Source organism: Castor canadensis, chromosome 15 (assembly GCF_047511655.1).
Source record: "Castor canadensis chromosome 15, mCasCan1.hap1v2, whole genome shotgun sequence".
In the NCBI taxonomy this organism is placed as follows: Eukaryota; Metazoa; Chordata; class Mammalia; order Rodentia; family Castoridae; genus Castor; species Castor canadensis.
In genome coordinates, this window is record NC_133400.1 from 65,238,746 (window position 1) to 66,385,493 (window position 1,146,748).

General features: G+C 40.0%; 3 protein-coding genes, 1 non-coding gene and 1 pseudogene across 48 annotated transcripts; 1 reads left to right on the forward strand and 4 right to left on the reverse strand.

The window, feature by feature from the left end:
* Positions 1-206,266: 206,266 nt before the first annotated feature.
* Positions 206,267-895,487, reverse strand: Pard3 (par-3 family cell polarity regulator). 39 transcript variants are annotated; one of them, XM_074056357.1, is made up of 25 exons: positions 806,274-806,513; positions 785,054-785,155; positions 649,222-649,402; positions 608,410-608,588; positions 589,096-589,227; positions 551,147-551,235; positions 548,815-548,898; positions 537,253-537,378; positions 535,204-535,586; positions 531,017-531,156; positions 527,332-527,460; positions 524,829-524,867; positions 512,005-512,193; positions 511,142-511,312; positions 502,185-502,344; positions 495,354-495,543; positions 490,678-490,829; positions 489,607-489,651; positions 484,208-484,435; positions 470,511-470,742; positions 438,456-438,566; positions 425,156-425,398; positions 298,002-298,122; positions 289,049-289,176; positions 206,267-206,549 (listed from the first exon to the last, which is right to left on the reverse strand). In XM_074056357.1, the coding sequence occupies exons 1-25, from the start codon at positions 806,397-806,399 to the stop codon at positions 206,513-206,515; spliced, it is 3,717 nt and encodes a 1,238-aa protein (XP_073912458.1). In that variant the 5' UTR covers positions 806,400-806,513; the 3' UTR covers positions 206,267-206,512. The 39 variants fall into 39 exon arrangements, with proteins under 39 accessions (XP_073912458.1, XP_073912446.1, XP_073912433.1 ...); XM_074056345.1 differs by lacking the exons at positions 206,267-206,549; positions 806,274-806,513 and adding exons at positions 280,828-282,805; positions 895,259-895,486 and having other exon boundaries at positions 490,768-490,829; XM_074056332.1 differs by lacking the exons at positions 206,267-206,549; positions 806,274-806,513 and adding exons at positions 280,828-282,805; positions 895,259-895,486 and having other exon boundaries at positions 490,681-490,829.
* Positions 212,195-213,793, reverse strand: LOC109698323 (tubulin beta chain). Its single transcript, XM_074056328.1, has one exon. The coding sequence runs from the start codon at positions 213,639-213,641 to the stop codon at positions 212,307-212,309; it is 1,335 nt and encodes a 444-aa protein (XP_073912429.1). The 5' UTR covers positions 213,642-213,793; the 3' UTR covers positions 212,195-212,306.
* On the forward strand, positions 572,617-573,531 carry LOC141417485 (elongation factor Ts, mitochondrial-like; annotated as a pseudogene).
* A 98,507-nt stretch (positions 895,488-993,994) lies between the features above and the next one.
* Positions 993,995-994,101, reverse strand: LOC141417626 (U6 spliceosomal RNA). The gene has a single exon (XR_012442278.1). It is a non-coding gene; the product is annotated as a U6 spliceosomal RNA (small nuclear RNA).
* A 54,755-nt stretch (positions 994,102-1,048,856) lies between these two features.
* Positions 1,048,857-1,123,842, reverse strand: Cul2 (cullin 2). Of its 7 annotated transcripts, none has more exons than XM_074056374.1 (21): positions 1,123,655-1,123,842; positions 1,107,420-1,107,560; positions 1,102,198-1,102,300; positions 1,097,790-1,097,884; positions 1,089,656-1,089,761; positions 1,087,042-1,087,124; positions 1,078,292-1,078,388; positions 1,078,097-1,078,207; positions 1,076,163-1,076,325; positions 1,074,063-1,074,187; positions 1,072,536-1,072,643; positions 1,071,573-1,071,632; positions 1,070,600-1,070,728; positions 1,070,408-1,070,494; positions 1,069,591-1,069,743; positions 1,069,266-1,069,343; positions 1,061,164-1,061,230; positions 1,056,016-1,056,218; positions 1,053,590-1,053,691; positions 1,052,545-1,052,661; positions 1,048,857-1,051,367 (listed from the first exon to the last, which is right to left on the reverse strand). In XM_074056374.1, the coding sequence occupies exons 2-21, from the start codon at positions 1,107,536-1,107,538 to the stop codon at positions 1,051,236-1,051,238; spliced, it is 2,238 nt and encodes a 745-aa protein (XP_073912475.1). In that variant the 5' UTR covers positions 1,107,539-1,107,560; positions 1,123,655-1,123,842; the 3' UTR covers positions 1,048,857-1,051,235. The 7 variants fall into 7 exon arrangements, with proteins under 7 accessions (XP_073912475.1, XP_073912473.1, XP_073912471.1 ...); XM_074056372.1 differs by lacking the exon at positions 1,123,655-1,123,842 and adding an exon at positions 1,123,410-1,123,586; XM_074056370.1 differs by lacking the exon at positions 1,123,655-1,123,842 and adding an exon at positions 1,121,302-1,121,451 and having other exon boundaries at positions 1,107,420-1,107,567.
* Between the last annotated feature and the right edge of the window lie 22,906 nt (positions 1,123,843-1,146,748).

Here is a 1,146,748-nt window from a genome sequence, read left to right on the forward strand (position 1 = left end):
GACTTTAGCCTTGGTGCCAGTCACCAAGGTGGAGGAACCTTATGCATTGCGGGAAGTGAAAAGAATCTCTGAATCAGCCTTGAGATTTTCAGCCAATCCGTGACTCTCAGCAGACACATGTAAAAGCAGAAGATAGCCTGCTCCAAAGTATGGGCAAGTAATCCCAGTGTAAGAGAGGCGTATGGATGCCTGTGGTGAAGGCTTCACGGAATGGCTAGAACTGGCAGGAGAGGGGAAGGACTTCAACTGGGAAGGCTGGGCGTGGGTGCCTGGCATCGGGGAAAACCTGCTCAGGGCCAACGCGTCCAACTGTGCACCGCCCAATCCATGGGGTGCCATTCATGGGACGCTGGATATAAGCTCAGACATAGAGTCAGGGAAGTGCCAGGCACAGTTCTGGGATGATAGATAAACCAGCATAATCAAATCAAAGGATCATTGAGGAAGCTTTAGCGGAGTTACAAAGATAAGTGATTCAGGTTGTGATCTGTGTCGGGTATGTTGTTTAGTTATGTGAATGCACCTAACTCCACAGAATGGAAACACAGGAAATTTCTTAAATCTCCTGTTAACTAATTATCAAATATTACCTCATCCAAACTCCTGTGGCAGAGGAACCATAACACTTTTATGAGAAGCCCTCCTTTCATCCGTTAAGGTGAGACAGACGAATCTTCTAGTCCTTGTTCCAAGAAAGCACTTTAACTGCTGAGACTAGATTTGGTTTCATCAATAAATGAGCTGTTAAAATTGATTTCTCTTCATTGAAAGGCACTTCATTCACAAATATCCTCTGCCACATGGAGACCATTTTAGTCCATAGCCCCGGCTGTTCCAAATGGAACTCTTTCATTACAAGCATGCTTCTTGGAACTCTTATTGGTGCTCCCACTGTGTAAAATTCTATTTGCCCACATATTCACAGTCCTTCAAACTTAAATGCCAGTCAGGTCTCAGGGCTTTTTCATCCTTAGAAACAATACTTTGTATATGGAAAGCATTTTATTCCTGTCACGGTCCCCAGTAAACTATTTGGGAAGGAAAAATATCACTTAAAGGAAGATGGCTTGTGGCTGCCTTCTCTGTTTCTTGTCACAGACTTATTCCGTGTGGCGCATGGGCAAGATAACATTGACTCTATAGTTGCCATTTTCAGAGGAAATCTATGCCTCAATCTAAATAACACTGGTTATTTTGTTGGAAATCAGGAAAATGTATAAAATCATGGCTTCAGAAAAATGTGTTGTGTGTCCAATAATGTCTTTTTTGTTTGACAGACAAGCAATAACAATACATTAATAAGCGAGCACAGGGCTTGAGGACCTCTGGAGTGGAGACGCCTCCACTCCATACTCCATGCTCCATATGGGCATGGAACATGCCCGTATTCCCTTCTTTCTGCTTGTCTATTCCATTTCACCCTGAGACTCAAAGACAGAACACACAACAATGTACAATTTCAATGGAGAGCATGTTTGAAAAGATATCTGGGATCAATCTATTGTGAAATAAACAGAATTCTGGGTAGTGTTCTGATCTCCCTGACAAGAAATACTTATATTACAGAATCAAGATTGTGTCATTTTATGAGAGCAAGATGCTAGACTCAGCAGACTTTGCTGCCATCCCTTCCAGGTCAGCTAATTGTCCCCTTAACAGTCAGAGGGGAACATCCCCTCTGTTCTATCTTCATACACAAAAAGTATTCCCTGTTGGTCTGTGGTGAGTTCCACGTGGTTCTTGTGGCATCTGCTAGCATTTCCACTTAAAAATAAAAATACTGTTTTAATTTGCAGCGGTATCTGTTCCCATTTGGAGATGTAAGCCATTTTGCAATGCCTCGTCCTTGAAGATTACGATTTGTTAGGGTTCTATGTGCTACATCTTATTTTTAAAAATGCCTTTTTGCAGAACTATTTGAGAACAAGAGGGGAGGGGAACAGCTATGGTTCAAGCACTAGAGTAAGATGTTAGACAATGCACAGAAGGCTCTCTCTCTCTTCACCTCTTGCTCCTTGTCAGAATGTTTGCAGTATTGAAGGGAGCACAGCTTTTGTTCCTTAGAAAATAAGGAAAGAAAACAACTAATTGTTCCCTTTAAATCGTGGGTGGTCAACAATTACATAAAAATGAGACAGGCTTCCAGAATCTATCCGTGTAGCTGCACAGTGATAACCCTACTCTGGTCTGAGGGGTGAATGATTGCACTGTACCTGATTAGGGTGGTTTATCTTCATGGACAGCAACTCCTTTTGGACGATCACTACCAGCCGTAGTAAACAACAATCGGATAAGAGTTCGCTATGCATCTCTCAGAATAATATGCAGGTCAAAATAATTGATTACCGAATCAGACCTAAATTCACACATATTGTTAGGCAAAAGGAATGCCGGGTTCTGGGACATCTGGAGGAGAAGCGGTCTACTCAGCTTCCATTTTTTTGCAGCACTGTGTTGGAGATGCAGAGTCCCTTAACCACATTACACTGGTTGTTTTCAGTGGGTGGAAGGGTGACAATTATCTAGACAGTTTTGTTCAGATACCTACCAGCTCCCCAGACTTTCCTTCCTCAATGATGGTGTGTCTCTGTATGACTGAGCTAACCTGTATGTGTGTGTGTGAGTGTGTGTTGGCACACACCTGTCTCTCTTCTACTGCTTCTGATGTTCCCTCTAGAATTACAAAATACTTATGTGGAGCCAAATAAAAAGCAGCTTCCTTTCCCATGGGTTGATTAACAGGCTTATTTATTCATTCATTCATTCATTAATGATTCTTATTGAGACATCGCTTTTAGATGGTGGGATATAGTGGTAAACATTTGTTTCAAATTGAAGTCTATGTATGTTGACTTATCTTGAATCCAAGCTAGGACATAATGAAGGACAAAGATGATCTCTAAAATAATACATAGAGAAATGTAAAGACAATGATGATCCTGCTTATTATTAATGATATCTTATTCTCGTTCAGCAATTTAACATTTATAAGATTTTAATTGTTTTGAACTAACATCATGATGTACACCATCTGCCTGCATCGTTTGCATCAGCATATAATGATTTGCATGACTAATTAGCTTATATATGTATGGTCTTATTGTGAAAATTATAAAGGTAAATACTAGGTCTCTCACTTTTGTATCTTTCGTAGTTACCATCCATGTGCTCAGTTCAAAGCAAAAACAAAAATATTGTCCCTACTCACATAGATCTTAATAGTTTTCTAATGCTTTTGACAGATCATTTCACTTTTATAATATCATATTTATGGATTTTAAGGATGAGAAACGAGAGGTTCAAAGAGAGTACATTAATCATTTTTTTCAAGATCACATTTTTTCTGATCACATATTTAACTGGGCTTGGTGGTGCATGTCTATAATCCTAGCACCTGGGAGGCAGAAGTAAGAGGATTGTGAGTCTGAAGACAGCCTGGGCTGCATAGTGAGACCCTGTTTCAAAAAAAAAAATTAGGGCTGGCAGAGTGATTGAAGTGATAGAGCAAACCTGTCCAGCAAGTGTGAGGCACTGAGTTCAAACCCCAGAATGGCCAAAAAAAAAAAAAGTTTTTGGAACAAAGTCCTATGTCTGTTTGCTCTGTGTGTGTGTTTAATGATTTTTTTGGTGGTTCTGGGGTTTTCGAAATCAGGGCCTTGTATTTGGTAGGCAGGTGCTCTACCAATTGAGCCATACCCTCAGCCCTTTTTTGCTTTAGTTATTTTTCAGGTAGGGTCTGTGTTTTAGCTCAAGCTAGCTTGGATTGTGATCCTCCTACCTACAGCCTCCACATAGCTGGAATGAGAGGCATGCACCATCATGCCTCGTTTATTGATTGAGATGGGGGTCTCACTAACTTTTTGCCTAGGGTGGTCTTGAACCACTCTCTGCCTCCCAAGTAGCTGAGATTATAGGCATGAGCCACTGTGCCTAATCTGTTTAATGATTTTTTTCATGGCAGTCTGTTCTATGTTTACATCAGATTTTTCAGGCATAAAATACAACTGATAAATATCAAGTACCAGGAGGAGTACCAGGAGGAATGAACTCATTCAAGGATATTAGGCATGTAAACACAGGAGAGTAGATAGCTTGTGCATATATCAAGGTACTTCTCACTGGGTGACCAAGACAGTCTGAGAATTATGTGAGCAGAAACAGAGACATGAGGGCCCAGAACTACAGTTCAGCATAACAACTCTAAACTCATGAACTAAGGGCACCCATACAATAAGTTACAGGCACACAGAGCTGGAATGAAGAGGACACTCTATCCTCAAAGTCTGCATTTCAATGTGTGGCAACAGACATTGTGTTGTGAACAATGATGGTAGAGCCAAAGTGAAGTTAGCGCAGCTGCAACTCAGCCATGCTCCTTATGCCTCCTCCTGTTTTCCTGAAGATGTAGTGCCACACAATTCTAGGGCTTTCTTCTGAATTCATGCTGGAAGCCCCAAAGGCATGACATAAAATATGTCAGCACGTCTCCAGAACATGCAGTCTGTATCTCATTATCAAGTAGGAGGGAGAAAAACAGTTAAAGCTACAATGAGTCTTAGAACTCACAGTGGAGGCCACAACACAAGCTGATTTGTTTCTACTATTTTTGAACTACATAAAGTTCCAAATAGGCTCAGCCTTATTTGTTGGCAGATGTACACACAGGAAATCACTCTGAGTTTCATGTCTTGCTTTTCTACAATTTGTCAGCAAGCATCAAACAGCAGCAATGTCAGCCATGGGACATACCTTTTATGCCAATTTCAACTGTGCCTTATAAAGTATTTTTTCTCAAATCCATAAGGTCACAAAGACCTTTCCTTTCAATAGCATAGCTTAGATGTATAAATTAAAATTCCATTTCCTGCATCCCTTCCATTCATAAGGAGCAATTAGAGTATCTAATAAACTCTATGGTGCTGGCAGAGGCAGTAGTCTTCATTTGCCTCAGTGGGTTATGCCAAAATATCTCTTTCATTTATTAAAGCCATTTGTGATTGCTACCAACTTTGAGCTGAATGACATCCCAAGGCCAAATTTCTTCATTCATCTTCTTGTTTAAAAAAAATAAACAAGAACTAAGAGAAAAGCCATTGATTGATTAACCTGTGGCTGTTCCTTACATTAAGCATCTTTGTCTGCATGCTGAAATAAAAAGTGTAGTGAGTCTCTGGAGAATACACAAACCATGCCAGCAGTCCACAAGGGCATTGTTCTATGCTAGCCTTATGTTCTGGATCAGAGTTTGACTGCCTGTGACTACGCACCCTCCGGAATCACTAGATGATATCAATGTGGACTCTCTTGGAAGAAATAGGAATCCACCTGCCCACCCATCTTGGGCAACTTTTATTTATAGGCTAGGAAACAGGAGAGTGTGACCAGGGTAAAAAGCAGGCCCAGGGAGGAAGGCTCATGTTTCATTTTGCTAGAGGCAAGGAAAGGTGTATTTTTCTTTTTCTGCTATTTGTCATGCCCTTTCGCATTTATTATCTCATTTATTTCCTATAATTGCATAACATAGGTACTATCACCCCATTTTACAGATGAAGAAATCAAGGCCCAGAAAGGAATTTTTCCAAAGTCATAAAGCTATTAAGGTATAAAGCCAGATTTTAAAGCTAAATCTAGACTATTCCAGTCTCTTTCCACTAATTTTCATGTAAATTCAGTAAGGTTTCTGAGTCAGAAAAAAGCACTTATATACACAGCAGAGCCACATAAGGACTCTAAATTAACACCCATAAGTGCAAGGTGGACATGCGATAGCAAATGGAGAAACGTACATGATTTTCTAATGTTGTCTTGGGTAGCTAAAGAAACAAAGACCAAATCATTGTTATGTATTAGCTTGAGAGAAGGAATATTATTACCTCAGCAAAACTTACCATTAGACAGTTGGCATGGTAACCTGGCATCTCTGGTCTGGCTCCCTCTACTGGAGGTTACGTAATTAAGAAGGATGAGAGCAAGACACACAGCTCACTTCACCATGAAAACCTAAACCTAAACATTTTTTAAAATGCACTCTACGTAAAGCAGTTATCAAAAAAGTATGTGTGAGAACTAGCTATACAAAGAACTCATTAGGCTTAGGGCATCTTGTCACCTCACAAGGGTTCTTCTTCTTCCTTCTCTATGAAATGACTTTGATACCCAATTCTTTCTCTAGAGGAAAAAGAAGGCATGTCTCTACAACACGCCTTTTCCCCTAACTGTAATTCATGCAGGATCAAACAACAGACACTAAAGCTAAAAAAATCAATAGGATTTTTCTATGTGGAAAAACAGAATTTTCAATTAAGGCTCCTGTGGGTAGGGGTCCTTGGAACTGAATAGTATTGACACTGCTCTAGAAAGAAGGTTTATATTGCCTTGCTACTGAAGTCACTGGAGTTGCCCTTGTGTTAGTCAGCTTTCTGTCCCTGTAACAAAATACTCAATTTCAAAAGAGGACAGAGTTATTTTGATTCATGGTTTCAGAGATTTCGTTCTGTTGCCTCTTGGTTCTGTGGCTTTGGGCTTTGGGCCATTGGTGAGGCAGAACATCATGGTGGACAGCACGTAGTAGAGAGAAACTGTCATCTCATTGCATCTGAGAAGCAAAGAGAGAAGAAGGAAGAGACCAGAATCCAATACCCCCTTCAAGTGCTTGCCCATGTCCTTCAACTAGGACCTATCTCTTAAAGGTTTCACCACCTCCCAATAGCACCACAGGTTGGTGACCAGGCCTTTAACATGTGGGCCTTTGAGGGGTATTTAAGACCCAAACTTTAATTCTCTTCTTTCTTCCCTTCTGAAGTTGTGTTTGTTTAGTTCTTTCCAGAATTATATGAAATATCCCTCTATCTTTCCAATAAACTCCCACTCTTGTGTGAGCTATAGCAAGTGGGCTTCTATTACTTGCAACCAAACAAAACATAAATGATTCAGAAGTGCAGATGGATGGCTCTAAGGACTGGCATAGCCAAGTTGAAACTGGAAGGAAAACAAATGTGCAAAGCTGGGTGTAAGAAAGAGAGAACATTTTTCAAGTACAATAGAGAAGAAGAGCTTTCTGAAGTGGAGGATTGGACCAGGTGAAATGTAGAGCATTTGGAATCAGTTGGGTCACATAAAAATGAGGAGCTGAGGTCCCAGGCTAGAAGAAACATGGGATGCATGCCAACATTCAGAGGAAGTGATAGGGGAGGCTTATGGATATTTGGCATAAATTTAAGAGTATTAGTTTTCAGAGTTTTGGTTTTGGGGTTGTGGTTTGTTTGTATAGGCCTGGTGTTCCATGAAGTAGCATTCTATTTCTATAGGTGGAAACCACAGTCTCCTCACGCTATGACAGCTCCGAGCACTGACAATTTTGCTGTATGAAAGGAAACTTAAGGAAGAAAGTCTTAAGTAGAACTTTAAGTTTGATAGACTTTGAGGGGATGGGTGGCCAGAGTGCTGTCACTGGGCAGCTGAAACCTTCTTGCAACTGGTGCTCAGACAAGCCCTTCCCTGGAGCTCCAGGCTCTCTGTGGTAGTTAAAAGAGGCCAAAGTCTGCATGGGGCAATTTTGACAAACTTAACACCTCCCTGGATGGAAAAGACAGAACCAAGCAACAGACAAGTAAAACTGTGAGAAATAGCCTCTACTGTTGGTTTTCTTTTGAAAGATGCAGACCAAGCATTTTGTTTGCTGTGGTGATGGATCGGTCTAGTCCACTGCAGTGTCAGGAGGAGGCAGTGAGACACACAGTTACAGAGACCACGACTTCACAGCCGATTGGGTATCTTGTTTCTTGAGGTCTTCATCCATCCTCTGCTGCAGCTTCTGGTTTTATCTCTCTAGTGTTGTCAGCTGTGAGAGGAGTGTGAGGATTTTATTAACTTTACTATTAAACTTAGTGGAAGTAAAGTTAAATACATTTCATGTAAGGAAAAAAATTACTTCCCAGGCTCAATTTTTATGAACCACGTTAGTACGTATCAAGCTCAACAAACTTGAATATAGTGTGGTCTTTTTGCCACTTCTATTTCTATCATAACTTATATTCAATAAAATCTTCCAATATATCCTTTAAACCCTTCCAGTATGTTTTTACCTAAAGAATTGGAGGCCAGAAGGTAATTTCAAGTGTGATGGCTATATTTAGCCAACTGGCTCTTAGATATTTAAAAGTTGAGATGGACATAGAATATTGTTTGTTGCATTAAAAGTGCTTAAATAAAAGGCTAATGATTATTCTTAAGATGATGTGCAATCATTTTCCTTTCAGTGGGTTTTGAGGATGTAGTTTTCCCCAAAGACTGAAATTTTGTCTATAAATTTAAGTGCTTAACAAAACATATACTCCCAACTCCATCCATGCTCTGTTCTGGACTAAAGGAATTTGATTAATGGCTTTTCGGTTGCACAGCTATTTGTTTTATCTTTTTTTCTGAGTCAGAAGCAGAGCACAGAAGCAACCCCTAAAGGTTTATTCTCCTGGTATTTCCAACGTGGCAGGAAACTAACTCTAAGGGGGTCAGATAAGTTCTATGGTATTTCCAGGGTGCTGAGGGGTAGTTACTTCAAGTGTAGTCTTTTTTTTTTTTTCAAAAGATTCCTCGATTCTTAGTCTCAAGTTTCACACTGGGTTTTCCAATGGCCACAAAAATGTAGCAATGATGTTTGTCCAGGCTTATGAAGGAACGGTAGGCATCTAAAGAAGAATCATAAATAATAATAGCTCTTACACAACCAATCCATCTCAAGAACACATCTTTCTCTCCACCAGCTTTCCAGAACTATTCCTGTTTGGAGCCTGTCTTTTAATACTACTGCTTTGAGAACCAAAATTTGTCTGTGTTTTTCCTGTAAGGTTAATTAAAATGGACATAGTGTAGAAGCAGAGACTAGGCTAGAAGTTCTTAAATAAAAATGCCTGTCATGACATTTTCTATAATGCCACTGTGACATCTTGCTTTAGTTCTTTAAATATTAAACAAACAAGTAAGGGAATCAGGCTTTTAGAGAATAAAAAGATATACTATGAGCTCCATTTCTATGGCCAAGACATTAAGTGACCTCTGTGATGGTATAAAAATAGCACTACATAAAAAGACAAGGTTGCCATTAATAAACCAGGGTCATCAGTGGTAATCAATACAGAGAAAGAAAACCTTCTAAAGACCAGTGGTTGTCAAATCATCGTGGGAAATGCAAAGTAACTTACTGGGGAGTAAGAACTCAGGATATAGGAAAAATTCATTGTGAAATGTATAACATAGAATATATTTTTTTCTGGAGATGAAATTGTTTCTGTAGGTTAGGATAGTTGGAAAAAGCTTTGGGAAAGAAAAAAACAGTTTTCACATTTGAATATTGTATGGAAAGTCAGAGGGAAAAGTTGAAGTCATTCAAGAAAAGTGCAAGGCTCATTTAGCAGAGTGAACACACCATGTAAATTCAACTGTTTACTCAACAATTTTATATAAATGACAACTTTTTCTCTAGTCATGAGCTCAGCATAATTGAGGACAATCCTAAGCCTTAAGAAGCTCCAGTCTAATGGTGGGAAGCATGCATGCATAGAAAATTATAATATAATGTACAAAACAGAGGCACAGCTGGGATACAAAGCAAATATAGAGGAAAAGAGGAGTCATTATTTCAGGCAGAGGGAACCATACTGGAAAGGTATCAAGGTGTTAGAGAGCACAATTTAGTTTAGAAATCCAAAGTAATTCCATCTTCTTAGTGCATAGGGAAGATGGTCACCAAGAAACTGTTGTGTCATGCTAAGTACATTAGACTGTGTTGGGCTATGAAATGCCATCTTACAGAGAAGGCACTGGAAGAAGAATGGAAAGACACAGTAGTGGGCATCCAAGCTACATGTAGGAAAACTAGCTAGGAGACCCTGAGCAATCAGGTCTAAATTGATGTGATGCCACCAGGTTTGGAAAAGAAGGCAAGACACAAGAGAAATGAAATTGAAGCAAAAGTTAATAAATTTTGAGACTTCTTAGGATTTTGGAAGATTCTAATATTACTGCCTGGTCTCCAGCTCAAACACACAAAAGCTGGTGACACCATTCAACAAAATGTAAGATTAAAGCAGACTGAACAACTGGAGAAGAAGAAAGAGAAAAAGTTTGTGTTGGGGTGTGTTCGAATGGGGAAGACTACGTCAGGCCAGTGGAGATAACAGATGGAATCGGAATGTATACCTGCAGTTCACAAGTACCTTCTGGGCTGGAGATACAGATTGCAGAGACAGGTTTTGGGCATTAAATGAAGCTGTGATCATGCTTGAGCTCATTCAGGAAATTGAAGGGAAGGGTTGTTGATGATGAATACTATCAACATCCAAGGGAAGAACAGTGTAAGCTTTGTGTGAGAAACAGCCTGAAAAAAATATTAGAGAAATAAGAAGAAAATCAGGAAAGAACAGTGTCTTTTAAGCCAAGACAAGAAATTTTCTAAGATGGAGTACAGTCAACAACATAAAATACTTTGGTAAATCCAGGGTATAAAAGTATGGGATTTTAGAAATCTCCTGGTATCACTCCTTCAATGGAAATGGATACTGTATAGGTTAGCTTTCTGTTGCTGTAACAAAATACCTGAGATAATCAACTGACAAGGAGGAAAGATGTATTTTGGCTCATGTTTCAGTCAAGGGTCACTTGGGCCCATTTGCCTTTGGCGAAGCTGAACATTGATATGGAGAGCAGATGGCAGAGCAGAGTTGCTCATGGGTGCTGGGAAGCAAAGAGAGAGCCAGAGGATGTGGCCAAGGTCAAAATAAACCCTTCATGGGGCATATTTTACTCCAGAGACCTACTAGGTCACTCCAACTAGGTCCTACCTCCTAAAATCTCCATCACCTCCCATTAAGCTATGAATCTATAAATGAATTAATCCACTGATGAGGCCAGAGCCTTCTTGATCCTATCACCTCTCAAAGGCTCCACCTCTGTCCACTGCTGCATTGAGGACCAAGCCTTCAACATATGAGTTTTTGGGGACACTTCAGATCCAAAATCATAATAAACATCAAGAGAAGGTACTGGAACTTGCCAATAATCCACAGCTAACGGGGAGAGTTGCAACAAGAAGAAGATGTCATGAAATCTATTGCTGTCTCTCTTCTCTCAAGCTGCCGTCCTGGTCTGACTCAATTCAGGTTTCAAAGAGGGTGGTAGAGGGAGTCTGAGGTAAGCCTTCGAAAGGCAAGCCAAAACCATATTGTAAGATGTGAAACCAGGGTCTTCAGGTGACCAGTGCAGAATGGAGATGTATTGCTTTATGTGATCCTATCCCCTACCTCTTTTGTTTCTTTACACATACACCTGTTAGAAAGACCAATACCTTTGGAGGACCACCTTGAGAGAAATGCCCACCATGGTGCAGGGAAGCTTTGTCTAATGGACTTGCCACTACATGACCCAGCAGCTGCACTGGATTGAGCTGAAGCCATGGGATAAGCTATTCTGGGCGGAGCCTGCTCCATGGCACAGGGACCCCAGCAACTTCCTCCTCCTCTCTCCCCTTGGAGCTTCAGGGCTTTGAAGTTTGGAATGCCTAGATAATGGTTTGCCTGGTAGGTGATGGTATACTGCTGGGTTGAAGTTGGCCTGACACTCTGAAAGCCCCAAGCTCCACACCCCGAGGTAAGATTAAGCAGTTCATTGCAAAAGACTCACATCAAGTGATGGAACACAGAGAAATGTCACGAACAGTGCTTGAAATTAATTTTAGTGTCACAGCAACCTGAACTTCTGACCTGACTTTAAACCTGCTCCCATCCTGCTTTCCCTCTCTGCCGTTGTTATGGTTGCACACACTCTGAGCAGAAGAGCCGGCTCCACTTCCCATGTACCCAGGCAGAATACTACAGTGGGATCGTTGCCGGGCAACAGCAGCTAGACCAATTTGTTTGGGGAGTTTTTGGAGAATGATTACACTTGCGGGGTTGGGTTGAGGTTTTCTTTGCTTTTTTTTTTTTTTTTCTTTCCTAGGGTACCTATTCCTGGATGTTGTAAATATTCATCCGAGTTTTGCATATATGAGGAGAAACATTTAAATAAGTTTGGGAGGGTAATTTGCTTGGGTGCATCACTACTCTCTTTTATGTCTTGCAAGCAGCATGCTGCAGAAGGAGAAAAAGTGATTTTGTGACCATTATTGACATAGATGACAATGCTACGCTGGCTTGTTTCAGTTCCATAGAACAATGTGAGCAGAAAAAGATGCAATTTAAGCAAAGGCATTTTGTAAATTTTTGGTAAATAGGGAGCATCTGAGAGCCCAGCCAAGTCATCAGGCACATTTCCTCACTAATGTGGTTGCAGTTAGTCTCCTGGCCTCCTCCTCACTCCCCACACCCCCCCCCCAAGTCAAGAGGCACACTTCCTTTTCCCCTTGTCTAGTGTTATCAACACACTGAAATACCGCACTTGGTGAAACCCCAGAGAGCTGACTTTGAAAGGTAAGGGGAAGAAACATTTCCTTTCAAAAGGCATCTGGCAGCCAGTAAGGACTTGCAACACACCAATTTCAAATGAGTCAGAGCTGGGTAGGAGTTGCAAATACTTCAAAAATCATCAGCGTCAATATTGCCCACACCCTTGGAATATTAATACGCACACACACCCACACAACCCCCTGGAGATGTGTTTATTTCACAATTTGCAAATGCTTCAGACCTTTACAGGAGTTTTTTTTGGTAGGGACTTGGGGAGCCAGCATGAAAATTGTGATTCTTCCAAATGCTTTCCCATATGCCTTAAGTGCCCCCATTAAAGTCAGTTTTTTCTTCAATCTGTAGACGTTCTCTGTGTCTCAGTGACCACCTCCCTGCCTCACTAAAGAGAACTCCTTGGGACTGCCGGGTTCTGTCTTGGCTATGACTTAATCAGGAGCCTCGGGCACCATATGGCAGAATTTGGGGCTGTATCACCAGCCAAACACACCAGTTGTTTATAGGGCACAGTAAGCTATGAGCTCTATCTCTTCACCCTCAGGGAGATGTCAGTGGATATAAAATGTGCCCTTGGGCCATCTGACAATACGGGCCCCAAAACTGTTGGGGTTTTAGTCCAAATTGCACTCAAGTACATCTCGCAGCTAAAGGATTTGTATCCCTGGTCCCTAATCCCAGGTCTCCAGGCTAATTTTGTAGGCTTCTTGCACATGAGGCAGCCTTTGGCATAAAATTCAGGAAAACTCTTTCTGGCTCTTGGATTTACTGAGGAATATGAGTTAGCTGTGCCATTTTGTTTTGGGAGATACCACTCAAATATCCAGGATTAAAACTGGGGTGCAAGGGTATATGGTAGGGAGAGTGGAGACATTTAGGAGGTGAAACACAAAAGTGAACCCACTCTTTACCTTTCATCTTCAAAGCTTGAGTCGGGTTAGAGTAATAGGTGACTCAAAAGTTTTAATCTGAATACACCCCTCAACATGGCCTGGAATGCCTATACCTTCTATAATTCCATCAAACAGCCTTCTATTTATTGACAGTTAGTGTGTGCAAAGCTCTCTCATAGGTCTTGCATGGCTATAGAAAGGATTAAATGCACACTTCTCAGAATGGCAGCACACAGACTCTACTTCTCTTGAAGGGAGAGAAAGTGTGTCTCGTGCTAGTATACCTGCATTCAACCAAACACTGCATACCATCTTGATGATGAGAAAAGTCACCTCAAATCAGACAAAGTATTTGGCTCCACTGAAAACCCTCAGCCCCACTTGCTCTTACTTTCCTTTGAAAAATGCCCCTTATTTTTTGATTCAAAGTTGACATCTAGGAACCACCCATTTCTTTTGCTATACCTCTAGGCAAGCAACATATGTCACAAATGCCATCACCATATTTAGACTCTGTCTGTCGCTCAGCCTCACTGAGCCCACCACCACGTTACCTTTTACACGGCAATTACTCATGAAATCTGAACACTCCTGCAAATTAGTGTTAGGTTGTTTTCATTTTCCAATTAACTGCCCACCCGCTATTACAAGACTTGAGTTAGTCATAGTCAGCCTTTTCCCCTTCAGCCTTTAGGATGAAAAAAAAAGTACCCAACTTCTTTATGCAGAGAATAATTAATGTGTGAAATGGTCTACCAAAGGCAACAATGAAACAGGCAACTGTGAGTATATTCAAAGAAGAGCCAGACAAGGAAGAAAAAAATTCCATGATACAAACATTAGACAGACAGGTGGATGGTTTGGATACACCATATGGCCTCCTTCTGTCTTGAAATGTACTGTGAGATTGTATTTTGCAAAATCCCTTCAAGAACCAAGTTGATTTCTAAACAGAAAATGCTTTTGATTCTTCAGCTATGTATGTCCATCATTTCAATGTCAATTTCATATTTCTGGGGATGTGTTTTCAAGACTGAACTAACACACTTGTGCAGTAAATGAGATGGTAGAGGGGAAGGTGGAAAGGCAGGAAAGAAGAATTTAGTTTTGTTTTCTTTTCTCAAGAGAAATGGATATGTATTTCCCAAACTCATAGTAGAGGGAAGCGCTGGTACCACAGCAGCCTCTGGAAACAACCTGTGAGGGGAATCCAAGGTATTGAGCTGAACAGCAGACATGAAATACTTCAGATAATGGGAAACAGTGTTGTTTCTGGAAAACATTAAAGAAAACATCCCTCCCCCTCAGGAAGGCAGAGCATATGATTCCCATTCTCACATTGTGACAGAAATGCTGCTTGCTCTGGATGCAGAGATCTGCAGCTTCAGAGTTCAAGAGACCATTCATGGAGGGGACCTATGTACATGCTTCTTCAAGCCCAGTTTAATTGACACCCTGGTTGACAAGATAACACCATTTCGACAGTAATGCTGCATTAAAAGACTTTCTCTTCAAATTTTCAAAGAGTAATTCTTGCTTTTAGATGGCAGACAAGAAATCTTTTCTGGGCAATTTTGAGACATAGCTCATGTTCCATGCTATCGTACCAGCCTGGGAATATTAACAGGATGGTGCCAATGGTGACAAAATAGTATTCCTCTGCACAAAACTGAAGAGTGGTCAGTTCTCTTAAATCTCCAAGTTCCTTTCTGGGGGTATGAGAGGTTATTCCCACGATGGTTGGGCCCTTTAGGTTAATATGTGGTACCTGCATTGTCCTTTTCTCTTCTGCCAAGATGCCACCTGATGCTGCAGGCACAAAGTTACCAATGCTATGGATAACTGCTGGCAGGACTGATCTTTCCATCTACACTTAAAGGTATCATTGCCACCCTGACGCTTCTGACTTGTCACCAAAGGCTGCAGGATGGTCAATGGAAATAGGGAAATGAAACTGCCTACAATCTTTCACTACAGTGAAGTAGCAAAGACACAACAAAGGCACCTTTGCTGGGCTGTTTCATGTCCTAAGGGTCAAGTTAAATGCAGAGCACCCACTGTGAGCACTGTGCTGTGCTATCACGTAGGCCACAGCTCTGGTGTGTGTTACAGAGTTCTTAGGATAGCTCTGCCCTTTGTCTCTTGAACCCTTAATGTGACTTCCTCTTCCTACAACTGCTGTTTGAGCCTAGAGTATTGAATAAATGAAATTAGAGTAACAGATATTTTAATATCCTTAAAAATAATCCTCCCTGAGCCTCAATACAAGCTTTTCTGGGCAGGGATGCTGGACCTGCTTATCATGGAGGTAAAACGACCTGTCTAGTGATCACTTCAGGAGCTCTCAGGACACATGGCCTGTAGAGCCAATGTGAGACTCAGTGTTGCAGCATTAAGAACAGGATAGAATAGTACTCTGATATTCCCTTGGATTTTGGTTTAACATAAGCCACTGTTAAACATCCAATGAAAAAGTCTAATAGCTGTTGAGATGCTCATGCTGCAGGTGAAAGCAGGATTCGATTTGCACATCTATAAATTACATTCTCACTTTTCTCCATTCTTGTCCTTATGGAGTAGTGGGAGGGAAAAATTTCTTCCTGAACTTGGAAAAATTACATCATCCTCAACAGGGAGAAAAGCAAGTACTAAAACTAAAACTAAAAGTAGGGAAACACAAGGAGATAATCACATAGTCTTTTCAATCTTTTGTCTCGTCTGCTCCCAAAACTAATCTGGACTGCAACTACAAGACATCTTGACAATCTGTTGGCCAGCAAAAAAAAAAAAAATAGGTCATCTAGCCAATCACTTTAGCTACAGAAGGCTAAAAAATTAATATAACACACTTTTTTTCCTACTAAAATGACTGATCCATAGATTTGCCTGGTTGGTTAGCATTTGATAAACCCACACTAAAACTCCAGAAGGAAGTCATCACTAGTCTCAAATTTAAAATATCCTCTTTCTTTTTTAATGCACCAAATACAAAAATAATATCATTTTGTAGGCACTGTTACGTGTTTTCTCAGTTTATTTAATCATGCATTCCATATGGCACAAGAAATAGGAATGATGTTTATAACCTTTCAATGAAAATGATATTCTTCTAAGCTTATAAAACCATAATGAGTTAAAATCTGGGTGAAATACAATGCTTCTAAACCATTTCCTGTTATGGAAATGCCAACAGCAGACGCCTTGTTTTATTTTATAGCCTAGGGTTACTGAAGCTTCCCCAAGTTGACTATAATCAGTATTTGTTAGGACACCAACAGGAGAAAGTCATCTTTCAGATCCTGAAAGCTGACAAAAAGGTGCTGTCCTCCACCTCTCACAACAAAGCAAAACAAAACTTCACACAGATGGGTGTGGCTTGTAGTTAGAAACTGGCCAGTTTCCAAAAGAGACAAGCAATTCTACTAAACTATTTATAGACAACATTTCCTTGTATCACTTTATGAAACAAATACAATCAACCAACACACTCCCAGGAAGAATATTGAGTGTGCTGCTGTCTTCATTTCTTATGAATTCTAGGCCATTAAGGATGTAATTAAAACACTTCCATGAAAAGAAAACCCAAACTGAGGCAGCTTCAATCCACAGTGGTCTGTTTCCTTGGAACCTATAATTACTCTGCTTTAGCTCTGCATCAAATACAGTCGCCTGTTATTTGGGGACCACACTGTGTGGTGTATGGACAAAGAAGCACCTGTGTTGAACAACAGCTGGTCTTACAGAGTGGCAGCTCGTCTACACTGCAGAAAGATGACATCTCAGCACATCATCACCCTACATCCTAGGAGAGGAGAAGGACACAGAAAACACACATATGTTTATAACCAGCCACAAGAGACAATAATAATTGCAATTCTCTTAACATTCTCGCTCATAGGTCTAAAATATAAGCTAACAGAAGACAGGGAGAGTTGAGAATAGCATAACCCTAATACTGGAGCGTAACAAGTCTCAAAAGATTGGGAATCCCAAGGATAATTCATTCATCAAAAAGTAATAGCTCACCAGGCACAGTGGTACATGCCTATAATCCAAGCTACTTGGGAGGCAAAGATTGGGAAGACTAAAGTTTGAGGTCACTCCTGACAAAAAGTTAATGAGGCCTTCATCTTAACAAATAAGTAGGGCTGGTGATTTACTTCTGTAATCTCAGCTACACAGGAGGTATAGATAGGAGGATCCATAGTCTGGCCAATCCTGGGCAAAATTTGGAGACCCTATCTGAAAAATAATTAAAGCCAAAAAGGACTGGGGTGTGGCTCAAGCAGTAGAGCACTCTGAGCACAAGGCCCTGAGTTCGAACTCTAGTACTGCCAAAAAAAAAAAAAGTAATTGCTTTGTTTGGAGGTCTGCACCAAACAGTGGCTTCTCAAATTATCCATCAATTTTACCTTGAGATACAGGCTACAGTGGATTAGAGAATGCAGTTCAGCTGTCTCTGCCTGGTGACTGGTGACATGTACAGTCTGTGGGAATGGATTTTAGATAGAGAGAGGCATCTTCATAGAGCAAGTGGGGGTTGCAGGAGAAATGATTGCTCTAAAACACAAGCTTCGTGTTTGTCCCCTCCCTGTAAAGCATTCAGGCACCAACCAGAGCTCCCTCTTCATACTAAAAACTGTGATAGACACTTGAAAGAAGTCTTCAAATGTGCGTTACAACCATGGGCTGGCACGCGTCCATTATTGGTTGAATCTTTCATTTCTCAGCTATTCTGGGATGCCTAAGTGTGAAAAAGTCAGTATGCTTGAATTGAATTTTCAGATCACTTTACGTCAATGCACATTTGTTTGTTTTCCAAATCAACAACAAATGCAACACTAAACCTTTTGGCTGCTCGGTTGTACAGCCCTGCCTACCATCTTGTGCTATAAGAACATTCATTTACCCCCTGCGTTCAGGCAGCTTCTGGACTGAACCTACAAACACAGGTAGGCTCATATTTCAATGAAATGAATTTAGTGAAAAAATACATACATGCCCTCCAGTTGCTTATCATTTTTCCCTCCAGAAAGGAGTGCTAATGTTTGCATATGCTTCTGTGTGTACCAATGTGTATACTCCTAGGGGCAATTGTTTCCACAGAGCTCAGAAATAGATAATGAAAGCATTACAGAGAAGCCTGGATGCAAACACAGTGTACCCAGTTATGCTCATGGTGGTGGCCAGGTTGAATAGGAATGCAATATTTAATTCTGATTTTGAAGTTGTAGTTTGTACTGTCCACACTCAGGAGAAAGTTCTAATCCCTCTGAAAAAGCAATCATGCAGGAGAAGACTGACTGGATTAAATATCAGAAGTTGTGTTTCCAATTAGTTCCACAAATCCCATGGATATAGAACAGTGTTGAAAAAACTAGAAATATGCAAATTTGTAAAAGTCTATAACGTAATGAACACAAAACCTATCATGATGTCTGAAAAGAATTTCTTCTGAACCAAAAAGAGAAAAAAGTAGCTGATGTTCTTATTATTGCTGGCTGGTCCCCTCAGATCCTAGACAGCACCATCCCCAAAGACATCTCTTGCGTTCCACTGCCCTGGGCAGAATGTTAGGTTGAGAAACTTTCAAAAATGGATTGAGGGCTTCAAAGGCTGCCAGTCACTCACTCACCTGCTCATTCATTCACTCACTCATTCATTCTGTTCTTTTTTAAACATGAATATAGACACTGCTTCAGTGCCTAAGCCACCTAGCACCACAAATATCGGGGGTGGAGGGAAGACTTAAATTTTACAGCACTTCCTTGAACAGACGATGAGTAGTTGAAGAGAGCAAGAGAAAATGGAAATGTGTTTCAATTTCCTCAAATTCCATTGCAGCTAGAAAAATCTGATACAGAAGATTCCAGCCCTAATGTTTGACTGTGGGCTCCACCAGAGTGGAGTTCACACTGGATTGGATGCTGGAGATTCCACTCTTCGATAATCTGATCAGAGACAGGATTCTAAGGTCACCCTTCTTCAAGACTTTTGACCTCCTTATGAACACCACTGATTTTCTCCTGGGTTCAACACTGCACACAAACATTTAAGTTCTGTAGGAAAAGACTGCATAGATGTCATGTTACATAATCTACATGTGTCTATTTTATTTATGAGCTTAGGTTCAGGTGATATTATAAATCTTTTACTTGCCCTGGGGAGGAGCTGTCACCTCATGAATCAGAGGTCATTGTGATCTGAAAGACTCTGATGCCCTTTTATTCTGAGCTTACATTCTCCGTGGCCAAGGTCCCCCGTGCTAGACCCTGATGATAATGAAACTTGGTTGCCACAAGCAGTTAGCAGGAGTCCTGGTGTATACAGAGGACAGTGAACCATCCACATGGGTGGGTCAAGGATGAGAGGCAGGTAGAGATGGGGCTTGGGTGGTGTACTGGTTTCCTAGGGTCACTGTAACAAATTACCACAAACTGGCTGGTTTAAGACAAAAGAATGCTATTGCCTCACAGTTCTGAAGCCTAGAAATCCAAAATCAAGGTGTCAGTAAGGTTGGTTCCTCTGGAGGCTGTGAGGGAGAATCTCTATGCCTCTTTCTAGCACCTAGTGGTGGCCAGTGATGTTTGGATCCCTTGACTTGTAGCTGCATCACTCCAGTTTCCATCTCTGTAGTCATGGCTTCTTCCCTCTGAGCAAGGATCTCTGTGTCTCTTTTCTTTCTCTCATAAGAGCACTCACTATGTTGGATTAAAGATCCACCCTACTCCAATATGACCTCATCTTAACTAATCACATCTGCAAGGACCCTATTTTCAAATAAAGTCACATTCATAGGTGTGGGGGATTAGAACTTGAACATATCCTTTTGGAGGACAAAATTTAACCCACAACAGGTGGTAAGGCCAATTTTTTAAAGGATCACTGTATACTAAAGTTGGATATAATTATAATAAAATTCTGTATCAACACAGGGGGAGATATGGGTGAGGCAGCAGGAGAGGTAAAGCAGGGAAATCTTTTTTTTTTCTTTTATTATTCATATGTGCATACAAGGCTTGGGTCATTTCTCTCCCCAGCCCCCACCCCCTCCCTTACCACCCACTCTGCCCCCTTCCTCTCCCCCCCACCCCCTCAATACCCAGCAGAAACTATTTTGCCCTTATTTCTAATTTTGTTGTAGAGAGAGTATAAGCAATAATAGGAAGGAACAAGGGTTTTTGCTGGTTGAGATAAGGATAGCTATACGGGGAGTTGACTCACATTAATTTCCTGTGCGTGTGTGTTACCTTCTAGGTTAATTCTTTTTGATTTAACCTTTTCTCTAGTTCCTGGTCCCCTTTTCCTATTGGCCTCAGTTGCTTTTAAGGTATCTGCTTTAGTTTCTCTGCGTTAAGGGCAACAAATGCTAGCTAGTTTTTTAGGTGTCTTACCTATCCTCACCCCTCCCTTGTGTGCTCTCGCTTTTGTCATGTGCTCAAAGTCCAATCCCATTGTTGTGCTTGCCCTTGATCTAATGTCCACATATGAGGGAGAACATACCATTTTTGGTCTTTTGGGCCAGGCTAACCTCACTCAGAATGATGTTCTCCAATTCCATCCATTCACCAGCAAATGATAACATGTCGTTCTTCTTCATGGCTGCATAAAATTCCATTGTGTCTAGATACCGCATTTTCTTAATCCATTCGTCAGTAGTGGGGCATCTTGGCTGTTTCCATAACTTGGCTATTGTGAATAGTGCCGCAATAAACATGGGTGTGCAGGTGCCTCTGGAGTAAACTGTGTCACAGTCTTTTGGGTATATCCCCAAGAGTGGTATTGCTGGATCAAATGGTAGATCAATATCTAGCTTTTTAAGTAGCCTCCAAATTTTTTTCCAGAGTGATTGTACTAGTTTACATTCCCACCAACAGTGTAAGAGGGTTCCTTTTTCCCCCGCATCCTCGCCAACACCTGTTGTTGGTGGTGTTGCTAATGATGGCTATTCTAACAGGGGTGAGGTGGAATCTTAGCGTGGTTTTAATTTGCATTTCGTTTATTGCTAGAGATGGTGAGCATTTTTTCATGTGTTTTTTGGCCATTTGAACTTCTTCTTTTGAGAAAATTCTGTTTAGTTCACTTGCCCATTTCTTTATTGGTTCATTAGTTTTGGGAGAATTTAGTTTTTTAAGTTCCCTATATATTCTGGTTATCAGTCCTTTGTCTGATGTATAGTTGGCAAATATTTTCTCCCATTCTGTGGGTGTTCTCTTCAGTTTAGAGACCATTTCTTTTGATGAACAAAAGCTTTTTAGCTTTATGAGGTCCCATTTATCTATGCTATCTCTTAGTTGCTGTGTTGCTGGGGTTCCATTGAGAAAGTTCTTACCTATACCTACTAATTCCAGAGTATTTCCTACTCTTTCCTGTATCAACTTTAGAGTTTGGGGTCTGATATTAAGATCCTTGATCCATTTTGAGTTAATCTTGGTGTAGGGTGATATACATGGATCTAGTTTCAGTTTTTTGCAGACTGCTAACCAGTTTTCCCAGCAGTTTTTGTTGAAGAGGCTGCTATTTCTCCATCGTATATTTTTAGCTCCTTTGTCAAAGATAAGTTGCTCATAGTTGTGTGGCTTCATATCTGGGTCCTCTATTCTGTTCCACTGGTCTTCATGTCTGTTTTTGTGCCAGTACCATGCTGTTTTTATTGCTACTGCTTTGTAATGTAGTTTGAAGTCAGGTATTGTGATACCTCCTGCATTGTTCTTTTGACTGAGTATTGCCTTGGCTATTCGTGGCTTCCTGTGTTTCCATATAAATTTCATGGTAGATTGTTCAATCTCTTTAATGAATGTCATTGGAATTTTGATGGGAATTGCATTAAACATGTAGATTACTTTTGGGAGTATCGACATTTTTACTATGTTGATTCTACCAATCCATGAACATGGGAGGTCTCTCCACTTTCTATAGTCTTCCTCAATCTCTTTCTTCAGAAGTGTATAGTTTTCCTTGTAGAGATCTTTCACATCTTTTGTTAGGTTTACACCTAGGTATTTGATTTTTTTTGAGGCTATTGTAAATGGAATTGTTTTCATATATTCTTTTTGTTTGCTCATTGTTAGTGTATAGAAATGCTAATGATTTTTCTATGTTGATTTTATATCCTGCTACCTTGCTATAGCTATTGATGATGTCTAGAAGCTTCTGAGTAGAGTTTTTTGGGTCTTTAAGGTATAAGATCATGTCGTCTGCAAATAGGGATATTTTGACAGTTTCTTTACCTATTTGTATTCCTTTTATTCCTTCTTCTTGCCTAATTGCTCTGGCTAGGAATTCCAGTACTATGTTGAATAGGAGTGGAGATAGTGGGCATCCTTGTCTGGTTCCTGACTTTAGAGGGAATTGTTTCAGTTTTTCTCCGTTAAGTATAATGCTGGCTGTAGGTTTGTCATATATAGCTTTTATAATATTGAGGTACTTTCCTTCTATTCCTAGTTTTCTTAGAGCTTTTATCATGAAATGGTGTTGGATCTTATCAAAGGCTTTTTCTGCATCTATTGAGATGATCAAGTGGTTTTTGTCTTTGCTTCTGTTAATGTGGTTTATTACATTTATTGATTTTCATATGTTGAACCACCCCAAGCAGGGAATCTTGAAGGATGCCCTGGGATAGTACAGGGACAGGAAGTGTAGGCCAGAACAGTGTCCTGTCATGTTGAGGGAAAAGAGGGACTAATCTGGCCATTTCCCCCACCCCTATTTGCCAGCTCTATAAATAAGACATTCCATGCAGAGGCCGTGTCAATGGTTGGGCCTAAGAGCCTTCCCATCTTACTTCCAACGTGCAAAGTTTAGACATCATTATCTTCTCAAATATATATTTTCACAGTAATGAGAGACACATCAAACTTACAGTTCTTTACAGTTTATAATTCAGTATCTTAAAAGACACAGAAACATAGGACTACTTTCAGTTCATAAAGTAAGGAGGGGCTTGACCCAATGAGTAATTTTAGGGTCCTGAAATACTCATGGCAAGGAAGGTCCTCATTGTTGAGAAGACCCTGACGTGTACAGAGGTGGGTTTATGATTTCTGAAAGCTATGTCAGGACGCAGGAAGGCATGGGGAGGGAGGAAGTCCATGCCCTTAGGGAATCCTACCATCTGATCCTGAGTGAGCAATTACACTGGTCAATCTCAGCAGAAGGTGGCCTTGGCTCTCACAGCCTGAGACTTAGGGTGCTAGGAAAGTGGAGCTTCATTTGGTGACAAGAGGATTTGCAGCTGATATGGACAGCATGGGCTGGAACTAGATCTCCAGCAAGCCTGAGGCAGAAGGACTAGGAGAGTGAATGGTTCATTCCCAAGGATTCTGTCTGTTCTCTGGTACCACATTCTAGTCAGCATATGTTTTTCATCAATCTGTGTGGAAGGAAACCACCTAAGAAAGACATTTTTTAAATGTTAAGAAATTACCCAAGAAGAGCAAGTTTCTAGAACTTGGTGCCAGCTATCATTGTAGCATCCTCTTGGGGTTCAATTGGTGGAGACAGGGTTGAAACAAACATCCTTATTTGGTATAAGGAACCAAACAGGGCCAAGTAGTGGAAATACAAACTGGGGTACTTACTCTCTCTATGAATAGTTTATAACAGATTTTCCTGGCTCTCCCCCTACCCCAAGCCTGAGCTGTAGTGTTCGTCTCTCATCATAAGCTCATCACTTTTTTTAATTGTGTTAAATTTGACTCAGGTCATAGAATTCTGCAGACTGTTGACTTGTGAGAAAACTAAGACAGCAGTTTCCATGTGTTAAAATGAACTTGGTCCGACAGTTAACATAATCTGCTGGGAACACTTTTCCCACTGTGGATAGGTAAGTAAATTTGGCTTGAGTAGTTACATGCCTGAATTTGCCCACAGGCATTGATATGCAATGACCTGCAGAGAACTAATTGTGCATGCAAGTGCTTGACAGCTCACATTCAGTGTGGATACTTTTTTGCTGGTGATTTGAAAGTCAATCACTTTCAAAAGGAAAAATAAATCTCAGTTTCTCCCCCCCACCCTATGACAGGACCCCTCGTGCATTGTAGTGGTGTGGACAGGGCCTGTCTGCGCATGCTCCCACTCACTGAGCGCCACTAAGTACAAGCCTGACCCAGAGGCAGCAAGATCTGGGGACCGAGAACTCTCTCCCACTCAGGGAGAAGGAGGCACAGGCTGAATGTAAAGCAGGCCTACCAATCGGCAGGAAAGGCTGACCATGTTCTTAGAATTTTCAAAATGCCCAATGGGGGGGCAAAACTAGAAAAAAAAAAGTATAATCTCAAGCTAAAATGGGGAAAATTTCATCCTGACAAAAGGAAGAAAGTCTGTGGTCATGATACAACAAACACTGGAAGGGAAGGGGAGAACCACTCAGCCATTTAACAATATTTTGACATGTATTGAGCACTTGCTGTGAGCCTGGCTCCTAAAAAGCATTGCTTGTACCTTTTTAAAATATATAAGTAATAAATAAATAAATATGTAAAAAATAAGTCAATAAAAATAATGAACAAATAAAAAATATATAAGTACTAGATAAATGTTAGTTATCCAAATTTTAAGCATTTCAAATAACCAAAATTCCCACAGACCACATCTTCCCAGGACACCTAATTTCCATCCAAAAAGTACATACTCACTTGATCAATTTGCTTGGTGTTTTTTCAGACCTTTTTCTTAAACACACACACACACACACACACACACACACACACACACACATGCATATATACCATACATACCACCAGTACATATATCTGGTGGGTACATTTCTATTTTGTGTGATAGATATAATCATTTTATACATATTATTCTCTTCTTATCATTTGTCATTCCAAAAATACACATCTTGGTGTTCATTCCATGTCAGAATGTACTGAGCTACCATTTGCAAAGTAGCCTATAACATGAGTCTAAATAGTTTATACAACTACTCCCTAATTATATATATTTAGGCTGTTTTAAATTTGTTCCTATTACCTATAATGCTGAAAGTGTCAACTTAGACCTGCAGTGTCTTGGAGAAACCACTTCCTCTCATGCTGATTGATACTTGATTTTATCACAGCCATCTTTAGGAAACGAAAGAGGCAACCTCATCATCACCCTGGGTAATTAGGTGTTCCGCATTCTGAAAAGCAAAAGAAGAAAGATCTCTCCTGGCCCACAGCAACCCTTTGGTTCAGTGTGGATGGGTAAGAAAAGTCTATGGGATGTTTTCAGATAGATGACCTGGAATGAGCATACTTTTAAAAAATATGTTCTTCCTTTAATTTTGACATCCATACACAATGGAGGGAAGAAAACTGGCTGCAGGAACTGTGCCTTGCTTGAGTGGCAGGATTGTCAAAATAGTTGGAGCAGATCTCTTTTTAGATTACTCCTTTCTAGTACAAAGTTGAGTGCCATGGGAAATATTTGTTATTTTTAGGAACATTTCCATGAATTCACAATCACAGTGCAGTCTGGGCCAAGGGCTAGACACATAGGACAGCAAGCGATAAGGATGACCCCTTTATCTGTCCCTTCAGGAAGTCCACAGCTAGAATCCATTACCTTCCAATATGAAGCACAGACAGATAAACTGGTGCAGTCTGCCTTGCTAAGCCATTGCAAGTTTTCAGTGCAATCAGAATTATTAAACACATGATTTTTTTTGACGTGGATATTACTAAACACTTATCCCCAGACACATGTGCTTCCTAGTCAGTGCCTCTGTGTTGCAGGTACACATGAACTCTGCTTCAGCTGCCATTACAGAGCTGCTGGGGCACCAGCTCCCTCTAGCCCTAAGATCACAGTAATAATTGAGAACAGAGAGGCTACACTTACAAACGACCCAGAGGAAAGCAAATGTGTGTTCAAAGTGACCAAAGACCCAGGGGTCACTACCCTCCTTCAAACCTTATACCAGCCTTTTCTTTTCTTTTCTCTTTTTTCCACTTTGAAAATTAAAAGTAAACCAAGTACCACTCATTGTAAGGACACATCACAGGCCCCAACTTTATAAATGAACATATTACCTAAATTGGTACTTAGGTACTGACTCAATTAAATGCACAGGTGGTAAAGCCTGGATGTGCTGTAGACAGCACAATTTATCTATAGATGTTCACGTTTTGCCAAAAATAGAATGCAGCATCTTCTCCAGACGCTCTTCCCACTTTAGTTCTTATTTTTCTGGAGATTAATTGCTTCATCTAGTAGACATTCATTATCCTCCTCCCTGCCCCCAACCCCAACCAGACAAGAAAGCCTTTCAAGTGATGAGCGGTTGGCTGGGACACTCAGGGGCAGCTAGAACTGAACAAGAGAGACACAGCTGTCTGCATAAGGTTGCCATATCCAGCCAGCATTTCAATAACTGTCATTTTTTCCTCTGCTCACTAGGAGCTCATTGTGAGTGGACAGGCCTTCCTCCAGGGTCCATAATGGATCTTTGGCAGGTGGAGGTAAAATAATCCCAGGCTGGGATCCATTGCTGCCAAACTCACAGAGGCAATGTTTGCCAGTTGGGACAATACCCATCAGAAACTGCCCGTTAGCCTTGCCAAAAAAAGACCGGATACAAATCACCAGGTCTTGGTGTGGATGATTTTAAAAAACTCCCTAGAATCCAAACTTGGATTGTAAAAAATTCTCAGAATCTTTCACCTAGTAATTCTTCTACTAGACATTATTCCAAGAAAATTATCTATCTGCACACAAACACATACATAAAATAAAGATAAATGAGTATAATAAGATTGCTTATTCATTAAAGGTTATTTATACTTAGTATAAATTGGAACCCCTGAGTGGCATACAATGGAGTATTGGTATTATTAATTTTTAAATATCCAAAAAATAGTAATCCATTCATTCAGTCTTTGAAAGTCATAGTTTTGCTTATAGTTAATATCATGGTAAATCCTCAGGATAAAAAGATTAAATGAAAAGGGATAATTATAAAATTGTACAGTTGGTATGATTCTTTGTTAGATGAGTATTTCTATAGCATCCTTCTACAATCCTTTAAAGGTGGCTGGATTATGAATGCTTTTCTTAAAACTTTTAAGTTCCTCTTTATTTCCCATTTTCACACTGAGCATGTTACAGTTAAAAAATAAATATGCACTTTATAAATTTTTAGTCTTACAGGTGTAGATTTGCTTCCATTACTGATCATCCCCTAAAGACATTTACTCCACTCCTAATTGTATTATTTTAAGCGGTGCAAACCCCAATTGTCTCACTAGCCTACGCTTTTCCTAACTCTATCTAAAAGTTGTTAGATCGATGTAATTAAAATTTTTAGCATGCTATCATCAGAACATTTAGCAGTTTCAGCAAGGTGCAGTGATTCAAGCCTGTACTCTAAGCTACTTGGGAGGCTTGAGATTGGGAGGATCAAAGTTCAAGGCTATACAGGGAAAGAAGTTTGAGAGACCCCCCTATTCCAACCAATGGCATGGTGATGCATGCCTATCATCCCTGCTACACAGGAGACTGGGACTGGGAGAATCTTTGTAGTTCCAGGTCAGCCCAGGCAGAAAAGTTCACTAGACCCCATCTCAGCAGAAGAAGTTGGGCTTGGTAGTGTGCATCTGTCATCCCAGTTATGACAAGAAGCATTAAAAAAGAGGATCACGGTCCAGGCCAGCTCAGGCAAAAAAGTGAGACCCTCTTTCAAAAATAACCATAGCAAAAAGAAGCAGAGGCATAGGTCAAGCAGTAAAGTACCACCTGCTTAGCAAGTGCAAAGTCCTGAGTTCAAACCCAACTTCAACCAATACTGGGCCTAGGAGAAACATTGCCTTGATCAGAAAGAAAGCTGGAATTGGGAAGGAAAAACTCCCATGGGGGTCCCTGGTTCTATGTTTTGTGCTCTGCCATTGGTGTCCCTGCCCTGGTTACTTCAGGCTTCTAGTGTCTTCACCATCTCTTTCTCTCAAACTTTACTTTCAGAAACAAAACAAAGAAAATAAACAAAAAACATGAAACAATTTCCACTGTAACTACAATAGAGGAGAGACAAGTTGAAGAATCAACAATCAACCCACAAGTTAGAAACAGTTTTGAAAGGAGGAGGGGAAGGGAAGGGCCAGAAGGGTAGCAATGCCTGTCTAAAACTGCGCTGCAGGGACAGCAGTGGCATGACCTGAGGGTGTGCTGTCCTAGAGCTGTGGTGAAACTGGATGCACTTGGGCTCCATCCCAGAGAATTCTGGCTTAATTCTTGAGAATCTTGGACAGATTCAACTATCTGAACCTCTGTTCCTCAGCCAGAAAATGGGAAGATTAAGTTGGGTTCTGTCATCCAAGGGCCTGACAAATATGTAAGTAGTCAAAATAGCGAGTGTCACAAAGGCTGTCATTATAAGTGTGTTTTCCTTTGCAATAGCAAAAGGAATAAAGAGGCATCTTCTCTGTTGCCCTTTCCTGTTATGGAATGTGAATTCCAAGTCTAAGGCCAGCATGTTAAAGTACTTTTGTGTCTACAAATAATCTCTTCTTGCTGAAGACAACATAAACGTAAAAAGTGTACCTATCCACTGCTGCTTAAGAGAAAGGCCTAACCAACACCAACACCCAAAACAAAACTGAAAGATGAAAATAGCAATGTCGTGAATTTTATTCTCTCCTTTGTTCTGCCACAACTAACAAATCCTAGGTTTCAAGCACACTGAGCCACTTTCTACTTTTGCATTACCATTTTTTAAAGTCTATGGGATGTGGTCTTGTTTTGTACTGAAGACCCTCGGCCTTGTCTTTGTGCATGATTTATAACAGCCACTGTAACGATAGCAGACACTTTTAGGGGCAATTGCCTGCGCTTGCAGGGCTGGAGCTGTTGCCAATTTAAAATACCTGTTAATGTTCCTGGCCCTCCAAAGATGTTTTTATTTCAGATAAGCCCCTCCAGAGAAACCTGCAGAGTCAAGTTGCTGACTCTTTCTGGTGATCTAGAGTAAACTTGTTTCTTTTAACATGAAATTCTGCGCTCAGAGGATTTCCAGTCACCATTTTTTGAACAGGCAACATATAACCTCCCTTAACTGAGCATGCTCAGGAAGGTGTCCCCTTCTACATGTGATGATGAGACTTTCCTATATGAATATGTAAAAGTCTCCCCAATAAAAGCTCCTTGCTATCTTCATTTAGAGAGAGATGTGTCTTTGAGAATTGTTCCCTGTGACTTCCTTACTTGCTGTTTTCACTCTTCTATCTCCTGGTTGCACACCCAAATGGGTGAACTCATTCCAGTGGTTTACACCATCATGTTCTGCCTCAACTTACAGTGTCTTGGTGTTTCTGCTCCTGACTGCTGACCCCAGCCTCATTCTCCTTGTCTTACCCTATGGGAGGTTGCCCCTACTCCTCCATGTTCAATGATGGGTCCCAGGTTCTGGTCTTCTGGAATTTTCCTTACCCAGGAAGGGCTAATTGCTCAATAGAAGTAGGTAAGAAAAGAAAAGGAGATAAAGGAATGATGAGAAGACAGAAAATTGAGGAATAGACATTTGAGAGATGATATTTTTCTTTAGAAATGTAAACATAGAATACATTAAGCTTCCTGATTGTTAGAGTGTAAAACAGTATGATATAAGGTGACTGCAATAATTTCATTATATTCTATTCCTTCCTTTACTCAGAACCTTTGTGTATATGTGAATAAAAGAATAAAAAATAAATAAATAGCATGAATAAAAGCAAAAAAAAAAAAAAAGAACCTTTGTGTAAAGGAAAAAACTTTCATTTTCTTTTCTCTCTCTACTCCCACACTCAATACAGAACATGTCTGTGACCAGATACATGGTTTCCTCCCCCACCACTTACCAGCAATTCTCCAGTAGATACCCAGTTCTGGCAACATCTCCCTGGAGACGGTGTCAGAAGTAGTCAAAAGCTGTCCCCCAAGTTTTCTCCACTTAGATGCCCTCTGGGGCTCCAAGGCCTCCCCAAGATGTCCCAAGGCAAGGATACTTCACTTCCATTTGCTGGTCTGTTAGGAAGGAGGCTACAAGAGATGCGGATGAACAGTCAGATGACCACATGGGCAGGGCAGGGTACGGGGGTGTAGGGATCTCTGGCTTCTCTGGTCAGTCCCCTTCCCAGCTCTTTCATAGATTCAGCAAACCAGAAGCTCATCAAATCTTGTTCAAGACTTTTAAAAACAAAAACAAACTCTGTCTTCAGTACCACTCTAACTCTTTCCCAGAATGGGCTAGAAGTTCCAACTTTCTAATTGCTTGGTTTCTCTGGTGACCTGCCCCACCTGAGTCCACTTAGGGTGCCCCTCCTAAGTCTCCTCATTAGCATAAACTCAGGTGTGGTCAGAGGGCTCATTATGAATAACAAAAGGCAGTCAGGAAATCCCAAGGGTTTTAGATACTGTGGGACAGGAACTAGGGACAAAAACTAAATATATTTCATACATTTGCTTCCCTTGGAAGCAAAGGAAAGAAGCATATGCACTGAGAAGCTGCCATCTATTCTCTCTGTCTTTTTAAAAGACATTAATTAGACATATTAGTGGGGGTCAGTGTGATATTTCCATACATGCATACAAGATGCACTGATCAAATGTAATTAACCTTTCACACACACACACACACACACACATCCCAATTCCAATCTCTAATATCATTACTTTGCTTTCAGGTCAACTTTTTTCTTCTTAAATTCCTCATATGAGAGAACATGCAGTTCTTGTCTGTCTGTATTTAGCTTATTTCCCTTACCAGAGTATCCTCCAGTTCCGTCCATCTTGCTGCACATGATTGAATTTCATTTGCTGTATGACTGAATGATGCTCCTTTGTGCAGCTATACCACATTCTCTTGAGCCAGTCTCTGTTGACAGACACCTAGGCTGATTCCATATCTTAGCTATTATGAATGAGAGGTATACAGGTTTTATTTCCCTTGGATGTATACTCAGGGGTGGGCTAATAGGGTCATAGAACACTTGTACTTTTAGTTTTATGAGGAATCTGCATACTGTTTTCCATAGTGGTTGTATTAATTTACATTCCCACAAACAGTGTATAAGGGTTCCTTTTTCTCCACAGACTCATCAGCATTTTGACTTTGGGGTTTTTTGATGATAGCCATTTTGACTGGCATGGCGTCTTTATATGTGCTGAAGGCCTCTGCTTAGACTCCACTTCCCAGAGTCTCTGACTATTGAGTTCACGTAGCTCCAACAGTTTACTGTCAGGCTCACACAGCATTCCCAGGGGCTCAGGAAGTTTCCAGTGGCTAGGAGCCTTTGCCTGATTCTCCTTGTCAATTTAATTCCCTCATGATTAAGAAATATTTGCGCACCAATTCGTATTTTATTAATAGGTACGTTTTTCTGATAGCAAGAAAGGATTACTTGCAGATACTAAAGCATTTCTTTTTCCCATGACCTTCAAAGTATCAGTCCTGGGTTTGGAATTCACTTTCCCTATCAGGAAAGTAGGATAGAGAAAATTCCTCAAATGTGACCAGTGAAGATAAACAGGCCAGTCTGGGAGCTTGCTTCGAGCACTGCCAGTCACGTTAACATCTTGGTCTTGCCAGAGCAAAAAGGGCACATTCTGACTCTCGTATTATCACATTTCCCTTCTTAAAGGAGCCATGGATCCCCAAGTACATGGAGAGTCAGGAGAAAATGTGCAAAGAAAGCAGCTGAAAAATCTCCCAAATTGATGCAAAAAAAAATAAAGACAAATCAAAAGGAATCAAAAAGCCACGCATGTCACTGTTAAATTAGACTTTTAAATATGCTATTGATAGCAGAAGAGTTTTAGCGCAGTTGTCTCCTGGAATTTGGTAGGGAAATCATTAATCATTTGATGTGAAATTTATACAGATTGTTGAATAAATGAGAGGCACTAAGGCCACATGGCAGTGAACCAAAAAGGAAAGAATATGAGTTGAGGGAAAGGAACAAGAAGGCAGGGAAATCCCCTCTGCAGGCCACTCAGAGCAGGAATCCAGTAGTCAAGGTTATTTTGAGCCTCAGTCTTTGGATTCCCGCCTACCTAAATGGCAAGTAACTTTAAGAGCTTAAAAAAAATCTTGTCAGGCACAAAGATAGAAACTTACTGTAGTATCAAGCAGCTTTTAATAGATGGAAAGTTGGGGCAGATATGAGCGTTGCATAACTTCAGGATTATGGCATCTACTCGGCTGTCATTTGATGAGATGCTAGGTCACACCTGTCATCACAGGGCACCAGTGAGCACAGTCCAGATGCAGAATAGTGTCCAGGGAAAAGGGCAGTCCAGCTTTAATGGGGCCTCTTGAGTGCTACTTTACAAGTATCAATCCACCAGGTGAAAAGGCTTTCTGCTGCCTCCTGACACAGATGCACCCATCCAGGTTTAGAGACACAGAACTCTTCTTTATTTTGCTGTTAGCATAATAGTAGAATGAGGGAAAGCCAGTTAAAACCAACCAGATCAAGTAAGAAAAAGAAGTAGAAATTTATGAGAAAGACATTCCTTGGAACATGCTGCTTTTATTTATTTTTAATTTATTTGCTTGTTTTGAGATATTATCTCCCAATGTAGCCCAGGCTGGCCTCAAATTCAGGATCTTCCTGCCTCCACATCTCCAGAGTACAGAGATTACAGGCTTGTACCATTGTGCTCAGCTTTTTTTTAAAAAATTTTTTATTACCATTCATCTTACATAGTTAAAATTGTCAACTATATAAATCTTCAATGCCAAAACCTGCATTGCCATTCTACAATGGCTTGGCCTTATGATACCATTGTTCAAATGTTCCAACGTCCAACCAATTATCCACCAATTATTCTATTAAACAACTATGCACTCAGATTAGAACACTGCATAAAATACTACAGGGAACACAGAGATGAATGAGATGTGGCACCTGTCATCAAAGGCCATGCCCTTACCAAGCTTAATGCGTGTTCCCTAGCAGGAATTCCTAAATCAGTCTCCCTCCAGTCCAGGACCACCTGTGTTATTTTCTTAGGCAATGTGAGTACTAAGCCATTACCATTAAGGGGAATGTGTACTTTCTTTATGAACCAACCAACCACTGAATGTGTTTCCTTTCCATATCTGCAGGCCAAGTTCCCTCACACACTCTGCTTCAGTGACAAGGCTTCTCAACATCTCTAGACTGGGGAATCCACTCATCATTCATTTTGCAAAAATTCCAATGTCATCATATTAACCTCCAAAGAACTCACAGAAACTCTCTACTGCCTGGAAAATTAAAATCCAGATTCCCCCATAAGCACTCAGGTTAGGAACCCCCACCAAGGCACTAATATGAAATTAAGATATGTGGCATGACTAAAATAACTCAGCCACTGGATTTTCTGGCTGGGTCTGAGTGTGTTCAGTGGGAATCACATTCAAACTGCCCTTACCTAGAGTATTTGGGGTTGCATTAATTTTTGTGAATGGCAGCCCACCTTTGTGCATATAAATTGGGTAATTACACTAGTATATTGGAATTTTTTGCATTCAGAATCAGCACCTGTAAATAACAGAAGAGGGAAGGAGGCCAATTGAAACCCTGGCCCTTAATATCTGAAAGCAGCACTTTCTAGACAGCTGGAAAACAGAGTTCTGAAGAGGCCTCATGGGAAGGTGTTGGGGGAGAGCACCTAGCCATTTTGTTTGTACATTATTTTCTATTTAAAGATAATAATGTGTACATGAAAGTTGAAACACAAATATTACACATTTGGTCATCTCATCTCAACTTCCAACAGAGTAACAATTGTCACTAAATTACCAAATTCTTGTGTTGGACATAATTTGTTAGACACTGACAGCCTGAACACTCACATCTCCCCTGAGACCTGAGAAGAACCAGTCATAGAGTGAATCATGCCCTCTGTCTTTCTGGAAACTACTTGGATGGTAAATTGACTTTGTTGAGGATTAACTTTGCCCAGTCAACCGTAATATGTAAAGTGTTGTCCATTGATATGTGGGGGAAATCTGGAGTATGGAGATGGAGTAAGTCTCTTCATTTCCCCAGGCCTCCTTTTGGCCACAGGGAACTGACTATGTGGGAAATGAATTAGCACAACAAGAATGTCTACAATGTGCCAGGCAATTTATCTGTGTTGTCCCATTCGATCCTGGTGAGTTAGGTATTTCCTATACTTTGAATCTTAAATGTCCTCCAAAGGCCCATGTGCTAAATGGTTGGCTCCTGAGTGTCACTATTGAGAGGTGATGGAACCTTTAAGAGGTAGAATCTAAGAAAAGATCCTTAGGTCATTGGGCCTCTTGAAGAGGATTGTGAGGCCCCAGTCCCTTCCTCTCTTCTACATTCTGATCATGAGGTGAGCAATTTTGCTCTGCCTGTGCTGTTACCATGAAATGCTGCTTTACCAGTCTCCAAAGCAATGGGGTCAACCAATCATGGACTGTAATCTCTAAAACTGTGAGCCAAAATAAACCTTTCTCTTTATGAGCTGATCATCTCAGGCAATTGTTAAAGTGATGGAATGTTGACTAGCACAATATTACTACCCCCAGCTTAAAGATTAGGAACCAAGAGGGGTTAAATAGCCTATCCAAACTCTTTCAACTGGTGCATGGTAGAAGTAAGACTTCAAACCAGTTGGTCTTGGCTGATGATGGTTCTTAACTACAGCTCAGGGAGATGGAGTACTGCCCTAGGCTAAATGCAGGGGGAGGGCAGCACCTCCTCTGTTGCCGTTAGAAATATGTCATATCTTCAATGCTATTAACACATAACCTAAGACTGAAGCTCTGGTCTAGCTCCACAATTCTGGCACTATTCATTCTCTCAACAGAGAGACCTCTTCCAAGAAGACATTTTAAAACAAAACAAAACAAAGCAAATACTCTCTTTTATCTTTTTTTTTTTGGCAGTACTGAGGTTTGAACACAGGGCCTCATGCTTGCTCAGCAGGTGCTCTACCAACATTTTTTGCTTCAGTTATCATTTTTCAGCCAGGGTTTCTGGCTTTTTGACCTGGGGCTGCTTCGTACCCCAATCCTCTTACCTATGCCTCCTGTGTAGTTGGGGATTACAGACATGTACCACCACACCGTGGCTCTCAAAAAATTTAATCAATGGCCATTGAAGTGCAGGTCAAGCGAGGACCTTTAGGCTTGGTGTATGTAACATTTGATGTGTAATGTTGCTCTCAAAGCCTACATATTATTTAAGCAGTCATAAGGATGTCACGAGACTTGAGAGACAGTAGAAATAATTTCCTTGAACAAGTTTCCTCCACTAATCCTGACACCATGTCTTTTCACATGATTCTCTCTTTTCTACTAAGGCACCATGACCATTTGATAAATACAATTCGATCTGGAAGCTTACTGGGCTTAACTATTAGTGCCTGTGAGACCTCTGCACTTGTGCATTTGTATACACACACACACACACACAGGCACACTCATGCACACTCATGCACACATCCCACAACAACTAGATTTAGTTCATCAGATTATTCCTAACTGAGTGCAGAGTCCTAAGGGGTGGGTGGTGGGTGGCAGGTTGGTTTCTAAGGGAAAATGAGATTAGAATACATGCCAAGTTCTGGGCTTTCCTGAGGGGTATCAAGGTAGGGCCACTGAGTGGTTGGGCGTAAGAGGAGGTCAGGATGGAACCAGGGGTCGTGAGAGGAGAGAGTGTACATCTCATCTCTCCACTGGGTCTGCTCACCAAAACCGTGGCCTGGAATTCATTCTCTACACAGCCGGTTCTTCCACAAGAAAGAAAGATGTGTCACCACAGCATGCATGTGAGACCTATGCTGTGCCAGCAAGACACAGGCCCACGCTTGGTGGCTTCTAACCCAATTGTTCAAGAAATTTGAAAACAGAGTTTCTTCCAGCTGTCAAAATCATGTTCCAGAGGCATCTTCCACATATGGGTGGGGTTGCATGAGTTTATACAAATACCAAAGTTCTGTTTATCCCTCATTTATCAGTGAAATCCTCATTAAAGATACAAAATTTGGCTCAAACAAGAGACCTTTGGCTGACTATTGGAATTTTCAGTGCTGTTTATTGAACAAACAGGCAGCTGTTTGTAGTCTTTGAAGTTTTATTTTATTTTAATAGCAACGCTTGTGCTCTGCACAACATATACTCCCAAGGAAAACAAATGGAGCCACAGACTAGAGAGGGATTCCAGAGTCCCAAAAATTACCAAAAGAGATGCCATAAATATAAACAACTGTTAAGTGAGACACTAATAATTGCATTGATCACAGTGATAGCAGAGAACACAGCCATAAATACATTCTACTATGCGCTTGCTAACTCTTTGACTTCTCCCAAGAACCACAGGAGATTAGGTACAAATTTCCTCTCAATTTTATAGATGAAGAAACTCAGATACAGAAAGACTTAGTTGCATGGTCACACTGTGAGTCAGAGATAGAACCAATATACAAATCAGGCACTAGTTCCATGCCCTTCCCTCATCAGAATGAATATGGTCAATGTTCCATCAATCATGTCTGAGGTACCTTACAGCTCATACTTTCTATAGAAAAACTTCCTTCTAAGGAGGTGGAAGTGAGGTATGAAATAAGCAGTCAATGCAAATGGCCCAACACCTGTGTTATGACATGCCAAAGGTGTTTAAAACTTCTGGAAGTTCTGACTTTTCACTTTTATTCTATTCATTTGGTATTCTGCAGCAAATGACTCTTCAATTGTGGACTTACCAGTAATGGAAACTCTACTTTTCCCAAATAGCTTAAATACATAAGCTAAAGTGACAAAAAGACAAAACCAAACGAATAGTGTTAAAGCTTTTCTCTAGGAAATAAATTTTAATAAACATAAGATTTCTGATATAGCTGGAATATTTTTTGCAAGCTCTTCCTCCCAAAAGATAAAATGAGGACTAGAAATTCCAGCTGTCTTGAGAGGGGATTCTTTTTTTTATTAAGGATCTATTTTCCTATAAAATTGAGTTTATTATCACTTTATTATCACCAAGATAGACTTTCTGAGTTGGATCAAACAGGTAGCATCATAATAGGGGCCTCAATACGCATGATTCATATAGACTTGTAGATAAGGCAGGAGTTGAGGAAGATGAAAGGAAGCGATTCCAAGAGAGAAGCCTGAACAGTAGCTGAAACTAATTTAAAATAATAAAAATACTATCTTCCTTTGTAATCAAGCAGTACTGTTTTCTAAAAAGGTTTGGGGATAATGATCTTGTCTTTGAATATGTGTATATTAAAGTTTATGCTCAAAAATGACTGTAGCATTTAGTTACTGCCTGACTGCTAAATTGAATTCCATTTTGACAATAGCCATTACTGGTATAGTGGCCTTTCCATAAACCATTAACACTGCCCCAGGCTTCACTGTCCTAAAAGGCATCATTTGTTCTGTTAAGAACTGGCACTTTGCCATTTTTTCTCTCCTCAAGCCTGCATTCACATGTCTGTCTGCTGATGGGCTCTTCCATTTCCTTCCCAGGGCTCCACACTCATGTGCTCTGTCCTGAGCTAGCTTTTTAATTGACTCTCAAATGACCTTTAAGGCGGCATATGAAATGTGATCCTGGGGTTCTACATGTGACTTCCAACTCTTAGCACTCCATATGAGCTTTGAAATAATTTTAGGGGTGGGGGAAACTGTATGTGCATGTGAATGTGCACACGTGTGCATTTGCACGTGAAAACTGATTCAGGCATCTCCCACAGACCTTGTATTCCCCAGGCCCCCAACAGCCTCAGGGTATGTTTCCTATTAAGGATTATTTTCCTCTAAGATGTGATCTTTCTGGCCCCTGCAAGAGGTTCTATTCCCATTTAAATCATGTTAGAAGCTCTGTGAGATTGGATTGAGCAGGTGGTCTCTGAATACAAGTTTCAGTGCATATTATTCATGTAGGAAATAAGATCAAGGCAGAGAAAATCCAGTTTTTGAGATAGGTGAGAAGGAGTCAAGTCCTCATTCTTGTTTGACCTCGGGCGATTCACTTAACCTGTTCCTTCACCCTCTAGATAATAGGGGAATGGAGCTCCTTCCCCTTCCGCTCTCATTAGAGCCTTTTGTGGACAGTTATATGATGCTTTGGGAGTTTTCCCATATACTTGCCACAGAAGAGTGAGAATTATTGCTGTTATCATGACTTGACACTTAATCAATGGCCCTAAGTGAGATGGTTGTTCTCTGGCTGACATGCAAAAAACAATGCATCCGATTTGTTAAGGCCACAACAACTCATGGCCTGTTGATAAACAGAGATCCAGAAGTCACATACAAGCTGGCCTCAAGCAAGCCATGGAACCCTGCCATATTTTTATTTAATAGGGCTTTGCTGAAATGTGTCACCAAACACAAACTTAACTGCAAACTTTCTCACCCATGGTTCACATGCAATAGCAGTACAAAGTAAGAAGGTCACATCGAGTCATGCTAAGTTATATAAAGAAAAGCCAGACCTTGCCCTGGATCCAATGGCCATACAAATCTGAAAGCCCCGGTCTCCCTCTGGGCAGTAATCTATCTGACTGTCTCTGCGGCTTTCTCACCAGGAGGCCCCACCAGCTGCTCTAAGTTAACACAATGAAGATAGAGCTCACCCTGCTTTTGCAAAGCACCCTACTCCCTCGCCATGCAGGCATATACTCAGTTGGAGGCAATTATTAGCAATTTCACTTTCTTCAGCAAATTGTCTCAATTTGATTGTTTCATCCTTGCTGCCTCAGTCAAGCTCCTGCCTATTGACTCTGATATGTCTTTCACAGAATCTCATTTTCATCCCTGTCACTGGAGTCCAAATGCCAACATACTGATTATTCTTGCTGTGACAAATACAGTATCTCTCAGTAATCTCTTCAGGTCTCAGTCTTCTGAGCAAACAGCTCTCTCCTGCTCCAGCCTTTTTGTAATATTCCATGCCAAGATCACTTCCACCCCTTTCCAAACCCTTCATAAACTCAGCCTGGACTTCTTTTGGATCAGTTCTGAACTGGCTCCTTTCCTTCAGTTCTGCTTCACCTGTCTCCTGTCTGTCTGGGTGTCTCTGCAGCCTTCAGGTCATCAGGACAAATCTTTCAGCCCCTGTAGAATATCATCAAGCTTAATTTTAGCACTCTGCAAATTACAGTAATAAGATCAAAGCATTCATCTCTGCATGCCGGCCAGACTTGGGATGAATCTTCATGGCATAGAAAACTACCTCGAAAATTTCTTATGAATCAGCTAAGGAGCATCCGGGCATTTGAGATCACAGCAAAGTTCACACATTCAAACCTAATGACTTGGGCAGGATCATTTAACATGAAAGGTATGTGTGTTCCCTGATGGCCATTTGGAGTCAGGCCATACTCTTCAAAAAATGCATTTTCAGACACAGTGAAGTGTTTGAAAAGAATGTAGTGACACAGCAAACCTGCTAAAGCTCTTTGGAGAGTGTCACATTCAGGACATCATGAAATGCACCCATTTTGGCAAACATGTCCTTTGCTGTATTAGCAAAACGGGTGTTTGTTTGGTGAAGAAGTCTAGCACCTCCAAAGCTCAGAATGCCTGGCCAGTCCTGACGTCTGCGCCTTGTATAAGAATGTCTTTCTCAAGCTTTTGAATTAAAGAGAAGTCACCCAAATTCTGCCCCCACCAAGTATTACAACTCTTTTCTCTCCTTTGTAAATATGCCCAGTAAACTTTTTAGTAAGGAAATGGTTTTGATGCACATAAACTATTTACTGGCCTACTTTGCTATTACAAAGTGGGAAGAAGCCACTTGCCCCTTCTCAGAGGCACTGTGAAGAGTGATATGTACACACAGTCAAGTCTGTCTGTCCTCTTGGACTGTCTCTGGTATCCCAAAAATTTAAATGTTAGGAATGTTGACAGGAGGGATGACATTTCCCATCTGAAGGCTGGAAGGAGATCAGTCCTGTGAAATAGACAAGCCAATCTTGAAATCAAGCTCACGAAGAGCAACTTTCAGAGGCCAAGCATTATCAGGTGACAGAGGTGACTGCAAGGTCCTCTATAAGCAGCTAGAACATCAGAAGGTGGATTTGCTTCACATTCCTCTGCTGCATATGAAAATGCAAAGAAAGTAAATCATTTTTCTCTTCCCTTCCAACCTACTCCCTACATATTTTATTTATTACTTTCCTATAGGTTAATTGCATTGTAGAAATATTTCACAACCCTGAATTAAGTAAAATTAATTAAAATTTGATTAAAGTAGTAAGAATGACAAAATAACACAGAACTGTGAGGTTCAAAAAGGCAAGGACCTATGATCCCCTGCTCTTTGTATGATACCTGGCACAGAGCAGGTACTCACCAAATATTTGTTCAATAAATGGGAGAACAAAGGAATTACTGAAATCTACTTCACAAGCTGAAGTTAAGAATTAAATAGAGTGACTGTTCTTGGGCAGAATAAGTATTCAATACTCTCTCTTTTCCCTTCACAAACCAGTTACAGAATTCTCTGTCTCTCTTTCTCTCTCTCTCTCATGCTTCCAATCAATTTTCACAGAGAGCAGATAAAAAATGCTCAGTTTATGACTTCACAAGTCCACAAAAATTATCTAGGTCAGCTAGAAGGTCCAAGTAGCCTTTTTGTAGAGTCTGAACTTAGATTACAAAATCAGCAATTGCTTCATCCAAATTGTCTTAGCTCCTAAGCACCCTGGTCTTAGTAAATACTTCCCTGTTGAAAGGATGTGTTTGAGGAAGTCTCTCTCCATGAATAGCAAGTGGTCAAAGCTGACCCTTGCTCAGTACCTTTGCCCTTGGCTGCCCTTTGCAGCCCTCCCTGCCTCCTGTTCCAAAGAGAAAGTTCTTGTTTACCTGGTCAGTAACAGAAACTGTGCAGAAAAGGGATATAGGGTAAGTCCAGACTTTACTATAGTTTCCATTTTCAGTGTAAGTCAACATCTTCTTGAGATGATCTATCATTCCCAAAGACACAGTAACAAACTTCAGACTTCTTCAATTCTTTCTATCTCTGAAAATCTTAGAAAACCTTTAAAAAAAAATACTCATCTAGTGACTTAATAGAAGAAAAAATACATGTGTGGAGGGGTCTGCTTCATTCCACCAATGGAAACTTTTGCATTTAGTGGGACACAAATCCTTATTACTGTCATGCATACAGTCTGGTCAAAGGAAATCATGGTAGAGTAAACCTTCCATGGTGAGTTCTTTACAACACTTCCTACCAATCATAAGTCATTTTCCTTAAATAAAACAGCAAGGCAAAATATGAGTTTTATTTAAGTAAGTGTTTGACAAGTCATTAAAAAGTAAACATGGATGATCAGAATTTTCTAATGTAGATTTAGATCCATATTTGCCTAATGAATTAAAGTGAAATGAAACTATTAATATAACAATTTGTATTTTTTTCAATTACAGTTTCATTGGTGGATTATGTGTATAATCCATATTCACATATTTACATGAATGTAAATGATTTATTTTCTATGCACATGTGTGCACACTATTCTTAGTTAAAACTTTCTTATGAAATTCAGATGCTATTGTAGACTATAGGTCCCTCCATAAGACCTGTTCTGACATTAATTGCTGTATTGCAGTTTACTTCTGACATCAACATAGTACACAAGACTTCAAATGCCACCTATGATAGGTGTCCCCAGCCACTTTTGTCCAAATATCTGTATACCCAGAGGGGTCCTATGGAACTTTAGGTTTAATAATTCACTAGAACAACTCACTGAATTCAGGAAATTGTTTCATATATGGTTATAGTTTTATTGTAAAGGATACAAATCAGAATGAGCAATGAAGAAACACAGGGTAAGGTCTAAGAGGATCTTAAGTACAGAGCTTCCACATCATCTACCTGTGGAATTGATGAATGTCACTACCCCCACACCCCCGGGAAGATCAATGTATTCACCAACCAGAAGGCTCTACTGAGTTTCAGTGTCCAGAGTTTTGTTTGTGGCTTCATTGCATAGACATGATTGATGGCTCAATCTCCAGCCTCCTTCTCTCCCTGGAGATCAGGCTGACTCAAATCCCCAACCCTCTGATCATAGGGTTTGTCTTTCTGGTAACCAGCCCAGACCATAGGCTATCTTCTTAGCATAAACTCAGGCATGAGCAAGGGAATCAAAATAACAAAGATACTTCTCATCACTGAGGAAATTCCAAGGACTTTAAAAGTTTCATGCTAGGAACTCTGGTCAAAAACGAGACACATTCTTTATTTTACAATAGAGTCCAATAACATTAAATGAAATACAACCAGACAAAACAATTCTGCACATGACCATTGCTTCTCTCAGCTATATTTTAAAAATTTATATTATCTAATTATGATTACTAAAAAGCTACATGTGAGGAAGGACCCACCTGACATCACCAAGACCAAGTAACCCAAGTTAATACCAACAAAAAAGGCCAGTAGACATTATATGCTTCCTTGTATGATGCAAGAGAAAGAATCTCACAGCACATTTGTGGTATTGCTATCAAAAATCCATAACTTTGAGGGAACATCAGGTACACATACAGTGAGAGATGTTTTACAAAGTAACTAGCCTGAACTCTTCAAAAGCGGCAAGATCATAAAAAAAAATAAATAAGTAAAACACTGAGGCATAGTTCCAGGGAAAGGAAACTAAAGACAAAACAAGTAAATGAAATTCATCTCCTAGGTTGGATCTTTGTTTAGCCAGACTATTCATCACTGTGACAAATACCTAAGAAAAACAACTTAAAGGGAGGAATAATTTATTTTGGTTTGGCTCATGGTTTCAGAGGTCTCAGTTCATCATTGTGGGGTGGGGATGGTGGAACAGAACAGCTACCATCATGGTGGCCAGCAAGCAGAGTCAGAATGCATGTGCTAGTCATCTTTTTTTTTTTTTTCTCTTTTATTCCATCCTGGTTTCCACCCTGTGGGATGTGCAGCCCACATTCAGGGAAGGTCTTCCCCTCTTAGTTAATCCTGTCTGAATATGCCCTCACAAACACACCAAATATCTGCTTTATTAATCCCCTATGTTCTTCTCAAGCTAATCAAGTTGGCAATCCAGATTAACAATTGCAATCTTACACAGAATAAAAAGACCTTTGGAGAACGTTTTTAAGCCAACTATTACAATATGTATATGGATTGTGGATATACACAATATACAGAATATTTATCCATATATATTCTGCCAGTCTTATGTTTCTTGGTTCGGATCATTGTAGTTTATACAAAGATGTATTGATGCCAGAGTATTTCCTTATTTTTAAAAAACACACTCTTGAATATCTAAGATCACCATATGTGTCTGCATTTCATTACCAAATGATTGCTCTGGCAAGAGACAGAAAGAGGGACATTAATGATAAAGTAAATTGTGTAAAATGTAAGTAATAAGTGATACTATTGGAAGTTCTTTGAACCATGCTTACAACTTTTTGTAAGTTTTAAGTTATATCAACATAAAAGGCTAGAAAAAAAGCCATATGTGGAATGTGCAATGTTGCAAAGAAAATAAATAACTTAGCCTGTATAGAGTCTTTTGTTTTGCACTGTGGGAAACAGCACTGAATAAGGCATGTTTCCTATGTAATTAGCTTATAGTTTTATAGAGCAGAGAGCCTTCTCTTCAAATTTAATTAGTTTCATTTGATAAGAATGAAAAACTGAAAGTGACAAGAAGCCCTATAAAAGCACCAAGTTGAGGTCCTGCTGAGTTTTGAGATGAATTTCTAAGGGAGAAGGTAGAAAACCATTCCCAAAGCATCTGTTCTTCTCTGCCCCACAAGCAGGGGGCACCCACGTGGGCTTGGACAACCTCAGCACACCTATTCTTGCCCCTCATGTGAAGGAACACTCACAGCATCTCAACATTCCCTTCAGAGGCAGGTGCTGACAACGTCAAGTTGAAAGGAAGTTTCGTCATCATCCCCTCTTCTACTTTTCCTGCTGTGATCTCCTTTCTTCATCCTTCAGAGAACTCATGCTTAATTATCAGTTGATAGCCAGTGGACAGGAATTGGAATTTAAATTCAAACTGATAATCCTGGGTAACCCAATCCAGCTTTCAACTTGGCTAGAATCATAACAAAGATAAGCAAATTCTGGCACAGGTAAGAATAAAATTTGGTTAATGACCTTGATGCAATTAACAGAAGGCAGTCCATAAATGAAGAAATTTTCACATACTAAAAGTGAACACCATCTGCCACCTTTCTTGCCTACCAAAACAGAGACACTGGAAAAGAACTGAGAAGTCAGAGGTAGTCAGAATATTTCTTAATGTATAAATTTTAATACAAAAATGATCAGATCTATAGGGAAATGTTGTACTGCTTATATCAAGTTTAGGTAAAAGACTCAAAATGGATTCCTATAATTTATAGGTTACAAATCCACCCTAGTCCATGATCTTCCTTTAGAATCTACTACTTCCTTTAGAAACTACAGAGAAGCAATAAATGTCTGTGACCTACCAAGAGTCCTTATTAATCCAGTTCTAAGAAAAACAAGAGTCCCTGTATTTTTCAATAGCAGATGTGACTATGAAAAATCATGGTCCCATTTGTAATTTTTCCACATCCATCAAGATATCTCTGGACAACTGAAATAGACTACTTCAAAATTATGAAAAATGCAGCATCTTTATTTTGTCAAGCTGCAAGAAATTGGGGTCTTTCTTGCCTTCGGTACTGACATGACACAAAGGGAACAAGTTTAGCTTTACCATCCTGCAGAAAAATTTATGTCTGGAAAGCACTTTTCCCTCCCTTGGGCCAGAACATTTGGCATTATTAGCAAAAATGCTGGGACCATTTCCTGGCCAGGATTCTTTATAATGCTATTGGCTTGTCCAATGGATTGGAAACAAAAAGTACTTGGGTTTAATTTTATACATGTGTATACATATATACACACATATATGTGTATATGTATACATATATAAATGTATGTATAGGCACACACATAGAGAGAGAGAGAAAGAAAAGATTTTTATAATTTAACTCATGCCTTTTGGGCTTGCGTGCACATTTTATACATTTTGCCATCCTGTGCTCTGAGTAATTAAAAGTGACAATTTTTCACTATAAGTTCCTATTTAGTTCAGAGAACTTGGAAACTATGCACTTACAACAACAACAAAGATCTCTGAAGTTAATATCAGCAGTCTGACTGTATTTATTTGTGTTAAAATGACCAGGAAAATCGAGGTGAGATATTATTCACATTGCTTTCCAGGCAAGGCAAAATCAGTTATAGCATAGTCAAACATTCAAGAGATTAAGTCAGCCAGTTGCAAGCCTAAAATTGTCCCAATTCATGGGAGCTTTCGAGGGGCTGTTATTCATTTCCTGCACTCTTCACTGGTCTATGAACCCACTTTTTGCTGTTCTCACTTCTCCTTCCTCCATCTAGAGCCAAATTGAAAGGGGAGATGAAGAAAGTTAAGCACACTAATCTAGTTTATAGCCCCTGTAAGCAATGAAAGAAAGCATTAAGCAGAGTAAAGTCTCCCTGCACAGTCCAAGGGAACCACCTAAATATATAAATGGAGCTACCCAAGAACCTGTGCCGCTGGCTTAGTCTAAGGAGCACCGTGTTGGTATCAACCCGGGTTCCCTACAGCCTTTAACTACTGGTTCACGTGTCCCAGTTTCTTTGCCACATCATCACACCCAGTGCCCAGGCCTCATCCCCATCACATGCTCAGTTGGATGAGTCTTTCTCATTAGTCTAGGCCTTTGATTTGTTTTGGTCATTGTCCCCCTTTCGATTAAATGTTCTGTCTCCTCTTTTTGTGTTTCTCACCTCTTTTCTTAATCTTTTAAGACCCTGAATAAAAAGACTTATTGCCTCTAATATTTGACCCTTGTTCATCCACTGCTCCACAAGTCTCAAATTTCTTTCCTTGTCTTTCGTTACTTAGCGACAACTGCAATTATTTACATGTCTGTGTTGTTCTCGGATGTCTATTTTCCATTTTTCTGTTTTCTCATCTGCTCTGTGTGACCTTTAGTTCTATAACTACATTGAATTACATGTAACTACATTAAGATCCATGACGCATTTGGGATGCAAGTTGTATCAAAAGTGATACATAACAGAAAATTGCTCTACTGCATTGTGAGATCTTCAGCTGCCAGGATTTGCCCTTCCCAATGAGTTGGCTTGAAAGAGCCATCTCCTTTTTTCCCTTTTACCTAACTTGATTAGTTTACTGTCAGTCCAACACTACAAAATAGGTTAGACACACAACAGAGAAAGAGAATTTCTATGTTACTAGAGTTTTTTCAAAAAAACAGATATCATGTGGTTTTTGTTTCTAATAACAGAGCAATGAAAAATAAAAATACGACTATAATACCTCATCCAGAAAACTAGTAACAACAAAAGCAACTTCTCTAACTAGACAAATTAGTACAGGCTATTCCTGTTAAAAATAACTGTTTGGGTTCCTATTTAATATTATACCTGACAACAAAATACAGAAGGACTTTCTTTTTCTCACTCAAGCTGAGAGTACCAAGAATACTTTTTGTTAGTGGAACTCTTGTAAGTCACTGCCAAAGGGAGAAACTTGTTGGAAGTTTGTCATGGTAAATCAATTTGTTTGTCATGGCCTAAAGAATGACAGAAGATACATGAAAACCTGATGTTGATCGTTTGGTTACAAATGACTTTCAGATGTTAAATTGTGTTTCCCAATAAAACATAAGACAAAATGCCAGGCTGTCTGGCAAGAAGGGGCCAATTACCTGCCTGAAAACAATGTGAATCAAAATAAGTAGCAAAAAAACCTCAGAAACATCCTTCCTAAAAGCTTACAATAGGCCCTTCTATTGCTTTTGTCAAACACAGTACAAGTTCCTAGACTGAACGCATATGAAGAGTGGACTTGTAATTTCTTTCTTGGTGCATAGGAAATGTTGCTTTTGCAACTTTTCTGACACTGTGATTTATAAGTGGCTGGTTCTAATGCTCTCATCTTTGTACTGATTGCAGAACACAACTTCAGGACAGCTTCATGGGCCTGGCACTGAGCTCCAAATGAGCAGCAGCTGCCAGATCACTCTTCAAGTTCATCACAGAGCCAGGTAAATTATTATAATGTGATAAATGACATTGAAATGGATTTGCAGGTTTCCTACCACTTTGAAATAGAGATCTCCCTTTAAGTTGAATTGTTTCTCAACAGCAGACCAAGAAAATTCCTCGGGGCCTCTGACCAGTGTTGGAGGAAGAATAGATCACACATACTGGCAAAAGCAAGCTTACTTCTCAGGGCAAGAGACAAATACCCAATTACTTTCTAGCATAGTCAGACTTTCCTGAGACCCAGGTTCACGTTTATAGTTGGTGTAATGTACGGAATGGCCAAGGGATTTTTCAGGCTCTGGAAGTACAGGCGGGAGAAAATGGATTATGGAAACCTGCAAGGATTAACCTTACTTCACTGAGAGAGAAATGTTATGCAGACATCATTGTGATATGACTTGCGACACACTGTGGTTGAGCCATGTGTGAAGATGCAATTTTGACTCAAAGACCAAATCAAGAGATCCCTTTAAAAGTCTTTTTAAAATAAAATTAGGAAGATATCTATGTTAGCAAACTAGCCTGAGAAGGAGACTAGAATTTAGACATCACTGTTAAAAGAAATAGCTTCCCCATACCTCAAATAATAGGAAGTGGTGTTTTACTTTATTCATATGTAAATATTTCATTTGGTCTTTGGGAGGATTTTAATTTCTAGTAGCAATTGGCTGTGGGAACTTTTAGAGTTTAGATTTATGTTTAGTCTTGAAACATTTGTTTTGGTTATATGTGAGTTAAATGCATTTCAACCTATTTAAAAGGTATAATTAAAATAGTTAGGATATAGAGGACAAACATTTTTAGAGTCTATTGCTTTGGCAGTTTAATATTATGCAAAAAAAAAAAAGCCACTCCCCATGAACCCCTCTCAATGAACACCTGCTCAAAGGATAGCCTTGCAGGAAAGAGCATACCTGAAATCAAACAAATATTAATTCAAAACCACACAACAAAATGATCACCATTATTCCTGGTCTGTCAGCAATGAAATAATGAGAATTTATATGATACAATTATCAAACAGAATGTAGAGAACCAAGTGGTCATTTTTAACTTCCAGTCTCAATTAATAATGGTGTTTCTTATTAAAGCAATTTCGGATAAAAATAATAAACGGATACAAAAACCATTAAATGAAGATATTCATATACATTCACAAAGATATAGCTTAATTTACCTATGTTATCATGTGGTGCTCAATACATAATAAAAATACACATGCAGAAAGGAACTAGCAACTGAAAGTTTTCTATAAAGCTTGCTCTTTTAAATAATCTTCATTTAAAGCATTTTTAAGTACAATTAAAAGACAGGCTATTTTTGTATATGACTCCTGTGGAATTTTGTAAATGTCATTTATAAATTCAAAAGTTCAGAAAAGATATGGTTTATCAGGGATGTTAATAAGACATAGTTCTTCAAACCTCATTCCGTAATAGTTTTTCAAAACAGTTTCATTTAAGGTTACCCTGTTTTACATGTCTTCCATAACAGAGGGCTATGAATTGCATTTAAGACACAGTACCTTAAAGACATAAGTTAAGATTTCACCTTCTCCTTCCATTTAATGATTAGACCACACTTCACGCATTTCTTAAAATAGCATCAAAACTCTTTGGGCAGAGGTCTATGCATGAAAATTGGTACTTACTTCATTTCAGAAATTCTTTTCTTATGTAAGGCATATAAGCAAAATCACTGTTTTGTGACATTTGACTCTTCCTCCTGTTCTTAATTATTAGTGGAAGGTTCCTGGGTTGACATCTGACAGGTAGACAATCCATCCACTTCAGAGTAAACATAGGGAAGCATCAACTCACATTTTCAGGTCTTTCTACAGATCAGTATTATTGGCCTCTCCAAGCCAGTTCACAAACATAAAGAACTGGCGTGGATCCCAAGGTAGTTTATAGAATTTTATCCTAATCTAAAATTTTTATATTAGAGAAATACAAAGCAAAACAGACTTTTCCTGTGATTAGTACAATAGAAACATCTGGCAACCTTATTTTTGCTTATCCATGTTGTTAACAAAGACTCTGTATACTTTAATATCCCTAGAGAAAACAAAAACATGAGATTGATAAGAGTTTCAAATAGGTTTTGTAATACTGAAATTGAAATAGAGTGCCTGGTCAATGGGGTATACTCACATTTAAAAAATTCCCATGAACTAGACTACAGATCCAGAAACTAGGGATGAAGCAGTGGCCACATTTCCACAGGACTCACTAAACAGAAGGAAAGGCAGTTGGAGACACATTGACCTCATATGTAATCCATGCAATTCCATGCTGCTTGAGGGAGGGAATTCACCCAGAGAAAATCTAGAAGCTACGATCAGAAATATTTTGTCTGCCTCTTATCTGGTCCCAACTCTTGGTTTAATGATGCATCTTCTTCCTAGTTACTAAGGACTAATCCTGGCTAAGGTGTGAACTGTGGCTTAAGTGTCAACCTCTCTCCCATCTTTGAATAGAGGCCTCATGGACTAAGTTGTCAGCCTATGTTGAGTAGCTATCATGGGTCAATGGCTTTACATATTTTTGTACACCAACTTCATAATCACTCAACTAAATAGGAATTGTTCTCAATTGTTCAAAATTAAGCTTTTGAGAGATAAAGAATTTGTCCCAAGTCACACAAGTTGCCAACAGATCTGGAATTTGGAATTAGGTATGTTTCAAGCCAAGTGCAGTACTTGTTCTCTTCTGCTGCAGGCAAGGGATGAACTTCTAGATAGAGTGGTAGAGGTAGAGGATACATTTTCATAAAAGGATCCTCTTTGTGATAACCTACTCATGGGACTGACCCTACCTCAGTTTCCATATTGTTTTATTAAACTCACATGCATTCTATCAAATATACCATAGGAGACCTAGATCATATCCTTGGATAAAAACTACCACTAGATTAGAGTGGAAGTTTATGTTGCTCAAGTGACTCCAACCCGGGATTTGTTTCCTTTATGGGATCAATTTGGCAATGATCTGGTGTTGGCTGTGACCAAGAAAGCCACTTGTGGCTTTTCCTATCCATGCAATGCATGAGAGACTTCCAAGGATGTGAGATTTTTCTTATTTTCCAGTTCCTTGTATTTAATGCATTGATTGCATGAACTTTTGTCCTGCAATTGTTGATACTGTCCAATTATCCAGCCACAACCTTCATCTTCTATAAGTGTGTGCTGAGTCTATAACACTTCCCAGAGTTGTTCCTGTGTGTTATTAATTCGCTTAATTAACATTTATTAAGTTTCTACTAAGTGTTTGCATCATTTAGACAAAGCCAGTGAAAACAATGTGAACTGCTCCTGCCTTGAAGAGTTCTCACTTCTGTTTCCTGACTGGACTGGGTAGTCCAGGTCTGATACAGAGCACGTTACTCCCAGCACAATCAGTCGCCACTCATCACAGGCATAGATCTGGGATCAGAAATTGTATAGATCAATAAAGGGTTAGTGGTTATTTTCAAAGATAGAAAGTATTATAGGAAACAGTAGCAAAGAAGTCCACTGTCTCTGAAACAACTTGCTTTCTTTAATTAAAGAACTTTTATAGTCTTGATAAACTGCTCCTTGATCCTGGCTATTTACATAACCTCTTTTTATCTGATGGTAGGTGGTCTTCTCACCAAAAGGTCTTCCATTCTAGCAAATGAAGGAAGGTCCTGTAATTCTAGCTCTTCAGGAAGGCAGAGATTGGGAGGATGACAGTTCAAGTTCAGCCCAGGCAGAAAAGTTACTAAGGCCTGATCTCAACAAATCTGGGTTTTGTGGTTGTAATGCCAGCTATATGGGAGGCATAAGGAGAACAATATGATCATGGTGTAAGACTGGCTTTGGGTGGCCTATCTGAAAAATTACTAAGGCAAAAAAGAGCTGGAGGCATGGCTTAACGTAGTAGAGCACTTTGCTGACAAGTACAAGGCTCTGAGTTCAAACTCTAGTATCCTTCTTCCACCAAAAAAAAAGAAAAAGAAAAAGAAAAAAATGTGAACGATGACTTTGTTTGTTTCTTATCATGCTTTTGAGCAAGATAAATGATTATCCCAGGTCCAACAACTCACGCATGCTGGCGGTCTTTCTCTGTAGTAAGTAGTTTCTTCCAAGGTCTTCCCCTAAATAAACTTTTATCTCATAGCTCCGTCTCTGATTTGAAATCCCTTGCTAATGGAATGAATAAGCTCATGCCTCTTGAACTGTATGAGCCTCTCGGCTTTTTCAACATTGAAATTAATTCTTGGACAAGATTTGTAGGATGACAATGTGCATTAATTCTGATCACATCTAAAGTTCTTATCTTGACCATTCACTAATCTAATTATTTCCATTTTTAAAAATTCAGCTGAATACACAGGGAAATGATATTGTGGATATAAGGGTTTGGATAGGAAATATTTAGACTAGACAAGTAGTTTTGATCTGTCCTTTTTCTTTTCACCACAGAATCTTTTCCTCTAATGTTAGAAATCCGAATATAAAACAGGTAACATAAGCTTTTGCTGAGCTGGAGGGGAAAAGCTTCTGTTGTTTTGTTCTGTCTTTCTTTTCCCCTGTCTACATTCTTCCTACTCTGTGTGGGACACCTAGAAAACCACCTATAAATACACAGTAGATTTTAACAATGACAGAATAGATTAGCTACCTCTGCACCCCTCCTAGCTCTAAAATTCATGTCATGCTTCCTAGATCAGTCACAGCCCTATTAAAATTATGTGTTTGTAATCCTGATATTACAAGACATTTAGAATCTCAGTTTTTGTGCCTAATTCCTACTCCTTTCACAATGTTAGCTGTTCTTTCACTATGTCACAGGTGTCCTAACCCAATAAGATGGTGTCTTTCACAGAACCAAGCATAGAATTGTGCCACACATGTCCTTCAGTTGACAGACACTTGGCCTCCTACAGCTGAAAGGCTTGTAAAGTCTGTAGGAACAATGTCTGTCTTCCTGCCTTTGTAACCCAATGAGATGCACATACAAATGTCACCGAAGGAATAAAATTAATGAAGTTGTATTGCTTTCTAAAAAGTTAACTTTAATTTGAGTTACTGTATGCTTCAATATTTTCATCTGCAACATGGCACCTACCCAACTGGAGCGGAGAGACAAACATGAGGGATGTATGAGGTTGGCATAAAGTGAACATTTAGGAAATATTTGTCAATAAGTAAGGACTGTTACCTTTTTTTACATAGACTAAGCACTTGAGTTTAATGAATTAATCATTTGCTTTATTATCTTAATGAGGTTTTCTTTTGGTCCATGTAGAAACCATAGAAATCAGGACATAGCAGTAAATTCGCCTTTCACATAACTGAGTATTGTTAGTTTCCGCTGGAGTAATTTTTACTCATTTGGTTTTTCAGAGATTACAAAATAAAGTGTTTTATAATGGAAATAGCTGTTTTGATTTAATTCACCAATAGCTCAGAAGCAGCTGCGGGCAATCTTTTTTTATGCTCCAAAAAAGATATATAGATATATTGATTTCAAAAGAAGAAAGGAAAAATTTAATCCCAAAGGATAATATTTTGTAAAGTTCTAGTAAAGTGAAACTTGGGGTTAAAATAGAAATTTCTTACAAACCTGAGTGCAGCTTACAGATTGAATAGCAAAAATACATATCGTGGTACCCAACTTAATTTATTCTGTAATCGTACCAGACAGCAAACAGGATATAAACAAAAAGACTATTGACACCTTTTTAAATGAATAGGGAGTGAAAAAAATGTATTGACAAAACTAGTCATAGGACTGTACGCATCTACTTCTTCCCTCTATCCCTTTACAAGGTATTCATTTAAAAGGAATTTGCTATTCTCTCATGTAGTTTACTTGTCAGATGGTACAATTATAGCTATTTTGCAGAATCAATTTTCTGTTATATAATCACATAGACTTGTGTTTAACGCAACAGCAAATTGCCTGGGTGGAATAACTTTCAGGTGTTGGTTTGACTCTAGAGAGTTTGTGTTTGCTTTCTGGTCACAAAGTTTTTTTGTTCTGTTTTTCTTTTTTTCATATCTGTCCCAGAAGTCTTAATCTCAACACCCCTCATTAAGAAATGACTTTTTTCTGGTTAGAATCAGAAAAGGCTGATTCTAGTGTTGGAGACCAGCCTCAACACTTCCCTGTCATTTGTTTGTAGGTGTATCTTGTGCTATGACTATGATCTTTTGGTGAGAGAAAGCCAGGTTTACTGCTTGCCACAGGGAGTAAGCATCACTTCAGACTTCTAATAGGGATATGGGGAGAAGGGAAGATTGGATCTTACTGAGAATTTGCAGTCTGATTTAAGAGTTTTCAAAGCTGGGGCTTGATTAGGGCCAGATAAGAATCACAATATGACAGTCCAAGCAGTCAATGAATTTTTAGGGCACACAGAGCTGATAATGATCATTGATGAATTGGTAATCTGTTGGTAAATTCCTGTCACAAATCATCCAACCAAGAGCTTCCTGGAAAAATGAAGTAGGCAGAGGAACAGCAAAGTCATGTGAATGGAGAGAATGAGGTGTCCAGTTCTTGACGGACAGGCAAATGCCAAATGAGGCCTGTTTCCTCACCTGTCAAATGTTCTTGTAAGAATTAAGTGAATCGATGAAGTGCCTAGCACCTCGCAGATGCATAGCAAGTAGTAACTACGATTATTTTAATAGTGTATTGCCAAATGATATGGAGCCAGATGAAGCAATGATAAAAATAATGCAGCTAAGCCAGGTATAGTGGTGTACATCTGGAACCCCAGCACATAGAGGATGAGGATTGTGAGTTCAGGACCACTTTGGGCTACCTAGCAAGATGTTTTCTCAAAAAAAAAAAAAAAAAAAATTGGGGAGCCTGTGCTGACAGGGCAGATCATGCCATCCTCCAGTACACATACTAATTCAAATCCCTACATCTCCTTTAGGGTTAGTGATGTGAGAACCCAGCCATCTACCTTACACAGAGCTTGGGCAGCTATGACCAAAACTACCTACTCATCTGTCCACCCAGGTGAGTGTCTATATAAACAATTCTTTGTTATGCCACTGCCTTCATTGGCATAGCTTTACTGAAATTACTATGAACTTTATTGAGAATACGGTGGCCCCAAATTCTTTAAATAACTGTGTCCCTGAGCTGTTTCTCAGGACTGTGGAATTCACTCAGGGTTTTAAAGAAACCTGCTGATCTGGAAGATGATCTTTTGGTATCATGAGCTCAAAAATCCCTACACAGAGCATGATAACTATACTGGAAAATAAATATATGACCTTTGATGAGGCATGATGACTGTCTAAGCTTGCCCAAAAGAATTCCAAAATTCCCCTTTCTCTCCATCAATCAACAGGCACCTTCATCCCTCTCCCTTCCTTTAAATCCCTAACTTGGAGAGTTAGGGAGACAAACTTGACTTTACCTCTGTCTCCTTGATGGTCGACCCTCAATAAAGCACCACTATGCTGGTTTCTATGCACCATTGCTCTGTATCACCACTATCTCAGGAGACTAGCCCAGCACACAACTTGGCTATTCATTAGCAGAACTTCCCAAAGTGTCTATCAACTCTTTGGAAGGAGGCAGCAAAATACCTTTTGTGCTTTAATACTCTACAGACTCTTCCTTTCAATCCCTACCTTAGCTGTCTTGGCCAGGCTGGATATTACATCATGATAGGTACCCAGTCCTAATGTAGCTTTTGCTTGGAAACACCGAACTTAAACCAATCCTCAAACTTCAGTAAGGTCCAGCTTTGCATTTTTCCTCCAGGGCATTACCTGGGCTCCTTCATTGATATTTTTCCCAGATGTAATGTTATTGTTTGGACCTTCAATGTTCCCCAAAGACCATGTGATAAAGACTGGTCCCAGTCTGTGGCATTATTGGAAAGTAGTGGAGCTTTTAGGAGGTGGGACCTAGTGGAAGGAAGTTAGGGTATCATGTGCCCTCAAAGGGAATGTTGGGACCTCAACCCATTCCTGTCTCCCTTTTTGCTTTTAAGCCTCTATGAGGTAAGAGGTTTCCTTTACCATATGTTTCTGCCATGATGTTCTGCCTTGCCACAGGCCCAAAAACAGGGCTACAGGCCCCACTGGACCAACCAATCATGAACTGAAACCTCTGAAACAGTCAGCCAAAATAAACATTTCTTTCTTTTGAGCTGATTTTTCTCCAGTATTGTGTGAGAGTGGCAGAAAGATGACTGACATGAGTAATAAACACAACAATAGGTTTTGTATTTTCAAAGTAATTTTAGTAATTTGGAGGAACCAGTATTTGAGAGCCTACAAAATTAAACTCTATGACTCTATCATTTCCAAAATCTAATACACAACATTTGGAGGCTTGGGAATATTTTATTTGGATCAATGTATAATCTCTAAAAAAACAGTTATACACTTTCCCCCAGAGGAACCATGCTTCTCCACCTACTCAAGCTCAGGAAGGATTTCCTTGTCTAGTTTGTCCTCAGTTTTACTTTTTGACATCTACATTATTTTTGTGTAGCCCTTATTATAATCATAATTATTCCATTACTCATTCATCAAACATTTTAATCCTCATTCCAGGAGTGGGCTAATCAAAGATACATAAGGTGTGGTCACTTGCCACCAAGGAGTCTTCAATCTCACACTTGAAGGAGAATAAATATTTCCACTTTGTGGAAAACTTGAAAACAGATATTGTGCCTATAGAATGCTCTGGGCCATGGACCCACGTGCATGGCAGGAACTCAAGCTCTTTCCTCCCCCGTTTACCTCCTCTTTACAGACAGACGGTAGAGCTTAGAAGACACTATGCTCGCAAGAACACAATGGACCTATATCTGCTTGACACTTAAAAAATGTAGTCAAATTCAACCAAAGATCCTATTCCTCCTGATGCATTTAGTTGGGAGACAATGCCCCACCTTCTAACATTGTGGCTTTGGGGAATATGCCTTCATGACTCAATTTTCTTCCTCCATCTTCTGAAATCATGGGGATGGGTTGGGGGTGGTCATCACTATTCCTGCTTAGAGAAGACCTGACTGTGGACCTCGGTAATTTTAGGAGGAGTGGAATTGACTGCCCATTGGACTCATTTGCAAACGATTTCCTGTCATGGCCCATTCTCCCTGAAAATCACATTTCTGACTTGCTGGAGTGTGAGCAGAATAGAGTTGTTCTCCTCATTAGAATCTCAAATGTCCCAGGAGAAGAAAAGAATCATTGTGTCGGCACACCTTGGCACTATCTGGTCTGTATTCATTCCTGCCTATTTATTTTATTTCTTCTGTTTTCCCTTTCTTTTTTTTTTTTTTTCTTTTTGAATCCCTTTGGTATTATTCCAGCTCTTAATAGCCTCTCTTCTGATGTTTTCCCAAACAAAGCACCCTTTGTGTCACCGTCAAATACTCGTATTAGACTTTGCCATGCCATCTTTTCTTACTTTTGTGTTTTTTGGACACTTACGAAGAGGCTGTTTGAATGGTTTTTTTTTTTTTTTAGTTTTCTTCATTATCTTAAAACAGCAATTAAGACACCAACCAGAACTCTCTTGTGCTGTATTGGAGACAAACCCATCATACTCAGCCTTCCCTATAATTGAATTATTGAAGTTTGATGTCATTTGATTTCCAGGCGGTACAACCTCTTAATGTCAATTCCAGCCTTTCTTAACCTGATACCCAGTCCCAGTGCCAATTCTCTGAGGTACCTGGGATCGAATCTTACAAGGCCATAATTTCATTTTCTTTATCTGTATTATATCATTTCTTGCCACATAACTGCTCTTAACATCGTTTGTAGTGCTTTTATTATATACGTGAATGAAGTTAATAAAACTCTTGCTATTTAAAAGACCTGAAAAAGCATTTTCATAAAACTTCACTCTCCCAAATAATACCATAATCACATCCTTCCAAAGCACAATATTAATTTCTCATATTTTTCATATTAATCAGTTTTACTCTTGTGATTAATTTTGTTCATTGATTTATATTGTCTGACTAAGTTCAGGACCATTAACTATCTTAATCCTTGCATGTTTGTTGGGTCAGTACTCTTGGAAATCACCCACAAAATTGAAAAGTCAGTAACCAATTTTCATTATAATGGTAAAAGAATCACAGTTTTAATTGTACATTTCTCCAGTGTAGTCACCAATCAATGACTGTGGGACTGGGTTGATCTTGGCTGTATGCTGAAATAATACCCTTATTATTACAGGGAAGAACAGAGTCTACTCTATCATTTTAACTCAATCGAAAAGGCAGAAAAATGTCTGACCAATGACTGTCACAGAATTGAAGAAGATTGAATTGCTTTGTCGCTAGTTTCCAGGAAACCAGGATGCACAGGCATTGCTAACAGCTCCCTCTTCAACTTTTGCCAGACCCTCTGAGCCCCTGGGAAGGTGACAAGGGCAGAGTCCCCTAGTTGTGCACAAGCCTCCTTCATTATCTGCCACTCTTTTAGTATTCACAGAAGCAGATGAAGCGAAGAGTTGAGCTTTGGCAAATTATTTAATGAACTCTGCTATAGCCACAAGTGTTTTATGAATTCAACTCAGCCAATATGTTGTGATCTGACTTTGTGAGGGACGAGCTACACTCAGTCTTCAAGCTAATTGCTTCCTAGCAGAATTGACATCTTGCAGAGCATTTAGTGCCTTGCAAATCAGAGCCTAGGACTCCAACTGGATTTAGGATGTAATGGGGAAGTTGCTGCCTTTCCACCAATAGACTCAACTTTCAATCATTTCCAGATATCACAAATTAACCTCCTTTATTTCTGGAAGAAATCTGCTTCAAATATATTTAAGAATTATCTCCTGGTGACAAGGAGTTTTGTCTGTGATTTCCAGTAATGGTAATATTCCAGCTGAGTGGAGCTTTTTTATTATAAAAGAAATAGATTTCCACTTTTTGAAATCTAGAGTCAAAGTGCTGACTCTCCAAATCTCACTAGCGTCATGCTAAACCAAAGCTTTTTTTGCTCCACAGTGATGGAGAACATCCCTGCCATAGAGGTTTGGTACAGTCTTGGAGGGGAAGGGCAAGTTTGGATTTCATTGAGATTTTGGAATGAGGTTTATCAGGGAAGAAAAACTTTCTCTCCTCTCTTAGGTCTAGTATGTAGAGGCTTGCAAACTAGACTGATAAAATACTACCATCACCTAAGCATGGTGGCTCATGCTTGTAATCCCAACTAGTCAGGAGGCAGAAATCAGGAAAATCACAGTTCTAGACCAGCCCAGGCAAAAAGTTAGTGAGACCCTATCTCAACCAACAAGCTGGGTATGGTAGTACATACCTATGATCCCAGGAGGCATACGTAGGAGTATCATGGTCAGAGACCAGACCCCAGCAAAAACACAAGACTCTATCTGAAAAATAACTAAAGCAAAAAAGGACTGGGTTATAACTCAATTGATAGAGCTCCTGTCAAGCAAGCATGAGGCCTTGAGTACAAACTCCAATACTGCCAAAAAAACAATAACAATGAAAGGCTATTGGCAATTTAAAAGAAAAAAGACAGGTTGAAGGCTGAGTGTTCTGCTTAGTGGTAGTATGTATGCTTAGCTTGCAGGAGACCCTGGGTTAAATCTCCAGCACTATTCACACATACAGACAAGAGAAGAGGACAGGGAAAAAAAGAAAATAAAAGGAAGAAAGAAAAGAATAAACAAGAAGACAGACTTTTATTCCAGTATGTATGCTGGAGTTAATAGAAAATTTTGACTCAAAAGCTAGGTAGAGTTTGTTGCTTACATGCCATCCTAATGGGGAAAGGGAAGAGAAGAAAGAACACTTATGGGAAAGCAAGTGACTTTTAGGATAGATCCCTGGGTTTTTGTGAATCTTCCACAGGAAAAGATTTATGGAAATTCAATTCTTTTACACTGATGGGCTCAGGAAAAACAAAACAAAACAAAACCGAAGTCTTCCCAAGCTGTGTGCCAGGGCCTCACACCTGTAATCCTAGCTACTTGGGAGGCTAAGACTGGAAGGATTGAGGTTCTAGGCCAGCCTGGGAAAAGAGTTTGCCAGACCCCATCTTCAAAATAACCAAAGCAAAATGGACCAGAGGTATGGCTCAAGCAGTAGAGCACCTGATTTGCAAGTGCAAAATTGCCTGAGTTCAAACTCTAGTCCCACCAAAAAAAAAAAAAGGCTTCCCAATGGTGTATTCCAGATCTTCTCAAGGTGTAACAAGGTGTAAGGTGGGCTTCCAGTGAGAACACATGAGGCTAATGCTTGCTTAGTACTGAGTGAGGACCATGTTGTAATATTTAGAAATAGTGGAAAGACAGGGAGGGAGTTTGGTGAACAGTTTAGTGAACACTTCAAACAGCTTGGTAGGAAAGCTACTTTTTCTGTTATAGAGCTGGTAGATCCTGCAGACTGTTTTCTAGGGAACAATTCAGTGACTTGCCTGAAAAGGTCTCATTGCTAGTAAGCACAGTTGGGTGCAGGTGGCATCCATTCCTACCAGTCAACATACAGGACTCCTGCTCTTTCTTCAGTTTATACAGCAAATAATATGTCCTTTATATCTGCCAACCTGTCACAAGAACCTTTCAATCAGTGTTAATTGTTTCTAGTAATAATTTCACTTATGCTTTCAAAAGATTAGCCTTTTGTGCATTCATTCTGATTCTGAAATGTTCTGACATCCAGATCACTAGAGCTACTGTTTCTATACCATCCCTTAGTGATTTTATTGAGTGTCAATACAAAAAATATGAAAACATCTTATCACACAGTCATTTCTTAGACACATAGTCTAAGACCAATGTCAAACACTCCAGGATATATAAAATGACAGAGAAGATACAACACTGGAGAGAAAGCACCTGCTCCCTCATTACATGCCCACACCCCTTCTGGGAGCCCCAGCACCCGGCATTGTGCGCCCTCACCCTGCATTCCTTATAGACCAGCCAGCTCTGTACAGCGTGGTTCCCAGTGGACCCCAGATGACCCCATTCAGGGGAGGCCTTGTCCCACAGGAGAGGAATACAAAGGTGTGTCAACACCTCAATGTGACTAGAGAGAAGGTCAACCCTCTAAGTTTACTAATCTTGATGAGTAAAAGAATCAGCTGCCTGAGCCTGAATAACACTGTCAAGGGTGTTCAAAAGGCCTTCAGAGATATTAGGACTATGCCATTTTGAGTTATATCTCATGGACCTGTCACGTAGTAGGTACCCAGTCAGATTTTAAGCATGCCCACTTCATGTATCTCTAAAGCCTGAGAGCTTTTCCCTTTCCAACCCATAAAAAGTGCAGTTTCTCCATATCAGCATTCCATCAGCAAAACTCTAATGAGAAAGAGTAGACCAGAGCTGGCTGGACACAGCTGGCTCTCGGGGACCCAGGCCAAATTCCCAAAGCTTGGCTCTGGCAACCCCATATTATCCTTCCCCTCCTTTTCCTTCTCCCCTAGGTTTCAGCATCTTGTGCTATCTGCTGTTTGCACAAGATCCTCTGACATGAACCAGATTTAGGTCTGCCTTTCTCAGTGTGATTAACTTGTTCCCAACTTTTGCTACTCAGGGTTTGCTCCAGGATAACAGTGATTACTAGGTTAATAGGTTTCACCTGCAAGGGTCATATAAGCACAGATGAGATTTCTGCACCCTAAAGAACAAATGTCAGGTACTTTCAGAGAGGTGAGCTGGAGCTAATTAGTGCAAACAAGACTGCTGTATACAGTTCTGCATGTTATACATTGATCAATATCAATGGGAGAGGTGCCTCAATGGGAGTTGTGCAGAGGCTCTGTCCTAAGTAACCTTTTGGTAGCATAGTATGGACACCTCCAGGTAGGACCAGCCCTGGACTGACTATAAAAAGAGCACACTTTTTGTTAATAATAGGGCTAGATACAAACAGATTGATCTTCAACTCCTCTGTCATTTTGAAATTTAGATGGCTAGCCTTTAGGGTTCAGAATCAAAATCTTCTATGTGTAATGCTAATGAGAGGGAGAAGAAACATTTAGTCTCATATTATTTTTTACCTTGTCAATGGTTACGTGACACTTAACAACGGAACATATTCTGCAAAATGTATCCTTAGGCAATATCAGAGTATATTCACATAAACCTGGGTGGTATAGCCTACTATGTGCCTCAGTGATATGGCATAGCCACCATCGTAAATGTGGTCCACTGTTGACCAAACTATAATTATGCAGTCATCATCACGTTCTCTTCAAATTTATGCATCTCCAGCAGTGTGATTTGTGTGTACTCAGGGAAGAGTTCTCTTCGTTTGGTACACTTATTAGAATTCTAAGTAGAATGAGAGGGCATGTGTAATTTCATAAGTGATGAAATGATTTTATGTTTTGGAGAAACTGTTTTTGGTGATATAATCTGAAGGCAGCAAAAGTTGACAATTCTGATGGACAGAAGTAACTCTCAGGTAGGTGGTATAAACTCCTCATAGGGAGATGGATAACTTCCTTTATTTTAGCAAAATAGAAGAAGTATTATAAACTGTAAATGTAAATTCACCTTCAGTAGGACTCACATCTGCAAACATGTTATGATTCTATTATAGCACAGATGTTAGTAATAGTCAAGAAAGTAGACTTGCCATCAGATAGGTTCAGGATTATAGTCTTGACTCTGCATTCTTTAACTGTAAGATCTTGGACAAATTTAACCCCCATGTGCCTCAGTTTTAGCATTTGTAAAATACAACTAATTAGTACTCACATGAAAAAGATTGCATATAAAAAGTTAGTTCCTAAAAGCACCCTGGACAAATAGCTATTGTTATTGTAACTATCCTGAACATTTTAAGCCATCTTTTGCTTTCATAAGTTATTCAGAATTTCACTACCTTTCTTAAAGCAATCACAGATCCTGAATCTCTGTGAGTATGCACATGTTTAAGTAATTTAGCTTGAAATGATAGTGACATTTGCCTACATCCATGAGAGGAAAATCTCCTGTGACTTAGTCTACTCGCATACCAGAAGAAAGAAACAAGTAAGAATTTCCGTGCCTCTGGGAAGCCCTCAAAATCTCTATAAGGCAAGATAGCAATTTCCCTAAGAGAGAACTTGCTGGGAATCCTGCAACACAGAGTGGTCGCTGGGCAGGAAAACTAAGAGAGCACAGCCAAGTTCATAGTCAGTGCTGCTGTTTGCATAACACAGCTCTGGATCATTTTCCAGATCCAGATAAAAGGGAAAGAATTAAGGCAGCTCAGGCTCTGTCTATTTGACTCCAAACGCCCACCCGTATTCAAAGAAAGCCAAAAATCTGAGTGTTTTGGCAGTCTATAGATAAAAATACCCATTTTAAAATTGAGTAGTTTACATTTTGATTTGGATGTTGGACAGCATGTATTTATTTATTTATGCATGCCCTACCTACTTCCCCAAAGACTTCAAGATGCTAATATCATAAAGACAGCCTTAGGTTATAATTTGCACTAAAAACACACCAGTGTAATATGTTACAAAAACAGAGTGTTGGAAGAGGAGGAGGTATAGGCTTATATAAACATAACGCCATTAGTTTAAGTAGTAAGCTAAAACAACAAACAATATATTAGGCATAAAATTGAATCTGCCATTGTATCTTAACATATCAGTATGAAAACATAATCATTTTAACTAGATGAGAACACTTTATTGTAACAAAATTAATCTGCAAAAGCCATTTGGATTTATCTACATGCTTGACATCAACACAATTTCAAAATCAAGCTTTCTAACACTGAGGTTATTATCACATGATTCTGGACAAATTTGTCCAGAATAAAAATTCATTTGGACTTTAAGCAAAGAAAAGAAAGCCTATTTTATGTCACACCATTACCAAGGCTTAATATCTTCACATCATTTATATATACAACCATAAATGGAAATTGCTGAATTATAAATAGTAAATATGAGGGTAACGACCATCATCTCCTGAGCAATTACCGCACAGCAGATACTTTAGATACATGGCAATAATGCACCAGATGAGGGTCTGCCCCTTAGTTTGAATGTGTATTTTTTGTAACCATCATTAGATTGTCATCATCATCAGGGTATTTTATTAATTATAAGTTGAAAATAAGTGGGTGGGCTTGTTTACAGATTATGCAAGCATTAAATTCCAGTCTAAGCAGAGTATGTTTTCTCAGGCTGAAATATATAAATCCTCTCTGAGAATGTATTTATACAATTTTGTATTTGGCAAACTGACTGTGGTTCTGTCAGAATCTACCCAGGCTTGCATATTTGTATCTGCCATCATTGAACACTTCTCACTCCAGGCCATGCCTAAGCTAATCCTCACTGCAAATCTACAATGAAGCATTAGTGTGTTTGTCTGACAGTTGGAGAAACTGAGGCTCAGGTTGCTCAGACCTCAAGTGGGAGAACCAGAGTCCTATCCAATTTACCCCAAGGATCATGCCTATCATGACCACATTCTCCTACCTTTTCTTAATATTTTATCTAATCTTGAATTTGTATTATTTCTTCATATGGCTTCCCCAATACCAAGTGTATATCATTAAGTGAAACTTACAGTCAGATTTTTACCATCTTCACTATTTGTCTTGTGAATAAAATAAAAACTGCAAACTCATGAACCTGCTGTACAAATTCCCTGGCATGGGTTCTTTCCTGGAGGTATAGCCACACTTAAGGAGTCCTACCTGGTCAGTACCCAAACAACACAGGAAAATAATTAGGGCTTCCATGCAAGACCATGGTGACCAGAATGGAGGTCCCCTTTATTTTTAGAGTAGGCCACCTTCTGCTTCCCAGAGATTGTAAGTTAGAACTAAGAACAAGAGCCATGCCTTACACTGCAGTCCTCCCCGCAGATGCTGAAACACATGGCATAACCTTGTGCTTGGTAGAGTAAGTTTATGTTCTTTTGTGATAAATGTCCACCATATTCAAGCTGAACCAGCAGTACCTTAATTCCATCAATACTGTGACAGTCTAGTCCCCCGTCTGCCTCTCCACCCCAAGCCAGGTCAGTGGAGTGAATAGCTACTTGAATTAACCTCTACTATACTTCAGCAGTCCATTGCCATGAGCAAACTCAATAATTTTAACAATTACATATGATTAATCAGTGCTAAACCATCTCTGCATCTTCCAGTTAGCTCTCTAAATCCCTCCACATTAATATGGTCAATCATGCAGCAAAGCTTTAAGAATCTTTCAGTGCTGAGAGGAAGGATATGGAAGATATAGAGATGAAAGGTCACTGTGCCCACCTTCAGGGATCACACCGTATAGTAGGGAAAATCTAGAAAAACATCCATCACCACAGACCAGGTATACTGGGGGTTGAAAAGAGCTGCCTTCCTGAAACAGATACTGTGGCTCTCCCCACTCCCTCAACCTTGCGTGTTTACATCCCTGTTTGTAAATCCAAGGAAACTGGGGCTCCTCTGCACTTAGAGCATCTCCATTCCCACCCCACCCTTAGCTCTTGGCTTAGGACTCTCAATGCCAAACAAGAAAGACCGTCAGATTCAAGTCCCTAAAGTTTTTATGTCTTGAAAATAGATTTGTCACAGTGTGCATTCTTCTTGCATCCTTCTTCTAGGTAGCTCCGTGGTGCTTTGCGATAGCACTGTCTCCTGACATCTCAAGATGCTAGCTGCATTAGTAAATCTTACTCCATGTTACCCACGCCAGACGTCACTCCCTCAGGATCAGTGCTTTTCCAGCCACCCACTGAACCAATCAGAATGTTGGGTTAAATTCATCTGTCTCGAGGGCTTTCTCTGAATATCCCTTGAACCTGTCCCTTTGTCTCCAGAACAATAGACACTTGAGGAATGGAAGGCAGATCACGTGACTTATCGCTGACAATGCAGTGCCTCCCCAATGCTCTGAGACTGGCACCCAAGACTTCTTGCCATTTGGCTCCTTGCCAACCTACTCAGTCTTCCTCACCACTTCTCTTTCGAAAAACTAAATTCTCCAGACCCTAAACTACTTGCAATTACTAGATACACCATGTTTATTACATTCTCGAGGTTTTGTTAAAAATGTTTCTTCTGAATTGTCCTAAACACTGCCTTTCCTTTTTCCTCATGTCTTCCTGTCACCATGTTCTGCTACTTTCATCTTACCAGTGGCTCTTTAGTATGGCATTTCTTATCCAACAACAGCAAAATACAAATTTATAACAATTACACATGGAACATTCTCCAGGATAGGCCATATGTGAGGTCACTGATATGTACCCATTGGAAACTTAAATCTTAATGTGACAGCGTGGGAGTGGGGCCTAAGGAGAGATGATTAGCCACAAGGGCACAGAAGTGGTCTCTCTCTCTCTCTCTCTCTCTCTCTCTCTCTCCCTTTCTCCCATCCTCCCCTCTCTATCTTCCTCTTCTGCCTTCTACCTTGGGATAATGCAGCAAGAAGGCCTTTACCCAATACCAGCCCCTTGATCTTAGACTTCTCAAATTCAAGAACCATGACTCATAAGTTTCTGTTGATTATAAATTACCCTGTCAGGTGTTCTCCTATAGCAGCCCCAAACAGATTGACAAAAAACAAGTCTTTCTGACCATGGTGCTATGAAATTAAAAATTTACAAGTATGTTGAAATTTAACATGTTCCTGAAGAACCAATAAGTAAAGAAGAAACCAAAAGGGAAATTAAAAACATATTGACACCAAAAAAAGTGGAACTACAACACACCAAATATTATGGGATACAGCAAAAGCAGTTCTAAGATAGAAGTTTATAGTTAGTAGAAGGAAGGAAATAACAAAGATCAGAGCAGAAACAAATAGAGACTAGAAAAACAATAGAACAGATCAACAAAACTAAAGAAAGATCAACAAAACTAAGAGCTGGTTTTTTGAAAAGACAGACAAAACTGACAAATTCTTAGTTAGACTAAGAAAAAGTGAGAGTTGACTCAAATAAATAGAATCCGAATGAAAGGAAGAAATTGCAGTTGGTACTGCAGTAATACAGAGAATTGTTAAGGGACAAGCATAAATAATTATATTCCAACAAATCAAATAACCTGGAAGAAATGAATAAGTTTCTAGAAGCATTAATCTATAAAGCCTGAATCATAAAGAAATAAAAACTCTGACCAAATCAATAATAATAATAAAATCTGAACAGGGAGATTGAAACAAATAAAAAACTTCCATCAAAGAAGAGTTCAAGAACTGGTAGCTCCACAAATGAATTCTACCAAATATTTTTTAAAAACTTGATACCCTCGTTCTCAAATTCTTTCCAAAAAATGAAGAGAAAGAGAAACCCAGTGGTGGCTGTCAGAAGCTGGGGTGAGAAGACTGGGGATATCTATTAAAGTGTACAAAGTTTCAATTAGAGAGGATGAATAAATTCTAGAGATCTATGGTACCATGTGGTTAGTGTAGTTATTAGTAATGAATTGAATGCTTAAAAATTGTGATGAAAGATCCTTCATAAATGCACTAACCCCAAAGAAAAAGATGAGTATGTGAAGTGATGGATATGTTTAGACTGATTTAATCATCTTACAATGTATCCAAACATCATGTCATACACCATAAACATATTTAATTTTTATTTGTCAATTATATCTGAATAAGGCTGAAAAGAAATCACTCTGACACACACAAAAATACAGCTCTTTTCTTTCAGGCTGACCTGCTTGCTTGTAAATGTTCACTTGAAGCATTCTATGTCCTGGAACTCTGCTCTGATACCTTCCTTACAAAGCAATCATATGGTTTGATTGCTTACTTGGCAGGCTCCATGTGGGTAGTGGGAACATTTGCTACCTGCACTCTTGGAGCCTCATATGGATGTCTGGAATACCATAAACACTGAAAGTGTATGAGTGAGCCAGAATTCAGGAAGAAGGATGGAATAAGAACAGGGAAACCTGGTCCTTCCTAGCTACTGTCCACTAGTGACTAACTTTGGGGTTCTCAGTTTCTGTTCTTGCTTATAAATATAAAAGGTGTATATTTACCAGGAGCATCCCTACCACAATCTCTGCCAGGGTTTTATACCAGTTTTTATATGTTCCATACTGACCATTGCAGGGAGGAAGGCAAATTATATAAGATTGAGAGGCATTTGGCACAGTTTCATGTATTCTGTATGAAATGGTGAAATAAATAACCCTTTACCACCTAATTCCAATTGCCTTCTGTTCCTCTGAGTCTTAGAGAATTTTCTCTGCTGACAAATCTCTCCATCCTGACATAACTCTTAAACTTCTGTTTCCTCATCCTGCAGACAGAACTACTCCAACTTCTCTCATAAGGAGTCCTTGTCCTCTTTTTTAATTTGGTGATTCCAGTGCCATTCTACCATTCTTCCCTCACAAGCTTATGTACCAAGCCATATTTCTTTGTGTTGCCCTTTTTAGATATTCATAACATGTCTCCTTTTAAACCCAACTCAGTGATATTGGCTGTATCTTTAAAAATGTTCGTGTTCCACTATTAGCATTTTAATTAAGATAATTATGACTCAGAATATACTGGGCCACTTCTGCATCTGTCTTACCTTTTAGGGAATTGTATTAATTACCTCCTCTTCTCTCCTGTCCTAGGATTATAGAGACTACCAAACAGAAGATACCTGACATGGGACAGTTGAGAGTGACAGCAGGCTGTCAGTCATGTATAATCACAGCCCAAAGAGAGGACTCAGCATGCCACATAAGAACACAGGGGCTGAGGTGGGAAGGAGCAGGATCCCTCAGCTTCACTTTGCTGAGTCTGAACATCCTCCCTCTATGTGCAGATCCCTGCTGCTGTGCCACACCCATGCCACTTAGGAGGAAGAGCTGGTGCTACAGCCCAGAAGTCCAAGGAGAAATCAGCTCCCCTTGTACCCATTGATCTTGAGACTCTACAGTTGGCCCAGAGGCAAGATAAACAGGGTGTGGAGAACCTTGAATCTGCTCTAGGCACCTTGAAACTGCTGTAGTCTGCAGACCGCCTCATGATTGAACCCCAGGACCAATCAGAGATGGAAAGAAAAGCATATATGATGGGCAATTCAAATGAGCCAACAGTATTGGGATACAGCGGGCTTCCCTTCATCTGGGAAAGAAGAATCTTTATAAAATCCTCAGTCAAAGAGCAATGAGCAAAGGAGCCATGAGCAGCTCAGCCTTTCTAAGATTCCCTCCTCCTCCACCCCACACACACCCATACGGAGGCTTCTTTTTTTACTTTCTGCTTAATAAACCTCTGCTATTTTGCTCAAAAAAAAAGAACACAGGGGCTGTCCTTGGGAACAGCCGTGAGAGGAAGGCTTTGTAGTACCAAGAAGTTGGAGTGACCCCTGCTTCCTATGAGAAGGTGTGATTAGTTTGTTTGACTAGTTCACCCAGGCAATCAAGGGACTACAACCCACTGCTCAGGGATAAGCAGGAACAGCTTGTGGCTCTGTGGCATGGAAATTTGTTTGGATAGGGCATCAGACTCGAGGCGCCAAGTGAGAAATGCAATTTGCTTCCTCCTATTTTACCCTGATATCAAGACACATGCAGTATTGAGCCCTAAAATTTTGCTGTATGCCACAGGAACTACCATGTTCCCCAAAGAGAACTGGAATAAAGTGTGAAAGGAGAACTGAGGTTGACATTCATAATGAGTGAGGGAGAGGACATAACTGTCTGGCCTGAAGAAACAAATCCATGAAAGTGAGTATGGGGGCTCCCTCTCCCGAAGTCCCCTGAGGCTAGGTGTGATTAGAACCACTCTTTCTAGCATATATGAGGTTGTTAATATGATACAGAAGCTGACTGTCCCCTCTGAGAGTGACAGGATAACTTGCAACCATAACCCCATCATCTCACACCTTCTCTGTCTCAAAAGTACCAAGAGTAGAGCTGGCGGAGTAGCTCAAGTGATAGTGTGCCTGCCTAGCAAACATGAGGCCATGAGTTCAAACCCCAGTTCTGCCAAGACAACAAAAAACCAAAAAAACCTGGTTATCTATCAAAAGTACCAAGACAGCATGATGAGTGACTCCTCTGTTGATGAAGCCAAAACATCCAATTTAAACAATTATAATTGTTATATTTAGTTTGTAGTAGAGAAATTCATTTGAGGAGGCAATTTTTAACCAAAGTAACCAAATAGTAATAGAAATTTACAATACCACTTTATGCAGAGTGCATATTTCATGCTATGCAATCTGTACATACTTTTTGAAAATTCTAGAATTTTCTTTTTAAGCATTTTCATTGTCTGGGGAGCACACGGTCTTTCATAATGAGAGTGATTCTCCTCTCAGCTGATTTTCCTTCCTTCCCTCATCCTTGGTAGGCTGGCTTTGACTTTGCCACCGCTGTGTGTGATTGTGAGCCACAGGCTAATGTGCAAACGAGAAGGGAGCAGTTGGTTCCACTTTACTGAGCTGATTTGTGTTATTCTGTATAGTAATATATACTTCTTTTGCATTCAGGGAATATAGGCTTTTTAAAACAGGCATTTGTCTTTTGTTCATGTCTTTTTCTTTGAGAATCTTGAAGGGACAATGCAAGGCTACTGCTAAGCTGTGGGAACATGATAGATTATTCTACACAAACATGTGCCATTTCCTTCCTTCTATTTTATCCCTTTTCTAAAGAATGGCAATTTTTTCCACTGTTGTTCTTGACCACAGTCTAAAGGGTTACCCTGAAGTCACGTTGATGGCAGTGTCACAGCTGAAAGCTTAAGTAACTAGTATCCTTACAGGCCATATCCTGCCATTGATTTTTGCAGAGAACTCCCCATTGATTTCAATAGGGACTTTTCCCTTTAGATCGATGGCAGGATATAGCTGGTGACATTAAACATAGATAAAAGACCTTTGAGTTAACTGTCAACACAACTAAAATTTAGATGTAAACTCACTTAACAAAAATTGGCTTTCAAAGATTCACCAGAAAAGAAAGTATTTCAAAAAGGCTTCCCACCCTGCCCCCTGATTCAATGTAAATAAGATTTCTTATTTCCAAATCATTATTTCCTTAGATTTGGCTTCTTGCTTTTCATGTTTATCCAAATCACATTCTCATTAGCACCTCTAATAGATTTAAAGATTTTTTTTTAAAGACTATGGTCTTTGCCCTTTAACAATATACTTAGGGAGGGGAAGGAAGGATGGATTCAGTGCAAGATGGGAGAAAAGAAGAGAGAACAGAAAAGAGAGAGAGCATTTCAAACTATGGGGTGTTAAGAAAGAAATCTCTCTATAGTTACATGTCTCGGAACTCACATAATGGAAGGAAAAAGTTAAAAATTTAACCATCCAATTTTTTTTCTTTTGAGATGGGGTTTCACTATGTTCCCCAGGCTGGCCTCAAACTCCTGAGCTCAAGTGATCACCTTGCTTCAGTTTCTCAAGTAACCGGGAGAACAGTATGTCTGTGCCTGGCTCAAATGTTTTATATTGCATTTATTGGTATTTTGTATACTTCAAGACTAAACCAGGAAATTACCTGCTGGCAGAATGCTTTCAGTCTTCCTGGGGAATCCCAGTGTGCACTTCCTGTCTCATAGTCATTATTAAGAGCACTCGCTTACACTTTTAAAAGTGACCCCATTTAGCTGATGAATTCCACTGTCAAGATCTGTCTGAGATTAAGATCTATCTTAGATGTGGCCAGGTAATGGGAAATGGAACCAGGGGATGTAAGGATGTTCAGATCTGGGGCTTAGAGTCTGGGGGCTAGGGCTCTCACTCCAGTACGAGGCTGAGGGCAGGTCTTGGCAATGTGACCCCCAAAGCCACCTGAGGCAATAAAGATGGGCTCTCTGCTATGCTACAAGATCTTGTGTTCTTTCAGTTAATTTCTCTCACTTTCTTTTTAAATTTTTATCTCTCTCTTTTCCCTTTCTCCCTTCTTTCCTAAAGTTGTCAATTGCTAGAGGGCTATACCTTTAGTCAGTTGCTCTGCTGGCCTACTGTAGAATATCTAGTCTCTTTGTGATGGTTGGAAAGCCATCACTTCTAATCTGCCTGTTATCAATCAACATATATTTATTAAACAACCGCTTAAGCCAGGCAAAGTACTGGGTACTAGGAATATAATGGTGAAACCTCGAATAGGAGCCATAATCATTTCTAGTTTGGGATTTTCACATGGCGTCACCATGCATGCAGGATCAGTGCAACATAACAGTGATTCAAATTTGTTGACAAATTTATGAACATAACCACATTAAAATCACCTAGACGTTTCCATCAGTTATAACCAATAACTCTGAAACATTTCCCTTAATTAGTAGGGGGACCATTTAAGTTTGGTTCATATATATTTGAACTTGACATTAATCACATTCCAACATGTTTAATGAGCAATCATTAAAATTTGATGTAACTAGACTTCAACAAATGTCCATCTTTAACAGAGGAATTATGTGGATAAAAAAGAAACACCCTAGAGTAGCTTTGTTCTTTGAACATGAAAACATCTGATCAACAGATTAAGAAGAGATTCTAGCAGCCTGATGTTTAGAAATGTTTTTATGGTCTTACTCTGTTTCTTTATTTTTCCCAATCTTCATAAAGCCAAGCAACAAATCTTAGATTTTTGCACCAGATAATAAGCTTGTGTTGACATTCTGGATGTGAAATCTTAAATTGAGGAAATGGCTTTGAACACAGGCAAACTCACAGTTAATGCATTTCAGACATTTGGCTTTCAGAACCTTCAGTTGGTGAAGGAGAATTTATACAGCTCTGGAAGCTATTTTGTAGGAAGCTGAATGAATGCCCTCTTCTATGTCATTCCACTTGCCATCTCTGCCCACCCATTCCCTCTTTCATTGCACCCAGCAATTAAGAACAGGCCTGGAGCTGGACATTCAGATGCAAGTGTGGCATTTAGACTTGGTCTTATTTATAAACAGCACGATTCAAAAAAATCCATGTGAATAACAAAAGGAAGAGGCCCTGTGAAGCTTTAATTAGAATGAAGCTAACCCAAGGATGTACACACTGTGATTTCTTCCTGGCTGCAGGGGAGGCGGAGGCTGATGTGTGTGCCCTCACTCAAGAGCAGTTCTCGATTTCAATAGAACAATGATGAAGCATAAGGCACGAAGATCGGTGGGTCTGTGATGAATTGAAAATGGTCCTTCCAAGGATGACTCTCTGGGCGCAAAGTGAAGAAAATGTGCACTCATTTTCCTCAATTCTTTCTGTGCCAGGTAAAATCATTACACAAGATCAGAAGCTCAGAGGGTGGGATTGCTTCCCTACCAGAAAAGCCTTTCGAATTGTTTCCAAGCCACCCTCTTCCTGGTAATGTCCCTCATGGGCAGCTACCTTCCCAGTTCCTGAATAGGACAGTTCTGTTCCTCTCTCCATCTCTCTGGTTCAGAAAAGCTCTAAGGTCATATTCAGAAACTGTCCACAGCTCATTTTCAGCTCAGCAGAGTTTCTGAGAGCATAAACTAGGTATACACCTGTATGCAAAAGAGGTATAACATTGTTTTCTGTGCTTAGAGTTATCTGTATTTAACCTTAGGTTTTTATTTTACTTTCAGATACACACACACAGACTAGTCAACTCACCAGAAATTAGAAAAAGCTACAAGAATTTGGCTACCACCTCAACTGGCCATCCATAAACACTAGTAGGTGTTATTTACAGCTTTGAAAGTCATTAGGGCCATTTAGTACATCTTTCTGGATTTTCTTCTGAGCATGATAGGATTATGATTCTTGAAGACAGACGTGGCTATGTGATAGGTTCTGACCAATGAAGGGAGCGGGGGTGAAAACACATCCCTTCCAGGTGGAAGAGGTCAAAGATGACATGCTGCTTGCCAGACTTCTTTCTTTCCTTCTGCCAAAATAACCAGCATTTATTTCAACTGGTGCTTGTTCTATCAGACTGGGTCCTAGAGATAAGACATTGAAGGAAATGAAAATAAACAAGTTCACAGACAAGAAATACATCATCTTTCTATTAAAAAAATTTACTAAGATTTAAGGTAGGAGTGGTAGCTCAAGCCTGTAGTGCCAGCCACTTGCTACTCAGGAGGCTGAGGCAAAAAGATTCCTGAAGCCCAGGAGTTCAAGGCCAGCCTGTGTAACATAGCCAGACACTGTGTCAAAAGAATTTTTTTAAAAGATCAACTGAGATTTAATAATTGTCAATCACTGTAGTTTGCCCTAACTCTGTGGCTGATCTATAAACCTGGAATATCTTAAGAACTTTTAAGAAATTCTTATGCTTATGCAACCTCTCTTGGAGCAGAACACCAGAGACCCGCACTTTACCCATGCCCTGTTCTTTGAGCAGCACCAATGGCACTATGAGTCATACTAAAGCCAGCTTAGAGCACTACTGGGTCCTGTTTCTGCCAAATGCTTTGCAAAGGCTACCCAGAGGTCTTGTTTTGGAAACCAGCTCTTGTTCTTCATCCCTTTCTTACCTAAATGTCTGGCCTCATAAATTCAAACAAGTGAACTAGCTCATCAGACATTAATAGAGACACAGGGTGGCCTCTCTGTTTGGGGAAATACACAGTCATCCATTTCTCCACCTAACTATTCTTCTGCCCCCACTTCCAGGAATTATTTCTGTTGAGAACAGCAGTTCTTCATTCTCCATCCCCCATCTTCCTGGGCTGAGCCATTCTGAATTCATAACAAGCAATTTGAAATGCAAACTGACTCAGAGACATGGCCTGTCTGAGCCAGCCTACCTGCCTGGGTTTCTTCCATGGGTCCCTCTGCTGGAGCTGCTGTCAGCAGTGTCTGCAGCCAGCTTAGGAGCCTCATCTTCCATCAGCACACATGTAATAAGAAGAGAGACAAAATGCAGCTTTCTGCAAACTTTGATTTATTAACTTTAAGTTAAAAACAACAAAACAGTTCCAGGTTCATCTGGTGAACATCCACTCCTCCCTCAGGGCTGAAAATAAAAGAAAAATTAAGGGAAAAAAATAGAGGGACACAGAGTCATTCAAATGTCATATTTACATCACAATGGAGAATACAATACATTTCTCACCATTCTGTCTACAAATGATTAGAGACCAGAACAATCGTTTGCACAGCAAAAGCAAATCATATTTCGATTAAACCCAGAAGTTCAAAAGATGAATGAAATCATTTCCTCATTTTTAAAACAAAGCATCAGAAGACACCTGAATACACCCTCCATGATTGGTCTTCCTTTCCAACCTAAATAAGTCTCAGTTTTCATTCCCTGTCAAAGGCCAACCCACAAAGTGGATTAGATTATCTCACTTTGTTCTGAAGGCATTTCTGTTTAGGGAAAGTGATGCCTGTGTTCTAGGCATGGCTGGTTCTTTATGCCTCCCAAACACTCATTGTGTTTCTTGGGGTGTGATGCCCTTATCAGACAGCACATTCCCTAAGGGCAGGACTGACTTCTGATTTCATCCTTGTGTTCTTGGCAGCAAGCCTTTTGCTTGACACAAGGAAGAAAGTGAACACTGGACATGAAGGGCTTTCTGATGATGCCACTTTGGCCATTCCAGGCTCTCCTGCAAGCCAGGACAGGTGGCTTGGGTGTCCCAGGCACTGTCCTGTCTTCTCTACCAAAGCCCAGGGAGACCCCTCCTTGCTGCTCAGGAGGGAAAAGTCAGGGAGACAGCCCATCTGTAATTATACTTTGGATCTTCATTGTTTCATCTTAAAGGTTTGAACTGTCTATAAAAAATATGCAAACAATTGATTCTGCATTGAGCAGATGACATTCTCAAATCTACACATGCACATACCCTACTTATCAGAGGCTTCCCAACAGATTTAAAAATTCAAACTCCTTATCATAACTGACAAAGCCCCTGTGATCTGAACCCATCCCCTGTCCTTGCTCCTCCTATTTGGTCATTTCACTCCAGCTCCTTCCATTTCAGTGCCCAGCATTCTTTCCACCCTTGGTTCCCAACCCAGGTACTTAACAACATGAGGCTCCCTCTGCCTAGTACCCCCTTCCACTAGAACCTTACATGGCTCACTACTTCCTACATTCCTGTTGCTTCCTCTAAGAGGCCTTTCCAAATCATCTGATCTTTTCTCACTCTTTTATCCTTGATCCTCATACTCACTATATCTTTCTCCCTGACTCTGAGCACTATCTGCACTGACATCACTTTTTCACTCATTCATTTATTTTCATTGTTTAATGTCTGTGTCCCCTACTAGAATGAATGCTCAGTAAGAGTCAGGGCTCGATGCTAGCAGTCAGACACACTCCACAGACCTCGTTGTGCGTGAGTTGACAGACTTGAGGTTCACAGGGTGAGAGGCCTGCTTAGGGTCCAGGACCTGGATATTTTGACGCCTCCTCCCCAGGCTGTGTCTCTAAAAACAAGAAACAGGAAGCAAGAGTTCCCAGTAATTTCCTTCTTAGTCCAGGAGAACAAAAACCCCTTTCAGAATACAATTTTCTAGAACTGCTGTACAATGTGCCATGACCTGGTGGATTCACACAACCGAAGTGTATTAACTCACAGTTCTGGAACCAAGACCAAAATGAGCATGTGAACACATCCATACTTCCTCTGTACATCTTGGGGAGAATCCTTCCTGGCCTCTTTTGGCTTTTGCTGGTGGCCAGCAGTCCTCCATGTTCCTTAGCTCATCCATATCACGCCAATCTCTGTCTCCATCACCACATGACCTTCTCTCATGTGAGTGTGTGAATATATGCATGTATGTATATGTGTCTGCCTGTCTCCCTGTCTGTCTGTTCTCCATTTCTTGTAACAACATCTGTCACTTGACTAAAGGCCACCCTGTCCCAATATGACCTAGTTGTAGCATCACTAGGTGTCTCCTAGTGTGGCTACATTCCAAATGAGGCCATAGTCCTGACACAGGGCTTAGAACCTCAAGTTTTGTTTTCTGAGGAAGGCAATTCAATCCATAGCAAGTGTACAATAAGTATGTCACAACGAGCCACATTACAAATTAAGCAGAGCTGGTCAGAGTGGTACATGTTTGTAATCCCAACACTTGGGAGTTGGGGATAGGATTGTGCCATGTGAGCTACATAGAGAGAACCTGTCAAGAAAGAAAAGAGAGAGACAGAAAGAAAGAATGAAAGAAGGAAGGAAGGAAGAGAAAGAAAAAGAAAGAAAGAAAGGAAGAAAAAAACAAGAAAAACCAACAGGCTCTGTGGCTGGTCTTGAGTCCAGATCACACAGTGTCCCTGGCAACACAGCACGGGAGCCCCATGGTATTCTATCTCAAGAAGCTCATCATTTCATAGCCTTGGACATTTAGAATGAACCGCTGTAGAGAGGGCTCTGAAGTGTTCATTATGGTGTTCTGGGAAGGGAACACACAGTGTTTAGATTATAGCAAGTTGCAAGCACTAGCAAGGATGTAGAACAACACTAGCGTTTTTAAGAAAGCTAGAATTTTAGAAAAGAGATGGACCCAAGTTTTTAACAGAAAAACAGACAAAGTTGACTTAGCAGCAAAGATATATTTACTGAGTGCACGTTTCTGGTGCAGAAATTGAGAAATGACCCTAGAAATAGAAAATGCTATTCTATACATATGCACGCGCACACTCACACACACACACACACAGATACACACAGATACACACACACACACACACACACACACAACACCTCCGCAATGCCATACTGCCAGGTGATAATAGACAAACTCAGTAACAGGTGCCTAAGTTTATGATACTAAATGTCCAACTGTCTTTTGTTCCCTGCAGAACTGACAGGTTACCCAGTGTCATGCAGCATGTACTGAGAAGTTGGGGTGGTAGCCATGACTTCTGGGCTGTTGCACAAGGTGGCCAGGCTCATCTCTTTCAGTCCAGGTGGTCTTTGAACTTGCACCTTGACCTGCAGAGGATAGCAAAAGCCTGGGACTTCCCTTCCCTGCCATGAGACTGCCACAGGAACAGCACCATGAAGACTACACTGTCCCCAGGATTGTGGATCTGCTGAGAAACCAAGCACAGCAGAGAGTATTCATGGTGATTTGTGAATGTGAGTGTGCAAACTGACAGTTGGATCCAGATTTATGAGAAACTCCTAAGAAAAGACATGATATCTGTCTCTAAGATTCATAGAACTAAAGCACTTAAAAAGAAAGATAAACTTCATTTGGCTTAATTGTGTGCACTCCAAAAATGAAAGACTTCCATGGGGCTTGGCATGGTGGTACATACTTGTAATCCTAGCTGCTTGGGAGGTGGAGGTGGGAGGATCCCTATCAGGACAGCCTGAGCAAAAGTGTGAGCCCTTATCTTAAAAATAAACTAAAAGCAAAAGGACTGGAGGAATTGCTCAAGTGGTAGAATACTTGTTTACCAAGCTCAAGGCTTTGAGCTCCAGTCCTCAGTACCATACACACACGGGCGTGCACACACACAAAGACTACTTCCACGTAAGGTAACAAGTGCCTATATTTCAAAAATATATAAGCAGCAAGTAACTATGACACCATCAAATGTAAGATGCAAAAAATGTAGATCATCTCTCATGCTGCTTCCCTAAAAAAAAGTATCACTTTGAAGATTTATTTCACTCCCAGAAGATTTTAGACATACTGCTATTGCAAGTTCATTGAAAAGAGAGATTAGAAAAGAATAACATTAATAGAACTTAATCATGGTTACAGCTCACAAAGTGAGCTGGTACTTTGAGGGAAAAGGTTTAGGACACAAAGCGTACTTGCTGTCACTTTTAAAGGCTGAGCTATTGAGAAAAGACCCAGGTCACAGAGCAAGTACAGAGGGCATTCCAGAGAAACCAAGTCATTCCTTCAAAAATAACTCCTAGAAGAGCCATGAGAAGTTGCACTTCCTGCAACAGTTCATATTTTGTAGCATTGGTTCTAACGTTGGGAAAGAGTGTGCTTTGTGGGATTGAGGGAATATACTGGAATCAACTCAGGAGTCTTTTCAAATTATACCTTGTCCTATGAGGCTCAGGTTCTTAATAGGGGATAGGCAAGGGTAAGGAGGGGATGGATAGGGCTAAGGACAGAGAGACAATCAAGCACTTGAAAAGACTCCACAGGTGAATCTAATAGTCTTTGATTCACTTTACATGAACTAGAAGAAAATAATTTTCATTTTTTCCCATCTCTTATTGTTAATGACTTTTGCTCCAAAGTTGACTTTGCTTTTCAGATGCCCTGACTTTTCTTGTGCATGGCAGATTGTTCCAGAAATCATACTGAGTAACAATTTGCTCAGTAAAATTGTCACAACCAAGTAAAAAAGGGTTTTTTTTCCCCCTCAGTTTCAGAACCTCCATTAATTTATGGTGATAACCATCTTTCACATCTTGGGAGTTTGGGAAAAAATTCAAAATCATATGATTGCCAAACTATGTGGTAAATTCCCTTTTGTGTTGCTCCACAAGCATGGATTTATCCCAACTAGACCTCCCATGTTTAGGGACTTTCCTCAAATCCCTTGACTTTCTACAATTTTGAAACATGCTCTGAGTACAGCTCCCCGAAGTATCCACACCCTCCCACTCCGCGGAAGACACAAAGCATCTGCTCCTCATCTCTGGGAAAGTACGTTTAATTATTGGACGCTTTCTTTTTCAAAATGGCGCTGGCTTTTTTTCTTAGCCTCCAGGGAACAAACAAAATAAAATCATCCCTTCAATGTTTTAATCAGATAACAGCATCCACATCAAGCAAAATAATAATGAACAACATGAAATTGTGTCTTCTACACTGACTGAAAATCAAAAATCGGTACCAGACATTGGTTCACTCAGCATCCTTGCAAGGAATTTACCTCAGGAGACTTCTAGAAGCAAGGGTATGCCAAGAATGGAATAACTAGGGAGCAAAGGACAATTATGGAAACTTGCATATTTGAAGTCCTCCTGAGATCAGATGCCTCTCAATTCCAGTGGAATCTATTTGAAAATTGTGTGTGTGTGTGTGTGTGTGTGTGCATGTGTACACATTAGCAGAGATGAGTTACCAAACCCAGCATCTGACTCTTCTTAAGAAAAACATAATTCCTTGGTATAAACGACTGATGAAATGAGAAGGAGAAATTCCACAGCAATAAATCTTTCCCCCACCCCACAAAAAAAATACACAAGTTTAAGCAGGTATGGGCCCGGCATCATTCTCATTTGAACAACCACCAAAGACCAATATTACTAGTGTCTGAGAATTGATTTGTTTTTGTACTTGGATTATTTTTATAGTGTCTCATTTGTTTTAAATCCTGTGTCTTTAGAAAACAAATAAAAGTAGCCCAAAAGAAATTTGTTTTCAGTTTAGCAAGAGTAAGGGAAAAAAAATGAGACAGGAAACACCCTCTTGCTGCAATTCACTTTCAGTCAGGGAATATTTTGTGAGCCACTTCTAAGGCCCTCAGAGAGTTGATGATTATTGGGGATACGTGCAAGTAGGCACATTTGAAGTCCAGCTTGGAGAGAAACTTCACACGGAGTTGGGGGCAGGAGGTTAGGGCAAGACAACTCTGCAGGATTTCCAAGGAAGTCTTTAGAAGAGCAAAGTCCAGGGCCTCCCTCTGGATCTCCCCTGTCCAAAGCTCTGTAAGAGGACTGCATACAGCTTTTCCAAGGTGAAACTGAAGCTTCGGTCTCACGTGGGCTGTGAGAAGAGAAGAAAATCAAGTACACATAGGAGTGTGGAGGTGAGAAAGAACATAGTGGAGAAAGAACTGAAAACAGCTGGTGCTGAGAGAGCAGTGTAGGCACAGTTGGCTGAAATAGCTGGAGATGAGTGGCCATGCCAGGAAGGGAAGAGAAGGGAAGATGTTAGCACTTCATCCTGCTGCTGGAGGAGCAGAAGGCAGTAAACTTGAGGGGCAGAGAGGGACCACAAGGCTGTAGGGATGAGGATAAAGGAACCAAGCACTTCCACAGTGTTAAACAGCCAATGGCCAGCTCCCCTGCCTATCCCATTCTTTGCCAGCCCTCTTCCCTTTTATGGATATAGCTCCCCACAGGCAAAGGAGATGAGGTAGAAGTGCACAGATTGTTTTGATCAGCTGGAATATCCTGCTCTTCCAATGGCATCAACGGAAAGACACACAACTTCATCCATGGAGGCAGTGATGCAGCCCTAGACCTTTACCACCATACCTCTCTTGGGTTGCCCCATATGACTTCCTTCTGCACTTAAGGCTACAATCAATGTTTATTGAAACTGTTCTCACTCACGAATGATTATCAAGCTGTGTTCGAGTCTTCTCTCTCTCTCTCTCTCTCTCTCTCTCTGATAATGGACTGGGTCCCTGCTCCTAGGACATACAATATTATGTCAATGACCATATCCTCAGATTGAAAATCTCCTCCCTGGCTTCATTAGAGAGTCATCAGGTCCCAGTGCAAGAATTGGAGTGGATTCCTTGTAACAGGAAAGACAGGTCTTTCTTCTTAATGTTGCAGCCCGCTCCGCTCTTCTTCCAAGGTGCACCTATGCCAGCTCTACTCGTGCAGACACAGGGAAAAGATTTAACAAAAACAATTAGTGGTAATAGGTCAAGAGATGGATCTTTGAAAACCACAAATTTCTCCCCAAGCCTGTTTAAGTGAATATATTTGCACTAATAAAAAGTGAGGCTGCTCTAAGCAGAGGAAGTAGAACAGTGAGAGAAAACCAACTCTTTGATAATAAAGATTATTATCTTTACCAGTGACCACATGTAAAATAAACTGTGCTGGGAGACAACTTAAAGGCATTTGTCCTTCATCCAACAGGTTTTCAAACAGGACTATTGTTGAAAGAATCACCCAGTGTAGAGAATGTGAATTTAAATGGATACTGGCCAACAGGTCAGTCGATTCTCTGCACAGCTTCTTAGAGCTCTCTTCTTGGATTCTCAAAGATGAGGAGGCATCTTTAAAGAATGGCGGGAGCAGAAGTTTGTTTTCCACATCAGGTCTATGTCAGCTGACTTTCCTTCACTTTCACAAAAATACCTGAGATTAACAATTTAAAAGAAAGAGGCAAAATTTGGGCTAATGATTTTGAAGGTGTCAATCCATGGGTGACTCAGTCGCTACTGGATCTGTGGTGAGGCAGGAACATGTGAAGGAGGCTGCACACCTCATGGGGAGAAAGAAACAAAAAGAGAAAGAGTGGGGGGGTCAGGGCAATATATCCCCTCCCAGCTCCCCTGCCCCAGTTTACTACTTCCTCTAACTAGGCCCCACCTTTAAGGTTTCCAGCATGTCCCAATAGCTCATCAAGCTTCGAAGTCTATCAACAGATTAATCCATTGATTATGTCAGACCCCTCATGATACAATTACCTCCCAAAAACTCCATCTCTAAATGCTGCTACATTGGGGACCAAGGCCTCAAAACATGACATTTTGGGGGACATTGCATAGCCAAACCATAACAAACCCTAATCCAAACAAACTATTTGAACCCCAAAAGATGGAGAGTCCAGGAGTCTTACTCTCCCCACCTTCTGAAGGGGGAGAGTTGGAAAGAGTACTCAGAGATAGAAAACATCTAATAGAGGTCATTATTCAGATCTAGAAATCAGTAGTAGTGAAAGAATACTTTAATACAGATGATACTAAGATATACTAAAGAGTATATACAAGTATCTTTACATTGGATTCTTGATTTAGGGGGGAAATCCTTAAATGTGAACTGAGTTATTATTCTAGTGCTATCATTTACTTTATTGAATGAAACCAAGATCTTTGTTATGGTTTGAATCTCAAACATCTCTCAAATGTCATGTATTAAAAGCTTAGACCCCAAGCTTGTGCTATAGGGAGATGGTAGAACCTTTAAAAGGTGGAGATGATGGAAGGTCTCGGGGTACTGGGTGCATGTTGTTGAAGAGAGTAGGGTGACCCAATCCCCTTTCTGTTCCCCTCTTTTGCTTCTTAGCCATGAGCTGAGAAGTTTTGCTCCACCATTCATTTTCCCCTCACTACACACCCAAAAGCAAAGAGACTAATTGAGCATGAGCAGGAACCTCTAAAACTATGAGCCAAAATAAGCCTCTTCTCTCTATAAGTTGATTATCTCAGATATTTTGTTATGGTGATAGAAAGGTACAAAGGTAAAGCAATTTAAGATAAAAACCTGAAAACTGAGTTTCCCTAAGAAAAAGTTAGGACAGTAAAAAGTCACAGTTTTGAGCTATTCTTCCCAGGAGAGGGAAAGAAAAATGGAGCAATAAGCAGACACAGAGACATGCAGGGGAGATAAGGAAGCCAGAATATTCTGTTATCCTCGGGTAGGTAGCTTGTCTGTGTCTCACACTTCAACTGAACCCGAATTCTGAATGTATATGTGAGATAGAATAATAACTCTTTCCTTGGGTGTTTGATAGATTCTAAAGCTTGTGAATATGGATTCAGAAACATCTGTCTTCCACATCATCTGTCTATGCCTTGCCTTAGACTAAAATCTTGGGTGGAACTAATAGCTCCAGTCATGCAAGTTGATGCCTCCAGGGGAAGGAGGTGAGAACACAGAGATATTAGTGCAGCCATCAGAGAAACTACTGGAAGCCAGCAGCTGACACTGTTTAGTCTCATTGACTTACAAGGACTGGGTAGTTTTAAAAATGAGTTATGCAAGTGGTTAAGGGTTTGCTTGAGGAAAATGTTGGCAGGTATCGAAACCAGACTGCTCATGGCCACTTCTAAGATTTCAGTTTTCATGAGCTTGTGGTTGAGAAGTCAGAAGGACTCCCCTGGAACTTGGGTTTAGCCCTTCCTAGCTGATGCCAAAGGCAAGCCGGGCATGAAAGCCAATTTTTATAGAGTCAAAGGCACCGACAAGTATATAAAGTTTTATAATCTGATTTCTACAACATGACCCTGGCTGTTTAAATTTCCATCGTGTTGTGACTGCAGGCTGAAAGACACCAAATACACAGGGCAAGTCTAGACCTGCTCAGAGTCCAGGGGTTAAAAACTTATACCGAGTAATTACTATCAGTCTGAAAAATTCAATATCAAAATGAGGATTGGTCCTAAAGGCACACCCCAGAACTTTGCCACATCAAGGCAATACTCTTCATTTTGTTTATAGCCCCAAAAGCAAATTAAGTAAATGTGGCCAAAAGAAAAAATTTTTACGTCATTAATCATCACTCTCCCCCAAATATTATACAGTATTTGTTTATAAAAATGAACCACAGCACCTTATTTTTGAATCTGCATTTATTATACACTTAGACTCAGTACCATACATGACATTTATTTTACTCTTAACTATTCAAAATCATCCAGAAAGGCATGGAATGATTTCTATGGCAATTTCACGGGCACAGCTTCAAAGAAATCACATTATTTTGTAGACTTACCCTGCAGTACAGATGTCAAAATTACAGGTTTGCTTATTTCTGGTCTGTGCTTCACAGGTCATGCCTCATATCCAGTTGGGTGGCTCAGTGACATAGAACGAACACCTAATTTCAAGTCAAGAGGTCTGGTTAGGGGCCCAAGTTCGGCCATCTCCTTGCCCACTGAAATTGGCTCATTTGCAGTGATCCATGCTTTTGACTTGCCTTATTCCTATCTCTGTTAAAACCACATTTCCCTCACTTCTAACTCTTAACTCTTTAACTTTGGCCATTAACAGTTTTATTGCATCTGCTAGAGCCATGCCTTTATGAAACATTGACACACAAAAGCACACAGCTCCAAGCTACCTAACTATTACAGTCAACTATTACTGGCGGCACAGTCAATGGCAAGAGGCATTAACAGCACAGCTCATAGCCACCCTTGAGCAGCTTTCTTAACCTCGCCATGTCTGAGGTTTTAGAAGGTGCCTACCTCAGAGCTTTCAAGGGGAAAAATAAGGTGCATGCCTCATACAATAATTATGTTCGAATTAAGAGCAATAATTCATGTAAAGTTATTAAAAAAGAGTGCCTAATGCAAAGCAGAGTGCTACATGGCCTGTTTTTATCAAATCAATATTTGTACATAATTTAAAAAGCAAAATAGTAATGGGTAAGAAGAAAAAGAGCTAAGATTCTAACGTCCACAGTTTCTAATCTCCTAAGGAAACTTTTCTGTCAATTCTTGAGCCTGTCTGAGGCCCAGAGTCTATAAAATAACAAAAGGGTTTTTCATTGTCAATTCTCTCTGTGGGCACATAGATTCAGGTATGTCTGTGTCTAATCTCCTCTCTGCCTCACAACTTCTGAATTTTCACTGATATTCCTAGTCTACCACGTGCCTTCTCAGTTGCTTTGTCCTTTGCCCTTAAAACATATAAAATTATTTACTGTCAGCTTTGAAAGATTTGGGAAGGAGGAAAGGCAATCACATGTGTCTGGTTCACTGCGTGTTTAATGACATTAAATACTTTACTACTGTTATTATTGATACATAATAATAGTATTCGCTAGTATTACCATTATAATAACTATTGCTCATGCCCTGTGGTCACTGCGAACATAAACAAGTTTAGGCAGTGTTGGTAGAACCCAAGCAGGTTTCATGTATCTCAATCTGTCTCTGAATAGTTCAGCAGTAGAAAATTCTTTCTCCTTCTTCTCAACTAAATTGCACCTCATCAGTGGTTTTCCCCAAACTTTCTGGGTTCTGTTCCTCCAGTAACTTTTTAATAGGCCTCCTAACTATGATTTGGGCACTAGTGACCCATTAATTCCTTGCAAGTCCTCTCACAAACTTGTCTTAGCAATTCCACATTTGCTTTTCTTCTCACTGTTTCCATTTGCCCTGGTTGGCTTTCTCCTTGTTGGGTCATCAACAAGTCTCAAAAATTCTGCTCACAGATCACCTGAGCTCCTCAGAGAAAAAGCCCTGTGTGGGAGAGAAATAATAAAGGAAATAAGAACAAGCAATTGTTTCTTGTAACATTTCCAACAATTCCACAAACAAGTAGTGAAGGAAAAATAGGTGCATCAAAACCAGAGGGGTGAGAATCCAGAAAGTTCTATGAGCTGAGTTTGTAGAAAACGTGTGACAGCAAGACTGAATGGAGATGAACAGAGGAGACTTCATGCCAGTCCTGGTTGATATAGATGGATAAAAGTAGCTGTTAGCTATTAAGCATGATCTTTCTCCCCTTCTTAGTTTGGAATTGGTCAATGGGAAGAGCTGAGGTACTTCCTTTGCCTAGAATCCCCATCACTGGCAGTTCTCTCACAGATTTTTAGGTACCAGGACTTGTATTTCTGAAGCAAACTTGAATTTCCATTCCTGACTTAGAAGTGTGTGCTGCATAATCATTACACAGAGAGAGTTCGTATCCTGGTTGCAAGTGAGGTCTCTGCGCTTTTGAAAGCTTGCCCATCTTTGGGATTCTCCAGTTAACTTATGTAAGTGTATACTATGGACACATAAGCTCCCTGAAAAAAAACCCACCATGCAGCTAACACCTCTGAGTTTATGTGGAAATTCTAGTTCTGCTGAGAAAGAGTAGAGAACAAATGTAAGGAAATGATATAAAAGCACAAGTCCATAGCAACAAAAGTGAAGAGACTTGAGGTGGCATGGGCAAAGGAGCAATTGTTTGGTAACTTCCTTTCCCCTAAGAAATAATGCTACAGAAACAAATGAGGAAGTCTACACAGCAAATCCATCCCTCAGCATATGAATAATGGTAAATATTGGAACAATGTTAGATAAAGAGACTATAATTGGCTGAAAACTCCTAAATTAAAATTTTTGGATACAAAAGAAACTCTGGCAGAATCCCAAGGTCAAAATCTCTGGTAGATTGAACTCACCCTTCCCACCACTCCTTACAAAACCTCCCAGGCTGCTGAGGAGGCCTGTCATTGCTATGAAACATTTTGGCTTAATAGAAGATTGTTTATCTTGGCTGGCAGAATTCCACATGTCATCTCCTACCTTCTCTTGGAGTAAAAGATACTGAATTCACAGAAAAGATAAGAAAATTGTCCTTCAGTATAAAGCAAGAAAATGCAATTTGATTTATCAGCTATTACTTCTCAGATACATCATAGAAAAAGGGACACAGATAATCTTTAAATGTTCCTCCACCATTTGTTGTCTTTCCTACTTTTAACTCTCTCCCCAAAACAGACTTTAGCAAGAATGAAGAATCAGAATTTTTGCAAGCATCAGAACAACTAGATCATTCAAGATACTACTTTTGTGTGCGTATGTGTATATTGCTGGAGATAGAACCTAGAGCCTCCTGCATGCTGGATCCCAAGCCCTTACTTTTTTTTAAGTAAAAGTCTTTTCCTGCCCAGTCACAATACTAAGTTAATTATTACTCCCACCAATACATAGGTGTAAATAAACTAATAAAAATAGTAGAGTATCTTATCATAGAAATGATTTTCAAATGTTTCTCTTATCTTCATTTCTTTTTCTCATAAATACAGGATTTTTGCCATTTTTGTAGGAAAATCAAAGTGGTTTATGGAAAAGAAAATGTAAGAGGTTTTTCTAAATTGGGGGTGGGGTGGGAATCATAGTCAATGAAGCAAAAAGTGACAATATGAATAGCTGTGTAGGGGGAAGACAGTACTTGACCAACTAGTCCTAATTAAACATACCAATATGGCCTAAGAGTCTCTAGCTTTCCGTAGTGTTGATTTTGAAATAATATTTCAAAGCTTGCACCACACTAGCAAAGATGCAGCTGCTGGGTTGTTTTCCTTGGCAAGCATCAGGATCCTTTGTGGGTCCTGAATAAACCTGAGATTCCAAGCCGAGCAACTCTAGAACCAAACTGCAGCTCTCCTGGGAGTTCAAATATTTGAGTAGAAAGATACGTATAAAACTCACTTTTGTTTGGTTGCAAAGAAATATGGGCACTTAACCAGGTGTGGAAACATGGCTGGGCTTCCGTAAATGTGGTGTTGGGTAGTACTGGTCTCAAAGGATGATGGGAAATGATCTTCCTAAGCCACAGATTCTTGGCAGCAAAACTCATCTCCCCAACTCACACTAAGGGACAAGTATCCACCTTACCCTGGTGGCCTGGTTTCTTTGGGTCTTTCGATTAGAAGTACATTCTTTTCCTCCCTTTACACTTTCAAGTTCAGTACAGGTCAATAAGTACCTGAAGCTTTTTGGACAGTAAATAATAACTTTAATCAGCCTCAGGATGAGTGAAATGCTCTCTGAGTCTCGAGGCACTTGAGTCTTTGGCATTTTCCTATTCAAGATAAGCCTGATAATATCTAGGATCAAATGTAGTTGATGAGGTTTGAAGTACCCCAAAGCTCACTCAATTTTTCTAAAAGAGAGATTAATTAGCCTTATTACACTTGAAAAAGTAGACAAGTAAGTACGTGGTTTCCTCACCAAAAATCTTCCATCCATCTTTTAAAAAGTTTTCTTTTTAAAATGAGACCAAATTTTAAAGTGACAAGAAATTTCTGTAACAAAATTAATTGCACACGGGATGCTAAGGGGAACATTTAAGAGATGGGGCCTAGTAGAAGGTGCTTACATAATTGGGGGCAAGACATTTAGGGGATCGTGGGGCCCTAGTCTCTTCATTTCTTTGGCTTCTGGGCTGCCAAGGAGTAGGTAGCTTTCTTTTGCCACACAGTTCCCACCATGAGGTGCTGACTTGCCATAGGCCCAAATCAAAAGGGCCTATTCACCATGACTGCAACTTCTAAAACTGTAAGCCAAAACAAACCTCTTCTCTTCATTAGTTGGTTACCTCAGGTATTTGATAAAATCCAAAAAAGAGAATAGCTCATGCTTGGCAAATAGCTGAAAGACACAACCCGCATATCTGTAGGAGTTATTAATGTTTGTTTAATTTGAGCAGGTAGGTGCTGAATGAAACAATAGTTTTATGGAAATAATTCCTGAGCAATTAAAGGCAGCCCTTTCAGAACCACAGCATCCACAACTTTCTTTGGTAAATTAACTTAGTTCATATTACTGTTCATAAACACAGGAACACTTTAAAACCTTTATTTGTACCTATTGTTGGTAAAATTGAATCCATATTTCTAGGTTTGACGTTTCTTGTCAAAATTCTCCCGACAATTGACCTTGCAGATTGGTGTGAAGTGAGCTTGAGTTTTGGACACAAGTAGGAAGAACTGGCTTGAGTTGCATTAGGTCTTGTGCAAAAGCTCACATTTCAATTCAAACAAATAACAAGGACTCTGCATTATTCTTCAAGCTGATTACTTGCAGAAGACCTCTTTCTGATTACTTGGGCATTGTTCATTGCACTGGAATCATAAACTTTCTTTTTTTTTTTGATTTGTTTAGTTTCTTGACACAGGGTCTCACTGTGTAGCCCAAGTTAGCCTCAGACTCATGATCTTCCTACCTCTACCTTCTGGGTACTAGAATTTTAGGCATGGGCTATCACACCTGGCTCAGATATGAACCACTCTGAGTGTGTATTTTACCTTTTCACTCCTGGTTAACTAATAGAACGTATGCAAGTCAAAGACATTCTTCATTAAAGGGCTGAGAGTATTCATTATCCAAAGACGTGGTCTCTAAGCTCCTAGATGGACCTGAAAAGGAATATCTGAGTCATCCCCTAAAGAGGCAAGTTTGGCAGGAAGTTCATCTTCCTGGGAAGAGCTTTTGCTGGGGCATCTGACTCGCATTGTCCTTGCCCAACTACCCCTTCTACCATCTGTTTAAAGTCTCAAAAGCATGACTTCCTCCCCACTCAGTCTGCTTCTGATGTCTCTGCTGCAAGCCCCAAGCTCAAGGTCTGTTCTGCACATGGCTGTGACTCACCTGGCAGTGTTCCACACAATGGTTACCTTATAACTACTTCCTAATGATGATGGCAGTGCATTGCCTTAACACAGTGGTTAATCATGACAAGTAAACAGCAGGAGAAAGCCAAGGATTGGCACCATTCACATCAAAATTTTCCTGTCAGTGTACCTTGCAGTTTGGTGTGAAGTGCATTAGATCCAGTAATGTTTCAATTCAAATAAACTCAACTTATTCCATATTATGTGTTACTAGAACCCAAAAGGGAAAAGTCGCTCTAATGAGAAAGTGTGGAAGAGCTCTTTGAAGAAGGCAGTACCTGAGCAAGACTGTGAAGATGAGGGAGAATGTGGTCCCATCATGGAGGGAAAGGGAAGAGAGAGCATGTGGAATGAAAAAAAAAAAAAAACCCTGCAAAGCTAATGGGGCAAGAGTGGGAGTGGTTAGGAGGAGAGATAGAAGATGGGAAAACAGCTTGGGGCCCTAAATTGGTGGGCTTTTAGCTTCTATGCCAAGGGATATAAAGTGTCTGTGAACAATGGGTAGCCATTGAAGGTTTCTGGGAAGGAGACGGTCTTAGAACATAATTCTTAGATGCATCTGGTCATGCTGGTGGGTTGAGTTAGCTACAGGAAAGACAGGAAGCAGACATCACCTGGGAGACCTTGGCAGTACCTCAGTCACAGATGACTGTAGATAGAAGTCAGGGACAGATGGGATAGACAGAGCAAGGGATGCATCAAAGTCTTAAATGGGAGTTGGACCTGAGGGTGATGGAGAAGTCAACTATGAGCTGACGCTTCAGTTCCTAGCCAAAGTGACCAAGACCACTATATTACCAAGGATAGATATTGGGTGCCTATCTTAAATGCATAGCTAAGTCCAGCCCTGAAGTCAGAGCACTGAAGAGAGACAAAAGTTAAGAGCCACAAGTAGAGGTGGGGAAGGAGATCCACATAAAGGAGGATCCCAAGGGTGCCAGTACAGTGCTGCTTGCTTACTACCCATTCAACAAACATCCATCAGTGACTACCGTCAAGAACACAAACAGCAAATGTTGGCAAGGATGTAGAGAAAAATTAACCCTCATACACTTATGGTGAGAATATAAATTAGTGCAACCACTATGGAAAACAGTATGAAGGCGCCTCAAAAAACTAAAAATAGAACTGTCATATGATCCAGCAATACCAGAAGGAATATGAGTCAGGTTACAATAAAGGCACTTGCAACCCATATTTATTGCAGCATTATTCACAATAGCTAAGCTATGAAAATGGCAAAGATGCCCCTCTATTTATGAATGAGTTAAGAAAATGTGGTATTTATTTACAATGGAATTTTACTCAGCCACAAAAAAGAATGAAATTTTGTCTTTTGCAAGTAAGTGGGTGGACTGGGCAACATTATCTTAAGTGAAGTTAGCCAGGTTCAGAAGGCCAAAAGCTGCATGTTTCCTCTCATATGTGGAATTTAGATCCAATACAAATACAGCATATTATGAAAAACAGATAACACTAAGGGGAGGTCACATGCAAGAGGGGTAGGGCAAAAGAAGGAAGTTAAGAAGGTGAATATGGTTGATGTATTCTCTAGATACGAATGAACATAGAATTTCTAAACCGGTTGAAGCCATCATAAGAAAGGGACTAAGGTAGAATGAAGAAAAATAGAGGAGATGAACCAATTTGGGTTATAATACATAAATACATGGAAATGTCAACTCCCTAAGTAGTTATCTTAAAAAAGGGAAAATGTCAGGTTTTTTTCCTTTTTTCTTCTACAAAATTGGAGAACTAGAGGGTGGAATAGGTCCTGGGGGAAGGTAGAAACAGTGGGAGGGAGGAGGGGTCAGGGAAAGGGTATAGGAGGGTAGATATGGTGCAAATACTGTGTACACTTGTATGTGAATGCAAAAAAAATGATACCTGTTGAAACCATTGTAGGAATGGGGAGAGGGGGATAAAGGAGAATGGTGGAGAGGTAGAATTCAAGTATGATATATTTGATACATTGTAAGAACTTTTGTAAATTCCACAATATACCCTCATCCAGCACAACAATAAAAGAATTTTTAAAAACCCAACCATTCATTAATTGAATCAGAGTGGAGAAAAATGTGAATACTGTTAATTAGCTCCACAAAGATGGAATGCAGTGAAATTCAGATACAAATGAAGCCTGGAAAATAGAAAAGACCTGATGAAGCAAGGGCTCTTAAAAAGCTTAGTTAAGTGGAAACCATTCTTGCTATCTAGAATTGACTTAATAAAATAGGCATAACATGAGGTAATTATATCATACAGCATAACTTTCTTTAATGAAGTATAACAGCCACTCACAAAATCTGGGAATATTTTTTAAAGCATTGCTCTGCTCAATAAATTATGTAATCTAAATAAACCTCTGGCATTACTCTAAAGTAGTGGAATTTCTGAATTTAAGACTCTAGGTACCATGCTGCCAGAGGGGTTCATTACCAAGGATGGGCAGAGACTTGAGTCTCTTCGCTGAGTAGAATGCTTCCATTCACCAACAGTTGCAGACTATTTTGTTTTATTTTATTCTATTTTGTTTTCCCTCTTGAAACTGGCAGCAAAGTTATAACCATGGTCATTTCACCAGACACGTGATTTTCTCTCTCTCTCTCTCTCTCTCTCTCTCTCTCTCTCTCTCTCTCTCTCTCTCTCTCTCTTATTTTTTGAGAGTTTGGGAAGTAGTGGAAGATAAGTGAGAATCATTGTCCAAGAAACTGTTAGTGGCCAAAAAGAAGTAAGGAAGAATTATAACACTGCCAATTTGTATTAGTATAGCATCCTTACCCAAAAGAATTTAGACTAGTTTGAGAACTATTTCATTACACCAGTGTACATGGAAAATATGATGGTGTTCATGTTATAGATTTTTTAGCATGGTCAATAAAACTTGGTGAACTCAACTAATAAAGAATATTAGTAAGATGTCAGCTCTTAAACCTGAGTTCTCTTTTCATGAATGGTCAGTTCTTTCCAAACCTCTATAGTAAATCCATCATCCAAAATGATTCTCACTATAGTGCCCTTGGCTGCAGAGCTAAGCAGGATTAATAATTTGAAGAATTGTGGCCTTTCAGTTTCAAAGAAAATAATGTTACCACCTGAGTAATGGTGGGAGTGGGGGTAGAAAGGAGGGAGTTAGTTAAGTAGGGAAAAAAGTTGTACCAGCTACCTCCATATGCAAATTTAACTTTTAACTATATATAAAGATAAATAAAAATTTGTGCAAAGGACATTGCAACTCTGTCAGTAGAGTCCAGAAATTTCTGAGTTACTCCACACTTTGTTTTCAAGTCAGGTGCCAGGATAAGGTGAAATTAATTCTGGCTAATGGAATTCATAAATCATTTGTTAAGAGTCTGGGCACCTTTCAACCCTAGCATTCTTTTGTGTGGTCCTCAAACAAGTTGGCAGCTAAGGCATTTCAAATACTTCCCAGGCACCGTCCTTTTCTCACTGCCACAAACCCTCAAAGAAAGGGGAATGTGGGGAGTTAACAACTGCCTTCCAGGCCTACCAAATGATTTCCACATAGGCAGATAGGAGCAGAGACAGTCTGTTCCCACCATGGGAAGGGAGGTAACAAAGGTGGCTAAATACAGCTGAGCCACCCTTCCATTTAGTCCTCAAATATTCATGAAGAGGCTATGAGGAGCTAGTCTGGTGAGAGTTTGAAAAATAAATAAAATCAATCTACTGCCCTCAAAAGAATATGTCAAGGGGAACTATGAAAATCCCCATTTGTTGACACTGGGAGAGGCAGCTGGGCCAAGGAACCTTCATACTGGCACCAATTGGACTTTCCACAGACCCTCCTAACAGGTCTTTTTCTTAGCCATGGAAGTGACAGGGCAAGTCTATGCATGGTGGAGTTGTCACGGCCCCTCCTCTCCCTATATTCTTTCTTCTCTTTTCATAACTCTACTTCATGTCCTCTCTTACCAGCCCACTTCATAAGCATAGCCATGCAGCTCCTGCCTCCCTCCTCTCTCTCAGAAAAGGATCTGAAGTTAGCCACGGACAAGAAGAAGCACGTATATCTCTTGTGAGATATATATGTCTTGGTACCTGTACCAAGACAATCACCAAAAGATGGAGTTTGCTTTACTTTGTATGAGTCATGGAAAGTCACGTCCTTCCCTGCATTTAAGCCATCCCACAACCCTAACCTCAGCAAGAATATAAGTACCAGTAACACCTGTACTTAAGGCTTCTCTGCTACTCCAGCTGTTTCAAGAACTACAGGCTGGTGAGTGGGGCAGAGGACCCTCCTGATTCCTCTGAAACCTCCCCGTTCACATGACTGTATGCCAAGTTCAACCTCTGAACCTCCACTGTCCAATATGGTAACAAATAGCCATGTGTCACTGTTTAAATTGACTAGGGAGTAGGGATGTAGCTTAGTGCTATCCCTAGCACTTACCTAGCATGCTCAAGGCCCTGAGTTCAATTCCAAGCACTACAAAAGAAAATTTAAGAGAAATAAATTTAAATTAACTGAGAGTAAATGAAGTTTAAATTCAGAGTTTCAATAAATTTAGTCATTTTAGGACTCAGTAATCACACGCAGCCACTGGCCGCCATATTGAGCACATGACATTTATTTCCAGCTTTGCAGAAATGTCTATTGCACATTGCTCATCTAAACCAAAACTCAAACCATACCTGAATATCACTTTCAGATGTGAAGTTCACACAACAGCAATTGAACCATTTATATTAAAAAATCAATTGCAATAAAAAAATTAAGCTATAATTATGCAAAACAATTTATTCCCCTACACATAAAAGGGCCAGAGACAACATTTCTCATTATATTCTAAAGAAAGAAGATAACAAAGACTTCCTCAATACAGTAAGAATTGAACTGAAATAAGTTAGAAAAAGAATCTTGTCTTTTCAACAGACTTAGTCTTTGGAGATTTTTGCAAAGATGTTCTTCATAATTATCCTAATTCTCACACAATACTCTAAAATTCACATCGATATTTTAATCTTCATACTCTTCCTTCAATGTCTAATAAAAAAGCATTGAAAGCCTGTAGGGTTATAATTTTTAGTGTTCTAATGTAGTATGTCATACACAAAGCACAAAGCAATCTCTAGCCACCAGGAACAAAGAGAATAGCATTAAATTCAAACAAGGATCATGTGAGTGGTACTCATAAGACCCCTGTGGCTGCCCAGCAGCTGGGAAGCCTGGCTTTTGCTTCTTCACAAGTCCTAGATGGTGCTCTCTTTCTTGATGGCAGTAGAGTGTTGGCTTTTCCAGACTCTTCTGGCCCATTGCTCTTGCTGCTGTTGCTTTTTTGGGCCTCATTTATAGCATGCCAGTGACTCTACCCAACGTGGGATAGCAGTCATAGAGGAAACACAGTGAGAAAGGACTATAATTGCAAGCAGTGAGAGTTTGAGAATGGCCAGTTTGGTGTCTAACCTTAGGGAAGATAACTATTTCCATCCTTGAGACCCTCATCCCAACCTCAGTCTTCCTATTTTCAACCCAACATTTAATAGAATGACAAAATACAAAAGGGCATAAATAAGGAAGCAAAGCTTGAATTCTGTACATCTTCCCTGCCTCTTTCCTCCTGTGTACAATCCAGTCTTCCCTGAGTCCCAAAAATAAATTCCTCTTTCCCAGGATAGCTTTCTGGAGGATACCCTACCACTCAAGACTCAGAGAATCAGCTTCTCTGTGTTGGGTATGAGCTAAAATACAGCCCAAGATCTTTGTCCTAATTCACCTACCCCCCAACATCATACTTATTTTCTTGATGGTGCATCATGAGACCTGAAGAGCAACCATTCAAAATGCAGCCCTCAGTCAATATATGCTTATACTTATTACAGATGGAGCTCTTTGCCTTCATGGAGCTTCAAATGGAAACACTCTTCTTCTCTGTTAAAATACAAATATCTGAGAATGGAGAGTGACCTAGACTCACCAAGGCCTTAATATTGATAACTGAGTGTCCCAAGCACATGTTGGGGGGTGCTGGAGGAGCACATGGAGACCATACTGAATGGAACATCGATAATGTTAGGGATGGAGAAAGAAAGAGAAGAAGGACCATCCTGGCACAATTATAATAAAGGGCTATCTTTTCACCATCAAGAAACTCTGGGCACCAGATGCTGTGGCTAATGCCTATAATCCCAGCTATTCATGAGGCAGAGATTAGGAAGATCATCATTCCAGGCCAGTCTGAGGAAAAAGTTAATGAGACTCCATCTTAATCAATAAAGCTGGTTGTAGTGGCACACACCTGTCATCCCAGCCTGAATAGGAGGACTGCTTTATTTGAAAAATACAGCAAAAAGGGCTGGGGTATGTGGTTCAAGTGATAGCATATCTGCCTGACAAGTAAAAGTCCCTGAGTTCAAACCCCACACTCCAGGAAGAAGAAGGAGGAGGAGGAAGAGGAGGAGGAAAGAGAAGAAGAAGAAGAAGATGAAGGGAAGGAAAAGAAGAAGGAGAAAAGGAGGAGGAAAGACAGCATTCTGGAAATTAGTAAAAAGCACCTTTTCCTTCCTTTGTCCATATCTCAGTTTTGCTCACAGCTTTCCCAAATACTTAGATATGTTCTACCAAAACGTTAACACTTAGAACATCCATTAATTCTCTGAAATTAACATGCTAATACACAACCTCAAAACAAGAAACTTTACTCTTAGTCATACTCTACTTATTATGATATAGATATGATGTGCACTCCAGAGACATGTATTGAAGGCTTAGCGCCCGGCCCCAGTACAGCTATGATCAGATGTGGGACATTTGGGAAGTGATTAGATCATACGGACTCTATCCTCGTCAATGGATTAATCTATTGATGGATTCAAATTTAAATGAACCATTAGGAGGTAGTGGGAGATGTAGGAGGTGGGGCCAAGTTGGAGGAAGTAGATCACTTGGGGAGGCATGCCCTTGAAGGGTATATCTTGTCTCTCTTCACTTGTTCTCTCTTCTCTCTGCTTCTTGGCTACCACGAGGCCTTTTTGTCAGAGCAATGGGAGGTTAACTAACACACTACTCACAGATATGTAAGTAGTTTATCTTCTGCGGTTGCCAGCACTCTCATTGCTCTCATGCTCACAGGAAGAGGTGTCAGGGCGAAGATGTGGGTTCATAGTTGACTGGAAAGCACTTTCTTGTCTTCCAGTCTGGATGGGAAGACTGTAGAAGAGATAAACAGGGTTGAGCAGGTTTCAAAGTTTACATGGAAAAGTAGGTGTGTTCAGCTACTGAGCTGCTCTGACTCCACCAGGATGACAATTTTAATTGCACTTCGCAGGTGAGCTAATTATGGTCAGAGAAAGTTAACACAGGGGCTGCAGTGAATGACACATTTTGTGTGGGGGGGTGCGGGATGTAGCACACAGGTGACAACCTTAATGCAATTCACATGCTTAATCGGGGGGAGGGGGTTTGGAAAGATATTTAAATCAAAAGAGTTCAAGATAAAGAGGAGGGAAAAAAGTATCTGTTAGGGACTGTGAAGGTTGAGTGGAGAGCAGGAAATGGAGTTCAAAAGAAAGAGTCTAATAGCTCACAAAAGGCAGCAAGAAGTGGGAAAGAGCAATTAATTGAATCAGTCTGTTAAGGCTCAAAACAGACTGATAAAAAGATGACATAACATCCTGATTCCCCAGTCAGGGTCCCAGATCTTACATATGACTAGTAATTAAAGCCAGTTCCTGGGAAATAAATTCTTTAATTTGTACATTCAAAGGGGGAAATGCAGCGAGCCCTTTGACCTTACTTCAAATTTTCTTTGAGATCCTCCCACAACTGTTTGGAAGCATGCTAGATGACCATAAAGGAATAGCCTCTACCTCCAAATGCTGAGCTACATCTCACACAACCCACTTTGCTTTTGAAGGCTGCTGTGGCCACAGGTACTTCAGGGAATCTTGCTGAGAATATTATCCAGTTTCCTATTTCTCTCTTCATTTTGTTACCCAAGTTTTATGTGTGAAGGCACACATGTACAGACACTAACTCCACCAGGAATTTTTGGCAGAAGCAAAACAACCAGTTACACTACAGTGAGCAGAGGTGACAGGCACACCAATCATTGGGGAACTCAGAACAGAAAACACAAGACATGCCTTCAGTCAGTTCTCCCCACCAGCTGCCACCTGAGGACAACCCTAGACGACAGGAGAACCATGTCCCTGGTCTCTGTTGACATCGCTATTAGAACAACCATGCTAAATGTTGAAAACTACTTAGTTTTTCTTTCTTTTTTTTCAATGCAGTTTTTAAACTCCATATCAGACTTACCTCCACCTCTGAGGAAGAGTTACTCGTGTTTTGTGACTAAGAACAAAATGTGTGAGGAAAAGCCAGTGAAATATGAGGTATTAGCAGTTGAGAAATGAAAAGGGAAACAATTTAGGATTTTATTCTCTTCTTCCAGCAGTAGTCAGTAGTATACTCCTCCCCTCACTAGGAAGAAGTGAAGTATAAAATGGTTGCCATCTTGAAAGAAACAATGGATGATGCATTGTATTGTTGAGGAGCTTGGAAAGAAAATATGCGAGTTAGAAGAAAATAACTAAATGCAACCTCAATAGACAGTCTGCACAAGAGATTTTCACACTAAGGATAGCTGAGAACAAGATCAAAAGCCTACAGTGCCCAGGGGCAACAACTGACTTTTAGTCATGCTTAATGGCCACCAGAATCACCTGTCATGCACAGAGTATGGGAACAAGCCACAGACTCCGAGACCCATTCAGTAGATCTAGGTGAGGCCAGTAAGTGTGCCTGTCTAACAAACTCCGGGTAGCCCCAGTACTGCTGGGTCTACAGATAGACATGGTTTTCCGTGGGAGCTGGAAGAACACTGGAAAGACTGAGATCTTATGGGAAACCCAGTCTTTGTTATGCAGTACAATGCTCCATCTGTTGGGCCTCTTAGTAGAACAGGGTGTTGATCTCCTTGCAGCTGGAAAACATCTGTCTGTCCATGTTCCCAAGAACTAAAGCTGAGGGTCAGTTCTTTGTCACAGAATCATCTCTGTCCAGGGTCATGTTGGGAAAAGATGGGAAAATGGTTCAAATATACACATCGCTTTTCAGACCCTTCTCTAAACGGATGGAGAGGCTTGTTGGTTATTTCACTTTTTCATGTTCTCAACTAAAGATATCCCTGCCTATTATACCAAGACTTCTTTCTCCTCTTCTTCATAGGCAATGGTTTATTGCTAGGCCTATTAAAAGTCCTTGGAGACTTAGGAACACCTGCTAAGAAAACCAGCAATCATGTGAGTTCTGAAAAGAGACCTGAGATTGTCAAACACGTTGCTTGTGGTGGAATCAGGTATCCTCAAAGGGAAATTTCCTGGATATACGCAATACTTTTAACTGAAAAAAAGTCAATGACTCCCAGGCAAGAATATTCTGTTTGGCCACCTAAAATTGTGTCCCCAGGTGATTTGAGAAAGACAAGCACTTTAGCTATTTGTTGAAAAGCCTCACTTTCATGGCAAAACCATTTCAACACTTGTTCATTAAATTTAAAAACATCAAAGAGGATTTGAAAATCTGGAAAACATTTATGAAAAATTTAAATGGGGTGTCACTTTGGCAGTGTAAGTGGCATGAACTGCTTGATTTTCAACTATTTACAGATGTCTCTAACTTTGGGATTAATGCATGTATTTTCCAGAAGAAATTTTGTATGAAAAGTTTTGACCAAATTTGCCGGAGTGCAGAAAATTAGTTTGAATCTATATAGTGTGAAACTGTCTCCCAGTGTGTAGTATGTGCCTGTTTGTGTGTATGAGAAAATAGAACCTATTTTTTTTCTAATTTGTGTTATATTGTAGTTCTCGATGTCAGAAGCTCTGCATGAGAAGATTTAAGAACTTAATGTTTAATTCTCATTTTGTTTGGAATTCTTGACTTCCAAAGTTGCCAAATCCCTTCTTCCCTGGTTCATATTTATGCTTGAGAACTTTCTTTAAATAACTATCTGGAAACTGGTCCTACGAGACAATGCCAAAAGACAATACAAACTGAGAACAGATCTGGCTTTCTGCAAGTCTAGAAGTTTTCCCAAATGTGTTTTTCTGCCATGGATTCCAGTAATGAATGATGCTGTGACTCAGAGCTTCTACCCTTGGGAAGAAAAGGGGGGAGAAAGTTCGGGATACTTTGAAAGATTAAACATTTTCTGTAATTCACATTTTAGCTATTGTTTATGTCACTTCTTACTCCTAAAATGATTTGATATGACTGACGAAGCTAGAATAAATACTTTAAAACAAGTCAAGAAAATGGGGGTAAAGAAAAAAGCATATTTCACTAGATGCTGGCTGCACATTCTAGCAACTGACCCAGAAAAGAAAATACTCTTTTTAGAACTATTAGGGAGAACACTTTCAATTGCTCAAAAGAGGTATACGTAGCCCTGGTACTAAGACCTGAGTGAAAATGTTTACGGTGGTCAGTTTATAGTATTCTCAACAGTTTTCTTACATGGTATAATAATGACCTTAAAAAGATTAAGTTCTATACACCCCTCAACAAAGGCCAGTGGCTCAACCCAAAGCAGAACAATATTAAAGCAATGATCTCAGAAGATGCAGAATGGTACATTCCACAAAATCAGGATGCCTGAATCCTAGAAGAAAATCTGTGTATCTAGCAAAATGGATAGACTGTATCCTTTGGGAAATCCTCCTTAGATGTTTTTCTCTTGAAACCAAACCTTTGAAAAGTGTTGAACAAGGTCCCACAATCCTCATCTTGCATGACACTTGGGAAGATTTTTTAAAATTCAGGACTAACATATCAGCATATCTGAGTTAATATCTTGGGTACCTGTGTTTGGTAAAGCTCCTGTGGTAATTTCAAAGGAAACCAGCTTTGGCTACCTTTTCTCTTAAGTATTTGGCACCATTAAACCTTCATGAATGTACTTCTTCCAGTGCCTCCTGTGACCTTGAACAGTCTTGCTTGTTCCTTTGCCATCTCTGATTCTGCCTCTTTTTCTTATTACCTATTTGGCTGCAACCCCTTCTTGTACTTTCTTTTCTGTCTCACACTTAGTGACACTAACAGACATACACATTCAACCACATCACCAAAAATGTCTCTCTCTAAAGCACTCTTTCCCTAGTCACAGTACATTCTCAACTGCCTGCCAGGCCATTTCATATAAATCTCTTATCAGTCTTTTACACTGATAGTCATCTCAGTTGATCATCTCCTCTTCTGATGAGCTCCATCATCACCAGAACCTTTCTAGTTATGCAGATTTAAGAACTCACAGTCAATGTCCTTGCTTTCTTGGCCCAGACACAACTTGTGCACACTGCTTCCTGCTTCCAGTCTATAAAGCCAGTCAACAGTGTATCCCACTAATCAACTAGAATAATATCTTCCCAGGACTGGAGTTCAATTCATATTGAATGAATAAGTGAATAAGTGAATTAATCAATATTTTGGGATTCTCTCCTGCTTGCATCATCTAGGAAAACAAGATTTTTTTTCATTATTTCTCATTTATTTGAGTCAATACTTTTGGGAGAAAACAGGTTTTTGGCTCATCTTGGCACTCCTTTGCAATCAATCAAAGAGTAAAGCTTTCTTGTGTGACCCTTTCTAAGAAGCAGAAAACCTTTCAAGTGAGCTCTTACGGAGACCTTGTTTCACACCACAAATCAGAGCGTCTATGAGGGGCATGCCCAGACAAATCCTCGGGAAGAACTTGCCCATGATCTTGAGACCAGGCACTCTGCAGAAGAGCAATATCCCTGTTAAGGAAGAAGCAGGGGCCATGGGAGCATTATTCACTTTTCACCTGCTGCTGTTATGGATGCAATGACACCATGGGACACTGTGATTTATCAGAGGAAAATAGCCTGGTAATAGGAGTAGAACTAGACCTCATTAAGATGAAACAGTGTCTGATATCCTTGAGTCAGACAAAGGAGAATATGAAATTGATGTGGTCAGCATTACTGCCAAGCTGCCTTTGAAAAGAATCAAACGAAGTGGCAATTGACAGCACTTCAGGAGGAAAATACTCACAAATGAAACTGAAGCATGTTGAATGTAAATGTCAGTCTTAAATGCATTAACATCCTACTTTACATTTGATTTCTTTTCATAGTGAGATCATTTTAGAGATCTATAAAAGGAACAAGGTGTATACATTTAATATGCTCCTGAAGCCCTACAGCAAAGGGTGGTGGTAAGATTAATTTAATTACCAAGCTACCATCTCTTTGAAACAAGTATGGGCATGTTTCTAGTACTGAAAACACAAACTGTGCTTCATGAAAGGATAGGGGAGCAATTGCTGACACTTGACCTGGAGACTCTTACTGTCCTTGGACAGAGTCCTCAAAGATCCATAACTATGAAGTACAGAGGTTGTCAGATACCCTTGCCACTTCCTGACTGAGGCATTTGTTGAGAGCACCTCTTAGGCAGTGCATGCATTCTATAAATACAACACAGTCTGTATACAGATGAAAATCTGATAACTGAGTTGCTTTTAAAGAGAGTCGCCATGCTTTTGTCAGAGAAGCCAGTGGCCTTTCACTCCATATCTGATTTGGTATTACCAGTTGTCATTATTCATTGTTTATTAACAAAAGAAAATTTCCTGATAACTTCTTTTCAATTAAAAAAATCTTAATTCATATTTTCTATTCAAATCCTCAAAAAGTAAGATCCCTTGTCTGTTATCCAGACTATCTCTTAGTCTTTATCTCCTTGCCCTCATCACATTTCCAAAACAACCTAAGAACAGTACATGGCTGAGGAAGGAGTCGCTGGCATTCTGAGGTACAGCAGGGATCCAGTCAATTCTGGAGCCCTTACCTCAGGGGCTGACACAGAAGAGTGACGTTCTACTGCCCTCTTGACCACAGTACCCCTTCTATCCACGGCTAATATGGCGGCAGTATGGGGTGTGTTTTGTTTCACTTATTTATTTATTTTTTGTGGTGCCGGGTGAACCTATCCTAAGCTAGTGCTGTACCCGTGAGCTACACCCCCAACCCTTAGCAGCTAATAATTTCTAAAGTGAGAAATTTAGGGACTTCAAATAACATGAAGTCATATTTTGTAAAGAATTACCATATAATCTATTCCTTAATTTTAAAAACTTCAGGAGTGACTGAGTTCAAGTATGATACATTGATACATTGTAAAAACTTTTGTCAGTGTTACAATGAACCCTCAGTACAAGAATAACATGATAATAAAAAAAAATTTGGAGTGACATACATTTATACATGGTAGATATTCTATGGCTTAAAAATGAATGTTTTGTTAGACTGTTTGGCTAGAACAGCATGTCATGTGGAATAAATCTTTGGAGAGCCTCATCTTATTGGACATACAGCTCCTCTTCAGCCAACTGTGACAGCAATAATAAAGGGTACAGTTCTGGGCTGTGGGAAAAGGCAAAGCACACAAAAAAGGGCAATATGTGCCTTGCAGAGATATGCTTTGAACATGACCGATAATTGCAGAGGAGGGAGATACTTTCCCATCATCCTGCAGAAACTGCCTCATCTGAACTGTTGACTTAACAATGGGCTTCTCTGATTTTAAATTTACCTCTTAATATAAATAAATAAATTCTTCCAACAGGGCACAGAAGCCATGTGGATAAGGACAAAACCACTCAGTCCTGTTTCTGGTGACCAGGACTCCGCAAGTCAGGTGCTGGATCATTGTGTACCAGCTTTTCTCTTCTGTGAAGGTGAAATTCAACAATCTCAAGGATGGAGAAAAACTCACCAATAACAATGAAAAGAAAGTTGGTGTGGAAAGATTCTGCCTGTGGTGAATCTACTTAACTGAAATCACAGCGTGTTCACTATTTTAAGGAACTTTCTTAAGGGACTCATCTTTCTAGCTTTGGCCCTCCTGGTAAAGTTTTTCTAATGAGAATTATAACAGAAAACAGGACCAACAAACAAAACAAATCATTTTTCCAGATCCAAGAGCCAATATAAATATGGTGTGTGAGATACATGCCAGGGTAGGAGGAAAAGCCAGGAACCCCAAGTTGACCCCTCTACCAATATCCCCCAGAAGGTGATTTTACCACCAAGGGGAGATGGCAGAGGTTACCCCAAAAGCAATTCTTGGGTCAGAAAACAAGCAAACACTATAAACTATAAGCCTTTCATTTTTACTGTAAAAAAATGGACATTTCATTTTCTTTCTGTTTAGCAATACAGCAAAGAGTTGTTTGTTAATGAATTATATGTTAATGAATTAAAAGGAGCTTTTATATGTGAGACAGAAAAAAAACTGTGAAAAACCCACAAGCAGAAGAACCATCATTTCACATTAATGTAACTCCCTTACCACCCATTCCTCACAATCATGTCCTCTTGATATATTTAATCTTTTGCAGTGGTTCCCATAGCAACTCCTCTTGGCAGTGGCAGAGCTAAGGGCTACTGCAGTTTGAAGCCCAGCCCTACCCTGGGCAGGTTTTTTTTTTTTTTTTCCTTTTCTCTCTCTCTCTCTCTTTCTTTTCATTTATTTGTTTATATTAAATCTGGGATGACTTAAAACTCTCCTTGCACTGGCCATCAGAATCCTGCCAGAGATGAGAAAATGAGACCCTTTGAAAGACAAAAGATGTGCTACTTTTGTTTTGTTTTGTTTCTTATGGTTTTCAAACCAGAGGTCCTGATTCATTTAAATCTCCATCCCACTTACAGTTTTTCTCACCAGCGTGTATGAACACGAACAGGTGCCCTTTAAGGGACGCTAATTAAAATTTGTCCCTAAGGAGTGAAATCATGACCTTTGTTCTGGGGTGACCAGGAAAACAAGATACTGCAAATCCCCTGGATAAAAATTCATGGGCGACACAGGCAGTGTTTTCAATGGCAGCTCTCAGATTTTGTAATGCTTAAGGATTCAAATGGTGGGACGTACTTCTCATTTCCTTCCTGCAATTTGTTTCTCTGCCCCCAGATAATACCAGCTCCGAGGAGTGGGCTCCGGGACTCAAAAATCAAATATTATTATTAATCACTGTAATTACTTTTCTTGGCCCAACTGCGGAGCTGGGAAGCAAACCAAATTCTCTTGAGTGCAGTATTAACTAAAACACGTTGCAGAACCACTGTTACCTCATCCTTAGTCATCTTAAACTATGAAGAATATTACTGCAAATTTTCTCCTAAAATAATTGAGCTTGTTTATTTACATACATTTGCCCCACAGAAGATAAGGTTTAAATCATTGCTCCCTAAAAAGAATGTCCAAAAAACTCCAATGTAGACAAAATTAGTTTAAAGTTACTTATACTCATTGGTGTAAGAATACACTACTGTTCACCATTGGGGGAGGATTAAAGTTTCCGAGTTAATAATTTGTAAGTGACTTGCTTGAAATTATAACAGTTATCCTTCTAATAAGTTACTAGCACATTCCTTTTTGTATAAATGAACATCTAGGACATCCATCCATGCAAAACTCAGCATAGTGGTATTCACACTGGAGAAATCATAGATTGTGTATTTAGACCATTCTCTACCAGATGGAATTAAATGTTTTAATCTTAAACAGCATACATGACAATTTTCTGAGATGATAGCAAACTATCTTGAGGAAACTATGTCATTTCCTAATTTTCATATAAGCAAATATTCAATATATGAAATGCATTCCAATAGTATGGGTTATAGAAGATTCCAAACTATTCTAATCAGGATTTATGGTCAGATGAAACTATCTGCTATTTTATGCTGTAGGCAACCACAATTATAAAGAGGCTGAATTTTTCCACTGATGGAGCACCATCAGGAAGTTGAGTTTGAGACTACATGGACTCAACATTACTGACCACTTACTAAAATGTCACTGTGACCCAGCTTTATAGGTAGCAGGAAACCAAAGCTTTCATTTCCATGAGTTAGTTTAGACACACTGCATTCTTACATGATATGGAACATGTCAACTTATCCATCGAGTCTAGTTTTTTCACCTAAAAAGTTCAGCTACAGAAGCCCTAAATCTTTTCGATTGTTTATTTCATAACACTATGAATTTGATCCACTGATGCCTTCAGGATACTTACACACATCCATAAAATTGTTCACTTTTTGTGGGTCAAATGGTAATATGGGAGACGAATGATACGTATGAGACATACAAATTCAACTCCTATTTTCTTTTTTTGAAAAGAGGTATAACCCAATAAACTATACATCAGTAGATATAAATTGGGTAAGTTTGATTTTTGTACATCTCACCACCACATTCAAAATAATACACATTTCCATCACCCACATGAAATTCTCATGTCCTCCTAACCTCTCCTTCTTGCCTCTGCCCTCCCTCAACCCCATTCCAATCCCCAGGCAACCACTGATCTGCTTTATTTCACCATAGATTAGTTTGTACTTTCTAGAATTTTATATAAATACAATTATATATGAGAATTCTTTTTTTGGTATCTGGTTTCTTTCACTCAAGATTATTTTGAGATTCATCCATGTGTGTGTGAATATTGATGGTTTGTTCCTTATATTGTTAAGCAGTATTCCACTGTCTAGAAACCCAGAGTTTGTTTATCCATTCACCTGCTGATGCACATTGGAATTATTTCCAAGTTAGAGTTATCCAAATAAAGCTGCCGTGAACACTTTTGTGTAAAGCTTTGTCTACACGTATGTTTTGGTTTCTAGGAATAGAGTAGCGGGATCCTAGGGTAGGTGTTTAACTTCTTAAACTGACAGACTGTTTTCCAAAGGGATGGTACCCTTTGGAAATATTAGTTACCACCTGCAGTATGAGTTCTAGTTGCTCCTTTTCCGCAGTGACATTGGTATCATCAGTCTTCTTAATTTTAGACATTCTAATCAATGTGTAGTGATATTTGGTCTAATTTGCATTTCCTGAGTGATTGCTAGGGGTCAGCATCTTTCTTTTGGCTGAACTGCTATGCACACATCCTCTTCAGTGAAATGTCTATTGAAATCTCATGCCCACTTTGTTTTTGGCTACTTATTACTGACTTAGAAGTTTCCTTACATATTCTGGATACAAGTTCCTTAGCAGATATGTGATTTGTAACTATTTCCTCCCTGCCAGTGGCTGTCTTTTCCATTCTTTTTTAGGGTGTCTTTCAAAGAGCAGAGTTCTTAATATAGATGAAATATAAATTTATCAAACTTTTTACTGTCATGAATTGTGCTTTTGGTGTTACATGTAAAATATCTTAGCCTAATTAACATTACAGTTTTTTTCCTATGTCTTCTTCTAGGAGATTTATAGTTTTGTATTTTATATTTAGGTCTATGATCCACTTAGGACTAATTTTTGAATTTGGTGCCAAGTGTAGACTGATGTTCGTTTTTGCAAGTATGGCTGTCCAATTGTTCCAGCACCATTTATTAAAAAGACTATTCTTTCTAACTAACTTACTTTGCAATTTTGTCAAAAAACCAATAAACATATATGTGTGGGTCTGCTTATGGATATCATATTCTGGATTTGCCTATTTATCCTCACAGTTATATTGGTTCTGCTTTTTATATTTTGAAGGTTTGTTATTACATGTATTAACATTTTCTTTTTAATTTTTATTTTTATTGTTGTGCTGGCTGGGGGTACATTGTACATTGTGGTATTTACAAAAGTTATTACAATATATCAAATATATCATACTTAAATTCACCCCTTCATCATTCTCCTTTATCTCCCCCTCCACCACCATTCCTGGAATAGTTTCAACAGGTCTCTTTTTTCCATTTACATACATGTGTACACAGTATTTGCACTATATTCATCATCCCACATTCTTTCCCTACCCCTGTCCAACCCACCTACCCACCCCCTTGGGACCTCTTCCACCCTCCTGTTCTCTGATTTTGTAGAAGGAAAAGAAAAAAAAGACATTTTTCCTTGTTTAAGATAGCTACATAGGGAGTTTCCTTGTGATGTTTCCATGTATACATGCACTATAACCTGAATTGGTTCATCTCCTCTATTTCTCTTCATTCTACCTTAGTCCCTTTCTTATGGTGGCTTCAGCCAGCTTAAAAATTCTATATTCATTCTTGTATAGACAGTACATCAACCATATTCACCCTCTTAATTTCATTCTTTTACCTACCCCTCTAATATGTGACCTTCCCTTAGTGTGACCTGTTTTTCATAATATTGCTGTATTTGTATTAGGTCTCTATTCCACATATAAGAGAGAACATGTGGCTTTTGGCTCTCTGAATCTGGCTAACTTCATTTAAGATGATGTTCTCCAGTTCCATCCATCTACCTGCAAATGATAAAATGTCATTCTTTGTGGCTGAATAAAATTCCACTATATATAAATAAATACCACATTTTCTTAATCCACTCATCAGTAGTAGGTCATCTTGGCTGTTTCCAAAGATTAGCTCTCATAAATAATGCTGCAGTAAACATGGGTGTGCAGGTGCCTTTGTGTAACCTGATTTATATTCCTTTGGGTATATCCCTAAGACTGGAATTGCTAGATCATATGGCAATTCTTTTTTTAGTTCTTTGAGAAGCCTCCATACTGTTTTTCATAGTGGTTGTACTAATTTACATTCCCACCAGCAGTGTATGAGTGTTCCTTTTTCCCCACATCCTGGCCAACATTTGTTGTTGTTTGTTTTCTTAATGCTAGATGTTCTACTAGGAGTAAGGTGGAAACTTAACATGGTTTTGATTTGTATTTCCTTTATGGTCAGGGATAGTGAACATTTCTTCATGTGGTTTTTAGTCATTTGGACTTCTTCCTTTGAAAGGGCTCTGTTCAGTTCATTTGCCTATTTCTTTATTTGGTCATTGAATTTTGGGGAGTTTAGTTTTTTGAGGTCCCTGTATATTCTGGTTATCATTTATTAACATTTTCAGTGCTGTGCTCTGTAATGAATCTACCCTTTTGTCATTATGAAATGACCTTCTTTATCGTGCTAATATTCCTCACTCTGAAAATGACTTTGTTTGATATTAATACAGCCATGGTTAGCTTATTTTAAATTAGTCTTAGTAGGAAGCATCTTTTTCCATACTTTTACTTTAATCTAATTGTGTCTTTACAGTCAAACTGTGTTTCTTACAGACAGAATATAATGATTCTTGCTTTTATTTTCCATCTGGCAAGTTCTATCTTTTAATTTGGATGTATATCATTTAAGATAATTATAGATATGGTTAAACTGTACCTACCATCTCACTATTTATCAGGTTATCTATGACCCAATACTTTTTTTCCCCCTTTTCTCTATCTTCTTTTGGATTTGATATTTTTTTAAATTCCTGTCTTAATTTAAGAACCATTCATGGACTTTGACTCTATGTCATACACTGTTGCAAGCCCTGGAAATACAACCATGAGTAAAACAGACAGGATCCTGCCTTCTGAGACTTAAATTCTAGTTTGAGAAACAACAAAGAGACCAGGATAGCTGGAGCAGGATGTGTTGGAGGAGAATGGAAGAGACTCAAATAAGAGATTCAGTCCAAGGAGAGATCATGCAAGTCCTTGTAGAGTGTTTGGATCTATTCTCAGTGTGATGGGAAGCTACTGACAGCCTTTCAATGACAGTGACATGGTCTGCTTCACATTTTTAAAGCATAACTCTGCCTGCCACATGGCAAAGCTCTAAGGTAAACAGAAAGCACAACTAGGAAGATGTTGTGATTTTCAAAGACAAGGAACAGTGGTTTAGAGCAGGACAAAGCAGTGAAGGTGGTAAGTGGTTGAAGTCCAGCTATATTTTTAAGGCAGATTGACAAAGTAGTCTAATAGATTGGACTTGGGGTAGAAAGAGAAATCAGAGATGATTTCTAAGTTTTTACATAAGTAAGTTCATGAAAGTTGATTCTATTTTCTATAGAAGGTTAAGTTTTTGTTTTGGACACAGTAAATTTCCAAAAGAATTCAGTAAACGTCTGTTTATTTTGATGTCTATTAAACATCTGAATAAGAATTAGTAAGTTGGATAGAAGCCTAAAAAATGAGAGGAGAGGTCATGTTGAAGAGAGCAAATATCTCAATTGCTAATTCCAGAGGAAGAATAATGTATTTTCCTATGACGCAAACATGGCTTGTTTCTTTGTACTCTAAGCCCAGCACACAATCCTGTTTTAGTAAAAGTCCTTTCGGTTATACACAACAGAAACTGACTCTAGAGCTAAAGCAAAATGAGAAAATTAATTGGAATGAATTTGCACAGAAATAAATCCAGTAGCCTTCTAGTTGGTGTTCCCTGAAGGTGACATGCTTCTCTCCCTGGTGACTTTCAGGAATTTTTCTTTGTTGCCAGTTTTCAGAGGTTGGATGATGTGTCTTTAGATGGATTTCTTGGATTTCTCATTTGGAGTTTGCTCAGTTTCTTCACACAGAGGTGTATGTTGTTCACCAGAAGTGGAAATTTCTTAGCTATTATTTCCTTGAAGATTCATTCAGCCCTACTTTCTTTCTCTTCTCTTTCTGAAACTCCAATGATACAAACATTACATCTTTTGATATTGTCCCTGAGTTCCTGATATTCTTCTCATTTTTTCTTCAGTCTGTTTCCCCTCTGCTGTTCAGATTGGATAAATTCTATTTCTTTGTCTTCAACTTTCTGATTCTACTCTTATCCACTCTAATATTTGGCTGTCACAGAAACTTTTTTGTTGCTATTACTACATTTTTCTAGTCTTATAGTTTATACTTGTTTTTTTAAAATCACTTTTATCATGTTGATATCTTTTTTTAATTTCTTTTAAAACATTAATAATGCTTTGTTGGGGGTTATTTTTTTATGATGACTGCTTTAAAATCCTGAGTCTTGATTTTTATTATACCCTGGACAGTTTGGCTTTTTTGTTAGGAGACTTTGAGCCCTACTTAGGGCTTTTATAATAAGCCACCTTACTTAGATTTACCACGGAGGTCCTGTTCTAGTTTTGTGAGCTCTGGTTCCATTGGCATTTAATTTTCAGAGCCATTTCGTCTGCTTGATTTCTCTGGTGGTGTCAGGGCTCCCACTGGTCCTCATTAGTACCTCATGTGGTGGTGGGAATCATTTTCCCAAGACAGGACTTCTAGCTCATCTAAAGAGGGGAAAGGATTTCTCTGATCCAGGTAGACCGTATTAGTCGATTTTCTGTTACTGTGATAAGATATCTGAGATAAACACGTAAGAAGGAGGAAAAGTATATTTTGGATCAGGGCTTCAGGGGTTTCGATCCATGGTTAGTAAGCCCCGTACTTTAGAACCTGTAATAAGGCAGAACATCATGGCAGAAGCACATGGTAGATTACACATGGCACCTGATTAAAAAAAAAAACAGAGAGAGAGAGAGAGAGTGTGTATGTTAAAAAGACAAAGAGAGAGACAGAGAGAGACAGGAAGGGGCTGAGATCCCAATATCCCCTCCAAGGGCACAACCCCAATGACCTAAATTCCTCCCACCAGACCCTACTTCTTAAAGGTTCCACCACCTCCCAAATAGTGTCACAGGCTGGTGACCAAGCCTTTAGCAAATAGGCCTTTAGGGGATATTTAAGGTCCAAACTATTACAGGGATAAAACCGTTTCCTGGACCAGGTCTTCATAGTCATGGGAAGGAGTACCCTTGCTAATGCCACATAGCCATTAGTGTCTCTGGGTGGAACATGGAAGTCTGAAACATGGCAAAGCATTAGTGTGTCTTCTGAGCCAGTGCTTATGCAGTGGGAACTGCTCCTCAGGCTCACTGATGCTTCTGATAGGTAAGGGAGAGCACTTGTCCTGGACACTTCCTATTAGCAGGCCTTTCAACCAGCCCCCTGACTAGTGTTAGTCATCTTGCTTCTTGTAGCTGACAGGGTTCTTGCTGCATTCAGGAGGAAAGTGAGCTCATCCAAAGTCACCTGCTGAGGATAGGTTGGGGGTAAGGCAATGCCAATCTTGAGTCTCCTAAGTGGAGGGGGATAATAAGACCCATTGCAGCTATTTTTTCCTCTGTTCCTAAGTTTCCTAATCAGTCTGTCCTCCACTTTCCATCCTTCAGAGTTCTTTTATTATTATTATTATTATATTATTGTTGTACTGGGGATACATTGTGACATTTACAAAAGTTCTTAACATATATCACAGTTGTATTTGCTCCTCCATCATTCTTCTTTATCTTCCCTCATTCCTGGAATAGTTTCAACAGGTCTCATTTTCCCATTTTCATACATGAATACATAGTATTTCTACCATATTTACCCTCCTACACCTTTCCCCACATCATCCTTGCTCCCACTTGTACCAGTTTCCAGACTTTCCATTCTTCAGAATTCTTCAGTTGCTCTTGCATTGTTTCCAGGGTTTATAGTTGCACCTAATAGGGAGAAATGAGCCTACATCATTTTATCCTGACCAGGAGTCCCTGGTTTGAAGGTTTCCTCTTTTTAAATGATTCCATTTCTTTCTTTTTTCCCTTGAGGTGCTAGGAATGGAACCCAGGGCCTTTCACATGGTAGGCAAATGCATTCTGCCACTGAGCTACATCTCCAGCCGTGAATTCTGTTTCTTCTGTGATGTCTCATTAGCTCTCTCTCTCTCTCTCTCTCTCTCTCTCTCTCTCTCTCTCCTTCCCTCCCTTTCAATCTCTCTCTCTTACTTTTCTTTTTCTCCAGAGCCTTGCTGTTTCCCTCACTGTTCTTTAACTTCTGGCCTTAAGTGGCTCCTGGGCTTCCTGAGTGGCTGGGAAACAGGTGGGCACCATGCACTGGCTCAGCTCTAACTCTTTGCAACGTTATTTCAGGGTTTATTTTAGGGTTTGTATTGTATACTGTTCCCTTATCAGAATCTGCCTTCACGTAATATTTATACCACTTTATATATAGCGAAAAGCCCTCACTACAGCATACCTCTATTTCTCCCTCTTGGCCTCATGTGATTTCTGTCATACGTTTATTTCTACAAATGTCATATGCTCTACAATGTACTGTTATTGCTTTAAGAGTATGCTTTATCATTTCAAAAGATTTGAATAAGATAAAACTCTTTACATTGTCCATGTAGTTACCATTTCCTGGGTTCCACGTTCCTTTGTGTAGATACAAATTTCCTTTTGGAATCACTGTGGTCAGCCTGAAGAATTTCCTTTAATGTTCCTTGTGCAGGTGTGCTGCCAAAGCTGTGTCTGTCTGAAGAAGTATTTGTTTTTGAACACATTTGATGATGGTGATGCTTTTGCTGGTGAAGAATCTAAGTTGACGGTTTTTGTCTTTGAGAACTTTAAGGTTTCTGTCTCCCAGTCTTCTCACTTGCATTGTTCTCGAGAAGAAAACTATTTTCCTTTGTTCTCTATACTTAACGTGCCCCCTGTCTATAGCTGTTTTCAACAAATTCTCTTTATTACTGGTTTAAAATAATTTTGTTTTTGATGTATCTTGTAGTTTTCTCCATGTTTCTTGAAATAAATTTTCTGTCCTACCAAATTCCATGTATTTTAGGCCTCTTTTTTTTGGTGGTGCTGGGGTTTGAACTAAGGGGTTCACATTAGCCAGGCAGGTTCTCCACCACTTGAGCCATGTCTCCAGCCCTTTTTGCTCTGGTTACTTTGGACATAGAATCTGACTTTTTTCCTAGGCCGGCCTAGACTGCAATTCTCTCATTTTAAGCTTCCTGCAATCACTAGCTTTTATTCTTTGAGATGGGGTCTTACAAACTTGTTTCCTCCAGGCTGACCTGGAACTATGATCCTCCTGATCTCAGCCTTCCAAGCAGGTAAGGTTTACAGGCCTGAGCCCTAGTGCCTGGCTTCTGTTTTGTTTTGGTTTTTGGTTTTTTAAGACAGGGTCTTACTATGTAGCCTCAGGTGGCCCTGAATTCTCTTGTTTTGTTTTTTCTTTCTTTTCTCCTTTTATTTTATCGTTTTTACATTTACGTACATGTGTATACATTGTTTGGGCCACCTCCCCTTACACACCTGCTTCCAGGTTCAACCTGTTCCACCCTCTTTTTCTCTGATTCTGTTGAAGAGAAAACATAAGAGATAATAAGAAAGGCATGGTGTTTTTGCTAGCTTGAGATAAAGATACCTGTACAGGGAGATTCCTAGCATTGCTTCCATGTGCTTGCCTATTGCAACCCACATTGGCTCTCCTCTACCAGACCTCTTCGTTTCTTCTTGGTTCCCTTCCCATAGTGGCCTCTGCTAATTTAAGATTACTCACACCTCAACAGGAAGCACATCAGCCACATTCAAGTTTAAAGTTTCCTTCTCTTTCCCTATTCCTCCAGTGCGTGTTCTCCTCTTAGTATGTGACCCATGTCCAATAATATTTCTGCATTTGTTTTGGGTCTATGATCAGCATATGAGGGAGAACATGCAATTTTTGGGCCCTGGACTCTCGATCCTCTTGCCTCAGTCTCCTGAGTGCTAGGGGCATGCACAACTACACCTGGCTATATTAGGTCTATTAAAATTGTTCCATAGCTTATTAATGCTCTCCTTTTATTTTTGTTTTATTTTCCAGTCTGTTTTCTCTTTGCTTCGTTTTAGTTTCTATTACTGTATCTTCAAGCTCACTCATTTTTTCTTCTGCAATACCAAATCTGCTGTTAACCACAATCTGGTATATTTTTCATATCAGCCATTGTAGGCTACAACTTTTAAGGTTTGATTTGGTTCTTTTTATTTTCTATGTTTCAACACATTTCATCTTTCCTCTAGCTTTTTGATTATATGAATAGTTATAATAACTATTTTAATATCCTTGTCTATGGATTCTATTGTCTATTTTAATTAATTGGCTTTTATTCTCATTACATGTTGAATTCCTGGTAATTTTCAATTAGGTTTCAGACATTGTGATTTTTATATAATTGGCTGCTGAATGTTTTTGTATTCCTGTCAATTTTCTTGAGTTGTTTTTTGTTTTTGTTTCTGAGATATAATGAAATTACTTGGGGACAGTGAGATTCTCTTGGGTCTTTATTTTAAACATTGTTAGGCAGAACCAGCAGAGCATTACATCTAGGAACAATTTTCTTCCTCACTTAGGCAAAAATCACTCTAAGTACTGTAAATTCTGAGGTTTTTCCATACTGACTGTGGGGATGGGCATTACCACAGACCCTGGTAGAATTCAGGGCATTTTTACTTCTTGCCCTTCTGATTGGTCTTTCTTGAACATGGGCAGTTTCCTCACTGACAAGCACTGATCAGCATTCAGCTGAATACATAAGGAGGATGGATGCTCCGTAGATCTCCAGTTTCTCTCTGTAGCTCTCTCCCCTTGGGCACCTCATCCTGTGACATCTAACCACCTTGGTCTTCCCATTCTCTCTACTTACCTTCCTATAACTCAGACTTTTAGACTTTATAGAGCTTTTTAAACTATTTTATTACTGTAAATTAATTGTACAAAATAATGGGTTTTGTTATGATATTTTCATTCCATGTGGCCTCTTTTTCTCTGCATGGTGACCTAAAAATTTTCTCCCCATGATAAGCTAAGCCAATCCTGGGACCTGCTTTGTTTGTTGTCTTTGTCCTTCATTTTTTGGTGGCATCATGGTTAATATCTTAAAAAGGTTTTTTCTTTTTTTGGTGGCACTGGGGTTTGAACTCAGGGCCTCATGCTTGCTTGGCAGGTGCTTTACCTCTTGAGCCAATCCCCAGCTCTTTTTGATTTTGTTATTTTTCTAATAGGGTCTTATGTTTTTGTTCAAGCTCACCTGGATTGTAATCCTCCTATTTATGCCTCCTGTGTAGCTGGAATGACAGGCTCATACCACCACACCCAGCTTATTGGTTGAGATAAAGTGTCATTAACTTTTTGCCCCTGATGGTCTTCAAACACAGTCCTCTTGATCCCTGCCTCCCTAGTAGCTGGGATTATAGATGTGAGTCACTTTGCCTAGCCCAAGAACTTTTGTTTCATATTTTTTTAGTCTTTTCATTTGTTAAGTAAGTAAAATCTAGGATCTGTTTATTTATTTTGGCCTGAGATAAAAATATGACTCCTATATCAATGATGTAGGACAGAGACCTGACGGGAGCAGCAACAAATGTAGAGATGCTTCACAAGAAGGTTTTGTGTGTGCATCCAATAACACTAGGAAGGTACAGAAGAGACAGACAGAAATTGATAGATTTGAGAGGTATAAAACCCACCAGGCTTTGCTGACTGATAGAGTACACTGGATGGAAGGAGGAAGGGGAAGAAAAGGTTACATGTGCCACAAGAGGCATGGGGACACTACACACTACACAGGAAGCTCTGGAGGAGGACCTGCTCTGGAATGAGATCAATTCGACAGAGGATACATCCACTTGACTTTGATGGGATGAGTGTTTATGGAGCGAGGAGACTTACTGAAAGATAAAATAGCTGAGTGCCAGTGGCTCATGCCTGTAATCCTAGCTACTCAGGAGGCAGAGATCGGGAGGATCACAGTTCAAAGCCAGCCCGAGGCAAATAGTACTTGAGACTCTATCTCAAAAAAACCCATCGCAAAAAACATAGGGCTGCTGGAGTTACTCAACTGATAGAGTGCCTACCTAGCAAAGCCTAGCAAGAATAAGACCTTAAATTCAAGATCAAGTACTGCCAAAAATTTTTTTTAAAGATAAGGTAGAAATGTTTAAAAGAAAAAGAATGGAAGAAGAAAAGAATTGTGACTGTACCTTACCATGGGATGTAATGGATCCATTCTACTATCCTTTGAAGAGGGAATTTATTTGATACTCAGAAACATGGGCCTTTCACTACCCCATGCTGACTGCTTTTAACATGTCAAGAAAATAAAAATGGCCTCAACTTTTGGTCCTAGAATTAGAAATGTTAAAGATTTTTATTAATAGAGTAGCAATTTGTAATGAATTTCCTCTCTTATTTTTCTCATATTTGAAATTTCTTGATTCTCACTGTGAGGCTCTTATGTTATGAGCTGTCACATCCTATCAAGAGAACACTGACTGCTAAGATAGGTGGCAGGCAGTGACCAGAGAAGGCAGAGCGCTGAGCTGGATGGACAAAGCAAGCTACAAGAATTTACCACAGCATTCAGAGAAGATGCTGGACTTGGAAGTAACACAATCAAAAAGAAAATAAGAACCTCGTGATATAAAATGAAAGTTTTAAAATATATAAAAATAATTACTTGCAAGAAATTCACTACAAGGTACTTACTGTATATAATAACAACTTCAAAACTCCTAACTCTAGACTGATTCTAAGATGGCGGCTAGAGGTAGGAAGCAGAAAGCGACCCTCCTATAGTGAAATCTTGGAGAGACGCTGGAGACACACTTTGCAGGCAAAATCACCGAGAAAAGGCATAACTTTGACTCCTCCACATCTCCAGCCGGCGCAGAGAATCTCTACTTCACATTAAACGGAGAAACGAGGAGGGCCCCCGGGGCCGCCAGTGGCCGGCGCCCATACGGCTTGGGAAGACACAGACCAGGTGAGCTTTGCAGTACCGCGGTAGCCCCACAGACAAGCCTGGGCCAGAGCAGCATAGCCCCCTGGACAGACTGACCTCCACCCAGGAAAAAAAGAGAAACTGAGTACTAAGCAATAAGAACAGTTAAGACACGCTGGAAAGAGGGTGGGGCGCCCTGAGCGCTGAAGACTGGGGGAAGGGAATCCTTCCCGGGACTGTAAATAAACGAGCCGGGCGGCCGGAGAGGCTCTGGCGGGAGCGGGGCGTGCGCCCAGCAACCAGAAGCGGGACGCTTGTGAGAGGAGGGAAGACCCACTTCCCACGTGAACTGTAAATAAACACGCAGGCCTGACAACGCGGGGCAGTGTCACCTTTCCCAGTGCTTGGAAAGGGGAAAACCTGTAGCAGAGGCCCCCGCACAGGAGAACTCTGAGCAAACAAAGCCTGTGGGACCAGGTGAGTGCTAGCTCACCCCAGAGATCTGCATAAATAACGCCGCCAGCTACAGGCTGAGAGCAGCAGGCAGGCAAGCCACAGTTGCGGATACCACCCTCAGAACTGCCTCCAGATGCTTTTTTTTCTTTTTCTCCCTACCTTTGATGAGAGAACAACCGAATTACACCTGCAAGCCGAAAAACTTACTGAAACTGTATTGCATTTGAACTGGGGACACTTGGTGGGGCTTTTTTTTTTTTTTTCTTCTGTGTGTGTGTGAGTGTAGTTTTGTTCTACTTTATGCATCCCCTTTGATGAGACAACTACAGAACAACATCTGAGGCACCAACTCCAGGACTGGAGATTGAGACGGACATCCAAATTATTAAGACTGAAATTGCATTGCATATAAACTTGGAAGTTTTTTGGGTTTTTTTTTTTAATTTTCTATTTTCCATTTTATTTTAATTCATTTTTATAAATAGATATTACTTTCATATACTTATTTTTTATTTTTTTATCTTTGATTTTCAATCCTCTCTCTGTCTCTCTATTCTCTGTTCAGCTTACTGTTGATTAGTACACTAACACTCCCTGTTTATACCTTTGAAACTCTCTTGTCTGATACCTTGTTCTGCTTTCTCCCTCTTGTCTGTATATTTGTTTTCCCCTTTTCTTTAACTTCTTGCTTTCCATCTCAGCTCACTCTTCCATTCTCAATATTACCATTGTTATTATTACAAGCGAGAAAATACTTAATTACACACAGTACAGGGACAGTAACAACACCAAGGACAATGACAGGAAGACAGAAAAAACAAGGAAACCAGTTTCCCCACAGCAAAAAATTAGTACAGGAACCAGAGGGGAATGAAGAGAACAGAAACTCAGAGCCAGACTCCAACAAAATGAAGATAAACTATGCCAAAGGACCCAATGAAGCCCACAAGAATAATTTAAAAGAAGACATACTACAAGTACTCAATGAGAATTTTATAGAGATGATACTGGATAGGGTCAACCAAAATGTACAGAAGACACTCAAGAAATTCCAAGACAATAAAAATAGAGAATTTGAAAAAGCAAAAGAAGAAATAAAGGAAACCATAGAAGCACTGTATAAACACCAAAGTGAAAGAGAGAACACAATGAATAAATGGATAAATGAACTCAGGACAAAAATAGACAACAATAAAGAAGAAAACAGCCAGGATATGGAAAATCTCAGAAAAAAGAACGAAACAGAACTGCAAAACAAAACGGAAGGCCAATCCAGCAGAATAGAACAAACAGAAGACAGAATCTCAGAACTTGAAGATGAAATGGTAATTAAAGGAAAAACTGAAGAACTATTAATTAAACAACTCAAGACTTGTGAAAAGAAAATGCAAGAACTCACTGACTCCATCAAAAGACCAAACTTGAGAATCATGGGCATCGAAGAAGGAGAAGAGGTGCAAGCGAAAGGAATGCGTAATATATTCAACAAAATAATAACGGAAAATTTCCCAAATCTAGAGAAAGATATTCCCATACAAATGCAAGAGGCCTCCAGGACACCAAACAGACCAGATCAAAATAGAACTACTCCACGACATATCATCATTAAAACAACAAGTTCAGAAACTAAGGAAAGAATATTGAAGGCTGTAAGAGAGAAAAAACAAGTAACATACAAAGGTAAACCCGTCAAAATCACAGCAGACTTCTCAACAGAAACATTAAAAGCAAGAAGAGCGTGGGGTGAGATCTTCCGGGCACTGAATGAAAATAACTTCAACCCCAGGATTCTCTACCCAGCAAAGCTATCATTCAAAATAGATGGAGCAATAAAAGTCTTCCATGATAAGCAGAAACTAAAACAATATGTGACCACAAAGCCACCATTACAAAAGATTCTGCAAGGGATCCTGCACACAGAAAGTGACACCCAACTTAACCACGAAAAGGCAGGCAGCACCAAACCACAGGATAAGAAAAAGCAAGACAGTAGAGAGTAACATCAAGTTAGGTACACACAATCAAACCTTCAAACAACTAAGATAACTAAATGGCAGGAATCACCACATACCTATCAGTACTAACGCTTAATGTTAATGGACTTAATACACCCATCAAAAGACACCATTTGAGAAAATGGATTAAAAAAGAAGATCCAACAATTTGTTGCTTACAGGAGACTCATCTCACCGACAGAAATAAGCATATGCTTAGGATGAAAGGCTGGAAGAAGATTTACCAAGCCAATGGCCCCCGAAAACAAGCAGGAGTAGCAATACTTATCTCTGATGAAGTATACTTCAAACCTACATTGATCAAACGAGATAAAGAAGGACATTCCATACTAATAAAAGGGGAAATAGACCAAAAGGAAATAATAATCATCAATCTGTATGCACCCAATTTCATCAAACATACCCTGAAAGACCTAAAAGCATATATAAACGCCAACACAGTGGTTGTGGGAGACTTTAACACTCCATTATCATCAATAGATAGGTCATCCAAACAAAAACTCAATAAAGAAATCCAAGATCTAAAATATGCAATAGATCAAGTGGACCTAGTAGATGTCTACAGAACATTTCATCCAACCTCTACACAATATACATTCTTCTCAGCAGCCCATGGAACCTTCTCCAAAATAGATCATATCCTAGGGCACAAAGCAAGCCTCAGCAAATATAAGAAAATAGAAATAATACCATGCATACTATCTGACCACAGTGCAGTAAAAGTAGAACTCAACAACAAAAGTAAAGACAAAAAACATACAAACAGCTGGAAACTAAATAACTCATTACTTAATGAAGAGTGGATCATTGATGCAATAAAAGAGGAAATTAAAAAGTTCCTGGAAGTCAATGAAAATGAAAACACAACCTACCGGAACCTATGGGACACAGCTAAGGCAGTCTTGAGAGGAAAGTTTATAGCCATGAGTGCATATATTAAAAAGATTGAAAGATCCCAAATCAATGACCTAATGATACATCTCAAACTCCTAGAAAAACAAGAACAAGCAAATCCCAAAACAAATAGAAGGAGAGAAATCATAAAAATAAGAGCTGAAATCAACGAAATAGAAACCAAAAAAACCATACAAAGAATTAATGAAACAAAAGTTGGTTCTTTGAAAAAATAAACAAGATTGATAGACCCCTGGCAAACCTGACTAAAATGAGGAGAGAAAAAACCCAAATTAGTAGAATTAGGAATGCAAAAGGGGAGATAACAACAAACACCATGGAAGTCCAGGAAATCATCAGAGACTACTTTGAGAACCTATATTCAAATAAATTTGAAAATCTAAAAGAAATGGACAGATTTCTGGATACATATGATCATCCAAAACTGAACCAAGAGGAAATTAATCACCTGAATAGACCTATAACACAAAATGAAATTGAAGCAGCAATCAAGAGTCTCCCCAAAAAGAAAAGTCCAGGACCTGATGGATTCTCTGCTGAATTCTATCAGACCTTTAAAGAAGAACTGATACCAACCCTCCTTAAACTGTTCCATGAAATAGAAAGGGAAGGAAAACTGCCAAACACATTTTATGAAGCCAGTATTACACTTATCCCAAAACCAGGCAAAGACACCTCCAAAAAGGAGAACTATAGGCCAATCTCCTTAATGAACATTGAAGCAAAAATCCTCAACAAAATAATGGCAAATCGAATTCAGCAACACATCAAAAAGATTATTCACCACGACCAGGTAGGCTTCATCCCAGGGATGCAGGGGTGGTTCAACATACGAAAATCAATAAACGTAATAAACCACATTAACAGAAGCAAAGACAAAAACCACTTGATCATCTCAATAGATGCAGAAAAAGCCTTTGATAAGATCCAACATCATTTCATGATAAAAGCTCTAAGAAAACTAGGAATAGAAGGAAAGTTCCTGAACATTATAAAAGCTATATATGACAAACCTACAGCCAGCATTATACTTAACGGAGAGAAATTAAAACCATTCCCTCTAAAATCAGGAACCAGACAAGGATGCCCACTATCTCCACTCCTATTCAACATAGTACTGGAATTCCTAGCCAGAGCAATTAGGCAAGAAGAAGGAATAAAAGGAATACAAATAGGTAAAGAAACTGTCAAAATATCCCTATTTGCAGACGACATGATCCTATACCTTAAAGACCCAAAAAACTCTACTCAGAAGCTTCTAGACATCATCAATAGCTATAGCAAGGTAGCAGGATATAAAATCAACATAGAAAAATCATTAGCATTTCTATACACTAACAATGAGCAAACAGAAAAAGAATGTATGAAAACAATTCCATTTACAATAGCCTCAAAAAAAATCAAATACCTAGGTGTAAACCTAACAAAAGATGTGAAAGACCTCTATAAGGAAAACTATACACTTGTGAAGAAAGAGATTGAGGAAGACTATAGAAAGTGGAGAGATCTCCCATGCTCATGGATTGGTAGATCTCCCACGCTCATGCATATGGAATGTCGATACTCCCCAAAGTAATCTACATGTTTAATGCAATTCCCATCAAAATTCCAATGACATTCATTAAAGAGATTGAAAAATCTACTGTGAAATTTATATGGAAACACAAGAGGCCACGAATAGCCAAGGCAATACTCAGTCAAAAGAACAATGCAGGAGGTATCACAATACCTGACTTCAAACTATATTACAAAGCAATAACAATAAAAACAACATGGTACTGGCACAAAAACAGACATGAAGACCAGTGGAACAGAATAGAGGATCCAGATATGAAGCCACACAACTATGAGCAACTTATCTTTGACAAAGGAGCTAAAAATATACGATGGAGAAATAGCAGCCTCTTCAACAAAAACTGCTGGGAAAACTGGTTAGCAGTCTGCAAAAAACTGAAACTAGATCCATGTATATCACCCTATACCAAGATTAACTCAAAATGGATCAAGGATCTTAATATCAGACCCCAAACTCTTAAGTTGATACAAGAAAGAGTAGGAAATACTCTGGAGTTAGTAGGTATAGGTAAGAACTTTCTCAATGAAATCCCAGCAGCACAGCAACTAAGAGATAGCATAGATAAATGGGACCTCATAAAACTAAAAAGCTTCTGTTCATCTAAAGAAATGGTCTCTAAACTGAAGAGAACACCCACAGAGTGGGAGAAAATATTTGCCAACTATACATCAGACAAAGGACTGATAACCAGAATATATAGGGAACTTAAAAAACTAAATTCTCCCAAAACTAATGAACCAATAAAGAAATGGGCATGTGAACTAAACAGAACTTTCTCAAAAGAAGAAATTCAAATGGCCAGAAAACACATGAAAAAATGCTCACCATCTCTAGCAATAAAGGAAATGCAAATTAAAACCACACTAAGATTCCACCTCACCCCTGTTAGAATAGCCATCATCAGCAACACCACCAACAACAGGTGTTGGCAAGGATGCGGTGAAAAAGGAACCCTCTTACACTGTTGGTGGGAATGTAGACTAGTACAACCACTCTGGAAAAAAATTTGGAGGCTACTTAAAAAGCTGGACATCGATCTACCATTTGATCCAGCAATACCACTCGGGGATATACCCAAAAGACTGTTCCTCCAGAGGCACCTGCACATCCATGTTTATTGCAGCACTATTCACAATAGCCAAGTTATGGAAACAGCCAAGATGCCCCAGCACTGACGAATGGATTAAGAAAATGTGGTATCTATACACAATGGAATTTTATGCAGCCATGAAGAAGAACGAAATGTTATTATTCGCTGGTAAATGGATGGAATTGGAGAACATCATTCTGAGTGAGGTTAGCCTGGCTCAAAAGACCAAAAATCGCATGTTCTCCCTCATATGTGGACATTAGATCAAGGGCAAACACATCAAGGGGATTGGACTATGAGCACATGATAAAAGCTTTAGCACACAAGGGAGGGGTGAGGATAGGTAAGACACCTAAAAAACTAGCTAGCATTTGTTGCCCTTAATGCAGAGAAACTAAAGCAGATACCTTAAAGCAACTGAGGCCAATAGGAAAAGGGGACCAGGAACTAGAGAAAAGGTTAGATCAAAAAGAATTAACCTAGAAGGTAACACCCACGCACAGGAAATCAATGTGAGTCAATGCCCTGTATAGCTATCCTTATCTCAACCAGCAAAACCCCTTGTTCCTTCCTATTATTGCTTATACTCTCTCTACAACAAAATTAGAAATAAGGGCAAAATAGTTTCTGCTGGGTATTGAGGGGGGGGAGCAGGAGGGGGTGGAGTGGGTGGTAAGGGAGGGGGTGGGGGCAGGGGGGAGAAATGAACCAAGCCTTGTATGCACATATGAATAATAAAAGAAAAATGAAAAATAAATAAATAAATAAAATAAAATCAGCAAGCCAAAAGGAAGATGTAATATAATATTACGGAGCCAAAAAAAAAAAAAAAAAAAAAAAAAAACTCCTAACTCTAAAATCAGCAGTTGAAGCCATTTTTACTTTTTATTGACATGTTAAAAGCAGACAGAATTGTTTCAGGCTGAGTCTAAACGACCTGACTATGAGCCCACATCAAAAGTGTAGACAGTTTTAGGCAGCAACAGCAAACACCTGCTGAACTCACCATCATGTTTAATACTGAGCTGAATTCTAAGATAGAAGATCACAGCTTAAATACTTGTCTTAACAAAACAGCATCAGGCTTAAGACATTGACCTTTGTTTGTCTAAAACACACAGAACTTGCTCTCCTGTCAATGAGCATTGCTGTCAGGTGCTCCGTGTGCAGCCACCAAACACTGGTGAGTGTGTGTGGGGGGAGGTATGGATACTAAGTATACATTTAATCAGCTGGGGAAGGTAAGAAGGTGCATTATGTGGGCTAATTTCAATAGCGACTCTAAAGCACTCTTAATTATATTTTGTACCCGGAAGATTCATTCAGTCACTGATTGCAAGATACAGTGGCAAATATTGAGCAGACTTACCTCTCTTTTTAGACAGTGCACATTTGAAAAGAGAAATTGTTGCCAGGCACAAGGGCCTCATCCCTGTTACTTCAAGCTACACAGGAGGCAGGAGGCTGAGATCAGGATTATGGTTCCAGACCAGCCCAGGCAAAAAAAAAAAAAATTTGCAAGTCCCCCCTCTCAATGGAAAAAAAGCTGGGTGTAGCGGTATACCTGTCATCCATGGCAGGAAGCTTAAAATAGGAGGATCGTGCTCCAGGCTGGCCTGGGCAAAAAGTGAAGCCCTATCTCCAAAATAACAAGGGCTAAAAGGGCTGGAGGTATGGCTCAAGTGGTAGAGTGCCTGCCTTGCTGGCACAAAGCCCTGAGTTCAAACCCCTCTACTACCAAAAAGAAAAATAAAGATAATCCTTATCCTCAAGCCATGCTGTTAAGAGTATAAATTGGGGAAACCCCAATTTGGCAAAATATAGCAAAATTTAAGTGGTTTATATTGCTTTTTATCCTGATTTTAAGTACAATACTCTATTCTACAGGTAGTTTCACTAGTATGCACAAAGACATATGAATAAAGGAAATCATCACAGAATTGACAGTCATACAAAATATTAGAAATAGCCTAAATGTTCATCAATAGTGAATTGGTTGAATAAATCATGGTATAGCCATACAATCGACTAAAATACAGTTCTAAAAATAGTAAACATTTCTATATATACTGATTGGGAACATTTCCTGAGGTGCACATATGTGAAGAAAATTATATACAGAAGTGTATAATGTGCAAAGGTGTAAAGAGGAGGAGAGAGTGCAAATATTCTGCATATGAAAACATGTTTGTCTCTGAAAAGATACGTAACAAATAAGTAGTCATGGTTGTCTCTGGAAAGAAGTGGAAATGGGAAAGGAAGGGGCAAAAGGTGAGGAAGGGTTTACTTTTCATATGTATCCTTTGAATATTTTACTATGTAATATATAATCTCTTCAAGAATTAAAAATTTAAAAATCTATCAAATATTAAAATTATATCAAATTCCTTTATAAATTTTAACACGGCTTCAAGAAAAAATACTTGACTGGAAGATGGAAGAGACGTACTTAAGAATGTACCAAATCCTGTTAAAATTGCGTATTTAGAGGAAATTAGAAGTTTCTGATAAAACTAATGATCATCCAAGAAGTCTGAATTCTAGAAACAAAGGATGAGGAGGCCTTCCTTGCTTGGCATATTTAGCTTCAAATGCTAAGAGAAAAATGATGACAGCTTTCCTAAACAGAAGACAAGCCTGAAAAGTCACTCACTCCTTCTCAGTCCCTCCTCTTCCTTTTCAGTAGCTCAGACCATGCAGTTACCCAGTATTTAATAAGATTTTATAAATAAACAGGTAGGTCTGGCCAACAGGAGAAGGAGAACCAAGAAAATAGGAAAAAAAAAAACCCATGTCGAATGAAAGTGTACATGAAAAAAAGAGCCTGATTACTGGACCTTGTATCTGAAGACAGTTCCTTTTAACCTTTGGGAAGAAAATATTTGTTTATTCAAATTCCCATGTAATGAATTGTAAATATCTATCTATCTATCAAGAATGAACTTCATTGTGTGACCTGTACATTCATGGAAGAACACAGAATACAAATGAGTGTGTGATAAAATAGATCACAGGAAGTTCCCCACCTGAGCAATCCTGCAGAGTTCTACAATCCAGAGGAAGAACATGGAGGCCACAGTGAGAACCTCTGTAAACTTCATTTGAAGATACAAAATCTAAACTGATAGCCACTGCTTTGCATCTATACCAGGAACTTAGATAATTCTTGGCTTTTGGTCCTAACAAGGATTTTCAGCGGTTCTAAGACCTTCATGTATCCAGGGAGTGTATTTTAAAACTTAGACATAAAAGACTGGTGTTGTGTTTTCCTTTTATGGCTTAAAATAGTTTTGTCTTTTTTTATTGTTGATTTTGTTGTGCTGGTTGTTGTTGTTCACGAAGCTTTATAACTTATTTGACAATCAGCAGTTAGTTCTTATTCACATAGACTTGGATTTTTCAGTGATAATGAGGACATAGGTCACCATTACTCATCCTCATGTTTTCTTGCACAATGGTACACAGATAAGGTATGGGATGTTCCTTGTTCCTTTGGCCCAGACAGCTTTGTCGAGCCAGATATCAGTGCATACATCAGGAGCCCCCAGGTCCTTTGTGACAAATTTCTGGATGTCTTTGAGCACCCGAGGAGCTCACTTCTTAAAGCCCACTGTATAGATGTACTTGTGAAAGTTGATTCTGTATTCAAAGGTCTCCACCTCGTGGAATGCAGACTGGCCCTTCTTCCTGCCATCTCCTTTTAGGAGTTGTTCTGCAGGACTCAGGTTGCAAAATAAGCTTAAAATAGTTTTACCAGTTACATCCTACTTGGGGGAAGGCCCTAACGAGGACAGCAGCCTTCAGTTAAAGAAGCAAATCACCATGTTGAAAACATACTTCAGGTATCACATCAGCCTGATGGTGAATTGTCTATGAGAAAAGTCACTTCATAGCTCAATGATTGCTTTTGGCAAAATGTCATCATGTTCCACAAGTTGCTGGAGATTTTCTTGGGTAGATTTCACTCTGGTGGAACTTTCCTGACTCTAAACGCAACTTAGAAGAAGATTAAAAGCATATGTTCCCCCGGCACTCACAGGTGGCCCCATGTTAAAGCACTGAACGAATGCCAAACACAGGCAGCAATGTCTATGAAAGATGCAGAAGAAAAAAGGAAAATCAAGAGATAGTGAAAAGAGGAGGGGGGTGTTTACTCAAAGATTTTGAAAGTTCATTTCCTGTCAAGAAAAAAAGTCCTTTGCTTCCTTCCTGCCTTCCTCTCTCCCCAGCCAGGATAGCTTCTCTGAAGCTCACAGACTTCAAGCCACATCTCCATTTCCCTAATAAAAGCCACCTTTCTCCCAATCTCTCTCCAATAGAATATTCCTGAGCACTCTCCCCTAATCTTCTTACCTCCCTTCTAGTTGTTGGTAGAATGTCTCCATGCACATGGGGCGGTAGGACAGTACGCGTGCATCATCACCAAGTTCTCAGTAGAGAAATGTTTTGTACCTCTTGAATCTGAGGCTTGAGCATCACACCTAGACCAGAGTTCAACATCATCTGCCTTACCTGTCCTACTAATGAAGAATTACCTTTTTTGAGCAGTACTGGAGTTGAACTAAGGGTTTCACTCCTGCTCACTTGAGCCACACCTTCAGCCCTTTTTTCTCTAGCTATTTTTGAGATAAGGTCTCACATTTATGCCTAAGCCTGCCTGGACAACATGATCCTCCTACTTATGCTGGGATGACAGGCACGTGCAACTGTGCTCAACTTTTTGTTGAAATTGGGGTTTGCAAGCTTTTTGCACAGACTGTCCTGGAGCCTCAATCTTCCTGATCTCTGCCCCCCAAGTAGCTAGGATTACAGGCGTGAACCTGGCCTGAAGTATTGCCTCTGACTCCAGTTATCTTTACTTCTGACCACAAGATTTTCTCCAATGCATCATATATTTATATTGCTTCCTATGATTCAACTAGAAAACACTTTGTCTATGACATGGGGAATTAGAAGTGGTCTTTCAAAACTCTCTCAGTCCTCCAGTTGTATAAGTCTAGAATTGCATATCGTGTAACCAAGAATCAGAATAGAGCCTTAGTGATCACTCATCAATTCTATGACCTTGTTTCCTTTACTATTGTCAGAAAGTTATAAAAGACATTTTTACAATGTGAATAAATAATCAAACAAAGAGATGCATAAAGCAAGCATGTTAGTCAGCTTCCCTTCACAAATGCCTGATAGTCAATCAGCTTGTAAAGAGAAAAGTTGGTTCATAGTTTTGGAAGTCCAGGATCCCTTGGCCCTGTTGCTTTGGGCAAAGCAGAACTTCATGGCAAGAGTGCATAGTGGAGCAAAACCACTTACCTCAGACCCAGGGAACAAAAGAGAAAGGGGAAGAAACCTGGGGCCCCACAATCCCCTTGGAGAACGTGCTTCCAATGACCTAAAGACCTCCTACTTGACCCTTCCTCTACTTCTTAATGCTGCCACTCAATAGCACCAAGCTGGGGTCAAGACTTTAACTCACGGACCTTTAGGAAACATTCTAGATATAAACTAGAGCAGTAAGCTAGGGGAAGGGATGCTACATATTCATGCCTTCTATGAGACACTACCTTCCTAGCACCTCTGTAGGTTCAGCAATTCAGACGCCCTCTGAAACCATTCATTTTTGGGTTTTCGTGAAGGTGCCATAACATAAGCATAGTCAGTCAAATCATTGGCCATTGGTGATCAACTCAACCCATAGCCCCTATCCATTCATCACAGATGGTGGGCATAGAGGGAAGGAAGGAGGGGATGGAATATTTCAACCTTCTAAGCACAAATTGATTCTCCTGGCAATCAGCTTTCCATCCTGGTGCTATCAGTTATCTCATACACTTACCTCTTTGGGGACTCCAAGTGTTTTAGGAACAGTGTACGAAGTAACAAGGATCCAGACTAAATGTATTACTCTTATTATAAATCACAATATCACAGTTCACTCACCAGTCTATGGGTCACTTGAAGCAAAGGATCATAAGTAGATTCTTATTCAATTATTAAGAATTAATCCAGTCCATCTACATAGCATATAAAAATGTCTCCCAGGATGAGGTATCTTTGGTCCAAAGGTTTCTACTCAATCTTATCAGCTTCCAAAAACTCCAGGAGGAATCTCAGCAAACATGTATAGTCACCTGATCAGGAAGCTACTATAATTGAGCTAAGAGACAATATCATCTCTTGCTCCGAGCCTCTTTTGATGTTTTAATGCAATGGATGGCTTTTAATAGGAACACAAGATTCTTGGGTCAGAGACAAAGGACTGAAGAATTAGCACCACATGTTGTTGTTGTTATTTTGTTTGTTTTGGTTCCCTGTGCCTGAAGATACAGGGGCCCAGAGGGGTGCTGTGCACATAGTGTGTCTGCATCACAGTTGAGGACTGAACTTGGGGAGTCTACTGCTTTTAAATAACAGCAAGCCTGTTCTTTGGGGGAAGATACAACCTTATGTCTAAAGATCTATGTCTCAGCTCTAAACACAACTCTGAGAACTGGCCCAGATAAAGAATTTGCTGGACCTAGCATTCTGGGTACATCCAGCATGAGATAACAATGAATGGCAGTCTTTCTCAACAGAAGATGTAAATTTCATACTTAGGGAGACGAGAATAATGTTTTGGGAATGTGCCATTCCACTATCCTCCTTTCTTCAATGACAGGCTAGAGTCCCAGGCTGAATTTGAGGAGTCAAATAACAGTAATGGCTTAATAATTGCTGTGTAAGGACTGGTGGAGTGGCTCAAATGGTAGAGCACCTGCCTAGCAAGTGTGAAGCCTTGAGTTCAAACCCCAGTACCATCAAAAAAAAATAATAATAATTGCTGTGTTTATTTAGCACTTACTGTTCTCTGCACTGTGCTAGAGCTTCTCATGAATCATCTCACTTGATCTTTACAACTCCATGAAGTAGCTAATACTATCATTCCCACTTTACAGATGATGTGAGTGAGGTCAAGAAAAGTCAGTGTTTTTATCTAAGACCATTCTGGATTTTTAATGCAGGTCTGACCACTTTAAGAGCCTACTCATAGTTAGGAAAATATTCTAAAACACCAGATTATTATTATTTCAAGACCTACAAGCATAAGTTAATGGTTCAATTAGTTTAAATGTAATAGTATGCTCTAAGTAGGTTATTTTGGGGGTGACCCTGGACATAGTCATCAGTTTGCCACACAGGAATGCAAGTCAAGTTCTCGTGTTGGTAGGCTCTGGGGAGATGAGTTGGGTAAAGATTCCCAAAAGAGAGAATTAAGATCCAAGAGAAAGTGAGAAAGGAACAGAGAGGGTATTGTCTCATCTTCCTTTCAGTTTAAGAATGAGAATTCAGAGAGGCTAAATTCAAAGACTCTGGAGTAGAACAGTGAGGTGTCAAGACCAGAGCAGGTCTGATGGGATCAGGCCTACCTGTGAGTGCAGCAGGCCTAAGTCTGGGCATCTCATGAAGGCAGTTTACAGGTGAAGGTGTTCCTACTGGTATGCAAGAAGAGGTCTTCCAGATGGAATCCATGGAATCACCTAGGAAGGGAACCAGGTTGGTTATCAGAAGTGAGACTGGCATTAAGACAGGAAAATGGCAGTTTCGTGCTCCAGTCTGAAAGGCTAAGTGGGGGCATTCTAAAATGTGGCCAGAGTCAGCAACAAAGAGTAAGAAGGTACAATGTGTCTTGAGAGGAGGGAGTCACTAAGTGCTAGGGTTTGTTCAGTGTTGAGCTACTCTACACTAAGTGGGACCTAACATTCAGAAGAAAGAGAAAAGAAAAGAAAAATAAGTTAGGCTCTTATTTTCAAGTATTCAAGATCAAAATAGAAAATGCACACTTTTTCTCACCTTTGTTTTGATTTGCTGAAATTAGTGGAATCGTAGTTTGAGGTAATCATCTGTGCATTTTACAGTCAACACTGAGAAAAGCTCATTTACGGTTGAGAGGAGTCTCACTGTATAGGACACCACATTTTTTAACAATCTATTCTCATATGCATATGCCAATGAAAAAACAATGACTCAGTAATGTCCCACAGGACAGCTCAAGGGCAAACTCTAAACAGTAACAGCACAGGAACTCCTGGCCTGGGGCTATCACTCTGCTATTAGTCATAAATGTTGTGCCTACCATTGGATCTACTTAAAACACTTTATTTCAAATTCCAAATTACAATTAGCTAATTATCATTTGGTTCAGGGATTATAGATAAAGAAACTCTGGAAGATTAAAAAATGGGTAGAATACTTGCCTCAAAATCTTACTTTTTTATTACTTAAAAAGAGAAAAATACCCTAAATTATGAAGAGGTGACAACCCAAAGATGTTAATGACTGTAACTTATAAGTCAAATCACTTAATTTGGTGTTATGTGCTATGTTAATTTCCGTTTTCCTCTAGAAAAGGAAGGTTAATTGAAGGTTTTTCTGATGTTTCTTCTCTCAGTGCTAGGAGTTCTTTCCTTTGCCATTTCTCTCTGGCAAATAGATACACACTACACCTTGCTTTCTGTGCACACGTTGGGGCAGCTGCATTAGCAGAAGTTGCCTTTGCTGAATTCTGCAGCCTTCACCAGCTATTAGAGAAGACAGTTTTGGCCTGGGATGCAGGAAAGAGCTTCCAGTCTCGGCTCCTCTACAGCCAGCTCTGTGACCTTGAAGAAGGCATCTCCTCTCTGAGACCAGATTCTGAGAATCTGATTTATGGAGGCTGGTGAGGCGTTCTCAAGGATGCCCTCTAGCCCTGATGTGAGAGTCTGAGGCAACAACAAAGAAATGCCGCATGGTGAGAGGAGAGAAGAGAGGTAAGAGACAGCAGCCTGAAAGGAGCTAACAACCCAGGCCAGCAATTTGATCCAAACAATGGCAGTTGGCAGGATTCCCAGAGCCTGTTTTTCAGTTCTACTATTCTCATCTCAGATCTTGGAAAACCAACATCTCCATTTGTTAGGCAGCTTTCTCTCCATCATGGTATCTTCTGACCATGAATCCTGAAGGATAGACTGCGGGAGGTCCGCATGTTCCCCAAAGATGGTGATTAACCAGGGAGAAATGCCCCATCTCCTTCCCAAGAAACACCTATTTGCACCAAAATCTTTCCACCAAAACATACTCCTTCCACTGGCAATAAAAACTATAAAACCTGCCATCCAACCCAACTTGGGGGACTACTGGTTTTTGGGTCCCACTGCATGTTCCCCCATGGGGTCTTTCCTTTCTCTTCTCTACAAATAAAACTTGCTGTTCTGATTCTTGCTGTTCAAGTTTCTGCCTCTGATTTTAATCTAAGCACAGGAAAAGGACCCTTACCACCTGAGAATCTCAGAATATTAATCCCTAGGACCCAACACCCCAAGTGAGGGTCTCCCCTGGCCCCCCTCCATCTTTCTTCTCATGTTCCATTCTGTTCTTATTGGCATTATCCATAGCAGGAAGAATGAGGAGGCTGAAAAAAAAAGAGAATTCATAGATAAGCATCAACAAGGAAGGTGGAGCAGTTGCCTTCACAAAGGAATGGTGCCAGTGGGAGCAGAGAGGATATAAGGAAAGGGTACTCGTTATGAAAATGGAAATGAGACCTGTGGCAACTATTCCAGGAATGGGGGGGTGGGAGATAAAGGAGAATGATGGAGGGGTGAATTCAACTATGATATATTGTTAAGAACTTTTGTAAATGTCACAATGTACTCCCAGTACAATAATTAAAAAAAAAAGAATTCCAGGCATAAAAATACATTATATTAGGATAATTTTTTCTAGGCAAAATGGAATGGAAATATAAGATAAAGAATAAATGGGAACTACGTAAAACTTAAACTAACAAAGAGATCTAAGCAAAGTTTAGCAAAAAGACATGGAAGAAGCAGAGAGAAGATGCACTGAATCTTCTGGTTTCTAAGTCTCAGGAAGCATCAAGAGGAGGACAGGCAAAGGTACATCACAGAGGACTGACTCATCCCTTCCCAGGGATGAATGAAGAAGTGGAGAAATGGGAGTGGAAATCAGGGTATCACTAAGGGAAGAAGCTGAAGTTCTATGGTTGGCATTATTCAAATCCAGACAAGTCAGGGCATCAGAAAGACATCCAGAGGGATTATCCATGAGGATCAGAGGACTGGGCTGCATGACATGACAAGTGACTTTCTGCACTTGTCTCTTTTGGTGTATGGATAAGAGTTGCAATGAGGGCCCAAGGGCTCTAAGAACAAGAAAAATATCCATAAAATTATTCCAGTTGATAAGGATTAGCCTTGGTTTATGGGACTAGGGTAATAAATTGCGAGTCTGGGCAAATGTGTAGTGGGATATGACTGGTTTAGCTGCTGGCTTGCAAGTTTCTCATCACCCTAACCACAAAGTGCTTCTTAACAATAAGCACGCATGCCATCACAACTTCTGTGTCCTCATGAGATTTTCAGGTGAATAAGGAGATATGTTTGGGAAAGGCCAGCTTTTTCTATTCTTTCCATCTAGCTAAACAAAAGAATGTAACAAAAACTTTCTGACCTGGTTAGCATAAGGAGAATATTTGGACAGAGACTTAAGTGGCATCCACAGGTGACTTCAGTCCAACTGGAGGTGGTGGTTAGAGGTAGAGCTGCCCACATCTCTTTCATTGTGAATGACCCCTTGTAGACCCTGCTATGAAGAGGGGTCACTGGTGGCTTCATTCCTGCTACGAAGAACAGTGATGTGTGCTGGTCTCCTCCAGAAACCAGCACCCTGTCACAGGCTCTGCTTTTAAGAACAGGGTCACCCACTGTGATGGAAAATGGATTTGCAAGTGAATCATCTTGCTTTGAAGCTGAAGCCCCATGGAAAATAGTCACCAAAGCAAAATAGTCTGCAGATAGCAAGCCAGAACCTCAAGCAATAGAGTCTTCCCTATAACCAGAGTCCTAGGCTAGAGGCCCAATTCCAAGAGTTCTAACAAGTCAAGTGTGACCTCTGGTCCCAACACAACAAATAAAAATGTGAGCAATGGTGAAAAGCCAAGAAAGGAGATTTATTACTTGACAAAAACACACTGAGGGAAGAGGCAAAGTAAGCACTTCAGCCATGTTGGGGGTACAAACATGAGCTTTAGGTTTAAATAGAAGAATTGGGGCAGGGAATGAAAGATGTGTGTAATCAAATAGTCCCAGTCAAAGTGTGGTCCTGTGGTCAAAGGTGATCCAATTGCTCATTATCTCAGAATTGGTCAGGCTGGCCTTGTCAGTTTACGAAAGGCACTGTTGCCTTAGGGGTAGCTTCAACTCCAATCACAAGATGTTTATCCATCAGTCTTGTACTTCCTGGAATCCAAGATGGCCTCAGAACACAATGACACAGAGCAAAGAAGACAGATGCAAAATGGAGGCCCACGTGAAGAGCCAATGCTTTGAGCAAAAATAGTTTCTAAGTACCTGTTATAATTCCACCAGATTCCCAAAATGGATTCCCCATTCCTGAAATGGATTTTTCTATCACTGCTGTGAAACAAGTCAATTCTTTGTTAACAAGAATTCAGGAATTATTTTCCCTGCAATTTCTCACCATGCTCCACCTGATGGAATCAATAATTCAATGCCTTTTCTATAAGAATGGGATGTCTTCCAATATAAAACCTGACTTCCTTTAAACAGCTTGGATCCCAATGAAAGATTATATAGACACTATAAAAGAATCTTAAGTTCCTCCCTAAAAACCAAATTTTTTACTCAGCAATAAAATGGAAAGATATGGGACTAGCTATTTAAAGTTACCCCAGGTTCATTAGAGCTTTAATATCATACCTACTGCTGAGCTGATGACAAGCAGGGATTTCACAGAAATCAGTGGATCCAATTTAACACTGGGGGTCCATGAGTCAAGCACTTCCAGGCTACAAATTATTGGTGACATCTCTAAACACAGATTGACATCCAAAGCTGGGACAGTCTTCTCTACACCTTTGGGACACTGTTAGGGAGCAAATACTCTACACAACTTTTCTAAAAATTTTACCAAATTAAAATTTTACCAAAAAGAAAAAAAGAGCATTCTAAGATTTTTGTTGTCACACTGACACCTATGCTTGGGAGACTGGTATATACTTACTCCAATGAACCAAAAACAGATTTGTTAGTGATGTTTACATTTTGCACTTCAAGGAACATACATATGCAGACACCAGACTGTGTAAATTTCATTATCACGATAAGATTATATAGACATTTGTTACTAATTGAGTCATATCTAGACTTTCCAGCTCCTGTAAAACTTCAGAGCCCTGAACTGCCATGAAGGAGTCTGCAAACTAGTCATTCTCCAACAGTTCCATAAAACAATAGTCCTTTAAACTGGGCCAAAATATTCCACAAGTAATAATCCAATGCTGTCTAGCACAAACAGTTCCTAGTGATAGAACAATAATGCCGCCATTTTATAAATTAGCAGCACCTCATGGAAAATGGAGCCACTCCCTCCCCTTAACAAGGTTTCCCATGCTCCCAAAAACAAGCTTCACTCAAGCTCCACCTCCATCAGGGACCCCCCACCCCCCCCACCCCCATGTATGCGCCAACCTCTTACCCTCCCTCTCCTATAAAAGGCCATGCCTGGCCTGAACCCCTTCCCTTTTGTCCTTTCTTCTTCCTGCACTACCTCCTACCTGCCATTAAACCCTGCCCTTGGACGTGAGTTTTCTTGTGAGTTTTCTTTGTGTGGCATTTTTCCTAACACCTAGAAAAAAGAATGAGTTAATTACCGTGAGTAGGTCATCACATAGATTTTCCTTAGACCCTTGGTGCTTACTCCCCACAAGCAATCCATTGGCAAATGACAAAATGGATAATGAAACAGCAAATGGTCAGAGGAAAAGTTAGTAACAGCTGATCTGGCTGGTTTAATTGCTTGTTTCTTTTCCAGTGTAAATATATATTCAAGGTTGTGGTTTTTTATCATAAATATGCAATATGCTTCCATTAAACTTTCAAAAGAGGAGGGATATCTCTACACACATCTCAGCGGACTGTTTAAAAATATGTGCCTACCTTAACATAGAAGAACAAATGCATACTGTGCACACTCTACACACGTGTTCTCCACCCCCTCCTGTAACTATTAACTGATTGCCTTTTGGTCATAAGCAAAAGTCAGTTGAGAAAAACAAGAATAAAGGATATGCATGGTTTCTCAACAATCTGAAGCAGGAATAGACAATATTTGTAAAGATCAGATAGTGAAGATTTTAGACATCGTGGAACATCTGATTTCTGTCACAATGATCTAACTTTCCTGCCATAGCACAAAAACATTAGGTCACATTTTTAAAAATGTGATGTACTCCAATGAAACTTTATGGACCCTGAAAAATGAATTTTATATAATTTTCACATGCCATGAAATATTTTTTCCAATCACTTAAAAATATATTTTAAAAATTTACATTTGACCCACAGGCCATAGTTTGCCAATTCCTGTCCAAAAGTCTTACTTTAAATGCCATCAGAGAATTGAAGACTTCTTCATTTTGATCCTTCCTTGGATTGCATTTACTGAATTGGCTTTCCACTACACCATCAACTTACACAAAGGGAGGTGTAAGCAGCAGCAGATGAGCCTCAGGACTGGTGTGAAGGTGACATTTATAGCAGCCAACATTACATCATCATGAGGGTGATTTCTGTTGGGTCTGATCATAGGAACTATTGTCCCCTTGGGCAAGTAGTTTATCACAAAAACTCCTAACAGTGACCACTTAGTCTTTTTGCTTTAGCTGCTAGGAAGTTCACCAACCTATTTGTTTAGATCTAGCAAACACTGGATTACATGACATATGTCTTATGTAAATGCATTCCACCTCTGTCTGTCTGTGTGCATCTATTTATGTATTATTTACTCATTTATATGCTGGGGATTAAACCCAGGACCTCAAACATGCTAACCATATACTTTATCATTGCTCTATTTTATTTATTTTTTGGTTTTGGCAGTAATGGGAGTTGAACTCAGAGCCTTGAGTTGCAAGCATACTGCCACTTGAACCACATCCCCAGTACTTTTGCTTTTAGTTTGTTTTTCATTTGAAAAACATTTTCATCTTGTGCTAACTTTGCCCTGGCCTCGAAGCTCTGCCTCACAAAGTAGTTGGGACCACAGACATGCACCATTATGCCTGGACTACTCTCTAATTTTCCCTTTGTAATGTGTTCCTCACTTTTAAAATAGTGTTGCATTGCACATATTTTGGTAATTAGCCTAATAAAGCAAGGTACAAATAAGCAAAATGTATGCATTCTGCTCATATTGCTGTGCTTAAGATTTTTGATCATCTATTAATTAAGAAATGATTTGTGATGATGTTCCCCCAAAAGAACTCTATAACTTCCACATATGTAACTACTGAGACGAGTGGGGTTTTTGAGAGCTTGTTTGGAGGTTCTAGCAGGGGAGCGCAGCTACTCGTATACCCTTGACTGAAGAACGGTCCTCCTCTATCGGGGATGGTCGTCCTCTTCGACCGACTGCGCAGCTTGGGGAGGTACGCACATGGAGCGGTGAGGGAGGAAGGGGACACCCGCCTAGCCAGCCAGATCAACCGAATCAACCCTAGCGATCAATGGGGTGACAGATGTCGCAGCCAGATCGCCCTCACATCCAAAGGGGTTTTTGAGTTGTCATGGCTGAAGAACCTTCTTGAAGGAAATACTAGGCAGAGAAGCTCAATAAGGCAAGAGACACAAAGTGGAGCTGCTCTGAATAAGAGGGGAGCCCCCAGGCCACTAGTATGCAGAGGTCATCTGAAAGACAGTCGCTGGGAGTGCTCCTTAGAAGGACAGAGTTCTGGACTCCACTTAGAACCTCTGAGTCTGCCTCTTCTCTGCACCAAGCACAGGAATCTACATTTTAAATAGGAGTTATGCAGAATTCTTTGAAACACTAAAAATTAAGCAACATCACCCAAGATCCCTGATAAGGACAATTTGAAAAATGCTATTTCAGGTAGAAAGTACTAGCAAATTTGGAGCAATTGGCTAGGGAAAGGGAACTATCTCGGAAAACTTGGTGAGTTTTGGTGGAAAGGCAGAAAGTAGGTGCATGATGACTATAGTGGCCTCCAAGACCAGTTTCCATGGGTTCACACCCTGGCACTGTGGGTTACTCACTGTCTAGCCTTGGGCAAGTCACGTAACCTACTGCACGCACCTTCTCCTTGACCTCTACACCCCAGTGTGAAATGAGGGGTTGATCTGCCAAGGTTTGTTGGGATGATTTTGTAAATTACAAAAAAAAAAAAAAAAAAAAATCTTTTGAACAATCCCTGAACCATAGAGAAACACTTTCTTTGCTCCCATCCACCTTTTATCAGACATATCATAACTTCCTTCCTAATGTCCCCTCCTACTTCTTCTCTCCTCCTTTCCTCTTTTCCTTTAACACCTTTTTGGTTTCTAATATTTTGTATTTGCCCTCTTGGATGCCAAGACTCAACAAAACCTGAGGTTGAAGGTGTGAGGATCAAGTTGAGAAAAACCTTTGTTATCGTGACACCATGGAAGAAACTCACAGTAAACTGCAGTGCACACACTTGGCTCATCTGTGGACACTTTCACTCCCACAGTGGACTGGGCTAAGCTCTGGCTATGCACCAGTAGACCCATGGTCATTTTCTGATGTCCAGCTTAAGTTTGGCAGTGTCCTCTATCAACCCAGTGGCTGCAATGCTGCTGTTACCAAGAGGAGATGTACACGAAATGTATGAATATCAACAGTCACATCATCTTTATGTGCAGAGATGCATTAACTATATTTCAAGCAGTAGCATTGTTTCAAAAGCCTTCAGTCAGACTAATGCCTTAAGGAAACAAAATGCAATATTTACTTGGTAATAGCATACGGTGTGCATATTTCAGTAGATGCATTTCGAGGGAGGCGTATGGTATCGCCTCATAGGGTTGAAAATTTGCTCTTAGGAGACCAAAAAGAAATCTTTGCAATTACAACGGGCTGTGGCCATATGGAAGGCCATGATATACAAGTAGATACACAGTGTGTCAGAGGTATTAAAATGGTATAAGAAACGGGAATAATTAGAGGGGAAATATCCACAATGGCTCCTGTGTGGGCAAGGGGGAAAATAATGAAAAAGGTTGAAGAATATTACAGTGGAATAAGTTGACGCAAATCTGGTTGCATCAGAAGTTCAGATGCTCAGATCAAATAGATTTTATGGCATAGGAATTAGAATAATTCTGATGTCTGCTAAAGATGCAGAGAGGGGGCTCAGACTGCTGGGAGATATCCTAATGGACAAGTTTCAAGGTTTCCTGTAGAAGGGGGTTAAATTAAATCAACACATAATAAAATATATATTATGTTCTTACATCAGGGCCTGATTCTACAAAGCCTTATCATCAAAAACTGAGAAGCCATTTTTTTAAAAGAGAAATCCACTCTTGTACTCTTGAATTAAAAATTATGCCCCATGAATTCTAAACTATAACAATAGCTACAATAAAATGATTCAGATGCCCAAATTCATCTAATCACACATTCTGTCTGGCCCATTCAAGTACATGCAGTGCACAAAAGAATGTGGTTGCAGCCTTTCTTCCCTCTGCTATCTGTAAATAGGAAGGAAACAAGGAAGATTGCCATGGAGTTCTGTGATACATGTTCACATTTTCACAAAATGTAGATTGCTTTCTAGAAATATCAGCTTAAAATTTAGTTTATTAAAATAAGATAGAACCCCAGACATTTAAAAGAGCAGTATTAATATTCTGTTCAAATCATCCCTTGATTTCTGTTTCGAAGGGCACCGTAAGACAGCTTGATTTTTTTATTACAGTGAGGAAAAATAAAATGACTCCTTTCCATTAATCAGAAAGAATCATAAAAATAGGTTTCACTAAAAGCTAACACTGACAAGTCCAAATGGAAAGTTTGATTTTGTGAAAAGATGAATCTCTTTAGAAATATTATAATCAATTCTGAAAAACTTAATTTTTTTTTCCTCAACAGCTTTTCGGTTATTGTGATCTTCAATCTCAAATGTTCCTTGGTGCCATTTTATTCTGTCTCACAGAAGAAAATGAACTATTTAGCTCCACACTTAATGGCAAACTCCATTTCAGCATACACATTAAGACCAGACTCCAGCAGGCTCTGATCAATACATTTGGCTATGAACCGGAGGTCCTTCACTCAGTCAAAGATCTTCACGGAGACAAAGAGCTGAGAGTCCTGTGTGATTGACGGTCTCACAGCCGTGCCCTGACAGGTGACGCCCCAGGAAACAGAGTAGAAAAGCATATGAAGGCAACCAATGGGTCTCTGGGGAAATGCAGACTAGCATGGACCAGGAATCACAGCTGAAAGTCAACAGAACTGCGAGTGGGTACAGCACATGGTACTTACTGTGAAATCTGGACTCTGTCTACAAAGTCTATGTCAAAGCAGTCCCATGAACCCCAGGGACTCTCTTGGACTCAGGCTGTGAAGTCTGCTTCTGAGACAAGGGTCACAGAGGTGCTAATCAAGTAGGCTGCTCTTACTGCACCTCTGTATTCACACCCTCTTGCTGGCTTTGACTGGCAGCTGTGATTGGCATCATTACTGCAAATACAGCCTTCCAAGTATTTGTGCTTGGCCTGAGAATGCCTACAGATGAAGCCCTTGTAGGATAAGTAGGAACAGAAAACCAGCGATGAACAAATCCTGATCACACTCAGTCCTCCAGTGTGATGAATCTACTGGGTAAGACTTAGATGTGTTTCACTTGACAGGTGTGTAAGTGCAAACACAATTCTCCTCTCTGAATGGAAAAGTAGAATGGGTTTTCCAAATATTGTGTAATTTTACTGGAGAACTTTGAAACTCATTAAAAGTTTTGAGAATCATGGTAATAATTCAACCACATAGGCAGTGAGCAATAGTAAAAAGAGTAAGAAAAAGCAAGTCAGTAACATCAGTACCATTTTAGCAGCTGGTCATGGACAACACGCCTAGGCCCACAGAAGTCAAGGAGTCTTTTCAGAAACCATAATAGTTCAAAAGAAAACTTCTGCCTGGATGTGGAATACTTTACAAGAATGACTGGAAGAAATAGGCGAAACATCCAAAATCTTTAAATTAATGCCTGGCCACAAAACACAGAGAAAATGATGAAAGGGCAAAAATATGTTTCTAGAAAAAGCTGACCTAAAAATCTGACATTTGAGTTCAAGTTTCCATTCGGATAAACTTGGTCTTCGAGCACATGAGAAGACATGATTACTCACCCATGCATCTGCCTGTGAGGTGTTAATGTAGATTCAGAGACTCCATGTTTTTCTCTCAGCAGTTTCATGTGGTATAAATTCACAGGGAAAAAAAAAAATCACTGTTTAAATCAAGCAGCCCATGTGACACTGCATTGCCCACAGCAGGCAACTGACAAAAGCTAGTTTGCTTTATTACACTTTTTTCAGGGGACATCCATCTGGTACAGATACATGCCCAGCTCTTTAGGAAAAAGATGACCCAAAAAAAAAAAAAAAACTCCCTTCGTCTCTCCCAGAAGTCCTGTATTTACTCCAACACAGTGACCCAAAAATTGTCATCCAGTTCCAAGGTGAGTGCTGATGAGGAACATGGCTCATCTTCCAGGTAATCCATTGGAAATGATAGCTTGCCAAGTTGTTCCAGTCCTTTTCGTCTGTCTTTCTCTTTGCTTTTGTTTTTAAATAACAACAGCTGTGCTCTGAATCAGCTTTTTTGTTGTTGTTCCTTTGAAAATGGCTGGCATCTCAGGGATTTGAAAGATGCTTCTTCTTCCATTGATCAAAGATTCCTTTTGCTGAGAACTGATCTACTCCCTAGCTGTACATTAATCAAACCTTCCTCTTTTTCTCAAGCGTCAAAAGTGTTTTCCTTCCCTCCCTCCAGCTTGAAGTTTGATTCTGCATCAGAAAAGTAGATGAAGTACCTCCGCTGTGAGAGAAACCCAGAGGGGCTTTCATCCCAAAAGCCACAGATTCCATCTCCTTCTGTCTCATTCTGAGACTGTGTCTCATCTGACCCCTTGAGCCCCCTTCTTTGTCGGGTTAGGGCCAACACCTGAGAACTGGCAGTGACCCATCCTGTGTGTTTGTGATGGGATGACCTACAAGGAACAGTCTCCTGCAGGGCACGACCCCTGAATACACATCCCATATCTTTTCCCATGGGACAGCTCTTTACTTTTGTTGCTGTCAGCCTCTCGGCCATTTGTCTTCAGTGAGTCATTTTATCTTTTACAATAAATTTTTATTGGTCATCTATAATTCGCCCAGATTTGAAGCTCTAATCTTGGTCATTGGGAGCCCACTTTTGTCTGAGTGGCATTGGGTAGCCATTGTTTCACACCACAGAGCAAATTCCTTATTATGTACCCAACTTTTGGCTTCCTAATCATATCCTAATTGCCCGCATTCGTGCTCCCTCTGGCTTAGCCAGTTTTCTTCTGAGAAAACTCATTCTAATTCACAAGGAATAAGTAAATAAATAGCTAGTATCTGCAGAACCAAAACATTGCACCAGTCCTTAAGAAATGAGGAGAACTCAGCTCAGAAATCTGTTGCCTGGCAACATGGAACTAACTTTTCTCTCCATTTTTCCAAACTGGTTGATAGCCTCCTGCTGGTTTGTCAGCATTCCAACATAAAACTTCTTTCCCCCTCTTTAAATTAGGAATGAATTTTCTTTTAAGATTTCAGAGGATCAACTTTAAACATCACCACTTTTATTTTTTTCTTGAATTTCACAGTAATCCTGGTTCCCTCTCAGTAGATCCCAAAATTTTCACCTTCACTGTTAAAAACTTCTTTTATCTTCTGAGTACTGTATCTAAAAACAAATCGCATGATTTTCATAAAAGGACCCAAGCCCCACATGGAAGTTTAATTGATTCCAATTAATAAAAATAACATCAGGCAATTAAAAATGGCACTTTATCTTTTGTTACATCTTTTCACGACTACTAATTCATTTCATTAAAACTTTCTATGTGTGTGCAAACTTCTCTGGTCTATGACACCAGGCTCAAAAATTTTTTTTTTTTTTTAAAAACTGTGGTACTGTTATTTTTTTTTGTGCTGTTGTTTTGTTTTATTTTGTTTTAAAATAGGGGACAGTAGATGAAAGTAGGCTTTCACATAATAATGTAGCATTTCAGTTCCTCAAACTGGTCAGAAATCTACTGGAAAATCAAGATATAATCTTTCATCTGTTCCTTTTTTCACTGTTTTTTCAGCATTGAGCTCCATTGTCTTGGTGAGCCTTGATCAGGGATGTAGGGACAGTGAAGGAATGCAAACTCCATTTCTGTCTTCTTGCAGCCTGAGCTTTTGTGAGTCTTCGACAGAACAGTGTCACCAAGATGCCAAGGGGCAGGGGCTACATCCCTGAGGAGGCCCTTTGCTCACAGTTATCTTGATGCTTTTTTCTTGCTATTCAAAGTCTTTGAAAACTTTTCCAAACCAAAGGCAAAGGGACTCTGTGACAAAGTGTCTCCTTATATTTCATAGCACGATTGCTTTAAATGTCACCATGACCCACGTCAACTGTGTTAAATTGGTCCATGGGTCTGAGTTTTGATTCTGTTCCATCTTGAATAACTTACACTTCATACTGGCTCCCATTGGGGCTCCCAAATTTGGACCAGTGTTAGGTGTCACAGACTTCAAGAACACTGCAATTCCTATTTTTTTTGCAAATTCATGTCAGCGACCAGTTTCCTAGGAGGCTGGGCTGGGGTTAGACCAAATAAATCACCAGGTTTATTAAAGTCACCCATCTTCTCTCTACAGTAAAAATATTCTACAGGGCCTTGGTCTTTGCATGTAGAGGTTAGAAAACAAAGCTTCAGTATAATTTGTCATAAAAACCACCCAGATAGTCAACATAAAGATGTGAATAAATGAACTTTAGATGAGGGAGTGTTCATTTCAAAGCACTGTGTTTAGACATCAACAAAATGTAAGAGAAATAAATGTGTTCCAAAATATCTCAATCCTTTGGCAGCTGTATTATTTGGTTTGTATTGAAGGATATATGAATTTGTATGTCTTTAGACTCCAAATATGTAATGTAAAGAAGTAGAGATATTCATCCAGACTTCCCACAATGCTTTCACTGACCAAGAAAACCTTAGTACAGAGTATGCTTCTTTCATTCCTATTTTTATTCTCTCACATCAGAAAAAAGAGTTCCCAGAGTCGCCTCCATTCCTCCTCCTTCCTGGCAGGCAGCTGGCCTCGCCATCACCTCCCAGGAACATCTTTTTGGAAAGTAGAGGGGAAAGTGCCCACGCTTGCATACAAGATAGGACTGTGCCCCCCAAGAGAATGTCTTCCGTCCAGAACCAGTTACACAATTTTGTGGGGTCTAAACCAAAATGGAAATATAAGGCTCAATTTCAAAAAGTCAATAAGAATATTCTGGAGATAGCAGTAGAACATGAAACCAAGCCCAAGGCTCTTCTAAGAGAGGGACCCTGAGCCACCAGACAGGTCTTATGCTGCCCCTGGCAGAGAGGCCCCCTCTCAGATGGAGGTAGAACCTCAAAACACACAGAGACGCACAAGTCAGTCAAGGAGAGGCTCTTCAGCAAGAACAGGGGACAGAATGGTGACCTTGCTACTCCCCTTCAGACTCCATATTCCCTCCAAAGGAAAGAAAAAGCACATTGATTGGGGTCAGGCACTTTACAGATAGCTGTATTTGATACCAGTGACGGCATTTAACCCTTGGAACAACAGGCCCAGTAGGAGAGATTGTATTTGTCAGCTTTCCATTGCTGGGACAAAATACAAGAGACAATCAACTTATAAGGAGAAAAAGTTTATTTTGGTTCACAGTTTGAGATTTTAATCCATGGGCACTTGGGCTTGTTGCTTTGGGCCTATAGTGGCACAGTACCTCATGAACATGTGGTAAAGAAAAGCTGCTCATCTCATGGAGGCCAGAAAGGAGAGAGAAAGAGAGAGAGAGAGGGTTAAGGGTCCTCAAATCCCCTTCAAGCTCCCAATTACACTACAGACTAGCAGCCAAACCTTTAGCACTTGGGCCTTTGGGGGACATTTAAAACACAAACTACAACATAGGTCAATTTAGCAGATGAAAGACACTCAGAGAACATTAGCAACACCCCCAAGTTCTACAACTTACAAGTGATGGAGACTGTTTGAATCCCATTCAAACTTCTCCCAAGACTTGCCCCTCCATTTGTCCTTTGTAGGATCAGGAAAACCTATTCTTAGCAGTGGACAAGCCTAGTCAGTACAGAGGACAAAAGAAGGCTGACAAGTCAGTAGCATAGCCCGCCCTCCATCTCCGAGGAGGCTGCATCACGGGATTCAACCAACTACAGATCGAAAATGGTTTTGGCAAAACTGCATCTGTAGTGAACATATACAGACCCATTACTGCCTAAACAATACCGTACAACAATGCTTCACATAGCATTTACACTGTATTAGGTGTTATAATTTATCTAGAGAAGATGTAAAGTATACAGAGGATGTGCATAAATTGTATGCAAACGCTATGCTATTTTACATAAGGAAAATAAGTACCCATAGATTTTGGCATCCATGGGGGTTCCTGGAACCAATAACTGTGGATATCTCGAGACAACTATATATTCATTCAAATAGCATAACTATACATCTCCAGCCCTGTGCCTGTGCCCTCCTGTCTTAAGGCATTCACCCTCTTTCTAGGAGCCCTATACCCTCACTGTCTTCAAAATCCCCCACACCTTTGCCCTGATGCTCACACCACCCTTCTAGGTGACATCTCAAACTCAGCATTTTCCAACTTCTTTCCATCAAAATGTCCCTATCCTGGGTTGGAGGTATGGCTCAAGTAGCAGTGCATATGCTCCCCAAGCACACAACCCTAAATTCAAATCAGTGTCACAAAAAAGTCTGTGTCATACACCCACTCATGGAATGGTGCGTTGTGTGATGAGTTAATTGCCACGATCAGCATGTTCAGAAGTCAATACCTTACCTTAACTCCAAAGTGTGAATAGTGTGTAAATTCTAGAGCTATATAGTGACATTAATGAGGTGAGTTCATTTTTTTTCCTCTGAGAGATGTCTTCAAATTAAACCACCCAGTCACCTCAGGCCTCTTATATCAACAGCATTTTTTATCCATATAAAACAAAATAAATGATTTAACTATGATTATTAGATTTATAGGTTAGGAAACAACAGGATGTAAGAAATAATGTCAGGTACCACAGAGATTTTCCCAAGCAGCAGTAATAAAATACCTGTGTCTGATCTGTAACATCCTGTATCCTGTTAGCGTAAGCCCTACAAGGGACAGAATTGCCACTTCTACCAAATGTCATGGTCAGTGATTCTATGATAGAGAAAAGTGTCCAGTATGGATTAAAATGAAATCATCAATGACCTTATGCTGATGACTAATGACAAACTTGGACCATCTCCCCCAAAGCACATTCATAGTTCAAATCATCTCACAGTAGATCTACTGAGCCAGCATGGAAAATACCTGGGGAAGAATTCATACAAAATCACTCACAGTGTGCTCAGGATCTCAATATTGTCCTCATGGGACACCATATAGGCATACCTCAGGGTTCCCTGATTTTAAAATTCAGAAGCTCCTATTTGATTAGACAGAAGCTTGACTATGTATTGAGCCTGGTACATGCACAAAATACAAACAATTTGAGAAGAGCAAGCCATCTATATTTGGCTGTGGGATATAATCTTACTCTTGAATATAAACATAGCTGCTTCTGATAGTCCAAAAATCACTTCTAACAAGATAATGAAGTTATGCTATGAGGATCTCATCCAGAAATATTCAAAGGGGTTTTCAGATGTTGCTCCCGGAGGGTTTTTTTGTTTTTGTTTTTTGGGTTTTTTTTTTTTTTTTGCAACATTTTCCTTCTTTCAGCTTCTTTGACTTCCATGACTCTGAATATAATTAATCTTTTCCTCCTCTAGTCTCTCTCCTTTGCAGTTCCTTTTTCTTTCCCTTGCTTTCCAAAAGCTGATCTTCATTCTCTGCTCCTCCTTTCTCTGCCTCTACAGAGACTATTTCTCATGGCTATTTGTCCAATGTCAAGTCGTCACCTTAGCCTTAAATCTTTTCTTGCAAGTCTCCACTGACTTGAAATTCTGTATTTCCAATAATCTGAATAGCCTCTTTTCACCATTAGTACAAGAAATCTCAAATGAAACCCCAAAGAGAGAATACAGTATTTGAGGAGATAGAATGTTCCCTGTTCTTGGAGACATCTAACCTTAGGCTACACATTCCTTTGGCAAGAGGAGGTAGAGGGGATCTGAGCACTGGAAGTGAAATTGGACTAAAAGAGCTTTATTTAAGGTCCCATCAATAACAAGACTCCATAATTTATTACTGTTTCCCCAAACCAGTTTCTCCTTTCAAAGTGTTTCTGGTCATTCAGACTAAAAATAATGGGGTCATTGTTGTCCCTTATTTTGCTTTTCCTTTTGTATCTAACTAGTCACCAAGGCCTACTGATTCTCTTACACAGCTTTGTTGGGTTTTCCCAATTCTCCATTCCCTCACCACCCATATAGCAGCAAAACTAAGTTGACATGATGGATACCTACAAGCAAAATCTAGGATGAATCTGGAGCTGGAACCTCTGTAGCAATCTTCTTTTTATCAGCAAGCAAAATTTTCAAGGAGAGAGCCTGGGTAACAAACAACAGAAGGGAGGAAAAAGAATGGGGAAGGAAAACAAGGATAAGGAGGACCCATAGTAGCCAGCACCTATGTCTCAGGCAGCTCTGGTCTCTCTGCTTTCCCTGCCATCCATAGAAGCCCTCCTCAGGTCTGCAAGTTGGCTATCATCCATCACTCTGGATTGAAGACCTCCTGCTACATCTAGTTATCAAGATTCTACCCATTCTTAAAGACCCAAACAAATGAGGTTTTATTGTCTAAACTTTCCCCCCAATTTCTATCACAGATGAACTCTGCCTTGTTTTTTCCTGTAAGATTGAATCTCAAACATCTGATAGTTTCTTATGTCATGCCTCAAGAATTACAATTGCCTTAGTTGAGTGGTTTTTGCACGATCTCACTTCCTAGAGTTCTGGCTAATATTTCTTCACATACATCACTGTATTGGATGCAGTATGCCAAATACGTAGGCATTTAATGTTTTCATTAAAGTCATCTTTTTTTCTTTTTTGGTAGTATTAGCTAGGCAGGCACTCTACCATGTGAGCTGCACTCTCAGCCCTTAAAGACTTATTTCTTAAACAGTTATGAAATTTGCTTTCTCAATACTCTTTAAGGAAGGCAAGTATTTTGGTTTCAAATTTTTTCAGTACAGAAGAAATAGAGAGTTGAGATGTGAACTGAACTATGAATAATATTTTTTTACCATCAGTAATGAGAACAGGATTTTGGAAGAGTGATGATATAAAACTTGAAGGCAAAGTTTTCTTCAGATAAATTCATTCACAATTACATAGAGTTAGCTACATATGTATACTCTTGTTATTGCAGGATACAATTAGCAAACTACTCAAAAATTAAATTATTACATGACCACTGGGTCTAAATTGTAACTTAAGTGGAAGATAAATAATTTACATAAAAACACAAACATGTAAATGAAACCTTCCACAATCGTCTTTAATGAATGCTCCTGTAAGATTTCACTACTTTCAAAAGAGCTATTCTTTTGGCTTTCATAAACTGTTACAGAGATAGTTACTAGCACTACTAGCTTCTATTTTAAAAACCTGGAAGTTTATCCAATGTGATAATATCAATTTGAAAGGAGATTTAATTATGTATACTTATGGATAAAGAAGTATATATCTGACATCAAAGCTTGGTGTGCTCAAAATGCCAAAATGTTTCTGCATACTTAAGACACAAACCACATAGAGACCAATGATATTACTTGTGTGTTTAAAACAACTGTGTGGGTAATGCCAACCAGCAGTAATTCAGCCAAGCCTATACATTTTCAGTGTCCATGGTGTGTGATAGTAATTAGTTCAAAACCTTAACAACTTCCAGACATGGTGCTGAGTTTTAGAAAGAAAAAAATAAACAAGACATAGTCCTATAGGAGCTCTTATTCCAAGCTAAGAAATACACCTGCAAATTAGCATTGAAAGCAAAGTATGTGCTTCAATAGAGGCATGTGATGAAAAAACAAAAAGAGGTAGCCTCAAACTCTGCCAGAAAAGCAGGGGGGAGGAGAGAGAGAAGAAAACGAAGCGGAAAAGGCGGAGGAGAAGGGAGAAGTGAGTGATCACTTCCTCTAGCAAGGAACACACTACTGGGTCTTGAAAAATAAGTAAATTTTAATAAAATAAAAGGAAGAATTGTTACAGATAGAGCCACCAACATGACTAAGATATAGGAAAATGAGGCTTTAACATGCACTGTCTAAAACTTCAGAACTTAAATTTATTCAGCATAATTGTAACAGAATCAACTGCACTTTATTTAGAACTTTAAAATTTCCTAGGTAGAGATATTCTCAGAATGAGCAAATATTTTTTGTTTTATGTTGTGAATGAGAAAGCTGTGACAGTTTCTTATGAAGACATGAAATCATCGTGAAGCATATAGTTCCTCTGACCTGGCAAGTCACCAAATGACCCTTCCTTATTCAGCCTTAGAGCTGTGCTAAGGTTGTTTCAGAGGAGGGGAACAAATGTCCTTATATCCAGAGAAGAGACATTGTGAGCAAGTTAATTGAAAGCGCTGTCAATAGAAATGCTGGGAGGCCATGCCTGCTTCTCTCGGAGCACCCTGACTAAGCCTGACCTTGGGAGAAGCAGCTTCTGTGGCCTTAGTTACCAGGAATACTGTTCTGAAGAGCACATCTTGGTACAGTCTCTCAGGAGAAAAACCTGGTACCAGGTAACTTGAAAAAGTGGTTCATTTCCTTTGACCCAACAAACCAATTGCTAGACTCAAAAGTGATTCAAAACATGGCCTAACAATTCCACAAGAATTATTTGTTATAGTACAATAAAATAAAAATAATCATTAGCAACCTTACAATCCAACATTTAGATTATGGTTATGTAAACTACAAAACCATCTAGTCTTTTAAAGGAGATCTTATGAAGAGCCTATTAAAATGAGCTGTCATTTACGTCTTAAATATACAGAAACATTTTGGCATTTTGAGTGTACCAGCTTTGAGGCCAGAAAAATGGTTCTTTTCCCATAAGTAGCACCTAATAAAATCTCGTTTCAAGTTGATATCACCACATTGGATAAACTTCCAAGCTTTTTTATATAAGAGATGAGTAGTTGCTCAGCTACCAACTACCTCTCTTTATCAGCCAAAAAGAATGGATTTTTTGAGTATAGTTGAAATCTTACAGGAAATTTGATTACAGTTTACATTTTTGTCTTTTTATGTGAATTGTTTTAGACCCCAAGGGCATTTTAAATTTAGCATTCTTGTAATAATTTTGTTTTAGGATAAGAGAAAATGTTTATGATCCCTTACTAACAGAAACGAGATATATGGTTACGTATAGAGTATGCCCTCCATTAACTAATGACACCTCCAGCTGACTTCACAATCTCTTCCTGTATCTGCATCTAGCCACTTGCCAGCTTGTGTGCACACCAATGAACCTAGTGACTCTTTCAGAGTAAACACTGGTTGTTTTTTAATGAGTCAATTCATTTTGTAAGTAATACATGTGAATTCCTTGCTAAGCTCTCACTAACTGATGGTATAACCCAGTAAAAGAAAATCCCATTATTAGTTTCTACAGCACATAGTAGAGTTCAGAGAATGATGCGACAGAGTTGTTGCCTTTCCCTCATCCTGTCTGAGTCCCTTCAGAAAATTCTTAGGGGCAGATAGTATAGGTAGAAGCCAGGCTTCCCTCTTCTCCCACCAAGATCTCTGTGGCCACTGACACCCTTCCCATTCCCCAGGCTGGCCCTTCCATTTGGTTATTTCCTACCCAATCAAACCTTGGGATGAAATATTTAAAGAAAAGAGAGACTTCTATTACAAAGTAGACCATCTGTTAGCATAATTCCAATGTGCTGAGAGTCACTATCTCATTTTTCTCAGCCTTACCAAAGACCTTTTTTTTCTGTGTAACATGTAACAGAGTACTGAGTGTGTGGGAGAAGGAGGAAAAGCTTTCATTGTCATGAATATAAATACATTGAGAAATGGCTAGGAGATTTTTATACCAAAATAGCAAGTGGGAGTTGTCTATGAGCAGTGAGAGTACAAATTGCCTATTGCATTTATACACACACACATTTTTTTTTCTGTTTCCTACAATTGGCACTTAAAATTTGAAAAAGTAAGCATTTAAAGCATGTTGACTACATTCACTAACAATTTTCAACATCTTTATCAATCCACAGTCTATTAAAATGAACCATAATTTAAAGAATACTAAGCAGTAATTAAGACAAGCTTTGCAGAGCAATGTTTTCTTTGAAATCACACCAAATCTGAATCTAGTATCATATCACATTCCTCTTTCTGCTTGTCTTAATCCATTTTGTGCTGCTATAACAGAATGCCTGAGACTGGCTAATTTATAAGCAGCAGAAATTTACTTTCTCACAGTTCTAGACGCTGGGAAATCCAAGATCCAGGCCTTGGGATATGATGAGGTCTTCTTGCTCTGTTTAATGTGGAGAAAGAACGAAGGGCAAGGTGAGGAATACTTCATTCTTTATAATGAAACTACATGCCATTACTCCATTCATGAGGACAAAGCCCTTGTTGTTTAATCCCCTTTCACAGTCCCACCTCACAACACTGATAGAATGATAGTTCCATTTCTAGCATGAGTTGGGAAGGGACAAACCTTTCAAGCCAGAGCAGCACTCCAATCAGATCATGAATTACTTTGAGAAAGCTCATGATGTGTACAGAGTTTGTGTGAAGTTTGACTTTCAAACTTTCTCCTGATTGGATTCCCTGCAATCCCAGACTCTGGAACAGTAGTCGAATGCACGGTACAGCCCATCTCTTTAAGACTGTAGTTCTGTATTTATTAAGAGATTTGTATCTCTACATGAAGCAAGGAAATCTGAATTCCATTCTCAGTGCTAAAAGTGATAATTACTGTGACAAGCCAAGCTAGATCTTTATGCATCTTGCTGGCCTGCCTAGTCATAGAATATACACCATTTTTGGAAAGCAGAAACAACTTGGGGTGGCACCCACAGTTTTCATTTACATATTTGTTTACTGAGTTACTTGTGCTATTTTGCTAAACATAAATCAGTTAACTTTCAACTATGTTGCTGACCAGTATGAAAGAATCAACAAATTCAAAAAAATAATGACATATTTTGTCAGTGTGTAGTTCTTCATATCCAAATCCAACCATTGCATACTCTCCATCAATCACACTGATTTTCATCATCAGATACACACTTCACCACACACCCACATCTATGGCTCCTGAGGACAGAGTAATTGAGAGGGTATACTGTATTACAAAGCATGATTTGCCTAGAAAGGAGATTTCCATCTTGCTCATTAATTTTACATTACCAAACTGTGCTTCTATTGATGTTATCACAATGCTTTCTACAGCTACTTACTGTGATTGCAAAAATACACAGATTGTTCTGTCATTAAGAAGAGTAAATGATTTTTTGAGTGATGCAAGAAAAGGAAAAACTTTTATGATCATTTTCTCTGGCTATAGTAAACTGTTCTATGATTACAGTATGTGTTTATGTGTAAACAGTCATGTACTGTATACATCGATGTGATAGAGCTACTTCAGAGCTCTTGTACTATTGAACTGTTTAAGTTGCCTGGCTCCCACAGAGTGTTGGTTTTATGGCATATAAACAGAAGAGGCTATTGACATTGTTATAAAGATATGACTCCATCTCAGTTTTCTCTCTTATTCCTAAATCATTGAAAAATAGATGAGAAAGGATGGGCACAGACTACTAGCATAATTGTCATCCTGTAGGACGGCCATATCTATGTATGTCAACATACCAGAAAACAAAACCACCATAGAAACATTTTGGAAACAGAAATAGCACTTTACTGTGGAAAAATGGGTTTCAGATCTCAATCTGTCACTTATTTATGGAACACTCTGGGCAAGTGCAGCATGCCCGTTGGCTAAGAGCCTGGGCTTTATAAATTAGACAGATGCTGGTGTGACCGGAACTTCTACTACTTACTTTCTTGTGACCTTGAACAAAGTACTCCCTGTGACTCAGTTTTTTTTTATCTCTAAAAGTAAGATAATAATAATACCCAACTCATTAAGTTGTAAATACTAAATGCAGTAATGCATGCAAAGTGCTCATCAATGCCTCTCATAGATAACAAACATCCAATAAATAATAGATATCATTATTACTATTAGGGCATTAAGTCTGGGCTTTCCATTTTTTGGACGGTCTCTGAGGGTCGATCCAGGTATAGCAGTCTATAACTGAACTAGGGGATGACAATACTTCACAAAAGAATTCCTCCCAGAAAGATCCAAGTAGAAAATACTATGTCAATTCATTCATAGAAAATATTAATTTATGCTTTAAAAGTCTCATTTAAGGTAAAGACTTGATATGAGGGATAGTGTGAGAGTTAAGATGTATCTCTCTGGCCAGGCTCCAGTGGCTCACACATGTAATCCTATCTACTCAGGAGGCAGAGATCAGGAGGATCGCAGTTCGAAGCCAGCCTGGACAGTTTGCCAGGCACTATCTAGAAAAACCCTTCACAAAAATAAGGGTGGTAGAGTGGCTCAAGGTGAAGGCCCTGAGTTCAAGCCCCAGTACTGAAAAAAAAATGTATCCTTCTTTATTTGTTTATCTTTCCTGGTAGTTTTGGAGGCAGAGATTCTGTCATTTTCAGATTTGAACTCCAATGTTGGCTCATTGAGTAACTTAAAAACATACATGTAAGAGAAGGAATGGTTTCATGATGGGAACAAGCAGCCTAACATGTCTGCCTTTGTAGAAGCACCCTAAAGAAAAATAAAGTATGGAAGGGGTTAAAGAACCCTTGGGCTGAAACTTTCAATTTTGGTTAGAATGGCCTAAGAAGAACTTTACTAAGGATGTGACATTGTAGGAAAGACAAGAATGGGCGGGAGTGAGCCACTTTCACTCTGATGGAAGAATGTTCCAGAAGGAGGGAAAGCAGTACAAAGGCTACAGTCTGGACATCTGCTTAGCTGTTGGAGAAACAGGAAAAAGCTGGTGCAGTGGAAATGGAGGGAGTGGTGGAAAGAGTGGAGGAGGTGCAGACAGAAAAAAAATGGAGAGATAGAGTGTGTGGGGGGCCTTTCAAAGGCTTTGCTTTTTCTTAAAGCGAATAGAAATGATTATGGAGTTGGAACAGAGGGTTGATATGACTTGATTTGTTTAAGCCAGATGACTTTGGCTGCTGTGTAGAAGTTAGTAGGGGAAGGAAGATAAAAGATGTTAATGTCTATTACGAGGCCGTTGTCTCTTAGAAGTGATGGTGTCTTGAATCATCATAGTAGAAAACTGATGACAAGTAATCACATCCAGCATAAGTAGTGAAAGTAGAGTTCCAGGATTTTCTTGCAGATTAGATTTGAATGGAAAAGGAGAAGGCTCAAAGATGAGCAACTGGAAGGAAGCCATTTCCATTGACTGAGAAGTTAAGATGGTGGGAAAAACAAGTTTGAAGGGAAATATCAGGAGCTTAGGTTTATGTTTGGTGTGAGGGAAATACTAGACCCCTAATCAGCATGCTCAAGAGATGGATGGATATAGAGTCTGGAGTTTAGGGCAGAGGTTTCAACTGAAGGTAAGAATCAGTGACGATGGAATTTAAAGCTAGCAACTGAATGAGATCACAAATGCAAAGTGTGTAGATAGGAAAAAGGAGTTTAATTACTGAGCAGGGGGATACTTACTAGTGAGGAAGGAGGAAATCCAGGAAAGCATGGAGCATGGAAATCAACCATAGAGGACATCAAGAAAGAGCAGGAAGAAGAGTGACACATGCCTCTTGCAGGTCAGGTAAGATGATGATGATGAATCAGCCTTCAGGATTAGCATAAGGAGGTCAGTCAGTGACTTGATAGTAAAGTTTTGGTATGGGGGAAAGCCTGATGGAGAGGACATAGGTGAGAAGGAGTGGAGAGAAATGGGAGAGAACAGAGACAGTGAACTGCCAGTTCATTTTTATCAAGAAGATAAGGGAAGAATTGAGGTGGTAGCAATAGAGAAAATGAACTCTATAGAAGGGTTTTTTGTTTTGTTTTGTTTCTGAAGTGAGACAGATAATCACATATTTGTATGCTGATGGAAATAATGTACTAGAGAGGGAAAGATGAGGTAGGAAGCAGAGAAAAGTTGCTAGAACAATTTCCTGGTTTGAGAGGGGAAAGTTGTGTATACAAGAGAGGCAGCTGGCTGTCGCTAACACAGTGACAGTCCCTCCTAGTCTGCAGCAATGAAGATGAAGGAAAAGGGCAAATTTAGTTAGATGCTTCTTCATTTCTGCTCTTTTCTAATGGGGAAAACAGATTGACTCCTTTCTTAAATTCACACTTTGACTGTCACAACTGCCCTGGAGTTATTGTTCTAAAATTGCACATGTAATGGAGAAAATTTTAGTTTACCTGACTTTTCAAGAATGCCTAAAGTAAGTGACTAAAGTAAGTGACTCTTAAACAATATAACTCACTTCTGGAACCAGCCATGGAACACTGATTGTTGACAACAGACTTTTAAATAAAGATTTACCATGTAGCTTATGCTGTTTTTACACTAGAAAGCTGTGACATTTCCTATCTGACTTACCTATCCATTTTATGAATAAATAATCTTTAAAACACCTTTTGATTACTCCACAACTTCTTGGACTGCCAGAGATCCTAGATATCGTTCATTCAACCTTTTATCAAGTGGAAGCTTGTGTTGTCTCTTGCTTGTGTATGTGATATATCTTTGAGCACATGATAACTAATTGGAGAAAATGTTCCACAGTTGCTTATATTTCTGCAAAACAAATGATGAAGTAGTGACCTAAAAACAAGCAAACCCAGGAAATTACTAGAGAAACAGCCATTGCCATAAGACTGTGAAAATAGAGGTAGAAAACAAACAAACATGACTTCAGAGAAGTATTTTTCCTGGATTGCTAGAACAAAAACCAAGTAATACACCTGATGCTTCCTTCAAAGGATGAAGCTTCCCAAAATAAGTCTGTAAAATGGTATTTTTCTTTTTAAAAAAAATGGGCAAAATGTTTTCTGAACAAGAGAGCACGTGAAACTAAAATTATTGGGACTATGTGTCTTCCATTATATACCTCACATGGAGAAGCTGGCTGCAATCCATGCAGCAATAAAAGGGGAAATGGAACCCCACATGGACAGGGAGCTCATGGTAGTCTCACTCTCCTTCCGTGTAATAACTACTCTTTCCCATCTGAAACTAGGTCTCCTCTACAGATGAGACTTACTTTCCCTGCTATCAGTTTTTCTAAAGAAAGTCCTAAACTGTCTTATATCATGGTGTCAAGCCCAAGAAAGCACTTCAAATATATTTGTTTGACTTAATTTTTCATCAAAGAATCTTCTAGTGACAACAAATACTTTTATAGATTGCAATCTTAATTACTGGAGAGTAATTTTACCCAGGAAAGCAAAATTGTGGCAAATGTTATTTGTACTAACAAAGTACTACTTACTATGTGAATCAAAACCTCCTTGAAATGTACTAAAAGTGATATATGTCATAACATTTCCTTGGCTTTACTTTGTTGACAAAAGTTACAAAAGTTACAATTATGATAGAACACTTGAGAAATGCATAAACACACAAAAAAGGAACTTAAATCCTTTTAAGTCTATCTCCCCCAGTAACTTCATTGCTATCATTTTATTATATCATCACAATAAATATTTGACCATTGCTTTTATGTTATTAATAGTATAATATCAATGGTTTTCTAGGTCATTAGATAGTTTTCTTTTTTGCAACACTGGGGTTTGAACTCAGGGCTTCACATTTGCTAGGCAGGTGCTCTACCACTTGACCCACACTCCCAGAGGCTCCTTTTTAAAATTTTTTTAGTACAGGGGGTTTTATTGTGACATTTCCATATATTCTTATACCCCAAATTGATTCATCTCCTCCAATATTCTCCCTCCCACTCCATTCCCCTTCTGAGGGCGACTTCAACAGGTTTCAATGTTCCATGTTCATACTTGTATAGAAAGTACATCAACCCCATTTTCACCCTCTGCTACTCTTTTCTTTTACCAGCTCCCTCCCACTAGTACCTTCCCTTTAGCATGACCTGTTTTATATGCCTCTCCTTCATTGTTTAGGTGTCTGTTCATTTTTTCAGTAGGGATTTTTCTTTTGTATTTTACCTGTAAATATATTGCTCTTAAGTCAGTCTAATTCCCTCCACTACTTTTCCTCATCCTTTCCCCCTACCCTGTGTTAATCAACAGTTTTCAGTGTGTTGTGCCTTGTCCCTACACAGAAGTGGTATATTTCATTATTATTCACTCTATCCTTATTTTCTTCTTTTCCTCCTCTCTTAATCTCCTCTAACACTCCCACCTTTGGAAACATGTTCTGTACATATTTATCTGTATGTATGATAGTGCTTGTATTTGTATTGGATCAATCTTCCACATATCAGAGAAAACATGAGACCTTTGTCTTTCTGAACTGGCTTGCTTCACTTAACAGGAGGCTCTCCAGTTCCATCCATTTACCCCTGAATGACAAAGTTTCATTCTTCTTTATAGCTGAATAAAATTCCATTGTATATAAATACCACGTTTTCTTAATCTATTCATCAGTCGTGGGGCATCTGAGCTGTTTTCATAGCTTAGATATTGTAAATAGTGCTGCAACAACATAAGTGTGCAGATGTCTTTATTATAAACGGGTATTGCTGGATCATATGGCAGCTTTATTTTTTGTTTTCTTTTTTTTTATTATTCATATGTGCATACAAGGCTTGGGTCATTTCTCCCCCCTGTCCCCACCCCCTCCCTTACCATCCACTCTGCCCCCTCCCTCCCCCCCACCCCTTATTTTGCCCTTATTTCTAATTTTGTTGTACAGAGAGTATAAGCAATAATAGGAAGGAACAAGGGTTTTTGCTGGTTGAGATAAGGATAGCTATACAGGGAGTTGACTCACATTAATTTCCTGTGCATGTGTGTTACCTTCTAGGTTAATTCTTTTTGATCTAACTTTTTCTCTAGTTCCTGGTCCCCTTTTCCTATTGGCCTCAGTTACTTTTAAGGTATCTACTTTAGTTTCTCTGCGTTAAAAGCAACAAATGCTAGCTAATTTATTTTTTGTTTTCTGAGGAGCTTCCATACTGTTTTCCATAGTGGTTGTACTAATTTATATTCTCACCAACAGTGTATAAGTGTTCCTTTATCCACACATTCTTGCCAACATTTGTTATTTGTGTTCTTGATGATAGCCATTCTAACAAGAGTGAGGTGGAATCTTAATGTGGTTTTGACTTGCATTTCCTTTATGGCCAGGATTTGAGCATTTCTTCATGTGGTTTTTGACCATTTAGACTTCTTCCCTTGAAAAAGCTCTATTCCGTTCATTTGCCCAATTCTTCATTGGGTCATTGATTCTTTGACAGTTTAGCTTTTTAAGCTTCCTGTATATTTCTGGTTATTAATGCCTTGTCAGATGTATAGCTGGCAAAGATTTTCTCCCATTCTGTGGGCTGCCTCTTCAGTCTGGTGACCATTTCTTTTGTTGTACAGAAGCTTTTTAATTTCATGTAGTCCCATTTGTCAATTCTTTCTCTTAGTTGCTGACCCATTTGAGTTCTTTTTAGGAAGTTAATGCCTATGTCTATAAGTTCCAGTGTATTCCCTACTCTTTCCTGCACTAGTTTCAAGGTTTCAGGTCTTATATTAAGGTCCTTAGTCCATTTTGAGTTGATACTTTTACAGGGTAAACGACATGAATCCAGTTTCAGCTTCTACATGAAGATATCCAGTTTCCCCAAAAACATCTGTTGAAGAGGCTGTCTTTTCTCTATTGTATGTTTTTGGTGCCACTGTCAAAAATCAGGTGGGCATAGATTCATATCTGGGTCCTCTATTTTATTCCACTGGTCTTCGTGTCTGTTTTTGTGCCAGTACTGTGCTGTTTTTATTGTTATGGCTCTGTCATACAGTAAAACATCACTTTTAATGAATGCATTGGTATACAGATATACTATAATATATCTCATAAATTCACTATTGTTAGCCATTGATAATATTTCTAATTTTTTTGGTATTATAAATGATACTTAAACAAATATTCCTGCAAATCAGTTACCCAAATCTAAGGTGATTATGTTAAATTCATTAAAAAGGAATTATTTAGTCAAAAGTTTTAAGCTCATTAGAATTGTTGTTCTATAGAAGGATTGGCCGGTTTACATTCCTCACAGAATATAAGAAAAATACTCTTCTCCTGTGATCTGATATCAGTCTGGGGAAGTTTGGTCATCTTTTAAAAGACAGTATTATCAATTTTGAAAATTTTGACAGATGAAAAATATCTTGCTTTAATTTGAATTCCTTTGAATGCCAGTGACTTGAAATCTTTTCCAATTTTCTGGTTGTTTTTGATGTTTGTTTTAGAAATTCTAGTTTATGTCTTTTGCCTCAGAGGGAACCTTTCCATTGATGGATTCTTTTTTAAATTTTCATTGTATACATATATGTGTGTGTGCGTATAAATGATATTTGCTTTCATGCACAAGTGATAAATATTTTTCTCTAAATTATATTAGAAGTTTTTAAAAATTATTTTATTAGCATATAATAGTTGTACATGTAGATGAATTGTGATATTTACATTTGTGTTTACAAAATATCTTAGATTTACCCTCTTCATCGTTCTCCCTCTTCCCCCCCCCCCCCCCCCGCACACCCCTCTTAGAACAATTTCAACAGCTCATTCCCTCTTTCCTTGGGCTCACCCACTTCACACTGGTACCCAACCTTGGAAATGACCTGTTTTTCCCTTTTGCTGTTCATTTTTTTTAAGTGTATATTTATAGTCCGAAGGAGATTTCACCTTGGTAATTTAGTCCTGTATATATTGTGCTTTAATCAAATTACCCCCCATTACTTATTCATTCTCTATCACCATGATTCCCTAATAATCAACTTACAGTACAGTGCATTATATTATATTCATACAGAGATGGGCTATTTCAATATTTTTCATTCTCTAACATTTTCTTTATCTCTCCCACTTCCTATAATCCCCTCAAACAGACTCACTAATACAATTTCATTTTCTCTTTCACTATATATATGTGTGTTTATATATATATATGATTATATATGTATCTCTGTATACATTTAACTTATAAGATCTAACTTCCACATATGAGGGAAAACATGCAACCTTTGACTTTTTGAGAGTAACAGGAATTTTTTATCTAATGAATATTTTTAATGGTCCGATCTATTGGTTTTTAGGTAGTGAGTACTTGTGTTTGGGCTTCTTGGCATCTGTTTTCTCTTTTTAACAGAACAGCAATTTACTCTTTCTGCTTTCACGTGGGTGTAGCTGGAGAGGACTATAACTAGCAGCCCCACTTCTCTTTAGCCATAGTATGAATATGTCCCCAGAGGGACACGCTTAGACGCTTAAATTTTTAGCTGAGGAAGAAACTGAAAAAAATTCCAGTTCATGGAACTCCAATTGACCTCTCTTGGCCATAGCGCTACTTGCTATAAAATTATTTCTACAGTTTTGATTTCTTTGTCTCCAAAATTTTTATGGTAAGCATCATTCTGCAAGCCTGCCAGTTTCCAACATTCCTGTCTATTCTGCAAGTTTCTCATACTAGTACAATGACTCTCTTTTTCTTTAATGAATTAGTCAGTATAAGTAAGATGATGCTAAGGTAACAAAGAACCCACAAATCTCACCAGACTTCATTCCTCACTCAATTCTGTGCTAGCCAAAAGGCATTGCTCCTCAGGGTCACTGAAAACCTCAGTGGACAGAACTTCAATATTAACACATGCTGCCATGACTGTAGGGTAAGGAAAAAGTAGGTTAAATCTCTCTGGAATCTTCTGCCCAAAGTGTCTTCTGCTTATTTTTCATTGGTCACAGCAAGTCATATGGCCAAGCCAGATGTTACAGAGGAAGGGAAGTATAACCTTCCCAAAGGAGACTTAGCAAATACTTGGAAACCGTATTAAAGTCAGCTACACTTAGTTAACCGGAGAGGTTTCCTGCTGCCTGTGACCTTGAGGATACAATTTTCCTTTAGGAAAGAACATTAATGGTACAAGTTTCCTTTTGGAGTTCTGCCTTTGATATGTTTAGAAAGGTATTTCTAACACCAACATTATACAAATGATTCTTGAAATTGCCCTGAAGTTTGTTGAGAGTTCCTAATCCAAATTTCCCAAATTGGTGTTATACTTTGAAAATAAAAATAGTTCTGCATAATTATGCCAAATGCTGCATAGTAATGCAGCCTGTGAACCCACAATGCATGCTGACATCATTTGTAGGATTTTTTGCAGTAAAGAAAGAAGATCGGTTTAATTTGGAAGTTCCCATACTTCTTTAGCCATAAAACTGTTTTTCAAGTTAACCATATTAATTGCTGTAGGTTAAATGTTCCATTGGACACATTTAGGAAATGCTATTTTCTCTGAATTGAAACTTACTTTTTCCAGGATATAGAGTTTTGTATTTTTAATCCAGAAAGGTTCTGGTACCATATATTAACTAAATCTTACTTTACTTTGCAGTTTGATGTGTTATTTCTATCAGATGCAATTTTTTAATCTATATGAGGAATTGTTTCTGAGGTCTATATTATGTTTTATTGATTATTCCTTCAGTTCCAGTATAAGTAGCACATTGTTATAATCATCATGGTTTTGTCATGTTTGTTTCTGAAAGTCCTTTGAACTCTGTAACTTCTTTTTCCTATTTCCACCATTACTCCACAAAACTAGACTAGTTACTAACGCAAAAAATTATCATAAGCAAAATACCTGATTGGCACAGGTGAGTAACGTAAAGAGTCTCCACATAGACAAGGCTTATATTCTAGCAGGATTCACAGTTATTAAGCAATCACTTACATAAATTATTGACTAGAATTTTTATACATTCTGTGAAGAAAGATGGTGGCCATAAAAATGAAGAAGAATAGATGCTCTTAAGTCTTCCTTGAAATGCATGGTGTTGACTTGGTTCTTAAACAACAAGGAAGAGATAACCAAGAGAAGAGGAAGAAAAAGAGAAATTCAAGTAGAAGGAAGAAAAGAGGTCATATGTGTAAATAAGTCATGAGTGTTGAAAAATAAGTTGTGAGTGTTGAAAATCAGAACCATCATGTAGAAGAGCAGAACCAGTCAAGAAGGGGCCTACCATGCAAGTGATCTGGACTGGCAGGCCTGGGACCTAGGATCTTGTAGACTACAAGATAATTTAACCTAGATTTAACCAGGAATAAGAAGCTAGGGAAGGATTTTTAGGATTTTTAAGTATTCGACTCTGTAACCCTTTGTTTGTGTTGCCTTGCATTAAAATGGAATGTTTGTTACAATGGACTGTACTTCTCACAGGAAGAACTTTAGGTACCACTTCGCCTAAAATTAACAGCCCTTGCCATAATCATCTTAGGTTTTACCCTGGCAGTAGAACTTAACGATATTTAACCTCAAAACTAAATTTCCCTCATACCCTTGAACATTTCTTATTTCCTTGAGTTTTTCCAACTATCATTCACCATTACTCATGAGAGTTACAAGATCAACTATCCCCTTCACATTATTCCTTAATGAATAAATAAAGCTACAATGGCAAGAACTGAGAAGGAAGACAACCCAAGTTGTCTGTCTGTCTGTCTGGCGAGATGAAGCAATCTCATGGGAATATTTAGAAGAGAAAATCAATTAGATTTCATAATTTCTGGGATTCTCCTTGATCAGTTCAGAATCCCAAATGCCTTGTGATCTCAATCAGAATTGAGTCACACTACAAAGAGATTTGTGGGCACTGGATGTTTTGCACACTATTCCTTCTGTCCAACCAGGAACGTGGTTTTCTTTCTCATTTGCTCTCACCTTCCTTTACACCCCTTTGGAAGATTTGTCTTCTTCATGCAAATTGCTCATATTCCTTGGAAGACTGAGTTTTGGGAGTGGTAATTTCTTGTTGCTGTTATGCTTTATAATATTTTTCCAATGTATTTTTATTCAGTTGTTACTTTCTCTGGTATACATGACAGCTTTTGGCTTGGTAATTATACTGTAACTCGCTCCTTTATAATAGTATTCACTGTTGCATCTAATGTTTTTACCAGTGAATTCCCTTGGGTTTTCTGAAAAGAACAATCATTTAATTTCTCCTTTATAGTAGGTATATTGCCCTTCCCTAACCTTCTTCCCACCTCACTGCATAGGGAAGAAACTCAAGAATGACAGCAAGCACCTTGCCTATTCCTGGCTATAAAAACTCTGAAGTCCAATCCTTTGAAGCCAAGGAACATTCTAAAGCATTCTAATACAAGGTAACACAAATAAAGAGTTACAAGGTCAAATACATTGGGGAGACACCAGCTGGAAAAAAAACACGTGGATTTCTTTTTTACTACATTTGCTTTCTCTGAGGCCTTTGTATGCTCATCTTGATATTCAAATAACAATTCAACACATTGCATTTTCCAAACTGATTGGAAAGTGTATACCCCATTCTTTTCTCTCCTTTTCCTTATATTTTAGGTCTCATAGTTTGTGGGATGAAAACTTGGTAACTGCTGCCATTTTGCCATTATTTTCCTCTTTGATTGTAAGAGAGGACAACTCCAACTAGTTTTCCTGTCTAAATTCCAAATTCCTGCAAATGGGAATTTCCTGGCCCAGCTAAGGGCTGGTGACTTTCCCCACTACCCGGACTGGACAATTCCTACAGTTATGTGCCCTATCAACCTACCCCAAGTTGGAAAGGGACAATTCTCAGCCAGTTTTCTGGATTCAATAAAGTCAGGCCACCAAGAAAATCATCTTTGTCCTCTTATGGATATGTAACAGACACTCAGAAGATTCTAGAACAATCTCCAGTGGGTGGCTGATTTATACCTACACAACTCTAAATAGCTGAACTCATGTTAAAACTAAGCAGTAAGTCATTCCCCCTCCATTTTGCCCAGTGACCTATGACTATGTAGTATTCTCTAGCTACTTGCAACACAGATAGCCTGAAAGAATACTGAGTAAGCAGAAATAATAAATACTGTTCTTTTTAGTAACAGCATATTTCCAGTGAGGTCCTCACCTCTATATAATAATTTCCCCAAAATTCAGCCTACTTTTTCAGAATTAAATAAAAACACATTATCATATTTCCCCTAACATTTTTTAAAGATCTCATATCAAAACAAATAGCTCACAGCATAAAGTATGACACCAGAATAGATGTGTTCTACCTGATGAGAAAACCTGTGGGTGAATAGTGTGGACCAGCACCACAGTGCCTCAGCACTGTCACCTGTAGCCACAAAGGAGTGTGCTTTGCAAGCATTAGCCATCTGGAGCAATGTTGTTACAGCAACCCTGGTCTTCTTTTTTCTAGCAACTTCCCCATGATGCATGTTCCTGTAATTACACTCAGAACTCAAATCGCTCCACATCCAGAAAGCCACTAAATATGGATCTATCTTTACCCTACACCAATAACCAGAGATGTTGCTTGAATAAAGATATTTTTATTTCCACTCATTAAACTATGATGTTTGAAATGTCTCAAAAATGGTTTGGAATAGTGACATGCCAAATATACCCACACAGAGAGGCAACTCCGCTTAAAACAAAAGTGCTAACAGCCACTAGGCTCTGATTGGAGCCACATGGTGAAGGGGATACCATGTGCTGCCTTTTCTACCAAAATTAACTTGGAACATTTCCTCCCATGGGCCCCTTCCCGCTGCCTTCCCCCCTTGGATTTTGAGCACAGTACAAGAAACTTGGACAGAGGACAGCACAAAATGATTATGAGCAAATGTGCATCTAACCCCCTATCGAGAACTTTTCTAAGTTTAATCCCACTGCTCTCAAGACTACATTTTACCTGTTCAGATAAAAACCAATCCAACTTACCAAGCTGACTTTCAGGAGGATTTCCCATCTCAGTGGCCTCCTAGAGCCTTGGGTTTGGGGGTCATAGTCTTCCAGTGTGAACCATGGGCAAAGCCAAGATGTGGTCTGGAGCTGCAGAGACAGAGAGGCCCCAAGATCCTTCTCCCCTTAAATGCCCAGATCCAGGCCACAGGGAGTAGGATGGTGATGAAATCATGAAAACACGTTGTATGTAGGAAGAAATTGAGAGGTAATGTTTACTTAGCTTGTCAGGACTCCCCAGTTCCCAGAAAGGACAGCAAGTAAGACTGAGGTCTAACAGATACCCCAACCGTAACTAACTGCCCTTGCCCTAGGTTCACTTCAGCAGAAGAGAGGAGCATACTTCTACCACAAGACACTGACATGGTAAATGTGCAATATTCAGTGCTGTTTAAGTGCAGAACCTTGTTTTTAAAACAATGCCCTTTCCCTTCTACTTGGCTTGAACAAAGCATCTGTGTTTGATTCCTTATAGCAAACTGGATATCACTACATGGGCCATCATGACAGCCCTGTGGGCTATTTCTCCATATAACAGATGGACACACTGACCAAGGATAACTAGGACACTCATTTGAGTACCCTGTGACTTGAAAACACTTGCTACGAATGAACATCATACAGAGATGGTGCACTCCCATCAGCTCCCACGCCTAGATCACAAAACCTAAGTGCAATAGAAGAACCAGGTATACAGGGCCAGTGCATCCAGGAGCAGAGCTACATTTGCACCTCAGTTCTCACATGAATGCCTCCCTGCCCCCTTGGCTTCCCATAAAGGCCTGAACCATCTTGCATTTCAAGGGTTGTTACAAGTTGTTAGTCTGTTGAGAAAGAACTGAAGGATAGCTACTCTACATCAAGAAACATATGGTCTAATTTCCTGGAGGAAAGAATTGAAGGAAAGAGTTCAAAGGGTGCTTCATTTATTTTTTAGAGGGAAAGGGTATTGAGTGGGCTAGTGAGTTAGCGAAATTGTTTTAAGGAATAATTTTAAAAGACAGGTGTACTAGACCAGGTGTGGTGTTTCCTGAAACCAGATCACAAAAAAAAACCTCAAGAAGGAAGTGTGTGTCAATGTTGTCTTCTTGACATTGAAAGTAATAACGTTAATTATTTCCCCACCACCCCTCACTGTTACAGCCAGGCAGGATGGAGGACTGAGGGATACTCCACTAATATGCCTCCCTCTATTAGTGGAAACCAGTTTTCTACACTGAACTAGTCAGGAATTTATCCATCCAGCCCAAGGAGCTTTCCAATTCTTCTATTATACCAAAAATAAGGGGAAAACACAACAGATGTAGACAAATACATTTGTTCCTCTGCATCTAGGTACTACACATCTGCACTTTCAACCAAAGACAATTAGAAAATATTTTTTAAAACTTTGTCTAGGACTGGGTGTGGTGGTACATTTCTGTAATCTCCACTACTCAGGTGGATGTGAGAGGATCACAGCAGGAGGCTGCCCTGGGAAAAATCAAGAGACCCTATCTGAAAAACAAACTAAAAAGGACGAGAGATGTGACCAAATCATACAGAACTTGCAAAGCAAGAGGCTCTGAATTCAATCTCTAGTACTGTCCCCTCAAAAAAATTGCATTTGTATTGAACACAGACTTTTTCTCTTATCATTATTTCCTAAACCATACAGCGTAACAACCATTTACATAGAATTTACATTGTATTATATGCTAAAAGTAATCTTGAGATGATTTTAAGTACACAAGAAGGATGTCGGTAGGTTATATGCGAATTCTGTGTCATTCATAGAAGGTACCTCTGCTCCTCATGTCTGTATTTATGGAGGTTTCTGGAGCCAAGGGCCATGCCAAGGTACAAGTGTTCCTAGAAAACCCTCAGAGAGAAGGAAGATGCTACTGGACAAGCTAATGAAGAAGCCATCCTGAGACTGTGGCCACTAAGTGTGTGGGACAGCGAAGGCTCCCTGAGGGTGGATTTACAGATTTGGTTCTAACCGTGACTTTGGAGCAAGAGCAGCATTTAGAGAGAGGAACCTGCTCCATGAAGCCCCACATTAGGACATGAACAGAATTGTGCTGGACTCAAAAAGGAAGAATGTGGCTTGTCACAATCTTATATCCAAACCAGGCCCAGCACTCTCATCAATTCCAACCAAGAAGAAATTGAACTTTTTTTTTTTTCCAAAATCCTAATAATTGGTGGTGTAAGCATTGGAACATTTTGGTGACAGTTTAACTATACAGAAACCATTATCATTCTCATTCTGTTAGTGGAGTCAGCCACTTATTAATTATTGTTGTTGTCATTTGTTAAAATTACCATCTTATTTGTGGGTTTTATGGACAATCAAGTTTCTGCAAGACCCATGGGGAGACCAGGTAAGTAACTATACTGATAATGACCTTGATCCCCATGTACTACACCTGGCACAGAGGCGATGGGAAGCTTTCATCTTTAAAAACTAGAGTCTATCTTACTGAAATCCCAAGGGCAGTCTTAGAGGCTGGCCTTCCCACCTGGCTATCATCCACAGGTCTGGAAACTCTTTGCATTTACCATCACCTTCCAAGCACAAGTCTTAGACAGACCTCACTGGGGGGTGGGGGTCATGACTTCCTCCTCTCTGTGAACCACAGTATTTCCCCAAGCCTCTCCTCCAATTCACAGAACAGTGGCTTATGTGCAATCGGCACTCAATAAATATTTATGGAAGTCAATCTGCCATAACCTCCTTCATGCTAGCACTTTGCCGGTGCTCAAGAGCCAAGCCAGTCATTTTGAGAATAACAAGAACTGTTTTCTTAAGGAGAGAGCATATTTTCAAATGACACTTGTGAGCTTTCCTGTTTATGAAAGTAATACATATTCATTATAGAAATTTTGGGAAATTCAGAAAAGCATACATAAAAAGTACAATAATTAATAATGCCAACATCCTTAAAAGACTCATGGGTAACATTTTGATGCTTATTTTTCCAGATTTCTATATACCGTAGGTTTCTGCATATATATATATTACAAAATTGGGATTGTAGCGATTAGTATTTTTAATCTTTTTAACATAACTTATTAGCCTTGTCATGCACAGCCTTAAATATTCTTGAAGAACATGATGTCTAATGGTTGCAATGTGTTCCACCATATGGATGTTTCAAGATTCTGCAATTCAACCAATTTCCTTTGTTGGTTTTTTGTTGTTGTTGTTATTTTCAATTTTCTACTATTATAAATAAAATTTCAGTGAACATTCTGGTACATAAATCTTTGCACCCATTTTTATTTCCATACGTGAAATTCCTAGAACTAGAATTGCTCAAACACTAAAGAGCAAGACTATTTTGAAGATGAAAAATGATACACAGGCCAGAATCTAACTTTACCTATCTGAGGAGAGGAGGAGCCAGTCCAATCTGCCAGCTTCAGGACAGATCCCTTCGAACCCTGGCTTAGCTAATGTCAGGGGCCCTACTTTCCCTAAATATAAACTGAAAGTAAAACTTTATCCTCCTCTCCTTTATTGTCAATTTTTTTTCAGTTTGGAGAGGCATTGTACCCAATAAATTTATGATAAAATCAGTTTCCCTTGCAGCTAGATGTAGCCTTATGTATTAGAATTTATTCTTAAGATGAAGGTAGAAATGGTTGTGAGACTTCTGGAAAGACTTCTTAGAAGCAGAAATACTTGAAAGAAAATCCTCTTGCATTCCCTCCTTCCCGATGTTTGGAACATGGATGTGAGGTGAGAACTCCAGCAGTCATCTTAGAGTCTGAAAGTAAAGCCACACTCTAAAAGTATTGAAGAAGAAAGGCTAGTGCCTAAGACCTTTATGTTACCAGGGAGATGCCACCTCTGCCTGGGGCTGACCTATGCATACTGCTTTAACTGAGAGAATTAAACCTTGGGGTTATTCCAGTACTTTGTTGACTTTTCTAATAGTCAGCCAAACCTAATTTTAATCAATGAGACTATCCTACATAGTCATTGTGAGGATAAAATAAAGCAATTTATTGTTGTGCTTGGCACACAACAGGTTCTCTTCTATGAGGTAGCTTTTATTCCCAGAGTGTGACAACCTTCTGCTGACCCTCTCTTCCTTGTCCTTTTTACCTCTAATGTGAAAACACAAAAAGACTTCTTCCTCTGACTTCCGGCTAGGAAATCTTCCAACATCAATTTCTCCTTCTCTCCCTCCCTTCTGCTTCCCACATGGAAGCCTGAGTTTTCACTGATTTTCTGGGGTCTCCAGACCTACAGACCTCTCCCAGAAACTCCAGAGCGGTTCTGACTTTTCCCAAAAATTACTCTTAATATTTATCAGTAAGATGTAGTCATTCATCATACATTTCTCCAAATAGCTGACACCTACTCAGACATGTTTGCATCTCAAGTTTTTGTTTTTGTTTTATTCTCGGGTCTGGGATTTGAACTCAGGGCTTTGCACTTGCAAAGTAAGCACTCTGCCACTTGAGCCACATCTCCAATCCATTTGCTCTGGTTATTTTGGAGATGGGGTCTCATGAGCTATTTTCCTGAGTGGCCTCAAACCATAATCCTCCCCCTCTTAGCCTCCCAAGTGGCCAAGATTACAAGCATGGGTCACATGCTCCCAGCTGTGCTTCAAGCTTTAATTTATAGTTTGCTCAACCTCACCGACCAGACCTGGCAGATCTCCTGGACACCAGTCAGAAAAACTTCTCAACCTGGAAATCAGAAAAATACCAGCTGCCCTTTTTTAGCGTTCTGGGGTCATATCACCCACTGTCTACGTACCACCTTGTCTTTGGGGACTCGGAGTCCAAGACTGCCACCAGGTCAGGCCTTATTCTTGAGTGGTTGAAATTAAATCAATTTACTCTGTCACAAAGTGCCTTGACTGAATTTGATCAGTTGTTAAATAAAAAACACAGCAATTATTTGAATTCAAAAGCACCTTCGATTTTGTTTGTAAACATATGTGCAAATAAAAATAGAACTAAATTATATTTAATAGTGAAAAATTGGGAACAATTTAAATGCAGCAGAGGGCACATAAATTATGTGACAACCATAGATAGAGCTATCAGAGATAAAAGCAATATTTATAAAGTAGATAATAACGAGGAAAATATGTGTGATACCAGGGGGAAATTAGTATACAGATGGCAAAAAACGATGTGGTCACTCTGCTTTTCCCTGTCTATCATCTGTGGACTTCGCAGTTATTCTCACATATTTTGGGGACATTTCTGCACCTGATTCACCACAGTTTTGCTGAGTTTCCTTGGATGGTGTTTTTGTTCTTGTAGCTCAGAGCAACAACCTGCTGTACGGATCATTGATTTCTGCAGTTCCATTGACTCTCCATCCTACTTAGCAGCTTCTTCTTTGGTCCCTTGTATCTTATTAGCCAGAATTCTTCTGTCTTCTGAATATTAAACCTTTGTATCCCATTTAGTGGCCAAATCCACTCTTATTTATGGTTCTCCTGTTTTCCCCTCTCCCCATACCTTATTTCCACCTCCAGTACCTTAACCACCCCATGGCACCCCTAACCAGCCCTTCCGTCTTCTCAACCTCTGTTTCCAGGTGGCATTCTCTTCCATCCTCTACTGTCCTTCAGCTTCCTGACCCCCTATGTCCTCCCTCCTCCTGTGCTGGGGACTCCAGCCTCAGACTGACCTACACGCTGAGTTCCCTGCCTTACTCCTGGGCTGCTCAGCACCCTGGGATCTCCTGCCACACAGCCTGGCACTGAGAACCCCGGGCCCCTACTCATTCCAGTATCTTCCTCATCCTTATTCCTCAGCTTTATAGGGACCAGCCCAGTGTTGTTCCTTCCCTTCCTTGCTGACTCATGGGGAAGCAGGAGCCATCTTCTGTGTCAGACTCTTCCTTGTCTTTGCTTGTGGCCCATCACAGCCACTCCTCCAGACCCTCCTCCATCACTATTTACCCACCTACCTCAGCCTTTTGTGCCACCATAGAAGCAACTCCACTGCACCTATCTCAAAAAAAGACATTTATTCCCTTAAGCCCATGCCAACCTCCATATACATATATGATATGATATGATATGATATGATATGATTTGATATGACGTGATATGTCATGATGTGATATATATACTCTTGACTTTTCTCCATTCATCAACTTTCTATAATAAATATCCATGGAAATAATAGGGGAAAAAAGATGTGTATTTAAGGAAAAGAGTTTCAAATAGGAGTTAAAACTTTTGGCAAACAAAACAAGGTAGCGCACTGATACTTTCACTGGTTTGTGAGACCCAAAGAAACCATGCAGTTGAAAAGCCCCTTTGTGAACAACACTGCACACAGAAAGGTCAAGTTCTAAAGCAACCCAGATATTGATGCCCTTGTCACCATCTGAATCCCTCTAGGGCACAACCTGTTTCACAAGTACCTCAGCACCTGGCACAAGGCCTGACACAGAGAACATCTTCATTCCTTATTAATTCAGCCAATATGCAGAGCAGCCTCCATGTGCCAGACACTTTGCGAAGTGCTGGAGAATATGGGGCAAGGCAAACACATTCCTGGCCACCATGCCCCACTGTGCACTGAAATAAGGAATAACTATTTATTGAGAAAAAGTAAATCTGCAAAAGTTCAGGACATGCCATTTTCTCAGAAAGTCAGTTAGAACCATGATGTATTTCAAAGAATTTTTAAGAAAGGTGAAGAAAATGTAAGGAAGTGTTAGGTCAGCCTGTTTGACTTTATTGAGTACCTATACCAGACCCCAGAGTCCCAGAATCTGTGAGGGACAGAGATGAGTGAGATCCACTCCCATCCTCTGAAAGCAAAATAGCTAGCTGAGAGAGAGGGATGTACAGACATATAGACAAATCACTCTAATCCAAGGCAGGCTGCAGGAAATGTTGTAATGGGGGTTTGAGCAAAATGCTGAGAGTCTGGGGGAAAGGGGACTACAAAACAGCATATGCTTTTTCATGCTTGTCTGGACACAGGCAGCAATAGCTTTGCACATAGGTTTGAACACCTATGCACCCCCAGTGTCCCACAACCCTTCTCGCGTGGGTGGGATGATTGTGGCTCCAGGAGTAATTGGTGAATGCTGAGTTCCTATGAATGTGCAAGACAAGATCTAGGTGTGAATGGGATTTCCATTTTTTTCTGAAATATTATGGTCAGTGCTATAATTTGGATCTGAAATGTTCCCCAAAGGATCATGTGTAAATGGCTTGATCTTCAGCTGGTGGCAATATTGGGAGGTGGTATAAACTTCAGAAAATGAAGACTAGTGGAAGTGGGGCTGTGACTTTGAAATGGATATTGAGATTACCCTCTCTCCCCCTCTCTCCTCCTCTCCTCCTTCTCTTCCTCTTTGTTTCTCTTCCCATCCCCCTGACCCCCACACATCTCCCCTCCCCCACCGACCTCTATGAGTTTAGCAGCTTTACCTGATCACATGTTCCCACCATGATGGGAACAGGCCCAGACACAATGGAGCCAAGTGACCATAGACTGAGACTTCTGAAACCATGAGCCAAAAGAAACTTTTCCTCATTGAAGTTGATTTTCTCAGGTATTTTGTCACCTGAGGAAAAGCTCACTGTCATAATCAGTACACATGGCAAGAAAGGATCCCAGAGACTGTCCCTCCCAACCTCCCACCCTCCCACCCTGTGTATCACTATTTGTGGTATTTGGTACTTCAACCCTGAACTTGTGTCCATGCTCAAGGGCAAGGATCCTTTAATTCCCGCCTTCCAGCAGAATCTTAGATTGCTGAAGTTACCCACACTTAAAGGAAAAGCAGAAGAAAAGAACATTCAATTAAATATAACTCAATCTGTTTTATTAAAGCAAATTGATCATAAATCAAAGGAATAGGTGGAGTCTAAATTACATCAATGAGACAGGAACTTGGCCATGGTCCCATCTTGGCGAGCTGTCACACCAGGTCTACCCAAGGTCAATATGGTAATTCATTTCCTGAAATTACTTAATTCTGCTGTCTGAAACCAAACAGTTATTTATCTTCAAGTTACAGGAGTGAGTAACTTCAAGGTAAAATTGATACTTAGAAATCCAAGTTTACAGTTGGGTGAATTGCTACTAAACCATAGGGCATGTCTCCTTTATACAGGAACATTTATTAAGCAACTTTAAAATGAGATTCCATTTGCAATTTTTAAAATCCTTTTATACCATCCTTATTGTAATGTACTACTTGTATAGAACTAGATATTTCTCTATAAAGAAAACTACCCACTATGGTCAACAAATAATGTTTGTGCTAAGGGAAGTTCCAAAACTGTGAGCCATAAAAACTTGTATTCTGCCAAGTACAATTGCTGGAGGTCAAGTTTAACTTCCTCTCAAATTGTAGTAATTAATAACAGATTTTTCCTGTTATTGACCCAGGCATAAATGCAGTCTTGAAAAATAGCCAAGACAGACCTACATGGTGCCCTATAACAAGAGTTTGCCTTCGTGGCGTCAATGTAAGCCTTATTCCAGATTTCTGGCAAGATTCATCACAGTTGCCTTTCTCCAGCAAAGTGGGCCTACGCACACTGTAAAATAAACTCGGAGAACATTCAGCAATCTGCTGGTGGAGGGGCTTGCAAAGTGAGCATCTCTCCCCTCCATGAGCTGATGTGTGATCACTTCTCTGTTTGCCTCATTTGCTTTATCTAATGAAAATGTACAAACTTGGACAATGGCTAAAGCTGAAGATTTTTTAAACTTTTGCAAAAAAGCAGAGAGGCTTGGTCTGGGTATCTTTCACGCATGAAACAGTATAGCATGTGCTCTATGTTAAGATGTTGATGAAATGCCTTGTCTAGTCATAAAGGTGCAAGATTGGCTTCAAACACTTAACAAATGGTAAGAAGGCAAGGCAAGGGCCTTACGGTTGTGTAGAAAAAGATAAACTCCGCACAGAATAGCGATGTGGACATCTCAAAAAGAAACAGATGGGTGCTCAGCAGAGGAGGTAACTGTCTGGACCAGAAGACGTACTCCTAGGACCAGGAATATAAAAATTGGGGCAGAATCTAAGCAGTGACTTTGAAGTACCCCACCTTCCAATTCAAACACAAAAGCTTCTGAAGGTTGATATCTTTAGCCGAAATACACATTGGTTTGTTTTTTCCTAAAAATCAAAGAGTGCTTAGAATAACCTGGGTGATGTGTTCTACTAAAAACTCCTTTTCTCATAAAAGACCAGCTCTTGTTTTGTGCAGACAGGATTAATCTTCCAGGTTTCCTCCCATGCTGCACAACGCTCATCTTTCTATCCTGCAGGTGAGTTGTTGAGACTTCCTGCTCCTTTCTTTTGAGGACGAAAATGACAGCTGGCATTGCCATCTGTATCCATGAGACAATCCAATCTAGTGTTTAGGATTATAGGACTTTCCAAGTCTTCAAAGCTAAAGACAAAGGGGAAGAAGGGCCTTCTTAGACTTGCTCAGGTGATTTTTTTTCTCTCTCACATACACTGGTAAAATAATGGGAACTATCAACATCATTGTATTGATGCCCCAAGATCCTATTTTGTAATTGTACTTGAATCCATTTTATTACAAACGAATACTGAAAGGTACAGAAGGGAGATGTATCCACGTTGGAGCTAAGGAGAAGACACATGGCCTTGCAGATGGGGCCCTTTGCAGAGTGCCTGTGGGTGTCAGAACATGTTAGAGGAATCAAAAAGAATGAGCAAAATTCAACACGTGGTGGATATGCAGAGATGTTCTGTGCTTCCGATGGAAAGGCACAAGCAGGATCAATCAAATTGGGTTTTAATTAGAACACAAGTCAATCAGGAGTCTGAATTCCAAGGCTAATTCTAGCAGTGTCCCAAAACAAAAACAACAATAAAAAAGCTCAATTACACATTGTCTTCTAGTTCTCAGTGAAAACGGAAGCATCTGCCTAATTAGAAAAAGACATCACTCATCCAGCACAAATTAGGGGACTCTTACATGGAGGTTGCATGCAAAATTACATGAGGATGGGTGAGAATTTCTAGAACTCCCAAGAACATGTTTACAGAATAGCATAAGTTCTGATGAAATTCACACTGCATCCCAGGGCTGTGTAAAGGGAGTTATCCTGATCTTTAAATGAACAAACGCCAAGAATATTCCCTCCCAGTAGCCTCTCTCAGCAGAGCAAGAAAAATGTGTAATTTCTTTTGACTGAATGCACATTTAACTTTCCTTTTTGTAGGCTGATTATATTTTCCAAATTCATTTCTATTGAATTGGTCCAGCTTAAAATTTAATTGGCTTCCTATAAGACAAAAATAAGTTTTATAACATTTGCAGTGAATTTCAAAAATGCAAAATAGAAAAATACAATAATGCAAGCACACTTATTCAGGGATGCCAGGTTTTACCTAACATTCCCATAGATGTGATTCGATCCAGATGGCACACCTGTCCTCTGAAGGTGCCCAGAAAATTATTACACATGCCACCATAGAAAGCAACTTGATCTAACAGGAGTAAAAACTGCCCACATTACAACTCTGCATTTGAATATAGGGGCATTGAATCCACTTTTGTCACACATGTAGCAAGAGTTCCTCATCAAAGAACATCACTTAAGAACTTATCTGCACATACGTCTCTACAGAGGGCTCAGCAAAGCTCACCTGTTTCCAGGCAAACTGAAATATCAGTACCTGAAAATAATATGCTGTGCAAAGATCATGTTTTCCTCAAGTGGAATTCAGTTTTCATGTGCAAAGTACATTTTTAATGAAATACTTTTCTTTCTTCCATCAAAATATCATTCCCAAAATAGTCTTAAAAGAGACTCAAAGGTGTAGAATATTCAGGCTCAAATCTGGGTTTTTTTTCTCAGTTCAGGTTGTACAAGCTACATTAAGAACTTAGGAGTTTGTATTAATTAAATGACTGTAGATGTAGTAATGTCTCCAGTTGCCTATGATGGGTGGGTGAAAGCTTTACTCTTCATTGTAGCAGATTTTTTTTTTCTCATTTGTGTTCTCTCAGTTCCTTGTTTGGTTTAACACATTGCACAGCCACACTGACTCCAGTGGTCCTCAAGTGTGGCTAGAACTGAACAGAGCTCTATTCCAGGCTGACTGCATGCCGTCTCCCACCCTTTCCTGCCCCCAGTTCTTAGTAGGATAATGCCTGTATTTTTCTTTGTCAGGCATTGGCAGTGGTAGGATGGGCAAGGCATCTCACAGGCAGTTCAGTAAGGGCCAGTTTTTGTATCATGAATAGCCTTGACCACCAGGGTCAAGGGCAGACAGGCAAGAAAAGTAGTTTTCTGGGATGGACAAAGAGAGTGGTCAGTTAGTTCACATGAGAGCAGAATGGAGCAATGGGAAGGAGACATGTCATGACAAAGGACTATGCAGGTTTCAAAAGGACAAAGAAAGTAACCAGATCTATCCCCCGTTCATGATTTCAATTCAAGTTGACCTCTGTCTTGAGTGAGGCTGTTACTTGAATCAAAAAATGCTTAATTAGATATGTACTAAGTCATCCATTTTCTCTCCAAATTTACCTCCTTCTTTCTTCCCTCCACACCCAGGAATCCCAGTAATCAGAGTTTCTGATTACTCTAGAACCTTCTCCCCTTCCTTCTATCCCTGCTTATTCCACAAATGTGTCCCCTTCACCACCCATGGAGACTGTCAGAGAGCTAAGGCAGTAGTCCTATGCCATCTGTTGAGCGCAGAAGAAATGTTCTAGACAAACTTTAGTTCAAAAGCATTGGCTAATATGTGAGAACAGTTGGAGAAAAAAATGTTTGAACTATAGAGGGGAGGCAGCTTTTGGAGACTGTATCCAGGAATTCAGCAGAGACCAGAACAAGTAACATGTGTTCACTTAACCGATTTCAGAAGGCAGTTAAAGCAAATGAAGAGATTGTGGGGTGGAAAACAGCGATTAAAATATAGTTCAGAGTGGTCTTTGGAGGCTATGGGAAATAGAAAGAAAGTCCCAGTAGCCTTTTTGGAAATGTGATGTGTGAGGATGGCTTTAAATGATGACAATTTTCATCTTATGGCATTAATTTTTTCTCTAGAAAATTTGTTTTCATGTTTATCCCTAGTTCCTGATATCTGATTAAGAGCAGTGAAATCAACCAATCTGGAATTGTGGTAAGTAGTGTTTTGCATCATACAAGTCTGCAATTTATTATCTGGGCCATCTTTACCATATCAGTGAAAGAGACGCAGCTTGCTTCCTTGTAACACTGCAGTTTAATCCATTTTAATAAAGGGTAGAGCCTGTAATTGGCTCAAAAAGGGAATGAAATTTGTGTTTTTATAGTAAAATGAATGCCTTTTTTATCTTTTTAAGCCAAAGAGACTCTTTCCCAGAAACCATTTAATTTGATTCAACTCTAAAGAAACAGCATCCCATTTCCGACCCACTGGAAGATATTTTTTTCAAAGCTGATATAGACACTTTAAATTCCTCTACTCAGGTCTGTGTATCCTGGGTCCCAATAAATACTCTCTAACTCTCTATGGTTAGGAGCCCTTTCTTCATCTCTTTCCCAGCCACAAAATAAATAACCCATTGCCAACTCCTTCCAAACAATCCATTGTCAGCTGAATTTCTGAGTACCAGAGAGATCCCACAAATTAAAATTTCATTCTCTGTAGAAGGCAGGCATTGAGTTAAGGGAACCAAGCAAAGTGGGCTTGGCATTACATCTCTACACAGAGAAATGCTTCTTTTGATGTTTACTTTATGGTGGAAAATGTTCTCAAAAATCAATCAAAGACCAACAACACAGATGAGGGAGGAACTAAAGGAAGGAATACATCATTGGCTTCCATCTAATTTTGTAATTCTCCCATTTCTCAGGATAGGATAAATTTTCACTCCTCTGTGTGTATACGTCTATAGGTTTCTTAAAGACCTTGCAGAAACAAGATAGCACAAAAACATCACAAAACCAAAGAATATTAGATATTTCAAAAGAGAAACATTAGACCAGACCAATGTGCCCAAATTTTTATCCTTTAGTTCTTAAACAAAGTGTCTCTATTCAGACAGCAGCCAGTTCTCTTCTTCCTCCAGGTTTCACACAAGCTCCTCGTGCTCAGCAGAGTACAACATCAATATGACAAGACATGGCTCATTCTGGCTCCCTGTGAAGATTGCCTTAGGGGAACAGACTGGCCAAGAGGGAGGGGTCTTGTCAGACTTGGAAATCAGGCCCCAGCGGGTGGCCCTGCTGCCTCCCTGGCCCCTTGACAATTCCTAAATAGAGTTATCCTGGAGAGTGACAGATTATCAACGCTGAAGGCTACAGTCAGTGTGGCAAGGACAGGACAGGATTGAGCAGGGGGAAGGAAAGCGACAGCACCTAATCCATGACCCAGAGAAGACGCTGGAAGGGAAAAGTGGCTCCAAGATTCAAGTAGGTCAGTATTTGGACTTTGTTCTTAAAGTTGCCCTGAGACTATAATTGCTCCAGTGGAATAAGGAATGTGTCTACTTCCTACAAACTGCTTAAAACCAGAGGCCAGTTCAGACCATCTCAGCTCATGTTAGTTGTATCAGAATTTCTTGAATAAGAAACTTTTGTCTTTCCATTTCATGACACAAGACCTATTCTTCACTTTATAATATCTCTTTTAAGGAAACAGGATCTGTTCTTGGTTCCACTTACCCTGCTGTAAATGAAATTGTTAATAAGAGTATTTATCCTTCACCACTTAAGTTTTTGGATGCCTTGAGTGTTCTGAATCTAATACATTATGAAAACAGAATCTGCCCACTAGGTACAGATAAGATATACAAAAATTAGTTGTATCTAAATAGTTTTATCAGCTATTTTCATCTAAGACAGCCCTCCCAGCCAGCCATTTCTCCCTAGTCTGGCTATCTGGCTGTGAACTTGGAGCACAGTGAATATTAACATCCAGCCTCCAACCTAGATGTTGTGGTGCTCTCTTGTAATTCTTGCTACTCTAAGGCAATCCATTTGTTTTTGTCTTTGTTATGAGTGTCTTATAAAACACCCCTAGAAAGAATGTACCTGCCCACTTAGACCTGATGATGTTAAAAAAACAAAAAATCAACTCTGCATGGAATGTTTGCTATGTGAATCACTGAGGTATGACATTATACATTATTCATCTATTTCCTGCGACTTGGGAAGGGCCTAAATGACACAAGACAAATTGCTAGTGTTGCTTAGAAAAAAAGTGATATGCTACCTGAATATTTAGGACATAAAAAATACTTTACTAAATGGTCCTCTGTATCCCGATTTCTATCCTAATTTTTCCAGGTAAAGTTAATTTACTTGAATAAAAGACAAGGCAGATCACTATTTTCCTCCCTCATCATGGGTACACAGTCTTAGAGATAATTAGTAACTAATTAATTAAATTCTAAAGATATAATCAATGATTAATTCAAATATTGCACATTTTGACAAATGGGTCACTAAAACCTTTACATCACTTCACACATACCTAGGAGGTTTTCTGTGTCCAGTGGATTGATTTGTTACACTTTATAAACATGCACTAAATAGAAAAACTATATTAATTTTTTTCCTTCTTTATTTTAATAGATCCACACTTTTAAAAACTCAAGAATTTGAGGTTTTGACAACTAGATTATCATATTAATTAATATGATTAACATTAATATTAATGTTTTGTAAACATTAAGGACCTACCACCTCTGAGGTACTGAGAAGTGGGAATAAAAGATGAAATAATATGGTCTTTACTTAACAAAGTTCCCATACTACAGATAGCTCAGCACTACCCCTTCTCTTTTCTAAACTCAAGTTGGTGGAAGCTGGGATCATATTGGGAAAAGAAGTGTTGAGACATTAGTCATAGAAAGTGGGGACTCTCTGGGGAGGGTCTTTGGCCATCTACCTATTTAATTTTTTTCTTTTATTTATTTATTAGCATATTATAGCTATAGCAGGGGTACACTGTGACAGTGACAAAAGTGCTTACAATATATCTTAGTAAGATCCAACCCCTCCATCATTCTCCTTTATCCCCTCTCACCCGCTTCCTAGAACAGTTTCAAAAGGTCTCATTGTTCCATTTTTATACTTCCACCATATTCACCCTCTTTCACTCTTTCCTTGATTATTGTATCTTACCTTTAAAAACGAGAAGGGGAAAGCCTGTGCCAGTGACTCATGCCCATAAAACTAGCTACATGGGAAGCTAAGGTCAGGAGGATCGCGGTTCCAAGTTAGCCTGGGCAAAAAGTTTGCAAGACCTCCATCTTAATATGTAAATTTCCTGGGCCTGGTGATGTGCATGGGAAGCACAAATAGAAGTTCAGGCCCAGCCCTGGGCAGAAAGTGGTATCCTATCTCAAAAATAACCAAGCCAAAAAGTACTGGGGGTATGGCTCAAGGATACCAACTTCAGAAGCACAAAGCCATGAGTTCAAACCCCAGCACCACCAAAAAGAAGAAGGAGAAGAAGAAGAACAACAACAGAATTATCACCTTTGGGTGTAATGAACCACTTCCAATATGTCAAACAAACAGAATTCATTTTCTTCACACCTTTCCTTATAACAGGTTTCTTTCAAAGGTAAGGTCTATTTTTATTCTAGCAATCCTTTTTAAGATCAGTAAGTGCTGAATTTTTAAAAAATTCTGCAAAGTGACTAATTCATATATGGACATTTGGTGAGGGGATGGAGCCAGTTAGACTCAGAAGACATTCAGCACTTTCTAAATGCATACCCCGTTCATCACGTTCCTCGGGAGGAAATGCGAACGCTGGCTTGCATTTTTCCTTGCTGTAAACATCAGTGTGTTCCTTTTCAGAACATAAAATAATAATGATTTATAATAGCATCCCCTCCTGGTCTAGAATCTATTGGCTAGAATCATGTTACTAATGGAATTTAAGCTATTTTCACTTATTATTCATAGTAATATTCACATTCAGCTGAAGGCAAAATTGTTAAGCAGGCAAAACTTATCTTTGGTGCCTTCCTCCTCAGTGGAAATTGCCCCTAGTGTGGGAAAACTATACCCATACGTACTCAGGTGTTTATAGAGAATACAGCAAAATATTCTGCATCAACTCTCCCTAGGATATTGCACCTTAATAAGGGAATCTGAACAGTCCAGGAAAAAAATGTGATTCTCCAATTTTGAGATTCCAAGGTCCAAATAGACATTCAGAGCAGTGGTTGGTTTAGAAGACCTCTGTGCAACGTCCTTCATCATCAGCCGTGTGTGTCTACCTGCACTGTCAATGTGGGAGCTAGCTTTTACGAACACAGCAGGGCTGGGGGTGCCACTCAGTGAGAGAGTGAGTGCTTAGCATTCACAAGGCCCTGGTCCAATCCCCAGCACCGAAAGTAAGCTAATCAATTAATTAAAAACAAAATAAATAAAAACAGCAAAGCACTAAGTTTTCAGCTTAACTATAGCCATAAGTTATAAGTGTATATTTAAGTGTATATGCAAATATTAGTATATATTTAACTATGGGTATAAGTATATATCTGTATATATATGCGCATATATATATATGTTTATATGTATTTCATTTCCACATTATCAGATAGTACTTTGTCACCTAACAATGAATGTGGAGTTCCTGTGCATTTTTTCAAAATACAGGGAGCAACATACACATGTATTGTTCTCTGTTTACCAAAAAGAAATTTTTATGGACTAAAAAGAGGAAATTCAGTAGACTGCAGGCAAACTCATTGATCTTCTTATCTAGCAATGTCTTATTGAGGAGAAAGAACAATAGAAGTTCCAGGGACCTGATTGCCAAGTCAGTGTTCAGAATCATTCCTGGAGAAAGAAGAGTACAAAATGGAATGAGTGTTGGAGTGGGAATCAAGGTTCCAACTTCAAGTTGTGGACTTTCCTTCCTGAGCTTCAGAGCCTCATCTAAAGTAGAAAAGGAGATGTCAGAAACCCTGCCAGCACTCAAAACCTCTTGAACTTAAGAACACAGTAATTAACCAACATGACTAATGGTCCAATTCAAACCCCAACTTGGAGTGATAAAGCATGACTTTAAATATTTGAATTACTTGGAATAATGAATGGCATTCTTATTTCCTTTTCCACATCCACATTCACACTTACACCTATTATAGCCTTCCAATTATGATTCATTAAGAAGAGAAAAACCTTTCTTCCTGATTGAGTGAAAGGTCCATTTTTTAATGTAATTCGGGTCAAAGTTGCCTTTTCTGTGTTGGGCGAAATTACGTAACTAACTCCAGAAACAGGATTACAGAATGTGCAAGATAATAGCATTTCCCATAATTAATGAGTCTGGTTGACTTGGTCTACATGGCTAATGTTTCGTACAGATTTGTATTTATTTTATAGTCAACATAGGCCAAGATGAGACAGCTGAACACCAATTTTGGTTTGTACAATTACCATGGGGGAAGCCCTGTCAATTGCATGGCTTAGCCTGATTTTCATGAATTGCTTAATAACAGTTAAGTAGATTTTGAGAAATTGGATTTTCCCTACTTTTCCTTAGGCAGGAGCACAAAACAGGAAAAGCTCTAAATATGGTTAACAAGACTCTTTCCTCTAGACCATTTCCTGAAGTTGAATTGTGGGGCTGGATCAGTTCCCTTGTTTTCATTTAACATCTTCAGATGAACACTTTTTAATAATAGACTACTCTTCAAGTCTCTGATTTAAGTAGTAACTATTGATTGACTAGTTAGAACTTCCAGGCTTTATGAATTGTTCTCTAGAGGTGATGAAATGAGGAAATCAATGCTTTTATTTGCGTTCATACTCAGACTATAGAGTGAATTGGATTTCCAAATGCCAGAGACAAAAGGATACTTTAAATCCCATTAGTTAAGGAATAAAATTTTAAAAGGACTAATTATATCAAGGCAAATACTGCTCAAAATATTCCTATGATTAATGTGAAAAAAGTCAACCTTAAGCCACTACCTATGGCTTCTTTAAAACAGAAGTTGTCATCCTTACCACTGCTCCCATACTACCTAACAAACACAAGAGTGAGAGCCCTGCTTGGAGTTGCATGGAACTGGTCTGATCCTGGCTGTGTGACTTTGAGTAACTTAAGGTATCTGAATCTTAGTCCATTTTCCTGTAAAAATGATATACTATTTTTTTCCTTCTGGAATTTCTACAAAGATTAAATAAGTTGATGCATAACATAATGTCTGGCTTATAGAAAATATAATCAATGGTAGTTGTCATATTCCTATTATTACTAATGGTAGCTCATACTAGGTAGATACTCAATAAACGTTTTTATGGTTGTGTATTTTTTTACTTCTTTTTTCTCAGAGTATATTAATTGTACAAAAGGTTTTCATTGTGATATTTCCATATATGCATATAATATGTACTTTGATCAAATTCACCCCCTCTATTCCTCTTTCTTATTCCCCCTGCTCTCCTTTTGATATTCAGTAAATGTTGATGAAGACAAGTTTCCAGAGGCCTGGCTCCCCTGACAGGTTCACATTAATAAATTTGTTATGCCAGTTCCAGACTTGCCTGGGAGCCACCTTGCTCTTCCTCCAGAAAGCCCCCTCTGTGTAAGTACAAACCCTTCTGGCACTCATTGGTGTTTATGTTGTAGCTCCCAAATTTGCTATCACTCCTTCTTCAATCAACCAATAAATTCATCCCAAGTATGAAGAAGGTAGGACAGTGGAAATTATCTGAGAAAGAGAACAGGATATGTGGGGGAAGAAGACCCAAGTAAAGTAGTTTTCATAATTAAAGGATATCTTCCTTAATAATCATTATAATGAAGGTGTAAGCCATGCCGTGTTAAACTATAAAATCTCTGAATGTTGAAATCTCCCAGCCAATGCTGAAATAACCAATGAATTTTTCTCTTCAAAATCACATCATTACTATGTTCGTCAGCAGTATCTTTTGAGTCACTGGATCTAGCTTCTCATCTTGTCTTACACTAATTTTAACAGAGTGACAAACCCCCTCTAAAACAGTGGGTTGACTTATTTGACCATGAACACACTAATACTTTCTTAAATTTCATTCCAAAAATTCTGAATGGCTTTTCCCCGTAACTGAAAACTGTGTGTTTTAGGGCTGTGGGCTTGTGGGGTTTAGTTTTTGTTTTGTTTGTTTGTTTGTGGTGCTGGGGGTGGAATCCAGGGCTTTACACATTGCTAAGCAAGTACTTGACTACTGAACAACATCCCCAGCACTTGGTGGTTTTAGATAGGGTCTTGCTATTTATGACAAGTAGACAATCCTCCTGCTTCCACCTCCTGAGTGCTGAGATTACAGGTGTGTCCTACCATATCTGCTTGTATACTGTTTGCTGGAACTCCCCTTACATCTTCTAGATAGACAAATCAAAATGCAGACAATGGTGACTTTTTTTTGTGATCATACAATTTATGTTAACTTAGACTACTACAACAGATCCACATAGATGTAATATATATATGTGTGTGTGTGTGTGTATATATATATATATATATCAGATACATATACATCAATAATACAAAATATAAATAATATATATTTTATCTTACATATTACATGTCATAATATATTCCATATTATAATATGTAAGCTTTACATTTTAGAAAGTAACATTCTAATAATATTCTTAGCATCCTAAATGTTAAGTTAAATGACTAGATAAGTCCTAGGGAGGATAGGAGAGGATGTGAATTTTGTGGTGTTACTTGTTAAAATTATTTTCAAGGCTAGCAAAATACATATTCAATGTTTTGATTTTGATCAAAAATGAAGGTTTCCTCTCATCACTGCATGTCACTTTTTTTTTAGCACAGACAGCTTTGTGGAATTTCATTCCATTTAAAATAATCTTATCTTACAAGGAAATGTGACAGCTCTGAGTGAAATAAAGCCAATTTCTTGAGTTGAAGCAGTAATTATTTCCATTTTTCATTAAGATAACCTATTCAGTAGTAAGGATTAGAGAAAATTTAAATTATGAAACAAAATTGCCATTAAAGTAGAAATGAGCTAATGGAAGAAAATATGTAAACAAGATGAATATGAATACTTTTAAGAAATTAAAGAAACAACTAATGATAAACTCTAATAACAAATACTTTGTAGGTCTAAAATACCTTAGGTCCAGCAACTCGAAGAATCAACAGCAAATGAGCAAATAATTATAATGCACAGGCAGTGAGGCAAAGAAGCAGAGAGTTCCATGGAATCTTTCACAAAGGGAAATAGAACCCAGAAGGAAAATAAAAATTCGAGGAATTTTTTTTTCTGCCTCACTCCTCACATTCTTCTGAGAACTGAGTTTTCTTTGAAGTTTTCTCTCAGTGGGTTTTCTATACTCTGTGAGCTCCTTTGAAGCATAGAGCAAGGCTTGGGGTGTGGAGGGCAAGTTAGAAATGCATGTGTGTGTTGCAAGGACTTACCCTCCTTTCCTGCTCTACCCCAGTCTCCCCCTGCAATGGTATTTCTCAGTGGAAAGCAGAGACAGAATGGGACAGTGGGAACAAAATCTCTCTAATCCAGCTAGCTGTCCTTTGGAGACACCCATGACTCAAAACAAACCCATGCCAAGCTCATCTGTTATGGACAAGGGCATCTGGAAGCCATAGCCTCATTGGTTGTTCCAGGTGAACTCTACAAGAACTTAGTCTGTGTGGCGTTTTCTTTACATAAACCAAGATACACCTTTTGCTGCTTATTTTCCCCTACAAATGAGAAATTTTGAGTCTTAATTATAACTTAAAAGAAATAGAAATCTGCTTTTTCTTCCTTAAATCTCAAAATCCTCACCAAGATTATAAGCCAATTTTACTTATTCTCTTGGTTGGAAGCCAGCCCAGGCAAATAGGTTGTAAGACCCTATTTCAAAATTAACCAATACTAAAAAAGGCTGGTGGAGTGGCTCAAGTGGTAGAGTGCCTATCTATCAAGTGTGAAGCTCTGAGTTCAAACCCCAATCTCATCAAAAAAATAAAAAATTCTTGGTTCACAGCATGTTTAAATCTTACAGTGATCAATTAATATCCCTCAGCTCAATAGAGAACTAAGGGTAATCACTGTACCCCAGTTTCAGCAGGAGGGTACACAGGGATAAGAGATAGAACACATTCTTGACCACAGTAGGAATTTCTTCCAGATTCTCAAAAACCCATGAGTTTGGATCCCTCCAAGAGCCTTTGAAGGTCATGTTTAAAAGCAATATTCTCTCTCCAGACAAGAAAGAGACCTGTGATGGCTAATATTGTTTGTCAAATTGACTTGACTGAGAGATACCCAGAGAACTGGTGCTATGTTATTTCTTGTGTGTCAGTGAGGGTATTTTTGGAAGAAATTAGCATTTGTATTGGTAGAATAAGCACAGCTTCATCATTCCAGCCCAAGTAGAGGATAAAGTAGAGGAAGGCAGTTTGCTTTTTGAAAATTAAGCTGGGACATCCTTCCATCAGTTATGATGATCCTAGTTCTCAAACAATGAGACTCAGTTCAGGATTTACACTATCAGCTAACTGGTCCTTGGCCATTAAGCTTGAACTGTAACTACTCCATCACCTTTCCTGGGCCTCCAGCTCTCAGATAATAGGTTTCCTGACTTCACAGTCCCCATAATTATGTGAGCCAAAGTCCTCATGATAAATCTCTTTCCATATATCTCTGTACATCTGCTGCAGTTTCAATCTTGTGCCCCACCCCTAAAATTCCCACATTATAATCCTACCCACTAGGGTGCTGGTACTAGGAGATGTGGGTTTTGGAGGTGATTAGGTCATGAGAGTTGAGCCCTTATGGAATGAGATCAGTGCCCATATAAAGAGAATCCAGAGAGCTCCCTCATGCCTCAGCCATTTGAGGACACAGGAAAAAGAGGTCCCCTGTGAACCAGGAAGCAAACCCTCATCTGAGATCTAATCTCTCTGATTGGTGAGATGCTGTTGGACTTCTCAGTCTCCATAACTGTAAGAAATAGATGCTTGTTGTTTACAAACTACTCAATGCATGGTTCTTTGTGTTAGCAACCCAAACTGATGATGACACTATTCCATTGGAGCTATTTCTGTGAGAAATCCTGGTGAATAGAGAAAAATCCTACTGAGAAAAAGGATCTCATGCTCTCAGCTCCTGGCTTCTCCACAGCCATGTAACCTTGGGGATAGCACTTCATCTTTTTAAACAAGCCAATGCTTTATCATCAGTAGATGGTGGTTTTAGCTAAATCTATATCATTGGTGGTTTTACTCTAATGCTTGGCAAATGGCAGACTTTCAGAAATATTACCTGCTATATATTAATATCATTGCTCCTCTCCCAGATTCCAGAAGTTGGATATTAAGCACCTAGATGATGTTTCCTGAGGTCAGTTCAAGGGTGCTGCCTTGGCTAATGCCCACCTGTTTCTTTCCCTATCATAGCAGCAGCCATACGTGGAGCAGCTACATTCAAACGAGAGAGATGAGTTGCCTGCTCTGCAATCTGACAAGACATGAGCTTCCAGAGTTCAGTTAGGAAAACAGTGCTCACCCTGCTCGCTTTAATTCCACTCTGACCTTCCTCCTCCAGATCTTTTCCTTTCCTCACTCACACAGTGTCTAGGATGTCCCAGTAGCTGGTAATACCTGTGCCCACCATTACTTCAAAGTGATGGAGTCATTGCTGCACCAGGAAGCTGTTATCTTTTAGAGGATGACTCAAGTCCAGAGGCGATAATCATTTCAAAGTAGCCAGGAGAAGGAGAATGAAAGAACTATAATAATGTTAGGCAGGCACCATATTCTACCTTATCAGCCCCAGCAGATGCAAACATGCACCGACAAATACTACACCAGAGGGCAGGATAAAAGTGAAATAAGAAAATAAATACCTTCAGGAGATACTGGGCTTCCAAATTCGATATGCAATTGTAATATAGATAACATGGAAAAACAGATAATAAATACAGTTTTTAATTCAAACATGACCTTCAAAGAGCTTTTTCCTTAGAAACACAAATGAAAAGCCCCAAATCTTTGAAAGACCAAATCCAAACAATAAACTTCCTCCCTTGTCCCCCAACCCCAGAGTTCGGAGCACATCACAAACCATTCTCCTCGATAATGACCTCACAGTGGGATTTTATCACATATTTTAAAGTTCTTTATCACATTGGAAAGATACACTTCCTTTATCACATTCTATCTCATTTCAAAGGTATCTTATCAATATTCACTGGGCGAGCTGTATGGATATTTCTAAATGACAGCACAGAACAGTATATGATAAACGGGAACATTGCTCCACTCTGATCAGTGGCTGAGATAAAGGGAATGTGGCCAGCCGGAAAAATCAACTGGGCTTGGCTGAAGTGTCAGGATCATCTGTAAAGTGGCAGGGAATGATTCATCACATCACTGAGCATAGTGACCCTCCCAAAGATGGAGAGAGCCAAGCCACACAAGGTCAGGAGGCCCAAAGTTCCTTGCAGAAGTGGCTCCCAACTGCAGCCAACTGGATGCCATCATTGTCCTTGAGAAGCTAGGGAGGCTTTGCATAAAACAGTTCTCTCCTAAAGCCATATTTTATGGGTGCCGGACCCAGAGCATTTTAATTGAGCTGAACTACGTGAGTTGGCTTCTTAAGGATCAAGCAGTCTCTTCCCACGAAGATGCTGAAGCAGAGACTATATTTGCTGCTTAACAGTTTGTAAATCATGAAGACAATCTTGCAAGGACAGAGGACCCTCCAGTGTCCTTGATGGCTCAGTTGCTCCCTTTTCCTGCCCCAGGTCTTTGGTCTCCATTGTGATGTAGAACATTTGTGTCTTGTATAGAAAGCTTGTATAGGAAGCACAGAGCTAGCCTTTTTGTTTGCCTGTTTGCTTGTTATTTACAGTTCTGGGGTTTGAACTCTTATCACTTGAGCCACTCCACCAGCCCTATTCTGTGTTGGTTATTTTCAAGATAGGGTCTCATACTGTGATCCTCCTGATTTCTGCCTCCTGAGTACCTAGGATTACAGGAGTGAACTGCCAGCACCCGATCAGGTTACTTTCTTAAACAAGCGTTCCAATATCTAACTGCTTTCCTAAATTTCAACAATACTGACAAATAAAATTTTAAGTAAAATGGTATAAAAGGCCTGGTTAAGAAAGACTGTTGCAGAGCTGGGGATGTATGCTAGACCAGTGGTAGAGCACTGGTCTAATATGCCCAAGAACCTGGGTTTGATCCCCAGAACTGCAAAAAGTAAATAAATAAAATAAAATCTCTTAAAAAAAAATAGACTGTTGAACAAAGGAATTAAGTTCCACCAATATAACAGGATGCACATGCTCCTATGTCTTGGGTAAAACCTGAAAAGCATTCTCAGATTAATAAAATTTTAAAAAATTATAAGTGCCATCTGTAAAAAAGTAGTATGCATTCAATGCTATAATGAGTATATTAACTCATGAAAAAGCAAATGAAAGGATTCTAATTAGAAAACTTCCTAATCTTATCAGTCACGTGCCTGTACACCAGGTGCAAAAACAACCCAAAAGTTATGTTCGGGCGACCTATGAGGCAGGTCAATGACCCCAATAGATTCCATGCTCCCTCTTGCTGGACAGAGGAATTGCAATTCAGGAGCAATTGAGCGGAAATTATTTCCTCTCTGGGGCAGATGTACTAGCATAACAAAATCACCAATGATGTGCCTGAGTTGACTTAGTTATCTCAAAACAATGATAATGATGTCAGGTTGTGGGGTCAAACCCCATATGGGCTCATCGTCTTTGCAGGAGGAGGAATGGCATTCCATGCCCAGAGTGACTTTGGAAGCAAATGTCTGGTTGACATCTAGATTTCACCAAAACCCATGAGTAATTCTGAAAAGTCACTTCAAAAGATAAATTCTCTACCTAATTCTGCCTAATAAGTATGATCCCTGAAAAGGAAACACATGATAGAATCATGTTGTCCAAGAATACAAAAGGAAATTATCTGATTTTTTACCTTATGTTGCCAAAGAGATCAGAGAAAAGGTGGCTAGGAATCCAGGGTTAGAAGCACAATTAGGGAAAGCAGAAGTTCTCTCAAAAATAAAAATCCAGTAGTCAGTTACAAATGACTCCAATGGGAAGAAAAAAGAAGACTAATCTAAGAAGGCCAAGGTGATGATCAAAGGGGCACTAAAGATAGCAAAGTTGCTCACAGCTGCTTCAAACATTAAATATTTCACTTTTCCCCAACTCCAAAACCTTCATTCCAACAATGTTCAACCAACATGCAAACTACATTCTCCTCCATCCTCTGCACATACTCACACACTCTTAACTACTAAAAAAAAAGAAGTCTTACAAGACTTGGTCTTTCCTCTGCTGTGTACTTTCTAAGAATAAGGCACAATAGCACCAAATGCAATGTGACTTACATGAATAAGCACTAAGTATCAAAGTAACTTATTTATCATAGTTTTCACATTTTTGTTTTATCATCCTACTTATTAAAGATTAAGTACCAAGTGGGGTGTGATGGCGTAAGCTTTCTGCTACTCAGGAGGCAGAGTGAGGAGGATCAGGGTTTGAGACCAAGTCTGGGCAAAGTTAGCCATTGTGACCCTATTGGAAAAACAAAAGGACTGGGGGCATAACTCAAGTGATAGAGCACTTGCCTAGCAAACATGAGGCCCTGAGTTCAACTCCCAGTACCAAAATTAAATAAATGAATGGAATAAAGATTAACTACCACTTCTAAACAGGAGTTTGCTGTGTTGGCACCTGGTGAACAAATGTTTTCAACAGTAGCTGCTTCAAAAAGAGCTGACAAACAAGAATCATCCACCAGGTTGGACATCAATCCTGTTTGGTAAATATGCTTAGATCCTATCTTTCTGCCAGGCTGTGGTAGGTGCCAGATACAATCCTCAATTCCATTGGGTGGGAGGGATGAATTTACTAATTAATGTAGCTGACCCATCATCAAAACAAATATTAGTTTGAATCCTTAATGTCAGCATTCCTCCAATCCAATATGATCAGCAGAAAGTCATTCCTAAAAATGTAAGACATAATTGGCAGAGACATTAAGGAAAAAAAAAAGACTTTAAGCCAGGATAAAAGGAATTTGGGTCTGGGAAAATCTATTCATCAGGCCTAGAAAGAAGTCAAAAATTGGTCGGCTGTAGTGGCCTACATCTGTAACCTTTGCTACTCTGGGGGCAGAGATAGGAGAATGGCAGTTTGAGGACAGCCCCCAGCAAAAAGTTAGCATCTTAACCAACAAGATGGTATGTACCTTTGGTTCAGGCCTGATGGAACCATAGGTAGGAGGATTGTGGTTTGAGGCTGGAGGAACAAAAAGGCAAGTCCCTATCCAAGGGCTGGCAGAGTAGCTCAAGTGGTAAGAACACCTGTCTAGCAAGCGTGAGGTCCTGAGTTCAAACCCCAGTGCTGAAAAAAAAAAAATGTACCGGAAAAACAACTGGAGCAAAAAAAGAATTAGGAGTGTGGTTCAGTGGTAAAATGACTGCCTAGCAAGTATGAGGTCTAAGTTCAAACTCTAGTACCACCCCTTCAAGAAAAGGAGTCAGTAATCAAAACCTCAGTTTCCCTAAAGGATTACCCCTGTATTCAGACATACAGGTAAAGGCTCTAGTACTTTTCATAGCTTTTATAATCAAAGTACATGACCTTAGGAAATAACCTGTTTCTTTCTGTCTTGGGCCATTTACATTTTTACATTACAGTCAAAAGCCAGTTTGGGGCATATAGGTTTTTAGAAAACTCCAGATGTATAGGTAGTAGTGTACTTACCCTTATAAAGTAAAAAGGAAAGGAAAGTGAAACTATGACTTAATGAAGATTCTTTTTTTTTTGTGGTCCTAGGGATTAAACTCAGGACCTCATATGTACCACTTGAGCCATCTCCGAGTCCTTTCGCTTTTAGGTTGTTTGTTTGTTTTCAGACAGGGTTTTTCACTAACTTTACTGGTGCTAGCCTCAAACCACAATCAATCTACTTCCACTTCCTGAGTAGTTGGGATTACAGGTAAATAGTTTTTCTTGAGAGTGAATTTCTCGCTCTAATTAACTAATGAGGAGAAAATGAGAGGAAAAGATCAATAGTCAAAAAGATAATGCTGACTTGTCAAGGATCCAAATAATAAACTAAAAAAAAGAAAAATAAGAAATGTACTTCCACTTCCTCTGTTCTTTTCTAAATGGAAGGATTTACTCTCTTAGCATCTCAAAGTCTGCCTATTGCAGATCTTGGCAGAGTGGTGCTTTCTACAGAGGCCCTCCAAACTGTCTTTGCACCCAGCTGTTCTTCTGATGCGTTTGTCACATCTGAATTCTATCTCAGCCTTGCTCCAGCTCTCCTGGGAGTGACTGTCTACCTGAACTTGAGGGAGAACTGATAAGGAGAAAGAGGGCTGAGTCTCGTAATGACATCCTTCCTATACAGCGAAATCTCATAATTTTCGAGTCTTTCCTGACCAGCCCACCCCAGTTCTCTTCTCTTTTTTCTACAAGTTCTTATCTCTAACATTCACTTGGTACTTACTTTACCTGGCAGAGTTAATTGTCTGTTTATGTAAATTTCTCATGTTTTCAGAGTAGATGATAAAGTAATTGACTCAGGAGCCATTAAACAAGATAACAGAAGTGATTAATGCCACCTAATTTTATAATCCTTCTTCCACTTGGCACAATACCTTGTATAGTAATCAATAAATATTTATTTATTTATGATATGCACGTTTTAGAGGTATTTTCTTAATTAGGCAAAACTTCTTTACCGAACTACAAAGTGAGGGATTCAGAGTAGGTGATCTTTAAGTACCGGTATGAGTCTTATTCATTAATTTGCAATCAGATGTTACATGAATGCTAACCATAGCACAATGTATAAGGAAAAACTATTTTCTATCAAACTAATAGAGTAGGGCAAAGAATTCCCAAAGAAAAGTTTCAGTAAAGGCTTTTAAGATTTTTCTAAAGTTAATTATAAATTATTTGTATTTATCAATTTTGATAATTTTTTCGGTACTTAACGATAATAAAGCTATCCCTTTAAAATATAATCTATGATTCAGTGGCTTGATTTACTGAAACTGATTTCACTTTACCTCATTAGTAGCAAAATCAGGGATCACTCATTGATTTATTTCTTCAAGATCCACAACTTCTAAAAAAAAATCTTGCAAAATATAAAATGCCTAGACCATCCTTTTGTGTTGGCCATTCAAGTTAACATCTATTGTTATTTACAAAATGCAGTTCATAAGTATAAAACTCAATGAATATTTGCTGAAAGGGTACTATATTTCAGTCAGTGGTCTATACACTCGATTTAAAAATGATAAACTAGATTACTGTTTAAAAGACATAGGCAAAAAAATATAGCAAGTTTGACTCAAGGGTCACATGAGGAAAATTTCCCAAAAGAAAATGTCCTGATGAAACTTGAAGGTGTAGTAACACTGAGCAAGAAGTGATAGTTTGGGGACTGCGGATGCAGCTCAGTGGTAGAGTGCTTCCGTAGCATTTGCAAGACCCTAGGTTCCATCCTTAGCACTAAAGGAGAAGGAGGAGAAGAAACTGTCTGTGTAAAAGTGAGGGGACAAGAAGAGCATATTGTTAGAAAAACAATTTTAAGTTGATCTAGATAGAATACAAAGGTATGAACTAGGGAAAGGGAGGAAGGGAGGGAGAGAAGGAGCAAGAAAGCAGGCCAGAGAGAATAATGGGTAGTGACAAAATCATACTAAGATGTGTGTGCTATTAAAAATTTAAACTTTATAATTCTGAGTGATGAGATGATCCAATGATATTTCTTAAGAGAGAGGAGTAAAATTATTCAATGGTATGAAGCTATGGTATAGAGAAGAAATGGAAGATGATCAAGATTCAGCATGAAGATAGCAGTCAGGAGCATATGAAGATGGTGACCCAGTCAGAGCCATTACTCTATAGAAAGAGAGGAGTGGTCAGACTCACCAGTCACTAAGGAAACGTGCAGCAGTTAGCAACTGGGTGAGCATGAGCAGGGGCAGGTGGTGAGATGGAGGTGACTCCAGAATTCTTCCCTGGGTCACTGAGTTCCGAGAATGGAGGAGGCAATGGTTTTGTGGGGACAGGAAGAAGGGGAGTGTGGAAGGCAAGAAGAGAAGAAGTTGAGTGTTTGTAAGTGTTGAGCTGGATAGGCTTGTGAAACATCTAGTTAGGGATGTCTGGTTGGCAATGGCTAGCTGGGCCCTTGTCTAAGGGCTCTTGCTTGGATATAGGCTCTGAAAGTCATTAACAAATACATGATGATGAAGTCATTGGAGGACAGAAACAGGAATTTAAAAGAGAAAGGGGGACAAAATCCTAATTAATAGTAATATTCAACAAAGTTGAAGAAAGAAAGAGGACTGAGAGGAAAGAACTGGAGAAGTGGAGGAAAATTAGATGAGCAGATGCTCTCACAAAAGGCAAAGGAAGAGAATATTAGAAGAAGGAAAGAAATTCATGGCTATGTGCCACTATTTGTAGGCAACAATTAAAATACAGCCATTGAGGATCAGGTCATTGTGAGCTTCATTAGGAATGATTTAGCAAACTGATGATTAAAAATTACATTGCGGGGTTTACCATTCAGATCTCTCAGCAAAACTGGACACCACTGATTGCCCCCTTCCTCCCTTGGTTCTATTAACTTCTAGGTTCCTGCACTCTGCCAGCTTCCCTCTCACCCATCTACATGAGTTATTTCCTAGATCCTTTCCACTAAGCATGAGAAACTTCCAAGGCTCAGCCCTTAGGCTGCTCTACATCTCTGCCCATATGTGCTCTCATCTCTCTTCTCTCCCACCCATGGCAAGAACCTCCCCCTTATACCTTCATCACGACCATGGCCAAACTGATCTCCTACAGCTCCCCCCACAAGAATTTGTCCTTCCTTCTTGTCTCATCTTATCTCACCTCCTCTTGTCTTGTCTGTCCATATGTCCATCCATCCATCCATCCATCTGTGCACTCATCTTTCTTTCTCTCCCTCTTTCTCTGTCTGTGATCTCCCTCCCTTCCTTCCTCTCCCTCTCTCTGCCCTGATAGTGACCTATGTGTCTCCCATCAGAGCCATACTAGTATCTGTGCACTGTTTCTATAACTTCATTAGCAGAAACATCTTGAATTGCAGATAAACTAACTGAACTCTTCAACCTGTCCTCCCCTCACCTCCAATTCCTCTATCTTCATTTCTCCATTTTAAAGTCTTTATCTAAGTTTCTGCAACCAATTCTCTAATTGGTTCCCAACACTAAACCAGCGTTCTCATCAGCCTCTGCCTCCTGTCCTTAAATGTGTTGTGCACTCCCTCCATTCTTCTGCTCCATTTAATGCCTATCATTGCCTAAAACTAAATACAGACTTCTCCAGGGTGACTTCAGAGCTCTCCGCAACTTTTCATTTTACATCCTGCCTTTAAAGCTTACCCCTCCTTTGTCTGCTCAGTATGTTCCACGCAAAGCAGACTCCTCACCCTTCAAAAAAACGAAATCCACATTGCCCCACCCACATCTGTGCATTGTATTTCCTCTCTGGAAATGTTTCCATTCCATAATACCCATCTCCATCATTATCCCCACCTATTACCAACTCCTCCCCACCAACCACCACCCCCATCCTAGTGCCTGTGCCTTCCCATTTTCGTGGCGTTTTCTTTTCTTTTCTTTTTTTTTTTTTTTTGATGGTGGTACTGGTGTTTGAACTCAGGGCTTCACACATGCTAGGCAGGTGCCCAATCACTTGAGTCACACCCCAGCCCTTCATGGCATTCTTATTGTGCTTATCCTGTGTCACTCACTGTGTCCATCTGAATCACAATCACGTGTGTCCTGGAATTGTCACCCTCTGTTATAATCACATACACATTGGGTGGGAAGTAATTGTCTGGGTATGAATTAATGAGATTTCATGGCACAGATGTAAGCATTTGTTAATAAGAATTAATGTTTTCCTTTCTAGTCACATCTAGAACAGAGGTCCCAAATTGGCAGCTGGAGACTTAACCTGGCCCACAGATGTGTTTTGTTGAATCCACAGTTATTTTTTTAATTGAGTCAACATTTTTAAGTGGAATATGTTACACAAAATGCCAGATTTTCAGCCTCTCTATAAAAAGAGGCTGTTCTGGCAACACAGAGCCCATATTCACTTCTGGAAGAAAATGACTAAGCAGGGCCCCCTATGAATAAAGCATATGCCCTCAGGTCACCCCACTCCAAAGTTCTCCATTTGGCTTTGTACCTCCCCTTCAGCAACTCACTCATGTAACTCGTGGGCCCCTGAAGACCTTGCAACATTCTTATAAGGACAGTCTATAGATCTCACGTTGACCTATGTTTCTAGCCTAGAGTGTTTTCTGGAATCAAATAAGAGGGGTAAATGAATTGAAGCATGGCACTCCTTGCCCTCCTTTCGGTGATAGAGCTCATCTTTACCTTTGCCTCATGACATCCTTTGACTCTAGCTAGAAAACCCTCCCATGTTACATACCCTGCTCCTTTTCCATCAAAAATGTGCCTGCCTTCTAAAGCAAGTTGCATGATTAATATGTGTTCAAATGTTAATGATTAATAATGGTAATATTTCCTGCATGGGTATAAGTGTGACAGATCTGTGTCAAGAATGATGTCATGTGCACCTGCATGCATACACACATATACAATGGTAGATGTCACAAATCAATCACAGTTCTCAGAAAGCCATCCCCAATGGCTTGGAGCTGGCACTAAAGCAGGCAGCCTGAACCCTTCACAGTATACATCACACAACAGCCCAAATGCCTCACGTGTACACTGTATAGCAGCACATACCTTCACCGTGTACATTATGCACACAGTAGGAACAGACAGAAGATATGAGAAAACTGATTCTAAAATATTTGTAAGCAAGATGAAGCTATTTGAGATATTTGAATTCCTGCCATTTAGGTCAAAATCTGGTCCCCATTAAGAAGGGAAAGAAGTGATTTCACTATCAGATCCCTAAGAAAAGACTTGGAGGCCTCTCTTGATTCTAACTAAAAAAGGAACGAAGGACTAGGGATGTAGCTGAATGGTCTCAGTGCTTGTTTAACCTGCATGAGGCCGAGTTCCATCCCCAACACTGAAACACAGTCGGGCTCACACACACCCACACACACACACACACACACACACAGATGATGGGCTCCCATGCATATCCACAAAGGCACAACCCTCCTGTTTTCTGCTATACTTTGTAGGGTACCCGTACTGAGCCCAGAGAACATTCTAGTTGTTTCCATTTAACAGAAATTAACATGTGGGGCAGGTGGCAAAACATTAGAAGAAAGGCTGAGGTGTCTGCATAGGAAAAGAGTAGAGGTGAAGGTCACATGAAAGACACCAGAAAGCAAACCTGAACTCAAGAAATGAATTTAAATGAATACTGTTGCTCACACTGTGATCCTCTTCATTGCAAATATGCCAAATTTGCCATATTTACTGAGAGTTGATCCTGCATACTTTCCTCCATGCCTTAAGCCCTCTCAAATAATGTTTGGCTTGTAGCAGAGAACATCAATTCCTTTGGCAAAGGACAATGTGGTGCACTTAAGCAACATGACGTACCCAAGCTATGCAATTCTATTTACTTCTTGTGTGGGGGAAGTCACCCTAATGCTCATATCATACCTCAATCTCCACCCAGTTTCCAACCCTCTGTAAGTGCCTAGGGATATTTGTCTTCTGAAAAAAATCTCAAAGAATTGGGGCAATGTGGTTAATAAGCTGCATAAACAGTGACTTTAGGAACTGGGGTTCTTCATTGAGCTTTGTGTTCACAGATAACCCACCTGTAGGCGCTCCTCTCTGCCTTCCTGCTACCTGGATGTGGAGGAGTATGTCCAGCAATGAGCAAGCTGTGCAGGGGACCAAGAATGAGACGCTGGATGGGACTGCAGAGCATGGGACCAGGGATGGTGAGGTGAGCACTAACACCAGAGAAGACCAGGTGACCTGCAGGTGGAGCCAAGGCTGAGTCTTCCAGGAGCACAGCTAGGCTTCCTGATGGGTCAGCAGTCAAACTCACAGCACTGCAGCCACAGTTGGAAGGTGAGAGCAGTTGGAGGATACAGGAAGACATGACAGCTCAAGGACAATTGGCGCCCATCTTAACAGAAACATCTCCTGATCCTGGTACCTTCTTGGCAGATTTGCAGTCACACACTATGGTGTTCCAGGTCTTAACCCAAGGTAAGTTAGGGCAACAGTAGGCAATTACTCTGTATCTTTCTAGAGTGGCCCCATCAGGGCCAGAGTACACACATGCTGGACTGTATAGACATGTGCATGCATCTGCACACAGATATGCACACAATTACACACACAAATATACACACATCCACATTCACTCATTTTAGCATTCTTAGCCAAAATATGGCTCAATTACCTACATATCTTGACAAGAACACAAACAAGGTGCAGGGATAAAAATAGAATATTCTTTCTTTGCTTTGTTTTGTGGAGGTAAGTTCTCCTTATCAGGCTGGCCTGGAACTTGCTATGTAGCCCAGGCTGGCCTCAAACCCTGCCTCAGCCTCCAGAGTGCTAGAATTACGGGCAAGCACCACCATGTGTAGCCCCAAGCATAATATTCTTGCATGCCATTACCTAGAAATACTTCTTCTTCCATCAGACCCATCTAGTGGAGTAGAAGTCTCACCTTCTGCTGGATTTTCAACAGTGGTAAACAAAATAGGCATTTCCAGACAGCAAACACATCTCTGCTTCCTATGCGGCCATGTTGTACTGAGCACTGTATGCAGGTGACTTCCTATTAATGCCTATCAATGATTCTGGTGCAGTACCAAGAACCACACAATCAACGCAGGACTAGCAGTTTTTCCCACCTGTCTTCAACACTGAGCTGAGTTCCATTAACACTCAAGACTGAATCTATGGGAGAGAGAGGGTTAAAAGCATCTACTCTCACTTTAACAGTTAACCAAATAACTTTGTTCAAAGGCACCCTATAACTAAAAAATAAAGAAAAAATGTGCTTGCAAAAAATCCTAAAAATAATGATTAATGGATATACTTAACAGGGTATTACTCACATTCATCTCTGTCACAAAGTTGCCTTGATAGCTTTTGGAGACCTTTATCAGGGTTGATTTTGAAGGAGATTATCCAGAGAAGTGGGTCTGGAAAGACCATCTCTGATTTCTTAGGACTATGTAGTAGGCTCCTAAGAGTGCAGCCCGGAGCTTACTGAGGGTGCCAACACGATGCCATCAAGGCACAGAGACCTGGAAAACATGGCCTGTTCCCTAAACAGAGAACGTCACTGTTTTTTCAAAGTGCAGCGTTCAGGGGCAGGATCAATGTCTATTTCCAACAGTCAGGCTTGAGTAAGAACTCAATATTAAATGCTTGGCTGGACAGGGTTCTTTCTAATGAGCTGCATTATACAATCTAAGTCCCATTTCTAAGAACTAAGATTGAGAGGAAAGAACAGGATCCCAAATAGCCATACCCTGTCCAAGGAAGAGACTTCAGAGTCTGCTCTTAGTAAATAGGGTTAGATTAGCTCAGCTTGATACCAGGTCCCTGTAGCTCCACTAGGGCTGTAGCTATTACTAGGGGACAAGGGACTATTAGTTATGGAAATCTTAATTTTCATTCGAAATGACTTTGATAATAAAGATTTTGGTAGAGCGCCATTCAATTTCTCAAAGATAAGTAATCTTATTGAATAAGATGTTCAAATGAGAATAATTAGCTATAAGATCATTACAGCAAACAGGTTACAATTTTAAAGAAGGAATTTTTTTTCCACCTGATTTTGAGTTTTGACTATGTAACTTATTTTCTTTTATTCATTTATTCACATGTGCATACATTGTTTGCATCATTTCTCCCCCCTGTCCCCACATCTCCCGCTGCACCCCCCACCCCCCCACCTCACCCCCACCGCCTTCTAAGCAGAACTTGTTCTGCGCTTTTCTCCAGTTCCATTGAAGAGTAGAAATAAGCATAATAAGAAAGACATAGCATTTTTGCTAGTTGAGATAAGGAAGCTATACAGAGAGAGTCCTAGCATTGCTTGCATGTACAAATATGCACAACTCAGGTTGATCTTTACACTGGTTCCTGATCCCCTTCTCATGTTGAGCTCTGTTGCTTTAAGGTTTCTGTATTAATTCCTCTGGAGAGGGGACATCAAATGCTTTCATGTTTTGGGTTTTCTATCTAACCCCATACCTCCCATATATGTTCTCCCCTTGTCATGTGACCCAAGTCCTACAACATTGCTGTATTTGCCCTAGATCTAAAGACCACAAATGAGGGAGAACATATGATTTTTGGTCTTCTGAGTCTGGCTAACCTCGCTCAGAATGATGTTCTCCAGTTCCATCCACTTATTTGCAAATGATAAGATTTCATTCTTTTTCATGGCTGAGTAAAATTCCATTGTATACAAATACCACATTTTCTTAATCCATTCAACAGTAGTGGGGCATCTTGGCTGTTTCCATAACTTGGCTATTGTGAATAGCACTGCAATAAACATGGGTGTGCAGGTGCCTCTGGAGTAACCTGTGTCACATTCCTTTGGGTATATCCCCAGGGACACAGGAAATGGTGCATTTTCCATCCAGGCAGCAAATGACTATTATATAAACCTTGATTTGTATAACAACACAGTCATTATATTTCACTGTTGATTTACAAATTCAGGTCTCTTAAGACATTTTATTATCAGTTTAATCCCCTTGTAGTGGCTAATTTTATCTGTCAACTTGATTGGGTCATGGGATGCCCAGATATTTAATTAGATATTTTCTGAGGTATCTATAAGGGTTTTTCTGGATGATATTAACATTTGATAGAGTGAGTAAAGCAGATTGTTCTCTCTAATGTGGGTGAGCCTCATCTAACCAATTGAAGGCCTAAACAGAACAAAAGCTGAAAAGCTGAAAAAGAGAGAGTTCTGTCTCTCTCTCTCTCTCTCTCTCTCTCTCTCTCTCTGTGTGTGTGTGTGTGTGTATGTGTATGTGTGGGTGGGTAGGTGTCTACCTGACAGAGTGCCTTCAGACTTAGACTTGAATTTATATCATTGTCTATCTTAGTTCTTAGACTGCTGCTCTTGGGACTTCTAAATCTTCTTAATTGCATGAGCTGATTTCTTATAATAAATCAGTGTGTCTGTCTATCTATCTATCTATCTAGCATCTACCTACCTGTTCATCATCTATCCTATTGGTTGTTTCTCTGGAGAACCCTAAAACACCCTTGATATGAGGAATAGCCATATGTTCCTCCCCTCACCACAAGCCAGAAGCATCTATGACAGATCTTTGTGACTCTGCTCATGAAAGAACTCGGGCTTAGCTCAGAGCAGTTAAGTAAGGCATCTAGCACCCCATGGCAAGTGTGTGGCTGTGAAAGACTCAAATTTGGTTCTGCTCTATTGCACAGCTGGGGCTCCTTCCTTACATATTTGTTATGAGACTGCTGTTTCCACTGGTCTTCCCAACTTGCTCTGCCTGGACTGGAGAAAGAGCAAGGGGCAGGAGGAGGAGGGGCAGCAGGGTGTTCGAGATTGAACACGCCAATACCAGTCAACATTCACCGAGGCAAGAATTCAAAGTGCAAATGAAGGTTGTGTGGGTTTGCAATGGCAGAACAAGGCAAACTGTGAAGAAGCAGGCAGCCATAACAGCCACAGCTTTGGAAGGGAGAACAAGGACAGGCGGGCTGAAAGTTGGACATGCAGCATGAGGGAGCAACGTAACTCAGATGCAAAGGCGGCGGACTTCCCCAAGACCAGCTGCTTTTATTCTCTTCTCGCCTCGTTTGTGCCAATCCTTGCTGAGCCTGGCCTGAAGCTCTGCAGGTGAGGCCAACAGGAAGCAGCTGACGGCCAGTGCTTGTGGGAGCAGGGCAGCCGCTCTTCTCTGGCAAAGGCATTCCCCTGACAGGTGGCAGGAGGAGAGCCTGTTCCCAGTCAAACAGAGTTGGATGGAAATGGCTAAGATGCAAAACAAACTCTATGCCATCTTATCACAATCTCCCCGTGAAATGGGCAGCCGCTGGACCTTGGTGGGGGAGAAGCAGTCTTCCCAGCTGAGACCCGACAGAAATATCTGTGGCCAGCTCCTCAAAGTCAGCAGGGTCCTAGATCCAGCTGCAATTCTGACTCCCAGTAACAGGATGATAATCACCCTCAACAAAGCTTACTGAGCACGTACATGTCCCTGTCTCTTCATCATGGCATCCATGCAGTTGTCCCAATTTACAGGAAAGGAGATGGTGAGATATTTAAGTGGCTCGCCTTCCTTGACCACTCTTGTGAGAGTGTCCCAACATGGAACGGGATGTCCAAGCTCTGAGTCTGTGCTCCTTCTACTGTGACCTATGAAGGTCTCTTCAACCAAAACTCAGTACATGGGGAAGAGCAGAAGAGGAGGATGAACTCAGTATGCTCCCTGTGCACTGGGAAAATTTATATAAGCCTCCCTCTCCCCCTCTTTCTTCTCTTTCTCTTTGTCTCTCAAAATTGCAGGCTTCACAATCATTCCTGTATCTTTTTTATTTTATGAGTGACTCATACATCCTACCTTTTCTTCCAGAAGATGTATCTTAAGACATATTTAAAGTCACAGTTTTTAAACAAGAATGTAAAAGTACTTTCTTGGGACGGGTATAGTGGCAAGTGCCTGTAATACCAGCTACTTGAGAGGCAGAAATAGGAGGATCATTGGTTGATGCCAACCCATGAGGAAAGTTAGAGAGTCCCTATCTCAAAAACAGACAGGTGTGTTGGTGCACATTTGTAATCCTGGCTACTCAGGAAGTGGGGTAGGAGGATGGTGGTCCAAGGCCCACCCAGGCCTTGTATAAGTCCCTATCTGAAAAAACAAACAAAAGAAAAAGCAAAAGGACTGGGGTGTGGCTCAAGTGAAAGAGTGTTTGTTCCAGGCCCTGAATTCAATCTCCAGTACTGCAAAATAAATAAGTTTTTTTTTTTAAAACCCAAAACCTAATTTCTTCACATTCCTCTTAAAACCAGCTCACTTGATGACCACTTCCCACAATTTAACTCTTTTTCCTCAATGGAATTTCTTTTTCTAATTTAAAAGAAACATAGGCCCCTTATTTTAAATTTTAGGCAATATGATTTAAATTTCCGAGTTATGAAACACAACCTTGATTCAGTATTTCTTAATGACTCTACCTAAATACCGTAATAGCTAAGGGACTGGGGTGAATTTCACAGAAATGGTCCCAGGTGAACATATTTAATCCCCTAATTTTAGGCCAGGAATTATGGGATCTACCAGTGAAAAAATAAATTATCTCCACACAAGGAAATTTTTAAAAAATGACTTCTTCCCTATGCTGTTAACTAAAATGTTGATGATGAAGCACTTATTAGCCTATCACTGGGACAAGAATTAGAGAGCTTCCTGTGACACAGAAATATTTTTCACTAAGTCCCCTCAAAGCTTTATTTTTGATTTTAAACACATTTCATCTTCAGTAAATCAGTTTTATGGAAGTTGGTTTAAGGGCACATACACATTAGTGGTCAGTTGTTCTTACATGTAATTTTACAACTAATACCAGACAGACCCTTCAAAGAAACTCTCGGGGCCTGCCGTGCCTAAGAGAAGTTCATTTATTCGACTGTAATGTCCTTGTTCCCAAATGAGCGTTCCTAACAAGCACAGAAGCTGAAAACAACACCAGGAAAATGCCTCCCAATGTTCTAATGGCTTACAGATGGGTTGGGAAGCTTCCTGCCATTTTTTATTGTTAGCTAGCTTCCTTTCTTCTGTCTGGAATTTTATTGCTTGCTTTCCTGGTTAGCCTCCTGGATGCGAGAATTAACCCACTAAGTGGTTCCAAGCTGGAGGATAGGGCGGAGACCCCAGGCCTGGAGGTCTCTGGCTGACTGAGAGGGTCCTACGGCATCAGACTATTTCCACACAATCTGTAACAGAACACCTGTATCCACCACGCCTGGCAAGAAGGTTGGGAAGTATATTTCTGCAAAGATATTAAACTTACTTGGACAATTTTTAAAAGTCTTACAGTGAGAATGATGTCCTTAGAGAGCAGGGAGGCTTATCCAGATCTGCTTTATTGGGTGGAATATCCATAAGTCAAGCTCAGGCTGCCAGCGGATTATGGAGTTAGCAAAGCGTCAGCATGTTAATGGTGCTGCCTGTTAGCAATGTTAACTGTCAGGATTATTACCTGACACTTGTGTGTCCTTGCTGAACTTGGAATGTGACAGCTCAAATCCAACCAAAATTAACTGCATCACATGTCACTGATGTGGAAATGAAAATCAAGAAAGCCCAACAAGAGAAGGCAGCTGGAACCAGAAAGCCTACTGAACCAGCAATCAGAAGACTTGAACTCAGTCCTCAGTCGTCAGCACCCAGGCTGTAGGAGGGAGACGGTGTTTTCCCAGTCTTCCTCCCTGTTTCTTCTGGGAGATGATCTTCCTTCCCGCCTGCTAGGCACTTCTCAGGGGGCTGTCAATCGTAGTGTTTACTCCACATGTGGCCCAAGTCAGCCAATCAGAGCCCTATCCTAGGAACTTTTGATTTTCAACTAAGAGAAAATGGAGCATTGTGCCCATGTAGTAGAGTGTGAAAGCCACCAGTGACCCTGGTCCCTACCACATAGAAAGCACAGGTCTGTAATATAAAAATAGGATACTGATACAGACAGCAGCAAAGACAGAAGAATGGAAAAGTCTAGTGATGGCTCAGCTCCAGTTCCATCATTTCTGAGGCCTAGACCCCAGTTTGCCCATCCGGCAATTGGGCCCCATAGGAACCACTACATTTCTCTTTTCACCTGCTTTACTTGCCCTGAGTTTCTCTCACATGAAATAAAAAGTCCTTATAATGAAAATGCTATGACTGAATCTCTCTGAGCTCATGTCTTTGAAAAATCTTTTTTTTGAGATACTGGAATTTAAACTCAAAGCATTGCTCACTAAGCAGGTGCTCTACCACATAAGCCACACCCCCTCAGCCCTTTTCTACTTTAGTTATTTTTCGGGTAGGATCCCCTGTTTTTGCCAGAGATGGCCTCAGACTGCCATCCTCCTACCTACTGCCTCCCACCATAGCTGGGATCACAGGTGTGAGCCACCACAGTCAACCTCAAAAATCTTTTAAAGACATTCTGTTACTTGGAATGTAGGGTTTCTCTGCTGTCAGAGAGACGTGAAATACCAGTGTTTCCTCTCAGGTGAAATTCCCTCTCTCTATACCAGAGTAGTGATGCACACCATAATCCCTGCACTCAGGAGGCTGAGGCAGGAGAATTGCAAGTTCAAGTCTAGCCTGGGCTAAATAGCAAAACTCGGAAAAATATGCTTTCCCTGTGGATTGTCAGGAGCTCAGGTTCTCTCTCACCAGAGAGGATCAAGTGTGCTTACCTTGGATGTTACAGTGCATCTAGGATGAAGGTTTGTTGCTGTTTCTTCTTGACAGGATTTGATCATTGTTATGGACCAGCAACCATGTTCCCCATTCTTTCCTTTGCTGGATAGGAGCATTCACTGACCTGCATCTAATCCCACAGCTCCAATGTATGTTGAGTGTAAGGAAGAAATGGATGACTTATTTTGTTTTGTTTTGTTTTTATTCATATGTGCATACAAGGCTTGGGTCATTTCTCCCCCCTTCCCCCACCCCCTCCCTTACCACCCACTCCGCCCCCTCCCTCTCCACCCCACCCCCTCAATACCCAGCAGAAACTATTTTGCCCTTATTTCTAATTTTGTTGTAGAGAGAATATAAGCCATAATAGGAAGGAACAAGGGTTTTTGCTAGTTGAGATAAGGATAGCTATACAGGGAGTTGACTCACATTAATTTCCTGTGCATGTGTGTTACCTTCTAGGTTAATTCTTTTTGATCTAACCTTTTCTCTAGTTCCTGGTCCCCTTTTCCTATTGGCCTCAGTTGCATTTAAGTTATCTGCTTTAGTTTCTCTGCGTTAAGGGCAACAAATGCTAACTAATTTTTTAGGTGTCTTACCTATCCTCACCCCTCCCTTGTGTGCTAAAGCTTTTATCATGTGCTCAAAGTCCAATCCCCTTGTTGCGTTTGCCCTTGATCTAATGTCCACATAGGAGGGAGAACATACGATTTTTGGTCTTTTGGGCCAGGCTAACCTCACTCAGAATGATGTTCTCCAATTCCATCCATTTACCAGCAAATGATAACATTTCGTTCTTCTTCATGGCTGCATAAAATTCCATTGTGTGTAGATACCACATTTTCTTAATCCATTTGTCAGTGGTGGGGCATCTTGGCTGTTTCCATAACTTGGCTATTGTGAATAGTGCGCAATAAACATGGGTGTGCAGGTGCCTCTGGAGTAACCTGTGTCACATTCTTTTGGGTATATCCCCAAGAGTGGTATTGCTGGATCAAATGGTAGATCAATGTCTAGCTTTTTAAGTAGCCTCCAAATTTTTTTCCAGAGTGGTTGTACTAGTTTGCATTCCCACCAACAGTGTAAGAGGGTTCCTTTTTCCCCAAATCCTCCCAACACCTGTTGTTGGTGGTGTTGCTAATGATGGCTATTCTGACAGGGGTGAGGTGGAATCTTAGCATGGTTTTAATTTGCATTTCCTTTATTGCTAGAGATGGTGAGCATTTTTTCATGTGTTTTTTGGCCATTTGAATTTCTTCTTTTGAGAAAGTTCTGTTTAGTTCACGTGCCCATTTCTTTATTGGTTCATTAGTTTTGGGAGAATTTAGTTTTTTAAGTTCCCTATATATTCTGGTTATCAGTCCTTTGTCTGAAGTATAGCTGGCAAATATTTTCTCCCATTCTGTGGGTGTTCTCTTCAGTTTAGAGACCATTTCTTTTGATGAACAGAAGCTTTTTGGATGACTTGTTTTTATTGTGTAGAGGAACCTCATCTAGAAGTGACAGAGACAGCTATCACTGTGTATCACCAAGAGACCTTGGCCTTTGAGCTGGGTGCAGTGCCTCAGTGGGACTTCAGGGTGGTCTTTCTTGGAGAAGGGTTAGGTATAGTCTGTGAGGGAAGAAGAATGCATATGGATATTTGAGTAGCCAATTCAGGATTATGTGAGTCAGCTTTCTGTCACTAAAACAAATACTTAAGATAAACTTCAAAAGAGAAAATATTTGCTTTGGCTCAGAGTTTTGTAGGATTCAGTCCATTATTGGTTGGCCCCATTGCTTTGTCCCTGCAATGGTACATTATGGCAGGAGCACATTGAGGAGCACAACTGCTCCTGATTTCATGGCCAGAAGAAAAGAGAGGAAGAAAGGAAAGGGCTAGGGTCCCACTATCCCTTTCATCCCTTTCAAAGGTTTTTTTCCAATGACCTGAAGACCCCCTAATAGGCCCCACCTCTTAAAGTTTCCACAACTTCCCAACAATGTCATTCTGGGGAACAAACCTTCAACACATGGGCTTTAAGGAGACATTTAAGATTCAAACTATTACAAGGGTGCTATAACAGAGACTAATTGTCCCCTGATATCTCCTGCTCTTCTTAATGGAATGTCCAGTTTCAGCTGGATGGACCATTGTAGAGTGAAGAGTACATTATCCACCTCCTTGCTGCTAGGAGTGCCCATGTGACTAAGTTCTGCTGCTTTGTGGGATATGAAAGAAGCGGTGTGGTCACCTACTGGCTCGTATTCTAAAAGAGAGGGGCATACCTGCCTCTTCCTCCTATTCCTTCTGATAGCCAATATACAGACTGAGTGGCACATCACCTTGGAAAATGTTGTTAGACCAATCCATAGGGATGGCAAAGCAGCTGGACAGGTAGACCCTGGGTTCCTAACACAATGATGTCACTTTATCAGCTCTGGACCTTTTACATGAGAGTGAGAAATAAACTTTTATCTTATTTAATCCACCTTATATTGGTCATTAGGGCAGCTGGCTACTATTTCCTGCTATTATAAATGCCCAACCACAAAGGTACTTATTTCAAAGTTGAAATTCCTAAAAGTCAACAACCAGGACCTCTTGGTTTCTCGTGTGAATTTGAAGCAGTAGAAAATGCTGGAAATTAGGTGATTACGATGGCTAATGATGCCTTTGTCCAGCTGTCCTTCCCAGGTGCTCAGGGTGGCTATGTGCTCACCCTCCTGTTGCAAGCACACCCTTCCCAGGGTCCACCTTATTCTTGCCAGGAGATGAAAGGCACTGGGTGCCTCAGTCTCACAGAACTAAGCAGACTCTCACAGAGTCTGAAAAGCACTTCCTCTCGTAGAGGTAGCTTTCTTCAGGACACACATGGGGTTCCTATGACACATCGACATAATAGGCCTCTGTGCCAGGATGACAGAGGGGCAATCCAAGAAGACTGACCTTTGTATCCCAGCACCCTCAATCTTGCCTCTGCCCCATTGTTCAGCAAGTAAAAGATTAGCATCTGATTCACTTAGCAAGGCTCACGAGAACCTCACTTCAAGGCTAGATCTGGAGTCCACTTGACTCACTGGGCACTAAGTATTTTGGTCATCCTTGCCTGCAGGTACTAGCAATATATTTTCCAACCCATCTGCATGACTGATTTATTCAAATAAGTTTCCACAACTGTATATTCGCTTACTTCTTCTGCCAACCATTCCTTATTTCTGCTGGGAGTAGAGCCCTGTCTGCAAGCTCAGCCTGATGTCTGCCATGTCCTTGCAAATTCTTTCTCTCTGGGACTATTTGGCCATGGCATGAAGGAAAAAATGACCCTCAATGCCATTTTCCCACCACCTTGACTCCTGTGGCCATGCACAGCCCATCATATGAGAGACCCTTGACTGACATCTCTACAACCACTGTTGAGTGTGCCATATGGATTGCAGTTGAAAGCTTTAGATTCAGAAGACCTGGGTTCAAATCAGAGTTCCATCAATTAAAGTTACAAATGTAGCCCTGAAAAAATTAACCTAGCTTTAGTAGCTGCATCTTCAAAATGAAGAGGCTAACGCTTACCTTATAGAGTTCTTATGAGAATTGAATGGCACATGGTAAGTAGTCAAGAAGTTTTAGTTCATCTGTGCAATGGTCACTGCGTTCTCCATCCACCTGGCCATTACTCTTGGACCACCAAGCTCAACAGTCAGCATCCACAGCTGAGATTCTGCTCCATCCATCTGGTCCTGGATTTCATTCCTGTTCTACCTGGCAGTGTTGCCAACCTCCCAGGTGAGTGTGGCCAATCCCACCCAAAGCATGCTGACCTTATTTATGGTAAGCCCTCAGTATGTTTTTACTGAATCAACGCATGATTCAGTGGTGGGTACCCTTTGTTTTCAAGTGCATATTAGGACCTGTCCCACTTGCTGTGGGGAACACACAGAGCTCCACTCCCACATTCACCATCCTCTGTCCTTCGGTGTCATTGTCAGAAAAGACACTCTGAGTCAGTTGACACATCCTTTCTCATCTTCTTTCTCTCAATGGTGTCCTAGAACCTGACAGTGAAGGAAGTTCACTTTGCTTCTGAGTTCCCAAGGCTGATGGTGAGGTGGCCTGTGCAGTAGACATGAATCCATAAAGCAATCTTAAAACTTTTTCAGAGGAGCTATCTTACTCCATACACCCTTGAGGGCCTGCCCTGCTGAGGGGCCACCAACAGGAAAGGCAAGAAGGATATGAATATGAGTCCCATGCCAAGAAGGGATTCCCAGACCCTAGCACAAAACCCAGCAGCATCTGGTCCTTCCCTGGGAACAGCACTAACCTTGAGTGCAGAAAGGGAAAACTTCCCTTCAATTGAACTTATAAATATGCCACCTGTCCCCTGAGCTAGGACAAGTCCCTACTTGGTCCCATCAGAGCCTCACTGCTCAGCACTGCTCTAGGGTTTAGACTAAAGGGAAAAAAACGTGTAAGTGGCTTTGCTCCAACAGTTATCTCAATCCCATGGGTAGCTGTGTAAATAAACAAAAACAACCTCTCTTCCCCTTGTTGTTCTCTAATCTCAAGTGTAAGTATCGAGTTCTGAAAAATGTTTCCATCATTATAGAAAGGGATAAGGATAAAAATGAAGTTAGGAAAGGCCAGAGTAACAATGGAGAAGTAAGCAATTTGGCCAGGCATGGTAGCTTACATCTGTAATACCACCTACATGTGAGACAGAGTCAGGAGGAACATGGTTTAAGACCAGCCCAGGTAAAATGTACAAGACCCTATCCAAAAAAAAAAAAAAAACAGCTAAAGCAAAAAAGGGCTGAGGACATGGTTCAAGTGGTAGAAGGCCTGCCTAGCAAGTGTGAGGCCCTAAGTTCAAACCCCAGTACCAACAAAAAGAAGAAGGAGGAGGCAGAACAGAAGGGGAAGGAGAAAGAGAAAGAGAGGAAGAAAGCAATTTAGTAAAAGAAGGCTGAAAACCAAAAGAGATGGAAAAAAGGGCAGAATTAGTCATGAAGAACCAGAGTTGGTGGTTTTATATAACCAGACACACACTAGCCAACAACACTCAGTACAACTTATGTGTGTGAGAACTCATCCACCACTAGACTGGCTCTTACAGTGGACAAGAAAAATGGAAGGTTGAATTTGGAGTTTGAATTCATCATGGCAGGGTGAGAAATGTCAAAATATTTCATAAAGACTGTCCTATCGTCCTTCCTATTGCATCAGTGGCTTTGAGCAGAGTCCACAGAAAGGTCCAGAGCCATCAGGCCTGAAGCTGCAGAGGTACAGACTGTCCAGAGGGCAGCTGTCTTCCCTGTTCCCTCTCACACAGCCTCCATAGACTGGCTTGCTCCCAGCAGAGGCAATGTTCCCACAGGATCCTGTCCAGCTACAGGCCCTGGCAGTCCATCTTAGAGGGCAGGCATGGCTGGTGAACAGACAGAAGATTTGTGTGGCTAAGAAATTGAGGTCTCACCTAGGCCTGAGTTCTAGTATATTTCACAAGCCAAGCAAGCAGTAGACTGGGAAGGGCAACCATTTATTTGGGCACTTAACTGTCTTCATTGTTGTGGTTGGTTGGTCGCTTTGCATATTGGCCATTTTTCCCTGCATTAATTTTGTGATGAAGACCGTGTCCTAGACATGGTGACTTCCACACAGTGCTGAGCAGAATGTCAGGTACACAGTGGAACATAGAAGGCTGGATATGTGAGCTGTGAGTCTCTGCCTTTGAGCTTACTTCACCCTCTTAGCTGTCCTTTGTCTACAGAAATGTGACTTCCATCTGTGGCAAAGGAGCATAAGAGTTTGCCAAAATTGTCCCTGCAGCAGAGCACCTCCCTGGCCAAATATGACTCAATCAGGTCTTAAGCAAAAGACTTGGAATGTCTTTCCCTTCCAAAGGCCTGCTGCCAAGCTCAGGATGTAAAAGCTCATTTCTTGTTCTTGCTGCCCACTTCTGACACTGTATCAGAGAAATGTTCCCTCCCCTCTCAACGACCTTCCCTTCAGAAGCTCAAAGTCACCAGTTCCCATGGTGCTCATCCTTGCCAACAGTCACAGATTTCTACACCATGGTGTCTTCTTCTTGTCCCTGGAGATCATCCCAAACTTCCTCTCATCTTGGAATATTTTGGCGCCCTGAGAACTGGATGGGAATGACAACAAGAAAGACTCAAATAGCTGAGCTTTCCACACTTTCTTCTGCACTTCCTGCCACGCCTGACCTTCCTTTGGCACAGTAGAAACAGAACAAGGGTAGTTATGGGCAGTATCTAGCATTACAGAAGACACACACATAGTGTCGTAGTCTGTTTTCTGTTGCTATAACACAATACCAGAGACTAGGTCAGTTATTATAAAAAGAAGACTGTTTTGGCTCACAGTTACGGAGGTCCAAGAGCATTGGTGCCAGCATCTGCTCAGCTTCTAATGGAGTCATGTGTGGCTCCATGTGTGGGAGAAAGAAGAGGAAGCAGCCATATGAAGAAGAGAGATGAAGATGGCCAAACTCCTGTAGTAACTAATTTGTGTAGAAAACATTAATTCACTCATGGTGGATCCTTTCTGACACCAAATGCCTCTTAAAAGCCCCACCACCGCTCTACACTATTACATTGAGGACCAATCCTCAACCTAAGTTTCTGTGGAGACAAACCATATTCAAATTATAGAAAATTGTTATTCTAATATTTGGTGCAAAGACACAACCTATGGTGGATTTTTTAGCATTGGTAAAAGACTGTTAGAGAACTTTCCCTATAGAACACCTCTTGGACTCCTGCTTAAAAGATTTGCTTGCACCATGTATAAGGATATAGTAAATATTTCATAAGCAACATGCATCCTTATAGGCTAGCAACCATCAAATAATTATTTTCCCTTCATTTCAATTAATCTCAACAAATGTCAACTGAGTGACTATTATGCACAAATCTCTGTGCCAGCTGCAAAAGGACCTAGAACACCCTTTACTTCCTTCCAGAAGCACCATCACCAGCTCACCTTGGCACCAGCTCACTTTGGGCTCTACAATGCCAAAGTGAGCTACTGAGAGGGACACAGTGTCTGTTCTCAGGGAGCACAAGAAGGATTGGTTTATCTTCATAAGGATATGGAGAGAGATACCTGTGAAATTAAATAAGCAAGAGGTCATTGGCCTGAGGCTGTCTCCCTACTTTGAGTTCCTATGTTTTTTTTTTTTTTTTTTTTTTTTTTTTTCAACAAACAAATATTTATTGAGTGCCTACTATGTGACAGGCACTGTTCTACATGCCCCCAAAAAGAAAAAAAAAAAAAAAAAAAAGACAGGCAGCAGAAACATATTCTGAAGGGGCAGATGAAGAAGGCTGAGGGAACTGAGGAGCCTGAGATGTTAGGGGGGGCTCTGCCTTAGGCTTCCTCTTCAGCCTCCTCACCGAAATCTTCTTCCTCTTCTGCGGTGGCATCCTGGTACTGCTGATACTCAGAGACGAGGTCATTCATGTTGCTCTCAGCCTCGGTGAACTCCATCTCGTCCATGCCTTCACCTGTGTACCAATGGAGGAAGGCCTTCCGGCGGAACATGGCAGTGAACTGCTCTGAGATGCGCTTGAAGAGCTCCTGGATGGCTGTGCTGTTGCCAATGAAGGTAACTGCCATCTTGAGACCACGAGGTGGGATGTCGCAGACAGCTGTCTTGACGTTGTTGGGGATCCACTCCACGAAGTAGCTGCTGTTCTTGTTCTGCACATTGAGCATCTGCTCATCCACCTCCTTCATAGACATCCGCCCACGGAAGACAGCAGCCACAGTGAGGTACCGGCCGTGGCGGGGGTCACAGGCAGCCATCATGTTCTTGGCATCAAAGACCTGCTGGGTGAGTTCAGGCACAGTGAGAGCCCGATACTGCTGGCTTCCGCGGCTGGTGAGAGGGGCGAAGCCAGGCATGAAGAAGTGGAGGCGTGGGAAGGGCACCATGTTGACTGCCAGCTTGCGGAGGTCAGCATTGAGCTGGCCAGGGAAGCGGAGGCAGGTGGTGACACCGCTCATAGTGGCTGAGACGAGATGGTTTAGATCCCCGTAGGTTGGTGTGGTCAGCTTGAGGGTGCGGAAGCAGATGTCATAAAGGGCCTCGTTGTCAATGCAGTAGGTCTCATCAGTGTTCTCTACCAACTGATGGACAGAGAGGGTGGCATTATAGGGCTCAACCACGGTGTCAGACACTTTGGGTGACGGCACTACACTGAAGGTGTTCATGATTCGGTCAGGATACTCTTCACGGATCTTGCTAATGAGGAGGGTGCCCATTCCGGAGCCTGTGCCCCCACCCAATGAGTGGGTCAGCTGGAAGCCTTGCAGGCAGTCACAGCTCTCTGCCTCTTTCCGCACAACATCCAGGACTGAGTCAACCAGCTCAGCCCCTTCTGTATAGTGGCCCTTTGCCCAGTTGTTGCCTGCCCCAGACTGACCAAAAACAAAGTTGTCTGGTCTGAAAATCTGACCAAAAGGACCCGAGCGAACAGAGTCCATGGTTCCAGGTTCTAGATCCACCAAGATGGCACGAGGAACATATTTGCCACCTGTGGCTTCATTGTAGTACACAGAAATGCGGTCCAGCTGTAGGTCGCTGTCTCCGTGGTAGGTACCGGTAGGGTCAATGCCGTGTTCATCGCTGATCACTTCCCAGAACTTGGCACCGATCTGGTTGCCACACTGACCGGCCTGGATGTGCACGATTTCCCTCATGGTTAAAAATTTATTTTAATTTTTTTTGCTCGCCTCAAGGTATGTACGGGGCAAGGTATGTAAGGTTTTTTTTTCTGTGCTGGTTTCGGGCTGAAAGGATGGGACGCGCCCCGGAGGCTGGAGCAGCGAGATCCGCACGCGACGGCAGGAAGATTCTCCTTTGAGTTCCTATGTAACGAACTGAAGCCTAACTTAGCAGACAAACAAACCAAATCTAAGTTAAGAATGTGCTTTCATGAGAAATAGCTGAGCTTCAGTCAATCACAGGCAGCTAACTGATGAGACCATTCCCAAATAAGGTAACTGCCTAGCTGCAGCCAGTCAGGGGATTTCTCTGCACATAGACACAAGTTCAGTAATTCTTCCTGGAGGTGGAGCTGGTGAGGGTGAGGGGGAAGGTTGGCCTGGAAAGCTATGTGAACAGGGCTTTGCCTGAAGGCTAGGACTTTCCTAGAGAGCAGGCATGGATGATGTTTCAGGGTTGGAAGAAGAAGGGAAAGCCAAGAATGGGCTTTCCCAGCACAGGAAGATCAGTGCAAATGCATGGGATGGGTAAGACACATGAGCTCTCAGAGCAGTGATGAATCTATGGTCCTGCTTCAGTGGAGATGGTGAGGAGTGGCCACAGGGGCCATAATGAGACAGTCGGCCTAATTCTGTGGTGTTCAGGGGTCCTTAACCTGTTCAGGTATGAGGGATGTGCTTTCCCCTGACATTGCCCACTGGTTGTCCAGGGCCCCTCCTCACTCCTGTAGGATTTCCAGGGAAACTTTAAAGGTGGTTCTCTACTTGGGATTGACAGGACTAAGAAGCATGGGTTGGGGCACCTATGGCCCTCCATCAGCTAAGCAGCCTTGGGGAAGATGATGGCTGTGGTCTACCCCAGGACAGGCTGGGCCACACTTGAACTGATTCCACTCCTGCCTGCCTGGTCTCTTCTTCTTGAGGACCCTCAGTCTCTTACCACCTCCTTCTCTCTCTCTGAGCCCTGGACCCTCACTCTAGTGTAAGAGCCTGGAGAGGAGGAAGAGGCAAGGAGCCAGTTCTTACACATGAGTTCTCTCTCTAATCCTGTGCAGGCTGAGTCCTTGCCTTCCTTATTAAATCTTTTTTTTTTAAGTCCAGAAAGCTGTACCATCTTCCCTGCTTTCTATGCTCATTTCCCCTTTAAGAATAGTCCAACAGATCAGTAATGGTGGCTCACACCCGTAATCCTAGCTACTCAGGAGGCAGACATCAGGAAGATCAAAGTTCAAAGCCAGCCTGAGCAAATAGTTCGTGAGACTCTATCTCAAAAAAACTTATCACAAAAAAAAAAGGGCTGGTGAAGTGGCTCAAAGTAGAGGCCCTGAGTTCAAGCCTCAGTATCACCAAAAACAAACAATCAATAAGAGAGTAGTCCAACAATATCAATTAGTAAAAGGAAAAAAGAAAAGCGGAGGAAATCTGTATCACATTTCAAAAATAGTATGCTATGGTAAATGGATTGTTTAAATGATAATTGGTTTTGTAAATATATCTGTTTATTGCACTCATGAAGTGAAAAGTTCTTGAAATTCATCAAATACTTTCTTATGGGCTTTTAAACTTATCCAAGTCACCAGAGCACAGGTATTAATAGATCCATAGATATTAGTAAATCCATCTGAATCTTAATTTATACAGTTATTTTGCCACACAGATAAAACCTAAGAGTGTTTATCATTATTGTTCAACCAGCTGTCTGGTTCCTCCCCAATGACATCACTACTTTGAGTAATTGTATATAGCAAATATTTTAGTAAATCATCATTTTTCTCTTTCCGAAAAAAAAAAAACTCAAGATACAGAGATAATTCAATTCATCCATAGTCTGTAAATTCAAATGCAGTCTAAGTATAGCCACACCTCGTTTAAATAGTCCCTTTAGTCTCCTTAAGCTTTCTAATCACATTTTGCAAAAAATTGCTCAGGTTTGAATAATGTCTCTCCCAGCATAATGCCTGGTCCCACGAATTCTTTCCTGGACTCCTACCAATCCTGAAGACCCCACCCCTATAAACCATGGTACAATACAGCTCTGCAAGGATTTAGACAGCTGCTACATCCCTGAGGTATCAAGCCTATTGCTAAAATCTCTAGGATGCTATAACACTGTTCTTTAGCTCCATGAGAGAATACTAGAAGGTTTTATTTCTGCCCTGCTAGATGACATGGCTCAAAATGTTCAAACAAGATCACAGCAAGTGTGGCTCACTCAGAGACTCACCAGTCACACAAAAACTGTTTCATTTCAAGATGAACTCCTAGCAGGACAGAGAGACTTTTAGGTAGCTCTCAATCTTGGATTCTCGATAAGTCTACAAAGAACTTTTCCAGGAGGAAGTAGAAGCCAGTAGAATAATATATTGGAGATTCTTGCCTATGTGTATTTTTCTAGATCGAGTACATATATTTTTTAAAACTTACATTCTTCCTGGTCTTCCAATGCAGGCTTTGATTTCTGAAAAGATACTCTGGGAAATCTTACCAAAATGGAAAAATTAGTGACGTGGCATGGTAAAACACAGAAACCACTAATCACTTTAAAACATTATATGTGCATGAACGATGCATGAATGAGTGAGTGCCTCTGTGTGTGCATTTGTATATATGCCCCTTTTTAAAATCTCATCATTAATCATTCATTTGAAATTAAAACTATGTATATTTTTTCTGAGTGTGGTGATGCACAACTGTAATCCCAGCATTTAGGAAGCAGAGGTAGCAAGACCTTGTGTTTGAGGTCAGCCTGGACTACATAGTGAGACACTGTCACAAAAAAAAAAAAAGAAAAAGGAAGATGTGGAAAAAGGGTATAGTAGGGTAAATATGGTGCAAAAAAAATCAAAACAGAACTTTAAAAATCCATACAAAACTATGTTTTTATTTTGTTTCAGCTTTTGTTGATTTGGGGGAGGGGTTTTTTGTTTTTTGTTTGTTTTGTTTTTTGGAGACAGCATCTTGCTATGTAGCCCAGGCTAGCCTCTAACTCATTACCCTTCGCTTCTGCTTCCTGAGTGCTGGAATTACAGGTGTGTACTACCACATCTTTTGATTTTTAAAGAGATTTTTAAAAGAAATATGCCTCTAACCATTTCTAACTGATTAAGTCATTCTTTCTTCAGGTATCAAAGTCCTCTGAAATATTCTTTAAAGCTACAGCTTTCTGACCTTTAAGTCAGAATCTCTGGTGGCAGGGGCCAAGGATCTCTTTCTAACATCACTCTAGGTGATTCCAAGAACCATTGAGTCTACAGTCTAAAAACCACTGGATTAAATATTGAGAGTAATCTATAATTATGCTAGCATACATAGCCTGTACACACACACACACACACACACACACACACACGTGCACACATACATACACACATGCAACCTCTAGTCCCTCAACATTAGCCCTGCATGCAAAGCAATATCCTGATGCCACAACCCATGAATAGATTTCTTTGTAATAGACACTATGACAATGGCAAGTCTTGACTTTTACAGAATAATTTGCACCAAAAAAGATTCTAAGAATCCTCTTCAAGCCTCTCTCCTGCTCCTCCAATTTTCTTATTCTCAAGGAAAAAATAAAAGCTATTAAAATCTTCCCCTCATATGCACTGGAAAATAATAGCTATGAAAGAAATCTTTGAATAGTTGAAGAAATATGAATATGGGCTGTAATATGTTATTACAGTTAGATATGATCACATATATACACAGCTATATGTACATGTGTATGAAGAGAGAAAGCAACTGGATGATAATAATTGATAAATCTAAAGTATTTACTCTGCCTTCAACTTTTCTGTAGATTTAAACGTTTAAAATAAGAAATTGGGGAAAACAAATTTCTTTGCACTTGTCTTCCTGCTTTCTCTCCACCCCCCATGCCCATTCTGACACCTCCCATCTCCCAGCTGTTTGACCATATTGGACCACTCGTAATTACCAGAGGACCCAAGGGCCCCACTCTTCTCAAGTTTCCCTTGAAAGCTACAGGAGCAAGCAAGTGAACTGCCAGATCCACCTCCTCCCAAAACACGATGGCTTCCTCTGTCATCCTAACTCATTTTCTTTTAAGAAATCCCAGCATGTAAGATTCTCCACCTTACAACAGATGACTGCTTATCTGTTCATTCCCACGTAGCAGTTGATCCAAAAACTTCCAAGGCATATAGCAGTCCTAAGGGATTGGAGAGACACAACCCTGCAGACAGGGCAGGGCATTAACAGGTCCGGATCCATTCTTAGTTAGGCGCGTGGACAAAGATTGGTATCACTGGCTACAAAAGGACATGAGGACATCCAAGAGTAAATATCATTTATTTACCACTAAACTTTCTCACCACTGAATTCCCCTCTCCTCCGACACTATTTTCTAGCAAATTTCTAGCTCTGGACTGGTTCACACAATCCTTGGCAAAAATGGTTAAGTAGAAACATTCTCTTTTTAATTAAATTAAAACTGACACATAAAATACAAAAGTTGTACATGTTAATGGCATTCCATGTGGTGTTTCAATGCCTGTGTCATTATGTATTTGGGTTAAATATTCCTGTCTCCTCAAATGTTTATCATTACTTTATGGTGAAAACATTCAAAATCCTTTCTTGTAGCCTTTTGAGATACTCAGTACACATCGCTAGCTGCAGTTACCAACTGTACAAATAGCACACTAGAACTTTCTACTCTTATCTAACTACAACTTAGATCAACCTCTCATCTCTTCCTCTCTCCTACTTTCCCCAGCCTCTGGGAATCATCATTTTACTCTCAATATATTCAGACCAATTTTTTTTCCTATTTCACATGTGAATGACATTGTGTGGTACTTGGCTTTCTAGTCTTGGCTAGTTTCACTTAACATGTTGCAAATGACAAGATTTCAGCATTTTTATGGCTGAATAATATCCCATTGTATAGGTACCACATTTTCTTTATCCACTCATCCATTCATGAATACTTAGATTGACTAGAAACCCCCTTGATCAGTCAGGAGAGGTTTAATGATCTCCTAGGAAGTGTCTCAGTGTTGGCATCTGCCAGGAAGGTTCTCTATCTCCATGTACTGTTGCACTTTAGAAAGTTCAGGGTCAACAGGCCTAGGGCCCTCAAAACCAAGTGGAAAGCCAGCAGCCATTCTGAGGTATTAAGTAAATTCTAGACAGCTAGAACTTTGTAGTTTATTGGCAATACCATGAGAAATGTCATCATAGTTAAATGCACTCTAACTATGTGTGTGATGCCCAAAGCACCATGTAACTACCGAACAACACTGAAGGTGTTGAGTCAAGAGAGGACAGGTTGGGAATCTCCCACTAGAGGGCAGGAATCAAGAATTAAAATGGGACAGAAAAACCTAGAAGAGATGCTAGGTCTGACCAGAACAGATATTAGTATCTTATTCATAGTTGGCAAGTGGTGTTTTCTTATTCCTTGGTGGAGAGGAAATTAGAAATACATATCAGAAACTACCAATGACAGGCTGAATAATTCCACTCAAAGATGTCCAAATTCTAGTCTCCAGAAGCTGTGAGTATCAACTTTTATGCCAAAAGGACTTTGGAGATGTGACTAAAGATCTTCAGATGAAGAAATTATCCTGGGTTATCTCAATGAATGCTGAATATAATCACAAGGGTCCATATGAAAGGGAGTCAAGAAGCTCAAAGAGAAAGAGAACCATATGACAATAGACACAGAGATTGGAGTGATTTGGCCACAAGCCAAGGAAGGTGACAAGAATTAGATTCTCCCTGGCAGTCTCCAGAGGGAACCAACATGCCAACATCTTGAGTTTAGATTTCTGACCTCAAGAGCTGTAAGAAAATAAATTTGCACTGCAACAAGAAGGAGACTAATCATCAACCATGTAAATATTTTTCTCAGATGGTTGTGCTTAAGTTAGCTGATAGCAGACTGCAGCATTTATTTCACAGTGTTGGTTCCATTTTTCTCATTAACTGCTATTTTTCATATCTTTCTAAATTCTGTCAAGAAGCAGCATAGACTATAAAGAGATAGTCTACAGCAATCAAGGTGGACTCACCTAGTGAGAGGAGGAAGGACCCGCTGCCATCTTGTTGCAGAGCCTTGGCTACTTTTCTGGCTCTTATCTAGCCAGACTACACCTAAGCATCATGGAATTCTGGAACTGTGGCAAGTTAATCAACAGGGGCCCAAAGGAGACAATGGGAGGGGGAAAGTCAGGCTTCTCTTCAGTGACTAAATACCTGAAAGAAACAACTTACAAGAGGAAGGTTTATTTTGCTCATGGTTTCAGAAGTTTCAGCTCCTAATGGCAAGAAGGGTGTAGCAGAACAGCTCACATCATGGCCGACAGGAAGCAGAACAGAGAAGCAACAGGAAGGGGCCAAGCCAAAACATGGCCCCCACGGACACACCCTCAGTGACCTACTTCTTCCAACCATGCCCCACCTTCCACAGTTCTACCACCTCCCAAAGGTCTAGTCTAATTTTTCAATCCATCAATGAATTAAACCATTCGTTAGGTCACAGTCCTCATGATCTATCAGCTCTATGCCCTGCCAGACAGTCCCAAAGGTGTTCTTTACTAATCTCCTAGCCATCTCTCAATCCAACCAAGTTGTGAATCAAGATTAACCATCACAGGGATGCAGTTTGATGCAATAGAAACAAGTATGCAATTGAATCCTAGCTCTGTGGTTATAATTTAGAAATTTTAAGTTGCTATTTCATCTTAGAATCAGAAATAGTAATGATTATTTACTGACAAATTCTTGTGTATGGATGAAATTAGATAATGGAAAAACTGACCCTAACTTGGCTGCTATTTCAATTGTAGCTATTATAATGACTTTTCCAAGTCCATACAGGACATTATTGTCCAGAAGAGAACTTTGTCACCTGTATCCCCTCACAATGTCATTCTTCTATGCCAGACATGATACCATCTCACGGTACCCCAGGCTTCCTTAGACTTCCTTGGAGAATTGCTTTCTCTCAGTTTGTTCCTGTTTCTGGCTGCCCACGCCGACTGCCTAACCTCCCCTCAGTTCACTGAGTCCAACATTTGTTGGACACCAGCTGTGTGATGCATGGTGGATAATTTGGGCTGGGTGGGAGACAGAAGGGACTTGGCTAAGCAATACAATGCCCCTTCCTCAAGAAAAGGATATTTTTGTGTGTCTAAGCAAGAAGAGTTGACATTTCCAGTGCAAACTAAGTAGAGAGCATAAGAGGGGCAATGTGACGTGCCATGACTACTTCACAGGCAGATGAAAGTCTTCATATGGCTCCTCAAAGAGTGTTGTGATTTTAGCAGGCCCTGGATATGGCAAGACAGTGACAGATGGTGGAGAGACAGATGAAGAGTGTTGTACAGGAGGGAGGACATGAACATCTGGGGCCTGTCCAGACAAGGGTGAGCAGTCTGCCATGATGGAATTTAGGGGGCACAGTGGACATACATATATCCTCTCCACTACAAATGCAAGCACTGTTATTTCACAGTGTGAGTTTCACATTTCTCAATAATCTCTGTTTTGATCTTTGTAAAAGTTTTGCATTAACAAATTCTATCAAGAAGTGGTATAGAAAAAAACCAAAAGAAGTAGTATAGAAGGCTGAAAGAGTGGCTCAAGTGGTAGAGTGCCTGCCTAGCAAGCAGGAGACCCTGAGTTCAAACTCCAGTGCTGCCCCCCAAAAAAATAATCTACAGCAAAAAGACTGGAGGTATGGCTTAAGTGATAAAATATCTACTTTGCAAGCACAAAGCTCTGAGTTCAAAAACCCTTGTCCCGTGGCGGGGAGAGGGAGGGGGCGGAGTGGGTGGTAAGGGAGGGGGTGGGGGCAGGGGGGAGAAATGACCCAAGCCTTGTATGCACATATGAATAATAAAAGAAAAAAAAAAAACCCTTGTCCCACCAAAAAAAATAAATAAATAAAAAACTGAAGAAGTGGTATGACTATAGAGAAATAGTTGAGGGAGTGAACCCCACCTCCATAGCAATCAAGGCAGATTTGCTGGTGGGAGGGAGAAGAAACCTCTGCTATCTTGATGCAGAGCCTTGGTTACTTTTCTGGCTCCCATCTGACCATACTACACCAGGCACCATGGGACACTAGAACTGGGGCAAATAAAGTTCCTCATCAGGATAATTCTGCTTTGTTCTTTGTCAAAACAGGGTTCTGAGAAAGGCAAGGGGATTAAACTGATGTTCAGCACTTCTCCTAGGTGCAGCCAACAAGTAAATATAAAGCTGACTTTCACTCTTAGCTGCTTCTCTTAGTAAATAATTGTAGAGCCCGTGGCCCCCCATTAGCCTGCAAAACATATAGAAGAGACCCTTTTGAGTTGGTAGAGAGAGTTCTATAGAAGGGGAAGCCTGGCCTGGCTTCCCAATACAGAAAATCCCACTACCTCTTGACTATGGCAATCTGTGGCCAAAAAAGAGACCAAGGATCCCATCTGGAAGTTCACGTGAGGAAGGGTCTGAGCTGTTGACAAGACCCCAGCCAAGGGCCTGAGGGTCATATGAGAGGACCAATGCCAGCAAAACAGGGCCCAATGCTCATGGCCCCTCTGGAGCCACAAGGCTAACACAGTGCAGTGATCTGGAACAAATCCTGAGACTGTGAGCATGGACTGAAGGGGAGGACTCTTCAGGCACAATCAATATGGATTATGCCACTGAGGCAAAATCAGGGGAGCCAGGCTACATGCTCCCTTCCCACCCAGCAAGGGAGCAGTGTCACTAGATGGTACAGAACCATTCTTCCAGCTGACAACCACCTTCTTCTAGACATGAGGGTGATGGGTGTGTCTTGGGGGAAAAGACTAGAATAAAGGCAGTAGTAGATGATGCATGCAGTTGGAGAGACGATAGAGTCCCTTCACATTACCACTAATGGCCCAAAATACCCTGACATTTTCCACAGGTATTCATTGTTTGAAGTCTCAGTAGGCCGACATTTACATACACAACCAAATCTTTACTTTCACCCCACAAATTCCTACAAGGGCCCCTAGCTGTTAAAGAATCATGTTCACACAGAGGGTGGCAGCCACCCTGGCTCTGGAGTCCTACCTGAGGAAAGCATTGATGAGCAGGTACTTGTTAAACATCTTAACAGTCTTTCCTATAACAGGCTCTATGGAGATGATATTAAATTCATAAGTGAAATCCTTGTCAATTTGTCTCATTTATATTCAATCCTAGATAAAGGTCCCTCTCCTCCACAGCTTCTTGTCACATATTATTTTTTAATCAGATAATTTAACGCCAAACTACACTGGTGTGGAAGAAAGAAGATGAATGTGAGAGAGAGTTGGTCCTCTGAAGCTGCAATCAGAATGTAGGACTCGGCGTCTGGTTACATTCTTGGGCGTCTCAAATTTGATTTACTGAGATCAATAGCCATCCCTTCTCACTATACCTCTTCATCTCCAATCTGTCTCCCCAACTGTGCAACTTACTGTGATCAATGAGTGAGGGACAGCAGGGCTGGGGGTGGAGCTCAGTGTAGAGCATTTGCCTAACGTGTGCAAGGCCCTGGTTCCGTTGGCAGCACCAAAAAAACAGGAGTAAAAGATGGCTTCTCTGACTTCTAGAGCAAGGTTTGAATGGGGGATATGGGGAGGCAAACTTCTGATCCTTCTACCTTGATGGTCACTATTGGAAGGAACTCCAAGAAGAGCTGTGACAATGGCCTGGGGCTACTGACCTAGAGGGCCATGCCTCCAACATTGCCAGGAAGACACAGGCAGACAGCTGCTCCGGGCATGTTTGTGTATATGTAAATATCCCTATACATACTCTACACTCAGAGCCGTCTGGCCATCTGCCACAAATGCAGCGTGTGTCCCGACGATGCAGTCAGCATCACAGATGGTGATGGGGCCATCGCCATACTGCTCTGCCCCAGTCTTAGACTCTCACATGCAGACAGTCCCAGAATGGAATTTCTGAGCCTTTGAGGTTTTATTAAACAGAAAACACAACTCATATTAAATCTCATCTTATCATTCCTTTGCCCTAAATGGGGCAGAGAGCTGCCAAAACCATATTAACAGGACACGGTTGAAGATACCCAGACAGTAGGTCATCCAGACCCCTTTCTCTCTCCTGCCCAAAGCTCTTATGTAAACTCCACCAATATCTCTCCTTCTCAGATCCAAATCAACAGCCCATTGAAAGAGTTCCTACTTCAGATCCCTGAGACAAAAGTGAATTGCCAAGTATGGTCCCCAATAAATCCTATTGTTCCTTCCCTTGTCCCACCACTCTCTTCCAGCCTCACAGTGTCCTGATCTTAGCTTTTCTCTTTCACTAGATTCTTAGCACTGCTGCTTTATTTCCATAGAATCACAGAAGTCAAAGCTAAAAAAGACTTTGCATGATATTTCCTTTCACACAAACCCCCAAGAGCAAAATGTTACCAAACTCCTACTCTTAGATCCACAACAGACTTTTCTGCTGGGAATTGGGCCTGAGTGCAAAGTCGCACGTGATTGTTGAATTCTGTCCTATGCATCAGAGAGCAGCACTGAGCTTGGCAGGTGTCAGATGACTGGGAACATTTTCTCCTTCCAAAAGAGCTTTTATCACCCTGCTTAGCTTTCATTTTCTGCTCAAGATGAGAAGTTTCAAGTTCATGTATATTTCTATGTATTCTTATGATTAACTCCACCACTAACAACACAGTGCACGTCACAAGCTAAAACGTGCTCAGAGAGCTTGTTGGTACTGAATCAGGGAGCCAAGCAAACTCCATGAAACTTAGTCTCTTTAGTCTATGCTACAGGTGACCCTGGGAGAGGGCTCAAACTGTAGTGCTGAGGTCCATGGCAAGTGAACAGAAAGCCAGTTGTCCAGAGATGACAACAATTCACAGCACCTGCTTTGGATGGTTGGCCTCCTGTGATTTGCTACAGCCCCTTCCTTCCCCAGACCGCAGAGTGCCTACTCCATGCATCATTCTTTTGGGATCTGCTTTGACTGGTAATGTGTAGCCTAATGATAGGAATGCAGGTGTGGGAAGTGCTACCCAGGGGGAGAACTATTTAAGAGCCCAATATAATGAGAAGGTAGATGACTCAATAGTTTCTCATAGTTATTCTTTAACAATAAAATTGGCACTATTAAGTGATTTTCCAAAAGTTTTTTGTTTGTTTGTTTGGCAGTACTGGGGTTTGAACTCAGGGCCTTACACTTGCTAGGCAGGTGCTCTACCACTTGAACCACTCCACTAGCCCTTTTCTGTGTTGGGTATTTTCTACATAGGGTTCTTGAACTATTCCCCAGGAATGACTTCAAACCATGATCCTCCTGATCACTGCCTCCCAAGTAAACTAGGATTATAGGTGTGAGCCACTGGCACCCAGCCCAAAAGTATTTTAAGTAGACATCAGGGAGAAGGAAATGTCCCCAAACATTCTAGTCTGACAATGTGGGCATGTTACTTGACCAAAAGTAAATCCTCCTTGTTAGACCAGCTCACAAGGGCAGCTTAGCCCCCAACCCTATCTGCCAACAGGGAGAAGATTTATTCACAAAAACCAGATTTTATCATGAGTGTCCAATTTCAAAATGGTGGAGTTTTTTTCTCCATATCAGTCTGAAAATCAGCCCTGTTAAGAATCACAATCAGACCATATTGATTACTTCCCAAAGCATCTCTTCAGGGAATTCTCTATACAGACTTGACTGAGCTGATTTTAATTTAAGCACTTGGCTAGCTACAGATTCTATCATTTTAGCTTTGTGAAAATTATGGCATTGAGGACCCCGCTTCCCTGAGGAACTCAGCCCTCATGTTCTTCATGCCCTGTGGTTCCCAGCTGAGGGAGGCTCTGGGTAGGTCTGCCTCCTTTCCAGGGGAGCCCTGCATTGCCAGAACTTTCTCAACCATCAGCTGTGCTGTCTTGTCTGACAGCTAAGACCTGAAACACACTATCCCACTCTGAGAAGCAAATTTCCTGACCACATAGATGAAGGAAGCAATTTGAAGGAACTACATCCACTTGCACCATGGTTGGGGTTTTTAGTCTTTAGTTTTTGACTGACACATATTTGCACGTATTTATGAGGTACAGTATGATGCTTTGATTCAGCATACATTAAATAATGATCAACTCAGGGTAATTAGCATATCACCTTAAACTTTTATCATTTCTTTATTGGAAGTACATTCAAAATCCTCTCTTCTAACTATTTTGAGATACTTATAATACTGTTTTTTTTTAATCCTCTCTGACACCTCCAGAAAATGTCCTTCTGGCTAATTTGGCTGGACTGATTCTATGATTCATTGACAGTGAAGCAGAGTGGGAATTATGGATTCACAGAGGAGATCGATTTTTAATCCCTTTCTTGTCAAACTTATTTTCTTTCATAGTGTGAATGGAATTGTTAAAAATGATGTCTAAAGCAGAGCAGAAAAACAATGTAAATCCAGTGACAGGAAAAATTCCCCCCTCCCCACCCGGGCACCATCCAAAAGCCAAAGTCACTTGAGAGAAGGTGTAGGACTGGGAACCACAAGGGGGCGGCGCTTGCTCTGCCCAGGTCAACTGTACCCAGCCAGGATGTGACAGTGTGTGGGGAAGGCCAGTGTGCAGCCCTGAGTCAGCTCTGGAGACACCCACTGAAAACAAGCGTTCAGGCTTGTGGAGATGACATCTGAAGGCATGTGTAGGTGGCTTTCGTGTTTCAAATGCATTCAGACTACTTCATCATGTCATTTGTTCCATTAAGGTTTGTTTAGAAGAAAAAAAAAAATCCAGGAAGCTAACGTCAACATGAAGAGGATTTTGTACCATTCCTCCCACTTGAAGCAGTATCGCCTACATCACACTTACCCAGACATTGGGAACACTTTTGAAAGAAACTATGCAAAAATGACAGTCCAAAGTTCCTATTATTTTAGGAAGCTTTGTACCAAACATCTACTTTGATTTCACAGTTCTGAACACAAGGAGTTGTGACCACACTTCCAAGCGTGAGCCCTGCTCTGAAATAGGTGGGTAGTGTTGCCAGGATATGAGCAGCTGGTGGGCAGGAAAGAATCAGTGTGGCGTGGGACCATGACTTCTGTGACAGGCTGTCCCTCAGTTCATCTACTTTGTGTTCCTGAATCTGTGGGACAGCCTGTGTACCTAAGTAACCCACCCCAAAGGAGTGGGAAATTTTAAAATAATGATGGAGGCAGAAAGTTCTTTTAAGGATGGTTGTAGTGAAACATCAGGACAAAGCCAGAAATGGAAAAGAAGATAAGTGTCTTAGGTGACACTTAGATTGAAAAGCAGCTGTGGGTTTTGTTCTGTCACAGAAAACCATTGTGTTGTAATCCTTCCCATTGTATCAGCAAGAGGCATTGAGGGTTATAAACATTTTGTTGATTGGTTGGTTGTTGGGTTTGGAAAGCAGAAGCAAAGAAGAAAGAACAGTAACAAAAGCAATGAATTAGTGCAATAGATGAACACTGTGGAGAGGGAAGGAAACCTCAGTCCTTGGACCTGAGCTCAGAAAAGACACATAGTGGGTCCCCCACAGGACCATGGCAAGAACAGCCCAGTGTCATTTGGAGGGTGGGAGGGTACTAAATATGGGGTTGATACCAACCCAAATTTGAGTTGATTCAAACTCACTGAAAAAAATCTTTCAAAGTAGGGAAAGGCTGTGATACAAACCATAACTTGATGTGGTTCTTGCCCTCCCTTCCCTTCCCTGCACCATTCAGTCCTAGACCTATTAAGTGGTCCAAGCAAGGGGTGGAGGGAGGGGCCACCATGGGCGAAATGATGAAGACACCAGAGAAGAAGAGAAAGAGATCTGCTCAGAGGAGTCACCTGCAAGGGGTCCTAGAGCTCAGTGGGCCAAGGTGATGTCCTCAAGCAGGGTAGCAACTGTGGTCCAGCTCAGGGTGTGGAGCCTGAGTGGGCAAGGGGGTATCCTGTGGGGATGGCTCCAGTGGCCACCGGATACACCGAGGATGGATCAAATGCTGAGTGTACATGGAACTCAGGGTTCTCAGTATTAAAGTAAGGTTCTTACAAACAGGTAAAGAGAGAAAACAGAATGAACTCCATTGCATTGGATTGAAACTTGGAGCAGTGATACTATCCCTTGGGAGTTTCAAAACAGGTGGATATCTAAATAGATACATAAATAGATACAAAAATAAATAGAACTGTAGAAATAAGCATAGACATGAATGTGTGTGCATATATGTATATGCATGTTTGTATGTTCATATATGTACTTCCTGCACACATACGTACCTTCTCTCTGTCCACTGAGAAAGCAATATTCCAATAGCAGTGAGGACACCTAGCACCCAGATATTGGCCTCTAATATCCTTTTCCATGAAAAAGAATCAGAGGTCCTTGGGAAAACTGATGACCTGATGCCGAGGCAGGAAAACTAATGAGTTGGGAACATCTAGTTGCACCAGAAAAGAATGAAGTGTTCAGATAACGGTTTGGGACACGCCAAAGGGTGACAAATACTAACTTGAAGGGGCTTCTACTCTCCAAATCTAGGGCAATCAGAAAACTAAAATGATGTTAGAAATGGATTGTAACACAATAAATAAAAACATGAGTCCATAGTGACAAAAAAACGAATAGATAAAAACTTTGTAGAATAACAGGATATTTACAGAGGTTTATAGGAGTTATTCTGCACAATTATTTACATTATTCCTAGGAATTCCTATTAACAAAACAGTTATGGATTACAAAGTACAAAAGAGTAACTGTAGGATAGAGGACCCTGGCAGACACTGTCATCAAGCATCAAAGTAACCTCAGCACTGATGGGGAAAATGAAAGCTCTGTACTCGTGGTAAAATGCCCTGAGAACATGGCGTCACATCTGAAATGTTCTGACAAAAGTAAACAACCGAAATCTAATCACAAGAATGCATAAGACAAACCCAAGTTGAGGGGCATCATACTTTTAACTGGCTTATAATCTTCAAGAAATATTAAGTTTCTGAAAGTTAAGCAAAGACTAAGAAACTCCTCCAGGCTGACAGAGGAATTGTGGTGTGACCACTAAATGCCATCGTGGTTCTGGATTAGAGCCTTTTGCTATCCAGGCCGTTATTGGGACAACTGGTGAAACTGGAATGGGAATGTGGTCAGAGAACTACACTGTGAAATCTCTCTGGTTTTTTTTTAGACAGGATCTCACTATGTAGCTGAGGTTGCTTCATGATCCTCTTGCTTCAGCCTCCTGAGTGCTGGGATTACAGGTGTGTGCAATGTGTTGTGTACAAATGTATCATTTTTAATATCATACATTTGATAAGTGCATTGTGGCTGTCAGAGGTATGGGAAATGCAAACTGTTTTCTCTGTAGGAAACATAGGCTAAAATATTCAAAAACCATGCAATATGAGGTTGGCAACTTGATCTCAAACGGTTCCACAAAAAAAAGTCCTAGGACTGGTGGAGTGGCTCAAGAGGTAGAGTGCCTGTCTAGCAAGCATGAGGCCCTGAGTTCAAACCCAAACTTCCCCCCCCAAAAAAAGAAGTACTATATTTATAGCTTTCCTGTAAGCTTGAGATTATTTCAAAGTTTCTTTAAAAACAAACCTCGTAGGGAAGGTAAATTCTACATGGATTTTGTGTAAATTAATACAGCAGTGGGACTTTCTGGAGAGTGAGTCTAAGCCAAGAAGCTTAACGGAATTATCTAGGGATTTTTCAAACACACAGATACACGCATGCACAGCTGTGTGCATATGAGGACCATTCAGATATAGCCACTGTTGCTAGGTGAGTGGGCTCCAGCAAGGGGCTGTTGAAGCAGAACTACAGAACTGGCTATGCATGACTGTTGTTAAAACCCAAGGGTAGGATTAAAGAAAGTTGGGAAAATTGGATGAAACATTCACTGTGTCCCCCCATCGATAAGGTACCCTGACTCCTGACTCACCCATAAAGATGATAACTTGCTTTGTAATCTACATGGTTTATCTGCCAACTTTATGTCAGAATAATAGTAGGTACTCAGAAAGTGGCAGCAGTTGGTATGGTAATGACCATGTCCAGATGCTGTGTTCAGTGTTCTAAGAACACTGTCCCAAATCTTCAGAGCAACTCTGCACTTCACCAAATAGCAAGGGAGTTAAAGTGACCCCCTGACAGATAGTAGCCTGCCCACAGGCAGCTTAGAGAGTCTGAGGTTTCTGATCAAGGTCACTCAGCTAGGAATGATGTCAGTACTTTCTCTTCCTGTCCCCAGACAGAAGCCACATGGCCCTTCCTCTCTCCCAGACACCCTTCACCCCGTTAGAGAAGTCTCCCCACTCCCTTGGTAAGAAAGACCATCAGGCCCTCCCATCAGAGCACCTCTGAATTGAGCAAAGTCACTGCAGTGTCAAACCATGTTGTCACTACCCCATCCTGGGAAAATCACAGGGTGTAGCTCTTCCTTTCCCTGCAAATGAGATCTCTTGCTTTCTCTGCCATGGACATGACTGGGAAGAACAGTATTACAACGACCTTTACAGCATTGAGGGAACTGAGTTCCATGCTCCCCAGTGAGCACTGTCCCCACCTGCCTGGATGAGATGCTCTCTTCCTTCTCACCACCTTTCTCCCAAACTCTGCAATCAACCACAGCCCCTGGCTCAGCTTCCAAGCCAATGTGATTGGGCAGATTTTGAGGACCTCAGCCTTATATGCCTTCCTTACACTGGAAGCCTGTTCGTTATAGAATCCTTCTATGAGCAGAACTGAGTAGTTACATTACATTGTTTGCAATTCTGTGAGACATACTAAATTTAGATCAGCTCTTAGCAAATTTTCAGTTGAAAGTCCCTTGGAGCTGCTGTTTATATGAAGCATGTAAACTGGATACAACTGGATCTCAGCCCCAGCCTTGAGCTCTGATTTGATAGACAAGTGATGGTGCTTAGATCAGCTCAATATTGGAAGAATCCATCAAGTAGCAGAAAGTAGTATAGTTTACAGTGAAATGGGCATACATGCAAAAAGTTAAGTTATACAAAATGGACTTAGTTTCAACAGTTACCTCCAAAAGGTGAATGGCTCAATCCATTCATACAGTCCACAAGTATTTATCAAGACTCTGCTGTGTGTCATGCTCTGATCTAGCTATGAAGCCATCAGAGATGAACATGACAAACTGGGGACATGCAGGGTCCCATCCTCAAAGAAAGTCAGCTGAGGTGGGGAGTCACACAACTCAGTCAGTCTACCAGATTCCTCCTCCACTCTACAAACGGCCATTTGCCCATGCAATAATCTATACTCCAAGCTGATGCACACACTGCTCACTTCTGGCTTCCCCAATCCAGTTCCCTCCAGCTATTCAGTTTTTTTAGCTGAATGGCCACCCACAACCACTTCCCCTGGTATATATAACAGAATAGAGGGTGAAACCCTCTTCTTTCTTCCTCTCAATCAACAATACAGAAGTCAGAGTCATGACTATCACAAATTCTATCTTCAAGAGTGTGGTGACATTATATGACAGCCATGTATAGCTCTGGAATTGTTGGGGTCATTCATTGAAAATCAGATCCTCTCATTTACACAATATGTGTACTAGCATTCCCTAAATGTAAAGCTTTGAGTGCCCTGGAAAGCAAAACTAAAATGGCCTGGCTTCTGAAGACTGAATAGAGTGAAACCACCACCAGCTGGTTCCCAAGGCCAATTAGCTGGCCAGCCTGTCTGAATGCAGTGAGGCAACTCTCAATGAATGCCACTATTTTTATGGCAAAGGCAAACTCCTAGAGTTGTCTGGGATTTATTTCAGGCCCTCTTTAGGATGGGAAAGTAAAATCTCCCTATTTGTACAAGCCACTTCGTGTTTACAGAAGGATTCTACACACACTGCCAACTGGAGAACATGGGGCTGGCCTAGTTTGGAAGAGAATCTTAATTAGTAACACCAGCAAAAATCCCTTTTGGACCAAAATTTCATGTTCTAAAAGTTGTCATCTCAATTTCCCTGAGGCTTATGGATGAGTCTTTATTTCTGGAACAATCTAGTGAAGAGGGAGTAAAAGAATCCAAAATCGTATATTTATCTCACTATGTCAAAGTAAAAAATTTCAGCAACTCCAAATTCACACACTGGAGCATCAGACTGAGCCCACACAGCACTATTGACCCAGATCTTTGGGCTTCATTGAGTGGTCCTCCCGTTGCAGGAAAATTTACCATCTGCTTTCCTGGCCTGGACATAGGGTCAGGTGCCCAAGACTGGTGGAGGAAGAGCATCTTTGGTTAGCACAGCGTCTGCTCCCTAGGTCAGCATCTCTCAAGCATTAACGTGCATATCTTCCAGGGGATCTTCTTAAAATTCAGATTTTGATTCAACAGGTCTGGGGTGGGCCCTGAGAAGGTTTATTTCTGAAAGCCCAGGGGTAATACTGACGCTGCTGATCTGCGGACCATGTGTCAAGTAGCACGGTTCCAGTGTCTTTTGAGTCACTTCAGAAGGGACTCCCAAAGAAGCTAGTGGGAGGATATGATGCTGGAGACAGCAAATTGGTTAGGTAGCTGGAGAATGGATGCGCTTTGACTCCCAGGGTCTATGCATGGCATCAGGCTCATAAGAGAGGTGGCCAAGATACCACCTGACACTCAGCAGCACTTCTTCCAAAGTCTCTTTCCCACGTCCATCCAGGAGTGCTCCATCTTAGGCTGCTGGAGGATAGGGAATCCATGTGTGGCTTAGACTTACTGGTTAGAGTCTTACTTCTGGTGCTTTGTTACCAATGCAGACTGATTGACGTGGGCTGCTGTTCATCTCAGCTTATCATTAAGGCAGGGAACCCACCTGTTCTTCCTTTAGCAGGGCCTTTCATAGAGTCCTCACCTACAACTTGTCACTGAACATGCTGGCAACCCTGAGAAGACTTCCAGTATCATTTCTGTTCCTCACCTGCAACTGACTTGCACTGCTGCTTCATCAGGCCTGCAAGTGACAGATGTGACTTTACACAGGAAGGAGCCACTGTGCTACCCCACCCCTTAGTCTCTCACACATCTATTCATCTAACTAAATAATGATGCTTTTAGAATAAATATGTTTTCTTGTGGGAAGCAAGGATTAGCATGGAGGGATTTAGTTATAAGCAAAATTATTTATCTGAATAAAAGACAAGAAAAGGAAACAATAAAATGTCATTCATGGGTATGTTTGATGAAAGTGTAAAGCTACTGACTGATTTTGGTTTGGAGCTCTACTACTTTTTATTTTATTTATTTGTTTATTTTCAGGGGCTAGAGCCACTTGAACTATGCTTCCAGCCCTTTTTGCTCTGGTTGTTTTGAAAATAGAGTCTCACTTTTTGCCCAAGCCAGTCTGGCCTGTAATCCTCCTACTTTAAGCTTCCTGCGATAGATGGGATGACAGACATGTGCCATCACACTCAGCTTCTCCCCTTCCTTCTCCTTCCTCCCCCCAGGCTCCAGTCCATGGCCAGTTGAGATGGGAGTCTCAGCTTCCCAAGAAGCCAGAATTACAGGTGTTACTAGCACCCAGCAGGGATCTACTTCTATAGGGGACCTGCAAAGCACTCTGCTTTCCCTATGTTTCTGGGCCCCAAGGAGATAATCTTAGCTGTAAGTGGATAGGCTTACTCCACAGCTCAAATGAGGAATCACCAAATGAGACCCTGTGTTGACATCCTAGTTCATATTAAATCTCAGAAGGTTTTCCCTGCATGTGAAAGCCTGGCATAAGGACAGAAAGCAGACTCAGGTTCAAGATGAAATGTTCTGAGTTCCATAGAACCATGCTACCAAAAGTTTGATTTTAACTAGCATTTGAGACAAATTTGTTTACTCAAGGAACCAGTCCTATAATTAAAATGAACTGGTCACATAACTCACAACTCCATTCCGTAATCCCTAGTCTGGAAAGTAAGACTTAGGTGTCCCATTTTCTGGTACATTATTTTAATGAAAATGTGGAATTTGTTTTAATGCTCATGGAAAATATCAAAATTCCAGGCACATGTGATGTGAGCGGACATTCTTATTTAAAAATATTTCCTAGGGCATACTAAAAACAGTTACAAATTCTGGACTACAGCTGATGGGTTTGGTTTTATCCTGCCACATACTAGATTTCTGACATTATGCACATGTGACCTAAAAACTCAGGTGTGGAACTTGCTCCATGTCATGGAGTAATGAGGGTAAGAAAAATTCCTCTTTCACATGACTGTCCCAAATATTTTATTTCAATAACTTTGTCTCCTGCTGACCATTATTTAAACAATTCTTACATTATTTATTTTCCTGCTTGGAACTATGAATAGTTGCATCCCCTTATTTTGGAAAATGGTAAGAAGGTTATAGTCATGGGTTCAGTTCCTGACATTTTGGTCAACAACAGACCCCATATATCATGGGGGGAGTCCTACAAGAGATAACAGAGCCGAAAATTTCCGATTACCTAGTGACCATCATAGCTGCGTCAATGCTGCAATGTGTTTCTCGTGTGTTTGTGGCAACGCAGGTGTCCACAAAGCTACCATGCTTCCAGTAGCAATGAAGTGTAACTCAATGCTCACAGTATGTGGTACTTGATGATGACAATAAATATGTTATTTCTGTATTTGCTGTACTTTTTATCATTATTTTAAAGTGTGTTCCATCTACTTATTCAAAAAAGTTTACTTGGAAACTATGCTGTGTTACATTGTCTTACACCTCTTGTATTTACTGTATGTCTAGATTTTCATTTTCTCTTATGCTTTCTTTAATCTCTGTGGTTTTGTTCATGGCCCTGGGAACAAGAGGCCATTGTATAATGGTATACATAGTGATAGGCTAACACACACACGCACATACATCATGTAGCCCACGTGTGTAATAGACTATGCCATCTAAGTTTGTGAAAGTGCAATCTGTGATGTTCACTCAATGACAAAAATCAATTAACCACACATTTTCTCACAGCACATCTGCTTGCTAAGTAGCACTTGATCATGCATGGACCAATCAGCCTGCTAAAAACAATGACAATTTGGTAACTAAAATAAATGAATGACCTTCTTAAAGAGGTGATAAAAATGCAAGGAGTCTATGACCAGAGAAATAAGCAAACACAGAAACACTTTTGCCTTGACAGCATTTGTCAATCTGGAAAATGGGAATTTTCATTCTGATAAGTTTGTGATAGAGGAGGACACAAATCATAGTCCAGAGTTTACAAAATGTGCAGTGACTCCCAAAACAGGCTGACACCAAAAAGAAGTATGCCTTTCAGGATATGAGTGAGCATAAAGAAACGATGCCTTCCTAAAGATTGGCAGCCACACTCATGTTACTTCAAGCCTTCCACTTGGTTTTATTGTCTAAGCACTTGACAAAAGCAAATCTAAATCCCTCATGGAAGAAAGTCCCTCAATGCTGGATCTCAAATTATTCCTTACAATAATCTTCAAGCACAATGCCAAACACTCAGCCAAAGATAGCCAGACAAACAGGGAAGCAAGTCACCATGAGTGGGAATCAACAGAAACAAGAGACTTCAGATATTACAATTATGAGGCAATAAATGTGAGTGTAGCATTCATAAAATTAAAATTCTGAAAAAAAACTAGAATGCAGGGTAGGGAAAGAAAAATATCTTACAAAAATAAAATTAAGAGGTAAATAGAATAGACTGAAATATCCAATATGCATTCTACTTGATGCCACACAGGGAGAAAGGAAACACAGGAGAGAAAAGAACAAATATTACAAGAAATAATATCTTAATTCTGTTTCAGAATGATGAAAAATGCCAAATTACAGATTTAAGAACAATAAATCCTAAGTAGAATCAATAAAAGACACATACTCAAATCATATTGTGAAACTGTAGAAAACCAAAGTCAAACAGAAAATCTAAAAACAGTAAGAGAATGAAAAGGGTCCCGTTAGACTGACAGCTGACTTCTCAAAAGTACACACAAAGTTGAAAGCCAATTGAACATATTTTTCATGTACCAAAGACAATTATTATTGATGTAGAACTGCACATCCATCTCCCAAAAACATGAGTAAAAGTGAAGAACTTATCCCCAACACATCTTCATGAAAGGAAATTTCAAAGCAGCATGCTCAACTTTCAGTGGGGAAATACCACAGAAATACCATGATCTTTGTTTCATATTTTTAAAATTTCCAATCTACATTAACTTGGACTTTTTTTTTAAAGGTTAAACAGGTTTCTTTATTGTAGGACCTCTCAGAGGCTTTTTTTTTTAATTTTTATTTTATTCATATGTGCATACAATGTTTGGGTCATTTCTCCCCCCTTCCCCCTGCCCACTCCCTCACCCCCCCACCCACTCCCTCAACCCCCCTACCCCCTCAATACCCAGCAGAAACTATTTTACCCTTATCTCTAATTTTGTTGAAGAGAGAGTATAAGCAATAATAAGAAGAAACAAGTGTTTTTGCTGGTTGAGATAAGGATAGCCAAACAGGGAGTTGACTCACATTAATTTCCTGTGCATGTGTGTTACCTTCTAGGTTAATTCTTTTTGATCTAACCTTTTCTCTAGTTCCTGTTCCCCTTTTCCTATTGGCCTCAGTTGCTTTTAAGGTATCTGCTTTAGTTTCTCTGCATTAAGGGTAACAAATGCTAGCTAATTTTTTAGGTGTCTTACCTATCCTCACCCCTCCCTTGTGTGCTCTCGCTTTTATCATGTGCTCAAAGTCCAATCCCCTTGTTGTGTTTGCCCTTGATCTAATGTCTGCATATGAGGGAGAACCTATGATTTTTGGTCTTTTGGGCCAGGCTAACCTCACTCAGAATGATGTTCTCCAATTCCATCCATTTACCAGCAAATGATAACATTTCATTCTTTTTCATGGCTGCATAAAATTCCATTGTGTATAGATCCCACATTTTCTTGATCCATTCGTCAGTGGTGGGGCATCTTGGCTGTTTCCATAACTTAGCTATTGTGAATAGTGCTGCAATAAACATGGGTGTGCAGGTGCCTCTGGAGTAACCTGTATCACATTCTTTTGGGTATATCCCCAAGAGTGGTATTGCTGGATCATATGGTCGCTCTATGTTTAGATTTTTCAGTAGCCTCCAAATTTTTTTCCAGAATGGTTGTACTAGTTTACATACCCACCAGCAGTGTAAGAGAGTTCCTTTTTCCCCACATCCTCACCAACACCTGTTGTTAGTGGTGTTGCTAATGATGGCTATTCTAATGGGGTGAGGTAGAATCTTAGTGTGGTTTTAATTTGCATTTCCTTTATTGCTAGAGATGGTGAGTATTTTTTCATGTGTTTTTTGGCCATTTGAATTATTTTTTTTGAGAAAGTTCTGTTTAGTTCACTCGCCCATTTCTTTATTGGTTCATTAGTTTTGGGAGAATTTAGTTTTTTAAGTTCCCTATATATTCTGGTTATCAGTCCTTTGTCTGATGTGTAGCTGGCAAATATTTTCTTCCACTCTGTGGGTGGTCTCTTCAGTTTAGAGACCACTTCTTTTGTTGAGCAGAAGCTTTTTAGTTTTATGAAATCCCATTTATCTATACTATCTCTTAGTTGCTATGCTGCTGGGGTTCCATTGAGAAGGTTCTTGCCTATGCCTATTAATTCCAGAGTATTTCCTACTCTTTCCTGTACCAACTTTAGAGTTTGGGATCTGATATTAAGGTCTTTGATCCATTTTGAGTTAATATTGGTATAGGGTGATAAACATGGATCTAGTTTCAGTTTTTTGCAAACTGCTAACCAGTTTTCCCAGCAGTTTTTGTTGAAGAGGCTGTTTTTTCTCCATTGTATATTTTTAGCACCTTTGTCAAAGACAATTGGTTATAGTTGTTTGGCTTCATATCTGGGTCCTCTATTCTGTTCCACTGGTCTTCATGTCTGTTTTTGTGCCAGTACCATGCTGTTTTTATTGTTATGCTTTGTAATATAGTTTGAAGTCGGGTATTGTGATACCTCCAGCGTTGTTCTTTTGACTGAGTATTGCCTTGGCTATTCATGGCCTCTTGTGTTTCCATATAAATTTAATGGTAGACTTTTCAATCTCTTTAATGAATGTCATTGGAATTTTGATGGGAATTGCATTAAACATGTAGATTACTTTTGGGAGTATAGACACTTTCACTATGCTGATTCTACCAATCCATGAGCATGGTAGATCTCTCCACTTTCTATAGTCTTCCTCAATCTCTTTCTTCAGAAGTTTATAGTTTTCCTTGTAGAGGTCATTCACACCTTTTGTTAGGTTTACACCTAGGTATTTGATTTTTTTTGAGGCTATTGTAAATGGAATTGTTTTCATATGTTCTTTTTCAGTTTGTTCTTTATTAGTGTATAGAAATGCTAATGAGTTTTCTATGTTGGTTTTACATCTTGCTACCTTGCTGCAGCTATTCATGGTGTTTAGGAGCTTTTGAGTAGAGTTTTTTGGGTCTTTAAGGTATAGGATCATATTGTCTGCAAATAGGGATATTTTGACAGTTTCTTTACCTATTTGTATTCCTTTTATTCCTTCTTCTTGCCTAATTGCTCTGGCTAGGAATTCCAGTACTATGTTGAATAGGAGTGGAGATAGTGGGCATCCTTGTCTAGTTCCTGATTTTAGGGGGAATGGTTTCAGTTTTTCTCCATTAAGTATAATGGTGGCTGTAGGTTTGTCATATATAGCTTTTATAATGTTGAGGAACTTTCCTTCTATTCCTAGTTTTCTTAGAGCTTTTATCATGAAATGGTGTTGGATCTTATCAAAGGCTTTTTCTGCATCTATTGAGATGATCAAGTGGTTTTTGTCTTTGCTTCTGTTAATGTGGTTTATCATGTTTATTGATTTTCATATGTTGAACCACCCCTGCATTCCTGGGATGAAGCCTACTTGGTCATGGTGAATGATCTTTTTGATGTGTTGTTAATTCAGTTTGCCATTACTTTATTGAGGATTTTTGCATCAATGTTCATTAAGGAGATTGGCCTATAGTTCTCCTTTTTGGAGATGTCTTTGCCTGGTTTTGGGATAAGTGTAATACTGGCTTCATAAAATATGTTAGGCAGTTTTCCTTCCTTTTCTATTTCATGGAACAGTTTAAGGAGGGTTGGTATCAGTTCTTCTTTAAAGGTCTGATAGAATTCAGCAGAGAATCCATCAGGTCCTGGACTTTTCTTTTTGGGGAGACTCTTGATTGTTGCCTCAATTTCATTTTGTGTTATAGATCTTTTCAGGTGATTAATTTCCTCTTGGTTCAGTTTTGGATGATCGTATGTATCTAGAAATCTGTCCATTTCTTTAAGATTTTTGAATTTATTTGAATATAGGTTCTCAAAGTATAGTCTCTGATGATTTCCTGGACTTCGATGGTGTTTGATGTTATCTCCCTTTTTGCATTCCTCATTCTACTAACTTGGGTTTTTTCTCTCCTCATTTTAGTCAGGTTTGCCAGGGATCTGTCGATCTTGTTTATTTTTTCAAAGAACCAACTTTTTGTTTCATTAATTCTTTGTATGGCTTTATTGGTTTCTATTTCATTGATTTCAGCTCTTATTCTTATTATTTCTCTCCTTCTATTTGTTTTGGGATTTGCTTGTTCTTGTTTTTCTAAGAGTTTGAGATGTATCATTAGGTCATTGATTTGGGATCTTTCAGTCTTTTTAAAATATGTACTCTTGGCTATAAACTTTCCTCTCAGGACTGCCTTTGCTGTGTCCCATAAGTTCTGGTAGATTGTGTCTTCATTTTCATTGACTTCCAGGAACTTTTTAATTTCTTCTTTTATTTTATCAATGACCCATTGTTCATTAAGCAATGAGTTATTCAGTTTCCAGCTGTTTGCATGTTTTTTGTCTTTACTTTTGTTGTTGAGTTCTAGTTTTATTGCATTGTGATCAGATAGAATGCATGGTATAATTTCTATTTTCTTATATGTGCTGAGGCTTGCTTTGTGCTCTAGGATATGATCTATTTTGGAGAAGGTTCCATGGGCTGCTGAGAAGAATGTATATTGTGTAGAAGTTGGATGAAATGTTCTGTAGACATCAGCTAGGTCCACTTGATCTATTGTTATATTTTAGATCTAGGATTTCTTTATTGATTTTTTGCTTGGATGACCTATCTATTGATGATAATGGGGTGTTAAAGTCTCCCACGACCACTGTGTTGGAGTTAATATATGCTTTCAGGTCCTTCAGGGTATGTTTGATGAAATTGGGTGTGTTGACATTGCGTGCATATAGGTAAATAATTGTTATTTCCTTTTGGTCTATTTCCCTTTTTATTAGTATGGAATGTCCTTCTTTATCTCATTTGATCAATGTAGGTTTGAAGTTTACTTTGTCAGAGATAAGTATTGCTACTCTTGCCTGTTTTCGGGGGGCATTGGTTTGGTAATCTTCTTCCAGCCTTTCATCCTAAGTCTATGCTTATTTCTGTCGATGAGATGGGTCTCCTGTAAGCAACAAATTGTTAGATCTTCCTTTTTAATCCAGTTCGTCAAACAGTGCCTTTTGATGGGGGAATTAAGTCCATTAAAGTTAGGTGTTTGTACTGATAGGTATGTGGTGATTCCTGTCATTTAGTTGTCTTAGTTGTTTGAAGGTTTGGTTGAGGTTATTCTCTACTTTCTTGCTTTTTCTTTTCCTGTAGTTTGGTGCTGCCTGCCCTTTCATGGCTATGTTGGGTTTCACTTTCTGTGTGCAGAATCCCTTGAAGAATCTTTTGTAGTGGTGGTTTTGTGGTCACATATTTAGTTTCTGCTTATCATGGAAGACTTTTATTGCTCCATCTATTTTGAATGATAGTTTTGCTGGGAAAAGTATCCTAGGGTTGAAGTTATTTTCATTCAGTGCCCAGAAGATCTCACCCCAAGCTCTTCTTGCTTTTAATGTTCCTTTGAGAAGTCTGCTGTGATATTGATGGGTTTACCTTTATATGTTGTTTTTTCCCTCTTACAGCCTTCAATATTCTTTCTCAGGTCTCTGTATTTGTTGTTTTAATGATGATATGTCGTGGGGTAGATCTATTTTGGTCTGGTCTGTTTGGTGTTCTGGAGGCCTCTTGCATCTGTATAGGAATAGATTTCTCTAGATTTGGGAAATTTTCTGTTATTATTTTGTTGAATATATTACACATTCCCTTTGCTTGCACCTCTCCTTCAATGCCCATGATTCTCAGGTTTGGTCTTTTGATGGAGTCAGTGAGTTCTTGCATTTTCTTTTCACAGGTATTAAGTTGTTTAACTAATAGTTCTTCAGTTTTTCCTTTAATTACCATTTAATCTTCGAGTTCTGAGATTCTGTCTTCTGTTCATTCTCTTCTGCTGGATTGGCCTTCCATTTTGTTTTGCAATTCTGTTCCATTCTTTTTTTCTGAGGTTTTCCATATCCTGAGTCATTTCCTTTTTAATATTGTCTATTTTCATCCTGAGTTCATTTATCTCTTTGTTAATCGTGTTCTTTGTTTCACTTTGGTGTTTATACAGTGCTTCTATTGTTTCTTTTATTTCTTCTTGTGCTTTTTCAAATTCTCTATTTTTGTTGTCTTGGAATTTCTTGAGTGTCTTCTGTACATTTTGGTTGACCGTATCCAGTATCATCTCTATAAAATTACCTGTAGTATTTCTTCTTTTAGATTATTCTTGTGGGCTTCTTCAGCATAGTTTATCTTCATTTTGTTGGAGTCTGGATCTGAGTATCTGTTTTCTTCATTTCCCTCTGCTTCCTCTACTAATTTTTTGCTATAGGGAAACTGGTTTCCCTGTTTTTTCTGTCTTCCTGTCATTGCCCTTGGTGTTGTTATTGTTCCTGTACTGTGTGCAATTAAGTATTTTCTAGCTTGTAATAATAACAATGGTGATATTTAGAATGGAAGGGTGAGAGGAGAGGGAAAGCAAAGAAGTTACAGATAGAGGGAAAAACAAATAAACAAACAAGTGAAAAAACAAGACAGACAAATAAAAGTTTCAAAGATATAAACAGGGAGAGATAGTGTACTAATCAACAGTAAACTGAACAGTCATTAGAGAGACAGAGAGAAGATTGAGAAAATAAATAAATAAAATAAAAAATAAAAATAAAAAAGTAAAAAATTCTCCAAGTTCAAATGCAATTAAGTATCAGTTTTAATAACTTTGGTGTTAGTCCCTCAGCCTCCAATCCTGGAGATGGTGTCTCAGAAGTAGTTCTGTTGTTGTCTCATCAAAGGTGAAAAAAACCAAACAAAACAAAACAATACAAAAAAGCCCCACAAAGTGTCCCAAATTCAAATGCAATACAGTTTCAGTAAGTTTTTCAGCATCCAGGTGTAGTTCGGTTGTTGTGTCATCAAAGGAAGGGAGAAAAAAGAGTCTGGAGATAGTTCTGTGAATGCCTATCTGAGGCTGTGGCTCACCTGCCCACTGCTGTCAGCCTGCTGTTGCTGGAGGCTTTATTTATGTAGATCTCAGGAGTGAGTGTAACACTCACCTAGCCCCTCAGGCTTTGTTCTCTGCCACTGCTACAAGCTTTCCCCTTTCTAAGCACACTAGGGGAGGTGACACTGCACCGGCTTTCTCAGGCCAGCGTGTTTATTTACAGTTCACATGGGAAGTGACCCTTCCCCCCTCTCCTGTGGAGTTTTCCTCCCACTGCCACTTTTACAAGCTTTCCCGCTCCTGGTTGCCACCACTCCTGCCTTCTCTGGTTGGCTTGTTTATTTACAGTTCCATAAAGGATTGCCCCTTCCCCCCTTCAGCACTCAGGGTGCTCCACCCTCTTTGCTACGTGTCTTTTTTGTTGTTATTGCTTATTATTCAGTTTTTTTTCTTTTTCCCTGGGTGGGGGTTGGTCTGTCCAGGGGGCTATGCTGATCTGGCCCAGGATTGTCTGTGGGAGTTCCATGTGCCACTTCGCTCACCTTGTGGTCTGCATCTTCCCAAGCGCCTGGTGGCGGTGTGGGAGCCCTCCTGGTTTCTCCATTTAACGTGAAGTGGAGATGCTCTGCATAGGCTGGAGGTGTGGAGGAGTCAAAATTTTGCCTCTTCTCAGTGGTTTTTCCTGTAATGTGTATCTCCAGTGTCTCTCCAAGATTTTACTTTAGGAAGCACACTTTCTGCTTCCTCCCTCTAGCTGCCATCTTCTAACTTGGACTTTTGATTTATACCTTGCTCAACAAGGTAAGCAGGCTGATTGTGAACTTGGATATTACAGCAATGTCAAATTGCCACCCAAGTTCTAGATTCTTACCTTCACTACTTATCTTGTGGTGAACTAGAAACAGACTTCAGACTGGCAGTCAGCCACTCCAGGGGACCACATGTGTGTAAATGTTTGAAAGGATGCACTTTACACAAGAGGACATTGGATTCAGTAAGAGCTGAGATACAAGAATGAAGAGCCAAGAAAGTGACTGACCATGTGGAGGACACACTAGCAAGGAATCTGAGTGACATGTTTTATACTGAACTATTTCACATCTTCCTTTAAATAAAACTGAATTAGCTGTGGAGGTTCATTAAAGTGTTCCCATGTGGAAGGAAGAGAGAGAGGACACAGAGAGAAATCAGAGATAGACAGAAGACAGAAATAAAAGACAGAGAATTTCCCTGCTCTTTAAAAAAAAATCAAACACATCATATGATAATACACATAATCTTTTACAGATTATTACATTTCCATGATGTTATAGATAGTTGTGAAAAACCACTTGGGAAAATTATTTCAGAAAAAAACTACCAAAACAACTTTATAAACTAGTTATATTTTCTCTCCAATATTAACAGGAAGAGCCAGCTAAAACAAACTATGTCTTCAGAGATATAACTATGGAGTTCTCAGGTAGAGACCCCTAAGATATGGCAGTATCAGGAGAAAGGCTTCCATTTGATTGCTTTCATAAGTAATATTGTCACAGTATAAAAGAGACAGTCACAACCCAAGTCTAGTATTCTTCAAAATAACAAGAGCTTAAAAATAAGACTCCCACTGCTGACAACTAAGATCTTTATTGCACAAACTAAATCAGAAAAATGGCATTCTATAATCCCATGTCCTTTAGATTTGAATTCCAAAAATATGCATTTGAATTGTATCTTTTTCTTCCCTTTTATCTTCATGCATCACTCTCAGCTCCCTACTACCCATTGAAGACATTTGATTGGGTGTAATGTGTATTGTATATTGTAATGTATAATGTGTAATGAATATTGTCTTGTACACAGATGATTTTTGTTACATGGAAATGGTTTTGGGTTGGGTACTTAACAAATTTGGGTGGATCTGCATTTTACAGACACGGAGTTTCATGGAATTAAAGTGACTTTTTTTCTTCTTTTCTGTGATATTGGAGATGGAACCCAAGACCTCATGCTTAGGCAAGTGCTCTACCATGCTTCCAGTCCTTTCACTTGTAGTCTGTTTTTCAGATAGGGTCTCAAGCTAACATTTATCCAAGGCAGGCCTTGAACTCCCAACCTCTCATCTCTGCCTGTGAGTAGCTGGGATTACAGGCATGTAACACCATGCCTGGCCTAAATTGACTTCTGAAGTCACATCCATCTTTCCTCCCAAGATGGTTTCCCTTGCACAGTCCCAGAAAATCTCTTGCAGGATGGTTTTCCTTGCATTGTCCTATGGGGACAATGGATGTCCCCATTGGTTTCAACACTCTGCACAATGGCAATCTCAGCCTTCCAGGGCCAGCTCCATGGAGATGAAGTCAAAACCAGGAGAGGGTACTTTTTTTCAGGGCTGTCATGTTCCCCTTGGTGCTGCCCATCGAATTAACTCTGTGCCTAGCCCACAGCAGAATGTGTCACAGTAGGTGTCTTACTAGGTATCAAATGCTATCTAGGTCCCCAGGCTGAGCTCTAAGACATGGGTTTTCAAAAGTGACTCCTGCTTTTGTCTCTAATGGTTTTACTTCCCTCAATCACGTTCCGGCTCAGAAATCTTCCCCGGAGTAGAACGTCTCCTCTCCTCTGCCTGGCTCCCAGAGGCACAGTTGTGTTCAACCTCCATTTTCCTGTCCACTCTGTCACTAGAATTAGGTGCCCTCCTCATGGTGTCACCTACCTACCTGGTGTGCCTTCCTGGCTTTGCCCACATTGCTGATTTCTCCTGATTCCTTTGCCTGTCTCTCCACCAAGACCCAGGGCAACTTCCACTTCCTCTGTGAAGGTTAAGGCACACAGTGAGAGAGGAAAACCGTCTATAGTGAAAAGGCAACTGAAGAAACGCAGTGCCAGTCCAGGAAGCCAATCACAATATGTGTCCTTGACTGTTCTTCACTGAAGTAAGAGATTCTAACTTTGGTTAATTTAAACTGTAAAGGAATTTAATGCAAGGCTCATGGGTAGCTCAGTGAATCTATGATAAAATCAAAGTACAAACTTTGCAAATGTGCTGCAAGCCAGAGAGCAGGGGCAGATCCAGGGTCCCCCACAGAATTACTTGTCTGGACCTGCCTTGGGTCACCAACCATAGGAGACACAACACCATCTCTGGCTTCCAAGCTTACAGGTGCCATCCCACTGCCACTGTAGATACATTCAGCTCATGCTCTATTACCCCTTCCTCAAAGGTGAATCCCCGCCAAAGTCTTCTATTCCTGATTCTCCAGGAAATGGCATGAGGGGACAAGTGGCCCCTGAGACTGGCTTTGTGGAAGTGAAGTGCTAGCTCCTACCAGCCTCACCCATCAGGAGGCTGCCATTACAGGTAGTAGAAAATCAACCCAGTAGAAGATCAACCCATTCATTTTGACATAGGTCCTCCTGTCTCAGTCCAATGATATACATTTTGGGAAATTTCTGAAAACATCTCAATTCTGTTTTAGAAAGAACTTAAAAGTATTACTAATATCTGATGCTGAATAAACAAGAAGGATCAGTGACTTTGCAAACAGGGATGGTGGCTTATGTGTCTCATGTGTTTATCAGATCAGATCCAGGTAGACTATGTTTAAGGTGGTCAATAAAACACAGGAAGCCTTAATTACCAAGATGGCTTTTTCCATCAATTCTGCTTTTACCTTCAGTCATTTCAGATCTCTTACATGATTCTTCCCAGCAGCTTAAACAATTATTTTTTGAATGTATTTATTATTTATTTTTGGTGCTGGGGATGGAGCCCAAGGACTTCATGTTAAGTACACACTGTGCCATTGAGCTCCATCCCCAGTCCCTAAACTATTAGGATCCACTTGCCATTTCTAAGACAAGTCTCAAGGCCAATCTGTGCAGAGATAAATGTCACTCCTGTGGGCACGCCCAGAAATACATACTGCTGCCACTCACACAGAACTGGGTGCCTTCAGGGTCAAGTCACTTCCAGCTCTGAATTAGTCAGTCAGCAACTGTTATTGGAGAGGTGGTGTAGGAGAGAAATGGACCCCAAATCTAGGTCTTCCTGTGCAGGGGCCCAGGCTCAGGGAGCCACATACCAAGCTGAAAGGGTAGGGAAGGAGATAAGTTAGCAGGGTTCCAAAGGGGTGGTAAGTCTTAGCCACAGGGTATGTCCAAATCTGCAGGTTAGAAAAGCAAGATGTCACAGAACATGGGCACTCAGCAGCCTGCACTTTCCTTTGCCATACTGGGAAAAATGCCTACCCTATTCAGTGTGTGGTATGCACAGGGAAAGCTCATGCTTCCTACACTCTTTGCAGATGGCTAAGTAAGATTTAGATGGAAGTCATGGCGTGGGATTTCTGGGAAAGGCCCTGTCTGGGTGCTGGTCCTTTCTTTTCATCTTGTGTTGAATGCACAGTTGTCCTGCAGCCATAAGATCATGCTGAAGCTGTGAGAATCATCCTCAAATGAGCTAAGCAGAAAGACAGAGGAGCACAGGTCTGCTATGATCCTGTGAACCTACCCTAGCTATGCTGGATGATTCACTCCCAAGCTGTTTTGTACATGAATGAAGGAATGCATATTTGGAGCCTGCTGGCACAACAATCATCATTCATACTGTGGAGAAAAATGAGCAAAGGCACAAGAGAAATGCAGAGGTCTTGCAGGGGAGCAGCTATGAGTGCCAGCAGAGATCAAGACCCCCTGTGTGTGATGCAGGACTCTCTCTCCAGACCCCCAGCTGGTCATGGTGCCCAGTTGGAATGCTGTCCAGGCAAGTGGACAGCATCCACTTTGTGGATGTGTGCAAATCAGAACTGAGTTCCAGGAACAAATAAAAGCAGTTATCAGGAAATGTGGCCAAAGTCAAAGTTGCTGGAGTAGTGAAAGAGATATGATGCCAGTTCTTAAACCCTCCTGTCTGAAGACAGGACCAGCCCAGAGGCCATGGTGGGGACCCTCTGTGGGCAGATGGTAAGGGGCTACAGCAAAGGTGAGAAGTGAGGCAGGATCCTGATGAATAGCCAAGGCCACAGAAGCAGGCCCTCTCTTCCCATCTGGGATGATAAGGAGCCAAGTTCTTACAAAGAGGTGGACCATATAGTCCCCTCCCATGAGAGGACCCCTCAGCCCCCACCCCTACCTGATTTCTCACCTCACAAAGGGCTCAGACAGAGAAAGAAGACAGCAAGGAGTTTCCAGATGCTTGGGGGAGTCAGAGCTGGGGAGCAGGGAAAGGGCACCCATGGAGGATTACCACCTGGATATCTGAGGTCCACCTCTTGCGCTGACTCTCGTGAGAACTGCTCTACCTGAGGGCAGCCGGGCAGCTCCTCAACATGTGAGTTAAGGTGCGTCTGCCCTTAATTCTATACTCAATTAACATGATGCTACAGATGTTTTATTTCCCATTCCCAATTTTGATAAGCCAGGGGACTTTGGGAGGTGACAAGGTTGTGAGGGTGGGGCCATCATGAAATGGATTAGTGTCCTCACAAAAGAGGTCGCAGAGAGCTCCCTCCCACCAGGTGTAGATAAGCCATGCCCACCAATGAACCAGGAAGTGGGCCCTCAGCCAACATGGAATCTGAATCTACCAACAACTTGATCTTGGACTTCCCAGCCTCCAGACCTGTAAGAAATAAATCTGAGTTAAATTAGTCATCAGTCTAATAGCCCAAACTTAGAAAAGACTAAGACAAATGGCTTCAATGTGAGGAGCATTTATTTTTTTCTCTTAGCAAGAAGCCAAGAAATAGTTTGTTTTCAGTTTGGCTAATTCAACAGAACAGTAAGTCATCAATGGCTTAAGTTGGCCTGGTAAGCTTACTGACTTTCCACTTGGACTTTCTCCCCATCATCCCAAAATGGCTGCCAAGGTGCACAGAGCCATGTCCATGTTAAACAGTAAAGTCTCCCGTGGAGTCAGTGCCCTTGTGTCTAATTGGCCAGGACTGGGTCATATGACCTGGTTGCAAAAGAATGCCAAAATAAATATTTGGCATTTTTCAAGTCTTTTGTGAGAAGTGGCTCCTGTCAAGAAAGAAAGAGGTTGGAAATGGAGATACACAGGACAGCAGGTGCTGCTCCAGGAAGGTGGAACAGCTGAATGTGAGAGCCAGAAGCTGCCCAAGTGATGTTTGTCAGAAGTCACCTGCAGGCTTAAAGAAGGTGGGACAGGGAGAACTCGTGGTTTGTCTTTACCCTGTCTTGAAGGAACTGTCCATCAAGGTGTACTCTTCTGTCATTGGCCCATTTATGGGCATAGGAAGTGACTTCAGGTCACTCAAAAATCCCCCATCTGACTAGGCGCCTATAATCCTAGATACTTGGGAAGCTGAGATCAGGACAATAGGTTTTGAGGCCAGCCCAGGCAAAAAGTTCATGAGACCTCCCATCAAAACCAGCAGCTGGGCACAGTGGTGTGTGTGCCTGTCATCCCAATTATAGCAGAAAGTGTAAAATAGGAGGATCGTGGTCCAGACGAAAAGTGAGACCCTGTCTCCAAAATAACCAGAGCAAAAAGGGCTAGAGGTGTGGCTCAAGCAGTAAAGAACCTGCCCAGCAAGTGTGAAGCTCTGAGTTCAAACCAAGTACCGACAACAAAAAAAATCTCCCATCAGTTCCCTCCTCCTCCTACTCCACAAAAAAATCACTGCCAGAGTCCATTCTGACCCAATCGGCCCTCTGTTAGTCCCTCACACATGGAAACTCTGGGGCTTCCCCTTAGAGCAGCTGAACAGATAATTCAGTCTCAAACCTTAATGGGAAAAGCACCAGAAATGGATATAAGTAGGCATTCTGGCCTGGAGGTCCTCCTGGGGCCCTGCTGCCCAGGAGTTGGTACTGACACTGAGGCACCCAATGTTACTGAAATATCTTTTTCCAGTGAAGGTCAGTGGAGTTGTTATTGCCACCAAAGCATCCTGGCTGTCACAGATGGAATACCACCTGTGGTTCATGATCACTGGGGAGGAGAGAGGGGTGCAACTCCCAGTTTTTACAAGCACAACTCTAATCCTAGCCACTGAAAGAGTTTTAAAAGCCAGTTCTTGAATGATTTTCTCATTATTCAGAGCACATTCTTAACACTAAAAGCAGCCTGTCGAGGTGAGGAGCAAAGCATCTAGTAGAGGTCCTGTACTTATCAGAACCCTAGGCTCAACCCGTGATACTCTCTGATTTCTCAGCAAATAGGAACCCCATCTTCCAACCCACTATAGTGCATGCTGGAAAAGTGCCTGGTTCACAATGCGTGAACCTCTTTCCATCTCTAAAGTAAAAGGACACATTAATTTTATCAGGGCATTCAGAGCTGAAATTATTTGCCACCTTCACCCACCTCCCCCTAGACATTTAGCCAAACAGTGTCTCTCGGTTAGGAAAAAATAAAGTAGAAAGCAATTACTATTAAGAATATTAAACTTTAATCTTAGCTTTTTAAATGACACTAAAATCCTTTCTCCAAAGAGATCTTCAATCAAGTAGCTGCTGTTTTTACTACAAAAGAAAGTGAGGATGCCTGTGTTAGGCAGGGATTGTGAGATAAAGTCTATAATAGACAGCCAGCCCTATTGAGGTAACAATATTTCATTACCCTGCATCAAAGTAATGTACCATTATAACGATGTGGTCGTTAGGACCGTGGTTCATTCAGGCTAATAGCTGACACAAAATCAGCCTATAAAACAAAACTGAGTTCAGTTACAGGCACAGACAGCAAGCTGCAGGGCAACACTGCAGGCCTGGGTAGGGAATGTGGCACTCACAATCACAAGTCAATACCTCAGAGCCTGTGAGAATTTGGGAGGATGCTTGTGTATTAGGACACCACTGTCATGAGACAGGACATGGCCTGATTGTCACTTGGCCACGACACCATGTCATGAGACAGGACATGGCCTAATTGTCACTTGGCCACTGTGCTCCATTGTCCTGACAGTTCATAGTATATCACCATCCTACAGCCGCTGGGCCCAATGGTCAATTAAAAACGGGTTTCTTAGCAACTCAAACACTAGTATTGTGCAGCCTAGAAAAACACCACATTAACAATCAATCCAGGGTTCAAGTGCAGAATTGGGACTTGTGGACAAGTCCACACTCACACTCTGCCCTTGAGTCTCCACTGGAGAAGAGTTATATCCAAAAAGATGCAAAGAGAATGCTCCAGAACTGTAGGAGTACAGGTCACAGTAGAGGGAGGAAAGTACCATGAGATGTGTAGTAGACTCTGAAGAAGCAGGAGCTCAAGGTTACAGAGCAGACAGAGCCTTATTCAGCCCTAAACAAGAGCGAATCATGTTATTTGCAGGAAAACAGATGGAATGCAAGATAACCTAATAAAAAATGAATGGGGCAAGGCATGGTAACACAAGCCTGTAATGCCAAGTACTTGGGAGGCAGAGGTAGAAGGACTGTTATCACAGGCCAGCCCCAGGGAAAAATGGGAGAACCTATCTGAAAAGTAACTAAAGTTAAAAAGAAAAGGGCTGTGGGAGACCTGTACATGCATGCCCATTGCAGTCTAGATAATAGCCCAATTTGGAAATACCTCAAAGGTTCATGAACAGAAGAATAAACAAACTATGGTATAGCCTGTAGTGGGATAGTCCCCAAGCAAGAAAGGAATGACCCATTGACACAGGGATATGAATGGATCTCAGAATAATGAGTGATAATCACAAAATGATGAATGTAAGAAGCTAGATGACAACAGAGTTCATACTTTATAATGTTGGCATAGAAAGTTCTATGAAATGGAGACTGATCTACATTGACAGTGGATGCTTGGATTGGAGTGGACAGTAAGGAGGGGTTTCAGAGGATGTGGGTAAATTGGAGGCTGAGAGATATATGCATTTTTTTATGCTGGGGTTGATTTCATTGGTGTATACAGGTGTTAACCCCCTTTGAATGCATGCTACTTATTGTATGTTGATTGTATCTCAGTAAGGCTGTTTCTAGAATATATGTAAGCCTACCCTCTTCCTGGAATTGCTTCCTGTTTAGCCTTTATCACTCAACTTACACCCCTGTCACTTATGTCAGGAAGCCTCTTGACCATCGCTCCAAATCCTGTCCTGTGGGCTTTTTGTTTTAGTTTGTTTTGTTTTGAGACAGGATCTCACTATGTTGCCCAGACTGGCCTCAAACTCCTGTCTACACTTTTCAAGTAGCTGGGGCAGCAGGTGTGCATTACTGCAGGACCCTTTCGGGTTTTTATGAAGATTTCATTTCATTGGCATGACTACTGATAGCCTGCTTCAACATTCTTCATGGCATCTCTGTGCAGCATTTGTGCCTCCAGGGTGAGTCAGGAGCCATCTGAAATGGGGAAGATCTTCTGATCTCCTAGAGGACAAGATGGGTCAGAGCATTTCCTAATGGCCAGCTCCTAAGCAGAAGGAAATTAAAGTCTCAAGACTCACCTTGGGAAACAGAAATTTTAGTTTCTGAGGCCTGACTTAGGAAGGGAGCTATGAGCCAAGAACTGTGGTCAAACTCGTATATCTATATCTTTCTATCCACATACATCATATGTATATGTTTTATGTATATATGCAACATATATATAAACTATATATATATAAACCTATGTACATCTTTTATATGTGCCTTTGATATCCACTTTGGTGCCAGGCACATAGATGCTCAGAGCCTTGTTGTATTTGAAGATGTTTAGTTTGCATCTTTTAAAACAACAGATTCCTAAGAGGGGACCTAATACATGCTTAATATTCAATAAAGAATGGATGGATGGTCTGAAGGCATGTCTCAAGTGCTAGAGTCCCTGCTTTGCAAGCACAAAGCCCTGAGCTCAAACCCCAGTCCCAAAAAAATAAAAGGATGGATGGACAGATGAAGAGAGATCTATTGGTCTGACCGCAGATGAGCCTGCAGCATCAAAGGCTGTATTCTCCTTTGACCTATGATAGCCTTCCCAATAGCCACAGTGACCCCAGCCAGCAGCTCAGACTCTTTATTCCACACCATGCACCCTAATCCTGTCGACCCCAGAGCCGTCACTCAATCTCTGTTGCGATAGGAGGATTTTCCTCAGGCTTTCCAAGATGAATATTTCACCTGGATAAGGTTCTACTTTGTCACGGTGCTGAGTGAGGGAAAATGGAATAAATTATTCCAGTCCAATGCCTTCTTTTCTCTCTAATAAACCCCAATTTCCCAGATTATAATTAAAAGGAAAATATTAGAGCACAAACAGCATTATATCATTGAATTGCTGAATTGGGTGGACTTTCCTCTCTAAATCCACATCAATAGGCAATTTAACAATGGGAGGAATCTCAATGGGAGTTCAACGGATGAAATTAACACAGCACACAGCTCTGGACTAAACTATTTCTTTGCCCATGTAATTGCTTGCAGCCACCCTTGTGTATAAGCCCCCATCAGATTACAGGATTTGTTGTATGTAAATTGAAGACTAAATGGTTGGTGGCACCTTTCAGCTCTGCAATGCTGGAAATGAGTTTTTTAATAGGAAATTAGATTAGTAATATTTTAGTCAACGTAAATGTGAAAAAATTCTGCATAAAGATGAGAAAATTATTCATGCAAAAAGACTTTTAGAATCAAGGATGAACAATTGCTAAAATTTGTGAATGGCTATCCACCAAAGAATTTCTCTATACTTCTTCTGTCTGAAGTCCAGGACAGAAAAAATGATTTTTTCATACCTTTATCACAAGACACCACCATGATTGATGTTGTAGATACCACTACAGCTATCTTCTTACAGCTACTGATTGTGTGTAACCTGGGGGGGGGCTTAAAACGGCTGGAGGACAGTCACTGTGCCTCCTCATCGTCACAGTGAGGTGTGGGCAGGGATGCTTCCTAAGAGCTTCAGCATGTGGTCCCTGGAAGGTTAGGGATAGGGCATGAGGTTGGAAGGGTGGTGGGGAGATGAGGGGTGGAATCTGGGTGTGTGGGCTCCATGCTTCCAGCCAGTGAACCAGTACACCTGCTATGCTGTTCTAGACCAGAAAGGAATGGAACATGATACTTGGATCTTCCTCTCTCTCTCTCTCTCAACCCTCAGTAAAAGTGGGCTTGTGTCTTAGTCCATTTCATGCTGCTATAACAGAACACCCCATATTGGATAATTATAACCAACAGAGATTTATATCTTCTAGTGCTAGAGGCTGGGAAGTCCAAGATCAAGGTGCTAACATCCTGATGAAAAGAAGGTGAGGGTCTTCTTGTCACATCATCCCATGGGAAAATGCCAAAGGCAGAAGGGAAAGAGACTGGAAGCGCAAAAGAGACCTAAGTCACATTTATAACAAACCCACTCCAAGGATAAGCAGCCCACTCCCACATAACCTATTCACAAGAATAGATCCCTCATGAATTTATCACCTCCCAAGGGCCTCACCTCTTAGCAGTGTTGCACTAGGATGAAGCATCCAACACGTGAACTTTTGGAGGCATGCTGAATGCATAGCAGTGTGGGAATCCAGTAGAGGAAACACATTCCCAGAGAGGAGGAGAGGACCAAGCAAGAGAGAACAGCATGCCGAGCCAGGCCAGGGACCCCAGGTGCTGTGCTGGGTAGCAGGGGGAATGAAGGTTTCACTTTTGGACACAACAGCTGGAAGGATTCTGTCATGTGGAATTCATGTGAAAAGAACAGAAAATGATGAATACCCATGAAGACACAGGTCTTAGAAGGGCCCTGGGACGTCAGCATCATGAAAAACCCTGTGAGAAGGCTTTGCCCACAGAGCACAGCTGCGAAGGAGGAAGGGAGCCTGAGGCCCATGGCTGGGGAGAAGAAAACAATACCAAGAAAGCAATTCCTTCACTGAGGTTGGGCCATGTGGAGGGAGGAGGCCAAGCACAGGTGTCACAGTACTTATTGTCACTCTGCCAAAAGATGCTGCCCATTCCTAAAACTTCTGGTTCCTCTGAACCCCACCAGCCCCTCCAGACTTCTCTGACTCTGTCTTTGATCTTTCTCTCACTCAGAACCCACACCACTTGCTACCTTTTCTGCACATCTCAACTCTGCAGTCCAATCAATTTAGCACTTAAATAGTTATGGTCTTCTATTTTTTGATTAATTGGTTCCTAATTCTTTGTTATTAGAAATTAAATTCCCTCCTTAACTTGGCTATTTGGGTCCAAGATATCTTTTTATTTTTTTAATATTTGGCACCATGTTCATCCTACAGTACTGACTTAACACAGGCTGAGTTGATTTGAACTAATTCTCATCCTTCAATCAGAATGAAATTGATTTGGTTATGTTGCCTTTCTGCACTTCTGTTAGGCAGGGAGTTACAGGACTGATAAACTGACAGGTTCACAAAGAGTCTGCACTTGCTTTAAATTAATCAACAAGTCAAGAACATTTCAGGGAAGCCACCGTGGGGCGAGCACTATGAGGGAAACAGAGACTCAAAGCACTGACTTGTCTTTACCCCAGGAAGCTGACAGCAATGAGAGCAATAAGACAGGAGCTCACAAAAGCATCACCAATGAAAAACCAAGCAGAAGTGCTCAGTGGAGAAGACGTTGTCAAAGAGCTCTGTGTGGTGAGAAGTCATGAGGCAACATTGGCCAGCAAGAGTTTTATAGTAATAGAGGGGGGAGGAAGATAGCTGCAGTAGAGGGTGGGGAGAACGTTCAGTTTACAGCAATGTCATGGACCTAAGAATCAGACAGAAGTGCAGAATGCTTTGATGGGAGGGTGTGAGAATTTTTCATCACTGTGACTAAACACCTGAGAAAAAACACAAAGGAGGAAAGGTTTATTTTAGCTCTCAGTTTCAGAGGTTTCAGTCTAACATCTGCTGGCTTCATTGCTTTGGGCCTGAGGTGAGGCAGAACATCATGGTGGCGGGAGCATATAGCAAAGACAAAGCAGTACACCTGCTCACCTCACGGTGGCCAGGAAGCAGAGAGAGAGAGAGAGAGAGAGAGAGAGAGAGAGAGGGTCCAGGGACATTACCCTTCTAAGGCACAACCCCCCAGGGACCTCTTCTTCAACTAAACCCCTCTCCTAATAGCTCATTTGGCAATGAACTCATCAACAGATTAATTCATTGATGAGATTAGTACCCTCAAGATCCAACAGCACCACCAGCTGGGAAACAGGCCTTTAATACATGAGACTTTGGGGGACATTTTACATCTAAACCATAGTGAGGGAAAGTTGGAGGATAGCACACGGTGGGTGAAAGGGCCGCAAAGGTAAGTATGAGTCATAGAAAGCCTGAAAGCGCAGCTAAAGAATTGGGCATTTTGTCACTGGCCATAGAATACATGAGACTTCCACCTGTGAATGACTTGATGATGTCAGCTCTGAAGAAAGTTGGTCTGGCCTCAGTAGACAGCCCAATCTGGAAACTCCAATATATCTGGTATATCTGGCACAGAATGGCCTAGAAAGGCATCCCTTAGCCATAGGACAGGCTGGTCCTAACCACCAGGGCCTGTTTAGGGTTGGAACTGCTGCAATCTTTAGTCCTGATGTGTCCACCTACTCACAGTCATTCCTCACTTGCAGCTGGGCATCACTTGCACAAGCTTCTCTCTGTGTGAGCCAGCTCTTCTTGTTGCAAAAGCAAAACAAAAGCAAAAGCAAGAAGGAGTCATCTGAGAATTCTTGCAACATCTGTGCAAGCTACCTGGGACCATATCCTTGCTCAGCTGCAGAATCAGGAAAATTAAAGAACGAATAGATTTAATAGGTTTTTTTAGTGTGTCCCCCAGACAGCACCCAATTGTTCCTCACAGTATGGAATTAAATTACTCTAAAATGCAATGACTTCCCAAGAAACTCAGAAGTCTTAATAATTTAAAGAACTTAAGGATAATAATAAGCTTGAAAAACAAATTATGATTTTGAAGTTATTTATGTAACTACAATAGAAACATGTTTGGAAATTCCCTCAGAAGCTTAACAAACAAAAAAAGGGAGTTAAAGTAAATATCTTGATGATGTTCACCTAATCTTCAGGACACAATGGTGTCATCGGTCAACAGCAGGCCTGACAAAGGGAGTGGACTCTCTCGGGAACAGAGGGCTTTGCTCGTGAGGTAAGAGTTAATCCATAATTTTGGAAAGATTGCTATGTATGGAGTCCCAGACTAGAAGCAGGAGGCTCTGCACATGTGATACACCAAACACAAAGTAGTTTACACTTAGTCTGTGTGTAAGGCTTCAGGTGGAACACAGGAAGGACCAGGAAGAGACCAGTGGATAGAGGATGGAGACCACAGAGACTGCCTATCTAGGTTATAGTTTTCTGAACATCCCTGTAAACTCTGTAAATTGAGGAGATACTTTTGTAAGGGAATATGTGAAGAATAACAACAAACACTTGTGACATACTTCCTATGATCTAAGCTGTTTGGTTATCAAGTTATCCTCTTGATGCTGCAAGATAGGTCTTTCTGTTCCCATTACACAGATGGAGACACTGAGGCTTGGAGGGGTAAATAAAACTACCCAGTAAGTGGTAGAGCTGAGATTGGAACCCAGGTCAGATGACTCCAGAATCAATATCCAGAGACATTGAATTGTGTCACAAGCAAGGCTGGGGTTGCTCAGGTGGCGTTGGGAGAGAAACAGTCTCCATGGGATAATGAGGGCTTCAAGAAGTCAGGGTCTTGGGTGGTGAATTCACCAGGGAACCAGCAGTGGCTCCTTGGGTGACAGACAAGAACAGTGTGAGTCCCTGAGAAGACCAAGAGTGACCTGAGAGTTCCAGAGATCTCAGACTCCAGGACTCCTCAACACGTAGACGACAGCAGTCATCACACAGGCAGAGGACAGAGCAAGACAGGAGAAGGCCCAGGACAGATCCCAGAGAAACTCCATTTCAGAGATTTTAAAGAAAGAGGGGTCCTCAAAATCAGACCCTAGAAGGGGTGTGTGCATTACTGTTCCATCAACCCAATTTTATGAAAATGTGCTGGACCCCATTAGGGATAACTCCCCAAGAGAGTCATTGACCTTCTTAAGTTTCTCTACTTCGAACTCAAACCAATTTCTCTTCTCTTACAACTTGTGCTCCTCTATTATTGTCTCTATATTGGAAGATTCCAACTATTTTTAAAAGAAAATTATGTTTGCCTTAAGCATAAGTAGGGAAATTAGAATGATACTACAGCAAAAAAAAAAAAAACTTTTAAGATATTCATGCAAAGCATTCATTTGACAGTTATTGAATGAGTACCTGTTATGAGAAAAAAGTCAAAAGGAGCCAAGATTAGTTTCATAGTCAATTAAGTTCACAAAGTCAGCCTATCAGAAGCAAGGCATGTAGCACCCTAGCTGCCACGTGTGGATAGCAAAGTGTGATCCCAGCAAGCCTGGAATGTATTTGAAGACATACAGCTGAGCTGTTGGGTCAAAAAAAAGGACAGTGGGGTGTGGTGACCAAAGAAGGACTTTCTTCTGGTAAGAGTAAAACCAAAGCCAGAAATGAGTCTAAAACACAAGGGTAGGCTTAGACAAATCCTTGAGGTTAACTGGGATTGAGGGATAAATGTGGAGCACTTAGCATCACAATCCTGCTTCTGAGCTAACCCGAGTGGAACAACACAGGGACACACTAATGGGGTGCTGGAGGTTCCAACCACGTTTAAAAACAATGGTCCAAAGTTGCATCTAGATTTAAATGGATCTGAATCCTGCAGCTGTAATTGCTCCAGTACCCTTTAGGATCTTATCTCCCTGCTCACCAAAATGAGATTTAACAGGTGTGTCCCTGAAACTCCTGGTATCTATGGGACAGTTTCCCCCAGCTGATGATTCTATTTTCAGTGGATCTTAGTAAAGAAAAGCCTATAAAGAAGAAGGGCTCAGAGAAGATGAATGGTGACTAAGCCAGAGTACAGAAGGGGACAGCACGTGAAAGGAAAAAGAAGAGCAAAGGATGCACTAAGGTTGCACAGTGACAGCGATGAGAAAGCTCACTCCAGTAACAGACACTCCTTAATGCAGGGATTTCTTTAATGCAGGCTATTAAGCATGCCAGGCATCTTAGGCCTTTGTTCTCCTTTGCAAGAAACTTTTAATCAGAGAGGGAGTAGCATTTGCTACCCTTCCTGGGTGATCAATACTCACCTCTGGGCCAGGGGACCACCTGCCAAAGCCAGCATTTTTGCCAGTTCTCTCTGAGACAAAAAGGAAAGTTGGCTCTCCTGAGCAGAGCATGAATCTTTGATAGCCTCCTAATGGTTAACATGATTAAATAGTAATTTTGTGGCTCTAGACTTCTCAGCCTCTTGTCATCCCAGGATTCAAAGGGCAGTGTAAGTCCCAGGCCCCATTTCCTCTCCTGTCTCTCTTACACTTTCAAAGATGAGCTAGAAAGCTTGTATCTGAAAATTCCCTGTAAGTTATATGAGTTCTCTGTGTCTCTGGCTCACCCTCAACTTGAACTCTAGTGAAAAATAATCATCTTGAGAACACATTCTGGGAAATTGGTGATTTGGGCCCAAGGGGAGGAGAGCGATCTCGGGTGGTCTCAGCCCGTAGAGAACATCTGCATTCTGCTGGAGGCTCTGATCCTCCCCCTCCTCTACCCAGGACATCAATCAGCAGCTACCAGAAGAGTCCTTATTTCTAGTATTTGTAAAAGTGAGCTTTTAAGCAAATCTTTTTCTGATTAAACTTTAAGATCTTTGGATAAACATCAAGCATTTATCATTGTAAGAGAACTTGTCCTAGCCACTGAATTGATGCATCTGAAAAGGCAAGCAGAGAACAAGTATTTTGTTTCTGAGCAAATTTAAAGTTTAGAAAACTTTTGGCCCCATCTTTATTCTGCTTAGAAGTCTTTAAAAGAGGAAAATGAGAACTCTCCCAAACCTCTCTTACCCATGTTCAATGGAAGGCAGTTTCTCTATTGCTTTCTTTCCACCTGTCTGTGCTACCTGGGCAGGCTTGCAGACCTCAGTGTCACAGAAGAGCCTGAAAAGGCCTTGAAACTCACTTCCAGACTCCATTATCTATGGCCTGAGAGCAGTCCTGCCTGCACAGGCACTGGAGGGGGACACATTCCCAGTAAGTGATGCAAAGGGGACACACTTGTCATTACACCTTCAGGTAAGCCTGCTGATCTCAGTCTATTGTGAATCATAAAATGGTGAAGTAAAGAAGCTCCAGTGTCACTCATCTGTGGTCTGAGGGCAGTCTTGCCCACCTGCTCAGAGATACATTGGCTTCCTAGACCTCAGTATCAGCTGCAGACTCTGAGGCAGTCCCATGTCCCATGACTCCATCCATGGTCCAAGGCCAGTACTACCTGCCTAAGGACCCACCTAGTGATCCAATATGAGCCCTTCCAGGGACTCAAGGAAATGACACCTCTCTATATACCTGATAATGGGCCTGATGTCAGCAGGCCCTAATACCACCACCAACCCTCCTGATCAAGGTTCTGGAGGCAGTCCAGCCAACCCCAGATCCACACAAGATTCCTGCCTTGCTCAAGTCACTAGTAGCAAGCCTCCAACCATGGGCCCCACTGCAGACTCTGCAGCAGCCACTATGACTGGCTCCAGACTCACTTGATCACAATCTTGAGGTCAGGGTTCACACATGAGAAGGTTTTTGCCTATGGTAAAGACTAGAAGTGGCATTGGCTCCTCCAAATGCACAGACACAAATGTAAGGTTATAAAGATGACAAAGAATCAGACAAACAGATGCCAATGACAGGAACTAGTAAAGCTCCAGTAAATGATGGAAAAGAAACCAAAGGAACAAATTGCTTGAAAAGAATCCAAAATAATCATCTTAAAGAAGTTCAATGATCCCAGATACTTCAGAGCATGAGATTGGGAGGATTACAGTTTGAAGGTCAGCCCAAGCAAAAAGTTGGGGAAACCCCATTTCAATAAATAAGCCAAGTAGCAGTGGCACATGTCTATAATTCCAGCTATCTGAGTGAGGCATAAGTAGGAAGATTGTAGTTCAAGGCTAGACTGGGCAAAAACATGAGATCTATATGAAAACTAACTACCAGTAAAAGGCTTGGGGTCATGGCTCAAGTGGTAGAGTACCTACCTAGTTAGTTCAAAACCCTGAGTTCAAATACCAATACAGTATCCCCATCCCTAAAAACAAAAACAAAAAAAAAACTCAATGAGATTTTTAAAAAAGACTAAATGAAACTGGGAAAACAATACCTGAACAAAACTAATTTAATAAGAAATTAGGAGCCATAAAAAAATAGTCAAACAGAAATTCTGGAGCTGTAGAATTCAAAGACAAGACACTATGGAATTTCCATACAGAGCTTCCATAGCAGACTCGATCATGCAGAAAAATGAATTACAGGCAACAGCCCTAGACTTCAGTTCTAGATTCTCTCAGCTATGATCTGAAAGCAGTCCAACCTGGCAGGATCCCTGGCTGGGCTCACTTGTCTATGCCCCATAGCAGGCCTGCTGATTACAGTTTTACAATGAATTGTACAATGGCCCTACTAGCCAACTCAAACTCCTTCTGGCTATGATCTGAAGGCAGTTCTGCTGCCCAGAAACCCACCTAAGGGCACACTGTCCTTGACCCAGAGGCATGAGTCCCAGGCTCCAATTTCTTATAAGAACAGGTCATTTGATATTAGTCAATTAGGGGACAAAAAGAAAAAAATACTTGAAAAGGAGTGAAAAGGAGTGAGGAAAGCACCACTGACCTACCAGATACCACTAAGGCTTATGAATATATGAATTACAGGGGTTTCAGAAGAAGAAAGAGGGAAAGAAGGATTACTTAAAGAAATACTTCCTGAAGAAATACTGCCTACAAACATCCCTGATCTTGAGGGGGACATGGACATCCATTTCCATGAAGCATTCTTACATAAGATCAACCCAAAGAAGAATAATCTGAGACACATTATAATGAAATTGTCAAAAAGCCAAAGATAAACAGAATCTTGAAAGCAGCAAGAGAGACTTGTCACATACAAGGGAATCTTCATGAGGCTAGTTGTAAACTTTTGAACAGAAATGTTGCGAGCCAGGAAAAAATGAGATGATATATTAAAACCTGCCAATTAGAAATACTATAGCCAGCAAAACTGTTCTCAAGGACAAAGGAGAAATAAAGAATTCCCAACAGACAAAGGCTGAGGCAGTTGATCAGGAGACCTGCCTTACAAGAAATGCAAAAGGCAATTCTTAGGTTGAATGAAATTAACAACCTGAAAACAGCTTGGAGGAATGGCAAGCTAGCACCACACACTGATAACCAGCACCTTTAAGAAAAAAAGTGTTTCTGAAGACAGAAACAACACTTCAAATGGGTGATGGCAGGAAGGCAATGGATTTTCAGTAGCAAACAGACAGAACCATATTTTTTAATGGAAAATTTTGGAAAGTGGAACAGAGGGAGAAAAAGATGCCTCCAGCAGAGAGTCCACTGCTGCAGAGGATAAGGACTAAGGTGAAAGAAAGAGCAAGGTCCTCCAAAACACATTCACTATAGTATCAGTTGTGAACAGACAAAATCTTATTTCAAGAAAGATGGAAAATTTGGAGAGAAAAATGGAGAGAGAGAGAGAGAGAGCGACTCAGCAAGTAGACTGAGCAGAAGTGGTGTGGCACAGGGAGAGGACAGAGATGAAAGAAAGTCAGAACAAAAGACACAGAAAACACAATTACCCTTGTCTCAACACTGAGCAGATCTTCATTCTAACAGATGGGGGTCCTGGAGTCCCCACAGCACACAGGCACTGGGAAAGGTCTCTCTTCTTCTTGGCATTTGGTCACCATGCTGTAGCAAGAAGCCATTTTGAAAGGTTTCCCATCTGAGTCTGTAGCTTTAGGAGTTAAAGTTTCCTGCATTGTCCTTCCTTGGGAACCTCACAAGGTTCTGGCACTAGTTCCCAGAGTTGTTCTACCTATCCAGGAAAGACTTTGACCCAGAGATGTGGAGAGCCACATGGTGGGAAGCTGGTGGAAGTCACAGAGGAGAGTGAGAGTCCTTTCCATCCAGGCTCTCTAAAAGGGAAGCAGCTGCCAGAGCTCAGGGAGGCAGAAAGAGCAGGGTAGGTGATGACAGGCAGGAGGTACACTTCAAAAAGTTGAAGACGTCAAGGGCAGAGCATGCACAAAGCATCCACCACTATGGCGCTGGTCACTGCATCCTCAGAAGGCTTCCCTACCATAGGACCAGAAAACTGAAGGTGCTAGAGACTGTGACCTCCTGGGGCAAAACTTGTGGTTCACCCCATCCTATCCTGAGAAGCTGAATCAGCACAGAGTAATTGCCACTGGCTGTGTCCAGAAACCATGCCATCTGGTTGCTAGGCTAACAGCAAAAAGGAAACAGAAATCCAAATATCCAAACAGCAAACTGACTCTGCTCTCACTAGGTGGCACAGCAGAAGTGGCCACGGGGGGTGGGGGTGGCGGGAAGCTAGTTGGCATAGATTCACTTGATTGACATCCTGAGAGGACTGGAAGCCTCTTTTTTCATTTAAAAAGGCTATTTTTCATTTTCTCCCTCTTTTTTCCTTTTCTTTGATTATTTACTTTTCTATAGAAACATTTTAAATCAGACTGATTGGTTTAAATATTTATATATAAAATTTTAATTCTATTTTTTTGTGATTCTTTTCTTTCTTTATGATTGTTGTACTGGAGATACATTATGACATTTACAAAAGTTCTTAAAATGTATCATAGTTAAATTCACCCCCCTCCATCATTCTTCTTTATTCCCCTCACCCCTTCCAGGAATAGTTTCAACAGGTATCATTTTTCCATTTACATACACAAGTACATAATATTTCCATCATATTCACACTCCTATGCGCTTTCCTTTTATCCGTCCCACTCCCACTGGTACCAATCCACCAGACAGGACCTGTTTTGCCAGCCTGTTCTCTGTTTTTGAAAAAAAAAAAAAGAACATTTTTGTTTAAGATAACTGTATGGGTGTTTCATTGTGACATTTCAATGTGTATATGTATTATAACCAGAATTGGTTCATCCCCTCTATTTTTCTCCTCTCTGTATTAATTCCCTTCTTGTGAATCCTATTTTCTTATATGATTTCCTTGTCCTCTTTTATTTGCTTTCATACTTGCCTTAAATTACTTCTTGATTTAATATCTAATTTCTTTGTCCTGTTTTTGTTGTTATTTGTTCATTTGTCTTTGAGATAGGTTCTCACCATAGGACCCATGTTAGGCTGGGGCTTCCAGTCTCCCTCCCTCAACTTCCCAGAGATGGGACTGCAGATGTGAGATGTCACACCCTCTTTCAATATTTAGTTTTTAATCTTCTCTTCTTCCTCCCTCTCCTCTCTCACATTAAAAAAATTCTGTCTTCAATTAATCAGTTTCTTCTCATACCTTCTTTCTCATCTTTCCCCCTTCCACACTTCTTCATTTTCATCATGTAGTGTTCCTTACTTGTTGGCCATGTTTTTTTTTTCATTCCTTTTTTAACTTTAGCTGTATGTGCCCTGTTATTCCTTTCTTCTTTCTCATTCCTCCTTATATTTACTTTCTCCTATTTGTTCCATTTGCTAATACAATTCACTAATATTACTTTTCTTATTTTATCTTCATTCTTATCCTTATTAACTAATATATCCTTAGTTCAAGCAGTATTACCTTTGCCCTTTCTTCCTCTACTGTTATTGGAGTTGTGCTGATTGTTTTTACTGGTTATTACTGTGTTCCCCCAGCAGATGTGTGTATCAGGTGTGGTTGCTCCTGCAGTTAATTTTCTCTCTGTGTGATGCTGGGGATCAGACTGCTCAGCTACATCCCTGGTCCACTGGTGAGAAACTACTCCCCAACCCTGCTACAACCTATCCCCACCTGGACATTGTGAATATTTTCAACTGAAAGAATGCTTGAGACTAAAACCATGAACCAATGACTTGACCCAGATGTGTAATTCCCAGTGCAGAAAGATAAGAAAAGTAAAAACAAGGCAACATAATTCCTCCAAAAGTTAACAATCTAGCCACAATGAACTTTAATTATAGTGAAGTGGATGAAATTCCAAGCAAAGAATTCAACAGCATAATTATAAGAGGGATAAACAAAATCAAAAGGGACAAGAATAAACCCTGAAATGAATTCAAAGAGAGTGCAGACAAACATCTGATAAAAGGAAGACAATGAAGGATATGAAAGAGGATTTCAATAAAAAAAATAGTCATTCTGAAAAAAATCAGGCTGAAATTTTGGAAAAGATAAGGTCAGTATGTGAAATTTAAAAATTCAGTAGAAGGGCTGGCTGAAGCAATCCCATTCCTAGGGATATACCCAAAGGAATGTGACTCAGGTTATTCCATAAGCACCTGAACACGCATGTTTATTGCAGCACTATTCACAATAGCCAAGTTATGGAAACAGCCAAGATGCCCCACTACTGATGAATGGATTAAGAAAATGTGGTATTTATATGCAATGGAATTTTACTCAGCCATGAAGAAGAATGAAATTTTGTCATTCACAAATAAATGGATGGAGAACATCATCTTAAGTGAAGTTAGCCAGGCTCAGAAGGCCAAAAATCACATGTTCTCCCTCATATGCAGACTTTAGACCTAAAACAAATGCAGCAATATTATTGGACATGGGTCACACACTAAGGAGAGAACACATACAGGAGGCATAGGGGAAGGTAGGAAACCCAAAATCTGAAAGTGTTTTATGTGCCCACTGTAACTAATATAGTAACCTTAAAATGACAGAGATCAGTATGGGAAGGTGACCAGGAAGTAGTAAAGAGGTCTGGTAGAGATGAATCAATTTGGGTTGCAATACACATGTGCATAGAAGCAATGCTAGGAATCTCTCTGTACAACTATCCTTATCTCAAACTAGCAAAAACGCTATGTCTTTCTTATTATTGCATACATCTTCTCTTCAACAAAATTAGAAAAGAGGGCAGAACAAAATTGGAAAAGAGGGGTAGGGGAAGAGGGAGGGAGTGGAGGATAGGTGGGAGAAATGGCTCAAAAATGTATGCACATATGAACAAATAAAAAAGAAATGTTTATGTTAAAGACAAAAAGAAGGGCTGGCTGAGTGGCTCAAGTGATAGATTGCCTGCCTTGCAAGCCTAGCAAGTCTGAAATCCTGAGTTCGAACCCCAGTACTACCAAAAACAAAATTCCCAGAAAAAATTCAATAGAAAGCTTCACAAACAGACTGGATCAAATGAAAGAGAGACTATCAGGGCTTGAAGATAAGGTAGACAAATTAGAATATTCAAACAATTTAAAAAAATAAGAACGTACAAAAAGACCTCTGGGGCACCATTAAAAGACCAAACCTATGAATCATTGATGTAGAAGAAGAGGTACAAATTAAAGGCACAGAAAAAATACCCAATAAAATAACAGCAGAAAATTTCCCAAATCTCAGGAAAGAAAAAGACATCCAGATACAGGGGTGTTTTTAGAATACCAAACAGACAAAACCTGAAATGAACCTCCACATGTCATATTATAGTTCAAACATTAAGTATATGGAAAAAAGAAGAATATTGAGAGCTGCAAGAGAAAAGCTCCCGTCACATGTAAAGGCAAACCCTTTAGAGGATTTTAACAGAAACTCTGAAAGCCAGGAGGGCATGGAATAATGTACTTCAAACCCTGAAAGAAAGTAACTGCTAACCTCAATTACTGGGACCAGCAAAGCTATCCTTCATAATTGAAAGAGAAATTTAAAAACTTCCATGAAAACACAAACTAAAGAAATCCACGATGACTAAACAGGCACTGCAGAAGGTACTGAAAGGAATCCTACACACAGAAGAGGAAGATAGGGGCCAGGCCTGGTGACACAGACTGAATCCCAGCTACTTAGGAGGCAGCAGTCAAGGTCATAGGTCAACCCCTATCTCAACAAACAGGCCAGAAGTAGTGGTGTGTGTCTGTAAACCCAGCTATGCAGGGGGGTGGAAGCAGGAGGATCATATTACAAGGCCAGCCATAGGCAAAAGTATGAGATTTTACTTGAAAAATAACTAAAACTAAAAAGGCTGGGGCAATGGCTCAAGTGGTAGTGTGCCTGCCTAGCAAGTGTGAGATGCTGAGTTCTAAAGTCTAGTATTGCCAAAAGAAGGAGGAGGAGGAGGAGGAGGAGGAAAAGAAGAAAACCATCAGAAGATGGAAAAGAATAAACCTCACTAGAATAGTTGATTAGCAAATGAAGATTAAGAAAGAATCAATATCATAAAAACAAAAATGACAGGAATTAGTATGTACTTTTCAATAGTAACACTTAATGTGAGTGGTCTCAATGCTCAAATTAAAAGACACAGTGGGTGCGTTGGATTGAAAATAAAATAGATTGTTTCCCTCCTACAAGATATGCATCTCACTGACAAAGACAAACACAGCCTTCAATGAAAGAATAGGAAAAGATATTCCAAGCAACTGGATCAGGAAAGTGAGCAGGAGTACTTCTACTCACATCTGACAAAACTGGCCTCAAACCAAAATTACTTAGAAAAGACAAAAAAGGTCACTGAACATTGATAAGGGGAAAATCCATCAAGAGGATATAACAATGTAACCCTACTACTACTGGACACCAAAGCACAGAGAGACCCCAATACAATAATGGGTGCATTTAAAACCTTACTGTCACCAATAAATAGGTCCTTCAGACACAAAAAAATCAAGAAAGACACATTATAGTTAAGCAATACTATTGATCAAAGGAATGCAACAGACAAAAACCACAGAATACACATTCTTCTCAGCAGCCCATGGAACTTTCTCCAAAGTGGGTCATAGTTTAGTCTATAAAAGAAGTCTTAACAAATACAAGAAAATTGAAATAATTTCTTATAGTTTGTCAGATCACAATGGAACAACACTAGAAATTCACAGCCAGAGAAACTACATAAAATAGTCAAGCATAATAAGATTGAACAAAACACTTTTGAATGATCAGTAGGTCATTGAAGAAATAGGTAGGGAAATTTAAAAATTCCTACAATAAAATGAAAATGAAAACATGCCATACTAGAACCTGTGAGATACAATGGCAGTGGTTCTAAGTGGGGTGTTCATATCTATAAATTCCAACATTAAAAAATCAGAGATCTCAAATAAATCTCATAATGATGTACCTCAAGAAAAAATAAGAACAATACAATCCCAAAATCAGTAGCAATAATGAAGACTAGAGCTGAAATTAATTGTATAGAAAATAAAAAAGTATAAAAAGGATCAGTGAAACAGAGTGGGTTCTTTAAAAGGAAAAAGCGAGACTGACAAATCCCTAGCCACTCTAACCAAGAGAAAAAGAAATAAAACAAAAATTCATAAAATTAGAGATAAAAGGTTCTATTACAATAGACATCACTGAAACTCAGAGGATCATTCGGTAACATTTTTAAATGTGTATTCCAATATATTGGAAATGGTTATACTGGCTTCATAGAATGCCTTTGAAGTGTTCCTTCTCTTTTTATTTTGTGGAATAGTTTGAGAAGCAGGTGTGCTCGTTCTTTGAGGGTTAGTACCATCCAGTCCTAAGCTTTTTTTTTTTTTTGTAACTTTCTGGTCCAATTTTGGCAGTTCATATGTGTCTAGAAATTTATCCATTTCTTCTAGATTTTCCAATTTATTAGAATAAGAGCAAGGATTGAAAAATGAGATTGCATCAAATTAAGAAGTTTCTACACAGAAAGAGAATTATTAGCAGTTAAGAGACAGTCCAAAAAATGGGAGAAAATCTTTGCTAGATATTCACCTGTCAGGGATTAATATTTATAATATATAGAGAACTAAAAAAAAATGGGAGAAAATAATCCAATTAATAAAGGGACAATGGAACGGAACAGACTCTTTTCAAACAAAGAAGCACAAATGTTCAATAAATACATGAAAACTTGTTTAACATCCTCAGCAATCAGGGAAATGCAAATCAAACTACACTGGGATTCCATCACATCCCAGTCAAATGGCTGTCATCAAGAAAACAAACAACAAATGTGTGGGAAATGTGGTGTGTTGGAGGTGGTGGGGAGGAACACTTATTCACTGCTAGTGGGAATGTAAATTAGTCTTGCCACTACGGAAATCAGTATGGAGGTTCCTCAAAAAATAAAAAACAGAACTCCCGTATGATGCAGTCATGCTACTTCTGGGTATATACCCAAAAGTATCAAAGTCAGCTTACTACAAAATACCTTCATATCTAGGTTTATTGTGGCTGTATAAATCATAGTCAAATTATGGAATCAGCTTTATCTAGATAAAGATGAATAGATAAAGAAAACATGGTATGTACACATAGTGGAACTTTATTCCATCCCAAAGAAGAATGAAGTCATGTCACTTTCTGGAAAATGGATGAAACTGGAGATCATCTTGTTAAGTGAAATAAGTCAGTCCCACACACAAACAAATCACGTTTTCTTTCATATGTTGAATCTAGGGGGACATGAAAATAAAAGGGGAAAATTAACAACTACTAGAGATGTGGAAGGGGAAAAGGGTGCAGGGGGAAGAGCAGAAAAGGAATAATAGAGGAGGTGAATATATGAGAATATTATGTAAATGTATGGAAATATAATGAAAGCCCTTTGTACAATTAATGTACACTTAATAAAAAAAGGAAAACATTAAAGTATAAAACTGAAGATAAATATATAGTCAAATTCAGAATGCTCTAATACTGTAATGATGGCATGTTAAATTACTTTGAACTCTAGTATAAAGTTAAAAGGCAGAAATATTAAAAATAACTATGCTACAGTAATTTGTTAATAGGCATGCAATGATCTAACTTATATGTAGAATCTGAAATGAGTTGAACTCACAGAAGCAAGTGTAGAATGATGGCTGCCAGGGGCTTGGTATGGGGCAAATGAGGATGTGTTGATCAAAGAATGCAACCTTTCAGTTGTATGATGAAAAAGCTCGGAGGGTCTAAGACACTGCATGGATTGTGATGGATGTGTCATAAATTTGGTTGTATTGTATAATCAGCATACAATGTCTGTACATATCAAATCAAAATAAACAAATCACTGATCAATCCTAATACATTTTCACTAAGCAAGTAGAGCTGGAGAGCAGTCAAAATAAGCTTGGTCAATTATTTTGAACCCATTGGACCATACTTATTGAACACGAACATGGAATGATTAATAACTGAAAGTGAGAAAGTTACTCCTAGAGAGGAGCCAATTCAAACATTCAATTACTTTATCCATAACTTGGGGTGGGGGGGCCAGTGAGGAGAACTGTTTCAGGTGCAGAGTAGATGCAGCTGATGTCACATGGTTAGGCAGTATTCCCTGGGTTCTAGTACCCAGGTCCAACTATGTTTTAAACTACCTGGACCAGGTAGAAAGGCATCCCAAACAACACGAAGTGGTTAGGTCAGTATCAAGTCTACTAGGTTGATGGATGGAATGCAGATGGTTCAAGGCATCATCATGAATGGAAAATCAATTCATGACATAATCACCGTGAAGAGGAGTCCCTAAGATCCTCAACTAGAGTGACTGATGATAGTTGACCATGAATCTCAGCACTGCCCTCTGAAATCCACCCTGTCTTTGTGCTGAAGCTATGCCTTCCATGAGCTTCCCCCAGCCAATGACCCAATGCCATGGAGATACTTAGGAAGACCCATTCTGGCGTCCCTCTGAAGGGTGTCTTTGGCTCAAGGACTCCCCATTGACCTTATCAAGCTTTCCTAGCACTTCACCATATATTATGGCCTTTCTTCCTAACTTTCTTCTCCACAGCAGTCATAATTGCACTGTGGTCTGATGACTCCAAGGCCTCTCTGGCTCCTACCATGTTATACCTCACCAATACTCCCCTCAAATAATCTATTTCACACCCAATCTCATTTCCATGTCTGCTTCTCAGAAGATGCAGACTGACATACACAAGTCTGCCAAGAGAAGATCTTGCCATTAGCAGAACCCAATGTCTTGCAATGAATTCACTGATTTCAAGATAAACCAAGCTGCCCCTCAGAAAATTCAGTTGCATTTCTTAGGATTTCTGCAATTGCTGCCATTACTACCCTCATTTTGCTAATACATACTTACCCTATTTCTCTCTTGTTCCTCAGGAAAACTTCCTCAAACATCATCAAATCAACCCACTGGGCCCTGGGCACTCCCCACAAGGATCAAAAGTGTGTCTTAGTGCCCTTTTGGAAAGACCATGTCTCTACCATTAGAGTCAAAAGAAGTCTCCAGTGTAGACTATGATATTGCAGCTGTGGATCTCCTCACTTACACTAATAGGAGTTAAAAGGGAGCCACAGAGCCCTCCTCCTACTTCTCTTCTATATTCACAGCCTTACCACCATTGTAACCTTTTTCCTTGTTTATGGCAATTCTCAGAGAAGCCCCAGATTTCCAGGGCACCTATTATGATTCTGATCTAAAATGTCCCCCAAAAAGCTCATGTGTTGAAGGCTTGGTCCCTAGTGCAGCCGTGTTCAGAGGTGTTACCTTTGGAAAGTGACTGGATCAAGAGGGCTCTGGCCTCATCAGTGGACAAATCCATTGATGGATTCATAGCTTAATGGGTTTAGGGGAGGAGCTCTGTTATAAAAGTGAGCCCTCTTCCTGTGGCCACCATGAGGTGAGCAGCTCCACCAAAATGCCTCCCACCATGAGGCGCCTTACCACTAGCTCAAAACAACAGGGCCAAACAACCATGGACTGAACTCTCTAAAGCCATGAGCCAAAATAAATCTTCCCTCCTTTCAGTTGATTTTCTCAATTTTATCACCATGATGGAAAGCTAACATAGCACCCCTCGGGCCTCCCCCTGCAAACTTGGTAAAGCTTTGTGCAACCTCTGCTTTGGTCTCAATTCCTTTCTTTCCTCCAGTTTGTGATGCTCTTCCCCACCCCCTCCGGTGCTTCAGAACTCCACTGCTAACATTCATAGCCCTGCACTCTGAGCTTTGTCTCCAAACCCAGCTGAGGACCTGGCTTCCCTCCAGCCATCATAAGGGGCAGCTGTACACCTGCCTCGCCTCTATTCCTTGGCCTAGAGCTAGCACAGGCATCTTCTTTTACCCTTTTCCACTTGTCACAACCACCTCACCTGTGACTCTCACATCATGAGATGGTCACTCCCCATGATCATCTTGCTATGGATACCATCATGTCACTGCCCCTTGCTCCTCAGGAATTTCTGCCCTGGCTTAATGGGTTCAGTGTCACTTTCACCAATGATCATGTATGGTAACCCCAATATTCACAGTGAAGATCCTCCTGCTTCTCTGTTCCTTAAAGATCTGTGTTCCAATTATCTACCATTCCATGACCCAAATCACTCACTCCTAGGATTACCTTCATTCTAGAATTCCCATTACTGATACCTCTACCCACGGTCTTTCTAGTTTCCACATGGCTAATGCAGTGACATACACTATGTTACAGGCCACCAGTTACCTCCATGTGCTCAGCCCCTGTGCTCTGCTCTGCTGTTTATGACACATGACTTAACACACTACAACATTCTTTACTGAGTTTGTCACTGCCCATGCTCCCAAGACATTCCCCAACTGCAAACTTTGTGTGACTTGTTCCCTAGTGTGCCTGACACTCCTCTCTGTGCCTGACACTGTCAACAAGAGTGTGTGGAGTGGATCATGAGAAGTCTATGAGAACTTGTCACAAGCACAGTTGTGCTCATGATCTACAGGCTGAGTTTGGCATGGCCCTAGCCACAGAAAAGAAGCAACACAGCTGCTTTACTAAGTTGTTCAGAGAAGGAGGAATGCAGGTTTCTCTTGTTACAATGTCATGCTCCTCCCCGAGAACTGTTACTCCACCTTGTTGTTTTCTATTGGATATAAAAGACTCGCTGAAGGAGGACACGAGGTTTTTTTTGATAGGGAATTTTGATTGGCTGCCGCTGACGCTGGCTGTTGTGTATCTCCACCAGAGCAGCTTTCTGCACCAAGAACTATATACATAGACTTTAGAAAAGCTAAGCTAAAGAAAAGCTAAAGAGAACATGGGACAGTGCAAGTCTAAGGACCAAGTCTTTAAGAGTTATGCTAATGCAGTTTTTAGACGCAGCTGCTGTTGTTTGTCTGCAAGTCTGAGCACCAAGACTTTAAGAAAGCTAAAGAGAAAAGATGGGACAGTGTAAGTCTAAGGAATGAGACTTTAAAGTATATAAAAGAAGCAAGGTTTTAAAGAAAGACTTTAGAAGTAAGGCCTTAAAGAATAGAGAAGAAAAGAAGCAAAGTAAATGAAAAGAATAAAAGAAGCAACGAGGCTGCTGTGCATCTCCATTCATGCACCCAGCACACCTGGCCCCAACTTTATGCATATCTGTCTTCTATAGTTTGTCCTTTCTGCATCTCCAGTCACCCCCAGTTAGGCCAGTTAGGTTCAGTAGTAACAGGAGCAAGAAAAAGCTTGCTCCACAAGAGCATGGTGAATGGAGAAATTGATGCTCCAGTGCCAGGGGCTCCTATCCTCAGCCATTGTGGCTGATGGTGAAGTGTCTGCAGCAAGCTCCACTGGCCTGCCGAGCCTCACTGCCTGGTTACTCTGGACCCCAGTCCCATCTTTACACAGCTGCTCCCTGGGAACCTGAACCCTACTTCTGCTTGTCACACACAGGCTTTCACCTGCTCCCTGTACCAGCCAAGTTCGAGTCTCTCCTCTTTCACCTCATTCCAGGTGATCTGGTCCTGTTCTGGCCTGAGATGTTCTTCCACCACACACAGAGGTCCTGGGTGAGCTGAGCATTTAGCAAACACTGAATGCTCACCACGTGGGGCATGGCTCAGACCAAATAGTGAAGGAAAGGATTTAAGGAACCAAATTTTTTTAAATGTGGAGTTTAAAACCACGTTGGATTTTGTTTATTTTCTTTCTTTCTGGCCATTTGGGGTTTTGAACTCAGGGCATTGGGCTTGCTAGGCAGGTGCTCTACTGTTTCATCCGTGCTCCCAGCCCTTTTTTGCTTTTAGTGATTTTTTTGGATAGAGTCTTGGGCTATTTGTCTGGAGCTGGCCTGGGACTGTGATCATTCTACCTATACCTCCTGCATAGCTGGATTATAATGTGCTCCACCACTCCTGCCTTGTTTATTGAGATGGGGGTCTTGCTAGGTTTCCGTACAGGCTACCCTCAAACTGTGATCCTCCCGATGTCCACCTCCCAAATAGCTGGGATTGCAGGTCACCATGCCCAACCTCTGATTTTGTTTATTTTAATGGAGATGAAGATAAAAATGTAAATACATGTTCTAACCTGAACGTTCAGCAGTGGCTTATTACTGCTGGTGGTATGTGTGTATATCTGTGCATGCATGTATATATGCACACAGATGCCATCATGCCATGGGCACAATGTGACATTCCAGTATCTTTCTTTGAATGATATATTGTGGTGATAGAATTTAATTATAAACATTAATTTTAATAACTAACATACTTCTACATTTTTATACCATATTTTTTTTAGTCATTTCCCTATTTTGGGGGTGCTTAGGTTTAATTCTTCTCTTATAAACTATATTTTTAATAGCTGGGGGCACAAATCTGACTGATTTGGGGGTTTCTCTTGCCGGCTTCTAGAAAAATGAAATGTCAGTGTCATGAGCATACACATTCCGGGGTCTGGAAGTATTTCCAAATTCTTTCTGGGTTGCAGAATCCTTCAAGGCTGAGCTTACACTTCATGCTTCACAAACCTTCACTGCCCTTCTCCCCGGTTTACTTTATGTCGCCTCCCCCTGTTACTCTCTCATAGCAACTTTGCTTTGAGAGCCCCAATCACAGTTTGCACACTACCTCTGTTGTCTGTTATTCGGTTAATGACTGTGCCTTTGAACTGTCATTTTTACAAGAATAGCGCAAACTCTTCCGTTCATCACTGAACGCTCCCCCATAAACAAATTGTCAGCCCCTCAATGAAGGAATCCTGAATGAATAAGGATGTCTGTCATCAAGGCACATGCAGGGAGCATCCTGCCCCTGGCTGAGGGCCCAGGAGGCCCCTTAGAAGCAGACTACAGTAAGAAATGAACTTCTGCTTCTGCCCCAGAGCCCACAGAGCTCCTCCTGTGCTGTGCATCTCTCCCTCTTCCCCCCCTCTCCCCCTCTTCTCCCTCCCCTCCTCCTCTTCCCCCTCCCCTCCCCCTCTTCTCCCTCCCCTCCCCCTCTTCCCCCTCCCCTCCCCCTCTTCTCCCTCCCCTCCCCCTCTTCCCCCTCTTCTCCCTCCCCTCCCCCCTTCCCCCTCCCCTCCCCCTGCCCTTCTTCCCCCTTCCCCTCCTTCCCCTCCCCTTCCCCTTGCCCTTCCTCCCCCCTCCTCTCCCCTCCCCTCCCCCTCCCCCTCCCAAAGCTCTCCCCTCCTAGCTCTAATCCACACCACACTTCCGGTGCTGGCTGGCGTTCACTCACACTGCATATTTCGGGCTTGGACTTGGGATAGGTGACACTTCCGGGACATTACTCTCCCTTCCGGATAAACCCACCCATGCTCCTCCTCTGAAGCTTGCTAATTAGGCTGTTCCTTAACTCCTTGTGAAGTCTACTCCAGCTCTTCATGCTCTGAAGATTTTTAGCACCTGCACCCCGTCTTAATCGTATTTGTTGTTGATTTTGACTTCTATACCCGTCAGGAAGATCTTTCCGGCACCCTCAGTTCTCCAACAGCCTCACCACATGAGGCCTGTCTCCCACCCCACGACCACCCGCGTCTCCGTGGTGGCCCCTGGTGGGACCATGTCCACCGGTCTTCCCTCCCCTCTCCATCTTCTGCGCCCCCGCACTGGCAGCGCCATCACCATTTACTATCCCCGAGTCCTGCCAAGCTTCGCCCTCTGGATGTGCCCCATAGAAGAAGCCATTCCCCAAAGAACACGACTGCGTTGTCCTCTAGCAAATTCCCAGACGCACAGTGGGAGCTATGTGTGAATGATCAAGGGAGTGAATGAATGACTGACTGACTGACTGAATAGAAGATAATTATTTTTCTAAAGTGACTCCAGGTCCTATACAATGGCATCTTCTTTTAAAATCAGTGCTAGCCTCTTCAGGGCTTATTGATTACCTTGGACAAATCGCACAAACAGGATATCCATGATGTTCAACTAATCCAGAGGGAACACCTAGAAGGATTTAGGACCCACAGCTGAAGATGCTAACCGTGTGCCCAGTAGCCAATGAGAGCCTAGCAGTCCCCTAATGAAGTGTCCCCTAATGAAGGGAGAGCAATTTCCTGGCTTAGGGAAGGAGAGCTGGAGCCAAAGGAAGTGCTTTGTTCAGGATTCAACCGGCTTAGTTTTTGGAAACTTGTTTTCCTGGGTGGACCAGTCAGCTCTTCCCGGTGCTGAGAGTCTGTGGCTGTCTGGTGTCTTCTCTCAGGGGGTGGGATCAGAAGAGACAGGCTGTAGCATCTCCTCCTGGCTCGGCCTCACAGCCCTGCGTTGCAGTTAATGGAGTCATGGGGGAGAAGCCTCTGCTAGTGGTTGATGGACAGGAACTTCACTGCAGCCCAAGCATCAGGGAGAGGATCTAGGGTCCTGGTGAGCCACCCCACCTCTGCCCAATGCCAGCCTTTCTCTGTGAGCTTTCACAACTGTGTTTAATTAGGATCTTGAGTGAAATAAGCCGCTCGCTTCATTGGGAACGTCTCAGAGCCAAAAGTTTCTTTCTGTGCATAATTAATATTCTACCTCTTTGAAGATAAATTCTCTCTCTCCAACTCTGTAAATGGATCATTTCCCTTTGGCTATTCCTTATGTCATGTTTTTATCCAAAGTAAAATAACACAAAGAAAAAGAATATGTAAAGCACAAAGCCTCACTAAAAAGGATTTCCATTTTTATTCCCAACGTGAAAAGCTCAAGAATGTTTTTAATGTGTGTCCACCCTGAAACCCATTGCAAATGTCTTACAACATTTTGTAACAGGCTTTTCCATCTGTGCTGAAAGCAGCTGATGATTTAATGCAAATTGTTATTGTTTCATAATCTCTCAACCAGCTTTTCTATTTTGGATTAGCATTCAGGGTCTCCCTTGCATCTGCTTCGGAAACCCAACTGCAGGGAATGGCTTCTTGCTGGGGCCTCTCTGCGTGCGTTCTACTGCCTTCCTGCTTCGTGTTCACTGTGTTCAATCTCCTTTGCCTCTTCATTTTCTCACCATTAAAACTTGGCTTAAAAATGAACACCTTGGGGTCTCAGAATCTTACACAATAAAGCAAAGGAGACACCTTTTTTTTTTTTTAGTTGTACTGGGATTTGAACTCAGGGCCTCAAACTTTCTAGGCAGGTGCTCTACCACTTGAGCCATGCCTCCATCCTTCAAAGTAGACATCTTGAAACGAGGGTCACCCACAAGGGACAGCCCTGGGTCTGCAAGTCCTCATGGCCTTCCTCTATTTCAATAGACATTTTAACTATATGACACACTGTGCCTGCTAGGGAAAAAGTCATCATTTGTATCTAGGTATGCGTGTGTATATTCATATGTAACTTTCAAGTGTATATGGATAGTATTATGAATAATAAAATTTCTTTCCAAAGTATACTAATTTTCTAACTTATAGATTATGTTGTGTTCATTTTCCCTGCCAAGGAAGCAAGTAATTTAAAATTGTTAAAAACACCTTTCATTTTGATCAAATCTTCACATCACAACAGTAGGATGCAGTCAGGACAATGGGTTTGTGTTCTGACTAGGCCATGACCAACTGGCAAGCCACCAACTCCTGGAGTCTCAGTTCCCTCAGGTGTCACCTTGGACTGTCATTTCTCTGCCCTGCTCCGGAGTGTCCAGGGACTCAAAAAGATGTGTTTTACAGGTTCTAAAGCACTACACCAATAAATTAACCCAATAAAGTAGGAAGTCAGCAGCAGCTGTGGACACCCATTGTGGGTTGTGGGAGTGCTTTTGGTTGTGTGGACCAGAAAGGGAGCTCTTTAGGCACAGATGAAAATTAAGCCATGCAGGTAAATTCAGAAAAATCTGGAAATGAAGTTGCAAGTCAGGGTGTGTGTAGAACAAATTCACTTTGAGGTGTCCCAGGATGGCTATATCCCACAGTACCCCGTGATCATTGGTGAGCCCCAATTCGACCCACCTCTGGATTGTTGAATGATGAGATTTATTTTCCCATTTCAACTCAACATAAGCAACTGTGATACCCATGTAGCTGCTCAGAACAAGAGTTGAAGAAAAACAAGTCAGAGATGAAGGGAACCCAGAAACTGGATCCTTAGCCGAGGTCACAATCGGTTTAGAAATTTGTGTTTTCCTTCCTGTCACTTGCCAGTGATATATGGCACTGTTCCCCCTTGTAGTTTGCAGTCGGCTGGGCCCTGAGCCATATGAGACTGTTTTTAATGGCAAAACCTTCAAAGTTTTACTTAAAATATTTGCATCATAAAATCCTTCATGAAAGCCAAACTTCAGTTTCAGAAGGAGCCTAGCAAGAGGCAGACTTGCCTGTAGAGACAAGGAGGATTTGCCTTTAGGAGAAGAGTGGCTCCTGCTAACAGTGCCATTTTCCAGCAGGTTATTGACCCTTCAAGGTTGGTGACATCCAAAAGAATGAGCTCACGGTGAGGCATACCCAGGGCAGAGGAGCCAACTCCAAATGGCTTTTCTAAGCCAGCCGTAGTGCAAGATGAATCAGCAGCAATGCAAAGAAAGGGTGTTTTCACACGTTTAATTGATCCTGGAAGCAAATAAATGCTAAGCGAGAACGATGAGTCATTGTTCCACTCCAGTGTGGGAGGATGAGAGCTTTGTGCCTGCACTTTTCCCATGTTCAGTAGTCAAATAGACTCTTCTGGAGAACAGCAGCGAAGGTGGTGGATAGAGTTTGCTCAAAAAAGAATCAGAAAATAAAATCTGATCGTTTAGACCTGAACACAGGAAGGGGAAAGAAATTGAAAGGAAGAGTGACTATCCTTGTAAGCAAAGGATTACTTCCAAATCTAGGGAACTCACAATGGAACCCTTAAAAAGTTAAATTCCCTGTTACCGGACCTAACATAGAGAAATTACATTCATGAACAAAGGACACCATAAACTTTTTACATTGTAAAAGGAAAATGAAAGTGGAAGAAGAGGTTGAGGAGGAGGAGGAAGGCTGGCTGGGAAGGTGATTGGAGGTAGGAATCCATCTAAGGAGAAATGGACAGTGGCAACCCCTTTTACCCAAGAGCTCAGAGACAGAATATCAATTTCTTGTTTTTAAGAGGGGGGATAAAAAGCTAATATTCAGAATAACAACCCTCATCCCCCCCCCACACATTAAAAAAAAAAAGTCAATTTAATTCAACCAGCTTTTGTGATCTAATCATTACTGAGAGCTGAAGGTGGTTTTCCATTAAAGCATCTCCGTCATTCTCACTCTCTGACCTGTGAACACTCTTATTAACTGCCTTATTAAGATGATATCCTGTCTCTGAAGTAAGAAAAGAAGATTATCTCCTTACCTGACATGTCATCATTGGAGTAATCTTTGTTCCCCAAAAAAAAGGAAAATAGAGCTGATTGCTAAATAGACGTTTAAATTTATGGCACACTATGCTATCCAAAGGAGAACATTTGTCACCCAGAGGTAGTTAGTAGAATCTTGGTGACATGTTCTGCAAACAAAGCCAGAAAACAAAGTTGTGTCTGGTTAATCTTATGTTGGTTTTGACTGGAATAAGAGGTGGATGGTAACTCCTGAATTGCAAGAAATCACAGGATGAAATAGGAACACGTTAAAATAACCAAATCATGGTGGACGATCATGAAGACCACTACCAACAGAGGGGCCAGTCTGTGAGCATCTTCTACCTGTTCACAAAATGGTGAGCACTTTTTGTTTTTTGGTGGTACTGGGGTTTGAACTCAGGGCCTTGCACTTGTTAGGCAGGCACCTTACCACTTGAGCCACTCTGAGCCCCCCACCTGCTTACAAAATGGGTTTGGAATAAAACCGACTGCCCCTGCTCAGTGAAAAGAACATTCATTTGATTTATTCTTTTTGATTTGATATATTTGACTTCTTTGGTAGAAAACTTGAGAAGTCCAGATCCTCCTCTCCTCCCTGAAACAGTCTTGTTGATTGTGGGATGCTTTGACTTCTGAGCTCTTTGTTCTAACTGATCACAAAGAGAGTTCTTAAATTACATATAACATAGACTGTTATGGCTTTGATGAGTGTTCCCCAAAGGTCCATGTGTTAGAGGTTTCATCCCCAGAATGGCAATATTGGTAAGTGGTAGAACCTTTAAGAAGTGGAGTTTCATGGGCGCTCTCTCTCTCTCTCTCTCTCGATAGTACTGGGGTTTGAATTCAGAGCCTTATGTTCGCTAGGCAGGTGCTCTACCATTTGAGCCATGCTTCTAGTCCCTTTTGCTTTCTTTATTTTGAGACAGGGTCTTGCATTTACCACTGTGCATCCAGCCATTGGTTGACACTGAGTCCTGTGAATTTTGACTAGGCTGGCCTTGAACCACAAACAATGATGCAGATCTCCACCTTCCAAGTAGCCAGGATTATGGGCTTAAGCCACCACCATGCCCAGCCATAAAACTTTCTTTACTTCCTAAGTAGCCTGTGTCAGGTGTTTTATTATAGTGATGTGAAGCTGATTACATTATTTTAATAATTAAAATGCTGTTTAGGATCTTAATGAACTAAGAGTGGTAATAATGCCACAGTACGATTATCTTGCTGCATCCCCATCTGAGGATGGCCCCAGGGTTCCCACCTGGCCCACTTCATAGTATGGAGGCTTCTCTCTGATCATGCTGGGCAGAGTCCAGCACATGTCTTGACAGTGCCCAGCTGGCTCTACTTTGGGACACTCTCTCCCAGGTGACTCCCTCAAGTCCTTGTGAAGACTGGGCACAGGAAATCAGTTCATTTAGACAAGAGCGATGGAGTATATTTTCCCTCCCATGCTTCCTTGTCTCTATTCCTACTTCTCTTCCCACTTCAGCTCAAATTGTCAGTTTTCATCCACAAATTTCTTTGTGACATGGGTCCCTATTACATTTGATATTACCTCTCCTGCTCTGCCTCTGGCTGTCAGTTGAGACAAATAACCTTGGCATTTGCAATGGGGCTTATGGTCAGTGAGAACATTAGCAATCTGTCCATCTTTCCTTTTCTACTTTCCCATACCTGGCCTGTACATCAGAACCAAAATGTGCTATTGCCTTGGCTGCCATGCACACTCGTTACTAATCTTGAGGTGCTAGAACTTAGATTCCACAACAGGATGAGGGTGGCCATGAGAACCAACTGATAGCAGGTCTCCCTCACCATAGCATTTTGGATGGGTCCTTGTAAACTTGCTCTTTGCATGGGAACCACATCGCCTATATCTGTGCACAAGACATAGTCAGGGTAGTATCACACTTTATGCCTTCAAACACCATACAAATAGTAACACATATTCATCAAAAAGAAATAGCAAAGGCTTCCCTGTGATTTGAAAAATCACTAGGTTGGAAGCAGACTAGAATTAGGCCTTTTCTCTGGGCTCACAGTATGTGAGGCAAAGACTCAATGAAAACATCTGGCCTGCCAACATGGTGCCAGGGGAGCAAAGGCAGCAATGGGAATGTGTAGAGTTCTGTATGACTCTTATTTCCTTCCAGCACATTGGCTGCTTCTCTTCAGAACTCCCCATATCCCTCTTTGGGCTGCCAGGGTCATCCAGTGGTCTTGTTAAGAAGCAGCTCTTGTCTTTCCTGTCCCCTTTCTCCTCAGGTGTTCAGATAAGCAATCAATCACCCACTTCCGTGCATGCACACAAAAAGGTATGAAGAAACTTTCCATTTTCACTAAATATGGTTTAAAAAATGACATCTGTTAATATACTTAAAAAAAAAAAAACAGCTAGGAGACACTCCACAGGAAAACTATGGACACCACAAAGAACAGGAAGAAATATGCCTTTTATTAGAAGTCTCATATGTACAGGGAAAGCTGTTTCGCACAGCTCAGGGAAGGCTGTGAGAAAGAGCCACTGTCACCCAAGGTCACCGCGCTTACATTGGTAATACCATTTAAACATTGTTGAACATTAACAAACTGAGCCATTACACAGAAATGCAAAAGAGACACAGGTATGTGTGGACACTTCACATATTTTCTAAAAACAAGTCGACACAAAAATACAATGTGCCAGTAAAAAAAAAATAGGCATATCAATACTTGTCTTTGTTTCTCTTTCTTTTTGTTAATACACAAGACACTGAGTTTTCATCTCAAGCTTTTTGTCACATTGGGATTTGCAGGCACTTTAGCAAGCCAGCCACGGTTTACAATACAGGACGTTTAGGCCAACAGATGAACATCGGGAGCATCCAAGGACCTCGTGACCCACACGTGTATTAAAATATTGACATGAGTGCAATCTTTTGTTACCACTGTTTTGGGACACCAAAATGTTCTCTGCGTGATGTGCAGTGGCTTTTCCCTTATTTGTCTTTTATGTTTTATGGTGGAATCATTTATTAATGTGGCATTGCCAGGTAGGGATACAGTGTATGGGTGCACAAGACAAATATCAATTCCAACCAACCTTAAAAACTGTAGCAACATCAATTTTTAAGAATCCAAAAATGACTGTGTGATTTATCATCCCACTCTGCCCTCCTTACCAACCTGTCACAACAAAAACTAATTAAAATAATGACTTTGTGGACTGGCCCACAGCTCCTCCTGGGAGGGTTGTTTTCTCAGCTCTCACCTCCTTACAGTGCACTGAGGGCCGACAGGCAGGCCACCCCCACGCCCCTCGTTCCCCACACAAGACTGTGTTGACTCAGCATGTGTCAAGAACATGACCGAACAAGTGTATTTATAAACACAGACTAGAATTGTCATTTTATTGGTAATGTTGAGTTCTAAGGCAGTTACAAAAGGACTCCCCTGATAACCAACGGTGTTGGAATATGGCTTGACTTCTTTAATAGGATGACAGAATTTTCCTTTTACAAGGAGCTGAGAAAGAAAAGGGAAATGCATACATATTACAAATACTAGAAATGACTGTGCTGTGAAGCACTGGAAAGCCCCAGTGTTTGGTGTATGTCACCCACTTTCATCTACCAGAAATCTCAATGCTGCCTTACAGCTAAGAAAAGCAGAGGAAAAAGAGAGCCATCAGCAATTCCCTCAGCTTCAAGTTAATTCATAAGGAGCTGTAACAACAAAGCCATGATCATCAGATACATGGGGCCAACACTCCTGGTCCATCAGAGAGATGCAGAGCGGATGAATGCCTGGAACAGATGATTGTCAGTGGTGGAAAACCCTTCCATGAAACAGACGATTGAGACACAGTGGCAAAGACGTTAAGGCCTTCCATTTCTTTGCCCATACTGCTTAAAGGCACTGATACCAACAACAGAAATATCCCATAGTACCATCAAAGTTTAAAAAACTCCCCAAAATACAAGTCTTCATAGGAAAATGTCCTTTATTGCGTGACATGAAGCCTCCGTTGTCCTCGTGCTCAGGAGTAGAAGGGCCTCCCCTTCTCGGGTGTCTGGAGTCTGTTCAGCCTGGCAACCTGAGAAGGGGATGGGGGCACATCTTGCCGGAAGGGCCCCTTGGGAGGGGGGTAGTTGGGGTCCTGCACTTTCTTATATGAGTCATAGTTGCTGGGCCCCTCGGGAGGGGGCAGCTTCTTCATCTGCTGCTCCTTCCGCCTCTGTTCCTGGCGCAGGAGCTCCTGGGTCTCCAGCATGACCCTTGCGTTGAAGCCATGACCACCCAGGTAGCCGTTTCTGGATCCCTGGTAGCTGGAGTACCTGGGGTTCTCCTTGGCACTCTGGAAGCCTTCGCCAGGGGGGCAGCTTTGCTCCCAGGACTCCTGGGAGGCAGAGCTGGCATTCTTCCTGCTTTGCCTAGGAAGGAAGTAAAGGACAAAGGGTAGGGTGAAGGTTGGGAGAGGAGAGAGAGGGAAGGAAGGGGAAGGAATGAGATGTGTATTTTCCTCATTCAGGAGATGTTACTGTGCTCTAATCGTACACCAGACACCATGTGGGGCTGGATAATTCAAACCCGGCTGTCCTCAGCAAGCTCCCAGTCCCAGCTAGGTGCACACAGAACAAACAGGAGAGAGAAGCAGGTCCAGCAGTGATTTAGAAAAGGGCCCTTCTCCCATAGTTGGCAAGGTGCATGTTCCTCTTCGGGGGACAGGGTCTCCTGCAATGGGGACTTATTGGCAAGTATAAAACTGTAGGGGCTAGGCAGCATCTACTATTAGCTACCATTGCTGCTTGCTTTAGAATGCTGCAATTCAATTCTAAATAAGCAAAACAAATATTCTACACAGCTGCCACCATAATGCCAAAAATGCAAGCTAATATGAATTACATGTAATGGATTACAATATGAGTTCAGTTATGAAAGATTTAAGTCTAGACTCCTTTGTGATTAAAAATGCAATAGGCAATCCCTTTGAGCCCTGGCTTCTGAGTTCTTTGTGTCAGCAGCTGGCACTCATCAGGATGGGACAAGCGGTTGTCTGTAGGGTAAGTACTGTTTCTTTGCACACTTTTCCCTCACCAAAGGCCAGAGGAACCTACTTAACTCACTTTCTGTAACCCCGGATAGGGGACCAAGTCTGAGTCATGCAGAAACTTCCAGTTCTTAGCACTTTTGCAATAAAGCTGCACATGATTTTCAGGAAACATCATTGTTTTGAAACATCTTTAATTTAGTATACAGTCTCTAGATGCTTTTATGAATTTACAATAAGATTGGCTATGATAAAGTAAAACAATTTTGTGCCGGGAAGGAAGACATGCCCTAATTTTTAGTCTTGAAAATGGAAGAGGGGGAGGGAGACGATAAAGCAAAATATATTGCTCCATTTATCAATAAGAAAATCATCTGGCGACATTATGGATTGCCCAGCCTCTCAATCAGCGCACACAACACGGCTGAATGTTTGAAAAAGACTTCCTGCCTGTGGCAGGAAAAGAAGGTCTGTCTGTGAAGCCACCGGTCTCCAACAGAAATGGAGCAATTTGCATTTTCAACATTCTGAAGTGCTGGCAATAAGGTTTGGGATCCAATCTACCCATTTTCCATATGGCCTAAGTTGTAGTTGGGGCATTTTCAAAATGGAAATTGAATTTAGTGTCCAGTGTCACCTCTGGATCTGACCACAATGAATTGAGCAGACTACAGTGTTTCTATCTGGCTCTCTTTGTATGAGTCAGACCATGTACACCTCAGCCCAAGCAAGATTCCTTAGATTTGATGGAATAGTTTATTTTCCTAAAGCACTGATTATCTTCACTTAAAAAGTCCTAAATTAATCTGCCCAGAAACATGAGTGATAGAACGTGTCAGCATGAAACTAGGGATTTGACATTAATCATGAAACTTTAATTAAAACAACGAACTTCTTACTGATATCACAGCAACAGAGGGGTGTCCTTTCATGAGTTAGTTATCAATTTAAATTTTGCCTCTTTTTTACCCATGACCTGCTGAGATCCACAAGCCCCCTTTCTCCCCAATGCCGAAAGACCTCAGGCATCACTTTATGGCAGTTGTGCACCATGAACTGAATTTTGGATTTTCCTAGGAATACAGACTATTTCTACATTGAAGTATATGAGAATTCACTAAGGTTTGTTAGGGATGGAAATAATGGTGATGTGGAAAAATGAATGTCTTGTAGCTAAAGTTTTCTTCATGTCAATCAGTACAGGGAGAAGGAAGCAGACTGCCTGAGGTTTGAAATGGGTATGGGGAAAATGCACACACACAGATCTATGCACACACATGCTTCTTGGTAAGGAAGGGACTGGTATCCATACACTCTTGATTAAGAAAAGAATGAGAAATGAGCCAACTGTAGAGATCAAAAAAGGAAGCAGAAAATAAGAGCTTCCTATACTAGAAAGCTAGACCTCCAGGTCCTGGGCACGGGAGCAGAGTAGCTTGGGAACAGATAGACACAGATTCAGATCCTGAAACTCCGACCTGGTAGCTGTGTGACCCTGGGGGAGTTATGCTCACTTGCATTTTACCTCATCTAAGAAATGTATATAACAGATGATTAAAGGCTGTGGGGAGAAATAAGTGGAATATCATGTGAAAAATGCTTAGAAAAGGGCCTAGGGACTGGCCCACTTTAAATGATTGACTAGTAGGCACTAGAAGAGATGTTTCAGAAAAAAAAAAAAAGTCACTTTGCCTTCAAGGATCAGGCTTTGGAGCTGGAGGTGTCTTTTGGACCAAAGGAAAAAAAGTAAACAACAACATGAACTTTCCCTTCTTTGGTCAGAAGGGCAGGGTGGAGATCAAAGAGCTTGTACTAAGGGAAGGCCACTTCCCAAATACCTCTGCAGAAATTAGAAGTCCATGCTCCAGGACTCATGGTCTTCCTACTGCCCAGGATCCCTCAGCCAAAGGCCACCACCACCACCAGCTTGAAGCATCTGTCTTCTTTCACTGCATTTCTTTACAATCAACACCTAGGTTTTTTTGGTCCTGCCATGAGCCCCTGGAGATTTCTGGACCCAATCAATGCACACACCCCAGCTTAGCAAGGACTATCTCCAATGGTTACAACTATCTCCAGTCAAGATTGAAGATCATCTTCATTGTAGAAGACTTTAGCCAAAGACCTAATGCCTAACAAAAGGACTAAGTCACTGAGGAAAGGCAGATGTAGAAGGACAAAAATGATGACCAAGGCTAAGAAGCAGATAAGCAAACTGGAGACATGCTTGGTGGGCCAGGTGGGTAGCACACATGATATGCAGAGACCCACCTGGGAAAGATGCTCACAGAGCAGGAAAAATCAACCAGCAGACACACAGCCAAGGCAGAGGAGAAAGAAGAGAAATGGAGAGATGCAGTAAAAAAGAATCAGGCAGAATATTTTATTAAGGGCCTTAAGTCTTTCTGTCAGTGCCCATGATTGCATGTACCTGGGCTCACTTTGAGACCTGGTTTTTGGATACTAACCAAAAGAACTAATTGAAGAATTTTAAAAAAGAAAACATCCTAGTCTGATTGAGAACTGAGTGTGGGGCCACTTGGGTCTCCTTTCCTCCCAAACTAGTGTTTCCACCTGGCTAGTGTTTCTCACTGACATTTCAAAATGTGACTCGAATTCTGTCCATGGATTTCCTTAATTACAGTTAGAATTTACAAATGAGTCTGGCTCATATACATCTTTCTAATTCAAACCACCTTACCTCATGCAACTGATACAAAGTCTTGACCATTTGTTTTATTTTATGCTATACTTTGTAATTGTGTGTTTGTGTGTGTGTGTGTGTAAAATCTTTTTGGTTTCAAATGCCATACCAACTTGTTTACACAGAACTCTGCTAACTGTCACCATCCAAAAAGCATAAGGTGAAGTGTCTCTGAAGAACAGCACATGCCAGCATCTTGGATCTGATTCCAGCTCACGTAGATTGCTGCAGGCCCCCCTCTAGCCTCTTGGTTGAGTTCTTCCCCTTCTTCAGGTTGCTGCCTTGCACGCAGCCTGTTGTGATTGGTGTTACTTTGCCAGGAATGGAGCTGGGGAAGAGTTTCCATTCCTGACCCTTCTCATGAACACCAAAATTCACACTGAGAAGCTCTTCTCCAAAAGAGAAGAACATGCTGCAGAAAGCTCCCAGCCCGTCTTGCTGAAACTTTTATTTTGATGATGTCTGTTTTTCTCATATCTAAATGGAATAAAATAACTAAAAATAGGGAGCTACAATTAGCCCAGAGGAAAAGTCTATTTTTAGTGTGGAAAACACTAAGAACAGCAGTAGTACTAGCAATAGCAGCAGCAACCCACTTATGCTTATAGATGTGGATAGTTCCACTGGGAATTTTGGGGAAGGGGGATGGGAAGGAGAGATGTACAGAAAAGAGGGATGTAGAGGCAGAAAAAGAGGGGTTAAGATGAGGTGACATCCACTAACTGGATATTTCAAAGCTGCTAACAGGAGATTCTGAATGTTCTAAATGCCAAGAAATGATCAATGTCTGAGGTGATGGATGTGCCAATTACCCTGATCTGATCATTAAGCATTGTATACATGAATTGAAATGTCATACTATACCCTACAAATGCATACTGTTACTATGTGTCAACTGAAATTGTTAATTAATTAAAAAACCACAGGAAAGAGAGAGAAAAGACTGGGACAAAAGGTACAATATGGAACTCAGGAGAAACACAGTGGAATCGCATGCACCCCTGTTCTTCCTCCTCATGAGAACTGGGACCCTACTGTCTCTTCCCCTCAGCTTTCCTGCCTTCCATGTCATCCCCAGCACAATGTCTCCTATCTCCCTGCTTGCTTGGCCCTTTGCATTTCCTGAGTTCCTTCTCTCATTATATGTACTTTTTTATAGTTCTTCATTTTTGAGAAAGCTCTTAAACATAGCTAAAATCTCTGAAACTAAGAATTAGCCAATAAAAACAAGAATGCAGCCCAGGGATTCCACTCACACAAGCCATGATGTGTCAAGGACCCCATGTGGCTGTAGAGTCAGGGCTTATCCAGGTGTGTTGAGTCAGCCACATTGATGTTCACCTTGCCCATGGAATGTAACCTAAACAGGCCGGGAAAGGGAACTGACAGAACCTTTATGGATAATTCTCAGAGTGTTTACCTGTGACTCATTGGCCTTTCTCCAAATGCAAAGAACAGCAGAGCTCCAAAGGTATCTTTAACAAGTATCAAACTTGGGAACAAAGGCCTATGGTAGCAACCGTGTACTAATCGTGTAGGGCATGGGCAGGCTTGGGTTTGAATTCTACGAAAAAGAATTTTAGCTGCATGACCCTGGGGAAAGGACTTGATTTCTCTGAGCTGTTTCCTTTCAAGACAAGGTGATCTCCAAGAACCTGTCCAGACCCACACTTCACTAACTCTTACCTAGGGTGAACTAAATAATGACTAATGGGTGACTACTCCTATTTAAAAGCCAAAATAATTTAGTTCTCAAAGGAGATACAGCCTTATGAACTGAAAAAGAACACTAAATGTACATGTTATTATGTCAGTGGCACTTGTATTGGTTAGGACTTTCATTCACATTCATGTCCCCTTGGCCGATCCCTGGCAATGTAAAGTCTTTTGTGGTCATCATAGTGATTATTTAACATTTAAAAGGACTCAGTCAAACCCCATTCCCACCAAAAAAAAAAAAAAAAAAAATTGAATCAGATCACTTTTACATGGATCAAATGTATGCAGATAATCACCTGACTCCCAACCAAAATTACTTTGTTCAAATTCAAAAGTCTACTTGACATCAATATGGTAGATGGATCAAAGACACTAAAAATGTCTTTGTCACCTGGTTTTGAAATAGGACAACAAATGTCTGTAATAATTGGGACTATAGGAGTGATTTGCTTGGGGAAGTTTGAAAAGCTGAATGCTTTTCCACACTTTTTTTACTTGCTATATATTGCCTGGAAGAAATACTTTGATGGAAAAATGGCTCTTCTCTCAGTGTATTGGGGTCTAGTCATGACAGAGCTGTCCAGGACTTTGGCAGAGGATGCCTGGAGTAGAGCTATCTCTCCCTGGGAACCTGGCAGAGAAATCATTCTTACTTGGCTACCACCTGAGGGGCTAAACACCTCTGGGGCTCTGTGTGTCCACAGTGAACAGCAGCAGCATGCCAGGTCACAGAATGAAGTTTGCAACCATTGATCCCCCAAAAGGATGGAGTATAGAGTGCTCACATTACTTTCACAGAGCCCTGGATGCACCAAGCATCATTTATCCCAGTACCCTGTGAGCTCAGCAAAAGAAGAGTTCCCTTCCTCTTTCTCAGACAAGGGACAGACTGTCCATAGACACATAGAAAAGAGCAGAACCCGTACTAGGGCCCAGGTCCTGGCCACTAAGCCCAGCATTGCCATGTCATGTTGCTTAATTTTTGGTTCAGGAGATTTTGGGTGCAAATGCTGATGTCTTTGAAAATACCTTTCTTCCTAGTCTACCTGCCCCACAGTGAAAGGTGCCTTCCCCAAGACAAGCATCCTAGCATTGAATTTCTGGGTGAGTGCCCTATGTAAACTGGCGAAACCACTGCAATTTGGGAAAGGGAAGTTTCTGAAAGGCCTGGAATGTCTGGAGTGCTGGCCAGTGTCTGTGTACCTGGGCAGTGAGCTGTACTGGCGTTGGGCCTGCTGGAAGCTCTCACGCTCCTCCTGCCGCTGCCGCTGCACTTGAACCTCCACGGACACCGAGTGCCGGCCGCTCTGTGCTGCTGGCCTGGAGCTGGGCTGTGAGAGAGAAGCACAGCTCATTAGCAAGAAGGGAATGACACAGGACACACCACTGATGACTCAATTTCCATTTGTTTTTCTTTTGCAGTGCTGAGGATCAAACCAGAGCCTGCACATGCTAGGCTAGTGCTCTGCCACAGAGCTGGTCTTTGTGTACTTTGAGCCTTTTGATTCTTGTAAGTTGACATAGAACCAGTTCGCAAATTCTCCCTAACGTCAAGTTTGTTTGAGACAGGAACCAAATCATTGCTCCTCAGCCCCACACACTTCATGTTGAGTTGTGATTTTAGCTTTGGCGCATGGTTGAAACTGGAGAGGTCAATCTTGCTGGTATTCTTAATGAGAGTGGTATACACGACATGAGGTATCAATTTACATCCCTGTGTATACACACCAAACACAAGGCAAGTAAGGCTGCTTAGATAACTGAACAATGTTAATGCCAAAAACATAGTGAAAATTTGCTCCAGGAACTCACAAAGTGGGCGAGTTCACAGTCCACACTTGAAAGCTAGCTATGTTGGTGAAGTTTTTGGGGGTTGTTGTGTATTTTAGTCTAGCAGTAGGATATAATATGGTGGTCTCCCATTTTTATTACAGAATGACAGAGCTACAATTTGAAAATTTAACCAAGATTGGTTTAAAGGAGACACTGTTAGCCACAAGACAGGTCTTCTCCAACCCAAAGATGGCAGCCAAACAAGGAACAGAAGCACTTGGCAACAGAAGGAGCCTAAAAGCCAAAGAACAGGTGTTAGGCAATGTGCTTCCCTTAGTTAGTAAGACATGGCCTTTACCAAGCTTAATCATAGCCTCCTCATCTGTTGCTGGGAACTGCTCACCACAAGTAGATTGCTGAGTTTGTTTGTTGTGCTGTGCAGATAGAGACCCTGTGACAGCTCTACTTCCTCACTTACAGTTGTTAGCTTACCTTCTAGATCTGGCCTTTTGAAATGAAAGAGTCTCAGCTGAAATGAGACAGTGAGGCCTCTAACTTTACAAACATCCAGAAGGGTTTATCACTGATACAGGGATAAACCAGGTGGTACCTGGTCACCTCTATTGTCTTTGTGTTTGTGTTTGTGTTGCTCAACACTGTGTAACACGAGTGTCCTAAGTGAAAAATGTTAAAACATGTTATCCATTTTATTTTAGAGTTGACAGCCAGTGGCAGACTTTTACTTGATAATAATTTTCTAAAAGAGCAGTCTTAGTGTTCAGTGGAGAGCGGGAAGATAACTCGGGGCTTAATACCTGAAGACAGCCCCTCTGGTTGGCTTTTGTCTGAACAGAAACCCAGCAGCATCCAGTGTCCCCTTTCTGCCAAGGCCAGCACTATCTTATTTGCTGATAAGCAATAATGAGGCAAAGTCTAGGACAAAAATCTCCAAGCATATGGGCACAGTCAGTGAACATATTAAAAATATCCCGACACAAAAATAATGTGGGAAGAGATTAGGCTTTATATTACCCCAGTCTCTACTAGTAGATGTTTCTCGCCACACTCATTGGGATAAATGTGTGCTCAGAGACCCACTCTACGACTTAGTTCAAATAACACATCCGTGGTGCCTTCAGCAAAAAAACCACTTTGCCCAGTGAGTTTCTGCTTATGCAAACAAAGCAGCAACCCATTGTTCACCAACTCCATTACAGCAGGCAGGCGTTTTCTTCCCCCACACTTGATGAGGCTGGCCAAATAGGCTGCTGAACTGTCGTGCTGGTCGTGGGGAGCCATGAGCAGCTTGAAGAAAGTCAACAGGCAGAGGGGAAACAAAGGGAGAAATATGGTGCAATTTCCACTCTGCCCTCACAAAGAGCCCCATTCCCTTCCTTCCCACTCAGTGCAAGCTATCTGCGTGTGTCAAGTAGTCTTGAAGGGTCTGGCATTCTGCAGCGGGATTTAGTAACCAGCTTTTTAAGCTCATGCTGTTTTGTGACACACTGCTTACAGAGATGTGAAAAGCAAATGCAAGGTCTTGTGGAAATTTCAGGTGTGTTTTTAAGTTATTTCTCCTAGCGGCCTGAAATTATGATTCTGACAGAGAAAGAAAAAGTTGAAGGGCTTTTGTTTCTGCAGCTGTGTTTCTGACACTGTTCAGCTCAAACCTTATCAGCTGTAAGGATCTGCTCGGCTGCTGATGGACTCTGGTAATGAAATGACCAGCATAGGAGCCCAGGAATGTAAAGGAGTGAACGATTTTGTATGGGCAAACTGACATCTCTCATATTATCATGTTTGCTATGATGAATTATAAACAGGGTCACCATTACTATTTTACTCAGTTTCATTTTCCAGAGGATGCAGTAAAGAGCATGGGTCAGTAAAAAGAATTATCTTTACCTTAATCATGAAACTGATGGGCCACACAACTTAAGGAAGATTGCGTACACGACGAGACTAACACACACCTCAGTGAAATCTTTCTGCCAAGTTTTACACTTGGCCAAATTAAAAAAAAAATCTCCACTTGGAGACACAACTTCAATGACGATCTCATAAATGTGTAAGTGATGGGAAGTCTTAAAACTGGCAATCCTGCCTTTTAGATACTCTGGTTTTAATGCCTATGGCAGAAATAGAATCAGGTATCTAAGTCCCAAATCACAAAAACAAAGAAATGAAGAAGAGAGAATTTGTAATCTCACAGAGAATTGAGTTGTCGCTTCCCAACAGTCACAGAGCAAAGAGTGCATGGAGAAACACAGGTGGAGGCACGACTGTAATAATTCTGGGGACTGTCAGACAGTGAGGCCAAGTTACAAATAACCTGGCCTTGTTTTTGATGAAATTGGTTACAAGAAAATGACCTTTAAAGCAAAAACAAAGCCAAAAGATGGCAAGTTAGAGTAACAATAGAAGCTGAAGGATAGAAATAAAACATAGCTATTATATAGTAGCACTGTAATGTCTTCAGGGGCTTATGTTTAAAACCACAATGAAAAATGTGTTCTGTGCTTTTGTAAATTAGTTGCAATACTTGACTTTATCATGATTATAAAGAGGTACTATTTAAAATTTGAGGAAGCTCTAAAGTGTTGCTATTATTGTCATGTAAAACAAAATATAAGAAATAGCTCCCAAAGAGTATTTCACTGAGTTGAGTCATTAACTAAGCATTTCTCTAAATTACTCTTTTTTTTTACAAAAATAAAAAAATACAAAATAGTTAATAGACTAATGAATAAAAATACACAGTACAAAGTTTTAGTACTAAATAACACTAGGTGATACTATAAGACTTTTTTGTAGATTACTATAAAGACATGTTGCTATAATAAATCATTACTAGCTTATAACATTTACATAAGATATTCAATAATTTAAAACATACCAAATAATTTTTCCTCACAGATAAGAAAAACAAGGTAGAAACATGTGATATATACATATATATATATACATGTAAATATTCTTATAAATGTTCATTTGAAGCAGGTTTTCTACCTAACTTATGAATAATAAAAATTTTCAAGTTTTCACATATGCCAAGGGTATATATAGAAAACAAAAAAAAAATACAAAATGTTTGTGTGCTTGAGATGAACACCTATGATGAATAAGAATTAAGCTGATGATGAAGATAATTAAAACCAATGATAGATCTTTATGTCTTAGAACCCTTATTTTAGCACATCAAATATACCGTATATGCCCACAATGTGAATTCCATATTCTGATAAAAATGACAATTTAAAGACTTGGTAGCAGGTAAAAATAATTTTTATGCAATAAATCATGTAAAGAATGCAAGGTGTTCAAAGGGGCTTCCCCATGGTATTTCACCTATAAAAATATCATACTTTAATCAAATGAACCCCCTTCCTTACTCTCCCTTAATCCCTGTGAAAAATGAATATACACTTTAAAGGAATGAAGGACAAGAATGTAAAACAGGTCCTGTTTGAGGCGGGTACTAGTGTGAAGGGGAGGGTGAATGAAGAGGGTGAAGAAGGGTGAATGTGGTGAATGTACTCTATATACTTGTATAAAAATAGAACAATGAAACCTATTGAACTCCTTTTAAGTAGGGGAGAGGGGGATGAGGGAGAATGGTAGTAGAGGTGAACCTAACTAAGGTACATTGTAAGCATATTTGGAAATGTCACAGAGAACCCCCCCCTGTTCAACTAATACATGTTAATAGGAATATTGAATTGAAAAAAAATAATCTAAGTTATATACACTGTTTAAAAGTGGCCATTGTTAATATTGGTAACTCCTTTCGGTAGTACACTTATTTATAGCTTTTAATCAAAACAAAATTAACTTTTGTCTATCTATCCTGGCTTCTCAGCCTTCCACTGCAATTTGTTGTTAAACTCTTGTGGGTTCTGAATATTGAAAAGCTTAATTGCTACTCTGAATCAGAGTAATGGCTGACAAATCTGCAAAGCATACCTGTTTCCCTCATAAAGTTTTTATAAAGGAATGTTTGGTCTTAACACACTTATTTGTCTTCATTTCATCTTTCCTACTGCTGCTTGGATCTAGTTTATTTCCCCACCTGAAGCTAGAGGCACACTGAAAATAAAAGGGTAGGTCTATAAGGACAAGCCAGGTGCCCTAGCACCAGGTGCTCATGTCAACCCAGGGCAGTTCATGAGTTCCCACCATCCGGTTCTCTACAGGAAGAATGTGCTTGGGACATGAAAGGTTGCCTGGAGGGATGGGTCTTGGGGCTAAAAGAAAGGGGTCTACTTTGCAGCAGTGCAGAGGCTCTCTCCGTATGGAGGGCCCCCTTTGTTGCAACAATGGCTTTCTCCAGGTCTATTGCCAATCAAGGTGATTTCTGCCCAGTTTGATTATACTGTAGGCTACCAAGAAAGGTGGCAATTTTTGAGTCAATGCATGGAAGCTACTATGAAGAAATGACAGCCAATACCTTTCTAGTTATAAAAAAGATGAAAAAGAGAAGATAACCACCATTTTCTCCAATTCCCCAGCACAGGGAAGGCAATCTAGGGGTGCAGAGTGGCTGTGCCCTACAACTGGCTCACCAATAGAAGCAGGTGAAACCCAGAAAGGGCAAGAAGAGCTGAGAAGTCTGGAACAGGAAAATGCAGGAAAGGATGGCTTTTGCTATTTGTTTAAAGATAGCAGCTAGGAAGAAAGCAAGCTTGGGGAAGAAGAGGATGTTCATACTACAGAGGGTCAATTTTCTACCTGAAGGACTAAACTGCTTTAAGTCACTACCAACGTGGGATGGAAAGGATTTAGCAATATAGCTATTAAAGGCTCCATTATCCCATCTATCAATCGTCTCAGCCAGCAAGTCTCCTTGTGGGCAACACTCAGGTATCTGCGAAGTTTTAACAGCATACTGTACTTATGTGTGCAGTCTGCAATTTAATTCTTTTAAAAGCAACACTAAGTCCTGTCTATATCTGAGCTCTGTGATAATAACCCTAACCTCAGCTATTGTTCCATTATCTTAGGAAAGATTTAAAGCAAGTTTCTGCTTTATTTAGGCTGCACCTGGCACTATGTGAGGAAGAACTTGCTTTTCCTTTTTCTTTACTCAACCTGGGAGAGAATTTGCTTCAATTATGGAGCTAAGGAAATTTTCTGGGCCTCTGCTCATCTAAAGACCTTTTGTGCCATAAATCAGCTCCCTCAGGCCCAAACATTATTTTGAACAAAGGCCCATGAGCAGGTGCAGTCCATATTGCTAGAGTTTTTAGAGAACATTTTCAAAATAGATGAATTGGAAAGGACTATTTAGATGAATTTTCTGCAGCTTCCCACTCTGTACATAAAGTAATTGGCTTGGATATTTTTCTGTATGACATGTCTGGATGCACTTTGTATGTGGGCATTTCTAACAAGCAGGACAATTTCAGCTTATGTCATCTAAGTTGTACACACAGTCTGAAGATGAGTTTGTGGTTCCTTAAACTAAAATGATCACAAACCATTCCAATGAGTGAGATCATGCTCTCATCCTTCCAAAAACAGTGACCCAGCAAGGTCAGAATACATACAGGAAGAGAGAAAAAGATTCCAAGATCCTCACAGTTCATTTTGTAAAATGGATAATAAAAGGCATAGCCCAAGCTACATTGTGGACAACTGCACAGCTCTTACTGAGGTAGCGATGAGAAGCGGAATGAAAATTAATGTGCTAAGTAGAATTGCAGTTACTTTAAGCTCATTTACGTGATCAGAATGGAGAGTCCATAGCAATATCCCAATTGTTTGAAAATGAAAAAAAAAAATAAAATAAAAAGAAAAGGTCAACTTCTGGCCCACAATTTAGGAAATTATTCCATTCCTAAGGTGGTCAGCCTGTCATCCTAATAATTCCCTGCTCAGTCATTTCAGGAAACACTATGTCAGCCGTGTTGTCTGTCTACAGTTGCAGTGCATGTTGATACACAACCATTTGGCCTACAACCTTTGGTAGTTGTGTTTCCTAATGTACAGATTTTCTCAAGCATTTTTTCCCTGGAGTGATTGTTCATATTAAGTAGATAACACAGAAATATATGTCAACATACTGACTATCCTCATTCAAAAAAACTCCTTTAACAAAACCTCAAAAACAGATTTTAAATCACTTTTTCATCTCTCCATGAAAGATATCTAGAGCCAAAAAGTAGGAAATGCTCATTTGAACTTGTGTGGTACTGGGGGTTGAACTCAGGACTTAGCACTTGCTAGGCAGGTGCTCTACCACTTGGAACCACTTCGCCAGTCTTCTTCACTCTGATTATATTTGAGATAGAGTCTTGCTTTTTGCCCAGGCCGACCTGGATCACAATCTTATTATGCTTAACCTGTGTCACCATGCTGATCCTCCCAATCTCTACCTCCCAAGAAGCTAGCATTACAGGCATGAGCCACCAGCACCCAGCTCTGCAGCATTTGTTTTATAACCTTCCAAAGTCAAGGTTATAGCCAGGCCAAGGGTGGATTTCATAAGGCATTTTTGCTCCTGGACGCTGATCCCATGCTGCTGATTGCCTGTTCTAAGGCCCCCATCCTCCTTACCTGAACTAAGGTCAGGCCTTTCACCCTAGCACTGCTTCCCACTCTTCCTTTGTCTCCTTTCATCCTGAAATCAATCCACCTCAACTCCAGTGTGATCATTAATTCCCTTAATCAGAAACATGTAAGGTTTGTGTAAGGTATTGGGGGTTTTGGGTGTTAGGACCAAGAAGGGTCTCAAAGACCACCTAGACTAAAACAGTGCATTTCAGAGTAGAACATGTCTACACTAACTTGGGGAACTTGGGGAACCTAGATTCCTGGGCCCCACCCACAGAGGGGTGGGCCTGAGGCAGGGCCCAAGAATGTGTATTTAGAACAAGTTTCCAGGTGATGCTGAAGGTGCATCTGTGCACCATACTGAGAAGCTCTGCTCCACAGCAGCAGCAAATTGGAGCTTGTTCAACCCGAGGAGCTTGTTTCCATCTGTGTTACACAGTCAGATTCCTCCTAATTGTTCAAGTCATCAGATGGCTTGGTGAAGGACAATCATCTACTTTGCTCTTCCTGGTTCACAAACTTCAGCCTGGAGAGCCAAGCCACTGTACTCTGGGACCAAGGTTGTATCCTGACTGTCCCTCTTCCAACCCTCCATCTAGCCTCACAGGCTCCTGCTGTGACTCTACCTTTAATTTCTCTTCCCATCAATGCAACCAACCCCTCAAGTCTATTTCAGCTAGGCAGTTTGTCCTGCAAATAAAGCAGGATCATTTGTATTACTTCAAGTCTTTTCTCATGCCATTGTTTTTTCTGCCCTATCCTCTTGAACACACAGTGTGTTAATTATATCTGAACACTTTGTCTGGATTCCAGGCACTAACTTCTCCTGTGCTTCTGTAACTCACATGCACAGATAACAAACCTTGGATCTCAACAGTATTCAGAACTTTGCTACCTCCACAATCTTGGATTCCAAAATGCACACTGTTCTGACCACAGCCTCCTAGGATTGGTATCTCCTAGGCTACCGGCCTCAGCTGCATCCTCCCAGGCTGCACTCCCCATACTGACAAACTGGGTGCTGCTCTTAGAATCCTTACCAGACCCCACAATGCCTCACCCATCTCCATCACAGAATTAATCTGTGAATGTGTTTTCCTCTACTTTCAGTCCCCTAAGCATGGTTGGCTAGGGTCATACTGCCATGTGGATTGGCCTTCCTAATGCCAACAGCTAGATTTTCCTACCTTAATCAGCATATTTATTCAACCATGACTCATCCTCAAGTTTCCCAAAGAGATTCTTCACAGTCTCCATCATCTCACACCCCCAAATCTGCTCCAACAGCTCCCCTTCCATAAGTGCTGTCATTTTAGAGGTGAAACACAGGATCAGGACTCAGGGCAGGTCTGACTGAGAACACCACACCAAGTTTTGTTCTTAAAAGATCACTCTGGTGATTGTGTGGAAGTTGGACTACAACAAAGATGCAGACAGATAAATAGGGGATTCAACAAATACCCAAAGGGGATGAAGGAGAATGAAGAATCAAGAGTTACTAAGCATTTCACTTCATGCCTAACAGACACAAAAAGACATGAGTTGAATTTACACTGGCTCTGATTTTGAGAAAGATGTATGTATAGAAAAATATTTACTAAACTTAATTAAAAATATATAGTTGAGAGCAAGAATAGTCAGGCAATGTCATGTCCTAAGACTAATTAAGCCTATTATGCCATGGAGGACAGATGGTGGAACAAGAGATAAAATGAAATTAGCAATGATAAAACCCAGATGGAAATGAGGGCAAGGTCAATGTGTTAGAGGTCAGAGGGATTTGGCTCTGTCTGGTCTTGTTTCATAAAGAGCTCAGGAACCAGATACTCACCCAGGGTTGTTCGAAGCTGTAGGTGCGTCGCCGATCTTCCACATCTTCATCCTGCTTGGCTTGCTGAAACTCCTGCCGCAGACGCTGTATCCGATCATGGTTGCTAGGAGCTGATCGGTTGCTGAAAGAGAGAAGGGGCACAATGAATACCCATCAGAAATATTATCTACGAATTGCAGTCACTCGGAAAAAATGGCAACTTGCTGTGAAATGATGTGATTTCAGAGGCAGCAAATTTTTAAAACAATATCTGGGAATTTAAAATATGTTTTCACTTTGTTCTGATTTATGCCTATTGAAGTGATTTCAGACAGGTATCTAAGAGGATGGATGGTAGTTTTAGATAGTCTTCTTTTCTACTGTTCTTTAGCCGCCTCATTCCTTTATATGATCTGGCAAGGCACCAGCAGTGAAGTTTTGGGGAAGGACGTGGCTTTATTTATTTATTTTTTTAATTTTTTTTTCTGAATAAATCTTATTTTTTCTTTTATTATTCATATGTGCATATTCATATGTGGTTCATTAGGCTTTAGACATCAGAAAACCAGGCTTCTAGACCTGCACTGACACTTCTCTCTATATGAAGTGGAAATTAGTCTTGCGCTAAACATCATCATTGTAACCACCAAGTGAGAAAACACCACTAAATACAGCCTCACAAGCTGGCGGTGATGGCACATAGCTGTGGTCAGAGCTACTTGGAGGCTGAGGCAGGAGCACTGTAAGTTTGAGGCAAGCCTGGGCAACTTAGAGAGATCCTGTTCAAAACAAACCCTTCTTTAAAAAGGGGACTGGAGGCGCAGCTCAGTGGTAGAGTACTCGCCTAGCATGCATGAGGCTGTGGTTCAATCCCCAATAATGCAAAGAAATTAAATTTAAATTGAAAAACATACACATAGCTTTACAAATGTGCAGTATTATTATTAGAATTCCATTATATGAAGTTCCTACCTATGAGTCATCAGAGTTCTACGAACAAAATGCAACTCTCACAGCATAAGTGAGAAACATTTAAAAACTAATTTCAGGCAGTAATTTGAGTTAACCATTTAACTCAATGATGCTATTTTCTTTTCATATAGTTCTGAATTTTGTTTTACACTCACAGATCACTTATAAAGTCGGTACAGAAGGTACCAGTCCACACACATACATACCCATACATCTGCAAAAGTGGAAACTGACATTTGAAGGAGGTGAGTGGCTTATTGGAGGTCTCCCAGCTGACCAGTGGGAAAAGTAGGACTAAAATCCAGATTTTCTGGCTCCTAGTCCAGTTCTTACGTCACTATGCTGTGTGTATCACTTAGTAACACACATACCGGACTCCTAAACTCCTTCACTATAAACTTGGACAAACATCGAAAATCAGTATTTTTATACTAAGAATACTGACCAATGCCCCAAATTAAATCAACCTTAACTCTTAGGGTTCTTTTTGTTATTCTATGTATTCAGGCACTACATTGGGTCCTGTTGGGAGCCATCGGAGCATAACACGCAGCTTCCGAGACTCTTCAGACTTCCTGAGGACCAGAATCAACCCTTACACTATCGTCCCCACCAAACTGCTGGCAGAATAGGAAGCTGGAAGCCATTAGGATGAAAACTCTCTGCCTTGGTTCATCACTGGGTATGAGTTCTGCTGGGTGCTGGCTTCTGGGTGATGTCATTTGTAAGAATAGCTTGGAAAGAGAAAGTCTGCCACAGCAGACACATGCCTACATATAATTGCACATATTTTGGAAAACTCTAAAGGTTTAAGCCTTTCAAAAGAAATGTACTCTAAAGGACCACAATGTTAACATCTTCCAGCCTTCCATCCCTGAATCCACAGGGACAGGAATAGGGAAAATTAGGAGCTGGCTTGTTCCTTTCCCCTTCACATTTCTATCAATTTCATTGGCTCTTCTAGAATACCCTATCAATACATGCAATTTGATTATTTTCTCAGTCAGTAGAAGCCTATCCTCTCTTTGTTTTCTGCTGGCAACTCTTTCAGGCTGATCAGCCTGAGAACATTAAAAGTCTGTAAGATGTTCTGCCTGACAATGTAAGGCTTTGGTCCACACTGGGGACAGTTTCAGAACTTCTCTCCACACCTTTGAGACAGGCAGGTTGTTATTCCCACTGGTTTTTAAAAATATATGCAGCACCTTATATTCTTCCAACACATCAACTTTCAATCATGGCTACCCCATACCAGGTGCTATCTATAAAGTTGCTTCTTGCCTGTGCAGGATGGTGAAGGTGTGATAAACATGAGGATGGTTTAATTCCTAAGAGAAAAATGTAGGAAAGTGAGCATCCGCTAATGTCATTGTCACTTTCCCAGCTGTGCATTTTTTGTTCCTACCGTACATTGTAGTTTTTAATGGGAGGATAGCAAGAGGCTTGAATGACAAGGTATTTTACAGGTCTAGCCAGAAATGTTTCTTTATTACTTTTAGGCAGCATTGCTAACCTTATACTTACCAAGTACATGAAGTCCTAACCATGAAAGAAAACTGGTTCCATGTTATTTGTGATTAAGTAAGTAAAGCTCCATTCTCCCAACAAAAGAACTTGACGCTGTGTCTGGTTTTTTGTTTTGTTTTTTCCCAGAGTAAAAAAACAAGCTCTGGGGGTCCCTTCTGCCCTTATTTCCAAATCTGAGCAGCCAGTGAGGTCACTACTTTCCTCTCCTTTCCATTACTCTCGTCCTATGCTCTACAGAAAGCTGACTGGCGTGCCTAAGACCAGCAAAGCCATTTTCATGGTTAAAGCTGGGGAAACAGGCTGCAATGGTCTCATGAATGATGATTTCCAAAGATTGGAAGACCATCAAGCGTCCTCAGGGAACAACAGTTGGCAGTCCGAAGGTGAAATTCTGGCTTCAAGAGACAAACCATTGCAATGGCTCAGTTCTGTTTCTCAGGCCAGTCTATAGCAGGCCAATAATTCAAATTCGGGCTTCGAAAGCTCTCCATGAGCCCTTCTGCCAAGAAAGCTAAAGGAAATTTTAAATATTCATTAGCAATACTGACTAATCCCTTCACATCCCAATCAACTGAGATTAGGGTTGTTGCCAATTTAAAGTTGCTCTCTTTTTTTGGGTGATGGGGGGAGTGAGGAAAATAATAAAAATACCACCACCAAAGTTGATTAGATGGAGGAGTGAGACAATAGTTCTGAGCAGGAGTCTGTAATCATGATTTCTACATACTCTGCATGGCTTGGATCTGAAAAGGGATGGTAAGGGGGATGCCAGAGGTGCTTTCTGTATAAATAGACAGACAGACTGTTTCAGTCCACATGCTAACACTGAGCCTGTCTTTGCATGGCAGTGTTTTCAGTTCAACTGGAATGTGTGTGTGTGTGAACTAAGAAGACTGGTTTGGGTTCAGTAATTATATGGAAGGTGGATCTTTCCTGTCCATGATCACCATGAGGACTGGACCTTCCCCTCTCAGAGACAGACTTCATGGTACATGAGTGTTCAGAACTTTCAGACTGGAGACTGCAATGTACTTCTTAAAGGAAGTTGAACACAGTCTGTTGTGCTAAGTGCATCAAAGACCTATGTGCAGGCAGCCCTAGTATCTGTCCTGCACCTGATCTTCAGGCATGCTGATCCAACACCTCTGCAGATACAGTGAGAGAGAACCCACCCTGCACATCAGTGCTCTTGCCCACACACTTTGTGTCTGAGAATCATCCAGAGAGCTTGTTAAAAGACACTGATAGGAATGGGCATAGTGGTTCACACCTATAATCCCAGCTATGGGGGAGGTATAGGTAAGAGGATCACAGTCATGGCTGGATCCAGGCAGAAGTGTGAGGCCCTATCTGAAAAGTAACTAAAGTAAAAAGGGCTTGGGGAGTGATTCAAGTAGTAGTGAGCATAAGGTCCTGAGTTCAAAACCCTAATGCCCCCAAAACAAAACAAAGATACTAATGGAGGGGCCTCCCACAGATACTCTGAGTCAGCCAGTCTAGTGCAAAGTGCAGGAACCCGCCTAGCAGATGTGTGACCACAGACTCCACAGTGGGTGCAGACTCTAATGCCTCCTGCCAGATAACTAAAGAGCAGTGGAGAGCTCACTGCCCAGGAAGCAACCCAGAGCATGGTCTGACACACAGGGGTCATATGCTTGCTTTTTGGGGGAGGTCCTTGGTTCCAGTAGACCATTGCCCTGCAGGGAGGCGGGTCTGCTGCTGTACTCCAAGGGGTTTTGTTTGTTTGTTTGTTTAATTTGAGAGAAGTTCAGAAATACAGTTTTTTGTCCAAATTTAAAATGTTGACTTTATTTTTTTTAATTCTAAGCAGGCCAAACAAAATAGGTCTGCTGGCAGCTAGCTTGCAACCTCTACTTTATATCCTGCAGCTGCAGTCTGTTTTATATGTTACTTTTCTTGACCATTTACTTTCACTGCATCAAGATAAGGCTAGTGGTAATAAACACAGTTGGCCTCCATGTCATGGGTCCCGCATCCTCAGATCTAACCACCCATGGATGGAAAGTTTGAAAAGAAACTGTACCCAACATGCACAGACTGTTCTCTTGTTATCATTCCCTGAACAATACAGTGTAACAACTATTTACATAGTATTTACATTGCATTAGGTATTATAAATAAATAATGCAGACATGATTTAAAACGCACAGGAGGACTTGCAAACACTATACCTTTTTATATAAGGGATTTTGGCATCCACAGATTCTGGTGTCTTGAAGGGGATCCTAGAACCAATGCCCTTTGGATACCAAGGCACAAGTGGATTGAAAGCCTGACAACTGGGCATTGGCCAGAGAATCTTGCTCCTAAATCACCCTCTCCTTCCAACCTGTCTAAAACTGAACCTGGATACACTTCCTTGCAGCTTTGAATTCTGACCTATCTTTTTGAAGGAGCATATGCTGAGAGAGGAGTTTGTGATGTGACTGATTAATTCTTTATGGATTAAAAATACTTACATTTGCATTTTTAATTATGCAAAAGAAATCTGGAAAACTGAAAGCAAGGGCAGAGATTTAAGATCCAGATTCAAAGGAAGGGAGAAGCAACCAGTCACTTTTTAAATTTGGAGGGACCGTCCCCATCATGGAAAGAAGACACGCAGGGGAGAAAGCGTGAAGGCAGACATGAGGGAGGATGCATTGTGGCAGGGTTTGCATGGTGCTCAGGGGAGAAGATCACACTGTCTGGTACAAAAGAAAAGAAAAGAAGCTGCCAGATAGGACAGACAGGAAGATACATTTGCTCATATTTCTTTCTTTCCTGTCTTCCCCTTTCCTAATTTCGCCAGTAAGTCACAGAAATCAAATTCCATTTCCTTGAAGCCTTTCATAACTACCCCAGCCCACAATCACCTTTTCCTTTTAAATCTTCTGCCGTTGCCCTCTGATCCCACACCGTGTTGACCAGAACTTGTAGAAATAAGTGGTTTTCCTAAGTACGTAGCATCATCATAACCATTTATTGTGTATATACTTTGTCACTTGTTTTGGCACAGTACACTGTTCAGTCAATATTTATTATGACAGACAGACTTTAAGGTGGCCCCCAACATCCTTGCTTTCTGTAATCATTCACTCTTCAGTGACCACAGGATGCACACTTGCTTCTAACCAATTAAATAGCAACAGTCATGGCATGGTGCCTGTCTTGCTTGCCTCTGAAGTAACAAACTTCCTGAGTCCCGCAGCTGCAAGGAGCCTGGACCTTCCCTGGTGGAGCCTCCAGGTGAGGCAGCCCACTAACCCCAATTGCATCCTAATGGACCCTGAGCAAAGAACCCAGCCAAGTCTCACCCAGACTTCAGACCAGCACAAGCTGCAATGTAATGGATGTGTTGTTTTAAGCTGCTAAACTGTGTTAATTTATAACAAGGCAAAGAAAACAAATAGCCCGCTGATGTCGGCCTTGGCCACATGACTTGTTTTAATCGGGATGTAAGTGGATGTAATGTCAAACAGGAGTTTTAAATGTGATTGCATGGTGCTTTTGACTTCCATATGACAAGCCTGGTGGAGTGGCTCAAGTAGTAAAGAGCCTGCCTAGCAAGTATGATGCCCTGAGTTCAAGTCCTAGTTCTGCCAAAAAAAAAAGAAAAAAGATCACACCTATGGGATCAGAATAAGACACACAGATCTGGTTCCAACCTGCAGCTTAAAGTCAAGCCCAATAGAACTTTCCATTTCCCACCTATCTGCAAAACTAAATGCCCTTTATTAGATGCTGCTATATTTTTCAACTTTGCAGCCACAAACTCCCCGAGCTTCCCTCCCTCAAATTCACAAGCACATAACACCACCACCCCATTGCCACACTGCTTTAGATAACATCATGGATGTTGACAACTTTCCAAACTCAATGAGATAAAGTGGCCTAGAAATATATATATCCAGTCACAACTGGAAGCAAAGGAAGAGCAGAAAACAACAACAACAACAACAACAACAAAAAACAGGTCCTGTATTTTATAGGTGAGTTCTATCACTATCTTTGATATGAATAGTCACTCTAAAGTTCTGATCTAAAAACATGGCGCAAAGTAAACACTAGTGCAGATGGTATGACTGGAAATGTTAACTTCCAGATCCAAGGTTCAAAGGAAGGAGAGAGAGTCACTCATTTTAAATAAGTACGGAACATCCTGGTATACACTGTATATATTAGGATATATAAAATCAAGTATTTGGTCAAGAGTATCCTACAGAGATCTATCCAGTATCTTAGGGTGATTTTTTATTTTGTTTTCGTCAAGCTCTCTACAGCATCTATTTTTTTGTCACTACTGGGATTTGAACTCAGGGCCTCATGCTTGCTAGGCAGGTGTTCTACCACTTCAGCCACTCCACTAGCTCTGATAGGTACCCCATACAAACACCAAAGGAGAGATGGCACTCAGGAGCTCTGTTGGCTGCTACCCTCTCTGCCTAAGGAACTTTTTCTCCTCCATTGGCCGGCTCTTCAAAGTCCTATGACATTCATAGCATCATTATGGTCAGTGTCCCAGCACACTGGGACAGAAGATCATAGGTTAAAGCTTTCAGGACTTGATTCATCTACCCTCAAGAGCTCCATTCTCCTGAACCTTGACTTTTCTGGGTCTTGATCATGTCCTTAGGTAAGGAATGTCACATGGGGGTCCTGTGCTCCGTCCACTTATTTAAGGGAAATACATCTCCTTAATGACTTCCTTTTTTGTCGCATGATAGAAGGATTAAGGTCCAGTCCATTATGTAAAAGAAAAAAAAAAGACTTCCAAGAGGACCATTATTTTTTCAAACATGCTGATTGGAGAGAGAGTTGAGCGAACTTTCTTTCCTTGCCCAATCGCTAATTCTTCTTGCAACCAACCATTAGTCCCTTTATTTGTATCAGTGGAAAATATGAAACTCAGCTATTTCATGGATGTCACTTATAGCCGACCTGGGGCCTGGAACAGGCAAAAAGTGACACTGGAAGAAACAGATGGAGAGCAGAAGTGTCAGGCAGCCTAGGTAACGGGCAGCCAGCAACGACCACCAGCGTCTCACATCATTAAGCAATGTCTTACTGTGATGTCATGCGCGGATGTACAGAGTTGTAAGCCTTTCAAAACAGACAGATTGTCAGCATGATAAAGTGGATACAAACAAGTTCTTGAACAGGGATGACTAAAGCATCAGGGGGGAGAAATGTCACCGAACTAAAACGAGATCCTAGCAGAACTACCAGGGACTGACACCACTTTGAGAGTAGAAATAAACAACCCTCCTGCCATTTAGACATTTTTCTATGCTGATTAGCAATCCCATAAAATATTCCTCATCTTGTAATCGCCAGATGAATAGTTCTCATCTACAGATGTCAGAACTAAGTTCTTAATTGCTGTAAATTAGTGAGCAAACACAGGTTTCTCATTAAACCCATTACACCCGGTATGTTAAAATGGGATACTGTCATTTGTTTTCCCTCCTGGCACTCAAATCAGGAGCTTTCTTCCTCAGGCCTAGAGATAAACAGGGAGGCAGACAGTGATGTATGGCTAGGGTGTGTGTGGCAGCTACCTGTCCTTTGAAGGTGTGCTTATTCTTGGCGAGAGAGTAGTAAATTCATTCCCTACTTTTTCTTTTTCTCTCTCTCTCTTTTTGGGTGGGAATTGGGGTTTGAACTCAGAGCCTCACACTTGCTAGGCAGATCTCTACCATTCGAGCCATGTCCCTGGAGCCTTGTTTGCTTTAGTTATTTTTGAGACAGTGTCATGAGATTTTTGCCTGGGGCTGAGATCTTCCCACCTATGCCACCTGAGTACCTGGGATTACAGGGATGGATCACAGTGCCCAGTCTACACTTTAATGATGACTTATATCAGGCCTTCATATTTTTACTTTCTTAAGAAAGAGTACAGTGATGTCACCCCTCTCCGAAATCTTCTGCTTCTCTCAGAGCAAAGGAGCACTTCCTTCCAGGTGCTGCTTAAAGCATATGGCTTTGCCTCCTGTCACCTGTACAGGTGAAGAAGTCTAAGTTGCTAAGTGAAAAGGGAAGGAAAGGAACAAACTCCTGAACTTTTCAAATCGGGTAAGCATTAGACCAAGCTGGCCAGGAAGACTAGGTTTCCACCATGACTGTCTCTCTCAGACTGGAAGATTTGTGAGCAAGGGGAGAAAAGGGTGGGTGGGTTAAACCAAGAAATGCATCAATTACCAAACTACAAATAAAAATAGCTTCTCTGCACAAGCTTCATTAAGTTTCATCAGCAAGCATCTTGGGGTTTTACACTCAAACCACAGGTCATAAATTCACAGTAAATTCCCCATATGTTCACCAAACACCTGAATTCCATTTCTCTTCTGCTTGTGAAGCAGGAATGTGATGCTCAAATTAATTATGCATGCAAAGTTAGTTTCTAACAAGGGCAGCTTTTTTGTGATGCTGAAGGGTATTTATAACATCTGATATTTTGGGATAGATTTTTCATCCATCTTAGCACTTCTACATTGGCGTGTGAGTCTAAATTCCCTTCTCCAAATCTGAACATTGAAGTAAGTCATAACTGGTAAATATGTTGTTATAATTTGTATTTTTCTGTGGGTAATCCTAGTCATTTTTGATAGAGAACAAATGGTCTTAATATTGACTTAAAGGTTCTTAGATGAATAAATCTCAGGGTATGTACAAATCACCTTGAATTATAGGGAAAGCCTAAACTGAGGCTAACTGGCTATATTTATATGTGTCTATGTGTACATGTGAAATTAGCTGCTTAGGAAATATTGTGTCATTTTCAGTTTATTTTCACAGTTTTACTTATCATCTGTAATATGAAAAGAATTATGAGAAACTTATGCAAATCCCAATGGCACTCTCTTTGCTCAGCTGATAAAATTCATTTCCAGATTCTGACACCCATGATTTGTTGTCCATTTCACACCAATTCCAGTGTGATAAATCATAACAAATTAAAACCATACAGCTACGTCCTCTGGGTTAAAAAGATGGTCACCAAAGCTGTTAATCCCGTGTTTGCTCCTATGAGATAGTTCCAGGTCTCTAGATGCTTTGTGGCTCACAGGGAGGTCACCTGTCTCCATCAGAAAACCTCAGGACAAGACCCTGCTCCGAGTCCCTCTGTGGTCATTTGGTAACAGGCCTATCATTTTATAAGGAGCCGAATCTCGGGAATGTGCCCCCCGCCCTGTTTTATTACTCTCATCACTCTTCCTTATTAGCCTGTCAGTGGTCTCGGGTAGGAGTGAGAAAAATGTAGCTTTACTTTCAAGGGAATTCCTCCAGCTACAGAACACACACATGCACAGACATACATAATTCCAGGATCCAACAATAAATACTCAGAAAAAGGCATGAGATCAGGAACCCTAGGTAGCTTTCCCCAACTGGTGTCACAAACAATCTAAGCTGGTTTCTACCTCCAAAGGATTGCAAAGTGTGTTGCAGCCACACCTTAAATGAGGCCTTTGCTTACAACTCAGATCAGAAGGAGTACTGGGACTCTCAGGCTGGCCTTGAACTCCTTGGCTCAAGTCATCAGCCCTAGAGTAACTGGGACTATAGGTGCACGCCACCTATGTTTTAAGAAGTTACCAATGTAAACTATTTATCAAAGTTTTTGTTGAAGAAACAATATTGTAATACAATATGTAAAACAAATAACCTTTGAATATTGTAAAAGTGCATACCAGAGCCTAAAAGCCCAGAGATGGTAGAAACAGCTAGGCTGATCTTCCTTGTCTGGTCCCTGTGAGGGACTGGGTAGAGGACAATGGCCAAAAGCAGAGGTCTGCCCTCTCCTGCTTTCCTAATTCCTCAGCAAGCAACCCTACATAGCTTTAAGCAAGTAAATGATGGGAAAGAAAATGTTTTTCAGGTATACCACGAATTTAAATGTACTCTGGAAAATGCCTATAAAGTGTTATGCCTATAAAAAGTCATACGTGTCACTTTTTCTTTATACAATGTAAGAAACTGTTAAATTTGGGGTTAAACCCCAAACTGTACTTTTTCTAGATGTCTGATTTTCTTAAACTCTAATAAATGGCAAGGACATGTAAGGTATCCTAATGGGTTAGAGAGGTGAAGAAAATTTATGCATTATATTATTCATTCAATAAAACCACTGGGAATACAAAGGTTAGCCAGTTATGACCCACAGTTAAAGTCTGTGCTTCAAACTAAAATAGACATTTAGGTGTTGGAATAAAGAACAAATGGAATTCGATATGATAGGTAAAAACTGTGACAGACGAAAAAAAGAGTGAAAGCCACAACTACATTACACAACTTTGAAATACAAAAGCAATGGAAATTATATTACAAAACCTGATGGATTTTGACAACAAAATAAAATGACTATCATGCTCTCTTCTATATTGGAGAGGTTTTATCATACAAGCATAGAAACTAATTATAGAACCATTATTTTAATTCTTTAATCATGAAATGATTACATAGAATTCAATGCTAACACTTTGTTTTTGCATTCTCTGTCTTTAATGGAAGCATAATTGAAAAATGCTACATAAAACTAAGTTATGCTTTCCAAAAAAGATAAAATTCAGGGATAAAAAAGATAAAAAATCCCATGCAGGGTCTAATTCTAAATCATGACTGAATTATATATAGTTTTCCTGAAATGATTTCAAAAAAGAAAATAATTTAACAGGAGATATATTGCCTATAAATTTCATAATAGGCAAACTCTTCAAGAACTAAAATAAAAATAGTGAAACATACATTTATTAACTAGTTTTCAAAGAAGAAATTATATATGTCCCAATGAAGAATTTGTATGGATTATCTGTTTTTAACTATTTTAAAGATCTTGAGAATATTTTTCTTCATTTTTATTTCTATTTATTTTATGTTCTTGATTAACCTCATAATTATTAGCTAATAACTTTCTGAACTGTATTCCTATTCATGATTTGGCCATGTCCCAAATTACAAATTATTTATCTGGATGGGAGAATAAATAGAAATGCCAATCAATTCAGCCTCTTATTTCAGGCTTAGATAATTATTACATGAGGAAAATACAATGGTGTGATCAAATTGATTTGAAATTATTGATATATTGTGAAATCCATAAAATGGCTTACATGTTTTCAAAGTAAGTTACATGTATGTCGTTCATATTTTAAAATGCTAAGAATTACCTGCTCCATTTCATTTGTCTCTCTAAGCACCCAGGCCATTGTGGAACTTTTAAAACTTTCAACTGTTTAACATTGCTTTTTAACTCAATCTGAGATACTCAGAATGGATTGATCACATTCCTGCTCTGCTATGTACTCTCATGAATTATCCTTCTACAGCTCCCTTTCTTTCACTTACTTGGTGATTTTTAATATTTATTCAATATAAGTAAGTACAAATTATCAGTATGAATCCTTTACATAAAAGGAAAGCCATGGACTTTCCAATAATCCACAACTTACCAAATTCCTTTGGCATTTTAGTATTTCTAGATAGTATGTTAACACCAACTGTGATCTCTGCTATCTATCATCTGTTGACTTCCTATTAAGGTAGAGGAAACATTAGCCCTCTTACACTGCAATCCTAATTCTCTCCTCCCAGCTCCCATCTTCCACATCCTCCTGTGTAGTAATAGCGCAACTTAACTGAAAATGAAAATGATTTTTTGATGTTCACACTATTGATAAAAATACTGTTCATGGTTAATTCAATTAGGGCACTATGATTACATCACTTTTCTTCTGTAGAATTCTTGACTTTTCTTTTGTTTCGTTTTCTTATAGCCTGTTTCTAATTTTTTCCACACTCTTTGTATACTTGTAATACTATTTTCCACAAGATCAAGCCTATCATCTTTTGTCAGCCCCAACTTTTTTCTTGGAGTTCTCCCACCTCAAGCACTCTTTCCACATGTTGGTTACACCCTGGTTCTCTGCCCAGCAGAAGTCCTGGCACCTCCCTTCACATTAATCCTGGGGATTATTAGAGCACACATTTGGTAGTCTTCTAAAAGGGGGTAATTAAAATGAAACAAATTTGTGTTTGCATCCTTAAAATGTATTTATTCTACCACAGGCACTCATTTACAGTTTGGGTAGGTGAAAAGCTTTACCCTTCAATGTTTCACTCAAGGTGTTGCTCCATTGTCTTGTAGCTTCCAGTGTTCCTGTGGAGAAATCTGATGATCTTTTGATTCCCAACTCTATTGTATACCTTTAAAAAACAGGATTATCTCTATGATGGTCTGGAATTTCACAATGCTATTCCCTTCTAAAATTGATTTTTCTTGGCACTAGGTGAATTTTCAATGTAGAATCTTAAAGTTCTCCAGTCCTGGAAATTTTTCTTGTATTAGTTCTATCACTACCTCTGTTCTCTCAGGGGAACCTATTATTTATATGCTGGGCTTCCAAGATGAACTGTTGACTTTCTTTCCCTTTCTAGTATATTGCTCTTTGTGTTATGTCTACCATTTAACCTTTTGGGATATTTCTGCACCTTACCTACCAACTTTTCTGTCATGTTCTTTTATACTGTTGTTATATTGATTATTTTCCAAGAGTTATTTCTCATTTTCTTTATAATCTTTTCCAACAGCTGCCTGTTCATGTTTGGTGGTTGTAATATCTTATTTCACAGTTGATATTATTTTTAGTTCTTTAATATTTTCTCTTCTCTTTCCCATTTTTATGTTTCTGTTAAGTTCCTTTTTAAAAGTTTATTGTTCTAAATTCTGTTTTCCAAAATTAAGACTTTCCTCTAATGTTTGATATGTTTGGCTGCTCTTCTGTATTTAAGAGAGAAGCACTAAAACACAGATTAGTCACTGTGGAAATGTGGCTAGAGAGCTACTTTTCTGTTTGGGAATTCTCACATCAGTGTATGAAGTTTCTTCTCTACGCCATTCAGTTTATTCAGAGGAGAATCCAACAATCTTTGGTATGGGGTACACAAAGTTGTTTTTCAACATTCTGGGCTCATACTGTTGTCAGATATTGTAATAAAGAGATATGCAGATTTTCATTAAAATGGAGTCAACATTCCTATTTCACTTTCTTTTTGTTGTTTTGGAGTGATCTTTAAAAAAGAAAAACTTTCACTCTGCTATCATTGGACTTTCTAGTTTGTGCCATTCTCAATTATTTTTCAAATGAATCAAATATCTTTTTAATAATAAAACTGACATATGGGTACTTATACTTTTCTAAATATATGAAATATGTGTATGTAAACTTTCAAAATAAGGATGGTTGTTGGTTACAATGACAGGAATATTTCTACAGTTACCCAACAAACTTCAGGGATTATTACTGTATTACATTTTTAGAATCTGTGTAGTTGCTCTGAGGACTACACTTTTAAATCATTGAATTTGTAATCTACAAATATCCAAATATAAATTTAACTTTAAGGATTTAGCCAAATCCCCCAAATTCTTTCTCCAAAGTACATGCTCTGGCACTATACTAAAAAATAATTGTCCTTTCTTTGACAGATTGGCTTTAAATGTTTATAACACGAGTTTACTGCCCATGGTCAATGTGAAGGTCATTACAAGTGATTTTTAATCCTCCGTTTCAATACTTGCTGGCCTTCAAAAGAATGACCAGTTCCTACTCAGATATCTAACGACTATCCCACTGGTGCTTGTGGTAAAGAATGCCTCATGATTTTTCCCACACTTCAGTCCTCCATAGCTACACAAGCACGTTTTGAGAACGTATTCCAGACCCCAGCACAATCAGCCACACACAAATCTGATGCCATTTTTTTCTAGGACACAACATGTGAACTGATACAAGCAAACTGAACCCAATAATAAGATCTTAAATAATCATAGTCTTAAAGAATAGATAATCTGATTGTCTAAAAGTTTACCAAAAGCCCTTTTTTAATGTCTCACAATTCTTGTGGTTGAAAATTCTTCTAGAAAGCAATGTCTTTTCCATCTTGAAAAGAAGAAATAATGGCTATTATTTAACTTTTGAAAAGCATCTTTAGATTCTCATGACCTTTAGTTCTCATTGAGTACTCTGAGTGAAAAGGAAAAAAGGAAGGAATTCAGGTGGATTTACTCTGTTGACATAGGATGCTGTCCAAAGGTTCTTTTGCTTTCTCACTCTCTTTCTGACAAACTCCCGGTGGCCTCACTTTTATGGGCATCTGTCCCTCGCTCCTAAAAGTGTACTTTGCAAATATATTTCCTAATTGTAGGTTTGCTTGGTTTCTAATTAAAAGAAACTTTTTTGTATTGTTGCTTAATACATGATTTAAAAATTATACTGCAACTGATTAAAATGAGAAAAATCTTGTGACTTCCTTTGTAGGCACAGTATTGATGAAGTCTCCCTCCCACCTTTGACTTGTTCCTTTCTCAATTTCAGGAATTTTCAAATTTCTAAAACCAAAATAAATCAATATTGAATTCTAGATACAAATTGTTTAAAATGTGGGTAAAATCCTTGGACCTTTATAAGTTGTTTTATGTAGTCAAATGTTTGCTTCTCTATTTCTAAAATTTTCAAAGACTTTGATACTTTACTAACTTGTTTCTTTTAAGAAAAATCCTCAATTTAACATTATCACAGATTTTAGTAAAGACTAATTTTTGTATTTATACATGGAATTGTTTTGTCTTTCAATATAATTAATGCAAAAGGGCTGGGAAAACAGGCGTAATAGCCAAAGCACTACAGAATCATAGGTAGAAGAGCCAAAGGTCATGAGAATTCAGGTGCATATTTTAAAGCCAGCTTTGGTGCCTGGAGGCTCAGCAAGGTGGGGGTAGTGCCAGCTTCTACCTGAGGACAGAGGAGAAAAGAGTGGAGCAAAGCATCTGTTAAAACTCAGTATGATCCCTTACCAGCAGACTGTAATTCTGCTTGTCCTGGAGTTCATACTTTCAACTGATATCCAAGTACTGGTGTTCAGGGAAGCTTCGCCAAGACCAAACAGAACTAATTTAGTAGTATCAGAAGCCCCGAATGGATATGAAAAGACACTGACATAAATACAGGCACAGGAGTAGAGTTAAGCCAGGCATTATTCTAAAGAATGGCTCTGGGATTTCTTTTCTTGAGTTGCAAAAGGAAGGCTTAAAAAAATTAATGAAATATTAACCCGTGTTTGTCACAAGCCAACAACCTGACAATGAAGCTACATTGAGACTCAGAAGCCACAGCCTCTGCAGATACCATGGTGTTTTGTCTTTTCTCATATTGTAATGTCTCTATATACTAGCACTGATATTGTTTCATTTTGATATCATAATAGCGTCTCCATGGATTTTGGCTGACATTTTGTTTTGACATTACGTTACAATAGACCTCCACTGACATTTCATTTTGTCACTGCAACATGGTTTCTATAAGTTTCTGCTACATTATTTTGTTTTGACATTAAAATGCCATCTCCATGGTCTTGGCACATTTGTCTAGAGAAAGTTATGAGGAGGTACGTGGCCCATGGAATAGAGGAGTAAAATGGCATCATACAGAACGTTTGATAAACTTGAAGGTGTTTTGATAAATACAAATTCATATGATATGTAATGTAAGATTTGCAAAATTGCTTCCATCAACTCCTGGGGTTTATTACAATGTGGATTCAGTTACCGTGGTAATTCGCCATCTTTCCAATAAACAGAGATACTACAATGCCTTCTGCATGCCAAGAACTTCAGGGAATTAGTTCTTTTCATTCTGTTGCCAGAACTAAGCTATTTGAAAACATTAACATGGCGTGTGTGTGCAAAATTGTAGGAAATTTTCGTGAAGTAGACCACTGTAATTTTCTATAATTAGTGAATTAAAAAACACTGATTGTGACATGTTACATATATCTAAGAAAGAAATAAAATATTGCCAATTAACATTGATCAGAAGGATATCTTAATATTTGAGATGTCAAATGTGGAAAAAAAATCTTTTTTGGGGGATGGTACTGGGGTTTGAAGTCAGGGCCTCAAACTTGCTAGGCAGGCACTCTACCACTGGAACCAGGCCTTCCCCTACCCTTTTTGCTTTGGTTATTTTTCAGATAGGGTCTGACCTGGGCTAGCTTGAAACCACAGTCCTTCCAATCTCTACCTCCCAAGTAACTGGGGTTACAAAAGTGAGTCAGTGTCTAGCTAATATGTGAATCTTGTAACTGATGAAAAAATGGTGGTGGTGTGGCCCTTGATAAAACCAACATTGCCAAAGGCAGCAATAAAAAATAACTGCTGATAATTTGAGTATTTTAAAATAAATGGTAGAATAAAATATGAATCTTTAATTGACTTTGCATGTTTAGGTAGAAGCCACTGGTGAATTGTATCCTCAGAGGGACTTGAAACAGAATTCTCCCTTTATTGGTAGTCTCCTCTTCCTTTGGTATTTACAAAATTGTTTACAGTTTTTTGAATTGTTTTACTATTCAAAATCAGACGCAGGCTATGACTCGTAAGGCTGCACACTTCTCTATTATATTATCTTAAATTCCCAGGGAAGTACATTTTACCATATCTCAGTATAATCTTCAACTTTGACAAAAAAGCAACACAGCAAATAGTCATAGTGTGAATATTTCTGTGTTTTGCAACTCTTTATTAAAAATATTATTCCATTTATATGTATGTGTACGCATATACATATATACACACTGGCATCGTGCTAGAAATTGAACCCAAATCCTTGCTAAGCAAGCACTCTACCACTGAGCCATACTTCCACCCTTTATATAACTGATAGTTATATCAGTTATATAATTTTTCTCTGAGAAAGTACATAAGAGAATAATTACTTCTAAAATTTAATGCCAGGGAGGTATTTTTTTATATTGTCTCACATATATTCACTTATCACATGGAAAATTGATCATAAGAAAATTCATATATCTTACAGAACTCTTCATTTGAAAATGGTTATTTTCTTGCACAAAAAAAGATATTCATGTATATATGCTAAAAACACTTCTGTAATCTAGTGACAGTAAAAGCATTTTCCCACTGGAATTGTACATTGCTTCTGATCACAGGTTGAGTCTTATTTTTGTCCTTTTTGCAGTAGCTGTCAGGAAAGTCTGAGATATATTTCATGTCTACTTTCCTAATATGGCTTTTGAGCATTTTGTGTTCTCTTAAATCTATTTTAATAGCTATTTTTTAAAAAAAACTGATTCAAATAATTAGGGGAACTAAGAGTTTTAAACTCTTACTCCTAGAGGGTCCAATGCCCACTCTGTGAGTATGGAATAAAAAGACTATAGTTTCTTTCCCTATTTTGAGTCATTTCTTCTGTTATTTTAATAGAAGTAATAATATTTGGCTTCATAACGATGTGAACAACGTGAGCTGAAGTGCACTGAGTACCACAGAGAAGACCAGTATCCATTATAAATCTAGCCTGCAGTTTAGGACAGAAGTGACTGAAGTATAACTTTGGTGGCCATGGGCAGACATATAATTTAAACCACAGGAGTGGATGAGACTGCAGCAAGAGTGCAAGCAGAAGGAGTGCAAGACAACACAATCAATCCTCCTCCAGGAAAGGAATGCTTTTCTCTCAGGAGTGGTCAGGTCACAGTCATAGAGAAGTGAAAAAAGAAGACACCAGTGCTCATGGAGTGGGGACGCCATGAGATATAAAATGCATAGGGTTTCAGAGGTGTGTGTCAAGTGACTTGGGCTCTGGAAGAAAGGTTCATGTAGACATAGCTGGGAGGCCTGAACATAACCCTCTGGGGCCGGGGGTTGGGGGGTGGAGGGGGTGGGTCCTGCTGTCTGCCTTGCTGGAATAAAGAAGAGTGTCCTCAGGGTTAGCCATCAAATTCCTCTTATGGGCACTAAACTTTCACTAGTCAAATTTAAAGAAAGCTAAAAATTTGCTTAAACACAGTATGACAGCTATGATGTATCACCTCGTGACCATCCTTTCCAAGTCTCTGGGATTAACTTCCTGCTTCCTTGTTAGATTAAGAACTGCTAGTCAACTGTGTTCTTCATCTGTACTATGATTTGGCCAACTCTTCTCATGGAAAGAATAAAATGAAGAGTACAGGTTATATTTGCTCTCTGACCAAGACTACAGTTTACTGTATTCTCTATATTCTCAGTATTTCTTTGCAAATGAACTATTATGATTATAAAACAGATATTTTTTTAAACTTGATTTGAGATATTCAATTTACTTAAATACCTCCTAAAAATGCAAAATTTGATAAGTTTAATTTTTTTTCCTCATATACCTGAGGACTACAGTTCTCTACAGGATCTTGGAAGTAGTCTGACTATACGGATAAGGATTTCATCAAGTAATGTAAATCTGATTAATGACAATAAGGAGCACAAGAGAACAATGAATCTTTGAATTTCTAAGAGAAAAGTCTGGATTTGTCATCAATAACTATGGCTTTTATCTATGTTTGGAAGATCAAGAAGTTCTACACTTACAAAAGAACAATCTTTTACTTCACAACACTTTTTACAAATCCCTCATTCTGAAAACATGAGTGAACGCAAGCTGCAAACTTTCCAGTTAAAGGTGGAGTTTGATGCATACATTTTTCACCCACTCTGTATGCATCCAGGGAATGGCCTTGAGAGACCACACTCAGATGCAATCCATAAAAGACCTTCATTGTAAGACACATTGTTCACATCCTGCCAAATCAGAACTGATGTTAGAAAGGTTGAAAAGCTTAAATTTAGAAAAATACAGGCATTCTCTACTTTTCACCACATTGTGTTCCTAGAAACCACATCATAAAGTGAATGTTAGATTTTCCCATAGGATCAAGGTTATAATTGGAGGTTATGTTTCTCACCAAGGAGTTGGCTCTCTGATATAGCAACAGTGGATCACATAAGCAAGGATGCAATAACTCTAAATCTTTATAGTAATTTTAATAGTAAAAGTAAACTGCAAGTACCATAAATGAGGCTTAAATATATTCTATGCATTACTCAAGTCCAAGGTTCTACAGTATATAGAATCTCTTTCTTCCCCAGCCCCTTCCTCTGAGAATTTCTAAGAAATTTTTAGAAATTTGGCATGAGATGAACATGCTAATAATTAAATATCATAACAATTTTGTTTTTATATCTACCATGGCTTAGCAGGGGAGTTAAACCACATGTCTTGATGAGAGAGATGTCTTCTAGTCAAACCATTTATAATTTTACCCCAGAGACCCAAGGTATTTTTATGTAACTTTTTACAGGGTCTTTCTTTTACTTTGGAAACTTTTCCCTATAGCTAGTAGAGACTTTTGAGAAAATCATTCATCAAAATGCTACTTCAAAATGCTAGAGGCAGGAGATCATGGATTGTTCAATTAAGTACCTGAGTGTGTGTTGGTCTCTATCATGGCATTTAAAACTTTATTAAAATGGATCTTTTAAAAAACCTGGACTTTCATAAGGAAATTCGATCATTTCCCAGATAACTGATAAGACTGGCATAGAATATACCCAATCTGCATTTGTGCTGTTTGCTTTCCTTCTTCTCATTCAGACCCTGGCTGTGAACAGCACTGAGTGGTCTGTTAAAGGCAGAGAAAAGTGAGTTGTGGATGTGGGTTATGTGGTGTGAATGAGTAACTGAGAAGGCACACAAAATCTCAGGCTGAAGATTACACTCCTGACCACAGAAGCAGTGCCTCAGAATTAAAGAACATTCCAATTATAATACAGTTTTGTAACCATAAGAACTAACTCCTGCACTTTACTGTGGCCCAAAGAGATAAATGATGGTTCAAGGGCTAACAGACTGGATGATGGCAGAGGTGGGGCAGTATACATGTTTGGTTCCTACCCAGGGTTACTCCAGTTTGGCTCATATTCTAACACCCTACTGCTAAAGTTTTCCTGATGCACAGAAACTGGAGGGTAACTTTCTAATCTGTGCCATACTTGAGTGAGGGGAGAAGTGACCTCTCTCTCTCTCTGTCACACACACACACACACACACACAACACACTTTTTAATTCATAATATCTGATACTATTTCTTATTTATTACACATAGGATTAACCAATTGAAGCTATTTAAGTATATCATTCCTAAAAGAGCACATATTTGAGGCATAATTCACACAAAAATAAGAAAAAAACAGCCTTTGTGTGGAAAGAGTAACTAAATACTCATTTAAGTCTATGGAGTTCTAAGCAACTATTCTTATTTCACAGGCAACTCCAGTCAAATGACCAGAGCAAACCTCTTTTTTACCCTACTCTTTTTCATCTTATGGTGTAACTCATACCAAAAGATGACACTGTTTACATTATGTGCTTTAAAAGGGCACAGATTCTACTCCTATTTCAATTAAAGCCATTGTGCAATTATGCTTTCAAGAAACAATTAACCGAGGAAAACCATTTCTCTTGCTCTTTCCTTTTTTGAACTGGGTAGCGAGTACCCTCTTACCACTGGGCATTGAAGTAATTATTTAATGTTAAGGTTCACTTCCTTGGATATAAATTTTGGTTTTAGTTGACACTAAAAAGAAACATCAATTTATTAGGAGATAAAACTTGTTCTTCAGTAATGGAGCAGCTGCATTCATAAATTTATTGCAGTTTAATGTGCTCACACATAAAGCAATTAGAGTTTTCTGACAAACAGACTGGCCACTGCAATGATGGTTCATACCGCAGTGGGAATGGCTTACAAGATGTGAAAGTAAAATGTAAAGCTTCCATGCAGAAATGTAAAATAATAATGATTATATTTGCTGGACAAATATAGGACTTCCTTTGAAGAGTTTTGTGGGGTGTGTGCGTGTGTGTGTGTACTTTCTGTACCATGGATTGAACCTAGGGCCTTGCACAAGCTAGGCAGCACTCTTATCACTTGAGCCATACCCTCAATCCTTTTGTTTTCATTTTGCTCCTGAGATAGAGTCTCTAACTTTGTCCAGGCCAGCCTTGACCTTGTGATCCTCCAGCATCCACCCCCTGAATAGCTGGGATTATAGGTGTGCATCATTGCACCCATTCTCCTTCTCCAAGAGTCTGAATGAAGAGAAAGACAGGAAATTTTATAGTCATGGGGATCCTCCTTAGCACCCAAATGGCAGTGTCCCTGGCAATGCTTTAGCCATGTCTGGAGTGAAGCCCACTGGGACTCTGAGTAAAGGGTGGTGCAAATAATCCCAGACAGCATTTCTGGGTCTTCCTCATCAACAAGGAACAATGGCAAACAGGTGGGGGCTCAAACATACTGCCAAGTGCTGAATGCCAGGGTCACTCTTACCTTTAGTTAAAGGAGCACATTCACCCAAGATCCTCTTCCCCTGCAGGCAACATCCCCCCCCCCCACACACACACTGCTCCCATTTGTAGTGGGAGAAAGAAGGGACTGTTTCTTTGCATTTCCCCACCCACCACCAGCCCTCTGTCCACATACAATCTGCTTGGCACTGTGGTAACTACCTCCAGGTGCTGGCACTTGCAGGTTTTGGCTCAGATGCTTTTTTCCTAGTCAGTGGGAGAAGAGTGAGACTTAAGACTATTCTCACAGATTTCTATGATTTGTAGCAACAATTACCGCTGTTATTTATTAAGTAACTATTAAATACCAGGCACTGTGCAACTTGCTTGCACTACGCAAATCTCTATAGAGACAGGAAAAATGCTTCCTATGCTCAATGGTCAGGTAACATAGTAATAGATAAGGTCTTCAATGATAAAGTTAACACATACATTTTCATGAAAATAAAAGGATAGAAAGACTTCTTAAGGAAATGGTAGGGACTGGACAAAACTTTTCATTTTCACAGATTCCCTAAACTTGAACTGAGCTCAGATGGAAGAACAGAAATCACTCAATCTGACAAGTCTGACCACATGATGGCAAGGCAGGGTGAAGACAGAGTGAGTGGTTGGGGTTTCTGGACCAGGTGCTGTATATCCTAACAAGAGGCTGCTGAGTTGTCTGACTCACCATGATGGGTTGAGCATGTATAGGGAGCCTCCGTTCTCTTTGAAAACCCCATTAAAACGACAGCAGGGAAATAAAAGGTCTTAAGCCTGAGGAGTAAAGAGAATAACAACAGGAGACCACAGCAAATGAAAGATCAGTTCATAGAAGACAGCAGGCTGATGGGTAGGATGCACATGGGCAAATGGGGAAACCTTTTCCAAGTGTGGGGTACACTAAGAGGCAAAGCGCTGGCTCTGAGGAACCCCAGAAAGACTTGGCACTGGAGGCTCCAAGTCATTGAAGATCAGTGGTGGGCCAGGGTCAAAGATTGTCCTTTGACACTTTTGGCTTTCAGTTTTCTCCTTTTCTTCCTCAGATACCACAAATTCTTTAAAAGCATGTGTGTACATGTGCATATGTATTTATACATTCTCTGTTTTAACTTCCACATGAGCAACATGGCCAGCAAAATCAGCTGAGTGGAGAGGTGGTAGCCACCTGGTAGACATGCAGAAGCTCTGGGTCCTTGTTCATAGGGGAGGCACATACAATTCTGCACAATCACATGGGCAACCTATGGCTTGAGTTGACTTCCCAAAGCAGTATGCACCAGCGTGGCTACTCATCACAGCCCAGGGTTTCCAACTCTGATAACTGAGGCAGTACTTTGAGCAGGACAAGGGCAAAGCACGTGACCACGAGGTCATGAATTCATCGCTGGATGAGTAAGTTTCACAGTTTTCTGATCAGCCCTGTGTCCTAGGTTTTGCAGAATACCTACGATTTCAAATAGTCTCTGCTCATGGACAGACTGCTCAGTCTGATCAAACTCATGGTTTTAATTTTCTAGATTGGGACAACCTAGGAAAGTCTAGGTGGGGCAAGGAATTAAGAAGGGAGGGCCTGTTGCAGGTGATCACCTGAGGAAAGTTGGAAGTGGTAGAGAAGAACTGTGGGTCAGGGGCACCACGTGGGTGCCCACTCAGGGTCCCACACTTATCCTGGCAAGGAGTGTGGCCGCTGGCCCTGGTGACTCTGCACAGAGCAGCAGTCTCTCACTGTGGTTACAGTGCTCAGTTAAGCCCCTGCTGTTTGCATACTCTTCTCATTAGATCAAACCACCACAAGGCACTTATTAAATCCCTTATATCTTTGCTTTACATGAATGGGAAGAACAGCTTCTGCATATTTAATCTTCTTACTATAAATATCTAAGTGGAGAAGAAAGGTGACAATGAAGGCACATCCCACTCAATTTATTCCTGTTGGTGTTCTTTCAGTGCCAAAGAGAAGGAAAGAAAAAATACCAGTCCTTGGGTATGAATGTAACATGAAAAAAACCTGAGCTGAATCACGAACGTGATTATTATATGAAAAGACTCAAACTGAATTTTCAAATCTCACTTCACAGTGACTTGGAAATCCTGTGAATAGTTGTGCATCTGTCTGGGCAAGCTTGTACTAGAGCAGCCAGAAATTTTCACTTGGTGGGGAAGAAAAGAGGGCGGGAGACAGATGATTCTGGCTTAGACAAGGTGGGTGCCAACATGCTCTCTCCCACTGCCAGCATCAGTCATGGCCTCCTCAGCCCTGGGCACAGTGTTTCAGTGCACAGTGCCAGGTAGTTGCTTCTTTACTGCACTTGTCTCTTTCTGAAATCAACCAGTAAGCTTGAGGGCAGGGAGCCTGCTGTGCTCATCTGTACTCCCTGAGCCCCAACGCCAGTGGTAGACAAGTAAGTGCTCCAGGAACTCATGGAGTGAGCAAGAACTTCCCTGTCTATGCTGTCCAGCTGTGTGCTTCTCTTTTCTCCCACATCCTTTTTCTTTCACCAGTGTTTATATTTTGTGTCTGCACCTACCAATACAGGACATTACGAGCACATGTACAATAACTTCCCCCATAAAACCAGCTAGAAGGGATGCTGTATTCCCGAAAGTGAAAATTTCACCTTAAAACTGTTCTGTGATTCTTCTACAAATTTGGGACTCATACTCAAGATCATCGTCTGCTTCCTACAGAGGCTTCCCCACTCCCAGTCACACACACACACAGATGAGGTATTGCTTACTTTCCATGGCTCTGATACCCATGAATGGATGACATAAAATGCATAACAAAGCAAGTTTAACGCTATCATTTAGATGGACATTGGACAAATTTATCAATTCACTTTAAAAGATCTAAATTAGATTCAGAAATTCCATTTCTAGGAATTCATACAAAGGATGATCAAGAATACACACAAAGATGTATATGTAAGAATATTTTATGAAAAGCAGCCTTAATAAGACATAATTCACTGAGTATACAGATCAATCCAATTAAGGATCACATTTTTATACATTTATAGGATTGTGCAAATACCAATACAAGTTACCTTTGGAATATTTTTACTGTCCATAAAATAAGTCCTTTTTCTAATAGCAGGTAATCTCTGTCTGTCCTCTCTTCTATGTAGACTTCTACAGCACTAAGAAATCACTAACCTAAATTCTGTCCATATGAATTTGTCTAAAATAGAAATTAAGTATAAATGGAACCAAATGACATGTGGGATTTGTCTGTGATTGAATTATTTTGTTTTATTTTATTTTGTTTTGTTTTTGTTTATTGAGCCCAAACTGGCCTTGTACTCACAATCCTCCTACCTCTCCCTCCCAAACGCTGGGATTACAGGTGTATGCCACCATGCCTTACCTGTGACTGACAATGACTATTTAGCACATTTCTAAGGCTTATCATGTTGTAGCATGTGTCAGAATTTGTTCTTTTTATTTCCATGTAATATTATTTGTATGTATACACTCACTTTATTCATCCATTCAGTAAATGAACATTTGTTTTGCTTCTACTTTTTGTCTGTTTTAAATCATTGTGTTACAAAGATTATTGTGCATGTTTTGTGTGGAGCTGTTTTCTTTTCTCTTGGGTATACACTAAGGAATTGTGTGCTATGTAGTATGGTAACTCCATGTTTGACTTAGTGAGGAACTGCCAAACTCATTCCCAAACTGGCTCCACCATTCCACATTCCCAATGGTTCAAATTTCTCCACCACCAGTATTTGGTATTATGTTTTGATTACAGACATCCTAGCATGTATGGAGTATTTACATTGTGATTTTTATTTGCATTTCCTCATGAACTAATCATATCAAGGGTCATTTCATGTGCTTATTAGCTACTCTATCAGAAATGTCTATTTAATCTTTTGCTCATTTCTATTGAATTATTATTAATTTGTAAAAAGTTTTGAAAATTCTGGACACAAATATTTTATTATGTTTATATATGATTTGAAAATGTTTTCCCTCATTCTGTGAGTCTTTTTTTTACACTTTTTTTTTATTCATATGTGCATACAAGGCTTGGGTCATTTCTCCCCCCTGCCCCCACCCCCTCCCTTACCACCCACTCTGCCCCCTCCCTCTCCCCCCTCCCCCCTCAATACCCAGCAGAAACTATTTTGCCCTTATCTCTAATTTTGTTGTAGAGAGAGTATAAGCCATAATAGGAAGGAACAAGGGTTTTTGCTGGTTGAGATAAGGATAGCTCTACAGGGAGTTGACTCACATTAATTTCCTGTGCGTGTGTATTACCTTCTAGGTTAATTCTTTTTGATCTCACCTTTTCTCTAGTTCCTGGTCCCCTTTTCCTATTGGCCTCAGTTGCTTTTAAGGTATCTGCTTTAGTTTCTCTGCGTTAAGGGCAACAAATTCTAGCTAATTTATTTATCTAGTTAATAGCATTGTATATAGTACAAATGTTTAAATTTATCTATTTTTCCCATGGTTGCTTGTATTTTGGGTGTTACATTTAACAATCCCCACCCAAAGTCATGAAGATATATGATTACATATTCTTCTAGGAACTGTACAGTTTCAGCTGACACATTCAGGTGTACAATTCAGTTGAGTTAATTTTTGTGCATGGCGTCAGGTAGTGATTCAGTTTCATACTTTTGCATATGAACATCTAGTTCTACTGGCACCATGTGTTGAAAAGACTTTACTCCCTTGAGTCGTCTTGAAAATCAATGGGCCATAAATGTGAGGGTTTGTTTCTGAACCCCAGTCTCATTTCATTTATCCTTATGTCTAGCTTTATGACGGTGGCACACTTTCTTGGTTACTGCAGTTTTGCTGTAAATTTTGAAAAAGAAGAGTGAGTTCTCCAACTTTGACCTTCTTCAAGTTTGTCTTGGCTATTCTGGTCCATTGAACTTACATACAAATTTTGAATCAGCCTGTAAATTTCTTCTAAAAGTTATCCTGGAAGTTGAAAGGGGTTGTATTGAATCTATTACTCAATTTGAGCAATATTAGACTTAATAACATTAACTCTTTGGGTTCACAAACATGGAGTCTCTTATTTAGACTTTTCTTAGTTTCTTCAATCAATGTTTGGTAGCTTTCAGTATGCAAATTTTACACTTATTTTGTTAATTCCTAGCAATTTGTATTGCCATTATAAATGGAATTTTCCTTTATTTTGGACTGTTCATTGATAATATATTAAAATACAATCAGTTTTGGATTCTGCAAAAAATAAATAAATGGACATTGGACAATTGGGAAAAGACTATTTTTGAGCTTTAACTACAACCTACAATAAAAAGACCATTTTATGTAGTGATTGGTACAAATATACATAAATACAAAATTGAAACAGAGATTATGAAATAAAACTGCTTCTGCTTCCATTGTGTCCTAGTATATTCTACTATCACATTCTCTCTGTGTGTATGTGTGTGTGTGTGTTTCTTTTGGTGCTAAAGATGGAACCAGGGCCTCATGCATGCTAAGCATGTGTTCTACCACTGGGCTACACCCCCAGCCCTCACATTCTCTTTAAAAATCGCCAATGCCAACCTAAGACAATTTCATAACCTGACAATGGAGGTTTATAAAATTGTAGTCAACTAAAAGTTGCCTTCAGACTTCATTCTGAAAGGCAAGAAGAAGCCAGGGAGCTCTCTGAGAACCTGTTCCAGGTAGCACATTATACCAACTAAGAAAACAGGTCCCACCTCATAAAACTAAAAAGCTTCTGTTCATCAAAAGAAATGGTCTCTAAACTGAAGAGAACACCCACAGAGTGGGAGAAAATATTTGCCAACTATACATCAGACAAAGGACTGATAACCAGAATATATAGGGAACTTAAAAAACTAAATTCTCCCAAAACTAATGAACCAATAAAGAAATGGGCAAGTGAACTAAACAGAACTTTCTCAAAAGAAGAAATTCAAATGGCCAAAAAAACACATGAAAAAATGCTCACCATCTCTAGCAATAAAGGAAATGCAAATTAAAACCACACTAAGATTCCACCTCAGCCCTGTTAAAATAGCCATCATTAGCAACAACACCAACAACAGGTGTTGGTGAGGATGCAGGGAAAAAGGAACCCTCTTACACTGTTGGTGGGAATGTAAACTAGTACAACCACTCTGGAAAAAAATTTGGAGGCTACTTAAAAAGCTAAACATTGATCTACCATTTGATCCAGCAATACGACTCTTGGGGATATACCTAAAAGACTATGACACAGGTTACTCCAGAGGCACCTGCACACCCATGTTTATTGCAGCACTATTCACAATAGCCAAGTTATGGAAACAGCCAAGCTGCCCCACCGCTGATGAATGGATCAAGAAAATGTGGGATCTATACACAATGGAATTTTATGCAGCCATGAAGAAGAACGAAATGCTATCATTCGCCGGTAAATGGATGGAATTGGAGAACATCATTCTGAGTGAGGTTAGCCTGGCCCAAAAGACCAAAAATCGTATGTTCTCCCTCATATGTAGACATTAGATCAAGGGCAAACGCAACAAGGGGATTGGACTTTGAGCACATGATAAAAGCTTTAGCACACAAGGGAGGGGTGAGGATAGGTAAGACACCTAAAAAAATTAGCTAGCATTTGTTGCCCTTAACGCAGAGAAACTAAAGCAGATACCTTAAAAGCAACTAAGGCCAATAGGAAAAGGGGACCAGGAACTAGAGAAAAGGTTAGATCAAAAAGAATTAACCTAGAAGGTAACACACACGCACAGGAAATTAATGAGTCAACTCCCTGTAGAGCTATCATTATCTCAACTAGCAAAATCCCTTGGTCCTTCCTATTATTGCTTATACTTTCTCTTCAACAAAATTAGAAATAAGGGCAAAATAGTTTCTGCTGGGTATTAAGGGGGTGGGGGAGAGAGGGAGGGAGTGGAGTGGGTGGGTGGGGGGGCAGGGGGGAGAAATGACCCAAGTCTTGTATGCACATATGAATAATAAAGCAATAAAAAAAGAAAAGAAAACAGGTCCCAAACCTTAACTAGTAATAGAGTGTGCACAGTGCCAAGTACTGACAAAACTATGTTTGCACAACATTGACCAACAGAACTTTCTACCATGAAAGAAGAGCTCCACAGTAGAGCTGTTCATTCTGGTTGCCACAAGTGGCTACTGAGTCCTTGACCTTTTGTTTCATTTAATTCTAACGAGTTGAAAGTTAAAGAGTCAAGTGTGTCTACTGCCTTCCATACTGGACAGCACAGCCTTTGGAACCTATCAAAAATGGGTAAGACAAGTGAGGTCAGAGGCTGTGAAGCAGGTGGGAAATTGCAAGTGCAAATACCAATCCTGGCAATATCTTTCTAATAGTTACTTCCAAGAATGAAAATTGAATTGTGGCATTTTATTTGACATTCTTAAATCTTGAAAGAGAAACAGAGTTTATGGAGCCAAACAACAATAGAAGCTCAACTGAATTTTTTTCACTGGCAATAAGCAAACCCTTCCAACTAGATTTGTGGTGGCCACAGGTTTTATACAAACAATTGCATATTCTTTGACAAACAGAAGAAGCAAGAAACTAGTTCACTATAAGGTTTTGGAGAGACCTAAGTTTAAATGTTGCTCTGTCATTTATTGACTATAAAACCTGAAACAAGTTATACATGTTCTTTTTTAGCTTCTACAGCAACTCATAGGCTGTTCTGAATAATAAACGAGCTAGTATAACAAAGAGGAGTGCTCAGTGCTGTGGTTGATGGTAGGTATAAATGGGAGTTATTCATACCACTCACTGTGTACACCCAGGCAGGTGTGCAAATAACTCTCTTACTCTAGCTTAGGATAACTACTAAGTAAATCACACAGTAGGTAAAAGCTGACTTTACTCATTTTATACCTGTGTAACTCCCAGAAAAGGATAGGTAATCAAAAAATTGTGGGAGATAGAATAATCTGAATACCAAGTTCCCTACCTTCTCAAACCCAGGCAACCAATAAATCCCCAAACCTAGAGTATAACAATTTAAAAGTCTCTGAGTTACAAGACAGGTTTTCATCAAAATCTATATTCATTAGGGTATCCACAACAAAACCAGCTAAGACAGAAATTTAGCTTTTCCTGTGTACTAGGCTCCTTTCTACGCACCTCCTCTTCACAACAGTTCTAAAAGGTGAGTCCTGCCTGTGAAGTGAGAGAAAGAGAAAGATTAAGTAGCTTGTCCAAGGTAAACAGCTAGTAGGAAGCAGAGCTTCGATTGTTAGAGAGGGCCTACTTTTAATCACTATACAATACTGCCTTTATATGAAGAGCAGAGTTACCGTAACATTTCACCTAGGAACTTGGGTTTAAAATAAAATAGCGTATTTAGTGGCATCAAGAGTACAGTGGTAGAAGCAAAAAAAAAATTATAGATGACTGAAGAGGAAGTGGATAAAATCTTATAAAAACAGACTAAAATATTTTAACAATCTGGAGTGATTTAACATGGAGACAATAAGTTCTGTATATCTTACTAACACAAGGAAATACTCAAGGAAAATAAATGGCCAAGAACCACAAAGTATGGTTCAACTGTCAAGAATACATTGTCGATGAGGATAGAGAATCATTAAATATGAGACTTAATATGGGGAGAGTCTTTGGTTCATAAAATTAGTAAGCTTTGGTTATTTGGAAGATTCACTTTATTGTACACATTGCATAGTCATACAGAACTAACAGGACTTCCATAAACAAACTGGATTGATCTCAGTGTCTTCTAAGGGTTTATCCTTAAAAAAGAGTAAACAGCTTGGTGCACAACAACACAACAGACTTCAAGAGAACTGCAGTTTCAACATTGCTGTTGAGTACATTTTTAAAAAAAGTGCTAAAATAATAGGCAATTGAGACATACTGAAATTAGATCTAACAAGGTAAGTAATTGCTGAGCAAGTCACAATACCCTTGCAGACTGTTCGCACACCGAACAAGGTGCAAGATGCAGAGATTGCCTTTAAGAGGTATAATCTTCTGCAATTTTTTTTTCTTTTGCTGTTCAAAGCAAACACTCTCCAATGGGAAAAGGAAGCAATAGAACAATGGTGCACATCCCCAGACTGCTTGCTAACAAGTAAACTCTGACTGACCAGCAAAGACAGTGCAGCCTTGACTTACTGCAACACTCATCTGAGAAGGAATGGAGCACCTTGGGGCCTTTTTCTAGTTCGTAGGCACAAGGGAGAGAGCTCCCTGGAATGGAGGGAGACAGACTCTTCACATGGGAGGTTAATTTTTAGGCTTGTGCAACTAGGGAGAAGCATCAGAGTTTCAGGAGAGAGCATCAGAGTTAGCATGAATTGGGGGCAGCATTGATTGGCATTCAATGCCAAGAGGGTAAGGAATGGATTCATTTACACATGCAACAACATACAGTGAGAGCAAGGTGCTATGTTGTGCCTATAGAGAATAAAACCATGAATAACACATTGTCACTGGAACAGGAAACACACAAGATATGCATTTGGCAGTGACTACTTTGCCACATGACTATAACAGGTATGTTCCCTGTCCTTGCAGAGCAACTGTGCCAATAGCAAATAAGCTAGCCTTGAGTTATGTGAAAGGAGAGCAAGGTGTAGTGCAACTGAGTTCAGTTTACAACACTGACTTGAATTCTGACCTCAAGAAGCAAACTGAAAAAGTTGCCTCTAAAAGTTGGCCTGATAGGCCAGCAGTGAGAAAATGCCCTTGAGTGGGTTTTACAGTATCAAGCCTGGTCACATAATTCAGAAAGAACTGTGGAAAGTCAGGCCCCAAATCCAGGGGAGCTACCCAGATAGAAGCCACTGCCACACAGGAATCAGAACTCCCACAATTTCAGAGCTGGAAATACTTCCCCAAACAGCTGGTTCTGACAGGGTGCTCAGCTAGGATTCCACTGGCACAGGATGAAGCTCACCTCCTCTTTTTACCAGTGAGATCTGTGCTTTTCACGCTCTGTATATTAATTTAAATACATTTGTGATTAGCAAGAGATTTAATTGGTTATTTTTGTCTTTAGAAACAAATGGCTTGTCACTCTCTAAATTAAAGATAGAGGTTTAAGTTTGCTAAACAAAAGGCCATTGTATTTGCCCCCAAAAGACCAAATCAATCCAATATGGAGTCACTCATGCTAAATGCTACATCAAATTGCACCTTTAAGAAAACAGATAGATCTCAAAATAGACAAGTTTGTCTGCACATAGGAGACTCTAGACCATCTGAGTCAGTATAATAACGAGGTCCTTCTGCTTTAACCATACAAAAAGGTAACCTAAAATAAACAGATATTAACCAATCAGTACTTTTTTTTCTTTTTGTTTTATTTCCTTGTTCCCATCTCATAATATTTACTGTTCTGCTGTTGCCATTGGGAGCGCTCATTCCATTTTGTGGACTGGATGATACTCAATTAATGAATCATAAAAGCCAATTAAATCTATAACTAAGTTTGCTGTCATCTTGTCTTTTTTAAGACTAGCACTCTTGCTGGGACTTAGTGTGACCACTTTCCTGAGAGGAGCTGAGTCTTCCTTAGTAAGGCAAACCTGGGGGAGACCTGTGTTCAGAACCCATCTATAAACCAGGTTAGGAAACACCCACCAGATGCAGGGTAACAAATCAGACTAAAAACAGAGTAATCCATTCTGGAGGAACCAGGTTAGAATTTTTGGGTAAGGCACCATATATGAAAAAAAACCTAGAATTTGAAAAAGATAAAGAAGGTTCATGACATGAACAGACAGCAGGGGCAAATGTGCTTAGATAAGAACATTCTGGCTGGGAATCAGGACATCCCACCAGGGAAGAAGAGTGAGAGAAGTGACAGGGGGTGGGGGGGGAGTCATGTTAGAAAGACCCAGGGACTAAATATTTCACAATGGAATTAGGAACCACCAGCAAAGTCTTCCTGTAAAGGTCCAAATAATAAATGTTTTCAGGCTTGTGGGCCAAACAGTCTGTTACAACTACTGAACTGGCCTTAGTGCAACAGCAGCGCAGGCAATGCATGAAATACTAGCAAGATGGGGCATCTGTCTGCAGCCACAGTTTGCAAAGCCTCCAATTGAAGGAGCTGAGAAAGACCTGATCTGCCCCAGCACTGCAATGGGAGCCCCAGAAGGACAACCATGGTGGAGGAAGGAGCTCAATGAGGACTCTTAATACTATGAAGTCATGGATCCTTCTTATTTGAACCAAAGGCTCCAAAACAATAAACACCTGAGGGAAAGAGGTGAAAAGGGACAAAACAACTAAACTAGGTTAATACTTTATTTGTTGATTTAAGCAATTACTATTTTCTTAATACATCGAGTGTAAACATGGACAAAATAATGCTTAATTAAAACACCATGCACACAGGCCTATTTATGGAACACAATGAACAGCAAATCACTAAAATAACCTTTGCCGAAAGCAGAAGAATAGCTGCTATGTAGAGGGCTGGGAATTTAAAACACAGAGTCACCAAATGATGAAGAAAAGGAAGAGGCCATAAAGAAACATTCTTTCTGTTTGGGACCAATTTTGAAAGGTTAGTGGGAAAGTGTCTGTTCATCTCAAATGTGGACTTTTTCCACTGAGCTGCTAACATTGTTGAACATATTGAAACCTGGTCACCATTTATGTCTGCCATGGGCAACTGCATGTGACTTCTGAATGCAGCTGTCCTGATCCTGCTCGCAGTCTCCAGGAATTAACCCCAGGTGGGTGATTTCCAGATCTTCAACATCGTAAGAATACACAAATACCAAATACATCCGGCAACATCGCTAAATATTCTAGAAAAGAATAGTGTAAAATTTCAATGAAGAGTAGCAATTGTAGAATTACTCTATGCAGAATATGACAGCATAACACAGCAGAATCTCTGCCCTGAGCAGAAGGCTGAATGAATTAGAGACCAGCAATTTCTTTTTCTACTTTGAGAAACACTGAGGCAAATTCCAATAACAACATTAGTAAGCAGTTTGTCCAGCTACAGCAGAAGGCAACTTGTCATTTTACTGTGCATAAATAATCAGAACTAAGTTGTATGTTTTCAAAAGTCACTAAGTGCTACTTTTAGTTTCCTTCCCTGATGGACACTTTCTTAATGAGTAAAAAAAAAAAAAAAAGCAAGTAGTAGCATTTCTGAAGAATACTAACTGAAGAATTTATTCATAGTAGTAACCAAGTCATTTACTGGGAAGAAGCTCAAGAAATCACCTGGTCTTCACTCTTGACTTCAGCCAACCAAGAAAAAGATATTCAAAATATATAATGGACATTTTCCTCCTAAAGAAGATTCTCTATGATATCTGTTAGAAGTCAACCATAACATCATCTTGCCAAATTCTTTCTAACATATGAACAAAATCAATCTCTCTCTCTCTCTCTCTCTCTCTCTCTTTCTCTCTCTCATACTCATATAAACATATCCTTTAAACTCATTTCTCCTAATTTGAGTCTCCAGAGCAATGGGGAAAAACTTGTTTGGCTCATCAAAACTATTTCTGTTTCTGAGAATATGGATCCCTCTCTTCCTTGGCTATTAACATAGAGCTTCTCATCTATCCCTTTGGCACTCTTAGACTTTCCACCTTTTCTGCCTCCTTGTGATATCCCATACCACATTTTACTGTGGCCTTCTATCCTATATCCAGCAAGCCAGAATAACCTATATTAAAATCAGGAAAGTTAGAAAATTTTAAAGCTAGGCCCATGTATTTACTGAAATATAGAGCATATTGCAAGGCATTGTGAGGAGACAAGCTTCATTGTAGCCCAAATACAAAAGCTGCTCTTGTTTTTTTCTGTTCTTTCATAAGAATAACACTACTTTTTGTGTCTGTAATCTTATAACCTCTGTCACCCACCTGCCAGCACACCATCCTCTCTACCCATGTTCATTCTGGATGTGCCATTGGGACTTCCATCCCTGATTTACTTTTTCTTATATCACTAATGCCCCTTCATTGCTGGTTGGTTTGTCTCAGCTTAGTAATCTTGCTTGAACTTCCTGTTCAATCAAGTTATGAATACCAAATTCCATCTCCACTCTTCTATCCTCTCACTGTGGAGTCACTTACCAACCATTCCCTCACCTCACTCTGCCTTCTCCTAAACCAGCAATTTGCTTCAGTAGACCCCCTTGCATACTCAAACAATTTTCCAACAGCTTAAGGCTGTGATTGAATGGCTTCTTCTTGGTCTTTGTATGTCTTGTAAAAATTGACCCTGCCACCTTTTTCCACCAACTAAAACATTAATTCTCTGTGTTCATTGAGGATTTCCCAAAATTATTGTTCATTCCTTATTCCCATGTGCTCCACCCACAGGCTGGTCCAGCCCAGGATGTCAATAATTGTTAAGTCTGTCTTCTCCAGAAAAACAAACCACATCCATTGTTCTAATTGTCTGCAGAAAGTCTCACCTGAATATGCTGACAACATTTTAAACATACATATGTAAATAGGAAGTAGTCCCCTTCCTCCACTTCCATTATCCCTTCAGTGGTTAATGCTATCAGCTTTCTGTCTTTAAGATCATTCACTTTCTACTTGGGAGACAGAGATAGGAGCACTATGGTTTGAGGCTAGCCAGGCCCCATCTCGACCAATGGCTGGATGTTGTGGCTTGCACCTGTCATCCTAGCTATGTGAGGAAGCACAAATAGGAGGAATGTGTCTAGGTCAACCAGAGAATAAAGCAAAAACAACCAGAGCCTAAAAAGTTGGGGATGTGGCTCAAGTGTAGAGTGAGTGCCTAGTATGCACAAAGCCCTGAGTTCAAACCCCAGTACTGCCAAAAAAAGGAAGGAAGGAAGGAGAAGAGAAGAAGAAGAAGAAGAAACACTGTGCTAACAGTTAAAATAAAGATGTTTAAAATCATTCACTTTTTAATTTATTTTCTTAATACCTCACTCAAATTCAAAGAATTGGGTTAAAAGATATGAAGTAGGAATAAGGGATTTCACTTCATTGTTGATAAGATACAAAGCTTTGAAAAAGTTGATCTATTGCAGAAAATTAATTGGAAAACAAAATTAAATTTAGCAGAAGCATTCTTTGTGTGTCAAAGCATGGACTAGGTTCTTTCTTAAGTATTGATGGATGTTGGTTTTTTTCTGGAGTCTCAAGGCAAAATTCTATTTAACCCTGACAGATAGAAACACCAGAAATCTCACTTGCATTAAAAAATAGCTTAGAAAATCTACAGGATGCTAAACCTTCCTGGGACACCCTGAGGCCCATTCATTCCTCTAGGGAGAATCCATTCAAGAATATGAAGTAGGCTCCTCCAAAACACTCCCAATGTCCAACCTACTGTCCTCAGATATTTCTTCTTTCAGAACACAGACTAAAAGTCAACCTTTTGGATCTTTGTTAGTGGTTTTCCCCCCCTTTCTGGTTAAGAAGGGTGGCTGGTATAATTTAGTATCAGCATTCTGGGCATGCAATCTGAAACCACACACTCTGTTGGAGCCACTATTTGTGAAACAAAACTATCATGCTAATTAAGAGAGTGATTTGTCATAACAAATAAAATAAGCATGACCAATTTGTCTGGGAAGTAACAATGTAAACCTGGCTGACCACTGAAGATTTATACCTGCTGCAGTGCTTTGCAGGTTTTCCTGGGCCTTGGGTTTTCTGCTGTCTAAATTTATAAGCCTATGTCTGTGTATCTGTCTGAAGCCATAAGTTCTTCAAGGAAGTCTCACACTTACCCACGATGGCCAATTATGTATTGTTTACTAGTAATTATATAGAATGTTCCTCTAAAAAGTTTCACTACAATAAAGTAATATCCTTAGCTCAAAATGATACTGCTTACTCAGGGTCACTATGAGTACCAGCATCATTGCTTGATGTCTGCCAGCCTTTTGGTGAGTAGTGGACTTTAGTGCCAGACCACAGCTGTGCCAGACACAACTGAGGTCCCAGCAACACCCTTTTGTTAAAATAGTTAATACCAGGAACAGCACTGAGTGGTTTCCATGAAAAGGTTCTCCATATATGACAAGACTATTTCATTCTCGAAAGAAACATGAGACATTGTTTCCATCTCCAAAAATTACTCCCATGGTTGGTGGAAGAGCATGCAAAACTCAACAATATTCAGGTAGCTGTGAAGAACATCCAGTGTGACACATTAGAAACCACACAGAAAGTGGCAAGTAAGGCATACAATGTCTTCCTTCCTGAAGGACAATTTTTCTTTCATCCATTCTCAATTTGTTCTGCCTCCTTCATGTAGAATAACTTGTTTAAACTTGAACACATCTCTTCTCTAGAAATAGAAGAGAGTTTTATAAGACTTATTAATTTCTAATCTTGGTTTCTAATTTAATTTTTTGTAGCTACTTATTTATGTCCTTTGGTACAATGATTGACTCCCGGTACTAATTGAAATGCCCACTGACCCTGTGTCCCCACATCATGTTCCACCATTAGCTGAAAGAGCTGCCCTCTGACCTCTGCTGGTCCCAGGGGTGCCGGGGTGTTATGTTGAAACATGGAGAGGTTTGAGCAAAGGTCAGGTCACTAGTAATGGCTTGGTATGGGGGCTTTTCTTCTCTTCTTTTTTTCCTTAACTAATAAGCTGAATGTTTGATAGAACTGTAACATGTGACCTATCATTGTTTATAGCTTTGGGATCAGTAACCAACATAGATTTCTGAGATGTGTAACTTAAATATTTTACAAAAAATGCTTCCTCCAACAGAAATGCTAATAATTTAAAATATGGTAAACTTGACACTAAGTTTCATAGTTCTTTAGCAATACTTCTGTATTTGATATGAAACTTTAGTAAATAATTCCTTTGCTGTATACTTTGATTTAAAATTGTGGAGTTTTTCTGAAAAATTATATTAACATGGAATATGTCATAGTAAACACTAATTTCAAAATAACTTTCTGATTATTTTTCTTCAATACAGGGAATGGGAAGCATATTTATGGTGATGTCGACACTTCTTGCCAGTTTGGTTTTGATATTAAATATTGAGCACACACATTGCTGTGTGGTTCCATTTAGCCACAAACTTGCTGAGACCTGGATAAATCTCAGACAGGCATGCATTTGGTAAGCCATTGCTCTGATTTGTCCTGACGGGCTCTCTCGGCACAGGGTTCATTGGCTCCGAGGTAGTTACTGAAAGGAGCATTTATAACCAACAGCTGTGTCCTGATGTTTTGGCAGTCTGTGCTCATAAAACATGATGTTTGGTAACACATTTCAAACACAATTTGCTTATGTCTTTTCAACACCAAAATTCCCATTTTCATATTGTCTTTCATCCAGGAATTTCTAAATAGATTGAGGGCATTAATTATGTCATACAAAATCCTTTTACAGTAATTATTGATGTTACTGTTACCCTAGTTATCTACAACACCAACAAATCCACTTCCTATATTGTATTGCACCATGAAAATGGACTTAATGGAACAAGCTTTAACGCTGTCTATGAATAGCTACTGCATTTTTGGTGCATAACACTTTACATGTAAGCTACAGAAACTTCTCTGTTCCCCATCATGCTTTCACGTTAAATTTTGGCACTAACTTACTTTCTTCTAATATGCCTCTTTGATGTACATACAGACTTACACTTTGAGTAGAAATTAAGTTTACTAGTTACACTTCTTCATCAATTCAAACTGGGGCTAGGTATGTCAAAGGGAAGCTCAGCTGCTAGGAAACTCAATTTCTGTGTGCTACATGCATTGCAGGAAATGTAAAGAGGAATTCAGCAATCTTTACTTGCAAGAAGCTTACAACTGCTCAGGAAGACCACATAGAGTGCATGGTACAGGAAGTAGTTCAGTTTCCCAGGATGGTGACAAAAGGAAACAGAGAACAGCTTGGGAGAGCAGTGAGGAGGAGAACAGGGGGTGACAGAGGAAGCTAGATGTTCTGGTGATAAACTTGGGTTGAAAGTTCAAGTCTTAGTTTTACTAACAAATACAATGAGAAATGTGTGAAGACCCTGAGGAGATGATACATGATCCAAGGGGTGAACAGCGAGAAAACACTGAGGTGGCCAGCTGTTCCTCCTCTCCACTGGGGACCAAAGGGAGAAAAATGAGCATTGGGGGATTTAGATTAAAGAAAAAGAATACATTTGACAGCAAGATGTATAGAAAAATAACAGAACAGGTTGCAGAAGGAAACTAGGAAAATGTCAGCTGTAAAAGTCTTTAAAACTGGGATATATTTTCAACAACTTGAGTAAGGAATGGAGCATACGAGCCTCATGGAAACCACACAGCACTAAGTCCCAACCACTGTACACAGCCTCTTTGGGAACATCTGCTTGACTCCTCGTCTAGTAAAAGATGGTCCTCATGAAACACCCAGCCCTTCCCTGGCCTAGAATGTACATTTGGGAGGAGGCCAGCAAAGAGAAGCCCACACTGTAGCCAGAGATGCAGAACCAGGCTACTATGTGACATGAGCCTATAACACTAGATTCATTTACAAAATTCTTAAACCTTAAACTCAGTCCACAAGCTCAAGTTTGGTATCATGAGATGTTTAGTTTTTCAGAACTGGTTTGGAAGACATTTTAAGTCATAGGTTTATTTATTCAACAACTTTATTGAGTGGCTAATCTGAGTTAAGTGGTGGGGATAGTGCTATGCAAAACACAATTACCACCCTCGTGGACAGGCATGTAAACAGTTAACTATACACCAGAGTGACAAATGTTAGGGTAGAGGTGAACGCAGAATGTGTGGGAAGCACAGATGGTGGACACTGACCCTGGACAGAGGGGCACAGGGAAGGCTCGATTGATCTTGGAAGGAATGAGGCCACTATGATGAAGGAGATAAAGATAAAGTGCCCTTTATAAAGGGCGAGAATAAAGATGATACGTGTTACAACAAAAAAAACCATGAGGAAGCCTACAGCAAAGGGAAAACTGACAAAATGATGTAGACTCAAGTTGTATATGCCTTCTAATGCCAAGGTTGATTTAAAAACACTTAAGTAAGACCTTCAGCCTCCATTAGTGTGTCTGTCATGTGACTGTGCATGTTGGCTTCCTGGAGCAATGTGTTAGCCATGGAGTTCAAATCCCTTTCACTTAACAATGGCTACTGAGAACTGCCATTCAGCCAAGTCATCTTATTCAAACAAACTCACTAAATTTAGGGTTCAATGTCTAAGTAGAAAACAGGATTAATTCAGTCGTTGTTTTCTTCCACTATAAACAGTCACTCTTTATTCATGCCATATATTCTCATATGTATACATATGTGTTTACACGTATTATCTATCCATCAATCCAAAAAAGTTGTCACATTGGATGTATGATTTGACATGCAAGCATTCAAGCTTCACCAAAAAGCAAAAAGAAGCTTAATGAATTTTTTAAATTCTCTGGTCATATAAGTTCAAACTAAAACACTAGGATGACCAGGTTACCAGTTACTTTTTTTAGTTTGTTACCCATTCAGGCTTTCCCAGAGTCCTGTGAGGCAGCTTACCTTTCTTCCTTTGTCAACATTGCTAAGAGACTGGCTAACACTAAATGTGGACAAGGTCCCTGGGCTGGGAAAAGTTGGGGGCGGGGGTTGGACAAAAACTGAAAAAAGTGACATGAGTACAATTTGTAGAAGAAAGGGAGAGAAATGGTAATACACGCTTAGCAGAAATACAGATTTTGACAATGCTACATAATTTACCCATGTCCCTGTTTCTTCTCAATACGCCAGACTATATAGTCATCCTACAAAGATGTGAGGAAAAGAGGCAAAGCGGTTCACATGTAGAATCTGCACAAACCTGCTTCCCAATTCAGACTCTTGAACTCAGACCCCAACTTCTCCAGGGCCTTTCCAGTGACTTCTCCCCATTTCTCTCTCCACCATCTCTCTGCTTTTATTGAAGGACTTACTAAAAGACAGATTTTTTTGGACAGGCAACTGCTGTTGTAACACAACCTTCTCAAGGGTTAAGTGTAAATGAATCAGAAACATGTGGCTTAAATTTCCCACAAAATTGAATTCATATGGGCTTGGCTATAAAAGGGAGAACAGTGTTTTCCCAAATATGGCTTGAGCTTTGAAAACGCCAAATGCTGGGAAAATGGTTTAGGTATTCACTTAACTTTTAACTACAGCCAGAATCACTCATCAATAATGTGATAAAATGTTATCCTATGAAATAATGTGTTATGCTCAGAGAAAATTACAAATACAGTGATTAAACACCCACCTTCACAGTTTTATATAAAGATCTAACAGAACAGGATGAGAACGGAACACTAAATGCTAGTGCACATAAATGAGACAAGGGATTCCTACCATAGAATGCACAAGCATGTTACTGTGCATCTTGTGAAAATGCAGATTCTGATTGGATGGAGCTTGGTGGGGGTTGAGTTTCTGAGTTTATAATATGCTCCCAAGTGGTGCTGATCTGCTTGAGCAAGGATTTAGGTCACCCACGCTGCAAGTCACAACTGGTTGCACAAGACAGTTTACACCATGTCACATATCTCTGAGCCTCCTGAGATTCTGATTTGTTTGGTGACCAAAAAAAATTTCTTAAATCCAAGCAAAAGTACATAAATGGGAATTAAAAGTCCCTGCTAAAAAGGTATAGATAATTGCTGTGAAATTTGCATAACAATATCCACTGATTAGAAGTAATGAGTAATGTATTCATTATTACATAGGAACAATGAGAAAACAAATTGGAAACAGTAAATATTCATCACTACCATCTCAGCAACCACTTCATATTTTACTCCAACTGGGAATCCTTTCATGAAATCGTCCAAATCGCCGTTGATATCAGGGTTATCACCTGTTTTGAATTCAAGCCCTTCTTTGTTTATCACATGACTAATTAGTCAGGAATCATCCAGTCATACTGCATGCATTAATTTGCCACAAACGGATCCTTTATTTTCACAACTAGGGCTTAATCTGTGAGGGTGTGGATGAATACACTAAAGTCCTCCGACACGCTAGAGATACTGCACACGCTGGATAACCACAGGGTCTGGCAAACCTCAGCTGGTGACTTTTCAAGGTCATACAAATATCGAATCCATGTCCACGCTGCTAGGATTCATGCTGCTCAGGATGTGATAAAATCAGTCCTATTTGTCACCTGGGCTTAGGGGTTGAGGGTGGGGGATACATGCAGGAGCAGGGCAAGGAAATATCTAGTGTTCTGGGAAAATACTCAATACTTACACTAGGCGAGATGAAAAGACCCAACTCCTGTCTTCCCCAAAGGATGAATGCTCCCATTTTTTTACATCTGCAACTTTATAGTGATCTTGTTCAGATGAAGAATGCTATTATTTTCCTCTTGAGGAAATCAAAGTAGAGCAGCAACTTCCTTTTAGTTGTACCACACACAGAGACCATGATGGGAAACCAACAAGTGTTTATTACCCTCTGACTTCCAAACCATCGCTCTGCTCCCCCTTTTCTAAAAGGAAGACATATGTTGGACTGCTTCTCCAAAGACAGTTTCTGGGACACCAGTTCACATACTCTGTCACAAAAGGGGACACCCTGTCATTGCTCTTATGTCCCATATCAGAGCACCCAGCAAGTCAAACACAAAGGATTCTCTTCTGACAAAGAAAGAAGGTTTGCAGGGGCGGGGTGGGGTGTGGGGGGGGAGAGGTGGCCCAGAGATTCCTAGCTATCCTTGCTTTGAATTGTTCTGTAGCTGACTTCCCAGACCATAATAAGCCTGGATCAGCAAGGGAGATGCCTCTGGATTCTGTGGTAGCCCTCAGGCCAGGACATGGAGCCCTGCCTCAGATCAGTGCAGTACAGGGTAGAGTGAGAGCACCCGACACTCTTTGCATCAGGTGTGTCTCTAAGCCACAATGCTTCTTCAGAAAAATGACCAGCAGAAAACAACCCTGAGCACCATCTGTTCTATCATGGCTGCATGAAATGGTTTCTTAAGGATTAGCAACCACACACATTAGTCCTGGGTAAGGCTGAATTTTGGAAGGGTAGACATTTTTTCCTTTACTTTTTAACAAAGATATTTACAATCTGGATGGGAAGAAAGATGTCCACATGCAAGCAGTTAAGTAGTTTTCAGAGCCAAGGTTATTAATACAAAAGATGTTGCAAAGTGGTTACTATAAAAAAGGAAATGCTTGAATTACATGTTAAAGGTCAGGACAAGTGTGTAAAGAAGGAGGGGATTGGCATAGCAGATTGGGGACAGAGAGTCATGAACCCTAATGTTTAGGGTACAGGGAACCAATCTGGTTTGAAGTGTAATAGAACAATCTCAGGTGAAAAGTTAGGTTGTGGATAAAGTGAGGAAATCATCAAATAAGAGCTTGGATAGCATCTACTCGAAGAGTGCTCACCCAGCAATACTTCTCAGAATCCTGAGATCCCACCCATACCTCACTAGCTCAAAGACTGATATAAAGAATAAATAAATGTAATCATTTTAATTTTAAATTTATACTAGTCAAATAAAATTGTTTTGATCAGTTTTATATATCATTTCATTTAATCATAGCCAAAAGGGTGACAAGTGATGTATATTAAGTTGCCATATGTGATTTTATTGGAAAACAAAAGAATGACTCTGCAAATGGGAACTTCTTTTTGATTATTACAGGAAGAACAGCACTAAAGTATTTTTTATTTATAATAAAAGTTCACTTCCAAGGTAATTTACAATTCACTGTATTTTTAAAATAATACAAATGTTTAATTTGACCCTTGGAGTTCACGGTATCTCTAATGGGGAAGTTATTACTAGCATTATCATTATTAATTACATCATTCTGGCTTTATCTCATTATATTATGAGGACTAATTAAAGCAGAACATGTACCATTATGGGATTTAACTGTGCATGGTGAAAAAAAAAAAAGAACTGCTTAGCCCCCAATCCTGAATTAGTATGTACATAAAAGCTTTGTTAGCTGCACAGAGTAATAATCACCAAGCAGGGTGGAATGTGATGTGCTTTTGTCCTTGATGGCTCTAAAGAAAGATATTAATTTTGGTTTTGCAGTTCATTCAGAAAATTGCCTTGATAGGTTGGGAAAGCCCTGTTTATGCTCTCTGCTGGCGCGCGCGCGCATATGTGTGTGTGTGTGTGTGTAGGCGTATGCACAAGTTTCTGAATCAAAAGAAACCATAAAGGAAATTAAAAATAAACTTAAATATGGTTCCATATGCCAGTGCAGGGGCCCTGGAGACTTGCTCATAAACGTGCACATTTCTATTGTCTACATGAATTTTTGATCCAAAAAGAGTACCAAGCAATTTCATCATCACAATCGCATAGAATAAAATATATTTTCACCTGGGGAAAAATATTCCTCAGGCAAGCAATGAGATATGCTATTTAGACATTCAAGGATCAGACAATTTATAATAAATGAATGTTTTGATCTTCAAGAAGCTTAATAAAGCCACTACTTTCCCCTTGCATGAGAAGGCAATACAGAGTGAATATTGTCAGAGACATAGGAAAGTGGATACAAGACAATTGATGCTAGGGAATGACTGAGACTTTTAAAGTGAAGTTACATTAGCAATTATAGTGTCAAGTTGTGCAAATGCCCACATGTTGCTGAATGCAACAGGTGTTCAAGTCCATCACTATGTCGTCACTTCCCTTTCCTGGAGGAAGACAATTTTCAAATGGTGACTTTGCCACTGAACAGTCTTCACACAATGGTGAGAACCATCCACAAGCACATACAATCAGAAGGTAACTCAAATATTTAGCAAATGTGTTTCTCTAAAACTTTATTTCAGATGTTTGCACTAAAGGTAACCACCCTAATTTGATATGATTTTAAAATAAGGTATTACTATTTAAAAAGGAAGCCATTATTGTTCTACTATACGTACAAGGGCTTACCTGCTTTTAGGCTGCTGTGGATGTCTCTTCCTTTCCTTCGTTTTTTAAAGCCCAGAAAATAAAGAATTGAATCAATCTAATTTTAATGCCAATTAAAAAAATAAACCCTGTTGGGCAATCAAATGACAGTAGCAGACTTCTAAGCCAAGAGGATGCAAAAATAGGGACCTTAAATATCACTAACCTGTACTGTTATTAAAAAATTGAAAACAGACTTCTAAGCTAAGAGGATGCAAAAATAGGGAACTTAAACATCACTAACATGTACTGTTATGTACATGTACTGTTATGAGCGTTAAAAAATGGGGGGAGGACAGAGAGCACAGGAGATTAAATTCGTAGATGTGCTTGGTAGCAGAAAATCCACTTGTTTATTGAGAGACAGCCTCAATTAGCTGGTGGTGGAAGTGGATAATTTGTTTATTGTTTCCACAAGAAAGGTTTCCGCACACATTTCCAACCAAAATAATGGCCCCAGTGGTGTTGCACCCGTCTCTGGGGTGAGCGCTGCCACCTGTACCTTCCACACCAGCCAGCTCCCCATCTCCTCATCACAGGTTGCCCATCTTCCTCCTGCACCAGCAGAGGCACTGGAAGCAGCCTGGACTTCTGGGCTCAGGTGAGGCAAAAGCTGGTGCAATCACAGCAGAAAATGACGGCAATTAAAGAGAAAAGGGAAGACGCTAGCTTGCTAAGGGCAAGCCTTGCTGTGGAGAAGGGTCAGTGATCACAGTGCCTGACAACAAAGCAGCTGAAGCCCAGGCTTCCCTGGGTGCCGGAAGGTCTGCAGAAGCAATTTCCAATGGTGCACAAGCAAATCCTTTCTTAGGAGAGGAATGGAGGGTGTGTGTGCGAGTGTTTTGGCTTAGACCAGAGGATGTATCCTCACATTGAAGGAACCTATGCCATTGTTTTTGCTTTTACTACAAGTATTAAACATTCAGGTCTGGAGTGTAGCTCAGTGGTGGAGAGCTTGCCTGGCATGCAGGATTCCAGTCCCAGCAATGCAAAAAAAAAAAAAAGGCTAGTATATATATGCAGACTGAAGGCAAGAAAGTAGGAGAAAGATGTGCAGTGTTTTCAATATATGTCAAATATCTCAAATTGCACCAGAGCCGAGCAGATGTTAAGGCAGCAGCAGAAATGACAGCAGTGCCCACTCTTCCAGCCCAGCTTCCCCCAGTATTCCTGGGTGCCATTCTCTGCACTGGGAGCACACTTGGTCTAAACCTCTTTCAGAGCTCAAATTGTCATTCATGATCTGATGGAATAAGACAAAAGGTTAGAGAAATACCTTTCTAATTAATTTGACAAGTATGTATCAACCAGATTTCAAAATGTTTAAAGAAAGAAACTCTACCTTAGACAAAAAAAAAAAAAAAAGTCAGCCTTCATTCTGTCTGATTTGGTCTGCTTGCTGGGTTGCCTTCTTTCAAGCCTGACCTTTCCTTGATATTCACTTATTGTCCCCAGACCTCAACCTGCTGGGCAATTAGATCGAGAGACTTTCCACTGCCTCATTTTAGTAGCACATAAGATCAAGGCGTCCCTTTGTGAGGTCAGGAAGCCCACCAGTCAGGGAACATCACTAGCTTTAAAGACTGATCCCTGCCTCCCCCACTCCGCCCCTCTGGTTACCAGACAGCACACCAGAAGGTGGGAGTCCTTGCCTGGGCTCTTTCCATGTAATCTGCTGCCCAAGCTTTCTTTCCCTGCTGGGGACATCCAGCCATCAGCCATTCTAATTTCTTCAAGTGTTTCTGGCCCTATGAAACTCCTTACCCCAAGTCTTAGGACTGGTAGTAAATAATAACCAAATAAAAGTATATTCAAATAAAACATAAGCTAAACTATACATAACCATGTCCACACAAGTACTGTCTACTAACTTTGCTGTAAAAAATAACATATACGTGAAAGTTTTATGTTTAACAAAAGAGAAATTTTTGGCCACAAATGTCTGAAAGTTGTGCATTTATGGAGACAAGAAGATAAAAGATGCCTATGCATAACTGAGACTTCTCTAACAAAATGAATAGTGAGACCAATAAACTTTTCTCTGACATAATTACCTACAGCAAAGTTGCTCTCTTTTTTGCACAAACCTGAGCTTGGCAAGTTGAAATCCTCACCTTTCAGCAGTAAAGGGGAAATTAATACAGGTCAGCTCTGCCCACAGCCCACAGCCTCCTGCAGCAGTCCACTGAGGTGTGGTGCCAACACTCTCTGTTCCTTCTTAAGGCACAATGATGACTTTCACTGTCAGTGCAAGAAAGAAACCTACAGAGACAGCATGCTTCACAAACACAGACCTTTCTGGGAAGAACTTATCCCAAGGAAAACCAGGGATAAGAAAGGAAACCTGTGGATATTCCTCACAAAATGCTCTTTGCTGTCTGATCCAGGTAGAGTGGACTGGCCCTGCCTCCTACCCCATCACCAAAAGGCTGATGGATCACATAGGATGGGCTCTAAAGGGATAGCACTTGCCAACTCCAGAAAAGGAAGCATTGTGGTAGAATGGGGGATGGGAGGGGGGGGCAACTTGGTGGTAAGGGACATAGTAATTGTCAACTCCCAACTCTGCAGTAACTCACAGAGTGCTTTCATAGTTTTGATGAAAAGTGAGTAGAATGCACATTGGATGCATGTGTGAAAAATATCACAGTGAAAGCCCTTTATACAACAAATACATGCAAATAAAAAATGGGGAAAATGGTTGAAGGGGGAGAGACGATAGGGGCGATGTAACTAATGTACAATATAAGTCTAATTGGAATTGTCACTATGAGTCCCCCCTGTGTAATGAATATATTCCAGCAAAAATTTATTTTAAAAATGGGGAAAATTTCTAAAGATAAACCAGTATCTTATTGTAATTATTTTGCTGATGATGGAATTGAGATTCAAAGATAAATGCAGTTTATCTTTGGGCATGATAGGAAACTTTCTACTGAAGCCAGGCAATGCTGGTGGCCACTGCAAGTTCTCCCATGACTCTGTCCAAAGGGCCTGGCTTCCAAGGGATGCTGGGGAAGGGAGGAGGAAGGTGAGGGAAACAGAAATGGAAAGGGCCCGAATGCCTCGCTTGCCCCCTCACAAGGGTAACATAGGGATTCTTTGCAGCAAGCACACCCCCACACAAAGTTCAGAGGCTATATGGTAAACCTCACTGCAGGTTAACCAAGCCCTCAGTGAAAGGATCTATAAATAGCTTGGGATACAGCAGGCTAGCCCTGTGGTGGATGATTTGGGCCCTGTGAGCATGGGACTGAGATCTGACTGCATTGTGGGGACACCAGATACCTGAGCACAGTGCAAGGAAAGCAAAGCTCCCTATAGGTCAACTTAAAATGGAAGCACAGCACTTACATATTAATCAAGTAACTATAGGAAAATAGCCCAAAAAAGTGCTAACTATCCAAGATAAATAAATGTTCCATAGTGACAGGACATTCAGCACCCACTTGTTAATATCCCAATTTGACCTTCTTCACATAACTCATACCAAATAGCACACATTTGGTCAAATTTGGCTCAAATGAAATGATCTACTTCCACTCCAGCCAGCCTACTCAAAACACAGGTTCAGGCTCATAACAGAGAAAACTCAGCCCAAGGTAAAAATAATCATAACACACTTCACAGGAAACCGTGTCACTTTTGATAGAGCTCAGCTACACTCTTTGGGAACTGACTGGAGAAAGGGTGCGTGCAGGGGAGAGGGCATGCCAGACCAGCCTGAGTCTCAGTACCTGGGGAGTGGGAGAGTCAGTGATTTGGCATGTAACTACTGAGGGAGCCTGGTAAGGGGGGTTCTCTAAAGACAGCGGAGTCATAAGGAACAACAACAACAACTTGCTGTTTCTCTCTCTGCAGTTCTATTTTCTCCTAGGAGAAACTTGGAGAAACTGGAACTTGGTAGAGGTATAACATTACTCAGGACACAGTATAAATATTTCTGGCATATACCAGTGTCTTTAAAGGAGAACTTTCTTAAGTGGATTTTGTTTGAACAGGTCATTAACTTCTTGAAGTATTTCAAGGTAAAGTGCTAAGACCAGTGTCAACATCAGACCAATTATGAACACTGTGCAGCAGCTCAATGTGAAGCTACGATCCGATTAGCACAGGTTTGGGTTTTGTATATTGCTGTTCAGAAATACTGATCTCTACAATATCCATTTTCCAAGTTAAAAAGTACTCACTCACATGTGCAGTTCAGAGTGACATATATAACAAGCTTTGGCCTCAGAATTTCTCCACCAAGTGTTGCAGAAAAAAAAATAAACTGCAAAAACCATCAAAGCTGATTTCAAAAGGCAAAGGCAAACCCAAACAAAAGTCAATTTTTATAATCTGTCATTGTTTCTCAAAATGTCTTCAGTAAGTGCAAACTTTTCTATTATTGGTAGATTTTCTTTAGTTCATCAGAAATCAGTTCATATGGCTTATGCCTACACTTCCAGAACATGGGAGGCCGGGGCAGGAGGATCGCAAGTTCAAGACCAGCCTACCTGGGCTACACAGTGAGAATGTCTCAAAAAAAAAAGAAAAAAGAAAGGTAGTTCATGCTAGCAGTCTCCTGCTAGCACAGCAACAGGTAACTTCAGTCTACTGGGACCTGCTGACACCTGGTGGTATGGGATTGCACTGAAACTTCCTGCAGGGAGCCCTATTTGACCTCCATACAATCGCTCTGTCCTTTCAGAAGGGCATGGGCAACTGAAGGCTCTGATGAAGGGCCAAGGGCCATCTCCGCACTTGAACACCAACCTCCTTCCACACACAGGGGAGGGAGACGTGCCAAAGCTGCCCAGGTGGAAACAAGACTTGTCTGCAGATAGGCACCACTAAACATGTCAGAGAGGAATGTAGTGAATGTTCCTCAACCAATCCTGTGCTCCTTCCAAAAGCCAGCTGTTTCCCATTTGTAAAGCTTAGCACTACTGCTCAGCCAGTCAGCTGGCTGCACCTAAAAGCCAGTGAATGTCCTGCTGGGAGGAGCTCCAGTACTGCCCAGGTCCTGGTGTCCCTGTCCACTCAGGCAAAAACTTCCAGCAGTAACAGGACCATCTCGTTCTTTCCCCTACACCTCAAAAATACTTGACATGTATAGATTTTTTTTCAGATAGACCTCTCCCTATTAGTTAACTTGAAAGTAACATAAGTTATTTAACAGAAAAGGATTTAACCATTTCATTTGACTTTGTAGCAGAGTCCCACATGTGTGAGAATGTCAAATACATCTCAGAATCCACATACATTAATCTCTGTAACTTGGAAGCAGCTAGACTGAAGGTGACTTTTGCACTAACTTACAAAGAGTTGTGCAAAGTACTTGAATTTTTGGAACATCTAAAGCGATGGGAACCTATTTGAGGAAACAGCCACTACAATCAACTTTCAAGTGCTTCACAAGTGCCCAGCTGCTCCAGCAATACTGGCCAGACTGTGAGCAAATCTTACCTGGGGGGGGATGGAAAGTGAGCCTCCTCGCTATCATTACAAGCAGCACTTTGTTGGTCTAGCTTCAGACTATACTTAGATATACATACACATGAAAGTCATGGATTCCTAGTCCCGTTACCTAACAGGCCAAAATTAGTGAGATTTAACTATATGTAAATGGGTTCTTTTATGCCAGTTCATTATTATTCTCCATAGATAGCATGTCTTTCTATAAGAACCACAAATACATAATGGTTATTGGTCAATTATTTCAATAACACAAAAGCAACCCAATAATTATAATATCTCTGTCAGATGAGCAGATGGGGGAAATGAAGATGCTCACATGACATGGACAGAAGGAAGGTAATAGCCCTGAGCTACTAAGACCATGAGAGGGAGTTACTTTTCCCACTTGTGAGTCTTCAAGAACAATTCCAATGTCTAACAGAGAGCAAGAACTCCGAAACCTGGGTTTGTCCAATAAAGTAGTGGCTGAGTGAGTAAATCAGGGAACAGATGAATCTGTGAGGTAAAACCATTAAAACTGGAAATGCTGATTTCCAGTACAGTTCGGCTGCTGCATGTCCTCAGCATGAGGACAGATGAATGGAGCTGAGATCTTTACTATGAGGTTCCAACCCAAGTCCAAATACTAATCACCCAGAACACTTCATGACGAATGCCTGGATCCATGGGAGAGAAGCTATTTAGTCAGTCTGCCCATAGTCACAGAATCCAGGTTTATTTCCCACACAGTCTGATCAACATTCTATCTCCGGTGTTCTTTCTCATAAAAATTCCACTCCAGCTCCTCAGCTCCCAAGCCCACAGTGTTCTCCAAGTTGTATATCCACCCTGGCAAGGATGACTGGCCCTCCTTCCCAATTAGTTACCAATGGCACCCCCTGGCTCAGAGGGAGTTCAGAGAATTAATTAATGTTCATGAAATGCTTGTAGCTCCACAAGCCAAGGGGTACTATATAAATGCAAATTATTAGCATTATTCTGTTTTGCAATGGGGCAGGCTGCCCAGAGCACTTTTTCATGCCTTATAAGAAGACCAAAGTCTCTTTAACTAGGTCTTCCTCTTATGGCAATAGTCGATTTACAACCCAAGTCACCAATGCCTGCACATCAGCCTGGGTTTCAGGCCTCTGGAATTTTTTCCTCCTTAAGGAGTTATTTTTGTGTTCTTGGTTCTGATACTGAAAGCTTGCAAATGAGATCAGGCCCTACAATTAAAAACAAATCCCATGTCAGAAAGGAATTTGCATCTCACTTTCTCATCTTTTGGAGGAGATGGGACAGAGCTCTTGACTTTTTAGGAAATTCACCACGTGCCTTGGTGGGACTGGGGAGCTGATGCCAAATTTCACTTTGAGTGATGTCTCTCTGCTCACCTTGAGGTCTCCCTCTATTCCAAATGCTCTGGGTATTTATTGCCACTTCCTGTGCTTGCAAGGCTCTACTGTTTTCCTCTCTTCTGTTTAAACAAACGCCGGGTTTCACCTGCCATAGCCTGTCCTCAGGAATAAAGAAGAAGGGACATCTGGCACCAGGACTTAGAGCCCTGGTTTGTTTTGTTACATAGATTGGATGAGCTAGTTTTGTACCAGGTTTACATACAGCCCTCTGCCTTTGTCTGTTATTTTCACTTTGGAGGTTATGGAAACATTACCCTGGGATCTGATCTGCAAACATCCTTGGCAACTTTGTCCTTTGAAAATGCCAAGCCTTCCTCCTGAAGAGCATGTCTTTAGTTTGACAGAATGTTAGGTGCAAGTGTATTTGTGCTACAGATCTCCAAACAGACTTGGAAGAAAAGGGATTACATTAGTCATATACATTAAAAATAGAAGCAAAAAGAAGAGATGGAAAGAGAAGAAGAAATCATTTTAAGCAATTCCCCCACTTATTGGATACTCATTGAAGAACAATGCATAACACAGAAGTGGCATTACTTATGTTTAAGATACTTTTACCTCTCCTATTTCAGCTCAAGGATGTCTAGTAACATTGGTAGGAAGAGGATGGAGCAGACAGAAGCTGAAACTCCTAATCAGGGCATTGTCTCTCAAATAGAATAGTCTGAGCCATAACACCAGGCCCCACCATACAAGTCATAAAATTACAAAGCAGAGAACACCCTGTATTTTATATATTACACATATACGTATATTACACATACATATATCTGTCTATATATTATACATTAAGGTGTAGAGTTTTACAGTTTATAAAGTGCTTTAAAATCCACCTCAATTTTCACAACCACCCTCAGGAACACGTATTATGCTCATTTTATAGGTAGAACTTGGCTTTACAGGTGAGTGGCAAGCCCAAGGCCACCCAGCCAGCCAACGTGCACAGGCTAGTAGCAGCCAGGACTTAGAGAAGGGTTCCTTCTCTCATCCGCTCAATGAGGAGTAAGGCATGGGGCAAGGAAGCGAAAGAGGGAACATAAGCAGGAAAGGAGACTGAAGCACAATGACTTTCTCAAAGTCCAGCTGACCTCCCTGCATTAGCAGGATTTACACACATACACACTGGTTGCACATTTGGGTTAGCATATGAGTTGTTCCTAGATATTCTGATATGTAGATCCACCCCACTGCTGAAAGCTCCTCCTGGTTCATTTTGCCTCCATCCTCCTATCCTAAAGCTCATTGTAGAGGAGCCAGGGCCAGTCAGAGGAGGGTGGGTGGAGTGGGTGAGGAGGGTGCCAGTCCTGTAGCCCATCCACCTGTTCCTTCTTCTTCCCTGAATGCCCAGGGCACAGCCATCTGCATTCTTGCCAACCCCCACTTTCCATCTTCTCTGCCAGTCCCTCTGTGCTGTTTTCTTAATGGCTGAGGCCTCCCCCAACCTTTCTACCCCACTCCTTCCTGACAGAGCTGCAACTTCCCATGGACAGAAGCAGGATTTCCCTTTCCTGGGTCCTGCCTCTAGTGCTAGGTCCACGCCAGGCATTCCATATCTGCCTACTGAATTTGCTCTCCAAAATTTCAAGTCGAAATCCACCCTTTGTCTCCCTCTGTTTAACTAAGGTACCAAGCCTACTCGGTGCTTAAGATTACTACTTGCAGGAGACATAGCCCTCAGCCAGCTGGCAACAAAGAGTTGGAGTTTCAGTTTACTGCTCTGTGAAGTTTTGGGCCCAAGCTTTAGGTGGCCAGGAGTGCATGAGGGCAGGGAGTGCAGATAGAGAACTAGCCTTCAAGGTCACTGAGCTCCTTCACATTCCCCATTCAGGTTCCCTTCAATAGCAGCAACAAGAACAGCATTGGGTAAGAAGTGCAATGGAACATCCCAATGCTAGCTGAAGGGGCTTCTACAAAGACAAGTCAGGGAACTGTCATTCGAGACTTCCATCTGCTTTAATCATGTCTAAGATGCCAGGCCAAGGCCCACACGTTCCTGGACCCTCCACAAGCACAACAAAACCAGATGCTTGGTGTGACACTTGTGACAAAGGCAGGCTCCTTCCAGGAGACTCTAGTGCTAGCTCCATACCAGGCATTCCATATCTTCCTACTGAATTTGCTCTGCATCTCTTCTCACAAGGGAAAAAAAACCCAAAAATAACCACAACTTTCATCAAGATGTTGCTTAAAAGAGCAAAAGAACAAATACCAGGCAGGAAAGAAAGTCATGAGAGCATCATCAAGCCTAGCAAACAGTTGGAGCATTGTAAACTTAGTCCTCACTGCTTCACACCTGAATCTCCTCTTTCTGATTCTGGCCTGCCCAGGATTTAAGGGTAAATTGACTGATGCCACATTCACTATACACATTAGCAAGCTGTTTTCCAACTGAATAGAAATTAGTAAATGTTCCTTCTTCTTCCAGGGCAATGTTAATTGTGCCTCCAAAGGAAAGCCACAATGCTTTGTTTCTAAGGCATTTAGCTAAATCACTTTAAACCAACTTAGTCAATCAAAGGTGCACAATGCATTTTGTTTCTACTACGGCAATGAAAAACTTCCTGCCACCAGTGCCAGACTGGGACAACAAGTTGCCTGGGTAAATAAGGCTGAGAAAGGACTATGGAGCTACAGATAATTAAAGTGCTTTAGACCACTCACCAATTGATTTTGGTAGCTCAACTGAAATGCTCAGAATAAATCACGTGTTAGTATTATCTTCTGAAGTAAGAGCTGAGAGCATATCGATTAATAATTATTTGCACTAACAGACTCAACTAAGGCAATATCATCAATTACCTTAAAATTTGGCTCAGATCAATCACAATGGAATCAGCTGACTTTGAAGATTCATTGTCTTTTGCTTAGTATTTTTTTTTTTTGGCAAAGAGAATAAGTTATTTTTTATTTTAATTTCCTTTTTCTTTTATTATTCATATGTGCATACAAGGCTTGGTTCATTTTTCCCCCCTGCCCCCACCCCCTCCCTTACCACTCACTCCGCCCCGCCCCCCCCCCCCCCCCCCCCCGCCACCTCAATACCCAGCAGAAACTATTTTGCCCTTATTTCTAATTTTGTTGTAGAGAGAGTATAAGCAATAATAGGAAGGAACAAGGGTTTTTGCTGGTTGAGATAAGGATAGCTATACAGGGGAGTTGACTCACATTGATTTCCTGTGTGTGGGTGTTACCTTCTAGGTTAATTCTTTTTGATCTAACCTTTTCTCTAGTACCTGTTCCCCTTTTCCTATTGGCCTCAGTTTTGCTTAGTATTTTTAAAGAGATCAACAAAGAGGCAAGGCTCCTGAGTGGAGTTCCAGGCAAGCCCTTCTGTCCTAGTTAGAATGATTTGCAATGACTGCAGAATATAATATTGACCTAGACCTTTTAACAGAGTAATGAGTCTTCAACGCTTCCATGGCGTGGGAGGGCTGCATGGTAAACAAATGTTTTCCACATACCATACAAGAGAATGTGTACAGTCCAAGAAACGTACTGCTAATGACAAAACAAAGCTGGGCCAGAAAGGAATGACCTACGAGGCCAATGAGCCACTTGTACATACAAGTTTCATGTACACAACTACTCGTGTCCATGTGCCCACTATTCACTCACAGGATAGAAAAAAGAATACCCAGAAAATACCACAGCCTAGTTTAATCATAAAAGAGATCGATCTTAAATAAAAACGCCACTCCAAAAGTGTTTAAGAATTTGGGTCTTAACCACCTACATTCATCTGGTAACAACAACAAAAACAATCATGAATTTTTGGCAATGATTCCCAGCTAACTCCTCTGTTACCAGGATCCCTTTATGGCACAAACCTGACCCTGATACTCAAAGCTCACCTTCCTTGTACAAACTCTGCAACCTGGTATGTGGGGCCTCTGCATGCCCCTCAGTCAGGCCTAAGGTGTTCAAAGTGTTCTCTATGGGTGCTAGGGGTTTCCAAAATCCTGTCTGAGGGTCTAAGATATGCAAAGCATTGACAATAATACTAAATGTCATTTGCCTTCCTTGGGATCTAACACTTGCACTAGTGGTGCAGAGGTAATCAGGGAGTGTGGTAACACAGCTGGAGATGTGGCACAAATCGGGGCAGGAACAGTCCCAGACCACAGTGGTGGCTACTGCATTTGTCTGCTCCAAGCAATTGGAGGAAGAGAAATGCCAGTCTCATTACACATGCCCAGGATAAAGCAGTAAAGTTAATTTTCTAAAATCTTGGCCCTTGGTAAACATCTTAAGTCTGTCCATGAGCGTGCTCTGTCACACACCTAGGTCTGACACTTGTCTCAGGGAGAAGCACTTGGGCAGTTCATTAGCAAGCTGGACCAGTCACTATTTTTCAGAACACCATTTTTTATTGGGAAAGAACAAGGGTAAAAACCTGTTATTTGGATGCAAGTACTTAAAGCATTTCCTTAAAAGTGGACAAAATGAGTCTGTCCCATTGAGGAAAACTACTGACAGTATATGTTGTCAACTGCAAAATTTGACCCATCCAGTGAAATTAGAATTCTGGAAAACATCTACCACTGTGAGTTTGACAACTTTTTATTATTTTTTTCTTGCTGCGTAACAGAATGTAACACTGTTTGGAAGATTTTCAGAACTCAATGGGCCCATACTTTCCAAGTTACTGATGCATGGTGTAATTAAATCATACACGGGCAAAAGAGCTACTTGAGGTGCAAAAGCAATCTTCCAACAGTTTTAGGGTAATGGTATTCCTATGGTTTGAATATGTGTACCCCAAAGGCCCATATGTTAAAGGCTGGATCCCCAGGTGACATTACTAGGAAGGGGGACTTTTATGTGAGGCTTTGTGGGAGGTATCTAGGTACACAGGGGTCATGCCCCCCAAAAAGGTGTTGTGGACTCCAGACTCTTCCTCTTTTGGCTCCCTGGCTAGTGATGTGAGTGGTTTTGCTCCCACCATGGTGTGCTGACTCATCATGCCCAAAGCAAAGGGGTCAACTGAGCCCCATTTGAGACTCCAAAACTGTGAACCAAAACAACCTTTCCTTTTAAGGTTAATTATCTGAGGCACTTTGTTATAGTGATGAAAAGCTGACTAACAAAAGTATGAAAAATCTCCAAAGACTTCAGCTTTAACCTTACATTAGCATGTTAGAAATCACCATTTGCCAAGGTTTAGTGTAAAAAAATAAAAACCACAATTAGGGTATGCTGTCATCATGCTCTTTAAAGAAAAGAACACAATGAACCAGTTGATAGCAGAAAGAGATACAAGAATTGGGCTTCTTCTCTTAATAATGCAGACATTAAAAAGATTTCTAAAAATGTAATGCCACTCTTCTCACTGTAATGTTTTATTCAGAAGAATACTTATATAAAAATGTATCATTGATAGTACCATATAATGAGTTTCATATTGCTGATTTCGAAGGAATAATTTTTTAATTTCTCAGTGCAATTTCAAATATGGTAAATAGGTATTTACCTAAATGATAAACAAAAAGCTCTTTCAGGAACTCAATAATTTTAAAAGGTGTAAAGGGATCCTAAGACCCTAACACCTCAATAACTCTGTGTCTGAGCATCTCACCTAGAAACATTTCTACCCTCAGGAGCTCAGGCCCAAGAGGAGCCATCACAGGAAACAACGCCCCTAGAGGACGTGTGATGAATGCTGTAAGGGAGGCCCTGAATGCAACCAAAAGGAGCATGACAAATTCAGCCCAGGTAGGGGAGAAGGAAGAACTCTCCCAGGAGCAAGCTAAGCAGGAATCGACTAGGCAGAGCAGGAGGACACTGGTGGGGAAGGGTCATTTCAGCAGAGAAAAAGCATACCATAGGCAGAAAAACAGAAATGGTGTGGCATCCTGTAGGTGCTGTGGTTTAGGCTGCTGCACAGGATGGAGGAAGAAGAGAGAGATGAATAGAATGGTAGACAGAGGCAGATCATTTAATAATAGGGGTTCAGAGAGTCTTCAGTCAGGGATGTGATGGAAGATTTGTGTTTAAAGAAAGGCCATTCCAATACAGCAGGTGAAAAATAAAAGAAGTCTACACTATGGTGTTGGCAATTTGGGAGGAGAAGAGGGCAGATTAGGAATGAGCCCATTTGGGGGAAAGTTATGGAGGTGAATTTGGGATAATGCTGACCATGTTGACCATGGGGTATCTAGGACAAATTGATGCCAGGAGGGCAGCAAGATGCAGGCTGTTTTATGAACTCAGCTGGCATTTGAATCCACTGATCACTGGTTGACAGGCAACCACTGGAAGGGCTATAATGGATGAGAAACCATCATGCTCCAGTTCTAAATAAGAAATATCTCCTGTCCTAAGGAGGAGGCACCATGTAACCTTCCTGATTAAACCTGTATAGACTTGCTGTGTTTGTAAACAGACACAAGCAGCCAGAAGATACCTTTCCATTCATGAGCTACAGGGTTGGATGGAAACAGGGGATGGAAGAGGAAGGAAGGCTAAGAAAAGACTGGCATGAATTCTGGATTCAGGATTTCTGGCCCTGCTCAAGAGAAAGAACAGACCAACCCTCCTACTGACACCACTGGCTTTCTCATCCCCCAGCCCAGGCATAGGAATTTCAGATGAGAGAACCCAAGTCTATGAGAGGGGTTGTGATAAAAAACAACAACAACAACAACAAAAAACCTGCTGCATAATAATGAATTACTTTTAATTTCTGCAGGCAGGAAATAGATATTATGGCCAAAATATGTGCTCCATTGAAATCAGAGGAATATATGACCTGGCAGAAAGCAAGAACTCTTAACCAGGCGAAGTAAAACACAGTGGAATGCTTCAAAATCAGTGAGTATGGCCATCAACAGAGCAATATTTGGATAAAGAAAATGTGGTGTGTCTACACAATGGAGTATTATTTAGCTATAAAGAAGAATGAAATCCTGTCATTTGTAGCACAAGGGATGGAGCTGGAGGACATTATGTTGAGTGAAATAAACCAGACAGAAAGACAAGTACCACATGTTCTCTTTCCTAAATAGAAGCTAAGAATCCAACCCGGAAATAGAATAGTGATTACTAGAGACTGAGAAAGGTGGTGAGGAGTTGTGAAAAGGATGGTTGGATCTGATGAATGTTGTATGCATGTATCACACTGAACTCCACTGATATGTAGAATTAATATGTATTAATAAAAATAAGCCTCCCCCTCCAAAAATATTGAGGTTTTTGAAAACTAGTATAAACCACTTTCCTGTTTGTTTTTCTGTCTGTACTTCAGATTGCTGAGGCCAGGGTGGAAACAGCCCCAATCTTATAAGGCAGTTTATAACTTCTCAACACAGTAGTTAAATCTGCTTGTTGCTCTAGCCTTAGCAAAAAGTTCTTCCATATATTTAAAACAAAGGCTTCTAACTGAGGTCAAATTCCTTTCCTCTTCTGTCACTAGCAGACCTGGAAAATGATTGACACTGCCCCACAGAGGAAGGAAGCTGTCCTTGGGGATGGACAGAACAGTGAGGGGTGGGGGTCAGAGGACTATTGAGCATGGCACAGGCTGGGGTCCTTTCCATACCACGAAATCTTCTTAGGATCCCAGAAAACTAGCTGGCTTCAGTCCGAGCATCATCAGGCTTTACAAAAACCCATGAAATGAAAGTACCATGAGGGTTTCATGTGAAAGGGGTAGAAAGTGAGACCCCCATATCCACCACCCCTCCTTTAATGATGGCATAGGCCTCTCTCCTATTTTGAAGGCAAAGGAATTAAGACCAGAATGCATTTCTATGGACTCTTAACTCTTAGGTCACGCCCAATTTTAAAGTTCAACTGAGCTACCGTAAATCTCCTAAAACAGATCTTTGAAGGAAATGGGAACACTGCTAAGGACAAGTCTTCCCTGAATTATACAAAACACCTTTTGAATTAAACAAGTAATTCTTTCCACTGAAGAATCTAATTTGAATTTAAACATTTCTTTACATGCTACCTTAATTAGATGCGCGTTTCTCCCAGCATCTTAATTTTATGCATTTTACACTTCTAAGCAGCCTGCTAGTGAGGATTGCTTATTTGCATTCATTTACATACAATTTGCAAGAAATGTTGAAAAACCTAGAAAGGGAGAGATTGTAAATTCATGGATTTTTCCCTAAATAAAAATGCCAATTCTATGAGGAAACAAACAGTGAGGTGTTTTTTTTTTCCCCCTTGCTTACCTGTAGCATTTTCAAGACTAGTTTTGATATTTGTATACACAAAGAGATGCATTTAATGAATACCAGAATAGGAAGACTTTTCCCAGCAAGTTAATAACAACAATGAAAAAGGCTCCAAACTTCTAATGGCTTTCTTAATAAGAAAACGAAACATCCTCAAGCACCATGCCTCCAAAAAATATTTGAAAAGTGCATCTTCTCCTACAATAAGGACATATTTGATCAACTCTGCTCTAAAGACACATTCAATTTAAAACCTATTTCTTTTAGTGATGGGTAGTTTATTCTGTATGACTTTCACTCCAGTTAATTGGATTTTCTCCATATCCTTCTCTTCTCTTCAACTTGAATTTATATTCACATAATCCTGACCTATCCTTACAAGAGCTCAGTGGAGCTGGAAGACTTGTTGGGGCCACTCTTTATGTGAGAAAATTTGGCTGGCTATTTTTCAAAGATGCAAGTGGGTGATACTTGCCTGGTTTTCAATGCCCTGTATTTCTACTAACAGCACAAGTTCCCAGGCACTCCTCCACTTGTGACCTTGGCCTGGGCACAGACTGGGCTCTGGAAATAGATTTCCTTATGCAGCTGTGTCCACAAGGATTGTGGAGAGAGCAAAATGGTAGAAAACACTTAAAATATAAGGCCTTCTGCATTAACATTTTATCTATCTAATTGCATTGGAACATAGCAGGGAGCTCCCCAACCCAAGCTCCATAAATACCCACTGCACTTCCAGAATGCTCTCCCTCTGTACAGGGAAAATAATTTTCAGTTACTGCTCTGAGCTTTAGGGGAAAAAGCTGCTTGTCCAAAATAAGAACTACTAAGCAAAATGTGAGTTTTGACATTCTTCTAGCTATACAGTAATGCTATCTGGCAGATGGCATTTATCCCTGAAAAAGAGACAAAAAGCCAGACATAAAAGTTGCCCATCCGGAGCAGGAAGGGACAAGGGGAGGCACCTCCTCTGAGGAAGTTACCCACACAGCAGGATCCATGGGCCACCTGTGTGGTCCACACCAGTTATGTGACTCCTGGTACCTCAGTTCCCCTGATGGAAAACCAAGATCTCAGAAAAGGCAAAAACAGATGCTACAGTGGAGGATGAGCTCTTTAAAGTAAACAAATTAGAGAATGTAGATGTCAGCACTGGTCTCTGGAAGTTGGTTAGAACTGGGTTTCCTAAAAGAACTCAAGAAATCACTGAATGTCCTACAACATACCACAGATTTTTTTAATTGTTAAAATTGTTATTTTTTTTTTAAAGTGAGTACTTTTTCTTCCATTTTCAAGGAACTGGGTAACAGAGAGATGGACTGTGGGTTGAAGATGAAATGCATTTTAATTATTACCTGTATTCCTGAAAGGGATCAATGGGCTTGTGATGAGGAAAAAATACATTTAATCTAAATACTTTAGAATACATTTTTTTTTTTTTTTAGAATACGTTTTTTAAGTGTTGCTCAATGGTACACTACTTGGCTCACATGCCCAAGGCCCTTGGTTCCACCCCCAGCACTTCAAAAAAATGAAAATAAATAAAATAAATGCTTAAGAACACTCAGTTTGTTACTTATAGCTTATTAGATACTTGCAGTTTATTGAGAACACTTACTAGTTTACTGTTATTTTTAATTTACTTTTTGCAGATGTGATTACATATATTAGAGAAAATAAGATTTGATGAACTTATCTATTAGTTAAAAAACCATCATTCATTTATTTATCAAATAGATTTGCTACATTTGAACTCACAGACTTACCCTTAGTTCTGATTTTGTACCATCCTGAATTATCTTCAAATATCTCAAGGTGTACCAAAGCAATTCCTCTACATGAAATTAACGGGAGAAACAAATTGCTCTACTTTACAAATAAATATGCCAAGCAATGTCCCTTAAGGAAAGGCATAATCCATAATTAATCAAGTAGAGTAAGTTGCAAAAATGTTGAATACAATTAATTCAATGTTTATGCTCTCCTCCTTCAATGTTTATTTTACCTAATCCTAAAATCCTTAAAATAAACTTAATTTTTGCATGTGCCCATTTTCAGAGTTGGACAAATGTTAGGATCTTGAGCACATATGGTGGGTTTTCTTCACCACATCCAGCAATGCGCCTGCTTTTTCTTTATGGTTCAAGCTGTGGCTGGCCCTAGAAACTGGCATTTTTGTGAATATGATGGATAATATTTACATTGATGGGATGCCCATCATGATACAGACACACACACACACACACACACACACACACACACACACACACACACAGAGGCACTAAATCAAAAGCATGCAACAAACTAGGAGGTACTTGTCAGAGAACAATCCTTTGAGACAGACATAATCAAAGGATGCACATCAAAACCAAACATTTATAGCACTTATTGCATTGTAGTATACTGGACTGGAAATACATTTGTCATCCATAAGAAATCAGCTCCAGTTTAGAAGACAAGATATATTTATATAACTAAGAATAACATTTGTATGTGGCATGAAAAATGAGAAGGGGCACTTACTTAAAAAGTGTACGTGGTCACGTCATGGGCATGAATGTCCCAAAACAAATTTTGGGAAAGAGGTATGTGATATTATCCAATACATTAGGACAAGCTTGCATTAACCAAACTGGAACACTTCACCACTCCCTGGCTATGAACACTTGAGCAAGCTCACTAACCACCTTTGAAACCTTGATCTCCCAGTGCAGGAAGTGTGGACAAGGGCAGAAACTCACCCACAAAGTCACGGTGCAAGTGTAATGTGAAATCACAACCCACAGGGAGGGTTATACCCAGCCCAGGGCACCAGACCTGCATCCAACAGAGCTGGCTTTCATTCAACTTGCTTTACCTCTGGTAGCCCAATTGCTCGTACTTCAGTCATTTATCCTACTCTAATAAGACTCTTCCTTTCCCCATAATCAGTTCTGTTGCCTGCCTGTGGCCACTGTGTCCACAGTTGTAGAAACCCGTGACCTAGGTGGAGTTTAAAGTGTTTTTCCATGCTTTTCAGGATTCTGCAGTGTGCTGGGACTCCACCTCAGTTTTGTAAGAAAATAACTTTAAACAAAGGGTATTAAATGGTGCTAATTTAATACCCTATCAAATCTAACTACAGAAATCCACCATTGAGAGTCACTTCTTTTGTTCCTACTGTGGAATCTGCTTGCTACATGCTCTGCTTCTTGTGTCAATGACAAGTCTTGATACAACCCAGGGCTGGCCCTGCCTGCTATCTTCAACAGGGCAATGCTTGAAATAAACAGATTCCCCACAGAGGCTTGAAAATCCTTCTGTTTCTACATAGTTTTCCATAGTTGCATTTCTTGTTAGTTACTTTTGACCTGTGTTGAAGGCACCTGACTTACAAATATTTTGTATCCTTTCTGTTCTGGTTATCAGTGTAGTTAAGAGGAAGGGCAGGTTTAAAATCAGTATCTGGTGCTATCTCCAGGGGAGGCTACAGAAGCTAATTCCATGGGATGGCTGGGATGGCTGGGATGGCTGGAAGCCTGTGGGCATGGGACTTTACCACCTTTCACTTTGCACTAAGGAGATAGGTGAATAGTCATCCTGACCAAGTTCAATTAGTTTGAAGGGTACACTATCATGAAACACTGCTTTCTATTCCTAACTCCAAGTGTGTGCATATTCACCATAGCCAAGAAATGGAAATGACCTAAGTGCCCAATCCACTGATGAATGAAGAAAACGTGGCACTACAGAATACTATTCAGCCTTGAAAAAGAATGAAATCCTGTCATTTGTGACAACTGGAATCAAACTGGAGGCTGCTGTGTCAAGTGAAATAGGCCAGGCACAGGAAGACAAGTATCCCATGATCTCACTGGTATGGATTCTAAAAATGTTGATCTCATAGAAGCTGAGAATAGAATGGCGGTGACCAGAGGCCGCTGAGAGTAGTGGGGAGGATGGGAGGGGCAAGAGTTGATCACTGGATGCTAAATCATGGTTCTAGAGGCACAGCAGGATGACTACAGATAGCAATGATGTACTGTATATTTGAAAATGCTAGAAGAAAGGATTTCAAACGTTTTCACCTTAAAGAATTGAAAAATGTTTTAGGAGATAAATATTTTTAAACTGATTTAAAAATTATACAATGTTTACATCTACCAAAACATCCCATGGTATCCTATTAATATGCACAATTTTATTTTTTCTAAAAATAAATCTAATTTTTAAAAGGTATGCACGTGCGTATTCGTGCATGTGTGGCACACATACACATTCAGCACCTAACCTAAAACAGTTCATCACAGAGACCAAATACCACCCATTCTCAGGAAAAATACTTGCTTGTTTTTCAAGATGCAGTTGGCTTCTGCGTATTCACAGATGGTCTTACTGTTTTAATTACTCAGTCTGAGGGACTGATTGGACCAGACCTGGGATTAAACTTTCACCTTCCTGGTTTCTGTCCCATAATCTCTTAGTTCAGACTGAATTCTTAGAACTCTTTTTCCTCTCAGAAAAAGAGAGACCACCTGCCCACTCCCAAAAAACAACCTCCAAGTGTCCAGCTTGTGTTTCTAGCAGTGTAGAGCCTTCAATAGTGTGAAAATCATTAGTTTGCATTTAATTACTTTGAAACATAAAAAAAAAAAACATAAAAATGGTTCTAGCCTTTTTCTTTTGCTTAGCCAGATGGATACTGAGTAAACTACCAAATTCAGGCCTCCAGGTTACCTTAATATATTTTTAACATGTGTTAAGTAGTTATTTGCTTGAATTCTCCACTGGATTTTGCTGAGTGGCCTCAGTACCTACTCTACAATGTGGATCTGTTGTTATTTAATGAAATGGATAAAAGCAAGAAGTGTTTTTGGACCTCAGTATACACAATGTAGCTACTCACATACCAATGATAGTGGCAATTTTCTAGAAGATGGTGCAGAAATTAAAAATTGTGAGAAAATTCTATAAGCCAAACAAATGCATAATTTCTAGCCGATTTTAAATTAGTTTCATTTCTTGAGTGTTAATGAACTGCATTAAATTCAGATAATGCAGCTATTGAAAAAGGACGAAAATGAAAATCACTCGTAATCCTAGCGAATCACATTTTTGTCAACATTCAATTTGTGACTCAGTAAAAGATAGACTTGTCATAGTTCCACCTGGGCACCAATTTTAACTCAAATTAATTAAAAATCCAGAAGAATGCCCATTTGAAATTGTTGACTGGAATGTGCATATACGCATAAAGAGACACTGGGGGGATGGGCCTAGAAGGACATCAGTGGACCATGGGACCATTTTGCTTTTTTACCTTATGGTTTTCTGCATTTCTGAATTTTTATAATGAGCCCTGTTCTTACTATGTAAAAGTGAAAATTATTCTATTTTCATGGAACATTTTCACTAGCTGTCATTTTGTTTTGCAAAGTCAACTGAACCACAAAGGCACCTTGATACCCCTTCACTGATTACAAAATTGTCAAAAACAGTTAATCCCTTCAAAGTGTCACGAGACAGGCAAACACAGAAGGGCAGTCCAACAGTAGAATTTGTCCCCCGACCTGGCATTCAGACAATGGTATAATAGCTGCTGGGTGTTATGCAGGTGTTTTGCTCCATCTTGGACAGGATGCTTGAAGTCAGGATGCCCTGAGCCTGGGAAAGCCACAAATACCCTGCCCAAGGAGCTGAGAGAGACCTTCCCAGACACTAGCATGAGGACCCATGGTAGTAATGAGAGCTCTGAGCTGAGATTCCCCAGTGGGGAGGACAAGCTGAGCACAGAGTCACCTAGGCCAAAGCCATGGTTTCATGCAGATAACCAGGGAGCTTTGCTCTGACTGTCACCAGCAGAGCCCCCACCTGGGTACCCATCAAGTACCAGCAGGGTCAAGATATCCTTGATGAAAGCATGAATAGAAACTGGCCTATTCAATACTCTCTTCCCGCCAGGTGGTCAGCAAAAGTGCCTCCCTCCCACTTTCAAGAACAGAGGCTCAAGCTCTCCTTCTGGCTAGTCAGAGCAAGAGGAAAAGCAACTGGGCTATAAGGAGGGGCGAGGTCCTCGTGAGAGCAACTTTTCTTTTTGTTTTTATTTCAGCGCTGAGGATGGAACCGATCGATGCCCTCCTGCATGTTAGGCAAGCACTCTACCATTGACTTATAGCCCTGGCCCTGGTTATACCAACTTCTATCTACCTTCTCCTGAGGTTTTGGCAACAAAGACTATTTATTGTTCAATGTGGGTAGCAACTTTCCAGCCTGACAAAAATTAGAATACCACATTCATGAAAAATGGTCTAATGATTCCAGGATATTGTGTTAATATCCTGGATTTGGTAGTGCCAAGGAAATCATCTAGACAGACATGAATGAGATTGGTAAATGAAGGCCATAATCAAAGAAGGTGAGTTTTTAAAAACGAAGTGTGAATCTTTGTTAAAAATAATGATCAAAATGATAATTGATCATTAGTAAGTAGCTATATCCTCATTATCTCAGTTAGTCCAAAAAACAGCCCATGAAATAGGAATATGATTCTTCTTCCTAGATGATTCCGACTGAAAGAGGTTAAGTAACTGGTCTAATGTCACACAGCTAGTTTAGAGGCAGGAAGGACAACACCCCAAAAGTGCTTAGTGACAACAGAAGGAGGGTACAAGGCATAATTTACTAGGCTACTGGCTCTTCCACATTAGGGATGTGTTTGCATTATGGAATAAAGGTCCCCACGCAGGCGCATGCTGCACACAATAGAGATGGTTTTTCAGCTACTGCAGCAGTTAGCACAGGTACCCCATGAATGTGGCCATTCCTGCCTCAGCATCGCCATTTCAGAAGCAGGGTAGATACTCAGCAAATTCATTACAGCTTCTCAGCAAGCCCGTTCTACCCCCCACCCTTCCTCCCTCCCTCTGGTGTGCACACGTGGACACTCACACCTGCCAGATCAGCTTTGTAAGCAGACTGGCCCCAGGAAGGTGGCATGGTATGGCTAAAGCATGGGACTCAGAGGCAGGACTGGGTTCTGACCCCTCTCTGTCACCAGGTCCTGCTGGTGATTCTGGGTCTTTCATGTCCACCTGTCAAAGAAGGGTGCAGTCTCTAATTTAGGAAGTTCTGGGAATGAAGGACAGTGAAGCACCTGATGGAGCCCATCTGGCATGCTGTGCCCAACGAGAGCTACTGGCTGACACTACTGTTGGCAGCTGCTCCAGGGCACAGACTTGGAAGTCACTCCACTTCCACTTCTACCATGAGAGCCTTCTTGGGAGAAAACAGACATTTTCTCAGTGCTTGAAACCAATATTGTAAACATAGGCAGGTCCTTAACTCAGTGTAAAAAAGTTACTGAAATGAATTATTCAAAAATCAGAAGAAATGTACTTAGAAATTGGAAATAAATGTGAAGTTACCTCTGTGAAGACACCTAGGATGATGTGGAGAGAAGTTTGTCTTTTCAGAGTGATGACAGTGAGACTTTTATAAGAGGAGATACATTTTAAAATTTTAGTTTTAAATTAACATACAATGAAATTGACTTTTTGTGGTACACAGTTCTGCATGCTGAAATTCATAGAGCCATTCACCAAAAAAGGCAACTCTACCATGTTAAGTGAATTTTCATGTCCTAGGAGATGTATGTAGCCATCATGTAACCAGGACACACAGCTGCCACCACCATTACCTTGAGAAAGCCAAGAAGGGAGCATTGTTCAGGTACTGACACACACACACACACACACACACACACACACACACACACACACACACCATACCATACTTCCAGGGATCACTGTACTGAATCCTAGGGAGTCGATGCTCAATGACAGGATTCCCATCAAGGTTCCTGCTCCTGGAGAGAAGCCTCAGAGAGCTTCCACAATGTCTGAAAGGCTTTTCACGCATATTCATTACACAGATCTCCAACTTTTTACCCAGGGAAATGTGAAAGGACCCACTGTTGATGGTCAGCCACTGCCACTCATCAGACAAAGGAAGTGTCTTTTCTAGCTCACATTTCACATTGTTTAAAGAACAGAAAAGAGCCACAGAGCTAAGTGATGTGGATTGGACCACATCACATGGGTGACCCAGAGTCAGGGTGAGTGATCAAAACTGTTTACACAACATATCTGACAACACAGCAAGACCAACTTTTGCTTTCCTTTATTCCAAGTGAAGATTTTGTGAAGATATGGTGATATTACTTATTTGTAAGGATATAACCAAACTCCACTGTAGAATCCACTCTTCATGAGATGGTTCATAAGTCTCTAATTTAATGATAGAAGAAAAAAATGGGTGTAAATTATGCTTCATGGGTTACCTTCCTGGCAATATTTGAGGCATGATCCAAAAATCTATCTCCCTTACTGTGACACACATGAAAGACAAGTGGCTACGGTCCAGAAAAAAAGTCAAATACTAAACCCATCCTGAGTTGGCTATGACATACAGGAACACAGTGTCTAGCATTCTGATGGGCCAGAGCTCAAATCCACTAAGCACTGCCTTTGAGTACGACCATGTGGACCCAGCCACCTTTCTCTAGCACCACACTCCTCTCTACCTGCCCGGTTGCCGGCTGCAGCCCAGTATACACATCCCCACTTTCTCCCCCTGCATGTGCCAAGAAAACACAATGGTTTAATTTTAAAGGACATTTTACAGTACTTTGCAGTGTGGTTATAGTGCAAGGGAGAGCTCTGTGTCTATTTGCTTGTGCCAACAGATGGAAAAGCAAAACACTTCAATCTATATGCCAAGCAACAGAAGAATGAAGGTGAAATGGATTAATCACCAGCAGCTCATACCCAGAACTCCTCATTCTAGACACAGATCAAGTGAATGGCTGCTTTGAGGTCAGAAAGCTCCCGCCAACTCTTAGCTCTGTGCATTTCCCTGCAAAGCTTCCCAGTCAACAGCTACAAACATTGTAGTAAGAGAAAACACCACCCAGAACCCACACTTGAGTTCTGCTGATGTATCAGTGAGGAACTCACCACAGTAGAAACTGTACTGGAATTACAAAATAGGGAGAATGTGAAAATACTGCTCAGATACAAGAAAGGTTGGGGTGATAGCTGACCTCTTTCAAGGAGGTTCTAAATGTTTCAAAGTTGCCTCTCATGGCTAAAACTCAAACACAGAGTACCTGCTTTGCAAGTGCAAAACCCGGAGTTCAAACCCCAGATATAAAAATCAAAAGCAGCTAGCTAGTAGTTAGAAATATTAAGTCAGAATTCAGTCACTTAGAGGTTCCTGAAGAGTAAATGTGTTGACTAAGCCTAGATCTATTTAGAAAATGGAAAACATAGGGAAAGTTTAACGTATCCACATTTGTTAATAGTATTGATTTAGATGGTGATAGCATATTACCTTTCCAAAGAAAGGTACAAGAAGATCTGAATTCCTTTTCAAATTATTCTTCTTGATGTGGACATCAGCCAGCCTAAGAATTTGAGTTTGTGTCATCTGTCTTATGACCTCCTATGCAGAGATGCGTAACTTTATAAGTAGAACACTTGTTTATTTAGCAAACTTTGTATTTGCTTCTCTTATATCTAATTACAAGCCCATTAATTTTTATAATCAAAGAACTCCAATAAAACTTTCAATGACTCAAGGGAAAGGTAGTTTTAGACAGTCAACCATAATTAAGCAAAATGATTGTGCGTGCATCATTACAGCAAATGTGAGGTGTAATTTGAGTCTGGGGACGATCATCGGCAAAAAGAAAATGGAAAACAACACCCGGCACCTTTGCATCATAAGCACATTTCAGCAACAGCAGCTCAGGGCTCCAGCGAAATCAATTATGTGTGCTTTATTTTTGACAATGGAAAAATCTTTGGTTTCGTTATTTCTCAACTGAGAGACAGCTGATGCTGAAGTCTGTGGCATTTTCAGGTGTGAATTAGCAGGACTGAGATGGTTCACATTTGCTTGTTGAACCTGACTCCTCTGCCTGTACTTAGTCTCTTATATTGATAGCTGATCTCCCTGAAAAAATATCCCTCACTGGACTAAATTCTCTTAAATTGAGACCCACAGCAGGCATAATGAGGGGAAATGTCTTAATGCAATAAAAACACATTTGTAAAGTATCCAATCCCTCTGTAGGATTTTTTCCAAAAATTACTTTTTATGAGAAATACTCCCCTAACTCTATTCAAGTTACCACTCTCAAGGGTAAAATCCATGGCCTCCATCTGAGGTGTACATGGGGGAGTGAGATGCTGAGGTCAGTGAGGGCCAGGTTCTGCAGAAGGCCAAGCAGGAAGGCAGGCAAGTGAGAGGTCAGGAGGCAGAGGAGGACGTGGAGCATAAGAAGGGAAGGACTCACCTGCTGCCCGTCCTTGCAGCTCCTCACTCTTCTAACCTCATCGGGGCCTGGGAAAACAAGTCTTGGGATTCTCTGACCAGTTTCTTTCATGGCTACTTCTTGTGCTCTGGATAGACCGGGCCTCTGAGGATCCTGCCAGCACATCCCTGTAGCTCACAGCTGAGGACTGATGCCAGGCAGGGAGGAGGGCCAACCACACTGTGGCAGGAGGGCAAGCGGGAGGAACTGGTGACTTAAAAAGCCCTTTCTCATGTACAGAACTTGACATCACATCCAGCATTTCACTGAACCTGCACTTCAGCCCCACAGAAGGGAGGAGGAGGAGAGAGGGGGGTCCTGAAGCAGCTGTGAAAGGTGCTGGTGGGAGAAGAGAAGCAAGACCCATACCTGAGAGAGAGAAAGGCACTGCTGCTCAAGAGGCCTACAGCCCCTGGCTATTCATTTCCTATCTTTAGAATGTTTTGGTATGAAATCAGATCACAGGTCTGTGTTGTCATTGGCTAGAGGGACAGAGTCTCAGCCACTATCAGGAAATAGGTGACATTTGCCTTGACTGGGCCCTTTTTGTGTCACTCCTGGGGCTCCCGAGATTGCTCTGGCTCCTTAAAATAAGTCAGAGAAAAGCAGTATCACCCCATCATTCCAAGAAATCAATACTGGACTCTAGATTCCCAACCCACAAGCACCTGGCAGTCATCTGCCCTGTGCCCAGCTTTAGGCGCCTGTCTTCACAGCAGGGATACTAGCAGGGTAGCCTGTGAGCTGGGGCCTGTGAGGCCTCCCTGCGGGCAACAAGACTTACTAACCCCACACTAGCAATTCACCCCTGAAATACGTTCCCCCTTTCTCTTACACAGGGGCTCATGATTAGGTGAGATTCTGTCTCCTGGTTATTTCTCATTCAAATTATTTATTTTGTAACTCTGGGGCAGGGAGTGGGGGGATGGGTGAGGAACGAGAACAAAATACATTTTAAATGAGCACATGGTGTGTGAGAGACTTGGCTGACCTCACAAGCTAGTCTACTGTAAACAAGGCTGGTCAGAAAAGTGAAAGCCCAGCAGTGAAAGCATTTGCAGGGGTGGGGACAGAACAACTGCCAGTCCTCAGATAGAGGGTCAGAGGTCAAGGTAGACTGGGACACCAAGGATCAGGTTTCACTCACTTCAGGACAAAGCAAGTTATATAAATAAGGCAGAGTCATAAGTAACCTGCATGGAAACTCCCACAGCTACGCACCAAACCAGTTTTACTTTAACTCTCTCAGTCCCAACTTTAAATAAAGATAACCTGTATGATTCTAGTTTTTAAGTTCATAGAAATTCCCTTTAGAATGGACACTGAAGCTTTATAGAAAAGGTTAAATGGCTGGGTTTTTTTTTAAAAGCAATCCCTGTCCTTTTTCAGAAAATAGAAATTTTAATGTCAAAAGAGGCTGTTATATAACTTTTTGTAAGAGAGGGAAGAAAAGTAATAAGCTCTATCTGGACAAAACAAACCTGGGATTCTCATGGCAAAGAGTACGCCTTTCCAGCTCTTCAAAGCTTACCTATTCTCTGTGGTGCAAAACAATTGAAAATACTCTTGCTAATAAATGAGCAGCTTTTACCATAAATCAGCAGAATTGCAGTTTTTGAGCCATAATCATGAACACACAATTTGCTTTTTTTTTTCCTTTCATATATCTTCTAAAAAAAAAATCAGTTTCTGTCATGAGTAAGAGTGAAATCAGGAATAATGAGCCACTCTCTCAAGTGCAAATAATAGCATTCATTAAAGAAGTATTTTAGCAAAGGAAGGTAACTGACAGGAGGATGAGGCACAGTGAAGATTGTCTGCAGGTGGCGGGGACGGGGGACGGGGGACGCGGGACGCAGATCCACATCATCCAGGTTCAGTGGTCAACGTGAGAAGGGCATGCTAGAGACTCTCATCTAACACGGTCCATGGTATCTTTTGTCTTCTGCCATCAGGGTCCTTGCCAGTACACAAGGGGATACCAAGCCCTTAAACACGATTTTAACAAGACTGTTTACTACTGTGTCTGTCACACCTCACAGCAAAGCCAGGTTCAGAGCCATAGCGGAGATGGCGGCAAGACGTCCAATGACGCAAAGCCCTGGTGTTCCTCCGCAACAGGAGTTGTGTGGGCACCAGTTCTCTGTGACACCAGTTCTCTGTGACACCAGATGCATTTTAACAATGGCCATGTTAGAATGTGGCACACAAACCTCGCACAGCCAACAGACCCCAGGCTGATCTGCACCTGTTGGGTTTGAGACAAACTCTCTGAGGTCCTTTCAAACATTTGCAGTCCTAAGTTTTGATGTCCTCAAAAAAAAAAGAGTCCCCAATTCCTCAGTGGATGCTGGATGTTTAAAATTACCATAAAATATATATTAGACCTTTCCCAAGAATTAAAAAATCTTAAGTTCTTTAAACTTCCATGAATATATTTGTATATAATGTGTTTATATGGGCACATGTACATTATGGTTAATGGGGAAAGTAACATTATTTAAGAATAATCCTTTAATGCAAACTAAATTTTCACATAGGATATTTTGACCAGGAAAAAAAAAATAAAACAAAGCAAAATGTAGTTCTGTCATTTTAAACTAGCTAGAAGGAGGAAAAAAATGACTTTAGATTTTTTTCCTACTTCAGTAACCTAAGAATCCCTTATTCCTTTAAAATCCATTTCTTGGGTCAAAAGATGAACAACTTATGAATGCACTAGTTGTTCTAATGCGAAATAAACTTCATTTCACAGGAAACATTTTCTCATCAAAAGTCTAACAGAATATTTAGTCAGAGGATTATTTGGTTATCCTTTGGAGTCCAAAGGATTCCTCATTATTTAACTTCTTTGACTATATTGCCATTAAATATTCTAGGAGAAAGAGGAGGAGTTGACATGGGAATTACACTGGTGACAGTATTGGAGTTGGAGAGAGGAAGAGAAGTGTTCTGAAGTAAAGTATCGTTGATTCTGTCCTTTTGTGAGTTTGCTGACAGGAAAATTGATGTTAAATATGAATTATGGTGTATGTCGGGGTGGGGAGTAGAAAACTAACATCATTTATAAAAAGGGAAACTATCCCTCAACACAGATTTCCTAACCAAGAAACTAGAGTCAGAGAGACAAGGGTTCAAGTCCTGGTTCCATCACATGCTAGCTATGGGTGTTTGCTGAATTCTAAAAATGGGATTAAAAAGAAAAAACAAAAACACCCAAAGTGTGCACCTCCACGGATGCTGTGAAAACTAAATAAGAAAATGAATGCAAATGCTTGCAAGAGAAAGCACTTAGTAAATGTTAGCTATTATTAATTATCATTATTATTTTTATCACAAAGTTGTTATAATGATAAAACTGTATCAGTACAGTCATGCATAGAAATCCAAAATAGACACTCCATTTATCATCCATATGGAAACTTCATCCTCAGTTACCAAAAATCCTAACTGGCAGCAAAGAGATTCAATGACTTTCCCACTCATATTTTTCAAAAATTTGCCACATATGTGAAGGTAGGAAGGTTTTTCAGAATTTCTATCAGAGTCTGAGTATCTGAATGATCCTGGCTCAGTGTAAGGCCAGAACTAAGGATTTCCCAACATATATCACACAAAGATATCTCATGCATTTACCTTAACAAATGCAAAAGTGGGTCATGTGTCCTCATGCGTGTGCTGTGCATGCGTGTGCATGAGTGTATGTGTTGTAGATAGTGGAGAGAAGTGACACTGGAAAAGCAGGAGGACTGTTTGGGTTTTATTTTTAACTCCAATCAGTGAGACTGTGGCTTAACTCCTCCATAACAAGTTCACAGCAATCAGAACTGCCTTATGGGTAAACTGCCCCACACTGTGTGTGAATGTGTCATGAGGCATTGAATGGGACCAGTAGATGGGAAGTCCTTCTTGAGGACATCCCCTTCTGCTTGGGAACCTCATGGCTTCTGCAGCTCTGGAACAGTTCCTGTTGTTAGGACTCTTCTACAAGGAAGTAAGGGACAAAGGACAAATAACTTACCACTCTCCTGAGTGACATTCTAGATATTAACTAGCTACCTGGGGAGATGCTTTGATTGTGAAGAGGGATGATTCTGTCTGTTTGCTCAGCTGGTGGTGGCCATCACCACATCACTGCTGTCATAGCCACAGCCTGGACCCATTTCTCAGGAAATGCGGTGGTCTGGGATGACACCATTTGATTTCTTAGACAGCTAGATTTTAGCACATGAGACTATTGGGGAGCAGGGGCAAGGTGTGGTGTTAAGGAGTTTGGAGCATACTCTTCAGTGACCCTCGTCCGCCCCCCCTCAATATACAATGTTTCCTACATGCTAGTCCAAGTAAGGGAGAGAAAACACATTTTATTGATTCAGCCTGAGTAAGGCAGGGCACAAGGTATTTGTATGTTATCTCAGGTTGTCACAGCTACTTCACAGGCATGTCATGAGAACTGAGAACAGATACACAATCCTATGGTCTACGGCTGGCACACTGTAAACACAGATAAATGTCTAATCTCTTCCTTTGACCTTTAATTCTTACATACCTGCAAGGTCAATGCAATCTCTCCCCATCAAGAAATGCAGAAATGTGTCTATGGTTATAAAGACAGGAAGTGGCTGAATAAGTACTTAGGCCAGCTCTGGTCTATCATACCCCAAAGCCCGGGTGGGGTCTTTCCTCTTTAAGATCAGTTGGTTAGGATATGACTTGCACTTAGAAATGATTAGAGTCTGGGAAGGGTGAACAGAAAGGAGGGAGGATGAAGGCTAAGCAGAAGGCAGAATAGGACAGGACAGGAAGCAAAGCTGTAGTTAGAAAGTGGAGTAGAGATTTCAGCCAATTCACCAAGAGTCCCACTATCTATTAGCATACCTGATGTTCTCACAACTCATACATATTAAAGATACTTCTAATGAATTCTTGTCCGAATGTGAGGTCTTGTTATCCAGGACTATTAGTGGTTGTCAACAGCTCCCTAAGCAGGCTTCTATTGTTCACATTTCTCTAACTTAACCCTGAAGGCAATCTCTTTAAGCCCAAACCAGCATCATTATTTTGCTTCCCCTTCAACCCCTAGTTTTGTTTCAGTCACTCAAAAATCAAATACTCTGTTAGGTTTTGTGGGTTGCAGAGATAATCAGAAAAGGGCTTCACTTAGGGAAATAACACCCAGTGTGTAACCATGACTTGTTAAAAGTACAAGGCAGAGAAAACCAACCACCCTCACCAGCTCCTTAGCCTCTGGTGGAGTAGGAGACATGGGAAAGTGGGTGCGAGAGTTCTGAGGGGCGCTGGGCTGGGATGCTGGTGTAAGGATGCACTGTGTGAGTGTGGGTGGGAGGGAGCCATGGATGGGCCCCAGCACTATAAGACTGAAATGCCAGAATGTGAATGTGACTGTAGCCAAACAGGGGGCAAGGGTTACTAAGACAAGCAATTAGCTGGGTGCTGGTGGCTCATGCCTGTAATCCTAGCTGCTCAGGAGGATCAAGGTTCACAGCCATCCCTAGGCAAATAGTTCATGAGACCCTATCTCTAAAACACTTGACACAAAAAGGGCTGGCGAAGTGGCTCAAGTGGTAGTCAGCTTAGCAAGCACAAAAGGCCCTGAGTTCAAACCCCAGTGCTGCCAAAAAAAAAAAAAAAGACTCCTGAGTGACCTTTTCAGAAAACCCTCCTATTAAGGACAGATGAGAAAGCAGACAATGGTGATTAAAACCTATCAAGACGTATCTGTCATAGTCCAGGAAAAGCTGTCTTACCTTAACCAACAGTTGTGCTAGCCCTTAGGCTCAGAGTTACCATTGTGACACTATTTTTGGCAACTCCCTTCTCTCCCACACCTTTCCTTCTCCCTTCCACTCTTAAAACCATCTCCAGTCAACCTGAACCCCCAGGAGCCTCTCTGTTCTTTCCACTACATTGGGTCTTTATAAGACATTCCCAAGTCTTTTATCAGAAGAAGCCAACCCTTCATCCCATCTTTGTCCTTATATTCCATCCAGTCTGGAAAACCCACAGGCCTAACCTGACTCAAGTGAATGAGTAACTGAGTATTCACCAAGGACTTGAAGTCTTTGGTCCCTGGCTGGTTGTGTGGAGGAGGCAAAGATTGAAGAGAAAGACCCTCAAAGGGTTGGCAATCCTGTCATGAAGATAAGACAGTCAATTGAATATATGTCAATTAAAAAAGACATCATAAGATGATTACATAAAGAACAGGGATAAAGGAAGGTACAAGGAACTGCCCATGAGCTCAGAGGACAGGAACAGCAGAGCAGACAATGAGTTCCACATTTTACAACTTTCATTCAATTAAGATGAACCATTGACTGCTTTCTTTTTTATATTTCCTATTTTATTTCCATTTTTTTTACAGGATAACTTTTTATATTAATTCTTGTGTGTGGACTCTTTTGATAAACGGTATGACTAAGTTTATAGTTCTTCAGAATCCACAAACTGGAGGCGAGTGGAGAGTTATAATGAAGTTACTGCCATTTTTTCATCTGGCATTACATGCAATTCTTGTCAAAGAATTCAATAATTGTTTACTCTTCATCAATGACAAGTTAAACTGACCACAAAGGCCTTTATGGTTGTCAGTACAGCCTGTTACTGCACAGACAGGAGGGAAAACATCTGTGAGCCTCTGTTTGCTCTTCCTCCCTGTGGTCACTGCCACCAGATGAGAAGGAAGGAAAAACAAGTGTGGTTGTTCATACTGGGTGTGAATGCATAATGGATGCGTGGAAGTATCCTAGAGGGAGGGACCTTTGACAACTCTCAGTAAGAATATAACATCAGAAGGTGACATTTTGAAGATAATTAAAAACTTCAGATCAGACCTTTTCAAATAAAGGAAGACTAGATGACTTTTTTTAGCACTTCAAAAACTCTAAGCCAACTGAAAATCTACACTGATAAGCCCTGGTTTCCTTTAGGTGGTCACACCCAGTGGGGAGCTTGCTGCACTAGTTTTGCTGGAGGATGTCACATTATGCTAACTGTGATGGCCCATTTTACTTATTGGGTCCCCTTCTTCTATTGGCATTCCAGGCACCTTGCATAAATCCCCCAATAAAACCAATTAAAATCTCATTAAAAGATAAAACCTAAAACTATGCCAATAAATACTAAACACACTTTAAACACATTCATTTTGCATCACACTGGGAAGGCATAAAATGGAAGAGAATGTTGTGAATGTTACAAAGTCTTATTTAGGACAATACCAGTCTCAGGAGGTCAACCTGGAAAATGCAATTAAGTAAGCAAAATATGCCCAGGCATGTCAAATTTCTAGGTCTGGTTTCTATCAATACTTTATTTAAGGGATTTCCTAAATTTTATGTGAAACTCTGTTTCTACTTGTAATGAAGTAGGAGATATTTCTGAGATAAATGTATATTAATAAACACATAAAATATCATGACAGGCAAGCTGAAATGTCACTTTCAAAAATTTATCCTTTTATCCAATTCATAGCACATATGTTTCACCAGAAACCCTGGAATTTGGAATGTGAACATCTCATAGGAATAAGGAACTGCATTTTAAGCAAGAAACTAAACCTAACAACTTTGGTCTATATGAACAGACCCAAAGAGCTGACCCATCAAAAATTTGAAAAGTCAAACTCCATGGATTATAAAAATGCCTTTGGGTCACTCCTTCAGAAGTACAGAAACTCAGCTCAACTTTTAAACATTCCAAGATAAGAGGTAAGAATCTTCTAAGGAAAGCTATATTTCCTTTAACTTATAAAAAAGTAAATAGAGAAAATGAAAATAAATTCTATTTAAAATTGAGTACTTAGTAAAGAAGTAAGTAGAGGACTGGGGTATGGCTTAAATGGCCCAGCAAGAGCAATGCCCTAGTTCAAGTATAGAGTGATGTGTATTTTTTAAAGTGCCTAGAAAACTTTCATTAAAAACTCAAAATAAGCCGGGTGCTGGTGGCTCACACCTGTAATCCTGGCTACTCAGGAGGCAAAGATCAGGAGGATCCCAGTTTGAAGCCAGCCGGGGCAAATAACTCACAAGAGAGACCTTATCTCAAAATACCCTTCACAAAAATAGGGCTGGTGGAATGGCTCAAGGTGAAAGTTCTGAGTTCAAGCCCCAGAACTGGAAAAAAAAAAAAAAAAAACCCTCAAAATAATTATTTTTGGCTGATGACATTTGTTTAGCTGTATTGATTACACTGTTTTGCTTTAAAGATGTATTTAGTGTTTGAAAAGTAACCACACTATAAAAATAAAAGAATGGATGTTAGAAATACAAAGAATGTAGGTGACTTTATCTACTTAGTTGGTCCCAGAAAAAAAATACAAAATATTCAAATCAAATGGTTAGCTGCATTCCCGCCTCTGGACACAGCTGATGGTCTGAGATGGCTCCACAATGTTCTTGATGTCCTGCTACCCAATTGGGTATTTGTATGCAAATACTTAAGAAACATGCATGAAATTGAGCAGGTGGGATACACTACCTTAACAATAAGCATTCATAATGCTATTTGTACGACTACCTGCAGAGAATAACACTGGATGATCTCTGTGGAAATTTTATACATGGAACACTGTCAAATTTATAAGCAACGTTGCAGACAGCAAATATGTAGCTTGGATTTTAGAGGTCTTAAACACTGCACGCAGCTTAACCTTATCTTCCAGTGCCACTGCCTTCCTGGAGTAATTGATGCTTGGAGTCCCCAATTTCACATAAACCAGGCCACTGTGTTATTGTATACAGCCATCTGACTGCTGGCAGAGACAGGAAACTGCACGGAACCCAGATCAATAGACATGTCAACAGTAAGCTGCTTAATCTAATTCGGCCTATCTCATCTTGGGGCACAGAGTTTGCAGTTTTGCTGTTGGGTCCCTCTGGCAGGAAATGGTTTGGAAAGTTTAGTCTTAAGAAGTTTAAGTGATATGCTTATCCTTCAGGCTCTTGAATGTTTATTCAGCAGAATAGCTGCTTTAAATGTTTTATAAATGGCAGTAATGTAAACAGGGCACGTCTGACTTCCCTCACATGTGAAAACTATAATGGTGATTTCCTTGACTACGGACATCAAGATTAACACGACAGCCAATTACACTCTGGAGGAAACTGCTGTGGTCCACGTGTTCTGAGCTAATGGCATCTTTAACCTCTATCCCCACCCCCATCCCGCAGCATCTCTCTCAGAAAGAGGAACTTTTCATTTAAAATAAATGCTCACTCTTCTTTAACTATACATTGGGCAAATGACTTCTCTGGCCATGAAGTATCACTCTTCTTCCCCAGAAGAGTGTGGTGGCATGGGAATAAGAATTGGTGGGCTGGCAAGGAAGATTAGAGCTGAAATCCACTCATTGTGGCCTTGCCTTGGACAGTACCATCTTAGGCTGGGTAAGTTCATCTTACTGCTCTCAGTCTCTATTCCTCCTCAAACCCCTCTCTTGACAGAACTTGACACTGTATCACCTGAAGACAGTATTAAGTACCTGCTACATGCAGTATTTGTAGGAGTTGTCCTTCTGTTATCGAAAAAGGAAGGGGCTAGGGGTGTAGCCCAGTGGTTAAGTGTTTGCCTACTATGCACGAGGCCCTGAGTTCGATCCCCAGTACCATAAAAAAAAAAAAAAGGAAGGGCACATAGTGCTTTCTCACTTGTAAAAACATTCCATTTCTACAAGTCAACACTTTTTTTTTGGTAGCATGTGGGTTTTGAACTTAGGGCTTTGTACTTGCTAGGCAGGTGCTCTACCACTTGAGTCATACCTCCTGCCCTTTTTGCTTTGGTTACTTTGTGATAGGCTCTTGCTTTTGCCCAGTCTAGCGTAGACCTCAATTCTGTTTTACACTTCCCATTGTCTCTGGAATGATAGGCATGTGCCACCACACCCAGCTTTTTTCTGTTGAGATGAGGGTCTCACAAACTTTTTTGCTTGGACTGGCTTGGAACTGCAACCCTCTGCTTCTCATCCTCCCACATTGCTTGTTATGACAGGCACTCTGCTGAATCCAGCTATTGGTTGAGAGAGGGTCTCTATAACTTTTTGTCTGTGCTGGCTTCAAACCATGATCCTCTTGATTTCAGCCTCCCAAGTAGCTAGGATTGCAGCTACCAGCTAACCAGTGCCTGGCATCAATACTTTTAGAAGCCTCTATAAAGGACAAGTCATTCTCATTGTCTCCTTCAAATGACTTCAGTGGCGGTGTCCCAGATGATGTGAGCTCATTTATAGCTAAAGAAATGGGGGGGGGGTACTGAGTGCCATGCCAGGGCTACCCTGGGACTAGAGGTAGAGACAAGCATGGAGCAACACTGTTGCTGTGTGGTAAGAAAAGGCAGCCTGTGAGGGAAAGCTTTGCAATCATGAAGCCCAACAAGAATGTCAATTATGAGGTAGAAAAATGAGAGGTCTGGAGTCAGTCATGTATTAGTGTAGTCTGAGGGCAAGACACTTAAATTTTGAGTTGTGGGACATTCATTCAACTCCCTTACTGAATTCCTTTAGACATCAGTTTGATTCCAGATACCAGGACCATAATGGTGAACAAGACAGGCATGGGTCCTTCCTCTGAAGAGGGAGGTAGAGAGCAAACAGATAAGACACTTTAAAACACAGTAATGTGATGTGTATAGAGTATGGCATGGGGGTGGGGGCTGAACACACTGGAGAGCAGGAGCTGGCCACTGAAGAATAGCTGGGCCCATGTTGGTAACCAATGCTACATATACCATCTGCCTCACACAGATACTTCCCCTACACCCCTGTCCCTGAAGCCTGGAGGGCAGACAAGAGAAGGAAGGACAGCATACACAACTGACTGACTTCACAACCCATTAGACTCTAATCTGGAAAATTCTATGGTACACACGACTTATTTATCTTTTCATTTTCAGTACAGGGGTTGGCATGTAGTACCACTTAGATGCTCCATCATTGTTTGTTGAATGGAATAGTACCAAAAAATCTCATGGGAAACTTCCATTAAATAACCATTGAAAAGAAAAGCTACAGATGATCATTCAGAAGATGTCAATCAAGAGAGTATTTCTACATGTCCAACATTTAAAGCATTCTAACCACTGCCATTCTAAATCACTCCTTCCCTACAGCCCTCCATACACACTCTCAATTCCTAGGACATTTCCAGGTGACAGTCTCTGCCCAGCAGATCACCAGTAGAACTAGGACAACTGGGATTATGGGGGAGGAGGATGAACTGTGAAGCCCTCTCAGTAGAGCACACAGCTTGGCAGGTGATCGCAAGGCAGTACACCTATTGAAGTGAGGGTGTAGAAAGAAAGATTTTGCCTTTTGGGGCATTTCTCCAAGAGTAAAACAACTTTTTAAGGCTTAAAAATATACTTTAGAAAAGACAGGGACAACGGTGATGAAGTTGGAGAAGGAAGAAGAACAGGACGACCTCAGTGGAGAGGCAGGTGAGAATGAGCAGTGGGAGCAGAGGAAAAAGGAGGTCAGAAAGGGTTGAGGGGGGAGGGGAAAACAGAGGCATTCTGAAGGCAGTGGCACCTGAAAACACCAGGCCATCCAGGTATTTTAAGATGGTATCTGCTTTTGGAAATGAGTCAAGGGCTCCTCTACTGGACCTAAAATAGCCAAAAGTTTTCTGAGGCAAGACAATGAGGAAGCTAGAGCAAACCAAAGGAACTGTCAATGTCAACGGGAAGAAAACAAGTTGATGCTGATGTCCAGGACTAAGAGAACTGAAAAGGAACGATCAGGAACACTGATGAGATTCCCTAACACTGCTGAGGGTACACAGTGGAAGGCAGGGTGAGGAAGGGGACGTCTATTTCTGATCTTCTTCCCAGTCAATGGAAACCCACCAATCTATGTCCTGAATCCCAGTCTCCAGAGAGCTTGTCCTATAGCTGCACTCACACTGGTGGGAAATTCACTCATTAAGTGATGGAATTCTCACCCTAGAGTTTTGTTTAACAGATGAGAGCCTGAACCTCACTATTAAAGATAGCTATTTACCAGACTCTGGGCATGGGGCCTGAAATCCTAGCACTCAAGAGACTGAGACAGGAGGATCATGAGGACCAGGCTGGGCTACATAGCAAGACCCTATCTAAAAACAGTAACAAAACCAGCAAGCACTTTGTAAGGAGAGTACGTGTAACAAACAGAGGATAGAGACATAACAACAGAAACTTAATGTCTCTTGTGTGTACCAGGCACTTGTACTCACCAGACTGAAAATCCTGCTCCCTTTTCTAACAGGTAAGTGACAGGCTCAGAAGCTGAACAGTTTGCTGAAGATCACAAGCCTAGAGAGTTCTAATTCTGATTCTGAAGACTTTCTTGCAGCTCTTTCAGGTTTGTCTCATACAGCTGCCCAGGTTACATACTGCACAATGCCATGACTAAGTGGGGAGTTTGAAGTGTACACATTGTCAACCTGTAATTATGGTGACAATTTTGTGATACAACAATAAGTATCTGTTTTAAGAAGATGCCACAGAGAGAGGACATGATGCCTCTAAAAAAGGAGCGCCTTTTCTAACTAGCTCAGAAGTGCCACACTAGCTATCCTAAGCCATGGCTATAGGTGTATCAGTTTAAGAGGCTCAGAAACAAAACTAGACCAGGGGACACACAGGGATGCTTTTGTTGTTCTCTAAGTTCTCATTCTACCTCAATTCCAGAGTGTGCTACCCCAAAGTCCATCAGCCAACACTGAATAAATACTTCAGATCATCACAGGATTTTGGGAATAGGTCAGAAGTATTGACAGCATCCACAGGTCTAGCAAAGGAGAAAGATTCCACTTTATTATTATTGGTTTTTTTGTTTTTTTTTGAGACAGGGTGGCCCAGGATGGCCTCAAACTCTAGGTCCTCCTGCCTCCACTTCCCAAGTGCTTGGGATGACATGTGTGTACCAGACCACTTTAAATGTTCCCATCAAAAGTCAAAATCCTATGAAAATTTCCAAATTTTTAGTTGCCCTTTCCAGTTGAGTCTACCCATGTAAAACACTAAAATCATGGTGAGAGCAGATAGTCACCACTCGCTAGATTTATAGATAATCTCAGGCTCTCTTGTTCATGGTTAATTGTACCAGGTAATTCAAGGAGGCTGAATGCCCTACCATACTACCTCAGAAACAATACTCCATTAGCAGAAATAAAATAAGAATTGTAGGGGAAAACAGTTCCATTTATTATGGTATGTATTCTTAATTAAGAACAAGGAAGAACCCCAAAGAAATATGTCATTGGTTCTTTAGATTTAGCTGAACCAGGCATCCCCTCTAATTATGAAACAAAGCCACCTTTATGCACCTGGTGATTTTCTATGCAAGGGCGCGGTGTAATGTTCACCAGGGATTGTTTTAATCAGGCTGGTAATGGGATCTGGGTGGAAAAGCTCCCCGTTAATTGAGCAGGCCTCCTGAGATGTTAACATTCTAGTTTGCAGGTGCTTTAAAGTTGGGCACCAAGCGTGACCCCAGCCTGCCCCCTAGTTTTGATATTAGGTTTTAAGTATCACCTCTAAGTCTCTAAGTCAATTTGTCCCCATCAGAAATCAATTCAAATTTCTTCATGCTTCTATGCCAACATGAGTCCCTTTTGACTTGCTCAGTAGTAACTAAGATGTTATTAAATTAATAATTTGGTCCTATAATGATCTGTAAAATCTGAAAGCAAGCCTTTACAGAGTTTCCCCTCTAAAATCTTTCCAACCAGAGGCAAAGCGACCTCCGTCGGCCAGAACCAAGTGGAGTGGCAGCTATCGCTTCTTGACCTTTTTTGTTAAAAGAAGGGAGCAGTGGCTGGAAGCATAGTTAGATAAATGACTTGCAAATTAAAAGAAACATTTTTATGATTCAGTGCAGTAGCTTGCTTTTTGGTTTACAAGGTTAAAAGTGAACAGTAAACCTTTTAAGGTTATTGAAACTAAATTATTAACGCTGTGTTTCACCTTCCTTTTGTCCTCTTTATGGCATTCTTCTTGATTGCTCACCACAAGGCCACTCCTACAGGTTGTAAATCAGAAGAGAAATCTTGAAAGCTCCCCCCTCAAACAGCTGATTAAAATGTCTACCAACCATAGGGAGCTGCAGAGAGAATGAGAAGTGACATCCTGCTTTCTCTCTCTCTCTCTCTCTTTTTTTTTTAAAGGAGCTTCTGGTAGCTTTTGAAAACAGTATGTTGTAAAAACTGTGCACTTCCATCTCCAGAAGTAACCCAAAGGAACAATCCCACTTTGTCATCCATTTACAATCTTCAAAATAATGAGCACTTTCCTCCATGCGGATCTCAGCTGGTGCTTGCACCCAGTGCCTCTTACCTGGAGGTTTGGATATAAACCTTGAGCTGTTTCAAGGTGGGTGCAACTCTTAGCAGAGAATGGAGTTTTCGTTCAGTCTTCTGATTAGCAAGTGCTTAACAAAGCTCTGAGATCAGAACTGAGGACTAGTAGTGTAAGTTAGGCGTGCCAAATTCTGCCTCTACTTCAGGTCAATGAGACCTTCTTACAGGGTTAGAGTTACAACTATGACTTGGACTTTTCAGCACGTGGTTGATTCAATAAAATATTCATTGGGTGACTCATACTTCATGTTTTCTGTAAAACGATGACTCATTGAGTCACCAGTTTGAATTAGTTAAATATATTCTGGTTAGTAACACCTACCCAACCCTACCTCGTGGAATGCCATGCTAAATGAGGGGACATTTGAGAGTGAGCTATTGAAAGGGAGGAAAGACAAAGGAGTGGGCACAGAGCAGCCTTTGGGAGACAGTCTGGATGATCCTAAAGGGTCTGAGTTAAGGGGCTTCCAAGACAGGGCTGCCCAGTATCTTCCCTTCCTGCAGTGAGGTGCAAAACAGCAACCATGAGCAGGCCAACTCACACAGGGCCCTACACCCAGTGGTGTACTGCTGCTTCTGGCCTGACATGCTCACTAATTTTCTCTGAACTTGGGTTGTATAAGTGCAATCTGAGGGGCCAAGGAAGCAAGTGTACGAGTAGGGGAGATCCTGGCAATGAGCGTGCCTGCCACCCTTCTTTGGCACCCCTTGTCTTTCCTATTGTTGATACCCACAGTGCAGGACTAAGTAGGCCCAGGAAGAGTGGCAGTACAATGGAGCTACTGACAGTTCCCAGGACCACTCTTCCTATTCAAACCAGAATCTGTTTTTCAATTGACACATAAAAATTGTATACATTTACAGCACACAAGATGTCCTGCTATGTGCTTATATTGTGGAATGACTAGACTGAAGGTATTCAACATGCACCTTACTTCACATCCTTATCATTGCTTCAGGGTGAGACCTGTGTAATCTAATCTCCTTGCAATCAGAACTTGTTTTGCAGTCAGCCATAGTGGTGTACACCTCTAATCCAAGCACTGGATAGGCTGAGACAGGAGGATCTAGAGTTCCAGGCCAGTCTGGGCTACATAGAGAGACCCAGTCCCCAAAAAAACAAACAAAACAAACCTTGCTCTGAAGCCAAAAGACCTGAAGACAGCACCAGCACTCTGGGAAGCACGAATGACCAGGAGCCTCACCAAATCCTTTCCTAACAAGTGTGTTATATCCCTGACTTAGCCAACTACTTATGCTGTAGATGTACAGTGTCTGATTTCAGCAACTACAGTGCGAAATGCTCTTACACTCACTTTTATAATTGCCACTGGCAGATCACAGAAATGTGAATGTACTTAACGCTATGGAGCCATTCACTAAGAGATGGCTAAGATGGTAAATTTTGTTATGCAGTTTTTGCCACAACAAGCAAATAAACAAATCTGGCATGACACTATGTAAAAATCTGTAGTAAAATTCATGCTAATAATTTAAAATTTTAACATCTTGTTTTTGTATGTTGAATAACATTCAATAGCAAAGCAAAACCACAATGACAAGTCAGAAAGAGAAAGGAGCAAGCTTTTTATTCCAGTACCTTTCTTTAGTGGCAATTTTTTTTCATGCACTTTGAACAAGGGCCCAGAATTTTCCTTTTGCACTGAGCCTCAGAAAGCAAGTAGCTGGCACTGCCAATGAACCAACTATCTGAGTGGAAATCTTTGTCCCTGGTGTGACCTTCAGGCAATTGAGGCTTGCCTGGGAGGGCTTAGGACTGGTATCTTTTTCTGCAGCAAGCAGTCTCTCCAACTAGGGACTGATAGCAGTAGGCCCCAAATGGTAGACACCCTCACGATCAAGGGGCATTCTAGTTATGGTCCTGGCTGCTCTTGCAATAATGAGAACACAGAGCCCAGCAGCAGCCTCCTGGCATCACCAGGCTAAGGACACATTGAGAGAGGGAGAGATCCATCTGGTGGTGGTGAGGGGACAGTGTGGTTCTCAGCTACTTGAAGGCTGCTCTGAAGCTACAAATACGGCTCAGTCCAGACAGAGTTTGTCAGAGCCTCCAGCTGAACCAGCACATGACCTGCAGCACCTGTGCTCAGGCCATGCTGCTGACTCTTCTGCCCTGGTCTCCAGAGCTGCACCACTGACTCTGCATTCTAAGTCACAGCACTGCACACCAGAGCAAGGCTCTAAAACATTTCCTCCACATTGCCATGCTCAGCTCTGATGCTCTCCACCCCCATCCTCACCCACCTGGCTCTCTTCTCAGCTCTGTGACAATACTCCTGGTTCTATCACATGCCTGGACATGCCAGGGCCCTTACAGAAATCATCTCATGGAGAACTCATGCTGTATATCTTAAGTTCTGGATTTCAGAGGAGAAGCAGGTTCTGCAAGGTCCAGTGATGTCATGGAAGTCAGGAAGCAGGGGACACAGGAGGTGCATGGACCTGCAGCCTGCTTACTTATCATACCACTCAGTGCTCTCCAGCCTGTTGGAAAAAGCCAGAGGAAACATAGAAGAAACAGCCTGGGCTCTATTAAAATGGCACCATCAAGACATAAAGAGGGGAGTGGGCAGGAGAAATTCCATTCTAAATGAGGAGAAATGGAAAAGATGTGGCAGACAAAGGCAATGCATAAACTCAATAGGATCCTGGATCACAAACAAACTAAACCAGTGGGAACTTGAATATGGATTATATATTAGATACTAAATCAATGTTAACCACTGTTGGGCAGGGTTTCTTTTGGGGGGCAGTACTGAGTTTGAATTCAGAGCTTTGTGTTTGCTAGGCAGGTGCTCTATCCCTTGAGCCATACTTCCAGCACCCTGGGAAGCACGAATGCTCTGGTTATTTTGGAGATAGGGTCTTGCTTTTTCCCCAGGCTAGCCTCGACTGTGATTCTCTTCTTTTACACTTCTCACCTTAGCTGGATTGACAGATGCACGCCATCACACCCAGCTTTTTTCCACTGAGGTAGGGTCTCACACACTTTCTTCCCTGGGGCTGGCCTGGAACTTTGAGCTGCCCAAGTATCTAGGATTATAGGCATGAGCCACTGTTCCAGGCTGGGTAAGGATTTTTAAATGAACAGGAGGGCACATCACAGCTTCAGCAGACTGCTCATCTCTGAGGGAGGAGGTTAGTGGGAAAGGAGATAAATATGTGATTTCTTTAAAAAGAATTCTAAGGCATACAAAAATCAAAGAAAGGGGCTCTATATGAGGTACAGAGAGAAATCATATGGAATGAAATGGTCAGGTTCGTGTCAGCACAGAAATATGCAAAAACAGTACTAAAGTCAGCCATCTATAAAGAACTTCTGTGCCAGCAGAAAGAACTACACAACTTCTCTCTATATTTTAGTTAACATTTATTTATTTTTATTGATTGATTGATTGATGCTGGCTATTAAATCCAAGGCCTCAAGCATGCCAGGCAAGTGCTGCACCACTGAGCTATGTCCCCAGCCCTTATTTAACCTTTATAGCCTCTCTGTGAGAAACACGTAAAACACTATTTTTATAAAACAGAAAAGTAGAGTTTAGAGAAATCATGTCATACACACAAGGACACACAGCCAGCAAGTGACAGTGCCAGGATTTCAACTCAGGTATTTGTGGCTCCAAATCTGAGCCTAATCCTTTTTTTCTGAAGTGCATGTTTCAAAGTACATGAGAAGTGAGGTAAGAAAGGTAGACACTGGGACGCTTGTTCTTCAGCTTGGAGCATGTACTGGATATGACTCAAACTCCAAGCAGGTCAGCCTCAGGAGGCAAGTCTCATTCTGAGAGCCTTTTTCAATCCTATGATCATCACTGCCCTTATATTCCTGTCTCAAAACAGCAAACAGTAAGAGATTGACTTAAAAGCTTTTCATAAGACATAGTTAAGAAGATCAATATCCCAAAGACACTGCTCACTGAACCCTGCTTAAATTGGCAATATGGAAAGATTAGCTCTCAGCTGGATTTGTGAAAATCTCACAAGACTTTGCACAGCTACATGGGGAATTGAGGCAGTATTTCTTTTTCTTTCATCAATGTTTTAAACATATTGAAACTCCCCCTGGGGGAAGGGATCAGGTGAGAGAGAGAGAGGGAGATGGAAAGGAAGAGAGAGAATGAATATACGTTAGTGTCTTCCATAGTGTGTAGGTGTAGGGCACAGAGCTTTAGATATACTAAAGTCTCAGTAAATATCTGGGGAGAAAGTCGATTAGGTTCTCTTTCACCTGAATATAAAGAGATATAAGCAAACTCCGATGCAGTAAATTCAAAATAAACCTCTAAGGCACTGGTCATTGTCACAGCTGTGAGGTAGGAAAACTTGTGTCTCAAGTGGCACAACAGGAAGTGCACAGGGCAAGAGATGGAAAAGGGCACATCTCTGTGGCCAGTCAGGGACACTGAGATCTTCAGAAGAACAGAGTATGGAGTGACAGGGAGTAAATAATAGTGGTGGGACTGGCTGCCTGTCTGCTGTTGTTGGGAGTTTCCAGGTTTTCCTAGATACACTGTTTCATTAAGCTTGGAGCAGCTATCCATCACCCTATCAAGTCTCATCCAATCACTGTCCCTTTTTATATGTCTATCTCAAAAAGCTACAAAGCAGTTCTGCAGAAATCTAGGTACTGTCAGCTAGAATGATTTATTCCTTTTTCTGAACAAGCTAGCTCCCTGGACCATTTTCATTATTGTTGTTTCAACTGCTGGTGTGTTTTAAACATTGAGAGAGAAAAGAAAAGGGGGAGTAGGAGGAGAGAGACCTTCAAGGTACATGGAGGCTGAAATTTAATCAAAATCAACCAAAAGAAAATTTTAGGGCCTACTGTTCTTCAGCCACTGAGAATATAAAGATGAATAAGCTGATATTCCAGAAAGTGACATAGATATACACACATAGCTACAATATGGTTAGTACATTCTATGATAGATGAGTGCACAGAGAGACAGTATAGGAGTGAGTTCTGTCAATGTGGCACAGAGAGGATATGTGTTAAAACATCCAAGTCAGTTTCTGAGGGACAGATGGAATTTTGTCAGGCAGACACTTGTCTATTTTGATTTAATTATTCATTAAGCTATCCACATGCAAATGGAAGACCAGCTAAACCAACTTTAGTTCCTTACCTTACACCATACACAAAAATGATCTTAAATTGGACCCTCAGCCTGAATGAAGGAGCTAAAACTGAGACGCTTATAGAAGAAAAACATAAGAGAAAAATTATCAGGGCTTTGGGTTATGGAAAGAATTCTAAGATATGACAGCAAAACTGTGGTCAAGAAAAAAGAGCTAAACTGGATTCAACAAAATTAAAAACTTTTATACTTGAAATGACATCACTAAGAAATTTGACAAATACGACACAGACTAGGAGAAATGTTGCTAAATCATGTATCTCTTAAAGGACTTGAATCCAGAATATAGAAAGGACCTTCCAATTCAATAAGAAGATAAGCAATCTTATAAAACAGAGGCAATAGATTTGAATGGATATTTTACCAAAAAAACAATAAAAAAGTTATAGGAATGACTTTTAGACAAATAAAAAGATCATTAGTCACTAGAGAAATGCAAGTAAAATCATTAAGATACCACTTTATACCCACTGAGATCCCTAGACTCAAAAGACAAACAATAGTGGTAGTAAGGATGTAAATAAATTGGGATTCTCTATTATTTATTGCTATTGGGAATATAAAACAGAACAGCTATTTTGGAAAAAAAAGTGTAGCAGTTTCTTAAAAAGCCAAACATAAATTCACCATAAAATGCAGCAACCACCTCTAGGAGATGAAACACATGTCTACATTAAAATTTGTATGTACACATTCATATCAGCATTATTCACAATATCCCCCAAACTGAAAAACCCAAACATCCATCTACAGTTGAATGATAGATAAAACAACATAGTATATCCCACAATGGGATTCTAGAAAGCAATATAAAAGAAGGACCTAGCAATAAATACTACAGTGTGGATGAACTATAAAAATATTATGCTAAATTAAAGGACTCAAATGCAAAGATTCAAACATTCTAATGTGTCCATCTCTATAAAATGTCCAAAAAAGGTAAAGCAGGTAAGTGGTTGCCTGGGGTTGGGGTAACTGCCAACAGGTGGTATAAACAGGAATCTTGTGATGATGGTAGAGAAATCCTAAAACTAAACCATTGAAATGGCTACACGACTCTATTAACTTACTAAAACTATGGTTTTTAATAGTTACTAAAACTCATGCAGTTAAAACAGTGTATGTTCTGTAAATTATATTTCAGTAAATCTGGTAAAAATGCTGGTTAGGATGAAAATAGAGAGAAAGATATGACTTTTTAGGCAGCATAATAGTTGAATAGCCTGGTACTCAATAAAATTGTTTTAAAAAATGAATAAGTGAAAGAATGAACACCACGTCCCCAGACATGTACTGCTAACCATCCTCCAGCATTTGAAACTCTTTCCACCTTCTCCTTTGTTTTTCGTGGTAATTTTTATGGCAGGAAGGAATTCTGGTATTACTCTGAATTCTCTCCCCTTTCTACAGTTACCTTAATTTGCCTGTGATTGCCCTTTCTCCCTCTTAAACCAAATTACCCAGTCCCCTGGTCTCTATTCCTCCTGTGTGGATGACTGACAAGGTCTACTAGCATTGTTTATTTGACATTTCCCTCAGCCTCAAAACTTCCAGTGGCTGGCTAATCTGCACCTTTTGCCTCCTTCCCCCAAACAGCGAGTCTGTTTCCACAGACTCCACTGCAGCAGGCTCTGAACAGTGACTCTATTTCTACACACACCTCACCAACAGACACACCGAGCTCCACTCTGTGGCATCAGCTACACGACTGTCTCTACGCGCAGTGCCTCTTCTTTCTTCTGTAGCAGTTCATGCCTCTTCCTCTTAATATGGCCGAGAACTCTTCCTTTTAAATGCACTGCACATCTATGAAGCATATGTGCCTCTTTAGTGGCACCACTTTGCTTTTGTTCCTGCATTCTTTTGGAATTTTCTCTAGTTGGGGCACAGTGTGTATGTTGACTAGATTAAAAACCTGGGGTCACAAACTATATTCTGCCCCATATTTTTATGTTTTCAATGCACCTCAATTCTCACTGTTATTTTTGTTGTTCAGCAATGAATCTACAAACAAAGAAAAAGATGCAACAAAAATTCCATTATTTTTATTCATCTTATTTACTCATTTTGTCACACAAAAATTTAAGTAGGACCTACTCATCCACTAGCCTTCATTTGTCGTGTGACTCTGCTATTACTTTCTATTTGCATTTGACAGCTTGAAAACACCATAGCTTTAGTTCACATTTGTGCACTTGGTCAGGTATGAGGTGAGGCAGAAAACTCAAATACATCACTGTCCAGTCTGAATAACCTTTGCTTACACAGCTCTGCATAGGCTTTGAACTAAGGAAACCATTTGGTCTTTTATCTCTATTAAATATACTCGGCAACCACAAATCAAAGACTGTAACCAATAAATAAAAACATATAATAAATAGAACATAAACCAATCCAGCCACAGAAACCAGGAAAGCCTCAACACGCTTATTTCCTGAATAGAGAGAAATGCACCCAGCCACAGCCAGACCACAGCACCAGCGTGTAGCAGAAGTACTGTCTGTCTGTTCCCTGTCCCCCACCCCAGACTACTTTCTGAAGACAGTTTCTTTCTAAATTCATGTTGGCAACACCAAGTATTTTGTTTATATTTGTCAAAAGCAATAAAAAAAAAAAAGACTTCAATATAGTTAACAATGAGGGTATTTGCTTAGAGAAGAAATAGATGGGAATTTTCCATGCCTGGTAACTCCCTCAGAGCAGCCAAACATAGCCTTGGAGTGGTTGTTTCTTCTTCATGTCACTTTTCCTATAGTCAGCTTAATACTGAGGATGTCTGCTTTGGCTTTTTACTTCACAATCCAAACCAGCCACCTGGAAATAAGAACCCTCTTTCTTTCCTCTCTAAAAATAACAAGTAGAGAAGACAGAGTACAAATCACAACTTTAAAAAATAAAAATAGGGCCAAGAATTTTGCTCAGTGGTAGAGCACTGGCCTAGCATGTGTGAAGCCTGGACTCATTCACAGCATTGTATGTATGCATGCATAATTAATAACAATATTCTCCTAAGTTGCTCTCTATTCTTAGGTTATTCTAGCTATAACCAAAGGGGGAGTCTCATCCTAGTCACAAAAAAATCTGCCTATGTTTCTCAAATTAGATTTAGGCATCTACATACACACACATGCCCAACACAATTTCTTGAAATAAACGAAATCGTATACTTCATACTTGCAGGAAAAATATATATGTGAACATGAAAAACTTCATTTTATTTGACACACATTTTAGCATTGCAATCTTAAAAGACAACAAAAGAACTTATTGGTGAACTATTTGCTATGAAGAGTCAACTTTTGGCTCCCGAACTGTATTATTTCCAGAAATCACACTAGTTGGAAATATATTAGTTACTTCAGAAGGTTATAAAATTTCAATCAATTTTAGAATGTCAGAGCTATCTGTGGCATATTCCCAAACTCAACATTCAAAGTGGCAGTTGTGGTTTAATGATGATTATCTTTCAGGTACCTTGTTGACCTCCCTTCCCATAGGACAGAGATGCTCAGAAAACCCGGCTGAAGCAGATGTCTCCCTGTGAAAGTCGCCACCACTTGCCCTGAACAGCCGTCCATTGTTCTAGGACACGGACAGACTTTGCTTTAAATCTTCATCTTTTTTTCCAAAGCTCTCTTGCTTGCTGATGCCCTGACCTTGGCATCTGGACACAGACAACAGCTAATGTGATCTGTTCCAACAATGCTAACCATTGGCACGGAATATAAGCATTCTCGGTGATGTCACTGAGCTCATTAGGGATCTATTTGACATTTTGGCCCAAGAGAACATACTTATTAAACACAACCTTACTGAACAGCAGTGTGGTCTGTTGAGAAGTAAAGTAAAACAATACATGTTTTGTCCTGCTATTAAAGCACCACTTTGACCAAGGAATAGGGTTTCTGCTCTAGTTCTCTAATCATGGTAGCAAAGCAAACTGAAAGATAACTTAGGGGCCAAGAGATAATAGTCCAAATGCTCAGTTAGGTATTTATAGAACTCTAATAAAGGTTCAAATATCAATCGATTGTTTAGCAAACAGTCTCTTTTCCAGTTCTGGCCTATTAGCAAAGACAGAAGTTATTATTGCTGAGATAATATGACTAGCAAAAATGTCTTGTAAGTATACAATGATAATGTCTAAATTATGCTTTAGTCAGATGAGATTATCTGTGGGCTGATAAAGGCTTCCAGGAACTCCAATCACTTACAGTTTTACCACCTTATCTATTCAGTCAAGGTGGCCTGACCTAGATATGACAGGCAGGAAGGACAACTTGAAAAGGTTATAGAAATACTTCTGATCTTTGGCATCCCAGAGCAGAACTACAAAGTTTAGGAAACCTGCTAAGATGCCACCATGTTAGTTCCACTTTAGGACCTATGAAAGGCTAACCACTAATTAGGGCTCAAAAAAATGAGGTTCTAAAAACGTATCATGGGAGATTTTTTTTTTAAACAAGATGACTTTAGACACGTCGATAGATTTTCCCTCATTTCTTGAACAGTGTGACTGAAGAAAGATGGCCATAAACATTGTTAAGTACTGATACTATGCAACATAAACACCCACTTGGGAGAGAAAGCAACTGGGAAGAGTAATCAGATCTTTGCCTCATGGTGGTGTATTAGACAATTTTCTGTCACTGTGACAACATACCTGAGACAATCAACTTAAAAGGAGGAAAAGTTTATTCTGACTTATAGTTTCAGAGTTTTCAGTCCATGATAATTTGGTCCTATTGTCTTGGGCCTGTGGCACACAGTACATCATGGTGGGAGCATGTAGCAGAGGATTATTTACTTCATGGCAGCCAGGAAACAGAGAGACAGGAAGGGCTAGAGTTCCAATATCCCCCTTCAAGGGCACATCTCCCATGAGCCCACTTCCTTCCACTAAGCTCTGCCTCCTAAAGGCTTCACCACCTCTCAAGAGCACCACAAGCTGGTGACCACACCTTGAACGCAGAGGCCTTTGGGGGGCAACTTGCCCAAATGGTAGCAGCCGTATAGAGCAAATGCTGTATTTGCTCAACATAGCTTAGAACGCAAACACATTTGGGTCAAATATTAATACCCTTCCCCACGTTTATTTTTTGGCTCAGCTCTGAGCCTTGGGCTCCCCTCAGGGCTTCTCTCTGTCAAAATGGCATGGCCTTGCCTACTGTGAGGTCTTTAGTCTTCAACCCCCATCAGGCATGTGCCAAATCCATGAACATCTGTCTGTGTCTTACTCAACAGTCTCAGCACTCAGCCATAGACTGCTGTCTCCTTCCTGTCTTGCTTTCCATAGTACTTCACCCTCCTGCTCGCTCTTGCTCTCCCATCACAGTTTCAAACTTAGCTCTCTCCCACTCCTGATCTCTCGACACTGGAGATCCCCAGCGCTCACAATGGGCTCTTCTCTCTCTCTCTGTTCTCTCCCTCTCCACAGTTTAAAAGACCCTGTTATGTGATGACTTCCACATTGGTGACTCCAGCCTACATATTTCTTTGGTCCACCATACTCACATAGTAAACCCCTTGCTTGACATCTCAAGCTCAACGTGTTTGAAACTCAATGCTCAGATTTCTCACCAAGCCGGCTCCTGTTGGTTTCACTATCTCAACAAGTAGGGACCACTATGCCTCCCAAGCCAGAAGGCTTGTGAGTCTTTTGAAGACTTTTCTATTCAATAAAACCAATTGGTCAGTAGGTCCTGTTGGTTATATAGGTTCAGAAACTCTCTCAAATCTATGCATGTCTATTCATGCATGTTCATTCCTGAACTATGATCACAGCTCCTTCACAGGCCTATCTGCATTTGCTGTTGCCTTCAGTACTGGCATTCACCTACTGTCTCTCAGTTCAAAGTTGTCCTTTCATACTCTGCTGTGTTGTGGGAGCTGCTTTCTGAAATTTCTATCTCTAGTTATTTCTATGTTGTCTTTCCTTCTTCCAATACTTGTGTCACCAAGTTCCTATATGAAACCTCACCTGTTGGAAATAGGGTAGTTTCTGTTTTCCTAGATGACATACCCTCCTTATAATCCATTTTCCACACAGCTATTGGGATGCTTTAAAAGTATAAGTCAGACTATACTGATAATCTAAAAAAGTATATATGATCTCCTCCATGGTACCTTGAATAAAATTTCATCTTATTAGCTTTGCCTAAGTAGGTTCTACTTCCCTGTATCTCACTTATTTTATTCCATACCACCAAACACAACAGCCTCCTGGTATCTGGAACACGCTAAACTTTCCCCTGCCTTTCCTTTAGTTCAGGTAGCTCTTTCTAATTGGATGGCCCATTTGTATATTCCTTGCATGAGTGACGTTTTTGCATTCTTCAGTACTCAGTTCAAATGTCCTTTCTTAAAGAAACCTCTTTCACCCTAAATTATTTCAGCACCTTGATATGTCCCTATCATAATTTATATCTAAAATTTCATTTAATTAGTTTTTTTTAGATAACTCCCATTCCTCACATTATGGAAGGCAAAGATTTCACTGAACTCACCACTTTGTGCCTAGCCCAATAGCCAATGGCTTCAACATACAGTTGTCTAAGGCATATTGGCACCAGCCTGTAGTCTCAGCACTTTGGAGGCTGAGGCAGGAGGACCACTTGAGCCTAGGAGCTTGAGGCCAGCTTGGACAACATAGTGAGACCATAATGTTTTTGTAAATAAATGACTTTCTTATGTTCCCGGGGAAGAAACCCCAGCACTTACCTAGCATACAAGTGCGCTACCACTGAGCTACATGCTTGCCCCCAAGTAAATGAATAACTTGTAACCAACAAAAAATTTGAAAAATCGTAACTAGTTCTCTTTATTTCTTCTAAAGGAAGATTTTGCTAGGCAAATTGATATTATACTTGAGAGAGAAAATAACTTAAACATACTAATCCATGGTGGGTTCATTGAAAACAAGTTTTGCTTATAAACCTTTGTACTAATTGTAAATTTTCCTTACCTACTCAACAAAGTAATTTCTCCAAGGAACTCCATGAATCTGTAAATAATTAAATTACTATTAATTTTTTAAAGATTCTTTAATTGGGACCACTAATTTGGTTAGGTCTTTCTCCTATTTAATGTGAATTTATTAAGTTTTGCCATATTTGCACCGTTCATTTTCTTCTAAAAGATATGACTGCTAGGTTACAGAACTGTCAAAATTCCTTTAATTCCTATGTTGGAATTCAAAACAAAATTTCTAGAAAATATCAGCGTTACCCTATAAGCTACATATGGTAAGAGTTACTGTATAAGTCAGGGAAGGAACCAAAGAGATATCTGTAGGCAGCACACTGCTGCTACTGAACAAGATGACTTGGGTGAGAACAGACTGAGGGACTTGGGAGGACTCACAGCCTTGTTCCAGAGCCCATCAGTGTGACTTTTTGTATACCCTCATTCAAATTGTTTTCCTGTTGTCTTCTCTCCTGCTCACAAATACCTTTGTGATGGATACAGCATTATTTACAATTGGTCACCATCGATGGATAATTTGGTTTTTTTTCAGTTGGTCTGTGAAAAATGTGAATAAAGTGTCACATTAACTACCGTTGCCATGTAGTTACTGAGTTTTAATGACTGACATAAACTAATACATGTATCTATATGATGTGATTGGCATGAACACAGAACTTGCAGAGTTCTGACTAATGATATCCACTTGTGGTCTTATCAGTCTTGATACCAGTTGGTGCTGGATATTCACAAGAATGAAGGTCACAATAATTGCTTTTGCAGGTCTTTTATACTTTATATAGTATTAAATGATTTTTATTTGTTTTCAAAAAAATGTCTGACAATATCCAGTTTAATGCATTTTCCATCTGCAAAGCTTCCAAATAAAATACTTCCTTTTAAAAGTATCCAACCATAGGGCTGACGGTGTGGCTCAGTGGTAGGGTATGTGCTTAGGATGTTTGAAGCCCTGGGTTCAATCCCAGCACTGAAGAAAAAAATGTTTTCTAAATCCACCTTTTCATAAGGGTCACAAACCTACAAAGGTATCAATAGAGACAGAAGATACTAAGAACACCCTACACAAGTGAAGGGCATCACTAGGACACTGCCATCACTCCTACAGGTGGTGCCTATCAAATGCTGGAAGCAGATTTAGATAAGATCTTGGAGATTATCTATGAACTGAATGATAAGGCCAGTTTTGGGGGTCTATGGTAGTCATGATATCAGCAACCTATAGCTGATAATCCAAGACAATGGGGGAGCAGATAAGGGAGATTGAAGGAGAGAGTGATGGAGGGAAGGAGGGGGTGGGAGAGAGGGAGAGAGGGGGAGAGAGAGAGAGAAAGAGAGAGAGAGAGAGAGTGAGTCACTGGAAGGCAGATAACTACATTCACAATGTATATAGTGATACAATGCCAGTCAAAGCAAACCACATCACTAATAATTGATATTGCTCTAGTTTGGATCTGGAATGTCCCCAAAGGCCCATGCATTAAAGACTTGGTCCCAAGCATGCCACTCCCGGGAGGAGGTGGTAGGAGGATAAGTCATTGGGGAATACCCTGGAAAAAGATGGTAGGATCCTGGTCCCTTTCTCTTTGTCTCTACCGTGAGATGAGCACCTTTGTTCTGCCTCATGATCCCACCAGGATGTGCTGCCTCCCCACAGGCAGCCAACCAACCATGGACTGAAACCTCTGAAAATATGAACCAAGACATACCTGTCTCTTTATGTTCTTTCAGTATCCGTTACAGTAATGGAAAGCTATCACAGACACTATATTGACTTTAGCCCATAGATATTGAATCTTTTAACTTCATACCCCTATGCCATTTCAGTTTCTAGGGCTGTCTGATCAGAGCCATTTTAATATTGCTTTACTAAAGGTTTTCCAACAATTATAATAAAGGATACATTTATTTTATTAACTGTGGTAAATATAAGAAATAACAGCCTTTTTTCTATATGAGTATAAATAATTAAAAGCTTTAATTATAAAAACTTTTCTTTTACTTTTAGGACATTAGAAGCCCTGTGTTGCTGCTGTTGCTGTTTTTCCTGCTTGGTATTATATGAAAATTAACCCAGACTGTCTTGAAACACTAGTTAACCGGAAAAACAGACCTAGACCCACGTTGGTGGTGCACAGCTGAAAATGCTAACAGATGTCTGAATCTCTTAAACCAATGCAAATTTTTCATAAGTTTTTAGTCAATTGAGTAAGAAATAATGCAGAGCTAAAGACCTTCACAACTCTCTTATTACCGATCAAATCTGGCCTTCTATAAGGCAAGTGACTTCACTGATGCAAAATGTGGCACGTGGCTCTGATTCCTTTCCTCAAGGAGTAAAAAGGACAGGGTGATTAGGGTTCTTAGAATCATTAAAAAACCAAGAATAATTAACTCCTGGAAAATATCATCCCCAGTATTTATTAAAGTTGACATTAAAATAACGAAGAATTAAATTCTCCGAGGAAAGAACTTTTAGATTCCTCCTGACAACAGAGAAGCTGTAGCTGACAGATGCTGAGGTCAGACCATCTAGCCTCTTACAGCTAATACAAAACCTATTACAGCACTCGGGTGCACATTGCTGGGCTGGGAGAATGAGCATGTGTCTTTAAACTCTTAACCACAGATTAGAGGCTTGCTTCCTCAGGGGTTTTAGTTTCTTTTAAACAGATGGTCCAAAGTGAGGCTGAAGGAAGCTGTTTTGATCCATTGTGTAGGTACAGAATGTTATCTTTGTTTTGTTTAAGCATTACACTGCCTAGAGTTAAATAATTGGGTGAAAATTCTCAGCTTTAACTTTGAAGCCAGAGCACAGGGAGGCAAAGTGTTTGATACTTTCTCCTAGTGAATTTGCACAGATGTTTACTCTCCTGCAAATACGAAAGTAAATACAACTAGTCTTAGTATTGATACAGTTGTTTAGAGGATAGGAAGGCTTCTAGGAACACTGCAATCATGACAGTTTTTTGCAGAAACGTTGTTGTTTAATATACTTTAGAGATAGGAAGAAGTATCTACGTATAAGTTTCCATACAATACCAAAAACAGCTTTCTAAAGGCAAAAAGGAACTCTCCCTGACGCACATTTTAACTCTACAAACTACGATACAAGTGAATTCAACTCTGAAATTCTGACTTCCTTAAGCATTTGCCTATGACATTGTTCTGATCTATCTTATACTCCCACTTATATTGTTAAAATAATAAGGCTCAAAGAAGTACCTCTGCATGCATACAAGACTGGGAATAAAGAATGCTGTGTTTTTAAATTTAGCATTTGAATGCATTATTTTATATAATCCCCCTAGCTTGGTTTCATACTGGTAAATGGTGTTTCATCAGCCCGAATGATTGGAAGGACGGTTCATGAATTTAGTTTATGAATACTGACACGTTTCGACCCACAAATAGGGATGTAACATTGCATCAAAATGGAACTAAATGAGGGAAAAGGAGGCAGCAGCCAATAGGCAAATCTAGATGAAGTGAACAAAGCTCTTAATTTAATAATGAAACCACTCCAACTCACAATGTACTGTACTCTACCTCTCGCCATTGAATTATTAAAATAAATGCATATTCAGATGCTTCCCAAAGATGCTTTCCTTCTCTTTCAGATTCAAAAGAATGCCTCTCTAATCCAATACAATCCTTTTCACGCTGCATTTCAGCAGCTGTCTTTCCTGATTTCTAATCAAAGCTGATGATAACTGGCTTTGGCAACAGACTGTAAAATCCCAAATGAGTAATTAAAGCTATAAATGTGCTCACTTCTTCTTTAAAACACAGGGTGCATTTCATAGCCTAACACATTCAAGCTCAACAAGGCTCTCCTGGTTTTTAATTTGGTCAGGATCTTTTGGACTTTAATGAAGGAATGGTTGAGCTTTTGTGTTTGCATTTATCAACAGCCAGTTCCTCTTAAACTGACAAACTTCTCTGTCCCAAACCTTTCCCACACACGGGCCCAGGACAAAGAAACTGGTAGCCACCAACTGGTTTAGACTAAGGAAGACATATGAAGAAACAAGTCATACACTATTTTAAAGAAAAACATAAGAAAATAACTTCAAAATCACTGAAAATGCTTTAAAAAAAAAAAGCCACTAAGTTAAAATTTTCTGAGAAACAGTGTTCGAGAGGGAGAAAAGGTCACCTTGAAGGTGACTCTACCTTGAAAGAAAATGTTCTTTTTTAATCCATCCCACCTCCTGCAAGAAAGATTTTGAGCAACTCCTGAAGTGGAGAAAAAAATGTCAACTTCATTAAAGTCTCAACTTTATATTGTTTCTAGCTCTTAAGTGACTGCATTGCACAACCATGAGTAAATATAGAATTTTTTTTCAGTGCTGAGGGTGGAACCCAGGTCATTCTGCATGCTAGGCAAGTATTGTACCACTGAGTTACACACCCTAGTCCTTGGTTTTTTTGACAGGGTCTCACTATCAAAATAACCAAATTTATTTTAAATTATATCAAACAATGCTTTGTTGAAGGTCATGTGCAACCTGAAAGAATACTGTTGAACTACTCAACTCTGACTGACAGCTTCTTTCATCTTCTATTGTCTCAGTGTCTAGTAAGCACTGACAGGACCAGCAAAGAGAACTTGTGTGTACCCACAATGTAGTTGGCGCTGAAGACTTTTGGTGGAAATCAGCACCAACAATGGGAAGTTCACTGTTACTGGAGGATCAGGCAGAGGAAGTGGCAAAGGTAGATGACAGGCTGAGGGCAAGGGATGAATTTCTTCTTTTGGATGGAAACCCTTGAGAAGCTCACTCTCAAAAGCCCAAAGGCTTTTAAGTGGGTTTGCCTTAGATGGAGATACTCTACCATCTTTTTATAATATTATGTGAAAATAAGAAAAAATGTATAATTTAAAAATATTTTTTGGATGAAATTACATATTTGAATTTGCGGGAAATTGGACAGATCACAGACATTGACCATAGTACATTTTAAGTTGTTAACAGATGGTAGGAAATTAGAAAAATATGAACAGCAGTTACTATTCACTGGGCACATCTCAGTGCCAGGCACTATGCTCCATGCTTTCTGTGTTACCCATTCGATTCATTTAGACTGCTTGGGCACTGTTACTCCCTTTTATACACAGGCAACTGAGATGAGGAGGCTAAGGAACATAACCAAGATAAATCAACAGAATAAGAAATCATGGAGCCATTTTAAAGCAGGCTTTTGTAAGAGAACAGGGAATGTCACAGAAAAACGTTGGTCACATAGTCCATAAAACAGCACACTGCTAAAGAGAAATGTATAGAATGATTCTATTTTGCTTTTGAATAAGTACAGATATGTAAATATCTGTATGTATTTGTCTAAGAATATACCATAAAACATTCACAATTATTGTTCTGGGGTTGGAAGATTTACTTTTCTGTATTTCCTATATTTTGTATGAAGAAAATTTATTACTTTCCTATTACAACAATTTTAATGCTTGATCAAAAGAATTATACTATTAATATATGTCATGATTTCAGAAGTTCTCCTTTACATACTAACAAAGGAGAATTTTCTAGAAGGTATGTAAAAAGGGTTAAGAGAAAAACCTCAGATAAAAAGTCTTTTAAGTATAGCTGCCTGGAGGTGGGGGGGGAGGTGGGGGAAACCAAGAACCAAGAAGCACCGTGAAGAGAGGACTTGCTTTGCTTCCTTATAGGGGCGTCTCCTCTGTGGCAGACCTAAGAGGCATTGCTGCCTTCAACCTCCTCAGCAGGATTCCCTGAGGGTAGATAAATAGTCCCTGCATCAGGCCAACTTCAAAACCACAGAGGAGGAAGCAGTGCAGACAACATGAGCGGGAGGCAGAGCTATAGCCCCATGGTCCACACAAGGGACGGCCATCTACACAGGCCATGGCTGTCAGTGCCACAGTGGGGGGCAGTGAGGGGGCAGGAAGGCTGCATCAGGACTAACAGGGTCTCTGTGCCCACTGACTTCCATTCTAGAGGGCAGAAGCAGAAACAAAGCATGATTGAATTGGGGAGGCAGAGAATTCAAGGAGGGCCACATGGAAGAGAGGGCATGTCTCTGGACCAGTCTGTGGGAGACCCACTCAAGAAAGGATCTTGGGACCAGCTAGGTGAAAGGAAGCAGACAGTCAAGGTATAGCTCAGGTCTTCAAGCAGATACGATGACAAGGGCAGAGGCAATGAAAGGGAAAGGGACCTCCTGGCCAATAGCTCAGGAGATGGTGTGGCTGGAGTGTGAGCACAAGGGAGCAGGTGTTTTATCTCGGTGGCCAGAGATAAAATACAGGGCACGGCACAGTCCTCAGTAGAGGTGGAGCCTTGGTATCCAGACAGCAGGGAAGGGAAGGGCAAGGGTGGGTCAACAACCAGAAAGAAGAAAAAGAATTGAATAGGAGAGCAGAAGGCAGTATGGACGTGGATGGAAGCAGAGGGAACAAGGTTGCCATGTTTGAATCATAACTGCAAAGGGACACCAAGGAATTCAACAAGAATCTGAAACCAACCACAGAAGGGCCACAGACACAGCCCAGGCCCCACCTAGCTAGTAGAGAAAATAAGAAGGATATGGAATTCAGGATGGTAAGGTCCCCAAGTCAGGGGAAATGGGTGCCTAGATACCCCACACCAGAGCATCCTTACCTGATGCTCAGTTAGAAGGGATAAGGAGTTAACATTAACATGCAAATCATCCTTTCACTGCTTAGTCACAAATACCTGCATCACTGAACTTTCAGGTATATCTGGTTATAACTACCTATGGTGCACACTGAATTTCTTTTTCAAAAATCATCTTATTTTTATGCTCAGGTAAGGCCTTTGACAAGGTTATCATTTATAACAAACATCTCAATCCAGCCAGAAACCAGTGGCTCATGCCTGTAATCCTAGCTACTCAGGAAGCAGAGATCAGGAGGATTGTGGTTCAAAGCCAGCTGGGACAAATAGTTTGCAAGCTCCTATCTTGAAGAAACCCTGGTGGCACAGTGGCTCAAGGTGAAGGCCCTGAGTTCAAGCCCCAGTACTGCAAAAAACAAAAACAAAAACAAAAATCCTAAATCTAGGTGCTTTCCAATAACCAGCTGGCATGCCGGGGTGTACTCTGCTTTGCAAAGTTGCTGCCAAATATAGCATCTTACCTGAATTAGCTTATTTACCCACTGTAAGTCTAGAGGGGTGGTGAAGGTCAATGTTCGGTGTAATTGTAACAGTGATCTATGCAACACACAAAGGAGCTTTATCTTTGAGTATTCTTCCTCACACACACTTTAGTTCATACATCTTCATTTTGTGATTGGCAAAGGAGGAGTGCTCATTCCTGTCTATCAATCTAGAAATAGGCCAGTGATAATCAGGAGACTTGCTCAAGGAGGCAGGCAGTGGCCTCCCAGCCCACAAGTCTCCAACTCCACATCAGGCACCACTGTGACTTCCTTCAAAGGCAAGTGTCATGCACTGCAGCTATCTTCTTCTGTACCCTCCTCCCTCACCCCAACTTCTGTAACTAACGTGAAGAGCTGTGAGATCAGGTTCTTCCCAGCTCTAAAATGGAAGAAATCTATGCTTCTAAGCAAACATCTGTTAACATCAAGTTTAATGAAAACCAATATTTCATCAACAACAAAAGCAATACTATACCTGTCAAACCATCACTGCCCTCAACATTTGGAAACAGAGATGATTAGCACTTTGATGGCCTTGTTAAAAAAGCGTGCACATTACAAATAATTTACAGACCCAGTTCTCTGTTTGCAGCCACGGCTTTAGAAACAGGAAAATCCATTTGCATTTCTGTCTTGTTAATTCATGTGTTATGCCTGTGTTACTAATAACATAAAATATTTAAAATTTGTGTTACACACAGAGCCAATTATAATTATCTAGTGAGAAAACAATTTTATATTGCGAATCTAAAAATAATCTATTTTACCATTTCACCAGATACATACTTTATGAAATAAATTCTATTGCCAATTAATTTAACAGTGGCTCATCTCTGGGCAGTCCAAGTTTGAAACATTCCTACCAGCTGAGGTCCATGTTCACAGTATAACATCCAGAAAACACCAGATAGACACAAGTTACTCTCATGCATATGCAACAGATATTAACTACATATCCAGAATATCGCATTCAGGGATCATCTCATTTTGTTTATTCTCTAGTTTGGCCAGCAATTATATAGAGATTAAATTCCATTTAAAATAAAATCCAAGAGGTTGTCCAAAATTTTGTGCTCTATTAAAAGAATATTTCTTCTAGTAACTATACTGGACTCTAAATTCTAGATCTACTTAATTGGGCAGATTTTATTTTAATCATTATATATTTTTGTCATGAGATATTACCTGAAACACAATTAAATATATTTATAAAAACTGCAAGCTGTCACTATGCCAAATGTTCTACTTATATTGTTTCATTAATCCCACACACAGCCCTACAAGATACCAATTCTAATTATTTATTTGTATACAGTTATCTTACACATTTACAGAGAAGTAAACAGAGATGCTTTGTTTCCCAAATTGTTTTAAGTTTGAGAGAGAAAAACTCGTGTCAGTATATTAGTTTTTGTGTGTGCTTGATCAGTTAAGACCAATAAATTGATACACATGCTAATAAGCTTAATATTTGTTTCTCCTGCACCTCAACTTTAATACTACAGCACACTTACAGAACGCTCCTTCAGACAGTGTTTAATTACCAGTGCTTTTGCTTACAATTTGAAACTAATTGGAATAGGACTTTGTTTAGTATAAACAGATATCTCAAAAGAAGCTGATTAAGGGATAATGTTTCTTACTCAGGAAACATTTAAAGGAAATCAGCAAAATGTTGTGTCTAATTGAACATAATGCCCAGTAGTGCCTGCATATCTGCACAGGAAGAAAACACAGACAAGGGAACACTGAAGATTCCCAAAATAGCCTACACTCTTTGTTTCCTTTTGATACCTGTTCCTGAATCCAGCAATATCAGGAGGACGACACACCATGGACATTGGATGGAGAAATGGCCAAGAACCAAGAAAACAGAAACAAAACAACAAAAAATCCCAAGACCCCCCCACCAAAAAAATATATACATATATGCAACTTTTATCAATTCAGAATTGTAGTCACTTTTCAGGGGGGGAAAAAAGCCCTTGAAAAAAATTAACAGTACAAAATGGATTTATAAAGTGATCTGTTTTATTCTATGTCATTGATAAGTTACTAAACAGTTCAACATGCCTAGTTTTGAAGACTGAATCATCTCTACATGCAGATGTCACGCGCCATGTTAAGGAATCTTCCTAACAAATCAAGTCATTATATAATTTTTTTTCCATTCATTCATCATAAGATGTTTTTAAATGCTCCACAAATGTACCCAGTTTTTAGAAGGCATAGGGTGTAATAGTCATGGCCTCCTTATCTCCTTGAGATAAGTCCTTATCTCCTATGAGAGATTCAGGGTTATGGGGGCTCCCTATGCATGAGGTTGCATTCTAGCAGCAGTGCAAATCCAAAAAACAGCTTTCAGGAAATGTCTGATTTCTTAACATCACCAAAGAAGAGATGCAGAAGAACATGGGGAAATTCATGCAAGTGGAGGGGATTCAGATATTACTAATTACCCTGTGTGGACACTGGAAATCAGCTGCACTCAAGACAGCTGAAGACTTGACAGGAAGAGAACCAGCACTCTAGACCAGCAGCATAGAGGGGACAAAAGAACCTCCTAAAGGCGGTGTCAAAACACGAAGACAGGCAGAGCATAAGAGACCAAGAAATGAGGCGTCCTATAAGGCCACAGGGACACATGCTCATTGGCAATTGGTCACTTGACAAAAGCCTTCTTTTTTTTTTCTTTTAAAACCCTTAAAATTGTAAGGGTTTTAAGAGTAAGGTGAATCGATGGAAAACCCTTTGTAAAGTAATTATTCAAGTATATTTAAAGGAGGCAATGGTGGTCCAGAATTAACTTTCTACTACAGACAATTAGAAAACCAGACAAAACACAGGAAAAAAAAAACTATTTCCTGAAATTGAGGTCCAGGAAGACTATCTCCTGATAAAGGGAAAAAGATGAGGTGGCCCCTACCATCACCTGGGCTTTCTGTTGGGTGGTAACTCCCACACCACAGCACAAGGAAGGGAAAGCAGACCACACCATCGTTGCAGAGACAAGGGACAGAGTTCTGAATCTGGGTGAACACAGGTGGTTAGCATCTGTAGACCAATAACACACCAACAAACTGAGCAGACTCATCATACAGAGAAAGGGCTTCAGAAATCTACATGGGTCCTTTTCTATACTGAAACCTCACCTAGGCATGAGTAAGGGAAACTCCTCAAATCCAGAAAGAGCAGCTTCTGTGGAAAGTGTAATAACTAGACAGCAGTAGGATAACATTGTGTGTGTACTTACAGTGGCCAACTGAAGGAAGAGACTTTATTGAACTGCTGGCTGAATATACTGGGTCTTCAGTCAAGAAGGGCCACACCAGAGAAAAGAGGTTAAATTGCACCTTAGAATGAGCTATTCTGAATTTGGCATAAAACATATTAATGAACAATCTAAAACCATGAAACTATCAGCAAGTAACTTAACTGTATGCCAGAAAAATTACAACACTCAAGAAATACAATAAAACCCAGCCCTCACCAACAGAAAATTCACAATGTCTGATATCTAATCAAGAATTAGCTGGGGGCCGGTGGCTCACGCCTGTAATCCTAGCTACGAGGAGGGAGAGATCAGGAGGATCCTGGTTCAAAGCCACCATAGGCAAATAATTCGCAAGACCCTATCTCAAAAAATAAATTAATAAATAAAAAATAAAAATCACTGAAAAGGGCTGGTGAAGTGGCTCTCAAGGGGTAGGTCTTGAGTTCAAGCCCCAGTACCACACACACAAATAAAAATTAGACATAAAAAAAAGGAAGAAAATGCAGCCTACAATCAGGAGATAAATCAGTCAATAGATAGCAAATTCAGAAATTCAGAAAGTAGAGTGAGGGCTGGGGCTGGGGGTGTAGCTCAGAGGTAAAGTGTGTGCTTAGCATGCATGAGGCCTTCCCTGCATTTGGTCCCAAGACCAAAAGAGAAAGAGAGAGCAGAGACAGAAAGAGAGAGGGAGGGAGAGAGGGAGAGAGAGAGAAAGAGAGATTGAGAAGAGACAGTGATGATGCAGCTAGAGAAAAAAGAACTTTATAATTTTTACTTCACATATACTGTATATGCTAAAGAAAGTGTTGGGGTTTAAATACTGTTTGTCCCTTCCAAAACTCATGTTGGAGTTTAATCCTTCTGTGAAGCTAAATCAAACTATATGGGGTTTATAGGTGGGGCCATCTGGGAGATGATTAGGACTAGCTAAGGTCATAAGGGCAGAGCCCTCATGCATGATTGAATCCTGGAGGCATTATAAGAGGGAAAGAAGGACCAGAAGACACACACATTCACACGCCAGTTCCCTGTCTCTTGCCATGTGATGCCCTGTGTAACCTCACGATGCTGCCAGCCCAGGGACCATCACCAGATGCATCCCCTCAACTTTGGACTTCCAGATCCATGAGCCAAAATCAACCTCTTTTCTTTCAAATACCCAGTCTATGGTACTGTGTTATGAACAACAGAAAACAGAATAAGAGAATATAAAAGAAAAAATGAACAGAAAGAGGAAAGAAAGAAATCTACAGCATTTTGATGGTACCAAGGAGGCTTGGGACAGAATGAATAATTAAAAATTAATAGACAGGGTTGTTAACATGACTCAAGTGGTAGAGCACTGCCTAGCAAACATGGGGTCCTGCGTTCAAACTCTGAACTGAAAAAAAAATGAAAAGTAAAATAAAATAAAAGTTGACAGACAGAAGAGAAGATTTTCAATGTCCTTAACCACAGAGCAATGATAAATTTTTGAAGTAACAGATATGCTAAACTACTCAAATGTGATCATTACATATTGTAAACATATATCAAAACACTATATTATACCACCTGAATATAATATATATAATAATGTGTTGATTAAGATAATAAAAAGAATTAATTAATCAGTTCAAAAGATAAAATTGTTATCCTTGTTTTTGTAATATAAAGGAATCAGTGATATTTTGATTCAGAATAGTGTGTACACTGAGCCCTTTATAAAAATGAAAAAAGCGTAAGTCTTCTTTTAAAAAATGTTACAACTAATATTACAAAACTCCAATTTTCCCATTTTTCAAGTACTACAACAATTCAGAAGGAAGTAACAACCAGGTCTGTTTTAAACAACTGACTGGTTTGAGGCGGCTGGCCACACTGGCAGGCATCCTTTACCACACTGCATACATTCCTTTCTAGATCAGTTCACATGCGTTTGCCTACAGTTCTTTGAGGCAACAAATTTCCAATCACTGATGAAAGATAATCTGCACTTTATCCCTTCAGATGGGTGTTTATATTACCAAGAGCTTGGAAAATGGATCAATTCAAGATAAAACATTTTGCTAACAACTTTCATGGTTCACTGGCAGAGAAAAGAAGGCTTATTAGCTTGGCACTCCCAGATATGGCCTTGTCCATATGGTAAAAAACATACCAGATTTTTTAAAAGTCAATCAAACCATTCTGGCCTAGCTATTAAAATAAACAGCATGGTCAATAAAACCGGTTGTGTTATTTAAGTCCATCTGTTGTTCTCCCCCAAGACTGAAAGAGCATTACCATCAGAGATTGTATCTGTTTCTCTTTCAGCCCCACTAGCTTCTAGTACACATCATCATGCAATGGTTATAGAGAACATATTTTCTAAATATAAAAATCAGGACACAGCTGACATATGGTCTAACAATGGGAGAAAAAGTAGAAAACACAGATGATTATAACAAGGCTCAGAGAGGTCAAATAACTTGTTAAACATCCAAGTAAGTGGCAGAGCCAGGATCCAAATCCAAAGCCACACCTGGTTGTACTTGTTCCTGCCTGCAAAGATGTGTGTAGAACAAAGGCAGAAAAGGAGGCAGAGCTAAGGAACAAGTCCAGTGAAAGGACATTTTGTATACTCTGTCTTAAAACTTCCAGGATTCCTGAAGACTGTCAAAAACAAAGAGTAAAATTATTACAACATAACACTCACCTGAAGCAAGTCTTAACTCTAACAGTTAAGAATGAACTATTTCTGTTACAGAAAGCACTATCAATAATAAGGCATTCTTTTCCATAAGTAGACATTTATATATCTACTCATGGTTCCTCAATTTTTTAGACATGCTGCTGGGACAGAAACCTGGGACATAAAGCCAGTGCCAAGTTTTCTGAGAAATATTAAAAAGGTAATAAAGTGTCCAGTCCAATGAGTATAGTTACACATCTGAACATATACCAAATTGTTAAGGACACAAATTTTTATTTTTTAACATTTAGCAATTTTTACTCATAGTCAAACCTGGTACAAGTAGTGAAAGCTATTAATCTGTACTTCATAAGGAACCATTTAACATAGCTGTAAAAGATAGTCATGTAGCGTTTCATAGACAATCTGGAAGAAATGAAAAACTCCTATTTATTCACCTATTTTTTTTTCTCACTGTCAGCATTAGCTGGACAGACTCTACCTTTCCTAGCTGTGCTTCTATGTGTTACAAACCTCAGACACAGCTATCCATGTGTTTTAAGAGGAAGCACTTAGAATTCAGGGTTTAAGCAAATCCAGCCAGGTTCCCCTGGCCATGTGGCTGTGCCAGGTTCTGATCTGATCCCACACATCCTCAATGGAGGCCCAAGGAGAAGGCGGGCTCCATCCTGTCAATCCCAGTACCTCCTCTCACTTCCCTGTCCCACTGCCTTCCCCAGGTGGCAGCATGGAGGCCAGGATGAGCCACCACACATGCAGCACACACACACACACACACACACACACACACACACACAAAACCAGGCTGGTCTACGAAACCAGAGGGATATTTGGAAAATAAGGCTCGTGCACAGACAATAATCTCAGCTACAAGGATGCCCGCTGCACACAAGGGGCTTTGTTCTCCCCCATTGATAGCATCATCTAAGGATGGGTCCCAACTATGTACTTCCTGACTTTTACACTGGAGAAATCAGTCTTGACTCTCAGAATGCATAAAACAAAAAATTTACACGTCATTATTGGCCACTGAAATGATGAAAGGAAACTGCCAGAATACACACACACACACACACACACACAGAGTTTTCCACAGCCTAGAACCCTTAGCTTTAAGTACAGTTAAAAAAAAAAGAGTTGGAGCAGTTAGCAACCCTGTCAGTGTTGGAAACATCTTAACAGTGTCTCACAGATGAAAACGCATAATACAGAATGAGAAGAAGAGGGAAAGCTAAATTATGTCTGTAGTCATAATGAATCAAAGCCCAGAAGGAGGTCTGCAAATCAGCAGGTTCTAATGAAATATTAAGGTAAGTGATTATTGATGAAAAATGAATAAGCCTTTTTGATTTCAGCAACCTTTAAATCACACCTAGCTAATTAAAACAACTCAAACGCATTCATTTATTCCTTGACGGGCATTTAACTAGCTTTGGGTATAATGAGACTTCATTTATAAGGCTTGCAGGTAGTTGAACCCAAGCAAGTGGACAAAGTGTGCTGGAAAAAGACATACCCATAAAAGGAAAAATCTAGCTCCCTTTCATATTCTATGTATCACTTCAAGGCTGGAAACTGAAAAACCCACTCGGGATGTTTCCTGTTTACCATAAAGAGAACATCAATAATACTATACTACACATCTGTTAACATTCAGCTGTACTTTAACTAGTTATCATGTAGTGAACACAAGGGATTTATATTAATATTATGCAATTATATGGCAATTTTATTTAAATATATCATAGAGCTATTTAAAATAGCTCTATCACCCACTTCTAGGGAGAAGCAAAAACTAGTGTCTAGAAAGGAGAGAATTTTCTACAGGTGGCAGCATACGCTGTAGGAGAATAGGACTCCAGCTCCGAGGCCTGTGCAACGTTCACTCACATCTTCTGATATCATAATCCTCCTCCACTCAGTTTCCTGTTTTAGAAATTGACCTTGTGTTGTTCAAGTTAAATACTATGCCAAATGTATGCAGATGAGTTGCCTCCTAGTTACAGAAATTAATCAAATGTCCACAGCAATGCTCATTTTACCACTTAAGGAAAAGAACTGCAGATATCAATTGTAACATCAAAATAAAAGGGTAAGAAATCTAAAATAGGACTTTATACATGAAAGGTGTGGAAAATGGGGAAAAATAATTGACACCGCAAACTTTTTAGCTTTTACATGTCCTCAGAACTCAAGAATAAAGATGATACTGCTGGTGGGGGTGGCACAATAATCATGATAGCAACTTGTGTCCATCAGCTTGCCGTCCCCATGATAAGATGCCCGAGATAGCCAACTTCTGTGAAGGGCAGGCTTATCTTAGCTCACAGTTTTGGAGGTTTCCGGCCATGGTCACTTAGTCCTGTTACTTTGGGCCTGTGGTGAGGCGGAGTATTCCAGGCAGGAGCACGTGGCAAAAGAGGTCTGTTCACCTCAAGGCATCGTGAAGCAGAGAGAAAGACGAGAGTATCTGGGGTCCCAACAGTCCCTTCTAGGGCATTGTCCCCCCAATAACCTCACTTCTTCCCACTAAGCCTCATCTCCCAAAGTTCTACCATCTCCTAGCAGCACACAGGCAAGTGACCAAGCTTTCACCACATGGGCCTTTGGGAGACAGACAAGAGTCAAACTACAGCATAGTTAAAACTTACTAGACTCTTCCATTGTGTCTGGCAATATCCATTGCCTTCTATGCAGGCTCACACAAAAAAAACCAAGGAGGTAATTATTAATCCCACTTCATAGATACAAGTAGTGAGGAATAGAAAGTTAACTGGCAGAGCCAGAATGTGAACTAAGGTTCCAACCTTAACAATACCTACTCTTAACAACACCTACTGCCTGTCTTATCACATGATATAACATTATATCAAATCCCAACTCTCAATTACATATGGGACCTATAAGGATTGTGAACTTAACATATAATAACCAAAAGGGACTTTTAAAAAGCCTCTTTTTATGTTTTTGAGATAAGTTCTCGCTGTGATCTCCGATTCCTAGGCTCCAGTGATCTTCCTGCGTGGGCCTCCTAAGTAGCTGGGCCCTAAGCACATACCACCACATCCACAAAGGGGCCTTTGACATAATTAAAATAGTTACATTTTACTGCTAGACATTCCATGGTTTTTTTATTTCCCCAAAACAAGCCCTTTCTACTTCTATACAGGTTATCATCTTCCTTATCCTGCACTGCACTTCACAAACTCTCTTTGCCATTCTAATAAGGAATTTGCTTTATTCATTTCTTTCTTTCTTTATGTGCCAGGCCTTGGAATATAGCAGCGAACCAAACAGACAAAAAAACTCTGCTTTAAAATGCAACTTCATTCAAGTTGGAGGAGATGCACTATAAAATTATTAAAGTGTTACAGACTGTGTCATAATGCCATAGCACCACTAGCAGGAAAAATTAAGCAGGGAAGGTAGACAGAGAGCAACCAGGACGGCAGAGGGGAGAGCAACAATTTAAAATTATTTCCTGAGGTCAACAGACTCCAGTTGTCACTAGTCACTATGGAATGGCAATGCCTGCCCAGGCTGGCTGATCGCTGTGGGAACAGAGCTGGTCCCTCAGAGGCAGCTAAGCTCTGGATGAGTGCTCCCAAGAAAGTGGCATTTCATATTGAAGCACCTGCGGCCCACACTTTCCCAAAGGCTGAGCAACTATAACCCCTGGAATATGTGATGCAAACCAGCTTGTCACCTGTCCTCCTTCTCATGATGAGTGGTACAGGGTTTTAAGCAGGAAGCCACACAGGCAAACTCCCTGGTGGCCACAACCAAGCTTAGCCAGAGTGCAGACAGAGTCAAAAGGGACATGAGTCCCTGAGAAAGGATGCTGTTTGCTCCATATGCCAGTCCCTCTAGCAGTGAGGAGGTTACAGGATGCTGGCTCATGTCCAGCTCAGCCCTGGATCCTCCCACTACAGCAGGTTTTATCCCCAAGCCTGTAGGAGGCATCAGTATTAATTTCACCATGATTTCCATTCTCTGAGAACACAGCTTCCTCTGGCCCATATGTACACACGTGTGTGGCACAATCCCTTGACTTTTAAACATTTTCAAGAATGTACTAGATGTAAAAGTCAGGAAGTGATGCATTCATGCAATAGCTGTAAAGGAAGTCATAGCAGACAATCAGAGAACAATCTGCCCTTCTAAAACCAACTGCCATACTGCTTCATTATAAACAGGATAGGATGCTGGGCCTGATAAATGTCCCTCAGCGAGGAGAACACAACACCTGCATCCAATTTGCCTTGGTCTACTATGAAAGCAGGAGATCATACAGAAAAAGCAAGACCATTCAAAGACATGTTGTTGTGTAAGAGAACCTTGGGTAGAATATTTTAGACTTGTCAATCCAAGAGGGATTCATGGGACTCTCAGATGCAAATAAAATTCTCCAGAAATCACATTAGAAGGAAGATGGTGACAAAACCATGGCTTTATGAAATTTGAATTGACCTAGGAAGGGAGCCTGTGTCTAGCAGATACTCAACGGATTCTGTGAGTGACTCCATCCCTTGATGCTCTAGAAAAGCCTATAGATCTCATGTCACCCACAGCCATGAAGGTCCCCAATAAGAATGTTCCTCAGTGCATAAAGGAAATATGCACTGACAACATTAACACTCTCACAGATCTCCCTTGAACTGACCACCCTAGGGTCATGACCATGACCCTGGGCTATGGCTCATGGATGCCTACTCCTAGGAAGCATCTCTACTACCTCACTGAGTCTGCAACCTCTCTTTATAGCCTGGTTCTACCTCATTATCCTGGAGGTTGTAAGGCCCCACCTTCTTGAGGGTTCAGTACACATGAACCTGAGGTTAGGCAAGCTTTAGTGGCTGAAATCCCACAAATCTTTTCAAAGAAACAGAGCACTCAAGAGAAAAACCATAGCAGTTCTGCCAGCAGCTGTCAGGGGCAGGAAGTAAATGGGAACTTTCACAGCAAGTGTTCACCATTTTAAATATTTATCAGGTGTCATGGTTTGGTAAGTGTCCTGTAAATACCATTTGTTAAAAAGACTTAGTCCCTTAGCCCGTGGCACTACTGGGAGGTGGTAGAACCTTTAAAGGCCTAGTGGGAGGTCCTGTAGTCACTGGGGGAGTGGCTTTGAAGGGTATATTGGGACCTCAGGCTCTTCCTTTTCCTCTCACATACAGCCAAGAGGTGAATGGTTTTGCAATGTCATATGCTCATTGCCATAAGGTGGGAGCCCCCCACACTGGAGGCCTAAAAGCAATAGATCCCCCTGATCATATACTGACACCTCCAAAAACCGTGACCCAAAATAAATCTTTTCTCTTTATAAGTAAGTGATCTCAGGTATTGTTACAGTCATGGAAAGCTGGCCAACGCAGATGGAGTATATAAAATCCAGCACATTAACTAGACCTTGACAGTCAGAATCAGGCAGTTGGCCCCTCCTCAGCCTCGATGAGCAGCTCAAGCCCACCTCCTCTTAGGAAACCATCCTTCCCCAACTCGAGCTAACCTTCCTAGCATCCTGTTTCATTCCAATCACATTGTGTGCAACATGTTGTCAGGGCCTGCCATGTGGCAGCAGGTGGGAGGAACTTGGAAAATGAGTCTTAACTCATTTTTATCTCCAGCAACTACCACAATTCCTGGCACAGGGTCCAGACTGAATAGGGGCTTAGGAGGTTATCAGATGGTCACAGAGACTGCCAAATATAATGTCAGATGAAGGCATACAAGAACTTTGGGCTTCTTCAAGGAGTGTAAGCCCTTGAATATTTCATAGAGTTTAAACATATGGAATAAAGGAAAGAAGGAAAGAATCATTAGAAATCATTATTCTCACTTAACCTTATTTTCTGTTATAAAATAGGTAATTTTTTTCAGCAGTACTGGAGTTTGAACTCAGGATTTCCTGCTTGCTACCTGTTAAGCAGGTGATCTACCACTTTAACCACTCCACTAGTGAGTTAAAGTAAGTGTTTTTTCAGTTATGTTATTAGCTTAGGAACCCCGCCCCCCGCCCCCTACAAACCTCCCAACATCTTTTACATCAGAATTTACAACTGTCTAGGATTTAAATCACAAACTTTTAGTCTGAATTCATGCACATCCCAGAAGTCCTCTGTAGTCAATAATTCAGAAATCATCATTTCACTTGGATAGTTTGCACCATTTTTAGTTTGCAACTTGTGTTAAGAGCTGAGCTCAGTGGGCTTGTGCTTTTTGCTTTGCTCTAAACATAGTCAGACTCCACCCCCTGGCACTCTCCAGCAGGTAGCCAGGAATTTCAGTTAAATCACAAGCAATGAAGAAGCACGAACTTGGACTAAAATTCTTGCCCACTTATTTAACTCAAATTTACATTTTGCAAACAAAGTTGAATTGAACAAGACATCCTTCCCACCAAAAGGAAGTGCACTGGAGACAATGATCTGGTAACAAAGTATTTTGTTTTGGGAATAGATATTTTTAAATCTCTGCATTCCTAAGGACTCAGTAATATAGCCCCTATGTAGACAAAGGGGTAAAGGTAGTAAGGAAAAGCATAATCTGGTATGGAAAATTCAGTTTAGAAATACTTGTTGCATAGAAATTCACACTTCTTACACTAATACACATTTATTTACTATAAATTTATGGCCATTTTATGAAATTTCAAATGCATCTTCAAATAATTTCTGCATGTCCATAGAATTAATGAATTACTTAATTATGTTCTGTTCTGTAATGTTTTTGAAAGTTCATAATTGTTCATGTTTCTATATACACACTTCCTTGAATGAAAGAGACCTAACCATTTCCTTGGTGGGAAAAAAAGCATCTTTTCAAACTCAACTACTGCTTTTTCTTCTATTATACAAAGTCAACCGATAAGGAAAAACCAGAAGATGGAGGAAAGGGGAAAAAATAGAGCATAATCAAATAGTTATCCACACTGAGGACGCAGGGTGCCCAACGGAAAACTCTAGAACATCTGGGAAGTTAATTTAAAAATGGATTGTGGATTCAGGGCTCGATAAAGTCTCCCAAGAAGTTGAAAATGCATCTCACAACAGGACTCCACATAAATCCTCATGAATTTATATTAACAGTTGATTGATATGCCATCCTTATGCAGGAGCAAAAAAGAAAATAACACCAACCTAAGATCACTAAATACCAGTGAGGTTGGCACTGGAAGTTGTGGGTTTCGGCTGTCAAAGGGACAGGAGAACTAGGTGGCAACATCACAATAGAAAGATGAGCTACCATTCCAAACCGCAAGTAAAGCAGGATTCTGGATCCTCAGATAGAAGCTAAAATCAAACAAAATACCAAGCAGCTGAAGGAGATTTGGACCACAGTGTAACTAGCTCATCGTCAAAGACCCAAAAGTTCAGTGCCTTGTGAAGGGAAAAACATTAGAATCAAAACGAATGCCTCTGCCGGGGGCTATTTGCCTGATAACTCCAAAGTCTAAAATAGTTTTCATTTAGCCCCATATTTCTGCAGAATATTTAAGCTTTCCCTAGGGCTAAAATAAATATATAAATAAACAACCCCCATTACACATTACTTCTACAAACAAATTGTGGTTTCAGGCAATGTTAATCAACAAAAAGAATTAAACAAGAAGCCTTTAAAATTAGCCATGACCTTATTTATGGCTTCATTACTTTCAAGATTTCATTTGTGGGGCTGTTTATGTCACCTCAACCTTTAATTTAATTGCTGCATCTCTGACTATATTAGAAGAGCTTAATGAATGGCGATTGCTTGCTTTCCTCACCAAAATTGAACACTTACAGAACTTAAAACACCAAAAAGCCATTTACCTCACACACGTATTTGGTGAAGTTGGATTTATATTTCTAGACTAATGCTCTACTAATCAAGTGGGGCGTAGACCAGTAGGACTCAGCCTGACAGAAAGAGAGATGAGTAAGAGACAGGAAGTCTGGCAACACACAGGAAATCAATGTGAGTCAATGCCCTGTATAGCTATCCTTATCTCAACCAGCAAAACCCCTTGTTCCTTCCTATTATTGCTTATACTCTCTCTACAACAAAATTGGAGATAAGGGCAAAATAGTTTCTGCTGGGTATTGAGGGGGGGAGCGGGAGGGGGTGGAGTGGGTGGTAAGGGAGGGGGTGGGGGCAGGGGGGAGAAATGAACCAAGCCTTGTATGCATATATGAATAATAAAAGAAAAATGAAAATAAAAAAAAAAAAAAAAAAAAAAAAAAAAAAAAAAAAAAAAAAAAAAAAAAAAAAAAAGGAAGTCTGGCAGGACCCATGCCCCATGCTGAAGGTACGTACTGTATCCTGGAGGCAATAAGCAAGGGAGTGACACAGTGCAATGTTCTTTTAGATAGAAAATTTGAGGAGCTGGGTAAAGTTGGGGAGGACAAGACTGGAGACAGGGAAGTTAGGGGACTCCTGCGAAGATCGCAGAGCAGTGCTACAGAAGGGGAGAAAAGACCTGGAGTGACAGAATGGAAAACTGGCAGGCATTCGTGGTGGGCTGTTGTGGAGGGTGGTCTACAAAAGAAAGGCTTCTGGCTTGAGTGGACAATGTGCAGTTCACTGAGATTAGGCCAATGAAACTAGAGATGGTTTAGTATAGGAAGTGATGAATTTGGGATTATTTATTTGTTGTACTAGGAACTCAGGCATACTAGGCGAGTGCTCCTCCTCTTGAGCCATGATCCAGACATTTTGTTTTTATTTTGCTTTTTGGATAGGATTTCATTAACTTTGCCTGGGTTGGCCTAGAACTCAAGAGTCTTCTGCCTCCTCCTCTCCAGGAGCTGGATTACTCGTGTGCGCCACCCTGTCTGGTTATGAGTTTAGGTTTAGGTAGGCTGGGTGTGGATGCCTGAGAGATACAGGAAGCAGGTGCATTCTCAGTGGGGGTGCTAAGGAACCCAGGACTTGTGGAGAGAGGGCTGGAGCAGTGCAGATGCACATGGCAATGCCCACAGTAGACAAAACTTACCCAAGAGTAACAGAGGACAGGGCAGTGGTCCCCATCTACGTAGCTAGGGACATTAGGGGAAAGCAGATTAGAGATGGTTACAGTGAAATCAGGAAGAAAGAAGCAAGAGAAAAGAGCAACAAGGAAACTTAAGAGAATAGCATTTCAGGGATGTCACAGAGTGATCTGGAATAGAAAGGATAGAGTGTTCACTGGATCTGGGATTTAGGAGGCTATTAGGAAACTGATATAGCATGGGTGCTGCCACAACTTACTACAAACTTAGCACAAGTTCATTATACTACAGTTCCAGGGAGTTAGAGAGTTAGAGGTCTAAAATAAGTTCACTGGGCTAAAATTGTGGTGGTGGTGGTAGTGGTTGGTGGGGGGCGGGGTGTGAGGTAATTCCTTTTGGAGGCCCTGTGTGAATCTGTCTCCTTGTCTGTTCCAGTTTCTAGAGTCACCTGCATCCCTTGCTGTGTGGTTCCTTTCTTGCCTTCCAAGCCAGCAGCAGAGCATCTTCAAGTCCCTCTCTACTCTGCCTCTCCGGTCTCCCTCTTCTACCTCTGAACTCTTGTGATTACACTGGGCCCATCAGGAGAATCCAAAAAAATCTCATCATTTTAAGATTTTGCATTGAATCTGATCTGCAACCCTTCTTACCCTAGGAGATACCATACCCCCAGGTTCCTGGATTAGGGTGTGCACATCTCTGGGGGCCATTACTGAGCCTACCACATGGAGTGAATGAGATGAAGACAGCAGGAGTCTGTATCACACCTAGACTAATCTTCCAAGAAGTTTGGGTAAGAAGTGAAGAGGAAAACTTGGGAGGAAAACAGATAGATGGTAAAGAGTGATGTTTCTACAACAGCACATGGTAGACTCAGGCATGTTTTCAGGCTCTGTGAATGTGCCAGTAGAGGCAGAAGCTGCACATGAGGCTGACAGAAGAGAGTGATGGGAGTGAGTCTGGGATGCAGGAGACTGCTCCCAGAGCTGGCAGGAAGGAGAGCCACTGATCCTCAGCTCATGAGGTGGGGAAGCAGTTCAGGTGAAGATATGGATGGGTCATAGCTCTGAAGCTGAGAGGGACAGACGTTGAAAGGAGCAGTGAGGTTGGGAACATTTGCTGAGGTGAATGGTAAAGGAGCCAGCAAAGGTCAGGAGTGGACAGATGGCAAAAGGTACCGAGATATGGCCCAGGTTGGATGGAGCACATGGATTTGCAATGACACCAATCCGCAAAACTCACATGACAATGAGATTCGCTGCCTTTCAGAACTACCTTCTCACATTTCAAGAGAAACAGAGAGAGACAATATGAAACGAATGAAGAAAGTGGAATTTGGCTTTTTGAATAGCAAGTGCAACTTTGTTATATGACCCAACATTTTTAAAAGAGTACATGTTTAATAACTGCCTGTATCTAAGAAAATGAGCTTTGTTCTGTGCTAGACTTCCTCTTGACACAACTGGATTCCAGTTTTAATGGGGGAGAAAAACAAGTTCACAAAGGTCTTTTCTTTTAAAATTGGCATTTTCTCTTTAGTGGCAAAATGCATGCAAAAAGCATATGATTATGGTATTTATGTTTCCATTAAGGTGTCCTCGGCAAGCAGGGGGAGTCTAGCCTACTATTTTCCTGCTATTTAGATTTATAGCAGCACAGTTCCTATTTTATTTCAATTATATTTGAGGACAATGCACTCTTGGTGGTAAATGATTGCATGGTGACAGTCAGCAAATGTCCATTAGAGCTGTCTTTCTGTGAAGTTTTTAACTACAGAGTCTGGAATCTGGATATAAAAATACAAATTGCATGATGTCCTCAAGTAAATAAAAAACATTATTGACCAGGATTTCATCATGCCTTTGTTATAATTCAAAGCACTCCAAAATTTCTAAGTTGGAATTGTGTAACTTACATGAAAAGAAACTTTTTGGTGTCAAGAAACATTAAATAAAGTTTTAGTTATCACATCATACCTGAAAGATGACCATTTAAAAAAAGTGATGATTGAACCATCAGTGAAAAGTGACATCGGGAATGCCAGGATAAAGCTCTTACTAATGACAATTATAAATTATTCCACAGCTTCACTGTTAACAGACTGTAATAAATGGACTCATATTGGAGTGTCAGTGTTTTTCCGTTCACTAGCTCAAGAATAATGCTCTCAGATCAGTTGCACTGGAGTCACCTATGGTGTTTGTTTAAACTGCGAGCTTGCAGTCCTCAACCAGTTCTACTGAATCCGAGTATCCAGGAGAGGAGGGCAGGGCATTTGTGAAAGACTCTGGGAGCACTTTGGGGAAAGGCACTCACTCTAAGTTCTTTTTATCTGTTCTACAATTTGAAAAACCACCATTTTAGAATGTTGCCTGTGTTAGTTTTCCATTACAGCAGCAAGCACTTTAGATAATCAGTTTATAAACAGAAGAGGTTTACTCTGGCTCAGTTTGGAAGGTCTCAGTCCGCAGTCAGCTGACCTGTTACTTTTGGGCTTATGGTAAAGTAGTACATCGTGGCAGTGCGTGGTACAGCGAAGCTGCTTTCCTCATGGCGGCTTGGAAGCAGAGAGAAAGAGGAAAAGACAGGGACTCCACAATCCCCTTCAAGGGGTCCCCAGCAACCTAATGACCTCCCCCTGGCCCCACCTTTAAAGGTTCCATGACCACCCAATAGTACCATAGACTGGGGACCAAGTCTTTGACTCTTCGTCCTTTGGGGGACCTTCCAGATCCAAACTATAGCACAGCCTACTATGGTTCTCAAGATGATTCCTGCTTGCTAGCCCCAGCAGGAGCTAACAGGATACAAACAGAAATGTCAGAAGTGTGGAAGACATTTGAGTAGTTCAAGCCTCCATTTTCCTTGAAGCCTTGCAAGCTTGGAATCAGTAAGAATTCCATGAAAGTAGAACATGAAGACCTTCAAAGAATTCCATGAAAGTTCAAAATGAAGACTTCAAGTTCTCAAAAGACAGACGGAAATTGGGTGAGAGGCCCTGGGAGCACTGCCGTCCCTCCACTCCCTCTCAGCTGAATCGGAAAATCCAGCATTTACTTTAGTCTCAGTATTTATCATTAGAAGCAATCTGGAATGCCTCATGCCGATCTCAGTGAGCCCCCGTTTAAAGGGGAACTGTTCATGATACGATGTAATACATGGAGAATACACAGAGACCAAGCAAATTAATAAATGCAGGGGTATCCACGGGAATGCACCCCCATGCTTTTGCCTCTGTGTTAAGTAACAGACTCAAGTCCACCTTCAGTCACTTCCACTTCATTCCTTGCTTGTTTTCTGTATCCATGTGGGGATGCTGTGCTTTCCTGGGAGTAAAAGCCCATTTCGTAAGGAACAACTGCAGGAGCCAATTCTGAAACAGCACTCAGGACCAGGCACAGAGCCAGGTGCTTCACGTGCTATTAGCATAGTTAATCCTTCCCAAAGCCTCAGGAGCTAAGCACCATTACTATTCCCATTTTACAGAGGAGGCAAATGGAGCAGAGTTCACACAGCACATGACAGAAAAGTCCAGGACCGAATCAGGCAAGCTGGCTCCATAGCTCAGCCCTGGTTTATTACACTCGACCGCCTATGGCGTTACTGCAGAATTGCTGGTAGAGTGACAGTTGCCGGGGGACAGAAGTGTCTTAAAAAGTTAAGGGGGATATTTGCTAGCAGGTAATTGTTTGGTAAAATATCTTAAAGTAGAGCTTAACCAAACCAAAGGCAAAAAAGTTAGTCACACGATACTGGTATTTAATTTAATAAAATATTAAAGTTACTTGACCAGGGAGATAGTTCTCCAGTATGTTGACAACCTTGATCAAAAGATGGTGATCGCTGTGGGGTCTTCTGTACACAATTTCATTATATTCAGAATGGTGTTTGACCTCATGAAACAGAAACCTCATGGTAGACAACTTTAAAAAGCAATAGAGTCATTTTCCACAGGTAACAGGGAGTCCAGGGAAGGCAGGCCAGGACTGGAGCAGCTAGCTGCTCAAGGAACCAGGCTGCTCGCCACCCCCTCCATATGGCCTTCACCTCAGCATTGTTAGGTACCTTGTTGGGTTAGTGCTACCTTGGAGCACTCACCCAAGATCCAGGCAGAGAGAAGAGAAATGTCCAAGGGCAAAAGCTAAGGCAGTCCCAATTTATTTCTATTTCTGTTTTGTTGCAGTGCTGGGGATGGGACCCAGGGCCTCGCTAGGGAAATGCTCCACCACTGGTGGGGTGGGGTGGGGGGCAGGGGGTAGGGAGCTTGGCAGGAAATCTCATCTGTAGAACTGCCTCTAACTTTTCTTCATTAGAACTATGACACACCTTATGTCCCCTTACTGCAAGGGAGCCTGGGAAGCTAAAATTCTGAGATAGGCATGTGCTAGCCTGAATAAAATGGGGATTTGGGAAGGAAAAAAGGGAAAATAGGTACTAGAGAAGGAACAGGCAGTTTTCTTCCATCGTTGTCCAGCCAGCTGCCCTGCAGCAATGGAACAGGATACAGGAGCAGGACAGGGCTATGGATTGTTTACAGAGGCTCAATCTTGAGCTCCCTGGATGTTAGCAGAACAATTAATACTTACACCAACATTTCTGTGGGTTAAATCTTATTATTCAGATAAAACGCAGGACACAGGCTGCTTCTCAGTATCTGTCCAAAATAAAAAATCAAGTGTTGCCAAGGACACTAATAAATAGTACTAAAAATGGCACTGTGACTTACGTATATACTAAGCTAGTAGTTTTTGTGTCAATAAAATTAAACAGGCACAAAATATTTCTACACATATAATGCTATCCTATAAAATTACTTTATAAATAACATGTGGAAATTGAGAAAGCGTCCCCCATTTTTACATCAAATTCACAGCATTTAATCCACATTTCTGATTCTGAGATCCCATCACAGTGATTAAGCAATGAAATTCTGAAAACTGTTTTCTTATTGAACAAAGAAAATCAGAGAAGAGACAAGCTGAACTTCAGATTGTCAACTCCTTACACTGTCTACACTCCCACGAAACACAAAAATTTGAATAGTAAAGTTCATCAGACACCAATTGCAAATTTTAGTGACATTCAGTCAGTTGACAGGAATTTGTATGCAGGAAATACTCTCTAAGGGATTTCAAGTTTTGTGTTTCCATTAGAATAAGGAAAAAAAAAAAGTTAAGTCAGGCACAGTGGCTTAACTGCTTGCAATTCCAGCTACAGAGAAGTGAAGATCAAGGAGAATGGTGGTCCAAGGATAGTCTGGGCAAAAAAACTAGTGGGACCCCATCTTAACAAACACACCAGGTATGGTGGTATGTGCCTGTGATCCCAGCTATGGGGGAAACATAAATAGAAGGACTGCAGGTCAGGCAAGTCTAGGCAAAAAATGCAGTATCCTATTCAAAACAATGACTAAAAGCAAAAATGGGCTGGAAGTGTGCTCAAGTGGCAAAAATGCCTGCCTAGCAAGTGCAAACCCAAGTTTAAACCCCAGTTCAAAACAGCAGAATATGAAGAGAAATAATGAGTAAACTGAGTCAGTGCTTAATGTACAGGGAAAGGAAAACAAGCTCAAATGGAGCTGCCCTGAAGCTGCTACCACCCACCGTATTCACAACCTGCATATTGAGACTTTTTAAAAATAACCTCGGCTACAGTAAATCAGCCAGGTTCATTCGAACCTCACGGTTTCACCATTTTGTTTGTACTGAATTTTGTAAAGATGTTTGGTTTATAGTTGTATAATGGTTATAAACAGAAGGAGCTTTGTCCTATTTGATTTTTAGACTTATTTATGTAACATATAATCAAAGCAATTGAAAGCAATACTAAAATACCAAGCGACTGTCTTTCCTTTAAGACTTTCTGTACCACTCAAGCCTGAGAAACACTCTGCTACAGCTTTTTCTAAGATAATAGAGTAACGCCATCTCTTCCAAGCCACGTTCACATTCAACAACAGGTGGGTGCAGAAATACTTCACAGGTGACAATTCCTACTTTTTAAATTAGTAACATCATTCATTGGGTTTTTTTTTTCTAATTTTAATTCTTACCTTCAATTTTATTTAGACAAAATTTTAAGTCTTTATCACAAATTTGCTATATATGAGATATCTTATTCTCTGCAAAAGAAATAATTAAGAAAACAAAACTTAAGTTTCTGTAATCTTCTTTTCTCAGTTCAGTTGAAGGGGGTTGCTTTTGAAGATAGTAACGTCAAAGGTGTGACTTTGAGTTACGCTGTTTGGTTTGACTCATCCCTGAGACCAAAGTCCCCTTTGGGATGTTTTGCTGTGTGGATTTTTGATGGAATGAGTAAGGAGGCTGATTCAGTCTGGGATTAGCCTCATGCAGAGTAGAGGCCATGGGCAGGGAGGTGGCAGCCCAGAGAAGAGAGGGTTCTCAGCATGCCTAACCTTTTTGAAAATCTGCAGAAATCTCCAGGAGAGATTTGGACTCGGGTAGGACTCTTTTATGTTTTGTTTGGTTTGGTGGTACTGGGATTTGAACTCAAGACCTTCCCACTTTGCTAGGCAGGCACTTTACCACCTGAACTGTACCTCCAGCCCCTTCTGCTCTGGTTATTTGGAGCTAGGGTTTTGTTTTCTGCCCAGGCTGGCCTGGACAATGATCTTCCTATTTTAAGTTTCCCACTAGGGAAACTGGGATGGCACTTGAACCACCACACCCAGCTTTTGTTCCTTTGAGATAGGGGTCTCACGTACTTTTTTTTTTTTTGACAGGGAAGGAAACATTTCTGGTTCTCAGGGGCTGGGAGATCCCACTGATTCCAGCTCTGGTCAGGCAGGACTTTTGATCTTAGAGAGCTAACTACTGCCAGCACATCCACTAGTTTTTAGATTTTCCAACAAGATGTGAAAAAATGGTGAGTGCTTTTATCAACAATCAATAATATGTCGACTAATTTTTTTTCAGCTCCTCCAAAGTTACTGACTGGCAATACCAGTGTTTCTTGTGTCCTTTCTCTCAAGAAAACACCTTACATGGGACACATTCATGGCTTTCAAAATGCTGTTTGACCTTCAATGAGCAGCTTTCACAAATACAGCAGAGACCAAGTAAAAAGCTTAAAGATAATGTCACTGTCACTGATAAAAACTTCATTCTTGAGTGCTGACACCTGTTAGTTAACAAGCATGAAACCTTCTAGGTGATCACACAAAAGAGGCTCAAATAAACCGTGAGCCTTCCATGTTAGCTCCTTCACTCATAATCATCAGTATTAAATAGATTTTCTAAGATAGTAAAGAAAATCTAAAACACAACAAGAGGAAACTCTAGAACAATAATCTGACCAGAGTTTCACCCTCATGTCTGGTTCTTCCTGAGCTATTCTGATTTGTTTTGTTTGTTTTGTTTTGTTATTTTTAAAAATGCTTCCTTCCCTATTTGACAATACTTGTTGCATTTGCAAACTGGTATTAAAAATAATTGGAAGTCAGTAACTAAAATATACACTGCTTGCAACTGAATACCATAGTACATCTCTTGTCTGGAAAGGGTTCTTAAAGACAAGTCCCTAGGAGCCACAGCACCTTCATGGAACGTAGGAATTGGTAAGAAATGCAAATTCTTGGGCTCCACCCCCAACTTTCTGATGAGAATTCTCAGAAAAAGTCAATCAGCCTTTTACAAAAGCCTGCAGGCAGTCCTGAAGCAAAGAAAAGCTTGAGAATCACTGGCTGTAAGTGAATCCATTTATAATGTCCCAAGCCCAGCTCCTATACAGAATGACAGTTATAACACGATTAGTACATTGTTTATGACAATGACGTGCAAGTTTGATATAAAAGGAAATGAGCACTGTTTCCCTCATGAGCTAAACTCCATATGGTCCTGGATTACACAAATGGAGGAGTGGGAAAAGATCTGTTTAAAATTGTTTCAGTTAAAATGTGAAATACATAATAGCCATTTACATAAACATGCAGCCGGGCATATATATTCATAAGTATATAATCTATAAATACATAGCCATAGAGTCAGCTAAATTTTTTAATGTTTTATACCTAGTACATCACATCAACATTGTATTCCTCTAATGTTATGCTGATAAACGTAATTCAGACCTAGGGCCTGTGGCTGTGAACAAGCAATTTGTAGACTGGTTAGACTATATTTCTCATTTACTAATTATTTCATAATATAAAATTATGCCATCCAAAAAGTGGCCCTTCTAAATCATAGCTGGAACAAATCATGTCATTCTCCATCTATTTAATTACCCTAACTAGAGGCTCTCCGAGCAATAAAAGCAAATATTGCTTAAGTAGGAGAGCCATAATTTCAACTTTGCTTTTTATTTGAGTTATAAACGAAAGGTTGGTTCTCAGGTCTAAAGCCATTTGAAGAGCAGGATGAAATGTGTTGGAATCATTAGAAAAGCTCTCAAAACTGCTGGCTGCTCTTTCCATTAGGCTTCGATTTGTGTAAACTCAATACTTTTAGACACAACAGCTTTTTAAAGGCCATTAATAACAGGCAGTTCAGATGTGAGAACCGATGAACAATCTGCTGCCTTGTCAAGAACTATGTAAAAGCTGATTTGGACGCAATGCTCTGACGGCCTGTGGAGCCTACCTGTCTGCAGGTAAAGGTTTGGAATTCCGCGGCTTCTTCACTTGGGCGTACAAAGCATCCATCATGTGCCCTTCTCTTGGGCTCTGGGGTCTGGTGTTGAGAGCCACGGAACCTTCATAGGAAGACATTCCCCCGTACATCAACTCGTCATCACAGCCAAATGTCCGGTGATAATCTTGGATTTCAGCATAATCACGCTCTCGAGCCTGGCGCTCCCGAAATTCTCGAGTTTTTGCTTGGATCCTGTAAAATTAAAGCAAGGTTGAAATGAAACTATTCCTTTTCTAAGAACTGTAAACAGAAACATGCATCAATCAAACTATGTTGTAAAACATATTTTGGTTCATGCCACTAGAGGAAGATCAGTGGAATAAATTATGAGTTATATACATGCTAAGTAATGTCACGATGCTCAAAAATAATCATGGCAGATACCACTTGTTTCATGTCAATAAGACAGACTCAGAACATAAGCCTTAAGTTTAAATTCTTGCCTATTACATAACATTTAAAAAAAAAACCAGGAAAAGACAGCAACTGGCATCTACTTGGATATTAATTATGATTTTTTTCAGGTAAGAAGTGATTTATTTAAAAAGGTATTCTATATATGCATTGATGTGCATGTATACTATATATATATATCTTACTCATATAAAAATATAAGCATTAAACATACTATAAAGCTTAAACATGAACTCATATGTTAACTCTTCGTTAATGGCAAAAAAAGATCTTCGTTTAGTGACACTGGTTTTGATTTTATGTGATGCCTACAAAACTAGGAAATTCTGAGATTAAAGACAAGAAGGTATATATCTGATCAAACTCTAAAATAACATTGCCTGTGTTAAAACTAAAACCCAGGGGTGTGGTAGAGTTCCTGCCTGGCAAGGATTCAATCCCCAGTGCCACATACACAAAAACAAGACCCCCTGACATTAAGTGACCATCTTTACTGAAGCTATGTTTAGTTTACCAACATTTTATTAAAGTACTTGGTACAAAGTCCTCTTCAATTTATATTAATATAATTTATGCCCCAAATCAATCTTAGTTATATAAAAATAATTAAACAACTTTCAGTCAAATTTTGATAATTTCTGATGGAAAAATATTTTTACTACATACTTATCACATTTTGAAGTATTCACCTAAAAGCAGTGAGGTCTTGGAAGGATGGAGAAAGGGTGCCCTTGTGTGCTGTTAGCAAGAATGTAAGTTTGTGCAGCCATTGTGGAAAACTGTATGGAGGTTCTCAAAACATTAAAAGTAGAACTAGCATATGATTAGCAGTTCCATTACTGGGTATTTATCCAAAGGAAGTGAAATCAGTGTGTCGAAGAGACATCTGCCTTCCTGTGTTTATTGTAGCACTGTTCAAAACAGCAAAGATGTAGAATCAGCCTATGTGTGCAACAATGGATAAATTAATAAAGAAATGTGGTATGGACACATAATAGAATATTATTCAGCTATAAAAAAGATAAAATTCTTCCATCTTCCAGCATGGATGAATCTGGAGACATTATGTTATGTGAAACAAGTAAGCCAGACAGAACAACAAACACTGCACTATCTCAATTATATATGCAATTTTAAAAAAGTTGGTTTCATAGAAGTTGTGAATAAAAGCAGTGGTTATCAGAGACTAAGGAAGGGAAGAAGGAGGGATTGAAAGTGGTTCATCAGTGGGTTCAAAGTCATAATTCGAAAGGAAGAATAAGTTCTCATGTTCAATTGAATAGTAGGATGACCATAGTTCACAATGAGGTATAGTATATCTCAAATAGTTAAAAGAAAAGATTTTGAATGGTCCAATTACAAGGAAATAATAAATGTTTGAGGAGACAGATATGCTAATCACCCTGATTTGACCATTTCACAATGCATACTTGTATTAAAGCACCACACTCTACCCCTGATTATGTATAATTACTATATGTCAATTAAAGCAGTGAAGACTTATTTTATAAAACAATGTTTTAGGCTGATTTTAATGTCTTATTGAAAACTTGTTTATCTGTTTTTCATATTTGAAGTAGCATAAATGACACATAAATATGTATTCTAAAGAACCCAGAAAAGATACCAAACACAGATGGAGACAACACAATAAAAGGCAAGAGAAACTATAGGTCAATATTCTTCACAAACATAGAAGCAAGATGTCTGAAGAAAATATTAGTAAAAAGAATTCAACCAATTATACATCATGACCAGTGGTGTTTATTATATGAATATGTGTCTAGTTCAATGTTAAAAACCTAATCCTGATAATCTACCAATTCAACAGGCTAAAGAAGAAAAGTCATATGAGTGTATCAATTTTTTTGAGTGTCTTGTTAATACAGAAGGCATTGGGCAAATTCAAACACCCACCATGACAAAAAAAAACTAAAAAAATAAGGAATAGAGTGGGACTTCCCAAAATTCAATAAAAAGCAGCAACCAAAACCCTCCAGTTCCCACCATACATCACAGGGAATGAATGGATACTTCCCTCAGATCAGGAGCTGGCTAAGCACACATGCTCCCCCACTGTAATCCACACAGAAGTCTTAGCTAAGGAAATAAGAGGCACACAGACTGGAAAGAAAGAAATAAAGCCTTCTTATTTGCAGATGACATGTCGCGCTACACAGGGAACCCTACAAAAATCTCCGAGAGCCACAAAGCAAGTTCAGCAAGGTCACAGAATGCAAGATCAACACATAGAACTCCATTGAATTTTCTATTCATAGGCATAAAAACATAGATGCTGACATTAGTGCTTGGTGAATCATTTTTAGAAATGACACCAAAAGCACTAACTATAATATGTGTGTGTGTGTGTGTGTGTGTGTGTGTGTGTATATAAATTTAATGCCATTGAAATTACAAACTTATCCTCTGTGAAAGGATCTATTTAGAAGATGAAAAGAAGATGCAAACCACTTATCTAATGTCAGACTCATTTCTAGAATATATAAAAAATACTCCAAACTCAACAATGAGAAAACAATCAATGAGCTAAAAATATGAAGAGAAATTTCACTGAAGAAGATATACAGATAAGCACATGAAAAGACATTCAAGATTGCCTTTCCTTAGGGAAATGCAAATTAGGACCACAATTAGCTATCACTATATACCTACTCCATTGACTAAAATAAATTCACCTAGCTCCTCATTTCTCAGCAGTGGCCAGGGACATCTGGGAAGAGGCTGTTTGTTCCCAAACAGGTAAGAAGACCTTATTTCCTGAGTTGAGAACCAGTGCTTCCTTAGCACAAAGGAATATTGAAAAGTTAGGTATTTTATCAGGAGAGTCCTTGGTTCTGATAAATATAAGACCCATAGACAGAATACCCAAAAGAGATATTCTAATGTCAAATTTAGCTAAAATTACAGATTTTTTTTTTTTTACTATACGCCATTTATCCATTTAAGAGCAATTGTGATAGTCAAGGATGCTATTTTAAAGCTGATTATCACTAAGAAGTGGATATTCACAATGGAAAGTCTATATGATTGAGAGTAATTTTATTCTTTGCACCATACTGTCGTTTTGACTCTGGATTCAGCCAGCAAAAAACTACCAAAAAAAGAGAAATGAATTCTTTCTTTAACTCAATGAGATTATTAATCTGAAATTTGACTTTTAATTACTTACTTTTTGAGACAGGACCTTGCTATGTAGCCCAGATAGCCTAGAACTCATGATTGTCCTCCCTCAGACTCCTGAGCACTGGGATTATAGACATGGCTACCATTCCTGGCTTTGAATTCACTTATCTGACAACCCATTTTATGAGTATATTTAGTCACCATCAGACAATCCCCTTATCATAAATTGTATCCAAGGGTCCGAGGCATTGACACAAGTCTTTAAGGTCAGGAACCTGATGAAATATGGATGCAAACAGTAGTCAAAATATAAAGACAAAGGTGAAAGTTCTGAATTTAGAGAACCTTTAAAAAGCAAAAGGGGCGGCTTAGATTGATTTATAGACGCCTAAACCCTATGGTGTGGGAGCCTGAGTTCAATAAGAGTAACAACAATCCACCTGGCATGTGTAGAAGGTGCAGCACCTTAGGAAAGGCAAACAGCATGGGGGGCGCAGACTTCTCAAGGGAGGAACACACCCAGGGCTTCTCCCCACACTACTTGGGTATCGGTGCCATCGTATTGCCAACTGCTCTCTTTTTCAAATTACACAGAAAATAATACTCACTGAGGCGGGGGTCAGCTTCTCAGAAGAGATGCTCAGCAGCACAAGGCACGCCTCATGAAGTTTTCACTGCTTTCTTCCACCCCGATGGTTTACTGTGGCCCACTGCCACATTGGATCCAATAAGCATTACAATCCCACCTACGACATCTATAAAACGCCAGTAATACAGGAAGTAATGTCTCCTTGCTCGTCTTGTCACCAATGTATTTTATCCTCAAAGTTCTGAAAGCTGTCTGTATCACTCCTTCCACCCTGGCAGCTTACACTGATGGTGATGGTGCCCAAGCTAGGATTACTGCTGCAAAAGGAGAGTCACTGAATCTGGTTTCCAGCCCCAGTGGATGTGCATTTCACAGTCCATTCTAGAAATCAGTGCTCAGGAGGCCTACTGTGCAAATGGCACAAGACAGCTGACTATTAAAAATGAGGAGTGCATTATACGTGTATGTGTGAGAGAGAATTTTGGTGACAATTCACAAGCCCCCAAAAAAGACAAAACTGGTTTCCTTTATTATAATTTTTTAGTTTTTGGCAGTACTGGGGGTTGAATTCAGGGCTTAGGAAAGCACTCTAATACTTGACTCACACTCCCAAACCTATTACTTTTAGCTTGTTTTTCAGATAAGATCTCAAGCTAACTTTTGCCCATGCCAGCCTCAAACCATGGTCCTCCTACCTCTGCCTCCCAAGTAGCTTGGACCACAGGCAGGGACCTTGATCCCTAGTCTCTTTATTATACTCTGTTATCCTTGAATGTCCTATTTATTACAAAACATTCATAAAAAGGGACTTTGCAACACTACTAAAAGGTTGTATTTGCATGTTACATACTTCCATTCTTTGTTGAGAAACTTATTTCAGAAAAAAATAATATTTGGCCTAGGGGAGAAAATATTTTCAGTGTCCCAATAAAAATAGCATGGTACCTTGAGGAAACTTTTAAAGAAGTGAGTGTCTTGCACTGAGCACCTAATGGTTCCAGACGGTCAGTGCTGTACCAGAACACCCCCTCTAGTCTTTTATTGTGACCCTGAAGTCATGAATGACATCTCAGACATAGGAGTCATTAGTTTTTGAACAGTCAGGGTGTTGTTTAACATTGTGTATCCCATTTATCTCTGGCCATTGGTAATGACAAAAGTAACTGAGTAGCTCCAAACTCAGCAAAAGAAATAAATGTCTGTTGCTTTATGCACCACACTAAGTTTGTTACAGACAAGAGAACTATTCTGAGGTTTGGATTAGTGTGGGCAGCTCTACAGACTGAGATTGATGGAAATCATGCACTATTTTCCTATTTTTGAAATGTGAGAAAAAACTGAGACAACAATTAAAACTTTTTATCAAGAACTTTTTCAAGGTAGCAAAGAACTTATCATTTCTATTTGCTACATTCAAACACAAATATTCACACCTTTCTTTTTTGTAAAAAAAAAAAAGTCTTCCATTATGATAATGAAATTATCTTGAACTTGCATAGAAAATAATACACAAAATAATGTAATATACTAAATAAAGTAATAAGGTTAATTTCTTTCCTGCTGTCACTAAATTCATGCTAACAGTCGCTCTTCAGCTTGACATCAATTAATGATTTTAATTCCAGACTCTTGTCACAGTGTTCACCACCCCTTCTCTAATTAAAATGGGTGATGCACAATGAAGATAAAACATAGAAGACTTCTGTTCTTGTAGCATTTCTGTTCATTAGTATTTGTGCTCTTGTAATAAATGGCTTTTAGCACTAATTGCAGTAGACTAAAATGAAAAGAACCTTTTTTGTGACTACGAAGTATAGTCTTTACATATCCAGAGACAGTACAAGGCATGGGAGTCATTACTAAGCAACCAGTTCCTCAGGATGGGAAATCAATGATGCACTGAAATCACTTATGAAATACTTCTACCTGCAAAGACAGGAGACTTCAGTGAAGAAACTGGCCTTTCCCTTCCTTTGTCCTTCCTTCCCACTGTTTCTTCCTTCCCTCCTTCCCTTCCTTCCTTCTTTCTTTTCTTCTTCCTTCCTTTCTTTCCACCCTCCCTCTTCCTTCCTCCTCTCCCTTTCTTTTCTTTCTTTTGCTGAGGATTGAATCCAAGGCCTCCTGCACGCTGAACACATGCTACCACTGAGCTGTATCTCTGGCCCCTTTAATGGTTTTAACTAAAAAATCCTGGGCTGGAGATGTTGCTCAGTGGAAGACCATGTGCCTAGCATGCATGAGACCCTGGTTTGATCCCCAGCAACACACACACACACACACACACACACACACACACACAGATGCTTCAATATTTACAGAAGATAGAATGTATTCATATTGGTTTAATAGAAAAATTGAATAAATTTCAGATTGCTGCATTTTAAATAGTTGTTAAAGATTTTGAAATCAATTCTTTCAAGATCCATTTTAACCCCAACACACTGTGAGACCATATAGAAGCCTCATTCTGGGAATAGAATTATTGGATCATTTCCCAACAAAATTCCCTTTATCTAAAAAAATCAGTATCGCAGAAATTAGACCTAAATTCATGGGGAAAATATAATCTAAGCTACAAGACAATGGTTTGTTTTAAAGTGGTTTTCAGACCATTAATTAAATACTTTACGTGCCTCTCAGAACACTTCAAGGAATGGTAGGCCTTAGGAATTTGGTGGCCCAGCCCATCAATTCTTTATCTCACCCTTCTTCCACCAAAAAAACCTAACAACTGTTACATATTAGTATATCAGCAGCCAACTTGGTGAGGGTGCTGAATTCCCCAAACATGACAATATTCTGCTAAATTTCTTACTCTGAAAAGTTATAATTTTCATCATGATTTTTTAATATCTTTGTAATATTTGGGTAAAAGTTGATTGAGAAAAAAAGGATATCTATATTCTAAATGGGTTTTGAAGGTATGTTTCCAGTTCCAAGGAAGAATGAAAGCTCACCAAAGTCCACAGTTGTATGAAAGAAGGGAAGATGAGCTAAATTATATCCATTAATGCTAAGGAAGACAATTATCAGTTTTAAAATAGAAAATGGTTAAAAGTTGAAAATAGACAAACTATTCACAAATATTGCTAACCATTAATATAATGACAATTGTTAAATAATCAAAGCAGTTAAAAGAGTGCTTGCCACCATGAGTACTTAGAATTAAGGGCAAGTAAAGGAAGATTGAAGGGGGCATGTGTGCAGAACTTTTCTAATTGGCTCCCATTCTTGGGAACCAGGCTTACCCCAAAACACATGTCTGTGGAGCACTTTTACCTCTACCCCCATTAGTCTGTGCCCTTTCCAAAACCCTGTATTCACCCACTTTCACGTCTGATTTTCGTATGCTGATTATTATTATTATTTTTTTTTTGAGACAGGGTCTCCCTGTGTAGTCTAGGCTGTTCTTAAACTCACAATCCTTCTGCCTCAGCTGAGTGCTGGGATTATAGACATGTACCACCAAGCCCAGTTTTCATTAGTTCTTTTTTTTAATATGTTTAAATCTTTTCTTTAACAAAGGTAAGTAGTCCCTGAGAGAGGAAACATGATAAGAATAAGATTTTTATACTACCATAATGTACACTTAACATATGGAGAAGCAACAAAAACTTCTTTTAATATTGACTAATAAAATACTAGAATATCATTTCACTAACCAAAGCGTGTGCACACACACACACACACACACACACACACACACACACACACACACACATATATAATATTCAGGGTTTCAGAGCAGCTCTCATCAGACACCAAAGCTGCATTTTCCTTCAGTTGCAGTCTCTGTCAATAAAGTCAGCTCTGAATATATGTCTGCCCAAGGCTTCATTTCCCCCAGGATTGGTCTAAGTAGTGACCCTCCACAAAGCAAATTAACAGCTTCTTAAAATTTCTTGTTCATCTACACTAAAAATAAAAAAAAATAAAAAAACTTCAATGAAACTAATTCCATTGATTAGAGTTGACTCTTGTTAAGGGTTCAAGAGGTCAGAGCAAGTATGAAAATTGTGCTAGTTTCCATCAGAAGGTTAATTTTTATTTTTCAGTCATGATGAGGATGGAATCTAAAGGCTTGTGCATGCTAGACAAACGTTCTACCACTGAGTTACAGCCTCAGCCCAAAACGTTAATTTTTAAAAAGCTATCTTTGCATGACAATATGTGACTTAAAGGCAAAGATTGTCCTTAGCAAAACAGATATATATCACCTGCTGAAAAAGATGTTACCAGCTGAGACCACAAAAACAGCTGCATCCAATGTTTGAAGTAATTACTTAGAGCAGACACGGAGAACTGTTGGTCAAAGCAGGAACAGAGAGTGCTGCAAACACTTGTAAATGGCACACCAAGAACCAGGAGCATGCCACTTAAGGAGCTGGCTAGTTCAACAACCTGTCACTAAAAACAAAAGGTTTTGAAGGGTGATTCTAACATTGAACAATGGAGAGTTCAAGTCATGTATTTCCTTAGATTTGTGAAGCATTAAATACCCTTGGAAGTACCTGCAGGCACAACTTCCTATAATAATATTGTAATAGGGATCACGGCCTTAGTAACTACAAAATGCAAGCCAGTTAGCACTATAATTCTCATATAAACAATGACTAACATAAGATGAATGTGATTTGAGGACTGGGGAATCTGGCCCACTATCAGAGCTAATATTTCATCTTTCGGATTATGTTTCTTTCTGCTTTATCCTTCCTACCCCCCCACCCATCCATACACACATCTGTTCATATAGACTTAGCCTTGTTCCAGAAAATATTCTACATGATTGTCTAAGAATGCATAAGATAAAAAATAAATCAAAAAAGGAAATAGATGTCAACCTTTTAAAAAGTACATATGTATGGAGATTTTATAGGAAAAAGGAAGATTATGATGACATAGGCCAGTATGTTAATAGTGGGGGGTTTTGGGATGTGTGTGTGTGTGTACTGAGTGACACCCCAGCCCTAACAGTGGTATTAACACAGATAAATTTTTTTTCCTATTTTAATTTTAGGTTTTTCCTAAAATTGTCTATAGTTTTATAATTTCAGTAACTTAGAATGAGAGCTTAAAAATGCATGTTTTAAACAGGGGAGAAATACATAGGAAAAAGAAAATTGAGAAAGATGAATGGTCCTAAGTCATGAAACACAAAAAGAGAAGCCATAAAGCAGAGGCTGCTCACAAACACTGGCTTTAAGTTTTCTCTCAACTCTGTAAAACAATCATCACTAGTTTCCATGGCCAGTAGAGGAGTGAGCTGGATATGGTTCAACCCAGAGCCAGGAGTCTACTTCATATCAGTATTTCCCAAGCACTCTCTGAACGCTTAGTTTAGTATCCATGAAAAAACAAAAGGTGAAGGGCTGATAGGATATTTTGTGACTAAGTCAGGAAAATGATGGTTCACTGTTCCTGTCTTGGTGATTTACAAGGCACATCGACCTCAGTGAGATTTGGAGAAATGATGTGTAAACTGGCTCACAAAAGTGTATTTCATACATCTTGGTACGTGGAACCCCTTTTGTGCTGCTGACCACTGTTTGGGAACTGCTGGCCCACGCTGCTTATAAACTTTCATTTAAACAGAAGTGGAGATATCACTGGAGTTAAAACACAGAGAATGCCAAGTGATACTTCTGGTGCTTGGTCACAGTGAAATCTACCACTGTGCTTCCTAGTGGAAGCTAGGCAGTTCTGAAGTTATACAGATATTTTATCAAATGCATTCTGTTTTGGTTTTGGAAACCAAACATTTCATGTGTTGGAAATGGATCAAATAGGGATGCTGTCCCTAGGCCTGTAAAATAAACCAAGAGGCAGCAAGCAGTACTTCATCCCTTTGCTTAGGGCCCCTGCCTATCCCTAGGCTGACAGTAGCATCTCTGAAAGGCTAGGGCATCTAGGCTCAGGGCTCAGAACAGGAAGAGAAGCACTCATCTCAGGAGCAGTTAACTTCACCTTTGTCTTCTCAAGAAGAGACCTGAGCTATGCAGGCTGAAGCTGTGGCAGGGAGCACTAGTGGAGACACAGGACAGATCCACCTGCAATCCTCCCTCCATTGCTGTCACTTGAACAGCACTGACTCAAGCCCCAAGCTCCCAGTATTGGGAGTGGGAAGAAAAAAGGAGGAGTTTAGCAAGAATGATGCCAAAGTTCATCTCAGACCTAGGCTCAGAATAATCTAGTTTACTTTTGCCACCAAAATAAATCTTCCCACTGTAGGAAAAATATTTTAAATTAGAGTCATGGACCTTTCAATTTTTTAATATTTATATCGAGTAATAATATTCAGGCTTTACAGATGCATGTGGCCAAGAAAATATTTTGGTTTGGGTATTTGTCATAACTCATAACTAAGGAATGTCAAGTTTTCTATTTTTATATAGAATCAGCCAAAATGAATTTTGGAACTCAAATAGTTAGAGTGGAAAATAATGTGATAGAGGAAATGCTTTACTACAAGTCAGCAGAGAGGGAAAGGCTGTGTTGAGAACATATGGAGTGGTTATTTATTTTTATCTATTCCTCCAATCATATTTTTCCCAAAGAAGTTGCAATTTCCATTTCTAAAAGGAGCACTGCCACAAAGGACAGACATACAACAGAAGACTTACCATCCTGAAACCACAAGCATTAACCACTCAGTGAACTCAACAAGTCCCATGGACTCACTTGCTCTATTGCACAATCCATAAGTTAAAATAAAACATAGTTACAAAAATTGTTATGGAAATATAAACTACTGTAATTTTCTTAAATTATGAGCCTAACTGATTTTTTTTAATGGACCAGTCACTTGTTCCTTGACCCTAAAAGATTTTCACTCTAGGCCTCCTGTACATTGTAAATTCATTATGACCAACCTAGTTCCCAGAAGTATTGCATCATTAGAGGTACAAATATGGAGATTAAAAGCCAAACTGAGAAGTGAACTGTGCCTGAGGCAAATTAATAATACATGAGAAACCATTATGTAAAAATCATTGTTTGGCTGGAAAGATTTGAGTATGTATTATAAAAGTATTATGGAAAATGTTGAAAGAAGTCTGTACTGAAACACAGAAGTCACCTTAACCTGCAAAGCAGAGTATTTAGAATGTGAAAAATGGTACAGGATAATGAAGCTATCCCCTTTGGCAGATTTCAGGACATGGATGCAGAATGTTTCTTTCTGTCACTCTGATTGCTCTCAAATTAAATGACATATTTGCCTGTGGATAAATCTGAGTTCATGCATTTACCTAGTATGCTTTATTTTTAGGGACAAGAAACTCTTTCAGCATGAAAGTAGAATAGGGACTATTGGGGAAGAGAAAGGGGATGATGGGAGAGGAGAGAAGAGAGGATAATGGGGTAGATATGATCAAAGTATATTGCATACACATACAAAAATGTCATAATGAAACCCATTATTTTGTTAATTAATTAAAGAAAAAAGAATCCACACCAAAAAACAAAAACAAAAAACAAACTCTTTTAGGGCAGAAGCTTATAGTTCTGAGTAATAAAAGGTTATATGGTACATAAAGAACCACTGTACACCCAGACCTAAAAATAGCAAGTGTATTGGTATGTTTGCAGATCTCGCAATTGGTGAAGATCAGAGGGACTCCCACCAACAAAGTGCAATGATGTTTTTAAAATGAAAATGGAGGGCAAGGAATGTAGCTCAGTGACAGAGAGCTTGCTTAGCATATGTAAGGCCTTGGGTAAATCCCCACCACTGCCAAAAACGAAGGAAAGAAAGGAAGAAGGGAAGGAAGGAAAAGAAGAAAGGGGAAAAATTGGGGAAGAACTAGCAGAATAAACCCAGATTGCATCATAAATTAACATTCCATATTATTCCAGGGTATAGATTTTATACCCTGGAAAGCTACATAGAATCAGATTCAACTCAAAACAAAAAAGCAGCAAAAACCCTCAGAGGTATTAGAAAGATGAATGACAAATATTTAAACACTAATCACTTTTTTTGTTTGTTTGCTTTCCACTAATTTATTTTAAAAACTGCCAGGCTGGGGATGAGGGTGAGCAGTAGAGTGCTTTCTTGCCATGCGTGAGGCTCTGAATTTGATTTCCAACATCACCAAAAACCAAAACCAAACCAAAACACCAAAACAAAAAAATCTGTTGTGGAATACTATTAGCTTTTTTCATTCATTGCTAAGAACAAGACTGAACACTTCCGGTGTCTAAAACAGCTGTAAAACACAGGATCTGATCTCACATATGCTGGGCCAGTACCCTAAGGATGCCCAAGATTTAGCTTGTAACCTTGGTCAAGGTACTAGAAACCCTTTCAAATCCTACATTATCCGAGGTGAAATGGGCACACAGCGCCCCTTGCGGTGCCACTGAAGACTCAGGCAAGCTCTGTCCAAGCCTGGAACTCCACTAACGAAAGGGTGCTGGCTTTGTCATCCTCGGAATTCTAATGAGGAAGATCCGAATCACTTGTAAAACAGTTTTCAATCCTACCAGTTTTCACGGGTCTTTGGGTTCTTAACATGGAATAATTCAACAATCGATAACGATCTTTTTGGAAGATATGGAATAAAACTTATGTAGAAAATGTCACAAAATGTGCAGATAGTGACATAGAAGCAGCGAGAAATAAAACGTCATCTCGGAAAGGAAAGCAGCTTAGTGAAAACCAGGAGCTGTGAATTCTTACTATGAATCAAAATGTGCAAAATGAGATATACAAATTCAAATAGTTTTGGTTCCCAATGATTTTTTACAACATATTACATATCCATAGATGAATGAGGCAGGATTTTAAATATTTTTGCGACTTTGAAAATAATCATAAATTCAGTATTATTGCTTAGTTATTTGTCTAATATGCTCTCCTATCCCCTATGTAAAAAAACTTAACTAAAACTGTTAAAATCCACTTCTTATACTCAAGTAAATACAAGGGTTTCTTCTTTTTTTTTTAAATCTTCCTTTACATTATATTCACCTCACAACCATCAGTATTAGGATTTACACAGAAAATATAATTAAATGTAAAATGTTTACATTTTAAAAAGAGAAAGTGTAAAAGAGGAAAGGGCCTCCTTATGGGGAAGGTTAACTGAGTAGCTGGTCTACCTCTCCTGCTCCTGCTTCATCCGCTTCCTCTCCTCTTCTGACGTAAAGGAGTCCGGGAGTTTTATTCTACCAGTTTTCTCAATCTTGTCATCTTTTCGATGCTTGCCAAACCTGTTGATAACAAAAATTCTAACTTGTCAATATATACAAAGTGAGTTTTCTTTCCTTTGTGGTAAAGATTCGTCCTCAGTGAAATGTGAGCTTCTCCGGCATCAATAATTTTCAATAAGGATGTTTTATTCATTTTTAATTAGAATCCTCCAGGGGAAATCCCTTTGGAAAATGGCCTCAATGTCCAGCTTTCTTTCGACAAAACAAAATAAAAAATGAGCAACAAGACTTGTAGTTTATCCTTACAAAACAAACAAATAATAAATGCCCAGGACTACATGCTGAACCCTCCAGATGCTAGAAGAAAAAGGGTCTGCACAGGACCGAGTTTCTCTTTGGACTGAAGAATGATAATCCACAATCATCTATTTAATAATCTCTCCATAAATAACTATTCTTCTTTATGTTCATGGCCAGGTTTATTGGAAACATTCATCATAGTTTAAAAACTGACAAACAAGGCCATGTTTGCAAGGTTTAAAGCACAAAGGATAATTTACAATGCTATAATACTTTGGGCTTATTAAATTGAAAGCTTTCAGGCATTCTCATCAAATGCTCTCCTAAGTCAGATGAAAAGTGATGGCCGAATGTGGCATCTTTGGCTTAGAAATCCGTATCTGATCAAAAACAAATACGAGGAACAAACACACGATGCAACAATGGACTATAAACCACTACAGATGGATGATAACCTTGGGGCTCTTTAAGAAAACACTAACATTATTCTACTTTGCCATCCAAAATATCCTAGAAACCTCACACTTGGTATCAATTCTTTTCCCTGCTGTTATTTTTCTCTATAAAAAGACCATGTAGCTGAGAATGAATGTTCTCCATATCCTCAAGTCATAGTTATCCTTAGTGATTTTCAAGTCACCAGATGCTTCAAAAGAAAACATTTTGATAGCTGTACAACTAAGCATTCATAAATAAAGTATATTGAGTATTTCTATCTGAGGAGGGACCAGGAATCTGGCTTACAGTGATAATTTCGTATAAAAAAAAAAGAAAAAAAGAAGAAGAAGAGGAAAGGGATATGTCCAACATTGACATAAAAGAGAAAAAGTATTTCAATTCATGGTTGGACAGTAACACAAGTCATTTCTTTATTAATATAAGTCTGATTTTAAATACTTGTCTACACATAAAGTGCTGGTGAGAGACCCCATATAGTAATTAAAGTAACAGTGTTTGCAGAGGGGGTTATAAATAAGGAAGGAAAGCATTTTTGAAATGTTAAAACAGAAAAAAACTTAAAATACTACCACTAGTTCCTTTAAAAATTACATGCTATGCTGTTGGAAGCAATCAGAAGAGGCTGTATATTAATTCTATAAAGCAAATCTCTCAACATTTGATCATATTTGGAAACTGGACAATAATTGCAATTGCAAAAAAAAAAAAAAAGAAAAAAGAAGGAAGGAAGGGATGGGAAGGAAGAAGGGAAAGAGTCCCTAGGAACTTAAATCTAGAATTTGGCCATTTCTCACAAGAGATAAAATATGTACTGAACTTTTAAAGCTAACAAATATAAACAATTAAAAATAAAAGACTTTGCTTAATTTTTATCAATGTGTCAATAATGCCTCAGAGTTAAGCACAATGATGGGCTTTAAGGAGTGAATGAATAAATAAATGAAAGAACAAACCTAAAAACATATATCCTGGTCAGACCCAATATCAAAAACATAATGTTCATTCAATCACCAAAAATTTATCATCTATTATATAGTACTACTTATTTATTTATTTAAGACACCTAGGCTACAAGCGGTAAACAAAACACACCAAGTCACTGCAACCATTGCAGAGCTTATATAGTAACTCGAATTTAGGTAACAAATTAGGACGAACAGATGAGGGAACACAGTACTATGTAGGAAAGCAAATCAGAATGAGGAGAAAAGGAGTAACAAGTGAGTAGGCTATTTTATTTTAGATAAAGTGGTTAAAGATGGCCTCTGATAACATGACATCTAGCACAGACCAGAGGGAAATAAGGCAGACAGCCACATCAGTGGAGTCAACAATGACGAGGAAGGAGCAAGTACAAAAGCTCCAAGGCACAGATAGAGTGAGTTTATTTGAGGAACAATAAGACTAAAGCTAAAGAGAAAAAAGAGATGATGGGAGGAAATTAAGAGAGGCACCCAGAGTTATACCATGCAGGACCTTGGATTTTACTGAGAGGAGACCAAAAACTACTGAGGGATTCCAAATACAAGTGTGACACTGGGTGACATTTTAATGATATTAGCTGCAGTTATGAAGAATGTACTGCATTTTGTGTGAAGCTGAAAGGGAGAAAATGGCTAGGTAGCTACTGTATGTAATAACACAGGTATAGGTGGGGGAGACTGAAAAGAGGCTCACTCTGGACATACATTGACAATGGCACAACTAGGACCTGTTGATGGGGAGGCCATGGGTGTGGGGTAGGTTACTGATGCCTCCTCAGTTTAGCCAAACAACTGGAAGAGGGGAGCAACCATCCAGGGAGATGTACAGGCCCAGGGAAGGAAAAAGTTTGGTGGCCCAGGAGCTTGGGGGTATAACAGCAAAGATCAGGGAATAGCACAGGACTGCACAGATTAAGTTGAGCGTCATCAGCTCATATGTGGCTTGTAAAGCCATGGAAGTCAATTTTAATCCTGAAAATTCTGCCACAGTGTGGCAGCATATGTGGAAGCATAAAGTGTATTAAATTCTAACTTCTAGCACTGGGGCCATGGCTCAAGTGGTACAGTGCTTCCCTAGCAAATATAAGGCCCTGAGTTCAAACCCCAATATCACCACAAAATAAAATAAACAAACTGTAAGGTCTAGAAAAGCATATATTCAAATTTGAATATATCATATTTATTTATAAGTCCATACTTCTAAAGGTAATTTTAGTCATTTAGTTTTTCAGTTCATAAATGTCCTTTAAATAATATATCATTGCTGTGTGTGTGTGTGTGTGTGTGTGTGTGAGTGTGTGTGTGAGTGTGTGTGTATGTGTGTTTTAAGAAACTGTGTACTGGTTCACATTCTAAATCACATATAATCAACACGAGGCAATGTCACAGATAACAATACCGATAGCTATCTGTCCTAAAAGGTATAGTCTTACTCTTATAAGAAGATAATGTATGTCTGCTTTTTGACTTAGAAATATTGGAGAAAAACTAAGATTGGTTAATGTTTGCATGTTTTATTTTTATTATTTTCTCCTTTGCATGACTTGGGGGTGGAGACCTGGCCCCATGCATGCTAGGCAGATGTTCTATCACTGAGTTCTACCCACAGTTCAATTTCTGCAACTCTTAAAATAGCTGAGATGTTTTCAACCCAAAACTAATATTGACTTTAATTGCCTAAAATCTTTTTTTAAAAAACGGTCTTAAAAAAAGTTCCAGATGGAGAAAAAGCAGCCTCTTCAACAAAAACTGCTGGGAAAACTGGTTAGCAGTCTGCAAAAAACTGAAACTAGATCCATGTATATCACCCTATACCAATATTAACTCAAAATGGATCAAGGATCTTAATATCAGACTCCAACTCTAAAGTTGATACAGGAAAGAGTAGGAAATACTCTGGAGTTAGTAGGTATAGGTAAGAACTTTCTCAATGAAACCCCAGCAGCACAGCAACTAAGAGATAGCATAGATAAATGGGACCTCATAAAACTAAAAAGCTTCTGTTCATCAAAAGAAATGGTCTCTAAACTGAAGAGAACAACCACAGAGTGGGAGAAAATATTTGCCAGCTACACATCAGACAAAGGACTGATAACCAGAATATATAGGGAACTTAAAAACTAAATTCTCCCAAAACTAATGAACCAATAAAGAAATGGGCAAGTGAACTAAACAGAACTTTCTCAAAAGTAGAAATTCAAATGGCCAAAAAACACATGAAAAAATGCTCACCATCTCTAGCAATAAAGGAAATGCAAATTAAAACCACACTAAGATTCCACCTCACCCCTGTTAGAATAGCCATCATTAGCAACACCACGAACAACAGGTGTTGGCAAGGATGCAGGGAAAAAGGAATACTCTTACACTGTTGGTGGGAATGTAAACTAGTACAACCACTCTGGAAAAAATAATAGGAATACAAATAGGTAAAGAAACTGTCAAAATATCCCTATTTGCAGAAGACATGATCCTATACCTTAAAGACCCAAAAAACTCTACTCAGAAGCTTCTAGACATCATCAATAGCTATAGCAAGGTAGCAGGATATAAAATCAACATAGAAAAATCATTAGCATTTCTATACACTAACAATGAGCAAACGGAAAAAGAATGTAGGAAAACAATTCCATTTACAATAGCCTCAAAAAAAATCAAATACCCAGGTGTAAACCTAACAAAAGATGTGAAAGACCTCTACAAGGAAAACTATACACTTCTGAAGAAAGAGACTGAGGAAGACTATAGAAAGTGGAGAGATCTCCCATGCTCATGGATTGGTAGAATCAACATAGTAAAAATGTTGATACTCCCAAAAGTAATCTACATGTTTAATGCAATTCCCATCAAAATTCCAATGACATTCATTAAAGAGATTGAAAAATCTACCGTGAAATTTATATGGAAACACAAGAGGCCACGAATAGCCAAGGCAATACTCAGTCAAAAGAACAATGCAGGAGGTATCACAATACCTGACTTCAAACTATATTACAAAGCAATAACAATAAAAACAGCATGGTACTGGCACAAAAACAGACATGAAGACCAGTGGAACAGAATAGAGGACCCAGATATGAAGCCACACAACTATAACCAACTTGTCTTTGACAAAGGAGCTAAAAATATACGATGGAGAAATAGCAGCCTCTTCAACAAAAACTGCTGGGAAAACTAGTTAGCAGTCTGCAAAAAACTGAAACTAGATCCATGTATATCACCCTATACCAATATTAACTCAAAATGGATCAAGGATCTTAATATCAGACCCCAAACTCTAAAGTTGATACAGGAAAGAGTAGGAAATACTCTGGAGTTAGTAGGTATAGGTAAGAACTTTCTCAATGAAACCCCAGCAGCACAGCAACTGAGATACCATAGATAAATGGGACCTCATAAAGCTAAAAAGCTTCTGTTCATCAAAAGAAATGGTCTCTAAACTGAAGAGAACAACCACAGAGTGGGAGAAAATATTTGCCAACTATACATCAGACAAAGGACTGATAACCAGAATATATAGGGAACTTAAAAACTAAATTCTCCCAATATTAATGAACCAATAAAGAAATGGGCAAGTGAACTAAACAGAACTTTCTCAAAAGAAGAAATTCAAATGGCCAAAAAACACATGAAAAAAATGCTCACCATCTCTAGCAATAAAGGAAATGCAAATTAAAACCACACTAAGATTCCACCTCACCCCTGCTAGAATAGCCATCATTAGCAACACCACCACCAACAGGTGTTGGCGAGGATGCGGGGAAAAAGGAACCCTCTTACACTGTTGGTGGGAATGTAGACTAGTACAACCACTCTGGAAAAAAATTTGGAGGCTACTTAAAAAGCTAGACATTGATCTACCATTTGATCCAGCAATACCACTCTTGGGGATATACCCAAAAGCCTGTGACACAGGTTACTCCAGAGGCACCTGCATACCCATGTTTATAGCGGCACTATTCACAATAGCCAACTTATGGAAACATCCAAGATGCCCCACCACCGACGAATGGATTAAGAAAATGTGGTATCTAGACACAATGGAATTTTATGCAGCCATGAAGAAGAACGAAATGTTATCATTCGCTGGTAAATGGATGGAATTGGAGAACATCATTCTGAGTGAGGTTAGCCTGGCCCAAAAGACCAAAAATCATTATGTTCTCCCTCATATGTGGACATTAGATCAAGGGCAAACACAACAATAGGATTGGACTTTGAGCACATGATAAAAGCGAGAGCACCCAAGGGGAGGGGGGTGAGGATAGGTAAGACACCTAAAAAATTAGCTAGAATTTGTTGCCCTTAACAAAGAGAAACTCAAGCAGATACCTTAAAAGCAACTGAGGCCAATAGGAAAAGGGGACCAGGAACTAGAGAAAAGGTGAGATCAAAAAGAATTAACGTTGAAGGTAACACACACGCAGAGGAAATTAATGTGAGTCAACTTCCTGTATAGCTATCCTTATCTCAACCAGCAAAAACCCTTGTTCCTTCCTATTATGGCTTATACTCTCTCTACAACAAAATTAGAAATAAGGGCAAAATAGTTTCTGCTGTGTATTGAGGGGATGGGTGGGAGAGGATGGGGGCGGAGTGGGTGGTAAGGGAGGGCTGGGGGCAGGGGGGAGAAATGACCCAAGCCTTGTATGCACATATGAATAATGAAATAAAAGAAAGAGAGAAGAAAAAAGTAGAATCCTGGTTCATACTGAAGGATGCATTTTGTTTGATAGCAAAATATTTATTAGTTTCCATGGTGCCCTCTAGTCACCAGAATAACTACTATATTACTTATAAGTTTACTATCAAACCATAATTGAACACTTTCCTTTCTTATAGTGTGGACTCAAGATTAATGTATGAAAAAGTAAAGAAGGCATAGATAAAATGTTTATAGGTTAACATTTGGACATTTCTTTAATACTTGCTTTAGTTAATAAATTATGTGATTTCTTTAAGGCATACTATAAAATCACAGCATATTACTTTATAATTGGGGCAAAAATGGATCCCTCAGCTCTAATTTTCTTGACAGAATGAAATGGAATAAAATGAAAAAAAATGTACCAACGATTCTAGAGTATAAAAAAGGAAAAGTATGTATAACCACATTTGGTCTAATTTAATTGCCTAGATATTCCAGCATGCTTCTTAATTTATAGTTGCTTAATTCTTTGTGAAAAAGTTGAGGGAGGTCATTGAAAAACTTCAGCTATACATGGATTCTCAAAGTCAGCTTTACAACAGAAATCAGTTATCAACCAATGAAGACAATCACTTGATAGCAAGATGCTTAACAACTCAGAAAATGTCAACTTCTTTGATATTAATATCTTTTAAGAGTTATAGATGAGTAAATGTCAGGTGGTCACTTTCCAAAGATAGCATTGTGGAGAAATATTGGGCTAACAGTGTGTTCAGGAGGTAAACACATTCTCAGCAGATAATCAGGGTTTTGCTAACTGCTTAACTTACAAGCATCACAAGAGAAAACGCGGCCCAATGGGATGGGTGTCTGGCTAAGTGGCAAGATGGCCACCAACCCTGGAGCTTCAGGAAGAATTTGCTGGTCATCTCTTGAGGACATACCACCACAGGAGAGTGACTTTTGTTTTCAATAGAGGATTAAAAACAATCCTCTATTTCTGTAGAGGAAACTACAGAGACTGAAAAAACCTCTGATAGAAGAAAATTGCTTTAGAGGTCTTGCTATGTGGCAAAAGTCAGTAGAAAATATGCAGCGTCTTCACAGAAAGACACACTGGATAAGCACCATACTAACTAAAGATGACATTTCTTAAACACACAGTTCTCTTTGTAAAGGACTCGGCTATGTTTTGACTCAGCTAAGTCATCTTTACTATGGTGCTTTTAGGATGAAAATACTGCTGTCTGTCAGATCAGACTCATATATCACTGAAGAACGATGGACAAAACCAGCACTCAATGAACACCCGTGACAAAGGATGTGATGAATTCCATTGTTTTTATGTAACAAGAACTGCTATTAACAATTAAGTACAGTTAAGTTTTCATGGCTATTAAACCATCATTCTGGGTTTTAGTACAGTAGCATAACTCACTCTGCAGTAGAAATACTCCTGAAATATTTTGCCATTTAAACTGTAATATTTCTACTGCTACTAAAATTAAAAGTCTATAGAAAAAATTATGCTGAATGATAACACACAGCATTCTGCTATAGATAAAACTGAAACATGATTGGTTTTGTAATGAAAGGGCTTTTCCTAATAACATACTTGAAAACATGAGACAGTAAAAAGAATGTCTTAAAAAAATCTACTGCCATATTTAATAACAGTTGGACAGGATATCCAGAACCAATTATCTCATAGGCTTTGAAGAATAACTTTTAAAATAAGATTTTTCTTCACAAAATCCTACTGAAATGTCACTTAAACCTGGTATTACTCACTGCTAATTACCAAGGTCTTCATCTCCAAGGACTTTCCAGCAGTATTTGTTTGAAATGTATAGGTTAAGTGAAATAAAGAACTTAAAATGGATCAAATGTGAATTCAGCATCAGGCATCAGAAGCCTCCCATTATCTAACACCCACCTCCTGTACTGGAGTACTCAATGGAGTTATATAATGCAGTATTCTATCCTGTGCTTTCTCCCATTTCCACATTTTTGCACTATTACATAATTCACCCTATCACTTCTTCTCTTACAGTAGTTTCTTTTCTTCCAGCTGTTTCTGAAGAATTTGTACTTCTTGAAGTCATACTATTCCTAAGCTGTTTTGACCCAAGTTTCTCTAGAAATCCCATTTGAGTTGATTCTGGTGTCATCTTTTGTCACATTCTTGGTTTATTAACCTTCCTTTAATTTATCACTCTAGTCTATAACATAATTATAAACTTATTTATAAGAGCCCTAACTCCTCTAGATTTTATCTAAAAAAAAATTCTCTAGCTACAGATGTTTACAGATGTTCTCTTGCATTCTTCTCCATATATTCTGTGGATAAATGTTCATGGGTTTCTGAAAATCAGGTTTCCTCACCTGATTTTTGCATTATTTTACAAAGAAACTGAGGTCCAGGAGGTACTGAGAGCTGTCCAGTTACAATGCAAGGCCCACCTGGAGTTTAGGTCACCTTATAGCTAGTTTAAGCATCTCCATGAGTCTGAACTTAAAAACTCCTAAAAGAAATAAAATTTCTAGGCCTAGGAAGCTCCCTTTCAGTAATTCCTAAGTGAGACACCATAATCAAGCACCCTGAATGCTTTTGATTATGCAATTACATTTAACTAGAACGTACTGAATTTTTATTATGTTCTGTCTCATTGACATGAAGGAAGTGTTGTCACCCTACTGTTGGGGGATCCTGGGTCAGGAAGCATAGGGGATCTGATGACGTGTCAGGTCACCCAAGAAGTGAGTGTAGCAAACCAGCATTCAGATCCAAGTCTCTTTCTACCCCACCCTAGCACCATAAAAACTTTAGGGACCAAAGATGGTTGCTTTGTTTTTTATGCTCAGAGTAACTGGTTAGTAAATCCTTTTGAAAGATAAATGTGATGATTCTGGAATTGCTTGCAACACTGAGGTATAGAGGACATTACTCCTAAAGGGAACTCATCTATAAAGACCAGGAATTTGAGGTCAAGGTCAAGAACAGTTCTAACCATTAGAAAGGATCATAAAAGGTACCCACACACCCACTATAGGGCACCACCAACATCTCTAAATGCAGTGACACGCCAAATGTTAATATCATCTGTCCTGCCATGTGGAAATACTGTCAGACAACAGCAGAAGCCTGTCCAGCCACCCCCGCCCAGTCAGAGGTTGACGCCAGGACTGTACCACACCCACTCATCCTGGTTTCTTGCCATATTTTTTTGTACCTCAGTCTCCATCTTACTGATGGAGAAAAGGAAAATGAGAAAAGGAAAAAAATAACTCACTTCTCATATATCCTTTCTGTACAGGATCTGACATATTTAGTGACATTTTGAGACACTGCTTCCATGAAAGTGAGCTGATTTGCTCAGTGGTAGCTTATGGCAATGTGGGATGAATTGGGGAATAGGAGGCTGATTATGAAAAGCAAAAAGCTTCTAGTAAGACAAAAAAAAAAAAAAGAAAAAACTTGGTAATCAACAGTGATGAGAAGGCAGCCTGAGAGAAAGGGCCCAAGACAGCTTAACCATCTTACAAAGATGGGTGAAGGTCTCAGCTGGTAGAATGTAGCAGGGGTGCTTCTGAAAGGGAAATTTATAAACTTGAGAGTCATTATTTGATTGTGTACAGTTTTCATCAGTGTCGGTCTGATTAGATTTAATAAACTAAATTTGTGTTGCATGGCATTCAGGGGGAAAAGAAATGACTTTTTGGCAAAAAAGAAAAAAACGGATTCTACTTAACCAAGCCATGACAGTCTTAGATGCAGAATGTACCCTCAGTGGATAACATTCTTTTCAGGAGTCTCATTAAATTTCCCAGTAAGACCACTGTTAACCCTGGCATAGCCTTTGTTATCTAATCAAGGATGCTCTGATACACCACAGGTCCTGTCACTGCAGAAATCCTAGAAGGACACAGAACAAGGAAATATTAAACTGGGAAATTGACAACAGAAGGGGAAGGGGAACTTAGCACAGAATCAGTTTGACTTTATAAGAAACACCATAAGCTGGGTGCTAGTGACTCATGCTTATAATCCTAGCCACTCGGGAGGCTGAGATTGGGAAGATATCAGCTTGAGGTCAGCTCAGGAAAATAGTTTGTAAGGCCCCCATCTCCAAAATAACCAGAGCAAAATGGACTGGAGGTGCTGCTCAAGCAGTAGAGCACCTGCTTTGCAAGCATGAAGCCCTGAGTTCAAACCCCATCAAAAAAGTCCCACTGTAACTCCAAAAATCTGAAAGCCAAAAAACAAAATTAAAAAGTCTGGTATTTAGACATAAAGACAAAAGGGGGGGAACATAGCAATCCTTCCAAACAGGAGCTTACTAACTGAAATACTAATAGTAACCTACACTAGACTCATTCTAGTAAAGTGAGAGCAGATGAGAGGAAGGTCATTTTAATTATGGGCGGGCGCCTCATAGGCATCAACTAGCTCACAGACCACATGACAGCGCTTCTGGGGCAAATAAATCCCTCTTTGTAAAAAAGAGGTCAATTAGTAATTACTGCTCCATACCAGCCTTTTATAAGGCTTGTTATACCTTATTTTTTCCCCAAATCATATCCACACAGGTAATCAAATCACACTAACCCCACAACCCCATCTGAATACAAATAATATACAAATTATATTTAGTTTTTCCTCTGACTACACTGACTTTATTAAAATACACATACACACATAGACATATATACTTTCATATATATTTAAACATAGCAAAAACAAGACATAATTCTGATTTTTCTAAATGCCTAATTTGCAATGAAATCAACCATGTCCACTTAAAATGATTTGAAGTGCCTGTTTTTTTTTTTAGTGCCTTTCATGAAACTCCTTCTCTGCATTCTTTTTTCACCACCATGTTCCTAATTCTTGCTCTGTTCATTTTAATGTATTATTGTTTCATAATACAATACTACAAATTGCAAATTACATTTGGCTCAAGGAGTGATTATGAAAAATACTATCGCCGCTGCCTTTGCTCAAATAACTCTGATAATAATGAGAGATTGATTGAGCTTGAAGCAGCCCAAGTGATGAGAAGGGTCAATTTGAGCATTTTTATTAAGCTTCTTTTGTTAAACTCAACACTTTGCCAGGTCAGAGGCAAATAATCATACCCTACATCTGGTTTCCATGGTTTTCCTCTTCTGAAGGCATCAGAACAATTTAGTAAGTGGTACTGCCCCAAAGGCAGTCCCCATAAGAAATGGTAATGAGACCTAAGTCACAAAAACACAGCCATTTAAAAGGGCACTTGAAAGAAAAATAAGTAAAAGGTGGAAGCATTTTATTACACACTTTTTAGTAGGACAAAGAATAAGAATCATTAGGACAAGAATCATCAAAGGTAATCCTAATAATTCCTGTCATCATCTGCTTGATACTCAAATTGGTAACCAGGTTGAAAATGCTCATGATACTATACAAATACAGTACAATATAAAGATATTTGTTTTTTGAGTTAGGAATATTCACCATCAATTAAATATGCATTGTGAATCAAATTATATGTTTTAACCACTAGTCCGAAGAGATATGTTAGTTATAGCAGTTGAAATACTCTCAAATGCTTTTTTACTTTTGTTTGTTTATAGGGTGGCCAAAGTCACAAAGAAAGACAATATAGACACTAAAGTTTAAAAAAAAAAAAAAAGTCTTAGACTTTTTGGTTCCTGCAAACTTTGAAACACGGAAACTTCCCTAAAGATCTCATTATCTGTAAAGTTGTCTGTCAGCACATTTTTCTGTCAATTACAGAAAACAATTTCTGTTGATTCACATTTCTTAGAGAATGCTCTCTACAGAGTAAATTAAGAGGTGTAGATTTTCATGTTTTATCTTGTATATTTATATTCTACTTAAAGGAGCTGATGTGCTTCTCAAGGGCTAACCCCAATCTTGCAGATAAATTGCTAAGAACTGGAGACCACACCTAATTCTAAGGACACAGAAGAGCACAGAAATGGTGGATCCCAGCCATGATGTAGCTACTCACATCCCTCTGAGCACACCATCCTCTCAAAACACAATGAACCAAAGGTCATGTATTTGGTTAAAATCTGTCCTTCCAGGTTGCTTGGGTGCTGGAGAGATTACCGTGTTCAGAAAATGATGATGTGACAGTAATCTATACCAATGGCTCTTCTCCAGCCAAGATCCTCCACTGTGCTTTGCTGTGCTGTGGTTTCAGTCTAGCAAGATGCAAGGTACTGCATGTCATAACATGCAGAACCCAGCTAGAAACAAAAACCTGAGATACTGGAATGGCTTCAGGGATGGGGCAAAAAGGGGTTACCGCCAATGATGTATTTACTGTCCCATTGCCAAGCCACCACCATTCATGTGAAAAAGAACACGAAATTCAACAAATATCAAATCACCACATTCTTACTTATTTGACTAAATACTTCAACAAGCATTCAAATACTGAAGTTGTTAATTTGTATACTGACTGGAATTCCTCTCATCCTGTCCCCTTTTCTGGCCCCAACTGCACTGCATATTGTGCGGTCTCAGACTACACTAGGAAGAGTGATGCTCTGTGAAAACACATTGTGTGATCCAAGACATCCTCCTGGAGTGGGAGGCCATGCCACTAAGATGTTCTGTCTCCCCCAGTTACCGCTGCCATTACAGGATACCACCATACTGATTTCCCTAGCTGAAGTATGAAACTGTCATAACTATTGTGTATAATAACCATGGTGTATTAGCAAACCTAACTTCACTTAGAATAGTACGTACATAAATCTCAAAGGGTAGACATAACCCACATATCTATTTTTAGTGAAGTTCAGAGCATCTACCTAGGAAATTATTCAGCAATAATGGAGCTGAGGGGAGAAAAGTCACAAGAAAAGAACTTAAATAGCATGAACTGACAGCACCTTAGAATTTCAAAAGCTTCTCATATGCAATTTTTCATCTGGGTCTTGAAATTAAATGTGAAGAAAGTGGAAACATGGTAACTGAGGCCGATGTGGTTAAGTACCAAGGTGGGGCCAGGGCGAGAAAGGCAGGCTTCACACTCTAAGTCCTAATTCTCTCTATACACACAAACACTCTTCTCCCTATGATACTCACCTCAACCCCTTTGAATAACTAGGGACTTCATGTTGACTCATGAACTCAAGAACTCATGAAATAAAATCTTTATTGCACTAACATTATATTAAAATGAACTTTTTTTAAAAAAAGCCCTTGTGTAAGAACATTGGGTAAAACCAACTCGACTGTAAAATCCTTAAAGCGGTAAATGAAATTTGGATTCTCAAACACCCATCAAATGCACGTTCCTAAACATGGAACAGCAGGCAGTACATGCTGCTGAAGGACAGGCTGGAAAAATCATGGAACAAAAACACCAAAGCACTTGGGTGACATCTGAAGATTAGGAATTCAATTACAAGCTGTCTATGGCAGCTGAGACTGGGTAAGGGCAGTGAGTTGATCTGAGATACTGGGCCAGACAATTCCTTGTCATGGTGGGCTTTCTTATCCAGAGTAGGAAGTTTAGCAGCACCCACAGTCTCTACCTGCAGATCAGTAGCACCACTTATCCACTTATGACAAGCAAAAATACCATCAGACTATGACCAATACCCTCTATGAGGCAAAACTCTGGGGGTCAAGAATCTCTTGCCTACAGTTTAATCCAAGCAACTAAATCAAGTCATTATCTTCATTATTTACAAAGGACAAGAAGACTCAAAGGAAGGTGGTAAGTATATTGATCTTATTCCCAAATGTTCCATATATTTCAGGACTGCTTCCAAATACTAAAAAAGGAAGTCTATTTCTACTGAGATGGTTAGAGTTGAATGCCATCTAAGTCCCAGAAGACAAGATCTAGCATGTTAAAACATCAAAACATAGAACATGATTTAGTGTGCTACAACAAAAACATATTTGGGGATGTATTTAGGATGGCACCAAAGTTAGTACAGTAAATATTAGAACACCATAATTAAGTACTTGTGCTCCAAAATCTGGAAGTCATAGGTTACTTCTGTGACAAATGGCTCTATTCAATAATAATAATTATTATATAAAAATAGTAACAAAGACTAAAAGCAATCGTATTTTATACCATGCAGCATGCTGCTTGTCGAAATGATCACTCGATACATAATAGACACTATTTTCTAACAAGAGTATCTATTTACCTATCTATCAGTCATCTCCCTAGTTTCCACGTAGCTACTCCAAGATCCCTCTGTTGGAAGAACATGACCATTTAAATGGTAGATATAAGGTTTGTCATCACTTGTGGTCTACTCTCTGTCTTTTGATTAAACTAACATGACCTGGCCAGTGGTAGTCTTGGCCAACACAGTACAGTCACAGTGGACTGTGCCCAGAGTCATGAGGCAGCCACAGTTGAGTCCTAAGGCCATTTGGCTTCAGAAGCAGGGATCCACAGCAGGTACTGCCAGCTACCTACCCAACATCCATCCTCTCTACCTTCTTCCCAGCAGAGTGTTGATTTGGTTGGGTGAGGAAATATGCCACATGGAGATAAAACTACATTTTCCAGCCTTCCTAAAAACATGAGCAAAAGATCTAAGAATTTGTTAGAAGTATAAATTGAACTCTGGACCAGAGTCCTGGTTCACACTCCAACTTCTACTCTCACTAGCTCTATGACACAAATCTGCATGTTTCACTGTGTACAGCAACCCTGAGCCTCAATTTCCTCTTCGGTGAAATGCAACCATTCTCTCAGGCTTATTGTGAGGATTAAATGAATTACACATCACCTTGTGTTGGCACATATAAGCACTCAATAAATATTAACTATTTTGTCAATATTGTTATTCTTAATTTCTGGTTCATAGAAATTGATGAGTGAGACTTACAGCAAATAGCCTTAGAATGAGGTTAACTTAGCTTTCTCCCCTTCTTCCTCCTTCCTGCTTACAATGCTAACAAGATGCCTAGAGCTATAACCATGAAGTGACATTGAGGAGAGAAGTATGTGTTAAGACACTCTTGTTTATAGCAGCATTATTCATAACAGCCAAGTGTCCCATGATGAATGAACTGATAAACAAAATGTGGTATTCCATACCATGGAATACTATTCAGCCTTAAAAGGAAGGAAATTCTGACACACACTAAACATGGATGAAACCCTGAGGACATTATACTAAGTGAAATCAACCGGGACAAAAGATAAATACTGTATGATTTCCCTCAGATGAGGTACTAGAATACTCAAGTTATAGAGACCGAAAGTACAATGGTGATTGTCAGGGGTGGGAGGAGAGGGAAATGGGGAGTTAAGTGTTTAATGGGTACAGAGTATTAGCTTAGCAAGATGAAAGAGTTCTGGACATAGACACTGGTGATGATTTTCACAACAACGTGAAGGTACTTTAATGCCACAAAGTATACATTTAAAAATGGTTAAGACGGTAAATATTTTGTTAGGTCTATTTCACTATAATTTAGAAATAATAAAATTCACATTAAGGATAGTTGAAAAAAAAGAGGTAGTAACATGGACAACACTCTGGGGTCACCGCATGAACCATGGACTCCCAATTCCCTATTTCTTTTTAATTTATGGCTGAGTCTATAAAGCAACCAAAACTACACAGCCATGTTGATAAGAAACAAGGAGTGTTTCCTCTCATGTATTTGGCTTCCCAGTGAGTGAAAAGGAGAGTATTTCCTTACAACATCTCTGAAAAGATCTTATCTTCAGGTTGATACCTCATTGGTTCAGTTCCACAGTCCCCTACAACTAATTTTCTCCTCAGGACGTAGCCTTCAAAGTCACATGGTGGTGGCAAATAGAGGGCAGGGAGGAGCCAATCGCCTTCCCAGGGTGTTAGAGCAGAATTAATTCAAACAACTGAAAATAACCACCAAAGCAAAGCCCCATCTATGAAGCCCAATGCCACCATTCCAGCTGACGAAGATTTTCAGTACTGAAAACAACAATCATGAGTCAGAAATGATTTTCATTTTCTCCTTATTGTTTCTGAAGCTATTTGGGTACTTTTCAGTTGGTGAGTGGAGACGCCTTCCCACCCTTCTATTACTTTGGGGTTAATAAGTGTTTTCTAACTAGACACTGCCTATCAGCTGCATGGATACAGATGGCAGAGGATACTTTTAAAGGAAACGGTCCTTTTCCAGTGCTGACTGCACTAAATAGAAATCATATGGAATTCTGCTATAGTGACTTATAAGAACTTCCATCTCAGAAGAAAACAATGTTTACAGGACTTCTGCCAGTCTAAATAGACAGGGTCTACTCAGAGTGAAAGTAAAGGACTTTGAGAATAAAAGACAATAAAATCCTAATGAGTAAAACTATATAGGAATAGTTTAAAGGTTGGAACCCATTTAAAGATTGGAATGTTATTTACTAACAAACAACACAACTAATTACATATTCTACCTTCTTAAAAATACAGTTCTTAATATTTTACTACAGGAAATAGAAAAACATAAAAATTGTGTCATAAGAACTATACATAATTTTATACTTTTTTGGGAACTGGGATTTCCAGAAAGAAATCTGGTTAAAAATTTTTAATGCCATGTCAATAAAGCACAGGATGATTATGAAATTAAAAATTCATGTGGAAATAATACAGCGTTTTTTTTTTTAAAGATGCACACAGGAAAGGCATAGTCAGGAAACCCTTTACAACAGTCTGCATAAAGCACTAAAACCGTGTACAGGCCAAGAACATTTGTGACTTTGGATAGAAAATGAAAGATGAACACTGTGGCTCTGAAAACAAATTGTAGTTTATTACTTTTTTTTTTTTTTTCTGAGCACAGGAATAGAGGCATTTGTTAGCCCTGGACAAACAGGCCTGGGAGGACACAGCTTAGGAATACATGCAAATACAGAGCAAGGACTCCTCAGCATGTGTCATAATGGCTAAATATCACAGTATTTTCAAAAAGGCTTTCCTAAAAGGTGTTTTTGAGGCTGGCACTTTGGGGATATAGCTTGGTGGTAGCACTTCTGCCTATTATGTGCAAGGCCCTGGGTTGGATTCCCAGAAAGGCAGAAGGAAATAGAAGAAGAAAAAAAAAAAAAGCTGGCATTTTGATGATGCAAGCTATCTGACTTAAGTATCTAAGTATCTTTCTTGTGGTGTAAATATAATGGGAGTTTGGAACCAGGTGTCTAATTTAGAGTCTTCCTCTGGGAAGGCCATGTCTGGATAGCACTCCAAATGCCAGCAAATATGAGAAAAGAAAACCAGAGAGAGTGCCTAAGAAATAAAATCCCCTCACCTCTGAAGGTAAGACATGATCCCAGGGCCAGAAAAAACAGCCACTAAAATCCATTTTCCCTCCAACTTGTATTTTGATAATACTTACTTAAAAATGAACTTATATCTTAGATTCTACAATTCTTTGTGTAAATCTGCAACTCAGATCAACATGTCACTTACAGTATCATTTTTAGTGCTCAAAAAATGCAGGAACTTGGCACTGGTTTTGTGTCTACGTTTGTGCAGCGAGTGTTGAAAAAAAGCTTTGTTCTGAAACAAAGCTTTGTGGCATCATCCACTTGGAACCAAGTGGGCATCAGAGACCATCTGCACTAGTACTTCACAGACACTGTGGTTAGGTCTGTCACACAGCAATGGACTGTACATTCAAGCCAGGGGCACTTTGAGACCCCTGAGAGGAGCACTGTTGCCCACCTCATCCTAATTCTTAAGAAGCCTCACACTCTTCTGGCTTCCTCCCCTCTTTGAGAGGCCTCAGTCACTACTTCCTTCCATGGCCCAGCCCCTGCCCCATGCTTGAAGGGGTATCAGGTGTCTGGCCTCCACCTGTTACTCCTTCCCAGCACAGGTGTCCCCTCCACAGATACTGCCAGGATTTCAAAGGTCACCTCACATGGCCTGACTTCTGAATCTCTCATCCAGCCATTGGCCACTGCTCCTTGGAACTATCAGACATGTTAGATTCACCATGTCATACTTCTTCCAAACCGATCCTCCTCCATTGCGTTCTAAATAGGGTAGGGCTACCTACCAGGCTGATGAGGACAAACCATGGGATTATTTCTCCCTTGTTTTTTGTTGGGTTTGTTTTTTTTTTAAAATCTACATCTAATAAAATAACCTGTAGAACTCTACTCTGTCTCTATGGCCACCATGTTTACACTAGTAAACCCCATGTGGCTCCAGCCCTTTTGTTCACTTTATGCACTGTAGTTAGAGGAATCTTTTCATTTTTTAAAAAGCTGTTCATTTTATAGAGCCAGTATCCTAACAAGAGCCATGCTCTATGCTGAGTCATTAACAGGGAGCCACCCTGTCTCTCAAATGCTCTTTTTGCAAACCTAGAGGATTTGCACCATCATAGCAGTGTGTTTTTCAAATTGTCTGCTGGAAGCCACTAAAGATCTCAGGGGTAATTTGGTGGACACCTCTAGCATTCTAAAGAATGAATCAGAGAACAGTAGTAACAACTGCAGAAGCTTCTGCTACTTAGTGCTTACTTGGAACCAGGAGCAGTGCTAAGAGGCCTTGTCTACAAAAATTCATCCAAGATTCAAAACCACTGCGGGATAGGTAGTACTGGCATTGTGCATGACTGAGTAGAGCACAAGGAGTTAATCTGCTTGCCCAAACACAAGGCTGAGTACACAGTCAGGACTGGAACCCAGGCTATTTACCTATAGAGTACAGCTCTTACCACTCTGCAGCCTGCAGGTGTGGCACACAGAAGGACATGTGCTCCTCTATGAAATATATCTTTTAGTTACTGGGGTATGTTACCTGTATACAGGGTTGCAAGAAAGAACATATTTTCTTACGAAGGATGATGTCAAAAGTGTAGGAATCCCACTGAGGCAAACTACCCCTTTCCTTTACTGCCTCCTTCACGTAGAGAACTCAAAACATCCTTCGGAACTCAGGTTTAGGCATTTTCCAGAGGGAAGCAGACTCCCTCTTCTGGACTTCTAGACCCCCTGTTCTAATATCCCAGAACACTTTCTACATCTCCCTTTCATAAGAGATCCTGCACATGGAGCCTACTCATCCCCAGACCATCAGATCATCCCTCAATTGTACCCATCGCTAAGTCCCCAGCACCTAACACAGTGCCTAGGGTATGGTACATGTGGCAGAAATGAAATGAATGGTTTTGCTTCATGATTACTAAAAACATCTTCCATATTCTGTAACTAGGCTTGGGGAAAATAACCACTTGCTCATCATTAGAAATCACTTTTGCCTGGTGAGTAGTAAGCTGCTCAGAGTTTACTATCCAGGTGACTTTCTGGACAAGGCATGCAGAATTTTATGTGGATGCACTTATCCACTGTCCTCATTTCAGTCACTCTTGACACTACAGCTGATGGGGAAGCAGGACCTGGATACAACTCGAGGACAAGGCTGCAGCCTTCAGAACAATTATGGCCAGAAGCCCACCTGCTCTGCAGGGGGCACCTGGACTTTCCCATCAGAAGCAGCTATCAGGAGAAGGCACTGGATCAGGCCAAACTTCACAAGCTGAAAGTGTCCTTAAACCTGCGGCCTGTATTCATCAACTTGCCAAGGAACAGTAAAAGTTAATCTTTAATGGACTGCTCACTAGTGGGTTTGCTGCTCGTTGGCAAACATACACACCTGAATGGGGAAACTTTTCAAACCAAGTCTGTTACAGGGCAACCACCTATCCTCTGGTGTGGCTAAGACAGCTCAGATGACAGTGGAGCGTTCCACACGAATGATCATGAGCGCTATGCCCCTGTGCTCTAAGCAAGACCAGGCAGCTGGCTGCTGCTATGCTCTAGACAGAGTTTCAAAGGAAAATGTCCATCTTCTAAGAATATCTGTCTATGGTTGGCCTAAAGTCTGCTTTTTAAAACTAACTTGCGCAATCAACCCATGCTGAGATAAATTAAATAGATTCATTAAAAAGAATAAAAAGAAAATGTTGGGGAGGGTGTAGCTCAGTGGTCACGAGCATGCTAGGATGTGCATAGGCGGTTATGGGTTCCATCCCCAGCACTGAAGGGGGAAGAAAAACAAAGAAAACAGCTTTCAGCACTGTTCCCTAAAACAAGAAAAAATAAATCAAAGGAAAGAAAGAAACCTGACAAAGTTATTCTCAAAGTTAAACTTAGGGTGTGGCTAATATCAGTTATGAAAGTGGGAATGGATAAAAACTTATTTCCCTACACACAACACACACACACACAGAGAGAGAGAGAGAGAGAGAGAGAGAGAGAGAGAGAGAGAGAGAGCTAGTGGAAGTTTCCATTGTTTCCCTCAGTGCTGGGGATAGAACCCAAAGCCTTGAGCATACTAGGCAAACACTCCACTATGGGGCCATACCTTAGCTCCCCCAAAGGAGGCTTGAGGATGGAGGCAGGAGGTGGGGAGCCCAACAGCCTGCCCTGCAGCAAGGTCTGCAGAGGCTGGGATGGTCCAGGTCAGGCAATTCGGTGACACTGACAGACATGGTGAATGTGGAAAGGAGGACATGGGAATTAGCAGAGGAAGTGAGAATGCAGACATTCTGAGGAAGAAAAGGATGACCTCACACTTTATAATAGAGGAAAATAAAATGGCAGGGGTGGAGCAAGATCAGAGGTACAGGAAGGTGTGTGGAAGGAGGAGGGAAAAGTGAGGAGTAAGAAGCTGAGGGGCCATAGACGTCCTGGGACTCTGAGGTGTTTTGGAGCATCAACAGGAGAGCTGGTGGTGGTCTACCATCATTATTAGTGATGGCTTTGCTGTCACACACAGTACGTGTAGGGGGAGAGCATGTGCTGCTGACCATTTGGAAATTAGTAATAAAATCCTTAAGCCCTGGGTTCATCCCCAGCAGTGCTAAAAAAAAAAAAAGTCATTTGAGGAGAGAAAGAACCATAGAGAAATCTTCAGAAGTCAGATAGAAATAAAATTTCAAAGTGAGGCTCCTAACTTCCTCATTTCCAAGCTAGCCATAAGAATGTACATTTTTCATAGTATTCACCATAGCAATGTCCTGTCACATGGTGAATTTAATAGCAATCTTGGGCCCTGCAAAGGTTTATGGGTCCAAGAAGGGTCCAGGAAGTCTTGACTTGTCCAGCACACTGGTCAGGAACTCCGCCCCAATGGTTGAGTAGTGTTCACTTTAAGTGTGGTTCTTCCCTCCCTCACAATGGAACCTTGGCAAGTTAATTCAGCTCTTCCAAACTTTGTGTTTCAGTTTACATACCCATAAAATAGGACTAAAAATAGCACCCTTCTGGGTAATAAGGAGGATGGATGGAATGGGTTATGGAAATGATGTTCCTAGGGTATCTACTAGGATCAACACGCACTGCCCACAGGAGTAAGCTAACCAAGGTCTACTTTTCCCCTTAGAGGAGTCAGAATGATCACCACATCATGCAAGGAAATCAGGTGTGAGGACCAAGTCATGACAATGGATACACTGCAAACTAGCTACTGGAATGGAATATAGCAAGTACGGATATTTGCGGTTAGTTCAGCTCATTTCAAAGACTCTTACTGCATATGGACAGAGAATGGACAGTTCTTCCTTTCTTTCTTAAAGACTAAAATTTTTGTATCAGAGGAGTAGGGAAAGTGAAAGGAGATGTAAGTTACAGTATAAACATCACAAATGTCACGGAAGAAGAAAGCTAAGTAGGTGAGCTTGTCATCATGCTGTCAAACCACACCTCATGTAAGAGTGTGTCAGAAGACTCTGGGCTGCAGGGGAGGGCTGGGCCCCAGGTGCCAGAGTAACGTGGGAGGATCACAGGCTGGCAAGAGAAAGAGAGAAATCCCCAGAGGGCCCCTGTTGGTGAGGCAGGGCTGCTCTGTGAGCGTCCTCTCATGGCTTCAGGGAAAGGAGGTTTTTCTTCAGCTCTCATACAGCTGTGAGGAGAGAAACCAAGGTCTGACTTCTTTTAGGTATAGACTCTTACTCCATCTCCCAGACCCTGCTATTTTGAGTCTTAGGAAGATATCCACAGAGCAATTCAGGCACTAACTTCGTGCTTGAATCTATCACCCCTCAACTGCATAACCCTTAGCCCTGTTCTCTATCAGAAGCATGCTAACTTAGTACTCTCTTAGTGCACCAGATATGCACACAAGATAGGATCATCAAATTCAATCCTTCATGCTGGGCTTTCTTGACCCCCAGGGCTGACAAGAGCATAAAGGGGATGCCCTTCAGGGGACTGTCTCCCTGGCCTCAGCCAAGGACCTACATAAGGCAGAGGCCTGGCTCGTGATATACTCTTCCAAAGAGACATCAGCACTGCCCTGGCATGACTCATCACAAATTGCCAAGTCACTCTAAATAGAAGATTCTCAGATACACTGTTTACCACTTTCTCCAGAAATATAATTTATTTATTCATTTGCTCAAAGACACTTACTGTCTTGGTCTGGATTTCACCAGAAAGGAGAGCACAGAGCAGTGGTTATTGGAAGCTGCCAAATGCAGCAGAGCTGGAAGACAGAAAACTCTGGAAGGTCCAGCCTGACACCTGCAGGCAAGGAGCACCCCAGGGCCAGGCCAGCTCCAGGAGGAGGCAGGAGAAGCACCTTGTCTCTGACTTATAAGATGCACACCAGTTTCCAGGGCTGCTAAACTGTGGGTGTGATGCCAGCAGATCTGAGGTGGGGCCTTTAATTCTGCATTTCTACCAGGCTCTCAGTTTCTGCCATACCACTGGTATGAGGACCACACTTTTATGGCTAAGATGGATAATTTACGGCTTAGCATTATAATCGTCAGGGCTGTGGGGATGGTAGTACATTCACACTGGCTTTTCTACCACTGGCTGATGGCTGCTTCAAGGTGTTTTTATACTCAGGCACTTTCAGCAGGTGCAGAGAGAGAAGCAAACCTGCCTTCTACGGCTTCAGAAAGGCCATGGGCAGAAGCCAAGTCCACAGAAGGACTTCGACTAGCACCTGTTACACTTGCCAAGCACTGATATGCACCAGTCTGCTAGGGATGCAGCAGGGGAAAAAATAGCTAACATTCTCAGCCACTGTCAGCTTACTATTAAACCAAGTAAGTAGAAACAGCATCTCCCCAGCAACAGAGAGTATGAATGAGAAATAATGCCAACAAGCAGGATCAAAAGTGTCAACGTGGGAGGGAGTGCAGTTTGCAACTTTGGATGGATCCCTGAAAAGCTGACACTTGAGTAAAGATGTTAAAGGTTCAAGGGTGAACCCATGGATATATTAGGAAAGAATGTTCTAGGTAGAGGAATGAGCAAAGCTGGAGTTCTGGTGCACCTGGCAGATTCAGAAGAGGAAGCCAGCATTGCTAGAATACAGACAGTAGAAGCAAAGAGAGAAGTAACAAGGTCAGAGGGGTTGGAGCTGGCAGGTCCTCTTGGACCCAGCAGGTGCTTTGAGTGGTGTGGAATGTTACCGGGAATTGAACAGAGGACTTGACTTTGGGCTATGGTGCTAAGAATACACCTTAGGGAAGCAAGGGCATCATCAGCAAGCACAGTTGGAAGACAACTGCCAAATAAGGAATGGAACAGGCTGGGGTGGGACCAAAATATTCCTACTTGCTACATTCAGGGTTCACCAATTCCACTCCTAGCTAATTGAGAGGGCTGCCTTTGACCACTTCTTGATCCCCATTTCTGATTCCATTGGGTGATATGCTGTTCTTTGGTGCTCATGATGATAGTAGAGCAGACACTAAAAAGTCCTAGAATTATAGCTGGGATTGAAAACAGACCAAACAGGATTATGCACATTAACAAATCTGATGTGTGGTCTAGGGAAAAACAGCAGTCAAGGATTATTCCAAGGTTTGGGAACCAGAAAAAGAGACAGCCTCCATTGTCTGAAAAATCAATGATGAAGAAAAGACATTCTGGGAAAATATCCGGGGTGGAGGTGGATAGTGTAACACTGCATCCACCCAGTCAGCATTCAGGGGGAATGTCAAGAAAATGGCTAGCTTTGCAGACCTACAGGTCAAAGAAGTTGCCCAGGCAGGACATGTGAATGTGGGAGTCCTCTGCCTGTAGACTGGATGGAGAGCCCAAACACTCTCTGTTTCCTGAAAATATTAGCATTCTGTTACTGAAGAAAGAAAAAGAGAGCAAAGATTGAGGCCTGAGGCCTGAACTACCTCAGTACCTGGGGGATGGGGCATGACACAGAATCAGCAGAGGAGAGGCAAGTGGAATAGGCAGGGGGAGGAAGGGTACCCAGCAAAGCGTCTCAGAGAAGAGCACTATGAACACAGTGAGTGCGTCCAGTGCATGGGGATGAGGGGTGAGAACAACAGACTTGCTAATGTAGAATATATCGGAGACCTGGCTTTGTGGACTGAGAATGGGACAAAGGATTCATTGAAGGGAATTCAAGAGAGAATGAGAAAATGGACAGAGGAAGTAGAAAAAGAATCAAAGGGTTTGCGGCAAAAGGCAAGGAGAAAATGAGACAGCAGTTGAGACCAGAGGGAGAGCTAAGAGAGTGCTGTCTGTGATGGAGGAAATAATAGCAGTGCATGGGACAATGTGAATGATCCAACAGAAAAGAAGAGTCACTGATAACCCGGGAGAGAGGAATGAAGCCCCACATAGACGAAAGTGGGCTAGAAGGCATTCCTGATGCCTGACTTCAGCTGAGAACACAGTAGGTCATGACCCCAAACAAAACAAAATGCAGTGGAAAGGTCAACAGCAGACATGGTTGTTTCACCATGATTTGAAATTAAATCTGATTTTAGTCTTTTGTTTCTAAATTGGGTATTATTAAACATAGGTCAGAAGAAAACCATCCAGCGTTCAACTATGTTAGAGGTCACTCCCCCAGTGAATTCTTTAAAAGGCTGTTTGAAAGGATAAAACAATTGCTTTATATAATAATAATTTGTAGTTTGATAAAAATACATTTAGGATCTATTATATTTAATGTAACAGACATAGGGCCTCTAATGGTAACAATAAAAACATTCAGAAGGATATTTGCAATCTATATGTGGGGAATGTCATTAGCAGAGCCTGTCTTCTAGTACATTTTCCAGTGGTGTCGTATTATTTATTTACCCTATGTTATTAGAAAGTGAATAGTCACTAGCCTTCAATTTTCACATCAATTGCAGGAAAAAAGATTCCATTTTCTTTGCAGTCTGGAATTGAAATTGACTTAGCATCTCAGAACTGTCAAAAATTCCTTTTTTGAAAAGGTTTGCTTTACAGAGACTATAAAGTAGGTGTCATCCTTGACACTTGCATTCTATATTCACGATGCAGGTCTGTGGAAAAGAAACGTTAAAGAGCGTCAGAAAAGGTCTTAGAGAGGCCCAGCCGTCATGCTCTCTGCCTCCCCGGCTTCCTTTGCAGTCAGTTTCTGTGTGTGCTGGAGATGTCAGAGGGGCTCCACTGGAAAAGTGCTAACAAGGAAGAGAAGAATACTTGAAAAATATGATATCAGCTACCCTAGAAAGTCTTTGGTAACAGGTCAGTCTGACACTTATTTTCCAGTGTTAAAAAAAAAAATCAGGAACCTCTGTTTCAATTCAAATTTAAAGAAGCATACATTAAGTCTTGGGGATTTACAAATTTGTAACTTAGTCCGAGAGGCCTCCCAGGAAGTACATTTATAAAACAGGGATATTTTCTGTCCAGGTGACAAACAAGAAAACATGAAATTATACAAAATCTCTCTCTTCCAATCCAGTTCTTTCTTTTCATTACAGAGCATTGCTCCTGTGTTTCGTGTAGAGGTGTAGTTTTGTATATGTGTGTTTTAACTGCATTCCTCAAATGCCCAGAAAATTACATGAGTCACCGTTTAATTTTACCAGTGTGAACCTAGGAATTCACATGACAATTAGGCTCAAGTTGTAAAGTCTTCACACCCTGACATTTCTGACATGGCAAATGATCAGTGTTAGCATGCCTCTTCTGACACAGGTGAGGGGATTCCTAGGGCAGGCCAGGGTAAGGCTAGGCTAACCTGCTACCAAGGCTGAGTAGAGTTAAATTCTCCTTGAGACCACTCAAACCAATTCCATCAGGCCCTGTATTTTCAAAATGGTGACCATCTTTACATTTATTTCTTATTAGGATGCAATTGTAAGGGTCTTAGGCAAGAGAGCTAAGTAAAGTCTGTCTGGAATTCTGAGGGCCACGTGTAATGGAGGGATTGTGAGTTAAGGCGTCTTATAAGGCAGACGGTTTCAGTCTAAAGTTGACAGCCAGAGCCCCACCACATTGGCATTTGACTCAGAGGTGGAACACTTGGCTGGCAGACTCTAGAAACATTTCTGAAAGAAGTGTGCTCTCTCAACTTGTGGTCTCAGCAAACCTCAGGATCACTACTTGCAAAAGTAGTTCTACGTGTATGCATTGGCAGAATTGTTGGCTCAGCCATCCCGCACAGAAATTTATCTAGCCCTGCATTATTTTTTGGTCTAAATGCTATAGTCCATAAAGGAACTAACCCCTGCCAAAAAGACCCTTTCAAATTGGTCCACTTCGTCATAAATTTTTGCCCTTCTGTGCATTGTCTTCAACAGGTGACATTGCAACCCACACACCTCAATGCCTCTGTCCTGTTCATTCACCACCTGTTTGAACCCCTCACTCTACCATGTGACACAAGACACCAAACTGGTTGTAGTACTTTATATAATTTTGGAAATACTGACTCTGACGTCCAACTGATATGTGCTGGTGATTCTGAATATGCCAACAGTGAGGACTATGGTTTCCACTATGAAAAAAGGGGCAGATAAAAAAAAGTGATGGGAAAAAAACAGATCTCTGCCTTCTGAAGCTTGAAATCAAGATCAAAAAGTTCCAAATTGATTAGTATGGAAATTACTAAGCCATCAAAACTGCTGATGTCGTAAACAAAATTCGTCAACAGCCACTAGGAATTTATTGAAAGTAAATTTATTGTTTGCTTTAAAAAAAAAACAACTGTGCAACACGTGCAGCTCAAGACAGTTTTGAATCTGGTTTGTTGTTCATCTCTTCTCAGGCTTCAGTTTGGCAAGGCTAAATGAGAAACACGGTACAGACACAGGGTTAGTGAGCACAAGTGAGCAGCAACAACACGCACTCGCTATTCTCTCAAAACCCTACGGCGTCTCATCCAAGCTACAATGTGGAGTGTTAAGGTCTGATCTGGCACCTCATGTTCTGCAAGTGACTACCTTTTAAAAGGGGGAAGCCAGCAGTATATCCAATTTCAACCAATCCAAGTTTCAGGCTAAATTATCTATGCCCTCTTCTAGAATGGAGTAAAGCAATGCTGTAGAAGAACCCAGGTGACTATTTTCACTGTAATTGAAGGATTCAATTTTATAAGAAGGCAATATTACTTTTGCTCTAGCTTTCCACAGTGACAGGCTCTCAGATATCACATAGGGACAATACTAAGAAGTTAATCTCAGCCTGGTGTGGTGGTGCATGCATGCCTGTAATCCCAGCACTCAGGAGGTAGAGGGAGGAAGGTGGCACATTCAAGGACAACCCAGGCTACACAGTAAGAACCTGTCTCAAAACACAATAAAACAAAACAACAAAAGAAAGAAATCTGAGACATATGCACAGTAAGGTCACTTCTTCTAAGAACCTTCAGTTAGGGGAACACATAATTTTCCACATTTAAAGGACAATTCCAATTTTCTAGCAGAGCAGTATCAGGTGACATTTACATCAGGGTTGAAAAAAGGGGAGCACATACTTTTAAATTCTTAATGTCTGAGAAGACAGAATTTTATTATCTTGTTGATAATTTCTATTCAGAGATGGAAACTAAGGCCAAACCATGTTGCTCACAAATGCTGCTGCTTTTCTATAAAAACCACATTTAAATAACTGAACAACTGATCTCCCTCCTTCTAAAGAATGCATGTTGTTCCCTCTTACTGACAACCTGACAGAACTGCAGAGTTCTCAGAAATGTTTTATAGAATGAAATCTGAATAGCCAGGCATTTGAGAATCAGGCATCCACAAGCCTTGGGGTCAGACCCTCCCTCTCTACTGCACTTTGTGTGCAGAATGCTTACATACCAAGTCAAGATTACCTGTTTGGAAGCACACTCGGGCTTCTTAGATATAAAGCCATTTTAATCAAGGCAATAGGAGCCCTTGTGTGCCAAAGAAGATGCCGTATATACAAGAAGAAATTAATACAAACATGGGACACTTTATATTTGTTATTTCATTCCTTATAGATTTAAATTTGCAATTTAAACTTCCATGAAGGCAGCTTTGGTCTTCATATACTCCATAATTTATAAACAAAAGAGGGATTCATATGCCTCACAACACTCTTTCTTAGAGTTATTTATCAATAATCAAGTCATTTTGGTGACTATCATTCAATATGTGCAATAGAAAATCACGTGGTCTGTATAATAGTCTAAGACTGGAAATACCTACTCAACGTACCATCAATTTGCTCTGGTAGGTTTTAAAAATATGGTCCCTCTGTTTGGCTCTCAGATGTATTGAACAACAATGAAAAAATCAGACAACCTGCAGGAGTAGGAACTGTGCACGTGTGTGCTTGTCCATGTGTGCATGTTGCATGTGCTGGAGGAGACAGGCGGTAGGCAGATCAGACCTTGTGGGCCTCTTTTTGAAGGAAAACATAATTACTTCATCAATTAGACTAAAGAGAAAGGCTTCTATGCTGCTATATTTACCTAAAATGCTAGACTCTCCACTATCTAATGTCTCCTTCCCCTTAGCCTTTTCTTTTCATTATCTAAGCCACAAAATAGAAACAAAAACAACACACAGAGACATGCAGCTCCTTTGTACTTCAGGCCTGTACCAGTGCGCCCCGCTTGCACTCCTTAAACACTGCACTAAGAAATGTATATGCATACGCACGTGTTGATTAGGTTATTTCAAAGCAATGCTGCTCAGGAAATCACATGCTAGTCTCCTCAAAAGAACAAAGAGAAAGAAAGAAACAAATTTTAAAATCTTACTATATCCCCCCACGTTGTTTAAAGAAGGGGAAAACATAAAAGGATCAATCAGAAGGTTTATTAGTGTTAACTAATTAGGTCCAGTAGGTATGGAAGGTGGTTTAAAAATGTTTTTAAAAATCTAACAATGCTTTCTAAATACTAATGACACGTAATAAAGGTGTGAAAGAAGGATTAAGAACCAACATTGGAAAAAAAAAGCTTGTTTTATGTTTAATAAACTACAGTCAACTTATTTTTAAGGACCAGTATTTGGCAAGCTTCAATCCTAAAGGGCTGAATTCAGCAGGGGTTTAGCATGAGACAAAATGCAGCCATATCCAAGGGCACTAGATAAGATGCTGTGCCTCTCTCTACTCAGAGCTACACTGACACCCTCCGCCAGCTCTGTCCTGTGGGAGTCACAGACCTCCATGAGGCAAATACCCTCAGCATGACTGATTTTAAGCAACCAGTGCAATGTGACTGAACACTGACCTAGGAAGAGATGAACAATTAGCTCTATAAGTCAAGGTCAACTGACTCCAGGTACCCAGAAAAATGTAGGTTTCTCTGATTTTTCTTACCAGTCATTTTTAAATACTGGAAGAATATTAGCCTAATTAAAAAACAGAACAAAAAAACCTTTAACTCCTGCACCAGAATGGAGAATTCAATTTTCAAAAGCATGTAGGCATTTGAAATGTGTCAACTTCTTTATCATAAGGCTGGCTTTCAGTACAGGTTATAGAGTATGGGTTTAGATCTAGACACTGCATCATGTAGTATTTTGCAGGACTTTTGGTAGAAAAAGAATTGTGATGTGTTATCCTTCAGGTTTCCTCAGTCACTACTCCTCTGATCCTCAAATTAGAAAGCACTACTTTGCAGACAAAGGTAATTTAAAATTAATGTAATTCTAAAATACTAGCCATTCATTTATCTGTTGCTCCATAACAAGAACAAAATCCTGTTTCTATCAGATAAATGTTGGCTAGTGAATGAAAATGATCAAGCCATTAATTTTCAAGTCAGGAGAGCCTCTGAAAATGGGACTGGGCCACACATCTCAGGGGAGGCCTGCCTCCTACCTCTTATTCTCTAATTTCAGGGGGAAAGAGGTACAAATTCCTTAAGCCCTAACTGATGGGCAGAGCCTTATTCTGTGCCTTGGGTAGATGCCAGTTTATGAGCTTTCACTTTCCACATATGGAATGAAAAGGCCTCTGGCGAACACAGGAGCTATGGCAGTTTGAGCAATTTCAACCTGTAAATATTTTTGAACATGGAATATAATGAAGAAAGATGAGCTGACTGAAAATGCATTCAGAAGGAACAGTATAGAAACAAGAAAAACTCTAATGGAAAAAACTATGAAGATCCCAATGTTCTGAAACAGTGGGAGGCAGAAATGCAATTCCATCTAAACTAAAGATAATATTACTAATAGGCCAGGCTCTAAGTCTATGGTTTACTTCTTGCCTGCACTTGACTTAATTAGACATGTACAGAACACATCTGTTGTGCTGTGTAGCCAGAAGGCTGGATAGGGTTCCTCAATTCTCCAGGCCTGATGTATCTATAACGCCCTGAGTTATTGAGGTCAACCTAAGGATCGTAAATCAAGAGATTCTATGGAAATAAAAACTCTTGTTCACATTTTGCAATTAAAAACAAGCTAAAAGGAAGGGATTCATAATACAGGATAACTACTTTTTGAAAAGTCAAGGGGCTGTGCTGTATGTTTTTAATTTTAAACCATCATCTTGATATGTTTAGGGATTTAATTTATGGAACAATCAAGCAATCTTTATATTTAACATTAAATGCCTGAATATTATAAATCATCTTAGATGAACATTTATGGGGGAGTTTCAGTGCAACTTCTGAACAACTTGTCACTTTTATTGTATAGCAATGATTTGTAAAAAATGATATGCTAAGTAATCCTAGAGTATAATTTAGGGACACAAAAACAACTGTCAAGAAACAGCCAGAGTCTATGTTTAATGAAATCTTTACAGACTGAAGTAATAAGTATTAAATTAATCAACACAGCTTAATTGAAGCTCTATCTGTAACATTTTTTATTAGACTTGTTATTAATGAGCCTTTAAATGCTACCACTAACTTGAGCTCTGTGTTAAATTTAAATAATGAGCCATTGTTCCCACACAAAAGAGAACAAACACTGCTTTACTAGTCCTTTGTCTCCATGAGCCTTTTACTCTCAGGCAGAGGGAGATATAGAGTCCTTCCTTCCTCTTGGAGTTATTTACATGGTTGGCAAAATATCATCTTGAAGGCTGCTGAAATGGTCCTAAATAACTAAAGTGAAATCAGTAAGAAAGTAAAAATGAAATAGCCAAGACTGAAAAGGATAGAAGAATTTTTGGCTGACCTCAAAGATGTTTTCAAAGCTTTACTTTTTTATTAACCTCAAAGTCACATGCCACAGAGCGACAGTTCAGTCAACTGTGGACCACACATACAGGCGTATACCATGCAGCTAAGAATACAGCAGGTTATACTCTTTAGGTCTGTGTAAGTGGATTCTATATCTGCCCAATGACAAAATTACCTAAAGATGCATTTCTCAGAACACATCCCGTTTCTAAAACGACAGTATGTTTAGGGATGTTCTGGTTTTTGTCAGCAAAGACTTACCTGAACATGTCTCCCAAGCCCTTCAGCATTCCCTTCTTGGCTTTCATTTTATCCTTTTCCTTTTCTCTATCTTTTTTCTTCTCTTTTCCAGTCTTGTCCTTTCTCCTATCAGTCTTGTCCCCTTTCTCTTGGTTCCCATTCATTTGTCTTTCCAGGGAATGGGAAGGCTGGTCACTTGCTGTGGACACAGACTCTCTCCCTGATCTTGAACTTTCTTCTGTGTCTTCTTCCACTTGAAAGAAATTGGGGGGGAAGATAAAGAATACAGTGAATGATAGCAACAAAGTAAGGAAACTAAAACACATATGAGGGCATTCCTTTCCCCATTTTCTACAGTACAAGGGCCCTGAAATGGTCATGTACTGCAGGGATAGTCAATGGTGAACAGAATTAGAAGGGTACTTATGTGACATGGGTGACTCCTATGCACACATGGAGCCCACAGGGAGGTGTAGAATGGCAGGAGAGAAGCTGCTTCCTGGCAGGATGCTGCTGTGCAAATGGTAGCACCCTCTTGCTACAGAGCATGTGGGTGGCATTGAGGGAGGATCTGAGAGACCTCTGTGTGCAGTGAAGAACTATCAGGACCCTGTGTACTGTGTCTGCAAAGTGAAAAGAAAGAAAACATGCAGCCTTCCCCACTCACAGCCTTTCTTCTTAAGGACAGTGCAGATACGCTAAACTATACCCCTCACCAGCAGGCACACTGAAGTGAGCACAGGACTTCACTCCTCAGTCTCCCCGGTATGCCCAATATGATTTCATGGAAGAGTGAATTTTTTGGTTTATAGCTACAATGGATTTTCGTGGTCTTTGGGGTTTTTCTTTATATTGTTACTGTTTAAGGCCAACATGATAAGTAAATGTTGCCATATACATTCTGTGTTCTACTCCTCCATCATTCTGCATGCCTAGTTGCACAATGGCAGCTGAACAAAGGTGGATGGAGCTACAAAACCCAGTGAATCATTACCACTCTTTCCACTTTGGCAGGTAAGAGCTACTTAGTGCTAACAATGTGCCAGCCAGGAGACAACACTTTTCACATATGGTCCATGGCACTTCAATACAACATAGTTTGCACTGGAAAGAATGAGGGGCAACTGAAATAGGCTTCTACCTAATGGAAGAACTTTAAGATACTTATTTAAGTATTAAATAAGTATCACATAGTAATTCTCAGAAAACTTTTCTGGGATTGCTCACATACAACTGTCTTCCAAATATGGCTAGAATTATGGGAGTTTTGGGTTACTCCTTGAATTACAAGGTCACTTCTTTCCAGCATCAACAAATAAAATATGGATAAATGTTTTTGAGCTTTTAGGCTATAGAGCCAAGTAGGATAGTTAGGCTTCACCTCAATCTTTTGCAAAGAACTGATCTCTAAATCAAAGGAATTTTTCTTTAGGTGAAATTCAGTCTTGGGGCACTTGAAATATGAATAAACAGTACCAAGAGTATAAGACCAGCAAAAGCCATCCCATTGTATAAAACCTACAAAATCTGAGAAGAGATTATCAAATGATGGTCTAGTCATACCTAAGTAATACAGTTTTGTGGGTTTTTTAATGTCAGCTATTTAGCATAATACAAAAGAAACAAAGGTGCAGAATTCATTCTCTTGACACATTTGGTTACAAACATGAGCCAACATATTTCCTATCTCAGCAAGTTATGCCCTAGGTACTGCCAAAGAGCAGGCACATCACTGTCTAAATCTGGAAGGTCCTCTGGAGGTCGGGCCACCTTCTTCCATTTGGCAGTGGCACTCTCACAGTCAGGGGCTGCTACATCTACTTGATATCACTGCACCACTGAACTTTAGCAAGGCCTTCATGCATTACTTTGATCAACTCTGTTTGTGACTGCTCAATTCCACGCTTCACACGGCACGCATTTGGGTAATCTGTCATCCAGTCATCACATGGTCTGCCCAGAAGACAATTCCAGGAGTCAGTACTGCCTTTAAAACCCTACTGTCAATCTTCTGTGGTCATTTAATGCTGTGACTTGCAGCTCATATTGATGAACTCACTCACGGAACAGATCAAATGGGCACAGTGGACTCTGGACCAATGACTTTAGAAAAGCTGGCCTCTCCCTATACATGGATTATTGTGAGCCACCCTCCTCCAAAGGACACGGTGGTTCTTTAAAAATGTGCTTTTCTATGCTGGAGTGGCTCAAGCCACTAGTGCCTAGCAAGTGTGAGGTTCTGTGTTCAAACTCCAGTACCACTGCCTCCCCAAAATGTGCTATTTGGTCTTTATTAATATTTAAATAGTAGTTATACAAATTGTTAGAGGAAGCCAGTTACCACTTTCAAATTGACACAGTAAGAATCCATAGCTTTACAAATAATGCTGAGTTAAGGCAATAATTTTGTGTGTTCTACACAAAGCACCAGGCCAACTAGCCTGGGTGCTTCTTAAGTATATGCAGTTTTTCAGTTGAGAGCTCCCGGAGAGAATGCAAATGCAGCTTAAGCAATCACAGCTGTTTTGTCTGCTTGCAGACCATGGCTTCAACCATTTGGGGATGTCCAGAAATTCAAGTTAACTGACCAAATAGCCATGATTAGCAGCACCACTAACAACAGGTGTTGGCGAGGATGCGGGGAAAAAGGAACCCTTTTACACTGCTGGTGGGAATGCAAACTAGTACGACCACCCTAGAAAAAATTTGGAGGCTTCTTAAAAATGTAAACATAGATCTACCATATGATCCAGCAATACCACTCTTGGGGATATACCCAAAAGAATGTGACTCAGGTTACTCCAGAGGCACTTGCACACCCATGTTTATTGCGGCACTATTCACAATAGCCAAGTTATGGAAACAGCCAAGATGCCCCAGCACTGACGAATGGATTAAGAAAATGTGGTACCTATACACAATGGAATTTTATGCAGCCATGAAGAAGAATGAAATGCTATCATTTGCAAATGGATGGAACTGGAGAACATCATTCTGAGCAAGGTTAGCCTGGTCCAAAAGACCAAAAATCATGTGTTCTCCCTCATATGCAGACATTAGATCAAGGGTAAACACAACAAGGGGATTGGACTTTGAGCACATGATAAAGCAAGAACACACAAGGGAAAGTAAGAGGATAGGTAAGACACCTAAAAAACTAGCTAGCATTTGTTGCCCTCAATGCAGAGAAACTAAAGCAGATACTTTAAAGCAACTGACGCCAATAGGAGAAGGGGACCAGGAACTAGAGAAAAGGTTAGTTCGAGAAGAATTAACCCAGAAGGTAATGCACATGTACAGGAAATCAATGTGAGTCAACTCCCTGTATAGCTATCCTTATCTCAACTAGCAAAATCCCTTGGTCCCTCCTATTATTGCTTATACTCTCTCTTCAACAAAATTAGAGATAAGGGCAAAATAGTTTCTGCCGGGTATCGTGTGGGGAGAGGAAGGGGGGGGGTAAGGGAGGGGGTGGGGGCAGGGGGGAGAAATGACCCAAGCATTGTATGCACATATGAATAAAAAAATAAAAATTAAAAAAAAGTTCCATTTGTTCTCCAAGTCATATATATGACTATTATATATTGTATGTACACTTATATACATACATATATATATATATAAACTCACTCTTAGCAACTTTCATCTTTTTATCTTATGTATATATGATTCAAGAGAAGAAAAAAAGTAGAATCCTGGTTCATACTGAAGGATGCATTTTGTTTGATAGCAAAATATTTATTAGTTTCCATGGTGCCCTCTAGTCACCAGAATAACTACTATATTACTTATAAGTTTACTGTCAAACCATAATTGAACACTTTCCTTTCTTATAGTATGGACTCAAGATTAATGTATGAAAAAGTAAAGAAAGCATAAATAATTAAGGGAGGGGGTGGGGGGAAGGGGGGAGAAATGACCCAAAAATTTTATGCATATATGTATAAAAGAAAATAAATAAATAAATAAAGATTATCTGAAAAAAAAATCTCAAAATCTACTTAACCTAGGCCTACTGGTATACTGCCTCAATGGGAACTCCCTTTTACGCACAATTCCATAGGTCTTTGTACAACTGTTTACTGGTGAACTTCCTGTATGATATCGCAAGCAATCTATCTCCCATTCTCGATGGTTCTAAAACGAGGACTACCACGCAGAAATGAAATGAAATGAAAGATGACTGGTAAAACCTGACCAATGTCTTTTCCCAGGTACACTTTTATCCAACTTCTTAGTACCACCATTCTCCTACCTTCAGAAAAATGACGGCTCTTCTCTCATCAGGCCTGATATGACAAACCACAACCTAGCAACAGAACACCAGGATTGATCTACACATTGTACTTGGTTTACCTCTAATAGGATTCTGGTATATTTTTATGCTATAATTGTTAGTGCTGTATGTATCATCTAATAGACTTTACGACCCTCGACAATGTCTGAAACTATAAACAAAAAAGAGCTCAATAAATGTAAATGACTTAGTCTTCTACAGCAACCATTATCATAAATCATGAATGGAGTATTGGTAGCGATTCTGTTAGTTTTCTGCCTGAAGTTTTGGCAGAGGTTCAAGGGGCATATGCCTGCTCTTGGCTCCATAACAGAATAAATGCAGCGTCTTCACAACTCGCTATATGCTTAGGGCATGTTTCCTGCCAATTCTTTTCATATTCATAATAATTTTCTGGTGTATCTAATGCAACTTATTTTCTAAATTGGGTGAAACAGAGAAAGTATTAAATCATTTATTAACTTTGGGCTTTGTAACCTAATTTTATAAAATGAAAACTACCTTACTTTCCTGCCCCAAGCAAGCGGCTGTTTAAAATGCTACTTGCACATTTGAGAATTCTTTATGCTTGTTCTGAACATTCCAATTTAGATAATACATCATCAAAGAAATTCTACTGGGGGGTGTATGGATCTAACTAATCCCTTTGAATGCCAACTAATTAAAAATATTTAGCAATATGGAGTTTCATATGTACAAACATAAGATGTTCTTTTAGAGTATGACATTATATATGCTTCAAACTCAGAAACTATTCAATAGAAAAAAGAATTTTTCTTGTGTAAAAAATCATGAGTTTTATAAAAACTCAAACAAAGTGGTTACATATGTTTAAGTTTTGAAAAGATATATATACTCAAGGTCACTGTTATGTTACTCAAGTTCAAAGTTTTAAAACCCATCTTTTTATGTTTATTACTAGCTATATAATAAGGGCCATGAAATATTTTTATCTTCTTAAGCTAAGAAAACACAAAATATTCATGTAAACAATTTTTCAACTGAGAAAAGTTCTAGTTATACATCAGCAATACATGACTTGACCCATTGTGTTCGTACAGTAAATTACAATGCAAGAACTAATCATACACTTACATTTAGAAATTTTACTATTTTAAATGCTATATAAATTTTGATGTTTTTCTACTTTAATTTTGCTCATCTTTACAGATTATTTGCTTTCCTTCTGCAGATAGCCTGGACAAAGAAAGATGATTATCTCCTTCCAAACAAATAGAAAAAGCTAGTCTTGCCCACATTTCTGCCTGTTTCAATCTGCTCTATGCACTGAACTCTTAGCCTCCTTTCTGTGTGATTACCTATAAAGACAGGTACCTTTAAGTTTCTTTTTTTAAAGAAGGTAAAGCATGAAGCTGCTATTTGTCTTTAATGCAGCACAGTCATTCTGCAATTAAGACATACCTAATTACCATGTTTTCAACAGATGCAAATGTGGCTCAATTAAAATTCTAATCTGTGGTAGCTACTCGATTCTGAAAGGTATCATGTTAGGACTGGGTCACCAAGGAGTCTGGAAAAGAATGGGCACTTACATGTTAATGACTATGAAGAAAATGACTTGCTGTTTCAATAGAAGCTCAAAGTTCTGCAGCTTCTGCCTAGTATCACAAGAGTTTTACTGTCACAAGTTGACTCTGAGCCACATGGTCCTTAGTCATTTTTTTTTTCCAATGAGAAATGATGTGACTGTTGATACTGAAATGATCTATTGTTGATTGCTTACCCAAAATGCATTTCCCCCTTTCCTTTTCCCCACGGATCTCTGTGTTCAGGATTCTAGCCTAGCTTGAAGGGGTGATATAGTCCCTGTGATGTGTCTGTCCACAGTTATGAGAGTGAGAATGGCCTTGTCAGACTGAATGGACATACTCCATGTGAGGAACAATGACTCACTCCCTTCTGTTGGACATGAACACAAAATCAGAGCCCTGAACCCACTTTGTGGATGAGCTGAATTGTGGCCAGTAGAGCAGAAGGAGCAGAAAGATAACAGGTCTTTGATGATACTGCTGGTCTGTAGAATTAATAAATCCTAAGCTGTCCAACTATAGAACCCAATTATGCAAAGCAATGCATTTCCTTAGGCTGTAACTTGGTCCAAGTTGGATTTGCTATTAAATGTAGCTTGAAAGCAAGGGGGACATTGTATAAATCAAGCTTTAAAGCATCTATGGAAAAGCTACACCATTATTCATCAGTGTAAGATTTAGCAGTTAATGTCATTTTAGGCAGTTCTGGCAATGTTACTAGACTAAAATGAATTGTTCAAAAGGCATAAACAAAGAGATACTAAAACTAAAATGGTAACATTATTTTCTATTCGCCATTCAACAAGCAGTCTTCTTTAAGGGCAAGGCCTAAAGCACTGGTGAATATTTGTTGAGTGAATGAACAGAGAGACTAACATGATGCACTGTCACTTACTGCTGCTTATAAAGAACTACCTTAGGGATTAGGAAACCTTAATGATGCACAGATTCTCAGGCAATTTATAATTTACTTTGGGAAACAAAAGACCAAATGTAAACACCCCACACAAGAGGACTTACAGTCCTCATGAGTACCATCTGAAAGTAAGTTAAAGCAAGGTATTAATAATGGAAAATTTCACTAAACTTGGCAAACCCACTGGCCACTACCAATTTCTACTGAAGAATGTTAGGGAAATAACAATGCAATAGAAATCGATGAGGACTGGACTCCCAAGCGCTGCAAAGTCCTACGTAGGAACTGAGCATGTTGGGACATAAGGATATACTTTTGTTTCCTATTTTAGTTCACTATTTTGACTTTGAAAAAGGGAGGAAGAGATAAGAAATGAACAGCTAGTAATGCAGATGGCATGGAGTAACAGGAGCTGCTGTTCTGGACTCTGACTTTTAACATTAGAATGAGGAGCACTTGGCAAAGGAAACACTTAGCTTTTTTTGAACATTAAAAAAAATTAAATAAAACTACACACACACACACATGCTCACACAGAGAGCAGTCATGAAATATGAGGACGTCAGAAACAGATATTCTTAAAATATGGGATGGGAAAAATAAGTGATATAGTGAAGAACTGAGTATGATGGTAAATGGAGAAAAAGACATGGAGTAACCAGGTAACCATGAGTAGTATACCAGAGAGAGGCTTCAGAAAGTAGAGGAAAGTTCAAATAGATGATGCCCAAGACACTCTACTTTACAGAGAAAAAATCTCTCAGTAGATGTGGGTGGAGGGACAAAAATGACAGGATCACTGTTATGAAGAGTTTAAGACTGACTACCAGAAAACACTGTTCACCTTTGCTTTGCCTTCTAAACTTCTCTTATCCATCCCCTAAACAGAGTAGGTGAAGAGATCCCAAAGATGCTGGTAGGATGTCACCTGTGTTTATCCCCCTCCACTGTGCCTGCAGAACAGGCATAGTGAGAGTCATATTCTAACATCCAGCTCCTAGGTGGGATCCTGGTCAAATATTTACGTACTTTTCCTTCTAAATGTGGTTATAAATGAGAAAACTAAAACAACTTAGATGTGATTGTTCTATTGCATATTTTTGGTTAATGTTACTCAAAGAGATGGTAATAAAAGGTGTCAGGAAGTGAGGAAAATGTTGAGAAGCAGAAAATCTGAGCTACCTAATACAGTATGTTATTGTGTAGCTAATAAAACAATAAAATTGACCTATAACCTCTCACGTTACCTGATTTAATGATGTAAATTTAGTTTTTTCAAATCTCAAACTGCAAGCCTAACTTATGCATATTTTAAAGCAATGCTATTCTCTTATCTCCTAAGAATACTACATAAAAAAATAAAGCAAGCTACTAAAAGCAGTGCCCCCATGTTTGCAAAGTATAAAACTTTTCATATTTACAATTCTGAACTTGCTAGATCTTAAAATCAATAGGCACAATTAATAGATTTGTGGTTTTTCTGTGATTCATTTCCTCAACTCCAACAAAAAGCCATTACTAAATTAATAATAGGGCTTAAAATTTCTGGCAACTTTTAATTATGAAAAAAATGTGATTAAGTTTAAAAAAAAAAAAAAACAAAGCAATATTACCACATGTGCTTTCTTGGTAGCAGGAGCAACTGATTTACGATGGGGGATGCAGAACCACTAGCTGAGTGCCAGGCGGGGTGAGTGATTTGCATTGAAGGAGCAGATTGTAGATGCCTTGACCTGTCAAACACAGGTAGGGCCTCAGAGATAATGGGTCCCAGAATACAAAACTCCATCTTGATCCAGACAGACACATACAACATGGACTAGCCAGATGGATTAAATGAGAGAAAAAAACGCAGGCTTCTGCCATCTCCACAGGAAGAACGTAAGTGCTACAGGAGATGACAGATACCAGATACCACATGGATCCCACCCCAGTCTCTTGGACCCCAGTGCTGTGCCTATGCCATGATTTCAGTACTGCAGAGAAGAGACAAGCCTGTTCAGAGCCATGAAATACAGTCGCTTGGGAGGGGCTTGACCCAGTTGACAAGTGCAATCAACCATCCCTCTGTGCACATCTTCCTGAAAGGAGGCGAATGCTACCTGATAGTAAAACAGGAGACAGCATCAGTCTGGGTGACTCTGTTCCCCACCAGGCATCCCCACCTTTACTTGTAGCTTTTCAAGCACAGCCCCTCTCCACAGCAGCATTTACAGGGTGCCATGCATCCTTGCAGATCATCCAGTCTGACAAAAGACCGTCTGCTTGGACAATGGCCCTCTTTTCACAGCAGTGTTCAGTGGTGATACAGCACTTTAATTTCAACAAACAGCTAGAACTGAGTCACACCACAGCACATGAAAGAATCTTCTGCCCCAAGTGTCACTGGGCGGGACAGTGGAGGATAAGCTGTTGAGGAACTAGCCCACCAATGTAAGGATGCAGAGCAGGGACTCAGTGACACAAAGTGTCTGGAAAGATGGTCTTAAGAGACCCAAAGAGAAACCACCTGAGCCAGCTGGCCTTCTGTCTCATAACCGTTGGCATAAGAAGTCTTTTGTCTCGCTCATATGCATAGATAAGCTCAGGACTTTCTTGTGTTGTTAAGAAAAACAAAAGTTTTGCTGAGATACTGAAGGTCTGGTATGTGCCAGGTACGACACTGGTAGGTAAACAACCTTGCCATGCTGATTACACACTGAAAGTCTCTCTCTGTCCCCTCCCTTTCTCATATGCCAGCCGTGGTTAGGCAGGAGCTCACTCATCACTTAGATCTGACAGACACTCATGGAATCTTGTGATTTGCCAAGCCCTGTCCCTAGGGGTGCAGACAGGAGCAGATGTGGCTGTGTTTTCCTTCATGGACCTCACGTATGGTATGAGAGGTTTGCATGTGGGGTGGAGGAGGCTAAGTGGTTGTAGGGTCATGGGATGCTAACACTACAAGAGACCTCAGAACCTACCTGAATCACCAGAGCCAGAACCTGTTAAACATTTTCCTAGAAATTGCAAACTAATGTTTTTAAAATTTAAGATTTACACAGAACCCCAATGTATAAAAGTGACTCAAAAAGCAACTGTTGAGGTAGAAGAATGGTGCCCACAGGGAGAAGGGTGAAGCTGGAGGCCTCCTCCATACTCCCAAAGGTCACAACATGCAATTTGAAAATCAATGACCTAGTTGTTCAAATCTTCATTTTCACAAGGAAGATTAAGGTTTAAGGAGGTTAAGTACCTGGACCTAAACCTCAACTTGGCTCAAAGAAGGTAGGACAGCACACAGGTCACCTGAATCCCTCAATGTGCCCATTCCCTCTTTCCATCAATTCCAACAATTCAAATCCCAAACATTTGAAATTCACAATAGTTGCTTTGCGTTTCCTGTATTGAAGGTCCAGCAGACTGGTGTAAAATTTAATATTAATAACAGGAGTTTTGAAAACTACTGTATTTTGTGGTAGCAGGTGTGACATATTTAGTGTACCTGCCAAGTGTCTTTTGCAGCTCTTGTCATGAACTGTGCCTTTACCGATTTACTTGATTTTTCTCATAAAGGCAGGTGAATGGAAAAATTTTCATATACTGTTTTCCATTAAGAATCTGTTATTTCAGCTGGGCACTGGTGGCTCATGCCTGTAATCCTATCAACATGGGAAGCTGAGATTGGGAAGATTGAAGTTCAAAGCCAGCCCAGGCAAAAAAGTTTGTGAGTCTCCATAACAATTAATAGCTAGGCACTGTAGGGTACATCTATTACTCCCGTTGTACAGGAAGCTGAGATCCAGAGAACTGCAGTTCCAGGCCAGCCTGAGCAAAAAAGCTCACCAGGCCCCATCTCAGTGAAAAAAAGTTGAGTATGGTGGCATGGGCCTTCATCCCAACTCTAGAGGGAAGTGTAAAATTGGTTAGCCCAGGCTGGCTATGGGCAAAAAGTGAGACCCTATTTCCAAAATAACCCAAGCAGAAAGGGCTGAAGGGATAGCTCAAGTGGTAGAGCACCTGCCTTGCAGCCGTGAAGTCCTCCACTCAAACCCCAATACCACCATCAAAAATTTTAAAAAGTCATTTTCCATTTTGAAAGGAAGCAGTTTGTATAGGAATAAAAGCAGATGTCTACATTGGTGGGAAACTCTGGAGGATTTCCCAACAGAATTAAGAGCTGCTATATGGTTTAGATGAGGGCCCCATAACGTCCATGTGTCAAAAACTTGGTCCCCATGGTGTAGTTATTGGGAGGTAAGAGAACCTTTGAGAGATGGGGTCTTGTAGGAGGGGCTTATGTCATTGGTTATGTCCCTAAAAGGGGACTGTAGACCTGTCTCTAGTCTCTTTCTGCTGCCTGGCTCATGATGTGAGTAGGCTGCTCTGTCACACACTCCCACCACCATCAGGCCATATTCTTACCAGGGGTTTAAAGAAATGGGGGCTGTGCAATCTGGGACTGGAACTTCTAGAACCATGAGCTATATAAACTTTTTGTCTTTATAAGATATTTCATTATAATAAAGCAAAGCTGACTAACAAGAGCATAACTTCTGTTCACATACATTCCATCTTTTGCTATATTTGAAAAGAGTGACATGAGAAAACTGAATTTTATAAAGGGATTTAAATAACATTTTAACCAGAACAAGATAAAAGTTCAAAGGCTTCATAAATTATAGATGCTTTAAAAATATGCTAATGGGCCAAAGCACTACATTTTAAAAATATACACCCAGGACAGATAGAAGTAAAATCTCTAAGTACCAAGTAATATTGATTAGGATGGAAAGGAACCATTATAACAATGAAAGAAAACTCAACAGAGTTGAAAGCTCAGATGACTCAGGATCTTGGAGACCAGGCTTGGCAGCTAAAATATGAAATATGTTCTTCATCTGGCAAGAATAGGCTGCATATATTTGAAATCACTGGCTGATTACTGTGAAAAAACTGTCCACATTTAGTCGAGGAATTAGACACGAGGGAGGGTAGCAATCTTCTCCTTAAATTTTGTTTTGCATATTACATTAAGGCAGGAATATTCCTCTTCCAAAATATATTACATGTTACAGGCAAAAATTACATAAATTTTCTTAAAAACTACTCAGACGTGTTCTTAATTTAAAGTTCTTCTTCCCTACCACAGTCTTTCTTAGAAATGTGTGACAGAAGTGGTCTACTCAAATGTGAAAATGCCAGCCATTTGCAATCCACATAAATTATCTCTGGAGTCTGCTTTAACATCAGGTGTGGGGCCTCCAGCCTTTCTGACAGGGAGCAGTTACATGGGCAGAACCACATTTGTTGGTAAAAACTAAAATAGAAGAGAGCAACGAGGGAAAGGAGGAAAGAGACCCATTAGATGCATTTTTGAAAATGTTACAATGAAACCCAGTATTTTGTATAGCTAATACACACTAATAAAAATAAATAAAACAAAAATATACAAACTCAATTGTAGAACAAATTTGTAACGGTGGAACTACTCTATGGAACTTGGGGAACGAAAGAAAGGAAAAGAGAGTGATAGAGCATCAGTAATATCACATGCCATAAGATGTGTATTGAAAGCTGCTGAAAAACAGGGGGTGGGAGGTAAAGGGGTAAGGGAGAGTTTTCAAAAGGACTGACAGACCAAAGTAAAGCACATTCACTGTGGAGATACATTAAGATACCTCTTTGAATGTCAACTCAAACATTAATAACGAAACCAGGACTGTAAAATAGGCACAGTGTGTAGGTGGGGAGGGGAGATACTAGTAGGAGGGGGAGGGTGAAGGAAAGAGATTAAGATGACGGTATGTGGGCAGATGGACTTCATATACCTATATGAAACAGAACTAAAAAACCTATTGCAATTGCTTTAAGTGGGGTAAGGAAGGAGTTGGGGTAAATTCTCAATTGCAGCCAATACAAGCCAATCAATAACTTTTACCACCATGATTCCTAAGTCCTTTCTCTTACAAGTAAATATGTTACTAGAGTTTTTCCATTATTTTTAGTTTTGAATGACTATCTTGATTATTAAATGTATAGTTATGAAGATAAATACCACGAAAAAGGTATTTGAACATATTTATAAATGTTAAGTTTTTCCTCGATAGACCTGGAAAGACGTATTACTTATTTTTATTAAACTTTGACTTTCAGTCAGCGTGGCTAAAAATATTTGGTAATTTAGAAGCACACACATGTGCACAAATATATCTTGCAAATTCAGTTCAAAGAAATCGAGTAATGCCTAAAAATAAAAATGTTTTGACGATCATAAATTTCATGATCCATATATTCAATGGCCAATCACTTGACAGACGCCACACAGAAGTAGTTTTTAAACACTCTGGTCTAAGGATATCATTCCACCCTACAAATCATTTAGGACTCCAAATAATTTGAATGTGAATTATCTCTGTCAGTATGTACTGATTTAAAAGCCAGAAAGTTTTAAAATATAAATTACTTTACAAAATATAAACAACAAATCAATTTCATGGTGAAAGAAATATTCTTGCACACAAAAAAATTCTATTTTCCAAAGGAAACTTACATTTTCTTTCAAAATTTTACTTTAATCTTGGCTGAAAGGGCGTATTCTCACTGGACATCACGGCACAAACCTGAAATCCCAGCACATGGGAGGCTGAGGCAGGAGGAGGATCACATACCAACATTAATAGAGACCCTGTCTCCAAAACTAAACAACAAAAACACGGACAGATTCTCATTCAATCTAATGTACATCATATGGCATGCAGCTTCTAGAAAACCCTATTGCATACTTGTGAGAAGATAACAGTATAAGGGCAAATAATGTCTTATCATAAAAAATACTTTAGACCTCAAAGGTCTCCATGCTCCTCCCAAGAATCACAGGAATCCTCTACTAAGGGTTCCCGAGAACACACTTTCAGAGCCACTGCTCCATAAGATGCTCTTATACTTGCTATTTTTTCAGTCATTATAGACTTACAAGTCTCCATGCCTTCATCATCATCATCTACAGCAGGTTTATCATAAGACTTGTCAATGGCAGCCCTGAAACTCTCATTACATCCTCTTCCTCTGATTATCCGTGGCCGTGGGCGATGGAAAGGAATGTCCCCATTCAGAGTTACTTCAGCCACAGCTGTCTGCAGACTCTCTAAAGAGCTTGACTTCTTCAGACCCAGGGAAGGTCCCACGTCTCTGCTGGGGGAACCTTGGACGTTCAAAAAAAAAAAAAAAATAATACAACACAATGTTAGTTAAAGGTAGGTGAGTGAGAATCACATTCCTAAGTATCTATGAGGGGCATTAATTATTTACTGAATGATGAATGCTGGAATGTGGGTGAAAAATAAAGGAATCATTGCGAATTTTACTTTTTCCCACATTTACATTAAATTTTTGTCTATATCCATTAGGAAAAACTCTAAATTACCATTTTCCATTTTTGTCTCAACAATGAAATATTTTATTGAATCACTTGTTCCAAATAATATAATCTAGAATAACCAAGAATTCCATTTCAATCATAGAAGTGATAAGAAGGCTAAAAGTAAGTAACCAAGAGTAAAGGTAACCAATCGAGAGTAAGTTTTCTAACTATTTAACTGAAGGCATTTTCTGGCAATGTAAAATCATCTACACCAGAAGCTAGACTTCCATGTCAATGAGCTTCATTGAGTCTCTTTCTCATGATAACTGCAGAGTCATAGCTGTCAGACTGGGCATCACAAATACAATGAGGACAACCTCGCACCAAGTAGAAACCTAATTCTGGGAAACAGGAACATTCTATGGAAAAAGCAATATAGCATTTGAATGCAGTCAAATGACATAAGGAGGAAGGGAAAGGAGCAGGCAGGACAGAGCTAGACATGAGTCTTACATCTGCAGGCCTGGAATAACACCTGTTTGAAAAGCAGGTGAGAGACAGAAGGAAGAAAACTTAGCGATTACCAAGAAAATTTCAGCCAGATGGCAGGGGACAATTCAGGGAATTAAAAATATGGCTTTATTTCTTGAAGATCTAGGGCAGAAAGGCCTGAGATAATACTAACAGTACCAGGTTAAGCAGGCAATCAAAACTGATTTTATTAACCAGGTGAGACAGCCCCATCCATCACTGCTTCATCCAGCACTCAAAGGGACTCTAATGCAGACTCTAATAGTGAAAACACAGGCTAGGCTCTACACTGCCACCTGGGCAGGCCAGGTTACAAAACTGGTTCTTCACTTACACTGTTAAAAAGACAGATGAAAAAAACAAAACACGAGAGAAACAAAACAGTTATCTCTCCATGGGGTCATCAGCCCATATGTTGATCAATAATTAAGGAGTAGCCTTGTCATGTTACTACTTAGAATACAAATAGTTGTGACATGGGCTGTCCATGGCTCAGAGTATAGAAGAGAAAGAAAATGAAATCAAAAGTGTCAAAATACAAATTATCTTTTAAAGATTTATTTACATTACATCTTTCACCTAATTTTCACAATATAGTAGTGGTTTTAAGTAGAAGATAGGATGCGACGGTAATATAGGCATGGAGGCAGACATACAATTCTAACGATGAAAACATATTCCATAAATTATCATGCTTGGGAGAAAATGATGATATATTAAGCTTTTTCAATGCAAGTTTGTATATATTTCATTATTTATTTTATGGGAAAAGTACACATGAAATATTTCTCTCAAGGAGATCTTACTTTTCCTCTTCATAGCACTATAATTTTTGACAAGTACATTTTATAAATTACTTAAAAGAGTTATGTTAAAGGAAAGAAAATGAATTTTGTTCCCAGGAATGAAACAAAAGGTAAGAAATCAAAGAATCAGAAAGAAGAGGAAAAGATTATTCCTGGGGAGGAGTATTTACCTTTAGACTTCCTAGAATGAGAATTTGGAAGATTTTTTAAAATAAATTATGTTCATCAATTTTCATAATTTACCAGTTGTATTTGGGTTTTGTACAACATGCATTAAGCAAATATTTGGATTCACAAAAACATGTAAATATGAATGTATGTGTATGGATATATATATCTCCAATTAAGATATCAAGCTTTTAGTCAGGATTATTATAAAAATGGCATTTACTCAGTGTGTGTGTGTAAATGGTTTTCTTCATGGAAAGTCAGCTGAGATTTTACTTAGAGAAATGAAAACGTTTACAATGAATTTAAGAAACGGTATGAGTACTCATAAAAATTGATTGTCCCTTAACACAAACATTGGCAAATCTGCCAAGAAAAACAATGGCAAAGATATAAGTAAAGAAGCAATAAAACTTTCATAACTGGGCCTAGGGAGGTCGCTTAGTGGTAGAGCTCTTGCCTAGCATGCAAGAAGCTCTGGCTTCCACTCCCAGCATCACCCACATACAAAATCATCATTCTAACCCACAGCTTACCTATCTATTCTTTTCTCTCAGTTTACAGGTGTGATATAACAGTTCAGCAAAATGTTGATAATTGTTGGGTTTGGGGAGGTTCATCAACTACTCTGTCTACATTTAAGTATGGTTGAAAATTTCCATAATAAAAAAGTAGCACAAAAAACCATCCTCTATAACTTGCCAGCCTATTATGGGAATCAGCAAACTGAGTGCCACAGGTGAAAAATTTTATTGGAACCTAGTCATGCCCCTTTATTTAATACCATAAATTGAAGTACTGTATTTGTCCAAGAAACTTTAACAAAGATTTTAATTCTAAGATTTCTAAATGAGGTTACTGAGGTCCTTAGCATTATAAACGCAGCATTTACTAGTAAGGAAACTGAAAAGGTCTTTTTCTATATAAAATAAGGGCAAAAGACTAGATTTTTTTTTTTTTTTTTGGTAGTACAGGGGTTTGAACTCAGGGCCTAGGCAGGTACTCTACCACTTGACATACTGTGCCAGCCCTTTTTGTGTTGAGTATTTTCGAGATAGGATCTCATTAACTGTTTGTCCCAGTTGGCTTCAAACCATTATCCTCCTCATCTCTGCCTCCTGAGTAGGTAGGATTACAGGTGAAGACTAGATTTATTCATACAAAAAAATCAGAATTTTTTATTTTCATTTAAAAATAATACTGTAAAGCTACTTTAGGTTCTTAGTATATTTTGCTTCTTTTTTTAAAATATTTTAAGGATAAAACTGTTAAAAATGAAATTCTCTTGTTATTTCTATTTTCCTTTCAGAAAGCATATTTGTACCCAAAATATAATAAGTGCTGACTTAACACAGAAAAGGAGGAATCATAACCACATTACTTTCCCTAGATCCCTGATTTTGCGGTGTTGGAGATTAAGCCCAGGGCCTTGCACATGCTAGGCAAGTGCTCGACCACTGAGCTACAGCCCAGTCCTAGACCTGTTTTCTATTTCTACTTACTAATACACTTCTTGCTGTACCCTCCTCCCACACTACCACAAATTCAAACAGTGAAGGAAGTCTTTTGCAAAGGGCAAAAGGTAAATTAGTTCAATCTTCACTATGTAAGACAGATGATCTATAATAAAATGCCACTCTCATTCTCCCAAAAACTTTTGAGCTGAACTGTTAAACCATGATAATCTTGAGAGTTCATGTGAAGTAAAAAAGAGAAAAACAACTGAAAATCTGCTCTCTTGCTAATATTGGGTGGGAAGAACCTAATTTAGATATTTTACATTTTAATTTAGATATTTAATGTTGTTTTTAAAACAGTTAGTTTTAAATAAATAGTTTAAAAACAGTTAGTTTTAAATCTACCCAAAAGCACTTTGGTGCCTATTCAATAGTTTTCTGTCCCAAGATTTTCTAAGTTAATTTGGTAGGATAGCTGCATATATTGCAAAACAAAAATGCTCTTTTTATCTAGGAACTAACATTTTAAAACACAAAATCACAGGGTTTGTTTAGTTTATAAAATTTGCCTACTTGCCAAGTGAGTTAAATATTCCTTTTGATTAAAGGTTTGGAATCATTTTTTTTTGGAACCAATACTTTTTAAAGCAAAACAAATTGTTCTTTTCTTTGAATTATCTTTGAGCTAGTCAAATATTTTAATATTTTGACCTATTTGGCACAGTATACAGTCATATCCTTTTACCTGAGTAGTTCAATCAGTTTTTTAGGAACATTAATTTAGGATTACTATCTCAAAAAGTACTGAATACAACCAACTCCAAAAATAAACTCCTATTTTACAATGTGAACTATCAAATAATGTTTTTCTATATCCCTGCTTCAGAATTTCAATGAATTTTACATTTCATAAAAAGTAGCTTTTTAGTTTGGGCTGAGGCTATAGTTAATTGGCCTGCAAGACAGTAATCTTATGATTTATGAGATATAATTTTTATTGAGTCCACAGATTATGATAACTCCAACCAAGTCCACAATAATTTTTACATGTGTATGTGGGATGCAAATTTTTCAAGCAAGCTAAAAGTAATTACTACTGCAGGTTAGAAAGGTGAACCGAAGTTAATTAGCGCTAAGTGATGTAACTACATTATCTGGATCTAGAATAATTAAAGAATGATTCCAAACTTACAATAATAATACATAGATGCACAATAGCACAAAGCATATCTTTAAACTACACACAAAGGTTTTCCTCTGCTCGAGGTTAAGGCAGGAAGAGCACCAGTCTGAGGCCAACCCGGGATACATGAGGAGACCATGTCTCCAAAAGAAAGACAACAACAAAAATCTTTTACTCTGATTATTTTCATACAAAAAGGTAAAGCCTACTATAATGCAAAATCAAGTTCAATGTAATCATTTCTGGGGAATGATTTAGCACTGATTTAGAAGCAATGAATTTAGAACAAGTTCATAAAGCTAATGGAGCCATATGCACTATGTAGTTGAATCTGATGTCAGGTTTAGCTATAAGCTAATATCAGCGACTGAAAAAGAACAAAGTGATAGTAAAACCAATGAGTGACCTACGAGATCAATAGCTAACACTGTCCTTTAGTGAAAAATATTTATGTTAGCAATTTTATAATGAAAAATATTTATGTTAGCAATTTTATATTTCAAATCAAAATCACCACCTTGAAATTTGGATGTGAGTTAGATATCACAGAAATGACATAAGAATTTATGAGTATACTATAAGAGATTGTGTTTCTGGGCCTTTGATTTTTTAAAATATTAAGACAAATCATTTCTACAGAAGAACGTATAAGAAATCTAAGGCTGTTTTTAACATTATACTTCCACTGATAAATTTCTTCTAACAGAAAAAAATTCTTTTCTTATACAATTTGATTTCTCACAATGAAAACATCTGTGCAAGACTGGAGTACTTATGTTTACATGTATTATGATTGGCAGCTCTATAATTGCAGTAAGCTCCTAGGAACACAGTTTCTATGGCAACAGTCTAACTGTCCATTCTTACCTGCTTTCTGGTCATCCATTGTATTGAGTTTAGTCTCGTCAGCTACTGTTAAAAGGTAAATGTATAATGGTTAGCTGAGTTAGTCCCCTCAACCCAACATGCTTCCACCATTCCCAGATCTTTACAGTTAGGTGACAATTCTTAGGTAATATTTCATGCAAATAATATGAAACATCAAGCAAACATTTGTAATCAAAAATAAAGGGGGAAAAATAAGCAGTGTCTCCATGCAATATGCCAGTCATTTCATTTCAGACATGTGTGTTATTTATATGTTAGCATATCATAATTAGCCAAGGCAATGCATCACCAAAGTTTTATATGCATATGATAAATTAATGCTTTTAGTCTTGAAGTTACAAACAGCCACCAGAGAACAGCATAAGTTATAGTTGATTGATTAACAAAGGATTTTTTTAAAAAAATCATTTAGTTTATACATATAATTATTTTACTTTTGTTGGTGGATTTGGAGGTAAAGAGACACTACCTGATTGGTGTCTGATTGAACAACTATTATTTTTCTCCTCTCATTTGCTCTCAATGTGTTCTACAATAAATATTCTCTCAAATTATTAATTTGATTAAATGCCTTAATTCTTTAAGACACGAGAGGTTCTAACAAGTAAACCTTAAAGAATAGCAATGAAAGGAAGATATCATGAAGTAAACAAATTCCAGACATGGATTGAGATAATGGTTTCTCTCCAAAACTTTGTCTTCTAGTTCAAAAATTCCACAACAAATCAAGTATAATTCCAAAAGCAATGAAATTGCTTTATAAATACCTGAAGTATTAAAACATATCCATTTTTAAAGTAAAGATACTTGAATAGAGCATGATATGCATGCTTGCTTCCTTTCTCATAAGAAAGCATATATCAACATATCGTACAGTATGTAATCTGGTTGTCTCAGACTCACAGAAAAACTAATTTTTGCCAAATTGCCATATCTCACATTTATTTTCTCTACTGCTCAAAGTAAACAGACATGTGTTTGGGGCCATCAATTTTATTCTGAAAGCATCAAAACCTTATTTAGATAAAGATTCATGGAGATTGTACTCACTACCTAAATCCATGCTTTTTGATTTTCGCGTTTTAACGAAATCCAATTGACTGGCATCTGAAAATTGCTTTGTGCGTTTTTCTGACATACTCTGGCGGCCAAATCCTTCCCGTTGAAAAGCAAGAACTGGATCAACATCTGGACTCAAAGAGCTGGTATGAAGAGAAATATAAACATAATAGTATTTACTGAAAACTGAAGACATCCAATTTTTAGTTCATATATACTTGTATGAGTGAATATAGGTATGAGTATGCTTCTGAAAAAATTTACACCAAATAACACAAACATAGTGCATAAAAAAATGGTGGCTGAATGAGAGGGAATGGATAAACACAAATTTACTTTAACATTCAGAATAATTCCATGTGTGTGAATTTTCTCCCTTACTTCTCTCTCTCCATTTCTTCACTATATTTGACAATACATCGTTTCTGAGGGATTATTTTAAATGAGTCTGATATTTATCACACATTGGAAAGATTGAATATGAGAGGAAATCTCACTGTCAGAGCTTGACCCTGTTCTTGCAAGAACAGGGTATATTTATATACACACACAACCATGCAAATGGTAATTGAGTATTAGTTTCAAAAAAGGATGTGTTCTGGCCCTCTTTATGTATTTATCTTGTGTTTCAGGAAAGAGAGAGAGAAACCACCATCATGTGGATGTAGTTTCTCTAAAATAGTTAATCAACTGAAAAGAACTAAGTTCAACAAACCTCCATCAGTACCTATTCTGATTAAAAGTGTTGTGCTGGGTAGACTAAGGGCAAAATAATAAATAAGAAAAGATCTCTGTTCTCTACAAGTTCATAGAAAAATGCTAAGCTGGATGTAAGAAACAAAGGCTGTGGTTGCACAGGTGAGAAGACTGACAGTATATGATGAAGTCAGGACAAACACAATTAAGTTTAGATGACATTTGGTTTGGGTGACACTCACACAGTGGCCAAAGTAGAGACAGTAGGGTAGCATATGTCAAATTGTTGGAAACAGGTTATATTCCAAAGTGTTTTTCCAATGGAAGTGGCTGGAATCACTCTTAGTTATAAAACTTTGTGAACATTTTAAAAAGCACTACCAGGTGTTCTGAGCACAGTTCATAGTATGAAAATGTTTTTTGTTCCCTCTGTTTTGGACACACTGAATAAATAAATACCCTAGCTTTCCTTTATCAGGATCCAGCCACTTTACCTGTCTGCCCAGATAGGAGAATATCACTCCTTTAATAGCTGACTAGACAGTAGAGATCTGAAGGAGTGGCTTCTGCAAAGATGATGAATTTACAACAGACTCTCCTATGCTTCTGATGCATCCAAGCTTCTCTAAGCCTTTGCAGCCTTATGAAAATCATCATTCATATTGTGTAGGTGCAATTTACTGTGTATGAAATGACAACTGTTTCTTAAAGAAGAACTAAGCCAAAAGATGTGAAAAGTAGATACCAAGGAAAAGATGTCTGACTTTGCTTTAAGTGGCATGAAATGTTTTGAACTTTTATGCCTTACTATGCTCAACAAAGAGAATCATTGCCCACTCATCCTTCAAAGCCATGAGAGAATTCAAGGATATCAGGTAAAAGCCGTTTGTAAACTATAAACAACCAAAGTAAGTTATTAACTGCCTAGCAAGCATAAGGCCCTGAGTTCAAGCCCCAGTACCTACCCCCCCACCAAAAAAAAAAAAAAAAAAACCAACAAACTAAATACAGGGTGGGCCCATGAGCAAAGCAAGGCAGGTATGTAGGGCTCAGAATTTAAAGAAGCATTTACTCTCGAGTTCTTGCAAGAACAGGGTCAACCTCTGACAGTAAGTCCATCCTTAAATTTTACAAAATTTAAGCTGCCTAACCTTAGCTCTGGCTCAGAAATACAGAAAAGGAAAGACAAATCCCAGTGACTAGGAATCTAGTCCAAGCCAAAACAATTTTGTTTTGTATTTTTGTAAAATACCATGCTATAGGTCAATCAATGTCATTGTTTGTATTCTGCTTTAAATCTTTTCATTTTAAATGTAATATTACATTTCTTCTCTAAAACTTCCAATGAATTTGATGTTCTAAGAAGAGGTAGGGCCATGTTTATCCTGAAGTATCAGGTGACCTTTCACATATTACGTGCTGGCTTTGGCACAGATGGCTGATAATTTCCAGAGCACAAACACCACAGTTAAGAACAAAAGGCTGGGGATGTAGCTCAGTGTTAGAGCACTTGGCTAGCATGTGAAGGACCCTGGGTTCATCCCCAGCACCTAAGGAAAAAAGATTTCTTTAGACAAAGAAATAGTGGAAAATGAAAACTCATATGATGAGAACAACCACCCAATTTTTTAGACCAAACCCTAAATAATGTATTACCAATAACAATAGTTCTTTTACAACTTAAAATAGGATCAATCACTTCGCCCATGCTTATCAGCTCTTTTTTTTTTTTTTTAATCATGTGGAACACTTTAAATCCTGAACTCAAAGAAGACATCAAAGTTGTGGACAGAATGGATTTGAAATACAGTTTAAACAGAAATTAGTGGCAAAAGTTTTCCAAGGAAATACAAATCATCACTGCCAACACTGCCTAAAAACTACACTTAGCCTATTTTTAAAGTCATTTTATATCCTCCAAATCATGATGCCACTAAAATTAGAATTTGCTGTTTCTCCATTAAAAATATTAATGTTCCTTAAATCGATTAATAAATTGAAAAAAATATATTCTATTAGTTAACAAACAGAAGTTTAGTGATTTGACATAGCCTTCTACAACTGTGCAGTAAACTACAAACATACATAATTTAAAATGTCAAATGAGTTTGAGAGTTAATAAGTCTTAAAATAACTATTCTTAAACCATGGCATAATCAATTCTTCCCTATTAATGTACCCATTGAACTAATTTCAGATACAATGACCATTGGACTAGAATATTTAACAAGGCAGACTACAGGACTGACAGATGATTCTTGGAAGAAGGTAACCATATCCTGACTCCCAGTGTTATTAGAATTTCAGTTATTAATTCCATCTTATTGCCCTTCTGTTTTCCTAACATTTTCATCACAGATTAGGGAGATATTGTCAGACTGGAAAAGCTTCCATTTTCTGCTGTGATGCGGAACAGCTGCCACCCTTATTTGGATAAGCTCCAATCATGTTCTTTCCTTTGCCCCACACTCCCCACCGCAAAGTCACACAAGTCCTCATGATTTTTTTGTTTCTGCTTTTGTTTTTTCCCAAGTCCCCCTTAGAGAAATTAATACCACAATCTATCCCTGTGATTTATTTATTTCTTTTTACCAATGCAGTATGCTTTGGAAGAGCCCAAACAGATCTACTCCTATGACCACCTCCACAGTTTCTCATCATGGTGGAAATTCAAAGGCTTTTGTGCCAAGATGAATACAGCAAAGATCTAAACCTTACTTTCTCTGTTGCTGCTCTCACTTTCAGAAAGAGATACAAACGGCAGCAATGTAAAAAAGCACCTGTGGATTTCAAATAGGTTTTTACTGCATATTGTAACCCCCCTCTATGCTTAACGAAAAACTCATTCAGAGGTAAGCTACTGCCATGCAGGCTTGAGCACAGCTCTGTTTTCAAATAGAGAATTAAAAAAAGAAAGAAAAGCTAGAGAGGAAATTTTCAATGGCCTAAATAACAGGTGAAGTTATTTCAAGAGAACATCTGCAAAATTAACAAATAAATGAAGTACATTTTTGTGAGTTTGCATGGGGAGTGAGGGACAAGATTGGGAAGAGTGTTTTAGTTCATTACGAGCATTGTTAAAATGTTAACACAAATAAATGCCCGTCTCCCAGATTCCTCTAATCTAATATTTAATGCTGACCCAAGTCAGGGCAAGAGCAGGAGGTGTAAGTGGATAAGCAGTGAAGGAACAATGCCATAACACACATAGGCCATGAATACAGTTTTGCTGGTGTACTCATAGAAGACCCCAGAGAAAGGGCAAAGAGAAAATTATGGTCTAATAGTTCCCATGTGTTAATGATCAATCCAGCCTTACAAGGTCATCCTTACAACCGAATTCCTTTTGCTTGTTGATGCATATAATTACTAGGCACGTAGGTTAAGGCCCATGTCCACATTTGAGAGCAACATATTGGCTAAAGAATATCAAATGTTTTCCTCTACTTTGAAAGACATAAGGGAAGAAAAACAGACTGTCCCCAAAGTGACCACATTGGAAGCTAGTACAAAGCATTTTAAACACTGTAAAAAAGAAAACCTCAATGAAGACTCCTGTTCCTAGAACACATTGCTAGTTTCATCTAATTGTTGTAATAAGCTTGGGGATTTACTTAGAATTTATCTATTTAATAGAAAAGCAATTCATAAAATTAATAGTTTTAAAATAAATAAAATCTTAAAAAACAACCTGGAGGGTTTTTTGCAGAGTGGTAGTTGTTTTGTTGTTGTTTGGGCTACATTACTAAATACAGTACTTGAAGGCTAAAACAACTGATCAAGTTTGAAGGGTTGGGGTATAGTCTTTTATTGAAAGTGTGATAATTAACTATAAAAATTATACTGTTTACAGTGGAAAATGTTTACAAAGAATTGATTAACTGTGTTCAGTAATAGGTAGGCCACATAAAACATAAAATAAAAGGCTGAATGCAAATTAAACTCATCCCAACCCCAGATGAGGTGCTTACCAGTCAGCTGACTCACTGATTGCAGCCTTAGCCCATGTACCAGTGTCTGTCGTCATGAATCCCACGTCATCATGGGAGCTGGAAGAGGACTGGTCAGAGAGATGTGGAGGAAGCACAGGCAGCCTGTCATCTTCTATAATGACAGTGTCATCTTGGGGCATATTCACAGTGGGGGATAGCTGGTATTTACCTGTCCAGTACAAAAAGAAAAAGAGCAATTCTAGACATCAATCTAAGAGTAATGTCTTAATTTTAAGATTTCATGAAATCACAAGTCTAAACTTCCACATATCTCCTCAATCTGGCAGAATGAAACAGAATTCAGCACATTTTTTTTTCCCCCATAAATAACTGTCAGAGACCTTGAGTCTATCACTCCTCTGACACTGTGGTAATGTAGTTCAGGACACAATATACAATTTCTCTGGTTTTAAGTTTCTCAAAGTCAAAGATAATGACCAAAATGTCTTCTAATGTGAAAATGCTAGACGTGAAAATCCTTTGAAAAATTTTACCAGGAAATGTGGAGGGAATCCCCACTAAATACAAGAATCATTCATCCACTCATTCATCGGGTAATGCCCACATGCCAGGTAGCTGCTATGAGACACAATCTCTGCCCTGAGAGAGCTCACGAGGTATAAAGCAGGATGAGAAAGGCACACAACCGGTGCAAGAACTGTGCCAAAGGCACCGTGGTGTTCATCTGGCTGGTGACTGCCTAGACAGCCGGGGTGATCTTTTCTGGTAGAAGAAATGACAGTATCTATCTCAGACATCAGCAACATCGTTATTAATGCATGGTAAAGAAAAGCCCCTGGTGTCTTCGGGTGACAATTCAATGGTGAATATGCACAGAATCAAGGCTTGGAAGAGTGGTAATGACAGTAGTGCCCTTGAAGAAAAAGAACTTGGATCTGAGTGCCTGGGAGGTATTCAGGCCTTAACTGAGGAGCCTGTAAATTCTGACTTAACATCAGTTAAGACACAGTGTTCTTACTAAGAAAGGACACATGAGTGTCCATGCTGTCCACTCTTTTGGAGGAAAAACCTGCTCAGTTCATGGGTCAGTATGATAGGTTTGTATATTGCACAACCTTTCTTGGGACAAAATTATGTCTCAAGCCCCTGAATTCTCAAAGATAAGTCTGGGATCCAAATGCCATCATTTTTTCCCCCAAAATCACCTTTTTCTTATAGTTTCTTTCCAAAATCTTGACTTCTTTTTTTTTTTCTAAGCATGAGTGCATTGGCAAGGCCCTGGTTCATGTGGACACCTTATGAGTGACCTTATGAGAGGTCATGCTCCAGCAACATCTCCACGGTTGACATGGCCCACTAACCAGAGCTCCCAACAAAGCAAGGAGCCCTGGCAATTTCTCTGGCCACTGCACAGGAGGGTAGGAAATCTCTCATTTTAAGTCTAATTTCCAAAACACTTAAATCAACTATACAGGTTCCCACCCAAACAAAAGGCTTGTTTTGCTTTCTCAAGATCTACTCCATTTTGCAGACGGTACACTTTTACTTCACTACCAATTATTTTTTAAAAAATAGTGCAAAAATAATTTACAGGCAATTTGCTAACATTTTAACATTAGTCTTATCTCTAACTTTAATTGTAAATATTCATAAGTGGCAGTGACACACTTGAAGGATATCCTTAAAATACAATATATATTTCTATAGATGTTTTAGCAAAGAAACAAGAATTAATTTAGTTGCTGTGCATTGCCCCAGGATGGCCCACAAAAATAAACTTGCTGGAAAATTCAAATATGTTTGTTATTTAGCGTTAACTACTCTATTATAGCAACCTGCATGTGTATCGAAACCTCTGCTCACATCTTACCCACAAAAACTTTCTACTTAGACTTCAAATGCACCATTTTGACAAACTATGAAAACTAGCAGTTTTATAGGAATGCTCATAATACAAATGTAAATCAAGTATAACATGCAATCATTTACCTTTCCTGACTTCAACTTACTCATTTCTTTCCACTTGAGTTTGAGGACATCAATATAGGACACTGTTCAACAAAATTTAATTCCTAAATCAGGTAAGACACTCTAGCACTATTAGCTAAAGAAATGTTTCCTTCTCAAGACATACATTTCTCCCCTAAAAAAGTGTACAGAATTGTATAAACCAGGGTTACACCTGGCAGACAACGTATGGTGACAAGGAATATGTCACACGATTAAATACCCAAGTTCTCACCCAGGAAGAATATACTAAAGGAGCTATCAGAGAGTAATCAAAGTACACACAGGTTAAACGCCAAAACTAAAACTCCTACATAAAATTGTGTATTCTGAGTGACAGCCTGATAAGAAAGATGGAATACTGATTGGTCCACGTGATAATCTTTTTTTTGTTTGCTTGTATGTTGTTCTTAGTAGAAATACTGTAACTTGGGTGGCAAGATATCTTTTTAATAAGAAAACAATTTAGCATTTTTTCCATCCATGATTCTATGGTTAATATTTTGCAGGATTTGATTATTCACATTTTTTACCCATTTTCCACTTCTTAGCTTGCTTGCCAGGAATTGATTTGAGATCTGGATCCAGAAATAAAAAGGCATAATTCACAAGTAAACTATCTAACTACACAATCCACTGAGCTCCACCAAGATAACAGCACAACAACCTGTTTACTAGTATGTGGCTCATTCTGAGTACAAAACCTTCTCAGCATGATCTGAGAAACTGTCCTTTTTCCACAACTAGGTAATCAGCATCTACAGAATAAATCATAACTCAGTCAATATCTTGTAAAAGAGTAAGACGATGACATACAAAATGGTTGTTTACTAAACATTTATTCATTGCTAAATTTACATAGAATGCAACACCATGCATAATACTGGAAACAAAGAAAATAAGAAAAACTGTTCCAGTGATATATCTCATAATAAAAACACCATTAATGTCCCATTTTTCTGAACATAATTACTATTTAAACTCAACACAAATGTATGAATATAGAAACAACTTAGAAAAATTCTAAAATGGATACAATAGATTTCCATTTTGCTTTAAATGAAAATTACTTTAAATAACATTGTTCAGATACAATAGGAAAAAATTAAGGTTCTATGTTCCCAAGTATCAACATGTGATGTATCTTATGAAGTGAACATGCTGGTTAAGTTAGCTATGCCTCGTATCTCATTGCTATTATTGCTTAAGACAGCCCAACACCTGGAAAAGAGTTTCAAGGCTTTTCAGAGGAAATGATCCTATATGCTCTCATTATGGGTGACTTCTTTTTTTTGGTGGTACTAGGGTTTAAACGCAGTGCGCTTGTTCAGCAGGCACTCTACTGCTTGAGCCATACCTCCAGCCCTTTTAATCTATTTATTTTAAAGACAGAGGCTCACTTTTTGCCTACACTAGCCTAGACCACAGTCCCATTTTATGGTTTCTACCACCATAGCTAGGATGACAAGTGCACAGTACACACTGCCATGCCCAGCTTTTTTCCATTGAGATGAAATCTCATGAACTTTTTTTGCCCTGGCTGGCAGCTATCATACCAATCTCAGCCTCTCCCCCACTCCCTCACCATCATGTAGCTTTGGGATGGAACAGCACACACCACTGCATTCAGCTATTGGTTGAGAGAGGGTCTCGCTCACTTTTTGACCAGGCTGGTTTTGAACTACACTACTCCCCATCTCAGCCACTTAAGTAGCTAGGATTATAGGTGTGAGCCACTGGTGTCTGGGTATGGGTGACATTTTGATAAATATGCAGGACTTTTAAAATCTATGAAAGTGGAAATCTATTCAAAGCAGATGATATTTTGAGACTTCTTACCTTTGGTCACAAATCTGACTGGCCCCACCCAGAATTAAGGAGATAAGTCAGGTGTGACTAATGAAGGATCCAGAAAACCGTATATTCAAATTGTGGTCACTTAGTCCAAATCTAGTCAGTTTCTTTGGTCCATAACTCCTTGAGAAGATGAGTAGGATGGAGTATGATTTCTATGGTAATTTCAATAGTGAACTTTACCACCACAGTTGCTGGGATGGACTAAGTCCTAGATTTGCTTAAAGATTAGACATTTGTAAATGAGGAACAAATGTCGTGAATGTCATTCACAGTTTCTGTGTGAGCTTGACATGCCCCAGGAGGGAAACTTTTAAAAAAGAGGATATAGCAAAAAAATGACAAAAACCATTAGGGACTTAGTTCTTTTATCTATCTGGTAAGTTAGAAAGTGTGTGACTGATGACATCTGACATCCATCCAAATATAAAGTCTACTCCTTTCTGGTGTACTTTTTAGAAGACATTCTCCTGGGATGTGTTCCCATTAGAAAAAGATCACAAGACCTCAAAACTTGCTTTGGTCTAGAGTCTTAAGTGGAGAATATTCTATGTGAAAATTTGCCCTGTTTGCACAAAATTAATTGCTTCTTAAGGTAATCATCAGGAATTTCAATACAAAGTTGTCTTCATATCATATCAGATTGTGCAGTAAATACCTCTGCAGCCATGGCATCTCCACAGGAATGACAACCATTGATGGACCAAACAGCAATTTCCATGTACCCTCACAAGTGCAAATCAATAAATACTAGTATAATTGGTACAGACTAATGTAAATTTAGCACTCTCATATCTTATCTTTGATGCCCTGTTTTGGTATTTGGTTGCAAAGTAACATCTTTTATAGGATTTCCAACTTTAGGTATTAACTAACTTCATCAGTAGCATTTTGATTCTTAGGCCCAATGATACAAGAATAAAGACTGTCAAAGACTTGAATCATTCTCAAGTTTGCAAACTGCAAGACAAATCGAATTAAATATCTACATTTCTCTGGGTAAAATTATACAGGATCCCTAACTTCCAGAATAAACGTAAAAGTTGTCATAAGAAAATATGCAAATCCTACAATGGCTATTTGGCCTACCAACAAACAGTAATGAGTCTGTCACCCTTCAGCCCAAATGGAAAAAAGACATGTGCAGTATATCACAAAGCACAGAACTAGGAGGCAAGGTCCTGCTTCAGGGAGGCATCTGGATTGTTGGGGTTTATTGCATACCTAGCAGAGGGAAGGAGAAACAATGCCAACAATAATGCAAACTGAAAAGAACTAATAAAGTCATAGTAACAAAACTGGGGCAACAGACTGCCAAAAAAAAAAAAAAAAGAGGGACTCCTCTACCTATACATACAGCATTTCAACAAGTCACTAGGTGGAAAATTGGGAGTGGGGGGCTGGTCTGCTTTTTAGTTTTAAGTTTTCGCCTTCCTCTGAAGCATCAGGGATTGGATGCAGGATGCAGGTTACAGGAACTGGTGGACCAATGGTCTCATTCAGTATGGCAAGTCCTATGTTCCTATAATAAAGGGGAAATTACAGCGTATCACTTTGTATGCACACAGATCCAGGGCCACAAACACGCATACACACTCTCTCTCAAGGGGTCTGAAGTTTCATCAACGGAAAAGAATTCAACAAAGATAAAAGTTTTATACCAAAGTCAAGAAAGTATGGAAAATCCAACAGCAGTGATGAGCGATAATTTGTAAGCAATGACTAAATGTGAGAAACTATATACAATGCCTTTCACATCTAACCAATGCTCAACAAACAGGCAAAAGTGTTCTTCCCTGATTTTCTTATGCCAAGCAAGTAAAAGAAACATGTTGACAGTATAGAACCAGAGTTGGCACACCTGAGTTCTACATGTTAACAAGATAAGAAACAGAGACTTTAGCAATTTTCCCAAACAAGAAAGATAGAAGGATTAAAGGAGGAACAACAGAAAATTGTACTAGACATGTTGACGTGTTTTCCCTTCTCATGCCCAGTAGAAAGTTCTCTGAAGGCAGAGATTGTTCCTTATTCATCTTGGTATCTACAGCAAAAGTAGATATACAATCTTTGGCCAATGGCAGGCTTTCCATAACCATCCACTGATGAGCTAAACACACTCTGTTGCAATGAAACTCTATGATGCACACATGAATTCTACTAATTCTGCATTGAACATACTCAAAGTTAAATTTAGGGTTTTACTTAAAATTAGAGCCTTGCAAAATAGGTCAATAATACAAATGTTTTCTGTCATGTGTTATTTTAATCAAAATGGTCTCTTAAAGTTTTAAATTTGAAAATTTTCACATGCTAATCCCAAGATGAGCAATTCTGTAAATCTAAGCACTCCAGTGGCAGAGCAGGTCTTTATTAACTGGATCTGTTAGTAGGAAGCTGAGCTGCTGTAGCAAGTGCTAATAACCACGTTACCCATGGGGGCCATGCAGGCAGTACGCAGTGGAATCCAAACAAAGGACACAGAAGACTAGGCTCAGGAGTTTAAGAATAAAGCTTTGAAAAAGTAGAAATACGAGTGAACTATATTCTTCTCCTGCTAAGTACAAGCAAATAAACGTGAATATTTCATACAGATGCCTATCTATTGTGTATATGCATGCTTTTCCTCTCCCTGTATGCTACTGTGACTAACATAAAACTTTTGAATCCTTCTTCCCATAAACCACTAAATTTTGATTTTTTTAAAAAAAAACACAGCATCATTTAGTATTTCCCAACAAGCTGAGAATATGTTGATCGCTGAAAAGCATTTTTTATGGTCCTTTTCTTTTTTGTTCTTCCCTCATGTTTGTTAACTCACTTAACAAATCAATGTATTGATTTACTCCTTCCACATTAACGCTTCATGAGTGAAGACGACGAACCTGTTTTTGTCTTGAAAATGTGGAACACCTTTACATTCATATTACATTAATAACCTCTTGGTGAACCAGGGAAGAAAAAGCAAGATGAAATAAACAGTTTTACCTGACTCACCCATTATCCTACTGAGTGCAGCATTTCTCGTGGGGGATTCATCAAGCCCCTCAATCCCGCTGTAGAGGGAATGGGAGATTCTTCGCTCTCTATCATCCAACACTGTTTCAATGGGCAGTTCAGGTCCAGGGGGACTCCCAGGTGACTTTAGCTAGAAAGAAAGGATGGCAAGGGAAAATCAGTACTGGAGGCCCATTAACAGCATGGGGGAATTATAACAACTTGCCCAAGGCCTGCATCCAACTGGGTACCAAATGAACTAGAACTTTTCACCCTGTACCAAAATAATTTGTGATGACAGCTAGGCCTAATGAGTAACTCTCTATGCCACTTTATACCATGCCTCCCATGAAGTTCTGTCAGATTTCAACCACTGAAGGAAAAATATGTATATTAAAAGCTTTTTTTTTAAATCTTATCTTGTTGCTTACTTTTCCAATTTGACTGTTAGAATCTGTTTAAGTTAAGTTATAGCTCAATTCAGAATTCTTTATTAGCTGTGTAGAAGGCATGCTTTATCAGAATAGATGTTGGGCTTCAGCTATAGTTTTATACCTACAGGATGTAAATATGCCTGTAAATAAGAGGAGGTGGTGGATAACTGAGATAAACACTTTGAGAGTGTACCAAAGGGTCAGGTGTGGTGGTGCGTGTCTGTAATCAGGAGGTGGAGAGATCAAGATTGGAGGCAAGCCTGTACAAAAAGTTAACCAGACCTCCATCTCAACAAACAAGCCAAACGTGTTGGACAACATCTCTAACCCCAGCTACACAGAAGTTGTAGATAGGAGGATTAAGGACTGAGGTTGGTTCTGGGCAAAACTTAAGTATACAAAGAATATGAAAGTATATAGCAGGTACTTTAATGATGCACACAAAGATATGAGTATAATGTGTATTTAGAAAATATAAGCAATCTATGAAATGAGAAAAAATGTAGGTCAATTTCTATGACCATGAATCACAGTAGTATATGGCATTCTTTAAAACAGCTGTCTTACCAGTCAAATTCTTCACAGAACTACTAGGGAGAAGACATTCATGTTAGTGATGCCCTGAAAGTCCTCTGCTCCAAGGGGAAGCAGTGTTCTTGATTCCCAGGCTGACAGCCGGTGGCTGGCTCTGAGACTCCCATTGCTGACTCGCCCTTGGGAGGCCTTGTACCAGCTAGGGCAGATGAGCCTACAGGTCTCTACAGCAGGGCTATATGGGAGAAGACTGCACCTTCCCAGCAAACGAGACTGCAAATGCAGTGGTTCCTTTCACTGAACAAATTATTATTTCTGTTCAAAGCTGTCATGTGTTTCATATAAATGAGCTATTTAATGAAGTTCCAAACTGGAGACTTCCCTCTCCCAGGTTGATAAGCACTGGGGAGACTTAATGCACTGAAGGGTCAACACAATTACAATTGGAGGCCTGTCAAACTGCAGGAGAATGATAAACTTGCAGCGCTAGTGACTTAGACTCAATAAGATTTAAATTGTGAAATGAGGATTTGGTTTTTTTTTTTAAATTGTAGATTACAATGAATAGCTTTACTGAAAAGTAAATTAAAGATTCAAGGTCTCTGATATAAAGAAATAAAAGAACATTTTCTGAAAGAATATGATACCTAAATTCCAAGATACTCTGGGGAGGTAAAAATGAAAAACAAATAAAGCTAATATACCCTAAACCTTTAAGGACAAGGTTGTTTTTTGAAATTGTGAATTTTTAGGGCTGAGGTATAACTTGGTGGTAGAACACTTGGCCTACCATGCTGGTAGCCCCTGGATTCGATGCCCCATACCACAAGGAAAAAAAAAAGCACTGAGATTTTAAATGAGCAAGTACATTAAAGACACTTGCTATAGAAGTCTCTATATAGAAGTCCTGTTTGCTATGTTATCAGAGGACAAACCTATCCTCATATTTGTTCTAAAAATACAGTTAGCTCAACTATGTAATTCTGAAATTTCTAAATAAAAAGATCCTTTTACAAACTTCCTTCATTAAAACTCCAGGAGGCTGTTTTAGTATTTTATAAAGTCAAGTAAAAATTCCATTAAAAGTAGTACATACAGGCTTTGTAGAGAAAACAATCAGATGCCTATTTAGAAGGAACCAAGGAACTTAGCAAATTTCCTGGGAAAGAGTGTTGGCCTCAGCTACCTCCACCCAGATTTATATCTGAGAAGACAGATTTAAACAAAGACATCAATAGTCTATCACATAAATATTTAACAGAACATACAATGCCTTTTAATTTCTGCAGTTTAAAAAAAAAGACTGATTGGGGTACACAGTTTTAAGTCTTTTGGTGATTTTTCTGTTGTACGAAATAAGTTTTAAAAAGAGAAAAGTGTCAGGTGGCCCACCAGCCACTCCCAAGGAGGCAGAGCCCCCTGGAAAGAATGCTCTTCCAGGCCCTCATAGACTCCCTACATGAAAATCTCATTAAAATTAGGCTTAATTGGAAGAAGAAACCACTGTAAATATAACTGTCTCTGCTGTTCAAAGTACAAGAGTCCTTTGCAGCCTTCCTTGATTCTGGCCCAAGTACTTGTTTGTCCTTCCACCTCTGCCACTAGGACAAGCCTTTCTGCCTAGAGAAGAATAAGAGCACTGCATTGCTGCAGGATAACCTCTGTTGGTAGGACAATAAAGGGACAGTCTCCCTAAAACTTTGGAAATGTACACCACAGGTCAAAAAATATCAGGATTTTTGGCCGTTTATTTCTTTATGTGGTAACTAACCTAAGGAAATAATAAATTAATAGTAAAGATTCATATGAATCAGTATTTATCTTAACTATTTACAAAGGCATAAAAAGTAAGGCTAACTTCAAAATATAAATACATTATCAACATAGTTTGCTTTTGAAAAAGACATTCAAATCATATCTTGCTTTTGTAATTGGAAAATAAGTGCTTTTTAATAATAAAGAGTGGGAAATTTCCAGTGACTATGTTTCTCATTACATGTTTGGCATATTCTTGAAACATTAAGATGTTGGTGTCTTTTAAAGAAATGAGTACAATTTCTGTAGGTTTAGTAAAATTTCACTGTTGGAAAGGTACATTAGTGGGTTGAATGATGTTTTTCACATAAAGATCCACAATCTGCAGTATAAACATGGAAAAGATGGTGGAAGGATGGCCTCAATCCCCTTCAGCAGACCTAAAACTGGATCCTAGCTAGTCACAGGCAAGAACTTACTATCTGATATATCAGACTTTATGTGCAGATTCTTTTCTAGTTTATCCTAACGCTGACACTGGATGCATAATTAGCTTAATAAATTCATTCCTCAGAAAAGTAAAGGACTCAGATTTTCCTTAAATGGCATTCTGAGTCATGTGGAAGTAGCCCTTTACAACTCAGGACACCACACAATATTGAAATTAAATGACATTTAACTCAGATTATAACTCTACATAGTAGAAAATACTATAGCATTGCAAAGGTAGGGTAAACCTAAAGCAACTGGTAAAAAGATTGGTGTTAGTTCTAGGGGAGAGTAGAGGGAGTTTAGGGTATAGTTTCAGAGTCTGTTTCATTCATGACCACAGGTAACTTCATTCACTTCCCTACTCAGCAATAGCGAGTCAGAGATGTGCAGTCAGCTGCCCAAGTCACCAGACAAACAACACAGAACCACTATTTCGCTGGTGTCATCTGATTCTAAAGCTTGAACCTCTACTGCATGCAACTTCCCAACATAACTGGATATAAACTGCCTGAAGGACACAACCACAGTCAATTAGATCCACTCACTTGTGTCAAATGGATGGACACCTTGCTTCTGAATTTGTCTGCCACCAACTTAGCCTTATAGCCATTACAAAAACAATTTGACCTCTCTGTGTTTATTTCTCAATGCATACAATGAAGAGAAATCACAAATGATACATCAGGCTCCTTCTATTCTAATATAGCTTTCAAATTCTAAAAGGATTACATCCAGAGAAAGAACTCATTTTTAAGTAGTCATTGATGCCTAAATCCCTCCAAATGGGGTCTAAGACAAAAGCTCACCTGGCAATATTCTCTCCAGGAGCTAAGACAAGGCTTTGTAGAAAATCACTTCTAACATAGACATAATGAAATAACTGGAAGCTATGTTAAATTACAATAATTTGCACAAATTTTAATTTCTTTAAAATCAGCATATTTCTCACACATGGGTTATATTCAATAATAAAGGAACAATGCCAGGTGTTTACTACCAATCCCCTCTACCTCCTTTAGAATTCAACAAATAAGTCCTTGGGAGTAAGTAATATAAATTTTCTTTCCTTGCTTTGTTCACTCCAAAGCTGAAACGGTAGAAAAGAATGCCAGGATGTAAAAAATTTAACTCTAAAAAAGTTATACCAATTTTCAGAAGCATAAAACAAAGAGAAGCTATTTCTGTGAAAAGAAGAGAAGAGAGAAGAGGAGGGGAGTGAGGGAGGAAATAGGGAGGGGAAGGAAGGCAAGGGGACAGGAGGGGAGAGAAAGGAACCCAGGTGTGATGGTAAGCACCTGCAGCCCAGTATTTGGGATGCTGAGGCAGGAAGATTATGAGTTCAAGAGCAGCCTGGACTATATAGTGAGACCCAGTCTTAGAAAAAAAAATTACTAGTTTGTTTTGAAATATAGTTAAGTGAGAAAGGAAATGCAGAAATACTGGCTGATCTGGTGGTTAAAAATTTTAGGACTTCAGCTTCTAACAGTAACTACATTCCCTTCCTCTTTGAAAAATGTCCCTTGTCATTCACTGACAAGTGAAGTCCATCCACAGACCCTGGTCTGGTACCTGTGACAGACAGATAAGAACATGGAGTATGGGCATCTCAGAATCTGCAATTCCAGTAAAAGAAACTCAGGAGCATGGCAGGAACACCTGCTGGGTGAAGGGGAGTACACAGGGTTATGGGAACACATTATGGAGAGAAAGCTGGAATAGAAAGGCTGTGTAGCTTTTGCCAGGGCCAGGGCCAGACAGACCCAAGTGGAAGACCCATCCTGCCCCATGGGCCATATGAAGAGCACAAGCTTCTATCCTGGAGACCTGGAGAATTCTGGAAGGATGTCATCAAAGACTGACACCATCAACATTGCCAGAAAAATCTCCTTTACTACCTGCAAAGCAGAGAACAGAATGAGAGTGAGAAAGCAAGGCAGCAGAGAAGCCCTGCAAGGAATGGCAGCTGAGAACCAGGCAGTGGAGATGGAGAAGAGAGGGCCGAGGAGAGAGACTCCAGAGGCTGAAGCCACAGACATTGACAGCATCTGAGAAGTCATGAATGACGCCAGGTCTTTGGCTCCACCCTGAAGGCACGGTGGCACCTGAGAGACTGGGGGCGGCTGGATAGAGGACTTGGCTGCCAGAGAGTATTCTGAGCTGGGCACAGGATTATGAGGTTCAGCATCATAGTCATTCCTCTGTACCTAAGGGGGACTGGTTCTGAGGCCCCATGCACACACCAAATTCCAAGAATGTTCAAGTCATTTATATAAAATGGTGTAGTATCTGCAAGAACCTACACATGTCCTCCCATACACTTTAAACCCTGCTGTAGGTAAAAGTGTAAATGTACATGCTATATTAATAGTTAAACCGTATTGTTTAAAGAATAAAGACACAGATGCAATTGTTTTTCCAACTATTTCCAATCGGAAGTTGGCTGAATCCCTGTATGTGGAGCCCAGAGATGGGCAGGGCCAACTGAGTAAGCTGAACAGATGACCAGTGAGTGGAGAGCTAGAGAGCTGCTGCAGAGGAAGAAACAGCCCAGGAAGAACCTGAGAAGCACTGACAGCAAAAGAACAGGCAGGACAAGGACTCTTCGGAAGAGAGAAGAACCAGAGTTCAGCAGCAGGAAAACGCAGAGCACTGAAACCTTCTGAGATGAGGAGGGGCTCAAAGGTTCCTGAAAGGTCAAGCAACACAGATGGAGAAGCTGCTTCCTGGGAGTGTCCCAGTGTGCTGCACAGGTACAAATGTCAGGAAATACTGGGCTTCTAGATGATGCCCTAGTGAGGAAAGTTAACAGATAATTTAAAAAAGACATATTAAGAATACACAGCACTTCTGTGTATAAGGGAAGCAACAATGTAACAAAAGGTCTTCTTATCCAAATTCTCATCTTCCCTACCCTGAAATTAAGCATGTAAGCCCTTCATTTAAAGATGAGATGGACGACTGGGGACATAGTTCTTAGAGCCCTTGCTTAATAAGCACAAGGCCCTGGGCAGGAAGGGAGGGAGGGAGGAGAAAGAATAGAAATAAAATAGAAATTTAGAGATGAGATGGAGCCGGGCACTGGTGGCTCATACCTAAAATCCTAGCCACTTGAGAAGCTAAGATTGGGAGAATCAAGGTTCTAGGCCAGCCCAGGCAAAAATCTGGTAAGACCCCCAATCTCAACAGAAAAACGTGGGGTGTGGTAGCACACCCCTGTTACCCAGCTATGCGGGAAGTGCAAAATAGGATTGGGGCATCCAGGCTGGCCTGGGCAAAAAAGTGACACCCTATCTCCAAAACCAACCAGAACAAAAAAGGGGTAGAGGTGCGACTCAAACAGTAGACTGCCTGCCTAGCAAGAGTGAAGCCATGAATTCAAGCTCCAGAACCACCAAAATAATAAGAAGATACCACAGTGTTAAATTATCACACACTAGATTACATGGCTGACTAGTACACCTGCAAATTCAGAACTCAAGCACATCATTTTGGCTTGAGGTTCATTCATGACAGCAAGATATGCTTATGTCAATATTTACTGTAACATGATTTACACACCCTCTCCCAGTGATTCAGGGAGAAGGTTTTCCTAAAGTAATGTAAGTACAACACCAGCAAAATCATGTCTTAGGCCTTATGGGAAGCTGAATTGAGCTCTTTTGTCTTCATATAATTCTTTAGTTAAACCCTGTCAGTACAAAAGGCTTCTTGATAGTATTACAAAGAAAGCACAGCACTCATGATAAGATTTTTTGGATACAACTGCTTTATAAGCTTGCTATGTCCTACAAAATAGTAATAAGTAGCAATGTACAAAAATGATACCATAAGGAATATGGAGTATTAAAGTCTATTACTGTCTATTGCAGCTGTTCTCTTACTTAAACCATTTTTATTCACATAAATTCATATGTAGAAGTAAATGCAACACAGATATTTCAGTAGGATTCCAATTTCATGTCTTTTACAGGGCAACAGGGAATAAAATCAGTGCTTTTATCAACATATGTTCGGGCTGGTACAGGTTTGCTTTGCTACTGTTTGGGGAAGAAAAGGAACTAAGCGGAATCAGAGAGAAACAGAATGCTGATCTTCAGTGTATTTCTGACTTCTCAGTCCCCCATAACCATCAATGTTTGCTGTGTAGGAAAACTTTGAGAAGGTGTCACAAACTTCATTTGTTTTTAAAGAGAATAAGGAGATGGCATGTTGTCCAGCAGACTTAAGTGAAGGCACTGTGTCTATTTTACTCACTGCTGTGTCTCCAGGATGTCACATTTTCTGACATACAGTACTTTCTCAATAAATACCTGTAGCCTGAACCTGTCCTCTGGAATGTTCTCCAAAAGGAAAAACCAGTTGACACTGAAAAATGTATGCTGCAAGCATACTGCTGAGAATTTTGTACATAGCACTTTGCAGGACATACAATGATTCAGCAAATAATAAAAACTGTTATGTAAGAATATCAGTCCAAGGCTGGGGATGTAGCTCAGCGATAAAAATGCTTACCCAGCTTGTACAAGGACCTAGGTTTGATCCCAGCATCACAAATAATGACAATGATGATGGTGGCAGTGGTGATGGTAGTGACAATAATAACAATAATACAGTATCAGTCCTACAGTCCACTCTGAGGGGATGGCATTTATACTTATCTTGCCATTACTTTTTCCTCTATGAGATTTTTCAGTTAAGGTTACATTCTTCTGAGTTGTAGAAATTTATTTGTTAATTGCTAGCTCACTCTGTATTTGGCAAGGAAGAACACTATGAGCACAAATCAACAGTCCTTTCAAAACTGGTGTCCTCTAATTGACTACCTACCGAGCTCAAGAGATTTGCATTGCAAAATGTCATTGTAATATAGGCTCAGATGAGTGGTCATTCTGTTGCTTTATGTATTTATTGAGGAGCGGTTTTAAAATTAAAAAGCATTAGATGGTTTAGATATAGTTTTCATTTTGCATGATTTTCTACTAATTTTATCTTAGTTTGCAGGGCTCCAGTTATATATATAATTATGCATATATAATTTGTCAATCTGAAATGCTCCAATGTATTAAGGAGGTATATTTTCACTTACTTGGGAAAGTTGGTCACCTGCCTACTCACTTCTAATTCCATCCTGGGCCCTTTATCCATACTTAGAACCTAGGGCTCCATGCATGCTAGGCAAGTGCTCTACCATTTGCAGCACAAAGTTAGAACCAACCATGGTATTATACAGTGCAGATCTCTGAAAAGCAGGCACTCAAGGGAAAAGACTCAGCTCCCTGGAGGAAGAGAAAGGGAAGATTGGGAGGAGGGTCCTACTACTGGCCACCTCATGGGAGAACAACAGGTAGAAGGCCAGACTGTTCCCCCATGAGGGCACCAGTAAAAAGCATCCTATGTTAGATAAACAAATGAATAACAGTTGTTTCTCCCCAGGACTATTACTTCCCTGCTGATTGGAGGAGAAACTGCAGGCTAGGAGAAGGAAGGTGTGGCCCTGTGAGTCAGTGTTATCAAACAGGTGGCAATAGGAGCATTCATAGGTACTCAAAAATATTTTGATCACACAATTAAGAAAATAAACACAATCTACAGTCAAAACAATAGGACTACTGCAAGATAATATGTGGTGTTTTGAGGTTACATCCTGGAAACTGCCATTCTTTGTCCAATGTTAGCACAGAAAAGAGATTTTCTGTAATTTCAGAGGCCAGTGCCTTTGGATTTATTTTTTACCTCACTGCACTTGCTTATTCGCCTGGCCACAATGAGCTGGATCATGCCGCGCTTATTTCCCTCAGTGGACATGGATCTCCTTAGGGTCTCCATGGCATCTTGGTTTGTCTTGCCCAACAGGGATTCTCCATTCACTGCTATCAGCTGATCATTCACCCGCAGCCTTCCATCCTGGGAAGAAAGCAGGTAAAATAAGGGTTGCTAAACAGTCTACTGCAAAAGAAATTGCTTTCCCCTTAGTTAAAAAAAAATTAAAACAAAGAAACAAAAAGGAGGTGGGGGGCTTTAATCCTAATGGATTATGTCCAATTGAACAGTAGCATAATACAGTCTAAGCAGCCATTGTAGACTGTGTCTATTTCAATCATTATACATTTGTAAACCAAGTCATTATCATAATCTGTTTACAAAACTAGCATAGTAATTCAAAGGACACAAAGTGATCACTTTCTTGCTTCCAGAGACACCCATGGAGGTTATTTACAACCCAAGATGTGTGCAAATTCAAGGCTACTAGACCTGTTGAGAAGTGTCCCCTTCACAAACAGCAAGGAAATTTTGTCTAGGCTGAGAAACACAAGTGACTTACAAACAGGGGAGAAGAGGGGAAAAGATTAACATTCACTACAAGCCAAGACCTGTGCTAAGTCTTTGCACAGATTATCCTGTGAGAACAAGAAGAATTGAAGTGATGGGCTCAATCCAAAAATTACGTATCAGTGCCATTTCCTTGTTGTTTGGTCAGAGATGGGATATTGTAAATTAGTAGGAAACGTGTTACTTGAATACACTTCCAAAATAGGAACAGGGTGGAAATTAAACATTTTTGTTAGTTGGGCATATGCTTGATAAACCTGGCTTACTTTGGATGCTGCTCCTCCATTAATAATGGACTTGACGAAGATTCCCAAATCTGCATGGTTCTCTTTGGACCGGTTACCTTTGACACTGACACCAAGACCAGCAGATCCTGAATCATTAAGTGGAACTTCAAAAGTCAGAAACTCCCTGGTGCCATCAGGTGTGAGTACAATATCCTCATCTTCTGCTTTCTAGTGGGGAACAAAATTGCACAGAGCATTATATGCCAATGTCTCCACTTCACACTGTTCAAAAGACAGCTAAGGAACAGTTCTTTAATCATCATAGGCATTGTATTTCCACCAGAACACCTCGTCTGCACCCCTCTCTGCATGACTCCTGGAGCAGCTGTGGATGTCTTCATGTGACCTGAAACAAACCTCCATCAGATTCTGAGGAACATGGGTAAATGCAGCAGAGGGAATGAAGACATGTACATTTCTAGAGTTTCAAATTTATGTATGTGGTTTTTCTTTCTTTTTCTTTTGGTCTGTTTATGGTTTCTAAACCACAAGAGAAAACAGCAACTGAAGTAAAAATAAATAAATTCATTCCCCCCTTTTCTTTCTATAAGAAGTCTTCACCGTCATTAAGAGCTCAATGTTCACTAATGGTATATTTTTTTCTTCACAAATATTAATAAATCCTGATGATACAAATTCAACAGAAAAAGGTATTTAGGTGAGAGGCAACATAGAGATAAACCACAGCTAGGAAATTTTTTTCCCACAATATTGTATCACACATAATAAAGCTGGTGATTATTACTTATCTTGTTTAATTAATTACTTATACATCAAGCTTTAATTTCATAACTGTGGGCACTAAGAAGACTGTTTCAAAATACAACACAGTTAGGATCAACCAACTTTTCCCCATCTCCCTTAAAATGGAGAGGAGGTATGAAAGCTTAAGCTATAGGCTCATGAAATACAGTGAGACAGCACACTCTTGTTCAGGAACATTCCACGCCGGGGGGAAGAAGGAAGAAGGGTGCCTTCTGACCTCCTCTTCAGCAATCTCACCAAGGCCAGAGCTTCACCTACCATCTCTATGTGAGTCATTCCTAAATCGTAAGACCAGAGGGCTTTTGAAGCTCAGTATTCTTAATCACAGAATGGTTGTGTGGCACAGGCTCTCCAAATCTCCTCCATCTAGCCTCACAACCCATTCTTCCTCCCATTTTCCCAACTTTGAAATATTTCTCCAGCATCCATTTACCCATTCAAACTGTAATTATCAAATTATTATTAAAGAACAGTAAGACATAGAATGGTATGTAGTTAGGATGGAACATAAGGTGTCCTTTAAGAAGACTGGTTTCAAAAAATTTTCACTTACAAATAAAAGCTGGCTAGTACACTTGATGAAAACTGGGTTGACTTTTTCTTTGCATTTGAACCAAAATGAATATAACAATGATAAAACAATTTTAAAGGGAATTTAGGGATTTCTCTTGTAATCTCAACTATCTGAATTAAAGCATTAAAAACTGGATAAATTTTGGTATGTAGTTAGGATGGAACATAAGGTGTCCTTTAAGAAAACTGGTTTCAAAAAATTTTCACTTACAAATAAAAGCTGGCTAGTACACTTGATGAAAACTGGGTTGACTTTTTCTTTGCATTTGAACCAAAATGAACATAACAATGATAAAACAATTTTAAAGGGAATTTAGGGATTTCTCTTGTAATCTCAACTGTCTGAATTAAAGCATTAAAAACTGGATAAATTTTGGAAATACAATATTCATCTGTGATTTTTAAGATTATCATAATACAAAATATATGCTATTACTGAATAATTAAATCCATAATAATGTGATTTATAAAGTGACATTTCTAATTTACTAATACTCAATGTTAGCCCCCCCCCACCCCTCTTTCTTTCTCTCTCTCTCTCTGGGGATCAAAACCAGAGCCTTGTGCATACTAGGCAAATACTCTATTGAAGAACAACCCTCCCAACCCCACGGCAGGACATTTTTTGTGATAACTAAAGGATGGCCTCATAGTTACTGAGGATGAGGAACATTTTGATAAAATAAAATCATGACTGTTTCTAAAACATGAGTAGTATCTAATAAACAAAGCGAAATAATAAGAGTTGAAAAGATACAGGGCAATGTATGTTATCTACTCAAAGTAAATGCATTTTATATCGAAATCCAAAAGAAGACTAAGTCTGCTTATTATAAACATTTTCTTATATTTAAAATATTCCCAAAGAACAATTATAACTCAAACAAAACCAATGTATTGGAGAGAAATAAAGATCAATTACCCATATGAAAATGTTGACACATTTATTATACAGAAGCATTTATATTCACATATTGCTCTATAAACACAGAGATTCAATTTTTGTTTTTTCATACAGTTCAAAACAATTAAAGATACTAAAGAATGACTTTGGGTGAATAAATAATACTACCTCAATGTAAAATGTTACAAAAAATATGCCATATGGGGACTGGGGATATAGCTCAGTGGTGGAGCATTCAGCTAGAATGCGCAAGGACTTGCATCCTCAGGAACACAGAAAATAAAAAAATAAAGCAAAACATAATATTTGAAGTACAAAAACAGCATTAATAACATCTAACACACCATTGTCTCCTTCTATTTAAAATTCAGATGTAATTAAAAGATAATGTTACTTTGTCAATCAGTATTTTTATTGCTAAGAAAGCTGCATTTGAAAAGACACGGACACCAACACTGATCCTTGGGTGTATGCTGATCACTGCATTCACTTGCCACAGATCTAGGAGGTTCTTAACTGTCATTTACTGATTCAAATCTTCACTGTGACTTTTTCATGTTTACTGATTTTGACATTTCCATAACATTACACAAAGACTTAAAATTTTCATTTCTCCTACTTGAAAAATCAAGACAAGGAGTTGACTTGAAGAAAAATTTTAATCAAGTTGGAATCACTTCCTAATTGCCTTACTCTGAAAGAGTAAAGAACAACCACATTCTGCATGGAAAGGTTTCATTTATTATAAAAACTGCAGGATGGGAATAATACTCTTTTTCAGTTCTCTTATCAAATCTTAAGCCATTATTATCATTAAAAACAGTTAAGTGAAACACTGTATATTTCATTATTAATCCATCTGGCTCTTGACATCAGACTAAGATTAATGCTAGCTTTTAGACCTTAATTCTCTAGGAGCAAAATCTTAAAAATTTGCTCTTCAAAAACCTTCTGAAATGCTTTATTACTGAGAACTTTCACTAAGCCATATTTATATGGGGGTCTCCACATCCTGTTAAAAAGTAACAGCCAATTTCTTATAGACCTGTTATTTCATCTGGATTCTATACCTTATCAACTATTTCTTGAGTCACGCTCTTTCTACAACACGGAATAAATGTGCTTTCTGTAAGTTGCTCAAGTCACTTCTATACCACCACTTGAACACAGATGTCATGTGTATCTCTTATATACACACATGTATGTATAGCTTCAGCAATTTTTTCTATTAATCCAACCTGCTAGTTCTTTCTTTGCTCACTTATCCATTGGTATTTTTGTCTTTTTATGCCCTAAAAACAAAGGGCATTTTTGCTAAGCATATTAAAAATAGGGAGTCTACTGAATGGATATTATGAAAGCTATTTAGTTTCCCACTATACTCAGAAAAGCAGAACAGATGTACATTTATATCTATAGTGAAACAGAAATCTAGTCTCAGTGGCCTCTACCATGCCCTAACGATCCTTCTTCCCTCAACAATGGTCCCAATAGCTATGAGGACATGGCTACCCAGGGGCAGTTCTGACTCTAAAGTTAGCCTACATCACAGGTTCACTTTCCTATAGAAAAGGAAATGAAAATTATGTTAGACATCAGTAAAATAATCACATAAACAGTAATCTCTGAGCCTCAACAGATTTAAGATTTTTATAAGAATGTATAAAATATTTTGGAGACAGGCAAAAGAAACACACATAAGATCATGAAATTATAGAAGTAAGCATAGTATCTGGCTGAGTGCTGGAATTGCAGGTGTGTACCACCATGCCTGACATGTCTATTTTACTCTGCCTTCTGAGGTTTTTTATCTTTTGTTTTTATTATTGTGCTCTGTGGGGGTACGTTGTGGCATTTACAAAAGTTCTTACAATATATCAAATATATCATACTTGACTACCCCTCCATCATTCTGCTTCATCCCCCCTCCAATTATGAAATAAATTTATATTTATTTATTATGAAATAAATGACACGGTAAGCAATTTATTACTCCACTATGATTCACTGACTTCTCTACCTGTCCTTCTTCAATGAATGAATATCCTTATGCCTCAAAAGTACATGACAAATTAGGAATTAAATGAGGAATACTCCCAAACCACATGGAAGGGGATGTGAACAAGAGATGAACAGAAAAATGAATAGGCCTCCAGGCACAAGGCTCAATCTTACTTCAATGAAAGATGTGCAAAACAATCTACGAACGGAAGTCAACAAATGGCTCACAGTTTACTTCAAATCAGGAAGTAAATACAGTGCAAATAGTGTGTACACATGTATGCAAATGGAAAAATGCCACCTGTTGAAACTGTTCCAGGAATTGGAGGTGGTACACACCTGCAATTTCAGCACTCAGCAGGCTAAGGCAAGAGGGTCTCAAGTTCAAAGCCAGCATGGGCTACATAGTAAGTAGTTCCTCAAAGTTAAAAATAAAACTCCCATAAAATTCAGCCATACCACTTCTCAGTATATACCTGAAAGAATCAAAGTCATCATACAATAGAGATAACCAGCATACACAAGTCTATCACAGCACTGTTCACAATAACCAAATTACAGAATCAGCCTACCTGCCCATCAGTGGATAAGTGGATAAAGAAAATGTGGTATATATACACAAAGGAGCTTTATTCAGCCATTAAGAAGAATGAAATTATATCATTTGCTGGGAAATGGATGGAACTGGAGATCATCATGTTAAGTGAGAAAAGCCAGTCCCACAAGACAAGCATGTTTCCTCTCATTTGTGGAATCTAGGGGAAAACAAAACAAAACTAAGGCCATGAATGTAAAGGGATCACTACACTGAGGTAGAAGGGGAAGGGAAAACAAGGCAAGAGAGGAGGTGAATTTGGTCCAAGACATTATATACATGTATGGAAATGTCATTATGAAAGCCCTTACTAGGTAAAATTTAATATATACCAATTTAAAAAAAAAGAAGTGTTTTCTTATAATGTTGTTGAATTGGCATGTATAAAAATATAGAACATTATTTATGGAAGCCAATTTGATAATACTTATTAAATGCCTCTACAGTTGCCTAAACCAAAATATTACTGTAGCAATATAGCCTTAAAAACTGTGCTCATGGACAGAGATCTGTGAGCTTGCTCACTATTTTAATTAACTAAATGTATGACACAAAGTTAAGTAAATTAAGATATACCTAAACAGTGGAATACCACCCAGCTATTAAAGCATTTTAGAAAAATATTTAGGGAGCTAGAAAATTATTTATGATTAAAAGAAATTATGTTTCACTCTGTGGGTTTTTCCTAATTTCCAGTATGTCACACATTTGTAAGCATCAAGAGTTTATTTTTATCCATGGTTGAATGGCTGTCTTCTACATCAGTAAGAAGCTTCACAAGGGAGGGCTTTATGCCAATCTCCAGTTTGCCTGGGGCATGATATTTGTCAGCTACAGGATATGGATCAGGGTCATGATTTATGTTAGCTATATAGCTAAAGAAGAAAATTACGAAAAATACATAGAAATGATGACAATGAAATCACAGAATTGCTGGTGATTTTAATTTTATTCTGTTTCAATTTCCTATAGTCAATATGCATTACTTTTGTAACAAAAAATATAGTGTGCCATCTATTTAATTTCCATTCCTCAAAAACACTATATGAAGAGACAGACACATGTAAAGAAACATAGGATGGGGTGGCTGACAGAGAGCAGCATGTTGGGTAGGGCTGGTACTGGGAAGGGAAGAGGGACTGTGGATGAGTACATGGATGGCTCTAATAAAACAAGGGGCATGGCAGCAGGCCTTATATCCTCACATCTAAGACAAATGTTTATAGATCCTAAAGTGAGAATACACTTATTCATTGTAAGGATATTAAACAACAGGCAGATCTTACATACAAATATGAGCAATCGTTTAAATTTCTGATTAAAAAATTTAAGAGGATTTTTTTAACAGAAACTATATTACCTGATTTTTTGCATAAAATAACCCTCTAGTCACACTTCAAAGTTTAAGTTCTATATTTTGATTTATCTCAGATGTGAGATGAATATTTGTGTATGCTACTTATGCCGGTATTTTAAGGTTAATTATTCTTACTAAGATAAAATATCACACCTGGCTTTACTGTGCCCTTTCCTAATTCAAATAGAACATGCCAAATAGATTTAAAATTTTTTTGATAATAAGAATACTGAAGAAAAATGTTTTATGGTCATTGTCTCTAATGTTTGTCCAGACAAGTATCTATCCAATCAAAGAAACATCAGACAAACCCAAATTAAGATACATTCTCAAAGCAATGTGCCCTTTAAAAATTAAAAATTTGCTTTAAGTAATTTGGTTTTCAAAAATGAAAAACAAAGATAAATTGAAGAAATGTTCCAGTTTAGGAGAATCCAATGAGTCATGACAACTAAATGCCACCAATGGTCCTGAGTTGGAAAGTAGACCACCATTCTATTCTTACGATTCAAGAATATTATTGTATTTGTGTCTGCTATAAAGGGGACATTAATTGGTACAATTGGCAATTATAATAGCATTAAATCAATGTTAATGTGCTGATTTTCAAAACAATGATGCAGTTACTTGAGAAAATGTCCTTGTCTTCAGATATACACACGGAGGCATTTAGCAACTATGTCTAGAATTTTTTTCTCACTTATGTGGGAAAAGGAAGGGAAGAATGAGTGGAGGAAGGAGAAGGGGAAGAAAACTATATATCAAATGTGGTAAAATACTGACAGCAGGGGAGCGGAGGTAAAAAGTACTCTGGAATTCTTATATTTCAGGGGAAAAAATACATAGAGTAATTAGCCCAGAACAGTCTTACATATCTAAAACAGTCTTTATTATAAGTAAAACCATTTAATAGAAAAAAATTGTAAGCTATAAAGACACCAATTTTTCACTATGGTGCAAAAGGATGACTGGCAATGAAAAATAATTAAAATATATTTCCCAAAGGGAAACACAGCAAACATTATGAAAACAATGGCTTAGTACAGGAATAGGAATCAATCACAAATAAATTCCTTACAAATTGGTACAAAGGCTCACTACAAAAAAGCACTATTACTTCTTTACAATCATGAAACTATTTGGACTCAATTTTGAAATAAGATTGCTTTAAAATAAATTTGCATCAGCAGTTAAAGCACAAGAAGCAGCATATGTGTTACAGAATTCTTTGTGACAATAATAACATTTGATTCTTAAACTCAAACTATTGAGGTCAACACAGGATTAGCATTTGTTAGTTTCTCCAAAATCTCAAATTACAGAGTTTTGTATGCTTACACGTGGGATATCCACAGAATTAAAATTAATTTACACTACAGGCTTATGTTTGGTGATGATTTTATCCCAAAGAACCTGAACTGATTTGAATGAAGATGTAAAAACTCTCAAACTTGCTCCTCAAAGATTCCTACATGCTTAGTCTGCCATTGTGGGATCAGTGTAACAGCCTACACTTGATCTACTACAGACATTAGTTAAAGGAACCCACTAATGGCCATACTTACTACCTAGCTCATTAAATTTCTAAATTGAGGCTCTAACTTTTCTGAAACGAGCCTATCAAGATATCACCTGATCTTAAGGGAAGTTCCCAAAGAATCCCTGATATATCCCTGTAGTTTCTGTAGGGCAAGTCCAATAACTCTAGAGAATACACTCTGAATGTATGAAATTTAAGCATGCGTTGTATCTTATCTCCACAATCTAGTATAATCTATAAACTATTATTTCCTAACATTCCACTTTAACCCAATAGCTCTGCTTTGGTTTAGCATACAACTACATTCTCATAGGGTCCTTTCCAAGAGTTCATGGGACATCCAAAGCAAAATGGCATTAGTCCTATTTGAAGCCCAGGAAAGAAACTGGCATTTTGGTATGTCAAGACTTGGTAGCCAGTATATAAATTCACTACCTCATTGTGATGCTTAATTTGCAGTGTCAACTTCAAGAGTGTTTTTGAATGACATTACTATTTAAATCAGTAAAATGTTAGAAAAACTGCTGCGTTCCATAATGTGGGTGGGCACCATCCAATCAGTTGAAGCCACAATAGAACGGAAAGACCAGTTTCCCTGAGTAAGGGGGAACTCTTTGTCTGCACCATCATCTCTCTTAGGGCCTGCTGTTGGCCTTTGGAGTAGATCTCATTCATCTCCTCTTTGGGGTCTTGAGCCTGCCAGCCCACACTACCAAGTTGAACTTACCAGCCTCCACAATTGCCTAAGCCAATCCCTCATAATTTTTGGCATGCGTACATGTACACACCCACACACAAAACCACACAACCTATTGCTTTTCTTTCTCTAGAGAACCTCAACATACTTGAGTATTATCATTCCCAACCTGGACATCCATATGAGTCACTACCAAGTGACTTCATACTTTTCAAAGGCATAGGACTTCCTCCAGAACATGAAGCAGGCAGGCTCAGGCCTCAGCTAAAGAATTCAGCTTTCTGTCCAACCTTGTGTGGATAACCTAGGGATCTAAGCCCTACTCTCATGAATTGTACAATGGTAGGAAGATGTACAGGGAGCTTACCTCTCAAAAATTCAAAAGGTCTACGAACAACTGAACCTATTCACCAAACTTAAACATCCTGCTTCATTTCTTGGACTAAATCAGTTACAGACAGTTATCATACTCAACCAAGGAATAAATTAATTATGCTTTACTTTGGGTAAGTCAAGAAGCTATGGGATTTAGGACATGTACACTCTCAAAGTGCTTACAATCTCAGGGAAATAAGCAATAAAGACAGACAAATTCACTCCACAAATACAAACAACAGAAATGAATATGACGAAGAATCAGAGAAAGGTGAGAACTCTATTTATGGTGTGGGAAATCCTTATGAAATAGGTTGAATACTTTGAAGTTGCCTATCTAAATGGGTATAGCAGCCCAGGTAAGGAGAAAGTCGGTAACTAGAGTGGGGAAGAACAAACTTGACTGTGGAACCAGTGAAGAGAGTTACTGATAGGAAGCACATAGTCCACTGAAGTCTGCATAAAGTTCATTAGTAACATAAAAAAGCAAAAGATCTCTTCTCGTACCTCAATTAATATGACACCATCTGAACAGGAATTCTTCATTCATTTGTTTCAGTAAAATTCAGTCATCAACAACATTACATCAACATCCAACATGGAGCTCACCCACCCTGCATTACCCTAAACTACACATACATATTTACTTTCTATTTTTTAAGTCCACATACCAAACTGTTCCACAACAACCAATAAAGAAGAGAACTAAATTCTTCCCAAGTGTTAAGACAACCTGGTTTCATTCCTGGCTCAGAGATTTGGAGCATCCTAAATTCATTCTTTTTTCCCTCTGATTTAAATAGGATAATATTGGCCACTAAGTCGTGGATACTGTAAAGATTAAATGAAATAATCTACATAAAGAGCTTAGCATAGTAACAGATGAATAAATGTCAGCACTGATAGTGCTGCAGAGCTATGAGCAACGTCAAACATTGAAATGGGAAAGACACTGTGAGCCTGTATAAATCACACACAGCTCCGGACAGCATGAAGATGCCTCCTCTGGAACTCTCCGCATAGGAACCTTTCCTGTGGGTCAAAGTAGATGAACCATGGTTTCCTCCAAAATCAGCCCGTAGGAAGTTCACAAGAAAAAGTAGGGATTGGACCCAGATTCATGGTAAAACCTCTGATGCACCATCCCCTTTCAAGGATTAAGAAAAAAAGAAAAGTAATCTAGGATTTCACAGATCTAGAACCTAACACAAAAGAAAATTATTAAGAAATAGTAATAAAAACAGCAGAACTCCTGTCATAGTTTTTCTTGAGTTCCACTATGTGTCAAGAATTGGCAATCTTTAAAATGACCAAACAGACCCTTGCCATAGGTGATTCAAGGGAGGTAAAGACTCTGCTCTGCCAAATTTCTATATCTACAAAATAGAAAGGCACAGATATCAGGACAAAAAAAAAAAGAAGAAATAAAAAAAAAGCTGGAGTAGGGAATGACAAAACTGTGCTTTTCATTTAGTTTGAAAAATTCCTATTAGAAAAAAAAACAAAATGAACCAAGCCTTGTATGCACATATGAATAATAAAAGAAAAATGAAAAAAAAATTCATAATCACAAGTCAGACACACATGCATGTGTAACCTTCACTTCTTCCTTCAGGTGACTGTCAGTTGCTCTGGCTGCTCTCAGGAACACACAAGCTTGGAAGTTACAGTGTTCCTGGCAGTTCTTAACAAAATATCACCTCTAAAACCACTGCTTCTCCTTGGTGACCAAAAAGTTCATTGCAAATCATCTCTTTCATCAACAGAACTGACACCATGTTTTGAAAAAACATGCCTATCTATACTTCTTATATTGACATTTCCCATCTCAGACTGTTTAGACCTTAAAAGATGTAGTTTATGTGTCAAGTCAGTCTGTTTTCCAAAAAATTCTATGCTATTTCAATTCTGAACCATAAAGGAATGGCACTTCATCCAAGAATACATTGCAAATATTTTCCTTTCAGCATTTATTTTGTAACTGTTTTAGGGTATGACCACTGTAATACAAAAAGGAAAAAGTTTTACGTATGTAAAAAGACGTATGTTCCTTGACTCACAATGGAAATAAACACAAGTTAAAATACACCTGATATATCTAACCTCCTAAGCTTCTCAGTTTACCCCAATCTAACTTAAATGTCTACAGAACACTAACGTTAGCCAACATTTGCAGAAAATCATCTATGGTGAAGGCTCTTCTATAATAAAGTACTAAGTATTTCCTGCAATTGATTAAACACAACACTGAAAGAGAAAAACAGAATGTGTATGCTTTCATGCCATCACAAAGCTGAGAAGTCATAAGGAAAACCATGGTGAGTTGGGGACTGGGTGTGTACAAATACGTCAATCCATTCTCTCATGACACCTGGGCATTGTTGTGCTCAGATAGGTATTGGTTACTCAAACTTTTCATTCCAGAATTTTTTTTTAATCACCTGGAACTTATTTTTGTATATGGTGAGAAAAAGGAATCTAGCTTTTGAAAGGGAATGGTGGGCTGGAGTCTAGCTCAGGGGTAGTGTGAGTGCTCTAGCATATGAGAGGTCTTGGGTTTAATCCCAGGCATCAAATAGATAAATAATAACTTTAAAAGTGACCTGGCAGCGTTTAAACACTAAGTACACCATACTTTACCACTGTTTTGAAATGTCATCTTTAAGATATGTACACATATAACATGTGTACACCATGCATGTTTCTAGCATCACTAATTTGTTCTATCTGATCTACTTTTCCATTCCTGTTGCAATTCCATGATGTAGCTTTACATTATACTTTGCCACAGTTATTGTCTATTAAAGTTATAAGTGGCTCTTGTGCTCCATTTTAATCTTTAGAATCAATCTTTCCAGTCTGCCCTCACCTCCTAACCTATATCCTCAACATGTAAATACCATTATGATTTTGATTATATAGCCCTGACCTATATAGTTACAAACAAAATTTCAAGGCCATGAATTTTTATAACCTACACTTACAAATGGTAATAATTCTCAGTGTTGTTTACTGACTTTACTCTGAAGTCAGATTTACCATTCATCTTAGAAGGAGAGACTGTTTGAAAGTAATATTCTGTTTATTAGTTTGAAATTGCCTATTTGTAAATCTGTACAGAAAATCAAACCTGCTAGTTATGTTCCCCAAATCCTTTATAGTCTCACTTTTTTGGTTTACTTAATACAAGTTTTGGAAAGATATGTACTAATATTACCCTCTGTGGATAGGGTTTTGTTACATCTTCTTTCTATTTAGAATGAAGTTTATGAATGATAAGTTTTTGTGCTATGTTTCTGACATACAAATGATGCTGTAAAAATTTCTACTAGATATAAACTAAGTGTAAACATAAAAACCCCCTCTCTCAATTCCAAGTATGGCATCATTGCAGAGGCTGCAGAGGAATCCTTCCTTTCATTGTGGTCCCCCCTTTATTTCCACTCCAAACTAGGTTTTGTCTTCTAAATAAGACACAACTACATCTGCACTTTAATCTGAGTTGAGAGTATTTGACTTTTATGAGAGAAAGTACCCCTTTATAATTAGTCTGACAATAATGTTACCCTAATTACTGACATACCAGTTTAATTTTCCTTTCTATAATACTTTTTATTGTACTTAGTCCTTGCTTTTTTCTGTGCATGAATCAAGTTTTTTTATTAACATTTTCCCCGTTTTATAGAAACGTATAGTATTTCACAACTCATGAAGTACTTTGCCATATTTGTCGAACTGCCAACTTTACCAAAGTTGTTCTCTTGTATTATACAAATGATAGGAAGTGACTTTATTAATGTCTCTCTCTTTTTTATGTCTGTCTGACCAAAACTAATCACAACATACATTCCATCTGGGGTAGAACCATAGCTGTTTTATAAAATAAGACTACTTTGGCAAAAAGGCAGGGCAAGTAATGTCATATGCAATTAGTAAGAAGTTAGCTTTATTTATCTTTCCAACATCTCTATATCCTGCAAAAGACAAAGCTCTTACCGTTTCTTTTGGAATCTGCATCTGGCTTGGCTCTGCATTCTAGAAGAATCGAAGAAAAACATAAATACAGACTGACCAAAGCCATCTTTAACACACAGGGACACAATGCTTTATTTGAAAGGAGATTTTGTTGGTTCTTAAAGTCCACAAACTGTAAGGGTGATTATATGATGGCTGGTATATTACTCTGTCTTTCAAACTTCCACTGTTATATGTGGTATTCTTGTGCAGATTTTGAAAAATGTTTTCTAGATAATAAATTTTCACTTTCTCATTCATACTACATCATGAATTTATTATTTGTAGGGAAACAAATTTCACTAAACTGACTTCCTCATCATGGCAGTTTCTAGCTTTGTTTTTTAACTTTTCCAACCAACTCTAAGTTTTACAGTATAGGGTCATTTGATAGCTAGACAGATAATAACAGCCTATAATCCCAAGCTACTTTAATATATTACACAGGAAATAAAGATGGTAATTTTTTCCATATAGTATAGGGTACTGACAAGGTGGAACTTAGGTTTTTTTGTTTTTTTTTAAAGGCACATATTGATGAAAGTATGTAGCTTACAGCCCACAGAATTCAAACACAGACACCCCAAACAGAGGAAAGGAGAAAGGAGTTACACTAATTGGATTACACTAAAGATCATTTTTAAATACCCCCCTCATTTTTAAATGCCCCCCTCCTTTAAGTTTTCAGAATTTTATTCTTTTGAATCTTGAAAAGCAGCTGCAATGTGCATAATAGACTGACAGTCTACTGGCTCACTCCTTAATGAAAAGCTCACAAGCAATAAATTAAATAACCAAGGGGAAAAAAAAGAGAGGCAGCAGACGGGCAAAACAGAAGCTTGGAAGACCCAAATTGGAGGAGAAGCCGAATAACCTCAGGCTGGCTGTGTGCTGGCACTCGCTCTGGAGGCTGCTGAAGAGCAGTGTCTATGCCTGGCAATCTGATAACACTACTATCATGGCTGGGAGACGCCCAGGAAGAATGAAAGCTTCATCAAATCCCTGGAAAGCTGGGGGGTGGTTCTGGTAAGTGCTCATTTACAATTTGATAGAGACATCTCCAGATTTAGGATCAGGTGGCATGTTAAGCACAAAATTGGATAACAGTGGGGGGAAATGGAAAACTGAATTTAAATTGACAAATAATGCATTAAACATTTTTTAAATATAAAGAAGCTTTCATAATTAATTCAAAATCAACCTAAAACAAAAGTGCTCGCTTCTCAACCTATCATGGCCTGAAATTGTGACAAAAATCACATGTAATCACATGTAATAAGAACATGGGGTATTCATGACTGAAACTTACCCTTTGTTTTTGATAAATAGTTATATAAATAAATGTAATTTATATAAAGACAAAAATATTTATTTTATTTATAACAAAAGAAAAATCTTATCAACCATGACACATCCATACTTGACAGTATAACCTAAGAGAATTAGGTCTGTCTGACTAATTTGGGAACTACACTCCTAAAACCTTGCCACTGTACTTTCTACTGAGGAACTGTTGTTTAACTACAGCTAAAAGCTGGCTGAGAGAGATGTCAAATACTCTAAGATGGCTCAAATCAAATTTGTTTTAAAATATTTAAAATACCACTTGTACTTGAAATAATACAATGTTCTCACCACATCAAAAGATAAAGGCAGTTATTCCAACTATGTCATTTTTAAATGAAGTTTTAGCAAGGATTTATTTTAATATAACAGGATAAAATATAGGCAAGAAGGGAGGGGAGAGAGAGAAGCATTTATTGTTCCCAACACAGGAAATGGGAGCAAGGACTCCATATGTCATTTTTATATATAAAGGAAGCATAACACCTTTTGCAGAAAAATATTCAGAACTACATGTGTATTATACATATTAAATTCCCACCAATAGCATTTAAATGTCACTATGTAATAGATGTACTGAGGTAAGTGCAGATAGTTGCAAAGCTTCATTCATTTCTTTATGTCATTCCAAACAAGGTTATCAATAGGGGTGATTAATAGCCATGGGGCTTACTGCCATTTAGGTCTTTTTATTTTCAATATTAATAATTTTTAAACAAGGTACTCCTTTTCATACAACAGTAAGCAAGCATCTTTAATTGGCTAAGCTACATTTACTATGAAAAATGAAAACTTGTCATATGTAGAGGAGATGATGGCTTTGGAGTGACAGTTGTGAAATAACTGACATTTTGCTTTTGGTCAGTTTATCTGAAAGTATACAATTATGAACACTTGATTATCTAAATATATCCCTACATCCTGCTTATTAAATGCCTGTGCACTCATTTCTGAGAATGTCCATTTCTCAAAAAGAGATGTAGAGACAAGAATGCTTGGATTGAGTTAGGGCTGAAAGAAATAGAAAATACAGAAACTCCTTAGAAAAAAGTGTCTCCATAAACATTCACCGCCAGGTAGCTAACCCAGATCCCTGGCTCATGTGCGTGAGAAATCTTTCATCTGCTCTAAGTTTACACACCAGTTCCCTTGGGTGGAAGGCATCTTCCTGGCGAAAGACCAGAAGGCTCACGGTCCCTTCCATCTTGGTGCTTCTCAGCAAGGAGACAACTTCCTCTTGAGATTTGCCAGCTAAGTCTACTCCATTTACCTAAAACAACCAGAAAGTTTTCAGCCTCAATCTTGTATAAACAGAAAACAAGAAAAGACACACATTAGAACTGAACATATCTGCTATGGAACACACTCGTTCCATACTACATTCAGCCATGACCTAATAATCACTAAGCTTCTGTGGCTAATTAAAAAAAACCTAGACCAGATATCATGAAGTAAGCTAGGAAGTAATAAATCTTTTAGTGTTCATCAATAAACCAGAAGCTACAACCACCTGGGCATTAACAAGTAAATAAATAAATGCATCTAAAATGTCAAGTTAACACAAAACTTACTGGTTTTTGAACTGAGGTATTTTAATGGCCTTGTATATCACGAGTTTTCTCATGCCAAAATAAAAAGGGATTGTTCTTATAAGAAGGAGTAAAAGTACATCAACAATATTTAATGCTTTGGTACAAATGTTGCAAGGTTCAGTAAAACTTTATGGAAAATTATGAAGAGAAATATTCTACCTGTAAAAGATAAACACTAAATATTAATGAAAAATCACTATAAAATAACAGTTACAGAGGGGAAGCAGTATTTCTTCTCAGTTATTTTTTTCTGGTACTTGAACGTGCACTCTACCAGTTGAGCCACACCTCCAAGCCTTTTTTGGGTGTGTTTTTTTGATAGAGGATCTCACATACTTGCCCAGGGCAGCCTTGGTCTGTGATCCTCCTAACTGTGCCTCCCAAGGAGTCGGAATTACAGGAATGCACTGCCATGCCCAGCTCATTTTCCAGATAGGTTCTCCTTGACTTTTTGTCCAGACTAGACTTGGACTTCAATCTTCCTGCCTCCACCTTCGGAGTAACTGGAATTATAGTCATGTGCCACCATGCACAGCTCATCTCAGTTGTTTTGTTTTGTTTTAATGTTATAAGCAAATTCTAGCAGGAAGAAGAGATTCCCGTTCTTAGGGGAATCTCATTAGTTTTATCTTAAAGGAAGTATAACATCAGTTTCAAAAAGCTCTATATAGTTAGGAGAAATAAGAACATAAAAATTCTTTTAAAAAGAATTCTGTATTGTTCTCTCTAGACAAAATTAAAATTTTACTCAATAAGTTGTAATATCAAAAACTTCCTGTAGTGGAAATATGTCTTAGAACACTGGCTTTTCTGTGAAAACAATCTTACATGCTGCTGCTACTAAGGTGCTGTGGGAAACAGGTGACAACAGTTCAGAGAAAGTGAAAAGATTCTAGGCAATAAGGGGAAAAACGTTGGTCACTTAAGCCTTTTTCCTTTTTTTTAAATTCATTTATTTTATTGTTTTTACATGTACTCACACATGTATACATTGTTTGGGTCATCTCTCCCCCCTCCCCTTCCGGGCAGAACCTCCTCCCTCTCGTTCTCTGATTTTGTTGAAGAGAAAACGTAAGAGATAATAAGAAAGACATAGTGTTTTTGCTAGCTTGAGATAAAGATAGCTACACAGAGAGATTCCTAGCATTGCTTCCATGCACATGTGTATTACAACCCACATTGCTTCATCTCTACCAGACCTCTTAGCTACTTCCTGGTCCCATGGTGGCCTCTGCCAATTTAAGATTACTTAATTCGCTCCTCTACAGTGAGCACCCCAACCACATTCAAGTTTTAGGTTTCCTTTCCTTTTTCTATTCCTCCTGTGTGCAGTCTCCCCTTAGTGTGTGACCCATGTGCAATAATATTACTGCATTTGTTTTAGGTTTATAATCTACATATGAGGGAGAACATGCGATTTTTGGCCTTCTCAGCCTGGCTAACTTCGCTTAAGATAATGTTCTCCAGTTCCATCCATTTACTTGTGAATGACAAAATTTCATTCTTCTTTGTGGCTGAGGAAAATTCCATTGTGTATAAATACCCCATTTTCTTAATCCATTCGTCAGTAGTGGGGCATCTTGGCTGTTTCCATAACTTGGCTATTGTGAATAGTGCTGCAATAAACACGGGTGTGCAGATGCCTCTGGAGTTACCTGTGTCACATTCCTTTGGGTATATCCCCAGGAGTGGTATTGCTGGATCATATGGCAGATCTATGTTTAATTTTTTAAGAAGCCTCCATATTTAAACCTTTCTGTGTATGATTCCAAATATCTAGACATGCAGAAGCACTTTCCACGAAATTGTCAATATTAAATAGATACGATTATAGATATTAGAAGACAGGGTTTGAAACATGCAAAACTAAAGTTTCAGATTTAAAACAAACCTGACAGCAATAGAAAGCCTGATTGTAAAGAAACAGGGATGCAGGGCATTCCCACTGCTCAAAACCTCTGTGATGTGTGGAAAGTAAAACTCACAATCCCAGTGATTATATCTAGAAAGAGAAGAGGAGGAGAGAGGCGGGGGAGCAGTAAAAGAGAGACAAGGGCTTGGGGCATGGCTAAAGTGGTATAGCACTTGCCTGACAGCACTGGCAAGGACCAGTTTACAATCCCCAGCACCACAAAAAAAAAGAATGTTAGAAGCCAGGAAGACTAGATTCAAGTCTCAAGTCACAACTGAGACTCTTACTAAATGAAACAAGCCAAAACTGCAAAGTAGGACTAAAACTATATAGTTTATATGCCAAGGACATGTGGAGCTTTCTGGAAGCAATGCCATAAACATCACTTGGGCTCAAATCATTCCTGGTCCTTAGCCTTTAAAAAATGCTGTTGCATGCACAGAATGAAAAGGAAGGGTATAAGATTTAAGGGATCAAGACCCAAGATGTATAAATGGGAAAAAATATGGAAACTATTCTTTGGTTCAGCTACTTTAAAGAAATCTTTTGAGAACTCAATTAGAAGGTCAAAACTAGGACATTAGTATTTAAATAAGAGTTGCTGTGAAAACACAGTATCTGCCAAGAATACAGACTGTGAGGTGAGGGGACTGTGGCTCAGAGGAAGAGCACTTGCTTATCATGCAAGGGACCAGGGTTCCACCCCCAGTGCCACAAAAAAACAAACAAAAACCAGAGGATGTTTCCAGGAGAAAACACTAAGAAAAAGAGCTAATGAAGTGCACAAACAGAAATTACATATGTGTTTCCACAATGGCCTCAAACACCAGTGAAGCTAAAACCATGACGTACAAAAAGAAAATTTTCAAAATGTGTTTTTCTTTTTCCTGACATTTGACTTTGGTGTCTCAATTCATTCTCCAGGCTGCCATTTCAAATGTCTCTTGTTCCTTTCTTCAAGCATACTATTTTTGTTTCATTTGCTTCTGTTCTGATTAAAAAGTAGATACCTTTTCTATGTTGCCCAACATAAATATAAAACCACCTAGAAATATAACCTTATTGACCGGGTACTTATATAATGAAAATGTTACCTTACCTCATAAACCAAACATCTGAATAACTAAGAATTTGTAAGTAATCTAAAAGAAAAGGTAATTTCTCATTAGCTAACACATAAAAATAAAAAGAACAGACTACATTATTTTGTGGCACACACTTATGCTAAAATGTGTAATTTCATAATTTATGAAAATGTGAAAAATTAACACTTTAAAATGGAACTTTTCAGGAATTATGGAAGTTACTTAGAAGTCACTCACCTCTATGAGTCTATCTCCTGCCTTAAGTCTGCCATCTTGAATGGCAGCTCCTCGGGGGAGAATGTTTTTCACATAAATTGGAGCTGAGCCACCTATTGTCACATCTCGGGAAGTGATGCTGAATCCCAAACCTTCTGTACCTAAATATGTAACAGAAAAAAAATAGGATGTCATGCTGAATTTTACATGTATATTGCATAGCAAAGATTTGTTGCTATGACCCAGGTGAACTTCACATTTTGTAATATTCACAGTGGCTTATATTTCTTCAAATACTTTAGAAGTTGTAACACATTTTTTAAAAATAATCTGAATTAAGAAAAGGTTTAAAAGATTTATCTATCAAAAGCCATTAATCTTTTGGCAATCTTCTCAAAGAAATGAAGCTTATTACACAAATATGCCTGCTAAAACTTCTTAAATCAATCTTAAGTCTTTGAGTATCAAATGAACAATTGCTCTACTTGAGGAGAGAAAAAAAAACTTCAATTACAACCCATGGTACCTCAAAAATCAAGTGTTATTGTGCAATAGTCATACCTGGATTTGAGAAGAAGGTAAGAACAGGGAGGAGAAAACGTGCAGGAAGATGAGAATAATGAACTGAGTAATATTTTAGATATAAGTAGCAGACCCTCCTCATCCACAATTACAGCAATTTACTGAGAGCATGAACCATGTTATCTTCGTGAAGTTCTCTTCCAATTAATCTACATCTTACTATGTATATGCCACCATTCCCTCACCCCACCCCTGCAAAACAAGGGTCACTTACTCAGTGAAAACTCATTACAGATCAGAGCTACCAAGTCTGAAGATCACTCTGTTATGTTTAGAGGTACCAAAAATAATGAGGCATTAATAAATTACTCTCTTTATTTCTATAATTTAAATTCTCAGTTCTTTGGCAGTTTTTTTGACAAGCAATCTTCTGAGCATAATACAGTGTAGAAAAGGGGTTATATGTCATTAGAACCAACATGCAATAACCCAAAATGTGCCAAGAAAAAAAAGTGAAGATAATGACATACTTCTAATGAATCACAGAATTTTTATAACACTTTTAATAATGTGTAATCTCTACCTAAACTTTGCAAAAACAACAACAAAAAGCTCCCTTCATGGGATATTAGATTCCATTAAGTTAAAATAATATTAAGCAAATGCTTGCTCGTTATGAGAAGAATAAAGAGATTTATAAACAAGAAACATCTAGAGGCAGCGTATATTAATTAGATGCAGCATTCAGTGTAAAGCTATGATAATGGTATAACACATACGTGGACAGACAAATACAGGTAGATAAAAATGTGGGTTAAAGGAGAAATATTCAATAATACTGGTAACAAAGCCTACCATAAATATTCTGAAGTTCAAACACAACATTCATTTACTTTTAGTGGGAAGTCACTTTAATGTGCCTGGACTGTTAATTTCTTTAGTCTTCGGTGCTGAAGACCTGAATGGCATATTGTCTATATGAAATTTTCCTAATTATACTTCTGGGACTTTTCCATATGTCTCTGTGCTTTCACGGAACTCTAATGACTTGCAATAACATTTATTAAGAAAGAATTCTAAATTATTCTCCTTTTGCAATATTAATTTGTATGAACTACAAAGACTGACTGCTATATGAACCTCAATTCTATTAAAATATCAGCAATAACCCCTAAATCTGTAAGCTAAAAGTTCAGACAATGACCTTTAAAAGAAAGATAAACAGATATCAATTTTCATTTAGCAAAGCCAACAAAACATTTTGCTCTGACTGAAACAGATTACTGACCTTCTCCTCTGACTTTAATAAAAAGCTAATTTCTAGAAAAGAGCAGGCTATTTCAGAATGCCAAAATGGCAATAAATATTAAGAAATCATAATTATGGGAGCAAGTATATTGAGGCTATTCTATTTTGTCATGTTATATGTCATAGTTCCAAAATTATGTCAAAGAGTAATTACCACAAAGGCTTCTTTTTAGCATTAAGATTTGATTCCACTTTTTAAATAATTGCTGTCACTCCAAAACATGATACTTCAAATGAATTTAAAGTTTAACACTAGCCCACTATGCTTTTAATGTACTTCATTAAAAATTTAAATGGAACAAAAATTGGCAAAAAAAAAAAAATGACCTGCTAGCTACAATGAAATCTTGTTTAATAATTCTCTTACAATAATTATTGAAATATCTGTATTTGGTTTTAATCAAAGGGAATCAGCATTCTTCCTCCTTCTTATTTATAGTAAGCATAATTTGTGCTTTTATCAAATATTTGTAAGTGCTGGTAGCACGCATAGGTGGTATGTACTTTTTGTTATACATTCTGTCTATAGTAAATTAAAATCAAGGTATATCTATGGGGCCCTACTTCATTTAGATTATTCAAGGTCAGAAAAATATTTAAAAGAAAATCATCATTTCCATTTTTCTTATATTGATTAAGCATAACCTTTCTAAATTAGCTTGTATAAATGCAATCATATCTGTCTAAATGCTATTAAAACAAAACTACTAATGCCTATATTTAAGAAAATTGTTCTTTTAATGGAAAGTAAATTTTCACTTCATTAAAAAAGTCTACATTATATCACAATTTGTTAAACCTATTGGTTGTATGAAACTATAATTATGAAAATGAAAATCCCTCTATTACTAAAAAAGGGAGACAATATTTATGACCTAATATTATTATGACAATAGTCAAGTAAACTATTTTATCTTCATTGAAAGATTCCAGGTAAAATCTTTTTTTTTTTCCCTACAACTCTATTTGTGGTTCTTGATACATTTTTGGTTATACACTTAAGTCCTGGTTACACAGGTTTTGGTTATACACTAAAGTAGAGAAAAAAAGAGGAGAGAGAATCTGGTCTTTCTATCATGGGGGAATGGGCAGTGGTAGAGTGGGTTTCTGCTGACGCACCTCTGTATTTGCAAGGCACATAGGCAAGCTGTCACCTCCTGGTCATGTAAACCAAGTGTTTGGAACTTAAAAGCCAGTAACCAGAAAAAAGTTCCTGTGGTTCACACAAAGTTCAGTGAATGAGTATGACTTAGAAAGGAAGTAGCAGTTTGCAGCCTTGTAAACACTGCCTCAGATGGAAAGAAGAATGATCTGAATACCAGGCAGGAGCCAAAAGTCCAGTAAGAACCTGCTGCCAACAACCACATGACCTGGAGAAATCCTCTCTGGATGGATTTCCATCCACTTGGGTGAGCTCAGAACAATATTTTCCATAATGAAGTCATTTCCAAAGACATGAGTTTAAAATGCATCAAAATGCCCGGCTAAAATGGAAGATGAAAAGCCAAAGTATATCTCTGTATTATTAAAAGGTAGAGTCCAGCAGTCTACTCTGGGCTGTGGGGGAAGCAACTACACAAACATGCTCCCTCTACACACGGACCCACCATCTTTGGAAGAGAGACACTTTAGTCAACTGGTAAAGGTGTAGGAAGAATTAGCAACATCGATGACAACTTCTCACATCACCTTAAGAAGGGAAACAGCATGTATTCTAGAAAAGCACAACCAAAGAGACAAGGCCCGGCTGCTGGACAACATGGTAGGAACCTTTGACAACCTCAAACAGATGGGTCACTCCCAGCACCAAAGTACTGGGGGCGGAAGTTCCCAAGCCCCAGTCGTTCCCTTAAAGGTTATGTCTGGACAGCAAGTCGCCAAGTGAAAGGCCAAATCCTCACTGTTGTTCTAGGTTTGGAAAGAAAACCCTGAAACAATTTTGACCCATTATCAAAATCTTATTGCAGAAGAAACTGCAAGCTTCTTGGGAATGCTGTAATGTTTTATTATTTGAATTTTGCATTTTAATTTCTATATAGCAAAATGAATCTAAAAACCACAAAATACAATTTTAAATATGTTCAAAAGTAAGCTGCAGCCAGGATTAGGGATGCACACTTACAATCACAGCACTTGGGAGGCTGGGGCATTGAGGATCATGAGTTGAAGTCACAATCAGCTTGTAAGTTGTTTTTTCACATAATACTGAGTTAAAACTCAAGGCTGGAGATGTAGCTAATAATAGACTACTTGCCCAGCATGTGCAAGGCCCTAGGTTCCACTCCCCAGCACCATAAAAAGCAAAACTCAAGGTGCTTTTGGTTAGTTGGTTGACTTTTAAAAGGAATTCCATCAAGCAAATACAAGCTAGGTCGTACCTTTCTTAAGCTGGATATTGAACCTCTTGCCTACTTTTTTGGTGTTATAACCACTGCTTGCAGTAGTAGTAAATACATTCTGTGGGCCCAGAGCTGGGGCAGCCGGTGGTTTGGCGGAGGGGTGTGCACTATGAGGTAGTCGTGGGTGAGCATCTATCTGCTCGGGCGGGTGGGTGAGTCTAGGCGGTCTCTGCAGAGCCTGAGGCCCAGCATTGGTCACACTCCTGCTGTCCATGTACTGCCTGTCCGGGCTGAAGCGGCTGGAATAGTAGTTGTTCTTCTCACTTTGCGACAGTTGTTCGTACTGCTCTTTATTTGCAGCAGGGACCACATGGAACCAAATGATGGGTGTACGCATGGCTTGGCGGAACATATGTTGTGCTCTGGGTTTCAGAAAGAATGGAAGATTAGCAAATGAAGACTGGCATGTCATAAGCTTAATTAAATATACTAATTAAGCAATAAGAACTGACAGACTGTTGAAACTGAAAAGCAAAATTCTGATAACCCATTTGTTAATCAAGTTTGCGAGCTCTGATATAAGCAGAGCTGTTTCTCCAAATATAAATTTCTCATTCACTAAATAAAAATGGCAGGCCTATCTTTGACTATAGATAAAATATAGTGCTCTCAACTGTAAATCACTATCAATTTTCAGTACAGCAGGGGTATTCTAATTTTAATATTAATAAAAATCAAATGCAGCCTTCTCTCTACAACATTATCAATACAATTTTTTATCTTATCTTATTAGGATATATTCCTCGTACAGGGGGGATTCATTGTGACAATTACAAATAGGCTTACCTATTTGTAATTACCTATTACCTATTACCATTCACCCCCTCAACCATCTCCCCAACCCACTTAAAGCAATTGCAAGAGGTTGCTTTTTTCTATTTCATATATGAAGTCCATCAACCATATTCCCTCATCTTAATCTCCTTAGTTTACCCTTCCCCCTTCCACAAGTACCCCCTCACACACTGTACCTATTATACAGTCCTATCTTTATTAATAACTAAGTCAATTTTCAAAGGGGTTTCTCAATTTATGCCAGCTATGTATCCAATACAATTTGTAAAAAGCATATTTCTTTACAAAGTAGCCATATGAGTTTTCAAAGAAATATTTGTATTAATATATTTAGAAAGCAAATAACCATCCACTCACTTATCATCAAAATTAGTGTATATATGCAAAAATCTCAAGAACACTAGTCTCCAAAAGCAAAACACAACACAACAATAACAACAACAAAATCATCTGGGTTTGTAGTTCAGCAGTAGAGCACTTATCTAGCATAAGCAAGAGCTGGGTTCCATCTACAGGCCTGGGGAGATGGGAGGAAGAACACAGAACACCAATCAAGCCTCAATGATTCCAAATGTTACCAGCAGTGGAGTTCTAGGGCTATCCCACCACCAGCCTGAGAGGCATCTCCATCTCATGCAGTTCCCAGTCAGATCTCAGCCCAAGTTGTTGTTGTTTTTTTTTTTTTTTTTCACAGTACTGAGATGGGAACTCAGGGTTTTGCACTTGCTATGCAGGTGCTTTACCACTTGAGCCACGCCTCCAACCTCACCCCAAGTTCTTAAGACTTTTACTCACTGAAATAGCCAACATTTAGGGTTTTGTTTTGTTTTTTTTAATTGAATAGGGGCTTGAGTCAGGATAAAGAAACTCTGAATAAGACACAATATCGTGGTTCAAAGAAGCTTTTTCTGCTTATTTGTGCTGAGGGACATTATTCAAGTATAACACAAACGAGCACAGAAAAAAATTTTATGAAAGGTGAGAAACCAACAGAATTGCAAAGCCTAAATTGGGCCCATAATATTTTAAGAAGAACTCTGTTGGTCAGAGGGCATTCTGAAGCATAGTCTAATGTAGTAATTACCTTGAGTTTGATTAAAATTTTAAAAGCTAGATAATGGCATAAAACACTCCTCTCTAGTACCCAGCGCTCAGGGACACATGGGAGCATTTCAGTTGACCACGCTCCATCAACCTACAGCATGCAGGACCTCAGTGCCACCACACACTTACTGTTCAAATCTTCTATTTCGAAGGTCACCATCATTAATCCTGACAATGCAATCGTTCTCATGAAAAAGGTTTTCTTGTTCAGCTTTGCCACCTTTCTCCAGTCGTTTTACTAATAACCCCAGGGTTCTGGAACATTAAGAATGTAAATGATTACACATGCAATATTTCCACTATGCACAACGTCCTGTTGTCTAATGCTGGTATTGTATTTACAAACACTCCACTATAAAGGAATGCATTAAATCCCTACTAATACATTTTAAAATAACACTAAGACAAATATCACGACCATCTAAATGATCTGTAGAAATGGACCCTTTCAATAAATGTAAGAAATCATTTTCTGGGCCGTCAGTATTACAATCCTGAAACTAATGCATACTACTCTCTACGTTTAAAAATGCCCCAAACAGAGCCTGCCTAAGGGTTAAGTGAGCACGTTTTTGTGAATGGCTTTGGTGGTTTTGTGTGATATGCTGCTGATGGCAACCTCTGTCTTTCTGTTACAGCAAAGGTAATGAGGGTTGGTCAAACTCATTGCACTGTAGGTTTGAGAAGGTTAATAGAAAAAACTTCAAAAATAGAAGCGCCTCTGTGCATGGCATTTGAAATCGACAATAAGGTCTATTACTTGGAATTTCAAAACTTGTTAGGTCTCTCAACTAAGGGAAGTAATTAGTTGCTAGGATTTCCATTTGAGAAAAAAAAATGGAACAAAATCAGTAAATGATGTGAATCCTTCCAGTCACCATTCACCCCTTCCACATGTGTTCTCAAGCTTCAGGCTAAAAGAGGCCTTTGAATGAACCTGTTAGAGTTACTTTGGCGGTAATTATTATATCTTTCCTGCAACTATTTATCTCCTCCACCTCATCTCTACTATTGCATTGTGTGATCCGAGAAGATGGGATTCAGTAATACACACTCACACACTTGGCTAGTAGGAAGTGCTGATTAAGTGACAAATGGATGAATGGATGGCTGAATTTAGTGGAGGCAAACAAGCCTCATATCTCTAACAAGCTTTTTGCAAAATAGAATACAAATGAATAGAATTTACAGGTAGAGCTTTTTCATTAAGGTATCATTATAATAAAGATGCCATTGAACAGATATGAAATGAAATTGAAGCAAAAGTCCCGTTTCCCTTGTTATTTTGCAATTTAACCTTGTTTCTTTCATGAATATTTATAATCTCATTGATTAAGTTCATTTTAATGCTTATAATTAAATATATTAAAGAGGTTTGATCCTAAGGTCAAGTATGCCAACTTGCAAGAACACTAACGAGGTAATGCTTAAGTTGTCCTTTGCAAATTTTCCAGTTGAGGATAAGCATCTATTAGTTAATTCTAAAAATACTAGTAGTGAATGATTAAAAAAGTGATGCAGGCAATTTCTAGTTTCTTACTTCCACATATTAGAACTAAGTCTACATATAAAACTTAACTCAAAGGCATGAATAAGGTATACTGATTTAGTTGCATGAGCAACTTAAGTGTCTCATTCCATATTTAGAAGGAAGAGATTCTGTAATATGTGAGACCAATAATTAAGTTATTATCAAAATGTTAGCATGTCCACAATCTGACTCCTTTGGCTTACCTATGGGCTTAAGCTTGTTTCTGTTTTCAGTTGAACAGTGTTCAGTCATAGGAATTCAGCAAATTGTTAAGCTATATCAGTCATATATAGTGATGCATGCCTGCAATCTGAGCATTCAGAAGACTGAAGCAGGAGAACTGTGAGTTCAAAGCCAACCTGGGGTATACAAAGAGTTCTAGGCCAGCTTGGGCTGCACAGTGAGAAATTGTCTCAAAAAAAAAAAACAGGATGTATCTAGGATTCTAGTGACTAGAGAAGAGTTATATGAAAAAGTCAAATTAAATCAATTACTGCTACAATTGGAATGTGAAGTCATCTGGTGACTTTATCTTCAAACCAACAAGGGAAAGAAGAGCTTGAAGGCAAAGATAATCATCCACAGATAATTCTAATATAACCATATGTATGCTGGCACACCTACTACAAAAAATTACCTCTATAGACCAAGAACATTCTTTGTTTCTGGGTGCATGATTTGGAGCAGGGTCTCCCCATGTGGCCCAGGCTGGATCAAACTTCCCATCCTCCCGCCTCAGTCTCCTGAATGCTGGGATTATAGACATGCACACATCTATATTTTAAAGAGCATGTATTCAGTACCTATAATAAAAATGCTATATCAAGACTGACTCTGGTTAATTAGAAAATAATGATTTTAATTATGGGAATCATAAATGATTTCTCAATACGATTATAACATTATTATAACCTAAAATGATAAAGAATTAGCTTGTTCTATCATTCTGAAGTATTTTGTGTAATTTAAAACAGCCCCCCAAAAGTTTCTAGAGAAATACATATTGACTATATTTAACTAGTTCTGATTATTAGCTTAAATTTGTGAATTTATTTCCAATAGGTCCTTTCAGTATTTATGAGAGTTTAAATAGTGTAACTAAGCACAAAGCTCTGGGTTCAATCTCTAGCAAAAACAAACAAACAAACTAAAATACAAACAAACCTGCCTTCTAGACACAGTGGTTTACACCTGTAACCTGAGTTACTTGGGAGGAAAATGTAGGAGGATCACTTAAATTCAGGAGTCTGAAGCAAGCCTAGGCCAAATATAGTTAACATTTGTTTCTAACAAAGTAACTAAGTAGTAACAAACTAACCAAATGAAGGAATGAATACAAATGAAAAGTATAACTTAAAAATCTGTATTTCAACTCTGTGACATCCATAATTTTTTTCAGATAAATAGATGAATGGATTTATACTCATTTAAAAAAATATTTTTTTCCTGGCAATCAACCTATAAATAGCAGTCTAAAGTAAAAAACAGTCTGTGTTTCATTTATTGAATGGCTAACCTTCTGAATTAGTTCTTCTGTATGGCCAAATGCATCAGTAATCCTAACATAAAGGAAAACGTTACAAACCATAAAAAAAAAAAATGCACCATCACAGTGAAAGAACACATAATGGAAACCCAAGCTTAGCATCCAACATCACTACAATAGTCACATAAGTTTCAGAGCCCTTTCATTCAGTTTTGGCATCTAGATAACGTGTGGGATGGGGTGGGGGGGGGGCCTCAGAGAAAGAGCTGCAGCCTGAGTGACACAGCAAGAGATCAGGGAACCAGGAACAGAATGAATTAAGGTGAAGTTAGTACTTGCTGGTTTCTTAAGAACAAAGAATTAACTCAAAAGTACAGTGGTACAATCTGCAAAGTTATCTCATTCACTCCACTATGTGAAAATGATTACCAAAGAAATGGGAATGAATGATTACAAAAAAAAAAAAAAAAACCTTCACAAGAAAACTGCACTGACAACAGCAAGCCTGAGAATGAAAAAAGCTCTGAAGAGAAATACACAGGAAGTGGCAACAATAGACACTTTCATGATTCTGGAAAAGGATGAGTATAAGCCATCAATTTCCATATCTGCCACTCCCGATTTAAAGCTATCTCCAACGGAATGGTACAACTGAGGTATAGATTTGCAAACTCAACCCAGCACCTAGAGTTTGTGCTGAAGTAATAAAGAATCAAGTACCTGAGGTGGTGTGGCTTCCACAACACTTGCATTGGAATCACTGTACCTACTGAGGTTCTGGACTTGTGGGCATGCCAGCGTGCTGGTGTACAGAACCGCTTTTCTTCCTGGCAGTTAGTGCCAGCATTTCCTATGGAGGCAACCACATTGAGCAGAAGCTGCCACTGGGTGAAAAGCAAAAGGGGTGGCATACGGGGTGGTATCTCTGGGGAATGATTCCAGTATCAGAACGACCCCAGACTGGTTGCTGCCAATTCAGACAGCAGAAAAGAGCTGGTGCATTATTAATGGGGTCAGGCAGATTAATGGAGAAATTAATCTCCATTAATGGAGAAATGACTGAACCCTATAGTCATTTCTTCACCTCCTCTAGGAACCTAGTGAAAACTCTACTTGACTCTCTGCTTTTCAAGCAATGGATGTTTTTCTCATCAGTCTGAAACCTTCTACTCTTCTTATACTGTTTACTATAGTTTTTTATTTTTTTCAAATTTTGGCTAAAAGACGGGGGCAGGGAGAGGGAGAAAGCAGCAAAGGAAGGAAATACTGTATTCACTGTATACAAATCTCAATTCCAAATAATTTTCCTAAAATAAAAAAAATGCAATTACATATTTCTTTCAAGCTTTTCCTTGTAGTTTTTGAACAATATCTCTAAAAAAAAAAAAAAAAAACAACAAGGACGAACACAACCGAGGGAAGCTAGCCCTTGAAAAGTGCTACATCTTTGTATGTGATTTTGGATGCATAATTAGAAATTTAACTGCTTAGATTATATTAAGGATTGCACCACTACATTTTTACAAGGTTCATTAGCCTAATTATACACTTAATTAAAACAAACTCAGTCACACATGTTAACATTTTCAATTCTAAGTATAAATTACAACAAATGCTAAAACTGAAAATAAGTAACAAATGTTTTATTGACATCTAAATTGGCTGAGTTAGTCTGAGTTTTGCTTTGATCATGTAAACTCCCACAACTGTTACCCAGCTGTATGGAAATGATCATAATTCATGTTAATAAAAGCTGACACCGTATAAACACCACAACTGTAGTGAAGGCGGAGTATGAATAGGCAGAAGGGGATCCTATCAACAAGAAGCCATCACCTCCCTGTGTGCCACGCAGGGGGGCCAGCAATTACCTACACAAACCCTGACAACCATGGCCAACGGACATACAGACAGCCACTAAACAAAGTTTAAAGACACTCCTAGTTAAAATTAAAATCTTGATTTTTAAAATATGTTTGGGATGGGGGTGTAGTTCTAGGCATTTGCCTAGAATTTGCAAGACCCTACGTTAAATCCCAACTTGCCACAAAAAATAATTGATTAATTTAATAAATGAGAAGGAACAGCCAAAATAGATAAGCAAAAATGGGAGTTTCTTCAGATGAAGGCAAAAATGACAGACATTATTCTACTACACTTTTAAAATACAGGATTTATCAAAATGTAGCATAATATTATTCTCTCTAAATAAATGCATGTATTATGGTCCTTTCATATAATAAATGTGTCTATACTTGAGAATGCACAATGGAAAACTTTCAGGCAAAAGACTATTGATCCAGTAAAGTTAAATTGTGTTTTTACAAAAGTAATTAAGATAAAATTGAGTACTCAAAGTTCAAGAGCATTTTTATTCTGAGCTAGCTTCATAAACTTCAAATTGACTCTAACTCTTCATTAACATATGTACCCAATTAACTAAACAAGTGTGTATTGGGAGTCTCAAATTTATAGTGCACTAATAAATTTTCTCTAAGATTCCTGATAAAAGAAAAATGATCCTTTGTATCAATTAATACTCCAGAGAATTTTAAGGCAACATAACAGAAGTTAAACATAAAATATATTCTTATGATCTGATCACACTATTAGCTGCCTGTGCCAAGTAACTTGCTAAATGATTTCTACATATCTTCTTATTGAAACCACTCAAAAGTGGTATTATTCCCATCCCACACATGTAGAGACTAAGGCTAAGTGAAGTGAATTTGCCAATGGCTACATTAGTAAAAAGGCAATTCTTGGTTCCACCTGGGTATCATGAACTGTTCCTTAACAAGTCCTTTGCCAACAACAAATTAACTTAACACATGATCAGGTCAGTGATTGATTAAACATAAAAGGAATACAAAGTTTCTAATGAGAAATGTGTTAAAATATGCATTACATGAGCTAAGGGTTACAACTAATAATAATTATAATCATGAAAATCTTAGAAGAGAAAGTCAATCTCATATTTTTCTTGAATAATTAAATGGAGGAGTATGTTATCGAGAACTTCCAAAGATATTTGTCTACTAATTTTGGAGAAAGAGGAACTTTAGTTTAAATTTGAGGTGGAAATTATCCAATATAAACAGTAATCTATATAAGAATACATATTTTCCAATAGTATTGTTTTAATCATTTCCTAAATATTCGAGCTTTAGGAAAACTAAAAATTATAAAATATTCTTAGGTATGTAATTTTTTTAGCTTAGATGGTAGAATTCATAGATAATAACATAAGAAAGAAAACAAAGTCTAGAGAAATGTAATGAAAGAAACATTTAATAAAGCCAGTGAATTAGTCCTTCACCTGACACTCAAGCTGAAGACAAATGCTTGAAAAACCATGTAGGATAAAAATCAAAGTTAACAAGACAATCAAATGGTACATATGCTAAAAATAAGAAGCAATTAATAAGTAAAGCCAGTAGCAGAAATCTAAAACCACAGGATGTGTGTGCATGTGTGTGTGCACACACACAACCACATACCATCACACCAGGATTGATTTCCTAGCTATGTGGGACATAGACTGTCCTATGATTGGGATTCAGATATTAGGAAGGAGAGTTATTTATGTGAATACATTTTACTAAGCACAAGACGATAAATATGTTTAGTTTATCTATTTTCCTTTTTCTGGAAATTGGTGAGAACTGGGTTATATCTGTAGGAAATAATGTCTAGTTATAACGAAAGAGATTTTATCAGCCAATGAGTGAAAATGAAAAAGCTGTGCACTGCTGCCCAACCCCTATGTATGAACAAAAACCAGAGATAAAGGAATTTTGGATATGATGAATACTAGAATGTAAACCCCATGTGCACAGTATTTTTATTCATTTGGTTCCTTAAAGGGACAGAGTGGCAAACTGCAGCCCATGAGTCAAATTGGCCAGCATGTTTCTTTGTACATGAAGCTTCATTGGAACACGACCATGATTATTTGTTTATATTACATGGATGGCTAATTTCATAGTACAATGTGTACGAGTAGTTGTAACAGAACATCAATGGCCCATGTCAAAGACTGAACATATGGCTCTTTACCAAAAGTTCACCCATACCTAATGGGGAATATCCCCAGCTCCAGGAATAGTAACTCATAGATCACAGATCAAAAAAAAAACACACAAACACACACACACATACACAAACCATCCTTAAATAAAATTACCAAATACAAACATATTACTACTATTTCCTTAAGAAAAAATAGAATGAAAAACTTCTAAATGCCACAGATTAGAGAATAAACATGGGGGCTGGGAGCTCAGGGTGTGGGCTCAAGTGGTAGAAAACTTGCCTAGCAAGCATTAGGTCCTCAGTTCAGTCCCCTAGTACTGCAAAAGAAGAATAAACTTAGATGTATATAAGTTGAAATGTCCATTACAGAAAGATACAAAGCAGCAGCCTGTGCTTAACTGAGACTATGTTTTAGTCACACCTGTTTCCATAGGAGAAAAGATTTGGAAGCTTAACTATAAAGTAGATTGCAGAGCCTGAGTAAGAATAATAAAAACCTCTCCATCTTTAACACTTTCTAATTCAAATAATTTACTCATTATTTCCCACCAAACCATGCACTTGTATGTAGCATCTTCCTTCTATATACCCTCCTCCTGGCATGGCTGTCTTTACAGAACAAAGTCATTCGGATAAGTCCCATATGTCCTTCAAAAAATGGGTCAAGTTGAATTGCTTACCTGAGGGGTTACATAATACCCAATACATAACAAACCTACTTCTCCTAAACCCCTATGGCACTTGGCACACATCTTGTTACATACATATCTCTCAGAGAAGTCCCTCAAAACCAGATACAAATATTTTATTATTTTTTAAGTGCCCTGACCCTATTTCAGTAAACAATTTTCTATCTTGCTTTGTACGTACTTGCTATGCATGGACTTAACATGATATTATAACCATTTATCCATTTCATAGGAAAGTTTCAGGAAACTCATTAAACATTAGGCAGGCCAGGAGATGTCATTGCTAATCTACTATTATTTTCAAATTTCTATTATAGTTTTTGAAACAGGGTCTCACTATGTAAGCCAGGCTGGCATTGACCTCAAGATTCTCCTTCCTCAGTCTCCCAAGTGCTCAGATTACAGGCATACACCCTCATACTTCTTGGCCTGTTGTTTTGTTTTTAATCTAGCAATGACATAGCTAATGTGGATAGTTATGGGAGAATTTGTTTCTTTGCTGAGCAAGTTTTATTAAGTCTTATGATCCAGTATCTATGCCTAGGTCCTAGAAATATATATGATACATATAGGATGTACAGGAATGGGTAAGGAACACCAGCATCAAGGGGAAGATAATACTGTCTCTGTTTCTATTTGTCTTCAGTTCTAAGTATCAAGAAGAGGTCACCCAGAAGTCACCCAAGGAAAGACTGGGAGAGGAACTCATTGTCACTGGCACATCATGCAATCTACTCCAGAAAACAGCCTATGTAAAGTGGGGCTGGCAAGATCCTTGTTTAGAAAAACAATTGTTCATCATGGATTATAATAGCTAAGTGACTTTAAAACTCTCTCTAACATGGATTTCACAAGTTTAAATTGCTATTTTCCTTAATTACACATGACATCTGAGGTAGTCTTCAGGGTATTCCTTCTCTATACAATATGTGATTATTATTTGGAATAATAACCTGGTACTTTTTGACTTTGAAAACCTAAGTGAAGGGTTTGAGGCATGGCTCAGGCAGTAGTAGATGCCTGCCTAGCAAGTGCAAAGTCCTGAGTTCAAATCCCAGGTGCCGAAGGAAAAAAAATCCAAATGACAAAGCAATACTGATAGCTATGTGTCACTTTTATTTAAAAAAATTAAGTATTAGTAAGAGTTATTAAATTGGTTACATTACCAAAATTGAGAAGGCCCATGGATGATTGGAATTTTGTAGCACTGAAGTTATTCTTGGAGATTTCAACTTATGTACCATGAACATGTATTCTTATATTCCCACTAGATATATGTGCAATTTCTTCACAAGTTCCACTCAATTACTTCTTTCTGCTATACTGCATCACTTAATGTGCCTTGCAACCACCATGGAGTTGCTGCACTCCCTTTATAAACTGCTATCACATTCAAACTCACCTTCCACAGAAAGCCAGCTTCACTCACCTAATCCAATCAATTCTTCCTCAATAGGCTCAGATATCACCTATGGTATAGCTATATCAACATTTACCACACAAATTATGCAATTGTGTGATTTTACAGCTATCATTCCATCCAGACTGCAAATCCTTACAGGAAGACGGTGCCCCATTCCTCTTTGAATCCTAGCACCTAACAAAGGAATCATCTTGCGGTATGTGCTTGGAAGGGTTTCTGACTGATGGAAAATAACCTGCTTTAAAGCACTTATGGGTGTGTCTGGGCTCCTGAAGATGAATATCTACGAATCTGAGCAGCCACCTGTTGGTTCCCTCCCACTGTCCACCTAACCTTTAAGAACCACACCTATCAAGCCCATGTGGAAAACTGAAGACAAAACACAAAAGTTCGATGAAACCAAAACATTTCTGTTTCCACATGAAAACTGGTCACATTGAAAGGGGCTTATAAAGGATCTGTTTTCCTTAAATCAAAATCTTTGTCCTTTATACAGGAAAACTGTCCATGATTTTGATTGTCAAGTTAATAGGAATTAAAAATGACTCACCATAGAACAACTTCTAGCTCTGCAACAGGACACCTTGTTTACTTCAAGGTGTTCAGTGTGTGAAAACTCAGTGCTATGGTACCCCGTAATTATGGTGAGTTAGGAAATGTCCCCCTTTGAATTAACCTGTCTAGCAGATTTATTTCTCTATCTTATTCTCCTTTTGCTTTAGGCTCTTCATTTGTTTACTTTATCCTAATAGCCTTTCACACTGAGGTAGGAAATGTGTAATAAATGACAGAAAATAACATGTTTGTAATTAAAATACTGGTTCAAAGTTGATTCAAACACATCTTATTTGTGATAAGCTATGTTTTACAGGAAGTTTAAGGTATAGTAATATTGGCAAGCTATAAGCCATACATCTTTTACCTTCTTGCCTTTTTTTCCTATCATGAAAACATTTTTAAAATTTAACTTTTGAGATCATTTTAAACATTTTTTAAAAGAAAATAAAGGCAAGGACTCCTGTGAAAATAACTAACATTGTTTAACCGAAATTCTTTGAAGAAATTTTAATGCTTCTCCAGAAATTAAGAAAAAATGATAATAAAAGAGAGACAGAGGGGAAAATGAAAGCAGCTGCAACTCTGTGCATAAAACTGGACTCAAAAATTTAAGCTGAATTTCACATCATGGTATGAAGTACTTACTCTAGCTGAGTTCAAAGTAAATCAAAGTTTCAACTTCAGGACATTCCAGAATCTGTATGCTTTACCAAAGCAATAAAATCTAGACTTGTCACAGTTATTAATGTTTAACAGGAAGGTGGGAAAATTGCTGAAATACTGCTATCAAGAAATAAAATGCATATTGAATCATACACTTATAGTTTATACTCTATGATGTGTGTTCTAGGCTCTCAGACACCGTTCTAGGTTCTCGGTCACTATCCTAGATTCTCAAGGTTGTAGCATCTCTCTTGTTCCAGTTCTCAATCGCCATTCTAAGTTCTCAAACACTTTCTCTTCTAAGCTCTCAGGCACTGCTCTGGTTTCTCAGTCACTGTTCTAGGTTCTCAGTGTTCTAACTCTCTTGTCATCATTCTAGGTTCTCGTTCATTATTGTAAGTTCTCAGACATGGTTCTAGGTCCCCAGTGAATGTTCTAGGCTCTCAGTAATTGTTATAGAGTCACAACCACTGTTCTAGTCTCTCAGCCACTGATCTAGGTCCCTAGTCACTGGTCTAAAGGCTACTTTCCAACCTCCTCCACTTTTTACTCATGAAAAGAAAATTTAAAGGGGAAGCTTGGAATGACCTCCACTTAGCTATAACAGAAGCCCACTAGGTATTAGTGGCAAAATTAATTCACACTACTTAAATACATCAAAACAAAAAATGCGATGGTTCTTTCATAGAAGAAAAAAGGCACACTCAAGGAAATTCCTACAGCACTTGCGGTTTTAAAGATGCATGCTGTGTTCAGTCCTGAGGCACACACAGAATTTAGGACATTTCGAGTGTTTGGAGATTATCTCCCATTGCTCTAAAGTTTCAAATTCAAAGAGTTTTTAAAAAAATAATTAAGGTCTTATAAAATTGAAGAACCAAACATCCATAAAGACAAATTTAAAAGTAATCATCACAAAAGTTATCTAAGTAATTTTTATTGGATGAATTTTTCCAGGTAAGTGCAATAAGCTATCCCTAACTTTGCAATTCCAGGTAGAGTTCTGACTCTTAAGTCTATCATCAATTTACAGCAAAGTCAAATGTTTAATCAGATGTAATGAACAATAAACATATTTGGAAGTTAAAATACACTATTGATTCCTATGCCTGCAAAACCTCTCTTCATTCGGCTAAGTGCCTTCTGTGATTAGGGCACGTAAGATAGGAATGAAATAGCATTTGCCCTCAAGTGAAAATGTCTTCCATTAAGCATATGCTAAGTCAACACCACTCTTTATCTGAGCATCAATGAAGATAAAACACTCCACATTATGATTCAATTAAAAACCTCCAAGATACGTTACCTGCCGCCTCGAGCACTGAAAGGCACTACATGGATTCCCAGAGGCCCTCCATCGTTGGGGACTTGTACGAGCTTTACCATATCACTGTGAGACAATGATGAATGAGGGAGCATGAACATGTACTGTAAACAAACCAAAATCGAAACCAAAACAAACAAAAACCGCCACAACACAGACACACAAAAAAACAACAAAAAGAGAAAAAAACACAAGCCCCACCAGGCACACACGCATATACATATATATTTGGGAATTTAAGCATGGTGATGGAGGCAACACCAAAGTCTACATACCTGAACACTAGTCTGATGGCATGGGGGGAGAGCAACCACCAGAAATAACTACATTAAGAATGACACAGAAACATTTCTCCTGGACCATCTCTTCAGAATAAGATGAGTTCATGCTTTGCAATCAAATCTCTAGACTTCCACTGAAAAATTCTACCCTAGGATTTATTTCAAAAACTTTAAAGATCAGCTGAATGAAGGGGTTGCAGCTACACACAGCACTTGATAATTTACAAAGTGCTCTCATGTATGTCACATCATTGATCCTCGCAATAATCCAGTGAGGTCAAGTTTCAATAATCCAAGTTTTCACCTGCAGGGGACAGTCCAGAGGCAATCCCCATAGTCTGCATTGTTCATTCTTCTATAATGAATCAAAGTCACTATTTTCTAAACGGCTATGAGAACACTGCAAGTGTGGGGCATGACGCTCCATTCTCCAATACGAAGGCACCCACCGAAAATCAAATAATTGTCCTCAGTGTTTGGAATTGATCTTTAAAGTTATGAAGTTATTTATATCACAGGAAGTAACTTCTTTTAAATAACTAAAGACTTTTGTGTAAGGAGCAGAGCATTCTACGTATTGTTCAAGCCACTTTCATAAATCTTCACTACTATATTACCTGGAGTTTAATAAAAATAAGTATAGTTTGGAGAATGTAAAATTATAAACTATATAAGACATTTACATTCATTGTAGATTTCTGCATATATACATACTGTAACAGAGGCCTATGCTATCAATATTTGGAAATGGTACTTCAATTAAATATCTACCGTAAGCAACCTGAAAACCATAAATGACTACCAGTGGACTTGGCAAAAATCACAATATATAGTTTTTATATAATGCAAAAATGCCAACTTTTCAACAGTATTTCTCACATAAAACCCTGAGGTTATCTTATATAGTATGACTGCCTGACTTATGTAATATAAAGACTAAATATTATATTATACAAATATACAAATCAAAAGAAAATAGAAAATGTGAGTAATGCTTAATCACACATACTAATTAGGGCAAAATAAAAATTTGAACATACTGCTAAAATATTTCTAAAATAAAACTACCTAAAAAGATTCTTTAATTTTTAAATTTTTCATAGACTTTAACAAAATCCTACTTTAGACACTTTATTTTCAACAATTGGCTTTTCAGCTAATAATAATGTAACTTTCCACATTCTTTCTTAAAAAAAAATTCCTTCTGCAGGGTAAGCATATCTTAAATGGAAACACTCCAATCTGATTAATCCCAGCACAAAGGTTCTTAGAGCTTCTCTTGGAAGACCAAGAGAAGACAGAATTAAGTATATAAATGTTAATGTCTATACCCAAACTTTTATCCAAAGTCAAAGACAAAATCTGGAATGTCTGCCCTTCCTGCTTCAGGGCATCCAGGGAAAAGGTCTTAGAAAACCTTCCATTTTCAATATGCTGTTATTTAACACAACTGGAAAGTAGTGACAATATAGGAAAAAATTTTTCTTTATATCTAAAATAATGTTCAAGTTACCTAACCTATGACCTCCTACTTTTGATCAAGTACCTTGAAAGATTCTGATTCTTCAGTGTATAAATGTATATACACATTACTACAGTGACCAGTGCTTACGTGATCCACCGAGTTTTTCAAGTAAAATAGGTATATCCACATTATTTTTTAGTTTAGAAAAGCTGAGGAACAAACAAATGACCAAAATACCGACAAACAAAGCAATCTGAAAACAACTACCACGTTTACAGTACTGTTAACATGACAAACATGTTAAATCAAATACTACTTTAATATTCTAATTTCATAGTATTTGCCAAGGCATGAAACTCAGGACAAGTACGTGGGAAGTTCCATGCTATACTGTTTACATTACACAACTCAACAGATGAAAGATGCTCTTTGGAAAAACAAAGGGCCACAAGGCATATTTTTTAACTAAGCACAAACATTCCGCATGCCATATGCTCTTGGGATATTTGCTGCAATTAATGATGCTACATGTATATTATAAATTTAGGTAAAACCATCAGCAACTTACTCCAGAGAAAAACTGGGCATATTCTCCAAACCAGTGTCAGCATGTCCAACTGGCTCGACGCGGCTGCTGTCTTCTGTCCCATCCTCGTCCTAGAAGTAGGGTGACACAGACAGGCACTCTGTTAGGCTTGTGTCTACAGTGTGGAGGGGAGCTGAATAAAAGTGGAGCCTGACAGGCATCACAGCCACTTTAACTAGGTTTTTCCTCTAAAGAAGATGGCCTGTAATGAAAGACAGGTATGCGTACATGAAATCTGAATTTTAAAGTCTCCTGAGTCGGCCTTCCTACGAGGTGAACAAGATACTACAGGAAAAAGGAAAGAAAAATAAGCTTGAATTTATGCCAGTTTTACTTCATTTTTTGGCTATTTTAGGAAGCAATCATATTACTACAATGTTATATTAGTAAATAAATGCATGTGGTACTTGGGGATGCATGCAGATCAAAATAATTGAGACTATTACAAACTACTCCCAAAACCTTGAGGTATTTGTCAACCTTTCAGTTCCTACTAACTCACCTTGTCAAAAAGACCTGCAATGGGTACAATAACAGACACAAAAGCCCTCATCCTGAGAAATTTCATATAAAGGTACCCTAACCACGGGCGCCTATATGATGCATCTGTAGAGATATGCAGGATTTACATATAAAGAATCTCATCTGTTTACTTCCATGTATCAAGGACCAAGCATAAGGAAAGGTACAAACAGCAATGTAACCTACCCCCACCCTGTATTCTACCTTAGACTAAGACATTATTTTGTAAAAATACGTTCCAAGGTGTTGTGGACATTGGGTGCGTATGCTGGTATGCCAAAAGGCACATGTGGAATAAATGTGATGGTCCATCAAAATAAATGAAATGCCACCTAAGAATATTTCTTAATTTATAATCTTAGTTGTTGTCTTTTCATTGAGGATTTAAATTGGCTTTCCAAGATCATTTGAATAATGATAAACATGCCTGACTGAGATCAATGGTCCTGTTAACCAAATATGATTAAGTAAAAAAGACTCAGATCTTCCAAACACAAGGGTTATGAGGCTCATGTGTACTTTGCCTTGAATGCAAGGTGTCTGGCACCCATTAATCACTCCAGGAGTCTCTGGGGAAGTCCAAAATCAACTAAGTGTATATTTATTTAATCTACGTTAGGCCTACATCTAATTGTTGTGTTTAATTATTGCTATCTTAGAAATTTGACAATGATTTTATTGTGGATGTGATAATCTACTTACATTAGGAAAAAGTCTACCACTCGAGGACAATTTTATAATTTTACTCATGATTTGAGAGATTCAAAGTAGAAGTGTATATGTTATCAACAGAGATATCAACCAACAAAATGATAAGCAAGAGCTATAGGTTCAAGACAGAAATAAAAACAAAACAATCTATTAAATTACTGAAGGGAGATTAAGGGAAGGTAGAGCCGTTCATAACGTTCTATGATTATTTTGTCTGACAATCTACCAAAATAAACAGCAGAATGCACCAATCTTTTCTAGGAGTTGTAGACATACCCTGTGCATCCTGGATGGCAGTGCACTGCATGAAGCCTGGCTACTTCAAGATTGATGATCCTGTGTTTTGAGAGGCTCTAATATGTACTTCTTAGTCATCTATCTCTCTTAAGCACCAGCACATAGTACATCTCAAAGGTTAACAGCATTTTGAACCTATCTAAGAATGGCACTTTGAATGTAAACATCAACTCCCCAAAGGATGCTTTTCCATTGGGAGTAGGGGCAAGGAGACAAGCTAACACATTGCTTAAGCCAAATGTCAGACACAAAAATAATCGTACATGTTAAGGACATTTTGTTTCAGGATTCATTTATAATTTAAGCTCCACTAGAATCCCACCAAGATGTATCGCCAGCTGAAACACCTATGTGGCACTATGAAGCAGCCACATAAATGAAAGCTCCCAACTACAGTGGTGCAAGACTGACTGATAATTTACACATGTGCTGTTCCCACAGTGGCCATCATCATCCTCCCCCGAGCATGCAGAACAGGATCTCACCACTCCATTTGTATTAAAACATCTGCTGCCCTGAGGCTAAGGTGCAGTTGCCGTAGGAACCACAACTTAGACTCTCAATTTTTAGGTGTAGAAGTATCAGCTATAATATGGTTTTATTTTGTTATCTGGTGCTGTTTTAAAGTTAGGACTGAACATAGTTACTTTTAGAAAGATTTACATGCTGAATTCCATTGTAACCATATTAAATGAAACTCAGTTATTACATGTGTCCAATCAATATTTAAGAACTATAGTACAGGGTGTTAAAGAATTTCCAGATAGGACAAAAGATCTTTTCTCTTGTCCCGTCTTCAACAAGGTCAGGTTTTATAGCCTTAGACAAGTTGCCTACCCTTTCTGTCTCCTCTCAGCACTAGTGAGAGAACTAACATAATTCACACCACAGTACAACATGGCACCTAGCACACGGCAACTGCCAAATAAAGGCAATTTATAAATACTGATGAAAACAGAAGTTTATGTATACAACATACCTTGAAACATATTTTGGGCAGTTATATACAAATAATACATTTTAAGAGTACCTGTTCATCCATTCATACTCAGCATACTTTACAAAAAACTTAATATAAACATATTGCCCTTCCAATTAAATTTAAAAATTCTATAATTAAGAAACTCACATAACACCTGATTTTTATCGTGCTTTGCTGTTCACAAAGTGTTTTCATTGTAAAATGATTTGGGAATGAAAAAAACAAATCAAGAAAAAGAATAAACAACTAAATGCAATATATGGTCAAATGAAAGAAGAAAACACTGGATTAATGGCTGAAGAAATTTTCAAAGAAAAAGCAAATGTAACTGTGAAACACACTGTAATATGTATGCTTATTGTATCACTAAAAGAAAACTGTATTAATAATAAAAAGAACCGAGAAAGGTCTCTGACTTTAGCCCTCTTCAAAGCTGCAGGTGAGCATGGCATGCCTTCATGGATGCTGGAAGAAGTTGTGCAGGACTCAATGCAGACGGAAACTCACAGCAACACCATTAGCCAGGGAAGCTTCTCCACAGGCAGTGGTTCCTCAAGCAAGAGTTCATGGGAGTTGATGTGAAGAGGGAGGGGACACTGGCATTTGGAGAAGGACCCTGAATTTGGGAAATTCAAGTCTTTTTAATAGTAAGTATGCTTGCTTCGTGCTACAGAGGAAGATACTATGCCTACTTTCCAAAGCTGTGTGTTACATAAACATCCTTGAAACAAGGCCTCTGTTCACAAGTTATGTACAGAAATGCAAGGGACCCACACAGAATGATCTCTCAGCCACAGAATGGAACCAAAGCACTGACAAATGACCACATGTGGATGATCACTAGCAAATGCCCTTTGATAACCATGCCTCATAGATGGCAATGCTAAATTCTAAAGTCTATCTTCACAGTAAAAGAAGTTTATTAGTCTGATATGTTTGAATATTTGGGAAAAAATAGGCACTCTGAAAGCTCTGATAAAGAATTAAAGGGGAACGTAATTAAAGATATACATTAAGAAAACAAAATAAATGTTTTAAAAGTCAAAGAAGTTAACCTTAAGAACCAAAAAGAAAATGAAAACATGTAGAAGAATTTAATCAGAGCACCTATTTGGTTATACAGTGAGCAATTCTTACATTGCCTTGTATGCCTTATAATGTGATGCTGGCTACTGACTGAAGGGTGTGTGTGTGTGTGTGTGTGTATGTGGACACATACACTAGAGATTGAACCCAGGGCCTCACGTGCCATATTAAGCACACACACTCTACAACTGAGCTACAACCCCAGCTCTGAACACACTTTTGCTGAAACACTATTGAGAGTAAGGGAAAGGAAAGAAGAAGTAGCACAAAAGGAAAAACTTTAATATTTCATACTGGAAAGTCAACAGATGTCAGCAACTGGTATTCAGGGAAAGAATGTCATAAATGTGTTATTTAGAAACACGGAAATGCATACCAGAATGAATATCTGGGGAGAATGTCTACAAGACTGGCAGAAGGTTACTCTACACTTAGCCTTTTAGTATTAGTTATTTTGATTCTGAGCACATATGTGATATTCTTGCCAGTGGTAGAAGGACTTTTTAGGACTAACCAAACATCTAGCATCTCCAGGCTCTTATAAGCTACCTGGCATCAGACTTACTGTTAAGGATGGAAGGCAGGAAAATCTTCTTGCCAGCAAGACAGTGCCCTGCTTTGAAATTGGGGGAGATGTACTTCCAGCACTCCTCAAAGCTATCCAGTGCTACTCTCCTGGGACCCCAGCTGACAGCTCACATGTAGGGAAAGGGGCTCACATAGGAGGTTGCATGAACTACCCTGGCTTATAAACCTCATACTCCACCAAAGCCAGTGTCTCTTCTAACAATGCCGTATACATATTTTACCAATCAACAGTCACTTTTACCATAAAATGACTGTTGAACCATTACCTTTATAGGTTCCCATAAAAAGGAAACCCAAAACAGTCAAAATTTAATTTCTCATGCAGAAAGCAGAATATAGTTTATTAACTCTTTACATGAATATATCATTAAAAAATAAAGGAGGCTAAGTAATCAAAGAAGAGAAAAGAATGAGATGTTAATAACTTTGACCTAAATTTGTTCCTATTCTTGGGCAGTAAGGTTTGGCCCCAAGGGACCACCGTACATTTTGAACAACAAAGTAGCTTGATGTAGAAGCCTGTTTTAACCTACCCAAAGAGTTCCCCTTCATACCTAAGCAATTGAGCCTCAGCCAATCATGGTAGTCCACCCCTCAGCTAATCCCAGGCTGAAGGCTGACAAATTATGCCCAAATAATGCAAAGGTAGAATTGTACCAATCAGCCAATCTCTGTACTTTCTTTCTTTTCCTTGTTATGAAAATAGCTCCCCAGCTTCTAAGAAGGGTGATCAGAATTGACATTTTTTCTGGGTCTACTTTAACCCCCGTTTGAGTTCTAGATATCTTCTCCACAGTCATACATTTCAAAAACAAACAACAACAAAAAAAACCAACTGGATGCAAGTTCAACACTGTATAAGTAGTAATGCGAATAGTTAAGATTTGAATCCTGACTCCATCATTCACCACATAAAACAAGTACAAATATCTACCAAAGAAAATGAAACCATTGTCTGTCTCACAGGCACAGATGAAACAGTGCAGAAATGAATCATTTGCATATCTACAACCAAATTCTGAGTAACAAGGAACTAAATATTTTGAATAATTACTTGAAAGAAAAGCCCACAGTTTTAAGAATTTAGAATTCTAAAATTGTTTTATAAAATTCAAGTTATACTTCCCTACTGAAATTTCTTATTTACTTATCTTTGATTTTTATGCTTAGGAAGTACAAAAGAAAATGAAAGCTTTAATAGTATTCTCAAACAGACTTACAGTATTTTCCCTTAAGTGTTTTAATACTTTTAACAGAATAAAATACTTTTATTGTTCAATTAAATTGCTGCAAAAACACTTAACTAAATGTTTTTTTCACACTTTTTGAGAGTATCTCCAAGATTTTCCTAGCTTAATGACAGACATGTTAACTATTAATAAGCCACAGTATCCTAGACAAAATATTTGGCTGTTGACAGAATAAATTAAACTACTTTTGTTTGGATTACATGTGGTGGAAAATAATTCCAGAGGGAATCTGTTTCCGAGTCTCCTAAGAATCACAAATAGGATTCCAGAAGGCATTTTGTGTTAATGTTGCAACTACTTGATTAATTGACCAAATCACCAGGGGAAAGTAATTTCCCATCACACATTGAAAACATCTGGGGGGAGAGGGGCTTCACCATTGAAAATGATAAATCTATAGCAACCTTCCAAAAAGTAAAATACGGAAATGTGCAACGCAGTTTCACTTCATGATCATTATATTCCACTAGAGTAAAAACATTCATTAAAAGAAAAAAGACCACTCCACCAAAAAACCCTAATCCAAATACTTTAAAAAGAGACAATACTATATAATAAAGGAGATATTTTAAAATAAAAGTATCTTCTATAAGAAAATTAATAGCTGTTATACTTTCAGACACAGTCTAGTTTGTGTAACGTAAACTGTGCTCCACAGAACAAAGCTCAACACACTTTTAGAACTATATGAAGAACTATTCAGTATTTGTGACACTGATATTATATATGACTTTCATCCCTCAACTCCATCCCTATCATTCTCATCTCAAAACATTGATCATGTGTACAGTTAACACAGTCCATGAAATTTCCATTTCCCAGAAAAACACAATAACGCCTGGCTTGAAACATACACAATGTGACTCCATACCACCAAAGGTAAAGGGAATCTTTCAAAGAACAGATGGTACTGATTTATGAATGCTATCTAACCATGGAGAGCAACAAAAAATATGACTTTGTACCCAGTACACACAGAATGAAATCTCCCAAAATATATGTTTGCTTCTCGTTGATTTATGATGACTCCAGGGCATGAAGGAATCTTCATAGATAATATCTAGTCTGATATCTGGTCACACACTAGGATCTCGTATTCATATTTTTCCATTTTGCTTGTCACCAATGTCACTCTTCAGGGCTCCGCCAGCACACATTGAAGACCACACAAGGGAAATCTAACTCAGGGCTCTCCCTGGTGTCAGGGTTACAAGAGAGTTCTACAGTCTTTATAACTTGAAGTGTTTTTATAATAAGCAAAAAATATTTTCTAAAAGGACATCCTATTGTTCCTTTACATTTCACAATATGTTTATGAATTACATTTTTAAACTCATACATCACTACATTACCATTTGTTTGAAAAGTGACTTTGCTAAGAATCAGAGCCTAGAAAGAAAACAGGATGTGAGGGAGGATACCAAATGGCACTGTGAACACTGTCCTTGTGTGTCACAGTAATTTGGTCCTAGAAATCAAGCAGAGAGATTTTTTAATAAACAGTGTTTCAGTGTAGTATTCTGCATGAGAGAAAAATTTACCATGAGAAAAAGGTGAACTGGTAGGACGCCTTATGATATCTATAACTAGGAAACTGGGAAAAATTTCAATTGAACAGAATCATAGGGAGAATGGAGGTGAACATGGGGAGGAGTCACAGAGCAAACTCATCCCTGGGCTCTAGGGTCCACAAAACCTAATAGGGCCTACACTGCACTCTTCAATGATCATAACTGTCTTTGCTAATTATGAAACACTTGTTAACAAAACAATGAGAAAAAGTTTCTTATTTCCCCGAAGTCCAACACTTCATTTTTTTAAATTGTTAATAAATAAGTAAATAACACATGGGTCCTATATCAAAATCCATTCATGTAAACGTACATTAGAATTTTCACTGGTTTATTACTTTCCAGTGCAATAAGATAATTTCAGTAGTGAAATATACTCACTAACTTACTTGAAACCAGTAAATGGCTTGGATAAAGGAAACAGGTGAAAGCAAAAACAAAAAACAACCTTGCTTGCACTCAGTTTTCTACTTGAACTCAATGAAGAAAAAGCCAGTTAGATGATTTCCTGAGGATCAAGGGATTATATTATCTCTAAAAACTGAAACCTATTGTGGGTGTGGCACAAGGTATATATAGCAATGATGATTTGTTTGAAGGCTTACTTTTAAATTATGCTATGTTATCCTCAAAATTAATATAACTAATTAGCTATGTATTATTAATATAACTGATTCCCAGAATATGAAAAATACAAAAAGTGAAAATATTAAGTAATACAGTGATTTAATGCATTAGCACATACGCTGTTGTGTTTGTTGAGGTAGCTTTGCAGGTGGACATAAACGTGGATTCTATGAACAGAATTATTTTGACAAGTTATTTTTCTTGATAGTTTGAAGTTTAATCATGTGTATAACACCAAGTATAACCATGTGCCTCTGTACCTCATCACACTCACTTACAACCTGAAAATAATAGCATTTACTCAGAGTTTCCATGAAGATCAAATTAATTAATAAGTGAGACAGTAAGAGCACTACCTTGTAACAATTAAGTGCTACACAGAAACTCAACACTGCCTTCTAGATAAATAAAAGAGAATGAAATAAATAAATAGCTTCCATCTTCTATGGGACAAAATTTTGATTACGGTGATTAAAATATACTATGTTCTCCAATACAATGATGCAGCGATGCGGTATGATTTCCATCTTTTCCACCACATTTTCATTTTTCTTTGTTTACATACTAACAATAAAATATATTTTATTTAATGTATCGTTTTATTGTAAGCTTTACAGAACTACTTTCAATGATCTAATAATTTGATATACTTATTAAAATATAGTGAATGTTATTCAACAATTCTCTTATCATAGGACATTTTAAACCTCCAGTAATTAATGGTTTTCTAAATGAAAACATTTCAATATTTAGGATTAATTTATTTGAAGGAAGTGTACAAAAGAATGGCAAGATCATTTGTAGTCATCAGCTCTTCTTCACTATAACAAAATACCTAAGATAATCAATTTGAAGGAAGAATGGTTTGGAAAGTTTTGGTCCATTGCCTTGTGGCCTGTAGTGAGGCCCATCAAGGCAGGGAACTTGTGCTAGAGTTAAGAGCTCACCTCATGGCAGCCAGAAAGCAAAAACAGACAAGAAAGGGTCAGTCTACCAATACCCCCTTCAAGGGGCCAGCCCCAAATTACCTATCTTCCATGAGAGTCCATCTCCTAAAGGTTCTACCACCTCCAAACAGTGGCACGGGTGGGGGGGGGGTGGGGAACGAAGTCTTTAATACATGGGTATTACTTCTTAAAAGGACCAAGCCAACTGAGAGGCCTACCAGTATCACATTAAACTGTGCATTTCACAGGTTTTATTTAGTTTTAGGAGAAAATATCTGGTTGGTCTCTTGCATAGTTGCATATCTTAAGAACAGAGGCAAAGACAGCACTGGCTTTTCAAGGGTATTTTATAGAGATATCATTGGAAATCAGAAGACAGCATTTCCCTCTAAGCAAAGGGTACTCTTGCTTACTGGCACTGTGAAAGACTAAGCTCCCTAAGCTCAGTGTCTTCTCTACCACCACTACGGAGTGTGTGGGACCCTTCTCTATATATCTTGGGAGTAAAGGAAACTAAATTGATATACTGCAGTTTGTGTTGTTTGCTGGGCAGTGACTAATGAAATCCTTCATTTCTTCAGTCAGCATCCATGAAATTAAGGAAACTAGCTAGCAAGTAGGATAACATCTTAGACTTTGCTCAGTTGTGTGTGTGTATTCGTGACTGGGGTATGAACTCAGGACCTCATGCTTGCTAAACAGGCACTCAACCACTTGGGCCATGCCCCCATCCCTTTTTGCCCTTAGTTTATTTTTTTGAATAGGGTCTCAAGTTTATGCCTGGGCCTGCCTAGATTGCAGTCCTCTTTATACTTCCCACATAAGTGGGATGACAAGCATGCACCAACACCAGCTTCTTTTATAGGTTGAGATGGGACTGCCAAACTTTTTGCACAGACTGGCCTCAAACCTAGATCATCTGAGTAACTAGTAGTTATGATTACAGGCATTAACCACCCTGTCTGGCTTTTGTTTTGTTTTTAACAAAAACAGATGACCTGAACTTCTTGCTTCAAGTGATCCTCCAGCTTTACCCTTTCAAGAAATTGGCACTATAGGCATACCCTACAATAACCTGGCTCTTCTCAGTTCTTAACTAGCTGCCTAGATGGGATGGATGAATAGATAGATGGGAGACAGAGAGAGAGAAAAAGAGAGGAAAGGAAAGAGAAGGAGGGAAAGCAGGAATGCAGGGAAGGAAGGAAGGAATAAAGGAAAGCAAGGAAGGCAGGAAGGAAGCAAGGAAGGAAGGAAGGGAAGGAAAGAAGACACACATATATATACCTTTGGTTAATCTGACCTGTGAGAAGTCTTGTTCTTATTCTACTTTGAATTTAAGATAACAAGTGAGGTTAAAGGTATTGTCACTGTGATGGTTAATTTTATATGTCAACTTTGAGTCACATGGGGTCCATTTATTTGACCAAACATCATTATAGGTGTGTCTGTAAAGATATCCTTGGATGAGATGAACACTTAAATTAGTAGACAGTGTAATGATTGCTTTCACTAAGGTGGGTGAACTTCATCCAATCAACTGAAGTCTGAATGGACCAAAATACTGAGGAAGTCAGCATTCTTTGACTATATGAGCTGAGACATTGTTATTTTCCTGTCTGTGGACCTGAAATGTCAGATCTTCTTGGGTCTTAAGCCTGATGGCTTCAGAAGGGATCCTTACACAATCAGCTCTCCTGGGTCTCCAAACTGATGACAGCAGGCCTGGGGAATTCTCAGGCTCTATCATCATGTGAGCTGCTTCCTTATAATAATGCCTGTTCAGCTGGGGGTGGTGATCAGTAGTAGAGTGGATGCTTATTAGCATAAGCAAGTCCTGGGTTCCATCACAGCACCAAAGAAAAACCCTCTCTCTCATATTTATATACTATATGTCATATCCATATAGCCATTAGATCTGTTTCTATGGAGACTCATGACTAATACAATTGCATTTGTAAAAGGGTCACATATGATCTTTGTAGGTTTCTCAGTTTATCTCATTTATTTATCAGGAGCTTATTTTTTTCTTATGAATTAACAAAATATTTATAAATTACTGGTGTTAATCCCTTAGACGTCATACAGACCTCACCAATTTATGCTTTGTTTCATTTTATATAAAATGAAGCTGGCAATACTACATAACACTTTTTTAAAAGCATCAGTCAAGGATGTTGCACTTGCCTAGAATGTGCAAGGGTGTAGGTGCTATCCTCAGCACTAAATGAGGGAGGGAGGAAAGGAGGGAAGGAAATTAAAGCTAGAATGTCCATCTCTACATGCTTATGCATTCCTAAAATTTCCTGAATCAGAGAAATGAATTAAATGCAGGGAAATCATTTCATAAGTTTTAGTAACCATATCCTTTGGTTTTGATGTCCCAATTTTGGCTCAATTATGTTAGTACTTTTGGTTTCCTCAGGTTTTTCCTTCAGGATATAATTAAATCTATACTTTATTATTTCCAAATAGACTAAAAACTTCAGCACATTTTATATGAAAGATTTTCTTATCAATATTTATCAGAAAGAGATGCTTTTAGAGAAAGAGATCATCACAATGAGTAGTAGAAAATGACTAAATAAATGTATTATGGGACAAATAAGAAATAGAAAATATGGCAGAGGTTACTTTCATTTACAAAAATGAAAAAAGTTGAAACATTAATTTAGGTCACAGCATGGAGTTTGATTCTAGAAATATTTACTCTTAAAATGTCCACCTAGAAGAGGGTTCAGGTTTCTGCTTATTTGTTTTCTAAGTAATAAACCATGGTTAATTGGTCTCTTTTAACAGGAATTTTCCTCTCTTGAAAAAGTTTATTCCATGGTATTTCTATCAGGTAGAAAAATAGACCTTACAGCTGATATACATTCAAAATCATTTAAAAAATATTAGACAGAATGACTATTTTTAAAAAATCCACCTCCTGGACATCTCTGCCTAGTCTGGAGCATGGACCTGTGTAATTGTGTTTGAACAATGTACAGGGCATCTTCCTGGGAAGACAAAGGAAAGGATGTACTTTCACAAGCCTTTCACCCCTCCCAGTAAAGTCAGCTTGCCTTTGTTATTCAGATGAGCTTTTCAAGGGCCAGAGCTACCTTTTTCACTTATTTGAGAAACCTTTTGAATACTAAATACTATTTCCTATTCAAAACTCTGAATCTGTCATTAGGCATTTTCTAAAATAAGTCTCATAGCTCTTTCATCCTGATTCTTCTTTATCTCTAATAGCCCCTGGTTGCCTGATTCACAGATCTCTGCCAGCAGGTGGGGTTTCTCAGGCTTTGGCAGGCCCATGGGACATTGACATGAAACCCAACTCATATGGCCACACTATTTTGGCACCTCTCTCTGGCATAGGAAAATTCTTTATAGGAAAAGATGTAAGGGGGAGAGAAGTATGTGACTATAAGTATTCTTTAGGATAGCAAGTCAGATGTTAGTAATTCCAACATAAAAGAATCATCAAAAAGTCAAAATATGTGACACTAGTTATAATATTGCCAAGGTCAGAATAAGTTGAGTCAAACATTTGACAAGTTGAAGAGGCATATAGTTTCAGATTTCATTTCTTCTGACAGTTTAAAAGAAGTACCGTCAAGGTACAAATCACATTAAAACACAAAAGTACCTAAATTGCACCCCGCACACCTAAGAGAACTGCTGGGGAGCAGGGATCATCCAAACTCACTCAAAACACCATGATGATATTAGCAATAAAATATTTGCTAAGAAAAATCAGCCCATCCTTGCTGATGGAACAATGCAAAAACGCTGATAGAGAAGCTAGAAATAACCAGTTTTAAATCACATCCTCTAGTCAAAATCCTGAAGTTTCTAGAAAAGCAGTGCCACTAAGAAAGCTTTGGGAAACCACTTGGAAAGAACTACTCAGCACCACTACACATGGCAGTTCCAAAGACATTTGCAGATAGATCGGGTGGGCAAGCAGGATAGGTAGACACAGGCATAAATACTCATTTGCAGTAACCAGATGCTTTATCAGATAGATAAAAGACCAAATTTAATGCTCTGAACAGCCAGTCAAAGCAGGACCTGGTGGAAAAGGCACCAATTTCTGGGACTAAACAAAAACTTCTAGGAACTGGCATGAAGTCATGAAAGAACAGCAAGTGCACTGATAAATATCTAACATACATGAAAAAGGGGGAAAACATTGTCTGTAGTGTTTGCCAATACCCGTGGCACAGACAGTCGCACCCTGCTGGATTTCAGGCTCCAAACATGATGTCATAGAACACAGAGCTGGAAAGACACATGTACCATCAGCTCTGGGGGAAGCAGGAGTCAGTTAAGTAAATGACAACTCAAGTGGTACTGGAGAAATATAGAAAAAAAGGAAATCATTCTTAGAAGATCAATACACAAACAAAATCAATAATATAAAATAGCAACACTACATTTCATGCTTACTCATTGCTGGCCAGATTATTGCTCAGTTTTGTTTTATATCTTAAAATGACTATCCATATCTCAAGTGTTTAAATGGTATTTGAGCTCACAAATGAATTACTATCAACCCTTATTATTCATGACTCTACTAATTTTCACAAAATTATTGCAATTTGTTTTAGAAATGTTTACTTTACTTTTCTTTATTGAGTGACAACCTTCAAAATCATTGCAATAGACACAAACATGTATATCTAGCAATGTTCCATTGTCAGAGGGCACTTGACACCACCCTTGACCCCTGGTGGTGAACTGGAATTTGTAATGAAAGATACTCTCTGTGTTCATAAAATTCAATATTAAGATTTTAAATTTGATTATCCAGTAAATTATAAATAAGAGCAAAATTTGAGTTTTGAGAGGGAATGGGAGAAGAGTAATGCAAAAAGACCAAAAAAAAGACCAAATCGTACTTACTTTATTTAAGACAAAAGAGGACTGGAGGCAGGGGTCAAATGGTAGAGCAACTGTGTGAGGCCTTGAGTTCAAACTCCATTCATGCCAAAACAAATAAAGGAAAAAGAAACCAACCCACCTCAGTTTTGGAGTATATGTGGGTCTCTTTATTAATTTAAAAAACTACTATAGGGATTATTTTCCCACCATTAAGTTTTAACCAGTGAGAAAGTATATAGAATAAAATATTTTAATACTATAATTCTGCCATAAATCCCTTCTTCAAAATTAATCACAACTATGATTTTGAAAACATCCTCCAATTTCCTTTTTATGACTTCACATAAACAGCATGTCCATATAATAGATGTAATTTTTACAAGAAATAAAACACATTATACAAATCACATAAAACTCGTTCTTTTCATTTATCTCAATACCTATGCATGTATCTTTGCCTCACCTGTTTTAATAACTGCAGAGTATCCCAAAATGCAAAGATAAAATAATTGATTTAGCCACTCTCTGTTAATGGACATTTAGCTTATTTCTAGTATTTTATTCCTGCAACAATTAGTATATATATACATGTGAAATATTTCTGTAGATAATCTTCCCACACATAGAATTTTTCAATCAAAGACAGATAGGCCAAATCTACTTTCAAAAAGCTCCATTAATTACATTTTGACCTACAATACGTGAATGTGCCTACTGGGTTTCATTCTTGCATACATTTGATATTACAAGTGCCTTTAATTTTTGCAAAACTATAGCAAGGAGTTTAGTGTACATTTGCAGGAACCCTAGTGAGAAGTGGCATCTATTTATAGGAAAACAATTATTCTTTCACTTGCTTGGAAAATGAGTCAAAGAAATTTTTTAGTAAAGAGGATGCCATGAAGCCAATATATTTAAGTGAAAAGAAACTTTTATTCCTGCTTATTTTAATAAATGATTAACTCAGATCAACAGAACACAGATTTTTAAAAAGCAGTTCATGTATGGGAGACAGATGGCCCAAACAAGGTTATCTGATCTTTAAGAAGGTGAAATAGATGAACAAATGGCTCAAAGACCATGAGCACAGAACTCAGAGGGCTTGAACTATATGTGTGGACCCAGACACATGCTCTGTTTTCTATTCTTATTCATTATGCAGCATTGTGGAAAATTATTTACATGACTGACAACAGCAATGTGTTCTCTTTGGCCATAAGACGGCCACTGCCTAGCCAAATTTATTACGTATGATTTACATACAGTAATTCTTGTGAAAATGAATTGATATACATCATATACAGGCACAAAATATAAGCTACAGTGGTAATTTATATTGTGCATTTATAAGATTTATCTAGCATTAACTTCCACAATTTGGCCTACTGTCTGTAATGGTCACATGCAAAAATACATGCATGTTAACATGCTTCATTCGAATTATGATGATATTCAATATATAATTTTTAAATATAAAATACAATTTCTGTTTACAAGATCATCCCAAGGAAAAGTTTAAGCTGAACTAATGCTTACTAGACCTTAATATTATACATTTGTATAATTTAAAACCAGGAATTCACAGTGGTTCTGAATCACTACGAAGGGTAAGCTTTGGGTCTGGTCTGATAAAGTGAAAATCTGATCAAAGTCATGATTTTTCTTCCTAGCAGCAAGGTAAAAAACCAGTAAGTCATACATATTAGTTCAGGGAGGTTTTATCCATCTCTTCATTTACTTATTTATTCAGTTACTGAATGCTTAAAACAAGTACTGTCCTAGGCACTTGGGATGGTTGAGTGAACAACAAAGAAGTCGGTGCTCTTGAAATTTATCTTTTAAAAGGCAGGGCCAGAAAATGTACAATAGATGTAATAACAAATAAGTAAATTATATGTTTATAAGGAAATGCTATTGAAAATGAGTAACATAAGAAGAACTGGAAAAAGAGAAGATGGGAAAAGTGGGGCTTGGGCAGCAAGATACTAGTAAGGAGACGTTAGGGAAGGCCTTGGTAAGGAGCAAAGATCTGAAGGACCCAGGGGAATTAAGTTAGGGGTATCTGGGAAAAAGTGCAACCTGGGCAGAGCACCAGAGCACATATCCTCAGGAATGAGTGAGCAAGAAATATCCAAAGAACAGATCTCACAGAGCTCCCAAGCACATGAGGGACACTCACTGTCATTCCTGGGAATTTAGGTTATCAATCGTTCATCTTTGGTCTATACAGTTATAGTATACTACATAATGGCATTGGTTGTAGAGTTAGAAAGATCTAGGTGTACTTAATGTGTGACCTTTAGCAAGTTATATGACTTTTGTAAGCCTCAAGTTTCTCATTCAAAAAAATTAGTGGAAAAAATGCTAAAATTGACTGCATAGATTTAAGGATTTGTTTAAGGATAATCTATATAAAGACCTTAGCAGAGTAAAATTTAAGAACTGATAGTTCTTGTTGGATGTGAACCCAAGAGCAACAAAAATAAGTATAGACAAGAATAGATCGAGCTAAAAAGCTTTTGCATGACCAAGGAAAAAAATCAAGACTGAAGAGACAATGTAAGAAATGGGAGAAATATTTACAAATCATCCATTTGATAAGGAGTTAATATTCAAAATATGGAAGAAACTCAAACAACTCAGTAGAAAGGAAATAGCCCAATTAAAAATGAACAAAGGATCTGAATAGACATTTCTTAAAACTAGACATACAAATGGTCAGCAGGTACATGAAAAAATGTTCAACATCATTAATCATCTGAGAAATATAAATTATAAGAACAATGAGGTATCACATCATACCTGTTAGAATAGCTATATTCAAAAAAGCAAAAGATAACAAGTATTAGAAAGGAAGAATGGAAAAAACAGGAACCCTTGAACAGTTGGTAGGAAAGTAAGTTAGCATAGCACACCGTTATGGAAAATAGTAAAGAGGTTCCTTGCAAAAAGCAGCAATAGATCTCCCATATGGTTCAGCAATCCCATTTTGGGGTATATATGCAAAGCATAAAATCATGTTGAAGAGATATCTGCATTCCCATGTTTATTGAAACACTAGTCATAAGCCAAGATAGCAACCTACGAGTGCACAGAAATGGTATTTCTTATTATTACCCCCAAATTAACCTAACTATAGCACAAAATTCACATATACATAAACAAATCATGGGAAGAGGGGAGAACCATGTTTTTACTATATCAGAATTAGTTTTATGAGAACTGGAGTTTCAAGAAATTAAGTTAAATTATATAACAATTACCCAGGTTTTCCAGACCACCTTAAAACCACAGTGGTGTTTTTCAATTCACAGAACCATTTATTAAAGTTCAAATATTAACAACCTGTTAAATTTATAATCACATGGGGAATTGAAAAGAAACCATGAAACTCTGGTCCAATTTTTAGCTCCTTATTCATAGCAAAGTCCCCAAGCAATATTATTCAAGCAAAAAGCAGCTCACCACAGCCTGAAATTAACCCATGAGTTCCTTTCACTTTTGAAAGTCTTACATTTTTGTACATTTGTCAGTGATATATAACACAAAGTATGATGATTTGTATGTACTAACATCTTACCTACAGCAAAAGAAAACAGAAAGTAGCAGGAAAAGCTAAAAACTAATGACAAACAGCTCCTTTGTTTCATTACACAAAGCAGGGCATGCAGAGGATAAAAAATAAAATCACCAGCCATATCAGTTTTTCTAACAAACAAACATAAAAAGTCTTCTAGCATGAACAGAGATTTTAATGTCTGACTCCCTCAGGAGAAGAATCAAGACCAATGTTATTTCATATATATATACTCATGATAATCTTTTGGAAGAAACAGACAATAAAATGTGTTTTAGTAACATAAAACCACTTAGGTGAGTAGAAACCAGAAAGGGCTTTGAAGGACTTCAAAGGGAAATAATCAAATATGAAGCATAATGAAATTTGGCTTATTATTACAAATAATCAGGTCTAACTTTAAATTTTGAGAAATAGCCCTACCAAGTGAACAATAGCTTCTTACCTTCAGCAGGCAACTATCAATCTCCCCTATCATTCAAAAATACTGTCGACTGTTTCTTAGCAGTCCATGGTTCATGCTTCCCATTTTCACCTCTACTCTTTAGAAACCTGCTACATGTCAATTCTACTGAAATTGCTCTGAGCCATTTTCAATGGCTCATTCATGGAAATGCTGGTCTCCATTATGACCAAGACCAAAGATTCTACCTTCCAATATTGACCAAAGTTATTCTCTCTCCACTGCAGCGACCTGGAATGCACACATGATTTCTTACTTTTCTAGTCAGACTTTCTGCCTTTTCACCAGCTCTTCTCAAATTATCTTCAGCACACCTGAAGCATACATTCACCACCAATGTGACAGACCTGACCTCTTTTGCCTTTTGCCAGCCTTGTCTCTTAGTGTCATAGGTAAACTTTCACAACCTGAAGCCAGCCTGAGTTCTACTAGCTATCTTGCTAACCCATGCACACTAATTTCTCAACACTGGATTTACTCACAAACAGCAATTCCACCTATTTTCATGTTTCATACTCTATCCAGGATTGTACTATCCATTTAGATCAACTCTCACCAGTGCTTCAAGGCTCAAAGTGAACACCATATACTCATCCAAAGCAGCCATCCCTTTCTGAGCAGCACCCTCCAATAGCTGCCTACCCATCATGTCCATGGAAACATCACAGATGCCTTACATCCACTTCTCTTTACTCATCAAAGGCAGAGATTCCTGTCCTCTGCTGACCCAACAGACCGTCAGGTATTTGGGAACAGAGGGAGAAGTATTTTCATCAATATTGAACACCAATGTGCAGAGTCAAAGCAAAGAAATACTCAACTGAATTAAAAATGAAATACCAAATGTAATATATTTCCATTAATTACCCAAAATCCAGATGAAATTAACATAGCCCCTCACCTTTTACATGGAAAGAACATTGCTGCATCTTCCTCAGCAACCTTTTGGGGAGAGAGGTCAAAGATCAGAGCTCAGCCAATGGTACAAAGGACAAGGAAAGCAGTAAAAATCAGTGATTTTTAAACCAATGGAGGGGTTAAAGAGGGCAAGAACTAGTTATATTCTACATAATAAACTAAATGAACCCCTACAGAAACATTAAAAGTAAATGATTTTATGTAATTTTGTACACAGATACTCACCCATACACATACAAAATAAAAGTGAATATGGACAAGTCAACAAAAAATTACTAGCAATGTAAAATTGTATAGCAAAGAAAGGACTCCAGCCTGGGCTCAAAGTGGTAAAGAAGAAGTAAGGTAAACAATTATTTAAACAGCCAAAGAGCAAGCATGAAAATTTTACTATAGAAGTATGGTCTCAGTTTTCAGAATCAAGCTGTTTATTTTTATAAACTTAACTTATGAATTTCAAGTAGAAAATGAATTATTGAATTTTACAAAACCCAAAGGAGTTTCAATGCAGAACATGAAAGACAGCATAATCTCAAAAACCAGGAGAGCAAACTTGTACATCATCCTACCTACTGGCTGACATACTCATGAACAGAGATAAAAGATACAGCAGTGAGCTGAAATGCTAGTTATGAGTTTACTTCAACCTAGATACCTCTTTAAACTTAGATCAAGCTAGGTATAAAGCATTCCAGGTATAACTGAATAGAAATATTTACAAGTCAATAAAAATCAGTTTTAGTTACAAAAGAGAAAGTCATACTCAAATATTTCTTAGAAGATAATAATAAACAATCCATTATTTTACATTTTCATTGTTCTGATGCAGTCAGAGATACTCATATTTGAGTCTACAGTTAGACATATTCTAGGCTATATTTTTACCAAGAGTTTTCATACATGTGTAATTATATGAAAAATATAACCATCCAATACATCTGGAAAATACAAAGATAATGCTGATCATATACTACTAATTTAAGTATAAAAATCATAACCTGGAATCTTTGGTAATAGAATAGGCTGATATATGCAATGTGCTTATCATCTATAAAACAAAACAAGGCCTTGCATTCAAAGAGGAGCAGCAAGTTAGCTTCTTCATGATTGAAAATTTGTAGCAATCACCAGGCCAGGGTAAGGAGAAGAGAACTAATACATATGGTAAAGTAATATTTATTAAATATTGAACTGTACTATTTTATTGAATCCCTACTAAGATCCATGACATAGGTTCTTTTACCTATCACTTTGTACATATCAAAATTGAAATGAGAAAGTGTCAATTAATATTGCCAAGGTCACACAACTAGAGGACACAAAAATCTAACTTGTTCTTGGTTGAGAACATGTGCTGTTAATCACAATGATACAATCATTAATGCTTCTGGGCAACTGTATTCAGAAGAAGGAGGTAATTTCCCAGGAGAAGAAATGGCAGCTCAGAGAGGTCAGGATAGTGACCCCCTCAAAGGAGGGCTCTCTACACTACTTCCTCCCAGGGAGCTGCAGGCAGGGGAGCACCAGAACATGACTTACTCCACAATAATAATAGTTTTAAAAAATCTAGTCATCTAATAAAGACAGACTGACACTTTGTGAGAAGATTATTAACGGAAATGAATAGTGTAGATTTTTCTCAAATTTTTACCACACTTTTTTTTCCCCAGACAGATTTTCAGAACATTACTTTTCATTAAGTGACCATTTCAACCCAGGTTTGATTCTCTCAGAAACTAAAAGTTAGCTAAGTTGCTCAAGATTCCAGTTAATAAGTAAGATGCTGGGATCCAACTTTGGTTTGCATGACTAACATCCCTGATCCTACAACTTCATTCTCAAACAGAGTGCTGGTTCAGAGCAAGAACTGATGCACATGTGATCAGAGACTGATTGAGTAATGACTAATGCAGCACTGACTCAAAATGTGGAAGTACTCTAGCAATCTAAAGATATTGGAAGAAGTAGACTGCTATTGATTTTAAAGGCAGGAATAGTAGTCACTAGAACATAGCATATCCCTCAGATCATGGTAGAAGACAATGGCTAAAAAAGTGACACTAGAATTTAGAGTGCATAAAACACAAAATACCAAGCTATACAGTTGAATTTAAATCAAGTATAGTAGGGAATTTCTTCATGCATTTAATCTTGGGCAAGGCAACACAAGTGGTAGTTTGGAAGACTAAGAAACTACAAATAGGTAGAAATGATTTAAAAAAGGAACAGATGTTAGAGGGAGACAACCACATTAGTTCAGTCAAGAGGAATATGGCTACAATGAGAACAGGTGCTATGGAAAGTAGAAAGATGTACATAAATGCAAAAGCAAAGGTATGACTTATAGTGCCTGGTGATAGATAAAAGGCAAGGGAGATGAAAGAAAAGGAAGAAAATAAATTTGAAACCTAGGAGACACATGGCAAAAGTAGAAGAAATAAGAAAATACACAACCATAGAATTTTCTAGGCCTAGGAAACATTTGAAAATTAGCTATTCCTAAGTTCACAGGTAATGAGGTAATTCTGCACAGAGAGGCTTACTACATATAAGGGATTTCAGCTCCCATCCACCTTCATTCACATTGACTCTGAGTGACCAGCAAGCCACCGAGAGAGAGGTAACCGGCTAGTACTTGCAGATACACACAAGACTGAAGGAGCAGGACATGAAAGCAAGCAACACCCAGGCTCACCAAAGAGGTGTATATAGAACTCCGTCTAGAGAAGTGACTCACACTCATGCAGGGAGCGGGGAAGGAAAAGGCTGCTGACAGTCATGAGTGAGCTTAGAGTTAACTGTCAGAGAGGCCAAAAGGGACACAGCTTCTTTCAGCCACTTACAAAGAGCAGGGTAAACTGCACATATGCCTTAACAACAGCGCCTTAAAGGACATTAAAGTACCTCAAGTAAAAATTTCCAACTTTAATTTTTTTGTGTGTATTTTACCAATTCCAGCGATATTTAAGTAAGAGAGCATTCATCCTTTTATTAAAATCTACAACAATAACAAAAAAAGGTCAGCAGCAGTCGGAACGATGTCGCTGCTGAGGTCCCTACGCCTCCGCGTGGTCGCGCGGACCAAGAGCCATCGGGTGAGCGCTGCGGCCCCGGGCCGACCTGCCTTCCTCGCAGGGCGCCTTGAACGCACCCTTCTTTCTTTTGACCCGGCGGGGTCCCTTCTGCTTCCCCAGACACGGCACAAGTTTCACGCGGGGCCCCAGCTATCTTCCTCCAGCAAAACGCTCCTGAGGGAACTGCGGCGGAGGACAGGCTACTCTTTTGTGAACTGCAAGAAGTCCCTGGAGATGTGTGACGCGCATCTCAAACAGGCACAGATCTGGCTCCACAAGCAGGCCCAGAAGAAGGGCTGGAGCAAAGCTGCTAAGCTCCATGGGACGAAGACGAAAGAAGGCCTCATTGGGCTGCTACAGGAAGAAAACATAGCTGTATTAGTAGAGGGCTTCCTGAATTCCTCTGAGCTTTCTGGACTTCCGGCTGGGCCTGACAGAGAAGGCTGTCTCAAGGATCATTTGGCCGTAGCTATTGGGAAGCTGGGAGGAAACATGACTTTAACGGGCTGCCTGGGTGAAAGGGCCGTCTGGGTTCTACATTGGCTCCTATGTCCATGGAGCAATGCACAGCCCTTCACTCCACAACCTGGTGCTGGGGAAGTATAGGGCCTTGGTCATCTGCGAGACTTCTGAGCAGCAAGTGAACCTGCAAGACCTTGGCAGCCACCTGGGGCAGCATGTGGTGGGCATGGCCCCTCTCTCTGTTGGCTCCCTGGACGTTGAGCCTGGGGGAGAGGCAGAGACCAAGATGCTGGCCCAGCAATACTTACTGGATCCCTCCAGCACATTGGGACAGTATGTGCAGCCCCAGGGGGTGTCTGTAGTGGACTTTGTGCGTTTGAATGTGGAAAAGGTGAAGAGGCAATAGAGGCCGAATAGGTACCAGAGACTTTTTGGTCCAGGAGGAAATATTTATTTTTAGTTCTGGACATCATTACAAAAGGAAATTATTTCTGAAGTCTCTTCAAACTTGTTTCTTCATTTGAGTTTTTAATGAAATTATATACTCATGAGTATAGTTATTAGTTATATAATAAAGAGAGCAGAATTTTTTCCTTATTTGCATAATTCTGGCTTTAGCTTTGTTATATGTTCCTTGTGATGGGTTTTAAGAAAGAACAAGTGAGTCTTGCTGTAGCTTGGCGAACAGACCACAACAACCGTTGTGCTGCTAAGTTTAGTGTGATGTTGTTGAAATTTCTAACTAACATGGTCCTTCACGATGGAAAAAAAAAAAAAGGCTCAGCAGAGTAAGTGTATAATCTAACATGACATACAAGTAAAAAACAAAAACTTTTAAATTCAAATATTCATTATAATAAGCCACAAAAAAGTACATCAATTCACTCCCTCTGTCATGTCCAATATTAGACAACTGAATTAGCAAAATGTTTAACACATTGCTCAATGGAAAAATTTCTTTAAAACAACAAATACATTATTTTTATTCAAATTGAGACCTATTTTTCTTGGCCATCCTACAAAAACATGCTTCTCTTTCTAAAAGTTAAGGACATTAATACCAAAGTCTTGGCCAAAGGTTTATGAAAGTATTACTGAATTATGTCTGTTTATGATTAAAATACAAAGTTCTCAGGAAAATTAGTCCCTTCAGGGACTTAAAATATGAGTAAGTCCCAAAACCTAGATTTCTGTTGATATAATCAAACTAACATTCCTTGACATCCCCTCCAACTTTCTCCAATTTAAACTAGAAAAGATTCTTATTACATATTTAATGTAAGAAAATACATACTATCTATGGAATAAGATTTTTTTTATCAAATACTTGATGAAAAAATGCTTCAAGAGAAGAATATTTTCAGATATGTAAATTACAAGTGGATAGTCCTTTATAACAACAAATGTATTTAATAAAAGCATGGTTAGGCTTAGGCTGAGATGCCAATATATATGAAAGAGATCCAATGCTACCAAGAAGTCTAGTCCTGCTTCCCTCAGAAATCAAAAACTGAAAATCCCCCAAGGAATAGGTATAGGTCCTGCCCTCATTAAAGAAAAGGACTTATAATTAAAATAAAATCTAGTAAGAGCTAAAATGGAAAAAGAGTAAGACATGACTATATATGCTTTGGTTTAGGCAGGCGTGTGGCTAATGTTAGGGACTACAGGAGGCTAGTGTCAAGAATAATCTACTGCTGAAGGTGAGACCAGAAGAATGGGAATTAGAAAGGAAAAGAGAGAATCAGCCCAGAGATGCTGGAGCAAGGTGAATCTGAAGATCACAACGAGTTCAGTAGAGCTGAAAAATCCAAGAATGCATCTTAGAAACAACAGGGAGCAGAGTTCATCAGCTAAGGAACAGCAGCAGGCCCCAACACAACAAGAACAGAAATGACAGAATCAAACCTCACACCTACTGCTGATATACATTATTGCTGTTTTAAGAACTTAACATGAGTTATCTGATCCAGTCCTCCAAAATATGCATAGAAAGTTATGAAATCTTTCCTGAGGCTTATGAACTTCAGGATCATGCTCAATATAACCCAAGATCATTGTGACTTTCAGCAGCTGGCAGCACTTTACCTCTGCCTCCTAAAGATGCTCAAATCCCTAGAAGGTGGACAACAGGGTTCTTTACCACACATTACTGGCTGGAGTACAGTGTCACTGGGGGGAGGGTGCAGTGCTGTTGTAGTCAGTAATCCATATGACAGCATGGAGAGAAGAAATAGGGGTAGAGAGGAAAAAGAACCACCAGGATGAGAGGTACACAAAAGAGGAACAAAAGTGGAGAATAACGCCCAAACATCACTGGTTGTAAAAAGGTGCAAGCATAAGGATCCTGGGCTATACGTACTTTAGGAAAATAGCCTCAAGATAACCAAAAACTACCATGTTCACACATAGTGCATACTCAATACTCACACAGTCTCTGGGCTACTCCAACTCCCGTCTACTTTTATCAAGCAAAGGTTTAATAAACTGGAACAACTCTACATGTAAGATATTTAAAAAAAAAAAAACAGACAATAAATAAAGGTGTCCAAAACAAAGGGCCATGGAATGGTAAAAGATATTTAAGTGGGAATGTACTTCCCATCATTACAGTCATTTAAATGCAGTTTTAGAAATTCCCTATTTGGTACTCGCAATTAACATAATTAACACACTGTGTGTGTGCATTATGTGTATACAACTGTTTCTGCTCTATATTTTGATGCTACAAATGACAGCAAACAATTTAGGAAGGAAATCACTGTATTTGTAGTTATCTCTTGATACTTTTATAATTGCAAATGCTGAAACCTTACATCTAAATCTCCTACACGTCACAAAGGAAAACATTCAGGAATATCAAGGACAATCGAAAATCAGTGCCTTCATACAGCAAACTTTTCGGTTCATCTAGAGACAAAGAGTACCTATTAGCCAGGACTCCTCCAACACTCACCTATGCCAGTAAGTGCTGGAACAAAGAAAAGAGGAGCAAAAATATCTGTACCTAATATGTGACCAAGTAACAAGAGGATATCAACTGCCAACAATCCTTCATGGAATGAGAAAGTTACAAATGGGAGACCAATATATGTTGATCAAAATTCCCACATTCCCAAATAGCCCATTCCATCAAGCAAATCTTGTATCTCAGTAATTCTTTTCAATGAATCTCAGCAATCAAGAGCAAAGCAAGAAGACCGCATTAGTTCTTAAAAGTCTAAATCTCTCACATCGGTGGTTTCTATGCTGTTATATAACCTGTAACCTCAGACATACCAGGAAAAAATGTGAACACAGTACTTCACCCTTGAGCATACTGTTGGAAAAGAAAACCATTGATTTTGTCCAACAGAATTTATGCATACATATGTGATATGTTATGTGAGCCTAATTTAAACTTTGAGTGCCTACTTACCAAGTCTGAGGCCCTGGGTTCAAGTCCTAGCACCAGCCCCCCACCCCCCCAAAAATCCGTATCTTCCAAAATGAAGTATTTATACAGAGCCAACCATCTGTAAAAATTCTTATCTTTTTCCTGTCCCAAACAGTCTACTCATTTTCATTCTAGCAAATTATGCAGAAAAGAACAATTATTGACTTCAAACAGGACAGAAATGGGGATGGGGAGAACAATGTAATTCTAATTGAAAACAGAATTCACCTCCATATTCAACAGAAAATATATTTTATGTAGAATCAAATACCTGAAATTCAAAATAGGAAAAAAATATACAAGTCAAAGGTAAAAATCTTTCTGAAAGTCTAATTTGATTTATAAATCTAAAATTCTAAAAGCATTACTTTGAAAGTTTCAGTGATGCAACCAAAAGAAAACAAATTATTAAAGTAAATAAATACCTATACATTTTCAAATGAGATATTCTAGCAAATTTACTAATATACTGCACTCAAAAAATAACAAAATTTTAATGAATTTACTACATCAAATGGATTTGGGGTAAGGGCTAGAGATGTGGCTCAGTTGTGGAGCACAAAGTCCTGGGTTCAACTTCCCAGCAGCACCACAAAGAAAGGAAAGGAAAAAGGAAAGAAAGAGGAAGGGGAGGGGAGAGGAAGAAAAAAGTTTTTTTCAATTATGTATACTTCACTCTACTCAATTCTGATACTGCTCACTCAACCTCCAAATATTCTAGGAGTTTGGGAAGAAAAAAATTAGAGAAATTAATTTAAGGAAGGAATTCTGAGACCAGGAAGAAGAGCTTCTGAGGCACTTCACAGAGATTTACTTTTAAGTGAAAAGGAAGAACTGAGCTGAACTCTGAAAAATAATGAGCACTCAACACCCTCCCCAACACTTCCGCTCTCTTAAGTGCTTTCTAATGAAAATGAAAAACCTCTGAGCTCTAAAAAACAAAATGAAAAAACACAAACCTCCAAACAAACAAAATTTATATTTTCAGGATAGACTATAAACTATTTTATATGCAACTGAAATATCTATAAATTATTCAACACAAATAGCTTGTTCAAATATTTTTTAAATTGAGAAGAAAATTTGTCATTTTAGTTACAAACGTAAAGAGTAATCTAATATTTCCTGATAATTAAACATTTTTAATATTTATGTAATTAAATATTTTTAGAGTTAACCAGTTGACAACTATCTTGGGCTTATGATGGGTTTTGGCCATTCCTTTTTTTCCCCTGTCCTTCAATAACCTCACTGAAGTCCCTGAAGCTCTGTGCCATCAGCTCTGCTGGGCCTCGAGCCCCAGGCAGATTTCCCAGGGCTGCTACGACCAACAACACTGCAGCGGACCTGGTCAGGGAACAGAGAGGCACAGTAACAGACCTGTACTCCTCCTGCTCCAACACCTGAGTCCAAGTTCAGTTACGAGAACTTCTCACAGAAAGTTCACGTTACTAGATGTGTGGGTTAGGTAGGCTACACGCTCCATCTCATGTTTTCTGAAGTAAGAACATCACTTTGCCTTGAAAGACCTTACATATGTCCCTCATTTCAGGCTGTTTAGGCTATAATAATTTTTCAGTCCATCTTGACACGTATAAATCCAAAGTGACAAGCAATCATTTTATCAAGTGTCAGTGATGTGACAGTACAACTTTGTCTATACGGTTTATAAAAATTTGTATCATAATAGTCAACAGGTTTTCACTGATTTGACGATAATTCTGCAATGTTTATCTCATAATAAAAACATCACAGTATCATATCCTACCGCATTATATAACAGTCAATTTAGTTCATTCAGCCAAGTATTGCCCCACAACATGTGGTTTCAGAAAAAGTGAGGCCACTACATGGACTTTTCCCTTTCAATTTGTTCAAGCATTTATTCAGTCAAAAATTTCTGGAGGCTTCCTTGGAACTAAAAATAAGTGGTAAACAATGTACCATTTTAAGACAACAAAATGGATAGAAACAAAGGCACATTCACGCATAAATGTTGTAAAGAAAAGGCTGGTGAGCACAGATGCAATAGAGAAAGGCAGCAGGGATGTCACCACCTGTCAAATGTGGGGACTAGGGAAGGTTCTTTAATGGGACCCTTTATATGACATGTAAGAAAGAACCAAGTTTGTGACTTGTGAAGGATGGCAAGCCAGAATGAGGCACCAGTGAGACAAAGGCTTGAGAGAGAAGGTTGGGGTTAGCTAAACAAGCTGACTGGAAATATTCAGCAAGGAGTGACACAGACATTCATGACTGGGTAAAGAAGAGTTTAATACCATAGCAAAGACTGAGAAGGGATGGGAGACAGGCATGTGAAAGGAAGTTCCTTCCCCGGACAAGGAGAGACCATCTGAGCACAAGCAGGTAAGTGTGTAAATTTGATAGTGTGAACACAGGATGCTTCTAATGGGAGGCTTCTATTTTCTCAATGCAATAAGAAGCTAAGACACAACAGGCTCAGTTAATGAATTACTTGTGAGAATTAAAGGGATTACCAAAGACAGGAAAAGACATTATGCTTGTCAAAGGGTATAATTTAATTCTACTATATATTGTTATATAAAACAATGTAAAACTTGGAAGTAACAGTTCTTGAAGAAAGAGAGACAAAATGCTCAGTCTACTAACCTTCTGAAGTTTGATGTATTAAATGCAAAAACACTTCAAGAGTACTACTATGTGAAAAGAAACCCCAAATCTCACCCTAGCCCCACTCCCAATGCCATGACGAGTATGTTGAAGAGACATATTTATTCCCAGCACTTAAACTGCCATCTCTTTATAATTTGTTCACTTATTTAAAATGCTAATTTAGGGCTGTGCCGGAGCTCTGTGGTACTTAACTAGCACAGCACAAAAGTTCAAACCCCCGCACCAGTATGGAGTGGGGATAGGGGGAGGTGGGCTGATCTATAACCTCATTTGAGCCATAGAACCACAAGAAAAAAAAGAAGAAAACAAGGGGAAAATGGCTCATAGATATACAGAATCAATGAAAAATACCATACAGCACACACATGGAGAAAAGACATAAAACAATTGTACAAAATGTTTTAATATTTAAAATAGGAACTTTTCAGGACTATTTCAGGACCATGTTAACAGTAGCTAGAAAAAGCCTATGTAAGGACTGATTTAAAAAGTACACCTACCCAGATCATAAAATCCTGAAATTAAAAATGGCTTATGAATGATTCAATTTCTAAAGGCAGGCTGTAGGAAATAGGTAGTGAAAACAACATATTGTAGGCTAAAAATGTTAATGTAATTTCTTAACTAGTATTTTTTAAAGAATAGAAGTTCTATGCTCATGAAACATGGAAATAAAGACCAAAATTTCAAAAGCAAATGACATACAGATGGGTGGGAATAAAGAGAGAGTATAAAGCAAGTATTCTTTTCATCATCAAACTTAATCACATAGCTCACAACAAAAAGCTTTAAAACTGCCTGCAATGAAAATATTACAAGGCACCTGAAGGTCAAAGCTAAAAATGAAAATGCATCTTTATCCACAGTGCAAGAGCTAAACGTCTGGCTCCAATAGCAGTATTCACAGGCAAGGAAATCAGCAGCTTCCAACAGATTCCCCATGAAGGTTAATTCACACACCACCACAGATTTTTTTTGCTCAGTAGAATTTCTGACTCACTTCCTGGCTGCTTACAGGCTTTTAGCTCCATAGGCCAAAAGCAGCAATAAATATAGCCAGTCAAAAATGAAAAAAAGAAATGGACGAGTAGCCCTTCAACTGCATAATCCAACTCCAGAAGCAAATGAGTGACATTGTGCCTAACTCCACTCATATCATAAAAGGATCCATAGGTTTATCAAGTAGCCAAGCAAAAACCCTTTTGGTATTCTTAAATAGCATCCTTACATTTAATCCTATTAAAACCATGCACGTGTGCCCAAAACAAAAGGAAATATAAAAAATGGACACAGACACAGAGCTTAGCACTAATGTCATTTTTGTGTCAGATTATGTTCTTCAGAAAAGAACCAGAGATGACTTAAAAAGATTAAATTTTATTCTAATTCTGATAAGATGCCATAGAAGCAAGAATCCAATTCTGAAAGGATGATGAGGGCATTAGAAATACACCAGGGATGAAAATAAGCCAGCCTTGCATACCAAATGGTTCTTCCAATATGCAAGGAAAAACATATTTAAGGCAGTAAAATTAGTTACTCTGGACTAGGGGTGTAGTTCAATGGTAACACTCATGTCAAGCATGCATGAGGCCATAGATTTCATCCCCAACTCCCAAGGGGGGAAAAAGAATTACTCAATGCAAGAGAAGAGTTGCTAAAGCTGTAATCATTAAGCATATTCTTTCCTAAAATAAAGACAGGAAGGAAAGCCACCTTTTATGAGTGTCTTTCAGACACTAGAAACTGGTTCTTATTTCAGTCTGTATTGTATCAATGTTCATACACAAAACCCAAATCTGCCTAAGAATATTATTTTCTTCATTTTGTACACAATGAAAATGAGGTCTGTAGTTTGTAGATTTGGACACAGCCACAGAACTAGTGAGCTGAGTGTCCCCACTCATTGGGGGGGCAGAGTTCTCGTGCCGACACTGACTTCCCACACTCACAACACTTTTTGTCATTAAATACACATAAGGGTAAGATGCTTCCTGTCTCTCTCAAGAGAAAACTTCAGGCAAAATGGCAGGCAAGACTTTCCCAAGAAATCAGTGTTGTCCTTATAAGAAGAAAGTCCACCATACCAGTCCTGTTCTCCACTGATGGGTATAGTACACAGTACATTCAAAGTCAAAATTATTTAGGGCTTGTGAAAATAATACATGTCACATACACATACACAAGGGATCCATCAATCATTACATTTTAAAACAATTTTCAACATATTATAACATCAGTCACTCTGTGATCAAAACATAATAACCTGCCATTGTAGTAATATATCCAGGTAAGAAGACAGAGCTCTTAAAAGGTTGTTTATTTCATTTTTGGAGGTACTATGAACAGGACAGATTTCTGTTATAAAATCTCTGGCATTTCAGAATGAAAACTAAATTTAATTTTAAAACAATCTTGATGTTTTTAGTTTCTACACTTGGTGTTGCTAGAGAAAAACCCAATTATGTTTGCTTCTGCACAAATTTTGCAAAGGCTTCTCAAGTGGGAGATAATATTAATAAACTCCCTTCCATTAACTGACAACTAGAATTTTAGAATTTAGAGGCAAGGTGGTGAATGTTTTTCATTGTAACCAGATGATCAGAATAGTCATTTGGTTACCCAATATCTACGGACTAAAGAAAAAACAAAAAATAAAACACTTCAATTACAAGTGGAGGAACCAGAAAGTAAATTTAAGTCCCATGAATGAAGGCAGGAAACAATGAAGCCCTGTCTCTTCCTACATCTGAATTCCTATAGCATTTCTATATTTTAATGCTGTGACCCTGGAGTCTTTCTACTGGCCAGTCTGCAGCTGCTGTAATTGTAATCAGATTTTCACATAAGCCTTGTCCTAATTCTGTAATTAAGAAAGTATAATCTGTTCATAATCTGAACAGCTCTAGGTTTGAGGAAAATAACTTTTTTTTAGGTGAGGGGGAGTCAATTTAGAGAAGATGATTAAGCACTTTGGGAAAAGAGGAATCTGTGAACAAACCAACTGTAACAAACTATGTGGGAACAGGAGCCACAGCCAGTTAATAACACCAGCTTCAAACAGGTAAAATCTAGGATAGCAATCACTTTGTAACTTTTTACTTGACTCACAAAATCAAGTAATCTTAAAAATGCTTCTCACACAGGGCAGCAGTAATTCGTGCCTGTAATCTTAGCTAGTCTGGAGACTGAGACTAGGAGGATCACGTTATAAGGCCACCTTAGCCAAATGGTTCATGAGACTCCATTTCCAAAAATAACCAGAGCAAAATGGAATGGAGGTGTGGCTCAAGTGGTAGAGAGCACCTGCTTTGCAAGCATGAAGCCCTGAGTTCAAACCCCTGTCTTCCCAGACCATACCCCTACACACACACCAAAAAAAGCTCCTTCATTAGGTTTTTTGTTTGGTTGGCTTGGTTTTTAAGACAAGGTTTTGCTATGTAGCCCAGGTTAGCCTCGAATTTATAATCCTCCTACTTCAGTTTAAAATTTGCTTTCACTAGGTTTTAAGTTTACTTTTGTCCTAGATATTTAAAACTGATGGAAAAGTAAAACTAAAACAAATTAGTAAAGTTTACTTTTTCCATGCTGTGTGAATATAACTATTATCTATCATACAAATATTACATATAATGCATAAATTATACTTTGAAAACATTCTTTTCTGAGAATAAGACAAATGATAAGCCTTTTTTCTAGCAGTATTTTGTATAAAATATTTTCTATTTAATATTCACCTATATTTTTCTTATAATATCTAGGACTCAAATTCAAGATAAGGCATAAACAGATACTTATAATCCTACTGGCCATCTTCATTTCAGGAAAATTATAGACTGAAAGGTCAGGAATGAAACACTGCACAGAAAAGTAAAAGGCAAAAGTGTCATGGCTGAGAAGGTGACAAAGATGCATAAAATAAGAAGAAACAAAAGGTACCCTGGGGTAGGGGTGTAGATCAGCAGTAGGGCTTGTGTTTTAGTACATCCAAAGCCCTGAGTTTGATCCCAACACATAAAATAAATTAAATAAAATAAAAAAGACTTTGTCAATGCTCCTAAAACTCCTAGCTTTGAGATTTTGAGACATGGCACTGGATGGTGGGACTCCTTTTTGACTAGGAAAGGGGCAAAGGTGAGAGTCTGCACATCTAAGGTCACACTGGAGATGCACCCACATCACACATTTAACAGTTTTCTTCCTTCAGTATAATCTGCCAACAAGATGAAGTTTTTACTGATGGAAAGAACCTTAAAACGTAGATTTCTCTCTAAAGGTCAGGGCAGTCACTCCCCCACTGCAGAGCAGAAGTGGCAGCTGGAAGGTGCCTTCCTTACTGTTTTTGCTAATTGAGTCAGGTCTGTTCACTAGGAGAAGGTAGTGAAAATGACAGGCTCCCATTAGCTTGTTTTTTCCTTCAGGTCCCTCTACTTTCTAGTACTAAATTATTCCCATCCTGAACTGTAAAGTTCCTGACTTCTGTTATGTGGAATTTATAAATTGCATCAGAGCATTGAGGAAACAAGAACAAAGTCAGCGTATGATCCATTATTTGCCAATATTAAATAATAATCTGTGCTGACTCAGAGAAATGGTGATAGCTAACTGGATGGGGGTGGAGGGCTGTAGTCCCAGCTCCATGGGAAGCAAAGTCAGGAGGATCACTTTGAGGCAAGCTAGAATTAGGGAAAGTTCAGGACTCATAGAAAATATGTCTTAATATTGTATGTGTGTGTAGGTTGTCCATGCCTTGCCCCACTCATTGATTATTGGATGGGAATCACTTGGTTCCTCCTTTGCCACAGGTTAGCATAAGTTTTAAAAGCACTCACTCTCTAGGCCTCCAGATTCCACTGGGCCCACCATGCTCCATTTTGTATTTCCCTTCCCTAACTCTTAATAAACTCCATTTACACCCACTTGTCCTGTCATGGATTCTTCCCAGTGGGACAAAGAATTTAGAAGTCACAGATTCCAATATACCGCTAACAATTTGAGCTCACAAGCTAAGACCCTGTCTCAACCTACAACAACATTCATAAAAAGAAACTAAATGCATTAAGGTGACATCATTCTGTAAGTTTGCTACAGCAATTGGGTTTGATTTTAATGGGTAGTGTCCTTTAAAATCAAAGTTCTCTTCATTCAGAACCATGCTGGATTCATGGATGACTTCAAATGTATTACTAATATTCCAGTAGGCATAATTTTTATGCAGTTTTTGAATAACTGTGGTTAAAGTACAACTGAAAATGCATTGTTTCTCATTGTCGGCATTTTCCTACTGGCCTCACTTAGCAGGTTCTTAATGTTTGTATGCATATTCTTTATTCCAGAACAAGTAACATTTCTTACATGAATTTTTATATTTTTTATTTTCTTATATATATTTTCTTCAGGATTTTTGTACACATTTTTTTAGAAAGAATCTTAAGAGTTACCAAGCAACATGTAGATAAACAAATTAGCCTTTTCATTTATTTACTCAGAAGATAACTGTGAATATCCCACTGTAATCACAGATTAGGTCTAGTTAATATGCTATGGTTTTCATTTCATGGTAAAAGTCATTATTACACAAAGGTATTTTTGCTCATTTAAATTTTACTTTTCATGCCTATATTGTTATAACTTTTATTCTGACTGCAGTTTGGGCTTCACTCATTATACCAAAAAATAAATCATACTGGTGTAAGTGCCCTCTTGACACAGACCTAAGGTCCATAACTGTTGTAAAGTATGATGTAATGAATTTTGCTAATAAATATGTCCGAAAAAAACCAAAAGGAATTTTAACCTTTTAAAGCATTGTTCAACATGTAAATTAAGAATTTTGTTGCTTTTTTCAGTTTTCTGAATCTCAGAGTTGTGTTACTTTGGAACAAACCATTTAGTTTTCAAATGCTTTGTGTTTCCTCTGAGATCTCAGAAAAAGGAAGTCACAAGATTGACATTAGAAAAGCAAGTTATTAGCCAAGCACCAGTTGACTCATGCCCGTAATCCTAGCTACTCAGGAGGCAGACATCAGAAGGATCACAGCCAGCCTAGGCAAATAGTTTGTGAGACTCTATCTTAAAAAAAACTCATCACATAAAAGGGCTGATAGAGTGACTCCAGATGTAGGCCCTGAGTTCAAATCCAAACACCTTAAAAAAAGAAAAAGGAAAAGGAAGTTCTTTGAAAGATACACAGTCTGCTAACTCCTGAGGGCAATGTGATTCAGGATTGAGATACAGGCTATTCTGAGCGAGGTGAATTCACACTGAGAGCAAGACCCTTATTGCTGGAAGTCATGTGGCTCTTGACCCAAAACACTCCCTGTACAGAGGTCTAGTAAGAGACATCACCTCCTTTGTTTGAAACCCCCTTTGCTCTCTGCTTTGGGAGGTGCCTGCTAGCTCAGCACTCACAGCATTCTTTTTTCCTTCGCATCCCCACTGTTTATTCCCATTGGCAAAGCGGGTGTGGTCATAATTGCCTTCAAAAACAGAAATAATGAGGGACAAGCACTCTAGTAAGAAATACAGCAAAAACAAAACCAATGGAGGCATATCAAACCTAGAACTCTGTTCACCTCTTCAGGACAGATAGCATCCCTAAAAGAAGACAGCCATCAGTTCTACCCTGGTGAGCCCACATTGTCAATACAGAGAGTAGATTTTTTTTTAACCACACATAATACTCTTTTATCTACAGGATGCAATCCTCTTTATTTTTAATAACAAAACTAAACAGTAAAAAAAGCCTCAGAAGAGACATCAGGCCATTAAAGTCAGATGATTCATGGGGAGTAGTTAACTGAATAAACCCACAGTTAAATGAGAATAGTAGGACTGGATTTCCAGCGTACAAAGCAGAATTAATCACTCTTATTCTGTCTGAATAATACTGCTTACTTCTGGCAAAAATTTTAACCTGAATTTTGTTTTATTTTGTATTTGTGGTTCTTGTCCTATTAAATAGATATCACTCTACCTTGTTTTTCTGAAGAGAAACCAATGGCTTCTACTCTTCCAGGTGAACAGTCTCATTCATGCCAAACTTAGTAAAAGGGTCATCGTTTTTTAAACGCTGTCCAAGGAAGATGTTTTTAGGCTCAAGCCTCAGTTAGCTAATGTTGTCTACATAGACTGAGGGGGCACCTCTTTATCCAAAACCTCCCTACTGCAAAATAAATATTTCAAATCAAGGCTCATTCTCCGCGAGGGAAAAAAAAAAAAAAAACAGTGTGTAACTTCTCAATGCAATCTCTTTTGTTTAAAAAGAAACTATTTTATATCAAAATTACAAAGAAAAAAAATACCACTTCCTTAAAAACACCTACAATTGCATTAGTAAATTATTTCTTTATAATTAACTGGATTATAATTTCTTTTAATTAAATTTCTTTCGGAAAGCTTGGGATGACATGTTTTTCTCCAAATATTGCAATAAAAATGTCCGTTCATATAATCTTGCAATTACTTAGTATTTTTTTCTGTAACAGGTACTTAAAAGTTGTTTTTCCTATAGGATGACTCCTTACTTGGGCCCATGAATTAAATAAAGGCAGAATAAAGGTTTGGCATCCCAGTTTTCATTTGTATCTGTGTCCCTAGCATGAGCCATTCTCTCCTGTAGTCTCTCTCAGTCACCTTGGAATCCAAAGAGGACAGGACTGATAAGTAAACATCCAATGGGGTGAAGATCCACTTTGCTACCCAGTCAGGTAGCAAAGCCTCTAACTATCCAATCCAGAGACAATGAGCTACTTGATCACCTATAACTATTACCTATGAGCACAGGAACACACCTGGGACTGCTTAATAATTAAGCATACTTTTACCCTTGCCCCAATCCTCTTTCCTCTATTTTAATTTTTTTGGGGGACGGGGGCAGTACTGGGGCATGAACTCAGGGCTTTGTGCTTGTGAGGCAGGTGCTCTATGGCTTCAACCACACCTCCAGCTCTTTCTCCTCTATTAAAATCTAAAGCAAATGTTTGAGCTAGGAAGATGGTTGAAATGCTGTCTTGCTTATTTCCACTGTATGCCTATGTTGCATCAATTAAATCTTTCTCTGTTTCTTTACTTGGCATTTTGGGGCAAGTGGCTGGACCTGATAGCCAGACCTGACATGTGAAACTTGGGAGCTTGGGCCTGGAACCTGAAACTCCTGAAACAACTAAAAATGTGAATTTTTACTATTCAAAACTTTCAAGTATGCTCAACATCACCAGTCATGAGGGAAATACAAGTCAAAATGAGATATCACTTCACACTTGTAAAGATGGCTGTTACCAAAAAGTCAAAAGTATACGGATATAGAGAAAAAGGAATTTTAGAACACTGCTGGTGGGAATGTAAATGAGTACAGCCACTATATCACATAGCATGGAAGTTCCTCAAAACGTAAAAACAGAACTACTATATGATCCAGCAACTCCTCTTCAGGATGTGTATCCAAAGGAAATAAAATTGCTGTATGGAAGGCATATTTGTACTCTCTTGTTCATTAAAGCATCCTTCATGACAACCAAGATACAGAAAGAACCTAAGTATCCATCAACACATAAATGAATAAAGAAAATGTGGTGTACACACAGGAATATCATTTAGCCTTAAAAAAGGAGGAAAATTCTGTCATCTGTGATAAATTGAGTGAACCAAAAGGATATTATAGTGGGTGAAATAAACCAGACACAGGAGGGCAAATACTGTGTGATCTCACTTATATATGGCATCTTAATAGGAAGATCAAATTCTCGTACAGAGAAAATGGTGGGTACCAGAGGCTGATAAGTGGGGGAAGGGGGGGATATATTGAGCAAGGGGTAGAAACTCCAGTTATAAGATCGGATGCACAGCACAGTGAGCAATAGATAATTACTAAAGCATTGCATACTTGAATTTTGCTAAAAGAGTAGATCTCAAGTGTTAGTCATCATATACACATCATTCCTGTAAGCTGATGAATTTAGTAATTATCTTGATTGTGATAATCATCTCACAATATATACATGTATCAAAATATCACATTGCATCCTTAAATATATAGTTTTTGTCAATCATACCTCAATAAAGTACTAGGCTGTAAAATGACAAAGAAAACACTGGGAAAGAAGGAAGGGAGGAAGAAGGGAAGAATTAATTTACCAGATAAATTCTTATTCTTCGTAGGAGGGAAAGACTTCTCTGACAGTGATGCAATAACTTTGTAAATAACAATTCTTTCTCCTCCCTCCTTTTTGTGCTGGGGATGGAATTCAGGGCCCCACACATAGAGCTATGAATGTGCTCTATGGAGCTACACACCCAGCCTCTGTGAGCAGTTGTTTCTACTGAGTGGTAAACAGTTCTGCCATCATGAACTGTAGATGGCTGCTCTGCAGAGTGAACTAGTCAATTCTAAAAACATATAAACCTAAAATAATTCCTTAACATTTATAAAGAGAGGTGCCCAAACATGAAAAAATAATCTAGATTGTGAAACAATACTACAGTATATATTTCGCTCATCAAATAAGTCAAATCAGGCATAGCAGAAAGTTTTCATTTGCCTTTCAGATCCTTGACTTCTTGCCTATCAAAGAACAGAGCCTAGAAAGCCTAATTGCCAGCTGGTTCATCCCCTGCCAAGTATGTGTGTCTCTAGCATTAAACTCTGAAGTCATGATTCTTCAGAAAATCCACTGCAAATAGTCACAACTACTCATTAGACATCCTTGATCAGGGACCAGAACGAAACTCTTCTGCATTTAGATTCAATGAACTCAGACTTAGAGTCTGGGACCAAATAGCTTGCAAGGGTAATTTACCTTTGAGCATCACTGCAATCAGAGAAAAATCTCTTGGCACGAGAGATAGGATGTTACACCAAGGACACATGCACACAGACACATCTGAGTTACCTGTTCTTGCTTCTCCAGCCATTTGTCCACCATTGGGTGGCTGGCACTCAGAGATGAGCGAGCACTGTCTCTCTGAAACTGGTGAGGCCAGTTACTGGTATCCCGTGGGAGGCTTCTATAGTTTTCATCTTTCTATTCAAAAAGAAAGGAAAAGGTATCTTGTAAAAAACAGACCTTGCAAATTAATGATACAACTGAATTTTCCTAAAGAAGCAGAAAAATTATTCTACATATTTAAAATATTTTTCCAAGTCTATAAAAAATAGCTAAGTGAGGATATTCTACCCAGAGAAGACTTCTGAAATGCAGTCAGGTGCCAAGAACAGGGAAGTCTAATAACTACAGCAAGAAAGAGGGCCACACACATATGTGGACAATAGACAAAAAACACTTGCTTATTTCACACTGCAGTCTAAGTCAATCTCCTGAGCCAAGTGTGTACACACAAAAAAATAAAAAATATTCCTAGATATCAAGGAAAAATAACAAGACTTTGATTATCTCTCTAGCATGGCATTTTTCCTTTACAAGAAAAATGCCTATCACAATACTTGATACATAATAGAAAAGTAATTATTCAGGTTGGATGAAGTGGTACATGCCTGTAATCCCAGCTACTCAGGAGATGGAGACAGAAGGATCCTGATTTGAGGCCAGCCTGTGCAAAGTTAGCCAGACCTTATCTGAAAAATAAAAGGTGGCAAAACTCAAGGAGTAGACCACTTACCTACCAAGTGCAAAACTTTGAGTTCAAAACCTGGTACCCAGCTAACTGCAAACAAAAGCAAATATAACAAAAAAGTTTACCCTGACATAGCTATGACAAGTGATGTCTTTACATAAATATTAATTAACTGAGTTTTTTAATACTCGCCAGAACTACAAAATGCTACAGGATGTTTCTTTTAAATCATAAATTATTACTTGCTTTGACCTTTTTTGTGGTGTTCTGATGTTTGAACTCAGGGCTTCATGCTTACCAGGCAGGTGCTCTGCCATTTGAGCTACTCCACTAGCCCTTTATTGTGTTGGGTATTCTTGACGTAGGTTCTCACTTTTTGCCTGGGCTGGCCTCAAACTATAATCCTCCTGATCAGGTATCACAATACCTGACTTCAAACTATATTACAAAGCAATAACAATAAAAACAGCATGGTACTGGCACAAAAACAGACATGAAGACCAGTGGAACAGAATAGAGGATCCAGATATGAAGCCACACAACTATGAGCAACTTATCTTTGACAAAGGAGCTAAAAATATACGATGGAGAAATAGCAGCCTCTTCAACAAAAACTGCTGGGAAAACTGGTTAGCAGTCTGCAAAAAACTGAAACTAGATCCATGTATATCACCCTATACCAAGATTAACTCAAAATGGATCAAGGATCTTAATATCAGACCCCAAACTCTTAAGTTGATACAAGAAAGAGTAGGAAATACTCTGGAGTTAGTAGGTATAGGTAAGAACTTTCTCAATGAAACCCCAGCAGCACAGCAACTAAGAGATAGCATAGATAAATGGGACCTCATAAAACTAAAAAGCTTCTGTTCATCAAAAGAAATGGTCTCTAAACTGAAGAGAACAACCACAGAGTGGGAGAAAATATTTGCCAATTATACATCAGACAAAGGACTGATAACCAGAATATACAGGGAACTTAAAAAACTAAATTCTCCCAAAATTAATGAACCAATAAAGAAATGGGCATGTGAACTAAACAGAACTTTCTCAAAAGAAGAAATTCAAATGGCCAGAAAACACATGAAAAAATGCTCACCATCTCTAGCAATAAAGGAAATGCAAATTAAAACCACACTAAGATTCCACCTCACCCCTGTTAGAATAGCCATCATCAGCAACACCACCAACAACAGGTGTTGGCGAGGATGCGGGGAAAAAGGAACCCTTTTACACTGTTGGTGGGAATGTAGACTAGTACAACCACTCTGGAAAAAAATTTGGAGGCTACTTAAAAAGATGGACATCGATCTACCATTTGATCCAGCAATACCACTCTTGGGGATATACCCAAAAGACTGTTACTCCAGAGGCACCTGCACATCCATGTTTATTGCGGCACTATTCACAATAGCCAAGTTATGGAAACAGCCAAGATGTCCCAGCACTGACGAATGGATTAAGAAAATGTGGTATCTATACACAATGGAATTTTATGCAGCCATGAAGAAGAACGAAATGTTATCATTCGCTGGTAAATGGATGGAATTGGAGAACATCATTCTGAGTGAGGTTAGCCTGGCCCAAAAGACCAAAAATCGTATGTTCTCCCTCATATGTGCACATTAGATCAAGGGCAAACACAACAAGGGGATTGGACTATGAGCACATGATAAAAGCGAGAGCACACAAGGGAGGGGTGAGGATAGGTAAGACACCTAAAAAACTAGCTAGCATTTGTTGCCCTTAACGCAGAGAAACTAAAGCAGATACCTTAAAGCAACTGAGGCCAATAGGAAAAGGGGACCAGGAACTAGAGAAAAGGTTAGATCAAAAAGAATTAACCTAGAAGGTAACACCCACACACAGGAAATCAATGTGAGTCAATGCCCTGTATAGCTATCCTTATCTCAACCAGCAAAACCCCTTGTTCCTTCCTATTATTGCTTATACTCTCTCTACAACAAAATTAGAGATAAGGGCAAAATAGTTTCTGCTGGGTATTGAGGGGGGGAGCGGGAGGGGGTGGAGTGGGTGGTAAGGGAGGGGGTGGGGGCAGGGGGGAGAAATGAACCAAGCCTTGTATGCACATATGAATAATAAAAGAAAAATGAAAAAAAAAAAATCCTCCTGATCTCAGCCTCTTGAGTAGGATTATAGGCATGAGCCACTGGCACCTGGCCTTGCTTTGATTTTTGAGCTATAAAACAATTTCAATTTTCTGAAAAGAAATAATAAATCTAGGACAAAGTAGGAAGTCAAATTTTAGTTCAATAACTAAACTGAAATTAATTCTGACAAGAACAAATTTAAAATGTTACCTTCAGTTCAACCTGCTTACATAAGAGTGCCAAGTTAACAGAAATATAATATTCCCCTAACAACTCTGTTAAGAGTAGTCTGGCTATAAACATGAGTTATTCTTAATTCTTCATTCCTTATACTAGAAGAGCACCAAACACTGCAACAAGGAAACACTCCAATAAACAGGTTTCCACAGTATAGACCTTAGCTGCAGAGCAGGACATGGCTTTTTCCTCCTTCATGAGGTCTACCAGAGAAGAAAGCAAGCATGAATTCACAGCCTTAGACCTATGACAATACTGTGACATAGGAAAATAAGAAAAAAAAATCTACAAGTGTTTACCAATAAAAATTTTGACATGATACGTTATGAACTTTAAAGAATCAACTTGCAAAACAATAAAATCATCTTTCAAAGCTCTGTAGCAGTAGGGACTTTCCACAAGGAAAAGTCGGTAAGTTTCTGCTCACTGCAGCTTCAGAAAGCTGTAACGGAACATAATCACATGCAAGAAAAATGCCAATTAGCTCAAGGCTGCAGCTCCATGCGCCTGGTCACAAATTAGGAGTTGACCTTGCTTACAGGCATAAAAATGCTAAGGAGAAAGCATGGCCAAAGTCTAAGGAAAGGAATAGAGCAAATGAAGAAACGAAGACCCACCAGATCTCAAAATACTAAGACACTTTTCTTAAAGCAAGAATTTCAGGACAAAACAAATACTGTGTCATCCCATAGTCCATAAACATACTGACAATAAATTCAAATAAGTCATAAAAAGTGTGACAGAACCTTCAATGTGTCCAAAAACAACAATTGTAAAGGAGGTGAAACCCAAGTACAACTTTTAATGCCAAGGACTGTGGAAACAGATCATAGAATGAACAAAAAACACCATTTAACTCCTAAGAAAATAACTAATTCAAAGATAATCAATGAATGCTACAAATGTTAGGTGAAAAACTGGAAGGCACAGTGATAAAATATCACTTGAAAAGGGAAAATGTGAATGAAGAGATCCAGTGTTACTATTCTCATGCTTCTGGGGTCTGGAATGCAGTCCGTGGCTGGCTCCTTTGCTCCTTCTGAATGCCTATCACTGCTCCTACTCCCATAAATGGTCCTCATGGACTCTGTCTATGGACCACTCACCACCAGCTCCCTGGACACACTCAAAACCCTTCTATCCTGAAAAGCAGGCACCTATCAGGATGCCCAAAGACCCTTTGAACTCAACAGATGGAGAATGAAACTCACGTCCTGTGTCAATACATGACCCTTTCCTTAAATATCCAGCATCATCTTCCTCTCTTTCCTCCCCCTGTAATCTCCAGTTAATTCAATTTCTCTGCCAAGATTTTACTTCTGAATGGACTTGTCCCTCATTGACTCTTAACAGTGGTTCTAGCCCTATCCACTCCAACCCTGCTCTACACCACTGCCTGCTGGAGGACTTTTCTAAAATGTATGTTCACATCATACCTGTAGCAAACACCGAAGGTAGACCACAGGAACTTGCAGTCATGTTCACTGTGCCACACGCCCCCTTTATAATGCTAACTCACAATTTAAATTTTTACAACTGCTATTTCCACTGTTACGGTGAAGCCTGGACAGAGATTTCCACTCACATTTAAAATCAAGCACTTAGCTCAGTGGCCTACACCAATGGGAGTGGCCTTTTCTTGAGGATTTTTCATGTTTCCTATTTCACATGGTTTCAGAATCCTAGAATTTGTGCAGAACTCTCTAGTAAGTTGTTTGAAAAATTGTTAATGGAATATGTTAAAGAGGTATCCAGATAAACTTAAGCTTTCCAGTGAAATGGCATGATAGCTTTTAAGTTTATACTAAAAGATGTGTATCATTGATACATGCTTATTGCAATTTAAGGTCACACCTACAGCATACAAGGTCTGTGGAAAATGTGATTATTTTTAATTGCATCTAAGAAATAGTGTGCTGTTTTTCTATTTAAGTCAATTATGACATGCAATTTATACAACAGGGTAGCACAACATAATTGTATTAAGGGAGATTATGGCTAAACATCAGAGGACCTGTCTTTTTTGCACTGTACCTAATAAATTCTGCAATTTTCTACTTGTACAATCAACCTTGAGGAGTTAGTGGACAAGAAAAATAAAACTGACATTAACCCCTCATAATAATATAGTTACCCCAATACATCGCGAAGTAAACGATGAATCCATATATTAATTCATGTGTAATGATGAGTAAATCACAATAATCTTAAATCATTATTAAGTAAAGAATTTTGAGAATATATTACAATCATTATACAACATACATATTCTTTTGTTGATTGCACCAGCCGGGGCCTGGGATGTTAGTTAGCCATGTTCTTTTACACAGTCTCGCCTTTAGTTTGGGTCCAGGGCAGAGTGTCAGCCTGAGCGGCTGTGGCTCTGTATTTGTGGTGGTAGCGGATCAAGAAAAGTCATATGCCCAATGTATTTTCTCTTTCACAATATGTGCTTAGACGGTCACCATTTTCCACTAAAATATATATAATATGCTCTATTTTCAATTTGAAAATATTTGTTTTAGGGTAATAATTTAAATATGGCAGTCTTAATTATATCATGTAAGACTACATACATACTCATTTGCAGGTCATACTACAATTACAAAGTGAAAATATATATCAAATATATTTCATACCTGTATTTCATAAATTAAAGACAGAAAAACCAACCCCTCAAATTTTACTGCCATTTATATTTTAACAAGTTAGAACTGCATTTGTAGTGATAGAGAATGTGACTTAAAATCTACTTCGTTCCATGATCAAATTAATCCCAAAACTATATACATTAGTAAACATCAAAGCAAAAACAGACACCTTTTCTGTAAACATAAACCCTACCAGTACTCTGTAATCCCAGTACTCAGGAGGCAGAGGCAGGAGGATCATGAGTTCCAGGCCAGCCTGAGCCACACAGCAAAACTATCTCAAAAAAAAAAAAGTGCCAATATTCTAATGACTTCTTAAATAATAAAATCCTAATCATTAAATCTGCTAATGACAAACAATTCATTAAAGTCATTACTTTATCTAAACAACCATATAAGAAAAATGCTATACAGAATTATTTTTTTAAAAAAAATTATAATGCTTACCTTCCACCTAAAAGGCTGCCCCCAAGCAACCACTGAGTTTTGTGCAAGGTGGGGGAAACTTCCATTTGCCAGAAAAAAAACAGATGTTCCTACTGTGATCAGAGATTTTCCTTATCATCTAAAAGTACTGCCATGTCATCAGGTATGAAAAAGTCAACCCTGGCTGGGAAATGCATATTAATTTGCTGCTCCCTGGTAGCAGAATCCTGGTTATGGAGTAAATCTCTTCCAGGACAGGGGAAGTAAGTGTGCTTTCTTTCTCCCCCTCACCTCTCCAGAAGCCAATTTCAATTCAGCAAGAAGAAATCACATAGAACCCACTCAGTGCCTGGGGACAGAAGCTCAGTCCTGGCATGCAAAATAGGGACTCCACAGCTTTATCTCCCAGAAACAGCTATTTAGCTGATGGTCAGATTTCCTGGCAAGCCTGCATACCCTCTGTTGCAAAATTCCAGACTATTTCATGATTATTACAGAAGCAATGGGCATTTCTATGTTAGCAAGGAAGTCTTACTATGTTTCCACTTTACTTCAGTGCAAAAACTCCAAACACCTTTTCAAAAATCATGAGAAATCACACCATATTTTGAAATACAAAACACTCAATGCATATAAATTTCACTTTTGCACCCTCTGTGCATCATATGGTTTCAATATTCCCATATGATGATATGATTTTACATGTGCAACATTTTTTCAGCACTGCAATTTTGGTAAAAGAGAATTCAATTTTGCACTTTATCACTTCTCCAAAAAATGATACACAAAGAACAGAGGAAACTATTTTGGGAATCTCTAACCTGGTGTTATGAGATTGAACTAAAATTAGTAATTATGGTTCAGGATAACTTTTTTCTAAAAAATTATATGAAGCTTGCTAAAATCATCACTCATCATATTTTTGATTCAATGTACCAGACACTTTCCTGTCTTCTAGGTCAGAGTTTATCTTTTGTGCCTCTTGGCAGATACACCAGACTTTGGTATCAATGTCACAACCAAAGCTTACAAGAAAAGAACCATAAAATGATCTGTAAATAAAACTGTTGTGAATGTACCTTTGAGTCACCCACCAAAAAAACAAATGAGAACAAGAGGAGGGAGAAAAAAGAGGAGGGAAGGAGGGAGAAGAGGATGAATATGAAGGCAGAAATGTTTGGCCCTTCATGTGGGTCTGAACCCATTCCATGTCTATTAGGACATTTTAAAATGCTTGGGACAAGGGTTTCAGGTTTCATATTTGGGAATATTTGTATATACATAATGAGAGAACTTGGGGATGGGACACAAGAATAAAAATATGAGTTTCATATACACTTTATACACATAGCATGAAGATAATTTTATAGAAGATTTTAGTAATTTTGCACATGAAACAAAGTTTCATGCTATGGAATTTCCAATCGTGATGTCATGGCCGCACTCAAACACGTTCAGATTATGAATTTATGGATGAGGGATGCTCTGCCTGCCAGGCCTTACACGAGATGCATGGCTATTTGGAAGCACAGTAGTCCCTCATATCTGTAGTTTAGCTTTCTGAGGCTTTAGTTACCCATAGTCAGCCACAGTCCAAAAATGTGAAATAGAAAATTACAGAAATAAACAATTAAGTTTTAAATTGTGCACCATTCTAAGGAGATGATGACAGAGGTGGTGAAATCTTGTGCCCTCTTGCTCTGTCCCAACCAGGAAGCAAATCATATCTTTGTCCAGTAATACACACTGTATATGCCGCCTGCATAATAGTCCCCTAATAGCCATCATAGTGACCAGATCAACTGCCACGGTAGCACAGTGCTTGAGCTCAAGTGATCCTCATTTTACTTAATGATGGCCCCAAAGTACAAAACAGTGAGGCCTGCTATTCAGATAAACCAAAGAGAGGCAGTAAAGTAGTTCCTTTAAGTCAAAAGGTGAAAGTTCTCAACTTAATTAGGAAAGAAAAAAAGCATATGCTGAGGTTGTTATGATCAACAGTAGGAAAGAATCTTCTATACATGAAATCATGAAGAAAGAAAAATAAATTGGTTCCCGTTTTGCAGTTGCACTTCAAACTACAAAAGCTACAGAATAAGTGCTTAGTTAAGATGGAAAAAGCACTAAATTATAGGGTTCAGTACTATCTAAAATTTCAGGCATCCACAGGGAGTCTTGGAATGTATTCCCTGCAGTTAAGCGGGGTGGGGGGGGGGGGGCAAGTGTATAATGAACTTAAAAGACATTATTGGAAATCCATGGTCACTAATATTCTATGTGACATGCCTACTATTGTTGATCTGAAGGCATATGGTTTGTTTCTTTATTATCTGTTATCACTAAGCCAATACTCAGCAGTGAATGAGCTGCACATCTTACTACCTTACTTTTCTTTTCAAGCATAAATTTCCCCCATATTCTTAACAGCTATAAATGAGAGACACGGAGGAGACAAAGGAAAGAATCTGTTTATAGACTTGTTCTAACAAGACAAAAAGGAAACTAAAAATCCATACGTTTTGCTCTGGTTATTTCGGAGGTGAGGTCTCAACTACTTGCACGGGCTGGCCTGGAACCTCAGTCCTTCCAATCTCAACCTCTTAAGTAGCAGGATTACAGGTGTAAGCCACTGGCAGATTTAAATGAATTTTACATTTTGAACAGAAATTAGTAATAAATATTGAAATAATTTACCCAAGTAAATTAAATATCCAAGCAAATTAATAACATACAAAATAAAATTTCCTAGCACATATACATCAAATTTTCACTGGACTTATCTCCTTTGAAAGTTAAAAAGTATCATTCAGAGTTCTGAAAACTCATTCTAGCCTGAAAATCTAAACTGTTGATCTCTACATGTTATACAGACTTTTCCAGTCATTATGACACAGACTCAGTAGCTTCCAGTATATACAATTACATGCAGTTTAGTGAGAAACTCAGGAATTCTGAACATGTACACCAAACATGTCAATGTCGTCACACTAATATATAAGTCCCCATTTGAAAATTACAGCTGTTTGCCAACAATTTCCTTAATAAACCCTTCCAGTTAATACACTGACAAACCAGAAATAACCTTTTAGTTTTAACTCACAATCTATACCTGGTCACCAGCTTGGTCACAATCTTCATATCGGAGAAGAAAAATAACCTTCAAAAAAACTGCATCAGGCTATGAACATACAGGAATCCAATCAGAAAAGGGCTGGTCAAAATCTTTCATGGAGATCCGGGTTGGATGAAAATAAAAAGGTCACAGATCTGTTCGTGGACAGACCAGAGCATCAAAAGGGAAGAGAAAGAGCAGCCAACTCCACCTCATTCAGAGTACCTGTTCAAACCAATTTTCCCCACTGTTCCTAGTCCACTTCAATAACTCAGAATGTCATGAAAAATTTTGAATATGGATGTTTTGTTTTGTTGAGGAGCAAGCCCAGGCCTTGCACATGTTAGGCACGCCCTCCAACTTCTGAGATACATCCCTGGCCCTAGATGCAGAATTTAGAAGTTGGAAGGAATAAGCTAGAGGACATCCAGCTTAACCTTTCACTATCTGAGAATGAAACAGGAATCCAACAAAGTTGTAATAAATGCTTCTGCAGACATCTGGATGACCAGACAGTTCCCATGGCTGTCCTACCCACCTCAGTGCCCAATTTCTAGCTAATTTCTGAGTAATGAAATTTCCCACATCTCCCTCTCAATCTACGCATAACTCACATGGGTAAAAACAGTAGTTTCACAATGAGGTGATGTGCCCACTTCATGACCTCAGATCAGAGGTAAATAATGAACCTTAGACATTTGGTGAAGGTGAATCTACAGCATTTCTTCACTACAGGTCAGTACCATGCACTTTCTATCTCTACTCATTGGAAACAAATTGTTAAATACAGCCAATCTTAAGGAAGAAGAAAATTAAGTTCAAGCTTCCATAAGGGGGAGTATTTTATATATATACACATATATGTGAATTCTTCTGTAAAGAAATGTGTTCCTTCACCCCTGCGTATCTTTTACTCAGTCACCTACTAATATCAGTGTGAACTGCAGGAGAATTACTTTACTTCTTGGGTTATTATTCAATGATATCATTTTGTGTCTGCTAAGCAGTATTAAGCAATGTACAGATAGACGTCAAGAAGAAGGCTGAGTATATCATTTCTCAAAAAGCAATACAACCCCCAAAGATTAGAGAAAGCAAACACAAAAATGGGAGTGAAAAGGAACAGAGACCAGTTATCATAATTGACTATTAGCAGTGACACTAATGAAGCTAAGTACATTTTTATTTAAGACTAGGATAAAGATTAATATAGACCTGGTGAGGTTTTCAAAAATTATGCCAGTGTTAACAATAAATAAATGCTTGGTATTTGTTATACTCATCTTTTTAAAGTTTCTTACTGAAAACGTTAGAGATGAATATGCTAAGGCATGATAAGGTAGTTATGAAATATTTTATGGTTTGAAATAATCAACCAAATAGTTATTTGGCCATGTACAAAATCTATAAATATGCTGGGAGATAGCATACTTGTTAAGAGCACAGAATCTCTTTTTTTTTTTTTTTTGGTGGTACTGAAGTTTGAACTCAGTACTTCACACTTGCTAGGCAGGTCTTCTACTGTTTCCCTTTCCTTCCCTTTCATTCTCCCCTCTCCTTCATTTATTTGGTGCTGAGGATGGAACTCAGAGTCTCAAAAATGGTAGGCAAGCCCTCTACCACTGGGCTATACTCCCAGTCCCAGTAACAACAACAACAACAAAAAGTAGAGAATCTAGGCTCATACTGCAACTTTATCATGTAACAACTGGCTTCCATATGAGGTGAATGATTTGAATTCTTTGAGGCTCCATCTGCTCTCATCAATACAGTGGCAATACAATAGTTATCTATACCTCAGAGGAGACTGAGATATAATGTGCAACACACCAAGTACAGCACAGTGCCTAAGAATAACAAATACTCAAGACAGCATAGCTAGTTTCCATGAAAATATCAAAGTCCCAGAAACAGATGTAGGTTAGAGAGAAGGTAGGTAGTGTTGAATATGGGTAGTGCCTACTGGAAGGTCCACATACTGCTGAAAGCTTGGTCCCCAGGTGACGATACTGGTGGCAACCTCTAAGAAGTAAATCATAGGTGCTCTTGAGGCCCTGATGGCATGGCTTACAGGGCATTGCGGGATCTGGCCCCTTCCTGTTTCCTTCTTTATGGGAGTTTGCTCCACCACACACTCCAGCCATGATGCTCACTGGATGCTCTCTTACATGATTCTCAAAGTCATGGGATCACCTGATTTATACTGGAACCAAGAAATAGGAGCCAAAATAAACCTTTGCTCTTTGGAAGTTAACCACAGATGTTTCATTATAGCAACTTGAAGCTACTAATACAAAAAGGAAAACATTTCTACCCCCAAGCTGCAAAAACCTTTGATTAGAATGCATTTTTCCAAGGGCAGTCAAGAACTAGATGGCACTGGGAGTACATGCAAATTAAAACTAAGGATGCTCAAAGCTGGCATGGCTAGAATGCAAACTCCAGTAGCTCCAGACCCCAGCAATTCCAACTGATACTTTTCTTGTTAATCACAGGACCTGAAGTGGCTGGATCTAACTTCCCAACTGAAAATAGGTAAGTTTATAAACTAAATGATCAAAAATTACAAAAACCAATTAAAAAAGAGGAGAGGAGATCAAAATATTTTAAGTGGATAAAGACTTTGTGAAGTTTTGATCAATATAATGTAGTCAGTGTTGTTTCTTGATCCTCACCTACAAAAAAAACAGGTGTAGCATATTTCTTTCTCCCTACTATATGTAACTATAAGGGTGCTCAATAAAGATTCTGATATTATTTTGAATTTATATTCCTGGAATGGTTTAGGAACTCTAAAAATATCACATCCAGGCTCAAATAAAAATTTCTCAATATCCCCATATGATTTTATAAGTGAGCACAAATTACAATATTTAAAGCATATGAAGGTAGATTATATTCCTAAATGTGACACAGAAATAGATAAGACAAGGTCATTCACTGTGCAGACTAGGTAGGCTTGGCACCTCAAGTGGGCTTATTGTAGTAATGATTATAACCATCACTGCCTGAAAGGTCTTTTAATATGCAAAACAGAACGGTGAGATTTGCAGTTTTAGAGTTCTTTAACAGGAAATACAGATGCTGTAGCAAAGGAGTCTCAGATCTGGGTCTCAGCTGGATCTCCCTTGAAGCAACTACTGAAGAAAATTAAACACAGCTACCAGTCTGTCACAGAGGAGCGTGGCTCTGAAGAACGATCTCAGCTCACCCTTTGGGGCTTTGGATGCTTACTGTAAACATAGCTGGCAGCTATGCTGGGCATGCGAATAGCTGAAAGACGAGGAATTATTTCTCAATAGACAGCTGATGGATGATACTGGTAGTTTCAGAATTAACAATATGACAACTGGCCTTACACATCTGCTTCTCACAAGACAGAGACCAGAAAACTAAAGGGTTTTTTAGAGGAATGAGGGAGCAGAGAGGTCAATGTAGAACAACACTTCATAATATAAATAAATAAATAAATACATAAATAAATAAATAAATAAATAAGCAAAAAGGCTATTTAAAAGAAACATGCACAAGGGTTCAACATAAATTATTCATCTACTATGAGTATATGTTACATATTTTACAGTTAATGTAAAAATGTTCTCACTTTCAAGAAAATGGGGGAAAGGTTTTAGAAAACAGGTAGTAGGCATGTTCTAGAGGTGCCAGTGTCTGCATTAGTGTTGGTGACCTGATAGGTGACATTGGGAAAAGCACATCTTGGCCATATGTTTTCAAATACACATTTAACTAATAAGGAGGGCATTGGGTGGTGGGAAATAGGCACAAAGGAACAGCAGACAGAAACACTATCACAGCTTCTACCTAGAAGCACTATTGCAGGGTCAGGTGCAGTGACACACACCTGTAATCCCAGTCACTCAAGAAGTAGAGATCAGCTTTAGTTTCTCTGCTACTATTTAACACAGAGAAACTAAAGCAGATACCTTAAAAGCAACTGAGGCCAATAGGAAAAGGGGACCAGGAACTAGAGAAAAGGTTAGATCAAAAAGAATTAACCTAGAAGGTAAAACACACACACAGGAAATTAATGTGAGTCAACTCCCTGTTTGGCTATCCTTATCTCAACCAGCAGAAACACTTGTTCCTTCCTATTATTACTTATACTCTCTCTTCAACAAAATTAGAGATAAGGGCAAAATAGTTTCTGCTGGGTATTGAGGGGGTGCGGGGGAGAGGGAGGGGGTGGAGTGAGTGGTAAGGAAGGGGGTGGGGGCAGGGGGGAGAAATAATCGAGGCCTTGTATGCACATATGAATAATAAAACAATTTAAAAAATTAAAAAAAAAAAAAAGAAGTAGAGATCAAGATGAACTCTGTTCTAGGCCAGCCAAGACAAAAAATTAGTGAGACTCCCCCCAACCCACCCCCAACTCACTGGGCATAGTGCTATGGTTTTGAATGCCTGCGATCCCAGCTCTGCTGCAGATATAGGTAGGAGGAGCCAGCCCTGGGCAAGCAAAAAAAAAAAAAAACACAAGACCCTATCTAAGAAATAACTAAAGCAAAAAGGTCTGGGATGTGGTTCAAGAGGCTGCCTAGAAAGCAGGCCCTGAGTTCAACCCTGAAGGCCCTGAGTTAAATCCCCAGTACCACCAAAAAACAAAATAATTCTATCTTTGCATTGAAATAGGAAGTTCCAATATTTCAATAAGACATTTAAAAAAAAAACATTCTAAATAAGCTCATTTTAATGGGCTTTCATTTGAAAATGAGGAACTCATGCAATCCAAACACATGGTTTACTGGGCTACGATTTTAAAATACAGCCTAAAAAGAAGACACATCAAGATAGCCTTTATACTCCTATCTGCCCCTGGGCATCCGGTTTTTGTTTGCTCAATTTTGAAAAAGGGTCTTGCTATACAGCCAAGACTAGTCTAGAAGTCAAAGATCCTCCTGCCTCTGCCTACCAAGTGCTGGTATCACAGGTGTTCACCACCATGCCCAGTTCCTATTTATGCTCTCTTAAATGGGCAAGTACATTTTTTCCATTTCAATTAAATCTAAGATAATCACAAAGATTGAGCCCTGGAATCAAGAGTTAAAGAAATACACACACACATACACACACATTTCCTGGATTGCTTTAGGTAAAGCAATCTGTTGGTATGAGTATGTTTAGTATCTTAGAAGTCCACAGGTAATCGTAATGCACCCTCAAGCAAAACCATTTAGGATGTTTTCTTTTAAGGATGACAGTAACTTCTGGAACTCAGAAACAAGCTCAGTTTCATCTTTCTTTTTTCATAATTCACCTCCTAAGCCCACCTCAACCTGTCTAGCTCCTCTCACAGTGCTATATATATCACAAGTACTTCATACTTGGTTGTTCATGAATTTATATGAAACAATTACCAATGACTTTTTAAAATGTTCAGCTCCATGATCAAATAAATCTACTCCAAGAATCTAGTCTAAGAAAATAATGAGAGATGTCAACATCAATTGATATATAAGGATATTCTCTGAAGGGCAATTTAAAAGGTTACTTATAAGAGCAAACAAAATTGGCAAAAATATAAATGTCAAACAACAGAAAACCCACCAAAAAAAAAAAAATAAGCACCATCTCTAAAAAGCTCAGCACACAATAGAACACTCTGTAAACTGTCAATACTTATGAGACATAAGAAAATTCTCTGAGTACCACACAAATAAGGAAGATTGGCTGAGTCCCACTAGCAGTAAGGACAGCCTGCATCTGTATGAACACATATGCAGAGCTATGCTTCCCAGAAGTCCTGAACATCACTCCTGTTCAAGATTGCAAATGATCTGTCTGCTTCATCAGAGCTTCATTACTTCATAAGGGAGAAGTATAGGCATAATTAAGTTATCAGAGGGGAAAAAAAAAAAAAACTAGAGTACCTTAAAATATACTCCAAGAAATGCTTATAAAAATAGTTTTCTAGACAGTGGTAGAATGCATATGCAAAGGCTGGGGTTCCATCCCCAATACTGCAAAAAATTTTGAAGAAAGAACTAACATTTCTAATAAAAAGGAAAGAGAGATAAGAGGCATAATTAAGAAAGCACCCCTTCCAAAAGGGTGAGTATATCAGGAGGAACTAGAAAGAAACCACACATGCCAAGAAGCTAAATAAAGCAGAAATAAGAACCCAAGGGGTAAGAAGCATTCCAAGATCTCTTTGAGAAATTTTAAAAAAGCAAAAAAGCTAATGATACCAAGGTGACATGTTTTCATTATCACTTTCTTCCCCTTTCCCTAATCAAGTAAGAATGTCTCTCGGAAACATGTCAACACACAGTTTTTAGTGCGAAATCTACCTATTTTTAATACTTTTTTAGTGGGTAGGGGGTGTGTAACTCAGAAAAAGAACACCTGTCATTATTTAGGGAAAGGAACAATGTCTTATGAGAACTGCACAGTGAAAACAGTACAGTCCTTATCCTTGGACTTCCCAGCAGGCATATTCTGCCAAGCACCTCATTACAACTTTTTTGACAGGACAAATCAAAGGCTCCCCACCTACCTGTTGGCCTCTTTAGTCACAGTGACACAGACTGAGTAAGGACGACTAAAGGGGTGGGAAAGTGACTTGAGTATTCACACTGACTAAAATAGTCCTTCCCAAGATGAAATATTAACCACATATGAAATCTCAAATGAAAATACAGCTTCAAGCAAGATACATACCACACAAGGAATGAACAAAATGTTCTCTAAAACAGAGGAAAGGGCAGTCAGTCGCGAAATGCTGCAAGCAGTAATGAGCAACATCCCAAAGATCTTTAAAAAAAAGGAAGACTCTCATCCCCTCCATATCTCGCCTGCCAATAAAAGTATAAACATTTTTTAAAAGGCAGATGCCCACAGAACCCTTGACTCTCCAAGTTCAAGGTTGGCTTAGCCTCATCAAAGTTTGTGTGCATTTCCTTAAGCCTCCTAGTGGAATGAGTTATTATCAGTTTGAAGTAGCAAGACTGCACTTCCTATCTGGAGTATTGAACCACTGGAGGGAGTTCAGCATGGTTCTGTTCAAGCATATCAGGTTGGAACATCCTTGCTAGAAACAAAAGATTTTAATTGATTAGTAGCACTATTCTAAAACTACTTGCTTTCTTATGCAATCTGAAAGAACAGAAGCCAAATATGAAGATGAGTTGTCCAAGGACTGAATGCTTAACTAACTTATGTCCATGTTTTTATAAAGAACACCTGACCTACTACAAATTGATAAGCATTAACAAATTCTTAAAATTGCCTGGCAAAGGTAAGCTCTCATGGGCTAAAAAGAAATAAATATATTTACTGCTTTGCACTCAATCAACAAGTATGCTTTCTTCCAGCCTCCTTTCTGACTATTGAAAAGATGGAAAGTTTTTTATAACTGAAAATATGGTATCATATATGACAAATCTCTTACACTAAAATACAAATAGCATACAATTTAGATAAGATTAACAGATTAGTATTTGAAAGGTTAAGCAAAAGAAAATTCAAAGGTCATTACACATTACACTCTCTGTGTGTTTGTGAATATGATTTCACCCAGAAAGATATGTGTAGACCAAAGGAAAGTGTGGCATCCGGCTATATGAAATACTACTGCATATAGCGAAAAAGCTTACTGAATATGTAACAATTTCTAAGACAAATATTATCAGTGTCTCACAACACTGATATTTAAATGGAAATAGTGTAAATATCCTACAATGGGAGGAAGATAAATCAACTACAGTACACCTGACAATGGAAAATTTAACATTCCCTAAAAATATTTTCTATAAAATTCACAAATGTGGAGATGCGAAAACAGAAATAATCAGGATGTAAATATACGGATATAGCACAACTCCCAGTGTCTTCACTAACAATTTAATACTGGCTTGCTGCTTGGATTTGAAGTTATGGATACTTTTATTTTGCTCAACTCATTTTCCCAGTGTTTCTTGATGACAGACATGTTATTTAAAGCAAGGCCAGTGAGGTGTGTGTGGTCCACTGGCAGTGAGCACCTCACTCCCTGTGCATGCCCTCCTTTACTTCCAGGCTGGGCTCCAGACCCTCCCAACACATACTCACAGGACAGAGTCTGCGCACAAACAATACTCGCCTCTTCACATTGATTCATACCACTACATGAGATTTTTATGGGCACTAATGAGAGAGGATTTCCTTGGGGTAAAGCCATGTAACATTTCAGGGTTCAATGTCCAGCTTCCCAGGTGAGGAAAGACACAGTGAACACACCTGGAGTGAGCATGCTGGTGTCCAATGAATAGACTCCTGTTGCTCCCTCCTGTGACAGAGGCAGGCCAGATGTGTGCCACTATACAGTTTTCAAAACGCTTCAGGCCCAGGCTCAGACATGCTGTATGAGCACTTCCAATGATGTCATGCGAAAAAAATGCTACATACTAAGTCCTTTCATGTTTGAAATGTATTTTATAGTAAAACCAGTTCTGTTTGCTGAGACTGCAGCTGAATCACACCCTCAAGATGTTGAATGACTTAAAAAGAAAGCCCTGGTTACATTAATGCCTTTTCTGACCTGCATCCTTCAACTGATGAAACTCTTTGAAAGTTCTTTTTTTAAAACTGCATCCTTGACTTGCTTATACACTTGTGAATTCCCACATAAAGTTAGATCTATTCTAAACATAAGTTAAATGTCATGAGGCCTTTTCATGAGCTAGATTCAGCTTCACTGGATAGTACACTAAATAATAAAGTTTCAAGCTGATCTTAATGAGAAGATAGCTCAATGTGGTTCCTCATAGAATGTATAATAATGAAATATTTCAGAAACTAAAGTACACTCTATTTTTTCTTATAGATTCTTGTCGATTTTGACATTATTTATTACTATTACTATTAGTATTACTATTGTTTTTGCAGTACTGGAGAACAAACCTAGAGTCTTGTGCAAGCTAGACCAGTCTGTACCTTGAGTTACATTCCTATCCTGGTCCTTCTAAATTTAAACTTATGTATCCTTATGTGCATTTTTTACTTGAACTATACAGACAGGAATTTGTTGAAATGCAAAACAAAGCTAACAGGAAATTTTAACAGGCATTTTTACATAGATGAAAAGCACAAATCAAGATAATCTCAAACTACATCCATTTTGATACTAATGTGATTACACTGTTTCATATTTCTCATTACATACTGTGCTGAATTTCTGGCTACATTGAAAATGTTTAATGATTCATTGACAGATGTTTATTGAGCATTTATTCTACAGATTCAGCAGTGAAAATGGCAAACACATAGCTCATTGGGTAAAGGCTGGAGGTATGGTGGAATAGGGAGATAGGGGTTCTATAGGAGGAGATAACAAACAGCATTAACAAGTGGATTTTTGAAAATAGACTACAGAGACTTATGCTTATTTATTTGGACTAAATAAATTAAATCAAGAACTAAAATTAATTAGGTCAAGAAAGCAAACCATATTAAGACTAGATGGCACACTTCCAGTTTGAAGGGAAACTTACAGGGGATTAAAAAATATCAATCGGACAGTAAGAATAAAGTATCATGCTTAAAGTTCTTTAACCTGTAAGTTGTTTAATGCACCTCCTCTGGTAACATGGATCATTGTGCATGTCTAAATTATCCCTGTAAGGACATACAGAAAGCAAATGAAGGAGTTGCCTATGAATAGAAATGGAGGGGACAAGGAGACAAAATGGGAAGGGGACTTCATAGGGAACACATTTCATGTTGGGGGTTTTCCTTTTGGAGGGCCACAGGCTCAGTGACAGAGCACTTGACTAGCAATGTTTGAGCCTTGGCTTCCATCCCAAGGGCCAGGGGGTTAAAAAAAAAAAAAAAGAGTATTTCCTTTTTAAAAATACAAATATATTACCAATTCAAAACATGAATATATAGATAAATGCTCACCATAAGTAACACTGAAATTTATCAGAAAACTCAAGCATGATGTAAAACAGGAGGTTATCTGAAATTTGCTGTGAAAGTCAGTGATGTACACACTCAGGACCACAATGAGGCTGTCCTAGAAGAGCATGGGCCACCTAACGGGGACACTCATCACTGACACTGAGGAGAGGAGATGCAGACACAAGTGGAGGAGGTTACCTTCCTGTCACAAGCTTTGGGGCTACCAGCAGTATTCTGCTTGAGGAAGCCAGCTGTTGTTGACCAACGGGTGGGGTTTTTCCTTGAGGGCTCTTCAGATGAAAAATTATTATCGCTGACAGAAGTTGAGAGACCAAGTAAAGCTGGATCACTACTTCGACGAACATGAAGAGGCATATCTATAAACACAAAGAAAACACTGGGTTTAAAAATTAGACAGTAAAGTCTGAAAACCATATGTCGGAACACATACAATTAAAGCCCACGAATTACAGAATACAATAACACTTGTTTAAAAAAGTCAGTGGGATGGCATTCTAAATACAAATTCCACTGATTACTTTAAAACACTTCTGGTTAACAAGACATGGTGAGGTATCTGGCTCTGAAGATTGTCTGGGCTGGTATATAGGCTTCTCTACCTGCTTTCTGTGTGGCATCAAGTCAAGTTACTTACCTGTCCTCTGCCTCTAGTCCCTTCCTACTGGACTAACAATAAAATGATACCCTCTTTCATGAGGGTATTATGAGGACTAAAGAGACAACAGTGTCCAGCACACAGTGTATACTCAACAGAGCAACAACAATAATCATTACTGCTTTAATACTCCAGTATTCCAAATTAAGCTATCACATACGTTATAAAAGCTAAATAATAAATCCAGCAACTATACACATTTCATCTAATTTTGTATCTAATGAATTAAAAATACAAACCTAAACAATGCTTGATGCTTGTCTAGTCAATTAAAAGAATTTTCTTGAACATCCAGGATACCAAAATAAGCTATCATACATGTTATAAAAGATAAATAACAAATTAACCAAATACACACATTTATTTCATCTAACTTTTTATCTAATGAACTAAAAATATACACTCTAGACACTGCTTGTCTAGTTAAGTAAAAGAATTTTCTTGAACAGAATGCTTCTTTTATTTGATAAAGTATTATTAGAAAGTGTAGAGTACAAAAATATTTATTTTGTTTAAGACAATCTTAAAATGACTATGTGAACACACAGGTGGGTTTTGCCATATACTCAGACACAATTATGTGAAAGAGAATTTAGCAACTGTCATCATACAGAAGAGTTTGCTTGTAACTGCTGTAACAAAGTCAGTAACAAATTCAGGCAAACACTTGTGTTAGTACCACTGGGAACATCTTGGCAGACAGGATCACTGTGACAGCAGAGGAGAAACAGAACTATAAAAAAGCAGAGAGAAGAATAAAAGCGTATGAGTTTGTAACTGGCAAAGTCAGAACCAGAATCCCCACTCACCAGCTGAAATCACTCAGAAACATAAGCAGAAGACACAAAATTTTGGATGAAGTTATGTGTAGAAAAATCTGTTTTCGTATGTTCTTGCACATATGCGGACTTTACATCTAGGGTAAATGCAGCAATGTAGTTGGACTTGAACACATGACAAGGAGAGAGAGCACATACGGGTGACATAGAATTAGGTAGAAAACCCAAAACATGGAAGCATTTGATGTCCCCACTCCAGAGGAACTAATACAGAAACCTTAAAGTGACAGAGGTTATCATGAGAAGAGGATCAGTAACCAGTGTAAAGATCAGTTAGAGATGAATCAACATGGGTCATAACATGTGTACACGAAAGCAATGGTAGGAATATTTCTGTATAGCTATCCTTAACTCAACTAGCAAAAACACTTTGTCTTCCTTATTATGCTTGTGTCTTTTCTTCAACAAAACTAGTGATACAGGCAGAACAGGACCTGCCTGGAACTAAGGGGGGAAATGGGGGGGGGAGGGGGAGAAATGACCCAAACAATGTATGCACATGTGAATAAATGAATAATAAAAAAAAAGAAAAATCTGTTTTCAAAAAACAAGGATACAAGACTTTATGTTAAAAAACAACTCTAGCCCAATAGTTTAAACCATGAAGCAATAAACTTATCCTTTACTCTAGAAGAAGTAATTTGGAGAAATGGAGGCATGGGTCAATGGTGTGGACACAACAATCCGTGAGGATGCTGAAGACAGTCTGTTCACATAACTGCTGGATACATTTGAACCACCATCAATCCAATAAGTATCCAAATTAGAAATGATCAGAAAAAACAGAAGTATATGAATCACAGTAATACTACTGCATTTAACATTTGCTCTACATCAGAGGATTTGGTAACAAAACTACACCTGAAGCAGCATTATCAGAGAAGGGAAAATGCTCGTCATTTCATTTATTGCTGGTTATCTTAATTTGCTAGGAGAAACACATACACGAAAATTACAGAGGATCATTTCTGGTTTTATAAGTGTATGTAAATACCTGTGACAGCCATCACTGCTTATTCTTTGCAAAAACAAATAAACAAAAACAGCCAGTAAGAACTACATAGTCACTCACAACTATACACATTTATGTGTTGTTAATATTTCCAAGTTCTTGTTACAAGGAAAGTTCTCTTTCAGAAGGCAACAAGTTATTCCCAGAATCTTTAAATGAAAACTGTAACCAAATAGGTGGGGGAGGTACAGAACTAAAATACTCTAGACAATTACAGTAATGTTACTTAGATGTGTGTTCTGTCGATTTCCAATGACAGGGTAGTTAGTTATTCGGTCATTAAGCAATTATGCACACCCATCTTCCACCCCTATCCTCTTCCCCACCCCTTAGTTTTAAGTCTCAAAGATATACTATTAGCTCACAGGAGAAGGTCTTTAAAAATTGTGCAGCCATAAGAATCAAAGGAGTACCCACAACCTATAGTAAAATATACTTTTATGTGTATTCAATTCCAAACTAAATTCAGGAGCTATATAATTTCATTGAATTGGCTCAGCCACACAAAACAACTTACTCCAATTTGTGTTTGTAAACTTCCTCCAGAGAATACATTGCATACGTGATTTCGATTAGACAAATAATTAGGACCATTATCTTTTGACTAGATGAGAGCACTGTGCTAATCTATTAGTCTAACACAGATAAAAATAATTTGCATTTTATCTCTCTATGCATCTGTAACTCTCTAAGAAACCTAACTGTGGGGCTTAGAGACAGGGAGGCTGCAGACTGTGTGGGTTGTCTCTGCCAGGGGGCTGCAGGGCACACAGCCAGGACAGCATCTACACAAACTGCATTGTGATGGCTGCCCCACAGCCCTTCCTGTGAGTGCTTCACACATTCAACCATGTTTTAATTTTAATGAAATTGATTACAAAGATTAATATAAATATAATCTGGGTCTTTTCATGGCACTGCCTGCTAACCGAATACCCCCCATATAATTCCAGGCCTCACTTTTATCTCTGTGCCCATTGTCAAATTCAAGAGGGTGTCCTAGAGTTGCTTGCCAGGTTGAGGAGAAGGGCACAAAACTCAATGGAAGAAGTACACGGTGAGTTCTCAAAGGAGGAATGACAAGTGACATCTTAATGATGCTGAAATGCAGGTCTCCTCACAGTTTGAAGGGCTGTAGGAACACGGTCATCATAGTTCAGAAAAGCAGCCTAATCTGGTCCAAATGAAAAGACCCAATATAACATTACCTGGAGTAAGCCAGGTGCACAAAGACATATAGCACACGATCTCATTCTCAGGGGCAAGCTTTGTAAGCTGGCCTCACAGAAGCAGAAAACAGAAGAGTAGGCACTAGAGGCTGGTGACTGGACGGGGGAAGGACTAGAGGTGGGTGAGTGAATACAGATAAATGACAGAATAAGTTCTAGTGTTTTATAGTACAGTAGGGAGGCTACCTTTAACAATTATTTAATATGCATTTCAAAATAGCTAAAACAAAGGATTTTGAATATTTGCAATACAAAGAAATGTTGCTTAAATGTTTAAGAAAATGGACATGCTTATTACCCATTACATGTTCTATACAAATATCACTATGTACTGTATGCATAAGGAAACATCACACTCTACTCCATAAATATGTCCAATTACTTTGTGTGGATTGAATATGTTAAAGAGAGAGAGAGACTAAGACCCTAGGGTGACTCTATATTCATACTGCCAAAGAGTTAGAGTCAGCAAGGCGTCATTATCTCTCACAATGATGCTGCTGCCCACTTGGATGCAGATTGCTTTATAATTTCTTCCTGGTTTTGTGGTTTCATGAAAATTATAAGCCATTATTATCCAGCTCACAAATGCACACATACTAGTAACAATGTATTAAAGCCAATAACTTAACTTGGAGGACTTCGATTTTTTTCCCCCTGTGGTACTGGGGCCTGAATTCAGGGCTTTTACCTTGAGTCACTCCACCAGCCCAATTTTTTGTGATAAGGTTTTTCAAGACAGGGTCTCACAAACTATTTCCCCAGGGTGGCTTCAAACTGTGATCCTCCTAATCTCTGCCACCGGAGTAGCTTGGATTACAGGTGTGAGCCACTGGTGCCTGGCTGGAAGTATTTTTTAAAATATGGATCTCTGCATTAGTCACAACAGAAAAACATGGGACTCACATCACAGATGAGTAAGATGGGGGCTCAGAATGAGGACAAGAGGAGCCTAGAGCCACAGAACAATTTCCCAGTTGAGATGTGAGGCTCTAGGCCAGTGTTCAGTCACTATCCAAACCAGGAAATTTAATTATTCAGCAATATATTAGTAGACAAATTCCTTTTTTTAAATTTATATTCGTTTATTCACATGTGCATACATTGTTTGGGTCATTGCTCGCCCCTATCCCCCATCCACTCCCTTTCTCCCCCCACCCCCCTCACTTCCAGGCAGAATCTGTTCTGCCCTTATCTCTAATTTTGTTGGAGAGAAAACAAAAGCAATAATAAGAGAGACAAAGCGTTTTTGCTGGTTGAGGTAAAATGTACCAATGTGTTACATCCCAAGTTAATTCATCTCTTACTGACTTTTTCACTAGTTCCTGATCCCCTTCCCATGTTGGGGTCTGTCACTTTAAGGTTTCTGTATTAGTTCCTCTAATAGTAGAGACATCAAATACTTTCATGTTTTGGGTTTCTTACCTATCCCCATGCTTCCCATGAGTGCTTATCCCTTATAATGTGCTCCAAATCCAACCACATTGCTGTATTTGCCCTAGATCTAAAGTCTGCATATGAGGGAGAACATATGATTTTTGGTCTTCTGAGCCTGGCTAACCTCACTGAAGATGATGTTCTCCAGTTCCATCCATTTACTTGCAAATGATAAGATTTCATTCTTCTTCACGGCTGAGTAAAATTCCAGTGTGTATAAATACCACATTTTCTTAATCCATTTGTTAATAGTGGGGCATCTTGGCTGTTTCCATAACTTGGCTATTGTGAATAGTGCTGCATATAAAAATGGGTGTGCAGATGCCTCTGGAGTAACCTGTGTCACATTCCTTTGGGTATATCCCTAACAGTGGGATTGCTGGATCATACAGCAGATCTATGTTTAGATTTTTAAGAAGACAAATTCCATTTCTGGCTACCTATGGATATAAATGTTAGCCTCAGATTTATAAAAGGGAAGAATTTTGTTGTTTTCAAAGCAGAATTATATGCACTGATTTAACTCATAGCATCATTTCACTTTGGGGAGTGGAAGAAACAGTACATTAATTATAAACATAGATTGTAACAATAGGCATGCATATTTCAGAAATAGTAACAAGCTATCAGGCTAAATGGAGGACATACATGTATGATATAAGGTAATAAAGCATGCCAGAAAGGCACAGGCCTAGAACCGTAGTTCTCAAACTTTATCTCGGGACCTGATCACATGCTAAAAATTGAAGACCTCAAAGAGCTTTTGTTTATGTAGGTCACTGCTAGTGTTATTTACCACTTAATAAGTGAAAATGAAAAAATATTAAATATTTATGGATTCATTCTTTTTTTTTAAACTAATAATAATAAACCCATTACATGCTAACATAAACAACATGAGTTTGTAAAAACTATTTTACAGAAAAACAAAGCATATTTAATGGGAAGAGAGCCACTGTTTTACATTTTGCTTAATAAAAGACATCTGGAGTCTTCTATCTGTTTTTGCATTCAATCTGCTACAACATGATAAAGTATACGAGGAAAAATAAACTTCACAAATATGTAGCTGGAAGAAGGAATAACATTTTAATATTCTATCAAGATAACTGTGAATATTCTTCTTTGATAGCAAAACTTGACAAATGGGAGTTTCTCAAAGGTCAGCTACAATATGGACATGAACTTTTGTTACATTAAATCTACTTGACAATCTCACACACTGAATGGATCTTCTACCCACAAAAACTCTATAACATTAGTCATCTGGAAAATATTAGTTATTGAGTAATGCCAATCGTACAAATGTTGACACATTTTTTCCTATCAGGAAATCACATATGTTAATATCTCTACCAATCTCATCAGAAAAGTGTTATGTACTGGGAAGCTGTCATGTTCATAGTAGGATGTAAGTTTCTACAATCTACTTTTCACTAGAAAGTTTGAATTTTATCTTTGGCAACAAATACTGTCAGCTGTTGGCCTTGTTTGACAGGCTCACATCATTCATGTGCTAGAAACTCGGCCAGGCACCCTACTCTGAATAACCAGTCTTTCTGTTCTTCTCTCAATAACCAGTCTTTTCTGTTCCATGAAAAAAATGGCTACTTCAGTGTGCAACTCAAAACATCACACACAAGTTTTTGAAGATGGCCACTGATCTTCCCAGGCAACTTCTACCTACCTCCCATTTGTCACAGAAAATGTTGAACTCTGTGTGCTCAGTGTCAAGTTTAAACTGTTGTTTCCATTGTTTCACCCAGACAGTGGAAGAGCATGCTTTTCCATAAACTGTGCATGTGTAGGGTGACAAATACATTTGCAGACACTGTCTTGATTTGTGCCAAGTACCTACATATTACCCCCGCGGCCTGGGCACCACAGATGCAGATGGAAAGCCAGGCGACGACAGAGCAGGTTCCCTAGGCCTCAGGACAGAGCTCCAAACTGCTCACAAACTAGGCAAACACTCTAAAGCTGAGCCACACCCCCACCCTCCAGAATAATTTTAATAATGCCTTGAAAATAGTTTTGTCCTCATGGTCTCCATGAAATGGTATCAGTGACTCCTAAAGGAGCAACAGGCCACATGCTAAGATCACTGGCCTAAACTTCTGACCCTGGATGTAGGTTCATTTCCTAGGGCCTTAGTCTCTACTTTTAGGGCCTCTAAAATCACTGATGGGTTTAGAAGATTCCTTGAATGCTAAAAGCATGTGCTTCCACATACACGCCTCACCAGTGACCATCCACCAAACTTTATCCTAACAGAACAAATAACAATTTATGAATACATTAAGAAAAGTATAAAAGCATCTCAAGGCATTATCAGATGCCATTATCAGATGCCTCTAAGAAGGTTAAAGTATTACAAGCGCAGAAGCATGAAAATAAATAAGAGCTGTAAGGAATGATACACAAGCAGCCACAAATGACAAAGGTCTTCTGAGGAGTTGAATGTAAGATTATTATAAACATACAGCCTTATCCACAAAATAAATCATGAATACAACTGCCTGATTCACTGAGAGGTTTCCTACCTCTCACCATCCAACAAAATATAATACTGCATAGAGAATGCAATTTTGCCTTGGCCTCAGAGGGATAAAATACAAATATAATGTCTTCTCTTATGATTTGCTGGATGATTCTGTTGCCCATGGCCTCCTTCAGCATTACTAATAATCTGATGTAATTTGTGTCCGTTACAGTAATTAGAAATAATAGGATCTTCTTGTCAGAGGTAATTTGGTCATTATATTATTGAAATTTCTCAGCCCCAATTTTAGGAAAATTGATGCATTTAAAAATACCATAATAAAACTTTCTAACCTTATAATCTTCTGATTCATTTACTATGTAGATGTTCAAAGTATATCCTCTGAAATATGAAAAAGAAAATTCAAAGAGAAGTATCTTCAATAATTAAGCTGCTGGATGAAGCACAGAGGGACCCGTGCGATGTCACTGGGCTGGGACAACGTGCAGGCTGTTTGATGTCCTCACTGCTTTGAAGAGTGGATAAAACAGCAATGAAGACTCATCACAACATTTGAAATCCTCTGTGGCACTAATGCACTGTAAATATTGATTTGTCTTTCTAGATAACATGCTTTTTAAATAAGTGGAAGAAAGGGTAAATCAAATAATGAATTAGAGCAAATACTAAAAAGCAGATATATATGATTTAAACTGTAAAGTATCCCAAACTGTAAAATATCCCAAGCCAACTCCTCATCAATGTGCCCGATGTTGCTTCTCCTCCATTCTTCAAGTGATCTTTAAATTATTTAACCACTCAAGACAATGAATAAACCTTTTCCAAGAAGACAGGCATAAGCTGTCAAGGTACTTAATCAAACCTAAAAAAAAAATGCAGTTACATGTGTTCTAACAAAAGTTATGATGCAAACAGCATAATTACTCTTCATGCAAAATGAGGACCATGTCCCCATCTCCAGGGCAATTACACATTTACTAAAGTCACATCTCACTGTGGGAAGAACCAAGTTATTAACACACACCATGAGGATTAAAACCTGTCACTGGAATTGCAAAACCAGGTTCCAGTATAGCTGCCCTTACATACTAATCAGTACTTTACTGACTGAAGTTGAATCCTTGGAAGATATCTGCAGAAGGCCGGGCAGGAAATCAGTTTTGAGAAACAATGAATGACTCAGAGGAAGGTGTAAAAATAAGTTTTAGTGTCCTGTTATTAAATGGAGCGGGCACTGTTTTCTCCCTCCCTCCTTTGTTATAGCTTTCTCTCTGGCTCCTGGTTATTACTGAACCTAACTAGGGCTAACTGGGGGCAACTGGAGATTCAGAAAAGACACAGGATAGACAGACAGAAAGTGGGATCTGTAGGCAAATGTAGGCCCCAAAAGTGACCACGTGGAGAGGAGTGATCTGGCCAAGAGATTCTTTATTGCCGGGTGCGGGGGGAGGAGAGAGAGAGAGAGAGAGAGAGAGAGAGAGAGGCAGAGAGAGAGAGAGAGAGAGGCAGGTGCTTAAATACCCCTCAGTGAGACTCCGCATGATCTGATTGGTTAGGATCTTATGGCTCATGCCGATTAGAGGTTGGGGCAGAAGGAGAATTCATGCTAGACTTGAGGCAGGACAGTGACCCTGGGAAACAGAAGCTTAAGGGTGCAGTAAGAACCAAAACCCATCGGCGCCATTATTGCCAACAGGATCAGGTGTGTTGAGCGCTTGGGTGAAGACACACAACCCTCATTGCTTCTTTTCTCTATCTTTATTCTTTAAGTCCTTACTCCTTGCAGTTCTTTAAAACCTTGCTTCTAAAATCTTCTTTAAAACCTTGCTTAAAACCTCTTTCATTAGACTTGCTCTGTACCATGTTTTCTCTTAGCTTATCTTTAGCTTAATCTCTCTTAAAGTCTTTTGCTCCCAGGCTTGCACTGTCCCCTCTCTCTTTAGCTTTCTTAAAGCCTCGGTGCTCAGACTTACAAACAGCTGTGCCTACAAACTGCATATGCACAACTCTTAAAGTCTTGGTCCTTAGACTTGCGCTGTAATGTTCTTTCTTTGGCTTTTCTTCTTTTGCTCAGTTTTTCTAAGACCTGTGTTAAAGTTCTCGGTGTAGACGTTCTATCAACCCCTCTTTAGCCATTCTTTTCCCTTCAGTAATTCTTTTCCCTTCCAAAAGCTTCCCACCAAAAAACCCAAAGTGGAAAAACCCAAACCAAAGCCAAAGCCAAGGAAAAGGCAACAGCCCCAAGTAAAAGCCAAAGGCAAAAGGCCCTCTTCCTCCTTCAGGAGTCTTTTATAAACAGCAGTAAAGAGGGTGGAACAGAGGCTCTTAGTCCTTGGGGAGGGGCGTGACATTTTAACAGGAGAAACCTGCATTCCTGCTTCTCTGAACTCAAACAACTTAGAAGAAATAGCTGTTCTGCTTCCAGGGCTGTGCCAATCTCAGAAAAGCAGGTGAGCTGCATCTCACCTTCCTTGTGTCCAGTTCTCATAGGCTTTAATACGCTCTCCACAAGTAACTACATTTTAAGGTCAAGCAATAAATATGGAATAGTATGGTGGAAATGTGCCTTGAAATATCACATTTTACAGATGACTCTGCTGAGGCCCAGATAAACAGGTTAAGGGTGAGGCCAAAGGTGACACTAGGGGAACTATAGAGTTAAGTAGAGCCCTGGATCACAACACAATTGACAATCAACTGATCCAAAGTCTTGTTTTATCTGTGATTCTACTTAGAGATATCTTAAGTAACACATATTAATTTGTTAATGTTAAACTCACTGCTTTAACACATACCTGAATAAAGCCTACCTAAAATGTGTGTATTTTCTTTGTAAGGCAAATCACAGGCTAATCACTCTCAGATGCATGAGACACCACTTTCAGTTTTATACTTGGGGACAATTTTAACAGCCAAATCACCAACCGAAAGCACACAAATTCAAAAATCACAGCACTAGATAGAGCAATATGAGAACTGGAACAAGAAAGAGTGTCATCCTGCTCAACTTCAACTGGGAGCATGATTCACACCGCTTGTCACTCAGCACATGTTTGCAAAGTACCAAAACCACTGCAAGCACTAACTCTGGAATTGCAAATAAATGTTAACAAGCAGGGGAAACTGCAAATATGGAATTCACAAAGAATAAGGTCTCTCTATACTTTCCTTGGTAAACATTTGCTGAATGAACAAATGAACCTTAGAAATCTTTAAAATGAACTACCACACCTCCTCCACCATGTGCATCTTCAGCTACTGTTCCTTTGCTTTTTTTCTTCTTCATAGGCAACCTTTAGAGAGAGGAGACGGCTGCTTCCTTGCTTTCTTATTCTTTCAACCGTTATTATCAACCTTCCTACCCTCTACTCAACATACAGTTTTTTACTAAGAGCACCATAAACATTCCTCTATCAACCCACATTTTTGAGCACCATGTCCCCAAAGATTCAAAGTATACAACCAAGACCTGGCCTCTGCACTCTGCCCCTCGCAGGGCGATCATGGCAGTCAGAGAAATGCACAGGGGCAGAGGCCAGACCCTCACATTCAAGAGTGAAACCAAGCATGGGATTTACCATGGCTGCCAGACTTCTGGAGATAACAGGGGAATGGTAAGACAAGGGAAGAACCTTGGAAGAGGCAATGTGCATATAAACGACTAAGGGAGAAGGTGGAAGTGAATAAGTAGGTCTTGAGCAGGAAGGATCTGAGATTTCACATTTCAACATCCCAGAGACAGCAGAGCTGCTGGTCTGAATACCACCCCTGGAGGCTCTGAGCAGCAGGGTTATTCCATCCTAAAAAACCAAAAACAAAAAAACAATTTAACTGGAATAAAAAATTTGGACTTCATCCTGAGGGTCACAGAACTCATCATTTTTCAGCTTGATTGACTCTGTTCCTTCAATGTTGGCTCTTTCTAATTGATTGTCTAGAAAGCATACATAATGCCTTTCTAAACCACAGAACAGATGTCACAACTCACAATTCCTGTTCTGCTTGGGTCATAGCACCATTAGCCCTGGTCTTTAACCTCTAGGATCTGAACACCACCACTATGCCTTATGTTCAGATCCAAACAGACCACTGTGAAGGTACTAGAAGGCCACAGGTCCCAATCCTCCCTACTTATTCCCTGCTCTACCCTTGCCACCTCCCCAAGTCAGGCTAAGAGGTCTAAGAGTTTCCTGTAGTGTAAGTGAAATCATGCATATGTGAATTCCACTGGTTAGAACTGTTATATTTTTGTCTGTCTCCCTTATTGAATTCCCTATAGACCAGAAAATGGCACTTTGAAATGTTTATTAAAGTGTTGCTATATAAATGAAGCAAAGAAAAGAATGTGACTTCCATCTATCTCCATCCTTTTCATATTGATTGTCTCAAGTATTATAAGGGAAATCTTTTTAGTAAAGAAGAAACAATTACAGATATTGGATGGCCCAAGGGTACAAAAAAGGGAAGATGGGGGAGGGGTACTTGCTGAGAAAAGAACAAAGAACTGCTGCTTCAAAAACTGGTGCTAAACTCTTTGGCTGGAATTCCCAGGAATGTTTTATTGCTTATCGTACATATTTTTTCACTATTAACTTTGCACTGTTACCTTCATGCAGCACTGACTCCCCACGGGAACATTTGAGAGGGAGCCTATGCTCCCATACAACCCTGTATGTATACCTGTACCACATCCCTCCTGTCACTTCCATTTTGCGCATTCAGTTCAACAATCATGTCATTAAGTTTGAAAATTATCAATTTCTTCTGACAAGTAATCTGTCTTTCAAACATTGATGTTGACTATTGATTGCACTGAAGATATTCTCTAAATGCTCAATGCCCTCTCCTTTGACATTTCTCTTCTATTATTTTATTAGGGGTTCAAGTACTTCAGTTACTGTCAAGTTAACTTCTGATAAGCATTATTTCCAATCCTCCATCATGCTAGCCTTTATTCCATAATACTATATAAAAGTATAATATTTTCCCCTTCCCTAGGGATAACAATTCACTAATTTCATTAGCTGATTTTCAGAGGACTCACCTTTGAAATTCCTCTAATGGACTTGGTTTTACCATCATTCCACTACTGTGCTCATCAGCTATTTCACAAAGGCAGGCCACTTCACAACTCTCAGGCGTTAAATGGACACTCGAGTCTCTACACTTTGGTGATTTTGATTTTGTGTGGTGCTAGGGATGGAACCCAGGGCCTCATGCATACTAGACAAGTGTTCCACCATGGAGCCACACCGCCAGCCTGAATCTGTACACTTTTTTTGGTCATAAATGGACTTTTGCTCTTGAAAGTGAAAATTCATGGTACTAACAGCTTTGTAAGAAAGCATGAGAAGTCATTCTATCAAGACAATTATCTATTGAGTACCTATGACGACGTGTGAGGCACTCTTCTGGTTGCTGATAGCAAATACTCCCTGAGGACTTAACATTCTGGTAAGAAGAAAAGGGCAATGAATAAATAAATAAAAATACACTGTCACCAGGTGATCAGAGCTCAGAAGAAAAGTGAATTGGCATAAAACATGAGCGGCTGCTAGAAGTTGAAGAGATGCTGTTTTATACAAGGAAGGCATGACAGAGCATTTCGAAAGCACTCAAATAGCTCATTACCCATTTTTCTGTCTTGCGTGGTCCAGTTTCAAATTAATTCCTTACCATGGAACCTTGTACATACTAGCTATTAATAAAGTCATTTGGCACCAACTGGTTGCTCTAAGGCAGCAATAAGATTTCATGGTTCTGAAACATATGGCTGCATGCCTGTTTGTATTACCTTCAAAGTGCAGCAATTTTTCATGGATAATCTAATCCATTCATTCTTCTCCTTAAGAGAAGAGTAATGTATATGTCCATAACTCCAATCATTTATGATAAAACAGTTAAGACTATAATCACTAACGTTTATTGAGCACTTACTATGGTCATGAATATGCAAGGAACTTTGAAGCAATAACTCACAAATCCTCAGAACAAGACTATGAAACTAGTTTTTATTTTACAGGTAGGAAAACCTGCTATCATGACTAAAGTTAACCTGTTAGTAACTGGTACAAATGAAACCCAAGACACAATAGGCAGGCCACAGAAAGTGTGTTCCTATCTACTAAGCATGGATCCTGGAGCACCAGGAATTTACAAAGAGGGGCTCTGCCTGCCTGCTTGCTCCCACCTTTCTTTCTCACCATCTCCACCATAGCTGTCACAACACAGGAGTAATGCAGCAAGTGCATGTGCATGGAACTTCCTCACACCAAAAGTCACAGCAGGAAGGAAGGTCACTGTCCCTCAGCCAGACATTTGCCTGGAACTTGAATCTCTGTGATCATGCTTCTCTGGTAAAAAGGAAGGCCATGAAAACAATTAAGAATAAAACAAGTTCTCATTAGATAAAACTGGCAAACAAGGGGAGGCTTAACTTCATCAGAATTAATTTGATTACTAGGGCACCTGTGTGAGAGAAGGAATGTGACACACTGCAGGAAGGGGACCTCATCCTGTGTATGTGTGCATGTGTGTGAGTGCTTCCTTTATATAGCTACCAGTCAGTTGCATCAACAGTAATGTGTTAGATGACCTTAATTTACACATTCACACAGTATGTCACTTCCACTTTATAAAATAGGCTTGTTTTTACCAAGAGAACCATTTCAGGCAACTGCAGTCAGTTGAGAGCAATGCCTGGTCCATACCAAGCCCTGAAGAAGGGTTCTGCCTTACCTACACTTAAGCCTACTCTAACACATAGCCTTAACCAAAAGTGAGAAATCCAGGTCGGTACTTAGGATTTCCCCAGGGCAACTTCATGCTTGGTATACACTCTGTGCCACATCAGTGAATCTGAATCCTGACCAGTCACTGCAATGGATCTGGGAAAGCTTCGTGAAGTCTGGCTTCAGGCACCACCCAGAATCCTGAAGATCTGGTCTAGGATGAGGCTCAGATACTGTTTTTACAAGCTCTCTCCACGATTCTAATGTGCAGTCAAACTAGGAATCACTGGTCTTTACTGGTGAGAGCACAGGTCAGGCTGATGGAGCTTGTGATCTACATGGCAGGTCTAGAGTGGGCTCAGGGATTCTGCATTCTTACTAAACCATCAGGTGCCATCTGAGCTAGCAAGAAGCCATTGCCCACATAGCTATTTAAATTAAGATCCTTAGTCTCCTTCCCCTCATTTCAAAGCTGGACAGCAGTATAACGTTGGTGGCTACTTTATTATACAAAGACACATCTCTCTGAAAACAATCTTTTTGGAGGGGATGGTACTGGGATTTGAACTCAGGGCCTTGCACTTGCTAGGCAAGTAGTCTATTACTTGAATTACGCCCCCAGTCCCTTTTCCCTTTAGTTTGTTTTTCAGATAGGGTCTCCAGCTAACTTTGCCTGGCTGGCCTCAAACTGCAATCCTCCTACCTCCACCTCCTGGATTACGTATGTACCACCACACCTGACTTATTTTTAGAAACAGTCTCACTAATTTTAGCCCAGGCTGGCCTCTAACCATGATCTTCCCATCTACATTCCAAGTAGGCAGAATTACAGGCATGTGCCACCACATACAGCAGTTTTGTAGAACATTGAACTTAGCCAGACAAAGGTAGAATTAACCATAATTTTACACTCTGCATCTTACTATCTTTCAATTATTTAAACAGGAAAAATCTGCAGCAGTGCCACTACTTTCTTTGAAAGTTTTACAGAGAGAACAGTTTTCTTTTGCTTTTTAACTTACGAAACATAGAACAAAATAACCTATATTTTCTAAGAGTTCCTGAATTTTTTATGAAATACTTTTGTATTTATGTTTGCATGTTTGGGGAATCATAATACATGTCTATGACTTCCCAAGGAAGTAAACAAATATTTACATAAGATTTTTTTATTAAAGTGCTATATTTTGTGACAATTCAAACACTTGCAAATTTCTATACAAAATAAAATTCCAACAATAAACAAAGAAAATAATAATCCTCTGTTTAGTATCTTAAGAAAACCAAACAAATGTTTTGCTGCTCTGTAATTGGGGAGACACAGCATTTTTATAACACTAAAACCAAAGACTCTACCCACAACACTGCCAATCTGACAACCAAGCAAACAAAATTCAACTCAATAGTGGTTTCCTAGGCAACAAGCATAGTCAGGACCACTGGGGAAAAAAAATGAAAACAAGAAAAAGCATTGCAGCATTTCTAGTAGGTTTAAAAAATGCATTCTAATTGTCCAAATGCCACAACGACAACAATATTGAAAATCATTTCATTGGAAATGATTCAAAGCAGAATGCCATTTTCATTATGGCAAACGAGGTGTGGAAAAATAGAAAAATTAGATTCCCTTCCTATGCTCTGAATTAAGGGGGGGGGTCATCAATCTTTTTTGATTTTGCAAAATGTACCTACATTACTGAAGATTGCTAATACGCCTCCTTACTTTCCTCCTACAGACATGAGTGCACACTGACTCAACATAGAAAGAAGAGTTGTCCCCAGAAGACAGCACAATGTAGGGTAATGTACGTACACATTATGTCACTGGATGCAAAGACAACCTCACGCACACTCAAGTCTTAATTCAAATAGTGAAGCACAAAATTAAAAACACGGATTAAATTAAAACCAGGCTGCCACATTCTTTCTTAGCACCAATTTCCTCATCAATAATAAGAAGGGCTTACATTCAATCTTTAAAAACAGTCAGCTTTTGATTTTTAGAAATGAAGTATAGAAAGCTGGTTTTTGTCTAAAAATATTGCCAATAAATACTATGTTCTAAGCCATTTAAAACTTTTTCTGTATAGACATAAACTTTGACAGTTAACCTTTAGAAAAAAAATACTGGAAATATCCCACTACATGGCTATTACAAGGTCTGCATTTCACACCAGCTTTTGTAAGCATGAAGGCATTTGCTCTTATATCTATGTCAGGAACATTTACTTGAATTAACAGAAATATGCCGGATGCCCTTAATCTGTACTTGCACACAGTATATCACCACAATCCTATGAAACAGTCTATATTTTCACCCAAAGAATCTTTTTAGTCAGATGCCTAGTCAATTTAGGAACTTAGGTTGAATTGATTAAGTAATTCAGTCAAAACTACCAAATTGGTAGCTGCACGCAAATACTGCTAGTGTTTTTCTGATAATTCACCTCTCAATGATTGGTAAATAAAGGGAATGAATAGCAAAATGATGAGAGCAAAACTTCACCATTTTTCCTTTCTATTATGTAGTTCCAACAAAGTAAAATGAATATAATTTATTTTCCAGAGCCAATTGCTGCCATTGGATTTCATGAGATCAGGGTTGATGCCTTAGTGGGTCAACTGCTGCCTTGGAGTGGCCTTGGGCATCGAGTTGCACTTGGATGGATTCCCCTTTTTTATACAAACTCATTCTTATATAAAAACTAGAACAACACAAGAAATGCAAGTTGTACAAAACAAGTTGCTGATTCATAAGCAAAGTAAATTCCAAGAAATAGCAGCACATATGTTGGTGAGCACACTCCTGCAAATTAACTTCAATTCACTTACACTTGCTTGCATTTTTCCTTTTTATCTTACTCTCTGGATTCTCTTACTCATTATTACTCAGAACAGAGGACATTAATGCATCCCATAAAAACAAACTCATTCATAAATACAAAATTTGCTCAAAGATAAATTTTAAAATATGCCCATTAAAAGAAAAATGGAGGGATGAATCTGAAGAGTCTCACTGGTTGATGGGCTGAAACTATGTGCATATCTCCCAGGAGTCCAGCAAAGCATATGTTTGGTCACGAAAACTGACAAAAGGAAAAATGTTAGAAGACGGATCTTGAGAGGGTGACTCAGTGTTAGAGCACCTGCCTGCCAAGTTGGAGGCCCTAAGTTCAAACCCTAGTACTGCCAACTCCCTATTAGACACCAGGATGCAACCTCGAAGCTTTGGGTATCAAAGTAATATATGAACATGGTATAGATATAGAATCTTCTCCATATTTTTATTAGTTTTCAAGTCCAACTTACATTTTCCTTTTTCACAATTATCTTTTTATTTGCTAATTACAGTCCTTATTATTATTTCAGCCATTGACATGTCTATCAAGTAAGAGCTCAGACACTACATTAGTGGGTCTACACAGCATCAGCGACATGCTTGTACAAACAATGGGAAGTGGTGATGTATGAAAAGTAATTGGATACACACAACTGACTAATTCTAACATGTACTGAACTTGGTGCACAAAAAGTATATGTTGAAGAAATTAATTGAAATGAATTTATTCCAAGAAAGTCTTCCAATTATGTAGCATAACATTCACAAAAGGCCATGAAATGAACACTATTTCTCTTTTATGAGTGAAAAAAATCACTCAAAATTTTCAAACCTTAGAAAATTTCAAAAACTCTCAAATGCTCTAAAGCAAACTATGGGTAAAAATTATCATGACCCAAATGGAATAGCTTTACAATTTATTAAACATCATTTTGACAAGCTACACTCTTTTTGTGTTTGCAGTTCTAAAAAAAGAAAAAGAAAAAGAAAACTAAAATTACTATAGGGAAGCAAGAGTATTCAATATATTTATAAATTAGTCATGAGAATCATAAAGAATATGATAGTGACTGGAGGACTGGCTTCACGTCAAAACACCTCTACTAAATTAAAATATTTTACTATTTTTATTGTTGTGCTGGGTGGGATACATTGTGGCATTTACAAAAGTTTTTACAATATTATCAAATACATCATTCTTTAATTCACCCCCTTGAATTTCAATATTGTTAAAAATAAAATTTTAAATATCCTATGATGTGATAGGTAAATCACTAGAAAAGAGCAACCCCAGGAGAAGAACCCCACTTTTGCGCCCCATCAGTGTGACATTTGAGAAGGCTGCGGTACACCACACAGAGCACATGATAGAAGTGCACTCCACCAACCTAAAGCACAGGATGCAGAAGATGCACACAGGCCATGTTTGTCTTTTATAATTTCAAAAATCTAAAACGTAATATATCAATGGGAACACAAAGCTGTCATGGAGAGGTGGAATGAACTGTCCTGGGATTGAACTCAAATTTGCCAGGAAGGCACTCTACCACTTGCCACTCCGCCAGCCCCTTTTTCTTTAGTTATTTTTTAATAGGGTTTCATGTTTTTGCCCAGGGTCAGCCTCAGCCTTGCTGGCCCCAGACTACAATTCTCCTTATCTCTGCCTTCTAAATTGCTGGGATTACAGATGTAAGCCACCATGCCCAGTCCTCATTTTCAACACAATCACAGTGAAGTCTATTTGAATATTCTCTTTTCCTTACCTTCGTAACCCAATTCATTGAATGGTAATATATAGGTCATCCACCTTTACATTTTGCCTTTCATTCTTCTTCTCCCTCATTGACTCATTCTAAAATTGATCCAGTCATCTCGCAATTTGAATTGTCCGTAGTAACCCATTATCCAGTCTCTTCAGTCCACTCAAAAACTGTGGTCTGTCACTGATCAACAAGGAATTCCTAGACTCATTAATACCACTGCATGAGAGATGATTGTTAACTTTTCAGGAATTTTTGAGAATTGATTGTTACATATAGTCATGACTAAAAGTTAAATGGATTATACAAAAACAAAAATACTTTTCACTTTCCAGCTATTTTACTGTATTTTATCACACTCTGTGAGTGTGCTCGTCCCCTCTGCCTTCAGTGACATCTCCTTAGAATCCCAAAATTGACCATGCTATGCATATTTACACCATGGAAATGGGCAAAAGCTATGAACCTAGTTATTGTGGATTTCAGAGAGCCAGCTGTTATCAAACACTTACCAGCATATCAATATATCTACAAAAAAGAGATAAATTCCCTGTTCTCCTGGAGTCACTAAAAACATAGGCACTATGGGCAAGTTTATAGCATCAGGAGAGACCTACCAGAAAACTTAGAAATGGCTGGAGGGAGAGGCCAAGGTCTGACGGTAGACAATGTGACAGAGAAAAAGCTTTGCCAGGGAGAGAAACAGCGTGCTTACAGTTAAGCAGATACGAGACTCAGTCAAAAACTCAAGGCCCAGGAGACTACTTATGAGGTAGAAAGACAGAAGACTGAAAAGACAGACACAAATCAAATAGTCACTGCATTAAAGAAGACTGGGAGGCAGGCATACCTGCAACCCCAGCACCGGGAGACTGAAGGAGACTGAGGGCGGAGGATAGCCTGGGATACCTAGGGAGAACATGTCTCAAAAAAAAAATCTAATATAAAGAAAACACTGGGAAGCTACTGAAGGATTTTAAGTTCCAGAGTAACTGGAAGTTATGTGAGTTACTCATGACTAAGCTGAAAAAATGCACTGAAGGACTGCCCAAGAGAGGATGCAGAAAGAATAACCGAAAGGTAGGCGGGGAACACTGAATTTTCAGGATAAGACAGCACTATTAACCAAAAACACACACTCTGTGTGTGTGTGTGTGTGTGTGTGTTTAGGATAGAACCTGGTGCCTTGCATACACTAGACAATTGCTGTACCACTTAGCTTCATTCTAAGCTTAGCAAAAACTTTTTGAGCATGCAGCAATATAGCATTCTTATGCACTCATCTTTCTAATGCGCATTCCTTTACTAATATAAATATTATTAAACACATACAAGAAACGGGAAAAGTAAAACATGACATGAAAAACATTTATGTAAAGTGCTAACTTCAATGGTTCCGAGTTCAACCTTTGAGACCACTGAAGACACCAGCTTTATGAGATGAAATGTAGGATGTTCAGTTTATCCTACCTGGTGAAGACTGAAGGGAACTTGACCCAGATAAACTCTCAGGGAAAAGAAAGGTAGGAAAAACCTCTTCAAAACTCAGCAATTCTGGCTATGGCCAAATTTCATCACACTTTACCTGCTGATAACATCACAATGGTATGGCACAATTTTCTGGCACTCAGCTCCAACAGGGACAAATATGAAATGGTGAGCTCACTAATTGAGATGTCATTGCCTCTTCGTATCAGGATGCACTTCATTCTAACCTCCTCTTAAGCTTATGCAACATAAGACTAAGGAGTGGTATCTGAACACCCTTTTCTGTCTGTTAAGACTCCTTCCTTAGGGAAGTGGGGGTTGGGCAGAAATACGCAAGATGGACACTGAACACACAGCCATGCAGGAAGCAAGAAGCCACAACTAGGGGCAGTTGAGCAACAATACAAGTAATGCAATACAGCCAAACAAATATGTTACTGTTTATGATAGCTTAAGGACACTTTTCAGCTTTTCTGAGAAAGAGAAGAAAAATGAAAATATGCCAGGAGGGAATGTAGGCCTAGAAAATCAACTTATTCGAAAACTGACAAAGAGGTAGAATCCAACATTTGACATTTTAAAAACTGAACCTCAGAGTAACAAAATAGTTGACAAGTTTCTCTTCATAGAACTATCTCAGCCAATAAATAAAAGTTAGAATCAGAATATCAACATGTTATAAACATAATAGGATAATGGATGCAGGGAATAAATACCAAATGGTTGCTCACAAAATAATCAACAATCACACTGCATGCCTCTCCTGAAGGGAACCATGCAACATGACCTAGAGATACTACTGCTAAAAACTCAAATAAGAATCCTATTGAGACCCGACATCTAAGTACAAGTCTGTATGAAACACAGGCTGTAAGAGCATGGTAGGGACAGGGAGGGGAGCTTAGCAGTAGACTGTGTGCTTAGCATGTGCAGGGCTCAGTTCCATGAGAAGAGGAAGGAAGAAACAAGGGAGGAAGGGGAGGAGGGAGGGAGGCGAGGAAAGAGGGAGGGAGGGAGGGAGGGAGGGAGGGAGGGAGGGAAGGAAGGGAGGGAGGGAGGGAGGGAGGGAGGAAGGAAGGAAGGAAGGAAGGAAGGAAACAGGGCAAACAACACAGGATGGATTTGGCAAAATCTAGATAAGGGGAAACACAGGGAATAAACAAACACAATTTTAATAAAGAAACTGAAAAGTAAAATTAAAACAACCACCACACACTCCCACATATGCACACATGCACCATGTAGGAGAGACATACCAACAAATACAGTGTGTTAATTTTGACTTAAAAAAATCAAACATAAAACCAAATTGACAAAGCAATAGAGATATTTTAGTAACATAGCATTAAGAAAGTATTGCCTTTTGTTAAGCTGCATTGACTTATGTAAACATTTTTGTCATTTAAAGCGCATACTAAAGTATTTTCAAAAGGAATGACATGAGGTCTGGAATTTGCTTCAAAACAATTCTGCTTGGAGGAGTGAAGTAAGACTGGCTATAAAATGATAGCTGTTGCAACTGACAGTAAGTGTGGAGTTTCATTACAGTACTGTCTTTAGTTTTGTGTATGTTTAAATTTTTCTATAATAAGAAAAATGGTCTGGGGATGTAGCTCAGTGACAGAGTGCTTGTCTAGCATGTGCAAGGCTCTAGATTTGATCCCAACGTCACAAAAAGGGATGGGATGATGTTGCAATGTAGAAAAAGCTGAAGACAAGAGAAAAATGTATGATGATGTGGAGTAAATAATCTTCCTTCTCAGTTACAGTCGAATTTTTTTGAACAGGAAAGCAGCCTAACATCACATATTGACCACAACCACTTCTACAGTACTTTCTGCTTCACTGTGCTAAATTTATGTAACATTAATTTAGAAGAGGTTTGGTATGATTGAAAAGACGCTAAATCAAGCTTCCTAAAATGCTGTCTCTCACATTTCAGGGGAGTTAGTTGATTCAGATGTAACCTGAACCCCACGTTCAAAAATACTTACCAATGAGACTGACAGATACACAGGCAGAAAAGCCAAAATTTCCCAATATGAGTAACAAAAAACTAGAACCTTGAAACCTATAGGAAATTATAAAAAGCACTCAGGTATGCGTAGACTTCACTATTTTTGTTGGCTTCATCTGATTAGTAACACCCTTAAAAATCTGTTTAGGGGAAAAGGCTCAGATGTGATATGTATTTCAAGAACAGAATTTATGAACGTAAATGTTTTTAAAATCCAGAAAATATAACACAGTAATCTTCAAAAAAAAAAAAAAAAACTGTTGCATGAGTTTTATCAACATTATTTTCACGTCATACATAACACCAATGTCATTCTTTATTCCTGGGACGGAAATTTGAAGTGTAAAGGCCTCTATCAATAATCAATTTTCAGTCAATAAATAAGAATAATAAAAAAGGCATGAATATACAAAAGTAAAGGCAAGGTATCATCACAACACACATACCCTACCTTTCCAGACACTGTTAAAGTACTACCGTCCCAACACATGTATGACACACACAGTGTGGGCAAACCAGCACTTGCTACAGACAAGGGAGGAAGAAACAGGGCCCACAATGGCTAGGTTCCTAAAAACAAATCAGTGTGTTTAGTTGAAAAACATTCTTTTATTTTCTCCTTCTTGAAAGCTGTCAAGGGTTAAAAGCCACAACTATAAACCTATGGCTACATCAAACATCCCCCCAGAAGCGACAAGGCCTGCACAAAGATCCTGGCAAGCAGAAGCAGTTTATCTGCTCTGGAGCCAAAGAAGCAAGTGAAGGTGGAAGAAAGAGGCACCATTTCCTACATGATCATTAGATACATTTTCTAATTAAAGGTCTTATGCTAATAGACTATTATGTTGGACACTAGACAAGAACATTCAACTGAAAGGCCAGGCATGGTGGTACATGCGTGTAATCCCAGCTACTGTGGAGGTAGGGATTGGGAGGATTGCAGTTCCAGGCCAGCCTGAGTAAAAAAGTTAGCAGGATCCCATATCAACCAATAAACTGGATGTGGTGGTTCACATTCCTACACAGGAAGGGTAGGCAGAAGGATAACAGGCCAGTCCTGGGGAAAAAATGGGAGAATCAATCTGAAAAATAGTAAGCAAAAAAGGCTTGGAGGCATGGCTCAATTGTTAGAGCACCTGCCTAGCAAGGACAAGGTCCTGAGTTCAAACCCCAGTACAGCAAAAAAAAAAAAAAAAAATATATATATATATATATATATATATATATATATATATATATATGTGTGTGTGTGTGTGTGTGTGTGTAGTAGATATGTGTATATACATGTGTGTATATATATGTATATATACATATATATGTGTATACACACACATATATATATCTTCTTGAAGTTATAGATGTAAAAAGTTATTTATGAGGTTTCCTATATGGAAACATTTATATACAATCAGGGAGAATGCACAGAGAAATGTAACAAATAAAAATTGTGTCCAGTCAAAATATTGTAAGACATTTTCTTCAGTGTAAAAAAAATTGCTATTAAAGGAATTTGGTAACTGAAATTAAAAGATGAAGTACTCAGCACATATGAACAGTCTTTGGTCATGCTGTATTACCTAGGACCTGATCATAACTGAAAGAACAGACTGTCCACCCCTCCACCAACTCTGACCCTGGCCATTCTTTGTGCCCTTGCTTGTAAAGCCATTGTCAGTCTCATGATAGAGAGGAAAGAGAAGGTACTTCTGGAATGCAGAGCATTGAGCCTCCTGGCACACAGAGATAATAAAGTATGATTCTTCTCTGTTTCTTTTTGGATTGGATCTCACTATGTTGGTCTTGAACTGACCTCAAGAAACCCTCCTGCTTCAGCCCCCAAGTAGCTGGGACTACAGGTGAATGCCACTGTGTCTATCTTGATTCTTACCATAGAAAAAAATTACATGCTAGAGAAGTATATATATAAATAACTGTAAAATAAAGCAAAGTATAGGACACAAACCAAACTAGAAAAGGATGCTATGCTTGAGATAACTTTTAATTCTTTAAAAGATAGGTAAATGCCCAAGAAATCACTTCTTCCCGATCAAAAGAAGAAAAGAGTAATACAAAAAGGCCTTAAGTGAATGTACTTATGGAAGACTCTTTAGAACTGGTCTCCAGTCATTTTTAAAGCCCCTGTTTAAAATGGAATTATTAAAAACATCTGAAATAGTTCAACAATAGCAGCTGATACTGAGGTATGTAAATTACATCCAATACTTAAGTAACTTATGTTACAGTAACATAAGTTACAATATAATAAATAACCTAAGTTACAATAACTTTTAGTGTTTAAAAGTAACATAAATCACAAGGGAGGGAAGAAAAAGTGTGAACAAGAAAGCAGAATAAGAGGATTAAACTACCCAACATGTTCAGAATTCACAGCTTGTACATGACTTTTCTAATCAAAATTTTATACAGCTTAAGTCGATAATTATGAAAATTCTCTTTAATTATGCAAACAAGCTAAAAAAGTCAACCAACATTTAGATTACTTTTATCAAGCAAAAAGAATCATATAATGGATAGAGTTTTATTTTTGCAAATATTGCCCCATTGTACTCATCAAAATAAAATAAGGATTCAAAGAAATACTACTCAAGTGGCTTGTCCTTCACTGCCTCTTTAGTATCCTTCTCAACACACTTAAAATAAGCAGACTATGAATACTAGCCACTGGGTCAAGTGCTCATTCTCACACCCAGAGTGACCTGAGCAGGGAACACAAGTGCTCCATTATGCAGCCAGGCGCAGGGGGCAGGGTGTAGGGAGAGCTTAGTGCATGCCTTCCTGGCATGCATGATGCCTTGGGTTCCATCTGCAGCACCATGCAAAAAATGAATAAATAAAAGAATATCATGCAGTGGAAGTAATACTTTTTATACCACTCTAAGAAATTAAAATATAATACCTTCCCCAATGTGTGTCTTTGCTTCCCATGGCTTAAGTTACTCGCGTTCAACTGCAGTCCAAAATACAAAACGGAAAGCTCCAGAAAAAAACAACTTATAACTTTTAAATAGCATATGATTCTGAGTAAATATCTGAGTGATCAACTCTGGAGTCATTCCACTGGGACGTGAATCATCCCTTTGTGCTGCGTATCTACGCTGTATGCAGTACTAACTCATTGGCCACTTAGTAGCCATCTCAGTTAGGGTATTTAATGTTGTCTTATCCCAGGGCTTTACTTCAAATAACTGTTACTTTACTTAATAATGGCCCCAAAGGGCAAGCGTAGTGGTGCTGGCAATTTGAATCCATCTAAAAGAAGCCCTAAAATGCATCCTTTAAGTATCATCTCATCATAATTTCTGTGGTGAGTAGAATACAAAGAGATATTTTGAGATAGCACATTCACATGTCATGATAGTATATTGTTTAATCATTTCATTTTATTATTAGATGTGTTGTAAACCTCTTAATGTGCCTAATTTATAAATTCAGCTTTATTGTAGGTATGTAGCTACAGAAAAAAAACCACACAGAGTTTGGTACTATCCAGGCATCCATTGAAGACTGAAGAGTATACATCGCGCAGATCAGGTAGGAGCAAATACTGTACAGTGTAGTCAGAAAGACTGCAGGTAGAATGATGGTCCTTTCCATGGATGTACACATTGTACTCCCTAGAATCTGCCATCTTACTTATTAGTCAAAAGGACTTGGTAGATATGACTAAGGTGAAGACCTTGAAGCAATGAGATTATCCTGGTGCTAGGGGCTGAATGTTTGCATCCCCTCAAATACTTATGTTGAAATCTTAACCCCCCAAGGTGATGGTATTAGGCGTTTGGGAAGCACTGCACTGCCTTCATGGTATGAACTAGTGCACTTGTAAAAGAGGCCAAGAGAGCTTATTTACCCCTTCCATGAAAAAGCATGCTTTTACCAGACACCAAAACTGCCAGGGCCTTGACTGTGCACTTTCCAGGCACCAGGACTGAGAGAAGTAAATGTCTGGTGCTCTTAGGCCACTCAGTCTAAGGTATTTTGTTCTACCAGACTGAGGGGACACAGATGACCAGATTATCTAAATGAGTCCCAGGTGATCATACCCATCTAGCTAAGTGACAGAGGAGGGCAGAAGAGCCAGAGAGAGATGGGATGACGGGGATGGCAGAGAGATGCAAGGTTGCTGATGTTGGAGACAGAGGAGTACAGTGAGAAAAGGAATCTAAGTGGCCTCCTGAATCTGGAAAAGGCAAGAAAATGGCCCCTCCTCCAGAGCCTCCAAAAACAGAAGGCAGCCCTGCTGATGTCTGGACATTCACTCATTGACATCTACCCTGGGTCTGGCCCAGAACACTAATACACTTGTGTACTTTCAAGCCACTAAGTCTGTGGCAGTTTGTTTCAGCATCAATCAACTAATACATACATACAAATGCACACCTAGACACACAATTATATACATTCTGCATTTCAAATTTGGGGCAGGTAAACTATGTATTAACTTTGAAATCAAAGTTACCAGTTTGGAAGAGGAGAAAAATCTTAGTTGAGGGAGAGCGAAGAGGAGGTAGAATTGGTAGGTTTTCAAGCTGAACCTGGGTCTGCCCACCTAACTCTCCCTTCCGCCCTCACCATCCTCTCAGGCCTTGCCATGGATCAGAGACCCACACTTAGAATTCAATACTTAAGATTTTTTATTTATCAAGGACCTTATTTCTGGCTCCTATTCCCAACCTCCTTACTCTAGTTACAAAAGAATAGCTATTACCAAAAAAAAAAAATTAGATTTTCATATACCACTTAAGCAAACTGATCACCAGCTGGGCTTTCTTATTCTAAGTCATAAATCTTTAGGCTGCAACATCTCTGCCAAGCAATAGGATATTCTTTTCCAATTCATTAACACAAATTCTATATTTAAAATAAATACATCTCAAGCTGATTTAAATAACAAATTAACCAATGGATCAGCCATGGCCCAAACTGACATTTTAATTAAATGTGATGACAGGTTGCATAACATAGAAGTGCTCTGAAATGCCCTCTAGTTTTTCCATATTATGGTTGGTCTGAACTTTCCTGACTGATCCAATTGTAAATTTCCACATTTAAACATGAGAATTATCTTTTAAAAATTATCTTTCTTGGCCAGGTGCCATTGCTAAAGCCTTAGGAAGTCTACTTAGGAAGTGGGAATGGAAAGGATCACAGTTTGTGATCAGCCCAGGAAAAAAATTCATGAGACCCCCATCTTAATCAACAAAAGCAGGGCATAGTGCTGCATGTCTGTCATTCTAGCTGTATAGGAAATGTAATAGCAGGATCACAGGCAAGGTGAGCCTGGTCATAAAGCAAGACCCTATTCCAAAAATAACTAAACCAAAAGACCTGGGAGTATGACTGAAGTGGTAGAGCACCTGCAAGGGCAAGGCCAAGTTATAACCCCAGTATCACCAGAAAAAAAAAAAAAAGTTGCATACTATTTCTATAATCCTTCTACACAGTCTCACTAAATACCAGCTATTTGTGTGTCTATATACACAAACACATGCATGTGCACACTGTGTACACATAATTATTACTAGTCATAATATATACATTCACACATACAATTGTTGCTGGGGCATTACTACAAAGACAAGGAAAAGACACCTCGTGCAATGTGGTGGAAACACAACCACAACACAGTCAATAAGCTCTTATAGTTGCTGTACGTGCCCAATTTCCTAGAACATACAGAAAATGTAGGGTGCAGCACAACTCCCAACTCTGACAGGGAACCTAAAGAGAAAGGAAGTCCACTCAGGAACTGCAGAGTGAGATGGCACATTACTGTATATGTGTTTCCATATAGGAAACCTCAGAAATAACTTTTTACATATATTTCTTCAATAGGACACACACACACACACACACACATTCGTGAGGGAGAAATAGCAGGTGAGCCACAATCTTCTTTTACAAAGTTATAAAAATTCTACATTTAAGTTTAGGTGTTTCCAAATATCAATTTAGGAGAAATATTAAAAGGAAACATTGAATCTAAGACACAGAAGGGTCTTTATTAAAAAAAAGACATGTTTCTGAAAACATGTGCTCACCAGTATTTTCTAAGTGTGTTCGAGTCTGAGTGTGACTACATGCACTTCTGCACACACAAGCCACACAGTGTGCACCCTTCAGAGTCTTTATTAAGATTCTTTACAAAGGAGAGAAATGATTGCTAATGTGCAGGTGCTGTCATCTGGATACGGAATATCCCCCAAAGGCCATGCACTGAAGGCTTTGGTCATCAACCTGTGGCACTATTGGGAGGTGTTGAGCCTTTCAGTGATATGCCCACATGGGAAGAAGTTAGGGCACTGGAGCTTGCCGTTCAAGTGAATATTGGGACCCAGTCACTTATTCCCTTCCCTTCCCTCCTCTCCCCTCCTCTCCCCTCCTCTCCCCTCCCCTTCTCTCTCTCTCTCTCTCTCTCTCTCTCTCTCAACTTCCTGGCAGCTATAAGATGAACAAGGGCACCACCATTCATGCCCATCATGGTGCCCAAAATCAACAAAACAGCCAATTTACCACAGACCGAAACCGTCAGACAAAACAAACCATTCGGCCTCATAAGTTGGTTATCTCAGATATTTGTCACAGTGACAGAAAGTAACAGGGTAGACAATTAATAAATAAATAAATTACTAATTTATAAATCAATACAAATAATTTGAGTAAATTCAAAATAATATAATGAATTAAATTGATTTAGACTTTAAAGGTTTCTTTTTCTCCTTTAAAATGCAGCCCTCACACACACAATTAGTTGTCCATTTCCCAGAAAAGTTGGAGGCTAAAATACTGAAGGCTTATTTTACCAATGCCTTGCTGCCTTCTCACACTTCTCTTGCAGTTCCTCACCACTGGGACTAACATGATGACTTTGAGACACAAGGCACATCTCCAGCTGGGTATAGAAGCCAGACAGGAACACAGGAACAAACAGAACTGGAAACACAAAGCCATTTCTGGCATTTAAAAGCAATGAAAAAATAAATAATCAGACACTCTCAAGAAGTAAATAAGATATCTATATCAAGTGCAGCAAGAAGAGAGGATTTTATCTGCCAGGCTTTCCTGCTGACAAAATAATCCCCAGTAGGAGTCTTTCTGTGACATGCACAAATAGAAAAAAAGAACCTAAATACTTGGATGGAAAAAAACAGAAACCTTGTCTATGGAAACACATTTTCATGCAATGAAATGATTCTCTCCATGTTACTCACTTCTTATTGCCATTTTGAAATGGGCTTTCTTGCTTTGATTTAAATTATACTTTTGGTAACATTGTCACAGCTATACTGCCATTACCAATTTTTGAGTGTAACCAACTGTTTCCACGTTTGATAGACAGATAAGAATGGGCGCATCTGGTATATTCCCATAGGAAGGCAAGAGACCATGGCTAGACTTCAGGGTTAAGTAAAATGTAACAGAAAAGGAGAGCTGGGAAAAAGTGGTTGGGCAGTGGGTAAACCTTTGAAACAGAGTCAACTATAACACCATTCCTCAAACAGGTTTTGGATGGCACAGAGAGATTTGTACACTGAGGTCTAGTTCTACATAGTTTGAGGCTAATTTCAAAAGCAACGTTGGATGTAGTGTATGGCTCATCCATCCTAAAGTGCCACGTATCAAGGGTATGAATACCCCACCGGCAGCACTGAACCCCACCAGGCAGGCATTTCCAGACAACTACCAGGGCTGCCAAGGAGCTCACATTACCTGCAGGTGAATGTCAAGGTCTGCTTACTTGGGGCAGAAAACCTCTAAAAAAGAACACTCAGGCCAGTGGATTCCCAGTCACTATTAAGTATAAAATGTCTTTTACATACGTGTGAAACCTTCTTTAAAATTTAAGTGCTTCGGGGCTGGAAATGTAGCTCAATGGAAGAGTGTGTGCTTAGTATGCACAAGGTCCTGGGTTGATCCCTAGCACAGGGGGAAGGGGCATGTTCACAGAGACATAATTTTTTTTTCCTTTTTCTTTTATTATTCATATGTGCATACAAGGCTTGGTTCATTTCTCCCCCCGCCCCCTCCCCCTCCCTTACCACCCACTCCGCCCCCTCCCTCTCCCCCCCCTAATACCCAGCAGAAACTATTTTTCCCTTATTTCTAATTTTGTTGTAGAGAGAGTATAAGCAATAATAGGAAGGAACAAGGGTTTGTGCTGGTTGAGATAAGGATAGCTATACAGGGCATTGACTCACATTGATTTCCTGTGCATGGGTGCTACCTTCTAGGTTAATTCTTTTTGATCTAACCTTTTCTCTAGTTCCTGGTCCCCTTTTCCTATTGGCCTCAGTTGCTTTTAAGGTATCTGCTTTAGTTTCTCTGCATTAAGGGCAACAAATGCTAGCTAGTTTTTTAGGTGTCTTACCTATCCTCACCCCTTACTTGTGTGCTCTCGCTTTTATCATGTGCTCATAGTCCAATCCCCTTGTTGTGTTTGCCCTTGATCTAATGTGCACATATGAGGGAGAACATACGATTTTTGGTCTTTTGGGCCAGGCTAACCTCACTCAGAATGATGTTCTCCAATTCCATCCATTTACCAGCGAATGATAACATTTCGTTCTTCTTCATGGCTGCATAAAATTCCATTGTGTATAGATACCACATTTTCTTAATCCATTCGTCAGTGGTGGGGCATCTTGGCTGTTTCCATACGTTGGCTATTGTGAATAGTGCCGCAATAAACATGGATGTGCAGGTGCCTCTGGAGTAACCTGTGTCACAGTCTTTTGGGTATATCCCCAAGAGTGGTATTGCTGGATCAAATAGTAGATCGATGTCTAGCTTTTTAAGTAGCCTCCAAATTTTTTCCAGAGTGGTTGTACTAGTCTACATTCCCACCAACAGTGTAAGAGGGTTCCTTTTTCCCCCGCATCCTCGCCAACACCTGTTGGTGGTGGTGTTGCTGACGATGGCTCTTCTAACAGGGGTGAGGTGGAATCTTAGCGTGGTTTTAATTTGCATTTCCTTTATTGCTAGAGATGGTGAGCATTTTTTCATGTGTTTTCTGGCCATTTGAATTTCTTCTTTTGAGAAAGTTCTGTTTAGTTCACGTGCCCATTTCTTTATTGGTTCATTAGTTTTGGGAGAATTTAGTTTTTTAAGTTCCCTATATATTCTGGTTATCAGTCCTTTGTCTGATGTATAGTTGGCAAATATTTTCTCCCACTCTGTGGGTGTTCACAGAGACATAATTAAATGAAGACCCAAATGTTGATGCTGCTTAAAGGTAATTTAGAAATACCAATGCCAGACAAGAAGTCCAAAGATGCTTTGGTTCCAAGTCTGTTATTCAGAAATGCTGCAAATAAACTGATAAAGTGGTCTTGAGGTATATGCAGCAGGTGTTCACACATTCTCAGCAATACTTCTGCTCATCTTCTATACGAAGACCTAAGTTGTGGTATGCCTCAGCACAAAGCACATTATTACATTATTATTCTATACCCTTCAGCGTCAGCTTCCAAGCAGTACAAATAGGGAAGGTGAACTGGAAAGTTTCCTAAGAGATTGCACTTTAAACAAAGTGATGGAAACCATTTCTAAATGTCCTTTAAACAAAATATACTGATGGCCCCCATGGAGAGAAATCGATGGCATGTCTAAATTTTCATGTGCTTGCGGGAAAGGAAGGATTGCTGGGTAAAGTAAGCGTAGATAAATGACACAGAGCATTGGTAAGGCTGCAATGGTGATTCCAAGTGTTCCCATGTAAAGACCACAGATGAAATGCTGCAGACCAATGAAGCAAGTGATCACTTTTATTGCATTAGTGTGTTTTAAACCCTAATATTACTTATGTTCTGATGCGGGGAAAATAGATCTTCATGTTTTATGGATGAAACAAGTGAACAGGCAAGTTAAAAATAATTTTGCAACCTAAATCACCGTATGTTGATTGCTGGCTCTTTAATTGGAAATCTGAAGAATAAAATATACTTCTTTGTGATAACAAATATCATTTAAAGAAGATTTTTATTTGTAGTATTTAAGTGTAGTCCTCTGGAACAAACAGCGTGTTTCACAGGCAGTGTGTCCACTGCTGAACTCCTGTCACCTGACAGCCTGTCTTATCTACCAAATTGTTCATTAGTCTTGGTGATTTTCACCTGTGACTCCAGTTTACATTCTGCAGGGAATAAACATCAGTCTGCTTCCACCACCTTCTGCAGTGAGCTTCCAACACAACCTTGATAGCACAGGACCCCACCCCTGCAATCCTACACACACACTCACTTCCTGTCTATACCATTAATTTTAAATGTCAATTTGACATCCAGCTCTGGAAGGCAGATTAGCTTAAATAAAGCAGAAATGCCAGAGGCAGAATATGCAAAGTAAGCCCCATTTTACAATGCTAAGTAACTGACCAGTAATTTCATTTTAACACAATATAAACATGTAAGCCATATGAATTTTTTTATGTTCATCTCAGGAGTATTTCAAGCTGAACACAGGTGACAAGAGAGCAGAAGATTCCTCTTCCAATTGGATCTGACCCATCCAACCTTTGTGAGAGGTCTGAAGGGAGAGCATTCCACTTTATAAATAAACGACAGAGGAACATGGCAATCAGAACAGACTGAGCTGCAAGGGTCCCTCAGCCCCTACCTCCACCTCATTCCACTGACCCCTGCCAATGAGCACTGTGACATTCAGAGGCAGATCGATACCAAAAAGAGATACTTTGTGGGCAAAAAGCACCAAAGATATAAAACAAAATGTCTGAAACCCCATAAAACAACTTCTGATGGAATACTGTTTTTCATTTTGCAGAAGTAAAATATTCACCACCAACCCTGCAATTAGCTAGAAAATTACAATAATTACAGCAATTTTGTATCCCATCTCCAATCCAATTAATAGATATATGACCCTGTCAACATGTAATAATCAGATTGCATCCACAACAGAACTGGATGGCTTTTCTATGCTGAATAGAACTTGCACAGTAAGAAGGTAATTATTTGAAATACTGAGAATACCATTTCTGCTCCATGCTCCACTTCACAGTTTAAAAGGAAATACAATAGGAATTTTATTTCTATTCTCAACATATATTTAAATCAGATCCAAAAATAATATTCTAATACCAGTCCAGTTAATATTAAGAGTATAGGTCTCTAAACCAAACGTTTTAGATCTTTCTAGATCATTGATATTGATCTCTACATTCCTAGATAATCTTTCCATAATTATTGACAATCTTTCCATAACTATTGATATTTAAGTTTTAAAAGTTAGAAAATTAGTAAGACCTTAGGAATTAAATAAAATTTCAGAAAAATTATCTAAACCATGGATAAAAATTATCTTTAAAATTTATGTGGCTTTAAAAAGGTTTAAAATGTTTAAGGACTTAAAAGAAACTAAAATGACATGTAACAAATCAGGGAGCTTGCCAAAACATTTACAGCAATATTACTTCCAGAAATTTCACCATCAGCAGGGCATATGGCATTTCGAAACAAACTTGAATCTTCATTTGATCTTCTAGAGCAGACAAAAAAAAAAATCAGAATTATGAGATGATAAAGAAATTCTGCCATGATTCTAAACCATGATATATATTCCCAAATGTCTGACCTCTATTTAAAAAAAAATTACATTTTAGAAAAACATCAGGGGTTGTAGGAAACAATCATTGATTTGCACATGAACTCTGTGCTTTTGAACACATTAGGACTTTCTCTATTTGATTTGTTTAATGTTAAAAGTAGGGAATCTTTAAACAAACAGCACAAGTGACTCCTATTGGCCTGAGAAGAAAGGGGGTAAGAAGCAGCCCTCTTTCTTCTGAGCCACTTCTCTACTCTCAGAAGCCCTAGACCCAACATGTCTGTGATGCATAAGCACAAAGTCCACAACAACGTTTTCATTTCCAGGCTGGTGACATGGCTCAAGTGAGAGAACAATCTGCCTAGCAAGCATGAGGCACCAAGTTCAACCCCAGAACCAGCAACAACAACAAAAAAGAAATAAAAGGAAATGTTTACGTTTTCTCATATCAGAAGAAAATGCTACTTCTAGGGCAGATGAAAAACTATTAAATTTTGCATAAAAATAAAATATTGACACAGTTAAAGATACATCAAGTATAATTTTACTGTTGATGATATTATGGTGGGAGACACCAGTATCAGTTCAAGTGTCCAGAGTCTAAGAAAATGTTGAATGTCTCTTATCCAACACTGTTTCAAATGAAATGACAAAAAAAATTGAGTTAAAAATGACAAAACAACAAAGTAGGCAACATCCATCCTGAATCTTATAATCAATGCAAAATACAACTACAGATAAATTCCTCCAGATGACAAAGCACCTTTTGGTACAGTGATCTTTAAGTTGTGGAAATGACTACAGCAGCAAATCCTTTTGCTGTTCAACTAGCTTCTAGTTCATTCTTCTCAACAAAAAGAAAACACATCATAAGCAAGTTATCTGACATCAATAAAAATCATTTTCTGATGACAGATTCCTCGGTGTTACTTAGTATTTAAATCAAAGGAAGCTGGAAGAATTGGGTAATACAAAATGTCATCTACTTCCTAATTTTTGACTCAGCCTCTAATTTAGGAAACATTAAAGAAGGCCAAATATACTAGCCCAAATGCCTTCTTCCTGTTAGCCCGCTGCTACCAATGAGACACCCTTCCCTTTTTCGTCTATAGCCTTCCCACTCATCTGCCTACCTGAGAGCCCTGAACAAACACAAGTGATGGTACTAGGCTCCCTTGCTATAGAAAGCTCTCAATAAACTGCTTCTATATCTTCCTATTTGGATGTCTTTATTTCCACCTTAAAAGAGCAAAATTACATATATCAATATTGACGCTATTTTGACAAATTATATACTAATAGTGATCACACAACACACTTAAATTTCATAGAAAATCCAAGGTAAATTTTTCATGAATTTTCTTTTTGCTGAGGAATATGAAAAGATGATCAAATGCTCACTTCAGCAGTGCATATACTAAAATTCAAAAAGAAGGTAAATAAAGGATATTCAAGTCTAAAAATATATTGGGTTAAAACTTGGAGTTGTATAGGATGGAAGGGGAAAAAGTTTCATTAGAAAAAGTAGTAATTCAACTTTCAAAGTATTAAAGACATGCCATATGCATGTTTCCTTAAAAAATTAACTATATTAAGAGTAACTTTAAACACATACAAGTTGACAGACTAATATACTGAATCCATATATAGCCCACTCCCCACATCCCTAGCTGTATTATTTTGAAGTAAATTCCAGATTTTATCATGTCAACCATAAATAGTATGTATTGCTCAGTGATAAAGGTTCTTTAAAATAGAATTTCAAAATTATGACACCTAAAGAAATAATTTCTTAATATCAAACATCCACTTAGTGTTCAATTCACCAATCAGCACATTAAATGTCATTTTTTAAGCTGTGTTCTAATCTGGATTTAACTAAGACCCACAAATTACAGTTGGATATGATGCCTCTTTAAAGTCCCTATTAGTCTTTAAGTTCCTTCTCTATCTCCTGTCCCCGTCTGCCACTGATTTATTGAAGAACTGGGTCATTTGTCTCATATGGCTTCCCAGTCTTGACTTGGCTGATTACATCCCCACTGTGTTAACATGCTTCTGGGTGCTCTGTATTTCCTGCAAATTGGCAGTTGGATCTAGATGTTTGATCAGATTCATGATTAATTTTTCTTGTCAAGACTACTTCATAGGAGTCATTGTGTTCCGTTAGGAGGCATCCAAGGCTTGGATATCTGTCCTTAATTTATTATTATTTTTGTTTTATGCTCACAGTGGTTGGTGACTGTATTAGTCCATTTGGTACTGCTCTAACAATGCCCGAAACTAGATAAAGAACAGAAATTTATTCTCTTACAGTTCTGAAAGCTGGGCATTAGATGTGAACTTCTTACTAATGACAGATGTTTGGTCCTCACATGGCAGAAGAATACAAAGACAGACCTCATTCCTTCTAATCCTTCTGATACTGTCACCAATTCATTCATGAAGGTGGAGCCTTTATGACTTAAACACCTCCTACTAGTCTCCACCTGCCAACACTGATGCACTGGGGAGTAAGTTTTCAGCACATGCATTTTACAGACACATTTGTACCACTGCAGTAATTGTTATCTACAGCCATTATTCTTCAGGACCTGCAAAATAGTAATACTCTAATTATATCACTACCACTTCATTTATTAGCTGCAATAGTTATATAGGCTAGTAAGGCAAGGCTCTGGGTTCACTCCCCAGTACAGAGAGACAGACAAACAGAGAGATAGAGAAAGTTCCCTCCAATGTACTATTTGATTATTGGGTAATACTATTCATATGGGAAACACAGCATAGATAAAAAAAAAAAAAAACCTTTACTTAATCAGTTTTCCATATAACAAGTTGGCTCACTAGCATCCTTTGCCGTGTTTCCTTGCCTATTTACGTATTACCACTATGAAGTCACAAATTTATTGCTGTTACCATCCTTGTTGATATTCTAATTGCCCCATCTTTGGCCAAATTGGCTCTTCAGCCCTTTGAGACAGCCCTAGTAATTCTCCATAACTTCCTTATTTTATGATCTGACAGGAAGACCTGGTATCATATTATCCATTTCCTGTCCAGACTTGAATTCAGTCATTTCTCCAAGGAGCTCTGATCTTTGCTAATGGGAATTGCTATTTCCAGAGTGAAAAAAAAGGATGTGAGAAAGGCTTGGTTACTGAGTTGGTGACCAGTTCTACTACATTTTACTGAACACATATGTGATTTTTTCCATCCTTCCACCTTCCTTTCCTCTAAAAATAAAACATGTCAGGAATTTATTATGATATTTCCTTTCCAAATTGAGCAGTGCTGGATTTTTGTTTATTCTCCTCTAACTTACACCTGTGTCCCTTTTCTTCTACACTAAGAGTTCTGTCTGCACAGGAATAAAAGAATGAGAATACAAGTATTCCAAATCTGAAAATCCAAACTGCTCCAAAATATGAAATTTTTTTAACATCAATAGGACATAAGTGTAAAGTTCCACACCTGTCCAGTGGCACAGACAAAAGGCAGGTGTACACTAAAAACAGCATAAAAGATCACCTTCAGGCTAAGTATGTAAGGTGTATATGAAACATAAATTAACCTCAAGTTTGAACTTGACACCTGATTATGTATATGCAAATCCAAACTCCAATATAATGTGAGATCTAAAACATTTCTGGCCCTAAGTGTTTCAGATAAAGGATACTAGAATTCCTCATTTGCATTAGACCACCAATGCCAGACAAACAAAACCAACCCTGCCTCCCGCATATAGGTTTCAGGCTTCCTGTTTGTTTCATAGGTCTTTTATTCCTTAGAATTCATTTCTCTCTGGTTGTACAAATTGCTATATCATAAAGTTACTTGAAATATTCTCAGTATGTCATTAAGCAGATATATATTTATATTTAGGTGTTTTACTTCATTTCTTACTTTAAGAATCATTCTTAACTTTTCATTATGAATATTATTAGTTAATATGTATCATTCATTAGCATTTTTGCTTCAAAACTTAAAATGTGATTGTTTATAATTATAAAAAACATAATACTATGAAATCAAAGATAAAAAACAAGATATTATAGCTCATATTTCATTTCCTTCATCCTATTCTCTCCCTATGTCACCCTATTTTGTTTTGTTTAGCAAAATAGCTTTTGTATAAGTAATCTTTCATTATGTAGCTTATTTTATTTACTTCTTCATTTCCTAAAATATATTTTTGATATTTAGGAAAGTTTATATTTTTGTTTTAATAATCATATATGTACAGATATGTTTGTATAATACTACCCATAGGTCATATTTTTAAATTCTCCGATAGTTACCTACTATGAGCTATATTGCTATAGCTAGTAATCACATTTTTTTAATAGTATAGAGCCTTGGTTTCTTCTCAATAATTAATAGACTTATTTTATAGGTCATTGGAAAGACTAAAAAAGACAGTATATATAAAATGTATATATATGAACACATTAAGAAAATAATTCATAAAGTAATATTTTTGTCCTGTAGCTTATGGATGTTATACAAAATATTGTTCAAAAGAATGGATTCCATAAAATTGTTCTCTTGCCAAGCATGGTGGTTCATGTCTGACCCCAAGAGTTCTTAATATCTAAATTTATTATCCACTGTTTTATTGGGGAAAAATTATACTCTGTTTACTTTTCTCTACTTCCACCCATTCTTTATAGAACAAAGCAGATGGATGAATTCATTCAATGGAAAACAGAAGTCATAGCTCTTTCTTCAAAGCAAAAATTAGAAATTTGTCTGAAAGCCTTTATTAATCATGTCGTTGATTAGGGTTGATTATTTTTCAGTTGAGCAAATCTCTTCATATTGCTGGCTACGTTGCTTTCAAATCTGTCGATAAGGAAGATACTAAAGAGAGTTCCTTGACAGCAAGGCTGACCTCACTATCTCAGCTCCAGAGTCTTACCCCCTGCACAATGCCTAGCAAGCACAGACAAGCTTTCTATTTGAATGAATGTCACTAATACAGCATAAAAAATCATCTTAATGAACAGAAGACATGGGTGACGGCTAATGTTCACACAGTCATGAGGTCTGCATACAGAAAATGCTTAACACATACCCAGTGCCAATCAAGTTCATGAAATCTAAACAAAAATTGGAGCAAGAAATTATGACTTGCATATTCTCCCACTGGTTGCTGCAAAACAACACATATGCTTGAAATATAACTTCTTTATCTCAACAAAAACACAATAAAAGAGATATTTTGAGTTAAAAACAGTGCTTACACTTTAATGCACAGGACCAGCCAAATGTAGATGGTTGTGTGTGAGAAATTTGTTAAAATCAGAGGAGACAAAAGATAGAAGGTGAAGAAAGGCATGCCATTCAAAGTCTTCTTAACATAAACACAGGATTCACTGTTTTGCCAGCATTCTCTTTATGGTGCAGCCAAAATGGAGGCACATCTTGCTTTAGAAAACACACAAATACAAAACTACAAAAATAACTCAGTAAAATGGTCTATAGTTAAATACATACATTAAAGTTTAATTGCTCAAGTAAAGACACTATTTTAGGACTAATTTAGGAATTAACTACTTATACCATTATTTAATTAATTTTTTCTTTAAGCCATGTTTAGGCAATCCACTTTTTATACACAGTCTCATTCTAAGTAGATTTCTCTTGATCATGTGTGTAGTGAGCTAGTGCACAATAAAAGAAACTAGTGTAACCTGTGTACAACCTCTCTTCAGCATATATACTATGCAGGGTACATGCCTCACCTTTTTAAACATACTGCCTGAAGTGAACCCAGTGAAAGACTTATTAAATAGTATATCTTTGGGCCAGATAAAGTGATGCAAACCTGTGATCCCAGCACTTGGGAGGCTGAGGCAAGAAGATTCTTAGTTTAAGGCCAACCTGGACTATCTAGTGAGACCCTATCTCAAAAAACAAAAATAATAAAATGAGTAAGATAAAATAGTGTATCCTCATAGTAATCCAACGCTATTTCCACAAAATTACTTTAAAATATACTTGCTCCTCTGTGTATACAAACATAAATCTCCTGTGTGTAAACAAACAGTTGAGTGGGGAGTGCATCTCCAGCTACACAGCAGCTTGATGGGGGAGGACAGCTTGAGCCCAGGCATTTGAGACCAGCCTGGGTAACATAGCCAGATGGAGGGGAATGGAAAGGGGTGGGGGCAACATAAAAGAAAAAATGAAAAGAGGCTTAAATTTAAAATTTCTTGAAATGTACCTTCTTATACTTAACAAGTTCAAACATGAAATATTTTTTCTAGCAAAAGCATCTCACTCTTTGAGTAAACCTTTCAGAAATGGTTATGGAGTTCTTCAACCAAATGTCCTGAAAGTAGAGTGTCCTGAGTGCCAGGGTTCCTAACAGAGACTCTGTGTCACCAGCTTTCCCTTCCATGTGGTGTCTTCTCAAAGCAGCTCCTCAGATCCCTAAAGATAACACTGGCTCTAAAGTCTCTTCTTCCCCAGATCTTCACATAAAGTTCAAGTAATACAAATAATGCCTATAACCTGAGTTGATTGTGAATCAGTGATGCTCTGTTTTGTCTCAGTGAGAAGTCCTTTGATTATTTCTAACTGTTCTAATGTTGAGACAAAATATATAGAAATAAAAATCCAGGTAATTTAACTTCAACTATTATCCTTATTTATCTTTGGTGAGCAATCAAAAGTCTCTTAGTCAAAAGTAAAGTATGCCCAATCCATAAACATGTACAGAACTGCCTACTTCTCTTCGAAACACACTGACTGGCCACGGTTCTAAACTTAATCAACATATGATGAAAACAGATAATGAATTCCGTTCACAGGAGCAGGGATGGGTAACAAAAGTTGGCATCCCTGTAAATTAAGATGAAATGTACAGAGAACAAAGAACTCTCACTTACTTGCACGAAGCACTGAAGGTGTGACCTCAATTTCACTTGTTGCTTGGTAAGGCTGAAAGGCAGAAGCATTGTTGGTACCAAGCTCACTACCAAATATCTCTGGACTCTGGGTCCCAGTGGAGCTGGCACTGGTGCCGTCACCTCCATGATGGGGATCTTGCTCATCAAACACTGCTACCAGCTAGAAATGAGAAGCAAATGTGCATTTATAAATAAAGGCATTTAAATTGCTATCAAACTATCTTACCATTTTGACATAAATCCATAGTGGAAAAATTCTGGTATCAATGCGCCCAGGAAGCAAGACTTCAAAGAAATAGTATTTCCCTGAGGCTTGATGTTTTTTAAGATTTCATATCCAAAATTCTGTGGGTGAAAAATAATAAAGCAGACAGATAACATAAAGTGCTAGGACAGGGGAGGGTTTAAATCTATTTTTTATGTAGGATATGCTGCGAAGTGGGAAGGAAAATGCAAGTGAATGTGTGTGTATACTGATGTTTAAACATTCGTATGAAGCTGTGTGCACATGCACACAAGATGTAAGCTGCTCTTCACTTTGGAAGAAGGGGACATTAAAAACTACATTTATCTGATCATTTCTGCCTAAAAACATAGGAAGGAAAAAATAGAAAATAAATGAAATGAATTACTTACATGGAGTAAACAGAAATACAGTTGAAAGAAAGAAGGAATGGGAACAGACAGTGGGGGTCATGGGAAAATGCCATTTTTCCAAGTATATTTTTCTATACAGTTCTGAATCTCAGAATCATAATAATAATTCAATTACCTAATACAGAAATAAGTATTTCAAATCAACTAGGATGGCAAGGAGATGTGTGGGGCACTGGAGGGAATGGTACCCAAATAAATAAACCTACCTATGTTACAAATGAGTAACATGACCACAATGTAAGGGACAGAAATGAAAATAACTAGCTTAACTTTGAAAAACTCTGTTTCACTGTTTAATGTAAAGCTAAAGACAAGAACTGACAAACAAGTACTGTATTCTATTTAGAAATTTACTCTTTACAGGTTTATGGCTTAGCAATTCTCACTCTGCTACACACACACAAACACACTTATCACAAATGAATAAAAAGTAAACATATTTTGGATAGTGAAAATCAATGTTCTCACTGTCAGAAACAGAAGTTACAAATAAGGGAAAGCTAAAATAAACTCTAGTGTGTTAGACTGGAACCAGGGCATCAGTTCAAACACAGGGTTTTTATTAGTGGGTATAGTTATTTGTCACTTAAAAACAGGATATGTGTAATTCGGTGATTTCATCATTGTGTGAACATTGCACGGTCTACTTACACTAACCTATGTGTATAGGTCAATCACTTCATGTGGCCTCTTGGTGCAATTAAGAGATAATCTCAGCACCAGATGGATGAGGCTATTTCTGGCATAAGAAGGCATACTGTTTTACAGTAAAATTGTTTTTGAATAAGGAGTACATTCTAAAAATAAAGATGTGATATAATAAATGCATAAACCTGTAACACAAGTATCATGTACTGTACACATGGTACACTTTTATATGATTGGCAATACACTAGATTCATTTATACCACCATTGCCACAAGCAATAGGAAATAATAGCTCTATTATAATCTAATAGGACCACCATCAAATATGTGGTCCTTTGTCAACTGAGATGCCATAGTGTGTAAAATGGCTACACTGTTCTGTGGGCACACAGACTGCTGTGTCAGAATGTACACATGCATTTTACTAGCCTGGTTCACTGAGAAGTCCTAGCAGCAATGACATCTCAGTACCAATGAGCACACCTATTGCCCAGATCTTGGTTTCTAATAAATAATCCAGGGCTCCTTAGAAAGGTAGCTGTTTTTACGGTTGGTGCAGGGAGAACACATTGAGCTGAAGGTCTTATGCTGTACAAGTGAGGAAGTATTAATTATCACATCAAAGGGAAACAAGTACCAATATGAAGGAGCTCCAAGTGGCCAAAACTGAGACAATTTGTAACCAAGAATAATGCTAGTCATAGGTCTTAACACAAAGAATAAATATTCAAAAGACCATAAGACTTAACTGATTCAAGAAATAAATGGTGGAGAATGGAAAGCTGTCCTAAACTATAACATTCAAAACAATAAAGATAGAATGAGGGCACAGTGAAATGGCTTATGCCTATAATCCCACCTACTCAAGAGGTGGGGACTGGGAGGAACACAATTCAAGGCTGGCCCATGAAAAAAGTCAGAGAGATCTCATCTCAACAAATAAGCCAGGCATGGGTGGTACACACCTGTCATTCCAGCTACTGGGAGGCACAGTTACAAGGACTGTGGTCTTAGGCCAGCCCTGAGCAAAACTGTGAGACACTATCTGAAAAATAACAACAAGCAAAAAAGGGCTGGTGGTGAGGCTCAAATCGTAAAGTGCCCACCTAGCAAATGTGAAGCCCTGAATTCAAACTCCGATATCAACCCCCCCACCAAAAAAAGATAGGTAACAGAATATGATGAGAAACAGGATATTTGCATGTCTCAAAATGTCTCCCCATATGAAATATTTTAGCTAAAAAAGTAAAAGAGAAGTTACTTTTGCAGTAGAGAAACTTGGCAGACAACTTTATCGGGGTTAACACTGGCAGTAAAAGATGTAAACATCATGCAGCATCTGATAAAAAGCACTGAGAAGGATAGAAGATCACCTCTGGTGATAACGTTCCTGCCAAAACTGTGTTAACTTCAATTTAATTGTGCAAACCCAAAATGAAGGACATCCCACAAAATAAATTATACTCTTCCAGAGTGCAGAGGTCATGAAAGTAAAGGTGGTAAAATTACATAAACTGGAGAATGGGAAAAATGCAAACTAAATGCAAAGTAATCCTTGACTGGATCCAGGACTAGAAAAAGTATATCAAAAACAAATTGGGGGAAAAAAAAGGTAAAGTTTAAATAAACTCAAAATTAGAAGACAGCATTTACTCAATGTGAGTTTCTTATTTCTGATAATTGTACTTTGCTCATATAGGACGTTAATATTAGGGATAAATGAACAGCATAGAGAAAGATTCTGTGACTCTGTCCCAACTTTTCTAAAATTATATTAAAAATTTTAAATGTTAGATTCAGTATTACAAAATACTATGAAAATTCATTCTGCATTCTATTTCTTATAACTAATACAGTTCTCAAAACCCTAATATGTTTCTTTAAAAAAATCAACAATGGCTATATCACCTTGGTCACTCACCTTGTCTAGCAAGGACGTTTAGCATTTCAAGGAAAAATGAATACCATAGCTAAGCCATAAATGGACTACCTCCTTGACTCCTACAATACCCACACTCCCACCAGTTAAAAGAAAAAAGTCTACAGAAATATGAGCATTTCATAAAGTTTCATTATTCTGAACAAAAGCTATTTTCATGGATATTTACATATCATTAATCAATTCATGAAACAAAGAAAACCACTGTAATGTCATGGAGACATGTAGACAAACAGGAAGCTCAGAACCCTGCTGTGGTACAATATATAATTAGCTGATTAAATAATTCAGTGGGAGGTTAAGTGGTAAGAAGAAAGCAGCGCAGGGTGAATACTCAGTCCAGTCGAGCTTCTAATAAGCAACTGAAGTGTGAAAAAGAAATCTCTAACAGTTAAAAAAAAAACTAGAAAGACATTGATAGGTGTACACCAAAGTTTCCATATATTGTAATTAAATTAATTTGTTTATCTAACATTGACTGGCAAGTGTCTTCCTGTATCAGAAGCCCTGATATTCTACAAGTCCAGGGATTAGCAAACTGTTTCTGAAAAGGGACAAAAAAGCAAGTACTTTTGGAACTGAAGTCCCTAGCATCTCTGTCGCAACTATTCTACTCTGCCATGATAGCATGAAAGCAGCCATAGGCAGCACATCAATAAATGAGCGTAGCTACATTTAAATAAAACAAGCAGGCAAAGGCCAAATTTGGCCCACAGGCCATAGCTGTTATTTTGATGACCCTGCACTAGGACAGTCTACTTTTCTAGTAACATTCAACTTTATTTTCATTTTGCAAAACAAAACTAAAAGTCAAGGTACCTTTGAAACCCCGATAAGTTAACTACCCATTTCAGGCTCATCAGCAGAACATAGAATTTCTACACTTGATTTTAATATCATACTTTCTACAAGGTGTGTGGCTTAATATACATTTTGAAGATATTAAGTTTTGACATTTTGATGCTTCATTGGAAGCAAATGAAATTCAAGTTGTTATTAACTTTTCACAATGATATCTTCTCTCAAGAATCAAGACCTTTCTGCAAACTGAAATTGAGATGGAGAATTACAAAGACTGAGTCTTTAAATGCCACACATGAGGGAAGAGCTTACACATGTGTATTAGTTTCAATAATTATCTCCAGCAATTTTAGAAAACACAAGGATCAGAAAATCTGGACTGTATCATGAACAAATGCTGTTTGAATTTCAGTGGCAGAATCACAGTTGGTGATTTGCAATATGCCAATAACATACAATTTTACAGCTTTCTTTTAAACCAAAATTCAAGTGCCAGGTGCAGAAATGAAGCAATTTTGTGTAAACTGGGAAGGATCTATAATTTTAGAAAATCTCCTCTATAAGAATACATATAGTAGCACAGCAAAAGAAAATGAGAACTTCATAAAAACATCACATATTAAAAAATCTTTACCATGCCCTTCAAAAAGTAAAAGAAATGTCTTTTAAATTTCCAAAGCACAATTCAACTCCACATTTTAACGGTGGAATCCTTACTGCTCTCCATGAAGTAAACCTTCATTTTTGAAGGCTCATTCTTTACTTTCAATAATTATTAATCTCTTTTCTATCCCATTTATCAATCAAGACTCCGTTAGAAAAGACAGGTTGGATTTGGATAACATACATGGTAACCCAAATAAAAATAAAATGTACACATCGACATATTTCCCACCTACTTCTTAAACATCAGAACCCTCCAAAAGAAAACCTGTATATAAACATTACATATCAATGCTTACAAACCATGGATCTAGCTCAATCCCTTTAATGGTAAAATTCTTAGCTAACTGCCCAAAACTGCATGGAGCAAAGTGGCTAAGAACAGAGATTTTGGAATCAGAGAACAGCATTTAAAACAAGCTTTGATTGTTGGTAAATCCATTGACCTCCAAGCCTCACCTCCATCTGGGAAAGGAGGAGGTATGGCTGTTCTCCACAGTTCAAGGGCTCTTCCCAAAGTTGTCCAAGTCCAAAGCCCTGAAACCAGTGAAATGTTACCTTCTACTGCAAAAGGAGCTTTATGAATGAGATTCAAGGTAAAGACCTCAAAATGGATTATCCTGGATTATCTGGAAAGCCCCATCTAATCTCATGAATCTGGAACAGTAGAGAACTTTCCATGACTATGACCAGAAAGAGATGTGACACCACTGAGAAGATGTGGCTCTCTAAATGAAGGAAGGGAACCACAAGTCAAAGGCAAGAAAGAGATCCTCTCATGGAACATCCAGAAAGGGAGAGCTCTGATAACTCCATGCTTTACTCAGTCAGACCCATGTCAGACTTCTGCCAGCTAGAACTGTAAATTAATAAACTCACATTGTTTTAAGTCACTAGTTTGTGGTAATTTCTTCTTTTTTACCTTTATTACGTTGTACTGGGGCTACATTATGATATTTATAAAAATTTTTATAATATATCATAGTTGAATTAACCCCCTGCATCATTCTTCCCTTATCCTCCTCCCCCCATTCCTGGAATAATTTTCACAAGTATCAATTTCCATTTACATTTATGTGTACATGGTATTTGCACTATATTTACCCTCCTATACCCTCTCCCCACCTCCGCCCCTCCCACTGGTACCAACCCACCCTCCCCAGACAAGACCTGTTCTGCCCTCCTGTTCTCCATTTTTGCTTAAAAAATGACATCTTTGTTTGTTTAAGATAGCTGTACAGGGAGTTTCCTCGTGACTGAATTGTAGTAATTTCTAATGGCAAAAAGAGGAAATTGATAGCAACAATGTCTACTAGTAACAAAAAGATAAGGCATAACAGCAAGCATGCATTTACTATCAGCATTATCAAATTATATCATAATATAATCATATAAGATGATGTTTGTTAATAAATATTTTGGGTAAATACAAGAATCAGTTTTGAGAGTAAGAAGACTGAGGCAAAGCTTGATTGGTGTGTTTTAGTTCACATACCAATAACAAACTTAAAAAAAGAAAAAAGCAGCACAAAGAAAAGTCAGCAAGGAAAGAAGTCTGATTTGTTCAACACAGCACCATGCATTATATTCTTTTTCAGATGCTCTACTTCTCCCCCCAGGGTCTCACAATTTACTTTAACAGAAAAGCAAACTAAGAATCACAGAGATTAGTTTGGCCAGAGTTTAAGTACAGAATGAAATTAGAAATCAAGTCTTCAAATGTTCTATATTCTCCAAATCCTCCTACTTCTGGAACTTCTAGCACAGCCCACTGGGAAGCTACTGGCTACAACCACCTGGGTAACTTTGAATAGGATTCTGTTCGTTCATGCTTAACCCACCATACCAAATCAATGCAATTTTGATGCTACCTCCTAAATTTTTTTCTGAATGCCTTTGTGGGTAATCAAGATAACAGTAAATGATTCCAGCCTGGTGATATCATAACTCCAGTCTTAGACAGTATAAAAGAATCAGAAGACAAGCATGAGGCCCTGAGTTCAAACCCCAGTGCCATCAAAAATAAATAAATAAATAAATATAAAGGTATCAGAAGAACATTCAGATTTGGCCTCAGCATAGGAAAATGGCAGGAGATTTAGGTCAGGAAGTTATCTTGAAGCCCTCCAGCCTTAGAGAGGCCATTTTACTTTCACATCCCCTGCCTCTGCTGCTTTCTTCACATCTAGAGCAAGTTGACTATGATGGGCTCCACAAACATTCCTTAGGCATTCAATATTAACACAGAATCATGTAACCATCAAATAAAGACATAATTCTCTAAAAAGGCATCACATTTTTTGCAGTGGGTAAGGACTAATACCATGTGGAACAGCACTGAAAATAAGAATGAACTTGGAGGTAACTCTAAGTTATCTCTATCTGAGAAACAGGCATAACCTCAATGTGTGAGGCACAGTCTGCTGAACCACTGACCTGCAATGCCAAAACCACGTCCATAGAAACACCCACAAAAGTGCATCTCTGTGCAATGGCAGGGAAATCTCATGGGCAAAGAGCTGTCCATAAAGAATAAATGCAACAGAAACTGACAGAAAGAAGGAGGAACAGGAGTATAATGCAAGGGTGAACTTGTTCCAGGTACACTGTACCTGTGTTTGGAATTATCACAGTGAAATCCTTTCATATTATTAATGTATGATAAATCAAAAACAGAAGGAAAATCCTACGGAAATATAAGAGCTACAATGATGGCAGGGAGTTTCTAAAAATTAGCAATAAAAATGAAGTAGCTGGAGATATAAGACCTTAATTTTGAGGTGAGATTATTCTATAACATACAATTCTAAACTATCAATATTCCACAGGTTACTTTTCCAGAGATTAGTCTATGAATTTCTATAATTAGAATCACACATATCAGTACCTTGAAATTTTTCTGCCCTTTCACTCAGGGATTTTTTTCTTTTTTTTTTAAATGATGAACTAGGTCAAGTATTCAGGCTCACCTTTACTCATCCCTTATTTTAAATTTTTTTTCATTTACTGTTGTCTCCCATAAAGCACTCTTGATAATGTGTGGCTTTAAGATTATTACGTAGATTAGCATTGGGTTATCCAACATGAGGACGTGTCATTTCAAGCAATATGTTAAGTAGGAAAAGATAAGAAATTTCCATTCCTACCTGAACAGAACAGAAAACCACCATATGAGTTCCTACCTGCCAACAGTCAAAGGTCACCTGCCCTACAAGAACTAATAGCATCCTTTAAGAAGGTAGCATTTCTTCATCACACATACCTGACAAAAAGACTTTCTGCTCCATTTAGAAATTATTACATCACCTACAGTCCTGATGTTTACACTTCAGAACTAAGATCTAATCCTGCTGTCCCTCAGGGTGATATACTCTATCACCCACTAAGCCTTCAGACTAATTAGATTCCCAATTTAAGAGTTATGTTCAACTAATAGCCTTGAGTATGTCAACCACAAACCACTGAAAATAAGCAAATGAATACAGCCATAAGCTAGAGGACCCACTTGTCATATATAATGCAAATCTTTCTTACTCCCACCCCTTGTCCTAAGTGCTCTATTTGCACTCATCCATGAAGTTATGACTACATTGCACTGCTGCTCAACTGATAATAAAAAGTAGAATAATACAGTAAAATCAAGCAAAAATGATTCTGAAATTGGCTTATTACACATAGAAAGGTAGACTCCAAATTGAAGGAGATGGCAGTAGCAGTAATATAATCAAGAACACATGTGCCTTCCCCACAAAGAGACTACAGTAAGGCTGGGAAATACACAAAATGAACCACAGAAGTAAGTGTATCCGATAACTAATTACTATGTAGACATGGGGGAATAAAAGGAACTATAAAATCAATCATGAACTCTCTGAAGATTGACCATGCTTTAATAACAGAGAAAATGCTAAATCCTGAATCACTGATAGCCTTACTTGCTATCAATGTTTCATTAAAAACTCATTTAAATAGAGCTAGTATTTTACTGGACTAGTAAGCAAAACAACAATAAAAGAATATATTTGGCCCAATGATGTTTCATAATTATAGTAACACAAGATACACCAATAAAATCTAACTTATCACAGGAAAATATCAAGCTTGCAATTGAAAAATTTTAAATGTTATACTTACAAGATTAAGTCTGTGCTTCATCAGCATTTTAAGACTTAAGTATATTTTAGCTGATAAAAAGACCCAGTGCTTAGAAGGGAACTGAAAGATACTGCAAACACACTAAAAACTAGCTACTTTTCCTACTGGCTAAGCTAAGAACAGCAAAGAACTGGAAGTCCATTCCCTAAATTGGATCAGGAGTCTCGACCTCAAATTGGCTTCAACTCCCAGCTCCATGGCTTGAGATTTTGGAGGCAGCTATTCCTTATCCATGAATGCCTTTCCCCAACTTGCCACCCTGCCAACCTACCTATTGTATCTGACGGTGAATAATACATGGAACTGGAACTCAACAACATGGTACTATAATCCGAGGACAATTCAGCTTCACAACTAATATGTGTTACATGTACTTGGAATAGCTGCAATAATGAATGGTATACAAGAGAGTCTCCCAAGAATCACTCCTTCAATAAATGCCACGGTCTGGAAACAACTGGATTTCAGTTTTTAAAAAACTGTCCTATTAATCACAAATCCAACATCACAGAAGACATAGTGTTTAATGAGACAGGCCAAAACCACAAGCATATGCATGCTCACATGTACTCTTAATGCCTTACACTAAACTGTAATTAAAAGACACACTACCAAAACACCAAACATGGTGCTATCTGAACTTTAAGACACAAGTATGGGTAATGCTTCTGATTTCTTCCTAAACTAGAGGAGACAATGCCTTCTTCACTCCTAGGCTCTGTCAACATTCTAAATCCCAGACCACCAATCCCTGACCCATAGACCTAAGGGATGGGAAGCTGTTGATATATTATTCAGTCCAGAAACAGCACCATAATCACCACTGGGCAGGTCTACACGCTTATCTCTTGCTCACCTAACTTCTTCCTCCATTTGGTGAGATCACCAAAACAAAGCTGATCCCCTTAGGTTAGGAAAGCACTTTTTAGTCTTTTATCCTTTGAAGCTAGCTAAGAATTTTAAGCCAAGGCCTGTTTCACTGTCCTGGAAAACCCATCTTCATATCCCCATACCACACCCAAATCAGCCCTCCAGCATGCACCCAGCAAAATGTAAATGTTTCCATGAAAACAAATTAGGAGCCCCATTTAGGCCACAATCAGGTTCTCCTTCCAACCTGTACTGATGTGCCGGAGTCTGGGGGTCTTGGGGAACACAGGTGAAATCAACTTATTGCTTCCTGAAGCAACAGCATCTCAATCAACCCTTTTCTGATCCCACTGTTGATCATGTAAACAAACTGACTTCACTAAAACATCTTGACAGTCAAATCCAGTTAACTATAATACATTATTTTTTTGGCAATCAGTAGTGGAAAACTTTCTGTCCTAAAATAAAATTTTGAAGGATCACTTCCTTAGTTCTAAAGTTTGCAAATTGTGTTTAAAATTAAAAGCATTAGGAAAGAAAATTTGGCTATGGCTCCAGTCAATCAGAAGGAGGAAGTCACTGAGGAATTTGTACAAAGTCACAGAAAACATCTCAAAACAATGTGAGACCTACAGATGATGCAACAGAGGTAAGCAAATCATTATCTCTGGCATTTACAGACAAGATAACATTTCCAAAGTAAAGAATTAGCCTTGTTTCCAAGGCAACCTGCCATTTATAGGGGACTCAATTGGGAGTGCTGACTTCACTATTTGAACGAGACCCCCACTGGCAACTTAGCTTCTACCTAAAATCATCATCACAAAAATAAGAGAAGTTTCATGGCGTTAAAGGAGAAAGGGAATTCAAATGACTCTGTTAAGATGAATGGAGGGAACACATGGAAATAAAAGGAAAAAAGTGACCTAAGAAAGGAAGAGTCCAAGTGCAGTAGCTATCATCTATAATCCCAGATATTCAGGAGGTGGATATGGGAAGATCAAGGTTCAAGGTCAGTTGGGCAAAAAAGTTAGACCCTCACCTCAATCAGTTAACTGTGTGTGATGTCATACACCTGTCATCCCAGCTATGAGGGAAGCCTTAGATAGGAGGATCATGGTCTGAGACTGGTACCAGGCAAAATGTATGACCCTACCTGAAAAATAACTAAAGCAAAAAGGGCTGGAGGTATGGCCCAAATGGTAAGAGAGCCTGCCTAGCAAACATGAGACCTTGAGTTCAAACCCCATTACAGCCCCTCCCCCCAAAAAAAGAAAGGAAAAAAACACTGGAATGAGTGGATATTACCACAGTAATTTATTTTCAAATTCAGATGCACCAAAGCCACTAGTTTTGTTCAAAGTTCTGAATGAATGTTCAGTCTAAAATGATGTGTAATAAAAAAAAAAAAAACAGTATTCACTCTGACAAACAGGAGCCAATATTAGTAAAAGATCAAAGTTCAATTTGTTATGTAAAATATAAACTTGTTACATTACAAAAGGACTTTCAGTTAATTTACATGCAAAAAGCAAGAGTAGGATTTTTAATATTCACCCAGGGCACAGATGAAAAACTTCAACCATTTTCTGACTCCTTTTTTGCTATACTCACTACTTCAATACCTTCTACAAAGGAGAGATAACAGTGTCCTTGACATTTGCCTAAATTATCTTCAGTAAGTAATACAAAGCTGATTAAATTAGGCTCGTTTTAATCAGCTGGCAGGTTTACTCAAAAAGTAACTAAATAAAATTCTTTTATCAACTTTTCATTAGTATAACCTGGTTTAGCAATGTTTTTAAAAAGCAAACACAGAATAAATACTAATTGTAAGTCAATCCTTTGTGCCCCATACTTGACAGGTAAAAAAAGTAACTTAAAAATTAAATATTTCCCCCTAGTCCAAAAGTCACTTTAAATTCTGAAACTTAAAGCAAATCTTTTGAAGGGTGACATCTAATGGACTTAGCCTAGCACAAAACATTGTGGAAACTTTAAATTTTAAAGGATATATATTCTTAGGAAAGCCAAAGCCAAAGCCTCCACCTGCTTCTTGCAGAAAACATCCCACAGGTGACCTATAAAAGGTGAGGTGGAGTCAAGTTTATCCTGTGGTTTGCACATTCACCACTCATGCCTTCACCATGAAGTTACTAATCTTGAATCAGCTCCCCACAATGAGTAAGACTTACCAGCTTTGTGACCTTGGGCAGTTTCTTCAAATCTCTGGGCTCAGTACTATAGAGGGTGGTAGCCTACATTTATTTAACGATGACAAATCGCTCAGAATAGTTCCTGAAAGCAGCAAGTACTTAATAAATGCTAGTTATTATTACTATCACAGAAAATTTCAAAAGATTGAGGTTATCAACAGAGGGAGATGAAAGCCAGTAGGTATTAAGCTAAGCTATGTGAACTTTATCCTGAAGACTGTGGGCATCCCTGAATGCCCACCAGTTTAATTTGCGTTTCTTCTGCAGACAGTTTCAAGGGGTGTAGAGAAAGGACTAGAAGGGTAAACACTCATAGCTCGTTAGTCCAATAATGAAGAAGTCATGAGGGCCTAGACTAATAGAAAATCAGTGGAGTGAAAAGACAATTAAAATGTGTAATTATGAAAATACAGAATTGAGACTTATTTAAAAGGATTTGGCATGTGGTGTGTGGGTGGCATTATAGAGGAAGAGGATGGATCTTAAATGTCTAGGTTTGTGGCTTGGGTGGCTGGGCAGAGAACAAGCACAAGGACAAATAATTTTGAAATTTTAGGTAACCTATCAGATATTCCTTACCCAAATCCGGGCCAACAAGTGCAGATGAGGATCTATAGTGCAAAAGAGGGAAATTCAGGCTAACTACACATAATTGGGTGATGTCAGCATTTTGATGAGGCTACAGGTTTAATTAAAGACCCCAATGTGAGTGGGAAGCATGTATGAAAATCAGGACCAAAGCCTGGATAAAGTTACCATTGCAGGTTTCTCTTCTCTTCCTCCAATCCCTTTCAAAGCAATTCAAGAAGAATTAACTCAAGAATATAAGTAAACTCAAGGAAACATGAACTCACAAAGACTGAGAAAAGAAAAAATATTATGGAATGCAGTGAGCAATAGTATTTAAATACCCCAGAAGGGCACAGTAGCACCTTGTCATGGAAGGTTAAGTTAGTACATAAGTGCAACAAGTGGGACCTAAAGTATTTCACATCAGTGCTAAAAGAATTTCAATAACAGTAGGTGAATAATAAAAGAATATTAATAAACAAGTTTAGCCCGCTAATGTACAACACTCAACTATTTGTTCCAAGTCTATCTAAAAGTTTTCACTGTCTTCCTCAACGTATGTGTGCATGTGTGTACATATGCATGCATATGTGTGTGTTTTATTATGATTTGGATCTTAAATAAGCCCCCACAGACCTGTGTAGTGAAGGCTTGATCCCTAGCTTTGGTGTTATTGGGAGGTGGAGGAAACTTTAAGGGTGGTGCTTAGGTGGAAGAAGTTGGATCACCAAAGCACACATGCTTGAAAGGTATATTGGAATCCCAGGCCCCTTCTTCTCTGTCTTTGCCTCCTTGCTGCCATGAGGTGAACAGATTTTTCCATCACATATTTCTGCTTTGATATTCTGAATCATCACAGGCCCAAAATAGAGGGACCTAATAACCATGGAAACCATGAGCCAAAATGAACCTTTCTTCCTTTTAACTCATTTTCTCAGGTATTTTGTCACAGCAACAGAAAGCTAAGAATATGCATATATATATATGTATACACACACACACACACGTATATGCCATGTATGTCATCCCTGTAAAAGGTATTTAAATTACTATGTCTTATAATCTACAGTGACCCACGACCTTACTGAACAGAAGGAAATTTGGAAAAGTGCTAAGGCTACATTAATAATCACACCCCACCCCAATCTATGGGACAAGTAATGGAATGCCACCAGAGCTTCGTCACAATGCTGATATATATCAAGTATCATAAATATGTCAAAGATTCAAAGGGAACAAGCAAGCCCTAAGCTCTCCATATCTTTAACCACTAGGTAGAACTTTTAAGAGGTAGGTATAGTAGGGGTACTCAAGTCATTGAGGGTATGCCCTCTAAAGAGATTGGGGCACCCTGTCTCTTCCTCTCTGTTCTCTCCCTCACACTCTTACCCTATAGTGAGCAGCTTTCTCTGTCACACACTCCCACCTTGATGAGTTGCCTCACCACAGTCGGAAAGCCACAGGGCCACCTGACTATGGTGAATAAAACATTCCAAAACCTGACTGAAAATAAATCTTTGCTCTTTATAAGTTGATTATCTCAGGCATTTGTTATAGTGACAGAAAGGTCACTAACACAGTAACTGAGCAAAAGAAAAAAAAATAGAGCTTGAGTGGTGATAGGGGTCAAAGTCAGAAATGAAAATGAATGGAAGTATGCTAAGTTTTTGATTCCTTCTTTTACTTCAAGACCTGGTCAACCCTGAACTGAGTGATATAACATGCAAAGAAAATAAAGTACAGACATGCAAAAGAGATTCTAATAAAGGACAAGGGAGTCAGTGATGTAGAGAAAAATAGGGGCAGTGCTAAAAGACAAGGTTCACTTCCCAAAGCCAGTGGGGAACACTGGGAGTTCATGAATCCAAGGCAACCAACCCAGTCCCTGCCTGCTTTGGGTGCTCCTCCTCATTGGTAACTCTACCTGAAATCACAGAAGATGCTCCAACTGTTGTAATGACCCACCCACACCAATAAAATCACAGCAGTCCCTACAGACTAGAAATACCAGGGAAGAATGAGAGCAAATATAACAAAAAACATTGTGGAGACATTTTTATAGCTTTTATATTTTTAACCTAAAAGGAAAGGAAAACAGAAACTCAAAAACTGGCCAAATTCGTGCTTATCATAAAACACAACTCTGGCCAGACAATATCAAGATTGCCAAAAATTTTTTAAAAAATTCACATAAACCATTAATAAACTGCTGCCTTTTCTCTTGAAAAGATTATTTATAAATTGCTGCACCTAAAAATTGACCTGATTTAATACTGCCAGACAGTGAAGTACACTTAGGCAAGTGACAAGTGATAAAGGAGAAAAATCACACCACAAATGGTGGCATCTCATCCTAAGTGCAATAAGTGAACAAAATAGAATATCACACAAGATTGTGAAATCTTTATAAATAAATACTTTTCAGCCAAAAAAAGGTCTATAGCAGAATTAGAATTCTGAGTAATACGGTTAAAATATAAGTAAAGTTTACTCATTAGTTTCCCGTTCATCAAAAGATATTAATGAAATTACTTAATCAGAATTTATAGCATCAAATAGTCTGGTTCCTGTGCAGCCTTAAAGTCCACAATCAAACAGAAATCAGAGCACCCAACAGGGTGAGTTCACCCTAGAAGGAACCCACTTAGTTGCTCCTGTCCTTTAATGTCGCTCTGTTTCTGGATGCTACCTCCAGCTGTAGTCCTTCAAGTACATGCTCACTGATAAACAGGATACAACAGGTACAGAAAGATGTAGGTAATGGCTGGTTAGAATCAAATTGAAGCTGTCTGTGTCACAGACATTGAAAGAAAAGAAATGCTGGGTGCCCATGGCTCATGCCTGCAATCCTAGCTACACAGGAGGCAGAGATCAGGAGGATCGTGGTTCGCAAGACCGTATCTTGAAAAAACCCATCACAAAAACAGGGCTGGTGGAGTGGTTCAAGGTGAAGGCCCTGAGTTCAAACCCCAGTACCACAAAAAAAAAAAAAAAAAAAAAAGAAAGAAAAGAAGGCAGTGTGCCTTTGGGAATAAATTTCCATAGTCTGGATTTGCTATTCAGAGGTAGCTCCAAGTTTCATTCCACTCTCTTGAGTATGAGTGCAAGAGTTGGGCTATGATTTTGTGGCCTCTGCATCTTCAGCGGATGACAGTACACATCAAACACACTAAAAAAAGAGCAGCTATAGAAAGTTGTATAAAGAAAAGAAGAATCTGTGTAGTACAGGGGAGCCTCAGGGGAAGTGGCCCTAGGCAAAAACTAAAATAACTCTGCCCAGATATCTAGAAGGTGAAGAGTCAGGAGCAGGAGACTTCCAGAAGAGCCTGCAGAAAGGCAGGGGGAGAACCTCCCCACTAGGCAATTATGATCCAAGTAGGAGAGCCTTTTGAGTTTCTATTCTCTTTCATAAGGAAAAAGAAAACACACAGGGTCTTCTAGAAATGCAAACTTGGCTTGCAAACGATGATAAACATTTGAGATGCCTTATGCAAAATTGTAGAATCAAATGGCTACAATAACCAAAGTTCTTTCATAAGCTTATAAGAAGCACATTTGAGGGCAAACTAAGTCCGAACTGACCAGAAATGTATCTACTTACTTGGTATATTCACATTTTTGTTTTAATTACAAGATTTTGTCTTAGACATCACAGGAGATGTGACATTTTATGACACATACTCCATGCTATCTTTCTGAAATCTGAACCATTCTGGATTCTGATTTACATCTGGCCATAGTGATTCCATGTAAGATATTGTTGTGCTTCTGGTCATGTGTTGGATCCAGCAAGCACCAGCTTGTGAGAACTGATTGTTAAATTTGCAGGAATTTTCCAAGCTTGTGGTTTGTTGTAAACTGTCATTCAAAATTAAATTATAGGCTGTGATGTAACTCACTGGTAGAGCACTTGCATAAAATGTTGAAGGCCCTGGGTTCAATCCTCGGTACTGAAAAAAATGAAATTATATAAGCTTATTATTAATTATAATTAATAAATTAAAACCAAAGGTAATACTTCAAAATCATCACCGGCATTAGTTTTGTGCTATTTATATCTACTGCATCCACAGGGCAGAAATACTACATAACATATGATGGTGCTTGACCCACTTCACATTAAGGACATCACACTGGCTCAAAACATGTCTCTGTATTAGTCAGCTTTCTATATGGATAACAAATGCCTCAGGTAATCAACTTAGAAAAGGTCTGCATTGGCTCAAAGTTTTAGAGGTTTTTGGTCCTTGGTCAATTGGCCCTATTGCTTTGGGCTACGTCAGCAACAACATGGCAGAGAGTGTATGAGAGTGCAAAACTGCTCTGTCCTGCTGAGGCTTGAATAAGAAGAAAAGAAATGGCTGGGGTCCCACAGTGCCCTTCAAGGGCATGGCCCCAGTGTCTTGATACCTCCAACATAGACCCCACTTCTTCCAGGTTCCACCACCTCCTGGCAGCACCAAGCTAGCAATAAAGCCTTTAACACTTGGGCCTTTGGGAAATATTCCAGATCCAAACTACGGCAGCCATAATAGGAGTGTTCACACCACAGAAATTGACAAATGCTAGAAATTGGCCCCTGATCCTTCACCTTCAGCCAAGAGCCATTATAGACATTTACCAGCACACCACAGCATTAGGCACTCTATAACTATAACTATAGTTATAACTATAGGCACTCTATAACTATAAAGATATACTTTCAGGATCTTATGATTTAGAAGAGGGGTTCCACAGCCCAACAGGAAGCATTCAAACAGGAAAGGGGAGACAGAGCCCAAGGAATGGAAGGTTCGGGAACTGCAGTGCTCCTTTCCTAGCATTCTGATTGCCATGAGTCTTTTCATGCTGGCATCCACCCTCTTCTAAGTGCATTACAGCAGAGGCTACGTGCTCACACACTGGTGTACATCAGAACCAGGACTGCTGTCCACCTCACTCACTGCTACCTCCCCAGGGCCAAGAACAGTGCCTTGCACATAGTAGGTAAAGGTAAATTTTTATTGAAGGAATAAGCCACAAACTGTGGTTCAACAATGACTATGTTTGCAAACAGACAAAACTGCCAAACAGACCATCTGCTAAACCTCCCCTTCTAGTATGAGAAGTCATAAGGTAAAGAACCAGATTCCCCCAGGATATATATAAAGGTATCACTATACATTTCCTTTGCTTTCGGTTTTAAAAAAGATTTTTTTATAACATCTGAGATCTATTTCTTGCAATATTATTTCTGTGAAAAAGTAACAAAATTCTAAATAACTGACTTTAGAGCACAAAACCATTGCTACTTGGGGAACATTATGCTTAAATACAGACACCATAGTAACTTTTTCTTAAGATCTTGGTCTTAAGATATAGATAAAATTTTAATGTGACAACAAAAAATCCATTCAAGAAATTAGGTAAACTAAACATCTGATAAAGATATATTGAAAATACCAAAAAAGAAGTGATGATTTTTACAAAATAAAGTTAGTAAGTTTCATTTCTAACATATTAAATATTGAGGTACTTAAAGGATTTCTTCTTTATTGCCTAAGGAAAAGCCTTTATTTTGTAGATAACTGTAATATAATTGATATGTCACACATGGTATTTGTAGAAGAAACACAAATGAAGAGAAGGTGAGGACTTCCAGCACTTACACATCTAATACCAAAATGCTTCCTATAGAAAAACGAAGATTTAAATCTTTCCAATCTGTAGTATAAGATTCTAAAGCCATCTGCACCGAGGTCCCTATATTCCTAAAAGAACAAAAAAATTCTCTCATTCTATGAAAGATAAATTCTGAATTCATAGAAAACCTTTAAATCTGAATTTTTAATACACCCCAGAAGGCACAATCCCTTCACACTGACCTGTTCTCCTAAACAAGGCAGCACTGTGCCACACCCTGACAGTCTGACCAATGTTGTGCGCCAGGTCACAGGGAAGGCCACTGAGCAATTCTAGTGCCTTAGCTGCAGCTCCTTTTCAGAATCATCACTACCCAAGGCATTGTGAAAAATCATGATGAAAACAGTAATTTTTATCCCACAACACTTTCAAATAACTATAAAGTACTACATAGATGACCCTACCCAGGGGAAAAAAAATCCCTAAGTTTTTAAATAAAGTGGTACGAAATGATCAAAATGGAACCAGATACAATAGAAAATATCAACACACATTTGAAGCAGTTACATTGTTGGAGTGTGGTGTGTGTTCACATTTGTTCACTGGGCTGTTAAGTGATATATATTTCTTGCTTTAGGGCAGTGGTTCTCAATGAGGGGTAATTCTGCTCCCTACCCCAGGCACAAAGTCTGGACATATATTCTGCTATCACAACTAAAGTAGGGTACTATTGATGTCCAGCTGGTACAGATAGGGGAAGAATGTCAGCCAAATATTCTACGAAGTGCATTACAATCCCACAAAACAAAAAGTAATCCAGCCCAAATGCCTTTAACACAGAGCCTGAGAAAGCCTTTTACAGGACAGTTAGAAATTTAAAGACCAAGGCCTGGCAAGGTGATGCATCCCTGTAAGCCTAGCTACTTGGGAGGTGGAGATCAGGAGGATCATGGTTCAAGGCCAGCCTGGGCAAAAAAAGCATGAGTCCCTATCTGAAAAATAAAGCAAAAAGAACTGGGTAGGAGTGGTTCAAGTGGTGAAGTCCTCCTACCAAGTAAGAAGCCCTGAGTTCAAATTCTAGGACGGCTTTAAAAAATTTTTAAAGTTCAAAGACCAATAATCAACCCCCTATATCACCCCATCAGGTGGTCACTGATGTAGAAGTATATGAATTTATATGCAGATTCCCTTAAGTGGAGGTTTCTAATATTTAAAAAGTAAATAACAATATGCTCTCCGCAGGTATTGTTAAAACATTTTTGTAATAATTTTCCTAACTAGAAAAATGACAGATGCTCACTACACAGAAATGTGAAATTCAAAAGAACCATTTTGTCACAGTTTTAATAAGCAAAAAGGCATCATTATTTGTAAATCTTCTGCCAGAAAGCGATACAGTACTGTAAAACACACGTTGTGAATAAACTGTTTTTCAGAATTTTTGTTTGACCACACAATTTTCATGCAACATTAATAATAAGACAAATATCTATCCTGAGAACACACCAAAGGTTAGATATTGGATTAACTTTAAAAATTCTTAAAAAGAAAGAAAGAAAGAAAGAAAAAGCTGATGAGAGAGGGAACAGGAGAAAGAGAAAAGCAGAGCTGAAAAGAAGACAAAAACAAGACAAGACAGACAGAAACCAACTTCCTATTTACCATCAATGCTTATTAGACCACAGTGGGACGGAGTTTTTGTTTGGGCCGCCTGGCTTCCCAAGTGCAAGCTGTTTCCAGACAGAGTCACTGTGATGGACAACCACAGGCCAGCAGAGATCTAAACAAAGCTTCTCTTTGTCTTCCAAACTGCTGAGAAGATGCAACCACTCAGCAAAAGAACAAACTATGAATTTGCAAGTTAGGGATTTTGTCAAAAATATTTTTTAATCACAGCCTAGTAAATTTCAGTCATTATATTTAAAAGAACTCTAATTACATTCCAAAGAAAAGTGGCTGTGCACATTGTCACTAATGAGAGCTCAGGGCATGTGAATTATTTCAGAAAACCAGCAGCTAGTATCCTACCATGCATTTTTTTCATCATTTGCATTAAGCAGAAGTTTTATCAAAAGGCCAATTAATAGTCAATTTAATAGCTTTATGGAAAGAGTACTAAATTAAGTGTGTCAACACCATATATTTGGTATCTGCCCCTGTCTTCCACTCATCAAGAAAATTACATGAGTGAAGCCTAATTCTCACAAATGATAGCAGATCACTGGTAACTCACAACACTTGGTTGACAACTTTAGTTGTATTAAACAGCTGGTAGAAATGACGCCACTGAAAGGAGCTTAGTCCCAACAGATCTTTGTCAGGACGCTAAAAAATAAATTAACTTGAGCTCGTACTCTAGTGGTTTTTTAAATTCAAGAAAAAAATCTCAAGTTTAAGGGAACTAGACCAATAAGAAACACATGAAGAGTGTCCGTATCCGAGAAAAACAACATTTCTTTAACTGTTTTCATTGAAATTAAGCCAATATTTTGGATATATGCTTAAATATTATCAAAATCTTGAAAAATCTAGATCATTGTAGCCTTAAAATAACTTAAGTAACTTCTTAATGTCTTTAATAATCTCAATTATTCAAACTTGACTGCGTGGGGGAAATGGTACCACATGCTATCAACTTTGCCCGTGGCATGACAGCAAGTTTGACCACATTACCTACTGAAGTGGTTGAAAAGAAAGGTTATATAATTTCCTTGCTCAAAGTAACATCTGCCTTTATAAGACCCTAATGAAGAGGCTCTCAAAGTCTGCTCGGTGGTGACATCATTGTCACCAAGGAATTTATTAAGAAACACAAATTTTCAGCCCCATACCTAATGAGTCAGAAACTCTGGTGCTGGGTCCTAGAAATCTACAATGCAAATTCAAAAGTGTGGGAACAATGTCCACTCTTACATTAAATGACCATGAAGACGAGGACAGGAACAAAAATGGCAAGAGTACTTCTTAAGACTCACTGAACTAAGCATCTCCTGTGATCGACCCCATTTAATTCTTATAATAGTACTTATTGCCATGTAGGAACTGTAATTCTCACTTACCTTGGAGCAACTCTGGCTTACTGTTAAGCAATGAAGCCAGGACACTAAGAGAGGCAGAGTAAAGCCAAATTCGTGACTAACCACTCTCTATGCGCCCAGGACAAAGAGTATTCCTCATACTTCCTCCTTTCATACTACTGCAATAATACACCCAAGATTTTGTGAAAGAAGGGGGCTCCATCTGGACATAATTTCAATCTTCTACCACGCGAGCGTCAGAAACCCTCACGCACTGACACTAATCCCCCTACCAAAAAATAGGCAGGGTATGAATGGACACTAATTCCTCTTTGAAAATAACTTATACATAGCCTACCTTGCCCTCACTGAAGCCTGTTCACCTATTCCAAAATCAAGGCAAAGTTTCCACAACTTGCCCATCTCAAACTCCAAAACAAACACCCCACCCAAAGGGGCTGGGTGGGAAAGAAAGAATGTGGGTACTCCCGGAATGCAGTCTTTCAAGTGGCATCCCTCAGACTCAAAGAAATGAGAGGTTAATTAGGGTCAAATACCATCACTGCCCAAAGCACTTATTAGCAGAGATTAACCTATGGACAAGATGGAGTAAGAACCCAGGAAAATGGGCTGGTGGCACATCTTAGTGGCACAGCCCTAGGTTCTGTCCCAGTACCAAAAGAGAAAGGAAAAAGAAAAAAAAAAAAAAAAACCCTCTGTCAACAGAGATGTTGAAAGGAAAAACTTTTTAATTGCTTCATTATAAAATTTTAAATATCCTTGACATACATAAGAAGACTGATGAAACAAATCATATTGTTTAAAACCTACCTAGTTATTAAAAATATATCCATAGGCATGGAAAGATGACCACAAATATACACCAAAATACTGACATACTATATAAAATATTTAATCCTCAATTCTCCAGAATTACACAGATGTGTTTTCTGCTTTGCACTGTTATCTTTTTCAGGTCCTTACATTGTAAGTATGCTTTCAAAATAAAGCATTATAAAAAAAATCAGAAATAAGTATAATGAAATATATGTTCTATGCTTTTAGAACCTAGCAAATTATCAGCATATAATAAATATTACTAGAATGATTAAATTTTATTTAAAATTTTGATTTTAACATTTTCAGTTAACAGCTGAAATGTGACACATTTTAATGAAAGTTACTATTGCAAAATAGTAAATATACTAGTTAAATGCATTTTTGTACAAAGAAAAATCAGCATTTTATAGATCACAGCAATTACCAATACTCCTCTCATCTACAATGTTCAGGTTCCTCTGAGAATAAATAGGTGTCTTTTATTTTCTTTGGCATTAACTGAGCTGGCTTTCCTCATGTTTCACATTGTTTTGGATATTTAATGTATTCTTTATGCTCTCACAAAGCACAAGCACATTAGAATGTGAGACCATCCTAGAAGGACCCTTGACAGCCAGATAAAACACAGTTATCCTGTCAGAACACAAATGAAATAATCTGAAATAGGAATTATTGGCCCACTGCCTAGTTTTCAAACACACAAAAGCAAGAAATATTTTTAAATGGCTAGCTTAACTCTAACGAGTCATTCTCATGAAATCTAGTTACTCAATATTTCATTATAAGAACTCAGAAAATTTCCTAGTCCACAATGGCTAATGAAACTTCCAAACCTTTAAGAAAATTTATAGAATGGCAGTCATTATGGAATGGTTCATCAAAAACGTAGGGGGTGGCTCGTCAGTCTACTCCCATTAGCAGGTTAACTCAGTGAACATTAGCAAGCAACAGTAATTTAAAAGAGGAAATATTTAGAAACAGGATTATTCACTCTGCTTAGTTTCTTTATTTTCACACTACCATTTAAAAATAGAACAGCAGGAGTTTCAAAGTCCAATAAATAGTATGTTTTACAATACATTTTAAATATAACATAAATTATCTATAAGAATTCCAAAATTCCTTTTGGGAAGATAATAAATGTTACCTATACACATGTATTAAATAATTATGACTGGAGATATTCACAATACACAGAAAACATAGGCATCACTGACAAGAATTCGTCTAGAGACTTTTTACACTGAGACAGCTCTAAAGCTCTATAAGAAAATCACATGTTTAGCTTTTAACATGATGAAGAAATATGTAAACCAAAATTGGGGGAGGGAAGAATAACCACTTGGGTGAGTTCCCAATCAGACAGATTATTACTGATAGCTTTGCTCTTCTTTGAATGGCATGACCTGAAACCTATTGTTCAAGTCCAGACTCACTTGAACAACTGTCCTTCATGATTACTGAGAAAATGCACTGTGCAGATTGGAAAAACATATTTTAGGCAATGACTATGCTTTTGGCTAATTAACCAGAACATTCTGACCATCGGTTCTAGTAGCGACTGAAAAATCAGCCTACATTAATGAATTCTTAACATAAAAAAATCTCCTATAGTTCCATGAATGTTATTGTGCTTCTACAGATGGTGACATACAAGTTACACAATAGAGTCAGCATACTCAGGCAACTCAATTTCTACTGAACCAACCAATAACCGTTCTATTTCATTTTTTAGGTTACATCAGTTAGCCCAGCTATACTTTAAAAACTTATTTACTAATCCTATGAACCCACTTTTTAATATGACAGACTTTCATTTATCTGCCTCATTTCCTATAGAAATTTCCCCACTATTTAAAATAGCACAGAATTCCCTACCAAATGGCATTAAAACTTCACCTGAAACAGAAGTCACTCAATGAGTATGGTTTAATAATATCTTCCTCATCACTCTAGTCTTTTACATGGAGTGTCACTCTTCTCTCTGATCCCAAGGGCAGGAAATAAAGAGCTACACAGGAGGCAACTTTTGACTGGCTTTACTTTTTTTGAGTACTTTGAATGAAAATGCCAATCACCACATAAGAGTCTTTCTGTGTATGGTCTCTATCACATCCTAAGTCCAATTCCTGTTCATTATTCTCAAAAGTAGCCAACTTTCTAATACAAGAAGAACAATAATGAAGCTCTTAGACCTTTCTTCAGCGAAAAGGGTGGGCGGAGGAGGGAAACTAAACCATGACCTCAGAAAACCCACATCTTGGTAGTTAACAATGGGTGTTTTAGCTGATACTCTCCAGAAAATAGAAAATTTGTTCCCAACTCCTCCCACAGAATAACCTTTTAAATTCCAATACTTTGGAACCTGCTTGAAAGAGTACTTATTTCCACATAAGAAATGGTCTGAATTACGAGCTCTTTTGAGATACAGAAAACTATTTGAAAGAATTTAGGTGGCTGCCTTTAATTTAAAATACCTGACAATATAGTCTTTTTTAAACAACAGACAACAAACTAATTTTCTACACTGAAAGTATTAGATTTTTTTGACATGCTTTATAGTCCAAAGTAAAAAAAAAATTTAATATTCTCTTATCCACAGTCTTTGACTTCACTTTACAGAGCTGAAAATCTGTTCTCTTCTGAAGTCCTATAAAATAGCTCACAATCTGAAATAAAGCAAGAAAGACAGGTGATGGGATCAGGGTTGTATTAGGGTTGGTTATTGCTGCTGCTTCTGTCGGGTTTCTGCATTTTGCTGACGGCTATATCCCATCCATGAGGTTTTGCTTTTTTGTAACATTGATCATCATTTTAGCAAGGCATTTTCGTTTTTTGCTGAACTTATATACTGAACATACACATTGATTATAGTAGTATTTAGAGAGACTTGGTCATTATTTTAAGCTATTATTGTACTATACTGAAATAGGAATAAAGTTCACTGACATTTTATTCAAAAACTAAAATCAAGCAGGGCACCAGTGGCTCATGCCTATAATCCTAGCTACTTAGGGGGCTGAGATCAGGAGGATTACAGTTTGAGGCCAGCCTGGGCACACAGTTCGTGAGAACCTAATCTCCAAAATAACCAGACCAAAATGGACAGGGGGGTGTGGATCGAGTAGTAGAGTATGTGATTTGCAAGTGCAAAGCCCTGAGTTCAAACCTCTGTCCCACAAGAAAAAAAAAAAGAGTAAAATCACTGTGTGTCTATCTTTTAATGAGGCATGCTCTTCCATTCTCTTTCTGTGAGTGAGGTGAGCTATGGTTCTCTGACCTCTCTAAAATAGGCTCTTTTATGATGCTATGGGTCAAATCCAGAGCCTTCAGCATGCTAGGCAAGTGCTCTACCACTGATCTATACAGCTACACAGCTGAGCTTTTTCTCATGGATGACTGCCCCAGACAGCTCAACTAGCTAGTTCCATTCATTATACAACAGCACATTCCAACCAGTAAGAAACATACTGTCTTCAGTTTTAGTTTCCATTAACCCTAGCATGAGTTGAGTACTTTGCTGGCCCTTCCCACATCCAGGCCAACTAGCTAAAGGAAACCCCCATCAGTTCTGTGAAGAGTCATGGTTCATTTGTTGATCGTTTAAGCAACAGATGACACACCTGCATATGCCTTGTACAGTATATGTGCAAGGTACGGAAGAGACCAGCCCTGCACAGAACAGTGTAACAGGCAGGTCAATGACAGTCTCCACCTTTAGTGTACTTGGACCTAATCACTTGGAGAAACTCAACCCTTCCTTTTGGATTAAAAAAATATATTATAGTACAATATAAATTTCAAGGAAATCATGTTCAAGAAAAACAAATGTCTTTCCTTAGAGCTTATGTTATTTTACAGTCACTCCATATTTGGACATAATTAGGATTTTCTTCCAACCCAGAAAAAAAGAAATCTTTATTATGTTCTTTTAAGTATTAGTTTAAAATAAAACAGCAGGAGTATGATACTAAAAGGTTTCACTTCAAAACCAGAATGTTTTATTAATATTTAATCTACCTATTTTCACCTATTCATTATTCCTTAACAAAACATGTCTGCATGGCCTCAATCTAAAACATCACACAGGCAATGTATCATGTTACATGTGCCCTTCACATTACAGAGTTCAACTCATGTATGTCGATTTAATACCATAAATACCAGGGAAAGTATCTCATGTTTACTAGGTCTCCTGAGCCCAGCTACAGAAATATGTTAGAATTGATTATCTTCAAATGCATGCAAATAAGTGACCCTAAATCAAATGGAATTATAAATGAAGTCCCCAAATAAATGATATGACATGTAGCTTGACTATCAATACTTGGATATGAAATTTCAAAGTCACAAAACTTTGCACATACAAATTTCAAAGAATGCAAAAAGGAAATTCTATCATCTGAGGCACACAACTGACCAGTTGGCTCTTACAGGAAACATGGTGGGATACAGGAGGCTCAGTCATCAACACCCACAGCCTCTCCCACCATGGAACTTGTTGGGGCTCAGAACATGATGCCCCAAGCTATGGCACTTTGGCATGCTGAGTACTTTGGACTGAAGAACACTGGGTGGGTCTTGGAACAGTTTCTGACCTTCTCCCACCCTGCTTTCTCCTGCTCCCTTCTTGTCCCAAAAACAGGATATAGAAACTAGAATTCCTCTTCTCCCATGGGTCTTAAGAGACTCCAATCTTTCTCCCCCAAAGTCAGCCATAAACCTTGCAGTAATGTTGTCTTGCCTTTTTGTATAAATGCTTGCCACAAAGAAATTCTCTGACCATAAATCCCTCATTCCAGAAGAATCTAGCCACATACTGGAAAGGAAGCAATGTTACACAGAGAGACTAAGAAGAAGATGGGCCCTCCTGAGTTTCCAGTCAGTCTACCATCTTTTCCTTCTGTCCAATCACATTTCTACACAGCTGTTCATTCTTCATCAACTCTAACCAAAAAATTGATGGTTTTCCCAGGGTCTTGGGTTTTTCATTTCTGAAGGTTCCTGTGCTGCATAAAATTTGATTAAACAAATCTGTCCTTCATTTCTCCTGATAACTTGTCTTTTGTTACAGGAGTGTTGGTGGTGCCCTTCATGATGGGGAAGAAAGATATCGCACCTTTCCACCCCTAGAAACACCATGATGCTTGACTCACTTTACTGCACAACTAATTTATCAACATGACTTAAAGAACCATATACATAGAAACAGTCACTCAAATCACTAACAGAATCACTCACTCAAATGAAGCAGGGTAACAGATCTAAAAGGCCTTTTTGGTATCAAAGAGGTTCGCTGGCCCCTCCTCTTTTCCATTGCTCTGGCCTTGGCTCAAGACATGTTAAGAGTGCTGAGAAACTGGCCCCACTATATTTGCAAGCACATTTTAAAGCAAGTCTTAGGAAGAAGGCATGGTGGAGAGGGTCACCTCTTCCACCCCCACTTCTTACTGTGACAGACACTAAGTAAGAACAATCTAGATGGGAGGGATGACAGCAGCTAAGGAATGCAAAAGGCTACTACAGGAAGTAGGTGATGGACACTGGCTGGGCCTCCAAAGCAATGTCGGGGGTAAGAAAGAAATGAGCACATTCTGAAGCACAGTTAAGCAGAGTTCAAGCAAAGATGCACGACCCTGAGACCCTTAGTGGCTAGCCAGACCTAAAATTCAGAATGAAGCCTGACACCCATTTGTTCACTGCGGGGTTGCACACTTTTCCTGTGTTCCTAGAAGACCCCCAAGCTGAGTTTTATGGCCCTTGCAGAGCATGTTCCTGTTTTAGCTGCCAGGATAAATTGCCTCAGGGAATCTCATTTTACTGCCTGGCCCTGACCAATGAACTACCACCCACAGTCATATGTAAATGCCAACCAATCAGGAATGGACACGGTTGCATGCCTCTTTTACATAACACTGACCAGTCAGGATTAAGTGTATTGCACCACATCTGCATAAACAGGCTGGAGTAGAAACCTAGGCAGGAACTTTTTATATAAGCCAGCCCCTCCCTTATTCCTTGGGAGTGCACTTGTTTGCATCTTCCCTGTTTGCAAATTATTTTCTTCTTTTTTTTCCCCTTTCTTTTAAATAAAGCCTCAATTCTTCTTGAATTCTTTTCTGGTGAATTTTTGTTGATAGATCTGCAAGAGCAGCACAGGATGTACACTTAGGTGTAGTCAGCTGTGTTTAAGTAGAGAAGCCAAACCAATCCCCAAATACTGCTAAACTGAGCCACATCCACTGCAGGTCAAAGACTGTGAGCTCGCAGCAGAAGCTGCCACAATGTCTTAGAACAACGTGTGACAATCCAGTTTTCTGTCACCCTCAAAGTTTCCATGTTTTAGCCCTGTCACAAAAAAGAACAGGGCAAGGCTTGAGGGAAAAGAAAGACACCATATAACCACATATGTTCAAAACTGTTTTAGGCAGCAGTGCTCTAAAAACAGTTAATGACATTTCAGACTACATGTTTGAAAAACGAAATGAACTGTTGAAGAAAATGCTCAAATAATCATTTTAAATTTCAGTGACTTTTCAGAAATCAAATATTATAGCTATTGCCTACAACTGATTTTCAGTTTTAATAGACCTTTAATAAATGAAACTGAAAGATATTTAAAATATTAAAATAGCCAGCATTAAAATAAAAACCTCAGTAAAACCTACTGAAACTTAGTGCCAATGCTTGAAGGGACTCTATCCCCTTAGATAAAGAAGCCACCTCAAACACTCAAATTCTTCAGAAAACAGTAACACATAGTATGAGTCAGCACCTGTACCACAGGACTGTACTTTAAAGCGAACTCAAACACACCCTGTGTGACATGCTGCTGAGGATTGGGGAGAATGGTGGCAAGTCAGCATCTATGATGTGGTCTTTGGGAATTCAGTCCTCAGCAGCAGCCTGGTTCAGAGCTCAGTGCTGCAGTGATGGCCAAACCTGGTCCAGACGGGGCTTATTAAGAGTGGGGTCCCAAGGAGCCATACAAGAAAACAGCCTGAGAAATGTTTTGTATTCAGAGAAAATAAGGGTTTTGAAGGTCTTTCAATAACAATGGAATCTGCAAGACCAAGTGGAAGAATAGTGTGAAAATGGTGTATTAGATAAATACAGCAAATCCTCAGCGAAATCACAGGAGGAAAGACGGATGAGAAGAAAGGTATGCTTGCTCAGTGAAGCCTGCTCCATGTACTGGCATACATGGCTTTGACAGAACATGCTACGAATAACACATAAGGACAAAAGAAAATTTGGCAAGATTAAGGCATGAAACAAAACATTAATGTGAAATACAAAAGCTTACATTTATCAAATATTAGGGATTTAAAAGAAAGGTTTTGTTTTATTTTGCCCCATCCTGATGAAATGAGCTGCAGCACATCAATAAGCAATGTTTTTGTTCAAAAGAACACTAGGACCCTCACCATACAATACTAAAAAGACTCAAATTCTGCAGAGGCAGGTCAATGGCTGGCATCCTACTGCTGTTTTATGTATTTTACTGCTAGACGAGCAACGCATGTCACACACAAATGCCAGCCATTCCAGCCCAGGACACAAAAATTTATTGTGGATGTGCTTTAAGTTAATGTTGATTCCAACAGATTACCATCCATCAGCTATTCTAGTGCCGATTAGCACCTTAAGAATTGCGTGTAAATATTTGAAAAACATGTTATCAATTAAAGGGAGGAAATACTCCACATTAAAATCAGGAAGAGACTTTAGGTAAGTGCTAAAAGGTAGCTTCGTTCCCAAAACATCAAGTTTTCACAGCACAAACAAACTGGTATGTGCACTCTAAAATAAAAACATAACATGTAGATCCTATTTAAAATTCAGCAAATGCCAATTATTATTTATTGCTTTCAAAGCTAATAGGCCCTCTAATTGAATATAAGAGGTTTTAAACTCAGTGCATCATTAGCTTACACTCCGTGTTAGTAATGAAGCGTTGACAAATGCTTTCAGTATACTAAGCATGTGAAAGATTCCGGAAAAAAAATTCATTTAACTTTAAATGACTGCCTTTTTTCAAACAATAGGAAAAGTAGAGTGTCCAACACATGGCTTAAAAACAAGCTTTATTCAAAGCAACATAAAGGGGAGGATATAAATTTCTCATAATAATACAAAGGCTGCAGTTTCTAAGGAAAATAATCTGGTCACAAAAGAACTAAAATAAATTGAAAGAAACTTAAGACAAATTACAGTTAAGACCAATGACAACTCAATCTTTCTTTAGGTACAGAATCTAACATTATTAGGGCAGTTTTTTAAAACTATTGAGCTTTAAAATTGAAACAGAAATCAATAAGAGGAATACTTTATTAAATAATTAACACTTATTTAATACTTTATTAAACCACAATGAGAAAATGGACAGCAAGATATTCAGATAATATTCAGTTCAGTGTTTAAGAATCTACAAAATGGTTGAAAGTAAATAGATATAGTCTTCTAAGAATAGTAATTGGGTAGGGGGAGGGGTAGGCTAGGGTTTTAGAGGCAGTGCAACCACACTAGATGATGTTATAATGAAGCCATTTCAAATATGTGCAAATCCACACAATGGACAACAAGGAATGTGAACCCTACCTAGGCATGGTGGTGCATACCTATAAATCCAATTACGAAGGAGGTAGAGTAGGAGATCATGGTCTGGGCAAAGTTAGGATGAGACCCTATCTGAAAAGCAAACTAAAAACAAAAGGATTGGGGGAATGGCTCAAGTGGTAGAACATGAGCCCTCAGTGCAATCTCCAGGACACTAAATCAATCAATCAACAAACAAACAAGTCAGCAGAGAGAGATAGTGTTTTGAGTTTTTTTAGAAGTCTAAAAGCTTGGCATGGTAATGTATCTTAACACTACCATCGTGACAACTACTCTATTTTAAGCGTAAACAATTTCAGAATCATTTTAAATATTAGTAAATTCTGGGTTTCCCAGGAAAAGGAACTACTTAATTTTTAAGACTAGGGTATTAAAAAAAATCACAATCTCTGAAGAAAAACTAGAGCCACAGAGAGGATTGTGAGACAATGTTTCTTGAACTTAAAATGTGAATATTTTCAATAGCTTCTATACAGAAGCAATTTGCGTATAACAAGAGCAATTCTCAAATGCAATCAGCTGTTGTTCAGAATGTGACCATGCAGAGAAAGTTACTGATATTACAAATATCTGTCATAAGTAGATATTCTTATATGTTAATTCCATTCCTAATGCTTAAAGAATTTAGGGAATTCTATGTGAAGGACATGATAATGAAAGGAGAACACAAGCCCAGCGAAGACAATGTCACAGTAAACAAAAACCATCTACTAAGAGAAAATAATTCATTTTTCGTTCTTCCATGTTACGCATTTTTGCAATTCAATTTTTATAAATGGCTCTAGTATTAATAATAATTTCTGTATTTGTAAGTAAATGCCAACAGATGCAAGGACTTTATTTTAAAATCTCCATGGAGAAAAAGCCCTTTCAAAATTGGGGGCTAACAGTTCAATCTCTAGTACTGTAAAGGGTACTTGTATCCTATAACTTGGGGACAGGTTGGTTGGAGAACAGAAAGCAAAGCATGCTCATTTTAAATCTTATCCTTTTGAGACAATGGTGTTAAATAAATGATGATCACATCTTCATGAGCTGCAAAACACAGCTATGGGAATAAACCTCAACACCTCATTTTGATCTGATGACATGTTTGGAACGAACTCAATGTTTCCATGCAAAGATAACAGAACCTACTTCAAGTTACTCTGCCCTTTCCCTCTGTTCATGTACTCAGGTGAGGACTCCCTCAAACTGCCATCCTGGTAAGATTTTATTTGCTTCATTTATTATTTATTGATGTTTCAATGCTGGGGATTGAACCAGAGCCTTGTGCAAAATAAGCACATGTTCTATCACTAAACTATATCCCTAGGGTAAGGTTTTAAGGCAAATATACATACATACATACATACATACACAGAAAAATTTTCAAATGTCTTGGTGGTAAGAACAGGTGGCACTGCTTCTTGACATTTAGTGTGCAATGGTGAGTTGCTCTGAAGATGCAGGAAAGGACAGGAAATATTTTGCTTACCCCAAATTATATCCTGTCCATAATCTTAGAGGTGAGGTGAGGAAGAATGAGAAGAAAATCACACAAGTTCTTTGCAATCCTCAAATAGTTCTGTTCTGTATGAGTTAAATCACTCCAGTCTAATAACACCGTCTTCATCATAGCAGTTACAAAGGTGAAAGGATGAGAATTTTATCTTGTTAAAGGTTCATCAACTGCTTGAATTTTTCCTCTCAATCCCAAACTAGTATTTGATTTGTCACTTCCAATTTCCATTTCGTAATCTTTAAAATCAGGTACAGAGTATACTAGGGTTTAGATCTGGGGTATCCCCAGATCCTCAGGGAGGAGCCATTGGGAGGTGCTGGAGCCTTTCAGAAGTGGCTGGCCCTTTTGGAAGATCTTTATGTGACTGGGGGCACACCTTGGACAGTGACTATGGGACACAGACACAGGTCTCCTGCTCTTTCTCGTGTTCATTTCTTAGCCATGAGATGAGCTGCTCATTCCACATATATTCCTGCCAATGTGTGACCACCTCACCATGAGCCCAAAGCAACGGAATTAAACCTCTGAAACAATGAGCCAAAATAAGCCTTTTTCCTTCATTAGCTGGTTATCTCAGATATCTGTTACAGTGACAGGAAGCTGGCAATATCTTTTTTCACAACCGGTATCTGAGTGGTTAGTGAAGTGCATTTAGAATTATCAACTCAAGGCCACTGTATTTCCTTCCTTACCGCAGGCTGCTCCAGGGACTTACGACCCATCAGTAGCACTGAGCTCGCACAAATTGTCTTCCAAAACTTATGTCAGAAATTATATGAGAGAATCCCTATTTTTATTTTTTTTAAGTCTATCATTTCTATACAAATTAAAACCAATTTTTTTTTCTTTTTTTTCATTTTTCTTTTATTATTCATATGTGCATACAAGGCTTGGTTCATTTCTCCCCCCTGCCCCCACCCCCTCCCTTACCACCCACTCTGCCCCCTCCCTCTCCCCCCACCCCCTCAATACCCAGCAGAAACTATTTTGCCCTTATCTCTAATTTTGTTGTAGAGAGAGTATAAGCAATAATAGGAAGGAACAAGGGGTTTTGCTGGTTGAGATAAGGATAGCTATACAGGGCATTGACTCACATTGATTTCCTGTGTGTGGGTGTTACCTTCTAGGTTAATTCTTTTTGATCTAACCTTTTCTCTAGTTCCTGGTCCCCTTTTCCTATTGGCCTCAGTTGCTTTAGGGTATCTGCTTTAGTTTCTCTGCGTTAAGGGCAACAAATGCTAGCTAGTTTTTTAGGTGTCTTACCTATCCTCACCCCTCCCTTGTGTGCTCTCGCTTTTATCATGTGCTCATAGTCCAATCCCCTTGTTGTGTTTGCCCTTGATCTAATGTCCACATATGAGGGAGAACATACGATTTTTGGTCTTTTGAGCCAGGCTAACCTCACTCAGAATGATGTTCTCCAATTCCATCCATTTACCAGCGAATGATAACATTTCGTTCTTCTTCATGGCTGCATAAAATTCCATTGTGTATAGATACCACATTTTCTTAATCCATTCGTCAGTGCTGGGACATCTTGGCTGTTTCCATAACTTGGCTATTGTGAATAGTGCCGCAATAAACATGGATGTGCAGGTGCCTCTGGAGTAACAGTCTTTTGGGTATATCCCCAAGAGTGGTATTGCTGGATCAAATGGTAGATCGATGTCCATCTTTTTAAGTAGCCTCCAAATTTTTTTCCAGAGTGGTTGTACTAGTCTACATTCCCACCAACAGTGTAAAAGTGTTCCTTTTTCCCCGCATCCTCGCCAACACCTGTTGTTGGTGGTGTTGCTGATGATGGCTATTCTAACAGGGGTGAGGTGGAATCTTAGTGTGGTTTTAATTTGCATTTCCTTTATTGCTAGAGATGGTGAGCATTTTTTCATGTGTTTTCTGGCCATTTGAATTTCTTCTTTTGAGAAAGTTCTGTTTAGTTCACATGCCCATTTAAAACCAATTTTTAAAGCAAGCAAAATATAAGTATTTTTGACTACATGAAATGCCATCCTTTTCTGGGAGGAGGAGGAAAGTCAAAGAAAAGGATAGGATCTTCCTAAACTATTAAAACTAATGGTTTTCAGCTAACTTTTAAAAAGAGTATTTTTCTGAAGGCATGAATGAGTCAATTCAATACTTTACTAATGAAAACATTACTTTTAAGTAAAACCATTTTGTGTCACTTTTATTTACTAACGTTATAAAGGTAATAAATTTTATGTATAGACAAAAAGAACTCCTTGTTTCTATTTTGACATCTTGAAATTTAGTATTTAAAATGTGTGTTTTAGAGGAGTTGGTGGTATTACAGAACTAAACAGAAGTACTTACATATGAGTGCAAAAGATCTAATGAAGCATTTCAGAAATCTGACATCCTATTTATATTTAACAAAAGAGTTAATTCACTGGGAGAAATGTTGCTAGTATGAGAATATGGAGAGCACTATGTCTTGAATATAGAACCTGTTCATAAATAAAATTCTTCTCTATCTTCAAAAACAGTGCAAGATCAGGAGTATCTTGATGCTTAATAGGAATGAGAAATGCTCGCTGCACTGGAGAAAACTTAACTTTGAAAGATCGCATGTCTGTCATCAATTAGTTGTTCTACAACCTTGAACTACTAACTCTGACGATAAAATGAAGTTAATAATTTCCATCCCAAAGGGGTTTTATTATTTTTTTTCCATTTAAATGTCTATTTGTTTATATTTAAAATTTTTTCGAGATAATTACTTTGCTATTTTGCCTTAGCTGGTCTTAAACTATGTATTTAAGTGATCCTTCCTGTACCTTCAGATTTCCAGAACTACAAGTAAACAGGAATTATATCTATCAATCTATTGATCAATTTATCTATCTGCTTACTTATTTCATAAAATAGCAACAAACTTATCTAGGTAGGACCCAGATGTTAACCTTTTTATATAAACTGATGTTATTTAGCTACAAAAAACATAATAAAAACATATGTAACATGCACTGTTGGCTAATTTAGTATTCTTTCCATCCTCTTCCTCATAGTAACAGACCCCAACTTTTTTCAGGTATCTATTTTGCTCTTATTGGCCACATGACTCATTTTATTACACTTTAAACGTTTAGTAAATAAAAGGAAAGAGATGTAATTCTATCCCACAAGTCACCAGGCAAACTTTGCAAGGGCTTTGGGGTAGGATTTCAGCTTGTGTGGCTGGAAGGTGTGTGCTGAGCTGCTGCAACTTTCATGCCTCTAAGAAGAATAAGTCTAGATTCTGAGGATAACAAAGAAGACATACAGATCCAAGTCCATGAGAACACTGCTGAGTTACAAAATTAACACGTTAACCTCAGAGGCACCCTATTTTGTGGACATGCAAAATACACACCCTTTTTTATCTGAATCTTTTACATGAATTTTTAGTTTATTGCACATAAATTCATTCAGTAAGCATTTAGAATGTTCATGTTTCTTAAGAATATGTAAACATGTTATTCTCAATCCATATTTTCAAGTCATCAATATGAGAATTTGAATGTATTCACCGAATAAAAAACAACATTTCTCAAAATTTTATTGTAAGTCATTTAATTATTACAACAACTTTCTAAAGTTAGGTACCTTCCTTTATCTTCGTTTTAGAGATAGGTAAACTGATGCCCAGGAAAATCAAGTACCTTGCCCAAGTGCATAGAACTATTTAACTTGCAGAATCAAGATCAAGCTCAGGCAGACTCTCTCTCCCAAGCCCATATTCATGATGTTAAGCAATACTGCATAACAAGTAAATGACATTAAAATAAGTTTAGAACATCAGTGATATTAATTGCTGGCCAAAAACCTAAGATAACTTATTGTCCAATTATACCCAATTAAGAGAGCTAGTTTAATTATATCAAGACAGTTCTTCATCTGGTCACTACTGAAGACCATATGGCCAGATAAAATGTATAATACTAAAAGAATTAAGCACACTTAACTGGATAAACAACTTGCTCTTTAACAACTTTATACTTTAGGTCATTTAGTCACAATTCTTAAAATCTGAGTTTCTGAAGAACAAAGTTCAATGTACAGGATGCCTAGGAACTCCTGTTTTAGGTAACAAGCTGTTACTTCTTATGGCATTCAATCCTCAAATGGAAAAGGATGGTGGTCCTTCCCTTGAGATCCTGTGTAAGTCAGACACAGTAGTACATTCCTGTATCTAGTATTCAGGAGGCTGAGGCAGGCAGATCATGAGTGCAAGGCCAACCTGGACTATATAGCAAGACCCAGTCTCAAAAAACAAAATTTAAAAATCCTGTGAAAATTGGCAACACAACTTGGATCACCAAGGATTTTTTACGGAGAGGCTCTCCAAAATATGTGGAATACAAATTATGGTGATAATTGGTTTTCCTAATTTGTCTCATTTGCTAAATCTAAGAAACAAAAACAAAGCCACGATTCAAGTGTTTTTCCATCTTATCAAAAGAAAAATGCTTTGAGTTTTCAATGATTAAATATAGTACAACGAACAGACCTTTGACAACCAAACAAAATGTATTCCATCAATCCTGAGGTCACTCCACTGATAACGGAGAGTGGGGTTGCTCTTACTATCTAGGGTCTAGGGCTAAGTCAACATACTTTATGGTAGGAGTGAGAATGATACCATCCAATGCATAATGACATCAAGTTCACAGTCTTGAAGTCTTTTTCCCCCAGGAGATCGCCTATGTGTTCCTGAAAATGATGTAAAAACACAAAGCACCTGTGCGAGATGGTTCTCAATGGTCATTAGAAGAAAGGAGAAAAGTATGCAGCTCTTCAGAGGCTTAGTCTTACAGGAAAACACAGATTTTGACTAATTCCAAAAACAGTTTAAAATCCTTTAGAACTAGATCACAGTTGTGACTGGTCCTTTCTGACCTTCAAATGCAAAGAAATCCTGAGGGGAAAGCAAGGTAGACACCCAGAGGTGAAATGATTTAAGTGCATGGAAAACACATTATCCAGGAAATGTAGAACATCTGACCAAAAATGGTTAAAAAAAAAATGGAACAAAAAGAATATAATGAAACATTGACCTATGTATTACTCTCTCAAAAATCAGGCTTTAAATACAAGTTGTGAACTTTTGTCTTCCCTGCATACACTAGGAAAACATGTTCTTTTGCTTTTGCAACAGAAAATACAACATAAAGTTCCCACAATAGCACCTTATGGTATTCTATCTATGTATTAATTAAACAAATTAATGGAAGGGTTTTTACAATGGCACCATCAATTCCTGCAGCTGCCAGCTAAAGCACTCCATGCAGACCTGATCGCTATGAAGATCAATAGTGCTTTAAGAAAAGAATGCATCTTTAAATGTTTTTATTAAAACTCTTTTCTGAATTTATGGTTTTGAGGGGTATTAAATAAGCAAAAATTTCTAAAACTAGTCAGATATTTCCAGGATTTTTAAATGCGTATTTTAAGACACAACTTAACGTCTGCCTATTTATAGTCACTTCCTTCATAAAGACATGGCATAAACCATAGTATTGACTAGTCAAGAAAGATTACCACACAGGAAACTAATAACAGGAAATGCAATTTATAGCTGTTAGCAGAGTGCAACACTCAAGAAAACATGAGGTTAATGAGATCTTACTGAGAGCCAACCTTTCCTGACAGGATCACTAGGCAATGTGCAGAAGAGAAAAAGATATTCAAGAAAGTGTTGATATCAACATTTATGTTTCTATTATACTGTGAAACGGATCAGTATATGGTCTGAAAATGAAATATTAATCCACCACAAACACTTTTACAAGCAATGTTAACATAAACATTCATTTAAAAAAATAAGGAATTGAGACAATTTCAAATTAAAATTTTAATTAAAATGTAACATACGAAGGTTTGCTTGAGTATGGTACACATTATCAATATTGTAAAAATCTCAATCACCAAGTTATTTCCAAAATTAGAAAGAACCTTAAGAAAAGGATGTCCTTAGACAGCGTTTCCTTCTTACATTGGCTTGACTTAGCATCAAGCAAGTGATCTACTCAGAATTCCTACCATTCACAGGTTGACTTCACCTGAAGAGCACTTCTTACAAAAACCATTAGTTAACACAAGAAAAGACAGATATAAACAACAGATATATACTTTGACAATGTAATCTAATTTAAAATTTTCAGTGGCTTTTAAAGTACTAATGGCATTATTCATTTAAACAATAAGATAAAAACAGGAAGAGCAGAACCCGGCAGCTACAGCTGGACATTAAGCTATCACTATTTTACCAGGAAGTCATGTACAACAGCCCTGACATTAACATGCTCAAATTTATGCCCCAGCCATCTGTCCTTCCAGGCACGTGATGTGATTATGGTAGGAGCTAGCTAACAAGCCCAATCAGTTTACCTCACAGAACATGTTGCAGATTTCTACATCTAACGAAATATAATCGAGTTTTGTCCACTGGAGAACTACTGATAGGTGGATTAAGGAGGAAGAAAAACAACTGTCTTCCTGTCACTGTGTACTTCTCCTCCTATGGGGTAACCCAAATATACTGCTCTCTCGCCTCTCCCTGCCAGCACCCAGCTGGAACCACCCTGACAAACACTCAAGTCTGTTGTCTGTGGCTTATGGTGAATAGAGAAGAAGTTTTAGTAACTGCTTTTAAAAAAAAACTGCATTTTATCTTGCAGGGAATATTATTAACTTGATATTAGATACCAGGTCACCCAACTACAGTTATCATTATAAATGTAATGACCTTCTCTGCCATGGGATCACACATTTATATTCAACCAGTCTTGTAGGATGATTTCTCTTTTCTGTTAGTCATTACTGTAATAAAATAGCTGAGATAATCAACTTAAAAAGAGAAAAGTTATTCTGGCACATAGTTTTGAAGGTTACAGTCCATAGTTAGGAGAACCCATTCCTTCTGAGTCTGTGGCAAGGCAGAATATCATGGTGGGAGCACCATGGCAGAGCAAGCTACTCACCTCATGGCAGTGGGGAAGCAAAGAAAGGAAGAAGAAGAGGAAGAGTCAGGATCCCCATATCCACTTCAATGGTATTCCCATCCCCAGTGACCTTACTTTCTTCCACTAAGCCTCACCTGTCAAAGGTTCAGTCACTTCCCTAGAGCACCACAGGCTGGCAACCAAGACTTTAACATATGGACCTTTGGGGGATGTTCAAAATCCAAACTATAGCATTATTAGAAAGTTAGATGTTTACCTTTAATTATGATTTCGAATACCTGTTTTTTTTTCCTTCTGGGGTACTAGAATTTGAACTCAGAGCCTCATGCTCACTAAGCAAACACTCTACCATTTGAGCTATATCCCAGCCTGTTTTGAATACTTTTGTTATGAATCAAAACCTGTTCATTTTGAAAGTGTCTAGAGAACAAGAAAGAAAACTGATCTCTTTGGTTATTATACCAAAAGCACTGCAAATCATATTTAAAAGATTGTACAGAAATAACAAAAGTCATATAGATTTTATTTTAAAAATAAAAATCAGAAATTATTTTCATTTCCAAGAAGAATGATTTACAGAGCCATGCAGCCAACGGGTAACAGAACCAGTACAGTGACCCACTCTTCTCGGACGCAGCAATTTGCAAGTTCAAGAACAGAGACACTGGAGTCAAACAGGTAACAGCTAGACTCCTGCTCTACAACTTTCTCACTGACCTCAGGCAAATTAACCTTTTGGAACTTCAATTCCCTCCACTGTGAAAGGAAGCTCTCAAATGTCAATTACCCAGTTCCTTCTCCTAACTTTTCTTTGTTATGGTATTGAATATGAAATATTTCAACTGATATGCTTAATTACATTTACAGCATGGTTGTTATTATACCCAAATAAAAATGATAAGGAAACCATCCAAAACCAAAAAAGGCACTAAGGCTATCGATATTCAAATCTACATTCCGAACATTTTCTGTTGTCTTCTTCTTACTTAAAATATTTTTAGGTGCTGGGATTAAACTCAGAACCTCACACACACTACGTACATGCTCCACACTGAAACATATCTATATATATGTTTAACCTCTAAAAGAAATGTTTTAAGTCCAGATGAGCAGTATAAACAACAATCTAAGGAGTAACCATGTTTACCTTTGGAAGAAAATCATGGTAAAGCTCTTCTGAGTGAGCAAAAGGCAGTACCAATATCAGCCAAATAAAAATAAGAAAAAAACCACACTAAATTAAGATTTAATCATTAGCACATGGCAAGTGCACAGAAAGGCACAATCACCCTATAGAAAATTAGGGGGCTAGGGACGAGCTAATTTTATTAGTATGAGAAAACTGACACAGAATATTTAATTTTACTTTGACTTTAAAATATTTTTAAGTTATAAGCAAAATGATTCACAAAATAAATTTGGAATGCTTAAATACTGCCGTTTTAAGTGACAGTAATTCTCTTAAAAAGAAGTAAGCATAAGTCAGCATGAGCAAATGCACCCAGCATTCTAGAAAACTTCTACCAACAATCATGAAACTAAGGTCACCCATTACTGTTTGAGCAAGGACTGAGTGACCATTGTTTACAAGCCTTTTGTTCCTGCTCAAACAGAAACAAAAGATTTTTTAAAAAGATAAGTATTCCAGTTCATTATATAAGGGACTTTTTTGGCAGTACTGGGATTTGAACTCAGAGCCTCGTGTTAGCTCAGGAGGCACTCTACAACTTGAGCCATTCTGCCAGCCCTCTGGTTCATTATTAAAGGCTTTATATCTCATTCAAATAAAAATAGGAATGTGTGACTCCAATGCTACCGACAGACTTTTTTATTTCCCTCAACAGAGACAAATAAGAGACTCAGATGAAGGGAAAATACAAGAAAGCACGTCTATCTAATTTTATAATAAGAATTTTCAGCTTCAAATTTCAGCAGTAGTTTATTCTCCAGGTCATGCTGACTATACTCAAAGGTATATTCAAATTCCCAGCTGTTGTTTGAGTTATTTCATAAATACAGTAAATAGGTTAGTTTTTCAATAGTGCTTAGCAATGTTTGTCTTCTTGGTGGTGAAGGTGGGTTACAAATGACTAGTTGGGTTAAAAATCAAGATACTATACATTGTTTTTGTTTCTATTCAAATTTTTAATCGCTAATTATTGAATCCTGAATTATCATGGGGTATACTATGTACAGATATGTGTGGATTAAAATTGGCATTCCTCTTTAGATATTAAGATGGTAGATTCTGGAATTCCAATTAAATGAAAGGTAGCGATAGAGAACAGGTTTTGTTTTGGGGGGTTTTTGTTTGTTTGTTTTGTTTTTTGAGACAAGGTCTCACTATGTAATCCAGGCTGGCCTCAAACTCATGATCCTCCTGCCTCTGTCTCCCAAGTTCTGAGATTCCAGGCATGTGACACTACACCACACCACAGGTTCTTTTTTGTTTTTTTATCCTAAATGCCACAGTGAGCAAAGTGAGCTGCCCAGCCTAGCATGCCATGTGGAAGGAAAAGCTGGGATTTGCTCCTTTAGACTTCAATCCTTTAGACTGCAATACATATTTACACTTGACATCCTGACCCAGAACTCCACAGAGCTGTTGTTTTGTGGATCAATACTACCAATATTAGTAACTAAACCTTAGAAACTTTCAGAGCACAATAAGCAGGTATTGTAACAATCATACTATCAGACAGATGACATCACCACACATTAAGTAGCTTCTATAAAAATACCCTGACATTCTAGAGAGAAGGAAGGGGACAGACCAATAACTAACACTTTGGCATTAGTATGAAAATAGCAGTTACCTCAAGAACTCCTAAAAGGGTCCTGAGGACCCCAGATGTCCCCACAGCACATCCTGAGAACCACAGGACCAAGTATCAAGTGTCCTGATCATTTGCTAGATGAAATCACCAACAGAAGCAGAGAGAGAAATATCAAGTGCCTATAGCCAGGTTTAAATAAAATCTTCTAATTGACTAGATTTCAGCAAAGATTTTATATTTTGCATAATAAACTTCTTGAGTGACTACAATAGTACTGATTAACACTGATGACATTACCAGGATGATGGTGCAAGTGATGACAATGAAGATACAGCTGCTAATTTTTGTACTGCACTTAGTAATTTGTTTGGTATTTACAGCCCTGTGTGGTAGGATTAAGCGTTGCATATCAGCTAGCATAAAACATGAATGGTCACAAGTCTTCCTCTTCAGCACGAAATAGCAAAACTAGCAATAAGTCTAAATGACAAAAGCAAAAACTCATATATTTGGGAAATAAACCAAATGACACACCAAAGAATAATAAACCAAAAGAACAGATGGGATATAAACTTTTGCTGAAGAAAGCAATGATTGATTCAATTAAGAACACTAATGGTCCTACTGTGATTGAACCAACAACTCAAGTTTTTGGTACACTGGGTTGTGAAATTATTGTCTCATTTAAATGAAGGGATTCATATCTGCTCCAATTTGATGTGCATCCCTTGTACAAGGTTAGCTATTTAGGTAAACAAAACTATTGGTTTTAAGGGCCAGGTGCATGGTTCAAGTGGTAGAGTGCCCGCCTAGCAAGCACAAGAAGGCCCTGAGTTCAAACCCCAGAACTACATGTATACTTGTTTTTCAAAAAGTCAATTTTAACAGGAAAAAATAATGTAAGAGTTAATATTTGGCAAGAGAATGCAAACAAAAGTCATTATGTTCTGTCTGGGAAGAAATTATTTGCTACTGCATTACCCAAGCAATGAAAATTTCTAAAAAGAAAAAACATTTATTGAATTATGACAAATATGAACATTTGGAACTATGAATTACTAGAACAAACAACAATTAACGTTAAATGCTTTCCACAAATTTCTAGGTATCTTGAAACTATTGCAGATTGCCCTAAGTAAGAAAAAGGTTTGTTTTACTAACAAAATGAACTGACACCAAGATTGTGCCAAGTGAGGACGTGACTTGAAAACAGCCAATAGTTAAGATGAGTGACTGAGTTAACCCAGACTGCCAATGTCCCATTTCATCATGGATTTGTTAGTCTTGGCTTTTGTACCTCAGGGACTAAGTTTTTATTCTTTACAATATATCTTAAAGTTCTCACAATATATCATAATTGAATTTACCCCCTCCATCATTCTCCTTCATCCACCCCCTCCCCTGCCACTCCTGAAATAGTTTCAACAGGTCTCATTTTTCCATTTGCATATATGAGTATACAGTATTTCTACCATATTCACCCTACTACACTCTCTTTCCCCACATCCTCACCCCTCCCACTGGTACCAAACCCTAGATAGAACCTGTATTACCTTTCTGTTCTCCTTCTTTGAAAAAAGACATTTTTGTTTGTTTAAGATAGCTTTATAGGGATTTTCATTATATAGGGATTTCCATGTATATTTGTATTATAACCTAAATTGATTCATCCCTTCTATTTTTCCTCCTTTCTACTTTAGTGTCCTTCTTATGGTGGTTTCAACAGGTTTTAAAACTCTACATTCATTCTTGTATAGAGTACATCATCCATATTCACCTTCTTAACTTCCTTCTTTTATCCTCCCTCACCCATTACTGATGTTCCCTTAGCATGACCTGTTTTTCATAATATTGCTTGTATTTAAGGGGCCTATCTTCCATATATGAGAGAAAACATGCGGCCTTTGGCTTTCTAAACCTAACTAACCTCACTTAAGATACTGTTCTTTTGATGACAATTTTTAAAAGAAAATATATAAATGACTTATATCCTACGATTATATTATATCCTAAAGGGGTCACTTAACATCATCCACCTTTCTTAACATACGTGGGGGAGGGCAGACAACCCATAATACATTGGTAGTCCAGGTTTGGAATATTTAAAGTAGTCACTATACTTAATGTCAAGAATTTCAAGTATCTATTGCAGTGTGGCTTAGAAAGAAGTCACAAAGTCAACTTCACTGTTACTCCTGGATGGCTTGCTACCCCCCACCACCAGCAGTGTTTCGACATGGAGCAAGCATTTGTCATGCCTTCAAGTTTGCTCATGCCTGAGCATTTATATATTACAATGATATTTTTATGTTATTATCTTTTCATTTCATAGTAAATTAGCCTATATTGTATCCTATAATGTTAACATTAAAGATTAACAGAACATACCCTCTAGGAATTCAGGTGTTTTCTTTTTCTGTTTATCTATTTATTTTGTCTGTGAAAATACTTATTTTGTCTGTAGGACTTACAGTACTTATTAGAAATTATTAGAAAGATTAGAAGCGCTTATTAGAACTAGTACTTATTATAATAAGTACTTATTATAGCACTTATTTAGAAATAAATAAATATTTATTTCTATGAATTTCATTTCAGGGCACCAAAAACAAGAGTTACAATTGATTATTGTGAACAGAAGGTACCGGATAGAACGTTATCGTCAAAGCAAAAGCTCTTGAGCATCTTAACTGTGTCAAACCTCCCTCCCTCTACCTCACACTCACAGCTTCATTAAAAAAGACACTGACTGGTGAGATTTTGAACTGACCAGGTCCAGAATCCTGTCTGTCATCAGGTCTAGTCACCTGTCAGTAATTCCTCGCACCTCCTCAGCGCTTCTGATCACACACTACAGTGTGATCCACCAATTCGTGTCCCCAACTATGAGGAGGAGACTGGAAATCCAAAGCACTTCGGAAATCAAAGACACATGCAAAATTCAGTCTTGTGACTCCACAGAGGAGCCCTACGTAACAACAGAAACACCATCAGACGCAGTACTGGGACCTCCTTCAGTCATCCAATTAACTCAGCTAAAAAGTGAAGAAGTGAAGTCCAGTTACCTTCCAGATTTCTTAGACTTCATTTAACTCTGGCCATAGGAATAAAGTCCTTGTGCCAGTCCCATCTTTACACAGGAGTCACAGAAGCAAGTAACTTCTCACCTTACCTCAGGACAAGCACATTTTGGAAAGAATGATGACAAACCTAGAAGACCTCTGTGCAGTATGGGATAAGAAACATCTTTCCAAATTCGTCAGCAACAAATGTCATAACAGCCAAGTTTCAAGGCAGCCATGCAGAGCTACCTGCTGTCTGCAACATTTTCCACAAGATCCCAATACCTACAAACACACTCAAGGATGAAAGAGGCTGCTTAAAGGTATGTCCAAGGAAACTAAATAAAACAAAATTCTGAGGATGCACAAATTCATACCAAATCAGATTCCACATTGCACAGTATGTATTTTATGAGATCTTATGCGAGGCTTAACATTACACAGAAATGCAATATTCATAATTAAGACCAATAAGCAGTAATTTTTAAATTACCTTATTTAGAGGAAACTGTGGTTTTAGTATCACATTTCCATTCAATTTTAAACCCTTAGGACATATTCACTGGGTAGCAAGCTTTTTTTTTATTGAAAACTAGGCTTTAATGGAAACCTTTGGTAGACACAGGAGTCATTTTGCAACCTACCTTCTATCCATGTGCAGAGGGCCCCCTCCATGGATTGGGGTTAACTTTTCTATCATCTGGAACTTCAAATCTGATACACAGCCCATATCTTATTGCCTCCTAACAAAGGAGCAGGGCTTTTCCAAATGGCTGAACATAAGAACATTTGTGGAAAATATGAGATCCTTCCCAGTAAGCCTGGGCAGAGTAGGCCTACCATGGGCTTTAGCATCTGCTATGGTTTGAGTAAATGTTCCCCAAAAGGTCCATATGGAAAGGCTTGGTCCCAGGGTGACACTTCTTAGAGGTGCTGTGGTCTTTCAGGAGATGCAACCTAGCAGAGGCCTTTATGCCATTGAGGTCGTGTCTTTAGGGGACTGTGAGACCCCAGCCCTGTCACAGCTCTCTCTTTCTCTCTCTGATGTGAATACTCACTCCAACACACAGTCCCACCATGATGTTCCACCCTCTCCAGATGCCAGACCAATGGGGCCGCCCAGTCTTGAACTTGAGCCTCAAAACCATGAACCATGAACCTTTATTGGGTATTTTGTTATGGCAACGAAAAGCTAATACTACTAAACCAGAATGTGAAAAGAAGATGGGAAACATGCATTACTTTTTCAAGCTCTCAACATGATTTTTAAGGGTCTTGAAGAATAAGACTCAATATCATATGTGTTTGACAAGGGAATAAAAGATAAGGCTTGATGCGTCCCCTTCAAGTGTCAATCCATCAGTTTCAATGGGAGGGTTTGTAAAATATATCAGAACTGAAGATACTATGTTTAAATACACACTATAGTTTGGTATTGTAGAGGACCAGAGCAAAAGATGCAAAGGAAAATGACAAGGTTTGCTTGCCTCTTGCCTCTCTTCCTAACCATACCGTGACCCAACCCTGCCTCAAAGAAACACTGTGTGTTTGCCTGAGTAACTTTGTCTTCAGTAGTCATCCCCATTTGTTTCATCTTTTAAGGTTATTGACATGCCAAATAAATCATGGAATCTTTAAAAAAAAAGAAAAGAATTCAAGTCCAATTGAATCATCCAGAAAAACACATTTTTAATTTTTTACATTTTAGGGCAAGAAATTTTTTAAGAGAACTATGGGAAAGAAAGCCATACAGGTACCAGAATTACAGAGACGTCTGTAATTCCAGCACTTCAGAGGCTGAGACAGAGAATCGAGTTCAAGGCTGGCCTAGGATAGATAGCAAGACACTGTCTCAAAAATAGAAAAAACAAACAAAAAGAATGGGAAAAGAAGAAGATAAAGAAAAAGCTGGTTTTTGATCATATAAAATTACAGATAACCAGATGGTGGCAGGTTTTCATTTCACCCCTCTAACCACCCTTAATATAGTGTGTCACCCCTGACTGCACTAATCAGCGCTCTATTGAAAGAGATGGCTATGTGAATTTATTGGAAACCAAATACATCACTAGAGAAACAGTCTCTAAAACCCAAAGATAATCCTGTAGGCTGACCAGTGTCAAGATCTGAATACTAAAACACACCAATCCAAATTTAGACACAGCTATGATATTTTTAGTTAGAGTGGAATGTGTCTCTGTACAGTTCCTCTGCATGTAATGCATAAATAAGAAAGGAAATCTAGCTTTCAACCTCATCCTCCCACTAAAACAACGTGCAATCAATTAACTGTTGTCAGCAGCAAAACTCAATTTTCTCCCCTGCATGTGGAGGTGAGTGCACAGAACAGATTGATAATCCCCGTTGAGAGTGTGCCTAAGTGTTTCTAAGCAACCTTGCCCCATCATCTTCCCTGACACAACAAGTGAAAGAGTCTGAACTGCAGGCTGATGGAGCTCTGAATACTAATGACAAGGCAAAGAGGAGAAAAACCAAAACCCAGCAGCAGCTTCTAGCTGTAAATAAATTCTAATTAAAACTTAGTATGCAGTTCGTACAGCTGAACCCAAGCCTACACATGGAGCTCCTCCAGCGACTGTCCATTGAACTGAGATGAACTCATTAATACACCTGTGTAGTTAGTTTAGCATGTGATTTGTGCATGTTTTCTGGGAATTACTTGGGAGAAAAAAAAAATCTTCCAGATATGTCCCCTTATTTGCTGTGGAATTTGCTTAATCCCCTTAGGAACATTTAAACTGACAACATCCTAAGTTAGCATCTCTGTACCAGAGACCCTGCATGGGGTCCCACGCACTGAGCCCCATGACAAGCTGGAATCACAGCCCAACACTTCTCACAGGGCTGGCCCGGCTGCTGCAGGCAACGCAGCGTGGCAGTGAAGCCAACGTGGATGAGAATGGAGACCACTCCTCTCCTCACACTCCCTCCTGCTCTGTGAAATCCGTCTCTCTCCTGCCCCAGCAAAATAAGCGGCAAGTGACTCCTCTCTCTGAAAAAGGAAAGTAATTTTTTCAACTAAAAACTCCCACAGGGCTGCTACAAAATAATATACATTTTTCCCTTTAAATTTTAAATCAGAGCTTTACACTAATTTGTGGATAGGACACATTTGTTTAATGTGTCAATTAACACTAGAATAAACTATTAAAAATATGATACCTCCTTAGAATAATTCAACTACTGCTCAATAAAAAATACTTCAGGAAGAATAAAAGGATAGCAACTATATCCAAACCACAGAAAAATCCTGTTTTGAAACATTTTTTATAATGAATTATCCTAGGCCCACTGAAAGCTATTGCATTTAAGGAAATTCCACAATTTTTTTCTTTAATAAGCAAGCTCTTTGTGTGGGTGAAATTTTTTAGTTGAGTGTTTTTTTTTTTTTTAAATCAGTTCAGGCTGAATTTATACTATTTAAAATGTTAAGAGATCTGCTAATTCAAAAAGAAGATGATGAACTAGGAGTGTAGCAAAATGGTAGGACACTTTCCTAATATGATCAAGGCCCTGAGTTTCATGCCCAGCTCTGGAGTAAAAAAAAAAAGAGGAAGGGGAGGAGGAGGAGGAGGAGAAAATGGTTAAACCACAACAGCAGCACCCACCACAAAGCCCAGCACCTCTCACTGAAAGAGGTGAGAACCTCCACATCTGCCATCAAGTGAGTCCATCTGCAACTTTACCTCAGTTTCCTCATCTGTAAAATGGGTGTTCTATATAAGGGCTCTTGTAAAGATTAAGTGAAAAAAGAGCCTGGCGCCAGCTCACACCTGTAATTCTAGCTATTTAGGAGGCTGAGAGAGAGAGGATCGCAGTGGGGCCAGTTAGTGAGACCCCATCTCAGCCAATAGTGTAGGTGAAAAAACATGTATTAGAAATTCATAGCTGGACAATAAGCACTAAATAGTGGCTATTATTTACACTACAGAAAAAAAATTGCGGGGCCACAGTACTGGGGTTTGAACTTAAGGCCTCACGTTTGCCAAGAAGGCTTCCTTACCACTGGAGCCAGGAAGGAAATTTTAATCATCTAATTAAAACGTTCTTGATAGAATCTCAAAAGGCATTTTAATCTGTCTGCAGAAAGCTGTAAAATGAAACTTTTTAAAACTTTGTGTCCATTCTCCATACTTTTCACTCATAGTGGCTGTTGTCCCTAAGACATATTCTACACCCTGCCCTTCCACATTTACATTTTTAAACTTGAAATTGTACACATAAGGATTTTCACCCTCATTCAAAGAGCAAACACGACTGCAGCAGTAAGGCCACTTACAGACACAACAGGTTGGAATCATAAGAAAGCTCCCACAACTCCACAAAATGGAATGTGCTATTTGAATACAAATAAAATTTTAATGTCATGCAGAAGGTTAACATGACCTTTTCTGACTCATAAGGCGTCTCCTTCAACCATCCTTGTGACCTAACACATGTATCATCTAATTTCTAAGAGAAAAAATAAAATGTGGTCAGGGCATGAAGAACTTTTTTTGGTTTAGCTTCTTTTCCTCCACAAAATATAGGTATCATACGAAAAATTAGCACACATACTTGCATTCAAATAAATATTCAATTCCAAACATCCCCTCCCCCCTACCCCACCCCAGACCTTTGGTGGTATTGGGCTTTGTGCTTGCTTGCAAACATGCTATCATTTCAGCTACATCTCCAGCACCACACTTGTTCCTATGAAAGTTGCTTTTATAGCTAATATTGGACTGGAGATACAGCTCAGTGGTACAGCACGTACCTTAGCATGGATGAGGCCCTGGGCTCAATCTCTCACACACACACACATACACACACACACACACACACAAACTATTATTACTTTCAAGTACAGCATCTTTAAATATAACTTAATAATTATTTGAGATTCTTAGGAAAGTACGCTCTAGAAATTTTGAAGGTATTTAGAAAAAAGAAGCCATTATACAAGGTTATAAATTTTTGAAAGCAGGAAAAAACAGGGTTTCAGCTTAATCCCTTCTTTTAAATGTGCAAATATGAAGGCCTTGAAAGGCACAACAATTTGGTAACAAATCTTGAGGCAGGGTCTGGTATAATGGCTCAAGTGGTAGAGTGCTTGCCTAGCAAGCACGAGGCCCTGAGTTCAAACCCTAGCACTGCCCCCGCAAATAAATAAATAAATCTTGGGTATGGAAATGTAGCTCAGTGGTAGAGCACTTGCCTAAGTTCAACCCCCAACACCACAAAAGAACATTACAAATCTAGAACTCAGGCCTAGGTCTTTGAGAATTTGCTCTTACTTGGTATAGAGTTGTACCTGTGCTGGAGGTGTTGTGAGAGGCAGTGGTGTAAAGGAAGGATTTTGCTGGTCTGGATATGAAACAGAATCTCACAATAACTCTATTACAGCCAATCCCTCTGGTGCCTAGAAACCACTATCTAGCATGCCTGACAACTGAAACATGCATGAGTTGATTCATTGGCTAACTGAAGGCATTCTTTATATCACAGCAAGCTGTTTTCACATTAGCTCTGCAACTAAACGAATATAAAGAATAGAAAGCTGATATCAACTATTTAAAAATTTACACCAAGAACCAAGGAATTCCCCGATAGAAATATAAAGACTTGCTGGAAGTTTCATTATGTGAATTTATTGCCAATTCAGTCATCTTAAAAGTTGTGCTATAAAACATATTGTCCTTTGCTGTTCCAAGTAACATTTGAAAGAAATAATAACTTTCTTAAGACTGTTGCTGGAATGTTCTTCCATTCTTTAAAGCCAAATCTTGGACCTTTAAAGAAATGGTGAGCTGGAATTCTGCCTATTATTCTCTAGGCAATTATTAGTTACATTAAAGAGTAGGGGGAGGGAATCAAATAAAAAACTATTCTAGCCTCAAGTTGCTTACATTTCCTCCCGAAGACTCTGCAGATAGTTGGAAATTAGAAGCAGTAGACAAATCTAGTGCTAGGATTACTGGTTAGAAAAGGACTTGAGAACAAATGTAATTTCCAATATCCCCTTGTTTCTACTTGTCTAAATGAATAAAGTAGTTATGGATGTACATACAGTTATATATAACAATATATACATATGTATAGTTTTATATATGTGTGTATATATATGTGTGTGTGTATATACATACATACATATATATATATATATATAGAAAGAGAGAGAGAGAGAGACAGAGAGAAAGAAAGGGGGGGAGGAATTAATTGGTCACAAAATTAAACCAGTATAACTGACCGGTAGAGCCAAAAAGTTAATGAAGCATCTTCATGCTGATCTACTGTGAAATGCATTCTGTGCTACCCAGACCAAGAGATGTACCATTCTCCCCTCCTCCTTAGTGAGGAAGCCTGATTTTTAGCTAAATAGTCACATGCTCACCTTACAGCAATTTATTTTCACATTAGCTCTATAACTAGAACAAGATAACAGCAGGAATGTTATTTGGTGCTTTACAAAAGCACTTCCAAGGGTAGACACATGTCCTGATTCCTTGCTTTCTTCGATTTGGAATGTGAACCCACAGCTGAAACTCAAGGGGTAACCAACTATCTTGGACCATGAGATGATGGTGCTAAAGGCAAGGCAGTGAGATGAACACCAAGTCCTGTGACACTGGACTGTGTCAGAATCTGACACTAGGCTGTATACATACCAACCCTGAACTCTTGACTTCTTTTACATAAGAGAGAAATAAACTTCTAACATGTTTAAGCTGCTGTTATTATTGGGGGGGAGGGGTGTGTGGAACTGGGATTATATATCACCATATTTAATCATAAGTAAACAATATGCCAAAATGCCAGTTAAGCAACAATTCACTGAGAAGACCAGGTGTCCTCATGAAACAGATATGTAAGTGTCTTGTTCTCAGAAACAGTCCTAAAGCCACTACTCTAAAGCAATAGTATCAGAGGCACACGAGCTGCCTCCTCTTGTTGCCATCGCTGGGTTTTGTCTGGACTTTTGGTTTTCAGCCTTTGGAAGCATGAGATTGCTATGTACATCATTTCAGGTGTCACTTTCATTATTTAGAATCCCTGCCTCTTCTTTTCCTCTGCCTTCTTGAGTGTTTCATCAAACTGTTAATCAGTCCAGCCTTCTAAATTAAGGAAATGGAACTCACTCAATCTGCTTTTAGACACAGTTAAGAAAAAGATGTTAAAAAACATAAATAGGAAATCTTATCTTCCAGAGGTCACTGCACAGATGAAATATGAGGGTATATGTGAATCCACTTTGTAAACACTAACATACAATACAAATACTGCTAGTAATGATTTTAGTTGAAATAATAAGGATAGGAAAACAGACACTTTCCTTCCCAGAAGCAGAAGTTGTTTGCAATTTTCTATCACTTTAGTGCTCCAAAATTTTCTACAAAATTGTTTTTATATTTTAAAAATCAATGTAAATTGAGGGATAATTTAAATTCTTCCATCTCCACCTACTTAATTCATATAAAAATGCCACAATATTTTACTTATTAGAGCCTTTGGTATAAATAAGTCATACAGAATGACAAATTCTTAGTATTACTCAGATTACAAAACCTATACTTGATTCATGAATTTGAATATGTGAAGATGCCTGGCATGTCCTATTGATTCTTTAAACTATTATTTCTTCTTGGGCCACATTAGACAAAAGCATATGTTGATGTGAGAATCTTAAAGTCAAAAGGACAGTCCACCGTTATTGCTTTAGAGACTGAAACCTTATCCTCCCTCATTGTCCAAATAGACAAATCACTAACCACTTCTTAAAATTAAGACCGAACACTGGTGTCATCTCACAGTACCCCCGTGCACTGGTCTTTCTAATGCATTAAGGAAGAAAGAGCTTTTGCTTGGAATAAAGACCCACGGGTTTCAATTCCACTTCAGCCTCCTCCTATCTGTAACCCTTGGTAACACACTACAACTTCTCTAAGATTAAGCCTAAACATGTAAAATAAGGTAAAGTGCTTTCAGGTGCTTAGTCGCACTTCATCTGTTCTCAAGCAGATGGGGTCAGTCCCTTGAGGAAGAAAGGTATATGGCATTCAACTAATCAAAAGGTTGAAAATCCTAGCATTTGCATGAAAACAAATGGTGTCTGACTTAGCCAAGTTTTGTGTGTCTCCACAACATGCTTTTCTAAATTATTACAATTTCTGTCGAAAGACATCTCTTTTGCAAAGTTCCATGATTAGAGACGTTCTTGGTTTGCCCAATCTAAATGCCAACTAATCATGGCCTATAGTTGGACTAAATGGTGGGCTGGTTGTACTTCAATTTCATAACTAATTCATGAAATAATCAATTGTTATTTTACCACCATCTCCTAAAATAGTTACCTCCTCGTTAGATTTTTTTCCCTCCTTTGAGCCTATGGATTTGATAATCTTTTTGAAAAGACATCTTTTTTTTTTTTCCTATCATATTAAACTTGTATGTTTAACACCATGGCTTCAATCTCTCTAACACTTACTTAAAAAAAAAAAAAGGCATTCCATTCAATTATTTTTAGATTTCATTAATAGAGCTAATTCTTCTAGATCATTAAAGAAAATATAACATTATCACATGGTTCTCTTCAATTTGCAATGTTTTCAATAATCACCACCTCGTGGACAGTTCATTACACATTTAACATTTCTTTGTCCAATTCAGTTAATTTGGCATGTAAGATTTTGAAAATATTGCATTCTCAAAATCATGCTATCTAACAGCTCCAGCCTTTTTTTAATCAAGTAATTCTATAAAGCTATCAGGGAAAGCAATCAGGTTTTGTATGATGATTACTACTTTAAAGTCTTTAGGCCTGCTTCCGTTATCTTACAGATGTTCACACATTCTTATTAATGTTTATTTCATCAGTCTATTAGGAACTGAAATTAAACTAATTTTTCTTTTTAAAAACAATCTGCTATATTTTGCCTGCTAATTCTTTATTATTTCTACTACTGAGGCTCACTGATTTTTCTATTTATTTATTTATTCATTCATTCATGCATTTTTTTGTCTAAGTCTAGAAGTCTACAGGGGCACCCATCCTGGGAAGAAAGAGAAGACAATTGTGGTATGTGGGTGTGATTTCAGGTCACTGGGCAAACACGCTTCCTATCACTCAAATGGTCCTGCCTTCAATTCTGAAGGTTTTTGCCTTCTGTAAATAATGTTATAGTTTATATAATTTTTAAGGTGCAAATACTGTTGCTTGTGAAAAGTGAGGAAGAGTGCTTGAATTTGCTCTTTTAAGCCTAAACCAATTCTAATAAGGATACACACATAAAAAAGCTAGCAACATTCATTGACTGCAAGGAAGGAAACTAAATGGCTTGTACACAGTGTGGTCACTTACACACTTTGCATTTTGAACCAGGTGTATGCATCACTTTAAAAAAATGTAGGTTACCATCCTAGGCCTCAAGAATCAGAGTCCTCCACAAAATTTTACTAATTTTATTTTAATTTGTTTCCCCCAAATCCCATATTTGAATATCCATGAGAAGAAAATGGATGATTCATGTAAAGTAACTACTATTTCTCTAATGCAGATTAGCTATTATCCTCAACCAGACAGAGGCAAAACAGAAATAGGAAACTTGGAAATAGAATATGGGAAATAATGTAGAAAGAACCATGTATACAAGAGAAGCAATGACCTATGGAAACCTGATCACTTTCTCTAATTACTTGATTTTAAAAAGTCAGTATCAAGGATTTGGTAAAGCACCAAGAAGCAATGTGATAGAATAAGTAAGGACAGATCTCAGACCCTTTTCATCATACCTCAAATTTCTCCTTGGGCTAATCTTAAATGAAAAACACTTTGTTTGCTATCAGAATTATATACTGTACAGTTTCCTTAACACAAACAGGGATGCAGTGGAAGGGAGGGGAGAAAAGCGGAAAATGGAAGACTGGTCTAAAGACATATGGCTGAGTACATCAGAATATGTGGCTTTGTACAGATCAACTGACATACCCATGCATGTGTTTAACTCAGGCATGTTAATAATTTTTATTGTATTACTATGATTGCTTACCTCTGTAAAATAGAGTAGATAATGCTCCCCGAATTAAAACCACCATTATAAAACAGCGTTATCTCAAAGACAAAGGGGACTCTGATAACCAGGTAGAGGAATTCATATGTCATGGCCTAGCTTCCTTTAGAGTGTTCCAAAGGAAGGAGAGTTATACAATGTAGCCACTGTGGAGTCAGTGGGAATATCCTGTGCCTCACACACCTAGACATTTACAGTGTCAAGAGCAGTTTGCTTTCACTGAACTCCTACATGGAGGCTTCCCTGTGTTATGAGTTTTGCCCAAACATGAGAAAAACCATGACTAGTTAGAAGTGTCAGGATTTTATCACTGGCCAATAAAAGTAATCATTATACAAATCAACGTAAGTCCCTAAACTCAGTCCTATTAGCACCCTGACTCTCAGTTGGGAACTGGTTCTGCAGATGGCACCATCAGTGAGCTGAAATGAAAACTCTGCTGCTGCTGTCTCAAAATTCACAATCTTTTTTTGGATGAAAAACCCATATTTTACATCTGCTCTGGGACTTGCAAACTGTGCAGCCCATTCTGGCCCTGCCTCTCAATGTGGTCTCAGGAATGGCAGCATCAGTTCCTATCGGGAACACGTGAGAAATGCAGGTTCTCAGGCTCCATCCAAAACTTACTGATCAAATGTTGCATTTTCACAAGTGCTCACCACAGCATCATATGTGTTGAGGTCAGAGAAGCACTCCTCTATCAGAAGTGATTCAACAACAAAACATAAAATTCCTTCAAAAATACCAAGTTGTGGAAGATACATGGTAAATGGTTCAAAAATCAAGAAATTTAAACAGAGCCACTATCCTTCTCTTAAATTCATGCACCAAGTCTCATAACCACTTTCAAAAATGGGGAGTACAGTCATATATTTGCTGCCTAACCTCCCAGTAATCCAAAATGTAACTGTATTTAGAGATAGGATCTTTAAAGAGGCAATTAAGCAAAAATGAGGTCATTAGGCATTCATTAAAGGGAATGAAAAATCTACTGTTAAATTTATATGGAAACACAAGAGGCCACGAATAGCCAAGGCAATACTCAGTCAAAAGAACAATGCAGGAGGTATCACAATACCTGACTTCAAACTATATTACAAAGCAATAACAATAAAAACAGCATGGTACTGGCACAAAAAAAGACATGAAGACCAGTGGAACAGAATAGAGGACCCAGATATGAAGCCACACAACTATAAGCAACTTATCTTTGACAAAGGAGCTAAAAATATACGATGGAGAAATAGCAGCCTCTTCAACAAAAACTGCTGGGAAAACTGGTTAGCAGTCTGCAAAAAACTGAAACTAGATCCATGTATATCACCCTACACCAAGATTAACTCAAAATGGATCAAGGATACAAGAAAGATTAGGAAATACTCTGGAGTTAGTAGGTATAGGTAAGAACTTTCTCAATGAAACCCCAGTAGCACAGCAACTAAGAGATAGCATAGATAAATGGGACCTCATAAAGCTAAAAAGCTTCTGTTCATCAAAAGAAATGGTCTCTAAACTGAAGAGAACACCCACAGAGTGGGAGAAAATATTTGCCAACTATACATCAGACAAAGGACTGATAACCAGAATATACAGGGAACTTAAAAAACTAAATTCTCCCAAAACTAATGAACCAATAAAGAAATGGGCAGGTGAACTAAACAGAACTTTCTCAAAAGAAGAAATTCAAATGGCCAAAAAACACATGAAAAAATGCTCACCATCTCTAGCAATAAAGGAAATGCAAATTAAAACCACGCTAAGATTCCACCTCATCCCTGCTAGAATAGCCATCATCAGCAACACCACCAACAGCAGGTGTTGGAGAGGATGTGGGGAAAAAGGAACCCTCTTACACTGTTGGTGGGAATGTAGACTAGTACAACCACTCTGGAAAAAAATTTGGAGGCTACTTAAAAAGCTGGACATCGATCTACCATTTGATCCAGCAATACCACTCTTGGGGATATACCCAAAAGACTGTTACTCCAGAGGAACCTGCACATCCATGTTTATTGCGGCACTATTCACAATAGCCAAGTTATGGAAACAGCCAAGATGCCCCAGCACTGACGAATGGATTAAGAAAATGTGGTATCTATACACAATGGAATTCTATGCAGCCATGAAGAACGAAATGTTATCATTCGCTGGTAAATGGATGGAATTGGAGAACATCATTCTGAGTGAGGTTAGCCTGGCCCAAAAGACCAAAAATCGCATGTTCTCCCTCATATGTGGACATTAGATCAAGGGCAAACACAACAAGGGGATTGGACTTTGAGTACATGATAAAAGCGAGAGCACACAAGGGAGGGGTGAGGATAGGTAAGACACCTAAAAAATTAGCTAGCATTTGTTGCCCTTAATGCAGAGAAACTAAAGCAGATACCTTAAAGCAACTGAGGCCAATAGGAAAAGGGGAACAGGTACTAGAGAAAAGGTTAGATCAAGAAGAATTAACCTAGAAGGTAACACCCACGCACAGGAAATCAATGTGAGTCAATGCCCTGTATAGCTATCCTTATCTCAACCAGCAAAACCCCTTGTTCCTTCCTATTATTGCTTATACTCTCTCTACAACAAAATTAGAAATAAGGGCAAAATAGTTTCTGCTGGGTATTGGGGGGGAGTGGGTGGTAAGGGAGGGGGTGGGGGCACGGGGGAGAAATGAACCAAGCCTTGTATGCACATATGAATAATAAAAGAAAAATGAAAAAAAAATGAGGTCATTAGGGTAGACCCTAATTTAATAGGACTGGGATCCTTATAAAAGGAGGATATTTGGACACAGACATGTACAAAGGGAAGACCACACAAGGACAGAGGGAGATGGGAATCATTTACAAGCCAAAGAGCGAGGCCTAAGAAGAAAGTAACACCACTAACAACTTACCTTAAGACTTCTAGCCTCCCAAAGTGAGAGAAAAGAAATTTTTGTTGTTTAAGCCAGTCTGTGGTTCTTTCTTATGACGTCTAACCAAACTTAAACAAGTATGTTGCAAATCAAACCAATACTATCAAAGTATAGTTTCTTCCTGTTCCTAACAACATCCAATTCACAGTTCCACTGATGGTGGGGCAAAGGGGGTAATCAAAGGGTTACTTTTTTAAGAAAAACTCTCCGGTTTTGGCCTTACATCAGAACATGCAAATGATTCTATGTACAGACCTAATGTAAGCAGTAATGCACAGTATTTATTCATAATTCTGATGGCTGCACACACTAGAATTTGCAAGCAAGAGGAAGTAGGAGCATGGCATGGTAGCCATCTTAAGGTGTCCCCGACTGCCTGACCTCCATTTCTACAGCTCAGACAACGATGGTGAACATCATCTAACCACAATCATTTCACAAATGCCAACTGCCAATCTCACTGTAGGTTCCATTAACATGAATACAATTAGACCTTGTATGAAAAACAATCTCAGCGGAGTCCATTCTCAAGTCTCTTCTTCGCTGCAGATGGACAGTGGGCAATAATAGCCAGGGGCACATCTGTGCACAAAAGCTGAGGGCTACTCACCAATCACTCTGCAAATCTAATTTAAAATCAGTGCTAGAGGAAGAGTAAGACTCAAAATAACCACTCAATAAATCCTAGAAATTATGACAAATCCAATGTGACTATAGAATCCACTTGCTTTTCAGAATATACATAGTGTTGCTTTCCTCTGGTTTCCAATTCTCCCCCTTTAAAATTGTGATAGTACATAACCCATTCTTGGTTGCATTTTCACTGATTCACAGTGAAACAATGCTACTTATTATTTTTAAGCTGGGAGTGGGAAGGAGGAGTTGGAAACTGAACTAAAGAAGAACAAGGAAAACACTAGCTTTTGAGTTTTGGGTTAACCAAAAGAGAAGTTGTATTCAAGAGAGCTGGGTTTTTTTCCTGCTACCAGTTAAGGATACCTATACAACAAGGGTCTAGCTCATAACACCCTTTCTGGTTTGCAAACAGAAGTTTCCAAAAGGAATCCCAAAAGGAGACTCTGAAGATGGACGTGTCTGAAGAATCTAGATGTGTATGTTCTATAGAAATCCTGATTCTTTAAAATGTATGAGTGGACCTCATAAACACTATTTCTAAGAGCAGCTGCACAAGGACAGGGATAGGCAAAATAAAACATACAAGGATACCCTTTCTGTCCTTATTTTAACCAGTTATTAAATCCCTCACTTTTCTTCCTTCTGCCTCTACTAACCTAATCAATACCTTGAAACTACTGTTTCTGGCCCAGAAATAGATCCGTAAGGCAGGAACAAGAGGTAGTCCCACACCCCCAGTTCTGTCCCTACTGAGAGCCCCCTACCACTCACTTCCTACAACACTCCACACTCCCCAGCCTCTACTCTTGCTACCATCCACCTCCAGTAATGAAATAGCCATTTTTGAGCTTGCAATTTCCTCCAAAAAAATCTCTTTGTGTGCCCAAATGCTTGGCAAACCCAAGACCAAAAGAGTCCACCATTATAAACTCAAGAGAAGAAGATTCCAAGCAGAGGAACAAAAAAAAGCAAGATCCAGAAATGAAGATGGTGGGCTCAAGGAGCAAAAAGCCATGACACATAGCTAGGTGATGGTGGGAAAGCAGGACTGGTGCAAGAAGCTCATGGAATTTAGGAGTTTGTGCATTCATTGTTACCAAACTTAAAACTACAACACACTTGCTTTGGGGATAAGCCAGCATAGTCCTGATCACAAGGGACTGTCCACACAACAGCAGACCCAAGGAAGGTGCAGTGGATGGATGGTGAGTGCCATCAGAGAAGCCCTGGGGTCGATGTGCTGAGGGAAAAATTATCGAGGAATGGGGCACAGAGGGAGACTGACAATATACTCCAGTAAGCTGCATCATTCTAAAGTTCTTCACTTTAGTCCTACACAGACCAAACTTCAGGAACTCCAAAATATCCATCGAGTTAAGAAGAAACAGCATATCCTAATCCAAAGCTCTGTACAATACTGGCCCAACTTTCTTTTCAGACTAGACAGCTGATATCCTATCAATCTAAGACACCCTCATTATTTGTTAATAAGACTCAGAATTTGTCTCTAAAACTCTTGCTGATGCAACAAATTCTACTACAAAACGAGGTGAAACTAACCTGCTCTGAGTCACCTGGCACATTAATTTTATCTTTCTGGGTGGGAACTAATACAAGGACATAGTTAGGACTCAGGTTGAGTAGCTGACATATTCCCTCTACGAGAATGCAATTAGAACACATTCTATTCCATTAGCACTTCACTAGAATGCTCCCACATAACACCTAGTACAGAACACTGCCTTCATAAAGAGCTAATGCTCTGAAAGCCTACTATGTTCTAGGCAACATATAAGAAATTTTACTTACATAATCTTATGTGACGCTCATAATTCAGTGATATATCACAATGCACGTTTCACAGAACTACTGGTTCAATGTAACACAAAACAGTCAAAAGAGTCAGATGTTCCCAGGAACTTGGGATACGCCTTCCTCCATACTCATTCAATAAAGAGCCACTGAGTGTCTACTCTATACCAGGCACTGCTCAGACTGTGCAGATGCAAATGTGAGCAACAAGACAAATGGAAGAAGCACCCTACTATAACTTTTTAACAGAGGTGGGCAGTAGGAAAGGCACAGGTATGATACCAATGTGAGTTAGGAGCAGAAATGCTATGGGGCAAAGGCAGGACCTAGGTGATAAGAAATGTAAAGGAGGGAATTAATGGATGAGAAAACTAATATTTGCATGATAGATGTTCATAGTATCAGTAAGTACTCAAAGCAGAATAAATTCTGAAATTGCTTGAAAATAAAACAAGACTAAATGTATAGGTATATGAATCATATCTACATATATACACATGTATATTTGAAAGGTACTTTTTGCTAGGGTGTGCTGGGATTCAACCTAGAGCCTCGAACTTGCTAAGTGTATACTCTACCACTGATATATATATTTCCCTAACCCCTATAAAGGTTGTGAAAATTCAACCAGCGTTTCTTAATTGGGTATACTTTGTACTAGGTACATAAAACAATAAATGAGTTATGATAACAGGTATAAACAAACCATACCACTATTTGCCAGTCATAGAGTTCATACATATTTTATGGTGTGGAATGTGTATTATTTCTAATCACCAGATTAACTAGCATATGTGTGCACATGCACCTGCCAGCATTGAAACCTATAAATCACTGAATATCTCAGAACTATTAGAAAACACTAATTCAATTCCACAAGCCAAATTACACCTCACAATTTCCATCAATGGACTTGAATAGAACCTTGTGATGATTAATGTTTTATTAGAGATTATCCAGATGGGGACAGAGAGCCTGCCACTTCAAATTGAGGATGTTGGCTCAGTACCACGGACTGTGCAAAGAATGAGCTATCATTCATCTGAGCATTACTATTTAAATTTAGTAGTAAAAACCTGAAAAAGTTTAACTTACTTAGGAATTCATTTCTGTCATTTAAGACTTGATACTGTTTCTTACTAGAAACCAAGAGACCAGAGACTTTTGAGAAGTCTTACAAATCTCACCATTAAAAAGATGTGTAACTCTTAAGTGATCTGAGCTCCAGAGAGAAATGCTGGTGCATGGATTTACAAGCCTCTGCTACAGGGCTATTTAAAGCTAACCCATTTTTCATGGATTTACATTTATTAGTCCTCAATTATGACGCATGCCTCTCCCAAGCACACAAATGATAGCTCCCTCCTTAGAGAAAGCAAAGGAAAGTTTATTACTTTGTCAGGTGCATGCCCTCAGGACCACACAAAGCACAGAGGACATTTTCTGCAGGTAGAACCTTTCTGTTCAATCAAAGCATGCTACTTGAAGGACCTAGCATGGGTGTCATCAATTTGTAAAAACACTGTTTATGAAAAGACCCATAATTTACATTTAATGACTATTACTTTTAAACTCATATTTTCAACTAGGAAAAAAACTTAACAAAATTACATATAGTCATTCCTGCGATAAAAAAGTGAACTTAAATAGGATTATTTTGAGGCTTTTTCTTAATTCTGCGATCCATTTACACAAATACCTTATCACTAAAGCTTATAGAAAAAAGCTCTTACGTTTGACTTTTCAGAAGATCAGAAAAACTCAGTAATGAGTAGTGAGTAATCCCAGGAGTTATAAAGACAGGATTACCCTACCCAGGAAGTCCTTTTGAAGGCAGATGAGGACAACTGAAAAGAACATGAACTTTAAAATAAGGCAGGTCTAGGCTTTTATCTCAGTTTTGGCCATTCTGGTACAATGAGTCTTGATAATAGACTCTTTAGTTTGTCCATGTGACATATGGTGGCTGCTTGCTTGGAAGTAGAACTTTTTAAATCCAGACCAGGAGTGGTGGTACATGCTTCTAATCCCAGCTACTCGGGAGGCCCATGAGGATCACGATCCAAGGCAGAAACACAAGACCCTATCTGAAAAATAACTAAAGAATAAAGGGATAGGGCCATGGCTCAAGTGGCAAAGCACTTGCCTAGAGAGCATGAGTCCCTGAGTTCAAACTCCAGTACCACCAAAAAAAAAGAATTAAAAATCATTTTTAAATCTGAAGTAGTATAGAAAAATGATTTTACTCCCTAACACACTTTACAAGGCTGGCTTGCAAATTTAACTTGAGTTAAATTCCAAGTTGACATCACTGCATCATCTTACTTGTCCTCACACGGACCTAATGGCATTCCACTGCCAATTCTGACCATCCTTCCCAGTCTCTCGCACCCCAAGTGTTTCAAGGAAGTAGTGCCTTTGACACCACAACTAAATCACTTTCTAGGAAAAACACTAAAGTTTGAATATGCTGTTGTAGAATAAGTTAAGTTTTTCTACCAAACTACAAAAAAAATCTTAAATTTTCCTTTAGTTCTTTCAAATACTAATTTTTCATTATTTAGGCTAAAAAACTTTCAGTATTAGTCCCCTTGGGCTTTTTTCTTCCTCCCATTCTTGCCTCAAATGCCAAATAAGTGATGAGGATAAAAACTTAATTTTACCCCTGTGCAGCATACCAATCCTGTCCTTGAAAGCAATTTGCAAGTGGAAGTGAATGCCACCTTACTCTTTAAGACCCAAACATTGTTGAAATGATTGCTTTTGTTCCCAAGCTCTGACACAAGGTAAATGTGAGAGCCACCATGGATCAAATGAGATTCAGCATGTCTGTGTGGGTAACCTTGGGAATGTTCAACTTCGCAAGAAATATCCATACGATCCGGAGTTTCTTTCCTTCTTTTTAAGAAAATGTTCTTACTTAGCTGATCACAGCTGTATACGGACTTTCCTTCTTTTACAGATACACAAAATTTCAAAGCCCTGTAGAAAATGCTGACACATACCACGGGTGTCTAACCCAATTCTAAAAGTTGGGAGACGATAAAGGAAAAGCGAAGGTAAAGGGCTTGTGTATTCCTTAATGTAGCAATCACTGAGAGCAGAGGGGATTGCACTAGCAATTTTTAATATATTAGCTAAATCTTAAATAAATCTGGGGAGAGATTGGGAAAGAGGACAGGGATTTAACGAGCTTTAGGTATATAAGTAAGAAATTGCTCCCAGCTGTACAGTTTAAATAGGGGGAGGAGAAGTTTTACAACCCCAGAGCCAAAGGCATTCCAAGGGTCTGCTTTGTCAAAGAAACATTGAAAACCCAAGTCTCTAGGTTCCTAACACAACAGTCAAGAAACAAGGCCTGGGGCGTGAAGGTGGAGCAAGGAATAAGTCAGTAGCTGATGGGAATTATCACGAATATAGGGGAATGAGAACAGCTGGGAAGGATTTGGTGTTCCCAGCAGCACTGGATTTGTGGCGATAACAGGACAAGGGCTGCAACAGCTGCCTAGAGAAACCAATACCCTAAGAGAAGTCATGACTGCACCTCTTCCATGGCCAATGTGCTTCCTCCCTACTACAATGCTGTCATGTTTTTTTGGCAATTATTTGTGTGTTTATTTATTTTTATTGCAATTCTGGGGACCAAACTCAGGGCCTTGCTTGCACTAGGCAAGAGCTCAACCACTAACCTACAACTCCACTCCTTTTGTTTATATTTATACTGAAATATATAACCTTTCTTACATTTGTATATGCCATTTTTTGTTTATAATTATCCCCAGTAAGTTTTATGAAGACAAATACCGTTTTTTAGAAACGTCATTTTATCATCGGGTAAAACACTGTTTCTAAGGGAAATTTTCTATGAGTGGGAATGATGAGGTGAGGGTGAATTGAGGAGTGTATGTGGAAGGAAGAAAAGAGAAACACAAAGTCTGGGTGGGGAAACAGGAAGCATGTATCTGCCCCTGGTTGATTATTTGGTAAGCTGACCTGCAGCACTGCTGATTCCAGAAATGTGAGCGCTTACTGTACTTTCAAGAAGCAATCACATCTTAAATATTTGCTCCTGGACAAAAAGAGATTCTAACTGTTGCCACTGGGTGTCACTTACTATCTATTCAGTAATGACTGCAAAGTAGTGAATTTCTTGCAGGCCCTACACCCATCTCCCTAAAAACATTATCAAGCTACAACCCAAAAACTCAGAAACAGTACTATTCTTAGAAACTTCAAAAAATGTTCTACTTTAAGGAGTTCCAAGTAAAAACTATGACACATAAGTATCTGTGAAGTATCTATTGAAGACAAATCCTTAACTAGAACTCCAGTGTGCGGAACTACACATACCTTTATATCTACTAAGTCAATGAAAAAGTGAAGTAACTCCAATAGGTTCTGAAGAACAAGAAGGATCTCTGAAATTCCCGACAAGTGAAAGAGAGGCCTACTGAAAGGAAGAGCCCAAAGATAAAATCATGAAAAAGACATACAACAAATGTAAGGCAAGTTGGGGCTAAACATCTAGTTCAGTGAGAGTGCTTACTCTCACTGTAAGTTCCTTGGGTGTGTGCATAAAATTTATGAAAACTGGAATTTGGTCAGTTCAAAATTAAACTTTTGAGTAACAGGAGCTATCCGCCAAAGACTATGATATTCTAGTATTCAAAGGTAAAAGTAAACAGAACATTCAACTTACCTAACATTTGTAGGTTTTCAGAGCACTTGTTTGATAATATCTTTATTACATTTGTTCTAACTGATATATAAGGCTACAGAATATTTATCCAAATGGATGCATATTATGTACACACATACTTGGCATACATAGCAGACCTAATACTAGACATTTTGTATAAAGCATCTTACCACATAATAACCTTATGTGATATTACTTTTCTAAATTACAAATGCAGATCACAGATCTTAAGGTCAAAATTCAAAACTTCGAAGCCCATTGTTTCCATTATCACATGAAAACAAATTAAAACCATGTTTTAATTTTACTATAGCACAATTAAACTTTTCTTTAAAAAAAAAAAAAAGCCCTTCTTGAAACTTCTATTTATTTAGGGGGTAGGGGGTAAGGCACATACTGGGGATTGAACCCAGGGCCCCAAACATGCTAGGCAAGCACTCCACTCCTGAGTCATTGCCTTCAGTCTTTTTTTTTTTTTTTTAATCTCACTAACTTTGCCAGTGCTGGCCTCAAACTCATCATCCTCCTGCCTCCACTTCTTTTACCTCCTAAGTAACTCGGATAACAGACGTGCACCAACACGCCTGGATTCTTGGAACCTTTCTAAATCCAATAAATGGTATCTACAAACAAGCCTTAATTTGTAATAGTGAGAAACTGAAAATTTCTGCTGGGTTCATGAACAAATCAAAGCCACACACACTCTCATCACAGCATCCAACACAGCCAGTGGAATAAGGCATGAAGAAGAATTAGTTATAAAGGTCAGGAATGAAGAAGTAAACTGTTAGAATGCCTAACACAAATGTCTACAATGAAAAAAACAAAACACTATTTGGAGTCTACAAAAAAGGAACATCTATATGTGCACCAGAAGACCTGTTGAGAACACTCCAAAGACTATGGAAGGGACTACCCCAGATACAGGCAAAAGGGACAGACTAAAAAAAGTTTTAAAACAATTTTAAAAGACTGACAGTCTCCTTTTTCACTATCACTGTGAACTAGCAATTTCAAACAATTCAATGATAAAAGACTTCCTTGCCCAAAGAATCCTTTTATTGGTCTAAATTCAAAATAATTATTGCAGCTACTGTCAATTTTAATTTAATTTAAAACACAAATTAGCATAATTTTGTTGCTTTATAGTAGACATTGTTTTCCACATGGAAATTAATTCAGAAAATTCCAGTTACAGAGTTGTCCTGCCCACCAACGCTCGCTGATACATGCTCACTCTGAGGACGTTCCTGACAGCTCTGCAGAATCCCTCCAGCTTGTTCTGGCACAGGCTGTTCCTCCCAACCCTGCAGCACTACCTATTCCTTCAGTTTCACTGATCTGAATTAAGAAGTGGTAGTGGTGATTTCAGTGACAAAGAAACACAGCTTATCTCCACTCAGTCATCATATGTGGGCCCTTGAACCTTACTTGTGTTTACAACTTTCCAACCATAGGAACATCACGTAAACTCACTAGGAGGATCCCCAGTGGAATAAACACACTGTACAACTTCTGGAATGTATTGTGAAATGGTACTTTTAATGAATCTCTGTCAAAATTATAATACTTTTCCTAACTTCTTACTCGTATAGAGGTCGTCCTTTTACTGAAACAAGGTTTTCAAAGTTAAAATTAGAAAAATACAGGTTTTTGTTCAATTATGAGCAAAAGACAGATTGACAAGTCTGGCTATACTATCCATCAACTATGAACATATAGCATAACAAATTCTGCAATTGATAAATTTGGAGAAGGTGCAAAAACAGAAACTGCAATGTTGTTACTCATTAATGTGACAGAACAATATATATATATATATGCACACATATTTCACTTTTCAAAATAAAAAAATGAAGCTAAATGTAACTAAAAGCTACTAATCTGTTTCTTTTTTCCTTCCTTGTAGTGTAACATGTATTTTATTTTTAACTGACATGATTAAATATTAGAGATTCATTAAAGGAAAACTTTCACTGAATTTCTTTTCTGGTAATTACTATTGTGTTTCCTGTCATAATTATTAATGAGAATAATTTTGGTGTATAGGAGGGTGGTGTGAAAATGATCCATGCTGGGTGTCAAATACATTAGGTATGCCACTGATAGGAAATAACCCCAAATTTGAAGCAATATATGTGTCTGTCAATACTATGGGTTTAAAAGGTGACATAATCATACAATACTACACCAAAAAATTACTACTGCATCCAACTGTATAAATGAATCTCACAGATACAGTGAGCGAAAGAATTCAGAAAGGAGAGTGCATAACTATGATTCCATTTCTTTGAACAAGAACAAAAAGTGGTGAATCGGAACACTGGGCAAGGGTACAGTCTGCAAAGTACAGTGAGAGCCTTTCAGAGCACAGGTAATGTTTTATGTCTTAATTTTAGCAGCACTTACATGGGTTTAAAGGTATGTACTAATTTTTGAAGCCTTCTTTATGCTTACTTTGGAGTTTTTAAAAAGTCTTCTCAACTATTCACATATTTGCACAATAAACAGAGAGCAAAACAGCCTTGAAAAATGTAAACTCTGTATTCAAGATCATTACTACTTTAAAAATAAATGTTACACATAGTAACAGGGGCTGACAAATGGTGATATAGTTTTTAAATTTCTAAATGTGATTATGTTCTATCTTTTAATAGTCTGGTTGAGAGAGATTAGTAAAAAGAAGAAAGTACAGTCAAGTATTAGAGTAGCAAATGGCTACCAAAATTAAGCACAGTGTATGGAACTTGAGGGAGTATATCAGAAAAATAAATGTTGTGCTTTGCAAATTATTCTTTCCTGGCAGGTTGTCAAAACTGTCATAGAATGAAGCAATGGCACCTTGGTGGGCTACAAGTTTAAATTGGAAAGGACCACCTGCCTAGTACGTTGCAGCTCTGGTGTGAGTAAAGCTGCATCCTGTTCCTCTTCAGAGATCATCTTCGTCCTTGATGGCATCCTGCCCTTGGCAGAAAGGTCCAGGCACATTCCAAGAGCCCCTGGGGTTAATGTTCCTTGCCCAGTGACTATATTATATTAGCTTGCCTGGGTGTAATCTGTAGATCGTCTCTTCTGCCTATTCCCTCCCAAAAGCCAAAACAAGAAGGCAGTGAGAGACCGTACTGAAGAGTAGATGTGTTCAGAGCACAGTATTTCACCCTGGGTGGGAGGAAAAGGAGCTCCCAAGTCATAAAGAGTTGGAACCTCAATTAGAGAAGCAATTAGTAAAGAGGAGGAACTCCACCCGCTCTCTTCCTCTCCTTAGTCTTTATAATCAGAAGCGTACATTACTGCGTGAGCCATCAGACACCTTCTGGCACATTAGTGAGGAGAAGGAACAGAGGGGCAGAAGGGAGGAACAAATGAAAACAGAGAAAATGCACAAGACAACAGCGTATACAAGTTGCTGTCACAGGGAAAAGAGAAAGGTGGGCAGACACCCCGTAGGTTTAGGACATTGCCCTGGGTTTGAAGAAAGACAACTAAAGGAATGAAGAAGCCCTGAAGAACCCAAGGTCATTATGCATATTTCTTGTAATCCTAGAGTGTCCGAACCACTACGTTCTCGTGATGGGCTGAGTTTGCTTAACCTAGCAAGGCCCAGTAGGACACAAAAACAAAGGACACTGACCGTAACAATCACACACATACACACACACACACACACACACACACAGCTGAAACCAGAAAAAGAAGCACACACAGTAGATCATTTTTGCAAGTGATCACAACCACTATCAGCCAAGAGGAGACTAAGGACTATGTGTAATTCAGTAAGGCAGAGCTTCACTACCTCGAGTCTCCAGCCCACCCTGACTACAATGCTAAAATCTCCAACCCTGGCAGAACATGGGAAGCATGTCCTGGAAAACACAGGAATCTGGGATAAGCTCTGCCCCTTACTCTCCCCTTAGATGCCACTCCCCTGACTAGCCCAAGACCCCCTTCTAAACCAACCCTTGAGAAACTTGGAAACTTTCCCTTGGGAAAGCACCTCAGTTCCTGACTTGCTGAACTCAATAAAGTTCCTTCTTTCTATTTGACTCAAACCCCTTTCTAGGAGTTTTCTACTGGCTTAAGTGGAGACAAGGCCCCTGAAGCCATAGGGCTGACACAACCAAAGGTCATGTTGCACAGAAAACAGTTCCAACTGTAGGCCAATCCCTTTACAACTAAATTCTGGAGAAAAGTCTCGTCAAAGGTGCCTTTAGTCCCAGATACTTTCAGAAACACGAAATTCAAAACACCATCTAGAGCTTCCCCTGCTACTTTAGAATCCTCTTAATAAAGGACTTATTTCCCTTATTTTACAAAAAGGAGCCTAAATGAATATGCGTCTATGAGTTATCAAACTGTAGCCAGTCCATCAACAAACACAAGTAATTTCAGGAAAGAAATCACAGAAGCCTACTTATGCATGGGAGTGTGTAAAAGCATATGCTTAAAGCGGGAAGGAAAGAGGCATGGGAGTATGGACACCTCCAACAGGCAAAGTGACCAGGAGCAAGAGAGGAGCAGGAGAAAGATGAGACTAGAAGTAAGTGGGAAAAATCACACCTGATCCGATTCTCTTCACGAGGCTAGCTGCTGTGGAACAACTCTCCAGGATTCCTTCTGCTCGCCTGGCTTTTCATGGTCATAGGAGGAATCGAAACTACATTTCTATATAGAAGTTAGAGAGAACCCTAATACAGCTGGGGTGTGTAAGGACTTGTCCAGATTTGTGGATAGATATATCACATTTTGTGGTGAGAGGAGAAGTAGAGAAACATGTTTCAGTACCAGTCTTAATCTTTAGAGGCCAATATATATTCCTGGAAAGGTAGTAGCCAGGCTTCTTCATTTTACAGATCTCAAAACTGACAGAGCTGTAACCAATCCACCCACAAGCTGATTACATTAAAACCATAAAAAATTCCATCATTTTACAGATAAATGCACAACACATGCAATCTGTATTTGCAAACAGCCCTCCGGGGTATACACAAATGTGCTAAAAATGCAACATTTCATAGTCACATCAGAAATAAAAAGATGACAGCATTCCCAAGATGAGACTCAGGCAATCGGTGTTGTGCCAACAATAGGAATTCTTGAAGTATAAGAATGAGAAAAACAGTTGAATAATTAAGTAACTTATTGAGATACTGGGCCGGAAAAAACAAAGTGGATAGAGAATGAACAGATGAGAGAAAAGGATATTTCATGTCTTATACAAATTCTAGTAATTACACACATTCCAAATGACAGTTACCCTCAGTGATGCTTGTTTATAATGACCCCTTTCCTGTTTCAAATGTGTTCAAGAAAGAAAGGAGAGGGTAAATCTCCCTTTTGGCAATGGCCAGACATTTCTGTATATGTCATTTGCCATGCTCCTTAGAGCTCATTCTGCAGTTTGCTGGTGGCCAGAAGTTAACCAGGAGGAAAATACTGAGTCAAAGACCTAGAATGGTTAGAATCATGTCACCTCCTGGTCCACTCTGTTCCCTAACATCACAATTAAGAACCATAGCCCTGTGAGAAACATTTAGGTCTTTTTCTTTCATTTATTTGAGAGTAATAGTGCAGGCTTCATGGCTGCAAACCACCCATGTTGTCCATGTCTTAACGCTCTTAGTAAATTTTGAACAAAGCATCTGAATGTTCACGCTGTACCATGCCCAACGAATCATGCAGCTGGTCTTGTGCAAGAGCCCGGTGGGTTCTGAGGTGCTCACTCATCTCTCTGGCTCTCAAGCTCTCCTGACAGGTACAGAGCCTCTGTGCTACAGAGGCCCAGCACTGGCCACTGTAGAAATCAACACTGGAGACTCCAAGCTGCTCCAACTTTCATGCTAATAGAACAAATTACAATTTAAACACAAACAGCATCCCCAGTGGCTTCTCCAGTATTCCTCTCCAGCTTTTCCCAACTTCCACCCCCAGTTTGGGACAATTTTTATAATGAAAGAGAAAAAATGAAAACTAGGGAAGATGGAAATCACTGTCTTTCCATCACATTAAAAAGAAGAAAGAACCACACAGACAAACACACACACACTCACAGCAGCCCAGCTCTAAGGAGGCCCCAATTAATAACTGCATCAAAAGGACCTTAACATTTAAAAATAGTTGTTATTTTTGTGACACTGTGCAGTACAGAGATCTTATGATTTTGGACTCAAGACAGTATTTGTTTTAACGTCATAGACTAAACATTTCTAAAACTAACCATTCTATTCCAAATTTAGAACCCCAGGTATATTTTCAACTCTATGGTTATTGTAGGTCAATTAATTACAATAGTCTATTATTAATTAATATTCACACAACATTAAAACAAGATTCCTCTACCAAAAGCAGGCAAAAGCATAAAGACAAGCTATATAAATGTAATATGTAAAGTCTGAAGGACTTCAAAAACCAACTAGCCCAGCACAGAGGCAAATTCAAATACTGCAAGGCAAAGGACACTACCTTATTACTGCCAAAACCTTGGGAACACTGAAACCTGCTCTCAAGAGTATGTCAGATTCCTAGAATTTCTAACCAGTTGGTTAAGTAGCAAGAGAAAAGATGAAGGCCTTGAACACCTATTTTCCTCTCTCAATAGTGTTTTTAAAAGCCAAGAAATTATCAGAAAGTTACAAAGTGCTAGGCAATGGACTATGGGAGAAGAAAGTTCATTTGACATTAAATTAACCCTGGAAAAGCTGGACAACCTTGCAGAGTTCTTATTTTTATTGAGTAATGAAATTTCTATATAATGGAAACATAGCAATCTTGTAGAATTCAAAAAATGTAAAGGCAGCCAGTAAATTGTTTCAAAGTGCAGAATTTTATGACAAAGGGTCTTTTTATTAAATCTGTGATTATAATAGATTCACCAACACCTATTCCACTCTCTGACAGTATATTCCTATGCTTTCCAATGTATATTCTATTGGCAGCATCTGGAAATAGCAGAAATATATCAGCAAGGACACACAGCAAGAAAAATGGGAGTCATTGAACCATCCTTGTTTCAATAGATTACCCAGTTCAGAGTAAACCACAGAGGGAATGTGAAAGCTGTTGGCTCTTCTTAGTTAGGAAGCCACAGTTACAGTTATCATTGCTTCCTTGTTCTAAGAAGTAGTCTGACAACACATAAATTGTTACTGTATCACTGTTCAAAACAAAAAAGAGAAAGAAAAAACGACAGCACACCTTAAAAATTGGTTAGATATGGGAAAAGAGCAACCTTCAAACCACTGAATCAAAATGCAGAAAACATTAACAGAAATCTAGCCTTAGAATACAGCTAGGAGGGTCATCAAATAACCCAAAAGTGTTACATGTGGAATTGCGTTAATCATCAATAAAGGAAAACAGCACATGGGTACAAAGAATGAGCATAAAGAAAATCTCTGGAAACAATGTAATCACGGTAAGATGTATTTATTCACTAAAGAATATTTACGGTGTTCCTAGAACATGCTTGACATGTTAGGAGATTTTGTCTTTATGTAATATGATGTTGTGCTATTGGCATTTTTTTTTACTTCAGTTCATAATCTTTATAGGTTCTGAGCAAAATGAAACTGCTGAAAACTGTGCGTATGAATAACTAGCAGGTATATTCTCAGTTTTATAAAGTAAGGTACCAAAAATTTTTGTCAAAACATACCCAAAACTGAACCAAGAGGAAATTAATCACCTGAATAGACCTATAACACAAAATGAAATTGAAGCAGCAGTCAAGAGTCTCCCCAAAAAGAAAAGTCCAGGACCTGATGGAGTCTCTGCTGAATTCTATCAGACCTTTAAAGAAGAACTGATACCAACCCTCCTTAAACTGTTCCATGAAATAGAAAGGGAAGGAAAACTGCCAAACACATTTTATGAAGCCAGTATTACACTTATCCCAAAACCAGGCAAAGACACCTCCAAAAAGGAGAACTATAGGCCAATCTCCTTAATGAACATTGATGCAAAAATCCTCAACAAAATAATGGCAAATCGAATTCAGCAACACATCAAAAAGATTATTCACCACGACCAGGTAGGCTTCATCCCAGGGATGCAGGGGTGGTTCAACATACGAAAATCAATAAACGTAATAAACCACATTAACAGAAGCAAAGACAAAAACCACTTGATCATCTCAATAGATGCAGAAAAAGCCTTTGATAAGATCCAACATCATTTCATGATAAAATGAAAACTAGGAATAGAAGGAAAGTTCCTCAACATTATAAAAGCTATATATGACAAACCTACAGCCAGCATTATACTTAACGGAGAAAAATTAAAACCATTCCCTCTAAAATCAGGAACCAGACAAGGATGCCCACTATCTCCACTCCTATTCAACATAGTACTGGAATTCCTAGCCAGAGCAATTAGGCAAGAAGAAGGAATAAAAGGAATACAAATAGGTAAAGAAACTGTCAAAATATCCCTATTTGCAGACGACATGATCCTATACCTTAAAGACCCAAAAAACTCTACTCAGAAGCTTCTAGACATCATCAATAGCTATAGCAAGGTAGCAGGATATAAAATCAACATAGAAAAATCATTAGCATTTCTATACACTAACAATGAGCAAATGGAAAAAGAATGTATGAAAACAATTCCATTTACAATAGCCTCAAAAAAAATCAAATACCTAGGTGTAAACCTAACAAAAGATGTGAAAGACCTCTACAAGGAAAACTATACACTTCTGAAGAAAGAGATTGAGGAAGACAATAGAAAGTGGACAGATCTCCCATGCTCATGGATTGGTAGAATCAACATAGTAAAAATGTCGATACTCCCCAAAGTAATCTACATGTTTAATGCAATTCCCATCAAAATTCCAATGACATTCATTAAAGAGATTGAAAAATCTACTGTGAAATTTATATGGAAACACAAGAGGCCACAAATAGCCAAGGCAATACTCAGTCAAAAGAACAATGCAGGAGGTATCACAATACCTGACTTCAAACTATATTACAAAGCAGTAACAATAAAAACAGCATGGTACTGGCACAAAAACAGACATGAAGACCAGTGGAACAGAATAGAGGATCCAGATATGAAGCCACACAACTATGAGCAACTTATCTTTGACAAAGGAGCTAAAAATATATGATGGAGAAATAGCAGCCTCTTCAACAAAAACTGCTGGGAAAACTGGTTAGCAGTCTGCAAAAAACTGAAACTAGAGTCATGTTTATCACCCTATACCAAGATTAACTCAAAATGGATCAAGGATCTTAATATCAGACCCCAAACTCTTAAGTTGATACAAGAAAGAGTAGGAAATACTCTGGAGTTAGTAGGTATAGGTAAGAACTTTCTCAATGAAACCCCAGCAGCACAGCAACTAAGAGATAGCATAGATAAATGGGACCTCATAAAGCTAAAAAGCTTCTGTTCATCAAAAGAAATGGTCTCTAAACTGAAGAGAACACCCACAGAGTGGGAGAAAATATTTGCCAATTATACATCAGACAAAGGACTGATAACCAGAATATACAGGGAACTTAAAAAACTAAATTCTCCCAAAACTAATGAACCAATAAAGAAATGGGCATGTGAACTAAACAGAACTTTTTCAAAAGAAGAAATTCAAATGGCCAGAAAACACATGAAAAAATGCTCACCATCTCTAGCAATAAAGGAAATGCAAATTAAAACCACACTAAGATTCCACCTCACCCCTGTTAGAATAGCCATCATCAGCAACACCACCAACAACAGGTGTTGGTGAGGATGCGGGGAAAAAGGAACCCTCTTACACTGTTGGTGGGAATGTAGACTAGTACAACCACTCTGGAAAAAAATTTGGAGGCTACTTAAAAAGATGGACATCGATCTACCATTTGATCCAGCAATACCACTCTTGGGGATATACCCAAAAGACTGTTACTCCAGAGGCACCTGCACATCCATGTTTATTGCAGCACTATTCACAATAGCCAAGTTATGGAAACAGCCAAGATGCCCCAGCACTGACGAATGGATTAAGAAAATGTGGTATCTATACACAATGGAATTCTATGCAGCCATGAAGAAGAACGAAATGTTATCATTCGCTGGTAAATGGATGGAATTGGAGAACATCATTCTGAGTGAGGTTAGCCTGGCTCAAAAGACCAAAAATCGCATGTTCTCCCTCATATGTGGACATTAGATCAAGGGCAAACACATCAAGGGGATTGGACTATAAGCACATGATAAAAGCAAGAGCACACAAGGGAGGGGTGAGGATAGGTAAGACACCTAAAAAACTAGCTAGCATTTGTTGCCCTTAATGCAGAGAAACTAAAGCAGATACCTTAAAGCAACTGAGGCCAATAGGAAAAGGGGACCAGGAACTAGAGAAAAGGTGAGATCAAAAAGAATTAACCTAGAAGGTAACACCCACGCACAGGAAATCAATGTGAGTCAATGCCCTGTATAGCTATCCTTATCTCAACCAGCAAAAACCCTTGTTCCTTCCTATTATTGCTTATACTCTCTCTACAACAAAATTAGAGATAAGGGCAAAATAGTTTCTGCTGGGTATTGAAGGGGGGAGCGGGAGGGGGTGGAGTGGGTGGTAAGGGAGGTGGTGGGGGCAGGGGGGAGAAATGAACCAAGCCTTGTATGCACATATGAATAATAAAAGAAAAATGGAAAAAAAAAATACCCATAGCTTTTGATTACTGAAAATATACTAGGTTTATTTATATCTGCAAATACAGTTGACTAAGGTGTGTGTATATTGATGGCAAACTTAGAAATTTTCAACTTCTTATGACTGCAAAAATTAAGCAACACCTAAAAAATACTTTTATACAATGACAGAGAAAGTGGTTGTCTTTCTTTTCCTTCTTACAAAAGACCTTGTTGATGAAAACATTCTATTCCCTAAATAATTCAGGAAAGTCCATTTTATGACACTTGCTTACCAAACTCACTCCCAAAAAAATGGAAGAAAATCATGGACCTAGATTTAGCCAGAATAACGAACAGTTTTTTCCTACATTCATCAATGCTTCAATGCTAGCATAAAGTGAAACTTTGTAGTGACCGGTAGCATCAATAACAGCTTTCAAAGATATTCTATGTTTACTGGTTACTTTTTAAACATAAATACATATGAATAAATGTTTATCATCACACTTTTGAGCCTGCAGTAAGACATTACACATACTTGCTTAATAGCAAAATTAATTTCCTAATAAAAACTGTAGTCCTCAATGTAAAAATGGAAAGGCAATAAGTGAAGGAAAAGGTGAAATGTTTCTGGAAATAGAAAACATTTTACAAGAGAGCATCACCTTCACAGACGCATTAACTGAACAAACCCAGAAGGCAGAGGAGGAAGCCCAAACTGCTTCCAGGAGCGTGGGCTATCCATGCACTGAGGAAGGCACGGAAAAACACCAAGGAGTAACCACAGGGTTTTCTAATGTCTTCTCATGTTTAATTTTAAATATGGCCAGAAAAATTAACTTGGCAATTATTTTCAGAATTCCTTCCTTCTAATAAGGCAAATCAGAAAAAAACTATAGAAAAAGCCAAATTGAAATCTGGATCTTGGGCCAACCACATGAATACCACCCTTCCTGAGGTCCCGTACACAATTCTTCATGATAAACAGTTTTTTTAAAAGCTAAAAACTGATACATTTATTTCAATCCATATACATGAAGATAGAAAAATAAAACTTATGCATTTAGAGTAAAATACTTCATACAATATGCATCTATAAACATAGCATGTAAGCCATGTGCATCATTGTAAAGTTGGGGCCCAAGTGTTCTTAAGCTGTTGTTTAAAATGCACATAAATAAATAAAAAGTCAATTTTAACAATTATGTCATTTTTCAAGTAATCCCAGTAATTTGAAGTATACATACTTTTTCCTAGACAAAAAGAAATTATCCCTTAGGAAGGAGTGGGAAAAAAAGCTACTCAATGGAACATTAACAAAAAAACTGGTTTCCAGCTTTTTACTTGCTTTTCCCAAATGATCACTATGGATCTATAAAATGACTATTTGTCCATTACAATGTCATCGTGTGAGCAGTGCTATGCAGCTCCTGAGGAGTTTTGTTTGGTCCTGGGGAAGCCTGGTGAAACTTAGTTTCCTCCTTTGGAAAATTTGAGGCAACAGCTCCCACCCCAGGGGGCAGTAGCGAGGTGTTATGGGAGGACCATGGAAACTGCTATTGCCAGTCATCGCCATGAAGCAGGTACATGTATATCATTATCCTCTGCAGACAAGGGTAGAGACTTCAGTGACTTCTCTGTGAAATGAATGACTGACTGCGGGCTGGAAAACAGCTGAAGGAGAGATGATGGCCTATTTGAATAGCCAATCAAGTAAATACTACTACTGTTTGCTAAAAATTAAATTTAATTAACCTGTTAAGTAAATGTACTCAATTCTCTAAGCTTCTATAAAAAACTTAAACTATAACAGGTAACTATAAATCAACCAAAGCTACTAACAGTACAAATCTATTTAGTTTATAAATATTTATATTTATGTTTCAATTTATTTTACTTATTTCCATATTTATTTATAAGTATTTATTATAAATATTACTTCCTTTAATAAATAAATCCAACACACAAAATAACTTTTCCCCTTTAATTTAAAGGCAAGCTCAAAACCAGCCTAAAAGTTCCCAATCATTTCAAGTTATTTCAAGGGATAAACATAAATGTGTAAGTGTGCTCTCATAAAAATATATAAAGACATTGTAAACAATACCCCAAGAAAGCAAACTTTTGCCTCTGGATTATAGTGTGCACACATGCTATTAGCCCCCTGATTTCCTTTGCTTAGTTCTTACTTTCACGTTTCTTAGTGTAATCTGTGAAATGCAGAGATGTGGAACTCCTTATTTTCACCAGAAAGCAGAGCTGAAAATTTCTATGAACTCAACAATATCTGTGCAATTGGAAAGCATATCTTGCAGGAGTAACAGAGCTACCATAAATACATATAGTAGTGTATGTTAAAACCACGTAAGTTTTATTTTATTATCATCCCTCTCTGACATACAAACGGCCCAGTTTAGGATTAATCATAGTCCTCATTCTACAGCAGTGTCACACAGCATAGAGGGGATTAGCAATACCAGGGACTGGTGGCTCATGCCTGTAATCCAGGCTACTCAGAAGGCAGAGATCAGGAAGATCATGGTTGGAAGCCATCCCAGGCAAACAGTTCACGAGACCAATCTCGAAAAAACCATCACAAAGAAGGGCTCAAATGGTAGAGCCCCTGCCTAGCAAGTATGAAGCCCTCAGTTCAAACCCCCTTACTGCCAGAAAAGGAAAGGATTAGCAAGAATGTGGCCTTGTTATTCTTCTGCCTATTGTAACAACAGAAAGAAAGAAAATTCAGACAATAAGCTACCTCAGGAAAAGGGCAAACAAATGTCATGTAGAATAATGAATGATAAGAGGTTTAAAAAATAATTTCTTCTAACATTCTTTCAAGAATCAGCTTTCGTGTTTCTGGAGGAAACTATTTAGGGTCATGTGCAAAAATTACTTTGTATCTTTCTGAAGCTTTATAATTATTAAAGTTGCTTTGTAAAATTATGTTGCATCAAAAGCTGTGGATTTATAAGATCAAGGGTACTGGTCACTAGTTCCTTTTATAAACTGACTTATTTAAGTTACTAAAACTACAGCGGTCACTAAGAATAGACTTGTACTCTATCCCACATGAGAAGTTCATAAACACAGAAACATGAGGACACATGTACTCTCAGAAGCATGTGCTTGTAAGGCAGGTGCAGCTTTCAAAGGCATACAGTCTAGTTCTGGAAAAGGGAAAGGAATGTTTTCCTTCTTGGAAAGAATGGCCATGGTATTTAAAGTCAACCAACATAAAGAAGTCACTTATTTGTTTCTATGACTTCTCTCCTTTTATTCTACTTCCCAGGTCAGAGGGACTAATTCTCTCAGAGGTGCTTCTGAGAACCTCTGGGAAATTATTTCAGAGTTGGCTCTGAGGAAGAGCTCATGGGAACTGAAGAGGAAGAGAAAAAGGATAAAAATAAATTTAGGGCTGAGAACGTGGCTCAAGTGATGGAGTGCCTGCCTAGCAAGTATGAGGCCCTCAGTTCATACCCTAGTGCCGTATGTATTTCCTTTTCAAAAGAAAACCAGGATAAGACAAAAAAGTGCCCTCTTCTAGTGATTAGTAGGAGTGATATATAGTTTATTAACAAGTTATCTAATTATACCCAGGGCACTTGTTTCTTTAAACCATCTGCTAAATGTCTTTCTTTAAATCATATATTCAAAATGTCTAACATGTATTTAATACACTTTTGACACTGGTTAATATTTTTGCTTAACTCCCTAAATAAAAACATTTTTAAAATATATTTCAACATGTCTATAATTAACCTATTAGTTTGGTCCTCAAGATCTCAAGACCTGAATCATCTAATTGTTTCTCAAACTGAGAACAAGGCACATGGAGTGGGGAGATGGGCAGCTTTCACAGGACTCGATTTGTAAATCTAACTCACAAAAGGGATGAGCATCAAAGAATAAAGGATCAAACTCCAAGGGCCAAAGTGTCTGGAAAGATCAAAATTATAGATGTTTGTTATTTTTAAAAACTTTTTAGCTTATTTAATAACACTATAAGTTTCTTAGCAAAACTAAGAAAGATAAAATTTATAAGAAATGCAATTTGGTTTGACATTTTTTAAAGGAAACAATTTTAAAGTTCAGTTATAGCTTTTATAAACACTGATAATTCCATTCTCCAGTGCAATAATTCTATTCTCCAGTCTTATAAGACTACCAAGGACCCTCAAAACCCTCCTTCCTTTCCATTCTAGAAGCCCAGAAGTAAGAAAATATCCACAGATTCCTCTGAAATGCAAGCTTCCTGATTTTTATTTTAAAAAACTTAAGAACTTAACACAAAAATGTATTTGACTATTAAGTGTTTGGTGCTAATTAACTAACAATGACCTATAAATAATCAGAATAAATTCCAACTGTTTTAACATTAAGACCTTCCAACATAAGAAGATGCACAAATGTCCAAACTTTAGAAATTCTTTCTCTTGAAATTCACTAACTCCTGTAAAAACTGAAATAGATTTCTCTCCCACCACACTTAAAATAGCTTTTCTCAGCTCCTGGTGACATCTTGCACCAGTGAAGCCAGCAAGTGAAAATACTTCCATAACAGTGACAAAGTAGGGCAGAATTAGTATAAAAACAAGAGTGACAGAGTGCTGTTATATACTCTGGTAAATGGCCTATGCATCCATTTTAAATGAAAATGGACATCTATAAAGGAATAGATCTAAAATGATCCAAATGTATGCATGTTTAAATCAGCTTTCAAAACTTCTAATATCTTTTCTGCTATGACATCCTTCCTGACTATTTTCAAGTGGATCTCCAAAATGTCAAACTCCACACGTGCAAGATTACATCAATTTTCACCTACTCCACATGTCTGGAAGAAGCATTCGGGTTCCTAACCCACAGGTGTGCACACACACTCCTCCCTCCAGACCCAGTCACATACTTGGCACCTCAGTGCTAAGGTCAACCCAATGTGAGCCCGGCTCCTTTCTGGCTTCATCTGTTACCATTTCCCTAAGAGTTCCTGAGTTCTCCCAGGTGCACTTCATCATTTTGGTAACTTGGCTTTCACCCACCCCAACCCCTCCATGAATCTTACAGTCCACAATACATTCCTGTAACACCTTCATGGTCCAGCTCAACTCCACCTCCTCCTAGAAGTTCTTCTTGTTCCCACCAACTACAAACCTCATCTTGGCACTATAAGATTTACTGGTACCAAAATACTTATTGAATGAATCAATGGAACAGGTAAGCTGAACTTCATTGTAGAGGTTTATAATGTATTTCCCAATGTTTTGTTTTGTTTTGTTTTCCATTTCCATTTTACCACCACCAGGAGATTAAGAATACCCAAGCATGGGCGGACATCCGGTTTCATACATTGCTGAATCTCTCCCCTGTGACTCACACAGTGTCATGGAAACAAGAGATGCTCAGCTGACAGAGTCTCAGAACATAAACAGCATTTGAGAATCATCTGGTTTTACCAGCCATTAAACATCTTTGATTGCCCTCTACAATATTCCTACTAGCCACCCTCTGTTTGAATTCCTTTCCTCCTCCAGCAGCCCTAAGCAGCCTTCAAGAGCTCTGACTTTACCCAGCTCTTTCTGACGCTGAACATAGACACTGTATGGAACATCTACCTCTGTTTCTGTTTGACAGCAGAATGAGCTGCTAGGTTCATCCCTTCTTGTGTTTGTTCAACAAATACTTATGGTGCACCCACCGTGAACAACCACCCAAGCAGGCACTAGGACTAAAAAGAACACACACAACCCAAACCTCTGCTAGCCCCATTCATTCTCAAGGAATTTAAAAGAAGTAGCAAAGACAGACCTTGCTCAGATAACCACCCATGCTACACATCCTCAGTCCTCAACCACCGCCTGTGCCTCCATTTGGACAGCTTGGCTTCCTGCTCCCAAACACCTCTAATTTATTCAAGAAAACATCACCTCCATCCACAACCAAGAACTCTTCCATCAGAAGAGTTATGTCCATTTGTGATCATTGATTCCACTCATATTTTCATCTTCTTTTCCAGTAGGTACAATGTTACTCGAAAGCAGGAAGTTCTCATTATGTAGGAATTCTCTCCCTAAAGCCCTATAGCCCCCATCTGAACCGGGAGAAGAACAAATTTTGCAAATAAAACCTTTCACACAACCCTAACACATAAAAAAGCAAAAATCAATGTCAACATAAACTTACCTTTGAATTTGGAATGTATATCATTTCTTACCTAAAAAGCCAACTGAAAAACAATGAGAGGATGTTTGATGAACAAACAGTAACTTGAAATTTGGATTGAGAATTTTATCAACCTTGGAGTCCAATTTGTTTCTGCATTTCTGTTTTGCTGACCAGCTTAGAGTCTCCCAGATAAACAGATAAGAAAGCTCATCTTGCAATAACTAAACTGATTCAAAAGCTTATGAGAGAAGTTTGAAATTTTCGATTCAAAAGTGAAAAACTTCTAGAAGTTCATGTTACGAACTGAAATGAGTAGTACTTCCAGCTTCATGCCTTGTAAACATCAGAACACTGACTATTTAAACACCACACTTTCTAAAAGAGTGCACATGTATTATCTAAAGGTTTTCATGAGAAACAATCCAATGGACACAAATATATTCATATTATACACAGACTTCAAAATTTTTAAACATCAGATTTTTCTCTTAAGTCTATGACACTGAAAAGGAAAAAAAAAAATTGTGTACCTACAATGTACCTACAAACATATTTTCCTTTGTGTTCAGAAAAGAAATACCCAAGCCATGGTTCTCAGGTTATATAACATTCTATTGCAAGTTGAAGAAAAAGACTTTCCAAAAAATATGGGAATATCAATCACTTATTTAATCATTGTTAATTAAATCCAGTAGAAGGACCAGGTACTTCCAAAGGTGGCCACTCCTAAACTTGCTTCAACTATAATACAACCAAATCAGTTGTATTATATATGACTCATTCCTTGCTAAAACAAAAAATAGAACCCTTTTAAACAGAGCAATATTCCACATCTATTAGAATATACAGAAAGAAAGGTACATTTATAGAACTTAATTTAGAAAACATCACAAGAAAAGATCATTTATTCTAAGAAATTAATTTTTCCTGATTTACACATTTCTCATAAATTTTATATAAATATTAATTTTGAATTTTCAGACTGATGCTGGTTTAAATTAAAACCCAAAGCTTCAACATATCATGAATTAACTGAAAGGAACATCAAATAAATAAACTCCACATAGGAAATTATGTGTTCTTTTCTTTGAAGTTTCTGAAAATAATTCTGCATTAGAATTTTCATCTAAAAACCTAGTCATTTCAATTTTTGCAAGAAGATGGATTAGATAATATTTGTCACAAATATTTTCCTTCTCCCTTCCATAGTTAGAGGGGAGAGAGTCACTTTAGAGATCAAAATGAGTTTTTATTTGTAAGCAAAATATCAATTACAATTAGGCTGATCAGGCTACAGAAAAACACTGAATGAATTAAGGTTGAATTAATTTATTGGACAAACTTCAGTGGGTCATTTCCAGTTTCTTTCACAAAACAAGAAGCTTTTAGGAAAACACATTTCCTAGGACAAAACATCTGACAAGACAGTAGCAGGCAGTAATAAGCAGTGCCTAAAGGAGTTGAATTGTTTGGTGACTAACATGGGTTTTTCAGTGCACAGGGCAGAGTTCATAATAATATTATTACCCCCTGAAATGATGACTGTGAAGAATGCGAACTGAGCCTGTTCAGGGACTAGCTCACGTCTCTCTTTTGTCCCAACAAATGGACTATGGTGTTTCCCCGTCTCCCGGTTCTGAGGCCGTGCTGAGGGTCAAGTTTTGGGTCACACATGAAACTGCAGTGTTTCTGGCCCTGAAGGGACAGTAAGAAAAGTGATGAAATAGCAAAAATCCATCCTGAGAGTGCTCTACAAATATACACAAAAGCATGCGGGAGCATAAATTGGGCCTCAACAGCCGGACAGTGGAAACTGACACTTTCACACGGCTGTGTCGTTAACACATAGAGTAGAAGCCCACGGAACACCACCGAAGGCTGTTCCTACACGTGAAGAGACTGCACGCACAGCTCACCACCGTCTGACAACATATATTGATAGCAGACAGCTCCTCCAGACACACGACTATTTATGCTCATTAGATATGCATTATTTAGGGTGCTATTACACCAAAAAGGGAATTTTCTATGCACCTTTTATCAGGTCACCAAGCCCAATGCCCCCGAATTATGTTCAGTTGTATGTAACTTAAATCTTCTATTAATTAAAAAACAGACCTTCAAATTTAAAACTTCTAGACCAGAGTGTTTTCCCATTTTAACAAAACAAGTGGTTGGGAGAAAGAGGAAGAGATAACACTTTCCAGTTAACTCAAAAAGAGTTTAAAATTTTTAGCTGAGTCGACCTCAGCAAAAGTAATAATCCAATGCATTCATCAACCCATGAAATCCACACTCCATCTCCTCCACACAGGTCTGTCTCACACTCACATCTCAAACTCCTCAGTCCTCACTGCAACGGCCCCTTACACAGCTGCCTGGCCCAGTGAACTTGTACACAATTATCAACATTCATAGAGTGTACACTGCTGTTATTTGCACATTATTTCAATCTTCCAAGGAGAATGTGTAGTCCTTCAGAGAAAACCAGTCTCTTGGGTGTATCTGCCTCCCCCAGGAACGCTTTTGTCTTTCTTGTTTTAAGCAGGAAAATGTGTGGAGAATGGTTAAAAGGCCCTGTCTGTGGTACAAGTGGATGCTGGAAGATAAGTTGCAGCTTTTACATATTAAGCGTGATATGCTGAGCCTCATCCCACAGCTGGAAGGAAAGAACTTTTTTAAAAGGAAACTGGGTAGAAACCACAAAGGAACTGTGTGACTTAAGTCCAGAGTCTTCTCAGGCAGATTTATTTCTGCTCAAAGCCACAAAATCCATATCAACAGCAGCTGCTCATGTACCCAAAGCAGAAACTGAGTAAGCTGTGTCACCACAGGATCAGGGGAGACCTCTGATATGCCTCAGACAGACCCCACCCCAAACAGACTCTACCTCACACAGGCGCTGTGTTGGGGCAGTTGGAAGCTGTCCATACACATTTGCTAGCTCTCTTAGGCAGCATATTCTGCCTTTTGACTGGAAGCCCAGACAGAACAGGATGCCTGAGTTCACTCACTGTGCCACAATTGTGCCCTGCTCTCCTGGGACTTGCCCAACCAAGAAATTCCACAAGGAATGCAGAATGTTCGTCCAAGCTTCTCGGGAATGTTTTCCAGAGTCCAGCAACTTCTTCTCCCAATTCTTCATTTTCCTATTGAGAGCTACTTCACAGAAAGCACACAGATTTTCATTTAATAGCAGTGTAAGGGAATAATACACACACATGAATTTTATTATAGGGCATACAAATAGACAAGCACCAGAGACCAGGGGTTTGGCTTATACAGTAAGTGAGAATTCCAATTGGGAAACCTTTATTTAATACATTCATTCATGCCTGTTATGAATTAGATCAAGGGCTGGTGAGCTTTTCCTATAAGGAGCCAGAGAGTAGATCTTTTAGGCTTTGAGGGCCATGCAGCCTCTGCTGTAAGTAGCAGACAACACCCAATGCTGTGTGAGTGAAAAGCAGCCTGAGACAACACAGAAGTGAACGAGCATGGCTGGGTTCCAATACCAGGGCTGGATTTGCCCCCAGATTTAGATGATGGGGAAATGAGGCAGCCCTGCCCAACCACAGCTTCATCCAGCCAGAGAGACAGGGACCAGATAGCAAAGGGTTTGACACACAGTGCTGATGAATGTCACCAATGAGAGAGAGGTGGTGACACCTGCTCTAAGCTAATGTAATTTTGGCAAGCAAGACAGTGAAAAGTGAGAGAACAATAATCAGAAAAGGGGGGGAGGGGTTGTGAAAAGAACAAGAAAGAAAAAAAATGCTTTCCAAATAGGAGTGGTTCACAAGGCATCTGTCAATGTTACAGGTGACACGAATATTACTTGCCTGCATCATTCAAATATGATTTTTTAAAATCCCTGTGAAAAGCCAAATGGCCTACAAATGGGTAAAAGAATAGGTATTTAAACCCTCCCCCCAAAAGGGAGAGAGGGGAGTTCTAACCCCTCCCTCAGCACAAGTTCTACCAGCCTTCTAATATTGCAGAGTTATGAGGTGAGAAAAACGTGCCTGATTGGTGAAGGAATGAAAAGTCCCTGGGCAGAAACACATGCTCCATCCATCCCTGCACTGTGGACACCCATTTTAACAAGCCTGTGTGTGATTTACTGCCCCTGACTCCCATATTAAACATTTTCAATATCTTTTAGCAGTTTGATAAAACCTGTTAAAATTAAATTCCAACCACAACTCACTCATCCACACCTTAAGAGGCAAAGGTTATACTAATGTGATCTCTCTTTATAGCCCTTGCCAAAGAAAGAGAGAGGAAGTCTTTAGTCTGCATGTACAAAAGTAGTAATCCAAAAATCACAAAAGGGGATTCCCCACACATTTATACACGCATGTGTATTTGTGCACACATGCTCAAGTGAAAGTCAACAGATACAGATTTGGGAGTAGGCTCTGCTGCTCAGAATATCACTACAAACCTAGAAAGATCACTTCCAACCTGCTGGGTGCAAACCTCACAGACAAGGCTTCAGCTGCACACTCCATGTGTATGTGCACAGATTAATATTCCACTGCATTATTTGGGACCCATTAAAGAAAGATCACCCAGCATTTCAAACAGTTGAGAAAAAACACTCCATTTGGTTGTAATAACCCTCTCTTTAGTGAGTTGTTTAAAGCAACCACTAAAGAATTCATGCCCCTTCTCAGCTTTTATTACATCTAAGATTATTTTTGGATATTTTGTCATTTTCATGAGTTGAACAGTCCACTTAGTCCTCATTTTCTAACCAGGCAAAAAGTACAGGTGGAATATATTTAGCGTGTGTGGATTTTTAGATAAATACATAATGTGTATGTCATATAAGACATGAGAACACATGCAGCTCTCCTCCACCATGGTCAACTAAACTTGGCCTGTATTACTCAATAACCAACTCCTGCCTAAGTTACCAACACTTAAGATACAACAGGAGATGTACAATTACAGCCAAGCAATGACACTCCAGGGTTTTAGAAATCAAAAATGCTTCTGCTCCCTATGGGCCTCCTCAGCATGGAACTGGTCCCCACTCACCCAACTTGGGAATAAAGATTCCCTCTACACAGGTCACCAGGCTGTGTCTGCTATCATGGAGGTGTGAACCACGGTCAATGCATCCTGCCCAGCTCTGGCAAGTATCCCACTGCAGAAAGCCACCTCTTCTATAGACAGGTTCCCCACATCAGCCATAAGTCCAAGTCTGGGCATTCCAGTCCACACTGATCTCTCTCTTTGAGTCTGCGCTAGGAACAGCAAACACATGTGTGTGGTTCTGCAAAATTTTTTTCTCCATCCTCCCAAATCCACAGGTCATCATAGTTGGCTGAAGCGATCACTGGGGCAAAATGCCCTGTGATCAACTTTCCAAACATGTCCACTGAGCCTCCTGCTCCTACTCTCCAATGTTTTTGGTGTAAATTTGGTACAAAAACACAGTCATATATGGCCTGAAAACATAACTGATGTCAAGGCCAGTGTAAGAGAGTTAAGGGGAAAGTGCAAAGAACACTGTCAAGGCCAAGTGAGCCACCCCTGGAGGAGACCATGGTAAGAAGTGAGGGAAAGCCCCACTTCTCATTCTGTAGTGCCAGGACCTAACCTTACTCTCAGCCAACTGCCTGCCCCATACCTGTAACACCACAGAACTGCCAAAGAGCAAAGAACAAATCCTTCTGCTCTGATTTCATATAGCAAGGGCTGGTATTTGGCTTGAAATAATCAGGCAATTACATTTAAGTATCAACATGAGAGACCTAAAAACCCACAATGTTGTCAGTTTAAAAAAAGAGAGAGAAGAAAAATACTCATCTATTAAGACTGGCAACTGGCTCTTTGCTGATGTTTCCTGGTCCCCCTTCTGGTGTCCTGCCCCTCCTGCCTACATCCACCTGAGAACCATTCCCAAATCCCACTCCATTCTTCAGGCTAACAGCCCATGGCCACCTTCACACTACCACCTTGGACAGGGAACTGAGCCATCTTATTCCTAAGTGCTTCAGGCTCACGGACAATGAAGGAATTAGCTTTGGTTTTAAGGGACTAGCAAAAGACAAACTAGAAAACAAAACTGAGGTGGATATATGAAGACGTTGACATAGATAATCATAGATAAAGCTGCCAACACCAGCTTCTATGGTATTTACACCAAGTAGATAAAACTCATAATTGCTGCTTTCAGAGGGAAATTAGAACTAGGTTCACTAAAACATAAGGTATATTGTGAAAATGAGAACTATATGCAGTCAAAAGCTAATTATACTGATTATACAAATACAAATTGTTGCTGGCATACCGTTCTAGAAAATTAACCTAACAAACTATAATTTCATAAAGTATAATACATTGATTCAAATACAAGGAATTGATTTTAATCTTCACTGTGATTTTTCATCTAATGTACTGGTTGTTTTTACCTCCATTAAGTCTGAATAGTGAGTAGAGCCACAGAAGCCACAGATGGCTCTGGGAAGAACAGGGGAGACAGGATGGAGATTTAAGGGAAGGCCAGGTTGTTGACCAAATAACAGAGTGGTACTGTCACCCCCAGGAGTTCTCCAACTTGGAAGCTCAGGATTTGAGGTTTTGAATAGCAGGTTGTCACTCCTGGTCTTAACTTCTAATTCCACACTTGGCTGCATTTGCCTCTCTAGTGCCAGCCAGGGCCTCTGATCTTCCCCTTTCCTATTAAACAGGTAACAGGTACCAAGCTCAGACAATTGGAGGCTAAAAAATATTAGGCAGGAGAGATGGTAGTAGAGGATGAAGCCTTTCCTGAAGGCAGCACTAGAAGAGCACTGAGAATAGGAAGTGGAGTGGGGAGAACCCCGGGAGTGTCTCCAAAGCAGCTTGTTTGGGAACCAAAAAATGGGGGAGCTGTGAGAAATTATCCCCTAATTACTAAGGAGCTGTTAACAGATGAAGTCAATCTATATTTGCTGATGCAGAAACATATCCAAGATATATTGGCAGTACAGTATGTATAGCAGGAAGCCATTTGTGTGTGGGTGTGTTTAAAATGCTCATATATGTGCAGAAAATTTCTGGAAGGATGCAGAAAAAAAAGAAGATAATTGTGTTTGCTCTCCAGGGCAGGGAGGGGAAGTGGTATTTGGGGCATTTTTACTTTCCACTTCACATAATTTATTTTTCCATAAGCATGTACTATACTGTTATAATTAAACAAGGAATACTCAGGTCATAAAGGAAGAGAGAATTGATACTGGGGAGATGCAAGGTTTGTAAGAATTGTTCTGTTTAATAAGAAGGAAAGAAGAAAGCCAATGAAGAAGTGCTCTTACATGCACAATACACAAGTGCAGACAAAAATACCTCCAGATGAAACATGGAAACAGATCCGTCATGTGGAAACCCAAGAGTGGGTGCTTCTATGTACACCATGGACAGAATGGAAGCTACACAACACCTTTTCCAGCTTTGGGAGCCTTTTCAACTGTTTGGGCACATTCTGGTTAAGTGGAAAACTGTAGTGCCGGAAACAAAAGGCATCACAAAGCAAAGAGGGCATCCTCAGTACGACCCAAGTGAGGGGAAGCTAAGACAGCATCACTAAAGGCAAAAAGGGAGGCCTGAAGACAATAATACTTTAAGGATTGATATCCACCTGAAGAATGGGTGCCTCACAGGACCTCAAGCAGCCACTGGGACCTGCAGCTCCAGAGCAGGTTGCACCCTTCACAATGTGCCTTTTAGACACTGCTCAGAACAGAAGGAGCAGAACTGACGTCCAAAGAAGGGCAGTGATTTGCTCAAGCTCAGGCACCATGTACTAAGCAGACCTTTTTCTCCAAATGCTGTCACGCTGTGACATGCCCATACTTGGCCTACATTAGCTGAGAACGCCGAGGCACAGCATTGCACACTGCAGGGGTTAGAAGTATCAGTACGCCTATGATGGTTGACGGCTTGGACCCTACGGCCACAGTGCACATTTGAGTCCCAGTTCCTCCTTTTCCCAGCATGGGAAAGCTCTTAACCTTTCTACCTGTGTGTCCTGAGTGGCCTCAGCAGTAAAACAAAGGTGGCCGTGGTAAGAAACCCCAATGTGATAGGCTTAGAATAATACCTTGTAAAATTCGACTGGGACATACTCAGTATATTTTTTATTCTTTTCTATTAACTCAATCTTAAAGGATGATGTAGAAAGAGAAAAGAACAAATTAGTGCCCACTAGTATGTAGTAGATATTGTACTGGACTTTAACAAATACAGTAGCACCAAATCTTCACAACCTCCAGGTGAACAGATCTCACACAGATGAGTAAGCAAAGTCCGGGAATATTCTAGAACCACCTGTGGTCACAAGGCCAACCTTGCTGTCAGAGAGCCAACAAGCACCTCACCACTAGACGTGATAAGGATTACCTTTCTTAATTTGTTCTTTCTTCTCAAAAAGCAATAAGAAAAAAAAACTGCGATGGTCTTTCCTCTTCTACCTTAAGAATAAACTTATGTCTTTGTATTTGTTGAGAGCCTTCACCAGATTAAATCAGTCCAACAGGCAGCCCACGCCCTGAATATCTATGTGTAAACCCTGGGCTCCACTCCAGCAGGACTCCAGCAGGACTCCAGCAGCACTCCATATACATTTTTACACCCTCTTCTGCCCTGATCCCTCAGTTATCTAGACCCACTCTGGTCTACACAGAACTGCATGCGAGCCCCACTTCTCCATCCAGCCTCCCAGCTAACACCTCTTTTCCCGCTGACCCTTCTGCCACAGTACCACTCTCTGGCATTTATTCTCTGCTGGCACCCTGCCCATTCTCAACACCCAGCCTGTGAGGCTGCTGGTGAGAGGCTGTGAAAGTGTAAGACGAGTTAACTGAGACAGTCGCTGTACAAGGGCTTCTGCCAGGCGGGAGCCTGAAAAATAAAAATCAAATAGCATCCCAAGTCATCTCTCAGAGTCAGTCACAGTGATGCTGAAGACAATGTGCCAGTTCCCACCCAGCCTAATGTTGTCAACCAATTAGTAGAATAAATTGATTTACTTCATAATGGGCTATGTCTCTGTGTTAATTTGCCTGTGTGCTACAGACAAGGATCCCACACATAAAGAAAAGGCGGGGCAGGGTGACATGGCTGATAGACGGACAAGAAGGGAGGCAGGGAGTTGCAGGACTGGGCAGGAGTCCCCATGCACAAGTGGGGAAAGAGTCAGTTAAATATGAAAACTGAAATGGACAAAAGAATTTTGCAGTTTCTCATAATATATAAACCTACCAGACAAATGTTTCCTGAGTTTATCCATTCAAAAGTCCACATTAGCAGTAAGACAGTGGAAAATAAGGCATGGAACCTGAAGCAAAGGAACTCATAATCAAGAGAAGCATTCAAGACAACCTATACAACCCATATAAAAATAAGTTTAAAATTACAATTACAGTCTTTTTGCAGAGTTGCATGACTTAAGTAATCAAATGGCCCAATTTTGTGTCTGCTTTATTTCTAGAGATCAATGACAAAAGAAACCTGTAAGCCAGGACTCAGTCAGGTACTATGAACACAGTTTCTGGCACGATGGATAAAATAAGCCATATGTCTTTATTTGCATGTATTTTCCATTCTTTTCAAAAACAAAGATGAAGTCAGCACATGAGCTTTCTCCCTAACTCTTCTTATTCCTATGCCTTACAATTCAAAGGATAGGGGAAAAAAGCCTCCTATCAAAGGCCTGCCACATATTTTGAAGTTCTACAATAAGAACGCCCATTAACATTACAGCTCACCCCCATCCACAAGTGTTGGTCTTAATTACAAGCGATCCTTGTGTATCAGGCCTTGCCTTGGAGACCAGTCACAGGGGCTCTAAGAATTTCTCAGATCGCGTATTTGAATTCACTGCAATGCTTCGTCACTGGGGGTTTAGGCGTTCAGTAATAATGTGCTTTGTTCTCAAAAGTGCCCCCCACACCTGCCAACTGAAAGGAAAGCCAACAGGACTTTGGAATGGTGTGCAATCATGCTGCCCTCTAGTGGGGACTGTCAGGACAACATTTCTAGAAGACAACAGAAAGGGCAGGGAAAAAATAGAAGAAATTAGTAGGAGAGAAGCAGGCCGATGTGAGTATGAAAAGTGAAGAAATGAAAGCAGAAGTTAAACTGATGGAAAAAGTAAAGCAATTCAATGGTATTTAGGCATTTTATGGGTATCAAACCAATGTACAGGCATGAACTCTATGTGAAACAACACATCACTTAAAATCTTTTACAAATAGAAAAGCTTAGGCAAAAGTGTATCTGCAAGTGTGCGATCACACAACATACATACAAATTAACTGCACCCCACAACAGTTACATAGAGTAAAAGGTACCATTCGAAGTCCACAGAAATAGCAGTGGTGTTAGTCTGATAAAGAATGCAGAAAAATGATGTGAACATTGTGGGGAGGTGGGAAAGGAAGGTGGGCCTACCTAGGCTGTGTGAGTCTCTACTTAAAATGCAACATTTCCCAGGATTCAGAGCAAGTAAAGAAATGCCTGGAATCTCAGAAAAATTAAAAATTAACAGGAAGCTACGAAGTCACCAATAATGGCCTTGCTTTCTTTTGTGTACCACATTAAAAATCACATCAAAAATTAAGATTTCCACTGGGCACAATGGCTCAAGTTTGTAATCCTACCTACAAGGAGGAGGTGGTAGAGAACTGAAAATTGGGAGGATTGTGGTTCCAGGCCAGTCAGGGTAAAAAATTTCACGAGACCCCATCTTAACCAATGGCTGGGTGCTGTAGCTGCTGTCATACCCATCTATCCAAGGAAGCATACGTAGGATCAAAGTCCAGGCCAGCCCAGGCATAGAGTAAGATGCTATCTCAAAAATAACCAAAGCAAAAAGGGTTGAAGGCATGGCTCAAGTGGTAGAGTGCCTGCCTAATAAGCGTGAGGCCCTGATTAACCCCCCAGTACCACCTAAAACAAACAAACAAAAAATTTTAAATTTCCACCAGTGATACACCTGTAATCCCAGCTGCTCAGAAGGTATAGGCAGGAGGATTGCAAGTTCAAGGCCAACCTGGACAAAGTTAGTGAGACCCTACCTCAGAAACAAAATACAAACAAAAGGGCTGGAGCATGGCTCAAGAGACCGAGTTCAATCCCTAACACTGCAAAAATAATAATAATGATAATTAAATAAGGAAATAAATAAATTTCCCCCATAAACTCGTAAATAGTTAAGATTTCCTTTATAAAACTCAAATTAAATTCAAGGGGGTGGGATGAAGCAAGGAACTGAGCCACATTTCAGCAATAGTCCTGTTGATATGAAAAACCATGCTAAGTAGATAACTGTAAAGTGGTTAGCGCATGTACTGTAGGTATCTGGAAACAGTGACACCTTCTGAGACGTCTTACAAATGTTGTTATGACACCTATAATAACTTTCACGACAACATTCTCAAAATATAGCAATGTTCACATCACACTCAGACCCACTTCCTCTGGGAAGTACAGGCAGGGACCCCTCGAGCCACCAACAGCACTCATCACAAACAGACAGTGACCTCTGCTGGACAATGCAGGAATTGCCCCGAGCAACAAGGCAAGTGCTGCTTTCCCGCTCCTGGGAAAAAGGAAATAAATGAAAAGTACCACAAGGAGATCTAAGTATTTATCCTTGGTTTAGCCACGTGCACCTGTTACAAAACCATGTAAACGCTTACTTCCATAGGTTTTCTTTGACTTCAAAATCAGTTGTAAATTGAATTCAATCATCCACAAACATCTTTTGTCTTTGTTTTCATTTGTATGATTTATAGGTCTCCTTCTGGGAAAATAAAAATTAAGTTCTTAAACAATTCTGAGAAATATGAAATATGGTTACAAGAGATTATTTCAAAGATTATCTCTAACTAGGCCTGCAGTCCTCATGAAATTAGTAAAATATCTCAAATTTTCTCTGCTCTCAAAGTCATTCCAATGTACGAAACAAGGTATGATTAGGCTGAAGGTAAGGTTGATACCAAATTTCTTCTTGGAAAAAGTATGTATGGGAAAATACAACATGTGTTATGACCACTACTCATTAAAATACACAGGAAAGCACATGAAAAGACTGTAACGCTTATTTTTAAACAAAAGGAGTGGAGCACTTCATGCCCCAGTCAGCAGGTGCCAGGTAAGATTTGGGCCACAGCCTCTCCTCTTACTATTGGCCTCAAGTTACTCAACTGCAAGACAGGGAAAGAGCCACATCAAGCCGGGCTGTTTTGAAAAGTATTGATGCACTGCACCTAGCACACAGCTCACACTCAATAAATACCACATTCCCACACAGACAGAACCTCCACAGACCCTCTCATAGTTCCATATCAAGGACAAAAGTGAACCCTGATCCCCATGGAAGAAAGCAGCGGGGCTATAGCAACAAGAGTGAACTGTCACGAGGCACTGAGGGTCCCGCAGAAAATGGCGGCATCTTGCCCCATCCTGGGACCAGGAGGTGGCAAAGATTATTGCAACAGGAGGAAAAAGTCTAAGTGCCCCCAGAGGTCCTTAGTTCCTGGGAAGCTAAAATACACCGCATACACTTTTTTTTTTTTTGGTGGTGGTGGTGGTGGCAGTACTAAGGTTTGAACTCAGGGCTTTGAGTTTGCTAGGCAGGCACTCTATTGCTTGAGCCATACCTCCAGCCCTCGTGTACACCTTTAAAAAGTCATTTTTTTTAGCCATGATGGAGGTTCATACTTAGTAATCCCTGATCTCACAAGGCTGAGGCAGGAGGATCACAAGAGTGAGACCAGCCTAGGCTGCATAAGACACTGCCTCTAAAAAAAAAAAAAAAAAAAACAAAAAAAAAAGAAAGAAAGACAGAAAAAAGGAGGAGGAGGACAACAAGAATTCCACCCCTCCCACCATTCAGTCATCTTCACCTGACCTACTGTGTATCTTATCTACATGTGCTTACCACCAGTCACAATGCACCTTGCATACTGAACCTAGCCAAAACAGTCCTGGGTCCTACAACCCCAAATGTCAGCTGCACAGCCCCACTATTTCACTGCCCCACCCTGGGCCCTCTTCTTGCTTCCAATGCTGCTGGCCTTTCCAATCCTTGCTGGAGGACCACCAGCCACTCTCCCCAGGCCAGGACCCCTCCTAAGCTTCCTTTCCTGTCCTTCACCAGGCAAACTCCTTCCATTCCTCGGTTTAAAAGACACCACAGCAAGGAAAGCTTCCCTGAGAATCCCCACCCCACAATGAAATCAAACCTCCCCTTGCACCCTAATAGTACAACTTCAGCTCTAGACCAAGTTCAGCTGCATGGTGCTCAAACGGTGAGCCTCTTGGACAGGGGCTGCATATCCTGAGCGGGGGGTCTGCCTGATGTCCTCACCTGCAGCCTATGCATAGACAGAGCTCAGGAAACATGTCCAGTGGAAGTCCACAGACATTATGGGACCTTCAGAGTCTAAATATTCAAAAGTGTCCACTGCTAGCAGGAATATAAAATGAGGAAGTAAAATGAGCACAAAGGCTCTCTCTTATTCTGTAATGGTTTGACATTTACAACTAGAGAGTCCCCGGAATTCTCTTCACTCAGGGTATCACATTGTAAAATGGCATCATTTCTCATATACATTTAAAGGAGAATTACAAGGTGTACAAAAGTGAAAACATCCAAGGAGGCACATGTGTTCAGGTTTTATTCTATTTACTACCTGAGGAACTTTTTCAGGCTGCAAACCTTATTGCAAAAGCTATCCACAGTGACTGGCTATTGAACTCTAATACCTAAACAACAAAGGAAAGACAATAAACAAAGTTCAAGCCACTTCCCCTTGTCCTTTGGGGCTCCTTGAGTCAAATCTGTCAGCTGCATATCCTAGTGCCTAGGACTCCAGCTCAGGGGAGACATCTGCCCCGCAGCCAGAAACTGATAGAACATGGAGAGGGACCCACAGGACAGAAGTCTTTATCCAGCTCACTGGGATTTTTCCAAACTTAATATTTTAAAACGACTTCACACAAGTAGCAGCTAAGTCCCAAGGGCCAGCTCTGTGCTACAACAGTTCTGACTTCTGTGACCTATGTGCAGGCTGTCTCAGGTGTCACAGCATGGCTGGCACTGGCTGACACTGCCCAAAGCAGCCGAGGGTGGGAGGGTAGAGGCATCACTGTCAAGATCCCAGACATGTTAACTGCTCCAGACATCACCAGTACCATGGAATCCTGGAACTCTTCCCGGCAGATCATTTCAAGAACAAATGTACAGAATAAGAGAAGACGACACACCTCTTGACCACCTTCTGATTTCAATGTTTTAAGGTGTCACTGGGGTATGACAATAAGTATGCAAAGTCTTCACATTTGCTCACCCTGAATTTTCTCCCAGTGATGGGGACAAGGCATTGATTAAACACGGAGTTCTGCTAGTACAACAGCATTCTAACACAGGGACACACTGGAACTCAACTTCTTATACAGTAAGCCACCTTCAAAAATTGCATGCAGTTGTGACCAAGTACAGCCAAATAAATAATCAATCTAAAGAAGTATCAAAAACATAAATTTTACATTCCCACGTGGGCATCCTGAAACTCAGTGGGTGCATGGAAGCTCTCAGTCAATCCCACCTTATTGTTATCGTCACTTGTGTTGAAACTGTTGTATGATCTGCTGCCTGTTTCCCCATCCTTCGTTTGATGAAAATGTGCCTCCCGAAAAGCAAATGGTGCCGAAAAGCAAGGTAGTAGTCATGGCAATCCTCTCAAGCCAAAAAGGGCACATAAGGTGCTTAATTTAAGTGGTATGGGGAAATCTGAGATTTGGTGAAAGGCAGCATATCTCTAGTGCAAGTTGTGCGGTGTTATGGGAAAAGTGAGTCTAGGGTGTGCAACCAGTACTGACTCCTATGCATCCTGTACTGACTCCTATGCATCCTGAGTACGCGTGGTTTTTCCTCAATGGGTCTTCTCAGAACCACAGACCCAGGAGGGCATAAGGAAAGGGTGAAAGAAGGTGAATATGGTGAAAGTACTATGTGTTCATGTATAAAATAGAACAATAAGACCTGTTGACACTGTGCTAAGAAATGGGGAGAAAGACTGGGGGGGAGAGGGGGACAGTGAATCTAAGATACACTGTAAATACTTTGTAAATGTCACAATCTATAAACGTCACAATGTTGCCTGATACAACTATAATATGCTAATAATAAAAGAACCAAGGGTCTACTGTATTGTTATGAATTTTAAGAAATTTATTTGCTGAATAAACTAAAGGTAAAACCATGCATTTTAAATGAGCAACAGGAAGCTTGCCCATTACACTAAGTTTCTTGTGGAGCTAGGGCACCTGTTATGATCAGACCAGAAGAAACAGGGTTTAAAGAAAATGGCATGAAGTGAGGAGCCAAGTTGGGCATGGTGATGCATGCCTACAATCCCGGCACTCAGGAGGCAGAGGCAGGAAGATCGAGTTCAAGGCCAGATCTCCAAAAAGCAAGAAAAAAAGAGAAGGAGGGAGGAAGGGAGTGGGAGGGAGAAGGAAAAGAGGGAGGAGAAGGAGGAGGGGGAAGGGGGGAGGGGGAGGAGGAGGAGGAAGGAGGAAGGAGAAGAAGAAGAAGGAGAAGGAGAAATGAGGAACCAAGATACCAGGATTCTAAACTAAAGCATCTCCTGCAGGCATGTGAGTTTGCTGGATATTAAAAACCAAGTTTAAACAAAGTAACATGTAGGTAGGGGGTGATTACCAGCTGATAAACAGATTATTATATTATTATATTTAGCTCGTTCTAATTCTTCCCTGTTTTATATTTGCATACTATTTCACTAGTAAGAATAAAAATTTAGGCTAAAAAAGCAAAAGGAAAAAGGAAACCTCTTTAACTAATCAGGTCTCGGGAGAAAAGAATACTGAGTCTGATAACAGCATCCTCTGTCGCACTAGGACACAGCCCTGACATAAGTGACTCCACAGAGTGTCACTGGGTATGAAAGAGGCAAGTGAGACATACCAATTACATGGTTATACTAGCCAAATGGTTACAGCCAAAAAAATAACTGCTTCTCCTAAATAATGGTCATCAACAGTTCTTCTCTTTTTGTTTTTGGAGTGGTACAAATGAGTGACTACATTAGCTAAATATTTTTTTTGTAACCACAATTAAGTCCAGGTACATGCATAACAGATTCTTCTCCCTCGTGAATACTTTTGAAAATAATATACTTTATTATCAAAATTCTGCCCTAAAGCTTTCTCTGATGTCCAAATAATTTTCCAACTGCATTTCAAATTAAACTCTCAAGTTTTCATCTTGCTCCCCTAGGGTTTTTCTGCATTACAGCGTATTTTAATATGTTTAAATGATAGCAATGCTATAAAGTGCTATTTCTCATTGAAAATGGTCATTAATATCACTTCATACCTCAGAGAGCATAACAGCAATCTGGCAATAAAACAACACACGATCATCATCCACTAATAACCTGAGAGGGAGTCCTGCTAGGACTTCATTTCTGTCACGGAATATTCTTCACGTGAGAGTGCTCTGGTCGCTATTTAGATGGGAGTGCCTCCCACAGCATCTTTCTAATTCAATAATTGCATGTTCTTTTATGTAATTAGTTTCCCTCCCCAAATCTCCATACATCTCTGGCAGTCCTTTTTCAAGTCTGGGTATTTTTTCATGCATGTGTGAAAATGTGGAACTACTTACTTTCATTTCAGCAAAAAGTTTTATCACATCACTTTCACAATTTATGCATGCTAAGCACAAACTATCACTGAGCTGCATCCTAGCCCCAATAACTCTCTTTCACAGAGGAAGGGAAGGCGAGCTGCTTTAAATACAGCAAGAAGGTTTTACACACCTGGAACTTCATTTTGTCTGTACTAAGAATCACATTTTGGAAAACAATAATTCCATTATTTAACCTTTCTATGACTAGCCTCCAATGGCCTATTACTTGTGAGTAACAAGTCCAAAGCTGCAGGGTGCCCCTGCTGAGGACAGGGGCTTGTCTTCACTCACCTCTGTACCCCATGTCTAGAAGAGCATGTAGGCATTCGATGTGCACTTATTGAAATAAGAGTGAGTGAATTATGTGAGGAAGGCACTGCAAATGTCTGTCAGGCAAAGCTTTAGCAAAGTCAGCACTCTTACAAATACTTCACATGCCTTAAGTCGTTCTGCATCCAAACACATAAATAGTACAAGGGCAATAAAAGTGGAAACTTGCAGATTTTTTTCCTTTGAGCCCACAGAAGCAAAGCAGATCCATAGCTGACACAAAAATCAAAAATCTGCCATAGCTTATATTCTAAAAGGTGCTTTTCTTGATGCAGGCAATGTACCAGACTGACTTGGACCCCTAATTACCTTGTGATCATCCAGCTAAAATGCAAACGAATGTAACAGTTTTGCTTTCTATCTTCCAATCAGCATTAGTAGTTGTCCAGCCCTATTTGAGAGAAATCCTGGAAACAGTGAGTTTTTGTACATACTGGACCAGGAAACGATGAGTACATTTGGAAGGAAGCTCTGTACCACTTGGAGCTGGCAGATGGGAAGAAGGGCAGCTAAGCACTACTCAGTGGGCCTAAACGCAAACCTCACAGAATGGTGTTCAGGAGCAGGGGTCGGTGCCATCACTGAGGTTTCATCCACTTCTCTGTAGATGTAGGTATGTATTATTTCAGATATGTAAATCATCTGAAATAGTCATGAATACATTTATTTATAAGCAAAGACTTTCTTCATCCTACTGCCACCACCATGTGGCAGACACATGGGCCTCGGGGCTGTGTTTGATTTATATAAACAGACTAAAGCTTCATGTAATGCTATATCATCTTAGAACCCATATGTGAACCCAAAATTAAAACCTGTAAAGTCAAGTTCAACTGTAGAGTGACTATAATAAATGCAACAGTGTCAAGTCAGCTTCAAAGAAATTCTTGAAAGAAACTCCAAAAACTTTCATGAATGTTTTATAGTTTGTTTTTAATATTGATGTATTTCATCTTAAAGCCAATGCCAAGAGCTGTTGTGAATGAATGGCCACTCTCTCATGTTAGTGGTGCTATTTGGAGTCTTTGATAAGACCAAAACACACCATGACACTGTAAGATTGAAACAATACCATCCAAATGTGGAAATAATGTCCCCATAGGTAATACTTCTAAAGCCACCCAGTCATCCAAATGGGCCATCATTTAACACTTCCTAGCTGAGCCAAGACTCCTACTGCTCTTTGGGGAATGGCCAGGATAAACTCCCTATAGTGACTCACAAAGGAATCCTCTAAAAAGTATTCCTTTAACACACAGTGCAGCTATGTGTGCTAAGAATGAAATGGCCACCTTCAGCAGACTTGTGACTTCAAGTCACATTCAGCAGATAGTCTCACAAGTAGGAAGCAAAGGCCAGGTGGTACATAAGCTTTTTCTTGTACTTGCATATGAATTGCAAAACCAAAAATACCAAATGTGTCTTGTGAGGTGATGAACGATGGGGTGCAGTGGGAGCTCCATGCTGGGCAAAGAAGAACCAGAAGAATTTTTCTTTTCAAAGTTGCCTCACTGATTAGAGAAAGCTGGGCAAAAATCTAAGTCTGAAGGATGAGTCCTCATAGTCCCTTCAGTCATCACAGTATGTCACCAGCAATTTGGTCAGTAGGCAAAAAAAAAGAAACACTAAAATGAAACAGGGACTGTAAGTAAGCCCACCTGATAACACTGGGAATGAAGGTGACCTTGTGGTGACCAAGTAATTGTAGCTGCACACCCACAGTGTTGAGGGATTATGTTCACCTGTGTGCAAGGACCCATGGTATACATGGAGCACATGAATGACATATCCCTCACCTCACTTTCACAAAAATTAACATAGACTTGTCATATTCACAAATTTGCTAGTCTGAGTAGAAAACAACACACACGTCTTTCCCTTAATATTTACCACTAACAGTCCCTTGATTTATATTTGTCTCTAAAAGGGCAAGTGACCACCTGCCACCCGCACATCAGGGAACCATCAAAAAGAAAAGTGGCCCCGAACACAGAGGAAAGAAAGTAGGAAGCCAAGCCTAGTGTTGAAGGCCTATAATTCCAGTAATTAAGAGGCTGAGGCAGGCGGATCTCAAGTTCCAGGCCACATAGCGGCTACAAAAACAAAGAAGAAAGTGGGAAAGAGATGTACAGCAGGAACTGATGAAGGCAGGTTTGGCAGTGCCTCCCTTCCCACACCCCATCCTACGCCAGACCAGTCAACTTCAGGAAGGGCACTGTCCAACCCAGGCCTGATCTTCCTGGTGCCCTTGAAGCTGACCCCCAGGTCTTCCCTCACCACAGAGTTCAGCTGTTTCTTACATTAAGCAGACTACGTCCAGCTCCCCAGATTCTGGGCCTGGCACTTAACTGAGGTCACTGAATGGGCAAGGATGTGGGTGGGACATGATGAAGCCAGCCACCTCACTGTCTAGAGACATGCTCCCCTGAAGAGAGGCCCAACACCAAACACACGGAGAGACCCCTGAAGGTGTGGCCCCGCAGGCTGACTGTCAGCAATCTCAACACTGTGTGGGTAGAAGAACTGGGCTTTAGAAAAACTGCATCGTATTAGTTACTTTAGGTCCTTTCCAGGGACACCACAAAGTACATAGGCTGCTCACTTATCTCCTGCCGGCACTTTGGCGTTCAGCATGGTTTTCTCTGCAGAAAGGTCTAGGTAAAAATCTCGTTCCAGCTGCGCCCTGTGAGCACCCTCCTTGCAAATTTGACACCTCAGAGTGCCACCCTGTGATTGATTCTGGCTGGCTCCTAATTAAGAAGTTCCATGAACAGACACAGCATCGGTTCTTGCTCAACAATCAATCCTCACTGTATACTGCAGTGCCTGACCCACGTGATTAGCATCTCTTTGCCTGTGTTGCAACACCTGGCCATAACTTGTGAAAACATTTGCCTCTCTCCATACATAATTTTGAGACACAGAGGCTTCTTTACTGGTCCACTTCAGGCCATCAAGGGGTCTGTCAACATAAGTGAAAGGTCTGGGGCTGACAGCTGAGAAGAACAAGATAACAACCCTAGAGCCATCACATCTTTCTGCTTCTTTTGGCATCCTGTTTCCTTAAACAGTTTGATTTTACTTTCTCCCAAGCTGAACACTACATCCCAGAAAACCAGGAACACACAAGCTAGAGAAGTTCTGCTGAATGGCCAATTGGTTGGTAAGAACAATAGTGAGATGATAGAAATCCTGAGGCTCTGAAATCGTCTGTGTCTTTGAAGCAGACCATGGAAGTACAGAGACATGGATTGAGCGGACAGCCTCACATGATAACCATCCACTTGCTGAACAGCACATTGGATCCATGGGTTGCCTAGAGTAAGGAGATGAGTGCCATCTAAGATGCTCCTACCTTACCTAGAAGATTCCACGTGGGAAGACAGGTACACAAATTCTAGAAATGAAGATACCTTAGTCCAAGGCTGACTACACCCATAACCAACACCTATACAAACTCTTTAGTTATAGGGAAAAGCTTGTATATAACAGTAACAAATGACTAAGTGGGTTAACCTTTGGCCTGTTATCAGTGTGGGTAGCTAAAGCAAATGGGGTGATGAGGCAGCAGCCTTACAACAGAAGTGCTCATTTGTGTGGCAAAGCTCAGAGCTCAAGGAGGCAAGTGGTAGTGTGGCATTCCTTTCCAAAAACTCACAATGAAGAGGGCAAAATGTGTCCTGTGTTAACTCACATGAGGAAGAGAACGTTTTAGAGGGTCTTATGTAAGTATTAATAGTCAGGAAAAAATGGCATTCAGGGCTTTTACAAGGGCCGCTTTCTTAGGAGGGAACAACGTCTATTCATATGTGAAAAAGGACCAGCCACCAGTGGCTCGCACTTAGAATCCTAGCTATTTAGGATCCTGAGATTAGGGGGATTATGGTTTGAGGCCAGCCTGAGCAAATAGTTCACAAGACCCCATCTCCCAAATAACCACAGCAAAATGGACTGGATGTGTGGTTCATGTGGTAGAACTCCTGCTTTGCAAGTGCAAAGCCCTGAGTTTAAACCCCAGTCCCACAAAAAAAAAAAAAAAAAAAACACCATGAACAAGGAGACACTATGTGGGGGGAGCAGTGCTACTTAAGCAGAAAAGCCATACTTCACACATTCGGGTCAGAAACAGCTGATGTCCTTCTATGGCCCTTGCTCCCACCTGATGACCTCTTGGCCAGCAAAGATGACTCCAACAGCTTCCTCTCTCATGTTCAATAGCATGTTCTCCTCAGTCCCCCACAGAGGTGCACTCATGGCACAAAAGGATTTAAAAGCACTTTTCATCTTTTTCCTTGTTTAGACAAACTCTCTCCTCTGAAAAGAAAATGATCCCGCCAAGGAATATGAAAGCAGCATGTCGTAAGACATTTCAGTAGCCATAGCTGTGGTGAATGCTGTTGGAAGATAAAAAGGAGGGGCTCAGATTAACATGACTCTACAGAGACAGGCACAGGGACACTGAGCTTCTGAGCTGGACCACCCCAGATGTCTCTGAGATGGCCTCAGTGTGTAGGCAGGGTGCCAGGACTATGAAGAAGAGTCTGCTGTCCCTGACTGAAGAGCCCTTGGCGATACAATTACAAGGCAAGAAGAAGGGACACTCAGAAGAGAACCATGGTGCCCGTGTGTACGGCTACAGCAGAATGCTTATGAAGCACTTCACATTAACACAGAAGCACGAGTGAACAGACAGTTCACACCTTCATGCTATTAATTGCTTAAATACGAAACTGACAACTTTATAAAAATATGAATGTGATTGCATGGCTCTAATGGGGATTAGGTGAGGATAAATGCATTTGGTGCCTGTGAAATTGTGAAAGAGTTCAAAGAATTATCATGTGGAAAACTCCACTGCTGGGGCTTCTGGGACAAGATCTGCAAATAAAGAAGTGATAATAAAAATGGCTAATGGGTATAAAGCGATATATACCAAACAACAATTCCATCTCACAGCAAAACCATGCCTCAGGCACCAATATCATCATCGTTTCACAGATGCAGTGGGAGGCTGAGTAACTTGCCCAAGGACACAGGGCCAATAAATAGCAGGGTTAAATTTGAAACCAAGTCAACTGAATCCCAACTCTGTGCTCAGGGTACAAGATACACTACCTGCCTTTCTCTGGAAAGCACAAACTCAACTGATGAACAGTGGAGCACACCTGCAGAGCGTAAGTCTTCGAGAACTCCTGTGTTGCTAAATCACACCAAAGTCAATCATGAAACCTGCTGTCACCTGAACACACAGTGCTCATTTCCACAACTCCTCTTTCCTTATGGCCAATCTCCAAAATATTTCTGACCCTCAGCTTTTTGTTCCAAAATCAATCTGACCCAGATTCCTCACATCTGCTATTAATTTCCCCTTCTATACTCCTATTGTCTTATAATAAGAACCATTAAATGAAGCATTTTAAAATCACCATTTATTCTTTCCTCTGAGGAAGATGGGAGGGCCAAGGACAAATGCTTTCTCTGAGTCTGAAACTTCACCCAACCGTTGTCAAGCACATTAGTGACTTCTACCAGTACAGTGACCCCTCAGGAATCATAGATATGAAAACTGGCAGATGTTCAAGCCCCTTATATAAGTGGCATAGTATCAGCACAGGTATCTTCCTTGTTGCAGTAGCAGGGATCATGCATGCTAGGCAAGAGGTCTACTGCTCAGCTATATCCCTAGCCCCCTCCCATATACATCAAATCATCTGAGATTACTTATAATACCTTGTAAGATACTGTAAATGTCATGTAAACAGGTGTTATATTATATTGTTTAGAGGATAATAAAAAGAAAGAAAAGCCTGTACATGTTCAGTACAGACATGATTGTTTTCCAGAATATGTTTGATCTCTGTTTGAAGCTGTGGATACAAAACCCACAGATATGGAGGGTCAGCTGTATTTGCCATTTCAACCTAAGAAAACAACCATTTCATTTATATAACCAAGTGATTTTTATGTGCTTTAACATGCTTGCTCTGTAATCTTACCTGTATTGTATAGGCAATTTGACAACAGGTTTGTTCAAAAGAAAAGTAAACATACCCCTGCATCCAACCATTACAAATTTCCAAAAAGTGGAGTTTGAATTGTACATAATATAAGGACTTTATGTGAATATCTCTTTTACGGTCCCCTGCTTAGCGTTTTCACAGTGTACAGGGTTTGTCTATGTATCTTTGTAGCTTATGAGTTCGCATTTATTTCTTTGTGTGTTTTATCTGTAAAACACAATAGGCATTTGCCCTGGCTTGTGTTTCTACCAATCACACTGAGGACAGGGTTAGAGATGGTGGGCCAGGGGGTGTCACATCACTACCAGTCTGAAGAAAAAGAATGCAAAGGAGAATAACCAAGGGAACAGCAACTAATATAGCTGTGTGAATATACAGAGCAGACACAAGGGGGAGCCAGGGGGCCCATCCTAAATCCAACTGCAGACTAGTAACTTGGGTTTTAAGAACATTTTACAAGGCTCAAGAAGATACTGAACCAAAGCTGAGAATCACAAGAGATGTGGTGAGAAAAAGCAGCAAAGAGCAAAAGTGACAGAGATTCCTGATGCTCCTGAGAACTGACTTAAAAACCCAAAAGAATTTTACAATAATCTTCAATATGAACTGAAAATCAAAATTTGAGAAGGATGGCTTGAAAATGGACACCTCACTTATTAGCAAAATGTCAAAACTTTTTATGGTATGCCAATTAGAGATCTAAAAAAAAAAAAGCAGAATATGAGTAATTCTTTTTTAAAAAATCCCTTCCTTTATTAAATTTATTTACCAGCATCTCCAAGAATCATAATGTTAGCAGAGTGACTATTAATCCACTCCGTATTCTCTACATGGGATTCTTCTCAGACTCTCCTATTTGGTATTTTATTTCTCACCTTCAAGATAAGAAAACCATCTGGAACACATTTCATTCCAATATTTTCTTAAGACTACTGACCTTAATTCCAGGAAATGTTATATGATAAATACACTGTCAGTAAAGTCTTTAAATATTGCTACTAAAGATGTAATTATAGATGCTCAAGTTTTCATACTATCGAAGCACATTAATTAAAACTTGGCACAGTGGAAGGAAATCAGGGGACAAATGAAAAGAAGGGTGGCATGTATTTCATATTGAGTATAGTGTAATTATTACCTCTTTTTGATAAAGATGTCTGGAAGAAGGCACTGGCGCTGTGTCTGTAATCACTTTAATCAGCCTTCAATACAAAAGAACCAATCCATCAAAATCCAAGGGGATTTGCTTATTGTGATGCTTTTAGAAAGCTCACCAGGTATTTCCAAATGCTTCCTAATGACAATAATTAAACATCTGGTAATGGTGACCTACTTGAGGCTGCCGAATTTCCTAGGATAGTCTTTTCCATTAATTATGCACATGCTGGGAACTGAGAGAACTTACATTATGAATAATAACTCAAGACCCCAGGAAAAAGTCAGAAACCGACAGGCACCACTCCCTGCAGTCCCCACGGCTATCTGTGTAAAGGCCTTGTTAGTGCACTTGGATCTGGGAACAGATGCTATATAAACACGGCAAAGGCACCAAGGTAAGATACCCACGCAAGCTGGATGTGAGATGTTGGGAGGACACAGCCTTTTATTAAACATTCGCAACTGTGCCAGAGGGGGAAGCAGCCAAGCTGTCATATTTTCTCCGTTTCACTCTGTGGAATCATGTTCGGGTGCAAACTCTGACCCTAAACCATGCAAATAATGCCCAGGTCTGGTAGAGTCTTGACAAGAGCACAAATAAGAAAGGCCACATTAAGAACACACGTACTTTCAAAGACCATTTCACGGTTCCTTGAGTTTCAGGGGGAAAAGAAGAGGGAAAGGAGGAACCAAGACAAAGACATTTGTGAGATTCTGAAATTCATCTGGTGATGAAAGAATCTTTGTTAAAAAAAAAGGTCCACTTGGATCTCATTAAAATCAACCGATAGCTATTCAGTCTAATTGGGTTTACATCTGCCCTCCCCCAAATCACAAGATTTTCTAATTATTAACACATTACCTGTTTGCCCTAGGAATTCATTTTTAACTTTTCTTGAGATCAAAAAACAGCAGAATTTATTTAAAAAAAAAAAGATTGTTTGGATTGTGTAACCTTTTTGATAAAGATATGAAAATATGTACTAGTGCTCATTAATACCTAGAAAATACTTTAAATAACAACAGTATTTAGAATAAGTTCACCAGACTTCCTGTATTGCTTAATTTGCTCAATCCTGAATATCTAACAGAACTGAAAGTACCATCAGCAGGGAAAGAAAAGCCATGGCATAGGCCACACCCTAAGGAAGGGGGCAGACTGGTGAATGGCAAGGGCCCACCACGAAGGGAGGGCACTGAACCAACAGAACCCAGGAGCCCCGAGGAACCTGAGGAGGCTGCCAGGGGAAAAGAGCTGGCACTGCAGGCCATTGCTGGATGGTGCTGGCAGGACAGCAAGCAGGCAGAAAAATCCCCCTCCTGCCTTCCTGGTGCCCTCTAGCGCCCTCTGATGGGGAGCTCCACCAAAGCAGAAGTTGTTGCCAAGCAGACCACAGGACTGGACATGAGTGAAGGACAACTCCATCTTGCCATGTGACCACGGGGCCCCAGTTTCATCAGAAGCTGCTCAGAGGGGTAAGCATCAGGTGTGTTAAAATGTGAAAGGAACTGACAACTGTGCCTGTCACAGAACTAATGCCACACTTATAACAGAAACACTATTTTCTAAGTATTTGTCATTTAATTCCTACAACCTTACTCGTTAGAATCTACCCACAAAATCTATTTTCCCTCCTTTGGCAGTACTGGAATTTCAATTCAGGACCTCTACTACTTGAGCCACACCTTCAACTGTTTTTGCTTTAGTTTATTTTTTCAGATAGGATCTCACACTTTTGCCCAGGACCAGCCACAGACCTACCTCCTGCATCTCTGGGATTATAGGTATGCAGCATTATGCCCTGCTTGTTTTTTGAGATAGTGTCTCAATAACTTTTTTTTTTGCCCAGGCTGGCCTCAAAGTGCAATCCTCCCATCTACTCCTCCTGCATAGCTGGGATTACACACCTGACCCCTCACAAAGCCCATTTTATTGGTAAAATTAATGCAATGCAAGAGCACAATAAGCACTAGCTTGGTGCACACCCTAAGGAACCTGATCCTAAAAAGCAGAAAGACCACCAAGCAAGGAACAAGGGGGCCTGCACCCCAAAAGGCTTCACCTCCAACAAGCTTCTGGACACAGCACAAACCAAACACACCATCTGACCCTAAGTTTCTTCCACTAAAAAGGGAGCCAAAAATTGTACTTAGGGGCTCTTGTAGTATTTAAAAGAGTGATTATGAAAACTCTTTTTAGATTGTTTACAATGTAATATTCTAAACTTGCACAACAGTGGAGGATAGCTGAATGATCCCCGTGTGTTTCTCAGTAGTTGTGATGGTTATTAGCATTTTGCCAATAGTGTTTTGTTCCTTCCTTGGGGGAGGCAGGGCTGCAGTACTGTAAAGGAAGCACCACTAGTGTTGCAGCACCAAGCAGCCTTTTCTTAGCTCTTTGTGGTTCCACATAAGATGATACACCACAGCACTTAAATCAAGACGTCAGAGCTGAAAGGAATAAAGGTGCATTATTCATTCTTTTCCTTAACGTCCGGACCACTTTTCACACACACACACACACACACACATACACATACATACATATACATACATACACACACACACATACATACACACACATACATACATATACACACACATACATACACACATACATACATATACACACATACATACATACATATACACACATACATACACACATACATACATATACACACATACATACACACACATACACATACATACATATACACACACATACATACATATATACACACACATACATATACACACACACATACACACACACATACACACACACACATACACACACACATACACATACATACATATACACACACACCTACATATACACACACACATACACATACATACATATACACACACACACATACACACACATACATGCACACACATACACATACATACATATACATACACATACACACATACACACACATACACACACACATACATACATACACACACACACATATACACACACATACACATACATACATATACACACACATACATATACACACACATACATACACACACACACATACATACATATATACACACACACACACACAGTTTGAATCCGTTCACTTTTTAACTGCATGGAAAAGTGCCTCCACTTAGAAAAGCAAGCTCCACTCGGGAGCATTCTCCTTTCTACTCCATCTGTCACACATGGCTCAGCAGAGCCTTTCGACTTTGTTTCTTCCTGTAGTCCCTAAGTTATGTGTGTAATTAGAAACTTAACATCTAAGCCATGCCTTGTGAGAGGCACTTCTATCAAAATGAGCACTACTGTACTGTCTCCACATTCACGAGCCCCTCCCTCGTAACAGTCCATTAAAAGCTTGTTTACAGCAGCTAAAACTGATGATATCTTCATTTCCATAACATAGATTTTGCTAAATGTGCTTAAGAATCCACCATAATTTATCCACCTTTGCAGGAGAAATGGGAAAGCATGTTAATTTAAAATGCATTTGTTTTCCCCACATCTTTCCCATGTTGTGAAAGCAGCAGTAACTCTAGAACCTGAGATGTAACCACAATAATCATCCATAACTACTCAGTGGGTGCCATTCAATACTGCCACCCCCATTGTGTCTCTCTCCCAATTCCAGTAACTGAATTTTTTTTAATTTGAAGTTTATTTTTAAAAGCTTTCTTGATATTAATAAAGGCTGTTAGAACAGAAAGTTTGGTTGAACTTCACATGCTATCTACATGAATACCCACATTATCTGTGGCAATTGGTAACTTAGAATAACATTTTAAAACAAAGTGCATTTTAGTTTGGAGGAATCTTCAGAGGAGCTAGAATAGATGTGCCCAACTGTGCTCAGGGCTGCTGCATCCCAGAGGCTCAGGAGAATGGACCCAACAGAGGTGTCAAGGGCACAGCCCTCAAGGTCATACACACACAGCAGACTTGACCATGCAGCTGCTCAATGGAGAGCCACACTGAGCTAAATGAAGGTGCATTGAGAAAAGGCGTACCTCTCATTCGCTTACTGACCAGTATGCACACCAGTGACCCGCTCAGGCAGACAGCCCCGGGGTTATGGGATGTAGGCTCAGCAACCAGTAGGCCTTGTTGAGCCAACTGCCAACTAGACTCACCAGAGCCCTGGGCAGCAGGAGTGAGGGGAGGCCCCTGGTGGGCGCTGGGACCACTGTCTCCAACCTGGAAACTGATTTTGAAACACCTCACAGACATGCTTTGTGCCACCATAATCTATAGAATGGTTTTGTCAGTTGTGTCCCAATCTGCCCCTCATTCTATGCTGACTCTGAAGCGCTGAACCTACTGATCTAACCGGCTGGAAATTTAAATACATGTAACTTTTAAAAGCAGAACTGGCAACAGACATCTTTTTTTCACACATTGCATTTTTTTCATGTGGCAGAAAAGGCTAGGAAATATGACTGGTTGGGAGAGATGCTGACTTCGCCTAACAGGAAGGCTTGCTGCTTTTTACATAACACAGCTCTTCAGGACATTAGGTCCCTTCTGGGGACCTAAAGTTTAAAAAAAAATCTTTTTAATTGAAGCCCTAATTACTCCACCTGAGAAACAAGGGCAAGAAGATATAAGTCATATACCCAACATGCTGAGAGAGCTAACTATTCTGTAACCAACAGAGGAACAGTTTATTATGACATAATGTCTACTTTCAAATAGCCTAAAACAAATGTACAAATAAGTCACGTGAGATGTTTTTCCCAGTACTGGGGACTGAACCCAGAGCCTCGAGCCCATGCAAGCTCTACACCAGTTCTCACTTGGGACCTTCACACAGTGCAAATGTCCAATTTTGTAACTGAACAGGTCCTTCCCTGTGCCCAAACTACTAACATTGATGGAATGAAAACGAAGAAACAATTAACATGATCTATTCACTCTACTGCCAGTGTTAGGCCTGGATTATGCCCCATGGCCTTCTCCACATTCAGATACCCTTAATGAAAGAATTGCAGCAATCAGGCTTGTGTATGGCAGCTTGGGCAAACACCTGTGAAGGGAGGGATTTCCCAGAGAGTGATGTGACATACCATAGAAGAGACTTTGGCTTTACATAAGCCCTTCAGAGTGGTGGGCAGAGCGTTCATCCAGTTAGCATTGCTCCTGGGTTCCCTATCATGGAGCACAGCAGCAGCCAAGAAAGCAGCAACATTCACCACTGAGTCCTGCTGGAAAGAAACCCAACAGCTGGGTCTCATACATTCATCTTCTTTGACCAGCAGGCCTAAGTCTGCAGCATTACTAAGGGACAGAGTACAGTTGTGTGTTGGGGAGATGAAACTTGGTCTCTGTTTACTTTCATTGAAGAGGGCCTCGGCTCATCAGCTACATCTCGGAGTGGCTCAAACAAACTGCCAGCCCTGCAATCAGTTCTCAATCTCAGACTGCTCCCCTTCTCTGGTTCCAAGCATCAGGTACGATGCCAGGACCCATCTGGCAGGGCCTTGTGGCATGCAGGCACTGCTCACTGCCAATGACCCACTGTGCCTAGATGATCGGAGTGGTATCTTTTATCTGTTCATCACAAACCTCTTCACCCGCCATTTTTCCTAAAGAGCTCTTCTTTGTAATGTACTTGGTTATATATCAATAGTAAATGCTATCAAAACCTTTTACTTAACAAAATTAGTGGTCACTGGTGACCATCACTTCAGACGAGATTGTGGAGAGGCACATCCCAGGCCAGCAGAACCAGTACAGTGAATACCTACCCCAAACTCACTTCTGTGGCCTGAGCATACTTTGAGCTACTCGTTTGCAATGGCTTATATAGAATTTGTAGACATAAACAATAAACACCTTTCCGAAAAGACATCCAACTATAGGGTAACACAAATAAAATCACAATTATAAAACTAAAAACTTTTTCTAAAGTTAAAAAAAAAACTTGCTTAGAAAGTTTTCTATGCCTAAAATAATCTGCAAAAGTTATTGATACTTAAGGTGTTCAGAACGTGTGTATGAAAGCAGATAGAGTAATTCAAGTAAACAAGGAGATAATCATACAGGAAAGACATTATAAATCACCTAATTTTTAAATTGTTAAATAAAAGCCAATCCTCAACAACAAAGAAAAAAAATCATAGTTCAGATATAGACGGAAGATTGCCAGGGCACTGATAATGTTTTAAAAACTCTAGCATGGATAATATGCAGTGCAGACTGACTAGCGATGTCGCTAACTGAGCAGCAAGAAAACGCTGGTGATTCCAGTCAGTGCAGATTTGCTAAGTAATGTGATGAGAACTTAAGAATCCCCACTTCTCCCTGGGGAAGCTCACAAGGCAAATCAGTACCACTGTTAGACCCTAGGGAGCACTGCAGGAATTACTCAGCCAATATCCAACTCCCTACCACCACTTAGGTTCTTTGTAACCTCCAGTGTCCACTAAAGGGTGTCTTGATGGCTGTACTTCTGCTTCTGAACTTGTACACCTCCCTGCATCCCTACAGACAGAAACAAGGTAGGTAGGGCATTCACACATAACGGGATTGATAGTTCCAAAAGCTGTGACTGAACTTTTGAACCTGTTTGAACCTAATTTGGAGCCATACCTTGATTTGCACACTGAATCATTATACTTGCCTCCCACCACCCCCAATCTATTCCAGACCATTCAAAAACATGCTAAACTTAATTACAAATAGCTAGCTCACAGCATGATTATTGACATATGGGTTTAAAAATTGGTTTCAACACAAGAGGCCACGAATAGCCAAGGCAATACTCAGTCAAAAGAAGGTATCACAATACCTGACTTCAAACTATATTACAAAGCAATAACAATAAAAACAGCATGGTACTGGCACAAAAACAGTCATGAAGACCAGTGGAACAGAATAGAGGACCCAGATATGAAGCCACACAACTATAACTAACTTGTCTTTGACAAAGGAGCTAAAAATATACGATGGAGAAATAGCAGCCTCTTCAACAAAAACTGCTGGGAAAACTGGTTAGCAGTCTGCAAAAAACTGAAACTAGATCCATGTATATCACCCTATACCAAGATTAACTCAAAATGGATCAAGGATCTTAATATCAGACCACAAACTCTTAAGTTGATACAAGAAAGAGTAGGAAATACTCTGGAGTTAGTAGGTATAGGTAAGAACTTTCTCAATGAAACCCCAGCAGCACAGCAACTAAGAGATACCATAGATAAATGGGACCTCATAAAGCTAAAAAGCTTCTGTTCATCAAAAGAAATGGTCTCTAAACTGAAGAGAACACCCACAGAGTGGGAGAAAATATTTGCCAACTATACATCAGACAAAGGACTGATAACCAGAATATACAGGGAACTTAAAAAACTAAATTCTCCCAAAACTAATGAACCAATAAAGAAATGGGCACGTGAACTAAACAGAACTTTCTCAAAAGAAGAAATTCAAATGGCCAGAAAACACATGAAAAAATGCTCACCATCTCTAGCAATAAAGGAAATGCAAATTAAAACCACGCTAAGATTCCACCTCACCCCTGTTAGAATAGCCATCATCAGCAACACTACCAACAACAGGTGTTGGCGAGGATGCAGGGAAAAAGGAACCCTCTTACACTGTTGGTGGGGATGTAGACTAGTACAACCACTCTGGAAAAAAATTTGGAGGCTACTTAAAAAGCTAGACATTGATCTACCATTTGATCCAGCAATACCACTCTTAGGGATATACCCAAAAGCCTGTGACACAGGTTACTCCAGAGACACCTGCACATCCATGTTTATTGTGGCACTATTCACAATAGCCAACTTATGGAAACAGCCAAGATGCCCCAGCACTGATGAATGGATTAAGAAAATGTTGTATCTATACACAATGGAATTCTATGCAGCCATGAAGAAGAACGAAATGTTACCATTCGCTGGTAAATGGATGGAATTGGAGAACATCATTCTGAGTGAGGTTAGCCTGGCCCAAAAGACCAAAAATCATATGTTCTCCCTCATATGTGGACATTAGATCAAGGGCAAACACAACAATGGGATTAGACTATGAGCACATGATAAAAGCGAAAGCACACAAGGGAGGGGTGAGGATAGGTAAGACACCTAAAAAACTAGCTAGCATTTGTTGCCCTTAATGCAGAGAAACTAAAGCAGATACCTTTAAAGCAACTGAGGCCAATAGGAGAAGGGGATCAGGAACTAGAGAAAAGGTGAGATCAAAAAGAATTAACCTAGAAGGTAACACCCACGCACAGGAAATCAATGTGAGTCAATGCCCTGTATAGCTATCCTTATCTCAACCAGCAAAACCCCTTGTTCCTTCCTATTATGGCTTATACTCTCTCTACAACAAAATTAAAAATAAGGGCAAAATAGTTTCTGCTGGGTATTGAGTGGGTGGGGGGGAGAGAGAGGGAGTGGAGTGGGTGGTAAGGGAGGGGGTGGGGGCAGGGGGGAGAAATGAACCAAGCCTTGTATGCACATATGAATAATAAAAGTAAAAAAAAAAATTGGTTTCAAAATCCAAATTAAAATGTTTGGATTGGGGCAAATGAAGGTAACTGAGCAGCAATCTTTCTATTAAAGTAATGTGGGCAGGTCAAAATTAAGACTTCCATGTCTAAGCCCCGACATTCCACAGTGCTTCCTAAAACACAGCTATCAGTATCAAACCCAACCCTGCACTGGTAGTGAGATGAGTCAGTGGTGCTGTGCTCTGCACTGGTGTTCACTATGCCAGATCAACATTAATGGAGTCATCTCAGGCCACAGTATTGCCTTATTCATCCCTGAGCCATGAAAACACTATGCAAAACAGAGCTATTTTTATTAAACACTAAAAATGTATCGTGATTTAGGATGGTTGTTTCTAGATGTACTAGAGAACTGTGTACAGTAGATGATTCCAAGAAGTCAAGTATTGGTCCACAGTGACACAGGGCAACTTCCTCATTCTGGTCCAGTTCAACCATTGAGAACAAAATGTCCAGCACAGGTAGACCTATGGTATTGGTAGCTGATTAGTTTATGCTGGAACTGCACAGGAGATACTAATGATAATGTGATAATTGTGTCAAAGTTAGCACATCATAATAAACACTATTTTCATTTGTGGGGCCCCATTCATTCTGCCAACAGAGATTCTGATTCAGCAAGTTCTGGGTATTCTCTGGCCATAGAAGTGTCTGTAAGCATCTCTTTCAGCCCAGAGTTAAGAACTGAAGATTAGGTCTGGAGCAGCAGCTCAGTGGTAGCATGCATACTTGGCATGCCCAAGTCTCTGGGTCCCACCCTAATGATGATGATTATAATAATAATAATAGTAATAATAATAATAATAGATTTAAAAAGACTTCCTAGATTAAAGGCATCTAAAGTGAATCCAGCTATAAAAAATGAGTCTGATCCCACCCAGCTATGAATTAAGTCTCTCCCCTCTACCATTGATCAAAGAGGATAGTGGTTGTCTTGTTTATGCAAAATACACAGTGAAGCAGTCCTTAAGTTTTGTGTAACTGGGCCTCACAAAAATGACAAGGATGCATTTCTACCTCCATATTGTTCTGCTGGTCACTTTAACAACATGGGCAATTGTGGAAGTCTCCTGAACTGAGAGCAAACCTTCCTGTCACTGCCCAGAGTCATGAGGCAGCACCTACCTACACAGATGGACAGTAAATGCCCATAGCTGCTCTTTCAGAAACTACTGAACTGCCCATGAAAACACAGTCTTCAAGTGTTTGGCTGCAGGACACATGGCATAGCACAACTGCTGTTGGCTTCTGTCTCTGTACATCACAAAGCCATGTGCAGCGTCACAAAGCCATGTGCAGCGTCACAAAGCCATGTGCAGCAGAGGGGCATGCACATGTCTTTCTCATGTGCATGAGAAAGTTTACTGCTTTATTGCTAAAGAAAACTCAAAGGTACAGACAGGTATTCAAACTATACAACATGCCAGTGTGGGTAGGGAAAAATAAAATGATGTATCTGAGTCAACCTTCAATTAGAAAAAGATGAGCCAGGCGTGGTGGAGCACCTGCATTCCCAGCACTTGGGGAGGCTGAGGCAGAAAGAAGGTTTGAGCCAAAAAGTTCCAGACCAGCCTGGAAACATAGCATGACACCAATTCAAATAAATAAAATGTAGCAGCAAAAAACTAAAAGTGTTTACTGTATGCATTATAGTAATACATATTTCAACTGCAGAAGAAAATTAAAATCAAGAAAAATACCAAGGTGCGGCTGTCACCATATAAAGCTGCAAGACACATTTAAATATCAGAGTAAGCAGCAACTGGAAAGGGTAAGATGCCTGCCAAAATAAGGTTACATGTACTTCCAAGTCCAAGAGGACTGGTTTTTTGAACTGTCCCATCTATTACCAAAATCAGCACTAAGTGAAGGCTGCGCTCCTGCAGGAATTCAGAAGCATTCCGAAGGTGAAAAGAAGGCATGACTTGCAAAGACATTTTCTAGTTCTAAAGATACAACTCTAAGATCTACATGTTAGTAAGAAAACCCTGGGCTTAGTTACATATTATTAGTGCATATTTTTCATCTCTCCCCACTTTAGGTTACAATTTGAAGACTATTTTAAAGCGCAAATTAACAGAAATTACAGGATAACTAGTTCACAACCCAAAAAAGCAAACAAAAAATTTACCGCTCGCTGAGCATCCACTCAGCTACCCACACAACCCCATGATCCCACGTGGCATGTGCAATCTTTCTTTTTAATTTTATGGATGCATTTCCTTGCTGCAATCGTGAATGAGCAATTGCTCACAGTGTGCACTGTGATCCCTAACTAATGAACTGCATTAAATCCACTTTGTTCTAACAAACACACTCCTTGTAGCAGAAGCACTGCCTTTCAAAATACACAAACACTCATCCTCCAGTAATGTGACCTGTGTTTTCCTTCTGCACTTTGGTAGCAGTACCTGCTTTAGTTTCAAAGTAGCAAGAAATCTATCTGGAGTAAGAAATGTAGAATAAGAATAAAGTTAAAGAACTTGCTAACTTCCTTCCTGATTAAACGGTGTTCAACAATTTTTTTAATACCTCTAGATCCTAGAATCCACCCCCTTTCTTACCTACATCTACTTCCCTGTCCTTTACTATCTAAGTCTTCAGTGCTCTGGAATAGTCCACCCTTAAGTCCAAAGTTACCTCAGCCTCGGAGTACAATTAACGCCCAGCACACTGCACAGTATTACCCTAAGAAGAACTCAGGAGCGCCTCCCTCAACCCAAACCAGCAATCCTTCAGTCTGGGAATAGCATGGTTTGGAAAGAAACATTACATACCACGAGGTAATCTGAGGGCGGCAAGCACTTAATGTTTGGTTTTGATTTGTGTTTTAAACTAATGAGTGCTACTGATATGCACTTTTTCACCTAATTACACACATTAAAGCTAAATCTAATACTTAAATAATTAGAAGCTATCCTTGAAAATATGAACTGAATTTAAATTTAGAAACTTCCCATTAATTGGGGATTGCTAAAGAAGCAAGAAGAGGGCTAGGGACAGAGCTCAAGTGGTAGAGCTCTTGCCTAACAAGTGTGATGCCATGAATTCAAACCCCAGTACCTCAAAAGAAAGAAGAACCCATGGCCTTCACAACACAAGAGAAGAAGATCCACAATATTTTAATATTTACACACCAAGACAATGTCACAAAACTCAACTGATCAATAACACATTTCTCCTTTCAGTCTGGGTGACATTAGTAGCCAACACCACCTTTTCTGCTGTGATGAAGAAACTATTCTGGGTTAGTTACTTTATAACACAGAAGGAGAGCTATGTATTCCTAGCTCATTAGATATGCTTAACAAGCAGCTTCCTAACACATCCTTATCCAGAACATATGCACGTTTTAGTATTTTTGATAAACACTGTTGGGCTTCAAATTATCTTAGACATAGCTGCATTTTCTCATTAACAAGAAGTGTCACTGTCAACTGTGGAGAGAATGACTGGCATAAAAATACAACTCTGTGTATACAAAACTAAATTCCAACTAGACATAATTCTACTGCATGCCATGTCAGGTGGTACATGAGAAACTATGAGACAACATACCTTAGTATGCTACCTTCATGTGTATACTCACACTCACATGTAATAAAGATAGTTTAAATGTAAAATCCTCCCAACTTCTTCTGCTTTTTACCTTTTAGATCAAGGGGGTTCAAAAAACTTACTTTATTGCTTTAAAGATCAAGACAGCATTGTTTTGAGTTTCGGGTGTTACATGTATACTTCCTTATTGTTCAACAAATGAATTACATTTCTTTGAAGGAGCAGTACTGGGGGTCTTGAACTCAGGACTTCACTCTTGCCAAGCACTCTACTGCTTGAGACATTTTTGCTTCATTTATATTTCAGATAGGGCCTTGCACTTTGGCCAGTGGTGGCCATGGACCACAATCCTCCTACCTCCACCTCCTGCACAGCTGGGATTATAAACATGCACCACCATGCCCAGCTTGTCTTTTGAGATAAGATCTTGCTAACTCACCCTGCTCCCACTACTGGCTGGCCTTGAGCTGCAATCTTCCTAACAGTTGTGAGCCACCAAACGTGGTCTAGAACTGTATTTCTGACTTACAGCTTTTAAGATTTCTTTTCTGTTGAGTTAAAAAAAAAAACATCTGATGTTCTAAGTTAGCAGTATTGCTGTTCCACTGCTAAGCACCCTGGTGAGAAGACATCAGTCTGCTGGCTTTTACATCTAACTCAAGATTTTCTATATAACAAGATGTGGCTGCCCTTATAAAGACTAGGTACACAGGTGGGCAGCAATCATAGCACAGGTATCAGAGTAGACAATGGACAGCCACACACTGGGTCATGCGTAGATCCTAACGCAGGAATTCCAACTGCATATTTCTTTTTTTTTTCTTTTATTATTCATATGTGCTTGGTTCATTTCTCCCCCCTGCCCACACCCCCTCCCTCTCCCCCCCACCCACTCAATACCCAGCAGAAACTATTTTGCCCTTATTTCTAATTTTGTTGTAGAGAGAGTATAAGCAATAACAGGAAGGGACAAGGGTTTTTGCTGGTTGAGATAAGGATAGCTATACAGGGTATTGATTCACATTGATTTCCTGTGCGTGGGTGTTACCTTCTAGGTTAATTCTTTTTGATCTAACCTTTTCTCTAGTACCTGTTCCCCTTTTCCTATTGGCCTCAGTTGCTTTTAAGGTATCTGCTTTAGTTTCTCTGCGTTAAGGGCAACAAATGCTAGCTAGTTTTTTAGGTGTCTTACCTATCCTCACCCCTTACTTGTGTGCTCTTGCTTTTATCATGTGCTCACAGTCTAATCCCATTGTTGTGTTTGCCCTTGATCTAATGTCCACATATGAGGGAGAACATGCGATTTTTGGTCTTTTGGGCCAGGCTAACCTCACTCAGAATGATGTTCTCCAATTCCATCCATTCACCAGCGAATGATAACATTTCGTTCTTCTTCATGGCTGCATAAAATTCCATTGTGTATAGATACCACATTTTCTTAATCCATTCGTCAGTGGTGGAGCATCTTGGCTGTTTCCATAAGTTGGCTATTGTGAATAGTGCCACAATAAACATGGGTGTGCGAGTGCCTCTGGAGTAACCTGTGTCACAGTCTTTTGGGTATATCCCCAAGAGTGGTATTGCTGGATCAAATGGTAGATCGATGTCTAGCTTTTTAAGTAGCCTCCAAATTTTTTTCCAGAGTGGTTGTACTAGTCTACATCCCCACCAACAGTGTAAGAGGGTTCCTTTTTCCCCGCATCCTCGCCAACACCTCCAATTGCGTATTTCTAAAACTACGTTCTGTTTTTGCTGAGGCATGAATTTTAATTATGCATGCTATGTATTGAACCCCTCACCTGGCCCAAGAAAATGCCCTGTGTGACATTTCAGTTCCTCTTAGGGTTTTTCTTTTCCCCTTAATACATGATTCTCAATTCCCTTATCAAATCTCAGAGGGATTATTATAATCTTCTTCAAACTACATCTCCTTCCCCAGAAATATACACAAAACAGTGATTCTGGACTTACGGTTTCTACGGAAACCTCTGCTCAAACAAAGTGACACCAGAAAGTGAAATTATATGGCTGCGTAAGTGTCACGTTCTGGCTTCTAAGAGAAAACATTACTTTAAAGCGGCTGTTTCGTACTTAAGAGAAAAACAATGTGTATTTCATTTTCACCAATGTCATATGCAGCCACAAACAACGTGCCCTAGGAACGTCACACAAGGTGAATACTTGACCTACACCAGTGTCCCTATGCATCCTCCAAAGGCCACAGCTCATCTCTAAGATGAAAAATGTACACCATTTTCCCAACAGCATGGAACTTAATAAATTAAAAGCAAAATAAATATCATTATTATCACCACCACTGGAAGTATAAGCAATTGGAAATGGTTTAGAGCAGGAAGTTAGAAATGCTTCATGGAACTAAATTAAACAAATTGGATTTGGGCAGAGGATTGTGGGTCAACACCCTACTTTTACCAACACTGCTGTGGACTTCTTAATGACAGCACAGGGCACGAGGATTTAAACTCTCAAATGTCAAAGACCAACCCAGAGGCCTCCACGCTCAGGTTCAAGCACAGTTTTAACTTTGCTGCTTTTTCAAAAGGGAAAAGATTCTGCTAACTAAATCAACAATGCTCCTAGGCATGCCTTCATTTCCTCTTTCATCTCTGGAATGACCTCTACTCAGAAGGTGTAATCTTAAAAAACAGGTTTTACTATGTGTCAAGTAATAGTGAACTGAACAAAATATTGTCATATTGAAATATATCAGGATTGCTGAAAAAGTTTAACAAGACCAAATGTCTATCACAGCCATGATTTCTGCTGGAGGAAATAATATTCATCAAATAATTAGAGATTCAGAATGTCTCTGATTTATCTCCAATGTGTCAATCTCCCCTATGATAATAAGGCAATTAAGGGAGAGAGGACAAAACTAAAGTTACTCAAGACGGAGCAAAGTATAGCAAGGTAGCAGGATATAAAATCAACATAGAAAAATCATTAGCATTTCTATACACTAACAATGAGCAAACGGAAAAAGAATGTATGAAAACAATTCCATTTACAATAGCCTCAAAAAAAATCAAATACCTAGGTGTAAACCTAACAAAAGATGTGAAAGACCTCTACAAGGAAAACTATACACTTCTGAAGAAAGAGACTGAGGAAGACTATAGAAAGTGGAGAGATCTCCCATGCTCATGGATTGGTAGAATCAACATAGTAAAATGTCGATACTCCCCAAAGTAATCTACATGTTTAATGCAATTCCCATCAAAATTCCAATGACATTCATTAAAGAGATTGAAAAATCTACTGTTAAATTTATATGGAAACACAAGAGGCCACGAATAGCCAAGGCAATACTCAGTCAAAAGAACAATGCAGGAGGTATCACAATACCTGACTTCAAACTATATTACAAAGCAATAACAATAAAAACAGCATGGTACTGGCACAAAAACAGACATGAAGACCAGTGGAACAGAATAGAAGATCCAGATATGAAGCCACACAACTATAAGCAACTTATCTTTGACAAAGGAGCTAAAAATATACGATGGAGAAATAGAAGCCTCTTCAACAAAACTGCTGGGAAAACTGGTTAGCAGTCTGCAAAAAACTGAAACTAGATCCATGTATATCACCCTATACCAAGATTAACTCAAAATGGATCAAGGATCTTAATATCAGACCACAAACTCTTAAGTTGATACAAGAAAGAGTAGGAAATACTCTGGAGTTAGTAGGTATAAGTAAGAACTTTCTCAATGAAACCCCAGCAGCACAGCAACTAAGAGATACCATAGATAAATGGGACCTCAAAAAGCTAAAAAGCTTCTGTTCATCAAAAGAAATGGTCTCTAAACTGAAGAGAACACCCACAGAGTGGGAGAAAATATTTGCCAACTATACATCAGACAAATGACTGATAACCAGAATATACAGGGAACTTAAAAAACTAAATTCTCCCAAAACTAATGAACCAATAAAGAAATGGGCACGTGAACTAAACAGAACTTTCTCAAAAGAAGAAATTCAAATGGCCAGAAAACACATGAAAAAATGCTCACCATCTCTAGCAATAAAGGAAATGCAAATTAAAACCACGCTAAGATTCCACCTCACCCCTGTTAGAATAGCCATCATCAGCAACACCACCAACAACAGGTGTTGGCGAGGATGCAGGGAAAAAGGAACCCTCTTACACTGTTAGTGGGGATGTAGACTAGTACAACCACTCTGGAAAAAAATTTGGAGGCTACTTAAAAAGTTAGACATCGATCTACCATTTGATCCAGCAATACCACTCTTGGGGATATACCCAAAAGACTGTGACACAGGTTACTCCAGAGACACCTGCACACCCATGTTTATTGCGGCACTATTCACAATAGCCAAGTTATGGAAACAGCCAAGATGCCCCAGCACTGACGAATGGATTAAGAAAATGTGGTATCTATACACAATGGAATTTTATGCAGCCATGAAGAAGAACGAAATGTTATCATTCGCTGGTGAATGGATGGAATTGGAGAACATCATTCTGAGTGAGGTTAGCCTGGCTCAAAAAACCAAAAATCGCATGTTCTCCCTCATATGTGGACATTAGATCAAGGGCAAACACAACAAGGGGATTGGACTATGAGCACATGATAAAAGCGAGAGCACACGAGGGGTGAGGATAGGTAAGACACCTAAAAAACTAGCTAGCATTTGTTGCCCTTAACGCAGAGAAACTAAAGCAGATACCTTAAAGCAACTGAGGCCAATAGGAAAAGGGGAACAGGTACTAGAGAAAAGGTTAGATCAAAAAGAATTAACCTAGAAGGTAACACCCACGCACATGAAATCAATGTGAGTCAATGCCCTGTATAGCTATCCTTATCTCAACCAGCAAAAACCCTTGTTCCTTCCTATTATTGCTTATACTCTCTCTACAACAAAATTAGAAATAAGGGCAAAATAGTTTCTGCTGGGTATTGAGGGGGTGGGGGGAGAGGGAGGGGGCAGAGTGGGTGGTAAGGGAGGGGGTGGGGGCAGGGGGGAGAAATGAACCAAGCCTTGTATGCACATATGAATAATAAAAGAAAAATGAAAAAAAAAAAAGACGGAGCAAAGTAAGTGGACAACTGACAACGTATTAGCTGTGTCCACCTCTCTAAACCATGATGATAGTCCCAAAACTAATGCTTGTCAACTAATCAGAATCCATTCACTTATCTCAGCTGAATTTAAATTATAAGAGAAAGACATTTCTGAATCATTTATGTGCAGTGTTGAAAGCACAATTCTTTCCCTGGCAGGGACACAAATGCCAGTTTCGCAAATCACAAATAACCATTCTATCAAACAACCACTGGGGGGCACACATAACCCTTGAAGCTTACCCAAAATAAGTTACAAAGGGAAAAACAATCATATCTGTATGTGTGCAGTTATTTTTACTTTTAACCTATTGTTTATGCTTGGTAATTACTAAATATCTCCAAAATTATTAACATTAAAGAGGAACCGTCAATCCTTTAACTTTTAACATATAATACAGTTAAAGATATGCTATGCATCATTTGAATGATCTAAACTTATATATTAAGCACATAAATAGTAAAACAAAATACCAAGAAAGCAGAGTCAGACTTCCTTCCTATCATTTGCATTCAGTACCTTCAAAGTATTCTGTAGGAAAAATTAATTCCAATCCTATGGAAGAATATTTGTTATGTATAAAAGTCATCTAATCCTTTTAGTGATTTGGTAACATAATGATCTACATTAAAACCATACTTTAGTATTAGATTCCATATTAGTAATCAAAATTTTCTGACAACATGACAATTGTTAAGTGCTGTGACACACACTTGTCACAACACTTGTATCCAAAAATGAATAAACACACAAATAAATAATTCACACCCACAAACAGATTGATGGCACAGAAACATCAGTATGATTTTGAAGCCACACAAGAAGTTCAAATTAATCAAGAATATTAAGGAATAAACACAAAGAATAAGTACTACTTTCAACTCCAAATTTAAAGGAATCAGAAATTTCTGTACCAACCTGCCTTGTGCTGAGTTTTGAAGTGGCTCTTTTGAGGTTCAAAGACCTTGAAACCCTCAGTGCCTTCACTGAGTCCTTCCTAGAGGCACCAGAGAAAGAGCCACACTTCTCTGCAGATCTCCTCCTAACTCTGCCTTCCATCTCCATCCATTAGAAAGGCAGCATCCAAGATGTCCTAGACTGCAGAACTAATTACAAGATAAAAGGATCCCCAAAGAAACACTCCTTAAACCTCAACTATCCAACCCACATGTAGCTCAGTCCTTAGGAAAGGGTAAGACCTGAAGTTCGGTGGGAAATAGAGCCTATTCCACCCAAGGGAAGAAATTCTCAATGGATGGTCTGGACTTTGCATATGGCAGCATCAGTTCCGGGCTCACCAAGGAAACTGGGCACAGGCTCAACAGCACCAGATTAAACCAACCATCACCAGTTCAACAGGCTAGGAGTAGTTAGTCAAGAATAAAACAGGGTGTAGCAGCACACCTTAGAGTCAGCAGGGTGTGAGTACATGCATCAGGCTCAAAGAAGTCTCCTTAACTCATTCCTTGCTGAAATGGAAGGTTGGCTCCAGACAGGAGCACAGGAAACATGACTATTTCATTAAGCTCTGTAAACATTTTCTTCTAATGAATGAGAAATAGGATGAGATGCTCAAATACAAACATTTTACTCGGAAACATACAGAACAAGATATTCACAAGCATTACACATGAGGATCTTGGGACATGCCTCCTCTGTTCTAGAACAGGGAGGTGTTCTTGTAAGAAGATCTTTTTTTCACTGTATCTCAGACCTAAGTGAATCAAGGTTAAATGTGAGGAGACATCATGAAAAAGAGATATGGGGGCTGGGGATGTAGCTCAGTGTAGCTGGGGTTGCAGCACTTGCTTAGCATGTGTGAGGCCTGTCCTCGTCCCCAACACTGTAAAAAAGAAAAAGATGAGAAAGAGGACTCTACAACAGATTGAACTGTATGATCATTCACAATACAATTGATACTATTAATAATAGAGTCATACAAACCCCAATGTTTTAGGACATACTTAAGCCTAACCCAAAGATTGTAAGGCAGTACATTCAAGGTAACAGTTTTTCAATTTAACTACTAATCCTAAGTATTTGTTTTTTAACAAGAGGTGTCCAATTATTTTCAAAAACACACATATATGTCATTAAAGAAATTACATAAGTAAACATTAGAAATACAAAGCCTATGAGTATGGGAAACTTAAAGGCAACAGTGTTTAACAGAGTTACAGATTGCAGCACTGCTCCCAGTGTGGTAGTCCAGGTCTACACTTTTGGAAACCCAGCAACCTGACAGAGTAATTTTATGTCTCTCAACTCTAGTAATAGATTAAATCGAAGCACCCAAAACACAAACTAATTTTTCCTACTAATTCTTTTGCACTGAATTTAACAAAAGTATTGCTCTACCACAGATTAGGAAAAGAAAAAAAAATCCAGTCCTTTGCAAAGGACTAGAAGCAGGTGTTAGCTGTGGGAGAAGCAAGTGCCTATTGTGTTCACTGAAGGTGGAATATTCAAGACTGCCCTTCTGGGAGAGATGATACCTCCTAACTTATTCAGACCAAACATTCCCACCTACATGTAGAACATTTCTTGGAATTATTTGGAATTAAAGAAAAAAAGACACCAGACATAACCACTTTATAGAACATGGGAGAAGAGTATTTTGTTAGCAATGTCATCTTTGTATTTTACAACAGATCCCTACAGGTAAGCATCTCTGCTCACCTCCAGATCTCAAGGCCTGCCAGGATGGCATATTCGCTCAATAAACACGTGTGGATTAATTAAAGAAAACGATGCTGCTTCCGAGATGCAGGTGCAGCTACTTTTCAGTTCCAGTTTCCTGGCAACAGAGATCTCTACTGACACAAACGCCTAGGAGTAGACGTTCATCACTTCACTGTCCCCTTGAAAGGAAGTACCTCTTAGCAATCTCTCGCAAGAAAGTTAAAGCCAAGCCCTACGCAACACATTCTGAAGATACAAAGACCTTCAGGATTCTAAAATACAGATCCTATAATTTCCTCACTCTCGAAGAACTGCTGCTTTTACACCCTGTGTTCTTCCTCGAGTGGTAGCCATGTGCTCGCCATTATGACATCAAATTGGTGTAACTGTCATACTCTCTAGTGGCTTTCTAAGTGTGATTTTTCAGAAGATATTGTAGAACTCTGACTACCACTGTCTCAAGTTTGAGTGGTCATGACCTTTAATTATCTCTTCACAGTATTTCAAATTCAGTTTATTTGTCAAGTCTAAGTTTTATGTTACTACCATTCAAGTAGTTTGATGCAGGTGGATTTAAGAAGTTCTATTCCCTGTTTTATAGCATTTCCTAATTAAAATTTATAGGAATTTTCCATCACAGTCAAGGCTACTATTAAGCTGAGGGTGTACACCATCAGATGAACTGAGAAAGATAATTAGGTTGGAATGACTGCAAACTTTTGCCACATGGAGATGCTATTTGTCAAATACCTTTAAACACTATGTGTTCTGTATGGCTGTGATTTCCACATTCCTATCTCCAGCTCTCATCTCTCTTTTGAGCTTCAGACTCACATGTCCGATGACCTAGTTGGCATTGTTACTGGATGCCTCATCATTATTTCAATATCAGCTAAATGTGCCAATAGCAGGCTTAACTTGACCTTGAATTCTCATTCTCCTAAGTCTTCTTGATCCCAGTAAATGGAGCCTTTAGGTTCCCTCCTCCATTTGCTCCAGTGAAAACTCTAAAAGTCAACCTGAATTCCATGTTTGCTCTCATTCCTCAGCCTGAAATCCTGGAAATTCCAATTCCAACACACACCCAAACTCCGTTCTTTTTCTCAAACCCCACTTCATTGTCAACCACCATCACCACTCCACCATATAGCAGGCTCAGGTAGCTTCTCACAAGTCTCTTCCCACTTTCTTGCCCATCTATAGTGCATTCTTCTTGAAGCAGCCTTCCAAAAATATATAGCTGATAAAATCACGCACACCTCAGTTTGACAGTTCTGTGGCCTGTGCTTGTTCGGCAAGTGCTCTATCACTTGAGCAACGCCCCAGTTCTCTTGCCTGCCTTATTCATGGATATATTATGGGTGGTTTTGACCAAGCACAGTCAAAAATAAATAAGCAAATAAATAAATCAAGAGAAATTTCAAAAACAAAAATTTTTAATTCCTATGCACATTCTGCAGCATGAACAATGCAGAGCAGCTCTGGGCCAGTCCTCCAATATTCTGCAATCTGCTTTGAGAGCTTCCCTGCCATTAATTGTGTGAAAATCTTCCTCCCAAAAAGCAAGGTTACAATTATGGTAGCCCTACAAGACAAAAAAGGTCATATAATGTGTTTAACTGGAGTGATAAAGTGAAAGTTTTACATTTGTTGAAAGGTGGCATGTCTTTAGCAGAAGTTGGGTGGCATTATAGGAAAAATGAGTCCTGTATAGTTCATATTCGAGATAAAGAGCATGAAATAAGATCTAGTTTCTAGTGAGCAGTATTAGTGGGTACTCCATTAATTTGGGGCAGTATTGTGGCCTCTGCCATATGGTTTCAAGTTATGAATGCCTGAACCTACTGTACATATGGGTAGAGGTAAATCATTGATTTTTAGGGCACTGAACTCTGTGCACCCTGAGCATTCATGAGTTTTCCTCAACAATAGTCTCTTTGGAATAATATACTTGCACATACAAAGAGTCGACTGTAGTTTACTTTGCAGATAGGGTCTTGCACTTTTTCCCAGGCCAGCCTCGAACAGTAATCCCCCAGCCTCTACTTCCCCCATAGCTAAGATCACAGACACGGGCACCACCATGCCTGGCTTGTTTGTTGAGATGGTGTCTCCATAACTGTTGCCAGCAATGTAGAACACGATGCAGAACATGATCCTCCTTGTCTCTGCCTCTCCAGCAGCTAGGATTAAAGGCATGTACCACCACACCTGGACTTCCATGGCTTTTTATTTCATTTAGTATGGAATCTCAAAATTCTTTAGCACTGGTGGTTAAAGCTGTCCCTCTCCAGCTCCACCTTTTTTCCCTCTCCAGCTGCAGCTACTCACTGCTCCTGGCCACACTAATTCCCTTTTGATCCATGAACACTCAACCTTTCTTCAATCTTTAGCAATTTGTGCCTGCTGCTCCCTGGACCCACAGCGCTCTGCCCAGCTGTTCCCAAGTCTGGCTCCTCTTTATCCACAGTCTAGTTCTCTTCCCAAGAAGAGATGGGATGGAAGTGCCACCCCATCTGTCACACCAGCTCACTTTCTTCACAGTCTGTCTTACTTACTACCAGTAATTCTGCACAGGGAGCACAGGGACCCTGCTCTCTGATACATCCTTAGCACATCAGCTATGGGACAGGACTTGTTAAGTGAATGTCCAAAGGACAGAACAAATAAAGGAACGAGTGAATGGGCAAGATCTGCTTAACCTTTGCTCAAACAAAGCCTAAAACTTTAGTTTGGTGAATGAACGATGGGTATTGATAAATGACTTGAGGTACAACCACACATGACACTACCCCTGGCATTTTAGCAAACTGTCTTGCAACAAGACATGGAGATCTGGCAACATGAAATATAGCTCAAGATCCACAGCTCAACTAGCCAAAAGAGCTTTTTTCTCCAACCCTAATCAATCACTTAAATGTTTGCTACTTGGGGTCAAGAATACTTTTCTTAAATAGAGACACTACCATCTGTACTGAAGGGTTGATAAAAATTTCTTAGTTACAAGTTCACTTATTCTGCAGTTGAAGAATTATCAAAGGTACAGACCAGGAGTACTTTTCCTCTTGTTTTCCTATAAAATCTGGGAGAAAAAAATCCTTCTAGAAAAGAATGTCATGATCTCATTTCTACTTAAAATTAGCTCCCCCAAACTATCCAGAAAATATGCATGAAGAGGAAACTAATGGTTTATCTAGCACTCCTCTTGGTGGGAGTCATTTGGGGTTTTTTTGGGGGAGGAGCAAGAGACAATGTCTGTGTTTGGTTTTCAAGTACTAAAACTATAGAACTCGATTCTCTATATTTTTTTGTTTTAGAAAAACCCACATACTGATGGGAGCCCTAAAACTTTAAGGATACAGAAAATAGTGTATTTCTTCCACTAACCATTGCTGGGCACCATTATAAAGCAAGCTCTCTTCAAATTAATAGAAATGTAAAAACAAGCAAATGAAACTGACTCTCTACACAGATGCCTAGGATGGCTGACTCTTTTGCTTGCTTGCTTGCTTGCTTGTTCTAAAATTCACTGAAGCAGCCAGGCCTGGTGCCTATAATCTCAGACTGAGGCAGGAATAGAGTGGTTCAAGGCCAGTCTAGCTACACAGAAGGACCCTGTCTCAAAACCCTAACTTTGTCCTTAAACGCTGGTATTAAAGGAATGAATAGCTAACTCCACAGTGGCAGTGGTAGTCACCATCATGACAGCCAGTGATTCACCTTTGCTGGGGTTTTATTTCTGCCAAGCACAATGCTAACACAAATTCTTAGGCTTACTCTCAAATGTGAAATCATCTCACGAGGTAAGTACAATCATTATATCCCACTTACATGGGAAAACTAAGGTCAGAGAGGTTAAGTGGTATGCCCCAGCTCATAAAGTCAAGAAGTCATGAAGCCAGGATTCAAATGCAGTGGGGCTCCAGATTTCACTACATGAAATGACCCAGGTTTATGAAGCAACACAGAGTTCTAACACCTACAAGAAGTGTAACTGGAAGAGTGAAAGACTGTCCCCCACTTCTGCCTATCTGGGTAGCCCTAGACCAGTATCCTAAGGGCTTCTTTGGCCAGGCTGAGGACCAGCTGATACCACAGGGCTGAGCCCAGCTGCAAAGTCCCCATTGTTTCCTTGGGATCTGAGCTCTCAGTGCTCAGGCAGACATGCAGTCCCCTCCCTCTGCCCTCCACTCCTGCCTGCTGCACACACTGCAACGCTGTGGCAAGCCAGCTCCCATAAAATAGTTAAATGCTAGGAAATAATGTCTTTGAAATTAATTAATTAGCCACTTAATGTTACACTTGATGGTTAATTTAAATGTTCTCTCTTTTAGAATCTCACTAAAATAAATCCATTTAGGAGGAAATTAATCAAGCCAACTAGTTACTGAAGTCTATTTATACAAATTATTTCAGTTCCACATAACCAGACTTTTCCAATCATCCCTTCCCTTTGCCAATTCCTACTAAAGTTTTTTAAAAGATGTTTCTATCCATCCTAAGCTATACTTAGAACTGCCTTGCTTTTCTTCATAGTGGAATTAGGCAAAAGTAAAGTACTAAAAATCTTTAAAATGCAAAGTAAAAAATCACTACTGCTAAAATAAAATTTTAAATTAAAAAAAATTTTTAATCCTCAATTAATCATATATTTCATCCTCAAAGATAACTACTACTGATGCTTTTTGGTTTGATCCTTCACACTTTTTTCAAGGTGCATGATTATTTCTACTAAAATCAGACCATATTTTATTTTGTTTCAACCTGTCTTTAAACAAATTCACATCTAGTTCCCAAATATACCTACACTTCCATCCCAATTAACCAACTCCCTGATACCTCAAGACAACCAAACTCATTAATGTGAACACTTTATTCCTGGTCTCCACTGCCATTCCAACCACTCTGCAGCACTTCTGCCTTGATGAAGATCCACCATCCTCTTCTCTCATCCAACCTCCATCTCTCACCTCCTGCCCTCCTGACACAAAACCTGCTGCCTGACCTCCCTGTCCCACTCGCTCTTCACCTACTCTCAAATGTAAGCCTGACCCCTAACACTCCTTGGTCTTCACCGAACTGCCCCTAGCACTTCAGTCTCATTGTTTTTTATTTAGGCAAATCCTACTGCAACCTGAGCTTGGTCAGAGTCTTTGTTACATCTCTCATATGACCACTCCTTTCCTTCAGAACCATTATTTGTTAGTAATTGTGCACTTAATTTTTAATTCTTATTCTCACAATAAAAAATTATCAGACCCCAGAAAGAAGGTACCATGTCATACCATATCTTCAATCAGTTTCAGACCAGAGATAAAAACGACCACACTGATGGCATATGTAAGAGAAAGCCTTCCTCCATGCTGCCCACCCACATGAGGGTGCACTCCCTCTGACTAAGCACCTGCCCAGTTTTACCCGAAAGCTTAGTTTATGTCCCTTGCAGTCTCAGGTGACTGGCACACAAAAGAAAGTGAAGCTCTCGAGTGATATGCACGGAAGTTTCAAAATTTACCCTACTGCACAGAAGGAACAATAGAAGTGACCTACACCCACTGATAAGAACTTAGGGAAGGCTCCAAAATAATATGTAATAAAGACCAAGTCAGAAAGAATAATCAGACAGAACACCTCAGCAGTTAGCAGTTTATCACACAGACAAACCCACTACAGCTGGTCTAAATGACACTAGAGGTAACCCAAAACCCACTTCAGTTTTTCATAATTTGGCAAAATGTCAATTGCGAAACCTGGGAATCCAATACTAAGAATAAGTAGGTGCACTCGGGCTCTGTTCCCTGGCTGACAGGCAGCAACGTGGAAGAGACAAAAAACAGGCCATGTTGTCTTGCCCAAAGTAGATCCAGAACATTCTCTACCTTGGAAATCAAACAAGAGCCCAAGATAACCACATTGGTGCCATGTTGCTGCACACGGCTGGGTAAGCCATGGAACCCTTCCTCAGTGCTCTGTCCTGACCCCCAATAACTAAAGGAAAATGAACAATTAATTATGGCCAACTAAGCACCTGGATTTCCTTTTGCCTCATTTGAAATGTTGCCTCTTAATCCTAGTGTGTTCTCTACCAAAAAAAATAATAACTTTTCATAATTTTACAGATGCACAGTGACCAGGTATAAAGCTCACCCCTTTAAGAGAATTTCCCCATTAAAGGCCTGGCTTCAAAGTCCAGTGAGCCTTTTGCCACTGTGACAAAGGACAGGTGCCCAGGCCCAGAGCACAGAGCACCCACCTCCCCAGGCCATGCATCTAACTTCATCTTAAACATTCATCCAGGGAGGTTCACAAAACAGGACATTTTTTTTAGAGAAATTTTATTACTGAGCAGAACTGTAATGTTTTGTTTTTATCTTAAAAGCATGAGCCTTATTCAGAGTAGCTGCCAAAAATAGTTGAAAACAAAACTCCAGTATGATTAAATCAGAATCAAATTTCAGAGTCATGGAAAAGAGTCACACAGCTGACTATATCACACAATTCCTAGGCTTGAACAATGCATTTGACACCACCTGTGAGTCTGGGAATCAGTGTGGATTGTTAATTACATTTTTACAGTTACAACTTAAATTGAGTCCTCTAACCTAGGAAGGCATTCAGAACATTTTCATTATATATAAACATATTTCAAAGTATTTCTCAACAAATAAAAAACTGAGTTAAAAGCTACTCTGCCCTTTGGTACATTGTACTCTAGCTTTTTTCTACTTGGAAGCTAATTTCAACTAGCACTTGTCATCCCAGTTGCATGGGAGGCAAAAGTAGGAGGATCATGTTCTGAGGCCAGCCCCGGGCAAAAAGTGAGACCCTACCTGAAAAATAACTAAAGCAAAAAGACTGGAGGTGGCTCAAGTGCCCGCCTACCAAACCCAAGGCCCTGAGCTCAACCACAGTGCTGTCAATCAATCAACAAATAAATAAATAGTCTAAAAAAAGAATTTCACTTACTAATCCTTAAAACTTTTTCCAACATTAAAGAATTTTCTCACTTACATAGGATATGCAATAAAAGATTCTAGAAAATGTATAGATTTGTTGGCAGATTCATACAAAAGTACAAAATCTAAAATACAGTTTAATAAGAATCCTATGGTTTTAATGTGCAACTGTTTTGGAAGATGAGACTAGTTGCCTTCTCCCTGTTTTGTGTGCAATCTGACAGTTAACTGTGCCAAGAGAAGACTGTATGACTTTCAGATGCTCAATAACCAATCACCCCCAAAGAACTAACTGGCATCAACTATTTAACCTAATCGATTTTTATAACCCAGTCCAACAATGGCAGAGGACACATTATTTCCAAGTACACATGGAACCACCACCAAAAAGGCTACACGCTGGGCCATAAGACTCCATACATTTCAAAAGATTTTTAGAAATCTTACTGTTGATCATCTGCATCTTGATATTCTGACTCAAAATGCAAACTCTGCTTAGAGAGTCTGCATTGGCAGGACGCAGGGAGGAAGAATAAAAACAATGATGCATATGCCATAAAACTCAAAGGCAGTGCTAGATCACAAGGAACATAAATGTGTCAATGTAGCTCAGTATCCTCAGGAGACCATGTGCAGCCCCATAAATCCTGCTCATACAACCATCCAGCCTCCACAGTGAGGTGTTCTAAGCAACTGCCAGAGGCAGGCATGTAGGAGCAGGCACATCGTAAGCTTACTCTCCTGAAAGGCACAAAGTTCAGGTTGAAGATGGCACCAGCGACACCGGCAACCTATGTCTGCAGAAGGAAAAGGAAAACAGATGCTCAGCAGCGAACACCTGTGAGGAGAGCACACAGAGGTCCCCAGCTTTCTAATTGTCCAAAACAAGTGCTGTCGGCTAGTACATACTGCATAAAGCAAAAAACTACACAACCATGTTGCCACAGCTATGGTTAATGGATATGGAAATGTATTTGTGATCAAGTGAAAGACAAAAACATGACACTACTAAGTCTTCTTTACTTAATGGGAAAAGGCTGTACGTGTAACCTAAGAAGGGTTGGGTGAAAAGCTCACCTGAACAATACCAATAATGAGTTCTGAAATTACAGGGGATTATTTCCTTCTGTATACATTTTTGTATCATTCAATTTCTTTCTCACAAGGAGTTGTGTATGTGTGTGTATGTGTGTGATGATAGGGGTGAAACTCAGGGCCTCACACATGCTAAGCAGATGCTCTACCACTGAGCTCTACCCTTTGCCCAGGTTGTGCTATTTTTATATAATAACAAAAATAAGAAAAAGAAATAAAAAAGAAGGGAGGAAGGAAGGAGGCAAAGAGGAAGGAAGGAGAAAAGCAGAGATGAGAAAGAAAGAAAAACAAGGAAAATGAAGGAAGAAAAAGAGAATAATGAAAGAAAGATCAATACAACACTAGTTCATCTCTTCCTAATATTATAGCTGCAAAAGGGCACCTGCATAAATTCCACATAAATTGCTGCAGTCACTTTAAGCTTTGTAACTAACAGAACAAACTGACTATAGTTTAAATCTCTAGATGGTGCTCTTCATATGGCTTGCAGGAAAGCATCTGAGAGTTGCCCTAGCTAACTAAAAAGCCCACAAAAGACAAATGGCACCAACAAAAACACCATCAAGTCATAAGCGGGCAGAAAAGCCCTGCGGTTTTTGATGTAGTGTGTTCTTGACTCACAGAAGCTCACAGCAGCTACATGAGGCAAACTCGACCATGGCAGGTGCTGATGAATCAAATGTCCTTCAATTTACACAACATACACATCTGAAATTTTTTGGTCTTCCTCGCAATATCAAGAAAACATGTAAGATTTCTGCCAACTCTGAGCAGAAGTCAGAAAAGGAGACATGAACAAGACCCAACAGTTGTGCTCACCCAGCTTATAGCTCAGCAAGCAAATGGATGGAAGATAAGGCAAAATTGCTCAATAGTTAGCAAGCACCCAGAAGGAATCACAGTGAGTGTCCTGATGATTTTACCATCTTCTGATCTACTAAAGTAACCTCACTGGTTTAATATCTGTGCTATTAAAGTTTTATGAGGCAATGGATCTATCACAGTTACCTCAATACAACTATGACGAAGACTGTGTATATGGCTGTGAGCCTTTCTGCAATTTCAGTTCAAGTCAAACACAAAAGGACATGTGGTGAAATAGCTCAAGAAGACCCCCCAAGTCTCATCATCTCATACAATTAGGAATTTGCTGGCTTTTATATGCAGAGCCAAACATCCTGCCACAAATTCTTAAAATGTTGAGTTGTCACTCCTCCTCCTCCTCCTCTTCCTGCTCCTCTTCTTCATCCTCCTCCTCTCCCCATTCCTTCCAAGAGCACAGAAGATTAAGGAGCAAGCAAGGTTACACTGACTTTGCCAGGGACAACTATGTTCATGATGCCAAAACCACAACCTACACTGAAGAAGGTGGTCAGTGTGAAGGAATATCACAAGGAAGGACACTGGGACATGCCCAGCCTTCTACAGCAAGACAGTGCCTCACATAGGCCAGTTGTTGAGCCAGATCAGTTCCAGGCCAGCACTAGGACCAGAACGCAGAGATCTTGTATATCCTACGCTGAAACACAGTCGTCATAATAACGGGCCCGTGTTGTCAAGGAAGATGTTATGTTTGGTTAAAATAGGAAAAAATGGCATGGAAACATTTGGGCAAGTCACACTCACAAAATTCCAAAACTTAGTATTAAGTCCTTAGTACCAAGAAAATTATTATATCCTGGCATCAGAAGATTCTTGATACTTATTATAAAACAGAACATACTACAGTGGGTGTGCAAACAGAAAAGAAAGTACTCCTACCTCCCCAGCTCTCCCCACCCCACCTCCGTCCTCCACAACTGCCTTGAGAGCAGCTTCCCCTGGACTGGAACTCACTCTGTCTTTATCATCGGCTACATCACAGAGGATGTCATCCAGGTCTAGTATTCCTCCATCTCCATGCTCCAGGCGGTGCACCTGTATCCAGTAGTTTGGATCCTAGACAAAAGATGAGACATATTAAATATAACAATTTAGCATTGCCAAAATGGAGTTCAACAATTTAAACTGCGATAACTTCCTGCCCACAAAAAGGAATCGACTATATCAACAATACTTTAACTGATTAGAAATTCAGGCCGTTCCCTGCACTTAGTTGAGTCAATTTCTCCTTTTCATTTAAGAGAGAGTCACTCACATATACTCTGTCCCTTGGCTCAGATGCTGATATACTGTTATGATAGGATTACAGGAATCAACAAAACTCACTGCCTAATTCTGATTTCTCCAAAGTAGATTGGCATCCAGTATATGAATTACCTAACAATCCCTCAGTGCAATCTACCAAAATACTCAATAAGCAAGCAGCACATATCACGCATCTGAAAAAAACTCATATTTGCTAAACTGCAAAGAAGGAGGTTGCACAACCTGGTGCTCCAAGTGCTCCTTACAAACAGGTCCAAAGACAGTGACAGCAGAGGCTGTTGACAAAACCACAGGTGAACAGAGCAGGCTCACAATCACTTGTGTGGTAGGAGCCTATTTTTATAAAGGCAAAATCACACATGTATGCTATGTGCCTATTAAAATATCTTTAAAAAACATGCCAAAATGTGCAATGATTATTGCTGGGAAGTGAGACTGGACAGAAAAGAGGAAAAGGACATCATTTAAAATTTTATACACTTCTGTATAGTATATAAAACCATTAAAGCCTATGTTCAAATTATTTGAAAAGAAAACAGCTGTCTTTGAATGTCCGCAGTCACTCTCCTTTATCTACACCAATTAAATACAGTAACTTGTATGTTGTGTGATTGCTACTGCTTTTCCTGCTATCACAAAGTTTCATTAACAGTCCATTTTTCCAATCTAAGAAGGGATGTTTAGTTCACATTTTTCTTGAAGAATAAGTGGAAAGAAGATGAAAGATGGATGACGGTTAAAATACAAACTCCTCCCAAATCTGTAGACTAAGACCTTCCCTCCAGGGATGGTGTCAGGGACTCCACATTCTTCAGAGGCTCTCCAAATGAATGTCACACAAAAGCATGCCTGAGAACCACTAAAATGGAACACTTCCCATTTTAAAAAATGCAGAATTACTAATCCTTGTCACTTTTTAACCAGCAGAGCAAGCAGCCCCAACTTTAACATTCAAAGTTATTAAACATTATAATAAAAAAGTATTATGAGGGCTGATAGAGTGGCTCAAGTGGTAAAATGCCTACCCAGCAAGCATGAGGCCCTGAGTTCAAACCCCAGGGCCATCCCCCCCCCCAAAAAAAAAAGTACTATGCCGATAACCTGAAGGTTATCTATGTAGCTCTCTATAAAGGGACTCATTCATCCAGAACGCCAAGAACAAGTTTGTAACACACACACACAGAGGCATATCTTCATTTGTGAGGCTTATCTGACTACTCATGAATTCCTGATTTCAACGGTACCCAAGGAGTCTTTAGAAACCAACGGCTGTCTGTGCTTCAGAATTTGTCATTTCTAGGTTTGTTGAGCAGCCAAAGAACAAAGTCCCAGAACAAACTATACTCCTAGTTCCTTGTCTTCCTGACCAAATGGTATTAACTGTCCAAGAGAAACCAAAAGTAACCAATGGCCTGGGGTAAACAAGGAAAGAGAGTCCCTCATCCATCTTTCCCTAACCACCTGCCCCACCACTACCACCACCAAGCAAGCTCCAGCATCAACTAATCAGCTTAAATAGCAACTTCCATTTTTAAATATGGAGTTAATTATATACACGCAAGCAGGCTGACCTCCAAATTGTGCTTATGAAAAATTCTTTTTTCCTCCCTTTGGAGTGAGGGTGAGTACTGAGTTTGAACTCAGGGTCTTATGCTTGCTAGGCAGGCTATCTGCCACTTGAACCATGCCCATAGCCCTTTTTTTCTTTAGTTATTGTTCACTAACTAATAGTGTCTCCTGTTTCTACCTGGGTGAGACTACACAGTGATCCTCCTATTTACACCTCCTGCATAGCTGGAACCATAGGTACACACCACTCCTGGCTTATTTGTTGAGATGGGGGTCTTATAACTTTTTGCCCAGGGGGGCCTCAAACTGCAATCCTCCCAATCTCCACCCCTCAAGCACTTGGGATTATAGATGTGCATCACCACACCTGGCCAGGAAAACTATTATTTAAGCTTTTCTCTCTCTCTCTCTCTCTCTCTCTCTCTCTCTCTCTCTCTCTCTCTCTCTCTCTCTCTCTCTCCCTCCCTCCCCACCAACGTGGGATTATCATCTGCAGGTTTTATACATTGCAGCCATCCCTTCCAAGTAAGTCACACCAAAAGATTTCTCAACCACCTAACTTCGTCCTTCAGAACTTGCTGTGTTCCAGTCTTTCCCCCATCAACACCATTTCACAGCCACATTAGAACCACACAAACTCCAGTCCCCCAATGTGCCAGCCCCTCAATGCCCAAGTCCTCCCACATCTTCCAGGCTAGCCCTGTCCACCCCACAGGTACTCTTGAGAATCCCTTTCTCCGTGAGTTTTTCCTGTAGACAGTCAGTCTACAAGTCTATCTCCAGCCCACCATTACTAATCCTCCTAAAACAGTATGCAAAGTGGCAAACAGATGTTAAGTTTCAGTCTTTCAAAGCTGTTAATGCTTTTCACATGCTAAATGTCATTACAAAACTTCTGCTGACCACTCTTGCTCCTCTGGTTACTATACCAATTCTCTGATCCTCTTGAGAACAAACTTTTAGCAGAATTATCTACCCTTACTGCTTCAGATTCATCTCCTCCCTAACCCCATCCTACCCAGTCTTGCTCCACAGCACACTCCCCACAATGTTCATCCAGTCACCTCAGCCTCCACATTGCTGAGTGCAATGGCACTTGTCTATCAGACAAGCAGCGTGATTCCAGTGATGACCCCTCCTAAAACACCCCACAAGCGTGGTCTATAATCCTCAGCTAGCTGATCATGGCTTTTCTAAATTTGGAACTTAGTTGTTGACTCTGCCTCTGGAGAGGACCTGATTCAACAATCAGCTCTGTCATGTGGTCATGACAATGTCATGCCAAGATATGGATCAAGCCACTCATTAAATCCCACTCCATGCTTATGTGCTGAGTGGAAGTGACTTTTTGAAAAGAGGGAAAGAGGAGGAAATCACTGGTAATCCCAACAGAGCACACTACATTAAAAAATCAGATTTGAGTAGGTCATATAAAAATTACCTTCTCCCATCAGAGTCTAAAAACCATGATAGTTATTTTTGCCATTGAAAAAACTATTACTCCCCAGAACAGTAGTCTCTCAGGCAGTTTTAACTGGTGGCTTTCATTAACATAATTCTTTCAATAAACAGAAGCCTTGCAATATTCTCAAGGGATTAACAAGTGTCCCACGGCGGGGGGTCAGGCGGGGGGGGGGGGGGGGGGGGGGGGAGTTGGAGCATACTTCTACTTTGTGAAACTTGCACTTAAAAAGTTGACTAGTAGTAACAGAAATAATTGCTGCCCTGTCTATAGAAAATTAGAAATGTAACTGAAAACAAGAGCTGTGATATGCTACTGCCAAAAACCTCCCACTAATTCCATAATAACTATAGTGGGTTAAAAAAAATAAATGTAATATAACATTGGATCTTTTTTTAAAGGATCAAGGTATTTCATATATGATATGTTTGTTTAAAAATAACCAAAGATGTATACAAAAATAATAAAATTAGGTATGGTGGCATATATCTGTAGTCCCAGCTACTCAGGAGAGTGAGACAGAAGGATAACTTGAACCCATGGCCAGTTTGGGTAACTAATCAAGATCCTGTCTCTTAAGAACTAAAAATATTTTTAAGTAAATACAATAATAATTTTACCTGTGACAACCAAAAATACATCATGCATGAGCAATAACAAAGTTTACCCAGCAAGTGGAAAGCTGGTGGAGTGGCTCAAGTAGTAGAACATCGGCCTAGCAAGTGGAAGCCCTAAGTTCAAGCCCCAGTACTGAAAAAAAAAAAAAAACAAAAACAAAATCTCTTAGGAGATAAATGTCCTATCCAGGCACATCAGACCAAGTTCTAAATCAACAGCAGGCATCTGCATACCAAACCATTCAAAGAATCGCTGCTTCGAATCCAGGTTAGAACAAGGCGGGGACCTGACCCTGAGGAGCAGAAGGGAAGGGATATTTCTCACTGAACTAGAATGTAACCATCAGTAACTTCACAAGACACAAGCTGCAAAGAATGCTGAGGCCCTCTCTGTTCCAGAAATGGCAAGAGAAGACAGTGTTGGCAAAGTCCTAATTAAAAACTGGCTTGGAACCCACCTTCCAGAAACTTCTCATGTTCTATACCAGGCACCATTCACATTCTGCAGCAAGTTAATGAGCTCTGTGAGCTGTGACAGTCCCTGCATATTTTGCGCCTGTGTTTGTGCATGTCTGCAGAAGAACATCTGCAACTAGAAACTACACTCTCCTTTTATAAGAACCATGCAATAGGCAATATCCTGACAATTTTTCAAAATCTCCATGTGAACATGAGACTAGAGAAACATCACTGAAAATCCACCTAGACCAAAAAGTTGAATATTTACTATATGAAAAGCACAGAATGAAGGCAAAGCAACAATCACTGCCTATTGTCAGAAATAAAAAGTTACCACTCAGTAAAAAAATAAAAGAAATAAAAAGTTATCAGGTATGGGAGAAAATCTTTGCTAGCTATACATCAGACAAGGGACTGATAACCAGAATATACAGGGAGCTCAAAAACTAATGAACTCCCTCAAAACCAATGAAACAATAAAGAAGAGGGCAACTGAACTAAACTGAACTTTTACAAAGGAAGAAGTTCAAATGACCAAAAAGCACATGGCTGTAAAGGAAATGCAAATCAAAACCACACTAAGATTCCACCTCACTCCTGTTAGAATGGCTACCATCAAGAACACCACCACCAACAACAAATGTTGGTGAGGATGCAGGGAAAAAGGAACCCTCATACACTGCTGGTGGGAATGTAAGCTAGTACAACCACTATGGAAAACAATATGGAGGCTTTTTAAAATACTAAACCTAGATCTACCATATGATCCAGCAATACCACTCCTAAGACTCAGGTTACTACAAAGGCACCTGCAAGCCCACGTTTATTGCAGCACAATTTACAATAGCCCAGCTATGGAAACAGTCAAGATGCCCCACTACCAACGCATGGATTAAGAAAATGTACACAATGGAATTCTTTGTTGAGCCACAAAGAAGAATTAAGTTTTGTCATGCACAGGAAAATGGATGGAACTGGAGAACATCATCTTAAGCAAAGTTAGTCAGGCTCAGAAGGCCAAAAATCACATGTTCTCTCTCATATGCATATTATAGACCCAAAACAAATGCAGTAATGTTATTGGACATGGGTCACACACTAAGGGGAGACCGCACTTGGGAGGAATAGGGAAAGGGAAGGAAACCTAAAACTTGAATGTGGTTAATGTGCTCACTGTAGAGGAGCGAATATAGTAATCTTAAACTGGTAGAGGCCACTATGGAGAGGGGACCTGGAAGTAGCTAAGAGGTCTGGTAGAGATGAACCAATGTGGGTTGTAATGTACAAGTGCATGGAAGCAACGCTAGGAATCTCTCTGCATAGCTATCTTTAGCTCAACCTAGCAAAAACGCTATGTCTCTCATATTCTCTTATGTTTTCTCTTCAACAAAATCAGAGAACAAGAGGGCTGAACAGGTTCTGCTGGGAGGGATGGGGGAGGAAGGGAGGAGGGGAGAAGGGGAAGAGGGGAGGAGGGGAAGAGGCCAAAACAATGTATACACATGTAAGTAAATGTAAAAATGATAAAATAAAATGTAAAAAAATAAAAATATTTTAATAAAAAAAGAGATCACAATATAAAAAATAAATAAAATAAAAGTTACCAGATAAACAAGTCAGCTGGGGATGGTAACATTCACCTGTAATCCTGCACTCAGGATGATAAGGCAGGAGGATCTTGAATTCAACACAAGCCTTGGCTACATAGTTTGACTGTACCTCAAAAGTTAATTAAAATAAGTAAGTAATTCAAAGAGGGTAGAACATGTGTGAGTTTAAAAAAACAACCAACTCACCAATGCTTTGTAAGGACAGAGATGGGAGAGATCCACTAGGATCTTAGGAAAGGCTCTTGAGAGAGGGGAACGTGGGAGCATCTGAGAATATGAGCAGCATGGAATGGCCAAGCTTATTAGAAAACTGGACACAAAAACTAGCTAAAAGACAACAGTGAAGAGTGACACCACCATCACATCAAACAGACCAAGTTTAGTTTCATTTCCTCCTATCAGTCCACTGGAGCTTGTTTCTCAAGCCATGACCCCACAAAGACGAAGCTGCTGGAAAACCCAGCACAGCACAGTTTTTGAACACTGGAAACAGATGACCAGGAGGTGACATCCTTAGCCAATCTGAGAAGGGATGCCTGAGGGTGGCTGTGAGGAAAACCAGGGAGCAGTATGACTCCCCTGAAGAGTCCCTAAGAACTAGAACTTGGAGAACCAACCCCATCAGAACACAGGAAAGAAAATGGGAGAAGAAACTGGATTGACTCAAAGTCCTATAAACGCAGCTTAGCCCCCAGCCACACTGCATGGTGGCTGCTGCCCCTCCCCTAACAGCAGTTCCCTCCCCTGACAGCTTACTGGAAGGGCAGACAGGTCAGAACTGGGAAGCAAGGTAGAACAAGTGTAGAGGCACCATGCTGAGGACAGAAGAATGAAGGCAGATGTGCTATGCCCTGAGAAACCCTGCTTCCACTTGTCCCAGACTGCTGGCAGCTGGACTTGTCACACAGCAAGAAGTGGGATGGTCTTTCCTGGGCCTCTGACCATCCCAAGAGTGAAAAACAGGGAATCTGACCCAGTCCCCGCTGTGAGGCTCACAGTGTTGAGCCTTCAACTGAACTCAGTGCTCTCAGTTATGTAAGTACACCTTAATCAGAGATAATTACCCAGACACAAACTTCTGAGGAAGGTCCCAGTATGGAAAAGAACCTAAACAAACACACACATACAACCTGGAAGGACCAGAGACTATACGAGAAGGTGCTGTTATAAAGCCATCCATAGAAACAGTTACTAGAATGAAGAGATAGCCTACACAATTGGAGAAAATCTTTGCCAGCTATACATCTGATAAGGAATTAATAATGAGAATATACAAGGAGCTCAAAAAGCTAAACTTTAAAAGAACCAAAATCCCAAACAATAAATGAGCAAAAAAAAAAAAAAAAACTGAACAATTCTCAAAAGAAGAAGTACAACTGGTCAACAAATACATGAAGAAACATTCAATTAACATCCCCAGCCAGAGGAAATGCAAATCAAAAGTCATCTCACCCCAGTCAGAATGGCTATCATCAAAAATTCAAACAACAAATGCTGAGGAGGATGCAGGGGAAAAGGAAGCCTCACACACTGTTGGTGGGAATGCAAATTAGTGTGACAACTATGGGAAGCAGTAGGAAGGTTTCTCACAAAAACTAAAAGTAGAACTACCATATGACCCAACAAGGCCACTCTTGGACATATATTCGAAGAAACGTAAGTCAGGATATAATAGAGACATCTGCACACCATATTTATTACAGCACTACTCACAACAGCCAAAGTTTTAGAATCAGCCTAGATACCCTTCAACCAATGAATGGATAAAGGAAATGTGATATATGTACATATTATATTATATTAATGAAATTATGATATCTGCAGGAAAATGGATGGAGTTTGAGATCATGTTAAATGAAAGTAAGCCAGGTTCAGAAAGACACAAGTTGCATGTTCTCCCTCTCATGTGCAGAAACACACACATATATATACATACATATACACAAAAACATGACTGCAACCAAGGGACTATTTGGGGAGAGAATGAGCGAGGGAGAAAGGGAGACAGGGAAAGAGGATGATGGGGATGAAGAAAGAATGCCAAGAGGTTGTGTCTATTTATGAAGGTGGCACAAGGCAACAAACTAAAAGCTATTAAAAACAATAGGGGAGAAGGGATGGGGAAAAGAGAGAGCAATAGAGGGGGTTAATCTGACCAATGTGCAACATATATATATGCATATGTGAAATACCATGGTGAAGCCATTTTGTACAATTAATATACACTAATAAAAATGCATGTAAAAAAGAGTCATCCTTTGAGCCAGGCGCCAGGACATATGCCTGTAATCCCAGCTACTCAAGAGATGAACATCAGGAGGATCATGGTTCATGTTCAGCATAGGCAAAATGTTAATGAGACCCCAATTTCAACAAAGAAGCCAGACGTGGTGGTGTATGTCTTTAATCCAGCTCCCAGCTACATGGAAGGAATAGATAAGAGGATGGCAGTCCAAGACGAACCCTGGGCAAAAAACATGAGACCCTATCTGGAAAATAACTAAAGCAAAAATAATGACTTAAGAGGTAGAGTGCCTCCCTAGCAAGTTTGAGGTTCTTAAGAAGAAGCAGAAGAAGAAGAAAAAAGCCATCTTTGAAATCTTAAGAGGATCCTGATGATGGAGCATCCACTTGCAGAGAGCGATGAGAAGGGAGGGAAGAAAGGAAGAAACATTCGGAGAGAGGATTTTTCTTTGAAGAGAAAAAAAATTTTTTTGAAAATTAAAAATGAAAACCTAAACAGGAGACTTAAGAGGAGTTGAAAATATCTCCCCCAAAACAAAAAAGACAAAACACAAAAAAAGATTATAATAAAAGATCAATCAAGTGAGTCAAGCAGCTTAGTAACAGGAGTTCTAGAGAAAGAAAACTGGGAAAACAGAAAAACAACAATAAAAACAAAAAAATACCACCCCAGAGTGGCATGTGTTTTTCATGTTGAAAACCCCACAGAAAACCCAACACACTCACGATGGGTCACGGTTAGATATAAGTGATGAGGACATGCCAAGGGAACCCAAAATGGAGGCTCCTTGACTCAGTGCCTGCATGCTGACCGCCCTATTCTCCCTCTCCCTCTGCTTGTTCACGTGCTGCAAGTCAAACTTTTCTTGGTCTAGGCTTCTGGCTCCACTTCCTGGTAAAACACCTATGAAACATAAGAGAAACCGGGTGTGACCAACAGGGAAGGCACCTGGTGAGAGAGCAATGAGAGAAGGACCACCTAAAGCCGACCTGGCCCTGGAGAGTATGCTTATCACTGTCCCTCTCATAACACATACACCAAAGCACAAAAGACAGACTTCTTTCAAAATAAAAATAGGGGGAGCCAAGGTGGCAGATTAACAAGCAGCACTTTCAGCTTCTCATGGCTGGGAATGTAAAGCCACTGAAGCAAGTTCACTGAAAAGTCCATGCAGTGGGATTTGAGCAGAGGCCGGGAACAGAGTGGAGCTCACTTTCCATCTCTAACTAGGGATTCCAGTCACCAACTGAAGAATGTCAGCAGACTGAGAATACACATGTGAGATGTATGCAGGGACTAGACCTCAGAAAACCACAATCATGGGCAGTAGGGGGCCTTGCATACAGAACAGCTTGTATCCTGCCCTCTGATGGGCTTCACAGAGGTCACTGGAGATCCACAGGAACAATAGGGACTGTCAGCCCCACCCTAGAGGTACAGGGAGCAAAGCTGTCCAGAGCACACTCCCCACCCAGTGCTTCCTCATACTAACTCGTGAGCAGGGAAACTAAACAGAAAGCCATTCCAACCAGCTCCAGACTAACCACTCCCACTGACCAACCAGAGAACAACTCGGAAAAAAGAAAGGGGTAAAGATCCAGCTGCCACACAGGCCAAAAAGGCACAGAAAGAAGTAGCAAATACCCCCACACACACCGCCTTCAGAATCACCCCAGTGGAGACAATAATTTCTTTAAAAAATAAATAAGTAATTGCTGATTGGCTCATTGTTGTATGTATATATACACACACACAAACTTTTTTCTTTTTGTTACTCTTTTTCCCCTCTTCTAATAAAATTATTCTCTCTCCCTCTCCCTGTCTCTTTTTCTGTGTGTGTATATGTAATGATGGCATTTACTTTCCAACTTTCTCCTTTTTTCACTTTTTGAATATTCTAATTTTCTTCTACTTTCCATTTCTCTCTCTCCCACTCTTCCACTGCTGGGGTTTGAATTCAGGGACCAACACTTGTCAGGCAGGTGTTCTACTATGTGAGCCATACTTTCAGCCCTTTTTGATTTTACTCATTTTTTAGATAAGGTCTCACATTTTTGCCCAAGTCTGGCCTCAAACCAGAATCCTCCACATCTCTACCTCCAAAGTAGTTGAGCACCATCCCACCTAGCTCCACTTTTTTTAGTCATCTTTTAAAACTTTTTGGCTTATATTATTTCCTGCTACTGTTCTTATTAGAGTTGTAGATGTCATAGTTGGTACTTGTTTTTTGCTGCATTTCTGTATCTGGTTCACTGCTACTTGTTGCTGTAACTGTTCATGTGTTTCTGTGTTTCTCCCTTTCTTCAGTGTGCTGGGGATAAGCGTGACACCTCAAGTATGTTGTACAGATGATTTGCTGCTGATCGCTACTCCCAACCCAGCTAAGAGTCAGCACCAGTTTCTCCACACACAACTGACCCCTACTCAAACTACAGTGAATATTTTTACTCAAAGAATAAGGGAGATAAAAATCAGGACCCAAATAGACACAACTTGGGTGCACAAGCATGCCAAAGACTCACTCATGGACATCCACCTACAGCAACATCAGAGGGAAACCACAAAATGACTGTGGACACTGCACCTGTGCAGAGCAGCAGCATAGGCTGCTCTCATACCCTTCAGATGATACACGCTGACAAGACTAGAAGAGTAATTACCAAGGGCATACTCCATGTACTCTGCTGTCAGTAGCACCTCTGTGTTACTAGAAGCACCCAACTCTTGTAAGACCTACAGAGAAGGAAAAGCCCTTCCCCACCTGGCACTGACACAGTACATACTACATCAAAATATACTAATCCACACCAAAGAAGTAACAGGGAAGCTCATACCACAAAATCCATTTGGAAATATATTCAACAATTCACAACAACCCAATATCCCAGGACACATTGTCAAAAGGAGGCTATTCCTTAAAAAGGCTTTCACATAAAAATGGAAGAGATATCCATCCCAACAGATGTGTAAATCTCAACACAGAAATACAAGAAATATAAGAAAGAAAATACAACATGACTCCTCTAAAAGTGCATAATTCTCTAGCAACTGATCCCAAAAGTATGAAGGAAATGAAATTCTGGATAAAGAACTTGAAGTGAATTTTAAAAAGATCAATGAATCCCAAGAAAATACAGAAAAACAACTGAACAAATTAAGGAAGAAAATACAGAGTATGAATGAAAAGTTCAACAAAGAAAGAGATTTAAAAAAAAAAAACAGAAATTGTGCATAGAAAAAACTCAACAAGTCAAATTTTTAAAAATTCAGTGGAAAGCTTTCCCAATGGACTACATCAAGCAGAAGAGAATTTCAGGGCTTGAAAATAAGATTGATGAATTAGAACATTTACAGGGGTCGGAGGGTAAGGGAGGGAGCAGGGGTAAAGGGGGAGAAATGACTCAAACATTGTATGCATATATGAATAAAAGAAAAAAATTCACAAAAAAAATAAAGTAAAATAAAATAAAACAATAACAACAACAACAAAAAAGAATTAGAACATTTAGACAGTAATAAAGAAAATTAAAAGAAATTACGAATAGAACATGCAAGACCTCTGGGACACAATTTAAAAATCAAACTTACATACATTTAGTATAGAGGAAGGCACCAATGTATAGACTAAAGGCTAGAAAAGTTATTCAACTAACAGTCAATTTCTCAATAGAAGCCCTAAATATCAGGATATCTTGGAATGATGTATTTCAAGTCTTGGGGGGAAAAAAACCTGTCAACCTAGATTACTAGATCCAGCAAAGTTATTCTCCAGATTCAAAGGAGAAATAAAGAACTTTCATGATAAGCACAAACTAAAGGAATCCTACACATAGAAGAAGAAGATAAACACACCATGAAAGCACAGGAAAGAATAAATCCCACCAAAAGAGTAGAAGAGCAAAAGAGAATTAGAAAAACCTTAAACATAAAAAAAGTGACAAAATGATAGGAATTAGTATGTCTTTCCATTATACCCCAGAATTCAAATGGTCTTAATTCTCCAATTAAAAGTCATAGAGTGACTGACTGGATTAAACAACAAAATGCAACTGTTTGCTCTCTGCAAAAAAACACAGCTCACTGGCTAAGACATGCATGGACTGAAAGTGAAAGGATGGAAAATGGTATTTCAAGCAAATGAAATCTCAAATCAAGCAGGAGTAGCTGTACACATATCTTACAAAGTAGATGTCTAGTCAAAAGTGGATGAATCAAAGAAAGTCAACACATATTGGTAAAGGAAACAGTACATTAAGACGTAACAATTTAAATACATATGCACCAAACACTGGTGCACCCAATTTCATAAAACAAAGTCTACTAAACATAAAAGGATAGATTGATCCAGATACAATAATACTGGGGAACTTCAATACCACATGCTCACCAGTAGATAGATCATCCAGAACAACAACAACAACAACAAAAATCAGCAAAGAGGGCTGGTGGAGTGGCTCAAGCAGTACAGCGTCTGCCTAGCAAGTGTGAGGCCCTGAGTTCAAACTCCAGCACCACCAAAAAAAAAAAAAAAAGAAAAATAATCAGCCAAGAAATTTCAGAGTTAAATTATACTATAGATAAAATGGACTTAATACACATCTACAGGATCTTCCACACCATGTCCAACAGTCCTTAAAATGTGAAGGTAGAAAAAAATATATATTTTTAGAAATTCAATGTCTCCAAAAACATTACCCTCTCCATACCTTTTTCTGGAAAGTTTTAGGAGATGTATTGCAACAAAATACAGAATAAAGCATGATTGAGAATACTATGGCATATGAAAACAGTACCTAACACAGAAGACAACTCCCAGGACAATGGGAGTCTGGTGAAGCTGACCTGAAATGACAAAACATACACAGGATGTCAGCTGTAAGGCAGGTGTAGAAAGTGATCGGTCTAGACTGAAGCAGGCCAGAAGCACCACGTGAGATGTCTCCTAGAACATGTGACAGAGCATTGAATGTAACCAAGCATACCAGGATGCTACTATGACAACTGGCAGAGCCAGGGTTGAATTATTTGAGTTATAAGACCAACCAAAAGAAAAAGTAATGTTCATTTCAGGGAAAACACAAAATTTGTGAAACAAAAAATATTCATGTTATCATATATATTTCAGCTTTAAGTAGCTTTTAATAATCCAACATAATGTGAATATTGTATACATAATCAAAATCATAACTACATTTGGAGGAAAGCAGTCTAGTAACTGTGTATGTTGCATGTGTTGTGTGTGTGTGTGTGTGTGTGTGTGTGTGTGTGTGTGAGAGAGAGAGAGAGAGAGAGAAGGAGAGGGATAGAAACAGAGGCAGAGACATGGACATAGACATACACACAAGACAGAGATCCAAGAAGTGGCTTTCTGGAAGGAAGTAGAGGCAAACACACACAGGGTAGTGAAACAGGTACGACTTCTGTTTCAAGTCAACAGATGATGATAAACTAACAAATCAAAAAGAAACAATGCAAACAATTGATACAGAAATATGGTGGTAGATATCAAAAGAATAGGCTGGAAAAGGCCACTTCTTAAAGAGAAAATCATTTTTTCTCATGACCACCCCATACCTATTACAGACATAATGCTGACAAACACAAGACAAAACGGAAATTCACTTAAATAATCCTCACAGCACACAGTGTAACCCTTAGCATCATCCACCAATCCTATTAGCTGTAATTATCTTGTCAAGACAAATGAAGTCTTTAGAAATTCAAACAAACAGAAAACATTTCATTTTTGAAAGTCAACACAAACAAAAAAATTCTGCAATAATCCCATTTCAAGGCAGACATGATCTACACAGTCCCACTTCAAAATCACCTGTCTTCTAGCATAAACTCATTTTAGAACTCATTTTCAGTTTTCTTACAGTAACACTATTAAATAGTAAACACATTTTATTTTCAATAAATGTACAAGATACAGATGGTCAGGTGCCACAGCTGATAACCAACAACAAAATAACAACTTGCATCACCAGGAGTGATGACTACCTGCACTCCTGGCTCCCAGTTCTCTACCCTAAGCCACACCCAGACCCAGTGCCTCACCACCCCACAGAACACAGAGCAACCACAAACCTGCTGCATCCACAGAAGAGCAGATGCCCTCACTCAACCCATCAATCAAAAAGGAAAAAGGCAACAGGAAACCAAAGGTGAAGTAAAAGCTCAAATACATAACTTTCTGGCATCCTCATCTATTGGAACGAATACAGACCCTCTCACAGGTCACATGGTATATCCCAGGAGCAGGAGACATGGAGCTGATATTGACCCCTTGCTTTCACGTAACTTACATAAGGACACAGAGATCCCTTTCGACATGGAAACCCCTGGATCCCCCCACCCCCCCGCCGTTCCCCATTCCCTACAAATGGAGGGAAGGGCACAGGTCACGGAGCAGGCTTGGGACAGAGCCAAGACAAAAACAAGGCTGCACTTTCAAAGTGCATTCATGTGTGTTATGCAATGGGGAGGAAGGTTTGTGCTCCCTATCTTCAGATGTGAAAACTGAGACCCAGAGAGCACAATGCGGATGAGAGGTCAAATCAGTGAATATCTCTTAATAAAAAGGTTTGAGTTGTCAAAAACACATCGTTTGAAAACCACTCACTTAAATACTCTATGACGTGTTGTGATCTCACCCATGATTTCAGCAGCAGAACCCACAGTAGGACACCAGAGCTGTGTGGTCATCACCTGATCAGAAAACTCATCAGAAAAGCCTAGTGTCTACTGAACCAAACTGTCCTGTGGTGGGGTACAGCAATTTACTTTTTTTTTTTGGAAGTGGTACTGGGATTTGGACTCAGAACCTCACACTTGCTAACCACTTAAGCCACACCCCCAGCCCTTGTTTTGCTGTAGCTATTTTGTGGATAGGTTCTCATGCTTTTCCTCAGGGCCAGCCTTGGACTCTGATCCTCCTACCTATGCATCATGCCTACCTGGGATTACAGAATTAAACCATCACACCCAGATTCCATGTTGAGATGGGGATTCACTAACTTTTTGCTGCAATCCTCCAAATCTCTGCCTCCCAAATAACTGGGGATATATGCAGGAATTTAAATTTTTGTTTTTGAAATTTCTTTGCATTTTTTAAATTTATTTTTTGATCCTGCTTGGTCAAAATTATGTGCAATAAATCCACAAATAAGGTAGACCTACTGTATAAATTTGTCTCTTGTGATAAGCATATAGACGAATTTCACGCCAGATACCACCTCCCTTGGAGTTTTGTTTCCACCCTAAACTTCACGCAGAGCATTTCAAAATCCACATGGTTAGACCAGAGCCCTCCTGACACTCCAGCTTCAAACTTCTGCTCCTCAGCACACAACACCTTGGAAGCTGTCTAAACCCTCCAAGGAGCTTCTTATAAAAGTCTGACAGGAAATTGTTATACAATGAATAAAAGGACACCCACACAGAAATAACTTACATCTGAACAATGTTTTCTATCGAGTTCTATTTCACTTCAAGTGCCAAGCTTAGGTCCCTTATCTTCCCTCTAAAGCCACCTTCCTGCCTTCTTCATTCCTACTGGGAGCCACAGGAACCTCTCTCATTCCACATAATTGGGCCAGAACCTCCGACTGGGGAAATACAGGGGATAGAGAACAAGGCAAAAGGCACCAAAGGGAGACAATCAGACAAATACAGAATGTGAGGGTTTGATACCACAAGTAGACTAAGCTTTAAAAATAAAGAAGTCCACTTCATCTGCCAGCTAAATGCAATAAATGCAATGTAGGATCCTGCAGTGGATCCTGTTTAGAGACTAAAAAAAAAAAGTGAAAAAAGACAACTGAAGAAATTTCTCATGTTCACTAACAGAATCCTATAACTGGTAAAATTCCTGAATGTGAGCACTGTACTGTGGATATATAAAAGACTGTTCTTGTTTGGAGAGAATGTATGCTTAAGTGTGTAGGTATCCTAACACCTAGTTCAATCCAATGGCTCATCACAAAGAAGCAGTTTGCTCCACTGTCTAAGGTGTGTCTATGTATTTGTATGAATAGGAAGAACACATCTGTTTTTATAAAATGTTAACAATTAGTGAATCAAGGTAAAGGGCTTATGTTGGTTCATTTTACTAATCTGAAGATTCAATTTCTTCAAAAGAAAATGTTAAAAGTCTGTAATGTTAAACTAACAAGAGACAGGTGTCACAGCACTCATCTGTAATCCCAGCACTTAGGAAGCTGAGGCAAGAGGACAGGACGCTCAAGACCAACCTGGATCGTGAGACCCTGTCTCAAAAAAATAAAAACACCGCAAGAGGACTGTTTTAGATCAAACAGAGTGAGGAGGCACGACCAAATTCGAAGTGTGATTCTTGACTGCATCCTTGCTGGGTTTAAAAACTAAAGTCAAACTGGGGGTGTGGCTCGGTGGTAGCACATTATCCAGCAGGCACTAGGCCCTGGGTTCTATCCTCAGCACTATTACCAAAACAAAACATAGGTCACCATGAAAGAAATCTTAGGAACAGCTGAAAATTTTAATATGCACTCAATATTAATTTTCCTAATTGTGCTAAGAGTTTTATGGATATTTGGGGAGATACAATAATGTCTACTTACTTTAAAATAGCTTATATGCTCTCTGTGTGTATCTGTGTCTCTCTCTCGCTCTCTCTCTCTCTCTCCCACTCCCTCCCTCCCACCCCTTGTAAGCTGAAGGGCTAAAGGAAGGTGGCAGGAGAGTCCAAAGCTGGGGTGCATGTGTGGGAATCTGGGAAAAGACTTTGCTACAAAGACACAGCCCAAAACAGAGAAGGAGCAGAGATCTATCTTGGGGCTATCTGGAATTTTCCAACTCTCAGACTCCCACTGGCCCAGCCCTGCCACAGGTCAACTGACACAGCTGGACTTTTGTATGATTCTTTCAACTACTGTTGGGTTTTTCTTAACAAACTGGAAACCAGATTAACTTAAAACACGATCCAAGGTTCATGAGAACACAGGAAGCAGCCTTCTCACATACTACTCTTGAGCAATAAATTGTCAAACACATTTGTGGAGGTGGGGAGGAACCCCCAGTTGCTGGAGATGGAACCCAGGGCATCACAGATACTATGCAAGAGCTATTTCACTGAGCTGCAACCAAAAAAATGAGATTGTGCTGACCCATTGGTTAAGAAAGATACATGGGAGATTGTGTGTGTGTGTGTGTGTGTGTGTGTGTGTGTGTGTGTGTGTGTTAGTAAGTTAGATGTTTTGATATACAATGATACAAAATAGGAAACAGCTAGATATCCAACAATGAGAAACAGGTTGAGCCTATCCAATCCATGAAACACTAAACAATTCAAACTGCTGTTCACAGAGTACTACCTCAGGCATCTTCTCATCTTTACTTTGAAGAGGCACTACCTATGAACTGGCAGGGCTTGTCCCTATTTCTGACTTTCCAAAATAAATATACAATTTTAAATTTTATCATCTTAGATAACTAGTGAGTGCATTTCTTCCTTTTCCCATCCTTCATCGCTTGCTCTCAATAATATAATTACTATTCATCTCCCCACTTCTGGACTCCTATCTCTTCAATCTTGTCCTGCATCTTGCTGCCATATAAATTGTCACAAATTATCCCTTTTATCATTTTGCTATCCTGTACTATGAGTCATTTCCAGTGACTCACTGCATCAGAAAGGTCAAACTCCAACATCCGGAGCCAAATACTCAAAGCTCTTTCCACGCCTGTTGTTCATGGTTCCCCAAATCATTCCTCACAGCCTCACTGTTGCCTCCAATGGTCTGTTGCTGCTAAACCTGAGCTCCCAGAACAGCCTCTGAGACAAAGCAGACACTCAGTAAACGCAGGACAAGTGAATGCATTGACCCTGATGTACTCAGCCATTCTCTTCCACATCTGGAATGCTTTCATCATGCATCTTAAATAACCCCAATTACGTATGTCGTTCTAAGTCTCCTTCACAATCCACCTTCTCTATGATGTGTCCCAACCCTAAAGTACTTATCTAGACCACAGATGTGTCACTAAATAGCCTATTTCCTTATACATAAGTGGCATTTGTTTTTCACTAGATAAGATCCCCAAAGGCGAGGACCATCTTCAGCACTTTTTTAAAGCATAGAACAAAGAACAAAGCACTGTGTTGTACAAATGATGTGTACTGAAGGAAAAAAAAAAATGAAAGCACTCACCCTATTGGGTAAAGGAAAGAATGTACACAAGCTTTCTCAGAGAATTTAGTCAACAAACACAGGCTTGTACTCTCCTAACTGCCAAGAGAAATGCCTTGGACAAGCTGTGCCCTGTCAGACCAATGCCCCCCCCCATTCACCCTTTATCCTCTGCTTATCCAGCTGGCTCAAGAAATGCTGTGTGGGGCTAGAAGCGCGGTTCTGATGGTAAAGCATCTGCCTAGCAAGTACAAGGTCCTGAGTTCAAACCCCAGTACAGCCCCCCCAAAAAAAATGTTGTGTAATTATCCTAGTATACATTCCAGACAACACTTGGACAAGGGGAAAGAAGACTCTGAATACTTTTCCCTTGTAATGAGAAGGCTGACTGGCTTGGATACCTAGGCAGACATGAGTGCACACCTGAACAAATGTGTTCCTATCCTAGGAAAAGGAAGGCAAGACAACAGCTTACCTTGGACAACCAAGTTCTCTCCCCCACCCATCCTGATGGATGCATAAATAAGCAAGGGAGTGGGGAGTGGGCAGTGTTGCTACCTGATTGTGTGGGTGGCAAGCAGGTACATGATGGGGTATGCATTATATCCAAGCTCAAACCCTAAAACCAATGAAGAGCCACAGGGTAGTCAGCTCCACTGTCAACCTCTCTATCTGCAGGCTTACACCATCAGCTTCCTAAAACCTGGCACCTGGCACTGTGCTCCAGCTAACCCAATCCCTTCCTTCTCTCCCACTCTGTGAAGTGGCCGGACATGGGGCCACCAATTCCTGACCATGCCTCTGTGCCACATGTCTTCATATGCAATCATTTTCATAACTCTCCTGCCAGGTCAGCTTTCAGTTTCATTTTGTAGATGCGGAGACACAGGGTCCAGAAACTTGATATGTCTGAGGTCATCACCATGTAACCAAAGTCAATGAGAAAAGCAGGAAGAGCTTACTCTCAGATGTGACTCCGACTTGGAAAACCACACTGTCTCCTTTAAGACACACGTGCTCCATCCAGGAGGGTCCAACCAAGGGGACATATGTAGAAGGGAGAAGTGGAAGCTTCAACCAAAAGAAACCACTTTTTTACATTAGAAGGGTAGAAAGAAGGACTAATGAAAACAGTATATCACCCACCAGGTAATATGCTGAGCTAACTTCATATGAGGAAGGAATGCTAAACACCATGTTACCTATAAAAGACAAATAGGCTTAGCATTTCATTCCAGTCATGCTCCAGGCAGCAATAGACTCAAAGATGTAGAAAAAAACAAACCATAAACCCCAAATAAAGTTGGGACACCTCAAGGTAGAGACCTGCCCTGCACCTCTGGGCTCCATGGCACACATGCAGTTAGGACAAACACTATTATGTTGGGCAATGTATTTTAAAGCTAGGCAAAATGTTGGCTCTTTTGTGTATGATGTTTCTCTTATATGTATAAAAGAAGTAATCCCAAAGAACAGAACTAGGAGATACTTAAAGTTACTCATCCAGCCTATCACACACTGCTGGTGGGAATGGAAGCTAGTACAAACACTTTGGAAAACAATATGGAGGCTTCTTAAAAAAAACTAAACATAGATCTGCCATATGATCCAGCAATACCACTCCTAGTGATATACCCAAAGGAATGCGACACAGGTTACTCCAGAGACACCTGCACACCCATGTTTATTGCGGCACTATTCACAATAGCCAAGTTATGGAAACAGCAAGATGCCCCACCACTGATGAATGGATTAAGAAACTGTGGTATCTGTACACAATGGAATTTTATGCAGCCATAAAGAATGAAATTTTATCATTTGCAAGTAAATGGATGGAACTGGAGAACATCATCTTAAGCAAAGTTAGCAAGGCTCAGAAGCCAAAAATCGTATGTTCTCACTCATATGTGGACTTTAGATCAAGGGCAAATGCAGTAATGTTATTGGACATGGGTCACATGCTAAGGGGAGAACACATACAGGAGGAACAGGGAAAGGTAGGAAACCCAAAACTTGAAAGTGTCTGATGTGCCCACTGTAGGTAAGCTAATATACTAATCTTAAACTAACAGGCCACTATGGGAAGGTGACCAGGAAGTAGTGAAGAGGTCTGGTAAAGATGAACAAATATGGGTTGTAATACACATGTGCATGGACGCAATGCTAGGAATCTTTCTGTGTAGCTATCCTTAGCTCAACTAGCAAAAACGGTATGTCTTTTTTATTATCGCTTGTATCTTCCCTTCAACAAAATTGGAGAAGAGGGCAGAACAGGTTCTGCCTGGAAGCAAGGAGGGTGGAGGGGAGAGGGAATGAGAGGGGAGGGAGAGAGATGGTCCAAACAATGTATGCACATACGAATAAATGAATAAAAAAAAAAAAGTTACTCATCCAGCCTAACCAAAGAAAACCTAACATAGGCTGTTTACCTTCTAACCAGAAAACAAGAGAAGCTGACTCAGACTAAAAGGAATTCTTCTGACCTGGAAAGAAAACCTCACTGAAATATGATAAATTCTAAACGGCTCTGAATTCTAAGACAAGCAAACAAAAATGACCTCAAAGCCACTCCCAGCAACCCCCTCACATTACTTAATTCAAGAACCACTCCTGATTCCTTCCTACTTAAAGAACTTCTCTCAAATTACTTAATCATCCACAAATAATTCCTTACACCTGACCATACTAAACCAGCCAAATCCTAACAAATGCACAATTAATTGAGAAGAAACTACAAGAAAACAATGGATTCAAACAGAGGGCCTGGCACCTACCTCTGGTTTCCTCTTTGGATGCCTGGGCAAGCAGTTATTCAGCTGGACCTTGTGGCCCCTGTATTCAAATCCAGCACAGTCTACACTACATGGGGTCCAGGTCAGGGTCCCACAGCACCCCATCATTGTGATACTAGAGTGGCCCAAAGGCAGAGGGCCCCAGACTGTGGCACTCCAAGTGTGGCTCAGTTCACAACCCTGTGGAGGACCCAGTGTGTCTCAGGGCTGCTGGTGCCAGAGGTGGGGCCCCTTCTCCTCCCAGGACACTGGCATCCCCAGTATCTATGATAGGATCTATGATGGTATCTTCAGAAACCTGCCTCAGACAGAGCGTGCTCCTGAGTCTGATTACCATGGCATATTTTGTATGCAAGGAATAGGCATCAGCACTGGGGAAAGACTTTCAGCCAGGGTGGAGTGACACAGGCAGACAGCAGAGGTTCCATGCATCTATTCACGCACAAATCCTAGCACTTGCTTGCACCTCCTGGAAGGCCACCCCGTATCTCTCTCTCCACTTGTGGAACTCTTATCCACATTTCAGTTCCTGGCTTACATATATCTCTCCCTGGTATCAGCCTTCAATCTCACTTTATCTCATGCAAATGTCCCCACAGCAGTGAAAATGATGGAGAGCAACATTTTGTACCTTTTTCAACATATCATCTTGACTACTCTGAAGGTATCATCATTTATTCAGTCATTAAATATTTACGGAACATCCACTGTAGGGCAGGCACTGACTAAAAAAGGGTTTTCTACAGCCAAAGTCCCCACCATCTGGAATCTCTAGGTTAGCATGGAAACAGCTCTTAAATGGAGCCCCCAACACCACTAAATATTCATGGTATATGTTACTGGTTCTCTCAAGCCAGAGATCAATTTGTATTCCTTTATTAACAAACTTGTTTTAAATTTATTGGCACTTAGATTTTCTGGAAAGGCCCTACCTAATGTGACTCAAGCTTTTTCTGGTCCCATCTAGTTAGTTTCCAATAGGAACATCTGCTTGAAATGTGGAAATTTTTAAATAAGGGCTCCAACATGATTTATGAAATATACATAAAGATTACATATATTAATTCTATATGCCCTTCTTAACTTCTGAAATACCTGGTTAGTTTACTGTCCCTTTAAAGTTTTCCCTTATGAGACTTTCAAAGCCAGGTGGCTCACATCTGTAATCCTAGCTACTCGGAGATCAGGACAATTGAGGTTCGAAGCCAGCTTGGGCAAACAGTTCAAGAGACCCTATATCAAAAAACCATCACAAAAAGGCTGGTAGAGTGGTTCAAGGTGTAGGCGCTGAGTTCAAACCCCAGTACCACAAAAAAAAAAAAGTTTTCCCTTATGAGATATTTTAAATGTAGTTACTTCTGTCTTCAATTTATTCCTTGTAAGAATTTAGGGCTGAACATGATAAAAGCGAGAGCACACAAGGGAGGGGTGAGGATAGGTAAGACACCTAAAAAATTAGCTAGCATTTGTTGCCCTCAACGCAGAGAAACTAAAGCAGATACCTTAAAAGCAACTGAGGCCAATAGGAAAAGGGGAACAGGTACTAGAGAAAAGGTTAGCTCAAGAAGAATTAACCTAGAAGGTAACACCCACGCACAGGAAATCAATGTGAGTCAATGCCCTGTATAGCTATCCTTATCTCAACCAACAAAAACCCTTGTTCCTTCCTATTATTGCTTATACTCTCTCTACAACAAAATTAGAGATAAGGGCAAAATAGTTTCTGCTGGGTATTGGGGGGGGTGAGGGAGGGGGCGGAGTGGGTGGTAAGGGAGGGGGTGGGGGCAGGGGGGAGAAATGAACCAAGCCTTGTATGCACATATGAATAATAAAAGAAAAAGGAAAAAAAAAATTAGGGCTGAGCACTGGTGGCTCACGCCTGTAATTCTAGCTACTCAGGAGGCAGAGATCAGGAGGGTCTCAATTGGAAGCCAGCCTGGGCAAATAGTCCATGAGACCCTGTCTTAGAAAAAAAAACATCACCAAAAATGGCTGGTGGAGTGGCTCAAGGTGGCCTGAGTGTGTGGCCCTGAGTTCAAGCCCCAGTATCACAAAAAAAAAAAAAAGAAAAGAAACTTAGTCTACACAGTATCTTAGAGGAAGGAAAAAAGACATTAGTTAACACAGTGTCAGCTCACAAACAAAAAAACACTGCAAGCACAAATACAACCAGTCTGTGCTATTAATATTTCATAGGATACTTAAAAAGTAAAGCTTCTGCTGGGTGTCGGTGGCTCACACCTGTAATCCTAGCTACTTGAGAATCTGAGATTAGGATGACAGTTAGAGGACAGCCCAGGCAAATAGTTTACAGGATCCCATTTCCAAAACAACCAGAGCAAAATGGACCAGAGGTGTGGCTCAAGTTGTAGAACACCTGCTTTACAAGCTCAAAGCCCTGAGTTCAGACTCCAGCCCACAAAAAAAAAAAAAGTTCCTGATAAAAATCCTGCATGGAAGCCAAAAATCAGGCAAAATATAATTACACAACCAGTAATTAATGAAATGGACTACCTCAAACAACAAAAAACTGTAACTATAAAATTATCAGATGAGGAAGGGGACAAAACAGGAAGAAAACAAGTTTGTGAAACTCTGCAGACACAAAGAGTGGATGTGACAGGGAACTTAGGCTTTGGTGACCAGGCCATCTCGTGGGTGGCTGCCCTATCACTCGCCACAAAAAGGCAATACAATGACTGCATGGTTAAGTGGCCTGACACTGCACAAGCCATTTCCTCTTTGTGGGCACCGCAGGCCTTTTGTGTAAAAATGAAGCGGTTGGGTTATATTTGAGGTTCATATGTTGCTTTGCTGGTCTATGCTATAGTACGAAAATTAAATATACTCTGGGCAGGCTTTTATTTCTAAATATAAATAAGATAACCATTCCTACCAACACCTGAAAATAACATAATACAAAATGTAAACTATCTTAACTGTCCCTGCAACATTTTCTGTGAAACACATTTATAAACATATATGTCTTTGCAGCAGCTGAGTTCTAAGCAGAGTGAATCTCAGCTACATGGGACAACTTCCCAAACCTCATGAAGTAGACAAGTGTACTGCAGGCAGCAGGGCCCCAGGCCTTGCAGATGACTGGGGAGACTCCTGGCAGCAAGAGCCCACGGAGGCTGTGATGACTGAGCACACTCCCACAGAACTTACTGTATATTTTCACAACACCTTTAGCTCATGGGAAGAGAGGCAGCTCAGTAGTAGAACCTGTGCTTAGCATGTGTGAGTCTCTGGGATCAATCCTCTGCATCAGCCAAAAGAAAAAAGGGCTTATCACGGAATCTGAAAGTAACTGCACTTTCAAATACCAGACTATAATCAAGTCCGTGGTGATACGCCTGTGCCTCAGGACTTTAAATCAAGGTTGGGAGGCAAGCCACAGGCCTGTGGAAAGTTTGCTAACAATAACCAGTTATAGGAATTAAATGCCAACCAAGTGGTACAGGAATTAGAAAACTCTGGAAAACACTGGGGACAAAGGACACTTTCATTTCGATTGGGGTAATCTTAGGACAAAGTCAGGAGGTGAAAACATCACGGCATGTTTGAATTACCAGGAACAGAGCCTGGACACAGAGCACACCTTTGCACACGAATTCACTTAGTTCACTCTTTTCTCCTCTACTACGCTGGTATGTTGAGCTGGCCACACTCACGGTCCCTTGCCAGTGGGAGACTAGGGCAGGACCCTCCCTAGATCCATGTGAAAGTGGCTGGCACTCAAGCCCTAACCCTAATGTCATCACAAAGTGCCACTAATAGAAGAAGCAAGTGCAAGCCCAAAATTTGTGGTCTAGAGAGAAGACAGCATTTAAGAAACCCAAAATCAAACTTTTGCAGTTCTAGGACTTGAACTCAGAGCCTAGCCCATGCTGCACAGGTGCTCTAGCCTTGAGCCAAACCCCAGTCCTTTTTGCTTTAGATATCTTTCTAATGAGGTCTCACATTTATGCTGAGGCTGGCCTGGATGACAATTCTCCTATTTACACCTCCTGTGTAGCTGGAATGACAGGTAGGGACCACCACACCAGCTATTGGTTGAAATGGCCTCTCACAAACTTTTTGCCCAGACTGGCCTTGAACTGTGAGCCAACCTCCGCTGGAATTATTATGGGTATAAACCACCACACCCTGCTAAAACTCTTAAATTCTAAAATATTAAGGATTATTTGATTACATTAAGGGTTGCCTTCTTGCCTCTCCTTCCTTTTTTCCTTCTTTTTTTTTTTTTCAGTTAAATCTTTTGTTTAATAGTTCCTTAAAACATTCCCACCAGGAACGAGTGGCTCACACCTGTAATCCTAGCTACTTAGGCAGCTGAAATCAAGAGGATTGTAATTGAGGGCCAGCCCAGGCAAATAGTTCATGAGAGTCCATCTCCAAAATAGCCAGAGCAAAATAGACTGTAGGTGTGGCTCCACTAGTCCACCTGCTTTGTAAGCCCAACGCCCTTAGTTCAAACCCCAGTCCCACCAAAAAAAAAAAAAATTCCTTAGTGTATTTCAGCAGCTCTTCCTGTTTATCAAAAGCCTATAAATACCAGGTAAACAAGACAAGGGAAACATAAAACTCATTTGACAACTGAGGCCACAAATAGGTTCCTGAGTGCAAGAGAAGATACCACCTGGCTTTGTATTAGACCTGCTCCAGATCATACAGCCAGCAGGCGCTTCCAGTGCACCCTCCACCCACGCCCCCGTCCTTCTCCCCCAAGCAGACATGTCGAGCCAACCTGTGATTTGCACCATGAGTTCACTAACTTTAATTTCAGCCTTTCGACTCTCACATCGCAGCTGAATAATGCGTCACTCCTATGATCCTATGTACTTATGTGAAACAGGACACGAGAGCTCATTCCTGCTGAAATCTATGATGCCGACGTGTTCACGGGGCAAAGGTTCCAGTGTGTTCCCACGTGGGCCTGTCACACAGTCACCTGACATTCCTGCCTTTCTTTTTACTAGACACAGAAGGGAGGGGGCTGCCACCATATCTTCGGCCCAAGGTGCCGGGTATGCTGGGAAATAACTTTTCCCTCAAGTAAATAAATCTAGCGCATATTACCGACCCTCTGTTGTTGTTGGGTTTTCTTTTTCCTACTTTAAAAACATTTGCCTTAGAAGCAATGCCACCTTACACTGCATCAAGAATTCTTAAGCCAGGTGTGGTGTGCACACCTATAATTCCAGCACTTGAGAAACTTAGGCAGGAGGGCCTCAAGTTCACTCAAGGTCAGCCTGGGCTACACAGTAAAACTCTGACTCAATTAAAAAAATCTTAAATCACCTAAAGTAAAATTAATGATAAAGACATATGCCTAAGAAACACCACTATGAAATCATGAAAATGGTCCCAAATTATCTAATAAGGCCAAATCAGTCATAATTTAAATAAAATTAGTTTGTCCTTAAACACAGTCACTCTCAATTAAAAGCCATAAAGTTTTGACAAAATAAAACATTTTTTAGGTAATCAGAAGGCATTTTAGAAATCAGAGCTACATGACAACAGAAATATCTTGAGGATGTTCATTAGCTTATTCTAAATCTACACCAGATGTTCATAGTGCCCTTGAAAAACCTTACCTAAAGGAATATAATATTGAGGCAAAAATGGACTTGGCATAGCTGAGCCTCAGGAAACTTCATGCTCTTTATAAAGACCCATGGCGAGCAAAAGCAATCAATTCCAGAGTTGAGAAGACTGCATTCCAGAAATAACAGAATCCTCTTAAAAATTAAGTCATTTTTATATATGAAATAGAATGACGAACCCTCTTGCTTTAAGTGGGGCGGGGGGATAGGGTGAGGACAGTCTAACCAGTGTATAGTATAAGCCTATTCAAAATTGTCACAAAGAATTCCCCCATACAAAGAATATATCCTAATAAAAATGAAAAATAATTATGTCTTTGGTATACCTCCATCCCACCTGTGAAAAGAAACAACTGTGGGAAGAGACAGCTTTGTAAAGTAAACCATGAGAAAAGAAGAGAAACAATAGAGGCTGACTGAGCAAGAATGCTGAACCCCCATGCTAAGATCTGCTTCCACAGCCAGTGAGGACCATGAGGGAACCTGACCCTGCTGCTCCAACCCAGGTGCGCAACCCCAGGGGCAAGTGCCCTGAGTTGACTGTAGAGGAGGAGCCCATGAGGAGGGAGTTAAGCATATTCCTCATCTGTGCCTGAAGGGCTAGAATGACAAGCTAGGTGACAGGGTAGCAGGGGGACAAGACCCCACTGTTCCAACCTCAAATCACAGATATGCTGTATGAGTATCTTTTGGATCACAAGCCGATTTCATCAATTCTGATAAAAATGATGGAGTGAAACAGCTCTAAGAAGTGGGTGGACACAGATGTCTAGTTGAAGGCACAAATCAAGTATTAAGGATCACTGCTAATCGGAGTTGTATGATACAAAAAAATATAGTTGGGGTGATACCAATACCTTCAATCAAGCATATATTGAATTGTAAATGTGTCAACTTTTAATACTAGAAAAAGAATGGCTTTGATACTTTTCAAAAAAGTAATAAGATTTCACCACTACTATCCTGTTATTCACCCACAAAATTTCCACTACACATCACCCACACAGAAAAGAAATTATAGTTTACCTACTCAATGTTTATACTGAACATTTATTCACAGGATCACCATAAACTAGTCATAAAGAATGAAAGGAATGTGAAAGTTGCCCAACTCAAAATGAAGTCACTTTTGTCAATCCTAACAAAAAATGGAAAAAAAAAAAAAGGGCCATAAAGGAAGGGGCCCACCCATGACTCCCTACTGGTAACTATCACCAAAGATTCTGCCAGACTACAGGCCCGCAGAGAGGCCACTGCAAACTTATACAAAAACCACTTCAAGAAGGACAGCAGAGCCAGGTGTGGTGGTGCACACCTGTGATCCCAGCACTCACGAGATTAAGGCAGGAGGATCAGGAGTTCAAGGTCAGCCTGGGTTACACAAAGCGTTCAAAGTCAGCCTGACTTTACATAGTGAGTCCCTGTCTCAAACTGCCTCACCCTTCCCCAAAAGGACATCAGCCAGAAACTGCTGTTCAACTAGGACTGAGGCCACTCTTGTTATTAAATCTTTGCAGACAAGGATTATTTTTTCAATCTGTTTGGTGGAAGCTTCCTTGTTTTTGTCTGTAAAAACTTCCCCTTGCTTCTACCTCTTTGAATACTGTTTCTCTCTCTCCTTCCCTCCCTCCCTCCATCTTTCCATTCTCCCTTTCAGAGCTGTGTGTGTGTGTGTGTGTGTGTGTGTGTGTGTTCCCCTGCCCCAGAATGACAAACACATCTACAGAGGTGTTGTGACCATAAGGCATGAAGGCCAGTCCCGGCCACTAAGCTCCAAGTGAGAGCAGGTTAACGCTAGACTTCATATTCAGCAGGGTGCTGCTCCCCATGCTCAATCCATCTGAAGCAGAACACGGTGATCTCACACTTCCTCCGCACATGATCCCACGGGTCTTCTGGCCTTTGCCCTATAAGCTGCTTGAGGCCTCAATCTCGAAAGTATGAAGTGTCACAAAGTTTGTTTTTACTTAGCTTTCCTCCTGGTGCGAGGGATGGTACCCAGGGCCTTAGCATGCTAGGTAAACACTGTACCACAAAGCAATTTTTAAACCACCTTCCAAAATGCAGAATCTTCTGTACAAAGTGTGACTGAAGGCATGATGTTTAATATTTCCATTGGCCAAATACACATACTCTGTGTGTGTTTGTGTGTGTGCGCACACACACACATTGCTGAGGATGGAATCCAGGGCCTCATATATGCCAGACAAGTGCTCTACCACTGAGCCACTGAGGGCACCTTTGATCTACATGTTTTTGCAATAAAGCCTTAAGAGGGGAAAAAAATTGACAATGACAGCAGAACACATACGCACATGCAGACATACGTGTGCATACAGAGAGAGAGAAAGACCAGTGACCTCAGTTTGTTTATTGTGCCTCTGGTTACCTTTTGCACTTAAAGGAATAAGTGCAAAATCAGAGAAGATTCCAAACTTGTTTCAGCTTATAATACTTGTTATTTCAAACAATGCTTTCAAAACCAAATGTATTAGGTAGTTAATCTCAGCTTTATTGTGTCAGAACTTTTAAACTTCCCAATTTCCACATCTAGTTCCCAGCTATTTTGGTGGGGGTAAGGGGAGAGCAACTCAGCCACCTCATAAATTTTGCATCATCTCAGTGCATCATATTTTAAAATAAGCTCAAGTATCGATCTCAGTGATGCAGCAGAGGTGCTGACAGGCTGTGGGCTTGACCACACCCCAAGGATACAGGACCAGGGTGGTTGACTTCTTCAAGGGCTGTCTATAGGACCTGAGTGGGCTCAGAAGGGCTGGGCTGAGTCAAGCTGCAGAACCCCTTTGGTTCCTATCCCCACTTTCTTCTTCAGTTACAGTTCTCTTACTAGCGTTAAAACCCAAAGCCACCAGCAGAGAGCGCCCTTCAAACACAAGTACGAAGGTGCCCAGTCTCTGCAGAGGGAAGTGGGAGTTCACTCCATCAAGGCCCAAACCCACACTTGATGGAAACTTCCCAGCATGGGAAGAGTTTACTCTGAAATGTGAGTAAACGTAAGTGTTCAAGAGAAAATAAACAGGCAATCTGAAGATGCTACAAAACAAATCTGATAGGGTTTAAGATATTTTCCTAAGTAATACTTTTTAAGGTTTAAAAAAAAACAGTGCATGCAGTCAAAAACTGCAGTCAGATCCCTGCAGTTAAAATGGCCTTTCAAATCATGTGTAAACAGCCTGTACCAGCAACTACTTGCTTATAATGGTTGGTATAACACCACTGTTTATTTCTCTTCACCTCTCTTACACGGCTAGTTTGGGGGGATTTGTTTTGTTTGTAGGGCTGAGGATAGAACCCCAAGCCTTCGAGCATGGCCGCCCCTGAGGGACATCCCCAGCATGACTTTCTTTATTTAAAAAAAAAAAACCTCATACATACATTTCTAAGTTAGTTTTAAAAAATCTAAATTTGCTAATTTCTAAACTTGGCAGTAAGAAAGTAACGATAATAGGCTGCCCTGTTCCTAATCCCAATAAAACATTTTAAATAATTTGATTATCAGTACAGTAAACAGAGCATATAGAACCACAGGAAATACAGTGAAAATATGTGCTCATTAAATTGGCCACTTTTCAAATTCAGGAATCAGAAAATTAGTCATCACCTGTAAATCTGTATAATTATTATATGTCAATTTAAAATAAAATTTAAATGAGAGAGCACTGGCCAGGAGATACTTTCCATGAGAATTCACACATCACCATCTCCTGCATGCTGTGATCCAAGGGACAGACAATGTGGTACGGAGACAACACCCACAAGCCGCAGAAATAGCAGAGCTTCTGAAATCACCTTCCCCGAACTGTACCATGAAAACAAAGCATCAGCTCTCTCAGTACAAGCAGTAAGGCCTGAAGTGACGAGGCAAGTCCAGGAACTAGCAGCCTCCGTCTGCCTTTCTTTCTTTGTCTGAGAAATGAAACAAGCAAGAGTGCCTAACTCAGAGCTGCTAAAAGGATTAGATAAACCAGAACCTTTAAAGTGTTTCAAGTAGCTCATAGCATTTAGTCACTGCTCAAAAAGCACTGGTTGCAGGCTGGCAGAATGGCTATAGTGGTAGACCATCTACCTAGCAAGCATGTGGCCCTTGAGTACAAAAAAAAAAAAACCACTGGTTGCCATTATTATGAACCAGGGTATTCAGAAAGGTCCCTAATGTCCTCAACTGTGCAGACAAGTGTAACACATTGGAAGATCTGGGCGGAAAGGAATTCTAGTGTCAATCTATCTTAAAAGGAACTGAAGTATGCACTGATATACCCACCAGGCCAACCCAGAACCACCTAGAACCTAGGTGATGTAAAAGGGCAACCAGCTGAAGGCACTCCATCACCAATCCTAAGATTATAACTGAGAACAGTTCATTTGTGAGCAAGCAACTTCTCTAGACCTCCTAAAACAATATTCTCCTGAAGTGGACTGACTCTACTGTCTTGGGTGAGCACATACTCTCAGTCAGGGAGATGCTAAACACAGCATCTAAACTTAAAAAATCCCTAGACTGGAATTGGTTAAGATTCCTCACAACTGTAAGGATCAGCATAGGTGAGCAGTCAGCACCTCATGAATTTCTGCCTAAAATGTGTGCTAACCATCAACAAAGGCCATACAACTTCCTGAAGCTCTCAGCTGTCACTATTTTTATTCCTAGGTTAAAGCAAACTTTTAATGACTTCAACAACAAAAGCTTTCTCTCTCAGCACTCCATCTTTATATTCCCCATCCAAGCTGCAAAGGGCTTCTCCAACTACACGGTCTCAAAGTCCTGGCAGCTTTCTCTTGTTTTTCCACGGACTAGGAATCTACTCTAGAGTTGGCTCTGGCTAACAAACTGAGTGAGCTTGGGCTGGCTCCCTGCTTGGGAATTAAAGGGGTAGCACAGGTCAGGGCCCTGTGCTCTTACCAGTATGCTATTCCGAGCCCACAAAACTCAGACCACCCAGCCCACTTCACACAGTGTGGCTGGCTGTTCCATCAGGCTGGAAAACTAAAATACCTTAGCACAAGAGCCACAGATTCCTATGCCAAGAGCTGAGGGAGCAAATGAAGGGGCAGGCGGGTGGGTTCCTGCAAACTGGAAAACTCAGACCACATCTAAGGAGCAGCTGCTCCAGCATTCCAGCCGCCACCACCGCTCCCAGGTCTCAGGAAGAGCTGCAAGTTCCAATGGCATCTTCTCACATTCTTGGGCTGGCTACGACAGACAACAGTGCTGTGCAAATGCCCTCCGTGCAGGAAGACCTCCAAACTAGTCCTTCAGACTAGTGCATGGGAAGCACAAAGAACCACCTCCTTGGGACTTTGTGAAGGGATTGAAATTCATTTACCCTCAAGCAAGTTACAACACAGCAAGGAGAGATTACTGTGTTGTTATTTTGTTTTTTGTTTTTTAATCAAAAAAACTATCCAAGTTTATATATACATAGTGATTCATGGGCACTTTGAAATCTTTAAGATTTTCTTTCTGCCTTGGGCTCCTCTCTCTCCATCCCTAATCCTATACAATGTTTGTCAGAATGAAATTCTTCCAGCCCTGTTGTTAAAAACTCTCCTGCTTGAGTATGGAAAGTAGGTTTCCCTACCGCTTGAGACCAAAGTATTCAAACACATACACACATACCTTCCATGCCCTCCAGCCTCATTCACTACCATGCAGCACACTGCTTCTTGCATCTGACACACAATGTTCAACAATGAAAACCCCGAGTCAGGGCCAGACCGATGCAAATAAAGACCAAGTACAATAAGTCTATTTTATTAGACTGTAGGTGTTTGGGGGCTTTAGTAGTGTGTGTAATAAATCTGTAGGTGAGAAAAACTCAGAGTAAAAGCCCTTCATTCTCCAGATCCCTCCATGAAGAACTTATAATTACGGATTGGGATGTAGTTCAATGGTAATACACTTACCGAGCAGGCAGAAGGCCCTGGGTTCAATCCCCAGCACCACCAAAAAGTAAAGAACTTATAATTAATAAAACAGTTCTTAGAAAACATTTTCACATTCAGGCTCTCAGATATTTAACAAAATTACATAGTGCTTCAAATATATCCAAATATAGCTCAGAAAACCCGTAAGCAAATAAGCTATCTAGAGATTCTAACACCTATTAATTATTTTTTGTTTAGTTTAGTTTTTTTATTATTACTATTATTATTTGAGGGGGGAGAGATTTTTTGCAATATTGGGGTTTGAAGTCAGGTTTTTTAGCTTGCTAGGCAGGACTCTTATCACTTCAGCCATATCTTCAGCCCAAGTATCATTCCTGAACATTCTCAGAGATTAGAAAAATAGTCACATTAGTAACCAGCTACTCTCACACAATGAATTCTCTGCAGACTTCAGTGACACAGAGGCACATCAGAAAAAAGCAAATTTTCCTTCAATTGGAATTATCCTAACCAATGAGCAATGAAAGAATGAAGACATTGCACCTGCAAGTACCTCCCCACTTTAAAATCACCCACTTCCATTTGTCCAGATGCTAGTAGCCAGCTTACAATGAATGTGGCACATTGGTGCCTATTTTTAAGTGTTTCCAACCTAGATGATATCATTGCAGGATACAGTAAACTTTTATTGGCTGGCAGAATACAACCATTTTTGTACTTGTCTATAACCTTTGAAGCAGCCATCAAAAAAAATTCATATTTTCCAAAGGTACACTGGATTTTAAAATAGTTTGTCATGATTAATGTAATATCCTGGGTTTCACATCAGGCAAAATCCTCAAATTATCCACATATACAAATCCTTAAAATGCTGAAAGCAGTCTTCTTTGATGAAAGAAATATAGAAAAGAGAGACAGAGAGAGAGATAACCATTGTAAAAATTTGAAGTATTCTACATGCTCAATGCAAGATAAACATCACTAAATAGTCTCTCTTGAAGTAATGGAGAGCGATCTGCCACAACAAACCAATCTGACAACTAAGTGCCCCAAACATTTCCACTTAATTAAAAATACACTAAGTGTTACACACAACAAATTCATTTTATTCTGTAGTGAGCCAGCTTCTACATAAGCCGGAAAGTAATCTGACAGCAGCCCAAGCATCTTACTGCACTGCACTCTAGGCTGCTGTGTACCCCCAGATCCATCCCCAGGGAGAGATTACACTTAAAAGGATAGCAAAAAAAAAAAAGGAGGGAAAGTCCTCCCAATAAAACAAAAAAAAAATCTCCCCCAGTCCTCCTCCTATCAAAACCAGGGGTGGTCTAACATGTGTTTTACTGAATTTTAATAGGTTTTATAGCCTGAAAAAGAACTAAAGAACAATCCACGAAAAATCTTAATGTGTTTCTTAAAATGCTCAGTGAAATAATTTCTCAGGGCTACATCCTTACCCAAGGTAAGAATTATCACTCATGGACCAAAGTATAACATGAGGGAAGAGAGGTGCCATGGTTACTTTTTTGAGATGTATAGCTCAATTTTTTAGCTCATCTTTTAAAAATCATGCCCTTCTGGGTAAATATACAAGGGCAGGAAAACAGAGTATTGAAAATGAGAACTTCTGCACCTGGGAAATATATTCAAGCACATCAAAAGACAATGAAAATTTTAAGTTACTGTGGTTTCCAGAACTCATAGTAAATATTTTAAAACTTGCAACTTTGTAGTTAAATGAATAATTCCAGAATTAACTGAAATCCCATTTTCACAGAGGTGCCTCTTTAGCCCCTTTCTTCCCCTCATGTGCGCTGAACAATATGCCAGTATTATTAATACTGAAATAATTGGTAATAATAATTGCCGTGACCTTAAATCTGTCACAATCCAATACAAGGAAAGGTTTTATTTTAATCCAATACCTAGAGATAAGTGAAATTCAATTGGTCAGTATTCTTTTATTTTTTTCAGGTTTTTAAAGTAAACTATTTTTTTTAAGTTAACTCATGCATTACAAGAAACAAACACACAAACCAAAGAACAAAGTCATCCATAGCCACAAACAGTACAGCTGGAATGTCCTAAAGACGTACACACAACCATTTTAGGTACCTGAGATCATGTGGTCTGTCTCATGCTTTTTCACACATTGTGAGTACTCACCAACTCAAAATCCCAAAGCTACATGAATATCTTGATAACCAAGAATACACAACACCAACTCAATCTGTTAGGAAAAAATTATAATCCTGCCTTCCTCGGGGACAAAAATTTTACTGAAGAAGTGTTGCCAAGTGGAGGGTGTTTAGGAGAGTCCCTTCTGGGCTAAATTGCATATGAGAATATGAAGGCATCTGGTGTTTTAACTCGTCCAGGGGTTTTAGCCCATTGCCTTACTGGAGCAACAAAAATCAAAGGCAAGGCAGAAAGGGTTCAAATTTTAGTATTTGCTTCCATGGGGAAAATATACTGTGGATAGTCACTTTACAATAAAACTGAGTTTATCCACCTATGAAATTACCATACCTAGACTCTAGAAACATGTCACAAAAAACACCCAAAGCTGGAAAATGGACTTTAAGCAAGACAAATCAGATTTCTATCATTTTCTGGGTTGCCCAAAGCATCTGAGTGAATTTACAATTTGAAGAAGAACCAATTAAACGTATTCACCTTCCATCAAATACAAATGCTTCCCTGTGTTAATTGCTACAGCTTTGCAATCAATCATGCATGGGAGGGAGCTCTCTGAACCCCTTGCACAGAAAACACAAGCAAAACCCCCCATCATCGACACCTCAGCCTGGCAAGAGGTGACATTCTGTTCTTAATCCCACTTGCCTCATCTTTTCTGGCTAGAAATAGAGGTTTCAATTGCACACAGAACATTCACCAAGAGAAAACATAGGCCAACCTCTAAAACAAGGATATATTTTGAAATTTTGAAAAGTATGGTATATGTTTCCCAACTACAGAATTAAGTTATAGATCAGTAATAAAGATACTGGGAAAGTCTCTGAGTATTTCAATCTACTTCTAACAGCCCATGGATAAAAGAGCTCACAGGGGATTAGAAATATTTTGAACTGGATGATAAAATCTCAACATATCATAATTTGTGGATTGCAGCTAAAGCTAGCTGGAGAATTTATAGCTCTAAATCCTTACATTAGAAAAACAAAAGTGAAAAATAATTATCTAAGCTTCTACCTTAAGAAGGTTTAAAAAAGACAAATTAAACCAAAATAAGAAGAAGGAAAAAATATGGGTAAATGGGAAAAAAAATAGAAGAAAGACAAATACAGAATGTCAAACAAACCTTGAAAATTGATAAGCTCTCAGTAAAGTGATGAAGGAAAAGGAAAAATCATAAATTATAGTTGTGTTTGTTTGTTTGCAATCCTAGGGGTTAAACTTGGGTCCTCTTGCTTACTTACTAGGTAAGCACTCTATCATTTGAGCTATACCTCCAGCCCTTTTTGCTTTAGTTATTTTTTAGATAAGGTCTTGAATTTTTACCCAGGCTGGCCTGAACCAAGATTCTCCTATTTATGCTTCTGGTTAAGATGGAGTTGATAAGAGGGTCTCACTAACCTCAAACCTCCATCCTCTCACTCTCTGCCTCCAGAATAACTGAGATTACAATAAATTATTGTATTAAGAATGCAATAAGGATGCTATAAGGACCAGGTGTCCATGACTCATGCCTGTAATTCTAGCTACTTGGGAGGCTGAGATCTGGAGGATCACAGCTCAAGGCCAGAAAGGGCAAGTAGTTTGAAAGACTCCATCTTCAAAATAACCATAGCGAAACAGACTGGAGGTATGACTCCAGTAGTAGGGCACCTGCTTTGCAAGTACAAAGCCCTAAGTTCAAACCCCAATTCCACCAAAAACAAAACAAAACAAAAAGAATGAAATAAGGTCATCACTACCAATCACACACATATCAGAAGGATAATAATGAAATATTACAAGATAAAATGGGCCAATTCCTTTAAGACATATATTACAAAAACCAATGCAAGATGACATAGAAAATCTGAGTAATGAAGTGTATATTCATAATTTAAAACTTTCCCACAAAGAACCTGCAAGTTCAGATCACTCTGTTGTCGACTTCTCTTTAGAAAAGAACTAATGCTAATTTTACATGAACTCTTTCAGAATAGGAGGAGCCTTCTTAACTCATTTTTAAAACGCAGCACAAACCTGACATTTTTTGTCCTTTATGAAACGCGAGCGCAAAATTCCTCAACAATAATCCCAGCAATATATAACGCAGCAAATGGGAATAGGAAGACATCCTGTCTACAATCAAAACTCTCCCTCTCTCTTTCCAAAACCCAAATTTTTTTTTCCTAAGGAATAAATCACCTGTGTCTGAAAATTAACTGAACTGATTTACAGGTTGAAAAGATTTCACTAACTTTATATTGTACTTTACAGTTGCAAATCTGCATAATGTAGGATCATTTTTAATAATCATCCAGAAGTCAGGAGTCGAGAAACTAAATTTAAAAAATAAAATGAAGACAAAGGCAGTATTAAAAATGCACGCCACGAGGTCTTTAACTGCAGGTAGATGTGGGTCATACACACACACACACACACACACAGCCACAACTACTTCTTTTACCAGGAAGAAACTCCTCATGTGCATTCTCAAGAAGAATGCTCGATGAAGACATAGCAAACCTTGAGTTTAAAATCCAACCTTGAGTTTAAAAGGTGTGCTTGTTTTAGTATCTCTGTTAAAGAGAAGTGGCCTACTGCCCAAAGCAATGGGGGTAGGAGGAAGCAGCCATTAATTTGGTCTGGTTATACATCTCTATTAGTCTAAGTTACATAACTTTGCTCCCCAAACTTAAGAATTTTGCAAGTACAAATTTCCATAAGCAGACTGCACATGATAAAGACATATGTATCTCAATGCATGCATCGCAATGGATGTATCGATGGTTACTGAGTCATCACTGTAAGCATCTACAGAATGTGCTCTGGGCTATTTCTTTATTCTAGCTCCTCACTGTTTTCTCATGTCTTTGACTCAGAGGAAGGTCAAAATACAAAATTATGACTGATCATCCTTTAACGAACTCTTCTATACAGCAGGTCTGAGTTTTAAATTGCAATGCAGAAAATGTACAAGGTGTGAGATCCTCATTGCCATGCAAACTTCAGTCACCACTTATTTGGAGCACTGTCTTTGACTTCAGTCTTTTACACTAATCACTGACACAGACAACTCCAGTGCCGAAGCAGTAGAGGCTACACAGACACCATGCTGCCTGAACTACTACTCTCATTTCTGTTTAAAAGCAACACAAAACCTATAGTTTCATCGTTTTTAAAATTCAGGTTCTTCACAAAATAACAATAGCTTTTAGACCATAAAAAAATTATAAGGCAATAATCTGTCATTAAAATCACTGTACTTCAAGAAATTTCAAAGACTTTGAAGGTCATCTGACAAGTGAGAAAAGCTAAGGTTTAAAGTCAAATATTAACTTCTTCAAAATCAAATAGTAGTTAGATAGCAGGACCCAAAACTTCCATTTCCTAACTCCTCGTGCAATACTTTGCTCAGCAGGCTGCACATGTTTTGCCTAAATCTTTAAGTTAAACCACAAAAAAAGTAAATAGTCTAATGAATTTGCAAATATTTGTGAAGCAGCAAAGGAATAAGCTTAATAATGGGAAAGGGTCCCCAGGCTCAGTGTTCTCAGTTTCAGAATTAATAGGTTAAGAGTAAAAGGAAGGCTAGGAGTGTAGTTCAAGAGGAAGAGTCCTTGCCTAACAAGCACAAAGACCTGAGTTCAAACCCCAGTACCACCAAAAGAAAAAAGGAAGAAAAAGAACTTTTCAAAACTAACTCTTGAAAGGAGAGCAGCTATCTGCAAAATTAAGTACAGCCATAAATGTTTTCCTGAAAAATAGAAGACAGCAGGGTATTTCCCATGTCTAACTTTGAAAGACACCCCTTGTCAAGGAGTTATTAGAAGAAAAGAATGTTTTATACCACTGTTAGGCCATGTAATCTATTAAAATGTTAAACTGAACAACATTAACCAGTAACATTCACAAAGCATAGTCAAGCCTGCAATATAATCTACAGCTGCCTTCTCAAGTAAGCACAGAACTACTAAAGTGGAGGACATTATGGGGTGAGGTTCTAAATGGCTACCCCTTTCTTGATCTCCTACCCTGGTGCAAAATGTCTTTCAAGTCTCTCTTGATTTTGTTTTTTAAAATGCATATAAACTTCACATAATACTTGTCTTTAAAAAACAAATTTGAACCTTCAGATAAAAGAACAACCACCCTTGACAAACCCACACCTCCCACTAGCAGTCCCCATACCTAGTATAAATCACATCATTGAGGGCCACAATAGACAGTGACTACCTGCCTAGAAAGAGTCTTGCAGGCTGCAGCACAAGGCAGAGAAGGCACTCCTGGGAGGAGCTGTCTTTATAGAGCCCTGCCTGGCATCTACTCCCCACCTCCCCAGCATTCTTTGGAGCTCCCTCTCTCCTGCCCTCTGGAGGAAATAAAGTGAAATTACAATAAACTAGTCTGGGCCAAGGTGGAACAATAAAACATGAAGTTTCTTAAGAAAAACACATCTTTGTGAACTGCAAACACAGAAGTTCCACTGTTACAACAAAACATTTGCTTCTCTATACTTAGACTTCATGCCAAAGTTCAACGATAACACCATTAACTACCAAATGCAAGGATGACTAACCAAGTCATGACTAACCAGTCATTTCCTGAATGCACATGGGATCTGACCACTCCCAGCACCTCCCACAGGAGACTACTAGTATTGAAAATTCTATTGCAATAATTTTTCAAAGGGTCCTTTCTTTCTATGATAAAACTTAGGTGGGAAATAACATTTTTTTTACTACCAGATGTCTAAGATTTTAACACAAATGTATTTCTATGTTGTGACTAATAAGAAAAACAATCCATTAAAAAAAAAGGTAGTAACAAGCATGACTAAAGCTGTGATCAGGTATTTGAACTGATAGGCAAACCTCAAACTTAATATGAACTATCTCTCTCAAAAGCACTAATATAGAGCTAATTTATTCCACAAAATAAAGCGCAACTTATACCTCTCTCTGTAAAGGTCAAACAAAAAAGAAAGAAAAAGACAGGGAAAAAAAAAGCAGTTTTCTACTTATTTCCCATTGACAAAATGAACCACATAAATAACAGAACACTTACTCATAACAAAGGTGTGAAGAGTTTGTAAGCAAACCAAGTGGTTTAAAAAATCATAAAGAAGGAACTTTAAAACAAAATATCTCTTCATTGCCCTGTGTGATGACACACACCTGTAATTCTAACACTCAGGAGGCTGAGGCAGGAGGCTCACGAGTTCCAGGACAGCCTGAAATACATAGTGAGACCCTGTCTCAAATGAATGACTGAATGAGCAAATGAATGAATGGTTTCCTAATCTTCTATAACTTTATGACTTAGAAAGTTACAATTCACTTCCCAGGTTCAAACACAACCCTTTAAAAAAAACTTTCCTCATGACGTAATGCATCATAATCACCCGCTCTCAAAAGTTAACGCATGACATCCCTCAACAAGGCACCTTACACAAGCACATGGATCATGTGCTTCTACCCTTGAAGAGCTATCCAATTTGCATCAGTGAATATTTGCCTATGTAAGAAATACACAGGGCACTTTCATCACAAAATGAAAACTCCAGATGTCCACTTAAAACAATTGGCTCCCCACGTAGGGGACGGCAGGAACATGGGGAAGAAATTAGTTAATGTCTTACCAAACACAAAATCAATTCCAATTGAATTCAATATTAGATTCTAAATGCTCTCTGTTGTAATTTTTTAAATATTAGATTTAAAAATAGAGACTATTTTTGCAATTCAAGGTAAAGCCTTCTTAAGTAAGACACTACATACTATATGTTAAACCCGAAAGCTTAAATTTTCTATAGTGCATCGTATGTACCACAAAAAAAAGCCTAAATGACAGAAGATATTTTTTCAAAATCACAGTTGAAGTTACTATCATAAAAAAGATTATAAGAAAACAATCCAAAAGATTGTTACAGAAGGCCAGCTGGATACAGGGTTCAGTACTATCCGTGGTATCAGTACTATGTATGGTCCCTGTGGATACAGGTGACGGGGAGACTGTTGTGTTAGGGGATATTTACTCATTATTACAAGGCTTCTCACTAGATGCCATTAAATTCCAATATAACTAGCTACGATCTAGATTTTCTGCCTTACCTCTCATTCTTCCTCCTCAAATGATCTGTTCCAACTCAATAGACCTGCAGATCAGCCCCCAAAATTGTCTTATGTTTTAAGCATTCCATTCCGACTTCATAAGCAACACCTATCAAAATGCTACCTAATCTGACCAAATAGACATCAAAGATCTCCCATAAAGAAAATAAAGTAAGTATATGCAATTATTCAGAAAGATTCTCATCACATCCTTTATAGTAGAAAAGATTAAGGAGCCTGGGGCTGGTGACTCATGCCTGTAATCCTAACTACTTAGGAGGCAGAGATCAGGAGGACCTCTGTTCAAGGCCAGCTCCAGGCAAATAGTTTGTGAGACCCTATCTCGAAAAAATTCACCACAAAAAAAGGCTGGCAGAGTGGCTCAAGCAGTAAGAGCTTCTGCTTAGCAAGTGTGAGGCACTGAGTTCAAGCCCCAGTGTGGCTAAAAATAAAGATTGAAACAGTGTGTGTGTGTGTGTGTGTGTGTGTGTGTGTGTGTGTGTGTGTTGCTGAGGCTCAAACCCATGACCTTGGTCATGCTAGGCAAGTGCTCTACCTCTGAGCTATATCCCCAGTCTGATTGTAATCATTCAAGCAACAGATATAGTATCATGCCAATTTTTAAAGAAATACTTTACACTACTTGTAAAATATTCACTCTACTTGTGTAACAACAAGCACTTTTTTATGGGGTGATAAAAATTATAGTTTTTCTTCACATATGTTTTGTCCCAAATATTTGCCAAAGCAATTAAGATCTTAAAAATTGTACACAAAATTGAATCGATGTGAGAGAGTTCTAAAAAAAATAAGGATTGTGAGAGAGCCATTTTCATTTTTCTTTTCCTTTCTCCCCTTAAAAAAATACACTTCTCAAAGGGAATGTAATTTTACAACTGAGTATATACATTCATATTTTATAAACATTTTCCTTTCTTTTGCCATAATGGAAAACAAGACAAAAAAAAAAGCTGGTACTAATGGCTTAAATTTTTCAACATCAAACCCCTGAACAAACATTCACTACTTTGTTAGACATACAGTATTTCTTCTACTTATTGTAGCTTTCCCTTGACTACCTATGGGCTGAGAGTCATAGAGCATGTTACACTTCTCTAGGGGTTCATACCCACTACTGCACTCTTTTTTACAAGAAAAAACCCAAGGCCAGAGTTTTCAAACAACAAAATGTTTTTATATCAAAGCTGCATTATTCACAAGAACATGAAAAAAATTGATCCAACAGCCTACTACAAGTGCACTCAACTATTTTCAACTCTTTTCTAATGTCAGCATTATTTGTTAATGAAACACATTTCATTTACTTTAAAACACTGTTCTGCCACTATTTTATTATAAAAGCATTTGCACATATAGAAAGTTAAAAGCACTTTGCTATGAACACCCATGTATCCCTATTTAGATTCTACACTCAATCGTTCACCATATTGGCTTTATCACAAATCTGTCCATCATCTCTCTATCCACTCACTATTCCATCATTTCAAAGTCACAGACAGCAGTATATTTTGCCCCAGTCACTTCAGCATGCATATTATTAACTAGAGACCAATATTTTAAACAGTCAGGGTTTTGTTCAGGCATGTTTTCTTCCTTTTAACCAGAGTAGGGGTTATGATTTTATGTAGGAAAGTTTCCTGGGCCATTAGGAAACTTTTTCCCATGGAAAGTACATCCTCCCAAAGCCCTTTGAGATCCAGGATCAACAACTACACACACTGAAGGGCTGCTCCACAAAAGCCATCTCCAGCCACCAGCCTCCCATGCGATCATGTGGAACTGCTGGCAAACAGTTCCCATGATTGGGGGTGGTGCTGGGCCCATCAAGGAACTGGATGGACTATGCTTGGTTAATCTTACCTTGTCATCCCCATGGCACTTGATATGTGACTATCTGAAAATGTCTTATCTTCTCAAGTACTTTCCTACTTTCTAAAATGTAGGGACCATTAGCAGCACAAAACATTGTTTTAATTGAAATATGATATAAAGCCTAAGGTTGTACATTGCCTTGATACCTGGGGAAAATCAAGAGTGTTTCAAATGGCCTCTGATGCTGCCCTCCTCATCATCGCGGCCAGCACAGCTCCTGCTTGTCCCAGGGTGACATCCATTATCAGTTCTCTTCTATCCCTTAGAATAATTCAAACAAGTCAAACACATTTCTTAAGAAAAGTGTCACCCCAACTTCTTAATACTACTTAAGACTGCCTCACATGCCCTGCTTATTCAATCTGTTCCCCAGAGGCCCCATGCAGCATGCACTAGTCTACCCCCAGGCTAAGAACAGACCAAGAGACTCCAGTCAAGGACTTCTGTTCAGTGTCAGCCATCCCCATAACCCTGGGGTGGAAATCCCTCACTCACCCACAGAGTGGAAAGGACACAATCAAACTAAAATAATCATTTGAAATTAATACAGGCATGATGACCAAAGAAAGAAAAACAGAACCACTATAAGTGCAACAAAAAAACCACAAAACTTTTAAACTTACAAAACAGGAAAACAGAAAGCTATAATGATTTTCTCCAGTCACAAGAAATGAAGACAGAATTCTAGCCTTTACAAAAACAAAAAACACACTGCTGTGATCTCAAACTCAACAAGGCCAAGCAGAACTCTCTAAAGCATCCAAAGCCTACTCCTCCCTGGCCCTCTCTGTCATTGACACCACCATTCATGCATCTAGGCTGTAACCCAGCTCCTGAGATCAGGAACCTAGGTTTCCTCTTCACCACGGCAAGCTAGTGCAGAGTAGGTACTCCATAAATGTTTGTGGAAAAATGAACGAGAAATAGTGCCTTTGAAAAGTAAACTCACCTTTTCTGAGCCCCCAAACACGTATAATATGTTCGGTTAAACTTTGTTTAAAAGTGATTTTTCTTCATTGACAGAATGGGTGGTAACAGAAATGAGAGACTGCTTGTACAATTCTGCACTGTTGACTATATTTATTAAAAAGTGACAAACCATACATAAGAAAAATTATTCCAAGCCGGGCACCAGTAGCTCATGTCTGTAATCCTAGCTATTCAGGAGGCAGAGATTGGGAGGATTGCTGATCAAAGCCAGCCCAGGCAAATAGATACAAACAGTTCATGAGACCCTATCTCAAAAAGCCTGCCACCAAAAAAAGCTGGTGGAGTGGCTCAAGGTGTAGGCCCTGAGTTCAAGTCCTGGTACCACCAAAAAAAAAGTTATTTCAAAATCTGGAAATGCTTTAGCCATTCTAAAAGGTTGAAAGCAATAAGCCTCATTTGTCCCTCTGCCATCCTGTTGATACTCTCCACAATCCCTGCTGGACCATCAAGATCTAGTCACAGAAACGTGAATGAGGAGAAAGAGGGGGAGACAAAGGCAGAGGAGAAAAAGGGCCTGTGGTGCTGACCTCGTTCCAAGGATTCCTGATCCAGTGTGTTTATTTACATGGTTGTGCTAATATTTGGTAAGGTCAAAGGTATCTCACTCATACAACTTGTCTTTCACGCTTTAACAGAAGCTAAAGTTTATTCTGTAATTATGTGGTCAGGCAAGGAGGATTTCTCACCTATGCACTAATAATATTCCATAGCTAGAAGCCCTTTCTGAGGTGCTTGGGTGCATTCTGCCTTCAAGATTGGCCCCATCATGGACTGGGAAAAAATGTCTGCCTCCTTGAGCATGCTGCTAGGACCACAGAGGCAAAAGAAGTCACATCCCCTCTCTAAATAAGCATGTATTTGGAGAAGGCAAAATCACAGTACTATGGTTTAAGAGTTTGCGACCTTTCCAAGACTTAGGTTGGAACTTAATCCCCAATGCAAGAATATGAAGAAGAGCTTCTAGGAGGGGTTTAGTGTCTTATAAAAGGACTAAAAGGAGCTAGCTTTTACTCTTCTACCACCACGTGAGGACACAAAGCAGAGACTCAGCCATCACTAGACACAAACTTGCTAGAGTCTTTATCTTGGACTTCCATTTTCCAAAACTGTGAAAATTAAATTTCTGTTGTTTACAAATTACCTAGTTGCAGGTGTTTTGTCATAGTTATGCAAATGGTCTAAGATACACAGCAAGGAGTGTCTAGAAAAACAAAAACAGTGCCTGGGACAGAAGGTGGCTCAGAGAACAGCAATGAGGATGGATGTCCTGGAGCTCAGGATGCACAAGGCAAAGGCTCGGAAGGAAGGTGAGACAATATGGGTGTCTTGCTGGGTAAGCCAAGGCTCTGAACTGTACCCTAAAGACTACAGGCAGGTCTCACTACAGGTAATGAATTCAAACATTTTCTTTCCTGTTCTTTTTTTTAAAGTTTTAACAATGCATAAAAATTGTAGGTTTAGGGTATACCATGTGACATTTTGACACCTTTTTTTCCTTAGTGCCAGTTTTAATCTGTGAAGGAACACTACCTCCTTGCTCCTTTCTTACACACACGCACTTACACACACACTCAATTAACCGCCCAACATCATACATGCATGTATAATTTTAAGGAAATTGCTTTAATGGGTAGTTGGAGGGAGTGGTTAGGCTTTCATAGTACCACTGGTCCTGCCAGTATGCAGCCCATCCAGTCATACTAGAATAATAATCCTGTATTTAATAAGCTCCATCGCTCATCAAAACTGCTATGTATCCAATACCTCTTTAGGAAGGAAGGAAATCTATTGCCATTCAAAGTATCGCTGATTTCATTTTTTTAAAGTATTTAAAGTACACTGTGGCATAAAACATGAAATGAGAGCAAGTACAAATGGGTACATTTGGTGAATGGTGAGGATTAATGTAGCTGAATGAAATATTTACAAATTGAAGGAAGGAAAAAGCTAACTAAACTGAAGACATGATAACTCACTCTCCATACCACCACCCTCCCTTAAACAAAGAGACCAATTACTGAAATGGATGCAAAGTTTTCATTAAAATGAAGTTGACAGGGTTGGAGCGAGGCTCAAGTGGTAGAGCACCTGCTTAACAGCACCAGGCCCTGAGTTCAAACCCCATTACTGCCAAGAAAAAGTGAAGTTGACAACAAAATGTCATGCAATGTCCTGGACTGGATCCTGAAATAGAAAGAATATTATTAGAAAAACAGATGAAAACCAAATCTAGTCTGGGGTAATCCACCAATGCTGGCTTCTTAGTTTGGACAAGCGTGGTGCTATGAGATGTCAGCAGAGGAGGTGGGGAACAGACTCTCTTGGTATCATCTCTGCAACTTTCCTAAGTCTAAGATCATTCCAAAGTAAAAGGTTATTTTTTAACATAGTTAATAAATACTGGGTCAAACACTTTTCAGAAAAAGAAAAAGGAATCAGTCATTTCAAGTACTGCTGAGTGAGCACCGTCCTCCCAGCTACTTGGGTCTGCACGTTGAGGAGGCAGGAGGAGTACTTCAGCCCAGGCAACAGGGTAAGATTCTATCTAATGAATGAATGAATAAATAAATAAATAGCACTACTGAGGGATCTAGCAAGTGTCCACTGAACACACATTAATTAAAATGCTAAATTCCCATGAGAGCTGAAAGAAAGGGAAGACGAAACCACAGGAACTGTGATATGGAGCTGCAAAAGACCCCCAAAGCTGTCCCTGATGAGCCCTCCTCTGTGCCACAGCACCAGAACTGGCCTCCTCCCACTGCCACCAAGTGCCTTGTCCAACCTCAACACTGCTAGAGAGGTCAAGAATGGATCAGAAGATCCTGGCGGCTTTCCCTGAACTTAGGTGTGTATCTTAAACTACTGATTTTCCTAGGGTGCTCACAGGGTGGGAGAGGGAATAGATGTCTCTGTGCATTGTCCTCTTAATTCCTATAGAAGAGTCCACTCCTCAAGGGTCTCTGTATATACAGTGCTGATACTTTCTGAAGCTTAGTGAGAAACAAGCCCTGTCTTCTTTCAGAGAAGCAGGGAAACACTTGTCCCAAGGGGAGCAGAATGGGCATTGGGAGACAATAGCAGACACAAGGCTCAGCTTCCTGCACACAGACCCAGCAAGACTCCAGGCAAGCTCCCAGAGGGCTAGCGGAAGGAGGAAAGATGCCAGAGGACTTTAGCTACAGAGAGAAAACACAAAGACAACAGCTGGTGAGCTGTCCCCAGCTCCACCCCCACCCCCACCACGAATGGAGAAGAGAAGCTATGAAATCCCCGCAGAGGGAGGAGGCCTTCCCAAGTGCACTGCTTCTTCCTGGGCTGAGGCCAGCTCAAGTTCAGGCTGGGAGGCGGGGCAGAGGCTGCCCATGGCCACAGTCCTAAACTGAACAGCAGATGGTGGCTCCAAGAGTGCTCCTAGATTTCCAGACAGGAGTTCACTCAAAGAGACAAAGACGCTCTGAAGGCAAAATTTAAAATGTGCATCCGTGAGCTGGGCCCCCAGTGAACACCTTTATCCTTAGGTTCAACCCTCTCATGACCCACATATCTCTGAGCCTCGACCTTTTCAATCAGGCCAGCTTCCTTTGTCAATCACTTTGCCAGTTACAGCAAAGAGAAGATTTCTGTCATTAGTTACTGTAAAAAGCGTGATCAGAGTTGAGCTGTTCTTTTGCTCCTGTCCCTCGACCTTGCCCCCAATCTCATGCCTCCTACTCCTTTACCTGTCATCTTGGTCTCCCTCAAGTTCATGTCAATCTGTTTTGAAGCTTCAAAATGTCTCCCCTGCCAGCCTCCTTTATATTGTAAGAACACAAATCATGTTCCCTCCCCCTCTCCGCTGAGTGATTCAAAGACTGAATCTTTATTTGGAATTTAAAAAAAAAAAAAAGTAACATACAACTTTTTCCTTTTCACAAGAAAGACTTCACAGAATAAGAAAATCAACTAAGTACTAATAGTACTTTAGAACAGTCTAAAATTCTTTAAATGTGAAACATGCCTTTATAAATCTACGTAGGCAGAAACATCAGTAAATTGATGATATGGTGGGCATGCAGCATTATTGATGTCTCAAATCAGTCCAACTTTCATAAAGTCTGTGGAAGTATAAATCCAAAGAATTTATTTACGCAAGAAATTTTACCCCAAAAAAGACTCTAGTGGCTTGATGGAACTGGTCTATTTGCAGATAAGCAGACCAATAGGCTGATAAATTACTCAGTGATACTTTCCCCAAATGCAGTGAAACGTCAAACTTAGAAATACAGTTAATGCCTATGAACTAGCCCCACTGCTTTGTTCTCATAGGATAAACATTTGTTTTTAATTTTAAAAGAAAATATTTAGTGAACAAAAAAAGGAACAGCCAATTCCTGTTTACTCCGGATTTTGTGGAGACCAAAAATTCTAACACTTTTGGATGGACCCAAACATGTCTCAAAACATACAAAATGACAGCCGGAACAGAGCCATCGGCACACCTTTTCCCATGCTGGTCAGTGATACCACTTCCCTGGACTCATGTTCTGGTCATGTATGCTTCATTGTCTAACAGAAGTCAATAAAGCGCATATAACACTGAGAATTAGCAAAAACTAAATACTGGCTTTTGTTTGTAAACTCACAAGATGACCAATTAAACCTTTAAAAGCAATGGTACATAAAGGATCACAAAATTTATTAAAACATGCAGTATGACAGTAAGGCAATTTCATAACAAGCAGGCTCAGTGACAATACTTAGTAGCAATAAAACATTTCCAAGCATGCCTCCCAGAACTGCCTTTTTGGTTTTCAAAATGTTTTTACTTCTGCTGTCTCCACCTCCCCAGAGCAACCTTGGAGATGAAAATGCATGGCATCTCCATTTTAGTGCTGTGCAGAGAAAGGAGCCAAGAGACTGCTTGGATCTACCACCGCACCAGGTCTTCCCTGATTACCAGATCTTAAGTTTGATGGTCTCTAAACAACATTGTCCCGTGGGCAGTGTCCACCTCACAGAGCTTACAGCTCATGTTCTTTCATGTTCATACATGTTATTTTTAAAAACCAATTTTTCAGAAGAAGAAAGTAAACAATATAGGCAGGCCCCCTCACTGTCCATATGATGAACTTACAACCAGCAACCAGGAATGGCAGGCTGCCACCACTGGAAACCGAGCACCACACATTCCCACTGTGGGCTCCATCACTCCAAGCAGGAGTTTTGCAGTTGAATAGTCTTCGGCAAGAAGTCTTGCTCAGTCATTTACTAATATCACCAAGTCTCAATTTCGTTTTGTGTGAAATGGAACACGCTATCTAATTGATAGGGTTAAAAGGGTGTATGTTGAAGGACTAGAATTTTGCACTAGACCTAGTAGATTAAATGTTATCAACATTTTCTAATTATTACTTTCCCATTATATCTTTCTCCCAACCAGAAAGCCTCTGTATGTCTGGGTTCCATGACAACATGTGCACAGAAAGGATGATGGCCTGACAGAACTGCACCCTAGGCCACAGCAGGAGGCAAGCTGCATTCAAAGAAAACTGCCACACATAGCTTGTCCAGAGCACCAGCCCTCTCCCTGTACCGTCGGAACCAATAACCCATGGGGGCTGTGTCAACTAGGAGAAGACAGTGGTAGTACAACTTCAGGTCAGCTTCTTTGATCCATCAGAAAAACATGCAACTAAACACAGAGTAAATCCATCCTAACAGGACCCCAACTTAAGTCAGCACCTGTCACAGAGGACCACACCCAATGCTCACCTTTCAAAGTGGACTGAATCTACATCGAATTGCAAGTCCTAAAATCTCTGCCAATAAATTCAGAGCAAAGAATCACATCAAGCAGCGAAACTCTAAAGTCTACCATCTCTGAGTCACACAGATATGCTAACTAGGTCTGACAGATTTTCACATCCAGCACCGACTGGCAACAGTCATCAAAAAGCTGACGGGATTGTTCCACTTAACAGGAAGATGTAATCACATCTCAGCTGTTTAGAGTCAGTGCCAGGGCTAGAGGAAGGAAAAGGAACACTGAATAAGCCACGTGATGGCCCATGGGTGATCTGAGCCAATGTGAGGGGAGAGCATGGTGGCCTCCCACTGCAGCCCTTTCCTGCCATATATAGCAACACTGGGTCCCTGGCACAGACTCCCTGGGTGCTCATGGATGCCTGCAAAATTGCTCAGAGTACAGGCATGTCTCTGCCAGTCAGAGGGATCCCTAGACAATGCTGAACCTGTGAGAAAAAAACAACAAACAGCCTGACCTAGCCAACCCTGGCCAGACAGACAAGGGCAGCAAGAACCACAGCTTGGGCCAATCACCACAGACCTCACTTCTGCACCTCACTCAGCCAGTAGCTCTCCCTGCAGTTGCTGTGAAATACAGTTAAAGGCAACATGGTATACAGCTTTGTCTCCCTAACATTTCCCATGTTAGGGGAAGCTACATTACCCATGCAAATCTGTAATTGTCACCATGACAAATTCCAATTTTAAAACACATTCACCAATAGAGGGTAGAATGGCAGTTACTGAGGCTGGGGTGGTTGGTTACAGAGGAGCGCAGGAAGGGGGAGATGCTGTGAGAAGACACACAATTATAGTTAATAGAAGGAAAAAACTTAAGGGATCTATCAGCTAGCAAGATGACTTTCATAAATGACAACATACCATGTCCTTGAAGAATGTAAAGGTTGGATATTATATACTACCACCACAAAGTGATGACTATGTAAAGTAATGCAACTGTCAATCAGCCAGATTTAACCATTCCACATTTCAAAACATGATGTGCTGCACAATAAAAACATGCAAAATTATCTGCTAATGTTTTAAATAAAACATAAAAATACGTAAGACACAGACATCTCTAAGAGGAATTCAAAAGCAAGGGTTTTATATTTACTGTCTCAAAGGTAATAAGAATTTCCAAAAACTAATCCAGTATTTGGTTGTTTGTGATTTATCATGCAGGACTGCCGCCTTTTTCTTTCAGCCTTCAGATTCTGTTTTAATGCTAGGTTTTTTATAAAGGCTATTGCCCTGCCACCATCTAAATCAGCAAAAACAGGCATCAGCTTCCCCAAGTATCATTGAAATCTCTTGTTTAAACCTCTGGACTCCAAAGAATTTTTGAGTTTTCAGAGCAGTAATTGGAGGAGGGCCCAAAATTTAACAGGGCCAAAATCTCAGTAGTCATGATAGATAGTTTAACACGATAATTGAAACAATTTTAACACAAATGCTCCAAGAAAATAAAATGCCAAAACGTTTAAATAATACTTAGTGTTCTATCTGATAAGAGGAGCACTGAGAAAATGACTCTTCAAACGCCCATCATGATCACAGGCCACTGATCCCCTAGAAACCAGGGCTTCCCAAGGAGTAAGGATGGAGAACACCCAGGTGCTCAGGAGCCTTAGCCAGAGAGCCAGCTGCTGGGCCCTGCCTCTCTACTTCCTCCCCACAGGGAAGAAGAGAAAGCTGGAGGAAGCAGAGGGGAGAAGGCCCTCCCGGTGCACAGAGACACCGGGTTTCTGGCCTCATCCCAGAAGATTAACAGTGACAGCCTAGCAACCAACCACATCATTTGAGAAATGAGAAAAACAGGGGATGGAGCACGACTCTGTGGTACAGCATTTGCCCAGCTTGCATGAAACTCCCGCACCACCAAAAAGAGAAGAATTGACAAATGAGAAAAACACAACTCCAAGAGGCAAATCCAAGAAATAAATAAGCACACTGGACCCACTAATTGTTAGTGCAGAAGCAGGGACAAGATCCCAGCTGCAAGGCAGTCTGCTAATCCCCAGATGAACGATTCATCGTTCAGGGGACTCACAATGCTCACACACCTTCTTTTTCTACTTTTTTTGTTTCGGTTTGGTTTGGGAGGTTGTTTTGCTTTGTTTTTTACAGTACTAGTGGTTTGAACTCAGGGCCTCACACTTGCTGGGCAGGCACTCTACCACTTGCCACTAGCCCTTTCTGTGTTGGTTATATTTGAGATAGGATTTCGCTTTATGCCCAAGCAAGCGTGAACCCCAGTCCTCCAATCTGTGCTTCCTTGAGTAGCTGGGATGACTGAGGTGTGCTAAGTCTGTTTTTAATTGGTTGGGATGGGATCTCGAGAACTTTTTGCCCAGGTGTTGAATTACTGAAATCTTCCCCATTTCTACCTCCTAAACAGCAAGGATTATAGGCTTGAGCCACCATGCCCAGCCCATCTTAAAATTTTTAGTACTGTAATTGTGTGACAGTTACTAGCCCTTAACATTTTCAATGTAAAAGCTCTTTTCATTTGTCTTCTTGAGACTATTCTTCTTCAGAAATCAAAGCTAGAACAAAAATAATGGTCTCCAATATAGTAGAATTTCTAACAGGATTACTGATTTAGAAGAAATAGCCTTGGGAACTCATCAATGCAACTTTTAAATTTTTACATTTTTTTCAAACATATCTAATATTTTAACATGCAGGAAAACATGTTTAATGACCACATCATGTTATAATTATAAAATCAGATAACTATACCTGGTGAATAATTCAGTGGGAGAGCACTTGTTCAGCATGTACAAAGCCCTCAGTTCCAGCTCCAGCACCACAAAAATAAAATTAAATTAATCTTCATTAAAAAAGAAAAAAACAGACCAGGCATGATAGCTCAGCCTATAATCCCAGCTACAAAGGAAGCGAAGATTGGGAAGGTCACAGTTCGAGGCCAGCTGAGCAAAAAGCTGGGTATGGTGTGGCATGTGCCTGTCATCCCAACCACACTGGAGGTAAGCAGGAGGATCACTGTCCAGACCTGCCCTAACAAAAGCCACAAGGTCCTACCTAAAAAATAACTAAAAGCAAAAAGGGTTGGAAGTGTAGCTCATGTGGTACAGTGCCTGCCTGTTAAGCACGAGGTTCTGTATTCAAACTCCAATACTGCCAAAAAATAAAGAAAATAAAAACTTCACAGACATAAGACTTGCAATATGCTAGCAAACATACCTAAAAGTTGCAATTTCTCACCAAATCACCCAAATGTTCCTCTTTTCCCAAGGTGACCTTAAGATGACCAATTCATTTTTCTTCAAGTACCAAAGTTTTTCCCTTTTATTTCCCATTGTAAAAACTAACTATAAATGCAAAACTTTTCTTAATAATTTGATATTAGCAAGTTAGAGTCCCATTTCACAAAGTTTTGCAATTTCTAACCCAAAAGTCTTTGCTTAGGTTACATGATCATGTGTGGTCTATAATTCCTCTGAAAAGTGTACTGTTGGCATAGAGCATCTTCCTTTGGGGGACAGGTAACAAAACCCTGAATTCTTGGAATAGGGAGAAATCTCTGGCTTTCCTTCCCTCCCAATGCTAGAGGCCCCTCTACAATATACACTTTCAACAGGTGGTCCCCTCAACTCCCAGCCAGAGACCTCCCAGTCAGCAACTCCAGGGAGACATGTCTGCCTCCCTGGCTACTTAACCTTACCAGGCTTCTATCAAAATGGGGGTCACACCACCCGATCATGGATCAAAATGAGGAATAAATCAAATCATGTACACAAAATGCCCACACTGGGACAGAGCTGGACAGTAAATAGTGTCTGTCCTCTAACAACCTGTCAAAACGTGTTTATTAAAGGTACTTCTCCAGGTAGCTCTGTGCTAAAAATTCACACAGAAATGAGAGACACAACCCAGGCACATAAACTTTTTATAAGCACTCAAAGATTAAGAACTTTTAACACACTCTGTAACCACATTAATAAACTTTATGGAAAAACGTAATATTCCTTTCCTACACAACCACACAGATGAAATGATTTTACACATAACTGCTTTGAGTAAACTTAGTAACCTTATACTGTGCAAAGTAAGCAGTATGGTACTTCCTAGAAAACTGAGAAATACGGACACATCTAAGAGTAACTGCTACCTGAAATCATTTCTTTACTGACAACATATTTATTTTTTAAATGGAACTCAAAGGTCTCAAATACAGTTTTCTAAGTACTTTTTCAAATATGCCCATAATTAGCCTAAAATTTTAGCCAACACTGAAAAAGTAACCATAAGTATCTGTAATAATTAAAAACTGTCAACTTTGTTAACAATTTTTTTCTAAGTAGAAAATTATAAATGGAACTCAAAGGTTTCTAAGAATCTTCTTTGAGAAATAGGAATTTGTTTCTAACAAATGATTCAAGGGCTGGTAGAGTAGCTCAAGTGGCAGAGCACCTGCCCAGCAAGGGTGAGGCTCTGAGTTCAAACCCAGTACTGCCAAAAAAAAAAAAAAAAAAAGAATGAGTCAAATAGAACTCTTTTTTTTTGTTTGTGTGTTTGTTTGAACTTAGGGCCGAGCCATACCAACCAGGAAGTTGATCTATAAAACACTAATAAGCATCTGTGACATTTCTGCTGAAAGGTATCCACGTTTTCTGCTAGGCAGAAGGAGAACAATCTTCCAGCCCGGTCCAGGTAGGATGTTTACTTCTGCATAGATGCCTCAGAAGTGAGGCTCTGTTCATGTGGGAGTTAGGAGGCAGAGAAGATAGCCTGGTCTTCTGCTCTGAGTTAGTCAGCTTCCTTATCACTGTGACAAAATATAAGGAAGAAAGATTGATTGTGGCTCATAGTTTCAGAGACTTTAGTTCATGATCACTTAAGCCTTGTTTCTTTGGGTCTGTGGCAGAAGCATGTGCTGGAAGAAGACTGTTCACCCCATTGTAGCCAGAAAGAAAGGAGAGAAAAAGGGGCTGGGGTACCAATATCCCCTCCAAAAGTACATTTCCCCGTGATCTAACTTCCTGCCACTAGTTCCACCTCCTAAAGGTCCCACCACCTCCCAATAGCACGAGCCAGGAAACAAGCCTTGAACATCTGGGCCTTTGGGGAACATTGAAGAATCAAACTACAGCTTGCTCCTCCGTGCTGTTTTGTTGAAACCATGCTTACCACGGAAACCAAGTAACTTCGTCAGAAGAGAATTTGGATCTCACTTGTAGTTTTGCTAAGATCATAAAAGACAAAATCTGTTTATTGGAAATGAATGTTTCTGTTGGCTATATTTTCTGACTAGCTTGTGGTTTTGTTTTTATTATTTTTTTTCCTTAGCTTTAAAAATCAGGAAAGAAACAGAAGCTATGCTGGACACTGAGGGTCACAACATCCACAGTGTAATTGTCTGCCAGTCACCCAAGTTTTGCAGTTCAGCATCCTGGTTTAGCTGCGAGGCAACGTCAAGTTGGAAGCTGAATTGTGTTGGTATTCTAACATAGAAGTGAATTTACAGCACCTTGTGCACCTGGGTCTTAGTAGTAATTCACTTCTGTGCCCAAATGCAGACATGCACGTGCGCGCACACACACACACACACACACACACACACACACAGAATAAGCATCTGCTGAGTGGGAGCTGTGACAAAAGGCCCTGTGGTCCCAAGCCCTGTGGACTGTCTGTCCAGAGCTGTCTCAATGGCATGTGATAACTTTGATGTGGCAGATTCATTAAGTGCTTCTGGGAGAAACAGCTCCATGGTCCAAATGTCTTTTTTGAAAGAGTGCTTTTCACCTGTAGGGGGAAAAAATCATCTTATTTTATATATGAGAATGTTTTTTAAATAAATAAATCAAGCACACTACTCTCTCTCTCTCTCTCTCTCTCTCTCTCTCTCACACACACACACACACACACACACACACACACACATACACACACACACACAAAATCGGGAAAGAAGACTAGAAATATCACCTGTACCATGATGGTATAGCAGATACAGAGCGCCAACACAGGGCTCTAGAAAAAGGCAACATTTCTGGGGAATATTAAGGTGCCCATTCTTTTCCCACCCAGAGATCCTTCTTCAGGAAATACCACCAGACCAAGCCTTGCAAAGTTATGTATTTTAATAAAGAAGGCCATTTTTCATTGATACATAATACTTGTACATTTTACAGGGTACAGCTTATGTGATAGTCTGATACATGTATATGGTATGTAATGATCAAATTGAGAAAATTAGCAAGTCCATCAACTCAGACATTGATTATTTCTTTGTTAAATGCTCAAGTCATAGTATGTTCCTCCTTTAAAGACAGAAAAGCAAAAAATTTAGAGCTGTTTGTGAGGTTAAATCTTCACAACAGTAATTTCAGCTGCCACCTTAAAACATCAACTGAAGATGAAAATTTTCTTTTCTAATGTCTGCTGGGTAAGCACTGTCACTGAGCTTCAAGGGCTCTCAGGACACCCAGCCCAATCCCCTCAGTGTGAGTTGCAGAGAGGCGTCATCATTCCTGGTTGTTCATCACACTGGCCTCCCTCGTGAGAGAGTTCGTTTAATCAAAGTGTCCATGACTGACAACAATCTGAGAGCTGAGACAAGTTCTCAACGTAGCGTGTGAAAGAACACAATTTACAAACAGGTCGCCTCTGTGGCAGACACTACAATCGGCTCACTCAACACCCTTTCCTAACCCTGTCTATCTTCACCTAAGGAGGCTGGGAGAGAAAAGACTTGTGCTCACTGCTCCTAGCAACCCTTGCAGCTGGACATGGCCAAGTGACACAGCTTCCTAACCAGTGAGATCCACACCAATGTCACTCATGGAGCCAGGGATGGAGCCCAGGAGTGGACATAGGGTACTTCCTTGACAACCTCTTTCCTGTTTCAAACATGCAAAACAAGGGATGAGGTGACCAAGTGGGCCTGCCATTTAAGGGTTCTGATTCAGGCGCATCTCAGTCATGGCACCCTACACGCCATACCAGTTAGAAAGCTGTGCCTTGGGCCACATCTGTGCCTTTCCCTCCCACTTCTTACTCCTCTGTGAAAACTCCATACCTTGGACAAAGCAGTCTTGTCCTGAACCCTGTTTGTCATAGTTCATCTGCTTTACCTCTTCAAGCAGTGGCCTCTCCCTCTCCCTTCTCCCTCTCTCTCTACCAGCAGAAAACCAACCCTCATTCTCCATGATGCTGATGGTGACCACGAACCGCAATGAGCAGTGACTTCGTTTGGTCATTCACTAACGCAGACCTGTTCTAAAGATATGCACTGCAGCAGCGAAGGAGGGTAATATCACCTTGTAGTAAAATCCTACAACAGTCTGTGACTTGTGACACATTGCAACACCCAGGCTTCTAAACACTGATCACCAGGATTTTCCCTTCATTTATACACAGAAGCACAGAGCACCCCCATGACACAGGCACTTCGTGAAAGGGATGTTATCTTCTCTGCACTGCACCAGTCAGAAAATACTGAGCCTAATGTATAACTGAGTATTAAATCTGAACTGAATCAACAGGTGTTACCACGGCATTAATGCAACCCATCCACTTGGATCACTTTAATTTCCCCCATTAGATTGTCCATTGGTTTCTCAAATCTCCTACTAGTCTCTTACCTCCCCCACCCACTGTACTTTTATTTTCTCTCTTTCTGTTTCCAAAATTACACATACAGTAGTTACATGTACTTATGGTAGGCTTTATATTCTTATGCCAAATACATTATTACATAGTCCAGCATACAGTTAACTGGATGCTTACTAACACCACTATCATTTAACTTTATTCTAGAGAGTGCAATTCAACAGAGGTAAATGTTTGCTATAAACACAGAAAGGAGACAGATATCATTATTTGCATATAAAAAATTGTGTGCCTGGAAAGTCCAATACATTAACTTGAGATATGATAAAACAAAGGTTCTAAAATGAAAGTTATAAAAATAAATATAATACAACTGCTTTTTCTATAAATATAACTAGTCAAAAATGAGAAAAAATTGACAAAAGCAATTAAAACATTAAATACCTAGAAAACTTGTAACAATGTATGAAACTTACAAGATGTATGGAACTTTGAAACTCTACAAAAAGATTTAAGTAAAAGAGAAATTAATATATATAGATTGATTATTCCTTATCTGAAATGCTTAGGACCAGAAGTATTCCAGATTTGGGGTTTTTTTTTCAGTTTGGAATATGTGATAGAGAGGAGGAGGGAAAGTGAAAGGGAAGGGGGAGGGGGGAGGGAGGGAAAGAGAGGAGGAGGGGGGAGAGAGAGAGAGAGAGAGAGAGAGAGAGAGAGAGAGAGAGAGAGAGAGAGGAGAGAACGAGAATGAATATGAGATGTCTTGGATGGATCCCAAATGAAATTCATTTATGTTTCCACACAAAGTTGTTTGTTGGTTTGGGGTTTTGTTTTGTTTGGTTTGGTTTTTTTTTTTGGTGGTGGTACTGAGGTTTGAACTCGGGGCCTGCACTTGCTGTACCACTTGAGCCACACCTCCAGTCATTTATGTTTCAAATGCACCTTATGCACAGAACCTAAAAGTAATTTTAGACAATCTTTTTAGTGCATCTGTGTTTTGACCCATCACCTGAGGTCAGGTGTACATCGTGTCAGCATTTAAAAGGTTTCAGATTTTGGATTTCAGATTTTTTAGTTAGGGATAGTCAATCAGTATTCTTGGATACATGGGTACTCTTGGCTAGCTGGAATTTACTTTTAAAGTTAGTCGATTTCCCCATAGAGTAATTCATAAATACAATTCAGTCACAATTGTTTTGTTTTGTAGGGTGGGTCTGCTTTAGCAAAATGAGTCTATAGCTATATATCTGAAAAGTTTAAAAAAATGTGAAAGTAAAAAAGCAATAGAGATATGGTACCTTATCTGAATTAAAAAGTTTGGAGTTGAGAAGAGAAAAAAATGTAACAGAATACAGAACAAAGAAATACTGCGATGTCAAACATATCTTAATTTATGGAAAATATGGTATTTCAAGCAAAAGCAGGAAGAAGTGATTACTCTTAAAATACAATGTCCCAGAACTTCCATTTCTAGACATACATGCAGGCAACACTGAAGGATGTCGATCTCTATTTCTCCTTTTCTCTTTTGCGCACACCTAGGAAACCGAGGCCATACGGAAGACACAATTAACATGCTACGTCTACAGGAGAGGATTTGGAGCAAGGAGTTTGACTTCTGCTCTGAGCTTACTAAGTTTTCTAAATGTCTGCACACTTTTCAATGTCAGTTTGTATTCCTGGTAGCCCCATGGGAACTATTTTACTTTGTGTGAGAGGGTGCACACACAAGTGCAGGCTTTCCTGTCAGACAAAATGAAGTTCAAAACCCAGTGCTTGCACACACTGTCAGGGTGACCTCAGGGAAACCACTTGTCTTCCCTAAACCCATCCCCTCATCTGCAAACTGAGCTGTTACTCGTATTACATGCAGTAAGTTAGTCAGCCTAGAACCTGGCACATGGTTGCCTAGTTAATGGAATGGGTGCTGTTCTGATGAGGATAACAACCCCTCAAACCTGCGGAGTTCTGTGGCCTGTATACAGACGGGGAGGGGGCGTTGGTTACACATCTGAGACATGAAGTTCTTCTGCTCTGTCAGTCTTGTGCTTTTCCCAGTACATGATATTTCAGTCATATTGTCTTGGAAATTAACAATTTGTTTTTATGGGAGTTCTTTCTGAGGGATGTTAAACCCAGTTTAAGGTGTGTACTGGTGGGTCAAGGAGAACAACTGCCCTTCTCATCCCATTACAAGAACTGTGGCTGAAGGGCCACTGCTGTTCCTTGGGAAACCTCAGCAAGAAACCTGGAAAACAACTCAAACCGGCGTGTTGTGCAGAAACATTTCCAACTTGGCAGTGAGCACAGGTGATTGCACCACTCACACAAGGCAGACTGTATTATTTATGTTATAAGCTTTTAAGGAAGGTCACGTAAACGTTCCTGAAGCCATAGCTAAGCTAATAGTCTTGTTTAAAACAAAAAAAATCTAAAGCCAAGTAAGAGCTGACTGATACAAAGACCAGCCATGGCACTCTAAAGTGTTTGATGTGATCACACGTAATCACCTCCATGAAACACTAGCGAGAATCTCCGTAAGATATGCTTCGCAGAAACTTAAGCCAGGAGGCTGGCCTTAATTGGAAGCAGATGCTGCTGTCTCCCACCACAGACAGGCTGCAATTGGGTGATGGCTGGAGGCTGTGGTTTGATCTGTGGTCATTAGGCTGCCCGAGGGTACCTCAGCCGAAAGGTTGTTTCAAGAAAGCCTGTCTTTCTTGCTCTACTTGATCCCAGAGACTGGTATCCCAGTTAGAGGAGAAGTTCTTTTCTTTTTCCACCATGACCTGTTTTTCCAAATGTCCCATCAGAGCAGCAGCTAAAAACCTTAACACATGTCAGGGGGATACAGGCTCAAGTAAGTCCCCAGAATGTGCACAGCACACTGGCTGCTCCAGCTCCAGACCAGTCCCAACTGCTCTGTGCATACAAGAAAACACTCTCCCACACAAGGCCAATGGGTGAACAACTGGACAGCAGCCCTGAGTCCAAATTCCAATACTGGGAAAAAAAAAATCCTCCTCAGACCAGATCACAAATGAAACCTTGGGATGTAAATATCACAAATATTTCTGAAGACCTTACCAGAGACTAACACAGAAAAGTAACCCACACTCTAGTGAGCCATGCAATTTTGTACTTCACTGCTGCCTCTCAAACCACTGAGAGGGATAATAGTATTCAACAGGTTAGAAGAAAGAGCAGTCCATCCCAGTAGGACAGGGACAGGGCAGTGTCAATTCTGGACATTCAGACACTTGATTGATAAAAGAGGACATATGCTTCACATCCTCTTCTGTCTGTAGACCATCAAATCCCACCCATGGAGAGAAGCAGAGAGTCGTGGACAGGAAAAGTAAGCCACAGAACACTGGGGCCATGGATGAGATCTCAAAGTACACAGGGCAGAGAGGGAGGCAGAAAAAAGTACAAGGGAGAATAAACAAACTCAAAAATCAAATGAGCTGGGCACAGGGGCTATGCCTGTAATTCCCAGCTACTCAGGAGACAAAGATCAGGAGGATTGTAGTTGGAGGCCAGCCTGGGCAAAAAGTTAGTGAGACACCCCCCCACCCCCACAGCTTGACAAATAAGCTGGGTATAGCGGCACGTCCCCAAGCAGAAGTGGAAGGCCCTATCTGAAAAATAAAGCAAAAAGGTCTGGGGGTGTGGCTCAAGTGGTGGACTGCTTGCATGGCAAAGCATGAGGCCCTGAGTTCAACCTCCAGTACTATTAAAAATAGATAAATAAAAAAGTAAAAACAATTTCTGTCCTTTGGAAACAATAAGGTGTTTAAGTGCAAAAACTCCTAGTTCCTAGATGGAAAGCAAACAGGGACACTGCTAACAGATTCTCATCTATTGCTTTCTCTTCCTGAAATTTTCCTGCATGAATCTGAGTTTCAAGTTTTGGACCTAGCCACAGATGAACTGCTGCTCCCCCAGCAGGTGTTCTAAACATGACAAATGACACACTTGAATACCTCTTTGACTCCTTTGGTATGTACAATGTATTTCTGATCCAAAGATATTTGCAAAATCTGTGCTTCCATTTTGAATTCTTTACTTTCTGCCTTTGCTTACATTAAAACTTTCACACATCTAAAATACACATTTCCAGGATATTTGCATGATAGATTCAAGCACAGTGATCAGGACAGAACTTTGTAGGTAACTTTTAGTCATAATTTTTTTAAAGGTGCTTTTTTTGGGGGGGAGGGGAGGGCAGCACTAGGGTTTGAAATCAGGGTCTCATGCTTGCTAGGCAGGCACTCTTACAGCTTGAGCTACTCCATCACCCCGTTTTATGTTGGGTATTTTCCAAGATTGGGTCTTGCAAACTATTTGCCCAGGCTCAGCTTCAAACTGCGATCTTCCTGATCTCTGCCTCCTGAGATGCTAGGATTACAGGCATGAGCCACCAGTGCTCAGCTTAAAGGCATTTTTAAGTTTGTATTGTCGTATAATACAGTGTCTGGTCAACAAAATTTCAACATGGTAAGTTTGACATGGTACAATCTGTACTTCATCCACCCATCTTCCCTTATCTACTCATTTAAGACTCTTAAATTAACTTTAAGAAAACAACATTTCCTAAAAACCATTGCAAATTCCATTTGCACCAGCTAGGACCATGCCCAAGATTCTGGCCCCATTAACTTTGTGAGGTTCACATTTTTCAGGCAATTGTTCTAAAATACAGAGTACGGCTAGAGGTGTAGCTCAGGAGCAGAACACTTGCCCTTGAATGTGTGAGGCCCTGAGTTTCAACCCTAGAGCTGCAAAATAAAATACAGAGGAGGTGATGCCTGGTTTTGCCTTTGTACTAGAAGAACTTCACTGTGCTATTCCAAAAGACTCCTCTCTTATAAGATAAACCTGCCTTTTTTAGACATGAAATTTAATTTTCTAAACCAGGTTCCTTATTAACAACCTTTGATCTTTACCCCTAAAATACATCTTTTCCTGACAGAATACCTAAACTATGAAATGCTAGAAAATACTACAATAATCTACAATGGGCCACTCCAAAATTTCACACAAGCAGGGCTCAATGGAGACATAGGAAAAGCTGAGCTAGGAAGTTATCAACTAAATAAAGAGTTTTAACTAGCATGGTACTGCATGCCTGCGGTCCCAGCACTATGGAGACTGAGGCAGAAGGACTGCAAGTTGGAGGCTAGCCTGGGCTACACAGCAAGTTCAAGGTCAGCCTGAGCTACACAGTGACATCCTGTCTCCAAAAAAAAAGGTTTTAAAACCACACTGGCTTTTTTGGAGTACCCACCCATCTCCACATGACATACTAAGAGGTTCTTTCATACATTCTAAGTAACCATCAACAAACTCTGAAGAAAAGAGCAATTATCACCCATTTGACAAATCAGGACACCCAGGTTCAGAGAGATTAAAGTAAATTTTTCCAAATAGTACAGCTATAAGTGGCAGAGCATGCTTCCAAAGCTTTCCACTTCACCACACTACACCTCCTAGCAAACCACAGGACAGTGGCTTTGACATGAGGATATTTGCAGAAGCCAGGGAACTGCACTCAGAGAAGCCCCTGTCCTCCATGGCTTGGAAGCCTCTGCAGAGCTGGGGCTCTGATGAGTCATTTTCCAGTCAGGCCACTCAAGCCCTGCAGACCTTCCCCCTCCGTGTGGATGACATGCAAATGTGTTTCACTCCTGGAAGCCCTGGTTTGGATTCACTTCACTGTGACTCATTCACAGGAGAAAAAACTTCCTCAGAACAGTGACAGTCCCAGGAGTCTCAGCCCAGCCCCTGGAGGGAAGGCACACCTTGAGGAGCCTTACATTTAAGCTGGTGATGGATGAGGAAGACTTAGCAACACTGGGAATCTCCCACTGTATAAATTACAAAAGGCGTGACCAAAATAGAAGAGGAGTCATGATAGAGGTTGTGTCAGACAGAATAGGTTGTGCAAACCAAGGAGAACTAACCAGGGAATGACTCCTCATTCCCCCAAGCTGCCCCAGAAGAACAGAAAGGGGGGAGGGAGGGAGCTGCAGACTCAGGGCACTGAAGAAAAATGAAGTGCAACATTTCCATTCATCAAAATGCAATACTAAGAACTGACAAGATGCAATGAGTATTGGATATCAGACCTGACTGGTCCCAGGGGGAAAAAACTACAGCATAGAAATCTCGTATAAAATAGCCTTGGCAACAGATTGTAGTCACGCTTTTAAATCTCTGAAGGTAGGCTCTAAATGGTCCTCTCACCTTGGAAGAAAAACCATGTAGAAACTTAAGCAGAAAATACTAAGTGTCTACAAAATACAATGTACTCTTGAAGACTTTCCTAAGGGTCTAGCTGAAGGAGAACATCAGATCTTCTTTAGAGTCATTCAGAGTATTTTGTGGAAACAGGCAATTATCATGTATTCAGGACCTTAGCAAAAGAGGAGAAATTTCTGGACCCTTCTACCTCAAGCACTTCATTTAAGGATAACACAGTTAGCAATTTAAAATGAGTGAAGAAGGCAAAGAAAAAAATACCATTACTTAAGAAGAAGAACAACAACAAAAATTCAAGATGTGGTACACAGGCACCTGTAATCCCAGCATTCAGGAGGCTAGACAGGAAGATCACTGGTTTGCGGGACAGTCTGGGTTTCACAGAGACCCTGTCTGGGGGAAGAACTGTGAGGGTTACTTAGGGCAGCCAATTTAAAAGCACCTCACTGAAGACCAAGACAAAAATCTTCTGAGCAAACAGCACGTTAAGCATAAGGATTTCAGCCAGCATAGTGTGCTGACGTAAAAACTAATATTAAAGATTACTGAATGAAGGCACCCATGAGGGCAATTCATGAGTCACTTTCTTTCACATATAGAACAAGAGCAAAAACAGTCTCAGGGCTTGGTTTTGAATAGAGTGAAGGAAAAGCTCTGCTGTACTGCTGTGCTTTTTGCAGTCCCTCTGCCTCAAAGATCAGCTTAGCACATTTATGAATTTTTAAAACTCATTTTCCTTGGCATGGGATTTCTTTATTCATTCTTGCAAACACAATTTTACCCATCAAAATGTTTTACATTGCCACGAGGTACAGACAATTTCAACAAGTTCAATGTGATTCCAGGTTTTGTCTATCCTACTATATAAACAAGGAGAATTAACGTGGTGGGTAGCCACTAAAATGACCACAGGATCACCTGTCTTCTGGTTTCCTGTCCTGAATGATCACCTCCCTGATCTACTTCTAATAAACAGGGTGCAGCAAAAGGGCTGGGGTGCCCCTTCTAAATTATGTTATCAAAGCAAGAAGATTCAGCTGTAGCCCACTGGCTCTCTCTTGCAACAGCTGCACATGGAGAGGGGCCAAGCCTCCTGCTGCAGCTGTCTCCATGAACTTGATGCCTACTCCCAGCGCCCCTTGATCCCCCAAAGTACCCCAGCCTCCCAAGACACAGTGTGATGGAGAGAGCCAACCACGACACACCTGGAGCACCGGCTCACAGAAACGAGCAGTCTGGGTTTTCCAAGCCACTAAGTTTGAGGATAATGTGCTATACCACAACAGATAAATTATATGAATTAGACAAATAAATACATCATTCACTTGTCTTTATATATGAGTCTGTCATAGAAGACCTAACATTATTTAGGATGAAAGTTTGACCAAAAAGAGGAAGTACAAATATATTCAATTATCTAGCCTGATTAAGATGGGGGAAGGGAGGTGGAATTGTGTCTGTGGTGCTAAATGATTGGGCAGATGAGTCCTGAAGGGCTTCCAAAGAACCCATGAGACTTAACCCTGCAACACATACATGAAATGTATGCTCCTACAAAAGAGCATTCAAGTTCACCAAGGCTACAATTTTACTGACATTGAAACAAGTATGTCTTTAAAAGAAAATAAAAAAAAACCCAGAAACTTCTAGTACTATTTCCACCCCTGAAAGTCACCCAGGTTACCTTTAGGTCCTAAGTGTTTAACTTTTTAAAAGGTTCTTTTACCTATATGATGTTATAGACTTAACCAAAACTCTTATGCTGCACAAAATAGTTTTAATACATCAGAGACTGGGGGTAGGGCAAAATGATCCTGTTGGAGCAAGCAGAGCTGGGGCTAGGCAGAGGCAAGGCCCTAAAGACACTTGAAGAGTTCTCACAAGGATCAACCAGCAAACCTACCAGCCACCCTACAAGGCACTCAATTTGTTACTTTGCAAATTCTGTATACACCTGGGATCTGTTACATTCCTAATAGTAAGAAGCATTGTATGTCAGAACATCAATGTTATCACCTGATTCAAAGGAGCACTCCTCTCACCAACATGGGGACTAAGGAACTGAGTCCACTCCAGATACATCTATCTCCATTTCAGCAGTTCCCAAGTGGTGGTACAGCTCCCTGGAAAGCATTGTGGACATTTCTGTGTCACAAGGACTGGCATTTAGTGGCACAGGTCAGAGAAAGCTAGCCATTCTGCAATAGAACAGTCCCCCAGAAGGAAGAAGCTGTTCTGCTGAGAATCAGAAGACCTCACCAAACACAAAGGCAAGTGATTTGTTTATACTTTTCTGGACAGTGAGCACATAAACATAAGGCATTTTTGCTCAGTTTTAACCAATGCTTCAGGATTGTTGTTACCATGCAAACTAACAGAAGAGGGTCTGGAACTTTCTAAGAGCTGGCCACCATTTTGAAAGAGCTCATGGCTCATACCATCAGTGTTCTATCTTATGGGGGGAAGCTAGGAAAAGGACACAAGGGCACTCTGTACAATCATGCCAACTTCCTGTGAATCTATAATTATTTCAAAATGAAAAGTACAAAGATAAAAGAGATACTGAGTCACACAGGATTGGGAATCACCACCCTGATCTTGTTATCAGCCAGGAGATAAGGATGTCCATCAACTCATACACTCCACTCCACCAAGGCCAACACCATCTTCATTTCAATTATAGCCCATTCCTAATCCATCCCCTACAAACTAAACCCTAGGGCTATGTCTAGCCCAAGGCCACCTGGATACTCAGGAGATGAGCTGTGGGTACCAGAACCCACATCCACCATGTTTGATAGTAGAATTCATCCCCAATTCCAGTGGTCAGGAAATTTAAGTAAATTCCACTGACTTTATCCCCTCTGAGCCACACTTACAAGACACAAATGCATCAACAGGGTAATCTCACTGATTTTCACTTTCAGCAATAAATAACTAGCCTTTGGTCCCCAACCCTTTTCACTCTATAGAATTTGTTCACTGCCTGAAGCCTCCAAAGGACTAAGGGGAATGTCATCCTGCATGCTGGTTGGGAAGTTATGAGCCACCCCCATGCATTAGCCATTGTAGCATGGCAGGTTTCAAATTCTTAAGAAACTTCTTTATCAACTGGGGTTTGTGTGCAAGACCTTCAGGAGATGAACCTAGGATTCCTTTGAAATGTCTAAAGGAATGTGGTCTAAATGTAGGTGATACATTAATACAAGATCTCCTCATAAAATGCCAGTGTTGTGGTATACATCTGTAATCCTAGCACTTGGGAAGCTGAAGCAGGAAGACTGATAAGTTCCTGTCTCAAAAAATAAATAACTAAGACAAAACAAATAAAAAGCTTTGTAAGAGCCCTTATCTTTGATACATACAGAAGACCTTGTTTTTTTAACTGCTGTATTTGGAGGATTTGCTCTGGAATAATACAGTGGGGCCTGGGTATTATAGATAAAGTGGATGGGAGCAAATAGGCTGTGTTTCTGTTGATGTTGCTGAAGCAGAGTGGCAGGTAACCGAAAGCCCCTTATCATATTCCATAGTTACCTTCATTAGGCATTATCCACACTGAACTGTACCTCAAGAATAGCCTGGTGTATGTGCACGTGAAGGGAGCAGGATAGGAGCTAGCAGTGGGACCAGCGGCCAGAAGGGAAAGAAGTACGGTGAGGATGGGAGCGGGAGCAAGGCTCCATGCTTTGAACTGACATGCAGGACATGCTGGGCCACAGCACTTCTACATGACACTTCTGAATGAGTGCCTTGCTTCTCATCAGCCCAGCACACAGAACTCACAGTGCTATAAACGAAAACACATTTATTTATCTTTATAAATAGCCTTCCTGGGTCAAAAATCACAGGCTCTTCACACCTCCCATAATCCTCAAGTTTAGGCGAGCTGCATTTGGTCTCCTGGTTTTCAGGACCACCTGAGCAGGGAAGACATGCATCTGCTGACCACTATCCTTTAGCATCCTCTCCACCTTTGTACTGTAGGCTGAAATATGCAGTACCAAGGACTGGGGGTGCAGGTCGGTGGAAAAGGCTTTGAGTCCTATTCCACCACCACAAAAACAGAAAGAAAAAAGTAATATGTATTGTTAAGGAAAAAGACCCACCTGTACCCCCCCCCAAAAAAAGGTTCTACTTCAAGGCACTGGTTTTCTATTATCTTTATCCTCAAAAAAGACCTCAGAATGAAACTCGAATCTAAACAAGATAGCCCAAAATCTGCATTATACACCTCCCAGGTAACAGCACCTGAGAAGGCAGAAGAAAGGCAAACCAGGTGAAACTCAAAGTTTGAGCAGAGACGCGCTTAAGAGCTGGACTTCCTCCAGCAATGAGAGCCCTTATTTGTCAGGAAGACAAAGGATTCACACTCACAATACTAACTAACCTCCTTGGGGTTATGAGCTAGGGGCATTCTCATTCCCTTTATGTCAACATCACTCAGTCCTACAAGCAAGTCCTACCTACAAACAGAGGTACTACAATATTAGGCTTTTGTGCTGTTGTCCTTTGTTTTGATTATTGTCACTAGGTAGCCCAGGTTGGCCTCAAACTAGAGATCCTCCTTCCTCAGTCTCCAAATGCTGGGATTACGGAAGTGTATCACCACAACCTGCCACCAATGCCAGGTAATTTGCCTAAAGGTTACCCAGGTCCCAGGCAATCTGGCTACAGTCTCTGCTCTGAACCAATCCGCCTACCACCACATAAAAAATAAGATAATCTCAAGAATCAAATGTTCTCTCAGGGAAACTACCTTTGGGGTGTGTGTGTGTGTGTGTGTGTGTGTGTGTGTGTGTGTGTCAGGAATCAATCATACATGTTAACGATTGTTAATGAGTTGTTCGTGTTAGTGATTATTAATGAATCACTCAACAAGACATTGTACTTGCATCAGAATAAAGCACAGTGGGTAAACTAATACTGAATTATGTTTTATTGGTCATAGTTTATCAGATTTCTGAGTAAGGGTCTTTGTAGCCCCATATTAGGGGAAAGTCACCCAAAGCTGAAGCAAGCAGGTCAGATGTGAGTATTTGCCAAGGGAAACACTTTAAGGTTTAAGAGCAGATTTAAAATGCTGTGATTCAACACAGACATCTGTTCTACCATAAGCAACCATCTGCTTCATATCCCAGACAGCAAAACATTTCAATAGGAAGTGTCAAATCTGACTCCTAATCAGGAAACAATTACCTACTTTTGCCACCAGCCCAAAGCTGATTAGAAACTCCTGGGGCCAAAGTTAATGGAAAACCCACAGTATAGGTACACAGTCTAATGAGACTGCTGACTGGCCAAGAGTCCTACTGGCTCTGATGTTTTAAATATTTAATTGAAAGAATTAGCTTAAGATGTAATACAAAATAAGTGAAGAAAACCTTCAGATGGAAAGAATGAGGAGTATGACAACAATGACCTTTGAGTGAAATCCTCAGTGAAGTGAGTGGCCTTTCAGGCCCTAAGCATGAAGGGTTGGATGAGGGACCGCAGGCATGAAAACGGGACTGCCCCACAGGACCTATCCACAGAGAGCCAAATGCACACAAGGCTACAACGCAGGAACACATTGCAAGTAGTTTTCAGATAATTAAACTGACTCTCATCAGTTCAAAAGATGGAGCACTAGAGCCAGGTGGGATGTCAGGAAAGGTGTTGTGGAGGGGACAAGCAGTTGGGTAAGTCCTACAGACTCAATGTTTCCTCAGTGTGAAAGGAGTTTTGCAGGTAAAGGAGCAGCACATCCCCAACCAGGAAGCAAGAGGACTCTGGAGCCACCTGAACCCTGGAGTCACAGTGTGGCTCACAGATAGCCTGAGAAATCAGCTTGGACAAGCTGAAGATGGGGTGAACAGAGGTCTGAGACTGCTGCCACAGACACAGAAACTCCCTGGAGTTCATTCAGTGAACATGTAGTCAGTACCTATTGAGAGCCAGATCCCTGGGGGTTGTGCAGGATATGGAAAAACCGACGGAGTCATGTAATAGAGCTTGGATTGATTCTAGGGGAGTAAGACAGAATCAAACATGTAAGGTAATTTCAGTAAGAAGCATGCTGAATTAGATAAACCAAGATGGCAAGGGGGAGGGGCAAGGGACTGCAACCTTAGCCCACCCCTCAGAAAGGTGGTGGGGGGGGGGTGGCACTGAGTGCTGGAGGCAGAAGAAAGCAGACTGGCCTTCACAGAGTCAAGACTCTCTGACTCCATGTCTCTTTAATTCAGCCTCATTAATTGAGTTAATGAGAGGTTACTTGCAAAATGACTTCTAGTTAATACAGGAGAGGTATCTTGAAAACCAGCATGGAGTTCTCTTCCGGGTTAAGCTAGCAAACAGCCCCATCCTGCTTCTGCTGCCATCCCAGCACACTGGACGATCCCCTCACTAAGGCTCCAGAGGCAGAGAGCAGTGGGAGATTTTTCTATTACAGTTTTTGAAAAAAAATTCAGCAAAAATTTTAAAGCTCTACTATTAGACAAATGTAGAGTGAAGTTCACAAAAAGTCAGTGTGCTGGAGGGGTGGTAAGAGTACAGCTTCCTAAAAAGCAACAGGGCAAGCAGGTTGCCAGAGGCTCATGCCTATAATCCTAGCTACTCAGGAGGCAAAGATGAGGAGAATCAAGGTTCAAAGCCAGCCGGGGCAAACAGTTTACAACACCCTATCTTGAAAAAACCCATCACAAAAAAAGGGGGCTGGTGGAGTGCCTCGAGGTTTAGGCCCTGAGTTCAACCCCAGTGCCGGAAAAAAAAAAAAAAAAAAAGCAACAGGGCAATAAATAAGCCCTGTACAATCTACCTTTTATTCCTCTCTTGGAATCTAAAGGTAAGATTAGGTAAGTATTTGTATATAAATAAGTTCAGCATAGCATTATTTATAAAAACAAATTCACTATCCGAGAAGAAAAGTCATATGCACACAAGGAAATACATAAGCCATTAAGAATGTTTGAGATAATATTAATACAAGAAAAAAACTTATGTTTCTAAGAGCAGGAAATGATTAAACTTAATGTGACCTCCAAGTTCTTAAGATTGTTTTTAAAAGATGGAAATGTGAACTGTTAAGTGATGAAATTTCAATCTCTCTAAAAAGCATGAATTTGTTTTTAAAAATCTGCAAATTTTTCTTCTTTGAAACTCTATCAGTTTAGTCTCCCATAATAGTTTTCTCACTGATCTGGTGGAAGAGCTCTCCGGCTGTTTGAAGATCCACATTTTCCATCTGTGGGCTGGAATAGTGACTCAGCACTAGAGCATCACAGGCAGAATGAAAAAGGCAAAGGAAACCAGCCTTGGCCCCAGCCCACTTTTATTGTCTGAATGCTGGATGGTGGAGCCAGGCACATGGCTGGATCCCTGGCTCCCAGCCCTGGCTGCAGCCCCACACACATGCCACCACCTGCTGAGCATAATCAGGGTGCGGCTCCACCAGGCACGGTGACAGCACGCTGATGGGCTGCGATAGGTATAAACAGGTAAATATCCAGTTCCCAGCACTGAACTCCCGATTCATTCATTGTCACCCTCCTGAGTGTGCCCATGGCGTTACTGCTCAACACACCCCAGAACATTCTGCTCATCACCTCCCAAGAAATTCCCCTGACCTCTGTCTCCTGCCAAAACTGAAAGAAATCCACCCGCCCACCCCAACTAACCTCAAACTGAAGTCACAGTCAGCAATGTTCACCCTCCTGGTAACCAAGCTGACCCCCATCTGCCGCAAGACATGCTCTGCAGCTGTCAGCACAGGGCTGAGGACACAGCTGAATCACAGCTCTTCATGTGCTTGATGCTCACAGACTTGCAATGACCCTGAGTGCTGTGCACAGGGACACCACCCTGGCCAGGTCCACCTGCCTTCATGGCCTCAGCGGTTTGACCAATACCCAGACCGAATCTGTCACTATCAGTTACCCATCCCACAACCAAGTTCTCACCTTCCAGTGGCTGGTATGAGAGCCAGGGCAGATGGGCATCAAATCCACATCACCACAGCTGGCACCCAGCCTACCACACTCTGCCCCACCACACCCACACAGTGGCCTCCACTCTACCAACCTGTCTTCCAGAAAGTGGGGACCAAGAGCAGGGTCACTTTTCTCCACCTCTGAACTCCAAACTTCTTTCACTTGACCTGGCCTCCACCTGGAACATGCTCCTGATTGTTCTGGACTCTGCGATCATGTATTCTAGGGCTGTTCCAATGACAGTCGCTTGATGCCCCCACAACTGGCCAATCTTTACTGTGCACCTTACAAGCTTCATAGAGCACTGCGTGCTCCCACAGTGCTATGGAATAATCCATCTTCAGGCTTTGCACACCTACCAAGTGGAGAGTGTGGGCAGGTCGCTGGAGCCTTTTCCTGGTCTTCCACCATTCTCTGAGGGATTTTGGCTAACTTACCTCTCATTTCTAATACAACAAGGGGCAGGGGTGCAACCAGAGTACCTACCTACCTCACAAGGTGGCTATTTACAATTAATTACAGCAATTACAATAATTTTCATTTTATGTAAATATGTATGTTCATTCATCCATTTTTTTATCTGTTGAGACAGACACTGGAGTACAAAATGAGCAGAACCCTTGCTCTCAGCTGAGCTCACTGTCTGCAGACGGCAGGGATATAAAGGCATAAAGATGTTCATAACAAGATGTTGCAACATAAGCACACTGGAGCTGCCAGAGACCACCAAAGAATGCCAGGCTGCCTGAGTGAGGGAAAGGAAGACAGACAGAATGAGCATGTATAGGACAAGAAGAAAATAGAAGGGAATGACTTGAGGAGGACAGGTTTAGTCAAAAAAGACTTCTTAACCAATCAGGAAAACCAACTGAAAACACAGCAATAACAGAATATAAAATTGATCGCTTCTCCATTAAATTATTTCAACTCTCAGAGAATTATACAAATGAACTGGCCTCAATTTTTCTTAGTTGTCTCCTATTAAAGATAGAGTAGTCCTTTCAGCACTTTACATACCACAAAAAAATCAATTCAAAGGCCTCTTTTAAAAAATAGGTTATGCATTCACACAGTCATTAATGCTGACAAACTAATCATTGAAAATTCTAAGGAATTACATCACACAAAACTCTGGTGTAATTTTTTTCTTTGTGCAGAACCACATTCAGTGTTCTTCAGTTATACACTTTAATCACATTCTTGTACACACAATTATACCCATTCCATCCTCATGAGAGCAATGATTTGCTCTAATATGTCTTCTAATTAACCTTGTAGATGCTTGCCTAGCCATCACAATTGGTACCACTCATGTTCAAGGAGCACTGGTTTCACCCCAGTGTACCCACTTCCTAGATTGACAACATCCATCTGGATATGAAACTGGTTTCAGTCCTGAATGTCTTTTTACTCTATCTGTCTTCCAGCTGCAAGTGACATTAATTCAGAGTAGGGGGAAGATGACAGGATCCTGGCTCCAATCCATCCTAAACACCAAATCAGTCTTGTGTTAAAAGGAAAAAAAAAAAAAAAAAAAGCAGCCCCACATCTCTGCTTCTATGAAGAATTTCTGCTTCTTTTATATGAAACCAGGGAAGCTTGTTGCTGGAGTGAGAGCTCGCTTTATTGGGATAAAAGTCCAAGGGGATGTATTACATCTTCCCATCCTTTCAGAGAACAATTTCAACATTTATTCTGCACATCTGCTCCAGAAAGCCCTTGATGGGGTTCAGCTCCATAGGACCACTGGAGTAACCCCTACAATTCACTCTTTATTGGCTTTCTGGCTGTCTCTGAATCACTGTCCCAATCTCCCTCACTTGACCTTCTCAGATTATCTCTAAATATACTACCAACATTCACCAAGAAATAATAAAATGAAATAAAATAATTAAAAACACAGCCCCAATCACTCCATTGCCCTGCTCAACTTCCAATGGCTCCCAATTACTTACAAAAGTATCTGCCAGTGGCCCTAAATTCAAGACCCTCTATTCTGTGGTGCCAGTCATTTCACAGCCTCATCTCCACCTGCAGCCTGCCTCATCCAGCCAAATACCTTCTGCTTCTCTACACAGGGCATCCCACCTCTCTGTTGGGAAACATATCCAGCCTATGCTGTACTCTGCAGAGCTACTAACATCATGTCCCCCAAATCCTTCCTGTTATAGCCAATCTATGCTCACTGCTCATGGTCCTGAACCATAAAAGCACTTTCTCCCTCTCATTAAAAGCATTACCTTTTGCAGGTATTCTAAGCTTCTCTAAACTGACTCACCTCCAGCCTTAAGCTGGCCTGCAAACTCCCTGAGGGAAGAGCTTTGAAACCTGATTCTTCTCTGTACCCTACTAAACAGCCTGCACTTACAGGTTATCTGGATGTCATAAAGTAACTTCCACCCAAACATTTCCTCACTGAGGCCAAGTGTTGGAGGAAGAGTATGTGGGAAAAGGGAGTCCCAGACATTTGCGAACAAGTGAATCAAGTGACTAGAGGATCAGGTGGCATGGCGGAGTGGGAAGCATGAGGCTTGGAGGAAAACATCTGCTGCTACTCATCAGGAGGAACTGCACAGAAAGGAGGGGTGACCCCTGCTGAGGAGCAGGAAATATGTAGCTGGATGAGATAGGCTGTGGAGAAAGTGACTGGCATTGTGGATCGGAGAGTCTTGAATGGAGAACTCTGGATGAATAACTCCTCTACCACAGACCACATGAACATAATCTAGAATCTTGGCCTTGGGAATAAACAGTAATGGCAATAAATTCTATCTCAAGGTCCAGTTCCAATCTCTTCATGGTGACTGTCTGCAACGACATAGCAACCCCAGGCAGAAAAGTTGTGATGATTTACAGTGTCCACAGCAGACCTGGGTAGACATGTGAAGCCAAGGACTTGGCCATCTCTGGACCCTATGATCTCTAAGATCTAACATCATTGGATTTGAGGTTTCAAGGTGCTCCTCTGGAAAGTGAAGCTGAGGTTGTTCTGCAATGGAGCTAGAATGATCCCCTGGGGCAAAGGAAAGAAGGAAGTGGAGGGACTGAGGGAAGAGGAGCACTGACCCAGTACTAAAGTTTATCATTTGAACACAAGCAAGCATGCATTATTTTCACCAGGAAAGTACACCAAAAGTAAATTTATCATGCTTTCTTAAAAGTTTACATTCCTTTCATTAAATGTTCTGGCCTTTGGAAACAAAACTGGAAAATGAACCAATACCTAATTCACTGGACACAAGGGTTATGGCATGAAGGCAGCTGGAGCAGCTCAGAACAGAGCTTTGCCCATCCCAACTGTTTGACTCCAAGTGGATGAGTGCTGATCAGTCTGCCCATTTCATCTTCTGAGGGCAGCAGTAATAATCATAGTGACAGGACCATCATGAGATTAAAGGAATCCTATGAGTAACACAGTGCCTGGCACACCAGAGTGCACAATTAAACATCGCCTCTGTTATTATCCCCATTATCAGGATTGTTACCATGCAATTAGCATAGTATTTCTGTCCGAATGTTGTTAGTGCAAAGACTTTTTTTTTTAAACAGAAAATATACAAAACTGCAAAAGAAAAAGAACATCAGTCAGTTCTGCCCAGAAAAGTCATGCAATCACTTGCTGGCTTTGCTTCAGTATCTGGTTTTGGTACCAGCCAAAGGAATGGTTTTCACTAACTTTTTAATTTTGTGGTGTATCTTATGAAGGAATAAGCACTTAGGCAAACACACACACATGTTCAGGCTGGTATATTTAAAAGAAATGATCTGACAGAAAGGAACTTACTGTCCTTTTAGGTGGAAACAAGGGGGTTTTTCAGCAGGGTGAACTCAGACCTTTGGGGAACTTTACAGGAATACAACAAACTGATATGATGCTATTTCCTAACACCCTACCATGATAAGCCCATCAAGGTCAGTTCCACCTGGAAACATCTTCAGCTCAACAGTTAGCAGTGGTAAGAAGTCTCAGACTCCCTTCAGAAAGGAAAACAGCAAGGAGGCCTTCAGTCTGGAAGGCAGAACTGTCCACACTTACCTCAGCTGACTAACTGAATGCATGGATGCACACCTCCAAGGGTGTCTGCTTCTACTAACAACTCCATTAGCCTTGGTCAGTTCCACAGCAGAAATATACTAAAATCCACACTCAACTCACATTGATTGTAATGTCTAACACAACCAAGACACTCAGCCACATTGAATCAGCTTAGGAAATACAGTTGGAGGTAAACACGAGCAGACCTTACACGGTGCACCCTGACAGGCTTGAAGCCCCTTGTCCTAGCATGGGTAACTCTCTGAACCCCTACATACATGCTATGGGAAAATGTCCCACATCTAGAACTGAAGCATTTGTTAAAGGAGCTACTGGCACACACTATGCAGTCTGTGTCCAGCTGTATTGTTGATGCTTGTAGTACTAGGTGCAGGAATTTTATTTAGCAGAAATATATGACAAGATTCAAGAATGGACCTAAAACTTCACATATCATGGATATTGTCCACATTTCAACATATACATTTTTAAGAATTACTGCTATAAAGGCTGGTGGCTTCACTCAAGTGGTAGAGCACCTTTCTAAGAATTACTGCTATAATAAAAATCAGAAACAAGTTAGTTTAACAAGGCCAGACTTTCTAATGTAGACTACCAATTCTTTTTCTGTGGTACTGAGTTTTGAACTCAAGGCCTATACCTTGAGTCCTTTTTTGTGATGGGTTTTTTCAAGATAAGGTCTTGCAAACTATTTGTCCAGGCTGGCTTTGAACTGCAATCCTCCTGATCTCTGCTTCCTGGTAGCTAGGATTATAGGCATGAGCCGCCAGAGCCTGGCATATTTTTAATTAAGGCACTTAAATGTTAGCAATAACATGATAGAGCAATACTTTACAAAAAACACAGGCAACACAATGGAAATGCAAGGTGGAAATCAGACAACTTTAATGCTCAGTTGACCTATTTTCTAAATTGATTTCCTGTATCTTCCTCTAAAATAGGTGTGATCAGGAGCCAGCCTCCCAAAGAATGACAACTTCATTCCTTACCCACAATTACCTTCTTAAGCAGCTATAATAACTTTTGTTTCAAATCATTTGGCACCAAAATGTGATACACATTTATACCTAAAATTTCACTAGTCCAACTCCAACACTGCTCATAGAATATTTTACTTCACTATGCTATCACAATTCAAATAAAAGGAGGCCACTATTAAAATAAACCCTGATAATTTTATGGAATCTACTCTGAATTGAAGTTTGTAAAAAAGCCAGTATTAAGTATTAAGCAGTCTGATTCTGTAATGTTACATTAGTATCACTGTTCAAATAGAGCCAAGATTCTTATTTTAGTAAGTAAAACTTTTTCAAAAAATTGGTATTTCGATACTGCAAGCTCGAGAAAAGGCAGGAGCAAGGTTCTTTTTGATGTTTTGGCAACAGGGAAAGCACAGAGTAAACAAAATCTGCTCTCACTGCAATATTTAAATTACACTAAAAGTCAGGAGCATGGTTTCTTCCTAACATCAGAAAAATTAATGAATTCCCACATATGTGAAGTAAGCAGACCCAGGTACCTCCCTGTCTCCCAGCCTCACCTGGGAACACATTTGAAATGTATGGTTTCAGGCCCCACCCCAGGCCTGCTTGATCAGATCTACATTCTTTAAGCATCCCCAGAGGACATTAAACTTTGAAAAGCACTGCTCTGGAAGAGAATGGCATTTTGGGATTTTTTTTTTTTTTTGAAAGATAACTTTATATGAAATATCAACAGAAAAAGTTAACTCAAAAAGCCAGACCTCTCCAATGTGGAAGTAATAAATCCCAACCATCATACCATAAGATTCAAATGACAAAACTTGCACACCAAGGGTAAGAAGGTACCAGTCCTAAAATTACCCTCTGACTTTGAATCAGGGCTGTCTGCAGAAAAGAAACCATGTGATTATCATAAAAAGTAGATAATCATAACACTTTCAGGTTTAAGGAAACTTGCAGGTTACTTCTGATTCATCAATAAGAAAACTGGTGTGCAATGTCACAAAGATGATTGCTGACCTGGAATTTAGAGTTATGACTGAATACTAATTCTCCATAATAAAAATCAAGCCAAGATTCTTATTAGATGGCAGATCTAACACGATGTTGTGATTTTTCAAATGGACATCAATCTATAATTCTGAATGGCTTAAAATCTTTAAGGTTGGGCTGGAGGTGTTGCTCAGTGTTATAGCACTTACCTGGCATATGCAAGAAACCCTGGTTTCTTCCTAATAACAGTAATAATAATACCTTTAGGGCTGATGTGCTCTTTTCTGAAGAAAGAAAGGAAAAGAAACAATAAAGAATGGAAGGGGTGTAGCTCATTGGTAGGTCCCCAGCACCACAGTATTAAAAAAAAAGAAAAGAAAAGAATGATAGAAACAAGAAAAGTACAACTCAGCTCTCAGGGTAGCTGAAAACAATGCCTGCAAGAGGAGGGGGCATGGCCCATAAGCTCTCTGCCCACAAACAACATCCAACACTTGGTATCCCAGAAAACCCTCCCTGATCCCCCACCTGAGCCTGAGAGAACCTCCAATCTTTAAACTATTTTCTTTCTCCCTTCTTGCACCAGCCCAAAAAAGGAACTTCAGAGGCCATCAGCACTGCTCCTCTGAAAAACCTCTCCTCCTGTCTCCCAGCCTAAACTCTGCTTTGCATCCTGCCTCTCAGGGCCATCTCTTAAATCTACTGCCCCCTCCCACACACACACCTGGTTCAGATGCTCATCACTTCCCCCTGAATAATGTGCAAGTCCTCATCTGAGGTCTGCTGCCACCTCTCCAAGTGAAATCCACCCTGTAGGTCCCTGCCAGCATGGTCTTCCCAGGGAAAACCAGGGCTGACACCTGTTCAAGCTTCCATGAGCCCCATTTCCTAGAAATCATGTGAGACCTGCCTCCCAGTCCTCCACTGTACCCTACCTTCTACCACTCCTGACCTCCCCTGTTTCACTGGTGAGGGTCTAGCATCTGCACAGTAAGGCTGCTCAAACTTGTCCTGAACTGGAATTTGTTATTCAAATACTGCCCAGTCTTCCAGGCCAAGTCCCTCTTCCCCCAGGGAGCCTCCCTTGAGATGGCAAGTTCCAGGGCTCTCCGTGTCCTAGACCGCCAGTAGAATTTATTTCCCAGACACTCACCTTATCTTCTCTTGTGCCATTAGTGAGCCATAGTGAGCTCCATCAGGGTGTGACTGAATCCTTTACAATGACGATTATAAATCTGAGTCCTTTTATAATAACAATCCCAGTAAGGGATCAATAAACACATTGGTGAATAAGTAATGGTTGGCTGAGCCTACAAGAAAAGGAAATTCTTCTGAATTGGTACTAAAACCCACCCAACTCAAGATTCTTTTCTGGATGAAGGAGGAGAAAAAAAGATCCCTCACTGAGTTTGTTTTTTCAATCTATGCTATGTTTATAGTGGTATGGTACCCCTCATTAATTTTTAAAGCTTAGGTCTTATAATATGCCAGTCATTACATTCTAAAAGCAAATATTAATCTTATTTTCTAAGATGTTTCCTAAAATACCCAAGCACTAAGACACCTAGTAAGTGCTCAACAAATACTTGCTGAATAAAAGGAGGAGAGTTTCCTTTTATTCAATGATCACACAAAGAGACTACAGGAAGGAAAGAACCTGGGTACCCAAAGAAAAAGGGAAGAGTTAAAGAAACTAAAGAAAGATCAGCTCTGGGTATTGAGGGGGTGGGGGGGAGAGGGAGGGGGCGGAGTGGGTGGTAAGGGAGTGGGTGGGGGCGGGGGGAGAAATGACCCAAGCCTTGTATGCACATGTGAATAATAAAATAATAAAAAGAAAGACCAGCTCTAAGCAGAACTTAGATCCTCCTCCATTTCTTCTCCCCACCTCCCAAAAAAAAAAGCATATTTCACTCACCAATTCCATTTTTTAAAAGAATTGAAATCAACTGAAATGACAAAGTGTCACTAGGCTGTGAATTCCAACATGCTTGCCCACTCAAGTAACATGTGGCATAAAATAAACAGCAAACAAAAATGCAGGAAATGTGCTACTGATCACTCATATTCTGGTTCTGCAATTAAAGTGGGGTGGGGGAAGGTATCAATAATTTCCAAATATTTTTTAATCAAAATACACTTTCTTTATAAAGTAATTTTAAGTTTCTTAAAATAAGGAAAACGTGCAAATAAAAAACACAACTGGGAAGTTGTTCCCTCTTTATTGGCTAAGATCGAGCATAAAATGCACAGTAACCATATGCAAATTTCAACGTTTATCCAAGAAACTATGATCTAAATTAATGCAGGCTGAATATGTTTGAGAGATCTATACTTAGAAAACGTTAGGAAATACTGAACATTTCTTAAAATCATGTGTCAATATATCGATTTTAAATTCATTTTTAAAAGTTGCAATCAACTGACAATGTCAAACAGGACAATATGTTAAAAACAAAGTATATAAAAATGATACAAAACTTTCAAAGTGAGGACTATGAGTCAGGACATCTGCTGATTAAAAGATTTACTCTAAATAAGAAAAAAATCTATTTCTAACATGGTTCTTCTTCAGCTTAAATTCTCAACAGAGCAAGCAAGTCTGCAATAAATACCTGTGTAAACACAAATGGAATCTGAGCTTTAAAGCATGTTATTTCACCAAAATTACCTCTCATTCATTCCAAGACATGTAGGAAAGCCATATCCATGTACATAGCAAATGAATGGTTATCAGAGCCAGCGGCGGGCCAAACACTGACAAATCCCCCTGGATTAAAAACAGTCACCCAGTATCTCATTTTTATCCTACCATAGCCCTATCTAATTCTTTAATGTTCTCTTTTCCTTGATGAGGAATTTAATTGCAAACAGAAAATACATGTATAAGCTCTCTAAACCACCTTGAACAAATAACATTTGGGCATTTACCTTAGTCACAACAGGCTTAACAATGTTGCAATCATAGTGTTCACTTAATTTTGAACTTATCTTCACTTAGCCTAGTATAACTTTTTTTTCACTTTGACATATATAATTTTTATATCCCTTTCATGGCTGCATAGTGTTACTTTTAATGAATAAACTACAGCTTACTTAGCCATGTTCCTGTTGGTGGACCTTGGAAGCTATTTTGATTGTTTCAGAATTTAAATAGTGCCAGACTGAATATCCTTGCCCCTTAATTTCAATTTCCTTAAAATTGGGATAAAGAATATCCCACAGGACTGAAAGAAAGGGTAGGAGTATTTTTATATAACTAATAATCTTGCCAATTGCTTTTCAAATGTGATGTACAATTCTACACACTGTTGCCAACAATGCTCAAAGGCTCCAGTTTGCTATGACTTTGCAGCATTGGGTATAATAATCATATTTGCTTTTGCCAATTTAACAAAGTAAAGGATAATTTATTTTTTCCAGCATTGAGGTCTGAACTCAAGACCTCACACTTAGCACTCTACCACTTGAACCACCCCTCTGCTCTCCACCCCCCCACCCCACACGCACACACAGCACCTGTTTGCTTTAGTTATTTTTCTGGACAAGGTCTCTTGCTGGGAGCCAGCCTCATACTGTATCCTCCTATCTATGCCTCCCACATAGCCAGAGTGGCAAGCATGAGCCACTATGCAAGCTTCACATCTGAGTCTTTTAATAGAAAGTTTATTCAATATTTTTCCATGGCTTTTTACTGGTTAAGGACCTTCTTTGCAAATTGCCTATTTGAGTCCTTTGGGCAAACATCTACTGGGCTCTTAATATTCCCATAAATTTGGCACTTGATGGTGTCCAAGTGCCCCATAAGTGCTTTGGATTTTCAATTAGAAGCTTTCATATTAGAAGAATAATAGAGGCTTAATTCTATCACTGATCAGTTGGATAAATGTTCAGAAGTAAGCCAACACATGGGTACTCCCACCTCTGGGAAATAAAACATGCTTTAATTTAAACCAGTGGTTCTCCAAATTATTTAGCACAGCCCACACTTCTCAATCATTACTAGTTTCCAGTAGAGCAAACTCAATAATAAAAATGGATGGTCATCATGTAAACAAATTGAGAAAGGGAAATATGTCTTTATTTAGAAATAGGGTCATGAATGATTCAAATGTGAAAAGCCAAAGAAACTTGGCTTTGATTTTTATTATTAGAAAAGTGTAAACCACCCCCCACCAAAAAAAAAAAAAAAAAAAAACACTGATAATAAAACGAATCTGTATCTGGCCAAAGAACTCACAAAAAACTGCATGGAGTCACCTTTTACACAGGCTTGCCTTCTAAAGCAATGGCAAAGGGTAAAACAAAATTACTTTAAAAAATGACTTAAACAGCCCACACAGTAGGTACCTGTGGTTTTCCAGAACTGTGCTATCTTTCAGAGAGCCCAGAGCTGTCAGTTCTCCTGCAGTTCTGAAAGATTGGTATTTCTCCCATTGAAAACAAGAAATAGGTCTGGCCTGTATTGAAGGAAATGCTGCATGAAAAAAAAAGTGCTAATTATTTCTAAGCAAGCATTTGTAGTTGAATTAATGTGAGTTAAATGCCCATGATAGAAGGCAAGTGTAAACTGGTAATGATGAAGTCAAAAGAGCTAATTTATAATTTAAAAGCAGAACAGAAGCAGCAACCAAAACCCACAATCAACTCAAGACCACACTGATCATATACTGATGAAACACTCTTCCTAAAATTTATTTGAATTAAAACTATCTACTTGTTCATACATCTCTGTCATTGCTTTGCAACCTTGCCAAGTATTAAGTGGCATTTGGACTTCAGAATACTAAACTGAAATCATCAAAGTAATGTAATGACACACTAACTTTTCTTTTACAGATACCAAATTTCAGAAACTCTTGGAATTTCACTTGACCTTTGAAGACATATGGAATGGAAGAGCCCAGGAGATGGTTTGCATCAACATGACAGGCTTTAAAGACAGGTGCCAAGTGGATAAAGGAAACCCAAAAGACTTGAGAAAAAAGTGACAATTTTTAAAGTCAAAAATCTCTTGACATTGGAGACTTGTAACAGAGAGGAGCAGCACGGTGCTCAGAATGTCAAGCACAGATGACAGAAAAAGTGCTCAAAGCACCACAGAACTCTGTATCTATGAGGCATTAAACCAAGATGACCACCAAAAAAGAAAGCAAATCTCTTCACAGGACCAACACAGGGCAGACAAGGCTTCCAATTAAAGGTGTTCTTTGTTCAAAAAGTTTACTATGAGAAGGGATGTTGCATGGGAGAGTGGGAAGACATTGGCTGCAAATAAGAGGGAAGAAAACTAGAGCAAGCATTGCCATGCAAGTTTGCTGCTTACTGTCCAGAGAAACCCAAAGGGAAGAACTGTCTTATCTTTTCAAGCACAAATTTGCAAAGAACCAAGATGTGAGGACTCATAATCATTCTAGAATTCAAAAAGCATGTCTTGAGAGCTCCTGACCTGCCTCTGAAGAAGCAATAAGCAAAGCTACCATCCTCAACTGCATTCTTCTTAAGTAATAACTTTGTTCTTTAAAAAAAAAAAAAAAAAAGCAGTATATACTAAATGCAGAAATTTCAAAACAGCATGAAGAAAATAAAACTCATAGGCAGGCGTGATAATACATAGCTATAGTCCCAGCTACTTGGGAAACTAAGATGTATGAGCACCTAACCTCAGGAGTTCAGGGGAAGCCCCATGGAAGGAAGGGAGGGAGGACAGAAAGAGAGAAAGGAAATGAGAGAAAGAAAGAATAAATGAAGAAAACTCAAGCATGGCTCAAGTTATACGAAGCTCTGAGTTCAAACCCCAGAACACCAAAAAAAAAAAAAAAAAAAAGGAAAACCTATCCATAACACTGACCAAAAACGAATTATCAGTCAAGGAGTCAAGAACCCTGGAAGAAAGTGAAAATATGATTTCAGAACTAGTAATCACAAAACATGAGAATAATAAACACAGCAGAACACCATCTCTAGACTCTAGAGATGTAATTTTGAGAAGTCCAAGAAACAAATACATTACACACCTACAAGAGATGACTCTTTTGTGGCACAGGAAACATCAAAATGCAACAGTCACAGAAAGAAAAGGCAGCATCAACTCAAAGAAATTAATCTGATCCACTGGTGAGCTCAGTTTTAAGCAATAGATCTGAAATCCATGGGGCAGGTGCATGGCCAAGGACGAGACAAAAATGTGCTAGACCCACAAAGAACTTTTGTCAGGAAAATAAACCCCAGAATTAGCTGAAACTCATGAACACTATTTTTTTTTATTAGATAGAGGAGGGGATAAAAAGGTTTTATGTTGTGTTTGCAACAAGGATGAAAGAAGCTCAGTGTGGAAAATGTTGCTACTAGTTCCTGAGCACAGAACACAAGAATCTTCAAGGTAGAGAAGAAACAACTATGTGAGCAGAAAATTAGAAGCTCCCCACCACCAACAGAAAAATTAAGGAGAACATTTCCAAAGTCATTAGTCACCTTGTATCATTTCCCTGGATTAGAGCATTCAGATCCTCCCCACTGCACAGGAGGAAGTGGGCACTCCTGTGTGCTCAGTGTTTCATCTCACCCATTGCCTTCCCTACCCCACCTCCTAGGACTTACCCACATCCACCTGGGTGTCAGGTCCTCTGGATGGTCTCACTTACCATCCACCTGGGAAGAGCTGATGCAGCCTTTCCTGTTTCCCCAGGAACACATGCCTGGATATACAGCCCCTTTCCACCTTTGCAGACATTTTCTCCATGGTCTCTCTTGCCCAGGCCTAGGGACTGAGAGTTCACTCTTCATGGTCAGCACCAGGAAGACAGCAGGAGATGCTCATTAAGCACTGGTTAATTAATTGACTAATGACTGCTTCCCTGAGGAAGATCAACAATAGAGACCAGAAAATTAAGACAAATGCTGCACTGCCTCCCCAAAGATGTGGGTTGGGAAGAGGGCTTTGCTGAGTTACCGCCACACACAGCTCTGAGTAACAAGTTTATTTTCCAACACTCCAACATTCCCTTTAAAAAAGAAAGAAAGAAAAAAAAAAAAAAAACAAGTGTACCCCAACAATTGAGTAACTTGTTTGAGTTGCACATCCCATGTCCACAAGCCTCCAAAACTTATTCCTTCTTCCTCTTATCAGGCTGGGGATTGGGGCAGGAAACCAAGTGGGGAGGGGAGATACGCAGATTCAATGAAAGGATTAGCCAAGAGTGAGAGAAACCATTATACCTACCCTGGATCACCTGAGCCAAGATTATGAAACCACCTGTTTTCTATAATATGTCAAATGTCAGCAAAGGATTTTCAACACTTTCTGAGACATTATATTAGGTAGTGAAAGAGTGAACAGGATACTAAGTATCTTTGGGTGTTCCAGGTTAAAAAAAAAAAAAAAACACTCAAAAGTAAGAATGAGCAACTTTTTAGCTTGGAGATCAAAGGTCCCCAGACCTGAAATGAAACTCTAAAACAAAGACAAAGTGGAGCTTCCAGTAACATCTTGAGGCTTGGCTGTCCTGGGTTGTTCATATGCAAATGGACAGAGAAGTGGGGAGGGAGGCTGAAAGAGCAACAGTAGACTTCTAAGTCTGATTCTCAGATGATTAAGTCTAAAACCCTTGGGCCAAAGACAGGCCACAGTTGGTTCAATCCACTCCTATGGCAAGACATCAGCAATATCACTGTACCACCTTATCCCCATCTTGGGTGCTTAGCTTCAAGAGCTGGGGATAAAGAATCAGTATTTGAGTTTAATCATGCCTATTATTATTTCCTTTATTCCATAAAGAGAAATTGATTTAATCTGTTCTACTAAATGGCAAACAACATGAATTATCAATAGTAAAAAAAATAAAAGAAAGAAAAAATAATTCACCAAAAGTGAGGCTAATAGAGCATTTCCTCACAAAAAGTGTCAATCTTAGAACAGGTTGCTTTGAGAGGTGTGGAGCACACAGCCTCAGGCATTAACCTAAGCAAAGTGGAAATATAATACTGTTTACAAGGTCTAACATTTAGAACAAACCCTTAATTTTCAACTCTAAATTCTATTTTATGAGTTATCTGGGCTAAGAGCCTATATATTGCTATATAAGTGACAAATCATTTTTTAATGACATTAGTGCTCATTGTTTAAAAGAACTGGTATGATAATCTTCTTGGTGTTTTACTATTTAAAAAATCTCATTGTATCTACCAAGTTTCCTTAAAGTGGGATAGATCAGCATTTCTGCTCACAAAGGACTGACAGAAGCGAAATTAAAAGCTGTCACTTTCTAAATTAGAAAAATTCAGCACCCTACAACATACATGGTATAATTAATCAATTAGCACTAATATGTATGAAGTTATAGTCAGCATCCATATGATATAAACAACTGTGCAGATATTACCAACTTTTTAATTTTTTTACAAGGAACGCACTGAATCCCCAGCCTCTATTCAATGAGATATGTTAGTACTGATCTGCACAGAATGAGCAGGAGGAGACATGAGCTGTAACTGAAAATGCTAACAAGACAAGGCTCAGGCATGAAGAAACCAACACAGCTCTCCCACTTTGTACTTTCAGGGAGATGTGCCCACTTCAGAGAACATTCTTCACACAGGCGTAGTCTTTGGTGGTTTTCTTCGGTGGTCTCTGTCTTCTCTGCGTCCCTTTTAGCTGAGGATGTAAATGCTCAACATGAACAAATAACAACCTAACCTCTGAGGCAGACCTGAAATCAACTGTGATACTCCACCATTCCATGTCATACCCTCGTGCTTTCTTCTTCCATCATTTTCTATACCCAGAAGATGCCTTACACCTGTGAGTCATCCTAATGAAAACTTCTATCCATCTTTTGTAGGAATGATTTTTAAGTTTCTAAGATTTATTTTATAAAAACATATTCTGCCCTTGACAAAACTAACCTCAAAAAACAGTCATCAAATATTTGTGTGATTCTCTATCTCTTCCCTCAAACCTTGGTGCTTTTCAACAATGGAGTTGGGGTGCAATCTGTGAGATGCTTTGAGAATAGACATGGTTAAGCTCAAACACTGATTTGTGGTAAACCTCTTCTGGATTTAGTTCAATAGCCCTCTTAAAATACTTCTAGAATGGTGTGGAATAACAATTTACACAAGAGGGTGCATAAGTGCACCACTGATAAATTTTTGTTGGCAATACTTTCTCTGGATAAACATCTAATTATTATGAGCCTATAATCAGAAAGGTGTCATAGGAGTACTCCACTAAGGAGTTATTTCTTGGAGGTCATCAGAACTCACAATAGGAGGAAATCCTGCTCTGCTGTTAAAACTCTATGGGGATTCATTAATAAAACCATTGTGAGGGAGAAACTTGGTTTTTGGTCTCATTCCTAGTTTACCCCCAGGGACAACATGTACACCCCTTCTTTTCTCCTGCCACAGATTTTACAGAGCTGCACTTTTTAAAATAAAAGGGGGAGAACTACAATTCAAAATTAGTGTTATTTTCCTGTTCTGTTTCTGTGGGTAAAACAAGACTTCTAAGCTAACAAAGAAGTATAATCGGTCCAGATGCAAGATACAATACACTGTAATAAGGAAATACTGAAAAATACCACTCACAGCACCACACAGAAAAAGGGGGTGAAATTCAGTGTCAAGGCTAAATTGCAAGAGACTATTTCACACACTATAATGGGAAACATAAAAGCAACTTTTGGGATTTCCTATATTTGAAGGTTGTGTTTCCATTGACTTTCTACTTCTCTTGAACTTGGAGCAGGAGTTCCAGCTCCCACCCCACGCTTCTGGGTTCAAGTCAGTATCCAAATAAAGCTCAGCATCTTTAGGGACCTGAGGCAGCCTCCCCTCACCCAGCCTGCAGGACCACGGCACATGCAGGGCTGATGTAGGCATAAACCTCCACAGCAGACATTGCTCACAGGGTAAAAGAGAACACTGTGTAGACAGCAACTGTGGTATTTCACTTACCCATCTGACCACAACCCATGTGGTCCTTGAATGAGCTGGGGGATGGGTGCTCTCCAGGGGAACCGGCATTTCCTGTCTGCTTTTCAGTTACTTCCCATTCTTTTTTATTGGTTTGGGATGTTTTTCACATTTGGAACAAAAGAGCAGAATAAAGAGGTCCACCAGATCTCAGCTTTTTATAGTCAATACTTGATTGAAAATGAAAATTAGCAGAAAAAACAGAAAACCCACAGCCTGACCATGTTTTCAGGAAAAGATTTTTTTTTTTTGGTACTGGGGCTTGAACTCAGGGCCTTCACCTTGAGCCACTCCACAAACCCAATTTTTTGTGATAGGGTTTTTTGAGATAGGGTCTCTCGAGCTATTTGTGCAGGCTGGCTTTGAGCAGCAATCCTCATAATCTCTGCCTCCTGAGTAGCTAGGATTACAGGCATGAGCCATCAGCACCTGGCAGAATTTGTTTTTTTTAATAGTTAATTTAGAGAAGTTTGGTTTTTGTTTTTTCTGCACTGGGGTTTGAACACAGGGCTTCACACTTGCTAGGCAGGTGCTCTACTACTTGAGCCATGACACCAATCCTTTTCTTGAGATTTTTTTTTTTTACCTAAGATAGGGTCTCGAGAATTATTTGCCCGGGGTTGACTATGAATTGCAATCCTCCTGATCTCCACCTCATGAGTTATTACAGACATGAGCCACCAGTACCCGGCTGTACTGAAGAATTTAAAAAAATTGGATTTGATCTTTTAAATGTACCACCATAGCTTTTCCTTTGAGATATTTAATTTCAATTTTTGTCTTTAATCCAGATGAGCTTTCTAGAAGGAAAAGCTGGGGGTGGAAGAGTTGAACAGAATAAATTAACAATTTCAGTATTATATATCCAGTGTAAAAGATATAAAGGATTGTCCTGACCTAGAATTCAGTTCTATGGGAAAAAAGCCAAAATGGGCTGAGCCAATGACAGAACATCTGGGGCTGGAGTATTATGTACTCCAGAACTGAACTGAGTGGCTCACACAGTCACAATGTGACATGTGGACATGTTTTTGAACTTTTTAGACAACCAGAATTGTATACATAATTAATGAAATTTTCTTTCATAGTTCTCTCCTGTTTCTGTCACAGCACTCTGAAAGGTAGTAGCTAAGTCTGGCAGCTATGAGAAATTATGATGTAGTTGGTTGCTATAGTTTTTAGGTATTTTTAACTTGTAAGAGAGAATGCACTTTGACCCAACTATTACCAAGTGTAATTTTTTCCCTTTAGATCTCATCCTAACCGGCTCCTGGAACCAACTGCTGATATCATAACAAAAGAAAAGTTTCCCACAAATACAACAAATTTTAGAATGGAAAATTTAAACACATTTTGATCAAGACTATGAGAAGAGCTGTACTTACATTTAAGGATTCTGAGCAATGTTAAGAGAGGGGAGGTGGAACCCAGACTCTCCCATTAGGTGTGGAGTGAAGTTTTAGAAATGTTACCTGTGGAATCTGATGAAGGACAAAAATACCCCAGGAGGAGCTGAATGTGCTCAGTCAACCTTGGGGCACATAGAAAATTCTTCACTGAGAAATACTCTGTCTTTTGTAATCTAACACATTCTTTCTGAATAACTTCAATCCTCACAATAACATCAAGTTGGCATGACTCAAGTAGTAGAGCACCTGCCTACCAAATGTAAGGCCCTGAGTTCAAACCCCAGTACAACCAAAAAAATAAAAATAAGAAATATCCACTCCACTGTGGGCAGACCAAAAGACACATTATGCTAGGAATTATTTGTTCCACCTTATTGCCTTTATCCAGCAATTTTCAAAGATTCACTTTTCTCCTCTATACACTAGTTTTATTCCAAGTACTTTACATCAGGAAAGATTTGCAGGGGTGGGGGTAGCAGTACTGGCATTTGAAATCAGGGCCTGGTGCTTGCTAAGTAGATGCTCTACCACTTGACCCACACTTCCACCCCAGAAAGGTTTTAAACCTTATTTTTCTAAGACTCCTGTCACTGTGTCAAGATGTAAGATTTTATTGAGTGATAAGTGAAGTTGAATATATTTTAATCCAAGAACTATTAGGTAAAAAGCATTACTATGGGAGTATGGTGTATTGAGTGATGGGACTGTCATCTGGAAATTCCATTTTTAACTATTGCCTCTAAAACACAATTACTTGAATTATTAACTATTTTTAATTGACTTCCATTAGGAATACTTCTGCCTCAGAGTGCATTATAGTTATTTAAGAATTTAATAAGTCTTCTAGCATATTAAAAATAAAAGCAAGTGTCAAGCCCAGTGGCTCACACCTATAATCCTAGCTACTTAGGAAGCTAAGACCAGAAAGATCAAGGTTCCAACTTAGCCCAGGAAACTAGTTCAAGAGACCCAATCTCCAAAAATAACTAGAGCAAAGTGGACCAGAGGCATGGCTCAAGTAGTAGAAAGCCTATGCAAGCACAAAACTGAATTTGAATCCAACTTCCATCAAAAATAAATAAATAATAAAAATAAAAGCAAGCAATTATATAGTTTTAATTCATCCAAAAAATATTACCAATCACATTATAAAAAAAACTTCAGAGAGAAAAAGAGAGCCACCCATATTCTCATTACTACTATTGTTTTAGGATGCTTCTGAATCATTTAGAGCATTCCTTCTATTATCTGTAAGCATACAGTACCTAACATATGCAGCTTGTAAGTGGTTTTTGAAACTGCTACAGTTTTTACAACCATAATTCTATTATTTAAAGTACTCTAAAAAATTAATAGCACTCTAGGTCATACATTACAAATGGCAAGATTTCAAAAGTAAAGAAAGAAAACTGTAGCCCCCAGTGAAATAATAGGAGAAAAAGGAACTGAATATTTAAAGATCTTTCATTTTACCCAATTTAGATCAAAATTTTTTTAAAAAAGTAGTGTTAAATGGAGATAACACTACTGGTATTTGCAAATATGCTTTTTAAAGTATTTTCTTCCCTTTCTTTTCCCACCTCTTCTTCTAATCTTGAGGCACTTTGGAAAAGTAAATTAAACTTCCCTAGACTGTCAAATGGAACATAACTATCCTTTGGCACAAAATCTTTATTAAATGCTTTCCAAAAGTAGTATTTCTGGCATTCATTCCTTTTTCACCTCTTAATATGCTCTTTGAAAAGTGAATGCTGGAAATCGAAACACTAGTGAGTTTTCTCCTTACCTTAAGGCTGCTGGAAGAGATTAATTATTAAATTGATTACCTAGTCTAGGTCCCACAGAACCATTCTGTACATGGAATACTAGACAGGGTAAGGAACCCTGTCTGTGGGGAAATAACTGCTAGGGCTTCATTTACAAATGTCATACATCTTTCAGTCCACATGCCAAAGCTATCTGGGACATTAGGTGACATTTTTATCTAAACACTCAGATGAGTGATTTTATCCTTTTGAAAATGTGTGGGTTTTCAAATCTCAAATGACAGCAATCTCCAGAAACCTGCACACACTTCCCATAGTTATGCTTTTGCAACCCCAGAATTATAAGTCCATGATTTTCTCCTTAATTCCTAAATTTTGCACTTTCATGCCCATACTCTTGTAGAAGTTTAGGATAATTTGTAAGTGAAGGTATTTTATGTACCCCACTTTTTTGCAAGTTTGGGGTTTGAACTGAGGGCCTTGTGCTTTCTGGGCAGAAAAGCTCTACCACTTGAGCAACACCTCCAGCCCTTTGGCCTTAGTTATTTTTCTAACAAGGTCTCACATTTTTTGTCTGGGCCAGTCTGGAGTTCAATTCTCCTATTTATTCCTGCCAAGTAGCTGAGATGACAGGTGCACCAATATGAACAGTTTGCTTTTAAGATGGGGCCTCCCTAACGTTTTTCCTGGGTTAGCCTCAAACTGCAATCCTCCCAATCTATGCTTCCCAAGTAATTGAGATTACAGATCTGAGCAACCATGCCAAGCCACACCACTCATTTCTAAAGAGAAATATTTCCTGCATTTCTCCCCACCTTTAACACCTTCCCACTCTTCTCCAGCATTTGTGGTAATGCTGTTAATCAGTGAAATAATTTCAATAGACAGAGGTAGATAAATAAAATTACATACCAAATACAGAGTTCTGGCAATTTACCTTTTCCCTCTATGAAAACACTCACCCAGCCAAGTTACCTCTCTCAGCTGTGCCTGTATCCTTGCAGAAGCTCCGTATTGCATTGCACTGAGCCCACTGCCAGTGCAAGATCCAAGGTGAGTTTCCACAAGTTATTTACTATAATGACGACTTTGGCAACCATGCTGGGCTGTGGCCAAAGCTCTGACACATCATCACCAAGTGATGGTGCTGGACTAACCCAAATAAACCAAGAAAGGTATCCATTGGATGTTAAAGTGAAGCATCAGCCCTGTAAGGGAAATTGCTAGTAGGCTACTCAGAAATGGTAGAAGTCCTCTGACATTGTGAATGGTGTTATAAATACCCCCACCACCCAGGTGGACTGAGCAAGATTTTATGAATGGCAGATGTAAGTAACTATAGTCAGAAACATCTCATTACATCTGGGGATTAGAAAGGAATGAAGGTGCCTGGCAGCCTAAGACAGAGAGCAGATCTCCGTGAGATCCATGGTGGGCTAATCAATATTCCTATTTAAATAACACGCTCTAAAGACCCACTTAACATTTATGCAATCCTGCCACTAATTGCTACAGGCCTTTTAAAAACTTTAAAAAATAGCCAGACGCTGGTGGATCATGCCTGTAATCCCAGCTACTAAGAAGCAGAGATGAGGAAGATTGCAGTTCAAAGCCAGCCCTGGGCAAATAGCTCATGAGATCCTATCTCAAAAAAAAACCCATCACAAAGAAAAGGCTGGCAGAGTGGCTCAAGGTATAGGCCTTGAGTTCAAACCCCAGAACCAAAAAAAAAAAAAAAACTTAAAAATAAGTTTTAGGATTCTACACAGATTGCTTTTCCAATACATATATATAGATTTGTTTTTAGAACTCCAAAACTGGCATGAAGAGCTCAAAGAAAAAGCAACCAATACAAGTCATCATCCAGCTCAATGTAAAGTAAGTGGAAAACTATCAGGTCTTTTTCATCCTTGTCAATCCTTGGAGACTTATCAAAAATTCCTCTAAATCTATACTACACCTCAAGAATACAAACATAAAACCCAGTCCACATAAGCATATTAAACAAGTGTAGATTGATGCGAACACAATGGTTATCAAGGACACATTCTTCACATATAATATGGAAAGTGTGATCCATCTGACAGAAAAGGAAGACAAAACATGGATCCAAAATGGCAGCCTCTTAAGGAAAGGCAAAGCATTGATCAGATTACCAGATACAGTTACATACCTCAGCAAGGAGAGAAACCAAATAAGACCTGTCAGGACACTGCAAGAACAGATGTTCTTTACAACTGGTCTTAATGAGGGATGAGAACTTTCAAGTAGCTGAATGAGCAATGTTACAAAGAGGTACTTGCATTTCATATCTCATTAAAGATTTCAGTAAGCCTTGAAGACCAAAGAGGCGAATGAAATATTAATCTTAAACTAGAGAAAAGAGAATCTTTATAGTCACTGGCCAGTCAGAGTAGCAGAAAGTCATGAAAAACATCATTCCACAAGGCACAGAGCAAAGAGGCACTCAACAAACATTCAAAAATACAAATGAGACAAACTTATCCACAATCTCAGTAAGCATGAGTGGGCCATGAGGATAAATAAGGAACTACCTAAACACACAGAAACATTTTAATTCCATTCCAGGTAACATCCTCAGGGAAAATTTTTTTTTTTAATATTAAACATTGGCCTTCAAGCTTTCTTACACAGAACCCCAGTTAAATGGAGCAGCTGGTATGTCATCGCAAAAGTGCACAACAAGCTAATATAGTTACCTGTCATCTCCAAATCCATCACTCTCTTCCATTAATGTGGAACAATCTAAACACAGAATACAGTCAGCCATTACCACCACATTCACCATTCACTGACTGCCAACCTTGGCCCATTCTCCAGAGCAGGCCCTTTGAATTCCCAGAAGCCTCCTGTGTCCAAGGGATATATATTTCTAAATACTCAATGACTGCCTGAAAGCAAGGACAGTGCCAAGCCCTATGCAGACTGTTCATTCTCACATTCCCTACAGCACTGCCATATAGAACCAACGTCAATCTGCCCATCTGTGTTTTATGCCCTGGTGCCTCCTTTGCATTGCTATTCATGCACTTTGGGGCCATTACTAAGCAAAATAAGCATTATTTAGAAAATAAGCATTGTGATACCATGACAGTCAGTCTGATAAGTAAGATAGCTACTAAGTGACTAACGGGGGCCTAGCATATACAGTGTCCATGTGCTGGACAAAGGGGTCTCACAGCAAGACAGCATGAGATTTTATCATGAGGCTCAGAACACACACAATTTAAAATTTATGGAGTATTTCTGTAGTTTCCCATTAATATTTTCAGATCAGGGCCGATTATAAGTGACTTAAAATGCAGAAGGTGAAACCTCAGTTAAGGGGGGAGTTACTGCATACCACTCACTCAATCTTCATTAAAAGGTATCACAGCCCCACAAAAGGATGATCAAAACAAGGATGGGGACCTCAGGTTGCAAGCTCAGAGACTCACGGCTTGGAAGCAGAGGCAGTGCTGTCACACACTGACCAGGGAGGACTCACAGAGGCACAGCACAATACCCTGTATATATAATAAGTGTGTGTATACGTGCAGCCCAACTAGAAATCAAACCACACAGACGTGAAAACTGAGAGCCTTCAAACGTTCATGCCTCCTGCTCAGTACTTATACTTCAGAAATCTAAGGGAAAGTACATAATCCAAACTATGAACCAAATTTTATGCACTTAAATTACTATAATACTTTCTAAATGGTGAAAAATGAGGAAATAAAGTAAATTTCCAATAATACCCAAATAGGTAAATATTTATATAGCTATATAGTGAAATGCTAGAGGACCTTTAAAAATTATTGTGAAAATGTTTTAAAGATGAGAAAATCCTAATACATTAAGCAAAATAAGCAGGAAGAATGCATCTCAATTTCAATAATTTAAAAAAATTTTGTGGAGCACAGGGAGTAGCTCAGTAGTGGAGTGTGTGCTTAGTACATGCAAGGCCCAGGTTCAAATTCCAGCATGCGTGCAAACATGCACACTTAAAAATATACCTATATATACATAAACATACACAAAGACTGAAAGAAAACAGTTCTCTTACATTGTGGATTACTCTGAGTGGTGAGATTATGAGTGATTTGTTATCTTCTTCAGAATCATCTATATTTTCCCCAAAATTTCCAATGTTCTCTCTCACACCAGTGTCTCAGTGGCAGAACTCAGGATTCCAGGGAGCTGAATTGAGACCTAGAAGGACATTTCATCTGCAGGAGCATTCGCTAAAACACTGTACAGTTTTGGATTGGGATAAAACTTTCCATATTCCTACTTAATTATTGATGAATATGGAAACTGCCTCACTTAATAAAGACTTCTGTGCTTTCACAGACAACAGTAACATGCTCTGAGGCCTGTAATCTGGTGAGCACAAGCAGTTTCTAGACTGTAATGGAATTACTTGTGGAATCCTCATTCAGAGGGCAAAATCCAATAAAAGAAATTATGGAGTGTATTTGTTTAAATAAAACACACTCACACATTGTCTTCCACTTCTCTGCCAGCACTAATTTACCAACCAGTCAGATCCCCAAGGAGGTCTGCACAGTAACGATGCTAATGCATCAGCAAGCAGGAAAAAGCTGAAATCACTTCACTGGCAGTGGCACACGGCACCAACTGAGAGTGACAAAGAAGAGAAACTCAGAAGCTGTGACCTCCCCACACAGTCAGCAAGCCCTTCCCTGGCCTGATTTAGGTACCCACCCTTAGAACACTCACTTCTGTCCTGGCCAGAGCTGCTGCAAAACCAGGATTCGTGCAAGGCACTGGCTGCAAGCCAATAACAAGCTGGAGTACCAGGAAAGAAGGAATGAGTGCATATCCTCTTCAAAATGAAGCAGGCACCTTAAGTTACAGCTGAGGTGATGAAACAGATGAGGGGCTTTATTGTAAAATTTTCCTGAATATTCCAGCAAATTCCAAATATTTCGATGTGAATTTTCTAAGACTTACTAAACTATACAAAAACAGTGCATTTCTTTAACCCATGGAGTTATATAAAAAGAATCACTTGATACTTGAAAGATACTATAGCTTGTGACTATAAAATAAATCCTAAGCCTTTCATTAGAAACTGAAAATGGTTGGATAATAAAAATCCCTTCCATGCCAGCGCCCTACAACCATACATATACATGAACAAACAGACACACGCGGATGTACACACACACTCAGATACATACAGACATACACACTTTGATAATCTGAGAGCATCACAGAATATATAATAACTTCAGTTGGAGAAAAGGACACAAGCCACAGCTAGCTCCATTCTAAAATGCTTATTCCTCTATTCAGTTAGGTGATGTAACAATTTTTTCCTATTCCAAATTCAGGCCAAACATTATCACTGTGTAACATCCTGTGCCACCCTGCATAAGAGGTTCAGAAATTGGTTCCTGCCACCACAGAGGAGCTATATGGGAAGCCACCAGCCAACTGAGACAAACTGCTAAAATCAGGGCAACTCAAACAGACCCTGGCAGAAGTGGCTGCCCTGAGTAAGCCTGGGTGCTCCACTGTGCTGCTGGCAACTGCCAAACCACAGCTCACAAAGCTCCCAGGACTTCAAGCCTGTTGTCAGTGACACCATGAAGCCCTCAGGGCAGCAGCAGCATTCATTCGATGCAGGCAACACATAACCACAAGGTCTGTGCTGGGCTGGCCACTTCTCCTCAGGAAGCTGTAATGTAAACCAATGCCCCTGGATTACACGTGCACTCCTTGCTGTGCTTCCTGCTTTTACCACTTTACCCCAACTTTTCCCGGGGATGCATCTGTATAAAGGTATAAGTATGCTCACTTGCTCTGCCCAGCTCCAGTAGTGAGGAGTGTGACAACAGACTGAGGTTCACAGGGCCTTTCCAATTTTTAGAAGGAAGGTAAAGTGAAGACAAATATTTCAATGGGCTTGGGATTTAGCTCAGTGGTAGATGGCTTGCCTAGCATGCATGAAGTCCTGGCTTCAATTCACAGCACCCCAAGATAGATGATGGATGGATGGATGGATGGGAGGGAGGATAGATAGAGATAGATAGATAGACAGACAGACCCAGTTTGATTCAAACATTCCTTCCATCAATGTAGCAGCATGTCCTCCCATGATCAACATATCACAGTCTCTACTCCATACAGTACAGTTACCATGAAAGCACATACATCAAGAGTCATTCAGGTTTAATTACAAAAAGCAGGAAAAAAAGCTTTTGGTTCCTCAAAGTCATAGTGGCATTTCTTAATAAATTAATGACAACATTGGTCATAAGACCTGCAGGTTTCAGCACCCTGATTTTCCACAAAGGATGTACTTTATCCTCTTTTATCTCCTCTAGGGACAGGTCATCCACCACCTGGAACTTGCGTGTCCACCTATATATCGTTACAGTGACATGTAGGTGCTATAAATCCAGCAAGTCAAGCCAGGGTTGTCAGCAGGAAGACCTGGAGAACTCCATAGTTATTTCTTAAACACAGCTGCTAGGATGAGCACCCACACTAAAGGAGGCATGCCTAAGAAATGCTTCTTGATGGTATCAGCTCAATCTCCCTTAAAAGTTCAAGCCCTATTAATTACTTACAACTAATAAAACATGTAATAACAAAATTACAATTACGGGGTAACTTCCTCTCAAAAAGTACATGTCTGCATAGCGACTCCTTATATCCCTTTAACTCAACAATGCATCTTTCTGACACTCTGAGTTGAGGGTGGGGAATTGGGGAAGTCTTCATTAGGGCTGGGCCTGGAGCAGGAGCAGAGACAACCTAGCATAGGCAGCAGCAATGGCACTTGGTGCAGTTGCTGAGAGAAGCCTGGGGAGAGGGCAGACAGCCTGGCATCCAGTTATGGTAGAGGCAGGATGGGAGAACCCCTGGAGGCAGAAGGGAGTCTCTGAAACTATCTGAGCAAACAGCATAGCTCAGGCAGCAGTGCAGGTGAAAGAAAAGAAGAACCAAACTGAGAAAGGAAACTAGGGAAAGAGCATTCCAGCCCTGGGGATCTGGGGAACTTGGCGCTACTTTGGTAAGTGGTTTATAATGCGAAATATAACCAGAGGTACAAAAGCCAATTTCCACTATTTTCCAGAATCGTATCTAAGAAATGTAGATTCACACTCAAGTTTTACTTAGTAAATGGAGCATTGCAAGAGTTGCCTTCCAAACACTGTCCATTAGTAAGTAGATTAATGAGATCAACACATTCCCCATCTGTATAAGAACTGGATGTACTAAGGCTTACTTACCTCACAGGTCATTCCCATAAAGGAGGCATGAGTGGCTCAACCACTTTGAACCTCTTGGAACAAGATGCCACATAAACCTAGGATGTTATTATCATTATCTCTTTCTACCATTTAGCCTGGGAAAGTTGTCAGATCTTTGGGCTCATGAAATAATGAACACAAACTACTTCTTGGATTATCAGCTTCAGAAATTTAGGACATGTATATATTTTACTGCCCTTGTCAGATGATAGCAACATGAAAACATGACACATACAATGAAAAGAATGTTTGATGTTACATACAATACATGCATGCACACTTCAGACAGACAGACAGACACACACACACACACACACACACACACACACACACACCCCTATGGTCTAATAAAAAAGGCCATAAGTTCACCAAGTTCTTGGACACTGACTGACATTGAGAAGTGGAGTGTAAGTCCCAAAACCAAAACCTTCATGCAAGCCAGGCCTGGTGATGCACTTGGTAAATATAAGAGAAGGGTAAGATGCTGTGCAGGCTTCCAGGTCTAGCTCTTGAGAGGACGACAACTTCCTCACTCTGACTCTTGGGACTCTGAGAGCCTTAGCCTTGGGATCTACTTAAAATACAGATCCTGACCCAGAGGGTTCAGGATGGGCCCTGAGATCCTACACTTCTAATAAGCTTCCAAAAGATACCAATTCAGCTGTTCTCTAAGTAACCAGGGTGTATGACAAGCCTCCTTAATCCTTACCAATTTGAAGGCCATCCCAGAGGTGCACTTTCCTAAACCATCCAAGCAAACCCATGTCAGAAAAGAACTTGCTCTTCTCCTGTGGACATGACATCCCCTTTCTAGTAGAATTACAATATCCTACAGGACATGGCCCATATCAGTATGCTTGGTGCAGTGATTCACACTGCAGCTCACAGGGGCCTGCCTAATACAGTCACGCCACACACTGGATATACCCCCTTTCCAAAGGTGCTTATCCTCTTTAGCCCAAGCTTCCTCACCTGTAAACTCAGGATTGTGTCCTTACTACCACTCCATGGGATGAACATACATACACATAAAACTCAGAACCACAACATTTACCATAGTAATCACTATTCTCTTCGTTTGTTCGTGTTTGCAGTACTGGAGATTGAACTCAGAGCCTTGTGGTTGTTAGGCATCTACCCCATATGAGCCATGTCCCCAGTCTATAATCACTACTCTTGAGAATGACAGCATTACTGCTACTATTTCCTGATACTATTGTCTCTGGGTTTTCTTTCCACCTCTCTGAAACTCCTTCTCAATAAACTGGGCCTGAGAAAATGTGACAGTCATTGTTGTTAAAGATTCTTTCTCAACAGCTCCCTAAAATGATAGGCAAATAATTAATGCAAATACAGTACCTCTGGTGCAAGAACTTTCAGTCATCGATTATGACATAGAAGCTTTGTGACACCAAGAGCATAGGCTGAGCTGGTGATCCCAGTCCCCTGAATCCATAAAGAAAGCAGCTCCCCTTCTCATGGGTGAAAAGAACCACCCAGAATCAAAATCACACCAATCAAAACAGATTAAGAACTATCTAAATTTCCTTCAGTGATTTCTCCCCAGTTTGTTACAAATTGCTTGCGTATTCCAGGAAGTTTTTGAAAGCACCATTCATCACTTTCATTAGCCAAGCACAGAAACAAAGAGGAAGTTGTAAAGGATGAGATATCCGTAAATTCCAATCTGTGCTGCTCACTCTCTCTTTCATGTCCTGTACGAAACTGAAGCTTTGAATTTCAAATGTACTCATGTGAAACAATGTTTACAGACAAATACTGGAAGGAGCTAGTCTCAAGTAGCAACACTGTACAACTGGAGAAGCTTTATTATTTTAATCACTACTCAGCAACTTCCCTAAGTACACAGGGGAAGAGGCAGGAAACAGTATTTTAATTAATAATATGTTTAAGGCCCTCAGAGAGGAAAACAACTTTCCATACTGTAGACTGGAAAAGATGGTTGAGAAGAGGGGAGGTCCTATTGAATAGGAAGCCACAGTGCTGATAATTTTGCAAATCTAGCACAACACTGCCTGCCATGCCCAAAATCTGAACATGCCTTCAAGACTCCACTCCCTATTTAGCAGGATAAATAGGTCTACTCTTGGGTGAAGTCTCCAGGTGACCAGCATTTGTCAACCCCCGCAACCACATAAGCAAACCATGTTCTGTGTTCTTGTATTGCTGATTTAGCTGCCCCAAATCACCATCTTAATACCCAGGGAAGAGTAAAGATGGGTTATAAACTCATGAACCTATACAATAAAGGATTAGAAAAGCCCAAACAAAAAAAATGCCAACTTTCATGTTTTGTTTTATAACTCAGATGATTTTTTTGAGCTCCAGGGTAATCTCAGAACTACTACTAGTTAATAAATGCTGAAGGTCTTTAAATGTCTTGTGCATTTTACAAATTAATAGTTGATACTTTCTAGTTTTATTCATTCCAAGTTTTAAAAGATTTCTAAATGGAAAATGTATAATCAATACCTATTAAAATATTACAAATATAACAAATAAAATTTACTTAATTGTCTTTGCTCTAGCAGGGCAGCACTACAAATATTTTAGAAAATAACAAGGATTAATGGAAAAACCCTGCACAGCTCAGCATTGTGAAAAAAACCCACAGGTAAGATAAATGGGAAAAATCAAGTTTCCTTGATCTGCAAAAGCAGCAATTTTAACTATTGGGTGATTTGTACATTCCTGGAAGCCGAATCATGTTTATTTCCTATTGATTTATAAATGCCAACATTGGAATTCCTATAGAACTTTTAGAAGAAAGAGTGTCTAACAAGTCAGCTTTTAAAATGAGACTTTATATCATAAATCAAAGAAAAAAAATCAAGTTATGAATTAGCCATTAAAACTGGGCCTAATGTAAATTTAAGACTTAAAGAATACTAAGATTTTATTATATAAGAGGGACACTGTCTATGAACTTCATGCTTATAACAGCAAATAAATAGGAAAACTGAGGCTCACAGAGATTTTCCAAAGCTCTTCCCTTATGGAAAACTTTGAGATGCTAAAGTCAATGTCAGTAGAATGTTATTTCTTCAGTTGCAGAAGAATGTTTCTTTGAGTGATGTGTCTTGCTTTGTTTGGGTATTTGTTTGTTTGCTTGTTTGTTTCTGAAGTACTGGTGGTTGAACTCAAGACCACCAACTTGCCAGGCAGGCTCAGTGCCCCAGAGCCATGCCCCCAGCATGGTGTGATTTTTTAAGGGAGACAGATTTTACCATGCACCCAGTTCTCCACATCTAGTGCTACTCTAATGATGTTTACTCAAGTGACCCTTAACCACAGGTGAGCATTCTTAGTCAAATGACACAGTGCACTAGTACCTGGTCCATTCACTTCCACAATGCCTTTTCTCATTCTCTCTTTTGGATGTAGCTCAATGGTACAGCTCATGTTTAGTATTCAAGAGGCCCCTGAATTAGATCCCTGGCACTGCCCTCTCACCCCCAAAAAACAATTCTCATTCTCTTTGACCCCTGACAACAATCCCATAAGTAGGTGACATCAGAAGCTCAGAGTAGTTCTGAATCTTGGTCTACTGTGTCTCTCGGACAAAAAAAAAAAAAAACCATCACCAAACTTTTCACTTTTTGGTCACTTGTGTTTTTGCACAAATATCTAGGTTTTAAGCAGTAGATCATAAAATATGAAAAAATAAAACTGGCCCCATTATAGAAAATCTAGTTTATTAGTACTCCAGTTTTCCTTAAAAAAAAAAATTCCTGACAGAATATGCCTTCATACTAAGCTTATACTCATTCTGTATTCTTCAGTTTCAATGTTGAAATCCCCCATCTTCTAAAGGTGGATATTTAAATAGTTACTAGTCCAAATGATGCACTTTCAGCCATGGAGCCTCTGAATTTGTCTAAAAGGTTTTTGCCAGAACACTAACAGAGTGGTGAAGGTACCAAATCCTTCATTCAACTTTAATGGATTAGTGATTAGTCATATCCTGTGGGACAATCCACCAGGAACCCATATCTGTACATTTTACCTCTTCCTTCTGCAGGAGCTGCTTGCTGTAAAAGAGAAATCTCAGCTTAGAGTATAATCCTGCTGGGCAAGAACCTGTCTAACCATTACTCACATACGACTGCACACTGGGTTTCAGAATTATAAATTGTACATTTTAAGTGCCTTCGTAGTAAAAGAAAATGTGTTTCCTGGAAAACAGTTGATTTTTTTTTAAATTTTGGATTTAATATAGAACTTAGAAATGAAAACTAAAACACAAACATGCAGAGACTTTCTAACTTTTATTTATTTTATACATAAAAGGAATAGAACACAAAACCTATTCTTACATCAATCACCCACACAAAAACAGCACATTTTTGTATTTTTAATCTGTTAATACAACATATTTTGATCAATCATTTTCATTTTGGGAGACATATACTGGATCATTTTCTTAATTATTAGAGAAGAGAGCACTGATTTTTAGTGCAGGCTATCACAAAGAAGTCTGCTCCCTGTAATATAGTATTCTAATCTAAAAAGATGCAGTACAAATAACAAGCACTGGAAGTGCTGGTATAGATCAGGGGTTGACAGCAGGAGCCCCAGTCCAGCACCTCTGCCAGTACCTAGGAATTTAATGAGGACTATATTAGGATAGGAAAATGGAGGCTCTCTAAAAGTGAGGTGTCCCGTGCTCAACAATACTGAGAGCCAGAGGCAAACACTGGAAAAGCTCTTCAATTGTGTACTTCTTTGGGACTTCCCAGTCGACCTTCACTGCCCAGGCTAGGGGCCTGCATAGGAGGGAGTCTCTGCATGAAGAAGCAGGTGAAGAACTGAGAAGAAGCTTTCTGAGGAAGGATGGCAAGGAGGAATAAGAGGACTTGGAGACTCAACAACTGAGAGCTTCCTAGACAGGATAGACTGTGCAGGCCCAAGAAAGCAGGGCTTATACACTATATGGAAAATTCCTAAAAATAGCCACTTTCATTTAGGGTATTTGAGTGTCTCTAACACACAAACACATGTTGTTTTATGGGATTCTCAGAACTATAAAATACTTAAAAATGGATTCTTGTTCATAATGGCTCATGTAATCTATTTTTAACATCTTTATTGAGATATAATCATATACCATAAAATTCATCCATGTAAAAGTATACAATTAAGTGATTTTTTTTATTATATTCACAGAGTTGTGCAGCCATCCCCACCACCTAAATTTAGAACATTTTCATTACCCTTAAAAGAAACCTGTACCCAATAGCAGTCACTCTCCATCACCCCAGCCCCAAGCAGAAACTATTCATTCTGTAGGTTTGTCCATTCTGGTCATTTCTTACTAATGGGACCACACAATATAAGGCTTTGACTCATTCATTCCTTTTTGTCACAACAGATAGATAAGTCATATTGTTTATATATTTGTCAGCTGATGAACATTTAGCCTGTTTAAGACATACATAATCCTGACATGAGCAAGTGTTACAAATTTGTGCATAAATGTGCCATCAATCCTCTTGTGTACATATTACATAGTTTATCTTTAAGAGAAAAAATTTACTAATTGAGAGGTGGAAATTAGGTTCAAGGCCTACCTGAGCAAAAGTTAATGAGACCATCTAAATCAATAAATTGGGTATGGTGGTCTGCCTTAATTCCAGGTAGTCCAGAGGTATTGCTGGCCCCAGACAAAAATGAGACTCTACCTAAAAAACAACTAACTAAAGCAAAAAAGGGGATGGGGGTGTGGCTCAAGTGGTGGAGTATCTGCCTAGCAAGTGTGAGTACCTGAGTTCAAACCCCAGTACTGAGAGGAGAGAGTAGTTGATATTTTAAGTCATTTGGTTGTGAAACTTAAATTTTTACATCTGATTACCAATATCAGTTGGTGAAGAAAAGGAAAAAGCAAGAGCACCATTTAATGGCATAAACCACCTAAAGATGGGGGCCAGACACAGAAGACACAGACATATAAAAGAAAGTCATTTGTCCTGGGCATGATGATGCATGCCTATAATCCCAGCTACTTCTCAGGCAGAGACATGAGGATTATGGTTTGAGGTCAACCCAGGCAAAAGAAAAAAAAAGTACTTAGTGAGACCCTATCTAGAATATGCCAGGCATGGTGGTACATGTCTGTAATCTCAACTATTCTGGAGGCAAAGGATCCTGGTCTGAGGCTAGCCCTGAGCAAAAGCATGAGACCCTATCTGAAAAATAACTAAGCAAAAAAAGGGCTGGGGTTGTGGCTCAAGTGGTAGAACACTTGCCTAGCAAGCGTAAAATCTTGCATTTAAAACCACAAAAACCACACACACACACACAAAATCATTTTCATATAATCTTTCCAAATGAAGAAAATTTTAAATAAGGTAAAAATGATAATAGGGACAAAATTAGTCACCTTTCTGCTTTGTTCACTGAACTTTGTATTTCTTAAGATTTAATTTTCTGTTTTCCATGTTAAATAGTAAGGATACTAAAAATAGGCAAAATTTTATAAATTTACTGACCCCCTCCTTCCTCTCCTGCCACTGAGCTTGGGCCAGCTGGGAATGTTGAGTGAGTGGCCACACAGAAGGAAAGGATGCTGTGTGGCCCAGCAGGCCATCTCCACCCAGTGGAAAATAACTTAAGGGAAGGATGTACCAGCACAATTTTACATATTTCTTTCCATTCCTGAAAAAAACACAGATGACTCTGATCATCTGTTGAGCATCTGCCATGACCAACCTGCATCCTACTCCACAGGGAGGTAAAATCCTCCCAGGAAAAATGCAGGATCCCTCTATGGGTTGGTGACCCACATGGGACTTTAAACATGACCTCCAGCAACCAATTCATCCAATGTTCACCACGAGCCAAGAAGCCCTTCACATCAGCCACGTCTCTCCATGAGTCTCAGATCTAAACATTTCTATTTACTTCTGGCCCTAACCCAAGGATCCCAACTGACAGAGTTAGAGGCGCCAGGCCAAGCCTAGGTGTGTTTCAGGGCCAGATTCCCACACTGCTCTGGCCACTTGCCTTGAATCTGGCCCAAGGCAAACCCCAGAACTATGCTCTGCTTGGTCTGAAGGACAGACTAAACTCCTTCAAAACAGCAGACACAAAAGAGTATCTTCCAGGTACTCCAAATTCTCTAAATCTTAGTCCCAATTACAAGCTGTTTGTGCCAGACTGCCAACACACCAAACTGTAAAGTCCTTAAAATTACCAAGTGCTGATTATAGTCTTCCTAGAAGTGTCCTTTCTGTGTGGCAAATGTGTGATGTGTTTGTTCTCAACTTTGCATTTACTCAACTTTTGTGATCATTTTGTGACAGACATGGGCTAGACAAGGAAGACTGAGGTGGGGGTCATCCCATCAACCAGTTCACCTGGAAAGAGAAACACAGCTCCCTGTAGCCAACGTAGGAGCCTCCAGAAGTCAGCTGGAGAAGCACAAAGGAAGGAGAACTTCAAAGAGCCTGGACTCACAGTCAGCCTCCAGAGGGCTGGCTTGGACTGAGGTTCAATGGATACCTGAGAAGAGGCCTGAAGCATTCCAGGCAGAAGAAATAAAATGAGAGAGAGCAAAGGCAGGAAAGTACATACAAGTCCAAGTGGGTAAAGTGAGTATGGTCTGTGGAGTCTGGGAGAACAGAGGGGTCCCCACAAAAGACAGGCTGTGCTGAGGCAGCGGGACCAAGCCTCTGCGGGGAGGCGGTATGAGGCACTTAAGCAAACCAAGAAAATGAGATCTGAATTCTGAAATCAGCCTTTGACATGTTCATTTTCTTTTTTCTCTTTGAAAGGGAAGACAGAAAATGTCAATAAAATACTAAAATGTCTTTCATTTCACTATCTTTACATTTGCCTCTATTTTCTCTCAATCGCTGTCACAGTATAACTTTTTCCAAAAGTCTTCAATAAGCTGGTAACTATGTGACAACATACAGTCATACATTTATTCACAGAAAAGGTCTACATCAACCACAAGATAGTTCATTTAAAAAAAAAAAAGACTTTGCATGATTTTAGCAATTAATACTCCCCACTCCCCAAAAAGAAAGCACATTTTCAACTGTTTTTGTCTACAATGAAGTTATTTTACAGGCAAATATTAATATTCTACCCATTCTTCAATTAAATTACACAATGCCTTTTCAAGCAAAGAGGAAAAATGCAAGAAGCTTCTGAACAACTACTCAATCAGGAGAACAGAATGTATATGGAGCAGAGAATTCAAGAGTCACCAATATGGGCTTTAAGGTCAATTATCTGGGCCTCTGGTTTTTAAGCCCCTGCTTCTGTTCCACAAACATGTCTTTTCAGAATTACATAATAGCAATTTGTTATTGCTACTGTTTGGGTCAGATCCAGTACTAAAGAATTTCATATTCACCATCCTTTTCAATAGCCATATTAACCCTGTAAGGAAGAAGTCTACTTTAAAGATGAGGTAAATGAGGTTCTGTAGGACTGGCTTGAACAGGGTTAAATGGCCAGTAAACTTAGGTCTCCAATTCCTTCTTACTGAGAAAAGAGTTGTGGGGGACGGTAAGCAGTGAACCTAATAATCCCAGCAGCTTCCTGCCTTCCCTTTTGTCCTCTGATCCATTCTCCACATCTTAATCACTCAGCAACCAATCAGCTCTTCCCAAAGCAGAGCTCATCCAAACAGGTGCTCAAGTCATTTCCCTATAGACGGTGTTGCCCTGCACAATCCTTCCTGTACTGTGAAATTGTATAAGGTCCCAGAGTCTTGCTCTGGCATTCATCGTCATCAGCAGCTTTATCCTGATCAACCAGCTGAGCAAACCCTTGGAAGGAATCAAACTGACCCTGAGCATCTGATCCACCTTTGTACTCATTGTTCCCCTTCCTAGAATGCTTTTGCTGCTCCTTCCCAGAACAGCAGGCAGTATGGCAGCCAGCGCTCTCCAGATTCACACACCAGGACCCCACTGCAGACCTACAGAACCAGAATGCTCCCACTGCTCCAGGTCACTCTGCTGCTCAGTGAGAAAATGTAGCCCTACATCAAGGCCAGCCTTTCCACCCACCGAGGCCAATGCAAACCCTAGGGACTAAATGTCACTTGCCCCTCTCCACACCATAATGGCAGCTTCCCACCCCCAAATCCACAAGCATGACCTTTTATACACAGCAGCCCTTCAATAAATCCCATACTCATAATTGTTCTCTGCACCCCGTGTCCACCAAGTATCCTAACCATCAGGCAACGGGTTTGAGAAGAGACAGTCTCCAGCTTGATGCACTCACAAGAAACATCCAGGCAATATATTCTCAAAGTCTACAGCACCCTGCTCAGAGAGGAACTCTATGACAGCCATTTTTCACCCTTCAGTGATCATGACCACAAAAATGTTTTTTCACTAGAGGAAAAACATAGATTACATATGGCTAAGTGTAAGCCTTCAAATATCTGCTTATTGAGGACATTTCTGGTAAAAAGACAAGGCACTGTGCTGCCCAGAAAAACTGATTTGCTTAACCTGAGGAAAAATAAAAATAAAAAGCTCAAATATAACACCAAAAAACTAGCCCCATCATACCACAAAATGCTTACTGCAGAGAAAGCCTGGTGAGTTGGGATCTTTCTTGCTTTCACTATTTTTTTTTCTTCATTGGGTTTTAAACAATAAACATAATCTGACTGCATTTTTCCCCACCAGATGGGAGTTCATCTTGCCACGTGTCACCTAGCAACCTAAACACTACTTTACAAGTATCCAGCTACCCAATTCAACACACAGCATCTATCTTGATGTACTCAGAAAAGATAGGAGAATAAAAGGTAAAACAGTGTATATGTAGACTTCATAATCACCTTACGTAGGATGAGAGGAATGTGAAGACTAAAAACTAATCTTAATCATTACAATTTAAGAGGAAAAAGTAAAAATGGACTTAGAAGATACTTGGGCCCTTGCAACATTTATAGTCAAGGAACATGGGATCCAGTGATTGAACTTTGTCCACTGCAAAGCTGTCAGTTGCATTTAAATAATTTTGGAAATCCCTGAATCATCTCTGACTCTCATTCTTCCCGACCCCAACTTCAGTGTCACCCTCACCCTTCCTTCTTCCCTTTCCCCTCCCCACCTCACCCTCATTCACCCTTTACTGACATACCCTTCTCTCCTAGTGAGCCCTTCCCACATTATTGCATCTGTGTTCCCAGGTCCCTGAGAGACACCTACAGCTAACAGTTAAGAACAGATGCAGGTGATCACCATAGCCTCTCAGAGGCATCTTCTCCCCACAGCACTGCAACCCCACTGACCTCCCTCACCTGGGGGACCCTGGGGTGTCTTATGTCTAAAGCCCATTGTCCACAAAACAACCAGTGGGATCCCTAAATGTCCAGCACCCACGACACTGCCTTGAGCCCAGTAAATACTTAATTTCTATAGGACAAATTGACTCAATCAAACAATTACACCTGCATCTCCCAACAGGCAAGTCAACCAATGCCCATTGTGGATGTGATAAAATAACACTGATTTTAAGCATGTAAAATGAGCTAAGTGAAAGGAAAGGTCCATTGTTTTCTCTCTACTCAGAAACAAGACACATTACAGAGTAGGAGTTATCACCTCTTTCTTTCCTTCAAGAACTTAGCATGTGAGTTTCCAGAGTATGAAGACAACCTGACTTTGCATTCAGAACATTCAGAACACAAACTGTCATTCATCAATGATCCTTAAAAATACTAAATGTAAAGCTAGCAGATTTTCCCTTCTGTCAGCTTTACAAGATAAACAAGAGCCTAATTTCCACTAATTTTGTTTGATTTTCAATAAGAGTTCAACCAACTGTAAGAAACATTTGCAGCTATTAACAAAGTCAACATCTTCCATCCTTGTGTCAGGTTCGTAAGCATTGCCCCAAACTATCTTTAAAACATCCAATGTATGCCATTTTCCCAATATATACCAAAAAACAAAAACAGCGTAAGTTTTTTTTTTTTCTTAATCTCATGCCACCATGAGCACCCAGCATACACTCAATTACGCAAACAAAGCCATATTCCCCAAGCCCGCAGGAGCCAGGCCACTGCACTATAGCAAACAGATAGGAAATACCAAAGTGAACATGCTTTGCACCGAACAGTAATCGCTTACAAAAGACATATCCTCAGGTGCTCCAGAGAAACTTCAGCGTGGGCTGTTGTCAAACAGACAGTGGATAAAACAGTTTAACCAAATGCCTTTTCACTTCTGACACATTGTAGAAGAATGCACTTGAGTGGAGACAACGTTTTCGATCACTCCACCACGAAAAAGGGCCATCGACTCAACACCAAAATCAGGCCCGGCTCCGCAGTCCCGCACCATATGGAGGTAGTTCAGAGAGGGAAAAACGAGGTCCTGGCAGAAAAATCTAATTCAGCAACTGATTGCAAGCTCAGGGTGTTTTAAGGAGCCTCTTCATTGCCAGGATTCTCAGCTCCCCCGATCGCGATCGCTCACTAGCTGGTGCGGCCGGGTGACCCTCTCCAGGCCGCCTTCCAGACCCAGCCCAGGACTCTTCCCCAGCCCCACAGCCTGCGCTGGGCTGGAGGAAGACGCTCCGGGCCGCGGCTATCCGCCCCGCCCGGGGAAAGGGAGTGAGGAGAGAAGGAACACAACCAGGCTCCCTTGTATTGGGAATCAGTAAGCTCTTCCCTCACCACAAAAGTTCCCTTTCCCCAGCCTCTGCCCGAGGGGCCTGGAGCTGAGAGAGGCCTGAGGCTGTATTTCAAGAGCCCGCGGCCGGGGCGGCGGCATCCCGCCAGGCTTCTACTGCGCCCCTAGCGCGTGGGACTCGGGCTTCGCCCCCCACAGGTCAGGGACGCGAGAGAACCCGGCCCCCGCCGCGCTGCCCTCCTCGCCCAGCGGTCCCGCAGCGGGAGCCCCAAGGGACGGGGGCGACGTTCGGGGAACCGCGGGTCACAAAGCGGGGCTCGGCACGGTCACCCCGCCTGCCCGGCAGGGCCCAGCCCGCACGGAGAACTTTGTGGCCCGCAACCCCGGGCGGGGGGCGCCAGCGAGGCCCGGCCGGGCCGCCGCACTTTCCCTTTCCCCGCCTCCTCGGTCTCCCTCCTCCCGTTTCCAGGAAGCGCCATATTGATCCCGGCGCCTTCCCCCTCCTCCTCCTCCTCCTCCCCATGTCCCCCGCCCCCCGGCGCTCCGGGCGCCCCCGGCCCCTACCTTGGCGATGGCCTTCCGGTAGCGGGTCACCGCTTGCTGGATGAGGCTGAAAACTTTCATATGGCCGTCTCCACAGGGCACGACCACCCGGGTCCTCCCGAAGCACACGGTCACTTTCATGCCGCCGCCGCGGGCCGGCCCTCGCCCCTCGCTGACCGCGGCCGCAGTGGCCCCGGGCCGGGGCGCCTGGACTCTGGGCGCGGTGGGACCTCTGCACCCGCGCGGGCGGCTAGGGGCGCGGGCAGGCGGCGGCGCCAGGGGGCCGCTCGGCTACCATGCCCGGCCCGGCCGCCCTCGCTCGCCCGGGGCTCGGCTCGCCTCGCCTCTCCCTGCCGCGGCGCCCGCAGCCTCCGGCCACCTGTTCGGCGTCTCGGCGCGCTCGGCGGCGGCGGCCCGGGGCTGTGTGGCGCTCGCGCTCACTCGGGGCCGCGGGGGAGGGGACTGCGGCGCGGGGAGGCGAGGGGAGGGGAGGGGAGGGGAGGGGAGAGGAGGGAGGAGGAGGAGCAGGGCCGGGCACACAACACCGCGCACATGCGGCAGGGGGAGGCGCGGCCGCTCCCCGCGCCGGCGGGGCGGGGCGGGACGCACGGTCACCCCCGCCGCCTCCCTCCCGGGACCGTCGCCCCAGCGCGCGGCAGATCACAGCTGCCAGCCCTTCTCCCCCCACCCCGGCCGCCGCAGAGAAGAGAGACTGAGGTGTCCCCTCCCAGCCCGCTCCTCCCCTCCGCTTCAGCACTGCGACCCCCACATCCCCCTCCCCCAGTCCAACGCGACGCGGAGTTGCGATCGCCCCAATGAGCCCTCCTTGGGACGCCCCCAGAGATCTCTACGGAGACCTCCCCCCCCCCCACTTTCTTTGTCACTGTTAATCCCCTTCCTCGAACTGGAGGGTTTCCAGTGCACTCGCCTCTGGAGAAAGCAGTTTAAGCTCAGCAGGGCAAACTCACACCTATGGAGCCCAGCAGCCACCAAGTCATCCCCGAGAGGAAAAGGGTTGGCTGGACCGCGGTGTGGCAGTCCAGGTCTCCTCCCAGAAGAGGGACCCGCAGCTTGGCCGGGGTTTCGCACTTGGCTGGTAGGGGCTGTTGCTGCGTTAAAAGCAAAAATAACTCGTCTGCTCTAGCAGAGGTGGATGAAGCTTTGACGCTCAGACCTTTCTCCGGAGGCCACTATTTACCTTGAAGTTTCCTGTTGACCCCTTGGTACCCCACCCGCTTAAATATGTAGAACTTAAACATCAGCAATTGACATGCATTTATTTCTTGAAAATTCTGCAACATTAGCAGCCCTTACACAAATCTATGAAAAATGAACTCCGAGTGCCCGGAGGGAAAGCTGTGCAAAGGAAGCCCCATGATGTGCTGGCGCTTAACACAGCGTCTTAACCCCCACATCCACATAAGGAGTTAGTTACATCCAGAATATGAGACGCTTAAAAAGAAAGGGGATCAAATCAAGAAAAGTAACTGAAGCTCAATTTCTGCCTTTTAAAGAATGGCCAATGTCAGCAAAGAGTCGTTGCTGACCCAAGTTTGTCCCAAACTAGATAGCAAGTTTATTTTTGCCAGTTGTTTTTAGGGTGTGTGGAAGCGATAAAGCTCCAGTAGCATTTAGAACTGGTGATCAATCCATCCATCCCACTTCACCTCCTGTTTTAAAATAAGGAAGCAAGACAAAGAGGTTTGTCTGCCTTCCAGAACCCCTGCACTTTCCAGTACCCCACTCTGCTCCTTAAGGAGAGTTGTCATATGAGCATTGCACTTTTTGTCTCAGCCCTTAACCCACACACTTATCACCTGTCCTAGAAATCAGTTCAACAAGTAGATGCTACTTGCCATCCATCTTCCTCCAGGATAAGGAACAAAGTCACTTTGTCAAGGCCACTGAGGAAGCTGGAGGCAGACTCAGAAATAGTCCAGGTTTGCTTCTCCACAGCCCCAGGAAAGCTTCATCATACCCCAGTGTGGATACAGCATTCAGCATTTCTACTGGATAACTAAATTTGTGACTACTATGACAACTGTGGCTGAGCTCTTCTTCCTTCTATTACTACATGGGTCCACAACAACAATTATGAATAACTGCTGGTGGTGTTTCTGTGGGGGGTGTATGTTTTAAAGTGGGCTTCCTCAAAAGCAAATTCTGACTAACAGTCAAGTTTCAATAATAGCTAAAGACCATCATTTCAAGGTATCTTTTGGTTGGCAGGGGTGTTTTGTTTTGTTTTTGCAGTCCTGGGGTCTGAACTGAGGATTTTGCACTTTATAGACCAGTGCTTTACCACTTGAGCTATACTTTAGTCCACTAACTTAACATTTTCTAGTGCCTTAGACATGAACTGCACTCTCTGTCCAGTGTGTTTTACCAACTGAGAAATGAAGTTGATGAGATAGATCTCATAAACCATGAGAATTAAATAACATAATACAGTAAATGCTCAGTACAAGCTGTCACGTGGGAGTAGAATCAGTTACCATAATATATGCAAAAGATACAGTCCAGAACAAGATAGCAAATGACAATGGGAGAGGAGGAGGGGGGCCTAAGTCTCAGAGAAATTCCTGGAAGTTACTGGAAAGATGATGCAAATATTTGGTTACTGAGCCAGAGCTGGAACCAAAATCCAGGGCTCATGACTCCAGGCCTACATGCAATTCACAGAGAATTGGATTCACCCTCCATGTGGGAATATTATACAATTGTAAAGGAAGACAGTCTAGAGGTTAGAATGAGAGAAGTTCTCCACTAACTGTGTTTAAGACATTAAACAGTAAAGACCAGAAAGTGTCAATGATCCTAATGGGGAGGCATGATTTCATAGACAGGTGACATCAGAGTATCATGGGTACCATTTTACATATGTCAGTTCCTTTTGCTATTCAATAGCTAATAAAGATTTGAACAGCTCCCTAAAATTATGATCCATAGGACTAATGATATAAGATAACCTTATAGTTTTCCTTAAATACATCTAGTTTATCTAGAGTGATTCACTTTACATTAATAATTGATGAAAACCTCTGTATTTTAAATACCAGATTCTTTGGAGTCTTGAATCAATTTTATGAAATTTCATGACAAATAATGGATCTACTTTCAGTGATAAATACTCCTCAACTAACATCTAACCATAAAACTGGATTGAGGCCAGGCCACCTTCATATCAGTAAAATGTTCAGCTTGACCAAATTGCTTCTGGACTGAGGTAAGTTTAAAAGCAAACCCAGTACCAACGAGAATCAAAATTATCAAAGTCAAGGTCAAGTGTTACATACATATTTTATAATGTGTTTACTTTCTTAAATTCTATACATTTGTGGCTTTAAAAATATGTCTCTTATCTTCCTTGTACTTCTGTTTTATAGTCAACTGTTTCAATTGGTTTTACATACCCCAAAGAGTTCTAAAATTAATTAGGGTTTATCTGGGTTTTGGGCCTATCTGCAAATGGGCACATGTGACCACACAGAATACAATTTCAACTATATCCAGCTACATTCATGCAATCCATGGAACAGATACCCTAAGTGCATAGGAACAGCATTGTATTACCCACAATCTCATCCTAAGAAAGTTAATAATTAAGAATTAAGGAAGGACCGGGGCAAGACTCAAGTGGTAGAGCACCTGCTGGGTAAATGTACTAAGTACAAGAGTTTTTGAAATTCAGTTGTACTTTGAAGATTATAGTTATCCCAGAGGCATTCCACCACACATTAGTGCCTACTCTTAGATTTTATACTTAAGATGACGTTAACAGTCTCGTATGTTCAGTGTAACAGAAGAACTTGCTCACACATTCAATAAGTGCTGTCAACATATTTTATATGAAGCCCATACTACACACTGGTAGAGGGCAGACTCTGTATTGTTCACAGCCATTGTCACAGATTGAACTGAAGAAACATTTGATGTGGACATAGAAGTGAGTGCAGAAGTGAATGATATAGAGGTAAAAGAAAGATGGGTTCTTGACATGATGTGCATTTTATTTCAGCATAACTATGTTTAGTATAAAATGCAAAGACTGAGGGAAATCACTGCACTTAGGCTCAGTACAGCTTCCCTGTGGTTTAGTAATATTAAGCCTAAGTCTACAAGCAGCAGTTTTTCTAAGATGCATGAGCACAAGTGAATTGTATGATGAAAGTCATGATCTACAAAGGAAAAGGAAATAAGAAATGGGAAAGCAATATACTCCCTCTTCAACAAAATTAGAGATAAGGGCAAAATAGTTTCTGCCGGGTAGCGAGGGGATAGGAGGGAAGAGGGAGGGGGCGGGGGGGTTAAGTGGGGGGGAAGGGGGGAGAAATGACCCAAACATTGTATGCATATATGAATAAAATAAAAATTAAAAAAAAAAAGAAAAGAAATGGGGAAGCAAGAAGGGCCATTCATGATTCCCCAACTTGCTGAAAGCATTCATCATAGAGAAAGCACAGGGAATGACTTGAGTCAAATCAGCAGTGGATTGTACAGGACTGGGAAGGCCCTGCCAGATTTTCTCATCCCATCTCCTTTTTTCCTGTATCCAGTGCTTGTGAACTCATTCTAGAGACTACTGTCATTCATATGACATCTGACTTGCCAGCCTGGAATTACAGCATGTGTACTTTCATCTGGTGGCCAATCTGTATCCAAGTCATTGCTGCCCAAACATGGACTCCTTTAAAATATTTCAGGGTCAGCCTCTACCCATCCATCAACCACAGTCACCAACACGTCTACCACATTCTTGCTCTCCTGCTCTAGTTCCCAGAAAGAGTGAGAAGGTGTGTCAACAGTGCCCTGCCAAGACAACCTGTCTTAGTCTGTTTTCTGTTGCTATAACAGAGTACCTGAGACAAGGTAATTTATAATGGTCAGAAATTTATCTAAACTCATGGTTCCAAAGACTGGAAAGTCCAAGTCTGAGCAGCTGCATTTGGCGAAGATCACATGCTGCTTCATAACACGGCAGAAATTGGAAGGACAAGTGGACACATGCAAAAGACAAAGCAGGAGAGGCAGTCTCACTTCACAACAACCCATGCTCGTGGTAACTAATCCAGTCCCATGAAAAAGAGAATTCACTCCCTCTAGAAAGGCATTAATCCCTCTTAATGACCTCATCACTTCTTAAGGCTCCACCTCCTAACACTGCCACCATGGCAAACCCATTTCATCATGAGTTTGAGAGGGGACACACAATACTCAAACTATGGCAGAGACCATCTTTAAATCATGGAGGTCCAAGCTGAGAACACCATGTCTGGAAGCCCCATTGTCATCACTGTACCCTAGAGTGCCAGGACTGGCACAAATGACCTGGGTTCCTTGCAGTGAACAATTATCTGTGATTGCAGTGATCTACCACTCAGAGTCCAAATCCCAAATCAAATATCCCATAAGCCAAAGCTGAAGACCAGAGATGCTTATTGATGAAGACACATGTCAGCACACTGGGGTGCAGAGCAGGGTGGAGGCCATGTTAAAACTCAACTTTATTAAGACTAATCTGCATAGGGTTAAGTAAAGCAATCTCAGATGTGTGCCTTCTGGTGGTCCTGCCTGACCTGAGGCAGGAGTCAGAGAATCCAGTGGTATGGGATCTGTGATGCTTTATAGATGCAAGATCTTACAGCCCAATCTTTGACAGCAAAGTTCAGAGTCAAGTTCTGCTGGCCTAAGTTGCAAGAAGAAACAAGAGAATGCAGGGAGTGACTGCTGCTGTTTGGGGAATGTCAGTGTTTGAACCAGGATTCTCTGCTGGGAAGGCCATGAGGCATCCTTCTGGGGTTGACATTGTTCCCAGAAACATAAAGTCTCTCTCTCTCAAAAAAAAAAAAAACAACTTTTCTTCAGAAAATGAGGTAGGAATGGGAGCAGATCAAGAAAATAATTTGAGAATTTCTTAACAGGCTACCTTCTCATCCAGAGTACACTTACACTTGATGATTAAAAGAAAAAGAAATGAATTCACACAAGGCTTCATACCAATGCTTAGATAAATCTCAGCTCTAAAGGGCTTTTGGTAAGTGGATATGAATCAGCGTTTAAAGACATTTAACAAATGTGGCTAAGCAATTTCATTCAGTACAGAGAAAAAGAGAAGAAATACATTGAAGTTGATAGTTGAAACAATACTGTTTTGTATTTGACCCTATCAAGATTAAATGACTGAAATTCTCTAACCCTGAAACAATCAGGAGGAACAAAGAGAAGGTTTTGATTGAAGTCAGTAAGGTAGAATTAAACAGGGTCCAGGTCATGATCTACATGGTTATCAGCCTGCAAGAGACCCAGCACCACCCAGCCCACCTGCTGCAAAACCACCTTTTGCCCACAGGTCAGAGCTGGCCAGAGTCAGGCCTGCTGCTGTGGGAGGAGGCAAATGGCTGTGAGGTCACTTTCCTATGAGGCTTCCTGCAGTAATTCTGATATGCTGGAGCAGTGTACATCCAACCCCACCTGTCTTCTAGACATGTTATCAAATGCTGACTTGCCCTTCTCTCCTCTGTTAGGCTTTTCTGGAGTTCAATTTCAGAGGCTGTCTCTGGTGCTTTGGCATCTCACTGTCCAAGCAGAGGTTGTGCACAGGTTTCTGCTGGGTAAATCTGCTTGGGCAGAGCATGACAGATGGGTCTCCAGTCCCTGGTCTGGAACCCACAGAAATAAACAAAACATTAACAGTAGAGCCCCCTCTCTGGCCCAGTGCTCCTTTCCCATGAGTTATTTTTCAGAGCAAACAGTGGTACTTCTCTGCTTAGAGCACTGGGAAGGTTTCCATACTATTCAGAGACCAAACCTAAGTCCTTACAATAATTTCAAGGAGCCAAATGCGCTACCCTCCATTCCTAAACCTTTTTACTCCTCTGCCTTGTTCACTCTGCCCATCGGTCCTAATCTTTCTGCTGATCCTTAAGTGGACTGAATGGGCTCCCACCTCAGGACCTTTCACTTGCTGTTTCCTTATTTTAGAATATTCTTTCAGTCTCTGGCTTCTTCCTTCACTTCCTTCAGGCCTCTGCCCAATGCCACTTTTGTATTTCCTCATGACGCCACATAGAATAACAATAATTTCCCCATCCCTCTCTCTTCCCCATAGCACTTATCACCATTTAGACATATCAGATACTGATATATTGATTGATTAATTAATCGCCTATATGTCCCAAAAGAATGGAAGCCTACAGAGAACAGAGACCTCTTCTGTTTTCTTTGCCACTATGACCTCAGTGTTTAGTCCATCACAGGTAATAAATACATTTGTTAACTAAATCTTTGTCAGGTAACAGTCTTAGGAAGTAGATGTCATTATAATTCCTAAATTGTTGCTATTTTTAAAGTTAAAGTAACACCAGCCATGCGTAGTTGTCAGTTGTCCATTTACAGCAGGGGTTGGCTGACTATGGCCTGTCAGCCAAAACTGGCCCACCACCTGCTTTTGTATGGCCTGTGAGCTAAGAATGGTATTTTACATTTTTAAGTAGCTCTGGGGAAAAAAAATAATAACAAGAATAATGTTTTATGGATGAGAAAATCACATAAAACTCACATTTGGTGTCTATAAAAAGACTGATTGGGACACAGGATTGTTTTTGGCTCATTTGGTGCTTTTCCAACAGGTAAGCCATTGCAGCAGAGACTATGGGGTCCACAAAATGTTACAACCTGACTATCTACAGCAAAGGTTTGCTGGTCCCTCATTAGGGCAATACATGACAGCAAGAGGCAGTGTAGAGTGAAGAATAATTCTTTCCATTCTTGAAAACAAGAAATATGTCTTTCTCTTTCCATGTGTGCACCTCATTCTCCTGTGACCTTGACAAGCTAATGGCTCAGAGCATCCATGTCCTACCTATTTTGTAGGTACATCCTAAAGCAAGTGCCAGTGAATTGCAGCCATGTGTAACCCCTTCCCTTGAGTACAAATGGAACCTGTGACTAGATCTGAATCAATAGAAGATAGAAATGTGGTAGATGTGATTCTTATAATTAAGTTCTATGATGTCAGGATTCATCCTATCAGACTGAAGGAAGGCTCTGCACTTGGCCTTGAGGAAGTAAAGTGCCATTCATGAGCTATCTACTGGGAGAGAATTGTGCCTTCTGGGGGTCTGAGGATAGCCTTAGCTGACAGCAAGTGTGAAGCCAGGTCTCTGCCATATGGCCCCTGGGAAATGAATTCTGATCACAGTCAATGAGCTTAGAAATGCCTTCTACCCACTTAAGCCTTCAGATGAGAACAAAGTCCTGCAAAGACTTTGATAACAGCCTGTGAGACCCTGAGAAGAGGCCCCAGCTAAGATGTGCCTGGACCCTGACCCACAGAAACTGAGATCATAAATGAGTGTTGTTTCAAGCCATAGAGCTTGTGGTCATTTGTCCACATAACAATATAAAACTACTACATCTGCACAATAAAATACTTGAATGGTATTTTTAATCAGCATCCTGGGTGGTTCTTATCACTGGGAAAGTTTAGAAAACAATGATTTCTGGTCAAAAAATAGGAAGAGAGAAAGTAACCATGGGCTGAAGTGGTCAGAAGTGACCAAAGAATGAGAAATAAGTGTATATTTGTGTGTCACGCACACCATATTGTTCTTGCACCTCTGTGTCAGGCCACATGCTCTGTTCTCTGGTTAAAATATTCTTTTCTAATTAAATACAGATGTGGTGGTGCACACCTGTAATCCCAGCACTCAAGAGGCTGAGGCAGGAGGATCAAGAGTTGCTGGGCTACACAGCAAGACCCTCTCTCAAAAAATAAATTCCTGTTCATCTCCTAAACATTACTTTCTCCATGAATCTGTTGTAAATATTTCTCAGCAGGGATATTTCTGCCACTTCTGGGTTCCCACTATATTTTGCATGCAATTCTATTGTTCATTCAACAAATGTTTATTGAGAGTCTACTATATATATAAGGCCTTATTCTCAGGCCTAGGGATATAGTCATAAACAAAATGCTTACAAATTGCTCCTTTTTCTCAGCTTATGTTCTGGTATCTTGACCTAGGCTCTTCTAATGAGTGTTGGTTTATAGCAGTGGTTCTGAAAATGTAACCCCTAAACCAGTTGCAGCAGTGGCAGCCAGGAACTTGTTAGAAATGTAGACTCTGGGGTCCCACTTCAGACCTACTAAATCAAAACTCTGGGGATAGAACCCTGCTACCTGTGTTTTAAGAAACCCCCACAGTGATTTCAATATACCCTAAAGTTTGAGAATGATAGCTTAGCAGACCTGTTTCCCAATTGGATCCATGGCATTTTAATATTCTACTCAGTGTTAGCCCTAGAAACCAGTACTCAAAAAAATCTTTGCAGTGCTGGGTTTGAACTCAGGGCCTCATGCTTATTAGGCAGATGCTCTTACAGCTTGAGTCACTCCATCAGCTTTTTTTTTTTTTTCCCAAGATAGGGTCTTGCAAACTATTTGCCAGGGGTCAGTTTCAACGGCGATCCTCCTGAGTAGCTAGGATTACAAGTGTGGGCCACAGGTGCCCAGCTTCAAAAAGTTCTTTATGCACGTGTAGAATAAACTGTGTAATGGATGATTGAAATTAGAGTCACTCCTAGTCTAATGTGGGGCCCAGGGCACTGGAGAAGAATCCTAAAATAAATTACATGGCTCCTCTAGTTTTACATAATTGAAATCAGGCTAAAATGAATGTCAAGAGAATACTTGATGTAGAGTAAAGGGTCTCAAAAGCTTCAAAGTGAACATTGACTGCAACCTGAGAGGTAGGAAGTGAGAAATGTGGACCTCCTTGCTGTGAGTATGCCAGTGGGTCTTACAATCTATGTGTAATGCCCACCCCTATGAACTTGCATCCCTGTGCAACCTCCCATTGCTGCCCTGGATACTGCTAAGCCTAACAACGATGTGGGACCAAGAACAGCTGTCATTATTCCCTCCCATTTTAGAGTGACTCTGAGGAAATACAGACAAGGCATCCCATTGAGCACGAGCAGAGGGCAAGAACACACTAGTCTTTTTGCAAAGCAGTGACAACCAGACAGACCTTGTAGAAGTGGAGGGCCTGAGGATGTGAGTGGTGGAGGTGAAGGGTGAAAGGCATGTGGTCAGACCCAACAGTACTGGACGTTTCATGCTAAAATTGCCCTTTTTATTTGGTAGTCAGTGAGGAGTCTTTGTAGCATTTGGAGTGACTTGAGATGGGGTTATGTCTCAATAAACCTATCACAAGTTGAAAATATCATAAGCCAGAAATGCATTTAATACTCCTAAAATACCAAACATCCTAGCTTAGCCACTCCTATTTGAATGTGCTCAGAATGCTTACATCATCTTGCAGTTGGGCAAAATCATCTAATCAAAGTTCATTTTAGGTTTAGGAATGTGGCTCAGACATAGTGTGCTTGCCTAGCATGTGCAAGGCCCTGGGTTTGAGCCCCAGCATTGCAAAAAGAAAAGAAAAGAAAAGAGCCTCTCTTATAATAAAGTACTGGATATCCATACTGCAGAGTATCAGATATTTCTCCTTGTGATGACATGATTGACTGGGGACTGTGACTTGCAGCTGCCACCACCCAGCATCAAGCCAGAGGGGATCATACCACATATTACCAGCCTAGGAAATCCAAACTCAAAAATTCCAAGTTCAGTGTCTACTGAATGCATATCAATTTCACACCATGGCAAATCTGAAAAATACCCTAAATGGAACCATCATAAGTCAGGAAGCCTACATGACTGCAGTGGTGGAAGTGTCTGGTGAGGAACAGAGTTAGATCAGCTAGGGCTGCCCCCTTGCCTCACCATCCTGAAAAACTATAACCAGCAGAGATGGTGTTTGTGGGGCAGGGGTAGGTGTGAGGGATGCTCCCTGCAGCTAGAGCTTGGGTTATCAGGGCTCCTCTCTGATTGGAGACTCTCCCCCTCCTGTCAAGGGCAGCACTATCAGGGTTTAAGGCTTGCACTGCAGCCCATCCCTGACATGGCCAGTGCGATAGCATCCCCACTGCACCACTGCCACTTGCCCCTCCACACCCTGCCTGAGACATCCTGCTACTTCCCAGCCCCCACTTTGCTTGACACAATAAGGGAACAGGTTGTCCCTGCATTCTCCCAAGTCTCTCAGACACTTTCCTATAGTCCCAAGCTGCCCAGAGTCAGCAATAAGTGAGGAGGTATAGGTTGGGGTGGTGAAACGAGGCCACTTATCCTGGTGGCTTCGCCTCTACAATTAAGGTCCTCGCTCTCTCAACTCTCTCAGGATACCTGGATCACAACCAGATTCCTGCTGCTTCAGCCATCTCCCAGCACCACTTTTCTACTTCGGTGGGACCAGAAGTAGAAAGGCATGCTTATGGATCTTTGAATCTTTTTTTTTTTTTAAGGCACCTTCATTCATTCATCATTCAACCTTTATTGGGCAATTAGTACCAAGCTCTATGTTAAATTATAGTGATAAAGAGGCAAGACATAGCTCTGCCCTCCAGGTTGTTTTCTTCTTCAGGGTGTGGGAGAGGGGTGGAGATTGATGTCAATAGGCCATTATAACACAGTGTACTGTTTACCACTGGAACACAAAGGCTAGAAAACTCTGGTCAGAGAAAACATCCAGACAAGGGCAATTTTTAAAATGGATGATTGGCAGCCAACCACTTTGGAAATTGTATGTCTGAATTAAGGGGGGGGGGAGGGGATGGAAATGAATGATGGATAGATACATGGTTCCTCTAAGAAATAATCAAAAAGACTTAAAAATGACCAGGTATGGAATAAGATGAGAAGGAGAAACCAAAGATAACTAAAGTTCAAGACTACAATACTGGAAAAATGATGGGATCATTGGTGGGTATGAAGATCAGCAGGAATACCAGATGCCAGAAAAGGTGTTGAACACAAAAAGATCCCACGGGGTAGAGGGGAAATTAGACTATAGTTCAGAGTAGCATTTTTAATGCCAAACAGTCTGCATTGTAGCTTTATTATGTCACATTCACTAGGGTACTGTGTAAAATCTGTTGGAGTGGTCCAGAAGAATATCCCCTGACAATTAAGTATCATTGCAGTGCAGCACTCTGTGTTGTGCAATGGAGAGAATAGGGAGTTTCAAGCTGGAAGACCTGAATCTGAGCCCTCTCTCCACAGGCAGGTTGGCTGGCCAAGTTAAGTAACCAACTATTACCATACTGTATTTCTACATCTGCCTTGTGTGAGCAATTGTAACTCTGAGAATGCTGTAACAATCAAATGAGATACTTAAAATGAAACTGTTTCACAAATATAATGCACGCCACAAATGTTGCCTATCCTGATTGCTACTTCAGTTTTCAGCTTGCTTGCTTTATAATATTTTATTCACACTTTTGAAACACCAAAGGCATTGCTTTTCCCCCAATATTGTAGATGAGCACGTTTATAAGTACAGTTTTTCTGATTATTAATGTAGCCATGCTCTGCTCAGATATTTCAAACATAATGGAAATAGATAAGGGGAAAATAACAACACCCATGCCTCCTCCCCTCTCCCCCCGGGAGATACCCAAAGTCTTATAATCCTCTTTCTGGATATCATGTTATGTTTATGAACCTCATCATTCCATGAAGCATAACAAAGAATGTACTAGAAACTGCACTTTATTTCTGTTTCCCTTTGCCTCTTTAAAGTATATTCGGCGAGTGGGATTTTCTGTGTCACTAGCTGAAAATATGGCAGGCCTCTGAATTTTCTTGCTTAGGAGACTGTTCATAATCACAAACTACAGTGTCAAATCAGAAATTAGATCCAAGATTTTTTTTTAAATCAATTTGGCCTTTGTTCAAAAGAAAGACATTCCTTCTGAGAGTGGAGGGGGTCTGGTTTCCTTTCTTTCTTTCTTTCTTTCTTTTTCTTTTTTTCTTTTAATCCTCTTCCCTACTTGCTTGCTTGGCAAAGTGAGCTCAAAAGAGATGGAGAAGAGAGGTGAGGGGACAGATGGGAACCTCCTTACTTGGCCTCTGGCTGGCACCTTCTGGGATGACAGATGCTTAGAGCCAACACCTCCTCTCCAAGGTGTTTCTTTGCATCTTGGAGGTCCCCTGAGAGGCCCTGAGGCCTGGCTGATACCTCTGCTTCAGCTGTCTGTAGCCTGCTTCAGCCTGTGGGTCTCTGAGGACTCACTCCTCACTAATGTTCTCATGGACAGAAGACTCTGACCTCCCCAGCACTCCCTTTGAACTTAAAATGGACTTACAGTAACTGCAGACTGGCTCTCCCTCCCTCTTGGCCCAGCATCTGTGAGACGCAGTTATTCACTTCTTATTCATGATCATAATCATTGGTAGAAGTAGAGCTACTTCTCAAATGTCACCCTTCACTCGTTCTGCCCAGCATAAGCCTTGTTAGCTTCCTCAGGTGTACTTCAAGGACCAATCCATGCAGTCGGCTAACTTCAAGGAGCACCAAGCAAGTTCTAAAGATGCTTGTAGCATCCCACTCTCTCTGCACTTCAGATAAAGGGCTCAACTTCCTGCTTCTTGCCCTCATTAGCAGAACAGCTAAGGGATATTTTCTTACAAAGTCATTTCTTCACTGTCTTAAATTCCCAAGATGAGTAAGAAGACTGGTGGGTCCTAGAACCAGTTCTCAGTATCTACTGTGAAGAGCCCTCCAGGATAGCCTGTGTCAACTCCATTTGGTACCTGTATCTCTCACACCTTGATGATGCAGTTGAAATGTAAGTGGAGTTTTTGTAGTACTGGAGTTTTGAACTCAGGGCTTCACACTTGCTATATAGGTGTATACTTGAGCCAAACCTCCAGCCTGAAACTTAAGTTTTAGGGGCCAGCTCCATATATTCAAATATGTATATTTTCTAAGAGCCATGTAATTTTAAATTTTTAATTATATGTAGTGAATATGAAAGAATTTCTGCATGAAACTAGATCTACATTTAAAAAGATATATGTATAAATGATTTTTTAAACAAAACATTGTATTATGGATATAGTTTTCAATTTATTTTTTCACTTGATATATGTTGGACTTCTAATCAGTACAAGCATATCCATTTAATAAATACTGATTGTTATAATTCATCTAGATAGCACATAACCTAAGGAAGTAAAGGAACTCTATTGTGGTTTAAGATTGCTCCTGGACCAGAATGGTCTTCTCACTTGGTATTTGGGCTTGTCAGTAGCAATGGAGGCGGTAGCTACCAGCCTGTGGTAATGGCAGTGATATGGTGGGTGGGGTGTGGGGCGATAGGTATAGAAAAGGAGATAGGAGGTGGCATGACATCATTCCCTGAAGGACTGTGATTAGAGAAGCTGCCCCACAGAACTATGCCCTAGTGCCTGAGGTACACTGAGAACTAAATTATAGGATAGGGATTAAAGGTGCAATCCTCTAGCCTATTCCCAGGTCCTACATCCATCTATCTCATCATTACAGGATGTTCTAAATGCATCTGGGAAAAGCACTTTTCTTGTTCAGGTCCCTCCAGTTCTCCTTTCTTCCCAACTCAATGCTTGGGGTTTCCAATAGAGAAGGTGGGTAAAAATGCTAATAATTGAGGTTAATGTTGAAGGAAGAAAGAGGGAGGTAGTCAAGAGAAATATGGAGCATCAAGAGACCTAAATGGGGTGCAGAAGGAAAGAGGCAAAAATAAATTCTTTCTAAATCATTCTAATTCTTCTCTTTCCTTTTCTACCACTATTCCACTACTTCCAATGGGCTGAGCAAAAATTATTATCTTAGGTCACAAGTTCTATCATTTAGGGAAGCAAAAATTGACAACTTAAACAAAACGACACTGATGAAGCACCATTGTGGTCATTATAACATCATTTCCTACCTCACATTCTTGCTCTAGCCTATGCAGCTCATCAGTGTCATCATAACTCATAACTACGTGATTGTTTGAGATTATAAATGTCCGGTGCAGATATGCACAAAAGAAAATTGCAATTTCAGAAATAGGTGGGCTTTTGTAGGGATGATATTGGAGATCTACTCTTGTCACAAGCAGAGCCATTGACCAGCCAGGACCTGTCAGTGTTAGACTGTTTAATATGGAAGACAAAAATACCCAACACACAACACAGAAGACAATTAGGCTGGGGTGTAGCTCAGTGGCAGAGCATTTGCCTAGCATGTGTGAGGCTCTGGGTTCCATCCCCAGAATGGCAGGGGTAGAAGAAGAGAAAACCTACAAAGGTGATGTGAGACAGGTACTTCCAAGAATGAGTTGAAAAATCAAAGGCTTAGGGAAGGCCCTTGAGGAAACTGATCAAGCTAGGGGCTGTGTTTGTGAGCACATTTCTTTTCACGATCACACTATAAAATCAATCACAAAGCAAAACCTACAATAGAGTTGTGTCAGTAAAGTTCACCCTCCCCAAATGAGTAACTCATGTATTGTGGGTTTATCCTAAGATTTCACCCACATTTGTAACAAGATACAGTTTAAATCTTCTTAAATATAAAGTTAAGGATTTTAAAGGTTTTTTTACATTTTTAGTTTTGTTTACCCAGATAAATTTCAAACTTTTAAAAGATTAATATGAAATTCTGTTTCTCATTGGAAGCGAAATAGCTTTTCATCCTCAGGTCAAAGGGTCTCTATATGGCACATATGCATAAAGAATAGCATATTTTTTAAGTTGAGAAATCAAATATTCCCCAGGCTGATGTTAAATAATGGAAAGAAAGAACTGGAAGTAGTGGTTCATGCCTGGAATCCCAGCACTTAGGAGGATGAGGCAGAAGGATTGCAAGTTCAAGGCCTGCCTGAGCTACATAGTGGGACCCTGTCTCAAAAGAAAGAAGAAAAAAGGAAAGAAAGAAAGGAAGGAAGGAAGGAGGGATGGAGGGAAGGAAGAGAGAGAGAGACAGACAAAGACTTATTCTTTTTTCTTTTTTATTAGTGTATATTATTTATATGAAGGAGCTTCTCTGTGATATTTTCATACATGCATACAATGTACTTTGATTAAGTTCACCCCATCTCTCACTCTTTCTTACTCCTTTTCTCCCTCCCCCAAAGAAGGCTTCTTCATTCAAGGGTCAAGCCGATGATGTTCTCACTCCTTGAAGCTCTTCATGACCCAAATAGGAGGAAGCTAAACTTGGTAAGAATATTAGCTTTCCACAAATGCTTTCCCTCAACCAGGAACAGTTTTTGGGCATTTTTTGGGCATACCAAGCTCTTAGAGGATTTTAAAAGAAATATAAAGTAGAAAAAAAAATACAATTTGTGTTCTCAAGCAGATTGCAATACAAACATACACAGAGTTATTTGTGAACTCTGAACAAAGAGCCTTGAGAAAATAGAAATATCCTTAAACACAGCTTGCTCAAACTTGTCCTGCACAGATCAGACTTTTTCCCACAGGACTTTTTGTTTTCAGGCAGTGGTTGGTATGTGAAAATAGCACTTGCATTAGCAATGGTGACTATTTTAGGCATGAGAGAAAAGATGGTATAATAATTCCACGTTTGAAATAAATGAAGCAACTTCTGAACAGGACAGTGTGACTGGTCCTCCATATCACGTCAACCACTATATACAATAAGATGAGGTGTCCTCTGGTAAGAGCCAAGAGCAAAGAGGCGCTGGAATGGGGGCTCGCCAAACTTCAGTCTAAGCATCATTGAGCAATCAAAGCACACTGGTACTCACCAGTCTAGTTCCAGTCTAGAACTGTTACCTATTAATTATGAGCAAATTAAACTCTTAGAGTCTCAACTTCCTCATTTGTAAAAAAAAGTAAACATAATATGTATTCTTTTTACCTGTGTGTTTTCTCAGCGATAAAGTAAATAAACAGCAGAGTACCTGAATTACACAAAACAGTTAATAACAATGTCATCTCACCAATGTCATTGTCGCTACTATTAATAATACTTATTTTAGGTTGGTTGTAGTGGCACATGCCTATGGGCCCAGCTACTGAGGAGATGGAGGTAGGAGAACTGATGTTGGAGGCCAGCCTGGGCAAAAGTTAGCACCAAACCCTGTCTGGAAAAACAACAACAAAACCCTAAAAGCAGAAGGGTTGGGGTGTGGCTAAAGTGGTAGAGCACTTGAGGACCTGAGTTCAATCCCCAGTACTCAAAATAATAAAATAATAATAATAATAACAATAATGATAATTTTGATAGAACAACCTTGAATTTTGAAAAATGAGATTTTGGTAACATTCTATTACCAATAACTCAAACTCTGTTTCTTATGTTCTGATGTCTCAAAAACTTTGTTCTCCAAACCTCTCATCAGTATTTTACTCTTTACTCAAATCATTCCCATTATCATACAAAGAATGTCCTCATATCTGGAACCAAAAAAACAAAAGGTCAAACACCCTCTTCCCCCATCCCAGCTCCCTACTGCTCCCTCCACAACACAGTCCCATCCCTTTGCTCCCTTTTAGAGTAGAACTTTGGGAAGGGCCTCATCTCTCTCACTTCCCATTTTCTCTAAGCCTGCTGATATCATGTTTCTTTCTCCGCAGTTCTATTGCAATCCCTTTTGTCAAGGTCATACAACTGCCTTATTTCCAGATACTCTTCTTCAGGAGCCTTTAGGCCACTCTCCATCCTTTGCTCTTCTTCATACATTTTAGGATGAGTTTGTCGATTTCCATTCAGGGAAAGTTAAGGGAAACTCCATGAATATGATACATCTGCCATTTATTTAGTCCTTCCTTATCATCAACCCACAAAGCTTTAAAATGGTTTCATATAAAGCTGGGTTATTCTGGGAGATTTCTCTCCTGTTACTCTGTATTTTCACTATTACTATAAGTAGTGTCTTCCTCAAATTATTATTTTCTCACTACTTTTTGCTAATACATAAAATTACAGTTGTTGTTTGTGCATTGATTTTTCTATTCAGCAACCTAGCCAAACTCTCTTATTGATTTTCATAATCTCTCTATAGATTCTTTTGAATTTTATATGTGCACAATCATATCATCAATAAATAATATGTTTATTTCTTACTTTATAAACCTTGTACTTTTTCTTTCTTTACCTCTCTGACTAGGAACTTTAGGAGAATGTTGAATGGAAGGAGTGAAAATGGACTTGTTTGTTCTGATCCTGCTCTTGGAGAAATGTTTCAAACCTTTCAACATTAGAAATTCATTTTTCTCTACAAGGAAGTTCTTTGCAAGTCCTGTTTTACTAAGTGTTGCATTTTACAGACACATTTTCTGCCTCTGTGTACAGCTTCATGCTTTTTGTCCTTTAATTTGTTGATGTGGTAAATACATTAATCAACTTTGTAATGTTAAGACAACCTGAGAGTAAAATCAACTTGGTCATGCTGTACTTGTTAATATTTTCTTTAATAGTTTTTCATCCATGTAGGATAAAATGGACTGGCAGTTTTCCAGTTTCATACTGTTCTTACTAGTTTTGATATAAAGATCATTTTAACCTCAATAAATTAATTACAGGGAGTTCCAACTTTTTATTTTCTCCTGAAAAGAAGATTAGAATTATCTGTTCCTGAAATGCCCAAAGAACTCTCCTTTGCTCTTCATCTCCGGCTGTAGAACATGGTCTCCCTGGGCCCCCAAGTCCATCCCATAGCTATGGGAGAAAAGGGCTCAAGTTCTCTTGAGCTAATAGCACATTCCTTGGTGAGAGGATGTGAATAGTAATCTATTCCTGCTTCAAACAGGTATGACCAGATAGGCTGAGGCACACCACATAAGTGACATGCACACCCCAAATGTCTATTTCTGGGGGTGTGGGGAGAGATATGACTGAAACAGCAATGACTACACCCCAATGCAAGCGTGGGCCACCGGAAAGAATTCAGATTCTTCTCATTGGTGACATAGAGCGATAAGGAGCATTAGCAAAATGGATCAGGTCCTTTTAAGTGGCTCAGTTTCACACCGGTGGCCTATGGAAGGCTTACAGAAAGAAAACAACAGGGAGGTATGAGTACCATGTCAGAGGTTGTTCCATATTCCAGGAAAGAATTCATGAAAGTCCAATAACCCAAAGTTGCAGGGCAGGCATGTGGGGGACACAGAAGAAAAATATTTTGGAACTATAATCAGAAATCCTTGAGATTTATTTGGTCAAAGGGGTGATGTGACATCAAGCAATCTATATTTGGTCTCTATCCCTGGTTCCAAGAACAAAGCTCCTAAAAGTCTTGTAATTCCTAAGTGATGAGGTGACAGGAACAGCTTTTGTAATAGTATTTGGGCATAGTCCTCAGGGCCTGACAGAAGAGCTTTTAAGAACCTTGGGATCTCCAGTGCTAATGAGATAACTGGTACTGGGATCCCAAGGTACCATTGAGGTGGGACTGGTTGCCAGAGGAACCAACTATGTGACTGCAGGGTTGGAACTCTTGGCCCTACTCCCCAGTCTCTAGGGAGGGGAAAGGACTAGAGACTGGGTTCAATCAGTTTAATCAGTCAAACTGTGTTAGTCAGCTTTCCATCACTGTGACAAAACATCTGAGGTAATCAGCTTAAAAGGAGAAAGGGTTTATTTTGGCCCATGGTCTCAGAGATTTCAGTTCATGGTTGAACTGGTCGGTTCTATTGTTTTTGAATCTGCCGACAGGCGGAAGTATGGAGTGTAGAGGAGCTGCTCACCTCATGGCAGCAAGGAAAGGAAACAGATATTAGATTGCATCCTAATATCCCCTTCAAGGGTACACCCTAATGACCTATCTTCCTTCCACTAGGCTCCACATTCTAAATGTTTCACTACCTCCCAACAGTGCCACAGGATGGTGATCAAACTTTCAACACTTTGGGGACATCTAAGATCCAAACCATAACACATACCCATGTAATGTAGTCTCCAGAAAACCCCTAAATGATAGGATTCTGAGAGCTTCCAGTTTGGTGAGTGCATCCATGTGTCAAGACAGTGGTGCACCCCAACCTCACAGGGTCAGAAGCACCTGCACTCAGAACCCTTTGGGACCTCACTGCACATACCTCTTCATTTGGCTATTCATCTGGATCTTTATAACATCCCTCATAACAAACCAGTAATAATAACTAAAATTTTTCCTTAGTACCGTGGGCCACTATTGTAAATGATCAAACACAAGGAGGAGGTAATGGTAACCCCCGATTTATAGTCAAGTCAGTCAAACATACCCAATGTCCTGGACTTACAACTGGTGTCTGAAGTCAGGCCACCGTGTGGGACTGATCCCTCAACCTATAGGATCTAAAGTTTACTCTGGAGAATTGAAGAAGTAGTTGCTGGTGTGGAAAAAATCTACACATTCATGAGAAGTACTGAGAACATAGAAACAGCATTTTCTTTCACTGAGAGAAAAGGAAGAGTCAAAGATATATCACCTCTCAGATTCTAACTTGGTGGCAGACAATGTCCCCACCTGGAAGATTATAAGAGGAAAAGCAACTGAAATGAAATAAAATCAAATGATATACACAGACTGGAAAATGAAATTTGTTTAACCTATATAGAATTAGGAACCTGTATAGAATGGAATCATGCCCTTAACTTTTATGATCACGGCTTTTTATGAGTGATATTAATGGTGTCAACAGTCTATATTATGTGTTTGCAAAGTCTACATCTATTAAATGTAAGCGTGGAGATTCATTTTCCCAGGAGTTCTGAAAACTATTCTCATGATATTTCTGTAGGTCTCCTCTTTTAGAACTTCACTAAATAATTGTCAACTTAAAATTTGTGAATTATGATACTGTTAAATATTTACTATTGAGGTTATACATATTTGGAGATATCTAATTTTTATTAATCAAAAATGAGCCTCGCCAAAAGAAGAGATCAGTGGGGGTCACAGGAAGGAGACCAGGTTGAGGTGACCCAAACAATGTATGCAACAAATGAATAAACAAACCAAAAAGAGACCAATCTTAGAATAGACAGGAGAGCTATGGGGTGGGGCACCCTTGGGAAGGGCACGTGACCTGGCCATCTCATGTGAACCAACACATCAAGGGGAAGGGATTTCAGCAGACGTTTGGAAATGTTCCCTAAAGCAGGAGATGCTTTGCCAAGTTAACTGTGGAAATTCAAGAAAGGAACACTGCCTTCCCCTTAAAAGCCTAAGATGTAGAGATCTGGATTAGAACATTTGAGGTCTCCATGCACTCATGTATTAGATTCCATCAAAGGAACACACAATAAATCAAAGATCCAAATGCAACATGTTAATAAGAAAACTTAGTAAAACTAAAATGAGAAAATTGGCAAGAAAAAAACATATTCTATAAAGACTGGGTGGGGGTATACCTCAGTAGTAGGGTGCTTACCTAGCATGTGCTACACCCTGGGTTCTATCCTTAGCACTGCAAAAAAGGAAGGAAGGAAGGAAGGATGGAAGGAAGGAAGGTAGGAAGGAAGGAAGAAGGGAGGAAGGAAGGAAAGAAGGGAAAAAGGGCGGGCGGGAGGGAGGGAGGGAGGAAGGAATGGGAGAACCAGCTACCATAGTGAACAGAATCTTCTGAAGAGCCTTCCCCTTCAGTTAGACATAAATGCAGCCAGGCATCACGGTCATTGTTTGAAGATTTTAAACATGAACTGCTTTCTCCTGGGAGAGATGCTTCTAAATTAACATGCAGGGTGGCACTGGGCTTTGGGAGATGACAGTTTCATGGTATATTTTTCACACATTCAAATCTTATTCATCTGATTCAGACTTCACATCTGCATTGTCTGAGAGGCCAATTCAGAAGAAAGAATCCTTCAAAAGAAAAGAGGATTCATCTAATTCCATAGCATTGTTTCCATTGGCTGGGCTAAATTTGAGGTAGACTGGCCTCAAACTTGGGAGAGTTCTATTTGAGATAGGCTGGTCTTGAACTTGCAATCCTCCTGCCTCAGCCTCCTGTGAGTGTTGCACTACACTGAATTTCCCAGGAGATTACAACTTCTGAATTTCCCAGGAGATCAAGGTGATTCCTAAGAGTCTAACTCTAAAATTATGAGCATCTTAGCTGGGCAACGCTCGTAATTCTAGCTACTCAGGAGGCAGAGATCAGGAGGATTGTGGTTCAAAGCCAGCCTGGGCAAAGAGTTTGAGAGATCCTATCTTTAAAAAAACCCTTCACGAAAAAGAGCTGGTGGAATGGCTCAAGATGTAGGCCATGAGTTCAAGCCCCAATGCTGCAAAAAAAAGAAAGAAAAAGAAAACTGGGAGTGGGAAGGAGACAAGAAACAATCTTGTTACTATATATATATATATATAATAAAAAGATTATAAATTATATATATATTATTGGATACTGTATGCTTTAAAAAGTACAAAATAGTGACTTGGTTTGTATATAGGCTTCGGTATGAAATAGTTTGACCTGATAGAAGAATTTTTATAGGAAATTGAAGCTTGAAGGCAGATTAGAGCTTCAGTGCTGAGAAGTAGATTCTGGAGCTGATGGCTTAAGTTTATTTCTGCCTCTGTCACACACAACCATGTGACCTTGGGCAAGCTAATTAATTTTGCCAGACTCAGTTTGCTCATCTGTAAAATAGGAATAATAAACGCCTACCTCATGGGATTGTGATGGAGAATAAATGAATCAATAAAACACGTAGACTATCTCCTGACAAAGTGCTTGCATGTGCTTGTTCACACACTGCTCTATTCAACAAATATTTAATGAACTTCTACTATGCGCTGGGTGATATTGTAGGTCCTGCATATACATCACTGAATGGAACAGATAAAAACAGTCCCTGCGGTCTGGTGGCTCACATCTGTAATCCTTGCTACTCAGGAGGCAGAGATCAGAAGGATGGTGGGCAAAGTTCGTGAGACCCTATCTCGAAAAAACTATCACAAAAAAGGGCTGGTGGAATGGTACAAGGTGTAAGCTCTGAGTTCAAACTCTAGTACTTAAAAAAAAAAGATCCCTGTCCTGTGGCACTTCCATTCAATGAGGAGACTCGGGATACATTTTGAAGGCAGAAGCTCAGTAAGGGCCAGTTATTTATTTATTTTTTTTCTTGACAGTACTAGGGTTTGAACTCATGGCTTTATGCTTGCTAGGTAAGTGCTCTACCACTCGAGCCACGCCCCAAGCCCTTTTTCCCTTTAGTCATTTTTCAGGTAGGGTCTTGCACTTTTGTTCGGGGCCAGCCTAGGTCCACCACACATCCTCCTGCATAGCTGGGATCACAGGTACAAGCCACCATGCTCGTGTTATTGACAGTGAGAAAAAGACCATGAAATGCATGAGAGTAATCGTGTAGAGAGACTTGTATTGATTGAATTAATGAAAATAAGAAAGCATAGGCTGATGGAGTGGCTCAAGGGATAGAGCACCTGCCTAGCAAGTGTGAATCCCTGAGTTCAAACCCCAGTACTGTCAAATAATAATGATAATAATAATAAGGATATGAACTGAATTGAGGACACATTTTCAGTTCCCTATCCCTACTGGTAGCTGAAAGCTTGCCGGGAGTGATGAAGACAGCTTGCTTAAATGGGGGAAGTCCACCGCCCTGGGTGCTCCCATTGTCCTCAAGGCTGGGCTCATCCTGGCCTGCTTAGTCTTTCAAAACAAGCCTGGCTCCTTGGATCTCTACGCCCTCATATCATCAGCTTCATCCTGGGGCTCATTCCACTGTTTTACCTCAGGTCACATCCAGCCACTTTCTGTGTTTTTGTGTTTGGTTGTTTTTCTGCTGCTTCCTGGGTTTCTGTCAGCCATCCAGCCTTACAAATTGCTTGGCTGAGATTTGTATTTGTCGTCTTCCTTTGAAACTGTGATTCACAGTGTACACCCTTTAAACACAATCCTCTCAGCCCATGAGACTGAAAGCTTGTTTTAAAAACAAACTGCAAACAGGCTGTCTACCCAGGGTTTTCACACAGCGTACTCAGATGGTCAGATAGAATGAAGAAGGCACAGGCAAAATCTCTATTTTTTAAATTGGCCATCATTAGAAGCTAATCAGATGATGATGTCATTTCACACCTCCAGGGTGCCCAAGACAACTCCAGTCAGCTGTGCAAATAAAGTTCAAAATGAGGGCTTAATCCAGAAGAAAAGAACACACTGCCATCTTCAAAGTGGTCTTGGGATTTGTGTAAAATGCCTTCAGACTGGGCCTCTTGATTTAGTAAGAAAAGGTGATGATCACTATAAACCTAAACGTTTGTTAGTTCATACATTTTTATTTCTAGATAAATCTTAGAATTTTCTCTTCTCATCCCAGGATGGGACAGTATTTGCATCTGCCTCTTGGTATTGTTTTGGATTTAAATAAGACAATATGGGCTTGCGTGTAGCTTAGTGGTAGAGCACCTGCCTAGTATGTGCAAGGACCTGGGTTCCATTCCCAGCTCTGCAAAAAGAAAATGAAGGAGAAGAATGCAAGTACTGACTGTCATGCCTGGGACACAGGAAACATTCAAGAGGTGTTGACAGTTACTGCTACTATTTATTGCCTAATCTGGCAGTGCACACTCTCCCAAAAGGGGTCCAGGTTTACAACAGCAAAGCACTGTCTATGACCTGCCTACCCATAGTGTTGCAAGAACCCTCAGACTCTGTATGTGGTTCCTCAGATAGTCACAGACCCCTCCAGGAATGTCACCGGTTTGCTTGAGGAGACAGCTCACTTGGCTGCTACAAGAGAGGTGTCATTTTCCTTTCTTTGGCCCTAAGCCATCTCAGAGGACTCATGATACTTTGACCATGGCTACACACACAGCCCTACTCATCTATGCTCCACTGGCTTCCAGGTCCTACCTCAGTCACCAGTATGCGACCTTCCACCTGCCTGACATGCGGTGCCTCCAGGAAATACAGGCGAGGCAGGCCTTGCACTTTTACCACTTGCTCTGACACGAGTCCCTGGAGAAGGGGGTGGGCTGAACATTGTGAGCTCACATCTCCTGTCTGAGGCTCCTTCTTTTGCCTCATGTCTTCCCTCCAAAGACTTATTTGCCTGGGGATCTTCAGTCCTTATGGGATCTGCCTACCCTACCTTCTGAATCCAGGGTGGTCCAGATGGCCAAGACAGGATGGCACCTGGGAAGGCAGCAGACATGCATGGTGGCAAAGAGAGAGAGGTAGACATGGGCTCAGATCCAGCTCACCCACTTGTGGTTGTGCCAACCCAGACAGCTTCCCTGTGCCTCAGTTCTCCCTCTTATAAGTGGAGATAGTCAAGCCCCCTCATGGGGTTGCAAAAAGGACTCAGTGAAGAAACCCTTGGGAAATGGTCAGTTCTCACTCACCATTGATGTTCCTAGTTATTTCTGCTTCCAGTTAAATCCCTATGACCAACAGATCCACTCTAGTCAGACTTCCCCCAGCACCATCCTCTGCAAAAGTGTTCCTCCTGGGCTGGGGTTGGAGCTCAAGTGGTAGACAGCTTGCCTAGCAAGTGCAATCCCCAGTGCCACCCAAGATAATAATGATAATAATAATAAATTAATTATAAAGTGTTCCTCCTTTCTCCCTTCCATCCACCATTTCAAAACCCACCACTCCTAGCCTAGAAACACTGCCAGAATTTTTCCATCCCTCCTCTTCATCTCAGCCACCACTGTTCTCCTTCAGACCTCAACATGGCCCCTGGAAGCCTTGCAACCACATCCCAACCAGCCTCCTCCACACTGCAGAGGCTAAAAGCTGTCTACCTGTTTTGCCTATGGGAAAGGCAAAAACACCACACCTTGGAAAGACATAAAAGACACTTCATAATCCCCAAACCTGTATCTCCAGACTCATTTCTTACCTCCCTGCCGTAGGGCTCCTTGCTTATGGGTGCCTGTACGGTCTTGGGCTCACCTGATCCTGCAGACACCTCCACTGAGCTGACCAATTCCCTTGTTGAACAGAGTGTGGACCATGGCCCTTTATCCAGATGAGTGGTTTCATAAGCTTCAGGGCCCAACCTTTGGTGGGTTTAAACCTTTGGTCTAAACCCCACTGCTATGAGTAATCTATTCATACTTATAGTCCTGGCTTAAGGCCTGTCACTACCCAACAGAGATGGAGGATATGTGTTCTTGGTCACCCAAACTTCTGTTGGCCCTTCGCACATGTTATAGCATCTTTCCAGAACCTTTCTCTCCTGTTTTCAACTTGGAAAGTCCTATTCATCCCTCAGGAAATAATATCACCTCAATTATTAATTAATTAATTAATTAATTATTAATTATAATTAATTAATTATTATTAATTATCTGGAGTAGCTGAAAGGCTCAATGAAGCCTTTCAGCTACTCCAGAGCATATCACCACCTGTTTGATGTCCATAAAGATTCTCCCCTAACTAACTTTAAACTCTTCAAAACTGACCATGTCTTGTTATCTTTTTTATTTTTTGCAGTACTGGGGTCTGAACTCAGGGCCCTGCACTTGCTAAGCAGGAGCTCTATCACTTGAGTCATGTCCCCAGTCCTGTTTGCCTTTACTTTATTTTTGAGATAGGGTCTCAGGTTTTCCCCCAGGGCCAGTCTTTGATCATGATCCTCCTATCTCTGCCTCCCAAGTAGCTGGGATTATAGGTGTGCACCACTGTGCCTGAGCCCTCCTTTTTTATCTTTTGACATTAAATTCCCAGCAAATGCTATAGTGAGTTCTCAGTCAATATTTAATGTATGAATTAATGAAAGCTAGTTTTTTTTTTTTTGAGGAAGTGCAGAATAGTGCTTTTTCAAAGGATAACTTCCCAGAGATTTGAAATAATTTTCTTGACAAATGTAACACTGGTAACCTGAGCCATCAGAAAATTTCATAATTCTCTGTTGGGCTTTGAGTTGAAGCACCAGGTACTTTAGCAGTAACCAAGAAGGGCAAGCTACATTGGAGCCTTGGAATGTTATTATGTAACATGAATCTAGAGTTCTGAGCTGACTCATGTATTTATTGCATTGGTGAAACAAATAAAGGCCTTGAAAGAAATCTCTGGGGAAATTGTGTTAGTCAGCTTTCCATTGCTGTGATGAAACACCTGGGATAATCAACTTATAAGGAGGAAAGGTTTCTTTTGACTCCTGGTTTCAGAGGTTCCAATCTGTGATTGGTTGGCTCCATTGCTTTTGGGCCTGTGGTGAGGCAGAATGTCATGGTGTGGAACATGTGATAAAGCAAAGCTGCTCATCTCCTGGTGGCTAGGAAGCAGAGAAAGGAAGAGAGGAAGGGGCCAAGACCCCAATAATATACCTTTTGAGGACACAGCCCAATCACCTATCTTTCTCCCTGTAGGCCCTAACTCCTGAAGGTTGTACCACTTCAATTGCACCGTGGGCTGGCAACCAAGCCTTTAACACAGGAGACTTTGAGGGACACTCCCAATCCAAGCTCTAACAGAAAGGTAGATTTCTAGCCGTGGCCATTCCTCAATAGGGTAAGAAAGGATCAAGCAAGAGTTTTAAACTTTTAAAAAGTGAATTATATTAATAACAACACATTCAAATTAAATGTATTAAAGCTTACTACGAGACAAGCGTTGTGCTAAGTGCTTTTCATGCACTAACTCATTTATCCTTCAAAATGATAATGGTACAGTACATAAGTCCTACTGCTAGCCCCACTTACAGATGAGCAAACTGAGTCACTGCACAGGGCTTGATCCCAGTCAAATCTCTAGAGCCTTAGCCTTTAGCCTCTTTTTAAAAATCCAAATAGTGTGAAGACTTCAGATCTAGAGTTTTGGAAGCCCAAAGTCTTATTAGGCTGAGTTCCCACAAAAACACAAAGAGACTGGGTGCTGGTGACTCACACCTGTAATCCTAGCTACTCAGGAGAAAGAGATCAGGAGGATCGTGGTTCAAAGCCAGCTGGGCAAATAGTTCACAAGACTCCATCTTGAAAACACTCATCACAAAAGAGGCTGGTGGAGTGGCTCAAGGTGTAGACCCTAAGTTCAAACCCCCGTACCTCAAAAAAAAAAAAAAGAAAAAAAACATAGAGAGATAGACAGTCATGAGTCATGGGTATAGGCACCCAAGACCTTGGTGGTGTCATCTTACAACCAGAACAGTACAGCCCTATCTCTCCATGGGCTAGGGTCAGAGGTAGAGGTCCAGCCAGCATTTCTGGATTTGTTTCAGGACCAGTCTGGGAAGACTTCAGAGGTGGGTCTCTCAGAAAGCTCTCTTCCACAATGGAGGGTCTGATCAGACAGAACCCCATAGTGCCCACTGCCTAAACCTCACAGAACTCTCATCCATAGCATCCGAACCTTTTCTCTTTATATTCAGTTCCCTTGGGAAAGAACTTTCTACTTCTTTGATACATACCCTCACCTACCTTCACTAAAAAAAAAGAAGAAAGAAAGAAGGGAGGGAGGGATAAAGGAAGGGAGGGAAGGAAGGAAGAAAGAAAGGAAGGAAAGAGGAAGGAAAGGAGGAAGAAAGAAAGGGAGGGAAGAAGGGAAGGAGGAAGAAGGGGAAGGAAGGAGAAAGAGGGAGCGAGGGAAGGAAAAAAAAGAAAGGAAAGAAGGGAGGGAGGGAGGAAGGGAAGGAGGAAGGAAGGAAGGAAGAAGGAAAACTTTCCCTGCTATGATTCAGGTTAGGTAGGATAAGGTTTGGACTTTACCTCCAAAATCCCACACTTGCAGGCGTCCTCACCACAGACTAAGGAGTTGCACAAGCCAGGATGCAGACCCAAGGCCTCTGCAGTGGGAGATGCTAATGGCTGAAGATGCTAATAGGTGGAGTAACTGAAATATCAACAGCTTGATTTTCTGCTTGATGTTCAATGACAGGTACTTATTATTATCTAAATCATTTTTAGGGTTCCCCCAATCTAATGTTCCCATAGGAAGAAACCCAAACAGGATATAAATCTATGAAAGAAATAGACCTTTCATTATTTTCTTTTCTCTTTGTTTTTTGTAGTGCTGGAGATCCAGTCTAGGGCCTCACCTATGTTAGGCAAACGCTCTGTCATAGAGCCACATCCTCAGTTCCCCCACAAAGCCACATCCCCAGCTCCCCTTATCACATTTTCACAGCAAAAAGTTCCACACTTGACTTGGTTTGGAGGGCAAACAGAACTCTTGGAGCTGCCTCTGGACCGGATCCCTTCATAGGGTGGGGCAGGCCCTGCCTTCTGCACTTACATGTCCCAAGAGGCATCGGCCTGCTCACTGAAATTCTAAGCCATACAATGTCAACACAGTACTCCCGTGCAAATATTTGCTCTAGAGAAAATGTCTTCAATGCCTCTTTTCTAGCAGGCAAGGAGATGAACTGGAGAATTAACGCATGCTTTAGAGGAATCACTAATTGTTCTGTGTCACCCTCAGCAGAACACAGGCTTAATGGCCTTTCCCTCCGCTCTCCCTCCCCACCGGCTCTTCTAATAAAAAGCACTCCAAGTCTTTAGCTCTGCTGGCAAGGAGAATTAAATTGCTGCTTGCCACCTGGTGTTGTCTTACTTAACATATTTCCAAATTGCTCTTAAACCTCCCATTGGAACTCTGAGTTGAAATACAAGAAAGACAGAAGGGCAGTAAGAAGAGAGAGAAACAGAAAAGGGAGGACATTTGTACGGTTTCCTGACATGTTCTTTCTAACAGGCTGTAGTCTATTTGTAGTCTGGCTTCATTTTCTGTCCTTTATCTCATTTGTGTCCTGTTAGTGTGACCCTCTTATTGTTTTCTTTGCATCCTCAGAATTTAAAGGAGAAACTCACTTCTCCCCTGAGACAAAATGATGCTCAGACTCAAACTGGACCAGTTTGAATGTTTATACTAGAATCTTATCCCAGATGTTCTGAGATCTGGTCCATCCTAACCCTGTTTGTAAGTTGTCAGGAGGCAACCAACAAATGTTCATTTATTCAGCAAACGTTTATTGAGAACCATGTCTGCCTGGCACCCTGCTGTCTTCTTTTTCCACTGTTTTCTGGCTTGCTTGCTTTTTAGCTCAACTAGCAACTGCCAGGAATGGGTGAAATAATAAAATTCAAAAACTTCCTCAACTACACAAAAGTCCATTCTTTTCCACTGTCAGACACTTCCCACCTCTGCTTTTTGTAACATGAGGAATTATAATTATCTAGACATTCTGTAAGATTTTATCAAATAGCAAATATTTCATTTCTTTTCTTTTTTGGAGACAGGATCTTCCTATGTAGCCAGGCTGTGCTCAAATCACAGCTTGCCTCAGCCTTCTGAGTGCTGACATAGATGTGCACTGGCTTCATTTCTTTCTCTTCTTTAAGCTGATGCTTTGAGAGTGGAGCCCGGTGATCTGTGACTCACAAGCCTTCCGGGTGACTCTCTTCCATCCTAAAGGCTGAAAATGCACCAGGCTAGGAGGAAGGTTCACAGCACTATTGGAGTGCAGATCTGCACACCTTCACTCACACAGGAGGTAGAGGGCAACGCTAACAAGTGATGCTGCCTGGATCTTTTAAAGGATCAGCAGGCTTATCTAGAAAAAAGTGGAGGCAGGTAGAAGCAAGGTGTCCCAGACAGTGTGCACAAGGCCCGATGAGTCAGGAATTGAGGGGTTGAAGCCAAGGTTTGAAGTGCGGGGATCCAGGGAGGAGTCTGGAGAGGTCAGAAGGGGCCAAGTGGAAAAGGACTTTTATCAGGAATGACCATGACAATCGGTATACACTGAAGGTTAAAGCTAGGGAAAGACAGCCAGATTTGGCTGGCTTTGTTTCTACTAAAATGAGTTGTTTTGGCTGGTGGTGTGGTTCAAGAAGTAGAGTGCATACCTAGCAAGCATGAGACCCTGAGTTCAAACCCCAGTACCGTCAAGAAAAAAAAAAAAAAAAGAGTTGTTTTAAGGAGTAGACCTGAGTCCTCCTTGACAACAATTAAAAATGGTGTTTCATTTTAAAGGGGCCAAAAGACACTTTGGAAGCCATATTTTATTTGTTATAATTGCAACTTGCTGAAGCCTTAAACATGGAAGGAGGAAAATGCCAGCTGACAAGTGTGTAACAATCGCAGAGTCAATTTTAGGATCCCTAGGGGGATTTATAATCTGAGAAAAAAAGATAATAGGGCCCACAGATAAAAATAAACTAAGCAAAGCACTTCACTGCTGAAGGCTTTACTGGTGGATTTTTTAATGATGGGAAAGAATCCTGCCATGAGCGTCAGGGAGGTAAAGCGAGGCTTCCAGAAAAGAAACAGGATGGAGTTTGCAGTGGGAAGGAAACTTTCTGACATGTTTGAACCCATCCTGTTAAAAGAGAAGTCTCAGTTGTTTAGGTCTGTGGTAGCCGGGAACTAAGTACAGTTCTATCTTGATGGCAGATCAGTGTCCCTCTAACCAAAGACTGCTGAGAGAGTTGATTCCTGAACTCCTGAGAAACCAGAGTAAAACCTTGAGTGTTGAGAAACTATGAGCTGCTTGGGGGCAATTGAGGCTCTAAGTAAGGAGCAGGGAAATGTTAAAAAGGTAATTAACATCTGTATTCTAAATGACAAGCAGTACAGGTTACAACACATGGAGGAGAGACCATAAAACAGCCTGGGATGGCCGAGCTGGGATAGCTCGATGCAGACAAATGACAGGGACTGTAGGAAATAGTCCATTCCTGTTCCTTCTCTCAATTCCTGTGCCTTCTCTCAACACTTGCTTTAACAGGGCAGTTGGAGCATCAGTAAGATGGCTCCAGTATTGTCATCTCAATGAATAGTTTCTTTAAAAAACTGTACTTGTAAATGTAATCTGTTCTGTACATCTGGAAGTAAATCTAATCTGTTAGGAACTATCAATAAAACAGTGACAGCTGCCTGCCCAAAAGCCATAGAGGAGGAAGCGGTACTCAGTACTTCACTGTGAAAACCTCCCTTTGCATAATAGGCCCTTGGGAGAAGGGAAAGAACAGGCCTGGCTCACATAGGAAAGCCAGTTCAGGCATGTCAGTGAAAACTCCCCATGAAAGGCCTTAGGAGTTAAGCCATGGGTACATAAATGCTAGAGGAAGCACTTGCTTACAAGAGGCTAAATTCTGTATAGCCAAGAATTCACTGGCCTGTGGACATTCTTAACTGCACAGTGTGCAGTTCAGCAGCACCTCTAGTTCTGAAGAACTGGGGGCAGAAAAAGAACAGAATCTTGAAAGGGGAGCACTCCTTTTCAATTTAGGGCTAGTCAGGCTTTTCTGCTGAATAAAAGTACTTCACAGGGGCCAGGCTCACTTGTAATCCCAGCTACTCAGGAAGCAGAGATCAGGAGGACTGAGGTTCAGTTTGGGCAAAAAGTACACTTCATCACAACAGACCCGGATCTGTAATCCCCACTAATTGGGAAATGTAGGTGGTGAACTGCAGTGTGAGGCAGGCACTGGGCAAAAAGCAAGAGATCCTATCTAAAAAATAACTAAAGCAAAAAGGGGCTGGGGGTATGGCTCAAGTGGTAGAGCACCTGCCTAGCAAGTGCAAGGACCTGAGTTCAAACTCCATACCACCAAAAAAAAAAAAAAAAAAGTACTACAGAGGGGGATGAATCTTCAGTAGAATAGCATGACATGAAAAAAATCTTTATTTCAATGTAAGACAATTATATAAATGTGTTCCTTTCCTCCTTCAAATTAAATATTTAAAATGAGCATATGTGCACTGGGGGGCAGCTCAGAGGCAGAGACTTGGGTTCTATCCCCAGCACCAAAATTTAAACAATGATATATAAGCACAAGTCTTGTCTTAAATGCTTTCTCTCATCATAGTCTTTAATTTCAGTCAATAAAATTAATAAAATATTTAATGACAAGACACGAGTCACTGAACACTAAAGTGAGGAGATTTTTGTTTAGAAATTTTCCTAGAATTACAGTAAGACGTTAGTAATTAAGACTAGAGAAAGTCCCCAAGATATGTACTGGCACCTTCTAGGATTCTATACATTTTTCAGCTTGCCACGCCACCTGAAGAGATGCTATTTTATTCTATCTTTGATTATTCTCCAGGCTCTTCAATTTGATTTGTAATGGGAGCAAAGAGTCATGTTAATTTGACAACTGAGAGGAAAAAAAAGATTCTGAACAGTAGTTAGCAGAGATGGTGCCCTACCAGAAATACTAAAAACTTTATAAAGTGGGGTTTGAACTCAGGTCGTCATGCTTGCAAAGCAAGTGCTTTACCACTTGAGCCACACCTCCAGTCCAAAAAAAAAAAACTTTATAGATTTTGAAAAGCTGAAAGTGACAATGTTGCAAAATGGATAAAATTCAGGAAAGAGTTAAAACCCTACATAGCACTCATCCATTCTGACACAATGATTTCTCTCAGTAGTTTTCACAGAACCTTCACATTATTTCCAAGATAGAGAAGGGCTGAATACTGACAGCAAGGTAGCAAATAATGTAGCAGGGGAGATAGGGCGTGCAGAGGCTCAGCCACTGGGAAAGTCCCTGGCCTTCAGGAGAGAGGCACTAGGGCCTGATCACAAGTCATCTCTCTGTGTGCAGGGGGTGCTGGCCCTCACAGTAGCCCTGGAAGAGACAGAGGAACACTATACATGTGAAAGAATAATGGGGGCTCAGAGAATTCATGTAATTTGGTCAAGATCACTGGGCATAGTAGTGCACCCTTGTAATTTCAGCTCTTGGGAGGCTGAGGCAGGATGATCGTGAGTTCAAGGCCATCCTGGGCTACACAGTGAGACCTTGTCTCCAAAGCCGAGGGCTAGGGATGTGCTCAATGGTGGAGCGCTTGCACAGCTTGTGCAAGGGCCTGAGGTTTAATCCCCAGCACCACAGAAACAAAACAAAATGAAAAACTGTGACAGATAAAGGTCTTTGGTCTTATTTTTTCCCTCTGTCTCAAACTTTAAAAAACCATATAGCCTAGCGAATATGAGACCATGAGTTCAAATCCCAGTCACACACACACACACTTTGGTTTGGATCAGAGTATGAGTGTTGTTTATTTATTTGTTTATTTATTTAGAATTTCCTGATTCTATTTAAGGAGCATGCCAGGGTGAAAATGGGTAACACCCAGTACATAGGATCCATTTCGTGATCTGTAGAACTGTTACTACTTACACACAGAGTGGTGGGTGGTATTTATAGCCATGTGTGTATAATCTGTTGACTTTTTGGGGAGGGGGCAATACTGGGGCTTGAACTCAGGGCCAACACCTTGAGCCCACTCCACCAGCCCTTTTTTTGTGTTGTGTATTTTTGAGATAGGGTCTCATGAACTATTTGCCCGGGCTGACTTCGAACCATGATTCTCCTGATCTCTGCCTCCTAAGTAGCTAGGATTTCAGGCAAGAGCCACCGGAGCCCAGCTACATTGACCTCTTTACACTTTTTTTTTTTTTTGATATTTAGAAAATAAAAACACAAAGCACAACATAGAATACATGCTACCCAGGGAACAGAGATGAGATGAAGTTGTGCGCTGTTGTTGGGGGGTGTGCACTAAGTAGCAAATGGGATTCCCATGGGAGCAGCGTCGGCTCAGGCCCTAAGGATCTTCTGAGCTGCTGAGAACACAGGCCAGATGGTGTCCTGGGGTGCGGTCCTGGGGAGACAGCAGCTTGGACGCTGACTTTAAACCCCACTTCATGTAGCAGATGGCATAATTTAGGTCACCTACTTAGGTCAATGACTTCTTTAAATTCCATTTTCAAAGTTAATCAGAGAGAAAATGAAGGGGCAGAGGCTGAGCCCAGAGGTGGGAAGAGAACCCACTTGGGAAGCAAGATCTCACCCCGACCCTGACCTTGGAGAGAGGAAAGGGATAGCAGAAGAGCTGAGCCTCTGGACTCAGCAGAGCCATGGGGAGAAAGAGACTTCACTGAAACAAGCCAGTGGATTTTTCTTTTTTACATTGTGCTAATTATTTTTTTAATTAGGATATATTCGTTATACAGAAGGGGATTCATAGTGACAATTCCAGTTACATTGCTGCCATCGTCTCTCCTGCTCAACCCCCTCAGTGCTCCACTTAAAGCAATCAAGAGTTTTCTTAGTTCTGTTTTTTATAGGTATATGAGGTCCGTCTACCATACACCTTAATCCCTTCCTTCACCCTCCCCCCACACACTGTGCCTATTTTACAGTCCTGTCTTTCATTATTAATATTTAAGTTGATGTTCGAGGGGTGTCTCAATGTACACCCACTGTGGGTGTGCTTTATCTTTGTCCATTCAACTCCTTTCATTACTCCATTCCAGACAGTGAAATTTGAGGAGCGATCAAAGGAAAGGACCCTCAGGGAATGCTAACCTTCTGATGGGAAAAGGAATTGTTTCAACCCAACCCATGTCTAATGAAGTCACATTTCCAGTAAAAATAACCTAGAATCCAACCACCACCCACCACTTCTGCCATCTCCTGCATGGCCCAAGTCACTTTCCTCTCTTACCTGAATGGTTGCCATAGCCTCTCCCTCATCCCCCACTGGCCTTCACCTTCCTGTCCGTAAGACCAAGTTGTTGTAAAACTGTTTAAGAAGGACACATGCAGGTTCTGGTGCCTCCTGGCTCAAGAACCAGTGTGCCTCAGAGTATCACCAACAGAGAAGCCAAAGTGACCAGCCCTGCAACAACAGTGTTCATCTGACTGTGCAACTCTTCTCACCAGGACGTCTCCATGGCTGACCTTCTCGCTCAGAGGGCAAGTCAGAGTCTGGCTCCACAGTCCCAGAGTGGCCTCCTGAGACAGCATCTTCTGCTTCCCTTCCTCGTTCTGCTCCCTTTCTAGCTCTTTCACCAACTCATCCCCCAGGGCCTTTGAACGTGCCTGTCCCACTTCCCAGAGCATTCTTCTGCCAGACACTTGACCTGTCTCTTGTACTCCTTCAAGTCTTTATAAAAGTGACACCTTCTCAGTGTGCCCTGCCAGGCCATTCCCAGTTAATGCTGAAACTCTGTATAGTTAGATCCCTTACTCTCTCCCCTGTGTTATTTTCCTCCAAATTCTTGTTTGCAAATCATTTGGTCTGCCCCAATACAGCAGTGCTTATGCATAATGGGCACTCCACAGATAATTGCTGGGCAAATGATTGAATAATGATGCATTTGTCAGGTGCAGTGGCTTATGCCTGTAATCCCAGCTACTTGGGAAGTAGAGATAGGAGAATTGAAATCTGAGGCCTGCCCCAGCTAAAAAAAGAGATCCTAGCTAAAAAATAAAAGTGCTGGGCTCCAGTGGCTTATGCCACTGAGTAATCCTAGCCACTCAGGAAGCAGAGATCAGGAAGATCAAGGTTCAAAGCCAGCCCAGGCAAATAGTTCTCAAGACCCTATCTTGAAAAAAAGCATCACAAAAAAGGTCTAGTGGCGGTTCAAGGTGTAAGTCCTGAGTTCAAACCCCAGTACCACAAAACAAAACAAAAAAAACCCTCAAACAAACAAGGAAAAGGAAAACCCTGGAATAAACTGAGCAAATCAATTCATATTGGCAAGATCAGATTGTTTATATTAGAAAACTCAAGAATTTTCCAAAAGTAAATAATATTTTCTAAAGGAATTATAATTTGTTAAAGGAATAGTAAAAAGTCCATTTGTTTTGCTAAGAGCCCATTTTAAAATAGGCAAAAGAGTGCTGGGTGTGGTGATGCACTTCTATAATCCCAGCTACTCAGGAAGCATAGGTAGGAGGATGGAGGTTGGAGTCCCACTCCAGCAACAGCAAGAAATCCTATCTGAAAAGTAAATTAAAGCTAGGTGTGGAGCTCTGTGCAAGAGTGCTTGCCTATTCACAAAGCCTAGGGTTCAACCTCCAGCACTGCAAAATAACTAACTAAACAAGCAAACCAATGAAATGGGTTAAAATGATACAAACTGGACTTGGGGGAGTGGGGATTTTGAGCAGAGATAGTGCAGACAGCCAGCAATGTTCCTACTTGCCCGGCTCCTGAGGACGCCAGGACAAACCTGTATTTATGTAGCCAGCCCTGGGCAAAACTCTGGGAATCGTCATAAAATCCTTTATTTATGCAGTGCTGTACGGTTCAAGAGAAATACTGTGCAGTGTTTCTTTTGATCCTCAAAGAAACGCTATGAGGTGAGGAGGTATGGGAAACTGATTTTCAGAGAAAAATTGAACCTGGGTCTCCACCCACCATCATCTACCTCAACTCCTGCTGTGCCAGACACTTCCCTCCCATCCCTGCAAGGTGACTGTCGGTTCCAACGCAGCAGAGCTCAGGTCTCTCTCTCTCTCTCTCTAATACGTGAGGATAAATGCTAAGAGATAAAAACAGAGTGGGATGAGGGCAAGGAGAGTGATGGCTTGCGGGCGCTATGTTTTGGTTTTGTTTCTGAGGTAGGGTTTCCTGTGTCGCCCAGGCTGGCCTCACACTCCTAGGTTCGAGCTATCCTCCTGCCTCACTCAGTCCCCCAAGCAGCTGAGACTGGAGGTGTGCACCACAGCACTGGAAGAAGTAACTCTTTTTGGTTCTAGGGAGTGAAGCCAGGTCCTAGCACAGGGTAAGCAGACTACGCTTGTATATGGGATTCTAGGGAAAGGCTTTCTGATGGTGAAGTTTAAGAAGGGAACTGATAGTTAGGGAGCAAGTCACCCCCCCCGCCCCCCGCTAACTAGGGGGAAGGGTTGGTTATCCAGGCAGAGGTCTTTAAGTGCAAAGGCCCTGAGACTGTTCTGGGAATAGCAAGGGAAGACAGCCATAGAGAGCTTTAAGGCCAGGAGGAGGAGCAGGGGCACAGGAGACAGGCCAAGGACATACCAGGTAAAAAGCTCCGTGAGGGCTTTTCTCTTCTGAGAAGACGAGCAGGACAGTTTTGATCAAAGTGCAGCACCAAGCCTGCAGTAACATTCCTCTGGTGGCCCAGCTGACAAGAGACCCCGCGGACAGTGGCAGGTGCAGTTAGTGGGAGCTGAAATAGCCCAGGGTTGGGGTCAGGTGGGCACAGGGGCAAGTGTTTGTTGGGCTCCTGTTGGGAGCCCACAGGACCAGGACTGAACTAGAGTAGGGTGTGACAGGAAAAAGGGATGACACTGATACAACACCCCCAGAGGGGTCTAGTCTGCTACCCACCACTCCACACCGTGATTGATAAGAAGCAGGGAAGCGACAGAAACTCAAAGCTCCCAGGTGACTCCAATGTGGGGCCAGTGCTGAGAGCCACTGACAATGGAGATGGAAGAAGACTGGGGGATCAGGCAGTGTCCTGTTTCCTTGGGAGGGGGGATCTTTGTAGAAAAACCGATAAATGCATCTATTAGCCTGGTGACCAACGTTCATGCGTCAATCTGTGTATGTGGTTTGCAATTTTCGAAAACTGCAACTTTTCCGGCACTTTTTACAGGTAGCCTTAGAGCGGAGGCAATCCTGGTTCCCAGAGCTGCCTGGACCCCTCTCTTCTCTCCAGTTGTACAGCCCAGCCATCATGACATTGTGTGACAGTTATTGGAGTTCAAGACTCAACTCACTTACTTGCCTATGGATGCCAGAGTCTTGGTGGGTGTATGTTTCTTGAATGAAGAGGATGTCTGAGTCACATGCGTTTGGTGGTCCCTTTTGGGGACCAGAGAAAGGGGCTCTCACAAATGCCTACCAAAGGACAGTCTGCCATGGGTACAATTATGGGGGACTGTCGGACCTGGAGGTAGCCTAGCTTGTTCCTGCTCTGGGGTGGATGACGGGTAACTCTGACCTGAATTATAGGATACACTTGGTCAGAAACAAATGAATTTTAGATGCTGAAAAAAAAAAATAGAAGAGCCAGCAGCAGGAAAGGATAGAAATTATATGCAAACAGAATTAAACTTGGCATAAAGAACGTCCTAGCCATTAAAGTCTAGCCAAATGCTCATGCCATGTTGACAGTTAGAGGCCCAATAAGGGGCATGGCAGTAGGGTCCCTGCTTTTATGGGAAATAGGGTGACTAAGGGTCCTGGTTTGCCCTGATATAGGATTCTCAGTGCTAGGACTGGGAAAGTCCCAGCACGCTGAGCCTAATGAGTCATCCTAGTTGACAGAATGGACCAAAGATTTGCCCAAAACCTGATACCCAGTAGTTGCTCAAAAAATGTCTGTTTATTCATGAATAGATGCATCCAATTCTGATTCTAGCAACTTTGTCCACTTGTAATTAGTAAGTAAAGTTTCTTTTTTAGTGAATGACGTTTATCTTAAGGATAGTTTAGTTAAAAGTAATTGAATCTATCCAAGCTAGTTCAAGTGGAGGTCATGGAAGGTCATAAAATAAACTCTTCCAAGTCAAAAGTAGGAATGGCAGGCAGGCCTTAGAGGACTAGAGCAAGAAGTGGGGAGCTACTTAGAAATAAAGTCAGAGTGTCCCTCTCCTTCATCCTTCTTCCTTCTCCTCTCTCTTTCTCTCTCTCTTTTTCCTTTTCCTCTCCCTCTCTTCTCCCTCCCTCCTCTCCCCTCTCTCCTTGTCCCTCTCTCCCTCCCTTTCCTTTTATCTTTTTATCCTTCATTCTATTTCCATGATTCTTCTTGCATGGGGCTCGTATGGGCACAGCCTAAAATATCTGAACCCTAATATTGGCCTGTCTGTCAGTGTTGCTTATCATAGGAGTTAGCTCAGGTTCTCCATTCCAATTCCGGGGAAGAAGACCCCAATTGGTGCAGGTGATTCAAGTGCTCGCCTTCTTTCATCACCTGTGACCATAAGAGAAGGCTCCCCTGGAGGACTCTCAGGGCCTCTCTACATTCAGGACATCGGTCACCTCTTGGGGGAAGGAAAAGGAGAAGGGCACATAGATGGCTTCAACTGCTTTAGTTCCTGTTTTATTTTTATGCTGGGTTTCCTGGTGTTTGTTATAATATTTTTTAAACTATTTTGAAAGTCTACCATCTTTCCTTTGCTATTTTTGCAGTACTGGGGTTTGAACTCAGGGCCTTTACCTTGAGCCACCAGCCCTTTTTGGTGATGGGTTTTTTTCAAGACAGGGTCTTGAGAACTATTTGCCTGGGCTGGCTTCGAAGCGAAATCCTCCTGATCTCTGCCTCCTGAGTAGCTAGGATTATAGGCATGAGGCACCGGTGCCTGGCATAGTATCTTTCTTAAGAGCTTCAAAATAAAGATTGTGTTTGGTGTTTGATGCTAACCCAGGGAAAAAGTTAACAAGACCCCAATCTCAACAAAACAAGTTGGATGTGGTTGCTCACACCTGCTATCTCAGCTACTCAGGAGAGAGGTGGAGACCATGTGGATCACAGTCTGAGACCTATCTTGGGCAAAAAGGTAGAGACCTTACCTGAAAACAACTAAAGCAAAAAAGGCTGGGGGCATAGCTCAAGTGGTAGAGCACCTGCCAACTGAGGCTCTGAGTTCAAAGCCCAGTACTATCACAAAAAAAAAAACTTCTTTCTTATATTAATAGAAGAAAATGATGATATAATTACATGGTTACAGACACATACACATCCACCAATGATCAGCTGTTAATAAGATGGTTCTTGAACTCTTGTCCTAGTTTAACGGTAGGCAGTTTTGTACAGGAGTTGGTGACTTATTCATTCATTCAATGAACATTCACTAAACACACACCATCTTCCAGGCATAGTGGAAAGCCCTGTTCTATAGAAGAAGCAGAGGACCTGAGGCTTAAACCATGCAGACAGACAGCTGGCAAATACTTCCAGATGGAAATCATTTTCCTTTTGCAAATCTAAAGCGAGCATCAATGGAAAGTTTTCTCACAGTTTTATTGAGGAAAATGCTCAATTAGGGTGAAAATAATTTTTTTTCTGGTGCTGGGGATGGAAGTCAGGACCTGGTGCATGCCATACCCCTAGCCCAAGCAAATTGTCTGTGTTGGAAAAGAATCACTTGAGCGGCCCTTCTTAGTTATGGGGTATGGGGTCGGGGGCACCCCTTCCACAGGGTAAGGAAGTAAAGAGGCATTTGCATATATGTGGCCTAACAGTGGCTTTTTTCCTAATTCCTCTTGATAATGAGAGATAGGGAAGAAGTGGAAGGAATCTAATCTGGTTTTTGGTTTGTGTGCCTTGTTTGTTTTGTTTTTTCCTTTCTTTTTTATTATTCATATGTGCATATAAGGCTTGGGTCATTTCTCCCCCCATGCAACCACCCCCTCCCTTACCACCCACTCCATCCCCTCCCTCTCCCCCCTACACCCTCAATACCCAGCAGAAACTATTTTGCCCTTATTTCTAATTTTGTTGTAGAGAGAGTATAAGCAATAATAGGAAGGAACAAGGGTTTTTGCTGGTTGAGATAAGGATAGCTATACAGGGAGTTGACTCACATTAATTTCCTCTGTGTATGTGTTACCTTCAACGTTAATTCTTCTTGATCTAACCTTTTCTCTAGTTCCTGGTCCCCTTCTCCTATTGGCCTCAGTTGCTTTTACGGTATCTGCTTTAGTTTCTCTGCATTGAGGGCAACAAATGCTAGCTAATTTTTTAGGTGTCTTACCTATCCTCACCCCTCCCTTGTGTGCTCTCGCTTTTATCTTGTGATCAAAGTCCAATCCCCTTGTTGTGTTTACCCTTGATCTAATGTCCGCATATGAGGGAGAACATACGATTTTTGGTCTTTTGGGCCAGGCTAACCTCACACAGAATGATGTTCTCCAATTCCATCCATTTACCAGCAAATGATAACATTTCGTTCTTCTTCATGGCTGCATAGAATTCCATTGTGTATAAATAACACATTTTCTTGATCCATTCGTTGTTTTGGTTTTTTTTGAGACAAGGTATTGCTATGTAGCCAAGGATAGCCTCAAACCTGTGATCCTCCTGCCTCAGCCTCCCAGTGTTAGGATTACAGATATATACCACCATACTAGCAAGACTAGTGGCTAATGGCTTCAAGGGCTACTTTTTTCTTTTTTTGTGACACTAGGTTTTGAACTCAGGGCCTCATGCTTGCAAGGCAGGCACTCTTACTACTTGAGTCACTGGGCCAACCCATCAAGGGCTGTTCTGGGAGTGAGAATGCCCACGGTGCCCAGGGGAGCTCAGAGGAGGAAGAGGCATCTGAGATCACCTTCAAAGCTAACCTACAGAAGAGCAAGGACTCTCCAGCAGGCAGCTTGTGCCATGTTGTCAGGGGACAATGAAGGCATGGGGATGGCAAGCAAGGCTGTGCTCCCAGGAAACCTCTGATAGTGGCTTCAGCTGGCTCCCACAGGGGGCTCTGGAATGTATGTCACACCCAGAGTTGTCTGTCCTTTGAAGTGGGAGAAGGGAAACCAAATGGGGATCCTAATCCATCTCCGCAGAGTTCTGTGCCAGGAGGGAGCAACACAAACCAGGGAGTGGGAGGAGAACTAGAACCTTTTCTTCCAGTCACTGTGGTGGTGAGGGTAACAAGAGGTGGCAGTCTGTGGCTAGTCTTGGACCAGTCTGGAGCTAAGCCACCCTTGACCCACCCAACTTGGCACACTGGAGTCTTCTTCAGAAACCACCATTGACAAGGTCATCTTTTGCCTAAGTAGAATGTATGCTGTGAGTTCTGGACTACCCAAGGTGGCCCAGCACAGGAGACAATGACTGCCACAATGTACAGGGCCAGTTTAACAATGCAGGAAGCAATAACAGTTTAAATACAGAGTAAACTACTGAGCTAATCAGCTGATCCACCTTACTCTTGTCAAAATATTTGGGTTCAGAACTGGCTCCTTCCAGCTAAGCAAATGCCTCAAAGTGTTTGGGCAATTTGGCGAGGACCAAAACCCAAGGCAAGTTGGAGCTTCCTGGAAGTATGGCAAGTAGGAACTAGAGCCAGTTCTGACTTGAAGAAGAACGCATTCAGAATTAGTGCTCACCCCAGGCTGGTGAAGCAGGTCATACCAGTTACACAAAGAAACAGGAAGATGGTTTAAATTGTGATAGGGTGCTATGCCCTTAAAACTCAGAGTAAGATGAGAGAATAATAGGGAGAATAATGTGGATGTGGAAAAAGAGGGGTCACGGAAGCTTGTCTAAAAATGTGACAGTTTAGGCTGGCCATGGTGGTACATGCCTACAATCTTGGCTACTCAGGAGGCAGAGGTAGGAGGATCACAGTACAAGGCTGCCCAGACAAAAGCACAAGACCCTATCTGAAAAACAAATAAAAGCAAAAGGACTGGGGCCATGGCTGAAGTGGTAGAGCACTTTTGAGGCCCTGAGTTCAGTCCCCAGGACTGCCAATAAATAAATAAATAGCATTTTAACAGAGCCCAAGGAATGAATTGTATGGAGGTGCAAAGACCCAGAGGTAGGAAGCCACTTAAAATGCCCAAAATACAGCTGGGCACAGTGGTACAGTTCTGTAGTCCCAGCTACTTGGGAAGCAGGAGGATCACTTGAGCTCAGGAGTTCGAGACCAGCCTGGGCTATATAATGAGACCCTGTCTAAAACCAACAACCAACAGTACAAAGTGCCAAGTAAGTTTAGGATGGTCCTGAAGTAAGAGCAAGCATGAAAATGGCTCTGATGAGACAGGGAAGAATGGTAGTGTCAGGTCAGGTAGGGCCTCTGACCAGCATCAGGCGTCTGAGATGTTGATATCCCTAAAGTTCCTGAAGTGACTGGCACAGAGAACAGGCCTGATAAAGGTGACCCTTTAAAGGTGAGTTTAAGGAAATCAAGTGTAGCCTGGGCTCCTGTAAGAAAAGTGGATGGGAGCCAGACAAAACTGAGAGTAGGGGGACTGGTGGAGTGGCTCAAGTGGTACAGCACTTGCCTAGCAAGCATGAGGCCCTGAGTTTAAACCCCAGTACCACCAAAAAAAAACCCAAAAAAACAACAAAAAAAAAAAACTGAGAGGGAATGACAGGGAGAGGGGTCAGAAGCACAAAATTTCTGGGAGGTAGGAGGAATACCGGTCAGCTTCTAACTGCACAGAGTGTGGCTGTAGCAAACAGCAATGTACTGTGTGCTCCAAAGGTGCCAAAAAAGCAGAGTTTGCAGTCACTATAAAGGTGTGAGGTGATGGTTATGCTAGTTACCCAGATTTTTTTATGACATAATTTATACACGTATCAAGTCATCACATTGTACCCCATACATATGTGCAATTATAATGTGTCAATAAAAAAATTTTAAAGGATGAAGTTGGGAAGATAGCTCAGTAATAGAGCACTTGCTTAGTGAGCTCAAGGCCATTGGCTTCATCCCAGGTACCTCAAGACAAAGAGAGAGAGCTGGAAGCATGGCTCAGTTGGTAAAGCGCCTGCCTAACAGGTGGGAGGTTCTGAGTTCAACTCCCAGAACCAACAAAAAACAAAAAACCCAGTACTGCAAAAAAAAAAAGAGAGAGAGAGAGAGAGAGAAAGAAAGAGAGGTAAAGAGGAGGAAGGGATGGAGGGAGGAAGGAAGAAAGAGCTGAGTAAGGCTATCATTTTGTTATTTTATTTTATTGAATTTAGGGCCTCATGCCTGCTAGGCAGGAGCTCTGCCATTTGAGCCACTTCACCAGCCCTTTTTTGTGATGGGTTTTTCGAGATAGGGTCTTGTGAACTATTTGCCGGCAGCTGGCCTCAAACAATGATCCCCCTGATCTCTGCCTCCTGAGTAGCTAGGATTACAGGTGTGAGCCTCCGGGGCCCAATTTAAGGCCATCATTTTGGAATCCAATCACTAGGATTCAATATCCAGTCCTGCCATGCACTAAACCGTGTGGCCATGGTGAGTTACTTAACCTCTCTCTGCCTTGGTCTCACCCTATTCGAGGTGGAAATAGCAGTAGTGCAGGTCTCATTAGGTTGTTCTGAGAGTTGCAAGGCACAGTGTTTATTTAAATGCATTTTTACACACAGTGTAAATCTGATGCACAGTAAATACCCAGTAAACATCGGCTGATTTATGGTTTGTTGTACTCTGCTGTCCTTATTGTCTGTGAGAGAAGAGAGCCGTGACTGCGTCAGGAGACAAATGTATAACTACCCCATCTTTCCCTTCTGAGCTTGGAACCACATGTGGAATAAGAGCCGGATAATGACAGATGCACACGTTTGACATTGCACTCATACCTACTGTGTGCTAGGCACAAAAGCAGATGCAAAGCCTTGAGCTTCTAACAGTTGATTTTCTAGCATGAGTGACAAAGGCTAGGGATGGGGACAGAAGTAAATGTTTAAATCAGTAAGTTATGTAGTACTTTAGAAGTTGTCTCTTTTATTTCTGATGATAAGAAAATGTGGCTTTGATCTGCAGGTGAGTCACTCTCCCTACTAATTCCCCTATTAAAATGTTGCAGACAGAGCTGGACAATTGTAACCGTCCTTATCCCCATCGCGTTGGGGTGGGACACTCCCATAGATTGCCTGTGTAGCAGACAGAACAGACCTGCCTGTCTTCCTTTAAATCAACTTACTATAAAATACCCACTGAAAGCGTGCAGATAGGTGAGTTTTCACAAATTTCTGCACCTGTCCTTTCACCACCACAATTAACATGCAGAATATTTCTACACCAAAAGTTCCCATGTATTTTTTTTTTTTTGCAGAAAATCTCACTTCCCCACACTCCCAGGTAGCAAGTGCAATTAGTTTTGCCTCTTCTAGAATTTCTTATAAATCTAACCATGTGATGGGTACACTTTCTCCACTTTTTTTTCTTTTGGCAGCACTGGGGTTTGAACTCAGGGCCCCAACCTTGCTAGACAAGTGCTCCACCATTTGAGTCATGTCCTTAGCCCCTTTTTTGCTTTTAGTTATATTTTCAGATAGGATCTTGTGTTTTATGTTCAGCCTGGCCTCAGACCGTTATCCTCCTGTGTAGCTGGGATTACAGATGAGAGGCACCATGCTCAGCCTGGTACATTCACTTTTAAGCCTCACTGCTTTATCTCATCATGTTGGAGATTGATTCACGTTGTTTCTGGTGTCAGGGTTTTGTTTTGTTTTTTAATGGCACTGCTAAGTGCCATTGTATGCTTGTAGCACAACTTCTGCATCCACTCACCAGTAGATATTCGAGTTGTTTCCAGTGGGGGTTATTATAAGTAAAGATGCTAGGACTATTCATGTGAAAGTCCCTGTGGACTTGTTTCTGTTGTTCCTGGGTAAATTACTTGGAGTGCAATTGCTAGGTCATATTATAAGTATCATCTTTGCCAGAAACTGCAGAACTGTTTTCCAAATTGCCTGCACCATATTTTGCATTTCGCAGCAGTTCTGTAAGGAGAAGACTTGCCATCTCACATCCCTGCCAACTTTTGGCTTAGTCTTTTTAATTTTACCCGCTCTTGTGAGCATGGAGTTTTGGTCATGTTTTCTTGTACATTTCTCTGATGACTAAAGATAGGGAGCATCTTTTCAAGTGCTGTATCTTCTCTGGTGAAGTGTCAGTTGAAATCTTTAAATAGATTCTTTGTCCTATCTGCAGGTGCTAAAGTCCCAGAGCCACTGTCAGGCGCACAAACACAGACCCTGCTAAATAGCTGATAGACTGAGTTTGCACCTGGAGCCCAGTGTTGAGATCCACAAATTCAATATCTCTCTTCTTGCCTGTCTGGGTCTGGGACTGACCTCCTGGGCATGCAATTGCACTATTTCTGTCCCCCATTCCAACAGCTTCTTTTCATTCAAGGAATAACAATCCTTTTACTGTTCTCTTTTTAGACTGAAGTCTCATTTGGCATCTGCTCATGCTTTGCTCACTTGTGGCTTTCACTGATGTAATTCAATTTTATTTCTCATTTTCTGCCCTGAGGGCTCAAAATGTACTGTTCTCCAAAATATCCCATCTTTTCTCACATCAGCAATCTCAGCATTAGCTGAACAGACCTGCTGGGCCTTGGTGACAAATGTGTCTTTCTAAACAATTTCCATGTTGGTCTCCATCATCCTGATCAGTGTGGACAGTGTGATTTCCACTTGCTGAGGACTAAACCTGCTTTCTTTGAGCGAGCACAGCGGGGTCCCAGTAGAGTTTCCTATTCCCAGGGGAGGTGAGGTCTCTCTCCTCTTGGGCTCCAGCTGCGGCCACCCAGCAGACAGACTGAGTTCTTTCCTAGCAAGTGGGAATAAGGTCAGTACTGTACATTGTTCAAGTATCCACTGGGGTCTTGGAATGTATCCTTCATGGTAAGTGGACAGCCATGGTATAACAACCCATGGAGAAGCTTTCTGAAAGCAGTGGTGGCACCTGGTAGAGGGTCACAGGGAGCCCATGCAGCCTGGCTGGCACCCTGCCTCTCTCCCCTGGCAATCCTCCCAGTGGTTCATTCCCAAAGGAAGCTGGAAGTAAGGGAGCCCACCCAGGGCACAGAGCAGGCTGTCACAGGACAAAGGTATGTTTCCAGAAGCAGGCAGAAGCTCCTCAACACACATGGCTTTTCCCCTCTCAGGATCTGCTATGCATCCTTAAGCAGAAAACTCACTGGTCTTGCTTATGTGGTCTCGCCAGGTGGCCAGATGGAAAAGGACATGGAGTTCAATCTCCTGTACTTCCTACCTCCAAAAAACTAAAAAGAAAAAAAGAGGTGGGAGAGGTGATTCCCTAAGGAAGTGATACTTGCAGCAAATGGAATGTGTTCACACTAGGGCCAAACCAAACCTGAACAAAAGAAAATACAGTCCATTGCTTAAGAGGGAGAGAGAAAGCCCCTACTCTTTTGGTTTAGTGGTACTGGAGTTTGAACTCAGAGCCTCATGTTTACTGAGCAGGCACTCTACCACTTGAGCCACACTCCTAGCCCTAGAACTTTCTTATTTATACAACTTTCTTTCTTTATAAATTCCTTTGTTTGTGTTCATTGTAAACATCATTCTGTAACAGAAGCAGTTCAGTCTCAATGGTTAAGGATCTCCCCAGCTCAACTATCAATCAAATATGAGATAGAATACGACGATATTTTTTAAATGAGGGCATAAATACACCCTGTTGTGAAGATCAACATAAAAGATTAATAAAATTTTTTATGCTAAAACTAGAAATGGTGGCTCCAGTCTGTAATCCCAGCCACTTGGGAGGTGGAAATAGAGAGGATCAAGGTTTGAGGCCAGACTGGGCAAAAAGTTTGCAAAACTACATCTCAACCAATGGCTGGGTGAGGTGGCTCACATTTGCCATCCCAGCTACACAGGGAAGCATAAGACCAGCCCAAGCATAAAGCAAGATCCTATCTCAAATGAGGGAATAAATGAAAAGAGAGGAGGACATGGGATTAAGGAACAGAAAGTCTAATGCAGGAGAAGGGAGAATTCCCAGGATGGTGAGGAAGAGATGCACCTGGATGACTTGCAACAAGAAGAGCAAACAGCCAGATGCTGGCGGCTCATGCCTGTAATCCTAGCTACTCAGGAGGCAGAGATCAGGAGGATCTCAGTTCAAAGCCAGCCCAGGCAAATAGTTCAAGAAACCCTATCTTGAAAAAACCCATCACAAAAAAGGGCTGGTGATGAGGCTCAAGGTGTATGTCCTGAGTTCAAATTCCAGCATGGCAAAAAAAGGAAGCGTAGACAGATAAAGGTGGTGGAGTTCAGAAGAGACCAAGAAATCTCAAAGGGGAAAGATAAGACAATGATTAAAATGATAAGATAAAAATTAGTTTATTTAATAAAGTAAACATAAATCAATGGCTAATTTAATGATTCTGAATATTTTTAGAGATTTATTGTACTGCCGAGTAAGCTTATTAATAATAAGCTTATTAATAACAAGTAAAACGTAAAACTAAATGAACAAAAACTCAAATATACAAACAAAAAATCCAAATCAATTATTATCTCTAGAGAGAAAATAGTATGAGAAAGAAAATGGGTCCATAGTATACTCAATGAGTCTGATAAGAATAATATACACAATCATAAAACAGAAATGATTCATATTAATTTAACAAAAATTGTGCTATAAGTGTACTGATAAGTTGGGGGGGTGTTAGGAAGTGTTATGGGTGTGGAGTGGAAAATAACTGAATGCATCTTTCCACTTGTAACCAGTATGTTGAATGAGTTAGCTCAGAGATATTTTTTTAAAATTTTAAATTACTGCTCTTTTTCAAATACACTGTATTTGGAGCTTTTCCCCCTACTCATAGAATCAATATTGTATAGATCCCATAGTCACTCTAGGTAATACCAGGAAGTCTCTTTCTCAGACATTGAAAGTATAATCTTATCTATTTTCACATCAAAACTGCCATCCAGATTTTGCTTCTGGATATGATGGTCTAGAATGCAACCAGACAAGCTCACTCGCAGAACACAGCTGTGAAACCTGACTATGATAAGAAAGGAAAGAAGGAGGAGGGGGGAGGGAGGGGAGAGGAAGGGAGGAGAGAGAGGAGAGGCTGTCCTGCCCTTGCTGGGGGAGGGAGGCAGTGGGCTGCACAAATATACTCAGGCTCTGAGGGTGCCCTCTGCCTCAGGCTACATGTTGTCTGTATAGCATGGCATATGTGGAGCAACTCCCAGCTTTTCTGGTCTAGGGAATAAGAAAATGAAGCTAGTGGGACAGAGAAGCGGTGCCTGGACCTGTGAATGCTGAAGAGCATGGGAGGGTCCCTGAGAGAAAAGCCCCAGAGGTGTGCTCTCCACTGTCTGCCAATCTCTGACACATCCCTGACGCACACATGCAAAACGGGCTTCCTGCAGCTCAGCGAAGTGAGTTAGCTCTAATGGGAGACCACAGCTATGACCCAAGAAACAGAAAATTCACATTGAATTTTCCAACCAACACAAAGGAAAAAGCAAAACACTCATTGGGGGAAAGTAATAGAGTTCAGAAGCTCTACAATTTGAACTTCCATTGTTCAGGGTCAATTTGAACTTCCCTATCACATGAAGAATCAGGAAAAATGCAACTGGGCACTGGTGGTCACGCCTGTAATCCTAGCTACTCAGGAGGCAGAGATCAGGTGGATTGCAGTTCAAAGCCAGCCTGGGCAAATAGTTCAAAAGATCTTATCTCGAAAAACCCTTCACAAAAATAGGGCTGGTGAAGTGGCTCAAGGTGAAAGCCCTGAGTTCAAGCCCCAGTACCACAAAAAAAGAAAAAAAAAGGAAGAAGAAGAATCAGGAAAATGGAGCTCCGTGGGTGTGGTAGATGCCTATAATCCCAGCACTCTGGAGGCAGGAGGATTATGAGTTTGAGGCCGTCCTGAGCTACATAGTGAGTTCCAGGCCAGTCTGCAATACATAGACAGAGTCTATCTCAAAAACCTAAAAACAAAACAAAAAAAAAAGGGAAGAAAGGAAGGAACAAAGGAAGGAAGGAAGGAAGGAAAGGGAACTCATTCAGCTAAGTCAAATTTCCTCAGAAATATGCAATCTTAAAAAAGTTGAATGGAAATTTCGTTTCAGAATCAAAAATCCGTTTCCTGAAATAAAAATCTCACAGGATAGACTTAACAGTTGAATGAACACAATAGAGGTAAAACTAAATGAATTGCAAGATTATCCAAGGTGAACTGGGCATAGTGGTACACACCAATAAACTCAGCGACAGGGAAGGAAGAGGCAGGAGGATCAGGGCTTGGAGGCTACATAAGCAGCTTCCAAGCCAGACTGGGCTGTGAGATCTTGTCTTTAAAAAGAAAAAAAGATACAATGTAAAGAAAACAAGTTAAAACTTTTTGAACAAGGACCTGGTAAATGATATCAAATGAACTGATCCAACACTTGTGTCATTGGGTATCAGAAGAAGAGGGAGAGAATGGACCGGAAAAAAATTGAAAAAAATAAAGACCAACATTTTTTCCAAAATTTGATTAAACACAGAACTTTGCTGATAAATGATAAGCAAGTACCACCCCCGAGATGCCATGAGTCCATCTAGTGCAAAATGTTGACAATGAAGGAGTGTTTTGAAAGCAGCAAGAGAAAATACTATCACCTACGGAGAATCAGCAGTCCTATTAACTGCCAACGTGGAGGCCTTGGGATGAACTGTGAGAGCAGGGACAGTGGAACCCAGAACCAGAGGACAGGATCCACTACACAGAGCAGGAGGATACCTCCTGTGAGCTATTCTAAATCTTGATTGTGCTTATGATTCCAAGTTTCCATACAATTAACCACATGCATCAAGCTGTGTCCTCAAGATGGATGTTTTGCACATTAAGTTAAAACTTAAAGTTAGGTTAACTTTAAAAATCCACCAAGGTGCCACACGCAATTATAAGTGCCTGTAATCCCAGCACTTGGGAGGAGGATAGAGAGTTCAAGGCCAGCCTGGGCTACATAGTGAAACCTTATCTCAAACTAAAGCAAAAAACAAACAAACATGCAAAATCCATGGAAGAACAGAAATAAAATAAAACCCTAAAATAGATCATTCAATTAAAAGTTTTCTCTCCTTCTCCTCAGCTTGGGTCTGGTTCAGTCTATCAAGCCTGCACCAAAGCTGCAGTAATGGTTCCTCTATTATTATTATCCTGTCCCTTCACTGCACTGCTCATGGCTCCTCCTTGATTGGAGTCACCCAAGAATATTTTCATATTCTTGCCTAGCAAGTGTGAGGCCCTGAGTTCAAACCCCAGTACTGCCACACACAAAAAAATCATACTATATCATAAAGCAAAACCTAACTCTATATGCACAGGACACAATTAAAACAAATCAGAGTACTGAAAATGAAAGAAGGAATGCAGATATACTAGAGGAGGGGATACCAAAAGAAAGAAAGGGTTTTTTTTAGGACTGGGAGGTAGCTTTGTGGTGGAGTGCCTGCCCAGCAGACATGAGGCACAGGGCTCCATCTCCAGCACTGAAAGTAAGAAATAAGAAAACACAACACCAACACCTTTTCCTCACTCTTTTTTTTTGTGTGTGTGTGTGTGATGGGATTTTTTGAGATAGTGTCTCAAGAACTATTTCCTTGGGCTGGATTTGAAACTCGATCCTCTAGCTCTCTGCCTCCTGAGTGGCAAGAATTACAGGTGTGAGCCACCGGCTCCCCATCCTCACTCTTGCACTTGGATATGGTGGTGCAGATGAGAGCAGGAAATAGAGCTCTTGCTAACCTCTAATGACCACCCCTCTTTTGAGTTCCCAGATCTAATAGTATATCCCACTTAGACTTTTCTGTAGAGTCCCCAGCCCAGCAGCCTCTATGAACTCTTTATCTATAGATACGGTTGTCAAGACAACCACTGAGAGCCACAGGCTCTCAGATCTAGTCCTTGCCCTTGGCTGCTCTGATCAAGGTCAAAGAGGGCTGATCCTGCAAGGTGTGTTTCTTGGATCAGCCAGAAGCAGGCACTAGGGAAGACTGGAAAGGGGGAGGGGAGAGAAACCTGGGTGACATCTCCCCTGAGGCCAGTGTTCCTACCAAGTAACCTTTTGTTAGGTTCCTGCTTCTGCCAGGTGACCATGGTTCCCAAACAGTGGCATACTCCCAGAGGAAGTAGCTGATTTCTGTTGCTAATAATCTCTGAGTTCCTTCGGAGTCCTTAACTCTTCCTACGGTTTGTTGAGTTAAAGTCATGCTGTTCTTAAGTTTTTAGTGAGGTTTCTGTTTTTCTAGACACTAATTATAAAAAGCTGACAACTCAAGTAAAATTATAAACATAAGAAAAGAACAAGGATGAGCTGGGCACCAGTGGCTCACATCTTTAATCCTAGCTACTCAGGAGACAGAGAGCTGGTGGAGTGGTTCAAGTGGTAGAGCACCTGCCTACAAGCATGAGGCCCTGAGTTCAAACCCCAAAGCTGTCAAAAAAAGAAAAAAAAAAGATGAATGGTAATATGTATTACATTATTGTCTGAAATAAGGTGTTAATAAAAGGGAAAGAAGAAAAAAAATTTTTCTCCTTGCTTATACTATGGAATTAATAGATAGCTTGTAAATAAATGGAGGGTTAAGGTTTATATTAAGTTATAATTCAAAGGTATCAAGTAGAGAAATTATGCCATGATTCCTCAATATCAAAAAGAACTACATATGAAAAACCAAACAAAGAAGCTGGCATGGGAGGGGGCCGCTGCTCTGGAGGCTGAAGAGGTACGGCTTGAGCCCAGCATTGGAAGTCAGTCTGGGCAACAGAGTGAGACCTGGTATCAAAAAACAAAAACAAAAGCAGGCTCTGGTGGTTCTCTTCTTGCCTGTTCCTAGTTACTCAGGAGGCAGAGGTCAGGAGGATCTCAGTTCAAAGCTAGCCTGGGCAAATAGACCCTATCTCAAAAAAATCCAACACAGAAAAGGGCTGGGGGAGTGACTTAACGCCTAGCAAGCATGAGGCCCTGTGTTCAAACCCCAGTGCCTACAAAACAAAACCAAACCCAAACCAAAAACAAAGGAAAGGTAAACAAACCAAAACCAAGACAAAAAGAATTGTGTTGAGTTCAAAAGAAACTCTAGGGGCTGAGGTGGAACTCAGTGGTAGAACGTGTGTGTGTGCAAGGCTCTGGGTTCAATCCCCAGCACCAAAAAGAGCAGTAAACTCTAAAAGTAAATTACAACAGAAAACAACATAACACAAGTACGAATACACATACACCTAGTCCCATCGACAGTACAAACAGGGTTAGCACCCCAACAAAGAGAAAAAATTCTCCTAGTAAATCATAAAACAAAACATATGTCTGCATAAATGGGATCCAACTAAAACAAATCAGAACATCGAGACTGAGGCGTGCAGGTGTGCTGGGGGGAGGTACACCGAAGGAAAGAGGAGGTTGTGGTTTTAAATTTTAGGTAAGCTGGCATTCGGGCCCAAAAAACAATTAAGCAAAACCAATAAAACACCCTATAATGCTAAAGGATGTGATTCACAGTGGAGAAACAGCAGTTATAAATAGTTAAGCACCAAATAAGAATGAAACAGCACTCATAAACGTGAAATTATGGCACATAAAAGAAGAATTAAGCAGAAACACACGGGTCTTGTTCCTGCCTCCACAGTCTATGACAGATCAAGTGACTAAGAATGAAAGCAATAATACAGAACACATATTCATGTGGCCACAAAAAAACCCTCAGTACATTCCAGAAACTAGAAATGGCATGGGCAACACTCTCTGGTCACTATGAAATAAAATGTTAAATTAATCTTTAAAAGCCAGATAAAATTTCCCTTTCACCTGAAAAATGTAAACTTTTATTTTAAGTGAATTTTAATTCTTTTTAAAAATCCCTCAACTCTTGGGTCAACAAATAATATAAACCTAAATCATAGCATTTTTAATAAATGACAATAACAAGAGGAATAAATTTCCTATACATTAGAATCTACGAGTCTACTAAAACAGTACTCAGAGGAAAATCCTAAGTTTAAATTTTCAAATAAGAAAAAAATGAGGGGGCAGGGGGGAGAAATGAACCAAGCCTTGTATGCACATATGAATAATAAAAGAAAATAAATAAAAAATAAAAATAAACAACATATAAAAAAAAAAAAAAAGAAAAAAATGAATCAAGCATCTAGCTTAGGAAAAGAACAACAAAATAACCTTAAGGAAAGTGTAAAGAGTGAATTAATATAAATAAAAGCAGAACTTTCTAGCTTATTGAGTTAAAAAACCAAGAAAGAAAAAGAAGTTGGTAAACTGGCTTTTCAGAAGAGAAAGTAAAGAAACAGAAAAGTACTAGCTAATCTAATAATAGAGGGGAAAAAGTAGAAAGCACAAATACACAAAATAAGAAACAGTAAGAAGGAGAATAACCACAAAAACTATATTAAATTAAAATGATCATAATGAACACTGTGATTAATTTCATGAAAGTAAATTCGAAAACGTGGATGAAACATAATTTCCTTGGGAAATGCAATTTAGCAAAATTGATCACAAAAAGAGAAAGCAAATCAAAACAGACTGAATTTCATACAGAAAAAGAGAAAATGTTGTCAGGTCCCCCAGCTATGCCCATCTGGTTTTCAGGAAATTCTAGGAAACTTATATAGCAGTTAGTATTCAATTCTGCTTAAATTATTCAAACCTCAGAAAAGAGGGAAAATTCTAGAGTTCTTTTCTTTTCTTTTTTCTTTTTTTTGGAAGTACTAGGGTTTGAACTCAAGGCCTCACCAGCCCTGGAGTTATTTTCTGACATTGACTTCAAGACCTGAGATGGCACACTTTAACAAAGAAAAGTAAAAATCGATCTCATTTTTACTGCAAAAATCCTGAGAAACAACACTTAAAAAAATTGAAGATTATTTGGGGGCGAGTTTGTGGTCACTGGTTAAAAAAAAATAAACTGACACAAGACTTCAGTTCTGGAACCTTATGTGAACACTGGGCATTGGGCCCAATCTCAGCTGATGACCTTATGTCTCCACTAAACATCTGCTCAACACCAAGTCCTGGACAAAGCTGCTCAAGATGTCCTTTCCTTATAATCTGATCCTTCACCAGCAGCACAAAGCCCCTACTGCCTCAGACAGTTCCAAGTACTTCTGGAATCTTCCCACGAAACTGGGTGATTCTTAGCCTTCAGACACTAGGTCCATCCCCTGAGGGATGCCTACTTAAGACAAACTAATTTTCCAATTATCTTAGGTGGGTGATTATGGCGTTGTGTTAGTCATTTTTCCATTATGACCACTCACCTCATCATGAACCAAGGAGCAAAAAGAGAAACAGAAGGGGGGTAGGGTCTCACAATCTTCTTCAATGAACGCCCCAATGACCTAACTTCTTTCCACTAGGCCCCACCTCTTAAAGGTTCCACCACCTCCCAGTAACACCACTCTCATTCTAAGGATCAAATCTTTAACACACACTCCTTGGAGAACATTTAGGATTCAAACTGTAGCAGGCAGGCATCCTGTAATGTCTTTTAGGGTAACAATTTGTGTTTTACTTGTGGGTTTCCTTGGCTTTTAGCCCCCACAAGTGAGTCAAGCCTTTGAGGCATTGAGATCTAAGAAGAGGAAGGACAGTTGGGGGCTAGTAAACTTTTGGTGTCTCTCACATTACACGGCCTAAGTGACTTTCTACAGCTTTATCAGTCAGCTTTGCCTGTCAGCATTGGGGCTGGGCATCCTACCCACTGTTAGTGGCAGTGTTTGTAATATCAGCCTAGTCTTAACAGGGCCGTGTCTAAATCATGACTGCCAGCTTCTCAGCATACACTCGCCTATCCAGTATTTCAGGGATTTGTCCCCTTTTCAGCTATGCCTGGTTGAGTAAGTGTCGTGAGCCAGGTTTGGTGTCAGGAATTACTGGTTAACCCACAGCCCCTGGCCCTGTACCCCATGCAGTAACTCCTGTGGGGACTGAAGGGAACTGGGAGGTAGAACCTCAGTCACTTTGAGAGAAACCTCCTCAAGCAATGCTCCTGCTGCAGGCTGGAGTTGCTCCTAACCTGGGATCCACCCAGCTTCACAGAAGTCCTGCCTCCTCTGACCCCTGAACCCCTGACCTCTGACCCTCAGGTAGATGGTCAGTTCCTCCAGACAGTCCCAGGCTTCAGTCTGCCTCCAGGCTCGGGTGTGAACAGGTGTGAATGTTCGGATGTGTGGATTTCGCTGAGGGTAGTTATTTGAATTATTCTGTTCATTTTTCCTCCCACACTCTCTGTGGGCTGCTATCACATAGCATCTAACGAAGGGTTGCTTGTGTCAAAAGCAGGGAAGGGTAAAGCAAGAAGGATGTGGGTTCCCCGGGGGAATTTTCAGAGGAAAAAAATTGGGTTTATAGATAGAAACAAGGTAGGAATCAAGGAATTGGGTGAATTTCAGGCTTGTGTTATAAAGAGCTGACTAACCTCTTCTTAGATGCCAGAGACACAGGATCAGAGGAGAGGGTGTGTTCTTGTTCGCATCAGTGGCTTGCTCAAGGCAGGCTGGGGCCTGCATGGCCTTCCCTCCCTGCATGGGCCTGGCAGATTACCCAAAGCACCGCTGGGCTTTTGGTAAAAAAGAGAGACACGTAAATTTAAAAAGAACAGGAGGTGGTCATTGGTCAATTTTCAAGATCTGAGCCAGACATAAACTGGAATCATAATCTGGTTGGAATACCTAGGTCTATGCAGGAGGCAAATTTCATCCTTAAAACAAAGGGGAAATTGCTTTGTCTTTGAGTACACATCATGACTCTTACCACTTTTGCAATGAAATCCCAGGACACCTCAGGGTTGTTGGATATGGATGGCAAGCTCTACTCCTCCTATTTTATCAATACATGAGATAAATGTTTGAGCTAGGTGTGGTGATTCTTGCCTGTAATCTCTGTCCTTGAGAGGCTGAGACAGGAGGATCACTTTGAGGTCAGCCTGAGCTACCTAGCAAGACCCTGCCTCTAAGAAACAAAAGAAATGAAAAACCCAAACAAGCAGATGCAGGGATTCTATCCTCTGATGCATGTGAGAACCAAACTGCCAAACCATGGCCCAGTTGGAGGCACAAGGCATGTGGAAGAGGAGGAGGCTGGTGTCATGCACGTGGTGACACCTTGCAGCCTGTGGGCAGGAGGAGCCCTCCAAGGCAGACCTCATGTTTCTAGGAGTGAAGCAGAGGTCTCAACGCACTCTTGTGAGACTTGAGCTGTACTTTTTTTTTTTTTTTTTGATGGTACTGGGGCTTGAACTCAGAGCCTTGTGTGAGATTTTTGAACCTGCAGGGACTGAGGTTTGGAATAAAAGAGCCCGAGGACTTCTGCATGGAACTGGGACATTGATACTGTAACAAGGACAGAAAGGTTTCCAAAACAATCTGGAGAAGTGTCACATAGGGTAGCACGTACTGCTGCAGGGCTAACTACCACCTCTCCGAATTTTTTTTTTTTTTTTGTGGTACTGGGGTTTGAACTCAGGGCCTACACCTTGAGCCACTCCTGATCTCTGCCTCCTGCTGAGTAGCTAGGGTTACTGGCATGAGTCACCAGCACCCAGCAAAGCACCTTTTTTTTCCTTTTCAGTACTGGGGTTTAAACTCAGGGCCTCACACTTGCTTGGCAGGCACTCTACCACTTGAGCCATTCCACCAGCCTTCCCCATTTCTTCTTTGCCAGGGCTTTTCTAAATTTGTTACAGTGTCCACACATCTCCTCTAGCACTTCTGGAAAATCTCATTATTGGAAGCCCCTCCTGATGGTTTCATTCCTCTTGGCAGTGACTTATCTAGGATGTTCCTGTCCCCACTTCTGGCCACTTCTGCTGTAAAAAGAGCTCTGGCGATAGGCAGTGAACACTAAGGAACATTTTCTTATTGATAAAAAGAGTCACGAGTAAAGGAACAACCAATCCTCTTCCACCGGTTGCCATATCAGGTGTGGGGTTCGGACAGGCAGTCACGGACTTGTGAATACAGGTGGCGTTCACACTGAAGCCGGAAGACAGGAAAGATGAGAAAAAGGGGGACCCCTTGAGGGCCATGCTGTGCCCCAGAATAGCCCAACCCAAAACCATCCTCCTGTGTACCTCTTGGTAGGGGCATTACGCTCCCTAAGTGTCTCAGACAGTTAAACTGGGGCCTCTTGCTACTTGCATCCGAAAGCATACGGAACTGATACATAAAGTAAGATAGGAAGGAAGAAAGGGAAGGAAAGAAGGAAGAGAGGGAGGAAGGAAGTACAGCTTTCTTACAGCTTGGGAGGCATTCTCAAAACAGAACAAGAATGATTTCCTCTGAAATTTTCTTCTAATGTTTTATATTTCAAATCATACAAAGAATCAAGTTTTGGGGTTTAGGGAGCACTCACAGCTCACTTAAGTGTTATCTTTCTGTTTCTCAGAGGCTTCTGAAACCCAAGCCAAGTGTTTTAGAGTCTTACAGGTCCAGAGCAATGGGAGGGACAGTGATATCTTCTGGTCCAGCTTCCCATTCACGTAGAATGATTCCACAGTCCACTAACCTAGAACTAGAAACTAGGTCTCCTGCTGCCAACTCAGGCCTTTGGTGTTCACTGACAAAAAAAAAAAAAAAAAAGACAAAGTCTTTAGTTAAAAAAAAAAAAAAACTTTATAGACCTCTACCTGTCTCTTTGGCTACATTAAGGCTTGTGTGGCTATTCAGACAATGTTAGTGGACACGAATTGCAATTGCTAGCTAAGATGTGTAAGAAACATAGCACTTTTTATATTTCTGTGGTCAAACAATTTCTAATCAAAGCCTCCAAGTCTGGAACAGGGTTCTTAATACTTTGGGAATCTGCTGAAGCCTGCGGACTCTTTTTTCAGAAAATGTTTTCAGGTATAAAACAGAAAACTAAGATTACAGCTGGGCCGCGCTGGTAGCTCACTCCTGTAATCCTTGCTACTAAAGAGGCAGAGATCAGGAGAATCACAGTTTGAAGTCAGCCCCCAGCAAATAGTTCAGGAGACCTTATCTTGAAAATACCCAACGCAAAACAGGCCTGGCAGAGTAGCTCAAGTGGTAGAGCACCTGCCTAAAGTGTGAAGCCCTGAGTTCAAAACCCCACTACTGCCAAAAAATAAATAAGTAAATAAAGCCTGGTATTACAAGCTGATGTGGTGACGCACACCTGTAGTCCTGGCTACTCAGGAGGCTGAGGAAGGCGGATCACTTGAGCCCAGGAGTTTGAGAACAGTCTGGGCAAGACAGTGAGACACCATCTTAAAAAAAGGGTAGAAGATTTTTAAGTAATTTTTTATTAGAATATATTCATTATACAGGGGGGATTCATAGTAGTAAAAGATTTAGGGTTATACAATAGCCCAATACCTAGACATACAATCATCAAAATATTTGGGTTGTTACATAATATTCTTGCTTCTTTTTAGTATATTTCTTCATTTTCTTCTTTTTAAATATAGTAATTTCTTTTTATAAGCATAAATTAATTATACAAAGAGGTTTCACTGTGATGTTTTCATACACAGATATCGGGTACTTTCATCAAATTCACCTCTCTATTACTTTTTATCCCTCCCTTTTAAAATAATGGTTAGTGGGTTTCATTACATTACGCTATCCTTATGTTATTTTCATATGGGTAAAAATGATGTACTCAAAACACTTCTCTTTAACCCATTAAAGAATAGGATCTAACAACAGGTCTAGTGACTACTATAACTTTCAGTGAATATAAATGATAATTAGGGATGTTTGCAATAATGGCTATGTGAAAACACCTGTGATTTCAAGGGCAACAATGTAACAGATTTTGCTATTATCACTGTGGTTTGTTACCTAAATTCTTAATTAAAGGGAAAGTTAGAATCTGTTGGAAATAATGACAGGATACTTTGCAGGGCAACTGTGGCTCATGCCTGTAATCTTAGCTATTCAGGAGGCAGAGATAAGGAGGGTCACAGTTTGAAGCCAGCCCTGGGCAAATAGTTCTCAAGACCCTATCTTGAAAAAACCCATCACAAAAAAAGGGCTGGCAGAGTGGCTCAAGCAGTAAGAATGCCTGGCTAGCAAGCACGAGACCCTGAGTTCAAAATCCCAGTGGCCTCCCTACAAAATAAAGGTAGGATATTTTTCCATCCAACTTTGTGAACTCCTATCTGAATCCATTCCTAATGCCACAACAAAATAGCTTAGACTGGGTAATTTATAAACAGCATAAATGTATTCCTTACCAGTTATGGGGGCTGGGAAGTCCAAGACCAAGTCACTGGCAGCTTCTGTGTCTGCTGAGGACCAGGCGTCTGCTTCTAGGATGGCATCATAAACACTGCTTCCTCCAGAAGGGGAGCATGTGTTCTCATCCTCACATGGGAAAAGGGACAGAAGAGGTTAGCTGCTTCCCTCTAGTCTTTGTAAAAAGTCCCTAATCACCTCCCAAAGGGCCCACCTCTTAATACTATCACCTTGATGATTAATTTTCAACATACTTATTTGAGGGAGACACATTCACACCATTTCCCAGGGACTCCATAGACCCCATCTTAAAAAACTCTGTGAGTCTGAATTCCTCTGCCTTACAGTTGTATCACTTCTGCCCAAAGCCATGAATGTGGTTAGTTGAGTGGAAGAAGGTCCATAAGATAAAAACAAATTTCAGAAACGAAATTTTGTCTGCTTAGTTGGGAGAATAAACTATCCATCTTCCAGGGTGCTGAGTGGATCCTTTACTGCCATACAGTGGAGGCTCTGCCCCTCTCCCCATGATCAGACTAGCAGAAGTCTTTCAGTAAGATCAGTGTCAAAGACTTCTGGTTCAGTGTGATGAATTAGCCAGACAGTTCTTTCCTTTCCCTTCAGAATAAAAAATCGCATAAAGCCACAGGATCGCAAGAATCAAATTTTTTTTCTGGAGGAGACATCCATGGATGAAAATTTGGGCACATATTTGAGATCTTGACAGCAGATGGATGACTGGTGGCCAATGAATGAAAGTGAAAGAAGTCACGTTTGGTTAACAGTGTGGTTTGCAAGGGACACTGAAGACATCGTTCTTTCCATAGGACCCCAGAAAGGACCCCAGCAGGTAAGTGGTGATCACTTCTCTCCCACCCCCATAATCAAACACTGCTCAATCCCTCTCCCCACACAATCCTCACCAGCCTAAACAGCAAGAACTCCACTCTTTGGAGAAGACATTTAGAGAGAAAGCAAGAGTGAGCCTTGGTCTTGACCACAGGAATATTAAGGGAAATTCTTCAAGTTGATTCCTTTCATTCTTAATCTGCTTCCAGAGTACCAGCAATATGTCCTCCGGGCCTGTGTGGGGGATAACTTGTCTTTTCCTTCAGAGAAATAGCAACCCAGGTAAATTCACTTTAAAGCAGCAGCCCGTTATGCTTGCTTAACTTTCGGCTTTGTCTATACTTAATCGAGAAAGACTGGAGCCCTTTACCTCTATAGTTAAACGAGAAAGACTACAAATCCCTACTCCTACCAATAGGAGAAGGGGGTAAACCAGAGCAGACTTCCTGCTTGATGTGCTGCTTATCAGATCTACGTTGATGGCACACCCTTGAGCACAAGTAAAACTTTTTGCCTTGCTGATTGACTCATGAGTCTTATTTCTAACATCTGGAAGGGGGTGCAAGAAATTTAAAGACTCTTCTGATAACTTCAGCAGCCTCCCTGTGCTAGCCTTTGAGGGTGTTTCCTCTGAAGGAACAACCTGCTCACCTGGCAAGGAAACTGTCCAGTCAACAAGTTCTAGTACCACACAGAGAATGTCCAACAAGCTTCCAAAGAGGGGCCACTTGAGGACGAGTGGATGGATGGGCAGGAGCACCAGAGTAGCTAAGTCTTCCACCTAAGTTTCCAAGATTCAGATCTACCTCCAGGATAGTCTTTCTCAAGGATGAGAAACTTTTGCTCCTCCAAATCCATGGAACAAACACAAACAAAAACCAGCATGTGACCCAGGAAAATAGGACCCAGCATAATAGGGCAGAAAGCAGTAAAGTCAATATCTATGATGGCAGCTTTGGCCAGGACAGTGAAATTTGCAAGAGGAGATTGAAGGGCTCTGGCAGGGAGATTTCCTACTGCATTGGGGCAAAAAGTATTGGAGGAATAGAATAATAGATTAATCTATTTGGCCATTTGGAAATGTTTGACAATACCAAAATGTTTGTAATATATTGGATGGTTTGACTAAGGCTGCTGTATGTTGTTATTACAAAATATCTGGACTGGGTACTTTATATAGAAAAGAGGTTTATTCAGTGTACAGTTTTGGAGTCTGAAAGTTCAAGATTGAGCAGCACCATGTGTTCAACCTCTGGTGAGGCTCTTCAGGTCACATCTCAATGGCAGGAGAAACAGAAAGGGAACTGATTGGGTGGAGAAGAGGCACATCTGTGAGCAAGGAAGTAAGAGTGGGGAGAGGCCAGGTTGGCTCCTTTTATAACAACTAAGGGGAACTAACTCACTCCTTCCAGACCCAACCTGCTCCAGCAAGACAGCATGAATCCACTCATGAAAGTGGAGCCCCATGACCTAATTATCTCCTACTGCAACTTACTTCTTGTTTTTCTTTTCTTTTTTTTGTTACTGGAGTTTAAACTCAGGGCCTATACCTTGAGCCACTCCACCAGTCCCTTTTTTTGTGATTTTTTTTTTTTTTTTTTTTTGAGATAGGGTTTTGTAAACCATGTGCTTGGGCTGCCTTCAAATCATGAGCCTCCTGATCTCTGCCTCCTGAGTAGCTAGAATTACAGGTGTGTGCCACCAGTGCCCGGCTGTAACCAATCTCTCAAAGGTTCCATTGCCCAAACACCACCACTGGGGACAAAGCTTACAGCATGTGAACCTTTCAGGGGCCAACCATATCCAAACCATAGCAAAGGTTGGGGATCAAATTAAGGCTGTGTTTATTTTTAAAAAATAAGGAAAATAAAGGGTTGAAAGTGATTTTTTATTTCAGGAAAAGTGGAAAAGTTGTGCAAGAAAAGAAACATAATTATTATAGCACATTATAAGGCTTAGTAGTGAACCGTATTTAAAAGGTCCTAAGACTAACACTAACTACTGATATACCCCTCTCCTTAGACATACCTACATTGTGCGTAGTTTGAGTATTGACTATCTCCCAAAGCCCTATGTGTGGCTTGGTCCTCAGAATGCCACAATTGGGAGATGGCAGAACCCTTAAGAGATGGGACCTGTAGGAGGTCTTTAGGTCACTGGGATCACAGCCTTGATGGGAATACAGGGGTCCCAACCCTTTCCTTTTCCACTCTCTGGCATCCTGGCCATGAACTGAGCAATTTTGCTCCTCACACACATTCCCAGCCAGGATGTATTGCCTGGAACAGGCCTATAAGGGCCAACAGATCATGGGCTGAAACCTCAAAACTGAGTCAAAACAAACCACTTTTCTTTATAAGTTGATTGTCTCAGTATTTGTTGACAGGGATACACAGGTGACTAATATAGTGGGGAAGAGGGCAAGGAAGGGGTGCTGTATTATAGTTCCATAGGCAGCTATTAAAACCAGAAGTCAACAGAAAATGTCTACATTTAATTGATTTTAAAATAGTGAAATAAGTACATAGTTCAGAAACAAGAAGATAAACACCAGAAGAAGGCACTAAAGACTGACTGAGAGTGACAGGGCTGCTCACGGGAGAAACCACAGTTACAGTGGAGTGTAGGCAGCATGGTATCTGTGAAGGTGGCTTCGGTGGGCACCCGAGGTTGTCGTTGGAGCTGGTGGGCAGGTCTGCTCCTTAGTTTGGGCAGTTAGATTGGAATAGGACAATGAGCAGCAAGAGAACAGGGAGGAAGTGGAAAAAAATAGAGCAATGAAAAGAAAGTGATGAAAATGAAAAATCATGGTAACAGACATGGACTGCCTCTGGCTTCCCTCTTCGAGGACAACAAATGGGTTTAACAATTTGTTTTTCTCACAGTGGTGATAAGCTGGCAAATACCGCTGAACGTGTTGGCACACTCTTGTAATCCCAGCTACTAGGGAAGTATAGGTAGGAGAATCATGTCTAGGCAGGCCTGGGCAAAAACACCAGACTCTATCCAAAAAAATTAAGTAAAGGAAAAAAAGCTAGGGGCATGGCTCAAACAGTAGAGCACCTACATAGCAAGTGTGAAGCCCTGAGTTCAAATCCCTGTACCACCAAAACTAAAACAAGCAAACAAACAAAAACTAGCAAATATCCTTCTGGTAGGGCTTGAGCTAGGACACCTCTGTGGGTTAGTTGTGGGTTGAAAAGTGAGGGAAGCTACTGAATATTGGACAGTTTGCCGAGAGCTGGTGGTGATTATGTGTCCGGATTTTGTTCTTACAGCCACTCTGGAAGTGGGAGGCCTGACTAGAAAAGGGGAATGGGCACTATGGGGGCCTAGAAAACATGGCATCCCTGGCAGAAGCCCTCAGGCCAAAAGGCCAGTGTCAGTTGCTCTATGTGAGGTGCAGAGTCTGCCCCTAAGTGGGCAAGGCCTGGAAGATGAATTCAAGGCCTAGTTTAACTGACTAACTGTCCAGAAAATGGGTCACCCCATCATTCTTTAGCACCAGTGACCCTCAAGAATGAAAATTATGTTTTGTCCTAACTTTATAAAAGCTAGGAAAAAGAGAGAGGATCTGACAGCTAGAGTCAACAAAATTCAATAATACTAAGAAAATATGTATTTAACCTTGACTTTTTATTACTGTAATGATGTGCTGATTAAAATGTGCTTGTATTTCTGAGAGTGCAAATAACTGGTAATGAGGAATATAGAGCTGGGTTTAAATTTCCTGTCTACTCTTAAGGTTAATTTTTTTGAAAGTTAGATCATGGGCCATGCACAATGGCTCACATCTATAATCTAAGCTGCTAAGAAGGTGGACATTAGGAAAATTGAGGTTCAAGACCAACCTAGGCAAAAAGTTAAGGAAACCCTACCTCAACCAACAAGCTGGGTATGGTGGTACAACCTGTGATCCCAGCTACAGGGAGGCATAGGGAGGAGGATTACAGTCTGAGGCCAACCCAAGGCAAAGACTCAAGACCCTATCTGAAAACTAACTAAGCCAAAAAAGGGCTGAGGGCATGGCACAAGTGATAGAGCATCTGCCCAGCAGCATGAGGCTCTGAGTTCAAACTCCAGTATCAGCAGAGCGCCAGTGATTCACATTTGTAATCCTAGCTACTTGGGAGGCTAAGGTTGGGAGGATGGCAATTTGAGGCTAGACCAGGCAAATAGTTCATGAGACTCCCCATCTCCAAACTAACCAGGGCAAAATAAACTGGAGGTGTAGCTTAAGCAGAATACCTCCTTTTTGAGCACAGAGCCCTAAGTTCGAACCCCAGTCACATACACGCAACAAACAAACACCAGTGTTGCAAAAAACAACCAAGAAAAGGGAGATCATGCAGTGCTTTGGAAATATTTGTTCTTGGTAAATTCGTATGCCCAGCAGAAAGGTGTTTCTCATCACTATTGGGGTCCCCCTGGGGCCATGCTCCAAACCATTGTTGACTGTTCTCAGGAAAATTGAGCCTCAGGAGGGTACAGAGCAGCAAATGTCATGTTATGTGTATTATTTGTGCGAGGCGATCCTGCACATTAGATGTCATACTCTAGTTGAACACTCAAGTTCAAAGACACCGATCAGCTCTTTCAAGTCCACGCAGCTGATAAGCAGCCCAGGCTGGCCCTTTCCACTGACAGGGCAGATACTTCAGTGGAAACTGCACAGCCATACAAATTACAACAGACTTAATATTCGTTGTTTTCTATTCTGGCAGCAAGAAAAAAGAAATAAGTAGGACTCTCAGCCCTAATTTCCAAATTTGTCCTCTGAATGGGTTTGTGCAAACATCAGGGCCTAAAATAGATCTTCTGATAAAGAACAGCACAGTAGGTAGGTGTGGGTGTGGGGGTCCCCCTGGCCATTAAGATAATTCTCTTCTCTCTTCCAGGGACATTGCCGGTGTCACAGAGTCTCCATCAAGGCAGGAATTATTGGGTTTATTTCATAAATAAGGAAATGAGAACCTGTATTTCCCTAGGGTATCGAGTTCTGAGGAGGTGGACCTGGATTAGAAGCTGTGTCTGTGAATTCAAGAGTGGGCTGTTACCCTAAACTCCAGGGTATGGATGTGCATGAACCAGTGCAAACATGTGCACATGTGAGTGTGGGGGTGTGCATTCGTGTGCCCATGTCTGTGTGTATGTCCCAATTTTATGACTTTAGAAACATTCTTCTGTCAGGTCAGTATATGGACTACCGTGAAAGTTAGAAAACCGTATTTTTTTTAAAAAGTGGATTTGGGAGGCAAAGTAAGGAGGATCATAGTCTGAGGCTGCCTGGGCAAAAGTTCAAGAGGCTATCTGAAAAACAAACTAAGGCAAAAAGGAGTGTGTTTCAAGTGGTAGAGTGCTTGCCTAGTAAGTGCAAGACCCTGAGTTCAATCCCCAATAACACAAAAAAACATGAAGTGGTTAAAAATCTAAACATTGATCTACCATTTGATCTAGCAAACCACTCTTGGGGATATACCCAAAAGACTGCGACACAGGTTACTCCAGAGGCACCTGCACACCCATGTTTATTGCAGCACTATTCACAATAGCCAAGTTATGGAAACAGCCAAGATGCCCCACTACAAGAAAATGTGGTATCTATACTCAATGGAATTTTATGCAGCCATGAAGAAGAACGAAATGTTATCATTTGCTGGTAAATGGATGGAATTGGAGAACATCATTCTGAGTGAGGTTAGCCTGGCCCAAAAGACCAAAAATCGTATGTTCTCCCTCATATGTGGACATTAGATCAAGGGTAAACACAACAAGGGGATTGAACTTTGATCACAAGATAAAAGCGAGAGCACACAAGGGAGGGGTGAGGATAGACAAGACACCTAAAAAATTAGCTAGCATTTGTTGCCCTCAACGCAGAGAAACTAAAGCAGATACCTTAAAGCAACTGAGGCCAATAGGAAAAGGGGACCAGGACCTAGAGAGAAGGTTAGACCAAAAAGAATTAACCTAGAAGGTAACACCCACGCACAGGAAATCAATGTGAGTCAACTCCCTGTATAGCTATCCTTATCTCAACCAGCAAAAACCCTTGTTCCTTCCTATTATTGCTTATACTCTCTCTACAACAAAATTAGAGATAAGGGGGTGGGGGGGAGAGGGAGGGGGTGGGTGGTAAGTGAGGGGGTGGGGGCAGAGGTAGAAATGACCCAAGCCTTGTATGCACATATGGATAAAAAAAAAAAAAACATGGAGTTGTAAGGCAGAAGACCAAATTCTCAGCAGCAAATATCAGGCCCAGCGTGGGCATCTCCATCACCCAGCACCACCCACTCTGCAGCAGCCCAGGAACCCTGAGCTCATCACGACAGATCCTGCCAGGCAGAACCTAGAACCCTAACCCTCCTCCTCGGATCCCCCAGTGGGGAGACATCTGCCCCACCCCCACTCACTTTAACTAACTTTAAAGAAATGAATCAGGAAAAAAAAATGAATCAGAGTTTCAGATGAAGCTTCCATAAAACTGTGAGCCACTCACAGACAGCAAATTGCTAGCAGATGTCTTTTGGTTAGCATACAGTCACATTTCTGCCAACGATAAACAATGAGAGGTTGGGGAACACAGATCATGTTATTAGCACAGGGGCAGACCGGCCCACCATGCGTTTGTGGTTTCAGGTACCTATGACAAGGATTTGAAATCTCCTGCAAAAAGACCGTATTTTTAACAGCTAGTGCAGTCCTTGGCTACTCAGAGTGAGGTCAATACATGCATTCGAATTTAAAATAAAGAGTGGGTGTTCCTTCCTATTATTGCTTATACTCTCTCTACAACAAAATTAGAAATAAGGGCAAAATAGTTTCTGCTGGGTACTGGGGGGGAGAGGGAGGGGGCGGAGTGGGTGGTAAGGGAGGGGGTGGGGGCAGGGGGGAGAAATGAACCAATCCTTGTATGCACATATGAATAATAAAAGAAAAATGAAAAAAAAAAAAAAGAGTGGGTATCTACACTTACTTTTCACCAGGGCAGAGATGTTTGCTTTTAAACTTCACTTACATATGTTGCTAACATATTTTATTGCTAAATTATCATCAGAACCCAAGTCATTTCCTTCTTTGTTCTTATTCTGTAATCATATACAACAAATTATGAGATTTCAGCCAAAAGGAGAGGTGCGTGTGTGTGTGTATGTGTGTGTGTGTGTGTGTGTATGTGCATGCCTGCACACATGCAAATGCTATAATTTTTCCTTTTGAAGATAATGGGTGGAGTCTTACATTGCACATTTTCACTTAGAAGGTTTTGAGAGTTGTTATAAGATTTCTATATCAAGAGTACTTGCTGGGTACCAGTGGCTACTAGTAATCCTAGCTACTCAGGAGGCGGAAATCAGGAGGATCAAGATTCGAACCCAACCCTGGCAAATAGTTCACGAGACCCCATCTTGAAAAAAACCTTCACCAAAAAGGGCTGATGAAGTGGCTCAAGGTGAGGGCCCTGAGTTCAAGCCTCAGTACAGCATTAAATAAATAAATAAAGAGCACTTACTAGCCTGTTAAACACCCCCCACCCCCCCCCCCCCCGCCAAATCCCAAAATGTCCGTGGTCAACAACCTTTCAAATTAATCAGTTGAGTTTGATTCAGGGCAAGGTTAATTTACAATTAGTCTGACCAAATTGCCTTTTGCTGCATCTGGAAGTTTACTGAGTCAGCTCTGAGTGCAGGGATGGTGGTTACCATGAAATTCAGGTGCTCAGGGTTCAACATGGAACCTGAAGACAAACACTGTCATTTCAAGAATACTGTTGGAGTTATATTTTTCTCTTTGCTTTTTCAATTGTATGAATTTCCTAGCTTCTTTGTAGAAAGAAACTATGGGTCACACGGGAAAGAATGGCCATATTTCTGCCTAGCTAATTCAACCAGAAAGCAGCAGGCCTGTACCTCTTGTTTGGTTGGTACCTTTGTTTGGTTGCCCCTGGCCCTGAGCCATGAAAAATTGCAGAGTAGTTGTGGGTTGCTACAAAATGAATTTTCTTTCCCCCTATGACTGTTTAATCCTGAGGCTCTGATTCAGTCAGACAACAGTGAGTCTCTGGGAACTGAATCTCTCTGAGGAAGTGTTTTTTGTCGACCTTTAAAACCAGTTTCAACACAATCCATTCCTCAAGCTCATCCTGCCCGCCACCCCCTCTTCAGATGATCCCTTCACCCTTGGCTCCATTGCAGTGACCTCACCAAAGAGCAGGAGGCCTCCAATCACCAACTGATCAATCAGTCAGTCAATCAGTGTCTACTGAGCTTCCACCCCACACCCAGCACTTGCTCCCTCCATGTCATCTCTGGAGATGACAGCTGAGTGAGCAGAAAGGAGCGGCTACAACATAACCAGGAGCCCAAAACTTAATGCCATGGCACTAATTCAAAAGGAGCATGGGGTGGGGGTGGGGAGAAGCTGGGGCAGTAGATCAATGGTAGAGCTGGTGCTTAGTATATAGGAGGTCTTAGGTTCATCTCCAGCACAAAGAAACAAATATGGAAGACCACAAGAGAGAATGCAATATGAGAAAGACAGCCTGGGAAGATGGACCACTTAGAGGATGAGAGCGAGTAGACAGAGAGCAGCCACACCCTCTGCATAGGGCGCCCCAGGGAGGCTGGCCTCTCCACTGCCATCAGACCTCAAGATTCACACCCCAGCCCTATCCCAGTCAGAAGGGACTTGGGAGCTCCGCCCTGTGTCACAAAGCATGGATCCTCAAGTCTGGACAGGAGCCTTGGCAAAGAGGCATCGCACTTACCAGCTTCTAGAAAAAGGGATGGTTGAGAAGGCAAGCCTGAGAGCTGGCTTTCAAAGGGTTCATTCCAGCTACCCACTGAGGCTGTGGGCTGACATTTAATTAACGCCTCAGATGGAATCCATAGGGACAGGCTTTAGGCTCTGTCACTGTGAACCACAGCCTTAAAAGCTGGAACTCGAGCTTCTCACCCCTGATGGCAGACCACCTGGCCTCTTCTGGGAGGGACTAGCTCAGCACAATTTGGAAGAGTGAAAAAGACAACTCATTTCCCTTGCTTGTTAAGAATGATCATCACATAGTTTCACCTTAATGTATTTGCAAATTAGCCTGCAAATGTCCAAATCACTCTAGCATGGTAAGGAAAAGCATGTGGAAAACATTACCTGATCTCTTAAAAAATCGATTTTGTTTATCATTTTGAGCGGACAGTCAAGTAGGTCAAATGGTGACAACTTCCTGAGCGTATCTGGAGTCATTAATTGATGTCTATTAATTGATAGATAAAAATTAATACCTACTGCAGAAATAGTGCCCACATTTTCAGGAAAGTCACCTACTAATGATGCCTCTTTGTATCTTAATGCCAGGATGAAAGCTGTCTAACTTTTCCTGATAAGGAAAATGTAGGGAAAATCGTCCTCATTTCCTAATAGAGCTTTTGAGAGGCAAATGACTCATGCCCAGAAGGCAGATCTCACAATTAGTGCTTCCTCCCTCCCATCGCATGCTTTTTTTAAAAACTGACAAACAAAAATTGTATATACTTCTGTGTATAGCATGATATTTTGAGATGGATACACTGTAGAATGATTGAATCAAACTAATTAAGATAACCATTGCTTACAAGCTTACCATGTTTTTGTAGTGAGACATTTAAAAATCTACTCTCAGCACTTTTCAAGTGTGCAATACATTGTTATTTTATTAATAATTAATGCTTTTTGCCTTTTCTCTCTGCTCTCAACCCTCCCAGCTCCAATCCTGTAACGCTGTTCAAATCCTCCTTGCCAGCAACAAACTCCCCTCAAAGTCTGTGTCTCTCCCTCCCACTGAACCCTCTCCTGAAGACTCTTCTCTTACTTGTGACCTCACGGGCTCTGTCTGCCCACCTCCCAACTCCTCCTGCCAGTCCTCTACTTCAATCTCTTCTCCCACTTTATCCTCCCATGACTCAGAGCCCCTCTTCTTCCACCCCTGCTGGCTAAATAAAAAAAGAAAAAAATAATAATTAATGCTTTTTGAAGGAGACAAGAGATTATGAGTTGTTTCTTCTACACATTCTTTTCTATTCCAAACATTAGTTATTCATGGAAACAGGATATAACTGGTTTTAAAGGAACATTAACCATCAAACATTAAAAGGTGGATCATAATGGGGGCCAGCCAGTCCTGGTGGTCCATAAGTATAATCCTAGCACTCCGGAGCTGAGGCAGGAAGATCAAGAGTTTGAGGCCAGACTGGGTTACATGGCAAATTCCAGGCCAACTTGTGCTAAAAGCAAGACCCTTCCTCAAAAATAAATAAATAAATAACCCGAACAAAACAATAATGGGTGCAAAAGTTAAACCTCACATAATTTACCCCTAAAGTAATTGTAAAACCAGAAAAAAGACTAGAATTTTGGGGGTGCTCTAGGTAGGTTTATGATGGCGAGTTTATGTCTACCTTGCTGTCTGGTCAACTGACATGGAAAGAAGTGGGATCTTCAGTTTCAGTTTAAATCTGAGTTCGTTTAAGCTTAGTTCCATTTTGTTCTGGCCTTGGAGCTGTGAGAGAAAATCAAATTGGTGAGCAGACTGACAGGTTCTGAGTTTTGATACCGTGATATAAGAAAAAACAACGACAGAGTGAAGTGTCAGTACTTAGTCTGAGTTGGTTAGTTCTACGTCAGCTGAGTGTAAAGACTGCCTCTAAGTGGGATGGTGTTGATGTTTCTGTATGCGTTGAGTCTCTTTTCACTAACAGCTTGGATTGTTTCAAAGTGCTTCTGACTCACTCTCATGCGGTTGCCTGACATGAGCCCACACACCATTTGCTCACAAATATGTCAAAGACCTAATCCACAGAGATTAATGACCTGAAAGTCTGGGCCTGGATTACAAGCAGCTACTTGGCCACTTGAATAGGAATACTGGAAGTCTTTCTCCCCACCTCGGTTCGTGTTTCACTACTGAGTGTTAATATGGAATTCTCCCTTATCAATATGCAAATAGCTTTGGCAAGGTGTTATGTTTGCACAGTGAGCTCTGAGTTAGTGTTAGAGAATTTGTTTTTCTTCTTCTGAACGTTGAATTAGATTCTAGAAGGACCTAAAGGGAGGGTTAATCCAAAGTTTTCTTGGTCCCTCATGGACAGTCTTTTTAAAATCCAGTGGATTATTGGTGCCAGTGAGGAGCAAAGTGCAGGGAGCTTGTGTGTGTGGACTTTGGAAGAAAGACTTCATCAGATTGAATCCCAGCACTGCGCCTGTCCAGCTGTGTGACCTTGAGCAAGTTACCTTTGCTTCTCTGTACACAGGCACATGTCAACAGACCTCTTGCATTGCTTAACGATGGGGACACTGTCTGAGAAATGCATTGTTGGGCAATTCTGTTGTATGAACAGCCTAGAAGGCTCACACAGACCTATATGTCTAGGTCCATCACACAATGTGACTTTCTTTTTTTGGTTTGTTTTTTTTTTTGTGTGGTACTGGGTATCGAACCCAGGGCCTCAAGCATGATAGGCAAACACTCAACCACCAAGCTACATCCCCAGCCTCAACGTGCCTTTTGATGCAATCAAGAGACACAGTAAACAAGAGATGGATGAGGCTGCTACTGGTGTAACACAGCAGACTGTCTTACAGTGAACTTTTTTTTATAAGTAGAAGGTGCTTACTCTAAAATAATAAGTACAGTAAACAAATCAATACCGTGCCATTTACTGCCACTATCAAGCAGTATGTCTGTGCATAATCACACCTGCTCTACCTTTGCAGGACCAGCAGTGCAGTAGGTTTGTTTGCACCATCATCATCACAAACATATAAGCCATGCTTTGCGGAACAACTATGACACAAGTCGATAGTAGCAATTTTTCTGCTCCATTATAATCTATGAGGCCACTGTCACTATGCGGTCCATCCTTGACTGAAGTCACTCAACAGCACGTGACTGTACTTGCTACAGTGCTGGGCACACAGGGCACACTCACTAAGCATTAGTGCCCCTTCCATCGTGTCAGAAGAGAACACACAGCATAGGCTCTGCTCCATGAGCAGCACATCGGCCAACCTTAGCAGGAATAAGTGTCAGGCAAGTATCCAGAGTTTTCCTTTAGTCGTGAATTTTAGTTCTCACACCAAACTTCTGAGGTAGGCATTGCATCTGATAACCAAGGGGGAAGCAACACCCCGTGTTTGATAGCTATCAAGTGGTGGCACCAGAATTTGAACTCAGGCCTAGATACTCCTGATTCTGGGCTCCTAATCGCTTCTAAGCCTCCTTCAATTATTAACTAACCTCAACCCCATATCTGGTTCTTGCAAACTGCATCTGTTAGGTGAACTACATGAGATTGCTGCTATATGACTATTTTTTACCCTTAATTTTGGATGGATCATTCCAGTGGTGGTTAGACTGGAACCCACCAAAGGGTCTAAAGGGAGTTGACTCCTATGCCCCTCAGAGGAGAAAGGCTCATTTAGGACTCTGCAGTGAGGCTGCTTGTCAGCCAAGCAGGTCACTGACACCAGGCCAGGAGGCATGAGAGCAGACCAGGGACAGGGAAGGGAAGTCACATGTGTTTGGTAGCCCCTGGGCGTGTGCTTGGCTGGGAACCGTGGCTGGGGCGGGACTCAGCCCTGCAGAGTTTCAGAAAACAAATGTCTTTACTATCTAAAAAACCATGATTACAGTGCTTTTAAAACTAACTCTGAGAACAAGCACCATCTTATTAGTTAGCTTATAAATAGTATTTGGTTCACTGCAAAAGCTTAATAGATATTTTAGAATTAGAAGAAGTCATAATAAGTCCCTTGTTTCTGGAAAACAAAAGATCTCACTGGCTTTTGCTGTCCTCTCTCCCAACCTCTAATGAGAGTAGCAAACATCCAGATCCAGCTGGTCAGGGCCTTCAGACCATGTCCTTTAGTGTCCCACTCCTCACACCACCAGCCTAAGAGGCCTCTCCCCAGCTCTTCTCAAGGCAGTGAACTTCCAGCAGCCTTTACCAAAGGGCGCAAATTTAATTCCACGTTGGGAAATAACAGAAAACACTGTGCAATGAGTACATAATTTCAGCAACACGACTTCAGTGCTGTGATCAGAAAAGGAGGTGCGCGGGCATCTGTTGATCCTCCCAACTGGATTCTAGGGTGAGACAAATACGTCATGCCCTTGGGAACTTCGGAATGTACCGGGGAGCCTTGGGCTGTGCACAGGGTGGGCGGAGGAGGGCGCACTGTCCCTCTTCAGTGTTGAAGTTGTACACATACAGTAATTCAGAGCGGGAGGGCCTGGAGGAACAGACTTTGGCTGCAAGGTAGGGCGAGAATGATCTGGAAGGCGGCAATGAAGGACCCTGAGCAAGGGTGAGGAGGGGGAAGGAGACGAGGTGGGAGAGCAGTGTTTGCCTTGGCAAGGAGCAGGGTTTAAGGGAGATCGAGGACACATGGACAAGGAGCCTGCCCTTTGTGTTGATTGCGCATGCCTCAAAGGGCCCCCACCTGGCCAGCCTCATTGACTTCTCACCTGGCAGGCCTCACTGATGGCACAGAGCCCATGGAGGCCTTTGCTTTCCCCGGGGGCAGGCGAGGACGCTCAGCTGTGGACTCATCCACAGTCACACAGCCTGTAAGAGGCAGAGTCTGGACCCTGATCCAGGTCTGAAGACAACCCCACCCGGCATGCTTGTGACTGTCACCTGATGTGTCCATGATTGATTAAGCTTCAGGATTTTGTCATTCCACAGAGCTAATACTAAATGATGGGGGACTGACATTAAGAACCCACTGTCCCGAGAGACATCCACGCCTGGGGAAAGCCATCTGGTACTAGGTAAACCTCGGTAGAAGGTGGATGGGGTGAGGGGGTCACCCGGGGAGAAGAAGTGGGGTGTCCACAGAGTACAGCGATTATTGGAAGAAAGACACTGTCAACATCCCTGTGCTGGGCCACGCCTCCATAGCAGAGTCCCGGAAGGCATTAACCTCGGGACCTCGGGACAGAGGTGGGCTTCTCCCCTCCCTCCCACCCAAGTGACTGCCTTCATCCCTTCATACCTAACATGACATGAAATATGGAAAAGAGTAACCAAACCACTGATGCCAGATGTGGTGTCAGCATGACCCAGACAGCTGAAGTAGGGTACCATCCGCACTCTTCCCAATTTCTGCCCTGCAAAAGGCCCCATGGGGTCTGAGAGTCCCGGCTGCAGCTGTCACCTGGCAGCTCAGCTCAGGGAGCCCTGCTCTTCTGGGCCTCCCAGGATGGGGCTCTCTGGGACAGTGACCCCCAGAGGCTGCACTTCAGCTGCTGCCCTTTGTGTTTTCAGTTGTTCTCAAGGGTTATGGCCTCATGGACTTCCCAGCTGCTCCAGGAAAGACCTCCCCACCCATGGTCACTACCCGGAAAGTGTCACATCTACTGCCACCATGGCCGCATCTGTCTTATCAAGACACGAATGAAGTTAGGAGGCCTCTTTGTCCTTTCAGATGCCACTAAAGGCCCACTCCTCAGAAGCACAGCTGTGTCACCAGGCATCCTCCTCATTTGCCAGGACCCCGAGATTGTGACAGAGCAGAAGCTTTGTTTCATGCTGCACAGCTGCCTCTCTGTGACACACTGAAGGAGATGCATTCTCATCCACATCTCCCAGATGCATGGCGAGTAGCCTGAGGAAGCACTTATATTTGATGAGATTCATTTGTTCCCACTCACTGCAAGATGGTTTTGCATTTAACAGAATTATAATGCCATGACACTCCATTTTAATGACAGGCAGTGACAGCTGGCGTCCCAATTCACAGCACTGACTTTTTGCTAATGATATGCAATTCGCATATATTTAATCCCTGTTGAAAATAGGGGCACAGTAATCAGTCAGTTGGCTTGTGTTTGTTGGGAGGTGGTAGCAAGGGTCCAGGTGTCTGGACCTACTGTCTTTTGCAGACATGCAAAACCCTTTGAGGGTCGTGGAACCTGAGCTTCTGAGAAGGGTTCAGGACTTTGTCCCTAATACTTTGCACAGACTACTCCAACTAGCATCAGATGTTCTTTGGAATCAAATCAGAGCACAGCAAGAAACTTACAGAAGAGAGTCATTCCTTCACTTAGTCATTCATTCAATAAAAATTCGACAATAAAGAAGCAAATATAGAATATCTACAGGTGGCTAGAATCATAAAGATTGGGGAATAAGGAATGTTGGGGGGCAATATAGGTCAGTGGTGGAGCATGGAGTTTAGCATGAGCAAGGCTTGGAGTTCAATCCCAGAACCAAAAAAATATAAAAAAGAAGACAAAAAAAAAAAAAAAAAAAGGGTATGAGATTAGAGTCTGGCATACCAGGATGCTTGATCAGAAAGCAACTAACGGATGACTCTGAGGGGAAGGAGAGCTCATGTGAGCCCTTCCAGGCAGAAGGACAATTCTAAGGGTCCTATACCTGGACCATGCTAGGAATATTGAAAAAAGAGCAAAGAGGCCCCAGGATAAGGGTTACCTGAGAAAGGGGAGACTGTAAGAAATGAGGCTGGAGAGAAACAGAGCCCAGTGTCACGTACTTGGAGCCAGTGTTAGAATGGAGCTGTTGCTAAGCAGAAGACTGATGTATGCTGATTACACGGAACAGGCTCTCAGCTTCTGAGCTGTGAATGGACAGTTGAGGCCAGGGCAGAAACGGGGAGACCTGTCAGAATGTGTATATGTCTGCTAGGGCATGATAGCCCACACTGATGACTTAACAACAGAAACTTATTTCCTTGGAGTTCTGAAAACTAGAAGGTTTTGTTTCCCCTTGACTTGTAGATGGTCACCTTCTCCCCATGCCTTCACATGGCTTTTTGTCAGATGTGCTCACTTTTTGTGTCTCTTCTTATAAGGACACAGGTCCTATTGGATTAGAACCCCACCCTTACGACATTTAAAGTCCTCTCTCGGAAAGGTCAATTGCTCATTAGAGCTTCAACATATGAATCCCATGAAGATATAATTCAGTCCATGACAGGAAGTAACTGCAATAATCCCAAGAAGAGTTGACCGTGTTGATCATGGTCACACCATGAAGACGGTGAGGAACTGGATCTGTGTTCTTTTTTCTTTTTTTTTTTTTTTTTTTGCAGTGCTGGGGCTTGAACTCAAGGCATACACCTTGAGCCACTCCACCAGCCCTTTTTTATGATTTTTTTTTTTTTGAGATAGGATTTCATGAACTGTTTGACCAGGCTGGCTTTGGACTGAGAAGGGGATTAGGGGTATGGAAGGGTTGCTTTTTGAACTTCTATGGTTTTTGGTTTCTTAAAACATACCTATAATTTTTAAAACATAAAAATATATATACCTTTATTTTAAAAATAAAGGTATTTTTTTTTTGTTTTTTTTTTTGAGATAGGGTCTCACTATGTAGCTAGGCTGGCCTTGAACTAGCAATTCTCCTGCCTCAGCCTCTCAAGTGCTAAGATTACGGGTGTGTGCCACCATACCTGGCTTCATTTTGTTAGATTTTTAGGACATATAAGACAAAGCACATGGCCTACAGGAGCCCATCAAGGAACTTCATAGCATTCTTCCCGTGAACAAAACCTAAGACCTCAAGCCAGGAATATTCTAATGGTCCCATCCTGCTTGTGGGCACCCTGTCACCTGCACCCTGTCACCCCAAACACCCACCAGAGTGCACGCGGGACCCTGCACACACAGCCAATGAGAGTGAGGGCCAGCCTGCCGGGGGTCCCCAGCCAGAGCCTGTCTGGCCCTCGCAGCCCGGGATGGGGCCTAGGACAGAGGCAACCAGGCTCCTGGTGCGCTCAGAAGCATTGCCCTCACAGGAAGTCTCATCACAGAGGCACTTCTTTGGTAAAACACTTGAAAAAATGTTTTGAAGGAAGAATACCAGAATTTTAAAATTTATTTTTAATCTGATACACATAAAAACTTTAAAAATGTATGTATTTATGGAGTACAGTATGATGTTTTGATCCATGTATACATTGTGGAATGTTTAAATCAGGGTAGACATATCTACCCCCACACTTATTTCTCTGTGGTGAAAACATTAGAAATCTTTTCTTCTACCTTTTTGAAATATACAGCACATCGTCCTTATCTGTGGTCACCCTAGTGGAACAGCATGTACAAACTTCTTGTTCCTATCGAAGGAGTCAGTATCCATTTTTAACCTCTTCCCATTCCTCTCTTCCCCCTTCTCTCTCTGCCTCTGGTAACCACCATTCTACTCTCAACTTCTGTGAAGTCAGCTTCTTTTTATATATTCCACACATGAATGAGATCAAATGGCACTTGTGTTCTGTGTTTGGCTTCCTGTGTTTGATTTAACATAATGACTTCTAGTTCCATCCAGGTTGTCACAAATGACAGAATTTATCCTTTTTAAGGCTGAATAATATTCCCCAGTGTATATGTCTCACAGTCTCTTCATCCACTCATTAGTTGATGGACGTTTATCTTATTTCCTTTTCTTGGATACTGTGAATAGTTCTGCAGTGAACATAGGAGTGCAGATGTTTCTCCAACATACTGACGTTATTTCTGAACCACAATATGGAGGTTCCATATTATTCTCCATAAAGGTTATACTAACTTATTTTTATTGTTGTTAATCGTTGTCCTCTGGGTACTATGTATCAAAGCCATGATTCTTCCCTAGTTGTTTTCCTGTGTGTGGTTTCAGATCAGCAAATCAAATTGATGAACTCAAACAAGTGCCATTGGCCCAAAGAGCAATTGTGGTTTTTTCCTTCATATTGACCCTCACCTATTTAATTTTGCACTTGTGGGAATCCAAGATATAGACAAAAATGATAGTGAACAGATATTTTGAAAATATGCTGAGCACTTTATAATTAAATTTTACATAAAAATTCTAAAGTAAGCCAGGCATGGTGGCTCACATTTCAATCTCAGCTACTCAGGAGGCAGAGATTGTGAGGACAGCAGTTCGAGGCCAGCCCCAGGGAAAAAGTTAGATCCCATTTCAGCCAATAAAAATCTAGAAGTGGTGGCATGCACCTGTCCTCCCAGCTACACTGGAAGTGTAAATAGAAGATCACAATCCAGGCTGCCCTGGTTATAAACACAAGATCCTACCTGAAAATAAACCAAAGCAAAAAGGTCTGGGAGCATGGCTCAAGAGGCAGAGCGCCTGCCTAGCAAGTCCAAGGTCCTGAGTTCAAACCCCAATACTGCCCAAAAAAACTTCTAAGGAAAACATATGTTAAATTTCCAAGTTTATTTATACGTGGTAAAATAAAAAACCAATATCTTATTATAGTAGCTGACAAACAGCCCATAACTTTTACTAGGTAAATAACCATAGCAGCCTTGAACTTGAACTGTAGCAACCCACCCCAACGCTCTGCTCTTGGAGTGCTGACTTCTGGTGACCCAGACCCAGGCCTTGGACGTGAAATGCCTGTGTCCTTAGAAGGACAGGAGCCAACACGGGGAAGCTAGGGGCTTGATTACATCTGCGATCTAGAGAGGCACTTGCAGAAGCTTAGCCGTGTGTGCTCTTCCCTTCCAGAACTCTGGAAATGTGCTCATAATCTTTTTATTTCTATTTTTATTTTTTTTCATTACTTATAATCTTTTTATAGAAATCAGACAATGCGACTGCAGGCTGCGAGTGACACCACTCAGGCTAATCCTCGATGATGGTTCCGGCCTGTCCCGCACAAGGCCTATAGCAAGACATATCACATCATCTCTCGAACCCTGGGGTCTTCTTTCAAATGGAACTCGAGAGACAATTGTTCATCTAATTTAAAGCATTTACGTAGTAAGCACTTCATTAAGAGGTGGGTAATAGAGCAGGTAGCGATAACATTGTCACTAAGAAATATGACAAGACCTTCAGTAGCCAAGCTGAGGAGCATTCACTTGGAGACATAAGCAATGGCATTACACACCGAAGAGTGTCAGGCACAGCTGGTCACCGTAGTTGTAATGACATATGACCATTTAATAATATCCTCTTTCCAGAAAAAGACTCAAATGATTTAAAGGTTGCATTATACATATCTACCTGTGTATACGTGTGCAGATAGATAGATATAGATGTGTTTAAGAAGAAAAAGATTAAACCTGGATTAAAATGAACCCAATTTATTTATTTATTTATGCATTTTGGTGGTACAAGAGTTTGAACCCAGGGCTTCACACTTGCTAGGCAGACACTCTACCACTTGAGTCACGCACCTGGTCCTTTTTTGCCTCAGTTATTTTGAGGATAGGGTTTGCATTTTTACCTAGGGTAGGCCTGAACTGTGATCCTCCTGTTTATGCTCCCGTGTAGCTGGTATGGCAGGTGTGTGCCACTAAGCCCAGCGTTATTGTTTGAAATGGTGTCTCACTAACTCTTTGCCCAGGCTAGCCTCAATCTCTGTGTCCTGAGTAGCTGGGATTATAGGTAGGAGTCACCATTCCTGGCCAGTAAACTAATTTTAATCTATTTTTTTAATGGCACTGGGGGTTGAACTCAGGGCCTTATGCTTGCTAAGCAGGCTCTCTTACCCCTGGAGTCACTCTGCCAACCAAACCTAATTTTTAAAAAGGTATTCTCTCCTTTACTTGGTTAATATAACAAACAGGTTCAGAAAATTTTTCCTTAGGTAGAAAACAAACTTACATTCATTATAGGCAAGATTTTCTCTCTATATATGTATATTTCTGTTAACAGTGGTCACTTCTGAAAACAAGTATGGAGAAGGAGACTTCATATTTTTCTTTGTATGCTTCTACAGTTTGCTTTCATCGTGCCCCTACCATGTATTTGATTTTTTTTTTTTTTGGCAGTACTGGGGTTTGAACTCAGGACTTCACGCTTGCTCGGCAGGTGCTCTACCACGAGCCCTCCAAGTGTGTATTTGAAAATGGCATTGTATATTTTGAAATGAAAATGGTATTGTTTATTTCTCTTATAAATTGTCACATGATAAGAAGTGGAAGACAAAACAAATGAAGAGAACTGAGAAAAAAAAGGAGAAAATTTTAAGTAAAAATCAGGTTAATGGTGAGAAGCTTGACCAACTTTAGAAAACAAGTTTACAGCACTCTAACAATTTGGAAATACACAGTTAGAAAATGTCCTTAATGCTTTAGAGCCAGTTTCTATAGAACCACACATAGGCTACAATAGGTTTAGTCATTTTGTGCAGATGTCTAAAGACATCTGAAGCTAGTCTTGTTCTTTTGCCTAACTGAACTGGTAGGTTATGAGCAGTGTGCACAGAATTCTACCTTCATTCAACCACAGTCTAAAACCATTGGGAAGACAGGGGCCACCGTTGCTGCTGGCCATATTGCTGCCAACCAGAGTTTACAGTGATGCCAACAGGGCTTCATCATTTCTGAGGTCATTTGAGACTATGAATCACATCGGACTGGATATTTCCATGATTTAAGTCAATTACCGTTCTCCCCTTTTTGTGTTTAAATAAATAGTTCACTTGTATCACTGCCAAAGGGCAAGTACCCTGACTTGTTGACTCTGAGATGAATGGTTGCTTGTGATTTTGTTTTACATTTATGGTATTCCCACGTGAAGATTAAATGCAGATGTCCTCTAAATGCCACCACTCTCCTTCTCTCTGTGACCTTGCTTGGCCCTCTTGCTGTCACCTCTAGCTCTCATTTCATGAGACCACCCTCATGCTTTTTCTTCTTCCACAGAAGACAGGGAACTCTGTTCTTATTGCTGATGTCATGGGACCACATTCAAGTCACCCCTCTCTGTATCTCTGGTGGGTAGCATTAATAAATCCTTCTCCTCCATTGAACCTAGAAAGTTCTGCATTTAGTGCTCCAGGAAGCCATTACCAATTAGTCATGGGGAGCATGGAAAAGAAAACTTATTGTCCCTTCCCTGACTTAGATTCCTACTGCACAGTACCCCACACACCCCATCCTCATTTACTGCCTTACCCTTTGTGACTGGATCTGAAACCTTGAAGTGCAACTCACTTCACCTACCAATTCAACCTGCTGCCCATCAAGGGGGATCCCTGCGCTTGACTGTGGAGTCAGCCAGCCCCTCAGTTCACTGGCCCTAGAAAATGTTCTCACTGGAGGAGCAAGGCCAGGAAGGCTGTGTGCCAGGCAGATCCTGGTTCACTCTTTATGTATTCCAACCTTGTTATGCTGATACCAGAATGTGGCATAGGAAAGGCCATTTCACAGGCTCCCTCAGCTGGGGTTCTCCATGAGTGCTCTGATCTTGGATTTGAAGGGAGCTGGATGGGAAGAAAGGTAGGATGGGAGGCCTCCAGTGGCATGGTACTGTGGCTGACCCCTGATGGTCTGGGTCAGCAGCTCCAGGGGAGGCTGTCCAGCTACACAGGTGATTGTGGCCTTGGGAGCCAGAAACTCCCCATAGAGTCTGCTTCTTCCAACCTTCCATCCTGCAACAATACCCTTTCTGCTAGCACCACACCTGGACATGGTGGGTGTCACTGTAGTCAAGGAACACTTCCCAGCCCTTGATCCCTCCATTGGGTCCACTTCCCTCTCCAGAACCTGTGGACCTCCAAGGAGTAAAAGTGCTGTACCACACCAGACAGCTACGAAAGGAAATGTGACACACCTTCAGCAGCCATCACCAGAGGTCCAATTCATATAGGAGAATACAGAAAGCTACTTATCTAAATAACTGCATTTTATTACAGAGAATTAACTGTTCCTTTTAAAATGGGGGAATCTGTTTGTAGCACAGGGAGATTACACTGATGATTACAGCTTTAAAGAAGCACAGGAATGCCTTCTATACTTGCTGAATACGTTGAGAATTTTTTATAGTGTTCCTACCAAAATATTACTACTACCTCCCAGCAAAGTCTGCACAGAAGATGCTGACACTCTCCTAGGATTTAGAAAGCAACATCCTCAGGGATTTTCAGAGCTCATGTTCTTACATCCATAAAAAACTTCAATGTAATAGATGTTTATGTGGAGGAAGGCAATCTTGTACATAAGGTTAGCAAGAAGAAATATGTTTTTCTTTTTTTTAATTATTGTTGTGCTAGGGGTACATTGTGACATTTACAAAAGTTCTTACAATATATTACAGTTGAATTCACATCCTTCATCATTCTCCTTTATACTCCCAACCCCCCATAGAAATATGTTTTTCTTCTGATAAAAATAAAAACAATGCCAGGTGTAGTGGTGCAAGCCTGTAATCCCAGCACTCGGGAGACTGAGGCAGGAGGATGGTGAATTCCAGGCCAGTCTAAGCTATATAGTGAGCTCCTGTCTATAAATAAATAAAGTAAAGGAAGTGAGTAGTTTTATAGTAGAAAAACCTGATAAACCATTCAAAGGTAGAAGATCAAGGTCAACCTTAGCAGTAATCGATCATGCTGGTAGTTTGTATCTTTGACATGATGGAATGTGAATGGCACTTTATCTTCCTCCCCCAAACTCAACACCTCCAGTTTGATCATGAGAAAAACACACGAATCTCAACAGAGGAGCTTTCTACAAAACACCTGACCAGTGTTCCTCAAACTGTCAAGGTCATGAACAAATAAGCAAAGTCTGAGATGTCACAGCCCAGAGGAGCATACGAGACATGGGGACTATTATCATGAGGGATCCGGGAACAGAGAAAGGACATCAGTTTTAAAATAAGGGACTCTCGAGCTGGTCGTGGAGCTCGGTGGTAGGGTACATACTCGGTATGTGTGAGGCACCAGATTCCACCCGCAGCACCACAAAAATAAATAAATGCATAAATGAAAGTGGGGGAACTTAGCAAAGCATGGACTTCAGTGGTAATCATGTATCAATATTGGTTCATCGTTTGTGACAAGTACCCCAGAAGATGTTAATAATGGAGGAAACTGGATGGGGGATGTGGAACCCGGGGCCTCCTGCTTGCCAGGCAGGCATTCTACACCTGAGCAGCCCTTTCTGTTTTAGGTGTTTGAATAGATTTTCAAATTTATCCCAGCCCAGTCTGGATCATGATCCTCCTTTGAGCGCTTCTCCCAGCAGCTGAGATGACAGATGAGTACTGCCACGCCCAGTTTTATTGGCTGAGATGGGTCTTGTGCACTTTTTACCTGGGCTTGGCCTTCAGCCACAATCCTCCCCATCTCTGCCTCCCAGGAGTAGTTAGGATGACAGTCCTGAGCCACCACACCCAGTCTTCTTATAAACCTAAAGCTATCCTAAATGAAAGGTCCATTGAGAGCTAGGACTAAAACTCGGGGAACTCCGGAGGCAGAGACAGGAGGACTGAAAGTCTGAGGCCAGCCTGGCATACATAGCAGGATCCTACCTCAAAAAAACAAAAACATGAGAGAGGAGCACCAGTAGCTCACACCTATAATCCTAGCTACTCAAGAGGCAGAGATCAGGAAGATCTTGGTTCAAGGCCAGCCTGGGCATAGAGTTCCTGAAACCCTATCTCCCATCATACACAAAAAAAGGCCCTGAGTTCAAACCCAATACCACAAGAAAAAAAAAAATACATTGAGGGGGAAAAAAATATATAGAGAGAGGTGCAGTTATTACCATAAAAGGAAACTTACCCCAAAGGCCAAAATAACCAGTTGAAGCTTTGAGCGACTAAGTACTACTTTTCTTTTCTGATAGCAAAGTAGAGCTTGACAGACTGATGGTGCCTTGCACCTTTCCTGTGAGTACTCCAGTGCATTTGTAAAACACAAACTTGGAGCATTAAAACATTGAGTTAACTAAAAAGCACAAGAGCAATTTCACTGCTCATTAATTCTGATGTACAGTTACTCAGTATTGAAGGTGCATTCTGTGAACATGTCTACATTAATACCTATCAATCCTGTGTCCTTATTTCTTACTGTCATTGGGCTTTAAATGAAAATGTGTACAGACACACACACACAATTAAAGGATAAAATAACCCCATTTTGTCTAATATTACTATAGGGAACATAATCACAAATTACCAGAATTTTTTTCAGTACTGGGGTTTGAACTCAGGACCTACCCCCTTAGCCACTCCAACAGCCCTTTTGTGATGGGTTTTTTTGAGATAGGGTCTCATGACCTGTTTTGCCTGAAGCTGGCTTGTAAACAGTGATCCTGATCTCCGCCTCCTGAATAGCTTGGATTATAGGCGCAAGCCACTATTGCTTGACTACAACACCAATCTCTCTGCAGTTCACCACCCATGCTCATATGGATCGAGACTGACCTGTATCTCTAAAGGCTTGCAGCAATACATGTCAAGAAAAATATAAGGAAATCTTTAACTCGCCTTGGAAAGGTGAATTATCTCAAAACTCAAAAATTCCAGTCAGCAAAAGCAGGATGGAGAGACAGCTGGAATTCTTTCCAGAAACTGGAGCTGGAAGAAATGCTTTTGAAAGGTCAGTCTGCAGCTGCTGGCCCAGACCTGCCAGAAATAGGTAAAGACCATGAAAACCCACTGGGGACTGGGGCAGAAGAGGGTGAAGGAGCAGGAAGGAGAGGCCATTTGTTTTATCCGTCTATGTGACAGAGCAGGCTGGGCTTTATGGGTCCATTATCCCACAAGAGCTATAAAGCAGGTGCCTTTTACACCTAGGAAACAGACACATAGAAATTGAGTTGACAAGAGCCAGCAACTCAGAGCCACAAGGCCAAACATCAAGGCTCCACCTATCTGGGACCACAGGCTCTGACGATGACAGCTTCACAGTCCCTGCTGTAAAGGATTCTCTGTGCTGGGCCCTGAGTGTGGGTCCTTGGTAACTATTATTTTCTGTAAAGGATTTCTGCACTTATTTATTATTGTTGTTATTATTATTATTTGGAGGTACTGGAGCTTAAACTCAGGGCCTTGCACTTGCTAGGCAAATGCTCTACTGCTTAAGCCACTCCCCCCAGTCCTTTTGCTTTTAGCTTGTTTACCAGATAGGGTCTGAAGATTTTGCCTGGGCTGGTCCCGGACTTCAGTCCTCCCACCTCTGCTTCCTGAGTAACTGGGATTACAGGTGTGAGGCACCACACCCAGATCTCTATATCTTTTTAAAAATTACTTTTTCTATGTCTTGCAATTATTATTTGATTTTTTTTTTTGTTTTGCTACTTATGCAGAATGATGTCCACAGGCACAAATGACTAACACAAAATCTGGCTTGTCCATCTGCGGCAGCCCTCCTGTCCTAAAACCTAAGTCTCTAACAGGCCTTCGGCAATCTGAACTTGGGTGAGCTGTGTAGTCTTTCTGATTTGTTACAGCCAAGCAGCAAGCAAAATGCAGACAGTAATTACCTCCACAGGAATTGCTTAACTGCTGTGTTATGCCTCACAAGCCTGGTCTCCAGCCATCTAGATATCTGCAGATGAAGTCTGGACATGATAGGACGTGCTACTGCCTGCATAAACTCCTGCCACCCCAAGCAGGATGGCTGGAAGATAACTGGTTGGACCAGGCCAGAGATTGTTTTCTTTTTTCTTTTTTTTTTTTTTTAAATCACACATAGGCCCAGCCCTGGACAATTAGAACCCAAAGATCTTAAGAGACCTTGACATTTACAAAATAAACCTGGTGTACTTGTTTTCAAACTTCAGAATAAATCTGTAGATAGGGCACAGAGAAACATGAATGCTAACTATGCCTGTGTAAAATTGGGAGCACACGAGAGAGGAAGGAGAGGTAGAGGGAGGTGAGGCAGGTAAAGCAAAGCCCTGTAGCATTTCATGAAGTCCTTCTGAGCTGTTTGCATTTTTTAAACCAAAAGTTTAAACAAAGTTAAGTGATACACTAAAAGACATTTACAGGCAGGGTGTGGTGGTTCACACTTATCATCCCAGCTACTTCTAAGGCAGAGATACAAGGATTATAGTCCAAGGCCAGCCAGGGCTAAAAGTTAGAGAGAGCCTACCTCAAAGAACAAGGCAGGCTTGGTGGCTCATGTCTATAATCCCATCTATGCAGGAAGACACTGACTGGGACAAAAAGCATGAGACCTTCTCTGAAAAATAACTAAAACAAAAAAGAGTTGGGGATGTGTCTCAAGTGGCAGAGCATTTGCCTAGCAAGTAAAGACTCTGAGTTCAAACCCCAGTACCTCATAGCACAGGTCTTCAGAGTCTGGGACTGTCTTTGGAGGGCCTATGTAATCATTGAGTATATTTTTCTCTTCCTCCTTTTTCTGCCACTCCAGGTAGAAATCACCAGTTTCAAACCAGCCTATTTCTGAAAGTTCTAGGACCCAGACCCTCACCAGAAAAGGCACGTGACAGGGTGGGCTGTGGTCAACCAGACTTCCTAGGCTAGGCTGACAGGAATCACTCACAGGCCTGTCTTCCCATGCCAGCCTCTTACCATGGGTATCCTGGGGACATGGGGACAACCACATCCCAGGCACTGCATTCTCTGGCCTCAGAGGGTGAAGCTGCCAGGGCTAATGCATGGGCTGAACCAACCAGGCACAAGACAGACTCAAATACACGGTAGCTGATGCCCCTTACTGGGATCAAGTAGCCTGTCTCTTCCTTCCTTTTTACCAGAATAGTTTCTGTGACCTTTTGTCATCTTAGGCTTGCTTTGCAGAAGGTTTTTTTGGGAGGGGGATTGATTCCCTGCAGCAGAAGTCAGCACATAGAGTTCTAATACCAGTTCTTGACAGCCCATGGCTGTTAGGCTTCCTCCTGGGGGTCAGGTAGGGTTGGAGGGAGGACAAAGATGCCTTGAAACCAGATGGTTTGTGACAGGTGGCCTGGAACAGGGCTCTCCACAGGCCATGCAAGGCACTGGGGAACATTGTACCCACTGCTTTTCTGGGGAAGTTTTCCTTTCTCTACAGGTAAGTCTCACGGAGCTCAGTAAGACAGTGAGACCCCTACATGTTGCTTGTGCACTTCCCATGCCCTTGAGGAGGTCTTTGCAGCCACCAGAAGGAAGGTCAGAGGCTGGGTATTTCTACTCATTGTCCTTAAAAGCATCCTTGGATACAACAACCTTTATTTTCTGAAAATCCTGCTATGTTATTTTTCTTTCAGTTTCATAAACACAGCATTTCCAATGGTTCTCTTCCTTGTAGGATTTTGCATACAATGAAGATCATGACCCTGTAGTTCGAAGTGGATTCAGCCAACCATGGGCTATTTTTAAAGTGAGGTTATCCTTTCAAAATTAGTCTTTACTTAAGACTGGAACTGAAGCTTAAGTGGTAGAGCACTTAGCAAGTGCTCTGAGTTCAAACTTCGGTACTAAAGAAAGAAAGAGAGAGAGAGAGAAAAAAAGAAAGAAGGAAGGAAGGAAGGTAGGAAGGAAGGAAGAAAAGAAAGAAAGAGGGAGGGAGGGAGGAAGGAAAGAAGGAAGGAAGGAAAGTTTTTACTTAAAGACAGTTGACATCAATCAATATTAGAGAATACTTTATTTCAAAAGATAGAGCTTTCTAAATAAAATATAAAGAAATTTATTCAATCAATGAATAATTTGGAGGCAGTAATCTATTGCAAACACTGTTTTCAGCCTGGGGGTACAGAAATGAACAGCATAGGGGGCAATCTTTGCTCCCTGCCTCATTCTTCATGATGAGGATTGAACCTGGGGCCTTGCACCTGCCAGGCATAGGCTTTACCACACAGCTACACTCCCTGCCCTGCTCTCATACTCTAGTGGTGAACACAGATAAGTGATAAGCAATCAAGCAAACCACATGCATGTTCAGTTGTCATAGACCTATGAAAAAAACAAAGCAGGGAAGGTATGTGTGTGTATGTGTGTGTGTGTGTATGTGTGTTGTGGTGGGAGGAGAGGAGGCTGCACTTCCAAATAGAGTAGTCAGAGAAGGCTTCTCTGCAAGAATGATATTTGAGCCAAGACCTAGAAGTGGGAGGGGCACAGGCAGCTGCAAATGTTTAGGAGGAGCAGTTCTGGAGGCTGGGAAGTCTGAAATCAAGGTGCCAGAAGAGTCCATTTCTGGCATGGGCTCTCCAATTTACAGACAACCACTCTGGTGCTGTGTTCTTGTGTGGTAGGGAGAGAGAGCTCTGGTATCTCTTCCTGTTTCATAAGGACACAAGTTGCATAAGATCAAGGCTCCACCCCGTGACCTCATTTAACTGTAACCATCTCTTTAAAGGCCCTGTCTCCATACACAGTCACATGGGGAGGTTAGGACTTCAACATACCAATCTCTGTGTGTATTGGAGGTCACAAAATTCACTCCATAGCAGTAACTAAAAAGAAGTTGTCAGCCATGTGCCGGTGACTCATGTCTGTAATCCTTACTACATGGGAGGTTGAAACAGAAAAGATCGAAGTTTATGGTCTTCCAGCCCAGACAGAAAATTTTGAGACCCCACCTCCATGGAAGAAACCTGGGTGTGGTGACATACACTTGTCATCCCAGCAACAGCATAAATAAGAAGACTTTGGTCCAGGCCAGCCTGGACTAAAAGCAAGACCCTATCTCCAAAATACCCAGAGAAAAAAGGGCTGGCAGCGTGGCTCAAGCAGTAGAGCACCGCTTAGCAAGTACGAAGCCCTGAGTTCAAACCTTAGTACTGCAGAAAAAAAAAAACGGAGTTGTCATTTACTGAAGTGACAAATAGTGTCAGAAGGGAGTTTGGGGAGCAAGAGTTCCATGTGGAGTAGGTTTGAGGTATTTATTCAACAGGGCAGTTGGCCATAAACTTTGAAATGAGAGGCGAATGGGTCTGGTCTAGAGATAAAAAATTGGGACGTATCAGCCTAGAGACTTGGTGGCCAGGAGACTAGATGAGATCATCAGAGGTGACGAAGACCAAAGGCTGGCCCTGGAGGTAGGGGTGAAGAAGAGGAGCATAGGGGACTCACAAGAGCAGCCAGGGACACAGGAAGAAACTAGGGGCATTCACTTGGTGGAACCAAGTGAAGACAATTTTGTGAGGGGGAGGGGTGAACTCTTGTGCCAAGAGTTGCAGATAAGTCAGGAAAGAGGAGGACTGAGAATTGAGTCCCAGGTTTCCATCACTGTGACAAAATATCTGAGATAATCAACTTATAAGGAGGAAAGGTTTATATTGGTTTACAATTTCAGAGGTTTCAGTCCTTGGTCATTTGGCCTCATTGCTTTTGGGCCTGTGGTGAGGCAGTACGTCATGGTGGGGAACACGTGGTGGAGAAATGTGCTTACCTCCTGGTGACCAGACGCACACCTCAGAAGTGAGTCCTCAGAAGGCCTGAATCACACCTGAGCTCTTACTCTCAGACTCTCTTCCCTAGGTTACCCGAGAATAAGGAAAACTAAATTTAGTCTTTCATGTGATTCCATACCATTTATATCTCGCTTTTGATACAACCTTCAGTTATAAAACTTCCCTAAATGTGAGCACATGTTTTCCTTTAGGTGCCATCTTTCTCTTGGAACAGCATTTTAAAATGCCCAGCAGGTGACTTAAAAAGAGCTTCCAATTCGAGTGGCTTCAGAGACACCTACAGCCAGGTACCAACCTACAGGAACACAGGCTACCACACACCCTTGCAGAGGCCTTTCCTCCCCAACACAGGGCCCTTGCTCCAAAGCTGCCACCAAAGACTGGCACACAGGGGCAGGTGTCATCAGGCAGCTCCCAGGGGAACAGGAATCCAGGAAAAGACAGGGTGTGCTGGAAATGTAACCATTATTTTAGTGTCTCTGACTGGATCCCCCCGCTCCTATCTTTTGTTCTTTGTGGCTTCCAAGGTGGTCCTTTCTCTCCTAGGAGTTAAAGTTGACAAAATCATGAAATGCTCGCTGGTGTTGACTTAGACACTATCCAGCCTGTCCTGTGAGGAGAGTGTCATTCATCATCAGTCAGCAAGGGCCTCTTGTTCCCTGTCCTTAGTGTGGGAGCAACATGGAGAACCATAGGAAGAAACAAAGAGCTGGAGCAAGGTGGCCCATGTACACCTACCTGGAAATGGCCCCAGGCTGATTCTGGGATGAGTCAGAATCAGAATGGAGCAAGATCTGGGGGGTAGAAGGGACTGGATCTCAATTCTAAGAAGCCTCCTGGGTGATTCCAATCCATGCAGACTGCAACAGTGGTCTGCCCAAGTCTGTCCATCTTCAGGAACAGCAAATGGGGAGCTACAAGTCATGTTCCCTTTTCCCAAATCCGAGGTCCCTGTTCTCTACAGGTCTGTGAGGATGTGTGTCGTTATACTTCTTAGAGCATAGAAGTAGAGAATTCCCCAGGCTTAACGAGCTTCCCCAAGTCTTTCATGGAATGGGGAACATCTAATTAAACATTAACGTTTAATCTGGCCCAAGTCTCTATCCCTTAGCAGGTAAGGATTCTTATAGATCCTAAAGACCCCATCTGGTGTCCCCAATCCAGATAAACTTGACAGGGAGGTGGAATACTGATTCTTGAGGGGTTCAGAAGTTGCTGCCTGGAGGTGGATCCACTCCAGTGGCCAGGTGTGGCTCACTCAGCCAGGTCACCAGGACTCTTGTGTCATTCATGAACGGCACCATTCATGGAGTGTCTGCCATATTACATTGTCTCAAGTACTTTGCCTAGGCTTTTCTGGATTTTCATTCAAGCTCTGCAAAGTTGCGTCATCTCCAGTTCACACAGGAGAGAGTTGAAGCTCAGCGGTTAAGTAACAAGGTCAAGATCACACATTATAGAATAAAGAAGCTAAGACTGGAACACAGACTTTGCTTGTTCCAAGCCCGTGTTGATTCCACACAGAATACAGGCTCCCTAAACCCATCCTCACTCAAGACTGATGGCAGGCTGGGCTGTGCTCAGTGTTTTGTACTCATTTCCATGGGAGACCTGTTTCCTTCAGTCACCACAGTCTTTTTGCAGTGGGACAATTCACTGGGAAATGCAAATTAAGACGTGAAAGTTATTTACTAAACATAAAAGACAGAAGAAAGGAATCTGACATCCTGAAAGGATTCACTCATCAGGTAGAGCGCTGGAGGAGACATCAGCCTGCTGTGGGAATGGAGCCCAGTCCCTGCAAAACTAGCTGGAGGACTTGTGTGAGCTTGCCAGGCATGGGGCCACATGTCCCTGGAGTTACCTGGCAAACTCTGACCTGACTCTTTCTCCTTTATGACCACATTTTCACAGCTGTGATTCCATCTTCTTTCCCCAGTTAATTTCAAACATGTCACAACTTAGCTTATTTTGCACTGGACACACTTTTTAATGGAATCTAGAGTCGCTCCTTGCCCATCTGCAGGCAATATTTAGGAAGCACTGTGGCTGGGGAATGGCTCATTTTGAAATCTCACAGTAAACCCCCAAGACTTGAGACTATGTGAGGCTGCCTCCCACAGCCAATGGCATATCCAATTACCTTAGGTCTGTGGAGCCTCAGTTTACCCTTGACATCATTGTTTTTCTTACTTGCTTTGAATGATAGTGTGTGCTCATGTTAAACAGTGTAAAAGGGCACATCATGAAAAGAAGCTCTCTTCCTGACCCTGATGGCTGGCTCTAAGCCTGCACCTTAGAGCTCACAGGCAGATGGCCTTGGCCCCTTTCGTTGCTCTGTGCCTGTTGAGCACAAATGCTGGCGGAAATACTGTCCTCATCCATTGCTTCCTAAGCCTGGTGTCTGAGCAGGTGCAGGTGTAGGATGCAAAGCCATTGTGTTTCTCATTTTTATGGAGTTCAATCGAATGTGTCTTGTAGGACAGCCCTGAGCCCCTCTCTCACAGTGATAGGAAATTCATTTCACCTTAGTGACTCCGTCCAAAAACCTGGGGAGGAATCCTCCAAACCAATTTGTGCTCATCTTTGTCATGATTTTAATCTTTTTTTTTTTGTTTTTTTGGCGATGCTGGGGTTTGAACTCAGGCTTCTCACTAGTGAGTCAGGCTCTCTACTGCTTGAGCCATGCCCCCAGCCCCTGTCGTGGTGTTTTGTTTGTTTCTTTGGATTTGGGGGGTCTTTTTTGTTTGCTTTCTCAACAGTGCTGGCAATGGAACCCGAGCCTTCAGGATTGCTAGGCAGGTGCTTTGCCACTGAGCTACCTCCACAGCCCATGATCTTAAAACTGTGGGCAGAACGTTTTCTGTTTCTCTAAGCTGTGATCATTGTTCTATTCCATTAATGCTCTTGTTTTGAGCCTCATCGGGGGACTTCCCAGCTCACGGAAGCTGGGAAGGCTGGCAAAGGGAAGGCTTTTGGGTTTCCCATGACCACCTTCTCCCTTTTCTGCCTTTGGCATCTAAAATCCTCCTTGCTCCTAACCAGACACGGTCATTTTGTTCTGAAGGGCATTGAAATTGTACTGCATTCAGTACAATTGTACCTATTGTGTGCAATTGTGAACATGCTGGCTAGGAGCTCGTGCTGTAATTTGCACTTTTATGTTTGCAACTTTAATTTATTCTTCAGTGTATTTTCATACATCCACCATTTAGGCTGTAGCCGACATATTGAACAACTGAGGTGTTACTTTTCCAGTCAGTGGTTACTACCAACTTCAGTCACTCCTCCTCCATCCCCCAGAAACCAGGGGGCATCATGCCACCAGAAGGAAGACATTTGGGGGCGAGTTGGCCTTTCCTCAGATGACAAATGGAGAGGACCCCGCAGGAGATCTCCTCATGAGAGCAGCCTGAAAATTACACACAGCAGAATATATTACCCAGAGCCAGGTGTGGTGGCCCATGCCTGTGATCTCAACACTCAGGAGGCTGAGGCAGAATGATCTTGAGTTCAAGGCCACCCTGAGATACATTGTGAGACCCTGTCTAAAAGAAAAATGCATTGCCCAGGTTAGAAAAATTACCAGTAAAAAGACAGCAGCCATCTATAAGATGACAGACTCAGCTAGGAGTAGACTGAAGCCTTGATCTTTTCCCAGGGCAGAGGCAATTAATCACAGCCCAGTGCCCAGGGAGTGGCTGGACCAACAGCTAAGGAGGCCTCCACCAGCTGGGCCAGCCTCCATCACTCTGCAGGCACAGGCATTGCATAGACGCTTCCAACAAATATTTCAGAGCACTGATTATGAACCAGGTACTCTTCAGAGCTTTAGGACACATCAGCGAGCAGATCAAAGACCTTGTCTTCAAGAAACATGCATTCCAGTGAGAGCAGCACACTGACAGTGACTGTTAACAGTGCATAAGTTCTGTGTAGGCTAGGACTGGAGTGTATTCAGTGATAAGGTGTTTGCCTAGCATTCATGAGGCCCTGGGCTCCATTCCCATCACTGCAAAAAGAAATTAAAAAAAAAAAAAGTCTGTGGTAGTCTAGAAGGTGCTAAGTGCTATGGAAAGAGAAAAGGGAGCGTGAGATAGGGACCACTACTCAGGGGTTCAGGGCAAGAGGTTTATGCACAGGGAGGTTTTCCTGTTAAATAGGAGTGTTAAGAATAGGTCTCACTGAGAAGGTGAGATTTGAACAAAGACTTAAAGACTTGAAGGAATTAGCCCAGTAAATATTCCAGAGAAGAACATTCCAGGCTAAGAGAAAGGCTGGAGGAAAGGTTTTGAGGAAGAAGCATGCTCAGAACGTTTGAGGGCAAAGGACACTGTTGTGACCAGATCAGGGTAATGGTAGAACACACAGAGAGAGAGGCAAGGGTGCTCAGTGTATGGGAACAACCCTTCACCAGCATCTCAGCTTTATCGGGAATGGGGTGGGGCCCCTGAAAGGCTCTGAACAGAACAGTGACATGATCCAATTCAGATTCTGAAAGGAAACTGACTGCTGGTGGGAAATAAACTGAGAGAGGACCGGGGGGGAGGTGAGGGAAGAGACCAGGGAGGACACTAGGGCATGGATGTGATGCCTCACTCCAGGATGACAGAAATGCTGAGCTGTGAGAAGATTCTGGATACACTCCAAAGGCTGAACCCAAGCACTTTCTGCAGAAGTCAGATGTAGGATTTGAATTTATTCGCAAGACAAATAGGACTTAAGAATGTTTCCCCAGGTCCTCTTTCCTGGGGAAGGGGGAGGGCGAATGGAGAGGTGAAAGAGAGTGAATTGGTCACTGTACTTTGTACACTTGTATGAAAATAGAACAATGAAACCTATTGAAATGTTTAAGAAGTGGGGGAGCAGGGATAAGGGAGAACCATGGAGGGGGTAAATCTAACCAAGGTACATTGTAAGTGCATATAGAAATGTCACAATGAAACCCCCTACAACTAATATATGTTAATAAAAATTCTTTTTTAAAAAAAGGAATGTTTCAGCCAGGCGCTGGTGGCTCACGCCTGTAATCCTAGCTACTCAGGAGGCAGAGATCAGGAGGATCACATTTCAGAGCCAGCCCAGGCAAATAGTTCTCAAGAACCTATCTCAAAAAATCCCTTCACAAAAATAGGGCTGGTGGAGTAGTTCAAGGTGAAGGACCTGAGTTCAAACCCCAGAACCAAAAGAAAAAAAAAAAGTTTCCAAAATTCTTAGTCTGAGCAATTAGAAGCATGGCGTTGCCATCAGTTTAAAACTATTGTGTCAGTAGACTGGAAGTATGGCTCAACCAGCACAGTGCCTGCTTTCAAAGTATGAAGCCCTGAGTTCAAACCCCAGTTCCACCAAAAAAACCCAAAAACCTGTTGTGTTGGAAATTATTCACACAGCACTACTTACATTCTTTAATGACAGAAGGATGGGGCTGGAGGTATGGCTCAAGGATAGAATGCCTACCTAGTTGAGTGCTGACCTGAGTTCAAATCTCAGTACCAAAAAAAAAAGATGCCAAGACTTCAATAGAAAAGTTGAAAACTAGAGACCATTCTTGATTCTTGAAAATGTATACTAAGAATATGTGGTTCAGGATTCTTTCTTTTTAATTATTTTTTTTAAATTTTATTTATATGTGCATACAATATTTGGATCATTTCTCCCCCTTCCCTCCACCACCTCCCTTACACCCCCTGCCCCCTCCCTTATCCCCACTAACCCCTGGCTACCAGGCAGAAACTATTTTGCCCTTATCTCTACTTTGTTGAAGAGAGAGTATAAGCAATAATAGGAAGGAACAAGGGATTTTGTAGTTGAGATAAGTATAGCTATAAAGGGAGTTGACTTGCATTGCTTTCCTGTACTTGTGTGTTACCTTCTAAGTTAATTCTTCTTGAACTAACCTTTTCTGTAGTTCCTGGTCCCCTTCTCCTATTGGCCTTTGTCACTTTAAAGTATATGCATTAGTTTTTCTGCATTGACAGCAACAAATGCTATCTAGTTTTTTGGGTGTCTTACCTATCCTCATACCTCCATTCTGTACTCTCACTTTATCATGTGATCAAAGTCCAGTCCTCTTGTTGTGATTGCCCTTGATCTAATGTCCACATATGAGGGAGAACATACAATTTTTGGTCTTTTGGACTAGGTTAACCTCACTCAGAATAATGTTCTCCAGTTCCATCCATTTACCTGCGAATGATAACATTTCATTCTTCTTCATGGCTGCATAAAATGCCATTGTGTATAGATACCACATTTTCTTCATCCATTCATCAGTAGTGGGGCATCTTGGCTGTTTCCATAACTTGGCTATTGTGAATAGTGCTGCAATAAACATGGGTGTGCAGGTGCCTCTGGAGTAACCTGAGTCACATTCTTTTGGGTATATCCCCAAGAGTGGTATTGCTGGATCATATGGTAGGTCAATGTTTAGATTTTTAAGGAGCCTCCAAATTTTTTTTCCAGAGTGGTTGTACTAGTTTACATCCCCACCAGCAGTGTAAGAGGGTTCCTTTTTCCCCACATCCTCACCAACACCTGTTGTTCGTGGTGTTACTAATGATGGCTAGTCTAACAGGGGTGAGGTGGAATCTTAGTGTGGTTTTAATTTGCATTTCCTTTATGGCTAGAGATGGTGAGCATTTTTTCATGTGTTTTTTGGCCATTTGAATTTCTTCTTTTGAGAAAGTTCTGTTTAGTTCACTTGCCCATTTCTTTATTGGTTCATTAATTTTGGGAGAATTTAGTTTTTTGAGTTCCCTATATATTCTGGTTATCAGTCCTTTGTCTGATGTGTAGCTGGCAAATATTTTCTTCCACTCTGTGGGTGGTCTCTACAGTTTAGAGACCATTTCTTTTGTTGAGTACAAGCTTTTTAGTTTTATGAGGTCCCATTTATCTATACTATCTCTTAGTTGCTGAGCTGCTGGGGTTCCATTGAGAAAGTTCTTCCCTATACCTATTAGTTCCAAAGTATTTCCTACTCTTTTGTGTACCAACTTTAGAGTTGGGGGTCTGATATTAAGATCCTTGATCTATTTTGAGTTAATATTGGTATAGGGTGATATACATAGATCTAGTTTCAGTTTTTTACAGACTGCTAACCAGTTTTCCCAGCAGTTTTTGTTGAAGAGGCTGTCTTTTATCCATCGTACATTTTTAGCGCCTTTGTCAAAGACAAGTTGGTTATAATTGTGTGGCTTCATATCCGAGTCCTCTATTCTGTTCCACTGGTCTTCATGTCTGTTTTTGTGCCAGTACCATGCTGCTTTTATTGCTATTGCTTTGTAATATAGTTTGAAGTCAGGTATTGTGATACCTCCAGTGTTGTTTTTTTTACTGAGTATTGCCTCGACTATTCGTGGCCTCTTGTATTTCCATATAAATTTAACAGTAGATTTTTCAATCTCTTTAATGAATGTCATTGGAATTTTGATGGGAATTGCATTAAACATGTGATTACTTTTGAGAGTATAGACATTTTAACTATGTTGATTCTACCAATCCATGAGCATGGGAGATCTCTCCACTTTCTATAGTCTTCCTCAATCTCTTTCTTCAGAAGTTTATAGTTTTCCTTGTAGAGGTCGTTCACATCTTTTGTTAAGTTTACACCTAGGTATTTGATTTTTTGAGGCTATTGTAAATTGAATTGTTTTCATATATTCTTTCTCAGTTTGTTCATTATTAATGTATAGAAATACTGATTTTTCTATGTTGATTTTATATCCTGCTACCTTGCTATAGCTGTTGATGGTGTCTAGAAGCTTTTGAGTAGAGTTTTTTGGGTCTTTAAGGTATTGGATCATATTGTCTGCAAACAGGGATATTTTGACAGTTTCTTTACCTATTTGTATTCCTTTTATTCCTTCTTCTTGCCTAATTGCTCTGGCTAGGAATTCCAGTACTATGTTGAATAGGAGTGGAGATAGTGGGTGTCCTTGTCTTGTTCTTGATTTTAGAGGGAATGGTTCCAGTATAATGCTGGCTGTAGGTTTGTCATATATAGCTTTTATAATGTTGAGGTACTTTCCTTCTATTCCTAGTTTTCTTAGAGCTTTTATCATGAAATGGTGTTGGATCTCATCAAAGGCTTTTTCTGCATCTATTGAGATGATCAAGTGGTTTTTGTCTTTGCTTCTGTTAACGTGGTTTATTACATTTATTGATTTTCATATGTTGAACCACCCCTGCATTCCTGGGATGAAGCCTACTTGGTCATGGTGAATGGTCTTTTTGATATGTTGTTGAATTCAGTTTGCCATTATTTTATTGAGGATTTTTGCACTGATGTTCATTAAAGATATTGGCCTATAGGTCTCCTTTTTGGAGGTGTCTTTGCCTGGTTTTGGGATATGTGAAATACTGGCTTCATAAAATGTGTTAGGCAGTTTTCCTTCCCTTTCTATTTTGTGGAACAGTTTAAGGAGGGTTGGTATCAGTTCGTCTTTAAAGGTCTGATAGAATTCAGCAGAGAATCCATCAGGTCCTGGACTTTTCTTTTTAGGGAGACTCTTGATTGCTGCTTCAATTTCATTTTGTGTTATAGGTCTATTCAGGTGATTCATGTCCTCTTGATTCAGTTTTTTTTTTTTTAAATATGGAATGCTTCACGAATTTGCGTGTCATCCTTGTGCAAGGGCCATGCTAATCTTCTCTGAATCGTTCCAATTTTAGTATATGTGCTGCCAAAGTGAACACTTGGTTCAGTTTTGGATGATCATAAGTATCTAGAAATCTGTCCATTTCTTTAAGATTTTTCAAATTTATTTGAATATAGGTTCTCAAAGTAGTCTCTGATGATTTCTTGGGCTTCCATGGTGTTTGTTGTTATCTCCCCTTTTGCATTCCTGATTCCAGGGGTCTATCGATCTTGTTTGTTTTTTTCAAAGAACCAACTTTTTGTTTCATTAATTATTTGTATGGTTTTTTTGGTTTATATTTCATTGATTTCAGCTCTTATTTTTATTATTTCTCTCCTATTTGTTTTGGGATTTGTTTGTTCTTGTTTTTCTAGGAGTTTGAGATGTATCATTAGGTCATTGATTTGGGATCTTTCAGTCTTTTTAATATTTGCACTCATGGCTATAAACTTTCCTCTCAAGACTGCCTTAGCTGTGTCCCATAGGTTCTTTGCTGTGTCCCATAGGTTCCGGTAGGTTGTGTTTTCATTTTCATTGACTTCCAGGAACTTTTTAATTTCCTCTTTTATTTCATCAATGACCCATTGGTCATTAAGCAATGAGTTATTAAGTTTCCAGCTGTTTGCATGTTTTTTGTCTTTGTTTTTGTTGTTGAGCTCTAGTTTTAGTGCATTGTGATCAGATAGAATGGATGGTATAATTTCTATTTTCTTATATTTGCTGAGGCTTGCTTTGTGCCCTAGGATATGATCTATTTTGGAGAAGGTTCCATGGGCTGCTGAGAAGAATGTATATTGTGTAGAAGTTGGATGAAATGTTCTGTAGACATGAAGTAGGTCCATTTGATCTATTTTATATTTTAGATCTTGGATATCTTTGTTGATTTTTTGTTTGGATGACCTATCTATTGATGATAATGGGGTGTTAAAGTCTCCCATGACTACTGTGTTAGAGTTAACATATGCTTTTAGGTCCTTCAGGGTATATTTGGTGAAATTGAGTGCCTTGACATTGGATGCATATAGGTTGATAATTGTTATTTACTTTTGATCTTTTTCCCATTTTATTAGTATGGAATGTCCTTCTTTGTCTCATTTGATCAATGTAGGTTTGAAGTCTACTTTGTCAGAGGTAAGTATTGCTACTCCTGCCTGTTTTCAGGGGCCATTGGCTTGGTAAATCTTCTTCCAGTCTTTCATCCTAAGCCTATGCTTATTTCTATTGGTGAGATGGGTCTCCTGTAAGCAGCAAATTTTTGGGTCTTCCTTTTTAATCCAGTTCATCAAACTGTGCCTTTTGATGGGGGAATTAAGTCCATTAATGTTAAGTTTTAGTACTGATAGGTATGTGGTGATTCCTGTCATTTAGTTGTCTTAGTTGTTTGGAGGTTTGATTGTGTGTACCTAAACTGATGTTACTCTCTACTTTCTTGCTTTTTCTTTTCCTGTAGTTTGGTGCTGCCTGCCCTTTTATGGTTATGTTGGGTTTCAGAATCCCTTGAAGAATCTTTTGTAGTGGTGGCTTTGTGGTCATATATTGTTTTAGTTTCTGCTTATCATGGAAGACATTTATTGCTCCATCTATTTTGAATGATAGTTTTGCTGGGTAGAGTATCCTGGGGTTGAAGTTATTTTCATTCAGTGCTTGGAAGATCTCACCCCACGCTCTTCTTGCTTTTAATGTTTCTATTGAGAAGTCTGCTGTGATTTTGATGGGTTTACCTTTGTATGTTATTTGTTTTTTCTCTCTTACAGTTTTCAATATTCTTTCTCGAGTCTCTGTACTTCTTGTTTTAATGATAATATCCTGTGGGGTGCTTCTATTTTGGTCAGGTCTGTTTGGTATTCTGGAGGCCTCTTGCACCTGTATGGGCATAGATTTCTCTAGATTTGGGAATTTTTCTGTAATTATTTTGTTGAATATACTATGTGTTCCCTTCACTTGCACCTCTTCTCCTTCTTCAATGCCCATGATTCTCAAGTTTGGTCTCTTGATAGAGTCAGTGAGTTCTTGCATTTTCTTTTCACAGGCCTTGAGTTGTTTAACTAATAGTTCTTCGGTTTTTCCTTTAATTACCATTTCATCTTCAAGTTCTGAGATTCTGTCTTCTGTTTGTTCTATTCTGCTGGATTGGCCTTCCGTTTTGTTTTACAGTTCTGTTTTGTTCTTTTTTCTGAGGTTTTCCATATCCTGAGTCATTTCCTCTTTAATATTGTCTATTTTCATCCTGAGTTCATTTATCTCTTTATTTATCATGTTCCGTGTTTCACTTTGGTGTTTATACAGTGCTTGTATCGTTTCTTTTATTTGTTCTTGTGCTTTCTCAAATTCTCTATTTTTGTTGTTTTGGAATTTCTTGAGTGTTTCCTGTACATTTTGGTTGACCATATCCAGTATCATCTCTATAAAACTCTTATTGATTACTTGCAGGATTTCTTCTTTCATGTTGCTCTTGTGGGCTTCATTGGGTTCTTTGGCATAGTTTATCTTTGTTTCTTTGGAGTCTGGATCTGAGTATCTGTTTTGTTCATTTCCCTCTAGTTCCTGTACTAATTTATTCCTGGGGGGGAACTGTTTTCCCTCTTTTTTCTGTCTTCCCATAACTGCCCTTGCTATTGTTACTGTTCCTGTACTGTGTGCAATTAAGTATTTTCTAGCTTGTAATAATAACAATGGTGATATCTAGAATGAGAGGGTGAGAGGAGAGGGAAAGTAAAGAAGGTAAAGATAAAGGAAAAAACAAACAAACAACTAAAAAAACAAAACTAACAAACAACAACAAAAATAAAACAATGCCAAAGAAATAAACAAGGAGAGACAGTGTACTAAGCAACAGTAAGCTAAACAGGCATTAGAGATACAGAGAGAGGATTAAAAAAAAAATCCCCAAGTTCAAATGCAATAGAGTTTCAGTCTTAATAATTTTGGTGTTAATCCCTCAGTCTCCAATCCTAGAGACGGTGTCTCAGAAGTAGCTCTGTCAGTGTCTCATCAAAGGGGGAAAAAAAAAACCAAAAAACAAAACAAATAAAAAAAAAAAAGCAAAATATCCCAAGTTCAAATGCAATACAGTTTCAGTTAGACCTTCAGCATGCAGTTCTAGTTCAGTCATTGTCTCGTCAAAGGAAGAGAAGAACAAAAAAGAAAAAGAGTATGGAGACTGTTCTGTGAATGTCTATCTGAGGTTGTGGCTCACCTGCCCACTGCTGTCAGCCTGCTGTTGCTGGAGGCTTTTTTGATTCTAGATCTCAGGAGTGAGCTTAACACACCCAGCCCCGCTGGCTTTGTTTATTTAGAGTTCTCCTGGGCACGTCCACCACTGCTACAAGCTTTCCCCTTTCCAAGCACACTGGGGGAGATGGAGCTATACTCGCCTTCTCCGGCTGGCATGTTTATTTGCAATTCATGTGGGGAGTGTCCCTTCCACCCTCTTCGGTGGAGTTTTCCTCACTCCGCCACTTTTACAAGCTTTCCCGCTCCAAGATTGCTGGGCAGGGGCCGCCACTCCTGCCTTCTCTGGCCAGCTTGTTTATTTACAGTTCTGTGAGGGATTGCCCCCCCTTTGGTGCTCAGGACACCCCACCCTCTTTGCTACATGTTGTTTATTATTCAGATTGGTTTTTTCTCTTTTTTCCCTGGGTAGGGGTCAGTCTGTCCAGGGGGCTACGCTGATCTGGCTCAGGGTTGTTTGTGGGAGTACTACATGCCGCTTAGCTCACCTGGTAGTCTGCTTCTCTAGAGCCAGTAGGAGCTGGTGTCTGGCAATGCAGGAGCCCTCCTGGTTTCTCCATTTAATGTGGGGTGGAGATGCTATGTATGGGCTGGGGGTGTGGAGGAGTCAGAGTTTTGTCTCTTCTTAGTGGTTTTTCCAGCAAAGTGTTTCTCCAGTGTCTCTCCAAGATTTTACTTTAGGAAGCACAATTTCTGCTTCCTCCCTCTAGTTGCCATCTTGTAATCTCCAGTTCAAGATTCTTGAAGAAGTAATTTCCAGAAATTTCCCTCCACCCAAGCCTGATAATAGAACATTCTCCAGATTGGGGTATATCTCAGTGGTAGAGAACATTCTTAGAACATGCAGCTCTGAGTTCAACTCCCAGCACCAAAAACAAGCAAAAAACATTTCCCAGTGTTTGAAGCTACATAGGAACAGTGACAACTACCTGCTTCTTTAATCTGATTTTTAATAAAATGTATACTATTCCCCAAATGAAATTAGACATTCACTTTCTACAACTGCAGAAGACGAAGTTGAATCTAGACCCCAGATCTTCCCTTTTGTAACTGCCTGTCTGCACAAATGCAGAATGACAGTAATTTTCTATAATTCGTATTATACCCTGGAGGATGACAATTCTCTTTTACTGAGATCTAACTACACATGGTAAAAATATTGAAATAAATTAAAAGCATATGACAGATTGAAAGAGGAAATGTTTTTATTTTCCTGAAATAGGTTTTCCTATCCTAACGATATTAAAATTTTACTTTTTCAGAGTAAAATATAGAACACTTCCTGAACTGATAAGGTGAATGTTGATGTACTTAGATAAATTTAGCTATGATTTAAAAAATACAAATAAATAATACTGTATTCTAGAGCATATATGGGTTTATGCTTTATCTATAGCTGATGTAATTATCAAAATTATTAACTTGTTAAATTATCTTCACCTATAGATTAGAAAATTGTATTTAATACCATGGTAAGGGTTGGGGATGTAGCTCAGTAGTAAAAGCCTGGCATGCCTGATGCCCTGGGTTCTATCCCAACATTCCCCCTCCCCCCTAAATGTTTGCTGATCATTGTATTATTATGTGCGAATATCATTCATAAATCATGCGAACTAGAATGTGCATTTTTATATTTACCACTTCAATTCACTCCTTGAACATTCAATATGCCCTTTGGACTAGGTTTCTAGAAACACCTAATCAAGGCCTCACTAATTATATCCTTCACTAACTTTTCCAGCTGAATTTGTCAGTCATTTGAGCAATTCCTCCAACATTGGCCTCTCTCCAGTGAGGGACTCCTAAACCATTCTGGCCATAGAGACATTAAAACCGCAAGAAGAAAACCTGATGCAGATGGCAGAGGTAAATAAACCAGGGCTAGGTTTGGGTGCTGAGCAGGCTGAAGCCCCAGGTGAGAGGAGGGGAGAGAGAACTCTGTTGCATTAAATAGAAGACCTCCCAGCCAGATGGTCCCCCACCTATCATCCTAATTACATGGGAGGCAAAGAACAGGAGGATTCCATTTCAAGCCAGCCCTAGTAGAAAAAAAGTCCTAAAACCCCATCTCAAGCAATAAAAGCTGAGTATGGTGTTCCATGCCTGTCCTCCCAGCTGCACAGGACATGTAACTAGGAAGATAGTGGTCCAGTTGTCCCTGGCATAAATTAAAATTTTATCTTACAAAAACCAAAGGAGAAAAGACTTTTGGTATTTCTCAAGTGGTAAAGAGGCTGCCTAGCAAGTGTAAGGCCCTGAGTTCAAACCTAGTACTGTAAAAAAGAAAAAACAAACAAACAAAAAGCCCTCCCAGAACTACTCCATATTTGGTTTTCACCAGAAATACTTTTTCTGTGTCGTGTTTTTGGTTTTGGTTTTGCTTTTTTGGTGACACTAGGGTTTGCACTAGCCACAACTCTACCACTTGAAACAAATCCCTAGACTGTTTTTTGCTTTAGTTATTTTCCAGATAGGGTCTCAGGTTTTTGCCTTGGCCAGCCTGGACTGCAATCCACCTACCTACAGCCTCCTGCATAGTTGGAATCACAGGCACACACCACCACACCAGCTTATTGATTGAGATAGGGTCTCACAAACACCCCCAAAGCCCCTTCTCCCTGCCAGGGTTGGCTTCAAACAAGTAGCTGGAATTACAGGGGCACAGCCCACCACAGCTGATTCTTATTCTTTTAAATGAAGTTTGTGGGTGGGCTTGGGGTAGAGGTGTTTGCCTAGCATGCATGAGGCTGTGGGTTCACAATCCCCAGCACTGAAAAAAAAAGAAGGTGCCAGGTGCTGGTGGCTCAGACTTATAATCCTAACTACTGGGGGAGGCAGAGATTGGGAGGATCAAGGTTCCAAGCCAGCCCAGGGAAATAGTTCACCAGACCCTATCTCGAAAAAACTCTTCACAAAAAAGGGGAGGGAGGGAGGAAGGGAGAGAAGGAGAAGGAAGGAAGAGAGGGAGGAAGGAAGGAAGGAAGAGAGGGAGGGAGGAAGGAAAGGAAGGAATGAAGGAAGGAAGGCCAATGCAAGGATGCTGGCAGGCCTTTCATTGGAAGATGGTAGGAAAGATAAACTGATCTCTAAATGTCTTATTTGCTTCCAGGAACCTACTCTGAGTTCAGGATGACACTACAGCTTGGGCAGGAGAGTGCAGCCCGGGAACAGTAGGGGGGAGCTGTTCCTTGGACCTTCCCTCCTGATGGCCTGAGTCTCAGAGCCCTCATCTGCAAAAATGGCAGACGTTCCCACAGCTGTGAGTTGAAGGAGGGTGGAAGGCCTGGTGCGTCTTGAAAAGAAGACCCAGATTGGGTTTTAAGAAAAGTGGGTCTCTAGGGAGAGATGAGCAGCATGTAATATGCATATACGAAGATGTCATAATGAAGACCATTATTTTGTACAATGAGTATATGCTAATAAAAAAGAAAAGAACAACTGCCTACTATGGCAAGGCACACCTTTGTCCCCTCTGGGCATTGTGACCTTGACTCTCCTGATTCCACAGAGGGCTCAATCAGCTGGCAGGTGTGGTCTCCGTACACTTACTCAATCCCTCCCAGAATGTCTTTAGGAGTTCCAGAGAAGATGCTCACTCCCTGAGCCACCCACAGCCATGGGGACACTGTAAAGGGAGACACATCTAGAGGAACAACCATAGGTCCTGGGAAACAGCATTGGCAGTTACAGCCCTTGCTGAAGACATGAACTCCACAGGCTTGGGTGATTTCCCTTTCTCATTGTCAAACAAAGAATGCTTTCCTCCAAATTTACACTGGCAGCCAGAGAAAGTAAGTGCTGGAGTGCTGCTTCCTCAGGCTTCAACTTCCAACTCCCAGCACCAGCTCAGAGAGAAAGCCAGCTTGGAGCTGCTCCCTTCTTCCTCTGTGACAGTGACCCAAAGTCCCTCAGCACCATTCCCTCCTGCAAGGCCCAGGCCTGTGCCATCTGCCTCCTTCCCAGCACCAGCTCCACCAGCTTCTGACAAAGTGAAATGTCACACGTGAGCTACGTGGTAATCATCTTGAAGCCAAAGGAAGGCTGTTTCTACCTCTAGTGCTGAGACTAGAACGGCATCTTTGTGTGAATTTACACATTTTGTCTCTAACCTCATAATCAGAAAGTGCTCTCGAAGCCATAAACTATTCCCTAAATAAAACTGGTATTTTGATTGTTGTGGCCAACCCATTGGAATTGGATGAACGGGTTTTGTCTTCTGAATTTCACAACCTTTCTCCTCTAAAAATGTGTGATTTTCAAGAGTACAAGGTATGTTCTTATTTTATGGCGCAGGAAATTAAGATGAATTTATTTTTAGAATTTCAAAATAGCCCTTGGAATAATTAAAGGCACTTGTGGGTGTCCTAAAATCAGGGCTGGGGATTGGGATTGTTGGTTGGTATAACTGCTTGGGAAACTGCATAAACAGAGCTGGGTATCCAAAGGGACTTGAAAATCCAGGTTGAATTTTTTCCACACCTCTGTATCTATAAGGTATCCACTGCTGTGTGTCACATTGCTCTGGGGGCCTCACACTGCTCTGGGGGCATGTGCAGTGTAGGAGTGGGGTAGGAAAGAAGGGGGAAGACATGAGATCTGACACACACAATTCTCCCTTCTAATCAGGGTCTCTGGGAACTTCATTTCCAGCTTCAGGAAGTAGAAGCTCTCTCCTGTGCTCCTTAGCTACATATGGTGACTCTTGCACAGGTACAATAGTTCTTTTTCTTCTCCTCTTCCTCCTCCTCCTCCTTCTTTGTGTATATGTGCCTATATTAGACCTTCAGGCATGCTAGGCAAGGACTCCACCACTAAGCTACACCCCCAGTCCCTAGCTCTTTTCTCCTGGAAAAAACAAAGCTCAGCCAGAGGAAGTGGAATGCACCTGCAGCTGTGCACTTGGGAGGCTGAGGCAGGAGGGTCACTTGAGCCCAAGAGTTTAAGGTCAGCCTGGGCAGCAAAGAAAGACCCTGTCTCAAAAAAAAAAATCTCTTTCTGTATTTCAAATATGTTTGAAAGTATGGGTCCCCATGGATCCTCCTGTGTCCGTCTTCTCCTTTGTTCTGCCCAACTTGCTGAGGCAGGTCTGACAGTACTTAGGGGCTATGTACGGTCTCATTCCTGTGACAACAATAACAGTGGGAAGCTCTGCACTGTGGCTGCCTCTCCAGAGTCCTCTCTGGCCATGCAGTGAGGGTTGGCCCCAATTCACAGAGCACCCCACATCATAAATTCTAGCTGCCCACCTGGCATCCAGGTCCCTGGCCACACCAGGGTCCTCACTTTGTTCTGGGATTCCAGGTTGTGAGGACAAAGAGGCACAATCCCTCTGCCTCTGCTTCCACCCCTTTTCTTTCCTCAGAATGTGATTTTTCTCTTTTGTAGCCGTATTTTCACTATGGAAGCCTTGGCCCATCTGTTTCCAGAGGTGCAGTTCAGCAGATAAAACCCAGTGTGCATCCATCACAAACTTGCCATGGATTCAGTGTGAATAAGAGGAACCTGTGTGAGGTTCAGCTCCATGTGCATTTCGGGCAGGATGGGGGCAGCTTGACATGCTTAGAGCCAAAGAGTGAGGTTGGTTATTGAGTCAATGAGGAGAAAAGGAAGCAATGCTTCTTCATGACAGATGCACACAGTGATAGAGGACTTGACACTGAATGTTGTCGCCCATTTATCAGTGATCTTTACACTATTGAAAAAGAGCTGTGACTCTCAAAACTTACTCGGATGTGACAGAGCTCTGAGAAGTTCTCCCTGGTCCACCGGTATCATTATAAACATTCATGTAGCCCCTCTGCCATCAACTCTGTGTCTGCCATTTACAGTTCAACTGGCATGGAAGCCAGATGTACCCAAAAGATCCCAGGTGTCAGTGGCCAGTTAACTGGCATGTCCATTTTCACAGGTTCACAGACCCTGCTGATGTTGCTTGTCTCAGAGTGCTGTGACAGTGGGCCTTTCATCCTGCCCTAATCATGGTGCCTTCTTGTCTAGGGCTTATCCCTCACAAATTCTCACACCAAACACACAGGCTTAGAATTAGCCTACTTTTTTTTTTTTTTTTTAGGTTTTGTAGTGCTGAGGATGGAACCACGGGCCTCACACATGCAAGGCAAACAGTCTACCACTGAGTCATATTCCCAGTCCAAACCAATAGAGCATTTTCAAACTTTTTCTTTCTTTTTTTTGGCAGTGTTGGGGTTTGAACTCAGGGCTTCACACTTGGGAGGCAGGTGCTCTACTGTTTGAGAGTTTTTTGTTTGCTTATTTTTCTGTGGTATTGGGGGGTTGAACTCAAGGCTGTGCACCTGCTAGGCAGGTAGTTTTAATGCTACTCTGCCAGCTTCTTCTGGTTATTTTTGAGATAGGGTCTCAATTTTTGCCCAGGTCAGCCTGGACTGCCAACCTCCTATTTTATGCTTCTTACCATAACTGGGAGGACAGATGTACACCATCATTTTTCTGTTGAGATGGGGTCTTGTGAACTTTTTCCTCTGAGCTGGCCTGGAACCATAGTCCTCTCAATCTCAGCCTCTCATGAGGTTGGGATGACAGGTGTGAGCCACCAATGCCTGGCCTAACCTATAGGGCATTTAAAATTATTACCAACCCCAACATCTGTCACCATAAGGTGGGCTGTGCACGCTGGAGACCTTTGTTCACCCACAATGTTGAACTGAGTGAACAGGAAAAGAGGTAAGGTGTGAGCCTTTGTAAAGAATAAATTATGCCTTGTAATGAAAAGCAGCACTTGCGCTGGCCATGAGCCCCACTCCCAGGGGCAGCTCTGAGCCACTTTAGCCAATGCCTCTGCTGTCTGTGAGCTGGAAACACAGAGATGGACAGGATTTTCTATTTTTTATTTATTTATTTATTTATTTTTTATTGATTGATTGAATGATGGGCACTGAGGTCTGAACTCAGGGCCTCACACTTGCTAGGGAGGTGCTCTTACAGCTTGAGCCACTCCATCAGACCTGTGAACTCTCTTTGGTATGGGATTAAATCTGTTTTGTTTTGCTAATCAATTTTTTGTAAATTTGATTTTTCAGGAGTTTAGAAGAAAAGTTTTTCTTTCCTGACACAATATATATCTATTTTCCCCCCTTCATTCTTCCATCTATTTCTACATTAACTGATGGTCCATTTTATATTATTTTAGCTACATAAATGTTTATTGAGTCAAGCAATGTATTGCATGTTTTCCTTCCCATGCAATTGTTATTTCTTAGTTACTTTCATCACATAAAAATTATAAGAAGTCATTGTTTTAGACTCAGCTCCTGCATTGGGCCCCAATACACTAGGCTCAAAATCAAAATGAAGTCATTCAAGGTCCAGATCACCAAGCAGAAAGAAACTGTTTCATCTGACCTTCTGAGAAGTTAGGATTAGCCAGCTAACAGCCAAATTTCCCAAACAGGCTCTTTCTGTTTGTTTCACTGCTGCACTTGATAGACTTTTTTTTTTGGTCAGTGTAGGGGATCAAACCCAGGGCTTTGTGCATGTCAGACAAGTGCTCTACCACTGAGCTACACCTCCAGTCAAACAGGCCAGTTCAATTGCCTAATAAGGAAGCTCCCTTCTAAGCGTCACAAACAAGGCAAGGTAAAGTAACCTGATGCTATGCAGTCAGTTGTTTCCTGTTGTCCTGTCTCCCTGTTCCCCAATTTACAAGGAAAGTAGCTTCCAGATGACCAATCTGCTTCTTGGGTTTTGTTTGTTTCTGCTCTCTTTAGCCCTTTTCTCTCTAAAACCAGCCTCCTTCATTCATCTCATCACACACTCTGGATGAAGTGTTGCCCATTCTGGAATGAAAAATAAAGCCAATTAAGATTGTTAAACTAATTGTTGTGATTTTTTTTCCTTTGACATTTTTCATTTACTTTGCTTTGCCAGCAAAAAACCCCCAAAGAGCCAGCAAAGCCTACCCAAGTTAAGAATTTGCAGTTCTCCACTCGATTTGCTCAAGATGTCTCCAGAACAATTTGCTCAGACGCACACTGAGGCTACTGTTCAGAAATGGAGTGGCTAAGCTTTTATGTCATGTAGCATCCACTGGTTTGCAATGGCAGTGTCGACCATTCTCAAAAGATTATAAAAGTCACCAACACAGAGCAAGGCAGTGTGACTGAGCCCCCAGGTGCTTTCGTTTTCTTTCATTTGCCTTCAAATGTTTATTTTTATTTATTCATTCATTCATTTTAATTTTTTTTTTACTTCTTGTTTTCTTTTGTTGAGATGAGGTCTTGCTATATATTCCAAGCTGATCTCCAACTTGTTAGGAAAAACGCTGCTCACAAAGAAAGCTCACAAGAAAAGCCTCACATCCATAGAGAAAAGTTTAATGGCAGGCCCAAACTGCCAGGCTGGCTGGGGAAAGATGGCGCAGCAGCAAATCTGGGCCAGGCTGGCTTTTATAGAAGAGGGAGGGTAAGGAAGTTAGTGCATGTGTGGTAGTCTCTGGTAGGAGTGGGGCACGGGAATTTCTGTTTAAGGGAGGGGCTGTCCTTGAAAGTTTCTCAGGTGAGGTCTGAGGATAAAATGGCCGCTGATTTATAAATGGCGACATTATTGTTCTATCATTCCCCCATTTTTTCTTTAATAATGATGAGGGTAGGGGGTGAGGATCAGGAATTGGGGTGAAACATTGGTCTCTTTAGCTGATTCCTGCTGGCAGGGGCATTGTATGGGGCAGGATCCTCAGGCTCCTGCATCCTGGTGGGGGCCCTCATAGCAGTCCTCTGGATGGTTTTGAAGAGGTTGATATCCCTGGAGGTACAACTGGTTAAACTTTTGATTAGCAATAGCAGACATGTGGTATGATACAAGGGAAGAAGCTTAAGAATAGGAGAGCAAGAAACATAGGCATTAGGATGGGCATTAGCCAGGAGAACCACTGTGAAATGTTGTTCCCTAGACGATTTCAAGAGTTCTCCAATTCCCTTCTCCGTTTTTCTAATTGTTCCTTGAGAGGTGCCGCCACTGGGGGAGCCCATTGAGCTTGACAGCAGTGGGTGTCATGAGAATGACCAGATGAGGGCTGGTCCACCAAAGTCCCAATGGAGAGGGTAGAAGATCCTTTAAGAGAACAAGATCCCCTGGTTTAACAGAAATTGTTATAGGGTGGGGCAGGGTCTGGTCTGCATGCTCTCTGAGAAGTTCCCTGAGAAGGTTAAGATAAGGTAGATAGTCAGCCAGAAGATCAGAGTCTGTTGGAGGCAAGTTTATTAGAAGGAGCATAAAAGGTGTCTGCTAAGGGCTGCATATCTAGGGATACAGATTCTGCAAAATCCTGTAACTCCCAAGAAAGCTCTAAGCTGCTTTATGGTATGGGGGAGAGGGAAATGGAAGATTGGGTTGATTCACTCATGACTCAGGGAGTGAGTCTGTCCCTTTAAGGCCACACCTAGGTAGGTGACCTGTGGGAGGCAGGGGCTGTCAGGATTTAAATGTAACAGTCTTGGATAAAAAAGAGCTCATTTTTTACATAACTTTGTAAGTGTTTGTACCATATTTAGATAAAGTATAGACACCACACAGTTATAAGGTGGTCATTTAAGACACATGAGCAAATATGTAAATGAACTCTGATTTAGTAGTACTTAAAGCTTGACAAGATCAGCAGAAAACACAAATAATTTCTTTGATAAAATCTTTCTTTGTAACAGTTTTTTGTAGATGTTCCTCAGAGCAGAACAATATTAAGATAGCCTTGTTATTTTACAGACATAGATAATTTGATTTTAGTTTGACATGGCCCTAAAAATCTTTTAGGCAACTCTTAGATTATACTGAACTTTAACTTTATTACACACTGAAGCTTTTTACTATACACTTTTAAAACTTACTCAGATCTTCATACAACATACTAAACCCTTTGATGGCTTGTCCTTATCCGTCCTATTTGAAACAATCTTTAGGACAAACGCTTCTTTACAAAATTCTTTCTCATCCAAAAAAGAAAAAAAATCCTTTTTCCTTTAACTTCTTAAAAAATACATGCACTACCTATCTATATATTTTCTAGTTGTTTACTTTGTAACTTGTATTTTAAAATTGACTTTTATAAGTATTTTAAATTTATTATAAGAGCTGGAGCAACTCATTAGTAGCCCTTGGTGTTCTAAGGAATTTATGAATGATAGGCGTAAGGCCTCATCTCCCTCAGGCTTGAGGGGATATTGCTTTGGGTGTGGAAACCGTGAGGGATTTTTGACTTTTATTTGAATAGGGAGGGCCGTCCTGGCTCGCCCTACACTCATCTCATCAGTCCACACTGTGGAATCTCTTTGTTCCTGAAGGAGGGGGCAGCAGAGATAGCTGCTTGGGGGGGGAAGAGAATTTGAGCTTTTAGTTGAGATAGTAAATCCCATCCCAGTAGAGTCACTGGAGTTTCAGAAACTATGAGGAAAGAGTAACAGAAGATGAGGTCTCCCCAAGAGCATCTTGGGTAAAATAGTGCTCTAGGGAATGGCCAGATTTTCCATGAACAATAACTTTTGTCATTGAACCAGGGACAGGGAGAGAAAGGTAAAATAGAGAAATGAGCTCCACTGTATAGCTGGACAATGATCTTTTGTTTTTCTGCCATCATGGCTACCCAGAGGCTCCTTCCTCAGTATCAATGCCAAGAAGTAGAGCATGGACAGAAGGCTGGGACCCATCAATCCATAGGAGGTGGCACCTTGCCTTCCATCTGGAGATGGGGGCACTTAGACCTCCAGTGGTTACCTTTGCAGAGAAGGCAAGGTCCCAGTTGGGGGTGGGGCTGTCTCCTGGGCTGTCCCCCCTTAAGCATTCTCTGCAGAAATGCCTCTCTTGTCCACCATGGTGGCAAGTTCAGGATACAGGCCCCAGTTGGGTGGGGGCAGCAATGAGGTCATGATGTCTCTTATCTTTCTCTCTGTTAGTAATGTCCTGGTTATAATATACAGACATGGCTAGTTGTATTAGTTGATCCAATGACTTTTCTCCTTCAGCCACAGACTGAGTTTTCTACAAATATCTGGGGCTGACTGTTAGAAATTTATCTTTGAGGAGAACCTCTCTCACCTGTGACTCTGGGTCCACCGTGGTATGCTTTCTGATAGCATCCTCAAGATGCTGCAGAAAGGTAAGGGGATTTTCTTCAGGTCATTGCTGTAAAGCAAAGTTGTTATTTTACATTGATACCTGACACTCTGGAGAGCAGGTCTCTGAACCATTCTGGGCCTCAGTTTCCTCACTTGAAGAATGAGGGATTGGACTAGGTTAAACTGCTTTCTTCCACTATGAGATGGCTGAAGTGACATTAATGCCACTTACTTTCCTTACCACTTTTCTTTTTTTTTTTTTTTGGATTTAGCAATGCTGGGGAATTGAACCCAGGGCCATGCACATGCTGGGCAGACATTCTCCCATTGAGCTACATCCTTATCCCTGAATATTTTTTTCTCTTTCCTTTGGTACCAGGACTTTAATTCAGGACTTTATGCCTGCAAAGTGGCACTCTACTGCTTGAGCCATATCACCAGCCCCTTTTGTTGTGGATCTGTCAAGGGACTGCCTGTGCCCCTGTAGGTAGGCACATTTGTTCCCTCGTTTCCAGGTGCCACTAGTATTGGGGCTCATTGTAAATGGTAATCATTTCCAACCTGAGTGGCCTGGGTCAGAATCTATTGCTTTTCTAATGAGGAAAGAATCTGGTCTAGTACCAGACTCTTCTAGTAGAAACATAATATCCTTTCATGCCAATTGAAAGGTTTGGATCACAGAGATAAAGGCTTGAATGTGTTGGTCTGGTACATCAGTATAGCTGTCCAGATTTTTTTTTTAATTTCCCTTAGATCTGATAGCTGGAAGGGGACATAGACTTGCTCTCTTCCTACCATCACCTATTGAAGGGGGAAGCACCCGTTAGGAGGTTCTGAATATCGGGGTGGCTTAGAAGGTAGGGCAGAGGGTGGAGCAGTAGGGGGTGGGGCCTTGTCATTGACAATGGGGCTTTTCTGGTCCTCCTTTCCATGTTTATCCTGTGGCTTACCAAGAATGGCCAGCATTTGAGAATCTAAATAGCAACTGTGGAGCCAATCTGGGTGGTCTCGGAGATGAAAGGGGACCTCAGTTCACTTTTTTCCCTTTTAAAGAAAAGCTCTAATTGGAGTATGGTATTGTAATTTAAGGAACCCTGTGAAGGCCACTTTTCTTGGTCAACCAAGGCATACTGAGACCAGGCCTCAGCACAAAGCTTTTAACATCTACAAGCCAGAAGACTGGAAGGTACAGGTCCCATCCAGCAAGAACAAAACACTAGGATCCTATCTTTTTGCTAACAGCAGGCAGCCTCTTTAATAAAGTCAACCTTTTTAACAAAGGAATAAATCATCTGTGAAGTTAGAGAAGGGCATTCAGAGGGCATCCTGGGCCAGTAACAGTACCATACGGGACAACTAGTGTTAGCATTTGGAGGGAAAAATTTATGCTGAGGCCGAAATTATAGAAAATTTTAAATGAGAAGTTTAGAGACCACAGTAATGTCCATTTTGCGATTTCTGGGACTATAACCTTGAACTAACAATCGGCTTACAAGGGCTGGGTCCGGTGCCCCGAGGTGTGAGGTGGGGCTAGGAGCAAGGCGTGTGTAAGGCACTGACTCCTCCACACACACCTGGGACAAGCAAGCCTGACTGCCTAGGCCTGATCCTGCGGCCTGTCGCCCTGCCCCCTTCCTGTGTACTCTGCGCATGTTTTATTCTAGGTGAAGTGGTGGCAGGCACAGCCACCACCAAGTGCAGCTGGTGGTCTAGGATGTGTGTTGGGTTGGCCTATGGATTCTCTTAGTTATGGCAGGCATTCCTGCTGTGCCCAGGGACCGGCATCCTGTGCACGGGCGCCTATTTGCTTTCCCTCCTCCCCTTGTGGGGGTTGAGTTAGGGCGTTAGTGCGGCAGCTGCAGTTTTTTTGTAAGCGCTTTTGCCTCGCCGGGTGCCTAGCAGCTGATTTAAAGTTACTTTAGACTGAGAGGTCTGGCAAACTAGTTGGAATAACTTAGGTCATAAGGTGCCATGCTACAGGTTTTTCATGGGAGGCAGGGTCCCAGTAAGCCCAGGGAGGGGAAGGCAGACAGAGACAAAGGACATGCGGTGAGACCATGGAGGAAGCAGAAAAGGTGTCCTGACATCTTAGGTAAGGGAGGGGAAGGCAGAGTCTGGAGGCATGACACACGCCTGAGGGATTAGCCATCACCTGTGTCTCTAGGTCGCTCCCATTGACTGGTACTGGAACACTTTCAGCAACATGACACCTCCACTCTCTGGTCGCCGTCTCAGGAAAAAGGAGCATTAGACACCGGGGAAAAGAGAAGCAGTTGTCAGATGCCATAATCAATCAGGACTCCCCCAACACAGCATGAGGCATATACCTGAATAAACCCCCGGGCTTGGTCTCAGCCCACAGGGAGGGAGCATGAGCTCCCCAGAGCCAGAATTGCCATGAGGCCAGAGTTGGCAAGGAGTGGCTGGAGTGGCACCATGACAGGAAAGTTCCTCAGGAAGATAGGAAGAGACAGGCAGAGTGAGCAGCGCAAGAAGTCTGCTTACGTGGGGAAGGAGGAGGCTCAGGAGAGGATTTGGTTTGTTTAGAAGCTGGTTTAGAGGCTAATAGAACCTGAGCAGGGGAACAGGAAGTACAGAGTGAGGGTTTGGTGCGGAGATAGGGAAAGGATTGGGCATAGAGTATTTCCTTCCATTTACCAGTGCGCTCACAGAAATTGTATAAATCCCTTAAAATATTGGGATTGAAAGTGCCATTAAGTGACCATTTGGAGGCATTGTCTAATGTGTAGATTACAGAGATAAATGAGTTTTCATGGCTTAAGATCAGGCATTAGGCAGAGGGACCCAAGGTTGGCCAGGAGACATCCCAATGGGGAATCTGAAGGAATTTGGGATGGTCCAATCTCCATGGTGAGGCCTGAACTGAGGAAAGGATATGACAGGCATCCCCGAAATATCAGTTCCTCAGGGAGAGTAGATGTGGAACACCCAGGGGGATGTCTCCACCACAGGGGGCCACAATTCTAGGGGACCTGGTCCCCAGGGATGAGAGCAAGCCAAGAACTAGCACTAGGATTTCAAGGAAATGGGAAAGAGATCATGGCTCTGCGTGCAAGGAGGACTCACCAAGAAATGACCTTGAGGGAGGATTGGCTGGTGGTGGATGGCAATTGGAGGCGTGCTGGGGCAGAGGAACTTCCCCGTGAGCAAGTGAGGGAGTGGTGCTGTCTAGGATCAGGGGTTCCAGCAAAGCAACTCAGATCCTGGAGGAAGGAAATGGGAGTTTAAAGAGAGAGAGAGAGAGAGAGAGAGAGAGAGCAGGATGGGGTGGGGGAGGCCAGGAGAGCAAGGTCAGTGCTGGGAGTGCACCCTGATCTGAGTCACGGCACCAAAATGTTAGGAAAAACACTGCTCACAAAGAAAGCTCACGAGAAAAGCCTCACATCCAAGAGCAAAGTTTAATGGCAGGCCCAAACTGCCAGGCTGGCCAGAGAAAGATGGTGCAACAAAGACTCTGGGCCAGGCGTGGCTTTTATAGAAGGGGGAGCTTGAGGAAGTTAACACATGTGTGGTAGTCTCCAGTAGGGGTGAGGCTTGTCTTGGAGCACGGGAATTTCTGTTTAAGGGTGAGGCTGCCATTTTGGCCACCGATTCATAAAATGGCAGCATTATTACTGTATCACAACTCATGATCCTCCTGCCTCAACCTCCCAAGTGCTGGGATTATAGACATATTGCTTCTTAAGAATTACCAAAGTGCTGGCTGCCAGTGGCTCACACCTGTAATCCTAGCTACTCAGGAGGCAGAGATCAGGAGGATCATGGTTGGAAGCAAGCCAGAGCAAATAGTTCTTGAGATCCTATCTCCAAAAAAAGATCATCACAAAAAAAGGGCTGGTGGAGTGGCTTAAGGTGTAGGCCCCAAGTTCAAACACAAGGACCACCACCAAAAAAAAAAAGACCAAAATAATAAATTGGCACAAGATCAAAGACAAATAACACATGAGCAAATAAAGTAAAAAAACTCTCTCTCTCTCTTTTTCTATCTCCCCCCACCCCCACCATCCCCACCCAGATGCTGGTATGAAGTCCTCATACATCCTAGGCAAAAGTGTGTCTTAAGTTCCCTGTCACCATCTTCTCTCCCTTCCACAGAAGAGGGGCTCTTTGCAAGCCTTCCTGAGTCATGGGCTGTGTAACAATCACCTGGTCAGGAAGCAGAAAGGCACAGTTAACAATTGAGGAACCAGTTTAAATTCTTACTCTTCACTTGACAGCTGAGTGATGTTAGGCAGGCTTTGAGATGGGCTACCGCATGCATAGCCCCCTTCATAGGTGCCCTCGTCACCTGACGAGGTCAAATGCTCTGCCAGCATCTCAGAAGTCTTAACCCCAGGGCACAGAGACTGCTAGGAGCTTGGCCTCCTCCACCAAGCAGCCAAAGCTGCCATTCTTACCATTCCTGCCTCTCCCATGAGCATCTCCTCTTACTCAGGGACTGAAACCCTTCAGCTTGAGTCTACATTATATCTCAATTAATTTTTTTTTTTGCAGTGCTGGGGATGCATGTTAAGCAAGTGCTGTACACCTGCAGCCTTAATTAAAAAAAATTTTTAAGAGGACTAGTAGCTTTGTAGAAAATAGAAAACAGCCCCCCAAAAAAGTCAAATGCCATGTGCCAGCTTTGAAAGTCAAAAAAGAAAAAAAGAAATCAGACACTGGTGGTGGTAGCCAGCAAAATTCATTTGGCGCAGAATTACAGATTTGGAGTAGCCTTGGAGCAAGTTCATGCAAAGTCCTGCATGCCCTGCTCTACAAACAGAAAAGTAAACAAGATGGGTTCTTAGTCAATGCTTGTAAGTAGAACAAAAATTGCTCACATGAGAAATATTACTGAAAATAAGCACTCTAATTAGCTGGCGGGGTGAGGACGATCACACAAGCCATGTACAGCCATATGGAAATACCCACAGACAGGAGCTGCACGGAACACTCCCATAGCCAAGATTTGTATGGATTTTAAAAGTCTCCAACAATGTCCGTCAAAACCTCTTTTCTGGTCTGGGGGTGTGACTCAAGTGGTAGAGCCCCTGCCCAGCAAGAACAAGGCTCTAAGTTCAAACCCCAGTGCTGCCAAGAAAAAAAAAGGAGAAAACCCTCTTCTCGTGACGGAGGAAATTGCCAGAAAAGTAGGAAATCATTAAGAGTTTGGAGAGTGGCTCTGTGAGAAGTGGGGACAGTGAGGACAGCTGATCCAAACATCAGGGTCACTGCCTGGTGCCAAGGCCACCTCGGGGTGTCTCAGACATCCAGCTTTACATATGGAATTGCCCTGCCCCAAAATTAAGAGGAACCCAGCAAACACTCCTCCTCCCCCACCTGTTTACCATGAACATCCCCTGTGGCATCTCCACTGTCACCTGCCAGTGCTGCCTCTCAGACTTTTCTTCTCCCTGCTCTGTTCCCACTTTCACTACCCAGAGGCTATTCCCTCACCTATTTCCATGACTTGTCTTAGAAAACATATAACAAACTCATTTATATTTGTGTCTGTGACAAGACTGTCACCTGCTCTCTAGCAGAGTCTAAAATGTGATCACAGTGACAAAGGCCTGTGGAATCAAGATTTCTGTATAAACTTTCTGATTTTTACTTGCTAGCTAGCACCTCATCACTTTTTGTTAAGTCCATGTCCCCAGCAGCATTTGGCCCACAGGACACAGTGAAGACAAGGGACAGGGTTGACCTGTCTTCAAGCCCAGGAATGCCAAAGGTGGCCAGTAAACCAGCAGCAGTGAGGGAGACCTGAGAAATGGTTTCCCCTACAATTTTCAGAAGTATCACGGCCCTGGCAACACCTTGCTTTTGGACTTCTGAGCCTCCAAAACTGAGATAATAAATTTTTGTTGTTTCAAACCCACTCAGTTATGTGCAGCCCTAGCACGTGAACACAGATTTGGGGATTTTATGCCCTTTGGTCTAAACCAAAGACATGAAAGAAGACATCACTAAGCCACAGGGTGACTGCACACCATGCTGGTGACCGCCAGCTGGTAACATGGCCCAATTCACACCACCTCAGATTTGAAAGGAAGTGCCAGCCAGAAAGTCATGAAGTAAGCATGTGCCCTCCCCCAACACACACACACCAAGGACCAGCAGGACATCACAAAGGCACTCACTCAGAGGTGAATGAATTCTGTTCTCCAGGCCACAACCCATTCTGAGGACTCTGGCCAAGACTCTGTTGGGGCTTCACTGAGCCAAGTGAAACTACAGGAAGTGCACCCCAATCCCTACCTCCCTGAACAGACAGAGCCCCCAGAGACAGTGCTGGATTGACTTCAGCATGGTGCACATGGACTCCTGCCCCAGAATTCTCTTTCAGCTTTAGATCACATATTCGCTATCAGAATGAGGGCTTCATGGAAATGGTCTCTAGCTTAGTGGCATTTTTTTTCTAAAAAGCCAAATTCCTCTCAGATCTGGATCCTAACACCAAGTGGGCAGGTAGAGCTACTGGAAGAGGACAGGACAAATATGGTGGGCACCAGGAGAAAAGGTTCCAGAGCCAGGGCATGGTCTTAGGGCTGCACCAAATCAGGCTGAAGCATCCCCCAGGATGGATCCAGAGGAAATTCAATGTGAAAGTGTGAGTCTTTGCTGAAGGGGGAGGAAGGTAGCTTCAGAGGACCTGGATGGGGTAGTCACCAAGCAAAGGCAGAGCAGGAACCTGCAGAGGACCATGTGGCAAGGCAGGAACCAGGAACGCAGGTGCTGGGCCCAGTAAGGCACTGGGTTCAGGAGACAGGATGTGACTACTAGGGCTTTGCCCCTTTGGGGTTCTGATCTGTGGTCCAGGGATGGAAGGTTGTTTTAAAGAAGCAGGACCAGGCCAGAGTGCAAGAGAAATGGGCCTCCTGTCTCCTCTGCAGGGCTGAAGAGGCCTCTCCTAGTGTCCTTGGCAGGCCAGATGGCCAGATAAGAGCAGGACACCCAGTTAAATCTCGAAGTCAGATAAACCATAATACTTCACAATGTACATATTTGCAAATTCTGCATGGGACACACTTACACTCAGACATGAATAATTATAATGAGGCACACTGCAAATGTTGTGTGAGACATACTTTTGCTAAAACAATAAATAATTTTGTATGTCCCAAATATTGCATGGGACATCTTTGTACTAAAAAATTATACCTTACCTGGAATTTTGATCTATTTGCCAGATCTGGCAGCTATATCCCAGGAGGCAAAGACAGTCTTTACCTGAGCCTTACACTTCTCATCAGCACTCAAGAAGTAACACACATAAAGGCGGGAAACTCCACAAGGCTGCAGAGGAAAGGGGCAGTCATCAAACAGGAAGCAACATGGCAGCTCAGGCAGCTCCTCCTGCCTCCCACAGTGGAAGGTCACGATGATGACAGCCCCTAGGCACTCTGACCCCCACAGCCCCTCTTAACTCCAGAGCAACCAGGAGTAAGCAGCGGGGGTTCTGACTTCTGTGTAATTACTACCCGCAGACACGGTACTGAATGCAGCCTGCGATGCCAGGAGCGTGGTTTGGGATGAGGCCCACAGCAGCTTTTCCCAGAGCTATTATAAGAAGTCATCATGAACAAAATGAATCTGCTATGGTTGAAGACTGCAGTGCTGACCCCAAAAATATGTCGACTGTGTGGAGCTAGCTGGCAAGCTGAGAGGCGTTGGGCTGCTTCAAAACGCCCCGACCTTCCAAGTGTGGCTTTTCCTGCGTGCAATCGGCTGTGTTCCAACAGGCAGAAGGCCAAGTTAGGTAATCCAGGGGGGTTCGGATATATTGGCAGATGCACAGTTTGGCCTTGACAGCTTCATTTGGAGAACAGGAAGGGGTGAGGAGGGGGAATTGTTGGAGGGGAGGGGTTAGGAAGCCCGAGGACAAGTCTTTACCTCTGTGTGGTATCTCTGAGTTTTACCAATGACATTCATACGTCAATACTCCTTGCAACAACCCCGTGAACCAACTACTGCCTTCTCCATTTTACAGAAGGGCAAAGTCAGGTTTCCAAAGTTATCTAGTGGGTTAGAATTCACACTCAGCTCTCTTTTATTTGCACTTTACTTTCCACAGAACTGATACATTCACGTGGCTCAACCCCCAAAGTGAATTTAGGGACATAGTGACAATTCCATCTTCCCAGGTCCTGGCCCTAACTCCACCCACTCCCCTCCACGGAAGCCACTGCCACGCTCCATTCCTTTTATGTCTCTGGGAGAGATTTTTATAAATATGCACTTTTCTGACTTCTTTTTTTAGGCAAATCTTTAGTCTTTATCTAATGCACTTTATTACTAAAAAGTGAATAAGAGTTGCTGGGGTAACTCAGTGGTAGGGCGCTTACCAAGCATGTGCAAGGGTCTGAGTTCAATCCCCGCACCACAACAGATAGACAGATACACAGATAGATAGATAGATGGATAAATAGATAAAAACATGAGCATCCCCCATTATAAATTGTGTTTTGACAGACACCAAAAAATTGGAAAAAGCAAAATATCATATTTTGTCCTACTCCACAAAAGCCACTGGATGGGTGGAGACATTTGATGTTTACTCAAGGCTTTGAGGACAATTTTGTGTAGGCTCTCTCTACTGCACTGCAGACTTGTCTTAAAACAGAATTAGAACCAGAGAGTCAAAGGGAAGCAAAGAAACAGAGCAAATAACTTGTCCCGAGAGTATAGGACCAATGTAGGCCAGGAAAGCCAGCTAATCAACAGAAGTGAGTATTTAGTCATTCTTTTTCTTTTGTACTAAAAATGGTAGTAAAATTTATTAGGAAAGGAATTTAATATAACAGAATTAAAGTGGGGAGAAATGGAGAAAAGGGAAAAGCATTTCCTGCTCCCCATGCAAAAGGTGAGAGTAAAGACTCCTTATTCATTCTTTGAAGACTTTTTTTTTGAGCCCCAAGTACCTGGTCAGGGGGAACACAGATGCTGAAGTAAAGTCGAGAGGAGAAGAAACATCCGTGAGCCTTTGCAATACAGCAGGATGCATGGAAACCTCCCGGTGTGCGTGTCAGAGATGGCCCCTGGAGAGCATCACCACGCTGGACCTTAAACAACCTATTAGGTTGAACCAGAGGATGAAAGAAGAGATTGCAAAAGTACAGATAGTTTACTATGGTGGCAGGGAATGGGAAAGGGCAGGTTTGCAGAAAGACAGGAATGTTGGCTTCATCCCCAGAGTGGCACGAGGCTCTTGGAAGATTCAAAGTAGGAAATGGATTGGGTTTGCACTTCAGAAAGACCAAGCCTGGCTGCTGGAGGGGAATTCACTAGGAGTGGATGTGGCATGTGTGTGTTGGGGGGAATCTGCCAATTGGGAAATGGGGTTGGGACCACTGTGTAAATCCAGGGCAGAGGGATGCTGGTGTGAACAAAGAATGTAGGTGCCCCTGCAACTGGGACACTTGCATGGATTCCAAAGAGGTGGTGCTGGTAGATTTGAAATGCTGTAAGTTGGTTAGAGACCACCGGTCACCCCCCTCCCAGAATAAGAATCATTCTTCCAGGCTAGCAGAATGGCTCAAGTGATAGAGTGCCTGCCTAGGGAAAAAAAAAGAAATGTTCTTCTTTTTGTTACTCCCACACACACAACCCTTACTGTCTCACAACTCAAACACTGCAGTGACCTCAGGCTGGCTGTCACCAACAGAAGACCTTATACTTTAGCATCAAAGCCACTCTTTCTAGCTGAGCACTTCTCATTCAGAGTTGGGGCTGAGGATGGGGAAAGGCAGAGAAAGGCATGAGGAAGTGTCCTGAGGACGTTCCTGGCCTGAGCAGAGACCCAGTATTCTGGGTTCCACCTTGTGCACAGGTCCTCAGAGACTAAGGTATAGTATACCTCGTGCTGTAGTTTGGGGGTTGAACAGTCCCTTGAGGTCCATGTGTTGATGGCTCCATGATGGCACTTTTGGGAGGCCCTGTGGACCTTTACAAGGTGGGGCTTTGTGAGGGATCCTTGAATTGTAAAAGCTGTACCCTGGAAGTGGGTTGTGGACCTGGCACTTCCTCTTCCTCTCTGGCTTTGCTTTCTGGCTCATAGGTGAGTGGTTTGCTCTGTCACATACTCCCACCAGGATATGTTGCCTTGCCACAGGCCCCAAAATGATGGGGCCACTCAATCATGGAGTGTAACCTCCAGAACCATGAACCAAAATAAGACTTTTTTCTTTATAAGGTATTTATCTTAGGCATTTTATTATAGTGTCAGAAAGCTGACTGATAGACTTTGTATCAGAAAAAAGAAGGTCCAGGAAGGTGAAAAGAGAAGTTCTATAGGATCCTCTCTAAAATACAAATGGAGAAGGCAGGTCTGGGAGCCCCATTCCGAAGAGCAAATGCATTCTGTTGAAGAAGTCCTCCTACCTTTGGAGGCCTAAGGAATTGTACTCCAGTTTATGCACTGGGTTGTGAGAAGGATGAGGGAGAGGGAAGTGATTGGTAGAAAAGCTGAGAGAAAGGAGCAGAGGGCAGGAAAAGATGTCTCAGTGTGGCTTATAGTTGCTCAGCTTGGAAGGAGCAGAATTAAGCTCACCGAAAGATGTGTCAAGTCTTTGTTCATTTACTCACTCATTCAAGCATTACGTGAGGTCCAGGGATTAGAGGTGTCAGAGACAAATGTCAGGATATTTCTGTTAATTGTGTGGAACATGAGAAATCTGTAGGACCATAATACAAGTGTGACGAGAAAAGCTGACAAAAGGCCTGACAGGCTTTCCTGGGAAAAGCTTTAACTCAGATTGAAGAGACAAGGGGAGTGGCGTTGGTTTTGAACTTCAAAGAATGAGCAGGACCATGGTCTGAAAAGACTGAGAAGCCAGGTATAGTGGTACATGCTGGTAATCCCAGCACTAGGAGGCTGAGGCAAGAGGATCATGAGTTCCAGGTCAGCCTGAGCTGCATAGCGAGACACTGCCCCCCACTGCCCGACTCCCCCGACTAAGACTTTAGAAGACAGCCGGGAATTAGTTCTGGGGTAGAACACTTGCCTAGCATGTGTGAGGCCTTGAGGTCCATCTCCAGCACTGGGGGTGGTGGGGGAGGCGGTGGCGGGGAGGGAATGAGAGAGATTAGAAGACAGGGACAAGTAAGGAGGCTCCAGCAACCATCTAGAAAGGAGACCACAGTTCTAAGAGGAAGGGTATAAATAGAGACTTTAGCAAACCTTCAGTCTCTTCCTAGCCAAGGCATCCAAACAAGACTTGGGGCAGGAGTTGCCTCAGGCAATTGAGGGGAGCATACAGGCACTGCCTAGGGGAGAAGGTCCTAGACACCCTGGGTCAGGAGGAGGGCAGGGCTGTCTTGCCACCAACACATCACACATGTCACGTGGTGAGGACTCAGGGCCAGGAAATACCATTCTGAACTTGTAGGCTGGCTGTCTTATCCTCACAGGCCCTGGCACACAGTAGATTTTCTTTCTTTCTTTCTTTCTTTTTTTTTCAGTACTGGGGTTTGAACTCAAGGCCTTCACCTTGAGCCACCCCACCAGCCCTTTTTTGGTTTTTTTTGTTTTTTTTTTTTATTATTTTATTATTCATATGTGCATACAAGGCTTGGGTCATTTCTCCCCCACTGCCCCCACCCCCTCCCTTACCACCCACTCCGCCCCCTCCCTCTCCCCCCTACCCCCTCAATACCCAGCAGGAACTATTTTGCCCTTATCTCTAATTTTGTTATAGAGAGAGTATAAGCCATAATAGGAAGGAACAAGGGTTTTTGCTGGTTGAGATAAGGATAGCTATACAGGGAGTTGACTCACATTGATTTCCTGTGCGTGGGTGTTACCTTCTAGGTTAATTCTTTTTGATCTAACCTTTTCTCTAGTTCCTGGTCCCCTTCTCCTATTGGCCTCTGTTGCTTTTAAGGTATCTGCTTTAGTTTCTCTGCATTAAGGGCAACAAACGTTAGCTAATTTTTTAGGTGTCTTACCTATCCTCACCTCTCCCTTGTGTGCTCTCGCTTTTATCATGTGCTCAAAGTTCAATCCCCTTGTTGTGTTTGCCCTTGATCTAATGTCCACATATGAGGGAGAACATACGACTTTTGGTCTTTTGGGTCAGGCTAACCTCACTCAGAATGATGTTCTCCAATTCCATCCATTTACCAGCAAATGATAACATTTCGTTCTTCTTCATGGCTGCATAAAATTCCATTATGTAGAGATACCACATTTTCTTAATCCATTCGTCAGTGGTGGGGCATCTTGGCTGTTTCCATAACTTGGCTATTGTGAATAGTGCTGCAATAAACATGGGTGTGCAGGTGCCTCTGGAGTAACCTGTGTCACAGTCTTTTGGGTATATCCCCAAGAGTGGTATTGCTGGATCAAATGGTGGATCAATGTTTAGCTTTTTAAGTAGCCTCCAAATTTTTTTCCAGAGTGGTTGTACTAGTCTACATTCCCACCAACAGTGTAAGAGGGTTCCTTTTTCCCCACATCCTCGCCAACACCTGTTGTTGGTGGTGTTGCTGATGATGGCTATTCTAACAGGGGTGAGGTGGAATCTTAGTGTGGTTTTAATTTGCATTTCCTTCATTGCTAGAGATGGTGAGCATTTTTTCATATGTTTTTTGGCCATTTGAATTTCTTCTTTTGAGAAAGTTCCACCAGCCCTTTTTTTTGTGATAGGTAATTTCAAGATAGGGTCTTGAGAACTATTTGCCCAGGCTGGCTTTGAAAGGCAACCCTCCTGATCTCTGCCTCCTGAGTAGCTAGGATTATAGGCACGAGCCACCGGCGCCTTTACAAGTGAAAGATGGAAGCCCAGGAATGAGTAAGATTGTTGTCACATTGTCCTTCAAGGCATTGGAGGGAACATGTGTCAATCAAGCCGAAGCTGGTGGTGTAGCTTAGTGGAGAGCACTCTCCTAGCATATGCAAGACCCTGGATTCCACCCCCAGCCCTGAAAACAATAATCATTACAAAAACATAGTAAATCAGACAGCTATAGTCACTGAGCCCTTCCACGTCACTGTGTGTGCCAGGCAGCATAGTCTGGACAGGTAAAGTCCACCTCCTGGATGGCAGGAGCACCCAGCAAGCAGCAAGGACCCCTGGGAGAAGAGGGGCTCCCATCAAGAGGGCAAGATGAAAGTACAGAAATGAGACACAATCCAGGGCACGGGTCAAATGGGTAAAGAAACAGCCCCCTTACTGCAAGAAGCAGGAGGGGGATTGGGAGTGCAGAAGCAGGTAGGACCTTGGGTTTGGGGTTGGAGCCTGAGGACATCTGCCTCCCAGGGCTTCTCTGTTTGGCTTGTTTCTATTTGCTCTGGTTCACCTCGGGCTCCTTGTTGCTTTGGTGCTACCCAAGCCCACTCATCTAGGTACCTGTGCACTGTTATAGTTCACCTTCATTGCGTTCAGTGAGTCCAATTTCCCTTGTATCTCTTTGTACCGTTTATCCACGCTTCTGTTGGTGGACACTTAGATTCTTTCCACGCTTAGGGTATTTCAATTTTGCTATTTCAAAATTGAGGCTATGTGCATTCTTATACATCTCTAGCCATTGACATAAGCAGATTTGCAGGGTGATACATCCAGGGATAGAATTTCTGGGTCATGGAGTGTGTGCATTTTCAACTTTAGAAGACAGTGCCACCCGATTTCCATGCGTTACTGCCACCACTGATGCATGAGACTCTCAGTTGCTTCAAATCCTGGAATTGTCCAATTGAAAACTTTTACGCTTTCTGGTGAGTGGGTGGTGGCATATTTTGTTGTAATTTTAATTTTTAGTTCTTTGTTACTAAATGAGGTAAAGGATGTTTTCCTATGTTTATTGACCATCTCTATTTCTGCTTTTATAACTTTTAATCTCTTACCAATTTTTCACTGGGTTATTTGTCCTTTTCTTATTGACTTGTAGTAATTCTTTGAATAATGTGAGTATAAGTCTCTTTTCACTCATATGTGTTTCAAGAGTCTTGCCCTAGTCTGCGTCTCACCTTATTTACTCTGCTCATGTCTTTTCATGAACTGAAGCTCTTAATTTAATGTAGGCAAATGTACCAATCTTTTAAAAATTAACATTAATGCAAGGTCATGAAGATATTCTGCATTACATTCTGAACGGTTTGCTGCTTTGCCTTTCACATTGAGGTCTACAAACCATTTAGGTTTGACTATTATGCATGGTCTGAGGTAGGAATCAAATTTCTTTTTTTTTTTTCTTGTGGAAGCCCAGTTTTCCATTACCACTTACTTAAAACTGCATCTTTCTTCCCACCCCCACCCCCACACTCCCCTGCCTGCACTCATTTGCAGTGATAGTTGTCAAGCATCAGCAATGCCCATATTGTCAAGGGTCTGTTTCTGGGTTCTTTATTCTATTTTACTGCTGACTGTTATGCCAACACAGTATTGACTTAATGTTGTGTAATTTTAATAAGTCTTGGTACTTAAAAAGAGGGAGGGAGAGAGAGAGAGAGAGAGAGAGAGAAAGACCCTTCCTTGCTTGTTACTTTTTGGTTTTTTTTTTTTTGGCAATAGTGGGTTTGAACTCAGGGCCTCCAGCTTGCTTAAGCACATGCTCTACCACTTGAGCCACTCTGCTAGCCCCCACAGAGCCATCTGGATTGCCATTCACCTATTTGTACTTTGTCTCCTTCCCCATACCTGTGAACGGCAGGCACACAGCAAAGTACCCCAGCCATTGGTTGAGGTACTTTTAATTTTAAAATCAGATTGCAAAAAAAAAAAAATCTGTTGAGGTGGAATGACACTGAATCTATACAACAGTTTAGGAAGATCTGGGGCTACAGGCATATCTCAGTGATAAGAGCTCATGGTTAGCATGCACACACAAAAGCAAAAGAAAAAATGGAAGCACTGATATCTTCACAATATTTACCCTTCCAGTTCATAAACATGGCACATCTCTATCTAGCTCTTTTTAATGACTTTGGAAAGATTTTATAGTGAACAGGGATCATATCACCTTTTGAAAGACTTAGTTTTAGGTATCTTAAATATTTATCATTGTCAAATTTATTTTTCATCCATTTGTGGCTAAATTTTTGTGTACTGACTTTGTATTCAGCAGCTTTTTAATTCTAGCAATTTATCTGCAACTTTTAAAAGACTTTTTAAGTACATAATACTATTCTCCTTAAATAATAACACTTTACTTTTCCTTTACATTTCTGGGAAATATTGAGTGGAAGTAGTGAGAGCAGACATTTTGTTCCTGACGTCAAAGAAAAAACTTTTAGCCAGGCATGATGGTACCCCTGTAATCCCAGCACTCAGGAGACTGAGGCAGAAGGATTATGGTTTGAGGGTAGCCTGGGCTACCTAATAAGACCCTGAGAGAGCAAGAGAGAGAGAGAGAGCTTTCATCCTGATGCCATCTAACCTTTAGTTTTTCCTGAACATTTGCTAGATCTGAGTATAGATTACTTTTTCATTTATTTTGTTATCCTGTTTGAAATTTTTTTTGCTCTTCTGAAAATTATCTTTTGTTAATTTTGGAAATTGTTCAGCCCAAACCCCTCCAGTGCTGTTTCTGCTCCCTTTTCTCTATTACTTATGGGACTCCAATTAAACAAATATTTAGATCAGCTCTAGTAGAACCTGACACAATGACAGAAACATTCTGTAACTGTGTTGGAGTATTGAACATTTGGAAGTGGCTAGTATGATCAAAAACTGAACTTTAAATTTTCATTCATTTAAACTTCAATAACACATGTGGCCAATGGTTACAACAGTGGACAGTGTAGATTTAGAACCACCCAACTGGTCACAAATGTCTCTTACTCTCTCTCCTGGGCAGATTCTATCCTGATCTATCTTTAGTTCCCTAAGTCTCTATCTGGTGTGTCTAATCTACTGCTAGATCCATCTAACTGAGATCTAAATTTTAGTTACTTTGTTTTTCAATTCTAAGGAATTCTGTTTCTTCTGCCAGTTATCCATTTAATTGCTTCTAAACTCCTGGTTCACCCTTGGAGTCTGCTCTTTAAAAATGTGTGCTTTCCAATACCACTCTTGGGGATATACCCAAAAGACTGTGACACAGGTTACTCCAGAGGCACCTGCACACCCATGTTTATTGCAGCACTATTCACAATAGCCAAGTTATGGAAACAGCCAAGATGCCCCACCACTGACGAATGGATCAAGAAAATGTGGTATCTATACACAATGGAATTTTATGCAGCCATGAAGAAGAACGAAATGTTATCATTCGCTGGTAAATGGATGGAATTGAAGAACATCATTCTGAGTGAGGTTAGCCTGACCCAAAAGACCAAAAATCGTATGTTCTCCCTCATATGTGGACATTAGATCAAGGGCAAACACAACAAGGGGATTGGACTTTGATCACAAGATAAAAGCGAGAGCACACAAGGGAGGGGTGAGGATAGGTAAGACACCTAAAAAATTAGCTAGCATTTGTTGCCCTCAACACAGAGAAACTAAAGCAGATACATTAAAAGCAACAGAGGCCAATAGGAGAGGGGGACCAGGAACTAGAGAAAAGGTTAGATCAAAAAGAATTAACCTAGAAGGTAACACCCACGCACAGGAAATTAATGTGAGTCAACTCCCTGTATAGCTATCCTTATCTCAACTAGCAAAAACCCTTGTTCCTTCCTATTATTGCTTATACTCTCCTTCAACAAAATTAGAAATAAGGGCAAAATAGCTCCTGCCGGGTATCGAGGGGGTGGGGGGGAGAGGGAGGGGGCAGGGGGGGTGGTAAGGGAGGGGGTGGGGGCAGGGGGGGAGAAATGACCCAAGCATTGTATGCACATATGAATAATAAAAAATAAATAAATAAATAAATAAAAATAAAAATGTGTGCTTTCCCTTCAAGGGCTTTTTCCGCATACTAACTGGCACTAGAGCTTTCTCAGTAAAAGTGCTGGAGAGGGCACTTTGCCTGGCTCCAGTGCAGAGCCCAGGGCCTTTGCAGCACCAGATCCTGAAGTGCACATTGACTTCTTCAGCACCCAGCTCCAGTTAGAGCCCAGCCCCTTGGCCTGGCAGGTTTGAAACAGGGCATCTCAGCACCCTAAAGGGGGTTTCCAACAACTTCCACCAGGACAGCACCACAACAACTTCTTTGTCATCCAGGGGGCCACACCTGGCCATGGCCTTTCAACAAGGCCAGCTCTTAATCCTGGAATGGACAGGGTTCTTCCTTGGGCTCTGTCTCAGCCCTGGAGTTAGTGATGTTCCTTATAGCTACTTACTCTATAGTACTTAGCCCTTGCTTCACTTCTTACCAGTCAATCCCCTTTCCTCTAACCCTTGGTTATAGTACATTATTTCTTTATATTAAACTGTCCCCTGTTTAATTACTATAGGGGTTCTTTCTCCTATTTAAACACAAATAGATAATTCTTTTTCAAATACTCAATGTCACCTTTTTATAGTGATAGTTCCTTGCTGAAATTTTTGTCTTTTGTCTCCAAGTACATACAAGGCACAGTTATTTTACACTTTGTATTTAGTAATTACACTAACCAGAGTATCTGTGAGTCTATTCTTAGCATCTGTTATAACACAACTGACAAATTCTCAAGTGTTTGGCCTCCTCCCATGGAGTGGGTTATGTTTCATTCTGTGTTGACCATTACAGTTTCGCAATTGTTTATAGAAGTTGTGACCAGCATGGTATTTGTTTCAGGAAATAACTTTCTTGTGTCTGCCAGGGTCTCAGGCACACAAATGATCCAGTATTTCCTCAGCATGGTATCTGTTGAGACTTTTGTGGACAAGCCAGGTACATCAGCTTGCCATGAAGTTGTAATGGTCACCTCATATTTTCCTTATTCCTCAGAGCAGTCTTGAAGACCCCAGCCCTCAACACAGGGATTCCCACAGGCTAAGGCCTTCCCCTTTGGCCAACCCTAGAGCACAGTGTCTATCTTTCTTCCTACCCTCAGATAGCCACCCACCCACCTCCTTTGGATCAGCAAATGTTCCCTGGAATACAGCAGTCCCAAATAGTAGACGTAATTCTCTGGATTCCTGTTCTCATCCCAGATCTAATCCTTATGACTCTCACTGTCTTTTTAGTTCTGGGATGGTTGGAGGTTTTTTTGTGTTTGTTTTTGTTTTGTTTTGAGGCAGGTTCTCTTTTGTGGCCCTGCTGGTCTGGAACTTATTATGTTGTCCTGGCTGACCTCGAACTTGCCATTTTCCTGCCTCTACCTCCAAAGTGCTGGTATTAGAGGTGTGCACCATCACTCCAGGCTCTTGGGTGCTTTTAGGAAGTTTTTGGGTTGTTTTTTTTTTTAGCTTTGCATGGTTTTATTTTTGTTGGCTACTGCAGTGTAATTGGGAGTATCAGGTAGATCAGATCCAACCCAAAGGAGACAGTCATTTATTCCCCACTAGAAATAAAGTCTTGCATGTGATCTACACACCATCCTAGGCTCTGTTCATACTTTGGCCCATCATTTCCTCCTGGGAAACAAGCACCCACTTTCACCTCCCAAAATGTCCTATGTGTGTTTAATCATCTCTTTCCCCCTCTGAGTCTGCATATGACTTAATGACAAGAGCTATTTCCTGGGATTTCTTCACATCCTTGGTGTCCATTGTGGCATCTGACACATAGGAAATACCCAGTGAGTCTACATGAGTGAAGGAGTAGAGAATAAAGGCTTTATTTTGATTTCTTAAGTTTCTGACATTTCCTCCAAAGTGCTGATCTTATCTTTGGGAGCAACAGTTCAGTCTGTTCTTCAAGGACTGAATCGTCGTTGCTGAACCTGAGACACCTGCTGGGGCTTGCTTGGGATGTAGGTCTCTGCCTCTTCCCAGGATGCGGAGCCCAGCTACCCTGGGGGAACTTTGCTTTCCAGGAGCTCGTGTTCCAGCAAGTTGGAGGCGAATGATCAGACGTTAACTCGGTGTCAAAAAGAAGTCAGTCTGGGATCACAAAGTAGATGTTTAAAATCCACACACAGAAGTTAATTCATTTTAAAATACTGTCGTTTTCTTTAAAGTACCTTAGCCAGGATAAGGACTGTGTAGGATATGTGTGTTAGCTTGAGATGCACTTAGGAGGAAAAATCAGTTTCTTCTTTTCTTTCTTTTTTAAACACACATTTTCCCTATGTTGCCCAGGCTGGGATCCCATTTCTGGATTTAAGCCATCCTTTTGCCTCAGCTACCCAAGTAGCTGGAACTACAGGCACACCACCACAGCTGGCAAGAGGTCAGGTTCTCTTTTTCTTTTCTCTTTTCTCTCCCTCCTCTTCCTCTCCTTCCTTCTCTGTCAGTTTTTTGAGACAGGGTTCAACTGTGTATTGCCCAGGCTGGACTCAAACTCAAGATCCTCCTGCCTCAGCTCCTGAGTTGCTGTTCTTTACAGGAATTTGCTAAGACTGACCAGCTAACATTTAATCCAAAACCACATGGCAGACTCAGTTACTAAAGTCTTCACTGTATGTGTGTGGATTAATAGCAGAGTATTTTCTAGCAAAACAAATGTCATGAAAAGGTTTTCATTTGTACAATTAATGGCTTGCTAGACAGTCTGGTGCCAGAGACAGGCTCTTTTCCCACAAACAACCTCAAGGCCAGTCAGTTTTACAGACATGTCTACTTCCTTAAAGACTAGATGCTTATGCTTTTGTTGCGGTTGTTGTTGATTTGGGGCTTTTGTTTTCAGTGCTGGAGATCAAACTTAGGGCTTCATACATGCTAAATAAGTGTTCCACCACTGAACAACATCCCCACCCCAAATTTAGTTTAGAAGAAAACAAATTTTTTCTAACCTCAGAGTAAGGAATACTTTGTATGTGTGTCTCTGGGGATTGAACTCGGGGCCTCACACTTACTAGGCAAGTGCTCCATCACTTGAACCATGCCTCAGTCCATTCACTTTAATTGTTTTTCAAGCAGGGTCTTGAGCTTTTGGCTGGACCTTGAACCTCAAGCCTCCTTCCTATGCCTCCCAAGTAGCTGGGACTAGAGGCATGAGACACCACACTAGGCCAAGGAATATTTTTTAAATAAGAACCACTCTATGAAATATTTGACATCATACTCCTCAAAACTGTCAAGCCATGAAAGGCAAAGAAGGACTGAAAACCTGTCACAGAACAGAGAGAAAAGGTAACATGACAACTAAATACACTATGGTTCCCTAGAAACAACCCAAAAAATGATATTAATGAGAAAACTGGCAAATTGAAATGAAGTAATGAACAAATCTTAATTTCTCAGTTTAGCAACTTACCAACAAAGTATAAGATCACATAAGGGGGCTGGGGACATGGCTCAAATGGCACAGGGCTTGCTTAGCTTTGTGCAAGGCCCTGAGTTCAACTCCCAGCACCACACACACACACACACAAACAAGTAACATTAGGGAAAACAGAAATTTGGAGAGGGGTATAAAGAAACTCCACTTACCATCATTTCACGTCTTCTGTAAATATAAAATTATCTCAAGATGAAAGTATGTAAAAATAAATAAGATGCAAAATTTTCTAATTATAAAATAAAATATTGAGTCTTGGGATGTAGCTTAATGGTAAAACACAAGGCTCTGGGTTCAATTCCATGCACCAAAAAATACAAATATTCATAAATCTAAAATTAACTTTTTTCATCAAAAACACCTTACATTACACATTAACAATTCTTAAAAACTGATGATGGATATCTGGGGATTCATTATATTATACTTTCAGCTACTATGAGTTTGAAATTTTGCATAATAAAAAGTAAAAGATAAGGGCTGGGTATTTAGTTCATGGGTAGAGCACTTACCTAGCAACAGGAGGGCCTGGGTTCCTTCCCAGCACCAAAACAAATAAACAAGCAAGCAAAATCATGTAAAAAAAAATGTAAAAACAACTTAAACAAACAAACAGATAACAACACCCTAAAGAAAAAGATAAACCGGTGGTATGGTAGACACGCTTGTGATCCTAGCATTTGGGAGGCTGAGACAGGAGAAGCCTGGGCTATGTAGGGAGAAACTGTCAGAAGAGAAGGAAGGGAGGGAGGGAGGGAGAGAAGGGAGGGATAGAGGGAGAAAGGAACAAAAGGCATCAATGAACAAAATTGTGAGTTTTGAGGAAAGAAAAAGAGAGAGAAAGGAAAAGAGAAAAAAATTACAGACTAGAAAGATGTATTTGTGACTTCCAAGTGTACATAAAGATCTTCTGAAAATCATTGAGTAAGGAAATACAGCCTGTAGAAACAGGCAAAGGATATAAAAGTGATTTCAGAGAAAGGGAAGGAAGTGTGAGCCCATTACGTTCTTGCTGTCCCTGGGGATTTACTGGGAATGCACTTGAAGCCTGGGGGAAGAGAGTTTGCAGGACAAACTGACTCCCAGTCCCAGCTATTAAAATGGGAGACCGAACCACGCCCATCTCCAGCCACACTAAAGTGTAAAAATCTGCTCAAGAGGGGAAATTTATGCAAGAGCTTCCTGGGCCATAGCCCTATCACTGCCCTATCAGCAGTGGCTGTGCCTTGTGAGCCACTAAGCTGTGTTCTGCAGAGTCCCTTTGATGATGACCTTGGCAGCTAGCCAGCTGGCCCTGCTTTGTGTCACTGCCAAGATGCTGTGACACAATGGCTGAGAGCGTGTAGCACAGCGTTCACTGGTGGCCATTGCCAGGGTGCTCATTTCTGCAAGGGACAGATTTCCCAACTGGAGGATCACCCAAGGATGGACAAAGCAACTGCAGGGTTCCCCAAGCTCAAGATTTGGGCCTCTGGAACCTCTTAGAGCACATTTAAAGGAGGATTTATTCAACTGATTGTTGGCAAGCCACCCCAAGTCAAATTATTTTCTAACAGTACAACAATGCCTGTCCTCAGTCTGCATCTTGTAGCGGTCACACATGTAGGGGGTGCTGGTGGCATTCATTCTGAATCATTACCAATCTGCTGCCTGAAGATCCTTTTCCACACCCACGTCCTGTGGTTCTATATACGTGGAGATACCAGACTGCTCTGCTCTGGCTTTCTCTTTTCCCTTTTCAAAAGAACATTGGAACCCCTGAGTCAACATGAGAATTCAAGTCCAAGTTCAAGTATGGAGACGGGGGTTCAGATAGTATTTGTGTAGGTAGCTGGTGCCACGCAGCAGCTCAGAATGTGCACATGAACCTGGAACATCGTGTTGTCCCAAAGAGTGAGCAAGTGCTGCAGAGAGTAATGGGAATTGGCTAACAGGACACACAGCCCTATTTGAAAGACCTTGTCAAATACAGAAGAATCTAACCAAAATAAGTAAGAATTCTGGGCACCTGTGACTCACACCTATAATCCTAGCTATTTGGGAAGCTGAGATTGGGAGGATCAATGTTTGAGGCCAGCACAGGGAAATAGTTCAAGAGGCCCCACCTTCAAAATAACCAGACCAAAATGCACTTGGAGGTGTGACTCAAGAGATAGAACACCTGCTTGGAAAGCATGAAGCCCTGAGTTCAAACTCCAGTCCTGCCAAAAAAGAAAAAGTGATAATGATGGGTTATAATCCTTTGAATAGAACAAGAGGCCACAACTCCATGCTGATATAAGTACACAAATAAATGAGTCTGATAAGGAATAAGATATTTATATAGCATTAAAATACCTCACACAAAATGCTTTGTAACTCCAAAGAGAAAGGAGTAAATTTACAGAGGAGCCTGGGAGACACTCCAGTCACGAAGGTGATCAAAATGACATCACCAGCAGAAGGAGAAATCAAACTCGTGCATCACCTGATGGGGTGCACACGATGGCACAGGCCAGGCATCGCCTCTGCGGAATTCCTGCTCCCGATGCATCAGCCATGAGGCAACAGCAGACATGCCACACTGGAAGGACACTGTCCACAGGAACTAGCCTGCCATCCTCAAAAGTGTTGAGGTCTAAAAGTCAAGGAAAGGCTGAGTGTGGTGGCTCACACCTATAATCCTAGCGATTTGGGAGGCTGAGATTGGGAGGATTGCAGTTTGAAGCCAGTCTGGGCAAACCAATTGCAAGACTCCATCTCAACCAATAGCTGGGGCAGTGGCATACAGCTGTCATCCGCTATGCAAAAGGATCACAAGCATAAATGCAAGACTCTGTTCAAAACTACCTGGAGCACTTAGGGACATGGCTCAGGTGGTAGAGCACCTGCCTGGCAAGGCCAATACCAAAGAAAGAAAAACAAAGTCAAGGAAAGACTGAGACAGCACTTGCAGTAGAAAGAGGCTGTGGAATGTGACTGCTAACGTAATCCATGTGATTTTGGAACTGCATCCTTGGCCTATCCAGGACATTGTTGGAGCAGTTGGTCTTTTTGTGTGTGTGTGGTACCAGGTTTTGAACTCAGGGCTTTGTGCTTGCTAGGCAGCTTGAGTCATGCCTCCAGACCTAGCTGGTCATTCTTAAATGGAGTTTCGGATCAGATGGATGTAACGTAGAATAATAATATCCTGACTGCAAGATTTCACTGTGGCTCTGTGGGGAAAGATCTCTGTTGGCAGGACGCGTGTAATGGGTCAGCAACACTCTCATATCAGAAAAGCGCTTGAATTTTCTGTCAATTTGAAATTGCTTCAAATTAAAAAAAGAAGGCCAATGCTTTTTGCTTGAAGCAATGTCTTGCTATGTAGCCCAGGCTGGCCTAGAGCTTGTACTCCTGCTGCCTCAGCTTCCCAAGGGCTAGGATTACAGGCATTGCACCACCATGCCGAGCTGAACACTGACTCTTGCTTCCCCACACCAACACCAGGTGGGAGAAGAGATGTAAAGCAAAGACAGAGTCCACAGATCACACTTCAGATGAATGTGGCAATTGCTGTGTTTTGCCCACACTTTGAGCACAGCTGTACTGAGGAAACTGAAGGAACCCCCCAGGATTGTCACCCCTGTGTGTCCCTGTTGTTTTCCAGGTGTGCCCACAGGAGGAAAAGCAGAGGTAACAGCTCTACATGATTCAAAGGTAAGCATGGAGGAGAAAATTTCCCTAAATACTAACCCAACTTATCTTAGGATAAGGGCATTTCCCTGGGGCAAATGTCACAGGTCATTGTGCCTGGACTGGGACCATGACAAGCTGGGGGTTGCTATGCAGCAGCTGGCTCTGCCACCACACAACTGTCCACGAGAGTGACTTTTGCCATTCAGTCTAGCAGCTCTCACCTCTCAGGAGCCTGGACATTATGTGTTACTAATTAGCAGGAAAGAGGAGGGAAGAAAGAATTTCCAGCAGGGAGTTTCTCACTATCTTCCCTCTTTAGCATCAGCTGTCCTTCAGACAAAGGGATGGAGAGGGGACATGTGCAGGTACAGATGCCTGGACCAGCCAGGAGACATCTGGACCTGAGGTTTTCACATGCTTCAGGCTACCTCCCACCAATGTGTCATCATGGGAAACTGTCCTCTGAAACTTCTCATTCAGTGTGAGACCACGACTTTCTTTTTTTTTTTCTTTTATTATTCATATGTGCATACAAGGCTTGGTTCATTTCTCCCCCCTGCCCCCACCCCCTCCCTTACCACCCACTCCACCCCCTCCCTCTCCCCCCACCTCAATACCCAGCAGAAACTATTTTGCCCTTATTTCTAATTTTGTTGTAGAGAGAGTATAAGCAATAACAGGAAGGAACAAGGGGTTTTGCTGGTTGAGATAAGGATAGCTATACAGGGCATTGACTCACATTAATTTCCTGTGCGTGGGTGTTACCTTCTAGGTTAATTCTTTTTGATCTAACCTTTTCTCTAGTTCCTGTTCCCCTTTTCCTATTGGCCTCAGTTGCTTTAAGGTATCTGCTTTAGTTTCTCTGCGTTAAGGGCAACAAATGCTAGCTAGTTTTTTAGGTGTCTTACCTATCCTCACCCCTCCCTTGTGTGCTCTCGCTTTTATCATGTGCTCATAGTCCAATCCCCTTGTTGTGTTTGCCCTTGATCTAATGTCCACATATGAGGGAGAACATACGATTTTTGAGGCCACGACTTTCTGAGTGCCCAGGCTCTCTAGGAACTCATCTGGGTGATGCATTTTGTTTCCTTCTTCACCTAGCCATGGTCAAGGGAGAAAATGCAAGAAGAGCTGTCTTCAGCCTCTTCGTGTGTGAGTCAGCTTTCTGTCACTATGGTAAAATACCTGAGATAATCAATTTAAAAGGCAGAAAGGTTTGTTTTGAATCACAGTTTCTGAGGTCTGCATCCATGGTCTCTTGGTCCTGTTACTTTGGGCCTATGTGGCACACGGTACAGCATGGCAGGAACAAGTGGAAGAGGCCTGTTCACTTTTTGGTGGCCAGGAAGCAAAGAGAGAGACCGGAAGGGGCTAGGGTTCCAATGACCTAACTTCCTCCCACTAGGCTCCACCTCGTAAAGGGCCCACCACCTCCCAGTTGGCAACCAAGCCTTCAATACATGTGCATTTCATGTATTCAAGCCTTCAATACATAGGCATTCGGGGGACACTTAAAATCCAAACTATAGCACTTGGATCCCTGAAAATTCAGACCACACCAAATCCTGCCCTTCAGGTCAGTTTTATCTTCATTGGATAAAATCTAGCAAACCCATTATTATTGGACCCAGTCCCCAGCAGAAGTCAGATCTTGTCTCTTATATCAAAGATCTAATCTTCTCAGGCATTGAAGAAGTTTAATCTGGAACAACTAAACAGAGCAGAAATGCTATGCATCAGACCAGAGTTTAAATGTCCTCCCTGCGTTCGGTCATGCCAGGCCAGGAGCCAGCCTTGGTGGCAGTCATTTGCTCTTTTTTTTTTTTTTTTTTGTGGCACTGGGGTTTGAACTCAGGGCCTCATGCCTGCTAGGCAGGCGCTCCACCACTTGAGCCACTCCACCAGCCAAGTCATTTGCTCTTGCTATTGATGGCTTCTGTGCAGTTTCTAAGCCAAGGGCCCACCCAGAGATGCCCACAGCAGACACAGGCAGAATCAATTTTGGTCCTGGCTAGCAAAGTTCTAGTGTCCCAAGCTACTAAACTGGGCTTCTGGGAAAACTTAGAATCTGAACTCTGTATTCCTGAAGACACCAAATGGAAAGAATAGTAGAGTTTAGTAGACTTCAGTTTTGATCTGGGTTTGGCCTCTGTGACCCTAAGTGAGCACTAATTCTCCACCTCTTCATGTGTGCAGTGGTTCGGTGATGCCTACCTCTCTGTTTCGCCTGTGATGGTTAAGAGTAGCTCTCAACGGGGCCTGGAGCCATGACAGCTGAGAAGTCCTCAGCCTTGATTTCTAAATACTGTTCTCACTAAAGGAACCAGGGCTGCTTGGAGATCTGAATGAGCCTGGGCTGGAGTGGGCAAAGCCCATGTGAGCACGATGGCTCATCTTGCTGACTGTGGGCATTTGAAAAGGCCCTAGGAGCCAGCTTGAGGGTCTCCCCTGGCCAAGCTTTGGGAGATAGGAGTATCCAAATGAGAGAGTAACAGATTTTAATTCATGGACCAGAACAAGGCTCCAAATGTCTATTCTGACATAAATAAAGGAATAATTTAAGCAAATGGGAGAGAAGGGGTGTGGTGCTGTGATTGTTTGGATAAGTGTCTCCAAAAGACCCATGTGCTAAAGGCTTGGTCCTCAGGGTGGCACTATTGGAGGTGTTGTGGGACCTTTGGGTGGGGGCCTTGTGGGAGGTCCTTAGGTCATTGGGGCTGTGCTCAGGAAGGGGACTGTGGGACCTTGACCTTCTCTTTGCTCCTGGCCATGGTGCAGGCTGATGTGTACTGTCACATGTTCCCTGCCGTGATGGGCTGCCTTGCCCCACACCCAAAGCAAGGGGGCCAATGGATCATGGCTTGGAACCTCCAAAACTTTGACCCAAGATGAACCTTTTTTCTTTATAAATGAGTTATCTTGGGTATTTTGTTATAGTGATGGAAAGCTGACTAACACAACTAAAATGTGGAAGTAATGATATGTTAGAAAACATGATTTTGCAATGGTTGTAGCAATAATGGGTTTGGGTAAGAATCAGCCATGGATGTTGCAAGGTTTCCTATTGCTGTTGTGATAAATTGTCACAGCCAGTGGTTCAAAAGCACACGGAATGTATCATTTTACAGTTGCAGACATCAGGAATTCAGCCCTGCTGACTTAGGCCATCAGAGTTGTGCTGTTCCTGGGGGCTCTAGCAAAGAATCCGTTTCCTAGCCATTTCCAGCTTCCACAGGCTGCCATGTTATGTGGCTCAGCCAGGCATCAGTCTGAGACCCTGGATTCTGATGCCACAGCTGAGATGAAGGTGGGAAAATCAGATTCAAGTAGCTCTCTTTCCTATTCTTTATGTAAAGTTTTTTTAAAAAATAAGTTCTGCTTATTATCAAGTGATCCGGCAGCATATCAGTGTGATTATAAATTAGGTTTTTTCCCTCTGGCCTATGACTGAATTATACTAGTAGGTTTCCCAATACTGAACCAATCTGGCATTCCTAGACATGGTTTATCATTTTTGATACACTGCCTGATTTCATTTACTGATATTTTATTTAAAAGTTTCGTATCTGGTCAAGCGTTGTGGTATTTACCTGTAATCCCTGCTACAAAGACATGGAGTTAGGAGAATCCTGGTCTAAGGCCAGTCCTGGGCAAAAAGCAAGACCCCATCTGAAAAATAAACAAAAGCAAGAAGGGCTGGGGGCATGGCTCAATGGTAGAGCAACTGCCTAGAAAGTGCAAGGCCGTGAGTTCAAATCATAGCACCACCAAGGACAAAATAATTTTGCATTTGTATTCATAGAAGAAATGGATTCATAATATTTGATTTTTGTACATATTTGATTTTCTTTGGATGTAGTTCATATACCATAAAATCTCCATTTTAAAGTACAGAACTAAGTAGTTTTTAACATGTTCACAACTGTGAGCGCCATCACCCTTACTTAACTCTGTGAGATTTCTATCACTCAAAAAGAAGTCCCACACCCGTTAGCAATCATCCTACAGCCCCCTTCCCCTCAGCCCCTGGCAACGTCTAATGTGCCCTATGGCCTGGCCCCTTCTGGACATTTCATATCAATGGAACCACATACACTGGCTTTTTTCACTTAGCACAATATTTTCAAGGTTCATATTCCAGAACTACATTCTTTTTTATGGCTGAACAATATTCCACTGTTAATTTATCTGTTCATCGGTTCATAGACATCATGCTGATTCCTCTTTGTGGGTATTGTGACTAAATCTGCTAGGAACATTTGTGTACAAGTTTGTGTATGAACACGTTTTTAATTCTCATGTGGTCAATCTACATTTTCATCATTGATCTGTAAGAGTTCTTTATATATTGTTCCCCCTGAAAAACCATTTCCCAATCCAGAGTCATAAAGAAATATCCCTATGTATTCTTCTAGAAGAAGGTTTATAAAGTTTTAGTTCTTACATTTAAGGCTTGACCCATTTTGAGTTAACTTTTGTATATGACATGAGATAGGTGTCCAAAAGCATTCTTTAACCTGCATATATCAAACTAATCCCAAACCACTTTGTTTCCCCATTGAGTGATCTTGGCACCTTGGCTAAAAGTCAGTTATCCATAAAATGTGAAGGTTTATGTCTGCACTCTCCCTGTCTTCCTATGTCAGCACTACATGGTCTTAATTATAGTAGTTCTGTAGCAAGCTTTAAAATCGGGAAGTGTAAGTACACCAACTTTGTCCTTTTAAAAGATGTTTTAGTTATTCTAGGTCTCCTTAAACTGCATGAGTTTTATGATCATCTGTTCCACTTCTGGAAAAGCTGGAAAGCTTTTGCAATTTTGATGGGGTTGTATTGAATCTGCAGTTCACCTTGGGGAATGTTAAGAATATTGTCTTCCAATTCATAAACATGGGACATTTAGTGAGGGCTTCCTTAACTATCCTCAGAAATAGTTTACAGCTTTTCTATATAAGCCTTTAGCCTCCCTAGTTAAATTTGTTCCTAAGTATTTTATTCTCTTTGATGCTGTTGTGAATGGAATTGTTTCTTCAATTTCATTTTGTAATTGATCTTTCTTCAAACCATGGGTGTATTCTTACTTCCCAAATAACACACAAACACACACACAGACACACCCATACACACACACAGACATACACACAGACACACATACATGGATATACACACAAACACATACATACAAGCACGTGCACACACGCACTTTGTTGAATGCTAAGTTCTCTGTAAACAAAACTGTATATTTATAAACTATTCTCATCTGTTCTCTCTCTCTCTCTCTCTCTCTCTCTCTCTCTCTTTGTGATACTGGGCTTTGAACTCAGGGCCTACACCTTGAGCCACTTCACTAGCTATTTTTTGTGATGGATTTTTTCAAGATATGGTCTCATGAACTATTTGCCCGGGCTGGCTCTGAACTGTGATCCTCCTGATCTGCCTCCTGAGTAGGTAGGATTACAGGCGTGAGTCACTGGCGCCCACTCATCTGTTATCTTGTTAAATTTCTCTGTGTCCTTATTTTTTTCCCAAATCTGATACATTGGCCATTCTGAAGAAAAATACATTAAATCTCCCATCATAATCAGCAACACATTGATAACCTTAGGAGTGAGTGCTGAAAGTACACTATTCATTACACTATTCTTTCCTCCTTTATGTGTGTTTGGAAATTTCCAAGGAAAGAGGCTTATTTCTTAAATCTCCAGCTGTGATCATGCTTTTATTAATTCTCCTTCATCTCCAATGCTTTTGTTTATCTGGCTAGTGTCTACAGACGTACACTTGCTACATCATCTCATAGCCTCTGCCTTCATTATAAGCCTCCTTTATTTTGTTTTTCTTGTTTATTTATTTATGTATGCACATATGTATGTATGTATTTGAGGCACTGGGATTTGAACTCAGGGCCTCACACTTGCTAGGCAGGCGGTCTACCACCTGCACCACTCTGCTGGCCTTGTTTTGGGTTTTTAACCCTGACTGCCACTTAGTGTAAGGTTGACATTGCCTCTCCAGAATATCCTGAACCACTTTTCTTTTTCTTTTTTTTTCCATTCTTGCTTTATTGATTCATTTTAACCAATAACATTGTTCTTTCACCATAACAGTTGTCTAGTAATTTTGGCAAATTTTCCTTCAGTAATCAATAAATTCTTCACAATATTCTAGCTGCTAGTGTTTTAGAAGACAAACCCAGTGTCAATATAATTCTTTTCCTTTTTAAATAACATGGTCCTGAGCAGACACCAGTGGCTTACACCTATAATCCTAGTTATTTGGGAGGCTGAGATCGGGAGGACCACAGTTCAAAGTCAGCCCAAGCAAAAAGTTGGTGAGACCCCATCTCAACCAGTGACTGGGCACAGTGGCTGGCGTCTGGCATCCCAGCAACCAACAGAAGCTTAAATTAGGAGAATCACAGTCCAGGCTGGCCTGGGCAAAAAGCAAGACTCTGTCTCCAAAATAACCAACACCAAAAGGGCTGGGGAGCATGACTCAAGTGGTAGAGTACCTGCTTAGCAAGTGGGAAGCCCTCAGTTCAAACCCTAGTGCCACCAAATAAATAAATAGATAAGTAGATAAATAACCAAATAAAAAATAAGCATGTTCCTTTTGTCCAGTTTTCTCTTTTTTCCGTGAAATACAGGAATCTCATGAGGATATTCCTTCAGTGGCTGCTTCATTAACCCAGCCTCGAATTTCAGTAAATTCTTTCACTTTGAGTACTTACGCCATTTTTGAAGATAAGGGATTCTTGTTGCTGCTGTTATTATTAATTATTATTATTTCTCTTCTACTTGATTCTTTTCTCTTTCTAGAGATTGTGTTATTCACAAGAAACATTGTCCAAATCTAACTTCAGGTATTTTATTAGTTCCTTCACTATTTCCATCTGACACTGTAATTTTTTTTGGAACTTTTCTTTTCCTGATCTTGTGGGTTTCTAGTTCAGATTACAACCTTCCCCTTCTTCAATTCATCAATTGAAATTTAAAACATGAAAATCATGTTTGTATTTTCCATAAAGTGTTTTTAGACCATCATACTGTCGTTGGTTTTATACTTTTGTTACTTTTGGGTCAAGTTGTTGAATGACTACATTAATTCTTGCTTTTCCTTAGGCAAGCTGGGCTCACTCACAGCTGTATCCACCCTCCCAGGCCAGCCCCAGCCATGGGGAGACTTTTGCAACCTCGTGGGTGACATGCCAACTGGCAGGTTGAAAGGGAACCAGGGAGGTGGTGTTGTCTCCACTGTCCTCAGCTGCAAGAGCTGGCCTGCACCCTGGGCTGGGGAACACTGTTTCTCTGTCCCTACAGCACCTACCCTGCAGTGGGTCCTGCTCTATGAGAAGGACCCACCCTGCAGTCCACTCAGTGGACTGACCTTCTCCTGTCCAGTTCTCTCCAGAAGAGAGCTCTGGTTAAACCTGGGCTTCCCACCGCTAGCCCCACTCCCACCCCACCAAGGTCCTGGGTAGGGGGAGCAGCGCTTCCTGCCATTGCTCCTCTCCCCCTCACACTGCAGGAGGCCTCCGAGTATCAACTACCTGCTGCCTCAGTTCTTCTTCATTGAGTTGGTAGAAAGGAGTTAGGAAGGAAAACAGGCCAGTGTCCCCTTGTACAGTCTGGGGACAAGCAACCACATCGACTTCCACAAGAGGACTTATTCTTTGGTTTCAGAGTGGTTTTGAGTGGTATTTTTATTAGTGCTTGTGGGGTGTGGATCTATAGGAAGGCAAATATTACTTACAACACTGTCAGAATGCATGGAACTGACGCTCACCAAGTCTACTGAAGTAAGCCAGGCTCAGAAAGATGTCATGCTCTCTCATAGGGTAGGAAAAAAAGGACATGAAAATAGAAGGAACGCTATTTGGGAAGAGGAAGGGGACAGAGGGGGAGGGGAGACAGGAGAAGGTAATGAGGCAGTGACTATGATCAAAGGGTATTATATACATACATGAAAATGGCATAATAGGGAGGGGGTGGGGGCAGGGGGGAGAAATGACCCAAGCGTTGTCTGCACATATGAATAATAAAACAATAAAAAAAAAGAAAATGGCATAATAAAGCCCTTTATTTTGTACAATTAATATACACTAATAAGAGAAAATAGTATGTCAGTCATACAGTTAGGTAATTCTGGTAAGTTATCTCATATAATCTTTGCCACAATGCTATATGGCTTTTGATCATTGACAGATATTAAGTAATTTGCTCACGGTCAACTTAGGCGAGCTATTAAGTGGGCTTGAATTATTCAACATCTTCAAAATGTCTGCACTGCACCGCTGGGCCGGGCGCTGAAGTCAGCCTTCCTGAGGAGCAGGCCGCACAGTGTCAGCTCCTGCAGCCTTTGGGAGCATGAGTTGCCACGACAACATGACAAAATGCTGTCACTCTTGTCAGTGGGAGAAAACCTCATGTCCTCAAAGAGTGAAAACTCAGCACAGCACTTGAATGTGAGTTACTCAATTTGTCACCACCAGAGGGAGAGCGAGACCTCAGCTGGGCAGAGGGAGCCCTTCTTGTTCCAAATCTGCTTCCTCCCCTGTCTCTGCTCCTGCTCATACTGGGCTCTGGACCAGTCCTGCCAGAACCCCCCAAATTCTGCTCCTCCTCCAGAGGAGGGTGACAGGTGGTGACATCTGTCATGAGTCAATCAGTAATGGGCGCCCTCCCAGAAAACAATGTGCACAGCTACCAGGGACCATGACACCTTGTACCCAGAGGAGTCCTGAGTGGAGAAGTTTTAGACACTGAGATAAGGAGGGCAGGGTTGGTCTGAGACTTTTCCAGACTCTTCCAGACCCTTCAGTTCTCAGCAGCACAGGAGCCTCTATCTTTTTGGTCACATTGGGCATGGAACCCAGGGTCTCATACATGCTAGCCAAGTCCAAACCCTTGTCTTAAAGCAAGCTTTTCCTTTTTCCTGGCCTTTGGTCAGGAAGTGCTTGGACACTTGGGTCTGAACAGCAGCACCTCCCAGCAAGAGTTAAGTGACAGAGCATGAGCACCACTGCAGAAAATGACATTGAAACCTGGCTCACTAAGGAGTGCTGGGCTTTGGGAAGGATGACCATGCTGGAAATTGCAGCCAGGGAACCAGAAGTTCCTTGGCTGCTCCTGAGAACCAAACTGTACCACGGTCTTGGGCAGGGGGCTCAAAGGGAGTGAGGTAGGGACAAGGTCGGTGGAGAAGTCGTGAAAGCAGGCAAAGGAAAGCCATTGACATAGCTGGAGTCTGACTATAGCCAGGGCTTTCTGCAGCTTGGAGTCCAGTGTCTCAGGCCACAGTCAACTCAGCACCATTCAGGAAGTGACTGGGACCAGGTGCAGGGCTAGAAACAGAGGGTTGGGCACAATGGCAGGGAAGCCAGGAGGTTTTCCAAGGCCTGTCTCCCAGGACCACAGTCTCTGGTGGCACGGAGTGTGGAGGATGAGGACACAGGAGAAGATGTGGGCCCTGTGGCTTACCTACCTCCCTACCTGGTGTCTGCACAAGGCCCCAGGCACAGAGGGCAGTGGGAAGCTGAACAGTGAAGGGGGCACACCCTTGGTCCCAGCCCAGCTGGTGGACACAACCAGTGCCATGGTTGCTTCACAGGGCCCAGAAAGCACCAGGACCCTGGCACACTGGCCATGAGAGTGCATGTATGTGGCAGGTGTTAGAATAGCAGATGTGTAAGGACCAGACCCCTTCCCTGTAGCTGGTGGCTTACTGGATATTCCCCACATTACTCCAAAGGCTGACAAAGGGACAACTGTTAAGCTTTATCTCTGGGTGGGCACCAAGGACAGTTGAGCAGACGAGTGACCTAATCACAACTTATCTTCATTAGTTGCCCAGCAACAGCACTCCTTGGTGACCCACAAGGAAATTTCCCCACCCAGTGACCTCCTTGGTACTTTCCACCAGCATCTCCCGTATCTACCCCAGCTCTCTGGCTGGAGATTCCCTCCACTGGCTCCATTTCCTAAATAAAGCCTGTGCCATGTTGAGCCGTCTCCTGCCTATCCTTCTGTGCCTGTCTTCAGTCTAACAGCGGCACGGAGGCCTGAGGATGGAGAGCAGTGTGCAAAGCTGGGGACACAGGGAAAGCCAGAAGGACAGAGAACAAAGTATGGGCCAACTGAAGAGGCAACTGGGGGGAGAGGGGACAGACACATGATGATTTAGATATCAGGAAAGTTCTGTGGATACAAGATGACTATCTAGTTTGAGGGGGAGGGTAGTGGGATTTGAACTCAGCGTCTCAAGCTTACCATTTGAGCGACACCCCCAGTCTGAAAAGGTTTGACCTCTACCACAGTCTACCAGAAAGGCCTCACTGGGTCTGCTCTGCGGTCTTCCCTCCTTTTTTGTAATCCTAGTGCTGTAGAGACAGGATTTGTAGCAATTCTTGTTAGAAGGTTGTCAGGCCAGCTTAACTGCAGGGGCATCTGTCAGACTCCCCAGACTGGGACCTCCTGCCCTCCCTTGCAGGTGTAGCCCCATCTGGGCCTCCTGCCCCAGCCTCTGCTACAGGAGGGTTCAGTTCTGTTAGTCCATCCAGATGCTGGTGTGAACTTCCACCGGCTTCCGAGACTTCAGGCTCTAGTGAGGTTAACTAGGGATTGGCTTTGCTTCTCACACTTGGATCTCTGTCATGGATACCTGCCTGCTGCTTCAGCGACACTAGCTCTCTGGCGGGACCCATCTGCCAACTTCTGAGTGTGTTCTGAAATAGAGCCAGCAGGATTTCCTGGTGAATTATATGTAGAGTAAGAGAAATAGATAAGTGAAGGAAAAGAAAATGGAAGGAAGGTATAGCCCCTTTGGGCTGCTATAACAAGATATCTTCCACTGGGAAATTTATAAGCTGCAGAATTTATTTCTTTTATTTCAAGAGACTGAGAAGGCTAGACAAGGTGCCAACAGACTGCATCTGGTGAGGGCCCACCTATTCTGCTTCATAGATGGCACCTTATCCCTGTGTCCTCAACAATAGACTCCTGTTGGCCTCTTTGTAAGGACACTAATCCCACCAATAAGGGCTCCACCTTATTTTCTTTTTTATTAGCATGTATTAATTATACAAAGGGTTTAGCTGTGATATGTCCATACATGCACATGTGTTTTGATCAAATTTACCCCTTTTGAAAAGAATTTTAATAGGTTTTATTACTTTATTTTCATAGAGATATAAAGTACTTTGATCATTTTCAGCCTCCTATCACCCTCACCTTCCCCCTTCCACTGGTTCCCCTCCCCCAAACACATCCCCTTTTTTCATTCATGTCGTGGTTTTTTGGGGTAGTTTTTAGATCTTACATATAAAAGATGTGCTGTTTGTCTTTCAAGCATGGCTTGGTTTGCTTAACATGATGATCTTCAGCTCCATCCATTTTCCTGCAAACAATATAAGTTCATTTTTCTTTGTGACTCAATAAAACCCACTGTGCATATATACCACATTATCTTTATCCTGTCATCTGTTGATGGCACCTGGGCTGATTCCATAGCGTGGTTATTGTGAACAGGGCTGCGATCAACATGGGTGTGCAGGTGTCTATTGTATGCTGATTTAGATTCCTTTGGTTGTATGCCCAGGAGTGGCTCAGCAGCAGCATAGGGCAGTTCTATTTCTAGTTTTCTGAGGAGCCTCCATTCTGATTTCCATAGTGACTGCACTGATTTACATTGGCGCCAATGCCTTTTCCCCTGTACCCTCAATGGCATTTATTATCGTGCTCTTGATGACTGCTGTTCTGACTGTGGGGGAAGGGTGAGATGGGAATCTCAGTGCCATTTTGATCTGCATCTCCTCTATGGATAAGGATGTCAAACATTTCTTCATGTACTTATAAGCCATTTGTACTTTTCCTTTGAGAACTGTCCAAATCATTTGCCCATTTTTAACTGCATTATTTGCTCTTTTGGTATTTAATTTTTGAGCTCTAAATATGTTCTGAATATGAATCCTTTTTCCAATAAGTAGCTAGTAATTTTTTTTTACTCTATAGGCTGTCTCTTCATTCTGGTAATTGTTTCTTTGGTGTGCAGAACCCCTCTCCCCCCCTCCTCCCTCTCCTCTCCCCCCCCATTTTTTTTTTTTTTTTTGGTGATACTGGGGTTTGAACTCAGGGACTTGCACTTGAACATGGCCCCAGCTCCTTTTGCTTTGGTTATTTGTGAGATAAGGTCTTGCTATATGCCTGGGGCCAGCCTGGACCACAACCAAAGGTTTTTTTCTGCATCTTTGAGGTGATCACGTGAGTTTTATCCTTGACTCTGTGTATGTACTGTATTATGTTTATTGATTTGCATATATTGAACCAACTTTACATTCCTGGAATGAAACCAACTTGATTTGGAGTAGGATCTTTTTAATGTGTTGTTGAATTTGGTTTGCCAGTATTTTACTTAGAACTTTTCACCCTTATTTTCTAATCACTCCCTAAACGCCCTACGTGTTAATACCACTGTAATGGGGGTTGGGTTTCGGCACGTGAATTTCAGCGGGACACAAGCGTTCAGACCATAGCAAAGATGGACAGTTTGGTTTGGGATGTGCTGAGTGAGGGGTGCTCAGCAGCCATCCAGGCAGGGAGGCTGATGCAGCAACTGGAGTGGAGAGAGACACCCTCCTGCATGTTGTTTCAGATGCTATTGATGTGTACACAGTGCTGAGGATCTTGCGCTAGGTGAGAGCACCAAAGGGCTTATGTAGACAGGAAAAAGAAGAAAACCTGAGGAATGAACGGAAGAACCAGCAAGGAGGCTACTGGAACACTGCTCACTCCTGTGAGCAAATGGCTAGTGACCACGGCACAGTAGGTGCATCTTGAATCCAGGCCCCTCCTCTGGCTAAGTTTCCTTACAGCATGGACCTGGCTTTCTGTGCAGACAGGGTGCAACACACTCACCATAATCGATGTCATGGGTAGGTCTGAGAGCAGGTGATGGCTTTGCTCCAGTTCTCCCACATCTTCTCCTGGTGCTAGTGGGATTGATGGTGTGTGTCTGCAGAAGACACAGCTGTGGCTGAAGTGAAGACTGTGCCTGGGGAACAGTGAAGGTCAATGTCTCACATGGGTTGAATACAAACCTTAGAGACAATCTACTATATCCAAACACTCCAATCAGTCACACCATGGGGCATCTGGCTTTTTGTTTACGTGTATGTTCTTCAAACATCCTCAAATGGTGACTCCTTGGGGAACTATCTTTTCTAAGTCTTCTAAAAAGGAAAATTAGAAAATTCTGTGTTTAATTAGCTTTACCGTGATAGTTTTGTTTGTTTGTTTGTTGGTGGTACTGGAGTTTGAACTCAGGGCCTTGTGCTTGCTAGGCAGGCCCTCTACCACCTGAACTACACCCCTAGCCCTAAAATTAGCTTTAGTGATCTCCTAACTAAAATATAAAATATTTTAAAGGCCAAGTATGGCGGCTCACACCTGTAATCCTAGCTAAGTCAGGAGACAGAGATTGGGAGGATTCAGTGCATTGGCTCCCTGGTCCTTCTCTCTTCCTTGCTCTCTGCTTCCCAAAGAATCCCAGATGCTTGCTTCAGGACTTCCAGTTGAGCTCAGAGCTGAGATCTACTCAGATGGGATGTAGATTGCTGAGTGGGCAGAGAGTTGAGCTGACTGCCTAAGCTAAGGCTGACCTCCTACAGGGCAGCCTCCAAAGGACCCTTGGATTCAAAGCCACAGGGTGGCAGCTGTGGACACCTCTTCCTTAACATGAAGGATGGCTCTCTCCTGCTTTGTGAAGCAGTGGGATGGTTCCTTCATATAATTTACAAGTTGAAAGGCAGGCACTTGCCTTTTTTTGGGTGTGCGTGCAATACTAGAATTTGAACTCAGGTGACCTTCTGCTTAAGTCATGCTTTGGTTATTTTGGAGACAGGGTCTTGCTTTATATCCAGGCCGGCCTGGACTTTGATCCTATTTTATGCTTCCCACCTTCACTGGGATGGGGGCACAGGACACCACGCCCAGCTTTTTTTTCTGTTGAGATGGCACCTCACGTGAGCTACTGGCACCAGCATCCTTCCTCACTTTTTATGACACATAGTTTCAACTTACCACTTAGAGAGTGCCTGGAGGTCTTCACCCTTCATGGATGCCACATTTAGAGATGATTGTTTTAAAATGTAAGAGCGCGTCTCAGATGTTCAGCTCACGGCCTCGGCCTGACCTGTGACCGCAGCAGTGTACAGCTGAGGCACACTAAAAAGCCACATGAAAGCTTTGACATCAGCGCAAGCGTTATCCCGCACCATCCACCAGAGCCAAATGTTCTGTGCAACTGATGCTAAGCCAGCTTGGTTTCCATAAAAATAGATCTTTGCTTATCACGTCTCGCCTATCCTCCCTAGAATTCAAACAAACTAAGAAAGCTACACCCGCAAAGCCACGGAGGCTTTCGGCATAGACCCGTGCTACGCATGAGCCAGTTTGATACCTGAGCAGAGCTGGTTATGAAAGTCACAGAAAACTTTCATCTTTTTCTTGTACTACCCAAAGGTTTTCCTTTTTTTAAAGGAAAACATCAATTTGCCCATCCAGTGTAAAAATAACAGCCCACTGAACTACTCCTTCCTCAGGGGTACAAACTCCAACACAGCCCTAACGCTTTAATGACTGTAACTATAGTTAGCTGCTAAGAGTGAAGAAAAAGAAAACATTCAGTCTACACTGCAGGGTTTGTGACAAGGGCTCCGCGTGGAGCGAGGGGCAGGCCACAGCACGCACAGGGTCTTAGTTCAATTCCCAGCACTGTAAAAAGCAAGCTTTCCCTTACACTCCTTCTCAAAGGTCCCTTCCTTTTGTTGATAAATATCTTTAAATTTTCCAGAACAATTGAGGGCATAACCAGTGTTCGATAACGATTCGTGACTAGAAAAAAATAATCATGTAACTGCACACCCACGTGTATTACAGCTTTGTTGACAACAGCCAAGCTATGGGGTCAGCCTCCATGTCCAACGACATAAAGAAGATGTAGGGTATATGCACAATGGAGTATTACTCAGTCATAAAGAAGAGTGAAATCGTGGTGTTTGCAGGAAATGGATGGAATCAGGATCATGTTACATACAGTAAGCCAGACTCATAAAGATGAGTGTTACATGCACTCTCTTTGAAAGATGAAAGTGGGAGCTATTAGGAATGTGGAAGGAAAAAAGGATAACAGAGGTGTGAACGTGATCAAAGTCCCTTCATATGCATGTGTGGAAACCTAGCAAACCCCATTTCTTTATAAACTAATATTGCTAACAAAACTTTTGAAGTATAAAAATAAAAAAATCAAACGAGGTTTCACATAAAAAGAAGTAATTACAGGTGCTGGTAGCAGCACCTGTAATCCCAGCTACTCAGGAGTGGAGGTAAGAGGATTGCAGTCTAAGGCCAGCTGGGGCAAAAGCTCAAAACCTTATCTACAAAAACTAAAGACAGAGGGCCAGTGGCATGGCTCAGCTGGTAGAGGGCTTACAGGCACAGGCTCCAAGTTCAAATCCCAGTACTGCCAAAAAAAGAAAATCCCACCCAATACTAACCATATGGCAGACGTCCTTTTGACTCAACTACCCTGGCTCTCTACACAGCCCTCTTCAAAGTGGGGCGACAAGGCCACTCACTGAAATACACAAGACCCATCCTAGAATATACATGGACTCAAAAAAAACACCCTCTCGTTCCTGCTTTTCTGTATGCAATATATTCACCTGCGAGTAACTGCTCTCTGATCACATCTAACCAGGTCACTGGTAAGTGGGCTAGTGTCAGAGAAATGAGAAAGCATCAAAAAGCCTCTGTGGGTGAGGTTCCAAGCCTCGGGATCTGTGCAGCAGTCTTGGACACTGTAACCAGCTACCTGCTCCACTCCGGCTATCTGCTCTACTCCGGTACCTCAAAAGCACCAGGAGCCTAAAACCAAGCCTCTCACTGTGGATGGGGTGCTGAGGAAGAGAAAAGACCCTCGGGATTTCCTAGATACTACAGAATCACATTTGTCCTCAGCAGAGTCCCAGCTTTCGGGAATTCTGTAGCATGGCATTGTATAACTCATCTAAGGATTGCCCACTTTCACAAACAGCAACCTTGAGCACGTGGGCCCCATGCTGACTTCCTCTCACTTGGCTACAGCCGTGTGCAACAGCAGTTAGTTAGCACTAGTAATTTCCAAGTTCACATCTTTACTTTGGTCTTGTTCAACCAAGAATTTTTCTTGGAACAAAATATTAAGCACCAAATATTTATCCTTTGCTACTAACTTTAGTAGCTCAAGAACTTTGAATGACAACTGTTATGTATGCACGCATTGTGAAATAAATGTTTTATGCTTTTACATGTTCATGTAAAAATTTTTTTTTGCGGGGTGGGAGATGGAACTGGGGTTTGAACTCAGGGCCTTGCACTTGCTAGCCAGGTGCTCTGCCACTTGAGCCACACCCTCAGCCCTGGATGTCAAATACTTAATTTGCAAGTATCTTTTGGCATGAATCCGCTGTACAAACAAGTCCCTTAACCACTGATATGTATACCATTTTCAGTATTTTAGGAAACTAGTATGAAGTGTTTAGCACACATTATTTAACTAGAAACAAATTTTTATTGTTAAAAGTCAGGAAAAAATTTTATGTACGAAGTGGAGTTGTTTGCCATTTCTCTTACAGGCAATTCTACAAAAAGACTATATGAGGTCCACAGCTCTGAATGACATTTAAATTCCGCTTCTGAAGTTCACGGGAGTGTCCTTATATGCAGCTTAGTTTCCTAGTCTACAAAACTAAGAAACATTGCCTATCCAAAAGATTATCCAAAGATTAAACAAAACAGCACGTGGAAATACTTGTCATAGACTGTAGTCAATATATTATGGCATTGTAGCATATATAGGTCAGAAAATAAAACACAAACCCAAGGTGTCTGTTGTTTATATTAAAGCAAATTTCCATAGCATATTGGACTAAACCATAGTAAATCTGCACCGAAGTACTTGGTTTTAAAAAGCAAGGATGGAATGTTAACAATGGCTGCCTGTGTCTGGCTATAAAATACATTAATTACATTAGCATTCATGATTTAAAAACTGGAGAATTCTCCTCACATAACTTGACTTCTATGATAAAGTGGGGAAAAAAACCCTTGTCCCTTCCTCTTTTCTTTCCAGAGCTGACCAGCTTTGCCCACAGCATGGGGTGGTGTACAGGGGGCCTGCTCAGTCCTCCCTGAGCCAGCGCACTTCAGTCTGTCTAACATCAGAGGGCAGCTCTTGCCGGAGGCAGGGAAGGTAGGCTGATCTCTAAACCCTCTCTGCATGGTTCCTTGCTTCAATGTCTCTGGCCTCTCTTCTTCTTGTACAGCACATCTGGGACAGGTTTCCTTTTAGGTAAAAGGGGAAGAAAATGTACATTAAACTTGTCAGTCGTTTCTGTAGACCTCAGCACAAGTATTTTGTCCGTTTTTCAATGTATTTGTTGACAATCAGATTCCAGAAGGAAGACTTAAATTTAATAATAGATATTTAAGAAAAAGGAACCAATTTGGAAAACTTACCAGCAAGTTATTAAAACAAGGATTTTGTTTTTCACAGTGAATGTACAATGTTATATGGTTGGCCATTATTTCCTCTCAAGGCAAAAGTAAAATGAGAAATACAGCGGATAAATCATTATAAATTCAGTAGCTTATACACACGCTCAGGAGACACAAGTTGGAAACAGTGCAATTGAATAAACCAGTTGTAAAAGCCATTTTCAACAGAAAAAAATGTGCAAATATGAGCCACAGTGTTGGGAGTAATACTGGAGCTTCTTTTTAAAAGGCCTTATCTGTTAAAGATACAAACTGCAGTGTTAAAAGTGAAACAGCCATGTGAGATATGCTTTAAAATATTCTAGTTTAAAAACCGTAACGCTCTGGGACTGTGGTAGATAGGTATAAATATAAAAGACCAGAGTATTAATACCCCTGTTGACCTGTAAGAAACGAAGTGAGGGAATTTCACGTCTCTGTGTAAAGGGCACTTAGTGTGATGTGCCACAGACCTTCAGGGTGTTTAGGTAATGTAATGCCGACTTGTGAGCATGGTGACAGAAGGGTGCAAGGGCGACAGGTGGGAGAGCTGGAAGGAATGTGCTGGAAGTACAGATCTCCTACGACTCAGGGAAGCAGAGCAGGGCATGGCTCTATGTTAGAGCTGATGGATCACCAACACAGAATTGAGACAACTTCTAACGAAAAGATCCTTCTTTGCCAGGCTTGAGCTCACCATGGACTTCTCTCCTGCTGGATTTACCTCCTGCTTTGTTTCTGTGACACACATATCACCAGTACCATGAGAACCTCAATATGCACAGTGCTCACATTCAGTGTAGTTCTAATCCATAAAAATAAAGCATTTTTACGCACAAGACATTTTCATGGCTTTAGAAGAAGTCCAAGCAAATTAAACTACTCTGATAAACACGCACCTGAAGCTGAAGGATCACACATGTACTGTTGTGGTCAACCTGATATTCCAGCCACATAAAAAAGGCATTCTATTTCTTTATTTTTTTATTTGACAAGCAGCAATATCATGTTTGTCATTTTAATGTAGATACAATTATTAGGTTATCTGTCATATTACAATATTTAAGTTTTTATTTTATGTCCTTTAAGATACATTAAAAAAAAAAAAAACCACATCAACTGCAAACGTGAGGGGGAGAAAAAGCATGGTACCCAGCCAAATTCCACATTTCAGTAACACTTCACTCATTCTTTAAAGTTTTAAGAAATGTCATAATGACATGAGCTTGAAATATCTCTAGGCATTTTCTTTGACGCTCACGACATGGCACTGGTGATGTTGTAAACAGCAGAAAAACAGGGGCTGCCAAATGATCAAATTATGGAGGCACAGGCCTGCTTTTTCCCACAGGAGCACACCAATGGTGATGGCAACGATCTTCTCACATCACACTGGAGGAGTGGCTTCACGCGACGTAACTGTATTCATCTGCGGACGCTTGGCTGCGCTCAATGTACTGTTTGTCTATCAGAACTTCAATACATTTCTTAATCATGCTGATACTGGGATTAAACCTAGCTCTTGATTGGCTAATCACCTGTGTAAGAGAGACATGGGAGTCAAACTACCAGCAAATTAGTCTGCAGTGAACAATTACTTCCAGCCAATCAGCTGAGAAGTGCCTCAAATTTCTTGAAATTTCAACAAATGCACCTATTCCAATAAGAGAAAGGTATTTAAAACAAGTATGAGGTTTGGGGAAATGGTTCAAGTGGCAGAGTGTCTGTCTGGCAAGCATTAGGTTCTGGGTTAAAACCCTGGCATACCCCCTCCACACACACACACAAAGAGAAAAACCAAGTATGAAATTACATTAAACTACTGAATAAAAATCATCCAAAATAGATCTGATACAGCAAAGTGAGTGAAAGCCATAAATACTGATTTTTTAAAACACAGCAAAGCAGTGCATAGGTAAGGAAAGAATGATTGGATCAATTTTGACATCAGGGCTCAAATCAACTTTTTTCTGTGCAAAGTAAGGAAAATCTAATGCTTATGCTGTGAAGGAAATAAATGCAGAACACGGACATGCTGTTTATACATGTACTTCTACATGCACTCTCAAGGTACTGGAGCCTTTCTTTCAGCGCATGTGAACATGGCTGAGTTTAGTTGCACTTTGTTTCAGTAATGCATTTCCTCCCTCTTGCTGAGCACTGCACAGGAGCTGCCATATCACGAGTGTTCTGTACTCCATCCCCAGTGGCCAGCTCAGCATCCATCAGGTGGCAGACACTCAGACACTCATGTGTACATGAGATCAAGGCATGTTTGACATGGCCAACGTCCTTCAATAACTGCATACTGTAAGTAAAGATCTCTAGATTCAAGCCACACAAATGTTACTTTAATCTTCTCAAGAGTGAGTACTATTCTCATCAAGTAAGGGAACATTTCTTATTTTGGATGGATCTGGGGTTTGAACTCAGGGCTTCTCACTTGCAAAGCAGGAGCTCTATTCTTGAGCCACACCTCCAGTCCATTTTGCTCTGGTTATTTTGGAGATGAGGTCTCTTAACTATTGCCTGGGCAGGTCTCAACTCCTATGAAGCTAGGATTACAGGTGTGAGCTACCAGCACCCAGTATGGAATATTTCTTTACTCTATTTGGGGATCATATTATTTCTGTATCACCTTTAAGAAGAAACAGATAATCTGTACATTAGTAGTACTCTCCACCTGGGAAGTACTGAGGATGTTCTCCTTTTTACCTCTTGAATAAGGGCATTGTGCCGAAGCACTTTCCGTGCTTTCATGATACGGACTATAGCAGCTTGGAGATACATCTTACGGTCCTCATCTACAGCACTTCTGGTCTGCTCCATTTCCTGGTTTGCAGAAGAAACAAAAATAGCAAATGACACATTGCTACTTAACTCATCTTATCAGTGAGCTCAAAAATTTCCAACCAATCATGACCATCAAATTTATACACTATGCCATGTCAAATATCATAACTGATGCTAAAATATTATACCTCATCAATACGATTAAAGTTGAAGGTTATTTTTTAAAAATTAACACTATTGTAAACTATTCTGATGATGTAAATGGCAGTAAAGCAGGGCTTAAGTGAAACAATCATATTCAAGTAATTTTCTATCAGTGACTAGACTCTGTATAACAATGCTTTTAGATGGATTGCAGCAAGTACACTAAATGGTTCCAACTGCATACTAGCTTGGGCTGTAAGGGAAGGGTGGGGCAGGGTTTTATCTGGCTAGAGCAGAGCAATCAGGAAGGATGGCCACAGAGAGGATATCTCCAAGGAGCATAAGGAAACACAGATTGAGAGGCAGGCCATACCACAGGAATAAGGCCATTATGGTAACTTTTAAAACTCAAATACAATCCATGTTTGGCCAATTATTCATTAGCCTGCAGGATCATTTCAGGGTTCAAAGTTCAGGGAGATTAATAAACATATGTCTCCATCATAGAGAAAGAATTTTCTGGAGAGAGCCTTGAAATCTAACATTTCCTTCACATTCTACACTAAGTCCCAGGTTTGAACACAGGAGGCAACCAGGAACATCTGTGGTACAACCAGGTATCACAGACCAAAGCAATAATCACTGCTGAAGTTAAAAAGAAATCAAGAGTTATACACACTGGCTCATCCAGGAGTCTACACCCCACTCCAGACCTACTCACCATACCTGACATTTTAATGAGCTTTGCATGATCTCAGTGTAAACTGCATTTGTAAAGTCCAATACTTAAAAAACTCCAAGAGAACCATTCAAAAACACTTACCTGTGGTGTATCTTTCTGCATTGATGTAGTAATTTTAAATTTTGTTCTCTTACTGCTGAAGTTCATATTTAACGAAAATGAAGACTCTGCATCAATGTCTTCCTGCATTAAAAATGCATTTACAAAATTAAATTATTAAGAGCTTACTATATGACATGAAATTAAGTAATGATCAACAAAGAAGAATTAAATTCTCACAATTTTTAACATAAAATTATTGAACTGGAGAGAAAAATTGTCTTCTGCTAAGCAAACAAGCAAAAAGCAATTCTTTTCTAATTTTTTATTTGTCACAATCATCAGTTTACATTTAGTAAGAAACAATTTTCAGGTCCAACTAATAACTATACTATCTTTGCATACTGCTTAAATGAACAGGATTTAACATTTTAATTTGTAGGAAATACCAAGGCTCACAACTTTTCTATCATCCCATTCTGAAAAACCAAACAATCAAATGTTTTTAAAATGTTGCAATAACAAAATGCTCCTGGTAAGCACAACTAGAGCAGAAAGCTGTTTCCAGGGCACAGAGCACCAATTCTTTGTGATCATGGGGGGACAGAGACAGGTTGACTCTTTAATCCATGTTTTACTTCTTCAAAACGTGAGAAGCAAGTAGCCCTTTTTCAGTTGAAAGTTGCTAATTTTTAGAACAACACTTTCTGTGACTGCTTAAGAAAGTCTCTCAGCCAGGCGCTGGTAGTTCTGCCTATAATCCCAGCTACTAAGGAGGCAGAGATCAGGAGGATCACGATTTGAAACCAGCCTGGGAAGATAGTTCCCAAGACCTTATCTCGAAAATACCCATCACAAATATAGGGCTGATGGAGTGGTTCAAGATGCAGACCCTGAGTTCAAACCCCAGCAGCACAAAAACAAAAACAAAACTTCTCCCATATACAGTAGACTCTTGGTATTGGTGGGTACATCGTTCCAAGGAGATGGCTGTTGAGGAAAAACCACAAATCCTCAGGATGCAGAGTTCAGTATCCTAAAATTACGCAAATTTACCTGTACCGTATGTGCAGTAAGCCTGAGCATTCATGACTTGAAACCCCAAGGAGGTTATATTATTGTCATAAAAATTACTGTCATGCACATTAATGATGCTCTCAAGAAACTAGTTCTTATTTCATGATCTTTAATACTGCAAACTTGATTCATCTTCCACATAACGCCATTCGACTTCCACTAGAGACAGGCTGCTGTCCAACAATCTAAAATTGTCACTTTATTGCTTAAATTAAGCATGTTAACTTTTACCTTGATTTTTGAGTTCCATTTCCTTTTGGGGAGCATATTTTAGTAAAATTAAGGATGGGGGCCAGGTTCAGTGGCTCAAGCCTATAATCCTAGCTACTCGGGAGTAGGAGATCAGGATCAGGAGGATGGAAATTGGAGGCCACCTTGGGCAAAAAGTTCTTAGACTCCATCTCAACCAATGGCTGGGTGCTGTGGTACACACCTGTCATTCCAGTTACTCGCGGAAGCACCAATAGGAGGATCACAGTCTAGGCTGGTGATAACTCCTGTTTGAGACCCTATCTCAAAAACTCCCAACACAAGAAAGGCCTGGAGTGGCTCAAGTAGTAGAGTGCCTGCTTCGCAAGTGTGAGCAAGGTGGACCTATTGTAGTGGAATGTCTCTGACAGCAGGACAAAGAGGCTCGTGGCTGAAGGATCAACAGTAAATCATCACCTAAGAAACTGCTGAGGAACCGGCAGATTCATAAAATTTAAAGTGCAAACAAATAATCTCTTCATATTTTGTAAGTACCATGTTTTAAGGGGGAGAACTTTTAAAGCACTTAATGCCTAAAAGTTAAAATGAATTAACTTATTAAAATCTTTTAACATTAAGAGCATATACTAAGATTCTGATGTCAGGAAAAAAAAATCAATCATTTCTCAAAATTAAGAAAAGATTGATAGTAATTTCAGAATATATGCCATTTGTAGTTGTTCAATTATGAAAAATGTCATCATACTCTTAGGGATGCCAGAAAAATGAATAGACATTAAGGTCTGAGACCTGACATCCAGGTTCCTGAGAGCACCTGGGATGGAATGCACGTGTAGACCTCAGGAGGCTATCATTCAGAACCACAAAATGAAAGTAACTGATAAACACATGCAAAAAACCCCAGAGTTATGTAGACTAGGTTAAAACCCTCAAGCACAATCCTCCAGGCAATTCTTTTACAATTTTGCAGTCAGCTGTCACAGTACAGGGCAAAGAAACTAGTAAGAGCACACATAGGCACTGGCTAAGACAGCCTTCTCTCTGACTCCAGAAACTCAAGAGCTGTGATGAGCTGGCTGGCACACAGCTAATCACGGTCTTTCCACAACTGCAGCAGCGATCCCATGAAAAAGCTTTTCATATTGATAATACTTAACTTCTTTGGGAAAATTACCACATACCTTTTCTGAGTCGTGATTAATCATTTTCACATCAAGTAATGATTTGATTGTTTTGGTCAGTTCCTTTTCATTCATCTGCGTGCTGTCTTGAAGCTCTTTGTAGCTGACAGTTTCACTGTTGTTAAAGGCAAGAAGAACCGCCATTTGGTATGTCGTAACCATAGCAACATACGGTTTGCCCAAATAGTTCATTTTAACTTCACCTACATTTAAAATGAAAATGGAAATAGTAAACTGACCATTCAAAGAAACATTTCAAAGTCACTGAGTAATATCTATTTATTTCAGACTTTTCTCTGAAAACAGTGAGACAAGACTTTTAAATCATTATTAACCATTCCTGCTAACAATGTGGATTTTGTTTTGTTTGCAGGGAGCAGGGGTCTTACTGGTTTTGAATATGTAGTATAAATCAGTTAATCTAGGGAAGGGGAAAGAAGGAGAATGATGGAGGGGTAACTCTAACTAAGCTATATTGTAAGTACATATGTAAATATCACAATGTATCCCCCTGTACAGCTATTATATGCTAATAAAAAATTTAAAAATCAAGTAATCTATTTTATCTTGCCAGTAGGTTTAAACAAAGCTTTTAAATATCAATAGGAAAGCTAAGGCTTAGGCAGGAAAAACAATAAAAGGAGTGGGAGAAGGAAGAATGGACAGACAGACAAGGGGAGAGAGTGTGTATATTCTTGGACTGTTTAACAGACTACAAACTAAACCAGCATGAAATTTGATTTAAAACTCTTCATTTTAATTCAAGGAAGCTGCACTTTACATGAAATGACCCCTAAAGATTACATCCAATTCTGGGATGATAGTAACTCTAATCAAGATTTTGTGTGTTCATTACATAATCAGACTTTGTATCAGTCAACTGCCCCACTCAGTAATGCACAAATGGCCAACTCTCACTATCATTATTGTCATTCGCACCTTAGCTATTTCAGAAAAATAATACTCAGAAATATTTTTCAGAAGTATTTGGACAGGAAAATCCAAATCTCCTATTTATGAAAGAAGTTTTAAAATACTAATTAGAATATCCAGCTCTCACAAATTGTCATTACAAATGCAGTACTAATACTTGACAATACTTGAAGGACTTGACTAATACTTTAAGTTGGGATAATGTGTTAAGAACTTTAAGTTGGGATAATGTGTTAAGAACAAAAAATTGTATTAATTGCCTTTTAATATTTTTTAATGACTAGCTACTCAAAAGACTGTTGGAAGGAATTATAAAATAATTCATCAAGAACCTGGATGACTCAATGGGACTGTGGCCAGGGTGTCACTTCCCCACAAAATAGTCTTTCACACCACAAGAACTCAAACAGCATTAGGACATAATGCAAGTAAGGGACCAAAAGTACCGTTTACCTACTATTAAGCTCATTCTACAATACTTAAAAAAGAGAAAAATAATCCAGGTTTGAGTGTCCCAAGCCTGCCATCCCAGATACTTGGGAGGCAGAGATAGGGAGGATCACCATTCTAGACAAGCCTGGGCAAAAACTTAGCAAGACCCTATCTCAACACACAAGCTGGGCATGGTGCTTCATGCCTGTGATTGCAGCAAGGCAGCAGGCATGGGGAGAAGGGATGCTGTCCAAGGCTGGCCCTGAACAAAGTATGTGAGGCCCTGTGTACAAAAGAAACTAAAGCAAAAGGGCCAGAGGACAAATGGCAGGCCTGAGATCAAAGCCTAGTACCACAAAAAAAAAAAAAAAAAAAAGAGAGAGAGAGAAATAGTTTTCATATTATGCCTTTTCTTGCTGTTTTTCAATAAAATATCAGGGATCAGACACATGGGCCCTTCCCACTTTCTTCAGCACTATCTCTTCATAGTCAGCACATAGCAAAAAAGCATAGAGGAATCTGTGGGCAGGAACCCCAAATTTGATCAATTCACTTAATTTCTGCCAGAGAAACAGAAAATGAAAATGACCAAAGGTGGTAATTTAACCTGCACAGTAGGTTGAGAAATGCTAGACTAAAAACAAAAATAAAAATCTTGATGCACATATACTTTTTAAGTTAGCCAACCATCATTTGTGAGGCATTTGCAATCATGAGAAAGTGTGGGCACAACTCTGCAGCTTCAAGTCAATCCCCATTGTCTCTGCCAGCTCCCTACTCTCTTAGAGAAAGCTTTTCTTTAAAGGATGGCTGTCAGCTAATAAATGGTAGAGGAATAACAGAATATCACCATCTTTCAATCAGTCATAAAATAACTAAGCCAGGTAAAATAATCCTGGAACAGAGTGCTTATATGTGACTTTAAAATGTCACCCTTCAGATCCCCTATGAATTGAAAAGGAGAAAGGGGGCCTTTTTTAGCACAAGTGTTCCTTGCTGATAACACTCAATCTGAGTATGATCAAATGTTGTGACCTAATTTCCACTTTACATAGAGTATAAGGAAAAGAAAACAAAAGCCATCACCAGGAAAAGTTATGACAAATTCAAGACAATGGATACTCCACAGGACAAGGGAGCTGGGCTGTTTAAAGCATTTGTCACAGAGTGCTAAGGACAGGGGTGGGGTAGGTGGTAGGGAGAGGAAGTGGGGAAAAAACAAATATAATTCCTTTGAATTGCATAAGAACAGCTAGTAATGTTTCTTTGGGGAAAACCAGGGAGAAGTGGACGTGGATTCCACACCAAACAATATAAAGACCCCCTCACCACTTTTAGCTTTTTAAGTAGAGTAACAAGTAGAATCCAGACAATGACACAATCACTACATTTTAAGGTCTATGAAATAATACACCGTGGCTTTCATTTCTGCAGTTTTGCCTGATTTGATCTTGGCAAATAATAGTAAAACTACCTGGGCTGGCTGTGGGACACAAGAGGCAGAGGGCTTGCTTAGAATGGGGAAGGTCCTGAGTTCAATTCCCAGAATAAAAAAAAAAAGACAGGCATGGTACAGTATGCCTGCAATCCCAGCTACTCAACAGGTGGAGACAGGAGAAGTGAAGACTGAGGCCAGCCCCAGCAAAGTTAGCTCAAGGTCTGCCTGAAAAAAACAAAAGGACTGGTGCATGGCTCAAGAGGTAAAGCAAATTAAATTCAACAACATTAAGATATACCAGTTTTCTTAAGAAACATAACAAGCAGGGTGCCAGTGGCTCATGACTGTAATCCTAGCTACTCAGGAGGCAGAGATCAGGAAGATCCTGGTTTGAAGCCAGCCCTGGGCAATTAATTCCTTGAGCCCCTACCTCAAAAACACCTAACAGAAAAAAGGGCTGATGGAGTGGCTCAAGGTGTAAGCCCTGAGTTCAAACACCAGTACTGAAAAAAAAAAAGAAACATAACAGCTAGCTGGTAGTGGTGCACAGCTATAATCCACTCAGCACTCAGGAGGCCAGCCTGGGCTACATACTGAGTTTGTATTTCAAACAAAACACCAACACCAACAAAAAAAACCCCAAACTAATACAACAACAAAAAGAAAAACATAATGTCTAAAACACTAATCCAGAAAATGTTTTTTTCTTGAAATTATGTTTACTAATAGAAAAATTCACATTATGAATAAAATAAAATGTCAACTATCAATCAATCACTTAAGAATATCAATAAACTTGCAATATATATCACTGCAGGATGAGTTATCATATTCCAAAAGGCAAACAAATGGCAAGTATGTATTTAGATATGATCTTTTTTAGGTGAGTAGACAAAAAGAGAATTTCCTAATAAAGGTTATAAAGCTAACAAGAAATCTTGTACCATTTCTAATAGATACTGTTGACACATACATCCTTCACTTTTTGTGTAAGTCAAAAGCTGATTCATTGCACTTCATAGCAGTTTGGTAAAAGGAGAAAAAAAATCCGAGAGCATTTGTTCTGGCTAACATCTTTGGGCAACTCAGAGCAATTGAACACAGTCTTCAAATGTTTAGGTGTTAACTCTACATCAAAAGGTAGGCCCCACTTTTCCAAAAAGCAAAGAAAGATATTAGGTTGTGACTAAGTTTTCTTACAATGGAAACTATGAGAAATTAATTTGGAATTTCTTGAAAACTGCAGCTCATAGTATTGGAAGAGGTGCCTAAATTACTTTTGCTGAAAGGCACTGACTCTGTACTTGGCCCCATGAATTAGCTAAAATCAGGAGAAAAGCTTGGCATCCTTGTCTCCATTTTGTACCTGTTGACCTTTGCTCTGAGCTATTCTCTCCTGCAGCCACCTTGGAATCATGAAAAGATAGGTATGATTGGTAATATCTTTTTATGACAAGGGACTGAAACTACCCCTAAGATACAGCAGAGCCTTGCAGCACAGACCACCCCTCTAAAAAGGGACAATTACCTATAATGAGCAGGAGCAGCAGTAATCATCTCATGGGAACCAGATTGCAAATGATGACAGCACTAACAACTCCAGAACCCTCAAAGAACAAAGACTGAGATTATGGCCAACCAGGCCCATTCCACCACTGGTGACTGGGACTATTTAACTATGTATACCTTTTGTCCCTTGCCCTAATTCTTTGTCTATTTAAAGTCAAAGCTCACTTTTGTACCCCAAAGATGGCTAAAGATGAGCTTAGTGCTAACTCTGCCTCTTCCCACAGCTTGTTCTGGCCATAGTAAATCTCATTTTTGTGCCCTTCACCCGCATCTCTTTATTTGGCGAACAGGAGCCAGTGGCTAAATGTGACGTTTGGAAGCCTGACATTTGGACCTAGGGTCCAAAACTCTGGTTTCAAATGGCCAGTCTCCTAATGATGCAAATAGTTACTCAAACTTCCAAAGATACCTGGCATATCAAAGAAAGTATCTGTCGGAACAGCTGACCCAAGTCAGCTACAGAAATGGTGCTTGGCTATAGGAATGTAAAATTAAAAATTTCTCTAATAGCAATATTATAAGCAGCATAGTTCTAAAATACTATTAAAAAGTGCTTTGCTTGAGTTTCATTATTAGTTGCTCTAATGGTAACCAGAAAGGTAGAGGGAGGAGAACAATTAAAAAACTGTAATTAGAAGTGTGAGTCCCTAGATTGAAATCTCAGGACAATCAAAATAAATAATAAAAACTATAATTAGGCTATAGGAAATAGTCTCCTAAGTTAACACAATAATAGTTAAATTTCATTAAACCAGCTATAATTAAGTGCAGTTTACCTGTACAGAGATAATGTAACCATGTAAGTTTCCTTCCACTGAAATGCTGGCTATAAAATAATTCAAACTGTAAAAAAAAAAAAAAAAAGGAAAATAATCAAATTATTTTTAGCTACTACAACTTACCTAGTTATCATCACACTAAAAATGTAAATATGTTCATGTTAGAAACATTATATCCCACAGAGAGGGTACATACCTTCACACTTTAAACACATTCTTGGAATGGATCACACAAATACCTCAGATTTTTCTTTTGAGATATACTGGCACAACACTTTCAATACAACCACCCAACTTCACAGAATAACTTTAACACTTTGTTCCTAAGTTAGCAGCATCTCCTGCGTTGAGGCCCCTGTATACACACATGCATCTGATCCAAGTAGAAACATTAAAAGCAGAATGGCTAGATGGGTGGTATGCACCACAGCCCAGCTCCTTCTGAGGCTGAGGCCAAGCCCAGGGGTTCATGGCCTCCCTGACCAGGCACAGTGGAGATCACCATCTCAAAGCAAATGGGCTGGGAATGTAGCTCAAGTGGAAGAGTACCTATTTAGCAGGCCTAAGGCCCTAGTTCAATTGTGGTACTGTGAAAGAAAAAAGTCGAGGGGAAGTAGCTTAGACAACTGCCTATACAAAGGTAGACAAATACACTGTAATTACTTTTCTTCCCAGTTCAGGATTAGGGGCATACTGTTAGCATGATGTGCCATAAGCAACATACTGAAGGTTTTTATTTGCATCACCAACTTTACCTTTGTACTTTGAAAAATACATTTAAAAAAAGCAACTAGCAGCTAATCTCTCAGCTGTGCTACGCTCACTCCTTCCAGTGAAATGACCAAGAGAACTGATGAGCGCTCTCAGCAGTTTAGTGAAGTTGGCCTAATCTTGAGAAGCTGGGATAGCTAGGTTTTACCCAGCAACTGATACTAGCAAAATGTCTACCCTCAAAAAAAAAACCACCTCCACCTTTAATCTGAAATGTGACTGCAAAGATTCTCATAGTATAACTGATCGAGAACAAAGAATCAACTCCAAATGAGATCATTTCAATTCATCTGGTATTCCAAGACAAAAGTTATAAGACCTTGTATGATTATATTACTAAATACTTGTAGTACCAAAGTTTGTTAATGCTGGCAGAGAAGCTCAAACTTGCCTGCCTAGCAAGCTTGAGGCCCTGAGTTCAAACTCCAGCCCCACCAAAAAAACCTTACACCCAAAGTTTATTAACAATAAAAAAAGTGTTAACAAATTTCTCATTTTAAAGAAAATAGACTAAAAAACAGCATTTTGCTAATACCATCTAAAGGTACTAAGGAGATGTGAAAGGGCCTTTAAACTAACATTTCATATTCACTGAGTTACTCACTTCTAACAGAGCTGTATCAATATTAACTATACAATTCTCTCATAATGCTCCCATTTGTGAGCTAGGCACAAAAGAAAACCAGTAAATTTGTTGGTTTATTTTATTTATTTATTTATTTATTTATTTTGGTGGTACTGAGGTTTGAACTTGGGGCCCCACGCTTAGTAAGCAGGTACTTAAGTAGGTCCCCAATCTTTTTTTAGCTTAGTTTTTTTTTTTTCAGATATGTATCACATTTTTGCCTAGGAACAGCCTCTGAATGAGATCCTCCTACCTATACTTCCAGACTAGTTGGGATTATAGGCAAGGACCACTAAGCCCAGCTTATTGGTTATATGGAGGTCTCACTAACACTTTGCCTGGGATGGTTTTGAATGTGATCCTTGGGATATCTCCCTCTAAAGTAGCTGGGATTACGGATGTGAACTACCATTTCGGCTGGATTTATTGGTTTAAAGTGAAAAATAAAATTAATACATTTGCATTTTTAAATAAATTTTTATTAGGATATATTTGTTATGGGGGAGAATTTGTAGTGACAATTCCAATTAGACTTATATTAGACATTATTTATATTGCCTACATCGTCTCTCCCCCTCACCCCCCTCCCCACCCCACTTAAAGCAATTTTAAGAGGTTTCTTTGCTCTATTTCATAAAGGTATATGAAGTCCATCTACCATATACCCTCATCTTAATCTCCTTCATTCATCCTCCCCCTCCCAAAAGTTCCCCACCCCGAGACACACTCACTGTACCTATTTTACAGTCCTGGTTTTCATTATTAATATTTAAGTTGATGTTCAAAGGGGTGTCTCAATGTACACCCACTGTGGGTATACTTTACTTTGATCCATTCAACTTCTTCCTTTACCTCCCACCCCGTTTTTCAACAGCTTTGAATACATATCCTTATGTCCTCTAACTTCACATCTTATGCTATGTGATATTACTTACGCTCTATCATTTTCTTTTCCTTTTCCTGAGTTCCATAGAGTAGTTCCACTGTTACAAACATGTTCTACATCTGAGTTTGTATATGATCATGCTTGTTTGTGTATATGTTTATCTTTGGATCTATCTTCCACATATGAGAGAAAACATGTGGCTTTTGTCTCTGATCCTGGCTTACTTCACTTAACATAATGTCCTCCAATTGCATCCATTTACCTTCAAACCACATGTTATTCTTCCTTATGGCTGAGTAATACTCCATTGTGTATCTATACCATAATTTCTTGATGTATTCATCAGTTGTAAGACACCTGTTTCCAAAGCTTGGCTATTGTGAACAGTTCTGCAATGAACACTGGTGTACTATATCCTGTCTTACCTTCCTTTGGGTAGATGCCCAGGAGTGGTATCACTGGATCATATGGCAGTTCTATTTCCAGTTTTTTGAGGAATCTCCATACTGCTTCCCATAGTGGTTATACTTATGTGCATTCCCACCAGCATTTGTTGTTATTACCCTTGATTATGGCCATTCTAACCAGGATGAGATGAAATCTAAGTGTTGTTTTGATTTACATCTCTTATAACCAGGGAAGTTGAACCCTTCTTTATGTATTTACTGGCCATTTGTACCTCTTCCTTTGAGAATTCCGTTTAATTCATGTGCCCATTCCTTCAATGCAGTGTTGATTCTTTGAGGGCAGAGTTTTTTGAGCTCCCTATAGATTCTGGATATTAGTCTCTTATCAGATGAGTCCCATTTGTTCATTCTTTCTCTTAGATGCTGAGCCTTTTGAGTTCTGTTTCTGAAGTCATTCCCCATACCTATCTGATCCAGTGAATTTCCTACTGCTTCCTGGAGTTGTTTCAAAGTTTCAAGCACTAAATTAAGGTCTTTGATCTACTTCGAGTTGATTTTGGTACAGGGCGAAAGACAGGGATCTAGTTTCAGTCTTCTTCATGTGGACATTCAGTTTCCCAGAAGCATTTGTTGAAGAGGCTGTCTTTTCTCCACCACGTGTTTTGTGCTCCTTTGTCAAAGATCATTTGGCTATAAATGCATGGGTTTATGTCTGGACCTTCTATTTTGATCCACTGGTCTTCCTGTCTGTTCTTACTGTTATGTCTCTGTAGAATAGTTTGAAGTTGGGTATTATAATGCTTCCAACATTGGACTTTCTGCTCAGAATTTCTTAAGCTATTCAAGGTCTTTTGTGTTTGCATATGTATTTCACAATTGCTTTTTCTATTTCTGTGCAGAATGTCATTGGAATTTTGATAGGAACTGTGTGGAACATGTAGATTGCTTTTGGTAGTATGGCTGTTTTTCACAATATTGATTCTACCAATCCACAAGCATGGATGTTCTTTCCATCTTCTGATGTCTTCTTCGATTTCTCTCTTCAGTGATTTATAGTTTTCATTAAAAAGGTCTTTGGTTCCTTTCATTAGATTTACTCCAAGGCACTTTATCATTTTTGAGGCTATTGTAAATGGGATTGTTTCCCTGGTTTTCTCCTCGGTCTGTGCATTGTTGGTACGTAGAAAAGCTACTGGTTTCTGTATATAATGAGAATGTCATCTGCAAATAGGGACACTTTGACTTCTTCCTTCCTTATTTGGATCCTTTTTATTTCTTGCTTTTGTCTTATTGCACTGGCTAGGAATTCCAAAACTATATTGAACAGGAATGGAGAAAGCAGACAACCCTGTCTCATTCCTGACTTCAATGAGAATGGTTTAAGTTGTTCTCCATTTAGTAATGATGTTGGCTCTAGGTTTGTCATATATAGCCTTTATTATGTTGAGGAGCTTTCCTTCTATTCCTAGTTTCTTCAGAGCTTTTATCATGAAAGGGTTTTGGATTTTATCAAAGGCTTTTTCTGCATCTACTGAGAGGATCATGTGGTTTTTGTCCTTACTTCTGTTTATATGTTGTATTACATTTATAGATTTTTACATATGTTGAACCATTCTTGCATCTCTAGAATGAAACCAACTTGGTCATGATATTTGCCAGTATTTTGTTGAGAATCTTTGCATCTATATTAAAGATACTGGTCTATAATTCTCTTTCTTGGCTACATCTTTATTGGGTTTTGGAATGAATGTAATGCTGACTTCATAGAATGAATTTGGTAGTGTTCCTTCCCTTTCTATTTCCTGGAAAAGTTTGAGGAGTATTGGTGTTAGTTCTTCTTTAAAGGTTTGGTAAAATTCAGCTGTTAATCCATCAGGTCTGGGCTCTTCTTTATAGGGAGACTCTTTATTACTGCTTCAATTTCATTGCATGTAATAGGAATATTCAGGTGTTTAATATCTTCTTGGTTCAATTTTGGTTGGTTATATGCATCTAGGAATTTGTCCATTTCATCTACATTTTCCAGTTTACTTGAATATAACTTTTTGAAGTACTCTCTAATGATTATCTGGATTTTGTTAGTATTTGTAGTTATCTTCCCTATTTCATCTCTGATTTTATTAATTTGTGTCTTCTTCCCAACCCCATTTTGTCACGTTGGCTAAGGGTTTGCTGATCCTGTTAATCCTGTCAAAGAACCAAGTTTTTGTTTCATTGATTCTTTGTATAGTTTGTTTGGTTTTGATCTCATTTATCTCGGCCCTGATTTTTATTATTTCTCTCTGTCTGCTGGTTTTGGGTTTGGTTTGTTCTTGTTTTTCTAGGAGCTTAAGATGCATCATTAGGTTGTTTATTTCAGAAGTCTGTTTATTTGCAGTTTTTTGTTTTGTTTTTTTTCAGTATTGGGGCTTGAACTCAGGGCCTACACCTTGAGCCACTCCAGCCCCTTTCTTGTGATGGGTTTTTTTTTTTTTTTTTAAGATAGGGTCTCACAAACTATTTGCCAGGGCTTCCTCCTGATCTCTGCCCTATAGCTAGGATTATAGGTGTGAGCCTCCAGTGCCTGGTTTATTTGTATTATAGTTTTAAGATACTGATGTATAAAATAGAAGTAGTTTTTGATAAATAACTATATTTAAGATTAATATTTTAAAAATACAAATCACTATGGCAAGATGAACTAATTTACATATGAACATTGTACAATATAGAATATGCAAATGAATTTTAGTCCTGAGTAGTTGAAAACTTGGATTTACTAGAGGGAGAAAAACTCCCTCTACTGGTAATTGAGGAATCTTGAAACTTTTATTTTTATGTATTTATTTTTTTGTAAGTACTGGCATTTGAACTCAGGGCCTCACACTTGCTAGATAAACACTCTACCACTTGAGCCACTCCACCAACCCTGGTTTGTGTTGGGTATTTTCAAGATAGGGTCTCTCGAACTATTTGTTCCGACTAGCCTTGAACCTCAAGCCTCCTGATCTCTGCCTCCCAAGTAGCTAGGATTATAGGCATGCACTACCCCCCTTGTTTAGTAGAGATTGGAAGGACCATGGTTTGAGGGCAGCCCAGTCAGAAACATTAGCAAGACCCTATTCTCAACCATAGGTAGGAGAATCACCATCTAACAACCTCTGAGCAAAAACTTGAGACCTAATCTAAAAATAGAGCAAAAAGGGCTGCAGAATGGTTCAAGTGGAGAGCACTTGCCTAGCCAGCACCAGGCCCTGAGTTCAAACCCCCAGTACCAGAGAGAGAAAGAAGACAGAAACTACCCATTGCTCACATCCCTAGGCAACAATGTAATGAATAACAGTATAGTTCAGTGGATCACAACCACAAGTCACCACCAAAATAAGGAACTAATAAAGGATGATAAAATTTTCTCTGGAAAAAACTGCCTTTCAAAACTTTAGAGAATCAAAATTGTCAGTTTCATCAGAAATGAAAACATCTCCACTCAAAAACTTGTACATGAATGTTCTTAGCAGCATTATCTGTATACAAAAAAGCAGAAACCCAAATGTCCATCAATTGATGAATGGATGAACAAAATGTGGATATCCATACAACAGAATATTATTTGGCAATAAAACGGAATAAATGTGTTAGTATGTATATACTACAACACAGGTGAACCTTAACATTATGGTATGTCAACACTGTGTAGTCAAAAAATTTGATTCCATTTATATGAAATGTCTGAGATAGGCAAATTTGTACAGACAAGAAACAGATGGCCTAGAGTAGGGGAAGAAGGAAGAAATTAAGGGGAAAGGGAGAGTGACTGCTAGTGAGTGGAGTGTTTCTTTTGGGGCAATGACAGTCTAAAACTGTGGTTATGGTTGCCGAATTCTGTGATTATACTTCAGGTTCACTGTCCCTAATACAAAAATATAAATGCTCCAAAATCTGAACCTTTGAGTGCCAACTTGTCACCACAAGATTCACACGTGACCTCATATGATGGGTGGAATTCAAAATGCAGGTGTGCGACAAATATTGCATAAAATCACCTGTGGGCTATGGCACATAATATATATTTTGTGTTAAGATTTGGATCCTTATGTGCATTTAAATATTCCAAACTCTGAACAGAATCCCAAATCCAAAATTACTCTGGTCCTAAGCATTCCTGATAAGGGACACTTAACCTGTACTGGAAACACTGAAAAAAGTTTGTATATATGAAGATGTACATCTGTTTACTTGGGGTTTATAACTTTAGTATTTTGTAAGAATTAAAATTTGAGCACCTGAAAAAATAATAAAACTACTGAAATTGTACACTTTAAGTGGGTAAACTGCATGTTGTATGACTTATAGCTCCATATGGTTGTTTAAAAAATGATTTAGCTCCACAGTGTCTCTGTTTCTGTTTCTCTTTTTGGGATGGAATCCAGGGCCTTGTGAAAGCTAAGCAAGTCCTCTGCCACTGAGCTAGACCCCAGCATCATGGTCTCTGTAGAAGGATTTTGGTCAGCATTCTAAGGTTTGTGTTTTGTCAAAGTTTTTGGTGACACTGGGATTTGAACTCGGGGCCTCATGCTTGCTAGGCAGGTCCTCTACCACCTGAGCCACTCAGCCAGCTTTATCAGTTTAAAGTAATTTTCCCTTGAAATTGCCAGCTTCAATAAATTTTTTTTTAGAACACTTCACATTATTTTCCTTAACTGCAGGGAAGAAATAAGTATTACAAGGGATAAATAAAGCATAAAAATGGCTCAATCTTCAAGAGTAGGGCTCTAGCTCAGTGGTAGAGCATTTGCCTATTGTGTACAAGACTCTGGAGTCAATCTCTAGCACTGTGAGAGGGGAAAAAAAACCAAAAACACAAAACAAACTTCTTGTCTGACAAAAATGGCTCAAAATTCAAATGGAAAAAGCAATGATATTTTAAAGTGCTGGCTTCTTTTTTGAAATTTAAAACTGCTTAGGAGTAGACAGTAACTTATTTAAAAATAACAGATATTTGATAAAGAACTCACTGACATCCTTACCATTTTAGTTTTAGTTTTAGTGTTGTAATTATAATAATTTACATTCTTCCTAAAGAGCAGAGAGAAGCTGAGGATGCAGCTCAGTGGCTGCATATGCAGCCTGGATTTGGAGCCCCAGAATCCCAAGAACTGAACGGCAGAGAAACTATAATTTGTGAATGTACTTTTCTATCACATGAGTCCTTGAAGACAAAGGGAAAATACTGAAAATGACAATTACTTGGGTTGGTGGGGATAGTTCAGTAATAGAGCATGAGCTTACAGGTACTAACACAGGCCCTTGGGTTAAATGCCCTACACCAAAAAAACAAACCAAACCCCTCAAAAAACTCTCAAACAAAACGTACACATAAAACCAATTTTAAAATTCTTTTGGTTTACTAGTAATTTTTCTGCAAACTTACCATCTGTACACTTTTTTCTAACTCCTGGGGAATTGCAAATGTAGACGAAGGAGCCTGAGTAAGAGGCCACGCGCCAGCCTACAAGGAAAAAAATGAAGTGAAAAGTTAAATACATCAACATCTAACTAAATATTTATAACATTTTTTAAGCAACCAAAACTCCTTTTTTCCTTCCTCAGGTAAGACCCATCATCATTAGCTTATGGCACACTTCACTCAAATCAATATAACACACGCAACTACAGAGCCACAATTCACCAGCTGAAGCAATGTAACCCAGCATCCATTCATGATTGGTAACCAATAAGAAAACACATATTCATACCTGTAGTACATATATTTGAAAACTAATTCCCAAATCTATTACTGTATCTTGGTTTCTAATAAAATTGTTGAACTTATTGTTGAGATCGGCACTGACACTCATGTCTGTATACATCCTATGTAGCTTGCTGGTAAACTCATAACCACAGGCTTGCTGTAAGAGAAAAAAAAAAAAGTTTTGAATATATATAACTTAATGAAAGATAATCAGCCATGGTGATCAGAAAGCATGTGTCACTACTGTTAGGTCTTTGGGCAAATGATTTGCATCTAAAACAAAAACATTTCTATAAAATTCATATATCTTATTTGAACACTGCAAAATGCTCCTTTTGCTATATATAATATGCCTTTCTGGTTCACATGTAACATCAAATGCACATGAAAGGTAACTGTCAATACTCCAGCTATAGTCATTTAAAAAAGAGAGAACATACTCAGACATACATTTAAAACCAGCTACTGGGTAATAGAGAAACCTATTTCTATTAGTATGTAGAATGAACTAAAATTCATTCAATAGCACTTCAAAACTTCTAAAGGAATATTTCAAGTATATTCCTTTATAAGTATATTAGTTGTTTTCATGTTAATGCTGATTATCTTGGAGATCTTTCTACACCAGTATATAATATGGAGATACACGGTCCTCTCAGTACAGTATTTAAATCACCCAACTGTAGGAATATCTGTCATACACTTATCCTGTCCCTGTTAAGTGAATTATTTCCTATCATTCCACACACTTCAACAATGAACATCTGTATGTGCTGGTGGAAAAAGTTCTACAACATTATCACATCAAAAGTTTGTATTACCTTTAATTTATTGATCATGGCTTCTTCAGAGTCCATAGACATAGATAACCCATGAATTAAACGTTTGGCCAGCATTCTTGCGTAGAACTACATGAAAAATATTTTTTAAAGATTACTTCCTCCCTATGATTAAAGTTCAATAATAAAGCAAAACTGATAATACAAATGAAAGCTTTTCTATTCAGAACATACCTTTTGAAAAACATCTTTATCATCAATGTATTTGAAAACAGTAATGAAGCTAGTAAGTTTGTCTTCCACTTCATTCTCAGTCATCCCTTTGGCTGACTTCTTTAGCAAGTTGTCACAGTACTTAGCAAGCTCAAATAGAAATTGATAATAAATTTTATAAGAGGCCCTTTTGGACACATGACTCAACATTGGCAAAGTTGCAACAATACAGAGTAAGATCAATAGGTAGGGCTTGATATCCTAAAGTTTGCTTTAAATATTATAATATTGCAAAATATAGGCAGACAAGGTAAAATTTAAAAAGCACAAAACAACTCAAAAAGCTAATTGATACTTGGTGACCAATAAAACATTGATAAGGGTTGGAGACATGGCTCAAGGGGTAGAGCACCTGCCTTGCAAGTTCAAAGCCCTGAGTTCAAACCTCAACAGCACCACAAAAAAAAAAAAAAACACACATTGATAAGTAATATAAACATCTTTCTTTTCTTCCGCTTTTTATTAAAGGCAGTCTCATGATAATTCTCCTGCCTCAGTTTCCCAAGTACAAGGATTACAGGCATGTACCACCTTGCCTGCTATAATATGAATTTCTAAAGAAATACCTGGCTGAGTTGTGAGTGGTTGTATAATTTTAACACTAACCAATTCCTTTTTAAATTTTTATATACACCTTGCAAACAGGTTTCCCTCAAAGGTTACCACCAATTTATTAGGTTTCCTTCAGATTCCAGATATAAAAAAACCAGAGATACAAATTATTTCAAAGTAGACATACTTTCAAACCTAAAAGTACATGGTTTACTTGTATTTCTTACATAAATGCCAAATTATAATGAGGCAGATAATTTTTCATCTTTCTTCTTATAAAATTTTATCAAAAACAACCCAAAATTAACTTGACATGCTCTTAGCTTTCTTCTTCAAATACTGATTTTGAGTAAGATTGTTTTTAAACATCCATAAAACTTACCAGTTCAGGTGCTTTGCAAACAGACTTGGGCTCTCTGTAATTTACAACTGATGTCAGGGCCTAAACAGAAACCAAGTGAGTATTTAGTCACAGCAACAGGGCAAAAGCACAGGTGATTCAACATGCTATAGTCTGGATGCCTCAAGTGGCCGCCCGGTATGATTTCGACCTTATATGTCCCTTAAAGGCCTAGTCACCTGTCCACAGTGCTGCTGAAGTTGGTGCAACCTTTATGGGGTTGAGACCCTGATCCCTCCCTCTGACCACCCTCCCTAACCAGCATGAGGTAAGCATTTTCGTCTGGCGTATGTGCCCTAGCATGAGGTACTGTCCAGCCACAGGCCAAAGTAACCATACACTAAAACCTCTGAAACCATGAGTCCAAATGAACATTTCCTCTCTGTGAAGTTGTTTATCAACTTATTTCTGTCATGGTACAGAAGGCTAACACACCACCCCACACAATACAAAGCATTTTCAGTGGTAGTTTAATATTGGTTCCATAGCAGACTTGCCTAACTGTGTGACTAATAATCAATACATATCCTATTCTTGGAAGGTATTCTTTATAACTCATTACTGAATATTGAATGCAGATAAAATAACACTACAACCTTGCAAACAAATTTCCTATGCAGAACACCAAAACTCAAGTCTGTGAAATATTTGTATTTCAAAGTATTATAGAATATAATTGGAGGAAAAATCAGTACTGAAAGAATATTAAAATTATGCATTATTTTAGAGGATACTAGTTTATTAATGATTCCACTGATATAACATAGTAATGGGAATTTCACAGGCATTCAATTTAACCATTCAGATAAAAATTTAAAACTTCTATTATTCCTACTGTGACTGACATTTAAATTAGATACACAAGATTAATGTCCATGTTAAGATCAGAAACTCCATGCTTAGAAGCCTAATCCTAAAACTGCTTATAAACAATTAAAAAGTTACCTTATCCAATGCACTCATAAAATGCTGATCACCATTCAAAACAGTGTTGATCAGCTGAACAAATTTGCCATGTACTTCCAAAACTGACTCCACAAACAGTGTTGGCATCTAAAAATGAATCCAGAGTAAAAAAAAAAGAAAGAAAGAAACACACACATTTTTAAGAACGTCAGAATAAAATCAGGCTCATGGAAGACTTATTTAAAAGTAAAGTTCATCCCCAAATTATTTCATTCTTCATTCTCTCTCATCCCCGTTCCCCCAAAAAAGGTCTTTACAGCACTGCAAAAACAGTAACAAAAAAGGAAATGAAGATATCTTTACCTAAAGTGGTCTTAAAAACCTAAAATAGTGATTCAACACCAGAACTGTCTAATACAGATGAGACTACTAAAAGCATACTCCTGTCTTATGTTAGAAGACCATATCTTAAGGATAACAGGATAAATCTCTAGAAATCCAGCCTATCCCTGTCACAGAGGATTATACAAAGAAAGGCTGCCTGCAAAGCCACTGAATGGTGAGAGAAGAGGGTTAAAAAGCCACTACCTGTGAGAACAGAGACCCCTGGAGCTAGGCAATATAACACCCCACATCTCAGAAGGAAGCAATGCCTACTAGTGCAAATGTGAGTTTCCCTGTAAATGAAGATAAATGAAGAAGTGGATACATAAGGTTGAACTAAGTCAGGTGAATTTTTACTGTGGATGCATTCCTTTGCACTTCCACCTCCCAGCTTTGACACTAGATATAATGCTTCTATGCCCAATGTTATTCAAACATGTTCAATCTAATAATATAAACTACTACTGAATACAGGATAATAAAGCTAAACCAATATACACTAATAGTTCTACAAAAATGGAAAACTTCTCATTTATTGTTGCAAGACATAAAAACTGAGAATTATTATTTGCTAAAAAGAAATCTACTACCTAGGTGATTAGCATCTATCTAATAAGTGTTCCCAGGCAATGATGTCCATAAACAGATTACTAGTACAGATGAAGAGCAAAAACTACTACTTAAGAGACTGAAGTAACATTTCATGTTCTGTCTACCTAATTCTCTACCACCTCTAATAACAAGAAGACAGTCAAATGTGGCAGGAATACAATGAAAAGAAAGGCAATTTGTTATAAATGGAGATCTGAATGGCAAATGACTCTTGAGAAACATGGGTATTAGGGATGGAAGGGTCAGTGTTTGGGACATTCTGGATAGAAAGTATATACAGTTACAATGAAACCATTATGTAGAACTTGAGACATATTTTCCTATGAGACATTAACAAATGCCAAGTGAATGCATCAATACGGCCAAGAAGCAGCTGATCGCTGATCCCATCCAGTTGTTTTCTAATAATTCCAAAATGAGTCCAGGAGATGCTCATTTAAAGCCATTGAATACTATCTGTTGGCATAATGAGGCTTTTCCTTTCATCTTTTAAAATAGAAAAGCCAAAAGAAAAACTCCATGTTAAGTGTGATTAAGAGAAAAACTTCCAAATTCCTTGTTACAACTCACATTTTCCTGAGTAAGGTTACTGGTTGCTCTAAGGCCCTCATCATGGATATGATTTTGAAGCTCCTGAATCATGTGAGGTAATCCAGTGGACACAGCACGGAGTAAGACATACATGTTTGCCATGTCTGAGGGGGGAAAGAAAATTCATTAGTAAATTCCCAAGCAGCTTTAATTTATGAGGTAATACATGGGTTAAAATTTAGAGGTACAAGAGCAGATGAAAATCCACCCCCCACTTCCCCACTGATCTCCCAGCCTCCCTACCATCCTCCCCACAGAAAATGTCATGGTTGTTATCTTTCCAAAGATGATGTGTGCACTGAAGAAAATGCACATACTCTTCTTCCCTGCTCCTTTTTAAAAACAGTACAGTGTATTTTATTTGTAGCTGCAGAATATTTTATAACATATGGATATAGAACAATTACTTAAAAACTGATGGATAATGAAATCCACTAAAAGATGTAAAATAAAATTGAGGGAGGGTGAGAGGAAAAAACTGTGATGGAAACTTAGGTTGTTTCCAATGTTTTGATACTGCAATTAATAATGATCCTGCATGTAGGCAAGAGTAGACTGCCAATCTCTAAAGGTAGGATTGCTGGGTCCAATCGTGTAGCAGATTCTTCTAACCAGGGAACCCAATAGCAAGAAGGTCCCTTGCAAACAGTATGTCAAACACATTGTCTTTTACATTCAGAGGTGGAAAAATGACTGTGTACTGGGTTTTATTTTTAAGACTTCTTACTGAGCTACAATAGACAGAAAAGTGCACAAATCCTAAGTGCATAATTCAACTAATGATTACGAATGAACACAATGCACCCATGTGATCATACCAGGGCCAAGAAGCAGACATTACCTACACCCAGCAGTCCCCTTCATGCACCTCCCAATCACTACTCCTCTCGGTCCTCTGCAAAGGTAACCACTGTTGTGGCTACTAATTCACAGGTTAATCTTGCCTGTCTTGAACTACAAATAAAAATGGAGTCACAAAATTCTCTCATGACTGGTTTCTTTTGTTCAACATAGTATTTGCAAGCATCACGTATGCTGTATTTAGCTTTAATGTGCTTGTTTCTGCTGCTCTGTAATATCCCATCACATGAATATACTGTACTTTACTACTCTGTTACTGGTTTGGGACTCTTACAAGTAATGTTGTTACGAACAGTCCATATGTGTCTTCTCATACACCCGTGCATACAGGGGTAGGGATGGGGTTTATACGCCTAGGAGATTTCCTGGATCATAAGATATGCATATTCTCTGCCTTGGTGTCAGTGCCAGCTTTCCGAGTGGCTGCAATTTATATGTTATACAAGCCCTGAATTCTCTAAACACTTCCTAATACTTCATTACTCTTTTTAGCCGTATATCAAAATGTACATTAGCATACCTTAGTGTGATTTTAAATTGCATTCCCCTATTTTAATGAGAAGGAATTCCTTTCATATGTATTGAGCATTTAGATATCATCTGTTCTGCAGTGTCTGTTCAAATTTCTGGACCATGTGATATTCTAGCTATGAATCTTTTCAGTCAACTGCAATGTGTTTATGTTTTATTTTTGGTGATTCTGGGGTTCAAACCTAGGGCTTCACACATGCTAGGCATCTCAGTTCCCTCTAACTGTCTTTTGCTGCTCCAGTGGTCCTAATGGTGTTTTTGTCTGTCTCTCTCTCGCTTTCTCTGCAACTGGCCCTCTGGCCTCGATTTTTCTCTTTATTATCGTTATCACTGCATAATTTTAATGTAGTTCCCCTATTTTGAGTTAGATTGAGTATCTCTTCATATATTTAAAATCAATCTATATTTCTTGTTCATAGTCTTTGCTTTCATTCCTTCTGCCTATCAGGGATTCTTAACATGTTAAGGAAAATGGTCCTTGTGATATATAAGTATAAACATATTTTGTCACTTTTTTCTATTTTAGAATGCACCTTTGAAAATATGATTTCCCAAAACTGCAAAAGGGCATGTAGATTCTTTTAAAGACTATTAGGAAAATCTTTAAAATCTAAAGTGGGTGGAAGATGATCTAAAAAGTGGCTTATAACTTAATTTCTATTCACATTTATAGTTGATATCACTCACCATTTTTCTTCTCTTGCCGAATGATATTATGACACTCTGCATGTAAGAACTGTAAGTGATCTGCTACCATTCGTTGTTGACATTCATGAATTACTTTAGTATATGAACTGGGATGCAAATATTTTCGACATCGAATTTCTTCATCTTTTAATCTACCTAGAACCTACAGAAATATATGATCTACTAAGTTTTTCTGTGAGGAAAAGTCAGTAACAGGAGGTAGCCAAATTTTAATGTCTCTATCAAAAAACAGCAAAGGTAATGAACGAGGTTTACATAATCAATTTAAATCACTTCATATTTTTATCTAAGCTACTTGCTACCTGCTACATTCTATCACAGTCTTTTAAATGAGAACTATCTTCAGTTATCAAACCCACCTTCCTTTTATATGGACAACCTAACAGGTAATGGTAAAAGTGAGTAAAGACTATTAAAAAACAGAAAGTTATATGAAGCAGATTATATTAAGTGGATTATTTTACCTTGGTTTCTTTTCTTGTAAATAGAAACAAAAACAGTATATTTATGACTGTTAACTGTCAGAAAAGACATTGTTAGAATTTTCAAAGACAATCAAGACTTTTATTAAAGCTTATCCTATGTAAACAGCACTGTGCTGCAAACAATACACTGGTCAACATTAACAAGAACTAAGTAATAAGTAATTTGACTCATTTCTATGGCAAAACAAAACTATAACATTGTTGTATGGCTCTATAGGCTTTTGCCTAATATTTCACATAAGTGGAACCAGAGTGTTTGTCCTTTTGTCTTATTTCACGTAACAGGTTCAAGGTTCAGCTATGTTGTAGCATGCACCAGTACTTCAAAGTACTTTTAAAAATAGAATAATATTCCATTGCATTGCATATGCTCCTTTCTGCTTATTCTTTCTACTTCTGTTAAGACACCCAGAGCGCCTCCAGCATTTGCCAACGGTTTCTTTGAGAACCAGATTTAACAAAGTGTGTAAGAAAAAGAGACAGTCTGTGTATAATTTTTAGAATTGAATGTAGAGACTTTAGCAAAGGCTTAAAAACAAAAGCAAAGAGCTAAGAACCTCTTGCTTATGTAGCCTGTACTTAATCGATAGGAAAAAGGTCTAGATGATTTACTCAATCTTAGGAGCTAATTAGTGACAAAAACTGGAGGAGAATTGATCAACTCAGACTTCTAGGCCTGGGCTTTGAAGAATAAGTTACAGTATATTAGGAAGCACTGCAGATTCTTCACCTGTGTTCCACTAGGACTACACGACAGCTACTCCACCTACGATATTTTATCTTCTTGATTAAACCACCTATAAAAAGCATCCAATAATAAAATGCTTGAACCATGACACTGCAGATGAAAACCTTGGTTAAAAGTTCTGATGTATCTTCTATGATGGTTAAATTTGTGCTATAAGCTTTTCGTTCTGAGAACATGGACATAGGATTTGAAATATGATAACCAAAATAAGTATCACTTCAGTAATTAAAATTTCTTGTAGAGGTTTTACTCAGCCTTCTAAGAACTTAGCAGACCAAGAGTGACTTATTCAAGTACCTAATATTATTTTATTTACCCTCCATTTTTTTCTTCCACTTTAAAAGACAAAAATCCAAACATCTAGCTCTATACTTATCCTATTTCCTATACAAATTATTAAGCACAAAACCCACTTATTATTTTGCCAAAAATGTACACACATACTAATTTTAGGGATAAGCAAAACAAGCCATTAGGATTAATTTATTTTTTCCTCAAGGAAAATTCTATAGTTAAGAGGAATGACTTATCAATAGATGCTGTTATTGATAATAACATTAACTACAATTCAGAGTTAAAGATAAACAAGACCTTTTCCACCAAAAAGAATTAAGACAACTATGGTAAATAAAATCATGCCAGATAAAATAAATGTTTATGTAACATACTTTATGTCTTACCTTTTCCATATACTGTGAGCAATTTGATTCTTGCAATAAATTCGAAGCTTCTTGTTTGTAATACTCTCCTGTTTCAGTCAGAAAGGGAGACTCAAAGATTTCCTGATAAAACTGAATAAAATTAAAATATTTAATGACAAAAAAATGGGTAAGTAATTTAAGAAATTAAATGTGTTTTAAAAAGAGGATTTTTACCTTTAAGGGAAATTTTTTCTTATACTGTTCAACATGAACAAAGGAGTTAATAACCCCATGGATTACTTTCTGGTTTGGGTCTTCTCCACCACGATCACTAAAACAATATAAACACAAAATGTTCTTGAGAATACAAATATCTATTCATATGCCAACATATGAATGCTTATATAATTGGCCTAACCAAATTAAAAAGCACTTAATAGTCAATACATGCACAGAGCTTGAAAACAATTAATATGTATTACAGTTAATATATATGTTAGAAATCAATTCAACAAATAAAAGATTTGACTACAAAAGAATACTATTACTAAGGTGATATTTCTTTAATTTTAATAAAACAGGTGTGAGCCCACCAAAGGAAGACTTTAATGCTATTGATTAAGAAAACTTGAATTTCACTACTTCCACTATAATGAAGACACCAACAGCCAACATTACACTGAATGCAAGAAAACTGAAAGCTTTCACACTAAAATCTAGAAGAAAACAAAACAAAACAAAAAAAATGACCACTTCCACCATTTTTATTCAACACAGTTTGCAAGTCCTAGCCAGAGTTATCAGGCAAGAGAATGAAATAAAGGACATCAGAAATGAAAGAAAAAAAAAAAGAAGTCATCACATGTCACCATCTGCAGATGACATCATCTTCTATACAGAAAACTCAAAAAAATTCCAGCAAAAAGACTAAAACGAATTCAGCAAATTTGCAGGACATAAAATCAACATATAAAAATTGGGGGGTGGGAGGTAAAGGGGTAAAGGAGAGTAATGGAAGGGGTTGAATGGACCAAAGTAAAGTATACTTAGAGCAGGGATACACTGAGAACTCCCCTTGAACATCAACTTAAATATAAATAATGTAAGACAGGACTGTAAAATAGGTACAGTGTGTGGGAGGGGGGTTCTAATGGGAGGGATGAGGGTGAATGAAGGAGATAAAGGTGAGGGTATATGGCAGATGGACTTCATATACAAACCTCTTGCAATTGCTTTAAGTGGGATAGGAAGGAGGTTGAGTGGGGGAGATGATTGGGATGATTTAACCAATGTACAATATAAGCCTAATCGGAATTGTCACCATGAAACACCCCATAACGAATATATCCTAATAAAAAAATTTATAATAAAAAAAAAATCAACATATAGTCAGTAGCACTGTTGTATGCCAATCAAGAAATGAATCCCATTCTACAACAGCTAGGAAGAACTTTAAATACCTAGGAATAACTTTAACCAGAGATGATATATCTCGGCAATGAAAATTATAAAACGCTGATGAAAGAAACTGAAGAGAACACAAAAAAAGTAGAAAGACATCCTATATTCATGGATGGAAGAATTAGTATTAAAAAATGTCCATATCACCCAAAATAGTTTACTGACTCAATGTATCCTAACCAGAATATCAATGGCATTTTTCATATAACTATAAATAAAAATTTTTTTAAAAACAGAAGAGTCAAAGGAGTCTTGAGTAAAATGAACAAAGCTGGGGCAATGTACTACCAGACTTCAAAGCATACTGCAAAGCTATAGCAATCAAAACAGCACGGTATTGTCATTAAACGCAGACACAGACCAATGGAACAGAACAGACAGCCTAGAAATAAACCCACCAATCATTCTATTGAAATAATTTTCCAGAAAGGAACTAAGAACATGATGCCTAGAGTTTTCAATAAGTAGTTCTGGCAATACTGGATAGCTACATGCAGATAAAAAATTAGAACTCTCTCACCAGCTACAGGTATGGCTCAAGTGGTTGAGCAAAAAAACTAAAAATCAAATAAATGTAAGACCCGACCATGAGACCACTAGAAAACACAGGAAATACTTCGAGACTTTTGATTAAGCAAGAATTTTTAGCTGGAACCTAAAAGCACAGAAAACAAAACCAAAAAGAGATAAACTGGATTGCATCAAAATATTAAGGCATCCGTATAGCAAAGAAATAATCAGCAGAGTGCTGATACAACCTACAGAGTAAGAGAAAATACTTGCAAACTATGCATCTGACAGGGCTCTGATATCCAGAACACCTAAGAACCTAATTAAAAGATGGGCAGTAGATCTAATCACCATTTCTCAAAAGACATAAATAGCCAACAGGTACATGAAAAAATGCTAAGTATCACTAGTCATGAAAACGCATCAAAACCACAGTATCATTTTGCTCAGTAAGAATGACTATTAACAAAAAGACATACTTGTGTTGATCAATACATGAACTTATATTCTTGATAATATTACACAGAACAAAATACACACACAAAGAAATAAGTCAAACTAAGGAAATCCGAATGAAAACTAGATTGTATAAAATGGATTGTGTAAAACAAGAAAGGGCTGGTGAGGATGTAGAGAAAAGGGAACCCTAGCCTCAAACTAGGATAGCTATGATGGAAGTACTCCCTCCCTCCTATGTTTGGGGAGATAAATATGTTTAGCTTAACTTAAACATTCTGCAATGTGTGTATATATAAGAACATTATAAGGTACTGTATCAATCTACATAATTTTATTTATCTCTTTATATGGTCAAAAATAAATTCTAAAAAGAACACTGAATTTCACTGGTCACAAACACTTACTTAGAAGTCTTTGAAATATCAGTCTTTGAATCATAACAAGTGTGCCTACAGTAATTTGATGGTACACATTTCTCAAGGGTACATCCTACATAATGAGTCAGTTACTGAAATGATGAATAGCTGTTTCTCTAAGAGATGTCAGAATTGCTGACTTGCCTTTTATTCAAGAACAAGCATAACTCGCTATTCAGAAATTTAGTGAGACAGTATTAGTATATTCTTTTAAAGTCACGAAGAGATCTAAGGTCATCTCCATTATCAATGTGACATTTTCTAAGTTTCTGTTTACTTGAAGGCACTACTACAATATAAGTCTTAATCACATTAGGGAATATATAAGGCTGGGGATGTAGCTAAAGTAATACAGCACCTGTCGACCAAGTGTGGGGCTGAGTCCAAACTCCAAACCCACAAAATAAGAGAGAGAGTGTGAGAGAAAGCAATGTAGGTGAGTCAGGCAAAGTGGCACACACCAGTAACCTGCACTAGGGAGGGAGAGGTAAGAGGACAGCAGGACAGCCTGGGCTACATTGAGAGACCCTGTTTCAAAAGACTAATAATAAAACACTGGGCAATAATGTCCACAGATGTGCCCCCTGCCTCTGCGTCCCCCTAATCCTCCCGATTCATCGTGAGTTTCTGTCAACGTCTTATGTGCATCTACGTCTATATCTTGATATTACTTCTAAGAACACTGAGTGAGCTCATTTCCTCTGCTCACGACCCACTGGTTCCTTCTTAAGCCCACGTTCATCTGGTGAAATCGTGGTCGAACCCAAGTTGTCTATTTAGAACACATCACTTTGCTGTTTTTGAACTTTGCCTGGAACCAAATGAAATCATTCAAAAATGAGAAATATCTGAATATGTGAAAAATCTGGTTATCTAAATTTTCCTCCTGTCTTTCAAACCCCCTTGTCCCAGCTCAGATGAGGAAAGCCTCTTTCATGCCACTCTTGCCATTTGCTTCTCATCCCAGATGCTCAGGTGATGTGGACCCAAGTAAGGCACTCCAGAGTGAACACGGAATTCCTAGTACATATTAGTGAAATTGTCCTTTCTATAGAACAACACTGAACCCAGAACCTATAAGCCAATGTTATATATGATCTGTAAGATCAACACGTTTTATAGCTATACAAGGACATTATAAATGATATTACTATGAAGTACAAGGATAATGAAAGTAAACAGGGAAATGGTAACTTACAAAATGAGTAATTTAAAGCACTGACTGAAGTGGTCATCAATAAACTCTGGTTTCATCTAACAACAGTGGCCCATGACATGAGCCTGGAGACTTATGTTTGATATTACAAGGACTGGGTAGGAAGTGCCCAGAACAATCAGTGAAAATAACAAAACAATGAAACCAGTCCATGGTGTGAGGATAGGGATCTAATAGGAATATCACTTAACACACCAGTTAAGACCAGGATTCTGTAGTCAGAATGCCCAGGTTGGAGTTCTGGATGCACTAATGGGTCACCTTAAGCAGTAACCACTCAGGATTCACAAGATTTCCTCCTTGTCTGGGTGTGAGAAAGACTAAGCACAATCCAAGAAAGCATAGAGCACCATACCTGGTCCATGACTCAATCACTACTATCTAGTACCTTCAATAGTGATGGGCATTATGAATGTGTTTACAATATATCAGAGGGGAGATTTAAAAAAAAAAAAAAAACTAAGGGATTAAAAAACCCAAAACACTGTGCTTTCTAAGTTGAGGCTTATCCCAGCTACTTAGGGTCAGCTTTGGCAACCGATGAGTGGGGAACCATAAGAGGCATGCGCAGCCAGGATGCACTGTACAGTCACTCTTACTTCTTTTAGCTGTTTAGCTCTACATGTGGAGATTGTTTCAATGACTGTGCTGGTCCGTACACATCAAAGAATGAAAATCACTGACAGGGAAGGCTCTACATGTGGAGATTGTTTCAGTGACTGTCCTGGTCCTTACACATCAAAGAATGGAAATCACTGACAGGGAAGGCTAGGCCTGACTCTCCCATCTGCCCCTCTGAATGAGCCTACTGGCAATGGAGGATGCTGGGTGGGAAGACAGTGACAACCGGAGTAAGACCAAGATGATCCAAGACCTCCTACCAGTTGGAAGATAGGGATTGGTCACAGTGTCAGTTGACAAATCTTACTTTACCTCCCATTCACCCGTATGCTAACAAGAAACAGGGTTTCAGTCTCCTGCTCCCACTCCAAATCTGTGAAGGGATTTGGAGGGAACACTGTGAAGAGTGTTCTTAACACTCTATTGTTATCATTAGCCCTTGGGATTTTGCAGAAATTGGAAACTGATGGAGGATTAGAGAGCATGTAAGCATGAGGTATACTAAATGTACAAGGGAAAGAACTATGACAAGGAGGGGGTAGGACGACAGGGGAGGAAGACAGGCAACAAGTGGTATATATTGAAAGCTATGTGAAGCACAAAGAGTGACAAAAACCAGCTAGGTGATCAGGAGAACTGGCAGATCTCCTCAGCCAAGCAAAGAGCTGCAGTGCTGTCTGTAACCACGATGAAGGGAACAGGGCAGTGCTCCAGGAGCAATGAGAAGCCTCTGCACCTACAGTCTGCTGTAGGGGATGTCTTGCCTGAAACAACTGCTGGCCACAGCACTGGGAAATCATGGGACATTTTCCTCCTCAGACTGGTGAAATCTGTAATATCAGGTATGGTGAGTGGTAGAGAAACAGGTCTTCTCACACCTGCTTAGGAAAGAACAGGTACTTTATGGGGCAAGTTGGCAAAATTGTAAATACACATATTCTATGACCCCAAACGTAGTACACAACAGAAGCAAGAGCTGTATTAGGGGAGAAAATAAAATGAGACAACCATACCAAATATTATGTAGTAGTTTTAGAAAGAACGAGGTAGATTTCTCAAACTATGTCACTGAAGTTTAAAATGTCAATAAGTACAATACATATTATAGAATTAAAAATTCACAAGAAAAGTTTGGAATGATAACAGCAATTGTCTTGTGGAGAGGAAAATGAGAAAATCTGTAATATTCAGTTTCTTAAGAATGTATTTATGTATCACTGTGTATTTAGAACTAAGTTTTCTTACTAAGAAGCTGATAGCAGGTCTGAGGAAGAAAATGTCAAGATCTATCTGGAACACCCTAACATACCAGATAGCAAGACAGTTATCAAAGATGATAAGGGTCATGTCAGACTGGTCCCAAAGAGCCAAAGAGGCAATTTAAGCCATAATAAAGTTAAGACTTACAATGAATAGAAATGTATCATGATACACTTTTTTTTAATGGTAACCTGAGGATGACAGCAAACCAACTCATCTTAAAAATAGGCTAAAGAGGGTCGGCGGAATGGTTCTGAGTTCAAATCCCAATGCCCCCTCCCCCCACCAAAAAAAATAGGTTAAAGAATAATAAAACAAGCAGGGTTGTTCCTATATGGACTTTACCACTGGGTAAGCAAATCACAGATGAGCAGGATGCATTTTTTTGGTATTCAGGTAATAGAGCAAAGTAACAGAATTATAGTGACACAGTTGTACAAACCCCAAAGATCAACTGATGTCAGTAATGAGCGCCAATGGCCACTACATCTGGAAGGTTAAAAATGAGGGTTTGGAGATGCAGGTCAGTGTTAAAGCAAGTGCTGGCATGTGCAAGGAACTGTAAGGAAGGGAGGAAGAGAGAGAGAAATAAATAAAAAAAGTTTGAAAATCAGAAATTATGGAAGAGCACAATATCTCGTGTGTGTGTGTGTGTGTGTGTGTGTATACACACATATATACATACATATGTACATAAAATCTTGCCAGAGGGAACAAACCTGAATGTGATTAAGGCACTGGACCACAGGAAACACAGAGTACAAAGGAACACACTGAACTGTGCTTCATGCATGCAATCTGCAAAATTGAGACAATGGGAAAACCTAAAGATCACAAAGTCAGGATCTGTCAACACATAAATAAGGAGAGAAGGAGAACCTGAGAGTAAAAGACCTAAAAGAGAGTTTGGGGTTTTTTGTTTGTTTGTTTTGCAAAGAGTGTTCCATTAGTCTTGGAACATTCTTTACAAACTACAGAGGCCAGGGATGGTATACTTAAATGAAAAATCATTTTAAAAATAGAAGAAAGTGACTTCCTTAAACATCAGACTACTGGTTATGTTTTGAGAAAGGGTACACAGAGAGGTTGTGGCATGGCCAGAATGGTTCTATTTCTTAGTCTTGATAGTAGTTATAAGGGTCTTCACCTTCAACAATTCATTGTGTTGTATATTTGTGTTACATGGTTTTCTGTACAATAAAAACTGGTATAATGAGAATCTGACAAAACAAGGAAAAAAACCACAAGATAGAACAATAATTAACTATGATGGTAACAACATTGACAGTCAACTAAAGAGCAGAGGCTTTAAAACATTTAGAACAAAAACTAACAGATTATAAGGAAGAAAATCAATATATAAAATAATAGACAGAAAGATTTTTAAACACATTTCCTAAGTTAAGATTTTATTTTTATCTAAGATTATCCTTTTCCTTAATGAAAACTCTAATGCCTTAGCAAACATAAGAAATAGAATGCCAAACATATGGACATGTTTGAGAAAATACAATCAGCCACAGTTATCTATGTTATATCGTTGCAAAATTTTAATTTCTGTTCAAAGAAGGCTAGAAAGTTAATTGTGGAGAATTGGAAAAAAATCTATTGTAAATCCACTGTGCATAACAAAAGCAGTGTTTTTAATACTATCTGTAGGCATAAGGAGTTCCTTTTCATTGTACTTAGTAATATATCCTATGTTTATATTTTCATACATAACACAGTTATGTATCCAATTATTGGTTTGGTTATATTTATTTCTTTGTATGTCACTATAAGCATTAAAAATCATATACTGTAACACTTGAATTCATGAAATTATACTGATTTATTTATTAAAATCATAAACAAGTTTAAGTTGTTACTGTACTGAAAGTTTCCTTTGATACTATAAAAGCTAGGTAAGTTAATGTATAAGTAAAATTACTTTTTTACTTTCCAGTAAAATAAGCACTGAGGAAAAAATATGCAGAAGGTATGGTTCAATTACTACTCTCTCCCCTATGTAAAAAGATTACCCTCTACTTCTGGATTATCAATTAATTTTAGGGTGTACTGTTCATAATGATACCATGCAAAACAAAATCTAACAATTGACTCATGGATTCTCTTAAGTCCATAAAAAAACTACAGCCTCGCTGGGCAAAGTGATGCTCACCTGTTACTGCAGCACTCAGGAGGCCAAGGCAGGAGAATTTGGGGCTACATGAGTGACACTGTATCCTACAATCTGTACTCCACCTTTACAGCTAGCACTTCATGCCCTCCAAGGTATAGGCAGTGAGATGACACTTTCCCATGATTTATTATAGCACTCAGGCTAAGAGGTAATCAAATAACTAGAAGAATATGTTTTCCTAAAGAAACAACCCTCATCAGGATTTAAAGTGAGAAGATAGGAATAAATAGAGCAATGGTCTATTTGTAGGTTTTGGGATTGAAAAGTAATAGTCACTTCCCTCACGTGTTTGTTTATGATGAATAAAGGACAAAGAATTTCCAAATTTTAAAAAAGAACAAAATCATAGGACAACTTTAAAATATTGGCATCAAATAAAACAAGGCTCATTACAATAAAACCAGGCCAAAGTCCAGCCGTTTACAGCTAGCACTTCATGCCCTCCTAGGTATAGGCAGTGAGATGACACTTTCCCATGATTTATTATAGCACTCAGGCTAAGAGGTAATCAAATAACTAGAAGAATATGTTTTCCTAAAGAAACAACCCTCATCAGGATTTAAAGTGAGAAGATAGGAACAAATAGAGCAATGGTCTATTTGTAGGTCTTGGGATTGAAAAGTAATAGTCACTTCCCTCACGTGTTTGTTTATGATGAATAAAGGACAAAGAATTTCCAAATTTTGAAAAAGAACAAAATCATAGGACAACTTTAAAATATTGCCATCAAATAAAACAAGGCTCATTACAATAAAACCAGGCCAAAGTCCAGCCGACAGGCATGCAACTGTGTATTATTTTTAGACTATGTCAAACATCAAAACATAACCAACACAGGACGCTGAAGATCAGAACTCACTTTTTGATTTCTCGGAGCAGCATGCGGATAAGTATGGTCTGAAGGGGTTCAACCATCAATTTCCTCCACATATCCAATGCTAGCTGCCAGGAAAAATGAAAATCAGCAAGGCTGAATTAGGTAGTTTTCTATCATTCGTTCAAGATTTTTTTTATGAAAATAAAAATACCCATCAAAACAAATGTTAATATTTCAAAATTCAAAGGAACACTGAAGGAAAATGAAAAAACTAAGAGGAAAATAAATTTCTAATTTAAAATGCCAATGACCATCATATCGGTCTTACATAAAATACAGAATTCAGGTTTTAGCATTAACTGAAAATCTTACATGAATTGCTGATTTTTATATACTCTTTACTACTTACTAAATGCTCAGCACTATGGACTAGCTATAGAAGCCAAGGCCATAACAGAAACAAAGGCTTTAAATCAGAATACAATAATTTGTGTGTAAGTCAATTTTTTAGATTATGAGATACTTCATACAAACATAAAGGGCTAAGTGGCTTTAAAGAACAAACCCTGTACTCACTACTTAACAAAATAAAAGTTCACCATTACCATGGCTCCAAATATCCTCCTCCTTTCCCCATAGAGGTTTGCACTGTCCTGAATTTTGTGTAAAATTAGGCCTTTGCTTATAGCTCTAACACATATGCATGCCCACATAAGTTTGAAATTGCCCGTTTCTGATTGTGATAACAAAATCATATTGTATATTCCTCTATGAGATTTTTTTTAAATCTAAACTTTGCTATTGTTGTTTTTTTTTTGTTTTTTCATAGGGTCTCACTGTGTTGCTTGGGCTGGCCTTTAACTTGCTACGACGCCCAGGCTAGTCTCAAATTCTAGATCCTCTACTCTTCGTCCCAAGTGATGGGATTACAGATGCACACCCCCCACCAAATGGCATGTTCTTGAATGAAGCTGAAGCTAGGTATCTTTTTATGTTTATCATCTTGCTTGGGATTTTATTCCCCCTATAAAACATCCACTCATCATTTTGTCAGTTATTCTGTTCAAGTTTGCCTTGTTCTTAAAAAATATAGGAATTTGCTTTGTTTTGGTGGGTCTGGGGTTTGAACGCAAAGCTTTGCACTTTGCAAAGCAGACACTGTACCAATTGAGCCACACCTTCGGGGGGGTGGTGGTGGGGTGGTGGTGGTGTGTGGGTGTGTGTGTGTGTGTGTGTGTACACACATACAAGCTATCGACCAAACTGCTTCTAGTGATTTCTTCTGGGAAGAAGAGTAGGTTCTATGGTGCCGGTGATAAGGGACACCTGAGCAAAAAACTAACTTTACCATCCTAATAAGTAAAAGCAATGGCTATTACGATCGTGGGGACTGGGGATGTAGCTCAGTGGTAGAGTACCTCGCTAGCATGTGCAAGGTCCTGTGTTCGAACCCCAACACCACAAAACAGAAAAACAATTTTGGTATGCCTTACTGATTTTTTTTTCTCTACATCCTTTATCGCTACAGTTTTATTTGTATTAATTATGTATCCAATTTTCTTCAAAATCTATTTTCCCCTTTGTTAAAGTTTCTATTATCAATTTGCTTACTTTTCTAAAAGAATCTTAACTATATATTCTTCCACTGTGTATATCCTTCTATGCATGGTTTCTGTTGCTGGATGTTAAAAAGTTAGATTGGTTACCATTAGTTGCCCTATTAACAATGATTGCAAGGGATACATTTAAACATTTTAAACTTTTTTCTCTTATTATTTTACTTGGTCAAAAGTTATTAGAGAACTGGGGATGTAGCTCAGTGGTAGGGTGCTTGCCTAGCAGGTGTAAGGCCCTGGGTTCCATCCTCAGCACTGCCAAAAACCCCAAAAGTTATTAACATGTAACAGTCTATTGAAAGACACTAATCAAGTTCTTCTAAAAGGAATATTCTAATTTAAGTTTCTAATAATGCTGCAATTTAGCTGTTTATTTCCTTCATTAACACTCATCACAAGTCAACATTAATTTCTTATTTATCTGCTTCCCTTACCTGATCTTACAAGCTTCGTGTGGGCAGGGACCTTCTGTCTGTTCATCATTGTATTCCCCAATGCCTGGCTACTCAATAAAATAAATAAACTTGTACAAGAGTATTTCAAAAAAAATCAGTATAAAATTTTCCACATTGAAATTTGCACTATAACCCAAAAACTTGAATGAATTACTTGAACTAAACATTTCATTGTTTTACTGTGAATAACTTTTTAAGTAACATAATAAGTTTGCTAGACCCATATATTTGTGTTTTCTCTCTTCTAAGCCTCTTTAAGTCTTTGTCTTTTATACTTTTAAACTACAGGAGTCAACATTTTCTAAATAATTTTTGAAGTTTTTTTCCCCACACTGCTGGGATATTAATTCTGTCATCCAACTATTACAAATTTAATTATTAAATTGGTCACATATTTTCTGCTCCTCTGATCTGAAGGTTCCTGAAAACTTTTACATTATTTACTTAACATTTAGGAAGTTTTAATCTTCACCATTTTAAGATAGTCAATTTGATGTCCTAGGGGGAAGGGGGAAGACATTGAATCAAATTACCTCAACACATAAAAAGCCACTTTTGTTTGCAATCACTTCAAAAATGTATTACCTCTCCTATTTCCATAAGTGGTTCATTCATATCTACACCACCATAGCCATACTGAAGGTCAGCTTCAGTCAATTTATTCTTTTTAATAAACTGGGTGTTGAGATACCTGAAAAACAAATGTAGTATTTGTACATCAGTACAAAATCAGTAAGAAAATGTGTAACTTCCCTCTTGGGAAGAATAATTTTAGGTTCATAAATTAACTACAGAAAAGTTCAGTAATAAGCCCAAACAAAGTTATGCAAAAATTAGAAATACAATGAAAAAGATGAATATTCTCCAACTCTTTCTAAAAGGTCTTAAAATATAAGGATAAAATCTTAAGAGTAGAAAGAAATACTATTAATATCAGTCATACTTTAAAAACAAGAATTTTACACCACTGAAATTAATACAAAGACAACAAGTTTCTACTGCACAGATCCACCAACAATTTTGGGAGACAAAGATATAATTCCTGAAATTACCTTTCACGTAGTACATGTAAATGACATCCACAACCATTTGCACAGTTCTACTTCCATATTCACTAACATCCACATTCTGAACTCTTAAGTCCTAGGGCTGTGATGTGCATTTTACATTTTAGTCTAATCTGCTCCTAGGTGACAAAAATATTATTTTTCCTTTCAAGGGCTGATGGAGTGGCTCAAGTGGTAAGAGTGCGTACCTAGCGAGAGTGAGACCAGGAGTTCAAACCCCAGTGTTGCAAAAAGAAAAAAAAGAACCATCAAGATATCATTTATTGCTGGGCATAGTAGTTCATAACTGTAATCTAGCACCCCAGAAGCAGGAAGACTGAGTTCAAAGCCAGCCTAAGCTACATAGCAAGACCCTCTCACTCACCTTTTCCTTCCTCCCTACCTTCTCCCCCCAACCTACAAAAAACTAAAAAATTTAAAATATTTATTTCTTCCCCTTCCCCTCCATTCTCATTTTAATGATTTCCAAAAATACCTTTCACCTGAGGAAAGGGAAAAAGAATGAGGACAACCCCCCCAAAAAAAAACGAGAGACAAAAGTAAAAGATAGAGGATAGCCTTCTAATCTGGAATGCTTGGTCACAGGTATTCTAATGGCTGCCCCATCATTCAGGTCTCAGTTCAAACATACCTCTGAAGGCCCCAATCTAAATTATTCCTACCTTCCCACTCCCAAAAGAATAACTCTCTAATACCAACTATTTTACTCTTGGGCAGTACTTGCTATTATGTAAACCATCCTATACTTTAATTGGTTTAACATTTTTATATACCCACCCCCTCTCTAGAGGGTTTATGAAGCAAGAACAGTAACACACAAATATCAAGTCCTCAAAAAGCCCTTATTACTGAATAAACTAAGTGGTTAACATTTCCGACAGGAGAGAAAAACTAATAGTAGAACATTAACTTAGAAAAGCAGTCTGAAAGCTGGGCCCAAGCCAGGTGCCAGTGGCTCATGCCTGTAATCCCAGCTACTCAGAAGCAGAGATCAGGAGGATAGAGGTTTGAAACTTGCCCCACGCAAAAGTTTGCAAGATCCTATCTTGAAAAAAAACCATCACAAAAAAGAATTGGTGGAGTGGCTCAAGGTGTAGACTCTGAGTTCAATCCCCAGTACTGGAAAAAAAGAAAATATCAGTCTGGAACCAGATCATGAAAGCCATGAATGCCAGGAAGTAAAAGTAACTGTTAACATGTATTTTTATTTGGATCGTATCATGTGTTAGATGCAGCCCTAAGCATTTCACTTGGCCAAACACTACACAGTAGATGTGTAGAACCACTATGATCTTCATTTCCTATAAGAAAACTGCTTCTTGGAGAGATTAAAGAGCTTGCCAAAGGTCAATCTGCCAAACTGCACTGACCACTCTCCTTCCAACAGCTAAGTACTACATGCCAAGTACTGTGCAAGGTGCTGGGAGCAGAAACACCAAAATCATTGTCTGTTCACACAGAGCTTACACATCTGGTAGAATATATAATCAAATATATTTCATCAATGCCATGTGCTCTCTAAGAGGCAACATGAGTCATCTTTACCAGCTGTATTTGCCTTGCTATATGGATTCTTTGCCCCAAACCAGTTCTTTTGTAGTCAGTGGAACCATGGCCATCCCAGTAACCCCTCAGGAAACATCAGAATCACTTTGCTCATCCTTCCATTTTGCCTCCATTAACCAGTACATCTTCGTGATCTCCTAAGGTATTATTCATCTTCTCCCATTACTTCCCTTTACCTCCAATTCCATCCTCTTGCCAGTATATTTGTTTGCTGTAACTTTCTATGTTTTATATCTGAGACAGCAAACTACTATTCTCTTTCTCACATGCAATATAATTCAAACTAATGTACATTAATGGTACCTTTCTTTCTTTCTTTTGCAGTACTGGGCCTTGACCTCAGAGCCTCACACTTGCTAGGCAGGTGCTCTACCACTTGATACACTCCAACAGCCCTGTTTTGTGTTGGGTATTTTCGAGAAAGGGTCTTGTGAACTATTTTCCCAGGCTGGCTTTGAACCTTGATCCTCCTGATCTCTGCCTCATGAGTAGCTAGGATTATAGGCATGCGCCACCAGCGCCTGGCAACAGTACATTTCTTATTCCAGATTTCTTCTCTCTACAGTTAAAGCTTACAACAGGTTTTTAAAATAGTCATGATTTAAAATGCCAAACAGTCAAGTCATTTTGACATGGATACCACTGATATTATAATTCACTGTAGTATTTTAAAATCATTTATTAACCACACATTTGTTTACAAAGATATGTGTTCTAAGAAACCATAAAACAAAATAGAATCCTTCTTAAAACACCTCACACTCTACCACAGGCAGTATATAACTGCTCCACTCAAGTATAATATAGTAGTACTTGCTGGCAGAGTGGCACAAATGGTAAAGCACCTGCCTAGCAAGAGTGAGTCCCTGAGTTCAAACCTCAGTGCCATAAAAAATAAAAAAAATAAAAAAGAGAGATAAATATAGTAGTACTTGTTTTCCTGTCAACTGAGTAGTTGATATGCTTTGATTTTTTTTTTCTGCAATATTAACAGTAATACAACTAATAGCAGTAAAAATGACAAGAACTAACAGGGTCCAAGCTGACCTCTAACTCCTGAGCTCAAGTGATCCTCCCATTCTCATCCACCAGAGTAGCTGGAGCTATCAGCACCTGGCTTATAAGGTTTTTTGTTGTTGTTTTGTTTTGTGAGCTTTTTACTTTTTCTTGCAGTGCCAGGGATTGAACTCAGGGCCTTACTCCTGCATGTATGTACTCTACCACTGAGCTGTATTCCAAGCCCAGGAAAATTTGAAGCCTGTAAGAAATCAAGCAGGGCTGCATTGGGTCCCCAGCACTACCAAAAGAAAAAGAAATCAGTCCTTTCAGTCTTATTCTAAAAAAATTTCTTAAAGAGTTTTTCTCGCCAGACACTGGTGGTTCACACATATTATCCTAGCTACTCAAAAGGCAGAGTTCAGGAGGATTAAGGTTCGAGGCCAGCCCAACACAAAAAAGATCTAGTAGAGTGGCTCAAGCAGTACAGTGCTTACCTAGCAAGCATGAGTCCCTGAGTTCAAATCCCAGTATCACCAAAACAAACAAGAAGTTGTTCTCATGCTTATACCTACTGGATTGCAAAAGCCAAGTTTGTTTTCCAGCCTGTATCTTCAATACCCATTTGGCCCAGTCTACAAAAGCATGTAGAGCAACCAGGAAGTGGAGCAAGAGGGTCATTCTTTTCTTTTCATTTAAGATCAAAGTCTCTAAGTCATCTACGCTACATAGTACTCATCATATAAATCAGAGGAGAGACTAGAACTTCCTAAAATATTTAAAAATAATTTGAGCCAAGTGTGGCACTTGTACATGTTTGGGCATCTGTAGTCCCAGCCCCTTGAGAAGAAGAAGCAAGAGGATCGCTTGAGCTGGGGAGTTTGAGACCAGCCTGGGCAACATAGCTAGATCCCACCTCAAATCAAAAAAACTCTTTCAGAAGCACTGAAAATTGTTGAATAATATGGGGTAGGAGGGAATGGGTAAGGAAGAGTAAGAGGGGTTACCTCTAAATATAGAATATTTTATTCAAAACACAATATATTGAAGTATGGTATATCTATCTATATCTATATCTATATCTATATATATACATATAGATTTTTTTTTTTCTTGGTGGTACTAGGGCTTGAACTCTGGGCCTACATCTTGAGCTACTCCAGCAGTCCTTTTTTGTGATGGGTTTTTTAAAGATAGGGTCCCATGAACTATTTGCCCAGGCTGGCTTTGCACCATCATCTCTGCCTCCTGAGTAGCTAGGATTACAGGCATGAGCTACTGGCACCCAGCAAAAGTACAATATATGTACATGTAAAATACCAAGGCAAAACCCCACTAAACAATGAACAGACACTTAAATAATGACGGACAGGAATGTAAAACAGATCATGTTAAGGGGCGGGCACTAGTGGAAGGGAGAGGGTAAATGAAGAGGGTTAATATGGTTGATACTTTCTATGGATGCATGAATATGGAATATTGAAACTTGTCTGTTATTTTAAGAAGAGGGAAGAGGGAAAATAATTGGAGGGGGTAGATTAATGGAGGAGATGAACCAAACCGAGGTCCATTGCATATGGAAATGTCAGATGTCAGGGCAAACTGGTGATTTGACTGGCTAGGCAGGTGTCCCCTTCCTCCCTCACGGGTACATGTGCATCCCTCCTGAAACAGCACGCTTGGCCAAGGAAGACAACCTTCCCCAATAGGAGAGAACCATTCTTTGGTCAAGGGTAGCTGTGCTCCCCTGCTAGAACTTTCAAAGAAGCTCTCATGTACAGAAATGCCACAATGAAATACCCTGTATAACTATTATATACTAATGAAAATGTTCAAAACTGATTATTTCTCCCTTCACATTTCAGTACATGTGTTTCCTGATAGATTGTGACTAGAAACAAGGCCTGGATAACCAGTTCACCAACCAAGCAAAATACTAGTAAGCAGTTTTCACCTAATTACTGTCAACTCTGCCCTCTGCAAAAAAAGATCTTACCATTATTCCTCCAATACAATCTAATAAATGATTAGTCACAAGATACAAACACAAAGGCCCAACAAAACCCTGTATGAACTGAATCCCATAGGCTATCGGCTCTGTCATTGCTTCAGACAGTGGAATGTTACTACATAATTTTATAAAGTACTCAAATTTACACTTTACAAAAGATAACACAAGAAGTTTTCTAGATAATGAGAACTCAATGGCTGCAAGGCCAGTTTCAGGGACACAATCATTAACAGTCCAAGTGAGAAGTAGAGCTTGAAAGATAACAGCAGTGCAAAGGAAATGGTGAATTTAACAGCTGTTTGGAAGATCTAGCCCAGTAGTGGGTCAGATAGAGAACAAACCTGGTGAAGGGTAACAGACTTGTGGCTCCTGTCTGGGTATATAACACAACCACTTACTAATGCTGGTTAGTTCTAGAGACAAGCCTGTGCAAAAAGATAACACATTCATCTGTGATCTTCTGCACTAGTACAATGTAGCTATGGGATATTCTGAAGGTGTACATAGCTTGCTTTTAAAAACTCTCCTGAAACACAGAACAGCACAGATGGAAATATATTTTAGTGATTATTAATATAGGTGTTAGCTAAAAACCAGTAGTAACAAAGATTGCCCCAGAATAAAGGTAAAAGGATGAACAGAAGAGTGTGTATATAGTAAGACTAAGGTAGAATGAAGTGGATGAGCTCTGAAATCAGACTGATCTGGACTGAAATTCTGCCTCTTACAGAGTGATATTAAGCAATGTTACTACTTCTCCAAGCCTTCATTTTCTCTGCTGTGAAAAATGGAGATACTGCCGGGCACCGGTGGCTCATGCTTGTAATTCTAGCTATCAGGAGGTAGAGATGAGGAGGATCATGGCTCGAGGCCAACCCAGCCAAATGGTTTGTGAGACCCTTTCTCGGAAAACCCTTCACCAAAATAGGAGTAGTGGAGTGGCTCAAGGTGAAGGCCCTGAGTTCAGCCCCAGTATTGAAAAAAAAAAAAAAAAAAGGAGATACCAACCACACATAATTTTACATACACACTCATTTTATAGATTGCAACATTTACTAAAAGATCAAAACACTAGGGTAACAGTGCTAGTAATTTAAATGGCACAAATTAATTGATTTTGGTAAACAGAAAGGCTGGAAAGCCAAGCAAATTGTGTCCAACAAAACTAACAGACAGAAAACCAGCTTAAATGTTAACTGAAACATATCAGCTAAGGAGAGATACCATGGCATGGTGCATAGGGTAAACACTTTCAAAGTCCCCTATGTATCACAGGCCCATTTGTCCCAGCAACAACAAACACACATGCTCACTCACTCTTGCCCCAACATTCCCCTACAATTTACCTTGGGAATTTTTGTGTGTGCCTATGGTGCTGGAGATGGAATTCAGGACCTCATTTATGCTAGGTAAATGCTCTAACACTGATGTATGCCTCCAGCCCTTAATTGGGAAATCCTTAATTTTCTGATTCCCTCATATTAATGAAGAAATCAAATGTCATAAAGCTTAATGTACAGCAAACACTTTTTTAATGAAAGCCAAACTAACAGTAAACCTATGCTTGACAGTAACAACTGGTTTGTAATTTTATTTCATTTTCGTCTTCTAAAAGTCACTGGGCCACTGAGAAAATAAGCCTGGCTTCTAACACTGGCAACCTAAGAGTGTGTGAACTCCAGTTCTGTTATAAAAACCTAAGGGAAAGATAAGGGAGCAAGATGGAAAACTAGAAATGTCTACTGTTTGAGAAGGGTTAGGAAATACAGAAGACACTATTTTCAGAAGAAGGAAAGAGAGAAATCACTGAAGAGGAAGCATGACAGCAGAAAAGCACAGAGACACAGGCAACAGAGGAAAGCATAAACAGTTTAAAACCCATTCCTGGCACCCCAGGAAGAGAAGCAACACTGAAAAGCAATCGAAGGTGAGACAGCCAGACCTGGTGACAGATGACAATCCTAGCTCAGAATAGTCCCATACCTCCTGCTAGCTTTAAACCCAGTGTGGGGATTTAGAGTGACTCTGCTCCAGTGTGGAAGGCTAGCCTAAGTGAAGAAAGAAATTCTGTTGCTCCTCTTATCTCAGAGGGTGATGGCAAGGCACCATCTTGAGAGAGGGCCTATTGTCTGAGACACAGATATGCTGGGAGCCTGAAAACAAGGAGCACTCACAGCTCAGGGAGCCCTGGGACAGCCTGCCAGTTCCGGGTGGGAAATGGTGATGAGAAGTGGCCATGGAGAGGGTCTGAATGGTCCTAGAGAAAGCAAAAGCAGCTGGACGCTCAGCAGAAAAGACGGGTTGGTCAGAGGCCCTGCCCTCCCTAGCAAGGAGTCCCATACCTTGAGGCTCAGGTGGAAACAAAGCACCTAGCCTATGGCTGCCTTAGCATTTAGCCACCAGGGTCTGCCTCCTGGCTGTTTGTTGGCTGCTAGGTAGAGCAGAGGACTAAGCACAGACCCTCTATATTACATGAGATCAATGGCCTCCTGCCTCACACATGGCAGGGCATTCCAGCATGTGTTTGCTGCTAGGTGGGTTAAGGAACCTCTAGTCCAGGCCTACTAAATCACATGACTTCCACAACCTCCTCCCCCAGGGAGGTTAACTGCTGTAAGCACTGAGCCCAGCAGGCAAAGTGAATCGTTCCCTCAGTTCTTCCCTAGCCAGGGTAAAACTTAGTGCTCCCCCACTCTGATGTACTGCGGAGGGCAGAGGGTAACCCTGCGGCTTGAATGCTTACCTTGGGGCAGGCTGGGTTAGGGACAGTCTGGGACTGCTCCCCCTTTTGGCTCAAGGGGGAGCCACAGGCTAGAGGAGCCAGGTGGAGACATTATGTCCCCCCACCTTCAAGTTCAAGGTGGTATAAAAACAACATACCAAGAGACTCTGGCCATTCTTCTTCTTCCCTTACCTCACCTGGAAGAACAATAAAGCTACTCTACCTCACCCCATCCACGTGTTCTGTTTGGATTCTTACATTTGGAATGCAAGGACTAAGATCTTCTGAAAACACCATTTGCTGATAACAAATGCAGGCAATACTGCTTGGAATGTTAAGATTCTAAAGTATACTTACCTATACAAGCAGTCCATATAGTCTGCACCCTTGCTGTATTCTTCCCAATACCTATGATACATGACAAGGACTTGTTCTTCAGACTCCAGAACTCTCTATATAAAAAGAAATAGGTTAGGGAGAGGAGGAAATAAAAGAGAATGATGGAGGGGGTGAATCCAAGTATGATATACTTAATACATTGTAAGAATTTTTGTAAATGCCAAAGTACCCCCACCCAGCACAACAGAACAGTTAAGATTACACACAAACACACACACACACAAAGATTTCTTTGTGTGTTAATCAGAAATCACTAAACATCCATCATAAGCCTTGAAATTTTTCTATAATTATATAGAAATATATAGAATTATTATAATTCTACTACTCAAATTATAAATGAAACTGGGGGGAAATGTGAGCCTTAAATATGACAGTGAAGCATCCATACTAGTGAACAGACTGTCATTCTCCAAGATTAAAGGACAAAATGTAATGGTTTTTTTTAGACAGTCTCTCCCTGTATAGTGCAGGATGGCCTAGAGCTCACAGTCCTCCTGCTTTAGAGTGCTGGAATTAGAAGTGTGCCACCCCATGCCTGGCTGCCCCAGTGACTTGATTAGATTTTGCTTTTTTTTTTTTTTTTTGGTGGTACTGGAGTTTGAACTCAGGGCTTACACCTTGAGCCACTCCATCAGTCCTCTTTTTGTGATGGGTTTTTTTTTTTTTGGTTTAAAATAGAACATAATTCTATTACCAGAAATATATGTTTCTTCAAATCTATCATGTTTGATCAGCCTGCTAGCTAAAAGTAATCATCACCTCACTTTTGTGAATAAGATTATTTATGGAAATTAATACTTTCCCATTCCCCAAAGTAAGTCTTATATTTAATTAATATAAAAATTAAAATCAAACTGCAATCTTAGGAGTACTGCTAAAGAATTTATTTGTAAAGGGAATTTAACAATAAAAACACATACACAGGCAACCTTATGATTCTCTGATCAATTCTTTCATTAGTTATCCACATGACATTAATCAAAGCATGATTTCAATTTTTATCTAATTAATTCTCTGATAAATGTTATGCTTTTAAACTCAGAATTTTAACAATTAAGGCTTAGGATGGTAAAAATATCCTGTAAATAGCACCTTTTGTCTATCAAGTTGGTGAGTTAAAAATAGGACTACTTCTAATAATGTTGAGGAATATAATACCCTTATGAACTGCTGCTGCTGGCTGGATAAAATACATTTCTGGAGAACAATCTGTTAATAGTCAAAAACAAAAGAACATGTTTCAGAGCTGGTGCAATAGCTCAAATGGTAGAGTGCCTACCTTGCAAGAATTCCAGGTCTAGGAATTTATCCTATAAAATCACTGGGGAAGCCAGGCACCAGTGGCTCACACCTATAATCCTAGCTACTCAGGAGGCAGAGATCAGGAGGATTACAGTTTGAAGCCAGCCCAGGCAAATAGATCAGGATCCTTTACTTTGAAAAAAACCATCACAAAAGAAGGACTGATAGAGTGGCTCGAGGTGTAAGCCCTGAGTTCAAACTCCAGTACCACAAAAAAATGAAGTAAAATCCAATCAAATCATGGGGCATGGGGCTGCACACTTGTCAGCATTCTGAAGCAAGAGGACAGTGAGATCTAGACAGCCTGCACTATGCAGGAAGACAACTGTCTAAAAAAAAAAAAAACAAGGGTTGGGGATTTAGCTCAGTGGAAGAGCACTTGCCTGGCAACTGCAAGGCCCTGAGTTCGGTCCCCAGCACCGGGAAAAAAAAAAAAAAAGGAAAAAATAGAAAAAAAAAAAAAAAAAAAACAAAAAAACCAGACATGGTGGTATGCACCTATAATATCAGCATTCGAGAAGCTGGAGGTAAGAGCATCCAGAGTTTGAAGCCAGCCTGAGCTACATATTGAGACCTGGTCTCAAAACAACAAAAAGGCAAAAAACAAAAGCCATGAAGATGGAGTGTAAGGGGTGCTTAACATGTGCAAAGCCTTTAGTTTGATCCCTTAGTGCCCCCTCAAAAATGGTCACACAATAGTACTTTAGTGCAAGGATGTTCACAAAAGTATTGTTTATAATAAAAATTATATAAGTTGGAAACAATCTATCCAGCAATGTGGGAGGTATTTAAACAAATCACAGCATGTCCATACAATGAAACATTTTACAAATAATTGCCAGGTTACAAAGTATAATTAATAACAAAGGAAGAGATTTACAATGGTATTAAAAGCAAAAAGCAGACTATAAGAATGAGTAGTTACTAAATTATTTGTCTTTATTTTTCTTTTTAAAGACAAGTGTCGCCAATGCATCCCAGAGTGGTCTCAAACTCCAGATCCTCCTGCCTCAGCCTCCCAAGTGCTGGGATTATAGATAAATATGCCACCATGCCTGGCATATAACTTCATTTTCAAAGCAAAAATGCAAAAATAAAGCAAAATTTTCATATTAATATTATACCAAAAGAGATACTTTAGTACAGCATATCAAAAAAATTAACAGTAGTTAATTCTGAAGGTATGGTATGGGTGATGTTTATTTTCTTCTTTTTGCTAACCTATATGTTCTAAATTATCTTTACTGTTAATACAATACTTGGATAATAAAAAAAAAGTACCTTCTTTCATGTAAATTAATGTTTCTTTCCCCAGGTGAAATTGCTTCAATTCTGTTGGCTATGTAACGATTTACTTTTGTCATATACACATCAATGAACTATTTTGTCTCAAAGTCTGAGAGAACACAGGGTATACAACCTATAAATATTATAAACTGCCATGAAACCACACCACAATATCATTTTTTAAATCACAAAGAGCTGGGGTTTGGCTCAAGTGGTACCAAGCATAAAGCTCTGAATTCAACCCCCAGTACTGAAAAAAAAAAAGTTATATAAATGTTAACTTATGTTTAACAACTGTATCATCGTTACACAAAATGTTAACATTAAGAAGCTAGATTTAAAAACACACCAGAATGCTGGGTGAGATGGTGCATGCCTGTAATCTCAGCACTCAGGAGACTGAGGCAGGAGGACCACATGTTCAGGAGTCAACAATACATAGCAAGACCTTATCTCTAAAAGAAAAAGTACTTGAGCCGTCTCTATATTGTGTTTTGTTTTTTTTTCTGTAAGTCTAAATTAAAAAAAAAATCACAACCTGATCTAAAACACAAAATTGCAAAAGTTACAGTGTCTTACATAATTATCAATAACCAAGTATCACTGGCTTACAATAACAGAACAACTTCACATATTAAACATTAAGACCACTTTAGGATAGTTGCTATCAAAACCACTTTTCATGAGTGCATAAATGCTCACACAAGAGCTGTGAGATGCTCATGTCATATACAATAAATATGTAATTTCCTTCAAACATTAATACCATATCACAACTGGTTTAGTTGCTCAAGTCCATCTAACTAGTAAGTGAAGGAGTAGTCAACTCAAGGCTCATTCAATTAAAATGAGCTCCTCTGTCCTCTGGATGGTGTTCATACAACTGAATTTTCCCTCAGTCTTAACTTCCATCTCTTGACATGTCTCTATCTCTACTATTTTCAACCTTTTGTCTGCCTCTCCACATCCTAAAGTCTTCCAGAAACCTGGAATTTAAAAAGGAGATTTAAATCATGCCTATTTATGAGTTGTTTCCATTCTAAAAGCTGTGAGCTACTTTATAGAGTCTGTGCTGTTTCATTGCTATTTTACAAATAAGTCAATAACCATACAGTAATCATTAAGTGAGTTGCCATGGCTATCACAACACTAATAAAAGGTAGAGTTGAGATTCCAGCCCAGGCAATAAATTATGTCCTCTGGTCCCTGATAAGATCAGTTGTCCAAGGTGTGCAGTCTGTAGCACACCTGAAAAATGCTTCATTTATACACAGATCAAGTCCATGGTGTTGCTCTCCTACACATGGCATGCTAATCAAAATACAGGTCAGAGATAACTTTTCACCATCCTTTTTAATTTGCCATGTCCTTTTAACTTTCACATTTTTGGAAGACTTTAAATTATGATGAAGCAGCAGCCAAAATATTAAAAATATTAAAGATAAATATGTACCAAGAGGTAAAAATTAAAAGGGAAAAACTTACTTATATAAACACCATCCAGGACAAAGGAACTCCTTTGAATAGAATTAACCTTGATTAGACTCTGCTCCTATACTTACTCATTAAAGGATCTTGAGCCACTAAACTGATTTCCCTTGGAGAAACTAGTAACATAGTGCTTAACTCATCTTAAATATATACAGCAAGAAAACTGTTGAAGAAATAAGATGAAAAATCTGAATTTGAATCAAGTTCTGCATTGGAGAAGTGAGATGGCAGAAATAACTATGCGTTATAGATATATTTATATCACACATACACCATTCCTTACCTTGTGCAAATGTCGAACGTGATTTTCCAAAAAAATCTTTGTTTCTGTATAAAGTCTTTCTCCAAGCGGTTCAGGATAGGCCACACATAAAGCATAGATATCTCTAGTACAATTATTAAGGTTTCACATTCATTTTAAACTATGAGGCAACTCAAGTTTGGCATTAAAAAATGAAAAATCCAACTGCTAAGCAGTTGCCGACCACTTAAGCCATATTCCCAGCCTTTATGCTTTTAGTTATTTGAGATTAGGGTCTCACTTTTTTGCCTAAGCCCACCTGGACCTTGATCCTCTTTATTTATGCTTCCTACATAACTGGGATGACGAGCATGTGCCACTATACCCAACTACAGGTTGAGATGGGGCCACAAAAACTTTTTGCCCAGGATGACTTCAAACCAAAATCTACCAGATCTCTGCCCCTGAGTAGCTAGGATTACAAATGCAAGCCACTACACCTGGCTTTATTTTGTTTTCTGAGATAGGATCTCACTAACTTTTGCACAACGCAGCTTTGAACTTTGGATCCTCCCACCTTGACCTCCCAAGCAGCTGGGATCACAGCCACACACTACTACATCCAGCTCAGAAATTTTCCTTCTAATACTTGGACAGACTGTCAAGGACAGAGATTTTTCAATCCACCCAAACTGGTCTCTGATCAAAGATGATGCCTGGCGTGATGTCCTTGATGGGAACAAAGACAACAGTAAGTTTGGTTTTAAATCTTGGAAGGATGAACTCGTTTTCCTATCTGGCATAAATATACTGAGGGAACGCAATCTTCCATCTCTCCTAGAGTAATCACTTTAGATTGATATTCAACAGTTTAGAATCTAATTTTTCCTTAGGTAGGAAAGCACCTATATTATATTGCAGGGGCTCAGCAATCTGTCCTAACACCTACTAAAGTCAGAAAAGCTCCAGTAAAAGGAAATGAAAACACTGCCAAACAATTCCAACCAAGTCGAATACTAACTGTAAACCTCTAGCCCATTGCTATCTTATACACAAACCATCCCAGAGACTACACCTATGCTGTCATAAAGATTCTGTTGTGAAGAACCATCATTACTTATAGGAGGTGGAATTCTAAAACTGGTCTCCCAAGCTTTCCCAGGCTAACACCTGGGCCAATGACTGAATTGTGCCCATGCACACTGCTTTACACAGCAATAGGGACTTAGCTGAAATTATGATTACTAATCAGCTGACCCTAACATAAAAAGATTGTCCTGGACTTTTGGAGTGAGTCTAATCTAATCTAATCAGATGAGCCCTTTGTGTGTGTGTGTGTGTGTGTGTGTGTGTGTGTGTGTGTGTGTGTGTGTGTGTGTGTGTGTGTGTGTGTGTACATACATATATATATATATTTTTTTTTTTGGTGGTACTGGGGTTTGAACACAAGGCTTTAAAGCTTTGTGTTTGCTAGGTGAGTCCCTCCTGCAGTCCTTTTTTACTTTAGTTATTCTTCAGGCAGGGTCTCCCACTTTTTTCCCCCTACGCTGGCCTCAGATGGTGATCCTCCTATCTATGCCACCTGCATAACTGGGATTACAGCTATGCACTACCACATCCAACTTGTTGTCTGAGATGAGAGTCTCACCAACTTTTTTTCCAGGCTGGACTAAAACCACGATCCTCCAATCTCTGCCTCCAGAGTAGCTAGGCTTACAGGAATCAGCCACCACACCTAACCAACATGAGCCCTTTAAAAGCAGACCCTAGCCCAGTCACACCTACACTCCAACTAGAGACACAAGGGGATGTCAGAGTCAAAGCATCAAAAGATGTGACATGCTACTGCAGGCTCTGAAGATAGAGGGGCCATACACAGAACATGGAACATGACACAAGCCAACACTGGGACCTTAGTCCTGCTACTCCAAGGAAGAAAATTCTCCCAATAGCAGGAAGGAGTGGAGACAAGGACCCTGAGCTCTGCCAAGTCTCCATATCCACCATATGAGACCCAGGTGGAGAGTACAGTTGTGTCATGGTCTTCTGAGTATTTCTCTATACCACTAAATGGGTGGTAATTTACTGTACATAGAAAACATCGGTGTCTTATGTATAAATTACTCAGTCAGAATATCTTGCATATATACCTTGATCCAGTTATGAAGGATCAGTGTTATTAACTAGACTCACATTCATGTTATCTGTTTGATCTGTACAGTCTGCTTAATGAAATTTAGTTAAGAGAATCTATTCATTTAACAAATATTTGCTAGGTATCTACATATACCACTCAAATAACCACAGTGAACAATGCTCTAGGTTCATTCCAAAGCACCAAAACCACACACACACGACAAGATTCTCTGTCCTCGTGGAGTTGCTATATAGTAAAAGTTGCAGGCATGGTCAATATGTACAAACACATGTGGAACACTTCAATGAGACCATGCTTCCTTAAGACCCATGTCAAGAGGACAAAAAGACAGGCATTTATACTACAACTCTACAGTCTCAGTAAGGCATCTTATCCATCAAGTCACATTATTCTCAACTGTAAGTTGGAATTAATAATGCAACTCACAAGATCATTCATAACGAAAATCTCCCACATGTTAACAGAAAAAATGACTGACACAAAATACAGACTATCCATGTATCTCTCAATGAACTTTTGACATGTGTTATAGTCATACCAAAAAAAAAATCCTTTTTGAAATATCAAATACTAATATACATTGGGGTTTTCACTTTTCCTTTTCAAAATATTAAAGTTTTACAGTCTCTAAAATTGCTACTTAAGATATCTGAGGGTCATAAGTAAGCCTTACATTCTCAAGAAAAGTAAGAGACAGGAGGGAACTTCAAAACAATTTAGAAATAGAGCCCTTTAGTTTCTAAATCAAAATATTAAATTATAAGTTTCTATTTTTATATTTTTGCAGCTATCTTTTATTTCAGAAAAAAGAAAAATTCATGATTAGGTCAAGAATAGACCATTTTTAGTGGATGAAACAATAAACATCTTAGAAGTAACAGCAACTGGAAAGGATCACTTTCCAGTAAAGTCATCTATTTAAAAACTATTTGCAAAACAACCAACTAACTGTATATTCTGTACATCAATCAAGAACAAATTTAATTATTATCTTTCTTTTTAGCAAGGTTCCTGCCCCAGGTCCCAGCACTAGAGAGGCAAAGGCAGAAGCGTTGCCAGTTCAAGGCTAATCTGTGCTACAGAATGAGAACTCATCTAAAAAAAAAAAAAACTAAGAGTATAAAAACAAAATGATCCTTGTTCCAAAATCAATCCATAATGTTCGATGTGCCACCTGGCAAGGGCCCACCCACTACTTTCCTGGCAGTGCTTTTTTTCTTTTCTTTTTCCTTACTATTTCTTTTCTTTTCTTACAATAAAGTTTTGCTACTGTTCTACAAAAGAAAAGAAAAATTAGCTAAGAGATGAATTCAGTAATAAGCTCTTCAAAGGCAGAATTCATATGGATTATCCTCTAGAAATACTGCAAAGCAAAGGGAACAGGATATTAAAACTGTGTTTTCATGGAGCCTCTTTGCTTCCACCTGCAAGTCAGGCAGGAGGTCTCCTCCTTCCCTTTCTGTTTCTCCCTACTTTGTCCTGCTTTGTTATAAATATTTGCTGGCCTTCGAAAAAAAAAAATCTTGTATTCAAGTCTGGTGCTCCATGAATTACTACTTGTGTTACGCTAGGCAAGTTGCTTTACTTCTACTATCAGTTTCCTCATCACTTACGTAAAGACAATAATTACATTTGCCCCACTGAACTAACAGTCCTGTAACGAGGTGTCAAATGACATAACACATATAGATCTTTGCAAATTACAAAGCATTCCAGAAACATCAGAATCATTTTATCTCTCTTTAATGCCCAGAATGTAGAAAGTCTAGTAAATATTCTGCACTGACAATTGCAATTTATAGTAAATTAAATGGCTTCTGGTCCAGGCCATAGCACTCTGAATGCACCTGATCGTCTAAATGGCTTCTTGTTGCTCCAAAAGAACTTCACTTTTTTGGAAGGAGAGAGGAGGGGATGAAGAGAGTGGTTTGAGACAAAAATCTTGTTATAGCCCAAACTAGCCTGGGACTCACCATCCTCCTGCTTCTACCCGCAAAGAACGTCACTATTGTTCCACCAACATTCAGCTTAACTTTAACAGAATTGGCCAGTGCTAACAAGCTGAATGGCTGTCTGATGAGATCAGCTCTCCACATAACAAGGGCAATGCTTCTTGAAAGTCCCAGAAGACTACTAAGGAGTTATGTCCAGCAGACTGTGGTGATGTAAAAATGCAAGATACCAGGTTTCAGAGCAACCTAGGCATACCACAAATCTGCATTTATATAAAACTCCCCAAACACATTTCCATCTCAGTCATCAAACTTGCCATTTACTCTTTGCCTAGAATACTTCTAGGATTTAGAAAATGTCCTTCAAAGACCCATGTGTTAAAGGCATGTTGACCATCCTATAGCACTACTGGGGGATGGTGGAACCTTTAAGAGGTGAGGTCTGGTGGGAGGAAGGCAGGTCACTGGGGCTGTACCTCAAAGGAGATATTGGCACCCTGCCTCCTTCCTTCTTTGCTTTCCAGCTGCCACAATGAGAGCAGCTTTCTCTGCTACATGCTCTCCGTATAATGCACTGCCTTGCCACAGGCCCAAAGGCTATGAGGCCAAGTGACCACGGACTGAAACAATCTCTGAAATCATGAGCCAAAATAAACCTTTCCTCCTTATAAGTTGGTTATCTCAGTATTAGAAAGTGGACACTCTTTGCCCAGGTATCTGTGTGGCTTGCTCACTTACTCTGTCACACGCTGCCCAAGTTTCACATCTCTAGGGAGTCGTTCCTTGACCACCCTCTCTAAATGGAGCCGCGTGCACACATGCACTCCAAGCCTTCTCCATGTCCTTACCCTTCTCTACTTTACGCCACAACATTTATCACTGCCCGTTATCACAAGCAGTGGATTCGAATTTTTACTTGTTTATTGTCTGTTTCCCTTTTTATAATGGAGAGGAATCTGATAGCGTCTGACAAATACACTAAGTGCTCAGTAAGTATTTGTTGAAGGAAAAATTATGAAATATTGATTGCCACAAAAGTGGTGAACTTGGAACTGTAAACAATATATTTGACAATAGTTTCCCTGGGTGTTTTCCCACTTGAATAAGCATAAACTTGTTTTCACTTTTCAGCAAATCTGCCACTGAAAGGATACGAGAAGCGATCGTTCCACGTTGCTCTCTCAACATACTCCAACATGACAACTGCTTTGATTGTAGTTAGGAGTTTGTTCCATGTCTCATCAAAATCTACTACTCTTGGTTTTAATGACATTGTGCAAGCTTAGTGTTGAAACCTGTTAACTAAGAACAATAATTATGTTAGCATGAATTCCAAACACTGGGTTATCTGTTTTTAAAGCACTGCATAATCAAACAGCATCATGTGTGAAAGGAGTGAAAACAGTATCTGGAACACAATGTTACTACCATCTTTTCATGAACACTTTGTCTAAATAATTTATAAACTGATAGACAGATAAACCTCATTTAGTATGTTAAGGAAAACAAGTTGGGACCCAGTTAACCAAAAAGTCAACTCCCACTGACAAAAATGCACAGGAAACATTCACTGTAAAAGTTTTAGCCACAAATCCTGTGGTTTGCACTCCTTAAACTGGGAAATGATTTGCATGCAAAGAAAAATGAGAAGGCACAAGAAAATGAAAGGCTTTGTCTTCCTGGGACATCAGTTTTGGTTTATATTAAAACAAGAGGGAGGAATTGTAGAGAAGACTGCAAAATTCACATCAACTCTGAAGATAAAAACTTGAAGATTTTAAAGAAATGGCAAGTTGGCAGCAGAAAGCTTAAGCCTCCTCAGTCTCAAGGTGTGTGGTTCCTACTGCTCTAGCAAAACCCACACACACCTCACCCCACCTCACTACCACTCAGGGGAGTTGATGGGCCTGTAGGGGCGCTAGAAGACCCCTTTGCCTAGCAAACAAGTCACATTTAGGAATTACCTGGTTTCTGTAACAAAAGGGTTCCCAAAGGTTATAAAATACTGGTTCAAGGAGATTCTAAGCTTTTGTCAGCATCACTCTTCCAAGTTAAATTTAATTACACAAGGAAAGGACTTTCTGCAAAGTTTTCTGTTGCTTCTAGGACTATGAAGTGCAAAGCCAAGCAAAAATGAAACATCTTTTCTCTTGACTCCTACCAAGGAGAAAAAAAGAGGTAGAGAAATAATGGAAAGGAGGATAACACATACAAAGAGAAAAAGAGACCAGAGGAAGAGGCCAGCTATGCACTCTTCTGGCCACAACCTGGAGGCCCTTTTTACATGTGTTCTAGAAAGAAACTCATTCTTGGAGTCCAGGAAAAGACTCCATGGAAAAGGACTGAGAGAAAAGCCAAATATTCAAAAAGTATCAACAAAATACCAAAAGACTCCATTCACTCCTGGCCTCAAACTCATTCCTGTACTACGGAGAATGGACCCATAGTGATTTCACCATGTTGGGGTAAGAAGTGAGAGAACCTATCAAGTTTTCTCAGCTCTAAATTGTGGAATTAACCTTAATTCCCTTTCTCCCTTACTTAGCACATCCTCCCCAACTACGGTGCTTCTGATTATGCCCTGAATCCATCCATCCCTGTGTCATCTACAAATGCTCAGTGCTCAGGGCCACACCAGACATAATACCAGTAGTTAATATTTACATAGTGATTATTGTGAGCCACACAAGATCTGAAGTGTACTGTGTAAACTCAAATCTACCAACAATTGACAAGTAGATCCTGCTGCTCTTCCCTATCTTTTGGAATAAGTTTTCTTATCTTTCATGGAGATTGAAAAACTACGACATGACACAGAGCTTTGCTGGAGCCTAGGCTCAACGCTTATACTGCCTTATACCCATTTTCATGACTACCTACCCTCTGCCTTTATTGTTTTTCTCTACCTAAGATGCTCCTTTTTTCCTTACAATTCCCCTCCACCCATTCACCCAACCTCTACTTATATAGAGCCTTGGTTCACATCCGTCTGCCCTTTTTTTGGCATTTTTAATGAGTTTGAATTCAATGTCTCATGCTTGCTAAGCAGGCACTCTACCACTTGGGTCATACCCAGGCCCATCCATCTGCTTTTAAGAAACTTACTTGGACTCATGTAAATTACCTAAGGTGTCCTGTTTTATGTATTAAGATGTGGTCCCTAGTAAGGCACAAAAATGAAGAATTAGACTCATACACAGCCATATACTCCATTATATATTTCAGTCAAAAGCAGGCTGAAAATACAATAGGGTCCCTATGATTATACTGTCATGTTGTCTAGTGTTTGAGAATAGGAACTTTTTTTGGTATGCAAACAGCTGCCAATGTTTTCTTCATATTCATTTTCTTGCCGTATAAAAGTGGGATATTATATACTATGCTTAGGAATTATTATAATGATGGCACAGTCTGCCATTATCATTATAGAATCTGACACCTACTTCCCTAAACCCAATGGAAATATGGTAGAATAGGTATAAATGCAATGGTAATCCATGCTTGTGGAAGGGAAGGGGAGGAGTGTGGAAAAGCCGGAAGCCAAGGCCAGAGAAGCACAAGCCTATGAAACACATCTAGTGACACCAAACACTGATAAACCAATAGCAGAAAGCATTTAAAAGCTGGGTGCTCACGCCTGCAATCCTATCTATTCAGGAGACAGAGATCAGAAGCATCGCAGTTCAAAGCCAGCCTAGGCAAAATCTTTTGTTCACAATCCCTATCTTAATAAAAACACATCACAAAAAAGGTCTGGCTACAGAGTGGCTTAAGTGGTAAGAGTACCTGCCTAGCAACATGAGTCCCTGAGTTCAAACCCCCCAGGCCACCAAAAAAAATATATATCCAAGAGACAGGAAAACATATTCACATAATAACTGTTACAAAATGTTACCAATATTATTCCTTAAGGCCAAAAGGGTAATTGCTATGCAGTATGTGCATACAATGGATTATTCAGCAAAACAGTACTAATACACACTACAACACAGATGAAGCTCAAAATATACTGGCTGGAACAACAGATCAGTGGTACAAGTGCAAGTCTGACGCCCTGGGTTCCATCCTTAGAACCATGACCATACATGCACACAAAGCCATAGTAAGTGAATGAAAGTCACAAAAGACAACATATTGACTAATCCCATTTATTAGAATGGAGAATAGGAAACTCTACATACAGAAAATAAATTAGTGATTAACCCCCAAAACTTGACACTCTATTGAAAAATAAAGGAAAAAAGGAATGAGGGTGTGCCTCAAGTTGTAGTTTGTCTAGCAAGCTTGAGGCCCTGAGTTCAAACACCAGCACTGAAGAAAAAAAGAAAACAACAAAAACTTAAAAACAAAAATCATACTAATATAAGTGATATGGTCACTTGTCTATGTATTTTACAAAATAAGAATGAGAGAAGGTAATTTTCAAAGAAAAAAATCCTAGACTAAGTAGACAATGTAAGTTTTCCAATTAAAAAGACCTACAGAATAGCTAGCATATTTGACTTCTAAAAATCAATAACACTTTTATGTTATTTTTATATATAAATATCCCAAGTTTCCAGAAGAGAAAAACAAATTGGAAAGCCTTTAGATTTATCAGTAGCAAAATTTGTATCAATGTCACCAAAACTCTTAGGGACAATCACCCAGAATCTCCAGCAAGAGTAATGTTAACTTAACACTACTTAACACTGTTTTTCTCAGGAAATTCCCTGGAGGATCCTCCGTCAGGAGGGAATCAGTGGGGATCCCAGATACAGAGCATCTAACACAGGAATTCTGAACAGGAATTTTTCAGGACACCAGGCATGATTTGTTGTTGTTTTCTTTTGTGCTTTGTGTTTTTCTTTTATTTTGATTTTTTTCTTTTTTGCAGTACTGAGGTTTTAACTCAGGGCCTACACCTTGAGCTACTCAACCAGCCCTTTCTTTGTGATGGGTATATTTGAGACAGGCTCTTGCGAACTATTTGCCCAGGCTGGCTTCAAACTGCAATCCTCCTGATCTCTGCCTCCTGAGTTGCTAGGATTACAGGTGTGAGTCACCAGCACCCAGCACATTGTTTTTCTTGAGACTGTCTCCTGTATAGACCAGGTTGGCATTGAATTCAGGGTCCGCCTTGCCTCAACTTCCAGTATTGGGATTAAAGGCTTGTAGTACTATGCTGGGCCTTACTAATCCTTTTTTTTATGTATTTTACTTATTTATCCTTTTGGCAGTACTGGGGTTTGAACTCAGGGCCTCATGCCTGCTAGGCAGGCACTACAACACTTGAGACATTCACTCACCCTGTCTCTTATGTTGGGCATTTTACTAATCATTCTTTCTTAATTCCTCGCTTCTCTCCTCTACAAATCAATCTACTCAATAAATGAGTCCTGTCACTACTATCTTCTAGCCATTTCCAGAATCTACGTACATCTCCCCATTCTCAGTCATCGCTTCTACCCCCTCCATCATCTCTCACCTGATTAGCCTCCTGAAAGGTGTCACATCCTCTTTTGCTTCCTTTGAAACACTGTGGCCATTGTGACCTTTCCAAAGTGTCAATCTGATTATCCATTCCCTCTGCTTAAAATTCCTCAAATCTCAACATTTCCTATGTATCTCGTCACTGCAGAACAATAAAACTGATTCCTTAATTCATTAATATACAATCTTTCCCATAAAAGACAATAAATATTTTACTGACAACTAAGACTTTAAAATCAGTTACCATGAGCTTCAGGTCAGTGAAAAAAATAATAAAATAAAATCAGTTACCAGCTCTCTGATATTAGGCAACATAAGGCAAACAGAATAAACAAACTAGAAATCAAACCAGTAATCTATAATATTAACAAAAATGTTCTAATATAATTCTTTTGGAAAGGAGCAGTATGGAGTTTGAACTCGGATCTTCTGCTTGCTAAGCATGCACTCTACCACTGAGCCATAGCTCCAGTGTGTTCTAAATTCTTGCTTTTTTAAGCTCTCCTCAACACTACATGTACCTCACTCCCAAGAATACTTAAGCTAAACTGCTCCTATCTCTGCTCCCTTTCTCATGAGAATCTTAACTTTCCAATGACTTTCAGGTTTCCAAAGTAGAAGAGAGCTCCAAAACATAGTATCATCACAAAGAATGTATTAAAAGATTGACCAAATTCTCACCACAGAAAAATGTTTTTTAAAAAAAGTTACTAGCCAGGCACCAGTAGCTCACACCTATAACCCTAGCTATTTGGAAAGCTGAGATCTGGAAGATCCACATTCAAGACTAGCCAGTGTAAACAGTTCAAGACCCCCATCTCCAAAATAACCAGAGCCAAATGGACTGGAGGAGTGGTTCCAGTGGTAGAGCACTTGGCTAGCAGCCATAAGGCTCTAAGTTCAAACTCCAGTACCACAAAAATTAAAGAAGGGATTCAGACAATTACATTTTAAAAGATGAAGGAAGCCAGGTGCCAGTGGCTCATGTCTATAATCCTAGCTACTCAGAAAGCAGAGATCAGAAGGATTGTGGTTCAGAGCCAGCCAGGGCAAATAGTTTGCAAGACCCTATCTCGAAAAACCCATCACAAAAAGGGCTGGTGGAGTGACTCAAGGTGTAGGCCCTGAGTTCAAACCCCCAGCATCACACACACACACACAAAAAAAAAAAACCCAGAAGACGAAGCAATTATAAATTACTGCACTTCAGGGTTCATGGAGTGGCTCAAGTGGTAAAGCACCTGCCTTACAAGAGTGAGGCCCTGAGTTCAAATCCCATGCCAATAAGAAATAAATTAAGTAGAGTATTTCAAAATACTCAATTTGGGGCTGGGGATGTGGTTCAGTGGTAGAACACTCGTCTAGTATGCTCAAGGCCCTGGGTTTAATCCCTAGCACCATATTAAAAAATAAAAATAAATCAAACTTTAAGTATAGAATCAAAGTTGGTACATAATTAGAAAGATACTTTAACTTGAAGTATAGCTTATTTTAGTGAAGTGTTTAATCATGTTTAATGTAATGATCAGAGTGACACAAGTTTACTACTGATAAATGTTTTGGTGTCCACATTTTAATTGCCTCCAAAAGTACAACTATCAATAATGTATGTGGCTAAACACTAATGTGATTATCGTTTTAGTGTAGGAAGGAAAACGTGTACCACTCCTGAACAATAACTTTTTATTTTGGTATGGATCATAACCAGCAATAAGATTTGGAAATCCCAAAATTGCCAGTAAAGTATAATGCAGTTACCTAAACTGATCTCACAGTTATGATATAATTAAATGTTAAATGTCCCTCAGGTCAGGCATGGTGGCACACACCTTACATAGCATACTGAACAAGTGCTCTAATCCCAAAACTCAGGAGGATGAAACAGGAGGATGGGGAGTTTCAAGCCAGCCTGGGCTACGTAACAAGTCTTGTCTCAAAAAAAAAAAAAAAGAAGAAGAAGAAAAGATAAATGTCACCCAGTGGGCTAAATATAGAAATAAGACAGATCCAGGGCTGGTAGAGTGGCTCAAGTGGTACAACACCTGCCTAGCAAGCATGAGGCCCTGAGTTCAAACCCCAGTGTTGAAAAATAAAAAAAAGAAAGAAAGAAATAGACAGACCCAAAGCTGCATCTGGGACACACTAACCCCAAATGCTAGTATCATTTCATATTACAACAGGATCCACAAATGCATCTAAAACACCCTCTTCTTGCTTTCCCAAATGGATGAACCATTAGATGTAGGTAAGACACCCTTGTTATTTGGCGTTTCAGAATGCAGTACTTTTTATTGCAGTAAGATTTGACTCACAGAGCACTATGTACTTCACAAATGTTATTTCCACCATATGACTTTCTTCAGAAGTTCTAGTAGTTAGCCAAGCATGGTGGTGCATGCACTAGGGATGCTGAGGCAGGAGGATCGAAAGTTTGAGGCCAGCTTGAACTGTATGGCAAGACCTTATCACAAAAAAAGAGAAAAAAAAATCCACAACTCTAATGCTGTGGTTTTTTTTAAAGGTAAAAAAAAAAAAACGGGAGCCGGGCGCCAGTTGCTCATGCCTGTAATCCTAGCTACTCAGGAGGCAGAGATCAGGAGGATCACAGTTCAAAGCCTGCCTAGGCAAATAGTTCAAGAGACCCTATCTTGAAAATACCCATTCACAAAAAGGACTGGCAGAGTGGCTCAAGCTGAAGGCCCTGAGTTCAAGCCCCAGTACCACAAAAAAAGAAAAAAAAAGGGGGTAGAGAAGCTAGGAGGTGGTGCAGTGGTAGCCCCTTGCCTGGCATGCATGAAACCCCCAAGGGTACTCTGGGCTGAGAAGGGAATGGATGACAGTACAGTAGTTTATCAATCTCAGATGTCAAATATAAAACAGAGGGAAACTGTAACATCTTTTTACTTTCTAATTTCTATTGGTGTTTATTAATTGTGCAAAGGGATTTCATTGTGATCTTTCTATGTCTTTCTCTTTTGCTGGGCTGAGGATGGAACCCAAGCTTTGTGCATACTAGGCAAGTGCTCTCCCACTGATCTAAAGTTTTCCAGCACAGAAAACTTTAAGGTTTCAAAAGGGGAAGGAGGGTGCGGAGAAGCACAGACTTTATGTATACTACAGTAAGTAGGTTATAAAAGGTATCTGCTTCCAAAAATAAATTGACCTCAGCAGAATTAAATACCTTTCTCTCAATGAGCTTCATATTCTCTCAAGTCTGTGCAGACTGTACTTTTACAAGTTTTCACATCTCTCTTACCAATTTGAAGCTAAGTATCTGTTTCACTTGGTTTCTCATTTTTTACAAATAGTCTAAGAAACTTAAGAAAACAACTGGTCTTTAACAAAGAAGTACCCTGCTCTAACTACCTGGGACCTCAGGAACAAGCCGGACATTGTCAGAGCCGTTAGGTAAATCCACTGTAGCATGCATGCTGCTTTTACAGGCACAGGGGAATCACTCTAACCAGTGTCTTGTGTGTGTGTGTGTGTTTTTCTTTAATTGACTGTAATAAAATTCAGAGTCCTTACCTCACCTCCCAGTTCTTATCAGCTTTATTTTCATTACTTCTCAAATGGTTCATTGTTCTGGACAAATTAATCTATTTTCCAGTTTCTGTGTAACATTAATTCCTATCTGTATCGTGGCACTGCTATAGAAGACAGACATGGAAGAATAACTTAAAAAATGACACTGAGTCAGGCGCTGGTGGCTCATGCCTATAATCCTAGCTACTCAGGAGGCAGACATCAGGAGGATCAAGGTTCAAAGCCAGCCCAGGCAAAAAGACCCTATCTCAAAAACACCCATCACAAAAAAAGACTGGTAAAGTGGCTCAAGGTGTAGGTTGAGTTCAAGCCCCAGTACTGCAAAAACAAACAAACAAAAAAAAAGTGACACTGATAGGGGATGGGAGTACAGCTCAAGCAGTAAAGCTTGGTTCATTCCCTAGTACCTTGAGAAAAAAAAAAAGTGTCACCTAAGCCAGGGACATAGCAATTATCCCACTCACAAGTTTACTACACCTCCTGTTTAAAATCCCAGCTTCCAGGCAGTTAAAATCCTTCTCTCACTTAAGTGCTGCTGAAAGTAAAGAATAAAAGCAAGCCAAACAGCTGTGGATGTGGCTTAGGTGTAGAGTGCTTGTCTAGCATGTGCAAGGCCCTGGGTTTAAAAAAAAAAAAAAAAAAGCCTTACTAGAGCCAGGCATGGTAGTGAGCACCTGTAATCTCAGCATATGGGGAACTAAGGCAGGAGGATGGCAAGTTCAAGGCCTACCTGAGCTACATAGTGAGACCCTGTCATAAAATAAATAATAAATAACATAAATGCAATCCAACACTAGAACACTGAGCAGTTTACTAATCCCCATTAAAGGCTTGCTAACAATAACAGTAACCATATCTCACTCAGAAACTGCTGGACACATTATACACATTTCATTAATTTCTTATAATGACCCTAAAATAGCTATTATTTCCCCCATTTAAAGATAGAAAGAGTGGACTGGGAATGTAGCTTAGTGGTAGCATGTTTGCCCAGCATGGATAAGGCCCTGGGTTCCATCGCTAGCATCACAAAAAATGAATAAATTAAAGATAGAGACTAACACTGACACATAATCAGCAAACCCAGATCCATCTGGCTTCACTACAAGCTCCCTGTTCATTGCCCGCTCCTGTATTTTTACCACTTGTCACGTAGAAACTAGTGTTGGCTCAAAAGAAATAAAGGATAATGCAGCCCTTTAGAAGAATGTGAATGGCACCCTACAGCTGGGTGTCTTAGGGTGGCCAAGGAAGTTTCTGTTGGATGTCAAAACATAAGGGAAAAAAATACAATCCTCAAAACTGAAAAGTAGTTAATCTAGAAACTAATACTCTATATAAACTGTTTTTTTGTTTTTGTTTTTGTTTTTTTAATTTATAGTTTTATTGCTGGATTTTTCTGGCTATTGAGTTCTCTGTGTATTGAGCAATGGTATGATCAGAGTTCGGCTCATCTGAGTGAATTATGCCATGTGATTCCTCAGCAATTTTTTCTCTTTAAACTTTGGTGAAACTTTGTGCACTAGAAACTAATACTCTATATAAACTGTTGATTACATTTTAACCGTAGGCTAAGGGCTGTAGCACTTTCTCCATCTAAACACATGAAATAATATAAAAATATTTATAAACAGATTTCAGGTTCATGGACAATGCTAAGACAAGGTAGTATTATTTTCTGCTCTTCTCTTCAATTTTACTTTTCCAACCATGCTTTTGAATCTAATAAATACCAAATCATACTGCTACTGAAATCTTTATGCCTCCGTTATTTACTTCTCTGACTTTCTACCCTTATTTCCTAAGAAAAGGCTTCTCTTCATTCCATTTCTCTCACAAGCAGTTCATTTTAATATTTACCTGACCAGACTAGGAAGAAATGCAAACCATTTCTTTCAGTCCCTGGGTATCTTCCTTTTGATTGCACTTATTCTACCTCTCTAAATATTAACTTCTGAAGAAGTCAAAGTTTGGAGTAGCAAAATATACTATACTGTCTTCGCTTACAGAATATACAACTAGTAATTCAAAATGGACCGAAGACATAAACCTAAGAGTTAAAAAACTATAGCTCAGAAGGAAAAGCTTCATGACACTGGGTTTTACAATGGTTCTTAGAACACCAAAAGCACAAGCAACAAAAGAAAATTTAATAAGCTGATCTTCATCAACATTTAAACTTTCAGGGCTGGGTGTGTAGCTCAAGTAATACAGAGCTTGCCTAGCAAGTGCGAGGACCTAGCTCAAACCCCAGTTTTAACTCAAAAAAATTGATTAAAATTAAAAAGTTTCATGCATCCAAGGACAATGTCAAGACTATTGCAGTGTGGCCCTCACCTATAATTTCAGCTACTTCGAAGCTAAGCCAGGAGGATCACTTGAGCTCAGGAGTTCAAGGCTATCCTGAGCAACATAGCAAAACTTATTTCAAAACAACAACAAACACAAAAACATTACCAGAAGAGTAAAAAGTTAACCCACAGAATGGAGAAAAATATTGTAAATCATGTATCTACTAAATTAATATCCAGAATAAATGTCCTATAACTCATAGACAATAAAAGTCAACCCAATTTAAAAATGAGTGGAGTTGAGCACTGTGGTGCTTGCCTATAATCTTAGAGGGAGGAGGATCTCCAAGTTCCAGGCCAGTCTGGGTTACTATATTAAGACCCTGTCTCCCCTCTCAAAAAAAAAAAAGGAGAGGTAATACACATTTCTCCAATCAAGATTACAAATAGCCAAAGACATGAAAACACACTCAATATCACACGTCACTAGTAAAATGCAAATCAAACCTTCAATGAAATATTGCTTCACACACACAAACAGAAAACAAATGTTCAGCATGGAGAAATTAGAACCAAGAATTGCTAACGATGGGAATGTAAAATGGTACACCATTTTGATAAGCAGTTTAAGGACTCCTCAAAATGCTAAACACAGAATCACCACACAACCCACAATTGTTCTTATAGGTATATACCCAAAGGACATGAAAACAGGGAGCAGATACCTGTGCACCAATGGTCATATCAGCATTATCCACAGTAACAAAAGGTAAAAACAAAATGCCCATCCAGAGATGAATAGAGGAGATGTGGCTCAAAAGGTAGAACGTCACTTTGGGAGCACCTGCTTTGCAAGCATGAAACCCTGACTTCAAATCCCAGGCCCACCAAAAAAAAAAAAAGATAAATGGATTAGCAAAATGTGGTATATACATGCAAATTATTTAACTATAAAATAACAGTTCTGATACACGTTCCAACAAGGATGAACCTTGATGCCATTATGTTAACTGAAAACAGACACAAAAGGACAAACATTTTATGATCCTATTTACATGAGGTACCTAGGATGGACAATTCATAAAGACAGTAGATTAGGAGTTACTAGATGAGGAAGGGAGTGGAAATGGAGAGCCGCAGGACTTCTCTTCTTCTGGTAGTAATAGTACATTTTGGAAATAGTGGTGATGGTCCGATGATGTTGTGAATGTAATTAATCTCAATAAGATACACACTTGAAGATTAGTAAATATAATATATTAGTAAATATAATATATTAGCATATTTTGTGTTAATGTATATTTACCAAAATACTGTCTTTATTGTAAGTGCTTAAAATCTACATGAAAATGTACAATGAAAGTTCTGATTCATGAAAAGGTCTGAATCTCAGTGCAAAGTGCTCAGCATTCTTACTTGAATGCTCCCTCCAACTACTCAGAACTGTGAAGCCATGGATATGAACACAGATGTGTGGCTTAGAATGCATACGCAGTCCTAGCTCTGGCCACTGAGAAGGGTCTGGGAGCGGTGACCCCGAGTAGCAATAACATAGAACCCAATCTTGGTTTCTAAATATAAAAGAAAAAGTGCCCCTTAGAAAAACTGAGCATAGAACAGCTTGGGATGCCAGAAAAAAGAAAGTGCTTTCCTAAAGAAGAGAAAGGCATGCCAAAAGAACAAAGGGGCGGGGGGATAGCTCAAGCAATACAGCACTTGCCTAGTAAGTTGGAGGCATGACTCAAGCGGTAGAGCAACTGCCTAGCAAATGCAAAACCAAGTTCAAACCCCAGTACTACCAAAAAATAAATAAATAAATAAATACTGATAGATTTTAAGCAGTAAATAAGTGCTCATAGCTCAAGACTAATAAAAACAAATTACTTAAACCAATAAATATAGAACAGACAGCTCTTCTTTCATCTCTGAGACAGGGTCTTACTGTGCTACCCAGGCTAGCCTCAAACGCCTCAGCTCAATCCATCATCGTGCCTCAACTCCCCAAGCAGCTGGGACTTTAGATGCACACCATCATGCCTGGACAGACAGGTCTGCCCTACAGATGAATTCCAATTAACATTCAAGGCAATAAGAAAAACATAAAATCACTATTCAGCAAACAGCATAACTGCTGAAAGTAAAATCAACCAAAGAATGTAAAAGTAAAACCAGCGGGCAGAAGTCTGAGAAAAAGGCATCTTCGGTTTCAGAGGCTCTCCTCAAGGCATCTAGGAAAAGCAGAAGCTTTGTAAGAAGGCAAATGTGCAGAAGTCAGGTGCGGTGCCAACACCCAGCTACGTGGGAGGCCAAGACAGAATCCCTGAAGCCCGGGAGGGAGTTCAAGGACACATTGAGCAACACAGCAAGACTTTCCAAAAAAATGAGAAAAAAGAAAAAATTTCCCTCTAATAGGATATTAGATATCTGTACTGTGATCTGATGCTCTGAGTAGGATTCAAGATCTTTTCTGTAGTATTTTGCCAAAAACGTATTATCTCTGCCTAAAAAGAAAGTATCAAACTCAAGTTGGAAGATACTCTATAAAAGAACAGATCACATTCATCCCAAGTGTAAATCTCAAGAAAGAGGTGAAAAAACTGTCCCAGATCAGAAGTTACTAAGGAAACAAAGCTAAATGCAAAGCTGGATCCAGGACTGAATATTGAAACAGAACAGTACCGCAAAAGAAAACAAAAATTCTTTTTAATTTAAAAAATTTTTTTAAATTTAAAAAAGCATCCTGAATGTTTTCTTCACCTGAATTAGAACAAATGTGAACAAAATGTTTACATAGAGTAAATCCACTATTTCATTCCTTGAAAATACTCTACATTAGAACAAAGACTTTGCAGAGCCCTGGTGGCTCAGGCCTGTAATTCTAGCTAGCTGGGAGCCAGAGAGCAGGAGGATAACCATTAGAAGCCAGGCCTCAGCAAATAGTTTAGGAGACACTATCTTAAAAATACCCAACACAAAAAAGGGTTGGCAGAATGGCTCAAGTGGTAGAGCACCTGCCTTGACAGTGTGAGTCCTTGAGTTCAATAGGTATTTGCTAAATATTCAGTTATGTCCTAGATGGGGTTTGTGAGGCAGGCACTCTACTGCTTGAGCCATTTTACTCTGGTTATTAAAGATGAGGTCTCAAAAACTATCCCCACTACACACACACACACACACACACACACACACACACACACATCCCTACCTACTCGGGGCAAACCATAATCCTCCAATGTCAGCCTCCTAAGTACCTACAATTACAGGTGTGAGCCACCTTCAAAAATCATAAAGCTTAAAGCAACTCAAGACAAAATATTCCACCTCCCTTTCTCCAAATGATTCAACCAACTGCCCTGGAAAAACTAGAGATCTAACACCATAACTCCAATAAGTCTTACTACAAAGTAGTGACATCGGATGAATTTACATATTCTTAAAGATACCAGCAAGAATTATGTTAACACTGTAATGCAACATTACTGTTAAGAATCAAACCCAGGTGGATCACTCTGAACAAATATTTTCTTTTTGGTGATAAATTATATACCATAGTAAACATTTTAAACTTTGTATGATGTAAACATAGTTTTTATTCAAAACACACAGTACAGAGCTGTAAGTGTGGCTCAAGTAGTAGAGTGCCTGCTTGACAAGCCCAAGGCCAAGTTCAAACCCAAGTACCAAAAAAAAAAAAAACAAAGAAAAAAATATGTATAGTAAAGCATACCAATGGATAAATGCTGATGACTCCCTAGCTCCATCTTTCTCTCCCCACTAATAAGTTCCATTAAGACAGAAATTTCTGGGCTGGAGGCATTACTCAAGCAGTAGAGTGCCTGCCTCACAAGCTGGAAACCCTGAGTTCACACCCCAGTACCTCAAAAAAAGAAAAAAAAAAAACTGAATTAATTAATTAATTAATTAAATTCGATCTGTATATCCAACTGCCTACTTCAAAAGCCCAGGAGACCCTCCCATCCCAACTGCACTCTCACCCAATCCCTGACAAATTCACTATCTTTTAACTCCAAAATGTCTCCAAAGCTTGTTACTTGCCTTACTTTTCCCTCTGGCCTTCCTTTTCTCCTCTCCAATTCACATTCAGACCATCTTACTTCCCCGCTGGAAAAGAAAATTCTGATTGCTTTCAATGCAAAAACCAACCTCCTTGAGACAATGCCTCACCTAATCTGGTCTCTGACTCTGACACTTCTCCCTTCACTAGGCTCTGCCTACATTCCTGAGTCGTTTTCAGTTTGCTGGACCCAAGACTGATACCATCTCAGGGCTTTTCCATCTGCTTCACCCTCAGGAACACTTCCTTCAGAACTACCAAAGGCTTGCTCCTTCTCCCTTATTTCAATTGGGTCAAAAAGGCCTTTCCTGGGCTGGTGGAGTGTCTCCAGTGGCACAGTGCCTGCCTAGCAAAGTGTCAGGTATTGAGTTCAACCCCCAGTGCTGCCAAAAAAAAAAAACCAAAAAACAGGACTTTCCTGACCATAGTATCTGAAATAATCTCCCAGTCCCTACAATTCTTTATTTTATTTTCTTCATAGCATTTATTCTCAAATTTTTTATCATTACTGTCCCTCTCCAAACAGAACTGACCCAATAAGAAGAGAGAAATTCACCACACTGTATTCCTAATGCCTGCATACAGACTATGTGTTTAACAAAAACTAAAGGCCGGCCTTTAATTTAATGATAAACTGATAAGGGTAAGAAATATATATATGCTATCTTAATATTTATAAAACATACAAAATCACCAGAGTATGGAGAAGGAGGTAAAAGCATTTCAGATGTGTGTGAACATAGAAAAACTTAAAAAGATGGAAGTAGGAGGTGTAGCTCAAATGGTAGAGCACTTCCCTAGTAAGTTTGAGGCTCTAAGTTTAAATTCCCATTATGGAAATTTTTTTTTAAAAAAAGAAAATATATAATGTACACGATAGAAATGTTTCCACAACTCATCAATAGCATCTGAAGGAAAAAAAAAAGAAACAGATACTAAAACACCGTGTATAACTGTAAATTTATCTGACATTTCTGGAGAAGGGTCTTCTAAATACTGCCAAAGAGGCAAAGGAATATTCATTTGTCTGTCTTGAACAAAGTAATTACTTCCCATATTTTGGTATGAATGTGGGTTTGGGACAAATGTAAAAGAATTTTATACTGTCAAGTCAGAGTCTATCTTCAAATTTAAACTTCCAGGGTCCTACATTCAACTGGTAATAGTAACTTGGGGGCGGAGGGCGAGAACTTAACAGTCTGCAATTCACGGGTGTTTCATTCGCATGCACCTACGGGTAGGGGACAGTCCCGGCTCCCGTGTGCGTACAAGTGCTGCAAAGAGAGCCCAAGGCTCTTATTTCCCAGACCCTGTAAGTGCTGGGGCGGGAGGTGTAGCGTGCACGTAGAATACACTCCCCAAAACCATCTATCTCCGCTGTCTGCGGAAACAAAAGTGAAAACACTCGCGGTGAATAAGTGTGAGATCCATGCCAGCCTCTAGGTACCCGTGAAAATAAGCAGCAACACACCTCACCTTCCCTCCTTGGAGGAAAATGGGGCCCAGGGAGAGGCGGCCAAGACCCGGCCGGGGAGGCCCAGGATCCGGTCCCGGGGGTGGCCGAGCTTAGGGGTCAGCGCTCTAGGGAGTCGAGGTCACTTACAGGACACCATTTTTCTCGGCCTCCCGCCACCATCCTTCTTCCCTCCGCCCTCCTCGACCCCAACTCCGTTCCTTCGCCCCATCCCCGCCACCCAATAACCGGGAAGGGAAGTTTCCCGGCGTCTGCAGCCCGGCTCCCCTACCCTCGGCGGGGTTACCTTCTGCAGAAGCAGGACAAGGGGCAGGGGGCAAGGGGAGGGGAGGCAACCCGCAGGAGTGAAGGACGACGCCCCGGCGAGAAGGGTGGGCGGCGGCAGCGGCGGCTGTCAGCTCGCGTTCTCCTGCTCACAGCGCTGCCATTACTGTGCGCCGAAGCCACCTCCCCGGCCGGCCGCCGCCACCCGCCCCGGAGACGCGGGGGTGGGGAGCCGCCGAGCCCGGGGCGCCGCGCGCCGACATTCACCTGCCTCCGCGAGGAAACGCCGCCAAGCCAAGGTCACTGCCGCTCCGGCGGGACAGGGGAGGTGGGGAGGGGAGAGAGGGGAGAAGAACCGACCGATGGTGGGATCTGGAAATCAGTGGTCCTCCCGAGCGCCTGGGTTTTCCCACCCCACGCCCTCTAATCGCCTCCTTCCGCCGCTCTCAAATCCCCCCTCGGGAAGGGATGGTAGAGTCCGCGTTACGGCAAGCGCAGGAGGCCAGTTTGATACAATCGCGAAGCCACGGAAATCAATATTCCAAGCGATTCCTAGGCGGGCTCACATGTTAGCGAAGCGATCACGGTTCCCTGAGCTCAGTACTCACCAAGTTTGGGTACTATTAATAACAATTCGTCAGAATGGTGTTTGCAACACAAGTATTTCACCTCGGGTCCATTTCAGACCTTTACAAATATTTTAAGGCACCACAACCTTCTTCACACTCACTTCCATGGGCTTTGCAAATTTTCCAAAATATATTGAGGAAATGCTCCCTACCCCAACCCCACCCCATGACAAACTCCTTTCCCAATGGGCTTTTGTGAAACAAATTCTGGGACATAATGTATTGTCAATAAAGGAACAGTGATGGCTAACCTCCCCCTTCACCAACCCCCCACGAACTATGTCAACCTAAGGGGGTTTCCTCCCTTAGAGTTTAGAACATGATATTGGTATCAATGTACATTCCCTTGTCACAGCGTCACATACACAGGACCACAAAGGAACAAAAGCCCACTTTGTTCTTTAATTGACTTTCGCTGGTCATATGAAAGGTCTTCATTTGCCCATTCTGAACATTTTGCTCCCTAGCCTTTTTTTCGCAAACTGCCAATTTTTCAAGGCCCATTAAAAATCCTATCTCCTCTCCAGGCATGAGAGTGCATTCCTTTAATCCCAGCACTCAGGAGACTGAAGCAAGGAGGATCACAAATTCCTCCAGGCCAGCTTTGGCTATCTCAAAAACAATGAACTAGTAAAATCCTATCTCCTGATCTGATCAATTCTGTCAATCTCTCTAACCTGCAGGGCTTAAAATCTTTACTCTTTACTTGAATAAAGACATTATGTTCGGCTGTTGTGTTTCCATTATCACTTTTTTTTACTTAAATGTTCTCTCTTCTAATCAATCCAGTGATCCTCAAAGTGTGGTCTCCAGACGTCTGGAAACTCCTACACCTTTTCAGATTCTCCCAGGTAGCTAGGACTAAGGCTTGTCACTAGCGCCCAGATTAGCTGAACAGCTAATTTCTCTGAGACATTTGTGATTTCAAATAATTTGTCTCCTTTTTATATTCCATAGTAAATATGAATAATTTTTTATTAAATCTTTATTGGGAATTTGCATTTCCGGATTACATCATCTTTTATTAAACTTTTTTCACCTTTTGTTTCTTATAAATATATGTATGATATAAATATAAATATATATGATATAAATACAAATATATATTTATATAATATACTAATATATAAATATAAATATAGATATTTATATCATGTACTTATATATGATATCATATATGTCATATATCAGAGCTCTCTGTATAAATATCTGTGGTTTCATGTTTGCAATAGCTGATTTTAAAACTATTTTGGGGCTGGGCACCAGTGACTCACACCTGTAATCCCAGCCTCTCAGGAGGCAGAGACCAGGAGGATCTTAGTTGGAAGCCAGCCTGGGCAAACAGTTCATGAGACCCTATCTCGAAAATCCCATCACACAAAAAAAAGAAGAGCTGGCAGAGTAGCTCAAGGTGTAGGCCTTGAGTTCAAACCCCACTACCACAAAAAAAAAAAACAACTACTCAGGAGCTGGTAGAGTGGTTCAAGTGATAGATCTGTGTAGTAAGCATGAGGTCCTGAGTTCAATTCCCAGTGCCACCACAAAATAAAAATAAAAAATACTTGGGGCTTACAAAAGTACTTGGCTCCTCTTTAGAAGTATCTGGGAGCTGGAGGTGTGGTAGAGCCTCTGCTTAGTAAGCATTAGACCCAGTAATTCAAACTCCAATAATGCCAAAAAAGACAGAAGTAGCAGTTATAGGGCTAAGGAAGGAAATGCACAATGAGCATGGAGCATCTGGTATAGAAAGTAAGGAAGAGCTCAGAAGCAAACCAGAAAGCTCCACATTGATGGGAACATGAGAGCCATAGCTAGAACAATCTCCAAAGTATAAAATAAACATTGGTCCTTACTAATATAAATGATTGGAATTCTTACACAGCAGAATTCCAAATAAATTCAATGAAGTATGGTCTGTGAATAGTGACTTCCTTCTAGACTACAGGATGGGATGGGAGTTTAAAGAATAGCTTTGTCATGGAGAAACCTGACAAAAACACTTCAATCACATGATCAAGGTGAATATGAACAAAGTAAGGCATATTTAGCCTTGGGAGGGAGGGGGATAAAAAGGCATATTTAGCCTTGATATGAAGTAACCAAATGGCACTTTTAACCTCTGTGCTCCTCCCCTGCCCCAACCCCTAATTCTAGTCTATCATGGGAAAAATGCCAAGTTCCACCAGTTGGATGTTCTACAAAACATCTGACAGAAACTCTTCAAATTTGTCCAGATCATCAAAAACAAGACAAGTCTGAGAAACTGTCAAATGCAAGAGGACCCAAAGGACACACTCATGTGATATCCAGGATGGAATGCTGGGACCAAAGTCCTGAGCTTAAAAATTATGGAAATCTGAGTCCTATGAATTTTCATTACTGACTACGCATCTGAATTCATTCTTTAGTTGTAACAAATTTACTATAGTAATGTAAGATGTTAAAAACAGAAGAAATTCTAGAGATAATTAGTCCATTTTTTATCAATATAAAAAAACACCTAAGAAGCCTAACTTTATTAAAAAAAAAAAAAAAACAGGAGGGAGAAATGGCCCAAACAATGTATGCACATATGAATAAATGAATTTAAAAAAAAAAAAAAAACGCAACACAGTTTTGCAGATCCAATTTCAAGAGATGATGTCCTTCCTCCTGTCACAGTGCCAAAGAGGTGCAGGGTGTCACACAGAAAGAGACAGGGAACATGGGTGTTTTTATTTGGTCTCACTCCCTCTTCCTATAAAGCTGCCAGGATTCAATTATGGGGACCCCACCTTAATGTCCTTATGTAACATTGATCACTTCCCAAAGGCCTTATCTCTAAACACCAAAGTCAAATTAAGCATCCACCCTTTTGGACTGGCATTCTGAGGCCCGAGTTCAAATCACCCTCTTAATCCATTAACAGAGGTCTTCAGGATCAAGCCCCCAGGAGTTAGGGCTGGAGGGCAAACTACATTCAAATCAAGGATTTAGGGGCAAGAAAATTATTATCTGATCAATTTCTTTGTAAATCTGAAACTGCTCTAAAAATCTATTAATAAAAACCTCATCCAAATCTATGTGTATTTTTTTAAAAAGAAAAAAATGCAAGCTCTATAATGAGAAAAACTAAGAGCCCATAACATTTTCTGTACTTAATCATGGAACCAGAAGAGCAGGTTACATCTTTGCCTGTCCTAGATAATGTCATCTAAAAGCCATTTAAAAAGAAAAGAAACAGTATTGTCTTTTTTTAATAAAAACTACCCGTGAACCCTTTGTTTCTTTGCAGTCACATGTAGACAGATACTTATCAAAGAGTTGAACGAGAGCTCATTTTAAAAGAAAAATCCATAACTGTCTTTGAAATAGATAATGCATTCATGAGATCTCAGAATTAGGATCAGAGAGTGAATCTGAGCAATGAATTGTGAGAATTTGACTGACATGTGAAAGACCAGGTGTCATTTTTTTGGTGTGTTGCATGTTATTAAAAATATGTGTGTTACTGAGATCGGTGGCATAGGCCTGTTATCCCAGCACTCAGGAGGCTGAGGCAGGAGGATCATGAGTTCAAAGCCAGCATGGGCTTCACAGCAAGACGCTGTCTCAAAAAAATATATAGCTGGTACCGGTGGCTCATACATGTAATCCTAGCTACTTAGGAGACAGAGATCAGGAGGATCTTGGTTGGAAGTCAGCCTGGGCAAATAGTTCACAAGACCCTATCTTGAAAATACCTAACACAAAAGGGGCTGGCTGAGTACCTCAAGTTCAAGGCCTTGAGTTCAAGCCGTGGTAGAGCCAAAAAAAAAAAAAAGTATACTAAATTGGTCCTGTTTTTCTTTGTAGTGCTGGGGCTTGAACTCAGGGCCTAATGCATGCTAGACAAGTGCTCTACCACTGAGCTACACCCCAGGCCCAAGAGCCCATTGTTGGTGATAATTTACAGAAGTATATTTCAATATAAAATGATAAGTTGCCCTTAACCTTGTTAATATTTTCTGAAACCAGATCTCACTATGTAGAACTATTTGGTTTTTTGAGATAGGGTCTTGCTATGGTGTCCAGACTGGCCTGGAACTCATGATCCTCCTGACTCAGCCTCCTAAGTGCTGGGATTAGAGGTGTGAGTTACCAAGCCCAGTAATTTAGGTCTCTTCTTAAACATAAAATACATTATTCATATTATACATATGCTTCTGACATATTCAAATATATCTATCCTAAGATCAACTGCTGTATTTTATTTTTCTTTTTAAATATCAATTGTCACTTTATATTTTATATGTTCCTCCCTAGCACTGTGAATCTGGAAGAAAATTTAGGAACTGTCTACTTTAGTATTCTTTTGTGAGTTTGACCAAAGTGAACCCTCACTAGAAATGAGAACTAAATTGTTGGGTATTTTTCCCAAGACAAGGTCTCACTAAGTTGCCCAGGCCGTTTTCCAACTCCGGGACTCAAGTGATCTTCCTGCTTCAACCTTCCAAGTAGCTGGAACTACCTGTGCCTGGCTCAGAACCAAGTGTTTTGTGGGACTAGGATTTGAACTCAGTGTTTCATGCTTGAAATGCAGGCACTCTTCCTCTTGAACCATACCTCTAGCCCATTTTATTTTGGAAATGGAGTCTCTTGAATTATTTGTCCGGACTGGCCTCAAACTTCAATCCTCCTGATCTCAGCCTCCCAAGTAGCTAGTAGCTAGGATTATAAACATGAACCATCAGCCCCTGGCAGAACTAAGTCTTAATTTACAAAAAGCATTAAGTGAGTAAAGTGTGTGTGTGTGTGTGTGTGTGTGGTACTAGGGATTGAACTCAAGGTCTCATATGTTGACAAGCACTTTACTACTTCAGCCATATTCCAGCCCTTTTTTCACCTTTTGGGTTTGAGACAGGATCTCCTAACTTTGCCTGGGCTGTTCTGGAGCTCAAGATCCTCCTGCCTCAACCTTCCTAGTGCCAGGATTATAGATGTGTACTACCATGCCTGGCTGAACCGTTCAAAGTTTATAAATAGCAATTTTATACTATTCATTTAGGAATGTCTTTACTTTTCTGTGCTGTGACTCTTGCTGGAGTTCAGGTTCTCCAATGCCTTCCTTTCACAGAAGAGGAAGCTGAGGCTGTCTTGGAGGAGGCTCTGGGATTGGTCCAGATGGAAGACTGGAAGACTGGCAACTCACCTTCATGGGATAAGGTCTCACTATAGAAAGAAAACAAAGTGACCTAAAAGAACAGTTCAAGAGGGCTGGCTGGAACTAGTGGAACTCTTCTGTTCCCCAATTATGGGGATGGCTACACATTCCTGTTTGGGGGGAGATTTTTTCCTGCATTGTCGGGGATGGACCCCAGGGCCTCGCACATGCTAGGCAAACACCTTACCACTGAGATACATCCCAGTGCTTGGCTGCACATACCTGAACATGTGCTAAAAGTGATAGAATTGTACATTCTCCCAGTCACTTTTACTGCATGGTAATTTTTTTTATTGTTTTCACATTTATTCATATGTGTATACATTGATTGGGCCACCTCTCCCCCCTGCCCTCCATCCCCCTCTCCCCCACCCTGCATGGTAATTTAAAAATAAGAATAAATACAAAACAATCAGAGATCAGAGTGTATACAGTGCAAAGGAGGCTACTTCTTACCTTTCCTAGCTTCCTCCTTAGTCATCTTATGAATGTGACAAGTAGACGCTAGCTGCAAGTGAGTGACTTATTACAAAGCATGCAGATTAGAAAAGACCCACGGTCTTTGGTCTTCTTTGGTCTTCATATTTCTAAGCAACACACTCTGATTTCTAAGAGTTTGTTTCCTTGTCTCTCCCTTTGTCTCTCTCTCTCTCTCTCTCTGTTCTCTCTGTGCTGGGGCTTGAATCTCTTCTTTTTTTATGATGTAAGTACCTATTTTTAGGTCAGTGTTATATATGAGTACTTTATTTTGCAGAATATTTCATTAAAACATTAAACTAAACCCCAGTACCAGCAAAAAAAAAATTAAAGCATTGTAAGGTTCTTAGTACCTTAGTCACACATACTTCCCACAGAGTCTGGTCAAGGAACCCACACAGTTAATAAGGGTCAAGGTTTTTGTTGTTCACCTGACTTACATATTCCAGTTATTGGAAAAGGCATTTTATCTAGCTAAGTTTACACAGAAGATCCTGTGAAAGAAAATGAAAGAAAGGAAGGAAGGAAGGAAGGAAGTAGGCAGGGAGGGAGAGAGGGAGAAAGAAAGAAAGGAAGGAAGGAAGGAAGGAGGGAGGGAAAGAGAGAGAGAGAGAGAAAGAAAGAAAAAGAAAGAAAGAAAGAAAGAAAAAGAAAAAGAAAGAAAGAAAAGAAGGAAAGAGGGAAGAAGGCAGGAAGGGAGGGAGGGAAAGACAGAGGGGGAGAAAGAAAGAAAGAAAGAAAGAAAGAAAGAAAGAAAGAAAGAAAGAAAGGAAGGAAGGAAGGAAGGAAGGAAGGAAGGAAGGAAGGAAAGAGAAGGAAGGAGGGAAGGAGAGAAGGAGGGAGGGAAAGAAAGGGAGAAAGGAAAGAAAGAAAGAGAAAGAGCAGGTGCCAGAGGCTCACACCTATAATCCTAGCTTCTCAGGAGGCAGAGATAAGGAGGATCATGGTTCTTAGCCAGCCCAGTCAAATAGTTCCAGGAGACCCTATCTTGAAAAACCAAAAAAAAAAAAAAGAAAAGAAAGAAAGAAAGGAGGGGAAGGAAGAGAAAAAGATTTGTGAGAGGCCTTTGATTTTATGTTTCCTGCCAGCAAATAAGTTGCATGGATGCTGTAAGAAAACATGGGACTCCTGGGTCCAGGACAAAGGACTCTCTGCTCACTGCTCCCTCAAAGGGAGGATGACATGATGTAGCCCAGGTGATTGCATCACAGGCAGTAGGTTGATGCTACAGCTCAAGAATCTCATGTCTTATCCAGGCGCTGGTGGCTCACGCCTGTAATCCCAGCTACTCAAGAGGCAAAGATCAGAAGGTTCAAGGTTCAAAGTCAACCCAGGCAAATAGCTTGTGAGACCTTATCTCAAAAAAACCCATCACAAAAAAGAGCTGGTAGGGTGGTTCAAGGTATAGGCCCTGAGTTCAAATCCTAGTACCACAAAAAAAATTCATGTCTTTAAAAACCAGCTGCTTTAGAGCTGAGGGTGTGGCTCAGGTGGTACAGCATCTGCCCAGCATGTGCAGGGCCTTGACCTCACAACCCACACTGCCAAAATGAGTTGTTTGCTATATAGTGTGCTTAAGTTTAAAACAAAGGCCTTCAGTGCCTCAGCCTGTAAGATGCATAGAAACGTGCAAAATTTCTAGGAATGACCTTACCTCTCTACACGGAGAAGCTATTGAGCTATTACGATGTGCAAAACACCAGGGAGTATACAAAAGGGTTAGCACGTGCTTTGTCCCTTCTAGCTACTATAACAAAATATCATAGACTGGATGACTTAAAAACAAGGAACATTTCTTTCTCACAGTCCTAGGGGCTAGACATCCAAGATTAAGGATCTGACAGATATAGTGGCTGGTGAGGGTTCACTTCCTGGTGTACAGACATCTGTCTTTTTTCCACATCCTTGTTTGGCCCAGGGAAAGTTCAAGGCTGGCCTTGAACTGGAGATTTTTCTGCCTCAGCCTCCCAAGTGCTAGGATTACAGACATTTACCACCACATCCAGCAAATATACTTGATTTTTAAAGTAAGCTTTAGAAACAACTATTAAATTGATTTGGTTATTGAAAATGAGTCTTGTGTGAATCTGGTTAGCATAAACTAGTTTCTCTCAGGACCTAACGATTCCTATATAAGAGGCCCTGTGTGCTCCGGCCCTGCCTAGTTTTGTGGTCCAAGACCTTCTTTCTCTGTCCTCCATGTACTGCATGCTCCAGCCATGTGGTCCTCCTACAGTTTCTCAAGTGCCACATTCCTTCCTAATGCAGAGCCTTTCTCCAGGCTGTTCTTTGACCAGGACAATTTTATACTGCCACTTCTCCAAGCTAACTTCTGCCCACTTAACATTCAAGACTCAGGGCTGGGATACAGCTCAGTGGTAAACTGCTTGCCTGTGCAAGAAAGGCCCTGGATTCCATCCCCAGCACTACCAAAAAGAAAAAAAAAAAAAAAAAGAATTAAAGAGTCAGGCTCACACAAGACATGGTAGCATATATCTGTAATCCCATCACTTAGGAGGTGGACACAGGTGGATCAAGAATTCAAGGTGAGGGGGTGGAGGAGGGGGTCCAAATAATGTATATACATGTAAGTAAATGCAAAAATGATAAAACAAAATAAAAAGAATTTAAGGTCAGCCTAGGCTACATAGTGAGATCCTGTCTCAAAAACAAAACAAAACAAAACAAAAGAGCTCAAAATTTCTTTGTTCAGGGAAACCAAACTCCCATAGTACTTAAATTGGACGGGTTCCTGTCTCCTGTCCTTCCTGGTCTTTATCACAGATGTGGGTAAGTAGTTATGTGTGTGATTCTCTCTCTCTCTTTCTCTCTCTCTCTCTCTCTCTTCCCTTTTATTAAAGAGTGATTTATTAAAAAAGTAGAATTACACCTCAAAAGATGAGATGGCAGCTCAGGTAAGGAATGATTGTGTTGAAGCTACCAGGGCTTGCAGTTTTATCTGAAAGGGTAGGGTTACTAGGTGGTGCAAAATCAGGGCTCTCCCCTTGTAGCCCTCCCCAAGTGGTTTGGCCACTGTGTGGAGGCTGCCAGGATGTGGACAGCTTGTGCCCACACATTTGATCCTCCTTGCCCTTCTTGGTTTAACCTTGATATGGGCATGTGCTCCATGGGGATATATAGGATGGATATCTGTTTTGTTTTTGTTTGTTTGTTTTTGTGATATTGAGGTTTGAAATCAGGGCCTACACCTTGAGCCACTCCACCAGCCCTTTTTTGTGATAGTTTTCGCGATAGAGTCTCACAGACTATTTGCCAGGGCTGACTTCGAACATGGAATCCTCCTGATCTCTGCCTCCTGAGTAGCTAGGATTGCAGGCGTGAGCTACAGGTGCCCAGCTAGGATGGATATCGGAATCCTTGTGTTCAGGATGTCGGCCATGTGGAGTTTTACAGTTTTATTATTTGGAAGTTCTGGGGTTTGAACTCAGAGCCTCATGCTTGCTAGGCAGGTGCTGTACCACTTGCGCCTCTCTGCCAGCCCTGATTTGGAATGGAGTCTAGCCTGGGGCATTTCCTCATTCCTGTTCACGCCTACCTATCTGTCTAGGATAACCTTTCTGCCTCAAGAGCTCAGGACCCTGAATTCTTTCATGGCTATTGTTAGACTGAGAAGCACAGAGAGAGAGACGAAGAGATGGCACACTGTCAGCACAAGTTTATTCAGGAGAAGAAACTTACAGAGGGGGTCTCCAGCAAGAGAGCTAGAGGCCACTGGTGCTTACAGACTTGGGGGTTTTATGGGAGAAGGACCTGGTAAGGGAAGGAGGAATGTTTTCATTGTGACTTGCCCATTGTCTGTTGCTAGGGGTAGTCAGGGAAGTGTGCCTTGTATCCTGGTACAGACACTGGGAAACAGGACATTTCAGTGAGGGACAAATGGCAAGAATAGGATGCTGCTCAGGGTAGTCAAGGAGCTAGGTCTTGTGTTCTGGCACAGGTACTGGGAAATAAGACATTTTCCTTGGAGGGCTCATCTCTACGAGAGCCAAACAGCTCTAGGGTGAAGCAGAGTTTAAGATGGCATAAGTAATGTCAAGTTGAGACCTAAAAGGTATGGATGGCAAGATCTATCTGGCTGCTTCCAGCTGACAGAGGGTTGTGGGGTCCTCAGGGTCCAGAGTTGCTCTGTGTCAAGACACAGGAAAGTTAATTAGCCTCAGGCCGAGATGGCAGCTGAGAATATGGCCTCACTGTGGTTGGACCAGCAGGACAATAGTTGACACCAAGTGAAGCAGCTGTTACGTCCAAGGGCAAAAAGTGTTCTGTAAACCGGGCACCAGTGGCTCCTGCCCATAATCCTAACTCCTCAGGAGGAGGCAGAGATCAGGAGGATCAAGGTTTGAGGCCAACCTGGGCAAATAGTTCTTAAGACCCTATCTCAATTAAACTCATTACAAAAAAGGGTTAGTGGAAAAAAGAAAATAAATAAATAAATAAAAGGGCTGGTGAAGTGGCTTAAGGTGTGGGCTCTGAGTTCAAACCCCAGTATCACCAAAAAAAAAAAAAAGTGTTCTGTAGCCTGAAGTCCATGTTTAAGTTTAAATCCATCTATCCTATAGGTGATCTCAAAACACTGCTTAGTTTGTATTGTCAGAAGTTGAACTTTAGCACATCCTAGTCATGGCATCACAATTTTGCTAGTAGTTTGGGGAGTTCCATTTGCTCCTTGGTTCTTGGGTACAACATTTAAGATGAAGATGCTGCCCCAGGTTCAGGAAGAACAGGAAGATAGTAAAGAGTAATTTACTAAGAAAGCAGAATTACACCTGAAGGGGTGAGGCAGCAGTTCAGGTCCTTAAGGACTGACTGTCTGAGAGATTTTATATAGTGTCTGTCTCCCACACTTGACTACAAGTTCTGGCTGTGTGGGAACCATGTCTGTCTCTCACTACTTTATCCCAGTACTTACGACTTGGTGAATCCTAATAAATCACTCTTTAATCAATAGATGAACAGCAGTGCTGAAGCTTTTCCTCACCATCATTTTACACTCTGATGCACACCCCCCCCCAACTGTGCTGTGAAATGTGAATGTGCCTATAAAATAAGAGGATGGCTCTAGTGTAGCCACATGCTCACAGCAACCATCTCTATCCCCCTTTCCTGTGTAGACCTGATGCTAACCTGGACCCTTCTCAACACAATGGGCCAGGGAGCCATAGCACTTGAGCAGGGTTGGTGGGAGTTAAAATCCATTTGTTACTTTTCTATTTATTTGTGGCAGAGTCTTGCTACATAGTCCAGGCTGATCCTTAGTCCAGGGTGGTAGTACACTCCTGTAATTCCAGCACTCAGGAATAAAGCCTCAACTTTCCCAGAGCTGGGATTACAAACATGGGCCACCACACTGGGCCAATGGGAGACTTTAAGTTACTGATCTAGTTTCCTTGTTTATTATTGGTCTGTTTAGATTTTCTATTTCTTCATGATTAATTCTTGGTAGGTTGTCTCCCTTTTTTTAAGACAGTCTCACTATAGCCCAGGTTGACCTTAAACTCTCTATCCTCCTTCTTCCAACAATGAAACACCTTTTTACTATTAATATATGCTAATAAAAATAGTTTAAAGTGTGGGAGGGGACTGTGGGTGTAGTTCAAGTGGTTGGGCACGAGCCTAGTAAGCACAGGCATTGAGTTCAAACCCTGGTACCAAAACAAAACAAAAAGAATAGCATCTCACTACAAAGTCCAGGTTGACCTTGAACTCCTTATAATCCTTCGTCTACTTTCCAGTGCTGGGATTGCAGGTGAGCCCCCCCCATGCACAAATAAGACTCTTTTTTTTTTTTTGAGCACCATACTCTGGGTAACAGAATGGAGTTTATCTGTTGCATTTCCAGCTCCAGGCTATTTCCTACTCCCAAATCAAATTATTCCTAGGACCAAAAAGAAGGTGGGTGAGGTCTTAGGAGTGAAGAGACATGAGAGGGGCTCTGTACTCCCTGGAGATTGTGAACATTTGCATACTAAAAGACCTGAAAGAACAGACTCTCTCTCCCTACTCTTGAGGCTAGAAGAACCCAGAGAAAGTGCAGAACTGAGAAACTTCTTCCTGGTATCTCAGTGGAGAACTGCAAGTCAGTTCTTTTGGCCACCAGTGCACCAGCGACAGGGCCTGACACTTCACTTTTCACCTCCCATGGGCTTTTTGGTCTCTTAAATACCTTTTTGTTTGTTTGTTTTTGCAGTACTAGGGTACTGCCTTGTGCTTGCTGGGCAGGTGCTTTCCCACTTGAGCCACTCTACCAGCCCCTCATCTTCTCATTATTTAATGAGTAAAGTCTTTGGCATATGTTCATTCTATATGTGGCACGGCTTTTTTCAATCATCCTTTAGCACAGAAATATAAAAAAGTTGAGCTAGGGCTGGAGGCTCAAGTGGTGCAGTGCCTGCCTGGTAAGAGCAAAGTCCTAAGTTCAAACCCCCAATACCTCCAAAATGAAAAAGTTGAACTTTTTTTTATCAGTTAGTTAAACACAGAACTTTTTTATTTATTTTTGCAGCACTGGGCATCCAGTTCAGGTCCTGGTGCTGTATCTGTCTTTGCTCTAAGCCAGTCTTGCTGCAGTCACCTTGCAATTATCTCAGATTCTAGGAAAGACAGATGGTAATATCTTTATGACAAGGGACAGAAAATAACCCCAACAGTAAACCTTTCTCAGGATGGACCACCTATCTGGCTCCAGATAACTCCAGAACCTCTCCCAGAGCAAAGACTGAGATAATGACCAACCAGATCACACCTACGATCTGCTTAGCTATGCATACCTTTTGTCCTGTGCCCCCAGTTCTTTGTCTACTTAAACCTGTAGCTCATGTCTGCACCCCAAAGATGGCTGAAGATGGGCTGAGTGCTTACTCCGCCTCTTCCCAGGGCATGTCCCCAGCCGTGTAATGAACCTCCTTTCTCTGCCTTCACTATGTACGTTTATTTGGTGTTCAGAGGCCGGTGGCCTGACATGGCACATGGAAGCTCAGGAGTTTGGGCTTTAGGTTCAGTACTTCAGTTTCAGTGTGAGCTGTATGAGCACTCTACCACTGAGCTACATCCCCAGGAAACACAGAACTGTGTATGCACTGGACATCCATATGTGATTTTCAAAAACTGGGGTTATTGACAAACATTTACAGTATATATATATGTAAGTAGAGTTATTTAAAAACTACAGCTCATATTCTCTGATCATAATCTCTACAAAATCATGTTTATTCTAAAACTAATTTAAATTCACTTTCAGTAGAATTATTAGAATTGCAATTCTTTCCCCAAACTATAACTAAACCCATTTGGTTTATAATCTCACTTGTGGGATCATGACACCTGACTAACCCGGCTCTGGGTAACCAGCACATTCTACATAGGTGGCGGACAGTCTGTTATAGTATATCATGATAACACACAAGGATTCTGTTGGACTGACAGCCGTCTTGGGGCCATTACTGAACAATACATGCAGAGAGGAGCCTGGAGCTGTCAGAAGACTGCCTACAAGCTGGGCAGTTAGTTAGGCAGCACTCTCAGCCACATTTCCTGGGCGCTTGAGGGGCACCTCCACAGCAACCTGCCATTTCTGGCCATAGCTGTCTCCCATGATTAGAATTCTTCCTCAGTCCACATTTTACTGGTTTGGGAGATAACTCTAAAAATGTTCTCAGATAGTTTCCCAAGCCCATTAGCTGGAATTCCTTAAATTTGAGTTTTCTCTAACCTGAATGTTTGTTTCCTTCCATTTTCCTAGCAAATTCCCAATTACTGTTGGGCTTGGTAGTGTGCATCTCTAATCCTAGCATTCAGAAGGCCAAGGCAAGAGCATAATGAGTTTGAGGCCAACCTGGACTACAGAAAGAGATCCTGACTCAAAAAAATGCGGAGCGCCTGTAGCTTACTCCTATAATTGTAGCTACTCAGGAGGCAGAGATCAGGGGGATCTCAGTTGGAAGCCAGCCTGAACTGAGAAATAGTTCACTAGTTCACTAGTTCATGAGACCCTATTTTGAAAAAAACCTTCACAAAAAAAGGGCTGGTGGAGTGGCTCAGGGTGTAGGAGCTGAGTTCAAGCCCCCAGCACCACAAAAAAAGAAAAAAAGGGACTGGTTACCAAAATTCCTGTCTATTCTCTGGTAAATCAAACTCATATATTTAGTTCATGAAGAAATATTTTTGTTCGTGCCAAAAAAAAAAAATGACCCTTCCAACTTTACCTCATTCCTAGCATAAAAATGGTCTGAGGTCTGACTGTGTGGCTCAGTTGCAGAGCACTGCCCTAGCATCTAGATGCCCTGGGTTCCATCCCCAGCATTGTAAGGAAAAAGGGGCACTGAAGAACTTCCAAAGCAGGAAAAGGAAATAAAATCCATGCTAATTTTTCTTTTTTTTCAAAAAAAATATTGTTATTATTATCTTATTGTTGAACTGGGGGTATACTGTGACATTTACAAAAGTGGTTACAATATATCTCAGTTAAATTCACCCCTCCATCACTCTCCTTAATCCCCCTTCCCCATGCTAATGTTTCAATGTCAAAATTTCACCTCCTGAGCCAGATGTGGTAGGCCACACCTATAATCCCAGCACTGGGGAGGCTGAGGAAGGAGGAGCATGAGTTCAAGACCAGCCTGGGTTACATAAGGAGACCCTGTGTCAAAAAAGAAACCAATTCCACACCCTGCTGTAAGAACAAAGAAGTATAAATTTGTGAAGAAAAACTATGAGACTAGACTGGGTGAGGCAGCTCATGCCTGTAATCAATTTCAGCTGCTTGGGAGGTGGAGATCAGGAGGCAAAAAACTAGCAAGATCCTATCTCAACCAATAAGCAGGGCATGGCTGTCTATGTCTGTAATTCCAGTGTTACAAGAGGCATAGGTAGGAGGCTGCACTGGGCAAAAACCAGAGACCTTATTAGAAAATTAAAGCAAAAAAAATGGGAGGGCAGGCAGGGAGTGTGGCTCAAGTGGGTAGTGTGCCTGCCTAGCAAACACAAGGCCCTGAACTCAAACCCCATCCAATATCACAAAAAAATTTAAAAAATTATGAATCCATTTTATCCAATCCTATTCCTGCTGCAATTTTGTAAGGTAGGCAGGGCAAGTATTATTATTGCCTCATTTTACAAAAGAGAAAAATGAGTGTCTGGAAGATGAAGAGACTTACCTTAATCAGGAATCAGAACCTTTGCTCTGAAAATAAAACACAGAGGAGCTTTTGTTTCATTTTTAGTAAGTATGGAATTTGAACTCAGTACTTGCTGTGGAAGTGCTCTGCCACTTGAGCCATGTCTCCAGCCATCTTTGCTTTAGGCTAGTTTTTAGATTGGGTCTCCACTTTTTGCCTACAGAGGGCCTGGACCTTGATTGTCCTACCTATGGACTCCTGCATTGCTGGGACCACAGGGACACACCACTACCCCAGCTTATTTATTGAGATGGCATCTTGCTTTTTTTTTTTTTGCCCAGGCTGGCCTTGAACCTTGGGCCTCCTGACCCCACCTCTTTCGTTGCTAGGATCTCAAGCATGAGCCACAATGACTGACTTGTTTTGGTTTTTGTTGTTTTGAGATAGGGTCTATATGTGGTCCTGCCTGACCTTAAACTCTCCATTCTTGTGCTTCTACATCCTAGTGGTGAGATTATAGGCATGCCACACCACACACAGAGTAATCTAGACTTCTTGATTCTCCACCTCATTGCCTTTTAAAGGCCAGAGCTGGTTCACTATTTCAAAAGCAAAAAGAACATTTGGGCACTTAATTAAACCTTTTTTTTCCTAGTAAGGGTGACAGTTATCAAGCCATCAACAGATATTCTCTTGTCACCCACTTTCCCTTGCAAAAGACACATAGAATGGTGAGACTACAGGAACCAGTTGTTTTCAGCATAGACACAAGTGGTCTAAAGAGAGACCAAGCTTTGACTTCAATAGTACCAATGTCTAGCCACTGCCTAGACATTGTTTGTTTGTTTTGTTTTTTGTTTTTTTTTCAGGCACTGGGATTTGAACTCAGGACCTCACAATTTTACCACTTGAGCCACTCCGCCAGACTAACTCATACAAAAATAGCTGCTTTTCTGGGCATGGTGGTGCATGCCTGTAATCTCAGTACTTGGGGAACTAAGGCAAGAGTATCTCGAGTTCAAGGCCAGCCTGGGTGACATACTGAGAGCCTGTCTCAAAAAACCAACAACAAAAAGTTGAATTTTTAAAAAAAAAATTTTTATTAGGATATATTCATTGTACAGAGGGGATTCATTATGACAATTCCAAATAGGTTTATATTAGTTGCTTTGATTTTAAGGCAAATGTTTTCCTTGCTTTTCTAGAAGATAAAATGGAAGTCAAGTGCTGGTGGCTCACACCTATAATCCTAGCTACTCAGGAGGCAGAGAACAGGAGGATCATGGTTCAAAGCTAGCCTGGACATATAGTTCAAGAAACTCTACCTCAAAAATACCTAACACAAAAAAAAGGGCTGGTGGAATGGCCCAAGTGGTAGAGCTCCTGCCTAGCAAATATAAAGCCTGAGTTCGAAACCCCAGATTACCACCACCGAAAAAAAAAGTTGGGGGAGATCCACCACTTACTGACCAAGGCCATTACCGTAGACCAAGACTTCCACCCCTCACATGTGACAGCATGTGGGTACTCTCATCTTAGTCACCATACACAGAAGTGCTCCTGCTTCCTTGGAAACAGTCCCCATGACTCCGAAAACACCATGGCTCCAAACAAGTCTTTTGCACAGTTCAATTCTACATTGGATGCCAAAGCTCCATTGGAAGATGTGCCCGAGTACAGCAAACTAGCAGAGCATGAGAAACGGAGCTCTGTGTTACAGCTGTGACATCACAGAAGTCTTTTAAATGCCTGTTCTTGGATGATCAGAAACCATAACCAGATGAGTGTCACAGCTACTTTCAGCCCTCCTACTCCGAATTGCTGAGATTCTGTAAGACGTAAATAATGCTGCCTATGCATTAAGGAAAAGAGTGAGTTGTGAAATAAATGTGAAAAGCTCTCTAGTAGACATGGTGGTCCACATCTGTAATCTCAACTACTTAGGAGGCAAAGGCAGGAGATTTCAAGTTCAAGGCCAGCCCAGTCAAAGTTACTGGACCCTACCTCACAAACAAAAACAAAAGTGCTGGGGGAGATGAAGTGAGGCCCTGGGTTCATTCCCAAGAACTAGGGAAAAAAACCTCTTTAGTATTTTGCATTTTTAATTCAGTGTCCCATCTGTTAGATATTTATAAATTGCCTGATCCAGAAAGCAATGAAACTTCAAGGTAATTTCATCCCATCTCTACTTAGCCATTTATGTTTTCATCAATGCATGACTTTCTCTAGCCAGTTTTCTGTCCCTCATTCTTTCTTTCCCCCTCTACAGTTAATCTAAAAGTTGGAATAAAATGCAATCTTGCCAAGGAATAGGTTCAGGATTTGAGTGATCTACATATAGAAAAGAATATAGGGCTGGGCTGGTGGCTCACACCTGTAATCCTAGCTATTGGGGGAGGCTGAGATCAGGAGGATCAGGGTTTGAGGCCAGCACAGGCAGAGTTCTCAAGACCCCCATCTCCAAAATAACCAGAGTAAACATGAACTGGAAGTGTGACTCAAGTGGTAGAGAACCTGCTTTTTAATCATGAATCCCTGAGTTCAAATTTCAGTCCCACCAAAATAAAGGATATGGGACTGGGTTAAGTTGCATACATCTATAATCCCAGCATTCCAGAGGCAGAGGAAGGAGTTCAAGGCCAGCCTGCTCTACATAGTAAGTTCCAAGCTAGTCGGAGCTACATGAGACCCTGTCTCAAAAACCAAAACGAACAAAAAACGAGCAAATAAACAACAAACAAGAAGACTGTGGAGTTGCTTGTAATTCTAGCTACTCAGGAGGCAGAGATCAGAAAGATCTCAGTTCAAACCTAGCCTGGGCAAATAGCTCATGAAACCCTATCTTGAAAAGAACCAACACAAGGGGCTGGGATGCAGCTTGGTGGTACAGCGCTTGCCTAGCATGTGAGAGGCCCTGGGTTCAATCCCAGCACCAAAAAAGAAAAGACAAAAAAAAAAAAAAAAAAACCCAACACAAAAAAGGGCTGGTGGAGTGTCTTAGATAGTAAGAGTGCCTGAGTTCCTGAGTTTAAACCTCAGCACCACCAGAAAACAATGACATGCCCAGAGCCAGGCATGGTGCTGTATGTCTTTGATCCTAGCACTCAGTTGGTGAGGCAGGAGGATTAAGAGTTCAAGGCCAGCCTGGGTTACATAGCAAAATCTTGTCTCAAAAAACAAACAAAAAAAGACATGCAGGTCTGGGACAATGTATTTTGCACATAGATAGCTATGAAAGATGACAAACATATATATCCCCAACATTATTGAAACAAAAAAGTTTGAAGGTTGGAAGAAAAAGAAAAATGTTTACATGTTGTAGACTGAATATTCATGTACCCCTAAATTCATATGTTGAAACCTAATACCCAATGTGGTGGTATTTGAACGTGGGGCCTCTGGAAGGCGATTAGGTATGAAAGTGAATTTATGAATGAAATTTGTGCCCTTATAAAAGACCCCAGAGAGCTTCCTTGCCCCTTCTGTCAAGTGAGGTCATAGCAAGAAGACAGCCATCTGTGAACCAGGAAGTGGACTTCACTAGACATTGAATATGATGGTACCTTGATCTTGAGTGAATTTCTCAGACTCCAGAACTTTGAGAAATACTGTTCACTCTTTATAAGCTGCCCAGCTATTATGCTTTCTTTGCAGGGCAGGTTGAATGGCTTAACACAGTGGGACTGATGTTATTATAACTCCTTTTGGCAATAAGGAAAAAGGGTAAATTCTGGCTCCATTGCCCTTACCTGGTTTGGAAAGCACAGTGGTGATGCTATGAAAAAGACCAGATTTTAGGAACAAAAACAGCACATTTCAAGTACTTCCACAATTGTCAGTGCATAGCTAAACATAAACAATCTCCAGAGAAGCCAGGCACCTGTCATCCTAACTATTCAGAAAGCAACAATCAGGAGGATTTCGGTTCCAAGCCAGCTCAGTCATAGTGTTCTTAGACACTATGACTAATAGTTTTGAAAAAAATATGACTAGTAAGTTTGAAAAAACCCACCACCAAAAAAACCAAAAACCAAAAACCAAAAACAGCACTGAAGAGACTGGAGGTATGGCTCAAGTGGTTAGAGCTTCTCCCTCAAAAGCACAAAACCCTGAGTTCAAACCCTACAAACCCTAATACTGGGGTTTGAAACAAATGAAAAATGTGAAGTGTTGTCTCCAGAGAAGAATGGGGACACAGGGATGGGAGAGAGTTATGCTGCTCATAGAACCCTCTTCAGTGTTGGCTGAATGTTATATTATGCTTAAGTATTATCTGTTGAAAAGTTATTAATAAGAAAGCACATATCTAGTCCCACTCTTAGTGAATTCATGGCTTCTTCTCTGTGTACTTGTAACCTCTGAGATGACTTCTAGTTCAGCACTTACCTAAGTTCCTGATAATTGTTTGAGGGAAGTGAGGATTTTGTAGATCTCTGTTTAGAAGAGATCAACCTCTGAATGGAAAACAGATTAAAGAGAGGCAGGAAGGGACATGCTGCCCTGACTGTTAAGTTATTGACCTGCCTAAGTGGGGATGGATGGTAGTTTGGACTAGGATATGGTGAGAAAGGAGGAGAAACTGTGGACTTGGAGTTATTTACATGGCTTTGATATTGGAATTGAGAAAGAAGAAGGAAGTAATCATGGAAAAATCCTAGTTTCCAGACTTGTGAATGTCTTAGCTACAACTGTGCAACACATTAGCCCCAAAACTAGGGGCTTGAAAGAATAAATATCTATTATCTTTTTTTTTTTCAGTACTGGGGTTTGAACTCAGGGCCTTCATCTTGAGTCATTATTTTTGTGAAAGGTTTTTCAAGATAGGGTCTCCCAAAGTATTTGTCTAGGCTGGCTTCGAACTGTGATCCTCCTAATCTCTGCCTCCTAAGCAGTTAGGATTACAGGTGTGAGCCACCAGAACCTGACTAAGACCTCCAACTCTCAGCTTGGGTCTTGATTCCTTCTTTCCTTCCTTCCTTCCTTCCTTCCTTCCTTCCTTCCTTCCTTCCTTCCTTCCTTCCTTTCCTCCTCTTCCTCCTCCTCTTCCTCTTCCTCCTTATCCTCCTTCTCCTTTTTCTTCTTCTCCAACTGGCTGGCCTTAGGCTGCAATCCTTCTGACTCTACCTCCCAGGTAGCTGGGATTACCATGTGAGCCACTGGGACTTGCCCTGCATTTTGTTTTTCAGATGGGTTCTTAAGGGCTGAGGAGTAGCTCAAGTGTTAGAGGGCCTACCTAGCAAGTGCAAGGCTCTGACTTCAAACCCTAATATCACACACACAAAAAAAGAGATAGAGATAGAGTCTCAATAACTTTACCAGCCTGGAATTCTTGATCCTCTTGCCTCCACTTCCTGAGTAGCTGGGACTACAAGTTTGAACCGCCATACCTGGCTTTTTTCTTTTTAGAGAAGTTCTAGATTCACAGAAAAGGTAAGCAGAAAAGTACAGAGTTCTCAAACATTCCCTACTCCTCCTTTCTATGCACAGCTCATACCATCAACATCCTGAAACAGAATGAATCACTCACTACAATTCATCATTATCACCCGAAGCCCCTGGTTTCCATTAGGGTTCACTGGGCGTTGTGCATTAAGGATAGAGTCACTGCCCTAAAATTCTCTGTGCTGCATCTGATGCCCTTAAACCCTCTGTGAAAAGCTCAGCAATCGTTTTCTTTTAGTTTTCCTTCCCTTTTCTTTTTCTTTTTTGCTATGCTGGGGATCATACCCAGGCCATCTTACCTGCTAGATAAGTGCCCTCTCGCTGAGCTATACAGCCGGCCCTTAGCAATCATTTTGTCATCTGCTAGTGTTGTTATTAGTAGTAGTGGTATTTGGAACAGGGTCTTGTTATGTAGCCCAAAGTGGCTTTCAACTGGAGAGTCTCTTGCCAAAGCCTCCAAAGTTCTTTTTCTTGTTTTAAATCTGGGATTACCATTAGAAAATATTTATGCTTCCATCTTCCGTGTCCCCTAACTTTCCTCTCATGTGTCCATATCCTAATCTTCTCTTCGCTTCATGAGTCACTCTTCAGCCTCTTGTTCTGCTATCCAACCCATCCACTACGCTTTGTTTCATAAATATGTCACTAACACCGTCCATCCTCATTGCCTGATTCACATATGCTATTTCTGTTGTGATTTTTCCAACGTTCTACCTTCTTTCTCTGAAGACATTTTTTTTTTCAGTACTGGGGTTTGCACTCTGCCAGTCCTCAAAGCATTTTTTTTTTTTTTGAGGTACTGGGGCTTGAACTCAGGGCCTACACCTTGAGCCACTACACCAGTCCTTTTTTTTGTGATGGGTTTTTCAAGATAGGGTTTCTCCAACTTTTTCCCCGGGGCTGGCTTCAAACTGCATCCTCCTGATCTCTGCCTCCTGAGTAGCTAGGATTTACAAGCATGAGCCACTGGCACCAGCGAGTGGTATTATTATTTGCAGTACTGCAGATTGAACTTGGGGCCATCTACTTGCTTGGCGAGTGCTCTACTACTTAAGCCACGTCTTATTAGCCCTGTTTTAAATTAGTTTGACTCATTAGTCTTGACTTTCATTCATTTGACTTTCTCTGATGTAAGTTGTTGCATGTATTATTGTACTTCAGCAGCTTGCTCAGGCCTCAGATGTGTCCAGAGTTCCCCTGAGCTCATCCTTACTCCTTGGAACCATCACGCTCTGTGTTGGAAAGGGGGAAAGGTGGAGGTTTTGGTTTGTGCTGCTCCAGAGCCATCTGGGGCTTGGGGAGAGGTGATCTCATGTGGAAGTGCTTCATGTTCTTCCTGTCTCAGCCTCCTTCTTAAATGCTGGATTATAGGAATACACTACTGTGCCCAGCTTTAAATATCTATTTTTTACTCTTCCATTTTTAGGCCCCAATATGTGTTTCACTGTCTACTATCCAGAGATAGTAGGGGTTGTACCTCAGTGCTACAGGGCTTATCTGCATGCTTGTGGCCTTGGGTTTGATATCCAGAACTGCCAAAAAAAAAAAATGGAGAGAGAGAGAGCAAGAGGAAGCCAAGAAAATAAAGCAATAAAGAAAACCAACCATCTTCAGTGACTGCATGTGTCTCTGAGCTATGTGCTGCAGGTCCCTGTGACCATCTAAGTGGCCTTCCAAATTTTGCTGGTTAAAACTTAGTCTGAGACATCAGGTGAACCTACACTGCCAGACTTCGAAACCAACACTGAGTCGTAAGTGGTTGTGCTGGTTGTGGTGACTGAGTTTTCTAGGCAGAAACTGGGGCTTGAACTCAGAGCTTCACACTTGCTAGGCAGGCACCGTACCACTTGAGCCACTCCACCAGCCCAAATGGCTGAGCTTTCTAATCATAGTTTGCAGTCTAAATTATAAAGATGTTTCGTTGCATTTGAGGGAAATGAACTATCCACATGATGGCACTGTAATCTACAAAATAAGAGGGTCCACCTACAAAGCCCAAAGACTTGGTAAGTTCTGCTTATAGAACATATTGATCAAACACACTGAGAAGAAAGACCGTATGAATTCAGTTCCCCTATGTTTTATGGAGTCCCATGGGTTATACCTCCATTGTTCTTTCTTTTTTTTTTCTTTTGAAACAGAGTCCTATGGAGCCTTGAACTGTCAATCTTTGTGCTTCAGCCTCTCAAGTGCTACATGATCAGACTCATTAGTTACTTACAAAAAAACAAGGAAAGCTAGGTGCCAGTGGCTCATGGCCATCTTCCTCGTTATTCGGGAGGCAGAGATCAGAAGGACCGAAGTTCAAAGTCAGCCCAGACAAACAGTTTTGGAGACCCTATCTCAAAATACCCATCACAAAACAAGACTGATAAGTGCCTGCCTAGCAGGTGTGAGGCCCTAAATTCAAACCCCAGTACTGTCAAAAAAATGGAAAAAATAATTACTAAATTTCTCTAGCATATAGCATTGAACTAGATAAGCCAGGAAAAGCAAA

What these genes read in the sequence shown, in the direction of transcription:
- LOC109698323 (XM_074056328.1), bottom strand. Translation starts at nt 213,641, where the DNA reads ATGAGGGAAATCGTGCACATCCAGGCCGGTCAGTGTGGCAACCAGATC.
- Cul2 (XM_074056374.1), bottom strand. Translation starts at nt 1,107,538, where the DNA reads ATGTCATTAAAACCAAGAGTAGTAGATTTTGATGAGACATGGAACAAA. An exon ending in TTTGCAAAGCACCTGAACTG is followed by an intron (nt 1,070,729 to 1,071,572) that starts GTAAGTTTTATG and finishes TTTCTATTTGAG; the next exon opens with CTTGCTAAGTACTGTGACAA. An exon ending in TGCAGAAAGATACACCACAG is followed by an intron (nt 1,052,662 to 1,053,589) that starts GTAAGTGTTTTT and finishes TCTGCAAACCAG; the next exon opens with GAAATGGAGCAGACCAGAAG.
- Pard3 (XM_074056329.1), bottom strand. Translation starts at nt 806,399, where the DNA reads ATGATGGGGTGCTGTGGGACCCTGACCTGGACCCCATGTAGTGTAGAC. An exon ending in ATCCAAAGAGGAAACCAGAG is followed by an intron (nt 785,156 to 806,273) that starts GTAGGTGCCAGG and finishes TCTTTTGTCTAG; the next exon opens with GATCCAAACTACTGGATACA. An exon ending in CCTTCCACCCAAGGGAACTG is followed by an intron (nt 524,868 to 527,331) that starts GTGTGTAAACTT and finishes CGATTCTTCTAG; the next exon opens with AATGCAGAGCCAAGCCAGAT.